The 1,151,768-nt window shown below is 36.5% G+C and overlaps 5 protein-coding genes across 10 annotated transcripts; 2 read left to right on the top strand and 3 right to left on the bottom strand.

The window, feature by feature from the left end:
- Positions 1-206,204: 206,204 nt before the first annotated feature.
- PPFIA2 (PPFI scaffold protein A2) lies at positions 206,205-672,848 on the top strand. Of its 3 annotated transcripts, XM_014796194.2 has the most exons (33): positions 206,205-206,348; positions 207,054-207,159; positions 211,429-211,679; positions 287,873-287,926; positions 482,747-482,848; positions 496,477-496,641; positions 502,865-502,939; positions 530,716-530,832; positions 552,695-552,916; positions 562,896-563,042; positions 564,049-564,183; positions 569,588-569,671; positions 570,218-570,349; positions 571,942-572,004; positions 575,944-576,035; positions 580,752-580,887; positions 582,380-582,600; positions 587,203-587,440; positions 590,796-590,825; positions 594,012-594,142; positions 596,138-596,292; positions 607,204-607,297; positions 631,896-631,977; positions 635,655-635,855; positions 643,654-643,716; positions 645,206-645,235; positions 647,398-647,591; positions 651,356-651,453; positions 664,940-665,115; positions 665,996-666,064; positions 669,235-669,394; positions 670,587-670,678; positions 672,713-672,848. In XM_014796194.2, the coding sequence occupies exons 3-32, from the start codon at positions 211,431-211,433 to the stop codon at positions 670,643-670,645; spliced, it is 3,774 nt and encodes a 1,257-aa protein (XP_014651680.1). In that variant the 5' UTR covers positions 206,205-206,348; positions 207,054-207,159; positions 211,429-211,430; the 3' UTR covers positions 670,646-670,678; positions 672,713-672,848. The 3 variants fall into 3 exon arrangements, with proteins under 3 accessions (XP_014651680.1, XP_087305258.1, XP_087305260.1); XM_087449132.1 differs by lacking the exons at positions 206,205-206,348; positions 643,654-643,716; positions 645,206-645,235 and having other exon boundaries at positions 206,355-207,159; XM_087449134.1 differs by lacking the exons at positions 206,205-206,348; positions 643,654-643,716; positions 645,206-645,235; positions 670,587-670,678 and having other exon boundaries at positions 206,355-207,159; positions 672,713-672,838.
- A 1,990-nt stretch (positions 672,849-674,838) lies between these two features.
- Positions 674,839-826,675, bottom strand: ACSS3 (acyl-CoA synthetase short chain family member 3). 3 transcript variants are annotated; one of them, XM_087449136.1, is made up of 16 exons: positions 826,569-826,675; positions 796,677-796,821; positions 774,532-774,720; positions 770,771-770,905; positions 766,876-767,016; positions 757,723-757,803; positions 757,547-757,642; positions 736,878-737,029; positions 724,381-724,484; positions 705,386-705,481; positions 702,313-702,376; positions 692,655-692,736; positions 690,347-690,469; positions 678,189-678,288; positions 677,924-678,099; positions 674,839-677,047 (listed from the first exon to the last, which is right to left on the bottom strand). In XM_087449136.1, exons 2-16 carry the CDS (start codon positions 796,806-796,808, stop codon positions 676,979-676,981), a joined length of 1,740 nt encoding a protein of 579 aa, XP_087305262.1. In that variant the 5' UTR covers positions 796,809-796,821; positions 826,569-826,675; the 3' UTR covers positions 674,839-676,978. The 3 variants fall into 3 exon arrangements, with proteins under 3 accessions (XP_087305262.1, XP_004417964.1, XP_087305261.1); XM_004417907.3 differs by lacking the exon at positions 826,569-826,675 and adding an exon at positions 825,848-826,327; XM_087449135.1 differs by lacking the exons at positions 766,876-767,016; positions 826,569-826,675 and adding an exon at positions 825,848-826,329.
- Positions 826,676-933,770: 107,095 nt separating this feature from the next.
- Positions 933,771-1,064,163, top strand: LIN7A (lin-7 cell polarity scaffold A). The gene is made up of 6 exons (XM_004417906.3): positions 933,771-933,855; positions 973,176-973,294; positions 1,016,218-1,016,289; positions 1,018,871-1,019,080; positions 1,050,932-1,051,150; positions 1,058,732-1,064,163. Exons 1-5 carry the CDS (start codon positions 933,774-933,776, stop codon positions 1,051,148-1,051,150), a joined length of 702 nt encoding a protein of 233 aa, XP_004417963.1. The 5' UTR covers positions 933,771-933,773; the 3' UTR covers positions 1,058,732-1,064,163.
- A 54,573-nt stretch (positions 1,064,164-1,118,736) lies between these two features.
- MYF5 (myogenic factor 5) lies at positions 1,118,737-1,121,429 on the bottom strand. Its single transcript, XM_004417905.3, has 3 exons — positions 1,120,818-1,121,429; positions 1,119,906-1,119,981; positions 1,118,737-1,119,480 (listed from the first exon to the last, which is right to left on the bottom strand). Exons 1-3 carry the CDS (start codon positions 1,121,316-1,121,318, stop codon positions 1,119,290-1,119,292), a joined length of 768 nt encoding a protein of 255 aa, XP_004417962.1. The 5' UTR covers positions 1,121,319-1,121,429; the 3' UTR covers positions 1,118,737-1,119,289.
- Positions 1,121,430-1,129,949: 8,520 nt separating this feature from the next.
- Positions 1,129,950-1,131,302, bottom strand: MYF6 (myogenic factor 6). Of its 2 annotated transcripts, none has more exons than XM_087448601.1 (3): positions 1,130,784-1,131,302; positions 1,130,406-1,130,496; positions 1,129,950-1,130,165 (listed from the first exon to the last, which is right to left on the bottom strand). In XM_087448601.1, exons 1-3 carry the CDS (start codon positions 1,131,300-1,131,302, stop codon positions 1,130,050-1,130,052), a joined length of 726 nt encoding a protein of 241 aa, XP_087304727.1. In that variant the 3' UTR covers positions 1,129,950-1,130,049. The 2 variants fall into 2 exon arrangements, with proteins under 2 accessions (XP_087304727.1, XP_004417961.1); XM_004417904.3 differs by having other exon boundaries at positions 1,129,950-1,130,168.
- Positions 1,131,303-1,151,768: the final 20,466 nt, after the last annotated feature.

Below are 1,151,768 nucleotides of genomic sequence, written 5' to 3' on the forward strand. Positions count from 1 at the left end.
ATTAAGGCAGTGAAAATACTCTGTATGATACTATAATGATAGATACCTGTCATTATACATTTGTCCAGACCCATAGAATGTACAACACCAAGAATGAACCCTAAAGCAAACTATGGACTTTGGGTAATCATGATGTGTCAACGTAGGTTCATCAGTTGTAGCAAATGGACCACTCTGGTGGGGGATGTTGATAACGGGGAGGCTATGCATGTGTGGGGACAAGGAGTATATGGGAAATCACTGTACCTTCCTCTCAATTTTGCTGTAAACCTAAAACTACTCTAAAAAAAAGTCTTTGGGAAAAAACGGCAAAAAAATATTATTACAGCTCAACCATTATGTTTTACTTACTAAAAAATTTGTTTCAAAGTAACTTTCATCTTATTAGAAGTATAAAAAATATGAATTGGACCATTAAATTTTGTATACAATCAGAAAACAATATCTTTTTCCAGCATTGGCATGATTATAAAATTATTACAATAATTTTATTAAGTTTTTCACAAACATAGCTTTATTGTTCTGAGAGAAGCAAAGCAATTAATTCTGCACACAGTTTCTGCAAAATATCTCAGCTAATGAATTTATCAAAATAGCATTTTATATCTCTTAAGTTACTTTTTATAGACCACAGGTAAAAGTGAAAATATCCCCAAATATTAGTGCTAACCCTAATGATTTAAAATAGCTATTCTTGAAGAAACTTTGCTTGACGAGTTTAAAATTAGATAATGGTTGATGCAAAGATGTTAAAAATAAAAGATGGAAAAAAGTGTGTTCCTTTAATATACATAGTCAACAGTTTTAACACTTTATAAAAAGGCTATTTCACAACTTTCCTAGAAAATGCACTGGAAAAACTCTGCTATTTTTTGTTTTCTTTCTCCTCAGAATAAAACTGTAGTCTTTATTTAAGGATCCCTTGTCTTCCCGAATCACAATCTTCCATTATATCTTGTGATAAGTCACTTGTATTTGTACCCAACATTCTTTGACTCATTGATGTCAGAGATAAAAATGGTAATGGGATCCCAATATAGTTACCTGGTTGGGAAGACTATATATTTTAAAATAACAGTGTTACATGTCAAATTTATTCAATAAAAAAATGAATAAAATAAAATAATCTAGAATGGAGAGTACTCTTTTCGGCAAGGTGCACTGGCGTTAATCTTGCTCTGGCGGGTCCTCGATGAACAGGGGTGATTCCCTGCTCTACTCCAGTAGGAAGTGCTGCTAATGCCAGAGTTAAAAAGCTCCCTTAATGTTCATGCATCATTCAACACGTGCCTTCCGATTTCTGAGGACTGTGCCTATCGTAGCAGAAGAAAAAAATATCATTGAAACAGAAAATACATGTGATGAGGCAAAGTAAATGGCTCTGTATAGGAAAAAGAAATATTTTCATATATTTTTTATTGAAATACTACTGGAAGCACATACTAAAAATATCCTAATACAAAGGATAATGCAATGAAAATTGTCTCTTTCCATTACATACTCACAACACCCCCTTCCTCAGAAGTAATCATCCTGAAGAGATATTTGTATCTTTCCTGATATAATAGTCTATGTGTTCACAAATACATAAATATGTAGATTTAATATATATTTTTAATGCAAAATATGGGTATACCTTGAGAAATATTTTTTAAGATGCTATATATAGGTATTATAATAAGTAGTACCAGTGGACATATTTCCAATGGATATATTTAAAATACTAACCTTCCTTGAGTCAATTTACTAAGAATAATTCAATGTTGCTTGTAAATTATTCTAATACCTTACCAGATTCCTATAGGGGACATATTATTCAAATAAGATATTATTAACTTGAATAATAACAATAACGAATAAAGTTAATTGCATGCTCACTGTGTACCAGACCCTCTTCTAAGTGATTTGCATATATTAACTTATTTAAGCATTTCAACAAAAGCCTACTGATTTTATCCCATTTTATAGAAGGAGAAACTGAATCTCAAAAAGATAAAACTGTGAAAGCTCACATAGAAAATAAATAGCAAAGGCTGAGTTTGAAGCCAGATAGTCTGACTCATGTTCTTATGTATTCTGCTATATTAGCCATCAATATTTAATAAAAATTACTTTTTTGTCCTTAATCTGAAAATGTTATCTTTAAATATATCATCTAGCTTTTAAAGAAAATTCATATTATGACATAATATACCCTTTATTTTTCCTTCTGTGTGTTCCAAACACATATAACAGATGTCTTTTTTTTATATAATATACTTTTTATGAATTTTTCTCCACAATCTATGTTGCTGTCATTCCTCACTTTCCAATACAACTCTCAGAAATACAGTTTCTATGGGGCTCTCTTGACAGCCACACAGAGAGTGTTGGACTCATCTTATATATCTCAGGTTATGGCATCAAGCTTCTGGTCTCATGCAGATCCATCTGGAAATTCACTTCCTGTCTCTCTCAGCATTGTGTACCTCACTATGTGACACTTGGAGAGCTACTGGGCTCTTCTTCCAGGATTCTCTCCTATCTTCTCTGTCACTCTCATCAAAATGAAAAATCCTTTAGTGATATGTTAACTCTTCTGGGACCAAACCTTCCTTTAAAAGAGTAATCACGACTTTACAAAAAAGTCTTCATGACTTTTGTGGAAGTGTTGACCTATATTATCTTCCACAATAGCGACATTCTGCTAATGGTGTCTGAGTGCAGCTGTGTCTGACCAAAATACTTCCATGTACAGTTTCCATTTGTCCTTACAGAGCAGAAGCTAAACAGTGTTGCTGAAAAGAAAAATAACTAAGATTTTGAAGGTTTTTTTGGGAAGATTGCAGCTTCTTTTTGAAATCACATCCAGTTCTTATTGTAATTAGATATTTAAGACCTATATCTCAAATTCTGAAACTATTATTATGTCTAATAAGGAATTAAGAGTCATCTGAGATAAAAATTAAAAAAAGAGGGGCCACTGCAGGGTAAGAGAGATGTTCCTAAAATTATTCTAAGGAGAATATTGGCCTAGAAGCCTGATTTAGTCCTTTTTCAATGACTGGGAAGACCCTATATATTGCATTTTACATTCAATTTTATATAAGGGGCAATTTTCTTCCTGTAGGCATGATTGATGAGCTAGTGGAGTAGGCTGACGTTGCCAATTTCTAGATTTTTCAGAGAGTACAAGTCATGAGACAGTGTCACAGATTTGTTAGGAACTAGACATTTTAACTGCTTAGTTGAATTGTCATTCCTTTTCTCAAAGATATGTATGTGCATATTTGTTTTTGAAAATTTTGTTATGATTTAGCTGGTTTATTGTATTGTAATTTTGTTTTGGTTGTTAGGGTTATTCATAAATATTCCATTTCTCCACCTTCATCACTTTGGCTGACAAATTGTGAACAGATGTAACATGGATAACTTCCAGGTGTTATGCCAGTTGGGATGGAGGCTCTACTAGCCTGGGTCCTTGAGTGACCTCCAGGAATAGCCTCTCTGCTGACCAGCTTTGGACATGTAGTGTGAGGGAGAAATAAACCTTTATTGTCTTAATCCACTGAGATTTGGGGATTGTTTGTTACCACAGCATAACCTCGCCAGCCTTGCTGATCCTAACACACATTACTTCTCTCTTTTGAATATATCTTTATGGATCCTGAATGATTTATAATTTGTTAAAATTTCTATTGAGATATGTTATTGGAGCACATTAGTTTTGTTACTCTAGTTGTCATAAGTTGTTACATCATTCAATTACATTCCCCATAATTCTTATTCTTTATTTTTTATTCCTAGGAGAAATCATACCTGGTTCTCCATGCCAACACTTTTCTCTTTCAAATCACATTTGTGTCTTCTCTGATTTTATTGTCTTAGTTGTCACACTTTCACACAATCTTAGCAATTAACATTAAGAGGAGCACCCACTGACCACAGATTTGGCTCTTAAAATTAATAAGCACCTTGCATATATTTGTGCACCTGATACCTATTCATGTCACTGCTTGTAATACAAGGATATATGAGTCTTCTGAGAAGCTGCTCTGATTTCACATATGAGGAGAAGTTTTTCCCTCCCTCCATTTATAACATGGAGGAAGTCTTTCTGTTCCATTTCAACTGGCAACACTGACTCTCTAAATACAATATATTTTTTTGGAGGGGGCTGATTCCATGAAGTCAGACAGTTTTATTTAACACCATTTAAAAATAAGGTCCAGAAATACTGTAACTACAGCAGCCTTTCATTCAACAACAAAGCTTTAAATTAAGAAGAATATTGGAGAACACAAATTTTACATCATTCATTTTCCTCATTAGAATATACATTATAAATGACATTCATTTCTCAAGAATTTTATCTCCTCTTTTGCAGTCACTCTCTTATGACTTAATTTTGAGCATTTAAAAATATGCATATAGATACTATTTTCACCACCCTACTCTCTCTGGCATTGGACTCTTCTCCTCCATTGCTCTCGTCCTCCATCCTTCCTCAGCTGTGCATTTCCATGGGAGTACCCTAAGACCTTGTCCTGGCCGTAATCACAACCACCCCAAATTTCAGTTTCATGTGCCCCATTCTCTAACCACATCCTCTGCTTTTTTTTCCATTTTACGTTGAGTACCCAGATTTCAAGTCTCCTTCAATGTAACCATACCTTCATTCCATTCATATGGTCATTATTTCACTGTTCTTCACCCTCCTCATGTCTTTTTCTTCCATTCAGTTTAAAACCCTGCTCTCTGATTTTAATTCTTTGTGTATACTCTGTACTCCATTTTCTTTATGTTACTCTTTCTTTATTTTACTCCCTTAGCAAAACACAAATCTTAATTAAACTATTCTCATATACCAGGCTTCCACCCCTGCAATGTGAGGCTGGAGAAAAAGCACAACTATGCTAACTTGTCTCACTTTAAATTCATGATTTTACATCACAGATGGATCCTTCATTTTGCCCAGCACTCATACTTTGTATCTCTAATCATTTCATATTTCCTCTCTTCTAGATGACTATTTCTTTTCTTTCCTCCTCAAACTCTCAATATCTGTTTATCCTCACCTTACTTCTTACTTCACTGAGACAATGGTAGCAATCGTTAGTGAACTTTCACGGAAAGCCACTGCTACATCTAACCATCTACCAAAATCACACATTCATACTCCAATCTTTCTGCTTGTTGCCATATATGAATTCATAGTGTTTCTATTTGAAGACAACACTTCTGCTCACGCACTAGATCCCAACTCCTGTCACCCACTCAATGTCATTGTTCCAGAAATCCTCTCCTTTCCAATACGATTATTTTTTACTTGCCACTCAATCAGTATACAAATATATTTTTGTTTCTTCTGTATGAAAATATTTCTTTCCCCATTAGCTCCAATGCCGTTTTTCCAAAGAAGATATACAAATAGCAAATAGGTACATGAAAAAGTGCTCAATATCACTAATCATTAGGGAAATACAAGTCAAAAACACAATGAGATATCACCTCACACTTGTCAGAATGGCTACTATCAGAAACACAAGAGATAAATGTGGGTGAGGATGTGGAGAAAAGGAAACACTTATACACGGTTGGGAATGTAAATTGGTACAGCAATTATGGAAAATAATATGGAAATTCCTCAAAAAATTTAAAAATAGAATTACCATACGATCCAGCAATCTCAATCTCACTTCTGGGTATATATCCAAAGGAAACAAAATCACTATCTCAAAGAGACGTCTGCACTCCCATGTTCATTGAAGCATTATTCACAATAGCCAAGATACGGAAACAACCTAAGTATCTGTCAACAGATGAATGGATAAAGAAAATGTGGTAGATTTGCACAATGGAATATTATTCAGACTTAAAAAAAGAAGGAAATCTTGCCACCTGTGAAAAGAGATGAACTTGGAGGGCATGATGCTACGTGAAACAAGCAAGGTACAGAAAGACAAATACTGTATGGTACCCCTTATACGTAGAATCTTGACAACAAAAAAGTCAAACTCATGGAAACAGAGAATAGAATAGTAGTTGCCAGGGGCTGGAGGGTGGATGAAATGGAGAGATATTGGTCAGAGTGTAGAAGCTTTCAGTTATAAGGTGAATAAGTTCTGAGGATCTAATGTACAGCATGGTGACCAGAGTTAATAATACTGTATTGTATACTTGAAATTTGCTGAGAATAGATCTTAAGTATTCTTACCACACACACACAAAGTAACTATGTGAAGTGAGGATGTGTTACACTTGATTATGGTAATCATTTCACAATGTATATATATATTAAATCATGATGTTGTAACACTAAATTTATACAGTTTTACTTGTCAATTATACCTCAATAAAGTTGGGAAAAATTAACTATTTCAAATTAATTTCTTTTATAGAAGAATATGATCTCTCCCAGATTTAGCCACGTATTTATGTATTTCATCTTCTGGTTATTTTTCTTAAGTCATATACAATTTTCTTATGAAAAATCTATTTTTATCTTGATTTCATGTTGAAAAACTAATTGCTATCCCACAAAATAATTGGTAAACCTGAAGTTGCAAATTTACCCAATTAAAAAAATACTCTTCAGGGCCAGCACCATGGCGTAGCAGTTAAGTGCGCGTGTTCTGCTGCTGGCAGCCTGGGTTCGGATCCCAGGCACGCACCGACGCACTGCTTGTTAGGCCATGCTACGCCAGCGTCCCACATAAAGTGGAGTAAGATGGGCACGGATGTTAGCTCAGGACCAGTCTTCCTCAGCAAAAAAAAAAAAAAAAAAAAACAACTCTTCAAGGAATTTATTTGTCAAGACACTGTAAACAGATTTTATTCCAATTGTTATTTCTGTCCTCACATGTCCTTCATAGAAAAAGGACATAACGCTATAATGTGTTCCAGATTCATCTGTATATTTATTCAAGAATTTTTTTAAATATGAAAAGGAAGTTGATCTCAAGGAATACTATAAATGGTACACAATATTCTATAGGGAGGAAATATCTCATTTAAGTCATATGGCTGCTTCATCTATATATAATTCAAAGATATCTTTGGCCAGCTCAAAATAGAGTCCTGCTAACTCACAAACTAAAAATGGAAATTGTAAGAAAATAACAGAATGGGCAATTCTTGTTACATAATATTAATGGCAGATTATTGCAAAAATTATTTGAATTTTTTGCCTGATTTTCTTTATGGATTATAGTCTACATATTTTGGATGTGCTTTTTACAATATTTAGCTTACAAAAATGGTACGTGCTTATAGTAATCCTTGCTTCTAGTTAATAGAGGTATACTTATTTACCTGGAAAATGCTCTAAGATCCCTAGGTTTTATTAGGTTATAATTTATAAAATTATAAATTAATTTCTATATATTTATGTAAATGATGGTATTATATTTTAAGCACCTTTTTGAAATTGTTTTTAAGAGTCAAATGTGTGAGTGACAAAATAATTATCTTATTGTTAGACTTCATATTTAATGGAAATCTAGTTGAAATCATACCTGTATTTTTAGTCAAAACAGCACTATGATATATTAGTCTGGTAACCTTGAGCTACTTATCAGTTTGAATGAAGAAAACTTCAAATACCAAAAGAAAATGAAAAAGAAAAAAATGTTTCATTTCATATATTGAATTAAAATTCCCACCAAATTCTACTAATCTGTGTTATACATCGCCTTAGGGGAATAATGAGGAAAACTTATTAGTGAACACTGTCACCCATGTACAAATTACCTGATATTATAACATAAATGTAGCCCAGATCAGAATCCACACATCAGTCGTACCGTTTCAGTGGTTCTTTTTAACCTACCATTGGTCTAACAGACATGAATTAGCTACAGGCATTATCTATTGATTACCATTGTCTAGATAGAAAGTAAAATACTTCAGCTGAGCCAGTGCACCAATACTGAAGTTATTTTTCTGACAACTGGACAATATTCATCCTGGTTTGTTTAGAAAACCAATTAAAGTAAGATATCACATCAATTCCTGATCTCTTTCTGATGTAATAAGGTCAATACGATGACATTCACCTTTTTGTTTTTTCTCATATTCTTATTTTGTCTCCATGAGAGTAGTCCTACAGAGTGTGCTGATTTTTTCTGTATTTTCTCTCCACCCCTAGATTCACTGGATCTGGTAAGTAGGAAGTGAGGAGTACCCAATGATTAGTAAAACATGTGAGTGCCAGAGAGTAAAAGATAAACTCCATAAAACTTAGAAATCTGCCACGTCTGTATTGATCCTAGGGTTAGAGAAGTGTGCAGCATGTCAGGCTACTCTCTTTAAAGAAGACAAATTTCCTTGCCGACTCACCCATGAACAAAGAGGCACAACACTTGCAGATGTCTCTGGATGCTGGTAGTAATAAAGGCCACATTTCAGTTGCTCTCCTACTCCCTCACTGGGTAACCCATAAGCTTTGAGAGGGATTCAGCAGGAGAGGGCTCTGCGGAAAGTGTATGTTGTGGTGTCCATTATCCTGCCCTTTGGGCCTTATGACCCAAAAGATCCAATAATTGAATATCTGTGGCAGACATTGCCTCATTCATAAAATTTTTCTATCTTACATTTGTGTACTATGTAAGTCAACATAAATTTTTTAAAAGGCATAAACAACAAATCTGTTGGGAGAGCATAGAATAAAAAGTATAAAACTAGAAATGGATTTGCTCTGCTTTTTGTAACATGAGCTTGCCATGAGGCATAAGAGACAGATCTATGAATAAAACTGATCACTTCCAATTAGTTAATTAGCTCATAGAGTCCCTAAACAAATGGTTGAATATTAATCAATTTTAAGTAAAACCTTTCTCAGTCATCCGTAAGTCATTTCAGCAGTATATGTTGATAAAGAGTTGAAAAATTCTTAATGACAGAGATTTAAATATCAACAATATTTTTTAATACTTTTCTCATCCTACTAAATTCTTTCTGTTGTAATTTTCATTGTGAGCCGGGAGGTAGAATGATATAATAGTTAGACTATATATATTCAAATATTAACTGTGCCACTTCTAGGTTTTGTGGCCTTTGGTAGGTTAAGTTCTTGGAACCTCAGTTTTCCCCCATGAAAAGTAGGGATAATGATGGTCAGGATCAGAGACTGATGTGAGGCTTAAACGTGTAAAGTGTTCTGGCCACAGACAAAGCCTTCAATAAATATTAAGTATTCACATTCAGGAGACTACACATCGGCTTCTTCAATTCTAAAATAACAAGTCCTTTACAACCTTACATGGTAGATTTCTGTTTTTTTAGGTGATATCTATGTAAAGTGAAGTGGAGATTTAATTAGTTATTCAATGAACAGAGAAAAGAACCACCTTATAATCAAGGTTTATGAACAAGTTGTAAGGACTGGTTGTATATTAACGGCCCACTGAATATTCATTTTTTTTAGCTGTAAGAAGTCAATCTCATTAAACTCCCTTTTGAAAGCACTTAATTATGCCATAGATCTAGTTATATTGTATGCTAAATTGTCCTAACTCCCAGCTACCTCAGCCTTTTTTTCCAAATTATATTTTTTTGGTGTCTCCCTCACATTAAGGATTTTGCAATTAGAACAAACGAACACAATTATCAACTTGATTTAGGTTGAAATAATGTTTTCAGCTCGTGTTTGGTGAAAAGACACAACTTTTTCAAAAACATCTTCATTCTCTCCTTATCAATACTGTCAAAGTAAATATTTGTTACAGGTAATAATATTAATGGAAATATGAGTCCACATTCTCTTCCAATAGAACAGCAAGAAAGACGAAAAAACAAAAAACTTTTTTGGCATTTGCAATTACAGAGGGTCTCACAGCAGAAAATGACTGGGTAATTGTTTTGTCAGTTTAGAGATCACACACAAAATTATAGCATTTGCTTCATTTCACTCCATGTCTTGAATTGATAGAATAAGCTATTTGGGGAAGATTTTGGTTTCAAAATATGCTGTGGAATATTCCCATCAAAATCAGTATCTCTAAAAGTGTGTGCATGATGAATGAAATCTTGTGTCTTTAGTGACGACCTCCACAATTCTCAGCTATTTCTCACTGTGAAGTAAAAGTAGTTATCATGAAATGAACTTGCATCAGGCTTTCTGTTGTTTTCTTCAAATTGTGGACTGATTTCTCATATTTGGATTTCACTGCCTGACCTGAAATTGCCTCATTGATTGTGATACCTCTCTCTGTGCTTCTTCCAGTAATTGTTTTCCAGAGAATGTGACATACAAGTTAAGTGCTAAATAGTACTTTGTGTAGGATCAGGAAACATCAATAAAGAACCCAAGAATAAAATGCATGGTATATAACGAAATATTGATAATCTTCAAGGCATATAACATGGTGACTAGCAATTTCCATTGGAACCCTTATAATTAAAAATGACTTTATAGTCACAGACATTTATAATTCTAATATTGCTTGAAAATTATTATCCAAACTATGGAAAACGTTACTGTGTTTATTAATGATGAAAGAGAGCATCACAAATATGCTTTTGGAAACTCAGCTTTACCTGAGGTAGCAAAGGAAAGACTTCTGACCCCTTCCCTCCACCTCTTCTGCAACTCCTAAATTTAGACCAGATCTCACAGACTGCAATGCCTGAGGGGATTGCACTAACATTTCTTTCACAAGGGTAAAGAAAGAAGATCAGGCAATAAACGTGTTTATGAACACCATGCATAGCATCTGCCTAATTTCACTGCTGCTTATAACAAACAGGTCACCCCTTGGTTTAGACCAGTTTTCACAACTTGGTTTAGACCCTATCTTCATTTTGTGTAACCTATACCATGTACTGTCTCTGCCTTCTGTCTCCAATACTCAAGTACACCCTACACGTCACTACACTGGTCGCCTAAATAACCAAACTGATTACATCATTTTCCAGTTTAAAATGTCCTTCACCTTCCGTTTGTTACTTGATGCAAACACTTCACTTTCCAATACCCTCTTCTACCTCTCCCCTCACTGCAGCAGCCCCTGCTCCGGCCACATGGAATTCCTCATGGAGCCCCTTCAGTCCCTCAAGAATTTTCATGACCAACATCTATCCTTTAATATCCCTCACTCCCCCAAATTTATGTAGTCTGTGAATCTTTCCCTTAAAATCATGTTTTTAAAAATGACTTTTCATCCAGGATCCTGGTTCTGCCTATACCCATACCACATACATTGTATTGCAATTTTTGGTCTGTGTATGTTTCGCTACTTGACTTTCAGGGCAAGGAAAAATTCTTGTTTATGTTGCCAGCAAAACCTAATGATATCTAGTACTCAAGAGGCTTTCAATTAATGTTTGTGTGTATATATGTGTGTGTGTGTGTAGAAATAAATGAACGGGTAAGCTAGTAGTGTGGTAACATTAAAATTCTAATATGTGCATATCAAAGTATGGCAAACGTTTCCTATTTTTCATGTAGTGAAGATTACTTTCAACAAATGTGAAAATATAGATAAAAACAACAAATGCAGCGAGAATTTTCAAAGGAGATGTGGCCTCTATTTTCTTATTAACTGAGATTAGCCTGTACACAATCCATGTATCTACCACTGTTTCTTAGTCTTGACCTAAGTGCCTTCTATATCTGCCATTCTTTTATGATATGTTACTTTTCTGTAGAGTTTTCATCTGCTTTTCGTTCAAGTAACAGAACTGTCCTTGAAATTTGAATGTTTTTAAAGTAATTGGGACTGTTTAGCTATCTGCTGCTGAGATAGTCTTTTTTATGATATCCTGCACCTGGGTCTCAATTAGACCTCAAAAGACAAAATGGAACAAAAGCACAATAAACTTCTATTTGGTGCGTGATGTGTGTGTGTGTTTAAATAGTATGGGCTGAATCTAGCGATTTGAAAATTCAGTGTAGTGTTCTAGAACATGTATTATTAACTATGCCTCCATAAAATCTCTTTTTCTCTTTACTGGACTTAGAATATTGCTATTGCCTGTCTTTGTGATGATTCTGCTCTATTATTATAATATCTCTTAATTAAGCTTCCATTAAAATGGATTTTAAAGACTGATGGAAGACTATAGTCATTGTCTACTTTTTTTGAATAAAGGCAATGAGATACACCTAGTGTGTAGCATAAAACTCTTTTTTTTAGATTTTGGTATTTTTTCTGATCTCTGAAAACATTATCCAAATTTTTATTAAATCACACTTTTAAAATAAGAAATGTTTGCATTTCTTATTGCTGAGTTACTTTAATATTTCTGTCTTTTTTCATTTGGTTGTACTACGAAGTTCTAAAACTCTTCTCTGTGATTTCTGTGTTCACCAGAGAGTTCAGATTATAAATTGAAGCTTTAGTGTCAGATCCAGTTTGAAGAACACCTCTGCCAATTATCTCTTTCTTGATTAAGATACTTAACCTTTCTAAGCTGTAGAGAAAATGGGAATAATTCTAGAACCCATGTCATAGAGTTGGGAAGATTAATTGAGATAATGCATGTAAAACAGATTGCAAAGTATCTAGCACATAACAAACATTCAATAAATGTCAGTTGTCGGGATAATGATGATGATGTGATGATGATAATGATGCTATTTTCTCACTGTCCATTTACATCTTAATACCTTTGCGACCCAGCTTCCACCTATATAGCTTCACTCTATAACAATTGCTATAGATAGATAATCACAAATAAAAAGTGAGTTATGTTGTATTTTAGGTGATGATAAGTGCCATGGAAAAAAATAAAGCAGGAATGGAGTATAGGTAACTGGGAAGCAATGGTGAAGTTTTAAATAGGGTAGTCATGGAGCTCCTGTTAAGGTGGTGATATTTGAACAAAGACAAAAGAGGTGAGAAAACACTTGTGTCAACTTCCTAGGAGAGAACATTTCAGGTGCAGGGCAAATACTGACAGAGTGTCAGATCAGAATCAGGTCAGAGGATTACAGGGACCAAGGTGTGGCTAGAGATCAGCTCCACTACCATATAGGCCATTTCCATACTTTGTTTTCTTCAAGTCAGTGGAGGATTTCAGCCCTTGATAATCATACCATTTTCAGTTCAGGATTGCTGTATGTGTCTCCTCACAGTAACAGTGGAACAAGGAAGTACCCGAAGGCACCCCAGTGACTTGATTTCCACATAGATTCTTCCTTGTCCTCACTGCGTAGAAGCAGCTCTACCTCCTGCTGATCGGAGTCAGTTTCCAGGGAGGATGGTGAACTCCTCTTCTTGCCAGTTGGTCCCCTGACACAGGAACTCTAAAGCTCTGACAGTAGCTGTAACTTAAATCCAATAGGCCCCTTGTGGTGTTTCCTGACAAGAGTGTGCCTCCTTTGGGCACTGAGACCTCCAGCACTGACAAGCCCAGAGTGATGGGGCCAGGAAGCACAAAATCCTCCAATGTGTCTTTGGAAGGGATGATAAGTAGGATAGCTCCTGCTTCTTGGAAGGGCCCATGTATCTTTTCTATTGAGGATACAGCACCATGCCATGGTCTCTGATATAATGAATATGCTATTTCCCAAAGGATAACACATCATCTTTTCAGAGTGCTTCCTTCAGCTACACCTTTAGAACACTGTTGCAGCACTGTATGAGATGAACTGCTTCTGGATGGTGTGGTACAAGATTTGACCAGTGGATTCTATGGTCACGGGCTCACTCTCACACTTCCTTTACTGTGAAGTGAGTGCCCTGGCCACATGCTATGCTGTGTGGGACTCTGTGCCTATGAACTAGATGTTCCATAAGCCCCTCGAGAGTAGTGTTGACTGAGGCTTTGCGGGGAAGAAAAGCAAACCCAAGCCACTATAATTATCTTGCCTTGTGGGAACAAGCCCTTCTAGGGTGGAAGGGGGCTGATGTAGCCAATTTACCACCAACCGGCTAGTTAACCTTCATAGGGAAGAAAGCCATATTGAGAGCTCAGCATTAATGTCTATTGTTGATAAGTTAGACAATCAGAGACATTATTAAGTAGATTTTCCTTGAGAAGTGGAGTCAATAATTTTTGTGTCCATATGTACACTTCACTTCTGCTGCTGTGGCCACTCTAGTCCAGCCTGGGCTTGATCCTAGGTGTGTTATTTCCATCTTGTGATGGATTGCTTCTAGGCATGTTTAACTTTATGACTTGGCAGGTCTGAAACAAGCCAACTCATAATGAGTAGTTTTGGAAACATATTCATTTGGAGTCCCCTTGGTCAAACATTTCCTTTTTACCAGGTCACAATAATATATCAAAACTTACTTCTCAAAAGGCATATGATGATCTCCTCGAGATAATACTATTGCTCCAGAATCCAGTGGCTTGCATCTGATTCTCCCATCAGAACTTTCCATAGGCTCCACATTGCATCTCTTCCCATCACTGTCACCTCCAACACCCTAAGGTCTGCCAGATCACATGACGCAAGTTGCAGAGCTGACTGCACCAAGGCCTGGACCTAGTACAGCATCTGTTCACGCTCCAGGCCCTACTCAGTGCTGGTACCCTTATGTTTCACCCAGTAAATGGGCCAGAGCAAAATTCCTAGCAGTGGAATTTGTTGGCTCCTCAACCTAAAGAGGCCTACAGGCACTATGCTTCATTCATTCTACAGAGAATTCAAAATGCACCAATTCATATTTTGATTTGTGGGGCAACACAGCATGCCTCTGACCACTGAACCTCTGAAAATTTCACTGGAGTGTCTGGTCTCTGAAACTTCCTAGGGTTTATTTCCCATACTGTGGAATGCATGCGTCTTACCACAGTCTCTAGAATATTAACCATCTTTTGCTCATCCTGTCTAATCAACATGATGTCCATCAATGTAATGGATGAGTGAGATGTTCTGTGGGATTCTAGGTGATACAGGTCTCTTCAGACTATATTATGACAGAGGACAGGAGAGTTAACATAGCCCTCAGGCAAATATGCAAATGAAAATTGTTTTCCATTGCATATGAATGGCAGTTATTTCTTAACCTCTTTTCTAATTGGAATGGTAAAAACACACTCAACAAATCGATGGTGACCATTCATATACTTATAGCTTTAATAACCTGCCTTAGCAATGAAATCATGAGCAGAACATCTGCTGCTATCAGGGCTGCTGCTTTGTTACATCTGAGTTCTCTACAGCAATTCTCGGTGTCCGTTCCATCTCTTCAGAGGCCAGACTGTGAATTAAATGAAGATACAGTATGGAGCACCACCTTTGCCTCTTTAGTCTCTAATGATAGCACTAATCTCTGCTATAGCTCCTGAGGCATGATGTTGGTTTTAATTTACCATCTTGACTGGAAGTGGATGATTGGAGGGTGGACAGTTTCAGAGGTTTCCATCTAGCCTTTCCTGATATGATAGCTCGTATTCTACAGACTAGAAACTCTTACAGCCAAGTACACTAATTCCAAATATTCCCTTGAGGACTGGGAAAATGACAACTGGGTTGGGTTTCTGGCCCCAAAGGGCACACTATGTGTTGGAATTTAGCCAGGACTCCACTCATTACCTGTTTCCCCTAGACTCCCACTCTAACAAAAGGACTGTGATAAAATGATATCGTCAGGTATCAAAGTCATCTCAGAACCTTCGTCTAACAGTCATCAAAAAGTTTGGTTATTCCTCTTTAACTAGTCTACCTTCCTGAGTAAATGGCCATATAAAGGTCCCTTTAGAGAACTATCATGTTATATACTTTCCGTGGTGTTGCTAGGTCTTTCTTCCTAGAGATTAAAACACCTCTTCAAGTAATGGTCTCCAAATCTGAAAATGGGCTCAGGTCTAGGAACTGAGCAAGGGATTATAGTTTTTATTGTGACTCAGCCTCTTGCTTTTACATTCTTGTTCTGTTTTGCTTTTTTATTTTTTTTTCTTCTTAGCTACTCATCTATTTTGCTCCTAAGCACATCATGGTCACAGCTTCCTGCAAGTCAAGTCCCCTGTCTTCTCCCCTAAACTTACTGGTAGTTACAGTAATTACAGTAATTGTGGTCTCTTAGCTTCTGGCAATTGCTGCCTCTTGACTTTTGAGGCCTCCATCAACCCATAGATGTTAAACGTAGCAGCTCACTGATCTCCTCTGATACCATCTTCTCTGGACTCTAAAGGAGATCCATCAAGGAACTTCTTAGTGATGGTACCCCTCTCACCACACACTCCTGAAGGACTTGGTGAATGGTGTGTTCTATGGACCCTCTTGTGAATCAGAATCCTCTATTGGGTCTTTTGCCCTTAATAATATATCTATTCCAGCATGCCCATTTCTCTCAGACCCTCGATCATCTGCCAGGGTAACTCAGACATTTCTACTTCACTTAGAGTTGGCTAACATTTTTTTTCCAGGCTTCTAAGAACCACTTTAGCAACAACTTTGCTCCATCTGATGGTGTTCTTGGTAGAATGTTAAATCCCATGTTCCCAGAAAATGCCCTACCTCCTCAAGTTGATGAATTCTTGCTGATTCAGTCTTACATTCTGGCACTCTTGATCAAGCACACTTAAAACCTAATCCCAGGAAGACTCTCCTGGCTCCTACTGGTAAATCCCACCTAATCCTTGCAATTCCTTATTGTTTATAGTGTCCATCCTCCCTTATCAGACTGAGCACATCCCTAGCTGGGTTATGTTGGGATTTAACACTAGTTATCAACTTGATGGCCAGGAGAGAAGGTGGAAGGACCTCTGATGCTTCATGAGAGAGAGGGTCCTACAGCCTATTCCAGCACAGGGAAATGCTAGCTCTTACCAGGGAGGTATGGGCCACCTCTGTGCTAGACCAGAGTCAGAGCAGGTCAGAAGTCTCCATCCAGATGTTCCTGAACCATATTTTAGCATCTCAGGCTTTCTCCACCAGGCCCTGAACTTGTATAACAGACTTGCCTTGATTGAGCATTCAAATATCTCTGGAGCTTTGTGACTGCAACAATCTTCAACCTGATGCTCGACTATGTCTGCCCTTGCACTGCAGGTGATGAAGACCTCTATCACAGAGGCTCTGTGGCTCTAGCATTTAGCCATTAACTGCTTGTTAAGAGTCCTCAATCTCTCATTATCTTTCTGCAGGGCGTCAATACAATTTAGCAGTACCCAGTCAACTCCACTGTCTTTGTAGGCATCACCCTCTTCCCTGCCGCCGCCCTTGCCAAATTTTTCAAATGCCTGCATCATTTCACCTGTCAAGGCACTCCTCTCCCTTGGGACTGACTTCTTTCATTCCTTTTGTTTTTTTTGAGTCACTTCAGGTAAAATGTTATGAATTACATTGCCACTTTGTGCCAGAGACTATTCATGTCTCATTTATCAACCAGAATGACATTCTCTTCACCTTTGGGGTGATGGTGAGCCAGTCCCAAATCCACATCTTACTGGCTGCTTCCTCAGATCACTCTACTTCCAATACCACTTCTATTAGTCTAGGGCTAACAAGAAGTAGACATTACAATGTGCTCAATTAGGCAAGGATTTTATTAGAGGAAATTAGAGTGACAGAAAATGGGAGGGAGCTGGAGACATTTGGGGGAGGCAAGTCTGACCCCTAGTAAAGAAGGGTTGGATGGAAGCATCCTAGTCTGCCCTGCAATCTTAGAACGTTCAGCAAAATCATCAGAGAGTCCTGGAGCCTGTTTTAGGATCCTGGCATGCTCAGCCATTATCTGGGAGCAGCCAACAAGAAGTATGGCCTTGGTGAAATGTGGCGGTGCATTGAGAGAGCAGCAGCTGAGGCCTTTGGCCATAAGCTCCCTAGAGGTGGAGGTCTGTGAGGTGCATCCTCATGACTGTCATGTTAGATGAATAAAATATAACATTAGTTCGGGGGTAAAGAGGGGTGGGTTATGAACTCAAATAATTATAGGAATGAGGCAAGTAACGTAAATGAACAAAGCAGGCTGCCTGGCTATGGGAAAGAAACACTGCTCAAGCTTGAAGATAACTTGGGCTCAGTGTTGGAAAAACAACAAGGTTTGGTACTGTGAGGGAATGATTGTTGCAGGGAAAAATTGAAGTCTAGCATTGCCAGATCTTCTGATTTTTTTTTTGAGAAGCCAGAAATGTAGATATTATATGACATATGAATTTTACATACTGAAAACTAATTTTTAAAAATCTATTGTGCTAGCATAACAGAAGGTATCAACAAGTTGATTTTGGCTTAAAGACTTTGAGTTTATGCTCCTCCATTTAACTATCTTTATAGAGGAGTCATTTGTCTCATCTTCCTCTCTGTTTACATGCCACAGGGAGGATGCTGATAGCTCATTCTGCACTCCCAAATGTAAGGTGGGATAATTTCATTGCCTATCCTTTCTTCTCTGTGCCTCCTAGTACTTGAATTCCTTGCATTGCTGCACAAAGGGAAAGGCTTGAGATAGCCCATCGAGGCAAATTCTGCCTCTTTGTGTTGTGCCAATGTCATGGTCATTGCCAAGGATGCCTCCAACACTTCTCTGCTAGTTGCCATTGATATACTTCTTGGAGATTTCCTAGCGCTTGCCAATATCCTTCCCAGACCTGTTGTCACCATTGCATATCTGCCACCATTTCAACTCAAACAGTCACTTTTATACTGTTACACTCTTTGCTTTAGACAAAATACTTTCCACATGTATGCACCTGTAACTTGTCAGCTCTCTTCTTATTTTGCAGATTGGCAAACTGAGAAAATAAAAATTCCAGGGAATGTTTTTCTCTTGCTATAGAACCTTAGCATCAAAATTTTTCTAAAACTAGGGTGGCCTGAGAGCTGAGGCTTGCTACATTAAAATGTGAGTGTTGTTTCCCAGTGAGAGGGTACATAGCTTTTTGTTTGTTTGTTTGTTTGTTTGTTTTGGTGAGGAAGATTGGCCATGAGCTAATACCTGCTGCCAATCTTCCTCTTTTTGCTGAGGAAGACTGGCCCTGAGCTAACATCTGTGCCTATCTTCCTCCATTTTGTACATGGGACGCTGCCACAGCATGGCTTGATGAGCGGTGTGTAGGTCCGCGCCTGGGATCCGAACCTGCAAACCCTGGGCCGCTAAAGCAGAGCATGTGAACTTAGCCACTACGCCACCAGGCCAGCCCCCAGAGAGGGTACATAGTTTTCAACTGAATCTTAAAAAAGTCTTTGACCCAGAAAATATATATGAAAATTTGTGTTCTTTGTTGTTGTTGTTGTTGTTTTTCTGATTCAGAACCTCTTCTACAAGGGAAATGTAGTGGCCCCAAGCACTCGTAGGGCATTTTTCCGTTCTCTGCTTCAGAGCCATGACTTTCCCATCCACCAGTCATAGAAACTTAGGAAAGTAAATTTTCTCTCCTGCACACCACCCCTCCACACACTGACCATTCTTCCCTGAGAATTAGTTCCATTCAATAAATATATGATTACATCATTCCACCTTCCTTTGCTTAAGTGTCCATCAAAGTAAAGAGCATTTAGAGAGATGGTGACCATCCGTGGACATTATTTTCAACCTCTTGCAACCCAGTCTAAACTACTTAATTGTTTATTCTCAAAGCTAAAAGCATTTTAAAATAAGAAATGTTATTACTGCAGCATGTGTAGATATGGAAGACTCATTCATCCATTTTCTTATGAAAACAATGCCACGAAGCTTACATTTACTGTAAGAATGTTATTGAGGATGTTCTTCAGTGCATTAAAGATGGTCTTATATGAGGGTCCATGGGATAAATTTCACTCTGATCTCAGAACCAGGAAGAGCTATGGCTACGGCTATGACACTGAGAATGTAACTGAATAAATGCCATTCTCTGGAAAGCTTGAAGCCATTCTGTGAACCCTCCGAAAAGGTTAATGGTATTTTGTTCGTGTTAAACTGATGCTGGCTCCTTTTTACTTCCCCATCCTTATTTTCTCTTTGTTTCATTTTTCTTCTCTTTTTAGAATTTAATCTTACTTTGTTATATGACGTATGTCTTTCATTGGATATATTCTTAAAAGTGCTTTTTGGATCAAAGCAACATATAAATAAATTACACATAAAGTAAACACTCCTCCAACTAACAAGTTCCTAATTGCACTGAAGGGCCACGTCTGATACCCAAATATCATGTAAGATTTCATGGGAGCCTTTAGCCTCTCTGATTCAAAGACATTATACCACAGGTGGGATTAATTTTAAAGTTGTTTCCTGACTACATGGTGACATTTATGGAAAGCACATTGCAGAAGAAATGCATGGAGTGATGTTAGGTTGTGTCTATCAGCAGAAAACTTGTGAAGTGTGGCTGCAAATGCTGACATTCCTCAACTACCCTTTCTTACCAGCATCAGGATAGTCCCATGAGACATGACTTCCTGAAGAAATAACCTAGACTTTTCTAAACTAGAGAATAATTTGCTGCTCTTCTAGCCAGATAGGGGTAAAAAGAAGAACATCATGAGCCAGCCAGGGTTTTATTAAACTTCTGAGTCTTAAACTCTTTCTTAGATCAATAACTCCCCATAAGAAAACTCAGATGCCTACCTTAATATTGGCTTTATTACCAATACCTTAAATATTGGCTTTAAAATTTTTTTTGCGTGTAATATAATGATTGTTGATTTCTCCAATTTTTTTCCTTGCAAACGCTATATTGTTTCATTTTAGTGTGGAGAAATTTATTCTTGCTATTTCACATATTATAATTTATAATACCATTCCTGGATCTTACATTCAGTCAGACTGCTAAAGGGTAAATTGTCATGGGGAAATTCACTTTTTCAAAATGGTGGATACCACATCTCCATTGCCTAGAATTCTTCAAAAGCTTCCCACTGAATTCACAATGAATCCAAACTCTGTATCATGACTTGCAATTCTCCCCTAATCTGATGTCTGACTAACTCCTCTGTCCTCACCTCCTATCACCCTCCCTTTCATTTTCTGAGTCTAGTAATACAGGTCTTCTTTTTATTCTTCTAATAACCAATGCTGGCTTCCTCACCAGCGTTTGCACTGACTCCTCCCTTTCCATGAAAATTTTCCCTAGAATCTTCAAATGTCTGGCCTTTTCTCTTTATTCAAATTTGGTTTAAGTACACCGCTTGAGAGAGAGGCCTTTTATGAACCATACTCTATAATGTCTATAAGAGACTACTGCATGTGTCCCCACTCACCCAAACCTATCACAACATTCTTTTGTTTATTTTATGCTGATTACACTAATTAGTTTATTTGTTAGTTTGCTTATTTACTGTTTGGCTTCCATTGGTTGAATGTAAGATTCTTGAGGGAGTCAGCCAGTTTGGTGTGTTGATTGCCTTATCTCCTGTTTCTGTGACAGAACCCGGTGCACAGTGGGTTCTCAGTCAACACTTTTTATTGTTATTTTAATAAATCAAATAAAAATGAAGTACACTGGCTTTTATGAACAATGTTTGGTATTAACCTCAGTTGTGCTTTGCCAAGTAGGTGAACAGATGTCTTGGGAACGTTCTTCCCCTACTCTCTAGCAGCTGGGTTGAGGAGGATTGGGAATGCTGAAAATTTCTTCTCTCAGCGACAGTGGTTTTTTTCCAAGCAAAAATAGTGATCTGTGAAATATCTCCATTAGTTTTAGAAGGCTTAAATATATGACCCTAGGGCCTTCTGTAAGATCTACTTTTCAACTTGGCAAATCTCAATGGTTACTCTTGAAAACACTGTGTACTTGCTACTTAAACCTCTTAAGTGAAAATTATATATATTTTGCTTGTCTGCATTATTTTAAAGTTAGTCTCAAAACCCTGAAACCTAGAGTTACACGTGATTATATAAATCAGAAAATCGTTAGAATGAAATTGCCTTCCAAAAGCTATATTATTCAGTCTTTATTCCTATTTCACCACATATTTGATGGGAAAACTATTTCATGATTTAACCTCATATTTTATTAAAAGTGTATGAAAGATAGTTGTGAAAAACCATGATGAGAAAATAATATTGATTGAGTTCATATCATGTTCCAGGCACTTTTCTAAGTACATTGATGTATTATCTCATTTAATCCTAGAAAAAACATCTGTGGCAGTACTATTATTACTTCCATTTTACAAATGAAGAGACTTGAGGCAAAGAGCTCAGAGATAGCTAGGCTTTGAATCCAAGTAATCTGAAAATTGGCCTTTGTGGAGTTCAGAAGGGAGAAGGAAGAACATCTTCTTCTCTCTCAGCAGAGGAGCCGGAGGACACTTGCTGTTTGCCTGCATCACAGTCTAGGCAGATTGTGAAGTCTTTTGCTCTAGGGGGTGTCCCTTAAGATCTTCCTTCCTCTCTACCAGCAATCCTCCTGCCTATACTCTCTTTAGATACACTGTTCAATCCTTCTCTAAACATTTCTATTTTGTTTGCTTTAAAAAATTTTTTTTGCTGAGGAGGACTCACCCTGAGCTAACATGCACTGCGAATCTTCCTCTTTTTGTATGTAAGTCACCACCACAGCAAGGCCACTGACAGATGAGTGGTATAGGTCCATGCCCAGGAACTGAACCTGGACCGCCAAAGTGGAAAGTGCCAAACTTAACCACTAGGCCACCGGGGCTGGCCCTTCTTCACTTTTTTTGATTATAAAAATATGTGCTCACTCTAGACAATTTTGTAAAGAGTAAAAATTTATTTATAAAAATATAAAAATCCCCATAATCTCTAAATCATTAATAACTATTCCTTTTCTTCCAGTCTTTTATCATGTCTTCCATTTATAATTAAACACTTTGTGTCCACGTATCCTTATGTGTTGTTTCAGGTCTTCTTAGAAGCAGATGCCAAGATTGGACCAGACATGCAAGAGATTTATGGAGGGAAATGCCTGTGCCAGGGCAAAGGGGAGAGAGCCTGAGAGGATAGAGAGAATCTTCAGATCATGATGCAGGTCTGACCCCAGAGAAGGAGAGCAAGAAGGAAAAAGGATTAGGGAGGAAGAGTTTCAAGCTGCAGGGCAGTTCTAAAAGTTTCAGGGCAGTGGCAGATCCGAGACATGGCAACTGGGGGTGTCCATCAATTGTGCTGTGCATGCTTCACCATGAAGGTCACCAAGATCCACCCACTGTGAGTACATGTCTATTTCTCCATACACATTTCAGGAGCAGCTCCTAATGGTTCTTGTGGGTCTCTCAACCCGAGGAGAAATATCAAAGAGGGAGGTTAGTAGTATGAACAACAGCCCATGTCCCTGCTGTTGATCTAGAGGCCACATCTGATCTTCTCTCTCCTCCACCATCCATTCAAAACACCCCTCACCTTCAGCTATCATCTCATCAGGTCTTTGTAGCTTGCCAGAGTGTGTGCCTCAAACCTGCATTTCTGAGGAGTCTAAGCCCTTGATGATTATACCCTCCTCACTCTAGAGTTGCTGCATGTGTTTGTTCACGGTTACAGAGAGCCAGGGAACACCAGAGGCACCAAGTGGATCACCTGGGTCCCATATGTATTCCTCCCTGCCTTCATTGTGTAAAAGCTTCCTCCTGATGATCACAGTCAATTCCCTCTGCAGGAGTAATGACTTCTCTTCTTATCTGCTGGGTCCCAGACGTGAGAAATCTAAAATTCCCTGGTAGCAGGCATAACTTGTAGTTCAGTGAGACCCTTACTGTGTCCACTGGCAAAAATACTCTCTCTTTGTGGACCAGAACATCCAATGCTAGAGATCCCAGAGTTGATTTAGGCAGGAGTAAAAATTCTGCAGTAGATCTTCAGGAGTGATGGTAAGAGTAATGGTAAGACAGGTCACTCAATGCTTCCCCTCCTTGGTTCTCAGACCCAAGTAATCTTCCTATCAGGGACACAGCATCATAATAGAGTTCTCTGATATCATACATACACAACATTATGAACGATGTCACCCCATCTTCTCTGCATATTGCCTCCAAGCTAGAGCTTCAGCTGTGCCTTTGTAAGACTGTTCCGTTGTTCTATGAGGCCGGCTGTTTCTGGATGATGAGATGCATGATATGCCTTGTGAATCCCATAGTCATGGGCCTACTCCCTTACTTCCTTGCTGTGAAGTGGATCTGCTGATCTGATGTTGTATTGTAGGGGTTCAATGTCTATAGGTCAGGCATTCTGTAAGCCTCAGGATAGTGGTGGTAACTGAGTCTCAGAAGGCAGGAAAGACAAACCCATATCCTAAGTAGGTGTGTATCTCTGTGAGGGTGAAGCATACCCCATCTCAGCATGAGAAGAGCCCAGTGTCATTGATTTTCCAAGTGACCAGTTGTTCTTTGAGAAATAGTGCCAAAGGGGACTTAGGGGTCCAGTGCTGTTATCACTGAATTGTGTCCCTCCAAAATTTATATGTTGAAGCCTTAACCCCCATTGTTACTGTTTGGAGATAGGGCCTTTAAGGAGGCATGTAAGGTTAAATGAGCTCATAAGGGTGGGGCTCGAATCCAATAGGACTGTTGTCCTTATAAGCAGAAGAAGAGACACCAGAGCTGTCTCTCTCCATGCACGCACAGAGAAAAAGGCCATGTGAAGATACAATGAGAAGGTGACATCTGCAAGCCCAGGAGTGAGGCCTCACCAGAAACCAACTACGCTGACACCTTGATCTTGGACTTCCCAGCCTCCAGAACTGTGAGAAAATTAATTTCTGTCGTTTAAGCCACTCAGTCTGTGGTATTGTGTTATGACAGCCCAAGCAGACCAACAAGGTTACTGACAGGATGGAAATTCAGAGATACTGCATCTGGGTGTGTGAGTCCACTATTGTTTCAAGATAACTGTATTATCTTATTATTCATCAGGCAGACAACTCCAGAAGAGTTGGAATTATTTTAAATATGAGTTAACTATAAAATTATAATTTAAAAAATTCTCCACTAAAATTCTTACTGAGCACCTGAATATCTAAGTTAACAGTGCCAGGGAAGAGATGACTAATACAATATCTCAGCCATTAGAGCTTCTAGTTAACTGTGCAAAACTCAATTAATAGGATATTTCCGCAAGAAGGTATCTTCTGCCTTCAGTTCCAAAAGACGTTTTGTTGAAATTGCCAAAACTAGAAAGTAGAATTGTCTTGAAAATCTTTTTATGGTTCTTTTATTAAACATTCAGCGTGAATAAATGTGAATCTGATGCTTTAAAATCTCAAAATAGATACATAAGAAAATGATTTTCAACTTCTTTGGAACTGACATCTCTGAACCAGTGAATAAATTCCTAAATAGTTCAGCAAATTTTATTTTGCACTTACTATGTGGTTACTCTAGTAGGTGGTGGGGATAAAACGATGAGAAAGACAGGTGTCGATTCCACTCTTAAGGAGATTATAGACTATTGGGTTCCTTGTCAGAGCTTCACTGAAGGTGTCAAGGTTAAGTATTTATTACATCTTTGGTTGTGGCTTTTGAGGCCTGTGTATGCGCTTTAACTCCATTACCATCTTCCCAGTCAAGGAGAATAGCATAATGAGAAGAAACACTGCCCAGAGTAGCTGTCATTTTATCAGTTGATACACACTGTGAAGATAAACCTTACTAATAGGGTAAGCAAAAATGAGCATTGTCATCCTGAATAGAGCAGGCTGGAAGTACAGACTTAGAAGCAAACAAAGGAAACCCAGTTCATGCAACAAATTCACTCAAACCGACTGCATGGCCTACAGAAATGGTAACTGGGTAAATTTTACAAATTGTTCCATATTATTATTCTCTTAAATTATATGTTATAGACCATTTCTATAATGTGTTCTAACGTGGGAAGACATTTACAAAACAATAAATAATTACCAATGACAAAATTCTTTTCTTCATCACTTACCAAAGATATTTTAGTCTTTTAAGATATCACTATTATTTTTCCATTGATCAAAATCTTTTTGTGGAAAACCACTGGTGTATTGTGCGTGGGTACATGTATGTGTGCCTGTGTGTGTGTGTGCTTGCACATGTGTCTGTGTCTATGTGTGCATTGCTGGATATAACCCTTCTACTTCTCCCCATATCATCTAGTTCCTTGTTTTACACTATACACATTCTAGGGTTTCTGCTAAACTACTGTTCTGTATTAAATTGTTAATCCTCACAAGGAAATGTCTTTTCTTTCCCTAAATAGATTTAATATAGTCGTGCAAAGGTTTATTTCCAAGACCTTTGGCTATATCCAATAGATATAGTCCCAGTAAGAACATGCATTATTTTTCATATCATCAAACTCAGGGACAATATCACCGGGACAACTTTACAACGCTCTACAAAATTAAATGCATATAATTCTTGTTCAGTTACCTAGAAACATATTGTATCTAAAAACATTTCCAAGAGTTACAGTAAATTTGTAGAAGTAGAACTGAGCCAAGTAGAAGATTTTGCTTTATGAATACAGTTTATACTCAACTCCTTTTAAAAATCATACCCTGAAGTATGATGATAATTTGCTTCTGAGTTAAATAGAAAACGTCTACCTCATAATTAGTCATATTTGCCCAAATACTAAAAATTGCCGCTTCTCTTCTCACATGATTTGGTTGCTAGACTACATAGTTAATGCTGTGTAATCTATGAAGGCGGGAATGGCCCTTAGTACTCTGACAATGCGTTTCAGTTAATTATTCCTCCTTACAATTTATCTTCAAGTTTGAATGTGATTCCAGTGGCAAAAGGTTTATGAACAAAAATAATCTCTGCGATATCATTTTGCTTTCTGGGTGAGGAAATATTTGGGTCTGGAAAGAGTCAAAAAGCACAGGGATCCCCAGTGTTAGGGAATGTACGGCCAGGGCAAGCTCTGCTATTCACAAGTGTGCTGCTGTGTGGTCTTTTTGAGTAATATAAATGTGTCCTATTCTTTCTTGCTTATTGATTTTTTTTCCACAGGTCTAACCTTATTATTTTATTATTAGTCACTAAACACTACTACAATTGCTTTATATTTTGTATAAAGTACTCTATTAACTAGTACCGAGATTGCTGGTGTAAAAAGCAGTCTGTATACAACCTTAATGTAATCAGAGAATTATGTAATTACATAATTAGAGTTCTGATTGGTTTGATTTGATTTGGACAGACAGCAATCCACATCTCAAAGATTCAGGAAGCATAAAACATTCTTGTAGCAAACATAATACAGTCTGAGTTTTGTATTTAAGATGATAATGAGACAACTTATATTTGTTCTATATAATTTTCTAAAATGGCAGTTCAACGAATCCAGCAGATGAAATAACCCAAACGTCAAACTCATTTATATTATATCAATAAGCCAAGCCCCTTCAGGGTGGAGTCTCCTGCTCCTTTGAAATCACTTAAGATGGGCTCAAACTTCCAAACATGACCTTTGGAAACCTAAGCCCTGTCTCGAACGTCGTGTGAATTTCCTGGAGCTTCTGTCGTTATGGCTCCTCTGCCTTTGGGCTTACGCTTTTGTACAGTGTTTCACCCCATACAACTCCGAAGCGAAACATCCCCATTCACAACGTTTTGGGGAAAATATCATACAAAAAAATCCTTCGTAACTGAGGTAGTTCCATGAAATACGAATTGGGACGCATATTATGATGGGGTGCTGGAGTTGGGAGAGGAGAGGCTGTACTTTGAAGGAACGGAAATAACTAGAAAGTAGACAATTCCTACTGGTTACTTCTCACAGGTGTTCCTGCCACACACCGTCTCTCCGTCTCTCCTGTTCTTCTGACTCTCGCTGTTCTTTCTTTGTCTCCATACACTTCCCTCTCAAGAGCAAATTCCTTTCTTTGACTCTTACAAAAAAGTTTAGTCACAATTCATTATATCTTGGTTTTTCCTGATACTAACGTCCATAGGACGCAACCTCTATAGGAAAAAGCTTAGCATGATAATTACCCAAGGACATTTCCTTTCTAAAGTAAGTTCTTGTTTTTGCCTTGTCCATATGACATTTGTGAATGAAATGTTCTCAGGTGAATGAAGCAGAAACGGTTCACTTGCAAAAGCTGAGCGTTTGACGTTCTCTAATTAGGACTGCAGGGGGTGTCTGGAGGCAGGCGGTCAACTTCACTCCTCGCAGAGTGATGGCTTCCTCAGTGACCGGGTTCACCCTGTTGTAAAGCTGCCTCTGTAAAAGCAAAGCAGTATTTTCATGGGGAAGTAATTCAAGAGCCTCTTCCTCTCGCTTCGAAGGACCAGACTTACCCCTCACGATTTTATATGGAAAGTGAGTCTTCTCTTTTTGTTTAAAAAGTGACTAGGATATTCCTGGTCTTTGTAGTATTATCGAAAACCTAGGTTTATTAAGTAATAAATTATTGGATTTATAGTGTTTTACTCGCATAATGAAATTACATTAAATATGTAATAATTTCTAAATTGAATATATGTTCAAGTCAGGTAATACCTTCTTGTCTTGGTATTTTCCTAGAAATAATATCTGTAAAATGCCCTATTTCCAGTGCAGAATCATTGATCCAGAACATCTGAGTGGTTGTCTGTTTAGAAGTGCTTCAAGAGTTACAACAAAGAACCCAAGAGTATCCAGAAAAATTCTACATCTTGGCAGGCTAACAAGGACCATGCAGAACTGAAAAATTATTATTTAATTATTAACCCAATTGGATTGAGATTTTGTGTTCTATTTCACACTCAATCCATCCATTTTCTCTGAATACACACAAACACATATAATTTATTTTTGAAAGAGAATATTGAAAATATTTATTTTGAAAATAATATGGACTTAGTATACAAAAATGTCAGACATATTACCACACACCTTATATGCTCATATTTTAGACATGTTTTCATATTTAAGTATTGTTTTACACTGTTGCTTAGCAACTGTCTGGACATTTAATTCAAGAGCAATTTCTAAATTACAAAGCCTTAGTGAAAAAGAAATCAAGTAATCTAATATTTTTTTCATGTATAGGAAAGAATGTAGAGGTCTATTTTGCATAAAGGGACTGTAGTATTAAATGATGAAAAATAATATTCTGACTAAATTATTTGTTGTGATCTTTATTTTAAGTCTTTGTCTAAGACATTAATGACAATGAAGTCGATTGCTCTTCACTCTTCACTTGCTGGTTACTGTGATATCCAATTTACGTCGAAAGGGTTAAGTATATATGGAGAGCCTAATCTTTTAAGAAACAGCTGGATGAAAATGTAATCCTTTGTTTTCTGTTTTTGTGTTGCCTGAAGAAGAGATTAAGTAGAGACTTAATATTTAAAACATTGAGATGGATGACCAAGAATTTGTAGTCTTTCACATTATGGTAAATAAAGTAAATTGAAATGCTGACTTTTTTTTCATTTTTTTTATTGATGTTTTAATAGTTTATAACATTGTGTAATTTTGGGTTGTACATTTTTGTTTGTCCATCACCATATATATGTCTCCCTTCACCCCTTGTGCCCACCCCCTACCCCCATTGCCCCTGGTAACCACAGTACAGTTTTCTCTGTCCGTGTGTTGGTTTATGTTCCACATATGAGTGAGATCATACAGTGTTTGTCTTTCTCTTTCTGGCTTATTTCACTTAATATAATACCCTCCAGGCCCATCCACGTTGTCGCAAATGGGACGATTTTGTCTTTTTTTATGGCTGAGTAGTATTCCATTGTGTATATATACACCACATCTTCTTAATCCAATCATCAGTCGAGGGACACTTATGTTGCTTCCACTTCTTGGCTATGGTGAATAATGCTGCAATGAACATAGGGGTGCATAAGCCTCTTTGGATTGTTGATTTCACATTTGTTGGATAGATTCCCAGTAATGGGATAGCTGGATCATAGGGTATTTCTATTTTTAATTCTTTGAGGAATCTCCATACCGTTTTCCATAAAGGCTGTACCAGTTTGCATTCCCACCCCCTATGTATGAGGGTTCCTGTTTCTCCACATCCTCTCCAACATTTGTTGTTTTTTCTCTTGGTGATTATAGCCATTCTAATGGGCGTGAGGTGGTATCTTAGTGTTGTTTTGATTTGCATTTCCCTGATGATTAGTGATGTTGAACATCTTTTCATGTGCCTATTGGCCATCTGTATATCTTCTTTGAAGAAGTGTCTGTTCATTTCCTCTTCCCATTTTTTGATCGGGTTGTTTGTTTTTTTATTGTTCAGTTGTGTGAGTTCTTTATATATTATGGCTATCAACCCCTTGTCAGATATATGTTTTCAAATATTTTCTCCCAGCTGGTGGGTTGTCTGTTCATTTTGATTCTGGTTTCATTTGTCTTGTAGAAGCTCTTTAATCTGATAAAGTCCCACTTGTTTATTTTTTCTTTAGTTTCCCTAGTCTGGGTAGGCATGCCATCTGAAAAGATTCCTTTGTGACCAATGTCAAATAGTGTGTTGCCTATATTTTCTTCTATGAGTTTTATAGTTTCAGGTCTCACCTTCAGGTCTTTGATCCATTTTGAGTTAATTTTTGTGATTGGCGATAGCAGATGGTCCACTTTCATTCTTTTGCATGTGGCTGTCCAGTTTTCCCAACACCATTTATTGAAGAGACTTTCCTTTCTCCATTGTATGTTCTTAGCTCCTTTGTGGAAATTAGCTGTCCGTATATGTGTGCTTTTATTTCTGGGCTTTCAATTCTGTTCCATTGATCTGTGTGTCTGTTCTTGTACCAGTACCACACTGTTTTGATTACTATTGCTTTGTAGTATGTTTTGAAGACAGGGATTGTGATGCCTCCAGCTTTGTTCTTTTTTCTTAGGATTGCTTTAGCTATTTGGGGTCTTTTGTTGCCCCGTATGAATTTTAGTATTCTGTTTTCTACATCCGTGAAGAATGTCATTGGGATTCTGATTGGGAATGCATTGAATCTGTAGATTGCTTTAGGTAATATAGACATTTTCACTATGTTTATTCTTCCAATCCATGTGCATGGGATGTCTTTCCATTTCTTTATGTCATCATCGATTTCTTTCAATAATGTCTTGTAGTTTTCATTGTATAGGTCTTTTACCTCCTTGGTAAGATTTATTCCTAGATATTTTATTCTTTTTGATGCCATTGTAAATGGTATTATCTTTTTGAGCTCTCTTTCTGTTAGTTCATTATTAGCATACAGAAATGCAACTGATTTTTGTAGATTGATTTTGTACCCTGTGACTTTGCTGTAGTTGTTGATTATTTCTAATAGTTTTCCAATGGATTCTTTAGGGTTTTCTATATATAAAATCATGTCTTCTGCAAATAGTGAGAGTTTCACTTCTTCATTGCCTATTTGGATTCCTTTTATTCCTTTTTCTTTCTAATTACTCTGGCCAAAACCTCCAGTACTATGTTGAATAAGAGTGGTGAGAGTGGGCAGCCCTGCCTTGTTCCTGTCCCCAGAGGAATGGCTTTCAGTCTTTCCCCATTGAGTATGATGTTGTCTGTGGGTTTATCATAAATAGCCTTTATTATGTTGAGGTACTTTCCTTCTATACCCATTTTGTTGAGAGTTTTTATCATAAATGGATGTTGTATCTTGTCAAATGCCTTCTCTGCTTCTATTGAGATGACCATGTGGTTTTTATTCTTTGTTTTGTTGATGTGGTGTATCACGTTGATTGATTTGCAGATGTTGAACCATCCCTGCATCCCTGGTATAAATCCCACTTGATCATGATGTATGATCTGTTTAATGTATTGCTGTATTTGGTTTGCCAATATTTTGTTGAGGATTTTTGCATCTATGTTCATCAGCGATATTGGCCTGTAATTTTCCTTCTTTGTATTGTCTTTGTCTGGCTTTGGTATCAGGGTGATGTTGGCCTCGTAGAATGAGTTAGGAAGTGTTCTATCTTCCTCTATTTTTTGGAATAGTTTGAGAAGGATGGGTATTAAATCTTCTTTGAATGTTTGGTAAAATTCACCGGAGAAGCCATCTGGTCTTGGCCTTTTATTTTTTGGAAGGTTTTTGATTACTATTTTGAGATGCTGATATTTTTAAGTATTGACGGGTTTAACAATTGTTTTTCACAAACTAAGATCTCAAGTCTCACCAGGAATAATTGGTTATATCTTAGCGTAGTGGATATCTGTTGACTTAGCTCATGTAGCATCTATTGTCTCTCCTGGTAACAACATCCTGTTCTTCCCATGGGGAATCTCCTCTCCTCCATTCTCAGTTTATGTGGTTACAGTGGAACAACCCCATCCTATAACTCCAGAGGTGGAACATAATCCAGGCCTGGTCTGTGACAGAGCCCTTCTCTTAGGCTATCCATTTGGTAATCAATTCAGCAATGAATACATGACTCAAACAAAGAAAACAATTGGTAATACTAGGTGTTTTGCTGCAACTGGGGAAGGAGATGTGCTCTTTTTTGGGGGATTGCTGAGCTGTTGGACTTAAGTTTAAGGCTACTTGTAGTCACTATTTCTTTAGCAATGTCCCTTTGAGACTGAAGCTAATGAAGAAGAAGCAGTGCCAAGGCAAACATCACAGAATGATTGTTCCAGACAATATCCGCCAGTGGATGCTGAAATCATTGGATGAAAGTTTGAGGAGAAACAGGATATTAGCATAGTCTCAAAGTGTCACCTCCAGGTTATTTATCAATTACAAAGTAAGATTTGTTAATTTTACACTAGAGAAACCTGGCAGAAACACCTTAACCAAGTGATCAAGGTTAACATCACCAGAAAAAAAGATATATTGGCATTGTATTCCCTCAATATTATGCACTTAGAGAGGAAAAAATCATTATTTCTGTGGTGTTCTTGCCAGAAGTGCATAACCTCAGTCTAAGCATCAGACAAGAAGAAAAAACATCGGACAAACTCAAATTGAGACACATCTACAAAATGACTGACCAGTATTAATCAAAAGCATCAAGCTAATGAAAGACAAGGAAAAACTGTCGAATTGTCACAAATAGGAAGAGACTGAAGAGACAGAACAACTAAATGCAGCATGGCATCCTGGATTGGATCTTGGAAAAGAAAAAAAGAATAGGGGGAAAAAAACTAGTGAGGTTCAAATAAGGTCTGCAGTTTAGTTAATAGTATTGTACCAATGCTAACTTCCTGGTTTTGAAAACTGTATTTTGGCTATCTAAGTGGTCAACATTAGGAGAGACTGAGTAGTCTTCTCTTTTCCCCTTAAATCATTCCCTTTAACATTTCTTGTAACACTGGTTTCTTGGTGACAAACTCCTTTAATTTTTGCTTATCTGGTAAAATTTTGATCTCTCCTTCCATTTTGAACGATAACCTTGCTGGGTAGAGTATTCTTGGCTGTAAGTTTTTTCCTTTTAGCACTTTAAATATATCGTGCCATTCTCTTCTAGCCTGTAAGGTTTCTGCTGAGAAGTCAGCTGATAGCCTTATGGGGTTTCCTTTGTATGTAACTTGACATTCTCTTGCGGCTTTTAGGATTCTCTCTTTATCTTTAATTCTGGACATTTTGATTATGATGTATCTTGGTGTGCGCCTCTTTGGGTTTATCTTGTTTGGGGCTCTCTGTGCCTCCTGTACCTGGATGTCTGTTTCCTTCCTTAGGTTAGGGAAGTTTTCATCTATTATTTCTTGAAATAGATTCTCTGCCCCCTTGTCTCGCTCTTCTCCTTCCGGGACACCTATAACACGGATGTTAGTGCACTTGATGTTGTCCCAGAGGTCCCTTAGACTGTCCTCACTCTTTTTAATTCTTTTCTCTTTTACCTGTTCACCTTGGGTAATTTCTTCTAGTCTTTCTTCCAGCTCACTGATCCGTTCTTCTGTATCCTCTACTCTGCTTTTGAGTCCCTCTAATGAGTTTTTCATTTCCAGTATTGTATTCTTCATTTCTGATTGGTTCTTTTTTATATCTTCCATTTCTTTGTTGACATTCTCACTGAGTTCATCTATTCTTCTCCCCAGATCAGTGAGCATCCTTAACACTCTTTGTTTGAACTCTCTGTTGGGTAGGTTGCTCATTTCTGTTTCACTTAGTTCCTTTTCTGGCGTTTTGTCCTGTTCCCTTACTCGGAATGTATTCCGTTGCCTCCTCATTTTGCCTCTTTCCCTGTGCTTGTGTCTACGTATTAGGTAGGTCAGCTACGTCTCCTGCTCTTGGATAGGTGACCTTATGTACGTGATGGCTTAGGAGGCTTCCAGTGTGCTTCCCTCAGTTCTCAATGTTCCAGGGGTGGCCCCTATGTGGGCTACGTGTGTCCTTCTATTGTGGCCTGTTAGCTCTCCCTATAGGCGCCCAGGGAGGCTGAGTTATGCTCCTGGCCAGCTGTTGTAATGCTCAGCTGCTTGTAGTTGTTGTGGGCCCTTCAGTCTCTTTATCAGGTGTGGGGAGCCCCAGCACAGTTGGCTGTAAGTTCTAATACCACATTTGCGTTGCAGTATTTCTTTTAAGTGAGTAGGCCCCCAGTGTGGCAGGTTGTTAGGCTCAGGGCCTTAGAATTGCTGTAAACCTCTAGCCTATTAGGTCTCTTGTCAGCTCTCTGAGGATTGCAGCTGGGTGGGGCTGCCCTCAGGCACGGGAGCACCCAATTGTTTCAGGCTTTGGAAGGTGGGGCAAACCTCCTATGTGGGTCTTTGAGAAGCACAAGTCTTCTGCAGCTGACAAGCCCTGTTGCCCACAGGTCCACACACACAGTCAACACAGTCCTGCCCCGTGTGAGCGCCCCGACCTCCCCAAGCAGACCCAGTCTCTCCACAGCAGGAGCCCCACACACTCCGCCACCACCCCACACTCTCCACCCGCTCCTTGTGCACACCCTGCCCCGCTCAAGTCAGCTCAGTTGCCAGGCTGCAGAGAATCCAGTCACCAATCTATGCAGGCCCACACGTTGCCTGAGGGCTTGTTGTTGGGTGGGGCCAGTCTCTAGGGTGGGCTGCCTGCCCTGGCTGAGCTGGATTAAATCGGTGCTCTAGCGGGTGGAGCAGACCCTGGGCTAGCAGGCCTCAGGGAGAACTCCAATGGCGTCTCGATTAGAATGTAATGGATACAAATGCACAAAAAAGAGGTTAGATATGATATCAAAAACATAAAAGGAGGGAGGAGGGTAGTTAAAGAGTACAGCTTTCAGACAGAGGTCAAACTAAAGTGACCATCAATTCTGTATAGAAGAAGTAAGGAACAGAGAAGGACTACTAAAACACTGAGGAAAAAAAAAAAAAAGTTAAAAAATGGCAGTAAGTACATACTTATCAATAGCTACTTTAAACGTCAATGGACTAAATGCTCCAATTAAAAGGCATAGGGTGGCTGACTGGATAAAAAAACAAGACCCATATATATGCTGCATACAAGAGACACTCTTCAGACCTAAAGACACTCACAAACTGAAAGTGAAGGGATGGAAAAAGATACTCCATGCAAATGGCAATGAAAAGAAAGCTGGGGTAGCAGTACTCATATAAGACAAAATAGACTTTAAAACAAAAACTGTAAAAAGAGACAAAGAAGGGCATTACATAATGATCAAGGGAACAATCCAACAAGAGGGTATAACACTTGTAAATATCTACGCACCCAATGTAGGTGCACCTAAATATATAAAGCAATTATTAACAGACATAAAAACAGAAATAGACAGTAACACAATAATAGTAGGGGACTTTAACACTCCACTTACACCAACGGATAGATCATCCAAACAGAAGATCAATAAGGAAACATTGGCCTTAAACGACACTTTAGAACAGATGGACCTAGTAGATATATACAGAGCATTCCATCCAAAAACCGAAGAATACAGGTTCTTTTCAAATGCACATGGAACATTCTCCAGGATTGATCACATATTAGGCCACAAAACAAGTCTCCATAAATTTAAGAAGATTGAAATAATACCAAGCATCTTTTCTGACCACAACGGTATGAAACTAGAAATCAACTATAGGAAGAAAATCAGAAAAGCCACAAATACATGGAGATTAAACAAAATGCTACTGAACAACGACTGGGTTAATGAAGAAATCAAAGAAGAAATCAAAAAATACCTGGAGACAAATGAAAATGAAAACACGACATGCCAGAATTTATGGGATACAGCAAAAGCGGTTCTAAGAGGGAAGTTTATAACGATACAGGCCTATCTCAACAAACAAGAAAAATCTCAAATAAACAATCTAAAAATGCACCTAAAGGAACTGGAAAAAGAAGAACAAACAAAGCCCAAAATCGGTAGAAGAAGGGAAATAATAAAAATCAGAGCAGAAATTAATGAAATAGAGACCAAAAAAACAATAGAAAAAATTAATAAAACCAAGAGCTGGTTCTTTGAAAAGATCAACAAAATAGACAAACCTTTAGCTAGACTCACCAAGAAAAAAGAGAGAAGGCACAAATAAGTAAAATCAGAAATGAAAGAGGAGAGGTTACAACAGACACCTCAGAAATACAAAAGATTATAAGAGAATACTATGAAAAACTATATGCCAACCAATTCGACAATCTGGAAGAAATGGATAAATTCTTAGAATCATACAACCTTCCAAAACTGGATCAAGAAGAAGTAGAGAATTTGAATAGACCAATCACCAGTAAGGAGATCGAAACACTAATCAAAAACCTCCCCAAAAAGAAAAGTCCAGGACCAGATGGCTTCCCTGGTGAATTCTACCAAACATTCAAAGAAGACTTAATACCTATCCTTCTCAAACTCTTCCAAAAAATTGAGGAGGGGGGGAAGCTCCCTAACTCATTCTACGAAGCGGACATTACCCTGATACCAAAACCAGACAAGGACAACACAAAAAAAGAAAATTACAGGCCAATATCACTGATGAACATCGATGCAAAAATCCTCAACAAAATACTAGCAAATCGCATACAACAATACGTTCAAAAGATTATACACCATGATCAAGTGGGATTTATTCCAGGGATGCAGGGATGGTTTAACATTCGCAAATCAATCAACGTAATACACCACAATAAAATGAAGAACAAAAATCACATGAATCTCTCAATAGATGCAGAGAAAGCATTTGACAAGATACAGCATCCATTTATGATAAAAACTCTGAATAAAATGGGTATAGAAGGAAAGTACCTCAACATAATAAAGACCATATATGAGAAACCCACAGCTAATATCATCCTCAATGGTGAAAAACTGAAAGCTATCCCCCTAAGAACAGGAACCAGACAAGGATGCCCACTGTCACCACTCCTATTTAACATAGTATTGGAAGTCCTAGCCAGAGCAATCAGGCAAGAGAAAGAAATAAAAGGGATCCAAATTGGAAAGGAAGAAGTGAAACTGTCACTATTTGCAGATGACATGATTTTATATATAGAAAACCCTAAAGAATCCACCAGAAACCTTTTAGAAGTAATAAACGAATATGGTAAAGTTGCAGGATACAAAATCAACATACAAAAATCAGTTGCATTTCTGTACACTAACAACGAAGTAGCAGAAAGAGAAATTAAGAATACCATCCCATTTACAATTGCAACAAAAAGAATAAAATACCTAGGAATAAACTTAACCAAAGAGGTGAAAGATCTGGACACCGAAAACTATAAGACATTTCTGAAAGAAATTGAAGAAGACACAAAGAAATGGAAAGATATTCCATGCTCTTGGATTGGAAGAATTAACATAGTTAAGATGTCCATACTTCCTAAAGCCATCTATAGATTCAATGCAATCCCTATCAAAGTTCCAACAACATTTTTCACAGAAATAGAACAAAGAATCCTAAAATTCATATGGAACAACAAAAGACCCCGAATAGCTAAAGGAATCCTGAGAAAAAAGAACAAAGCTGGAGCTATCACACTCCCTGATTTCAAAATATACTACAAAGCTACAGTAACCAAAACAGCATGGTACTGGCACAAAAACAGACACACAGATCAATGGAATAGAATCGAAAGCCCAGAAATAAACCCACACCTCTATGGACAGCTAATCTTTGACAAAGGAGCCAAGCACATACAATGGGGAAAAGAAAGTCTCTTCAACAAATGGTGTTGGGAAAACTGGATAGCCATATGCAAAAAAATGAAAGTAGATCCTTACCTTACACCATACACAAAAATTAACTCCAAATGGATTAAAGACTTGAATGTAAGACCTGAAACTGTGAAAGTTCTAGAAGAAAACATAGGCAGTACGCTCTTCGACATCGGTCTTAGCAACATCTTTTCAAACACCACATCTGACCGGGCAAGAGAAACAATAGAAAAAATAAACAAATGGGACTACATCAAACTAAAAAGCTTCTGCACAGCAAAGGAAACCATCAACAAAACGAAAAGACAACCTAACAATTGGGAGAAGATATTTGCAAACCATACATCTGATAAGGGCTTAATCTCCAAAATATATAAAGAACTCATGCATCTCAACAACAAAAAAACTACCAACCCAATTAAAAAATGGGCAAAAGACCTGAACAGACATTTCTCCAAAGAAGATATACTGATGGCCAACAGACACATGAAAAGATGTTCAAAATCACTAACTATCAGGGAAATGCAAATCAAAACTACAATGAGATATCACCTCACGCCCGTCAGAATGGCTATAATTAACAAGGCAGGAAACAACACGTGTTGGAGAGGATGTGGAGAGAAGGGAACTCTCATACACTGCTGGTGGGAGTGCAAACTGGTGCAGCCACTATGGAAAACAGTATGGAGATTCCTCAAAAAATCAACGATAGAACTACCATATGATCCAGCTATTCCACTGTTGGGTATTTATCCAAAGAACTTGAAAACACCAATTTGCAAAGGTACATGCACCCCTGTGTTCATTGCAGCCTTATTCACAATAGCCAAGACTTGGAAGCAACCTAAGTGCCCATCAAGGGACGAATGGATAAAGAAGCTGTGGTATATATACACAATGGAATACTATTCAGCCATAAGAAACGACGAAATCCAGCCATTTGTGACAACATGGATGGACATTGAGGGTATAATGCAAAGTGAAATAAGTCAGAGGGAGAAGGTCAAATACCGTATGATTTCCTTCATTAAGTAGTAGATAATAACAACAATACACAAACACATAGGGACAGAGATTGGATTGGTGGTTACCAGAGGGCAAGGGGGGAGGGAGGAGGGTGAAAGGGATAATTCGGTACATGTGTGTGGTGATGGGTTGTAATTAGTATTTTGGTGGTGAACATGATGTAATCTATGCAGAAATAGAAGTACAATGATGTACACCTGAAATTTTTACAATGTTATAAACCAATGTTACTGCAATAAACAAAAAATTAAAAAAAAAAAAGGTGAATAATTAAGGAAGATAGTTTCTGGAAAAAAAAATAAATAAAATGTATCTCTTTTAGACAGCAAAAAAAAAAAAAAAGGAGAGACTGAGTAAAGAATATATGTGAACTCTTTGTAATGTTCTTTCAAATTTTCTGTAAGTCTAAAACTATTTCAAAATCGAAAGTTAAAAAAAAAAAGAAAGAAATTAAGAATAATAGATTCCTGGCAACTTTATGTACATCTACCCAACTATATTTGAACACAGACTTACCACTAGGCTTTTCACATACATGAGTTGAAAAATTCTTTAATCATTTTAATTGGGTTTCTCCCACTTCTAAGCAAAAGAGATATGGCAAATACAGATTTGTTTTCTTTGCCAGTGAGTTTACTGTGGCCTGTCTAGAAAATGCCTCATGACCAATGAGGGTTTCACATGTTAAAAAACAAAATTCAACCGAGTAATTTGAAGATTTAATTGGTTTTATTAAATGATTCATGAATCGGGCAGCATCCCATCCAGCAAATAGAGGGGAGCTCCACCAACCTGCAGAAAAGGAAAGGTTTTTAAAGGCAGAGAGGGAGCAGAAAAAAGGAAATTATTAGGAAAAAAATGCATCGTTTCAGGCAAGGTCACCTTCCTAAGGAAAAGAGAAGGAGGTCTATCCATGGATTACGTCCTAGTGCAGACCAGGAGATTCCAGGTTGGCTAGCTAAGGTCACATTCCTGGGAAGGTTGAAACTGTAATTAAGTTAGGTATGAAGTTTTGGTGAGCTTAAGTGAGCATCTCGGGCCTGTTGTCTCCTTTTTAATACACATAAGGGACTTTTTTCAGATAACTTCTATACTCGAGGAAATAATTTTTTTTCATTTTAATAATTTTGCATGGAGACATTTTTATAATGTACTTTTCACTTTCATATCTTTCTGCAGAGTGTATTGAAGATGACTTTTCATTCTTTCAATGATTTTGAGTCATCATTCTGAACATAAATCATCTTATATCATAGAATGTGTCGGCATCATGATCCATTGAGGTGTAGAAATGTGTGTTTCTACATTAATTGACCTCTGATTGTTAAGATTTTTTTATTTTGTCTATTCTTATAATTTTTATGAATCCCCCTTAGCTTGTATGGTTTTACATATATTTTTCTGCTGTTAACTTATTTATTGCCGCTCCTCTCCTCTAGAACTCCTTGCTACATATCTGCTGCTGGAGAACACGATCTTATGGAAATCAAATCTAAAATGAGAGTCATACTGTAAATGAGTTCGTTCATATAATCTAAGTTTGTGGATTTTGTACTATCTGTTTTGGACGAGGAGTTTTTGTTTGTTTTATTTTCACCATATTCATAACTATGGACTATTATCTATATGAGTGAATTTATTGAATGTGTGACCTTGGGATATGATAGTGTGACTCAATTAGAAATTAAAGTTTGTAGCTTATGTTTTTCATTAATATTTTTCACCATTTATTTTCTTAATAAGTCATCAGTACTCTGTTCACCAAGATACATTTCCCAAAATGGCCTAAGAAAGATGAACATCACACGATGACAAGAAGAACTAAGAGTAACTCCCTTGGGGAGATGGAATGTGTCTCCACGTGCCAGGGCCTGTGATTACTTCTTCCTGCTTATGGAGTCATTCATGACATCCCTTTTGTGTCAAGTCCTTTGTCCTGGCTGATGCGAATGTAGAGTCTTCTCTTTTGCCTGAATGTATCAATTCCCTACAGCCACCTTAACTGCTTAAGTCCTTTTATCTTTGTCTCCTTCAAAATTTGTCCCTTGCACATGTATTGGGCTTGTAATTAATCTGAGCTGATGGCACTTCTCCTCACTGCCCATATGCATCTATTATTATCCATTTTTTTTTTTCTTCCTTCAGTTCAGCAGCAGCTATACTGTGCTGTCATTTCCTTGGCTTGGAATCAATTCTCTTTTCCTGCCAAGTGCCATAGATCCTACAAAGTGCTTCTATTGCAAGAGTAATTTTGTTACCTAATATAAATGAATAGCGCAGCTTCAGAGTCTTTACTATAAATAGCATGGAGTTTCTCAAAGGCCTCCCACTGACTGTTCACTAGACTGATTGAGTCTCTACTAATAGTCTTAATTCATAAATTGACATTTTAGCAGTCCTTTCTGGATTTTTTTCCCAAAATAGTACCAATTAATTTTTCTTATTGTTTGTAGAGAATTGGCTGTTAATTGTTTGTTGTTTGTTTATTTTAGAGCATTTATATGTAAATATATCCAATCTTAAAGAAAGAGGAAAAATGGAAAAAACAGAAAGATTTAGAATTTTTCACTCTTTCTTATTCTTGTGAACCATTTGTCCCTCAACCCTCTGAACAGACTATAACTGTGGAGGGACCCTTTCTAGGCATTTTGTCAATTGTGATCATCAGCTGGTAAGCAAATTTATTGATCACTGACTATGCTCAGAACACAGTGTTCAGTAAAAGGAAAATGATGTAATGATGTAATGGAGAAAACCCTGGGGCAGGGAGCCAAAAGACGTAGGTTTTAGTCCCAGTTGTGCCAATATATTTCTGTGTGCTATTGTGTAAATTCAATTCCATCTTCTAAAAATAGTTAGGCTTGACTACATGAACTTAAATTGCTTTCATCTCTAATATTCTGAGTCTAGAATACTGTGCTCCTTGAAGAATTCACAATTTGAGATGTAGAATAAGAAGAATGGCATTGCCTGCAATTCCCGTAAGAGTTTGGTAGCACAGGGACCATGTCTTATCCTCTCTATAATCCCAAGTCCAAGCATAGACTGAAATAGACGTTCCAATTTTTTCCCACTGAGACACAAACAACAGATGATAATCACCTCCATAACACATGCTCAAAGGAGTGCATGGGATTATGAGTTATTCCATGTCCAAATGGTAACTTTCACCCCTTCTCTGTCATATTAAAACTTGATGATACTATTGAATCTGTTCTTATTCATTTATTTAAACACTTTTATTCAGGTAAAATTGATATACAATAAACTGCACATATTTAAAGTGTACAATTAACATGTTGACAGATGTATACACCTGTAAAATTATCACAATCAATATAATGAACATATTTGTCAATTCCAACAATTTCCTCATGCTTCTTTGTAATTCCTCCCTTCTACTCCTCCATCATATTTTTCCATCCTCGGGCTTCTACTGATCTGGTTTCTATCATTAAAAGTTAGTTTGGGGCCAGCCCCATGGCTTAGCGGTTAAGTGCACGCGCTCTGCTGCTGGTGGCCCGGGTTTGGATCCCGGGCCCGCACAGACACACCGCTTCTCCCGCCATGCTGAGGCCGCGTCCCATGTACAGCAACAAGAAGGATATGCATCTATCACATACAACTATCTACTGGGGCTTTGGGGGAAAAAATAAATAAATAACATTAAAAAAATAAAAATAAAGGTTAGTTTGAATTTTCTAAAATTTTAAACAAATGACATCAGAGAATGAGAACATACTATATTGTGGGGAGGTAGGGGTCTGGCTTTTGTATTGCATAATTATTTTGATATTCATCCACCTTGTTGTAGGTATAAATAGACCATTACTTTTTATTTATTGATGGTTCATATCTTATTGTGTGACTATACCACAATTTGTTAATCCATTCCCCCATTGGTGGACGTTTGTTTGTTTCCAGTTTTTGGCTATTACAAAATACAGTTCTGTGAACATTTGTGTATATGACTTGCACGAACATATGCTTTCATTTATTTTGGGTAAATATCTAGGAGTGGATGAATGGATAATATGGTGGATATATGTTTAACTTTTTAAGAAATTGCTAAACTCTTCCCCAAAGTAGTTACACTATTTACATTCCTACTAACAGTATATGAGAGTTCCAGGTCCTCCACATCATCAGCATTGTGGCCAATCATTTTAATGGGAGCCATACTAAGAGGTGCAGTATATTGTTGTGGTTAATTTGCATTTCTTTAATGATTAATGTGTGAGCATTTTTTGTGTGTGTATGCTAGAGGTATGTGAATTGTCGGTAATGTGTCTGTTATACCTTTTGCCCATTTTTTAAAAATTTGGGTTTTTCTATTTTCTTATTACTAAGTCTTGAGAGTTTTTTATGTATTGTGGCTATAAATTCTTTATCAGATATATGATTTACAAATATTTTCATTCAGTCTGTGGCTTATATTTTCATTCTCTTTACAGTTTTCTTTGAAGAGCAGAATTTTTACATTTTGCGATATAATTTATTTCTAAAATAATAAATGACTTGCAAATTCTGGCACTTTATTGATATTAGCAGATAATTTGTTACCTACCTTACAACAAATTGTGATACTCAGATGTGTCTTGATACCATGGAAGAGAGCTCTGAGATCATAAAGTCCTCACTGGTGGTGAGGTCATGATATGTCCAAACATTTACAGTATTAAATTGCTTCCTTGTTACATAATAATTGCTGCTACCCAGTCACTTCATTTTTAGGCCATTTTAAAATAGCTTAGGGTAAAGGTTGTTGTTGATGTAAGCTACAGGTTGGATAAACTTTATTTGCATATAAGTCAAAGAAATGAGTATATAAATAATTTATGACTGTGTATTGATGTTGTATTTTCAGTATTGGAATGTTAAGTTTACGTCCTTGAAGCGGAACTGTGTTGTTGGAAAAATACTAATGTATTCCTAACAGGCTTAAGCAATTATTTTTTATGTAATGCTTTTTATGTAGAAATTATGATGTTCCTTCCTTTTATCTCTATTACACACAAAGGGTAGATGCTAATCTCTGAGGCGGGATGGTTTATCCCAAAATAATGTCTAGTCTCAGACTGCTAATGACAGAGAAATGACAAGAGTCCTGACATATAGATTCTGTCCATTCACAGAAATGGCATCCCTGATCACATTTACGGGAAGCATGGATTTGGAAAACTGGACTCAATTCCCTTATGATTGATTTATATTTTCCTATTTACTGCCCCCTTCTCTTTGGTCCTAGAATCTTCAGTATGCTCTAATAAAACAAGGGTAATTGGTATCCTCTTGTTTAAAATAAAATATCCTGGAAAGTATAATATGATGTAAAATCTTCACATTTTATAACTGAAGTTAACTTAATCAAATTATTTTCTAATATCTATATTAGACTTGACCATTCAGGTCAAGTAATGGTAAGTTAGATTTGATGTGAAAGAGGAAGGAAAAGTAATTTTGGAATATAACCATTATATAACCATAGGAGGAGGAAAACACAATAGGTTACTGTTTGGTGAGATAATGGGAAAGAAGTAAGGACAAATATTAGAAGTCCAATGGTATCTGTCCATTATCTCATTCTTTAATATTAGCACTCCCAAGCTTTAGCTGTGCCTGTGGTTATCATAACAGGAGACATTCGCAGCTTTCTCTGCTGTTGGTATATCTCTGTGACTAAGTTTTGACCAATGGGGCATAATTGGAAATAAAGAATGCCACTTGTATCATGCCCATAAAAAGAAATGTAATTGTAATGTACTTTTAACTTTGTGCTCCAATTAACGTCAGGATTCTTAAGGAAGAGAAGATATCACAAATTTCTAAAGAGGTAGAGAAAGATAAGTTTAGATGTTGCATATATTTTAATTTTTCTAAAGTTTGATAATGCATGGACAAAATATATATTTTTATATATATAAAAATTGGACTATTCCCTCAAAATAAACTGTGTACATTTCCACATTACATGGATATTCAAAGGATTCATCTGCCAAATGATTTTTTACATGTAACCTGAGTAAAATGGGTTTCTTCAGAGGTCAATTTAAAATCGAATGGATACTCTGCTGGAATGGTAAATAAGATATCTGAGGACCAGCCCTGTGGCTTAGCAGTTAAGTGCACGAGCTCTGCTACTGGTGGCCCGGGTTCGGATGCCGGGGCGCGCACCGACATACAGCAACTAGAAGGATGTACAGCTATGACATACAACTATCTACTGGGGCCTTGGGGAAAAAAAGGAGGAGGATTGGCAATAGGCGTTTGCTCAGAGCCATTCTTCCTCAGCAAAAAGAAAAAGATTAGCATGGATTTTAGCTCAGGGCTGATCTTCCTCACAAAAAAAAAAAAAAAGATATCTGATCTCAAGATTAGGAATTTTTGCCTAATTAAGTATACAGTGGTTACTTTCATCCCAATGAATTCGCTGACATATACATGTATGCATACATATACGTAAGCACATATACATATGTATATGCATACATATACGTAAGCACACAGACGCATATGGAGGTGATGCTGAAAGCTGGTAACTCAGTCTTAAGGAACTGTATAGATGTGTTTTTGATTGTATTATTAGGCCCAAGATTTGTACATTTCCCAAAGTCAGGGAATCTTCTGGTTGGGACTTGATGGTGGTTTTAAGCCTTAGGTTAATGAGTGGGAGCTGTGGTAGTTTTGATCTAGATGGTGTTCAGCAGCCCATGTGTTTCCCAAAGTTAGCATTTCCTGTTCTGCAGTTGACTTTCTATAAGCAGCCTGGGCCGGTCCCTTTGAACTTAGCCTTTTATAAGGGCTGGCCACATGAGTTTATGAACTTGCCAGGTTACCAGACTTTATGAAGGCTTTGTTCACAGGCTTATGGCAATTTTTGTGTAGGTGAGCAACTTTTATGCAGGCAGCGGCTATTTTTAAATCAGTAGGACTACAGCAGCAGCCTTAGTAAATGCAGGTGGACAGGGCTGCCCTTAGCAATCAGGCACAGCAGAGGCAAGGATGCAATCAGAGAGGAAAAGAGAGTGTATTAGCCTTCTGTGGCTGTGCAACACATTTCCACAACCTTAGTAACTTAAAACAATACAAATGTACTCTCTCACAGTTTCCATGGTCAGGAGTCCGGGCAAGGATTTTCTGCTCAGATTTCACATGGCTGCAGTCATGGTGTTAGTTGGGGCTGTGTTCTTATCTGAGGCTTGGAGACCTCTTCCAAACTCATTAAGTTTGTTGGCAGAATTAATTTCTTTGTAGCTGTAGAACTCATGGAAGCTTCCATTTTCTTCTAGGCCAACAGGAGAATGTCTCTCTCAGACTTCACTTGATTTTCTCTATCTATCGTCTAGCTATCTCTATCTAGCTATCTATCTATCTATCTATCTATCTATCTATCTCTATTTATCTATCTATCTCTATCTATTTATCTATCTATCTCTATCTATTTATCTATCTATCTATCTATCTGTCAATCTATCATCATCTGTCTATTTTTTATTGTGGAAAGAACTTTTGACATGAGATCTACCCTCTTGACAAATTTTGAAGTGCACAATACAGTATTCTTAACGATAGACATAATGTTGTGCAGAAGATCTCTACAACTTATTCATCTTGAATAATTCAAACTTTACACCCGTTGAACAGCAACTCCCTATTTCCCCTTCCCCCCAGCCACTGGCAAATACCATTCTACTCTTTGTTTTTCTGAGCTTGACTGTTTTACATACTCACATAAGTGGCACTATGCAATATTTATTCATCTGCAACTGCCTTATTTCACTTAGCATAATGTCCTCCAGGTTTATCCATGTTGTTGAATAGAGTTGGTAAAACTGGATATCCACATGCAAAAGAATGAAGTTGGACCCTTATCTTCCACCACACACAAAATCAACTCAAATTGGATTAAAGACTTAAGCATAAGACCTGAAACTATAAAACTCCTAGAAGAAAACAAGGGAAAACCTTCATCATATTGGTCTAGGCAATGATTTATTGGATGTGACACTGAAAGCAACAGTAACAAAAGCAAACACAAGCAAGTGGGACTACATCAAACTAAAAAGCTTCTGCACAGCAAAGGAAACAATCAACAGAGTAAAAAGGCAATCTACAGAATGGGAGAAAATATTTGGAAACCATATATCTGATCAGGGGTTAATTTCCAAAACATATAAGGAACTCCTACAACTCAGTAGCAAAAAGACAAGTAACTCGATTAAAAAATAGGCAGAGGACTTAAATAGACATTTATCCAAAGCAGACATACAAATGGCAACAGGTATGTGAAAATATGCTCAACATCACTAATCTTCAGGGAAATGTAAGTCAAAATCACAGTGAGTTATCACCTCACACTTGTTAGGATGGTTATTATTAAAATACCAAAACTAACAAGTATTAGTAAGTTTGTGGAGAGATTGTAATCCTTATATGCTATTAGTGGAAATGTAAAATGGTGCAAAGACTATGGAAACCATGTGGAAGTTCCTCAAAAAATTAAAAATAGTACTATCATATGATCCAGCAGTCTCATTTCTCGATATATGTCCAAAAGAATTGAAATCAGGATCTTGAAGAGATGTCTGCACTCTCATGTTCGCTGCATCATTATTCGCAATAGCCAAGATATGGAAACAACCTAAATGTCCATCAACAGATGAATGGATAAAGAAAATCTGGTATATACGTATAATGGAATATTATTCGGCCTTAAAAAAAAAAAAAGAAATCCTGCCACTTTACTTTATTTTAAAGGACTTGCCTGATTAGGCCAGACTCATCTAGGACAATCTCCCTAATTTAAAGCCAATTAATTAGTAGAGATTTTAATTACATCTCTTTATTGTAGCACTTATATTAGTATTTGAATAACTAGGAGAAGATGCGTATACCATAAGCTGGAAATCTTGGGGTGGCGGGAGGGGACATCTTATTCTTATCAATTCTGCCTACCTCAAGGAATCTTTCCTCAGTAGACCTTTAGACATTAAGGTGAGAAATAATTTTTCAGCTGCTTAAATTGTCTTTCTCGGCTAAATCTATAAGCCGAGTCCTAAGCGTTTATCCACAAAGAGAGTCGAGTTCCACGTGGTGCTATAGAGCCCTAGTGACATTTTAGATTAAAATTCTTCATACCAGGCATACAGTGCTAGACAGACTGCCTCAAAGTCAAAAATAACCTTCAACCCACCTGCTCTGGAATCGTTCATTACTTAATTGTGAATGTGGCTTTAAATCTCTGAGCCTCAGTGTGTCATTTCACTCACAATGAAGGGGTAAATATTTTTAGTAAACAAATAAAAGGGGAGAGAAGTCAAGATGGCGGTGTAGGCAGACTCTGAATTCACCTCCTCCCGTGGACACAGCCAATTTACAACTACTCGTGGAAAAATTACCCCTGAGACAGAACTGAAAACTGGATAAGAGGAACTCCGGCAACAACAGACAATCCTACCTGAGGTGGAAGAGGCAGAGACTCCCTTCTGGAGAGGAAAAACGCCGCCTTCACAAGCCGCAGCGCCTCACGGCCACCCGGGAGCAACGCACAGGTCCGCAGCCTCCCTGGAGGCGCCGGGCCCTGAGCCGGAGCACCCCCACTGTGGGCATTTTGTGGACCCAGCACAATCAAGACGAGTGGCAGAATATCTGACTTTGCCTGCTACTAAAACGTTGGGGAGCACCCCCAGAAAAGCTGGTTCACAAAGAAATTAAAACCGGCTCTTAAAGGGCCCGTGCGCAAACTCACCCGTTTCAGAAAGCAACCTGAAATCACCAGAAAGAAAGGTGCACAGTGCTTTGGGGAAAAGAGACTCACCTGATAGGCTCTGAGTGCATCGCAGTGAGAGGTGAGACCTCTCCAGGGACTGGTACATTGGCGGCGGCCATTGTTGTGGCCTGATGTGGGCGTGCTGACACAGAGGCCATTGGAGTTCTCCCTGACGCCTGCCAGCCCAGGGTCTGCCCCACCCGCTAGAGCACTGATTTAATCCAGCTCAGCCAGGGCAGGCAGCCCACCCTAGAGACTGGCCCCACCCAACAACAAGCCATCAGGCAACTTGTGGGCCTGCATAGATTGGTGACTGGATTCTCAGCAGCCTGGTGACTGAGCCCACTTCAGTGGGGCAGGGCGAGCACAAGGAGCGGGTGGAGAGTGTGGGGTGGTGGTGGAGTGTGTGGGGCTCCCACTGCGGAGAGACTGGGTTCACGTCAGGAGGTCGGGGTGCACACATGGGGCAGGACTGTGTTGACTGTGTGTGTGGACCTGTGGGTGGCAGGGCTTGTCAGCTGCAGAACACTTGTGGTTCTCAAAGACCCACATAGGGGGTTTGCACCACCTTCCAAAGCCTGAAACAATTGGGTGCTTCCGTGCCTGAGGCCAGCCCCACCCAGCTGCAATCCTCAGAGAGCTGACAAGAGAACTAAAGGCTGGAGGCTTATAGCAATTGTAAGGCCCTGAGCCTAACAACCTGCCACACTGGGGGCCTACTCACTTAAAAGAAATACTGCAACACAAATGTGGTATTAGAACTTGCAGCCAACTGTGCTGGGGCTCCCCACACCTGATAAAGAGACTGAAGGGCCCACAACAACTACAAGCAGCTGAGCATTACAACAGCTGGCCAGGAGCATAACTCGGCCTCCCTGGGCGCCTACAGGGAGAGCAAACACAACACAACAGAAGGACACACGTAGCCCACATAGGGGTCACCCCCGGAACATTGAGAACTGAGGGAAACACACTGCAGGCCTCCTAAGCCATCACATACATAAGGTCACCTATCCAAGAGCAGGAGACGCAGGTGACCTACCTAATACATAGACACAAGCACAGGGAAAGAGGCAAAATGAGGAGGCAAAGGAATATATTCCAAGTAAGGGAACAGGACAAAACCCCAGAAAACGAACTAAGTGAAAGAGAAATGAGCAACCTACCCGACAGAGAGTTCCAACAAAGAGTATTAAGGATGCTCACTGATCTGGGGAGAAGAATAGATGAACTCAGTGAGAATGTCAACAAAGAAATGGAAGATATAACAAAGAACCAATCCGAAATGAAGAATACAATACTGGAAATGAAAAATTCACTAGAGGGACTCAAAAGCAGAGTAGAGGATACAGAAGAACGGATCTGTGAGCTGGACGAAAGACTAGAAGAAATTACCCAAGGTGAACAGGTAAAAGAGAAAAGAATTAAAAAGAGTGAGGACAGTCTAAGGGACCTCTGGGACAACATCAAGCACATTAACATCCATGTTATAGGTCTCCCAGAAGGAGAGAAGCGAGACAAAGGGGCAGAGATCCTATTTGATGAAATAATAGATGAAAACTTCCCTAACCTAAGGAAGGAAACAGACATCCAGGTACAGGAAGCACAGAGAGCCCCAAACAAGATAAACCCAAAGAGGCCTACACCAAGACACATCATAATTAAAATGTCCAGAATTAAAGATAAAGAGAGAATCCTAAAAGCTGGAAGAGAAAGACAAGTTACATACAAAGGAAACCCCATAAGGCTATCAGCTGACTTCTCAGCAGAAACCTTACAGGCTAGAAGAGAGTAGCACAATATATTTAAACTGGTAAAAGGAAAAAACTCACAGCCAAGAATACTCTACACAGCAAGGTTATCATTCAAAATGGAAGGAGAGATAAAAAGTTTCCCATACAATCAAAAATTAAAGGAGTTTGTCACCAAGAAACCAGTGCTACAAGAAATGTTAAAGGGAATGATTTAAGGGGAAAAGAGAAGACCACAAATAGGAAAAATTATCTATTTCCATGATAAGAGGGTAATGGATACAAACGCACAAGAAAGAAGTTAGATATGATATCAAAAACATAAAATGAGGGAGGAAGGGAGTTAAACAGTAGAGCTTTCAGACAGAAGTCAAACTAAAGAGACCATCAACTCTGTATATAGGACTACTAAAACACAGAAAAAAAAGTTAAAAAATGGCAGTAACTAAATACTTATTAATAGCTACTTTAAATGTCAATGGACTAAATGCTCCAATTAAAAGGCATAGGGTGGGTGATTGGATAAGAAAACAAGACCCATATATATGCTGCATACAAGAGACACTCTTCAGACCTAAAGACACTCACAAACTGAAAGTGAAGGGATGGAAAAAGATACTCCACGCAAATGGCAATGAAAAGAAAGCTGGGGTAGCAATACTCATATAAGACAAAATAAACTTTAAAACAAAGACTGTAAAAAGAGACAAAGAAGGGCATCACATAATGATCAAGGGAACAATCCAACAAGAGGATATAACACTTGTAAATATCTACGAACCCAACGTAGGAGCACCTAAATATATAAAGCAATTATTAACAGATGTAAAAACAGAAATAGACAGTAACACAATAATAGTAGAGGACTTTAACACTCCACTTACACCAACGAATAGATCATCCAAACAGACAATCAATAAGGAAACATTGGCCTTAAATGACACACTTGAACAGATGGACCTAGTAGATATATACAGAGCATTCCATCCAAAAACCAAAGAATACACATTCTTTTCAAATGCACATGGAACATTCTCCAGGATTGATCACATATTAGGCCACAAAACAAGTCTACATAAATTTAAGAAGATTGAAACAATACCAAGCATCTTCTCTGACCACAATGGTACAAAACTAGAAATCAACTGTAGGAAGAAAATCAGAAAAGCCACAAATACATGGAGATTAAACAAAATGATACTGAACAATGATTGGGTCAACGATGAAATCAAAGGAGAAATCAAAAAATACCTAGAGACAAATGAAAATGAAAATACGACACGCCAGAGTTTATGGGATACAGCAAAAGCGGTTCTAAGAGGGAAGTTTATAGCAATGCAGGCCTATCTCAACAAACAAGAAAAATCTCAAATAAACAATCTAAAAATGCATCTAAAGGAACTGGAAAAAGAAGAACAAACAAAGCCCAAAATCAGTAGAAGAAGGGAAATAATAAAAATGAGAGCAGAAATAAATGAAATAGAGACTAAAGTAAAAATAGAAAGAATTAATAAAACCAAGAGCTAGTTCTTTGAAAAGATAAACAAAATTGACAAACCTTTAGCTAGACTCACCAAGAAAAAAAGAGAGAAGGCTCAAATAAGTAAAATCAGAAATGAAAGAGGAGAAATTACAACAGACACCTCAGAGATACAAAAGATTATAAGAGAAGACTATGAAAAGCTATATGCCAACAAAATCGACAATCTGGAAGAAATGGATAAATTCTTAGAATTATACAACCTTCCAAAACTGGATCAAGAAGAAATAGATAATTTGAATAGAACAATCACCAGTAAGGAGATCGAAACAGTAATCAAAAACCTCCCCAAAAATGAAAGTCCAGGACCAGACGGCTTCCCTGGTGAATTCTACCAAACATTCAAAGAAGACTTAATACCTATCCTTCTCAAACTCCCAAAAAATTGAGGAAGAGGGGAAGCTCCCTAACTCATTCTTCAAAGCCGACATTGCCCTGATACCAAAACCAGACAAAGACAACACAAAAAAAGAAAATTACAGGCCAATATCACTGATGAACATCGATGTAAAAATCCTCAACAAAATACTAGCAAATCACATACAACAATACATTAAAAAGATTATACACCATGATCAAATGCGATTTATTCCAGGTATGCAGGGATGGTTCAACATTCACAAATCAATCAACGTGATATACCACATTAATAAAATGAAGAATAAAAATCACATGATCATCTCAATAGATGCAGAGAAAGCATTTGACAAGATACAGCATCCATTTATGATAAAAACTCTGAATAAAATGGGTATAGAAGGAAAATACCTCAACACAATAAAGGCCATATATGAAAAACCCACAGTTAATATCATCCTCAATGGTGAAAAACTGAAAGCTATCCCTCTAACAACAGGAACCATACAAGGATGCCCACTTTCACCACTCCTATTTAACGTAGTACTGGAAGTTCTAGTCAGAGCAATCAGGCAAGAAAAAGAAATAAAAGAGATCCGAACTAGAAAGGAAGAAGTGAAACTCTCAATATTTGCAGATGACATGATTTTATATATAGAAAACCCTAAAGAACCCACCAGAAAACTTTTAGAAGTAATAAACGAATATGGTAAAGTTGTAGGATACAAAATCAACATACAAAAATCAGTGGCATTTCTATACACTAATGAAGTAGCAGAAAGAGAAATTAAGAATACCATCCCATTTACAATTGCAACAAAAAAAATAAAATACCTACGAAAAAACTTAACCAAAGAGGTGAAAGATCTATACATCGAAAACTATAAAACATAGCCGAAAGAAATTGAAGAAGACACAAAGAAATGGAAAGATATTCCATGCTCTTGGATTGGAAGAATTAACATAGTTAAGATATCCATACTTCCTAAAGCCATCTATAGATTCAATGCAATCCCCATCAAAGTTCCAACAACATTTTTCACAGAAATAGAACAAAGAATCCTAAAATTCATATGGAACAACAAAAGACCCCGAATAGCTAAAGGAATCCTGAGAAAAAAGAACAAAGCTGGAGCTATCACACTCCCTGATTTCAAAATATACTACAAAGCTACAGTAACCAAAACAGCATGGTACTGGCACAAAAACAGACACACAGATCAATGGAATAGAATCGAAAGCCCAGAAATAAACCCACACCTCTATGGATAGCTAATCTTTGACAAAGGAGCCTAGAACATACAATGGAGAAAAGAAAGTCTCTTCAACAAATGGTGTTGGGAAAACTGGATAGCCGCATGCAAAAAAATGAAAGTAGACCCTTACCTTACACCATACACAAAAATTAACTCCAAATGGATTAAAAACTTGAATGTAAGACCTGAAACTATGAAATTTCTAGAAGAAAGCATAGGCAATACACTCTTTGACATCAGTCTTAGCAACATATTTTCAAGCACCATGTCTGACTGGGCAAGAGAAACAATAGAAAAAATAAACAAATAGGACTACATCAAACTAAAAGCTTCTGCACAGCAAAGGAAACCATCAACAAAATGAAAAGACAACCTAACAATTGGGAGAAGATATTTGCAAACCATACATCTGATAAGGGCTTTATCTCCAAAATATATAAAGAACTCATGCATCTCAACAACAAAAAAACTAACAACCCAATTAAAAAATGGGCAAAAGACCTGAACAGACCTTTCTCCAAAGAAGATATACAGATGGCCAACAAGCACATGAAAAGATGTTCAACATCATTAACTATCAGGGAAATGCAAATCAAAACTACAATGAGATATTACCTCACACCCGTCAGAATGGCAATAATTAACAAGACAGGAAACAACAGGTGTTGGAGAGGATGTGGAGAGAAGGGAACTCTCATACACTGCTGGTGGGAGTGCAAACTGGTGTAGCCACTATGGAAAACAGTACGGAGATTCCTCAAAAAATTAAGGATAGAACTAGCATACGATCCAGCTATTCCACTGCTGGGTATTTATCCAAAGAACTCGAAAACACCAATGCGTAAAGATACATGCACCCCTGTGTTCATTGCAGCGTTATTCACAATAGCCAAGACTTGGAAGCAACCTAAGTGCCCATCAAGGGACGAATGGATAAAGAAGCTGTGGTATATATACACAATGGAATACTACTCAGCCATAAGAAACGATGAAATCCAGCCATTTGTGACAACATGGATGGACACTGAGGGTTTTATGCAAAGTGAAATAAGTCAGAGGGAGAAGGTCAAATACCATATGATATCACTCATTAAGCAGCAGATAATAACAACAACAAACAAACACATAGAGACAGAGATTGGATTGGTGGTTACCAGAGGGGAAGAGGGGAGGGAGGAGGGCAAAAGGGATAATTCAGCACATGTGTGTGGTGGTGGGTTGTAATTAGTATTTGGGTGGTGAACATCATGTAATCTATGCAGAAATAGAAGTATAATGATGTACACCTGGAATTTATACAATATTATAAACCAATGTTACAGCAATAAACAAAAAATTTAAAAAAAAAAGAACTTAATATCAGAAAAATAAATAAATAAAAGGAAACAATTTCCTTATTATAATAAGAATAATCCATCTTTCAGGGTTGTGAGAGTGGAAACAACCACAACATTATTGCAAGCCTTAAGGCTATGACACTGGTAGCTCTCATACAAATAAAATGGCAGAGTTGCCAGAAGCTCAGTAAAGAGAACCAGGGAAAGAGACAGTCAATGAAAGCCCTCCAGGGATCACAGACAACTCTAGGGTTTGGAAAGCCTGTGCACATGTTTTACTGGTTAAGCCCACTCAGGAACAGTCAGAGCAAGATGTGAGGTAGACTTGAAAGCATTCCCCAAGCCTCACACAGATCAACAATGTCTGAAGCTTCACAGCAAAGGAGCTTAAACACAACCTGTGACTGAACACTGACAGAACAATAAGCTACTCTGACCAGAGGTGACTCTGAAGAAGCCAAGTTTTTAAATAATATCATAGTCATCGCTGGCAGTCTCAGAGACCATGTGCATGCCCAAGGCTGCATTCTCTCCGGAGTGATCAGAGAGAGAATCTTCAAATTACTGTTTTTGGCTGAACATGGGAGAAAATATGAAATCCCTGAGCTGTGATAGCAGTCTCCAAATAACTCACACATTCAATGATAAAGGGTATAAATCCAACTGGCTAAGGAAGCTTATGTATCTTTGGCCAATATGTGGTTTATGATGACCCAGGAGTGGCCAGGTCTTACAAAAAGAAAAAACAAGGGGAAAAAGTATGAGCAACAACATCAGAGGCGGCACACTGCAGGGAAAATATACTTTATAGAATCATTTCAGCCCAGGCACTGAACAAACTAATGACCACCAAGTAACAAAAATGCCCAGGGGTGATCGATATTCAGCATTTGACAATATATTATGAAAAATGTCAAGTTTTCAACAAAAATAATGGGACATGGCAACAAATAGGAAAGTGTGTCCCATACATGAGGGAAAACTTGACAATAGGATACATATTTGCAGTGGCCCAGATGGTGGGTTTAGCAAAGACTTCAAAGCAGCTATTATAAATATGTTTACAGAAATAAAAGAAACAATGTTTAAAGAACTAAAGGAAGGTATGATGACAATATCTCATAAAATATTGAATATTAATGATGAGACAGAAATTATTAAAAAGAACCAAATTAAAAATATCTAGTTGATAAGTATAATAACCTAAATGAAAAATTCACTAGGATGGCTCAACATAGATTTGAGCCAGTAGAAAAAAAAATCAGTGAATTTGAAAAAAGATTAATAGAGATTATGCAATCTGAAAGAGAATAAAGAATGAAAAACAAATTAACAGAGTTTCAGAGAAATGTGGAACATCATTAAACACACCAACATATATATGTAGTAGGACTACAGGAAGAAAAAGAAAGCAAGGGAGAGAATAAATAAAGTAAATAAAAGTTGAAAACTTCCAAAATTTGGTGAAAAACATTCATGTACACAGCCAAGAACCTCAACAAACTATAAGTAAGATAAGTGCAAAGAGCAAACACCCAGACCAATCATAGTCAAAATGTTGAAAGACAAAGAGAAAATTTTGAAAGGAGCAAGAAAAAAAGGAATCATAACATCAAGACACAATGAGGTCAGAAGGTAGTGGAATGTCATATCCTAGTGCTAAAAGCAAAAACTGTTAAAAAAAAGAATGTTAGATTTTGCTATCTTTCAAAAATGAGAGTGAGACATTCTCAGATAAACCAAAACTGAGAGAATTTGTTGCTAGTAGATCAACCTTAAAAGAAATCTAAAAGAAGTTCTTCAAACAGAAAGCAAGTGACATAAAAAATAATTCAAAGCCACAAGAAAAAACAAAGAGTGTCAGTGAAGGTAATTATGTAGGTAATTACAAAATTCAGTATAATTGCATAGTTTTTCTCCTTGATGGATTTAAAAAGAAATTGCAGGGCCGGCCCTGTGGCTTGGTGGTTAAGTGCGCGCGCTGCTATGCTGGCGGACCGGGTTCGGATCCCGGGTGCGCATCGAGGCACCACTTCTCCATTCATCCTGAGGCCGAGTCCCACATACAGCAACTAGAAGGATGTGCAGCTACGACACACAACTATCCACTGGGGCTTTGGGGGGAAAAAATAAAATAAATAAAATCTTTAAAAAAAAAAGAAATTGCACAACACAACATGTACATAATTATATTATTGGGCATATAACACACAGAAATGTAATATATTTGACAATAAAAGCATGAAGGAGGTGGGTGGGAACAAAGCTATGCTGGAGTAAAAAGAAGAATTTGAATAGACATTTTCTCCAACGAAGATATACTTATGACCAATGAGCATATGAAAAGATGTTCAACATCAAATCAAATCAAAAGCATAATGAGATACCACGTTACACTCATTAGGATGGCCATAATAAGAAAGACAGACGTTAACAAGTTTGGCAAGGATATGGAGAAATTGGAACTCTAATACATTGCTGGTGGAAATACATAATGATGCAGTCACTTTGAAAAGCAGTTTGGCAGTTCTTCAAAAAGCTAAACATAGTGTTACCATATGACCTGCAGTTCCACTCCTATGTATATACCCAAATGAAATGAAAATATATGTCCACACAAACGCTTATGTATGAATGTTCATAACAGCATTATTCATAATAGCTCAAGAATGGAAACAACCCAAATATCAAGTGATAAATGGATAAACAAAATTTGGTATATCCATATAATGGAATATTATTCAGCAATAAAAAAATGTGGTACTAATACATGCTGTGATGTGGATGACTCTTGAAAACATTACACAAAGTTAAAGATGCCAGTCACAAAAGAACCCATATTGGATGATTCGATTTGTATGAAATGGCCAGAATAAGAAAATTTATAGAGACAGAATGTAAATTAGTGGTTGCCTAAAAGCGAAGTGGAATAAGGGAGAATGAGCATTGACTGCTGATGGGAACAGGGTTTTTTAGGGAAGTCAAAAATATTCTAAAATTAGATTGTTTTGGTGGTTGTACAATCCAGTGAATGTACTGAAAAATGTTGAATTGTATACTTTCAATGGATGGATTGCATAGTATGTGAATTATACCTCCACAGAGCTGTTTGAAAACAAACACAACAGAAAGAGAAATGATACGCAAGGCCTGGGACTTTCCAAAGCTGAGTAGGACAATGTCTTGAGGATCACATGACAGAAGTTGGTCCATTCTAGGCCTCTAGAGTCACAAGCTAAAAAAAACAAAAACAGAGCATTTTCCTTAGAAATATGCTGAAGGTGATTCTCCAGTTGAAACAAATGAGAGAACTAGGAGAAAGCTTTCCTATGCTATAGATTTCTAAGTTTCTAAGACACCCTTATTCAATGATTGAACTAAAGCCCGGGATTAAAATGCTTGCTTACAACAAAGTGTGAAAGCACAGATCCCGAAAGATAAATAGATTAGGAGGAATTAAATTAAATTTAAAGGCTAGAGGAGGAGGGAGTAAAACAGCATATGGGGACTGGAGCTGTTAGAAGCGGAAAATTCTAGACTTTGTAGAAGGCATCGATAGCTCAAATGTCAGCATGAGAAGAAAGTGCGAGTAGATGGCTTTCTCCCCCAAATGAAAAATATTTAGTGAAAAATATTGACCCCTCAAGTAGAACTGTCTCCCCAGTTGTGTTTCTCACAAGTGTGTTCAAATATACGCTGGTATTGAGTGCCTGAAATCCCACCATGGCTAAAATAAGTGTTTTCTGCATTTCTTCTCCTTCTTTCAAAAACTATTGAGTTTCTGCTATGGTCTACGGTAGTGATTTTTAACTCTGGCTACACATTAAAATACCCTGGGCCGAGATGTTCTTCAATAACTGAATGGATTAAAAAAACTGTGTTTTATCTATACATTGGAATTTTATTCAGCCAAAAAAAGAAATGAGCTCTTAAGCCATGAAAACACATGGAGGAACCTTCAATGCGTAGTGCTAAGTGAAGGAAGCCAATCTGAAAAGGCTACATACTGTATGATTCCGACTAGAGAATTCATGTGGAAAGGCAAAGCTATGGAAACTAAAAAAATCGGTGGTTTTCAAGGGTTCAGGTAGAGGGAAGAAGGGATGAATAGGCAGAGCACAAGAGATTTTTAGGGCAGTGAAACTATTCTGTATGATACTATAATGGTGGATACATGTCATTATACATTTGTCAAAACCCACAGAATGTACAAAACAAAGAGTGAACCATAATGCAAACTATAGACTTTAGTTAATAATAATGTATCAATATTGGGCAATTGGTGTAGCAAATGTTCCACACTAATGCAAGATAATAGGAGAAACTGGGGGTGATACAGGAGTATATGAGAACTCCTTGTACTTTCTGCTCAATTGTTGTGTAAACCTAAAACTGCTAAAAAAGGGGGCCGGCCGGGTGACGTAGTGGTTAAGTTCGTGCACTCCGCTTCGACAGCCCGGGGTTCACAATTTCGGATCCTGGGCGCAGACCTACACACCACTCATCAAGCCATGCTGGGGCAGGCATCCCACATAGAAAAAGTAGAGGAAGATGGGCACGGATGTTAGTCCAGGGATGATCTTCCTCAGCAAAAAGAGGAGGATTGGCAACAGATGTTAGCTCAGGGCTAATCTTCCTCACACACACAAAAATAAATAAAAAATAAAATTTACTTTTAAAAAAGAGGGAAAAAACCTGAAGAGATTTAAAAAAAATGCATTAGCACAAATTCCTTCTTCAGAGGTGCTGATTTAATTGTTCTTGGGTGAGATATTAGAATGTTTTAAATGTACACCAGATGATTATAATATACAGTCAGGATTGAGAACTGCTGGTTAATGACAACACGAAGTAAATTCTTGTAACATAATTTTACCAAGAAGTGTCTAGGTGTTGTGGTTCGGTATGTTTTCTAAATTTGTTGGGAATAGTCCATTGCTATGATGATAATAATAGCAGTGGCCTGTTAATGCTTTGATTTTTTTTGTTGTTGAGGCACATTAGAGACTTTGGCTGAAGTAAGTTTAACTTTATTGGTGCTATGGGATTTATAGCTTGTCCAATAGATAAAAACTAATACTACAGCTGCAAGCATCAAGACCTGTTTTTGCAGAGATTAAATGGAATAAGAAATCAGGGAGGGGCCAGCCTGGTGGTGTAGTGGTTAAGTTCGAACGTTCCAACTCAGCGGCCCGGGGTTAGCCAGTTCAGATCCCGGACGAGGACCTACTCACTGCTCATCAAGCCATGCTGAGGTGGCATCCCCTATAGAAGAGCTACAACTCTATAACTATGATACACAACTATGTACTGGGGCTTTGGGGAGAAAAAGGAAAAAAGAGGAAGATTGGCAACAGATGTTAGCACTGGGCCAGTCTTCCTCAAAAAAAAAATTTTTTAAAATTATACCATATTTACAAAAAAAAGAAATTGGGGAGAACTTTAAATTCATTAGGCTTTAAACTCTGTCATCTGAATAAGATATTTTGATTAAATGCAAAATTTCCTTGGACCTTTTTTTTTTCATATATTCCTGTGAAATAATAATGGAAGGGATTTATATTCAAACATGGAGTGTACCTTAGCTGTTATTTTATCATTGGCATATCTTGAAGTCATTTAATCTTATTGCAAAAACTTTGATGAGCTACAATGAACATAAATTGACATAATTTGGGTTGGGAAATAGTAAAGGGTATAACTTTGGATTTAGTGACCCTGGGGGTTGATTTGATTGATATATTAAAATAGTTTTTTGATGGGTTATGCAGCTTTCTGTAAGATATACCTTATCCATCAGAGCATCAAAGATAGTCCAAAAAGAAGTCAGTGGTTTTGTGGTAGGAGCCTCTTGAATTTGGAAGCAGGCAAGTCCTGAGAAAAATGCCAATATGCTCACCTGAGAGGGACAATCACAACCTAGGCTGACCGTAAGTCCAATGATCAAGTCCAGTAGGTAAGACTGCAAGAGGCTTGGAAGGGTAACCATGGCCACTCCTGTTTCTAGCATGTCTTCCCTAGAAAGGAGGTTTTCAAGATGGGGTGCACATTAGAATCACCTGGGGAGCTTAAAAAGTGTCAATGCCCTGGTAACACCCAGATTAATTAAATAAAAAATATCTGGGATGAGACCTAACATCACAGATAAGTAGACATGACTTGTTTGGTGAAATTGGCAGAACACACTAAATGTGCGTAGATCACCTGTTCCTTTCTGCTCTCATTTTGAAATTTGCCTGAGTGCAGAGAGATGCATTATCTGTGCCTCTATGCCGTGATTTTTTTCAGGTACCCGCCCTTGTAGCTGAGACCTACGGTATTCTTTCTAGGTTTGTGACTGGGTAGGTAAATCTGAAAAATTTAGGGTGAGTTATTAGAAGATTTCCCTTCTCCAACTTAGCTTTCATCAGTAATTAAAGTTGACAATTTGAGCTCTGTTCCAAATTGGTCTCTCAATTAGTTCCAAACTAGGCACCTAGTTTATAGCTCTGTACAATTCTAACAGGATGTCTGTGAAGCTCTCAGGCACCAGGGGACTCTCAGGGAAGCCAGTGGTAGGAAATATCTCTGATTTCGTATGTATTGGAAGGTTAATAAGCAGCCTCTGTCCTGTTCTTTTGTCCTCTCTCTTCCTTACACTCCAGATCTTTCTTACTCTACCTGTTTCTCTGGGGCTGTATGCCGCACATTGGCTTTCTTCTCTTTCTTTTCAGATAGGCTTGGTTATGAGTCTCTTCGTAACTCATGGTGAGTCTAGGTTTCTACGACACTGGTTTGAGCACCAACTGAACAATACCTTATAACTCCAAGAAGCAAAACGAACAAACTAAGTCCCTGATTCGTAAAAAATAAATTTCCAAGAGAGAGAATGAGATTAGGTTATCTTGGAATATACGCCCACTTTTGTTCCCATCAATTGTGCTTGCAGGGAAGTTCCAGATGCATAAGAGGGCAGCCCACCCCTTCATCAGGGTCTAGGTCTGAGGATTCTTCTCAGAGAAGTACCTGCTGGAATGGCATCCCACAGTACATGTACAGAATTACTAGCTTTCTTCTGTTTTTTTATTTATGCCAGGTCTCCTATGTAAACTTCAACAAGCCATTGAAACCTTTCATCTCATAATTGTAAAATTACCAAAATCTTCATTGTGAGAATAAATGAGATAATTATATGCACCATTTTGAGAATTTTAGAAAAAGTCTAATTCACTGTATCTTTAAGTAGCTCAATTGTATACGTTAAAATTCAGGTGAAATAGGAGTAGTTGTTTAAACTTCAAAAGTTGTTACTATTTTTTTAAACATAAAATGATTATTGGAGGTTATACTACCTTGGGAAAGAAAATAATCACAATCATTTTATTTCTACAATGAGTCTTTCAGGCACTAATTATTGCTCTACAACATTTATATTTTTTATTTCTGTAACACGTGTTTTAACTGCACTCTTGAATATTTAATTTTGTTTAAAAATAGTCTTCACTGAATTTCACCTCGCTAGTGAACTCCATAAAAATTGATTTTTGCTTTTCAAGAAAAGGATTGAAAATGTAACTTGTTAAGGAAAGACTGTTTCGTTTTGTTTTCTTTCCCATGTTCTCTTGTGCTTTAGTTATTTGGATTCTTTCTTTTAGTTGTACTTGAATGTCGTAGAACTTGAAAATTTCCTAGGGAGATGAAAGTGCCTATTTTGGTTTCTCCTTCCATTAACCAGTCATTGATTGGAAGCAGTACTTTTTGAAGTTGAAAAAGCATTGGACAGAGTTTTGGAAGACCTGTATTTGAATCCACCTCTCTCACTAATGAACTGTATGACCCTGCGCTGGTGACAATATTTCTCAACCTCTGTTTTCTCAGCTGTGAAAGGAGGGAGTTAGAATATATTTTCTTTAATTTCCATTCTAGCTCTGGTATATTCTCTGAATGGCTCTGTGGCATGATTCTTGGTTCATGGTTATTACGGTAAACAATTACATGACCAGAGAATTACATTTAAAAATGTCTATGAAACATCAGCAGAGGTTAACCACCAGTGAGAGAATCTTGTACCACAAGAACTTGACAGACAATCCTGAAAGGTGCTAGTATATCTTGATTTATTCAGATACATGAGCATTTGCTCCTGATCCCAATGGTCTCTAAGGTTGCCTGAAGAACCAGAATGCCCTGGTGATAAAGGCAGGGAGTGACACGTGTGCCCAGAAACTAAGGATATGAGATTTGAAACTTGTGCAAAGGGTAGGATCTTTTCTGAAGGAAAATAAGTCTCTCCACATTTAGGAAGTCTTCACGGTTGGGACCCATTTCCAGTTTTGTTCATTGGTCACGTTTTCATCAATGGTTGCTTTGAGTCATGGAAGAAGGAGGGCTCACAAGACAGAGGCTTGGGCTCTGAACTGGTATAACGTTGCTCCCATTGCATCCTGTGGGTCAAAGCAAGACAGAAGACCACGCCTCATGGGGAATAGGCTCCATCTCTTCATGGGAGGAGCTGCAAAGTATTGAGGTTACTTTTGAAATCTATACATCCTCAGTTTCTGATAAAACTGATGAATAATTTATACTTTACAGAGTTTTCATGAGCATTGAGTGAAACATAGTGCTTGTTTCAGTGCCCAGCAGAGAGTAGCTGCTCAATAGATATCTCTTCATCAGCTACACAGCTATTGTTAGAAAGCTTACATGTGTCTAGGTCACAAGGATAACCAAATCCTGTTACTTCTACTCCTATCTCATATTCCTTCTTCTCTACCTCTTTTGCTATCGCCTGAATTGTATCACTTCTCACCATATTTATTGAAATAACCTCTTGAGTCATAGCAATTGGCTATCTGTCTCTATTGAGGAGCTATAGACTGCATGAGGGCGGGGACCGTGACTTTCTGATTTATAGTTGCATATTCATTTCCTGAAACAGTACATTGCTCACAGTAGATGCTCCGCAAATATTTGTTGAATATATGAATAGAAGATTAAACTCTGCATACAAAGAAATTTTTGAAAATCCAAATCCTGTACTCTGCTTCCTTATATTCCTCCAATGGGTCACCATGGTGTTCAAAATAAAATTTAAGCTTCTTAGCTTAACCTACAAGCCTCTCCATGATCTGACCCCTACCACTGTAACTTTGTCTCTCACTCTTCTCACACATGTAACCTATCTTCCAACAGTTTTCTGAATCTATTGCGATTTACTGAAAGATGTCATTTTCCCTAGAAGAGCCTGGTCTCCCTTCTTCACCTGGCCTAACTCCAACAGATCTTTAAGAATTAGGTCAATAATTTCCTCCTCTGGGACATCCTCCTTGACATTTCAGCATTGACCAAATGACACTCTTCTTGTCTCCTTCCATACTATGCATAACCCTGTCTCAACAATTATCAACCCACAGAGCAGGTGCTACTTTTTTCATCTCCATATGAGCAGCAAGTGTCTGGCATATAGTAGATGCTTCATAATTATTATGTGAATGAATAGAGGCAGGATAGCAGGTGTGGAGGAGGGTAGCTTTAAAATTCATTGCCAGGAGTTTAATGGAGTACCTCACTCAAGCATGGAGATGTGTATTTCTTCCATTATTAAAGTCTCATTAGAGTTTTCGTCCACTAAATGGACTAAATTGCCTTTCTTTGTTCTTAAAATAGTTCTCAGTAGTGAGCTTGGTGTTACTCTATCCCCAGAAGACTGTTTTCCCAGCCTTCTTTGCACTGAAGCCTGACTTCATCTCTCTTTGATTGCTTTTGTTGATTGAGCAGGTGGCTTATGTTTTATTTCTGAACAATCTCAAAAGACTCAGACTAGTCCAAGTAAAGCTATGTTTGTACAATGCTAAACTATTCACTTGGTAGTGACTGAATTATTTTGGGGTGTTGAGCAGAGCCAGGCTCAGCTTCTTCCATAATAATAATGATATTGTGTTAGTGTAAGTGCCTTCAGGAAAAAAGAGAAATCCAGCATCAATTTGACAAGACTAATATTTAAGTGGATCTTGCTGCATTTGCTTTTCAATAGAAAGAGAAAAATGATAGTTATACAAAGCACCATGTGAATCCTGTGTGTGCCATTGGAGCATAAGTTAAAGTAACCCCAGGCAACTTTTTACTTACTGTTCTTTGATTTAACGTCTTACAATGGAATACAAATGCACTCTAAGCAATTTTAGGTCACCTAGTGCTTTTCCTTGTTTCCCAACTATCACCCGATTCTCTAAATTCTTAACTATTTAGAGGAAGAGTGACAAAAAATGCACATAATTTAGTGAAGAAAAATACAACACACAAGTACAACATCACAAATACAAAAAAAAATCAATACAAAAATACATCACAAATAATGCACATATGTGAATAACCACATTGTCCCATTTCTTAAGAGTAAGCTGGAGCTAATCCTTCCGTAAATACATTTGATAATTTCAGAAGATAGATGGACTTCTTTTTGGAAAAACTTTGTTTTTTATTTCTCTTTGTAATATTGCCTAAGATTGAGCATGTGCTTTCATTAATTCCTCTCCTTACTGCACTAAATAATAACTGACATATTAAAATGCAAATTAGGATGAGTAAGAGTTTGCTTAATGAAAACCGGCATCCTCTTTATTCAGGTGAGAAAACCGAGGCTGGAGCAAGGCAGGCGACTAGGACAAGGTCATACAGCAATGAAATGCAAGAACTAAACTGGGTACTAAGACTTCAGTCTCTTTTTTTTCTGTTCTTTCTACTGCATCACTGCATTTTTATTTTACTTGTTCTTTTGGTGTTATCCTTCCGAATGCTCATTTATAACAAATTGTTTTAAAGGTAGCTATACATTTAAAAAGGAATGAAACTTTTAGCTTAATGGAATTGTTCTTAAGAAGGATTTGTTTAAAAACGCAAGACAATTATTATCCAATTCTAATTTTGTAAAGCTTTCTTTTTTGCACAGTATTTTACATAAACAAAAAAGAAATTAATATTTAATTAATATTGCTATGGAGATTGTAAGTCTTATTCAGGTTATTTTGGGATATATGCTATAGGCAAGATATATGTTAGAAGTAAAATATATTATGTATATTTAATTTGTATTGAATTTAATTTTGCCTGATGCCCTAGGAATTGCTTCGGAGTATTCTAAAGCATTGTTCTGGATCTCTTACAACATCTTATTATGTTGTATTTAGTCTTTAATATGAATCTACATACAGAAACACAGTTTATTTATGATCAGTCCAACTTTGCATTTCTGTCTAGATCAATATTCATGCAATCAAGACATAAATATGTCTGTACAGTATGAAATAGTGGTTGAGTTCCTTTTTCCTTTAAATTAAATCCTTTGTACACATGTCAAGATGCTGTAATATATATGAATTCCATATAGTTTGCTATATTTGTAAATATATGAAAAGAACTTGCCAAGTTTTATTCACAAAATGACGGTCTGGATGAACAAGAATACAAGCATTGTATATGTCAAGATAAAAATGATATATATGTAAGTATATGTGTATTTCTTTTAAGATCTCACTCATTTAATATCACCTAATTTCCCTTCACTTTATAATGTGTATCTACCTCTTTTAAGATCTCATTGTTGAAGAGCAGTTACTCATTTTTCGAAGAATTTCACAGCTCTTGCTTATTAGACTTTTGTAATACCACTATGTGGAATAGATACTATAATTTTTATTAGGGAAGAAATAAAAAGGCAGAAATATTTTTTAAAACATATGTTTCCCAGCTAGTTTTGTTGTCAAAATAGGTGGGACTAGATCTCAGGTTTTTTGAATTCTTGTCTTACTACAGGTCAGGCTGAAACCTTCTCTCTTCCCCTAGTGAAAACAGAGAACTGTGTTTGGATTAACTTTGATAGCCACACACTCTCAAATTAACTGTTTATGAACTAAGAGCAAAATGACAACTAGCATTTTAAGTTTGTTTCAGTGTGTGCGTATGCATCTATGTGTGTTGAGTTGGGAAAGGAGGATAATGATACAGTCATGCCCTGCATAACAACGTTTTAGTCAACAATGAACCGTATATATGACAGTGGTCCCATAAGATTATAACGTAGCTGAACACTTTCTATCGCCTAGTGACATCGTAGCCATCATAATGTCCTAGTGCAATGCATTACTCACATGTTGGTGGTGATGCTGGTGTAATCAAACCTTCAGGTCCTTCAGGAGGTAGTCCAGAAGAAGGCATTGTTATCACAGGAGATGACAGCTGGATTCTTGTTATTGTCCCTGAAGATCTTCCAGTGGGACAGGATGTGGAGGTGGAAGATGGATATTGATGATCCTGACCCTGTGGAGGCCTAGGCTACTGTGTGTGTTTGGGTCTTCATTGCTAAGATAAAGGTTTAAAAAGTAAAAAAAAAAATTAAAAATTTTAAAAATAGGAAAATCTTATAGAATAAGGATATAAAGAAAGAAAATATTTTTGTACAGCTGTACAGTGTGTGTATTTTAAGCTGTTATTACAAGAGTGAAAAAGTTAAAAAAAGAGTTCATAAAGTAAAAAAAGGTTACAATACGCTATTTGATTTATTATTGAAGAAAGAAAAATATTTTTTTATCAATTCAGTGTAGCCTAAGTATAGAGTGTTTATAAAATCTACAGCAGTGTACAGTAACATCCTGGACCTTCACATTCACTCAACACTCACTCAGTGACTCACCCAGAGCAACCTCCAGTCCTGCAGGCTCCATTCAGGGTAAGTGCCCTATACAGCTGTACCATTTTTTTATCTTTTATATTGTATTTTTACTGTACCTTTTCTATGTTTAGATATGTTTAGATATACAAATACTTACCATTGTGTTACAATTGCCTACAGTATTCAGTACTGTAACATGCTGTACATGTTTGTAGCCTAGGAGCAATAGGGTATACCACATAGCCCAGGTGTGTAGTAGGCTATACCATCCAGGGTTGTGTAAGTCACTCCATGATGTTCACACAATGATGAAATCATCCAAGGCCATGTTTCTCAGAATGCGTCCCCGTCGTTAAGCGATACATGACTGTGGTGGAGAGAGTGAGACTGCTTCTTGAGGAGCATGAGAATGTTCTGCGGGGTTGCTATTAGCCTGACCTTGGCAGGAAAGGAAAGAGGTAACGAAGAAAGGACCTGGGAACAAATGGCAAGAGGAAGCATTGAGGAAGAAACCAGCCTGGAAAAAAAAATTCTTGAATCAGTCAAATATGCTTTCGGTTTTAACAGAAACCCAGCTCAGTCTGGCTTAAGCAAGAAGAATTCTTTTACAAAACATTCTAGAGAGAGATCTAGTTTTAGGCCAGATAAATCCAGGGTTTTGACACTTCTGATGCTGTGAAGATTGTTCTCTTTTCATCTCTCAGTTCTGTTCTCTGTGGCGTTTTACAAGCCTGCCACTTAGGAGTGAGTTCGGTAAGAAACGTACAGATTTAGGCATCATCACTGGATAACTGTGAGCTGTATCTTTGGAAAAGGATGAGGTCACCCAGGGGAGGGTCCTACAATGAGGAGAGAAGGGGACCTTGAAGAGATTCCTGACAAACGCCAGCACTTAAGGTGGAGGAAAAAGAGCCCGCCAAGGACACAGAGAAGGAACCACCCGAAAACGAAAAATACCAGGAACACAGAGGCCATGGGAAAGGCTGAGTGTGTTGGAGAAGTACATTTCTCTGGCTATCTTATTTATAACAATTTCTCCTTTTTCCAGAAATAGTCTCTATACTCAGGAATGGCCGCCAGGAACATACGGCTTGACTCCTGGAGACAGTTGAATTGTTCAGGTGGGTTTAATTGAGCCAAGCTGGCCCGTCAGCCTTGTGTCTAAGAAACTGAAATTTAGAACTGAGAGACACAGAAACCACACATGGCAGGCTTAGTCGAAGCAAACGAGTAAAACAAATTAAATAAAAATAAAACCACAGACACATCAGGAAGTAGAGAAATGGAGAGGGTCTCAGCAGCAGAAGGGAAGGAAGCACCTGCTGGGGAGCGTTGAGGATGGAAAAGCATAGGGACTGGGAATATTTTTGCTCTTTTCTTTTTATGATGTTAAAGACTTGAGTATGTTTTAATGTATTTCCCTCCTCATTCTCATCAGATGAACTTGCTTCCTAAATCACAGAGAAAATAGAACTCAGTAGATAGAAAATTCCTCAATTCCTTGCGACCAAAGCTGTAAACTATCAGCATCTGTGTTCATTCCTTTGCTCTTCTTTGCACGGTGTTACAATGGAAAAAGTCACCTCTCTTTCAAATTACCCACCATAACATTGTAAGTAGGATCCAAAAATTAAATAACTTAATATGTGGGGGGTCACTTTATTGTGAGATTAATAAAATGAGGTCTGAACCTGCACAGGTACCCATCCTGAGTTCCAGGCGTTTGTCTGCAAGATCCAAATCCTATTTGTTCTGGCTGACGTTTGGCACCATCTGATAGCTGCTCTCCACTCTGGTTTAAACATGCATGAAGACGATTCTAGGACCCACAGCTGGCTGTGACTTCCAGAACAGCACTTGCAATTCCAGAAATATTCCTAGTTATCTTACCCTTGGGAGTTTGGGACTGAAAAATCCTGATTACATGAAAATCTCTTCCAGTGCCTGCAGTTTTCCTGCCTAATTCCAGCCTCCTTCAATATATCGTCTTCCCCCTAGGAAATAAAAGCTTTGATCTGCTCCAGTTTGTGAATGGGAGCTGGAGGGAGGACAGAAGCCTATGCCAGGTTTCACTGTGTGTTGTTTCTCCTGTCTTCTCAAACATGTTCTCTAGGATTATTGTGTCCTCAATGACCAGTGTACTGCTCAGTACATGGGAGAATCTCAACACAATTTTGCAGAATATGTGAATGGATGGATAAGTAAATGAACAGATGGATAATTTGTGCAGGTTGGGAGAGGCCAAGATCCAGAGTACAAAAGGAAGGATAAATTTTAGGGAAGAGGAACTCTTTTTTCTGTTAAAACCTCTCTGTTCTGCTGGAAAGGAAACAATATAGATTCTGCCTCGCACACTACAAAGAAAAAGAATATCAGATAATAGGTATTCTATGTCCTTTTAAGTGCTCAGAATGGTGTCCTGTGTGAATAAAGAATTATCTAATTGGGGATATGTTTCAATGTTTATTTCTAGTTTTCCTTTCCAAGTGAATTAATTGAAGTAGTTTGATACAATTTTCTTATTGTGGAACAACCAGCATTATTAAAGAAAGTTATCATGGATTTAATAGCGGCAAGTTTTAAAGTAAGCATGACTATTAAAGCAATACATCTTGGGTTTGAAACAAAGGGCTTTATTTACATTGCTACAATTAAAATGCAGCTTTATTTGATCAACATCTTTGGATTTTCTTTTTTTTTTTTTTGAAAAAATGTATATACATGTGTTTTTAAAATGTTAGTCATTGGCTTTCTTTCTGCATCTTTCTTCTTTAAAACAGGAGGAGAACAATTCCTATTCCCTAATTCTCACGAAAATTAATCTAAGCCAGGCAGAAGCAACTATCTAGAATGGGCTTTATTTTTATCGTATGGCTAACAGGTTACCCTGGTCTTGAATTTTTTCATACTGTCTGGTTATATCTCCTGTTATTTCTAAATCACCCTGGAACACTGTTTCTGTTTGATAGCTCCTCTCTGATGAATGAAAAGGAAAACCAAAATCTCTTTTAAAATTGTAAAGGGTTGGAGACAACTTTAGTATGTCAGGAAGTAGATAAAAAGAAACATAACTTTGTTACTTTAATTGTACTTGACCTTCATGCTTAGAGCCCAAACAGAAGTTATCCTGGGTAACAGAGTTTTTGTAGGGCACCTGTCAGGGGTAGTTGACTGTGATGGTTAATTTTGTGTCAACTTGACTGGGCTAAGGTCTAGTTAGATAGCTGGTAAAACATGATTTCTGTGTGTGTCTGTGAGGATGTTTCTGGAAGAGATTCATATTTGAATCAGTGGGCTGAGTTAAGATGTGCCCTCATCATTATGGGCGAGCATCACCCAATCCATTGAGGGTCCAAATAAAACAGAAAGGCAAAGGAAGGGCCAATTCTCTCTCCTCTCTCCTTGAGCTGGGATGTCCATCTTATTCTGCTCTCAGACATTCAAGCTCCTGCTTCCTGGGCTTTTGGCCTTAGACTAGGAGTTACACTATCGGCTCTGCTGGTTCTTAGCCCTTTAAACTCAGACTGAATTACACAACTGGCTTTCCTTGTTCTCCACTTTATAGATGGCAGATTGTGGGACTTCTTGGCCTCCATAACAGCCCAAGCCAATTCCTATAATAAATCTCCCTTTATATGTATCTATACATATCCTGTTGGTTCTGTTTCTCTGGAGAACCCTAATACATTTACCTTTATCTTTCTTAGTGAAAAAAGATTGAGATAAGTAAAGAAGCTTTCAAATAAAAAAATTAGTAATATTTAATATGATTTTAAGTGGAGCTTTTCTTATCACCCTAAAATTAGGCTAGGTTACTATGATTATAGTTGGTGCTGTCTACCATTTGTCCTGGTTCTCCTTCTTCCAGACGCAGAAGAGGATTGCACGATGAGAGTGGAAGCCTTTGGGGACTGACGCATCATTTGCTATGTTCTTTTCTTCATGTTGTGCAAACTGCAACATTTTAGGAGGTGGAATCTCCAGCATCCTACAACCCTAACGGAGGGTGAAGTAGAGAAAAATTCCCTGCTGACTCAAGATAACAAGTAGCATGAAAATAAACTTTTGCTTTAAATCACTCTGATTAGGGGATTCATAAAGAAACTAGCTTATTTTTACTAAAACAGGAAATTATCATCAGTAATAGGATCCTCCATAAAAACTAAAATGTAATATATGACATTAGCTTAGCAGCTGGTGGCTGGATAGAAGGCAACTCATATAATGTGGTCATAATCCATGTTATGCTGTGGCAAAATGTTTGGCAAATCTGTCTGCTGAGGTAGCATGGGAAGAAGATCATGTACACAATCAACTCTTAACTTTAGGGGAAGAAGTCAGAAAACAGAATGCCAATGTGTATTGCCCAGGAATTGTAGAAAGAGATGCACTCAAAAAAGAATTTGCTGGGTTTGCAAGCAAGAAATGACAGGACTAGATACTCTAGAAACTCAGGGACTTAAAATGTTGGTAGAGACGACTAATTTTAGAACCTAAACAGTGAAGATAACATTGAGAAACACTTGGAGCAACAAAGACTCCATCTCACCACTACCCATCTGTCAGAATGGCTAAAATCCAAAATACGGGCAACACCAAATGCTGGTGCGGATGTGGAGCAACAGGACCTCTCCTTCATTCCTGGTGGGAATGCAAAATGATCCAGCCACTTTAGGAGACAGTTTGATCGTTTCTTACAAAGCTAAATATAGTCTCACCATATGATTCAGCAATCCTCCTCCTATTTATGTACCCAAAGTTGTTGAAAACTTATGTCCACGCAAAAATTGCACATGAATGTTTATGGCAGTTTTATGATAATTACCCCAAATTGGAAACAACCAATATACCCTTCAAAAGGTGAATGAATGAACAAACTGTGGTACATCTATACAATGGAATATTATTCAATAAGAATTAATGAACTGTCAAGCTAGGAAAAGGCATGGAGAAACCTTGGATGTATGTGAAAGAAGCTAGTTTAAAAAGGCTACATACTATATGATTCCAGTTATATGACATTCTAGAGAAGGCAAACTATGGAGATAGTAAAAAAAAGAAAAAAGTGGTTGCTAAGGGTTCAGTGAGCACCTCCCCCCCCCCACACACACACCTGAAAGTATGTCAGATGCTAAGATTTTGAACCAGTACAATCATTTCAGATTTGACTGGAACTTTCTGTTGCTATTTGAGTGGATTTGAAGAAGGATGAGGTTCAGCAATTGGCTTGTTTCTTATTCTTAGCAAGGCCAAGGAAATACTAGTTCAAACAAGAATGACAATCTAAGAGTGTTGTACAAATAATTTGCTTAATTATGAGTACAAACTCCATGTAAACTTTGGGGATCTTTAGGTAAATATTCCCCTTCTTATCACTCTATTGTTTTTGAGAACAAATAGTTACCTTTTGGGGTGTGTATGTAAGTGTGTGTGTGTGTGTGTGTGTGTGTGTATTTATGTGTGTTTAACCCAGAGCTACATAACTGTAAAAATAAGATGTCTGTGCAAATCACACTGGTGAGAGGCATGGAAGAAAAACAGACTTGGATTACCCAAGTGTCAGTGGACATTGTAGTATATCGGGAAGAGCCTGGGCTTTGAGGTCAGGCAGGCTTGGGTCTAACTCAGGTTTTACTATTATGGGTCCCTGAAGAAGTTTTGTTAACCTCTATGAGTTTTGATTTACTTGTCTACAAAGTGGGATTAATGATTTATAGCTCATAAGATTACTGTGGTGATTAAATGAAATAGTACATGCAAAGGGCTTGGCTCATGGTAGAAGCTCAGTAAATGTTAGCTAGTTTCATTCTGCTAATATTTAGGAACGATTGAAATTCCTTGAATAAATAATAGTGGGTTCAAGTGAGAGAGTAAATCTAGAGAGACATGACCTTGGTCAGGGCACCATATAGATCTTGGTCCAAGCTCCATATAGAGTCTTTGGTACAAATGAGTAACCTTTTCTTTATACTCGGTATTAATTATTAAATATTTACTGGACAATTTTTAAGTCCTATCCTAGACTAAGGTATATGCATTTAAAAATATATAATTCTTTTCTTCAAGATGCTTAGAAACTAGTTCAGAGAATGATTGTATATATAGCCAACAGAATAAATGTAACAAACAGTGTAAAAATGTGAATGCTAGGGGCCAGCCTGGTGGTGCAAGTGGTTAAGTATACACGCTCCGCTACGGCGGCCCAGGCCACGCGGGTTCGGATCCTGGGTGCGCACTGACGCACTGCTTGTCAAGCCGTGCTGTGGCAGCATCCCATATAAAATAGAGGAAGATAGGCACGGATGTTAGCTCAGGGCCAATCTTCCTTAGCAAAAAAAAAAAGAGGAAGATTGGCATCGGATGTTAGCTCAGGGCTGATCTTTCTCACAAAGAAAAAAAAAAGTGAATGCTAATTGGCAAGTGAGGCCAGATTGTTATGATGTGGGAATGTTGGAAAAATTCAAGTGGAAAGTGAAGGATTTTATGTGGGTCTCAAAAGAGGAAAATGGCTCCAATAAATGAGTATGTGGAATCAGAACATGTGAGGAGTAGTGACTGATGTTGAATATCTGCCATGTTTCAGGCACTATCTACAAATATCAAAATGTACAGATAAGGCCTGATATAGTGTTTGCATACAAACAGATGGATGGTGAGAGACACAGAGAGATAGAGAGAGACAGAGAGACAGAGAGAGAGAAATAGACGTACAAGGTTATACATCTTCATTTCAACTCTTAAAAGTAGCTATTATTAACTCACTTTTGGAGATAATGCAATTGAAACTTATTTCACTGAGAAACTTGTCCAAGTAGGCAGAGAAAAGTGGGTTTACCAGCCCAATTCTGACGCACAGTATGTACTCTTTCTAATATAGCAATATACTTCTTGGGTGTTGTTAAAGTGTTTTTTGAAGAGAGGTAGTGAAATATAAAGTTAGAGAGGTTAAAGTCAAATTACTTGCTTAGATAATTTTTGCTCTCCCAAATTCACAAATATCTCTGTCTAGATCAAGAGTAAGGCTGGGACCCTCAGGGTGGAGAGAAGGAAAGGGATAAAGAAATGTAAGACTTATCATGGAATGCTAACTCCATTTTTTATTTGGATTTATACCTTGTAAGTTCAGAAATGAATTCTTGAGATCACTAGTATCTCTTTTCTTTTATAACATTTGTTTTCATCAAATTTTTATCCTCTAGGAATTCCTCATACCTTCATAGGTATTTTCTGGGTAAATGTGTTCAAAATTCACAAGTGACTTCTTCAGCAGGCAGGGTGGTGGAATTAGATCATATTGCATCATCAAAAACACAATCTGATAACTTTTTATTTTAATAAATTTAAATTTGATTATAAAGGTTTTCTTTTTTGTTCTGATATCATATGAGTTATAAAATTCTGTTGGAATTTCTCCTTTTTATTTTCTTGAGGGAGAGTTTTTTTGACAGTCAAATTAATTTTCTACAATACTGTGTGACATATTCATTGTCTTTCAAACAAGGCTTACATCAAGTTTGCTAAGATCATCACTAGATTTTTCTCTAATCAGAAAAGCAAATTATTTTTATGTGAAGTTATTATTTGGTTGCTTAAGTTTGTGGTTAAAAAAATGTAGCTGTTTATTATTAGATTTTTCTAGTAGTTGGCCAATTGTCTCATGTCATATGTATCAAAATATGTATTAAAATTTTAAACTTGTCACAACATTTACTGTCTTTTGGTATTTTGTTTAAAAAATGTAAAACATTCACTGTATATGATATTTATAATATAGTCACATAGAAAATAAGTTACTCATAATTCTGTGATCCAGTGATACCAACCATTAACCTTTAGATGCATTTTGAGAGAGAGATAAAATAGATACATGGATGAAAAATTATACTAGGAGGTTTAATTTTCTTGGTGGAGTTACATTCAGATAGACATTTATCCAAAGAAGATGTACAAATGGCCAACAGGTACATAAAAAGCTGCTGAAGATCACTAATCATCGGGGAAATGCAAATCAAAACCACAGAGAGGGACCTGCCAGCGATGTAGTGGTTATGTTCGCACACTCTGCTTCTGCTGCCCCGGGTTCACATATTTGGATCCCAGTGGCAGACCTACACACTGCTTATCAAGCCGTGCTGTGGCAGGTGTCCTGCATACAGAGTAGAGGAAGGTGGGCATGGATGTTAGCCCAGGGCCAATCTTCCTCAGCAAAAAGAGGATGATTGGCAACTGATGTTAGCTCAGGGCTAAGCTTCCTCACCAAAAAAAAAAAATACAGTGAGATATCGCCTCACGCCTGTTAGGATGTCTATTAGCAAAAAAAATAAAAAATAAAAAAAGAAAGAAATACAAAAGAAAACAAGTGTTGGCAAGTTTGTGGAGAGATTGGAACGCTTGTACACTGTTAGTGGGAATATAAAACGGTGCAGCCCCTGTGAAAACCAGTGTGGAATTTCCTCAAAAAATTAAAAAATAGAACTACCATACAATCACTTCTAAGTGCTCAATCTGCCAGCAACAGAGACCAACACTGAGTCCTCAATATGGAACCGTTCCCCAGGGTGATCAGCCAGCTACCTGGTAGCAGGTTGATTACATTGGACCACTTCCATCATGGAAGAGGAAGTGCTTTGTTCTTACTAGTACAGACACTTTGGATATGGATTTGCCTTCCCTGCACACGATGCTTCTGTCATAACTATCATCCGAAGATTTACAGAATGCCTTATCCATTGTCATGGTATTCCACACACATACTGCTTGTGACCAAGGAACTCACTTCACAACAAATTAACTGTGGCAGTGGGGCCATGCCCACAGAATTCACATTGTATGTTCTCCATCATCCTGAAGCAATTGGCTTGATAGAACAGTGAAGTAGCCTTTTGAAGACTTTTTCATAGTGTCTGCTAGGTCGCAATATGATGCAGGACGGGGACAGTATTCTCTAGGAGGCTATATATGCTCAGAATCAGCATTCAATATATGGTGCTGTTTCTCCCGTAGCTATAATTCGTGAGTCTAGGAATCAAGAGGTGATTACCTCTATTGTCTCACTCACTATGCCTCTAGTTGCAAAATTTTGGGCTCCTCATGCCTCTGAATCAACAAGCAAAGAAAGCAGTTACTGTGCTGGCTGGGATGATTGATCCTGAGTAGGGGAAATTGAACTACTGCTATACAATGGAGAGAAGGAACCATATGTCTGGAATACAAGACATCCCTTAAGGACTTCTTTTATTACCTCCATGCCCTAAAATTAAAGTCAATGGAAACTACAATAATCCAATTTTGAAGGACTACTAATGACCCAGACCCCAACTACTTAGCAAAATATCAGGCAAATCATAAGTACTTGATAAATATTAGCCTCCACTCATTTTCCACTACTCTGATTTCCAAAGGAAAAGTATTCCAGATATACACTTCTTTTACTTTTATCTCTATCTATATCTATATCTCAATCTATTTTAATGTGTAATAATTTCACTTTTCTTTTCCTCCAGCAGAATCCAAAAAATGGTTAAATTTTCCAGACGTTAAAAGGATCCGTTCTTCTTTGACAACATATTCAATGACTAACTCAAATTCCTTAGGTTGGCTGGACACACAACTTAAATCTTTGAAAGCATTGTGCAATTATGATTATTTGGATAACATCCACAGAAAATCTGTGATCAAAGAAAAAAATGACAAGGGACCCACATCTTCCGCAACAAGCCTTTGGCCATTTGGGTCAAAATTTTGGCCTTTCAGTCAAAAATATTTAATGAGCACCTACTGTGTGCCAGGAACTACTCTACAGGCTGATTAAATAGCAGTAAGCAAAGCGAATAAAGTCCTATCCTTGTAGGGGCTATGTTCTAATATTGCCATTGTAAGGTTTTTCCTCTGAAGGAAAACAGTAGCCATTGGAGGGTCTTAAACATAGGAGAAATGCATGTAGACACAGAATTAACAGTGTACCCTGCTTCCATAATGAATAAGTGTGCACATAATGTATCCTTGTCATAAAGAAAATAAATTTTTTTGCATGCTAGGATAAGCAGAATTAGGTTACCCTTTATGGTTTTAATCCTCCAAATAAATGAAATATTGTGCTTTTCCCATAATTTACAAACTCAGAAAAAATAACTTCGTCCTTGACTTGCAATGCTAATGTCTGAACACGTGTGATGATTTTGTTATATAATCACCACATGTTTGAAAACAGTTTTACTATCTTGAACCGACTAATATAAACTTGGTAAACTTAGTAATCTTGCATTTTTTCTTTAAATTCTTTTGTTTATTTTTTATTTGATTAAAATTGGATGATGAGGAGAAAGAGAAAAATTGCTGGAACAATGTCCTTGAGTAAGTGGGAGGGTAGTAGGATGTGTGCTGGTAAATATCAACAACCAGCTCTCCAGGGGAAAGCCCTGATTTGTAGCATTCGTCAATTTTCATGGTGTAAATGCTCCAATTTTTTACTGTTTTTTTCTATTTAATAGCGATTATGGCCAGGGAGGGTAAGTGCATCTACATAAAAGCTGTTATTTACCCAAAATTCTTTTCTGGCATTTTTTAAAGAACATGTAAACATATCTATCATTCCTTCAACATTATTGGAACAGTACTTACGTGCCACCACTTCTAGGATGAAGCAATATGCATGTTCTCATCTTTTTTTTTAAAGTTACAGTAATTCTCTCCTTCCTCCATTCAAGTAGGAATAAAAAAATACAGTTATAAAGCTATTGTATTTATAACAAAGGCACTAAGAAAACTGAATGAAATGGTGTCATTAAATTCAGAGTCATTTCCACTCCAGCAGACCAGAATTTAAATTGATTGAAACAAAGCATCACAAGCTAATTTGGGGAATCTTGATATAGAATATTGGTCATTTCTAATGTGGCAAAAATTCATGCAATAGTCTTCCCTCAGTTTAAAATGAACATCATGCTTTACATTTTGTAAAACAGTAGTACAATTCTGATAAATTTAGGTGTTGATCAAAACAATTTCTGATTTTAAGTGTATGAATAGAGATTTTAACTATTGGTGGTAACCAACTGTATTGCTTTACATTCATTTGTTGAGCACATTATATTCCAGATGCTGTATGTGTCCTTGAAATAAAGTGGGTAAGCTACATGGATATAGTCTCAGCATTAGAATATTCTGGAGAGATATAGTCTTACTATTTTATAATAAGTTTTAAAATAAAACATATAAAGTATTGTTCGTGTGTGTTTTAGGAAAATAATTAAAGGGAATGTTGGAGCATATCATGAGTTGAGCTTCCCAAGAGGGAGATTCTGAGAAGGGATTTGCATGTGAAGTTTATTAAGAAGCATTTCCACAGCTGAGGAAGGAAGGCAAGAAAGCAGATTGGCCAAAGAGTCAACAAAGATTCAGCCAACCCCAAAAGACATCCTAGAAGGGTATGACCCTTCAGAGTTTTCCTGAGTCGGGGCAAGGGTGCCAGGTTTTAATAGTCTTGCCTTGACCAGTCGTTTAATGCAGGGTACTCTGGGAATGGCCATGACCTGGGGTGAGGAGATTCTCTTCAACTATGGCAATTCTCAAAGAAGCCACGTGATGGTAAGTTTTATGTATCACCTTGGGTAGGTTAGTCCCCAATTATGCAATCAAACACTAATATAAGTGTTGCTCTGAAGGTAATTTTGGTTGACTTTAAGCAAGTGAGATTTTCCTAGATAATCTAGTTGGGCCTGATTCAATAAGTTGAAAGGCCTTAAGAGAAGATATGACTTTCTTGAGGAAGAAGAAATCGTACTTGTGAACAGCAGCTTCAGCTTGTGGCCAGAAGGTCCAGCCTGCTCTTCCTGGTAGCCTGCCCTACAGATTTTGGACTTACCTTGCCAGCCCCTGTAATTGTGTAAGCCAATTCTTTGCAATAAATCTCTTCGTGTGTATCTCCTACTGGTTCTGTTTCTCTGGTTAAATTCTGACTAACAAAGGCTGACAGCTGAGAATTGTCTACTGACAGAATGCCCAGTAGCTGATGATTCACCCTTCAGTCCAGAAGGGATATCTGAGCTGTATATCATGGTGTCCACTATGGAATAGTTAAATTGCTTCTTGTTCTCTACCTTTTATATTCAAATTCATGCTTCCTACCACTTGCCAGACAGAGAAGGATGAGGGAAGACTAGGAAGAGCTATTATGCTATTGTCCAGAGATGACACTCATATTCAGGATGCAAAAATCCAATTCAAGCCGTCTTCAACTCACAAAAATTGCAAAATCTGGGGGCAATGCTAGCTTCAGGTGCTGCTGAACCCAGGGATTAAAAACAAATGATAAATTTTTGGATTCCCATCCTTTATCTTTCACCTCTGCTTTTGTATGGATTAACAACATTCTTACCACTAGTTGTGGAGACTGCTCAGAACTTCATAAGCCTCACACTAGCAAGTCCAATGTAAACAAACAAAGAAAAAAAATCTACATATCAAGCATTCTGATTTTATAACCAGCATTACGTTTTATTTTTCATATTTGGCTGATAAGACTAACCCTGAACCAATCACTATGAGCAAGGAAGACAGAATATGCTGACTGGCTAACAAAGTCTGGGTTCCAACCTAATACTGGAGATAGAGGTTTTAAATTTCCTGTAAGGGAGGGTGCTAGAGCCTTGGTGGGGAGGTGATAAAGTGAGATACTCGCCTACAGCTGGGAACAGTCATCATAAAGATAAACTAGAAAAACGTCCACTCCAGGATAAGAAGATGGCAAGGAAGTTTGTCTGTCTCAGCCTGAACTCTGGGAAGAAAAACATTCTCTTATGTTAAATAAGTATCACTAAATAAGTACTTATTAAATACATATGTTTAAAATAAAGACATAAAAAAGTGAAAAGATTAGAAGTGACAATATTTTATGAAAATAGATGGATTTTAAAAAGAATAAAATAAAACTTGTAGAAGTAAAGTATATAATTATTGAAATTAACAGTCCAGTAGATAAGTTAAATGGCCAGTTAGTCACAGTATAAGATAAAATTAGCATAATGAAAAATAGATAGAAGGAAATTACATAAAATGCAGCTTTGAGAATTAAAGAGAGAAAATCTGAGAAATTAATATAGAGGGAGGATTCAAAATATATTGAATAGGAATTACATAAATAGAAATTAAATGGAAAGAGAAGCAGCAATATTTGAAGGAATAAAAGTTTAACATTTCCTAGAATTGATTAAAGATATAAATCCTTATGTTCAAGAAGCACAGGGGGTTCTTGAGGAGGATAAACAAAAAAATACACACCTAGCTACATTGTGGTGAAATGGGGAGCACCAAAAACAGAGATCTTAAAATCAGCTAAGGCAAAAGTCAGATCAGGTACAGATGAATGGTTATTTTTGAGCAGTAGACTTTTCTTGTGAAAGTCAAAAGTCAAAACTATTATAATCAGCTTGAATGCACAGAGAGAAGAATACTGTCCACCTGCTCGGTGGTGCACGGGAGCCAGCTCATGCTGACTTGCAAGAGCAAGTGGTTGAACCATTGGAAGCTTAAAATATGAGCCACAAAATAGCAAAGGAACTTCTCAGGGACAAGAAACAAGTACAGTCTCTGTGATAATAGCAAGGAATTATTCTGAATTGATAAAAGACTATCTCAGATTCTGGAAACTCAACATAACTTAAGCAGGAAAAACAAAAAGAAACACATTTGTGGCCACATCAGAGTGAACATTTAGAACACCAAAGGCAAAGACTAATACAAGGTCATAAATGAGGCTGGAGAAACAAAAAGAGGAAAATTACTGTTAATCTGTTTGTCAACAGTCTTCTCTGTATCACTAATGGGAGTCATAAGACGTGGAACAACACATTTAAAGCTACACAAGTTAGAATTGTATACAAGTTAGAATCGTATACTAGTTATATAGCTAACTCTATTTAAAAAACAGCATGTTTTAATTTGAATTAAGAGCTAAGCCTTTTATACTTTTCTTTAAAAATAGAAATAAATCATCCATGATTATCTTTTCATGTTACACTAAACCTAGGGTGGGTTTTGGATTTTAAAAAGTTATTTCCCCCTCTATAAAATGTTGGCTTATCTTTTGGTTTCTATTTTATATTTTATAATAAGAAATCTGACTCAGAAAGTAAAAGTAAATACGATCTCAAATCTTCTCTAAACTATTTGTATTTTGCTATGGAAGTCAGAAAAGTTACCATGATATAATTATATTTTGAAGAGAAAGGAGTAAATGAGGTACAAAGAGAATGATTAAAAACCCAGTTCATCTTTTTCATCAAATTCTTAGGTCATCTCGAAGTACAAAAGCAATCTGAAGTTGCTGGCTAGAAAACATATTCATTACTTCCAAGGAATTGGACCTATTTGAATTTCTAATTCCTCCTAGAAGTCTCTCTATATCTACAGCCTTTGACCAACAGGCCCATCTGGTAATTGGACTGATTCATCCCGCAGAGTAAATTCTGATCGGCACTGTGAGCAACCTTGAGTTGCCTTCTCTTCTTATTCCATTGCTTTCTTTAGTTCTTTCTTGACTCTTCGTGATAAACTAATAAAAAAAAGATTAATCGTGTGTATTTTATGATTGGTTTTGACTAAATCATTGGTTAAAATTTTAGATAAAAGGAATTCACTGAATATGAAACCATCATACTGAAGTCATATTTCTATTCTCCTTACCCTGAGAAATCTAGAACATGAATTCTTCGGTGTTTATTTGACCTTCATTATTTAAACACTTCAAAATTAGTTTTTTGAGGGATAAGACAAATTCTAGCTATCAAAACTTTGAGTAGGATTTTGTCCTACCCTGGGCTTAGCCTAACATAAAAAATGATAATAGAGGCCAGCCCAGTGCCATAGTGGTTAAGTTTGGCATGCTCTGATTTGGCAGCCTGGGTTTGTGAGTTCAGATACCAGGTGCAGACCCACACCGCTCATCAAGCCATGCTGTGGCAGTGACCCACATACAAAGTAGAGGAAGATTGGCACAGATGTTAGCCTAGGGCCAATCTTCCACCAGCAAAAAAAGGAAGATTGGCAACAGATGTTAGCTCAGGGCCAATCTTCCTCACCAAAAAAAAAAAAAAAAAGATAATAGTGCATAATTTATTCCTGTTTTTTAAGATGATCATAAAATGCTTAATTTTTAATTAAATGTAAAACATATTATTTCTTAAATAGCTTTAGCTAAAATACAAATTATTAGAGGACTCAATAAATGTCATTGGATGTAGAAAAGTAGTGTTAGCATATGAAAAGTTTTGGAGGCTATTTTTATATGAGAACTAATTGAAAAGAAGTAAAGATGTTTAGCCTGGAGAAGAAACTAATAAAAGTAGCCATAATGACTGTCTCAACTCTGTTTGAGAACTTTCAAAGAGAGATGTCTTTTGAAAAAAAATTAGTATGGATTATGAGAAGACAAATTTTAGGTTACTTCATAGAAAACCTTTTTAATAACCAGTCATCCAGCATTGGAATCAAAATGAATAATTTTTGTGATACTGGATATCTGAAGGTATGTTATAAAAATGATTCCTGACTTAGGTGAGGTCTCGAATTAGAGTATAGCAGGTATATATAGCAAGTATAGCAAATTCTTAATTTTGCTCTATAGGAAAACAGAAATGGCACAGGAAGAGAATGTAGGCAAGAGAAATTTGCTTTTGTTTCTTAAGATAGAGGAAAACACAGCATGATTATATGTTAAGAAAGATAATCCAGGAGGAAAGGGAGACTTAGGGGAGAGAGAGAGAGGGAAATTGTAGGAGCAAAACTAGACTATGAAAAAGTACTTGGGATGCGGGGCGCAAGTGGCAGATAGATCTTTGATAGAAACGCAAGTTGTCCGTTTCTTGCTATGAAGGGAGAGGCAGAGCATATGAGTATAGTGCAGTAGACTGAAGTGTATCATGTGAGAGAATGAAACGGTTCTACTCATATCTAAATATATCTCTCAACATCCTATTCCATGAAAATTCTGAAAAAGTTTGATTTTTGAACTTTCTTGTTTCATGAGAGAGCAATGGGAGAAGAACGGGAAGGATACCAACATTTACAGTATATGTACTACGTTTCAGGCACTCAAGAAAATTTACCCATGTTATCACATTTTATCCTCATAAAACTCCTGAAATAAAGGCATTAGTGTGATTATTTTATAGCTAAGAAAACTGGGAAATGGAGATTAAGCTATTTGCCTAAAATGACACACTGCTAAAAGTGACAAAGTCGGGATTCAGAATGAAGGCCCTGCTGACTTTAGATTCCATGTTTTTTCCATAATTCATCATTGCCTAAATAATCAAAAACCACATGCAAGAAACCCCTTTCAAATTCATTTTAATGAAAAATTAATGATAATATGTTTTTGAAATCTTTCCTAGGATGTGAATTTTATGATAATGGTTTGAAGCAATTATTATAAGCTCTCTTTATTTTCAGTTTTTGAGGACTTAAGACCACCTTGGCACTGTGGTAGTAACAGGCAATTCCTAAGAGAAGGCACTTAGAAATTAATATGTATTTTTTACAGTTCAAAATCTGTCTTAATTTGCTAACTCCTCCATTTTGTTGTATAATTCTGATGCCCAATAATTATTTATAATTTTGAAATTGACAACACACCATATGTTTAGCGTCAAAAATTCAGTACAAAGTCTTGCATTTCAGGTAAAATATCTCGCATTCTAAAAACAGTGCAGTGTCAGCAAGTAATCGTCCAAATGGTGCCAAATATCAGTAATTCTTTTTTATTTTCTACAATAGGAAAATCAGTTGTGTATTCTGCCATTCTATTAGTATATATGGCCATTTCTAAATCAACAGCTTACCTTTAACAAAAATTACGGACTGTGAATGATCAGTATTTTTCTTTTTTCCTCTTAAGTACATATTATATCAAACATTTCTGCCTGCTCTTCTGTAATGTTAGCAGATAAATATTTGATGCTATCTATATATGGGAGATTCAATATTATTTGAAAAATCTTTATAAGTTGGAGAAAAGAAACCTCTATTCTGCTTTGCCTTATTATTAATATTAATAAATCTCAGTCAAAAAACCAAAAACATGTACATCATCAAAAGAGACTCTGTTATATACAAAGTTAACAGAATGCAGAATAATTTTATTGGAAGTCAAAACAAACAACACAAAGAAGCATACCAATGGTATATATAACTCCACTCCCTTCATTGTTTTTAATGATGGAAACATAAATAAGATGGAACAGGTCTTTCAAAATGTTAAAAACATTAAGGTCACTCAAAAAGAAAAATTTCAGAAAAAGTGTTATACAATATATAGAGATATATGAGACAAGGATGTTGTTTTAAAAACACAAGTTATAACAATGAGAAAGATTTAGATGAATTATTTTATGATGAAATTATGGATGGCGCATTATGGGGAGTCCGGATTATGTTGACTTTTTAAAAAAAGAGAGTATGGAGCTTTGTTCTGGCAGGCAGCTAGGTAGATCCTTTTGATCCCATAAGGCTTTCAATCTTTGTTTGGGCAGTTTATTTCAGTTTTATTTTTACTCCTAGGATGTGGTCTTACTCTATGCATGGTCCCTACTCTTAAGATTTGGGCTTTCAGGGGTCAGTGTGTGATGACCTTGCAAGAGAGTTTTCTTTACTTTGGTTGAGCTGGACTATCGTGGTGTGACCTCTGGTATCATGGTGCAGCCATGCAGCACTAGGTCTCACTCTTTGCATTGGCAGCCTGGTCATTGATCAAAGACTCAAAGGAACCCCCACATAGGCTTCTGGATTATCATCGTGAGCCTGGAAATTAGCAGCTACTTCTTCAGACTTAACTCCAAGCTGTGATCCTTAGTTCAGGGAAACCATAACTCACGTATTTTGTCTAGTTTTATAATTATTTATAGCAAAAGATAGGTCCCGTAGCAATTACTCCACAATAGCTGGAAGTGAAAGTTCTATAGATAAATTATTAACCAAAATAGAGTCAGGGTTTTTTCCCCTAAGAACTCTTTCCTTTCCTAAAGGGTATATGTTGAATCAGTCTTTAAAATTATACACATTATATGTGTATTGTAAGAGAAAGTAAATAAGTGTTACATTTTGTAACTTACACTATTGGTTGTTAACCAAGATTTCTAGCATAAAGTAAAATGATACAGGTGTTAAAGTGAAGAAAGCAAGTAATTGTATGATTCATGGGAAATAGCAATATGACTACTTTAATTTTTTCTTTTTAAAAATTTACATATTCCCCAGCTCTGTCAATTGAAAAGGCCTAGAAGCAATGACAACATATTGGTATCGAGTTCTCCCAGCTTTCAAGTATTGGTCTCTAAATACCATTTTCCACTAAAAGGAAGAAAGCCTCCTTGAAAACATGACTGATTTCAAGTCTGGGTCAGGAAACGTACAAGAGGAGCCGGGGACATCATGCTGTGCTAGAAAGTAAGCTGTAAAAAACTAATGGGTGATACCAAAACTTCACAGGAGCTGTCACTGACCAAAGATGGAGCAGTGTGAGTCTCAACAAAAAGACTGAATTTTATTAAAACACAGTGAGTATTAAAGTCATGAGTTTATGTATCATAGTACTTAACAAAAAAGGGAGGAGAGAGAAACAAAACTCACTGCACACCACTGGAAATAGATAGCCTACCAACTACTCTAATATATGATAACTTAAAAAGAAAGAATTCAGCAGTTCTACTTTCCCAACATAAACTGTAATTCATGGAAACAAAAAGATCGTAGTAGATGGAGAAGAGTGCTTTTTTAGAGAGGAATTCCAGATAATAAATGTAGAAGGAATGACATAATTAGAAAATCAGTATTTTGCTTCCACTAACAAAAGAGCTGATTTGGGTAATGGTCAGTAATGGACGCTAAAACCGTTAGATGAACCATGATGGAGAACTCTGCAATGAAGGAATCAGGCTGCAACCACCTGAAACCACATATCAATCAGCATCCCTAAACTGAGACAACCAGACGATGTGTGCCTCCACAGTGACACAGTACAAAGTACAAATTCATCACCTATAAAATCTTGCAAAAAAGAAAAGTACCTGAATTGAAAGAAGTCTTTAAGAACTTATATCCAGTCTAATGGAACATATAGTGAAACACCACAAGAAATAATCACCCAAATCCAGACTGTGGATCGTCTGTAGCATAACATCTAATTTCTTCAAAAAACCAATGACATGAGAAGTAGCGTGGGAGGAGGAGAGACTTGTCTATATTAAAAATAAATAAATAAAAGAGAGAGAGAACAATTTAAGAAATACGATAACCAAATACAAAGAATGGACTGTTTGAATTGGATTCTAATTCAAAAAAAACAAATATAAAAAGATATTTTTGAGACAATTAAGGGAATTTTAACTGATAATAAGAAATTATTGTTAATTTTGTTAATTGCTCATAGTAATGACATTTGTAAGAAAATTACTTTCTTTGTCTTTGATGTATGCTGAAATAGGGTGAAATGATACGCTGTCTGGGATTAGCTTTAAAATACTTCAGCCCTACCCTCATCCTCATTACCCCTCCCCCTCCCCCCAAAAAGAGTAAGGAAGATAGATTGAAACAAATACAGCAAAATATTAATGATTTTTGAAACTGGGTGACGGGAGTCATGCAAGTTTATTTTACTTTATAATGTGTATGTTTGGAAATTTTATTAATGCAAATTTATAAAGAAATAATAAAGACACTTGTGAAGTTATATTTTACTGCCTTTGAAGAGAAAGGATCAAAACAGACCTTATTTAAAAATGTAATGTTAATTCCCTCAATTGTCCGAGACAGGAACTTGGAACTCAGTTCATATGTAGCATCAATATGATACATACTATATCAGGCAGGAAACAGCACCCTCAAATAGGTTAACTGAGGGAAGCTTAATGACTGAACTATTTACAGAGATAAGTTCAGAGTGAAGGAAACCAAGGGATGGTGAAGCCTCAGGGACTTGTGGGAGCCAATATCACCCTGGGCCAGCAGAGACAAGGGCAGGGAATGGAACGGTGTTACTGGAACCTATGAGAGCTGGACCCCTGGGAATGGGCCATCAGAGGGAACTGTGGAGACAAGGCAGGTACAGGAAAAGCATCGTCTTCTAGTCCCCTACTGGTGTCTTCCATCCCCATACTCCAACTGGAAGTCAGAGGCAAAAGAGTCTGCAGTCCACAGAGATTGGACTGCAGGAGCACAGAGCAGGGCAGAGAGCAGATGGTGGTTGGGGGACGGGAGGAGGAATGCAATGGAGAAAATTATTAACTTAAATGTTTATCCCACTAAAAATCTGGTTTTGATTTGGAATAAGTCCAGGTAATGTAAGGAGAAATTTTACAAAGTTTTTCAGAGGTTTTATAGTATAGACAATAGCTGTCAAATTTCTGTTTTTATAATTCATCAATTGTCCATTGCTTCCATATCTTGGCTTCTGTGAATAGTGTGACAATATGGACAGAACTTGAGGGCATTATGCTAAGTGAAATGAGCCAGACAGAGAAAGACAAATACTGCATGGTATCACTTATATGTGGAATCTAAATAAAAAGTCAAACTCATAGAAACAGAGCATAGAAAAGTTGTTGCCAGGGGCTGGGGAGCAAGTAAGAGAAACAGGGAGAGGTTGGTAAAAGGGTGCAAACTTTCCACTATACGATGAATAAGGTCTGAAGATCTAATGTAAAACATGGTAATTCTAGTTGATAATACTATATTGTATAATTGAAATTTGCTGAGTTGAAATTAAATGTTCTCATCAAAATAAATAAGTATGTGAGGTGATGGATGTGTTAATTAACTAGATGGGAGGAATTCTTTCACAATGTGTATGTATATCAAATCATTACGATGTACCCTTTAAATATCTTACAATTTTATTTGCCAATTATACTCCAATAAAGTTCAAAAAAACTGTCCCTTGCCTTAAGTGGAATTACTAACATGTTACATTTTAATAATATTTGACCATTATATTTGTAGTTTAGAGTATACTAAAATATGTACTTTTTACCAGTATTTTGCACTTTCTCTTTTGTTTCCCAAGCTTTTTAATAACATTTTTTCCTCTGTTTTTTTTCACCTCTAGTTATAGTCACTTGAAAGACAAACAACCCAAAGTTAAAATGACTATTAATTCTAAATTCAAGTGATAACTTGTACTATTCTAAAATCAAGATATCCAAGAAAAAAAATGGCATCCAATAATTTTTAAAACTGTATCATGAATGTGGCAAGAATTTAAACACAAGAATTTAAATAAAAGACATGGGTTGGAAACTGTATTGGGATAAACTATATGGACCAAGATCACGCTATTTCTTTTAATTTCAAACCTATACTGAGAGATGAATGAATTTGGTCCAGAAATTTTGAGCATCATAGTCTCATTCAATTTTGTATATGTAGTGCTTAACTGAGGGAATGAAAGCTACATTACAGGTCAAGATTGAATCTCTGTCCATTTGACCCAAATATTCATATAGTTTTCACTAAAAGAGAAATTGCACCTGATCCATTAAACAGGCAAGGAAGACTTTATTCAAGACTATTGCAATAGAGGAGAGAGACTACTGCAATAGGGAGGAAAATTGCACTCAACTCCACTGAAACAAAAGGCAGAAGAGTGGAAAAGTACTGAAGGACATTGGAAGAGGGGGTTCAGTCAATGTGATTAGGCCATCTGTTTGCTAAGTGGTGCTTATAGAAGTTAGGTGCCTACCCTCCCGTGGAAACTGGGAGATAGGGGTGCTATCTTTCTTGAGGATAAGATTTCAAAGGAATGACTCCCGGCTCATCTCTTTGAGAAAGACATTCCTGGATTGTAGAAGATCTACATCTCAAAGGGGCAGAGAAATAATTTACAATTGCAAGTTTTCTAAAGTAAATGCTCTAAAAGGGAGGTCAGGGGCCTGTAGTCAGGAAGAAACTCGTCTAAAGTTTAGTTGAGCTGAGGGGAACATTAAGGAAGGGCCATCTTGGCAACTATATCAAATATTCTAATTATTGGACCTGAAATGAAGATTTCATAAAACAATGACACGTTTTGTTATTGATGCTCTCAAGGCATTTAGGGACAAGCAACATATTACTATTTCAAAGTTAATATTATGGTTAATCTCTAAAGAATTTGGTCCATTGTACATTTTGTTTTACTTCAAAGAGTTATGCTTCCGTAAAACTAAGGCTTCCACATAAACGGCAAAAGGATTTGAGGACTCTTTATCCCCGGGTAAATAAGCAGTCAATTTATTGTCGTAGATAATGAGCGGCAAGGAGCAGCTCAACTGTTGAAAAAAGTAATAAACCTGTCTGTTAACTGGAAAGGAACTCTGTATACCAGGCTCCTTTGTGGGAGGGTTGGCGTAACCCTAAATTGTAAATCAAAACATAAGCAACCGTGGTTACAAAATATCCTTTCACGCAGTTCAGTGAAGAAAATCCACCAGCAAATTGTTCTCTTCCCTCTTTTCTGATTGATATGCAATTTATGTTCCAAAAGGCTCCAGCCTCTCTTGGCTTAAAACTTTCAACCTGCTACTTCTCTAGCTCTCTTGTGTTTTAAGCTGGGTGAAAGTACACAAGGGAATATGTTGGTAGGATAGGAGAATAATTCTGTGAAATCCCTTGGAAAAGGTAAGCAGAGAAAATAAGTGATACTTTTGAACAAAGAAAGGACAAAATCTAAGGTCATCTTTTCTTGGATATGACCAAAATGCTGAGACAAAAGATATTTGGAATAAATATGCTTTCATAAAATAAAAGAATGACTATTTAGGTGTAGAAAGAATATCTGCAAAGGTCTGAGGAAAAAAATACCTGAAAATACCAAGGTCCAGTCTCCACCTCAATGAGAAACTGAATGTTAATATTAGAACCATTCTGTAGATATAGCCTTATATTATATGTAGTCTTGTAGCTACTCACGCTTAAGTTAATAATTAGAACATTACTCATAGCTCATTCTACTATGAGGTCACAGATTTTTAAAATACATTTATATGTATATATACTTTTTTCTTTTTCCTTGTCAAGCTCATTCTTCTCTGCTACCAAATTTCAAGGTACACAAAGCCAAGCTTTGTCCTCTCATTCTGTACACTCTCCTAGCTCCATTTTGTCTATGCCTGTGGTTTATTTACCATATGAAGGAAGATGGCTAGACAACTCGAAGATTTGTATATCTGACCCCGGCCTGTTGTCTAAGCTGTACAGGAAGTACCGACAGTTCACCTGGCACCTTCTCCTGGGTGTCTAAAATGCGCCTCAACGCACTGGAGGTTGAACTAAAGCCAAACATGAGTCTTTGCCAATGCTGTCTGTCTTGTGACAGGCAGCACCCTGCCGGCTTCCCTTTCCCTCATCTCCAGAGCTTTCCCAGGACTTGTTACTTTTACCTCTTAAATATCTTTTGAGCCCCTTGGCTTCTATCCAGCTGTACGGGCACCACCTCCAGCCAAGCTGCCACACACAGTTGACGTCTATGTGACTCAACAGCCTGGAGCACCTACACCTCCCCTTCTTACCCCTTCCTCACCTCCCCCACCAGCATGTACCTGTCGCTCCGCCTCACTACAGCTGGGGTGATCTTTCGGGAATGTAGATCTAATAATCATGTCAATCCCCTCTTTCAACTTTTCAATGGCTTCCCCTTGCTTTTAGAATAAAACGGAATTCTCTTATGTGAGTTTCCAGACTCCTAGCTGTCTTTCCAGCCCTATCCCACTCCATTGTCTCCCTTGCTGGTTCTCAGCAACCACACTGGCTTTCTTTTGCTCCTTTACTGCTTCACTAACATACAATCCTGTTCCCACCTAGAGATTTACGCTTTGCCAGTCCCTCTGCTGGAAATGCTTTCTCGTTACGTGGTCATACAGGCTCTTCTTTCCGGTCTTTGCTCAAATATCACTTCCTCGGCGAGACCCTCCCTGACCACCCTACTTGAAATTTAGAGCCCCTCTCCCCAACTTCTGCACGTCTATTCTTCCCTCTGTTCTTTCAATGCCTTATTTTTTCTCTATAGCCCTTATCATCTTGTTGTATACTCTATATTTTACTTATTTTGTTTACTTTATGCACTGTCCCGTTCGAATGTACACTCTCTGCCTGCAGGCATTTTTCTCTGTTAACTGGTAATACCACAGAGCCTAGAAGAGTCCCAGGAACACAGAGCTAAACGTTCTCCGTTTGCTGCACCAGATTTGCCCCAATCTCTTGTCCTGCCTGTGCTGTGCTGTGGGAGCCTGGCCTCTACAGATTGCCAGTCTGGACTCCCTTGCCCTCTGGCTTCACACTTTCAGAAGTTTACCAGTAAGAAATTCTTCCAGAGGATCAGAGGAGAAAGGAAATTTTGGTTGGATATTTATTTCCCTTGCAGCACCCCAGTACTGGCTGTGTTTGTCTATTTAAGGTCTCAGCTGTCCCATAACACCTGCTCAAAGGTTGCAGAGTTCCCAGGTCTGGTAACTGCTACTGTCCTTGCTTCTTAGGGGACAGATCTTGTCCTCTATCCTAGGCTCTCATCCTCTTCCTTTGGTTCCTTCAACCCTTCCTGCACGCTTGTCATTTGTCCTTCATCAAAATCTCCTCAAGCACCCATCTGGGTTGCCATCTACTTCCTGCAGGTACTCTGATAGAATAGGCATTTCAATAGTAAGACCAAAAAGAAAAACCAAATAGTGTTAATAAAACTGTTTCTTAGAAAATCAAGTGTGTAAAACACAGTATATTTCTGAGTACATCGTAAGTGCTCAATAAACAGTACTGCTTATTATTACTAGGCCAAAATTTATTCTCAATATTGGCATCTTAATAGAATTGTGTATAGCATTGGGAATATAGTTTAGCATGTTAGCATATACTATAGCACATAATAAAGTGTTTTACTAAATCCATCTGCTCTTTCCCAGGTTGAAATATGTCATCAATAACTAGAAAGTAGTAGAGTAATAACTGTGTTAAGACATGGGTCTTCATGATTAATTTATTGTCATTTTATAAAAATTTAAGTGCGTCCTCCAAAACCGCTGCAGGAGCAGAAATATGTTTACTTTGTTTTATGTCAGCTGGGTGACTGCTCTGTGTGCAGTGGTGTAGTTCAAATACAGCCCAATTCACGACACAAGACGAAGATAAATCACGGGGCAAGGATTCTAAAAGCAACCGGCGATCACCGTCTGCTCTCTGAGTCTCAGGCTGCTCTAGTACAGTGACTTCCTTCTCCTTAATTCAGATGATAGCCACCAAGTCCAGATATAAAGCTCCGGGGTATTCAACAATTCACTTAAAGCTAGGTTTTAAATTCTGTGTTCTTCTAGTTAATGTTTGTGCATAATTTTTTTTTAGGAAGGTAAATGGACATGATGCTATTAATGACTTTGTAAAAATTCTCTGCTCGTGAAGAAACCAACGTTGCAGCCTTCTGTTCGGAATTCCTGTTAAGCTCATGCCTGAGCATGGTGTGGTCTCTATGACACCACGTGAGATCCCAGGAGATCTCTAGCAAGCTGGGGCAGAATCACCCGGGGAAGAATTATGCTGATGTCCACAGGGAGTCCTGAGAGCTCTTCATTGCCAAGAAGAGAAAATTCAAAAGCGGGAGGACCACAGCCTTTGGTCAAGACGTAAACTCAGAAAGAAAATTAAGAATTTTTACTTCCATAGCCACACTATATAATTTACTTCATATTGTAATTATAATTTTTAAACTACAGAATTAGTAATTTTAGTTTAGTAATTTTGTCCAGTAATTTACTTTATCAACAGTACAAAATACATGATACCAAATAAATCTGATATTGTTAAAGGGCAAATGGCCTTTGGGGACGTATCAAGTAAATCCATGTGGAATCCCTATCTCTGTCATTCATATCCACTATGACTATGAGAGGCAGAAAACTTCATATTCCCCTACTTTCCATAAATTTCTTTAATTCAAATTCTTCTGTGTCAACTACCTATGACATTCGTCTTCCTGATTTACAGTTAAGCAATTTGTCAGACATCTCTTCTATTCTGGTGCATAGAACCCAGCCAGCTGTTTTCAATTTTTATCCCTTCCAGGCCTTTTGGCTCAGTGACAATATCTCACCTCAAAAAATTCATTGATGTGTTGAGATGAGATGATGAATAAGAAATTCTTTGGAAATTTCAATATGCTCTATATACAGAAATTGTTGGAAATCATATTTTATTCATCTAACCTCCCAGATTGATTGGCATCTTCAACAATAGCGTATCTTTTTCATCTCCACTCTTCTTGGAATCTTTCTTCCCTTCCTCCTATGTCTTGGACCTAGTAACGCCTTGGACCCACTCTTCCTAACTGTCACTGACTCCTCAGCTCCGGAGTGTACAGTGTCCTTGACTAATCTCACCCAATGCCTCATTTCCATCTTATACACTAACTTTTGGAGGATGTGGGCAGACTCACATGCACATTGCACAATGCTAGGGCCTGCTTACTTCAGTACAGGAAGTAGGATTTCCCTGTGGATAGGGAAGAGAAGCAAGCTTAAAATCCTATAAAAAGGTTTGCTAAGTGCACCTCTAATATCCTTATAGAATTAATATATTTGACTACAACTACAAAGAACACCAAATGAGTACCTATAATTTCACACCATAAAAAAAATGCTTCTGGGGATGAATGGCTATTAGTTTCACAGTCTAACGGTAAAAATGGCCAAAAGTATAGTTTGTTTACAGATCATTTTGGATAAGGAAATGCCTCATCATGCTCCAGAGAGTCCAATTCTGAACATTTCCCACACTAGAGTAAAATAAAAACTGCTATGCTAACTGATGTGAGTATTCATCTCAATTTGTCTAATCTAGCTACATTTTTAAAGATCTGAAAAGTTTAATGAAAATCTATGAAAGATTTTAAAATGAAGTTAATTTAAATGTGTTGATATTTAAAACAGCGAGCTTAAAAATGTAGTCATGGGGCTGGCTTCGTGGCCTAGTGGTTAAGTTTGGCGTGCTCTGCTGCAGCAGCCCGGGTTTGGTTCCTGGGCGCATACCTACACCACTCATCAGTAGCCATGCTGTGGCAGTGACCCACATACAAAATAGAGGAAGATTGGCCACAGATGTTAGCTCAGGGCGAATCTTCATCAGAGAAAAAAAATGTCAATAAGAAAGTCTAACCTTTGTTTTTAACTCAATAACACTTTATTTGATCCTTTGATTTTCTCCTTATAGAATTAAGATTCCCTACTTTGGCTAGTCCCACCTGACAAACTGCAGGCAGTTCAGTGAGGCAGCAGCTGTGGCATGCCCCTTCTCTGTGCTGTAACATCTTTATGTCTATGTCTCTTTGTGATGTAAAGGGAATGGTAGATGGCCTGGAAAGAGCAACAAGAAATGTATAGATGATCTCTACGGTGACTTCCAGCTCAAAAAGTCTGGGGCCTAAGATTATCAACTAAATTACTCATTCCATTCCATTTCACCAGGACAGTACTCTTTACATAAATATTCAGCATATGTACTCAGCAATTATAATACAATTAAGTTTTGAGATAATTGCTGCATCAGGCATATTGTAACATTTCATTCCAAGGATTTTTACTGGATTCATAGACCGTTGCATTTTTCTCTCCATTGACTACTCTCCCCTCATCCCCAGTTTTGTTTTCATATAAAAAACATTTATCGAAGTAATATGGACATACAGTTTGAAAATACATAATTTTGAAAGTCACACTTTTCACTGCTAATCTCCAGTAGCAATCACTTCTCACTCTTCCTGTTTTCTCTTCTCATATTTACCTACATATTTCTAGATGCCATGTTAATGCCATTATTTCTCAGTCTGTATCTTTGTACAATATATATTGGCTTCCTTTTACAGCAGATAAAGATTTAGTTTTCTTGTGATCTTGCTATTATTCCCTTACTTCCACTCAATATGGAAGTCATAATTTTCAGTTAAATCAGTAATCAGTGTTTAGATTATCACAGCTATGTAAATTTTACCCATTGTTGAGTATATGGTGATTTATTTTTCGTTTCTTGAATATCTTTTCATGAAGTTAATAACTTTTTTTCTTTTTCCATAAAATTGTTGTTGTTGTTGTTGATTTTTCTGGTGAAAGCCTACAATCACAAAGATGATAGGAGGATATGGAAGCATAAGGGTGAAGAAGACACACCAATGGAAAATTTAAAATGTTAAAAGTCCATTGTATTAGTCAGGGTTTTGCAGAGAATCAGAACCAATAAGATGTGTATATATACATATATACATATATGTATACATATATACAGGCAGAGAGAGAGAGATTTATTATAAAGAATTGACTCACACAACTTTGGAGACCAGCAAGTCCAAATCTGCAGTGTGGGGCCAGCAGGCTCAAGACCCAGGAGAACTGATGATGTAGTTCCAGTCCGAAGGCTACTAGATGGAGACCCAGGAAAGCCAATGGTGCAGATGAAGTCCAAAGGTAGTCTGCAGGAGACTTCCCTCCTGCTCGGGGAGGCTATTCTTTTTGTTCTTTTCAGGCCTTCAACTGATTAGATGAGGCCTACCCACCCTATGACAGGCAATCCCATTACTCACAGTTTACCAATTTAAATGTTAATCTCGTCCAAAAACACTCTCTAAGACGATATATAAAATTAACCATCACATCCATGATGTTATAAAGTACAAGTACTATATTTAAAATTATATCCCAACTTAACTAGATTTTCCCCTAATATGCACATCATAGGAAAATCTTAAGAAAAAAATGGTCTCCTTCCTACATCATTATTTATTTGAAATAGTAATTGACTTTGCTAACATAGGCTGTTCTAAACTGAATATGACTTCTTTTTTACCAGGGGATATAAAAGTTCAAATAAAGAGAGCACACGAGCTTTCAGTAGCTAGAATTGAAATAGGGGAAAGAAACTATAATTTTTTATACTTACACTGCTGCCTATCTGTCCTTTTTTTTTTTTTTTTGATTTGTCCATCTTATACTTCCCTCGACCTGTACTGTACAATGTGGGAGCCACTAGCTGCATATGGTTCTTTAAATTCAAATCTATTAAAATGAAATCCAATTAAAAATTCAGTTCCTTGAACAAACTAACTACACTTCACATGTTCAACAGCCACACATGGTTACTCCACTGCACAGTGCAGATACAGAGCATTCATGTCATCATGGAGTGTTCTATGGAAGAGCACTGCCCTAGACAAAGAATATAGAATTATTAATCATGAGCAAATATATTGTTCCTGTCTTATGAGAGGACTGAAGAACAAGTTAGACTTACAAAGGCTGCTTGATTCTCTTTTCCGTTAATGAAAGCTGTTTGAAATCCAAAACCAAAGCTTGAAAGAAATCTTACCTTTAAAACACTCTATTGGGACGTCTTGGTTTCTATAACTCACCTTATGATTCAACTGATAAGAAAGGCAAGACGTGGAGAGAACACGACACGTTAGAGGCAGAGCAACGTGCCTCGTATTTGGGAATATGGCACCTGAAGGGATAGGGCTAGCCTTTTAGGGAACGTGAAGGACTAGGTTCTGAAGGTGTGCGTAGAACATGTCAACAAGTTTAGTTTTAGTACCAAGGACAGTAGAAAAGACATTCAAAATTTTTAAACGTGAAGATAGCATAAGCAGGTCATTTTCTTTAGAAGCAGCTCTCAGTTTTATGAAGAATGCAAGCTAGAAAGAGGATATGATTTAGAGTTAATCATATCTGGATTCATACTATTTTTCCATCTGTCACAATCTGAATGATATTGTACAAGTTCCTAAAGTTCTGTCTATCTCAGTTTCTCATTTGCAAAATGGAGCTAATAGTACTTCATGAGTTATGATAAATAAATAGAATAAATGTGTAAAAAGCCTATTGAATACTTGGCATTTAATAGGAATTTTGTAATTTGCTAGTCCATAGTTCTTCCCTTAGTCACATATGTTTATATTGAAACTATCAAAAGACATAAGACAAAAATTACACAAGTTTATATTATATTTGATGCCATAGTTCGAGACGATTTGTACTTGGTTTAATTGTTGGGAAGTACAAGAAGTTTGAGATCACGTAATAGCTTGTCAATTATCCAGCGACAGCTCTGAATGCAGGAACATCAGAATAGAAATGAACACCTCGTGATCAAGCGGAAGCGGACACAATGCAAGCTAATTGACCACCTAACTTACCAGCTATTCTGAGATCCATCCATACAGCATTAGGTGTGGCCATAATAAATGGAAAGAAGAAAATAGTTTTGTCATATCAAAAATGTTTTTCAGTTAGTATTATGGTTCCCTGGAGTACCACAAACGTTCACAGATGTGCTGCCCATCTTTAAGAGATATGTATAATTTATAGTTTCTACAACTGAGAATACATATTAGGAATATACTTATTTGAGCCATTCATATGGCTGGAAAGCTTTCCTCCTGAAGAGCAACATAACTTATTTTTTTGCTTCATTCAGATTTCTGCTCAAATGTCATTCTTCCAAGGAGACCTCCCTGACCATGCCATCTAAAATAGCAGTTTTCCAAGCTTCTAAGTTTTACTCTGAGGATCAAATTTACTCTTTGGCAACAAATACTGTGAGTTGTTTTCTTGAAGTGACAGGCTTATTCTGTTCATTTTCAAGTAAATGTCTGCCAATTCCCCAAGTCTGTATAACCTTGGTTTATCTGCCAGTTGTTCTTTCAAGTAAAAATATTGTTTTGTGGAAAAGGCAGCTAGTTTCAGCTCTCAATTCAAACAGTTATACAAGTTCTTTTCCTTGAGACAGCCACGGCAGCTCAGGTATACAGCAAAAGTGCTTTATGCATACTTCTCATTTCATCACATACAGTGTTAAAAAGATGGGCAAGATATAATAAAATTAATAATTTTTACTGTTTCATTAAAGACATTCTTAAGTGAAACTGACTTTTTTCTGCAAGTAGGTGGCAGTGACAGATGCAATGATTAGTAGCACAGTTGGTGGCACTGCTTTGATTCGTGCTAAGGCACCAATAGCTTTACCTCCCATTACTTTTGCACTGTCTAAATTGGCCACAACAATTAATTAGCATACAGAATGTTAAAATAAATAATTTTATTTATAATTATTAAATAGATTATAAAATTTGCACTTTAAATATACTTAGAATATTAAATGAAGAATAATGAATGAAGAAATACGTATGTTAAAGAGAGAAAACAGGCCCGGCCCGGTGGTACCAGTGGTTAAGGGCACGTGCTCCACTGCAGCGGCCCGGGGTTCGCCAGTTCGGATCCCGGCGCGCACCGATGCACTGCTTGTCAAGCCATACTGTGGCGGTGTGCCATATAAAGTGGAAGAAGATGGGCACGGATGTTAGCTCAGGGCCAAGCTCCCTCAGAAAAAAGAGGAGGATTGGTATCAGACGATAGCTCAGGGTTCATCTTCCTCACAAAAAAAAAAAAAAAAGGAGAGAGAGAGAAAACAGATGCACAAAATTTAGAATCAGAAGAAAATAATCACATAAAATATTTTTAAGTTAGAAGAGATTACTATGTCCAATAGCATTTTCGTGAATTAGAAATACTTTAGGTAACAAGTAATTTTCTAGAGAAATGTAGTTACCACAACGTGTAGAAGATCTATTTGGAAAACCTAAGGAAACTGTTAACCATGTAACTTAACATAATGATCCTTAATTTATTCTGAACAAATAAAGGGGCAAGATAAGCAAGAAAATATGGGTTGATAACAATAACAATGATGCACTTCATCTGTCAGATAGTAAAATTTACATGAATAAAGGACTGCATGGAGCAGAATGGAAAGTGAAGAAATAGACACAGAGCTTTCATCATCATCATCACCACAGCTGACATAATGTTGAACACTCACTCTATGGTAGGGATTGTCTTAAGCCCTTTGCATGCCTTAACTCAAAATCCTTACAACACCACTGTGAAGAATCCTAGAGATAAAGAATCAAGCCATAGTCACACACCTGAATATAGTTTAATGACTGTACAAGAATATCTCATATGATAAATTATTTTAAAACAGTAGGAAATGGATAAATTCATTTATAACATTGATGTGAAAACTGGTTACATGTTTTAAAAGCATTTAAATTCCAGTTTGATTAAATAATTAAATTTAAAATGAAATAAAATTATTAGAAAAAAGTAAATGGAATTGTGGTAACTAGTTAACAGTTTCCAAAAATGTGAAGTTTTACCTTACCTCACGATTTCCAAGAAAATTAATCACAGAGAGACTAAAGATTTAAGTTAAATATAATAAAAACCATACAGTTATAGAAATACAGTCAAATATTTTTCTATTTGGGGATGGATATATCCTTTCTGATAATCTTGCAAAGACTATACTTAAATGAGAAGTTTGATAAATTTGATTACATGCACATAGAAGACGTGTATGGTAAGAAAAAAAGCACATCAATAATAAAAGACAAATTATAACCTCAGACAAATATTTGCAACATATACGGTATGCACAGGATGAATAATCTAAATAAATAAAGAACTCCTATAAATTAATAAAAAGACAAACAAGCAAAAAGCCTAAGATGACTCAAGTCTAAGAAGAAAATATTTACAAAAGGAGAAAGACAACGGCCAGTAGATATCAGGAAAAGTTTTGTTGTTATAAAATCAAAGTCAGATGCACTAAATGACATTGGAATCTTGTTTTTCACATATTATATAGACAATGATTAAAAGAGTAATGTCAACAGGGGGAAATAAGCCCTCCTGGTACAGTTGCTGGGGAGTTTAAATTCGTAGAATTTTCTGGAGGAAAATTTGTTAGGTGTCAAAAAGTCTTCAAAGTGTTCATACAAAATGCCCAGAAATTCTGTTTTATCGTATTTTATCCTAAAGAAATAATATTATATATATATAATATTATATATATCATATATATATATATATATATATATGAGTTTATACATATTGAGATACTATTTATAATAGTAAAGAAACCAGAAAATTCCTAAACGTATATCAGTTAGGAGCTTGGTTTAAAAATAATGGTGCATCTAGATATTTTGCCCTTTCCAAAAATGATATATATCTGTATTTATTGATCTACAACAATGTCAATATATGTATGTGTATATCTGTAATCAACCTGGAAGGACCTATACATAGGGTATTCATTATTACTTTTAAAACTTTATTAATTTCTTTGTTTCCATAATTTCTGCAGTGAGGTTTTATTCATCATTATAAGAGAAAAAATGGTATTTAAAAATACTTAAAGAGAAAGGTTAATTTGTAAGGAATGTACTTATTAGTGTTGAGTAACAACGTCACTGATGATCAAACTGGTATGAACTCATAAGAATATTACATAATATTTATTAAATTTTTTTCTTTTCCAATTAAAGTATAGCCATATAATTTGGGAAAGGTGAACATAGCCTACAACAATTTAAACAGGAGCTGGGAGAATTGATAATTCAAATCATGCTAAACGTGCCTCATTGAATTTTTTATGTTTCTCACATACTATTTCAAAATTTCTGTAGCAAAAGCCTCTTTTTCTTGGAATTTCCCATTTAAAATAAACTTTGAACATTTCCAAAAACTTCTTACGCCAAATTCAAACTTCCTATTTCCAGATAGCTATGAATAATCTGATGTGGAGCTAGATTAGATTCCTAACTTGAACGCTTCACTCAGAACTTTTCTGAAGCCCAAAGGCACATTGGATTAGGAATTAGAGCCTGTGCTTCCAGGAATAGACTATGTTTGACACAATTGATGCCGCAAAGATTGCAAACTGGATACCCAATTGTCACATCCTGCCTGAAGGAGTGTTTTCTTTGGCCCACACAAGGTTTCAAAAATATTGAGTTATTTAATAACAATTTAAAAATGTTTGATTTCCTAGCAAACTGAAATGTGGGATTCTGGGCTCCATTCTTCTTCTCCTGCACGGCCAAGTTCTTCCGGCACAGAGCAGCTGCAGGGACCATCGGCATTGCTCGTGTATATTACTTGCCCGACCCCTTTATAGAACTCAATTTATGATTACTTCTTTAGGCTATGTCCAAAGTCTTGCCTAACAGAAAATGATTTCCCAACATGCTTGCTATGCCATCAAATTCCTATAAATAAGGACTTTTTTTTTTTGATTTATGGAACTCTACAAAATTTCCAGGCAGAGAGCAGAAGTGTATCATGGGAGAGATTAATAATTTCAGTCTCATGTTAACAAAGATTGGGTTGTTAAGGCTCGAGTGGAGGGGAAGTTCCCAGTGAGGGTGACATACAGGTGTTCATGGGGGATGCACATAGAAGCAATGGGTACCAAATGCCTATGGAAGGCTGTGGAAAGGAGAGTTAAAAGGGACAGTACATAGAAAGAAAGAGTTAACTTACTTTTGAAGTTGGTGTGTAAAAATTCTCTGATCTGTGACAAACATAAATACTAGCAGGTTAAAAAGCTCCTCACATGGGCTTTTGAACAATTCTGTTAGTTGCAGACTTTTGAAACATGTGCTTAAATATACATCTTTTTTAAAGAAAGAGACCAACATATAATGTGTTTTATATTCTATGTAGTTTGATCTCAGAAGTTCTTTTTAATTCTCACGGTTTTCTTGCTTAAAACAATTTTGAAATCTGTTGTTTTCTCTTCAAGACATACACAATTAGTCATTTTTGACATTGCTCTAAGAGTAAACATGATTAAAATTGTAATAAAACCATTCATACAGCCATTAATATAATGTGAATTAAATCCATATTTAAAACCTCCACACGGTTCTTTCTGTAAATCTATTCAACTTTTTGAACTTTCTCTCAGATGATTTGGAATTGAGATTTACCACAGACAGCAGTTGTCAGAATGGTTTACTGCCCTAAGGGATGATAGAAACTGGATCAGAGAACATAGGTCCAATTTGGGGAAGTAGAGTATATGCTCCTTTTACTCATTCAAAACATTGACCAAAATCGGATTGTATGTTACTTACACTAGTCCTTGCTGAGGCTATAAAAGAAGAGAAGACATGGTTCCTGTTTATAAGGATCTAGCAACTTAGCCAGGTGGAAAGACAACTAACTAGTACACTGTGATGACTGCAGTAATGATCTGAGAGGACTAAACAGGGAGCACGGGGAAGGATGGATTAATATTGCTATGAGAGGGCCGGCCCTGTGGCTTGGTGGTTAAGTGCGCGCGCCGCAATGCTGGTGGCCCGGGTTCGGATCCCGGGTGCGCATCGAGGCACCACTTCTCCGTCCATCCTGAGGCCGAGTCCCACATGCAGCAACTAGAGGGATGTTCAGCTATGACATACAACTATCTACTGGGGCTTTGGGGGGAATAAATAAAATCTTAAAAAAAAAAAAAAAAAAATATTGCTATGAGAATCAGAAAGTTTTCCCCAAAAGCAATAACAGTGAATTGAAGTTAGGAAAAAAGCTATTATTTTATCACATATCAAAGGGATATATGAAAACACACGGCAGGTTCAGGAGCCATGAGTAAACTCACATGAAGGCAAATAAACTGGACAAGAGATAAGGCTGCTAAAGGTTATTGAGACCAGATGGCAAAGTGGTTTATATTGAGGCTTTGTCCAAGGAAAGTTGAGGACAACTGGGAAATATGCACCAAGAGTCTTGGAAGTTATATATACTTTGAGTAATGTTACATCTAGGAATTTATTTTAAGAAAATAACATGGAATAAACAGTATGATATAGTAGCAAGGATGCTCCTCATGGCATTATCTAGAATACAAAAATTTGGAAACATCTGAAATGAGTAACACCAGGGGCCTGAAATAGGGGAAGACCTTTAGAACAGACCTTCAGAATTACCTCCATTTTGATCTATAAGGGTAAGATTTTGTAGTTAAAGTGAACTGAGTTAGACAAAGACCAATTTCCAACATCTCTAATTCTCTCAAGACTTGCACTATGCTCACATCCCCATCCACAATCTTCCCATTGACTTTAATGATTTGAGAAGAAACTAGTAGATTCAAGAAGGCCTGGGGAAAATGGCTTGTTGGCAAAATCCTAAAGAGCCAGGTTTCTGCATTTGCATCCATCTCTTCATCCTCATTCCTTGGTACCTACTGTTACATGCTTTGTTTATACTTCTTAATGCTGAATTTATCACTTTCCTCCAAAGAGACACATTCTTACTATGTCCAGTATACACTAAGACAACTCCCACCAAAAGCAGTTCGTTTATTCACTCTAACCTCTAAATTAAAGAATGGCATATAAAATCAGGTTGCTTGAATGCAAATTTTGACTCTGACACTTTCTATCTGGGTTACCTTTGGCAATTAACTTAGCCTTTCTCCTCCTCAGTTTCCTCATCTGTAAAAATAGGGATTAAAGATAATACCTACCTGCTATGGCTTGAATTCTCTCCCTTCAATATTCTTATGTTGAAGTCCTAACCCCCAGTAGCTCATACTGTTACCCTATTTGGAAATAGGGTTATTGCAGATATAATTAGATAAATGATGTCATACTGGAGTAGGGTGGGCCCCTAATCCAATATGACTGGTGTCCTTAGAAAAAGGGGAAATTTGGAGAGAGACACGCACACAGGAAGAATGCTATGTGAAGATGGAGGCAGAAATCTACAAGCCAAGGAACTCCAAAGATTGCCAACAAACACCAGAAGCTGAGAGCAGCATGGAACAGATTCTCCCTCACAGCCGTCAGAAGAAACAAGCCTGCTGACGTCTCGGTTTCAGACTTCTAGCCTCCAAAACTGCGAGATGATACATTTCTGTTGTTCATACCACCCAGTTTGTGATGGTAAAGCAGCCCTAACAAACTGACACAGTCCCTCGTAGGACAACAGACAGAATCAAATGTAAAGCTTATAGAATGATTCTTCACACATAAAAAGCTAATATTTTCAGCCATCAACTAAAAGAGAAATAAAGGTGTGGGTATAGTGGTTCTTTGCGGTACTCCTGAATTATGAGACCCACTCAACACTTACGTAACCAACTCACCATTTATTTTTTTAATTCCAACGTGAACTCTTCCCCTAGACTGCCCCCTGTCCAGGAATGCTGCCATCTTTTTTCCCCCTTCAATTTGATGCAAAAACTTCAACTCATCTCTAGCTTTTCTATTTCCCTTATGATCGGTCACAAACTATTTTATTTTTTTCATGTTATGTTCAGATTTTCATAACATAACATTTAAACTATCTTGATGGGCTCAATATTGTTTTTCCTGTGTATTTTACAACTGCTGCTCGACAAATCATCCTGAAATGCTCTTTCGAGCATGTCCTCTCCTTCCTAGAAAATGTACACCGTTTTCAGAAACTGATTTAAACTCTTTAACTTGGCATTCAAGACCATTCATGATTAAACCAACATTTAATTTCCCAAACTTATAAAGCTGATTTCCATTAGCAATTATTCTCAAGGGCAGAGAGTATAGCAAAAAAAAGCTTTCTGCTTTTGCATTTCACCTTGTGCCAAGCAAATACTGCAGCTCAATTTTCCTATAAACTGTCCTCTTTGTTTCCAGAATATTTCACTGCTATTATTATTTTTTATTTTTAATAACTATATTAGATTTATGAAAAACTTTATAAAATAATATGATGAATACTCATATACTCATTACCCAGAATACAATATAAAACACTAAAAAAAACCTTGGAAGTTTATTATGTGCTCCTCCCCAATCTAATCCTTAAACTTCAGAGAAAACCAGCTTCATAAATGTCTTCATACTTGTACTACATTTCCATCTCTAAGTAATGTACAGTATTATTTTTACATTTAGTATTTTGTATTTATGCTGCATGTATCCTTCTGCAACTTGTTTTTTACTCAATATAATGCCTTTGGGACTCATCGTGTTGATTCATGTAGCTCTACTTCATTTATTTTCCCTTTGGTGTGGATTTTTACATATGACTATACTGAAATGAATCCATTGTCCCACTGGTGGACGTTTAGTTGGTATGTGATTTTATTTCATTCATTCATTCATTTAAGAAATATTTATCAATCATCAAGGATACAAGAGGAAAATTAATTCCCCGTCTTCCTGAAGCTTATGTTCTAGTACAAACCTGTCCTCTTTTACAAATGAACAAGAGTTTCTCTAGAGTTAATTCCCAGTGGTGAAACAGCTGGGGCATTGGTTATTCATATCTTTAACATCAGTAGATATTGTCAAATATTTTTCCACAGAGATGGCACCAGAATATTAGAAGGCTATTTGATCCACATCCTCACCAATACTTGACCTTGTCAACATAGATTTTACCAGTCTGATGGGTGTGAAATAGTTTCTCCTGATGGTTTTAATATGCAATTTCCTAATTACTAGTTATACACAAATATTTTTATGTTCATAGGACATTTGTGTTTCCTGTGCTTTTTCCCATTTTTCTCCTGGAATATTTGATTTTTTTTAAGATTGATAGGAGTTCTTTATATTTTTTACATGCTAATCTTAATGCCTGTCAACAAAGTTTTATAATTTTGTCTACAAAAGTCTAAACACTTCTTTTGATACATTAGTCTTACTCTATATATTAACTTTTGCAAATGGCGTTTATAAATTACATTTTCTAATTCTTTGTAGTTGTGAATGGATTTTTTTTAAAGATTTAAGTCAGAGGTCAGCAGACTTTTTCTATAAAAGGCCAGTTAAATATTTTCAGCTTTGTGGACAAAAGGGCAAAATACCACAACTGTTCTCACTGAAAAGACCTTTTTTTACACTTAAAATCATTTTTAGCTCATGGGTTTTAGTAAAATGGGAGGCAAAATGGATTTGGTCTGCATACTGTAGTTTGCTGATCCCTGATCTAAATTATAGCACACTTGCCAACCTCTATTATTAAGTGTAATAATTTGTAGATTTGTGTGTGTTTTCTAATTAGGCAATTGTATCATCTATGATATGGGATATTTATACTTTTCTTTTCTTTCTAATCATTATAAAATTGCTTCTCAGGCCGGCCCCGTGGCTTAGTGGTTAAGTGCGCATGCTCCACGACTGGTGGCCTGGGTTCGGATCCCAGGCGTGCACCGATGCACCACTTCTCTGGCCATGCTGAGGCCATGTCCCACATACAGCAACTAGAAGGATGTGCAACTATGACATACAACTATCTACTGGGGCTTTGGGGGGAAAAAAAGGAGGAGGATTGGCAATAGATGTTAGCTCAGAGCCGGTCTTCCTCAGCAAAAGGAGGAGGATTAGCATGGATGTTAGCTCAGGTCTGATCTTTCTCACAAAAAAAAAAAATTGCTTCTCTTATTTTACTGCATTTGGCTAGGACTTCCAGAAAAGTATTGAGTAAAAGTGTTAGTTACACACTGTTCTGGTTTTTTATATAAAAGGGATCATCTTAATATTTCACCTTTGTGTATGATGTTTGTTATGGGATTGTATTCAAATATTTGTCAGCTTAAGGGATTGTCTTCTATTCCAAGTTTCCTGAGGGTTTATTATTATTAATTAATTTATTTATTTATTATGAATGCACACTTAATCATGTTTAGTGCTTTTTCTTCATTTTTAAATTGATTATTATATTTTCCCCTTATGACTAAAGCAAAGTATATGAAGAGATGTTCTACGTGAAACTATTTTGCATTACTTGTATTAATGCATTGCTACATGATTTGCTTCTATTTTATTGAGAATTTTTCATCTATGATAATATATGAGATTAATCTGTAAATTCCCTTTCTCATATTGTCCTTTTCTGGTTTTGGCATCCACTCTATACTAGCTTCATAAAGTGAGTTGGAGAGTAAACTCACTCTACCATTATTTGAAGGGTGTTGCATGTAATTGAAACGATCTGTTTCTTGAGTATATAAGCCTCATCTGGAAAAACACCTCAGCCCAGTAGGTTTAGGTGTGTATGTGAATGTGTGTAGATTTTTAATTATTGATTCAATTTCTTTAATGGTTACATATCTATTAAGATTGTTATTTCTTAAAAAATGAGGTTTGATAAGACATGCTCTAGGAAATTCCCATTTTACCTAAGTCTTCAAGTTCTCTGGCATAGATTTGTACTACTTTGAGTTTTAAGATAGTTTATTACGGAAATTTTCCAAATGTTTATTAAATAGAATAATAAATTCCCATGTACCCATTGCCCAACTGCAATTATGTATAATTATATAAACATTCTACTGTTTCATTTCATTTATCTTCCTGACACATTTTTGGCATAAATAATTTAAAGCAAATTCAATAAATCATATAATTTATTTGTAAATAATTTACTATGTATTAATTAATAAATTAATAATAATCAGTAAATGTCTTCTAACATTCTGTCTGCATTTACTTTTACTCTTTTTTTTTTTCTTGGAATGCTTCCTTTTGGGGAAAAAAATTAAGCTTCCAAACTCAGTCTGGTTTTCTCTGTAGTTTCCCACTTAGAATTAATGAGTTTCAATGCTCATATGACCTTGTTAGTCATTTTATCTTCATGGCTAAAAACTGTCCTGTAATCACAAGATAATATTGCACCGTAGAAAAAATATTCAACTTGAAATTAGAGAATCTGAATTTTAGTTCCCACTTACTATCTATATGCGATTTGCTAAGTTATTTAGGTCTTCTGCATCTCTATTTTCTTGATTGGATAAACAGAGAAAAAATACTTATCTCCTACTGAGAATGTAATAATTTAAATATATATTAAATACTTGTAGATTTTTAAATGCTATAGAGAATTTTATGTGCAAAAATAATATGGAATGCTGTGATTGATCAGTGCAAATTTCTCTCCAGTTCTGAAAAAAGAACTCAATGTGCATGATCTCCCAATGGCATGTAAGTAGTTCATCTCTATATATTAGGGATCGTGTTTTAAGTTTGGTCTATAATATTCAACAGGAGCAGAATTTTGCAGAGGAAGATAATTTAATAAAAGTTTTACCATGGCTTTTTGGAGTTGGGTAGAGGAGATGATGATATTTTCAACTATTCTTTTAAAGGTTTTTGTTCTATCCAATAGCAAAAATAAGAATTCTTTACCGTCCCAGTATTTATGCTTTGATAATTATAGCAGAGATGCTAGGACTGTATGTATCTGTATATTTTCCATCTATCGCTTGTCATCTCTTTCATTTATCCTCATATTCATTTTCTGAACCCTTATATTAAAATGTTACATTGGCTTCTACGCTTAAGCAACCGCCAATTTTTAGTTGTTAAGATATAAATGAGCAAGAAGTACAAACAGAAAATGTGTTATGTTGTCTTTTTCTACATGCTGTGTAATCGTGGAACTGGATACATTTGGGTGAGCGATGATGGAGTTAATTTATCCTAGTAAAGAAGAAAAAAATGAAGGCATGCAGGGTAGCTGGTATCCTAATTGAGCCTATATTAGGATTTGAAATGCTGCAATGTGAGAAGCTTGTTTCTATTTCCTGCCTCCCTCCCAATCAGTTTGCATAAAGTGATATGCAGAGATGTATTAGTTCCCAAGGACAGTTTCAAATTCTTACTGTACGCATATGTGTGTATGTACGTATGTACACACACACCCCTTGGTATTTGCAATTTTGCCTTTGTAAATGAAGATATGGCTTTTAATTCAAAAAAATATAAGGACATTGTCTTATAAAAAGATAAATGACATGGATGTATTGTTCCTCTACTCTTCTGCCTTTAGGGTGATATTTGAATCTTAAATTTCCACTTCCCACAATTGCTTATAACACAATCAAATGTGACAATGGCAATAGCACGTCAGACTTTTCATGCCAGCTGATGTCCAGACATTATATAATTTTGTCATCCTCCGTGATTACTAGAAATTGGAAAAGTTATTTTATCACACATTGGACTGACAATGAATAAAAGGCCAGTGGCCATTTTGAGTGTTAGCCTTTGGTTTCCACAGAAAATATAAAATTATAAAATTGACCCAACTAATAAAGGCTTCCCCTTCCACAGTGCTAGGGGAAGTACAGTGCTAGTACAGTTATAAAAATGTAACATTTTTTACTAGGACTATAAATCACTTTATCATTAAAGTATCAAAACTTCTGAGTTCCCATTTTTGACAGCACACTGGAGGACAGACATTGAACCATCAACAATGACAAGAAGAAAACTATGCAGGGTAAGACACTGACAACCTGCTCAAGCCACCATAAGATGACATCTAACTTTGCGAATGCTTATAGCATTGCTATTGTGTGACTCAGCGGGTATATACCAGTATGACATACCAGCTGGGTGTTCTGATCATTCAGGCAGTTCTCATGACATATAAGTTGCTAAAAATATTGACCATTATCATTGTGGTTTTTTGTTTTTGTTTTTGTTTTTTTGTGAGGAAGATCAGCCCTGAGCTAACATCTGATGCTGATCCTCCTCTTTTTAGTGAGGAAGATTGGCCCTGAGCTAACATTCGTGCCCATCTTCCTCTACTTTATATGGGACGCCACCACAACATGGCTTGACCAGCAGTGCATCGGTGTGCACTTGGGATCTGAATCGGCGAACCCCGGGCCTCCGCAGCAGAGCGCGCACTTAACCGCTTGCTCCACCGGGCTGGCCCCCAGAACATTATCATTGTTAAAACCAATGTTCTTGTTTTTAAGTGATATACGGTTAGGAACCAGATACTATGTAATACAGGGAAGAGAGAGGAGATTTTATGAAGTGTCTGGAGGCAGTGCTAGATTAGATAGGGAGAAGGAGAGCACAATATGGTTTATGCTCAAGCTTATTTCCATTTACTAGTTTTGAAATCTCTAGAAGGAGTACCATAACTAAAAAGTGAAGGTAAGTATTTTCAAAGGGATTTGGGAAATATAGGGAGTACATAGTGCTGTCTCAGGGCTTAGGAGACAAGGTGTGATCTTGAGTGGTCAGTAGTCTTATTTCAATTTCTATGAGGATCATACAGCAGCTCTGACACCATGAGAACTGAAACATCATTAGTGACCAAGAGAGCTTCACATTTAGATGGAAATGAATAGAACTTGAGAGACAGTCTTTGAAATTATATAAAATACACATTGGTGACCTCCAGATCTAATTGGAGATTGGGGGAAGGGTGGAGTGGATGCTGTGGTTCTGAAGTCATTCTCTTAAAGCTAGGAGGTAGCAAAATTAATAGTAGCCTAACAATAATAATAATAATAGTAGCCTAATTTGCATAAGTGTCAGTTACATAAATAAGAAGGGATGGTGCCTCATGATTTGATCTTAATAGCAGATGGTATAGAGAGAGAATATTATTATGTGTTGCATCAGGTTATGGAATTATCTCATATTCATAATTTATTGAGTACTAAAACAAAAAGATTCCACTTCTGAGACTTTGTCTCTTAATAGGGAATTTAACTAAGTTACATTCATTATAATAAGTAAAATTTTTGTCCCTGTTTGGGTCATTTATTTTATATTTTGTATTTTGCTTTATGTATAAAGTCACCCCAACTTCACATTATTAAAGGTAGTGTTGCTGTATATATATTTCTATGTTGGCAATAATTTTCTCTGTATATTTTGAAAATTTCATTTCACTGCCTTCTGGCTTACATTTTTAATCTCATTGAGGAAACTGCTTTGATTATAACTATTACTCCTTTATAAGTTACATTTTCTTGCTTGAGATAAAATGTGCATCTTTGGATAGGTATATTGTTATCCTCAAATCAGTTCAGGAAACTCACAACCATTATCTTCAAATGTTTTGATTAGTATGTGTTGGATATATCCTTTGGATTTTTTACTTTCACTTTTTAAAATTCTCTGCTTCTGAGTCTCCAATCACATGCTAACTATCTCTCTCATTCGGTCCTCCATATTTCTTAATATTTTAAAGATATATTCATGTCTTTATCTCTGTGATGCATTTTAGTCATTTCTTGGGATATATATTCCAGTTTATTGATTCTCTTTTTGGCTCTTTCTAATCCACTATTTAACCTATCCAATGGTTCTTCTTATTTCAAAATTATATATAGTTATTTCTAGAAGTTAAATTCTGATTGTTTTGTTGCTCATATATATGATGCAGACTAAATGTTTAAAAATCATTCATATGTGGCTGTTCTAATATCTACAATTCAATATTTTCATATTTGAATGTCTAAATTTTTTCAGTCATTGTTTCATCTGACTCTGACTTACAGAGGCTTGACTTCTTTTACATTTGGTGATTGTTGATTGACTTTATTTCTTCGTCTTATCCATTGAGAATCTAGCACAACACAAATTGAGAAACCCTTCCTCCAGGGAGGATTTACTTCTGCATTTGCTAGTATCCAAACTGGGATCATATCAGCTTCCTGATGATCATAGTCAGTGGGGAAATCACAGACTCTGCTTCCACACTTCATCACATCTAAGACTGAATATCCTCACAGCAGTTTATCTTTGGAAATGTCCTTAGAGCAACTCATTTTATTGGGACCATGTACTGTTCCAGCACGAGATCACATTTTTTTTTTATTATGAAGAGAATAATTAAAGAACTCCTTACCTCTTGTGAAACCAACTATGCCTCATGAAAAGTATTCTATTTGGGATATAGTTGGACTGTAGTGAGAATGGTCTATCAACACAGTCACTTGTAATGTTGGAAGCAGAAGTCACATTAACTATATATAGACATCTGTCATTATTATCTACTGGGGCCCTATTGTTAGAATCTACAAAATCATCTGGAATATTCATGTGCTATGCTTTGTCTTTTACCTGACATTACCCTGTGCTCTTTTTAAAAATCCTGAAAGTCACCAGTTAGAGACTTTTCAAACATGGTAAGGCATTTTATTTCTGGGATTTTTTTGTTATTAATTTTAAAGCTTATAATTTTCTCGTGAAAAATTCATGCTGGAATAGTTATTTGGAAAATATATTTTTAAAAGAGGAAAAATGACAACTGTAATCCCTCACCTAGGAAAATACTATTATCATTTTGAATTATGCATTCCCAGTTTTCCTATGCATTTTTACTAATATATTTTTATTTAATACAAATATTGGCTAATATATTTTAATTTAGGGGATAGATTTTTAAGAAAATTTATATGACTAATCTAGAAGTTCAAATAAATTTTAAAAATTGAAATAAGAAAGAAAAAAATTGTGTAAAATTTTAACACCCTCATGTAACTACTACTGATACTTTACTGAAGCCTTTCAAGATCTCTAAGTGCGCGCACACACACACAGTCACACACGAGTTCCATACATAGCACATTATGTAATATCGTGTTATACATGCTGTTCTAAATCTACTCTTTCTACTTAACATAATATGTTGTAAACCACACAGAACAACTTTAAGAAAAATTGCAATAAAGCTCAAGAGAATAGTTTAGTTGAGACAGTAAAAGCTTTGATATATAATATTCATTTTTATCTTTTCATGAGATCTTTCAAATACTTGCCCTTATAAATTATCTTCTGTGATTTGGTTCATTCTCATTCATTCTTGCATACATATATACGTTAGGCATTAATTCTACTATTGAGTGCCCTTTATTTTGAGTGCTAGAGCTAGATGCTAGGAAACAAATTCACCTCTGCCCTTGAGACATATGAACTCAGTGAAGAGGAAACAATTAAATATGTATAAAACATATTAGTGACCTATATAAAAACATCAGGGGTACTCAGAGGAATGGGCAATCCTTCCTGGTGAGTAAAATGTTTAAAAAACCTTAAAGATGGATATCTGAATTGAGCTTGAAAATGAAAAGATATTTGTTTTATTTGTAGACTTCTAAGACTCAAGGTGAGGGAGAAGAAACATCAAATAGTATCTGATTCAAGTTATAGCAAGTTCAATAGATTCAGTAAGTCAACAGTACAAGAGTATTAAATTTATAGGTAGTAGTGCTAGATCTAAGCAAATTAATGAAAAAGTTAAGCAGCTAGAAAAAGACATTTTTCCAAATTCAAGTCATTTTCAGGGATATGTACTCCTTATATCATCAGACACAGCTACATTGTATGCCCTCCTGCTATGATGGTGAGATTAGATATTCATTTCAATAAACACTTGAGTATGTTTTAATTAAAATGCCTTCTGAGAAAATGGAATGTCACATTTTTAAAGAGAATTTCAGGTTGCTATAGTAACTAATAAAACTGTCACTCTTTATTCTAAATAACATAAAAAGCATCTTTAAAGATGGTAAATCATTTTGAAATATCCTGACCATTAGTTACTGATATTAAATTGAATTGTATTAACGATTAGTTGAATGTTTCATGTGTGAGAAACTGCAGAAAATGTATACAGGAAAACAGAGAAAAGAGAGATATCTTTAAAAAGCATATGAGTTAGATGGAAACAAATGTTTAATGCACTTTCTACAAAGGAGGAGACAGTTTCTCTTCACTGATCATATCATCTGTTAAATTCAAATCATCCAGTGAAATTATTTCTTTTTGTTGTTCCCATGAGAGTGTACAAGTCACTGAAGCATAAGGGTGGCTAAGTGAGAGAAACAGTGAGTCACATAAGGGAGTAATGCATCCCAGAATCATGGGGCCTTGTGGTCAATTCTCTGCAGGAATACTAGTCTCTTTGTTGCAGACTTTCTGACATTGGAAGCAAAAGGCCAACTGCAAAATAGTTTACATATTTTAAAAAAGTTTTTGTACAATATAATGAATGCAACATAGAATCTCAGAGACTTCCTGATATCATCTGAAACTTAGTATAGTAAAATTAATACATAACCATGTCCCTATTTACCTAATAATGGCAGAGACTTCTAGAGTATTAAAACAAGTCAAGTCTTGGAGCTTGTGGTCAAGAATCCAAGTTTAAAAGTTAAGAAGAATGCAGTTAAAGACTTCCAAGATGCAGTCAAGGCTTGAAAACAAATTCCAAAAATTACAAGCATACCTATTACTAATGGACACTATGATGCTCTCTCTTCTTTTTGAGGAAGCAGCATAATCGCTATATTGTTGTAGTTGGTCTTTCTCCGGACTTAGTTTCCTCAGCTACAGAAAGGGAAATATAGTGCCTACTGCAAATGAGGGATGGATTTTAAGGATTCTAGCACAGTGCCCAATAAAACTTGGTTCCCTTCTATTGCTCCCCTTTTCTTAAGATTTAATAAATCCTACCCCGCCGTAGAAATTTACAGAAGACCGTTTTCATTTAATGTGAAATTCTGAAATAAAGGAAATGTTAAAGAGTCTTGCTTTTTATTTTTTTTAAAGAGCAGAGCACGCATGGCAAAGCAAAGTAATTGGTTTCATCAATAAAAAAATGCAAAAAGATTCTGAGAACCTTTGTGTAGTTAGTGCTGACATGACTCATTATATTCATTTAAGAATTCCCATCCATATTGTTTTCCCTTCATCTATTTTATATTTTCTAGAAGAGTAAGAAAAAAGTGTAATTTTCTTCCTCTATAATGTTTTATTTTAATATTTAAAGGATTTGAAAACTTTAGCTGAAATCCTCCTTACATCTTAATATCTTTCAGTATTAGTCATTTATCTGTGAGTGTCCCTAGAAATTTTTATGGAGTAATGGAACAGATATTTGCATTTCTTATTAAATGTCTCTGTAAAAATATTTGGTATGACAATTTGGAATAGAAACTTAATTTTTAAATATAAATTTCCTGAATTAACCATTTTCATCATTTGAGCATTGCTTGATGGAGATCATGTCTTTTCTTTGAGAAGATAGAGTTAGAAGGTATGATCAGAAGACAAATTTAATTCAAATACTGCCAAACAGAGAAAATAAAATGCATTCATATGAAAACGATATTTTTAAACTGGGACTGAACATTTTATTATTATTTTAAAAATAGTAAAGTGAAATGAAATGATCTCTATTGGCCAAAGGTGATCCAAGAAACAGATGGCAAGTAAAAAAAATGTTTTGTATGTCATCAATTAGTCCATGTTAGTTCAAGCATTCTAAGGAAAGAAAAGCTCTTTTCTTAGAAAATATTTTTTTGCAATGTTAAAGGTAATTATCCTGATATTATGAGGTAGCGAAGTACAGAGCATAAAAATCAGGTTCTAGAGTCAGAAAAATTTGAATTTTCATCTCATAATCACTGTGTAAATATATTGGGCATGTTAATTTCTGTAAATCCTAGTTTCCTCAACTGTAAAATGGAGAAAATAATTAATAATTGTATGTAATAAATGAGATAATATACATGACACCCTTAGCAAACACTGTGTCTCGCTGATGGTAAGCAATCAATAAATGTTATCATTACATTTCTCTTTATTTTCTTTTTTTCTCTCTGCATACAATATTATACTCAATATAATTAAGTATATAATTTACCTCATCCTCCTCCTCCCCTTGCAGGACTAACTCACTGTTGATCAAGGTAAAGCCAGAGGTGAAGCTTTAGGAAAAATACACATTTTTTATCTCCATTTCCACATTTTCCTGAAATTTTAATAACCACTAGAAAAAGATAAAAATATGTATTCATGCTTTCCCAAGGAATATTATAATATTCCAAATAAACAGCTTTTGCCCTAATATAATACTTAGGTGATTTTTTGAGAGGTAGAGGAGGGAATAAAATGACTATGATTTCCTTACTTGAGTACCTAAGTTTTTAAAATATTTGCATCATGAGAGCATATATATTTAAGGCATAGTACTGTATATTTGTGCCGGAAGTGCCCTGAAGAGCATGACAACAGATATTTAAAGCTTAAAATATCAAAGGTAATTTTACCACACTATAGAGATCTTCCAAATTCTATGTAATTTGTAATTAAGCACTGACACCAAGTAACATGAATAATTATATGCTCCTCCTCTAGATTTATATAATAACCACTTTCATTTATGCATTTATATGACTTCAACATATCAGAGGAAGTGCTTAGAAAATGCAGAATGTTTTAATTAGTGTTTTATAAAGTATTTGAGGAAAAGCTTGGAAAGAAATCAGAGAAAACCAGTTTAGAAAGGGTTTACCACACATTTACTGCATGCGATCTCTATCAGCACACATTAATCACAGCAGTTTTCTGTTATTTCTCTATAGAGCGATTTATATTTTTTAAAATTTTCATATGTCTCAGAATGAGTTTCTGAATTGTGTTATCAAATTTGTATATTCCTTTTTCCAAACCAGATTATAAGTTCCTAAAGGATAGAAGTCCCTTTCATCTAACTTTGAATAAACATCAGTCAGTATCTGGTACTCATGGCTGCTTGATTGGATTAAATTGAATTGCACAAAAGACTCCTGGAGTCTGATTTTAGGAGACAGATTCATATTCAAGCTCTACTACTAACAGTCTGTGGGACACTCAACTAGTTGCGAACACTTTAAGTCTCTGACTCCTCAGCTGTGAAGTAGGGATCATCACATGCTCGGCCCCACTGACCTCAAAAGTCTGTTTAGTGCAATGACATGAATGAGTGCATGTTGGTTACTATAAATGCGTTGCCTCCTTTCTAATCACATGTCCTCCGCCACAGTCAGGAGCTCTCCTTTACCGGCTGATACTAAATTGCAGGGCCCAGATTTTACAAGACCAATCTTTGGTGGCAAAATAAAAAGTCCTTTTCCCACTTCTTTTCTCATTAAAAACGAAACAAACTTATGTCCACAAATATTAATGGATATCCTTTTCTATAGAACTAATTATCCAGTAAAATTGGAGAGGGGAAAGTTTGCCAAGGACAGGAGTATGGCTGTGTCCGTTAGTGTTTTGAACAAAATTTATGGATCTGGACAACTCTGTTAACTCTATTATTCATCTTTAATTTGCTTAGTGCTTTATCAACTCTGCTTGCATTCATATTGCATATTTATGCCTTGTTCTGAATTGGATTTTTGTCTCAATTAGTTTTGTTTAAAACATGAGAAATTTTATAAACTAATCAAAAACTTTTATCAATGTTTTCATGATGCTGTTTCTGCCAATTATTCTGCTGAATTATTTTTACTATGATACCTAACATGTATTTGACACTTTTGTTAAAACACTCTATAATTACCCAGTGGGAGTGTACTGTTTCCTGATAGACCCTGGCTGAAACAGAGTATTAAGGATAGTAGTTAAAAAGAAAGGAAGCTACTGGAGGTGAAGGGTTTTCATTTCACAAAGGGGTAATGACTTTATCCTATAATCAGGGGGCCCACTGAAGATTTTTAAATAAAAGAGTAGCATTTTCAAATTTCCATGCTTATCTTAGTAGTAATAACCCAAGATCATGGCGACTCCATACATCAAGAGATTCTGAAATTTCAGAATTGAACACATTCAGATCCAGTGGTTTAAAAAAAAAAAAAAAGAACAAATAGCTTGTTTACATCAGTTTATTGACTCTTGTTAAGGTATGTTTAATCTAGATGAAGAAAGATACGGAAAAGAAGGCTTATCAATATTAGTCTTCCCTCAAAAACATCTTCAGACTCCTCACACAGACATTCATGAACCTCCATTCTTAGACCACTTTGTCACATGAGACATTTTTATCATCCTTTCCTTGTCCTACTATCTCAAATGTACTAACTGACTTGCCCTTGGCATCCTACCTTGGCTGGATTTGTATATTGTTCTCATTTCTGAAAAGAACTCTCAGAAACGTTTCTATCCTCTATAACTTGTTATGCAATTTTTCTTACTTCCTTTTGTCAAAGTCAGAGACTTGCACAGCTTATTTCTAGAAATGTTCTTGTTATCTAATTCTTTTCAAGGCTGCTGGCAACTTTCCACAGAAGTTCAAGTTGCTCAATCTTAAGCAAGTTGAATGAGGGGGACAAAGATCTCCATTTAAAATAGTGTGTCTCTGGTATGTTGAGGGCTGAAGAATCTATAAAAATTCAGATTTGTCTTAGAGAAAGCATAGTGATTTTGTGGTAGTTGGATAGAAAGGGGAAGCAAGAAGACCATGGAGTATGCAATTTCAACAGCATAAGTAAGAGACGTTAAATGAGTGAGCTAGAGTATAGGAAAGAGATGTAAGAATTAGCCAGCAGGTCCTCCTTGCTGACTAAATGTGGATGATGATAGTTAGAAGAGTTGAGGGTGGTTATAACTTGAGCAGGGGTTGGTAAATGACATGGCTATTTCTATCATTCCATGCAGGATCTCGTATATTGGTGGTGGGATTATAAACTGGTATTTCTTTCTCCCCATTCTCTCTTATACCATTCCAGTTAGGAATTACTCCCACTACTCCAGTGAAAGTGTTCTTGTCAAGGTCACTGATGAGGTGTATGTTGCTAAACCCTAATGGTCAATTCTGTTCTCATTTTATATGACCTCTCAGAAGCGTTTGACAAAATGGATTACTCTGTGTTCCTTAATATACTTTTCTTATTAGTTTTCTGGACACTACATTCATTTTTCTTCTTCCTCTCTAATCATTCTTTATTTATCTTTTTGATTAGTCCCTCCTCTTCTTCTTGACCTTTTAATGTTTGAACGTCCCAAGACTCAGTCTTTGGTTCTATTTTCTTCTCTACTTACAATCACTTCCTTATAGTCTTATCCAGGACACTCCAACATTTCCCCAAATGTATGTCTCCAGCTAAGACCTTTCTCTCAAACTCCAAATATGAGCATAAAACTGAATACTTGACATCTTTACTTGGATACCAAATAGAGATTTTAAACCTTGATGAACACGTCCAAAACTATGTTCCCGATCTTTCTTCAACAAACTGTTTTCTTGCTGGACTTGTCATTTCAGGGGATGGCAACTCAAACTTCTGGTTGCTCAGGCCAGAATCTTGGAGTTATCTTTGACTTCTATGTATCTTTACACACCACTTACATTCTTTTAGAAATCCCTTTTGTGTTTAATTTCAAGTGTTCCAAAATCCAATCACTTTTTACAAAACTCAATGCTACAACCTTTATTTAAACTACCATTAACTCTTACCTGGATTATTTCAGTAGTCTCCTTACTGACCCCCTTGCCTCTATCTCGGCCTCTCTGTGGTATGTTCTCAACGAAGCATCAGGAATGGTCCCTTTAAAACATTAGTAAGATCATGTCTTTCTTTTGCTCAAAACCCCACTTCATTCAGAGTGAAACCCAAAGTCCTTATGATGACCTGTAATTTCCTACATGATCTGTGCCACCACAGACTCTGTTATCTTTCTGATTTCATCTTCTACCTAGTCACTCCCTCCACTATGATGGCATTCTTGCACAGTACATTTTGCACTGACTGTTCCCTCTCTTTTAAATTATAAAGTATTGTAACCACATTGCAGAATATGGTAAGAGCAAGAAAAAAAAGTCACTCAAAATGCTACAATATAAGACAATTACTGTGATGTGATGTAGTACCTCAATCTAAGATTTCTTTCATCTGTTTTTACATACTTACAATTTCTACCCCCTATTTTACTTAAAACTCCAAGGATTTTCCTTTTTGCTACAAAATCTTTATAATGTTTATTTTTAATAGTATGCAATGTTCGTATGTAAATAAACTATTATTTATGTAAGAATTCCTTTATTACGGTATATTTGTGTATTTGTTTTTGTATCAGGGTTATTTCATTAGATAAGATCCACAGTACTGATATTATTGGATCAAAGACTACCAACATAAAGATGTCTCTTGATACATATTGCCTAATGCATTTCCAATACAGTTGTATAATTACAATGTCACCATTAATGAAGGATTAAACTACTTTATATCACATTCTCCAGTATAAACATTATTTACTATATTTTGTTTAATGAGTGCATAGGAAATGCTTTTTTATTTTGCCTTACTTTGCATTAGTTTGATTATGATTGAAGTTGAATTTTTTAAAATATACATTTAGGAACTAATTATATTTTCTTTTTGGTTTGCCTGTTTTCATTTTAGTTATAATTTATTTTATTTTTTCTCATTAATTTGTAAAAATTATTTATAAAATTAGCCATTATCTCTGCCATATTTGCAATTTTGTTTTAAAACTAGTTAACACATTGCACACTAATTGAGCTATTCTATGTCAGAAGCACTGTGCCAAGGGAGTTGCATACACTAGCTTGTTAAATTCTCAAAACTAATTACGAGATAGGTGCTATTTTGTAGACAGGAAACTGAGGTATAAAATAGTTAATTAAGGGGCCGGCCTGGTGGTGTAGTGGTTAAGTTCATGTGCTCCGCTTTGGTGGCCTGGGGTCTGCAGGTTCAGATCCCGGGCACGGACTTACACACTGCTCATCAAGCAATGCTGTGTTGGCGTCCCACATATAAAGTAGAGGAAGATGGACCTGGATGTTAGCCTAGTGCCAATCTTCCTCAGCAAAAAGAGGAGAATTGGGCAACAGATGTTAGCTCAGGGCTAATCTTCTTCACAAAAAAAAAAGAAAAGAAAAAGTTAGTTAACGTCTAATAAGGAAAGCCAAACTCCAAATTCACACATTGCTTTTCATCTGTCTTTGAACATAGATATTTAGGGCTCTGATTATGTAGAGTTATATTGCACCTAGTTTGTATTTCTGTCGCTTGATTAAAAAAGGGAAAATATTAATTCCTGTTATTTTCTGCTTAGTGAAACACATAGAAAAGGAATGTGTTCCAGTGTTAGCTCTTTTTTTTTGGTGAGGAAGATTGGCTCTGAGCTAACATCTGTTGCCAATCCTCCTCTTTTTCGTGAGGAAGATTAGCCCTGAGCTAACATCTGCGCCCATCTCCCTCTATTTTATATATGGGACGCCACCACACATGGTTTGATGAGCGGTGCATATGTCCGCGCTTGGGATTCGAACCTGCAGACCCCAGGCCACTGAAGCAGAGTGCACAAACTTAACCACTACGCCACCAGGCTGGCCCTCCAGTGTTAGCTCTTATCATTTAATACTGCATCATCTCAGTTACATAGTCTACAACATGAATAGTGCCCTCTAGAATTGGGCATGCACAACACCACGATTGTGCATGGTAGCCCTGAGTTGCTATAGTTTGGTATCCAACTACTAACTCATAAAATCAGATAAAAGAAATATTTTAACTAATCTACGAGGTACTTTTAGTGATGTCTTCTGGAATATTGGGATCTTAAATATTCACGGTATCAGATTGTGGCTGCTATACTATATATACGCAGATACAAAGAATTGCTTTCTTTCTCTTGAAATATTTTTTAAACCAAATATGCAATCTACATATTAACTCCTCACTGTAAATAGTGGATTTAATAATGAGCCCATAGGAAGTCGGTATCACAGGGGTAAAAACATCTCAGGCTCTGAATCGGAAAGACTGTAGAAATCCAAGATCTCCTGCTTACTGACTGTGTGACCTTGGGCAAGTGAATACATGTCAGTTTCCTTATATTTAAAATAGGGACAACAATAGCACCGACCTTCTCTTAGGTATATTTTGGGGATTAAATGTGATATTTCATGTAACAAGAAAGCAAGTTAGAGATTAAGTGTTCAATAATGTTAGCTGTTAATGTACAGCGAGGTCAGAAAATTACTGAGAAACTACTCAGTCATCTCAAAATAATGTCTTTAAGTAACATCCGGTGACTGTGAATATAGAGCTTTTTGACTTTTATTCTTGAGTCTCTGCGCTAAGGCCCTCCGAGGGCTTCTTCACTTCAGTGGACATGCATACCAATAAATTAGGCCATTGTAAAAAATACACACTTAACCTGGTGGTCAGTGAACTCCAGCTTTTTTTGGTTGGGAGAATGTTTTTTCCCCTCCCATTAACTGTTTTTCAGTTAAATCAAAACTGAAAACATAATTATTTCAGTTTCTTTTCCAGATTGCTAAAAGTGATGACTTCATTTATTATTAAAAGCAGCACCTGGTAACATCCCAGAGCGTGCAAATCAGTTAACCCACTATGATTTGGTTTTCTTCTCCCTTTTTGAGTGAACTACAGCTTCCTTATTAATCCAAAAAGGAATTATATTTAATATAAGAAAGAATCAGCAGGTGGTTTATCAATATTAAATGGATCATGCGCTGTGAAGATATAGAGGGTTTTGAGCTGATAGAGAAGATATAGAGGGTTTTGAGCTGATAGAATAAGAACTAGTATATTACAAGAACTTGAGTGTCATATATTTAATTTAAACATGAAAAAATACTTTTAAGTGTAATAAATGATTTTAATGCTGGTTTGCTTACTTCTATCATCTGAATTAATTATATTATAATAATGATCAAGGCTTATTTTGGTTAACATCTCTAGGAAAGAACAACGAACAAACCTATTCTATTTTTGGAATCAGCTCCATGTGAAATGTAACATTGTTTTTTTTTTTTAATTTAAAATATGAACCCACTTTCATTTAACTAGTGGTCTAAAATCAAGGTGGAAATTCTTGCATAGAATTAACATATTTAAGAAAATCATAAACTATGTCCTTATTAGAAATTTTACTAAGACTGTAGTGATGGCATTGACATTGTTATCACCAGACACAGTGTTTCATGTGCATTTTAGCCAGCCCTTTTACAGAGTAAAGAACCAAGAAAGTGGTGGAGTAAACTTTGTATCTCATTATGGAAAAGATAAATATTTCCTGGCCAAAAAACTTAGCTTTTTCCATTTATCATCTAACCTTTGATTACAAAATAATTATAATTGTTAGTGCACAATTTGCAGCATAATATTATTCATGTATTGCTAAGCATGTTTGGAAATGCAAAACTCCTACGTTCTCCTGGGACTGCTAAGAATACTAGATGTATATTTCATAAGTCTCTTCCAGTAAGAAAAACATGAGTAATAATGAAGTCTAAAACGCTAGACTCTTTCCTAGACCGTGCCAATTATTTGATCCAGATTTCATTTTTCATTAGTTTTCCAGTGTACACATTCATGACAATATTATTTTAAAAAATCCTTATTTTCAGAAAATGTCATAAATAAACTGGATATTATCTTTATCATCATCATTGCATTTACTTTATAACGTCTATAAGATAAAATAAAATTCAGAAACCAAGATGCTGCTGAATTTTAAAATACACATAAATATTTTAAAAGCAAGAAAATGAATATTTCCGTTTGGAGAGCCAAATGAGAGTTCTTAGTGGCCAAGATATCCTAAATAAAATTTGACATTATTTCAAAGAAATTGATTTTTAAATATTATTCTGTCATGTTGCTGGCTGTTTTCATTTTAATGCATATACGTAGTTGATTACTCATATTTCTACTTTTTCTAAATTATTTCAAAAACCAGAGAATTGGATGCCTTTGAAAATTAAACTACTTTTGCATTTGACTACTTTTAAAGAGAGTTAATTGCTCAACCAGATTCCCCTACTGTGACATCTACATGCTGAGAATAAATTTCCACTTTTTGAAACTACATAAATAGGGTGGTGTTTTGACTTCTGGCATTCTGCGTCACACTTGAAGATTTGTTAATTCCATACTTGGACATAGCTTGCTTCAAATAGCATATTGAGTGCTCTTCTGTAAGACCCAAGACGTCCAGAACAGGGAAGTGGAAGATGATTTCCCTTAACATTTATAGACCTTCTATTGAGAAGAGGATGAAAGGACTATTGAACCACAGCCAAGGATAATATAACCAATTTCTTCCCAAATTCCAAATATTCTTCTTTTTGTTTTTTTGGAGCTTAGGTACAGAGAATTAGATAAATAGCTTATTCTAAAAGAACTTATAGGGCCGGCCCGGTGGCTTAGTGGTTAAGTGCGCACGCCCCACTACCGGCGGCCCGGGTTTGGATCCCGGGCGTGCACGGATGCACCGTTTCTCCGGCCATGCTGAGGCCACGTCCCACATACAGCAACTAGAAGGATGTGCAACTATGACATACAGCTGTCTACTGGGGCTTTGGGGAAGAAAAAAAAAAAGGAGGAGGATTGGCCATAGATGTTAGCTCAGAGCCGGTCTTCCTTAGCAAAAAGAGGAGGATTAGCACAGATGTTAGCTCAGGGCTGATCTCCCTCCCAAAAAAAAAAAAAAAAAAAAAAAAAAAATGTATTTAAAATAAATAAATAAATAAATAAAATAAAATAGCTTATAGTTCATGATACACCATTAACATTGGTTCATAAAAGGCCTTCTTTCTGTCTTGTTTTCTTTCTTTCTAAAAACAAAATGTCCCACAAACCCACCACTCACTGAAAACGAGAACATTAACCCTAAGGTATATTTACTATGGATTCTTCCCCTAATCCAATCTGCAATCTGAGTATATTTATTATTACTATATGTAGTCTGTTTGGATCTGTATTTTTCACTCAGTATTCTTACTAAAATTCATTGCATATTTTCCTGTACTATTTCTGTTTGTTGACTATTTTAGATATATAAGTAGAATCATGCAGTATTTGTCCTTCTGTGACTGGCTTATTTCACTTAGAATAATGTCTTAAAAGTTTACCCATGTTGTTGCAAATGACAGGATTTCCTTCTTCTTCTTCTTCTTCTTCTTCTTCTTCTTCTTCTTCTTTTTTTGGTGAGGAAGATTAGCCCTGAGCTAACATCTGCTGCCAATCTTCCTCCTTTTGCTTGAGCAAGATTGTCACTGAGCTAACATCTGTGCTAGTCTTCCTCTATTTTGTATGTGGAATGCCATGGCAGCACGGCTTGATGAGCAGAGTGCAGGTCCACGCCCGGGATCCAAACCTGTGAAACCTGGGCTGCCGAAGCAGAGCATGCCAACTTAACCACTATGCCGCCAGGCTGGCCCCATGGATTTCCTTCTTCTTTAAGGCTGAATAATATTCCATTGTATGTATATACCACATTTTCTTTATCTATTCATCCATTGATGGACACATGGGTTGTTGCCATATCGTGGCTATTGTGAATAGTGTTGCAATGAACATGGAATGCAGATATGTCTTCAAGATCCTGATTTCAATACTTTTGGAAATCTACCCAGAAGTAGGATTACTGGATCCTGTGATAGTTCTATTTTTAATTTTTTGAGGAACCTCCATACTGTTTTCCATAGCAGCTGCACCATTTTATAGTCCCACCAACAGTGCACGAAGGCTCGAATTTTTCCACAATCTCGCCAATACTTAGTATTATTATTTTTTATAACCATCCTGAGAGGTCTTAGATGATATCTCATTGTAGTTTTGATTTGCATGTCCTTGATAATTAGTGACGTTGAGCACCTAACCATATATTTGTTGGTCATTTGGTTGTCTTTTTTGGAGAAATGTCTTTTCGAGTCCTTTGCTCATTTTTAAAATTGAGGGGGGCTTTCACTGAATTGTAGGAGTTCCTTATATATTTTGAATTATACATGTCTCCTAGTACAAGTGTGATAAAGTTTCTTTTGGGTATACATACCTTGAAGTGGAATTGCTAGAGAGTATGTGAATGTTCAATGTCACAATATCATGTCAAATTGATTTGTGAAGTGGTTTATTCATTCAGCAAGTATTTATTGAAAAAATATTGTGCCAAGCATCATTTTTTATCCATGGAATACATCAATGAATGAAAACACAGAACACTGGCTTCATGAGTTTACATTTAGGCTGAGAATACAGACAATATACATAATGAGTAAATTACATAGTATGTTAGAAGGCAATAAGCACTATGGGAAGGATAAAAAGTATAAGTTTGGGAGAATTGAGAGAACTGTTGAGAACGGATGGGATGCAATATAATTCACTGAACATTTATTTAAGCAAGAATTTAAAAGATTGTTTAAAGTATGTATCATAAATACAAATGATATTAAATAAATTTGCAATTATTTAAGTTGTCAACTTTAGAATGTTATATTGAGAAACCACTGTGGCAGACCAAAAAGGAAATATACCCGATATATCGGAGAATTAATTTTTAAAGCCTTTGAACAACCACAATTAAAAGTACAGATTTTTATTTTTTTTGTGAGGAGGACTAGCCCTGAGCTAACATCCGATACCAATCTTCTCCTTTATTCTTAAGGAAGACTGGCCCTGGGCTAACATCCGTGCCCATCTTCCTCTACTTTATATTGGACGCCACCACAGCATGGCTTGATAAGCGGTGTTTCAGTATGCGCCAGGGATCTGAACCTGCGAACCCCGGGCCGCTGCAGCGCAGCGCGCTCATTGAACCACTGCGCCACTGGGTGGCCCCAAAAATACAGGTTATTTTGGTCTTATATTTAGGTATGAAAATTTATAAATTGAAAATATTTAGAAGAAATACAGGGCCTCCACATGAGCTAAAAGTAGAGAGACCAGACAAGAACAGTAAGATCTAAATATTAAACATTTCATATATTACCAATAATGTAAAATAAGATTTTACTCTTTGGGAAAATTGTAAAAAAAATAATAGCTACCCTCCTTTAGTGTCTGTCACAAACCAGGCATTATGCTCCACACAAGGGATATAAATTTAAAATATTTAAAATGTAGAATGCCCTTTCAATAAATTTTGAGAACAGAGAGAAAAGTTAGCTCAGTTTAGGACTTTAGATAATACATGGTGGAGGAGTAGATATCTTAGCCAAATCTTGAAGGATGAGGAAAGTTTGATAAACCAAAAATGCTAAGAGGCAGAGACTACAGTGTGAACAGAGATATTGAAGAAAGAAATATCATAGTGTATTTATATAGGGAAAAGGCAGTTCAATATTAATATAATGTAAATTACCAGACAGAAGTACAAGGGATGAAGACAGAGAGATAGCCAGGGCACGGGAAAGCATGCATGCGATATTTAGGAACATAAGCTCAATAGTTTCCTCTCTTGCTTTGGGTCATGGACCTCTGATTATCTGTTGAAAGTAATTATCTCACTTCCCCTGAAAATTGTATATATGTAAATAAATGCACTCACTTATTTTGCATACAATTTTAGAGAGTTCACCGAACACCTGAAGTCTATTAATTGACTCCCTGCATCCTGTGACAGGTAAAAAACAAAATAAAACAAAACAACAAGAACTGATCTCATTAATTAATCCAAAATTACGGCAGAAAAAAAGGAGCTGTGATTTCTTTCCCCTACCAGAAAGTCTATCGGTGACTCTTGCTTGTTCTAATTCAAAATGTCACCACTAAACCAGCCTTCCAAGAAATGTTAAAAGGTCTTCTTTAAGTGGAAAAGAAGAGGCCATAACTAGAAATAAGAAAATATATGAACGAAAAACTCTCACTGGTAAAGGCAAATATTTAGTAAAGGCAATGGATCAGCCACCTAAAAAGCTAATATGAAGGTTAAAAGACAAAAGTAGTAAAATCAACTATAACTACAATTAGTAGTAAATGGATATACAAAATAAAAAGATGTGAAATATGTCAAAAACATAAAATGTGGGAGAGGAGAGTAAAAATGTAGTGCTTCTAGAATGTATTTGAACTTAAGCAACTATCATCTTAAAATAGACTGCTATATATATAGCTTGATATAGATGAATCTCATGGTAACCACAAACCAAAAACCTATAACAGATACACACACAAAAAGAAAAAGGAACCGAGACATAACACTAAAGAAAACCATCAAACCACAAAGGAAGAGACCAAGAGAAGAAGAATGGAACAGAGAAGAACTACAAAAACAAGTCAAAAACAAGCAGAAAATAACTGACAAAATGGCAATAAATACATATTTTTAAATGCTAGAAAAATAATGGTTAATATGTCCTGTAACTTCTGTTTTCTTAAATCCATCATGAAATATGGGTAGGATGCCCATAGGTTTTGGTTTCCTTGGGGTAGTCCTAGTTTATGTCTGCTCTCTTATCTTAATTATTCATACTTTCACTCACCAAGTGTCCCAAAATGGACAGCAAATTACATGCTAGCTATAACTATGGGCAATATTAACTTTGGTAGCATTATTTGTCAAATGGTGAGAAAAGATAATAATAGTATCTACCTTTTTGGGTCGCAGTAAAGATTAAATAATTTAGTGTGTGTAATGTGCTTAGACAGTTGCCTGGTGTATGATGCACATGAAATAAATGTTAGCTATCATTATTTAGTTCTGATGGAAAGGATATACCAGCAAAAGCTCCCCAATTATGTAGGATGACAGCATTTAGTGGATACAGAAGATCTGCCCCATCATAGGTATATTTGTTATATAGTTGTATTTGATTTTCAGCTGATATTTTCAAGTTCCCTGATTTTTCTATGTAAATAGAAGCTAAATAACCACCCAGATCACATTCTGGCATTTGACTTTAATAGGAACAAGTTATACTGAACAAAAGACTTTGCAAAAACATAATGTAACATACAGACATTATTTGGTTAGGAATATAGGAATACAACTTGCTTTCCATGGCCGGGGAGTATTGGAATTTGGATCGTGTAAGAACTGGCAGACTGAGACAATGTGTTTGATTGGAGGTATTGTGCTTTAACTAACATTACACTTCCAGGCCTCTAGTTTTAGAACAGAATTTATTTATCTTAGGTAAATCAATTTCAGATGTAATAGACCTGCAACTGAAATGAAAGTATGTGTATTATACCCCCAACCAACACCAAAGGGCTGTACTAGTCACGTGTTCAGGAGCATTATCTAGTGTTTTATGATAAACAGGGATTTTAGGATTCCTTTCTTTGTGATCTTCAAGCTATCAAGCAATATTTAAGAAATACAACTCTTGTTTTTCTTTAAAGGAAATACAATTTTATGTCTTTCAATTTATGCATGGAGATTTCAATCATATTAAATTTAAAGCAGTTTACTTAAATTTCACAGGAAACATCCCTAAGAGTAGAAACATAATCAGTCAGGAGATCTTCGCTCTTGAATAGATCTGTGTGAAAGTTCATTGTTTGTTTGAGAATGCTAAGTTACCAAGGTATTTATAGCCTTTTATTCATTTACAAATTAATTACAAAGTGATTTTGGAAAACATTGCTGACTTATACTTTTTTTTTATATTTATTGGTCCTTAGTTTACAGTTATAAATATATTCTTCTGTAAGTAGAACTTTTTGGGAAATCGACAGAATCGTCTTGATCATTGATAGAGAACACAGGAAGTTCCGCTACTTCCAAACTTTGTCTCAGGACAAAGAATTTTCAATGCTTAGTTTTTAGTCCACATTTTCTCAGACAATTGTCTTCCATGAGTGTATTTGTGGGAAATGTTTCAATTTTATTTTTTTAATTTATAACAAGTGTCCAAGTGACAAATATGGTGCACTTAAATTGTTTATTATGGTGCAAAAATAGATCCTTAGGTTGAATTCACAATTGGTTTCACTGGCTTGGATTTATCATATTTCCTGTAGAATAAAACAGAAGGTAGAGATCGTTTGCCATTTATTGGTTGTGAAATACTCTGAACCAGTGGAAAGATATCTGGTTTGTGAATGACAGAAATCCTATATGATTGTAAGGAGCTGGAGGATGATGGTTTGTCATAAAAGGGTACTACCGTGAAAAACAAGAAGCAGATGGCAGATATTCTGAAAGTGACCAAGAAAATGACAGCCAAAGCAAAGAGAACTCTTAAAAAATAACATGTCTGATATAGGCCATCAAATAGTAACTTCTATATGAGATTGGATTTAAACATCCAACAAAACTGATAGCTTGTTGATTATTGAGTAGATTACTGAAGGTTTGATTAGACTTCATTGAAAAGGCTATCAGAAAAGTATAGTGTTACCACCTTATCAAATTAACCACTGAGTTATTTTAGCTATTGACTCTCTTCAACATAAATGAAGGCTGGAAAACAATTGCTGAATCCCAGTGATTTTTAGTGCATTATCTGAGACCAATATATAGAGTTGCTACAGGCTGGTTTTAGAGATGACTATCAATTTGGATCATTCATTTGTTCATTTATCAAATAATTACAATAATAAATATAAAAGAAGCAGGCATTCATTGTGCAAAACCCTGGAGGTTCCGTATTGACAGAATAACTTGTTTTCTTCAGATAATATGCAATATTCCATGGATCAAATGGCATACCAATAATATGGCCTTTAAAAGTTGGGTTTATTGTTTAAATTCTCTCAAGGTACAGTTGATTGACTTTTTTTCAGCTATCTTATAGAAAGAATTGATTAATAAGGCAAATAGCAAATATCAAGAAATATTTCATAGTAAAGCATTAGTGATAGCATTTACTAAGCTTTGCCTGCGGGTGAGGCTATATGTTAGATTGTTCCTCACAACAACCCTAGGTCAGTTCTATTAGTTAGAGTAGGGTAAACCACTTTAAAAAATGGCTCAAACCCAACGGCTCAGGTAAATAGTCAAAGGGGATTATTCCTGGTAGGCCAGCAGCCGTTCTCCATGCAGCCATTCATCTGCCTCCAGGTAGTGGAATGAGAAAGAAAGCATGGAGGAAAAACACTCTCTTCTTAATAATCTTGGCTCAGAAGAGGCAAACATTACTTCTGTTCAGATTCCGTCAGTGAGAACTGGTAACATGGCCACACCTGGCTGCAGCGGGAGCTGAGAAACGAAGTCTATAGATGGGAAAACTTTTCTCAGCAAAACCTGACTAATATAGAAGGAGAGAGAGTTGAACAGCTAACCTACCTGCCTAATACGTGTTAATGTGATCCACGTTTTGCTGACGAGGAAACTGTTATAGAATTGTTAAGAAATTTGCTCAAGATTACACAGCTAATTATGTGCTATGTTTGGGACTGTCACTGAGAATGTGCTGCAGTTTCATTTCCCTTCTCTTGGTCCTCAACTACTATTTTAATTTGAAATTTCTATTAAATTGCAAGTTGCCTTTTAAATTCTCTTAAAGTTTTCTCACGTTTATATTTTGTATTTCCCTAACTAGCATTTATACTTAATAGCACACACTCTGCCTCTTTCCTAGAGTTGGTAACACTAATATTTTTTGTGGCTCTGAGATCACTTTGACTCATAATTAATGCTCAGTAAATCTTATCTGAATGTCTGATTATAGGTTAATGTTCGATCTAATTTAGAAACATAAAGCATGATGCAGGAATTGATGTAAGAAAGGAATGGAAGTAATGGTTAAGTTCAGTGTCTTGGCAAATTTTCAGAAATAAATTACAATGTAGTAAGTTAAACTATTAGCACAATCTCTGACCTAACCAAGGAAATGATGCATGTGACATAACATGTAACTGAGTATTTTTTTTCTTTTGGTATCATTTGAAAAGGTCCTTTCTATATAAGCTGTTAATATTGTATGATAAATAGAAGAATGATTGCTGTGGAATGCTTAAGCTTATTTTTAAAAGTATCAAGGTCTGAAGTAAATGAATAACAGCTATACATTTATGTCAATTTTTTCAAAAACAATAGAAATATTTTTCCAACCCAAAGGAACCAAATTTATTAGGCAGGTAGTAATAAAAACATACCATAGTTAAAGTGCTCTGATAGCCATGTATAGTTGTTAACTTACTGAATATTCTCCAAAAATATTTTATATAACATTTCCCCTCCAATTTCTGCAGAATATTTTGAATGCAGATCCAAATAGGGAAATGTGTTGAATATGTTCTTTTGGAAGGGAGAGGTCAGATAATAGACATGATCATACCACAATTGTAGAATTCATGGGAAATATTCAAGAAAAATTATATGAACCACTCTAAAATTTTCCAGGTTGACTACATGTTGAAAAGATAAAGGGATAAAACTTGGAATTAAATTAATGTTGCATTTTATACGGGACATCTGGAAAAGTAATGTCTTTATAAAAGACGAATTTATGTGGTCCTTATTTTGACACATTTAAAGGCCTGGTCACTATTTTGGTGAATTGAGAATTTTCTTTATAAATTGCTTCCAAATCTTGAACGAACTGTTTCCCCAAATTTAGGCATGTGACCTTTGAAATTTTTACCATTTTGCAAACTGCATTAATGATGATTTACTAAATATTTATTTAAATCAACTTTCCTCTTTTCCCATAAATAAATTTATTTAGAAAGAAAACTTTATATCATGCCTTTAAATAAAAAAGCATCAATTTCCACAAATAAAATGTAAAAGTTAATAACAATGGCAAAAATAAGACAATTTTATTAAACTTATTATTTAATAAATAATAAATTTAATTATAAATAAACATAAATATGTTTATATATAATATAAACAACTATAGATAAATTTTATTAAATTTTTGATTTATTTAACAATTATTAAAATTTTGCCAGATAAGGGTTACTTGAAAAACACATATTATCAAGTCTAGAAGGGTGTTAAAGACAAATAGAAAACAAAGTGAGATTTTCTTTCTGAAGTAATTAAAGAGATTGAGGAGAACACTTGCCTCACTATTTGATTCCATTTTTAACATTGTGTTCACATACATAAAATCATCTTTTGCCACCAGTGGTGTGATCCCACATATTGGGATGTATTAAGAAAGTGTACTGAAGATTTTGTTGGTATGGAAAGCATTAGTGTTTCTTAGAGGATTTGACTACATCTTGAGCTTTTATATTATTGCTACAGAGAGCAAGAAAATTGACATTACTCATTGACATTAAAATAGGTGGTGAATTTTTGCCATTCTCTCTGCCTGAAGTATCTTTACTCCCATTTCTGCCTGTTGAACACTTCTTCATCTTTAAATCCCAAATTTAATGCCACCTCTTCTAAGAATTCTTTCATGATCACAGTCAGAAAAACACCTCTTCTTGACTTATGGCTGTTGTCCTAGAATCTCATCTGGTTTAGTGTATGTCCCAGAGCTTGCTCTTTTGAATGACATATTATTACTAATAGTGCATTAAAATAAGCTGACATGTAATTGGTCGACTCCACTCTGCCCCGTTTCTGCCATAATATTTTCTAGTAGTGTCTGAAATGCACATGCAGTGCACAGAGTTTTGACTTCATGATGCAAGTAAAGCGGGAAGACCAGCAACAATCTCTCTCTTCCCCTACTCTTTCAGGGCGCAAAATAACAAACACCTCTCTTCCTGGGCAGAATGAGGAACAATAACTAAGAACAAGACCTTTTCGGCCCCTGCTGGGCACAGATATGACCCTTGGTTGTGTCATGGCCCCTTTCACAGCCTGTGAGATACGTGAAGCTGTGTGGAAGCAGTTAGCAGCATCAGTGGGAAGTTATAGGTTAAGCATACAAAATATGAACAAGAAATAGAGGCCGAGCCCCCTGTTCCAAAGAACATAGAGATTCTGAATGTTCTTGCTGCAATGTTTTTGTCATTTATTGTTTGATGTATATACATAGTATTAAAATATGCATTTATTTTATGTTTGTTAACATTTTAAAATTTTGTTTGCTTACATTTAACATCTGCATGAGGGTTTATGATGATATCCATGGCCCATGAAAATAAAAAGTCACAAATCAGCTGAAGAGGCATCAGCATCTATTCCAAATGTAAGTATTAATTTTAAGAAGATGGCGCCCCAGAAGATGAATAATTAACTCATGTACGAAGAAGATGGGTTTATGGATCTGTCTCTGAAGCATGACCTTTTATTTAGAGCAAATAACTATTCTTCTAAATTAATTTCACTCATTTGTTTATTCCAAATTTTCTTTTACAGATATGAAAAGTGAAACAATCACTGTTAATGTGTTGGTTCATTACGGGAAGAACTTTGGAAACAGGTAGAGGATAATTGTTTCATATCAAGGGTGATATTTTTGTCAGTGTTATCAGATGCTTCAGAGAGAACATCAGTTCAGTTACTTCAGTTTTCTTTCATTTCATGAAGTCAAAGCAAAGATTTTGGAACTTCATTCTGTACAAGGTAGAACATCTGGCATTATTATGAATGCTACTGTAAATTCAGTTTAAAATCTAATGTTGAACATCAAGTTAGTGATTTTGTGGTGAAAATTTAAACACAAATTTTGATGGAGCACAATGTCGTGGAAAATCTGTTTTCTTATCAAATTCAGAACTCTTGGAGCAGTAATGTGATTTGATTTTGATTGTGGTGCACACACAAATGTACAATTGTGTAGAAACAAGCTGTGATATTCTACCTATCAAAATAGAATTATCAATATTTGTAAGCATTTTTGTTATACATTGTTAACTAACTGAACTGTAACATTTTACAATTAAATTGATATTAAATACCCCTCCCAAAAACTTTAGCATAGCAATATGTGCTTTCTTTCTTTGCTACCTATCACCAATTAGATTTTTAAAACATTGAGCCTGTGATGAACTACTTTGTAAATTAATCTAAGTGTGTTACAATAATATTAAACTTTAATTTTATGAATTAGTGTTCTAATCGGTTGCATTTAGCCAAAATCAGTCGGACACCTATAACCAATAAATGATGCACTAACAATCTTCAGCTTTTGGAGCTTTTAGCAAACTACAATTACTGAAAATGACACTTGCAAACAGGAATTCATTTACTTTCCACTAAAGCAAGGGAGGAAGTGAACAAATTAAATGATGAGAACACAAATGGTATGGAAGATGTAGTCTCGAAATAGAGTAATTTCAAAATAGAGTAACTATATATGGATTTTTCTTACGACTCTTTTGAAGAAACTTATATGCTTAATTGAATAAATTTGTATTCTATGCCAAAATTGAATTAACTTTAGAGAACTTATGATTTTGCAGCATATAAATTTTGTGAAATTTAAAAAAGTAAATATAGAATTAATCTCTTGTTTAGCTTGTTTTGTAAAAGCAAGAAAAATTTCTCTGAGAGAAGGCAAAAAGACAGGTACATTTGAAAATATGTGGATTGAAATAATTATCCATTTCAATATTTTAAAAAAGTGAGAATATCTCTCATTTACTAGAATCTTCTGTAAGTTTCCTTTACTTTCAGTGTAGAGAGATTATTTTCTCAAATAAGATTATGGTCTTCAGAAGAGGTTCAATTAAATATGTCAACCATTTCAAATTTATTAACCACAAATGCAATTTTGAAGGTAATTGAAGACAACTTTATAATGAGATCATTTATTCTTCAGAAAAATAGCAGACATAACATTAGAATAAGATACAATTATGAAACTCATTAAAGTTTATGAATATTTACCAAGAATAATTATTTTGCTTATGGAATTTATCAGTGATTTTTAAGAACTACTATTTGAAATACATGTGTACAAGTGCACAAATAATGTACGTACAACTCCATAGAGTTTCACTAATTGAATTCGCTGATATAACCAGGAAACTGATCAAAATACAGAATATTACCCGAACCACAGAAGACTTCCTTATGTACCACCCCCCACCTATTAAGCTATAGCTTTGTTTTGCCTGTTTTCAAACTTTATATGAATGGACTCATATAGCATGTGGTCTTCTTTATCTGGTTTCTTATCTCAATATTAAATTCTGAGAGTCACTCATATGTATAGTCATGGTTAATTCAGTCTCATTGCTCTGTAGATTCCCATTGTGTGCATATACCAAAATTTATTTACACATAATAATTTTGATGGACATCTTGGTAGTTTCCAGTTTGGGCTATGATAAATAGTGCTGTTGTGAATATTTTAGTGTATGTTTTTGAGAATATATGTATATAGTTTTATTGAGTATATAAGTAGAAGTGGAATTGCTAAGTCATAAGATCATATGATTATAATTATGATTTTAACTACTTTATAGATCCATCACAAATAATAAAGCCATTTTGTAAGTCAATATATAAATATTTTAAATTACATGATTTAATTTTTAGGGCCCTCTTACCCTCTCAAAATTCTCCCAGTTTGAACAACAAAATAAATGATCACACTGATGATAACATGTCCTACTTTATTTTGTCAGTCTGGAAACAAAAAAACTATTTGGTTGAGTGTGCTTTTAGTTACCCCAAATAAAAGAACACAATTATTTACCAAGAATAAAATGTGCATGCAATTTGCTTTTAATGTAATTCAAGTTGAATACAGGTCAAGATGAGGCATGAGCAGAAAATATAACATTACTTGCCATTACTAAACTTCTTTTTCGAATAGTGACCAAATCCAATTGCAAGTGATTAGAAGCACAAAAATAATAAAAAATAATTTAAAAACAAAATGATTCTCTTTTAAAATCCATTTTATTTAATGGGCAAATGATAATATTGAAAAAGAAATACTAACATAATTCAACATTTCGAACTCTAAAATTTTCCATATTTGAAACTATAGCTTAAAATATTGTGGCCAGTATAATTTAACCTTGTTTTAGCATAATATTGAAAATGCTTTTTATGAAACTTTTGTAGAATGAAAGCCTCCTCTTTGAGGACTTTGCTAACTATTCTTACAAACCTTTATAATTAATTTTTTGTATTTTTAAAAGCTTTCTTTTCCACCTAAGTAAATAAATAAAAACCTTTGGGACAATCATTGTATAGCTAAGTATATTGGAAATATCCTCATTCCAAGCTTCTTTCTAAGACATGAAGTGATTTGGGATTGTATATTTCAAATGCGTGTTTTAAATTTTGATTGTCAAGGTGTTCCAGAAATGGCAAATAACACATTCTCCAGTTACTTCAGAGTTTTCAATGTTGATTGGTGTGGTGGGTTCTTGCTTTGAGGGAAATGGAGAACTTTTCAAAGGAGAGTGAATCCATCCCACTTGAGGAACATCGGGTTCCCACACAACAACCTGCTAGAATTGCTACAGATCCGTGACCTTTCCATGAAGGCACATATCTTTTCACGCTGTACCTATTGGCTTGATATCTTTTACTAAAATATTGGTAAAACTCTAACTAACCGAATTGATGCTGTCCTTTAGAAGCACATGTGGCTTTTAATCCTGATTTAGACTGTTTTTATGTATATAACTCTAAAATGTTTTTCTTTTGTTTAAATTTCTATAAGCCACAAAGCACTAATGAATCCATTCCTTTATTTAACAAATATTAATTGAGCACTTACTATGTATCAAGCAATGCCTAGGCACTGGGACTATAGTAATGAAGTAGACAACAATTCTAGAGGAAGGAGACAGATGCAAGAATATATATGTTATGATGGAAAAAAAATGGAGATGTGAAAGAGGATAGACTATGTAGTTACTTGTATTTTACCGTGAGAGAAAGGAAATAACAATTAGGATGAGATCTTCCAAATAGCTGCAGTTGAAGCAAAAGATGCTTTCAATTTCTTAGGTTATTTCAGTGTAAAAAGAAAAGATGTTACATGATCATTCTATTCAGATACTAAATAAATTATCAGTAGGAGAAACTACATTTAGTTTTAGCTATGAAAATTAGAATACTGTAAGCAAATTATCTATCAACACGCTTCTACCAGCTCTTTCAAAAATTCCATGCAGTAGTTCTCTTTTTTTTAAATAGGCATTTGATCAAATAATTTTGGGAATTGCAGCATACTTTATCATACTATTATTGAATCGCAATGCATCTTAGATTACTAAATTATCCAAGGAGTCCTGTAGTAGTGAAACCTATTTGATTTTATTTAACCCAGAATTTTCGAAGTGTATTTGATATTTGATCTTTTTTTTCTTTTTCATGAAACATTTATTAAAATCCATGGGAAACTGGTAGTCTATAAAATACATTTTGGAACATGTTGGAAAATATGTCTATATCACCAAACACAGAAAATAGATTTGAAAAATTTAAGTCACAGTAAAATAGCTAAAGGTACACTTTAGGTTATGTCTGGAAGAAAAAAAAAATGGATTGCTTAATCTTGAATGGATTTTGAAGGAATTGGATTTAAGTCATTGATATTTACTGATATTTACTGACAGGTGACATGAACAAATATCATTAAGATGTCATTTATTTCCATGTTTAACTCTTATGTCCTGAATATTTCTATGACTGCTAGCAAGGAAAGTGGCCTGAGAAACAATTCTTTATATATAAATAAGTGCATATATGCATACATATTTAAGAAATATTATATATTAAATAAATGTACATATATACATATGTATTGACTTAGCTTTTTTATTCAAATAAATTATTAGTTGAAGATGGATTATCTTATGACAAAGGATATCAAGGACCTATTAATTACTCTAAATATATTTTGTTTTAAAGTTGATTTAAAGAATCTCCTTATTTGTTTACCATTTGTTTATAAGAGGTTTGCATAGGCACAATACCCTTATTAAGCTCAATACGTTTTAATTCCAGAAAACCAGCAGGATTAAGCAGTTAAAACTTGTATGAGAAGGAGAGAGTTGGTCAGACCAATATCCAATTTCAAAGCACTTTATCTGGTATTGTTCAGAATGTGTAAGGCATCTAGTATTTTATTCCAATTAGTTTGCTTCAATCAAGTAATCAGCTGTTCAATCCTTATTTCTGAAAAACTGTACAGCTTGTAGAACATAGGTTTTGTCAGGCACAGACCAAATAATATGGGCCATGTTAAGCATTTTGAACTCAATCCTAGTATCTAAGGAAAGGCATTGAAGACTTTTAGATAAAGTGACATGGTCATAGTTGCATTTAAAAATGATTTTTAGGGGGAATAGATCGGATTGAGAGAAAAACAGTGAGCCAAAGTTCAGTATAAAGGTTCGGCCTATTATTTTTCCCTAGTTTTGATTATAGATCTCCATCCCTGCCGGCTTCCCGATTTTAAGCAGAGAATCCTGAATCACCTCTCTACTTCGTATGAAAGTTATACTCATCAATACCAGGGTATAGAAGAACATCAAAGGAGGAACAAGAAGCAGACTCTCAGTACAGGGGAACAGGAGTTTCCTACAGGCAGGGACCATACCCAAAGGGAGCAGGGAATACGAATGCAGTATTGGTAGATGGTGAATGTTTCAAAGCCTAGATTCTTAAAAATCACTGCTCACACCAATTTCACTTAATTTTCTATTTTTTGGCAAGATCTTTGACTTAGTAATAGACAATTATGATAAATGTTAGGAGTTAATACTATACTAATATCATATTTTAAACTTTTGACTGGAAGAGGAAATAGTTTGAAGAGGTAAGGAGACAAATAGTAAGACAAATTATTTTTAAATGATAATACTTAATCCTGAATGATATTTTGGATTCGTGGATTTTTATGTTGGCTCACAAAGCTGAAGATAAATTATATTCCAGTTGATTAATTATTTTTGCTAAACTCAATCAGATTATTTTTGGTATTCAAATGGAATTTATCTTTTTTGAAGTAACTTGCAAATTACAGATTTATTGCTTACTCTTACACATCTCATGTACATTATGACCAAATAGAACTAACGTTTTAAAAGAAAAGAATAATTATCTTTTAAATTGTATTTATAGTTTTGTTTTCTTAAAATTTTTATTATGCAAAACTTTTTGCTTTGATTGTTTCAAAGAAAAAGAGATTTATTGCGCCATACATCTTATATGAGGTAGAAGATATAGATTTTACATATATCTAAGAAATTCAATGCATTTCACTTGATAATTGACATTCATGGTACTAAAAGTTTTTCTTACACAGCTGTACTTACGAAAATAAGTATAAGCTTAATCAGATTAATAAATTATCTTTATATTTCCATTTTTGTACATAGAGTCTCTCTAATTTTGACATCAAGTATTATGTAAAAATATGTTTAATTCATTCACTTATATCATTTAATTAGGAGCCTATTAGTACTACAAATTTAAGTATGGGACAAAATAAACTAATACAAGCATTTTTCGAGGGATGTCAATAATATGGGAGTAATAGGAGAAGGGTAGGCATCCTGAAAAGCATGGGTTACTGAAGAGACAAGCTCTGCACTAAATTCCTATTTGAAAATGACATCCAGGTTGATAACTATATGCCTCATTATTTGAAGGAAAAGGGAAGTAACAATGTAAGAATACTAGTGTTATGGGATAAAATTATTAATTATTATGAAGAAAGAAACACATTTTCCTTAAAAATCCTTTCATCCTCAAAAATGATTCATCACATCAGGATATTAATTTTAAAAGATTCATGATCTTGTCAGTAAGGCCTCGCAAAGCGTGAAGAAAATAGAAGGGAGTCATTATGTATCAGCATAAAAAATTTAACCACACTGTGTATTTTTCAGACTTGCTTATGCTTAGTCGTAGGCAGGAAGCCCGTGACAGGATGGGATATTTAGCTGCACATCTCTTCAGCTGAACTTAATTAAGTTTCCACAGATGAAAATAATGGCTTTCTCCTCTACTTTTTCTAAGCATTTGAATATATTCTTGTGTGTGTGCATATTTATGTGTGTTCATTTTAAAACTGGAGTACATGTGTATACAGTTAATTGCACTAATTTTAAGTATATGGCTGGATGAATTTTAAAAACTGTCTTTGGGAGTGACGTCAGCAGAGTCATGGTGGAGTGAGCTTTCCCATAAACTCTTCCCCCAATAAGATACAACAAAAGGAACAGTCAGAGACCAACAACAGACTCCTAGACAGTGAAAAGCAAGATCGGAAAGATCAACTCTCCTGCACCTCTGAGAGTGGAACGTGCTGGGCCCCTGGAGGAAGTGGGGAGAGTAAGGAGAACTCCTCTCCCTCCCCATCAGATCAGCGATCCCGGTCTGCTTTGCTCCCAGAGAGGGGGGGAGGGGTGGCCCTCTGCCAGGAAACCATAGATCTTTGGGCTCTCTCAGCTAGTGGGAAACTCCCACACAGAGGACTCAGAACTGCCACGGGGTACCATCAACATCTGAGCACCCCAGAAGAGCAGATAACGAGGGGAGAGCAAGAAGACCCCACACCAGGGACCCAGCGGGCAAAAGAGAGGCCCCCCCCCCAGCAAGCCTGACACTGCAACTCAGCTGACCAGACCAGACCAAGTGGCTGGTGGATCACGGCAAACAGCTGGGGCAGAGTGCAGGGGGCTCAGATTTCACAGCCCTTAACCCCCACCCAGTAGCGATAGGTGGAAATTGCAACCAGATATTTCCAGGATGAGGAAAAACAAAGCCAATACATGAACCACAATCACCAGACCAGAAGGGAAATGACAAGCACCCAGAAACCAACGCTGAAGACACAGAAATCCATAACCTAAAGGACAGAGATTTCAAAATAGCTATCATAAAAAAACTCACTGAAATACAAGACAACACAGACAAACAATTCAATGAGATTAGGAGTTTCTTCACAAAAGAGATTGAAATCATAAAGAAAAACCAATCAGTACTGATGGAGATGAAGAACACAATGGAGGAGATAAAGGAGAATCTGGAATCTTTAAAGAACAGAGCTGACAATATGGAGGAAAGAATTAGCATTATAGAGGATAGGAATACAGACATGCTCCAGATGGAAGAACAGAGAGAAATAAGACTAAAAAGAAATGAAGAAAGTCTGCGAGAAATATCTGACTCTATTAGGAAATGTAACATAAGAATTATAGGTATTCCTGAGGGAGAAGAGAGGGAAAGAGGAACAGAGAGCCTATTCAAGGAAATAATAGCTGAGAACTTCCCAAACATGGTGAAGGAGCAGGAAATAGCAGTTAAGTGAAGCCAATAGGTCACCTAAATATGTCAACAGGCAAAGGCCCACTTCATGACATGTAGTGGTAAGGTTGGTCAAAGTCAATGACAAAGAAACAATATTAAGTGCAGCTAGACAAAAACAAAAAATAACGTACCAAGGAACTCCCATCAGGCTCTCAGCGGGTTTCTCAACAGAAACTTTACAGGCTAGGAGAGACTGGAATGATATATTCAAAATACTGAAAGACAAAAACTTTCAGCAAGAATACTCTATCCAGCAAAAATATCCTTCAAATATGATGGAGAAATAGTAACTTCCCCAGATAAACAAAAGCTAAGGGAATTCATGGCCACAAGACCCCCACTACAAGAAATACTCAAGAAGGCCCTCAGGCCTGAAAAAAAAGAAGAGAAAGGGACTACAAAGCTTGGAGCAAGGAGAAAAATAGGTGGACAAGCTCAGAAAAATAGTAGATCTTTACCGGAATAGGTTAGCAACCACTTAATGCCAAAATCAAAGATCAAAGGAAGGAATTCACCAAAAATAAATATAACCTCATCACTGTAAATACACACCCACAACACAAGATAGAATAAGGTATAACAAGAACGACTTAGAAGGGGAAGAGGAAAGTGATTGAATTGACTTAGTATAAGGAAATAAGAGGCCATCAGATAATGGACTATCTCATACACAAGATTTTTTATACAAACCTCAAGGTAACACTAAACAAATAATCAAAACAAAATCACATGTGATAAACAAAGAGAAAACTAGAAGAGTCAGAAGACAGAACAACCAAACTGAGTTGGCAGTCCAAAACAAATGGGACAAGAAACAAAGGAAATGCAAAATAACAGGAAAATAAGTGACAAAACAGCAACATTAAGCCCTCATATATGAATAATTACCCTAAATGTAAATGGATTGAACTCTCCAATCAAAAGATACAGAGTGGCAGGATGGATTAAAAAGCAAGACCCAACAATATGCTGCCTCCAAGAAACACATCTCAGCACTAAAGACAAGCACAGGCTCAGAGTGAAAGGATGGAAGACAATGCTCCAAGCTAATGGCAAACAAAAGAAAGCAGGTGTTGCCATACTCATATCAGACAAAGTAGACTTCAAGATAAAACAGGTTAAGAGAGACAAAGAAGGGAAATATATAATGATAAAAGGGAGACTCCACCAAGAAGACATAGCACTTATAAATATATATGAACCCAACATAGGAGCACCAAGGTACATAAAACAACTATTAACAAAGCTAAAAGGAGACATTAACAACAATACAATAATAGTAGGGGATCTTAACACCCCACTTACATGAATGGATAGATCATCCAGAGAAAAAGTCAATAAAGAAATAATGGACTTAAATGAAAAACTGGACGAGATGGACCTAGTAGACATATACAGAGCACTCCATCCAAAAACAGCTGACTACACATTCTTCTCAAGTGCGCATGGAACATTCTCAAGGATAGACCATATGTTGGGAATCAAAGCAAGTCTCAATAAATTTAAGAAGATTGAAATCATAACAAGCATCTTTTCAGACCATAATGTTATGAAACTGGAAATCAACCATGAAAAACAAAACTGAGAAAGTGACATAAATGTGGAGAGTAACAACATGCTACTGAACAACCAATGGGTCATTGATGAAATTAAAGGAGAAATCAAAAACCATCTGGAAACAAATGAAAACGAAAATGTGCCATACCAAATCATATGGGATGCAGCAAAAGTGGTCCTGAGAGCAAAACTCATAGCGATACAAACCCATTTTAGCAAAAAAGAAAAAGCCCAAATAAGCAACCTTAAATTACACCTTACAGAACTAGAAAAAGAAGAACAAACAAAGCCCAAAGTCAGCAGAAGGAGAGGAATAATAAAAATCAGAGCAGAAATAAATGTAATTGAGACCAAAAAAACAGTAGAAAGGATTAAGGAAACAAAGAGTTGGTTCTTTGAGAAGATAAACAAAATTGACAAACCCTTAGCAAGACTTACTAAGAAAAAAAGAGAAAAGCCTCAGGTAAATAAAATTAGAAATGAAAGAGGAGAAATTACCATGGATACCACGGAAATACAAAGGATTATAAGAGAATACTATGAGAAATTATATGCCAACAAATTGGACAATCTAGAAGAAACAGATAAATTCTTAGACTCATACAACCTCCCAAAACTGAACCAAGAAGAAATGGAGAATCTGAATAGACCAATCACAAGTAAAGAGATTGAAATAGTAATCAAAACCTCCCAAAAAATAAAATTTCAGGACCAGATGGCTTCCCTGGTGAATTTTACCAAACATTCAAAGAAGATTTAACACCCATCCTTCTCAAACTATTCCAAAAAATAGAGGAAGATGGAATACTTCCTAAATCCTTCTACGAGGCCAACATCACCCTGATACCACAGCCAGACAAAGACAATACAAAGAAGGAAAGTTACAGGCCAATATCACTGATGCACATAGATGCAAAAATCCTCAACAAAATATTGGCAAACCGAATACAGCAATACATTAAACAGATCATACACCATGATCAAGTGGGATTTATATCAGGGATGCAGGGATGGTTCAACACCCACAAATCAATCAACTTGATACACCACATCAACAAAACAAAGAATAAAAACCACATGGTCATCTCAATAGACGCAGAGAAGGCATTTGACAAGATACAACATCCATTTATGATAAAAACTCTCAACAAAATGGGTATAGAAGGAAAGTACCTCAACATAATAAAGGCTATTTATGACAAACCCACAGACAACATCATACTCAATGGGGAAAGACTGAAAGCCATTCCTCTGGGAACAGGAATGAGGCAGGGTTGCCCACTCTCACCACTCTTGTTCAACATGGTACTGGAGGTTTTGGCCAGAGCAATTAGGCAAGAAAAAGGAATAAAAGGAATCCAAATAGGTAACGAAGAAGTGAAACTCTCACTATTTGCAGATGACATGATTTTATATATAGAAAACCCTAAAGAATCCATTGGAAAACTATTAGAAATAATCAACAACTACAGCAAAGTCAGAGGGTACAAAATCAATCTACAAAAATCAGTTGCATTTCTGTATGCTAATAACGAACTAACAGAAAGAGAGCTCAAAAAGATAATACCATTTACAATGGCATCAAAAAGAATAAAAAACCTAGCAATAAATCTTACCAAGGAGGTGAAAGACCTATACAATGAAAACTACAAGACATTATTGAAAGAAATCGATGATGACATAAAGAAATGGAAAGACATCCCATGCACATGGATTGGAAGAATAAACATAGTTAAAATGTCTATATTACCTAAAGCAATCTACAGATTCAATGCAATCCCAATCAGAATCCCAATGACATTCTTCACAGAAATAGAAAAAAGAATACTAAAATTCATATGGGGCAACAAAAGACCCCGAATAGCTAAAACAATCCTAAGAAAAAAGGACAAAGCTGGAGGCATCACAATCCCTGACTTCAAAACATACTACAAAGCAATAGTAATCAAAACAGCATGGTACTGGTACAAGAACAGACACACAGATCAATGGAACAGAATTGAAAGCCCAGAAATAAAACCACACATATACGGACAGCTAATTTTCAACAAAGGAACTAAGAACATACAATGGAGAAAGGAAAGTCTCTTCAATAAATGGTGTTGGGAAAACTGGACAGCCACATGCAAAAGAATGAAAGTGGACCATCTGCTATCGCCATTCACAAAAATTAACTCAAAATGGATCAAAGATATGAAGGTGAGACCTGAAACTATAAAACTCATAGAAGAAAATATAGGTAACACACTATTTGACATTGGTCATAAAGGAATCTTTTCAGATGGCACGCCTACCCAGACTAGGGAAACTAAAGAAAAAATAAGCAAGTGGAACTTTATCAGATTAAGGAGCTTCTACCAGACAAATGAAACCAGAATCAAAATGAACAGACAACCCACCAGCTGGGAGAAAATATTTGAAAACACATATCTGACAAGGGGTTAATCTCCATAATATATAAAGAACTCACACAACTGAACAACAAAAAAACAAACAACCCAATCAAAAAATTGGCAGAGGAAATGAACAGACACTTCTCCAAAGAAGATATACAGATGGCCAATAGGTACATGAAAAGATGTTTAACATCACTAATCATCAGGGAAATGCAAATCAAAACAACACTGAGATATCACCTCACGCCCATTAGAATGGCTATAATCACCAAGAGAAAAAACAACAAATGTTGGAGAGGATGTGGAGAAACAGGAACCCTCATACACAGCTGGTGGGAATGCAAACTGGTGCAGCCTCTATGGAAAACGGTATGGAGATTCCTCAAAGAATTAAAAATAGAGATACCCTATGATCCAGCTATCCCACTATTGGGAATCTATCCAATGAACCTGAAATCAACAATCCAAAGAGGCTTATGCACCCCTATGTTCATTGCAGCATTATTCACTATAGCCAAGAAGTGGAAGCAACCTAAGTGTCCCTCGACTGATGATTGGATTAAGAAGATGTGGTATATATACACAATGGAATACTACTCAGCCATAAAAAAGACAAAATCGTCCCATTTGCAACAACATGGATGGGCCCTGAGGGTATTCTCTTAAGTGAAGTAAGCCAGAAAGAGAAAGACAAACACTGTATGATCTCACTTATATGTGGAATATAAACCAACACGTGGATAGAGAAAACTGTATTGTGGTTACCAGGGGCAATGAGGGTGGGGGGTGGGCACAAGGGGTGAAGGGAGACGTATACATGGTGATGGACAAACAAAAATATACAACCCAAAATTTCACAGTGTTATAAATTATTAAAACATCAATAAAAAAAAATCTGTCTTTGCTATTTAAGGTCCTTTGGATTTCCATTAAGTTTTGAGAACTCTAGTTGAGTTAGACAAAGAAAAGTTCATATTTTAATTAGTCTGTAAATCTTTATTACGGTAAGCAAGGCTTTATTACTTTATTACAATATTACTTTATTACTCTTTCATTAGGAGAAAATTTTCCATAGCAAAACTGGAGAAAGCTCCAGTGAAAGGCAATTTTTATTATGGCAATTATAGATTTTGTAATGTGCCATTGGAAATGTTCAGAATATCTAGATTCACCAAATGATATACAAGAATAGGAAACTCACAATATATATGACCCTAATGTTGAAAGAAATGTCACTGAGATAAAATAAAATTCCAAAGAATTATATAGAAAATTTATAGTTCAGCAGTTGAACTTTTTAGGAAAATACTGTAAACTGGGTTGCAATTGTTTTTCTTTTAATGCAATTTGAAAAGATCTTTTATGTAGCTTTGAAGAGCCAGGAAAATATTTTAAAATATTTCAAAACTCTTCCATATCTCCTTTAGCAGAAACAGGAAGGAAATAAGTTGTTAGCTGGATAAGGTTTTATGATTTAGGAAGGTTTTGTGCCTGTTGTTTGTTGGATTATAGGCTTGATCATGTTTAAATGCAAACACTGGAAAGGGAAAACTTGGATGTAAAGCAAAGAGAAATAAAAACCAATGATGTGAGTTGAGGTTCATGGGCATTCAGGAGGGTCTAGGATATAAGCATAGAACGATTGGGCTTGGATATGATGAGGGACACCTCTTTTGAAAGGGGAAGGATAGAAGAAAGAATGAGTGTAGACATATGGTTGGCAAAATAGATGGGAGAAAGTTGAATAACTTCCTCTTCCTTTTCGTCTGGGAAATAGCAAGGGACATCATTGGCTGAGAGGGAGGGGAACAGAGGATAGGATGTAGAGAGTGGAGAAGTTTGCAAATAATTTATAGAATAAGAAAGCACTTTGACCAGAAGCACTGAGCAGGACACCTGTTGGGAGGGGTTGAAGGTTAATATTAGTTTAGTTTTGTTATCATAAATTTGCTTACTGTAAAATTCTCTCCAGAAGCAAGTGTGTAAATTGTCCACTTGTAGGTGTCACCACAAGCTGTCGTATTTTTTAAAATCTTTTCAAAATATGTTATCTCACATTTATTTCAATACAAGCCTATATAGTCTGACTTCATATGGAAACATCCTTTGATACAGAATATTATTATGCTTAGAAATTTTAAGAAAAGTCCTTATTTTAATTTCCCTAGATTACAATAACTCTTGTTCTGTCTGTGGTTTAGAAGGAAAATAGCTATTAACCATTAACTGTATGATCAATCATCAGCTGCTTAAAAAGTCATTATAAAATCAATTCAGGTTTTTCTCACCAAATTAGTGTTAGAATATTCTAACACCAAATTAGTGTTAGCATATGCAGACTGCATATACAGACTGCCCCATTATACAACCTTTAAGTGAGTTTCCCTGCTGTCTTCTGTTCTTTATAGTTCTTTTAATTGCCAGGTGTAGAACTATTAATACCTTACATTTGCATAAAATTTTAGAATTTACAAAATATTTTCTTCTCTCTTATCCAAGTTTATGCAACTGTTATGCTGCATATCTAGGCCATAAACTTGATTCTTCTAATTCTAATTCTAGTGCTGTTTTCACTATACCACAGAGGGAATAATAATACACTTTTAGGCAGACTGATTTAATTATACTGGGAGTCTTGACTTGTATTTATCTCTGAATATGCTGTCATTTGAACATGAAGAGACAGAAACAGGATTTTCTCCTTTTATGTTTCATAAATATTTTTTATAAACTCAATATTTTGTGTAAACTCCACTTGATAATTAAATCCAGTGGACAAATGTTTTAAAAGAATCCTATAATCATTTCTTTCTTATATTTTTTGGCAAAAGAAAAGAATACTTTATAATGTATATATAATTTTACCCTAATTTATCAGTTTGTAAGTGTAAATTCTTTTATTCCATTTGTTTTTAGAATGAGGCATACCTGAAATTACAAGAAGAAAAATTAACATGTAATGTTAACAACCAAGAAGGAACATCTGTATTTCAACTCTGTGTATATTTTAGGGAACAGTTTCAAGCTTTGAAGACATGGTTCATGGTTTAATGTTTTATATAAATCAACACTGGCTGAGATACAAAAATAAATACCATGACTAATAAAGAAAAATTGTTTCTATTTCCTCATGACTCACATGAAATTTTGTTTGTTTTTGTTACACATATAACAACACTTAAGTGACATCTGAAATACTCCTTTGAAAATCTCCACAAAATCTGACAAATCAAGACAAGATCATTTTAAATTTAGATTCATATAAAGGATTTCAACAGATATTTCTCCAAAGATGATAAGCACATTAAAAGATGCTCAATTTCATTAGTCCTTAAGACTATTTTACATCCACTAGAATTGCTGTGATAAAATAGATAATAACAAGCGTTGGCAAGGATATGGTGATATTTGAACCCTCATACATTGTTCGTGGGAATGTAAAACTGTACAGCCACTCCGGGAAACAGTTTTGCTGTTCCTCAAAATGTTATGCATGGAGTTACTATATAACCTAGCAATTTCACTCCTAGGTTTACATGCAAGGGAAATGAAAATTGTCCACACAAAAATTTGTACATGACTGCTTATAGCAACATTATTCAGAATAGCCAAAAAGTAAAAACAACCCAAATGTCTATCAAGTGCTGAATGGATAAACAAAATATGGTATATCCATACAATGAAACATTATTCAGCAATAAAAAGGAATAAAATCCTGATACATGCTACAACATGGATGAAACTTGAAAGCATTATGCCAAATAAAAAAAGTCAGTCAGTCACAAAAGACCACATATTGTATGACTGCATTAATATAAAATATGCAGAATAAGCAAATATATAGAGATAGAAAATAGATTAGTGGTTGCCTATGTCAAAGGAAAATTGCGCCAGACAAGTTAAACAGGCAAGGAAGACTTTATTCCATACTATTCCAACAGGGGAGAGAGATTGAATTCAACTTCTCTGAAACAAAAGGTGAAAGGATTGTTAAGTACTGGGGTGAACTCTGGGGTGGTGGGGTGGGGAGTACTGGAGGACATTTGAGCGAGGTTGGTCAGTGTGATTAGACCATCTATGTTTGCTAATATATTTAGGCTCCTACCCTCCACCGAGACTGGGAGATAGTGACACTATTTTCTGTGACGATTACATTTAAAAGGGGGTGACTCTCAGGTCCTTGTGAAAGACATTCCCGGGTTGTAAAACTGGCAAGAGACTGGGAGAATATTTATCTACGTTTGAAAGGGGCAGAGAAAGAATTTGCGGTTACAAGTTTTCTAAAGTAAAGGTTCTAGGTAGAGGGGGGTCAAGAGTCTATAGTCAGGAAGAAACTTGTCTAAAATTTAGTCAAGCTGAGGGGAAGGCCGTCTTGGGCCCCTGGGTAGGGAGTCACAAGACTGACTGCTAATGGGTACAAAGCTTCTTTTTGGAATGAGGAAACGTTCTGGAATTAATTATGGTAACTGTTGCCCACCTTTGTGAATATATTAAAAACCATTGAATTCTGCACTTTAAATGGGTAAGTTATGTTAATTATATCTCAATAAAGCTGTATAAAAAATAGATCCTTGTATAATTATTTGGGCGTGTAGTTCTACCCATTTTTAGTGTTCCTTTACCAAATTGCTACAAGAAAGAATAAAAGGGCATGTAATTGCAGTTGATTATAATTTTTGTCTCTAAGATATCTGCCTTTGCTTCTTAAGAAACGTTACAGGGTTCTCATTACTTGATTCCAGGTGCAATTTAGTGTTTGTTGAGCATCTTTCTCTCTTCTTTTATACCACCTGAGTTTTATACTACCCAGAACAGTCTGCCTGTCAACATTGTTGCTTCATGATCATCTTATCTGATCTGAAGAGCAAGCTAGGACCCATATCTCAAGTGACACATGCACTCAGACAAATGTCATATCATGTACCAAGACTAGGGTCCAAAATCCTTGTGCAACCTCCAGTTCTAACTCATTCAACAGGTACACATGGGGGCTTGAGAAACTCTCTTGCCTTTTTAACACATGTCTTTGATTAAAAGTCAGGTCTGAGCAACAGGCTTTGTTTTTCCTTTGCCTGAGAAGAAGGTTGTATTTGACAGTTCAGCATCATTTGACATATCTGACCTCTTGGAAATACTTTCTTTTGCATATTTCATAAACAGATTTTTCTGGTTTCTTCCTACTTTACTGACTATTCCTCCTCTCCTTTGTTGAATCATTCTGGTTTCAGACTTCTGAATGTTGGACTACTCAGATTCTGTCCTCCCCCAGCCCCCTTCTTTCTTTATGTACATTTCTTCTCTATGTGTACTTTATAGGTAAACTATTTGCTTTTGCTAATTAATGGTAAAATTTATGTACCAAGGAGAAGAAGTCATCATATCCTTCACTCTGATAGACACCAAATAAGAAAGAATTTCTTTCACTATGATATTAATCCATTATTTACTAGAAGGCTTTTTAAAGTTGATGTTTTTGTGGAACTAAGAAAGAGCTATTAAAGTTATGTGACTTTGATATAATTTTAGTTTCGTGGCATTATGTAATGACTGTATGCTTATTTGACATGCAAATATTTCCTAATAATGTGCAAGAGTGTGGTCAGCCCATTGACTACTTTTTTAAGCAAAAATATACTATTAAAAAACAAATGTAAACTCATTTTTTCATTCATTCAGTCCTTCATTCAGTAAATATTTATTAAATGCCTTTACACCACAAGTTCTGTTTCAGGAACTAGAGATACAGCAGTAAAGAAAATTGAAAAAATTTCTTGAAACTATTGATTCTATATTATACTGTGAAGAGACAGAGACAAAAAGAAATAAAACAAATAAATATATCACATACTGTAAGGACATAAGTGCTGTGGAGAAAAATAAAACAGGGCAGGGGAATGCCTTAGTAGAAGTTGCAATTTTTAAAATAATAGTCTGGGAGGACCTCTGTGAGAAGAGAACGTTTGAGTATGTCATTGAAGGAGGAAATGTAGCAAACCATGCAAATAAATATCCAGGTGAAGTGTATTCTAAGCAGAGAGAAAAGACAGTGCAAAGGCCCTGAGGTCTTTCACGTCTAATGTCTTTGAAAAACAGCAAGGAGGCGAGTCTGTCTGGGGAAAAGTGAGTGAGAAGAAGAGTAGGAGGAAGTGTAATCAGAGAGGTAACAGGCTCATTTGGGCTTTGTACGCAATTTAAAAACTCTAGCTTTTAATTTTTATAATATAAGTAGATATTTACTTGAGGGTGTTGTGCAGAGAAGTGGCTTGATCTTTAAAGGATCAGTCTTACTGCTATGTTGAGAATCGATTTTAAGAGGGCAAGAATGGAAGCAGGGAGATGTGTTTGGAGGTCATTGCAATAACCTAGGCAAGAGATGGCAGTGGTTGGTAGGAAGTATCAAGTGATCAGCATGCGGATATATACCAAAAGTAGATGTGTGTGGACTGGATGTGGTGTATGAGGGAAAGAAAGACGTCAGGGGTAGCCCCAACTATTTTATTACATGAGAAAATGATGAATTGCCTTTAACCGACACAGGAAGAATATAGCATGAGGGGTTTGGGAGGTAAAATACAGACACAGTTAGAGCCATGTTAATTCTGAAATGTCTATTAGACATTCAAATGAAGATGTTGAGGATGCAATTGAATCTATGAGAACAGAGTTAAGGAAAAGGACTGAGTATGAGATTTACATTTGGGAGTCATCACTGTAGATATACTATTTATGAATGAGATCTTCAAGGAAAGACCAGACAGAGAGGGAAGTGATCCAATTCTTGAGTCCTGAGAGTCAGCAAAAGAGACCGAAAGCTGCTATGAAAGAAGGCAACCAAAGATGTATGGTTTTCTGGAAGCCAAACAAATAAAATATATCAAGGTAGAAATGCTCACCTGTGTAAATGTGGCTGAGAGATCAAGTAAGACGAGCGAAGAGAATTGACCATGAAATTAAGCAACTGATGACTTTGAAATAGAAGTTTTGGTGTTTCTGGAAGCCCAATTAGTGCCTTGCAGAGAGACTAAGCGAGGAACTTAAGTAAACAAAACTTTTTTGTTTTTTTTTTTTTCTATAAAAGAAAGCCAAGAAATGCATATGACTAGATTGATAACTATAAAACTTATGAAACATCTTCCAGGGAGCCTGCCAACAAAAGTTTTCATTTTTGAGAATGTAGTAGAAGCATTTTTTAATCAGAAGATCAGTAAGAACCATGATCTCAAAAAGTTTAAAAACCTCAGTTTTAAGCCCACACTCTTATTTTGGTCCACCACATTTTACATTAACTGGTCTGTGGGGATGGGGGTGGGATGGAGAATAAAGTGAACCGAGAAGATCAAAAAGAGAGTTATTCCTAAGGCTTAGAGTAGAGTAGAATTAAGCTCCTCCTCCATGATCCTTTACTCAGTCCCTATCCTTTTCTTCCTGGATCTCTCAAGTAAGTGCCACCCTTAGGTCTCTTTCTTAACATATGAGTTCAAAACAAAAGAATTTGAAGAAACAAGATAGATTTTAGGGGCTACCCCAGTTTGGTTCTGTTTGTAATCCCATTTCTCATCCAACTCATAGTTCCATTGACTCCACATTATGGTAATGTGATAGACATGGGAATGTGCCTAGCAGATCTCCTACCACAGGGAGAACAGTTGCTGAGGGCACAAGAGCTGCTCTTTGACATCCAGCTACACGCTTGCACTGAAGCCACACTTCCATGGACTGCTCCCCACAATGACTAAATGTAACAGGAATACTAAAGCAGATTCTTTCTAGGAGACACAGGACTCTTGATCAACTTTGGTTCAAGGCTCAAGTCTGGACCTATCTTAGACTCTCTCCAACTTTCTCCCCTTCTCTCCTTTACTTGCGTCACAGCCTGACAACTCTCCCATGCTTCCCTAGGTTCTTCTCTATTTCTTTTTACACAAATATTTCAAGGACTATTGCAAACGGGATCTGAGTTGGCATAGATACCCAGAGACCCAGAGCATTATCATGCCCTCCATCTCTCTTCCCATTCAAATGGGAAGCTAGGGGAGCCAGGTAATAGTTGGAGTTTGGGTGAAAGTCTGACTCACACTGAGGCCACTGGGTCTGCACATTCATTCAGTGGTCATCTTCTCAATTACTGAGCACATAAATGGAATTGGTATACTTGGCAGTAGGAGTGACCCCACATTGAGTCCCTGGTCTGTGGAGTAAGAGCTACTGCAGCGGGGAAACCCAAAAGTAATACTTTGAAACTACTCCTCCACCCAACCCCATCCAAGAAAATAGTATTTTCTCCTGAGGTGTGTGATGAAGATGAGTGCCCCTGCTGAAGACCTGAAAGATGCAGAGGGAGTGGGCCCCTATCACATATCCATTTAATTTGCCATTATGGCCCCTGCAGAAACTAGAGAATTACTATAGACATTGCAGGGTTTACCATGTAGTAGCCCCAACAGCAGCTGCTGTGTCAGATATGATGTCACTGCTAGAGTAGATTAACAATACCTCAGGCACATAGTATGTGGTCATTTGTTTCACAAGTGTATTTTTTTTTTTATCATTTCAATTATAAAAGACATTAGAAACAGTTTGCATTCACATGGGATGGACAATATTCATTTACAGTTCTGCCTCAGGACTATGTCACCTCTCCCTCCCTGTATCATACTAAAGTCCAAAGTCCCACAGGACACCATCCAAACTGAACCATTACATTGATGGCCATAATGCCAATGTGACACAGTGAGTGAGAAATGACCTGAGTTAAGACTATACATGTAGATCCAGATTAGCCTGGTCAACTGCTCAGGGGCCTGGATGGAAAAGGACTGGAGGATCAGAGACAAGAAGGTCTGGGGTAGAGGTATGTGAATGGACATATTGCAGAGAGCCCAAAGTGAAAACTTTTGTATTTACTTTACACCAGAAAGCGTCCACCGTGGAAGATGCACTGAACAATGAAGTAGACAAAATGACTTAGCCAGCTTTCTTCAGTGGCCACCGCAGAATGAGATAATGAGCTCAATTTTAAAAAGTGGCCAAATGGCAGAGAGGGAGGCTAGTTATGGGCCCAATTTCACGAAGTCTGTTACTAATGTAGATCTAGCTACTGCTGCCTCCGAATGTGCAACTTTCAGGACTAGAAGACAGTCTGAGCCCCCGTGTGAGGATACTCACTGAGAACAATCAAGTGACGACTCTGGTCAGCAAAGGCTGGAGGACAATTTTCCACAAGGAGGGCAGGGAGTAATGCGCGTGGAAGCCTGGGGCCCCCGCTCTCTGTTGTAACTGTGAGTGGACACGTGCAGCAAACTTAGACGGGAACGACTGGCAAGGGTTCAAACAATACACAGGGCAGGTTTTGGAAATGAATTTTTTTTACTCAATATTGATTCATTAACTCAACGTTGATATGTTATACCTAGGCTAAAAAACAAAACAGCTTTGCTTATTTTTAGACAAAAATCAGAATCTTCTTCATAGACTTTCTGCAGAAACTTCTGTATGCAGTTTCCTATGTAAAAGTGATCATGAAGCTTACCTTAAATTCAAGGTAGTGATAACTCTATAGTACCTTTGCTAGAAATTATGAATTTTTATCCACCATCGTACCCTTGTCTCAGTGTATTTTCATCAGTTGCTTCCCATCTTACTGAAGATTGAGATTCATGCGAGAGGACTTGATTTAGAAACATAGCTCAAAGATAATGGTTAATCCATAAGTTTACACTTATAATAAAGCAACAGGCAAATTTTAGAAAAATCTTTCCATTTTGTTGGATGCCCTTAGATGTTATTGCATTAATAGCATCTGTTTCCTCCTCCACCTTTTCCACTCTGCTCTCTGACCCACAAGGCCAACCTGGGTAGACTATATCAATGGATTCCCTTTCCCTACAGCTTCCAGTTAGGATCAGCAAATCAGGAACTATGGCAGGAGATCAGAAAAAGGTAGGAAAGTGAGGTTGTGAAATTTATTACCCTGAAGTCTTTCCCAAAGGGGATACTTTGGACTGGCTGTTTTCCTCAACCAAAGGTTCCAGCTCCTATCAAATTGGTCTTCTAAATATAATTATTTGCTTCCAAGTTTGTTTAACTGCCCCTTCTTGTCTCTTTTGGCATATAAGTGGTACCAGTCCTCACTTATACTAGCCCCAGGGTATTTCACCATCCTTTGTGGGTTTTCTAACACCCTACTCATACCTTTGTAAATAGTCTTTTAAATGAATTCTCTTGGGACTCTAACTGATACAGTGATTTAGTGTTTCTCAACATTTTTTTCATTATTTATCCCTTAAAGAATCTTTTTAGACATTATTTTCCTATTCACCCCCCCATTACACTACATATTATTGTAATATCTCAGATTTTTTCACACCAAAACTCAATTTCCCCCACTTGGGGGCGATATAACCCCTGTTGAGAACGCTTAGACTAACTGGTAACAGAAGTAGCCTAATGGGATTTAAGGATTGCATGTTCGGATAATCAAGGATCTCAATTGTTGGGAGGAAATACGACATAGTAGGCTTATAGGATGTAATATATGCCTTAAACCAGCAGTTCGTATATGCTTAGAATGCAGAGATCTGGGAACCAAGAGATGATGATGAAGGTGGTCTCTCTCATTGCTACATATAGTAAACCTTTGAGGGATTTTTCTTCTTGTCACTGCAACCATGAACTTGGTGGGTGTGGGGATTTTTCTGCCCAAAGCAGGAATGTTTCCTCAAAAAAATACAGTCACAGTTCCAATGAATTGGAGGCAAATCTCCTCCTGGCCATTTGGGGTTCTCTTGCCTCTAGATCAACAAGAAGAGAACTTACAGGGGTTATTGATAACCTTACCAGTGATAAATAAATGGCAAGAAATAGGATATATTGGGATATATGAGGAAGCCATTTTGTGTAAAACTAATTTGGCCTGACCTTGTTTCTCCAAAAGGGCCCGTTGTGGCCGTTGAGCATGCATTGTATATCTGCTTTAAGTATTTACTATGTCCCAAAGACAAGAACAATGCCCTTAAAGATAAAGAAAGATGTAACTTCCCCCAAATCAGCATTTCCTTAAGGATACGAATCTCTTTCTAGGCTAGGGGTTGATTGGTGACCTTCTGTGACCACCCAGCTCAAGACCACAGAGCTGCTACCTGCTATGTTCGTCAATTGCTGTGTGAAATCCTGTGCCTGCTAGGCAATCTCACGACTGTTATAACAGGGACACTCTGATCGTATATGATACATGCTCTTTGATGGTATGTAACGACTCTGTACACCCCACTTCTTAGGTGGCCTTACTTCCCTGAGGAAGGTTAGTCCTCAGATATGGCTCATAATAAACTCACCCCAATTTTGATTTATAGATTGGCTATGGATTATTTACATCGACACTGGGGAAGTATTGGAACAATGGACGAAAAGAGGACTATCATTGTAATCCTGGGGTTTCTCTGAGGTGCCTTTTGTTACTTCTTTGATGTTTGTTAATAGCCCTGGTCAATGGAATACAAATACAGTGGCAAAGCAAAGCGTCAGATTCTATAGGATAGATGGTTTGGATTACCACACTGAAGGACCTGTCCAGAAAAGTGACTGGCAGAGGGTAAGGAGACTACAGAATTTCCTGTGGATTAAGGCAGTTATGAGCACCAACATAGGTCTTTTGACCAACTAAAGAAGTGGGGACTTAGCAGCTATATTTTACATTATTTAACTTTTTTTTCCTCCCTCTTTCCTATATGAACCCTGGTTGTGGTTAATACTCTAGGTTTCAGATAGGAGTATGAATTAATCAGTGTGCTGTAGGCCTTTATGTGTCTCCTGTATTTGGAACACAGCTGTCACCCAGGCCAAAGACAACAGTGTGTGCTGAGAAACGAGAGGATGAACTGTGCCATTTATCTTCCCTTTGTCTTTTTAGATTCTCTCTCCATCCTCCTTTCCATCCAGGAAAGTGCACCTGCAGGACTATCTCAGTGGGCTCTTAGCTCCTCTGATTTTCAATTGAATTTGGCCAATAAAGAATCTGCAGCAGATGACCAGAGGGAAGGAAGACAGACACACCAGGTGTTTAGTGCACCAGCCCTTTTCTGTGGAGTTCCTCAAACAAAGGTTATCGCACTACTAACTTCTAAAATAATCTCTTTAATAAACCCTCCACAATTTATCCTAATTGAATATACCATCTATTTTCTGCTGGGACCTTGACTTATACATTAACTTTGATATAGTTTTGTTTATATGGGCCTAATTCCAAGATTCTATATCTATGTTAGTCATATTACCTATAGTGTGATATTCAATAGGAAACTAACTTGAAATTAATTGCTAGCTGGGAAAAAATTGAATACAATTTGACCTGATAAGGTCAGCTATATTAGAGTGTAACGTCATTCCAGCAAAAACCAAGTTTTTTTCAGAAATCTGCATGGTAATTGACATACTATTATACTGATAGACAAGAAACAAATAATTTTTTCTTTATATTTTCATTTCTTTCTAATCATATGCAGGTAAAAATGTGTATACATCTAACATGTCTTAACTGTATTTAGCCTAGTATGTTATTATTTTTAAAAGTTAACACTCCTATTTATAAATTTTACATCCTCAAATATAAAACTAGATCCCAATTCAAGTATTTTTAAATATAATTAAGATAAGTTCATTTCTAGTTAAATATATCATCTTCACTGTTTTGTCCCCAGGTATAACACAGGGAATGACCTACTTTTCATGAATTACAATAAATTGTCAATATTTATTGAGTGAATGAAAATCTAGTAAAAAAAAATCTACCAAAAATATCACATAAAGAATCCAAGAGTTTGTATAACAATATTATGAAAAATATAACCTGAATTCAAAATAATGGGAAAATGCATTCAGTGTAAGATTGTTGATAATTTTTGAATTTCTTTTATATAATCTTTTAGAGATATAAAACAAAGAAAAAATGTTACCTTTGCTTTTACTGACAAAAACATGAAATATATTCTAGTTAATTATATTAATTAGATGGTGAGTGCTTTAGATATTAAAATTAATCATCACAATTTTCTGGAATGTGGTAAACCACTCTGATTTTCCTCAATCTCCCTTAGTCTCACAAACTTAGTTGTGTTAGTCCTTTTTTGAGATCCAAATCTTTCAAATTTGGCATGTGGTCCATCAAGTTAAAAAATAGAAATATCTGGGGCCAGCCCCAGTGGCCTAGTGGTTAAGTTCCACACGCTCCACTTTGGCAGCCCGCGTTCAGTTCCTGGGCACAGACTTACATCATTCATTGGCAGCCATGCTGTGGCAGTGGCCCACATACAAAATAGAGGAAGGTTGTCAACAGATGTTAGCTCAGGGAAAATCTTCCTCAGCAAAGAAGAGGAAGATTGGCAACAGATGTTAGCTCAGGGTGAATCTTCCTCAGCAAAAAAAAAGAAATATCTGTCCCATGATTCAGAATGACCTTTGTTCACAGCAAGGTGTGTCTACACACATCATACATGTGAGTGTGTATGTGTGTATTTATTGAACCAGCCATTGAACAATTTTTTAATTTATAGAGTCTATGGAATTCTTGTTGATATGAACTATGTCCACGTCATGACTTGATTGTCCATGAACCAGAAAGATGAACCATTTAGAATTCAATAAAAAGAAGTTTCTAAAATTAACAAGTAAAGCAATCCTCTAACAAATTCTATTAAACTCTCTTTTGATTTTAATGAACATTACTCAAGTACCATAAAGGAACAAAAATCAAAGCTCCAATCCATGTGCTTTGAAAGCTTTCATTTAAATAAGGGAGATAAAGAGCAACCATCCTTCTCAGTTTCCTCAGGGCAGTCTGAGTTTATACCTGTGTTCCTGGCTTAACTAATAAGATGCCCCTTTCACTCTCAAAGGGGGCCTTGTTCAGTCAATAAATCGTATGATCACTCTAGAGATAATGCATATAAACCAATAACTAAAATATAAAGTGGCAAGTAATTAGTATCAGGAAGTAAGATAAGTACAAAGCAAGTACCACTGGAATTCATAATCAGGTGAGTTCAATTCTCTCTGGTGATCAGGAAAGGCTTTAAGAAAGAGAAAGATTTCAATAGAGATAAGATGAAGGGCAGATAAATTATTCAAAGTGTGTACATATTTAATGAGAAAAATTATTCACATTAAAGTTGGAATGTAGATTAAAATGTAGATCATTTTTTATCTGTAACAAGAGTGGTTTTCTTACTGAGTCTGCACTCATTGTTCACTGGGGAAAACTTTACATTTTAGTTCTATCCAGTTTTAACCTTCTCCCATTAAGATAATTTAAGAGACTGATACACTACAGAAAAAAATGCTCAGTCTCTCATATTTTTTAGTTTTCCATTAAGAAGAGTATTTACTGTGAAGTATTTGCAACTTTTTAACATGGTAAATTTTTTATAAGAATTTTGAGTAATATATTTAATTCTAATTTGTTAAGACCACTCTATTTTTCTACTCCAAAAATACTTCCATTGCACTTTTCCTCACCCGGAGTGAAAGGAGAGTAGCTGCTGGTGTTTTGGGGTTCCACTGGAGGAGAAGAATTGGAGTTGGGACTATGATTAGTTTGGGTTAAGTGTGATATATTTTTTGAAGGTCACCCTTACTCCCATGTAGGGCTCTGTTATTGCTAGCTATGCCAGTGTAGGAATGGCTTCCCAGAACTACTTCTAGTGTCCACTGTGATAACTCACCCCACTCCATGACATGAGGATGCAGGGCAAGAGGATTTAGTACAATACGAACGTGTTTTATGGCATCAGAGACCAGAAGTATGTGGGTAGTGACAGAGAAAAAAAAAAGGTCTAAAATGTATAAAGTGTACAGAGCCAGAAGCTAATCTGTGAAAACATTGTTCCAATTATCAAATACGTAAAATTGCACAGTCTCCCTCTCTTTCTCTATCCCTCTCTCTCTCTGTGTCTGCCTCCCTCTCTCTCTCTCTCAATATGTATGATAGAATTGCTCACAACAGAATTGATCAGAATTCCTATTGCGTAGGGCACAAATCAATAGCAATACTACAGAGAGTTAGGTCTGATCAGGGACCAGTAAACTCATCATGTTTCCTTCCAGTTTGGTCAAAGAATGATGGTGCTCCCTAATAGACTTCGTCTCATCTCGGCCCTTTTCCTGACTCCCCACTTGGATGGTTCCTCTGCCTAAGTGACCTCCCAACCACTCTCGGCAAGCTGGGCAGCCAGTATCCTCACTACGTTCTGGGTCTGACCTCAGTTCACGCGAGAACTCTGGGGAGTCAAACCCTATCTTTACTGCCAACTATGTCATATGACCACTTACTCTGGCATGAGCACCCCAAGATAGATGTAGGAGAATAGAATACTTGGGAGATGATTTTATTCCATAATCCAAAAGGAAATGGGCGGGACATCCTCGCTCTCTCTCATTTATCTGACTTTTTCTTCCACATCAAAGCCTAGAAAGGAAAAATCAGAAGACAAATTTTGCTAATTTCAATTTCTTCTCTTTCCTCTGCTTTCACAATCCCATGGGACAGAGAAGGACTGGCTTATCCCCATCCTCGATGTCCTAACTTCCGTCTACTAAGAACAAAAAGCCTTAGAGCCTAGCTGTCACAGGAGGAAGAGGCATTCTCTCTATGTGATGCCTGTGTCCTTTATTCTTGCCCCTCAAAATGTTAAATGGGAGCTGAAACAGTCTGGTAATTTTTTCTCTTTCCATAGACCCGATTCTTCAAGTCCAGTGTCTTGCTAAAGAGAACAAAGTCTTACCCTTTCCTTCCCGGGAGTTATAAACCTCCTGGCTTGGCTTCGGAGGTGGGAAGCAAAAAAGTCAAGCATGATTTAAAGGGGAAATTAAAATGCATTTGGGTCACCATTTGCAAAATATTCATCATGATACACAAGCTTGTGTCTTTCAGCAGTTTTTCTTTTTCTCTTACCTTGTTCACAGCCCATGTTTTCAGAATGGAACACAGAAAAGTGATGTAAATGAATTATGAAGCACCCTGAAAGTATAGAAAGTTGATATTTTTAATTAGAAAGAAATGAAAAGTTCTACCCCACCCGTTGCTGGTTCCCTTGAAACTATGAATTTTATTTTTCTGGGATAAAAGAACTTTTATAACCAAAATTCAAGAAGTAATACCTATATGAGAGTATGGAAACTTTTATGCATATGAATAAAAACAATGGGAAGTCACATTTTTATCAGCACTCTGTCATAACTTACAACACAACTCTCAAATTACACTTTTGATTTATTTTAAGACATATTTAACAAAAATAGGTTAAATTTATGTAGGTTACACTGCCAAATGGTAACATAGATTCCAAATTTATCTCACAGGAAAATTCTGTCATTCTGATGCCTAAAAGTAGAATAATAGCAACATCCTTCAGTTTCTCAAAGTTTCTGTGATAAGAAGAAAGGGAAGGATTCCGTCTTGCCTTTAAAATACTTTTTCAATGACTGTAACTATTTATAACTTTTTCAATTCTATTAGCTATTTGCTCTATTAGGATATTGAGGCAGTTAATTGTCTTCATGAACAAAAATATGCAGATGACACGATCCAGGTCTAGCAAAGCTACTCAAGGATGTCTTTGGGGAACCAGTCTTCTTCCATCGTCCTTCTTTTCCATCCTTAATGTACACCTTTCCCCTCCACACCCCTGACCTTAAGAAAGCTGCTGAACTTCTGATCATTATGTTCACATTCTAGAGAGGAGGAAGGAAAAAGGGGAAGGTCAAAGGCAAAGCCTTATTTTCAAGAAATTTTGACATGTCATTCAGGAAGTAAAGCCTGGGGCGTCCTTCTACATTCTACTGGCCAAGACTCTGTATCCTGACCAAGCCTGTGAGGAGGTTGTAAAGGAGACTGGAGTAATGAATATTTTGCTTCCCAGTGTCTAGAGTAGAGGAAGACAGAGGGGTTTCCAGTGAGTTGTGAGTGAGCCAGCTGCCAGCAACCACCACGCTGACATGAGGCTATCTTTCGGCATGAGTTCAAACTTAAAGGAACTTTGAAAATACCCTCACATATCTATATTCATAATTGTAAATTACATCATAATGATGTAGCCTTCTTTATAGTAAATGTTTATGATTTTGGGTAATAAGTATCTTAACTAGTGACAGTAGCATTTTTTTTTTTTTTTGAGGAGGAAGATCAGCCCTGAGCTAACATCTGCCAATCCTCCTCTTTTTTTGCTGAGGAAGACTGGCCCTGGGCCAACATCCGTGCCCACCCTCCTCCACTTTATATGGGACGCTGCCACAGCACGGCTCGACAAGTGGTGTGTCGGTGCGCACCCGGGATCCGAGCTGGCGAACCCCGGGCCGCCGCAGCAGAGCGTGCACCCAACCACTGTGCCACCGGGCCAGCCCAAGTAACTGTACTATTTTTTTATACTATCCAGAACCTAGTATAATTAAATACTAATTCTGATGTATTATGATAAAAATTTCTTCATGATTCAGACAATAGTTCTTAGTCAGAACCATAATAAACTGACAATATTTTCAATTACAATAAAGGTCATAGTATGCAGTATTATTTTTCCCCAGAAAACAAAAGCAATTGATTTTCAATTGAGATTCTACTTGAACCTTGGTGAAAAAGTCCTTTGGTCAGCACGTTCAAAAGAATACAAAAATAAAAAGGAAAAGGAAAAACTTATGAATGGGGATGAACTTGGTTCAAGAGAACATCATAATTTTTTACTTTCTTTAGGTAAAGTTCTTATCATAGCTACAGTTTAAGGTATTCTATTTGATTACGTACTATAACTATGGCAGGATGAGAAGTTCAAGGATAAGGATCAGATGGCATCTTGAGTTTTCGTTGAACAGTTTACTGCACAATGATAGATACCTGATACATGTTTAACAAATGAGGAAGTGAATTCATGTTTGTGGAGGAATATATATAATTTATATAATTTCTGTGGCAGAAAAAGCAGTTTCTGAAATGAATTTCTCATAAGAAAATAAATATTCTAAAATAAGACTCATGATGGACAGTTTTGAGAACTTTTACCTAAATATGCAGACATTATCTATTCAGGAAATATTTATAGAGCATCTATACTGTGCTAAGGCACAGTTCTAGGTGATGAGAATACAGTAGTAAATGTGAGAGATGTTAAGATGTTTGAACCATACTTTAAAGAGTTCAGCCTAGAGAAGATGATATTACTACGCAAATTTAGTTTAAGGACCAGTAACTAGGGACCGTTAGCTGCTGTAATCAAGAATACACAGTCTGGGGTTGTCAGTGCCCGTTGTTTCAGAGGATCTATGTTTTAGTGGTAGCTACAATAAGGGCTTCAGATATCTGTGTGTTGAACAATTAATGGTTTTCTAATTGGCATTCTGGAATGAGAAATGGGTTTATATTAGTGAAAAACAGTGGCTCTTGGCTATTATGATGAATACTACATTTGGACTACATCTGGATTAGTGGAGAATCTAATAACATTCAAGAAATATCCATTGGTTAAAATGTTTTAGAAATACTCCTGCTACCAAACCTCTTAATCTTAGATCTGTGTGCCGGACGCACAGGAAGCCAATCACTGAGACACCAGTGCTTGGGGGTGGAGAAAGGTTTCTTTGAATTGGCTAAAACAAGAAGGCAGGAGAATAGGTTCTCTCAGATTAGCCTGAACAAAAGAAAGAAGCAGTGGGTCTTTATAGGACTGAGGGGCTTGGGAGGAGGAGTTTCAGGGAAACAAAGGGGAAGTCAATGTTTCTTTCACTTTAGATAAGACTTTGGGCAACCAAACTTCTTGGCGTCATTGGCGGCTGGGGGCTGATTATCTGGTGGTCACAACTTCCTTAAAGGCATTCTTTTTCTTCTGCAAAACAAGCTTATAAATCCTTGTGTCCCTTGAGTCACCCCTTTGGTTAGACAAGAAAGCAACAAGTTAGCAAGCTATAATTATGCATGGGCAGTGAAACAAGCATTTGAACTCAACAAATACATCTAACAGGGACTAAGGTTATTTATTAACTTCTTTTCAAGGTCGAATGGTAACCATGTTCTTATAGAATATTTACAGTAACCCTCAGGTACCTGGCTTCACTCTTATGCTGTGCCTTTGCACAGTGGAGCATAAGAATCTAGCAAATTGTGTATCTTGTGTCCTACAGTCAGCCACAGGCAGGGTGATGGCTTGTTGCCTGAAGATGACTCTAAGTATAACAGAATGTTGTTTTATCTGCGCTGTGTGCGAAAAGAGAGCTGGGAGAAGAGAATGAAGGCTGTGGAGGAGGGCCACTCTACCTCAGACCTCTTTGGTATCTACAAACATAAAACTAAAAGAATGAAAGCTTAAAACTTGCGCAAAGCCAAATCAACTTAGGTCAGATTGCAACAAAAAAATCCCCTACCCTATGGAACTTATGTTCTAGGAAGAGAAATGGACAATACACAAACAAATATACCATATATTAAACTACTTTATTGGGTGTTCGTGGAATGCCCCTGAGTAAATGATGGTGGAGCCAAGAACTGAATGAAAATGGATTGAAGCCAAGTTAAAAAAAAAAAAAAAAGATCACATCAGCATAGGTTTTGTCAGGCATCCTCAGGATCTTGGAACTAAGTGTCTGTTAACCATACAAAATGAATGCAAAGTAGGAGGGAATAGTCCTATGTTCTAAAGAACAGGTGTATCATCTAGTTATGTGACCTGGGGAGATACAGTGACTATTTTGTCCTTCATGATATGTAAACTGAGGTTGGAATACAAAGTATCGAATGTCTTGTTTAACTCTAAAATTTAAGTTATTCTCATTCTAAACACTCTAGAAATAGCTGACATTGTAGGCTTTGATGTAAATAAAAGCCAAGCAAATATTTTTTATAAGAGCTTTATTGTGACATAATTCACATAACTTGCAATCCACCCATTTACGAGTATACAATTCAATCATTTTTAGTATATTTACAGAGTTGTGCAACCATCGTCACACCCCCAAAAGAAACCCTGTACCCATTAGCAGTCTCTCGCCACATCCTCGAAAACTTTCCTCTTCCAGTTGCAGGCAACCACCATTCAACTTTCTATCTCTATGGATTTGCCCACTCTGGACATTTATTAGAAATGAAATCATACAATATGCGATTCTTTGTGACTGGCTTTTTTCACTTAGCATAATGCTTTCAAGGTTCATCCACGTTGTAACATTTATCAGTACTTCATTACATTTATTGCCACATAACATTCCATTGTATGGATATACCACATTTTATTTATCCATTTATCAGTTGATTTACATTTGACTTGTTTCCACTCTTGCCTTCTATAAATCAGATGCTGCCATGAGACTTTGTGTACATGTTTTTATGTGGACTTATGTTTTATTTTTTTCTGGGCATATACCTAGGAGTGGAATTACTGGGTCATATGATAACTCTATGTTTAACATTTTGAGGAACTGCCAGACTGTTTCCCAAAGCTGCTGTAAGATTTTACATTCTAGGTAGAGTATGAAAGTTCCAATTTTCCCCAAGGTAAACATTTAAAGGTAAGCTTTTTAAATTCAAAAGGTAATCTTAGGGATACAATAGCAGTTTAACACCCTCCCCTCCTCAAATTTATACTTAGTAACCTCAAACCCTCATTTTATTGTGACACTCTGAAATGACCTATTCAGTTTTATCACCTGTTGTAACTACTAAACAGCATGCATTTATTTTGCCTCTCATTCTTTTAGGCTGTTATTTCACTATCTGCTGCTATTGAAAATAATGACATTTCTCAGGTGTGGTAGGCTGAATAATGGCCCCCAAAGATAACTAAGCATTAATCCCTGGGACCTTTGTAAACTGAAGTGGCAAATGGACTTTGCAGGTGTGATTAAGTTAAGGGTCTTGAGACAGAGAAATTATCCTGCATTGTTCAGGTGGGCTCTAAATGAAATCACAAATAAAGAGGCAAAGGGAGATTTGACACAGAAGAAAGCAATGCGACCACTGAAGCAAGATGCTACACTGCTGGCTTTGAAGATAGAGGAAGTGCCCATGGGCCAAGGAATGCAAGGAATACAGCTCTAGAAGTTGAAAAAGTCAAAGAAATGGATTCTTTCCTAGAGCCTCTGGAGGGAGCACAGCAATGTCAACACCTTGATTTTAACCCAGTGAAACTGATTACAGACTTCTGACCTCCAGAACTGTAAGAGGATAAATGTGTGTTTTTTTAAGCTATCAAATTTTTAAAACAGCCATAGGAAATTAATACATCAGGTAATATATTTGTATTTTAACAGGATTCTAAGGGGAGCTGTACTGTCTTACCTCATAGGAATAATTCTAATGGTAATACCATATTTGGAGTAGATAATCATAGGAGATATTTGGAGTAACCAAGCTCTTTCTATTTCATCAAATCACACATTCTATGTGGAAGTTTATTCTTAAACTTCTATAATTGGGAAAGTATACAAAGATCTTTAACCTTCGTGTAAATGATGGTCGGGATTCCAGAGAACAACATCTATGTTCCACCAATTCAATGTGTAGGCAAGAATGCATAGTTATTCTTAATTTTTTTCCTTACCAAAAAATTTATGATCACTACAGGTATGTTCTTGACTTTTCTTGGCTCAACTAGAAGGAGGTATAGCCGAGAGATTTGCAAACTCAGGGTTTGGTATCAGATCGTCATAAATTGTGCCAGAAAATACAATGCACGTATATCAGAGTTTGTTATGTGAGGGTTGAAGGAGATAAGCTTTATAAAGTATTTAATATAGAACCTAATGCATTGTAAACATTCAAAAGTAGCCATTAGTTATTGTTTATTATTATTATTCTTAATGAAGTTATCTGTGAGTGACAGTTGCATATTAATGAAGAGCTCAGATTCTGAAGCCAGGATCTGGGTCCTGACTCAGACAGATATTAGGTGTATGACCCTGGATAATTCATTTATCATCCCTCTGTCTCTATTTCCTTCTTTATAAAATGGTTATAATAATAGAACCAACTCACCAGGATGGAATTATTAGATGAATTCATGAATAGGGACATGAGGAGTCATGCCTAGCACCTAGACGCTCAGTAAATTTTAATACTTCATACTATTTATTGAAGAATTATTTTAAATCTCTTACCTTACGCCATCTGAGTCTCACCTTGTCGGTTTGTAGAGTTGTGTTTGTTTATATGTGGGTAGAGGAAACCTGAATAATCTGATGTTGTACTTCTGTAAGTGTCTTCTAGCCTGTCACACCCCTTTTGTCACAACACTATTCATACCAAACAGTGTTGCCTAGATTCCATAAACCAATGGGAAAAATCCCCTATTAGGTAGCCCATTTACTCAACCCACTTGCACAGTGCTTGGTGACAAGAAGCTTCTGCAATTCCGAAAGCTTCTAAGGGGGCAACATCCCCAGGCCTGCCGCTGAGTGCAGATTTGTTTCTACTTGTGGGAAAGGAGCCTTGTTTGCCATGACAATGCCCAGGCAAATACCTAATGGGGCTCAGTTTATAGATTCTAGGCTCTAAATTTAGGTCAGGTACAGGGAAGGAGAAAAGCACTGCATCCAAGCATGTCAGAATGGAGGCCGGAAGAGAACAAACAAAATAACACTCTGAATATTATGCACAAATTTTCTTCAAAAATGTTCAGACCAATTCATGTAATTTGAATGGCACAAACATTATTTTGATAACTTTTCCTAAGCACATTTCAGCGTCGCGCATATGTGGGGCACTATAAATGTATCATCATATTTACTCTTGACAAAAATACCCTGGAATAGATATTATCCACCCGTTTTGCATTTGAGGAAACAAAGACTAAATAAGATAAGTTAACTAACTTACAAACAGACACAGAGAAGGGAGAGAATCAGGATTTAAATCTATGCCTAACTAGTCTCCCAACAACAGATGGATGTGCCAATATGTTTTTAATTATTTTCCAAATGTTGAACATGTAGGTTGTTTCCAATATCTTGCTATTAAAAATAATGCCACAATGAATATACATGTGCATTAATCTTTCTCAGAATTTTTATTGCCTCTAGATAGAATAATAGAAAGTAATGCAATAGGTCAAAGTGTATGTAATATTTTTAAAGATTTTTTTTTGATACGTGAGATGAGATTGCTTCCCAGCAAGGTTGTTCTGGGCCTCACTCCCAGCAGCAGTTAATAGTGCCCAGCTTGGGCACATTTACCCACACTATTATTCTTTAATCTTTGCAAATTTGATAGGTAATATCAAATATTAATTTCCACAATTCACAATGAAGATGAAAATTACTGTATGTTTATTAGCCATTCATATTTCTTCTATGAATTGTCTACTCATATCTTTTCTCAAAAATCTGGAGATATTAATGGGATATTAGAAACTGATTTGTGGGAAACATCTTTTTGGTTCTTACGTGTTGTAGTATTTCCCCTGGTTAATTTTTGCTTTTTCTTTTGTTTATGGTAGTTTTGTTGCTTTTTTTAATAGGTAATATGTCTAATAATAATATATTCAGATTAATTTTTTCTTTATGATTTATTTCATGATTTTGTGCTTAGACAACCTTTATTATCTCTCTCCCTAGATCATACCCACACATGTTCACCTATATTTCTACCTTGTCCCTTTGTAGTTGTATGCTTCACATATAATTCTTCAAACTGCTCGGCATTATTATAATACATGGTGTAAGGTTAGGATATAATTTTATTTTTTCTCAAATAGCTAAAAATTTGTAGCTGTGTCATGTATTGATTTATTCTTGGAAGTTCTTATTATAGCTTTTAAGCCTATTTTATAGATACTATCTTGTACATTTCTTTTTGCATTTTTGTACTATCTTTGTAAATTTTAGCATCATTTTAGTTTGCCTTTATTATCTACAAGGATACTTATGATTCTGTAAAGCTAAAAACAGACTAAAATCGTAGAGTTGATACGTGGTGTGGTGGAGCCTGGATTTGAAGGCGAGCTTTCAAGCTCTAAGTGCCACGTAGTTATCGTCATGCTGGTCTGTCTCCATTTTATTTCTCTTCCTCTTTTTGCTTTTCTCTTAGTTCAGATAGTGTATGTTTTTATTATATTTTAGTGATAGCACATAGTAATATTTTCTTACATTTCTTGTTGTACTACATTTCAAGTGTCAACTTTCTGCTACGTTTTTAGGCAATGTTCCCATCATGTCTTAGATAGTCTTTTCATTAGCCTAAGGCCACTTCCTTCCCTCCACACTTCCTCCAGTTTCCTTATTCTTGAATAATGAGCGCTCTATCCCAGTAATTTGCTGTCCAGCACAGTTAAGATGTGCATTTTCCCCTTGGAACCCCTCAGGACCCCCCGGACGCCGCCATAACACCCCTCTCAGATCTTCAGCTTGAGGACAGTCCAATGTACAAAGTCTTAGCCAAATTTCCCCCGTCTGGCAGCCTTTAGCCAGTGTGGTTTTGTAAGATTAAGGAATGATCTTGTCCTTCTCATTTTGCCTGTTCTTCCAACTCTGAAGGATGAGATTTTTTCTCCTGGATATTTTGACATAAATAGTATTTCTTTTGCCAGCCTCAGAATGGCTGTTCCGACATACAGTGGCATTCATATCCCAGGACTGGCATCCCTGTTTGGAAATTCTTTCACCTGGCTAAGCCATGTTACCAGGTGCTTAGTCTCCATGGCAAATGCTAAAAACATAGAGGGGCCTAGTCATGACCTGAAACTGAAGAAAGCAGGTTCAGAGTCTTGGTGCAGATCCTGTCACTCCGAGGGCCTTATCTGTGTGGCTGTACCTGAATCTCATACTCATGAAGCTCCTATGTGGTCGTGTTTGTTGCACTTGTCAAACTATAGAGCAGCTCTGAGTATTTGCAGAATCTGGCACATCCATTGTGTGGCAGAGGGAATTCCTCCCAGAATGTGGCAAATCAGAATTAGTACTCTCTCTTCTAGGCCTATGGAGACTCAGACGCTTGTGATTTTATGGGTAATTTAAGGAGAAAGCAGAAGAGGTGAACGAGTCAATCACTGAGAAGTGTTAGTCACCAAAGTAAGACAAAAGCCATAAATTGGTTTAAGTCTACACAAACTACTACAAACTACTATGACGATTTACAGACTTGTGACACCTCATTTCAACCCGTCTCCCTGAGAACTCTTGTTCTTGCAGTACCTGATTTCAGGTAAGTGAATCAGAAAGTTCTGCCTGTGTCTTCCTCATGCTTGCTACTTTTTCCAATCCATTCCTTTTCATAGAACCCAGTGCGGTGAAGCAATCACGAGACACATAATAAGTGGTTGTAAGTTGATTCTGACTGGGTTTTCTTGCTATTTTGCTCCATTGTTTCCATCCATCCCTACTTAGTTGCTATGCTTTTCTTCATGAAACTCTAGATAAAAGCTACTGGCTCTGGAAAACTTCTGAATCGTTTTCCATTCCTTCTTCACTTATCTTTCAGAAGCACACAGAATGAAATCCTGTTCCTGTTCTCTTGGATCAACAACTTCAGGTTCAAGAGTATCTTCTACTTTGTTTTTTCCTCCTCACTCAATTATTATTTTGTACTTACTTGAAACAATTTCTCAAAACTTATAAGGAAAATGTTAGGGGTAGTTTCACTGGCTTGTCCATATCCATATACCTGATAAAGTGGTAGAGCTCAAAGTGGATGTAAGGATGTTAATCTTATGGGTTTACAGTTTAAAATTCTTTCTAATATACTCAATACCTCATTGGAGATTATTATTCATGTTATAGATAATAATTACAAACTAATATAAATATATTTGGATGAACTATGACATAATGTGAATCCTTCATAAAGCTAATAAAAATTTGCTAATAAAATGTTGCCTTGATCATATTCAATTCTATACCAATTGATTAAGGAGGGTAAATGAGACAATAAATATACAGTGGTTAGCACGGTGTCTGGCTCATAGTAAGTGCTCAATAAGTCTTTGCCATCATTATGTATTAAGCAGCTAATAGATGCCAAGTGAGCTGCTATTTACTCTATAGCTAAGGAAGCCTTTAAAGCAACTTATTTAATTACCTGGATTTCTTTTTAGGCTTTGATATTTTCCTTGGATTTATTATATCTACCCATTATCATTTCTAATATAATTTAAGTCTCAGAATATCATTAAGAGATTTAGAATTTATATCTCAGAGAGTTTTTTTGCAGCTATTTAATTTCCTTTAGTTGTATGCCGCAGTAAGCTAGCCAGGTCCACAATTAAGTTTGTTGGAAGAAAACATGCTCTCGTAAGTCTGCTTGTGACTATTGTCATAGTTTCTGGGTGAAAAAGTTTTTTTAAAAACCTTTAAAATGTTTTTATACTTTAATATTTCTCACATAATGAGTATATAAAATGAAAACCTGTGATTGAAAATAAACAATTCCAACTTAATAACATGGCTTCCATTAGTATCAGATACACATTACGGCCATAGTTAGGTGGGGGTAGCTTCTAAATGTTTAAAATGAAAGACAGTAATGATTCATTTCATGAATACGCAAAGGTATTTTTTATAAAGGATACCTAACACTTTCTCTGTATGAAACACTAGTGAGCTGTATTGTCATTAGCAACCTAGGGTGAAAATGACCACCACAGCAATGCCCCTAACACTTTGTGTTCACAGAAGTCATATTTAGGGTTATGATAGGGATTTCAAGACTCAGTGCCTTCCGTTTTCACAGTCTTCAAAGACAAGATGTTTTTATACACTGTTTCTTGCTTACAGGATAGCAGCAGTAGACAATTCTTCCGATTGTCCCAAGTTAGCCTTCTGTTCCTTCTGGGTGGTTATCACATTAATCCCTGTTCTTCTTCTGGTCTGTGTGAATGATCTGGAAACAAGAAGAAATTGAACATATGTGTATTGCTTACCATCAGTCAGGGCTTTCTGCCTATTCATTATCGTCTTCTGCCCCCATATATAACAAACTCACGTCAGCAGAGGTACTATGTCTGCATATGAAGTGAGAGAAATCAGGGCAGCATAACATGTAGGATGTGACATATCCCTTGAGGGGAAGCAGAGCCCCAGTTTTCTTTGAGAAGGAAAGGCTGAACCCGCCAGGAATACACATCCTTCTGCATTGTTTAGCTGGCTGCACTGAGAAATGGAGGTGGAGAAGCTTGATTGTGTTTGGAAAGGTGCGCATCTCCCAGATATTGGAGCTTGCCTGTGAAAAATCAGTCTCTTTTCAGTACTCCATGTTTCCGTTCTTTTGCTCCATCCTGTGTTCCACTGTAAAGAGATTCTCAGTTATCTGTAGGTCAATCCCACTAAGATGTGATCTGAAAGTGATTTCAGGGAAAGGCTTTCAGACTATGTGTGTGTGTGTGTATGAGCACACCAAGAGGTAAAGAGAGAACTTGAAGCCCCAGTATAAACACAGCACACCTAGTTAGGAGCGTAGTCAATTGCATGTTAAAGAAACCTGCCTATATAATTTAACTAAATAGAAGTATAGGTCTAGTTGTACTACCCAATACAGTGGCCACTAGCCACATGTGCTGTTTAAATTTAAATTTAAAAATGCATTAAATTAAAAATTCATTTCTCAGTTTTACTAGCTGCATTTCAAATGCTCTATAACTACCTGTAGCTAGTGGCTACCATATTGGGGAGCACACAACATTGTAGACAGTCCTACTGGACAGCACTGGGGAGGTAGGCAGTCACAGTGCTAGTCACACTCACGCTCCTCCTCGATTCTTTCTAGGTTATTCATTATGTATACTTGCCCATGAGGCCACAGCTCAAAGTGACTGTTCTACCTCCAGGCCTCATGTTAATGCTTCGGGCGGGAAAAAGGAAAGAGCAAGGGTCAAAAGCTGATTACAGCTGATTCTCTTTCCACTCTTTGTTTTTCAGAAAAATAACAGCTTTTCCAGAATCCTCAACTACTAGACTCCTTACAGCACATAGAACTGATGTGGATCCCATGGCCTCCCCTGACTGGGAGAAGGTCTGGGGTAGTGGATGTTTTTAATTGACACATTGCTACTGTAAACATTACAGTTGTTGTAAGACAGAAAGGAAGAATCAAATTGAATAGGCAACATCAGAGTCTAAAACACATGGGATACCTCATTTATGACATCAATTCTACTCAATTTAAAATACTTGCTTTAAATTTTTGGTAAGCAAATTTTAAGTAATTTAGAATATTAAAGGATATATTAAAAGAAATCTGAATAAGTTGCACTGTGTAGTACAATATAAAAATAATGTAAAAATATCATGAAGTTTTAGATAAATCATAATAACACTAGGGAATTTTGTGCTTTGGCAGGACCACTCTAATGTATACCTCCACATACTTTCAGGGTCCTTATTCTTCCTCTTCTGCCATTAAGGATATTTTGGTTTAATTGTTTTAAAAAATTCATATATATATACATATACATATATATATATATAGTGCTTCCTTTATTGGTAGAATTTTTATTTTCATAGGAAGCTGTAAAAAACTGATAAGTCTTCACTGTGTCAAGAAACAATGAGATATGCACCATGGTAAGAGTTGAAAAGATTTTGGTTGTTTGGGGTTGTGTGAGGACTAAAGCTTTCTGCAGTCTGTCAGATAAACCTCAATGACAATTGTGTACATCGGTGATATTAATCATCTACTTAAGAAGCTCTTTAAATTTCGTATGGGGTCGTCTTTTTTTTTTTTTTTAAGTGAGGAAGATTGGCCTTGAGCTAACATCTATTGCCAATATTCCTCTTTTTTGCTGAGGAAGATTAGCCATGAGCTAACATCTGTGCTCATCTTCCTCTATTTTGTATGTAGGACACCGCCACGGCATGGCTTGATGAGCAGTGCACAGATCCACACCAGAGATGCTAACCTGCAAACCCTGGGCCACCAATGCAGAGCGCATGAACTTAACCACTATGCCACTGAGCAGGCCCTATAGGGTCTTCTTGAAATTAGAAATTAGATTTTAGATTTCCAAATGATACGGTGATGGAGAAAAAGCATAATCTGATTCTTCTGCTATCAAATAATTACTCTCAGGATGTGAATATGCACTTACAAGTGCATTTGCTTTGAAAGTCCTATGGTATGCCTTTTCTGAGGTAGCATTTTTTTTGGTGGAAAAATGAAATCTTTTTCCCTTCCTGCAAAATATGTGATTTTATGAATGACCAGTCTTTCTTCACTCCCATCAAGTTAATTTTTAATCCCACAATCATCATCCTGAAGTGGAGCTCTGGGATCTCCTCTTCCCCAGTCATTAACTGGCTCCCCTGCTAAAGGTAAAGAAAGACAGCTTCCCTAGTGACCGCTGTAGATCTGCCAGGATCTGAGCCCAATCTATGTCCTTGATCTTAGGACCCTCTATACCTTTTCCTAAGCCTTCTACTTTGGACAAACCTGACTCGTACGTCCTCAACCATGACTATGTGTTCTCTCTCAGAGTTTTAATAACGCCGTTCCCTTCACTGGCATGGACATAGGCTTAACGTACCACGTGGGTGGCCCCACCAAGGAAGAAGTTAGTAGAGAAGAGCTATGATTTTGTAGAATAAGTGACCAACAGTGGATCAATTTTCCATAATTTTCCTGACCCTTCCATCCACATTCCAATATTTTCTACAAAACCAAATGGGATTTTGATATATCTTCACTCTTTGATGCCTCCATCCTGAAAGTTGTATATTAGTCACAAGTAGTGAAAACAGAAATGGCCCTTGATTTGGTCTCTGTGGGTATATGGTTTTTCATTTCTAATGCAATGATTTAAAAAACATAAAACTTAATGTCCCTCAAGATGCAGCATCTTATTCTATAGATTGGACAAATTGCCACATGTTCCTGTGCTTGGCACTCTTCTAAGGAAAGCAAGAAAAAGAAAAGGAAAAAAAACAAGCCTGCTCTCTCCCTTATAATTACTTAAAATTTCAAATGGATACTAGAGCATAGATAAGCATAGCGAATAGCAACAAATGAATAAATTGAAGCAACTATATTTTGAACAGAGGAAAATTGAAGCAACAGATATTTTACATTTGCTATTGTTGGAAAGACAAGAATGGAAAGAAATTCAAAAGGTCACTAAATTCATTTTTTATACTTTTTAAACCAAAGAATATTATACATACGTACATAAAAGTACACAAATCATAACTCTACTGCTTAATGAAAAAGTAAACACACCTATGTAACCACTACCTATATCAAAATATAATAGACGCTCCACACCTTGAGAAGCCTCCCTCACACCTCCTCCTGGTTTTGCCCCCTCAAGATAACCTCTATTCTGACTTGTATCACCATAAACGAGTTTTGTTGCCTTTTGGCATTTTACCTGAGTGGAATCATATAGTGTGTGCCTGGATTCTTTTGTCCAACATAACGCATCTGAGATTTATTCTTGCTGTTGTGTGTAGCAGTGATTTTTTTTCATTACTGTACGATATTCCACTTTAGGAATGTAGCACTGTCTACTTTTGATTCTACTGCTGATGATTGTTTGGGTTGTTTCCAGTTTAGGGTTATTATGAAGAATGCTGCTATGAATATGTAGCATTGTGCTCACGTTACAAATTCTGTTCACATTTCTACTGTATATATGCCTGGCAGTGGGACTGAAGGGATGATTATAGTCAGCCTTGTTAGATACCGCCAAGCAGTTTTCCAAAGAGATTGTACGAATTTACACCCTGACAGCAGTATATGAGCGTTCAAATTGCTCCTTATACTTGGCGTTGTCAGCTATTTTTAAGGCATTCTTTTGGGTGTAGGGTGGAATCTCATTTGCTTTTCTCTGGTCATTAAGGATGTGCAACACCTCTTCATATACTTAAAGGCCATTTGGATTTCCTTTTTTGTGAAGAACTTGTGCAAGTCATTTGTCTATTTTTTAAAAGGGTTATCTATCTTTTTCTTTTGGATTTTCCGAATTTAAAATATTCTGAATGAAAGTTCTGTTTAGATATAAGTATTACAAATAACATCTCTCTGAAGCTTGGCCTTACATAGTGTCTCTTGATAAATAAATTTCAATAAAATTTTATTGCAAATGGAGAGACATTGTTGCCATGCAGCAGAACGTAATAAAAATTTCTATAAGAACCTTTCTGTCTCATTCATCAATTAGTATTTCCCCTTGTTTATTTTTGGTGGGCTGTTTAACCAGTTTGTGCCCAATAATTCTTATAAATCTGTGCTATAAATTCCTTTTACTCTCATGTTCCAATCCTTAAATATCTTTTATTTTCAGATATCTATTTCACTTGTGAGTAAAAACACATTATTTGTGACAAGAAAAAACATTTAATATTTCAAGCCCCCAAAACTTTGTAAAGAATAGGCTTTGTAAAAGAGGCTGAGGGATAACTGAGTAAATAAGGAGACTCTGAGGGCAGATTCTGGAGGTTGAAAAGCAATAGCACTAGAGGCTGGAGAGGCCTGTGTGGAAGGAGAGAGGTAGAAGAGGGGGATGGAATAGCAGGTGCTTAGAAATATTTTTCTTAAGTTCTGCTGTGTGGTTGCAATGAATGTCCATTTTCAGTAAAATCTACATTACAAGCTTTTGCTTTCTAGAATTTGGGAGAGGGAGGGAAAAATGTTCTTAGGATGGGCACAAAAAAGTGAGATGCTGATCATGGGGACCTCATCATACTTGGGTTACCCACAGTTCTAACTTACATCTGCAGAGCATAATTGATGCTGTGTTTCCAGTTGCATTTTCACTTAACAATAGAAAAATGACTTACAGTCCTGCAGCAATATATTTATTACAAGAAATAAAATTATATCATATTTCTAATCTATTACACTTCTCCAAATTGTTGACATGTGAGAATTATACCAGAATATATCTGAATTGGGCTTGTCTTTGAAAATTAGTCTTTTTTTTTCACTCCATCATATTCATATTGTTAATTAAATTTACATTGGTAAGATGGTCACTTGCCGTCTTGTATTTACAAAGCAGGTTTTGTCTTATTTTACATATTTTAGCCATGTCCTTAATTTTTTCTCTCAATTACATAATTTTGGGGGAAACGTGGTTTTATTGTCTAGCAAAAAGAATACTGGCAAGAATGAATAGTGGTATTAATAATTGCCTACCTTTCATATTGACATTTCTTTTTGAAAAAAAAATGAATGCTCCATCCTCAGAGGGTAATATTGTGTTTAAAAACCGCATTTTGTTATATAGTGTACAAGTAATTTTTCCTCTTCCACTTTACTCTCTAATGTTTTCTCTTCTATACTAGTAGAAATTGATAAAATTTATTGAACTCCTATCCCCAACAGGCAACTCCTGCCTTTCTTCCTACCAAAAAAAGACTTTCACATAAAATTTCTATCAAAAGAATTTCAAGACCTGTACAATTTGTATGCATGTAAAATTCATGTAACATGTGCATTCACAAAGGCCATCCACACTGCTGAAATGATAACTGGTGAGAACTGATCTACCGAGAAGGAAGGAATGTCAATGCTCTTGCCAAGGGAAAGGGGTAAGATGATTTTTACAGAGAACTGGAGAGTCAAAACTATAGTCCTGATGGAATACTTTGTTTAGATTTTCAATAGAGATTTTCAAAGTCATGAACTTTAGATGTTGTTAATTCTGTCATTTTATAAAATGACAGATAGCTCATTTTGTGTGGTATCCTCTACCAAAAAAAATAATTTTTGTCTTTGGCTCATTTTCAAGGGCTGATTAGGTAACACTGAAGCTGCATACTAAAAGACTCCTTTTGAAAATTGAGGAATTCATGTTTATTACCTTCCAGAATGAAAAATATTTCTACTCTGTTGCCAGTGGGATGAAAGGATTTTTTTTCTAATGAATTACACATAAAATCAAGCAAAAAATTTGCTAGACATATAGGAAATATTTTTTGAATGCCTGCTTTGGACTTTGGAAAAGTCCTGTATTTGGTAGGTACTGCCTTCCACCTGTCTGTGAACAAAGATCACTAAAATTCCCAGCAGCCAGTGGCACCTCCTGTTGAAAAAGTTACTTGGCATGAGTTTCAACACTCAAGGAAGATGACCTAAAGATTCTTGTACTTTTTTCATTAGTCTGGAGAGAATGTTAATGATCAGGGGCCAATTCTCTGTGTTGTTTTCCTCTTCAATTATCTTACAACTGGTGTTTAAAAAAGGCAGGCTTATTACTATTACTATTTCTGTATTTTACTGAATCAGGAAAAATATGTCATACGAGAACAATGTGCCTAGCCCCTCGTCCTGGTGAATGTTTTTCCTGCCATCTGCTTCATGATTCTTCACTTTGCTTCTCCTACCTGGCTCTAATAATCAAGCAAACAGAGAAGGTAGCAGCAATCTCTGTAGTTTTTCTTTCATCTAGCATGTATCCTCTCATTGATTATTTTGTTTTCTTGAGGCCAAACATCATCAAAAGTGAACACAAGTTACTAGAAGGCAGCGTGTTGTGGTGTGAAGAGAGGGGGCTTTGGAGCCAAGGGTCTTCGGTTTGAATCATGGCTTTGTCACTTACCCAGGAGTGTGGACTTAGATAAGTTACACATCCATCCTTCTGTGACTTAGTTTCCCTAATATAAGATGGTGATAATAATACCTAGCAGGAGGTGCGGTATAATTAGAGATACGAGATATATAACGTTCTTAGACATAGCAGGCATGATTTAAATGATAGCTAGAAGTCAAAAGTAAAATCCAAGGTCTCTGTCCTTAAGCACCTTGGAATATAACTGGAAATACCTCACTCTCTCACACACACACACACACACAATCAATATTAGGATACAGTATGTGATTTTCCCAAATGATTGATCAGGATAATCACTACTAGAGAACTTTAGAAGCTCATGCAAAAGATTCCATGACATTCATATGCTAGTGACCTTTTCTGAGCGAAAAGCATCATGCTGAAATCTTGTCTTAGGCAGTTGCCTCAAGACACCAGGAGTGGCTATGAGAGGTTACAAAGTTATTGCAAAAATTTAACAGTGTGTTAAAGGCTGGAATTGTACAGAGAGATAATTCTGTTGACATTGGAATTAAAAGCACTTAAAGACTGAGGGGAGCCAGCAGCACAAACGGGTTATTCGCTCACCAAATGTTGAACCAGAGATAAGCATAATTTTCTTCCACAGATAGATTGGTAGCATCATTGATTTGAACTGAATTAAGTTGCATTGAGCTACTTATTCATCCAGAGGAAACCAATGGGGCTATGAATAAGTATCTTTCCAAGTTATTTTCCTAGCAACTTCACACCCTGCTGCTAGTGTTGAATTTAATAAAACAGGGCTGAAGTAGCTGTGGCAATTGAAGCGAGAAGCTTAGCTGCAGAGCTGAGGGAGGGCACCCAGGGCTTAATCCAGACCGTTTCACAAGGAGATGTGACATCCACAGGGAGCGCCTCAGGATGTGCTCCCTTCCTAGCTCACCCTTCACTCTTGACCTCCTACACATGGATATGGAAAAGAGAAGAATTCTAGTGTCCAAAAGAGTAATAATAACTGTAATATTCTACCTTTGCTTAGTACTTTAGAGTTGTCAAAGTGTAATCACATATGTTTTTGGTAGTTTGTATTGGCTGCTTTTCCTAACCTTCTAAATATATTTTTTAAAACATATTTATTTTTCAAAAGTTGCAGAATATTCACACATTATTGGAGGACTTTCTGTGAATTAAATTTTTAAAGAAGTTTAAAAATGTCTCTATTTTCAAATCATGTTAGAGATAGCCAATGAATGGAAATATAGGCAGTTTAGTCAGAATAATTATGTCTCTTGGTAGGAAAGGAAATGCAAGTGTGAAGAATCTGTACTTTGTTTACAGAACCTAAATGAAGTGTTTGAGACAGGGACTCTGGGCAATAGAGAAAACAGTAACATTTTCCTTATATCCCGATCCAGCTTCTTGAATGCATCAGTTTAGCATTAATATGGTTAAATAAGTCTTTAGAGAAAGCGATTGGAGTTTCCAGAATGCTAAACTCAGACACAAGTATTGTCTGCGTATTAAAAGTGACTCTTAAACACAGTGCACTCAAGGACAAACGCCCATGTCGACAAACACATATTGCCCATCATCAACTTTAATAAATGTGAGCCAGGCAAGTCTCAATCTATCTACCGCTGTCCCTGACAAGGAAATGAATATTTTTAGGAAATGTGTGCCCTGAGTGGATGATTCAGCTCTTCAACTATAGGAAATCAGTGGTAAAGCATAATAAGCCCAAACAAGTCAAATAGTAGGGGAGCCTTTTACTGAGAGCGTGTGTGTGTGTGTGTGTGTGTGTGTGTGTGTGTGTATGTGTCTGTGTAAGAGAAAGAAAAGCATCTAGTATAGATAGAAAGTTCAGATAAAAGAAACTTTTGGAAATGAACTGGGTTTTTTTTTTAAAGTGCTGTAAAAGATTGTGTATTTCAAAGCAACGATTCTGGGAGCTCAGTTAATACTACATTTTCTAAGAGTTTAAACATCCTATTTGGGGAAGGCACAGAAACAATAATTAATCAGAGACAAATCATGCTATCTCTATTTTTCGCTCTGTTCAAATATGTTGTGAATATAAATTTAATCTATAGTCTATATGAGACTATGTCCAAGAATATTTTAATATGATAATATAATAATAATGTTTAAAGTATTTTTAAAATGAAAATTCTGTGTATTGCCCATGTTTTTTGCATGCTAGGCAAGATCTTGCAGTAGCTGGAAATTTTGAAGTAGTGGTTTACCAAATACATCTTGCCATACTTAATGCAAGAGTTAATAGTTAAATTTCATTGGAAAATGAAAAACGTTGGACAAATATAGAACTGGATGTGACACCATCACCGCAAGCATAATCCAAGGCTCTCCTGAGCAAACCAAGAACTATCGTCATTCTGGTTAGGAGAAAAGTCAGGGAATACGGTTTAGGAAAGAGAAAGGGAGGTCTGCTAAACAGGCTTGGTCAACATTGCCTACTGTTTCTGGAAGAGCAGGTTAGATGAAGCCTTTCAAGTGCCCATTTAGTTTAGTAACATGAAGCTCAAAGTTAGCCTGAATTAGACAATATTGATGTGAGTCGTGGAATGAGTGGGAGCTAATGAAATGGAGAGATCACAGACGAATATATCGAGAAGAGGCCATACATGGGAAGAGATCTAGAGTAGTAACTGGTGGAAGAGATGGATCTTAAGAGGGATTTAAAAAATGGATGAGACTCGAGTCTCGAGTTTATATGTTTGTAATAATAATGAGTCAAAAGAAAGGGAGAGGCTGATCATAAAAAAATGAGAGAAAAGATCAATAGAACAAAACATAGAGAGTGCTCCAGAGCACAGGCATATATTTCAAGCCAATTTAAATGAATTTTGAACACTCGATAAAAAGTTCATTTGTACTAGTGCAAAGCAAACCTAAAGTTAAGTAGAACCAACAGAAATAACAGAAAAAAATTACATTTATTAAAGGGGATAAAATAATAAGTTATGAAGACAAGTCTTCAGTAGTTTGAAATGAATTTCATTATAAAATACATTAAACAAATGAGAAAATATTAAGAAGGCTGATCACGGAAGTAATGGATTTTAAGTTTTATGAAATGCTGTGATAATTAGGTCAGAATTCTCAAGTGGAAACTGAGTGATCATCCTTAGAGATGCAAAATATTCATGGACTATAACAAGGATGCTATTATAGAGTTCAGATACATATAATTCTGGCTCAAAATAATAAGCTTTCATTTGTCATCCTGAATCTCAATAAAATTTGGCTTCAAATGTTTTTATTGAAAGTAAAATTCTGTATAGCAGTTTTCAGTTTCTGGGTGAGAACTTGTGAAACTCTTCTAGGGTTGAAAACTATTTTTTTTAGAGTTGAAAACCAGTGAAACTGGTATATATAGATATAATTAAAGAATTTATCTGTTTAAAAATTTTGGTTCAATTCAGTCATTACTTCGCTTCTCACATAGTGTAACTCGATAAGGTTTAGTTATTGCCTACATTTGTCTGTGTCATTCCATCTTTTCATTATTTATGCCACTAGTGGAAAGAAATCAATATCTGTTTATATGATATAGCTGATAAACATAAGGATTCTTCATTATTAAGGTACATGATATAGTGACTTTAGTAAAAACCTAAAAACGAGAGACTCGATATTCTAAGATTGTGACTTTCTCATTGTGTAACAATACAAATACCAGTCTATCTCTTTTTATATTTCACTGCTGCAAGTGAAACTGAATGAGATAACAACTTTCTACATACTGACAAGAGAACAAATTTCATAGACGTACCTATTCTATCCTCCATAGCATTTTAACACTATGACTATTAATGCTATATTCTATTTAATGTTACTGTGTATTTCATCCAATGTGTTCAAATATATTTAATGAAACAGAGCACTTGCCATCAGAGTGAGTCAAAATAATTTAACTGATTTTTATTGGTAGTGGTGAAAAACTTATAATTTGGATCAGAAACTAATCTTTTTCTCATGCAGTGAAAGAATGCACATGAAAGACGTCATCATATCTGCATACATATTGAGAATAAGAGATAGTTTTTGAAATTAAACACGTCTTTAAATTGAACTAAAAGACTTTTAATGTGAGACTTCAGTTTAATTGTTAAAAATAATTTCAAGGAGGGAGGGAGGAGGGTGAAAGGGATGATTAGGCACAAGTGTGTGGTGATGGGTTGCAATTAGTATTTGGGTGGTGAACATGATGTAATCTATGCAGAAATAGAAGTATAATGATGTACACCTGAAATGTGTACAATGTTATAAACCAATGTGACTGCAAAAAAATTTTAAAAAAATAATTATTTCGGGGAAAAGTAGAATGATGTAAACTAAAGGAGCATAAGTTTTGCCTAGATTTAGTCTCCCTTTTTTATTATAGTGAGTGAAAGCACTTTGTAAAATGTAAAGACCTATATAAAAATGTTCTTATTAATATTTTCCCATTCTGGTAATTAAATTGATTCTTTCCATTTTTTTTTTTTTTTTTGTGAGGAAGACTGGCTCTGAGCTAACATCCATTGCCAATCCTCCTCTTTTTGTTGAGGAAGATTAGCCCTGAGCTAACATCTGTGCCCCACTTCCTCTATTTTGTATGTGGGATGTCTGCCACAGCATGGCTTGATGAGCGGTGCCTAGGTCTGCACCCGGAATCTGGACCCACCAACCTCTGGCTGCCGAAGCAGAGTGTGTAAACTTAACCACTACGCCACGGGGCTGGCCCCTTGATTCTTTTTTTAAAACTTGTGATATTAGGAAAATAAATATACAAGAAGGGTTTCGTGAAACTGTGAAATTTTATTTTCATTTGCCACAAAGTTTGGTAATGATACATCCACACACCCTGGCCCCAAATACTTTTGAATTGAAGTAGCATATTCTATCTATTCATTATTTAATTAACAAAATTGTTAATTAACTAATTTGATATTTGTATTATTCTTATTATAGACTAGATGCTATATAAAATATAAATTGTAGCTCATCACTCCTCAAGTCATATGCATTTAATTTTGTTTTGAAAATCCTAATTACAAAATGATTCTTTCAGAGACTTAGCATAGAATTAAATAAAATTTTTCTTGTAATTTACTGAAGCAGCTTTTCTTAAAGAATCTTTTTTTTATCACTGTTGACTTCAGTCATACTACGTAATGATAAAGGAAGAAAAGTAACTTGAAAGGTTTTTCAGCATGGCATGAGATGTGAAATGATTAATTCTGCCACACTATACCATATTCAGGGAAATGTCCTGTCTCAGGTGAATTTGGGTGTTAGAAATTCAGGGAAATTAATTTGTGTAAAGAGGGCACATATCCTAAAGTGGGGATGAAGAATGAAGGGTGCTTCTAAACAGGAAGTGACTGGGAATGGTTTTGACATCCAAAGGATGTCAACATCCTTGTCAACAGAAACTCCTAGCCCACAGCAATGCTTCTCTCCAGGCAAGGGGTCTTTTCTAGTTCCTAAAGGTCATCTAGCTCCCTGCAGCACATGAAGAGCAGCTAGTCAGGGAGCAAGATCCACTCTCTGGATGGTGGAAACTGGAAGTACTAGGCAGAGTGCTTGTCACCAGCTGCATGGACAGAGTTTCAGGGGAGAACTCCAACCCCATGAAGGGAATTGCAGAGAACGAGGGAACTAGAGCAGAAACTTTCAGACTATGCAAATATGGTAGCAGCAGGGGAAAGGTGCAGCTCAGAGGGCTCTAAGGTTCTCAGGAATCTCTAAAGGAGTAGCTCCCAAATAGGTCCTGATAAGGCTGATTCCAGAATCACGCTACTGACTTCCACACATTTTACTGGAATAAGTAAAATAGAATGGAGGCATCAGTGATTGTAGCTGAGCCATGAAAAGTTCTCAATAAACTTCAGAATACTAGAAATTGTACAGAGCACATTCTCTGAACAGACTGTGTGTGTATTAAAAAATATATAATAAAATATATAAAAATATAATCATTTAAAGTGAGACGTACAAAATAATCGATAAGATAGATAATTGAAATCTATTGGTTCAGAGAAGAAATCACTATCAAAATTGCTGAATCTCTAGAATATAATAATAAAAGTCAAAAACCTATGTGTGGGGGCCGGCCCTGTGGCTTGGTGGTTAAGTGCGCGCGCTGCGATGTTGGTGGCCCGGGTTCGGATCCCGGGTGCGCATCGAGGCACCACTTCTCCGTTCATCCTGGGGCCGAGTCCCAAATGCAGCAGCTAGAAGGATGTGCAGCTGCGACACACAACTATCCACTGGGGCTTTGGGGGGAAAAATAAAATAAATAAAATCTTTAAAAAAAAAAAAAAAAAAAACCTATGTGTGGACTTCTGCTTCTGGCCAAGATGAAGTGGGAGAGATCCAATTTACCCTCCCACATAAAAACAACTAAAAAATAAATGGACAAAATCTATAAAACTACAGTATTCAAAACGCCTGACATCAAGCAAAGGAGGACAAATGAGGTGAGCCCTTCCCCAGCTTTGTGCCTTGAGAGAGCTTTCACCATGCTGTGTAGCCAGGGATGGGGGACCTAGGTGGGGACCGGCATGCTCCTCGAGGTAAGGAGTCGGAGCTGAGATCTGGGGAAACCAAGGTGATGAGTCCTGCAGGTCAGAATACCTGAAAAGAGAGAGTTGCACAGAGAGAGATCTGCAGTGGATCCTCCTCAAGTATTCAATAGAATACTGATCAGTGCAAGACTATGAGAAAACCACCTGAGGCTGGGGAAGGAACCACCCCAAAGGATGGGTTGTTTATAAGCATGACATGAAATATAGGAACTCTAAAGTGATAGATTGGTGGACTTGTTTACGTACTGGCTGAGATTACTCTGTGTCAAAAAAGTTAAAAGACAAATAATGAGCACGTATGCAATAAAAATGTATGCAATACATGAAACAGATAAGAGTCAGTTTCCTTAATTGCAAAAAAAGTCATAATTAATTAAGGAAAAGATGAATAGTTCAATAGAAAATAAAAAACACTGTAAGGTTGCAGAGATAAGTGTAAGGGTGATTACTGCAGGGTAGTTTGTAATTAGAAAAAAGTCTTTCTATATTCTATCAAGAAAAATGTGGTTGAATATATTTTGGTACACTCACAAAATGAAATATCACTCAGTATATAGAAAGAACAAGGGAAATCTCTATAACCTAATATGGAAAGAAGAATAGGACAGATTATTTTGAAAATAAAAAAAATTACAGAAGGTAATGTAGTATGATCTCACATTTGTAAAAATTAAATAACTAAATTACACGTGTACGTAATACAAAAAGAAAATAAAATGAGAAAAATCTATGAAAAGACATCAATAACGAATAAATATAAGAAAACCACATACCAAAGACCAATAAATCTATGATTATATGACTATATTAATAAAAACACTACCAGATTTGTTAAAATGTATACAGTTCGTAAACATCAGTGTGGACACCTGCTAAGTAAAACAGAAATTCAAACAGTTGGTGTTAGTAACTTAACACTTTTGTTAATCAATAAGGCAATGAATACTGAAACTTTTTTTTAAACTAGAAACTCCACTTATAGAAATATATCATACTTCTATTAGTGCGGAAGAATATGCGAATAAAGACAGTCATTGTTTATAATAATCAAAACTGAAAACAACCTAATGACCATCCATAAGGGACTGCTTAAATAAATTAAGGTTTTGAAATATGATTAATATTTTGCACGGTTTTAAAAGGATGCACTACAAAGAGAATACTTTGGATATTATCAGTGTGCCCCTCCAGATACACTCATTGCCTCTCTCCACTTAAGTTTGTGCTGCTTGTAAAGTTGTCGACTTCTAAACATTTCACCAGTAACTTCCTTGACCTCCAGCTTTCAGTTAAGATGGGAGAGGAAGAAGAGCGAGGGTTTTCTGCCATCGCCACTCCCTACTGGGTACTAAGATTAGAGTGGACTGGTGGTTTTCTATAAGGGAATCCTATCCACCTAATCCTCCCTTTCTCTGTATTTTGGAAACATTCCAGATCTGGTGAGATGGGAAGATGCCCTCCTGTTCCTTACTAGTCTTCTGCAGTTACTGGCTTCAAGATACAGTACTATCATTGCAGTTTTCCTTCACCTTAACCATAACTTTATAATGGTCTCTGTATTAATCTCTCCTAGAATTATTCTAGGCAGCTAGCTGGGACCCTAGCCAAAACATATTGTTTGGTGTGACAAAAGCAATCTGCCAAAAAGCTAAGTTGAGTAAAGGAGGCAGTAAATCATAGTGGTTGAACTTACAGATTCTGGAGTCTGGTCTTGAGTCCCAGCTATACCACTGACTAGAGTGGAGACTTGCTTTAATTCTTTAAGCCTTAATTTTCTCATCTCTAAATAAAGCAGATACTGTCTGCTCTATTGGGCTATCATGAGGATTAAATGAGAAGATGAATGTAATGTACCAACCAAAAAGACTTGGGTCATTGTAACGAAAGGCAACACGTACTGACTGCTTACCATGTCCCACATCTTCTAGGCACTCTACATGTCGTTTCAACAGCTCTATGATTACCTACCATTACATAGGTTGAGATATGTAAATTGCTTATAATAGTGTCCAGAACATAGCAAATACTACATAGATGTTTGTAATATTATCATCATCATCCTAATTTCCTAATTTTAAAGATAATGGAACTGAAAGGTTAAATACTGAAGGTTGGTTTATCTAACAAGGAATTTAGCTTGGATTTGAATTTTGGAAGTGTGGCCTTAGAACAGAATCTTTATTTTATGTGCACTTATCTGGTAAATATTACCTATGATTATTATTGTTTGAATTATTCTATTTGTGTAAATATATATATATATATATATATACATACCATGTGAATAATTTGTATGTTCATAGACTATGTCAAGGAAGACTATGCATCAAGCCATTATTTTAAAAATTACAGATGTATGAATTCAAAATAAATTATGTAGGTGCATCTATATCTCTCTATGTGTATATATGTGTACTGTCTACCTGTATTTATGTGGATATAAGTATCTGTCTATAAATATGTACATATATATCACATTAAAATGTAACAACCTCTTTATATATGTACAACAAAAATTAGCATATGCACTTAGACTAATTTTGCTTGCATTTCCTAACATAAAAAATGTAAATTTTTCTTGTAGCTAATGAACAATAAACAGTCAAAAATTTGAAACTTGTTTCATCAAATAAAATCACTAAAAATACCTTATGTTTTGAAAATGTATAGTTATGATATTTGAGAGAAAAGTGTTTGCTTATGGATGTGAAGGATATTGCTAGCTGTGTGAGGTATTTTTGCTTTATGTTATCATCAAATTTATATGATGATTTTTATTTGCAGAACGCTATTTTACATGTATTCAATGAAAGGGGATACTTTGTTCATTTCTGTTTTATTTAGGAGCATCCTTATTGTCTAATATAAGTAGTTGATCTCTTAAAACTTTCTCTCTTATTATGTCTCGCTCATGAATAGAGGCTGCTTTAAGATACTAAAATATGCCTCAAATGATGGACATAACACAAATTAATAGAATCTCTGACTAATGCAGAACTTCTTCTAATGTAACCATGGTTTCATCATTGAACATTTCTATTGTTAGTTCCCTTTTCTAGTGGAGAAAGGCAAAACAGCAGGACTTTTGATATCAAGTTAATTTGAATGTAAAATGACAGAATATAATACAAAAGGAAGGCAGCTGAGCTTTATGTGAATATGGATTGAAATATTTCCGAAAGGTAATATGGATTCTTATGCCAAAGCAATGCCTCTAATTTAAACTACAATTTATTGTGAAGAATAAAGTGCATGATGTAACATTAAGGCAAACTGTCAGTACTTAAGCTTAAATGTTGTGATGACAGTTGCTCTTTGAGGGCAAAGATCATTTTGCTTGAATTCCTTGCTGGTAAATGTATTGTTCAAATTATATTGTCCCTAAAATGTGGTAAAAAATGGATAGCTACAATCAGTAGACTTGTGATTTATGTATCTATTGTAGACATTTTCATTGTCAGGTTGCTGCATACAAAGAAAATAAAGAGGGCAAACCAGTGGGAAAAACGTTGAAGATGCAAATTACAGAATATGCTTTTAATTCACTCAATGGCCGGGAAATTACAAGGCATACACCAGCTTTACATTTTTACCTTTCTTGCAATTGGAAGAAAGTAAATGTTCTAAAAAAGAAGTAAAATAACAAGAAACATTAGCTCCTTTGGTAAATAATATTAAAGAATATTATGTGATGGTAAAGTTAAATTATACATCATTTATATTGATGAATAAATCTGTGACATAACTGATTAAATTAATATTTGTAATGTGAAGTTTAAATTTAAAAGCTCCCAGAGCAAAAACTTCAAAGATAATAAATTAACCTTCCTGTGACCTATCAGTCACACATTGATGAACATAGAAGAGGATACTCCTTTTTTGATAATTTTGTCCTTAGCCTCATGAAATCTTGTTCAAATAAACAAAAACCTCCTACCTCATCCCTTACAATGCTCTCTATCAGAGTTACCGGTTTGGTTTTGGCAGATTTTTAAAAACTTGTATGCATTCCTTAAACTGAGATATCACAGTGATGATCTAATGACTTACTCAGATAAATAACTTCCTGAAATAGATCTCAAAGTGGCATTTTTTAATTTCCATGACTTATTTTAAGCTACTATGGACTTTCCATATCCATTTTTTTTTATTGTTTAATATTGGAAAACATTTCCTAACTAATCAGAGTTGCAAATGACAGGAGTAAACATTTTATTTTAGTTCTAGCTTTGATTTTTAAAGCACTGTAAGAAATGAAAAAGTAATTTAATATTTGTGGCCTAATTTCCTTATAGGAAAGTTTTCATTATTATTTGTATTAATATTATTAAGAATTTACTTATTTTTTTTGTTCACAATGGGATCGCGGAGTGGTGTCATATGTCATGGTAGGCAAGAATTGCTCTTACTATGGAAATCATATATTATTCTCAAGTTCCTTATATGTGAATAAATTATTTGCATATGAATGAATTAGAAACTTACAGATGTATTTCAAGCCCCACCCACCATATCTTCTATTTACCATTTTATCTGATCATACTGGAAATTCTTTGAAGAAAGGCAGTATAATCAGTTTTATTGTCTTACAGAAATATACATATATGTACTATCTAGATAAATATGTAGAACAATTTTTTCAATCTATGGTACAAAGATAAGCAAATTATTTGTCTTATTCTGTGTGTTTTTTGCATTTTTAAGTATAATGCATCTTAAAGTTTTTTAAATTGACTTTACTCTTTATTTTCAAAGATCTAAATGAAAGTATAGTGGTAGCACTCAGTTTAGAGGTGTTATTTAATATGACTACATTTTAATGCATTTTCCTTTCACAAAAATTAAATTGTGATGTGCATGGCCAGAATGGCTCCTGATTTGAAAAATGCACTACAGTGATATCATTTAAGAATTGATTTATCTTAGAAAATTGACAGTATCATGGATATAACGTTGTTAACCTTGAAACCAGGACCTATAATTAGCCAAAGTTGACAAAGAACATAGGTCACCATCTGAAGGTTATCCTCAATATCCTGATCTGATTTCTAAAGGACAAACTACTTTATCTAACATCCACTATCTAAGTGTTCACAAAATAATCATTGTATATTAGTCTAAACTAAATTGCCATGTCCACCTCTAGAGTTCTTTTGCCCTATAGTAGTTAAATGACAAAGAAAGGAAATATTAGCTTACTCTTGCTGATGTCCACATGGTGCCTGACCCAATGCAGCCTACTGAGCTAGTGGTGTTTTGTTCATCTTAACCACAGGGGCCAATGTGGTTAGTCTTTTCTAAAATGTGCCCTTCCTTCACCAAGTCGAGGTTTTTCTAGTTTTTCAAGTAGATGACATCAATGTAACCCTGGAGTCAGGAATAGTTTCCCACTTGAGTAAGTTAAACATATCTTCAAGTTACAGAAAAGCAAGTAATCTAGTCGTTTGAAAAACTTTTAGGCAGAGATGCAGCCTTCAATTCACATAGTAAGTCCATTATCCCAGGAGAAGATAATCAAATAAATAAGTACAAATAGTATTTGGGAGACTTTTCAAGTAATGTAGGTTTGTAAGATAGCGTAAAGCAAGATTTAAATTTAAATGCTTAATATAAATGGACATGTAAGAAATAACATCTCTTAGTCATATAAATATAAATCATAGAGATAGATAATAGATAGATAGATGATAGAAAGATATTGTGTTAAAACATCAATTGTTTAAATATCAAGCGACTAGGTGTAAAATGTTTCATGGAGATGGTAACTGATAAATGAAAGATATCATTCTTTAGTTGTTTGCTCATTTTACAGTGTTATGACAGTTATCTGTTTTACTAGTCGTATTTTCAATTATTTAGCCAGTTTGAATTTATGTACAGTTTAAATTTATATTTAGAGTACATTCATATGGAATATTATAAGTTATTTGTTAAAATTAGAGCTTTTGATGTAAGTATAATGCAATGTCTTTTCTAAAATGAACCAAAACATAAATTACACATTTAAGTTCTTAAAATGTAATGTTTATGGCAATAAACATAACAGGGTATAATGATATTCTTAAACACTGACAGAAGTGCTAAGTTTATTCTCACAGTAAAATGGAGAATTTAAGTTCAATTATATTTCCCCATATTAGAAAAACAAATTCCCAGTTCTAATCTCAATACAATTTTAATATTCAATTTTTGATAATATGAACTCAAATATTCAAATTATCCTAGAGTACTTAAGAGATTTTGTCACATTTACTATAAAAATAGTGTCTGTGAGGCAATTATTTTTAGTAGCCCACACTTTGTTTAAGAGTTTGAAAATGTTTCCTTCTAAAGAAATGCAAAATCTCAATACTTGAGGATGAAAATATTTTCTCATAACTGCTATCCTTGATGATATCAGAAGTTAGCCTGAGACGGTTATAATACTCCATCAAATGAATGACATCTCGGTGAGGTAGGAGGGATAAACAAATAAGTAAAACTGAATCTGATGTAGTTATGAAAAGTCATTTAAGTGAATAATCTATCTTTGCATAATTCAGTTTAACATAAAAAAAGTCATTTTTTTTCTTTTCTTAAGTCCAGTCTGTCAGCCAAAGTATGCATTATTAGAGTGCTATTTAAGCAAATACTACTTCTTGCCTTTTTAAAATAAAATAATACATTAGAGCAGTTTAAGTAGATATTGCTTGTTTTGATAAGTTGCTCACCTGACTTTACCAATTTTTATGGTAATTGCTCAAAGAGAGTATTTCGCATTTGTTGTTGTATCTACTGTGCCCAGCACAATAAATATTTGTTGGATGAATTAGTAATTTATTGTTTTATACACAGGGATATTTTCTATAGATCAAAAACATATATATCCTAAAATAATATTAATAATATTTTACCATGTGTTTTTATTCTTTTTAAAAGAGCTCTCATACAGCCTTGTTGGAGGATCGATATCATCAGAGGAAATTATTTCTAGTGCTGCCTTCTCATAAGTTGTCTTAGTTCATACCATGTGATTTAGGAATACAACTTGAAGTCCAAAAAAGGGTAATTCTGATGTATTTTCCCCCAAAATGAACATATAAAGGATTCTCATATTTACTTTAATAATCTAACCTAACCATATGCTTATATTCTGATAAAAAGGCAATGAAGTTAACTGTACTGGAAAGCCTTTTGTAAATTCACTAATGAACTAAATAATATGTTGGTGGCTTACATATGCAAAAAAATGAAAGTAGACCCTTACCTTACACCATACACAAAAATTAACTCCAAATGGATTAAAGACTTGAATGTAAGACCTGAAACTGTGAAACTTCTAGAAGAAAACATAGGCAGTACGCTCTTCAACATCGGTCTTAGCAACATATTTTCAAACACCACGTCTGACCGGGCAAGAGAAACAATAGAAAAAATAAACAAATGGGACTACATCAAACTAAAAAGCTTCTGCACAGCAAAGGAAACCATCAACAAAACAAAAAGACAACCTAACAATTGGGAGAAGATATTTGCAAACCATACTTCTGATAAGGGCTTAATCTCCAAAATATATAAAGAACTCATGCATCTCAACAACAAAAAAATTACCAACCCAATTAAAAAATGGGCAAAAGACCTGAACAGACATTTCTCCAAAGAAGATATACAGATGGCCAACAGACACATGAAAAGATGTTCAAAATCACTAACTATCAGGGAAATGCAAATCAAAACTACAATGAGATATCACCTCACGCTCGTCAGAATGGCTATAATTAACAAGACAGGAAACAACATGTGTTGGAGAGGATGTGGAGAGAAGGGAACTCTCATACACTGCTGGTGGGAGTGCAAACTGGTGCAGCCACTATGGAAAACAGTATGGAGATTCCTCAAAAAATCAAGGATAGAACTACCACATGATCCAGCTATTCCACTGCTGGGTATTTATCCAAAGAACTTGAAAACACCAATTTGTAAAGGTACATGCACCCCTGTGTTCATTGCAGTGTTAGTCACAATAGCCAAGACTTGGAAGCAACCTAAGTGCCCATCAAGGGATGAATGGATAAAGAAGCTGTGGTATATATACACAATGGAATACTACTCAGCCATAAGAAACGATGAAATCCAGCCATTTGTGACAACATGGATGGACATTGAGGGTATAATGTAAAGTGAAATAAGTCAGAGGGAGAAGGTCAAATACCGTATGATTTCCTTCATTAAGTAGTAGATAATAACAACAATAAACAAACACATAGGGACAGAGATTGGATTGGTGGTTACCAGAGGGGAAGGGGGGAGGGAAGAGGGTGAAAGGGATAATTCGGTATCTGTGTGTGGTGATGGGTTGTAATTAGTATTTTGGTGGTGAACATGATGTAATCTATGCAGAAATAGAAGTACAATGATGTACACCTGAAATTTTTACAATGTCATTACCCAATGTTACTGCAATAAACAAACAAAAAATAATAATAATATGTTGGTGGCTTAAATGTTAACATAAATTCTATATATAGTTTAGTTATGTATTTTCTAGATGAAACCTCAGAATTGAGAGGGTTTGGCAAGGTATGTTTATCTATCAAGACCATCCCTGACTTTCATCTGCTTGTACAAATTTGCTCTGCTGTGACCGCTAATTTTTATCTCAGCTGCAAATACTAGGTTTTGCCTCATTTCTCAGGTCTGAAATTACTGATGCTAATAATAGCTGGCATTGATTTAGCTCTGTATATAAATGATCTCCTTTAATCCTGTGATGTAGATGCTGTTTTATCCCTGTTTTACACATAATGAAATGGGAAATGCAGAAAGTTTAACTAATTTTCCTAAGGTCAGCTAGCATATGACAGGATTTGAAACCAGGCAGTCTGCTTAGATGATGCTTTCAACACTACATTTGATTCCCTTACTTAAGGCAGGTGTCCGCCTTGCTCTTTCAACCTCTCATGGGCTGGAATTCTGCTTCTGTCTATATCTGAGTAAACCTCACTCGCTGCCAGGAATTCCTCTTGACTGCTGGATTCTCTCTCACCTATTACGTGTGGACACGATGATTCAGATGGTCTCTCTACCAAAATATTTGTGTATAATTTATCACTACACCTCACTGGTGCATCTTCCTGCCTGTTTTTTGCCCCAAGACTCTCTTTATATCCTGAATTCTTCCTACACTTGCTGAATTCCTTCAAGATTATTGAAGAAGTTCAGTTAAATGACTTCTACAACAATGTGGTGTGAGATATTGAGTCGCAGTAGAAGAAAGAGAAAGAGAAAAACTGAGAAATATTTTGCAGTTAAAACTCAACAAATCTTAGTATCATACCAGATATAGGGTCAAAATTTAGAATTAATTAAATGCAGATTCCAAAATTATGAACCTTTGTTACTGGGAGGATGGATATGTTATACAGAGAAAAGGGACACTGAGAGGAGTTAGGGATCAAAAGAAGAGAAATAAATTTGGTTTTGGATACATTGAGGTTGAGGCAAAGGAGAAACAGATAAAGGGAGACATCTTGATATCACCGTGTCCAAATGTTTATTTGATCATTATGCATGATATCATGATTATATTTTACTTTTTAAATATCTCATAGTGAGATATAGTCGGAGCTCAGTAAGTTGCATTAAGAGATACATAAAAGGAGTTCAGGAAGTTTGTTGTGAATTTAATTGTAATTATCAGACTAAGGCATAGATTGATATCTAATTTTGCCAGGTTCAAGGCCAATTCATTTCAAATAAAATATGCTACACTCAGTTGTTAATAAATCCAAAAATATATCAAATGCTGTCACTAAAGCAGAATCTGCTTTACAGATATGTTCAATTCATCTCAAAAACTTTCAGTATTAAATTCAAAAATACCCTTAACAATTTTTATTTATGCCCTTAATAACTTTAAGTGAAATTAAAAATCAGTCCAAAAGTTTCTGATTAATGATGCTTAAGTTTTAATTGTAGGTCATTTTTAAGGTGTTTTAATAAGTATCTTATAGAATTCTATTTTGTAAGGAAACAGAGGTTTGATGAAAGAGATTATGAGATTTATTCCTGATAATTTGCTTAGAAAATTTATATAATTATTACTTGTAATATTTAGAATATTTAATGAATTAATGCATTTATATTTACAGAGCAAAGACTATTTTTCTCTTTGCTTTCTTTCACTTCTCTTTTTGTCTCTTTTTTTTTGAGTTATTTAATTAAAGCACTGAAACCCAACTGGACAGAAATTAATTTAGAGAAGAATTATATTCTTTGGTATATCTTCTTTAAAATTGATTGCCCTTCGGTTCTGAAGAGGTTTACAAATCACTAATACAATTTTGTGCTTTTTATTTTTCCAAATAGTTATTCCAAATTGTTTTCTTGTCAATTTTATTAAAATGTGGAAGCATCTTAATAGTCATAAAAGCCACACGTGATAGTAAATGCCATGAGGAAATAAACAATAGTTTTGTAAAGAAGTACATCTTATATTTAAGCTTCTCTGTAACTTAATAGGAACGGATACAGAAGTGAACTGTATTTTAAAAGTAGGATATTTATGACATGCTTCTAGGGTCAAAAGTTTCTCTCTCCACACACACATACACACCGCACACACCCGCACACACACACAGTGTGTCCATAGTTTGCAAAGCACTGTACAATAACTAATATTTACAATTGATGTCCCATAGTACTGATGAATTATCTGATGAAAAGAAGGTCTGTAATAAATATTTTGGAATAAATGAATGAATACTAGAATGTAAACTCCATGAGAACATTTTTTTTTTTAATTCACCATTACATCCCCAGCAACTACAACGTTGCCTGGCACATCATAGATGCTTAATAAAGCATATATAGGATGAAAGAAATGAAATTCATAAATAAGAAATTAATAAGGGCAAGGAAGAAATTATCTGAGCAGAAAAATGTATTTCTGGCTACTTGGATTAACATTGCCCCGCCAAGCCTTATATATACTTAATTCCCAACCAAGTATCGAGTATCATCTTGGATTTCTAATTTAACTCCTGTTCCTCCTCTCCCTGTTATTTATTTCCATATATAATTAACATAATTCTGGTTTTGGTCTTTACTCCAAGTGTTTTTTGGTTTCTTCTCTCACTAATGTTTTAGTGAGAGTCACCTATTTTAGCAAGTTAATACTCACATGTCCGGTAATTCAGATGTCTTACTCCTCTGTATCTAGGACATCTCTCTAGTCAGAAGATCCTTCTCATCATTTAACCCTTTCTCTGCTTCCCTCATGCCCCAAAGTAATTCTCTATATTTGTTCAAGCCATTTATTCATACTTTTCTCTCCTAATGTAACTTATAGAGAACACTTAAAACCAAATTTATATCTAACTTCTTTGAGAACATTACTGGTTTGATTTGCATGAAGTTTCACTGGATTATACCTTTACTTTTTTAAGCTGAAATTCACTGTGATTCTGTCTTTTTTCTTCCTTAGGGCCCCAAGGAGTGCAGCTTTGGTTTTCTTTTTCGCATAGTTCATATTAAGTAATACACTGTCATCACTCTATGTACTCTTGTTCTGTGAAAAAAACAAGATTCTTGATGCAATCCTCTCTTTGCATTGTGTGTGTAGAACGCAAAGAGGGAAACATCTGAAAATGACAACAATATCCAAAGAGTAGTGATATATGAACATATCAGGTGAGGTATGGTTTTGAAGAGCCTATTTATGTGTTAGTCAGGATGAAGGAACAGCAACTGTCTTGGATTTGTGGCAGAGGGAAAAGAACTGTGACAAAACTGTGGTAACTCTTCCCATTTCCATTAGGTCTTGGCATGGCCAGTTCTGCCCACATTCCATGAACAGAGACAAGGAAGATGATCAGGACTATGGCAATACAGGAGGGACACACACTCCTCCACAAAAGGCAGTGCAAAGAGCATTGCAACAGGTGGGGACTTATAATCTTCTTCAGGGAATATTGTGAATAATAGAAAATAGTAATGAAATATACCACAGTATGTATTATAATAAAGTAATAAGATTTGTTTTCTTGTCCCAAACAAAATCAAGTCACAATAAGATATTGTCATCATAGTGTATAATACTAATGGGTATCTAATATATTATTAACAGCTCTGGTTACTAATATTTTGATTTCTGATTACCTTAAGAATCTCACACTATACACATCCATCTCAAAGAAATGCATTTATGCATATACATGCAAATTTTGCATACAATTTCAGGGGATTCTGGAATTTTCTAAATTTTCTAAAGACCACACAGAGCTCTATTGACTCCCAAGACAAGAACTCTTATTATCTCTTTTCATCTTGCTTCCATCTCTTTTACACCACTAGCAGCCACATTTCTTGGACGGCCACTATTTCAACCTGTAATCTCCTTAAGCCATTGTGATTTGTCTTCTGCTTTATCACTTCAGTGAAACTCCCTTTGCTAAATATTCTAGTAATATCTTGTTGCTAAATCCACAAGACGTTTTTCAATTTTTTTCTTACTTGATTTCTCGGGAATATCTGACACTGGTCACCACTCCCCCTTCTTGCAATGCTTGTTTTTTTCCCTTGGTATCCGTGACATATACCCTCCTAATTTCCTTCCCTTGTCTCTGCCTGTTTCTTGTTAGAATTATTTTTTAAATATTAGTGTTCATTGAGGTTCTGTAGTTCTGCCTTCATTTTGTCTAATTTGACACGCTCTTCATTGTCAATAGTGTTCACTCCCACGGGTTTAAATGCCACTAATGATTTCCAAACATTTATTATCAGCCCAGATTTCTCATTTGGTATATTATCATTTCCAACTTTTTTTGAATATCTCTAATTGGATGGCTCACAGTCAGATAATAAAATTCAACATGATCAAAACTGAATTCGTTTTGTTTTAACCCAAACATACTCCTGCCTCTTTCATTTCCCATTGAAGGGTGATTCAATCTTTATCTCTTACCCATAGTTTCCTTTCTTTTCTCCCAAATTTTATCCTGTCCCTTCCAAAATATGCTCTACCTTTCCTTGATTTAAAACTTTCTTTGGCTGCCTATTCCTCTCAGGAATAATTTTAAGCTCTTTAACAAGATTTACATGTTCTTTTATGTATGGTCCCTGCTTAGATTTTCATTCTCTTCTTTCAGTCTAAACCTCCCACATCTCTACACAGTGGCCAAATTGGCACTATCCCCTGTTCCCTGCAAGCTATAGATTGCCTGCCTCTGGTTATTAGCCCTTGCTGTTACACTTTCACACCATTAATCCACAGATTTACCTAGTAAACTCTTCTCATCCTCAGATCTCTCCTCCCATAAATAGATTAGATGGTTCTTTTCTGTGCTCCCACATCACCTCCATTATATCTCCTATCACATTGTGTAACTCCTGACTCCCTACACAACTGGTTCCTAGATGATGCATGGACACCTAGAATTTTGAATAAAAACCTTATTTGCTAAAGAACAATCTTATAAAATAAATTTCAATACCTAAAGACCCATTTTATAACCCCCAAACTCTAAAATTGAGAAAGTAAATGAAAAGGAAATATAACACAGATGTATGCTGTAATAAATATTTACTAACTATGGTAAAATTACTACCAAAATAAATTTAATTACATAAAATTCAAGTTTGCATAATTTCAGGATGAATCAAAGGATCACAATGAGCTTTATTGCCAGCCTGCCTGGAGTCCAGATTCTGGTTCCTCTATACAAATCTGACCTGGAACTAGCTGCAGGTTGGCACCATTTGGTGATAGTTTTCTGCCACAACTTACATATCCATGAGATGATTTTGGGTTCTGTGGCTGAATGGAACTTCAGAGATTCCGGGGAATATCCAGTTGGCTGGCATGTAGTTGGTTAGTATCAGGTTTTTGTTGTTTGTTTTTGTTTTGGGCTAAATCCAGGAAGATAACACTGGGAAAATATTTGGGATTATAAAGAACCCAAAATTTACTTCTCTACTTCCCAAGATACAATGTCATACGGAACATCACCTTGATACAGTGGTAGCCTCCAAGCACATTACCAGCAAGCTATGCCAGAGGCCATGGAATAGAAAAGCTTTCAGAACATATTAAAATACTCATATCACACATTTTATCAAGTCTATTAAAAAGACACAGAAGCAAGGGAAAAGGGATAGGATAGATTAATGCACATAAGATAAGGTACAGTGTGGAAGGACCCCACTATCTGAATCCTGGGGTACACCATGTTCAAATATCCTGTTCCTTTCTTTGCCACATCAACCTTCCACACTGATGGTGTGGTCACAAGGGCCAGAGTTGAAGTTCAAGCTAGGGGTCAAAAGGCAGAAGACACTCTGTGTCAATGACATATGCTTGTTCTACTAGAGAGATGCAGGGACAAATACACTTGGCCAATAGATGTTGCTCTCTAATTAGCATAATGAACAGCCATGGGTTTTAATTGGGTTACTCCAGCAGAGGACATATAGAGTCATAACTGAAGTCACCAATAGGTGGCCAAATAAAGACCTCATGAATGATAATTTATCATGTATATATATCTAGTGTATCCTGAATACCTATAGGCTGTTTATACTTATTCTTGGATATATTTACATTTTATAAATATAGAGTACCCAGGTGTCTCGTGAATATTAGGTATCTCTGATTATTCCATGCCTTCCTCTCTATGTTTAAGGAATGCTTTGCTTTCTAACTACTTATATTTAATAATTCCCGTGAATTCTGCCCATGTCTAACAAATATTTTGCTTACTAGCTACTCATCTATTATTTGCCTACATTGCTTACCAGCTACTCATCTATTTGCCTACATTTTACGAGTGACAAACTTATTCATCTCATATAATTGAGTATTTTCAATAGCAGATGCGCATTTCACAAAGGTAGCCTGCTGAGCCTGATTGTATTTACTAAAAATGACTTCAACAACACTCTTCTTACCATGCAATTTGATGCTTTGCCCATTGAGGGGTGGGGGTCTATGTTTCTTCCCCTTGAAACAAAGTGGGCTTGTGACTATCCAATAATAGAGTATGGTGGAAGTGACACTGTGTGACTTTCAAAGCTAGGTCATAACAAGTGAGGCAGCTTCTGCCTTGTTCACTACTTGCTTTGACTTCTGCTGTGATGTCTGACTGCCTTTAGGCTGCCATGCTGTGAGGAAGCTCAAACTGTTTCATTAGCAATATCACATGGAGGAACCATAAGACAACAAAGAGAGAGAGAGAGATCTCCCAGGTCAGCCCCAGCTGCTTTAGCTGCTCCCCCCTCCACTCTTTCAGGTCTAACCACTGTCACACTGCAACCACATGAGAGATTCCAAGCCAGAACTACCTAAGTGAGCCCTTCCCAAATTCCTGATCCATTGATACCTTGATAAATAAGAGATGATTGTTGTTTAAAGTTACTAAGTTTTAGAATGATTTTTTACTCAGTAATAGATACCAGAATACTTGCTATTTTCCCGCCTGGTCTTCACTTCTCTTCCACATCTCACCCTTCATATTTAGGAGAAACAAACTTGAGTCCATCCGATTTAAGATTGAGCAGAAGACAAGAGCCAATTGCTCTTGACATTATACATAACTGTCATTTTGAAAAGTGTTTTCTACATGATTCAACTGTGTAGAACTTCTTATTAAATTATTCTTATTAATTAGTATTGAAGATGCTGTCTTCTATTCACAGTCTTTGTAAAGCATACATTTGTATTCTTCATTTCTCTATGAATCTTTAAACTATATCCAAAATGAGGATTACTTATATCAGTTATTTTCTTGGTTTAATTTACTATCCATGACTGCTTACACATGTTTTTGAATGGTTAACACTAAGGAAAAGCTCATTTCTGTGTTGGTGTTTAAGTTTTTCCCAAAATTTCTCATCCAAAGAACAGCAGTAATCAGTGATCTCAATTTCCTCCAGTTCATTTGTGTTGCAAATTGATTCCAAGAAAATATTGGATTGGTATCACTGATGTCAAGGGTCAAAGTAATTAGGTAATCATAAATAAGTTTGAGTCAAATTCTGGAAAAATTACATTCGATAGAAAATTAAAAAGTAGATACCAAATGTCAAGCAGTACTTGCCTGGCTTCTTCAGGTACTTGAGATGGAAAACCCAGGAATTCTTACTCTTGAGTTTTATTTTAACTCATCTGTAAAACCGGAGTTAGATTAGAACTTCCAGCATAAAATTTTATGATTCTTTAATTATAAAGTGAGGCTCCCTGAATTGGAGCAGAGGCAAAAATGCAAACCTTTATTATGAGGCTATATATGTTAGAATAAATCTCTTCTCTAGGTAAAAACAACTGCTGAATATATTTAGAATGTTTCTGTTCTCTTAATGTTTTATCTCATAGTGGTGTAAAGAGGAACATAAGAGATTTTTTTTTCTATAAAATGTTATTTTTCCTTTAAAAAGCAGTAAAGTTATTTCAGAAAGCATCACTATTTTAATTTAATTTTCAGTTCCCTTGTATTGCTCCTAAATTTGATATCAGATAGCACTGAATGACACAAAATAAAATTCTCTGAAACTTGTCTTCTTTTATTACACTTTGACTTCAAAAAATAACTCACAGTTTTTGCTCTTCTAGAACACTAAGATATCTTTAGTTATGAGTTGAAATCTCAGTGATTGTTGAATTACTACATTTTACAGTAATCCAATATAAATGCACAGATAAAGGCTGATTAATAGCCTTTTCACAATAATTTATCGTGAGAGAATTGATGCTTATACATTGGTGTGGAGGCACAAGAGTTAGCAACTATGTGCTTGGTATAGCTTTCATATTATGCAGTTTGCTTTTTTAGACAGGTGAGAAGAATAATGTATAGCATACGTCGTAACAGTGAAACCTACATAGTAAACAATGCTTATTATTTGCGATAAAATTGAGTATTAATTTTATGAGCATTGGTTCCAATTAATTGCATTTAATTTATTTTTTAAATGTATGCATAATAGAAAGCTTAAACATAACATATTTTCTCCATACCTTTTATTTTCATTATCATTTTCACAAACAATACGTGGGAGAAACTGGCTAAGTTTTTACCAAAAGCCTCTTTATTCTTCTTCCAGCCTTAAGGCTGGACTACTTTTCCAACCTCTTTTATAAGTGGATGCGGCCATGTGAGTTGTCCTCACCAGTGGCATATGAGAAAAGAGTGTGTCACTTCTGGACCAAGGATTTTAGAAGTGGAGGTGCCTCCTCTCCCATCTTCTGGATGCAAAACCCAAGGAGATGGCAGGGACCAGACAAGAAAGGAGCCTGAATTACTGTGTGGAAGACAGTAGACCACTGACCAATTCTTATCTTGAATATTGAGAAAGTGAAAAATAAACTTCAATTAGGTTTGACCCATTATATATTTGGGGTTGTTTTGCTGCCTTCTCTAAATAATACACTGTAATAATATTGCATGGCCTTATTGTTTAATGGAAATAAAATAAAATTCCTGTTCCCACAAGACTATAGATAATGTGTATGATGGTAGTTATTTCTATTATCTATTCAAATCCATCTTACATTTTGAATTTAATAGTAAGTGTAAGTGCAGAAAATATTTAATTGTTTTAATAACGTTAACATAAATTGTTGTGAATATAGGCAAAATATTTTCATAAATAGGTAACAATAGAAAAACTAAACAAATGGGACTACACCAAACTGAAAATCTTCTGCACAGCAAAGGAAACCATCAACAAAATGAAATGACAACCTAACAATTGGGAGAAGATATTTGCAAATTTCTGCTTCAAAATTATATTTGCACTTAAAAGACAAATTACTGCCACTTACTAAATCTTTGTTATTGTCGTGGCCCGTGCTTAATTACCCATTGTCTTTGGTTCTTGATCTCAGTAAACTTTATCTTGACAAACAAAACCATTCTGGTTTAAATAAAACAAGTGCTTTTTATTATCGTTATATTCAGGATATCTAAAGAGATGGAAGGACTGGCTGCCATAGTAAAAATGAGAGTAGTTGTATGACACTCTTCTCTTAAAAGAATATGTAGACAAAAAGATAATATTTGAAATAACATGTGCAGAAGAAGCATTAGTAAGTGTGGCTAACAATATTGTTTGCCTTTAAATCCTTTCATTGATGTTAGGCACTAAGACTGATGAAAGAGGTGGCTTCCACTACCTCTATCTAACTTAACTGACTATTTAGGAGATAAAGCATATGTCATCTTAATCACTGATCCTTGGCTATCAAAAACCAGTAGGAGAAGATGATAACCTCAGTACGATAATTGGTTTTATATTTGTTTGAGAGACTTTTTGCCTTGACCACAAAATATCAGCTGTTTTTCTTCTTCTGTACTTATTTTGTTCCCAAATATCTTCAGATTTATTTAAGCAGTGGTTCTCAAAGTGGGACTCCTGATCTAGCAGTATTCCATTACCGAAGCTTATTAGAAATGCAAATTCTCTGGCCACACCACAGACCTGCTGAATCTGAAATTCTGGGGATGGGGCCCAGAAATCTGTGTTGTAACAAGCCCTCTGGAGATTCTCTTGAATGCTAAATTTGAGAGCCACTAAATTAGAAGAACTGGTGTAGGGGTGACTCTCCTGTTTCCTGTGAATTGGTTGACCTAATGCCTTCTGCAAAATTGCTTCTTAAAAATACATCTCAGTTTTGATAGGAATGTTATTTACACACTTTGCAGTGGTGTTAGGGGTGAGAACTGAGAACGTAGAGTTTCTAAGCTGAGAGTGACCATGAAGACCACGTCTTCCTAGTAAAATGTCCTTTACTCCATGGCTGTTTCTCACCTTCATTATCAAATTCTTCCTTTCTGTGATATCAACTATGGGGCAGCCTTTAACTCTGTTGTGTCAACTGCATGTGGGGATTATACTTAGAATTAAAATTTTCTTTGATATGTGAATGGGACTCAGGCAAATCTAGACTCTTCTTGGAAATGGTAACAACATCTGAGGCTGCACTTCACAAATGTTGATTACCAAGGAAATTAGAACCAAGGTTTAATAAGGAAGGAATTCTTGTACAGATAGACATAACCGTCTTTAAAATTATGAAATTTTCTCATGTATAAAGGACATTTTATGTCTTCTGGGGAATTCCAGAGAGTGAAAGTTATAAGAGTACTGATATCTGATTAATATGATAAAGCTATTATTAAATCAAGTCTATCTGAAAATGGACTGGGCTGCCTGGTGAGTTAATGAGTTTCCTGTGATTAACAGTATTTAAGCCACATCAAGTGGTAGGTTAATTGGGTGGTCTAGATCCTTGCTACTCAAAGTGTGGTCCCATCTGGGAGCTGTTAGAGATGCAGAATCTCAGGGTCCACCCCAGTCCTGGTGAATCAGAATCTAGAATTTAACAAGATCTACAGGCGATCTATATGCACATTATGTTTGAGAATCAGTGCTCCAGTTGACATCTAATGACTCTTTATATTATTCTTATACTTAATTCTGATAAGATTATGTTGTGATGCAGAATTTGAATAACAGTGTAGAAGAGAGGGGGGTAAATACATGAGCTTGACCTCACATTCCACTGTACAGTCACTAACTGAATTAAATGCTACCCCCAGGGTGAAAGATTCTGTTTCTTGAATATTGTACTTAATTTAAGTGAGCTGCTATTTGGGTACTATTTCTTTAGTTAGCTTTGGACTCTTTGCTTTACACAAAAGTGAACCATACCTTTTGGACTTCTTGTACTACATCCTGAGGATACTTGCACTAACCCCCAAATTATATCCAATGTTTAACCTTTCTTCCATTTCCCTTCTGCATGCCCTTTTCCTTTTCGCTAAAACTAGGATATGTTAATTTCCCTCGCTGAAATGTTTCCTTTTTGCTTGGAGTAGGTACTGAGTTTTGTCCTCTGCTTCCTCTCTCTCCCTGATGGGTCTGTATGACAGCAGAGGCAGAAAGAAAGGAGAATAGGCAAAGGGATGTGTAGATATAGAGGGAACTGGAACACGACCAAGGACTTTGCTCAAAGCTGAAATTTACTCGGGCAGGGAGTACTTAACATACAATTCTCATCACCAAAGCAATGAATGGAAAAGAGCTGGAGGGGTAATAAGAAATGACAGATGCCGCCACACCCTAGATTGACTCAGATCCCAACAACCACGACTACTATGCCCTGGTCGTGGGAGAAGGAAGCTGCTTAAAGAAATGACAAGCACTGAAGGCCATAGAGCCGGAAGGTGCCCAAGCCCATTCCCATCCCCAGCAGCACGGGCCACACACGCTTTCCTGTAGAGACCATTGTGTGTGGGAAGCCCGAGCGAGGAAGACCATACCCCCTTCCCAAACCTGCCCATCCCCAGCTTTTGCCTCCGCCGGGGGCACTGGCACCAGCGCGAGACCCAGCAGCTGAGAGCGGCTTTGGGGGAGTCGTGTGTATCCGCGAGCGCGTGTGCGTGAGGAGGAGAGCAAAGACGTGATTACTTCAGAATTTATTTAAGGGCCGGTGGAAACCACTGCAGTAGCTTCCAGGGGAAGCCCTTGTTCCAGAGGAAGAGGAGGTGGCGGCTGCCAAGGAGGAGGAGGGGGGAGAGACGGAGGAGGAGGAGCAGCAGCAACAGCACGAGGCAAGAGAGGAGAGAAGATGCTGTAGCATCCTCACCGGCTCCCAGCAGGTTGGTGTTCCCGGCCGACTGATGTAAGCAAAAGGCTTACAAAGAGGCTGGGAGGAGAAACTGGGTGTGGGGGGCTGACTGCTTGCCTTTCTGCAGAAGAAGCGCCTCTTTTAAGTGAAATGAGACACTCGAGTGCCGAAATAGGCTGGGAGCCAGAAGGGAACCAGTCCTGCTTCTCGCATTCCCGGGGACTTGCTTCCGTTTAGCTTTCCGACTCCCGGCGTTAGCCATAAACTCTGGAAGGGCTCCAGGTGGGGGACAGGGTGGAGAACTTCCCTTGTAGACACTCCTCACACCTTTTCCCAAAGCTCACGTTTTTGGGGGACACACTCCGGGTGGCCCGGACGCAGAGGGGGAGCAGCGCCGCTTGGTTAAGTTTCTGCAAGTCAAACCCGGTCCCCAGTTGCCGGCTCCTCGCCCCGGGTCTCCAGCTGCACGCGGGGAGCTGCGGCTGCTCAGGCAAAGGAGCCGCTGCTGCTTTAAGAGCCGCCTCCCCCTCTCCTCCCTTTGACAATGGTCTGAACCGAGCTCTGCTTCCCAAAGCAAAATTCGTAATATGCCATTTTTCCGATGGACGCTTCTCCTTTTGGCTGCTGACGGAGCCGCGGGAAGATGCCGAGTTGCTGCCACGCCACCCAGCCGGGGCACGTTCCAGGAGGGCGCCGGGGCACGCGAGTGTCTGAGCTGCCCTTTTCCCGTTGCTAGGGAAGTGGTCCAGGAGTGCCGGCTGTGAGCCTCCCCTCTCGTCAAGCCGAGACTGCGGTTGTCACTCATCAATTGAAGAAGCAAGACCCGAAATTACAGACATTAGGTACAGAAACTGTATTTGAGTTACACGGTTTCCCTTCCGCTTTATTTTTTTTACCCCTTCCCCCCAGCCCCACCCCGCCCCCAGGGAAGATGAGATGCAAATTCCTCCTTGCCAATTACTGTTCTTACCTTTTGCTTTCCACTCCCACCCTCTCTCTTCACCTATTTCTCTACCTCCTCCCTACTTGGCTCTCTCCTGTAGGGCTGGATGAAGAATTTTAGTATGGAAATTACGAAGTCAACTTCTTCAGGGTGGTGGGGGTGTGTGGCTGAGAGAGAACTGTCCAGCCCTGTGGGGTGAGCTGGCTCTTCAGCCATCTGTAAATGCACTGGGGTAAAGAAAGTGCAAAATGCTTCCATTAGAGGCAATAATATTTCCTAAGGACAGGGGATTTCAAAGAGTTAAATAGGAGGAGGAATATTCATGTAATGTAATCAGACAATGGCTAGGATTTCTCCCCGAATTACTCCTTGTGGGTTAATTGAGGTGGAACTGGGTTGGTTCTTAAGACTAAATCTTCGTAGAAGAAACTAACTATAGAGAATAATTGCATTTTTGCCTCTAGTAGGGTCTAAGTCCTAGTGATCTGTTTGAATAAAGTGATTCATTGACAGAAAAAAAAAGCCTTTTGTAGCACTGTCATATCAGAATATACTGTTTGAATGGCACATATCGCTAAGAAACACATTGGATCTTGAAAGCCCTTGGGTAATGACCCAGTGGGCATTCAAAACTTTTATTTTGAAATCTGAGAGATTTAGAAGACAGTCAAGGTTATATCTAAGAATAAGGGAGTTGGTTTTCCCGGTATAAAATTCTTCAAGCTAAATGTAAGCACTGGGATGACTAAACCAACCAGGTTTATTATTTTTTTACATTCACAACAAAATTTACAATGTCTCTAACCAGGTCTTGAAACCTTCAGTAATTTAATGAACATGGCATCAACATCTAGAAGATAACATAAGTCATATATCCAATTGATTTTGGGGAGGGGGTGATGAAAAGGCAAATATCAGAGCAATCTGTTAGTACGTTCTTTCTGGTTTTTCAGGAATTGTATGATGCAATGCAGTTTTTCATATTGAAAATGACTGTAAAGTTAAAAGTGGTATATGAGGATGGAATAAACTAAAGTTTGAATGACCATAGCCTTCTGGACTGTACAAGTTCCTTCAAATGTCATCCATTCTATAAGAAGGTGTTTAACTCTTACGTTGAATATAAATTTTTAATTGCTTTTAATACTTAAAATGTGCATTTATGAAATAAGCTATATTATATTTTAAGGATTACATAAGTATTTTGTAATTTATATTACAGAGAATCTCAGTTCTATTGCAAGGAACTAAGCTAGCTCATGAAAGTGGCCTTATTTTTTTGTAGGCAAATTTTTTTCTTCTAATTTTGATGAGAAGACTTTAGATTTACTCATTTGGGTTGACTGTGAAGAAAAAGCAACATGTATTCGATTTATTTCCTAAGTAAGTTTTGCATTGTCTGGTATTTTTTTTTCAATTGGCTTTGGAGAGTTCAGAGTACCCCCTGGAATTAAACCTTTAGGCATGGAAGCAGAATGAACCATAAAGGTAAAATATTCTTTCTGCAAAGATGAATGTTGGTCACTTAATAACAGAAATAAATACTTGAAATTGTAATAGCCCTTTGTAATTTTACTATGTATTCTCAGTCAGGTATCCTATTGGAGCCTTACAGTGGGCTTGTTTAAAAAACAAACAAACAAACAAACAAAACTTGGATTGTTATCCCTACTTTACAGAAGAGAAAACTGAAGTTTTGAGGGATGAAGCAACTTGCCCTGGCTCACCTGCATCAGGGGTAGAATCAAATCAAGTTCTTTTGAGTGTAGATTTAGTAGACTTTCTAAGTCCCTAAGCTGCTTCCCATCATAGCGTCTTTTAACTGACTAAATCAAAGACCAGCTTTCAAACTAATCTAAGAGCCTAAAGTTTTTGAATGTCTAATGTTCCACGGTGAGGAGAAGCATTTATTAGAATTAGGGTAGTATATCCAGAAGAAAATTGTAGCTGAGGTCATCACTGCAGTTATGTTTTTCCTTGGAATTTAAAGTTGTTCTAAGTAATTCAGAGTAATTCAAGGCTAATAGCTTTCTTTCAGGAAGGATATGATTTAACATACAGATTTAAGAATGTTGAAGTAACTCTAAAATTTAGGCCTTGCAAGCGTTTTGGCACAAATTGTCACAGTGCTACCATTTCCTCTCCCAGTATTTTGTTTTAACCTTAAATGTCAAAAAGAAACATTGGCTCCTGGTAATCATTTCTCAGAATGACACAGCTGTTTGTTGTGTAGATTTCATGCATGGCATGTAAACTAATTGTTTTAAATACTCAAATGTGTTGCAACATTCTTTTTGTTTTCCAATTCCTTTTCAATTAAGGTAAAGAAAATTTGTAGCAGTTAGAGAAGTCTCCTTTTTTTCCCATCTTTGTGATAGTGTTTGAATGAAATTCAAATTGAGAAAAAAAGAAAAAAATATTACATTTTTACCCATTAAGTAGTTAACAATAGTAGCAAATGCAGGAGTGTGAGCGACTGTGTGTGTATGTGTATGTGGGGGGGTGTGCATGTGCGTCTAAATACATCCTATATATCTCTACTCTGCCATTTATTTTAGAGTGAATAAGAAGTTGAACTAGTGAAGTTCTTGCCTTCAGGTAGCCGATTGTTTTCAATGATGAACAATAATTCAAAGTATTATCTTGAATTATCCTAAAATCCACCCCCTCTTAATTTCTTTACATAAGCTATCAGTCACAAAATACTTTCCTTTATCTTTTTAAAAGTTTCTCCTAGTTTTCAGTGGACTCTGACCAAGTCATTCACAGATAATTGAATTTCTCTCCTCAATAACCCAATTTATCTGAAGAAACACATAAAAAGTAATTAACTATTGAGCTGTTAAGTCTTGACATTTTATTTGAAAATATCACCAGAAATATTTTCCCCAAGGACAGGAATATGTAGGCAGAAAAATGAATTGACCTTGTATTATAAAACTGAAGAATGCTCCAGGATCAACAGCCAAACCAGCCTTTCTCCACATCAGCCTTCTGCAAAACCAAGCCCTCTAGTTAATAGCTCCTGGCCTCAGCACAACAACTGAAATTGAGATGGGCTTGATTCTTTTTTAAACATAAGATAGAGGATAAAAGAGAAAATAAGATAATTTCTGATATTTAAAATGCCACGCAATAGGTCAATGTTACATCTTAATGTCTGTGTTGTCTATTTTAAATCAAAATAATAAATGATATAAAAAAGTATTCTGAACAGTTCATTTATTTCATGACTGGGAGCTTGTGATTAGCAGCTGAGATGTGAAGTTACTACGTTAGCTAATGTAATTTATGGCATCTGTTTTTGGAATATTTGAAAGAGTGTTAGTTTGTATTGTGTGGATGGAAACCAGACAATGCAGCTCACAGGAAACAAAGGAATATTAAGTATAATTAGTAGTATAATAACCTAAACAAATTTATGTATCTCAGTCTATTTCATAAAGCTTATGTCTAATTCAGTCAGTATCACTTATCTATTCTGTGTAGACTACTGTAGGAATTCAGGAAGAGAGCACAGAAAAGTAATAAAATGGGAGTTGTTAAGTCCAGAAGCTTTAAACTAATTGGTATGAAAAAAAATCTGTTGATAAAATAAAAAAGTAAAAGCTGATTATCATACAAAATAAATACTCAATTATTTGTGGATTTTCTAAATGAAAGGATGAACATTAATTCATTCAATCATTTAAGTCATTCAAAAATCATTCACTTCCTACCCATTAAGTGCCAGACATGGTGCTTGTGTTAACAATATAATAACAAATGAGGATAAGACGGAGGTATTAGCTATAAGGGATTTGTAAACTTGCAGGGGGAGAAAGGCGATGAATTAGTGTGTAATAGCGTGTTGTTATAAATTGAATTAGGTGAGATAAATCTTTGAAAAAAACAAAAAACCTTTCAGAATAAGTGAAACCAAGCTGTATTTTTGTAGGTAGGAGATATGTGGATTGCCATGAAAAAAGAAAGCATGTAAGTTGGAGGAAGTCAGTGAATCATATTTCACTGAAGTCAAAATATTTAGCTTGGTTGGAGTTGGGGCAGTGGGTAGGGGAAAAAGAGACAATTAGGCTGATGAGCTGCAAAGAGTTTGGTGAGTTGAGGGTCAAGTGGCATTACTGGAAATCGTTTTACTAAGACTTCTCTCCTTTTGGCTTTCTTTAAGCAATGATGTGTGAAGTGATGCCCACGATTAATGAGGACACCCCAATGAGCCAAAGGGGGTCCCAAAGCAGTGGCTCGGACTCAGACTCCCATTTCGAGCAGCTGATGGTGAATATGCTAGATGAAAGGGATCGTCTTCTAGATACTCTTCGGGAGACTCAAGAAAGCCTCTCACTTGCCCAGCAAAGACTGCAGGATGTCATCTATGACAGAGATTCGCTCCAGAGACAGCTCAATTCAGCCCTGCCACAGGTATGCTTCCTGGTAGCATTTGTCCTTCCTGTTACAATCGAAAATGCCATGAGACTTCAATAAGCTTTGCTTTATTCCCATTCTTATAATTGCTTTTTCCCTTAGCATATATGACATGCATGTTTGGTGAGAAAAATTTAAGAATAGATAATTAGTTCACATAAAACCTTGCCTCAAACAAAATCGCAGAGGCATTAAGTTCCTATCTAGTCTTTTTATTAAAAATTTAGTCTGTTTTTTGGTGGGGGTAGAAAATCACCTGTTGATCAGCTTTTAATCACCAGAATGTGGGAATAGTTTTCTCTTTCTTACTTTTTAAACACTATTATGACATTTGGAAATATGTATTTTACATTTTTAGCTGTGTGGTCTCTGTTTGGAAATGATAGTAGTTTGGAAGTCTACTGTCCAATATTTTTTATTTGTCTTTCTTTAAAAATGTCTAACACCTGCTTAAAAATTCTTGGACTTATTGACATATTACCCTCTCTCCTCAAAAAACATTTCAACCAGTTTCTCTTTTTTTTAATATTTTGGCAATTGAAGAAAAGGCAAAAGTTAACCTCCACAAACTTAAAATTGTTAGATTAGTTAATTTTTATTATATTTTTGTCAAGAGTCTTATTTTATAGAAAAAAAATAGAATATTTGAAAGATTTCCAGCTTATTTATGTACAAAGTTAATAATGAGAGTCAATTTTCTTATTTAAGAGCAGCATAATTGTGTTTATTTTAGGTATGAGAAAAAGCATAGAATATCAATTAGATTTTTAATAATTACCCCCCAATAAACTATATATTTTTTTAAATATGTTTGGCTCTCTACTTAAAAGACAGGATAGTAAATGTTGAAGAGTTGACCTCTCTCCATGAAGTTATATCTTGTAGCAAATATCTTTTCATAAATATTGAAAACTATATAATCAAAGTTAATCAAGTTCTAAACCCAGCTGTACTATTAACTTGCAGTGTAATGTTGAGATAGTTGTGACTCTCAGAATGGGAAGGATGACCTAGAACCTTCTGTCACATCCCCGTTAGTAATCCCATAACCTATATGGATAACTCCTGCCCCAGTCTTTTTTATTTTCGTTTGTCTTGTGTTGAGATGTAATGTTTCTAGTAACACTTACCTGTTGGTACAGTGGTTTTGTTTAATCACACAGAATGCGTTGATTCATTTCAAAAGACAACTATCTTCAGCAAGAATTATATTTTTAAAACTGGACATTTCAGTCTTGGCAATTATTCTTCATAAGGTGATTTCTAGAATGATCACCATCATACCTCCTCTCCTGTAGGATTATTTGGGTTGGTTAATGCTTTTGTCAAAGTGTGGTCCTGGAACCAATCACGCTATTCATTATCTTTTATGACAAGCATAGAATGGGGCAATCATTTCTTTTTCTGGACAGAGTGTTTCATTAAGAAGCCTAGGATTGTATTATATTTGGGAGCAAGTTCAACATACTTTTAGTATGTATTGGGACAGCAGTCAACTGAAGTTTATAATTGAGTTTCATAAATGCTGTGTGTTCCCCACACTCTTTCTGGAAGTTGACTCTTTGGTCCTAAGTGTAAGACTATACAAGTATCCCTCCTGCAGCTTTTTAAATTTTATTTTATTCAAGCCTGATGCTATCAATTTGGAATCCTAATACTGCCAAAGCGATTCTAAGAATAATTTGAGTTTTTAAATTTTTTTCTCTAAGTGTAAAAAAATGGGTGACTGTTTCAAAAAGATGTAAAAATAAGGTACCAGAACAAGATATTTTGGGGAAAAAGGGAGAAAACTGAAAATGTTTTCATAAATAACTATATTGTGTAGATACATCTCTTCTTAAAGGTACAAGAATGAAAACATTTTATTTCTAGCAATTCAGTTGTATTGAAAATCTAGACAATAATACTATCTAAAATTTTAAATTTTACTTACACTGGTGCACAATTTCTTATTCAAATCCCTTGGGGCTGGTTGTGTTTTAGAATTCAGAATTTTCCCGATTTTCTGTACGTATACAATGTGTATTATGGGAACACTCCTCTAGCTCATTCTGGGCAGCACCCTATAATTATACACTTTCATATTTCTGGAGAGAATTCTATGAATATTCCTACTTCATGGGAAAAATAAAGACTATACATGGTTTCTAGTTAGTACTGGTCTGGTTTTGTCATCAATCAAGTTTGCAACATACAGTACAAATAAAATATCAGTTTTCTGAGTGGGTTTTGGAATTATAGATTAGGGATTATGAGCCTGTACATTTAGACAGATATAGTTCCAACCTCTAACATTTTTTTCAATATTTATTTGTATCTTATTATTATAAATATTTGTATCTTTAGCAATCCACAGGTCCTTAAAAATAGTGATGGTCCTGTCATTTTTTTAAAGCAAGTATTAAATAACCTAATCTATAAATTTAGGGCTATAAGTCTTCTGTAAGCAATAGAGGAATGTTCTTCTTTAATTGGTATCTTTGAATTTTTTGAATATTTTGTAAGCAATGTACCTGCACTGTTTGGCAGCATAGCATTTGACATTTAGCTGGAAGGAGAAAAATGACGACCATAAATGTGAGTTTTGAGGCAGAAATAAAGCATATAAAATTGAAAACTACAATAACATGCAAATGAAATTTATTTTCACAAACATGGGATAGAATTCAAAGCAGAGTCAGACTTTGTGACACACCATGTCCTCATTGCCTTGATGGTACTTTCAGGGTGGTGGTGATTTGCTGTAGGTACTTTCTGTGCTTTCATTCCTTCCTGAGCAAATGCAGCAATGATTTTAACAATCCTAACCATGTAAAATATCCTGTAGTCTTAGTGGTTAGTTTCTCATTATGTGATTGTGTGTCACTGTGTTTAAGGAGTGCTGATGATTCCACACCATTCCACGTCTTTAGGCCTGGTGTTTCCAAGCTACACACTCAATTTTCTACCTCTCTAATGCACAGATCCATTTTAGTGTTCCACAGAACCTTAGATTCAACATCTCCCAAACTCAGTCATCATTGGCCTCCCACTCCCCGCCCAAATCTGCTCTAACTCCTCACCTAGATACCTGAGGGTCCTCATAGATGATGCTTTCTCCCTCATCTCTGAATTCAGTCATCATTGGACCTTACTGTTTTTATCTCTTAAATAATTATCAAATCTCTCTATTCTTTTCTGTTCTTTGTCACCTGGGCCAGAACTACTTCTTTGCTCTATCTCCCACCATTTCTACTTTTGTAAATGTGTCGTGTTGCATGCTTGAATAATACTGCAGTGTCCTGACAAACTTCATGCTATTCTAGTCTTTTTCCTTCATATTCCTCTCTGCCCATATGTTCTTCCTTGATGTCTTTGTCTGGCTCACTTATAATCCTAGCCAAGATATTCTCTTTTCTAGGAAGCCTTCTCTGAACCCCCAAGTACATGTCTTCTGTGTTCCTTACTCTTATCATTTACCATATCATCGTTAAATTATCTATTTATGTGCCTGTCTCCCAACCTAGACTATAATCTCCTTGAGAACGGGAGCATATCTTAATCATCTACAACTCTCTGGACCAGCAGAGTACCAGGTCCATAGTCAGGGCTTTTAAAGTAAAAACAGAACTACATGTATACGCATTTTGGTATAGAAAGAAAAAAACTTGAAATAGGAAGATCCGGTTCGTATTGTGTCTCCATTATACATTATCAGTTTGGTCAGGACTTCAGATTTCCATGCTACAAAAAGTGGTTAATACTAATACCTCACGGGGTAGTTTGTGATGATTAAAGAAAATAATACAAGTAAAAACTAATTAATTTATAAAGCGTTCAATATGGAAATTCCTTCATGTGTTTTATCCAGAATGCTAAAAGATAGACTCATTTCTATATATGTATGTCAATGAGCATTAGAACAATTTGCAAAGAATATTGATAAAATAAATAGTCTTTAACATTCTGGAAAGTAGGACAAATATCTGTCAATTACTAATATGCTTACTAAGAATATTTAAAGGAGAGGTAAGGGGAACGAGCTTTCCATTGCAAAAAGTCATTATATATAAAAGTTTAAAATTTCTTTTCAGCACCTTATTTAGCATATATTGAAAGTCTTCTGTGTATTATCAAATGGCGTATTATTGTATTCCATGTATTATTAAATTATTATTTCTATCTCCTTTGTGATATAACTATATTTGTAAAGGAGATAGAAAAAGAAAAGAAACATAGTTTGGTTCCCAGAGAACTTAGGGAATAGTTAGAGTTGTTTGGAAAAAATAGATAAATGGACTCAAATTAATATAGTGCCAGAAGATTACAGATGTACTGAAAGTATTTGACCTATAGTATTGATATGTGGTTAACTATAGAAAGTTTCATGTGGAAGTGATTTAGAGAGAGATTTTTAAGAAAAAGTTGGAAGGATTCGAGGGTGTTCTGTGAGGGGCAATACTGTTGCGCAGATAGGAGCCTGCTCCAGGACACATAGGGACTGAAATCCAGCCTATGCTCTGCTTTCCAGGCTCGGTTTGAGGTTCCTAATTTGCATAAAGGAGCTAGCAGATGACTAGCGGTATCCCTAGGTTAGAAAAAAAAGAAGACTAAATAGGAATTAAATAAGTACAATAACAGATTTGTCTATTGTAGGGTAGGAGTGACGTATTGTATAGCGGCAGTGGAGGAGTGTGGCCTGTTCATATGTGTAGTGAAAGTTAAGGACAGAAGTTTGTATGCAGGATAATCAGTAGAATTTTGAGTGAACTGGTGATGTGATAAGGTAATAAGGAATACTATTCTGCCATTTTGATTTAGGACAGATTACATAATACGCATGTATCAGTCATCTATTGCTAAAATAATGCTATGTAACAAAACACAAAACCTCGGCATCATGCAAAAAAACGAGTTTATGGAAGTCAGCTGATCTTGACTTTTAATGGTTGATCTTGGCTGGGCTCACTTATGCCGCTGTTACCTGAAGGCTGGCTCAGTCAGCTATATGTTAACTGGCTATCGTCTGATCTAGGACAGCCTTAGCTGGACAAACTGGGACCACTCAGCTCTATGCATGTGTCTAATCCTGCAGTGGGCTGGCCCTGGCAGGTTTTCATGGTCATGGCAGAGGAGTAAGAGCAAAGCAGAAACAAACAAGTACTTTTTAAGCTTCTGCTTGGGTCTTTTTTTGGTAACATCCCTTGGCCAAGCCCAGAGACATAGTGGAAAGCAATGCAAAATTACATGGCAAAATTACAGAGAGGGATGAAACATAGGTACCATCAGTGCAATCGATCTACCACAAATGTATGCCAGAGTCATTTAACCATTATTATGTTAGGGAAAGCTTATCATGATGATGTAATAGTTTGGCGAGGTGTGGGAATTCGGGATAGGATTGTGAACCTTGAAACCAAGAAAGACAGTGGAAATGTAAAGAATATGGAGGGGAAAGAATGGGAATAGACTGGTAATGAACTGAATGGCCAAGGCTTTGGATTTGAGTCAGAAGATCTGAATCTGTGCTGGACTTCTTTCACTTATTAGCTGAGAGATCATTGGTAAGTAACTTGATTTCTCTGAAACTCTACCTTTTTAGTTGGAAGGAGGGGATGATATCTATCCTAGGAGAGGCTAAAATGAGGTGGGTGTATGTGCTGCAGAAACCCTAAACATTATAAAATGTCAGGTGGTATTTTTCATAAATTGGGATGTGCTGGTATACACTCTGATGAGAAATTAAGTTAAAAGAGGCTACTTGTGGAGAAGAGGAATACGTTTATATTCTGACATTTTCAAAAGCAAAATATTTAAATGAAACAGAGAGAGGGACAGAAGTCACTTTTATTCTGGAGGCAGACTACCTAGGTATCTTTTTGGCTTGCTGCTTACTAGCTCAATAACTTTGGTCAAAGCAGTTAATTCAAATAATGATAGGACCTGCCTCATAGGATTATCATGAGAAATAAATGAGCTGGAACATGTCAAATGATCAATTTAATGCCTCACAGATAGTACATGCTCAATAAATGTTAAATGCAGCTATTGATGCTGTTATTATCACCATAGATATTATCATTATTATCCTTAGCCAACCTTAACTGCACAATTTTACTGGGTAATAATGAACACTAGCACAAATTGAAAGCACTAAAAATCCTTACTCTCCACAATCTTTATCAAATCTTGGAGGTCCTTTGATTTATCTTTTTTTAAAAAAAATTCTTAACTACACTCTCTTAAATGGTTTTCCCAAATTCTCCACTCCCTCAATGGCCAGTCTCACATGTCCCTTAGAAGATAACATCTGGATTGAGCTCCTTTTCAGTGAAACCTAAAGCCACCACACTCAGCGTTTTATCCCTTGCTCCTGTCAAAGAGAAAGGCTGCGTCTTTTGCTGCCTCTTATTATCGTTATTCTATTTTCTTAATGTGTTTTTCTTTCTTCCAGTTAGTTATCTTTCTCCTGGCCAAATGAAATCGTATTCACCTGCAGCTTTTATTTCTCATTATTTATATCCTTTATTTCTATCTCTTTTCTTTTTTAACCCTTATAATTAGGTTTCTATCATCACCATCCTCCTAAAATTACACTCCTGTATGCCACCAATGGATACATATTTTGCAAATCTCGTGATCCTCTTTCATTCTTCATGCCCCTTGGCATCTCTGTGCCAAGCGATGCTATTAATTATTTCATCTTGGAATTCCATGTCCTTAATTCTTCATAACTATTCCTTTTCTAGGCTACTGCGTATGTTTTCCTTCAATACTCCTTCTTGTCCCACATACCCCCACACACTTATTTACACCCATACTCCTCTTTATTTACTTATGTTCACCAATCTTAAGCATTGCCCTTCCTGTTTAAGACTAATACTTCCCTCTAAATCCTTGATCTTCCCCTTCTCATCTCCTCCTCTGATTATTTTTTCTCTGTCTCAAGTGGCTTAAATTGCTCTCTGTGTCTCAACTGGCTTTTTTGTATCATAGTCAAATCTATTGCTTAAAAGTAAAATGATTACAAGTACAATACCACCAACAGGGTCCCTTAACACTGTATCTCTGTTTAGCCACCAATCTATCTTTTCTTTTCATGTAATTTTATTTCCCAACTTCTCTCTTCTCACTGTCTCAGTTTCTTTATCTTCTATTCACTCTGAGCAACTGCAGTCTGGCTTTTTCTCTAACTCCCTGCTCAGAATGATGTCACCAGTAGCCAACTGATGAACGCAGTAGTTTTGTTTTACTAAAATTCACTACAAAATTTGACATTTTGACTATTCCTTTCTCAAAAAAAACAAAACACCTTACTCTCAACTTTTATGACACCACACTGTCTTGGTTCTTAAATCTTTTGGACTTTTTCCTCCCAATTTTTTTCCGTGGGCAACTCCTTAACTGTTAAATAATAAAGATAAGATGAATAATAGTAATAGCTAACATTTCTGAACACTCCCAGTATGCCAGGCAATGTTTTATTTAAGTTTCCAGGTATTAAAGTGGGAGTCTTTCTGTCTTCCTGTTTGAGGGGAGGCTAACTAAGTGATTCGCAGGAGGTGCTAAGATATAGTCCAACTAATAAGTCCGGCATTAGCTCGAACTCCATTTTAAGACTCTACAAGGGTTGAGGTGGTAAAGCTAGAAGAGAAACAGAATTGTTTTGGAGAGCTGTTGGTTTGCTGTGCATAAATCTACCACTCCATGTATAAGGGATGGGGTGATTCCCATTCTGCTTATCCAAGTGAGAGGGGCTTCAAGAAAAATGTTGAGCTTGATGTGTTTCCTCCAGAGGCTGAGAGATATAGAGTCTGAAGTCTAAAAGCCGCAGCTGGGGCTGGAGATGTTCCTGCTTATATGGTAGATTAAAGAGTCACATGACAGCAAGTTGCAAGTCCTCCAATGTCAAAACAAGAGTTAGTGATTTTCTGAAGAGCAAATGGGGCCCTCAAAAGGGGAGTTTGGTTAGGGTTATCTTTGTGTAAACCCACAGAATGAGTAGACTGTCAGAAGCCCAGGTCCCCAGGTGGTGAATAATGAGAGGCAAATTGGAAGATTGATTCCAGAGAAGAGACTGAGAGCAAGTCAATTAAAAGTGAGGAAGAACATACAGAGCGGTTCCTTGACAAAGCCATAAACCCACCCCAGGAGAGGAAGGGTCAGTGATTGTATATTTACCATTCAGAAAGCCCTGACCGTGGATGACAACTGGGTCAGCCACATATACTGTGATCTTTCTCCCCAGTTTCACCTTCCCAGGCCCTGACTCTGGGGGTGGGGGTGGGGGTCAGAAAAACTGTTGCTGTGAGTGGAGATGTCAGAGTAAAGAGAGACCACCATGCCCCCATCCTCCAGTGCAGACTTTAAAGCTTGGAACAAGCCGGAAGTGAGTGCAGAGGGGGAAGCTTTAGGTTGGATAGAAGCTCAGGGCTTTGTATATAACACGTTCCTATATTCAACTAGAATTATGAAATTGTTAGACTTTTTAAATCCAAAACAAAGGAACAGATAGTTTATTTTCTAAGCATGAGCAGGAAATCTAAGATTCCTACCTGAAATTTCATTTGGGGTTCATTTCTTCACCTGAGGGAATCAGAGGAGATATAATAATATTGATTTCTGAATCCAGCTCTTTCATTAAACTGGTTAGATGTATCATCCCAGTTAATCCTCAAAACATTCCAATGAGGTCATTATTATTATTATTATTCTCATTTTAGACATGATAAAACTGAGGCAGAAAGATATTAAATACTTTGTTTGACACCACACAGTTGATAAGTGGTACTCTGAGCCATCTCCTTCATCTCATTATGTTCATCCAGATTTAAAGTGTTAGACTTCTCCGGAAACATTTAAGAGACATGGGCCATTGAAAGCATTTCTCATGACTACTTCTAAGTTCTAAGACAAACACAATTATTTGTTAATATTATATTAAACTAATTTTCCTCGCTTATTCTTACCTATAATTCTCTCTTGTTATGCCCACTTTTAGGGTAATATGCTTCAATTGAAATATGTAATTTTTGTCTCAAAATTTATCTATTTTTGTGAGAGTTTAGAAATGCGTTTATGTTTTGGTGACCTACAATAGATCATTAATTGACCAATTTTAAAAACAATAGTGATTATTAATTTGAAAGTTTTTCATGATAAAAGTCTTACCTAATGATCTAAGATAAAGGAATTATATCAGTTCCAAATAATAGCAAGATTATTTTATCTTTGTTAATTTTATATATGGGAAATATTGTTTAACAATACTTAGAAAAATGTCATTTTAAAAATTCTATTAGTTGGTTGCCTGATATCCTCTGTCATCAGAATACAGTCCTATAAACTACATTCAATCTGTACAAAATAATCCATGGCAGGTGACGTTGCTTGAGTTAGAAGAAACTTAACTATTAGTATCTTTTTAGTAGAAAAGATTTGACCTCTGATCACATTTTTAGTAGCATTGTTAAGCAAATTTATTTTTTCTTCTAAAAATGTAACTTAATTTTTCAGTTTCAAGTCTAAAGTTCTATGCTGGTATAATCACAAGTTTTAATGTTTCCCACATGATTATAGATTTCCTATTTTCCTTGCAATTCTATTAACTTTTGTACATATTTTGAGGCTGTTATTAGTTGCGTTCAATGATATCATTGTTTTATCTTCATGGCCAATTGAACCTTTATCATCATGAACTGTCCACTTTTATTCCTAGACAAGCATTTTCTCATAAATTCAACTTTGTCTGATTTTAGTAGTATTATAGCAGATTTCTTTTTTGTTAATCTTTGCACTATACCACTTTTTCTGTCCTTTTACTGTCAATGTGTCTGTGTCTCTACATGTATTATCCACAAATAGCAATTAGTTTCTGGATTTTATTTTTATGCAGTCTGCCAATCTTTCTCTTTTAATTATTTGGTATCTTTATATTTACTGTAATTACTTATATATTTGTACTTAATCTACTATCTTACTAAGGGCTTTCTATTTTCCCTGTCTGTTTTGTGTTCCTTTTATTAAGCTTTCATGCTTCCTTTTGAATTGATTGAATATGTTTTTTTATCATTCAATTTTCCCCTCTATTACTCTGGCAGTTTTATACTCTTTTGCGTTCTTTTAATAGTTAACATATAAATTGCAATGTATATCCTCAGCATACCAAAACATAATGTTAATGTGTATTTTTCCCGCCTTATAGTCCCATGTGTGTGATGTGAAAGATATTATTTTATAGTTTTATACAAGCAATATTCCTTTATATTTATTCACACATTTACCATTTGTGTTATTATTCATTCTTTCTGGATCTTGTATCTTGCATTTGAGATCATTTTTCTTTTTCCTGAAGAACATCTTCAATATTTCCTTTAGTGTAGGTCAATACATGAGTAATTTCTCAGCACTGGACTTTCTGAAAATGTTTTTATTTCACCTTTATTCCTGAAGGATGTTTTCACTGGATATAGAAGTTTAAGTTAGGGGTCATTTTCCTTTGGCACTCTTAACATATCATTTTATTCTGACCTTCATTGTTGCTATTGAGAAGGCAGTTGTCAATTTAGTTGTTGCCTCTTTAAGGGTAAATTGTCTTTTTTTTGTTTATCTTTTTGGCTGCTTTAAAGAATGGTTTTTTAAGAAGTTTTACTAAGATATGCTTAAAATGTATTTCTTTTTATTTTTCCTGTTTTGTGTTCATACGGATTATTGACATTGTCTTTTATCAACTTGAACACTGTAAGCATAGTTATTTTAAGTTTTTTAGATAACTTCAATATCTGGAACTCCTACGGTCTATTTCTTTGGTTTTCTATTGGTATTATCATTCATTCTTACTGTCTTGTCATCTTATGCACGTGGTTATTTTTGACTGCGTGGTAGTCACTTTATTTGTAAAATTCTTAGTGAAAGTCATTTTAATTCTAGGATTATATTACCTTCCTCCAGAGGGAACATCTGTTTGTTTTGGCCAGGTGGCTGGGAAAATGGCGATCCTCAATCACCTCTATCCAAATAATTCCTGGGAAGATTCATCATCCAGGGATTATTCCTTCTAGAGTAGAGCCCTTCAGAGTCTCAACTCTAAATGAGAAGATTCGCCAGGGCCACTCCATTTTGTCAGGAATTGACTCCAATTACTATCCCTCTAGCCCCACGAAGCTGCCAGAGGTGCTGAGCCGGCACCTCTAAAACAAGGGAAAAAGCAGCCCTATATGTCAGAGACCTAACTTTCTCCCAATCCCAAACTCAATTCTTCACTATCTTTCTTATTGTATTAGGTCATAAGTGAATCAAAAATTAAAAAGTTATCCAACATTTGTAGTTTTCTTTATCGACAAAGCTGGTCCAACTTGCGCCGTCTGCCATTCCCGGTAGCAGAAGTCCATGAGCTTTAATGAGTACGATAAATGTAATTAATTGAAAAGACAGCTTAAAGCAATTTTCTTAAAGTAAACATGCCCATTTCTGTGAAAAAAATAAGTAATTATCTTTCTTAATTCATTTTCTTGTGTACTCCTAGTCTTGTTATGTATTCCTGCTAGGATTCTGGATGTCAGTAACTATTCCAACAACGTTGAAAAATAATCTTGTTTCCTCTAGCATTTCCTTCTTCAAATACGTCCTCACAGCTGCAAAATTATCTATTTAAAATGCAAATCTGACTATGCTATTCCCTTTCTTAACATGCTTCCATGTCCACAAAAAGAAAAAGCAAAAAACCCCCAAAACTACCAGAACCAATAAACTAATTCAGGAAGGTCACAGGACATAAGATGAATACACAAAAATTGATTGTGTGTCTATATAGTATCAAAAAGTTAAAAAAATGAAATTAAGAAAATTCCATTCACAATAGCATCAATAATAAAGAAAATAATTAAGAATATATTTAACAAAATACATGCAAGGCTTATACACTGAAAACTACAAAATATTACTGAGAAAAATTAAAGAAGATCTAAACAGATGGAGAGACCTTCCATGCTACATGTTTTGGAAGACTCAAAATTATTAAGATTGCACATATGCACAAATTGATCTATAGATTGAGCACAATTCTTATCAAAATGTCAGCAGGCTTTTTTTATAGGAAGTAGAAGGTGATTCTAAAACTTATATGGAAAGGCAAAGGACCCAGAATAGCCAAAACAATCTTGAAAGATAGTAACAAAGTTGGAGGACTTACATTTACTGATTTCACTACTTATTCTAGAAGTGTAGTAATCAGGATAGCTTAAGGATAAACGTAAAGATAGAACAATGGAAAAAAAAAAACCCTCTGATTTATGGTCAGTTGATTTTTAACAAATATGCCAAGACAGTTCAATGTGGAAAAAATAGTCTTTTCAACAAAGGATGCTGGGATGATTAGATATTCACATGCAATAAGATTAATTTAGATCCTTACCAGACACCATACACAAAAATTAACTCATAACGGCCCAGAGACCTAAATGTAAGAGCAAAACAGTACACATTTTAGAAGAAAAAGTAGGAGAAAATCTTTGAGACCTTGGATTAGGCAAAGATACATGGCACTAAAAACATAATCCATGAAAAACTGATAAATTGGACTTTACCAAAATTAAAAACTTTTATACTTCAAAAGACACCATTAAGAAAGGAAAAGACAGGGCCGGCCCCGTGGCTTAGCAGTTAAGTGAGCACGCTCCGCTACTGGCGGCCTGGGTTCAGATCCCGGGCGCACACTGATGCACCGCTTTTCCAGCCATGCTGAGGCCGTGTCCCACATACAGCAACTAGAAGGATGTGCAACTATGACATACAACTATCTACTGGGGCTTTGGGGGCAAAAAAAAAAAAAAAAGGAGGAGGATTGGCAATAGATGTTAGCTCAGAGCCGGTCTTCCTCAGCAAAAAGTGGAGGATTAGCATGGATGTTAGCCCAGGGCTGATCTTCCTCACGAAAAAAAAAAAAAAAAAGGAAAAGACAAAGACAACTAGGAGAAAATATTTCCAAATCATTTATCTGATAAAGGACTTGTATTCAGAATGTATAAAGAACTCTCACAAGTCAGTAATAAGAAGGCAACTCCATTAAAATATTGGTAAACAGGAAGTGATGTCAGCATGGGCAAATAATAGTCCCTCACTCGTATACCCCCCTCAACAACAAACGTTTGGCATCCATTATGGACAAAAGTGCCTTTGTGGGAGCCGTGGGATCCAACACCATATGCCAAGGGACCCAGAACGAGTTTTACCCACCCTTGTGTCAAGTAACAGACATACAGACCTCAGTCCCAGCTGTGGATCCTGCAGTGGCCCATGAACTGGCTCCATCCCCTCTTGGCTGTGGTCCAGGAGCCCATGGAGAACACAGTTCTCCCACAGTTGAGAGACCCTTTGTGGAAATCTAGGTTTTCATTGGAGAAGTTGCAGCACCAACAAAATTGATACAGCCACTATGAAAAAGAGTACAGAAGTTCCTCAAAAAAGTAAAAATAGAACTACCATATGATCCAGCAATCCACTTCTGGGTATAAATCCAAAGGAAATCAAATCAGGACCTTGAATAGATATCTGCATATCTATGTTCATTGAAGCATTATTCACAATAGCCAAGATATGGAAATAACCTAAGTGTACCCCAATGGATGAATGGGTAAAGAAGATGTGGTGTATATTATATGCAATAGAATATTTTTCAGTCAAGAGAAAGAAAGAAATCCTGTGATTTGCAACAACATGGATGGACCTTGAGGGCTAAGTGAAATTATGCTAAGTGAAATAAGTCAGACAGAGAAAGACAAATACTGTCTGATATCACTTATATGTGAAATATAAAAAAGTCAAAATCATAGAAACAGACTATAGAATGGTGGTTGCCTGGGAGTAGGGGGTGGGAAGGGTGGAGAGAATGGGGAGATGTTGGTCAAAGTGTACAAACTTGGAGTTATAAGATGAAAAATTTCTGGGGATCTAATGTAGAGCATGGTGACTATAGTTAATAATACTATGTTATATACTTGAAAGGTGCTGAGAGAGTAGATCTTAAATGTTCTCAGCACAAGAAAGAAATGGTAATTAGTTGAGGTGATGGAGATGTTAACTAACCCAACTGTGGTAATCATTTTATAATATATAAGTGTATCAAATCATCATGTTGTACGCCTTAAACCTACACAATGTTATATGTCAATTTACCTCAATAAAGCTGGAAAAAAATAGAGATATTGGAACATTAAAAAAATGGGCAAACATGGGGGGGCCATCTCCATGTCCTAGTGGTTAAGTTCGGCACACTCTGCTTTGGCAGCTTGGGTTTGGTTGCTGGGCACAGAACTACACTACTCATTGGCGGCCATGCTGTGGTGGCAACCCACATAAAAATAGAGGAAGATTGGCACAGATGTTAGCTCAGGGTGAATCTTCCTAAAGCAAAAGGAGGAAGATTGGCCACAGATGTTAGCTCAGGGCGAATGTTCCTCAGCAAAAAAGAAAAAAAACAAAAACAAAAAGGGCAAGAAATTTGAATAGACATTTCACCAAAGATGATACCTGGATGTCAATAAGCACATGTGAATACACTCAACACCTTTAGTCATTAGGAATTCCAAATTAAAACCACAATGAGATTACACTTCGCACCCACAAGAATGCTTATAATCAAAAAGACAGCCAATACCAAGTGTTAATGATATTGTAGAGAGCCTAGAACTTCCACAAATTGCTAATTGGCATGTAAAATTGTACAACCACCATCAGAAACATTTTGGCAGTTTCCTAAAAAAGTTCAACATGAATTCCACTCTCAGAAATCTACCCAAGAGAAATGAAAGCATATGTCCACATACAGCCTGTTTACTAATGTTCATAGCAGCATTATTCATAATAGTCAAAAATGGAAGCAGCACAAATGTCCCTTAACCAGCAAATGGATAAACAAAATAGTGTATATCCATGCAGTGAAATGCTATTCAGCAATACCAATAACAAAGTACTGATACTACAGCATACATGAGACTAAAGAGCATCACACTAAGCGAAAGAAGCCAGTCACAAAAGATCTCATCTTATATGATTCCATGTATATGAAATATCTCGAAAAGGCAAAGCTATAGAGATGGAAAGTAGATGAATGGTTGCCCAGGGATAGAGGTGGGAATATGAAGTGACTGCAGGTGAGCACTAGGGATCTTTTTGGGTTAATGGAAATGTTCTAACATTGTGTTGTGGTGATGATTACAGAAGTCTATAAATCTATTAAAATCATGGCATTGTACACTTAAAGCAGATGAATTTTATGTTATTTAAATATTTCACAATTAAGGTGTTAAAAAGTACCTTTCCATGGTTCCCAGTCATCTAGAACAGTTTTCACAAACTTGACTGAAAATAGGAATCACTCACAGCACTCGTTGACAATGACATCATTTTCCCTGGAGATTTTGATTTCATATTTTTAACAGTCACCTTGGATAATTTATATAATTAGATTTGGAAAACACTAACCTGGGAAATAAATTATTAAACTTCATACTGTATTTCTAAGGTCTGATCTCTAATCTACCTCTCTCTCCTTTTATATTCTTCCACTCTCTGCCTCATAACTTAAAATACAAATCTAAACTTCTTACTAATGCTGTCTGGCTCAATGTCCTTTCATGTATTTTTTTTCTCCAAATGCAATGTAATCTCTGAGACTATAGAGACTTTATCTTATATGTCCTGTCTCCCAAAATACTAACGCAGTGCTGAGCCTGTTTTTATCTGCAGTTGGCAATTGTTAGATGTTTGAAGAGGTTTACCTGGGGTTAAAGAGGAACTCAAAGTGAGCTCAGCTGGCACAGGGAGAGCACCTACCACTTCCACCACAGTGTTCTCAGCTTGGGGCACTGTCTGCACCCTCAAATAGAAACAGTGGTAACATGAGACCATGGTTTTGTCTAGGACATGTATTGATCATCTCCAAGCTGGCAGAGTGCATTTATGCTTTCAGTGATCTTGCATATTTTAAGAAGACACAGATCCCTAATCAGAAGATTATAAAAAAATACATATGTAATAGAGAGGCATGTGGCTGGTAGTATGGGAACACAAAGGATGGGGCATTTAGGTTATCCTAGGGGTTCATTGTATTGGTCTTATAGAAATAAAATAGACAAGTGAAAAATGCCTCTCCTTTCAAGGAATACTTAGCTTATTTGAGGTGGCTGATAATTAAACCTATATTTATGGTCATATGTGATAGAATTATGGACAGTGATAGAAGTAGGCAGGTAATGAACAAGAGCAAAGAGCTCAGAGTAGTGTGGATGGGGGAAGATAAGAAGCATTTGTTGATCATGTATTATATTTCCAAGGACCACATTAGTTGACTCCTTCAAATATTTTGCTTTATCCTCATAAGAGTCCTGAAAGCAATCCCTTTAATTCTATTTTATATATAGTAAGATTAAATCTCAGAAAAGTATGTTTTCTACTCTCACATTGCTGGTAAGTGTCAGAAGCAGGATTTAAATATAGGTTTCCCTCAATATTTTGTTTTATTTTATTTATTGTGGTAAGGACACTTAACATGTGATTTAACCTCTTAAAAAGATTTTAAGTGCACAATATGGTATTGTTAACAATAGGTACATTGTTGTACAACAAGTCTCTAGAACTTATTCATCTTATGTAACTGAAACTTTATACCATTGCACCTTTAAAATGGAACCTCTCTGAAAGCTCTTAAGATTTTAGAGTTAAAGGTAATCAAAGATAGTCAAGAAAAATATTAAACACTTGATACTTACTAGTTGTTTTACATTTCTGGAGGAATTATTTAACCTGAAATTTTATTAAAGAAAAAAAAAGATTCTTAAGAATAATGATTCACACTTTAGATCCAGAAGTCTGTGTGTTTCATCATCATAAACTTAAATATAATGTATATAATCCTACTATATAGAGAACACAGATTGTATATTAATTTATAAAATCTCCTTAGTGAGAAATTTGTCAAAAACACAAGATTGTATGTAACTAAGAATTTTTTCTAATGCTCTGAGCTGATTTTTGACACAGCTTATGACACACATTTTGCTGATTTTCCAATTTGAGTCACATATTGACCTTGTTCAAATTTGGCCTGTTCTTGGAAGTTGTTTTCTCATATTGCTTTTTTTGTGCTTTGAAGAAAATGTTCAGATGTCTACACCTACAATTACTAAAAGTTCAACTTAAGTAGATCTTTACAATCTCTTACACTAGGGGAGAAATGCTTTTCTCAAAATTAGAATCATACTATGTGTAATTTTAAATGCTGCTTTTTCTCATTTAATATATCATGAGTAATTTTTCATGTCATTAATATTTCTTTCCTTTTTTTTTTCTTCTTTGATGTTACCTTTGCTTTTTTGCTTTGGCTATTGAACTGAGTTTGTTTGCTTCTCTCTGCAGTATATGTAGAAATGTGTTTTTTGTAATTAAACTAGTAGATCTTGTTTTTATTTGAAAAAACATCATTATCTATATTTCTTTTTTTGTTGTTGGTGGTGAGGAAGATCAGCCCTGAGCTAACATCCGATGCCAATCCTTCTCTTTTTGCTGAGGAAGATTGGCCCTGGGCTAACATCTGTGCCCATCTTCCTTTACTTTATATGGGACGCCGCCACAGCATGGCTTGGGAAGCGGTGCATCGGTGCGTGCCTGGGATCCGAACCTGTGAACCCCAGGCTGCCAAAGCAGAGCGCGTGCACTTAACCCCTATACTACCAGGCCGGCCCCCATCATTATCTATATTTCTTTACTTAGCAAAATTAGGAAAGTAATTGCATCATTTTTGTACAACCTATAAAGAGGAAGAATTGAACACTTTATTCTTGCTCTTTCCCCATACTGAACTTCCCCATCTGTGTTAACATAAACTGATATTTATTGTTAGAAACTTTTATACAATATTTTTACTCCAAGATATATTGTCAGTAGTTGCATTCAGGGTTGCAGTGAAGTATTCAGCAACTATTGAAATACCGCTTGTGTTTAATGTGTTTGAATGTTTGGATCATTCCTGTGTACATCTTTTGTCCATTTTTATATGTTTACTTTTGATTTCATCCCATGGCCAGATGAAGTGTAACCTTAAGTAAACTTTCTAAGAAAGGTATTTGAGTGGTGATATATTTTCTGAATCCTCACATATATTACCGTTTCTGTTGACTATATATATGGTCAAATTCCATGTTATATTCACCTGTCTTCCTCATATCATTCTATGACATAGGTTTTAGTAATTGACTTTCATCTTTTCATCATATTTTATTTTCTAAAATTTTTTAGACCTGCTCTTTATGCACCGCTACACCATTAACTTCTCAGAGTAGTGACTAGAATCAGTAACAGAAACGATAGCTACTGTCTGAGAGCTTGTGTTCCGAACACAGTTCTAAGGACTTTACACATATAATAAACTTAAATCTGAACCGTCCTGGTATGGACTGGAGGTACTATTACTATTTCCCTTTTACAGGTGGGGAAACTGACATGGAGAAGGATTAATTCACCTTCCTCAGGTTGCGAAGGGTAGTTTAGGGCAGAGTTCCGATTTTAACCAAGGTAGTGTAGTTTCTGAACTTTCACACTGACCACCACTCTACAGTGATATATTCATATCCTGATATACAACTTTTAATACTATTTCAAACTTATATTTTTTTAAATTGAGTGAAATGTCCTAAAAGGAAAGGTTAAGATGTTTTTCAGATACGATATTAGCAAAATAAAGCCTTTTTGTGGAACTTGAGACACAGAGGTCTACAGACTCCAGACCTTGATGTACAAAGAAAGGCCTTGCCTGTGAAATTGAAAGTTTGGATTTCAAGTTATGTCACCCTATTGAGCTTCTCTGTGCCTCAGGGTCTTCATTTTTGAAGAGTAAATGAGGTCCGGGAAAAATCAGGAAAAGAACGGAGCCTTCAGATTCAAGTATTTCACATTGTCATGTGGAAAAGTGGAAAAGACACACCGGAAAGTTAAAGTTGCAGTCTCACTCCTCCCAGACAGATCAGGGACAGCCTTCCTTTAACTGATGGGTTCAGTCAAGAAAAGAAGAAAGGGAGATGAAAGAGAAGAAAGCATTTTTTGAGCAGCCAGCATGAGGCCATCAGAGCAGGATCCAAAGCAGGACTTCTGAAGGCAAAGACTGAATTTCCACTGAGCTTTGTAGCAGTGGTGGCAGTGATGTTAGCATATGGTGGTGGTAGTTGCAATCAGAGTAGCAATACCAGGATGGCCGAAGCCACAGAGATATAATGGTTTATGCAAAGACTGTTGATTCTGTAGGGGAGAAGACAGTTCCTCTACCCTCTAGGTCCTTCTGGCTGGTCTAAAAATTAAATTCACATGAGACAAAATAACAGGAGAAAATCAAACAAAGCTTTATAACGTGTATACGTGGGAGAAACCCAGGAAAACTGAGTAACTCACCAGAATGGCCAAAGCCGCCACCTTAAATACTGTTTTCAGCTGAAGACAAAGGACGACATTGGACGTAGTGGTTTGGGGCTTCAAAGGGGAGGAAGGCAATTTACCTGGAGATGGAAATGTAATTGTTTATTAAACAAGTATTTGCTAGGCAGGCAATAGACAATGTTATCTTATGGTATTAGCTCCTTCCTGGAACTGGCCTTCAGTATTACATTCTTTTAGGCAGTTAGGGAGAAGGTCAAAGTGTCTTTCAGTCTTTTGTGCTTAAAAATAATCACCAAAGAGACACATTTTGAGGTGGCCAATTCTGATCTCCCACAATTCTTTTTTGCTATCATTAAAGAGTACCATTTGAGCGTTTAACAATTTCACTGTGCTTTTTTTTTCTAATTTGTTTTGTAGTCGTTGGTGTCTATTTCTTATCTTGTTTATAATCCTAGAGAAAGCAATGACTATTTTACATCAGAAACTTCTCAGAAGCAAAGCCTGTATCTAATTCAACTTTGAGTATTCCCAACACTGTACATAATCTAGCATATTGTAACTTCCCTACAAATTTTTGGTGGAGCAGGTGGGCAAAAGCCAGTTTTAGCGAGTTTAAGAGAAAATGAATTGAGTAGAATTAGAGGTTTCCAGTATAAAGAGATGTTTCCAGGAATTTTGCTATACATAGGAAGATACACACAGATTGTAGCTGATGGAATCCGAGAAAAGTAGAGTCAAGAGAAAGGAATTTTTTCTTTTTCATCCAGATGGAATCACAGGATATTTTATGCTGATGTATTAGCTGATGACAATAATCTCCACAAATTTGTGATGTAGCAAGGGGAGGATTTCCTGCAGTTATGTCTTTGAGGAGGTGGAGAGGGAAGGGAGTGAGAACGACTTCAGTGGGATAATGCATAGTTTCTTCTATGATAGTCAGCGAGATATTAAAATATGTCAATACAGGTGCTGGTGGGTGGGCAGACATGATTAGGGAGCCTCTGAAAGTTCTCTGCTGGTTGCTTCAATTTTCTCGGAGCAGTAGAGAGCAAGGGCATCAGCTGAGAGTGAATATGGGGGAGAAATTGGAGGTTTGAGGATAGAAGAGAAGATGTGAAATAATTTTCTAAGAGAGTGAAAGAACAACGAATTAGGATATAAAATATGATTGCTGGAAAGCATTCAGGATCCTCTTAAGGTTTGTGATAGTATCTACTATTTACCTGTTATCATCTTTTCTTTTTTACTTTATATATCTTTGCTTTCTCCTCCTCCTTTTATTCTTGATTAGAATACTCAAAATGTTACCTGTTTTTTTTTCAACTTACTTTTATTTGGCTTATCAGCTCATTAATATTTATGTTTCCTTATTTATCAATTTATTTTTTATAATTTTAAATATTCTATTTTCTATAGGTTTATTTTGTTCTTTTTTTAACTTTGTGAGTTGGATGTTTAATTCACTTATTTACAGTTTTTCTTCTGCATAATATGAGTATTAAGGGTATTTTTTTTCCTCAGAACTCCTTGATTTCTCTCCAATAGGTTCTGATATATAGTGTTTAAAATGTTCTGCAGTGTTTAAAAATTAAATAGTTGATTAAATAGTTTTGATTTTCAGGTGATGGGATGTTTTTGATTTATTTGCTAAATTTTGTTAGTATTTCTATCTCTAATGCATTGTGATCAGAAAATGTGGTCTCTACTAGTGCCAACTTTCCAATTATTGATTTTTTTTGGTTCTAATATGGTAAAATTTATGAACTTTCTAAGGGAATTTGGGAAAAAAACTTTGTTCTATTGTTTTTCAAGGTATAGAATTTAGTGTATATATCATGTAGACCTATCTTATGTTATTAAGTTCTTTTAAATTGTTATTTAATTTTTGTTCACTTGATTTCACATGAACTGATAAAAAGATGAATTAATTATATAGGCAATTTAATAACATTTTGTCATTCCTTATAATTACAGAGCTTTTAAGTTATCAGCAAGGCATAACACAATGTCATTTTTAAACTTATAGTAAGTAGAAAAATTAACAATAACTATTAACAATGTCAAATACAACCTTTTTAAAGAGGATACTCTACAGATCTTTTAATGTTATTTTTAAGGTTATTCAAATTTAGAGATAAACAGTTGTACCCAAGCCAAAAGAGGCCTGGGAATACTCCCGTATGAATCAGTGATATTTTCCATTTTATTTTTCTTACATTGGCAGATAACTCCATTACTTAAAATAAGCAAAGTCATAATAGTTTGAAATTCCCTAAAATGTGCTCCAATCTCAGGCATTTTAGTTGACAATTTAGATAAAATTAACAGAAAATATCATTTATAATTTATCTCATTTACAGTCTTGAAGGAGAAATGTCTCATTTTACCCTCTAATATGTGCTTTCAGATATAAAGCACCTTAAGTGGGGGGAATTATGCCATTGTAACATGCAGAATTTTCTCAACGAGCTTGCTTTATAGACAGAAATTCTAGGGTGTCTTTATATTTCATAATTTGCATTACAATAGATGTTTTCTTCAAGAACTTAATGCACTCAACTGGAAGCTTTTCAGTATGCACAGGGAATTGTATTCTATTTAGTGATGACATGATTTTTTTATGAAGAAGAGTAATTATCTTGGTGGATACCTGGGAATGTGTTAGAATTGGCATACCAAGGACAGAGTAGGTGACTAATGATTGATAGGATTGTATCTCACTGATTCCCCCAAGGACTTCAGTATGGACAGTTTTCTACAGTGTGATACTCTCTGGTCATTGTTTTCATGAAACTAAAAAATGTATTAACATTCTTTCACATTTATATATTTAAAACAAATTGTAAGTGTGCCATATTTCATTTAATCCTCACCATAAACTATGAGGCAACTTGTGTGGTCTCGGTCGTGCATTTTCTGTAGACTGACAAAACATGTCCTCTTCATGCTTTATATTTAGTTGCAAGCAGAAAGGGTGCAGTGAACTGGTCAGTATTTTGACATGTTAATTATAGATTTCAAAGGGGTTGTGTGGAGTGAGTGGAGCAGTGAAATATGAGGCAGCACGGCAAAGGCACAGGGTACTCCTAACCTTTATGTTCCTGAACATGTTTGCCTTTGTGCTTTAACCTGTACTCATGTGCAACTAACCTTTTAATTCAGGCTAGGCACAGATGATAGAAGGTTATATCCTCAGGCTAGATTCTGTTGTTTGGTGTTTATATTGATGTGTAATTCATTCGAACCTGACAAGTTGAAGAGGTAATTAATATCCTTTATGCTTGACACAATGCACCTCGTGAACTCTCAGAAGAGAAATTTGAAAATAAATCATATGGCAAGGCAGCATGAGTGGTTTAGAGGTTTAGATAAGCATCAATTGGGCAGGTTTTTCAGAACGGGAATCTTCCTTAGGAGGGTCGGAATGAGGCGGATCTGGAAAATCAATATAAGACCTGAATTTTGCATAACAAAAAACTTCCTTTGTAGACATTGGAGCTTGCCTGAGGTGGTGTCCTGATTTGCATTCAGGAAGGCAAAAGGAAGCAAATACAAGAACTATTCCTTAAAGGATTCTGCTGTGAGAGGCTGAAGCTTCATATAAGAAGTGAGATGGGTGCGTTTTCTTTCATGGGGTTCTGTGATGTTAGACAATCCCTTTTTGATAAATGAAGAATTAGTTTATAAATTTTTTGAAGGAAACTTCAGAGGCATTGTTACCCTTTACTTTACAGGTACATTAGAAAGGTCGATCTCAGATCTAGCCAATTTAGATTTGAGAGTAAGGTGTGTGTGATAAACACATTGAGAGAATTCTCATAAATACATGACCTGATGGACAGTGAATCCTGTTTAGAGAAAAATCGATGTCAAAGGCAGGTTGGTATACACATCATCAAGTTATTATTATTGATATTTGTATACTGTCTTCTAATATTGCAAGGTTCAAGACCTCTTGATTTTAGGTTAAGATTAAACTTGGCTGGAAAGTAGAAGTTGAGGGAAAGAGTGAGGAGTATGTCACACTGGCAGAACTCTGTCTAGGTTATACCTACTCTCTATATTGCATCATCTATATGAAGTTTTTCATGTAAAACATATTATTTTAGAGATAAATGCTGTAGAAAAAGTTTTCTCTGAAAACCTGATATGTTTTCCCTTCTGGACAGAAGGAGCAACTATAAACCACAGGTCTATATACTAGTGACCTATACCTATCACTGCAGGTATATTTTGGTTTTACAGCACATTGTTTTAAACAGAAATAATAGCTAATATTTATTAAGTACTTATAATATATTAGACACTCTGTTATCTCATTGAAATCCCCACAAAACCCCTAGGACGTTGAAATTACTATTTTGTTTTACAGATGAGGCATAGAGAGAATGATTGTCACGTCCAGGGTTAAACAACAGTAAATGATGAAGCCAAGACATATAAGCTCAGGCAGTCTGATTTGAGACCTCATTTTTTTTAACCTCCCAACTATGAATTAATTCCCAAGTTTCCAATTTGGGAAAATTTCACATAGAATCTGTAATCTTAGTTTTTCTTAAAACTTGGGTAATCTGGTGACTAGTTTGCATTTTTTCATGGAAACGAGTTTGAGCTGAGCAGCAATCGGCCTTTTAGACACATTTCAGCAGGGCTGCCCCAGTTGTTTGTGTTCAGCGGAGTTGAGACCCTGAATGGTAAAAGTGATCATGTTTTCACCTTTGTTTTGATCACCAGGATATTCAGAATAACCTTTGTGACTAAGTAGTAAAATTTTTTTCCTTTTGGTATTGATTTTTAATTTTCATAGTTCACTATTTTATTGTATGCATTTCTTTTTAGGCATGTCAAAGTCTTTGTGGGATGCTTTATTTGATTATTGTGCTAAAATCTCTTCTGTAATTGTATAAAGACCTCGGATTTTAAATAGACATAAATTTTGTCATAAAGGATTTAAATAGATTGCCATGGAAAAGTATTAGAGCTTCTATAGTTCAGCTGTGTTGTCTTTAAGTATATCAAGTTTATGTAACTAAAAAAATATGTGGGTGGTCTAGCACCAGTGCTATATCGTGAGATTATGAAGGAAGGGGTAGAGTTGCTTTTAAAAAAGATTTGTAGTAAAATAATATTTTTCTAATGGTAAAATTGGTGGGAATATGCTTTGTAAGACCCCCGATTCTTTTGAAAACATATCCCAATAGCAGCTACCAAATCATTGGAGGTAGCCTAGGAGATCAGATTGCCACACACAGCTGTGTGTGTGTGTGTGTGCGTGCGCGCGCGCGCACGTGTGCGCATGCACACAGTATGTGTTAATGGAATAAAAATTCTGCACAATTCACTCTACTAGATATAGAAAACATAGTAACTACAAGCCCTGTCCAGTTGGAGCTTATAAATGTGTTGAGGAATTCAATAGAGCTTAGACATATGGAGAGTAAAATATACAGTCCTGGAGAGCAGACTGTGGTTAAGCAAAATTGATCAGGGGAATTTTTCTAGGAAAATCTCTGGGGTAAACATAAAAGGATCTCCAAACTTGGCCCCATCTACATCTGTTCACCATTTCACTAGAGGCCCTACACTTTTCTCCTTTATTGTATTACTAGTGTAACTTCCAATAGCTGCAGCTAGGCAATAAAAACTGTCAATTTTTTTGTCTTGCTAGAGTGTTTTTAGGGTTTATCTATTTCATAATCACCTGCCTGTCTGTTGCACTTTCCAGCTTGAGATTTATGGCACATTTTATATGCCAAATATAATTATTTGGTATTACTACCACACAGAAACATTTATTTTTCTCTGAACATATAATGTTTTATCGTTTTTATGAGCTTTCATTGGTCAAGGATCTTTGCTTGTAAGTAACAGAAGTTGATTCCGGCTAACGAAAACCAAAAAAGAATTTATTGGAAATATACAAGGGCAGCTCAGAGTCTCAGAAAGGAATTCCAATAGTTAGGTCTTAGAAAGAATAGGGGCCAAGGAAAATCCAGGGATGTGAGGAGGAACTAAGGGAGGGTCAATGGAGTATTTGCATATGAGTTGAATCACCTCCAACTCTTTTCAACCTTCATGGCCCTCTGTTCAAAATTCACAGTCCCAGGTGAAAGAATTGAAGCAGCCCAAGTGGAGTCACAGGCTCACCTCTTGGCCAGAAGGGGACAATACTTTAATTGATGGTCCCAGTGTATGGGATGAAGAGGGCTAGTGTTCCAGAGAAGTTGAGGTCTCATTAACAGAAAGGGGTAATAAGTACTGTCAGGGAAGAAGGAGAATCCCCCTCTGCCCTTTCCCTTAAGGTTCCTAGGGCTGGCCAAATAATTAAAAGACAGGTTAGCAGGAGAAAATAATACCAAGTTTAATAACATGTATACATGGGAGAAACCAGGGAAACTGAGTTTCTCGACAAAATGGCAGAGATTCTTGTCTTAAATACTATCTTCAGCTAAAGACAAAGGAGGATGTTGGGGGTGGGGGGTTTGAGATTTCAGAGGGGAAGAAGACAATTTACATGGAGATAGAAATGCAAATGTTTGTCTAACAACTCTTTTCAGGGCCACCTATAGAGAATGTGGCCAGGGAGAGACAGAAATTTTGATAAAATGGGCTTGTGGTTCCTTTTGTATTGTAACATCTATTTTACATTGTATTACAGCCATCATATGATAGTAACTCCTTCCTGAAAAACGTCTTCTGTGTTAAATTTTTCAGGCAGTTTGGGGGAGGTCAAATGGTCTGTCAGAGAAAATAATCAAGGCAAAGAGACATATTTCAGGGTGGGCAAATTGTGATCTCCCACAGTACTGTGCAGGGAAACCGATAGATGCCACTCCTGCTGGAGTCTTAAATTCTATCCATTTAGTTCCACTTATCTGTGTGTAGATCTTGGCCATATAAGAATGAAGTTAGTATATGCATTTGACATGCAGACCCAAATGCATCTAGTGCCGCTAATTTCAACCAATTTTTCCCCCGAAAAAGATATTTTATGATCAGTTAGAGCTTTTTGCAGAACCGTTTCTCTTCCTAATTAAAGATCCCTGTTGAGAGCAACTGTCTGCACAGAAGAGAGTAACAATTAGGGATTTGATTCTATTTGAAATTTAAGATGTGGGCGTATGTAGGCCATGCTTTCACACCAGTTATATCACAGGTTATATCACAAGAGTCATACTTGACGTCTTGAAGTAAAGAATGCCAGACTATGTTTAAATTGCATTGTTTTCTTGAGATTTACTAGCTCTAAATACGTTTAGAACATATAATTTGTTGATAAAACAAACATTACTCTTTAATTGTAAGCAAATGAAATAAACACTCTTTCACACCCAAATATTCTATATATTTAAAACAAGAATATTTAAATGAATTAAGCTAAGCATATTGTGTTATTTATCAGAAATATTTTATTTTAAAAGTCAGTGGACATACAATTTTGAAATGACTTTGTCCCACCAAGATATTAAAATACATATAATTGCAGGAAAGAACTGAATTTTTATTCAATGATCTTTTTAAGATCTGTGGTTGAACACTGTTTTAAATATCAATTTAATTAAACTAAGATAGATAAAAATGTTCAGGTAAAAACTTTAACTCCTCCAAATGCATCAGTTTGACTTAAATTTCTCCTTGATTTCATTGGTATCCCAGCATATTTTTAAAAAGGAAGAAGAAGTGACACAGAGATGAAAATTAGGCTTCTGTTTCAAGGACATCTCCTCAGTAAGGGGTAATCACCACACTGAGGAGTTTTTAATAGCAAATAATCAGGAAGCACTATTGGGATCATAAATTTGTATATGAAAGAATTGACATCAGTGTGAGATATGGGCTATTTAAGGTAAAGCCAGAAACTTAAGAAATTGTTTCAGGAAAACAAACAAGGTATGGCTTTGCATTGGAGAATATAAAAGTATTTTGATTTAATAGAGGCATTGGATATAGTTACTCTACATTAAACAACAACAGAAGCCTGAAGCCACTAATAAATATTTCTGTGAAGGCAAATACTAATATGAAATGGAATATTTCTTTCAAACTAAGTGCAGCAACAGGATATCATTAGTGTTATTGGGGATTCATGTGCAGTGTTATTTTATAACTACTTAACTTATTATCCTTCAAGGATGGTCTGCTGTTCTCCATTCATCAGTTTGAACATAAAATACTTTGCGCTGGACCTAGTGGAACTGACAGTTTATGGAGCTACAGTCATCCTGGCGTAGCTGACCATGGCATGTAAGGAAAATATGGCTCACTTGCTTGAAACCATTATCACTATTTCTCTTCCCCAAGGTGATGAAATTACTGCTAGAATAAAGGCCAATCTAATGCCAGACCGTGCACATGCATTCTCTGTACCTAGCCAGCTAGCTCTCATCCTGTCACAGTTTTGCCGTTGATGGGATGATGTTAAGATTCAGGACTTAAACAAATGGAATCTAATACATAGAAACTGTTCAAACATTTATTGCAGAATTCCTTCAAATATTTTAAATGGGAAGTTGCTTCCCACGCATTTTAGAACTCTATTCTTGTCTTGTAGCTTCAATGAAATTTTTCCACTGTTGAAATTCTCTAAAATTTAGGAGGTAGACCAGACGGTTTTGAGAGCCCTTCTGGTTCTAAAAGTATGTTGCAGATATCTTGTGGAACTTGCTGCTTTTGTTTTCTTAGTCTAAGAGCTCAACACCCCACAATGATCTACAAGGCTCTATATGTTCTGTCACCACCCCTCTCCTTTCCTTAGCCTTAGCTCCTACCTCTCTACCCATCCTCAACCATGTCAGACACATCCACCTTCTGACTCTTCCTAGAACATTCCAAGGCTAGTTCTGTCTTAAAGTCTTTCTTTCCTCAGATAACTGCATGACCATGACCACAACTCTTAATTTTCTCAGATGTCTTCTCAAATTTCACATTATCAGAGAGGCCTTTCTTGACCATCCTATCTAAAAGAGCAATCACTCTACTCATGTCATTCTCTGTCCTCCTCCACCTGCATAGCTATGTCACAATGTGAGATATTAAACATTTATATGTTTAGTGTTTGTCTCTGCCTTGTAATGGATAGTGTTAGTTGCCTGGCGGGATCCCTCTACTGACCACTCTCAGATTCTCCTGTCTCATCTTGGGAGTTACCCTCAGGCCAAACAGGAGCTACCTCTCCACTGAGGTCATGCCCACACCAAGATGAGAATACAAAAGTCCAGCCCCCTTCCCTCAAGGTGCAGCCAATTGTGCATTCCTACTTAAAATTTTCGGGAATTTGGGGTCAATTTGAAGCTAGTCTTCAGCTATGACTATATTCTTGCTCAGTTTTTACCTTTCCTACCAAATCTTGCTTCCTCCATTCCCCTCTTCCTCAGGGTCTGCTTCTGTGGAACTTGACCCAAGACACGCTCTGGAATGTAAGCTCCCTGAGGTTAGACAATGTCTCTATTCACTGCCACATTCATAGCACCCAACCTGACATATGTAAGTGCTTAAGTAATTTTGAATGATTGTCTTGGTTTGGAAGGCCCTAATTATTTTAGGTAGAACAACATTCTAGGTGATTTGAGCGCTCATTCTGCATTGGGTAAAGACAAGCAAACAAAAAAATAACAAACAAAAAATCCATCTACCAGCTTTACCTTCTGCACTTGCAAGCATCTTAAAATTCAATTAAAAAGTTTCATTAACATTAATCTTTACTATTATTATGAGCCAACATTGGATTTTCCCGAGTTCTATGATGAGTTAGGTCCAACTATGACTTGTGGGTCAAATCCAGCCCTGTTTCACATTGCCCACAAGATAAGAATATTTTTTACGTTTTTAAATGATTGAAAAAGATTGAAAGAGGAATACTATTTTGTGATACATGGAAATTGTATGAGATTCAAATTTCAGTGTCCATAAATAAAGTTGTATTGGAACAAAGTCCTGGTCATTTATTTATGTATTGTCTATGGCTACTTTCATGCTACAAAGGCTGGTTTTTTGTTGTTGTTGTTGCAACAGAGACCAAGTGGCTCACAAAGCATAAAATTTTAGTCTCTGGCCCATTGCAGAAAAAGTTTGCTATCTTTTTCTTCTCCAGACTTAAACTCTCATGTTATCCCACTATTTCTTGGATTCTTAGAAGCAACACTTCAGATCATGAAATGTTTTTAGTCCAACAAGGCCTATGTCACCGTCACCATACTTTGCCATGTCATCATTTTCTGACCTCTTCCATTCAAGACAAACTTCATTCTTTTCCTGGTTACCGGCTGCTACTTGTCTAACTGGTAATCATTCTTAGTTATCTAAAGCATTCACAACTCTGAGTACATTTGCTGTCTTACCCAGGAAAACATTCCCACACATTCCCAGCACAAATCTTGCCAGCAGAAACAAGAAAAAAAAAAAAATAGAATGCATGAAAACATAGCAAAAGACTCCCACATGTTGCACTTTTCTTCTAAGAAGTCTTTATTACTTGTCAGGCGCAAGTCCCACAGTCCTTCATTCCAGATTAATTGCTTCAGCATCCCCTTTAACTTGCATTTCTGAGATAACAGGTCTTTTTTTTCCCTACAAATCATATAGAGAGGAGAGAAAGTTTGTGTCTGTGTGGTGGTGCTTTCTGACTAAGAGGTAGTTTATTACCTAGTTGAAGAACTGTTAGGTGAGAAATAGAATCTCAAACAATAACCATGGATTACACTTTATATTAAAATGAGTGTCTTGGCACTTTTATGAACTGCTTTATGATTTAACTATCTCAGTTAGTAGTTAGACAACAGTTCTAATGAGTTGAAAATGATGAACTTATTTCCTAGATAGGCTAATTAGCTTTATGCTCTTCTTTGGCCACATAAATTTCAATTTAGTGAAATGTTTTGCTGGTCCAGCTCTTTAGTGGCATAGAGAATAAGGCAATAGAGTAGATGAAATCAGTAAAATTTAATTATATAGCTTTTATTCACATTCTAGAAGAAACTTTATTTTATATGAGATGTTTAGATTACATTTTAGTATTTATGAAACTTGTTGTTCTAGATGATATGTAGATAAATATAATCTCAAAAGCACAATTAGCCATCATTACTAGTTAAGGCCATGGCAATCAATACTAAAACCAAATGTTTTTGGAACTATATCAACATTAAATGTTATTACTTTGTTTACTCAATAAATCTATTAAAGATTTATAAAAGAAAATTTATTAAAGAAATTTACTCTGGTTCTCCCTAAAGTTTTTAACTGAACTATGAGTTAAAATTTAAAATTTGTGGTTCTGTGCAAATTTTAGAGTTTTTTCTTTCTTTTTCTGTGAAAAATGCCATAGGAATTTTGATAGAGATATCATTGAATCTGCAGATCACTTTAGGTGGTATGGACATTTTAACAATATTAATTCTGACCCATGGACACAGGATGTCTTTCCATTCATTTGTGTCTGCTTTAATTTACTTCAGTGTCTTACAGTTTTTAGTGTAGAGACCTTTCACCTCCCTGGTTAAATTTATTCCTAAGTATAAGTATTTTATTGTTTTTGATACTTTTATAAATGGAATTGTTTCTTTATTTTATTTTCAGATAGTTGATTCTTAAGTGTATAGAAACACAGTTGATTTCTGCATGTTGATTTTATATCCTGCATCTTTCCTGAATTTGTTTATTTGTTCTAACAGTTTTTTGATGATCTTTAGGGTTTTCTATATATAAGATCATGTCATCCGCAAACAGAGACAATTTTACTTCTTCTTTTCCTATTTGATGCCTTTTGTTTCTATTTCTTGCATAATTGCTCTGGCTAGAACTTCCACTACTATGTTGAATAGGAGTAGTGAGAGTGGGTCCTCTTGTCTTGTTTCTGATCTTATAGGAAAAACTTTCAACCTTTCACCATTGAGTATGGTATTAGCTGTGGGATAGCGTATATGGACTTGATTATCTTGAGGTATGTTCCTTTTATACCCAATTTATTGACAGTGTTTATCATGAAAGTATGTTGAATTTTGTCAAATGCTTTTCTGTGTCTATTGAGATGATTATATGATTTTTATCCTTCATTCTATTAATGTGGTGTATCATACTGATTGATTTGTGTATACTGAAACATCCTTGCATCCCAGATATAAATCTCATTTGATCGTGGTGTATGAACCTTTTAATGTGCTGTAGAATTTGGTTTGGTAGAATTTTGTTGAGAATTTTTGCATCTATATTCATCAGGGATATTGGCCTATAGTTTTTTTTCTTGCAGTGCCCTTATCTGGCTTTGGTATCAGAGTAATTCTGGCCGTATAAAATGAGTTTGGGAGTCTTTCCACAACTTCAAGTTTTTGAAAGAGTTTGAGAAAGATTGGCTTTAATTCTTTTTTTCTCTCTGTTTTTTTATTGTGAAATTTTTGTTGCACATTATTGTTTGTCAGTCACCATATAATTGCATCCCTCCACCCCTTGTGCCCACCCCTCTACCCCCCTTGCCCCTGGTGGCTTTAATTCTTTTTTAAATGTTTGGTAGAATTTTTCAGTGAAGCCAGACCCAAAAAAATCAAAGCAATCTGAGAAAGAAAACAAAGTTGGAGGCATCAGACTTTCTGATTTCAAACTATGTTATAAGCTGTAGTAATCAAAACGGTATGGTGCTGGCATAAAGACAGACTCACAGACCAATGGAACAGAATTGAGAGCCCAGAAATAAATCCACTCATATACAATCAACTAATAGTTGACAAGGGAGCCAAGAATAATCAATGGAGAAAGGATAGACCCTTCAGTAAATGTTGTTGAAAAAACGGGATATTCACATCCAGAAAAATTAAAATGGACCTTATCTTATACCACTCAAAAATCAACTTGAAATAGATTAAAGACTTAATGTAAAACCTGAAACTATAAAACTCCTGGAAGACAACATAGGGGAAAATCTCCTTGACGTTCATCTTTTTTTTTTTTTTTTTTTCTGACATTCATCTTGGCGATGATTTTTTTGATATGACACCAATGTACTGGCAAAAAAAGCAAAAATAAACAAGTGAGACTACATCAAACTAAAAAGCTTCTGCACAGCGAAGCAATCAACAATTTGTTGAAACAATCAACAAAATGATAAGACAACCTATGGAATGAGAGAAAATATTTGTAAACCATATATCTGATAAGGGGTTAATATCCAAAATATATAAGAAACTTATACAACTAAATAGCAAAATAAATAAAACAAAACCAAAACCAAAAACCAATCTGATTAAAAAATGGGCAAAGGAACTGAATAGACATTTTTCCAAAAAAGACATACAAATGGTTAAAAAGTACATGAAAAGATGCTAAATATCTCTAATAATCTTGGAAATGCAAGTAAAAACCAGAGTGAGATATAATCTTACACATGTTAGAACGGTTATTATCAAAAAGACAAGAGATAATAACTGTTGGCAAGGATGTAGAGAAAAGGGAAACTTTGTGAACTATTGCTAGGAATATAAATTGGTACAACCATTATGGATACCTATGTAGAGGCTCCTCAAAAATTTAAAAATAGAACTACCATTTGATCCAGCAATCCCACTTCTGGGTATATGAAATCACTATCTCAAAGAGATATCTGCACCTCCATGTTCATTGCAGGATTATTTATAATAGTAAAGATGAAAACAACCTAAGTGTTCATCAGTGAAGGGATAAAGAAAATATGGTTTTAAATATTGAATGAAATATTATTCAGCCATAAAAAAAGGAAATCCTGCCATTTGTGACAACATGGATGAACCTTGGGCATTTTGTTAAGTGAAGTAAGTCAGACAGAGAAGACAAATACTTTATGATATTACTTATATGTGGAATCTAAAAAAGCCAAACTCATAGAAACAGGGAATAGATTGTGGTTACTAGGGGCTGAGGGATGGAGAAAATGGGAGATGTTGGTCAAAAGGTACAAAATTTCAGGGGCTGACCCCATGGCATAGTGATTAAGTCCGGCACACTCTGCTTTCGTGGCCTGGGTTCATGGGTTCATATCTCGGGTGTGGACCTACACCACTTGTCAAGCCATGTTGTGGCAGCGACCCCCATACAAAATAGAGGAAGATTGGCACGGGAGTTAGCTCAAGGTGAATCTTCCTCAAACAAAAAAAGAGGAAGATTGGCAATAGATGTTAGCTCTGAGCGAATCCTCTTTAACAACAACAACAACAACAACAAAAGGTACAAAATATCAGTTATAAGATGAATAAATTCTCGGATCTACTGTACAGCATAGTGACTACAGTTACTAATACTGTATTGTATACTGAAATCTGCACTGTAATTGCAAAACACAGTAGGTCTTAAATATTCTCACCAAAAAAAAGTAACTATGTGAGGTGATGAATGTGTTAACTAACCTAACCTTATTGTGGTAATCATTTCACAATATATATGTATATCAAATCATCACATTATACACCTTAAACTTACACAATGCTATTTGTCATTTATATCTCAATAAGGCTAGAAAAAATTTAAAATTTGTCTATATATCAAGGTCAATCATATAGTGAGCTGTAATTCTGTTAATAATATGCTAAATTTTGTTTTACATTATTTACATAGCAGTATAATTGATATATAGCATTATATTAGCTTCAGGTGTACAACATAATGATTTGATATTTGTGTTAACGTCACCATATACAGTTGCAAATTTTTTTTTCTTGTGATAAGAACTTTTAAGATCTACTCTTTTAGGAACTTTCAAATATACAATACAGTATTATTAACTATAGTCAGCATGCTATACATTATATCTCCATGACTTATTTATTTTATAACTGGAAGTCTGTACCCTTTAAATTAGTTTTAAATAGTAAAAAATACAAGGTAAAATGAGATCAAGTGTGTATAAGCCATTAGCTTCTCTTATATTCATGTGAATTATATACAACTTGGATTTCCTTGCCTAAGATTTGTACATTCAGCTTGCAAAGCATTATACTTAAATTACAAATGTGTTTCTTATTATTTACCATAGCACTGAAGTTTATGTTCAAAAAGTCAGAGTAAATGTTGCATTCCTCTCATTAATGTATGGCCTCACCTTAATGTTACAAAAAAAAAAAAAAAAGATGAGAAAAAGTACGTAATATTCGATCATCTCCTAATCTGCCCATACCCAGTAGCTTTTTTTCACCTAAGGCTTGAACATGAAATCATCTGAGAAAATTGTAGTCTTATTTATTATCCCATACTTAAAAAAAATAAAAAGTGTTTTCTATATTAAACTTAGGGCACAAGTATGAATTTAAGAACATGTACCAGATTCAGCTATTAGTATGTAGCTATTAACATGTAGTAGATTCAGCTATAATATAATTAAATTCTCTTAATATTAGTAAAAGGGGGAAATAGATGAATGAAGATAAGGAATTCTGTCTTATAAATGCATAGGAAGTTTTCCCAGGACTAGAGCGCTCACTAAAAATTATTTGATTTCTATGGTCTGCTGTGTATATTAGGAAATTATCTACCTGTATGTACCAGGGTTCTTGTGCCATTTTGTGAGATTAGCACCAAGAGCACTTTCATTTCTTCAACAATTTGACCTCCTATTGCCTGCCAGATTAATAATAAGAAAAATGAGTCAGGAAGATTTGTAAACAGACTTTCCTCTTCATTAACATCCATCGACCATTTACAGATGTTCATAGCAAATCCTTCACCATTACCTCTTGGAAGTGATTAGTGTTGGCATGTGCTCTTGGCCCAATTCCATGCCAAGAATTAGTGTATATATCTTTGTTCATTGCCTTTATTCTTGTAAAATAATACTGACTTTATATTCCTCATGGTTCATTGTTAAAGCCGAAGAATCTTCCCTCATCCAACTACAATATCTCTATGAACTCTACCATTATCTTTTATGAAAGATGTAATTGCAAAACACAGTATTGTCATAGAATATTGTCTGAAGGATATTCAGACCCTCTATTCCTTCAGATTCTATATTCTAATTATTTTTCTTGATTCGAACAATATAATTCCTTTCTCATCTTCCCGGCCTCTAAATGTCAACATGCACCACGGTTTGTCCTCTGTCTTCTCTTTCCACATGGACTCTGAGGGTGAGCTCATCTAGTCTTATGGCATTAAATACAATTCATAATGTGACAACTCCCAGGTTTCATCTCCAGCTAGTAACTCTTCCTCAAGGAGGACTCACATCTGCAACTGGTGATTCAATAGCTCCATTTTGACATTGAATAGGAATCTCAAATTTAATGTATCTATAACTTGACCACCTGATTCCCACACTCACACACCCCAAAAAAATTGCTCGCCCGACTGCCTTCCCAATCTTTGTAACAGATTTCATTCTTCCAGTTGCTTAGGCCAAAAATTTGAAGTCATCCTATATTTAATTTTCTTTCCCTCATGCACATGTGCAAACCAGCACTTCATCTTCTTGGCTCTACTCTAAATACACAGAAATGTGTGCGTGTATGTATATATGTATGCGCGCACACACACACACACACACACACTTACATACATATCTCCCATTTGATCTGCCTCCTCTATCTCTTTGACCACATAATACTCTTTGTTTTCTTCCCCTAGAAACACTGGTACCCTGGATATTCTTTAGAATTCTGCCTGGAATAGTCTTCTCTCAGAGATCGACATGGATCACTCCTTTACTTCATTGAGATCTTTACCTAAATGTCCTCTTATTGTTGAGGCCCACTCCAACCATCTTAGAGAAAATGACTTCTCCATCTTTGACTTTTTCATGCACAGTACTTGTTCCTAACTGACAAATTATTTATTGCTCATCACTCTTATCTAGAAAATAGGCTTCATAAGAGCAAGGATTTGGTTTTATTCTTTGTCATTTTCCCAGTGCCTAGAATAGTAAGACAAATAGTAAGCATTCAATAAATTTTGATGAAGAAGTGAGTCAGGCTGACCTGGGAGTTAAATTAGGCAGCAGGAAACTTCATGGCAATGATATGGGAAATATGCTATAGGATAAGTACATTGGCAAGCTCATGATACACCACTAACACATTAGGATTTCCAGAACTTGTTAGGAGTAATTGACATTGGATTGATGTAGAACTATAGAAGTTAGCCTTGCTAAATCAAGGAAATTCTGTCTATATTACTTTCATTATGATCTTGTCATAACTTTGGAAGCTGGAGAAAAGTGTAAGGTATATAAAGCAATAGAGAGTATGCTCTTTGAGAGTGGGATCTAGAAAACTGCCTGGCTTGGGGTCTTAGCTCTGCTACTCCTAGCTGTGTGACTTTGGGCAAGGATCTTAATTTTCTGGTGTGTCAATTTTCTTGTGTGTCAAATAAGAATGCAAATAGTATTAACCTCATAAGTTTGCTATGAAGATTAAATGAATTAATACACTTAAAGCTCTTAGCATACAATCAGTTCTCAAAACAGCTCTGTTATTATTATTTATGATATTTTCTAATAAGTTTATATGAAAATATTAAAGGGAACGATAGAAATACTAATCATGGCCACGTATCATATAGGTGAAAATTTGACTTATTATTAAGTTCTATTATGCATGAAAAAGAGCAAGAAAATGAAAAAAGTTAGCCATGGTATTTCAGACTTCCAGAAATAGGCTCTAGTCCTTGCCTTGAGGATAATGAGCTTATGATAAAAGCAAACTTCTCTTACTCAGTGGGACTCTAGCCACACCATCACTTCTCTTGGAGATGTGGTTGAAAATATCAGAACATTTAAGGAAGTCTTAGGTACTGACAGGATGGCAGCTTCCTGATCCAAGCTAAAGAGACAGCACAATTGGAAGTATAACTCAGTCTTTTTTTGTGGTTGATGTAAAAAAAAAAAAAAAGAACAATGATGCCCCACTAAAAAATCCCTTTGTGTTATTGTTAGAGCCAGAGTGAACAGGCTGAGTCACCCAGTAAGCCACCTGTTAAATCACGATGTTTCAAACTGTATCCACCTTCAGAATATATTTGAGAGTGGGCTGTTCATTAGTCATAACTGAAAACATTATGTGGTACTGAAACTCAACCTAAAGACACGTAATCTCCGTGACTGATACTTACTTATTACTAAACTCTTACTCTAAGTTTCTAAGTCTACCTAGAAATTTAGGCAGCCCTGCTTTTAATGCACATTCTTATAAACCAAAATTAAAGTCAGTTGGGAAAGATACATTTACAGTTAAAGGATTTTAGCATTTTTATCCTATATAGGAACAATATTATTTGGGAGGTTCTCTTTGGGATCTATCAATAGAAAATATTAAGCAGTTTGTATCAAACTATTGTAATGGCACATTGATATAAGCCTCAGCACATTCAAACTTGCAAAGTGATTTCTCTGATATTATTTGTAGATTTTTGTTAAATATTAAAGATGAAAGTGAGACCAATATATAGTATGTACATGTGTGATATGTATTATAACACGTGTACATTATGTATATATCTATGTGTATGTGTGTAATTTTCATAGTCTTGGGATAAAGTGAGAACTTTTAAAACTTGATACTAAAAATAAAAATCCTAAAGGGAAAACAGATTTGACTATAAAACAGCTAAAGATAAACACACAAAAAAGATAAAATACATAAGAAAAATTGGAAAAAAATTATTTGCAACTGAGTTATTTGACTACACACATATTAAATATTCTTAAGTATATGAATAGATCTTAGAAACCACTGAAAAAGATAAACTTTCCAATAGAAAAATTTCCAAAGGCCATAAACAATTCATTCAAAAAGGAGTGATATATCCTCTCCTGTTGAATTGTGAAGTATTGATAATTTCAATATTGCTAAGATTGTGGAGAAATAGTCACTTTTATACAATGTTGACATAAGTAGAAACTGGCAAAACATTTTTGGAGGACAGTATGGCAATATGAATCAAAATTTAAAATGTGTACATTTTTATTTACTCAGCAATTTAACTTAGGGGAATTTATCTGGAAAAAATAATCAGGCAAATGTTTAAATATCTACATACAAGGATGTGAGTCAAATATTGTTTCTAATAGTGAAAAAAACGGCACTAATCTGAGTATCCAGCGGTAGGGAATTTGATTACAAAGTCTATTATATTCAAACGGTGGAACACCTTGTAACCATTAAAAAATATGCTACAGAGATATGCTCATGGACTTTGAAAGCTCCTATAGTAGATTTTTACTAGAAAAAAAAACTGGCTACCAAATATCAGGAGCAATATGACAGTAATTTTGTTAAATATATATTATATATTTATAAATATATTGTGAGTCTGTGTGTGTGGTGTGTGTGTGTGGTATGTGAGTGTGTATGTATCCATCAGTTTGTTAATGAGGAGCCAAATAAGGTTTCTGCTCTCATGGAGTGTATGTTCTACAAAGGAAAGTCCAACAATAAACAACTAAGCACACAAATTAACAAGATACATTCAAATTTGATGGTTGTTCTGAGGAAAAGAAAGGAATAATTCTTGGGGAACTCATGAACGCTTAAAAAGGAAACTCTGCAAAGATGCCTTTGAAGTTATAGTGTTTGAACTGAGACCTCCATGAAAAGAAGGAGCTAGCTATGAGAAGACAGGAACGTAGCCCGGGGAAAGGGAACAGCAAGGGCAAGGCTTCTTAGGGCAGAATAGGCTGCAGGGCTGGGGCAGAAAGAAGGCCTATGAATCTCCAGAGGGACCTGAGCGATGAGAAGAATACGAGAGATCTGAGATGCTGGTAGTCTGATGGCCTCGCTGGGTCATGAGTATTAAAAAAAAAGTGTATTTTAATCTTAGTGCAATGTATGAATTAAGCAGGACTTAATTTTATCGTTACAAAAAATAATGAAACAATTTTATTTTTAAAATTACCTTGCCTTGAAAAGCAAAAATTCACGTAGAATCTCTAGCATTGTCTTCCTAAAACAACACTGTTTTGTTCTCCCTAAAGGTTTAATTTAACAGGGAATCAGGTTCATTGAATCACAGTTAATTGTAAAGCTTTCAAAATTAGCAGAAATCTTCCATTAAGGGCCCAGTGATTATGTTTATTAGTATTTGTGGCCTGATTTGTTATTAGGTAAAGAATGCTATTACAATGTAATCTCATGCATTTTAACAGCTGTGTTATTCCCAATCATTCGAAGAAGCCCTTAAATTGAGTCTCTTATATTAACAGAGATTCCCTAAACACAGTAGATAGTAACAATCCATTTTATTTTAAGGCATGTCATAGAAATTAGTGGAATTATGTAATTAGTTTAATGTTATTGAATGTCACTATTGCTTCATATTAACTCAGCTAAATAAATATTAGTTGTAATTTTTGTACAAGTAAAAATTTTATCAAAATACCTTCAGAAAACTTTTCATATGAGGCTTGTTGACTTACAAGTAATTTCTAAATATATTTTTAAAAATTTTACAGCGATTGATGGATGGGTCCCAAAACCTCTAGTTTAGTTTTGACAAATAGATATTGACCATTTTAAGCCATTTTCAATTTGATTCTAAATTATGTTGTCATCTTCTATACTTACATATTTCTCAAAATTAAAAAAAAAAGATAATCACAATGAATATAATTGCTATACATTTCTACCTGCTGTTTATTTTGATTTTATCTTTAGCTTTAACATATACAAAGTGCTATTAGAAATCAATAGATTCAAAGAAAGACTGTTATACGTGGATCAGAAAATTAAAGTATTTTTGTATGTTAATTTTCTGGGGTTCTGGAAATACTAAAAGTAACACAATAAATAGCCTCACTAAAAAAAATAAAAGTGGTTATGAAATTCTTCACTAGAGCAGCACAATACTGTAGAAGCTTTTCAGGTTTAATTAACATTATAAAATATATCTTCCCTAGTTGAAACCACATTTTAAAAAAATGCTCAATGCTTTCCCACATGTATAAGAGAATACTTCTGTGTTATATAATGCTAAACTTTTATGGTTTTCATTTAAACCACATATTTTTTCGAGAGTATTTTATGGGCTCAGTGTTGAATAATCTAATTTTCTAAATTAGTGTTGTCCATTCCTAGAGAATGGTATTAACTTGTTTTATAAACCTTTTGGAATAGCACTGTCCAATACAAATAGCTGCACATGTAGTTTATAATTTTCTAGCAGTCACATTTAAAATCAGAAAAAAATAAATAGATGAAATAATATTAATACTGGATTCTATTTAAACCAGTGTATCCAAAATATTATCCTTTCTACATGTGGTAGTAGCCAAATTTCAGGCGCTGAGTCCCCGCCTGTGGCTAGCAGCTCCAAATGGGACAGTGAGGCTTTAGAACGTGCACTGATCTGTGGCTTAAGAGTCCCTATAGACTATAGTTTTTCCAAAACAGAAACGAGTTTTCAGTTAACAAAGACGATTAGCACCGTGGAAAAAAGTTAAATGACTGATTAAACAGTTTTGCATCCTGACAAAACAACCACTTGTGTCACCTTATTTGGTTTGGGTTTTTGTGTTTTTACCTTTCAGCGTGATATCTTGGCTCTGGGTGGACGAAGTCTTGGATGTTTCAAGAACCCGTTGCATTAATTCATTGAGACCGCTTTGCATTCCATGTTCCACAGATACGTTGTCTTCTCTCAGGCTTTGAACAGGTCATTCTTTCTATCTGGAATAAGCTCTTTTTATGAGCAGCCTAAACTCTACTTAACGCTCGAGGCCTTGCTCAAATGGTACATCCTCTGTAAATGCGACTGAGAATCCGCTAAGCAAAGTTAGTTGGCTCCTCAATAGTGGGGCTTCCATAGCATTGTGTTTATGTCTTGTCTACACCACTTGTTGAAGGGCATATTGATTTGGCATTTTTATGATTATCTTCCTTCTCTCTCCCTCCAACTGGATTATGGACACTCTGTGAGTAGGTAGTATATATTATTCATTTTTGCCAATCTGACACCAGTTAGGGGATAGACCCAAGGTAGGTTCTTAATAAATGTTTATATATTATATAATTTAAAGTGCTACCCCAAAGTATTATACACTTTTATTTTTTTTAGCTAACCACAATTCTGAATTTTTCTCATAAGTTATCTGTGGCTATTAAAAATTCCCGAGGCAGAGGAACCTTGCATGTGCACACATATATGTAATTTGATTCTGCTGCTTTAACGGGATCTGCTATTGTCTTCTATTTCATTTCATCTTGTTGGTGCTCACTTTTTGGAGGGCCACGGATGTTCTCGGTCACTCTCATCAAAGAGACATATTTGTTATCATTAAGTTTTATTAAATATTTTACAGCTATTTTAAACATCATGAAATCATTTTATGTATCCTTTTCATGTTGCTTTGTGTATTTAAACATTAGCTCTTCAAGATTGTAAACTTTTTTTAAGAGGAATGACTATAGTTATTTTTACTCAGCTCTCCCCATAACACCAAGCAATATTTTGGGCATAGAGTAGGTACTGGGTTCAATAAAAACTAGACGAACCTACAATATTTCTGCATAACAATTATATGTAATATTGAAAGGTTACTAAATAGCAATATAGTTAAACTTTTTTATATTGTTTAATTTATAATAAACCCTAGTTAATTATTTAAGTGTATGTTGAATGCCTATTTCATACTTGAGTTCATTTGTTCAGCATATTGAGTGCTATAAATCCAGCAAATTCGCCAGATGTTGAGCATGCATTAATGAATACAAGAGACAAGATCCTACCCTTGTGTATTTTACAGTGTAATGAGAAATACAGATAGCAAATAAACAACAAATACATGTAAAATAATTATTCTTAATTCAATGAAGGGACAAATGGTTGAGGAACAGAGAATAACAAGGGGAATCCACATAGATGAAGTGGATAGGGCCTCTGTGAGCAGGGGACATTTTTTACTGGGATTTGAAGGGTTAGGAAAGGATTGCTGTGTGAAGAGCAGGAGAGAGAGAGCATTTCTGGGAGAGGGAACAGCGTGTGTGAGAGCATGGTGCATGCTGGGATTTAAAAGATGGCCGGTGCAGGTAGGACCCAGTGAGCCAGTGGGCGAGGCATGAAATGAAGGTGTGGGGGTAGGCAAGGTGCAGGATTCAGCTGAGATTTGTAGGCCACAATGAGGAATTTGGGTTTTACCTAAAAGATTTTGAGTCACGAAGGGCATGATTCATACTTAGATGAATCTGCAGAAGCAAGTGGAGGAGGCAAGAGGGCAAATGGAATAAGAAGGGGCACATGGTAGGAGCTCCAATAACAGAAGATGGAGGCTTGGGCCAGTGGTAGCAGTGGTGATGAAGAGAAGATGACATATTTTGGATTGGTTTGGAAAAGACTTATTAAGCGATGGTACGTGGGGATTGAGGCAGGGTAAAGAAGCAGCATGATTGCAGTTTTTCTTCTTTGCAACTTGTGACTGTTAGAATTTTTTTTATAGTTGGGCAAGACTAATAGAGACACACAATTAGGGGGCTGTAAAAAACCATTTTTAAATTTAAGTTGAGGTGTCTGTGCGATGCCCAAAAAAATGTCACATAAGCATGCTGTTATAAAAATTTGGAGCTCAGAGGAAATTTTGGGGGCCCAAAGCACAAATTTGGAATTCATTGACACACGTAGATAGTTTTGGAACTGGATGAAAACCCCTGGAGAAAAAGTGTAGAGAAAGAAGAGATGAGGTCTCCAGACTGAACCCTGGGGAACACCTGTGTCTGAGCTCAGGCTGCCATAACAAATATCATAGACTGGGTGGCTTAAACAATGGCATGTATTTCTTACAGTTTTGAAGGCTGGGAAGATCAAGGTGCCAGCAGCTTCGGTTCTTGGTGAGGACCCTCTTTCTGGCTTGCAGACAGCTGCCTATTCGTCGTGTCCTCGAATGGAGGAGAGAGTGAGGGCTCTGGTGTTTCTTCCTCTTTTTATAAGGGCACTACTCCCATTGTGGGAGCTTCACCCTCCTGACCTCATCTGAACCTAATCACATCCTGACACCATCATGATGGCGGTTAGGGCCTCAACATATGAATTTTGGGGAGACACAAACATTCAGTCAATAACAACTGGCATTTAGAATTTTGAAGAGGATGCACCAGAGAAGTAGGAGGAAAAGCCAGAGAGTGTAGTGTCATTGGAGCCTTCCCTCCCAAAAAACCTTTTTGTGGCTTCCTGTGGCACTTTGGATAAAACCCTAAAATCCTTAGTGTGATCTGTAAATCCCAGTGTTTTGGAAAAAGATATGAACAACTCAGGAAATGCTACGGACATGTAGTAAAATGGACTTACATAATTTGGTGATGTCAACAAGATAGGCTTCCCTGGAGTGGTGGTAGTCCAGCCTTGTCTGAAGCCAGACGAGGCTGGACTGGGCAATACAGTGGAGGGAACGAGTGGAGACAGTGTTAAAAATGTGGCTGTTAATGGCTAGAGAACCGAGTAGTAGCTGGGAAAGAGAAGAGACCAAAGAAAGATACATTTAGACTGGGACACGCTACAGCATATTTATATATTGAAGGGGGTGTGTGCAGAACTACATCAGCTTGCAAAGTCTGTGCGAGAGTGTGGCCCTAGACGGGAGCAGTCACGGTGCCATTTGCGGTGGGGGTGGGTCTCAGGAAGAGAAGCTACAGCCGGGTGTCTGCCAGCTGCCCTGTTTTTCTTATTCCTATCCAGCAACCGGCTGCTAGGAGCAAGTGATAGGAAATTCCTGCTTTCATCCCACGTTTCTCTCACTTTCTCCAGTTACCAGTCTGCTGTTCTTTCTCTTTCTCTTTCCTTACTTACCCAGCTCTTATAAATCTAAGCTTCCAGTCACTTTCTTTTTTAAGCTTTTTACCTTCCCAGAAAATATACAGATTATTCTTTTGAGGTTAATTGAAATCAGAAAAAGAGTTCAGTTCAGAGTTTATCTGAAGAACAGTAATATGATGAAATGAAGCATGAGTAATAAGCCTCTTAGTTTTAATGGAGAACCACGTTCCTATTTGTACAACACACTGACGAGAGAATGGTAGAATATTGGGCAGTGATGGATATTTATTTATTGAGCACTGACTGTGTTTCATAAGCTATTATAAGTGCTTTATGTGAAATGTGCCATTTAAATTCCACAACAACCCATTTAGTCAGCTATTATTTTTATCCTCATTTTATAGATAAAGGAAGAAGTTAAGTAACTTAGTTAATGCATTTTGGAACTCTTGGAGACAGGATTTGAACCCAAGTAGTCTGACACAGAGCCTAGGCATTAACTCCTAAATTCTATGGCCTGGGGCACCAGAAAATGGTGTAAATGGATGTCCTAACAGAGTTTCAGCGTCATGTGGTTCCTTCAAGATGGTGCCCTTCTAACTGCCTCTAAATGCATGGGTCAGTTTGACCCAAAACCTGAAAGGAGGGCACCCCACGCCTACCTAACACTTACAAGCAGTAGTGATAGCAGCAGCTACAGCAGCCACACCTAGTAAGTGATGACCTTTGCTGAATGGTGACTAAATGCCAACCACTTTACTTTACTCACAGGGGCTGAGTAATTTTCCACCTAGCCCATAATTCCAGGAGGAGGCAATATTACTCCAGAGTCAGTCTCAAAATCTTGGACACTTTTACCTATTCAAAATTCTTGTTGATTTTAGCCATTTCTCCATAGTCTCCCTCTGCTTTATCTTCCAAATCTTTTTATCCCAACTTGGGAGCAACTTATAGGTGATATTTTATTGATTTCTAAACTATATAAAATATAGGAAGTCCATACTTTGAGCATTCTCGGTGAAGTTTATTTCCATCCAAAATTTTCCTTTCACTCAATTTTTCTTTTACTTTTTTTTTTTTTTGCTGAGGAAGATTTGCCCTGAACTAACATCTGTTGCCAATCTTCCTCTTTTTTAGCTTGAGGAAGATTAGCCCTGAGCTAACATCCATGCCAAGCTTCCTTATTTTGCATGTGGGACGCTGCTACAGCAGGGCTGACGAGTGGTGTAGGTCTGCACCCATGATCCGAACCCACAAACTGGTGAACCTGGGCCACCAAAGTGGAGTACGCTGATCTTAACCACTATGCCATGGGGCCAGCCCCCTTTTCACTCAATTTTTATATCCAATTAATCTATTTGGATTTCATTATTTTTCTTCTCTGTTGCCTTTATTGGTAGTTGTCCTCTGAAATATTTCCGTGGTAATTTTTATCCATCACTTTACTTTTTATATCATTCTCAACACTGTATATAGTTGAAATGTAAGTTCAAACATAATGCACAATGCTAGAAGTGGAACTAGTAATCATTTATATAATGATATGAAATTGTTTTGAAACACAAGTCCCAGAACCATATGCTTTGGAATGTGCCAAAAAAAAAAAAAAAAAAAATCCCTCTGGGCAGAGAAGGTTTTCAGGTTCCATGTTTTATAAGCTCATCATTTATTTTTTCACAAGCTATGACAAATTTTATATTTGGCAGAAGAAAACCTCTTTAAGAAGCATAAGAACGGGAATTTTAACTTTAAATTTGAAAGGATAGACATACAGTTAATAAAACTTTGTCTTTGATTAACGACTGTAATTTTTCAAAATATTTTCATTTACACATCAAGCGTGTTCCTTGTTGTTACTGTTACAGTGAGGTAGGTTTATCTTTGCTTACCAGTGAGGTAACTGTGGTCCTCAGGGGTTAGGTTCAGAGAGCCAAATATTTATATAGCAAGACCAGAATTAGCATAGACGGCAAAGAAAAAGAACATCCAAATTTTGGCATTTTGGCTCTTATTTACTTATTCATTGGCAGTATTGAACAACCCTTTGGATGCCAAAGGGGTGTATCCAAAGAGAGTGCAAAAGAGACTACCCTCCCAAGACTCCAGAGCCACTCCAAAGATAGCCAAAAGAAAGGAAGACTCAATTCCGGAGAGCCGTGGCAGTCTGTAGGACCCCAGCCGCAAATGGAGTGCAACACACATTTCTGTCCCGCTGTATTTTTGGGGGCCCCCAACCTGACGGTTGCCAAGCCAACTTCCCAGGACACAAAACGAGACAAATAAGAAGGCAGTAGCTACTTCTTGAGAAAGAATGACAACCAATGGGTACCCAAAAGCAAATTCATGAGTCACAATCCGAAGATCTAATTCTTAGAGATGTTTTTCCTGCTGAAGGAGTGAGACCCCTTTTTCTCTAGGACACTTGTAAATGGATAAGCTTATCTAGGTTAAAAGTCCTCAGCTGTGGCCACTGTAATTCAAGATTATCTTTGGTAAGGTTAACCTGCTCGTTCTGCCTTAAAGCAAAATTTTATTCACCCATGCCTCACACGGGACCCAGTCCAGCTTAAATTAGACCCAGTCCAACCTGAAACCAGTCTAATTCGGACCCAGTCTGACCCTGGACCCGGTCCGGTTTTTAAGTTGGACCTGGTCTGATCCTGGCCAGTTTTTGGACCCAGTCGGGAAAAGGCAATGCTCAGTCAAGTCTGGAAGCTCCTAATGCAAACGCTGCGGAGCTTCTGAGAGGGACTGACCCACGACCTCCAGAGGCAGCGAGACAGCAGCAGCTAGCTCAGGGGCTCAACAGGAGCCACGTCTCGTTACTTGTTGCTCCTGGGGGCCCTGGGGGTCTCCCTCAGTCCCCTCTTCTTACACTAGAACTGTTAAAAGATAAACTGAGGCATATCAAAATTTTTAAGAGTTTATTTGAGCAAAAATTGATTCAAATTGGGTAGCATCCAATCTAGAGATAGAAAGGAGCTCCGAGGAGCTCTGCAAAATGAAAGACTTTTACAGGCAGAAGGGAGCGGAACAAGGGAGTTAAACTAGGCAAAAAGGTGGGTTGGTTATGACAAAGTTACTTTCCTTTAGGGGATGGTAGGGGTCTATCAGGCAGATTACCTAACTAGTGCTGACCAGGCGATTCCTGAATGACTGGTTTGAGAGTCCATTTCTGGGAGAGCCGAAACTGTAAGTTAAGTTTCGATTTGGTGATGTGGGGCTTAGCATAAGCAACTCCATTTGGGGCCTGTTGTCTTGTTTTTAACAAAGGATATAATCTTTTCTAATGCAGTGTAAAATATAACAATAAAACTTGAAAAAAGAAGCAGAAAAAGATATTTTTTTGATTCATATAGCTAAGAAAAGACTAGATAAGGTGAAAAGTTTGTACATCTCCCCCCATTCCACTACTTTCCAAGCGCAGTGTATTATCAAATGTTATAGGACTGATTTCACAACAAAGGAGTGCCTACATGTCTAGCAACATTATTAGTTCCCTATCTTCTTTTTTTGTGATTTCTTATCCACAGCCTATATACAGCCTGTAAACATGCTCAGATCTTGCTCATCCTACAAAAGCAAACCTCCTTTGCTAGAAATGCAGATTTTCATTCCCAGACCCACTGAGTCAGAAACTTTTGGATGAAGTGTGGGATCTGCATTTTCATCAGCTTTCCAGGTTACTCTATGTGCACATAAATTTGAGACTGACTGACTTAAGAGGTAAAATTAACAGGCCTGGGTGATTGATTAGATGTGATGAAGAAAGGAATCATTGAGAGGTTCCTTAAAGTCTGATCTAGGTGATGGACAATGGTGTTATTAATTGAGGTGTGAGGGACAGTTGAGAAGAAAAGGCAAGGACTTCAGTTTGGATACATTGTATTTGAGGTTTCTCAGCGACAACAAGTACCAGGACAGACAAAGCTTTAGGAATCACCAGTATATATTATTGCTGGTGGTTGTGACTCTATGAATGGATGAGATCATCCAAGGGAATCCAGAGTAAGAAGACAGATAGGTCAGGAATTGAACTCTGAGGAATACCAGTTTCAGGGGAGCTCAGGGGAAGAGGCATCTGTGAAGGAGCCTGAGATGGAGTGGTCATGGTAGTAGGAGTAGAACGAGAAGAAAGTCTAATGTTTTCATGGAAGACAAGTTTCATAGATTAAAATTTCAAAGAGTAAAGATTCAACCATGTTGTAGTAGTATTGATCTCTAATAAGATTTTATTTAGCAACACACTGAGATCACGTGTCTTTGGCAAGATAGGATTCAATAGAATTGTGGAGTCAGAAACAGGTTTGAAATTGAATGATAGGTAGAGATATGGAGAAAGGGAAATGTATCTGCTCCTCCTAGAAGACGGACTAAATAGAGGAGGAGAGACCAGGAGATACCTGGAGGATGATTTGGGTCTAAGAAATGTATATTCAGAGACAGTAGTTAATATTGTTTAATGTTATAAGACAAAAAAAGCATGGTGATAAAATCCACTAAAGCAAACGTTTATGTTTATGGAATCATCTTAGAATCCAGTAGTTTGTTTTTCCTCTCATTTTGATTACACTTAACTAACCCACACCTAATTCTAATAATCAAGGAAGAAGCTAACTTTTGCTTTAGGGTGTATTTCATAATTTTTAAGTTTGCATATTCTCAACAAGAGCTTATATTACTACTATGAACAGAGTGATTTTACCACTGCACAATTTTTGTTATATAGAATATTCATTGCATATGTTGGAAAAAACCTTTAAATCAAGAAGAAAATATATCTGCAAAAAGTCACATTTACACAATCTTAAAATCATTTAAAAATTAAAATAATTTTCATGTATTATTACATTTATTTAAAAGTTTTTATATAATGTATACCAGAGTAGGATCTGCTCAACCCTATCAAATTTTTAAACTGCTATTGAAACAAATCAAATTCAAGTCAGTATTCAACTGATCTCATTTTATCTTTTATTAATGTTTGAAGATATGTGTAGATAATTTGCTCATAAAGAAAGGTTTAGGGCCGGCCCCGTGGCTTAGCGGTTAAGTGCTTGCGCTCCGATGCAGGCTGCCCGGGTTCGGATCCCGGGCGCGCACAGACGCACTGCTTCTCCGGCCATGCTGAGGCCGCGTCCCACATACAACAACTAGAAGAATGTGCAACTATGACTTACAACTATCGCTTGGGGCTTTAGGGGAAAAATAAATAAATTAAAAAAAAAAAAAAAATTTAAAACTTTAAAAAAAAAAAAAAAAAAAGGTTTATACTCTATTATACCACTTTTAGTAACTTCTTATAACTTCTTGAATCCTATAATTTTATTTTTTATTTTTATAAAATATTATAGTTTTATTTCTGAAGTCTTTCTGTGAATTTATAATAGATCTATGGCCTGATTTTGCATATCCTTTGATAGTAGACTATCTGATCTAAAGGTTTTTCTGGATGGATTTTCTCATGGATAGCAAATATCTTAGCTCTACCAATATTTGTAATAAAGTCCCTTGTGCTCAAATGCATTTTATTACAATATATGGTAATTGTCATGGAGCATGTAACAGATAACTTACTTCCAGTCTACTCAAAGCCACTACTTTAAAGGTGAAAAAGAATAAATCTTTGTTTCCACTAACTCTGTGTGTCTGCGTGTATGTGTATGTGTATCCATGGTGTTTTCCACAGAGGCTGCACCAGTTTGCATTCCCATCAGCAGTCAATGAGGGTTCCCTTTTGTCCACAACCTCTCCAAGATTTGTTATTTTTTGTCTTGGTGATTATAGCCATTCTAACAGGTGTAAGATGATATCTTAGTATGGTTTTGATTTGCATTTACCTGATGATTAGTGATGTTGAACGTCTTTTCATGAGCCTTTTGGCCATCTATATATCTTCCTTGGAAGAATGTCTGTTTATATCCTTTGCCCACTTTTTGATTGGGTTGTTTGTTTTTTTGTTGTTCACTTGTATGAGTTCTTTACATATTATGGACATTAACCCCTTGTCAGATATATGCTTTGCAAATACTTTCTCCAGCTGGTGGGTTGCGTTTTCATTTTGATTCTGGTTTAATTTGCCTTGCAGAAACTCTTTAGTTTGATGAAGTCCCACTTGTTTATTTTTTCTTTTGTTTACCTTGTCTGTGTAGACATGGAATTGGAAAAGATCCCTCTATGACCAGTGTCAAAGAGTGTACTGCCTATATTTTGTTCCAGGAGTTTTATAGTTTCAGCTCTTACCTTCAAGTCTTTGATCCATTTTGAGTTACTTTTTGTGTATGGCAAACGAAGATGGTCTACTTTCATTCTTTTGCATGTGGCTGTCCAGTTTTCCCAGCACCATTTATTGAAGAGACTTTCCTTTCTCCATTGTATCTTCTTAGCTCCTTTGTCGAAGATTAGCTGTCTGTAGATGTGTGGTTTTATTTCTGGGGTTTCAATTCTGATCCATTGATCTGTGTGTCTGTTTTTGTACCAGTACCATCCTGTATTAATTATTGTGGGTTTGTAGTATATTTTGAAGTCAAGGATTGTGATGCTTCCAGCTTTGTTCTTTTTTCTCAGGATTGCTTTGGCTATTCGGGGTCTTTTGTTGCCCCATGTGAATTTTAGTATTCTTTGTTCTATTTCCGTGAAGAATGTCATTGAGATTCTCATTGGGATTGCATTGAATCTGTAGATTGCTTTAGGTAGTATGGACGTTTTAACTATGTTTATTCTTCTGATCCACGTGCATGGGATGTCTTTCCATTTCTTTATGTCATCATCAATTTCTTTCAATAATGTCTTATAGTTTTCATTGAATAGGTCTTTCACCTCCTAGGTTAAATATATTCCTAGATATTTTATTCTTTTTGTTGCGATTGTAAATGGGATTGTCTTCTTGAGTTCTCTTTCTGTTAGTTTGTTATTAGAGTACAGAAATGCAACTGATTTTTGTAAGTTGATTTTGTACACTGCAACTTTGCTGTAGTTATTGATTATTTCTAATAGTTTTCTGATGGATTCTCTAGGGTTTTCTATATATGAAATCATGTCATATGCAAACAGCAAGAGTTTCACTTCCTCATTGCCTATTTGGATTCCTTTTATTCTTTTTTCTTGCCTAATTGCTCTGGCCAAAGCCTCCAATGCTATGTTGAATAAGAGTGATGAGAGTGGGCACCCTTGTCTTGTTCCCGTTCTCAGAGAAATGGCTTTCAGTTTTTCCCCATTGAGTATAATGTTGGCTATGGGTTTGTCATATATGGCTTTTATTATGTTTAGATACTTTCCTTCTATATCCATTTTGTTGAAATTTTTATCATAAATGGATGTTGTATCTTGTCAAGTGCCTTCTCTGCATCTATTGAGATGATCATGTGGTTTTTATTCCTTGTTTTGTTAACATGGTGTGTCACATTGATTGATTTGCGGATGTTGAACCATCCCTGTGTCCCTGGTGTAAATCCCACTTGATCATGGGGTATGATCCTTTTAATGTATCGCAGTATTCAGTTTGCCAATGTTTTGTTGAGAATTTTTGCATCTATGTTCATCAGCAATATTGGCCTGTAATTTTCCTTCTTTGTATTGCCCTCATCTGGCTTTGGTATCAGGGTGGTGATGGCCTTGTAGAATGTGTTAGGAAGTGTTCCATCTTCCTTTATTTTTTGGAATAGTTTGAGAATGATAGGTATTAAATCTTCTTTAAATGTTTGGTAAAATTCTCCACAGAAGCCATATGGTCCTGGACTTATTTTATTTCAGAGGTTTTTTGATTACTGTGCCAATCTCTTTACTTGGGATTGGTCTGTTGAGTTTCTCTATTTCTTCTTGATTCAGTTTTGGGAGGTTGTATGAGTCTAAGAATTTATCCATTTCTTCTAGATTGTCCAATTTGTTGGCAAATAGTTTTCCATAGTATTCTCTTATAGTGCTTTGTATTTCTGTGGTGTCCATTGTAATTTCTCCTCTTTCATTTCTAATTTTATTGCTTTGAGTCTTCTCTCTTTTTTTCTTAGTGAGTCTGGAAAGGGTTTGTCAATTTTGTTTATCTTCTCAAAGAACCAGCTCTTTGTTTCATTGATCCTTTCTACTGTTTCTTTTGTTTCAATTTCTTTTATTTATGCTCTAATTTTTATTCTAATTTTTATGCTCTAATTTATAATATCTTTTATTTATGCTCTAATTTTAATAAAAATTAGTCAGTCCTTCTGCTGACTTTGGGCTTTGTTTTTTCTTCTTTTTCTAATTCTGTTAGGTGTAGTTTAAGGTTGGTTATTTGGGATTTTTCTTGTTTGTTAAGGTGGGCCTGTATTGCTATGAGTTTCCCTCTCAGGAGTGCTTTAGCTGCATCTCATATGAGTTGGTATGGTGTATTTTCATTTTCATTTGTCTCCAGATATTTTTTTATTTCTTCTTTAATTTCTTCAATGATCCATTGGTTGTTCAGTACCATGTTCTTTAGTCTCCAGGTCTTTGTCACTTTCCCAGTTTTTTTCTTGTAGTTGATTTCCAGTTTCACAGCATTATGGTTGGAAAAGATGCTTGCTATGATTTCAATCTTCTTAAATTTATATAAGCATTCCTTGTTTCCCGACATATGGTCTAACCTTGAGAATGTTCCATGTGTTCTTGAGAAGAATGTGTAATCTGCTATGTTTGGATGGAGTCCTCTGTATATATCTATTGAGTTCATCGGGTCTAGTTTTTCATTTAAGTCCACTGTTTCCTTATTGACTTTCTGTTTGGATGATCTATCCATTGATGTAAGTGGGGTGTTAAGATCCCCTACTATTATTGTGTTGTTGTTAATATCTCCTTTTAGGTTTGTTAATAGTTGCTTTATGTACTTTGGTGCTCCTGTGTTGGGTGCATATATATTTATAAGTGATATTTCTTCTTGGTGGAGTGTCTCTTTTATCATTATGTATTGCCCCTCTTTGTCTCTCATTACCTGTTTTATCTTGAAGTCTATTTTGTCTAATATAAATATGGCACCACCTGCTTTCTTTTGTTTGCCATTGGCTTGGAGTATTGTCTTCCATCCTTTTACTCTGAGCCTTTGTTTGTCTTTAGAGCTGAGATGTGTTTCCTGGTGGCAGCATATTGTTGGATCTTGTTTTTGAATCCATCCCGCCACGCTTTCAGTTGGAGAATTCAATCCATTTACATTTAGAGTGATTATTGATATATGAGGGCTTAATGTTGCTATTTTATCACTCATTTTCCAGTTCTTTTGCATTTGCTTTGTTTCTCATCCCATGTGTTTCAGACTGCCAATTCAATTTGGTAGTTCTGTATGATGGTTTTCTTAGCTTTGTCTTTGTTTATTGTATGTGTCTCTGTTCTGTTTATTTCTTTAGTGCTTACCATGAGATTTGTATAAAAAATATTGTAGATGATTTTTCTCGTAGTCCATTTTCTGATGGCCTCTTGTTTCCTTAGACTAACTCAATTCCCTCCCTTTCCTCTTCCTCTTCTAAGTTATTATTGTCACAACTTCTTGTGTTGTGAGTTTGTGTTTAAAGTGATGTGGTTATATTTATTTTTGGTGCTTTCCTTTCCTTAATCTTTGATGTTATAATTAAGTGTTTGCTAACCTATTTTGATAGAGAGCTGCAATTTTTCTGATTCTGTCTACCTATTTTTCTCCTCGCTCAAAGTTTCATATCCCCTTTCTCTCTTTTTTTTTTTTTTTCTAGGCATGAAGGCCTTATTGAGCATTTCTTGTAGTAGGGGTCTTGTGGCAATGAATTTCTTTAGATTTTGTTTATCTGGGATATTTATTATTTCTCCATCATATCTGAAGGATATTTTTGCTGGATAGAGTATTCTTGGCTGAAAGTTTTTGTCTTTCAGAATTTTGCATGTATCATTCCATTCTCTCATCGCCTGTAAAGTTCTGTTGAGAAACTGACTGAGAGCCTGATTGGGATTCCTTTGTAGGTTATTATTATTATTTTTTGTCTTGCTGCCCTTAATATCTTTTCTTTGTCATTGACTTTTGCCAGCTTTGCTACTATATGCCTTGGAGAGGGTCTTTTTATATTGATATATTTAGGAGGTCTATTGAGTTCATTCACTTGTATTTCCAACTCCTTCCCCAGGTTTGGGAAGTTTTCAGCTATTATTTCTTTGAACAATCTCTCTGCTCCTTTTTCCCTTTCTTCTCCCTCTGAAATACCTATAATCCTTATGTTGCATTTCCTAATTGAGGAATTTTTGGATATTTCTCAGAGAATTTCTTCAGTTCTTTTTAGTTCTCTCTCCTCTTCCATTTGGAGCATTTCTGCATTCCTATCCTCAATAATGCTAATTCTTTCCTCCATATTGTCGGAAACCTTCTTGAAACCATATTGTCTGGAAACTTCTTTAAAGGTTCCAGATTTTTCTTTATCTCCTCCATTGTGTTTTTCATCTCCAACATTTCTGATTGGTTTTTCTTCATAGTTTCAATCTCTTTTGTGAAGAAGTTCCTGATTTCATTGAATTGTCTATCTGTGTTTTCTTGTCATTCATTGAGCTTTTTTATGATAGCTATTTTGAAATCTGTCATTTAAGTCATAAATTTCTGTGTCTTCAGGATTGATTGCTTGTCATTTTGCTTCTGGTCTGGAGATTTAATATATTTTTGCACCCTGTTTGAGGATGTGGGCTTATTTTTCCTCATTCTGAAAATATCTGGTCACAGCTTCCACCTGCCACCACTAGGTGGGGGTCAAGAGCTGTGTATTCTGAGCCTGCTGTGATCCATGGGCACTCTGGAGGATTGGTTGTGCTGGGGCACTGGGCAGGGGGAGGGGCTCTTTCTTTCACCCACCCAATCCCAGGGGCTTCTGGGGCTTCCCTCACTATTGGCTCTCCTGAGTGCTAGCTTGATGAAGACACCCCCTCAACAATTCAGTCCCCTCCATATGGGACTTTCCCACAGGCTGTGACAGAACTTGGAGAGCAATGGTTTTCCCACAGAGGGCCACCCCTACCCCCCTCTCTCTGAGACTCCCCCAGTCTCGGAGGACATGGCTCTTTCTTTTGCTTGCCTGATCCCTGGGGCTTCTCAGGCTTCTCTCACTGTCGGCTTTCCTGAGGTGCCAGCTGGAGGAAGGCACCCCCACAACAGTTCAGTCCTCTCCATGTGGGAATTTCCCACAGGCTGTGTGAGAGCTTGGAGGGCGACAGTTTTCCCGTGGAGGGCTGCCCCTCCCTCCCACCTCTGAGAGCCCCGCAGTCTCAGAGAGGAGAGGCTCTTTCTTTCGTCTGCCTGATCCTGGGGGCCTCTCATGCTTCCCTCACTATTGGCGCTCCTGGGGTGCTAGGATGATGAAGGCACCCCACAACAGTTCAGTCCCCTCCATATTGGACTTTTCCACAGGCTGTGAGAGAACTTGGAGAGCTACAGTTTTCCTGCAGAGGGCTGCCCCTCCCCCGCCTTTTTCTGAGAGCTGGACTGGTCCCAGGGTTGCTGTCATTTGGGAAGGAGAGGAATTCTCCTCACCTCCTCCTACTTCCTCTGGGGATTCCAGCACCTCCGCCTTCAGATGTATGGCTGTGTGGGTCTCTCAGATGTCTTTTGTGTTGTGTGAATGTCCTCTGTTTGTATATGAATGTCCTTTTTGTTGTATCTTAGGGGGGAGAGTCTATGGGGAAAGCTCACTCTGCCATGATGCTGATATCACTCCATGAAATCTGTGTTTTGTCATCTTCATGTTTCTTTCCTGGAATAGTGAGATCTGTGGTGTCATTCACGTAGATATATTTTATGTGGCTTATTTATAGATGTCACTCAACAAAATTATCTGAATAGGGTTATTTTTATCATATTGGTTATAGTATTCTGTATTTCAGATTCCAAATGCCATCTATAAATTTGCTTAAAAAATTAATGTTAGATACTTCCTTGATTGATCATTCTAGCCTGATTTGAATTGAAATAGTACATTCATCCAGTTCCTCCATCGTATTTATTGAATGTGTGTCATATGTAGACATAGATCTGGGTTCCTGGAAATTGAGTCGTGCACAAAACAAAATCTTGGACTTGAGAAAACATGCTGAATAGTGAGGGAGAGAGACAACGTGAGAGCATTTATAACATTTTGGAAGTTTTTCTATTGATTGATTTTCATTTTAGTAAAGAGAATCCATGTTCTCTTGCAGTTTCTAGGTTAATGTTATTACTGAAAAGTGTAAAGTGTTCTCTCCTGAATAATGTAAATCTAAATTCAATAGTGTGATATAATTATGTATAGATTTTTCAGCTGAAGTGGCCTGTAAAAACTCTTCATAATTATAAATATGATTTATTCAATTCCTCTTCTTTTCCTTTCCTTTCCTTCCCCAAACTAATTAGATATATCTCCCTAGTCTGAGTTAAGAGTTCTTGCAAGGGAAAAGAATTGTAACTAGAGTAAATAATTATATTTTGTAAATCAGTTTTAAATAATTTAGCATAATTTTCTGTAACGTTATATGGTATAACATTTAGTGAATCAGAATAGCCTTAAAGTCTTAAAAATGATTTACTGTGAAATTATATCACGTGGAGTGTACACTTTCTGATAAGATCTCCCAATTGACAGAAAGGAGGAAGATATCTTCTTTTTTACGTTTAATTCATTACACAATTAAAACGTATCCATTAAATAAAATTTAAAAATTCAGAGGGAAATGTACATTTTCCATGTAAGTCTGCTACTTCTCTCATTAGGTAATGTCTATCTATGATTCATTTCAATGACAACCAAATGATTCTAGATTCATAATGAACCCAGATTTAAGATTAAAATCTTTTACATACAAAAAAATCTTGCTTCTCAACAGAAAAAAAGTCAAGGTCAAAAGATAGAACTCGATTTCCTTTTAAGTGTATGAGGTTTAAGGATAAAAGAATATCTTTTTATCTAGTGGAGAAAAATATAGCAGGAGATCAAATAGGTCAGGACTAATTGGATCCCATTTAATAGGTTAACTTTTTTATTGCCTATTTTCAAAAAAGTGTCCAAAAAAACCTTTAATTCCTTTCCTGAGAGAAGAATTCATAATGTGGCTTGAGAAATTGCTCAACTAAAAATAAAGTCTAAGGAAATGAAAATATAGTAATATGTGTTATAAACAAAAAGTTTTGCTGAAGCCATTATATACAAGAAGACTTCAGGAGACCCTGAGATCTGTTAGCCTTGGTTTATATCTCTGCTTCATAAGAGAAGCCTGGCTGCTTTATGGTTTTGTAAGTCAGATATGCAAGGTTTAAATATGCAAATATGCAACATGTCAGTCTTTTTCCTTACTATTCACTCAGTCACAATGTCTCCTGATGAAATTATGCTACCATATTCTTTGTGATTGGATTATGAGAGTGGAGATCCTGCAGGACATACACCTGGTAGAATTGAAAGGCCAGATATTTTTCCCTATCAGTATATAATTCAAAATTTAAAACAAAGCACATCAGAACAATATTGCAGTGACTAGTGGTGCTGCTGCTATGGCTACTTATGCTACTACTAGCTAACCCTTACTTGCATTTGCTATGTGCAGTCATTCCTCCTCCCAACTACCATGTGAGACAGGTGCTATGATTATAAGTTTTGTGTATGAGACACAAAAGAACAGAAATGTTAAGTAACTAGCCCAAGGTTACATACTAATCAGTGGCAAAGTCAAGATTTGAACGTAGGTGTCCTGGCTCTAGAGCTCATATTTCTAACTAAGCTATACAGCCCTGTGTATTAATACTAACACTAAACTACACAGCACAAAACCACACTATGTTGAAATTAAATTAGCTTCTTTGTTGATTTTCTGATTGCAAAATTCTGGGTAAATTTTTCTCTTATTTTGGGGGACCCTGCTTGTTCAGACAGTTATATAACAGCACTGGGACTTAGGAATGAGGTCAGGGAGTTGCCTAAGGAAGCTAGAGTTAAGGAATATGAAATGCAAAACCATTTAGAAGAAGCAGAAATTAGTTGATGTGTAGTGGTGATCATTTGAGCAGAAAGATATGGGTTCTAAGGAAAACATTTTTGTTTTTGGCTAATGTGTGTGTGTCTGTGTGTGTGTGTGTAGAGTGAAACTAGATTGTTCGTAAAAGCTCATATAAAGGACAATTCTTTATATGGAATTTAAGGAATATTTTATATACTTTATAGTGCCTCCTCAAAAGGATGCTTTTAAACTGCCTTAATACTAAAGCACTAAGTAGAGATGAATTGGATGGATATGTTCATATTTTTATTATGTGGTCAGACATTGAATGAGGAGTATTTTTAATCAATGTTGTAAATATCTCAGGTTAAAAATAAAGTATGAGTCATCTGCTATGATGGTATGTTCAGCAGCTAAAAATCACAGTGCTTTTTAAACATTCTTCTATGTCAGTTTGACCACGTCATTCATAGACAATTGAAAAGAAGTTGCTTTTTCTTGATAGGATTCCGTATCGTAACTGATAGCTGTAAGGTTTTGAGGTATCAAAACTCAACCTCATAGTAATCACCCCTAAAAATATTTTTCTTAGAAATTTAAGAATCCTGAAATATTCAGAAATGTCCAAGATGATGGAAATGTGTATAGAAAAAGATATATTTCGAGTTACACATACTTTTTTATGATTCATGCTGGTAATTATCAACAATGCAGGCAATCAATTGATCACGTAGTATTTTTCTCCCGACATTGCTTTGCTTTTAGACATATAATTAGATTTGTACAAATGCATAAAAACTGGAACAAGAAAAATGCTTATTTTTTTAATGGATTCATTGATATAAAAAGTTTAATCCTGTGAAATATTTTTATTTTATAATGAGCCCCTATATGGTGAAAATGCAAAATTGAATGATAGATTAGAAATGTATGAACACTGAGTTTATTTGCTGTATTAGTTAGTATTCCTGTGTAAGAAATTACACAGTTTTTTAAACCTCAAAACTTACTGGCTTAAACCAACAGCATTTATAACCTTACAACATTTGTGGGTAGAGATTTAGCATAGTTTGGCTGCGTCCTCAGACTCAAGGTCTCTCACAAAGCTGCAATCAAAGTGTTAGCCAGGGCTGCAGTCATGTCAGCCTCAGCTAGGGAGGAAAAGCTTCTAAGTTCACTTCCACGAGCTCAGCAAGCTTCAGTTTCCGGCTGGTTGTTGGCATGAGCCGTTCATTTCTTGCCACAGGGACCTCCCCATAGGGATACATTCAATGTGGCAGCTTCCTCTAGAGGGTTCTGAGAGAGAGAGTGATAGAGAGGTGTCACAATTTTTTGTAACTTAGTCTCAGAAGTGACGTGCCATCATTTTACCATATTTTCACTAGGTCCAGCTTACACTCAAGGCCTGAATTCCAGGAGATGGAATCATTGAGAGCTATTTTGAAGTCTTCCTACCACAGTTTCCAAAGACTTCTTAAACAATATTGTAAAATAAGTGAGATGTATCTTTTTCTTCTCTTTCCTTCTTTGATAATTTTCTTCTCATGGAATTCTCTCCCTGGGTGTTACCTCTGGTCTGAAATTACTTATCAGTTTCCCACGAGTGGTTAAAGTTTGCTTTGAGCTATTATTCATCGATAGGTGCTTGTTGAAGTAATCTTATTTTATGTGCAAGACATTTGACAAATGCGATGTGGACAATAAAAGAATGAGTAACTTAATGTACTTCCTCCCAATGCATTTGCACTGGAGGTGCTTAAGATCAGGTAGAATTTGTTGAAATGATTCACTGAGTGTTGGTGACTAATTCCAATAATGTGTTATTTTAAAATTATGCCTTAGGTTTCAATGCCTTAGAATAGAAGAATAATGTATAATGGGAGAATTTCACGTACTGGGACCTTAAAGGGGATACTTTTTGGCAGAGGCCTTAGGAAGGCCTTGCTTCCACCATACTGGCAACTGCCTGCTCCAAGCTTCCTTCCATCCATGCTTTGTGGTTTTTTGAATCAACATATTTATTGAGAGACTATTGAGGTGTAGATAAATCTCGGCTAAGAGAGTTAGAAATTATATGGAAAGAAAACACAGAATTATAACATACATGAAAATAAATATAATGGAGGTTCAGTGGATGGAGAGGTCACTCTTGGCTGGGCTGGTCAAGAAAGTGTTGTTTGTTTTGAATCTGAGGTATTGTTACAGTTCCTGTGATTCAGACCAAGACTACTCTGGCTTACGTTTTTAATATCCCCTTGTGGTAGCCTGAATAATGATCCCCCAAAGACATCCATGTCTTAATTTCCAGAACCTGCAAATATGTTACCTTTCATGGTAAAAGGGACTTTGTGGGTATGTTTAAGGATCTTGAGATGGGGAAATTGTTCTGAACTACCTAGGTGGGTCCAATGTAATCATAAGCGTCCTTATAAGAGGGAAGGCGAGAGGGTTAGAGTCAGAAAAAGGAGATGTGAAGAGGGAACCAGAGATTGGAGTGATGTCCTTTGAAGACAGGGAGTGGGACCAGGAGTAAGGAATGCAGGCGGCCTCTAGAAGCTGGAAAAGGCAAGGAAATAGATTCCCCTCTGGAGTCTCCAGAAGGAACACAGCCCTGCCAATACCTTGATCTTTAGACTTCTGACCTCTGGAACCGTAAGAGAATAAATTTATGTCACACGTGTATGTATGTGTGTGTGTGTGTGTGTTTTGGGGTTAGGAAGTGAGAAACAGGGACAGGCTTTGGTGCCCATGTCTGAAGATAGTAAACATCCTGAAAAGCAAAGATCCTGTATAATATACAAAGAAGACAACAAATGTTGGTGGGGATGTGGAGAAATTAGAACCCTTGTGTGCTGTTAATGGGAATGCAAAATGGTGCAGCTGCTATGAAAAACAGTATGGAGATTCCTCAAAAAATTAAAAATAGAAGTACCATATGATCTAATAATCCCACTTCTGGGTATTTATCCCTAAGAATTGAAATCAGGATCTTGAAAAGATATTAGCACTCTCATGTTCATTGCAGAACTATTCACAGCAGCCAAGATGTGGCAAAAACCCAAATGGATGAATATACATACACACACTCACACACACATAAACACAATGGAATATTTATTATGCAGCTTTAAAAAGAGAAGGAAATCCTCCCAAATGCAACAACATGGATGAACCTTGAGGACATTATGCTGAGTGAAATAAGCCAGTCACAGAAGGACAAATTCTGCACGATTCCACTTATATGAGGTAGCTAAAATAGTCAAAGTCATAGAAGCAGAGAGTAGTGGTTTCCAGGGGCTATGGAGAAGGGGAAAGGAGGAGTTGCTAATCAACAGGTATAAAGTTTCAGTTATGCAAAATGAATAAGTTCTAGAGACCTGCTATACAACATTGTGCCTATAGTTAATAATATTGCATTGTGCTCTTAAAAATTTGTTGAGGATAGATCCCATGTTAAATGTTCTTATTATAATAAAATATTTATTAAAAAAACTTTTCCTACCCAATATGCCATTAATGCCCCCATTAAGAGAAGATGCTTATGAATTCTGGCAGAATCTTTTTTTACAGTGTTTAGCATGACCTGGTACAGTTCCTTGCTTGAGGATGTGGGGATGCTTGTCACCGTAGCATTGTTCTCAGCATTTGGGCCAAGCTACAATTGAGAAAGATTCCAGTTTTAATATTGGGTTGTATATAGCTAATGCATTATGCATTCAGGATTCACAATCTAGTTTTGGGGATGCTGGAGGCAAAGGAATGAAGACTGATCTACCATTAAAAAGTAACTACAGGGGCCAGCCCCGTGGCCTAGTGGTTAAGCTTCCATGCTTTGGTGGCCCAGGTTTGTGGGTTTGGATCCCAGGCACAGACCTATTCCACTCATCAGCCATGCTGTGGAGGCGTCCTACATACAAAATAGAGGAAGATTGGCACAGATGTTAGCTCAGGGCTAATTTTCCTCAAGCCAAAAAAAAAAAAAAAAAAGAGGAAGATTGGCAAAAGATGTTAGCTCAGGACAAATCTTCCTCAAAAAACTACAGGCAGTCCTTACTTTGCATGGTACTGTGTTAACTGCAGCCAGAGCATGTCAGAACCCGAGGAGCTGTGTCTTTGCTTTACACAATAACTGTTACCACAGGGCAATGCAAAGCCAGGACATGATTCTTATATTCACCAGTTTTGGTTAACATTGTAGCGTGCAAAGTGAGGACTGTCTGCATTTTCTGTCTAGGTGACTTCAAGCAAGAGAAATATTCAAACTTCTTTGCCACTGCACTAATCTCGAGAGACTTAGCATTCTCTGCACTTTGGAATTCTTACCTGGATGTGTGGCTCAGTTGAATGCTCTCAGTTACATTTGGGAGGAATAATAAATAATGAAAAATATGTTGCAGAAATATTAAGGAGAGATCTGATTATAAAATATTCTAAATAAATCTTAGTAAATCAAAGCATATTATAAACTTGGAAGCTTGGTTTTGGTTGTTTTTTTGGAACTTGATCGGATGAATAGAAGAAAACAAGATTGTCTGTAGAGCATATATTGACTCTCAATCTCCAGATTGGGAGACTCTCCCATTATGCTATAGTCTCAATTAGTTTAGTGGCATAACAGCTGTGCATTTTATGCTCTGATTTTAGTCAGTTTCATTTCCATTCATTTAATAGTATTTTGAGAATGTGGTATTGATATTGCGATCGTTGATTCATATCAGAATCCTGGTAGCATCAATTGAAATGGAGCTACCCGGAAGAAAAATAGAGAAATCATGTGTTCTTTTGCTATTTCTGGTTACCATTGTAACTATCATTCATCGTTTCAAACACAGAAGAAATAGGAAATGAATTTGAAATTTACTTCTTGTGATTTAGAACTTGACAAAATTTTTCCCCAAAGAAAACAGCAACGCAAAGGGAATTTGTCTGCATATCCCTTGCATTCAAATTAGACTTCTTTCTGAAAATTTTGCATATCTGATTTTAAATAGTTACTAATTGCTGTTTTTTCAAGTTCTCTCTCTCCTCCCAGCTCTATTTGATTCGTCCATGGCTATTATTTCCAAAATTAAGGTATGAACATGAAATACTTAATATTTAGCTGAAATCCCATGCTAAACTTTTCTGAAAATGTGAACTTAGTGAATTTGAAAATATCTCATCTGCTTTCTTGCCAGCTTCTTATGATTGCCTTAAAAACTATTTATATTAATTGGGCTAATACCTATAATCTAGTAATAGAGAAATATAGTTAGATAAATATTTATTAGACATATCTATTTAATATATATATTTAATGAACTGCTCTGGTTTTTTTTCAGTTCACAAACAATTATTCCTTGCAGTTATTTATAAATCAAAATGATAAATGGCTTTAAGGTACTATAGTAAGTGGAATTGCAGATAACAACAGTTGGAAAAGACAGATGTATTTTATTCTTTACTTAAAAAAAAATCACATCAGATAGGATAATCTCCAGGTTTTTTTTTTTTAACTCAGTAAATATTTTAGACTATTATTTACTGAGTTAAAAATAAAACCTGTTTTTTTAAAAGCGCGGGTTATTGTATTTTTCCCTACTTATTTACTTGTGTTTTGTGTCAGATAGGGGAAGATCAAGCATCATATAATTGGAGGTTTAATTGTAAATTAACGTCACAGTAATTAAGTCTCTGACTCTCAACCAACAAAGGCAGATAGATAAATCTCCCATAAATTATGTGTATCTAGGATTAAAAGATTGATATCCTCTTTTAAATATTGGATCCTTCTTCCCAGTTGCTACAGCACATTTTGAACAGGCTGAAAGGTGCCCACCATGGTACCAAATATGTGGTGTCAGATAACACACGTTGAAAGAGGGATAAATTATATATATGTACATGGTATAAATTTTATTTAATAAATAATTCATCATCTACAGCAAAAACATTGCTCAATTTTTAGTAGGAAGAGTAAAAATTATATATTTAAAAATGACATTGGTGAAAAATTTATAACAACCAAAGCCATAGAAATGCATGAAAATTATAGGGCTAATTGAGGAGGTAAAATATGAAACTTAGGATCTCTTGCCTTTCAGGGAAAATACATTCTAGAAATACAATGGATATTTATATCTAAAATAATCTATATCTGGGTCCTATGTACATTTATTCTAATTTGTATCTGTTTCAACCTGTATTATTTATGCAATCTGTGTCCACGGCCTATCTTTATTTTATGCATGTATAATCTAATCTGTGCCTATGAATTATTCCAAGCATAATAATAGCTAGTATTAATTCATAATTTACTATGTTATAAACAATAACTCTCCATGAACTATCATATTTAATATTCTAAGATCCTCCTCAGATAGGTACTATGACATAGATTGGCGTATTTTATACAAGTAACATAAAGCGATTTGCCCAAGGTCACACAGCTAGTAAGTAGTGAAGCCACTTGAACCTGTTCTCTCAATCACTAACATATATATTTTTTGCATGTATGTTGCATTTTGCGGGCTTGAGGTAGAATTGAAGGGCTGGTGGCTACCCCTCAGGCAGCGTTTCTTGGGATAGTACCTCTGTTGTGTTAACAAAAACATCTGACCATCAACCTTGCTGTGCAAAAATTCAGTTTCTGCAGTAAACTCAAAGATGATCAGCTCCTCGATGGCTGGTTCACACTAACCAAACCAATATATAACCAGAATAAAAATCCATTGATATAGGATAATGCACATTTCAAAGTGGTCCCAAGTACTAGTGTCAGCCAATCAGCTCATTCTCTCCCTGTAGGAGGTCATGGGAAGCTAAATTCAACATAAATTTTTCAAATTCCTTTAAAATGTATTGGTTCTGCTTTGTGATAACTGCTGAGGATACAGAAATAGTAAATGCAGCACTGAGCTGGTTTAGCCCTCAAATGAGTTGGAAAGACATATGAGTAAAATGACAATTATCAAACCATGTAGTAAGAATTGTGACAGAGTTAAGTGCAAAATCCCATGGAAGTAACAGCAGAACCATTACCCTAGCCTGAGGGACTCAGGAAGGTCTCCTGAGAGGATGTGATGCCTGTGGTGAGTCTCAAAGGGTGAGTAAGATTTATCCAGAGGATGGGGGTGGCTTTCTAGGCAGAAAGATGTGTGGTGCAGAAACATAGAAGCAAGAAAACACGTGCCACGAAAGGGAAGTGCAGGGTTCATTTCAGCAGGAGTGCGAGATTTCTTTGAGGAAGTGCTGAAAGCTGAAATGGAAAAAGTGGTCCCGAACTCTACAATGAAAGACCTCATGCATAGAGATGCTTGGTATTGTTCTTCCTAACAAGAATGGGGAACTTCCTAAGAATTTTAAGTATAGGAGTGACCTATACGTATTTGCATTTGGAACACATCATTCTGGTATAGAGGTTCTCAAGCTTCAGTCTGTATCAGACTCACTTAGAGGGGTTTAACTCACCTTGTTCAACAGAGTTTCTGATTCAGCAGGACTGGGGTGAGGCTCAAGAACACGCATTTCTAAGTTTCCAGGTGACACTGATGCTGTTGGTCCCCAGGCTACACTTTGAGAACCATTTCTTTGGAGAAGAGATCGTATGAGTGAAAAAAATAACTCAAAAAAGACATTATTTTGGAGAAAGCCAGGGATGGGTGAAAAACAAAATAAGGCTTTGGACTAAGGAAGTGAATGCAATGGTAATTAAAAGAAGGGAATAGATTGAGCTGAGCAGATATTTAGAAGGAAAAATTGACTGGCTTGGTATGTAGATACCAGAATGAGAGAAGACTCCATTAACCCCTAGAAATCTAGACTGGGTGACTGATTCTTTATTGGAAATATCAATAGCGATAAGTACTGGGGGGAGAAATTGGTTGGGAGACAAATGGCCATGGTACTGGCAGAGGAGGAGAGGAGATGATGTCTGATTTGGACATACTGAGTTTGAGATAACAAGGATGCATCGATGAGTAAAAGTTGGTGAAGAGGAGCTGACTGAGACTGAGTAAGGATTTAGCAAAAGGTTCCCTTTATCACCTTAGCCATACGGAAGGGAATAGACAAGAACAAAGTAGCACAAAAAATTCATAAAAGTGCTTCAAAGAGGGCGCTCCATGGAAAAGACAGAACCTTAAACCTCTTTGGCACTTTCTTCAGAAAACCCAATTCCAGGCAACACTCACAAAATTGTGTCTTTGATACATATTAGATTTCCAGTTTAGGTTTGAGTTTGAGGAGAATAGTTTGAAATTAGAAACATACAGCAAAAATCTTTGGAATTTTACTTTTTTGCTAAATCCAATGGCATTAACTCTCATATCTGTAGGTCAAACAAGGATATATTTTTTTCCCATCAGGGAATATCAGCCTTACCTCAGAAAAATTCTCCTTGCAATTCCGTTCCTTTCTTCTATAAATATTAAATAAATATGTTTTCTCCTAAGTCACTATGTGGCACGCCAAGAAATCTTCCCTGTTTATTTTCACACCTCAACTTTTCAGGAGAGCATAATTGTTAAAAATCATTGCCTGTGGAGTCAGCCTGTCTATATCTGAACACCCATTAACTGTGTGATCTTTATCAAATCACTTAAACTCTTGAAGACTCAGTTTCATCATCTTGAAAACGGTGGAAATAATAACAGGTAAAAGAGCTAGGGTGCTATTTAATGAGGCAATGGAGCTCTTAGCATGGTGTATGGTACAGTAAATGCTCAATAAATGTTATCTTTTATATTACCCAACCAAGTTCCTAGGCAGACTTACCCAGTAAGCATTCCAAAATGAAATACAATTCTGGCAAAACTCCAACTCTTTCACCCTGTAAAATTTACCCCTACAACCCCCATCTGTTGTAATTTTAACACCTTATTTCTCAGAATTCTTTCTCATGTTGTTCTGCGGATTGACATACTCTTAGACTGAAAGATCCTTGAGGTTGAGAGTATGTCATAGACCCTGGATTCCATACGCCGGATTCGGTATGGTGCCTTATTATGTGTACACTATATGTGTGTTGACTAAATTGTCTTTGTCATTCTGACTCCCTGCTAGGCTCTGAACCCTCTGAAAGCTGTGACCTTGGCTTATTCATCATCATGCTCTCTGCATCCACCACGGTGCCTCAGTCACAATAGATACTCAATCATTCTTTTTTGAAGAAATTAATTGTGTGGCTCAAGGAAAATTCAGATTTAGGTTGGACTATGCTCAAGGTAAAAGTGTAGTTATTTTCCATTTTTTAAAAAAAATTAAAGAATGACTAAATAGGGCTCCTTCTGGCTTTCCTAGCAAAGAAGATTTATAAAATTGGTTGTGTGTTTCCTCCTTCTTCTCTGCCTCCCAGGAAATTTACCCTGTAAAGTTGCCAAGGAAACACTAACAGCTTAAGTCTGGTAGAGGAGGAAGATGCCTCATTAACAAACTCAGCTTCGTTATTTGGACGCTTGCCTCGAGGAGCTGGTGTTCTGTGATGAAAGATTGTTTCTATTAACCATTATGTGAAAAACTGAATGATTTTTCAAAAGAAATTTCATCTTTTTACTGTTATGCATTCCCATTGCTGTGGCCCACACTATGAGATGTTAAATAAAAATAAACGTTATTGATTTTTGTTTTAATGTATTTCAACTATTTATTAATGCTAAGCACATATGTTAGATAAAGTTTTCAAGCATTGATTTATTCATTAAATAATGATTAAGGTATCAGGTCTTTAATCTAACGTACTGGCAGTATTTCACCAGAAGATAAATTTAATGTATTGCTTATTGTCTATTACATCATTTTGTATATTTTCCTTCTCATGAACTAGAAACCGTGGACTATATAGAAATTTATTGCCTCAAGATGAGTTAAATACAGAGCTGAGCGCCTTTTCCTTTAGGAGGATGTCTCATTTGTAAAGTGTAATGAAATAGAAGGCACACTGGGCTTGGGGTTGTAACACTTGGGATTTCAGCTCTTCTTTCCCCCATTTACCAGCTGTGTGATCCTTGGCAAGTCATTCAATAGTTTGTTCATTTAAGATTTGTTGTGTAAACACTATTGCCTTGAGCCATACTGTCAAAATGATATGTTTATACAAAAATGAGAAATACTTCATCATTTATATACTTTGTCGGAGCATCAGCTTTTTTATGTATAAAAACGGTATTATGTGCTTTATTCATTCAGTCAGTCAGTCATCCATTCAAAAAGTATTTCTTGAGCTCCCACTGTGTGGCAAGCTGTTCTAGATGCTGACGAGAAGTGATCACCTCTTGCTGGTGATCTTGACAATAAGAGTCTTGCTGGACTCTTGACAACATTGTTTTTTTACCTTACATCTTTACACTTAGGAGTGGTTATGGCTTCCAGCTGTTGCTGGTCCCTGTGCTTTACCATTCCTCTAGATCCATTCAACCATCCTTGCCTCCATAAACTATCCTTTTATTAAATGCTCTTTTATAATGTTTTTAAGTTTGCCATTTGTATCCAAGTGGAAACTTCACTGATTTAGACAGGTAGGGAAAGACTGTCTGAGATTTTGATATTTAAACTGACATATGAATGAAGTGAGTTAACTAGAAGGGTATCTAGGGAATGAGCATCCTGGGCAGCAGGAAAAGCATGTGCAAAAGCCCTGAGATGTAAACCATATTTGGACTGTTTTTGGAATACTTGGGGCCAATGTGACTTGGGTGGCATGAGAAAGAGGATAAAGGCAAAAGATGGGATAAGAGAGATGGCCAAAGCCAGATCACCACAGGGCATTGCAGAAGATAGTAATAGTTTATATTTTATTCTAAGATTGATGGAAAACCACTGGGGGGTTTGGGTGAGGGGAGTAATCTGACCTGACTTGCATTTTTTTTACTGAAGTAATGTTGATGTACAATATTATGTTAGTTTCAGATGTACGGCATAGTGATTCAACGTTATGAAACGATCACCACGATAAGCCTGGGAACCATCTGTCACCATACAAAGTTACTACAATATTACTGACTATATTCCCTATGCTGTGTATTACTTCCCTGTGACTTATCTATTTTATAATTGAACATTTGTACCTCCTAATTCCCTTCACCTATTTCACCAAACCCTCTACCCACTCCCCGCCCCCAGCCCCCCGGGCAACCACAAGTTTGTTCTCTGTATCTAAGAGTTTGTTTCTGTTTTATTTTGTTTGTTTGTTTTATTTTTTAGATTCCACATATAAGTGAAATCATACAGTATTTTTCTTTCTCTTTCTGACTTATTTCTATCAATGGACACTTGGATTGCTTCCATATCTTGGCTATTGTAAAGAATGCTGCAATGAACAGAGGAGTATATAAATCTTTTCGAATTACTGTTTTTGTTTTCTTCGGGTAAATATCCAGAAGTGGAATTGCTGTATCACATGGTAGTTCTATTTTTAATTTTTTGAGGGATGTCCATACTGTTTTCCATAGTGGCTGCACCAATTTACATTCCCACCAACAGTGCATGAGGGTTCCCTTTTCTCCACAACCTTGTCAACACTTGTTATTTGTTGTCTTCTTTTGCACAGCAAAGGAAACCATCAACACAAGGAAAAGTCAGCCTACTGAATGGGAGAAGATATTTGTAAGAAAACATACACATGGCTAACAGACACAGGAAAAGATGCTCAACAACATTAATCATCAGGGAAATGCAAATCAAAACCACAATGCAATATCATCTCACACCAGTCAGAATTGCTATCTAAGGTGCATTTTGAATGGATAGTTCTGACTGCTGTGTGGAGAATATATGGGGGAGGGAAAGATAAGGATAGATGCAGGGACCACAGATAGGAAGCTATTTCTTTAGCCCAAGAGAGAAATACTGCTGATATAGTCCAAGGGCTTAGTATGCTGGGAATGTGGGTAGTTTGGAATAGTCAAATTCAAGTCATATCTTTTTAAATTGAGGTATAGTTGACATATTAACATTATGTTAGTTTCAGGTGCACAACATAATGATTCTATATTTGTCAAGCCATATTTGTACGATAGAATTGGCAGGATTTTCTGATGAATTTGAACTTCAGCAACTGGGTGAATGGTGATGTCAAGATGGAGAGCACTGGGACAGGAACATAATTTGGGGGAGGAATTGAGGTAGAAATCAAGTGTGATTTTGTGTTATTAAGTTCTAGATGGCTACAACACATCCAATGGAGTTTGGAGTTGGCAATGTGGATCTCAGAGGGTAAATTGAGGATGAAGATGTGAATTCATCAGCATGCATGGTATTTAAGCCATCATACTAAATAAAATCATATAGAGTGTGAAAATAAATGAAAACCAAGAGAAAAAAGTATTTTGAGTAGGATGGAATGGTCAACTGTGTCAAGCGTGGCTTAGAGATCAAGAAAAATGATGACACAACGCTGACAGTTGGGTTTAGTGAACTAGATGCCGTTGGCAACCTTCACAAGAGGGGTCGCAGTGATATGGTGGAGGCAAAAGTCTGCCTCCAGAGAGAATGGGAGATGAGGAATGTTTTGAGGAATTTTTCTATAAAAGGGATGATAGAAATGCTTAATTTTGATATTTTGAATATATGAATTTTTTAAACTTCTTTACAGACATAAAATACCTCATTAAATGTTTTTAAAGACCTTGAAACAAATTTTAAATATGATCATTAAATGAAAACGGTTAACATTTTGCTATTTCATAGTGATTTCACCATATTGATACATTTTTCAATAGACTGTTTAATGCACAAAAATGTACTCTATATTGAAGTATAGTCACTTTCCCCAAAAGAATGTCTAAAATAGCCCCAAATTATAAATCTAACATTTTAAAATGCTCGTAGCTTGTAACAATATTGTAATGCTTTAAGTATTTTCATATTATATAAAGTGACTTTTTGAAAGAGTAGAACTTGAAAACTTGATATTAACTTTAAATGTATGTATCAGATTTTAAGATGTTCTGGGTGTTATGGCATGTGCAATGTTAAATTCAACTATTTACAATTTTTTCTTCATTTTTAGTGTATTTAATACCCAAACTTTTTAAACATCTTTTCTTTGACCATAACTAACTGACCCTACTCTTTAGGGATGAAAATAAGGATCTAGGAATGGCTCGGAGGGAGACTTCAAATCCCAATATCCTCCTTTTTTCCACCTCCACACAGAGAAAGCAGGACTTAACAACATCTGAACTTAATGGTGCACAGAAAACAACATGATGAATCCCTATAGCTCTATCCTGCAAAGTATCTGTCAAGGGAAAAATATGTCAATTTTTGGAGTGGGGGACCATGTAGAGAGGTTGTGGTTGGGCAACCAGCAGCATCAGTGCAGTACAAATGTGGAGTTTATTTTAAACCTGTGCCAAGGTGATACGCCTGCTCCAGGCTGCGCTCAAATCCCACTCTACTTAGAGCTCTGACCCTGATGCCTCACTCTACCAGCAGCTCAACCTTCCCAAGCTCTAAGACTTCTGATTCATGGGCCAGCCTTGCCCTGATAGGTTTCTGTTCGAGGAGCAGAGCTTTCCAATATTAAAATAGAATGATGCTATACATCTTGTATCCAGAACTGGCTAATAACCTGACTTAGGTACTTGACGCCTTGGAGAGGGAAGTGAAACTTTCATTACTTGAAATTTTTTTTTTAAGAAATAAAGTTGATTATATAATTAATAGATCCCAGTTTATTTTGTTCTGTGTGGATGACGGCAACCCACAGTAATGGAGGCTGTGTGATACTGTGTTAAGCAGCAAGTGGTCCCTGAACAGCAGCTCGCAGGTGAGTGCCAGGCTGGCTTGCCACACTTCCATAGATTCTACTGGCGAAGAGACAGTGAGTCCAAATGGATTTTAAAAAGTTCATTACATACACCACATAACCAAAGTCACCATGGCGTCAGCTTTCCATGTCCCTGGAAAGGGCCAGGACTAGGGTGAGACAAAGTCTCACCACACTCACTCCCAGGATTGTGCAAGTGCCAACATTGCTCTTACAAGAATCTATGAATAAGGTACCTAGGGCACAAAATTTAAGGAGATGCTTGCTCTCAGGATCCTACAAGTACAGGGTCAGCACTTGTATGACCCTCTGAATGAGTGCTCCTGAAATTTTGCACCCTACACACATCATCTGCCTCACTCTCGTCCTGGCCATGGTCCCTAGTCCCATAGGAAACACTGAACTGAATGGACCAGGTGACAGACAACAAGAGTGGTGGGCTGCTGTGTTGGGGAGGAGCCAATTTCGTACCGCACCTAAACAGTTTCAGTTTCACAGTCTACAGATGGATCTGGAGTGGGGAAGAGTGAAATGGAAAGTTTCGGGGCTGGCCCCGTGGCTTAGCGGTTAAGTGCGCGTGCTCCGCTGCTGGTGGCCCTGGTTCGGACCCCTGGTTCGGACCCCGGGCGCGCACCGACGCACCGCTTCTCCGGCCATGCTGAGGCTGCGTCCCACATACAGCAACTAGAAGGATGTGCAGCTATGACATACAGCTATCTACTGGGGCTTTGGGGGGGAAAAATAAATAAATAAAAATCTTTAAAAAAAAAAAAAAGAAAGAAAGTTTCATGCCTCATTGGTGCCAGGGAGGCGAATGAGAAACAGCCATGTGGAAGCTCTTCATAATACTACCTACCTTGTCATGTTCCTGGGAGGCTCAGAGGACATCCCAGCAAGACATAGGCCAGCCTATCATTTAGCCTTGCATACATGGCCCATGTGGATATGTGCAAGGTCACCAGGATGCCAGAGTGAGGCTCTTCCCCTACAACCGGTATTAAAAACACAGGTTTGGAGTCATACATATATGTTTTGTAACCCCACTTCTTAATAGCTGTATGATATTGGGTAAGTTATGTAGACTTTGTAACCTCTTAAGTCAGAAAAGAAATAACTACCTTATAATGCTGTTATAAAGTGAATGTGCCTGGTGTGTAGTAAATATTTGATAGGTAGTAGCTATTAACTTATTAGCTATTAAATCTAAATGAACATGGTATCTAATATATTTAAATAAATTCCATAACCTAGTAAAAATTCTAAGTTTGTTTAGAATGTTTTAATCAAACAAATAACATTATCACAGTAGAAAGTTTAAAAACTTTCTAGGAAATCAATGTTTTTACTGTTTGATGTCCCCTTTTGTTGTTATCTATATAAAAGACATTTAAATAACAAGATAGGTGCATCTGTGAAGGATTTCATTTATATTTTGTAGATAAAATATTCAACAACCGTTAAAAAGATTGATTCATTTTTAGTTATATTTAGTGTCCCTCAAAGGTTTTATTTATTTCACCTATTAATTTTACCACATAAATGCATTCATGCACTTATGCTCATTATTCACACCTGAAAAATTTCTTTCGCATCAAATGATAGACAAGCCATGTTTAACTTTGTTGTCTGTCCAAGTAGGACACTCTTTTTCAACCCATACTCAAAATAGAACATAATCTCAAAAATTTTTCTTCAATTAAATGATTAGATGGAATAAGAATGTACATCTGTACTCTGCTTAGAGCCATGAGTTCATAATCTGCTTTAATCCAACATGTTAAAAACTGTAGCTATCAATGCCTTTTCCATTCATCTTCTAAATTCTACTTTTCCTTTATTTTTTTTCAAGATCATGACCATTATGAGAGGCTTAAAATTATAGAAATCTGAGAATTGGCTCAACTTATCTATGATAGCAAGAAATGCTCATGATAGAACTTTTAAAAATATGACAAATGCATTTACTAAATTGCTAAAATGCTTTTAATCTGAATCAGTTTCTCTGTTATCTCTCTGATCACGCCATCAGAAATTTCTATTGTTAATATAATTTATATGGCTTTCTATTAAGAAAGGAATATATTACCTCAAAATGTACTTAACATCATTTTCTTTCATTTTAAATGTACTTGAAAATAACTTTTCATATGAATAGACCTTTTTTTGTCGTGGTTGTAACAAGAGTAGGATCAGACAGTGCAATGGGCTGTGAGTTCTATTTTCTGTTAATCTAATATTTTAAGCATTTTACTACCTAATGTCAGTTCATTTCATGAAATTCTAAAACAATGTTTAAAATTATATTTTATCTTTGGATTCAAAAGGAATGTTAATTTTGTTTGCTAATTTTTATTATAAATGTTTCAAGCTTTACTTTTATTGTATAAGGACATGATTTACTTAGATGACTTAATAGGAATGTTAAAGAACATGTAAGATCAAATAATTTAGGTGATTTGATTGTTTACAGTGTTCATGGTGTTGGAATAAAGAATTTCAACAGGATGGAGAGGGAGGGCTTTTACAAGTAGACTTAACAATGCAGACATGTTAATTAGAAACTTTCAGTTTTCGAGAGCCAGAAACTTATCTTAAATTTGCAGGTAGGGAGAACATCTAGTTTCAAACATTGCTCAAATGATAGAATCAAGACTTAGACTCTACCATTATATCTTCCGGAATCTATATTGCCTTAATTCTCTGGCTCCTACGACATTGAAGCAATTTTTATGTCTCTTTTGGAGCTTGAATAGTGGAGGAGAAGGAGTAGTTTCTTAAAGGGATATGGGATAAGGAAAATTACTATATATAATATATCCATTTCAGAGAAGACAACTTAATAATTTTCCTGGCAAATATTCTTTATGTTTGCCTTATCATTTGTAGCCCTTAATAAAATATGCATGTAGAAATTTATCACCCACTGAGTTCCTGTTCAAAGGCAGCATCTTCAGATGGAAACTTTCATCACACCATCCTTTCCTTTTCTCCCGTCCTGCCGTTAATATTTCCTTCACATGCACATTATAGCCCCATTTTTCTTATTAAGATTCCCTATTTTTGAAATACACGGGCTAATGATGTGATTAAGTCGTAAGTGAATTAGTAGCAGACGTGTGTGTAGTGATATCAAGGTGTTGGCTATTTCTCTGATCATAGGTATTTAATTTTCTTTTCTTTCAATCTTGACTCAGTTATCTTTCATCTTTGATTTTTTCTGCAGCTCTATTTCCCCAGGTTCCTCATTCCTGTCTTTTCAACTAGAGGCAAACAGATAAGAAGTAAACCAGGGTCACAAGAAATTTGTCAGCAAAAGGTGTCTCTTCAATGTAGGCCCAAACTCCTATCCAACAGCCTTTGAGCAGATAGTTTCCATTTTTCTCATTGGGGGAGTGGAGGCTGATTTAAAAATTAAAGCGGTTGCAAACAGTAAACTCCTGAGAGATTTTACTTAAAAATCTGGAATTCTAGGGGCTGGCCTGGTGGCATAGTGGTTAAGTTTGCATGTTCCACTTTGGTGGCCCTGGGTTTACAGGTTTGGATCCTGGGCACGGACCGACACGCCGCTCGTCAAGCCATGTGTGGTGGCATCCCACATACAAAATAGAGGAAGATGGGCACAGATGTTAGCTCACGGCTAATCTGCTAATCTTCCTCAGCAAAAAGAGGAGGATTGGCAACAGATGTTAGCTCAGAGCCAATCTTCCTCACCAAAAAAAAAAAAAAAAAGTGGAATTCTAGCTTTTTTTGAAAAAATCGTATGGTTAGTAACCCTGGAACCAAAGCCCTACAATTGATAAGGCTGAGCTGTAGTTGTCCCTATAAACAGGGCACCTGCTCTCTGGTTTGTCACAGCATCACCCATTTCTCCATTTATGATACCTTTCACACTGTAATCATTACTCAGGTATGATCTTCTGTGGTTACTGATTTAAGATTAGAAATCACTCTTTTTAAAAGAATAGCTAATCTAGCTATATCTGTTTATATTTTCATCTTTTGTGTGTGGTACTAGAGTGGACTACAGCTAATTAAAATTTTTTGTAGGTCAAGCATTTTTCATAGGATATTCTTGCAAATAATATGTTAAATTGCAGTTTCAATAAATTTTCTTTTTTCTGTTCTGCCTTCACTTCAGCTCCTTAGAGATCAAAACATATGCTTTCCCACCTAGAGCCATTTTCTTTGCATATTTCAAGAATAATTAGTCTGTATATATTTTTTCTTTTTACAGATTGCACAGAGTTGGAGAAAATATCTAGAGTTTTAGATACAGGCTATTTGCATAGCATTACAGTGTGCAAGATTGTCTCAAACAAAACAAAACAAATGTAGCTGAGTGCCCTAACTTTGTAGCTAAAGAAAATATTACACTGTGGGACTGGGAAATTCTCCATGCTGTTGAGTAGCATTTTACAATCAACACCTCTCCCCTTTTCAGGATATCGAATCCCTAACAGGAGGGCTGGCTGGTTCTAAGGGGGCTGATCCACCGGTAAGTTAGATTCTTCATTAAATTTAACTATTGGCGAATTGAATTATGTACACACCACATCATCAGATGGTTACTTGAATACAATTTATCATGTAGGTAACTTTTTGAAATATATAGCTATTTCAGTAACTAATACAAAAGTGTGAACTTGTGTTGAGGTGTCATTTGGTGTTTTAATAACTCATAAAATTCATCTCCATGTATTGACTGTACAAATAAGAATGAGAGTTTCATTAGAATATGTACATACTAAATGTCCTACTAATGGGCTATACCGAAAGCTAAAACCTTTTGAAACTTGAGAGTTTACCGTTCTAAATATGAGTGTATGATTTGGGTTGCAATATATTTTCTAGTTACTGAGAAAAATTATTTTATCAGCCCATTTTATCAACAGTATTCATTCTTCATATTGCTTTGTCTTTCCTACATTACTCAGGAAGCTTCTAGAAAATTAGACAAGTGTTCTAAAGTTTTAAAAAGATTATCATTTTTAAGCAATAAGAAGAGATTGATAGTCTAGTATTGGAACATCTTAGTCCTTTCTGTGATGTCTAATTTCAGAAAATGTTGATTCAAATAACATTTCTGTGATTTCGTGTTTGAAGTACAAACATGAGTTCATGGTGTATATCTAAAGTCATAAGATTCAATTTATTTCAAGAGATAGTCAATGCATAAATTTTTATCACTGTTTGCTTTTCACTTAGCACTGTGAGGTTTAATGTGGAACACACAGCACCCGATGTTATCAATTTTTAGCTACACTTCACCTAGATAGGTGAAGTACATAATTACATTAAAACACTAGCGAGGTGTTAAAAAGATAACTTGCAATTGTAGCTCTCTCTCTCCTGTCTCTGTCTCACTCTCACATGTCTCATGATGTTGTCTAATCTTCATCAACTTGCTCCTAAAGTAGGCTAAACGACATACAATATTTTAGTTCTTTCCTTTCCTTTTATTTTCATTGTCTGAATTTATTTGAGAAAAGAGATCGTCTTCAGATAGTTGCTTATATTTAGTCCCTGAACCTATCACATTGCAGCCTAAGACAAAACAAAATGTAAGTCAGCCCAGCAAGTATACAGTGACAGGATTTATGGCCAGCCCTATGTGAAAGTAGTGTAGGTGACTGCTTATGTGATGTAATCTCTCTCTGCTGCCTTGCACAGTGTTTATACATAGCATTCGACTTTTATTAGAAGAGTAAATCCATTTCCTTCAAAATACCTCCCTCACCTGTCCACTGATTCCTGAAAGAATTCTACAATTAGAAGTCAGTTGGTTTTAAAACATTTGTCCCTTGCTCAAAACAAAACACCTCTCTTCGGCAAGTGGCAATAAAACTCTTATCCATTATTTACATGTTAAAATAAAATAGTTTATCATATCCTATCAAGAAAGCATGTTTCCAAAAATGGAAGATTGAGTGGGCATAAAGCCTCGTTGTTGAAAGACAAAAGTCACAGAAAGGAAAGATGATTTCCTGAAGGCAAACTTAATCAGCTTCATTCTCAATTGCTAAAAGTGAAGTATATATAATATATTATATATATTACATATATATAATATACGTATATGTAATTATATATATACAATTTATAATATTATGAAGATAGAGGTTCTCTGTTGGTCATGCCCTACCATGATGATGGGTATTTTATACTACTGCCTACATTTTCTGAAATTCAATGATTGTGCTCATTTTTTAACATTTTTATAGAGTGAAAACATCATGCAAATTTCACAGTACATAAGAGCTTAGACAATCTAGGGGTTAAGAGTACACACAAATTTAGTGTTAAAGAGCTATCTAGTACATATTACCAGGAGCTATGAAACAAAATCATTTTTTTAGTCCTAAAGGTAAATATAAAGTAGTCTAAGTATGAAAGTGAAATGGTAACAGTATCTAAGGTTACTTCAGTCATTGAAGAATAAGACTTTGAATGAAGCTATTATTTTTGCCCCCCAGTTACAAAACTGAAAATCAGATTAAATTATATTTAACCTAAATACATTTGAAGTTTTATATTATTTTTCCTTTCTTTAAAAAATGTCTTTGTGGACCGGCCCCGTGGCTTAGTGGTTAAGTGCGCGCGCTCCGCTACTGGCGGCCCAGGTTCGGATCCCGGCGCGCACCGACGCACCGCTTCTCCGGCCATGCCAAGGCCGCGTCCCACATACAGCAACTAGAAGGCTGTGCAACTATGACGTACAACTATCTACTGGGGCTTTGGGGGGAAAAAAAAGAAAAGGAGGAGGATTGGCAATAGATGTTAGCTCAGGGCTAGTCTTCCTCAGCAAAAAGAGGAGGTTAGCATGGATGTTAGCTCAGGGCTGATCTTCCTCACACACACAAAAAATAAATAAATAAATAAACTGTAAAAAGAAAAAAAATGTCTTTGTGTGGGGCCTGGTGGTGGAGTGGTTAAGTTTGCGCATTCTGCTTTGGCGGCCTGGGGTTCGCAGGTTTGGATTCCTGGCGCAGACCTACATACTGCTCATCAAGCCATGCTGTGGCAGCGTTCCACATACAAGATAGAAGAAGACTGGCTCAGGGCCAATCATCCTCACCCCCCCCCAAAAAAAAGTCTTTGTAATAGATCATCTATATACCATTATCCATTTCTAAAGTTATGCCTTTTGTATAAATGTTTACAATGTATTACTAAACCAATTCTATGATGAAATTTTCTTTGGTAAGTGATTCAAGATCCTATAATTTTTATTCATTGAACAGAATGTACGGAGTGCTTAGTGAATGATCTCTCACAAGAATGCATAGCTGTGGAGTAATTTCTTTACCAGTATAATAGAAATCTCAGATACATCTTTAAATGTAAGTGGTATATTTAAAAACTGCAAATTCTTCTGTGAGTAAAAATAAATATTATTTCTGAAGCATTAGTAAAAAAGTGAATTTTGCATTTTTTCAAATAGCAAGCTTGTATAAAGTGTCAAATTTGCAAATGTCATAAATAAATTTGCATATCTGGTAAGAATAAATTTGAGGAACTCCAGAAATATAGCTTGCATTAATATTTTTAACAATAAATGTTAAGTAGGTTTTTTGAAAATTCCGGTAGTCTCATTTTTAATACTAATAATGTAAGAGAGAATCACTCATTCATGATTTTGAGGGGGCAATTCAAGAAATTTCATAATGATTTTCTTCTGGAAAGAATTTCAAGAAGCATTTTTTGTTTTCTGGTGAAGATTAGCCCTGAGCTAATATCCATTGCCAATCCTCCTCTTTTTGCTGAGGAAGATTGGGCCTGGGCTAACATCCATACCCATCTTCCTCTATTTTATATGGGACTCCGCCACAGCATGGCTTGATAAGTGGTGCATATGTCTGCACCCGGGATCCGAACCTGTGAACCCCGGGCCGCAGAAGAGGAGCACATGAACTTAACCACTCCACCACCAGGCTGGTCCCAAGAAGCATGTTTTTTAATTGAGAAACTGGAAATTTGTTGCTGCGGCAAGTAGAACTTGCAGATTTTTTTAAATAACATAATTATCTTAGAAAATAAACTCTTCTATGGTTGAGAAAAATGTTATCTGTTAAATGTTAACCTAAAATTGTCCTTGAAAAATTGTATCAGAGATAGTCTAGAGTCAGCATATGTTTTTCATTTGCAAAAATTGGATCACAGATTAACCTCCAGTGTAAAAACATAGCATATATTTACATATAAAAATAAAGGGAAAGGGGGCTGGCCCGGTGGCGCAAGCAGTTAAGTGCGTGTGCTCCACTGTGATGGCCCAGGGTTCTCCGGTTTGGATCCCAGGCACGCACCGACACACTGCTTGGCAAGCCATGCTGTGGCGGCGTCCCATATAAAGTGGAGGAAGATGGGCATGGATGTTAGCCCAGGGCCAGTCTTCCTCAGCAAAAAGAGGAGGATTGGCAGATGTTAGCTCAGGGCCGATCTTCCTCACAAAAAATAAAATAAAATAAAAAATAAAAGAAAATAGATAATTAAAATCTAAAAGGTAAAACATCATTATGAAGTTAAATAGTGCTTTTTTATATACCGTTTTGCCATAGTGTTTTAAATTTTAAATATTAACAATATTGAAGTGTGAAAAACTTGTGAATGGTAAGGTATCAGGGTGTCCCACGTGATCAAATTGTCAGGCAACATTTAGGAAGGCCCAGGTGAAGTCTAAGCAACGCAGCTTCAGATGGCTGAGAGAATTTTGGATACTGAAGAACTGGGGAACAAAACATGAACACTCTTATACAGCTGTACCTGGTACCTGGAGAGCTGTGGATATGCACATCCATGTGGGACCAGTGGTGTGATGGATCACTGTCCCATCTGGAGCCCATGAGTCAGTGGCATAGAGGTGCTGGCCAACCCCTGGCGTGGACCCAGGATTTGTCCTAGACTGCAGGCTGGGTCTAAGTCTACAGGTGGGATTTTGTAGCTCTGCTTGGCCACAGAAGTTAAGTTTGGTGATATAGACCAAAGCTGACTAACATACACAGTGAGGGGAGTTTCTCTTTGTAATTTGGTTTAAGAAATGTTCTGATTATTAACTAGCTGTTTACTTTTTTATGGTTTCTGATTCTTTTTAAGGGTCAGTACAGACAGAATCTAATAACAAGCAATGTGGGCCAAATTCTAGATTACATGAAGTACAGACCTAAACCTATTTCATTGTAGCGTGCATCGGTCAAATGTGGAATATGTCAGAGTGCTATAACTCGTGTTTAAATTAAGTCCACCTCATTGCTTCATCCAAAACCTACAGCAAGAATGCCCCTGGGGCTATTCTGTTCCTTCCTTGTTTTTCTTTCTATTTGTTACCTTGGAGTAATAAGATCCATAAATTTGCTTCTTGTAGAACTTGGTACTTTTTAACTGTCCTGTTTCCTTTATCCAAATGCTAATGGTTCTCTTCATTTCTAAAGTGTGGTAAATAAGTGAATACCAGTCTAATCCATATCCTTGGGCTTGATATGCACATTGTCCTGAACATTCTCAGCTCTATTAATTTTTTCCTCAGGGAGGAACCAGAATTGTACATTCCATATTTTTGTACTTTCTGTTCTGATTTTAATGGTCTTCCTGATGGTTCTTAGCAATTTAGGTAAACACTTCACAGAATTTAAAACAAATTCAGTTTCCTGTGGGTGCTGTTTAGACCATGTTATATGTTTTTTAAATTGTAAATGGTCTCAAAATTTAAAAGTCTCCAAAACTGATTTTAATTTGATTATTTAAAAAATGCCAATATTCTACTCACTTGCTTCGAAAGATAAGGAATAAAAAATGTGAATCTGAATTGCGATCTAGTTGAATTTCTTTCAGTCTGAACATTATATTGCTATATTACTTACTTTCATTCTCCTTTTAGTTTATTCAGAATTCAGTGTATATTTGAGTGTACACTATGTGCTAGACATTTGCTTACGTTTTGGAGAAACAATACAGTTTCTCATTTCAGAATCTTACAATATAGTGGAATAGACAGGTTGGTAAAAACCATTTATAATGTAACGTAAGCAGAGAATGAGGTGAAAGGTAATAGGATCACATAATCCAAGTAGTGAGAATGAATCGGGGCTGGAGAATCAAAGAAGGCAAGGAGAAGGAAATAATGTCTAACTTGATAATTGTGGGATGAGTTGAAGTTTGCCAACTGAGGAAGGTGGGGCATGGCATTTTTACAAAGGAAACAGTATCTGCATAGGTCAAAAAATGAGAAAATAACTTAGTGTGGCTAGAGTATGAAATGAGCTGGAGGGTGGAAGGTAGTGGTGAGATAGAAGGTAGAAGGTTAAGCCAGAGCAAGACCATGAGAAATTTCAGGAAAGGAATTTGTTCTCTATACTAAGGACTATGAGGAACCATTCAAGTTTTTAAACAAGATATCATTTAATCAGCTCTCTTCTTTAGAAACATTTTCTTAGCTCTCATTGGAGAGTGGTTTAGAGAAAAGGCTAAAGCAAGGAAACCAGTGAAAAGGCTTTTGTAGTCAATCAAAGGAGAGATGGTGAAAATGATAATGGTGACTTTTTTTTTTTGGTCTACCCCACTGTATCATAAAACTAATTGAGGGCAATATCTCAAGAGAAAGTCAACATTTTATTTTGAGTGAAGTACTAAATGATTAATATGAGCCTATGGAGTAACAATGAGAATGGGGAGGAATGGACTGATTTAGGAGATATTAAAGACACAGTGAATAAACAAGAGTAGGTGGTTGTTTGGAGAGAGGAGAATGAGACTTATTGAGAAGTCAAGGCTGACTTTTGAACTTTCTGGTTTGGTAATTGAGTGGATGAAGGTCCACACATAAAGACAAGAATCTCATGAGGTAGAACATTTGTGGAGGGGAAACGATGAGTTCAGTTTTGAACACATTAAATTGAGCTGACAGAGTTGGGAGTACATGAATGTTCTTGGAATTTAAAGGTGAGATCTCATTTATAGCCTTGATTTGGACATGTAGGATAGTTAATTGAAACTATTGGAGTTAATGAAATCATCCCCCCAAAAATGTATTCTGAGTGAGAAGATAAGAGAGTTCTGTATAAAGCCCCGAGGCAGAAAAGCATTTAAGATCAGAAGAAAGGGAAAGATCTGAGGAAGAATATGCCTCAAAAAAGACAAAACAGAAGTGGGTACAAGGAAGGAATACCAGGAAGGTGTGGAACCATAAATGCCAAGGTCAAGAGAGGATGGTGCAAAGGGTTATTAGCAGCTTCATGATGTTGAGAGTTCAAGAACAGAATGCTCACTGAAATTGAGCAAGATAAAGGATGATCTAGAAGAGAATAATTTTAGTGAAGTAATTCAGGTAGAATCAAGTTTCAGTGACCTGAAAGATTAAATGGAAGATAAGAATTGGATGCAGTTGCTGTAGAAAACAATTTCAAAGAACTCAATTATGAAGGAAGTGGGAGGGAATAATAGCCAATATAGGATATGAGATTGAGAGACAATTATTTTAAGGAGAGAAACTTTGAGTGTGTTGAAACATATGGAAAGCATGTAGAGAGGGAGAAAAACTTACTGAAGAAAAAAAAGTTAATTGATAGAGAACTAGATGAGGCAGAAAAGAATGGACTCCATGGCATGTTATATAGAAAGAGCAGTGTGTCTTCAGATTTGAAATGAGGAGAGAAAGAGGATTGAAGTGATGCAAACATATTTGTAGGTTGGGGTCTTGTGAAGTTGAGAGAGTTTCTATTTGACGGCTTCTATTTTTCCCATGAAGTAAAAAGGAGCTAATTAGGTGACAGTGGCAGGGGAGATGATGGGATATTTCAGGAATATGGGGAAGATTTATCCAGCCATTATGGATTGTAGGATAACTATGTAAATCATAGATGGATTAGTGGAAGTGTTAGGGCTCCACTTGTGGTTATAGGCAGTGAATTTGTAGTGGTTATAAATGACTCAAAATTGTGTTTTATTTTTCCTCCAACAGTGCTCTGTAGCTCAAGTGTGGGAGGGGAGAACGCCTACAGCCATTTTGATTTCAGGTTGTTCTGCCAGACTATTGCTATGGAGGGCCAATGGGGCAAGATAATTGAGAATATTAGTAAGAATGTCATAAAGTCTGAGCTTAATAAGAATTGCAGTGAAGATAGGAAGATATTGATGAAGCACAGGATTCAGGGGTGCCAATAAATTTGAAAAACAGGTGCAGTGGCTGTAGGAAGAAGGATAGAAGATTATGGTGAGAGAGTAGGGTGCTTGACTTAAGGGAATGAAGCTCATTGGAAATGATGACGTCAAGGAACTGACAGGCCACTGTTGGATGGATCATTTATGTGGACCCTGCAATCTTTCCTACCTACATTCATTGATAATCTCAACCTGTTTTACAGCTTAAGTGCCATCTAGACACTGATAACTGAATAATTTACATCTCTAGATGGGATCACTCCCCTGAACTTCAGACTTGTGTATCCAACTAAATATTTGGCATATCCACTTATAAATCCAATACAAATTTAAAGTGTAATAAGTTAAAAACTGAGTTTTTGATCTTCTCTGTTACTCTCCACAAATCTCCTGCAGTTTTCCCTATATAAGTTAATGGCTACTTCATGCTACTATTTCCAAAAGTCAAAACCTTAGAGTTACAGGAGTAGGTTCTATCTTCATAATTGATCCAGAATCCGACCAATTCTTACCACCCCTCCAAAACTTCCACCCTGATCAAAGCCACTATCCTTTCTTACATGTCTATCCTCAGGGAACCAAGCAGGATATGTTTCTTAAAAAATATGTCAGATCATGTCACATCTAGGCTTAAATCTTTGTTGGCTTCCCATCAGAATAAAATACCCAAAGCCCATGGAGTGGTTTCTAAGGCCCTTCATGACCTATCTCCTTCCAATGCCTCTAGGAACTCATCTTCTAGCTTTCTTTCCATAGCTCATTCCACTTTGATTGCACTAACAATTTGGTATCCCTTTACCCAGGCAAGCACTTGCTACTATTCCTTCTGCTTGCCATGCTCTCTCCCAAGATATCCCCATGGCTTAGTCCCTCATTTTCTTTAGATTTCTGTTCAAATACTACTTTAACAGAGAGATCATCCATGTACACTAAATATCCTTTTTACTGCCCCTATGAGTTTACTGTTTGTTTTCTTCTACTAGAATATAAACTCCATATGGTCAGGGGCTTCATCTATTTTGTTCACTATTATATTCCAAAGGCCTAGAAATAATACCTGTCATATTAATTCCTTAATATATATTTGCTGAATGAATGAATGAGAACAAATATTCTTAAGCACAAATGATCACATTTGTGTGCTTAAAATGATAACCCTAGCAAAATAATGTGTGGAGAAAGAGATTGAGGCTGTTATAATAATTATGAAATGAGATTGCATGGGTGTACTTCAGACTGTGGTAGTGGTAGGAAGAATTAAAATAGCAGAGAATAAAAACCTTATGAAAGCAATATTAATAGGATCTTATGGTGGGGAAAGAAATAGGACTCAAGGATAACTTCAAATATTGGCCACTGGGAAAAATAATAGCAATATAAAATCAGAAGGATATATTTTGGATATTGTATATTTTATTTATATATCTTGTTTAATATCACTAGATATAAGCCCCTAGAAAGCAGGAATTTCTATCTGGTTTATGGCTGTATCCCCGATGCTTTGAAGAATGCCTGGTGCATAGTAGGCTTTCAATAAGTATTTAATGAACAAATAAATGAACAAAGAATGATAATGCTAACAGGTCTTCAGATGGCAAAACTGTTAACCAGATGTTAAAAACTTCAGTAAATAAGGGAGTAAAAGATGTGAAATGGGACTTCCATTATTGATTCAAAATTGTACTTAAAGCCCCAAAACAGAGTACCATTGGCAGTAAGTATCCCTACGTTTTACGGAGAAGTGCTAGACATCTTCACCACAAAGTTACTGAGGAGTAATTACAGTAGTATCAGTCCTGCCACTGTGAATCATCACCTTTAGCCTCTCAAAGAGAAGACCAAGAAGGAGTCATTAGCAGAGTTTCAGCTGGTAGAGAGTGCTACAGTGTTTTTACTTTTTGTGAAGGAGAGGAGTATGGTTCTCCTAAGCCAAGTGAGGGTAGACTCAAAGCAGTGACTGAAAGGAGGAAGGAAACGGCAGTATCTCTGTGTTTGGATATTTATTCAGCAGCTAAATCAGCAGGTGATTCTATGGAATAGATGTTAAGGTAAGGGGAGAAAGAAATTAATGTATATCTCTTAGAGTTGGAGGCCACGCATAACCATTGAATCAGACGTTTGCTTCCTATCCAGTCAGTTTGGATGACAGAAGTCTGGTTGGAGCTATCCTAAGTCAGGGCAATGAAAAGGGATCTCAGTTAAGAGTGGCCTTTATAACTAGAATAACTAGAGTGTGGTGTGTCAAAGATGCATGAGCTTCCCATGGGCAGGCTGATGAGGTGGAAGGACAATGGAACGCTTTCTAAGATGGTACTTTCTAGGGCAATGGGACCCAGTATTAAGAATTAAGAGGATGTCAGATGTTCTGTCAGAGATCGAAACTGGGATGTGAGGGGAGACAAGTGGTTAGTCAGAGAGCAAAAAGCAAACTGCTTATGAGCTGTGCAGCATGGGGTGTCCGCATGGGAGAATGTCCAAAGAATTCCCTAATAACTCCAATTTAGAAATCTAGTATTTAGTCACCTGGCACATATAAGTCACCAGTCATATAAGACTTGGACTTTTTTTCCTGTTTTCCCTCTTTGTATCTCTGCCCCAACCTAGAAGAAAGACCTATGAAGCAGAGCGAAGACAGATAAAAAATGGATCATTTCCTTCTTCCCAATAGAAGCCCTGAGTTGGCATGACCAGAGAAACTCTGAGTTGATTAAGAGATAATAGTTTTGAGACTGGGCTGTACTGGACTTTCTTAATCTGAAATTGTCTAATGTACGGGATGAGACTTGTTCTTATAACTCTGGGTGACCAGAAAACTATGAATATGCTTAAGCTGCAGTTAGACATATAGAGAGAATCTATGACAGAGCATGTTTAATGGCAAGGATGGGTGAAAAATAACGTTGTTATTTATTTTAGATCTGTTACTTGTATGTAATTACTTGTATAAATTGAATTCAGCTCATTAAATAAATTCATTTACATGGTGAAAAGACCATGTCATTTGTAGTTTTTAATGACAAGGAGGGTTAACAGAGGAACAGTCAGGTGGTGTGGGATTCAAAGCACAGATGGTTTTACTTGAGAGTGGAGGAGTAATGGATTGGAAATTCTAATGGCTTGTGAGAAAGGTGCCAACTTTACCTTGTGAAGTGAGCTGAGAAATTATGAACATAATCATCTCGGTGCTACCCATGAAGCCGTATAAATCCATTTCGGTTAAGATAAAGTGATGGTAGGCTCCTTCAACAAAGTGACAAAATACACAGAAAAGATTGTTCACCATAAAATAGGGGTTTCACAAGGCACAATGGAAAGTTTGAGGGGAAAATAAGAGTGGAAAGTTGGGTAGAGGAGAGGAAACACAACACAATGTGATGAACGTGCTACAGAAACTTGGTGACTTAGAGGGGCAAACATATCCCTCAAAGATGAGAAAGGTTAACAGGTAGGGAAGTTCCCAAAATAATTGGTACCATATATACATATAGATTCAGCTCAGACTGCAATTTTACAAAAAACAAATAAAATTTAGAAATATATACAATATTGTATATAAATTACATTTTATATAAATCTATATTTGAATTGTTTTATAATCCATGGGAATATCATAACATGTAGTGGTTTAGAGTGTGGGCTCTGGAAAGTCAGCCTCGATTTGCTTTTTAACTCTGCCTCTTGCTAGCTGTATGTAACCTTGACCACATTACTCACTTCGTTGTGCCTAAGTTTCCTAAACCGTATGAAGAGGGTAAAAACAGAACATGTTTCACAGGGTGGTTTTATTTGATAAGTTATCACACACAGAGTGCTTCAAATAGTGCCTGATATGTGCACATTCTCTGCTAGTGTCCCCTCTTGTAATTGTTATACAAATGAACATCTTTGTTAAATCATGTGGGATCATTGCAAAGAACTGGCTTAGATTGTATGTTATATTTTTACAGGACAAGGAAGAGCAATAGTCTATGTATATTATTTTTAAATCAGCCCGAACCCTGTAATTCAATGAACCGCAAAGGATATGTTCTCCTTAGGAGGTGGGTATATGCCAGTGGATATGGGATAGGGAAGAAAGAAATCGACTTCATTGTAATTAATTAATTAATAATTAATATTTTTAACTTGTCAGAATAGGTGTTTAAAATATTGTGAACATGAATATGTAGCCAAAATAATGAAAGATAGTTCATGTGCAGTAATTTTATCACGAGAGAAATGTGATGGTTAGCATATTTGGTACCAGGATTTCCATGTTAGGTAATTTCGTACTCATTAATGTGTTACTTATCACAACTATTTAAGCATCTATATTTCAGAACAATCAAACTAGTTAAATTATCGGGCACATTAGAATGTGGTTTACTTATTTTTTTTTTTTTAATTTTTTGTTTATTGCAGTAACATTGGTTTATAACATTGTATAAAGTTCAGGTATACATCGTTATACTTCTGTTTCTGCATAGATTACATCATGTTGACCACCCATATACTAATTACAACCCATCACCACACACATGTGCCGAATTATCCCTTTCACCCTCCTCACTCCCCCTTTCCCCTCTGGTAACCACCAATCCAATCTCTGTCTCTATGTGTTTGTTTATTATTGTTATTATCTACTACTTAATGAAGGAAATCAGACGGTATTTGACCTTCTCCCTTTGACTTATTTCACTTTGCATAATACCCTCAATGTCCATCCATGTTGTCACAAATGGCTGGATTTCATCGTTTCTTATGGCTGAGTAGTAGAATGTGGTTTACTTAAATTAGAGGGCACATTAGAATGTGGTTTCCTATATTCAAAAGTTTAAATTATGTTAAATATGAAAGTGAACCGAGAGATGAATTATAGGCCGACACCTGCAAGTTGGGTGTGGAAGAATACTGACTGTGGGAGGCATTTCTGAGATCTTGCAGCACGTTGTTGCTCTGAGGATTAATGTGATAAGAAACATTTTAGAAATGATTTCTCCAGTATAGGTCAAGGTATTTGAGAAGCTCAGAATAATGAAACAAATCCTTTTTGGAGATAGAGTCTTGTCCCTTACTGTTAATTTCTAAAAAGGTACTTGCAAAATTTTGGAGGGAAGACCAATGTGTAATGAAAAAGGACATGATAAGTAAAATAAATTAGGAACTTACATTATTGCAAAGATACGTTTTTTGGTAATAATAATGACAATAAAACATTGAAGTATATATTAATATATTCTGTTTTCTAACCATAAAGAGTTCAATATGAATTATTTTAATTTACCTATCTTTGCTTCCCAAAATACCTATTATAATTTTGTCCAAAATAGTAATATAATTTCAACCAGACATTGTACATATTTGTATTTTGTTCTTTTGTTCCTACCTTCTTTTCTATTTCTATTTATTTTTATTATACTTAAATTTGTTTATTTGTAAATATGTATGTATTTATATATAACATATACAAACATATATAAATATATATAAAACATATATAACATATATATACACGTACATTTATATATATTTCCTCCTACAAAAAACAGGACAGATTTTTGAGTCTCTTGAGTTCTTGACTAAACAATAAGCTGGTTTCTAATTCGATTGTTCACAACAAAGTAGAACTATTTTTATTCTTGATCAAAGAGGCTTATAATTGAGGACGTTTATCTGAAAAGACAGATGGATGAATACAGCTTTATACATATAATTGCTCATTAAAATGTGAAAAAAATAAAGGTTTCTTTAGAAAGTGTATTTGTAATGCATGTTGTGTACTTGGTACTATTCTAGGCACTTTAGAAAAATAAAAGCTATCAACTCAGTGCTATCGATTTTTGCACTCTAACAGGTTAGCAATTGTTTTTTTTTAAACATGATTAACAAGTGTTAGATAAAGTATATAGATAAATAATTACTTTTATGTTATATGGAAATAATCATGGTAAGTGTGTTTTAGGGGATTTGATTTTTATTTTTTTGGAAGACTTGTTTTGAGAGGTACATATTGAAACGGGTCTTGAAGAGCTAATTTGCATTAAATTAAAATCTTTATTCTGGATGGAAGGAAATCAAGGGTCTTACTTTCCCTGGTATCCACGCTGGCTGCTGCTACTTATTTACTGTGCATCAGTTTAAATTTAATTGCCAAAGTTATTTAGGATATAAAATTACAACTGGCTTTTAGATATCATTTTCGAAAGTGTATATGGGTTATTTTTTTTGAGGAAGCCCCAGACACCCTCTATGTGCCTGTGTAGTTTAATAGCTGAACACCTGTATAGCCTCAATGAGTTTAGGCTACTGACCAATGCTTGCCTGGCCATTCCAGAAATGAGTCTTATTGCACCCCGCTGGCCCTCCAAGAAGGTCTGATGGGCAGTTACAGCATAGCCTGAGGCACCAGGACTTGCACAGATCCAGGGCTACTGCTGTTGCTTCTGCAGGGATCTCAGTGAGGTGATGCTCTCTCTCCTTTGGCAAGATGAGAAGGGAGCTAGTTTTCTGAGGATTTTCCCCCTTTCCACTATTAGTATTCATCAAAGCTTGGCTGGGTAAGAAACTGCAAGCTCCTTTGGCTTGGGCCCCTTGCTTTTCCCTCCCTGGGCCTCCAGAGGACAGAGGGCAGCGCTGAGGCGTGCTTGTCCTCCCGTCCAGCTCCAGGAACTTGTGTCTGTGTGAAGGAACACTTATCTGGAAGGAAAACAACTTGCTGTAGCAACCCCTCTATAACTAGATAATCTTTTTCAAATGCATGCAGTAAGAGAAACATGAATCAGCAAAACGGAAATGCTTGAAATTGCATGTGTATTCTTTGTTTCACCTAACATTGATTATAATTGCAACAGCACTTTAAAAAGGAATCTGATTATATATTCATAACAAATTAAAGTTGAGATTTTGCAGAATTCTTACTTTTAGTTAAAATCTATGTTGATTCAAGAACACCACATAATAGGACTATGTCCTAAAGATTTTATGATAGGCTATTAAATTATTTTTCAAAAATATATTTGAAGCTACTGAAAGCTTTCTGTATTTAGAAAATTATAAGTAGTATAGGAAAAGTAGAAGAGTTAAAATACTAAAAATTTAATATTTGACCGAAAGAGTTCACCAAGGTCCTCTGAAAGTTGCTGAATTATCTTCTGGCTACATAACAAATTCTCCAGATAATCTCATATTTTACTCATAGAAACATTTATATTTTTATTGAAGTATGGTGAGAAGTTTTGTGGAAAATTCTAGTTATTTGCTCTACTTTCCTTTCATTTATCACAGATGAAAATGGATAATCCACATGAATGACTATTTTTCTTCTACAGACAACTTTTTCTGTGAAAAATTTTTAAAAAATCTTCCTCGTATGCCTATCCAGAAACACTGGATTTCATTTCATTTACATCACCATTCTTTAAAATGCCAAGAATTTCGCTAAAGTTTGACATTACAACCAACATCATTATTCTAACTTTTAAATAAAGGTATACAAGTAATTGCCTTAAATTTAAGTGGAAAAAAATGGTCAATTCGAGATAAAGATTATCTGAATGAATTTTTAAAAACTGAGTTTTTTATAAAAAGAAATTTTGAACATGAGATTAAAGAAAGGTTGAAACTAAAATAATAAAAAATATATACCGTATAATACTAACTAAAAAGAAAAACGCCTGTGCAGCTGCATAATGTCAGAAAATACAGTCTTTAAGAAAAAAAATTACTAAATATAAAAAGAGAAATACTTCAATATAAAAATTGGTATATCAGGAAGATATTACATTTTTATGCACTGAATAACATGCACTTAAAATATAGAAAACAAAAATGAACAGAAATAAAAGGAGAATTAAAAAGCCCTAAATCATGGTGGAATATTTTAATACTTCTCTCAGTACTTGATTGAACAAGAAGATAAAATCTGTAAACATAATGAGAAGTTGAACAATGTGAAAAACAAGCTTGGCCTAGTGATATGTAGAGAATCCTACACTTTATTTCTCGAAACTGACCAAATGCAGGTCATAGAGGAAGACTCAACAAATTTGAAAAAATTGAAATCGTGCAGAATGTTTTCTTACAATAGCAGAATTCAGTTAGAAATTAATACAAATATTAAATTTAAAAAGATGATAAATAGAAAGTGCTGAAGTTTTTGAAAACTGTGATATATACTTCTAATTAATTCATTGGTCAGAGAAGAATTCAAAATGAAAATTAAAAAACTTTTAATTCAATGATATTGAATAGTACGTATTGAAACCTGTAGAGGGCAGTTAAAATACTACTTAGAGAGAAATTTATAGCATTTATAAATATTAGAAAAAAATAAAGGCTAAAAAATCAATGATCTAAGCATTCATCTCAAGAAGCTAGGGAAAAAAAGAGCAAAGAAAACCTGAAGTATGTAGAAAGAAAGCTAGTAGCATAAATTAATGAAATAGAGTAGAAATGCTTAATACGGACTATAAACAAAGCTAAAAGTTGATTTGTTAAAAAAAATTATTAACACTGATAAGTCTCTTGTGGGTTGGTAAAATAAACAAATGAGAAGGTGTGAATAAATTAAATATAGTAAGAGGATAGTTTGAACGCAATTTATGCTGATGAATTTTAAATTGTAGATGAAAAGGGAAAGATACTGGGAAGACACACCTTAGCCAAGTTAACAAAAGAAATAAAAAATTCAAATAATACTTTACATGAAAGAAATGGAATCTTCAATTAAAAATCTTCTCACAAAGAAAACTCTAGGACCAGATGGCTTTACCAGTGAATTCTACAATCATTTAAGGAAAGAATTATACCAGCTATTAACAGCTCTAAAAGACAATTAAAAAGAAGAAACACTTCTCAAGGTGTTTTATGAGGTGTATTAGTTTTCAATTGCTGTGTAACAAATTACCGCACTTAGAGGCTTAAAGCAACACACTTAAATTATCTTGGTTTCTGTGGGTCAGGAGTTTGGGAAGAGCTTAGCTGGATCCTCTGTTCAGGGTTTAACCCGCTGTGATCCAGGTGTGGGCTAGGCTGCATTTCGATCTGGAGCTCAGGGTCCCCTTCCAAGCTCACATGATTGTTGGTATATATGCCTGTATATACATGCGTGTGTGTGTGTGTGTGTGTGTGTGTGTATGCACATCTATACACATACATATGTAATGATGAGAATGACATCCCATTACCTTTGCATATTCTATTTAGTTAGAAGCAAATCACAGGCCCTGCCCATACTCAAAGGAAGGAGATTATAGAAGGGATGAACTTGGGGCCACCCTAGGATCTGTCTGCCACATGAGGCCAGAAAAATGTTGAAACAAACCTTGAAAAATAAACCTAAAATTTTAGCTAATTACATGAAGCAATACCTAAGGATATGACATCAGAATCTAGTTGGCTTTGTTCCAGAAATGCAAGGTTATTTTAACTTTCACAATTCAATGAATGTAATTCACCCTGTTAATTAGTAGGGGGGAAAAATCATATGATCATCTACATAGATACAGATAAAATGTAGATAAAAATTCAGCATTTATTTATAATGATATGTTTTTATATCATATAATGATTTAATATCATATAATGATTTAATATTATATCTTAATGATATAATGATTATTTTTAATAAAATTTCAACATTCTAGGAATAGATGTCAACTTCCTCATTAATTACTTACTCTGTCATTATTTTATTCAAATATTTATTCAGCAACTAATATTTGCCGGGAACTCAACTGTTTTCCCTGTCCACGTGCACTCATGGGGATTTCTTCCTTAAAATATTGTCAGCTCTCCATATGCATTCACTATGTAGAGATTATGCTTGTTAAAGTACTTACACGTCACAATTAGGAAGTACTTTACACTTATCAAAAGGTATAGCAGAATTTATTTCTATTTAATAATGTTATTTTCTCCCACTCTCCTTTATTTTCTTCCTTTTTATTTAACCAAACATAGTAGCTCTTCCAGTTCTTTCCATATTTAACAGCTGGAGTTGTATTCGATTTTCAAAATTCATTTACTATAATTACTCCCTTTTAGTGGCCAGATCACACAAACTTATTTTTTGGCCAACCGTACTAAATTAATGAAATGAAAATCTTCAAGGAAATGTGACTTTCACCCTAGTTTTATTTTTTAAAAAGTCGAAGAAGATAGAGTATTATAAGTAAATTATGTATTATATTATACTGCTCAGATGCTTAGTATGAAAATTTTTGTAAATGTGAATGTCTTTATACATATTTAAAATTGTTAGGAAAAAAAGTATAAAAAATAGTGCTACGCTCATGTACAAAAATACCCAGCACCAGAACGAAGATTTAAAAAGTAAAATTCTTTTTGTTTTGCTTCTCTGTGCAGAACTTCAATTCTACAAACAAATCACCAAAATACATGCACTATTAGCAATAATTAGGTAGGGGTTTATATTAGTATGCTTTTAAAATATTGATAAATGTCTGGAACTTGTTATTTGCAATTATGTTTTATTTATTTTATGTTTGTTAATATTAGGACTTAATATTTTTCAGTTTAAGAAAAAATTTTCCAGTATAAGATAGGCTTTACCCCGTATTGTTTTTAGAGGATGTAACTAGAATTAAGCAAGAGTACAGTTGATATCATATGGTAAGACTCCCTTCCTCCCTCCTTCCTTCCTTCCTCCCTCCCTCCCTCCCTCCCCTCCTCCCTCCCTCCCTCCCTTCCTTCCTTCCTCCTGTAAAGTTCTAGCGGTGGATCAATTTCTTTGGGGGCACTAATCAACTCTTTGGATTGGATTGTATGACAGTCTTGATTTTTTATCTAAACTAGATGACATTGGATGCCATTAAGAACGCAGGAAGAATGCCATGTTCTAGCTCTTAAGAAACCTAATTCTAAAATCATCAAGACATTCACTAAATTCACATCTTTTAATACTATTCAAACAATTTTAAATATTTATTTGGACATGAAGGAATTCCATTTTGAAGATATTATTTTAAGAAAGATTGCTGCAAATACTCGAAAGGAAATTTCATTTATATTAATGTTAAAGGTGTGCCAAGAATTCAAATGTATTTCCAAAGTGTAACAATAAAAATGCAGGTTTTTCTAAAGTGTATGAAGGTTTTATTTCGATATCACATCAATCAGGGTATCCATAGCCACACATCTAAATCTTATTATTTCCTGTCGAGGTGGGATTTAATAGGAATGACTGAGGCTACTTTCCTTTCTTTTCCCTTTTTAAGATGTTATTACCTTTGGCAAGCCAGTTTTTTTCAGAAGCCAAAAAAATAGTTCTTTTTTGCTGATCCTATCAGAGGACTCTAGAATCCTTATACTGAGATTAATATTTCAGATTAATATTCCATTAATAAATTAATCGAAAATTTGTATTTAATTTTTTAGAACTTTAGATGTTTTTTTCCCAACAGCTCATATAATACAAAGGGTTGTTGCTCTGTGTCTCCCCTTTGCCTTTGTGTTATTTTCTTATGTTTTATCTTTGATACTTGTTTAAATTTACAGATGTTTCTGCTCATTTACTTTTTTTCTTCCTCCCTGTACTCTTCATTTTTCTGGTGACTTTCTAATTCTTCTCTATTTTTTAAATACTCCAGTTGTCTAGTTGTTTCCTGCTAGCTTCCTTTGACTATGTGCCATGACAAAGTTAAATTAAGAAATGTTCCCATGTTCTTAACTGATCACGTATAGTGTGTGTGCACACACGCACAAACACGTTACCATATTTATATGTTTTCTTTTATATTTATGTATTTATAGTTAGTATATATATTTCATATGCTACATATAAAATATGCCAGTGAAATTATACATGTTTGGCTAGTGTCATGAAGGAAACAACAGGCGACTATTATTAAGAATGGAAGACAAGGTCAAGAAAGGTCTCTTTGAGGAAGTGACTTTAAAAAGATGAACCATCTGAAGAGTAGATGACAAATTATTTGGGCATATGTAATAATATGAGGAGTGTAGCGGGTTAAATAGTGTTCCTCTCAAAATTCGTCTCTACCCAGAACCTTGGAATGTGACCTTACTTGGAAAATAGTCTTTATAGGTGCAATTAGTTTAGGATCTTGAGATGAAATCATCCTGGATTTAAGGTGGGCTCTAAATCTGGTGACTTTGTGTCCTTATGAGTAGATAAGAGGACACAGGGAGACTCACAGAGGAGAATACCATGTGAAAAGGGAGAGAGAGACTGGCGTCGTGCACTTACGTGCCAATGAATGAAACCTGCCTGACAACTTGATTTCAGACTTCTGGCTTCCAGAACTATGAGAGAAAAATTTCTGTTGTTTTACTACCAAGTTTGTGGTAATTTATTATAGCATCCTTGGGAAACTAAAACAAGGAACAAAGGCATTAAACATGACTAAAGTTTAGTGAGCTAAGAGCAAAGTGGATTAAGCTTGACTGGAGTAAGAGGCAATAGCCAGATAGTGTTGGGTCTTATAGGAGTTTGAATTTTATTTCAAGTGCTGTGAGAAGTCATAGGAGAGTTTTATGTGAGGGAATTACGTGATAAGACTCGTGTGTTAAATTTTTTTTATTATATTATTATTATACTAGATAATATTATACTAGATAACTCTTAAAAATTGAGTGGACTAGGACAAGAATTGAAGCAAGAACTTCGTAAAGGGGTAAGCTACTGTAGGAGTCTAGGTAAGAGATGGTGGGAGTCTGGTTTAGGTTGATTGCAACAGAGAAGCGAAGCAGGTTGAGATATATTTTGAAGTTAGAATTGATTACTTTCTGATGGACTCGATGTGCATGTTAGGGAAAATTAAAAATGCCTTCCTAAATTTTGAGCTGAGCTACTGGGTAGATGTTCATGCCAAAACAGGGAGCACAAGGAAGAGAAAAATTTGCAGGGAGGGACAGAGGAGAATGTTTTTTAGCTTGACATGTGTGAGTTCCTTATATGGATTGAGATTTAAATTTCAGGGATGCCAATATGTAAATAGTATTTAAAGGCATGCGAATAGTTAAGGTCATCCAGGGAGAGAGTGTAGAAAGAGAGAACTCCAAGCCAACATTGAAGCAAGTTAGAGGAAAAATATGCAATATAGGACATTAAATAAGGAGCTTTCTGGAGGAAAATTTATGAATGTTATGTTATAGAAGGAAAGAGAGGTAAGTGGGGAACCAAGTTCTATTGCTCCACTGTAGTGGATATAACAGATTTATTTTATATAAATGAGGGATTCATGAGTCAAATGATTCCAAGTTCAGAACTTTTCACCTAACATCTTGAGAAAAATTTTCCCCAGCAATAAATTCATAGTAAGTCTCTGGCATTTCTGTGTCTTTGTCTTTATGCTGCTTTTTACCATTTAAGATGGGATAGAAATGGAATTCTGAAGCAAATTGCCAATGACATTTTTGTAAGGCCACAAATCTAGTTCACGTTGCTTTTGTTAGCTTCTATGAGCAATAAACCTCAATAGCATTCTGTTCTTAATTTTCTGGCCAGTTCAAATAGTATAACTTTTAAAAAAAGCATCTATATATAAAAGCCAAGTGGAGAGTAAAGGAGGATGGAAACCCATAGCCAGTCCAAAGTTTGGTTCATCCATATGGTAGGACTGGTCTTTCACAGTGAGTCCATTTTTAGGCTCCTAGAAATGTAGAATTGGAATAGACCTTACAAACTGTACAGCTGTATGCCTGTACTTGACAAATAAGGGAATCAAAATTCAGAAAGGTCAGTAACCTGCCCATGGTCATACCTTGTTATAGGCAGAAATGGAACCAAGAGCACTGCAACTGTGGAAACTCCTCTCTGGAATTAATCACAAGGGGATGCTCTTTTCAGAAGGCAATGAAAGACTCTAGTTTTATTGCAGGAAAGAACAAGAGAGAGAATACTTATTAAATAATGTGATTATATGAGATAGGAATGAAGTCTTAAGAAATGACCCTAGGGTTTAATCCCAATTTTATCACTTTAATAAGTTCTGTGATTTTAGACAAGCTACTTTATTGTCACAGAGCATCAGTTTTCTCATCTGTAAAATTAAACCTGCATTTCACTATGTGAGGATTTGTGATAATCCTTTAGTAACTATAATTAAGATTCTGAGGCTCTTGTAGCTTTCAGTCATAACACCACTACAGTGGCACAATTTTGAATCATCACCTTGGAAGCTGGCCTTGAGAGGAAGAATCAAGTAGAGAGAGGGAGAGAGTAATGAGAAAAGAAGGAAAAGAAAACAGCGTTTTAAGTTCTAGTCATGTACGTACAACTTTGATACATTGACCTTCAACTATTTATTCAGCAGTTTTTTGAAAAAAATGTTTTCAACTTTCCCTGCGGCAAGAATAACTCTTCTCTGCTTTCCACCTTAATAGATTACTTTTTTCCCATCTCTCTTGGTTTTCACCAGATTACTGCATTCCTTTCTCTCCCAGCTCATCGGGAACCTATAACCTTCAGATATTTTTCCTCCAGCAATCTCTTCCTTTCCATTGACTCCTTTTTCTCTACTTTCAAATAGCCCATATGCTTAAAACCCTTTGATAAGACTATACTATCCTTTCTAGTTTGGGTCTATAGCTTTTCTACACAACCAGAGTTCTTAAACTAGGACATTGTGCCTCCTGCTACAGTGTCTCAGCTCTCATTCTTTCCTTCATTGTCTGTGAAGTTATTTCTACTTGCCAACTATAACAGAATGTTTGAAAATTATATTTGGAGCTGTAATAATTGAATCCAATGACAATTCTTCTTCATTTCCCTTGTCCTCTCTGTTGCATTTGAGACTTCTCTGTCCCTGCCTCAAAAGACTCCTCTTCGGGCCGGCCGGGTGGTATAGTGGTTAAGTTGGCGCACTCCGCTTGGTGGCCTGGGGTTCGCAGTTTCTGATCCCGGGTGCGGACCTGTGCACTGATTATCAAGCCATGCTGTGGCAGGCGTCCCACATGAAGTAGAGGAAGATGGGCACGGATGTTAGCCCAGGGCCAATCTTCCTGAGCAAAAAGAGGGGGATTGGTAGCGGATGTTAGCTCAGGGCTAATCTTCCTCGTTAAAAAAAAAAAAAAAAAAAAGACTTCTCTTCTTTCTCCCACTATATCCAAATGAGCATGTCCTAAAATTCAGTCCCTGGCCATATGCTTCCCTCTGTACATACTGGCATTTTTACAGTGGTCAAGAAGTATCATAGCTTCTACTACATGTAGCTAAATCAAAAATCTCTGGCTCCAGACTTAAAGTATCTTTTGATCTTTAATCTTCCACTTGAAATTAAAGAGCAAAAACTTATTTAAGGAATATTACAAAGGTTTCTTAACTTGTGCCCTACCCTTCCCCTTACCAATCATTTCTGATTACCAAATCTAGTTTTACTTTCCTTAATTTTGTTCTCCTGTTCAATAATTTTCACTATTTTCTATTTACCATAGGTTACAAGCCTGTACTAGGCAGATTTGCTTCTTAGGCATTGGGAGTTATACTTGAGAGCCAGAAGGCAAAAAACAAAAAAGAGAAAAGAAAAATAATCATAATTACTTTTGAAAATCCCTTAGGAAGAAGCCATGTTAAAGACTGACAGTACACTATGTTCAACTCATCCAATATATTTATTTTTTTTAAATTTCATTTAGTTGTAATAGAGAGAGAGTAAAATTCACATTTTTAAAGTATACAGTTTAATTAGTTTTTAATCAGCACTACAATCAAGATATAGAACATTCTCATTAGCCTAAAAATTTCCCTGTGTCCCTTTGTAGCCAACCCCTCCCTGACACTCACATACTGGCAACCATTGATCTGCTGTCAGGATAGTTTTGACATTTCTGGAATTTTATATAAATGGTATTACACAGTATGGCTTCTCTCACTTAGCATAACTATTTTGAGATTCTTCTATGGTTTTGCACATGTCAGTAGTGGATTCTTTTATATTACTGAGTAGTATTCCGTTGCATAGATATACCACAGTTTTTTAATTCAGTTGCCAGTTGATAGACATTAAGGCTATTCAGCTGTTATGAACAAACCTGCTATGAATGTTCAAATATATATTCATTTCTCTTGAGTAGATGCCTATAAGTGGGATTTTTAGATTATCTAATAAGTATATCTTTAATTTTTATAAGAAACTGCCAAACTGTTTGCCAAAGTGGCTTATTTATCATTTTGCATCATCAACAACAATGTATGAGAATTCCAATTGTTCCGCCTCCTCACCAACACTTGGTCTTGTCAATCCTTTTAATTTTAGTCACTCCAATGGATATGTCATGGTATCTTATTGGAGTTGTAGTTTTCACTTCCAGATAAGTAATGATATTGAACATGCTGTGTTGTGCTTGTTGGTCATCTGTATGCCCACTAAAAGTTTTTTTTTTTGTCTTTTTATTATTCAGTTTTTAGAATTTTTTTATGTAGTGAGGAGACAAGTCCAATATCAGATATGGGTTTTGTAAATATTTTATACCAACCCATTGCTTATCTTTTCATTTACTCTAATAGTGTCTTTCAAAGAGCAGACAATTTTAATTGTGATGAAGTGCAATTTATTTTTTATTTTTTATGATTTGTGTTTTTGGGTCCTATCTAAGAAAATTCTACCTAAGTAAAAGTGACAAAAATTTCTTCCTGTGTTTTCTGTAGAGGTTTTATAGATTTTTCTCTGACATTTAGGCCTGCAATCACTGAATGGTTCATTTTAGTGGATTGTGTGTCAGTGTTCAATTGTCTTCATAGAAATATCCACTCGTTCCAGTTCCATTTGTTGAAAAGACTCATTTCTCCATTAAATTACCATCGTACCTTTGCCAAAATCAACTCACCGTATATAGTTTGGTCTGTTTTGGACGTTCCCTTCTTTTCCAATGATTTATAAGTCTCTCTTTTCTCCAGTACTGCCGAGTCTTGATTACTGTAGTTTCATACTAATCCTCAAAAGATTTACATTTTTGTTCCTATTTTTCAAATTGTTTTGGCTATTATAGGGTCTTCACATTTCCGTGTAAATTTTAGAATCAACTCATCAGGTTCTACAAACAAAACAAAACAACAACCAACAACAACAACAAAACACAACCTGCTGGGGTTTTATTGAGATTGCATTGAATCTATAAATCAACTTTTGGAGATTTGATATCTTACCAATATTGAATCTTCTAATCCATGAACGTAGAATATCCCTCCATTTATTTAAGTCTTTCAAAAATTCTCTCAGGAATTGTTTTAATATTTTAATTTTCAATTTTTCATTAGTAGTATAAGGACTTAGAATTGATTTTTCTATATTGACCTTGTATCCTGAATCTTACTGTACACACTTATTAGGTCTAGTAGCTTCCTCTGTAGATGGGATCATATTGTGTGAAAATAAAAACAGACTTTATCTAGTTCAGACTTTCTAAACAATGTTGAGAAGAAATGGTAAACCTGGACATCCTTTTCTTGTTCCTGATGTTAGGGGGAGTAATGTCATTATTTTGCTGTTAAGAAGGATATTAGCTATAGGATTTTCTTCTTTATCTTGTTTTGTCTTATTTTAATAACTTTTCCCTTTCAAATCGAGGAAGTCCTTTCCTATTCCTGGTTTGCTAGGAGTTACTTTCATGAATTGACTTGAATTTTATTAAACTATTTTTCTGACTTTCTATTGATTGAGAAAATTATGTATTTTTTTTCTTAGTGAATTGTATGAATTGATTTCAATTGTTGAACTAACTTTATTCCTGTGCTAGATAGAACCTACTGGGTCTTGAGGTATTATACTTTATATATAATGTGGGATAAATTTATTTTTGTCAGTTATAGGATTCTAGATTGAGACTTGTTTCCCCTTTCAGTAAAGATGTTACTCCATTGTCTTCTAGCTTGCTTAGTTTCTGACAAGAATTCTTCTTTAACTTATAATCATTGTTCCTCTGTATATGCTGTCTTATTCATCCTGAGGATGCTTTCAAGATTTTCTCCTTATCTTTGGTTTTTAGTAGTTTTACTATGACTTGCCTATTTGTGTTTTTTCTTTTATTTCTCTCTTTTGGAGTTCTCAGAACTTCTCAAATATATGTTTTTTTCCATTATTTTTGGAAAGTTTATATGTATTTTTTTTTATTGATGTTTTAATGGTTTCTAACATTGTGAAATTTTGGGTTGTACATTTTTGTTTGTCCATCACCACATATATGACTCCCTTCACCCCTTGTGCCCACCCCCCACCCCCACTGCCCTGGTAACCACAATCCAGTTTTCTCTGTCCATGTGTTGGTTTATATTCCACATATGAGTGAGATCATACAGTGTTTGTCTTTCTCTTTCTGGCTTATTTCACTTAACATAATACGCTCCAGGCCCATCCATGTTGTTGCAAATGGGACGATTTTGTCTTTTTTTTTATGGCTGAGTAGTATTCCATTGTATACATATACCACATTTTCTTAATCCAGTCATCAGTCGAGGGACACTTAGGTTGCTTCCACTTCTTGGCTATGGTGAATAATGCTGCAATGAACAGAGGGGTGCATAAGCCTCTTTGGATTGTTGATTTCAGGTGCGTTGGATAGATTCCCAGTAGTGGGATGGCTGGATCATAGGGCATCTCTATTTTTAATTCTTTGAGGAATCTCCATACCGTTTTCCATAGAGGCTGCACCAATTTGCATTCCCACCAGCTGTGTATGAGGGTTCCTGTTTCTCCACATCCTCTCCAACATTTGTTGTTTTTTGTCTTGGTGATTATAGCCATTCTAACAGGCGTGAGGTGGTATCTTAGTGTTGTTTTGATTTGCATTTCCCTGATGATTAGTGATGTTGAGCATCTTTTCATGTGCCTATTGGCCATCTGTATATCTTCCTTGGAGAAGTGTCTGTTCATTTCCTCTGCCCATTTTTTGATCGGGTTGTTTGTTTTTTTGTTGTTCAGTTGTGTGAGTTCTTTATATATTATGGAGCTCAACCCCTTGTCAGATGTATGTTTTGCAAATATTCTCTCCCAGCTGGTTGGTTGTTTGTTCATCTTGATTCTGGTTTCATTTGTCTTATAAAAGCTCTTTAATCTGATAAAGTCCCACTTGTTTATTTTTTCTTTAGTTTCCCTAGTCTGGGTAGGCATGTCATCCGAAAAGATTCCTTTAAAACCAATGTCAAATAGTGTGTTGCCTATATTTTCTTCTATGAGTTTTATAGTTTCAGGTCTCACCTTTAGGTCTTTGATCCATTTTGAGTTAATTTTTGTGAATGGCGATAGCACATGGTCCACTTTCATTCTTTTGCATGTGGCTGTCCAGTTTTCCCAACACCATTTATTGAAGAGACTTTCATTTCTCCATTGCATGTTCTTAGCACCTTTGTCGAAAATTAGCTGTCCGTATATGTGTGGTTTTATTTCTGGGCTTTCAATTCTGTTCCATTGATCTGTGTGTCTGTTCTTGTACCAGTGCCATGCTGTTTTGATTACTATTGCTTTGTAGTATGTTTTGAAGTCAGGGATTGTGATGCCTCCTGCTTTGTTCTTTTTTCTTAGGATTTCTTTAGCTATTCGGGGTCTTTTGTTGCCCCATATAAATTTTAGTATTCTTTTTTCTATTTCTGTGAAGAATGTCATTGGGATTCTGATTGGGATTGCATTGAATCTGTAGATTGCTTTAGGTAATATAGACATTTTAACTATGTTTATTCTTCCAATCCACGTGCATGGGATATCTTTCCATTTCTTTATGTCATCGTGGATTTCTTTCAATAATGTCTTGTAGTTCTCATTGTATAGGTCCTTCACCTCCTTGGTAAGGTTTATCCCTGGTTATTTTATTCTTTTTGATGCAATTATAAATGGTATTATCTTTTTGAGCTCTCTTTCTGTTAGTTCATTATTAGCATATATAAATGCAACTGATTTTTGTAGATTGATTTTGTACCCTGTGACTTTGCTGTAGTTGTTAATTGTTTCTAATAGTTTTCCAACAGATTCTTTAGGGTTTTCTATATATACAATCATGTCATCTGCAAATAGTGAGAGTTTCACTTCTTCGTTACCTATTTGGATTCCTTTTATTCCTTTTTCTTGCCTAATTGCTCTGGCCAAAACCTCCAGTACTATGTTGAACAGGAGTGGTGAGAGTGGGCAGCCCTGCCTCGTTCCTGTTCTCAGAGGAATGGCTTTCAGTCTTTCCCCGTTGAGTATGATGTTAGCTGTGGGTTTGTCATATATGGCCTTTATTATGTTGAGGTACTTTCCTTCTATTCCCATTTTATTGAGAGTTTTTATCATAAATGGATGTTGTATCTTGTCAAATGCCTTCTCTGCGTCTATTGAGATGATCATGTGGTTTTTATTCTTTGTTTTGTTGATGTGATGTATCACGTTGATTGATTTGCGGATGTTGAACCATCCCTGCATCCCTGGTATAAATCCCACTTGATCATGGTGTATGATCTTTTTAATGTATTGTTGTATTCGGTTTGCCAATATTTTGTTGAGGATTTTTGCCTCAATGTTCATCAGCGATATTGGCCTCTAATTTTCTTTCTTTGTATTGTCTTTGTCTGGTTTTGGTATCAGGGTGATGTTGGCCTCATAGAATGATTTAGGAAGTGTTCCATCTTCCTCTATTTTTTGGAATAGTTTGAGGAGGATGGGTATTAAATCTTCTTTGAATGTTTGGTAAAATTCACTGGAGAAGCCATCTGGTCCTGGACTTTTATTTTTTGGGAGGTTTTTGATTACTATTTCAATCTCTTTACTTGTTATTGGTCTATTCAGATTCTCCATTTCTTCTTGGTTCAATTTTGGGAGGTTGTATAAGTCTAAGAATTTATCCATTTCTTCTAGATTGTCCAATTTGTTGGCATATAATTTCTCATAGTATTCTCTTATAATCCTCTGTATTTCCATGGTATCCGTTGTAATTTCTCCTCTTTCATTTCTAATTATATTTACTTGAGCCTTTTCTCTTTTTTTCTTAGTAAGCCTGGCTAAGGGTTTGTCTATTTTGTTTATCTTCTTGAAGAACCAACTCTTTGTTTCATTAATCCTTTCTACTGTTTTTTTGGTCTCAATATCATTTATTTCTGCTCTGATTTTTATTATTTCTCTCCTTCTGCTGGCTTTGGGCTTTGTTTGTTCTTCTTTTTCTAGTTCTGTTAGGTGTAATTTAAGGTTGCCTATTAGGGCTTTTTCTTGTTTGTTAAAGTGGGCTTGTATCGCTATGAGTTTCCCTCTCAGGACCGCTTTTGCTGCATCTCATATGGTTTGATATAGTATGTTATCATTTTCGTTTGTTTCCAGATAGTTTTTGATTTCTCCTTTAATTTCATCAATGATCCATTGGTTGTTCAGTAGCATGTTGTTTAATCTCCACATTTTTGTCACATTCCCAGTTTTTTTTTCCTGGTTCATTTCCAGTTTCATAGCCTTATGGTCTGAAAAGATGCTTGTTATGATTTCAATCTTCTTAAATTTATTGAGGCTTGCTTTGTTTCCCAACATATGGTCTATCCTAGAGAATGTTCCATGCGTGCTTGAGAAGAATGTGTAGTCAGCTGTTTTTGGATAGAGTGCTCTGTATATGTCTACTAGGTCCATCTCATCCAGTTATTCATTTAAGTCTACTATTTCTTTATTAACTTTTTGTCTGGATGATCTATCCATTGCTGTAAGTGGGGTGTTAAGATCCCCTACTATTATTGTGTTGTTGTTGATTTCTCCTTTTAGGTTTGTTAATAGTTGCTTTATGTACATTGGTGCTCCTATGTTGGGTGCATATATATTTATAAGTGATATGTCTTCTTGATGTAGTGTCCCTTTTATCATTATATATTTCCCTTCTTTGTCTTTCTTAACCTGTTTTATCTTGAAGTCTACTTTGTCTGATATGAGTATGGCAACACCTGCTTTCTTTTGTTTGCCATTAGCTTGGAGTATTGTCTTCCATCCTTTCACTCTGAGCCTGTGCTTGTCTTTAGTGCTAAGATGTGTTTCTGAAGGCAGCATATTGTTGGGTCTTGCTTTTTAATCCATCCTGCCACTCTGTATCTTTTGATTGGAGAGTTCAATCCATTTACATTTAGGGTAATTATTGAAATATGAGGGCTTAATGTTGCTGTTTTGTCACTTATTTTCTGGTTCTTTTGCATTTCCTTTGTTTCTTGTCCCATTTGTTTTGGACTGCCAATTCAGTTTGGTTGTTCTGTCTTATGATTCTTTTAGTTTTCTCTTTGTTTATCATATGTGGTTTTGCTTTGATTATTTGTTTAGTGGTTACCTTGAGGTTTGGGCAAAAAATCTTGTGTATGAGATAGTCCATTATCTGATAGCCTCCTATTTCCTTATACTAAGTCAATTCAGTCACTTTCCTCTTCCCCTTCTAAGTTGCTCTTGTTATACCTTATTCTATCTTGTGTTGTGGCTGTGTGTTTACAGTGATGAGGTTGAATTTATTTTTGGTGAATTTCTTCCTTTGATCTTTGAGTTTAGTATTTAAGTGGTTGCTAACCTATTCCGGTAAAGATCTACTATTTCTCTGATTTTGTCTACCTACTTTTCTCCTTCCTCCAAGCTTTGTGTTCCCTTTCTCTTCTTTTTTTCAGGCCTGAGGGCCTTCTTGAGTATTTCTTGTAGTGGGGGTCTCGTGGCCATGAACTCCCTTAGCTTTTGTTTATCTGGGAGAGTTACTATTTCTCCATCATATTTGAAGGATACTTTTGCTGGAGAGAGTATTCTTGGCTGAAAGTTTTTGTCTTTCAGTATTTTGAATATATCATTCCAGTCTCTTCTAGCCTGAAAAGTTTCTGTTGAGAGATCCGCTGAGAGCCTGATGGGAGTTCCTTTGTACGTTATTTTTTGTTTTTGTCTAGCTGCCCTTAATATTGTTTCTTTGTCGTTGACCCTGGCTAGCCTTACCACTAGGTGTCGTGGTGAAGGCCTTTGTCTGTTAATATATATAGGTGTCCTGTTGACTTCGCTTACTGGTATTTCCTGCTCCTTCCCCAGATTTGGGAAATCTTCAGCTATTATTTCCTTGAATAGGCTCTCTGTTCCTCTTTCCCTCTCCTCTCCCTCAGGAATACTTATAATTCTTATGTTACATTTTCTAATAGAGTCAGATATTTCTCGGAGTCTTTCTTCATTTCTTTTTAGTCTTAGTTCTCTCTCTTCTTCCATCTGGAGTATATCTGTATTCCTATCCTCTAAAGTACTAATTCTTTCCTCCATATTGTCAGCTCTGTTCTTTAAAGATTCCAGATTCTCCTTTATCTCCTCCATTGTGTTCTTCATCTCCATCAGCACTGATTGGTTTTTCTTTATGATTTCAATCTCTTTTGTGAAGAAACTCCTAATCTCATTGAATTGTTTGTCTGTGTTGTCTCGTATTTCGTTGAGTGTTTTTATGATAGCTATTTTGAAATCTCTGTCATTTAGTTTATGGATTTCTGTGTCTTCGGGGTTGATTTCTGGGTGCTTGTCATTTTGTTTCTGGTCTGGTGATTTCATATGTTCTTGCATTGTGGTTCCTGTGTTGGTTTTGTTTTTCCTCATCCTGGAAGTCTCTGGTTGCAATTTCCACCTGCCGCCACTGTCTGGTGGTAAAGGGCTGTGTAGTCTAAGCCCCCTGCACTCTGCCCCGGTTTTTCTGCTGCGATCCGCAGTTTTGTTTTGTTTTGTTTTTTTCCCCGCTGCGATCCACGGGTCCAGTCCAGTTTGATCAGGTCGGATCGCTAGGTCTGGTCTGGTCGAGCTGCAGACTCCGGGTTGCGGGGAGGGGGGAGCTCTACTCTTTTGCCCTCTGGGTCACTGAGGTGGGAGGCTTCTCGTTTGCCCCTCTTTATCTGCTCTCTGGGGTGCTCAGATGTTGATGGTAGCCCTGTGGCTCCTCTGAGTCCTCTGTGCGGGAGTTTCCCACTGGCTGAGAGAGTCCGAAGAGCCACGGTTTCCAGCCGAGGGCCGCCCCTCCCCCCTCTCTGGGAGCAGCGCGGACCGGGATGGCTGATCTGATGGGGCGGGAGCGGAGTTCTCCTTACCTCTCCCCACTTCCTCCGGGGGCCCAGCACGTTCCGCTCTCAGATGTGCGCCAGTGTGGATCCCTCCGCTCTAGGTTTTCACTGTCTGGGATTCCGTTGTTTGTCTGTGGCTGTTGCTTTTGTTGTATCTTGTGGGGAAAGAATTCACGGGAAAGCTCACTCCGCCATGATGCTGACGTAACTCCTATATGTATTTTAGACTGTTTGATACCATCCTACAGCTTTGGGATGTTCTATTCTGTTTGTTTTTCTATCCTTTTTTCTCTCCATGTTTCAGTCTGGATAACTTCCATTCATCTATCTTCAAGTTCACTGATTCTCTACTGTGTCTAGTCAGCTACTAAGCCTGTCAAGGAAATTTTTAATCTCTGATATCATGTTGTTTACTTCCAGCATTTCCATTGGATTCTTTTCTTTGTGGTTTCCAATTTTATGCAGAAATTTCCTATTTGTTTGTACATGCTCTCCACTTTTCTTTTTTTTACTAAATTCTTCAATATATCAATCATAATTGTTTTAAAGTGTCTGCCTGAGAGTTCCAACATTTGAACAATATGGATTTCTCTGCGTCTGCTTCTATGGGACTTTTTTTTTTTCTTTTTGTATGTCTTGTAATTATTGATTGAATATTACCATTGTGTGGGGAAAAGCAAAGGAGAAACTGTGGTAAATAACATTTATGTCCAGAAATGGTCGCCTCTCTTAAGCAGACCATGAATTTGGGGGTTGAGTCAGTAGTTAGTGGTTGAGCTTGATTTGAGCTTTAGTGACATTTTCAGTGCAACACAGGCTTAAAATTCCTCTATTTTTGAATTGTACCTATGTTGTACTTTGTATGAGTTTTGCAATGCCAGGGGCTTTATCTAAGTGTTCTTGTTCCTCCCTCAGCTTTCAGAAGACTGCACGCCTGTGCCACGGAAGGGGTTGGGGAGGTCTCTGCATTCCTCTGCCTTCCCTGGCAATAGACTACTGTTGCTGGTTACTCATTGCAAGGCTCATAGTAGGAGCCAGGGGAAGGGGAGACTGGGACTTCATAGTTCTACTTCTCCAGCCTCAGTCTGAAGCTGGATCTGTGAACTAAGCCTCAGGACTGGGCCCTTCTCTGTTTTCCTGCCCCTTCCTGAGTGGATCTAGAGTTTTCTACCCTTCCTCCAAGGCAGCTGACCTGTTTCTTGAATCAGTAGGTGTTTCCACAGGCTAGCCTTCTGCCCTTCCCCACAGCAATAGCCCTCTTCTTTATATCATTGCAGAGTCCTGGGATTGAATATGTTTCTTGTTTCTCTCTTAATGGTAAGCAGTTTTTTCCTACTGGCAGTGCTGGTTAGAGGAGGTGGACTTTCCACTCTCAGTGGCAGCTGACCTTGGCCTGGGAGCCAGGGGTGAGAGAATTCCCTGTGCCCTCCCTAAGTGGCAGCCAATCTTCGCCTGGGACTTATGGAAGGGTTTCCTGCCTCTCTCTTATAAACAGATGACTTTTCTTATCCAAGCAGGACCAGGCTTAGATGCTAGAACGGTTCTTGCCCTTCCCCTGGTGGCAGATTTTTTTTTTCTCTTTTCATGCCTATCCTCAAGTAGCAGTTGAGCGCATCTTGTAGAATAGCTGGTATTTGAGCAAGTTCCCCGTGGGCACAGAGCTCCCAGGAATTCAGCTCTCTCGTGGTAGTCTACACTAGTCTTTTAAGAGTTCATTAAAATATGAATTTTTTTACTTCTTACCTACTTTTATGTAGGTTTCCCATGTTCTGCCAATAATTAAACAGTTTGTGTATCCTGTCTTTCCTCAGGTGGTCTTGTCAACCTTGGCAATTTGGTTCATCTTGATGCCTTGTGACCTCAGCTCTGATTGTTAAAGAAAAAATTATGATATTTTAGATCACCTGGTTCGTTCTCATTGTTAGCATGGGAGCAATGTTCTCTTAATACTTAACTATATCACAAGTGGAAGTAGAACTCCTCATCCAATTTATTTTTTTCCAGCAGTGGAATATATTATTCTTGCTTTGGTTGGTTACTAGATAAACCTCTCTGGCCTGTGTTGATGAGTGATAGGAACAAATAATGTAAAATTTTAAACACTAGAATGGGCCTCAGCAAGGGGAGATGTAACACTCTAAGAGGCTTGAGAGAACTGAGGGAACTGACGAAATAGCAGATCCAAACTTCCTTACTTCATCCTCAGGAAATAAGATCCTTGAAAGAAATGGTGGGTATCATTATTCACTTTCTTCTTTCTTTTATTTCTTTCCTTCTTTCTCTCTTTTTACCTATTTCTCTCTCTCTTTTTTTTTTACTTTCCTCCCTCCTTCCCCAATAGCTGAATTCAAGTTAAAAAATGTGCTTAATCTGTAACTCCTCTGTACTTAGCTTAATATTAAAAGTCTTCTAGATAGTGTTTCCATGCTGTGTTCTAGCTTCCCTCTATTCCCAGAGAAGAACTTCTGTGCCAGACAAACTTATGTTCTTGCTATCGTTTTCTCTATGTTTTTGCTTATGAACAGAATGCATTTTCCTATTCATATTTTAACCTTGAATTTTTAAAACCTCTAAATTTTCAATAATTGAATTGCTACCAAAACTTATTTGTATATTTAGCATTTTTAAAATAAAAATCCAACTTTAATCCAATAAGTAAAGTGGGATGATCAATAAAAATAAATTTTAAGTATTGAATGCATTTTCACTGCTCATTTGATCATTTACAATATGCTGAAGCCTCTATCATGTCATTGAGCCTATGCAAATGTAGAACAAAAGTGCTTTCTGTTGAAATTTTTAAATAAAGAGCACCACCTTGTGGGAATATATGCTTATATGAAATGGATGACATAGAAATATTAAAGGAATAATAATTCATGTTTAAAATACTTGTAATTTGTGCTATATTAAATTACTAGTGTAGAATGGAAACATCATATTTTTCCTAAGGAAAATTAAAAGAGAAAGATAGAATTAGAAAATTTTTATTGTGCAAACATACATCAGTTTTTTCATATTTTATGAATCAATAAAAATCCTCTGCAAAATTGTAATTGCTAATGATTCCCTTTATATAAACATTCTTTAAGAACTAATTTTTAGCATAAAATAATAAATGGCATTATAAGGAACTATTAAGATGACCTAATCCAGAAAAGCCTTTAAAAACAAGGAAGGCAAAATTGAAGGAGTGTATTTAGTGTTTACACCAAGTTATGTATAATCAAGAGTGGGCTAGATATGTTTACGGAAACATCATTCCTGTTTGCCTGACTGGCTTTTTGATCAATTGTCAGACATTAGAATATAGTAGCGCTTCGTTGACCTGTACTGGTGAATAGATTATTTAACAAAAGTGAATTTTGTTATCATGATAAAACAATGCATAACATATAATATGCTATTGTCTATTTAAAAAAAATAATCATTTTTCTAGAATCTTCCTATGAGGCATTATCCTTAATTTTTTAACAGCAGATAATTACCGCATCTAGTGTTTCATGGAACTTAATTTGAAAGAAAAGTAACATTTTTATGGATAAAGTGTTGCTGGTTCTTTTAAAAGTTTTACATTGGACATTGTTTCGTCCCAAGTTATTTTCAAAGGTTGGGCTAAAGTTTGTTGATATTCCTCTTACAATGGGGAGCCCACAGCTAGATAGTAGTCGTCCTCCCAAATTTAAAAAGAAAGTAGATTTCATCATCTTGCAAATCAAACACTGTACTTACACTTTAGAACTCTAAATTACCTTACTACTTTTTTTTTTCTTGGTGAGAAAGATTAGCCCTGAGCTAACATCTGTTGCCAATCCTCCTTTTTTTGCTGAGGAAGATTGGCCCTGGGCTAACATCCATGCCTATATTCCTCTACTTTATATGTGTGACGCCTGCCACAACATAGCTTGACAAGCGATGCACGTGTCTGCGCCAGGGATACGAACCTGTGAACCCTGGGCTGCCGAAGCAGAGCATGTGAACTTAACCACTACGCTACTGGGCCGGCCCCTACCTTACTACTTTTTGATAACAAGTCATATCAGTCTTCTGTGTTGAAATTACAGAAGAATAAAATCTGTTCTGATTTTTGTTTTTTTAATCGTTTATTGTTTAAGCATGTAATTTTCTTAAGCCAGGTTTTCCGCACCCTGTTCTAACATGTTTGAACTGGGCAATTATGTCCAATGAGGTTAAGCAATCTGGCTTTGATTCTTCCAGTTTATTGAAATCTTTATTAATTCTAATTCTGTTCGTTGTTCCTTATTTCTCTAACTTTGAGTGATAAATATAATTTGTAAATGTACCTTTGTGTCTTCGTATTCAACAACAGCAAACTATAAAGGGTCAGTTACAAAAATTTGAGCCTTGCTTCTGGTAACCTACGTTCAGGTGATTCCCAATCCAGTGATTCATTCTGATAAGAAACTATGTCCCCATCACATCGTCCAGCCTACATGTCCTTGTCTTTTCTCTGAGAGCTTAGCTCAGATAATCATACCCCCAGAGTTATTGGGCTGTAGCAATATTACCAAATGTAATTAAAATAAATCTTCTACTTGTAGCTATTTTCATTCATAATTTATTGCATCTAATAAAAGTTTGACTCTGAAGAACTGGAAGTCACAGATTTATTGGACTTTGCATGATTTCTAGAAATCATTATACAGGATAATTCATAGAAGCTTTAGGACAGGAGTCTCTGAAAGTAATTTAGTGGTTGAGGGGTCTGATGTTTATCTTTCAGTTTTTAGATAGATGTCTTCCCTATGGTAAATTTATTAGAAAACTATCCTTCAGAGAGATGGCATGTGACAATAAATTATTTTGAATAAATTTCAGATCATAATCCCTGCACTTTTTAGCCAATCTGAATAGAGTGTTGGCTGATAGTATATTATATTTATATAATGACTTTCTAAATAATTTGTGTATATATGTTGCAAGAATCGAATGAATGTGTATAAAGCCCTTAGTACAGTATCTGGCACACAGAAGGAGCTGAATATATTTGCAGTTTTTATTAACATTATTATTTTCAGATGCCCAAGAAAGTCTGGTAGCAAATAGAAGGATCAGAGAGCTGTAAGTATTGTACGGGTGTGAAAACCAAGGCCAGAGAAATACTGTAACCTATATAAATTCTTATACAACTCTGTATAGAAATTGTTCTATAACTGGAGCTAATCTTCATTTTTCTACCTTTTTTTGTTGTATCTCTTTAACTCTTAGTTATATAAGCAATTTTCATATTAGTATTTTCATAATAGGATTTGTGATAAATATGTATTGAAAAAATATGTATTGAAATCCTCTCCAATATTTGAAATAGCAAGCCTAAGGTAACTGCAAAAATGTCCTATCAAAAGGTAAAATATGTCAATGAGTTTAATCAATAAGACATCATTACAAGAAAATAATATGAAAGTGAAATACGTTGTGCAAGTATAAAAGTGGAGGAAGAGGAAGTAGGCCAGTTTGACTACAGCAGAGTTTTCCTGTCAGTAGGCTACATTTTGACGTATAAGAAGACACCCTGACACTTAGTGGTTTAAAACAGTAACAATTTATTTAGCCCATGATTCTATGGGGTGGCAATTTGAGGTGGGCTCTATAGGGCAGTTTTGTTGATGTGGGCTATGCTCAGGTGAGCTTGGCTGGGCTTGTTCATAAGGCTGAGGTCAGTTGCCAGATCAACGGAGCTGGTTTAAGATGGTTCAGCTGGGATGGCTTATCTTGTCTGGTCTCTCATCCTCCAGCAGGTTGGGCCAGATGTGTTCAATAGGCAGCAGTAGCAAAGGTCTCAAAGAGGGAGAGCAGAAGCATGAAAAGTTTCTTGAGGTATTGATTCAGAACGCATATAGCCTCATTTCTGGAGCATTTTGTGGTCCACAGTAAATCACAAGCCAGCCCAGATTCAAGGAGTGGGTATTTCACTTGTTAGTGGGTGGATCCACAAAGAATTGTGGTCACTTTTGTAATCTACCACAACCAGAATTGTAGCACTGGAAATGGAAATAGTACTCTTTTTGTGTTCCTGGACTCAATTCCATTGTGTGTGTGTGTGTGTGTGTGTGTGTGTGTGTGTGTGTGCGCGCATGCATGTGTGGTATTCCTGCTGGTATCTGAGAATTCAACTCAGTTCTGACACTAACTACCTGGAGATAGAATCAGATTCCACAGGTTGAGGGCCCAGTCCCACAAGACTACCCTACCTTCCACTTCACACACCGGTTGCAAGCCTAGGTTGTTGCTTGTACTTCTGCCTGAGTACCTATAAATCAGAGGTTCCCATGACCCCGTCCTCGTGTTCGATTAATTTGCTAGAGTGCCTCACAGAACTCAGGAAACCCCTTTACTTGCTAGATTACAAATTTATTATAAAAGGACATAGCTCAGGAACAGCCAGAAGGAAGAGATGCATAGGGCAAGGCGTGGGGAAAGACTGTAGAGCTTCCATGCCCTCTCCATGCTTGCCGCTCTCCCCGACCTCCGTGTACTCACCAACCCGGAAGCTCTCTGAACCCCATTCTTCTGGGTTTTTATGGAGGCTTCCTTACATACGCATGATTGATTAAATCCTTGGCCTTTGTGACTGAACTCATCCTACAACACTTCTCCCCTTCCTGGAGGTCAGGGGCTGGTACTGAAAGTTCCAACCCTCTAATTTTGTGGTTGGCTTCACTGCAACCAGCTCCCATTCTGAAGTGCTTTCGGGAAGCCACCTCATTAACATAACAAAAGACACCTAGATCACTCTCAACACTTAGGAAATTCTAAGGGTTTGGGGAGCTGTAAACCAGGAACCCTGGACAAAGACCGAATATATATGAAAAATATATTTTGGTCATCTGAATGACCAAATACATATTTTTCACAATATCACAAGTATACAGGGTGAGATAATAACCAATGAGACTTGGAATCAGAGAAATAAATGAAGAAGGGAGAAAAGTCAAGTTAAATTATTTGAACTAAGTGATTTAGTTAATGAGAAGCAACATAAATTATGTGGTTAAAGATTTGCAGTAAGATTGACCTGGGTTAAAAAAGACCATTAAATCTTGCAACCAATTCCCTTTCCTAAAACCTGGCCTTAGGCATGTCATTTATTTTCTTTAAATTTCTATTTGTTTCTTCATTTGCAAAAAACTGGAAGTGATAATAGTTACGTCATTAGGTGATTGGGAGGATTAAATGAAATTATACAAGTAAAGTGCATAACCGTATGCTTGATATGGTAAGGGCTCAAAAAATGTCAGTTTATTATTTGCAGAATTAATATTTTTCTTAGTAGTATTATGAATAGTATCCTGGTTACAACAAAAACGCTTCTCGGAAGGAATACTCATTTGAAAGTAATTCCGTTCTGGACAAGGTTTGATTGCATTGTCAATGGAAATAGTTGCTAGAGCATTGAAAATTTAAAACTAGAGCTTTAGATGGAAATCAGAGATAGAGATGTCCATATAGAGACAATAGATGAAATCAAGGAAATCTGGAGCAAAGATCTGTGCAAGAAAAAGAGCAGGCAGCCAAAACTAATTATTTAGGGGTTTAGAAGATTAGATTATGACTAATTTGGCAAGTTTCATCAAATATATAGGATAAGATGGTATTTTTGTTGTGGTTTGCTTTTCTGGCACTCAATTTTTGCTCAACCTGTTTCCAATCATTACTATCATCACCAACTGTTAGAATCCTATTTCTGTGCAAAGATTTATTTTATACATCCCCTGCTTTTCGTACTTAGTGATCTCAGGCTGAAGTATAGTGTAGGCAAATAATAACAGCTCAAAAAATATTTTAATTGAATAAAAAGAAGATGCAAGATTCATAACATAAGATTCCAAAATTTTATGATAATCCTTCAAATATTACATAAACATTAAATTTACACATAGCTAACCATATATATTTATATATAATCGTGTTCACTTTTGAAAATCATCAATCATAGTGAAGCTTCCCCTAAACTCAAATATTTAAAAAATCACTAATAGCTTTTCCTTATAGTTGAGTATAAACTTAGCATTACCAGGTACAAATGGTAATAACTAATTGCAGTTGATACAGGAAACCATGGATCATCTGGTTCCTTCAAAAGCAATCTTATTTTCATCTTATTAATGGCTCACCACAGGACAGAGTATTGTCCAGATTATCAATAATTTTGGCCTCTATTGCGTAATTGAGTGTTATAATCTTAGTGTGAACTCTTCAGTGAAATATTATATCATTTTCAGTTCTATTCAATAGAGATTTACTTAGCATATATTATGTGAAGGATGTTCTTGTTTATCAATTAAGAAAACATTTATAACCTTTGTGTGAAAACCATATATTTTAACTTAGTTTAAATCCAAAAAAAATGTTTCAGCATTGGTAGAAGATGTTGTGACTGTATAATATATTATTTTTTATTGCTGACTTTAGGAAACTAAATTTTTCGATTGAGTAGACATTCTTTGTCCGTGTGTTTAAGGAGAATGTGTGTGTTTGAGTCATGCTGGAGGTGGGAGGACGTGTGGGTGGTTGTAGTTTATTTTTCTAGGCTGTAGGCAGTATTTTGATATGTTGGGGATATTTCAAGGCCTGGGAGTGAATGTTCTATTGTAGCTTCCATTTTCTTTTTGTCAGAGATGTGCAGAATGTTGTTTTTGTTGCAGGTGGTATTTGGAAATTTGATCCAGGGGAACATGTTTTAAGAAAAAAAAAGTGGGGGAAAATTGATACCAGTCAAACATACTCCTACACTACTCATCTGGTAGTTGTTAGTGCTTTTGTAGTTTTATTTTGTTTCTTCATGAGATAGATACTGAGTGATGAAGAAGATTGTTGGCTTTCATATTTGACGCACTAAGGACTTTGACAATTCCCTTAGTAACAACTGCTTCCCTCAAAGGAGAGAAGAGAAAAGCAACAGGAAACTAGAGAAGAAATATGGGAAGTAGGGTCCAAAATATATTGAAATGGGAAAGAAAATTTAAGACAAAAAAAAGGAAAAACTGAAATCGCTGTCTCTATTTTACCGTATTAAATATGGAGCTCTAAGAAATCCTTGTATAGAGACTCCAAATTTATAAAACGATTATTATACTGCATAGATCTTATGTGGATGAAATCAATTAAGAAAAATGGTTCCAAGATCCATCCTCAGCTCTCTAGTTGTCTCTCTCCATAAAATCATCCAAACTCATGACTCCAAGTATAGCTATAAAAATTATCTATCACTGAAAAGATAAATTTCTCTCTTAACATACAGATATTTCTACTATTTATGACTTATGTTTTCCCTAAGTTCTATATCCACTTTACAGCTTGGAAATCACATAAGCACCTGAAGTACAAATTCAGTATTACATTCATTTTTTTCTCCTGTATTTTATTTTTTAGTAAATGCTTCTATTACAAAGGCAGATTTCTCCAGTTTAAAATCTGGATATCATTTTTGAATCTTTCTTTTTTCAGAACCACTCTTCCATCACCAACTTCTATAAATGTAATCTCCAACTTCCACGAACTCAATCTTCAAAATACATTTCAAACCCAAACTTTTCCTTTTCTTTTCACTGTCACAACCCTGGTCCCAATCACTGCCGCCTCTCAGTTGGATCTCTGCAACAGCCTCCTCATTACATTCCTTATACACAGCTTCACTCCCTCAAATTATTCTCTAAATTCTATACTAGATGGCCCTGTGGCGTGTAAGTCTGATCACAGCATAGCTGCAACGGAGTACTAGAGGAAGTAAGTTGGAGCACAGGAGACGGTAGTCAGTTAGACTCCTGAAGCTGAGCTTTAGAAGATTAAACTGTCACTGAGGATGACAAGATCAAGGTATATCCGTGAGCATGGGTGTCAGAGATGAACTAACAGAGGTGAGGAGACTGAAAAACTGAAAAAGCAGATTGTTGAATGAATTTCCTGTGATTTTTCAAGCCGTTAAGAATGGTGATAGAAATAGGTGGAGACCCTGAAATTCTACCCCCACCCAGAAGTAACGAGGCAGCACCCTCCTTTACCACTGGAGTAGTCAGTGGAGGCCTGCTAAAACATAAGATTTAGATCAGATCTAGGATTTGTAACATAATACTCGAAATGTCCGGGTTTCAATAGGAAATGACTAGCACGCCAAGAACGAGGGAGAGCTCAAACTGAATGAGAAATGCCAATCAACAGACATCAATCCTAAGATGGCACAATTGTTAGAATTACCTGACAAGGGTTTTAAAGCAGCTATCATAACAATGCTTCAATGAGCTACTATAAACATGCTTGAAACAAATGCAAAATAAAGTCTCAGCAAAGAAGCAGAAAGCTTCAGCAAAGTAATAGAAGATATAATGGGACCCAAATGGAACTTTAGAACTGAAAAGAACAGTAACAAAAATAACTCAATGGCTTGGCTCAGCAGCAAAATGGAAAAGGCAGAGGAAAGAATCGTTGAAATTGGAGACAAAAACAATAGAGATCACCTAATCTGAAAAAGAAAGAGTAAATAAACTGAAAAACAAAATAAACAGACTTTCACACACACATGGAACTGAAACAGAATCTCTATCATCCATGTCAACGGAGTCCAAGAAGGAAAGGAGAAAGAGGATGGGCTGGAAAAGTATTCTAAGAAATAATGTCTGAAAAACCCCCATTTTTGAGGAAACCCCAAATAGGATAAATTCAAACAAATCCACACCAAGACACATCATAGTCAAATTTCTGAAAACAAAGACAAAAAAAAAAAAAAGTCTTGAAAACAACTAGAGAGAAAATGAGACATTATCTATAGAAGAAAACCAATTTGAATGCCAGTGGACTTTCATCATAAACCTGAGATGTCAGAGGAAAGTGGTGCAGTATTTTTTAAGTGCTGAAAGAAAAGAACTGTCAACACAGAATCTTATATCCCGTGAAATTATACTTAAAAAATGCAGAGGATAATCAAGACATTCTCAGATAAGAGCAAAATAAGAGCATTTGGCACACATAGACCTACTCTAAAAGAATGTCTCAAGGAAATTCTCTAAACAGCAAGGAAATCATAAAAGAAGGAAACTTGGAACATCGGGAAGGAAGAAAAACATGGAAGGGGCAAAAATGCAGACTTTCCTTCTCCTGTTGAGTTTTCAAAGCTATGTTTAATGGTTGAAACAAAAATTATTACACTGTGTAATGTGTTTCTCAAAACTAATTATGGTGACAACTAATGTCTATGAAAATTATATTATAACGTGCAGCAAGGTCCTTCAAGGAAAAATACTCCACTCTTCTCCACGAGAGGGCAATGCAAAAGCCTCTGGGTGAAGGAACTGATTTTAACCGCGGAGTATTAACGTGTAAGACACAGAAATGACTCAATTTCAGGAAGTTATTAACAGCCTTCCCAGCTCTGGGGAACAGCAAAGTTACAACTGGGTTGGGCCACTTCATTAATTCACCAGAAAGCCAGAAAAACACCCTTTGCTTTTTCTAAAGAATACAGAACAAAAAGCTTTAAATATTTCTTCATTCCACAAAATAAGCTTACAGAAATCATTCTGGTTATATGAAAAATGAGATTAGTTAGTTGCAGCAGGAACATTCAAGGAAAGAATGGAAACTTTTTGCCTTATCCACAATTTTAAACCCTTAGCTATAAAATTCATATTGCAAGCTATAAAAAGATGCCAACCTTCAAACCAATAATTCACATAGAGCAGCCCATGAGAACAAAACCCACCACTGCAAAGATTACAGACATTTCTAGAAATGAAAGAAGCTCCAACTTTTATTTCCATCTATATTTGATGCGGCAGGGCACAAGAACTGCTTTACTGACAAAAACAAATAGTAGCATTTTACTTACACTCCAGGCCATTCCAGAGTGAACACCAGCTTAGCACAAAGAGTACTCTTAAATAGATTTTTTATTTCCAAGCCTTGCCAAAGAGTCCAGCAGAGTTTTAAGTACCTGGTTGTCTCATTTTTGGCATACATTTTGCCGAGCTCCTAATAAAAAATGTAAACAATCTCTCTATTGCCCTCCACCTCGCACACGAAACAAAAATAAAATTACCTTAGATACCATGCTAATGAGAGATTATGGCGAATTTTATCCTCTCCTTCCTTGTTTAATAGTTTCTATTTAGTCTCATTGCCTTCTTATATTTAATTATACAGTTTTCATTTGTATAAATGTGTGATTCTTAGTTTATTACGATTTCTTTTCTTTGCTCATAAAATTCCTCCTGCCTGAAATGCTCTATTCCTATATCTACCACAGCCTTCTCTACTGCAAGCTCCTTTTTAGCTTTCAAGAACCAATTTAAAAGTCACCCCCTCTGGGAAATCTCTGCAGGTGTTTATTTGTTTTTTTGCTGTCCTGCAAAAAAAAGCAAAAAAAAAAAAAAACCTACCCATGATTATAGCACAAATTCTGTTACCTGAGTTCCCAGGTAGTCTCCAGAATATCAGAATATCTTGGATCACATTGTTTTAGAGTTGTTTGCATATCTGCTTCTCCACAAGGTTGCCAGAAACTGAAAGGTGGGGACAATGAGAAATTTACCACCAAATCCCCTCTACGTAACCCAGGACCTAACTCATGATTCCAACTAGTTTATTCAATATTTCCTAAGGGAAAATAAACCTTTTTCTGTCTAATCATCCTGAGCCTTTCAAGAGGTTATTCTTGTATCTTTTTCAAAAAAAGAGAAATCCCAGATGTATTCTAAGTGTATAAGATCGGAAAGTGTTTTCTTTTCCTATAGTTCCATTAAGGCAGAAGGCACTATAATAAAAATAGCAATACTTGCAGATTAGGGAGTCAGGCAAACACCACGTTCATTACTTTTTAGATGTGTGATCATGATCAAAGTTTTTAACCTCTGCAAGATTCAGTTTTTCTCATTAATATATTAACTACTTCAAAAGAGGTGCCATGACTGTAAAATGTGATAAACCAAGTAAACGTAATATTTACAGAGTTTTTCACACAGCGTAAGTAATCGTTGCATTTACTAGCCAGAAGGCAACTGATTCCAGTTAGGTCTCAGTGCCACTGAAAATCAGAGTGGCAAGAGCTTTGATAGAGACCCATCAGTTGTCCAGGGCCCACGTGGCTGGGACCAGAAAAGAAGACTGCAGCATTTCAGAGCAGCGTGGCCCACTTAGGCCCTCAGGGCACAGGAGATGGCCTCTGTAAAAACAGGACTCCTCACACTGGCTTGCTTCTCTCTGCCTCAGACACTAAAAGGGACGGCATTTGCCGCTTGCTTACAGATTTCCTTTCTTATCCCTGTGACAGGGAGAATTTAAACTTATGATGCAATTCCTATTATCAGTTAAAGAAAGGCAATGATAAAGCAAGAGAATGGGAAAGACAGAGAGAGCGGGAATGAAGGAGCAAAGGAATTCAGCCCAATGGAGTGTTTTCCTTTCCATCGAATTATTATATTTTTGTATTGCCTTGATATCTTTGCTAACTATTTTTGCATTTTTAAAAATTTTAGTTCAGTGTGCACTTCAACACTTCTAAATAGGAGATGATAGTATTTTTGTATATATACACATACATATTTATACACATACATACTTACATACATATGTATGTAGTGGGATTCATTATATGTTTTTCAAATAATGGAAGGATGATCTTTAAGAAAAATTAGATAATTTCATCTGGTAGGGTAACACAGTTAGCATTGTGAAATATTTGTAGAATGACTTTGTGTGATATTTGTGATGACTAATGAAAACAAAAAAACAGACGACTGCAGTTTACGAAGTAGTTGATTACCTTCCTTTTATACTGAGAGACTTTCATGGTGTACAAATTACTTGAAATTAGAAAATAGAAACCATTTTCTCACTTCTGTATTCTCTGTCAATGAACTTTTGAGAGTTGTATTTTGATAAGAAATCTACCTTAGCGCTATGTAAAAACACATGGACAAAAGATGATTCTAAGAATGCTAGTTGTGCACGTGAGTAGGGACAGTGTTATTTTAGTGACAAAATGTGTCTGCCACGCTGTGTTGCATGGAATACGTGATGTAAAGAGGCACGTATAAAAGGTATTTCTAAGAGAAAAAAAAGAAATATATTTTAAAACATCTACTATTTGTACATTTTAATGATTTACAACAGTGGAAACATATGGACTAAGGTGCATAATATGTGTTCCAAAGAATGGAGACAAATATTACTCACTCAATACATATTTGACTTGTCCTTGACTTAACGTTACTGCTATTAGTAACTAACATGTACTGAGTAGTTAACCTGTGCCTGATATGTGCCACGTCACTCAGGCATTATGTCATGCCACTAAGTCACCCTACTAACATATAGGGTAAGTACTACGATTACTGCCATTTTATTCATGAATAGGATTGTTTGGAGGTAGAACAGGGCAGAGCCAGAACTGGAAATCAGATCCGTTGAGAATGAAAGCTTTGTTTTTCCTGTTTTATTTTATAAAATTTAATTAATTAATTAATGATTGAAGTATAGTTGACAGACAATATGGTATTAATTTCTGGTGTACAACATAGTGATTTGACACTTATGTATATTGCAAAATGATCACCCTGATAAGACTGGTAACCATCCGTCATAATACAAAGTTGTTACAATACTGTTGACTATGTTCCCTATGCCGTATGTTACATCCCTGTGACTTCTTTATTTTATGACTAGAAATTTGCACCTCTTAATCCCCTTCACCTATTTTGCCCTTCCCCTAACCCCCCTCCCCTGTGGCAACCACCAATTTGTTCGCTGTATCGGAGTCTGTTTCTGTTTTGTTTTGTTTCCTCATTTGTTTTGTCTTTTTTAGACTCCACATATAAGTGAAATCAAAAAGACAACAAATAAAAATTGTTGACGAGGGTGTGGAGAAAAGGGAACCCTTGTGCACTGTGGGTGGGAATGTAAATTGGTTCAACCGCTATAGAAAACAGTGTAGAGGTTCCTCAAAATATTGAAGGCTTTGCTCTTGAACACAGTTCCACACTGCTTAAATGTTCAGGAGCCATTGTAAAGCAATATTGGGATGAATGTGTTTACAGAAGCATAAACACTGAATAGTAGACATTGTGCTAATTATGTTGTACTTAGTTGAGAAGGTATCTTCCATATTTAAGGTTCAACAATTCATGAGTTAGATCTTCTACATTTATTACGGTAAAAATGTTGAAAATGAATGAGAACCTTAGTTTTAAATCTTGCCTTTTGCTTCTGTATTTTTATATAAAAATTTTATAATTTCACACAACTCTGCCAATTGTTTTCTTTCATTTTAACATCATCAGACCTTTGGGTTAGGTGAGGGAGAGGATTAGCCAAATAAATTGGGCTCAGAAAGAATCATTTTCACAAGGCCAGTCATTCATTCAGTAAGAATTTTATTGTAAATATAGGGTCCAGAATTTATACTGACTTGTCAGCATGTTTTTTCACCCAACACTCACAAATTCAATTATATAATCCAAATTTTATATTCACTGCAATAACTATAAGTGTGTGCTTTAGTGTAAATATTGCTAGTAGCATTGAAATCAATATCTAATCATATAAATAAGGTTAAAAAATTCAACAGTCTTTCCATAGCACTGTTTCTACAGGAATGTGACAGAGCCTAGCAGCATTATTTTCTTAAAAAAAGAAAACATTGTGCAATTATACAGAAAACATTTGTTTTTCTGTTTCATGATATGTCTGAAATAGCTATAAGTTGAGCTACAGGAGGACCTTGCTTTTATCTCTGATAGCTAAAGTAGAAGTCTTGGTTTTTGAAGTTTTATGATTTTGCTTTGAGCTACTGAAGTTAGTGATCTAAGAAAGAATGGAGATAATCCATCAGGAAGTCACCAGGATTAGAACATCAGGGTTTCAAAAGAAATTTGATGATGACAGAGTCTAAAGAATAATAATAATATTAAAATATGATAATGGAGATATTTGTCCTTTGTTTGGGTTTCCTAGCACCTGGAACTCTTTTGCTATGCTTGGGGAATTCCTCACCGTATACTATCCTAGATTTATTGAGTTATAATTGACATATAGCATTGTAAAAATTTAAGATGTACAACATAATGATTTGATACATGTATAGATTGTGAAATGATTACCACAATAAGTTTGGTTAACATCCAGCACCTCACATAGTTACAATTTTTTTCTTTGTAGTGAGAACTTTTAAGATCTACTCTCTTAGCAACTTTCAAATATACAATACGGTATTGTTAACTAAAGTCACCATGAGATAAATCTTATAACTGGAAGTTTGTACCTTTTGACCACTTTCACCCATTTCTCCCACTCCCCAGCTCCCACCTCTGGCAACCACCAATCTGTCTCTATATCTATGAATTTGGTTTTTTCAGATTCCACATATAAGTGAGATCATATAGTATTTGTCTTTCACTGTCTGACTTATTTCACTTAGTATAATGCCCTCATGTTTCATCCAGGTTGTTGAAAATAACAGGAGTTCCTTCTTTTTTATGGCTGAATAATATTCCATTGTTTGTATATATTCTTTATCCATTCCTCTGTCAATGGACACTTAGATTGTTTCCATGTCTTGGCTATTGTAAATAATGCTGCAATGAAGGGGTGCAGATATCTCTTTGAGATAGTGATTTCATTTCTGTCAGATATATACCCAGCAGTGAAATTGCTGCATGATAAGATAGTTCTATTTTTAATTTTTTTGAGGAACCTCCATACTGTTTTCCATAGTGGCTATTCCAATTTACATTCTCACCAACAGTGCACAAGGGTTCCCTTTTCTCCACATCCTCGCCAACACTTGTTACCACTTGACTTTTTGATAATAGCCATTTTAACAGGTGTGAGTTGATAGCTCATTGTGGTTTTGACTTACATTTCCCTGATGATTAGTGATGTTGAGTACCTTTTCATGTGCCTGTTGGCCATTTAAATATCTTCTTGGAAAAAATGTCTATTCAAGTCCTTTGCCAATTTTTAAACTGATTATTTGGGTTTTTGTTTTTGTTTTTTTTTGCTATTGAGTTGTAAGAGTTCGTTATCTATTTTGGATATTGACCCCTAATCAGATCTGTGGTTTGTAAATATTTTTTCCCATTCCGTAGATTGCCTTTTCATTTGTTGGCTGTTTCTTTTGGTGTGCAAAAGCTTTTTAGTTTGATGTAGTCCCACTTGTTTATTTTGCTTTTGTTGCTTGTCTTGCCATATATCTCAGGGGGAAGTAGAGCCTACGTGCCGTATAGAAGCCACAAAAATACTGACTTTTTAGGCTCTCATGCGGTTGGGCAGTAGCTGCATTTCCTGGATCTGGCGAGTCTGATGTACGCAACCAGGACTGGAGCTGCGAGCTAGTGATCAAGGAAGCATGTGCACTGGGGAACTGTGCTTGTTTCCTACTGCTGCTGTAACAAATTAGCACAAATTTAGCAGGTTAAAACAACACAAATTTATCATCTTACTTTTCTAGACGTCCGAAGTCTGAAATTGGTCTTAGGGAGCTAAAATCAAAGTGACAGCTGGGCTGTATTCCTTCTGGAGGCTCTAAGGCAGAACCTGTTTTCTTGTCTTTTCCAGCTTCTAGAGTCCACCTGCATTCCTTGGCTCTTGGCGCCTTCCTGTGTCTCCAGGCCAGCAGTGTATCATGTTCAAATCCCTCTCTCACCCTTACACTGCCTCCCTCTTTTAAGGACCTTTGTGGTTACATTTGGGGCCACTGAATGATCCAAGACAATCTTTCTGTCTCAAGATCCTTAAGTTGATCACATCTGTAAAGCCCTTCTGCCACATAAGGCAACGTGTTCACAGATTTCAGAGATAAGGATGTGGATATCTTTGGGGAGCCATTGGTCTGCCTACCACAAGAATCCTTTCTAGTGGCTCACCAGAAGCAGCAATCTTTATTTCTTAGGGGCAGTAGTGACCTAGATCCTCGTGGCAACATTTGGAGCCCAGGGAAGCAGTAAATTCAGTGGCATTCAGTGTTCTGCGACAACAGTGTCTTCATTTGATGGGTCCTGGGGTGGAAGTTTAATGATTGGTGTGGTCCCAGTTACTCCCAAGCCTCCCGTCTTTCTGTGTATTTTCCAAGCCAGGTGCCTCAGTTCTTTTGGTATTCTGTGAGCTATTAAATATCCTTTCCATATATTCCTTTTCTCCTTAAGTTAGTTAGAACCCTGACTGTATGGGAGAGAAGGCAGAGCACAGACCATATAGAGGGTATGGATGAGACAGATGAGGTTTGAAGATGGAAAGTCCAGGCAAAAAAAAACAAAAAAAAAGAAAAAATTGAGAGAGTTTCCAGCTGCTAAAAAGGCTGTTCATTGATTGATTGAATAAATGTAGTGGAGATTAATTAGTTATTTTTATTCTTTAAGGCTTTTCATCTAAAAAACATATTTTAAACAACTCCTAGGTTTTAAGTTGCTAACTAGTTAAATCATTCTATCAAAGCTCATTCAATGTAATTTTATTAAAGTAATTGATACATTATAAAATCAATAAATTTCTTCCTCTATATATGTCCTTAGATCTATGTTACGTAAACATTTACCAAGCTTGTATGATCTAATTTGTGTCAATTTCTTACTGTAATGTGACCACAGAGCTTGTTATACCTTTCTTCTTGGCGTATATCCCTTCTGGAAGAGGTAGAAAGGTCACCTAATTTATTTTACGCAGGGGAGCCTGCTCACCATCTCTCTCTGGTCCTTTTCTTCCATTCTGTTGGCTCTGGGCCACTCCTTGCTATTCCAGCACTGAAAACAACAGACTGTAAACATCATGTGTCATTGTGTCTCTTTCCTTTAAAAAGAACTACCTCTGAAGCTTGAAAATGTGACCAGGAGGCAGCAGCTTCAAAAAAAGACTTAATAGATATTTTGACTTGCATTCTAGAAATCAGGTGGAGAAAGTAAAAAACAGGAATGGAACTGTTGACTGCTAGTTAGTTCTTCCTAATGGGATGGAGGGCACATCTAAAACGGATGTTAATCAAGATCACCTGGCTCAGACTTCTCATTGTACAAATGAGGAAACTGAGGCCTGGAAAGCTTAAATAGCTAGCTCAGAATCAATAAAGTTTTAACAGCTTAATTGCCTGATTGTATTTGTATTATTTCTTAAGTTGTCTTTGAAAATAAAAGTGCTCAGTTTATTAAGTATGTTAGGTAACCAAAAAGAAATCCTTTTCTAATACTAATACTCATTCTTTTTTAATACTAATCTTAGATATTAGAATTATATCCTAAAATTTCTGTCTCCCAGAAATTATATTAAAGATAGCACTAGAACTTCATTTTATGAAATTAAACATTTATATTAGTTTTAAGGATCAATAAATGTTCATGGCTTGAAATTAGTAAGTAACCATAGCAAATCTCCATTTACTTCTTTATAATATTTCTTGAATAATTTTATTGCAGTCTTACTAAATTTTCAGAAATCAAGATTTGGCTTACAATTCACATTGAAGAATATTCATGGAGATTTCATCTTGAACTATTACAAAGTGAATTTTAAGATATTAATAAGCCCTCAAAGCATTTACTAGATAGAAAAAAAATATATATGAAACTTTTTTGTTGTTAGTAGCATCACATATGGCCACAAGAGGGCAATCTATGAAAATAGTTGAAATTCCAAGGAAAACTTCAGTAGCATTTAATATGTAGAAGTTGTTAGGTGGTATCTTTGATCATGAGCTTAGTATTATTGTCAGAATATATAAAACAGCTCCATTTTAACTACATAGATTTAACTTTTTTCCAAACTGGAAAATTAACTAAGACAAATTAAGCTGTACAGTTCTCTTTAGGTTGTGATGTCAACAGCTATGCAATAGATACATCCCATATGTGACACCAGAATAAGATCACATCCTTGTAGTAATGTCTTAAAAAACAGTTGTAATGAACTGTCAATACTGTCCTAGGAGAATGACAGTCTTTCAATGACCAAAATGACTCATTTTAAAGATTGTCATGATTTTGATGACCCTTGCCTAATCACTAATAATGTCACTACCTGCTTTCAAGCACATCACATAAGACTTAAGGCAAAAAAGGATCCCTTATGGATTAAGATCTCTTTTGATAGGTAAAAATAGATTAATTATTAATTTTGTCTCTATTCCTATGACCCAAGGTAATGTTGCATAAAAATAATAACATTTTATAGGATCAAAGAGGAAAAAGTGTTGAGAGGATAAAGAATGATTTGGCATACTGAGTACCCCAAATATTTCATCCCACCCTAAACTCCCACCCCAAAAATCCCCAAAATAATATGTATTGTCTAAAATGTGCGTTCGTTTTTGTTCCTGGGAAAATAATGCAATAGTCTTCCAATTGAATTTCTGGAAGCTGGTGTCCTTTGTGATAGCATCACCTTAATTCCTACCAAGAACATAATGTTCAGCACACAATTCCAGTTTTATTAATTTCATTATTGTTTGCACTACTCTGCCCATTCTACCAGACATACTGCAGGGTGACTCAGAAGCTCAGGAGAGAATTTCTATTTATATCCAACATTGTGTCCATTTGGTTACATGCCTTAATTTTAAAGATTCTATCATTTTTAAATTTAATAAGGATGTAAATATAATACTGGATTAAATATTTTGTAGAATTATGTTTTGGGTAGTGCCTCAGACCATGTAATATAGCCTTAAATTTGAGATTTTATAAGTCAAAATAGGCTACATTATTAGAAAACATCCCTTTGATGTGCAACAGAAGAAGCTGGAAAATAGCTTCTTTTTCAACTCACAGAGAAGAATCCTTTCAGGTAGCTTTAAAGTGCTTTTTGACCTAGAATGAGTCCTCTCCACTACTTTTAATGTTCCTGTAATTAGGTAGGATGTGTAAATTATGTTTACAAATTTGCTATAAATGATGTCAGCATGAGGTGATAATCCAACTTAGAAAAGGAGTAACAAAAACTAGCTTTACATATTCTGCTCTAGAAACTGGATATTTTTATCAACGAAGTAAGGCTCTGTGGTTGGGTTTTGGAATGAAATCTGACAATGATTGCTATTGCTATTGAGAACTATTTGTCCCTCTTTCTGTGACGTGTGTATTTTTCTTCCTATCACAGACACCTGTTATAGCACATAAAAGGATTATGGGGAGTAAAAATAGAAGAGAGGGAAAAAATTTAGGAAATAGCAATAGTCCTTAGGAAAATGCTAGAGAATAGGGGAAATAACATATAAATGAAATCAACAAATCTTTTATTTAATTACCTATAGTGCTAGTTATTTTCAAATAAGATGTCGAAATATAATCGGCTCAAGAACTCTCTCAGGTGTGTATTATTATAGGTAGTTTAGAGCCTTAGAAACCATGACTTTAAAAGTTAAGTATCTTGCCCAGGGACACAGAATAGCCATTACACAAAGCAGCAGAGCCAGGACTCAACGCATGCCATCTGATTTATTGGATGATTACTACTAGATGTATATGTGTGTGTGTATTTTTTTTTTGCTCTTGTCAAAGTTCCTAATGGAAATCACTAAGCTACCAGAAGGCTTTAGATCAACAGATTTCCTGGATATTCGTAATGCCTAACAGAAAGAAGAAGCAGAGAGAGGAAGGATGTAAAAGGAGGAAAACTAGAGTAAAAGGAAGAAAGAGGGATATAATTTGCCAGGATTGGAGGTGGAGAGATTTGGGTTCTGTGTCTGAGAGGCACTAGAGCACAATGAAGAGGGAGCAGCCACTTCTCCTCGCACATGCTCTCACTCATCTGCATTCTATCCTTAACCCTGCTCTACAAGTATGCTGTCAGCTCTTGTGGTCTGTGTACAAGCTGTGTCTCCCCCAGTCACCAGATAAGGCTTCCTCTCAGATGTTACAGCTATGTCAGTCCACTTTGGCCAAATTTCTAAATCTTGTTCGGGCTTCTTTTCAGGCTCTTTGTTTCTTTTTTTCAACTGATAGATTTTTGCTAAGCCTGGCCAAGGAACCAAGGAAGATCATGTCATGACACCACCGTATCAATGACACCAGCCTTGGGTTTTGACACGTAGCCTTCAGCTCTTTTCTATCACACTGAGTTTTCTTGTCTTCTTGGGGTGCCATCCAAAGGGAGTTCAGATGTCAATAATGAATCTCAGTATCTGAAGCATGATTTTTCTCACCAAATTTCGTGTTTCTGGACGTAATTACAGGCTTTGAATTCCTTATTCACAGCTCTTTCCAAGTGCTTAGAACATGTCTGTGCAAATTGGACATACTATAGACAACCTTGGCATATCAGAATTACTGAGATTGATAAGATTAGGTCCCAACCATGACCCTAGTTAAAGTGTGTAAATGCACAAGTTTAGTGACTAGGTATTAATCTGAGTCCAGTTCTCTCTATAGGTTATACACGATTCTCATGAGCTGAAGAGATAGATTTCTGATATTCCGGAAGCCTCCTGCTCTTTATGTAGAGCATAATTATATATGTATAATTAGATTATATACTATATATATTCATAGAAACATATACTGTGTGTGTATACTATATGGTCTTTTTTCTTAGAAAAATAAAATCACAGTTTTATTTACTTTAACGATAGTAGTGTCATGTCCTATACTGTCACAAATTTTTATTTAAACAACCATATTTTTGAGCCAAATCCACCTAGAATGGCTCAAGATAACTCTTTGCAAGACAGTGGTGAGCCTGGGATAAATTCTGGTACCACTTCAGAGAGTCAAACTGATTAATTTATATGAGCAACATCACAGCAACATTATCTCTATGTTTTAACAACTTGAGCTAATATCATTCTGTATGAAATTTGCCTAATTATTCACGTTTTAATAGACTATTTAAATTATTCTGAAATTTTTTTTAATAATATAGTTAATTGCAGGATGGCCCAGCCTCCTTCACTTTTGCAAATTTATATCATATTTCACATATGAAAAGATTTTTTAATTTATATAACCTATAACTTAGAAGTAGTTACTTCTACTATCAAAATTCTGAGAAAGACCAAAACGGGTAAAGGAATATGTCATTGTCTTAATTCTGGTTGCTATCTATGGTAAAATTTAGAAAGGTAAATCTTTAAGATATTTTATCGTCATCCTTATCATGATTAGATATTATATAAAAAATAGTGACCTAGGACAAATGCTAAATCAATGTACAGATTACAGGATTGGCTTTGCCTTGAACCTAAGACATTAATAATTAAGGAATGGGGTATATAGAGATAAGCAAGCACGCATCTACTCTATATTTTCCTGGATTTGCGAGTTGGCATATGATTGTCAACCACTCTAAAAAGTGTATTTTGATGTTAAGTGCTTATAGATGTGAGGATCCATTTTCCAGCCCACCTGTCTCTTCCATCACACCCATTCTTTCCTATTCACCATTTCACGTGGAATCTTTCCCCTTGGCAAGGGGAAGATAAATTAATTACAATAACCAGTCAGTACAAAATAAAATGACAGGTGATTCACTATAAAGAATTTTTGGTATAATGTTCTGATCAAGAAAATAATGAAAATTGTTTTTTGTAGTGTGTGTGTGTGTGTGTGTGTGTATGTGTTTTCTTCTTATGCAGCTATTTAAATATTGCCAAAATGTATCTGCCTTGTTTACAGGAGGTAAAAGAGTACTAAGTGAAATTTGCCTTTTTTAACCTCAATATCACAGTCTTACTTTCATCACATCTTAGGTGGAAAATGATGTGGTTAACACTTCTCTATTCAAAATAGACTCCAAACTCAAAAACATGGTATCTTTAGCTAACACATAAAATTTCCTGGTGTCCTGATTTATGTAACTTGGAATCTAATTAAGTATCCTTGTATAAGTTCTTTTAACTAACATGTATCACTGCATCACACACTGTATATCCTGATGTCTACGTTCTTCATAACAATGCAAAAATATGAATCTTTATAATCATTCGATAAATACTCTTTTACCTCTTTCTGGGCATAGATGATATAGTTGTGAGTAAGAGTTTTTATTCTCATGAGCCTCACAGTCTCACTTTATAGAGGAAGAAACAAAAATATAGACATCTGCCATATTTTATGATTCAAATACCAATATCTTAGTGCTAAAGGTTAATAAGCCATTATCCATGCTCTTTAAGAGAACTGACAGTGAATTGAGAGAGATGAGTATACAAATAATTCTAATGTAAGAAATACAGTTGTAAGTCTTGTAATGAAACTATGAACAGAATGATCTGGGAGTATACAAGAGGAGAAATTATACCACTGTGGCTGGAGGTTTGAATAAAAGAGTGGATAATTATTATATGAACATTTATATTTTTTATTGAATGGATAATTACAACACAGTAATCACAGAAGGATTGATTGCACCTTTTTTTTGGGTGAGGAAGATTGGCCCTGAGCTAACATCTGTTACCAATCTTCTTCTTTTTGCTTGAGGAAGATTGGCCCTGAGCTAACATCCGTGCCAATCTTCCTCTATTTTGTACGTAGGATGCCTCCACAGCACGGCTTGATGAGAAAAGTGTAGGTCCGTGCCGAGGATCTGAACCCGTGAACCCTGGGCCGCTGAAGCAGAATGTGCGAACTTAACCACTATGCCACCAGGCCGGCCCCCTGATTGCACTTTTGATAAACTGAGTTATTCAGGATGCAAGATTTCTTTTCTCTCTCCCATCTTACACGCGCGTGCACACACACACACACACACACACTCTGTCACAGACACTCCTTTTAAGAATTCAAAGTTGAATATTCTATTCTATGGTTCTTTTCACTGGTCTACTTTTTTGTTTTGTTTTGGTTTGTTTTAACCTGCTTTGGCACACTTTTCATCTGAGTTAAAAAAACTAATGCTGCCTAACCATGTTTTAAGGCTTTCTTCCTTCCTCAATCACCCCTGATGATTATAGGCTTAGGAAAAATTAGAAAAATCAGTTCCTTAACTTCTATAGTTTGTTTTGATCACTAAATATTATGTTCCTATTTTCACAAAAATGCAGTGTATTTTCTATAATTTGGGAGTAACTATTGTTTTTTTCTAAAAAGTGAATATAAATTTTCGGGCCTCCTACCTATGCAAGTCTATAATTCTAGTATGTGAACTAGCTTGTTTAAAATGGAAATTTTACTGACCAGTCCAGGGAATGGTGTTTCCACATTGACTTGTGTGTGGTAACTGATGTTCATTCATTCAACCAATATTCACTGAGTTGCTGTTTTATGTGAGGCATTCTTCTAAGCACTGAGTTTACAGCAATGAGCAAAACAAAATTCTCTGCTGTTATAGAACTTACCTAACTCTAGTAGGAGGGAAAAATGAGTTAGTTTCATTCCATGTCAGGTTTTTGAGTTAGTTTTTTTAAGAAAAAGTCCAGAGATGTATCTAGATCATCAGGACATTTGTTCTTCTTTTGAGTATCTGGTTGTAGGAACTGTACCCAGAAACTCATAGGATGCCATTGTGGATATGCTACATATGCCTGCTGAGAACAGGTTGTAGTGGGAGGCTTATACTGTCAAGTAAGTCACTCTGACATCTTTGGCAGGTTACTTAACTGCTCACGTTTGTAAACTAGTAATACATCTTTCAGCCTTAGACAGAAAAAATAATTTCCCAATTCTATATAGTACATGGATAAAGTTAATGATATATCATTTTAGGTCATTATAATTGCCTAAGACTCTCATCGTTTTAATGAGCCTTTATACATACCAGTTTATATTTCTCATGACACTTATTCCTTTTTATCTACTATTTTAAATTAGTTCCATACATTTTGAGCATCTCTATTTTCATTGTTTGAATACCTCCTGAAAGTCTCACATCTCTAAATAAGCTAGAATATTCCTCTTGAGGGACCCCACAAGATTGCTTTCCTAGTCACACTTCCTCTTAGTGCTGGTGGGAAGGCTAATCTCCTATCTGATTAAAATAGATTGATACTGGATGCAGTCATAGGTTCATTATCATTCCTGCTCTTCATTGCAACTTCTTTCTTTCCCAAGGTAGTTGTAGAAGAGCAGTTTCACTATCTTATTTTTGTTTTGTTTTTTAAAAAAACTTTTAAATGTTTCTTTTTACCCCTTTACTTTAGAATTAATGTATTTCTGAAATGGGTAAACCTCACTGTATACATGTATTCTTATTTGCATCTGTTTAATTTTCTTCTAGACTATAAATTTTCTCTCTTTCTCTGAATTATAATTCATTTAGCATTATTGCTAGGTGGCCCTGGTTATCCCTAATGTACTATCTGTAGCTTTGAAGGTTTTACAACTGAGATGTCAGAATCTGAGGGAAAAAAACAAGCATTGATAGGCTGGGCACAATCTATTTTATCAGGTCCATTTTCCCCAGATCTTCCCTGACTGCTTTGAATGCGGTTATTTTCATCTCTAAATGGCTTTATTTTTAAGCTTCTGCCAGTGTGTTATAAGCCATGTTTACCGGGGTTCTAGTGCTGTGTGGGGACTCTGAACAGGCGGGTCTCTGATTCTGTTACCTGTGCCTCAAACAAAGAAATCCCACTTCTCTATGTCTTACGTCTTGCGCTTCCACATATAATTTCATTTAAAATGTATTCTTCTGTTTAGAAAAGAAAATGAAAATTACCTATCACTGGATTATATCAACATTTTACTGGAATGGTCCATACTGTACCCCTGGGCACTGACAAGCAGGACTCCCAGACTATTTTGGGTGTTGGTGTTGAGCCCTGTATCAATTGCAGGTACATATTGTTTGTTTATTATGTTCATGTCCTGATTCTGCATTAAAGTCAGAATAGGAAAATAATGGTGTGGTAATTTGTGACTTCTTTGGTGACCACAGTGGATTGGAGTGATCTGGTTGGCAGGAAGATACCGCCTCCTTTTTCAGTCCACCTGGCTTGCTCTCCAACTTATCAGCTTGGACAAGAGGCTGCCCTCTGCAGATAGGAGAGGCTCTTGCTTCAGGCGGGAACCTCAGAGTGGATGCTTCGATGGTGAAATGCTTGATCCTATGTAATGCTCACTGGCCTCTCTTTTTAGCTCCTTTTGCTGGTCCTTCCACGTGTCACTGGACTCTTTAATATTGGAGTGCTGGAGGGCTCAGTCTTTGGACTTCTCCTCTCCACTCCCTGTATTTACTCCTTTAAGTCTATACACTGAGGACTCCCAAATTTACAGTTCTTGCCAGGACTCTCCACTGAAATCAAGGCTGGTACTTTCAACTACCTGCTTACCCTCTCCATATGAATGTCTAATAGATATCTGAAACTTAACATGTTGGAAACTGAGCTCTGGATAGGCATCCCCATCTTGGTTTATGGCCACTCCATCCTTCCATTTGTGTAGGTAAAATTCTTGGAGTTATGCCTGTCTCCTATTTCCCTCACATCCAAGTCTACTTCTAACTATTTTTAGAGTCCGACTATGTCTCATCACCTCCAGCACCACCACTTTGGTCTGAGTGCCATTGGCCTCTACCTGTGTGCCCTCCTAGCTTGTTTCCTTTGTTCCCCTCTAACCACCCCTCCCCATGCTTTATTCTCAACCCAGAGGCCAGAATGATCCTTTAAAAATGTTGGTCAAGGTTTAATCATGTTGTACCTTCCCTCAAAGCCTTCCAAAGCCTCCCCACCCTGCTTCCCCGTCTTACTAAGAATAAAAGCCAATGCCCAGTTAGTGCCCTGTAACATGCGATACAACCTGGTTTCTCTCTCTGACTTCATCGTCTACTACTCCCTTGCTCATGTACTCAGCTAGGATACATCACCCTCTTTGTTCTTCAGTCACCCTCTAAGCATGCTACCACCTCAACACCTTTGTTTTCCTTCTTCGCTTTGCCTGGAACCCACCTCCTTTGATACCTCTGTGGCTCACTTCCTCACCTCAAGTCTATCTGTTCAAATGTTACTTTCTCATTGAGGCCTTTTCTAGCTACCTTAAAAAAAATACAGCTCTCCTATTCCTCCTTGCTTTTCTCTTTCCCCTCCATAGCACTTATCACCTTCCAACATGCTGCATAAATTCCTTATTTATTCTGTTGAAAGAAAAGCTCCATGAGGAAAGGAATATCTTTTCTCTTTTGTTCACAGTAGAATCCTCAGCAATTCAAACAGCTTTAGGAATTACAAAAAAAAATTGTTAAATGAATAAATGGCCTTTCCTTATGTTCTTTCCTTTAATATCTAAACAATATATCTCCTTTATCATGGCTATCTCAGTACCTTAACATTTCTGAAGATGTCATAGGGGATTTTAAATTTGCCTGTCATTTTCCTGAAACTTCTTATTTCCAATTCATGCTGTAGGCTCAGTTCCAGAGACCTTAGATACTCTCAGTCCCACGCCTACCAGATTCTATCCTCTGCCTGAACTTCTTTAACTCATGCATGGAGGCATCCCCGTCACCTTCCTTCCGTCCCTCAGTAATGCAGGTTTTCACAGATAATTTTGAGATAACGAAGAATATTACATCACCAACAAAAACAGTTTAAAATCAATAGTAGACATAACAGTTCATAAAGTCTCTTGGGCATTCTCTGCCTCAAATTATGTCTTTCTGGCTGTCTCTCACCTTAAGCTTTGGATATTTGTTTATATCTTTATGATTTTAGATTTTATTTATAATCTAATTATCAAAGTACAAAAGTTGGTGCATTAAAACTTAGATATTATGAAAACTATTCATGTAGTCTTGATCCGTTTCTGCAGCTATTTTGGATCCAGAGGAAAAATTTGAACCATATGAACCCTTATTGTTTAGAGCTTTTATGAATAAACTTTTTTCCTTTAAAATGTAAATTATAGATTTAGTTGTGAGATATTTTACTTTTGATATGTTTCTTTTTTATCCTCTTTCAATAAAGAAGTCTATCTTTTTCCATTTATGTAATCATTTATCTCTACTGCTAAGCAGTTTTCTTTTTAAATGGCTAGGGTTATTTTGTTTGTGGCCATAATGAAAATTATATTTTGTATTGTGAATATTAAGTTTTAACTACTAACTAATATATGGATTTTGCAATGTGTTTGCCTTTTATCCCTCCAATAGAAACTCCAGAGTTACCAGAAAAACATATTTAAAATTTGAATTGCAAAAATAATGAATGTCTTACTCAAGCTTCATGTTCTGGAAAAATTTATTTTTTGTCATTCCCAAGAAGGAAATAACAGATTTCTTTAATATCTTGCAGTAAATTCATATCAAGTGAGGATATTAACTAGTCTCATCCACTGTTCAGTGGGCATATTTTTTTAAAAAATCAGGCAATGTCCAGGTAGAAATTTAGAGGATGAGAAAAAAACTGATAATTACATCCTGTGGCGTTTGAGTGGACTGCTTTTTCTGGCTTCTCTGGCCACTTGAGATTGGAAAGTTATGTATCTAACATGCATGATTAACCATGCTTTACATGCCTGTTTCACTAACCCCTTGAGTGTCCTTGTAATCAGGACCAAAGCTCCTAAGAACGGAAGGAGCATTTAGCAATTCAGTTGCCGCTAGCCCATTACCAGAGAGGGACGTTTTGTGTCACTCTGAGTCCAAAGAGAAGAATACACTAGGTAGTATATAAGACAAAAAAATATCAAGCTTCTATGACCATTATTGAATGGTGATTTAGCTCAAAAGAGGCAGTGTGATGATCTTTACAATCTTTGCGTTTTAATTTTTTTTATTGAGTTAAAAGTGGTACATAACATTATATAAGTTTCAGTTGTACAAAATTATAGTTCGACATCTGTATACAGTCCTAAGTGATCACCACCAAAAGTCTAGTTGCCGTCCATCACCGTACAGTTTTTGTAATAATATATACGCAGGGTTTTTAATGATTAAAGGTGTCTTTTAAAAAATAATGCTGTCTTTTGAATTGTTGTATCCTCTGTGCTTAGTACAAAGACTAGAACATTATAGGCAGTCAATTAATAATTGTCAAATTAATATGTGAGTAATCTCATTTTAGAGGTTTGGCGAGTCATTGTTATCTATGTGAGAAGTGCTATGGTCATAAAGCAGAATTGTTAAATATGAAAATATTTCCCGATTATAGAGAAATAGTATATTGTTGATTAAATTTCAATTTTCTTTGCTCCACCTTTTATATTTAATAACCATTAACTGAAGATGATTATTACTTACATTTATTTATTAAATAAATATTTATTAACAACTTTATGCCAAACATGTCCTAAGCACTGAGAATACAGCAGTTAATAAAACAGAAAAAAAGATCTATTCCCTCATAAAAATGAATACATATATTCATTATATATATCATAATATAATTTAATACATATATAACATAAGATATATATCATGTATTCATTATATATATACACACACACACACACCCCTACGCACATACATATACATACATATAGTGAAAGTGCAATGAAGAAAATAAAGCTGATTGAGGGACTAGAGAGTCGCAGTGTGGGAGTGTGGGGGTGGGGCGTACTTTTTACACTCTCTTCAGATAAGGACTTTGAGAAGTGTTGACATTTGGGTAGACCCTTAAATAAGTGATGGAGGGAACCATATGAATATTGGGTGGGCTGGGGAGAGAGCCAGGCAACAAGAAGAGGAATTGCAAATACCAAGGGGAGAACATGCTTCATATGAGATTTGAAATCACAACTCATTAATCCCTTCTTCCCTTGGCGTAGTTCCTGTCCCCGTCACCTGCTCTACTTCTTCCCATTGCACTTACCCAATTCTAACGTACAATAATTTACTCATGTCGGTGGTTTCTGCACTTCTTCCCACTATGGTGGAAGCTCTATAAGGAAGGGGGTTTATCTAATGTGCTCATCAATGTATCCTAAATGCCTAGAATAGCATCCAACTCAAAGCTGGTGCTCAACAGATCTTCACTGTGTTAATTGATATTATGTTCTGGGAACTGCAGGGAGACTGTGTGGCCAGTGGACAATGTGTAAGGGCATGGTGGCGTGAAGTGAGGACAGAGAGAGAGCTAGGGTCAAGTGTTGTATGGCTTTATAGGCCATGGAAAGACTTATTTTTTTCTGCAGTGTGATAGGAAGCTATTGGAGGGTTGAAAGTAGGAGAATGGAATGGTCTGATTCACCTATTTACAGATCCTATAGGCTGCTGTGTGGAGAACACAATCCACATTCTCCAGCAGCTCCCAGTGGAGTGGACAGGCACACCAACATGGTAACTCACCTGTGGCAGACCTTTTAAAGTCTGCAGCTGAAGTACAGACTAGTGGTGCAAGAATAAAAAATTTCATACCTCTGGACTGGTGAGACTTCATAAAAGTGGGTACACTGGGGCTGGATCTAGAATATAAGTAAAAAGAGAATTCTGGGCAACAGAAAACAATTGAGAAAGGGATAAATACAACAGAGTCTGTTGGTGAAAAAAAGAAATTAAGAAATTTTAATTAGAAGGTTTTGATTCTGAGTGACTGAGGGTAACGATGACAATAAGTGCTTTACATACATTACCTCACTTAATTTTCACAGCACCCCAATAAGTTAAAATCTGTTTTAATCCCCATTTCTCAGAGAAGAAAACTGAGGCTCAGAGAAGCTAAGTCAAAGCTTTATTCTTCAAGAGAGTAGAAGCATGGGGATCTGAATTTGGATCTGTTTGACACTAGAGTCCATGTACTGAGTTGGTGATTTAATAATAATACAACCAGAATTCAAAGAAATATCCAGTTCCTTGCATCTAATCAGTTCAATCAAATTAATATTTATTTTGCATGACTGAGGCTGCCAGTGTATATAATGCTGTGCAAGGCATCATTGTCATGTTACTGATTATGTGCCCTTTTGATATTAAAGCAAAGCATTTATAATAAGAATTTCTGCCTTTTTTATGAAATGTTAATATTTACATTCCTTTCATTTATTTACGTGTGGTAAATATAAAGTACAAGACAGATAAATTAAAGAAATTAATATATGCTTATAATTTATCCTGACATCATACACTCTTAATTCTAAGTCTGCTTGCCCTCCTAATCAACAAGCTGCAAAATTGTGACTTGGCCATAATCGTTCAGGTGTCTACATTTCCAGCTAAGAGATTGTGATCTGGGACATTTTTAATAATTCCCTGTCAATATGTTCAAAGTGAAGTTTTGCTGAGGTCATTCCCATCTAAGTGGTGTTTTACCTTTTCATTGTTTACCTGGTTATTAGACTGAAGAATATACTAACACAAAATTGGTCACAAGACTTGGACTTACAAGAGAGGGTCAACATAAAAGATGGAATTTAATGAAGAAAAAGGTGAAAAGATAGACTTCTCAAATGGTAATATTAGCCAGCAAATTTTGAGCATAAGGGTTCACAGGTCAGTCTTTCTCAGTCTCATTCACGTTATGGCACAGATGGAAAAATCTTGACGTTTCTACATCACACTCATGTAGACAGAGGAGGAAGCTCAAGCCTAGAACTGAGTGACTCAGGAGCTCTAGAAGTCCCAGGATTGGACGAGTCACCTGAAGCTGAGAGGCTGGTGTTGAGCACACCTATAACCTATTTGCAGCATACTGGAAAGCTCTGCCCTAGTTAGCTCAAAATGATTCACGATATGACCAAGAAGAGCAAAACACTTTTACCTCTCTTATGTTCAGTTTGACTATAAAATAAAAGAATTGCACTATGTCAGTGGTCCCTTAATTCTGGTTGCACACTGAAAAATACCTAGGAAGCTTTAGAAAAATATTAATTTGGCGTCCTTAAACTAATTAAACCAAGATCACTAGAGGTGAGGCCTAAACATCGGTATTCTTTTAAAGCACCCTAGAGGATTCTATGTGCAGAAGATTCTGCTGTACTAGATGACCCTTGTATATCTCTTGTACATCTCTAACCATCTGGGATTTTTTTGTATGGGTGAGGAAGATTAGCCCTGAGCTAACATCTGTTGCCAATCCTCGTCTTTTTTGCTGAGGAAGACTGGCCCTGGGCTAACATCCATGCCCATCTTCCTCTATTTTTATATGGGAAACCGCCACAGTATGGCTTGATGAGTGGTGCGTAGGTCCGTGCCCGGGATTTGAACCTGCGAACCCTGGGCCACCAAAGCAGAGCACGTGAACTTAGCCACTATGCCACCAGGCCAGCCCCTAACCATCTGAGATTTTAAAGAATGTTAGGAGATAGCAACCAAAGTTTTTAGAGGCCAGTGCATATGTGGATGCTTTAAAAAGAAAATCATAGAAAACTCATAAAAGAGACTGTCCCAGAAAAAAGGTTGTAAGCCATTGCTAATGATGCCTAAGAAGATCCCTGGGTAGACTCTAACTTGCCAGGAAGATCCTCTTTCTCCCTGTGACAAAATTCAAGTATCAATCTCAGACTTTGAGATGAGAGAAAAAGAGATAAGGATAGGTGCAAACACGTGTAAGCTTGTAAGGAAAGAGATTTCATTATAAAACTGTCAACTGTTAATCTATGGAGTGTGAGTGAGCAAGCAGTGGAGACAGGCCTTAAACAGACTGAAGAAAGGTTTATCGAGCTACTATGAAAAGAAAGTGGGAGATGATGAGGGGCCAGGCAGCATAAAGGGCACTGCTGAAGTTCAGGATGGCGAGTTTGATAGTGCATTCATTCTCAGAGGTGCTCCAACAGCACGTGTTAACTCGGGTTGTAGCAGAGAAGCTGGACAATTGGATTAACACAATTCTTTACTAAATGGGTCAAACAGAAGTATATTAGGAAAATAGGGTGATGTGTTGAAGGAAAATGAAGGATGCAATAGACCATGGATTCTTGGTTAGGTATGGAGAGACTGAAAATAAGAATTGGCTGATAAATTGGGAGAAAACTGGGTCAAATGATGTCTATTTTCATGATGTTCCCAAAAAATATATAGTTGAAATAAGAGAATATGAGAATGGGAGAGTGGAGAGTCATTATTCTGGGAATACATTCCCCTTTACTCCATGTGGCAGGACCCCCAATAGAGTAACACTCCTGGCCTCACTTGCACTCCTCCAGGAAGGAATAAATTCCTGGATAAGGGAGTTTGAGAGAATGAACTGGGCATGCGTGGCTTCTCCCTTTTCTCCCTCCTGTTATCAATCTGGGGACCTGCCTGCCTCCAGAGAATATGTATTCTAAACTGCTTTCTGCCATGCTGTAAATTTTGTAGCTTCTCCCAACCCAGTCATACATAGCCAAAGCCTTGAAGATAATGAAGTAAAGTCAACTGATTTGCTTTCATGTCTGAGCTGTGTTCTTTAATATGAGTATATTTTATTATTCTCCCTCTCTCCTTCATGACTGTTTCATGCCATTCCCTCACTTCTCAAACATTCAAGACTCTCTCCCTCAACCTGACTCGCAGCTGATGTCCTTGTTTCCTAAGTTTCTGAGAACTCGGACAAACTCCTGCCACTATAGTTACCAGCATGGAAACCCACATGCTCTGCCTTCCCACCTGTTATCAAAGATAGTGTTCTCTTCCTCTCTAAAGCCAGTCTCTTCTCTTGTAGATTCTATCTCCTCTCATCTACTCAAGGACTTTGATCCAGAATTTTGCCTCTTTCCATCTCTCGTCATCAATTTTTCACCTTCTACTGGAGCCTTTCTCTCAGCACAATGTGTTCTTATTTTTCACTTCCCTCTCCTTATGGTACACTGTCCCATTTCGTTGGGTCCTTTTGCAACAATATGTTTTAAAAGTGTTGTATAAACACACTGTTTCCAGTTTCTCTCCTCCCATTTTATCTCAAACTTACTTTAGTCAGGCTTTTCTCCCAACCCTCCACTGAAGCCAACCTCTACATTGCTAAATCCAGTCACCAGATGTCAGTCTTCATCTTAATTGACCTCTCAGCAACAATTGATCACCTGCTTGATTCATTTTAATCACTGGACTTACAGGACACATCCCTCTCTATGTCTCCCCTATACTTCACTGATTGCTCCTACTCATTCCCCTCTACTCATCTCCCAAGACTCTTATTGTTGGAGTGCCCTGGGGCTTGGACTTAGACCTCTTCTCTTCTCTGTTTGCATTCAGTTCCTGATGACTTCATTCCAGTCTTTTGGTTTTGGTCTGTATACTAATGCAGGCTCCAGATTTGTATATTTAGCTGCCTATGTGACATCTCTATTTAGATGACTAACAGAAAGCTCAAACTCAACATTTGCCAAAACTGAACAACTGAATTTTTTCCAAACCTGCTTCTCTCAGAACCTTCTCTGGCTTAGTTGGTGGCAATTTCGTTCTTCCACTGCTCAGGCCAAAAACTTGAGCAACTGCTCAGGCCAGAGACCTTGCACTTGCCCTGGGTTACTTTCTGTCTTTCACAACCCACATCTGATCCATCAGGAAAATCAGAACACTTTCATGAAATTAAAATAAATAGTTCATCAGATAGCCAGTCACCTAAAAATTCTTTGATGTGTGACATCAATTAATCAATCAGGTATTTATTAACCCCTTTTTCATATTCCATACTGAATTAAAATCAATGGCGGAAAAAGGAGCCACCATGTAATTTTGAGTTTGGTGTGGCTTTGTATCAGGCGGACCTGATTTCAAATGATGTGATTTTCCCACATACCAGCTATGTGATCTCAGACTAGTTGCATAGTTTCTCTAAGAATCAGTTTCCTTATACATAGTTGAGGAATAAATATGTTCTTTAGAGGGTTTTGTAAAAAGGTAACACTATGGCTGGCGTATAATATCATTTAATAAATGGTAATTATTGTGCCAATGTTCTTGCTCTTAATAAAAATAAAACAGGATAGTGATTGGCTTTGTCTTCCAAAGAAAATTCTTGGAAAAAGTAAAAATAAGGAGGAAATAATCTACTTGCTACCATGGCAACAGTGGCAGTAGAGATCTTGAAGAGTAAGAAAGAACATAGTCTAAAGATTGCTTTAGTCTACTCCACAGTTTTCCCTAATATTGCCCTTGTTCCTATATTCTTGCCGTCTCTCTAGTCTTAATTATGGGATTATGAATGGAGTGTCCATCTATATAAATTAATGTTTTTTTAAAAAATTGTGTTATTCTAAGCTAGCCGTGGTAATGTTATCCTAAAAGCCCTTGCATAGAATTGGTTACCATCCTAACTTTTCTCTTCCTCTCATCCTATTAGTTAAATCTATTTCTTCTAGGCTGGTGTAAACAAAGTGTTTAGCATGAAGTGAACTCGATGAAGAGCATCAGAGCATCTGCTTCGTTTTGTTCAAACATACCTTTCTTTTCTTTAATGTAGTATTTCTCCCAATTACTCTGTGACTGTGTGTATGGAGATGAGCTTATCTGTGTGTGGATTTGGGTGGGTAGGTGCATATAAGTGTGCAAAGTGACATGTCTGAACATTTTTAAAAGACCTATTTTCTAGACCAATAGGCAGAATTACTTAATAAAAATAATATAGATTGGTAGTTAGAATATCTAGATTTGTTCATTCTTTTTTTGTTTCTTTGTTTATTCATCAGAAGCTTGCCTATTATGTGCCAAGCAGTGCACTCAGCCCAAAGTTAATATATACCACATAGTAACTGTAAGAATCTGAGAACAAGAGTAAGCATTTTCTAATTCTCAGGACTATTCACCAAGTCAAATGAGACAATAAATTAAAATAGTATCCACAAAAATAGAGAAGCAAAACAGCCAGAGGAAGATGTTTCAAGAACTTCCCAAATATTATTGGGTGCCTACTCTGTGCGAGGCATTGTGCTGGTCCTTGTTAGTGACAGACAAGAAGTTCCATATAAGGCATGATTTTTGCACACTAACGAAGCTCATTTTATCTCAAATTTTAGCCAGAATTATGCTTCATGATTAAAAAAATAAAATCAAAATTCTGTATGAGTGACTGAGAATTCTTTGTACCCTGCTGCAATAATTCCCGTGCAGAGTATCATAGAACATATATGGAAATTGGACAGTAAAAAAGTGGAAAATGTAGATTTATCCTGAGTAGAAGTAGTTTGTTTTGTCACAAATAGCTAGAATTTTACCAATTTCTAATGAAAAGTAAAACAACATTGAAACTGTACTACATAATAGAGCATGTAGGGCATATCCAAGTTTAAGTTCAATATATCATCTTCTGTGTATAGTTCTCATGCCGTAGAATAGGTCCAATATTTCTCAACTAACTCTATTTATATTTATGAAAGTCCGAGTTCACAAACCCATTCAGGTATTACTATAAGAACTTGAACTATGTGGGCATCTGGTGTCCAGAGTGATAGATGAGGAAATGACATTCTGTCCTAGAACTCTGATGTGATTTCTGTAAAACCAGGCTGATGACATATATTTCAGAACATGAGATAAATTTAACAAAATATAATGAAATTATTGAGTTGTAGAATTATAGTTCTAACCAACTAATATTTTTCTGTCAAAGGAGCAAAACAAAACTCAATCTTGAATTTCATACAATTTAAAAGTTTAAGCGTAAAGGTGTTCATGGACTATCATCATAATATACGTAAACATTTGTGAAAAATGTGGCTCAAGCAAAGAGAAACCAAAATGAAAGAGAAGGAATAAAATATGAAAAGAAAATATCATTTAAACATTTTCTAATTTTAGTTCTGAAGACTCTATGTGTATATATATATATTTGTACGTATATACATGCGCATGCACACACCTACGTATGTGCATATATCTAAAACTTTATGAGATTATGTTAAAAATACAACACATTATCATCAAGATGTGGGTTAAAGCCAGATTTAATATTTTTGTCTTGTTATAAATGGAAGCTTGTAAATTTCGATTTCAACAGGCTTATTTATTTATTTTTTCTTTTTCCCATTCTACATGGCTACAAATGTTGTGGATTCTAAAGATTGTCTTGATTTATTTTGGACACCCTCAATGAATGGTTAGTTAGCCAAAGAAATCTCTTGAACTTGGAAGAAAGTCTCTGAGTGAGGAATTAAAAGTTTTTTTCTTGGGATCCTCTAATCCAAGAGCTTACTTGGCACCTGTTGGATGTAGCTTCTCATTGGTGTGTCACAAAATGTAGAGTGTTTCCCCTCAGTTCACCTGCCCTTCATTTTGAGTCTAACTATAACAGGTTTCTGGCAAATAGTCACTCCTCAATAAGGATTTGTTGAATAAATGAGAGAGTGAATGAATGAATGAATGAACCCTACAATCTTGTGCACAGCCAGCTATGAATGTTAGGAAGTAGAAGACTCAGAAGCAGGATATGAAAGTAAACTTAGGGTTTTGACTATCTACACAGTGTCATCTTTGCTGTGTCTTGTAGAACTCATGATATAAAGATAAGGATATAGATATCTAGAGATGCATAAATATGAATATACATTTAGATAGATAGATAGATAGATAGATAGATAGATAGATAGATAGATAGATAGATAGATAGATAGATAATCTAGCTGGCAATATATACTTAACTAGCTCCCATATGCCATCCATATGGATTCACTAGGATGTATTGCCCATCTGGGCTGCAAATTTCACTCCATCTGGCATGACTTCTAACTGAATGCTTGGGTAAAAAATTCTTTGTTATCCTATAGTGCTATGGTGTAAATTGTAGTAATATCTCTCCATCCTCCTCTCTTTCTCCTCCTCCACCTCCTCCTTCTTTCCCTTTTTCTTTCTCTCCTATTCTTTGTCCAATATGTCATTTTTCCCCTGAACATTTATCAGAAACCAACAGAAAATAAGCAGCCCTTTTCAGTGTATTCCTTTAACTCCCCAAGTTATTATCACTCCAGCAAACTTTTGACCTTTTTATCCAATACCCATAAATGAATAAAAGAAAAACTATATTTAATAGCTTATCTTGACACAGAATATATATAACAGTTATTTGTTTAAAAAATTATGTTGAAGGGATATAAAAAACATTTGAGCTGAATCTTCCTGACAGGACATGAAATAGTAGGCTCTAAAGTATTTTTTTGAACTTTTTATAAAACCAAGTTTATAGCATATCTTTCAGAAAGCTTAGGAATAGTTATTCCCAGAGGCAGAAAGGTGTATAACTTTTGGGAATCTTCTTTGTAAGTCTCTTAAAAACAAGTGTCTGGCTTCAGGACTTTTATTTTACCTATTTTTAAGAAAGTGTAATTTAGTCATCCTTTTATTTTTTCATTTTTAGTTCCTTTCTATAAAAATTCAAGTGGTTGAAATAGCTGGTATTAAACTTTCTAGGGCACATATTCTTAATTTACTTCTCTTGGTAAAAGATACATCGTGGGAGATTTTTGGAGGTGAACTGTGTGTAGCAATTGAGATAGATCTATTTATCCTTCATGCGGTAGACATTGCCTGGAAACCAATGACTGCTACCAACAGCACATTAAATTTAATTTCATGTAGTAGTGTTGTACTGTATATTTTTTACTTTCAAATTAGTACTTAAAATAATCTTATTATGAATCAAAAGCAATCAAGCTAAGAGTGAAGTTTCTTGACAAGCCAAAATAATCATGCAAAGCTATTTGGAAAACTAAAGAAAGGTGTCAAAATATGCTAACCAAAAGTATGAAAATATAACTCTACAATTCATGGATCTATTACAAACAAGTATGTTCTAATTTTATTTGACTTCATAGAAATAGAATGTCGACCAGATTAAGTCCCTTTACTAATTTCACTTGAAAAAATGATTATGTGAAAAAAACACATCTAGCACAGTTACCTCTACTGCTCTAAAATGCTTTCAGCTCTGTGTTTCCAAGCATTCCATGCCATCATATCTTTTGACACATTGATCCTTCTCTTTGGAAAGCCTTCAACCGCCTGCTTTTGCCAGGGTCACTCTGATGTATCCCTTGAGTTAGGTGCTTTCAGATGAACTCTCTTAGTCTCCTTTAGATTAAGTTAGTCATTAGCATTTATTAAACTGCACTTCAGTTGTCTTGCTAGTTAACTACCTCTTATTAGTTGATATCTCTCCCACCACATTTAAAATTCCTTGAGGACAGAGATTGTATCTTTTATAATTATGCTGCCAGGTCCTAGAAACAGTACCAAGCCTCCACAGCCACAGTGGACAAGGCAGGATTCTATCCTCTTAGCAGTTTTCAGACCTGTTCACCACCTTCCCTATTGCTACCAGGCAGAGAGAGAAAGTCTCCAAATAGACCTTCAGAACAGTGAAATAATGTCGTTATCATAAGTAGCCTACACAGAAAAAAAATTGGGGGAAAGAATGTATGCTTTGGCAATTTCTGCAACATTTAGAATAAAGCACTGTACTTAAAATAATTATGTTTTAATACTGTTTCTACCTCCTGCCTCTTTCAACATTAATTCATACTGCTTTCCTCCCCTCCCCACAAAAGAAATATGAAGGAAAAAAAAGACTTGTTCTTACTGGTCAAAAAGCTTCAGAATTACTAACTAAAATAGTTTGCTGATTGACGCATATTCAGAAAATATAGGAGATTATGCCAGGAATATGTGATATTATACCAGAAATATTTGATTTATTGGCTCCTCTACAATAATAAGAAGAAATCTAGTAAATTGTCTGGTCTAAATAACATCAGAACCAATTTACACGCAAGCATCAAAGTACATGGAGGTTATATTTGCACCATAATAATCTATTTGGAACACAAATTTTTTCTTTAAAACCTGGATTCCTAAGAAGCTTCAGGTTTGTTTTTAAGACATTATTTCTACTCACACCTCTCTGGGGAGCACGAGTTATGTGGCTCCACTAACCACAGAGGAAGTGTGATCCCCAAATGTATCTACAAGTGGGAAGAAATAAAAATTTTACATACTTCATTGATTACCACAGCTAGTGAGACTATATAGTTATTTTATTTAATTTGACAATCATTTGAATGAATCCCTTTGGGCTAAGAAATCAGAAGAGAAAAAAAGGTTAATTTGAAAAATCAAATAATATGGCTGCTTAAATAAATTATGGAAAAAGAAAATATGATTTTTTTTTCTTTTTTGTGAGGAAGATCAGCCCTGAGCTAACATCCATGCCAATCCTCCTCTTTTTGCTGAGGAAGACTGGCCCTGGGCTAACGTCTGCGCCCATCTTCCTCCGCTCTTATATGGGACACTGCCACAGCACAGCCCGACAAGCGGTTCATCTGTGCGCACCCGGGATCCGAACCCGGGCCGCCAGCAGCGGAGCGAGTGCACTTAACCACTACACCATGCGGCCGGCCCCCGAAAATATGATTTTTTAAGTTAACTTGCAGTGGTAATTAGAGTTATAATTAAGGAGACTAAAAGATTTAGAAAATAATAGGTTATTTATACAGGAGAAAAAATATTTTTAAAAAATAATCATTTGTGCTCAAAAAACAAAAGAATGGGAGCATGTCAGAGGGAAAGAGAAGCCAACCTGAAGGAGCTCCCAGTGACCAAAGCTGGGACAATTTGAGCACCAAAATAAATTATATTGTATTATAACCTAAAGAATAAAACAAATATACCTGAGTCCATACTGATATAAATAAATGATTGAAAAAATAATCAGAGAAGAGGCAAATCTTCTGTATAGAAGAATTCCATTTAATATCTGTATTAGATAAATAGATTAGATCTGTATAGATTAGATACTCCCCTCTCCAGGAGTTAAAGCTTAATTTCACTCCTCCCTAGCACCTCTTTGAGGGTGTACTAGACTTAGTGACTAACTTCCAAAGAAGAGAATATGGAAAGAGAAAAATAGTAACTTTACAGTAGAGAACCTGGCAAACACCACCTTAACCAAGTGATGAAGGTTAACATCACTAGCGATATGTGGATATCATGTGCCCTCAATGCGATGTGATGAGGTCACTTCACTAATATGATGTGATAAGAAGGACACTTCACCTCTGTGATATTCCTTCCCAAAACGCATAGCCCTAGTCTAATTGTGAGGAAAACAACAGACAAAATTAATATGAGCATCAGATCAGGGGAAAGCCTACAGGATATTTGGCCAGTACTTCTTGATAGATCTTGAAAAACAACGAAAAGCTGAGAAGCTGTCACAGACCAGAGGAAACCGGGGAGACGTGGAAACTAAGTAAATGTGGAACCCTGGGTTGGAGCCTAGAAGAGAAAGGGGACAATAATGGAAAAACTAGTGAAATTCAAGTAGAGTCTAGAGTTTAGTTAATAATTATGTACCAATATCAGTTTCTCAGTTTTGACAAATGTATCATAGCAATGTAAGGGGTTAACATTTGGGTGAGGAGTATACAGGAACTCTCTGTACTATCTTTGCAGCTGTTCTATAAATCTAAAATTAATCTTTGATTAAAACTTTGTCTTCTGATTTATTTAGCAGTTTGCTAGGTAAGCAATTATCTATCACATATTTACCAGAATGTAGGAATCCCATCTAAGGAATTCAGAATTTTTTTTCTGCTTCCTCCTCATTAACATTATAAATTTGAATCGTAACTGGAGAATCAAATGTACAAATGGATAATAATTTAGGTTTTAAGAGCTCATCACCATCATGTTCCTTTTACAGGCTTCAAGTTCAAAGCAGGTGGTTCCTGGTTCTTGATTATGTATAACTACGTCATCTTAGATACATTTACAAAGACACCACTTTTGGCTTATTCTCATCTCTGTCCCCCTGAAGTCTCTACCTTTGAACCATGTGTAAATGGAACATTTATTTTTACTTCTAGAAAGTGCAAAATTATCTGAATATGATCTTTTATAAAGACTGAATAATTTGTGTTACAAGACATAGAAAAATGAACATGTTTTGCAACACAACCTACATGTTTACAATTAATATTTTTGGATCTTGAGTCAAAAATCTTCATGTATCTAAAAGATATTTCATTAATTGTTTTCTATATGTGAGAGATAAAGTTCTGATTTTTTTTAAACAAATGCTTTGTACTTTTTAAGGCATTGATTGTGAAACAATGATTTTTTTGACTTAAGATGGGGGAAATAGAATAATGGTTATGCTCCTATCATGATGTTCTTTAGGAGTTCAGAAAAGTAGAAATATTTGGTGCATTTTATTTGATAATATTCTTAGTATTATACAGCCCTACTGAACTGTATGCTTTGTGCCTCAGAGTCCTAGCCAGCTATAATATGCTTTGATCTATAAGTTTGAAAAGTACTCTTTACTTTAAAATAAGGGCTTTGTACAAAAATTTAAAATCTTGTTGAAAAGACTGGAAGTAACAGAGAGATTTGGAAACATACAAAAATCAGAGAGATGGAAGAATAATTTGTTACTAAAAACAGCTTTAAACAGTATATGAAACATGCTTCAGGTTAGTCAGAAGAGGTCCTCTGAATTACACTGTGCACGCTTCCCTGAAATGAAACTGTATGTTATTGGTTAACCAGGATATTTAGCATAATCACTCTGCTAGACTGTGGTGGAGGGAGGTGATTATCACTGAGAACAGATGGGCAGGTCCACAGCACTGCCAGATTCTGCACAAGCTCCATTTATTGTTGGTTCTTGGTTTTTTCCTTATGTGCTTTTAAATTTTTTTTAAACGTTGTGTGTTCTAACGAACTGGCTGCACAAAAGGTTGGTGGCTGATGACCTTTTAGCTGAGATTTCAAACGTAGGAGAAAGATTCAAAATGCTCTCACTGTGTATCTAAGAAGGATGGGGCAGATTTCATTTTACCCTCTAGCCTCCCTCAATGCATGCACGGATTTGTCTGTACGCTAAGCTCTCTGCTCTGCATCTGTAGCTCCTTGTGGATTATATTGTCTCTGTGATCAGAAATGATTTTCTCGGATATGAACACCGTTTCTGGCTCCCCTAAAGTGCATCCTCCTAATGGGACCCGGTTTTATACTTTTCAAGTAAGTGTGCTTTAAATGGCTTCACTACTTAAGAAGTTAATATGTAGTCAAACTTTTAATAAAGGGAAATATAAGGAAAGGAAAACTGCAAAGGGTGAAAGTATTAAAGAGGATGTAAGAAATGGATAATGCGCGTGTCAGTTTAATCTATTTTTTAAATATGAAAGTAAGATGGCATTAGGATTCTTTATGAATTCAGGTAAAATAATAGCGAACACTTACTTTTCACAGGGATTTTAAAATTTGCTACAGTATCATCTTTGAGGGTTTATGAGATGTGTCTCTTGATGTTATTTATGGCTATAATATGGTGAGCATTATGGAGTTACTTTCCTTATATATCACCCAGAGAGAGTAGAATTAAAAGACATTTTATGGAACTTTGCAAACTATGTCCTCTGGGCTCAGAAAAATGTATTGTATTTCATATACATAGCTTAACATAATTCCTGTTATTTAATTTTATTGTGTGTGCAGTATTCAAGCAATCAATACAGGAGGCATGAGTACGACGTTTAGTATTCTTTTCAATTTGAGGTAAAGTAGAAAGTCATTAAGATGGAAGATTTTCTGTGTTATCAAAAAGTCAGAATGATTTATAATGTAAATATAAATGTGAGGTACAAAGCTGTTACCTACTAACTGTATTTCAATTGCTTTGAATAAATCAGTCATCAATCTGGAAAATGGTTAGGTCTAAACTAAATCAGGGTCTATCTCATTTTCGTCCTCAAATTGCAGCTTTCGGTACTAAGGTTTACTTTGTAATTCAGTCATATCATCATTACATGAAAAGGAAAAATGAACCTCTTCTCTCTGTATATTTTACATCATGGGATTATAAACAGCCTGGCATTTAATTATTTTAGCTATACAGTGATAGTGTTCTAAAAAAAGTAGATATAGAGACCTAAACAATTAATATAGCAGAGGTAGTCAATTCTTTTAAAAAGGGGCTCTGAATAAATGCACACCTGATTTATTAAAGTCTCTTGCCTTTGCAAACTCTAAGCAGTAGATATAATTACTCTCTCTCTCTCGTGCCTTTTTATACTTCTATTTTTAATCCTGTCGCCTCTCCTGCTTTACACTGATGTCTACTGATAGTGCAAGTCTGTGCTGTTACAGAATATATTCGCTTCCCAGTAGAGATCTGCTTATTGTGGCAGTGACTCAAAATGCAAGTGCCCCGGGGCTGTTCTACAGAATTATTACTTTTTTTTTCTTCTCCATGCACTGAGATATAAACACTCTTTACAATATCCTGTAGCTGGCTCTTTGGGGCAGCTTTTGACATTAGGTATTCTACTTCAGTCTCTTAAAGTTTAAGGGTCAGTAGATTCCATATGCGCAGTCATGACACAGGCTTTTTACAATTCCTTTAGTAAAGATCTTGCTGACACCTTTCTTGGCAGGAGATTTTCTTTGAAAACACACTGGAATGATTTTTAACCATTCATTTTCTTGTTGATGTTATAACAGTTCATGTAAAAACTCTAGGATTTGGGGTAAAATAAAATTGTTGGCAAATATGAACCCTATTCTCCTCCATTTTTAATCTCATAAAACGATATTTGATCTTGACATTTATGATAGCAGACAATGTGTGTTTAACTTTTGGTTACTATTGTTTTTGGTTTTGGTGGAAGAGAAGGAAGAAAAAAAGATGGTTTTTAAATCATGAAGGTAAAGGTCTATAAAAGTTGAATCTGCTTTTATTTTCAAAGGACAGAATTAAACATAATTATTTTTCTTGTTTATGTACATTAACCTATTTTGAGGCCATATGTTTTCTTTGGTTGAAATATTGTTATAAGAAATGAAATGCTGTAAAAGTAACACACCCTTTCTCAAAAAAATGTATCTTGTAAAAATGGTTAAATTTTCAAAAGTGGTTCTCATTATGGAATGGCATAAATGCATTTCTGATATGATTCTGCATCAAGGAGTTGAGATTTTAATGCTTACTTTCTTAAAATTATGCTAGCACAAGAGTTAACATATTCAAAAATATTTAAAGTAGTTTAGTATGAATAATTCTGAGTTTCAGTTCCTTCTTCTCATTAAATATTCAAGCTATTCTGTCATTTTTGCCGAAATTGTACGTTATCAAATTTTAAGAGTAAGATTTAGAATGTATTTGACCTGAACAGTTGAAAGGTAAAAAGGCAACGAATAAGAAGTTGAAGGATATTCTAGTTACGAGACTCTCTTTTTCATTGCAGTTTAATTTAGCCAAATAAATTCATACTTCTACACACACATGCAAATACTGTTTTTGTATAGATTATCTAACACTTAATTTCCTCAGCTGTGAGATCTCACTTCTATAGTACTATGAATATATTTGTGTCTGCATTTTTCTATTCAAAAGTGCCTGGACTCTGGAGGATGCCAACACCCAATTTGCACTGTATGTTTAGTGAATTACTTATCACCAAAAATTGAGTTCTAGAGTGTAGTTGCCTAAAATGCCCTTTGACAGACAAAAGTTAAGATTAAATGCTACTGTAGGAAAAGATTAATTATAATATTTGTATACATTAGAACTGTGAACTTATGGGGCTCAAAATATATACAAATGAGAAACCTACTTTAAAACAAAATTAAATGGATATATATATATGAATATATGATATATATATATATGAATGCAGTAAACTCGCTTTAACTGTATGTCTATAAAAATGATATCCCAACGTGATTTCACATTTAGCTCTATTTTTTGCAAATAAGACCATCTATATGTTTTCCTAAACCTCTAGATTGACTAATCATGACTGAATGTGTTAATCTTCCCAGAGGTATTGGTGACCAAGTTGCTACCCCTCATTTCCTAGACATTAAATATCTTCAGCTAGTGGTTTTCAAACTGTGTCTACACAGCCCAAAGGTTTCATGGGAGTTTGTCAGTAGGTGTTAGGGACAGTAGAGAAGAGGAACGCACTCTTTTGAGGCTCTTAATGTCTCCTTATTCTACGTTTACCTGTTTCAGTCTTTGGAGCTCCATGAAAGCTTTCATGAACAACAGTAACAAAGGGTGTGCTACCATCGAAAACAAAACAAAAGGAAGTTTGCAAACTACTCCCTCAAACCAAGGGAATTCATTTCTGACAGAAGCGATTTTATCCATTGAACCCACAGAGGAATTATTTCTGTTTAGAATACATTTCTTAGCCCTTTAATTCTAGCGTTAATAACATTAACTGCCCAGGACTGTGTGTAAGGGTGGCTGGCTGTTGTTCCCTGGTACCCACTGAAAACAAGAGAAAGACCTTTTATCACAAAGTATGGAAACATCGTAATCTGCCATTTCCGTGTTTAAAATATTTTATGTATCCCCTGTCCTTAAAGGGTAAAGTTCATCTGCCTAGCTTGTCAAAAAAAGCCCATCATGATCTGTAGCTCATGCAACATACTGCTTTACTTCTTTTCCAGAAAATTATCTCTATGCTTCTCTTGTCTTTGCCTCCTCACTGAACCTGCCCATTGGAAAATTGTTTTCACTTAAAGACTCGTCTCAAATGCCACCTTCCCTCTGAAGCCTTCTCTCCTTCATCTCGTTCGTGCATGCTGTATGATCCTTTGCCTGTTTCTTCCACTACAGAAGCACTTATTATGCTTTGTTTTAATCCTCGAGAACATTTTTCAATCTGTGCCTAGCACATGAATAATGCCAATATCTGTTTAATAAGCTGCACATATTTGAAAGGTAAATGATTAAAATATGAAAATTCAACACAATAAGGAACAAATTATTTTTTAACTATATAAGCAGTTGGAGAGCATAACAATATAGTATTAGAGAAAATATCTAAACATATAAAAGGTAAATTTGTGTAATACTAAGCCTTTGTGTATCTCTGTTGGCTTCTTCAAAATAGGCAACAGTTAACATGAGGGATCTAGGAAAAGCTTTAATTTTATTGTTTTTAAAATATATTTCTGGGCCGGCCCCGTGGCTTGGTGGTTGAGTGAGCGCGCTCCACTGCTGGCGACCCGGGTTCGGATCCCGGGCTCGCACCGACGCGCTGCTTCTCCGGCCATGCTGAGGCCGCGTCCCACATACAGCAACTAGAAGGATGTGCAGCTATGACAGACAACTATCTACTGGGGCTTTGGGGAAAAATAAATAAATAAAATCTTTAAAAATATATATATATATATATTTCTATGACAGCTAGACAAAACCTTTTTGAGACTTATTTTCTTTATACCTTTTTACTTTTCCTTATTAATTGGAGCTTTTCATATTTTATCAAGAGAACTTTAAAATTTGATTAATATACATTTTCCCATTTAGCAGATAAGATTAGTACTTGAAATATATAGAAGACTAATAGGCAAGCTGGAAATCTCCATTGCATGAAGAATTTCATTCAAAAAGTATTATACTTAGTATCTTTGTGATCAAATGAGGTTGAGGTAATTCTGGCTTTTCAACAAATAACTAGATTTTTTTATATTCTGTCATTTTGGTACCAGCTAGGAGTTCACCATTATTTATCTACTATTTGGAGCACATTTTAACTTCTTACTGTTGATAATTTTAAAATGCATTGGAAATATCTATCAGAATGCTTGTCACACGTTATGTATTTAAAAAAATAAATAAATAAAGGCAAAGTAGGCCCATAGAGATGATAAGAAAGACAGACCCCTTGGCTCCAGGGTTACATAGTAATATAGGCAGATGTCCCAGCTAAATGAGAGAACTGAGGTTTTTCTCTGTTGCCCAATTGCATGCAGTCCCGATTATGAGTGGTAGAGATAATGCAAGAGGTGTTTCAAGCAGGTAGACCAATATGCTCAAAGGTACCTACTGGTGTGTGGGAAAGACAGAGTTTAGTATAACTGGAATATAAGCTGGAGTCAGGAAAAGGCTAAAAGTAAAGTGTGTGAACTCCAGAATATAAAGATAGGTTTGAATGTCAAGTCCAGATCCTCAGGATCTTGGACTTGGGATTTAAGTATTTTCAAGGAGGAGTGACAGGCTTGGATTTGCTGTTTAGTTAGAATACTGGATTGTGCCTTGGCTGGGTGATAGGACTGGGGCAGAAAGCAGTATTCAGTAGCTTTCCAAAAATCCAGATGAATTGTCATGATTTCCCTGCCTTACAGATGAAAAAACTGATGCACATGAAAGTTGTTGATAATGCAGAGACTAAGTCATGTAGTTTCTGTCTGAATCCGGGGGTGTGGAACTCAAAATTCCATGCTCTTTTCCCTGTGTTCTGCTGACTAAAGTGTTGATGATTAAATACAGCAGCAAAAGTATTCCAAGATACATAATTTCTAATCCTGTTGATCAGTTAATTCAGAAACTTACAGAAATTTATCTCCACAACTTCAAAACATTGTACTACAGCCTCATTGGGTTTTAAACTTAAGGTTTTCCTCTAAGTTATATCTCCTCATTTAATCCCTATTGACACAGTTTTCTCCTAGTTGGAAATATGTTTTCATAGTAACCAAATTGCCAACCAACTTACATCCTGGAATTGCACTGAAAGGCAAAAAGGGAAATTGAGGGGAAAAAAATATTTCCTAAATACACACCTTTGTTAATTTAAGAATGCTCTGCATTAGTTAGACTAACCATAGAAATCAATGAATAGCCTCTGGGGCTCCACATCGGAAATCATAACTCTTGCATCTGCAGAAGTTTCTGCCTACTAGAAGTCTGCTAGGCCACACGTTCTATGAGGACAGGCACTGTGTCCTGCTTTCCACTGTTAAATCACTAGCACCAAGCACAGTGTCCAGCACACAGTCAGGATTAGTGAATAGGTATTTAACTGAATTACATATGGAAAAGAAGAATGTATTCTGATTTAGAATGACCACCCATAGGAACAGATAAATGACTGGAAGATTCCCAGGCTGGGGTGCACAAATATATTTCACTTATACCCAGCTAAAATAGCTCTGTATTTCAGGTGTCGCCTGGAGGAGAGGGAAATTGGAAGTTGGGACATGAAGTAGGAAGCTCTTGAGATAAAGCATTTAATGTGCTGAGCACAGTGCCTGGTGATGACTACGAGCTCAAGAAGCAGCAGCAGCTAGAGATGGGGTCTGTAGACCCTGCTAGAGGTGGCAAGGGTATGAGCTAAGAGAAGTTAAGGACGAGCGAATAGTCGTTAAGAGAGAAATTCAAAAGAATGTATTAACTTACTGGATATAGGAGACAAGAGAGGGAAAGGCAAGATTACCTCCAGAATTTCTAGTGAGGGAGAGAGAAATATGGAGGAGGAGCAGCTTTGAAAAATAATACATCGAGTTCAGTTTTGACAGATTGAGTAGACAGTTGGGAACACAGGTTTGGCTCTCAGGAGAGAGATCTGTCTGTGTAGTGGATGTAGATGTGGGAGGCATCTGTCTACAGGGTAGGGAAAGCCGTGGAAGTGGATAAAATGATCTCGGCAGAGAATGAGGAGAAGGGGTGGGTGGGGTGGGGCATGAAATCTTCGAACGCGTTGACTTACCCAGAATTATCATCAGTTTGAGCATGTGCCCTTCATTTATTTTGCAAATACATTTTGGAAGCCTTTTCCTTAACATCCCTCCGTGAATATCACCCCTGAACCTAATTCCAGTTAGATGCTCCTGCCTCTTTATGTGGGTGTTTGCTTTGTTTTCTTAATGCATTTTGGAAGTTAATATTTCCTTTCGACCTCCTCCTTGAATATCATCCCTGAACCTTAATTCAAGTTAAATCCTGTCTTTACACTTCCATAAAGTAATTAATGTATGTCTATTATATTATTATTGTACATTTAGTTTTTCACTGATCTCTCTTCACTACTAGTCTGTGAACTCTTGAAGAGCATAAAATTTATTTTACTTAACTACTCGTATTTGTTTATTGACACTTAGCCTAATGCCTGTCATATAGAAGGTGTGTGTGCTTTTTGAATAAATGAATAAATTCATGTGTAAATTGGAGAATGCCTAAAATTAACTCTCTTGTATTAATTTGTGAGATCATTTGACACACCTTGTTGAGTATCCCCATTATGCTAGACTTTAACAGTGGTGAGCCAAACACATGATTTCCTCACTTGCAAGTCTTAGAGTCACCTTGAAGAAAATTACCCAAAAGTCATAATAGCAGTTATTTGGTTCTCTAGAACAGACAGACAAAAATGCTTTGATTTTAAAGGTATATATAGATATTGTTATAACTTGGGTAATTTCAATTAAATAAATCTATTCCCAAATCCACTTTTAATTCTAATTCACAATTAATTTTTCCATTGTTACCCTTTTGGTTTTTTCTTTTATATTTTCAAAACATTTTACAAGTAATAAGCATTATTCTCAAAAAGTAAAATTGCAAAATAGTTAAGAGCATGCCCTTTGCAATTAAACACATGATTTAAAATTATGTTCCACCATTTACTAGAGTGTGGCTATGACCAAGTGAAATGCTTTCTCTCTATTCACTTTCCTTGACTATTGGAAAAGAGTAAGAGTATGTAATGAAGTTATTATGAATGCTATGTGGATTATTTATGAAATCATGTATAAAGTATTTATTTCCAATAAAAATGGCACTCAATCAAGATTAGCTATTGTTTTAATGATTAATGTACTTTCTAAATAATAGCATAATTTATTCCACATATGATCTTTTTCCTTTTTGGTTATTTGAAATTTTAAAAAAATTAATACTAAGAGAGCACATTCACCGCTTTACTTCACTTTAAATACTTCCTATGTAAGTGATGAGCTTATTAAAATATATTTAATTAACTTTTCAAGATCTTAATTTTATATAAAATACTTTTGTGCTATAGAATCTAAGCTTTCAGAGCATTCATATTAAGTATCCTTTTGAAAGGATGCTTGGATTCCTTTTATAAATACATTTTTTGTATTTTTAAATTGTATTTTGTAAATTGATTTTGAGGTCTACCTTGTATCTTCATTATGACTTCTATTATCATCTCAAGTTTTACACATACACAAATGCAAATTTAAAATCACCAGTTGGTGAAATTAGCTAATTTAGACTATAATTCAAAATATCTGCAAATTAAAAGAGAGTGGCTCATTTTTTATGCTGGGTCCTCCATACAATATATAAAGATTTAAAGTAGTTTACATTATTGAGAGCTGACAAGATTTGATGCTATTACTGGCGGCAGAACTGTCAGAGAATTGCTGAGCATCTCAAAAATAATTAGACATTTTAACAATGCTAAAGAGTGTATAACATTTTTAGAGAATAAGAGAAAATGATACTTGAAGTTATGTCACAAAGGAGAAGTTGGCAAAAGTTAAATGGAAATCTGAGCAACGTCATTAGGAAGAAATGAATATAACCTAGTTCTTGTAGCTTAAATATTCACAATTTTAATTATGTTGGTGGAAAAAATGCAGCAGATTCGTAGAAAACAACATTATACTTAGTTGTTTTCTAGCAAATAAAATCATTGCAAAAGTAACAGTTCTGAACTACAATTCCATGTTACACTGTTATATAGCATACTGTTTCCTTTTATCCTGTATTTTTGTTTTTCTTATTTGGCACATCATAAATCTACTCTTTCTGAGATTACCCATCTTTGAAGTTACATAGGCCTATAGGAAGCCACAGGTATATTTTGATTCATGTCACAAAGAAGCAAAAAGAGAAGCCTTCTTTGAAATACTAAAAGATATAAGCTATCATAAATAAAATATTATAAATTCACTATATTTGAAAAATTATACTTTATTATTTTTAACTATGGTATGTGTTTTAGTACCATTTTGTTTAGATGTTAAAATATTTAATATATAAAAAATCAAATTTTTAACAATAATGTAATACAGTTCAAATATTCGTATACACATTTCTTTCCTTTAGGAAACATTTATTAAGAACTTGCTTTAGACGGGGTCTATATTTTCAAGGAGCAATTGTTGTAATCCATAATAAGTCAAAATAAATATAATAGAAAATTGTGCAAAATACAGTGACATTGTGCTAAAAGAATCAGTTAATTCCAAATGTCTCAACGGGAAAGACTTCAAGAAAGAACATTACTTTTAAAAAATATGGTAAGGAACTTCAAAATAACTCTATTACACAAATATAAGTGAAAAAAATTACTTTTTCAACTCATATATACCAGCCGTGTTCTGACTGCCTAAGGGGCTGTGATCTGTAGAACCATCATAGAGAGAGCTCCACTTTGTCTTTGCCTCGATTTTTAGTTTCCCGCATCTTCTTGCAGTTTCCAAACATACTACGGAACTCAGGCCTCCGTATCTTTAGTTATGCTGTTCCCTGTGCCCATGACGGGTGATGCACACATAGACACACTCATTCAGTACAACATTTTGGTGATGCTGATGACGAAGAGGAAATACTTCTCCTTCAGCTAAGAGGCTCACATCAACAGGGCTGATTCCTGAACTAGCATGGTGTTCTGGAAAGAGCAATGACTGATTTGTTTTACTAAATCTTAAACATCTCTTCCTTAAAAAAAAACAATTCTGCTAGATTCTTTGCATAACAAGAAAGAAAATACATATTTCCTTTGACCCTAAACATGTTTATTGATAGAGGGCAAAGAAAGCTAGAGAAATCAAGAAGGATGAAGTGAAAGGAAGTGCTGAAACATTAGTCTTGGAAGGAAGAATTCTTCATATTCTAAGAAAAAAAGATAAAACGAAGATGGGTGAGGAGATAAAAAGAAACTTATGAGGAAGAATAAAGTTGAGGTGATTCACATCCAATGGCCTTATCCTAATTACTTTACCTAAAGTGGGTGGGACAGTATATTACATGCTTTAACAGAGTGGGAAAGGTTGGAAATAATGGCTATGTTGAGGGAAATAGATATCAAGTAGCAATGAGAGTTGAGCTGGGATTGGAAGCATAGGTTTGTAGCAGTCTTAATAAGTGAATTTCTGTGTTAATCTCCCTAAATGGAAATTGGAATGGGAAGAAATATTAGCAGATACAGCAAAATATCAAGGAAACAAGGATCCTAAGTGCTATGAGGTTAATGTTGAACTGACTGAACAAGGTTCAATCTTTAGGTAATGAACATAAGAAGTAATATTTTTGATTGAAATTATGTTTCAATTTTTAAAAAGGAAAAAAAAAAGAGAAACTCACTGGAAAATTATGCTTTGCTTAATGCTTCTATAATACCATGTTATAGATGTAAATTTCAAGAAAATGTATTTTATTTAGCAGTGTTTCCCAGAACATTCCATCATGCCTGGCACATAGTAAACCCTCCAAAAATATATATGGAATAAATAGATGTTCTTTAATAGTATACGTTTGAAGATTTTTTTTTAACTTCATAAAATATTATAACCGAAATAAAGTTAATATATTTTGCGCTGTTCAGTAATTCTCAAATTTATTTTAATCTTTTGCCTATATCTACTAATAAAGATTAAATGGCAGTACAAAACATATATTTGGGGAAATATGAGCAGATCAAACATTGTGGATAATGAAAGAGGGACAGTCAAAACTCTTTATAAGCTAAACAAAAGGTAGGACAGTTTGTGCCTTTGTGGGGAAAGGTCAATGTACAATCATACATATAAAATGCCACAGACTAGATGATGTCTAGAAAATTATCCTTACTTTTAATATTACATTAATCTAATTTCGTTTAACATAGCCAGTTAGGGTGCCACATTTTCAAAAAATATAGAGAAATCTTTAATATGGAATGCTACAAACATAGTTTATTAAATTAAAAATAGATCTTGAGAAGAAAAGATAAATAAAATTGTGGACATTATATAGCCCAGGGAAAACAATATGGAAGACAAACCCAATCTCTTCCACTCAAAAGAAGGGTTCTCTTTTGATTTGAATACACTATAATTGTTCACCATATGTGGTGAGAAACCTGCAGGAATACATAAATCTGAATAAAAACAGGAGAGGATTCAGTTGGATATAGAAAATGAGTCAATGACTATTGGCGTGATAAAACACTGCAGTGGGCAGCAACCAAAGATATCTCTATGTAATTTGTGTATTGGGGATTGTCGAGAGGAGGCAGGGTACAAAATGCAAGGAGCAGGAGAGGTAGATTTGAGTCTCATATCTGCAACGTGAAATGTGAATATGCAAAATTATTAAATTTCACTGAGATTTAATTTCATTTTTAAGGAATGAGACTGGTAAATACATTTCTCAGGTTTGCTATGAGAAAATACATTTGGAAGAATTTTATACATTTAAAAACACAGTTCAGTTAAGGCTCTTTACAAGAAAGAGAAACTGATTACAGGTACATTCATCAAAACAAAAATGTCATAGAATGATATGGGAAACACTGAAAGAAACCAAAAGAATCAGGATTTTATTGATTCATGCAACCCAGTTTGTGCCAGATTCTATTCTATGCACTGGATAAACAGCAGTGAGCAAGTGAAACACAAAGCTTGTATTCTAGTGGAATGAAACAAATGATAAAATGGGACAATGTATGGTATGCTAGATGGTGATAAATGCTAAGGAGGAATATAGATCACAGAAAGTGGACAAGGAGTATTGGAGCGTGCAGTTTAAACCACGCGGGCAGGGAAGGTGACATGCAGAAGAGGACACGTGAGTGAAGACCTGGGGAATCAGAGCAGCTTGACATCACAGTGCCGTCACCACATGGGTTAGCTCCACCTCCGTCCCTCTACTCAGGATTTAAATTCAAGGGAGAGAAAGTCTGGTTGGCCCAACCTGGACATCATTTAATCATAAATGTGCATGATCTGCTTGTCTTCTGCCTGGCTTTTCCAACCTCTGTGCCAACACTTTTCCACTTGCTGTAATGAGACTGTCATGCTCAACCAGATTTTAGACTTCCTTTAAGACATAAGAAAGTGTCCATTACATCTCTATATTCCTCACAGCTCTAGAACTTCCTTTCTGTGCCATCCTTTCCCTCTTTCTACTTCTTTGCCCCAAAATCTCACTCATTCTTTAGAGTCCAGTGTAATACCTATCTTTTGTGAATGTGTCATAGTCCCCAGTTAGATTCATCCTCCTCTTTATTGAGATCCTAAAAGTGTTGTGCTTACCTCTATCATAATAATTAACACAAATCTAATTTAAGTATGCATATGTTTCCCCATTATCCTATGAGTTCTTTAAGGACACAATGTATATTTGATAGGTGAACGAATTGTGAGTGCTCAATAAATGTCTGAATATATAAAGAATACCTATGATTATCCCAGATCACAAGATGCATTTTGTACAAAGCTTTGTCCTGAGAATATGTTGATTAAACTTGACATTGTGACTATAAAATATGAATTATCCGACAGAAGATAGCTGATTAGCCTCGTTATGGCGTTTGCGTGTGTGTGTGATTGTTAATGTTCTCTTTATTCAGTGGAGAGAAGTTATAATTAAGAAAATAATTTAGTTTTGTAAGGATTTGAAAAGAAAAAATTTAAAAATATTCCTAAATTGTAAATAAATATGTTTATTCATATTTAATGTCCACTAAATGATATTAGGATCTATTCACTTCATGTGAATTCGATATAAAACTTAGATGTTCCATTTCAATCTGTTTGATGCTCTACGTTACCACACTGTAGAAATCAGCTTCAATTTTCTTTCAATGTCTAATATTTTTTCTAAAGCGGTCAGTGTGGAATGCTGCCTCCTCCTTAGTCTATAATGACATAGTAGAGCGGTTTGAAGTCAGACAGACCTGAGTGTTCATCGTCCTCTGTCGCTTACTGCACGGGTGGTATAATCTCTCTCTTCACTTTTTTCATCTGTAAAACGGAGTGGGTAGTAGTATCCACCTCAAAGACCTGTCCTTAAGGTCAAGTGAGGTGCTCACCATAGGGCTCAACATGCAAAAGTGCAAAACAGATGTGCCTACAGCATTATTTTTATTAATATTATTCTTGAAGTATCAAATATTTGAATGAAATACTTTGTTTCTCAAGATTACAGTTGCTTCCTACTGTCAATGAAATTCTCTCTGGGAATTGAACTTGCGCCTTCAGATTTTATGGTGTTGACTGCAGTTCATTTTATCCCTCCCCTCTCCTGGATCAGAGTCCAAGATCCTTAGAATTGCGATAGGGATTCTCAAACTTCAGAATACGTAATTATCCAAAACTGCAGGCTGCCAGGTGCCACCCCCAGAGATGCTTCAGAAAATCTGGTAAGGGCCAAGGAATCATCATTTTTAAACAGAATTCCAAGTGAGGTCTATGCAGAAATGTCACGAATTGGGAAACAGTGGATGGAAGATGGAGTATTCTTAGCACCATAAAAGGTACTTTCTGTTTGAAGGATAACTGATGAGTAGAAGGTTAAATATCCACAAGGCCTTCCTTTAGTTATAAATAATTATTCTGTTCAGGAGAGAGACATGATTTTGATTTGTTGTGATGAAGTCATTTAGTTATTTCTTTCATGGGTCAGTTTTTAACTCCAGTTGATGTATGAATTGTGAGGATTCCAGACTACTGTGCACTCAAATAAGCTAATTACATTGAGGACCAGCCCTTAGTAATGATGACCTTTAGCTTATCCCTCCTTTAGGGCATATGTTTGCCACAGAATTTCCAAATTCAGACTTAATATATTACTGTGTCAAGAATGATATTCATCTGTTGCTAATTAATGATTTATCTGTCACACAGAAACTGTACAAAATGAAACAAAACCTTTAAATTATCCACTACTTTAAATGTGACCAGTTCCATTTTTAAAATTCTGATTTCAAATTAAAGCTTGATTAAAATAATAACTGTTCATTAGAAAAAGGGTATTATGTGGTTGCTATTCCTGGTCTACACAATTCTCAAATATCAAGAATAATCCCTCTTGTGTATTTGAGCATTATCTTTATGCCTTCAGCTGAATCTCAATAATAAGGCCTACGGAGTGTCACTTTGCTTTCATAAAATATCTGTCCTATGTCAAGATATATTTGCAAGTTCAAAATCACATCAAGTTCATAAGAAAATTGTAATGTTGAAACAGTCATCAAGAAAGCACTAGTTTATGATTAGTTGTAAGTTCACTAATGGCTTGTCTCAAGATTTTTTTGAATTCAGCTTTACTGAGAAGAAAATTGGCAGTCCTTCTGATATTGCAAAATAAGCATCGTTATTAAATATATTTTATCTATTATCAAAATCTGCTTTAAAGTACCTGAATTATTAGTGTTATTAATGTCTCCATCTCCTGTACTTTGGGCTATATTTAAGAGGTGCAATTATCACTATGCAGGGATTTTTAATAACCAGCAGGATCAGCCCAGAACAGACAATATTTTCTGAGAGACATCATCGCATGGTTGAAAGAGTGTAAGGTTCAGAATCAGATCAACATATATCCTGCCACTTACTACCTGTGTGGCGTTGGGCAAGTTATTTAACTACTCTCAATTTTAGTTCTCTCACTATAAAATGAAAATAATAAAACCTATCTCACAGGAATTTTATAGAAGATTAGAAAAGAGTAGACTACCAAGTACATAGTAGGCTTTTATAATAAAAATGATGATGATGATAACAGTAAAATGACAATAATATTAATAATACCTGATTTGGTTTCTAGCCTTCAGAATAACCACCAATAATCCTCACCTCCTGAAATTCATGCCTTTGTGTAGACCTCTCCTTCATTAAATTAGAACTGACCCCGTGTGAATAATATATGGTGCCAGTGAAAGTGTGTGCCTTCTGAAATGAGATCATGAAGGCATGGCAGCTTCTGCCTTGCTGTCTTGGAATTGCTCACAAGCCAGCTGCATGCTGTGAGGACGCTCCAGCAGCCCAGTGGAGATGCCCACATGGAGTGGAACTAAGGCCCCTAGCCAGTAGTCGGCACTAACTTGCCACTCATGTGAGTGAAACACTTTGGAAGTGGATCTTCTTGTCTTAGTCAAGCCTTCAGATGACTGCTGCCCAGGCCAACCTCGGACTGCAAATTCATGAGAGGCCCCAAGGTAGAACTACCCAATTGACCCATTCTCCAATTCCTGACTCACAAACACAATGGGAGATAATAAGTAATCATCCGTGTTTTAAGCCATTAAATTTTGGTATTTGTTATGCACCTGCCAAGGTTGAAAGGCAACTTGGTCATCTCTAAGCAAGCTCACGGTAACCTATTCTATCCCTGGATCTCGTTACCCCTGACACAGCCTTTGTAGCCAAACCAACTTGCTCTTTCGCTACCTAATTTATCTTTGCTCCCTACTGTACCTCAGTGCTTTTACTTCATGAGTACTCCAATCTTAGAGCATCAGTTTCACATTAAACTTATTTTGTAGGCCTTTCTTCCTGAAAGGCTTTTCTAAGCTGTTTATACAATACACTTTTAAGTTGCTTGTCAACAGGTACCTTCACTTCTTTTCAGATTCTTTTGACACCTCATCTAGTCTAATCTCATTTTATGGTGGTTAAATGGATATACGTGTGCTCTCTGGCATTTGCCAATGGCTTTTGCTTGATAGGAAAACACGTGACTGAAGGTCACATCTACTTGCTAATACTATGCACAGGACAGGAGCCTTTCATACAGGGGATAACCAGTCCAAAGAGAGAATTTCGAAGAAAGAATAAAAGAAGAAACCCCTTGTAGCTTTTAAAAAATATTTTCCTGTAACTTACAGTTTCCTTCTAAGCAGAGGAATGTTAATTTTAGTAAGCTAGTTAGTTAAAATAATTATTTTATGAAAGACAAGATTTCATGGATAAAATGTCATTTTGTATTGAAAGAATCTGAACCCCTATTAAGGAAATCCACAGATCAGAATAGCCTGGTTAGTAATGCATTTTATTATCCTGACTAAGAAAATTCAACATAACGTTAATTCTCATATTTGAAGTATGATAATGTTTATGTGAAGTTCTAGTCTCTTCAGCTATATTTTAAAACTGTTCATGCCAAGTCTAGGTTGTCAAAAAACAAATGACTGATCTAAAAGTATTTGAAATTGTTTTAGATAAATTGCCAGTCCCCCCCCCGCCCAAAAAATGAACAGGGGAATATTTTCAAAGAATATATATCAGATGAAAGCATAGCAATTAAATGGATTTGTTTTAAAATATGTTTTCAGAAAAATAGTCCCTAAAATATAAGATTTGATTATCTAAAATTTTTCAAAATCTTTGGTTCAGTTCAGCAATAAATACTTCAAGCAGCTTTTATAAAATATGTATATATATTTTATATATATATATAATAATGACATTTATATGATGTTGACAGGAGAGATTTATTTACTTGTGTGTCTGTGATACTATTAAAAGCGTACATAAATGCATTGTAAAAGTAAATCTATTATTATTAATAAACAAAACAAAAAGCATTAATCAAGCACCAGGCTCAAGAAAAATAGTAAAATAGAGGAATTAGACCTTATCTAAGGGGTTAGCAAAGGCTGTTATATTAGATAGGATTAGTTAAGATTAGGTTGAATTTCATATTTTAAAAATCACAAAATAGCATTGGCTAAAACAAGAGAGAAGTTCGTTTCTCTCCCCCGTGTGAGACTCCTGGATACAAGTGGTGCAGCGAGTCCTGCTGCAAGGGAGGCTGGAGGCTGGAGTAGCCGTGTGGCTCATGCCTCAGCCTGGACTGCTCTTCACTCTGCCTCTCCTCCTTCCATCTGGTTAACATCTATTCATCCTTCAAACCTCAGATCTAATGTCATTTTCTCAGGCAAGCTATGGTAGATTCTGCTACTTGCCTCCAAATATCCATTCCTTTCTTCTTCTTTATTAAAAGACTCCCAATTCTTAACTAGGCACGTTTCACATGGCTGCCCCATCCTTTCTTACAGCTAGATGTGGCTATATGACTGAGTTTTCACCTACCAATTTAAGGGGACAGATTGTGTAAAACTTCTAGGAAGCTCTTTAAAAGAGATGTAAGGCACAATTCCCCACTTTCCTCCTTTCTGCTGATTGGAATGTGAAGGTAATTGCTGGAGCTCAAGCAGCTATCTTTGATGATGAGATAGAAGCATATGCTCAAATTGGCAGAAACAAAAAAGAAAGAATATGGGCCTCTGTCAACTTGGAGCTTCAGTAAATAGCCTTGGACCACATATGTCCAGTGGTCTTTTACATGACAGAGCAGTAAACTTCTCTTGTTTCTGTCACTCTTATTTTGTGATTTTTATATGCAACTAAACATTATCCTAACTAACATAGCCTCTCTTGACCCATTAGATGAGGTCAAATTCCTCTGTTTTATATGTTTATGGTACCATATTCTTTTTTTTTATATTAGTTATCACAGTATATAATTATACATTTTTATATACATATATATAGTCTTTTTTTCTTTTTTAATGGAAACTCCAGACTGCAGGGCCCATGTGTGTTTTTGCTCACTTTTGTATCACTGATGCCTATCATGGGTGCTGACCACAAAGTCAATATTTCATAAGTATCTGTTCATAAGGAGTGATCACAAGGTCAATATATATGAACTGAGATTCATAAGCTTAAGTGAGACTTTAAATTTCTCATAAAATACTGTGAATATGATTATTATCCAGGCCCATGTTTACATTGGTTGTCTGTCTAGAGATAGTAATGGTTTGTAACTATCTACTTTGTCATAAGACTTAATTAGTGAGAGGAGTGGTGTGAGAAATACACTCTGGTTTGGTAGGATGATGAAATTCACTGTCCATAGAGTTTCCAGGTGTCTTAATTACCTTTATCTTTACTTTCAGGAACCATTTCCATTGTGGAGATGGGAATATTGAAAAGTAATTATTAAGTATATATTCACAAATCTACAGCAAGATAGAAATGTAACAATCTTAGGGTGATTTTAAAATTGGTGATTTCATAAATATTGCATTTTTAATTTTTGAGGACATCATTTTGAGATGATTATTCTTTAACCTCCTACATTTGAAAAAAAATTTTAAATATGTGTTCATATACATATGCAGTTGTATATATACATATATATATGTATATATCTGTTTTTTCACTTTGTGATAGAGTATTCTTCCAGTTTTCAAAACCAAAAGAAACATCAATTTATTTAGCATTCAAACCAGTTTTAATACAATTCCATGAGAAGAGGAAAAAGTATCAGAATACTTTTGGTTGCATGTCCTCTAACCTCAGGTAACACAAAGCCTTACCACAGCCAACTATGACATTTGGCATATGTAGGAGCAGTGTGAACCACAAAAGGATCAATTAAATTAGGACTTTGTTTCTATAAATGGACATGTGACTCATTGAATGGAAGCCCTCTCAGGAAAGTGGAGGTTTTTTTCCAGGAAAAATAAAAAGTCTATAGGGATGCCATGGTAACTACAGGTAGAAATGCATTTGCACCTATTTTGTTCATGGGAACTGGAAATTCAAAAGGTATTCTAGGGATCATGTTGCTAAAAAGGTAGTTGGTGGGTTGTGCAACTTGTTATCATTGTATTCACTTAGTTTTAATAGAAGGATGCTGCCTTTTATGCCTGGGAAGCCAAACGCAGTGGCATAGAAATAAGAATCACTTGCTCTAATTCTGACCATTTGCTATTTAATGAGATTTCTGTAAGCTTTTTTTTAATGCAAGGAATTTCAAAGTTCTGATGGGCCTTCTGAAACATCAAGAAAAGAGTCAATAATGGTTCATGTAGTTTTAGTCTTTGATATATTCTAATTCTTTAAAAACTGATCATCTATTGCTATTAAATAGAATCTTACATTATCTAGAATTCCCCATTAATTCCCTGATTAAAACAAAAATATATTAGCAAGCAATACATCAACAGATGGTTAGGCGTGGCGTGCAACCTTCTGGCTGCACAGAAGTAGCTGATAAAAGAGGAATTGTGAAAGTTATTTTTCCTGGGTGTCTACAGAAAATGGATAAGCAGCCCATGATAACTATTTTTGTATTGTGATATTAGAAAATGGAACATTAAATGTGCAGTTGAATACCATCTGTCTAGATGCAAGCCAAAATCATGATCACAGATCTGCCATATTAAGTAAGCTCTAATGAGAGGGTGAAAGTCAGAGGTACAATTCCTACTGAGAATGTTTCCAGCCTAGAACAGTGTACAGATTGGATTTGTTTTTTCTGTTAAGATATTAGAATATTTTTAAGTTAGAAAGAAATATTGACCTCTCTAGGACCTTGCGGTCAACCAAAACTTCTTTAACAGCAATAGATATTTTAAAAATAATTTAATAAAGTTAAGGACTATAGTTAACTGCTGTTCCAAAGCAGCATTTTAATTAACAGTTTTGAAGTTCCTGGCCTCAGTGATTGAAACCATGCTGCTCTTTTTCCATCCTCCTTCAGGGAGTTACAAATTCTTAGCGGGGGAGGTGAAGAACGACTTGTGACTGGGGTTAGCAAACCCAACACAAGATCAGAATCAGCAAGTGAAAGCACTGAAATCAGAGGCAGAGAGTGGGATGTGGGATGCAAGTTTACCTGAAAGAACCTAGAAATAGAGAAATTGTTCTCCAGGAACCTAGGAACCTAAGTGTTGACTCTGCTGCTTCCCCTTTGAGGATGCAGTTTTGCTAATGCCAAATGTGTTTCTAGAATCAGAAGAATGCATGTTTGTAAACATTTTTTAAATGGACGTGCATAGATTGTTGGCATTCCAGAATGGTGACAGAAGCTCTAAGTGTAAAACACTTATGCGTTGTTATTAGCAGGGAATTGGCTCTTTTCTCCCGACAGCAGAGAGTGTGATGGCAGTTGTGTACCCACCCTTTAGGGTGTCAGTGGATAAGGAAAAGGCAGGCCAAGAGACACTACTGCGTTGTGTGGTGCCCCTCTTCCATTAAGGTCTGTGACCGTCACCATATAAATTGGGAACTTGTAGCAAGTACACCTGTGCTGTTCCGTCCTACCAATCTACAACACAATCTGAAAATCTCAACTTAGTCATATTTGACATTTGGAACATGACATTTAATTAAACTTATTATTAATTTAATTAATTAATTAATTATCAAACATATTATTGCCTTCTTATGATACCACCCAAACTTTATTAGTTTCCATTATATATTGTATAAGTACCTTTAAATTTAGGTTATGAGTTTTATTAATTTTCCTTTATGTATTTTTAGCATGTGATATGTTAATAATTCACCCTTATTATTTAACAACAAAAAGTAGACTTTTCCAGAAAAAGAGCTTTATTAAGCATTGTCCTTTATTACATGGTGTAATTAGAATTGTAAGAAAATACTTATTTTATAAGTTATCATACAGAAAAATTGGCTTTTTGTGGTATACGGTTTTATGAATTTTAACACATATATGGAATTGTGTAACCACTACCACAATCTAGATACAGAACAGTTTTATCATCCCAGAATTTCCCTCCTGGCTATCACTATCATCATACTCTCCCCCTATCTCTATTTCTTGGCAATCTGATCTGTTCTCCACCACTAAAATTTTACTTTTATCTTTTCAGGGATGTCATATAATTGGAATCATACATAATTTAACCTCGTGAGACTACCTACTTTCACGCAACCTAATACTGTTTGAGAGTCATCCAAGTCGTTGCATGTATTAATAACATGGATGCATGTAAAAGCTCCTTATACACACTTCTGGTGGTACTTTTTTCCTTCCAAATGTGTGCATCTTTTTCCTGTATAAATATACCATGGATCAAATTACAATTTTGATATCTCTTACTATAAACAGCAAACCTTAAACTACCAGGCAAAAAATAATAATAATAATTTGATCTCTATTAACAATAATAATGTGGAAAGAAGATAAGATTTTATTTAAAAATATTTGCCAGAGTCTTTATCAGATGAGCATCTTAAATTAAATTTTAAAAAACATTCTTTTTTTTATGGGTCCTTTCAGCCATTTTTACCCCCAAGTATCAGAGTAGAAACATATACTTAGTGTGTGTTTAATGGGAAGAGTTGGATTTTAACAGAATAGTTTATATTAATGATCAATTAATTTTCATTCTCTAAAGACCTGAAAAGCAGCAATATGGAGGAATGGCAAAAAAAAAAAATCAGCATGTAAGGCAGTAGTTCTCAACCAGAGAAGATTTTGCTCCCCCAGGGGACTTATGATAATGTTTATAGAAATTTTTGTTTTGGGGGAGGAGAGACAAACTCCTAGCATCTAGTGGATAGAAGCCAGGAATATTGTTAAACATCCTACAATGCACACAGCTGTCCCTCACAACAAAGAATAGCCCAAAAAGTCAGTAGTGCCAAGAGTGAGAAACCTTGAATAAGGTATTTTACTCCACAAATGTTACCAATTAATTTTCATCAACATTTTCTAATTCATATACAGAGATTATATTATTTATTATTATGCCAATTTCAGATTATCTAAATTTTGCCACAGATACTTCAACTTTTTGTTATGAAATATTTCAAAAAGCAGTAAAGTTGAAAGAATAGTACTATTAAGAATTGAGGGACTGGCCCGGTGGCGCAAGCAGTTAAGTGTGCGCACTCCGCTGCGGCGGCCCCGGGGTTCACTGGTTCGGATCCCGGGCGTGCACAGACGCACCGCTTGGCAAGCCATGCTGTGGTGGCGTCCCATATAAAGTGGAGGAAGATGGGCACGGGTGTTAGCCCAGGGCCAGTCTTCCTCAGCAAAAAAGGAGAAGGATTGGCAGATGTTAGCACAGGGTTGATCTCCTCACAAAAAAAAAAAGAATTGAATCACCACACCTTGATTCTACAACTGTTAATATTTTGCAATATTTGTTTATATTATCTGTATTTTTTCTTCTTCTGAACAATTTCAAAGTAAATTACACACATAATTGCGCTTCTGCATGAACTCCTAAGAGTAAAACATTCTCTTCTATAACCAAAATCGTATCATATGTAAGAAACTTAACAATAATTCCCCAGTATCATCTAAGACACAGTCCATAATCAAATTTTCCCAGTCTTTCCAGAAATATATTTTATGGCTTTGTTCTCTTTTAAACAAGGATCCAGTCAAGATTCACACATCGCATTTGGTTTTTGTCTCTTTAGCCTCTTTTATTCTCGAATAGTTCCCCAACTTTTTTAGCATCCATTGATCATCCTTGATGATCATATGAAAGTTGCAAAACAGTAATTTTGTAATTCTATCATCCCTTGTATTCATTAACTGGGATACTACTGTAAAGAGGAGCTTTCTCTTATCAGTTGTAGATGAGCTACAGTTCCACCTAAAACAACAGTTACTCTGAATTACCCATAGAGTAAAGAATTAATGAGATAGAAACTTGCAGTGTGCAAATGAGTCTCTCTCTCTCTGTCTCTCACTTCTTGTTACGGACGCCTGCATTTTATCTCTTCGGTACACTAAAATCAATAGATTAATTTTAGTCATCTCTTTCTAATACTCAAGTTATCCCAAATTTTGTCAGTGGGAGCCCCTTCAAGCTGGCCTTTGTGCCTTTTGACATGCCTCAAAGTGCTTATTTATTTTCTGTCACAAAAAAAAGTCGTATTTTAGGCTCACCTTCCCTTCCCTTCTCCAGACCTAAAATCAGCCAGTTCTCCAAAGGATCTTGGTTCCGTTTAGTGGTAAAGGATGTTTAGAATTGAAGATCTAAGCACAAGAAGAGCTCACTGCTAATTTTTAGTGCTCAGTGAGCACAACTTTAGATTGTTGTATGATCCATTTGATATGTACTCAGGAAAGCAATTAGCCCATGATACATACAAATAGAGAAAGTAGCTCCATTTGTTCTTCCCTTCATTAGGTATTTTGGCATGTGCTATGTGGTAGCCACTGTTTTTGGCTTTGAGGATACAAATAAAGTGGCTGTCATGATGAAGCTTGCACTCTGTGGAAAGGAGATTGAAAATCATAAATAAGCAAATATTTAGTATGTCATGTGATGATAAGTGATATGGAAGAAAACAAAGTAGGACGAGGGGTCAGAGTAAAGGGAAGAAGTGGCTGTTTTATAAAGGAGTCCAAGGAGGGGCTTACTGAGAAGGTGACTTGAAAGCCGAGACCTGAGGGAGATGAGAGTGTGAGCCAGGCAGGTAGTGCTGGATGGTGGGAGGGGCAGGGCTGGGAAGAAGGGGAGTGCTCTAGACAGAGGGAGAAGCAAATACAAATCTGGAGTGGAGACTGCTGGATGTGTCCTAAGAAAGCAAGGAGACTGGTGTGGCTAGAGCCAGTGTCCAAAGGCGATTGGACAGAGCTGCAAATCTGGAATGTTCTGAGAGATAGCCTAAAACAGGTTCTCTCTTTAGCTTCCCTGGCTGTCAGGACTCATAATCCAGTATTGGTTTACCACTTTGGCTTAGATAACATAATAGGAGAATATTTTACCTGGAATGTCGCTTCCATATATGAAAGAAGTAGATGGAAGACATTGGATTTCTCTTCTAATAACTTCTTAATATCTATAATGCATCAACAAATATTTTTTCTTGTCATCTTGGACAAAGATGTTCTAGGCCCAGAAATAAAAAAAAAAGAAACAGTTATAGTATTCTGTAAATATTTCTGGAATAACTGAATGAATACATTATTGAATGTATATAATGATCATAAGGTTATAAAACAGCACAGGAACCAGATGATTTTGTTTTACAAACACATATAGGGTGCACACCATTTGCTCTGTCCTAAACACTTCACTTACATGTTAACTAGTTGACCTTTATAATAATCAAGTGTTATTATCAAGAGTAGTGTTATTATCCTATTTTCAGATGAGTAACTTGCTCAAGGTCATACAACTAGTAAGTGGCAGTGCTGGGATTTCAACCCAAGCAGTCTGCTTCTGAGTCCTTGAACCAATACACTAGACTTCCTGTAAGTAAGCTGGGCTGCCATGTTACTAGTGGAAAGGTCAAGCAGGGAGAGGGAGAGTTAGTACTATATATGAATATTTTTTCTTCTAATATTCTGCCTTTAAATGTTTACTAAGTTATTGGAATTTTTTTACTTTATTTTTCTCTACCCCCAATGCCCAGTTCAGTGCTCAGAATACAGCTCAGAAATGTTAAGTGCAGTAATCGATCAAATCCGGGGTGATATGGAAGAATATTCTACAGCTCTTTACCCATGGAATTTTCAATCTTGGAATCATCCTCGACATAGACCTTCTCTAGTTAGGTTCTGCAAATGCTCGTATCACTACTAGTTTATGTAATCATAGCATAGCAAAATGGAAAAACAAATCCTCTATATGAAAAAAATTACAGAAATGTTAGTTCTCTATGTTGAATATAAGGAATGTTCTAGAAGAATTTTTTACTAGAGGGTGCAATTGACACTTGGCCATGTAAATGAAAATAGTTTGTGAATACAGATTTGTAGGGCAATCAAAATCTTAGAAGAATATAAGCCATAAGGGAAACTTACCTTCAGTGAGTTTCAAACTGGCTTTCTATGAAGGGATGATATCTCCTAGTAGACATTGTGGAGCTATTTTTATAATCCGCATTTCAGTTTACTATGTTGTAATTAATACAGACAGTCCCCGATTTATAATGGCTTGATTTATGATTTTTCAACTTTAAGATGATGTGAAAGCAATACACATTCATTAGAAACAGTACTTCAAATTTTGAATTTTGATCTTTTCCCAGGCTAGCGATAAGCAGTAGGACACTCTTGTGATGCTGGGCAGTGGCAGTGAGCCACAGCTCCTGGTCAGCCACACAATCACAAGAGTAAACAACCCATACACTTACCACCATTCTGTATCCACACAACCATTCTGTTTTTCACTTTTAGTACAGTGTTCAATAAATTACATGAGATATTCAACACTTTATTATAAAATAGGCTTGTATTAGATGATTTTGCCCAACTGTAGGCTAATGTAAGTGTTCTGAGCCCCTTTAGGGTAGGCTAGGCTAAGCTATGATTCAGTAGGTTAGGTGTATTAAATTCATTTTTGACTTAGAATATTTTCAACTGACAATGGGTTTACTGGGATGTAACCTCATCGTAAGTTGAGGAAGATCTGTATGTAAGTTTGTACCTTTAAATCACATTAATAAATACAAACTTTTTCTTTAAATGGATGGGACAGAAATTTCTCCCCCTTTTTAACAAAAGTATCTATAATTCATGAATGTTAAAGAATGCATCAATTTTTTTTTAATTTTTTGTTTATTGCAGTAACATTGGTTTATAACATTGTACAAATTTCAGGTGTACATCATTGTACTTCTATTTCTGCATAGATTACATCATGTTCACCACCAAAATACTAATTACAACCCATCACCACACACATGTACCGAATTATCCCTTTCACCCTCCTCCCTCCCCCCTTCCCCTCTGCTAACCACCAATCCAATCTCTGTCCCTATGTGTTTGTTTATTGTTGTTATTATCTACTACTTAATGAAGGAAATCATACGGTATTTGACCTTCTCCCTCTGACTTATTTCACTTTGCATTATACCCTCAATGTCCATCCACGTTGTCACAAATGGCTGGATTTCATCGTTTCTTATGGCTGAGTAGTATTCCATTGTGTGTATATACCACATCTTCTTTATCCATTCATCCCTTGATGGGCACTTAGGTTGCTTCCAAGTCTTGGCTATTGTGAATAACGCATCAATTTTTGAAAACAAAGCAAGATAGCATAAAAGATACACAATAGATGATTTTTAATGAGTCATGCATACTGTATTGGTCTTGTCAAAAATAGCAGCCTCTCTTACTGCTCATAATCCAGCTTCCGTCACCCCGCCCAAGCACATTTCACAATTTGGCAACACAGCGGTTGTCTTTCTCTAAATTTAAGTTGGCGAGAAGTGAAAAAAAAAAAAAAAGATGCTTTAGTATGGACTTTGCAAGGAATCGGTGGGGCCTATGAGTTTTGAAAATTTTAATTTAAATTTTTATCAATATTTGAGGAAAACATACAAACCAATATTGAATGCAATTGTGAAGTTAAAAAAATAGCATCTCTTGTCCTATTTTTACTGGGTTTAGTCAAAACAGTCTTGTCATTTGATAGGTTATTTTTGGCTCCTGATGTTAACCATATAGAAAGTCATCGTATATTTGGGAAATAGGAAGTACTGATGGGCGTAGGTTGGAAACAAAGGGGAGGGGAAGAAGAGCGAACGGTTGCTTTGCTGGGTTTTGAAATAGTTTGAGATGACTAGCTGACCTGTGTCTAGATTTCCTCTTTTTTTGCTGAGGAAGACTGGCCCTGGGCTAACATCCATGCCCATCTTCCTCTACTTTATATGGGATGCCGCCACAGCATGGCTTGACAAGCGGTGCTTCAGTGCACTCCTGGGATCCGAACCGGCAAACCCCGGGCTGCCGCAGCGGAGCGCGCGCACTTAACCGCTTGCGCCACCAGGCCGGCCCCAACTTAATCACTTTTAACCCATAAAAAAGTCAATAAAAAGAAAAATGATAGTGCCTACTTTGTAGGTTTTGCATATTAAATAAAACAGCATATATAAATCTTTTTGCATAATTCTTGTATTCATTAAGGGCCAGTAGGTGGACACTATTGGTGTTATTATTTAATTCCTCCTTAATTCCACAATTAAAATGTTCCAAACATATTCTCTATTCTAATTATATGTTTATTATTTGCTGTTAAATAGAAAATATAGTGCACAATGCTCCACGTACAGTGTGATTCTGTTGTATAAATGTTTTTGAGTGTATGCATTTTAAAAATTCTGGAAGTATACCCTGAAAGATATAACAACCAGTTTTTTTTCTGTACAGTAGGATTTTAAGTGATTTTACATATTGCGAAATATTAAAGGTTTTTCTTTGTCAGAGTAGTAAGATTTTAGGTGATTTTATTTTGTTTTTGCTTATTTGTACATTCAAATTATCTAGACTAAATGTACACTACTTTTTTGCTAGGGAAAATAAAAGTTACATACAATTCTCATTTTAAAATACTATTTTCGGTTTTTACTTGTACAACAGAGCTAATAAATACGGTACGATTTTCTTTCAAATCATGGGAAGTGTAATGCTAGGTATTTATCATATCTTTTGTTTATTAAAGGTAAAAGAATATAACAACTCTGTTATCCCCAGTGCATTCCATTGGTCTAAATAAAATTATTGTGAGCTTGTTTATCATTTGGCTCTGACCTGAATAAATCTGAGAAATTGAATCATGAAAAATGACATGATTTATACAGATCATGTTACCATGTAAGTACGTTTTCAGCAATAGCATTAAAAAAAGCATGATTCAACATGAATGCATATTGATAACCAAATTAAATAGTTAGAATACTGATTTGTATTCAGCAATTCTATTTGAATATCATTATGGAGAAAAGTAGAAAAATACCTAATTTATTTTTGCCTAGACATTGGTTTTCTGTTATGGCCATGTACACATATTTTATTACTTCAAATAAATAATGATAAATCTATATCCTTGTTTAACAAAGGATAATGTTTTGAAAAAATTAAACTGATTTGTTTTAATTTCCCCTATTAAGACTTGGCTCCATTTGTAGCTTCTAACCTCTGATACTGAGTAATGATGTAGAGAATGGGGTAAAGCCTGATCCTCTCTAGCAAGAGGGGAAATGAGAGGAAGGAGGGGCAGGATTAAGCAGGTTAAAGATATATTAGATAAGAGAGAGGAATACAAGGCAGCCAGAAGATTCGACCATAATGGATTCCTATTTGGCGCTCTGAGATGAGACTCCTTCAACTAGGGGGAGAAGGGAATTTGATTTCCCTAGCATGCCTGTTTCCCCTGTGGGATAGACAGACCCACAACTTCTCAGATAAAATCTCTCTGAAATGACATACTGGAGGCAGCTGATTTTAGTATCTGTGGACTTGCAAGTGGGCTAGCCATGGCAAAAAGCAACTTGAGCCAGTGGTAAAGGTGCAAGGAGGACCACTCATCCAGGAAGCTCAATGGAGCTTGAGGCTTAGGTAAGGATAAGCTAGCTGTCAATGGTGACCAAGTTCCAAAAGAAATCCCAAGTTACATTAATACAGACAATTTGTAAATATGAGAAGGGAGACTCACCACCAGACAAACAAGGGGCCATCAAAACATTTCTTACACTACATATATGTGTATAGTTGAGCATATATATACAGCTATGTCTCATAAATATGAGAAAGTATGCATTAAGTGGAACGGCATCATTTGCACATGTATCCTGTGTAAATTCAACTACTCATGTACTGCAACAACAACAACAAAATGGGGAAACAAATAACCATTTAAAAGTTACAGAAGATTCCATGCAATGAGCATATCCCCCCGAGTGAATGTGAGATGGGAAACCTGAACAATTTCTGAAGTCTCTCCTGTGCTTCTCATGGTGTGAGCATCTCATAATGCTCAATGTGATCTTAGTTTTTAAAGGTACTTCTCATACGTTAAAAAGCACATATCGTACTTTTCGTACAACAAAGCTCTTATGGCAGGGCGGGTCAGCCGCCTGGTGCTCTTCACAGTACAAATGATGCGTTCTAACTCCGGAGGGAAACGGCCTCCAGCGGACTTAGTGAGACGGAGTGTGTTGATCTTCAGTGTGAGGCCTCCCTGAGAGATTGTCTAGAGTGGTTTTGAATAAATTGATTTTTGCCTTATGAGTTGACTTGAAAACCTAACCCTCCCCACAGAGAAGAGGTGATGTCTCTATAAACATATATATGTGAAAGGCTTGAGGACAGCAAATTCAGGTCTGCCTTTAGCAACTAGTTTTTTCAAAAAGAAGTAAACAGTTGTAGATTTGTCCTAAAATGAGGTGATCAGATGACAGATTAAGGAAATATTTGTTGCATTATCCATGACATTTTTTGAGGCACCACTTGTAATTTTTTATAAGATATGAAAGGCATTTCTAGGAATCTGATTTCTCTTTCTTGTTTCTTAGGGCAACAGTCTCAGCTTTGTTAAATAACATCCATTTGTGGATTCTTGGGAGTTTAACACTGCCTTTAGGAGTTGGTCTATCATTTTATAATTGGAGTAAAGGAGGGGGTGTGAAAACACATGTAATACTCATCAAAATATTTTTCTTTAGGCTATTGTAAATACTTTCAGAAAGGGATGTGTGCACTTCCCTGTATTGTGCTCAATTTGCACGTCTGTAGAAAGACCATTTGGAGCAGAGCATCCTGGGTTCTAATTCAGTTACGCCCCTATGAATCTGTGTGATTGGAGCAAGTGTCTTCTAGAGAGTCAGTTCCTTCTTTGTAAAATAATGTTTGGACCAAATAGTCTCTGAGTTCCCTCCAGCTTTGAAAGTCTATAGTTCTGTAAGTTTTCTCAGTTCAAATACACTGCCTGTGAAGTGCCATTTGAATGATTAATTTCATGAGTCTTCAATGAAGGTGGATGTTTTCTTTTTGCAGTGTTAATCAGAACTAATAATATCATTCAAAGTAATTGTTTTATGCTTACGTATATTTTACAAAATGAGTGAGTGTAATGTTTTATGCTATTCACACAGAACTCTTTAGAAACCATTTTTGTTTGTTTATTTCCAGTTAAAGGAAAAGAGTTATTTTATTTCCATTTAATGGAAGACAATACTTTTTGTTAATTTTATATATTTGCCTGGAAACAGTAATTTTTGTTAAAGGTATTTTTTGTGTGTGTGCAGAAGATTAGCCCTGAGCTAACATCAGATGCCAATCCTTCTCTTTGTGCCCATCTTCCTCTATTTTATATGGGATGCCACTGCAGCATGGCTTGACAAGCAGTGCATCGGTGTGCGCACGGGATCCAAACCTGTGAACCCTGGGCTGCCAAAGAGGAGAGCATGCACTTAACCACTATGCCACTGGGCAGGCCGCTGTAAAAGGTTTTTAAAATGAGCCCTCTTCCATGATGCCATACTGGAATGCAAATATCTATATTAATGCATTTATCACATTTTATTATAATTATTTGTGTACTTTTTTCTTTCACAAGTTTAGCGACCATATCTAACTGATTTATACTTTAGCATCTACAGTGGTGCCTGCCAAATGACAATGGTTTAATATCTGTTAAGTGAACAAATTAATGAATAGTTACTGAATAGTGTGTCATACAGAAGCCAAGAGTGGAGACAATTTTAAAGAAAAGAGTCATAAATTGAGTGAAATATTAGACAAATTAGATGTGTACTAAGAAAGGACCACTGGATTCGATTCATTAGATATAAAGCCAGACTGCAATGAATAAAGAGTGAACAAATTAAAACCAAATGGAAGCAGTGAAGTTAGACCACATAAGAAGCATAGTTCTGAAAAGAAAAATCTAAGGCAGTAGAATAGAGATTTTAAATGTATTAAAGGCCTTATTTTTAAATCTTTAATGTGTCATTGGTTATAATGTTTGAAGGTCATGCTGAAAAATCCAGTGGAAATGCTGGGTGGAGGAGGGTACCCCGGACAAGTAGTGGAGCAAAACATAAGAAGAGGTATGGGGCCAGCCCTGTGGCTTAGCAGTTAAGTGCGCACGCTCCGCTACTGGCGGCCCGGGTTCGAACCCGGGCGCGCACCGACGCACCGCTTCTCCGACCATGCTGAGGCCGCGTCCCACATACAGCAACTAGAAGGATGTGCAGCTATGACATACGACTATCTACTGGGGCTTTGCGGGGGAAAAAAGGAGGAGGATTGGTAATAGATGTTAGCTCAGAGCCGGTCTTCCTCAGCAAAAAGAAGAGGATTAGCATGGATGTTAGCTCAGGGCTGATCTTCCTCACAAAAAAAAAAAAAAAGAACAGGTAGAAGAAGATAAAGTAATGACGTAGACACATTGACGCCTTTGGAAAGGAAGAGATGGCTGAGTTCTTTGGAAAAGATAATTTAAAAAGAAAATGAATGCATGAATGGAAAAGAGGGCAAGATAAAGAGATTTACTTTTTTTTTTTTCCCCCAAAGCCCCAGCAGATAGTTGTATGTCATAGCTGCACATCCTTCTAGTTGCTGTATGTGGGACGCGGCCTCAGCATGGCCGGAGAAGCGGTGCGTCGGTGCACGCCCGGGATCCGAACCTGGGCCGCCAGCAGCGGAGCGCGTGCACTTAACCGCTAAGCCACCGGGCCGGCCCAAGAGATTTACTTCTAAATAAGAAAGACTAAATATGGAGGCCATGATTTCTCTTTGTGGACCATGTTCTTTGTCCATTGCCATTAGTAATGACTTGCAAGAATCTCTCTCCTTGCCTCCTACCCTGAAGGGATATTCATATTACCATACTGGAAATCTCCAGAGCAAGTGGTTCTAGTACAGTCAACATGAAGTCTCTTACAAAATGGCTACACACTCTTAAATTATTCCTCAGTGAACTTTATTCAGCTATCACTTTCAGTCCTAACTACACAAGAGTTTTCAATGTTTTTCCCTAATAGTATTTCTCTGTAATTATATGTATAATAAAAAAAAATTATCGATTGGCAATAAAAACAATGGACTAACATTCTCTGAGTTATTTTCATTTTAGATACTGGCTTCATTATTTTTCACTTAAATTATAATTTGTGGTCGAAGACTTATCTATGCAATTAACCTTTGGTTTAGATTAGCATACTTTATTCTTAATAACTGCGTTAAGATTTACTCAATTTTTATATTTCTTTCACTGGGTTTTCATACTTTTCTCTTCATGTCCCCTAAGTTATATTTATTTTTCTGCAATGCTTAGCAACAGACAACCACTGTAAAATTAGGTCTGAAAACATGCAGGCCCATCCTCTTAAGAGATAAGAAAACTTTAGAATGAAGGAACTCTTGTCAATATTAACTTATTAAACGATTTTTGTCTTTGATAATATCTCTGTTTTCTGTCACTAGCAAAAAATGTGAACATGGAGTATTTATCACAATTAAAAGAAATTCTACGCAGAATTCACTGGACATAAAAGCCTGTCACTTAATGTTGGATATTACTGCCTCCGCCTTGGCAGAATGAATTGGCTGTGTCCGTGCTGCTGTTTATCACGTCTCAGATTATAAACCTCAGGTGGAAGCATCCAAAGGGCTGAATGTACTGAGACTCTAATTGTTAGGGATCACGGTAAGCCTCTGGCTTTTTGCAGTGAAATTCAGATGTTTCCGTCCACCAACACCCACTCATTTACAATTGACAAATTACATTTACAAATTTTTAAAATTATGAAGTAAGTTCTACCATAAATACTGCCATATTGGTTAGTATAATATATAAATCCTATTAAAAAGGAGAAAAAACAAAGAAATTATACCCTTGAAAAAGCCTAAATTTTTTGCTTAGAAACAGAATTAGTGCTTTGACTTCTAACTTACAAACAATAGTTATTTCCATTTCAACTAATTACTTGCTTACCTGAGTGCATTTCTTCTAAAAATACTTTTAGCTTAATGTGTCTACATTCACAGTAAAAAGGATCTGAAATTCTCCCAGGGAGAACTCTCAAGTAGAGAGTTTTCCTGTGTAGCATATTATAATTTTCAATTAACCTTCACACTAGAACATTTTCTAGATTTTAGGGAACTTCTTCAAAACATCTGTCCCAACTTAAGAGTACTTATTTAAGATTAATACTGACAGTAGAGGTTTTAAATTGGATAATTGTTGATATTAAAATGTGTGCATGTTTTCTATATCTTCTAGCTTCCAGACATAAAATAGCTAGTTTTTACAAAAGATGCCACAATGCCTGAATTATACTCACCATTCCTGAATTATCACAGCAATTATTTTCACCAAAGTTATTGCTTTTTAATTTATATATGTGGTTGGAAGAAGAGTAAATATCTTTAAAATTGTTTTTCTTTTAACTATAATGTTTGACCATATTTATTCATCTTTAATCATTGAAAAGTCCCCACATGGAACTTGATTTCAATCAGACTGGTGACTTCACACTTGTCAACACAGTGAGGGCCTGTTCCGGACTCTGTGGGTGACCTCTCTGTCCCCTTAGCCCCTGGTTCCCTCTCACATCATCCACTTTCCTGGGCTCTACATCCTCCTCCTCTCACCTCCGCCATATGCATTAGCCCTGATTGTCTCCCCACACACTACTCTCCTTCCCTTAAACTATATGTGTAATCTTCTAATATCTCCCTCAAAAAGTTCATGCAGACATGAAATTAGATAGCATCTGTACAATGATTGACATATTTTAGGTACTCAATAAATACAAACTCTCTCTTTGATGAAGTCCATAAATATCTAAAGGCAGAGATTTTGACTGGACGTTAACTAAACCATGCACGAAAAGCGTGATGTTTCATAATATGTTTCATAATAAATGTTCTTTGAAAAGAAAATGGAGAAGCTTTGGAAAGTGATGGCTTTTACGTAGGAAACAGAAGTTAGTGGCTTGCATCTGTCGTTAATTCCATCAGAACTCTGTTATAATTGAGATACCTGGAATACCTTCAGCAGTGTCTACACATCCATGGTTTTCTCCTAAACCACACTTTATTATTAAGCCATATCTCTCCTGTGCACATCCTCATATCGTAAATAAACCTCCTGTCAAATAAACCTCCTTTAATGAAGTTTGAGTTTAGTTGTGTAGTTGTAAAGTTGTCAGTTGTCCAAAGATTTTATTTTCATATACAATTAACCTGTTTTCTGTGGCAATTTGTATGTTATAGGTTGTCAATTTGGCAACTCTTGGAATGCTCAAAATGCATACCTCATAATTATCAAGTATCTACTCAACACCAAATAGTAACAGTAGTTATCTTTGAATTGCTGCATTTGGGATTTTTTTTTTTTTTTTTGATGAGGAAGATCAGCCATGAGCTAACATCTGTTGCCAGTCTTCCTCTTTTTGCTGAGGAAGATTGGCCCTGAGCTGACATCTATGTGCTTCTTCCTCTGTTTTGTATATGGGTCGCTGCCACAGCGTGGCTTGATGAGTGGTGCATAAGTCTGTGCCTGGGATGATTTTTTTTAAGAGCTGTCTTTTCCATCTTTCACTGCTGTCATTTCTGCATGCAATCTAGTCTGCCTAAAATTGATCTTTTTGAAGCTGCCAGAATTGTCTATCTGCAAAGCAAAACTTGCCGTTTCTCACTTCTCCAATTAAAACCCCTCACCAGCTTCTAATTTTGCTGGAAGAAGACTGTCCATTCTTTCTAACACAGTAAAAGATCCTGGAGGCCGACTCCTGGGGATGCTTTTGGCATCATTTCTTGCTGCTGTCTACCTGGCACTTTACGCTTAGTCAGTTTCCCTGCGCAGTGAAGCCTGTTTCCTGTTCCTGTGTTTTTGCTGAATCTATTCCAGCCTCACCAGGACAACTCTGCTTAACCTTCAACACTTCTTCAGATGTCACCTCTTTATTCATTAATCTAACGAGTGTTTTTTATTAAGTAGCTACTAATTATATGGTGAGAAAAAGTAGAAACAGTTCAGGTGTCTTAGAGCCTCCTGTCTAATGGAGAAGCAAATGTTTATCAAATACTCGAAGAAATGTAAATACAAAGATTCGTAGAAGCTATGAAGGAAAGGAATGAGGTTCAGAGAAATCTCCCCTGAGGAAGTCAAAAACTAAAAGAAAAGTCAGCTTTGGCTAGTTCAAAGGGAGGACAGGCAGTGGAATGGTGGCTGAACAAGCCTGAGGACAGGAGATTTTCCAGCACACCAACAGATCAATTAAGTGTTTTTCTTGGTACTCCCATATTACTGTATGGAAATCTCAATCTCGACACTTATCTCATTAGTTTATTATTTCTACTTGTGCCACCAGAGAGATTACAAGTCTTTTGAAGCATGAATTATGTCTAATTTATTCTTGCTTATTCTATCATAGTTGTCTGACACACAGTAGGCACACAAAACTGTTTTATGAATTATTAGCTATATCCTAATTGAAATGTTATGCCTCAAACTAGTAGGATTAAATTAGCTGCAATATCATAAAGGAAAAGTGGAACACAGGAGACAGCATATTGTGTTCATGTATTTGCTCTTTGCCATCTCATATGATCTATACAGTCTGTGTCTATCTTTCTTCCTGTGTCAGCCACAGTAGAAATATATGCTGTCATCTGAAATGAATCATAGTAATAATTTTGGTATGTTATTAATTGACATTGCATTAAAATAGCTGAGTTATATATAAATAGAAATAAGCAATTAGCTTTTCATTTAGAATCAAAGCTCATTTATTATAATTTGTGCAGAATGTCTTGTTCAAAAAACGTGGTTTGTTGATGTCTGTTCTTTCTAATCTGAAGTTTCAGTAGATTAAATGTGTCATCTATTTCTGGATAGATATGTTTTGTCAAATTTTGTAAATTTAAGCTTCTATGTTCACCAAGAAATAATTCCCATAATAATAGAATCTGAGGCACCTATGCTAGAGCTGAAACTTAGGTCTCTGTGTTTCCAAATATGACCTTCTTTCTCCTATCCTATGCCTTCTCTTGCTTACAAATATAAGGTTACATGATGTTGAAAAATAGTAAAGGCAAATTATTGGCAGGTTTAAACTAAATTAAAATATTTAGAGCTATAAATTTAAGATCTGAAAAAGTCTTCTGTGACAGATAGCCCAGTTCTCTGCCTGACACACAGAAAGCTCTTAATGGATATTTATGGATATTTATTAAATAAGTCAATCTAGTTTTTATTTAAGAAAGAAAGAAGACATTCTGATATATCTCTTAGTTCTTTTCAAAGCATATATAGTTCTCTGCTAATATTTTATAAGAACAATCAAATGGTGAGGTCATGTCAATACTTGTAACTGATATTATGTGATTACATATTGCTTTTCACAAATAATTCTACAGCCAATGCTAAAGGAATTTCTTTTTCTCTCTTTTCCTCTCTCTCCCTCTGTCTCTCTCACTCTCTCTCTCACACACACACATACACACACAGTTTTGTTTTTTAAACAAGTAATGCCAGTACTTTTGACAATATTTTAAACATCTTAACCAGACTACCTATAGTTTCTGTACATTTCAACCATATTTTACGTTTATTGCATTCCAGTCTCTGGTACCTGTATTCCTCAGGATCACAGGTACAGCCCTTTAAATGTCAGTTAAAAAGACACGAACGAGAAAGAAGGCTCACAGCATTTCAGCCTCTGCTAGTGTGAAGCATAAGAATGTGTGTTATATTTTCAGTGGAGGAGGCCACATAGGTCAGCCCACCAATTAGCACTCGACCTTCTTATTCTTGCCGAATGAGTCTGCTGAGAAGGATGTTAATTAATTTGAGCAGATGTATGTCTGGGGAAAAAAATGAGCCAGAAGACTGTACAAGACCTTAGCATCATGAAAAAGCACTGGATAAGAGAAATAAATGAAATGCAAAATCATTTAATAAATATCTTTATAATTTTAAAGAGGTTTATAACATCCCACTTAAATATGAAGATGTTTATCTTTTGATGTTTTTGTGAACTCTTTGATTCAGTAGCACTTGACCTCATTCTTAAGTCTAGAATTACTAAGCCTTACGGAAAAGAGTCTTTCAATGGCATCTTGTGTATAATTTTTAATATATTTATAAAATTCCCTTAGGTTGAAGTCATAATTTCAATCATGCAACAGGAAAACACTAATTTAACTTTGGGATAAAAATTATTTTCCTTCCAAATGAATAAAATGTTGGAGAACCCACAACAGGAGGCAACGACTCCACGGAATTCCAATGTTGCATCATCTTTTCTTGCCCTCTAATTTCCTTACCACCTAGAATATGTGCACGCACACACACAAACACACACACACACATATTGCTGCCACCACGCCCACATTCCTTTTTAAAAAGGGGAACAAGGCTCTTTAACATTTACTTTTGAAACATAGTTAGCTGTTATTACTTACATTTTGTACCAGTTAGAGAATCCTGAAGCTATTCTTGACTCCCTTAGAGAAATAAAGGATGGCATTTTCTCTGTGTGTTTTAAAATTGTTTCAACTAAGTACATCATTTTCAAAAAGTTCAGAATTTTTTAATTTTCAAGACTATTAACTCTGGGATGAATTAAGAAAAGAGATAAAGTTAGCCAATGGCTTTATATTGTAATTCAAGAGCTTATAAAAACAAGTTTTGTGGGGCTGGCCTGGTGGCGTAATGGTTAGGTTCACATGCTCTGCTTCGGTGGCCCAGGGTTCTCTGGTTCGAATCCCAGGCGTGGACGGATGCGCTGCTGGTCAAGCCATGCTGTGGCAGCATCCCACATAGAAAATAGAGGAAGATTGGCAACAGACGTTGGCCAGTCTTCCTCACCAAAAAACTCAAAAAAGTTCTGTGCTTTTTCTAGTGTAGAAGGCACTATATTTTGGCCTTTTTAATACACAACATACTCATCTAGAAATGGCACTAATGCTGCTGTGTGGTATAGAGTGGACTCATGCGTATATTCATCACGTGCATTACAGTGCGTGCTTCCCCAGGACACTTTAGCCCAAGTATAAATTGGCAAGCAGTAACCCATTTTTCACTAGCTCTGCTGCACTTGCCATTGCAGGACTTTAAATACTTAGCATAGGGCCGGCCACATATTCACATAGTCTGCAAGTCTCCAGAGATGTCTCAGGAGTCCTCCTCAGCAAATCCTGTAAGCTGCTGTTGTCCTCGTTGGCTCTCCTGGCTTCTTTGACTGTCCTGGTCTCTTAGATGTGCATTGCTCTACAGCTCTGTGATCACACTAGAATGGACTTGTCTACACTACCACCAAGATACCAGGATGCTATGTTCCATGCAGAACTGTGGGATGCCTTCTCTGGGTGGTGCGATTATTGGTGATTTATTGGTATTTTTTCTGGATTTCCTAGTTATTCTCAGTGAGCTTATATCAAATTATAATTTATATGAAAATATATTTGCATTAGGGTAAAGAAATATTGATCATAGTAACTATGCATCAATCCTCCATCCATTTTAAATACTGATTTAAGGTCCAAGCTCCACAAACTGAGAAATGTAGAAAACATTTGGAAAACCATGAATATGATTCTCTGTATATTTCATTTTAGTCATGAACAAAATCAGGCATTGAAGGCATAGTGAATCATCTGTATCTCCTTGAGAAATGAGCCATGATCTGGCCATCCCAAAAAGCTATATTTGATAAACCTGGTAGAATCTCATTGTTTTAGGGTGATTTGTGTATAAATGGGATATCTTTAAAATGACAAGATAACGACTCAAAAACTCTTTAAACATTATTATTCCTACTATAATGGTAGATTTCAGTCAAGACCACTTGGTTCAGGGAGAACCCCATATAGTTGTGCCATCCTGTGGCTCTGATTTAAGAAGTTCTTTAGTTTATCAAAGTATATACATTTCTTGTCAACAAGAGTGAGTTAGCGTCTACAACATTTTTTTCCATTCTACAATGTATATCTATATATATATATATTTTAAACTATTCTTTTCTGACATTTTCAAATATACATTGTGGATTTTATATTAAAATATTGTTTATTTGCACGCTATGTCAGATAGCGTCAATAAAATGGGCAAAATAATTTTTATTATAATACTGATATTCTCAAATCTAGATAAATTTAGATGTGTCAGATAACTAAATATATGTTCTTACTCCAGTAAAGATTCTTTATTTTATTATTTGAAATAAGTCAAAATATTGTGATAATTTGCTTCTACATATTAATGCTTTAACAAAATTGAATTATGAACTCATTAATATAACAAATTCTTCAGTTAAAGGAGAGCTATGTTAATGACTGCCAAGAAATTCGACTGAGGTACAATTCCATATTCCTACCTGTCAGGTTTTAAAGAACAAAGACAGAAAATTTTTATGCCACATTTTGGCTAATAAGAAAGAAAAACAGGATGCACATTATATTTTGTTTCTACTAGCTATGTGGAGTTCTTAAAAGCACACATGAAACATTTGAACATAATCTTGAAGAATATCACTAAAATTTTTCATCTCTGATGAAGTAAAAGAAAATATCACATGGTGCACCAAACCACATTATGTGGACCAAATAAATAAAATTAGAAGGAAATTGTGAGGTAATTTTAAAATTATGATCCAGGGCCACAGTGTCCTAAGCCCATGACTTGTAACTGGAAACCCACCCTCCTTCAAGGAGCTTCTTGATCCCTTTTCCCATTTGGCTCTTGAGAAATATAATACACTAATCAAATCTCAATGTGTAGGCTTAGTGCATTTATAATTGTTCATATAAATGTTCATACGATTAGGCCGTGGCTTTTCTACAGACACCTTTGCTGAGTGTCAGATGATATAAGAGAAAAAATTTATGGCCAGAGAAGTTGTAAGTACACATTAGCATAAGCATTAAATTCTCTCAAACCATTAATACTTTTAAGTAAATTACCTATTTAGTGACCTAAATGCTATTTGATTTGAGAATGCTCAAAAGTATTTAACACTGAGTAATGTCCTAGACTTCGTGTTTTTCCATGAATTAGCTTAGATAATAGAGAGAGGAAATCACCATACCTATTCACCTATGCAAAGATTAATTTTAATGATAGCTGGTGGAAATTTGCTGGAATAATGCTGCTTCCCAGAACAATTGATAGCCTTTATGATAAGATTTTTGAATAGGAAAGCATTATCTCTAACAATTATATGACTTCTTAAAGTTGACCAATTTTAAAGATCCTTCTCTATTCTGGTAGGCAGAAAAGAAAATATGCAGGAGTTCTAACCAGAGTGAGTTTGACGTTGCATGTTTCTAGCAGAAAAGATTTTAAATATTCTCTTGAGGTTTTGGGATTGGGAGATTTTGAGAATCTATTTTGTGCAAGAAACTGTGCTGATCTGGGAATATCACGATGAATGAAACTAGACCTAATCCCTGCACTCATGGACTTGCAGTCTAGTTGGCTGACAAATATTAATCAAGTAATCACTCTAAGTAATGTACAGCTATAGATCCGGGAAGGTATACAGTTCTATAAAGGCATATAGGAATGACTTTCCTTCAACTTGGGGCAGGGATAGAAAAAGCTTCCAGAGATGAGCATAATTATATTCCTCTTGATGTCAAATCTAGTACTTCATAGTTCTCTAGCAGTCTCTGTAATCACAATTTAGTGGTAAATCTAAATGTGAACAGGGATGGGAACTTTATCAATCAGAGTAATCAGGATTGCAAGAATGCTTGATAGGGTTTACACTGAATTGGTTAGATAATCTTAACTCCATTTTGTGAAAAAGATAACTATTGTGTGTGTATGTAAATTTTGTAATCAAAGAGACCTGATAAACCACTTCTTATTTAATTCTTTCTTTTTCTTTTGACAGTCTCATTGAGGGGGAAAACAAAAAGGTAGGGGCCATCAAGATAATTTAGGTAGTTTGTATAAATATAAAAAATTGTTTTCAGCAGTTTAAGAAATTAAATGCTGCTAGTTGAAACTAAAATTAGATAATCTGCCACATTCTTGCTAATAAATAAAAATGCAAATAAATTCAAGAAGTACAATCCTGATATATATCTTACATTTCAGTTTCTCTTAAATCTATCATGAGTTTCAGTAATAAGGACTCCAACAATGGCTAGCCCTCAGGTTTCATGCTATGTATGGGATTTCTCTCTTAAATTGTTGATTGTCACTGAGAAGGTTTTTGCTTGATATCTTACCAGCCACAAAAGTTAGTGTAGGGGATAGATAAATTGAACCAAAACCACCTCACAAAGCATTCATCAAAAGCTTGCTCAAATTTTCCTGCTTCCGTTTGATGTCAAATCCCACTTCTCCATCTACCTAATCTCACCTTCAGCAACCAGTTTTCACTCATAAGATCACCAACTAAGTCTAATCAATACATCTTACATTTAGTTTGTGAGAAACAGTTCAGAATTTTCTGTCATTTAATATGCATGGAAAATTGTAAGAAATATTCTATAGGTGATCACAAAATCAAAGTGAATCAGGTTTCACAAGGAGCTAGTTTAAAATGATAGGACCTCAATTAGTCCCTCCTGTTATTCATGATAAAACGTGTTATTCATTGAATTAATTTTGGAAAGTAACCACCACACATTTATCAATGAATTAAGTATTGGACTGTCATCACCTCAAAATATTTTGCCTAGTTAGTAAGTTTTCATTATGATGAATAAGTAATGATAAGTGTGACACACTTTCACCAGAAAGTGTGAAAATATAACGTATATATCATTTAGAGTGTTTGGAGATAGTCAGTGAGTGACCTAGGAGCACCCCCGTCCAGCAGTTCCCACATATCAGTGCTAGTCACAGACTAGTGGCATCAGAGTCACTCTTGGACATAAACATGTTTTGGTTTCATGCCAACAACTTCTTATTTAGTTTAGTTAGGGTTAAACTCCAAGGTCTCTATTTTTAAAAACTTTTTGAATTATCCTGATGAGCAGCAAGGTGCAGGAGCCACTGAATTTGAGTGTGTCCTATTACATTTCATCAGGGCAATATTTAAACACCCACAAGAAATGTAAATGTAGTGTATGCATTTCTGAACCTTAAACTGTTTATTCTGTGACATGAGTTGGAATTCTGGATATTTTCTTCTGCTCATTTGCGATTAAAATGCTATTATCTATTTTGAAAAATATCTCAATTCTATCAATTTACTTCTTTACTGATTTTTGCTCTAATCTTATTCTTGTCCTCTATGAAATTAATTGTAATGTTTTGTTTTGCCATCCAAAATATCAGTGAAAAGATTAAATAATAGAGACCTATAACTAAAGAACTATTTATTTTCTCCTGATGAAAGTCTGTCACCATCTGAAAATTATGCCTATTAAGATGTACAGATTATCAGTTCAAAGAATCTCAGATTAGTGAGGCATAATCCCTTTTGGGAAAAATAGGAGAAGAATTAATGCCAATGTTATCCCTTAGTTATAGTTTTCAGGTTTAATGAGATTTCATTTCACTAATAATATATGAAATAATGATTTTATACACATTATTATATATTATAATACACTGTATTACACATCATGTAGTCTAAATTGAAATTATAGTTTAAATACTTTCCACTTTGAAATCATGGAAATAGATTTTTAAATCAATGTCATCTTATGTGCATTTTCACATGTAGTACAGGATATTAGTAGAAAGATTATTTGAAAAAAATTTTCTCAAATACATTAAAAATACTATATCAATCTTTATATCTACATCTATATCTATATCTTTATCAAGATTTTTTCAGAGCTTTTAATCTTCTGATGTATATAGTAAATACCTAAGAGGCAGACATAGAATGTAGTACTTCCAGAATTTATGTGACCACAAAACCCTGTATTTTTAAAGTATTTAGAGGAGTACTCTTTGGGAAATGCTATTTTAAATCCAATAAACTTCCTTAAGATTTGCTTGCAAACCATAAACTGCAATCCTATTCCCCAAAGAACTTTAAAGAAGGGGAAGAACCTTGGTTATTAGAATATCCACCCAGCCGTACCACTGAGAGTCTGAAGTGAACTCATATGGCACCAAACAAGAAAAACCCTGACATACACTTCAAACAGCCTTCAGCTGTTGCGCTAAAAAAATTGTATAGCTTTTTAGTTCGGAAAACATTTCTATTTCCAAGACTAGAACTAGTAACTTCCACTTGATCTACTCCCCTTTCACTTGGACATAATCATTTTCTTCTATAAGACTATTCACTACACCTCAGACAAAACTCTCCTTTGTCACTTAGGAGAATATGAGCACTAAGGAATCAATTCTTTCTCAAATATCTGCTCAGAAGATGTCCTGAACATTTTGTTTCTGGATCTGAGAAAGGGAAAGTAAGGTTTCTATTGGATTTTGGACTATTGGATATAAATCTTAGCCAATTTAGGGGACATATTTTCTTCCATTAAGATGAGAAAATTGGGAGAAGCCATTGTACAGAGAAGGAAAATAAAGATGATTTAGGAAAGATTAGAGAAGAAAGGTGGAAAGAGATGTAGGGACAATTTGGGTTTCTGCTTTCAGTTGTCCCTGAGACCGAGACATATCCCAATCTTTGAGTTCCAGGAGAAACCACATTATCTTGGAAATATATCTATCTCACTTTGTCTTAAGAAAATTTAATTTGGGTTGCTATTATTTTTTATTATATGAGTGCCCAAAATTGTGTCTCCCATCCGACTGCTCAAGTCCTATGAATTTTATCTCCTATGTAGATCTTGACACCACTCATATCGCATCTTCCCCACTGCTGCCATTTTAGTTCAAGCTCATTATTTTTAGTTCAGTTAGTGAAGCACTCTTGTACCTGGTCCTCTGATTCTAGAGTTAGTCTCTTTCAATTTAAGTTGCAATATCTAACATGTAAATTGTATCAGATTGATGGGGTTCGGGGCAGGCCACCCCAAAGTGTGCCACCCTGGTATGTGGATTATTTCGAGCTGAAAATAATCAAGGCTCAGAAGACTCAGGAAGAACCTTTGATTTCCCCCTAATTGCTTAAAAGAATCTAAGCTAGAAGGGCCTGTCACCATGATCACACCAGTATAATATGAACTAGATGTGGTAGACAGGGAGAAACCTAGCAATGCCCATTTGATCCAAGTTCTCTCTTGGGTCCCATTGTCTATAGATGGCCCAGCGACACTTGTTTACCAAATATTAACTCTTTTCCTCTTCTTGTAAATTGCATTCTTTCCCTTTGAAGTCTCAGACCTATATTTTCTTCTCCTTAGTCCATAAAGTTTTGCTTAACTGCTTTTGGAATTCTTAATGCTTATGTGAATTCCCTATGCGCATGTATTAAACTTTGATTTTTTTCCTATTAACCTGCCTTATGTCATTTTAATTATTCAACCAGCTGTAAGAACCAGAAAGGGAAAGGAGAGGGAAATTCTCCCCTCCCCTACAAGATCAATTTCTAACAAAAAAATTGTATCAAATTAATTAACATTCTTCTGTTTTACCACTATCCTTAAGATAACCAAAATCTTAAAATGCCATACAGACCATTCATAATCTGGTACTCAGCTACTTATCCAGCTCTATCTCTTACTGCCTACCCCATCATCGCCATCAAACACATACTCTGTATTTCAGTTATCCACTATTGCTGAACAAAAACTCCAAAACATAGTGGCTTAAAACAATTTATCACTATTTCTCATGATCTGAGAGTTGACTGGATGATTCTTGCTTGAAGTCTCTCGTGGAGTTTCAGTAGGAAAGCAGTTGGGAATGGAGTCATGTGAAATCTCAGATGGCCTGTATATCAAAGATGGCTTCTTCACTCACGTGCAGTGCTCACTCCCCTGTGGCCTTTCTCTTCAGCAGAGTCCAGTGGTGCCTGAAATTCTTGTGTGAAGTCCAGGCTCAGGGCTACAAGAAGCAGGAGACAGAAGTCATTAGGTCACTAAAGGGCTGTGTTTGGACCTGGCACACTATCACTTCTGCCACATTCTATGCATCAAGTACTCACAGGATCTGCCAAGATTCAGGAGGGTGGAGAAATGGAGTCCAGTCCAACTCTTGATGGGGGCAGGGCAAGATAATATTTGAGAAGAGCATGCAGGGATGGGATACACAGTGTAATATGTGAAGCATTTACTTGACCAGAAGGTTTTCTTCTCCATCCCCTCTCCCCTCTTCCATGCTATGTATATGAGACTGTTCAGTCTTCAATCTATAATTTTTGAGATACTGATTAATCTTATTATGTAATTTTACTGTTTAATTATTCTGAAGTTCAGTGATAGCTTTTGTTATATAGCATTATTTTTGTTATTATAATAATGATAAAACAGATATTTCAATTCTTTAAAATTAAATTGGCTATACTGAAACAATTTCTTAGAATTTTTGTCCTCAGCATATTCATCCATACCTCAATGTGGTCATATATAAAAGAGCAAGTTGGGCCAGCCCCGTGGCATAGTGGTTAAAAAAAAAAAGCATGTTGAGTAAGAGAAGAATTAAATTAATTAATCAGGTTATTTTTGTCTGATAAAAAAATAAGGTTATGGAGTATGATCTTATTCTTTTTGAGAAAGGATTTGCAGAGATAAAACTGAGACTGTAGTTAAGGATGTTGCACATATTCAGGAATTGTTTTTCAGGCTAAGATGGGTCAAAAGTCAGTGAGACTCCCATTCCTTGTTCCTGGTTGAGAAGATTGTAGCCTGTGACACACAGGGACGAACCAGTTTGTGGTTGTCTGTTCTATGCTTTCCGTGAGAACAAAGGTGCTGCCTAGACCCAGGATGAGGAATGGGAGACTCTAGGTTGGGGTTGCGGCCTCTAGCTGCTTGGGATACCTTAAAATGAGTGATCAACAGAGTCAAACCCTGATGTTATGGGTCCACGGCACAACATGAAACTCAGGGCCATTATGTGATTCCATTGAACGGTCTCCTAATGACCATCGATAACTGAAGTGAGGAGATCCTGGTATTATGCATCAGGATTCTCCTCTCACTTCTTAAGAGCCAGGTTTTTAAATTACCACAAGTCTACCTAAACTTCAGGGGCTCCAAGAAAGTTCAGGGTTCAGGAAGATGAGATAGGAGAAACATAGCCATTGCTCAAGCAGGGCACCCTCTCTTTGTCTGTTGCTGGCCCTCCCAGCTGTCATCGCTGGTCTAAAAAAAAAGAAAAGAAAAGAAATTTTTGTATACAATTTAAAAAACTATTTGTAAAATAAGAATTTCACAGTTACTCTGCAGAGTAAATTTTATAATACAGAAATAAGTAATTATAAAAATATAACTCTCTAAAAATAGTTTACTTTCTTATGACAATATCTTCCTCTGGATATCATAGTATTGTAGTGAAATGAAGTTAACTAATTATAATAATGCAGCATCTGATAATAAGGTACATTATCAATATTTCATTTTGGATATGAATAAACCCAAAATTGTATTTGTCATTCATGTCTTTATTCAGTTATCCCACAAGTTTTATTGAGCATCTGCTATATACTAAGTCCTATTGTCTGGCCTTGATTTGTTGACAATGCTACTAAGTTCTTACTGTATATTTCTAGCCTGATCATTTCTCAGTCACTGTAATCTGTGTTCACCAGAGTCATGCCAATTAAATTGTTTTGCCATGTTCTTTGACCTTCTACTTGCTAAATCCAATGAATATTTTCAATTTATTTCTTATTTCATCTCACTGCATCATTTCACAATGTTGATAACTTCCTTATTCTTGAATTCTCTCATTAAGATTCTAAGATCAATCATCTGGTTCTTCTAGTTTTCTTCTCAGCCTTCTTCCTACCTTAGACTCTTCTTCTCTAGTCGTTAAATATTGCTTTTCCCCAGGGTTCAGTCCTTAGTCCATTGGTCTTCTCACTTACATGTTCTTTCTTCATGTCTTTATTCGCATATTAGCCTTCATTCCCTCTTATGTACTAATGACATAGCAAAGGCATCTTGACTTTATTTCTAACTTTCAGCTCTACTGAAGAATTAACCCAGGTGTCCCATATGCACAAGATCAGCTCAACTCAACTGCCAAATTAAAAACCACCATTAACTGCCCTAAGACAGCTCTGCAGAGCTACCTCAGCCAGAATCCTTGGGGTCCATTGAAACTGAATTCTGAACAGGAAACTTGTTCCTGTTCAAATTCTCTAAGCGCTGTTTACTTCCACTGTCTGCCTTACTTAGACATTCAAAATACATCACATTAATCCCCTACCTTCTGTCTAATTGCAGCACATCATTCTGTGTATACCCTGTCAAGGATATCCCATTACTATTTTCCCAAATAAATTAGCTCCATACTTTTACAAATGCTCTTTCCTGCGTCTGGAAAGCCTTAACTTCCCGAATGCGTAGCAAATTCTTATCTATCCTTGAAGACTCAGCTCAGATCAAATGTTTCCTTCTATGTGAATCCTCCCGCAGGCCACAGGCTGTATAATTTTTGGATTTTTGCTGCTTCTTAAACACCCCAGCCAGCTCTATTACAGCACTTAGTGCATTTTCTGTAACCTTTGTCACTTGTCGGTTTGCTGACTAGACTGTGAATTTTGAAAGGGCAATGATTTTGTCATTTACTCTCTATCTCCTGTGTCTAGTGCTGATTAATTGGTCTATTTACCTGAGATTAAAGATTTAAAAATTTTACACTAAATTATTTTTTTAGCAAGAAGTTTACAAACTCCTCTCCAGAAGAAAACTGTATTTTCTTTGGAATGGACCTTAATGAGCTTGGTTTTTTATTAAGATAAAACCATCTGAGGCTGCTTTGAGAGAGACAGGGACAAGTATAGTGCTTTATATAATAGGTTAATTGGGATCTGCAGCTGTGGAGAGAAGAACAGGGACCCCAGCAGGAAAATGGTGAGCCGGACAGCAACACATTCACAGTGATGTGGAGGAGTAGTGGCTAAAAAACGCTTCAGAATAAGACTCAGTCAGATGACTCTCATTTATTCTGCTGTTACTATGCATTACTATTATTTATTCTGAGATTACAATTCTTTATTATCTATTAAGCATGCAGATGCATTATGTGGGAGATGTTTTGAGAAAATTTAGGGAAAAGGACCGTGTTCATAATTCAGTGAGACAAGAACTTTAGAGTGAAGAGGTGGTTGAGAATGAACGCTCCTATATATTTAAAAACATCAAGGGAAATGCACTGGACTTCCCATGGGACGTGATATGGGGGTAGCAGTGAATATTACTTAAATCCCAAAATGAAGGGGACATCCGTGGACATCTAGGTCATATTTTATAAAAGCTAAATTTCTATCAATTCCATAGTGTCTCTAATGTGCATCATTAGATATCTTAAAGGTGGATTTTTTTCTTAGAATATACTTTAATTCTCCGCTCGTCAATTTAAAGACTATTTCCAATTATGAATGGTAGCGACTGGTATATTTCCAATAACTCATGTGACTCTTACTCAACGTCATTAAAGAACAGACGGTTCTAGGAAGATAGAGGCAAGCTAGAACTGTATATAAATGAAAGCAACAATAAATATACGTGCCAACGCTCTTCCCAGAGAGGCATGTGTTTCTAAAGGATGCATTTGGGCTGGGACAGATGGGAGAGTGTGATTCACTAGTTGTGTGGAGGCAAGCTATGGCTCCAAGACATCGATTTCTGCTATTTATTTCTCTTGTGGGAAGCTAAGCTTCCTTGTATTCTTGCTAATAAAAAGCTTACCAGCTTTTCAAATCTTTGGAATGACACGAATATATTCTTTGCAAGCTTAGTATTCTAGCTCCATAATAAGCACCTGCACTCTCTTTGTGTAAAATCATAGTATCTCTTGTAACGTTAGTTTGATGACTGCCCTCATGATTCCTAACTGCAGCTACAGGAGTCATGAATTAAATGTTGTCATTGTTTAAAGGAAAGTAAATATTCTAATTCTCTTCCCACTTTTTTAAAGTAAGAATAGTCCTTTGCCCCAAAAATGCAGTAGAGTTCTAGTTCATTTCCTTATTACATTTTTCCTAGGCACTTGTTATTGTAGCTATAATTAGAGATCAGTTATTATTCTTGTTTTTGTGATTAAAATATTAGTCACATGGAATTTACATAGACTGTCAAAGAACCTTACAGCAAATCATGGTGGCCTTGAGCTCAAATCCCTAATTGCCTCTGTTCTTTCTCTAATCCTCTGTGGCCTCTTCAATTAAATGTATCACTGGTCCATTTAAAAAGTTAGTTACCAAGTAACAGTTACCATAAAGTGAAGACTATAGAATTTTGTTTTAGGCTGAGGCTCGGAGGTCGACTTCTGATAGCTGGATTTGACATCATTCAAAAGTGTAATTGATCAATAAGATTTTTGGTAATAATATAGGAATGCAAATGAAACTTATACAATATAACTTAGGTTTCTAGTTAATTTAAAGTAAGCATAATTCCGTAAAGTGAGCACAGTTTCCATAAAAGATAAGTGCAGTTTGTCATGGACAAATAATTTTGCTGCCAACACCAAAATCTAGGTGCTGGAAAATATTATTTCCTTTTCCCTTCCAGCATACCCACCCCCAGCATCTGCCACACTTCTCCCTGCCAGGCTTAGGGCATGATTAGGAGCCGAGAAGTCACAACCTGATAACTCTTTCCATACTGGAGAATAAAACAATCACAGGATCAGAAGCTCCCTGGGGCAGTGGTGCTTGAACTTCCCAGACCCTATAACCCTGACTTATAATAGATCCAGTGCTTTCCAACACGACGCTCTTTTTTACTTCCTAAAGTGAAAGTCATACAAAATATAATTCATCTAAATGTATAATTTTTTAAAGGTCAATATAGTACTCTAACTGAAGTATAGAAGAAAGTTAATGCATAATAAATGGCACGTATTTTAGTATGTAAATGTTCAGGCACGTCCAGACACAATGAATTTATTAGATGCTTTTATTTTTTTATAGGATCTCTGTGAATGTAACAGATGAGGTATGTCATATGGGCTACTTGGGGCAATGGTGGTGGAACTTTCCAAAATGTTTTCAAATAACATAGTCTGGTCGGTATTCTCTTTGCTACTGGGGTGTCATTACCTCTAGGCGCTCTCAGCTGACAGAGCAATTAAATATATGTGCATACTAATCTATATATATCTAGATATGCATAGATAAATAGATGGATAGATAGATAATCTAGAAGGATCTGTATTAGTTTCCTCTACTGCTATAACAAATTGCCACAAGCTGGATGGCAAAAAAAAACCCAGAAATATATTCTCTCACAGTATGGAAGCTAGAAGTCCAAAATTGAGGTGTTGGCAGAGCCACACTCCCTCCCAAGGCTCTGGAGGAGAATCTATTTATGGCCTCTTCCAGCTTTTGGTGATTCTAGGCATTCCTTGGCTTCTGGCCGCATCACTCCGATCTCTGCTTCTGTGGTCACATTGCCGCCTCTTCTACTGTCTCAAAACTCCCTCTGCCTCTCTCTTATAAGGATACACATGATTGCATTTAGGGTACCCCAGGATAAACTAGAATAAACTCCTCTCAAGATTCTTAACTTAATCACATATTTTGCCAAATAAAGTAATATTTTCCCTTTTGAGATGTAAGGTAATATTCATAGGTTCCAGGGATTAGGACAGAAACTTCTTTTTAGGGGTCACTAATCAGCACACTACAATATTCCTCTATATTAAGCTAAGCATGAATTCATACTGATGGCTCTAACCCTAGTTCAGTATCATATTGATTATTCTAGTCTTCTCCCCTTGCTTGTCTGTAACCTCTCATTCCAAGAGAGAAACCTAACTGTCACTATCAGCCATCCATTTACTTAACTGTTCAATTCCGCTATACAGCTATAATGGTTTCAAAATTGTTAACTTGTAGCCTGGAGCAAGTCAACTCTCGAGTAAGTCTTTTTTTTCCCAGAAGCCCGGGAAAAGTGTCTTTTCTTCCCAGAAGGCTGATCACAGATATCCTAAATATTCAAGAAACTAATATTAGTCTTTTGTTTATTGATCGCTTTAAAGACACAATCTGTCTGCTTAATATAAAGGGAATTGTTTGCTGAGCAATAATAACTCTTTTCCCAAGTCTATTTTATTTCCACAAAAGAAAATAAAACCTATTAAATATTGTTATAAGTATTGTAAAGATCACACCGGGAGCCACCAAAACGCATTTACTTTGTTGTGTATTTCTTGGAGTTTATGATTTTCCTCTGGTGCTTGATTTCCTACCACAAAAGACAACTCCTCTCATGGGAGCTTCTTATAGAAACATTAATTTTTACATAAAATGATCTTGCTGTAGTATGGACAGCTGTTGAGGAGGGGCTCATGAGCAGGGTTGTCAGATCTGAATGTGCCGTGACAATTTCCTACAGCTGAATTCATTTGAATAGCACTCATTAAAAAAAGAAAACGCCTGCCAATGAACTGTTTGTAATGCAAGAAAAAAAGTGAAAATGACGTGATCCTCTGTAAGAGAGTAAACTGTTTCGTTCTTATAATAGAAGACTGTTTAGCAATTTAAACAAATGAACTATAGCTACATGTATCCATACTGATAAATTTCAAAAACTTAATGTTAAGTAAAAGACATAAGTTATTTATGCAAATTTTTAAACAGAATGATACTGTATGTTGTTTATGGATACATGCACATGTGTATGTGTATAATATGCAAGAATCTGTGTGGGAATAATATACTCCAACTTCAGGATAGTGGATATCCCTGGAGAAAGAGATAAAGGAGGACTCGATGAGCAGTGCAGGCTTCAACCGTGTCTGTGACATGTATTTTTTTTCTAAAGAGAGATCTAAAGATAATGTGGAAATATGAAACATCTCTAAAATCTTGATAGGTACAGGTTGTATGTCATAGTATTTCTGTATGTTATTTTCATTGAAATGCACCAAAATACCTTAAAATTCTAAACTTAATAATATATGAATATGGAGAATTATTTGAGTACATAAATTTTTGTTTTGAATACTCACAGTTTTTTTCAATAACACAAAGAAATGTATAGACATATGCAATCTACCCTTAAAAATATTTTTTACAGCCTTAAAGAGCTGTATTTTTTTAAAATTAAATAGTTGATCAATTCTCCCTGTCCTAAAGTTCCTTCCTACAATGAGAGAGAATTTATTCCATCTATTTGAACGGCAGCTTAATCTTTGCTGAGTTCTTGGTTTGACAAAACATTGTTACATATGAGAGATGAATCTCAGCCCTCATGGTGAGTTTGCAGGCAAGGTTTTCTAGATGTATATGTGTTTGTTGTTGAACATGAGGTGGTTCTGCGAAATTAAGTCACTTTCCCCAAATTAGTCGTTGGGCTGGTATCAAGCACAGTTCTTTCCCTTCTTAATTGCTAACTCTTGTGATAAATCTTTCTACCTTCCTTAAATATTAAAGAAGCTTTCAAAAGGTCTGTCATGTATTTACCCCCTGATTTGTGCGTTTATTCCCTTGTTATTTGTCATTTTGTTTGTTTGGGTTTTTTTTCTTTTTTTTTTCTTTGGTAAGGCAAGAGTGGGGGTTGGTCTGAAATAGGAATTAAATACAAACATTTACTGGTTCTTTCTCTCTCTCTCTGTTGTGGGAATTCATTTGGGTAAACAAGCTCTTCTTTTGGAATGCTAATTATCACTGGATGGATAAAACCTTAGTTAAATTTTAGTTGCTTTCATCAGATTTAATGGAAAGAAATTAAAGTTAGTGAACTTAACTTGGGAGGATAAAACTTCCTGCAAGCAATCATGCCTAAAAGAAATGGAAAATGAGAAAATAAGGCATGTAAAAGTAGGTAAAAGCACTAATCTAAGTGTAAGTAGCATCTTGTAGCACTAGAGTGTGAGTTTGCTGAGTGACTACTTAGTACTATATCTAGGAGAGTGTCTGGTTCTTCATAGAGGCCCAGTGACAGTTTATTAACATTTAAAAGGAGAAATGCATGTTCTTCCATTTTTACCCCAAATCTAACTGTCCCTCTACGGCAGTGATTTTCAAACTTTAGCATGCATCAGAATCATCTGGAAGAGTTATTAAAACATAGATTGCTGGGCACCACCCTGAAGCTACTGATTCCTTAAGGCCTGGGTAACCAGCCAAAGAATTACATTTCTAACAAATTCCCTTGTAATGTTGTTGATGCTAGTTCGGGGGAAACCGTACTAAATTCTTCTACTTCACTGATTCTTCCTTCTCAATTTCCTTTGCTGATTTTTCTCCTTCTCCAGAGCGCCCGATACTGGACTACCATAGAGCCCGGTCATTGGTCACTTGGTGATTTCATCAGATATCACCCAATCTCAGGGCTTTAAATACCATTTGTTGGCCAAGGACTCTCAAATGTGTATTTCCTGCCCAGATTTCTCTCCTGAACTTCAGACACGTATATCCAAATGCCTACCCAACCTTTCCATTTTTATTTCTAGTAAGAATCTCATGCTTGACATGTCTAAAAATAGAACTTTGCCTTCAAACTGCTCCCCTCAGAGACTTCCCCATCTTAGTTGATGGCTATTAAATTCTTCTCATGGATTAGTGTAAAAATCTTTCAATCATCCTTGATTTCTCTCTTTTACATCTAGAAGTCTGACTACATCTTACCATTTACATTGCTAACACCCTGGTCTGAGCAGTCCTTTCTCATCTGGATTAAGACAATAGTCTTCTAACTCTACACCCAAAACCCTGCTTCTACCCTTGTCCCTCTACAGTCAACATAGAAGTCAGAGTGATGTTAAAACTGTCAGTTCTTGATATATTTGTGCTCAAAACTCTCCAAAGATTCCCCATCTCACTTCAAATAAAACCCCAAATTCTTAAAGTGACCTACAAGAAAAAATTTATGCTCTGACTTCACCTCATACTGTTTTCTCCCTAGTTCACTCCACTCCTCCCTACTGGCCTCCATCCTGTTCCACAAAAATAGGCAGGATTTTATATCTTAGGACCTTTGCATTTGTTGTTTTCTATACCAGAATGCTTTTATGCCTGAAATCCACATGCTTTCCTCCTTCAAGTCTTTGTTCAAATAGCATCTTCTTAATGAGACCTACTGGGATTTCCCAATTTAAAATTGAAACCTCCCTCCCCCTCCCTCACCCTCAGCATTTCCAATCTCCCGGTACCTCCTCTATTATTTTTCCCAAAGCACTTATCATCTTCTCATTATATAAAATACATATTTATTGTATTTCTAAATTTATCTCCATCCCCACCAGAATATAAACCCCAAAATGTTTTGTCCATGGATATATCCAAACATCTAGAATAGCCTGGCCCTCAATAAGAATATGTTTAATGAAGGAATTAATTACTCATTGAGATTCACAACTTCATCTTCTTTGTTTGCCTTTGTTATTGTCATGATAATATCAACATTTACTGCTCATTGTGAACATGCAGTGATTTTGCTATGTATTTATCATCTCTTCTTTTTTAGTATTCAGAACCAACTTTTGAGGTAACTATCATTATGCTTATTTTACAAATGAGGAAACAGGCTGCTTGGGATATAGTAACTTTCCAACACTAGCAGCTAGTGGGGATGACAACATTTGATTCAATAAAATCGGATTGAGGAGTTGTAAGTTTAACCACTATGCTGTGATGCCTGCTGTTCACTCATTGGAACTTGTGCTTATTATCAGATTAGGAACATGGGTGATGTGAGTGTAAGTTTAAGACATGGATCTACTCTGTGTGCTGTCCAAAATCAAACTTTTAATCCTACAAGGTTGTGTGAAAGGTACTAATTAGGGAAAACTCAGTAGGGAAATATCGCATCTGAGAGCCCTCACAGCCAGCCGTCTCTCCCTCACAGCTCTCAAGTTGCTTATTCTGATTCAATGACTGAATATCTGCACAGGCCAGGCACTGTGCCAGGCCCTGGAAAACACTGGTGAGACAAAGAACTCACTCACAGTCTAGGGAAGATGGGATTCTTAAAATACTCTGTGAACTGCACTCTTGTAGAGGTGTGTTGACAATAGAATAAATGGTCTATCAAGAGCATCTAAGTTTACCAGGAGGTGTAGGGAGGCATCTCAGGGATCTGGGTTAGATGAATAAACTGTCCATAAAATGCTGGTGAGAGAGAGAGTGGGAATCCAACTACAGGGCATTGTGGGGTCAGAGGCCCAGAGGAGAGAAAGGGCTGATGTAGTCTGTGATATCTTTGCTTCTGGTTTCTCTCTCTCCCTTCTTTACCTCTTTTTCTTCCTTTATTTCTCTCTTTTTTCTTAAATGTTAGGGAGTAAGGAGTTTGGGGACAGTGTCTGGATTGCCAATGAGGAAGATTTTTGAAAAAAATGGGAAAAGTAAGTTAAATGTTTAAATGCTAGATTTCATCTACTACATAATTGTCCCAGCAGAGATTTTTTTTAACCTTATATTACATCAAATAATTATCCTCTGTTGACGGTTTTCTCTATGACTGTTTCAGGTTAAATTTTTTGTTTCATCTGTAATATACATAAGTGCTTTATTGGAGGATACTTATTTTTAATTCTTCCTCCTTCTGTTTCCCACTTAGGTTTTAGGGCTGTATTGTACAAACAGTATGTGCCCGATAAATTAATATTTACTGATGTAAAACCATAAACTTGTCAGGCGCTGGCAGGAACCATTCATGGCTTTTATAAAATGTTTAACTTTCACATTTAATATATATTATATATTATTAATTGGGTAATCTGCAGCAACCAATTTGTCATTCACATCTTTTTATTATTCCTTAGAAAAATTGAATAATTCATTCTTTTCAAAATAAAATTTTAGAACTTTAAGAGACAGTCTTTATTTTTGATTTTCTGTAATAAAGTCATTGTGGGGGAAACAAGTCATCTTTAGCTGGTATCTAAAATAAGGTTTTGATACTTTTTAGTATAGTACTTGAGTAGTTTGAAAATTATAATTAAGAGCTTTATTTGGAAAGCACGATAACAGTTTTAGATAAAAATTACAGTTTATATGTAATATTAAACATTCATGTGTATGTTAGAGTAAAATTTGGAAATTATGCTGAGCTGGTGAGGATTTCTGTGTTGATAGTTCAGAACAGTTGATACATTTATTTTGTTTCATGTTAATCTTCAGCTAATCTGATATGGAAGTAAATAATAGTTGTCAGCTTTGTTGTGATTATTGATGAATTTTAAGTGCTTTGATAATTAATTCTTATAGTGTATTCTATGCATGCTAAGATGCTGACTATATTTGTAACACTCATATTTTCACTGAAGACTTAGCTTTGATGGTGTGTGAAAATGAATTTGAGGAACAAATTTGAGAATCTGGCTGTGCTTGTCTTTATGACTTGCCTGATTTAATGAAGTGACTAATAATACAGTTTGCTAATGATTTTTCCTAGTTGCTACCTTGCATTTCATTCTGGTTTCACATATGAGAGGTAGATTTGCGCTCAGCTCTAACAAAGGCAGCATGAATGAAAGACTTTTTCAAGTTATAAATCTTTTTTTTTTTTTAATTTTTTGGTTATTGCAGTAACATTGGTTTATAACATTGTAAAAATTTCAGGTGTACATCATTATACTTCTATTTCTGCATAGATTACATCATGTTCACCACCAAAATACTAATTACAACCCATCACCACACACATGTACCGAATTATCCCTTTCACCCTCCTCCCTCCCCCCTTCCCCTCTGGTAACCACCAATCCAATCTCCCCTGTCTTCATTGCAGCGTTATTCACAATAGCCAAGGCTTGGAAGCAACCTAAGTGCCCATCAAGGGACGAATGGATAAAGAAGATGTGGTATATATACACAATGGAATACTACTCAGCCATAAGAAAGGATGAAATCCAGCCATTTGTGACAACATGGATGGACATTGAGGGTATAATGCAAAGTAAAATAAGTCAGAGGGAGAAGGTCAAATACCGTATGATTTCCTTCATTAAGTAGTAGATAATAACAACAATAAACAAACACATAGGGTCAAGTTATAAATCTTATAATAGAACTGAAATTTTCATCCCATTCCTAATATGAAAGAAAATAAAAGTCCTGTAAATTTCCTTATTTTCTGCAATGGATATCTTCTTGTTCTTGAGCCTTCATTTCCTCATATGAAGAAATGTGTGATAGTATCATAGAAGAGACTTCAATCTCTTTTAGTTTTGAATAGTCTGCCTTTTACATAATTATTCAGGATTTTTTTTTGGTGGGGGAGGGGTTCTATCCATGCTCATGAACTTTCTTACTTCCCTCTCTGTCAAGATAGTATCAGGATGGAGAGAGAAATTGTGATATTTTTGTGGTATTGAGTTAGATTTTCCTCACTTCAGTGTCTCATCATGATCTCACGGCATCAGCCGCAGTGAAATTTTACCTTCCAGGAAATTGGACATCATGACCTGGTGTCCACTGAAGTGTGGCTGGTCCCATACTTTCGAGTATCATTCTGGAACCCAGTGCTGATGATGGTAGACCTGGCCTTTGCCTATAGTCAAGAGTTCCCAAACTCTGGGACCATCTCATGCTGAGCAGCCCTCTTGAAATCCACCAGCACTCTCAGAACTTCTGTATATCCTTTGGTGCCTATTGCCCTGAATATTTTAAATATGTAATTCATACTCCAGGCTGGAGTTTGCCAGATCTGCTGAGGCTGCTCCCATGTCTGTTCATCTAAACAGCTTCTTCAATCATTACCTTGTTGTATCATGGTGGCCACAGCACCTGCTAAAACTGGGGCTTCTCTGAGGGCACTGAGGCTTGCCAGGACTATGCAGGAAACTTCCCCAAGATTATCAGTTTCTCCAATCTACCTGAATTGATTCAATCTATCTAAATCTATTTGTATGTCAGTTACTTTATCTGCTCTTTCTTCTGACTTCATGGTCTGTCATTGGTTTGGTTTGGTTCTTGACAGATATAAACTCTACTTTGGTTGTTTCAAGAAAAGATTTTCCTCTCTCTTGAAAGTCTACCTTGCTATGAATTCTTGAGTTATGTTTGAAACTCAAAGTTCAGCAGTGAATTCTTAGTCTTTGGAGTCCCTTCATGGCCTTCTCTAAAGGAATGAAAAGTAACAAGAAACAATTTAGTTTCCAAGAAGAGAAAATATATTGGCAATATTTCAAAACATTGGCCTCCTTCATTGTGTCCCTTCTTTTTTTTTCTTTTTTTTTTGGTGAGGAATATTAGCCCTGAGCTAATATCGTTGCCAATCCTTCTCTTTTTGCTGAGGAAGATTGGCCGTGGGCTAACATCTGTGCCCATCTTTGTCTACTTTATATGTGGGACGCCTGCTACAGCATGGCTTGATAAGCGGTGCATAGGTCCGCGCCCAGGATCCTGAACCTGCAAACCCTGGGCTGCCGAAGCAGAGCACACAAACCCAGCCACTGTGCCACTGGGCTGACCCGTGTCCGTTCTTTTACTTGGTAAAAAGTCCAGCAAGGGAGTGAGGATTGAAAGATAAATATGATATTATTATGCAAGGTCACTAGGATAGGACAATGACCTGAAGCAAGGAAATATGAATTTAGGAATCATTATAATTGAAGAGGATCTTTGTCATAACATTGATAAGTTCTAATTTATGTTTCACACACTTCTCACTATAGGACTATTTCTAATTCAGAGCAATTTTTGCACCCAATTTCATTCCCACCCAAAAATTTTACAAGTTTAAAAGCTCGTGAGTAGTGGGAAATCGCCATGGAAAGTCCGCAACTCAGTATAATCTACCAGCGCTGATTTGCTATAGATTTTGAGGTCTGCTCAGTTGTGCTTTTACATATATGTATATGTATTGGGCCTAAAGAATAGGATAAAAATAGAATAAAGACATACACCATTTGAAGAACATATGTATGAATTTTATAGGCCCTAGAATCATAAATGATCTTTGGAGAAAATGGAGTACCTTTATAGAGTGTCCTTTGATATTAAAATGTTATAACATTATTTATAACAGTGCCATGCTTGAATACCTATAAACATTTTGAACATTCTAACCAGTGCCTTTTTCATTGTGGTTAAACACTGCACTTTATTAAATCCCTTTCTTTAGCCTCGGTAATGGTGACTTGGATATGAAACTGGACCCTACTTTGCTTAGAAGGCTGAGTGCCCCTTCACAGCATTTCACGCCAATGTTCTGATACAAAGATGGAATGTCAGCTAAATTTTGGCCCAAAACTGGATACATGAGAAACACACTATTAATAGAAAGCTCTTAAGTGATATTTGATAAATGGAGACTCCTTATTGGTTTAGAAAAGGAAGCTTTTCCTTCTGTTAGTGAGAAGCTACCTCAGTATGTTGAGAGAGGGAGATGCAAATAAATTTAAAAGCATTTCTAGGCACTCTGCTAAAGAGAAGGAGGTTATGGAATGGTGGAAAAAAGAAACAATAGGCATAGTTCTTGCTTTGATAATAAAATGAGAGTCAAAATAGACTTCATAATATCAAGAACCTAGGTATAATTAATGCCTAAAATTCTGTAAATGGAATAGACTGTATCCAAAAGAGGTGTGCTATTGGTAACTAGATGTTCACGGAGAAGCTAAATAACTTTCTTTTGTAGAGAGAGTAAAAGAAATTATTAACTGCACAGTATGTTATCTGTCTGTTTGATTATTGATTTATTGCGTTTTCCACCCAGTGCTCCTTTGGTTGCAAGCAACCGACCCATGTGAACTACATCAAGAACAGGAAGCATTAATTGTAAAAGTTTGAAGGGCCTCACAAAATCCAAGGATAGGAGCGAAAGGGCTACCTGACTGCATGGCAACTGGCAGGCCCTTGAGAGCTAAGCTGCTCTGACAGCCTCTCAGGGACCGCACCATTCTTATCTCACTTTCCTTTTTTACGTCTGCTGTATCCTCCTCTCTTCTCGAATTGGCTTAGTCATCAGTTTGCACAAGCCTGAAAATATCCACCCCAGAATCGAAGGGTACATAATCTTCCAGCTGTAAAGTCTGTAGCTCATTAGTGACAATCTCAAATCTCTGATTTGATTGGATTAGCTTGTCCGTTAAAACCAGACCACCCAGGTCCGTAAGTTTCTGTCCAGCAAATGTCGTGGCTGCTTTTATTTCGGAAGACTATTTTTGGTCCATAAATTAACTGTGGCCAAAGGTTGTGGTTGGAGAGACAGGATTACATTAAAGATAATGCTGACCTTGTCGGAAACTAAGCAACTCAGTTGCCAGAAAATGTGTCATTACATTTATTTTCTTAATTTTTATCTGCTTAATTAATTCTCAATTATTTTCAGAAGTGATTTCATAAACCTGGGAGTTGATCTCTGAATTTCTTTCTAATTTTCAAATTCTGTTCTCGTTATTTCTTACTAATACTGTTATTATTATAGCCCTTAAATTCATTTCCTTGCCTCCAGTCTTGCTCCATTTCAATGTACCCTCCTGTGTCAGTCTCCTTTTTAAAAAGAAAAATATTCTTCAGAACTTCTCCAGCGTCTTTAGTAGAAAATCTTCTTTCCTTCACATATCCTACAAGGTTCCTGGGAATGTGACCTTCTTCCTTTCTATCTCATATCTTGCCTATTCTCACGTGCCAACATGTCAATCGTCTGATCACTTGCTTGTTGCCAATTATTGTTTTCTTCCTCATCATTAATTTGTTCTGTTTTGTTTTTCTGCAGTTTCACTAAAACTGATTTATTCATGGCCTAGGGAACTCTTCGTTGTTCAAAGTTCCATCCTGACATGAGCTCATCCCGAAAGTCCTTTCTGATCCATTGACGTTGGGTTTTACTTCCCTTTTCTGTGATTTCATGGTACGCTCTAGTTACACTATCGTCATATTTCTACTTTAGTGTTGTTACTTAATTATCTGTCTCTTCTACTATACTATGGTTTTCTGAAGGATGGGGCATTTTTTTTTCATCTCTGCATATGTAGTGCCTACTTGAATTCCAGGTACATTGTAACTAATTACACAATAGGCATTTTTTAATGAATAAATACTATGCTATTTATGCCAATGTGATTTGCTGGCATGGCTTCCATTCACTGGATATAAGAAAATTGAAAAATTTCCTTTAAGAAAAGTGAAGGATATAGTAGGAAAATAATTCAAGTTATTTCTTTGAAATTATTTTTGTATCTTTGACCAAAGAATTATAACTTTTGCACCTTAGATTTCTCACTCATAAAGTGAAGAGCAAGAAATAAATGATCCTCTAATTAGTCCTCAACACCAAAACACTAATATTATAGAAAAATATTGACTTTTTAGTGTTGGTAACATCAATTTTTTGTCACAAATATTCCTGTAATAAATCTAAATTATATCTTAATAATTGTACTCCAGGCTTACTACCCAATTGATATAAGTGAATTTGAAGTACAATAAAACAAAACAAGGAACCAGATAAACAGGTACAAGACTCAAATGTATTTCTCCTGCCCTGACATCCACAGAGTCCTGAACATGTATATCCAGCCGCCTACTTCACAGCTCCACTGGGATATCTAATAGATACCTCAGACATCCTCCAAAGAGAAGTCTTCATTTTCTACTCTCAGAACTTGTTTCTCCTCAGTTTTCTCAATCTCAATAAATAACACCACCATTTACTCAGATTCTCAATGCAAAATTCTAGGATTCATCCTTGATCTCTCCCTTTTCCATATACATCCCTATCTCCCAACTCTCAGTGGACATCAGCAAATTCTATCAGCTTTACTCCCTGATGTCATACATCCAAATATCCTAATTTCCTTCCAGTAGAAGCACTATCAACTCTTAACTGAAATACAAGAGCCTTTTAACTGGCCCCTGTGCTTCCATTCCCCCATCCCGCCCCGCCCCCAGCAACCAAAGCCATCATTGGAAAATGCATGTCGGATCTCATGTCTTCCATGCGTAAAACCCTCCAAAGCTTTCCAGTGTACTTGGAAAAAAACCTCAAAACCTTCAAATCCTCACTCTGGCCTTTATAGCCCTCCCTCCTACACTCACACCTGCTGGAAGTGCTCTGACCCCAGATCTTTGAATCAGTCTTAAATGTCACCTTCTTACTGAAAGCCTCCCTAATCAAGAGTTCAACTCATGTTTCTCTCACCATACTATGACCACTTTCCTTTAATATATATTACTATGTAAAATGATTATGTGCATTCATGTGCTCACTTTTTTTTTTTTTGGTCTCCATTTCCACTCTTCACATGCATCCATGAGGTCTATTTTAATATGTAGAAAATATTTATTAGATGATTACTTTAGTTTTAAGAATTGATATTCAATGGTTTAAAGTTATAAGTGCTAAACTTAGCTCTCTCATTTATAAGCTTTAAATTTTAAATTGTGAATCATATTTTTCTACTCATAATTCTAGCAAATTTTAATAATCACATTACAGGGCTTTTGTTAAATCTATACATTGTCATTTACAAACTTAATACCTTTTTATATTTTGGTCTGCACTCATATAGTTAATGCATTTGAATTCCCTTTTGATGGCTTAAATTGTTTGACAGATAACATCATTCCAAATTGCTTAAATGACTCTTAAAGTTTAATAAATCTATGATATTTAAGTCTAAATTCCCTTAAATATTTTAATACTGCATACAACTTAGTAAGATTTTTACTTAAAATCACAGTTCTAAATCAGCTGACACAGAAAACGAAATAGCCTTGCTCACAATTGTATTCTTAGTGCCTAGAATAATCTTGAAACATAGATAATCCATTTCTATCTCTATGTCTATCTATATCTGTATGTCTATATCAATAATTGGAATGAATTATAAAGTTTTTATTCTCCCTGAAAGGTTATTTCTTCATGGTGGATTATTGGATTGGGTTTTATTTCTCTCATTTGACCTTCCTCCATCTTTTTTCTCTCCCTTCTCCTCAAACTTTTTTGTTTTTTAATATATTACTCAAGATTCTATAATTTTGCAGTATAAAATAAAATGTTAATAATATTAGATTGAAAAAGCAGGAAAATATAAAATCAAGAAAATTAAGATATTACTTCATCACTTGATTCTGGAAAGGTAAATGAAATATGAGCAAATAGGCTCAATTATATTTTTTCATTAGCTAGAGAAATCTATGATGACCTCATTTTTATATTTTATGACTTAAATCTTTATTTAACATAGGAAAGTGTTTACTCTGGTGGGATTTTTTTGTTTAATGTGGTCTATTAAAATAAAAGTACTTCTCATTTTGGCTGTCAGTTTGATCTTTTCTCCCTCTGACACATTGACTCTGATTATCTATGCCTTTCTAGGTTCCAGATGAGTTCTTGTTAGAGTTGAAGAAAATAGTTTCATTAATGAAATATAAATTAAAATGTGTGATTCCTTGCATTTCTTCTTCTAAAACTGGAACTCTAGCTGCAATGCTTTAATTTTGGAAAAATAGTCCAAAATTAGAATATGATACATTTTACTGGTACTGAAAATACAACAATTGTCTCTTTTCATAGCTGTTATTATAAAATACATTTTTTGTACTCATTGGTTTACATATAATTGTAGAGAGCACAATAACTGTTTTATATGTAAAATATAATTTTCTGTTGTTCGTGTGGCTGATTGTGTTTTGTGTGGGTGAGCACTGCAGTCCCATGATGCCGAGAAAAATAAAACTTGGCTTTAGCATGTTTCTCTGCTGCTGATTATAGAGATAATTATTCTGATGTTGATGTGGAAATACTTTTAATGACATTTTTTGTAGATTGTGTTGCTGGTGTAATATTTGTGTTTATTTACTTATTTACAAATTGGTAAACCTAAATTATATTTTGTGGGTGTAGACAATTATAAAGCACTACTGCTTAGGGATTTGAATGGAATGCAGATTCCCTCCCACTGTCAGGAACTCCTTTTATTTCGGCTCATGTCTAGAAGTTGTTTGCCTGCTTCCTCTTATAAATCAGCTCTGTTCCAAACAAGTTCTGTCTCTAGAATATATGAAGTGTGTATGGGTATTTTCCTCAGTAGAAAGCTGATGCTTTATCTAGTTTTATTCTGGAATGTGGAGTCCTGTGCATTTTACCTAGTCTTTTTGTTGAATCTCTGAATTCCTGTTACCCATCTCACTCTCTGGGTTCTTGATCCTTTTCAATCAACCTATCTGCTTCAAGACTGTACCCTGACATATTCTGGCTTCTGAGGGTGGCTGCCCTAATTTTTGCTCACTTGATCAATGGTGTTCTCTCATTCATTTAACAAAAATTATTGTCGACTAAGAGCCAGCCACTATTCTAGGAACTGGGATATTGAAGTGAATAAAATAAATAAAAAACCTTCCCTTGTGGAGCTTACGTTCTAGTGAGAGTGACTGGTGATGAGGATAAATGTATAAATGAAATATATAGTATATCAGAGGATCATTAAGCACTAAAGAGAAAAGTAAAGCAGGAGACGCTGGAGGTATTAGGGAAGGCATATCTGAGAAGGTTACATTTGGACAAGAACTCAAAGGTGGTGAGGAAGAGACTATGCAGACATTTGATAGGGGGTCACTGTGGACCTTGCCAAGGTGAGTTTTGGTCAGGAGGGTTTGAAAGAGAATAGAAAGAGTGGAAGTAAATACCATGTGTAGAGAGAACTTTTTCAAAGAATTTTATTCTAAAGGGAAGCAGAAAAATGCAATGGAAGCCAGTAGTAGATGAAAAGATTAATAGCGTGCTTTTTCAGGGTGGATGAAATTGCAGCATGTTTGTGTGCTGATGGGAATGGTCCAGTGGAAAGAGAAAAGTAATGATGCATCAGATGCCCAATTCTGGCCTCTTGGTCTGTTTCCATGTCTTGCTTATCAGTGCTGACACCTATTAAAATGGGATATTGCGGGCCGGCCCAGTGGCGTCGTGGTTAATTTCTTGCACTCTGTGTCGGCAGCCCAGGGTTCGCAGGTTCGGATCTCAGGCGCGGACCTACGCACAGCTTTTGAAGCCATACTGTGTTGGCATCCCACATAAAAAGTAGAGGAAGATGGGTGCGGATGTTAGCCCAGGGCCAATCTTCCTCAGCAAAAAGAGGAGGATTGCCAACAGATGTTAGATCAGGGCTAATCTTCCTCACCAAAAAAAAAAAGGGGTATTGATTAGCCCAATTCCTACAGACAAAGAAAACACTGTGGTTCAAAAAAATACATCAAGGCACAAACATGTTGATCATATAATTGGCATGGATATTCCAAAATTAATCTTCCTTGTCATCACCATTTTACAGAATTAACTGAATTTCCCACCAGTTTTGCTATTATGCCATAGCCTTCATTCTGATCAAAGGCTAATTTAAATTCTCATGGAAAGAAATCCTTCATTTTAATGGTTAGTTCATACTTCCATTTAGAAGCATAGATACAATTCTGTTATGGGAATTCCAAAATATGAGAATTATATCTATCAATTAAAACAGATATAAATCATATTTAGACAACCTACTCAGAACCATTGGCATATAAGGAGCTAGAGATAAATATCATTAAGAAATCAAATATGTTAAATATTTTAAAATACCTGATTTTTGTTACTTTTGTCTTTGTAACTCAACATTAGGCTAAGAACTGCATTATTTTCTGTTTACATTATCTTATGAAGAATGTATTAACAAAATGTCAAAATTATCAATTCAGTTATTTGACATTCTATAAACAAACATCTAGTTCAATGACTAAACGTTTATATTATACCAAGTCCTAGTAATGCCTTGCGAATAGAGTTTTAGAAACTACCAGTTCAGACTTTAAGTCACAGTAAGAGAATCCCAACTAAAACTGGTTTTGAACCGTGAGGAGATTTACTGATAACTCAAAATCCAAAAATAAGGCAGGATTCAGCACTAGGTGGTACGGTGCTTCAACTATGTCACCCAGAACACAATTTCTTCTGTTTCTCTATTCTGTCCCTTTAGAAATGTCATCTCTCCCCAAACAGGCAAAACTCACAGCCACAAATTAGCTTCCACTAGCAAACAGGGCCACATGCATCCTTACTCACATCTGGCAGGAGACAGGCCACTTCGCAGGTAAGAGATTCACTGAGTTTGCATCCCTAGGACAGAGTCTGAGGCCAAGGAAATGAAAAATGCTGACTCTCAAAGCAGAAATGTTCTCTGATGTTAGGAGTTAAATTAGCTTTTCTCAGACTGCCCAGGATGCATGTAGGATGGGTAAATAATTGTCCTGAAATCTGGATACTTAGAAAGAGAAAAGGAGCCAGGAATGTCCATTGTAAAAAGAATTCCTTGTAAAAAGAATTATTTCTTTTACCGATGACTAGATTTCTTAGACAAGAGTAGTGGAGAAACTTATAGGAATTTTATTGTGGTAAGTATATTATTCAAGTCAAATATAAAATATTTACTGATTGACTGAATTTTATAGATGAGATGTGGTTCCTGCCTTCAGGAAACTTGGAGTCTCACCGGGAAGAAAGACGTGGATGAACCACTGTTGGAGCATGTTAAGTGTTGTAGCGGAGTTAGTACACAGTGCTAGGAGAGCATATATAAAAGATCTATGTTAGTTTTCTAGTGCTGCGTAATAAATTACCACAAATATACCAGCTTAAAACAATATACATTTATCATCCCACAGTTGACTTGTTTCAGGAATCTGGGCACAACTCACAATCCCAGAATTAAGACATCAGTCAGGTCTGAGTCTTCATCTGGAGCTCGGGGCTGGGTGTTTGGAGGGAGTGGGGGTCCTCTTTCAAGCTCACAGGGGAATTGGCAGAATTCAGGCTCTTGTGATTGTAGTACTGAGGCCCTCAGACCCCAGAGGCCACCTATTATTCCCTTCAGGGTCAGCAGGAGAGTCTCTCTCACCTCAAAGGGGGCAAGTCCTTCTTTTAGGGTTTTTCACCTGAATAAGCCAACCCATCTAGGATAATAATACTCTTGATTAACTCGAAATCAACTAATTTGGGACTTTAATTACATATGCAAAATCGCTTCACCTTTGCCATATTCTATTGTCTAGGAGCAAGTCATAGGTCCTCCACATTCAAGGGAGGGGGTATAGGGAAAGTGCATAACAAAGGGAAAAAATATCAGGGTCATGACCCTGTCCCTAGGCTCCATCCACCACAGGAGGCAAATTAACTCTGTCTAAAGGGGGCAGAGGATTATTAAGGAAGGCTTCAAACAATGGGTAAAATGTGCGTTTGGTAATGGAAAATAAATAAGGTATTTTTAGGCAGATAAGGGAGGAAAGGGCATGTAGGTATTGAACTAAAATGAGCAGAAGTATAGAGTTCTAAAACTGAATAAATGTAGAATAGAGAAATAGGTCCAATATGGTTAAATCAAAATGTTGATAAGAAAAAAATGGCTTTAGCTTTGAACATGTATGACTATTTCATAATATGTCATAAAAAGATTAGACTTTTTCTCTATGGACAGTGGAGAATGATCTCAGGCATTTTCACTTCTGTCCATACATCCATGCACTCATCTATCAATAATTACAAAATGGCACTTTGTGCAAGGCACCTCTTAGCTGCCAAGGATATGCGGGTAAATGATACCCTTTCCCTGCCATCAAGGACTTGGGGTCTAGTGAGTAATGAGTTGAGTTTGCTTAGCAACTTGTATAAATGTGACTATGACACAATTATAAATCTGTAGCTTACGTGGTTCAGTCCCAGAGAGACTTTACCATCCAAAGAACACGTTCAGCAACCAAAATGATTTCAAAATAATTTAATTCCTTTACTTATGTATCTTGGAATTGAGAGGGGAACACGAAGTTTGCAACAATATTTCCTAAACTTTCCCAGTTCTTTCTCGCTATCCACTGTCCTCATATACTGCAGCTGCTTCCATCCTTCCCTTTGTAAACCACTTGGAAAAACTCATCACCAGCCCAAGTCTATACACATTCTCCATGTCCTACCCCTCGTCTTGTTCTATTTATACAAAGATATAAAGGAACCAGGTCTAACAAGTTGGAAACCTCCTCATGGGACAAGGTAAAGAAAAAAACTGATTAAACAAAACTAAAGTCTCTTTAGGTGACAGGAAGAGGAGAAAGAGGAACTAGTCATTGTTTAATACATTTAGGTCTGTCAGAAGACTAATAATGAGAGTTTTAATTGTAGGAGAAAAACAAACCAAATGTCATCTGATTAAGACTTTATTAAAAGCATTGCAATGTGACAACAGCTAAAGATGAGAGTTTTGTGGGGAGTAAGATGTTTAAAATTTCAGAGGATAAATTGAAAAAGTTCTGTCAAAGTTTAGTTTGGTTTGGAGAATTATTCACATTTTTGGAAGGTATATGAAAACCTATCTTGCTTTAATCATGGAAGTGGATGTAGGGAGAGCAGTCCTGGGTTTAGCTGCTATTGGTGGGTCAGTTTGGGTTTAGCAAGATGTGTGGGTGGGAAAATTCAGACTAAGCCCTTGCTCAAGATAATGGAAATTTTTCATTTTTTCAGCATCCTTCACATTATAGAGGTAAGCTCTAGGTTCTTGGACAACACAGAGTACAGATACCACCCTCAGACTGGGGAAGGGAAGGCCAGGAAAGACTTCCTCGTAAATAAGAGTTTTACCAAAACAAATAGCATTTTTGAAAGGCATGCAGGTGAGAAAAAGGATGCAGTATTCAAGAATTATAATAATTCAAACGTTCAAATAACAAGAATGTATAAAGCAATGTGCTTAAGTGTCCGTGGATACGAGTAGCAGAAGAGATGGAAGGTAGAGAACATTTGTATTGAAATAAATTTTAAAAACAAAACAAAACTGGAAGATAGGTTTTGGAATGGGTCAACCACTGATGACTAAAACTTCTCACACTGATAAGAATATAGAAGGTGAGCAGTTCTAAGAAGGTATGATTTCTATAAGGGTATTGAGGAGTAAAGAACTATTTACTAACTAGAAAAATGCCAACAAACCCTGTGCCTTTTATAAATAAAGTCATGGAAGACTGTGAGAGAGAGACTGGTTAGCTATTTAGCAGAACTGTTTTCCTTTCCTGCAGGCCACCTGGCTACCGTATATGTACCATCTTCCCTTGCTCTTAGGAGCAGCCATATGACAGATTTATGGCCACTGAAATAGTGGCCACAAAAGCATACAACAATTTCTGGCCTGGCCTGTAAAATTCCCCGGAATCCTCTGACAGATGGGTGTTGAGTCCCCAAGCAAACTAGAAGTAACATGTTGAAGACCACAGAACCTCCATCAGCCTGGGTCCTTGAGTGAGTGTGTGGAGCAAAGTTCCCCAGCTCGCTAATTAGAAAAACTTCTGCTGAGATTTAAGGGTTTCTCTATTAGAGAAGCTACCATTACCTTAACTAATACAGAATATTGTCTCCTGAGTAAGGGCACGGGAGAGTGATGCCTTCTAAATAAAGCTCAAATTCCATCTCAGCAGGCAGGTGGAAAAGCAGTCTGTGAAGAATTAAAGTAAATAAGAGAGTTATTTATCACAGAAAAGGGCTTCTGAGGAAAAATTTGGATGGGAGGGAAGCAAAGTGGAGTGAAATGAAGAGGTGATGTTGCTTTTATAAAGATAAGTCTGCAGGCAAGTGTAGAATGGATTGTAGTGCTGAAATAGCGAGAGCCGGGAGCTAGAAAGCTTGTGTGAGCTCCTGTTCAGACATCTTTCTGTTGTTTACTCAGAGGTGTAGTACTGATTGAGTCAAGTTTTTATATCTAAAGCATTCTGTATGAGAACTTTTAAAACATTTTTTTCAGAGAGCAAATCTTCAAAGAGGTATAATACTCTATGTTAATGTATCACATTTTTCTGAACACATAAAACATATAGAGTTACATCAAATTTTGCTTATATTATATTTTATGTATAGAATCCACACTAGATGGTCAATATATATTTCTAAAAACAAGGTATTTGTGTACATATGAGAGTACTTATTCATTCCTTGGGAAGGTGTAGGCAGTGGAATCAAGAGAAAAATATGGCCTGCAACAAATTATTTTGAAGCAATTAAATAACTAGGTTTAAATATCTTGAATAATAAATGTTTGCAGTCCGGTTCATATTTGTTACATTTTTTTTCTTTCAAATTCACAAATTTAATATTTTCAAAAAGCTATTATAGAACAAATATATGTAAAAAGCCGTATTTTAAATATTTTCCTTTGTTCATCCTAATTTATTCCCTTAGATAAATGTATTCTCTGATTATGTTTGGTTGGAATAAGAACAATTGCAAAAATCAATCCTTGCTCTTATCTTTACATAAGAACCTGCAATGTAAACTTTATAACATAAAATCAGCAGTCCTAGATGTTATTTAACTTCTTCATCACAAAAGAAAATTGATTTGTATTTAAATATGTTCAATGACTTTAACAAAAGCCTGTTAACTTTTCAAAATCTCTCCATTTGGATGACCTGTTACTGTTCAAAATCCTACTTCACTTAAGAAAATAATCATATTCTGCACTTACTATAGACAACACTTACCATTGTGGATCATACAATGCAGATGCTTGCAATATATTGGCTCTTTTCCAAAGAATTAGTGATTAGTAAAGATCAGAATAAACCTCCATCCACTCAATTAGATAACTAATATATCAAATTACCATTTACCAGAGTTACCGTATTAAGCAGCATTTACTAACGGCTGTTATCTAGGGTATGCAAAGGCTCGAAATCCACTGTGATGTTTTGTTAGCGATCATTAGACCACACTTTCTTTTATGTGACTCCTTAAATTTCCAAGAAGTGTCAAGAATACATTGTTTTCCATTAATGCTAATTGTTTAGTTATATTCTATTAAATTCTTCTATGAATATTTAGTACCACTCTATTTTAAAAAATACACTGTAATTTTTGGATTTATGTGATTCTCTAGCATTACATACAAAATAGGGCAGCATATAAATAAAAAGAAGTTTCTCCTATTATCTTTTACAGTACTTTGATAATTTGACACTCCCTCACCTTCCCTCCCTCCCGAAAAGCACTATAATGACTTTCTATTGCAAGTCCAATAGAATCTAGACTCCCTCCCTGGGCTACCAGGCCCTGCATGGTATGACCCCTGCCTACCTGCTCTCTCTCTTCTCTTAACACACTGTCACCCATTCTGTTCCCAGCACGCTGGCTCTTGGAACATACTATGTTTTTCCCTCCAGAAGAAAGTTGTGTGGATGCTTTCTGGAAAGATAATCACCACTTCCTGACTCCCTTCCTCACAGCTATTTTCTTGACTGACTGTTTTCTCTCCTTCAGAACTCAGTCACCTTGTCTGTCTTGTTATTTCTTTTTCTGCCAAACCTGTCAAAGTGCCTGTCACATAGTAGGTGACCCAAAAATATTTGTAGAACAAAGGAAAGAAAGAAGGCAGAAAGGAAAAAGGGAAAGGAAATAACAATTGTCTTTTGCCCTGTTTATTGCATATTGTGTGGAGTTACAAATACATAAACCCAGATAATTCCATTTTAAAACTAATCCATCAAAAATATTATTATGATAAGTTCTAAATAGCATTTGGTGTGATTTGCTTCTACAGCTAAAGACTGTGCAGGTTTTAGGGGCATGTTAATTACACAAGGACTTGAAACATTTCTTTAAGTATACTATTTTATACGATTTGATATACTGTAGATCTCTGGATGGTTCATTATAGTAATGAAAGCAACATTGCTGTAAACAATCAATGTTACATGCATGTAAGTGTACGGATATGGGCTCTCCTATTGCATGCTTATGTAATGTGGTCTCTCTATAATTAGCTAATCAGTTTAAATAGTTTTTACTAATTTAATTTTCTTCTCCATTTCCTATTAATAGATTGTCATGGTTGATTTCCCTGATGTAATTAATAACTGAGGAACTATGGTATGACTGCTGAAAGGCATCATTAAAATGAATCTTTAAATATTTTCAAGGTATTTAATTTCCTTCCTAAAGACAGATTGAAGAGAGTAGAATCAATTTGAAGAGAATAAGAGTTTCAATACGCATTAATATAACCTATAGTTATTTTAATTGACCAATTTAAGAATTCATTCAATTAGTTATCTCATGTATTTTTAATCTTCAAAAATTATATTGTTACTTTAATTGAAGTAATTATCATTAAAAAGGTAGGAAATTTTATAAGGAAAAATAAAAAAGGAAAAATTTCAAAGATATATATTTAAATTTCACAATATATAACAAAAAGAATAGAATACCTTCGCATTTCTTTTATATCATTGACTTTACAAAATGGATTTTTCCATTTACCCTTAATGGGTAGATCAAATAGAATTTTAAGAGTTGCTTCGTCTTAGAAGTACAATTCCATGTGACTCGTTTATTCAACAAAATATTTGAGTACCTATAATGTTTCAGTCAGTGTTCTAGTTAAACTAAGGAATTATTACAAGATAATTATGTTATTAATTTACTCAGTAAATATTTACTGAACTCTTACCACACGCCAGACACTATTGTATTCTGGGGCAATAGCAATGAAAAAAAGAGTCTTTGGCCTCGTGGAAATTATAGTCAAGTAGGAAAAGAGGCAGATAGATAGATAGATAGGTAGATAGATAGATAGATAGATAGATAGATAGATAGATAGGTAGACAGGTGTTATAGAAAATTATAAGGCAGGAAAAGTTGTTTAGAGAGTGCTGGGAAGAGGAGATGCTTGGAAAGGTGAAGGTGTTTGCAAGATTATAATGATAAGGATAAGTTGTAGTATCTAAGATGGATAGCTAGGGATGTGAGGCTGTGAGAAGGAATGAAGAGATGATATGCAGTGGATGTGGGTCTTTCTAGCTTTGGAGAATCACTGAGTTTGGGGAATTTGAGGGAGTAGTTAGAAATATAGAAAATGATATATAGAGAATGAGACGTTTAGTGTTGAGATTATGGGAATTGGGTGTAGCTATTGCTATTAGTGGGACATAGCATGACCTTGAAAGTGGGTGGCTGAGACATAACTGAGGATCAAATCATTGGAAAAGAGATCAAGATTCTTCTGCATGGGTATTGAATCATCAAGAATTCTGACTGGATAAAAGAAAGTGGTGGTGAGCCAGCTGTTAAAATCTTTAAGGAAAGAAGGAAAGTAATTAAATTACATCTTTAAATTAATGCAACAAAGAAAGGTAGCAGGCAGTGTAGTCTGAGAGTTTGGGCTTTAAAACTGAAAGTTTTCAGTCTGGAAATGGCGCTGAAGAGTAAGGACTCCTATACTAGAAATTTCATTGGGCACCTAAGGTACTACCATAACAAACCAATGTTACTGGTTTAGCTGGTGGTTATGGTGGATTGATGCTCAACACCATGTCACCCTCCTTCTAATGGCCCTTGATGAATAGCAGAATGTGGAAAGCTACAACCTACATTTTCAAGACTCTCTTGCAGCCAAGGCTCCCGATGGGATTTAGGTTCAGTCAATCTGATGCCCTCTCAGAAAGCTGTCTTTCTGTGGCTCCTGTTCTGTGGGCTGACAAGCACACCAGGGGAGTGTATGGAGCTTCTGTGGCAGTGTTAACAGAGGTCTCAGCATCTTGGCAGCCACTCTGTGGATGCTGAGAGGCAGGGCGTGTGGCACAGATCTCACAGGTGCAGGCTGTAGCAGGTATGCTGTGGTTCTGGAGCTGCCACTGCTGCTGTTGTTCTCCTCATCATGGCAGTGGTGCCAGAAAGCTGGAGACTTCCTGACTGGAGAAGAGATAACTTTTTTGTTGTTGAGTTGTACGAGTTCTTTATATATTTTAGATATTAGCCCCTTATCAGCTATATGATTTACAAATATTTTTTCCCAGTGTGTGGGTTGTCTTTTTGTTTTGTTGATGGTTTTCTTTGCTGTACAGAAGCTTTTTAGTTTGATGTAGTCCCATTTGTTCATTTGTTTCTTTGGTTTCCCTTGCCTGCTGAGACATGGTGTTCAAAAAGATACTGCTAAGACCGAGGTGGAAGAGTGTACTGCCTATGTTTTCTTCTAGGAGTTTTATGATTTCAGGTCTTACATTCAAATCTTTAATCCACTTTGAGTTAATTTTTGTGTATGGTCTAAGATAATGGTCTACTTTCATTCTTTTGCACTGGGCTGTCCAGTTTTCCCAACACGATTTATTGAAGAGACTTTCCTCTCTCCATTGTAGGTTCTTGACTCCTGTTTTGAAAATTAGCTGACCATAGACGTGTGGATTTATTTCTGGGCTCTCATTTCTGTTCCATTGATCTGTGTGTCTGTTTTTCTGCCAGTACCATGCTGTTTTGATTATTTTATCTTTGTAGGATATTTTGAAACCAGGGAGTGTGATACCTCCAACTTTTTTTTTCTCAACAAACAAATAATCAAATTAAAAAATGAGCGTAGGATCTGAACAGACATTTTTCCAAAGATATCCAGATGGCCAACAAGCACAAGAAAAGATGTTCAACATCACTAATTATTAGGGAAATGCAAATCAAAACTGCAATGAGATATCACCTCACACCCGTCAGTATGGCTATAATTAACCAGACAAGAAATAACAAGTGTTGGAGAGGATGTGGAGAAAAGATAACCCTCATACATTGCTGGTGGGAATGTAAACTAGTGCAGACAATATGGAAAATTATATAGAGATTCCTCAAAAAATTAAAAAGAGAACTACCATATGATCCACCTATTCCACTTCTGGGAATTTATCCAAAGAACCTGAAAGCACTAATTTGAAAAGATATTTGCACCCCTATGTTCATTGCAGCATTATTCACAATAGCCAAGACTTGGAAGCAACCTAAGTGCCCATCAATGGATGAATGGATAAGGAAGACGTGGTATATATGTATACAATGGAATACTACTCAGCCATAAAACGATGAAATCTAGCCTTTTGCAACAACATGGATGGACCTTGAGGGTATTATGCTGAGTGTAATAAGTCAGATGGAGATAGCCAAATACCGTATGATTTCACTCATATGTGGACGATAACAACAACAAACAAACACATAGATATAGAGATTAGACCGGTGGTTACCAGAGGGGAAGCGGGCCAGGGGAAGGGTGAAAGAAGTAAAGGGAACATGTGTATCCTGACAAATGGTAATTAGTCTTTGGGTGGTACACAGAAATTGAAATATAATGATGTACACCTGAAATTTATATAATGTTATATACCAATGTTGCCTCAATAAAAGTAAATTACAAAAAGAGGGGAAGAGATAGCAATTCCCCTCGATCCTTATTCTGTGGGGTAGCTTTAGGATTAGTTACTAAATGTTTAAGCTAAAGTCTGTTTCTTTAGCCCTCCCAGTGATTCATTTAATATGCTGTGACAAATCCACCACCAGCTAGAGTGGATTCTGGTCTCTCTAATAGAACCCTCAGCAATATAGAACAGTCAAAAAGAGCTACATAGAATTCCATATGGTAGAAACACAGAGAGGAGTTAAGAAAAAATGTTACATAAATGATTACATTTAGCTTCTCTTTTGATCATGAAGCCTTCCTTTTGGCTCTGTAGAATGTAAGGGCAATTTATTTAACATGTTTTCCTCCGAGTCTGATGGAATTTCATGTCTGGCATTATCAATATCTTTTGTTAATAATCTAGTTACCCGTGGTACTTTACTAAGTGATGTGACAAGTGATCTACAGATTCCAGGTACATGTCTTTTCTTAATTAACCTTCTAAAACAGTTAACGCAAGAATGGACACATTTATATAAAACAGTTGTCTCACAGTTCTGGATCCTTAAAGTCTCAAATTAAGATGTTGGCAAGGTTGATTCCCTCTGAGAGCTGTGAAGGAGAGTGTGCTCCATGCCTCTTGCCTAATTCCTGGTGGCCTCAGGCATTCCTCGGCTTACAGATAGTATTCCGTGTGTCTTCACATTATCTTCCCTCTGTAAGTGTCTGTCTCTCTGTCCAAATTTCCTGTATTTATAAGGACACAATCATATTGGATTAGGACCCAACAAAATGACCTCATATTAATATGATCATCTGCAAAAATCTTATTTCCAAATAAGGTCATATTCACAGGTACTGGGGGTTAGGACTTCAACATCTTTTGGGGTAACACAATTCAGCCCATAACAACAACCAATTAAAAATATAAATGTCTGATAACTGAAAGGTAAATGTATAGCATAGTTGAAAAATAGAGGCAAAGAAGTTTGTATATTATAAGTAATTTATTAATTTAATCTCAGCAACCATTCTCTCAGGAAATATCATCCCATTTTACCAATGAGTAGACTGTGTCTCTGGATATTTGCATAATTTGGCCAAGTTTAAACAAGCACAAGACAGTACTTGAATTTTGAAATTCTAAAATTATTCTATTTGAAAAAAATCCAATACAATTTTCCACTCTTCTACACTATTTTCTCAAAATAGAAAGGCTACATAAGAATTATAAATCTAGAAAGCATCTTTTCCTTGATTTTCACAATTCTCATAGAAAAATATAATACTGTAAGAACTATTTCAGCCATGAGGCACAGAAAATTTGGTATGTTGGGAATTTAAGATCCTTCCAGGTGCGTGATGCTAGTGTGGTGGAAACTTTGGTATGGGTTTTGGCAAGCGATGATGAGGACTGTCGGAAAGGAGAGAAGGAAGGAGATCCCAGAAATATATCTGGAGTAGAATTTATAAGTCTCAATGATTTATTGCGTGTGTAGTAATGAGAAGAAAGGAGTTTAGAATGACTCCCAGATTTCTGGTTTGAGAAAAGTAGGTCAGTCATAAAAGTATCCACGTGTATACAGAACCATTTTCAAAAAGAGAAGAAATAGAGAAGGTAAGTTTTGAGGATATGGAGCTTGAGGTGACTTTGAAACATCCAGATGATATGCACTAAGGAGTTCAAATATGAGAATCTGAGCTGATGGGAGAAGCCAGTGATAGTCTTCAGAGGACTGGACTGGACATCCGAGTAAACGTTGAATTGCAGCCAGATCCAAACATAAGTAAGAAATCAGAGAAATAGATGATGAAGCTGAAATAATTGTGGCACAATATTTAGAATTCTTTCCTATTTACATTTTTTATTAATTTAATTATGTAAGCACAGTATGTTAATCAATATAAATAATATGCGTTTGGGTTTTTGTATTATTTGCATTCATCAGAGTGTGTTTATATACATATTGGTTAATCCTCAAGGTTTCTGAGAAACAACAGATTTTATCCTACATGTAGGGTTCCTTTTGATTTACCCTTTGCCAACAATTCAGTACATCAAGCTGGTAGGAAAGAGGGGTGTAACTACATTGTAGATTCCATTACTGTTAAGTTAGCATTATCTGTTATTTTTCAAGAAGTTGAAAATACTTTTTGTAATTTATTGTAATGTAATGTAATATACATTACAAATAAAGTATAATTTTAATTGTCAGTTCACTTTTTAGAGTGATTTAAAATTATTTAAAAGCAAATGAATGTTATAAAATTCATGGAGATGTCAGTAATAGGAACATCCCATACATTCTCTCTCACTAAATTCCTTTTAGTTTTCATTTATATGATCTTACAGATTAAAGTTAATAGCAGGAAAGAACACTGAAGGAATGCAAAAAAATGCCTAAGAAGAAAGGCACTAAGAATCTACAAGTGATTTTTCTTATAATAAAAGCATAAGTGACAACTTTAATGGTAAAATGTCATAGAATAACAAATGAGTTAATTTATTTCTACAATCTGTTATCAAGGAAAGGACAGTGGACTGAAGAAAGGAAAAAGGCTAAACCATGCAGCATAGTTTAGTATATTTACTTCAAGAAATGGAAATCAAATTTATTATTGTATAAAAGTAATTCTTTTGAATTTCCAACTGTATCAAAATGTATTATTTAGTTGTATCAGAATAACATGGTACCTCCCTAAAGTTTTTGTTTTTAATTGCCTGGTCTCAATAAAGAGTTTACTTACATGTGAATAAATTATAAGAGAGTGCCTACCTCCAAAGAGATCCTAACTTTGTATGGATCAGATGCTCGTTTAAAAAATTACTTCTATAAGGGTTAAAATAAAATGTCCTAACTTGCAATTAATTCATTTTCTCAGATGATTGCAAAAGAGAAGTTACAGGTATTTGTCATATTTAGGAATCCAGTATTTGAATTACTATCATAAGATGTAAAAGTCAAGGCCTTCATTCTGAGTGTTGCATATCACTTAAATTAGTCTGTTCCTAGGGTAAAAAGAAGGTAACGTATTTTAAATGACAGTGTCAGTAGGTGTGTACATGTGGGTGGGGCTTACAGGAAAGAAGAAATTTTCTGAGTAGGTCTGCTCATCGTGCTGACTCTACGTGAGCAATGAGAGTGAGGTGGTAGGATACAAGGTTAATGTACAATTGCTTTTCTATATATAAACAATGAACTAGTGAAATTTGAAATTAAAACACAAAACCATTCATGTCATCACCCCCTAAAAATTAAATACTTAGGTATAAATTTACGAAAATATGTACAAGATGTATAAGAGGAAAACTACAAAACTCTGATGAATAAAATCAAAGAAGAACTAAATCAATGGACGGATATTTCATGATCATGGATAGAGCCCTCTTATAAATAGTCTAAAATTATTTCAGAATAAACAGTTGAAAAAGTAAATATTTTTTTTAAAAAGCTAAAATTGTAAAAACAAATTTAATAGACACTAAAACACATACACACAATCTATTTCTTTTAATGATTGTATAGTATTCCATTGTGTGAATGTATAATAATGTAGATAATCCTACATGAATAAATAGTCTTTAAGTTTTTTCTAATTTTTTGCTGACAAAATTTGGTACAGTGAACATAGATTTACATACCTTCTAAATAATTTTAAAAGTATGTGGTAGGATAAATTCTTAGAGCAGAATTAAGTCAAAGAGTACCTGCATTTTCAATTTTGATAAATATTACCAAGTTGCTTTCCAAAGAAATATGTGACTTTACATTTCCCTAATAGGATATGTGCCTACTCTGCCAGTCACTTTATAAATGACAACAGTGACATTTATGATCTTATATATGACATCTGTGACACTATGGGGAAACATTGGCTTCCAAATGAGGAAAGTGTATTTCTAGTCACTTAGAATGTACATTCTTTGTTGCCCTCTTGTTTTACTTGGTAAACCCTCTTTTTCTGCCCTTTACTCACTTTTACAAAACAAATTTGGTTTAGTTTTTCAAAATAAAATGTATTCATGTTTTTAAAAATTTCTTTGTAAATTTTCATTGTTTTGAATTTAATCTTACCAAGCCCTTATTTTTCACTGGCAGACACTGACACTGTTTGTCAGTAACTATACAATGGATTTTATGCATCTATTTAAATAATGATAATACTATTCACATATCCCAACAAAAGATGAACCAGGCCATTGACTTTTTGGTGCCTATATTCTATTTTTTTTCCAAGTCTCCACTTTGAAGACGTGAAGGAGTAAGGTACATATACTCTCAAATGTAATTTTCTATTTTGTCAGAAAAAAAGTGTCAAGTCCTTCCCATTAGTTATCAGATTATTTTAGGAAAGGAGTCCTAGTGGTATTTGAAATATGATAAATGCCTGTATAAGCACAAGGTCACAAACATGCTAATGATGAAGGAAAAGAGCAGCTGACCAGAGCTCATAACAGTAAAGGACCGTATGAGGAAGAGAGGTGTGACTGCGAGGTGCCCAGGAACACAAAGTGGGTCATTTCTAATTCGCAAGGTACCGTGGAAAGCTAGGTCCATGTTAAATGTGCTTTTATGCTTAATTAGCCTCTTTGGTAAACCTGCCCTGAATAATTAAAATGTTCTTTGAAAATGTAAGCCTTTTTTGGTTTATTTACCTATTTTTAAGTTTTTTTAAATTAAGTTGACATATATATATAACATTATATAAATTTCAAGTGTACATCGTTATATTCTGACTTCTGCATAGACTATATCATGTTCACCACCAAAAGTCTAGTTTCCATCCATCACTGTACAAATACCCCCCTTTACTCCGTTCACTCTCCTCTCACTCCCCTTCCCCTCTGATAATCGTCTATCTGTTCTCTGTATCTATGTTGGTTTGTGAAATGTAAATAGGTGAAGCCACTGTGGAAAAAAGTATGGAGCTTCCTCAAAAAATTAAAGATAGAACTACCATATGATCCAGCTATTCCACTTCTAGGTATTTATCCAAAGAGCATGAAAATGCTAATTTGAAAAGATACGTGTCTGCCTATGTTAGTTGCAGCATTATTCACAATAACCAAGACTTGGAAACAACCTAAGTGTCCATCAATGGATGAATGGATAAAGAGATGGAATACTGCTCAGCTATAAAAAGATGAAACCTTTTTTGTTTTCTCACCTGAGTACTGTACTTTCTAACTAATTCAGTGTAGCACATCAATAAAATGATTTCACTCCAGCTCTACTCCTGTATCTATACTAATCCATCTGAAAACACTATGCCAGGCAATTTATTCATCCCATAATTACATACTGAGTCTCTACTTTGGGCCAAGCTTTGTACTGGGCACCTGAAAAGGTGAATAAGACACAGAACCTGACCTTGAATGGGTGCCAGTCTAGGGGGAAGTCAGTCAAGGAAACTGGCAATGACACCATTAGAGGCCACTGACATGTGTGTGGAGGAGGGAACCCAGGTCCAACTGGAAGGGACAAGATAGAGAAAGTTTCCTAAAGAAGGTGACAATTGTGGTGAATCTTTAAGGAAGATTCCAAGTTAGATCATGGAAAGCTGTATTCCAGCCTGAGGTACAGCATTATAAAGTCTAGAAAGTAGGGAGTTCAGGGAAGATAAGTAATTTTGTTCGGCTGAGGGCACATACGAGACACTAGTGGGAGATGAGACGGGAGAGGTAGAGATGTGCTGGGCCAACAAGTGTCTTTTGTGTAAATAAGAGGAATTTAGATTTTGTTATGGAGTCACTGGGGAGCCATTATGGGATTTTAAATCAAGGATGATAAGACAACATCTGCTAAGTATCAGGCGCGTTGTTAGCTCACATGCTAACGTTGAGGACACTGCAGAAGAAAGAACTAAAATCAGGCAGAAAAAAAATCACATACGTAGTGCGTCTCAAAAGGCCCTAAGGGATTCAATTTACTATAGTAATCGTAGCTCTTATTTGTTTAGTGCTATATGTTTATGTGTTAAATGCTTTTCATGCCTTGGATCACTTAAGCTGCATGAGAACCCTATGAGGTCTTTACTAGGCTATTATCTTTTTTTTTTAATGAACAAATAAAAACACTTTACTGCCTAATTTTGCAAACCTAAAAGGGGATGCAAGCAGCCCTTCCTTTGAATAAAGAATATCTGTTCCCATAGATGTGCTTGGTCCATCAGGATAGACAATCAGCTCAGCAGTCGGAAATAGTGGGTCCTTAAAGGACTCCTTACCGGGCATCCACCTATAAATATTCATTTGTTAATTTTCATTTTTGCATTGAGCATTAATTAGGTTCCTGTTATTGAACTAGGTGCTGGAGCCATGAAAGTAAACAACACGGTTTTTTCCCCTCATAAAACCTCCAGTATAGAGGAGGGCTTGATGCAGCTTGAGTGTATTTTTATGTATTTGAAGTTAAATTATATGTACATATACTCTTGGCCAGTGCTTTATAAATTAATATTATTCAGGAATATTTTCCTATGCCATCCCAAATTTGCATGGTGGTAAATTGTATTTTAATCAATTTTAATTATTGATATCATTGTATATAAACCTTGATCTTCATCTCTGATTATTTCCTTACAATGATTTCCTGGAGGATATATTACTTACTTAAAAATAACATGGCACAAACCTGTACCAGTTAATACTCCCACCAGCAAAGTGCCCGATAGCAGTGGTGAGAGGGGTTTTTTAATGTTTTTTCAAATGTAAGTGTTATCTCTTGGCATATTGTTGGAAAAAATTCAAAGATAGATCAAAAATGGTCACAACGTTGACCCAGCAGTTTTCAGAATCCTCTTTGATGCCAGGGAGTTTTCTACTTTCATTGGTTTGCTTGAAAATTTTTCAGAATTTTCTATTGCTAACAACACCTACTTTCGGAAAATCTGTCATTTATTTTGCAATGAAAAATCTTACAGTAAGTGGCTTTTTCTTTTGCTAGTAAATTATTGTTGTGGATTTAACAACTACACATCAATCCTACTACCATTTGAAGATTATGGAAGCGATGAAGACGGAAAAGAAGGAAAAAGTGAAAGACAGCTAATTAGAATATTTTAATAGGCACATCAACTTCCTTGGATGAAGCTGGGTTAGTTTTGTGTGGGTGGATGTGTGGCTATGTGAATATGGGTATTCAGACTTGGCTTTCTTTTTATTCTTTCTAGTCATGAATATTTTGTTTGCAATAGCAATTTCTTTGAAGGTTTTTCTTTTATGATGACTATACAAAACTGTACATCATAACTTTAATTTAAAAAACAACAGAAATAGTTATGCGTGAAGACTCTAGGGTTATAGTCTGTGTTTAAATCCCTGCTCTGCCACATAGATTTGTGTACCTTTTCTGTGATCGCTAAAACTGGTATAATCATGAAACTTATTTCATGATGTTGTCTTTAGAATTAAAGGCACAAAATATGTAAAGAGCTTTGAATATCTGGCACCTAATAAGTGATTAATAAATGTTAGTTACATTATATATATTTCTTTTAAAATTCAGTTCAGTAGTCAGTGATTTCATTGTTGCTGTGCTGATAGATTAAAAGTTACATAAGAATCAAATTCAAAAAAACAAATTTGAATTTATATGTAACAATTGGAAAAACTAACATGTAGACAAGTTCGAGGTTCAAATTACCCGGAGTTCTTGAGAAGTGTATATTTCTGTGGGAAGTTATTTTATATATAATATTTACACATACATGCACGTATACATCTACCTTGTGTGTTTATTTGTATGTCTGTTATTAAGGAAATATATAGAATAGCTATTTGAAAAATATTCAGTTTTTGGAGATTCACTTGAGATTTGGAATGTGTGTGAATATAACTTCTGGAATCTGCCAAATGAAGAATATAAGGCATAAGCAGCTAGGTAAGTGAAATAGTCAGGTTGCTGTTTATCTGTGGAATGTGTGCCTTTCTTTTTTCCAGATAGAATATAATGGTTCTGAACTTTTTAAAATGTTCACATTACTTCTGATGAAGAAAGGCAAGGTTGAGTTCTCACAGAAACGATCTTGAGTCCTATGTTGTCAGGGAAAAGGGAGAATATTTTCTTCAAGGGTTGTGCCTGACTTCCTCTCTTGTTCAAGCTAGGTTTTCAGAACTCTGACCTGTCCTGGGTCCACAGAAGCCACGTGTGATTGTGGGAGTGAGTTAGAGGTGACCTGTGGCTTTGCGCTTGGGGCAGAGAGAAACCGAAGACTGAATTTCACACAAGAAGACTATATGCAATTTCATGTTTAAAGAGAAAGTTAGGAATCAAGAGCTATGAAGTGAAGTGTTCTCCAAAGGGGTTAGGTGGAGTGAGCAGGTTCCAAAAGCAAAGCCTGGAAGTATTCCCTGAAGCAATAGGACACGGCAAAGAAGAAGGAACCATCAAGGGCCCAAAGATCCTCGGGAGGACTTTTTACAAATACCTGCAATTAAAAGCTTGTTCACCTTCGCTCTACGCCTGGTATTTGCCCTGATATATGATCTCAGACCAAAGGTGGAAGGAGAGGATGAAGGGACAGGCACTCTTCAGTAGTATAGTTTGAAGGTCTTCCCTCATCAACGGGAGGGCTAAGGTTGAAATCCTTCTTTCTCTTATTTTTCTAACTCATGTGTGATATTTGAAGTTTATGAACTACTGTGGAGGGGTACAACCACGTTTCCACCGTTCACACATCCAAACACCTCATTGGGAATTAAGGGGCAAATGGTTCTGCTTTGGTTTGGACCCCAGTGAACTGGTCTTGTTTCTATTCTTTAAAATGCCTATAAAATATGCTCTTGTTATTTGTAATTCTTTAAGTTTCAAAATGTTACTGCCATAAACATTTTCTCATTTGATCTTTGGAGAAAATACATGATGGACATAGTATTTGTGTTATGAATTTTATTTCAGAGATGAAAAGCGAATATACACAGATGGTAAAGTTAATGCCATACCGCAAAGTTTAATAGTACGTGACTAGAATCCAGATCTAAGGGACTTACGACGTATTTATGTCAGAAGTAGGAGTAAAGGCTCTATAGTATTATTATTTTTTACATCCCTAACACTAAGAAAACCATCAGCATAGGGGTATAAATTTAGGAACGTCCAGGCAAGTGACAGGGCCTCAAATTAAATGTCAGATGATCTCTGCTCTCGTTTTAGACCTGCCCCAGTCTGTGTGAGCTTGGATAGGTCCCTCCACCCTCTCATAGACTGTTCTCCATCTGAAACTGATTACACATTGGGTTTTGAGCAAAGGAGAGACACGTGTGTTATATTTGAAAAGAATCTCTAGCTACGATGCTGAGAGTGGACTGAGAGAGACAAGGTCGAAGCAGATATCAGGATATCAGTTGTAAGGTTATTGCAATAATGCAGAGGAAAGATAAGGATGGCTTGGACCAGCCTGGTTGCTGGAAAGGAAATGAAAAGTGGTTATATTCTGGATATGTTTTGAAAAGTAGAGCCCACAGAATTTCCTAATAGACTGAATGAAATGAAAGACAGAAATCAAGAGTGATTTCAAGTTTTTTGGCCTTGGTGTTATCTAAAGAACTTGGATTATTGAATACCAAAAAGGTACTACAGAAGTACATGTAAAATTTAATTAAAAATATTCCCCAGACATTTAAATAAGAATTTCAGCCTAGATTTCAGCTGTGTGTATTTAGTTTCAAGTTATTGAGATATAGATTGAGGAAAATACTACTTTGGTAGCAATCTATATAAAACAAAATGAGAGTTTTTCTTGATAAACCTACAAGAAAATAATTCACAATGATAAAGATGCAGTTTTCAGTTTAGGTATAATAAAACAACCCAAGTGAAAAAGACCTGAGGGGATTTGTTTGAAAAGAAGATCAATATGAATCAATGATATTGTGTGCTAAAAATGTAATGTAGTTTTAGGCTTATCCATGAGTCGAAGTATAATGTCTAGATAAGCTTTTCTGTCAACCAGCGTTGCTCACCTGAACTACAGGAAAAAAAAAACCCAACTATTTGAGTAACTATTTTTTAAATTCTAAAATGCTGTATAACTACTACCATTCTAGATGCTTAAGAGAGAAGTTGATTCAGCATGTAGATGGGCGCCTTCAGGGCTTCTTTTCTTGTGTAACCATGGTTGAGAAAGACTGGTCTAGATGAGGGCCAGTCACCTGTTTTTGTAAATAAAATTTTATTGGAACACAGCCATACCCATTCATTTACATCTTATCGGTGCTGCTTTTGTGTTGCAACAGTAGAGTTGAGTGGTGGGAAAGAGACTGTATGGCCTGCAAACCCTAGATTATATAGTATCTGGCTCTTGACAAAAAAAGTTTGCCAACCAATTTTCTGGATCAATGAAGATAATATATCTAGTGCAGACCTTCCTGGTTACATAACATCTGAATATTATGTCACCTTTTCCACAAAAGACATTGATAAACATTAGTTTTGAGATAAAGATGAATACTACAGTATAGGACTAGAAAACCTAATATATGTGTTTAATTCACTTCATCAAATAATAATATACTTAGTGTGTATCAAATACTGTATTTGGTTTGGAGTAAAGAAAGAATGAGCCACAATCCCTGTGCTCAATGAACTTATATTCAAATAGAGAAAATACACATGAACAAATGTAATGCTATGTGGCAAGGTCGTTAGAATTACGCGCAAAGTGCTATCTGAACGTAAATTAATCCTGCTGATGGTGTATTGGGGAAAGTTTCATGCAGAGTAGGTGTTTGACCTGGGCTTTAAAGAAAACTTGGAAATTTGACAGGCAGACAAGAAAAAGTATTCTAAGAGACGGACATGCACGAGCAAAGAATAAAAGTTATAAAATATGTGGGATCTATCTTAGTACTTTTGGGCTGCTATAACAAAAATACCATAGACTGGGCGGCTTATAAACACCAGAAATTTATTTCTCACAGTTCTGGAGGCTGAGAAGTCCAAGACCAAGCACAGACAAATTCGGTGGCTGGTGAGACCTGCTTCCTGGTTCATAGACGCAATCTTCTCTCAGTGTCCTCTCCTGATGGAAGGGGGAAGGGAGCTCTCTGGGGTCTCTTTTATAGAAGCACTAGTCCAATTCATAAGGGCTTCACCCTCATGACCTAATCACCTCCAAAGACCCCCACCTCCAAACCCCATCACATTGGAGATGCTTTCAATGTACAAATTTTGGGGGAATGCAAACATTCAGTCTATAACAGTGTCTCTGTTGAAAATTAAATACAAGGAATATTTATAAACCCAGTTTAACTGAGCATATGACCAGTTTCCTCAACCTAGTTCCTTCCACCAGCATGGCAGCATTCTCATGATACCAGCAGCTGCTGGACAACTGATTGGTCCTCCATCCTTACTCTACATCAGGGACATGACAATGTCAAGGTAGCTCTGTTCTGTGTTCTGTGCTTTAGTGAGCCCTGCTCTGGTCCTCCTTTGGTCTCATTCCTCCCACTAGAACGCCTGTTCTTGAGGCCAAAAGGATATACCCAACTAGATCCCCCAATACCCCTTCTAGATCATCTCTGTATACCAGAAACCCTGAAATTCCCTGACCCAAAAACCTGAGCCTGCTTCCAAGGCCTGAATGGACCTCTTCCTTTGCCTACAGACCTCACCTCTGACGTGTGCACCCCTAGAACCATCAAGGCAAAGGGAGGCTGCTTGTAGTGGAGGAGCTTGGAGTTATGGATGAGAAGGTACACTTGTACACCTGTGTCTGACTCCCCTCACTGTGGAACAGAGCTGGTGGTGGTGGGAAAAGGGGGACAGCATCAACCCTCCATTTGTACTCTCTTCATACGCCCTGTGAATGTTACAGGGCAGCCTGCAGCCAGAGTTAGAAAACAGGTACCAGCTGCTGATTAGACAGATCAGACCCACTTGCATAACGAGCAAGAGCCCATCCAAGACACCAAATAAAAATCGTTAAGAAAACTCATGGCTAAAGGGAACAGAATGCCAGATCCCAGCCTTTTGATGAAGTGACAAGATTTTCCATCTCTTTGCAAAGATGAAGCGTAACAGCTACGCTGTCATTACTCTCAACACATTCGAGTGCACCTTCTTTTTAGCATTCTAATAGTTTGGCTCTTTTCTTCTCTTTCCTTTCCATAATCCACTGCCCTCTGAACGTCAAGAATTTATGAGAAAGAAGCTTCAGTGTTGATTAAGACTTTTAAATATTTGAGAAATACCCAATTTATTTATAATTAGTTTATGATTAAATTACTTTTTATGAAACTACATGTAAAAGTATCTCACAACAAATAGTAACTTGCCTCCAGAATATCACTGTCTTTCATCATCCTACTTTAAATATAGTATTATTTTGCTCAAATTGCCTTCTTTTTATCTTTTTAATAAACTACAACAATCCAAAAGATTTTCTTTTTAATGAGTTTTAAACCAAGCATTACTTAGCAGTCTGCCCTAGTTTTCTATACATTATAGATTCTGCTTAAAATAACTTTTTTTGTTGTTTATGTACAGGCATCTGCATGACTATTTAGGCTTTGAGGTCAATTTAAAAAAATGTAGGATTTATAAATAGGGAAAACGAACAATCTACTCAACTTACCCGGGACCAGGAAAATTAATTTCTGTACAATGACTGTAGATTTCACTTCATATTTTACCCATAAGGTTATCAAAAACTGCATAAATGACAAAAACTGTTTGCATCATTTTTGTTTCATTTCTTTATTTAGTAAAGCTTATTCTTTTTACAAAATAACAAAAGAGTAGTCCTGCATATCTAGACTTGGACAGCTAGAATTGCACCAGAAAATTTGATCAGAGTCAGGTTGTAGAGAATTGTGTGTGTCGTGCTAAACCGCTTGATCTTTATCACGTGGACAATGGGAATTTGTCTGGCTTTTTTTTTGGACAGTGTGATGATAAGATTTGAGTTTCAGAGATGTTTTTTTGGAACTTTGAAGGACTGTCTGGAGAGTGAAGATTCTAAAAGACAAGAAACTAGTTAAAAAGCTGTTACTGTAGTCCTTGCCAGAGGAATTGAAGTGGACCAGGGCAGTGGCAGTGGGAGGCAGAGAATAAGAGAAAAAGACAATCAGAGAGAAATGTTGGTTATGGGATGTGAGAATGTTTAGTCTGAAGAACAAAGAACCACACACAGGGTTTCAAAATAATTGAAGAACTCTTGTCTGGTCTCAAAGTGAAATTGAGTTCTCTCTCTCTTAAAATTTCTGTAGGCAGATAACTTTTGATGGAGGCTCTGCTTTCTCCTCGAGGAGACATTCCAAGTAAAGGGAACAGGATAAGTTGTGTTAGATAATAGATGGTGACCCAGTTTTACTAGATCTTAGATATCATTTAGATAATGATGAAAAATCAATTTAGATTAACTTGAATTCAGATTCTCTAAGAGTGAGGCTAAGAAAGAAAGATTGAAAGGTTTGCTCATAATGAGAAAAGGTCATTTGATGTATTTTCTTAAAATTATAAGTCAGATCAGGGCATGGCTTCCATTGACATTGGAATATGGTATTCCACTGGAAAACAGAGAAGTGCTCCCAAAATGTACATCTGTTTTTCTGAGGGAAAATGTTCTCTATTATGTAACTTCCTCTCACCTCCAGGGCTCATATCTGTTCCTCTTCAAAGCCACAATTAATGTCTCTGGCTCTCTGCATCCATGGCTTTCAGTTTCTTGTTCTTTGATCTATCTTAGCAGCAAATAGACAATAGCAGTGTTTGGAGCACCACATATACTTAAGAGCCAATCTTCACCTTGGAAATCACACTACCTTTAGCATATTCTTCTAAAAATTTCATTTAAAAAATAAAAATATTAATGATGAAATTCTAACAATAAATGTAAAGATTTAGAAAAATATGACAACATAATATTAGCTTCTATAAACTGGCTAGTATTATTTAGTAATAATAATTCATGCCTCTAACATCTTCAAAAGCCAACAATGGTGTGTCTATTCATTTATTCAGTCATTTGATAAATATGTTTGAGAACTGTTAGGTGCTGGGTACTTTTCTATGCTCCATAATATAGTGATGCTCAAAATAGAGAAACGTGCTTGTGTCGTGGAGCTTACACAGTGTTCAGGGGGAGTAGACAATAAGCAAAACAATTTAAGCAAATATATAGTATGTTAGATAGTGATAAATATCTTGGTTGAAAATAAAACAAAGACGGGGTGTTGCAAAATTTAAGTAAGGTGGTCAGAGAAAGCCTTGATGAAAAGGGGGCATGGGAATAAAGATTTGACTGAGATGTGGGAGAGACTATCCGGGAAAAGGCAAAGGGAATAGCAAGTACAAAGGCCCTGAGGTGGAAGTATTCCTCACATTTTTGAGCAAAGAGCACAATTCCATTACAGGAGAATGGGTTAGGATAAAAATAATCACAGGAGAGGAATGCAGATAGTGTAAGATGTTGTAGGCAACGGAGATGGCTTTGGCTTTTACTGTGAGTGAGGTAAGAAGCCACTGGAGGATTGTGAGCAGGGGTGGTGGTGCTGGTCTGACTCTGGTGTGAACAGGATTTCCCAGCTACAGTGTCAAAAATAGACTGAAGTAGGGCAACTACTATTATTGGCAGTGGTTTTGACCTCTTCCCTGCAGCAGCTTTATCTGAGATGATCTGATTATGGGAGCAGAGTCAGCAGTACAAGAGTCAAGTCCATGGACAAACAGAAGCAGCAGTTGAGAAATCAGGGACAAATTAACAGATAAAATTCAGAAAAGTCCACAGTTCAAAGATACGGGTCAAACAGCAGGTCGGGATATGAACGTCATTAGCACAAGTGAATGAATATTTGACACTCCAAATGCTATTTAATATAACATAATACCCAAGTAAAATAAAATCTGATTGTTAATTTAAATTATATTTTAAAAACAAATAATTTACTATATTTTTTAGAAATAGAAATTCAACAGCTTCTATTGTATATCAGTGGAGGCACATTGTTAGAGTGACAAGATGTTGGATGCTTTGTGCCAAGGGTAGTGTTGTTTTTGTAGTATGCTCTTTAATCTGGAAGCTATCCAATCTGAAGTGGCTAGGAATTTGGGGAAAATGTGCAAATGAACTCAAAATGAATAAAAGCTCATGGAAATTATTTAATTTGACAAAATTTATAGAGTAAAAAATTTATAGAGTAAAGTTCTAAGCACTTTACTACAAGCATGGGCTGTGCAGGGTAGGGAGGGTGTATACTGCAGTGGCCATGAGGTCAGGTTTTGGGCCAGAGGAACTGGAATTCCAGCCCTGAGAGCTGCCAGCTTTGTGACATTGAGTAAGTAATTTAATCTTTCTGAACCTCAGTTTCTTCAAGAGTAAATGGTGATCACAATATCTACTTTATAGGGCTGATGGAACATTAAATAAAATAATTATATAAAGTGCATAGCAGAGAGCCAAGCAGCTAATAACAACTCAGGTAATGGTGCTCTGTTGCTGCTTTTTGTCTGAGTTTAAGAGTCTACAGATTAGGATAGCAAACGTGACATTTCACAATGTTATGTGTTATGAAATAGATTGATGTAATATACAGATAGACGGTTTGACGTAATTGGGAGGAAGAAAGTACTAAAGGTATCTGGGGGTATCAAGAAAGGTGTCACATAGATAGATGAGGGAGCCAATAAGCTGGATTTTGAAGAATGCATTCGAGTTTCAAGCTGGAGGTCATCATTCATTTATTCGTTCATTCATTGTCAGTCATTTAATTAATACATGTTTATTGTGTGCATGCTATATCCTGAAACTGTACTAGAAACTGAAAATGTAAACTTTTATAGGAAATAATCTGCCCACTCTTTTCCACTATGATGGAAAGAGCAACTCGTAAGAATCCGGTGTTGCACTATGTGAATATGTGTTCCCTAAAGCTGCTGTAAGTTCTATGCCCAAGAGTAGAGCGGAAAGAAGGTAAAGGTTGATTCTATTTGCAGTAATGAGAGAAGGAAAATAAAAAGAAAATCCTGCAAGTATCCATTCCAGGTGCTGTACACACTCACTCAGCCCTTACAACAACCCTCCGAATGAACTATGTTTTCCTCATTTGCCAGATGAGAGAAAACTTAGATTCAGAGATGTTAAGACAACTCTCTTGTCCAGGTCGCTTAACTAGCAAAGGGAAGAACTAGGATTTGAACATGGCCACAGCTAACTTAAGCGGGGGGAAAGGAAGTGCATGTTGCTATGTACCCAAGAGGAAAGGAAACCAGAAATATTTGTGAGCATCTCACAATAGTCCAATTCATATACAATTGAATAGTATTGAATATGAACTTTGTGAAACCCTTGTGTGCTGTGGGTGTTATTGTTCACATCATTTCTGCCTTTCAAAAGAGATCAGAGGCACAGAAATAGCCATTACTGATTATCTCAGGGCAATTATCAAGGCATCTACCCTCCAGGAGAGTGGGATCAAGGTTGGATTTGATTGGTCATCTCAGGAAGATGTGTGGACTCAGGGTGATTTACACATCCAGGTGAGGGAGAGAAAGACCTCTGGTCTTTACCCCTTACTACCTGGCTGACTCTGAAGAATTTTTCTAATTTCACTGAACTCCACTCTCCTCATCTGTAAAATAGGGAAAATAATATTCACCTCATAGGCTTCTCAGATTTAAATGGGATCTGATGGAAAGTGCTCAGCATGGTACATACATGGTGACTCGTCTTCCCTTCTCCCTTTTCTCCTGTTCCTCAACAATATAATTGTTAGTAGCTGAAGCTTTACCTCCAAGGTGGGAATTAAATGAGGAAAGAATGTGGACTTCCCTAGGGCATTACTTTAGACTGTGCCTCTCTGCTCACATGTAGAGTAAAAGAGAGGAGAGAGAGAAAATGAAAGAGAATGAGCATTAATAGCCCCTTTTTTGAGGTTATTGACAATTTTCTTACCTGGATCAAAAGACACAAATAACAGTCAGGGACTCCCTCTAGTTGTTATGGTTGTTGATACTAGAAGATGGAGAGCAGATGTGGAATGGTGCACCCTTCGAAGAGGCATGGTAGAGAGACAGGATGTATGTCCTGGCAGGGAGGATGTTCCATGAGTTCACTGCAGGGGTGGCAGAGCCCACAAAGATTAATGTGGCAGAAGTACTGAAGTTCTTGCTGCAACCTACCTGCTAGCTTATAGTATTGGCGTATGGCCAGCAGGCCAAAAATGCCGACAGAGGAAGAGTATCATAACAATTTTTTTCTTCCATTGCTTAATGCACAATGCTTTTCTTTATCTCACTTGATAAACTGAGAAAAAGAAGACAAACATGCAATTTTTTTTTTTTTTTTTTTTTTTGTGAAGGAGATCAGCCCTGAGCTAACATCCATGCCAATCCTCCTCTTTTGCTGAGGGAGACCGGCCCTGAGCTAACATCTATTGCCAATCCTCCTCCCTTTTTTTCCCTTTTTCCTCCCCAAAGCCCCAGCAGATAGTTGTCTGTCATAGTTGCACATCCTGCTAGTTGCTGTATGTGGGACACTGCCTCAGCATGGCCAGACAAGCGGTTCATCGGTGCGCGCCCGGGATCCGAACCCGGGCCACCAGTAGCAGAGCATGCGCACTTAACCACTAAGCCACAGGGCCGGCCCAAACATGCATTTTTGAATCCCTAAGACTGTACCCCCTGCGAGGTTGCAACAAGAAGGGCACATCATCACCTCTGTGGTATTTTTGCAAAAAATTAATTACCTCAGTGTAATCATGAGAAAATATCAAATAAATCCAAACTGAGGGTTATTCTACCAAATATGTGACCAGTACTCCTCAAAAATATAAAGATAATGGAAGACATGGAAAGGCTGAGAAATTGTCACAGATCAGAGGAGACTAAGAAGGCATGATAACTAAATGCAACATGATATCTTGGTATCTTGGATAGATCCTGGGACAGAATAAGAATATTGTGGAAAAATTTAGGAAATCTGAATACTTTAGTTGATAGTTTTGCATCAATGTTAATTTCGTAGCTTTCATAAATGTTTTACGGTTAGTAAGATGTTAACAGTAGGTGAAGCTGGGTAGAGGGTATATGAGAACTCTCTGTGCTATCTTTGGAACTCTTCTGTAAATTTAAAATTATTTCAAACTAAATTTTAAAAAAATCTCTGTGGCACATATCACAGTGTGCTTTCTTGAGCCACACCAACTTTACATAAATTTGTGAAAACAGCAGCTATTAGGGTTTTTGTTTATTTTATCAGAGTTTGGGATGCTGTGTCCTCCTCCTCATCTGCCTCTTTCCCAAACTAATTTTATTGAAGAGACTGGGAAAAGGAAAATTATGGAAAAAAGGAAATTGAGCACTGCCCATGGAAAGTGAAGGAAACTCTTTAGAACTAGAACTTCAGGTTGTGTTTAAGAGCATCAAAAAAAGACCTAACTATGAGATATGAGGACTTATTTAAATGTAAGACTATCACGAGGGAAGAGAGGAGGCCCTTTTTATAGTTCATCCCTATTAGGTTTTCTTATATAACTCATATGCCAAAAGCATATAAGGAACCTGTGTTCTAATAAAAAGAAAATTAATACAAAGAAGATTAATTTACAGATAATCTTGGGAAGAAAAGATTAAGTCACTAGTCTTATCTAGAAATTCAAAGGCATCTCATTTTTTTAATCCTTAATTTTCAATATTGTGGAGCCAAAAATAATCATGAAATGACCTGAAAATGTGGCCTCAGTGCAATCGCTTCTGTTCTCATTTTTATTAATCACAAAGAACAATCTCTAAGAGGATTATTTCTGTAGTTACAACTGTCATTGGTGAATAAAGCATTTGGTTGTCTCTAGGGAAGTGGGATTGCTGCCAAACAGCTCATATGCATGAGGAGCTAAGCATGGGTTAGGACATATTTTGACCTTTATGATTCAGGACTATTAATTATGACAAATTTTTGTTACTGATTGTTGAAGTAAAAAGAAAATCTGTAACCCCACTCTCCAGGGAGAGGTGCTCCAGTAGGGCTAAAGCCATTTTAAATTCTATTAAGTCAGCTCTATTTGCTCTGAGACATGTCATAGTCAAAAAGAGCAAGCTGTGGTACATCACATATGACACCCACCTTCTCAGATTTATTTTTATGCCTCAAAGCTGCCTCCTTTCTTATAATACTAAACCATCCTTCTAATTTTACTCGTATAAACATAACATCCTCAACATTCCATGATACACATATACTCAGCATAGCCCTTCTGTTTTATATCTCAATGTCGAATTATCCCATACTATCCCAGACGGTTGGATGCTAGAAACATTGGACTCTGATCATGTGCATTAAAGCTCACAAAGTGTGTAGAGTTAAAGGTTATTGATAAACAATAGACTTTTTATCTGAAACATTTGGAAGTAAGTTTCAGATAACATGGTGCCTCACCCCTAAAGACTTAGCATGTCTCTTGTAACAGTGTCTTTCTCCTTTATAACTACAGGACTGCTAACACACCCAATAAATTTCACATGATACATTAGTATCCAAAAAACAATCCATATTCAATCTTCTCCAGTTCTCTGCAAAATATTCTTATTCTTTATAGCTTTTTTATTCAGACCAGAATTTAATCAAGGCTTACACATTGATCCATGATTGGATCTTCCATGAGCTCCATTCCTAAAGTTGATTTGCCTATTGAAGAATCAAGTTGATTCTCCTTTCTCACATCCCATTTCACAAATGCCTATCTCTCTATATACAAAAGAAAGAAGGATGAAAGGAGAAAGGAAAGGAAAGGAAGGAAGGAAGGAAGAAAGGAAGGAAGGAAGGAAGGAAGGAAGGAAGGAAGGAAGGAAGGAAGGAAGGAAAGAAGGAAGGAAGGAAGGAAGGGGCTGAGATGATAATTGATAGAAATTTTATTTCACATGTAAAGCTGTGTAGGGAATAACAACTAACAGTTGAATTATTTCAAGTGAAAATTAAACTTACATCAAACATTTAGGGGTTGTGTTTTCAGGATTGTGTGGTAGCGGAGTATAGTAACTATTTAAGAGGAAATTTAGAGAAAGACTGGTTTCTAAAGTATTTTTTCCTCCTATTCCATAATCAAAACTGTATAATAATTTTCCTCTGTAGTATTTTGATTGCTTTGAACTGGTGCTTTGGAACATGTACCTGCAAACATTCAAATAAACAGAAAACTGGAAATAATGTCCTTGAACATGGGAAAGGTATCTTGAACTTTCCTGTCACCCCCAGAACATTTTGTAAAATACTTTAAAAGATAAATGTATATTATAAATATTTTTATCTATTAATAATTTCTCTCCATATCATTATTAGAATACTGAGCGACTAGGGAACCATTTTTTAAACTTTCTCTAATACTTTGACACTTTGGATACCTGAAAACTCATGAACTACCTGTGTAATTAATAATGCCCATGCTACAGTTTATCATTTTTGTAACTCTTAAAATTAAAATATATTGAGAATATAGTAAACAGTATATCTGATCCAAGAGGTGTTGCGCATTGGTGATCTGGCCTGACTAATTTGTAAAAATAGGACAGGGACTTGTGTATGTGGCTGACCTCTGAGATCTGAAAATCATCATGCTGTGCTCAGTTGTACACCGCTGTTCCATTATTCGTTAGTCATTCGAACACGTTGAGATCCTACTCTGCTCAAACACCTTGTTGTGAAAAAGGTACAGAAATGGAAAAACCACAACTTCTGCCCTGCAGAGTCATGTGGTCTTGCGTGGGAGCTAGACAATTGCACAAATAATGACAGCACTGTTATAGATACTCTAGTCTACGGGAGACCTCGGGACAGATCTCCAAATTCTTTTTGCAGAAGACTTGAAATAAAGGACGTGCCGTCTAAGTCTTAGAGAGCAAGAGGAGTTTTCCAAGTCGACAAGAGCAACATGAGCAGAGGAAACCGGTGGTGCAAAATAAGTAAGGTCACAGTGCCTTAGTTAGACGTTGTAAGCCCGCGGACTTTTGAATGAGTGACAGACTCACTCAAATGCTGTCGGGAGTCAGATTACGCCGAGATTTCAAGCAGAGGAGTTGCAGGATGATAACTGTGATTTTGAAAGATCATTTTGGTGGTGATGTGGAGGGAAAAGGCACTGGGTCCAGGAAGAGTAGCCCAGATAGGAGTCTGGGCAACAGAGAACTCTGATCTTAAGTAAGACAGTGGAGTGGAGAAGGAGAGGGTGGATAGATCCAAGAGATATCAAGAAAGCAGAATGACAAAACATGGTAATCGGATATTGTGACAGAAAGACAGAGAGAAATCTTTGTGTTATTTGCCTCTGTCTCTTTTAATTTGTGTGTTTGTATGTGTGTGTGTTGGTGGTAACTTCAATGAAATCCCTAGTTATGATGGAGCAGGTGGGTATGGCATATGATCTTTAAGAACCAATTGTGTGAAAAGACATACACACCTGTATGCTCATTGCAGCAATATTTACAATACCCAAGATAGGGAAACAGCCTGTGTCCATCGATGGGTGAATGGATAAAGAATATATGGCATAAATATACAATAAAATACTGCCCAGGCATGAAAAAGAAGGAAATCTTGCCATTTGTGACAACATGGATGGATCTTGAGGGCCTTATGCTAAGTGAAATAGGTCAGGCAGAGAAAGACAAATACCGTATGATCTCATTTATATGTGGAATCTAAAAATAAATAAATAAAACGAGCTCATGGATATAAAGAACCGATTGGTGGTTGCCAGAGATGGGATGGGTGAAAAGCATCAAAAGGGTCAAAGTTACAGTTATAAAATACATAAGTCATGGGCATGTAATGTACAACATGGTGACTATAGTTAATAATACTCTTGCATATTTGACAGTTGTTAAATCAGTAGACTAGACTAGACTTGTTGTGGTGATTATTTCAGATTATAAACAAATATTGAATCATTATGTTGTACACCTGAAACTAATATAATGTTATATGTTAATTATACTTCAATTAAAAAGAAACAACAACAGTCCTGAAATGGCAAAACAGCAGATGATGAGAATGATAAGTAGTGGTGTTGGGAGGAAACAGATGACCAAGTGATGCACTTTACTCATTTGCTAGTAAAAATTGGAGTGGATTCTGGCTTGATTTTGGTCATACCCTCTGTATGTGACAAATGTTTCACATTTGTCTGATCCTATTCTCCAAATGCAAATATTTTTAAAAATCTGCAATAATAAAATAACAGGAAAAGGCGATGAAAGGTAGACCATCAAAATCCTCTGATTTATTTTGGGTAATAATATTGCATAAGAGAACGTTTCTTTGGATAAGTGCTGGAATACTCAGCAATGGTTAATGTATTCATAAAGCATTTATATTACATGTCTTTTAAATCAACAGTTTAAGTGTGAAAATGAATAAAAATTTAAATTGAAATGCAAATGTTAATCATAAATTCAGATTATGGAACTCATTACCTTCACATACATTCCAAATTATTTGTGAGTCTGATGTATTTTTTATCTTTTGTCTTCTATGGCCATTTGTATTAATTACTCTTTCTGTCCAGTTCTGTCTAGATCTTTTAAATATCACGCTAGCAGGGCCAGCCCCGTGGCTTAGCGGTTAAGTGCACCCGCTCCTCTGCCGGCAGCCCGGGTTCAGATCCCAGGCACGCACCAATGCACCACTTGTCCAGCCATGCTGAGATGGCGTCCTACATACAGCAACTAGAGAGATGTGCAACTATGACATACAACTGTCTACTGGGGCTTTGGGGAGAAAAGGGGAAAAAAAAAAGGAGGAGGATTGGCAATAGATGTTAGCTCAGGGCCGGTCTTCCTCAGCAAAAGGAGGAGGATTGGCATGGATGTTAGCTCAGGGCTGATCTTCCTCACACACACACACACACACACACACACAATAAATAAATAAATAAATATCAAACAGCTGTCACTATCATGGTATTAGGCCCAAATGTCAGTTTTTTCTTGCCATAGCAGAAATAACTGGAATTGACTATGATAGAATTCTGAGGGTGGACCTGAGAGCATGGGTTAGAAATACCAGCCATGGAAGCTGTTGATGAATGTGACAGTGTTGGTACCTGTGGATTGATGGGGCTTGGGGACATACAGCTTACTCTCAGAATCACCTGTGACATGAGCCTCCCATCCTTAAAGATGTGAGCTGTGCATTTGTTCCCACAATAATAATAATAATAAATAGTTAATACTTAGCAAGTACTTATACTTGTCTAAGCAGTTTACGTGAATAACTTAGTTAAGTCTCACAACCTAATGAGACTGTGTGTTTGGTTCTGTGATTTATCCCTGTTTTACAGATGAATAAGATGAGACACAAAAGGTAAATTTCCTCAGGATTCACAGCTACTAAAGGATGGAGCTGGGACTCTAGCACAAGCAGTTGTCTCCAGAACTGGAGATTTTAAACACTTTGCTACTTTACCTTCCCAGAGGTCACGTTTCTCCCTCATGTAAATAGATCAATGACAGACTCACCCCAACAGATGTTCTAGCACAGCCTCGTCATGGCCAGTTGAGGTTCCAGATGCTTCAAGCTTAACACACCATACTGTGCATGTTCACATGTTTTTTGTCCCGAAAGGAAGCTCCCTAAGACACGGATCACATTATGTTTTGCAAAATATGAATATACGTTGAATAAAAGAACTAATTAATATACACTTTTTTTTAAAGAAATCTGATCCCAGGGTTTTACATGATTCATTATTTGACTATAAAAAGGACATGGAGTTGACTGGCATATGTTTTCAGATTTACTTAGGAATAAGAATTAATATTTAACTAAAAGATGACATAATTCTCTTTTGGTTTCACTTGTATTCCCTCATCAACAAATTGGAGTTGACAGTTATGTAAAGATAATGTATTTAGATATACTTAAAAATGTCATCTACTGTTATTATAATGATTGCTATCAGCCAAGAGTGGATACGAGTACCACTTTTCTCAGCTAAAGACGTCAAGTTACTTTCCTGTTGTTGCTAGTATGAGTTTTGTGGATTAAGCATGGTATACCCATTCATTTTGACATAATCCCTAGCTGATTTAAGGATTCAGCAATTCAGTTTGAAAATATTTGTGTAAATTTATTGAATAGGGTTATCACTAGGAATCTGCAATTTAAAAATTTTGGTATATATTTATCATACACAGGATTTTTCCTAAAGCAATTTGTGCCTGAAAAATGCATTGGTAATATCATTTCTAGAAATGGAATGGTTATTTATCCTTTCTTTGAACTTATATCCTAAAGTTCTCTGCTTTGTATATCAGACTGTGTTATACTGTTTATGTCATAATGAGTGAGAGCAGCAGTACAGTGTAGTGCTTAAACACAGAACCTTTGACATTATTTCCTTAATTAAAAAATATTAGCATTTAAAATTAACAATGCTATTTGTATTTTTTAATGGAAGTTATTTAATAGAGAAAAAATATTAAATTATGCCAAAATGCAAACTTAAAGTGGAGATTTAAAATCTGAGAAGATTAAATATGGTCAAGTGGTTTTCTTGCTAGAGGAAGGGTCTGGTCTACTATGAAATGTGTATTTCCAATTCTAATGGTTATTTATTTTCAAAGTACTGTAAGGAATGTTGCTATTATTCCAACTTATTGAAGTATAATTAAATTAGAAAATATGAATTTGAATACTGTGGAAGCATGATGGCAAATAAAGCCTGTTAAATGTTTGAATGTATCGGACAATATGAAAACATTAATATCTTTGAAAGCTTTCCTTGGCTCCCATAGTCAGCCTTATCCTATCTCCTCCGGAGTGTTCCTATCGCACTTTGCACATACTTTGTTTTTATCATGAGGCCCTGTCTTATTGTATATACCTGTTTATCTGCTTTGTTTTCCCCACTGGATTATCAGCATCACTGTGGTTGAAACTACATCTTATTCAAAAATGTCTAACAGAGCACCGAGCTCAAAACAGTGTGGACTAATTTCTTGAATGTGTCCATTATACCTACCTCCAGAACTTTTGACTTTTACCCTGGTGGCATTTTAGGCCTTTTATTTGGTCTATTATAGGGCAGTAAAATGAAATTAAAATTACTAGAATATAGTGAAATTATTAATAAGCAAATGACCTTTGCCCAGGCAATACCATATTTATTTTTTTCAGTGTCCTTTAAGAATATAGTACCACAAGTGAAACAGGAGGCATTTAAAAGTGATTCCTACCCCAGAGATACTTAAGTTTCTGCACAAGGGCAAGAACTAATTTACTTTTATATGTTCACCAAACCAAAAAAAAAAAAAGAAGAGGGGTAATTCTATTTGAAGTGATTATATTTATAATGCTGTAACTTCCCAAGCATGCAACTAGGAATTTAATTAAACTTGAAATCTACAATTGAAAATATTAGACTTCAGAAATGGAAAAACTGTGTAATATGAAAGATCTTTTCTATTTTGATATTTAAATACTTTATATAACTTTCCCTTATAGTTTTTTATAATAGCTTTATTAAGATATAATTTACATGCCGTAAAATTCACCCTTTTAAAGTGTACACTTCAGTATTCTTTAGCATATTCACAGAGTTGTGCAGTCTTCACCACTAATTTTAGAACATTTTCATAACCCCTCCAAAAAAGTTGTACCCATTAGCTATCATTCTCCATTGCTCTCTCCTCCAAGCACTGGCAACTACTAAACTACTTTCTTAGTCTGTGGATTTGTCTATTCCAGATATTTCATATAATTGAAATCACATAATATATGGTCTTTTGTGACTGACTTCTTTCGCTTACTGTATTTTCAAGATGCACCCCTGTTATAGTATGTATCAATATACTTCATTTCTTTTTACTTCTAAATAATATTCCATTGTATGGATCTACCATCCAATGGAAAAAATTTTGTTTATTCAAAATTTTCCACCAGCTGCACCATTTTGCAATCCCATCAGCAATGATGAATGAGGGTTCTATACAACTTTTTATGATGCACAGTTGAATTGCAGAAGAATTCTATCTCCACTTTTATAGAATAAATTTCTATTTTTATCACAATATAATGTATATCACAGTATCTGGAAAATATCTGTTACTATCTTAGCCTGTAAGCAGAACTTTAGTGCTAGAACCTGTTTTATCCAGCTTTGTGATGCCAGCACAATTTTGACACGTGACAGTCACTGTAAAAATATTGAATAAACAACTGGTGACCTGGATTTATCATTTAATAAAAATGTTTTTCTGACTTTCTTATCATTCTCTATCTGATTGTGAAACAACTCGTCCAATTGAAAGCCTTTCAAATAATTGGAGGTAGCTCTCATCCCCTCCTCTCCTCTCTATATTGAGGGTTTGTTTTTCTTCTTCAGACCAAACTTCCTAATAGAAAGCATTTTCACTGTTGAAATGTGAATTTTTTAGTTGATTGAATTATTTTAAATATAGTTCATATTTTATATGATTTAAACCTAGATTTCTTGTGTTTTTCTTTTATGAATTCATTAATTTTTTATATCACTTTTAATCATGTATCTCACAAACTAGATAACTGGTAGACAAAAAAATTCCCAAGGATAATTCCCTGATGGCTTGAATCATGTTTAATGTTAATTCAGTGTAGGAACTCAACATCTATAAATATTTTATCATGTTCAACTTCTAACTTTCTGTCAATATGGCATACATGAAAGTCTGAAAGACTTTCCCAGTACAAAATTCTAGATAAAATGCAACAAATAGGCCATTGAAAAACCAGCACAGTGTTTTGCGAAGACATGAGCATTCTGAAGACATTTGCTGACCCCAGGAACTAGAAACTTGGGGTTTATGTCAATGGGGTATGTTGGGAGCAGGGGAGACGACAGGCCTTGAACCTAAGAAAGGAAATTGAAACTAAAACGCCTGTATAAATCCAGAACTACTGAAGTGCTACACTCTCAGAGACAGTATAGCCTAGAAGAAATCTACCATTAGCAAAATGATGTTAGGAAGACTATGAATATAAACTTAAGTTAAGGTTTAGGAAAAAACGATGATCACCACAATGCTGCCCTTGAAAAGGATGGGAGTTCAATTTTTTTTTAAATTATATACACTTAAAGCAGTCCCTGCTTTGTAGTGCCTAGTAGAAGGAAAAATATATTCTCTCTGAAGGAAGTTCTTTCAGCCAGAATTTACAGAATTCCTACAGATTAAGATAACCAAATATGAACTTGCAATCACTATGTTAAATCACAAGAACTAAGTTGTCTTGTGCTAGAATCAGAAAAAAAACAGCAAATTCTGTTCTCAAGGATATCAAATATTAGAATTATAATACACATAATATAAAATAAATTTAAAATATTTTTTAAAAACAACTAAAAAGAATGAAATTGGTATGCCATGTTTTAAAATTCATTCCTCAATAGCTTTATCAAGAACAAGATTTAGTTCTGTTTTTTCCTAAAAATGCTTATTAATCTGCATTAAAGTTTTCATTACTAAATGTGAAACGTTTAACATTGTCTTTGTTAGCAAATGTAATCTCTATGAGAGGCCCAGTGTAAGGAGCTGGCCATATAACAGAGGCAAGAATGTCTTAGTTCTGGCCCTCCCAGACTTTACCATCTAGATGCAGAGATGTTTATATTAGATTAGAAGGAAAGCTTCCAGTCTTCTGTCTTATTGGGATCTGAAGATTTACTACCCTAGACTAACAAAAATCAAAGGAACAGTGGTATGAATAATTTAAAATGAGAGACAACGCACCTAAAAATTTCATTAATTTTAAAAGACCATTTTATTTTTACGTATTATGTATCATTGTGTTCTAAACAATGCACATTTCAACATCTGTCAAGAGTCTTCAACCAATCAGGGTCTACTTCTGTATTTACCATTGACTTCACTACCCAAATGATTCTAAGAGTGATCTATTCAAAGCAATAGAGCAAAATTAGCAAACTTATGGCTAATAAGGAGACTAAACCTTTTTCAATACATTGAAAGCAGAGATTTAGAAACAGTAATTTGACTTTTGCTTACTTGTGAACTATAGATACAGGGTTTTAAAAGAACACAATCAAGGGCCGGCCCCGTGGCTTAGTGGTTAAGTGCACGCGCTCTGCTACTGGCGGCCCAGGTTCGGATCCCGGGCATGCACTGACGCACCGCTTCTCCGGCCATGCTGAGGCCGCGTCCCACATACAGCAACTAGAAGGATGTGCAGCTATGACATACAACTATCTACTGGGGCTTTGGGGAAAAAAAAAAGAGGAGGATTGGCAATAGATGTTAGCTCAGAGCCGGTCTTCCTCAGCAAAAAAAGAGGAGGATTAGCACGGATGTTAGCTCAGGGCTGATCTTCCTCACACAAAAAAAATAAATAAATAAATAAAATAAAAGAACACAATCAAAAGACAGTAACTATATTTCAGAGCAATTGAGTTATTATGAAATGGGACTGCATGCTAGTATATATTTACAAGTGTGGAGTTGTTTAAAAGAAAATGTAAAAACTCAACATGAAGGAAGTGTTGAAAATATTCTCTTCCCTGAGTTATAACCTCCTTTTACTTTTTTCCATATAAAATTCTTACTCATGGACTATGTTTTCCTCTTGAAGTATATCATTAAATAAACTATTTTAGGGCTGGCCCCGTGGCTTAGCGGTTGAGTGCGCACGCTCCGCTACTGGCGGCCCGGGTTCGGATCCTGGGCGCGCACCGAGGCACCGCTTCTCCGGCCATGCTGAGGCCGCGTCCCACATACAGCAACTAGAAGGATATGCAACTATGACATACAACTATCTACTGGGGCTTTGGGGGGAAAAAAAAGGAGGAGGATTGGCAATAGATGTTAGCTCAGAGCCGGTCTTCCTCAGCAAAAAGAGGAGGATTAGCATGTATGTTAGCTCAGGGCTGATCTCCCTCACAAAAAAAAAAAAAAAAAACTATTTTAACAGCAAAAGATAAACTGAGAAGAAAGAACATCTAAATATATACTTGGACTGATGGCTATTTTCCATTCTCCCAAACAACATTAGCTTAAGTAAATAAAAAACAAGTCAGGAGTACTATGGACCTCAGTCAAATAAAGTGGCTTGTGTGTGTCGATTTCTCTGCATAATGTGGACAACAGCCAATCATTCTAATACAATTTACACATGTAAACAAATGATAATCTAATTGTTCTGCAGTTGAAGAATTTCCTACATTAGAAGTTTCTAACTTTTTTCTATTTGCAATACTTTATTTTTTGAAGAAGATGTGAGAAACAATGTAAAATTCCAGAACAAGATGAGAAATTGGATTCGTCTTGGATGCCAGTTTGGTTTATTAAGTAGTTGCTGCTTAAAGTGCAGCACTGAGAAATTTTATGAGCCTGCTTCAAGAAAAAAGTGATTATTTCATGTTGTCTCAGGCAAGAGAGGATAGAGTGTCAACACACAGGTTATTTATTTGATGAAGCTGTAGAAAGACAGTATAAGATAGTAAAAATCAATCTGTTATGTACCTGATTATACATTTCGCTCTCTACATGCAATTTAGGCATATGTGTGTTTATGCAGCAACTCAGTATCGATAGGATTTGTTTCATAAATGAGTACATATCTATAGGATAGAGGGAAGTCAGGAGTTTTTCCTAACTTTGGCTAAGTTTTTACAGATTTCTTATGAGCAGTTGAAAAGGTTAAGAATATATGTGAGTGATTTTCCATATATTTTCTTCTTGAAAAATTTACCTTACAAAGTGCTTCCCAAGAAAGCAGAGTCTTCTGAGATTCTTTCTGCTTCTACTGACCAGAGAGATACTCAGATGTCAGAGGCAGTCCCCTGGGAAGAGAAGGGAAAATGGAATATTTCTTATGTCAAGTGTTGTTTTTAATATCTTTTGTTGCTAGGGAAGGGGCATCAAGATGGTTGAAAAGAATAAGAATGGAAAAATTTCCAGTGGCCACAACAAACAAATGCTGTTGAAGTGGAAAGAATTAGTTGCCCATAAGGAGACTGAATAGTTATTAAAAGGAGTGTGCCAGGTTGATAGCACCTTGATTAATTTAGCAAGGTCCATTTCTGGTAACGCCAGAAATTTGGTGTTGTCAATGTCTTTGAGGGGTTGCTAAACTCATAAGAAGGAAGATAAGATTAATAATGTCATTTGCCTGCTTAAATCCCTTCCATGGTGCCCCTTGCCCTTTACCAAAGACCAAAATAATTAACGTAGCTACACTTCACTGCATCCGTACTGAACCGCTTTTTTAAAACAGATTTGTTGAAACATTCACATACCATTTAACTCACCCATTTGAAGTGCAATTCATTGGCTTTTAGTAGATTTTCAGAACTGTGCATCCATCACTATAATCCATTTTAGAACATTTTCATTACCCCCAAAAGAAATCCGACACCCTTTAGCTATCACTTCCCCCAATCTCCCCATCTCTCCTAGCCCTAGCAACCACTAATTTACTTTCTGCTTCTATATATCTGCCTATTCTGGACATTTTATATTAATGGAATTATATAATACATGGTCCTTTGTGACTGACTTTTTTAATTTAGCATAGTATTTTCAAAGTTCATCCATGTTATAGCAAGTATCAAGACTTTGTTTCCTTCATTTCTGCCTAATATTCCATTTTATGTGTATACTACTTTTTTTCATCTATTCTTCATTTGTTGCACATTTAGGTTGTTTTCACGTTTTAGCTATAATGAATAATGCTGCTATGAACGTACATGTACAAGCTTCTGTGTAGACATGTTTTCCATTTTCTTGGGTATATTCCTAGTAGTGGAATTCCCGGATCATGTGATAACTCTATGTTTTACCATTTGAGACACTGCCAGACTGTTTACCAAAGCAGTCTTACCATTTTACATTCCCACCAGCAGCATATGAGGCTTCTCCACATCCTTGCCACCACTTGCTGTTATTTATCTTTTTGATTATAGCCATCCTAGTGGGTGTGAAGTGGTATCTCATTGTGGTTTTGTGTTGCGATTCCCTGATCGTTAATGGTGTTGAACATCTTTTCATTTGTTTATTGGCCATTTGTATATCTTTGGAGAACTGTCTATTCATATTCTTTGTTCATTTTTCAATTGGGTTGTCTTTTTACTATTGGATTGTAACCAGTTATTTATATATTTTAGAAATAAGTCCTTATAAGATACATGATTTGCAAAAACTTTCTCTCATTCTATGGGTTGCCTTTTTACTTTCTGGTTGATTTCATTTGAAGTGCAAAGATATTAATTTTGATGGTGTATCAGTCAACTTGGGCTACCATAACAAAATATCATACACTGCATAGTTTAGATAAATTTATTTTCTCACAGTTCTGGAGGCTGGGAATCTGAGTTCAGGGTGCCAGCACAGCCAAGTCCTCTTCCTGGCTTGCACACAGCTGCTTTCTGGCTGTGTCCTCACATGACAGAGAGAGAGCTCTGGTGTCTCTTCTTCTTATAAGGGCAGTAATCCCATCATGAGGTCCCCACCCTCATCACCTCATCTTAATTTGATTATCTTCCAAAGGCCCTATCTCCAAATACCATCACATTGGGGGTCAGGGCTTAAACATATGAATTTTGGGAACACAGTTCAGGCCATAGCAGGTAGTGTTTAGTTTATCTATTTTTTCTTGTGTTGCTTGAGCTTTTAGTGTCATAGCTAAGAAACCATTGCCTAAGTCAAGATTACGATTTACTCCTATGATTCTTCTAAAAGTGTTATAGTTTTAGTGTACTTAGGTTTTTTTGGACTTTAGGAAGTTGTTCATGCTATTCTCTTGATCTGGAAAATTTTTTACTCGGTATATATTTTGCCTGGCTAACTCTTACTCATTTTTAACTCAAAACTATAACACTTTTAGAAGAATCATAGGAGTAAATCGTAATCTTGACTTAGGCAATGGTTTCTTAGCTATGACACTAAAAGCTCAAGCAACACAAGAAAAAATAGATAAACTAAACACTACCTGCTATGGCCTGAACTGTGTTCCCAAAATTCACATGTCGTCTTAGACGCTCCCTCCATACACATATCCCCTACAGGGGTTAGTTGAACTGTGCCTGTGCATGCTGAGCCCCCTGGATAGAGCCCCATTATAGCATTTATCACATTGTATTGTAATTGCTTCAGCTACCTTTATTTATTATGTCTTTTTCATCATTGTACACGTTATTATGTCTGAAAACATTACAGGATTTAGTACATATTAGGCATTCAATAATATTTTGTGCAGTCAATACAGAAATGATCAAAAGGTTGATTTATTAATTTACAGTGAGAAATAGAATTGTCAGGCAGACCTGGTATCCAAACTGGGCTGACAAGGGCAAGTCTCTTCTCTGTTGGGAACTACGCAGAAAATTCAGTTATTCTAAGAATATTTCTTGGTATCCATGGACTCAGAACATGTTACATTATTTGAATATTTAATGGCACCATGTCATGTTAGTGTGTCCTGACAATTCCAGACCACGCATATACTTGTTTCTACCCCTATTCCCAGACGACAATAATCTTTGAGCCTTAACTCCCTTTCAGAGAAGGAGGGCTTACAAGAGCCCTGCCACTCCTTCTTGTCTATGGCTTGTTTTTCTCTGTTATTCGGTGCCATACCCTCCCCTTTTCACTCACAAATTCTGCTTTAGTTATATATTAACACAACATAATAGGACACAAAGGGTTATTCTCTGAGCCATGTTCCTCTTCTAAATGCTGCATACACTAAAATTCTCCAAGGCAGGACAGTATGTTTTAATATACTTTATAACTTCTATAGCACCTACTAGAGCATTTTAACTCAGTGAATAGCAAACAATGTCGTAGCCTAAATATTTTCGGTTATATAACTCTGTTGCTTGCTAGAGAGACACGACTTAGTTTTGATTTGTTTAGAGTTAGAGATTTGTTGGGCTGTGTTGGGAGATTTAAATATTCAGCTTGAATGCTATTTTGTGTGCCTGGAGTGTTCACCACAGCAGGTGTTACCTAACCAGATGCTAAAGCCTTTTAAATTAATACGCAGCATCTTGTCAAAAATGCCTCCTGCTTTACACTGTCAGAGCTGTTGAAAATTGGCTTTTCCTGCCAACAGAGTTTTCAGTTGGCAGTGACTCAGCCCTGACATGCTTTAGCTACAATGCTTACTGGGCCAGGTGATTTTACTATTGTACTTAGAATGTTGAGTTTTAATAAATTTCCAAATGCTTCAAGCATCAAAGAAGCAAAAATATCTTTTGGATGAAAATAGAGATAAGAGATTCTTTCCCTCTCTTTCCATAAAGATGAGTCAATTCAAGAACAAGATCCTTAGTTGGGTTACAGAACTAGAGCGCTTGGTTCGTTTGTTGGGATTTCTCTTTGATGATCTTCCTCTCTCTTCTTTCCTATATCTGATACCATAAGACCAGGCCTAACGGCTTTCTCTATTTGGGGAAAAGTACCAGGCGAGCTGGAGCAGGTTAAAGGGAAAGCATACTTGGAGTGGGTACTTCAGTCTTGGTTCTAGGCCATTGAGTTTGTCTGTCTTTCTCATTTCAGCAATAGTATGCAGAGGGACAAGATTTGGGAGTTAGAGAAGCTACTCAGACTTAGGATTTGGGAAGCTACTGAAACTTAGAGCCAGAGCCCAAGGGGATGGGAGTCTTCATTCAGCATGGTCCATGCTACTCACCTGGGTCAGCAAATCTATAAAAGGCTTTGGGCTGGAACCCTGGATTCTGGCCAGACTTCTTGTGGACAGCTGGAGTGCTCTCAAATAGCATCTCACAGCAACCAACACGAGGGTTCATGGGAAACTCCTCAGATGTGCTTTATCCTGTCATTTCATTTCAGACTCCAGACAACATCTTGAGAGTTGTGTGAGCCCCAGGGTCGTGGTAGCAGATGCCATCAGAGAGGTGTGGAGGGAATAATAGCAGTAAGGTCAGAGACGTGTGTTCCAGGGGGCTTTTAAGAACAGTTTTATGATGTCAGAAAATTTCCTCATAGTTTCTATCTTTGTAAACATTAACATTATGTTAATATTTTTATAAGAGAACAGAGTATTATTTGATATGTTTTAGGTAATAATAAGCTAATTAATTGATAAGCAAGAATTTACTAAGTATAAAGGAGCAAAAGGCTACAACAAGCGATTTTCTCTTATAAAAACGTGCTGAGTATTTTTACTCTGTCACATTAATGTCAATCATTTTTACCATGCTAGTCCATTAATGATACAATGGGACCCCCTCTTCTTTGATGTTGCTCTTGAGACAAATCCTGCTGTCCCTGGTTAATTATTAGGAGGAATATTAGGATCTTTCCCCAAAATGAGGCAATAATTAACAATAAGATTTATGTAAGTGATTTATTTAAGTCAGTTGTATGATTCTCAAGTTAGAGTTCGGTTACCATTAATTTTAAAAAACTGCATGATTTTTGTATTTCCCGAAAAGTCTAATGAAATATACTATCCTAATATGGAAAATTGGGTCTTGGAAGAAAACAAAATTGTATGTGGATAACTACACATAGTTCAAAAATTGCTGAGTATATAGCATTTGTTGGACATCTACTGTACCAGGACTAATACTAGTCATACTTATACTAATGATCTCTCTTTTTTATTTTCTTTTTTACTTTGACTTTTTTTTTAGAGTAATTTTAGATTCACAGGAAAATTAAGAGGGAAGTACATAGATTTGCCATATATCTCCTGTCCCCACACATGCATAGCCTCCCCCATTATCAACATTCCCCATCAGGTGGTATATTTCCTACAACTGATAAGGCTATGTTTGCACATCAATGCTACCCAAAATCCGTAGTTTGTATTACAATTCCTTCTTGGTATTCTACATTCTAAGGGTTTGGAAAAATATATAATGACATGTCATTATATATATACAAAGCATTTTTACTGCCCTAAGAATCCTCGGTACTCCATCTATTCATCCCAACCCCCTCCAGCTTCAACTTCTGGCAACTACTGATCTATTTACTGTCCCCATAATTTTAACTTTTCAGAGGGTCATGTAGTTGGGATCATACGGTAGGTAGCCTTTTCAGATTGACGTCTTTCACTTAGTCATATGCATTTCAGATTCCTCCATGTCTTTTCATGGCTTGATAGCTCATTTCTTTTTAGTACTGAATAATATTCCATTGTCTGGATAGACCATAGTTTATCTGTTCACCTACTAAAGGACATCTTGGTTGCTTCCAAGTTTTGGCAATTATGAATGAAGCTGCTATAAACATCCATGTGTGGGTTTTCTTTTATGGATATAAGTTTTCAATTTCTTTGGGTAAATACAAAGAAGCATGAGTGCTGGATCATATGAATTAATGATCTCATTTTTACCCACACCAATCTAATAAGAAGGTATTGCTACCTACATTTCTCAGATACACAACTGAGGCTTAAAAAGTCCCCTGCTCTTCGCCCAGATATGAACCCAGCTCTGTTTCTCTCTGAAATCGGGACTGTTTGGACCAAGCCACACACGACTTCCATGAGTAGGCAGAGCATAAGGCCAGCGCACACATGAGGCACAGTGAAAGCACTGCTTAGGGCTCATGATACTTTTAGGGGCCCATGAAAATGTTTCAACTACTTTTGGGGGCAGGGAGGGTGGTGCAGCAGTTAAGTGCACGCACTCCACTGCGGAGGCCCCAGGGTTGGCAGGTTCGGATCCCGGGCGGGCACCGATGCCCGGCTTATCAAGCCATGCTGTGGTGGCGTCCCATATAAAGTAGAGGAAGATGGGCACGGATGTTAGCCCAGGGCCAATCTTTCTCAGTAAAAAGAGGAGGATTGGCATTGGATGTCAGCTCAGGGCTAATCTTCCTCATAAAAAAAAAATGTTTCAACTACTTTTAAAATTAAAAGAGAAAATGAATATAATCCAATCTAGATTATATTTATATGTCAGCACAGTCATGGAATATAGTTTTTAATATTTTTTATGAACGAAGGGGCCCACAAAGACTAAAGTACCTGGGGCCCTCAGAAGTCATGATGCGGTGCTGGCAGAGTAGTCGATTTTTGGATACTGAAGAGCTAAGTTGCTTCTAAATATGTTCCCAACCAATCTATGGTAACATGGCCTGCCCTCCAGGATTCAACAACAAAGACGAATCATCGCTCACAGCAGCCATTAAAGAGCACCTGAAACCTGGGGCAGCTCCGTACTCACGTTGACAGAGTCGGGACAGCAGAACGGGGATGAGATATAAGACGGGCACGCTTCAGTGGGAGTGTCGTCAGTGAGACCTGGTAGGAGCATGACAGGATGGTCAGAGAGCCTGAGGCTGCCTGACAGCACCTGTGTTTGATTCCAACAAATATCCACCTTGTCGATGATGCCAGTTACCTTGATTGGGAGATTTTTGAAAACGAAAGTTACCCAGTACCTCTGCCCACATCTACCGTAGGATGACTCTTGTAGCATGTTTGATTTTAAACAGACTTTAATCTCTCAGGTCACCGTAATGCATTAAAATAACCTTCTATTATGCTGTTTTAGGGAAAAGACAAAATGGTTTTCTTCTTGGAACATGGATACATAAAAAATCAAGGAGGCACAAAATATTATTTGTGGAGAGTTGAACTCTCATTTTCCTTTTAAATTGGGCAGCCTTACTCAACAATTCTGTGAGAACTTGAAGAGGCCAGTTGCGCCCGTCAAGTTGTGTTAGTTATGCAGGTGATTCTACCTTCGAGCTGTCTAGCCCAGGGCTGCCCATGAGACATGGCTATTTCATACAGTAATTTCGGATGACAGCTTTCCCTGAGCTCATGCAAGTCTAGGAGGCAGTTATAAGACCAGAGGTCATTAACACTGCATTTGATTACATAACATAATACAGCAAAAAGAAAAAATATATATATATAGAGAGAGAGAGAGAGAGTGTGATGGGGTATTGATTTTTATTAAATAAATGCTTTGTTGTTTTTCAAACTAAATGATTTCCAAACTAAATTTCTAAAGACTCTGGTGAATTTATAACAATTAATATTCTGAGATATATACGGATATAAAATTTAAGGAATATATTAAGTATTTTTGTTGCTTTGTTTTTGTCTTTCCAATGTAATACTTCTGTCATTAGTATGTTCTAGAAAGTATGTCCTGTGGTATAGGGAAGGAGATATTTCTCTTTATACATGTAAATTTGTATGCAGTTATATCCAAAGAAATACAGATTTAAAATCCAAAGCTTTCCACCAAGTATTACAAATAGAATTGCTAGAAGAATTTTTAATTCTCAAAACAGGAGTCACCAAAATATAGTAAATTGGGGGCACAGCCTAAGGAAGTCATTATAAAAACATTTTGAAGTAGTTAATTTTGTCTATTTAAATGCTAGATGGTCAAGTCAGCATGCTTCCGTGCCATATGCTTTCCTCAGAGCTATTTTTGATTTGCACAAATGTTAGCTGGTTAAAGAATAAACTTAAAAGATGCTTTTCTGTGGTTGGTGAGGGTGTTGGTGAAGCTTAGTGAAGCTGAATTCCAACTCACCCTTTATTTTTTCTCTTCTCTCTCAGACCGGTTTGCACTCATGGTTCTTCAGCCAGTACTTACTCAGATATGTGGCTGCAGAAATAAGGCAATCGTCAGTTCATTAATTAAGTAGCCCACAGATTAGAGAATGCAGGTTTAATTGAAAGGTAAAGAGTGTTAACATTGTAATTATGATGAATAGATTGTCATAGATTGCTCTAGAGATGGCTGCCGGGAGTCAATGACTTGAAATTAAAAGGTCGATTTCCCCTCTTGTCATGCAGCTTCTCCTGACCTGCTCTTCTGAGGTGGTGAGGACTCACCTATTATTAAATCAAGACCTTTCAAACATTTAGTTAAGGAGAAAATCTGTCTTTTTTTCCCCAAATAAACTTCCTCAAGTAAGCACACCATCCTGAAATGAGTCAGGGAAGTTAGCAATCTTTTTCAGTCCTTCTATGTTTAATATGAAATATCAGAAAATGAATTTGAAGATGAACATGTATAAAAATAGAATGTTCTGCGTCAGTCTGAGGATGGGCAGCCTGATAGGCTGTGGTGATTTACTGAGTGGAAAGAGGCGTAAGGAGAAGAGAGGAGGAAGGATGGATAGAAGAAGCTCTGGGTCTATACTCTCTCCCAACCAGGTCACTCCTATCGACTGTAAATTGGCCCTTGTATTTTTCACTTGAGAATAACACCTGCAGGCACCAAAACAAGAGAAGCTTCTTTGCATGAAACTGATTGAGAACAACCCATTGACCTAAAGGCTATTATTTGAAATATTAGCAGCTCAGACACTTGAACTTCCCCAATTGACCCTTAGCTCAGAGGCCAGCACACATGTTGTAACCACTGTTAAGATACAAAGGCAGGTTACCTCCGTTCTGGGATCTAACAAGCCTGGGGAATGTGATACCAGCATTGGCATTGCCATATACTATCATGGACCTTGCTAGAGTTAATCTCTTTTGTTCAAATTTTCTCATCTGTGTTCTGGGACTAATAAGGCTGTCATGGTGAATAGATGATGTAACAGATGTGAAGTTCCTAACAGCATTCCTAGCCTGTAATAAGTGATCAAGGAATGACAGCTCAAGAAGAGGATGAGGCGGGCAGGAGAGAAAAGAGGCAATGCTAAGAACTTAGCTGAAATAGAGGAACTTTAGATTTTATGCAATTTGTAAGACTTGTAACTTAGAATTAGGAGTGCATAGAAATTAGACAACTTGTGTTGGTGTATAAGAAATAACACCTTCAAATTTTTTAAGATACTAACAGGAAAAAGTTATTTTATTTTGCTCTATATTTTTAAGGAACTAATGCTCTACATCCTGGGTTGAATTCGTATTGAGGAGGATTGATACAGCTAGAAAGGATTCACTCCTGAGTAAAAGTAGTTTGAATGGTGAATGCCTAAACCCGCATGATCGTACTGAGAGCAAGGACTTTAACTTACTCCTTTTACTGTCGTCAGCCTAGTGCGTAGAGTAGTGCCCAATACATAGGGAGCACTCTATGAACGTGTGTGTGATGTGCATGGGTACAAGCTAAGAAAGAACAGGACATTCCCTTCAGTCTGAGGGCACTTACACGGCGCTGTGTGTCCTGACAACTATGTACTTGAAAATTCCAAGAAAAAAATGCAGAGCAGGGAAAGTCATTTTGGCCCTCAGGAAAAGTAAGGATTTTGGCAGACTGTGGTTGGGGAACGATATGATTAGTCTGAAAACTTGTCAAATATGGTTTACGACCCCTGTCTGTGATTCAAAGCAAACTCAGCTCTTCCTACAGACTCCTTTGAATTCAGACACGGTGAAGCGTGAATGAAATTTTCTTCTGACATTTATCCTTCACTGCCTTCAGCTTCCGCAAACCTCTGTGTTAAACATGTGTTCTGTTTCTTAACTTTTTTCACTCAAAATTATATTTTTTAAATCTTTCCATGTTGCTGTAAAAAGATCTAGCCTATTCCTTCTGCCCTTTGCACAATGTTCTATCATGTGCCTTCACTATATTTAATTCATCCATTTTCATATAGTTGGAAATCCAAGTTATTCACAATTCTTGGCCACAAAACCAACTTTCCTCAGCATATCTTATATTCTAATGCCTACAGCATATTTCTAAGAGCAAAATACATAGCATACATAACATCCCACATCCATTTGTCTATGGATTTTTTTTCCTGAGAATCTTGTGGAAATACTGTTCTATAGAATACAGTTTCAGGAATGCTAGACTAGAAAAATAACATATGGCTTAAATATGTATTTTCAGTTTGAGAATGAATAAGACTGATATAATATGTCCAATGAACAAATGATAAATCTGAATGCATGAATTATTGGGAACAGTATCACTTTATATACGTGCAATGAAACATAGCAGGCAATAATGCCATTACTGTGTAGAATATAGTATAGTATAATCTTTTAGATATAGACAAAAACACCTGCTACAAAGTAAAAAGGGTATCAGACATGTTATATATGCGCCAGCCCTGGTGATCTAGTGGTGCTCTCACTGCTTCAGCCCAGGTTTGTTTCCAGGTCAGGGAACCACACCACCTGTCTGTCAGTTGTCATATTGTGGTGGCTGCTTGCAGCTGTGATGCTAAAAGCTATGCCACTGGTATTTCAAATACCAGCAAGGTCATCCATGGTGGACAGGTTTCAGTGGAGATTCCAGACTAAGACAGACTAGGAAGAAGGACCTGGCCACCCACTTCCAAAAAAATTGGCTATGAAAACCCTACGAACAGCAGTGGAGCATTGTTTGACATAGAGCCAGAGGGTGAGAGATGGCGCAAAAAGACTGGGCAGGGTTCCGCTCTGCTGTATGCAGGGTGGCTAGGAGTGGGAATCGACTCTAGGGTGCTAACAACAGCAAATATGTTGAGCAAATTCTAATGACCTCACTCAGTAAAAGAAATAACTCTAATTTATTATACCTTTCAAAAATCGTTTTAAAGTCGAAAAGTTTAAGGGAATTGAAACGTTCATTTACTGTTACACCAAGGATTTATTGAGTGTCTACAATTTGTAAGGAACTATGCTAAATCCTGAGGATATAAAAATAAACAAGATAACAACTTTGCATTAAAAGATCATACTGTTTACTTGGGGGAGATGAATACATAATTCAATTACTATAAAAACATTACAGTAAATGCATTGATACGTTTCAGATAAGGTACTATAGAGCATTAACAAGGCAAACTGGTGCCTTTAAACATCAATTAGGTAGGCAGAGAGGACGGAGAAAAATATTCCAGATATAGGAGATAGTATGTGAAAGAAATAGAACAGAACAGAGATGAGAAAATGGAAAGATGGAAATAGAAACAGGAAGAGAAGCCTGTGGTAGATTCAGGGGATAGTCCTTCTTAGAAGGAGGCCGTAGAGAGTCAGAGTCGCCTGTAAATCGACAGTGTCTCTAAGCAAGTAAACTAACATCACTCTGTGTGGGACACTTTGGTGATGGGTTTTGAGTGCTGGTTAGTGATGGAAATCCTTGACGTGTCTCACATGTGAAATCTGAAAGATCTATGAGGTCAAGTGCAACAACTATGTCTAAGTTATCACTGTATCTTCAGCACCTAGCATAGGCTCGGACATGTAGTAGGTGCTCAATAAATGTCATGTCGATGGATGGGTAGTTAGAGGGATGATAAGTTTGTATCAATTGGTAGTCAAGAAATTTGATGATTTTCCATTTTCAGCCAGAAGGAGGCGGTGTGTCAGAAACTAAAGAGTTGGAATCAGGGTGGATTATTTTTAGCTGTGTGACCTTGAGCAAGTTCTTTATTCATGCTAAGCTTCAGTATCCTCATCGGAAAAATAAGGAAGAGATGAAGTAATTCATATAAAATGCTAAGCTCACGGCTCCTGCTCAAAGCGTGGTTGCTATTGTTCAATGAGAAATAAAGCTTAATTGTGAAAGGGCCACATTTTGTATGGTTTGAATTTTAAAAGTTAAAGTCTGTTTAAATTTGATGTGCTTGAAAATAGGGAGCTCTGAAAATTTTTGTGAGCTTGAGAAAGATATAATTTTTACAAAGACCGAAAGGATAAATTAGAAGAGGAAAGCCTGTGGTCAGGAGGAAAAAAACAACCTAACAATCAGTATGAAATAGATTGTCAGGGTTCAAAGCCCAACTATACCATTGACTAAGTGTCTAACTCTGGGTGAATTTCTTAACTTCTCTAGACCTCAGTGAGTTTTGTTTTTTTTTAATATTTTATTTTCTTAGAGCAGTTTTAGGTTCACAGCAAAGTTGAGAGGGAGGTAAAATGATTTCCCATATGCCCTCTGGCCCCACACATGCATAGCCTCCCCTATTTTCAATATCCCCCGCTAGAGTGTACATCTATTACAATTGAGGAACCTACATGGGTACGTCATCACCCAAAATCCACTGTTTACATTATAGTTCACTCTTGGTGCTGTACCTTCTGTGGGTTTGGACAAATATATAATCACGTGTATTCAACATTACTCCATACTGCCCTAAAAGTCCTCTGTGCTCAGTCCATTCATCCCCTCCCCCTTCCAACACTCCTGGCAACCACTTATCTTTTTACTGTCTCCATAGTTTTGATTTTTCCAGAATGTCATACAGTTGGAATCATACAGTATGTAGCCTTTTCAGATTGGCTTCTTCCACTTAGTAATATGCACTTCAGGATCCTCCATGTTTTTTCCTGGCTTGATAGCTCATTTCTTTTTAGCACTGAATAATATTCCATTGTCTGGATGTACCACGGTTTGTTTATTCATTCACCTGCTAAAGGGCATCTTGGTTGCTTCCATGTTTTGGCAATTATGAATGAAGCTGCAATGAATATTTAATGTGCAGGTTTAATGTGTGAGGACATATTTTTCAACTCCTTTGGGTAAATATCAAGGAGTGAGATTGCTGGATTGTATGGTAAGAGTGTTTAGTTTTTATTAGTGAGGTTTTAGTATTTTGTTGCAGGGTTTCATTAGGATTCCTGAGATAATCAATATAAATTGCTTGGCAGAGAGTCTAGCATATCGTAAAGGCTCAATCAATGTTTATTATATTTGCTGTTATTATCTTAGAAAAGATGACGTAAGACTCAGTTCATGTTGACAGTAAGGATGGAGAAGTGGGTACAGAAGAGAGAAATGTCAGAGGAAAAGTGTGAAAACATTGATGATTCACTCCATGTTAGGCAGCTGCACCCACTGCGGTTCCGGGCGTGCAGGGTGTGCTTGTCTAGTACTTGTTGCTCTGCATGAAAGGCATACCCTGCCTTGAGCCTCCCAGTTCCCCACACTCCCTTTGGACTAATTAAGAAGGATCATGTAAAAATTGTAAGTAATGGTTATCTAATTCTTCAGATAAGGAGAAAGAGAACTGCTAAATGCACTCCAAATCTGAGTCAGATAAACCTGATGAACAGCTAAAGTCAAAATGGTGTAGTGGAAAAGCACTAGACAAGCTGTCTGGAGAAGTATGTTCATAGCCTCACTCACTCTCCATGTGCTGTGAGCTCCGTGAATTTGTGCTTATGTCTTAGTAATTCAGTTTCCTCAGCCATAAAATGGGAATGAGACTCCTTTGCTGGTTATTGAGAGAGCAGGATGAGATAATGAATATAAAAGTAGTGCCTGAAATTTGTTAGGAAGTTAATAAATGTAAGACTAATCTTAATACACATGGAGTTGCTAAATAGCTTGCTCAGAATCAGTGCCAAGATGGTAAATAAAAAATGCAAAGTCATCTGTCACGGATAACATCTTGACTAATTTCTGTCCTCGGTTTTGAAGACGTGATTCTTTCAGTTCACTTATACATGATGGTTTCTCTTATTCGCTAAGCATAAGAGCATATTTCTCCATTGTAGAGAGTTTTGATGATAGAAATACATAGAAGGAAGCCAAAAAACAAAATTCAGTCATAATTTCACCACTTGGAGATATCTAATGTTAAAATTCTGAAATACTTCCTTCTGATCTTTTTTCTTTCTGTAGATAGCAGCCTAAACCTCTAGAAAGAGACCAAATATATGTTTTTTTTTAACTAGGATGACATTAAATGCACAGATTTAATTTATTTTTTGTCTTATAATATTCGTGAATATAGGATTACTTTTAAATGCCTATATGTTAATATACAGTGCAGAATCTGTCACTTCTTTTCTCTGTCAAAACTGTGCAGTTTATATGAAGAAAGTTTCATGTTTTATGGAAGTGTTTATTATTTTCTACTTGTTGCTTTTCCATTCTCTATTTAGATAATATACTCAGAGGGTATCAACAACATTTAAGCAGGCAGCAAGCAGGGGAGAAAACATTCATGTGTAATGCCAGCCAAAATGTAACAGTGAACTCGTTCATCTTGACTCTAAGCTCTAAGTCTACTCTGAAGTCTTTGAAGTAGCCACTTGGGCTGAAGCCAGGCAGAGAAACTCAGCAAAATAACTGGTTTGAAGCAAACAAAAATATAAACCCTAAATTTTTCCCAGCTTTGCGTCATCATCATATTCTTTTACTTTTTACTAAATTTGCCTTTGTGGATGTTAGGTTAACCAAACCTATCTCCCTCTTTGTTTTTGATCTTCTGACAGTGCCTTCTCAGCCTGGAGCTCAGTTTTCCCAAGTACTCGAATATTTAAGTATTAATTTTATTACTGAGAATCATTCTAAATCATTTAATGATAATATAGATCTGTTTACTATTTTTTAAAATTGTTCTAAAATAACATTTGTTTATAAGTTAGAGTAGCAGAAGAGTTGAATTAGGTTTCTTCATCTTCTTTTTAAAGTAATTTTTACTGTGTCTAAACTCTCTGCCCACTGGTAAAAATACCCATATCATATAATCTCTGATTGCATTTTGGGGAAAGAAGCCTTTGAAGATTCCTCCAAAATGTCATTTGTCATGTGAAGAAAGGATTACTCCAGAACCCTGAATTTTTTTAGCAACATGATCCATTTTCATTTATGGAAAATAAATACTAACTGAGCATCCACTGTGTCTTAGACACTGAGAGTATAGCAGTGAAGTCAGATGAAGTTCCAGTTCACGTGGAACTTACATTTCAGAAGGAAAGAATGTTCAATGTGTAAATTAATAAGAGAATCTTGGATGATGTTATCAAATCTTAGATGCATTTATTATTTTGTAAGAGACAGGTACATGGTCTTTCTTCCTCTTGTTAACAAATAAATGAACTTCTTAATCTCTAAATAGCACATTTAGCAGGTTTTTTTTGGGTATTGGGGTTGGTATTGGTGGTGTTTTTTGTTTGTTTTTTGATGGTCTAGTATACTAGTCTGAACATTGCTATATAGGAATGGAAGTATGAGATTTTTGGAGTTGTTCACAAAATTGGCCAAATTTAAATCATTCTATATTATCAATATATTATCATACTAATGTTAAGTTCAGTATGATTTATTTGATACATTTTGAAATAGATTTTATGGACTCATCTAAGTAGCATATTATAATAAAATGTGTATGTTAAATATCATGGATTAGCATTTTCTAGACATTGGAATCAATTTAATAAGAGCAATGTATATATATTGGTCAATTAGGTCATTTTTTTCCATTCTTCACATTCAACAGTTTATATTTTTAATTATGTTTATTCCTGGTAAAATACATTTTTTATATCTGGAATATGTTTTCAAATATTTTTATTCTCCTTTCAGGAATTTGCTGCACTGACAAAAGAATTAAATGCCTGCAGGGAACAACTTCTAGAAAAGGAAGAAGAAATTTCTGAACTTAAAGCTGAAAGAAACAACACAAGAGTAAGTATAAAACTGCTTCTACTTGGAATTAGTTCCATATATAGTTCAGCGCCTTATCTCTACAATACTCATAAAAATATAAGCATTTAAGAACTTTTGGAAGACTTCAAGCAGACGCCAACTCCCAGTCTGTTACTTAAAGTAAAGGAGAATATACTACAAAATTCAAAACAGGAAGACAGGAAACCTAAATTATAGTCTCTACTACTAAATCACCATGTTGCCTTAGAAAATGTTCTCATTCCTTCTGGCCTTTGCTTTATTTGAGTTTAGAAAGAAAGGCTGGATTTCAATAGTGAGTTTCAAGCTTTCAAACTGTTGTATTGGAGTAGGAGGGCAATATTTCAGAGGATGGAGATGGGCAACAAAGACAGGTTTGAGAGGGGAGTATGAGTTTCGATTATGGGGCCCTAGGAGGGAGTGGCTTGGCATTTGTTCTCACCTCACCACAGCAAAATATTTAAAAAAAAAGTGTTAAAATATAAAACCATTGGAACAGAACTCTCCTAGTTAAAAGAGGTATTCATTTTCTATTTTAGAAGATTGTTGAGGAGATTTCCAGTTCTGATATTCTGATTTCATGAAACTGAAGGATTTTGCTATATTCTGCTCTTGGAAACCATGTACTCCTTCAGTCTCATGCCATATGACATTAAAGTTCAGAATCTGACCAAAGATGATATATTTTCCAGTTCAGATGAAAAAGTCACTAACTTTTATGAAACATGTAAATCGCCATATTACCCATAAAGAGAGCAATTTCTCTACTGAAGGAATGTAGAGAAAAACCACTTTTGTGTGGATATAGTTCAATTTCAATATGAAGTAGGTGAAAATATTTTAAGTATTAGAGCTGTAGCAGATTAGTGCTGAAAAATAAGCTATAATTAATGGTTTATTCATTTTATGCTTGGTCATAGAGAGCAATGTAAAGAAGCTTCACAGTGAGATTGTACGTCTAGTGAGAGAGACAATTCTGTGCATAATGGTTAAATGATCAAACTCTGTTTGTCTCCTTATTCACCAGGGTCTTATTTTACAGTAAAGAAAGCTCACACAGTGTGCACACAAGGAATGGGTTTTCATTGAGGCTTTGATGACCAGTCACAGGACTCTGCCTCTAATGCGACATAACAAGGGCAGTTTAGATCATTTTATCAGGTGTCAGATGAATTTTTCTGTTTCTTTCACCCTCTGTATATTTTTTCCCACCCTTTATTTTTAACCTGCACTGTTTTTCCGTGCAAATTTAAAGTTTATTTCTGCCATGAGATTTATTCTGTCCTATTTCACTATTTTCTATTTTAATGCTTTAGGCTGCATTCCCTGATGTAGTGCAGTACAGCCAAATGTAGAAGTGGGAGCAGGAAGCTGAAAATGGAGGGAAATGCAAGCCTCTCGGGGGACTTCCAACTAATCTTCATATTTAAAATGAACCAGAAATGCTTTTGTTAGCTGTGAATGTATTTCTCCTTTACACAGACTTTCTTTCTCCAGCCCTGTACTCCTTTCTGTAGACCTATAAGGAAGAAGTTACAGTTACTCCCGTTTTATAGATGAGGCAACTGAGCTCAGAAAAGGGCTTGCCAGAGTCACGCTGTTAACTTGCCCAAAATCACACAGTTAGTAGATAACAGAGAAGGGATTTATAAGCTAAGGCAGTCTGACTCCAGAGCCTATGCTCATTGCCTAAGAGTAGAAGGCTGCAGGATGGAGTGTGTCATTCCTTCTTGATTATGACTAATTTCAGAGAGCTAGGAGATTTGGTGACAGCATCCACACAATTTTCATCATCTTAGACCCCATGAGGTCCAGAAGTACCTGTGGCTAATGCACCTGCAAGTGAGCCTTGGGCAATAGAGGGACAAGGCAAGCTATACTTGAAATACCTATTCAGGAGTCAAAGGAGAACAATACAAATGTTAGGTTCTATTAGGATAATAGAAACTGAAGCCATTGATTTTAAACAGGAATAATAGTTACTTTGAAAACATGAATGAAACTGGAAAACATTTTTCTACCTTTCTTAAAGCAGTGGAGGATTTTTGATGTTGATTATGTCAAGGAGAACAGATTTATGAAACCTTCCTTTTGCAAAGTATTGATTATATAACAACTTCCTAAATTACATAACCACCTCTCACCCTCCCCCACTACCCAAAAAATATCCAGTGCCAAAAATCAGACATATTTTCTCTCTTCCCCCATAGCACCCTATTAAATGTTGCTAAATATAACAGTTTTTATAGATTTATATAATAGTTTCTCCTTCTACATGTTGTGTTTTTCTTCTTGCTATAAACACCTACTTAACAGGTCATGGAGAGAAAGCAATAAGCTAGTATTTCCTTCTCACACCTTAGATTGTGAAAAGTTTAAAGCAGAATTGTGTGTCTTAATTTCCAGGGCTCTGATCAACTTGGGACTCTTTCCACGTTGAGAGTTAACATATGCTCATGAACTGAGAAAAATAACAGAAAAAAACAGCCCAGAAAGAGAACTCATAAGTGGATAGAGTTATTTGTGTTAATTTTGATATCATCAAAAACAATAGATCAGAAAGGGCCCTCCTGTATATTTGAATGAATTACACCTTCTCCCAAATAGAAAATAGAGGTTTCAGAGGGAGTTGAATGAATGAGGTTTATCTAATATATCAAGCAATAATAATGATAGTAATATAATAACTAAAATAAATTGTGTGAAATGTTTTTCTAAATGTTTTACGTGTTTAACTCACTCTATCCTTACAGCAATCCCATTATCTCCATTTAATTGATGGGAAAACTAGCATAGTAAATAACTTGCCTCAGGCCACATGGTTTATAAGTGACACACCAAGGGAATCCACTCCTGGCTTAACCACAGGCTGTGTATTTAAGAAATCATATTCCTATGTCACTCACAAACCATATATGATACAAGGGATTGTGTTTAGGGAAGAACAGAGTTTGTTCAATTTTTTGTTCTTCAGTCCTAATCTGTTCAGTAATTTATTTTGCATCAATTGTGCGTAAAGTAATGTACTGGGTATTTCTTGTGATGTCAGAGCTGAAAGTTGTGGCCATTTGTCACTTTGTCACTACAGAAACACCTAGTCCCCAGGCCCAAAATATGAATGAATGAAAGAAATCAAAGTAATCACTAGAGTTGTTCTTAAACCTAGCTGCCTGAAGAATTAAATTGAGGACATCCAAATAAAATCATCCTAATGTTATTCATGATTGTACAAAAATAGAAATTTCAAAAATTGTAGTGAGTATTTACAGAAACATTCCAATAAGTTTTATTGTTTAATATTTCCACGCTGACAAAAATGTAGGAAAAGTGATTAAATAAAATTTTTTATTCCTAAAACTTCTCTAACCGTACCTAGGCAAGTTATATTTATAGAAAATAACTTATCCTTGCTGTTATTTCAACATACTCAAATTGACTACTAAAATTTACCATGTTTTGGCAGAATTATCTGAACTAATGGAAAGGTAAAGGATGACCAGAAATGTTAACATAGTTACTATCTCTTACTTATCTCTATCAGAATGGAGAATATTTTTTAGTTATTTATTTGTTTTTTGTGAGGAAGATAGGCCCTGAGCTAACATCTGTTGCCAATCTTCCTTTTTTTTTGGCTGAGGAAGATTGGCTCTGAGCTAACATCTGTGGCCATCATCCTCTATTGTGTATGTGGGATGCTGCCACAGCATGGCTTGAGGAGTGGTGCGTCAGTCCACACCTGGGATTTGAACCTGCAAACCCTGGGCCACCAAAGCGGAGCCCACGAACTTAACCACTACGCCACTGGACCAGACCCCAGAGTGGAGAATTTTTGTTGTTGTTTTGGAATTGTTTCAATTTTTGTCGCTGAAGATCTCAAAAGATGGTTTATATTATTGACAGTCTTTTAGAATGTAACTATTATATGTTCAAAAAAGAAGTTATGGTTTCAAGAGCCAGTCTTAATGTCAGCTATAAACAATAAAGCTGTAATTGCATCTCATGGGTCCTAAACTAAAAAACTTAATTGCTTTTAATTCAAATTAAAGATTTAATTTGAAATATTACTTGTTATGCCCTTACTTTTGTTTTGAGCTAAAGGAATTATGTAAGTAAATGTTTAAATAACAATCAGACACTTGCCATTACTAAAGAAAAGCTTCCCATTCTTGACAAACCTCTATCTGCACAAGTTAATAAAATCCCTCCAAATATATTTCCTCAATGAGTAGAAAGTATAATCCAGTTCAGAAAAGGAAGACCCTAGCAGTTGAAAGCAGTGACGATACATGTGTGCGCATGTTTGGGTGCATGTATATATCTTTATGAAAGTGCTGTGACAGGCTCTGACAAATCCGAGTAGACAAAATAGGACATATGCCCTCCCAACAGCTGTTTCAATGTGGGACTCAAGCATGTACCTAAGAAATATAGGGGATTCTAAACAATATTTGAGAGTAAAAGATGTTGAGTGGACTAAGCGTGAAAGCAACCAGTTTGAAGGTTTTCATTTTCAGATGTTAGTGTCGTGTGACCATATTGCTGCAGCTGAATTAGTCTACAGGGCAGAATGTATTTCTACTTGAATGCCATTTGTCACTGAAAATAATTACACAAAAGGTTGTGTTGAATTCAGATCTAATAGGAAGATGTACAGTTTTAGAATTTAGTCCCAATATTCCCAATGATGCAGTATGTGCATACACATATATGATATGATATGTTTGTGTGTATACATATATAGACTGTGTTTTTTTAAGGTGAATTCCAACAGAGCATTAATGGCCATTCGCATAGTTCTTGCAGTCCTTTGCATATACCAAAGAGAGTGCCTTCTGCAAGATTTGTTAAATATTAGACTAAAGCGTGGCTTCCAGCTAAGATGTACAGTTAGTAGATTGTTAGTGGTATCTTAGATAAGTTCCTCTTTATTTTTCATGTATTTTCATTTGTAAGCTTAAAAGCCATAGATACGTGCTAGATTAGAACATATTTGCGACATTCTCCAGTCTAGGTAATTTACATTTATCATTAATTCAATAAGTAAGCATTAAGCATATATTATATATAATATTTTCCTAGGTATTGAGAAGTGTTTTGGGTAAGTTAAATTGTTAAGCCCTTAAGGAGTCTGTTTTATGTCAATAAAAACACATTTGGTTTTATTATTGTATAGATGAGAGTTCTTCATGGCACAACACAGTACAGCTTAGCTGTTTTAATCAAGAAGACGTTAATTAACGCATGCAAGAAATCTCTGAACTGAGCTTCCAGACACAATTTCTAGGACCACATTTCTTAACCTTGTAGGTTTTTCTTATACCCCCAGTCCCAGAAACACGTGGCTTCTGTCACTACCTATGCCAGTAAAAGGGACCCCCCATCCCAGCATGTTTCCTCATCTGGCTCCCCTCTGAATCTGTTCCATGCCAGTGGTTCTGGTTGGCTGACTCTTGAGTCACATGTCTGCCACCTAGTGGTAAACATGCCTGAGAAATGTTTCTTGGATCCGATATTGGGAAGGTGGGGTTCAGAATGTGGGGAACTATTAAATAGGAGGGTGTGTTCAAAGATTTTGGGCAACCACAAATGACAAATCTCACTGCAAATCCAGCTTTTATTATACCCTTTTCCATATTAAAATTCTACATAGCAGCAACACTGACATATATCTACCCAACAATACAACTACACTTCTTAGACAAAAACAAAATCACCTTTTCTCAAAAGAGAAGGTCTATAATCTCTAGTCACTGCATCTAGCTACATGTCTAAGGTTCTTCAGGGTGTATACTCTTGCTCTCATTAAATCTCAATCCTATCTTAATATTCTATAATCTATGGAGTAATTTAAATGTTCATTAGCATCAACATACCAAATATAAAATAGAGTAAAAGTTAAAAATATAACAACAGCAAAAGGAGAATAATTTGATATACATTATGTATATGATACAACAAAAAAGAAAAATCCTCTTTTCTCCAACTGGTCAGAGAATTCTAGCTGACAATTATAAATTCCAATTCTAAACCTTGATTCCTAGACCTATGCACATGGACCCGTATATATTCTAAGAGAGAAACTTTACCTTACATCATTAATTCTGAGTATATACTAATTCTGGATGATAGCATCCCAACCTAGCAATGTGTTATCTACCAGCTTGAATTAAAATAGACTCTTCCTTGGGTCATTCAACCATTCTATAGGATCAGCTGCTTCTGTATGATTCAATAGCCTAGTTAAACCACGGCTGGGAGCATCAGTCAATTGCATTACTCTTTTCACTGTAAAATGAGTTTTTTCATCAGAAATAATGTTGTGTATGATAATATGACCATAAGCAAAAATCTAGTAAGATGGTGTTGCTAGTAGAAGCATAGCCATTAGAGAAGGCAAATCCATATCCAGAAAAAGTGTTTATTACAGTGAGAAAAGAGAGCTATTTCTTCCTTGAGGGAGGGGATTTAATGTATCCTGCTTGCTTCAAGGTGATTAGCTGGTCTCCAGGTATATTGTGTCATGTCAGGGGTTCAAGGTTGATGGCTGCAGCTAGTAACTTGGCCATTCAGCTGTGGTGGTAACTCTATCAACCTCGATGATGAGAAGCCCATTTTGTCAGGTCAATGAATAACTTCTATCTCTGAAAATAGTCACATTTTTATACCCATTGAGCAAATGTTGTGGTGTCCAGAGAAATACGCTAATATCCACGAGGCGAATCATTTGTCCACTAGACTATTGAAAGCCTCTACAACAGTGGGTGCCAAAGAATTACTAGCTCAGAGCTAATACCCAAGAAATTTTGGTATTCTCTTTTCCTGAGTACCGTTACCATACTAAATGCTTGCAGGTTTTTTAAGGGAAGATTTTCTTATTATTACTCCATAACAAACCAAAATTTAATGGCACAAACAACATTTTACTATACTCACAGATTCTATGGGTCAGGGATTCAGAAAAGGCACAGTGGTCAAGGCCACGCTCTGCTCCATAATGTTTGGTCTCTCAGCTGGGATGACTTGATGGCTAGTGACAGTGATGTGTTGGTAAATGATTTCTTTTCTCGGGAAAAAAAAACACTGATCTATAGGGTTTGCCAAATTGCGTAGTGTAAATACTCTCACTGTAGCTGATTTCAACCTACTGGCGTGATGTCACTGAATATAGATTTGGGAAAAGTTGCACAGTAGTGAAACATTAGTATTTCTACCGTTCAGATACAATAGAAGTAAACAACCCAAGGAGCATAGACAATAATAAAATATAGTAAAATAGTTAGGAAGTGATACATTTAGAGTGTTTATAATCTTTTAAAATACATTTTATTTAACTATAAGCTTATATAATTTAAGCTTTAACAAAGACAATATTTAACCACCTGCTCACAAAATTTCTGAAAATGAGCAATCAGCTCTTGCTTGTATGGGCCAGCTTTAGCACACCATTCAGAGGAGTGTCTAAAATATCTGGAGGCCGAAAGATCCACTTATGAGATGACTTCTTGACTTTCATATCTGACTCCTGGTCTGTCATGGCTGGAGGACAGGCAGACTCAATTGGGACTTTTCATGCGAGACCCTCTACACGGCCTCTCCGGCACAGTGGTCTCAGAGGAGTCTGACTTTTTATTTGGAGGCTCAGAGGTCTAAGAACAAGTGTTTCAGTGAATTAGATGGAAACTGCATTGCCTTTTAGGACCTAGGCCCAAAAGTCATAAATTGTGACTTCCACCATACTGTTTTGGTCAAAACAGCCGCAGGCCCACCCGGGATCGAGGAGAGGGAACATAGACCTCACCTCTCAATGGCAGGAGTGTAAAAGAAATTGGGCTATTTCTTAAAAATCAACACAGATGATACTGACAGCTACTTGTGGTAGCTCTTATAATATGATATAGTGTAACATAATGTAATATAGTAATATAATAGCAGCTACTTGTGGTATTAGCACAGGGTTTTTCCCTCAAGAATATTTTTCACCTTAATTTAAAGAAATCTCCAACTGTAAAGTTACTCAGGTGTGAGATTTGGAGCCCAAGACACTTATTAGGTGACTTAAGTCAGGATTTAGTCCTCCAGACATGGAGTTTTTATCCTTATTACGGTTATTATTTTATTAAAACAACCTGGTCCTTACTGGTCTGTTAGGGATTCTATGATCAATTACCGTCACCAAAGATCCCAAAGGTCCCAAGGGATCAAACCATCCTGCCTGTTACAGTAACTACACCTACTTTCTCTCAGGTGATTACATACTGTTGCTGAGCCTCTGCCACCGCAGGATTCTATCATCCACAGGGAAATCAGAGTCCGCTTTAGCATCAGCATTTCCCGCTTTTCATTCCTTGTCTATAAAGAACTGCTATTATGGGGATTTTGTAGTTTTGGGGCTCTCTTCCTACTAAAACATTTCTCAATGACTCAGTGAAAATAGTGTCACTTTCATCTCAAAGGAAATAGTTATGGGGTAGGCAAAATTCTCCATTTTAAACTCCGTAAATCTTCATTTCCTTCTTCTACTTTATACCCAACAAATTTCTGGATTCTTATCTTCATTTATTCCATATATGGCCTTATTCTATGCCACCACTGAGTTTATATTTTAGTTAGCCAGTGGAGCAAACAATTACAACCACACCCAGCTGCTGGATATCACAGTTAAATCCAGATTCTCTGATAAATATAGTCGTATTGATGAATTTAACCGGAGAAAAATTTTTGCTCTTTCTTTCCTGTTACAGCACAACTAGCATCTATTTCTACATATATTCCCAGATTTCTGAGATTACAAATTAGCATAATCATACAAATCTTTTGATTTGAAAGCCTCCTCTTCTTAGGTTAGACTTTGTAACTTCTCCCTTGGTGTTCTGGTTAGAAGTCTGGAGGCAAGGAGGGGTGTTTGGGGGTGGGACATGAAGAGCAGAGGCTTTGTTTTGTAAGATAGCTGCTTTAAGTGAAGGCATTACGTGGTCATCAAGACAAACAGGATGGGGCTCATCAGAGAAGCAAGGAGACTCACTGGGATTTGGTGGATCAGGGTGACTGAGACTCATCTGAATCTTTCCACAGGTCATTTTTCTAGTTCTTGGAGTGCCTTTTTATCTTCAGAGTGGTGTCAGGATTTCCACGTGAGACACCTGGTAAGGCTGTGAATTCATCATACATTGTAATTCAGTGACCTCTCCTAGATGAGGCTCTTTATCTTCTTTTTGTTCTGTCTTAGGACCTCAATAAGAAGCTATAATGAGCAGCCGTAGCAACGCCAGGGTTCTCTGTGCCTTGACCTAAAATTTAAAACCTTAAGCTTTTCCCTTTCTTTCTTTAAACTCTTCAGTGCACTTCACCCCATTGTCTTATATTCTTCCTGCCCTTCAAAATGTCTACAGTAGCCATGACTCATCCATCAGAGCCTTGCTTTCAGAGGCACGCATTTCAGGGGAACTCAGGTGATCACTTAAGTAACTATCTCACCTTCATGTGCCATGGAAGACAATGTTCCTTCTTTTGATGTTAATCTAACTATTACTTTGTCAAATCTATCCAATCAGATCCTATATTCCCCTTTGTCTGAGGAGTTCTTACTTATAAACATATCTGTTACAAACTACTGTTTTAAGCAGGGTTCATTTATTCATTCAACAAAAATTTATGAGCATCCACTCTGTGCCAATCTTCTAGGCACTGGAGATACAGCAGTGAACAAAATAGAAATAAACTTCCTTTCCTCATGGACCTTACATCGTTTTTGGGGACACAGACAGTAAACAACGTAAATATATAAAATAAATAGTACATTAGATATGGACAAATATTAAGGAGCAGGAATAAACTGGGAAGGGGATATTTAGTGCAGGAGATGACCAGGAAAAGCCTTGTTGAAAGGTGAGATTTGAGTAAAAACATGAAAGAGATGGTGGAGTGAGATGGTCATGCAGATATCTGAAACAGAATGTTTCAGGCAGAGAAACAGCAAGGCCCTGATGTGCGAGCATGGATGTCTTATATATAAGATATATTAAACAACAAAACAACACGAAACTGCAATGAAGCCAATGCAGGCAGACTGGAATCAGCAAGAAGAATAGGAGGTGAGTTCAGAGAATTTAGATTCCTTTGGTACTTGTAAGAACTTTGGCTTTTATTTGAGCCAGAGGAGAAGACGTTGAGGATTTGAGCAGAGATATGAATGACCTAACTTACATTTTAACTTAAATAGTGTTTTGAGAATAACCTGATGGGACGATGAAAGCAGGAGGACCAGTTAGGAAGTTATGATAGTAATTCAGGGGGAGATATTGGGTCTTGGTCACAGATAGATGTAGAGGCAAGTGGTCAGATTCTGGAAGTTGTAGGAACATCAAAGGAGTGATTTTAGAGACTGAACTCTAAGTTTTAAGATGGATAAGGAGAAAGTGAGGGCATGAGTACAAGAAGAAGCAGTAACAAATTCCTATGAAAAAGAGATGGAGGATGCAAGTATTTTTAGAGTTTGAGCACTTAAATAAGTGAACTAAAATGTAGTGATTTGTGAGTTATCTGATAAAAACTGAAATTTTAGAAGGGTTGCACTTATTGATAACAGTAGAATCTATAGTGAAACCATGATTGTGAGGTACTGAAATAGGGTGGACATTGAGAATTGAGACCATTGGAGTACACAAAGTCTAGAAACTTAGAAGCCAAAATGCTGGAGAAATTATCTAGATGAGTCATACAAATCACCAAGAATTATCACTAGGGTAATATGGGAAAAAATGACAATGATCTAGTTGCTAACATATTTAAGGAACAGTGGAGAGTGACCCAGGGTGTGGCAGATGACTATTAAAAGGAAAGGTAGCTGTAGGTATAACCTGATGACTAGAGTGTCACAGCATTCTTAGCTGCAGATACCAGAATTCGCTCTCTAGCTAGTTTAAGCAGACGGTGGTTTTAAATGGATATTAAGAAAATCTTAGCAAAAACCATCTGTAACCTGAGCTTTCAGGACCAAATTCCAGAACCTCATTGCAAAGCTGGTAAGGGGATTGCTTCTCCTCTTCTGTCTAAAATCATGATTCCTCCGCCACTTCCTTTTGAGCAGAATGGATGCCTTCACCAGCTTATTTATATCGTACGGCTCACTTCTTGCCTGGGCGCATAATTAGTAGAATCTGTGTGGCACCCGACACTGAGAATTGTAGTTTTTGTACTCTGCGGGAAAGGTGGGATTAACAATGTGAGGAACTTGCCCACTGTAAAGCATGTGATCAAAAGATTTAGGTAGTCTCTGATAACAAATGTCCTTATAGCTTCATTATAATACTCATCTTGGGCTCCTTCCCCAGAGGATGACGGTTATATCTTATACGTTTCTGTATCCTACCTATTGCCATGCAATATGAGATGCTCAAATATTGTAAAATTACTGTATAAATCAAGACATCTCTAATTTACGGTTAGAGAATCAGTTTTCATTGTATTATAATGCTTGTTTCTTTATAAGTATATCGTCTACCTGAAACATACATGTATATAACCATGTTGATTCGCTTAAACTTTTAGGAGATCAGGCCAATTAACCATGCCTGCAGATTTAGTTTTGATATAAGCCAGGATGAACGCTGGAACATTTACTTCATTTGTCATTTTTTCTATTCATTCAACAAATATTTATCGCTTACCTACAGATGTCAGAAACTGAGCCAACACTCGAGTAAGAGAAGACCAAGACAAACACGGTGCCTCATGGAGCTCATATTCCAATGAGGAAATAGCATGGAATTTAGTGAAACTATTTTTTAAGAAATTACACATCGTGATATGATATGAAGAAATAAAGCAAGAGACTGAAGCAGAGAATTATGGGGGCTGGGAAGAGGAGAGACCTAGTTTATGTAGAGTAGGGAGAAAATGCTTCATTAGACGCTGATATTTAAACTGAGTCTAAAAGGATGAGAAAGAGCTGGGCAAATGAAGAGTCAAAGCAAGTGAACTCCAGGCAGAGGGTACAGCATATGCAAAGACTTGGCATATTGAGGAACTCAAAGGAGGCTGGTGTGGTTAGAGCATAGTTTGCCAGAGAAAGACTGACACCAGATACTGCTGGAGAAACAGGCAGGGTTAAGCTCATGCAGAGCCCCGTAACTGATATGAAACAGCTTGGATTTAACCAATGCACACATGCATCTGTAGAATTCGAGAGAGTAGAATACCAGGAATATAACCAGAGATTGAGAAATAAAAGGAAACCTCTTTGAAAATATTAATTATGTCATTTTCATACAGAAGAAGTATTAATATTTTGACCCTTAAATATGATCCCTACCTATGGATCTATATACATTTAAGATCTCAGATGTTTGTGTTCTTTTGTGCCATAAGCATGACAACCTTTCTTGACACTTTGAACCACGACTAGTGACAATGAAGGTAGAGAAATTAACTTATTAAGCACTGAAAACGTGATACAAATATGTGACACTGAATCTACCAGTGGCATTGTAAAAAAAAAAAAATTTTTTTGTTACAGTGTAAGCTTTAGGAAATATCCTGAAAAACATTTGTTTTCTTTACTTATTTTCACCTCAATGTCTTATATCTGCTTTTCCCTCTTTTGTTTGAGTGACTTCTGCTTTATTTTGCATGGGCATCATTTGTTAGCCTATGGTTTTCACTATCCTTCGGAAAATCTCTCCTACAAAACTTGATGGTCATGTGTTGTTCTTCACCAGCAAAATTTTTAATTTAACTGATTTTTTAATTTAATTGATAACTTAACCCAGCAGTTTTTTATTTTCTTTTCATGTATCTTTGCTTTTAGCAGCAGAACTCCCTTTTTAAATGAAAACAAAGGTAAAATCTCAATTCATGAAACATTTAAAAGCAAAATTTCTCTGGGAAGTCAGAGTGCAGAGTCTAGAACAGACTTGAACACTGTTCACCGGACTTTCCCCTGATCACTATGACCACCCCAGAGGCTATTCTGGGGAAATGTAGGTTCCAGAGTAGACAGTTTTAAAATTACGTCCTCTAACCTCTTTTCTCAAAATGACTATTACAAATCTTAGTTACTATATTCTAGGTTGTTGCATATGTTTTTCTATCATGTAATCTAAGAATGAATTGTGAATAAAATCATCAGTGATTACCACTATAGCAACATGTGATTGTCACTATAATCATGTTTAAAGCAACATGATTATGCTTATTTCCTTCAATTCAAAATCTTTAAATGACCAAATGTAAATGAAATTAATTTTGACTTTTAATAGTATTCTCCTAACAAAATCATCATGCACTCTACAATCTTCATTAATAATTATCCTATCGGATGACACATTTTATGTTGTGTTCTATTTCTACTGAAACCATACTGAAATTATTAAATTTTCCAAAAAAATGCATAAAATTTGCATTATATTTTTAACTCAGTAACTTGTTATATGATAGAAATGCAATTTACTTCTAAAGTATTTTGGACCTTGGTTTAGACTCAGGTTTGTGCTTCTCTGATGCAGCCTGTAGAATAACCTGAGGTTATCGTTAGGTATGATGGAAACCTGCCATCTTTTAGGTAGAAGTCATTAATAAGTATTAGTGACTTGTATCCGTAAGATAATTACATTTTCTCTTACACCCCGTAGCTGTTACTGGAGCATTTGGAGTGCCTTGTGTCCCGCCATGAAAGATCACTGAGAATGACGGTGGTAAAGCGCCAAGCCCAGTCCCCCTCGGGAGTTTCCAGCGAAGTCGAGGTTCTCAAGGCGCTGAAATCTTTGTTTGAGCACCACAAGGCCTTGGATGAAAAGGTATAGTATTGTGAAAGGATTCCTATAATTTTATATGTCAGTTATACCTCAGTAAAGCTGAAATTAAAAAATAAAATAAACTTTATCTACTAATTTTAAAAACTAAATTAAAAAAATAAACTTTATCTACTAATTTGACAAATTTTAAAAATTTGTCAAAAATCTTTGACAAACGATTTCAAGCTTAACAATGCTTCTGTCAGCAGCGTCAAGCTCCTGGTCTTCATCCATGACTTGTCTGACTCCTGAAGTAAATCAGTTCAGGAGAACACGTGAATTATAGGAAAATCATTTTTTAAAAATGAAACTGGATTATTGTGTGTATATCAGTAATATTCATAACCATGTTTTTTTTAATACCATTGAATCTGAGGCTTATCAAGTTAGACTCCTATTATGGCACATTATGGTCCTAGTCCAGATGGCCATTTGAAATTTAATATTGTTATTCAGCCTCTCTCTCTCTCTCTCCCTCTCTGTCTCTTTCCCCCCCACCCTCCTCTAAAATGCGTGTCTATAGATGCCAACTAACGGACAATTAAACACATCTTGAAGTATAAATTGGATGTACTTCAACCTTTAGAGATTTATATTAGAAGCAGAAAATACTTTTTTAGGTCTCTAATACTTTAGTTCTGAATATACATTTTTAGGAGGCTCTGCATATAACAGCATAAGGTAGTGGTAGAAAAACCTGCTTTAGGTCTTTTCTAAAGTAGCTGTAAGCTTCTCTTAGCTGTTACTTAAATAAGTTCTACTGACATAAATAAGCCAATATGATGATAATATCCTTTGAAGATTAGTAAGCCTCATGACATGATTTCAATTTTGTGAAATTTCAAAGAATGAACTTTTTAAAATTAATAAAGCCTTAGGATTTTGTAGAGTGGGAATTGGGGCACTTCACTGTAAAGTATCTGAGAAGTTGTGAGCATTAATTCAAACCAGGGATTATTAACCAGTTATATCTAGGCTTTGAGCGTGGAGACACTTATGCTTTACTTAATATTTATATACATGTATATTTTTATCATTGGTTTTTCAGATGTTCTTAGAGCAGGGGATTATGTGGAGTGTGTGCATAAAGATAACTATAATTCTATCCTCTAGATTATTAAAAAGAAATTGTGTCTTACTTTTTATTTTAGCCATGAGAGACAACTAGTTTATGAATAATTTTGAATAAAACAGAAATGGACATTATGTAAAGATCTCTGATAAATAAAATATCAACTAATATCAAATAATCATTTAATATGTTTAATGTTTAGTTGCATATTATATTCCCTTTCTTACTACAAAAGTACATTGTCAAGAATTTGCAAGACTTTATATTTATGAAATATCTATTATGCGTCAAACTCCTTGACAGATATTTGGCGCATAATTATAGATAAGACATTCTTCCTACAACTGAGGGGTTCATAGTTAGTGTTGGAAATTCACGTGCCAATAATAGGTAATGCTAGGAAAAGATGTGTACAATGCAATACGGAGTCACAGAGAAAGTTGTGACTAATCTTGCCAGTCCTCTTTTTGCTGAGGAAGACTGGCCCTGGGCTAACATCCACGCCCATCTTCCTCTACTTTATATGGGATGCCACCACAGCATGGCTTGACAAGTGGTACGTCAGTGCACGCCCAGGATCCGAACCTGCGAACCCCAGGCGGCTGAAGCAGAAGGCGCGCACTTAACCACTGCACCACCAGCCGGCCCCTGTGTAAGAGTTTTATAAGCAGAGAAATGAAGATACCCTAAGCAACAGGACCAATATGTAAAATAACCCATGCTATAAGAAAAACATGGCCTGTTCCGAGAAAATTTAACAGTTTTGAATGACTTGAATGAAGGTATCCGAGAATGTGTGATTTTAGATATTCCCTATAAACACTCCCACATCACTTAGTGAGGGGTGCTTTTATGAAAGAATAAATAGAAGGCATTAAACAGTATTTAAGACAAATAACCTGATGGCTGTGAGTACGTTTAAGAAGAAAATGGTTGTTGTACAACTTAGAATCTAGAAATAATTTACTATGTAGAAGTTCAGTGAGCTTAGCATAACTAAATGAAGCATTTTCAACTATGGCCCTAGGAGCTACAATAGTATTTATTAACTCACCAGATGTGCCCTGGACATTGGTGAGTTCAGGGGCAGCTGAACTGATTAGCAACTAAGTAATGCTGAACAGCCTAAGGGAAAAACATTATAAGCTTGGGCTCTGGAGTTGGACAGACCTGAACAAGTGACTTAACTTCTCTAAGCATCTGTTTCCTCTTCTTTGGGACGAGGAGAATAATAGTACCTACCTCACAGAGTTATCACAAGGATTAAATATGATCTGACACATAAAGCTCTTAGCCAGTGCTTAGCATATGGCAAATGCTCAGTGAATGTTAACAAATATTACTATTAACATGAATAAATTTCAGCATTTGACAAAACTTTCAAACTAAGCAAAGATGTTGGTGTCACTGTTGATCCACGTGCTTGTTTTAAATAGCATTTCATTTAGTTATTGAGAGATTAATATGTGCCTAAGTGCCTTCGTAGACAATTTCCCTAACTAAGAATAGCTCTCAGCTTCTCATGGGGATAGGGTGGGGTGGGGAGACAGACCTATAAACAAGTAATTACAATATTCTAATTTAAGTGATATAAGTATTACTTTATAATATACCTAGAAGATCAAAAGAAGATGCAATTAACCATGTCTTGAGGACAAAAAACTACCAACTTTACTATAGAGGGTAAGGTTACACATGAAGAGCTAAATAAAGCATGAAAGATTGAGCATTGCTGTGGACAGTTACAATGACTGACAGTCTTCATTATCGATGTCCTTTTTTATACATCCATGGAGTTGTAGGGTAGAATTTTTACAATTAGCTAAGACCAACAGTAATTTTGACATCATTCTCCAATATGTTTACCAATTCGGTAGCTGGAGGAAATGAAATATACATGTGTTTTGCAACACTCAGATATCATTTACTATTTTTTAAAAAATATATATTGGATATGCACAGGAAATATAACCAAAAAACATAGTAAATAGATGTGCACTCCACATCCACATTTCCATGATCTAATATCATAGGGCCCAAACTTCTGGTCTAAGGAGATTTCCTCACAATGTTTTCTGTTATAGGAATGATAATTCCAAATGAAACCCTGTTGTATCTTAATTTCAATTTGGAATGTATGCTTCATCCCTCTTCATCCTGAAACCCATTTGTCATTTTTAGGGACTTATTCTATTTTAAATCCTCAGGGATAAAATTTCTGTGGCCTTGAAACATCTTTTGGGGAAAAAACTTCTCTTTAATTATTTTTCATACCATTATGAAGAAAATAGATGTAACAGATGAAATTAGAAATAATTTCTAGATGTACATAAATATATTTGGGGAGTTAACACTATAGCTCTATAAATAAGCAGTCAATGTATCTTAAAGACTATGCAGACAATAAATTAATTGAATGTGGTTAAATAGTTACAAGTCAGAAAAAGTTAAGTACAGAGCAAAGGCTACCAATTGTGTATTTACGTTTAGGAAAAAAAGTAAAACTATAATTTTTTCATTGCGTATCAATCATGTCTAGATAACTTCACAAGAACATCAAATCCAATAAGAAAAATGAAAGTAATTATGGCATTCTGCTGGTGCTATGCTCAGAGCAGAGCAAAAAGCTAAAAGGCTGTCAGAAATACTATTTTTTCCTATCACTGGAGTGCCAGCTGCAGACAAGGTAAAATGTTAGGATTCTTTATACTGTAGGAAGGTTACTCTTTTGGATCCTACCCTTTTTCTTTTTACTAACTTGAACAAAGATTAGTGAAAAATGAATTAAATACAAAGAGAATAATGCATTCTCATATAAATAAAGCATTCATATCATAAAAGCACCAAATTTTACATTTATAACATTAATTCAAAATATATTTAGAAATTATTTTTATTTTCTTGTAAAGACAGGTTTATATTCATTACTTTGTGGGTAATATAATCTCAAATTGTAAATGCTATTCTAAATTTATTGAAGGGTGATTCTATTTTCATATTGTTTGATAAGCTTGATGATTTTTACTCCTTGAAGGCTCAATGTAATGAGAATATAAATGCTTAACTTATGGTAAATAGAAAACAGTTTGGAACAATTTCTATGATTTTAAGTTTAGCAAAGAAGGTCAGGAAGATATTTTAACATACAGTATAGCCTGGTTTCAGCCATTCCTTTATGACTTGAACGACTCTTGTAGAAGCGTTGTAATGTATCAGTATGTCTTTTAAAATATGGTATCTTAACCTCTTCATAGCGCTCTAAATGTGATCTGATCAATGTTCTGTATAGTGAGACCATGAACTTATATTTGGACGGTTTCCTATTGTTGTTCTCATCAACCAGGATTCCTAGACCTTTTTCAGAACAGCCATATTTTATACTTGGTATTTTAGGAAGCGGGCATAAAACTTTACATTCATCCCTGTTAAATATCAAGCACACTTACTAAAATCTTTGTTGATATCTGCATTCCACATATCAGCAATCCTCCTCATTTTCATGCCTTCCGAATATTTGCTTCTTTTGCATCTATCCAAGCTGTTCATAAAAAAGTATTCCCCAAGTCAAATCATCAAAGGTTTTCTTCCAAGTAACTCTGGTTCAGTTATTAATCAAAATTAGCTTTATGCATTTTTCATGAACAATTGGATATTTGTCTAACAGTGCTGGTACCTGGCAGTTCATCTGGCACACCTGAATATCATGAAAGACCCTGTGTAATTGTCTTTGACATCAAATGTCTATTTAAGTATGTATTACTAATTATCACAGAATTTGAGCATAACTAAATATAATTGATGTTAAACTCCACTTAGTATTTATTCTTTCTTATTCAACGTATTTCAGGAGTTAGGTGTACCCAGTCACCCAGATATATATCAGCTATCATTATATAACATGAAAATATAATTGAGATTTTTAAAAATTCCTAATAAGATTCTGGATTAATAGGACATTAGTGGTTTTTTGTTTGTTCGCTAATTAGAAAATAATGTTATAACTCCAACTTTAAAATTATGTATATTTTTATATATTTTATATATTTAATCTATATTCCAAGATAAATCTCACTAAAAAAAGAAAAATACCATTTGTTAAAATACATCAATAAGTTAATAAAATTAAAGTTTTTAAAAATATAATTATATATTAAAATACATATTCACTGCACAAGTACTGTAACATTCCCATGGAAAAAATCTATGTTAATTCATAAATAATCAAAAACTCACCATGAATTGCATCTTAAGTTGAAGCTATAAATTTTGTTGATTTTTTCCTACGGAAAATCAAGATGTTGGAATCATTCAGTTTAATTCAGTCAAATTTCTTTCTCTGAATTTTTTTATAAATGTAGTATTTTTTACGTGATAAAAAATATTTATCTTTTTGATAAATGTAATATAGAGCATGTTTATAGATCTGAACATATAATAACCGAAATAAATTTAGAAGTTTTAAGAAAGCAAGAAGTAAAGAAACACTTCTTTGAGTTTCATTTATGTCTGAAACATTTGTAAATCATAATTATTTTCTAACTAAACGTGCAGAGTCTTTGGTTCTACAATATATAATGGCTTAACCTTCAGTATCTGGAAGCCAGTTAGGAATTCCCAGAGTAATTAAATACTTTCCAATCCCTCAATAAAAATGTAGACCTCTAGCTAACACAAAACATATGAGCAATGGACAACATTTTTCAAGTTCTAAGAACCCTTTGCTTTTAGACAAATCATTTTCGAAGTTAGATAGTAAATGCCAAATGAAGACTCACTTATTTTAAAGAGGTAGAGAGAAAGTTTTTTGCCTACATCTCATGCTTAATCAGTGACTGTTTTTCAGATGAATTCATAATATACTTTTGAACTTTGCCTCCATTTACTGTGAAGCAGAATTCAGAACAAGATGGGTCAATCTCCAACCCCGCTGGAAATTCTATCATTGAAACACTAGAACAACTTGCTTACAAGGAAATCCCTTGATACACTGATACCATGAGGTGACAATGTATTCATAGTGTTCATGAGCACTTAGGGCTACAAATATTTTAATAATTTGGCAAATGTGACTGTCTCTAATAATGTTAATAGATTCAGCACAGTTTAATATGTATGGGATGTACATTACTGCACATATTTTGGTTTTTCTTCTAGGTAAGGGAGCGACTGAGGGTTTCTTTAGAAAGAGTCTCTGCACTGGAAGAAGAACTAGCTGCTGCTAATCAGGAGGTAACATACCAAACTTTCTCCTCTTTCGAGGTGCAATATCGTTAACATTATATCCCTTGTCTTTCACATCACTTTTATTAAAACTGTCACAAAAAATAAACTACATTCTGTATATGCCACTGAACAAGGCCTGTTGAAACTAGTTGCCAGAGTTATGTTTTCTGATTTCTGGTGATTCATGTCTGTCACTAGGAGACCAAAGGAGAATCATCAAGAGCTAGCAGCATGTCAACTCGCGAGATGGGATTTAGCGAGACTGCAGTCAGATGCCAGTCCTTTCAAGAAGTAAAACACAGCTACAAAATTGGAAAACATGTCAAATATCTGTTAAACTTAGGAAATGTTACAAATGAAGTTAACCCCTTAGAAGTCTTTATTATTCCTGTTTTCTAAAAGCATTGTGCCCATGTTTAGTGGCATCGTTGAATCCACTTCTTTTGCTCTCATTCATGACTCTAAGAAAGTATTTTATGATTATCTCTGAGATTTAAAGAGTTGTTTTTTGTTTAGAAGATTTTACTTCTTTTTGTTATTACTGCACAAATGAACTTGGGTCATTAGACCAGATATATATATATAACAAATTAAATCTATATAGGCCACTAAAATGGCCCATCTCTCAGATGGGGCCCATCTCGGAGATTAGCCCCATCTCTCTCTCTCTGACATTTATTTACAAGGTTACCTTTTTTCCCAGAAGTTTATTCCAGTAATGTAAATATTGGTATTACTAGTAGTGGACATACTAAAACAATTTAGCAAAGTCTTTCTACTTTTAAATAATTAAAGAAGTGGGAAACTAATATCATTAATTTCAAGTTTTATCAAGGGATTCTTAACAAAATAATATTTACACTCACATTATACACAGGAACAAATACACATTTTCAAACCATGCTAAAAATCTTGTCCCGTACAAACTCCCTTGTTCTTTAAAATAAACTAGGCCAATTAAACGAGCTTATATATGTTTTTGTTTGTTCTAGATTTAACAATTTAAACTTTATACATAATGGCCTTTTAATTACAGGAAGAATGAGTTCCATGTGAATTAAATGCTAGCAGTGCTAAAAGCGTAAATGGTAGCACCACAGTTTAAAAAAATAGAGGAAGCTTTTTGGTGACCAGATCAGCTTAGCAAATGGAAAGTTTAAAAAAAAAGAAAATAGGAAATTAGTACATCTAAGAAAAGAACCTCTGAGATAATGGGTAATGATGGGAAGAACTCAGTCCATTTATGAGAGAGAATAGGTAAATTATCTATAAAGTGAGTGTACTCATTCCTGGAATGTTCAGGAAGAAAGTATTGTGTTTATTAATTTTGCATTTTATCATTGTTAATTGTGATTTTCATGTATGTTTAAGCATATTTTTATTTTGGGTACATCCCTCAAAATATTTTATTGATAAGGGTAAACAAACAATAGGTTTGGCGACTACTAATATAAAAGTCTTGCTTAATATGTCAGTGATAAAGTTTCCATTTGTCTTAAACAAAGGAGTGGTGAGACGACTGGACCAAAGTATTTACGCTGAAATAAAAGTGTTCCTTAAGTTCAAGCAAGGCTCTGAAATTTTGCTCCAGAAATGACAACTGAATAGTTCAATTATATATAAAAGAGGAGAACAACACTTGAGAGAATAAAAGTGGAGGAAAGATTTTTGACTGTTGTCTTTAATATAATTTTAGCCCTCAAATATTCTTGTAGTCTCTTGTAGGTGGTATAGTACATTTGATTGCTTGTACATAGATTAAATAAATTTTAAATCACTGACATTACTTTCCAACTACTACAGCCTTTCTGAATGCTTTTTGTTTTAAGTCACAGATAAGTAAGAGGAAAGTAATTGTGTGTTATTGTTAACTTCAATATATTTTGTTGTTGATTATAATTAATGTCCATGTGGCTTAACCTGAATCCCTATTTAGGAAGTCACAGATCTAGCAAAAAAATAAAAAAATAAAAGTTACTTTTGTTTTCTAATAATAAATTGTTTATGAATAATAAGTCATGCTTTTAAAGAGAGTATCTAGGAAAAGTCAACTTTTACTTCATTATGAAATTTATATTTAAAAATGAACAGTAAAAAAGAAAATCAGAGGACATCTGCACTTTGAATTCTTGATTCTTTGTAGTAACAGCAATAGTTACAAGAAATCTCTTTAAAGTAAGTCATCATGTATTTATGATAACAAGATACATATAGAAACCTGACAAAATAAGTTTAGAAAAATATATACTACTGGCAGCCTTAGAAAGATAAAGTATGGATATTAGAAGAAATAATTGAATAAAATATTTTAGAAAATAAAGAACAAATATTTAGAGAAGAAAAGAAAACTAAGAGCACATTCTTAAGAGCCAAACAAAGATACATAACATAGACAAAAACAATGATGTATTAGAACAAAAGTCCTGCATATGCCTAAATGAGCAAGGGTTGGGGAAAATTTCATGTGATGCTTCAGATTTCAAATTAAAATTAAAATGTATTTACAAGTATTCAAATCTGTTTGTTTCATAAGTTCATATAGCAAGCATGGAGACTGAGAATACCACATTATTAGAATCAGTTTGATTCCTGAGTTTCTTGTGGTGATAATGACAGTTCAGATAGCAAGGAATTCATCCAAACATTTGTAAAAATTATTTCGCTTCCTATATTCAGAAAGGAATGATCAGAGAGCAGTGATTCAGACTACAAGTAATACCTTGATATGTATGCATAAGTGGAGTCTGAAAGGATGATACAGTAGAGTTTATTCTATCATTGTATTATTTTAATAGAGTTTATTCCATCATCTATATAGCATTATTTTCTTTCTGTCTCTGTCTCTGTCTCTCTCTCTTTCTCTCTCCCCTCGTTCCGTTCTCACAGATGGTTTTGGAGTTATCACCCTTTAATATCTTTTCTTTATGTAATCTCCCCCGTGGAGGCCTCATTCATTTCTCATCCATCCAAGGCTTCGACCATTACTTCTGTGGAAAAGAAACCAAAATCTGTAGCTCAAAAGTCATGCTCTTTTCTGAGCTCCACAAAAAATATTTTCAGCATTGCTTTGGCATCTCCACAGGACTTTGCTAATGGTTGTGTAGATTGCTCTCTGCCACAGTTGTCCAGCGGGAGGGGGACGAGAGCATTAAAATCCGGCTCAGAGTTTGCTAATCAAGATGTGCACCAGAGAGACTGTAACCACCTACAGAGGGTAATTTTTCTAATTTACACAAAGGCACCATATGTGCTAGTGGGCCTGGATCTCCACCTAGTTTTTCCAAGTGTTTCCCTAGATTCTCTATGGCACGTTAATGCAATGAAATAAGTAGTCTTGTTAAAAAGAATATAAGATAACTGTATGTTCTGTTCTGGAAAAAGCTCCAAAACATTCTACTATATGAAAAGGAAGACGTTGCATAGAATGATCCCAATTTTGTACAAATACAAGTAATAATAATACATTATTATGGGACTAGAAAAAAGTCTTAGACATAAATACCAAACTGGTATTATTAGTTGTCTCTGGTTTTTGCAAGTATATGTACTATATATTTCTATAGTGTTTGAATTTTTAATACATTTTCATTGTACTTATAAACAAATAAAATAATAAAGATATTTTAGAGTCAGATCATTATCCATTCTAGATTATTCTGTTGATCACTTAACAATAGGTAATATTTACTGAGTGCTTTAAATCTCTAGGCACTGTGCTAAATGTATGTCTATCAGCAGAATAATACTGGAAGTCAGGTACTGCTATTATTTTACAGATGAGCCCAGAGAGGTTATTTCTCCTAGTGTACCACTACTCTCTCCTACTTGAAAACGTGGTTATCTTTGAATTTGTCTTAACTCTCTGCATTTAGGTGGTTCCAATCCATACATTTAATTGTATCCACAATCTACCCCACATTCATTTACTCTCATCTTTTTCCCTATATGTTGGAACCACCATTGTTCAGATCTTCATTAAATCTCACCAGGGATATATTACAATAGGTTTTTATCTGTTCTTGTCTCCTATCCCTTCCTGCTATATAATTCTTCAACGTTAAACCTGCTAAGCAAAGTTCCAATCATATTGATTATGTTTCATAATATTTTCTCTTATGTAATATATATTTCTATGTAATATGCACCATATTAATATATTAATAACATAATAATATGATATATATTTATATAAGTTAATAACATAATGATATATATTTCTAGACCTGTAATATACCTTCGAGAACGTCTTCAAGGGCCTTCACCTAAAAATCCACCTTTAATTCCCACTACCCCTACTGCCCTAACTGAGTCATTCTAAGGTCTTGTTAAATTAGGATATTCATTGTTTTTGAAAGCAACCAACATTTTTCCTGACTCTTAATCTTACTTATGCTAATGTCTCTCTTGGAATGCCTTACAACCCCAATTTACCCATTGAAATCATACTTTCCCATTTAAATTCAAGTTCAGACATCACTTTTTAATGAAATCTTTTATGATTTCTTGCCAATCGTCATTGCTCCTTAGTTTAAATTGCTAAAGCTCATTGCTTCAGAGTTTATTATGACTGAATTAATTATATACCTCTCTAAGCCTAGGTTATTAGGTCCCTGAGAGAGTGGACCACATCTTGCTCACTTGTGTTATTTCACTCAGTACAGTGACATGAGCCTTGTGATCAATATGTATTTGTCAAATCGCATTGTATAGAGTTCATTCTAACCAGTGTGTTCACATTATTCCTTGGCTAGTCCCTTAATAGATAGTTTGAACAACCTTAGGTATAATCAATAAACAGCAATACACTGATCATTTGCATTAAATGATCAAGATATCTGTTCTTTCAGAATATAATTATTGACCAACTACGATGTGCAGAAAATTCTAGGAGTCTCTGACAGAAAGGAGCAGAAAAAATGATAAATGAAACATTGGGCAAGTTTTCTTGTAATTTTCCTCTCTAGTGATGGAGACAGACATACAAACTATAAGTAAGATGTAATTTAGTGCAAAACTAAACAAATGCAAAATAGAGGCCCAAACAAAGTGCAGAAGGGCAGAGAAGAGAAGGATATTTATTCTGAACCAAAGGATCAGAGAAGGCTTCACTCTTGAAAGAACACTATGATTTGGCTTCAAAACTGTGGGACAGCATTTTAGGCTGAGCAGACAGTATTCTTAGCCTGTTTCAAGAAGAGCGGATGAGGTTGTGTTGGTAAGAATCAGGGTGTGAAAAGATGTAGTAGTGGAGGGTGGATTGGTTGACAGGACTCAGATTCTAGAGGACTCTGGATGCCTTGTTCAAAATTTGGAATTCATACTTTGTGAAATGAGAAAGTACTGAAGGTATAGTTTTGTTTTGGTTTTGGGTTTTTTGTTTGTTTGGTTTTCATGGGTTTTTTTTTGTTTTTTTTTGGTAAAGTGAAAACCACTGAAAGTGAATTTTCTTTCCTTTTTGTAAAGTGTGGGGATAGGGTGGAGTAGAGCTGGAAAGTTGGCACAATCTGATATGGCTGACTGACATAATGATCGGATATGTGCTTTTGAACATGACATATCAATTCAACAAACATTTATTGGGCATCTTCTGTTTGCCAGGCATTGTGTTAAGTATTGGGTATAAATATTTTACTAAAACTCAGATATTAATAAAGCAATAGTTCTTCTCTCAAGACTATTATGGGAGATAGATATGGTAAAAAGTAATTGTAATGGGGAGTTATTATTTAATGGGTATGGAGTTTCAGTTTGAGAAGATGAAAAAAATTCTGAAGATGAATGGTGGTGATGGTTGCATAACAATGTGAACGTAGTTATTGCCACTGAACTTTACACTTAAAAACAGTTAAAATGGTAAATCTTATGTACATTTTACCACAATGAAAAAGTAAATAATACAATATGACTAAAGTGAAAATGAAAGTAAGTACAAGGATTAGTAGTATTACAAAAGACAGTCATTAATTGTATGGGCATGAATGAGGAAAAGCAGACAGTATACAAAAATCTTCCTAGAGAAATCCTGCCATATGCAGCAACATGAATGCACTTAAGGGCATTAAGTAAATGAAATAAGTCAGCCACAGAAAGACAAATAATGTAGGATCTCATTTTTATATAGAATCTAAAAACGTGAAGCTCATAGAAACGGTGTAGATAAGTGGTTGCCAGGGGCTGGGGGACCAGGGGAAATGGGAAGATGATGGTCAAAGAATACAAACTTTCACTTATAAAATGAATAGGATTAGGGGATGTAATGTACAACATGGTAACTATAGTTAACAATACTGTACTGTACACTTGAAATTTGCTAAGAGAGTAGATCTCAAGTGTTTTCACCACACTCAAAAAAAACGGTAGTTATGTGAGTTAATGGATGTGTTAGCTAATCTTATTGTGGTAATCATTTCACAATATGTACATATATCAAATGTTCACATTGTATACCTTAAACTTACACAATGTTATTTGTCAATTTTATCTCAATAAAGCTGGAAAAAATATTTAAAAATCTTCCTAGAGGAAAAAAATATATACCTAGAAATTGAAGGGTGACTACAAAGAATTTATCAAATGGATTTGGGAGAAGAAAATGGAAGCAGGCGGGAGTAGATATGGAGCTGGTCAAAGCTGCAAAGATAGGCGAATCTGAGTTAGGGATGGCTAGAGCCTGGGCTTCGTCCTGTAGCCCAGGACGTCCTGTAGCCTACATCACTGTAGACGACAGTAAGCCAACAAAGAAATTTTAAGGAGAGATGAGATATGATCAGATTTTTGTTTTAGCAAATCACTGGTACCTCCAAAAGTTAAAGGTAAAAAATGTATGTGATAATCAACGGCACCATATTTATAGTTCAGATTTGTAAAAATCACTACGATATCTTGAACGAAACAAGGGGCTAGTATCAGAAAATATTGAACTGTGTTGAACAGAGGTACTACCCAATCTGGCGTTTCTTATATTCTTTTAGTAATGGAAAATATAAAGGAAAGAATCAAAACAACATTGTAAATAAATATATATACACGATGAAAATTTGCTGTCATTTTATGTATCCTTGAATAGACCCACAGAGGCAGATTGTATTGTTAATGTTGAATACGTTTTCCAGGCCATTGTCCTAAAAAAGCAAGTCCTGATTATTTAGACACAGAAAATACAAGTCTTTATTTCTTGCAGTGTATTTTTGTTACTGCTTAAAATTGGAAAACCACAAAAAAATGTACAATAAGGGAAGTGCAGAGCAGAATAAATAGATTACACCTTAACAACGTGTTCTCCTTTAGCAGACGCCCATATACCTTTTTAATTATTTAATTAAACCAGACAAAATGGATCATTCAGAAACTACAGTAAAAATTCAATTGACAGACTAATTTTCATTGAATACACAGGTGTGCTTATTTTAAAAGCTTTTCTACGTGATTGCATTACAAAAAAGAACTGGCATGTTTAGTTGTGGGCTGAAATATATTTTGCATATTGCTTTCTTTCTATGTTTGTTTATTCCAACCACTGAATTTACCAACTTTAAATTAGAATTTTCTTAAGGAAATTAGCATTTCATTTTATCTCATCTATATCCAGCCTTATCCCTGAAGTCTAATTTCCTAAGGAAAAATTAAAGAACTTTCATAGGCAAATCAATTATTATCATTCATATTCAGAAGAATATTGGATCAAGATAGTGAGACGAGTGAGGCAGCAAACACATTTTACAGGTTTGTAACACCACGGACCGTGGCCATTGCTTTAAATGCATTATGCTCTTTAATCATCACAACAGTCTTTTGAGCTGGGTTAAGAACCAGTACTCTGTTGAATTCATGGAAGTTATTGGACACTTGGAAAATATTGAATAGATACAGGCAAAGTTAGAACCTACCCTAAAAAGCAAATAAGAGCCTGAAAAGGAGCAATCAGAGATGTGAGACTCGAATGAGTCAAGAGTATTGAAGCAAAATAGAGATAGAGATAGATACAGAGAGAAAGAGAGAGGTTTAAGTGTAAGGATTGGAGGTGATCAACAGTGTCAAATGTTTCACGAAGGCGTGTAAGATTATGTCTAATATGAGGTGATTAGATTTAGAATTAGAAAGTCACTGGAAATGTTTGCAAGACAGTTTCAATAAACTATAATGGAAGGGGAATAGCTGTAATGAAAAGAATTTATGAGTCAATTCGAAGTTTAAAAATGGGAGATGGTGAGTAATACTCTTGAGAAATTTGGCAACAAAGGAGAGGGGAGCTGAATAAGTAGGCAATATTGAGAGACAGCCCATTGAAAATGGTTACAGCCAACAGAAAGAAAGAAGGAAGAAACAGAGGAGAAGGGATTATTGACGAGTAACACAGTAGAGGATTAGCATGGTTTCAAGGTCAATCGCAAGTAGTAGGAGAACGGAATGTGTAATGTTGAGATGAATGAAGATTTTTATTTGGAGAGGAAAGAGGTAGGAATTTTATCAGAAAGATTCTTCTCAAGGAAACAGGGGTCATCTGATAAGGGAGGTGGGGTAATAGTTACTTTTTGTGAGCTTAAGGAGATTGAGAACTAGACAATGTAGAATATAGCAAGGAGCCAATAAGACTAAGCAAGGAAATTTTAGTGTGGGATGGTAGACTCGGAGGGGGTTCTCATTAAGTTACCCCAGCAAATTAAATCAAGCCAGTTTCTACAGCACTTACCAGCTGAAACAACATGGATCCTACCATGTAGTTCCTTATTTAAATCTGAGGTTATGTTAGTCGTCACAATTTGAAAGAAAGAGATACAAATATGAAGTTAAAGTTGTCTCAGATCATTTTGGCCACATCAAATAAATCCATAGGTGGAATGTTTCTCTAAAACGTGACAGGGCTAATAGCCAGGAAGCTTCTGAAGTCACGAGCAACTCACTATATTTAAATAGTATGAAAGAAATCTAACGGCTGAAGATGATCCAGAAAAGCAGGTGGAAAGTGGGAGAGTTGTTGAGTAGTACTGATTAAAGGAATTTGCTGTGGGGGAACTAATAGCAGTACGTATCTGAAGTTACAGCATCACTTATTTGCAGAATTAATGAAATGACCAAGTCATTTTTCTCTTCAAATTAAAACTGCCATTTCTGTGAGTGGAAAGCTCCAGATGTACAAAAAGAGACCACTGCAAAAAGTTCTTGAGTTAAATTATTTCTGCATCCTAAAATTGATAATTATTTATCTTGGTAGACCCTTTGTCAATTACTCATTTTTTGGTTCTTTTAATTCTATTTCCTTCCCAGTTTTATGAGACAAAAGCAGATTTAATTTTTTATATCTATCACTACCTTTATAAAACAACAACTTTCCAATTTCTTGCATGTTTATGTATACCATGTATCCTATTCAGCTAATTAGCTTATTTTCATCATTAGTAAATGTATGAAACTATTTTCATCGTTAGTGAATTCCCTGACCAACTTAGAATTAACATTCTAATAGAAAGTCAAATACAGGTTTTTTGTTTTGGTAGCATTTGAAGCAAGTCACCATGACTAAACTTACCAGAAAATAGTATTTGTTTAATGACAGGTGTGTTTGCATAAGGTAATGACATCCTAGCAATTCCAATCTTGGATCCCTTGAAGACAATGTAAAGCTCTCTGATGTGATGTTTTCAGCTTACCTGCAAACTGTTGTGAGTTTCCAATAGAATCACTTATTGGGAACCTAGTCTTCATGTTGGAATTTTATCATTTTTGGTTAGAAAATTGTATAGTTCTTAATTGATTTTATTTCGTGGAAGAGTTTAATGATAGTTGAACAATGTCCTCTTTTGCTTTATATTGGTAAACTCAAAGTTTCCTCATTGTCAAACTGGCAGCTAATCACGAAGGCCTACAATTTCTTATTATATCTCCAGATTATCCTGTATGATGATACTGCATTGTAAGGAAAAGTGTAGAAACTGTCAGTTACCCAAGTTATCATCATCAATGAAAACATCTTCTTTCTGTTGATAATTGCACTGTTCCAATACAAAGAATCTTTCCCAAATAAAAGGAGATGAAGATGTCTTATGACAAAGTATGTTAAAACCCAACAATGAAAAGAGAGATGAAGAAATTGCTGTTTGCTGCTTCTGCTACTTTTACTATTTCTGAGACCTGTGTGAAGCAATCGTGAAAAATATAGTTCAAGTTGTCTTTTTTGTATATATCTCATTTGAAGACTGCAAATCTTTTCAGACACTCTTTCCTGTTTTGGTTAGAATCTTTTCTTTGATGAAAGCACAGAATTTGTTTTTCTTGTAATAGAAGAAATGGTTGTTTTATCTTTGCACATGGAGATTATGAACTGCTTTTTTTCTTTTTCTATTAATAACAAGATCATGCTTAATATTAGCACCTTGATCGTAAGCATTATAGATTGACGCATGTTATTTTACCCGTGTGCTTACTAGTGTATTCTTATTAATTTTAAGTGAACAATTTGAGAAAGATTACTTATCTTTTAAAAAATTAAGTGGAATACTGAAATTTTGTGACAGACAAGGTAGGAAGTTAAAAAAAAAGGGAATATTTTATTTGAAGTCAAAAGATTCTGATTTGAGTCCTATATCTATCATTTACTAATTCTGTAACCCCAGGCAATTTATTTAACCTCTCTTCACCTCAATTTTCTCATCTGTGAGATGGAACACTAATAAATTTTAGACTGGCCTATCTCTCAAAGAAGTCATGATGTTTGGATGAGATAATATATAAGGAAGCACTTTGTAAACTTGTACTAAAGTTGTATTGTTATTATTAGGCTGAAAAGGCCAATATCAGCTAGTTATTAGTTGAGTAGGTGAAAACTCTTTTCTGTTGACAATTTAAACTTGATGATAAACAAAGCAACAGTACTTTAGTTTATACCCAGGACTACATCTCCTTTTATTGGATAAACAAATACCTTATTTGTTCATCGGATGATTCAGTAGCACTACATGCATTTTATAAATGGCTTTGCAATTCACTTATTTAAGCAGTGGGTAAAAATAATAGCACCTACAATCTGGGGGCAGATTATTGTGTGCCTGGCACTATACTAAGCACTACACATACCCCCAAACATACGCATACATTTTTCAGTTAATCATCACAATTAGCCTATGAGAAAAGTGTAACTATTACTACCAGCATTTTGCAAAAGAGGAAACTGAGTCCTAGAGGAACTAGTAAATTGTTTTGCATGTTATCACTAGTGAGCAGGAATCCAAAGCCAGGATATTTGACTCCAAATTTGAGTGTTGACCAGTAGCCACTAGAGCATGTTCACCACCCAAAGTCTAATTACCATCCATCAACAGAAATTGAAATATAATGACGTGCACCTGAAATTTACATGATGTTATAGATCAATGCTATCTCAATAAAAATAAAGTCTAGAGTATGCTAAAAAAAAAGTGAATTGAGTAAACCTGATTATTAATAAATGACAAAATCCACACTAATCTCTGACTCATAGTATCTGAGTATACATCCAAGATATTGTTATTTTTATTGCTCCTTAATACCTCAGTTTGTCACTCACTGCTCAAAATTACTCTCATTTTATGCTTTGTGAATCTTTTGTGCTTGTAGTGCCATATTTAAGAAGATTTTGTAATATTTTTCTAAGATTTCATACTGAAGTATATTGGTAAAATTATTCTCAAAAAAAAAAAAACAACTGTAGCCACTAGGCTGCCCTTTCTCTTAATAACAAAATTTCTTTATATATGAAATCTGTGTTTCTAAATCAATAGTTTACCTTCTGCCAGTTATTTAAATTCGTCATCATATCTTCATATTTGTTATATTTCTGTGGATTATTTCAAGGTTCATGGCTTCATTATATTGACAGACAGATAAAACAGGTAACTAAATTAATATGGACTCTGATTTATGTTTTATGCACGACTGAGCTGACGTCCAACCCTGAGTCACCTTGCCTTACTAGGTATTTGCGGAAGAATATTAATCTCCCTGTGTCCATCGTGACCACCTCATAGCAAAGATCCCAGTCCAAACTTGGTTTGGTGCTCAAACCAAGATGTTCAACTATCTTTGCACACTTCTGAGCACGATGGCAGAAATCCTAATGGTTATTGAATTTACCACTGATGTCCATGCCCCCTTGAAATTTAAGGAAGCTCATTCCATTTGTATCAGAATTACTCTCATCACAAGAAGAGGGCATAATCTTACACATACTTCCTGTAACAACCAAAGTAACTCGTTTTATCTGTACACCAACTCAATATAGAACTTCTAAAATATATAGCTGGTTCTGGGGGCCGGCCCAGTGGTGTAGTGGTTAAGTTCATGCACTCCACTTTAGGGCACTGGGGTTCGCAGGTTCTGATCCTGGGCGCAGACCTATGCACTGCTTATCAAGCCATGCTGTGGCAGGTGTCCCACATATAAAATGGAGGAAGATGGGCACAGATGTTAGCCCTCAACAAAAAGAGGAAGTTTGGCAACAAATGTTAGCTGAGGGCTAATCTTCCTCACCAAATAAAAAAAATATATAGCTGATTCTAAATCATAAAATTCCTTTACATAAATTTGCTTTTATTCTTTCTTACTGATAGAGTTTATCACACTTTTTATTGGCTCAATACACACATTCACAATGACTTCTATCTTTGGATTAAAGTGCCTGCCACAGTTGTCACCACTTCTAGCCAGCAAGATCCGGAAGAGGATCAAGAAACATATGAGAATAATTTTTACGAGCATGATAAGAAAGTAGCAAAAATGATTTTTGCTTACATCACTTTGAATAAAACTTGGTGTCACAGTCACTCTAAGCTGTAAAAGAGACCAACAAGTGCAATCTCTATTTGAGGGGCCATATGCAGGAATTCTATTGCTAAAGAGTGGGAGAATGGATCTTAATGTGCAACAACTAGCATCTAGAACATATGGAATATAAAGAATGCTTGGAATTCAATAGTGAATTTAATAATATCATATAAAAATATATGTACAAATATCAGTAGCATTCCCATACCAGCAGTAAATTAAATAGAAATGAGAAGTAACAGTATCAAAATAACAAAAATTGAAGACCATGAAAAATGATTAATCAAAAACATATGCAAGGCTAATAATTTAAGACTTTATATTTAGCAGAAACAACATTCATTCAACATTTATTAAAACAACAATAATAATAACTAATACTTATAGAGTACCTACAACATGAAAGGCCCTCTTCTAAGTGTTGTCTACATTTTAACTCATTTTATCTTCACATTAGTAACCTTTGAGACTTGTATTACAAACATCATCATTTACAGAAAAGGAAATAGAAGCACAGAGAAGGTAAATAACTTAAGTTCACATTGTCAGCAAGTGGTAGAATCAGAATTCTACTTATGTTCATGCCCTTAATCAGTACTCCATATTCTCTACTGGACAGGTACCAAGCACTGTTTTGGGCCTTGGTAGACCCAAGGAAGACCAGTTACTGGAAGACATACCAGTAACCAACTCAAAAGTAACCCCTGCCCTCAAAGAGCATATATTGAAACATAAATTTGAAAATAATTTTAGGTAGTGATAAATTCTATGAAACAAATTACACAGAGCTATGGATAGAGAGTATTGCAAATAGAATGTGCACATATTTTTAAATTTTTTTCTGCGTTCAATCAGTTCGTTCTTTTGTAATATTATTAGTCAATGTCATCATGTCATCTAAAACATTCTGATTTAGACATGACTATAGCAAAGAATATATGAAAAAGTACATTCACTCCATCAAGTAATTGCATTTTCAGGGATCATTTATCCTGTTTCTACTGATTTAAATGACATTAGAAACAATGTGTGAAAGTGAATAAAGAGCATAAGTCTAAAAGTCAGGAAATACAGTTATAGCTCCGACTTTCACTGGGTTCATTTGAACAGTTTTTTTAAAAAAGAGGTGAACGTGAGCCACTATACTGGGGATCAGCAAACTTTTCTGTAAAGGTCCAGCTGGTAAATATTTCAGGCTCTGTGGCCAGATGGTCTCTGTCACTCCTACTCCACCACTGTAGAGTGAAAGCCATCATGGACAATTATATAAACAAATGGAGTTGGCTGTTTTCCAATAAAAATGTATTTAGGGACACTGGAAAATAAATTTCTTATAGTGTCTATGTATCACAAAGTATTATTTTTCTTTAGATTTTTTTTTCAAAGATTCAGAAATGTTTAAACCATTTTTAGCTTGCAGGCCTGACAAAAATAGCCAGGCTGCAGGCTGGAGTGGCTCCTCTTCCCTCGATGGTCACTTGCGTCATGTCCCAGAGGCTCACTCTGCACAGGCTAGGCTGCTGCCTCTGCCCGCACTACAGCAAAAGACAAGGAAACACCCTCTGCACTTGAGGACTTCAAGTGCATTAGTCCCCACTGAAGGGTGTATAGTGGTCACCTGGAAGTATATTAAAATCCAGATTCATTAAAATGGAGTCTGCATTTTTAAGAAGCATCATAGGTGATTTTGATGCAAGTGATTTTGAACTGCCAATAAGAAACTTGACCTAAATATAACACAAATGTAGAACATAGATCTGTTGCCGCACAAAATTGGGGTTCTCCTGTCTGATGTGCATAAAAAAGCCAATTAATTACAGCATTAGCTGTTGGGAAAAGAAATCAGCTTTATTCCATAGGATCGATCTGCAGGGAGACAGGGGGCCTGTGCCTTCAGATCTGTCTCCCCAATTCAGGATTCCAGGCAATATTTAAGAGGTTACGGAGAATAGGCTGGCACGTGGAAACATTGGCTGGACAGGTTTTGATTGGTGGGCTTCAAGCATTAATGGTAAGATTCTAAACATTTATAACAGGTGGTGAAGGAATTTTAACACCAGATCTTCCCAAATGATGGACCTGTTGCTTGATAAGAGGCACACTTTTTAAGTTCTGGTCGTGTCCCAGTCCTTTGGTTCCATGGGGAGGAGAATCTTTGGTTCCTCTGTCATTTCAGGTCAAGATTTCTTCTTCTGTGCATGCTCTGGCTACATGACTTTGCAAATCTCCTGAAAGACAATTTCTTAATTACTCTGTTGATAAGAAGAGGTCAGTTGAACTGGTCCTGGAGGGCCCGAGGTTGCAAAACTCTTAAACTGGAGATTACAAAGCAGTGAGATAAGTATCATAATAGAAATAAGAAAGAGCAAAAGAATATGAAATACTCTGTGAAAAGTGGAGAGTAAGGAGTAGGTAGAAATTAGTGTGGGCACATAGGGGGGAAAGCAGTGGATATAAAACCTTCATTCTATATAGAATATTTAATTGGGTGCTGTGGATATTTTCTGCCCTGGCCGAGAAAAGAAGTCTGAGGACAAGAAAGGAAAGGAGCAAACACACTGCCAACAGGAACTGTAATTCCCTCCCAGGGAATTTACCTTCTCCCTAAGTGGTTCTGCATTTGCTAGCTCTGTGACTATAGGTAGTTTCCTTATCCTCTTTGCCTCAATTAGCTCAACTCTAATAATAGAACTTATAAGGTAGTTGTGAGTTTGAATGAGTTAATATACGTTAAGATCTTAAAATGTGCTTGGCACACAGTATCTTTCAGTTGATATTATTGTTATTGATGGTGATGACGTGACTGTTGTCTTTTTTGCCATGATACTATCCTTGTTTCAAAGATGATTGACTGAGATCCAGGAGGTGGAGTGTGTGTCCCACAGTGGGACTGACTAGGTGGCAATTTGTTGGGGACAGGAAGAGGTTTATCATTCATTCTCTGTAAACTGCATTTTCTTCACCCATAAAAATAAGAATATAAAGACCACATAAGTTCTGGTCCCTTCCCATACTGACATTTTGTAATATGTACACATTTAAAAATCACACTAAAATAAAATTGAAATACTTGCAAATGAATATAGCACATGATTATTACCATTAGAACGCAAGCAAGTGGATTGCTTTAAAAGGAATTGTTCAGAATGATGGGTTTTAGTATGCTTCTTTTGTTATTTCTAAGGAAGGAACTAAATGAATAAATCGTTTATATTGCCCTGGCTTGCTTTTTTATATGCAAGAATGACTAATGGATATTGTTTCTGCCTTTTTCCTTTTCTCAAATACTTTTGAAGCATTTTGAAATGCTTTTCTTTCCTTTAAGACTCTTTCCCTCAGCATGACAGAGCTAAAAAGAATTGTTCCAGGACACAGCCTATAATTTTGTCACTTCGGCAGTGATTGGAAAAAAAAAAAAAACACAGAAAACTCAAGTGTGTACTTACAGTGTTAGCCACGCCTGGCTGAGGAGGTCAAATTTCATGGGGCTGAGAGGGGAATACAGTCCATCTTCAAAGAAATTTATGTTTTCATATACTTGTTTGCCATTTCTATTTTTAAGTGCTATTGAGGTATAATTGATATACAAAAAATGCACCTATTTTAATGTATACATTTTGACGAGTTTGGACATATGCATACCCTCATGACACCATCACCGCAGAATTAAGGTACTAAGCATATCACCTCCAAAAATGTGCTGTGTTCTTTTCGTTTTTATTTCTTTGTCATAAGAACACTTAATATGAGATCTATACTCTCTTAAAAAATGATTAAAGAAAACAATTTAGGTTTCATGAAGGGAAAGTCTTTATTTAACACTTCATGAAGGGAAGTCTCCTATCTGAGAACTATGAAATGAGACAGAAGGCAAGAAGCTTTTATAGGATAAAGAATAAAGAACAAGGAAGAGAAAAACAGAAAATATCTGATTAGCTAGAGCCATATAGTCAATCTTGGTGTGAAAAGGCTCAGGGCTGGCTGGGCTTTGGGGGCCTGGCTGACTGGAGGTACTGTGGTTCTGGTCAAGCGGAGCTTTCACAAGGACACGAAAGTTATCTAAGTTCCCGTTTGCTGACCTGGCTGCCCAGGCAGGGGCGGCTCCATCTTAGGCCTAGAAAGTTATTTCAACACCCCTTAGCACACGTTTTAAAGTGCAGAATACCCTATTGTTAACTCCAGGCACTATGTTGTATAGAAGATCTCTAGAACGTATTCATCTGGCATAACTGAAACTTTATACTCGTTGAACAACAACTCTTCAGTCCTCCCTTCCCCCAACCCCCTGAATACACCAAACCTCTTGTCTGATCTCAGAAGCAAAGCAGGGTCCAGACCTGGTTAGTACTCCTATCAGAGAGGTTAATATTTTATTTGTTTGTTTTTTGGTGAGGAAGAGTAGCCCTGAGCTAACATCTGTTGCCAATCTTCCTCTTTTTGCTGAGAAAGATTGGCCCTGAGCTGACATCTGTGCCCCTCTTCCTCCATTTTATACGTGGGACATTGCCACAGCATAGCTTGATGAGCAGTGCACAGGTCGGCGCCCAGGACCCAAACCCGCAAACTCCGGGCCGCCAGAGAGAAACATGAGAACCTAACCACTGCACCACTGGGCCAGCCTGCAGAGAGGTTAATTTTAACGTGACATTTTTAAAAGATTCAAATATTTGTTGATGGAAATATAGCATGTTTGGCTTATTAAAACACGTTTCTTTCTAAAACATCCAAAAATCTCCGACAGCAGGTGAGCCACACTTGAATAAACAGATGAGAGAGACGTGATTAATATTATGTAGATTCATCTTTATTAATTCAATAATAATATTTGATCAAAGCATTTTAATACTTCTTAGTATAAATAAAGTAACTAAAGTAGAAACTTTTATTCGTGTCAACATATTTCATAAGAAATAAACATTTATCGAGACTTTTGAAGACAGAGACTTATTCACAGAGCACACTTGCTGCTCTGTCAGCTCACCATGCGTGTAGATCCACTGGATGTTTACTTTGCTGTGACTGTTCTCAGTGTAACTCGGTATCTCATTTTTGCTTTTCTATTTTTTTTATTTGGAAGGGCAGGGATAATTAGTGCAGTCAGTTGTCCTTCTGCCCTTAGCTGAAGGCCAAGTCAAATTAGCATATTTTGATACTTCTGACTTGAGAGATAAGAGGCCTGGTGGGAGGGATTGTGGGGAGTATCATGAAGGAAGCCTCCATTCCATGCCAAGAAGTACTTTGTGATAATCAATACTGTTATTAAGTCCTGTCTGCTTTTTTCATTCTGAGACACGTTAAAAGATAAACTGAGGCATAGTAAACATTTTAGGAGTTTATGTGAGGAAAAATCTATTTCAATCCTGCAACACAGAACCCAAAGTGATTAGGAGCCCTCCCGGACAGGAGCCGGGGGAAGGACTTATATAGAGAAATTGCAGAAGCAAAGAAAGGAAATTGTTTGACTGGCTGTAGCTTAAAGCCTGTTTGGTTGGTTGTTGTCGGTTGTCCCTAGCGTATTTCTCAACCTTGAGGCATTTACAGGCTTAGATTTGGTTTGCTTCTGTAGGTCGCCGTACATTAGAGCCGCCTCAGTCTAATGGCCTCCGTGTTTAATTAATTTAGCAGACACCTCGTTTATTTTTTAAATAGGATTCTGCTGTCTTCTCCAGGGAGGGGAGAAGTTATTAGCAATAGCATCTTCCTGGGTGATGGAGATCGTAGTGTGTTTTTTTCATGAAATTGAAAACTTTCAGCTGAATTACTTCCAGCGTTCTCCGCACTCCACACTGAGTTGTTGCAGCTGTCTTACACTTGCTCTCACACATCTTAGTGTCCTTTGTCTACCTCAGTAAATATTTTCTACTCCTCCTCATTTATTTATCTGCTTGTTTATATTTTAAATTGAGGCTGGTTTTCTTGCAATGGTAAATATAATTTGTTCAGAAAGTATTTTCTTACTCCTGAAACTCTTGGGAAACTGTTCAGGACTTCCTTTGCTTTTGTTCTCCGGGTTAATTCTTGTATTTTGCCTCATTAACAGCTTCTTGGTCATTTTTATTACTTTCTTCCATCTTATGTCACTCAGCCTCTAACCTACCACAACAGCAGTCCTTGTGCCTTAACAATGTCCACTAATTCTTCTGTCCCATTTAAGTTGTTTTGTATTTTCTACAGCCATTTATATACTTCTAACGAAAATGAGAGTATTTGATTTTGTTATCATTTTGAATATTAGGGATCTAGTTGAGTAGCGGAAATAAATGAAAATAAAGAGTACTGAGTATCGAAAACTGTAATTCCAATGAGATGAACAGAATAGAGATAATTTACTAGAGAGTTGCAATTTCTATGGGAATTACATGTCAATAACTATGTTAAAAATATAGCTATTGTTGAAATTGCTATTGTTGAAAATTAAAGTTAATGTTGAAAACGAATGTCATAAGCATCTCCTGCAACAACAAATCTAGCTAAGCAACATTTGAAATTTTACTGCTATTGCAACCATCGCCTTAAGTTTAACACTAAAAATAACAGTTTTGCATGCCAGTTATTGTTTTAAGAATGGTGTTTAAAAATCTTAAGTATTGTTTTTAAGTGGATTTTTTTCACCATTAAAGACTGAGTAAGCTTGGATTTTATGGTCATACAAGGTATCCTTATGTTTTTAGTATAAGCAAAATCGGTTCAGATGAAAATTTGAAAATAGCCAAAATTCATGTATTGTATTTTCCATCAAAGGGTCACCAGAAACTTACTGGTGATATGCATTTAAATTTTAGCACCCAGTCAGTTCATCAAATGGAATTCAGAAAGGCTGGTCAGCCAAAGTGAAAGAGGTTAAAAATAAAGGTCTACGGTGTGTTCTCATTCATCTAATAAGTGTTTGTTGACTGAATAGAGATAGTGCAGTGGTAAAAATTCTAAACAACCACAAAGTGAACCCACGCTTCCTACCTCCAAGCTATTTGGTCATTCATTAGGATAAATGGATTTGTTCATTAAACCATTGATTAAATAACTATTTTTTTTAACTTGACGAGAGGCAAATTCTCACAATGCAAACCTCTGATTGTCATCTCAAGACAATTTGATCATTCGTTGGATCAGTTCAGTTTCATAAATTTTCAGAGGCTATCCATGCTCACTGAAAAACATTGAAAATGAATGTTAATGTGAGCTGATCAGACTGCATTAGGCTACGTGAAGTTGATTTACACTGGTTTTAATATGCTTCAGTGATGCTTATCAATCTTATGTTCAAAAACCAGAGGTGGAAAGTGAAATAACGATTGGCTTAGGGTCCTTAATTCTGTTTGAATAAGTGTCTCAATCTTTATGGTTTCCTAATTAATATATAACAGCACAGTCCAAACTAATGTGGCTGGAGAGTTGCTAAGTGTAAATTGTAAATCCCTGCTGTTCTAGTTGCTTTTTTTTGTTTTTTTCATGTTGCAACTTCAGTGTAATCTAAGCATGGAATTCAGCTAAATTAAAATAAGTGTCTGTGTAGAAGCAAATTATGTGTTGGTGTAGTGAGACTTCTCACTCTTGGAATTGTTAATTGAGTTTGGGGTAAAAATAGATGAAAAGAATCTTTGTTAATTAGATATGGGCATTGACTAGAAGTTGTTGTTAAATAGGTAAAGGCAAATATGAATTTAAAAATATCAGAATGAAGATCCCTAGAGGTAGCATGAGGGGTAGACATTATTTATTTTGAAAAGTAGTTAGGAAATTTTCAAGGTAAATTGAAATGCCTGTCCCACATAAGAGTTATAAATAAAAATGATAAATAATGTAAACAGCATGATTTTTATTCCTAGGAATAATTGAAGACGTCTTCTAACTGAGTCTAAATTGTTTTGCCAAATCAAGGCAGGTAAATTCCCGTGTTATCAGACTGCAGAACTGTAGTCCTGAACTAGGTAAATATTTGGATTGTGTATTCAGTGGATCATTTCATTGATTTTCAAAAGGTGTTATAGCATAATGCTTAAAAAAAAGTAAGTTTTGAAGGTATCAGACCTGTATTGGAAACTGGTCTCTGTTGTATGTTTTTCTGTATCACCTCAAATATATTACTTATTTCTTCTATGCTAGTTTCCTCATTTGTAAGATAAAAAAAATAATATCCAATTTATAAAGTTATTAGGAGGATTAAATGAGAAAATACATGTAAATTGCTTCAGAAATGTCCTCCACATTAATATTTTTCAAAAAGATGAAGAAGAGAAAAACCAAATGAAAATTAAATTAACTTACATTGCTTTTCTTTTTCCACTTTAAAAATTCCGTTGGCAGAAATGAATTCCTAGATACCCTTGGAATTCCATTTTTCCATCTAATGTCAATCTACTCTAAATCTGGAACATATAAGCACGGCATGTACTTCAATGCACCTGAATCATATTGTCTATGCTGCAATATACTTATAAACATTTTTTAATATTGTAAGACACAATGAAATTGCCTATTTATGTTTACATAGTATCTCTTGTTGGCTTTTAAGCTGCCCTTCGTGATCCTATTCCCATCCTCCTTTATAGTTGCCTGTGCCTTCTTCTCTGTCTGCCTCCTCACAGGAGACCTGTGAATATCCTACAAGGCTATGTCAGTACTTCTTGTTCTTTTCTGTCTTTGTTTCCCCAGTGAACTCTTCCATACCCCAGTCCAGTGCATGGAAGAATCATGTAATATGAATCATGTAATCATGTAATCTTGAATCATGTAATATGAATGTCAGGAAAGACTTCAAGTTCATGTAGTCTATGTGGATGACTCATTTTCTTCTCCATGTATAAATACTCAGATATTTTCCATCCAATTTTTCCAACTCCCTGTGGATCTTTTCCATTCATGTAGTCTGCTGTCATTCAACATTCCATAAGTATTTCTAGAGTTCCTCCTACTTGTCAGTGTCCTAAGAACTGGGAATAAATAATCGAGCAGATATAGTTTTTGGTCTGAAGGCACCCAGTGTCAAAATGGGAAGTCAGAAAACTAACAACCAATTGTGACAGAGTGATAATTTGTTTGACATGAGTTATTGGAGAATGCTAAGGAGCTATAAAACTTGAATCCCTGGAAGGAGGATGGTCCCAGAACCCATCCCAAAGTGAGTGACATATAAGCTAAGACGTAAAAGATGGCTAAGAGGCAGTCAAGAATGAGGAAGGGTGTGTAGGGAAAAACTTATGTCTACCTCCTGTGTTTTTCCTTTACTCTCACACTACTACCACACTCACAACACTTCTGACACCAGATATGTGAGAGTTTTTCCCCCACCAAGCAACTCACTGCAACACCTACAATTTAACTCAATTCTGATGCTATTTACTTGGAGACAGCATCAAATCCCACAGGTAAAGGGCTCCACAAGACTACCCCACAACACTTCAGATGCCCATCGCAAGTCCAAGTGGTCAACTGTGTTTCTGACTGATTGGCTACAAATCAGAGATTTCCACAACCCCCTCCTTGGGTTGGATTAATTTGCTAGAGCAGCTCACAGAACTCAGGGAAACACTTAGTTAGGTTTACCAGTTTATTAAAGGATATGATAAAGGATACAGATGAACAACCAGATGAAGAGATACATAGGATGAGGTTTGGAGGGTCCTGAGTGCAGGAGCTTCTGTCTCCCTGGATTTTGGGTTCGTCACCCTCCTGGTATGTGGATGTGTTCACCAAACCAGAAGCTCCTTAGCTCTCATACTTTTGGGATTTTTATGGAGGCTTCATCACATAGGCATGATCAATCATTAACTCCATTTCCAGCCTCTCTCTCCTCTCTGGAGAATGAGGGGTGGAGCTGAAAATTCCAAGCTTCTAATCATGGCTTGGTCCTTCTGCTGACCAACCCCCATCCAGGAGCCCACCTGGAGTCACCTCATTAGAACAAAAGATGCTCCTAGTGCTCTGATGACTTAGGAATTTACAAGGGTTTTAGGAGCTCTGTGCCAGAAACTGAGGGCAGAGACCAATATAGATATTTTCTATTATCTCACAAAGGGCAACCCAAATGAATGTAAAAACTCACAGCCAAGATGGCATTTTGTGTGTGTGTGATGCAAGGCCTTCAGTAAGCTAAGGTGTGAAGTATGAATAGGAAGATAAAGTTGAAGAGGCAAATGGAGGTCTCTATCATTGTCATTACATAATGAGTGTTTAACATACATCATATTTGAGTAAGTACTTTACAATACAAATGCACTGAAAGGTAGATATTATTATCCCTCATTTTATAGCATTGGAACATGAACTTGAGAGTAACCTGTACAATGTCATACAACCAATAACACCTAAAAGGGCCAGGACTCATCCTAGGCCTTTTAAGACTATTTAGGGAATGTTATGCTTCTGGGAATCACCTCCCAAATAAACTACTTGAGCGCAATTACTTGTCTCAGGATTTGCTTTCAAGAAATCTCAAACTTGGGGAGAAAGGATAGTATAGATGTAAAGTTTATGTAAAGAAGCAAATTTATATAATGTGCTTAGCACTGTTTTTGGCACACTGTAAGAGCTCAAAAATGATTGCTGTGTTGTTGTTGTTTTACTGCTTCCTTCTTTCTTTTTCTTTTCTTTATTTGCTTGAATGTGATCTCCTTGGAAAAAGGATTTTGTCTGCATTTTTCCCAGCAGTGTCTGACACTTAGAACACTGATCAATGAGTATTTTGCTGAATAAATGGATTAACACGTCTTAAATACTTGAGAAATCCCGAAGTTTGAGAATACAAAGATATTAAACAGATTTTGTTATTTTCTCCCAAATCACATTTCTCTTTAAGAATCATGTTTCTGTGCATTTCCAGATATGCTCAGTTTCCAAGGCATCAACTTTCACTGATATTTTAGCTTTCTTTTGAAGAGGACATTTTACGTCATTTAAAGAACTCATTGAAACGTTGCATCTCAAACTTTTATTTTCGATAATGATTTGCATTTTCCTCACCCTCTGTCTGGAAAGTTCTTCTCCCAGATATCCACATTGCTTCCTCCCTCTCATCTTCAGGTCTGTACTCAGAAATCACCTAATTCCTGATTATACTGCGCCTCCCAGCACCCCTCCTGTGCTTTAATTTTCCCTTTACAATTATCGCTTTTTAAAATGTGCTCTATTTATTTTTGTTTATAGTTTCTCTCCCTCAACAAGAATGAAAGCTCCATTAGGGCAAGAATTTCTGCCCTTTCTCCCCGTTGTATTTTCCTAATGCCTTGTATATCATCAGGGCTCAAAGAGTATTTGTGAAATGAACAAGGAAAACAGTTGTCCAAAGGCAAGAAGACAGGAAAGGGTCTGTTGGAAGACAGGGTAGGACCTCAGAGATAGTTTGGTGAAAAAAAAAAGAAGTGAGAGCTGGGAATTTTCCAGACTGGAAGACTGGCCACCCAGACCATCAGTAGTCCTCTGTACAGAGTCAGAGCTTGTCAGAAACTGATTAAAGCCAAAAACGACCTGACACAGGCAAAAGCAAGACCAAACTTGGAAGATTGGCTTGGAGATATACTGGGTTGGGGAGTGCCTAGAAGCAGTACTGGTCAGGCTGTCAGAAGCTTAAAGAGCAATTAGGAAACACAAATAAGGGTCAAGACAGAGCCATAAGCCAGAGAGCAGGAAGCATACAGATGAGAGTTCAGTTGAAGTACTTCGTTAGTCTCCTGTCATTCTTCCGTCTTCTTCCAGAATCTTTGCCTTGGAAATCTTAAACAACCTATAGCACTGGAGTCACAAAGAACTCGTCCTCTTTTATTCACCTTAAAAGTTTTCTTGGGGGCTGGCCTGGTGGCATAGCGGTGAAGTTCACGTGCACCACTTCAACGGCCCAGGGTTCACAGGTTCGGATCCCATGTGCGCACCGACGCACCACTTGTCAAGCCATGCTGTGGCGGCATTCCATGTAAAGTAGAGGAAGATGGGCAGGGATGTTAGCTCAGAGCCGGTCTTCCTCAGCAAAAAGAGGAGGATTGGCAATGGATGTTAGCTCAGGGCTGCTCTTCTTCACCAAAAAAAAGAAGTTTTCTCCATTGTCTCCTTGGTAAATTCTTAGTCATTCTCCAAAATCTCCACTTAGATGTTGTGCGCACTTTGTTGCCTTCCATGTTGCCTGCTGTATTTGCAAGGACAGAAGACCAGTCCAAAGCATTTTGTGCACAAAAGGGAAATTTTTGGTTCATATTACTGAAATGCTAGGGGTAGAGATGATTTAAGAATGGCTAGAATCAGAGGCAGAAGTGATTCATCGTGGCTCCCTCTCTTCCACCTGCTTTCTCCATGAGGTGGACCTGACGACAAACAGCACCCTGGTCATATCCAACCAGCTTACCTTCCATAGCAGAAAGAGAGACTCTTCCCCCAGACTTCTGCCAGAAACATGTCAAGGAATATGCTGATTGCCTGACTTGGACTGTGTGTCCACCCATTGGCCGTGATCTCTGGCCCCCTGATAGACCGTCCCTCTAGGATAAGAGTAGGAAAGGACAATTACCCAGTGAAAACATGAGATGTTCTTACTAAGAAGAGTATGAAGGGATGCTGGGCGTTTAAAAACGAGCGTCAACAAACACTGGACAGATCATGGTTTATTTATTCATCCATTCATTTTTTAATTCTTTTACTGATTCTTTCAGTAATCCTTTATAAATAGCCTGCTTCATTTTAGGCACTAGGACATATTTAAAATTTATCTGACTTACTAAACAATTGGAGGTTAATTTGTAAACTAAGACTTCAATTTCATATTTAAATATTTTTTCAAAAAAGTACCTTTCACTTCTAAGTAGATTAAATAATGGACAATAGTGTGTAGAATTTTTCAATTTATTGTTACCTTTGTCTTAACATATTTGTGAAGTCTGGATGTTATCTTAGTGGAATGTTGGCGTATAATACTTGAATTTTAAAAATTCATAATAAATTCATAATAAAATTTCATTATATATTTATGGTAATATAATATTATTGTTTTATGCACGAGACAAGATGTTAAGAATGTAATATAAAAATGATTTATCCAGGGACTATCTCATTCTTGTCGTTCCTTTGATGTAATTCATTTCTATGTTAGCTAACATGCAAGAAATGTCTCCAGAGTTTCTCAAGTACTCTAAATCTTTATCATTTTTTATTTCTGACTAAATTAGGTTTACATTCTTTCTTTTTCCATATCCATTCATTATTTAATTCAACACATTTTTGTTGAATACCCTGCACGTAACAATATGATGTGTTGCTTCATGGGAAAATGTTGTTTTCAATAAGGTATTCCTTTGAAAATTATTTTCCCATGAGATATTATTAGGACTTCTGCTAGCTAAATAAACAAGCAAAGTGAGTAAGTAAATAAAGGAATAAATTTTAGACTTTAATGGATGAAAACCGCGCAAAAATCAACAGGGATATATTGTAATAAGTGTTTGATGGCAAGGTACATTCTCTCTGAGGAGTGGGATTTCAGCTGAGTTTTGAAAGCTGGGATTGTGTCAGCTGTGGTCTGAGCTGGCAAAGAATGTTTCAGGCAGGAAGATCATCAAGTTCCTCAGTTCTGGGGAAGAAAGAGCCAGGTATATTTGAGGGACAGAAAGGAGGCCACTGTGGCTGAAGGGATCATGTAAGATATCATAGACCTTATTTAGAAGTTTAAATTGATGCTGAATAAGTTGGGAAAACATTGAAGTTCTTTAGAAAGCTGAGAAGTGACACAATATAACAAGTTTAGAAGATGAATCTGGCTGCTTTGTGGATGATAGATTGTAGATGGGCAAGAATGGGAGTAAGGGAACCAATTATTTGGTGATTGCAGTATACAAGAGAGAAGAGCATTTACATGATTGTTCTTCACTATGTGGTGACATGCCTTTATGAAATGATATGTCATATTTTCAAATGCTGGCGGTCATATGCGAGATCACCTGCTCTCATACACATATCATGGTCATCTGGGCATTGAGGCCATGGCAGGTGGCAGGACAAACACCCAATTTCTTGATGTCTTTTGTTTATTTGATGGTTATTGTTCTGTGTGACATATTGGTCTTATAATTCCAACATATAAGTTTAATACGATTCAGTATTTATTGTGTACCAAATACTATGGGCATTGATATCTGCTAGAACCAATACTGGCTCAATATCTGAGTTCATAATATAATAAAATTTGCCAAGAAATAAATAATTTATGGTGTAAATGTAATGCAAAATATTTTCAATATATGTATAAATAGCAAATATATTTTAAAACACCATTTAAAAAAAGCTAGAGTGCTATTTTCCACTATCTATATTACTAAGATCGCTTAAACTACAACTATCTGAAAATCTTTCTTAATTGAAAATATCATGTCTATAAAATTGAGCTGAAAATTTGCAAGAATTAATTGCCTTCTGTAAATTTTTTTTTGTAAGTTAACTATATTTGGACTAGCAGTGCTAAGAGAATGATCATTAAAATACTGACAATGAGACCAATTTAATTCTAAATGCCCATGATAGTGCCACAAAATTAAGTCCAGTTTATGTATTTGCTTGTTTTAAAATTGCAGATGTGCTATCTCTTTGGGTAAATTGTGTGTATTTAGTCTTCAGTCTTCATTCTTTTCATTTATGTTTCCTTTGTACTTTAAAAATACAGACCAATACAAATTTTATCACATTTCATAAATTAATTTTAAAAGTAATTTCTGAATGAATAACACATGGATCATACCATTGATTTAGATACATTTCCAACTAGGTAGATACCTTTTCCAACTAGAAAATATTTTCTTAAGTAAATTTCACATCCTTGTAAAATTTCTAAATATTATTCAAAATGCCAGTCTAAATTTTAAAAATATTTTTTAAACAATATGAGTTAAATTTGGTGTTTGTTTTCTGATTATTTGTTTGTATTCATTAGTTCTTAACCATATTCAAGTTAATTCATTTTTTTTTACGTTATGCTCTATTTTAGATTTTAAAGGTGTAGTGCTTTTATCTTGCAGATTGTTGCCTTGCGTGAACAGAATGTTCATATACAAAGAAAAATGGCATCAAGTGAGGGATCCACAGAGTCAGAACATCTTGAAGGGATGGAACCTGGCCAGAAAGTCCATGAAAAGGTATGACACATACAACATGCTCTTACGTGGAAATGATGGCTTGCTATATCATTTGAGAGGAATATTAAATATGAAATCCATGTAATAAACATTCTGTATTATTTTTTGATTCGTTGGTCAAAGGTTCATGATGATTTCCCTTTTCATTTATTGTTCTTAAACATTATGTGTAATATATTTGAATTTCTCCTTACTTGCTGTTAACTTGATTCTCTTAAGAATAATTCAATTATATATAATTGAATATATATATAATTAAATAAATCTATCTATATAGACATAGATATATCAATAATATATATCCAGGACTTTTTAAAGTACAATAACAATAATTTTGACTTATAAGTGGTATTGTGTACAGTTGGTGACTAATCTGTGGCTTATCACTGCAAAAGTCTTTTGGAAATTTCTTATTTGACTTGTCCTTTGTGTTTGGGAAGGTTCCAGTCGTGCTCCTGTTAATGATAAATTACATAAAACACTATCTGAAGTCATGGGACTTTTACCATTTTTTGAGGATAGAGTGATTCTCCTTTTGGGTGGGGCTTAGACCCAGGACAAGGAAACCAGCAGTCTGTTTGGCCCCCTTCTGTGTTGAGCCACTTATTTCCAGCACAAGAAGACAGTCAGTTCCTGGTAGATCTGGAATCAGATAGAGATTCCATAAGCATTTGCACATCCTGGGTATGACGCTTAGAAAATCTCCTGAATATTTGCTGTTAACAAGTTATATCTTTGGATGGTTGAGCTCCTTAATCATCAAGACCCCATGAATCAGGTAGCTAAATTGGTGTCATTGTGAATGTCAAGAGGTTTCAAAACATAGAGATTAAGAAGCAAGTGACTGGACCACAACACCAATAGCACTAGACTTCTTACCAGAAAATAAATGGAGCACTTCCTCACTTATCCAGTTGAAACAAATGAAGGGGCTTCTTATGTTTCCTCCTTCAAGTACAAAAGCAAAGGAAACCACGTAAACCAGGCTAATTTCCTGAGACTGCCATCAATTCTGGTGGCTGAGAAGCAAACAGCTCTTCATTTAAGGTGTCACTATTTTAGCCTTTATCCATGTTTTTGTAGAAATCTTAAGCTAAATATTAAAAATAAACTGCAATCTGACAGCTAGATTTCATGAGCTGTATTTCAGATTTGAATAAAAATTATTTCTCTTTCCTTCAGATAAATAAACTGACATTACTTTAGTAAATAAACCATCAAGCTCTTTACAATAAGGTGTTTGCATACAAAACTCAGTTTAGGAAACTAACATGTAATTTTCTATTACTGTTTCATTTTAATTATGTCATTAGTAATATAGTGCTATACTTTTCCTCAGAGAATTATAGAATCATATTGGTTTAGGTATGAAAATGGACTTTATGGTCATCTAGTCTTTTTCTCAGTAGTCTTGAAAATGTTTTATATAACAGTGCTGTATTTATGCTAATCCAGACTGGAATTAAAGAAATATGCCTTTCAAAAGCATAAAGAACTTGAGATCTTGTCTAGTCTCTAACTGTATGATGCTTAAAGCACTCTTCTTGTATTTGTGGGGAGGGGTGATTACTCATACATGTATTTTTTTCAAATATTGTTTCTTTAAGATATAACCCCTAAATATCCAGGCATTATAGAATATAAAACAGTTCATGTCAGATTAATTTTCAGAAACTGGTTACAGAATTAGGATGAGGACCTATGTATAATTGATGTTTGTCTCTATTAGGCCCCACAGATTGGGGTGTATATATGGAGGATGCTGAGCAGTTAGTGACCTAAAGTACTTGTCTTTAATTTTCTTTGCCTTCCAATTCCTGGTGAAAGCATTTCAGCCAGCGTAGAAGAGAAATTCTGTGCCATTGCTAACTCACTCACTCTTTGTTATGAATATACTAAAGATTTTTCAACATTGTAGTTATTGGTTATTTTTTTTTCAATTTCCCAGAATTGAAGTAAGAGTGATTTCCAAATGCTTTGGAATAATGATAATCATGCGCATATCTTCCAATGTGAACTTAAAATATATACAAAATGTATATCATGTATATATTTAAATATTTATATTGTTTTAAATTTAAAAACAAGTGTTTCAATTCATGTTACTCCTGAGATGATTGTAGAACGTACTCCAAAAGTTTTATCTATATCGCATTTATCAGACATTTATTTTTTTTCTCTTGTTGCGAGAACATTTAAGATCTACTGTTAGCAACTTTCGAGTATACAATACAGTATTGTCAACTATAATCACCATGCTGACATTAGATCCCCAGAACTTACCTTCTAACTGCTGACATTTCTTGATAAAATATAAAATAATAGCCTAATTATTATTTTTATCACTTATGTAAGTATTCCTAAATTACACACGTATAACATTAAAAGCATCTTTTCTTTTCAAAATTATCCCCGATAACATGAGTATTTAAAGTATATCAATACCATTAAATAAAACATGTCATAGGATTGTAACTTAAATCCTAACGTTTAATATTTTTATTGAGAACTGTTTACAAAGTATATTCAAACAAAGAAAAAGAGAATATTATTTCGGGGAGTGTCTATGTAATGAAGGTTATCAGTGTAGGTAGACTATAGTATTAGTGTGTAAATTGCAAAGCGGTTTTTTGGGGGAAAAAACACAAAACTATTGTTAGATGCTATGGAACTGTCAGGAAGTGACTTGTGAATCCTAGTCACAAGGATTACCCTTTGTTTAGGGCAGTAAAGTTACTTAAATTACATAGTTGAGGGGTTATTAGCCAACAGGAGCTGTTTTATGTCAGCTGTTTGAGAACTCTGTTGACAAAGTAGTTGATAAAAATTGTCTCATAAAAGCATATTCTGAAATAGGCCTTATTACTCATAGAAAAGTTGTATAATTATTATCAACATTTTAAAAACAAAACATGAAAAAGAAAAGTAAGCTTAACTGAAACAAGTTTAAATGATTCTTTGTGCCATAAATTTCATCAGCTGTTCTAGAAGAACATAAATATTCACAGGATAATATAAATTTTCAGAATGCTTAATTTTACCCCATTAAAGGTTCAAAACTGGTCTCAATAACTTTTTTCCTGTTTGTTTCTAGAAAGGAGTTAATTTGTGAATTTTTTTCAACAAACATGCTATTCTTGTAAAGGAGATAATAATGCTCCTGACTCATATATTCTGTATTTCCAATAATTTTTTTCAGCTGCAAATGTTTGCTAAGTGATGTGGATAAGTAGAACATTAGCCAGTGGTGGAGATCCAGAAGACACAGTCCCTGTAGTAAATTTGCCAAGAAACTAGAGTGAGAAATAAACATGCCTAAATTAATATTGCAAAACATGATAAATAAAATGGGTTGAAAATGATATTAGAGTTTAAAGAAGAAATATATTAATTCTGATTGGGGAGTGTCAGAGAGGCAGCGTGGAATAGTAGACCTGGATTCAAATCCCATCTCTGCGAATTACTAGCTGTGTGACCTTATGCATTAACCTCCCTGAGCATCAGTTGCAGGTCAATAGTCACGCCTAGCTTACAGCTTTGTTGTAAGGAATGGAAGCACTGACTATGCATGACAGAAGTCTTGGCACATTGATTACAAGTAATAAATAGTGTGATTATAATATTTATTAATACTGTCTTTTCATGTTCATGCATTTTTCAATAAATATTTGGTGGCAACCTTATTGAAGGTGCTAGGAAAGAGGTCCTGTTCTATGTGGTCAGGGTGCGTTAATGAACAAGACAGATGAGGGCATAGGCAATAAACAAATACATATAAGAGGGAGTGAATGTGATCAAGGGACAGGTGCAAGCTGGCTGGGGAGCAGATTACATAGAAATGGCAAGGAAGGGCTTTTTTAGGAGGGGGGGTTTGAACTGGGACCTAAAAGATACAAGGAGTCAATCATATGGAAAAGCTTATAGCGTTTTTGAAGCGAAGGAAACACTAAGTGCACACACACCGAGAGTGGGAAAGAGCTTCTGTGGTACATTCTTGGGAACGAAGGATGACAGGGTCACTGGAGCCTAGTGGTCAGGGGAGAGCAGCAGGAGACAGGACAGAGCAGTGAGCAGGGGCCAGCTCACTTCAGTGCTTGTAGGCTCTGGTGAGGAGTCCAGTTCATTCTCAGAGCAGTGAGAAGACATAGCAGTGTTTTAAACATGGAAGCATCTTGATTAAAGACTTTTTTAAAAAATGATTTACACTACAATTTTATATACATTTGTCATTTTTTCACATCAGACTTCTGAAGTAGGTAGAGATTTTCCTTTTCATAATTTTACAGATAATGAAATTGAGGCTCGCTGAGGAAGATGAAATGACTCATTTGCCTGGAGCAGGACCAGAACCCTGGTCTTCTCAGTTCCAGACGACATTACGCTCTCACGTTCCTTTGTGCCGGGATGATTTCTCTAGGTGTTATTGTTGATTTTTAACAATTCATTCTAGCCCAATTTATTTTTTCTGATCATTTATTCTTTCATAATTATACATATTCATTTGTTTTCTAGAGTTGATTATTTGATTCTATTCAAGAGTATGCTTTTTTCTTAATTCTTTAATTTTTCCCACAACTTCTCCTAGTTATTTTTTAGTCTGAACAGATCCTCCAAGCAGTGGCATTCAAAGTTTTTGACCACTGTGAGTATGACTCTTAAACCTGGGCAAGAGTGACCCATGTCCGGGGCCCACGATTTAGTGGTCTTGCTCTGGTCATCTGTGCCCCTCTCTACGGGATGAGGAGTTCATGACACCAAGGGAATTACACACCCATGAACCACAACCATCCCTTCTAGACCATGTGCCAGTTACCTGGAAGCCCAGACTTTCTGACCAAACAGACCTTAGCCTGCCTCCAGGGCCTCTATGGGCTTATGTAATGAATATTATATTATTAAATTAGCTGCACCTTTAAATGTTTGGCTTATGAATATACCATATTTCTATTTAAAAACATTTATAAACATCGTTTATCATAAATGCCGTTCTTTCAAAGACCTCTGCTAAGTTCTAGCTGAAAGCCATCATCCACAGGGATATCTCCAGTGTATAAACTGTATTTTGCCCATTTTTGTATGCCTTCCTCACTACATGTCATCTCCTGCCAACAACTGTTCTTCCAAAAATTCAGTCTTTGTTAACTGTGGCTTGTTTTGCACATTATTGATTAAGCCCCAATTTCTCCTCTCTATCAGAGATAGTTATCTTTTGGGTTTATTTACATCTGAACAGCACTAACAGAATATTTTCTTCTGTGCATTGATCCCATATATTGTGATCTAATTTCTCATCATAACACAATAATAAAGTGTATACTTCTCTTTTATTCTTCTATTAAATTTTCAAGCCATGAAACCAAACAGCGGAATGGGGGGTTTACGGATTTGCTATCTTGGAGTTGGCACACCTCCCAGGAAAGGGAAGGTTCAAGTGTATCCCTAGCTACATGAGGCTGGAGTGGCCTAGAGGTCTATGATTGGGTAGGAAAGGACCCAGAAGAGGCAAGGTTAGGCTGTTCCATGGTTCATCATGTGTTCATGAAGTTATCCCATATCAGTTTTATAGGAGCTGAGCTGGAGAGGAAGCTTATAACCACAAGTCAGGCATCTTCTATATATAATGGCAAAAATAAGATATAAAAATCTTCTAATGTTGTGTGAGAACTCACCAAGTTCAAAACAAATCTCTCTGAATGCAGTGACTGGGTTTTAATGCTTTAACTAGGACCTTACCAGATGAAAGTAAAACTGGAATTGACTCCTCTATCTTTAATAATAGATTCAGCATCCTTTATATTATTAGCCCAGATTTGAAGGAAACAGAATAAATAGATCTTTGCTGAAGTAAGATATTTTAAGACTTTAAAAAGACTGTGCGATTCAAGAGAGTTTGACAGAAAGTTTGTTCGTTTATCTCCACCCTATTGGCATGATTTGAGGGTCTATTTTGTGCTGTGAAATCTGCCCCCTTACAGGGGTGTAGGGAAGAACAAATACTTATCCCTCTATCTGTATTGTTTTGTCTGATCTGTTAAGCCAATCCAGGAAAATTTTTAAGTCTGTCCTTCAGATGTTCCATAATCGACTTAATTTTATTTTTGACTTTGATAGAGTTTATCCACCTTCACATTTCTCACAAAAAATTAGTTCCCCACGAATTTAATGGGTGTTTTACAGAACCCATTCCCCCCAAAAAAGAAAATTCCCAGGACAAGAGTATTAGGAAATATTGTGCTATACAATTTTGAACTGGCATCTTTACTGTAGTATTTATTAGAATTTTTATTTTTTAATATTGTCGAGCTCCAAGGGGGAACACAGTATGTAGTGTTTCCTAAACGTGTATGACCCAAAATCCCATTTATCCGCAGGGGAATTGCACAAGCCAGGATGAGTATTCTGAAGAATATTCCTTAACGCTGGTTCTGGCCTTTTAAAGATAGGCAAACCATTCTTCAAGCCTGTCTGGAAATCTTATTAACAAAGAGCCTACAATGCGAATAAGAACAAGATAAATAACTGGTACAAGGCCTTTTACAGTTTCCAAAAGTGCTGTTATGTAAGTTGTTTTATTGGATCCCTGTAGTAATCCTGTGAGGTTTGTAGAGCAAGGATTACTGGTTCAAAGTCATATAGCTTCTGAACAGAAGGAACTGAGATAAATAGTGTAACAAGTTTACGAATATTAAAAGTGAACTGTGAGTGAAAAAAGACAGCACATAAATTACTTGATTTCATGGATTTCAAAAAGTAAGAGTATTTACTTTAAGCAAAATCTCAAATATGTCCATGTGTCTAAGAGGATGAGAGAGCTTATTAGACTGAGTATGAGTCTTTTAAAAAAATTGAAATAAACCTTAGACAAAGCCAACCTTGTTACACCTGTGTCGATGTCTTCACCTAGTCAAGTATTCTTCTCCAGCAAGTCTTACCAGGCTCTCCTTTGGCATCAATGTTTTCATCTATTCCATTGCCATAACATACAAACTCATTCCAACTTAAAAAATCTTCTCGAGTCAGCCTCTGCCACCAGCTATTGCTTTATTTTCTGCTCCCCTTTGCAGCAAAGCTCTTCACAATGGTTGTCTCTTCACTGTCCCCAGTTGCTTTCTTTGCATTCTTTTACAAATCTATTTCAGTAAGATCTTTGCCCCACCCCTCCATAGAAACCACTCCTGCTACCATCGTCACTAAATGTATATCACTAAATGCAACGACAAATTCTTAGCCCTTACTGCAGTTGATGCCTCAGCAGCATTTGACATACTTGATCACTCTTTCTTCTTCCTTGATAAACTCTTTTCACTTGCATTACAGGAAATCATGCTCCCTTTGTTTTTCTCTGACCTCACCAGTGGCTCTGTTTCAGTCTTCTTTCTTGCATAATATTCTTTCTCCTGACTGCTTAACGTTAGAGTGACCCAGGGCTCAGTCCTTCGTGTCTTCTCTACCTACACACTCTTGGTGATTTCAATCAGTCTCATCACTTTAAATACTATCCATATGCTAATGACTTCCAAATCTTTATACCTCTAGTTCAGACCCTACAACCAAATGCATATATCCAGACACCTATTGAACATCACCACTTCTGTACGTAAAAGACACTGCACACTTAAAATGTCAAAAACTTACCTCTTGACAATAGATTTAATAATAGTAAAAACTTGCTGCATCTGCTCCATCTCAGAGGATGGAAACTTCACCTTTCCAGGCACTCAAGCTAAAGAATTTGGAACCATTTTGCATCCTCCCTGTCTCTCACACCCCACATCTATTTGTTCTACCTTCAAAATATATCCAGAGTCTGACCATTTCTCACCACCTCCACTAACCACTCTAGTCTGAGTCACTATCATCTCTCACCTGGATTATTGTAGTCACCTCCTGCCAAGTCTCTGCTTCTCCCATGGAACCTCTGCAGTCTGTTTTCAACATAACATGAATCAGAGTGATGTTTTAAAACATAAATCTGAACATGTCAATCATCTGCTAAAAACTGCAAATGTTTCCCATTGACACAAGACTCTACATGATTTGGCTTTCCTTATGTTCTGACATCATCTCCAACTCTGCCCCAGCCACACTGGGCTCCTGTTGGCCTTTGACTTGTTCTTCCTTCTGCCTAGAATGCCCTTCTTCAGATATCTGCATGGCTGTCTCCTTCCTCTCCATCAAGCCTTTGTTCAAATGTCATAATGTATTCTAACACGGTAGCATATTTTAACGTATTATAGTATATAATTTATTTGTTTATATTGTCTGTAATTTATTGTCTGTCACCCCAGCTAAAGAATAAGCTCCAAAAGAAGCTTCTTTGTTTTATTCCTGAGGAGGCTCAGGGGCCTAGAACAGCTCCTGGCACGTGGAAGGCTCTTAATAAGTATATGTTCAATAAGTAATACCACACTGTTTTAACTGTTGTTACTTTATAAATCTTAGCTCTTAGAGCTTAATTATAATATCAGCTTTTCAGATCTTATTTTCAAACTCTATTGAAATTTTGATTGGAATTACTTAAGTTAAAATATTAATTTGGGGAGAATAGTCACCTCTATGATAAAATGTCTTACCAACCATAACGTGGCAAATGTCTCCATTTTTTGTGTGTGTATTGTTTTATGTTCTTCAATAAAATTGTTCAACTCTTCACATAGAGGTCTTGCATATTGTTAGATTTATTTCTAGGCACTTAAGGTTTGGTGCTATTTTGATTATTATCTCCTTTTCATGTTTTTTTCCTAATAAATTAACGCTGATATATAAAGATGCTGTTGATTTTTCAGTGTTGATATGGCATCCAGAAAACTTGCTCACCTGTTAGTTCTAAGAGTTTGTTGTGCTCTTGGACTTTTCTAAGTAGTTAGGCAAATAAGAAGTGTTTTATTCTCTCTTCTCTCCCTTCACAATTTTTATTTCTTTATTTCCTATATATTCCTATATTCCTAAGACTTCAATGTTCAATACAATGTTCAAAACTTCAATACGGTGTACAGTAGCATGTGTCAGAGTGGCATACTTGACTTTATAAAGTCTAGCTTTATAAAATTTATAAAGATCAACACTTTAATGATAATGCTACTCAAGTTTTACTGTTAACTGTGTTGCTTGCCATAGTAACCTTTTATCAGGTTTGGAATCACCCTTCTATTACAAGTTTTTTAAGAATTATTATGAAAAATAAGACACATTCATCTCTTAAAGTGGTGGATTTCATTGATAGATATTCTGATGGTAAACTATTTTTCTTTGCCTGCGGATAAAATAATTGATTTTTGTGTTTTAACCATATGCATGCTTCTCTGACAGAAATTAAATTTGAAAAAATAGAAAAAATAAAGCTCTCTTTTGCTTCATATTTATTATTCTTATGTTTCTTACTAATTCTTTACATATATAATAGTTATGATCTGTTTGGGATACAGATAAATTGAGCCCTCTTTTGACCATTTAACTTGAATACAAGAGTACCCAAGGGACCCAATTAACAGTAAATCTGGTAGCACTCTCTTGGGTCCATTCTTACTCTGCTTGAATTATCCAAGAACCCCCAAAACTTAATCAGGTCAAAGAGACCAGTTCCTCTTTTAAACATTTTGTGAAAAGAGAACTGGAAAATGTGATAAGGTAATAAATGAGCAAGCGTTTTTTTAAACTGCCATTGCTTCTTTTGAGTTTTCAAAGTATCGCTTTTGAAAATAGATGGCGCCTCAAAACCAAATGCCATCCATGTACCATTGCAATAACCCGCTGACATCTAGGCGAAATGAAACCATTCCATTACCAATTACTCGCCTGGTTTTGAAGTTCTACCAGCAGTTAGTGACATTCCCTAACAGAGTGGTTCTTCAGGGAGGATTTTCCCTTCTCCAAATTATACCAGTTTGAGCCTGGTTTCACACTTAGGTACCCAAATTCATCAAGAAGACCAAGCCAGGAAGGTCTTCCAGACTCAACCACACACCAAGCTGGAACCATTGGCTGACTCAGGTGCAAGTGCATACTCCTACTTCCCTCGTGGTAGGTTCTTCTAATGAGCTCTTGGAGACCTTTCTGATCCAGTCAGTTGTCTTAGTCTGTAGGAGAATTCAGAATAACATTGAATTTCACAATTGAAAGAAGAGCAGTCTTGTTTTTCCTCTCTCTCCAGAAGTTTCCTTGTATTTATACAAATTATCCTCCCTCTCTTCTCTCTTATATCAAAACAGAGCAGAAAAGACAATTTGTCAAAGTTTTATTAAATATTCTTCCTCTGGGGGAGGGGTGCCTACTTACATTATATTAACATATCTAAAAGGAGGGCTGAGTGATTCTTCTAGAAAGAAAGAAGATCCTCTCCAGTGTTACTTCTTAATTCTATAGCTAAATAAAGAAGCATCTGAAGATTTTCAGTTGAAAACAAAAATAAAAAAACAAAAACAAAAACAGTAACAAAACCCTCACTATCCACACTTCACCTCGTTATATCTTCTAACTATATAGATCATTTAAGAATTGTATAGATGAATGTTTTTCCACGTTAATCATTCAGTATGTTTAGTTTGTGCTGCAATGTGGGAAATAGCTGTTTTTTATACTTCTGAGTGTTATTAACATTGATCATGGGAACATGGAAGAGAAATTCCTCAGGTTTTATCTCGAATTAAGACCTATAAAATAGAGGATATTTCTATCGAGCCACATACATAGGACATAGTGAATGAATTGTATTCTAGTTTAAACATTATGAAAATACAAGAACTTCAAAATAACAGATATTCCTCAGATGAAAATGTTCTTGCTTTTAAATTTAGTGGCAATTGAAAGTGGCTTATAATTTCTGTAGAAATAATAAATTTATTTTATACTTATTAGCAAAACACATTAATCACATTAAACTAAAGAACTGATAAGTAAAGGTCTGTCATCTGGATGTTTTAATTAAATAAAATTATCGGGAATTTACTATGTCATAATGACTTTGCAAATCTCAATGTTGAACAATAAAACTATTAATGAGGAAGTAACTATGAGAAATCATCTGGTCTAGAAATTTTCCAGTTTTTCAATAATTGGTCAATTCTATTATAAGAGATAAAGTCAAGACTTTCCATTTGAAACATTAAATATATTTTTTAAATAATTAGTTGATGCTAGGATAAAGAATACTAATTCCTTGGGTTTATTGTCACATTTTTTATTAACATTTATTTCATCAATCATTTTATTATATTTTTACCTTAAACTCTTTCCATTTTTATGCCACACAGTTTTTCAGGTTTGATGACTAAATTAGATACAGTAATTAGTAAAGTGCCTGGATAATGTAGATCTGTGATTCTTAACCCCAACTATCCATTACAATTACTTAGGGAGATTTAAAAACACTCATATGTCTGGACCCCACTCTTGGGTATGGTCTAGAGTGGGATCCATTCTATATTTTTATTCCACTCTCCCAAGGATCCTAATGTATGGTCATGGTTGAGGATAACTGATATGGAGTACAAATATAACTTCTGCTTTATGCTAGGTTCTAGGTTTGTAGGGATTATAATAGATGGTTTATACATAATGAAACAGATTTCAGGAGTCGATGTGGAATTAAAAATAACAGCTGTGAATTCTGTCCTGAAGAATCTTAGATCAAAGAAAAATGTGGTTTCTTGTAGGACAAGATTTGAAATCTGAGGTCAGATCTGATTTTTAAGTGCTAAAAAGCAATATGGAGATTAACAAAAACAGTCTACACAGAATGCCAAAAATGCCCAAAAGTCATAGCCTTGAAGCCTTTGGACTCCCCAGTACTTGAATACTTTCTGATCCTTATGAATTTTGTTAGTTGTTCAGTTGCTTGATTTGGTTTATTCTTTTTTTCCCGCATTATGTTACTCTTGGGCAAGAATCTTCATATTCTGAGCAGCCAACCCAGTGTCCAGCATATAACAGAGAATAAACAGATAGTAGAGCTTTGGAGATTGAATAAATCGACAAATGAAACAACAGGTAGAGATTGAATGAATGGATAAATGAAACAATGAACCAAAAAGAATTAACAAAAAAAGAAAAGAAAGAAAATGGACAAAAGAAGGAAGAAAAGAAGAGAGGGAGAAAGAGAAAAGGAAGAGACTCCTAGGAATATAACACTGGAATCAGAATGCCTGGGTTCAAATCTTAATATTATTACTTTTTAGTAGTGCGACCTTAAGCAAAATACTACACTCTGTGCTTCAATTTTCTTTTCTGTATCTAGTAGGTTGTTATAGGTATTAAAGCGTTTATGCACATATGCACTTGGAACAGTGCCTAACACGTAGTCAGAACTTAATAAATGTTACTAAGTGGAGTAATTGTTACAAACTCAAGATTAGAGCCAGGAAATTTATCAGCTGTTTGCTCTTGGATAAATACGTACTCAATAAATGTTAACTATTATTATTATTTGTCATTATTTGAATGCAAGATACAATGTTATTTGGGGTTTTGGAGGTGAGTCCAAATTTGAAGATTTGAAGTAAAATTAGGAGGGTAATGATCTCTTGAAATGAAAGGAAATATTTCCTAGGACATCAGGTTGGCTGAAGTCTTCCAAAGTCCCTCCTTGGGTCAATGCCTGGTCTAGGATTTACTCATATGCTTCACAAACAGACTTTATTATCGGCCGATGGACTCTCTGACTGATTCTGTTATATACATTTCTTTCACACTAATACCTTGCTGACTTTCATGAAATTTACAATAAACTACCAGCTCTAGTTTTTGTGGTTTTTTTTTTTTTTTTTTACTATTTTTACCTCTATGAATAATTGCCTTGTTCGGATTTGTAGGTTTTTTGGGTTTTTTTTAGTTTTCTATATCTTTAGTACTACATTTCTCTCCCCTCACAGGATGAAATATATTTTATGACTTTCCCATTTTATAGATATTTTCCCATTCCTCCAAAGAGTTATTAGTACTAGATTACTTATGTCAATGATTGCAAATCTTAGTGTAACTTCTTTGACCAGGCAATCAATAATTCATCTCTAACCATAAAATTTCATAGAACTGTTTTCAAAAATGGAATGGAACTGCTCAATATTTACCCCTTAAATGCTGATAAATTTTAAGTATATCTGTGTCTCTAATATCTGAATTTAATTAATAGTGAGATAAATGTCTAATTTTTCATCTGTGGCCTCACCTTGTCCTATTTTCTCTAGAATGATTAATTAACCATGAGAAGTAAAAATGCGTAAGTGAAAAAAGATCTATTTGAAATTCATTAGGAGAGAGTCAAGGACTTATGGTTTAGACATGAAAAACATGGGAAAGGAGGTATCAAAAATGTACAAATCCAGTTTAGAAATATGTTCATAATAAACATTAAATTATCAGCTGCCATGGTGATTACTGTTAACAATACTGTATCGTATATTTGAAAGTTGCTAAGAGAGCAGATCTTAAATATTCTCACTACTAAAGAAAGGAAACTATGTGAGATAATGGGTTTGTTAACTAAATGATTACCTACTAAATGATTACTAAATGATTAACTACTAAATGATTACTAGATTGCTTTATTGTGCTAATCATTTTACAATATATATGTATATCAACTCATCACATCGTATAACTTAAAGTTACACAATGTTGTATGTCAATTACATCTCAATAAATCTGGGGAAAAATTATCATCTGCCAAGTATAATAGCTCCCCGGGAGGATAAAAATATTCATTCTGCATAGGCAGTGTCCATCTAATTCTAAAAACTTATAATTAACATAGCTCCTAAATCCTCTGGAATAGCTTATCAAGAAATATCTTTCCAAGAGGGACATTAATTATTGTTATATTGATATAGCAATTTGAATTCCCTCTGTTCTGTACATTCTATAGGCATTATTTTACCACTTAAAATAAATGTGAAAAATTATTCTTTATTATGTTTAATAAACTGCTATTCTTTGGTAGAATAGAAGAGCAATGTGTAGCCACTAACATGCTCAAAGCAAGCAGTAACCATTAAAGTACCATAAAATACAGAATGAAAATTGTCACATTAGTAATATAACTGTACCATTGTTTTTTAAAATGTTATAGTATTTTTTTAGTAAATAGTAAAGCTGGAAGTAGAATGAAAAAATATTAATGGTGAGGTCATTTAGTTAGATTATCAAATACAAAGAGAAGTGTGTTTCCATTGTTTTCCTGGTAGCAAATGGAAGACCATGTTTAAATTCCTGGCTTCGTCTCATAAGAAGTCAGTATGACTGTGACATGGTGAGACTTCTGGGGCTTCATTCATTGCACCTGGTCTTATATGTAAGCTGCTTATTTCTACCAAATTATTTATTTTAATGTACATTTATAATAATGGTTTTCTAAGTTTACTTCATATTTTTATACCGTAAAGATAAAGCATCTATATAGTGCTTTTAAAACAAGAGAAAAAAAGACTAAGTTCTCTTTTATATTTGCTCTTTATGAAAGCATTTTTTCGTAAATATTATGCAATGATGGCTGAATATATGGTCTTTATATTTCATTTCTTTTTGAATGTTATTGTTTTCCTTAAAAGTCATCTCATTCATTAATGGAAACATTTATTCATTTACTCAACAAATATATATTTGTGGGAGATGCTGCTCTGGTCACTAGAGACACAGAAGTAATCAAAATATTTATTCAGTCCACAAAAACTATAGCATAACAATCACGTGTCAGGCATCATTCTAGATACTTGTGATACACCAAGAAGAAAACGTACAAAGGCTCGTTCCCTCCTGAAGCTTGTAATCTAGCAAGTTGAAGGAGGTTAGCAGACAATAAAAAATAAATATAAGTAAGTAAATCATCTGGTATGTTAGAAGATGATAAATACTATTGAAGAAAAGAAAAAGTAGAGAAACACAGAAGGAGCAGGAGTCTTGGGAAGATGTAGGGGCGGGGACAGTTTGCACTTTCAAATAAGATGGTCAGGGTTGACCTCATTGACATTGTTGAGGTTGCTAGCCATGTGGATTCCCAGGAAGAGAGCATTCCAGGCAGAAGGAAGAACTAAAGCAAAGGTGGTAAAGTGGGAGAGTGATTGACTTATGAGAAGAGCATAGGGTTACCAGTGTGGCTGAAGCAAGAGAACAAATGGGAGGATAGTAGGAGAGAGGTCAGAGAGGTAAGGGCTTGGGGAGAAGGGAAGGGGAGTGGGGAGAGGAAAGTGGTTCTTGCTCAGTGTAAGACTTTTGCTTCTGTACTGCGTAGAATGGAAAACCATTGCAGTGTTTAGAGCAGAAAAGTGACTTGATCTGACTACAATGTAACAAGTTCACCATGGATCACTCTGGCTGGTTTAAGAATGAGCATAAGAGGACATGGTTAGGAGCAAAGAGACCAGTTAGGAGGTTGTTACAGTAATTCAAGTGAGATTAGATGACCCAGACAAGGGCTGTGTTGAGCAGGAAGATCCAGCTGTCAATCCCAGGTGAGGATTCATGTGGAGAATGACAACAATCATAATAATGCCAACCACCAGAAGTAGGAGCCCACAGACCTTGGCCTGCTGCATCTTCTAGGGGTTCGGAGTCACCAGAGGATTGAACACACAAGGGGCTACTTGACACACAAGGAGATCATGAAAACGGGTCCAATTCAGCTATGTTGCAAAGGTAAAGCAAACAAATTTTTCTAATATTCCGCCACTCCTCTGCTCAACACCTTCCTGTGGTGCCCATCTCACTCAGAGTAAAAGTCAAGGTACTACAATGATCTTGAGAACCACATCATCTGCCCATCTACATCCACTCCCTTCCTCTCGCTCATTTCATTCTAGCTACACTGTTCTCCCTAAAATCCTAAACCCACTTGTGTCTCCCAACCTTTGATCTTTTTATTCCAATCGAACAATGCTCTACTCACAGAAAGAAGAGACGCAGCAAGATCAGCAGGTCTCCATAGCCAGGAGGTCCCTCCTGACAGCCAGTGTGGGGCAATGGACTGCATGCACCCCTCTAATGCTGCAGGTGAAGACACATTTCATTCCCAAGAGGGGCAGATATGCTGGAGGGGCTGGCCAGTGCCGTATGACACACACACTTAAGCAATACAAGGGAGTTCTCTGGGTACCTAGAAGAGGGGAAAAGTTTCTCCTAATAAGGAAGACTCTAGGGTCAAGTGACAGCTTAACACCTAGCTTCCATATAGGGGAATGTTCCAAGCCCAGGGCACTGACTGAGCAGTCCTGGAGAGGAGCGGCGGGTAGCAAAATGACTGCTTCCCCAACACATGGCAGCAGTGGAGGTCATGAAAATGGGGAAGATTCAGATATATTGTGGAGGTAAAGTAAAACAAGTTTTTCTAGTAGACTGGATAGGGGATAAGAGAAAAAACGAGGATTCGAGGATGACTCCAAGGTTTTCAACCTGAGAAAATGGAAGGATGGAGTTTTCACCAACTGAGGTGGAGAAAGATGAAGGTGCAACAGATTTGGGGGAGGGGCACAAGAATTTGATTTTGAACATTTTAGGTTTGGTTGGAATGTCTATTTGATATTCAGTAGAAAAATTAGTAACAGTTGAATATATAAGAATATATAGGTTAGGATTAAAGCCTGGGATAGATAGAAAAAATTTTAGGAATATATATTATGGTGAGTGAGACTGATACCAATTCCTCTAGTATAAGCTTGACCCAAATACTGCATGTGACATCTTATACTGAACAATTTTTTATTGTTTGTCTGAAATTCCAAGTTAACTTGGCATCCTGTATTTCATCTGGCAACTCTAGCTGTGGGGAAAGGGGAAGGGAGAATGGATGCTGAGCAGGCAAGCAAAAATTGCCCATTACAGGTAAAGAAAGGCTTTACGCAGATTACCAGGATCAGGAGGAGCAATGAACAGTTTGCCAGCAGATTTTTACATGTTATTTCTCTGTTCAAAAATCTTTGATGACTCTCTGTCATTCTATCTAGGACACAAAGTTCATTCTATTTCATATGAGAAGCTAAGGCCATCTTAATCTATTCTGGCCCTCCCTTTCAAGTGTCACATCCTCCCGTTTCCCCACAGCACATGTCTTCTGCTCTGCACACAGGACAAATTGTATCTCACCTGCAGAGAATGTCTCCCTGCCTCCTTGCTCATGTTGTTTCCCCTTCCTGGAATAACTATCCCCTCTCTTATTTTACTTTACATGTAGTTTCTCATCTTTAAAGACCCAACTCAAAGAGTATCACCAATAGTATCTTCTTTCTGCTCCCATAAAATAAATACGTAAGCAAAACTAACCTTATTATAACCTTGCATTGTGGGGCTTAATAGTTGCTTACTTGTGTGTTACTTCTCTGCTTGATGAGAATTTCCTTGATGTCAGGAATGTATCATCACATTAAAAAAAAAAAATCCTAAAACCTATTACCTTCCACCCGGCATATAGTAGCTGCTCAATAAGTATTTGTTGAATGAATCAAAATATTTATATTTAAAATTTTAACATATGAGCCTTTATTACATTTGAAAATTAATAATTTAAGTATATACTTATACAGTTTAAAAGAAAAAAAAACATTGAAAGTCATAGTAACCTTGGGTTAGGAAATAATTTCTTGGTACAACACCAAAAGCACAAGCCATAAAGGAAAAAAATTGATAAATTATAGTTCATCAAAATTAAAAACACTTGCATTTCAAACAACGCCATCAAGAAAGTGAGAAGATAATCCACAGACTGGGAAGAAATATTTGCAGATCATATATCTGTTAAAGGATTTGTATCCAACATATATGTAAAAAATTCTGAAAACTCAATAATAAAAAAACAAAAAACCCAATTAGTAAATGGGCAAAGAATTTGAATAGACGTTTCCCCAAAGGAGATATACAAATGATAGGCACATGAAAAGATCCTTAACATCTTTAGTCATTAGGAAATGCAAATCAAAAGCACAAGGAGATACCACTTCATACCTACTAGAATGACTGTAATAAAAAGGCAGACAATAACAACTCTTGGTGAGGATGTGGGAAATTGGAACTCTCATCATTGCTGGTGGGAAAGTAAAATGGGGCAACCACTTTGGGAAACAGTTCTTTAAATGTTAACGTAGAATTACCATACGATCCAGCAATTCTACTCCTAGGAATCTACCCAGGAGAATTGAAAACATATGTCCACACGAAGACTTGTACACAAATGTTCATAGCAGCATTATTCATAGCAGCCAAAGGTGGAAACAATCTAAATGTCTATTGCCTGATGAATACATAAATGACATGTAGTGTATCCACAGGATGGAATACTATTCAGCAATAAAAGAAATGAAATATTGATAACATGCTACAACATGAATGAATCTCAAAAGCCTCATGCTCAATGAATAAAGCCAGTCACAAAAGCCTATCCAATCTGTGATTCCATTTATGTGAAAGGCATGGAATAGGTAAATCTATAGTGCAGACAATAGATTAGTAGTGCCTAGAGCTGGGGGTGGGGGTTGGCTGTAAGTGACTGCTAATGGGTATGAGGTTTCTATTTGGGGTGATGAAAATGTTCTCAAATTAGATTACGTTGATAGTTGCACAACTCTTTAAGTATACTAAACTCCATTGACGTTTATCTTTTAAATGGGTGAATTTTATGGTATGTAAATATGGTGTGTAAATCTCAATAAAGCTATTTAAAGTAAGCACTGGGTTTTCCTTTAACTCAGTCATTTGTCATTTAGGTTAAAGTGCCACAATTTATTTTAAAGGTAAGTCTAGATAACAATGATTTGGAACAAAAGTTATATATTCTTTTTCTAAGATAGAAATCACAGTTTTCATATGACTCTGGAATTACAAAAACATATATTAAGCTTACCATAAAATATATTTAAGGTGATTTGAATAAATGAAATATTACACATTTTTTAAACATAAAATATTCACAAACACATCAGAAAAAAATTGAGTTAGAAGATTTTCCCAGAGCTAGTCCCAATTCCAAAGTACTGTAAACACTATGCAGTACACATCTGTTGCTTAAAGGAATTAAAGAGATTAACATTTTAAAAGTGTTTTATTTTAGTTGCCTGATTACTGTTTATATTTAGGTAAATTTTTCTTACCTTGAGTCCATTAAAAAATATGCAGTTTTTAAACAAGATTTTAATGGACCTCAGGTGCACAGAATTGGAACCATCATTTTTTCTAATTAGAAAATTAACATCATTTGGTTGCATTGAACAAATATTTGTCAAATATATATGTATGTGTGTGTATACATATGTATCTATATTCATACACATACATACACTTCATTCTCGGTATTTGCCTATACTGTATAATTTTCTCTTGTTGATTTATATGTTCTGATTAAAGGCAATATGGTAAAGGGTAGATGAACTGAACTGGGAATTCAAAGTTCTGCATTTAATTCAAATCAGCTCTGTGTGATTACCTGAGTCTCAGTTTTTCTAAAGTTCTTTAGGGCTCTAGAATTCTAAATGTAATTTTTCAGTTATATAAAACATTTTTCAAAGAAAAAATTTTTATACAGGTTTTGTAGTTTCTGAAAAATTGCCTTTTTTTTAGTTGACTAGAAAAAGTTCTCAATGTGAGGAGGGGAAAGTCTAATTAAAGCTTAAGCTTGCCTAGTTACTTGTAAATAGTGTGCACAGTTCAAAGATGTTTGCTGTTATGACAAAAACCCTATAATATCATACCTCAGTTATCCCAAATTTGGACGTAACTGACTGGCAATTGGCTCTAGCCTTCTTCCCTAAACCACTTCTCATAGCGGCCCAACGATTATAAACTGGCTTTTCCCAGTTTAAAGTACAGATAGTTGTGTCCTGCATAAAGATCGCTATCAATATTTTTGAGTTTTGTGTCCATAAAAACCATCTAAAAAGTTGGTTTTTCATTAACTTCGCAAAAATACAGCTCTACATTGTATGCGGTATTGCATGCCCCAGGGGAGGGGCATAAATTTGGAAAGGCAGTTCCTTTCCACTAAGAGCAATTCCTAGGAATATCCTCGGCTCTGATCCCTCAGCAGGCAACAATCCCAGCTGTGAAGGGAGTAGACTCTGAAGGAGGATCTGGTCAATGACTGCAGCATCCTCTCTAACATTCCTACGTATTTGTAACATCTCCTACCCGTTTTACTAGATAATTAGAGGTTGGGCAGCTGCAAAACAACAGATCAGTAATATCTTCAAAGTATTAGGTCTGTAGATCCACCACTGGTATCTTTAGACACCATCTTAAGACTGACTCCGTCTTTCTCTGCCCTTGTAATTTAGATTTGCCCAAGTGTCTCCCCATGTATTGGGTTATTGGACTTATAACACTCCTTGCCATTTGTCTGTTTTCCCTTTCTCTCTGTTTTATCTTTCTCACTGCTTTTAGGATGCTTTCTGTTCACCTTTTATACTACAGTCAGTTCTGCTTTAATGTGACATTTACATTCCTAAAAATCATGAGTTATGCAAAATAGTGCAATAAAAAACGTAGGGCTTATAGAGAAAAAAAGAGTTTGCAGCACAACACTAAAAATTTAATCAATGATATAAAAAAGAGATAGAAAACTAATAAAAATGGCAGCACAGTTTTACACATCTTAAATGGTCAAGAATTGCATAAATTCTATGATAAATATGACACCTGACCTTGAACAAGACCTGAAGTTTGCTTAGGGAAGTGGGAGTCAGAAAGTTGTAGCTGTGAGTTATGGTGAAGTGGTGGAAGAAGAGCCATCTGAAATCAGACAGAAAGTTGTAACACAGATGTGGATGGTTTAACTCAAAGCACACAATGAACCGAGGTCTGTGTTAGATGTTTGAGGAATGTGCACGTGGGTGTTTTGTGCATCCCTACGTGGCTTGGTTCAGCTAGGCGTGGTTTTCTGTGTTCAGTCAGGGATTCTCAGGAACGAAATCGTACATAAGAAAACACAAAATTCACATCTGTTCAAATTGCTTCTTAATATATCTATCGTGTTGAAACAAATTCATGTTTTCCAAACAAGCATTATGGCAGAATTGACTGTACTTTCTTTGCTTTTTATCCATATTTTCTTATTTCAACTTGGTTGTGCTTTTTTTCTGTTAGCGCTTATTTTTCCCCGATTGTTGCACTGTCTTCACCACAAAACCTCTCCAGCACAGCTAAGCTGTAGGGTGTGCTTGTGAGGACATGAGTCACCCTGGTTTCTAGGCAGCCCCTTCAGAAAGGGGGAAAATGAATCTCAAAGTATTTCATCCCTTTCAGCCTCCTTCCTGTGGGTTACGTGCACCATGACTTTTACGTTGATAGAAACATAGAAATCAAGACTTATCTATGCTATGCCTTTGTTCCAGCTAGGTCAGAGTTACAGCAGGAATAACCTTCTTTAAAAGAACAATGTTGTGTAAGTTCTTTTTCTGAGGGTCACTGAAAATAAAACTTGCAAATGCACAGAGGATCTTGAATAAAAATAGAAAATATTGCATAGTTTCTGTGTCCTTATCATTTAATAATAATACGCTGTTACATAAATATAATATTGTTTGTTTATAACAAATTTTATATATCATTGATAAAATAATAGCTGCCACTTATTGAATGTTTAGGGTATCCCAGTGTTTCCTGCTAAGCTCTTTCTCTCTCTATATATAGCTTTATAGATGCATATATTAGCTTCTAGTTCAAACGCATCTGTCAACCTGTTTGAAAATTACTGATCTATCTTTATATTTGAATGTCAATTAAGAATTTTCTCAGAAACTTGGTTTTTCTCTAAATTAGTTTTCATCTAAAACTTTTCTAAAACCTCTCTGAGTTCTTATTTCTCAGTGTGAAAGCTGTGTCAATTTCAAGTTCATGATTTTTAAATTAAAGATGAAGAAGACCCTAAGTGCCGTTTCTTTTTCTTTTCCTGCAGCGTTTGTCCAATGGTTCTATAGACTCAACTGATGAAACTAGTCAAATAGTAGAACTACAAGAATTGCTTGAAAAGCAAAACTATGAAATGGCCCAAATGAAAGAACGTTTAGCAGCCCTTTCTTCCCGAGTGGGAGAGGTGGAACAGGAAGCAGAGACGGCGAGAAAGGATCTCATTAAAACAGAAGAAATGAACACTAAATATCAAAGGGACATCAGGGAGGTAGGTGATTCATGGCACTTTCAATCTTTGTTTCTGGAATGCTGCCTCTGAGATGCTTTTTCCATAATTTCCCATAATGGCATATACTCTTTACATCTTCACAAAAGACCATGATTTGGGATGCATTATATTAGTTATGAAACTTGTTGACTAAGGCAAAAATAGTTTACTTCATCAGCGCTTTAAATATGTATGGAAAGAAAGTGGGATATCAAGTCTCAGATAGAGTGATAACTTGCCACGATTTTTAATGAATTTTTAAAAATTTTAAGCTGTTAATTTTAAATAATCCTACATTTGAGTGTGAATAATTAATTGGTATTCTCTCAGCATATGGGGGTATTCAAAGACGTTACTTTAAATTTCCCGTCTTATTTTGGTTTTGTGTCTATGAGTGTGATTGTGTATGTGTGAATGTGGGAACCTTTCTTTCTCTATATATTCAGTTCTTACTAGACTTAACATCACTTCATCTATTTAAAAAAGAGTACTTGAAAGTTACTACAAAAGATACAAGGAGATGTTTTATTTGTGACGTTGCCTGATCATCTTACCGGCTAAGGTGAAACGTTTAGAATCTTTCACTTTCTCACTCTAGTCAATTAAAAAGAAATTATCTCTATTTTCAGAAATTTTGTTTTGTGACTTCTCACCTTTTCCATTTTTATATATTCTTTTAAATCATATATTTTTATCTTTTTTATATCTTTTCTATGTAATTAACCAGTTGTTATTATGAGTTTACTCTATGTATCCAATTCTTTTCTTTCCATTCTCTCTAGATCCCACTTTATCATACTTTATCTCCACCATCCCATCAAAGCTGTTCTCATCCAAGCATTATTCACCTACATGTTGTTGAATTCAGGGCTCACTTCTCAATCCTTTGAAGCACTTGATCCAGTTACCACTTCCAGGAGTACTTCTTCACTTGACTAATAGCACACCACGCTCCCCTGATTTTCACCCATCTTTACTTGCTACCCCCATCTCAGGCCCCTTTATTGGCTCTACTCCTCCCCAACCTTGGAGTGCCTTCCCTTTTCAGCTTACTTCATTCCCCTGGTAAGTTTATGCAGTTTCATGGCTACCAAAACTACCCATTGCCTTATGACTCCCAATTTATATCTGCAGTTTATCCTTGTCTGCTGATTTCCAGATGCCTATATCTAAATCTCTAATGGATATCTCAAAATTAACATATTCAAGACTGTTTTCCTGTTATTCCCCCAAGAAACCAGACTTTCTTGCAGACGTACACATCTCAGCTGATGGCAACTCCACTGTGGTCGCTCAGACCAAAAACCTTGGAGCTGTCCTTGGTACCTGTCCTTCACTCATGCACTGCATTTGATTCAGCCCTAAACTCTATTATATCCAACTTTAAGATATATCCATATGATCCAGCTATTCCACTGCTGGGTATTTATCCAAAGAACTTGAAAACACCAATGTGTAAAGATACACACACCCCTGTGTTCATTGCAGCGTTATTCACAATAGCCAAGACTTGGAAGCAACCTAAGTGCCCATCAAGGGATGAATGGATAACGAAGATGTGGTATATATACACAATGGAATACTACTCAGCCATAAGAAACGATGAAATCCAGCCATTTGTGACAACATGGATGGACATTGAGGGTATTATGCAAAGTGAAATAAGTCAGAGGGAGAAGGTCAAATAATGTATGATCTCACTCATTAAGTAGTAGATAATAACAACAACAAACAAACACATAGAGACAGAGATTGGATTGGTGGTTACCAGAGGGGAAGGGGGGAGGGAGGAGGGTGAAAGGGATAATTCGGCACATGTGTGTGGTGATGGGTTGTAATTAGTATTTGGGTGGTGAACATGATGTAATCTATGCAGAAATAGAAGTACAATGATGTACACCTGAAATTTATACAATGTTATAAACCAATGTTACTGCAATAAACAAAAAATTTTAAAAAAAGATTAAAAAATAAAATAAATATATCCGTAATGTGACCTCTTCTCACAATCTTCAGGGCTCTTTCTTGGTCCACACAACCATCATATCTCACTGGATTATTGCAGTAGTCTCTTGACTCGTTCTCCTACTTCTGCCTTTGGCCCACTTCAGTCTATACAAGACACAGCAGCCTGAGTAGCCTGTTACAATGTAACACAGCTCAAGTTACTTTTCTGCTTAAAAGTCTTCAATGGCTACCTATTCTACTTGCAGTAAAATAAAAGTCCTTGAACTGGCCTAGAAGCCACGTATAATCTCTGCTACCACCCTCCTGACCTCTTGGAACTCAGCTCCTTCTTTCATTTTAGCTCACTCTGTTCAGTTAAGGTGGCCACTAAACAAGCCAGATCTATTCTGTTGCATTTTCTTTTCCCTCTGCCTTTTGCTCAAATGTCTTTGCAGTGAAGTGTTCCCTCACCATGTTATTTACACACTCTCCCTCTTTCATTTTTTTAATCTCACAGCACTTACTACCGTCTGACACAATATATACTTTGCTGATTTACTTGTTTGTCATATGCCTCCCTCTCCACTGTACGTCAAGATTCATGAGGGCTGAAATTTTTTGTTTTGTTTTGTTTTGTTTTGTTCACAGCTCTATTCTAATCACCTACACAACTATTGAGCATATAATAGGCACACAAAAAATCTTTGATGAAAGAAGAGATATTTATAGATGTTTGACAAAACATCAAAAGGCATGGATGAGATTAGAAATGTACTAAAACAATGCCTACTGTCTCAGAAAAAGACAGATGATCCGTGAAGTTGTAGACTGCTCTACCACCACACAGATAGTGATGCTCGTTACACCTTTATATGAATTAATAACTCATAGATACGTCTCTCATCTTCATTCCTGCCCACAAGCCAAACCGAGAGAATTTATAAGGTCAGTAAAGATTTGCCTCTCTTCCTATAGCACTGTTAAGGAACACTAAGATTTCTAGCTAGTAGACCACCAAGGCTAGTTCTTGAGCTTTCGCTCATTTTGTATTTCTTCATCCTCTTAGTCCCAGAGATTTATCTGTTTTCGTTTTATTTAACACTCACCTCCTCTATCCAGTGTCTCATACAGGTAGAGCCCGGTATCTCTAGTTCCCCTTTCTTATTGCCTATGTTAAAAACAAAAAGAAAAAGAAAAAGAAAAATTCTGATGGTCTCTGGATGTAGGTGACAAAAAGCTGTCAGATGGAAAATATCAATCATCTGATGCCAGATGTTCTTTTATTAGGAATCCCTTTAATAGGTAAGATGTTCTGCTTTCACATGGAATTCTTTTAAAGTATAACTATTCTTATCAGCTCTAGAATTTCTATATAGTTGTATTTTAGAAGAGTTTCATGAGAAAGGAATATCTCTCATCATTTACCTTTGAAGGGAGGTTGCGAACACAAATGCTTTCAGAGTCACGCAGGCAATATAAATGGGTCAACCTGTTGCCGGGTGCAACAGTAGGAAGTGATAGAGTTAACAAGACCTAAACAAGGAGCCTATACTCTGCCTTCTTTCCTGGATGCATCACATTTGTGTGTGTGTGTGTGTGTGTGTGTGTGTGTGTGTGTGTATGTATGAAGGACACGGTGAAGGCCAGATAAAATACTTCCAAAAAAATTCAGATCATAAGCCATAGGCCCCTGGCTGTCTGCTGGCAATATCTTGAGGACCAACCATGAAAACTATTGCCTATATAGGTGCATTATATTTAATTTCTCACAACTGTCCTATAGAGGAGGTTCTTGTCATTATCCTCATTTTTCTCAGGTGAGGTAAAGTGACTTATCCAAGGCCTGTGAACTGCCCTCCTCAACACTCCATTCCCCCCACCCTCTAGCCCAGGAAGAAACAGGATCAGCCCGGCTTCAAAACCTGTGCTTCTTCCACTACGAGCAGCTTCCAAAATCAACAAGACGCAATCATTTATTCAGTGACAGCAGCTATCATAAAAAATGCAGCCACACTGTAGTTGCCCCTTAAATAATCAATCTCTTGATCTTTCTTTCCAACAAGCAAAAAGATATGAAAATCATGTACTTTAAAAAGGTATCACTTATGCTTGAAACTCCAGAGTCTGCTTTTATTTTCCTGAATAATAACGTATTCTTGGGCTGTGGTCACACAAAGTCTGCTGGATTGCAAGTTTTCTAGTAGGAAAAAAAGTAAGGTGATTTTTCTTGCTACCCTTATAGCATTGCTAGCACAGTATGATTTATATATTGTATAAACAATAAATATTTGTTGAATTAATTAAGGAAAAAACTAGGGAATAGGAAAAACTGACCAAATAATTAAAAACTGAAATGCATTTTTCTTTGCATGTGAGTACAGTCTAATATATCTAAAATGAATTATATATTTCATTAGTAGTGTCAGGATATATTTTTGTAATTATTCTTTGTCAAGAAATAAATCTACTCCCAATTGGCTTTTGTTTGAAGTTTTGTCTTAGTTGCTCCTTAAATTGACTGTGACCTATTAGGATACAGGACTGGATTAAAGCTAGGCACAGTACACATATTAGAAAACATAGATACAGTAGTTCCCCCTTATGAGTAGTTTTGATTTCCGTGGTTTCAGGTACCTGAGGTCAAACACTGTCTGAAAATATTAAATGGAAAATTCCAAATATAAACAATTCATAAGTTTTAAACTGTGCACCATTCTGAGTAGGTGATGAAATCTCATGCCATCCTGCTTCATCCTGCCCAGGACGTGAATCATCCCCTTGTCCAGCGTATCCACACTGTATATGCAATCCTCCTGTTAGTCAGTAGCCGCCTTGGTTATCAGATGGACTGTTGGTGGTATCGCAGTGCTTGTGTTTGAGTACCCCTTACTTTACTTAATAATGGCCCCCAAAGTGTAAGAGTGGTGATGCTGGCGATTCAGATATGCCAAAGAGAAGCCTAAAGTGCTTCCTTTAAGTGAAAAGGTGAAAGTTCTCAACTTAATGAGAAAAAAAAATCATATGCTGAGGTTGCTAAGAATACAGTAACTTTTATTACAGTATATAGTTATAATTGTTCTATTTTATTATGTTATTGTTGCTAATCTCTCACTGTGCCTAATTATAAATTAAACTTTATCATATGTATGTATGCATAGGAAAAAACATAGTACGTATAGCATTTGGTACTATTCATGGTTTCAGGCATCCATTGGGGGTCTTGGACCATATCCCCAGATGATCAGGGGAAACTGCTGTAATCTCATAACAGAGGGTTAGCTCTTCACTTTTTAATCAAGAAGGCTACTAATCGAGTATTGGATAATAATATCTCATTAAATATATAGATATGCAAAGAATTAGAATTTTCTGTGAGGTATTTAAATTACATTTTGTTTTGTGTAGAAAACCAGCTTATCTTTCCAACTTCCTAGTAAGACCTCTTCAAAAGTTCACTAAGTGATTAAATGAATGAATACCTATCAACTTTGTCTTTTTATTACCCAAAACTTAGAATTATATTTTTCATTTTACTAGATCTAAGTTACTGTAGAGTTATAGTTATTTGATATAGTAAAATCCAGTTTATACATAAACTTGAGGTCAAGAGATAATTGAATCTTTATGCAGTTCTTATCCTTTCTTTAGGCAGCAGTTTTCAGGAACTATAAAAAGCTTCCTTTTTTAGAATATCCAAGTCACACACAGGGAGAAAATATTTCTCTGACTTGTAAATTTAAAATTTATTTTTGGCAACACAGCCTACAGTTAAAAATTGAATCTCTCACATGAATCGCTGAATCAAAAATGCAATACCAAAGTCACATATAATGACTCCTGCATATAATGTATGCCATAGAGTCAGATCAACTAATTACAGGCAAAATAGTAATTCATAATAAAAAGCAGCTATTATTTATCGAGTATGTGTTGTATGTGAGACACCATGCAAAGCACTTAAAATATTACATCACAATGATGTTGTATGGTAGATATTAATATCCCAATCAAAAAAAAGAAGGAATATGAGGTGTAGAAAAGTCGAGCAACATTTACCTGTGATAGCAAAGTTAATAAGTATCAAAAAGTAGGATTTGGATCAAGTATGTGCTACTCCAATGCTCATGTTCTGAAGAAATATGTGTATGCCTTTAACTGAATTTATGGCTATTATAATTTAGTAGTAAGTTTATGTACGTAGGCTAGATTCAGAATTTTCTCTTTGGGCTACAAAATTGTCACAATATTCCCATAGTTCTGTATGAAAATAAAATTAACAGAATATAATACAGTCATGCATCGCTTAACGGGGACACGTTCTAAGAAATGCATCATTAGGTGATTTCATCGTAGTGTGAACATCCTAAAGTACTCACACAAGCCTGGATGGAATGGCCCAGTACACATCTAGGCTATATGGTACTAATCTTCTGGGACCACCATCATACGCGGTCTGTCATTGACTGAAACATTGTTATGCGGCGCATGACTGTATTAACAATTGTAAGCACTCCGAAGGGATCCTCTAAAATTAAAAACTCTACCCTCATTGGGCTAAAAAAAAATGATAAGGTAGAAAAAGATAGAATTTAAAATAAAATCTTTTTAAATAGTAGCTTCTGTTTGGAATGGCTAAAATCTAGAGGTGTGTATATAATGTTTTAAAAAATGTCTGGATAATTTTTGCCAAATTGGTGGATTAATTGAATTTCATACATCTGAACTTTAATACTAACCTAATTAATCAAGTAGTCTTTAATTAGATCTTGAAGGTCAGCAGGACTGAGGTGGACAAAGAAGGCAACAAAAACGCATTCCAGGTGGAAATGAAGTCACAGGGTGTATTAGTTTCTTAGGATGCCTTAACAAATTACCACAAACTGCGTGGCTTAAAACAACAGTAATTCATTCTCTTACAGTTCTAGAGCCTATAGGTCTGAAATCAAGGTGTCAGTAAGGCTGTATTCCCTCTGAAGGCTCTAGTGAAGAATCTTTCTTTGCCTTTTCTAGCTTCTGGTGGTTGCTGGTGATCCTTGGTGTTCTGGGCTGGTGGCAATATAACTACAGTCTCTGCCTCTCTCTTCACATTGCCTTTTTCTCTGTATGTCTCTGTGTCCTCAGCTCTTCCTCTCCTTATAGGAACACCAGTCACTACATTTAAGGCCCACCTTAATCCTGTAGGACCTCATCTTAACTTGATTACATCTGCAAAATCTTATTTGCAAACAAAATCACATTCACAGCTCCAAGGCGGATATGAATTTGGAGGTGGGGGGCACTATTCATCCCAGTACGTAGAGAAGTGTCAGGTCATAGAGCTACTTGTTGTCTAGGCTTTGTAGCTTAGATTTTACATCTGAAGGTGGAGGGGAATGTATAAAGGTGTTTAAGCCAAGAAGCAGTATGATCAGATGGGCATTTGGAATTATCCCTTGGTCAGCAGGGTGGAGAATAAGTAAACAGGAAAAAAGACCAATAGCAAGATGTCAGGTTAGGCTATTAAGTGGGAGTTAGGGTGAAGGAGTTTTCAAGGATGATCCTAAATTTCTGTGGAAAGTAGCGTCATTCCCTAGTCAAGTAATACAAGAAGAAGAGCTGATTTGTGGATGAGCAGGGGGACTAAGGACAACAGGATGAGTTTCATGGTAGGTATATTACTTTTTAATTAATTTTAATTTTTTGTACATACCTAATTTTTCAGTCAAATAATACCAAGAGGGTACAAATCTAAAAACACACATATACACACATACAGAGCCCCCACCCACCTCCCATCTCACTTCCCTGAGATTCTTTTTTTTTTTTTTTTGCTGAGGAAGATTCACCCTGAGCTAACATCTGTTGCCAATCCTCCTCTTTTTGCTTGAGGAAGAGTTGTCTTCAGCCAACATCTGGGCCAATCTTCCTCTATTTTGTATGTGGGTCACCACCACAGCATGGCCGCCGACAAATGGTATAGACTGTGCCTGGGAACCAAACCCAGGCTGCCGAAGCTGAGCACGCTGAACTTAAACCACTCGACCACGGGGCTGGCCCCCTGAGATTCTCAATTTCAATCCTTTTAGTTATTATTTCTGGTATTTTCTCTCTTATTTAAACTTAATCTATGTCTTGCTGTTATAGGAGGATTTTAACTCTCTTATTCTCTTCCTTCTTTTCTCTTCCACCCATCCTTCTGCTCTAGTTATCCCAAAATCACATTCAGTGTCACTATTATTATGACTGCAAATAATTTCTACAACTGATCCAAGTAATAGTTTCCTACGATAGTATTTCCTTTCATTGTACAGCTGTTTTTCCAGGATTTTATTAATTACCTGATATATTAATTTGTTTACTTATTTTTAAAACTGTGGTAAATCTTCCCACCCAATCCGACACTTTGGTATAATTTCAATTCAATTATGGTCAATTTTCAAGCAGATAATTTATCATTCTTATTTTTATTTTCTTTGAATCATCACTTTTTCCTCTGCCCTCCACCTCTGATCTCTACCAGCGTCTTTGTTTCATTGTTTCAGCTCTTGTGGGATTTGCCTCTACTATCAGTTTGAAAATCCAGAAGAAAAAAGTGATCAAGGTCCCTGAAGGAGAAAAAGCATAAAATCCCCAGCACAAATAATAATTAACCTTTGAGAGAAGATGGAACCCCTATTCTAAACTGAAAGCTAGAGGTTAAGGATTTATGTGCATGTGGTTAAATTTCCAAATGGTGGTGAGGAAAGATCAGGAAGTTGAAGGACTTTTGGAAAATTGGAAAAAAAATTATCTACTTTGTGGGTGTGGCAGGATTGGCTCTGGATCCTGGAGGAAAGTAACAAAAGGACCAATTAGGAATGAGTGATCAAAGGAATCTGGATAGTAATGTATGGAAACCACCCCCATCCCCTCAATTTCAGGCTCCTGATGCAAAGGAGCGTCCCACGTTATCAGGAAACCACACCAGGCCAGCGAGGCTGACGTCTCAGCTGACTTTTCCCAACATCTTCTCAACAAAGTAGTTTATCTACGTATCAATAAATTCCCATGTAAGCTGTTAGAAAGATAAAATCATCTCCATATTTTCTATGAATTAGATGATTTAAAAATTATTACTTAAAATATTATTAATGCCATAGTTTTACTCTATTTGCACTGATAATTGGTCTTTCCATAATTATGTGTTTATTGAATTCTATAAATTCTTTTTTAATTGGAATATATATAACAAGGGAAATGGTTAAGTTCCAAAGTTAATTGGTCAATTTATTTGTGAATATGATTCAAATTTACCTTTTTTTTTTTTTGGCCTCCTCTTTTAACCATTGAGTTACTCTTACTTATATGTGAAGAAGTGAAATCAAATTTTTGATTTCTCATGATGGTATTTATTACCCTTATTTGAAGATTGCTTTGCAATTTGGAACTGTAGTCACCATTTTACCATTTTGTGTGTGTATGTGAGGAAGATTAGCCCTGAGCTAACATCCGATGCCAATCCTCCTCTTTTTTGCCGTGGAAGATTGGCCCAGGGCTAACATCTGTGCCCATCTTCCTCTACTTTATATGGGATGCCACCACAACATGGCTTGACAAGCGGTGCATTGGTCCACGCCTGGGATCCGAACCTGCGAACCCTGAGCCACCAAAGCGGAGCGTGCGCACTTAACCACCGCGCCACCGGGCCAGCCCACCATTTTAGGATTTTATGGTTTGCAACTCTACCCATAACTGTGCTTATCTCTACTGTGTAAACAGCTAATTTATCTGCCACTTCTTTCCTAAGAATGCCAGTTCTACAGTAGGCAGTTTCAAAATGTACTCCACTGCATTTTCAGAGAGAGAGCTTTGGTTAACCCAAGATGTAAGAAGAATTAGGATAGACAAGTTGGGAAAACCCACATGAAATCTCGCATCCCTTCCATGGAAAGAAAGGAATGAATATTTACTTCAAGAAAGCAATAGTTTTTATATCTTACCATTTTGTTTAAATAAGGATATATGTTAAACTATCTGAGAATATGATTTGAATTTTTTATTATTTCGATTTTAGGCCATGGCACAGAAGGAAGATATGGAAGAAAGAATCACGACTCTTGAGAAGCGTTACCTCAGTGCTCAGAGAGAATCTACCTCCATACATGACATGAATGATAAACTAGAAAATGAGTTAGCAAATAAAGAGGCCATCCTACGGCAGGTTCAGTATCTCCGTATTGGTTTTGTTCTGGTCCATGTGTGTTTTCTCACCATTCTCACAAAACATGGAGTAAATAAAATAGGGTATTTCTTGGCAATCAAGCATCCTCTAAAATTTAGAATGGAGCTAACTAAACAGATGTGACAAATTTTCTAAACAGAAATTTGTCTTAATAATATAAAAATGGCTAATGTTTATTTTGGATCTAGACATGAAGCAAAAACTTGCTAAACAGTTTACATATATTACCTCACTTAAATCTAACCACCACCTGTGAGGTAAGCATAGTTATTATACTGAGGACACTAAGGTTCAGAGACAGGAACATTTTCTCAAGGTCACACATCTGGTAATTGCCAGAGTCAATAATGGAAGCCTAAGTCTCTTTGGCTCTAGAGCAGGATTGGGCAAACTATGGCCGTGTGCCAAAACTATGGCTTTGTTTTGTAAATAAAGTTTTATTCAAGCATAGCCAGACCCATTCATTTAATCATTGTCTATGACCACTTTTGTGGTACAACAGAACTGAATAGTTGAAACAGAGACTATATGATACACAAAGCCTAAAATATTTACTATCTGGCCCTTCACAGAAAATGTTTGCCAACTCCATCTCTAGAGCCTGGACTCTTAACCATTATCCTCCAGTCCCTCTCCCACTCCAGCCAATACTGTGACTTTCAATATTTTCCTATCGTGATACGTCTGAAGTCTTACTACTGATTTGTATTCCGTTTATCCAAGTTTATACTCACTAGTAAATTCTTTTCTTTTTGCTGCCATTGGTAAGAGCTTTTCTATGTTTTAAATGTGCTGAATTTTATTAAGGAATATGGATAAGTATTATATGAAAACACGAGAACAGTCGTCTCTTTGCACAGTAGGTGTGGTAGTGGTAGCTGATTTTAAGTCTAGAATAACGGCTGAAGCCCGAAGCCCCTGGTGGCTGGTGTTGGCTATCCTAACTGTAACTCTTGAAGTGTCTCTTTTTCCATCCCTGTTTCAGATGGAAGAGAAGAACAGACAGTTACAAGAGCGTCTTGAGCTGGCTGAGCAAAAGTTGCAGCAGACTATGAGAAAAGCTGAGACCTTACCTGAAGTCGAGGCTGAACTGGCTCAGAGAATTGCAGCCCTGACAAAGGTATTGCAATAAAACAATTGGTCAATCTAGATATACTTATAGAAATGACTAGTAATCCAAACAGAATCTATAAAGATTTTCTTTAGGCTTGATGAAAGTTAAGTTTATTTAATCTTTATAGTATTGGTCTGTTATTTAGATGAATTTTTCATATGACATGTATCTTATTCATGTTGACATGAATGACTGCTATATGAACGGGATGATCCCCTTGCCTATTTAAACATTAACAAAAGCAAACTAAATTTCGTGTCTTTATAGTTAATGTTCCATGGTAATATTTGCACATAAGAATAATCACCAAATATAAACAGATAATGATGATATTTAATATGTATATAGATGAGGCATAATAATTTAATAGGCTTAACATAAAATGTTTGGTATTAGAAATGTAGGAAATATCAGAGCAGTTGATTCCTTTCTGACTGTAGTATGAAAAAATTTGTCACAAGTTGGAAGTTAGATTTGTAGAAGTCTAAAGTCTAAAGCCATTAAATAGTCAGAAAGTGGTTTTAATAGTTACAATTTCTTCTGAAACAATTACACTCAATAATAATCTGAAGAATGTTCAAAATTATCTGCTATGCTATGGCCGTTAGATGCTGCAATTATCTGCATATTTTATAACATTGCAACCATTATAATGTTAAAAATGACTATTCTTACCTTTCACAGTTAAATGGAAATGGCATTACTTCAAAGTGTATATGCATGTCACCAGAATAAAAGTCCAGATTTTGTCACTTAAAAGCATGTTTGACTTTTAATATCAATTCAAAAATAGACACACGTTTTAGATGTTCACACAGTCGTTACTATGTGCTAAGTTTTCCACGCCACTGCAGTAAATGAGTAAGATAGACCTGTGAACTGCAAGTTACGCACTCTGGCATTAGAGATTATCCAAAACAATTGATGTAGCAATATAAAAGTAGGCACACATACTTGCTTCCCTGAAAAGATAAATAATTAAAGAGGAACAGCAGACTGATACCTGTTGGTTAAAATAGGGCAGTTCATCAGGTAGTGAAATGCGGACATTTGACCACGTAGAGCAGGATCAGAAAGTACTGGAATAGTTGTTTGTCTATAGAATATTGGAGTAACTGAATAAAACGTTAGTGTTAGTCTCATTAGGGTAATGTTACAATCTGGATCCTTCTATAGTCACAGATTATATCATAAACCCGTCTGGCAATTTTAGAAATGTGTGATTTCTAGGATAAAGATAAGTTTATCATTTAATTTGAGAAATATTCTTTAAACTATATAAAAATGTGCAAATATAGTAGTGGTATTCTATTTTTTCTTGCAAACACATTTTAAATTATTATAATATGAATTAAGATATGTATACTGAGGCTTTTTGTCTGAGGAACGTAAAGAATTTTTATAGAGTTATCGTATTGAATTATGCTATTTTAGAGAGAGTTAGGTGAGTGGCTAAATAATAAAAATAACTTGGGTAAAATTTTAGTGTAAAATGATCATTGGTGGTATCCTGAGAAAAATACCACAAAGTCTGGAACTCTCCCAAAGAAGCACAGTTTAAAATTCAACAGATAATTGCCCCATTTTTAACCTCTAAATATGACTGAAAATAAAACATAATTTCAAATATAATACTTGACTTGTGAGGCTTTAAATTAAATATTCCTAAGAATCCTTATTTAGTATATAAAAAATAACTTGAAATATTTGTCTCATCTTTTTTGCCCTTCATTTTATTCTCTTGGGCTCTTTTTTTTGATACATATATTTACTTGTGCACCCAAAATAATTTCCTCAGTTTAATCTTACTTAATCCTATCCTGCTAAAATTCCACTTCATCTGGACCATTTTGATTTCCTCAAGTAGATTTAGTAGGTGATTTTCAATAGAATTTTATTCTTCTTAAAAAGTATTAAAAATGCTAGAATTCACTCTGCTTCTCTTTTTTACCTCTTTCTTTTCTGGCTGGCTCTATATCAACAAGATTGTTCCAGATATACAGTTTTTAGATGATCGCCGTATTTAATATGTCATACACACTCCTCTAGTGCTGAGATTTTATCCTGAACACACTTCCTCTGCTTGTAAGATTTTTGTAACATTTGAAGATCACTTTTTCATTCATTCTCTCAAGTTTTATGGTGATGATGATCTTGTACTTTTTCTTGTCCTCTGTTCTCAAGACCTTTAGGGACTGTCTCTAGAAATGGCTTTACTTATTTATTTTTTCAATTTCAGTTCATTTTCAATATCTCATTATTTTTTATCATCAGAGTCTTTTTCTGCTTCTTAATATTTTTCACTACTTTAAAGTAAAAAGATTTCTGCTTAGCTGAAACCTAGGCTCCCCTCTCCTACATTTTGAATGGTATTCATAACAATCCCTCAGATATTTTATTTGGGGGTGCCTATATGTATTTTTTTCTACTTTTATTATCTGCTACCTATTTTTTTCTTCTCTTTGGCTCTCCTCTGTTTAACTTTAATTTTTTCTCCATTTCCAAATATATTCATGTTCTTCTCAGAAGCATTTCTGCCTGTAATTTCTTTTAAAATCTTAGCTCATTGAAACTGTCGTGTGTCACATTAAAGAGTGAAATCAAGGTAAACCCTATCATAATCCATCAAGGAGTACAAAAAAAATAGCAGATTATTCTTGTGTGACCCTTGTATTTACACCAGTTGCTTGAACTGCAGTCTTCACAAGGTGAGGATGAACACAAATCAATAGTGGTTGAAAAGGAATCCCAGTGTTTGTTTAGAAATGATGTCTGAATTTATTCTTTGGTTGATAAGACTTTTTCTCTTCTACTATGTGTGTGTGTAGGTGAAGCTCGTTTAAGGCTTTTAGAAAGTCAGAAGTCTTGAATAATGGCTATGGAAAAAACTGAAAATTTGGCTTTGGCAAGACATATACACAATTAACTAATAAAGATTTTAGGCTTCCAATCTTATGATTTATAATGTCTACTTCTTTAATTAAAATGCATATTCTCTCAGCAAGGACATAATTCATCTTGAATTCCATAAGGTATTTCATTCATTTTTAGTACCAATAAAAAATATCAGCAATGACATAGTAGTTTAAACGTGATAGAATTCTTGTTCAATCTCTGAAGTGAATTTTCAGTATTTGGTGTGTTTTCAAATAGTTAAGATGTAAACAAGTAGAAGTTTTAAGGACCTTTGAAAGACCTACTGGACTTCACTTGTATTTTTGAAGAGACAGTTTTGGGAATTGAGATCATCATGCCTTGACTATCTTGAGTCAGTCACCTGATTAACTTTAATACCACTAACTGCCTGTTAAAATGTACTTTTGAGAGATTACAGATGTATTTATGAATTTAGATTATATAATTTTGACCCATTTACTGTATTCTTAATTGAATTTTAAGTTTTAAATGATATTATAAAACCATTTTATGGCATTTGGGGACTATGGGAGCTTTTTGTGTTGCTTCTGCTTGGAAATTTGGGGAAAGAAATTGGTTATTTCTTATTTCTGCATTATTTTCCCCCATTTATGAAATAAGAATATCAGAAGGAAAATCTTACAAAATGTAAATTTTGAGTTATAATTTGCATAAGCACACCAGATTTGAAATGTTAAATGTTTATTTCACAGATTAAAATGGAATTTGTTGCATAAAATAGTACATATGCATATGAACGAATACATGAATAGGTTACTATTTCTTTTCAGGTACTGCATGACATATTTATATATAGTCCTATATTTGCATAAAGTAAGTTTCACTGTTTTAGAATGAACTTATAAAATGTAATAGAATATGCTCTGGAGTTAAATTTTGTAATGTTGACCTAGGGTCGTTTTGATGTTATAGTTACTTAATTTGTAATTATGATTAAAATGTTGATGTAACTTTACATGTAATCTGTGCATAACATACTAATACAATTCAGCTATCAGCAGTGTCACATGTGTTGAATACTCTGCGTCTGTGGTAACCTGACAATCACCTCCAAGACATGTAACTAACCTCGGCACTGGCAAACATTAGCTCACCAAGGCCCGGTGCTGCCTGTGTACTTCAGGGCACTGTTTTGTTTCCATAGCAACAAAGCAATGCAGAAGCAGTTTTGGAGTGGTCCCTAGTGTCCTCCTTAGAGTTCACAATTAAGTTTTCTTGTCCTCACAGTATTATTGTAACCTTGATAATTTGAGGACTTTTAATCATTTTCGTTTAAAATTTCCAATTAAAACTGTATCTGAGAAGAGACGCTAATGTTCTAGACCTACAGCCATAATGTGTATTCAGAAGTCATTTTGTAAGTTTGCCACCTAACTGAGGAAACTCAACCCTGCTTGAGTTGGAGACTACTCGTAATAATTAACCCCGTGGCTTAGGTTTTTCTCTGATTTCTACAAAGTTGAGTTTATAATAAATTTTGTTCCAAATTTATTTCACCTCAGTCATTGCCTTAGCATACTCCTCAACATTGAGACACATTGTTTCCATTATTTTTCAATAATATGAGAAACAAACAAACAAAATACAAAACTTTTAACAATCTATCAGAGACATAGTCTAGTGTTTGGTTTCCCATAATTCCAATTATTACATGACTCTTTCAGGGTTGCTTTAATTCACTCTGTAGTAGTCTTTCATTGCCAGCCATCACTAACCTTCCATACCTTAGGTTGATAGCTTTTTATTTCAGCATATCATTGTTTTTCATTTATAATCATCAACTGCATCATATTCACCAAATATCAGTGTAGTCCTCTCCACATAAAATTCTGTCTATTAAAGTATTGAATTTGCTGTCACACTTTTCTTTTAAGCATTCTGTGCTATGTTCTGTTCAGTGTCAGTGTCTTTAGTTCTGATTTTTCAATTTTGTCCCTCTCCTTTTCCTTGACTTGTTAGTCTGATCCAACCTCTTCTACCTCATCTGATGATTATCAATATGTTATGGAAGCTAAACTACAAGAAATGATCTCCATACGTAGGAAGGTAGTCCTACTGGACTTTACTTTCTATTGCTAAATAGAATCCATCTAAGTTTTTCTTTTCATTTATAAAAATTATGTTACTTTTATTTATTGATAATCGACCATCTGTGCAGTTCAGTGCTTCAGGAGCTTAAGATTGGACAATGGCAGGTTTGTGTTCAAACCATGCACAGTCTGCATGTTACATTTGGCTGATTTCATTGCTCATAAATAACTCCAATGTTTTGCTGATGCTTGGATGTAACAGGCCTTTGTAGCTGACACATTTCAAGCAATGCTGTTCAGCTGCCTGTTTAAAGAAAGTTTATTTTTTGAAAATTACATTTGCAGTTGGTAGTAGCTTGCTTTACATTTTATTTCAATTTATTAAGAGGAAAAGTGTTAACCAAATCTTACATTTCAGGTACATTCTTCATATTTCTTAACAGGCTGAAGAAAGACATGGAAATATTGAAGAACGTATGAGACATCTAGAAGGTCAACTTGAAGAGAAAAATCAAGAACTTCAAAGAGTATGTATATTAAGAACCACCCCCTTCAATCATCAGTTTATGGATTTATATTCTACATACAAGAAATGAATATCTTTCTTGATTATGGTTTATACTTGAATCTTATGGCTATGCCCTGTGCATTTTATTTATTTATTTAATTTTTTTTTGCTGAGGAAGATCAGCCCTGAGCTAACATCTATTGCCAATCTTCCTCCTTTTTCTCCCCAAAGCCCCAGTAGATAGTTGTATGTCATAGTTGCACATTGTTCTAGTTGCTGTATGTGGGACGCGGCCTCAGCATGGCTGGAGAAGTGGTGTGTCAGTGCGCGCCTGGGATCCGAACCCGGGCCGCTAGTAGCGGAGCGCGCACTTAACCGCTAAGCCACAGGGCCGGCCCCGCCTTGTGCATTTTAAAGAAAAAAAATTTCTACCAATTTAATCAAAACAGACATGAAATTAACTCCAATTTTAAAACTAGGAAAATATAAAAACAAACTCAAATACTTTTGTAAATGACTTTTGTCATTTACATACAAATTTATTCATTCTTTTCTTGACTGTAAGGCCAGGCAAAGAGAGAAAATGAATGAGGAGCACAACAAGAGATTATCCGATACTGTGGACAGACTTCTGACTGAATCCAATGAACGCTTACAACTCCACTTAAAGGAAAGAATGGCTGCTCTGGAAGAGAAGGTAAAATGACGGAAGAGTAGAATCACAGGAATGTTCAGCAATGTTCTTATGATCATGTTTGTTTTGTATCCTGCTGCAATAATTGTATTGCTTAGATGATCCATTTACTTTCTTTAATTAAAAAAAATCCTGATACCTTCTTAGAAGTGAATGAATAGTTTCTGTGAAAATGTGTAAGATCAATTTTTAATAAAAAATACTGCATGGTATATAAATCTTGCATAGTAACATAATCATATGAAAGAAATGTATTAAAATGTGTTACACCTTTGTGATGAAAATATTTCATTTATTCTTCTTCGCCTGGGATACAAAATCAAGAGTGATAAGACAAAAAGAAATATTTTGGGGTGTGCAGGGAGGCTTGCTTTGAACTATTCAAATATTTCAAGTAACTGCATCTACTGCTAGTCTAAAAGCCAGTTGTGAGTGAATTTATATCACCAATAGAGAGTTAGTGTCAATCCTACTACAGAGTTGAGGAATGCAATGTTTTCAGCTGCATTGTTTCAAATAAACTCCTTCTGTGCAGTCTACAGTTTCATTCACCATTACATATGTCTCATTGATGGTTGGCAGCTACCAGACCAGCAAGAGTTATGTGAGCTGGATGCCAGTTCCAGAATATACACAAAAGTTGGGGCTGAAACCCAGGTGGACAAATCATTTTGGAAATTTAGATTGAATGCCAATCACTACTTAAGCTAGACATTTTCCCCTGCTCCATACAATAAATCAAAATAGGAAAAATATTTCAATGAAACGTTAAAGTAGTTTGATTAATTTACCCATTAGGAAATCATAGGACATGCCTTCTTCCCGTTCAACTACAAATGCATGACCCCTATGCCAATTACTACAATCTTAGTTCAATTTTACTCCATAAATTTGAAAAGAATGTGTTACTTTAAATCATGCTTTGTAGTACTATAAGAAAAGTATAAAGCTTTTAACAAAGTATTTAAAACAAAAGTATTTACAACAGTAATACTTTTATGGCAACAATTTTTTAAATATCTGTGATGCAACTTACTTCCACATGTTATGACCTGTAACATTAGTATTTTAAATAGCTAAAATTTCATTTTTATCTCTCTAATAATTTAACTATTAGTATAAATTATTAATTCTGTGTTTGAAATAGAAGTCCAGAAATTGAACTTTTAAAAAATATGATCTGATAATTTCTTCTTTCTTCAGATAATAAAGTGAGTTCATCTGAATTTTTTATATCACCTTGGCTAATATTTAGCTCGTTACTCACTTTTTCTCATTGAAGAGTAACCTAATCATTTCAAACTTTAAAAAGGTTGAGAAAAGGCAAAGAAAAATAGCCTGAAAAATAATATTTATTCCATTCGTCAATCCGAGTGTTACGAAATAATATTTCCTATGTAAATTATGTATTTCTCCAAATGTTAAGGTGTTATGTTTGAATATTCTGTTGAAACTTGGTTTCTATGGCAACCAAGAAATAGAAGCACAAGGGAAGAAATCAAAGAAGAAACTTGAGTGATAAAATTAATCTACAGATTTAATTATTGTTTGTTTAACTTATGAATTATTTCTTTGTTTTTTTTTCTTTTATGTAGAATGTTTTAATTCAAGAATCAGAAACATTTAGAAAGAATCTGGAAGAATCTTTACATGATAAGGTATTATGCAAACTTATATTTTGCCCGTTTTTCTATTTCATATTGTGAATGTTTTGTTGTAAAACAAATTTGATAAGAAATAATTTTAGGATGTTATCTTTTTTAAACATTTTAACTTTTATATTACACATACAGAAAAATTTACATATATGAGGAAAGCTTGATGAATTTTTACAAACCAAGCAAATCAACACTCTGGAAGCCCCGCTCTTATTAGCATACAATCACTACTCTTATCCCAAAGGATAACCTCTATCTTGACTTCTAACAGAAAAAAATTGGTTTTGACTTGTTTGGGCTTTATATAAATGGAATAAAAATGTACGCACTAATTTGTGTATAGTTTGAAATATCATTTTAGCGGAAATGTATTAAGTACATATTATGCATAAGAATTATGTGAAGTTACATGTTTGTTCCTAGTTCCCAAGTAGCTGAAAAATCTAATTGAGGAGAGAGAACCCACCTTTGACAAAGCAATGAGTCCCAGAGTAGCAGATGCCAAGTGTCAAATGTGTGACATATATAGTAACATCTACAGGTAGGAGAGATCACTATACATTGCTGCTATAAGGAAGGCTTCAAGGAGGTGGGACTTGACTAGAGCTGTAAGGAAAGGTAGGACTGTGTTGCAATACTTTCAAATACAGAGCATGTGGCATGATCACAGGTGCTTGCGGGGGGGTAAGTAGTGAGTTTGGTATCTTAAATAATAATGGGAATAGCAGTTATTCTTGTTGTAGGATATGTTGTAGAAAAGGCAGATAAGGACTAGATTATGAAATGTTAAAAACTGTAATTGCTAATATGTCTTTTCCTCCTTCATCAGCCTGTAAAATACTTGTTAGCAATTTTGTCTTATTTCATTTCATTTAGCATAGGCAAATGAAATAATATAAAACTACTAACTTAAGAAGTGGTCCATAAATGTGTGTTGAACAAAAGATGGAACGAATGGAAAGAGAGAAGGGAGAGGAAGCAATAGAGGAAAGGAAGGAAGGAAGGGAGGGAGGGCGGGCGGGTGGGGGGGGAGGGAGGGGATGAGATAATAAAGATAAGAAAGAACAATTGTACATTTAACCCTATTGAATGCTACATATTATGATGTTAATTTAAAAAATAACTATTTGGTCCTGCAATCAGGTTGTACACGGTCTTCCAAAGATAGATCTACTAGAGCAATTCAATATGGCACCTAGAAGATAGCATCTAATTCTTTCTGAAATAGAAAGTCTACATGGAGGACATGACATTTCATCAGGCTCCTGAAGGAACATATGATCTTAACAAATAGATAAGAGTAGGGTAGAGGCTGGAGCCTAAGCAATAGCACAGAGAAAACAAAGATGGCTGATTTACTGAATCACCAGAAGTTAGCTGCGACTCATATGTGTTTAAAGAATTAGGTTGTGACCAGATTGCAAATTTTGGACTTGATCCTGTGATGCAATGTTATGTTATCCAAAACTCTGTGTGTTCCTGGCAAGATCCCCAGGACCCACTCCCCTACCACCTATCCAAGCCTTGTAGCTTCAACAATCTGCCTAGGCAGCCTGCAGTACTAATCATTCCGGTTTTTGCATCCTTCTTCATGTCAATCGCTAGAGGAAGCAAATCCCAGGTCATACCTCATTTCTGAATATCATCCCATACAGCTGAATACATTTCCTAATCTAACCGTATTTCCTATAAATCCGCAAATGTCCACTCACTTATCTATAACTCATAGTCCATCATTAGCAAAATCCACTGTGTACTCAACCTCTTCTCTCACTGTTTCTCTTCATCATCTTGATGTCTAAGATTTGAAGTTCCTAGGATTGTCCTTGGATTTCTTCTCTATGTTCATATGAGAAGAAATAGAGAACATATTTCATCTGATCTTATGGATTTAAATACCATCTGTAAATTGAGTACTTCCAAATTTAGATCACCTACTGAATCCTCTCCCCTGAGGGAGTTTATGTATTCAAGAGCCAACTCAATAGCTCTATTTGGACACATAGGCATCTCAAACTTATGAGTCAACCCCCCTTTGCCCCCCAAACACCACCACCTAACCTAACCTAACCTAACGTAACCTAACCACTGTCAGCAGTAGTCTTCTCAGTAAATCGCAACTTCTTTGTCTTAGTTACTCATGTTAAAAATCTTGGAGTTATTCTTGACCCCTTTCTTTATCTCACACCCCACATCTAGTCCAATAGCAAATTCTATTAGTTTTATCTTCAAAATATGACCAAAATCCAGCCATTCTCTCCCCAAAACCAGTGTTGTCCAAGCCATAATTCTCTTGCCTATGTTTTTGGAAGAAAAGTAATAATTTTATTTCTTCCGTGCCTCCCAATCCCTTTCAACAGTCAGTTTCACAGTCGTCAGAATGATCATGTCACTTCTCTGCTCAAATATCCTCCAATCATTTCCTGTCTCACTCAGAGTAAAAGCCAAAGACATTAAAATGGTTTCCGAGGCCTTTCAGGACTGCCCTTCCCAAACCCTGCAACCATACTTTTCTCAATCTATTCCCTGTCTTTCTCCTTAACCTCTCCAATCCAGCCACACTGACCTCCTTCCTTGCCCTCTACCTCATCAAATATACCCCCACTAAGGGGCATTTGCAACTGCTGTTCCTCCTATCTGCCATACCTTTTCCTAAGACATTCCCATTTTTTTTAACTCCCTCCCTTTCTTTAGGTCTTCACTCAAATATCACTTTATTGGAGAGCCCTTCCATGACTCTCCTATTTTCTCCTTCCTACCAACAACCTATGGACCCCATTTGTTTATTGTCTTTTCTACTAGATTGTAAATTATATGAGGGCAGGAAATTTATTAGTTCACTACTATGTCTTAGGGCCTAGCACACAAGAGATACTCAGTGCATATTTGTGGAAATAACAAATTAATTAATAAATACAATAAGAAATTGTAGAATAATTTTAAGCAAAGAATTTATTTGATCATACATATTTTGAAAAATGATACAGAGAGCAGAGGAATGTGTGGAGAAGGGATTGAAGAAAGCACCATCTCTGTGGAAGCTGACATTCAGGAAATAGGTAATAATTTAGGAAATAATTCAGGAAAAAGGTAAAAAGCGTGTAGAGTAGGATGATAGTAGTAAGAATAAAAAGGGCAAATAAGAGAAACATCGCAAAGGCCACACTGACAAAAACGTGTGGTGAGAGAAATGAGTTGAGTAAAATGTCAAGCACTGGCCACGGGGAGGGAGAAAAAAACGGCAATAGAAAATCCAGAAGGACACATTTAGACATTTATAACAAAATAAAAGTTATAATCATGAAAACAAAATTAAGTGCTTACATGAGCATTTAAGTAACGGCTATAAGACCACTCCTCTCTTCATATATTTACAGATCAAACTGATAGTGCCAATCTGAAAAAACTATCAGATCCACAAATACTTGTACCAGTATCAAACTAATAATTTGAACTCATATTAGGTTGTTAACTTTCCTTCATGTAAGTGATAATTTTTCCTTCTCATCCTTTTAATCCAGTCTTTTCTCCTTCACCCCTATGTCCTTCAACCCTCAAGATAGTTGAAATCCTTCACTTACTGAATAAATAAGACTTTTTCTTTGTTTTTGAATTGGCTATGATTTCTACTCTGCATTTTAAAGTAATGTATACATAGCTGTCATGACTTAATATTCCAATATGTTTACAAAAATTTACAATTAGTGAATGCCAGGGAATGTAGGTAGATTTTTATTGATTTCTGCTGTTCACATTTTCATTTCAAGGGGAAAAATCAGGCATATTTTGCTCTCATATCTAATAATCTTTAACAACAGTATATCCATCAGTTTTCTACTTTTAAAAAGCCATTAAGCTTCAGAGCTTGGTTTATCATAATCGAGTGTTGGTATTATTGGCATATGCATATCATCTGAGTAACACTTCTTTGATTTTTAGGAAAGATTAGCAGAAGAAATTGAAAAGCTGAGATCTGAACTTGACCAATTGAAAACGAGAACTGGCTCTTTAATTGAACCTACAATATCAAGGTAACATTAACTTAAAAGCTTATCTATGGTTCACTAAAAATCAATATGAACTTTCTTATGGTTTCATATCTCCTCAAATAAAATAAGTAAGTACCTCCTATTGCTCAGCAGTCATGGCTCTATTTTAACTCCTTACCAATTTGCAGTTTCTGCACTCAAAAATAATTCACTAATTTAGAAATACTTTCTGTAGATATGCAATAAAAATTTAAATTATTACCTTTTATATTCTGCATTTAATTATACAGATAGAAATACATAAAAAGTTCTTAAATGAAGAAATGGCGCTGTACATAAGGAGATTCCATCTCATTCCAGGAAGAGGTGTTATCCCTTTTCTCTATCTGCAGAAATGTTTTCAATGCTTAATGTTAATGAAGAAATATCATTGAGTATGGTCACTTGGCATCTACTTATTTTGTTAAAGTAATTGCAAATAAAGAGGGAGGGAGAAATTGCACATGGTTAAAAATACATTCAATAAATTTAACCATACTCATCTACTTTGGCTCAATAGCTTATCTTAAAAGAAGGAATGAAAAGATTGTTTACTCAACAGACAGATCAATCTATCTCAATAATTCACATATCATTTTCTTTTGTGCTTAAGGCCTTTTATTTAAAGTTGATAAGAAACCCTAGAAGAGTTCACTCATTTGATCATTTATGTGTTAGATAACACAATAATATCAGCTATTTGAAACTTTTACCACCACAGACTTCTGGAAGTCCATTTTTCTTGCTCTTATGCTGATCCTAAGAATGTTAGCTCCACAAGGGCTGGAATTTTTGTCTGCTTTGATTACTACAATCTCAGGACCTAAAATTTAAAAAAAAGAAAAAAACCTGGTATGTAGTATACTCTCAACAGGTATTGTTGAATGAATGAATATCTAGTGAAGTATTTTTCAGATACTCAGATGAAAAATCCAAATTAAAAAAAGAAATCCTAAAGATGCTTCTACTCTCTTCAATGTAAGTATTAATAAAAACAAAATACAGTATTTTGAGTATATCTACCTTCAGTTTAGTATAGGAAACAGTTCTGCAGGCATAAAAACACCCAAAGAACTTTTAAATTTGTAGGTTCTTAAGAAAATTCTGTTTATTTTTCTAAATCTTTTATTGTGATTTATTTATCTGAACTGAATTTATTAATTCAATGACATGCTTTCACATGGTGATGATGATGATGACGAAGAAGGAGAAGGAGAAAAATAGCTGATAGAATATCAACAGAGTAAATAAATAGAACAATCAACAAATTAAATGTATTTTTAAGGGACAAAATGGCCTTTTCGTAGTCTTTTTAACCTTTGGTCTCAGAAATACAGAGTTGTAGAAGTGTTGTCTAAAAGTTCATCGCTGCAGTGAGTCACCATGGGCAACCTAACAATGTGACGTTCATCCACAAAGAAGGATCCTCAGGGAAACTTGGGAACCACATACAGGAAGATTGTAGTAGAAACTACATGCAGCAGGTTGTAGCGGAAACATTAGACCAAGAACAGGAAGACTGACACTCCTAGGTCTCAGACATACAATTGTTAGTTGTTTGATTTTATAAAACTCGTTTTTCTTTAATAAGTTCAAATTTTATACATATTTTTACGTGAATTTATATAAAATAATATTTTTATGACTATCTCACAAGCTTGATTTGCAGATAAAATGACACAAGTGAGCAAGATGTGATTTACTGTTTTGTAAACATCACATCACATTGTGTAAAAATCACATCTTCGGTATAAAGCATTATAGGAATTATTAAGAGAGCTAAACTGATGGAACCTATAATAAGTTACTGAGTAACTGAATATTTATTAAACAGCAAATTATTTATTGAACATCCATGCTTCTGAATGCACATAATTAAAAAAGAAACAATAAATAAAACAGAAGGTGCACGAGAACTTCATCTACTAGTTTTTGATCTCACAGATGAGGAGGTGGGAAAACCTAACGTTAGTGACTATAACTACTAGTGATAAAAACTAATATCCTCTACTAGTATCTCATCTGAGAAAAAAGTAAAAGGAGTTCCAGAGTGGCTAGAGAAGGCCTGATTTGGCTCAAATCTGAAGAAAGGGTAGGATCTGGATAATTGAATTCAATGGAGGTCATTCAGGAAAGCAGAGGGATGGGTAACAATTTTTCTCTGAGAAAATTCATACTTGATTTATCTATGGAAATTCTTTTGTGAGATTATATGTGAGAGTTATGGGAGAGTCAGGAGGGGAAACTACATGGTTCCTTGTCTAAAGGAACCAGTGACTGTATTGTAACTTAGATCTCCAAGCGCCTCTCAAAATGTTGCACACCAAAAATGATTTAAAAATTGAAATGTATGGAAATACTGCCTCTGATTTGTGCTGTTAGAGAACCAGCTCACAGAGTTGAGTAAAAGAAGAGAGGTGAGCAGTAACTGCTTTAGATGAAGTGTGAACAATGGGCTCATCTACAATTGGTGTTGGCTCAGGTCTTTTGTTCTTTCAAGATCAATTAAGCACTTTCTACTTGCAAGACACAGCAGCTTTGGAGATATAGTGGTGATGGTGAAGAATATGTGTTCCAGGTGGAAAATACAGGAATACTAGTTTGAGAACTGTTTTAATAGAAGGAATACTGGGAGCTAGAGTATTATGTGACAATGGGACTTCTAAGTTGAGATTTTAAAAATGCTAGCCGCGTATATGTGTGAAGAGCCTATTTCCAGCAGAAAGAACAGCATGGTTAAAAGGTCAGAAGTGAAAGAAAGTGTGAGTTATTGAAAGAATTGAAAGAAAATCAGTGAAGCTGGATGGAGAGAGTAAGGCAGAGAGTAACTAGAAGTGAGCTGAAAAGTAGGCAGAGCCCAGATTGTAGAGGGCCTTGTAAGGATATCGAAGAGTTTTCAGCAGAACATCAATGGGAGCAGATCTGTGTTTTGTTTCATGTTTTTATAAATGACCTGGACTTGAGAGATAAAGCAACAAGGCAACAGTACTCATAGGATGACGACTTGTAATTTTAGAAACTACTCTGTTGCCCAAAGAGACATTACCTTAAGCAGCCACAGATAAAATGTCCGTAGAATGATCTGAGCTAGATAGTTCAGACCATATTATAATCAATTTCATACATTCATTATCTTGCCTGATATTTATCAAGTGCTTGCTATATGCAAGGAGTACCTCCTTGAGCATACAATGGTGACTAAAATCTGATCTTTGTCTTCATGAAGCTTATACTCTCTGTCAAATAGATAAAGCCTGAGAGTTGTGCCTTTCATTTAGAGTATGGCCTGGTTGGTTAGTTTTTGTATGTGACTAATCCAGAATAAAACCAGTTTGCTTGGTTAAGTCTCAAGTTCGATGCTATAAAAACAATAGCTGGGGGCTGGCCTGGTGGTGTAGTGGTTAAGTTCACACACTCTGCCTCAGTGGTCTGGGGTTCACGGGTTCAGATCCTGGCCACAGACCTACACACTCCTCGGCAAGCCATGCTGTGTCAGCATCCCACCTACAAAATAGAGGAAGATGGGCACAGATGTTGGCTCAGGGCCAAACTTCCTCACCCCAAAAAAACAGCAACAACAACAACAACAGGAAACAGTAGCTATCGTCTATTTGGGGGATGATTCCTTAGTTTTTTTGCTTTGACACCCTATTTGGCAAGACAAGGACTTGCATCAGTTAGGTCAGTGTCTTCTGCTCTTGCAAAAACCCAGACCTCACCTAACCTTTTTAATCTTGCCAAATTTTTAGAAGTGCTTGTCTTGGTACACAAAGAGAAGTAAGGTAAAGAGCATAGTAGATCAGCAAGAGCCCCCAGTTCAAGACAAAACACAGCTTAAAGCATATTTCCTACTGATGCTGGATCATTTTATAGGACAGCATGTCGTCCTTGTTGTTATCATCATTATTGTAGCAATAAACTGAATTTGCTGTAAATCTATATAGTATCTAAATGATGTGCCTGGAGAAGCCTTTACTGCACTTTGATTACAGTGTACTTTATCATGTTTATTGAAAACCAGTGTGATGATATTTTCCAATTGGAATTTTCCAACTCTTTCATCTCTAAGCAGATTTCAGAATCAAATGTGCTTATCAAAGATTTTTCTTTATCTTTTTGGAACAATGTCTTATCAAAAACTGAAAAATTGTTCTTGTGGTTATATACTATTTTATTTTAAAAATGAGATTATTAACCTTAGGTCAATCTGATTTTATGCATTTTGTTGATTTCTTAAATTGAAAAATAGAAAGTTGGAAAACAAATAATTCTGGGACCCCAAAAATTTATGCATTTTTTGGTTAGATTAATGAGGAATATTTTTTAAAAAATACAGTAATAAATAGCAAATATTGGGATATCCACTAAACAGATCAAACTAAATAGATTGCCAGAATTTAAGCCAATGGATCTTAGCTATCAATCTTAACATGTTTCATTGTGTCACCGCATTTGAAATGACAATTAATGAACAGAAAGGCTTTTTTCAGCCTAAAAAGAGAAAATGCACTTGACCTTCAGGAATGGACCTGAGACTGGAATTTCTGACATAAGCCTCTGAAGAGACCTCAAAGAGTCATGACAATTCACAAGTTTTCTTCCTTGAGGTTTATATCCTTGAAAGTTTATGCTATATTGCCAATTAAGCTGTGGATAGTGATTTGCTGGCAAATCTAATTTTTGAGATTGAGTATATTTTGTATTTTTCCTTCTTTCCAGAACACATCTAGACACCTCAGCTGAGCTGCGGTATTCAGTTGGATCTCTAGTGGAGGGTCAGCCTGACTACAGAACAACTAAAGTGATAAGAAGACCAAGGAGAGGCCGCATGGGTGTGCGAAGAGATGAGCCAAAGGTTAAACTTTTTATTTCAAGTCTTTGATGGTTTTAAGTAAATACATTATTCCATTTTGTATAGAATATTAATACTGAGAGAATTCAAAATGATCACATTTTTAATAGTTTCAAGTGTGACATGTCATATTTCTAAAACTATAATTAACATAAAACCTGTACTATGTGCAAGAAGTTTAACTAAGCATTTCCCATGTATTTATGCACATAACCTTGTGAATTGGGTACTGCTTTTATACTAATTTCAGATATGAAAAGATTGAAACTCAAAAATTTTGTGTTCAACTTTACACAGCCAGCAAAGTGATAGAGTCGAAACTTGAGCCTATGTTTGTGGGTTTCAAATCTCATGCTTTTATCCATTATGCTATATTGCCAAACAAATGGATTGTTGGTTTGCTTGGACGCTTAAGCAATGGTAGTCATATTATTAATTAAAATTAGTTAAATATTGTCGTTATAATTACTATTTTAAAAACACTGAGGAAAATGTACATCGACTATTGAAAGTGTTTGTATAGAACTGTTCATGATAAACTGCAGTGCCAGCCTTTCATTCAGTCAATAACTTAAAATGTGTAAGCTCTGCATGTTGAATAAGTACAGAGCTGCATTTTATAGACAATGACTATAGTTCCTTTGTGCCCTAAGCATAGTTTGTTCTCCCCTCCTCCTCCTCAAATCTTAAGTAATTCCTCAGGGCAATATCATGTGGTCCCCCCAAAAGTCATTTTACATTATCACAAGAATGGAAACCAATTTTTTTAAAAGCAGAAAACTCTAGGACCTCTCTCTTACTCCCAACCATCTCCTACATTCAGATCACAGCTTGAAAAACACTAGTCTATTGCTTACTCAGGACTTCGTTCACACGGAGGATTTATTATATTAGTTAAAAAATCATAGCCATGTAAAATAGCATGCCTTGGGCTTAAAAAGTCAAGGAGGCGTTTAAGTGACCAGAGCAGTGGAGATGAAATTAACTTACTTTGCAATATTTTTAATAATAAATTGTTAGAATCTGTGTAAATGAGTATTGAGAGAATACTTGTATAATATGTTGTGTGATAGTATTTGTAGTCTCAGCCTATAATAAGCAAGTGTAGGTAAGACTAATTAGTATAAGAAATGGGAATGCTTGAGTACAAGTGAATAGAGATCATTATATTTGGAAACAAGGAAATATGTTGCAAATATAAATGCTTTAAAGTAATTGTTACTTTGAATTGGGGTTGAACTGGAAATCATGCAGAAGTTTATTATCTTTATTCCTTATTAAAATCTTGATATTTATGCTGACAATTAATACCTGCCATTACTTAAGATGCCAAGGAAGTATTTTATTGAACCAATAAATTAAAATGTTAATAATCACTTCTGCTTTTGCCAGGTAAGCTGTAAAAGCATGTGTGCTTTTTGGTTGTTGTTTCTCAGAATAGTGCTTTGAAAATGAGCAATATGATAAATACTATAATTGTTCATTTACCATTCAGGTGAAATCTCTTGGGGATCATGAGTGGAATAGAACTCAACAAATTGGAGTGCTAAGTAGCCACCCTTTTGAAAGTGACACGGAAATGTCTGATATTGATGATGACGACAGAGAAACAATATTTAGCTCAATGGATCTTCTCTCTCCAAGTGGTCATTCTGATGCCCAGACTCTAGCCATGATGCTTCAGGAACAATTGGATGCCATCAACAAAGAAATCAGGTGAGTTCAATTATTACTGATGGTTTCAAAGGATTAGAAGACTTTGATACTAAAAATGTGATCATCAGATCAGAAGCAGTGGCATCACCTGGGAGCTTGTTAGAACTGTAGAATTGCAGACCTCACCCCACACCTACTCAGTCAGAATGTGCATTTTCACAAGATTCCTAGGATATCTGTATATGATCTGTATAAAATCAAGACAGCCTTTGTAAGGGACGTATACAAACTAATGATATTAAGGCAATATAAAAGAATGAGGTAAAGATAAAATCGATGAATTTTAAAGCACTTTTTAAATTAAAATTTGCTATTTAAATAACATTTTTGGCAATAGGTGTCTTCAAGGTACATTTAACACTGAAGTAAAGGTACTAAATAGCATGCAAATTAATGTGCAGCCAGCTCCTTAAAAGTATTTAGTTAGACACTGGAGTGAAATTAACTATGACTGAATTATTTCAGACTGGATATGAAAAAATGTACTATCACCACCCAGTGGATAATAGATGGTTTCCAAAGAGCAGATAACATTGTAGACTTGACATGGTACAAGTTAACATTTCAAATATTTGGAAATATTGTCACTATGATAATTTCAATTTTAGCTTAATACGTACTTTCTTGAATCCCACTGATATTCAGTCTTTTTCTATCATTACCTTGACTAATCCCCGTGAAAGACCCAACTGTGTCGGGTGGATTTGTTTTTTTTCAAACATCAGGAAACTATTCTTGACCTGTTTTTTCAATTAATAAACAGTGTTTTACTATTTTGAACAATGATTTTGTTTGTTCTTTCTGGCTCTAGCTAAATCTGTTGGCTTCCTAATATGATTCAAATCTACCTGGTTCCATACCGTCATCACCCTATCACACATGGTAATAGTTTCTCATCTGGATACCAACAGTAGTTTCCATCTGGTTTGTTTATAGTGTTTGGGTTCCCAATCTAATCCAACCAACACTGCAGGCAGAGTGGAGTTTTTAAAACCCAAATGTGCTTATGTAATTTCCCATTTTCAAACTCTTCAATTGCTCTTAAGATAAAGATCAAAATCCTTCATATGGTCTGCAATGCCCCACCTGTCTCGACCTTCTCTTGCCATTCACCTGTCCAGCTCTGTGTCCCTTTATACATGACTTTCAGTTCTTCAAATGTTCCCTTGCTCTCTCCTTTGTTATTGCTGTTCCTTTCTTCTGGAACATTCTCCTCAACCCACGGCATTCTACCCTAACACTTCACCTCCTTTACTCTTCACTCACCATGAACAGCTCCACCATCGCTTCTGTTCTTCAGGTCACTTTATTGTCCTTAAGTTCTTTACCTTCACTAGACTGACTGCAAGTTATATAAGAGCAAGAAATGTATCGCCTCACGGTTTTATTTCCAGATCTTAGCACTTTACTTAATAAATAGACAGTGGTTCATAAATACTTGATTACCATAAATAGAAAAAATAATATAGAAGAGTAATTCAAACTGAATAACATTTTCTGATGCTGTGCAGCTCATGGCTTAACTCACTGAATAGATTTGAAATCAAATATATATCTTTGTGATATTTGTTTTTGCCAAAAATATATATACACACCCTCAATAACAACCTATGTCCCTCCAGGGACATTTAGTTTTGTTACATTAGAGTAGAAATTACTAGTAACAATCTTGGTCTAGATGAATGAAGTTGATACCCAAATAACATATTCAAACTACTGTCCCTCAATATTTTTCCTCACTGTCCCCCATAATGTAGATAAATATAGTTGCTGGTTTGTAAGAAATGAAGAACTACATAAAATTCAAATATGTAATAGCATTCAAAAGGAATTTATCTCTGCTTAAGATTTTTCTTCTTTCATGAACTAAATTAACCATTGAAAAAATACCTGTTTTCTGGCTTCTTTATTCTCTCAAAGGGAGAGATCAAATGACTTCAAACTCATTTGCCACTGCAATGTTCATTAATCTGTTCATCTACAGTCAGCTACTATTTTGCCTGCTTTACTTCTGTAGTCTTATTTATTCTTTCATCCTTCTGTATGATTCCTATAGGGAATCCCTCCCCAACATGTTGGGATATTCTCAAGGGACTCTATTTTGTTGCTGTTTTCTTAACTTTCCATTTTTACACCAGGATTTGAAAGATCAACGGGTTGTCATATATTTTTCCAAATAAACAGATGATCTAAGTAACACTGGATTTCCTGTTTGAGTAAACATCCGTCTGCCTCTTACTCAACTTGTTCTTTTAGGTTAGACTCTCCTTTACAATTAATGGAATACCTAGAGTTCATAATTAAAATTCCTTTGTATAGCACAACCATATTGTCTCTCACCAGAAAATTTTTCTGAAGGAATAATTTTCCACCAGGCATTTTAAAAGCATAAAATTCCTTTTTTTTTTTTTTTTTTGAGGAAGTGGCTGTTTTTTTCATTAGAATGTGTTTAAAGCATTAATGATGTTGTACTATACTAGTTGATTAAGCCTTCCTTTGGGTCTCTGATTTGGGGTAAAGTTAAAATGCACCCATGAAAATAAACTCCAAAGTAACAGAATTCATATTCTTTGTGTAAGTGAAAAATTATAATTAGGAGTAAATGTGCCTCAATATTTTTATTGACTTTTTCTTTAGAGCAGTTCACAGCAAAATTGAGGGGAAGGTACAGAGAGTTCCCATATACCCTGGCCTCACACGTGCACCGCCTCCCCCATTATCAACATCCTCCACCACGGTAGTACATTTGTTACAATTGATGAACCTACATTGACATATCATAATCGACCAAAGTCCAGAGTTTACATTAAGGTTTGCTCTTGGTGTTGTACATTTTATGGATTTGGAAAAATGTATAACGACATGTACCCGTCATTATGGTATCATACAGAATATTTTCCCTGTCCTAAAAATCCACTGTGTTCTGCCTATTCATCCCTCTCGCCTCCCAACTCCTGGCAACCACTGATCTTTTTACTGTCTTCATAGTTTTGCCTTTTCCAGAATGTCATATAGTCGGAATCATACAATATATAGCCTTTTCATATTGGTTTCTTTCACTTAGTCATATGCATTTAATGTTCCTCCATGTCTTTTCATGGCTTGATAGCTCACTTCTTTTTAGCACTGAATAATATTCCATTGTCTGGATGTACCACAGTTTGTTTATCCATTCACCTACTGAAGGGCATCTTGGTTGCTTCCAAGTTTTGGAAATTATGAATAAAGCTGCTATAAACATCTATGTGCAGGTTTTTGCATGGACGTAAGTTTTCAACTCCTGTGGGTAAACATCAAGGAGCACGATTACTGGATTATATGATAAGAGTATGTTTAGTTTTGTAAGGAACTGCCAAACTGTCTTCCAAAGTGAATACATAAAAAGAAAACTGCAATGATCACAACTTTGAAGTTAAGGATTATATATCATAGGAGATCACAATAAACCATTTGTAGTTAAGAGGAAAATAGGAGAGGTTTCTGACCCCTTTTTTCAAACAAACTATACTGGTACACAGTTTCATTATAACAATATGGAAAATGTGTATAGATTCAATTTAGAAACTTTACACAACCCAGCTAAAGTTCTTTATTCTTTGTGCCTTTGTAATAACTAATTTATACATATTCTTTTTTTTTTAACAGTTTTATTTATTTATTTATTTATTTATTTTGTGAGGAAGATCAGCCCTGAGCTAACATCCATGCTAATCCTCCTCTTTTTGCTGAGGAAGACCGACTCTGAGCTAACATCTGTTGCCAATCCTCCTCCTTTTTTTTTGTTTTCCCCAAAGCCCCAGTAGATAGTTGTATGTCATATTTGCACACCCTTCTAGTTGCCGTATGTGGGACACAGCCTCAGCATGGCTGGAGAAGCGGTGCGTGGTGCACACCCGGGATCCAAACCCGGGCCGCCAGTAACGGAGCACGTGCACTTAACCGCTAAGGCACGGGGCCGGCCCTATACATATTCTTAAAGCTTCTCTTTATTTAAGGAAAAAGTGTAATGTCTAGTGCTTTGTCTTCTCAAAAGCATTTATAACAACAGTTCTTTTTTTAATTTCATTATCTATCTATCTATCCCCACATTATTAATTGCCTGCTGCTTGTTTAAAAGTAACTTGCCTAAGTAGATATAAATGTCAAAAACGACTCAGGATTTTGTTTGGCCAAATGATAATTGTAAATGACCATTTATTGAAGATTTATCAATTATTCTTTTTCAGTGGATAGGAAGTAAGATTCAATAACTTCGTTGGAATCTGAGTCTCTAAAAGTCTCACTTTTGGACGCCTGAGTTCAAATGTAAGATTAGAATTAGTGGCAGAAATTAGGCAGGCAAGGTTTTAAAAGAGTGTTAGCAAGTGGTATAGTACAGAAAAGCAGAGAGGAATTATGTATCATTTGAAAAGAAAGATTTTCTAAATTTCAGCAAGAAAGTCCTGGAATTTAGTGAAAGTTATCTTGCCTAGAGAGAAAAAGATGGAAATACTAGATTTGATATAAAATGCTCACAGAGTAGTTTTATATTGATTCACTATGTGAATTCCAGTTACCATTAGAGCAGCATATAATAGATCAAAATTAAACTGTACCTTTCAGGCTAATTCAAGAAGAAAAAGAATCGACAGAGTTACGTGCGGAAGAAATCGAGAATAGAGTGGCTAGTGTGAGCCTGGAAGGCCTGAATTTGGCGAGGGTGCACCCAGGTACCTCCATCACTGCCTCGGTTACAGCTTCTTCACTGGCCAGTTCATCTCCCCCCAGTGGACACTCAACGCCGAAGCTCACCCCGCGAAGTCCCGCCAGGGAAATGGACCGGATGGGAGTCATGACACTGGTATGGTGTGGCCAGAGAACCTTTGCCCTCGTTAGGATTGATGGTGAATTAGCTGAAACTTATTGGGTCTTTATTCTAGTCTCAGGACTTTCTGTGTGTCTTATTGTTTCTTTTTCTTTTTTTACCACATCCCTATGTGGTAGGTGCAATTATTAATCGTATTGTGAGATGAGGAAATGTAGCCTGCATAGGCGTAACTTTCTCATGGTCCCATAATAAGTCAATGGAAGAACAGGAATCTAAATATCACATTGGAAATCTGAATAACTTAAACCATGAAGTACATTTTTACTGATGATATCTTGATGAAGTAAATGGGAGTAGGTGGGTTTCTTTTAACACAATAAATTGCAAAAATTATTTAATTGTTTCAATGCACCAACATAGAATGTTATACTTTTATAATATCATGTAATTTTAATAAGAGCCATTAAAAACAATAGCAGCAATTTCCCAATTTTGTTTTAGATTTTCATGTCAATATTTTCACCCTTCTTTATTCTTTATTTCATTTATCTTTTTATTTAGGATTAAAAATTGGAAACCTAAATTAGGAAGTACCTTGAACATAAGTGAGAGAAAATCAAAGTACCCTTTGCTAAAAATAATACAGGAAAACCTCTGGAAAATATGGTTGACATGACTACTGAATGCCATGATGTTTAGTCATTTAATTCTCATGATGACATTTGATAGTCTGAGGCATTATCATAATAGAGAGTAGAGGTAACTGAGCCTTGAGAGTGTGAGTAAATTGCCCTTGCTCAGCACAGCTAGTAAATGGAGCTGGATTTTTCTTCAAATTTGCTAACTCAAAACCGTGTGCTGTCCCTTTTTTTCCGTGATTACCTGGAAATATGTTGAAATGACAACAATAATGAAGATTTAAATATTCTGAACTGTTTATGGAGGTAAAATTCTATGCTTTTGTAATGAATACTAAAACTATATTATTAAAATAATAAAATTCCAATAAAAAATGCAAGTTAGGGAATAGAGATTAATTAAAATGCAAATAGGTCAAATAATAGTTTATACACTGTAAAATCTAGCACAAATATAACAATTCGAGGAGATAATCATACTACAGAAGAATATGAAATATAAAGAGAATTTCTGGTCAGAAAATTGTGAAGCTGCTATAGAAAGTGTCACAATGCCTGTATCTGTGTGTGTGTGTATGTGTGTATAATATCTGTACAAAGAAGTTTAATTCATTTCTAAATGCATCTCTAGATAAATATGTTGCAATAAAGTGTATTGTGACTAAAAAATTGTAAAAATTATATTTATTAGAATTAATTATATAAATGCACATATATGTGCATACTCGCACCTCTAGGGGAAAACTACCTTCTAAATAATTAATTTCTTTTATTTTATCTTCTCAAAATTTTTATTATAGATATAGATTTATGTATCTTTTTCTTTAATTTTGTAATTGAGAATTGAAACAGAAAATTATTTACGTGATGAGGCAATATTTCTCCTATTCAATCTCTTTACAATTATGAGACTTCTAGTCAATAAAGTCTACATACAAGAGAAATGGTGAAATTAAAAAAATAAAGGAAACGTTTACCTCCTTAAGCCATTGAGTCCTCTATTCTGTGCTCATTTCTAGACTTAATATTAGAAATATTTTTAGAATAGACAGCACGGACAATGGCAGTCCAAACAAAGGCCAGCTAACCAGAACTGACCCCACCAGATACAGCACAAACTTTTAGCCAATGTACTCAGATATACTAACCCAATATACTGAGCTACGTTATGATCTGCTTATTTTTGAAATCTAACAACCATCCATCTGATTTTATTAACTAAAAATGATATTATCCCTGGCTTAGTTTCTGCATATGTAACATATGCTACACATATTGATGACCTACTTATATCAAAGCTACAGTAAGAATCTTGTCCACAGAGCATAATTTAGTCAGCATTCAAGGCAAAGAAACTTTGGTTATTTTTGTACTGCTATTATTTCCTTACATTTTTACAACAAAATACTATGTTGTTTTAAGTATTTTCATAAACATTAGTATCATAATCCTTGACAGTGTTATTATTTTTATAATAATAAAATAACATATGTACAATGATTTAGATGTGATGTTTATGTATCTGTGAAAAGGATGCCTCTGCTTTCATGCATTTTCTTGAGCAGTTACTCATAAATAAATCAGTGGTAAATGAACACAATTACACTATAATTAGAGTACTTAAAAAATATTTAGAGCATTTCCTGAGGGTAAAAAAGTATTTAAAATATTCAATATCTGACTGAGCAAAACAAGAAATGAAATCCAGAAAGTCCTTATCACCTAATAAAACTTTCTCATCAAATTCTTATAACTATAGAAAATATTGGAGGAAAAATAATTTTGTTGGATATAAGTCATGTTTGAATATTTAGAGGAAAATTAGAAATTTTAGGAACAGAAAAGCTGAGATTGAAAAAATATTGTATTCATTTGTATTGTATATGTTTATGTGTTTTGCTAACATCTTTATTTGTCCTGATAATAAAGCATACTTGTATTTACTTTTACTTCACTACAAATCCATAAACATAAATAACATGCTAGCCATATCTAATTACAATATTGAATGGAGTAAATCAACCCATTTTCCAATAGCAACAAAAATATAAAGTGTAATGGAATAGTTTAAGAAAAATCTTTTGACTTATGTAAGAAAAATTAACAGAGATATTAAGTGAATACGGTTCATCTGGAATCATAAAGAATTAACTATTTTTTTTTAATTCTGTAAGGGGCATGGACAAGAAAATAGCAGCCCCAGAAACATGTAATAATACTGAGGCCAGAGCTCCCGGCATTTGGGAATAGGGGGTTTGTTAGGATGCCAGGGAGTCGGAGATCCCTCAGGAACAGCGTACGTGCCAAAGGAGGCCCAAGGCTCTGCACAGACAGGGCAAAAGAGAGTGTTTATAAACTCTGTATACTTGCATTGAGTCTTCGTTTACACATAATCTTCTTCATTCTCATCTATATTTTCTTAGGAGGATATAGTCCCATATTTATTTCTGGCTAGCTCACTCCATGTGTGCTTTATATTCCCTAGGGTCCATGTCTCATATCTCATGGATGTACACATGACCCCATCATGAAGAGATGCCCCCACCCCCCATACCATCTAGGAAGTTCCCTCTCTAAAGTAACTCTCAGGATGAGTGTTTTCATAATGGTTAAAAGACATTTATTTAGAAAAGAATAGAATGAAAAAAAAAGATGGCCAGGTTATAGATATTATTTAAACTTGTAAGATTGTCAAATGGTAATCATTAATTAGATCTGTTTTATGTTGTTTTTATTATTGCCAATCACAGCCAAGTGATCTAAGGAAACATCGGAGAAAGGTATTGTAAATATCTTTTATATGGTTACTAGTTGAATATTGTTTTTTCTATGAAAGCTGTAAAATTATATTCCCTCTAGTTCAAGCACTTTATTAACATAAAAAATAAATATTAAAAGTATTTAAGTTTTATTGAATCGTTTAAATATTATCATAAGAGAAAATGCCTCAAAATAAAATTGTTTATGCTTTCTAAGGTAATGAGTATATTATGAGGACTAAATATCCTGGTTTTCCACAGAATATTTAGACTAAGTTGGTAAAATCAAATAGTTTACTCTCAATACTAGAACAATGCTGCTTGTTTTAAAAATGTAGGTTTTACTATTATTCAGGTGTGTGACACCAACAGATCAGAAGACAACTGCCAATAAAGAGGCAGCTTGTTATATTTCCAAAGAGGATGGGGCACATCATGCTATGTAGGGCCAAGGGGAAGCACCAGGGTGGGTGTGGAGGCAGAAAGAGTAGGGGAAAGCATGGGCAGGAGCCTTTATTTTGGTTTTTATGGGAAAGGCAAGGCAAGGCAGGGTAAGCAGGCTCAGGAGTTTGAATAATTTCAGTGGGATCTAGGGTACAGGGGTTATCTCTAGTTGTGTAACACCTGGCCTGGGATGATGAAGGCAGAGGAATATTGCCTCCTGGAGGACAAGAGCCAAATGGAAAAGATGGTTTAGGGTACTGGTCCAGACTGGTCAGTTTGCATATGGAAGGTGCACTCCAGGGAAGTGTTTTACTCTCTCTAAGAATTAGCTAGCCCTGGGAGGGGCATCCTCTCCTGGGTCAGCATAGCCCCAGATGCTAGAGCATCAAGAATACAGAAAATTTGAAAATATAGTGAATACACTGGTTTCCTATTTGGTATGATATCAATAGAATAAATATTGGATATGGGAAATAAAATGGACTTCAGCTCTGATTCACAAAATGACATCTTGTTAGATAATTGAGAACAGCAGAGCTCAGACCTAAAGGATATTAGATAGGAAAGATTTCAAAGATTCAACCTATTACCCAGTGCATAAATACTTTTCAGCATCTTTCATGATGTGGTAGTCAGCCTATGCCCAAACACTTCTGGAACCAGAGAACTTTTTTTCTTTTTAGTTAAGGGAATCTATATTATGCTTACACGGCTTAGACTGAAGGAATTTTTCTTTTCCTGAGCCATCATCTGTCTTTCTATAGCATCTTCTCCTTGATAGTATGAGTTGATTCTCAACTGTCAAATTTACCATGCATAATGTTCTTATTATTTGTCTTTGACTTTCTCCACCACTTCAAAGGATGATACTGGCAATATAGAAAGACATCTGAGTAGATCATATAAAAGAAGTTCAGTGGGTATGAGGAAAAAAAAAGTCACAAAAGAAGATTCTGTACAAAAATGCAGCCTCAGGGAATTCAGGGAGTTAAGAGATGATTGGTAGAAAGGTAGGTCATGGAAAGAAGACCACAAACTTAAAATTGTTATATATCAGAGTAAGGAGTTACATGCATGATTTCTTTTACACTTCAAAAAAAACAGGTTAAAATAAGTATTATCACTTCCATTTTATTGATGAGGAAATTAAATCTTAGAGTGAGTAAGTAATTAGCACGTTATTCAACAAGTAAGAGAAACCAGGATTCGAATCCATCTCTGATTCTGAAGCCTTTCTCCTCCACTTTATTTATATAGTGTGAGTTCTAAGTATTCTTCCAAGGAACGGTCTGTGGATGACATTTTTAAGAGCTGATATTTGAGTTGGCATAGTTTGACTGGCAGTGTGAAGAGAGGAGGGTATTTTATAGGAGGGTGTTTCAGGAAAAAAATCTGGAAGTAGAAATGATCAGGTTTAGCAGAAATAGTCATGGAAAACAACCATAGTTAGATCAGGAAACTGTGAAGACATGAATACTTATTAGGAAGAGTTTGGAAACACGCTTTATGAGTTTAGATGAGATTTGAATTTAGAAAGAGTTTTCTATAGTATTGACATCATGCTGAAAGCAGTTCTTGAAAAAGATTCTTCTGGTGGCACTAGGCTAGTTGAAATGGAGAAAGGAAATCCTATTAAGACACCTGCCTAAACTGTTAAAAGTAATCCAGGCTTGGATGACAAGAGCCCAGACAATTTCATTAAGTTTCCCAATGCATGAGGTCTTTATCATATATGAACCCATTTATGCATAATAGCTTAATGTAGAAACAAGCAAGATGTTGTATAGATGCCATATGAGAACACAGCTTTAAAATTTTTCCTGTAACCATACTGAGAACTTTTTTTCATCAGAACTTCCAGAACCATATATCTTTTAGCTATGCCTTTCACAATCTTTCTCTCTCTATATATGTATTTTAATGCACAGTGATGTTATGAAAAAAAATCCTGCATTGTTGTAAAAAAGTCTCTCTACAATTAACTTGATTGTTGAAAAGTCTTATTTAAATAGAGTTCTATATCTCTATCTCTGACAAAATTTATGGTATCCTAAATTGTTCTAGATTCTGAAATAAATTCTTTCAAGATATCCCTTCTATCCCATCTTCTTCTGGTGTTTTGTATGCTTTTTTCAATTTTCCTGTGAGAGGTAGTGAAATGAAACAATTTGCAAGAATTATGTTCTTACCTTTTATTATTCTCACTTTAAACAGAAAGGTTTTTTTTTTTCTCATAAACTGCAACTTGTTTTATAAAAATCTTGGAACACATTTCATTAGCCTAATCTAAAACACTGTATCTGATAAAGTTATATTTTGCCAACTTCTCTTCTTATCTCAAAAATCTCCTACTTAAAAGATGTCCATGTTATGATAACCTGACTAAGCATATTTTTTAATGAATTAGTTGAAATGTATGTTCAGTAACTTTCTGTAAAGCATTTACTTCTGATATATTGAAATGGATTCCAGGATAGCTTTTTCATAGTCCCTGGATATTGATCTATCGTGTTTATTAACTCTTAACATTTTTGTGTAGTGGGTCCATTTTTTAGCTGGAGTGTCTTCACTTTTAAACAGTTATGATCTCCACACTCTTTAATAATGAGAATTTGTATATGTAAGACTTATGTGCCCCAAGTTTTTTGTTTTGTTTTTGTATTAGAATTACTCAAATAGCTTTGCTTTAATGATTCTCTATTTCCATCACTTTCATTTGAAATTTAGAAAGAGTTCATCTGAATGTATTGTTTTTGATTCTAGATCGCAGTGGTGGAGGAAGATGGTCGGGAGGATAAAGCAACAATTAAATGTGAAACTTCTCCTCCCCCTACCCCTAGAGCCATCAGGATGACCCACACCCTCCCTTCTTCCTACCACAATGAGGCCCGAAGGTATAGCTCTCTCAGCACACTGCACATTCTGTGCTCTCCTTCCGCAAATATTCCTCTCCCTTTCAGTGTTGTCAAAGAGACTGCTTAAAAATTTATATGAAAACTTGATTTGAGCTATAATTCTCTATTAGGACATTGTCCTACTCTCTCTCCCCAATATCACTTGTGAAAAAAACAAATTTCCATATTCTGAGAAAATTTTAGTTTTAAAATTAACTGTATATTTTTTGTCTTGTTACTAGCCAGTATTGATGAGAATAGCTCTTCTATTTTTAGCCGATATTTCCTATTAAAATGGAGTCAGGCTAGAGAAAGGACTTATTAGGAATAGTAACAAAAAAATAAAGGGATTCTAGGACAAGACTATAAATTCGGTTTATAGTGTAGAGGTAATTAGGGTCTAAAAAGTCCATAATTGTGCCTCATGTACTTTTAGCAGACAGGTATGTACACCTCCCTATGGTGCTGGCACTGCCAGCTGTAACAGCTCCTCAGGCAGAAAGTTCTAGAAAGGAGAAAAGCACCTTTGCCAAAATATTAAAGGAAAAGTTAAGTTTACCTGGGGAAATATCCCACTTGTCATAGCAGCTTTTCATACTGTCCTTTCCATCTGCTTGAAAAATTGCACGCGGATCTCTATAATAATTAATGACATAAATAAATCTAAGCATGCAATTTACATCTTCAATGTGTGTCCTTTTACTGTCTTATCAGTTGCAGCATCTCTGGACACATAATGCAACCAAACGTAATGACTTAGTAATTAATACTTTAAGTAAGAATCTATCTTCTGGATAGTATGTGTATATTTGAAAACAGCTTTCTGTGCTGTCAGACATTTAATTCCACTTATTTTGCTTATTTTTAATTTCTAATGTGGAAAAAAAACACAGTTACTCCAGCTTCAAAATACATACTTCCTTCAATTTGCGAACAAAGAGTGAATTATATTGTAACATATGAAAAGCTATTGCTCTGGAGTTTAGCGAATGTGAACTCAGATTAATTAGGATGAATAAGTAAAGTTAAATAATTCATTACAGTATTGTCAAATTAACAGCTGTAGAAAAAAATGTAGAAATATCTATTGAACCTCTCCTATTAATACAGTATCAAATATGTTGACCAGGAATGGAGCTTAGACCAACTGCCCAGAAATCATTTCACCTTATCCTGTACCTGAGAACCAGAAGAAAAAATATCCAGCGATCACTAGGGTATAAGATTTGTTGCTTCTAAATCCCACCCAGATGATTTAAAACTAAATGAATTAGACTCCAAAACTGAGAGAGACAAAGACAGGTAGAGGAAAATCCAGTAAAACCAGGGGCTACAGTAGCCTCTTAAACTTCATTATGGGTTATATTTAAATGTCTTGGGCCGGCCCCGTGGCTTAGCGGTTGGGTGCGCGCGCTCCGCTGCCGGCGACCCGGGTTTGGATCCCGGGCACGCACCGACGCACCGCTTCTCCAGCCATGCTGAGGCCGCGTCCCACACGCAGCGACTGGAAGGATGTGCAGCTATGACATGCAGCTATCTACTGGGGCTTTGGGGTAAAAAAAAGTAAATAAATAAAATTTAAAAAAAAATTATTAAATGTCTTGTCATAGGTTACTATATTTAAGATAACAAAAACAAATAAACTCCAAGACAGAAATAGGTAAATAGTCAAGTACTAAACAATAGAAGGTTGGTTAACATGCAGTTAATAAGCCAATCTATGTTTATTGATTAGTTTGAGACTGTACAAAAAATAAGGGAAAAAATAATTTGGAACCAAAAGAAATTTTTCTAGAGAAAATTTGGAGGCTCAGGGCCCTAAGGCTGAGGAAACCACTCTTCAATATGCTTAAGAATAAAGACAGGAAGAAAGGGAGAAAATAACATTCAAAGTCTGCTTGTTCTTCCTTTTGTACCTTTATAAAGGAAACAAGTCTGTGTACCTTGTGGGTGTTGTACCAAAATGAGCAGTTTGCCCTCTTTTGTGTCTTGCAGTAGTTTATCTGCCTCCCTTGAGACAGAAAGCCTTGGGCTTGGCAGTGCCAACAGCAGCCAAGACTCTCTTCACAAAGCCCCCAAGAAGAAAGGAATCAAGTCTTCAATAGGACGCCTGTTTGGTAAAAAAGAGAAGGCTCGACTTGGACAGCTCCGTAAGTGGCCTGTGCTCGACTTCCCACTGCCACTCACTTTAGTCACTTCTGAGTGTCCATCGATTGTTCATTTCACTTCATTTCTCATCTTTTCATTTCTTCTTTTTCCTACTTGACAAGCTTTTTATTTTAATCAGCTTTGTAAATCCAATTTAGCTGAGTAATGCTTGACAAAAGTTAACAAGACTATCGTAAAACTTTCAGTCCTTTTGATTTCTCTGTTAATAACAATAGCTAGAATATATTTAATGCTAACTGTGATAGACACTAGGACCCTCTGAGGCAAGTGTTATTACTGTCATCTTTATTTATTGATGAGTAAACAGTGTCTTAGTAATTCGCAGAATTGAGATAGTCATCCTAGTGCCGATGTTTCAAAACCAGCTTAAAACCGTTAAGTATACTCTATACATGTGTATAAAAAAAGTATACTCTATATATGTGTATAAATTATATACACTTTATATATATGTATAAAAAAGGTGTAAAAAAATTTCTCTGTGAATTTAAAAGCTTTTCTGTTGAAAAAATTGAGAATCCTACGAAAAATCCAAAAGAATTTTTTAAATCACAATAAAGCATTATAATACATAAAGCATAAAATGTCAAGGCCAGGGTTTCTTTGTTTAAAATTATCACAGCTTTCTGCTAACAAACTCTACTACATGTAGGTGAAGGATAGAGGAAGGAATACGGTAATAGAGATTATTAATTATTAATGACTAATTGAATAAAAGTATGGATCAGTACATTTGAAATGACCCTAGGTAAATATATAAACATAGATTTATAGATAGAGACATATATATATATGTAAAATTGTCTGAAACAAAAAGACTCTGTAAAATGTACTCCCTGAAATGATGATAGATATACTTGACATTTTTTGTTGTTGTCTTTCTATATATTTGCTTTTTCTTCTGATATCTCTCTTAATCATCTTGGTTATTAGTGATTGCATCTTTTTTTCCCTCTTTTCCTTCTATTTACCTTAGAACTAGAGTTAAATTATTGGGAAAGGATTTAGCTCTTACCTCCAATGGTAAGTGCTGAACAGAAGGATACCAGAATTTCCTAGCACCCCTTTTGGTTTCTCAAATAAAGGAATGACTATTCACAAGTCATGCCCCAACCCCCAGGCTTAGTCTCCTGCTCTGGCACCAAAAGGATTTCTGAGAATAATATTTATGTTTGCAGATTGTAATATTATTCAAAAATGCCTTTTCCAGCTTCCACAGTGTGAAACCCACACAAAGCATCAGAAGCCATGGGAAATTGATGTGTAGCCAGCTGTGTGATTAAGTGCTATTCAGCTGGAGAATTAAATCCTCTTTGGATTTCTGTTTCTCAGGAGAAGAACCCCTTAGGCTATAAAAAATATCATTGCATAATGAAAGAAGGAAGATGGTTATTTTTTGGATATAAAATGTATAAGCCAAAACGTTGTTTTAAAATTTGTTTTATTTTATTTGACAACTATTTGTATTCTTACCAAATTGTCATTTCCAATATATTATAGTGTAATTCACAGTAGCCTGGATAGTCATTTTAAAATATTTATTTTGGTAACATAGTAATCATTTTATTTATTCCTGTTTCAACATATATGTTCATCTTAGGCTCTATAATTTACTTTTCCCTTTTAAAATATACTTATCTTTTTCACTTAGATTTTTCTATTTTTATTTTATATTTAACTTTGATGAGGAATTACTGAATCGTTAAGAATTTTGCTAACAATAGTCTGTCAAAATGGGAGTATCCTAGATGTAATTTAAAGTCCAGAAAACTAAACAGCCTTCTAGAAACCTGGCCTTTCTTACCCATTTTCAGTGACTATGAGTCTCTATGTCAGAACAGATGAGAAGGGAATCAATTACAATTACATTCTTATCAACTCCATCCAAGTTAGAAACTAGCAATGGTTATTTGGGATCACATAGACTTGGGAAGACTTCAGAATTCTGAGCAATTTTGTTTTACTCCATAGAACAACAGAGATAGAGTATAAACAGAGCCCGAGTCAGCAGCTTGGTAAAGACTGCAATACTGGTGAGGAAGACAAGGGCAAAAATCTATACCTCTGAAGCTATATGAAGCTACATTGAGGTTGCATCAAATCTCCTGGATAAACTAAGAAAAAAAAGATCTTTATTGGAAATAAGACTTGAAGAAATAAGAAGAAAATATAGACACAAATAGGTTTCAGGAAACCATATTTGTACCAGAAGAAAATGGTCCATGGCACCACTGCTACTTTGGTTGAGGGATGTGGACTCAGGTCCCCTTTTGTCCTGGAAGGTGTATCCAGGTTTTGAGGGGAAGATCATGAAGACTTATCAAACCCAGGGGCTACCATGTCATGCTGCTGATACATGCATCAGAAGAAATTAGGGTAGCATCTCTAGTGATTATGTTTTCAATATCTTGATCTGGAAAATTCAGACACAGGAGCACTGACAATATTTTTTCTTCTACCAATAAAAGTAGAAATAGAAGATAAGATAGGATGGCGTGGAAAGTAAGAAGGTAGAGGGAAGATGGTGTCAAAGAACCAAATTTGAAATTTTGGACCGTGTCCTAAGATTTAGAACTCTTATTTGAAGAGTTTAGCTCATAAGGGCAGAGAAACATAAGTTAACCTGAGAGTAGCTATGATAGATGCCTTTAAATGAAATGTGGTGTGGAGAAAGAAAACTGTCTAAATAAAACTAAGAGAATGCTCACGTGGTTCCATCAGAAATGATAAACAACAATGGAGGAATTTTTAGTAACTCACAGAAGAGAATATTTGTAAAGAGGGTGTTGTTTGCCTTATATAACAATCTGAAAAGCTAAGTAATAAGGTAAACTTCAGATAAGAGGGGTCAGTTGATGTAACTACATTGATAACCCCTAAGCACAGAGAATCAAACTCAATATACATATTGTCTATTTTTACAAATGTTTTACTAGCAGAGGCAATATAAATATGGAAACCCCAAAACTCAAAGGAAGCATTACATGGAAAAGCATTTGCTTAAAGGTAACAGAAACCAAACAAAATTATTTTATTTCAGAAGTCTATTATACCATGTTTTCCAAATGGTTGGTGATTACTCACTCAAGTCACAAAAGTATGGAGAAAAGTTGGGTAGTAATAGGAGGTTTCAAGTTTTCAAGTATCTTTTAGAAAATTCATTCTGCTCTTATCAGAGGGTTTGACAGTTCTTGTTCAAAGTATTATTGCCTATAATGTAGGAGCAGGATTTGCAAACTAAAACGTCTACTAGGTGCATCAAGTCATGCACAGCGTATAAAATAAGAGGAGTGATGTAGACTAAAATGAATCAGTGAGCATTTTTCTTCCATTTAAAGCATTCAAATTCAATCTTTAAGTGCTATGCAGGAAAGATAAAACATGTATGAGAGCCAAGTCTACTTGAAGGTCACAATGAATTTGGGGAGGGTGTCTTAGCAGAGGAAGTATTCCTTCTAGCAGACTTGGGGCTCTGGTTTTAGTTTCTCTTTCTCTCTTTCTCTTTGTTTTTTTCATTCGCTCTCTTTCTACATTACAAGTCCCAAGATGAAAAGATGCAGAAACAGGTTGATAATCTCATTGGGAGCATGGAGACAGCAGAGCAAATAAGTACTTCTGCTGACTTCCTGGAGCACAGATCCAGGATGTAATAGCATCCTGTTAAGACTTAGCAGCCCAGTGACCACAGCCTTTTTCCCCTGATTTATGCATCCAGATGCAGTGCATCTCTGATATTTCCATTAATATTTAAACATGCTCAAATCTAATCTATATTTTAAAAGTCCTCACTTGATCCTGCCGTTTTCCCTAGGTATTGACTCATCTTTCCCCTATGCTTAATATCCAAGCTTAAGTGAGTGTCCACAACTACTATTTTTACTTGCTCATCTGTCAGTCACTTTACAACCTACCACAGCCTGACTTCCACACAAACTAATACTAAAATTCCAGAAACAAGTTCAGTCTTAACCAAGATGGAAGACTGGTTAGGACAAGGAAGGCTAGATATTATCAAAGTGATTCAAGAGGAGGTAAGACACTCACAATTGCTTAACAGTGATGTGAACTTAAGGAAGAAGCAATATATCTGAAATAAGAGACCTCCTCCTAAAAACAGATTTTAAAAGATTTTGGTACAAAAGTTGTATCCATAACAAATAATAGATATAAGTGAATAACATAGACACGTAAGAACAGTGTCAAGAACGCCACTAGCCCAAATAAACCAATAATCAGAAAAACTGCCCAGACCAAAAGGGGAATTATAAAATCCTTATTATTTTTTTTGTTTAATAGTTTTAAAATTTAAATAAAATGAGTAAAATGAAGGTTTACCTTGTGTGAACAGAATATACAAATAAGTGGAGCTGTCCAAAAACTCTCATTTTTGCCTCTATCTGCTTACTTGAAGAGAAAGATTTCACTCAAAAAGAAGCATTAACAAGAGGGCATTGAAGCCCAACAGGGTTGAGATTTTGAGGAAAAAAAGAAAAAACCTAGATAATCTAAAGTCATATATTTCTTCCCACTTTGAGTGAACAAGCATAGGTCGAGCCACTGTTGAGTGCACAGTACCAGCCGTGGACTTTAGGAAAATAGCTAAAGCATGGCTGTTGGCATCAAGAAACTTTCAATTTTTTAATATACATATTAAAACATATACAACCATATGCAACCTTTTATGTAACCTTCTATTAAAACGTATACAACCTTTTATTTAAAATAAAACAAACCAAAAACTTCAGTGTATTCCTGGCCCAGAAAAATTTTACTTGCTACATTGTCTGTCCTATCAAGACAAATAGGAACAGGGTTCTGAACCCCAAGATCCATGATTATGCGTCAGTAATTGGAATCCTGACTGACTTGACTTTTAATTTTATCTGAAGGCATTAACCTATTTTGAAGCAAAGCAAATTAAACTGTTAAAAATAGCCGTGCCAGGCAACACTCATTTGTTTCTTTGACAAAGTTACTCAGTAACAGAACAGGAAAGGCAGTGGGCGAGCTGCAACCCATGACATGCCTGTGGACAAGATGTCAACATGGGGCCTGGGTGATGGAAAAATTAGGTGGGATTTATCGCTGGTTGAATAATCCTTCCTAATAGTGCTAATGAGTGGAGTGATGCCACCTTGGATAAGGTTTCCAGTGGCATGATTAGGACTCATTCTGTCCTTGGTCAATACATCCCGCTATCACTTGGACATGAATATTTCAACAGCACAGGTATCTGATTTATGGGTTACTGATATGGATAGGAATTGCAAATGAAAAAATTAGTGTTATTCCTGAAGACTATCCCCAAAAATTGAGATATGGAGGGTCCAAAATATCCCACTCTAAAAGTATAGCTCTTGGGAGCATTTTTTTATAAGAAAAATTTCAAAGTTTCGTGTGACTGTAAAGTCAATATATTAGGCAATAAATGTATGCCATGCATACATTTATTCTTCCCAGGTCTTCAAAGAGCCCTAATGACTATAAAGGAAAAGAACAGAACACATGTGACCAGCCTAGCTGGTGTTAACAATGAATGGTAAGGATCAAAAAAAGAGGCCATTGTCAGGCAATGCAACAGAGGGAACAGAAATCAAAGACAAAGAGACTTTCAAGAATGGAGAATTGATCAAACAGACCCAAATCCAGCAAAGCTGTGAAAAAACAATAAAAAGAGAAAAATATATTAAATTTGAGCAAACAGAATCCCCAATTACAGATATATAAAATGCGTATATTATTGAGTAAAAAAAATAAAAGCTACTTGTAATTTACAAATTTTCTTTAAGTGCATATGAGAAGCAATATATTTCAAAGAGATTGTTTGCATGCTAATTTGCTGTTCCCTTTCCTTTATGATCATCTGCCAGATTGTATTATAATTGTCTGAACTCATTGACCTGCTATAATCAGCATAATGAAGAAAATAATTTCATAGCGAAAAAAACAGCATCCACGTGGCACCAGCATTATTTAGCAAGCACCTTTCTACACATAAAATTTGAGTGGCTGTGCTGGCCTTTACCCAAAAACTTAGATTGTTCCTAGATGCTATGGAACCAACAGATATAACACAAGTTCCACAAAGTATCAATTAGAGATGACTCATGCTCTGCATGGTGAAAGGGCCTTTCTTTGAAGAAAGCAGTCTTTAGCTTCCATTGTGAAGGCACTTATTACACACTCTATGAGCCAGGCACTGTGCCTTGGTGCATCCTCCAGAGAGCTATCAGACTAACAGACATGAAACAATTAAGTAACCGTTTATAAATTCAAGTGTGGTTAAATACAAAATGAATGGTAGAGATTAACACTGAAGGAAAGATGAAGTGACCGATTAGCAGCAGATTATAGTCTTAATTTCTCTGGAGTTAGAGCTCCCTATTTTTTTTGTGTGTGTGTGAGGAAGATCAGCCCTGAGCTAACATCCATGCTAATCCTCCTCTTTTTGCTGAGGAAGACCGGCCTTCCAGTCTCCTTTTTTGTGCAATAACAGGGACCTCTGCTGGGCAAATGGAGAGGCAGAGACCTTGCAATGTGTGTATTGGTCAGAAATTCCTACAGACTTGTACTTCAAGATCCAACATGAAATAAATTATCCTGAATGGAATTTAAAGCCCAGGTGACACAGAGATATTTGCATTCACAATCTAAATGAACAGATATTTCCAACCAGTAGCCCCCATACATCTGGGCTTGTGAGGGTCCTTCCTTAAATTCCTCAGCCTGGGTCTTAGGAAAGCCTCACACTTCACAACACCTTCCTTGAAATTCTCTAAGACCTTCCCTCTGGTGCCTGGGAGAAGCTGGGGCTGCCAATGCCATCTGGGCAGGACACCCTCAGCCAAGACCTGGACCTGTGTGGGTCCAATCATTAGAAGCATTGAAGTTTTCTGTTACCTGTCAGACCCTAGCACCAGCCAGGGAAGGAGTGCCTCCTAAGCAGAGTATCTAATCCAACCAAACCAGGTAGACCTTGGTCCCTGTTTCTCCTCTTCAGGGTGCTCCCTGACTCTCTACTCCATGCTTGGGGTAGACCAGATGCCCTGGGGAGCACATAAACTTAGACTTATGGAGTTGTTCTGGGCCAGTGGCCTGACCCTGGTTCCAGGAGGGTCGTCTGACAAGTGAATCGCTCACTCCTGCTGCTGGCTGGAATAGTAGCATATGAGATGGGATCACTAGATTGTTGCCCCATTGATTTTGAGTTACTCAAAATGTTTAAATAAAAAGAGGTCTGGAAAAAATATATACTTGACTGGGCCCCTCACACCCTAGTAGTGGTCCTGTCTCCAACAATTCCAAGTCCTTGACGACCTCACAAAAGGAACTGTGCCTGAGTGATAAATAGCCCAGAGAACTTCATTGAGGGCAAGGATTTTGGCTTGGGACTTTGCATGTGCAACCACGAGGGGGCCACTGATAAGGTGATAAGCAATTTATTACCTGAGCATCCACTGAATCATGGGATTCAAGCCTTCCATGCCTGAGCGCCTTATGCCGTGAGATGGATGGATTTAATGATGCTCTGTCCGTAGTCCTGATGGACCTGCTGGAGAATGAGTAACCCCTAGCTTTCACAGGCCACTGTTTCTCATCGGGGGCACTCTTCCCATTTTAAGAAGGACAAACTAAAGGATTCTCTTCTCATTGAAGGATGTTTGGAATTCTTGTCCCCTACCTAATACACATCAGTTGCACTTCACAGTCATTGTGACATCTAAAAACGTGCTCCCCTCACCTCAGTAAATACACAAATGTTTACATTCCCGCTGGGGACTGGTACTGTCTCCAGTTGAGAACCACTAGTATATAGCACTGCCCAAAAGAAATATGATGCAAGCCACAAATGTGAGTCACATATGTAATTTTTAATTTTCTAGTAGCAACATTAATAAAAGTAAAAAGAGACTGGTGAGATTAATTTTAATAATTTATTTTATTTAAACCAATATAAAAAATATTATCATTTCAAAATGTAATCAATATAAAATTATTAATTAGATGTCTTATTTTCTTTCTTTTGTACTAAGTTTTCAAAATCCTGTGCATATTTTATACTTACAGCACTTAATTTAGACTAGGCCCATTTCCGGTGCTCAATAGCCACATATGACTAGTGAACAAAATATTGGTATAGATGAATAGATATTCCTAAAGTCCACACAGACACAGGAGCCCACTGATGCCTGGAAAAAAATGAGGCAGACTCTCACCAGATTTAGATAATCATCCATAGAGTAAAAGTGTTCATAAGCTAGTTTGGCTGAGATCACTCTTACAAGTTAGCTGGTCAGGTATGTGGAAAGATGAACCTGGGATTTATGAGGCAGCTGGGTCAATTCTATGAGAGAATGTTCTTCTCATCTAGAAATGTTTTAATTGTTAGGGCTGAAAAAATGCACATAATTAGACTTCTGATCCTGCGTAAGGATACATTCCTACTTGTGATGCTTAAAAATAATTTTACCTACAGTGGCCTTAACTGTCATTTTCTATTGGCATTTTCAAACAGGATGTGGCCACAATTCTTTATTAAATCCTTTATTAGATATTGAAGTACTCAGAGTATTTCCAAGCTCCTCATGCTTTTTATTTTTATATATGAGAAGCAAATTCTAATATCTATATTTTCTGGGTCTAGTTTTGTCTCACAAAATTCTTCTAGTGCTTTCTTTATTTCTCTTCCAGAGCTTTCATTTTTTAAAAAAATGTTCTTTTTCTCTAATTAACATATTGGGTTCTTGAAAAAATTGAAATCGTAATTTAGATGTTCTTCTTTCCTCAGAAGAATAAAAAGCCTTGCTCATCCAACCATGTGATGGTTGAAAATGTCTCATTCTTTATTGAGTGGGTCTACCTCATTAATCTCTATGTTCCCATCTGGACTGATCAAGAATTTTGTAACTTTTAAATAAATCATTCATTTCCATTTACATTTCAAGAGAACAATTTTATTGTTAATTGCAGATTGTGAATAATAATTTATGGATGTACAGTGAGACAAGTATACCGATGAGAAGAATAAAATGAAAATATTCACTCACTGTGCATAATGGAAAATCTCACATTTAAAAATAATCCCCAAAAGTACTTTAGTCAGCTAGTGGATGACTTTCCTAATGACACCAACAATGAAAATCTGTCATAATAAAAAAATTCTTTAAGTACTAATTGCACATGTGCATAATTGAATAAAATAAATTTCAATCCCCAAACTCTGAATTTCTGAATAAGATCTAGACGGTAATCAACGTGTTTTCAATCAAAGAAGACTTTCTTATAATTATCTAGTTCAGTAATAGAGTTATGAGACTATGAGATTAACTTATTTATATCTATGCTCCAGAATTAATAGTATCAAGTATTACATTTTTTTTTTTGAGGAAGATTGGCCCTGAGCTAACATCTGTTGCCAATCTCCCTCCTTTTTTCCTTTTTACTTCCCAAAGCCCCAGTAGATAGTTGTATGTCATAGTTGTACATCCTTTTAGTTGCTCTATGTGGGATGGCGCCTCAGCATGGCTTGATGAGCGGTGCATAGGTCCATGCCCAGGATGCAAACTGGTGAACCCCAGGCCGCCTAAGCAGAACGTGCAAATTTAACTGCTATGCCACCGGACCAGCCCCTATGATTTTTTTCACTAAAATAAATTATGAAAAACAGTAACAAAATTTGTCTCTGGGGCTTTGATAAGATATTTTATCCTGCTAGAGAAACCATGCCTGATCAAGACCTGCAAATGTTAAGTAAGGAAATGTCCATTACAGAGACAGAAGAGTAAAACTTGTCTTTAATAGTTCTTATTTGCTGATATATTGGTGAAATTTCTTGTGTAGTCTTTGTAAGAGTTAGTATCAGCTTAAATCTTTCTACCTATATTGAGCTTAGCTGGAGTTTAAATTTCTTCCATTTAAAAATATACCTTAATCCACTTAAAAATAGTGAGCATTTTTCATTTACCTTGACTTCATGTTTTTCAGATATGGTAAATACCAAAGAGAAAACAGAGCCCAGGATTAAGTTCTAATTTTTCGGTTACAATAGCTAATTTATGAATTGTATGTTTAGGGATCTTGAGCACTATAAAATGTGTAACTCTGTATTTGATGCCCAACATATTTTTTTCTTCCTCCTTTCATTCCAAGGTTACATACATTGTATGTATTCCAAAGCCAATAAAACTGACACCAAACCAAATTATTATTTGTGATCTGTCAGGTAAAAACAATTCTTACCAGGGTCTTTTGAAGAATGACTTAGAATTCTTTCCAGGTATTATTATAAAATTTACAAAACAAAACCTGCCAGAACGTATGAAGTTTTGGAAGTGAGATTTGTACTGAAGGATATAGGAATCAGCCAGGTGAGCAGAAGAGGGTTCTAGAAGCAGGATAGGAAAAGTTTTTAGCAGTCAGCAAACACCTCTCCATTCTCTCAATTTGGAAGTGAAGACACATACCAGAGTTTCTACTCATTGAGCTGTCATTTATCCCATTATATATGAAATATTTCAAATTTTTCATGTTGAAAAAAATCACCCACTACACAGATATTTGCTGTTACTTTCCATATGAAAAATTAAAAAATAGACCTCAAGGCTTGGGGATTATATATTCATGTATTTGTCAGTGCACAAGCCACATGTATTATGTTGCTACTAGGTGTAATCGAATGGTATACCAATAGGTACCTTTTTTTTTCATTCTCTCAGTGTATGTTTATGTATGTACCCATGTCATTTTATGCATGTTGGGTTGGAAATATAAAGACAACTGAAAAAAAGAAAAAAAAATGTGATACTAAACGGTTGCTCAAAGAAACGTTTAAGAACTTAATTTCAGAATTGATACCATGTATCCAACCTAATACGGACAGTTCCTCTTCACAGGAGGCTTCATGGAGACTGAAGCCGCGGCTCAGGAGTCCCTGGGATTAGGCAAACTCGGAACTCAAGCTGAGAAGGACAGAAGACTAAAGAAAAAGTAGGTTTGGAGATTTTTTCCCTCCTTTTTCTAACTTTTATTTACTCTTTATCATTGTTTGTGGAGAATTAAAAAGAGAGTAGTTGGAAACAAAACAATAGAGTGAGGCCAATATTGTCCTGGTATTCCCTGCAACATTCAGTGCCCGAGTTCCCTGGTTTTGACAGGCTATACTTTGAAATGAGTATAAAAATCTTTGGCCTGTAGTGGAAATAAACAGTTTCTCTAAAAGAGCAAAGCATTTATTTTAAAACTCAAGTATATTTAAAATATTTAAGTGTAGCCTCACAAATAGTGTAATATTTTCTTTGATATTCAAGTCTGTACTGAATTGGTGTGATAAAATGTGAGTGGACACCACCCAACTTTGTGTTTCCTCTCACGACAGTTAAAACCTCTCCTCTTAAAAGGGAGTATTTAAAAGGAGAACCTTTCTCAGGCTGATTGAATATGAACTTATTTTAGATTCCCAGCAGACTGTTTTGCATCTGTCAGGAAACTCATAGTGTATCTTTTCATTCACATATAATATGGAACATTTAAATGACTTACAGAAGTGCAAATGTTGAGTCTTAGCAGCTGTTAGAAAGCAAGTGGGTCCATAAATAACATATTTTTAAAATACATAGTAACATTTTCGGTGATGAAACAGCACCTTTAGAACATTTTCTTTAGAAGCCACATAATTTCTCTTTATTCCAGAATCTATTGGTCGGCTACTCCTTTTCCTCCCTCTCAAATGTTTATTACGTTATGATTATAATTTTCATATTTACCTTCTTTCCTATGAAAGAATATTCACTGCTCCACTCATCATTTTGGTAACAGGTATGCTCATGTCATTAAAAGTTTTCAGGCTAATCAATTGACATCATATTTTGCCTTCTCACCTGCTTGGCAGAAGTTTACTACTAATGAGGAAATATGTGCTTACAAGTGGTAGAAGAGCTCGCTAGCCTAATTATCTCATTAATTTTCTACTTCTTGGCCGGCCCTGTGGCTTGGTGGTTAAGTGCGCGCGCTGCGATGCTGGCGGCCCGGGTTCGGATCCCGGGTGCGCATCGAGGCACCACTTCTCTGTCCATCCTGAGGCCGAGTCCCACATACAGCAACTGGAAGGGTGTGCAGCTGTGACATACAACTATCTACTGGGGCTTTGGGGGCAAAAAATAAATAAAATCTTTAAAAAAAAAAAAAAAAATTTTCTACTTCTTAAAATTTGATATGTCCAAATTTAGTGGAAATATTGTGCAGTAAAAAGAAGTGGCCTTGGGAGCATTGTTTCTTGAAGACAACTAAATGCTGAGTCACATTCAATACTAGTGAATATTTCTTCTTTCATTATTGATCACTCAAAAATATAATTAAATATTATCATAGTCTGTTTGAAATAGCTTAATTTTATTTATTCCTATTAAGGAATGTTATATTCAATGTTATGGTTATTTATTGAGAAAAAATTCTTCTAAAAATTTTCTCTTTAATAGATTCTTTAAAATTTATTTCAAGTCTAAAGGACTTTTAATTTTATTTATTTAAAATTACTTCAGGTCTAAACGAATAAGAATAATCAAAACCCAACCTGGCTAATGGACTTGTTTTATTTCCCTTAAGCCTTAATTCTGAGTTTTCCCACAATGAAATGTTTACGAATGATGGCGATCTGACCAGCTGTCACATTGCATATAAGGCTGATACTGAGGAAATGCATCACACACTCCATTGGTTGTCTATGGCACCAAGTTAAATGTCCTTTTCAATGGCTACCAAAGTTAAACATTCCAATTATACAATGATTTTTAAGTAATATATTTAAAGTTAAAATTTAGCTATTATTAATTTTATACACTATTGGAATGATTTAATACTAATTTTATGGAATTATTTTTTAAATCCTAAGTACCCTCACAGGCAAAAACTGATTTTAGTTCTGGACTTTGTTTGAAGTTCTTACTATGCTTGACTTTTGTGCTTTATTTTGTAATATGTTCTGGCAAAATTAAAGATGTGTTAAATAGAATACTTTAATATTAAGAATATTCTATAATACAATAAAGACTAACATTTCTCTGTATGTGTTTCCTATAGAATAATAGTGTTTGGGTTAAAATGAATCCAACAAGGCAAGGTAGAGTTAATTAATAGAAAGACAGAAGTATTTCTCTTATTATCGACTATTCCATAACGAGAACTCTATGAGCATAAATATGCAACCAGTATTCATGAGACTTATGTAAATAAATGCTAACGTTTATTCAGGACTTACATCACACTATGTCTTGGTGTCTAGGTTACCAAAGAGTGAAGTGTCTTTGTTTAATGAGTTTTATAAGATAGACAAGATAAATTATTTTTAAATTACATAGTTTCAGATTTTATTTCTATCAAATTTTGTTATTGTTAATTATTATTAAACATTGATCGCTAGTTCTTGAATTTTCTAAAGTATTTAAAATTTTATTTAAACAATTCTAATTTTCTTTTTTTAAAAGACATCATATCCTCTTTTAAGTGTTCTTCAAGGAATCATACTCTTTTCTGTGTTCAGATTTCATGTTTACTGGACTTCTTTCAAGATGGAAAAAAAAATTCAAGTACATTTTATTGCAAAAATAAAAACAAAATGGAACAACTTCTTTCAGAACGTTGAACACTATAGTTTGTATGTGCATAGTTGCAATGACTGTGGTCTCCTACTAGTTGTTTTTCTGCATTCTATCCACTGACCAACCAAAATGATGTTTCCAGGACAAAGTACTTAGCTTAGACCTATGTTCACTGTCCCAAAGCTCATATCAAAGATTGATTAGTTTCTGTGGGAACCAACAGAACTGGAGAAAAATCTTATTTTCAACTTTACTAAGTTATCAGGTATCTGCAGTTGACAAACTGTGAATTTAAATTTAATTGGAAGAAATCTTCTCTAAAGAAGTTAGTTGTGACACATTTTTAAAACCATATGGGGAAGATACTGTCAGAGAGCAGCATTTGCGACTTCCCAAATTCTTGCAAAGTTCAGAAATTTATAATGTTGGCAATCTCAAACTAAGGTCTAATTTGAGGTACACTTCCCATCCAGCAAATTAAACTTTGTAGATTAGAACAGCTTACTAGATGTGTGTTCCTACTCTATTCTACTTTTACTTTGCTTTCTGGTGCAGGTATTTGTTTTTCTTAGATTTCCAGCTATTGTCCTATGATGAGAAATAGGAAATCAATAATACTGAATCTGCTAGAACACCCACTCTTCAAGAAAATCTTGTCAACCATTACCTTCCTGAGTTGGATATTTTCACGCAGATGTTCTTCTTCCATCAGTACAACACCTACTCTAGGCCCAAAGTCCATCTATTACTGTTTTGCCTGGTTCACTTTTACTTTGCCTTATCTTTCTGTACTTGCCTTTAAAGCTTCAATTCCATAAATTTCTCCAGCAGGTTTATATAGAGTTAATACCTAAAATAATTGTGTCAAACTGAAACTCATCTAGTAATTCTTTGAATACTTCACATTAATTTGTCTGGTCTTCCCCATTAAAATTTGACCAGTTTTTCTGTAGCCTCGTGGTATAGCTCTCCTAATCTTTAAGGATTGAGGCACTTAACTAGTCTCAATATGTGTGTCCATACTAAAATTGTGATTCTCCATAGTTTTCTTGATGTGGGCTCCCTCTGGAGTGTCACTGCTTTTTGAGATCTTGTCCATCATCCTTTGATTTCATTGGTCTCCAAGCACGTTTTCTGGTTTAACATGAACTAAGCATCTTTCCCATTTCTAAGACTCACATTACAAGCAACTAGACCTGAGAACGTCACCTCTTCTCTTTTATACTTGTCACGCTGATCTTCAAGAACTTATTTCCCTTTTTTAGCTCTCCAGGCAGTGTTTTAAGCTAGCCTACAGCTGCTTGCTCAGGACAGTCAATTAAAGCCAACCACACAACTACAAAAAGCAACTGCCTGGCATAATGGAAGCTACTGCAAGGTCAAAAACTTACATTATCTGGCCCATCAAAAACCTCAATTTCTGAATGTCCTTTACCTTCTCAAATTTCACTTAGAGTCTACATGCAAATATTTTAGGACCCAGTAAATAGAAACTCTATTTTTTGCCTAAGTTTGGAATCTATTTGATGATAGACAAAGGATTCAGATAACTAAAGATCAAAATGTCAGCTTTATTACCAATAGAGCTGTTAGAACATGACTAAGGTATATGGCAAAAAGGGGGTTTTCTAAAATCTGAACCCCCAAATTAGATAAACTTATCTGGCACAGAAGAAGCTGGATAGTCACAGGCTTCCAAGGTGCACAAGTATAAGCTTTACCTCTTCTTAAAAATAGCATCTATGATGTTATAATTCCATAAATACATTACTCTAAGATCAAGGACCATGAACTCACAAGGAAGGAAATGAAATTTTATGTCATTAGCATCTTTGCCTAAAGAAGAGTTTTCAAAGTACTAATCTAAAATGTATTTGTATTAATATCTCATCAGATTGCTTAGGTTTTTTTTTTTCTGAAATATATTTAGCTGTCAATTCCCCATATCATCATCTCCAGAAATGAGATGATAGGGTGCGTGGCAAACTTCCTGAGTCCTTAGAAACTTGAAAATATACTTTACACCTAAAATTAAATGATAATTGCCCAAAGTGTAAAACTACTGGTTTAAAATAATTTTCCCTCAGAACTTTGAAGATACTGCTCTTCTTGCTTCCAGTTATCTCTAATGTCAATTGATTGTCACTCTTGGTGTTTCTTTTTTCTTTCTCTCTCTTTGAAAGTTTTAAGATTTTTCTCTTTGTCTTTTGGGGTTCAGAAATGTCATAAGTATGTTTCTAGTCAAATATTTTTTGTTTCATTTTTCTACTTTATACTTCTAATGTGCAGACTTCTTAGACTGGACTGTCTTACATGTATTTTCATTTCCGGACTCAGCTTTGATTCCAGAAGCTTATTTTTACAGAGCCTTATGTGATTAAAGATCAAGTTGCCTGTTTCAGTAGTAATACACCTGTCTAACTCTCACGACAGTCCTCAATAGGTCATGAACATATTAGAATTGACAGAATACCTAGTGAATGGTTACTTATCTCCAGAAATGTAAATTCTGAAATCTTTATCCTAATTTTTTATCTGCTTATGTTTTCCTCCTGCATTTTTAATACTGTATAATTTTTTATTAAAATATTATGCATGCTAAAATGTTCTGTATCTTGAGACTTAAATTGAAATATACCATACGAATATTAATATACTAACATCACTTTCAATCTTTAGTTACAATACAGGTAATATATTATATGTTAGAATTTGCTGTGTTCTCCTGAATGGATATCACTGCTAAATGAATATGGATTTCATATTTGCAATCAATTTTTCAACATCATTAAAATGAAATTAACATTCCAACTCAGCTATCAGCAGCATCCTCCAGAGAAGCAGTTTTATCCTTGGAGCATGGCAGTCACAGTTAATCACTACCAACGAATCTTTATGTTAGAACTTCAAAGACATAAAAGTGAAGCCCTATAGATTTAGTTAATTTATTTCCATTGCAATCCTAAGGGTCTCCTTCAGTGCATAATCGTTAATGTGTTTTGAGAACCCGCACATTAATCTTTGGCATTTGGAGGGTTCAGAGTTTGCATATCTCTAAGCAAAATAAATGTCACTGAAAATATTCATAATTAAAGGTATCACAGATATTCCATAACATTCTTCCATTTAATAAATATTTATTAAGTGCCTGTGTGCCAAGTTAAACTTATAAATGAGTTGTATTCCAGAGGTTAATTCTCAAGACATGTGTTAGAAGCTTTGAATACTTTTTCCCATTTAAGTAATGCTATTTATATGGAAGCTAAATGTCTTTGCTTCCCCCACAAAACTCTATTTTGTAAGCATGCTGTAGGAACCAATTCTGGCTAGATAAATCAAAAAGGGGGAGTCGCTGGTAGGATATTAGAGTATCTCAGAGATTGCAGAAACAACAGAGCTAGGATAACTCCAAAATTTCAACTATAAGAGATTAAGAACTATTTCTCTACAGTGTTGTCCAGAACTCATATTTTCTATTTCACCCCATTCTAAATTGTAAATTCCTAGGTGAAAGCATCTGATTGGCCTAGTGTGGAACAGATATTTGTACTTGGATCAATTAGTTCTAGTCAAGGGTTCATTTAGTACAGACACAGCTACAGGAAAACACTCTGGACAACCAACTCAAAAGGATCTGATAAAGTAGAATATTTCAGAGCCTAAACCCAATGTTGTCAATATTTCTCTGGGAAAACATATTCTAATTTTCTACTTGGCACTCCAGAAGTGTGTCTTCTCTGCGTACACTGAGCTAGACCTATAACTAGCTTGCCATCTGATCATGAATAGTCCTGCTTATCTCCAACTGTGGACAATTGTAAGAATTCCCTGAACCTAAAAAATAATAATGTCCAAAGGCTAAAGGCCAAAATGCGTTGAAATTTGTTAGGAAAAATAAAGCTAAGGAAAATGAAAGTGCTTTTATATTCATATAAATTTAGATATATTTGATCTATTTGAAGGAAGGAAGAGAACACGGAAGGAACAAGGCTGCTGTTTTGAGCCAATGGTGCCATGTTAGTAGATTATAGAGTAAGTAGAACAGAAGCCCTGTATAGTCTCTATATTTTCTGCCCAGGAGAAACATTTTGACCTGGAAAGAGTAAAATAAGAATTAGTAATAGGAAATTAAAACTTAAGATAGTTACATGTACTGGAAGAATGACCTCTTTTTCTAAATAAATCCATATTTGTCTTGATTGAAGTAAATCCTAGATTAACGGAACATACAAATGATAACTTTTTCCTCATTCATTTAAAGCCTAATTATGTCTCAAGAACTGTGTTAGAAACTACTGGTATTCAAATTATACAGTTCCATTCTTCAAAGAGCTTGTAGAGAGACAGACATGGAAACAAATGATTGCACTTAAGTATTTCTGGGCCACGATCGCTTGTGTAAGTCACTGGCCTTGGAACAGAACGAGAAAAGTGCCACAAGCCTAAGGCTACCCAGTGTTCATGCTTAAAACTTGTTCCAAGCTCAAGACTGGTCAGTTCACTGTCAGTTTCCAAAACCAATGTAAAACATTTATGAGATTGTTTGTGAGCAATAAAAAAGGGGATTATTGATAACCAAGAATAAATAGACTTTTTAAAGAATAAGCTGTGCCCTTAAATGTTTCAAACATTTTCTGGATGTGTAGATGAGGAGAAATGCTGTAGAAATATCATTTCTTGAGTTCAGCAAGGCATTTCATTTACTTTTTAAATGATACTTCTCTACATAAGATTGGAACGAGACTAACAGAATGGATTTATAACTGATGGGACCGCTGTAATCCAAGGGGGTGAACAAATGTATTGATGATGACCGAGTGTAACAGAAGGTGGCAGACTCAGCACTTTTACAGGTGATTTAAATAAAATTATCAGATTTGTGGAAGATTGGAGCCAGAGCCACAGTTAAGTTTTTAGATAAATTATTTTGTATAAGGAAGACCTTAAGACCAAAGGAAGACCAAATCGAACAAGATGAACACTGGGCATTGTGTTAATTTCTGGGAAAAATACTTGAAACATTTGTATTCAAACCAGCGTATGTTCTGAGAAACATGACCAGTATAGCAAGATGATACCAAACCTTGTCTTCAAGAAGTACTAGAAATAATGAGGAATGTGTGGCATGTAGACAGCAAAGATCCAGAGGCTGCCAAAAGAAAGAGCAATCGGACTTGTGCTTTATGGCTTTGTGATCAGATCTTGGGCCACAAGTTAGAGGTCGTTACAGGTAAATTTGAGCTGAGTCTGAGTGAGAACTGTTAGCAATCACCGATCTGGGAAGAAAGAATTGACCACCTGGAAAGAGCTTTTCCTCATGATTATGTCCAATATAGATGCGCAAGCATGAGTATGTGGCAGGATTATCGTAGGGGGGTTCAAATTTCAGCTGAGAGGTTGCATTACATGCTCTTTAAATCATCCCTGCTCTGGGATTCTGTGATTCTCTATATAATTCAGAAAACTGGACTCAGGAGAACCTCAGCTTTTTTAAGCATTGCAGTGTCTGACATACTGTAGGTATTCAAAACTTACGTTCTGAATAGTTGAATGCAGGAATAGAAGCCGGGTGGGGAAACAGCTCTAGAGTGAAGAAGAAAACCTAAGAATATGGAACAGGAACTAGGGCAGTAAATTCTACCCAGATGACTAACCAGAAACCTGGACTTCATCTTTGCCTTTGGTCTTCTTTGTCTTTATTCTTCCTCTGTGTACCTCCCTATATTATAACTATCATCTCCCTATACCGTCACTTTCACCTCCCTATACCATCACTATCACCTCCCTATATTATCACTATCACCTCCATATACCATCCCTGTCACCTCCCTATACCATTATCACCTCCCTATACTATTACCTCCCTATACTGTCACTATCGCCTCCCTATACTATCACTTTCACCTCCCTCTACCATCACTATCACCTCCCTATACCATCACTATCACATCTGTATACTATCACTCCATATATAAAATCTCTCAAGCATGTTGATTTCCTTTCTCAGGCCATTATACTAAAATAACTTCCACACTTCCAGTCTTGTCTGCCTGTAATCCATTCTTCACAGTTCAGCAAAAGAGATCTCCCTAAATCATATCTGAACCTGTCTGAAAGCACTCAGTCATTCCCTAGAATCCCTAGGGTAAATTCCAAATGCCTGTTTATAGCCCAGAACTCCCTACATTGTCTGATCCCTATTTATCTCACCAGCTTTATCTCTCTCTACTTCCCATCTTGCATGTTATGGTCTTAATATACTTAATATCTATTTCTTTCTTTTTTTTTTTTATGAGGAAGATCAGCCTTGAGCTAACATCCGTGCTAATCCTCCTCATTTTGCTGAGGAAGACCGGCTCTGAGCTAACATCTATTGCCAATCCTCCTCCTTTTTTCTCCCCCCAAAGCCCCAGTAGATAGTTGTATGTCATAGCTGCACATCCTTCTAGTTGCTGTATGTGGGACGCGTCCTCAGCATGGCCGGAGAAGCGGTGCATCGGTGCACGCCCGGGATCTGAACCCAGGCCGCCAGTAAGCGGAGCGCACACTTAACCGCTAAGCCACAGAGCCGGCCCCTCTATTTCTTATTTATGATTATTCCTAGCTCCTTGTGTGTATATTCTGTTCCATTTTTCTCCTCATATTTTGTATAGTAATGACAATAACTATCTATTTGATATGTAATAAATATTTAATAATCACACTGGGCAGTTACCATACGCTAGGCCCTGTTCTACACATTTTACGTGTATTATCTCTTAATTTTCACAAAGCCTCTGAGGTAGAAATTGCTATTTCCTTCCACACATGAGGAAACAAACCTTTCCAGGCACTGCAGTATACAAAAGTGCAGATCTCCTGAGCCCGGTTTTCCTCTGAATTACTTACGATCTTAGGATACTAAGGCCGTGATTTAAAGAGTGTGCAGTCTAGTCTTTCAGCTGGACCTCGAATACCCTATATAATTTTAAATGGTCTATATACGGAGTCAAAGAAAATCTGTCACTCTTTTTATACTCTGAAAAGAGTAGCATATTTTTTCCCCTAGGGAATAATTAGCTTCTTATCCAACCCCATCCCATCCTTCAAAATGAGCAACAGATATATTTAAACCCAACACATTTTCTAAGAGTGGGAGAGGGAGGTAGTTTTAAAGCACAAGATGTAGCCATGTTATAAAATTGCTTTTTTCTGATATGAGTCCCACATAATATTCCAAAATTTGATATAAGAATAGTAATGATCACTAATAAATAAGTCATGTAAGAAATTTAAAGGTGTGCTTAAATCTGTCTAACGTTATTCATTCCAATAAAACTTACAAAGTCAGTGTCAGGTGACAAGGATAATTTAGTTCTTTTTTTAAAAGAAAAAAATTCTCTAATTAATGTACATTTAAATAAATGTTGGTGTCTTAATCTAGAAAGAATTCTCCACATTTGTTTCCACAAATATAGGGTCTTATATTAGCTCTGTATTGTATTTTTCATCAGGTCCTTGAAGATGTGATTTCTTCCCATAGTTATTTAAACTTAACCATTCATGAAACAAGCTTCTCTTCCTTGTTTCCACATTTCTAAGAAAGGCAGTGATTATCTATATCCTATTGCCAGGATTATATTTAAAAAAATAGTCTATACAAAAATACTTTTCATTAAAAATATATATGTATATTTTATGCATATGTATATAGGAACATACAATTAAATATCTTTATTTCAGATTCCACATAATCAAGATGTTAATTTTGGGCTTGACTGGGTTAGGTTTGCTAGGCAAATGAATAACAAAATCCTTGGAAGAATAAATATTTCTTGACCTCTTTTAAAGTCTCAAATACTTTAGCTATTTGAAGTCAATATTAACTTTAAAGAAAAGTTAGTTCTGAAGTAGTGTGATGAGGAATCATACTTAAAACTTCTAAACCATTTTCTTTCATTTATAAGGATCACTAGAAATGTGCTTGGCTATTTATTTTTATCTGTATCCCATCATCTGTCTTTATATATAAAGCATTTCCTGCCATTAACCTGGGGTGCTCTTATATTCATGTAGATTAACCATTCACAATGTAACCTTTAAGTTTCATGGCTTCCTCACTTTGAATGTCATTCTCTGCTCCCAATCAGACACCTCCTATGGTCATATTCTGAATCTTGTCATCACCCCAAAATCAGTCTTATTCTAAAATGGCTAATTCAAGCATATTGTTCCTTCCTAACCATAGTCTTCTCTTTTCACCTTGCTTTCACCTCTTTTCATCTTCTTCCACTATCATCTTTTTTAAAACTTCTATTCTTTCTCAGTGCATTAGCCCCTTTCTGTCCTCTCCTCTCTCCCTGTTTAACTTAGATTACATGTCCGTTATTTCAACACACTTTACTCCTCTTTCATTTGGTCACATCCATTGTCATAACCACAGCCACCAATTAATTTTCTTTTTCCATGCCTATATTTGGGCACTTCTTTGCTGCTAGAGAAAATTACAGCAGGGGAATTTGGAGCAGCTTCATTTGGGAATTCAGCACTGCCCAGTAATCTCAATATTTTTCTCTCACCAGTCTTCGTTCTACTCTCTGCAACTTTTGTTAGAGACCTCCACTGTCCTCACACCTGCATCTTCTGCAGATGAGTTCACGTTCCACCTTACAGGGAGAGAAAAGAGAAATCACTTGAGTTCACTGAATTATTTGCTGCCAAATACACGCTAACACTTGCCCCCATCCTTCCTTATTACAGAACACCAGGCTACATTCTTCTTACTTATGACCATCCCTTCCCATTTTCTCAGTCATGTTGTGCAGATTTCCTTCTTGCTCATGTACCTTCAATTTCTGCTCTCTTCTGTGTTGTGGCCATCGGCATTTAACCATCTCAAGTTTCACCTACTGGAAGAAATCCTTTCTTCATTCCACTTTTCCACTCCAGTTACTACCCATTGACTCCCCAATCTGGTGTTAGTAATTGGTTTGAAAATATTTCTGAGTCACCAACTTAAACCTTAAGAAGCAGGAGGCAACTTCATTCCACATACAAAGCTCATGTAGTAAATTATTTCTTATGTGAAGTTTTACATCCAAAGTTGAGTAGTTTATAAAGAAGGCCCATTCATTTAGTAAGAGATCTAGAAGATAAAACTAAGACAATGTAAAAGTTTAAGGCTCTCATTTTGGAATATAAGACATATGTTAGCTGGTAAGGCCGTCTTGACGTGTCTGGATGTTTGCTGACGTTCCCAAGGAAAACATTATGCCAATAATGGATTTAATCTTCTTCATCAGATGGTAACTTAGAACATGTTCTTTTCTATGTCAATTAAAAGTTATTTGCCTATTAATAACAGTGGTCTTTAACTGAAGAACATTAATTCTTGACCAAATCTCTCTTGCTATTATCATGACAACTTTGACAATCTGGAGTGGAAAGAAAAAGAATAATGAGGTTATATATGTTACTGTAAATAACTGCATGTAGAACAGAGCATCAATTTTTATAGGAAGAAAAATGAAACACTTTATCCAGACCAGAAAAACTCTGCATATATATGTTACCTCGGACATGAATTTATAATATATTATCACAAAATCTCTCACAGTCATTTATGGCTATAGCTTTTTGTCTTTTGCAGAACATATTTTTTTGAAAGTGATGAGCTGAAGTACTTACTATTCTAAAGTGAGATAGCTGCCCAGTATTGCTCTTAAATTAACTGACTATGGAGGAGAAGAAAGTTCATACAAACTATGAGAAGTCAGACAACTTATATAAATTAATAACAAATATATTAGAACTTTAAGCAATGTTTTTTGAGTGATACCTTTATATGTGTTTCCTGTTTATTTTCATAATTTCTCTTACATTTTATATTGAAGTTATTTTTATTGGTACAAATTTCCTATTTTAAAAAATGATAAGTAAAGATGTTAGGAATATTAATATTCTACTGTGTACAGATTTATTCAACTTGTTTTATTGGAAAGCAAGTCCTAGATAGCTGGTAGGCTGAGGAAGATTATTTGTCTATGTTACGTAATAACTGGACCCAAATACTTTTGGCAACTTTCATGGAAAGCTCAGAAATTGCCTTTTTTTCAGAGCTCATCAAAGAGTTCACAGGTATGTTGACAGGAAAACCATTTTACCCACCTAGAAGCTTTCTCTCTTTGGTCTTAATTTTCTTTCTGTTGCATGTAAGATGTAAAAAATATGCCTTAAATTTCCTAGGACGTTGTGATACCAATTTGTATGGACATTTATGTTTTTGTTTTTGTGAAAATTTAAAGAGCTTGCCACTGCTGTTCCAGAGCTGAGGTCAAAGAATATGCATTTTCCAAAATGACCATTTCACAAAATATGGTTTCACATGGTTTCTCTGAATGAATGTGTTAGAGGAGGCATGTGCAGGGTGTTCCATTGCACGTCAAGCTTTCCTTTATAATGATTGTGCAATAAAACAGGAAACTCTCTGACTTGCCTAATTCCTAAGATAGAATTTCTGCTTCATATTTTGTTATACTGAATACATTTTATGAGTTGTAGTAAAAGTTTTATTTTTCTAAGAATGAGTCTATTATGCTTGTATAGAAAATTTAAAATAATATCCCCATGGCTTTTTGTTGGATTATTTAAATTCCATATTTTCCCAGTGCCTCCACTATATCCAGGGTGCAAATGGGCTACTTCAAACATTATATTTAAATCAATGTTGTTTTTCTAATGATTTCTGGTAATAATGGTGAACCAATCCAGTTCATTTTTTTCCTCAGAGCAACATTTATAAACATGTGTCCAAATAAATGTTTTTATTGAAAGAGGCTGAATTGGCACAAACTCAACATTTATTTTGCCAGTTTAAATAGAGGAGGAGGAAGTACTGTGACAAGTGGAGAAGAGTGATAAAATTCTTTTATGCTTTCTCATGTTCTGATTATTGGCACGTGCATATTTACAAAAATAATGATTATTATTACGGGAATGTACAAATTTCTTCTTGCCCCTTAATTTGGGGCAACCTAATTTGTTGAGGAAATTGAAGATCAGAACCTGCTAGTAATTTTGGCTAACCTCTGTATGAGAACTAGAATCCAGATATTCTGACCCTCAAACCAGTGCTTTCTTCAAGCTGCTGCCTCTCCAGAAGTCATCTGTACTTCTTCTTGAGCTCTGACAGCAGGCTTATAAGGCTGTACGAGAATCTGAGTGCCGTTTAGTAAACTATTGCTCCTATTTGTAAAACAACCCAGGAGTGGCTTGAGGTAGAGAATGTTTTTTAACAAGCTGCCTGATTTTCTCTCGGGGTATACTAGAGGCTGGGAAAATGCGGTCCTGCATGTTTCAGAGTGGCTCATTTTCAAGAGACAGACTTACTGGTCAGCTGTTAGAACTGCCCTCAGCCTGATCATGCTTTTGGACGCAGTGAGTACGTTTGTCACGGTGAAATGGAAAAGGACACCGAGTCTTTCTCGTATCTGAGCTTCTGCACTTCTGAAATGATGCTCTTGTTTTATTCCATGGCTTTCTTTGGATTGAAATGTATCCATTAACATTTGTGTGCTTTTCTTTTCCATCCATCCTTCTCCATCTCATGAAAAGCACATCGGGGTAAGTTGAATCACAGTGGCTGCTGAACATGTTTATTTTCAGCACCATCCTCTGTTGCTTTATCTTGAGTATTTCTCTTTTCAGTTGTAACGCGAGCTGCACTGCCTCTGACCTAAAATGAAAATTGTGAAGTGTATTCATTTCCACACCAAGAAAAGAATCATTGGTTCAGAGAAATGTTCACATTCAAATGAATTATGTCAGCCTTTTAGGCACTTCTGTTTCTTCGGTTCTATAAGACACATGTCAAAGGACGTTCCAGATGTCACTTCCCCTAGTTCTCATCATTCTCTAGGACTCAGTGGGCCTCGTGAGGCTGAAGAAATAGTGCAGGCCACTTGGGTACTTGTGACTGTGCCGCATGACTGGGTCAGCCTGTGCATTCCCCAGCGCTTTGTGGCACTCCACCAGCGCTATAGTCAAGAGACAAACTTATTTGTCGATTACTAGAACTTGCACATAGATGAAAAGAGTTAAATGCTGGGTCTTATCCAGTAGAACTTTTACACATAGATTCCAAAGTTGTCATTGGTTTTGCGTTTTATTTCCATTGTTTCCTGTACTACTGGTTAATTTTTAAAGCTTTAAAAATCTCTACTGCTCAGATTACAGTTTCAAATTTCAAATCCTACTCTTTGAACTAAAATTAAAATATGTTATCTCTTCCTAAAACTAATTGGGCGTCAAAGTAAAACAACTTATGCATAATATTTACTTTAGTGTAAACTTTTGCATTGGTAACATAGTGAGCTATTTAAAACACTTTAGGTGGGGAGAGATATTGCTTTTAAATTTAAAGCAAAAAATTGGGGGAGGGGAAAAAATGGCTCCAATGACATGCAATTATCTAAGAAGCTGTGGAGAGTGTCACTAATTGGTTATGTGAATATTTGATATACCAAAACAAGGCCTTGTGCTTGGTAATATTAGTTCATTAGAATGTTCTATTTTTTTTCCTACTCTAATTTTAAGTTACAATTACTACTGCTAATTATTTAGCAATGCAGTATTTACTTCAGCTAGGATAATTTATATTAAGGAAAGCTCTAGTAAGTGTTCTTAAAAAATGCAAGGCAAGCTATGGTTAGAATACTGTTCACCTATGCTGGCCAAATGCAAGTTGTAAACTCTTACTTTTTTAAAATAATAAACATTCTAACATTGAATTTTTAAAGCATTATTTTCATCTCATCAGGTAATATTGGTCTTCTACTTTCTAATGATTTTTAAATTTCACAAAGAATATAATCCCAAGAAGTGAAACTTCATTTCCCCATCCCTTTTTGAAAGAAATATTGAAAAATAATGAATGCATAATGCATTGTCATTTATAGGTTAAGGAATTGATATAATTGCCTTAATTCTAAAATTCAATTTCTTGTTATCTTGTACAGACTCCTGGAACCTAAACATTTTAGGACCTCAAAATCATTTTCCTAGTACAGTTGCTAAAAGGAGGCTTAGGAGGTTAAAGTGTCAGGACAAGATAGTGCAAACATAGTGAAGACATGGGAAGATTTGAGGTGGAAAGAGCATTGAAGCAGAAGACAAGAGTTTAAGCCCCAACTCTCCTATTTGTTTGCTGCATACCGTTGAGGGACTGACATATTCTCTGCACTTACTAATGTTACTGTCAACTTCCTGCTCCTCAAAAGAGTATGAGAAAATACATATAACTTCAGAAGCATGGGAACTATAGACTTCAAGTCTAAGTTAAAGAGGGCTTAAAATTAGATGAAGCACTAAAGCAATCTAGTCTAAATGGTATCCAAATAACCTGAAAAATTACCAGTGTTTCTCCAGTAAGTCCCCAGTTTATTATCAGCAACTGTCTGGAGAGAGCAGACCACAGTGTCTTGCAAAAGTGAAATTGTTATGTGAAAAGTAATACAAGCCCCTCTGGTTCTCAGTAACAGCATGAGTAAGTCTATTGCTCCATCACATTTGTGCATGTGTGTATGCTTATACCTTTTTAATGGTTTTAAAAGTGATTAAATTCAAAATAAAGTGAGGAAAGAAATTATAGAAATCCCAACTCTAATTCAAAAATAAATTAAATTTCTTTTTTGAGACTATACCTCCCATCTCAGAGCAGCTTGAAGAAGAAAGGTTTCAATCTGAAGGAAATTTCTTTTTAATGCCATCAAATTATTTCACTTCTAAACAACGCAGCATGTGTTCTTGGAATCTAAATAGAACAGTACTTAAATGTGTAACAGATTTTTGTACGCACTTCATGTGAAAATGTGCCATAATAGGACACACAAACATGCATACATTTGCATTTGCACACACACAAAATCACAGTATGCTGCACTTTCAAAATCAAGTCAACCTTGTTAATATTGAATTTGAAACTCTTAATTGTATGGAGCTAAATATGTATATTTAGGCAATCAGTGTTCTGAAGCAACTGATTGGGATTTGTGACATATTTCTGTTTAGAAGAATTATGTTAATTAAGATATACATTTCCAGCCGGCAGAGGTTAAAAAAAATTGGGTGGCACCATATTTTGTTCATATTTCCTGACCAGAATTTAAAACAGTTTCTCAAATATGTAATTTTGATTTTCATAGTATTGATCAACAAGTATAGATTCCTGAATAATAGGATTATAGCCCATTGTCTGGCTAAAATTTGAGGATGTCATATCCTATTTACCCTCCCAACTGTTGAATTTTTATGGAACAAGACACATTTTACAATTAATAATGGTGTGAAGTCTATGTAAATTTACTGCTAGTATTATGTAAGGAAGATTTATTCTCTTTGCTACACTGTTAAGAAGTAAATTCAATTGTCAAATTATTTTGACTTATATTTTATTCTTGGTTCTTATTGAGCCACATATTTATTTCATCTGGTTATATTAATAACTAAATACTTGTCATGTGCCACAGTAAATAAATAAGTCCTAAAGATAAATTCTTCAGCCAGAGAATTACTTTGTATTGCAGTTACACAAAATCGATTGAACTGAAACAAATTACAACAAATTCAGCTTTTCCATCCCAGTTAGATAAATGAGACTAACTTCCTTGCTCAGGCCGAGATACATAACCTGATATTAGCAGGGAATAACAAGAAAAGAAAAGTCATAGCTTTTTCGTTCTCTTATAATGTTGAGCATTCAAATGTGTGACAGTGAGTGTGTAGAGACTATATATATATTAACCAGGAGGTCGGATGAATATATGCCACTTCTAAATATAAATGGACCACAAGAAAAGAAAGCAAAGTGATGACAATCATTTCATTTAATACTAAATGAAGTGGATGCTATTATCCTCCTATCTCAGTTATGAAAAGTTCAGAGAGGTTAATTAGCTAAAGGGTGGGAGTGAAGAGAGCTGACTCTGTGGCCAGATTGTTGGGGCTCAAATTCTGGCTCTGCCACTCACTGGCTCTGTGACTGCAGGCGGCCTCTGTTCTTCAGTGTCCTCACCCGATGGGTGTCAATGTGTATTTTCTTGGATCGTTGTGAAGATTAAATGAGTTAGGATAGTACTTCACACATAGTAAGTGATAAATGCATGTTAGCTATTATTATCTGGAATCCAAACCCTAATTTGTCTACATCCAGAACCTTTACTCTTTCAAACCATGACATTATATCTCAGAAGAATATGAAGTGGTTCGTATGAACAAGAGAGCACATTAGATAAATCTCTATTATAGTACTTACTGTGTTAAATTGTGATACAATTTATTTAATTACATTTAAATTTTTTAAAAATTTTCAATGACAGTTATAATGAGTACAATAACTGGAGTATATACAACTTATACTATTTGTGTAGAGGAGGGAATTCTGCCTGGGAGAGCTCTGGCAATCTTAACAGGAAGGATAAAGCATGAGCTGTGTCTGAAGGATAAGTGTGAGTTTGCCGTAATTATGATGCAAAGAAGGAAGCTCCAGGAAGAAGAAAAAGGCATATACAAAGTCCCGGAGGGTGAAATGGGATGAGGTATTTGGGGAATGACAAGTATTTCGGTACCGATTGAGCAAAAGAAGCTGGGGAGACTGCCAGGAGCAGATCACTAAGGGTCTTTTTAGTCATGCTAAGATATTTGACCTTTACTTTTAGGACAACGAGGAGGTGTTTAAGCAGGCAAGCCTTATAAAAATATTTGTGTTTAGGAAAGTCTCACTGGAAGTTGAAAAAAGGATGGGAGAGAAGGGGTACCAAATGAGAAACAGGGAGGCTCTGGCAGTCTATTGCCATGATGCACAAATGATGAGGGTTTGAACAAAAGCTTTGGTAGTAGTCAGTCAATTTACAAAATATCTTAGATAATGTTAGAGAGTGCACTTTTATCTCATTCTGAGCAGCCAATCTGGCTCACAGCTAAGCAAAGTTCTTATTCCTTTTTAAGGTGCATAAATAGTTGGATGTTAACAAAAACCTAGACTACTTAAAAATCTCCCTATGATCAAGGATCCTAGATGGTTGTCAACACTGAGAGTTTTGTAGATTACAATATAGCAATCATTCCAAAGATATTCTTGGCTAGATCATGCAAATTAAAATGCATGGTGCAGTGGAAGAACAAGCTCATCTCCAGAACTTTAGAGCCTCGAGAGGGAGAAGGGGCCCATGCATATGGCCCTAATCACCAGTCTCTGTGAGTGATGCTGGCGCTCTAAGTTTCCAGATTTTAAAGGATGAAAGAGTCACTAGGATGGACTAGAATGATCACAAATAAAAGGAAGGGTCATGATTTAGGCAAACAGTAAGATTTTGACAGTTGAAGAAGAAGGGAAAGAACTTACCAGCTCTAGAAAATGGTACTTGCAAAGATGGAAATAGTCACGCGCAAGTTATTTGCCAAAGAACAGTGCTATGATAAATGGCTATTTCCTTTGTGTGAGTCACTGTATAATCACATTACATATATTTCCTCATTTAACTCTCATATCAAGCCTCTGAGGTAGGTACTGTTATCAACTTCATTTCTTAGATGAGGAAACTGAGGCACAGAGAGGTAAAGTGACTTGTCTATGGATGCACAGCTGAGAAAGTGAGGCACCAGGAATCAAGCCCAAGCATTCTGACTTTAGAGGCCACTGTATCACCTGCTCTGCTGTGGCGGCAGGTTTTTTCATCGCAGGGTATTGGAAGGGTATGGACTCTAGAGAGAAGGACCAATTAAAAGGCTGAGGAAATAGTAGGCAGTGAAAATAGAAAGTAAAAGAAGATGAAATAGAAAGTGTGAAGGGAAATTGACAGACATTAAATGGAAGGTGACTGGAGTGGCCATCCTGAGTGACAGACGGAATGGTACTGTATGGTATTTAGAGAGTCTTACACAAATTGGCAGTCCCAAAATAGCACCCTAGGCTACATGGTCTGAGAATAAAGTCTCTTTTCACTGACAGAGATGAACCATCACATTGGGAAGAATGTGGGGGAGGAGATTTTACCACCCCAGAGTCTGTGACCTTTTTGAGTAACTAATGAATTTTATTTCTCAGAGTTTAACATTTTATGGAATTTGTTGATTTACAAGTTGTGCTCCCTACTATAAAGTCATGAGAACAGGGCCTTTGTGTGCCCTGGGACTAACCAAGTTGTTAGGCAGTTGGTCATCTGATTTTTTTATAGACCTACTATGTGCCAGGTTTTGTCTTTAGCAAACAAAGAATAAAACCGACCAAATCTCTGATTCAATAAAATGTTAAAGACATTCTAGGCAAGAGTGCTTAGTACTGTGGGGCCTATAAAAGGAAGTAGTAAATATTGCCTCCAGGGCAAGGGAAGGATGGCTTCAGAGAGGAAGTATGTTTGTTGTGTCTTGAAAATCAAGACAAAGAATGGGGAGATAAGACAGGGAGGCAATGGGACATTGTTTAACATGGCAGCAACATACTTACAAAGTGAAGAGAGAGAGCTGAATTCCTCTCCTCGTACTCCACCAATTAGGTCACAATCACAGTAGTTGAAGAGAGACATGAAACCTAAAAAGGAGGAGCCAAACATTTCCATTTGGATTGAGTCATTGACACAAAGTCATACTTGTTTAAATTAGTCTGGATTAGGAGTTAGAAACTACGAGCCTGGCAATGCTCTTGATTTATTTACATTTTTTAGACTTTCTTGATCCTTTATCTAGAAATCCTTTGGTCTAGTTATTAGTAGGGTGCCCATACTTTGTTCCTGTCCTCAGATCAGGCATAGTAAGCACGGACTTCCCTCTGCATGTTTATGTACAGACGTGCAAATTACTCACACACCTGAGTGTTCATCACTTCACATGGAGGGGCTTCCTAACGTGTCGCTTTCAAGGTACAATAACTCATGGGCACCCATGTCAAGAGAGTCTGAGGCCACTGGAGGATCTGGCAGCATTCTTCATTGGAGATGAGAATGTGTTTCTCGAAAATACTCAACAACTCAGAATTTTTTCTGATTCAAAATGACCTTCTCTTACAATTTGTAAGGTAGTCTTTCTTTTTTTTTTTTTAAGTTTCCCACAGGCAATGACAATCCTGTGCCTGAGACTGCCTCTAAAAGGAAGTGCTGCTAATGTCCTCTAAAATCTAGTCTAAAACTTAAAACAAAAATACGTGCCCATAACTATATGATGTATAAGTATATAAATGATGTATAAGTGATCCTCTGGGAAAGGATGATTGACTATTAGATTGCCTGGGGGAAAAAAAACAAAAATGTTTCTTCAGCCTGAATAGAAAGACAGTAATTTTCAGATTCACATTTGTACTAGAGAAAGTGACCATGGTGTCACTTGACTTTTGGAAAGGTTGAATCTGGAGTACAGAGAGAATGCATACCTTTCCCTTTCCACACTTGGACTAGTCAAACAGGGAATACCAGCATATCCAAAATGCCTGTTTGTGCCAAATCACTTTTTTATTTAGCATTTCCTGAGCAGTTCAGGTCCAAAATATCTGATGAGAACAAGCATGCCCCCATACAATTAATGCCACCCTTAATAATCCATTAGCAAATCATCATGTATTAAACTCAGTGATTTCCAATTATTACGGTATTGCCCATAATACTTTATTTTTCTTTATAATGCTTTATTTTTCTACCATTGCTTCTCTCTTAAGCCAATATGCCCAGATATATGTCTCTTATAAATTATGTGTAGTGCAGATTTTTTTTATAATTGAGACGAATTACATGTAATATTGCTTTGAGAATTTCAATGCATTTCTTTACACAGTTGATACTGCCCTTGGGTTAAGGAAAAGCTAGTCTGGAGCCCTGGTGTAATAGCCGGGCATCCACTCTGATCTGGCCTGTTTCTCCACAGCTTCAAATGGGTCAGCTCATGGCCTCTACGGGGAGCTAGCCCTGCCAGCCGTGGACCAAAGGGCGGAATCCACTAGACTTGAGCTCCCTTATTCCATTATCTTTGCACACTCTGACTAAAGTTATTATGTTATGGGAGTTTGTGATTGAAACATAACAAAGAAAACTTTTTCAAGGGCCAGATTGACCAATGATTTCCCAAATGGTTATAGTATTAAATTTTTGTTCTTAAAGAGAATACAACTGTTTGAGCACATTGGATTGCCTCTTAACCAGATTCCTTCAAGGATCCCAAATGAGATCAAACTCTTGGAATCGTCTGGAATCAGTGCTGTTCTGACAAAGTAGCTAAAGAAAAAAAGAAAAAGGACCAAAAAAAAATACATTATGGGACATAATTTACTAAAACAAGAAGCACCTAAATGTAAGCACTGGCTGCCACGTTCAACCTTCACGGCTACTCACTGAGCACCTCTTCTGTGCCTGACCTTTTTCTAGATTCTTCAGATTCACCTCTGAACAGAATATGTGAAAACATGGGTCTTCCTTGAGCTTATTTTCTATTGGGAAATGACGGACTGAGGAGTAAATGACGCTCAGTGTTAGAAGATAAGTGCCATGGAAAAAATAAAGCAAGGAATGGGGATAGGAAACGTCTGGTGGGAGTTATGGGAGGATGAGGAGGAGACATTCAGAGAAGCTGACATTTGAGTAAAGATTTAAAGTCAGTGAGGGAGTAAGCCATGTGGAGATAGAGGGGACGAGCATTCCAGACAGAGGGAACAGCAGTTGCAAAGGTTCTGATGCAGGAAGAGGCCTCGTCTGTTTCCAGGAAACAGCAAGGAGACCGGTGTTGCTGGGTGAGATGGGAGTTGAGTCAGAGTGATAAACTGGATAGAGTGGATCCTGACAGCTGCTTCGTCCTTTATTCTCAGTGAGACAGGGAATAATTAGAGAGTTATGAGCAGAGAAGTTATATTAGCTGACTGAAGTTTTAACAGGCTCACTCCAGCTTGTGTGGTGCATTTTTTATTAGGGTATTAGTCAGAAGTTTCACAATTAAAATGTTCTAACTTTTACAAATGGCTTTTGTACAAATCATATAATTTACTTATGAAAATGTTACATGCTTCCTAGGTATTAAGTGCACATTTACTTGCTTTTTTACTAAATGTAGCAAAAACCAATTATAAATGTATACTTGTTTCTCTCCCTTTAATGCCATTCACCTGTTACATAACTGGAAGTGTTCCTTTCCCTAATGGATATAACATTACAACTCTTAGTATTGCTTTTCAGCTCTATGGAGGCCTGCTCTCAATTTTCTTACACACATTCCACACTCAATCCCGCCTCTGCCCCTCCACTCTTACTGCTTATGCTGCTTGGAACTCCGTCCTCACCTCTTTCCTACCTTCCCTTCAAGGCCAGCTCAGTTACCACAAAACCTTCACCAATTGTTTGCATTGCTGTTAATTCCTTTTCCAAAATCCTCACACTCAGAATGTGCATCTATTTGTGTACATGTTGTACTCTGTTTTCAGATAGTTTCATGTGTTTGCTTTTTCTATCTAACCAGGGATCTCTTAGAAAGCTGGGTCCATGTCTGTATTTCCACAGGGCTCAGCTCCAACAGGTACTCAATAAGTACCTGATGGTTGGTTGTTTGACCCTCAGCCCATTTCTATCAATGTATACATCACAGTGAGACGAGGTCATTCGAGTGTGGTTTGCAATGAAGGAATGTCATTGGCAAGCCTGAATGGGTGATGATAGAGCAAGTCCAGTGAGGAAGCCTCTCTAGTTTTCACTTTGGATCCAGGGCAGCAGTGTTGCTGTTCACTTTTCCAGGTGCTGAATAGCTTACCTGCAGAACTTTCCCAAGCTTTCCTTGCTATCCCCTCAAATAAACAGCAGTTAATTTACATGTCTCTTCAATTGCTATAACTTCAGGTTTTTTGCTTGGCCTTCTTCTCTTTTGCACTGCATTTTTGTTGGTAGCATTTGTTGGGAAAGTTCTCCTGTTGAAAGACATTTTTGATCATATATTTTAACATGGTATAGTCCACCACAATGAGCCATTAATTAATTGATAGTAGAAAATCATCAAATGCTTCATGCGGGAGTTCATATATGATCTTAATGATAGATTCCTAAGCATGAAAGATACACATCCAAATAAAGCAATTAATATACTACATTTTTGTCATTTGTATGTAAGATCAAAGCATACTAAGGAACAGAGAATATATTTTCCAGTATAGTCCTAGCCAGGCATATATCAATTTGAATTTCAATGAAAACACTTGCTATGTCATACTTGCTATGTCAATAATGAATGATCTCAAATTGGTTTTGTAAATAGATCAGTAATAGGGACAATGATTAAAGATGAATTTGTCAAGGCTCTAAACATTTTTTTTATCAGAAACAATCATTTGTTGTCATTGAGGTGTTTCACTTTCATTACAAACAGTAGTGATTATAATGAAAATAAGTGTACTATTGAATTTCACTCCTTACATTGCTTTGTGGTGATGAAAGTCAATTTCTCCTCAAATGAGAAGTAATTTTGTAGTCTAGATGAAGAGATAACTCCTATGATAGCTTCCTGGGCCCAGAAAGTATACAAAAATCAAGCACATCACTTGAATAGGGCTAAAATGACCAAATTTATCTTCTGTCTCTATATATAGGCATTTTCTCTACCACTGAAATAGTAAGAAGAAGCGAGTAAGGCAGACAGAAGGCGCCACATTTTAGATCCCATAATATAATCTTGAATATGTGTATGTGGGTCATTTTCTTGTCAAAGGGATAAGATATTTGCTGATAATATAATTCAGTTTCTTAGTCCATTAACATTTAATGTTTGAATTTTAGTGAACAAATGTTGGGGAAAATTATTTTTAGATGTCAATGTCTCACTCCTAATAAAATCAATGGGTGATTTGCATGTATTACTCAAAGGAAGAAGGAATTCTGTTATCCTGTATTATCTCATCAAAAGCTTGTAAAGGATTAATTTGTTTTAAATATTGTCATTAAAAATAATCACAGCCATCTTTTTCATATTACCTGACTAATAACCTTTGCTATATACTTCAGGCATGAACTTCTAGAAGAAGCTCGGAGAAAGGGATTACCTTTTGCTCAATGGGATGGGCCCACTGTGGTCGCATGGCTAGAGGTAAGAGAATTAAACCAGAAGGCCCTTAAATCAATCACTACTAATTTGATAGTTTTTTTAGAGACAAGTGAAGACAAGTTCCTGAAGTCATAGCTTTCCAGTTGCCCGAAATAGCTCATAAAGGGAGTATTTGCTTCTTTTGGGGACACATGAGTATTTTGATTTTACTCTGATGCTTGCTTATGATTGTGGCAGAAGGAAGCACCCGATAGGATAAAAGAAAGTTTGTCTAAATTCCACCCTTTTCATGTCTAGAGTAAGAAAAGAAATAATTATTGAACCACATTTCTGTTGTTACAAGAAAACATCTATTCCAGTCCGTCAGTCCAGGGTCCTTCCTCATCAGCAGGTTACAGAGGATAACCATCTCCATAGTTAACACTCTGTGTTATCCAAGATATTACTGCCACCTAATTGCATAGAGTACCATTCCTGTGCTTATAGTATAATTCCTGAACCTAATTCTCTAAAGCCTAGAGGCCATCTAGGTTTAGACACTTGGAATGAAGCAAGAGAAGATGTATCCCCGTGTTCTCTTCTATGTCTAAACCGAATGTTTTAATGAAACAAGAACTACATTCGGCATTTCCTGCACAACACAGGGGTCTAGAAAAGTAATACCTGAGCAGGGTGGAGGGGGGCAGGAGCCAACTGGGACAGTGAAGGAAATACATACTTGACCACAAAGGACACCTTCATACCAATTATCGGTAGTGTTCACTGCCCCTTCCATTCAGTTTCCTAATGTTGCCTGCTAGGATATGCCAATGTCAGGGCAAAGAATAAGACAGGCTTTCTTGCCTCGCAGAGGCGATTAGAACCCATTGTTTTAAATGGTTAGGGATTATAAAATCGCCCCCTTCATTATCATATCATATCTGGAGCTAACAAATTAATCAATAAGGAAAAGTAAAACCCATTTTAGTTTAAAATATAGTCTTTTATATATATAAATATAAAAACATGCTTTACGTTTATCTTGGACTGAATGAAAGAAGCCTGTGTCTTGCTTTACTTTATTCTCTCCTACCAGTCAGGGAATTTTTAGCTTGTTAGTGATCAGAGCTGCTTCTTCCAAACATGTCTTTAAAACTACTGTATTTTAAAAATCAGTTATAAGACACAATGTTTAAGAAAGCAGCCCTCAAAACTGATGGTAGTTCCTTGTTCAGTTTCACTCTAATCAAATGAGCCAGAGTTTGACAGTGTTAGCTGCTATTTTGGCAAGTGATGAACAAATCCTTCATTTAAAAAAACAGATTTACTGACATTCAAGGGCCAGGAAATGAAAGGCGGTGAAGTTTGTGCTAATTAAACCTCTCCTGAGCACACAGAAATTGCTCCTAATGTGCTTCCTAAAGTGACTCAAATAATTATAAGAAAGAATAAACAAGATGGATGAGCGGGTGGTCCAATGAACGAGAGCTCTTAATGTCCACCTCCTTTAGCGCCTCCTTGAGCACAAAGCCTGCTATGAGTGATGAGTAGAAGTAAGTCTGATGCTTCACACACCGTTTATCCACTTCAAAACCTTTTTAAAAGTCTAATCAGGGATGACAGTGGTAACAATGTATAGGCAAGCATTTGAGTAATGTTACCAGTGTGGAAATCCAAGCATCTTAGAGGAAAGGAGGTGGAAAATCATTAGGGCCCAATGAAGGTATTTTTAGATGTTTAGTTATTTTGAACAACTTAAGTTTATAAAGTAAGACATCAAGTCCCATCTTCCATCATATCTAATCATGTCTGTCAAGGTAAGGTGAATTACTTGTGCCTAACCTGCTGGAAAATAGTATAAACTCTTCAGTCAGGCACTGTTCTTAGATCTCCTCTCTCTCTTATCTTGGTCACAGCCCACGCCACATGGACTGAAAGGTTTGGCTTTTTGTTTGTTTGACTTTTTCCCCTATAGAGGCAAGTAACCTTTTAATATGGCAGAATTTTTAAAATAAAAGGATATCTGTATTAGTTATCTATTACCATGTAACAAATTATCCCCAAACTTAACATTTATTTTTCCCATGGCTTCTGTGGCTCAGGAATCTGGACATGGCTTAGCTACTGCCTCTATTCAAAGTCTCTCACAAGGCTGCAAGCAAGGTGCCAGCCAGGGCAGTAGTCATCTCAAGGCTTGACCTGGGGAGAATCCACTTCCAAGCTGACTTGTGTAGATCACAGTCATAATGAAGTTCCTTGCGAGCTATTGTCCAGAAACATCTGTTCCTTGACATGTGGGCATCTTCACAGGCTACTCACAACATGACGGCTGGCTTTCCCCATAGCAAGAGCTTAGAGAGGAGAGAGGGGGAGAGGACTAGCAGGAATGAAGCCACAGTCTTTTTGTAACCTAATCTGGAAAGTGACATCCCATCACTTGTATCATAGTCTATCATTTGTTAAAATAAGTCACAGGGTCCAGCCCAAACTCAGAGGAAGAGGACTGCACAGGGCAGGGATATCAGAAGGTGGAGATCATTGAGAGCCCTCTTAGAAGCTGCCTAACACAATTCCTTAGAAACAATAAAGCTGGATCGCTTCCTTTTACAAATGAGCAAAATAAAGCTGACATTTAGAGGAGTTCCATGGCTCACCAATGACAGGGAAGGAATTAGAGCCCAGGCCTTCTGATTCTTGGTCCAGAGCTCTTGGCATTGTATTCTGATGATTTATCGTTTTTCTTTCTCTTACTCTCTCCCTTACTCTCAATGTCTCTCTCCTTTTGCTCAATCTATTCATATCGACAAAGAAAATTTAAAGAACAAGGTTTAAATTGCTCACTTCCGTGTGCCCTGCTTCTTCCTCACAGCTAATGATGGGGGAAAATGGAGAGAATATTCCTTTCTTAAGTCTATTTAATTCAGGTGCTACAGCACAATGCGTGTGAGTTGGCATTTACCCAGTGCTTAAGACGTGTGCCAGACACTGTTCTGTGCTCACGGGTCTAGTGATTCAGTTGTCTTTCCAGAGCCTCACAGCAGAGTTGGAAAATCAGAATCCCTAATTTCTAATGCATTATTCATTTTGTTATTCTCTTTAGCCGAAGTTTTACAGATGTTTATAACTTCAGTCTCTTCCATTAGCACATCATTTCATTCCCCCAAAAGTATATTCATATATAGCATCTAATTAAGTTCACACCACTGTCACACAGTGTAGGTAGGTAGATTGGAAAGGTGGCTTAGCTACACTCCGCCTTTGATGAAAATCTCATGGCTGCAGGTGGCAGAGCTGTCTCTTTCCGTGACAGAATTTCTCTGCACTCAGAATTCCAAAGGAGAATTATAAATTGAAGTCACTAATTAAACAAATGTTGACTGAGCCTTTACCAAATTCGGCTCGTAGCTGTTCTTCTTGTCCCAGGGTGGGATTTGGTGCTGTGCAGCTATTATTTTTATCCCTAATAATGTAAATTAGTTGTTAAATTTCAGACTCTGGAGACTCAATTTCAAATCTTTATTTCCGTCACTGCTTAGCTGGTATTTTTGAATAAATTACTTAATGTCTTTGTGCCTCTATCTCCTCTGGGGAAAATAATAATAGCATCTATCTCATGGGATTGTGGCAATAAATGAGTTCATACATGTAAGGTACTTAAAATAATGCCTAGCACATAAAAGATGCTAAAATGTTAACTATTATTATAATCTGTGTATGTATTTTTTTTTCCCGTCGAACAGCTCTGGTTGGGAATGCCTGCTTGGTACGTGGCAGCCTGCCGAGCCAACGTGAAGAGTGGTGCCATCATGTCTGCTTTATCAGACACTGAGATTCAGAGAGAAATTGGGATCAGCAATCCTCTGCATCGCTTAAAGCTCCGATTAGCAATCCAGGAGATGGTTTCCCTAACAAGTCCTTCAGCTCCTCCAACATCCAGAACTGTGAGTCAATTTGTGCTCCTTCCTTCCCCAGGTGCTGGGCAGACAGCAGAATCTCTAAGTCCACGGGTGAAATTGTGACAGCACACATTTCAATGCCAGCATGAATTATTCTAAAGAAATTTAGCTTGCTCTTCATTAACCTTGTTACTACTTTTAATAGGTTTTCAATTGAGGAGCTGTGATTTTTATGAGACTTGAAAGGCTGCAACCAACATAGACTTTTGAGCTAGACTCTAGATACAGTTTTGATTTTCCTTCCAAGCAACATGACCTCAACTTTACTCTTTTTCAGGATGTTCCTTTTTTTTCCTTTTAATGTAATCCAACATCTCAGGAGATGAGCTGTAGGCATTAGTGCTTTCTGAAGATGCAATGCTTAACTCACTGCTTCTTAAAACAGTTTTCATAATTATGAAAGTACACAGATATTTGATGTTTTATAAATGCCAAGTGAAATACCTTCCTTCAAAATTTGTTTGATTCTCATTTATAAATCCCTATTCCTCTAGTGATTTTTCCCCTGTTCTAATATTAGGAAAGAACAAAATGTCTTTTAAAAGGCATACCAGATGACAAATTGAAACACTAAGAAAAACTCCCAAATAATATTCATTCTTTCTTTAGTCCATTTCTGAATTATAGCTTGTACTGCTAAAGGATATGATTTCTGATGTTAACTGGATTTCTCTGGTCCCATGTCTTATTCAGAATAATAAAATAGGAAAGAATGAGGTAAATTTGAGTAATGGGTAAAAGATAGAAAAGTGATATTACTTTATCACAGGTTTCAGGCACAAAACTAACTTAAGTATAACTTTCTATACAGTTAACTGTCTATACATTGTATAGACAACTGTCTATACAAGAATGTCTATACATTCTAACTGTCTTAAACAGTTTTAGAGAATCTGTTTCATTTTTATTGTATCTACCCTTATATTCCTTCCCAGTATACTAGATTCTAGTGCCAGAAATACAAGGTGAAATTTAAAAGAACTTTTATCTTTCTTGTATAATTCCATTTTAAATTCTCCCTAAATAACATGTAGGAAAAAATGTATAATTTAACAAACTCTTATGTATAACATCTAAAAACGTATATCAATGTTGCGTACTATAGCTGAAGTATTACTGAAGCTAAAAAATAACTCAGAATATGTTTAAAATAAAAACTGAACAAGCCGTTAAAATAGTTACTGTAAACGGAATTCAGATCTGATGACGAGTTTCCTGAATAATGTCCCACTGAGAGAGAAGTATCATGACAGGTTTATATCAATACTCTCCTCCCGAGAGCAAATGCAAACAAAAATATTTAAAATTCCTAATCTTTCAAAATTAAGAGCATTTGAAGTCCCAACTTCAAATTGAAAAAAGAATAGACTTTATTATTTCTATTTAGTATTCTAATCCATTTCTTAATAGAAAATAGAATAATTAAGAACTATTTTTCTAAAAATGTCTAAACTGACATTTTTAGAAAAATGTCAAAAAAATGATCAAAAAAAAGAAGGAACTTAAATCACAAACTATTAAAGGTAAGAGTATACTCAGTTGTTTCAAGAACAGTCAAATGTGAAGAGAGCTTCTGAGACTCTTCATGATCTCGTCTCAGTTCCCCTCAAAGGCTTTATTTCTTCAGGTCAGGATTCCAACAACACGGAACTACTTTCATTTCCTAAACTTGTATCCTCTTGTTTGATTATGAGCTTTTTCAGTTGCTCTTTCCTCTGCCTAGAAATTCTTCCACTCCAGGGGTCACCATCCTTTGCCAATTCATCCTTCACCTAATGATTCCTGAATGTCCTTCCTCTACAAAGCCCCAAAGTCTGGGTCTGCTTCCACTCTTTGTTACCATTCTGTAAACTTATAAAAACCATTTTATAATTTTCTCTTCTTGTTTTATCCCACACGAGGACAAGCAAGGATATTATCAGGTTTTCCATAGTCCCCAGGCCTTAACTCAGTGCCTGGCAAATTGTAGATAGTAAATATTCATCTTAAAAATGGTGATTGTACAAATCACTCTATCCACCATGACAGAGGATATGAGATATGGATGCCCTGACTTCAGAGAGGGAGACTATAGTAAGGGAAGTAAGATGTGTTCACCACTAGGTTTAGTAGGAGATATAACTCCTGAATGTGAGATAGAAGCCAAGTGCTGTGGAATTCAAGGAAGAAAAAATCATTTCTGGTTGAATAAGCTTTCAAAAAAGAATTAACATTTTGAAAGAGAGGTAATATATTGTTAATTATTAAAAATTAATAATTTTTTTCATTATTAACTTTTTGATAGAGACCTTTCTAGTCTATTTCCTTTATCTTCTTATAAAGATTATATCATGTAATATATTATTTTGTACTTTTAAAATTTAGTAATAGAGCATGAACATTTTTCTCATTTTATTTAAACATGCAATTGTAATATCATTTTTAATTGCTGCATACTTCCTTCATGGAAATATTATAATTTATTTAACCAAATCCCTAATATTGGACATTTGCTTATTTAACAATTTTCATTTCATTTACAATACCGTAGTGGATATGTGTATAGTTATATTGTTGAATAAACTGTGGTTATTTCCATAGCAATATTTGTGTATAGGGCATTTATATTCTTACTGCTTTTAAATCTTAATTGCCAAATTGCATCGTGTAGCCTTTTCCCTTCCCTGTTGTCAACACTGATTATCACATTGCTTAAAGTTACATTTTTAAAATTACTAGTAAAGTTAATTTTTTTCATATGCTTATTGATTTAGTATTTAAATAAATTACATATTCATAACCTTTCCCATTTTTCTATAGCATTATAGGAGTATTCATATATTTACTAATGTATAAAAGCTCTTTATTCACAGAGGATATATGCCTTTTGCCATATATTGATGCAATTATGTAAGAGATAAATTGTGTTTATTTGCTTTAAAAATAATCTACTGAGTGCTTTTTCTTTTTTTACTCCATCTACATGGAGGTATTAACTCATTTTTAGCATATTTCAAATATGATTTGCTTTGCAAAAAAAAAAAATGTAAATTTCTAGTAATGAATCCACTACCTAAAGTGAAGATTAAAACATCCTGAAGTCATCACCTAAAATTGTATACTAGGATTCACACTTTGAAAATACAAAAGCAGGTTTGTTTTTTTTTAAAAAAGAAATGTTATCATGTTTCCCAGAACACTGCAATTAGTTTCAATGATACAAGTTTTTCTGTATGTTGAGTTTGGGGGTTTGGGTTCCTAAGTCAGGTGTATCTTGTTCATTCACTCAAGTTCTCAAGAAAAAAAGACAAGGCATTTAGGCTTTTTTTTTTTTTCCCTGAACAGACCTTCTGTCTGATTCTGCCTCCTTCCCTGTCTAGATGAAATGGGCTGGACTACCCACCAAAAGGAGGGCCAGCCCTGATCCTCCAGCTTTCTGTTCCTTCTTACTAAACTACTGTCACTGTAGAAGGCCTCTTTCCTAAAGAATAGGGATGGGGGTATCAGTTAATTTAAATATTTGGTTAAAGAGGGATATCTTAAAGAATAAGTACATTCCTTAAATATTTTATCTTAAGTAAAAATATGTAAATGTTCAGGCACTTGCAAATTTAGATGAAATACCCAAGACTTTTCTTTGAGTACAACTCCAGGGCCTGGAGTTTCCCATGATTTTTCTTTGGTAAACCTCATCTATAAAACTTCTTTAATTTTTCTAGTTTGAGTTTCTTTTTAAAGTGATAACTTGGAGATACTCAGAAAGCTATCTGAGTGCAGAATCCTCCTCCTGGACATTTACAATTTCTTCCCCAGACTTTGACAAAGTTGTATCTCACTGACAGTGTGTTTTAAGGTTTGCCTTTATCTGGTCTTTCCAAATAATTCAACTTTGTGTTCATACTTGAGCCAAATTTCTTTTACTTTTTGTTTCATGTAATATTTAGTTAAATTGCCTAATTAAAAAATAGTGCAGTAGAAATAAATAGACTTGGGAACATGTAATTCAGCAAATTTGAGCAGAAATGTAAGGCATACGATAGACATCAATCAGCACAGTTACTGGGGAAATAGCATTTATTAAACTAGAGATTTGCTTGGGTAGAGATTGCTTAGCAAAATTTCTGATGAAATTGTACTAATAGCCAACATCAGGGGAGTACTTAGGAAGTGTCAGGCCCTGTTTTAAGTATGTTACATGTTATAATTCATTTAAGCCTTGCAACACTGTAAGATAGGTACTTTTATTATATCTGCTTTACCGATGGGAAAAACTGACATGCACAGAAGTGAAGTGACTTGTCTAAGGTCACACTTCCGTGTGGTTTTGCCCCAGAGTCCGTGCTCCTAACAAGGACGCTCTCCTGCCTCCTACACTCTGCCAGTTTTTCTTCTTTTTTACAGCGTTCTTGTAGTCTGCTTTGGTTTCCCTTTTCGTTATTACCGACCTCAGAGCCTCAACCTTTAGTGCAAATAGAGTGAGGTATAATTGTATAAATACTTGTCTTATTATAATGAGAAATATTTCTCATAACGAGAAACATAAATTCAGATAACAGAGAAATGTGGATCTAGGCCATTTTGAATGTGAAAAGTAAATTTCAAGTTAATTTACTTTGTAATTCAATTATAAAGTAAAAACTGCTTCGAAATGACCTAGGTGGTAAGAGAAGTTACTTCCAGCTAGGTAAGGCTTAGGATTATTCTGGGGTCTGGCTGCTTTACTTATTTTATATTTCTGACAGCAAGAGAATTAATTATTTTCCCCTAATCAATTTTATGAGTTATTCCTTAAACTCATTTTCATATTTATTTTTATGTCATGACTCTCTCCTGAATGATTTAATTAGGTAAGTGTTTTAATCCTTACCATCCTTTAGGAATTTTCCTGCTAGTTTTCATTTGCAAATACTGTCTAATTATTCTGCTCCGTCTGGCCTAAGGTGAGACGAGGCGAGGCCCCTCAAACACAGATGTGAGGAGGCGCTCACTCTCAGGGGCCGACCTTGCACTTGCAGGACCCTGAAAGGGACCGCTTCCTTAATTTCAGCCCCCTTGGCACCTCACTTGCCTCATCCTAGTCCCAGCTCTATATCACAGTATATTATATCACAATTTAAACTTTTCAATATTTTTTCTAGCATGAAGTATGTAGTTTTAGTCCACTCACTAGATACAGGATCTAAAATTTAGAGAAATTTAGGAAATGTCCTAGGGTAGTTACTGAGAAGTGGCCTTGCCAGAACTCAAGCCTCTTGATTATAAGTTGGTAAATTTCCAGATAGTTCAAAATTTTAGAAATCATCTCTTAGATGGTATCATCCACAAAAAATGACTACTGTTTGCCTTCTCCAGCTCACATACCAGGGGTGGCAACATGCACTGCCAAAGGCAGTGAGTAGGTGATTTTCAGTGGCTCTCAGATCATGTGATGCTTGTCCTATATGCTTTTCCAATCTACTTTTTGCACTCTCTTTACCCTCGGACCCAAGGCACCAGTGTCCTTACGTCCTTTGGTTGCTCAAAACCTCTCTCCATTCTCTGAGATATGTTCTTCACCGAAACTCTCATGTTCTAAATCACCACTTTATGACTTAGATGAAAGTTCCATCCCTTAAACTGGTGGTGAAAAGAAAGAAGTCTGAATAATTGACTTTACTACATGTGAGCTTGCTTATAAGATAAACTTGTTAAAACCTCGACTAACATGTAATTGATTGGGTTGTATAGAAGCTATTTTATGGGTTACTTCAAAAGATTCTAGAGCAGGAAGTGTTCCTCACAAGTAAAACTGCAGATGGAAGGTGAACAACTAACATAAAAATTAGGTAAGTTGGCCAACCATACTTTAGAAAATTGCTCCAGACATGCACTCATTTTGCACGTAAAGATACAGATGAAACCATAGCTTCCATCACTTTTGCCTATCCCAGATGATGGTGATAGACTGGCAAATACACAATTGAAGACAGTCTGTGAAAGAGATTACATGTGTGTATTCCAGTCTGAGATAATACTGGTCAAGTTTCTTATAGAAGGAGGGAGATCATTATATGGATTCACTTTCAAAGCAGAGGCTACAGAAATCATTGTAAAATAAGACTAGCTTAAATGAATTTCCTCTCAGGTAGCCATCACTGAAGCTCACTTTGAACAAACGGTACAGCCACTCAGGCAAAGCACTGTGATCACTGGGTGTAAAGTGATGGATGACTGTAAAGTCCTTTTTAGCATAGTACACTCCTCATAAAGTCAAAAACAGCAATTTCTTTTGCTTTCCAAAATGGTTTAATGATTCATATAGTCATATGCAACTTTCTGTTTATAATGAGCACCATTCCCAGAAGATGGGAGTAGAGGAGAGACGCTTTTAATGACATGGAAGTCTCCTGAATTCTAAATATATTTTACAGGTGTGCACAGTTTTGTCTTATATGAAAAAATTCAGATATACTTTAAATTCCAAAACAGTAGGAGAATGAGAATTCTATTCATATATATGATGCCTATCCTTGGGGATTTTTATGCCTATGTGAATTACTCATAACTATGAATATTTACTTCTAAACTCCCTTTTGTTACTCAACTATACATATGAGTAATTCTCCTATATATGAGATTTCTCTTATATCAAATTATATTCATCAATTTAGTTTATATGTAGTTACTTCTTAAATTATATTAAATTGTGTTATTTATAATAGAGGAAAAGTCAAACATGGCGCTATGTGAACAGTAGAAAAGGCCAGAAAGAATTATGGTGGTGGCTTGTCTTGGGGTATCAACTTCACTACTTCCACTTCTTTAAAACTAGACCCTTTCCAAAGCAAGTAACAAGCAAGACATCGGTTGTAAATTCTTTTGTAAATATAGGATTGATGTACTTGGGCAAGCTTGCAATGTTCGTAAAGATTTTCCAGTGAAATGGTGGAATTTGATGGGAAGTGGTTCCCAGTGGCCATTACCATCAACGATATGCCTGATCTATATGTTACTAAGTGGACTTTGGTTTAGAAGTTGCGCATTATTCAATGTATAGAACAAATATCATGAGTTATTTTACTTAGAAAGCAAATGAGACTTCATTATAGAATAGTGCCTGCTAGAGGGAAAATTTCCTTTTATTTCTTGTTCTTCTCTATACTGGAATAGGATGCTGCTGAAGAATTGGGAAACCTACGATAATTTCTGACAGTATTTAGTGAGGCTGGAAAAAATACTTTTTATTAAATAAAACATAGCATTTCACTTCCTTTTCATCTATAAGAATGCAGGGAAACAACATATTTGCTGAACTGTAAAAGGAAAAAATTTGGGAAAAGCTGATATTGGTATTGACAACCAATTTTCTCTTTCTAAGGACATTGAAGAATCAAAATTTTGTGAATGAAATATTGGTAAAAACAGAACAAAGTACATGTGCCTTTGTTTTCTGAAGAAAAAAAATGCATTCTTCTACAGATCAAATTTAATCACTTCTCCATGATTATAAAAAATGGATCCAATAGCCACATACCTTGGAAATGCAAATTTTGATTAAACCTTTTTCCTGATTAAAAACCACAGAAATATCATTTCAAATCTATCCCACATGAGCTTCACAGCATGCCTCTTTCTATTTAATCTTTTTAAGTAGAAGAAAAAGGGAGCTATGAGCAAACCAGCAATGCTGTCTCGTGCATGCTGTAGAGGCAGGAGCGCTGTCGTGTTGCTGTGGTGCCGTTAACTTACAGTGGCGCTGCCTTTCTTCTTTACCACTGCTTCCCTCCCGTGGATCCCACCGCCTCCCTCTGGGCCTCCTCCCTAGCCTTCAGGCAACGTTTGGGTGACCCATGAAGAAATGGAAAACCTTGCAGCTCCAGCAAAAACGGTTAGTCTTTACAGCTTGGTTGAACATGAAGAAAAGTTATTTTGCTACTATTTGGATGAAAAAGCTATTTTGTTTGTGATAGATCTGAGTAATGGGATATGTTTACACAGTGATATGCAATGATAACTGACATTTTTTATTAACGTAGTATTGACGTATTTTACTATAGTTTTATTTTATTGCACTTGGACATTTTTAAATGAAGCAGTGCTAGATTGTCATAATGTGGTTAATATCATAAGAGTTTGTAATATGCAGACAATAATCAAGAATTTAATAAAATTTATTAAATTATTATTATTTATGCATTTTGCAACATTGGAAATTTTTGGTAACAAATTTCACTTAGTGATGGGCATATTCACAGGTAATACATGTTACCAAACCCTATTAAACTTGTAATAGAAAAGTTTAGATTGAATACTTATTTTTAATACAATCATCTAACTTCTTGTGCTTTACCATCTCAGGTACAGAACTTGATCAAAAAAAAAAAAGCACGTGTTTACAGAACTTCTTGGTGACTGAGATTATAATTGTCAGCTCTTAACAATATAATATTATATGGGGCCAGCCCTGTGGCATAGCGGTTAAGTGCGCACGCTCCGCTCTGGCGGCCCGGGTTTCGCAGGCTCGGATCCTGGGCACGCATGGTCGCACCGCTTGTCAAGCCATGCTGTGGCAGCATCCCATATAAAGTAGAGGAAGATGGGCACAGATGTTAGCCCAGGGCTAATCTTCCGCAGGAGAAAAGAGGAGGATTGGCATCGATGTTAGCTCAGGGCTGATCTTCCTCACAAAAAAAATTATAATATTATATATAGTCGTCTTTTCATGTAAAGTAAAAATGTTGGGCATTTTATTCTCAGGAACTTCTTTATAATTTACTGTCCTTTCAGTTTTATTCGTATATGAAAAATTGATTATCTAGAAGTTTATGATGGATAACAATGCCAATGTCATGTACTAATTACATTTCTAGTTTAGTTTTTTGTGTTTGGCTTTTGTCTTGTTTAGTTTTGTTTGTTATTGGCTATTATTGAAATCTTTGTTAGAGGAATATAATTATTTTTTTTCTTTAATTTTACTTTATATAAGATTTTTCCATTGTGTGTATATATATTTATTTACATTTGTGTATTGTATATTTGTATATACATAATCAGAAATTTTTATTATAACTCATTACATTTGGAAAATTACACACTTTTAAGAATTAAAAAAGATTTGGAATAACCAGATCAAATGTATCATGAGAATCCCATGTCATATGTGTGTGAATTTAATTAGAATTAATTAGAAACTGTGGAGTTGCCCTTGAACTGCTAAATTGATTACTGTGGATCTAAGAATCTGTGTATTTATCTGCCTGTGTCATAATTAACATTTTCAATAACAATTTTGCTTCTGCTAGAAAAAATTTTCTGTACTCATTTAAGATTAATTTATGTTTATCTGCTTTATTAATCATTCCTTGCTGCTAACACAGAAAGAATCTGAGGAAGGAAGCTGGGCCCAGGTAGGATATTCATGTGCTTTAAGACAATGTTATTTAGCAGGCTTTGAGGATATAAAGTAACAAGCTGTTGTATGTCATAGTATTATAAATCTTCACTTAAAAGTTTAAGATTAGGCTAATATGTATATTTAAATTTATTACATTTAATACTATATATGTCTGTTTAAATCACCATATTTTGCAAAGAAGATGATTATCATATTATACCTGGCCTCTTTTGAAAGGGTAATTTCCTTTCTTCTTCAAAAGAATGAACCATAACTTAAATTTCTCTGAAATCGCCCCTGAATATATTTAGTCAGGAATCATTCAAGTTGGATATAAGCAGAGGGGAGGATAAAAAAAAAAAACTTATTTGGTTGGGCCGGCCCGGTGGCTTAGCGGTCAAGTGCACGCGCTCTGCTGCTGGCGGCCCGGGTTCGGATCCTGGGCGCGCACCGATGCACGGCTTCTCCGGCCATGCTGAGGCCACGTCCCACATACAGCAACTAGAAGGATGTGCAGCTATGACGTACAACTATCTACTGGGGCTTTGGGGAAGAAAAAAAAGGAGGAGGATTGGCAATAGATGTTAGTTCAGAGCCGGTCTTCCTCAGCAAAAAGAGGAGGATTAGCACAGATGTTAGGTCAGGGCTGATCTCCCTCACAAAAAAAAAAAAAAAAAAACTTATTTGGAATCACTTATCTTTTAAAGTATAATGGAAAGCGTGTGAAGATTGGGGTTGGAAGGACATGTGTCAGCATTGGGACTGTAAGTCAGAGGTCACTCCCGTGTATTGAGATGGCAATATGAGAGAAGCCTCTGTGCCTTGAACGAGGTTATATGTTTGCAAGGAAGCTGTGCATTGTTTCAACATTTCTACATGTTGTATAACTGAAAGAATAAATGTGTTAAATTCAATGTATTTCAAACCTTTTACACTAAGGAAAACTTTGGTAGTTATTACTAGGACCTATAATGAAACATTCAGTAAATTATGTTAGCATTAGGTTTTGACTTTGGTAAGAATTTTATCATTTTTAAGAACACACAAAAGAAGGGAAGCACCTAGATTTTCACTAGAAATACATGTTATAATTACAATTGTGAATTTGTCGTATGATAAAGAACTAAGTAGAAAACACTGTCTATTTATACTCTTTACAAAATTCATGAAGAGTAATAGTCCTTTTGAAAAATTGGGTTAGAGGTGATGGTTGATTTAGATTTCAGTTTTGGCTGTCTGAACAGTGTTTGGTAAGGTAAGTTCATATTGCTATAACAAAGAATTAGATTGTCTCAGTTTTTTAATCATGCTCTGCTTCTTTAAGAATAGAGTCTATATTGATTGATTTCTAGAAAAGACTGGTTCTTTCCATTGATCTTTAGTGGAATACTGCCTGCATGCTTTATTCGGTAACAGCAATGTCCACATTGTCAGCATTCTGTGTTACTCCTTTCTCTATTTGTTTACTGAGGTTTCTATTTTCACATCAAGATTTGCTATTACATTTCACATCAAGATTTGGCGTTGAAATGAAGGAAGTGGTCGAGTAGTAGCTGATGGATAAAAATAAATTAAATTAGGGGCCAGCCCGGTGGTGAAGTGGTTAAGTTCGCCTGCTCCGCTTCTGGCGGCCCGGGGTTCACAGGTTCGGATCCCAGGCGCAGACCGACGTAGAGCTCATCAAGCCATGCTGTGGTGGCGTCCCACATAAAGTAGAGGAAGACGGGCATGGATGTTAGCCCAGGGCCAATCTTCCTCAGCAAAAAGAGGATTGGCAACAGGTGTTAGCTCAGGGCTAATCTTCCTCACAAAAAATAAATTAATTAATTAGTTAATTAAATTAAACTATTCATACAAAGAGAGACTCTAGGCTCAGCATTTGTATTATACCATGAATTCTGATTTCTTTTTAAAATAAATATTTGGATAAAATGTAATTTGCTTTTGAGAATACAAAGTGAATACAATTGTTTCCTATAGGAAAGTACCTTGATACATATACCCAGAGTTCCATTTCATACCGAAGTAAATCAAGTACTTAGAGGCTAAATATTATTTCTGCTTTGTTTCCATACATCACAATAATTAAATATCAGTTAAAATCATAGGTAATATCCTCCAATTACCATCTCATTTTATTGGCTAAGAAACTTGACTGCTATAAAACAATTCTAGTGTCCGGTTTTTCTACAGACCCTGGCATATGGAGATATGAACCACGAGTGGATTGGAAATGAATGGCTTCCCAGCCTGGGGTTACCTCAATACAGAAGCTATTTTATGGAATGCCTGGTAGATGCAAGAATGTTAGATCACCTAACAAAAAAAGATCTCCGTGTCCATTTAAAAATGGTGGATAGTTTCCATCGGTAGGTTTCTTCCAAAGAGTAATTAAAGTGAAACAATAAATGATGTATATATTACTAGAAAAAAAGGAGACGTTTAGGAAATAGAGAATATGTGCTATTTGAAACATTTGTGTACATCTACTTGGCAACCTATTTTCATGCAGCAAATTGCAAGGACTATCTAAATTAGAGCTGTGTGCATATTATGTACCCAAAGTTTACAGAACTATACACGTACAAAAGTCTCATACAGTGTAAATCTTTTTCCCCCATATCTTTAGGAAATTCCATGTTTGTGATTTCTATCTGTGTATGTTTTTATATTAGAAAATTATTTATTAAGAATAAAATTGTCAGTTTCAAATCTATGAATATATGTGGTTATAAATTATATAATTTAGGGATAGACTAGAAAAAAATTTTGAGAAGGAATTTTCTGAAGAACATTTTTGTCTTTTTTGATTTTGTATAAATCTTCTAGTGCTTTTGCTTATTTGTGTGTTGATTTGCAGAAAAATACTGAATGGGTTATGAGACAGCTGTAAGGATACAAGTAAATAAAATACAACCTCTTTTTTCCAGTTGTTTACCATCTAGGGGGTAAAAAAGGCTTATTATAATACCATGTCATAAATGTTATTTTGTAGCATGATATCTTTGTAGGTTATATGAAAAATTCAGTTGAATTATGATTGTTTGTATATAGTTGATTATAATGATAAATTATAAATATAAATCTAGATAATTTTGGCTTGGGAAACTCTATTTGGTCACATCCTGTCTAATATTTAACTAGTGACTGAAGTGAAAATGGTATAAAAATCAGATATGTTGATGACATAAATTTAGGATAAAGAGAGAATAATTGGGGCTCTTCGATTAAACTTATGGAGATATTTTGAATCTTAATACAGTTGTTGACACTGTTGGATTAAATTCAGTAGAGATAAATATAACAACAGTTTTTAAAGACCGTTAAAATGTTGGATGGGGAGTCTATGATTTAAAGGCAGTTCAGGTGAAAAAAGGTGTGATTTATAGTGGACACAAAAATCTCAGTTTTGGTTAATGGCTTGACAGAGCATATTTAGATTGTGTTTATTGGCAGGCAAAATAAAAGTCCTACCATATGGTGAGATGACAATAAGAAACTGTATTAATTTATGGACATTAAAATATTATTAATGGGGCTGGCTGCATAGCCTGGTGGTTAAGTGCGTACGCTCCGCTGCTGGCGGCCTCGGTTCGGATCCCGGGCCCACACCGATGCACCGCTTGTCAGGCTATGCTGTGGTGGCATCCCATATAAAGTGAAGGAAGATGGGCAAGGATGTTAGCCCCAGGCCAGTCTTCCTCAGCGATTAAAAAAAAAAGAGGACAATTGGAATGGATGTTAGCTCAGGGCTGATCTTCCTCACAGACACACACAAAAATCTTATTAATAAAGCAGAAAATGTCTAGTGGAAAGGTTGAAGAAATTAAAGACATTTAGCTTGAATAAGGGAAGACTTTAGATAAGTTTTATGTTTTAATATCATTATATGATGGAAGAATAACGTTTGCTCTGTTGAACGTGTACTTTTCTAGTTCCGATTGGTGTAGATACTAGGGTGAGGGATTTATGTTCAATAGAAAAAACAACTTTGTGTCGCTCTCAATTGCCCTATGGTAGACACACTGTAAGGTAGTGAGGTCCCTGTCACTGAATGTTTAGGCCCTCAAACTGTGTGGTTGCATTAGACTTTTGAATACTAGAAATTCTGATGACACACTTGTGCCTGTTTCCCATTCTTCACTAGATCAACTTTTAATCGCTTTATTATTATAATAGAAAGGATTAATACAATGATCAAGTTTTCTTCTTCATCCTGATGTTGTGCTTAGCTCTGACTTTTACAGCTGGTAGTAACTGACTGCATACTGCATCCCATTGTCTTCACAGCCCCGCTTTCCATCTGACAGACCTTGTAGTAATAATATATATCCACTTTATAGCACAATTTTATATTATATATAAAAACTTGGCAGAAATTTGCCAAGAGGCATTGGTTTTACCTCAAGCTGCCTAATGTCTATGATGGCTATTATATCAGTATTATCTGGTATCCCACTGAATTAATTTGCTGGGGCTACCATAACAAAATACCACAGACGGGAGTGCTTAAACAACAGAAATTTATTTCTGTTGTTTAGTTCTGGAATCTAGAAATCCAAGATCAAGGTGTCAGCAGGATTGGTTTCTTCTCCTCGGCTTGCAGATGGCCACCTTCTCGCTGTATTCTCACGTAGTTTTTCCTGTGTGTGTGCGTTTCCCTGATTTCTCTGTGTCCAAAGTTCCTCTTCTTATAAGGACAGCAGTCAAACTGGATAAAGACCTACTCTAATGGCCTTATTTTAACTTAATTACCTCCTTGAAAACCCTATCTCAAAATATAGTCACATTCTGAAGTACTAGGGGTTAGGACTTCAACATATGAACTTTGGGGAACACAATTCAGCCCATAACACCCACTTAATGCAGATTTCTCCCCATTTTCCTCTGATTCTGAAATATTTGAACTCAACATTGTCATTATTAAAATGCAGGGATTAGAAATGCATCCAGCACTTACGTGTAAACTGGCCAGTGTGTATGACTAAATTTGTGTATATTTCTGAACACTTAAGAAATCACTTAATAATCAATGCTCTTCACTCTCGAAGCCTAGAAATTCTTTGTTCCTGTTACCCTCTTCCACATCCTTTATATCTAATATCACCACGTCTTACGCTTTCTTTCTCTGGTTTTTGGATGTTTTTTTTTTTCATGCTCATGACAATTGTCCTTATTGTGACCCTCATTTTGGCAGCAATGACCCTGTAATTGATTTCCTTGTCCCGTAGGATTACCTATTTTCCCCATCTCCTACTTTGCTACCAGATTATTCTTCCTTAAACCAAAAATTTTTGTTGTCATTTCTTTCTCCTGTGAAAATTGTCCAGTAATTCTCTACCACCTGGATGTATCCACACTACACTGAACACAAGCTTTCCTTAATGTAGCGCCATTCTCCACATGTAATCATGTTCCTTCTGACTTCCCAGCATGGATTTTCAACTCTGAACAGTGTGTCTCCCTGTCACCACACATTTAAAATTTCATTGGCAGTCCTATGTCCGTGGTGCTCCATTTTCTTTAATAACCTTTTCCCTGCTACCTGATTCTTCAAGGATCAGTCAGTTTTCTGCTCGTCCACAATATTCTTTCCACACAGAATTTCAATGTCTGCTGACTTGTTCCTCTCACATACTTTTGTATCACTTAGAGTCGGTGGCTGTTCATTTTGGTGTGTGGTTCTCTATCTTACACTTAACTTATTCATGTTTTTATATTATTTTTCTCCTCAGCTTAAGAAAAGAGTATCCGTTTCTTATAAATTCCTTCCTGTCTCCATAATAGTGACTCTTTAAATTCTTTTCAAATGAATAAAATGTTCATTTGTATGCAAATAATGTTAAATACCTAATGACAGACAAAGACATAGGAATAAACAATGTGATCCACGATTATTTTCAAGACTATGGTTTTCTTATTTTGAAAATAATTTTTTTTACTTTAGAAACATTGTGTGCTTAGAATAACTATACTTTTATTTCCCTCCAATACTAAAGCATTTAATTACAGATGTAATTTATTAACCTGTTGCCCTAATAAGTAATGCATAGTGTTGAATATGCTTAATCAAAGAACATTCTTCATCTGCTGAGTAAATTCAATATATTTTCTTTTTTTAAAAAAATAACAGAACAAGTTTACAGTATGGAATTATGTGCTTAAAACGGTTGAATTATGACAGAAAAGAACTAGAAAGACGACGAGAAGCAAGCCAACATGAAATAAAAGGTAATGTGACTTGCTTTCATATCAAATGCCTTTTCTTTGAGGTTTTTAGCTTTCACTTTTATGAACCTAAAATGCTGTATGTGTCACAACAGTCACTAAGTAACATAAGCATTCAGCCGGAATAGTGTCACCATTTCTTTTTCATTACTTTTCTGATTCAAGCACAGAAAAGGATATCATGACATAATAAGGTAAATATCTCATTTGGGGCATATTCTTGATTTTTTTAAAATTGAGAGTTATACCTCTGAACCTATTAATTATACATTCTGTTTGTCTTAAAGATGCCTCCAAGGAGATATTTTTGTCAAACTTTTAATAGAACGTTCTCATTATGACTCAGAGAAACACGGTATATAATTTATTTTTAGTAGTTTATCTTTGGTTTATATCATTTGAATTTTATTTCAGTGCCCAGAAATTTTATTTTTGTAATACAGTTATAGAGATTAAATAAAGATTTTATGTAGAAATTATATAGGGATTTTCCTCCTATAACTGAGACTACTCCACTTATAATTTTAGCTAGGAATGATTTTAGAAGCATTGCTAATTGCTTCAACCATTTTATGTACAAAAATGTTTGATTTGAATGACAAGACACTGCCTACTACAGATTTATTAGAAAAGTGCTCTGTTTCACAATTAACCTTCTAAATGTTGAGAAGTACCTTTATATATAGGGGAAAGAATGGCTTAAAAGGAACGATATGTTAGATCCTATACTTGTTGGAGACCACTTAATTTTTATTATTCTTGTCGAAGAAAAATTTAATTGTTGGGTATAAGATACAAGTATTTACAGGCCTTTTTTGGTAAAACTCATCAGTCCATTTACGTCTACTTATATTTTTTAAAGGAAAAAAGGCTCCTTAAGGGAAATATAACCGAATAATTTTGAGGAAAATTTTGGATACAAGCAAAATAAACTACTTATCAGTTATATTTCCATTTGCTTTTATTCAAGAGTTGATATTTGGAAGCTTTTCTTCAAATTCAATGGGTGTTTGTACATTAATTGTTCAAAGTTAGGCATGAATCTCTTTGTTTTCATCTTCACTTCCTTTGGGGCTTACTTTAGATATGAAGATAGTACATATTACATATTACCCTCCTCACCCCTGCAAAGTTTAGCACTGTTTAATTCTTTATTTGAGATAATCTGTCTTAGACTTCTATAATTTTCATTTGTGATAAACGATGTTAGAAATTACTTTTATCTTTGGCAGTTCTTGGACAGTACATTAATTCTAGTAGAATTAATTGAATGGGCTTGAATGCATGGGAAGGTGATTGGTTAAAAATATTTTTCTGTATATGGTTCATTGGAGAGTAGATGGACACACAATGGATTTCTTGTAACACTTCATTTGATTCATTACTTAGGAGCAAGAAAGTGTTTTTCCATTATCAAAATTGAGTTGTTTGATTTCCCTTTATGTTAAGGCCCCAGGAAATTGCAAGTTGTTTAAAAAGCATTGTTGTTCAGTTGAATTGAAATTTGGGAATTAATTGTCCAAAGACAGACCCCAGATGGAAGTCTGTGCTTGACCTAACAAAAGATGTTTTAGCACACAAATAGATTTTACCCATGGGATACCACTTTCTAGTTTTCTTTCTGAAGTATTTTTTCCAATTAGATTTTATTATGCTTGGTCTCACCACATGGAATGCTTCATATATAGACAGATGTAAAGGAGAGGAATTGCCCATTTGGCCCTACATCAAATGTTGTATTAGTATTTGGCAATTGCTTGTTAGAGCATGGCTCTGAGGAAAAACGGCCATGATTCCCTGTGATTATACACAGACAACTCCATGTGATAAGTAGCTGTGAGTGAGATCATAAATAGCCCCTGTTTCCTATAACTGATATGATGACATTTACAGGAATAACTCTTGACTATAACTAGGGGTCTCTGTTATTATCTGAAGTGTTAATTAACCTTGACCTTAATAAACAGTTTTCTGAAGTGAGAAAACCATGTGACTATCAAGAATGTACTAACATTTAATTTGTTGCTAGGAAACAGTCAACACTGATCTCTAGCCATTTATTGTTTAGGTCAGGAGGATTCCTACAAAGCTTTCAAGTCAGGGCATCTATTGTGCTTGCAAACAGAATTATAGAAAGAGATCTGATTTACAAAATGAAAAAAAAAAGTATGTTGCTGTTCTAAAGAAGAAAACTTCGAATTAGTGCCTTATTTACTTTCCCTATAAATAAATGGATTATTTTATGTATTTGATAACTCTTTTTTTTTTTTTTTTTTTTTTTTTTTTTTAATTTTTTGTTTATTGCAGTAACATTGGTTTATAACATTGTAAAAATTTCAGGTGTACATCATTGTACTTCTATTTCTGCATGGACTACATCATGTTCACCACCAAAATACTAATTACAACCCATCACCACACACATGTACGAATTATCCCTTTCACCCTCCTCCCTCCCCCTTCCCCTCTGGTAACCACCAATCCAATCTCTGTCCCTATGTGTTTGTTTATTGTTGTTATTATCTACTACTTAATGAAGGAAATCATACGGTATTTGACCTTCTCCCTCTGACTTATTTCACTTTGCATTATACCCTCAATGTCCATCCATGTTGTCACAAATGGCTGGATTTCATCGTTTCTTATGGCTGAGTAGTATTCCATTGCGTATATATACCACAGCCTCTCTATCCATTCGTCCCCCGATGGGCACCTAGGCTGCCTCCAAGTCCTGGCTATCGTGAATAAGGCTGCAATGAACACAGGGGTGCATGTACCTTTGCAAATTGGTGTTTTCAAGTTCTTTGGATAAATACCCAACAGTGGAATAGCTGGATCATATGGTAGTTCTATCGTTGATTTTTTGAGGAATCTCCACACTGTTTTCCACAGTGGCTGCACCAGTTTGCACTCCCACCAGCAGTGTATGAGAGTTCCCTTCTCTCCACAACCTCTCCAACACATGTTGTTTCCTGTCTTGTTAATTATAGCCATTCTGACAGGCGTGAGGTGATATCTCATTGTAGTTTTGATTTGCATTTCCCTGATAGTTAGTGATTTTGAACATCTTTTCATGTGTCTGTTGGCCATCTGTATATCTTCTTTGGAGAAATGTCTGTTCAGGTCTTTTGCCCATTTTTTAATTGGGTTGGTAGTTTTGTTGTTGAGATGCATGAGTTCTTTATATATTTTGAGATTAACCCCTTATCAGATGTATGGTTTGCAAATATCTTCTCCCAATTGTTAGGTTGTCTTTTCGTTTTGTTGATGGTTTCCTTTGCTGTGCAGAAGCTTTTGAGTTTGATGTAGTCCCATTTGTTTATTTTTTCTATTGTTTCTCTTGCCTGGTCAGATGTGGTGTTTGAAAAGATGTTGCTAAGACTGATGTGGAAGAGCGTACTGCCTATGTTTTCTTCTAGAAGTTTCACAGTTTCAGGTCTTACATTCAAGTCTTTAATCCATTTGGAGTTAATTTTTGTGTATGGTGTAAGGTAAGGGTCTACTTTCATTTTTGCATGTGGCTATCCAGTTTTCCCAACACCATTTGTTGAAGAGACTTTCTTTTCCCCATTGTATGTTCTTGGCTCCTTTGTCGAAGATTAGCTGTCCATAGATGTGTGGGTTTATTTCTGGGCTTTCGATTCTATTCCATTGATCTGTGTGTCTGTTTTTGTGCCAGTACCATGCTGTTTTAGTTACTATAGCTTTGTAGTATATTTTGAAATCAGGGAGTGTGATACCTCCAGCTTTGTTCTTTTTCTCAGATTCCTTTAGCTATTAGGGTACTTTTGTTGTACCATATACATTTTAGGATTCTTTGTTCTATTTCTGTGAAAAATGTTGTTGGAACTTTGATAGGGATTGCATTGAATCTATAGATGGCTTTAGGAAGTATGGACATCTTAACTATGTTAATTCTTCCAATCCAAGAGCACGGAATATCTTTCCATTTCTTTGTGTCCTCTTCAATTTCTTTCAGCAATGTTTTATAGTTTTAGGTGTACAGATCTTTCACCTCTTTGGTTAAGTTTATTCCTAGGTATTTTATTCTTTTGTTGCAATTGTAAATGGGATGGTATTCTTAATTTCTCTTTCTGCTACTTCGTTGTTAGTGTACAGAAATGCAACTGATTTTTGTATGTTGATTTTGTATCCTGCAACTTTACCATAGTCGTTTATTACTTCTAAAAGTTTTCTGGTGGATTCTTTAGGGTTTTCTATATATAAAATCATGTCATCTGCAAATAGTGACAGTTTCACTTCTTCCTTTCCAATTTGGATCCCTTTTATTTCTTTCTCTTGCCTGATTGCTCTGGCTAGGACTTCCAATACTATGTTAAATAGGAGTGGTGACAGTGGGCATCCTTGTCTGGTTCCTGTTCTTAGAGGGATAGCTTTCAGTTTTTCACCATTGAGGATGATATTAGCTGTGGGTTTCTCATATATGGTCTTTATTATGTTGAGGTACTTTCCTTCTATACCCATTTGTATTTGATAACTCTTAACTGCAGGTGTGGCAATGGAATTTTTGATGGACATACATTTGCAGAAATATGGTGACTACATACATCTTAGACTATCAAAATATAGATCCAGCTCTAGGAAAGAATAAACACTTCCTAGTCACAAATCCATTTAATGCAAAGAAAACTGAACAGTTTTGTTGTTTTTTGAGGAAAATGTTGTCCCATTAGTTTTTTAAACTGTTGTGTTTAGTGAAAGCAATTGTTGAACTGTTACTGTCAGCCATACATCCCTAACTTTTGAAGTGCAAGTATGGTGTAACCAGTGGTTAGAACTAATCAGCTGCTATTAACAGCAGCTAATTAATATAAGCAAAATATAATACTAATCAACTTACATTCTATTTTCTGAGGTCTAACACCTCAATGGAACAAGCTGAGGAAAACATACACTTTACGACTGACCCAGGGACATCCAGTGAATATATATAATGTAAAATTTCCATATATACTAAAGGCCGTTAAGGAAATCCTTTGCTTTGCTGAAGACATGGGGAAAGAAAGAGCCAAAACTCTGAGGGAGACAATAAATGTTCTACTTCCTGAAGAAATTCATTCTGCTTTGGCTGGAGCAAGAAATAGTAATAAGACTGGGAAGTGGGCATTTTGAGTCTTTCCTCACCTGTTCCTCATTAACTAAATCCAAACAGAGACTTAGGACCTTTCTTTTGAAATAAAATTGTTCAAGCCACAATAGGAGTTAAGTAGAGAGATGTGAGGCAGATATAGCTTCCAGATTTGTATACAAAGCGTTACCATCACCGTGGATTGGCGGAGACAAAGAAAGCACGTGCTAATCTGAGGAACTTTTACTTCTGACTATAATGGAGTACATTGAACCAGACCAATCTTCAACCAAGAACAAGTAGAAAGGCTAGATAAAGCAATAAACAGCTGTTTGAAGGCAGTGGAAACCAACTAAGACACCTAGAACTTGAGAGGCTGTGAGCCTGGAAAAAAGAGCAATGTGTTGAGGTAAGCCTGTCATTCTTGATTGCTTTTCCCTGTCTCACAGAGCAGGGGAGGGAAATTGTAATTTAGAGGTGCCAAAGCTGCCAGGCCCTGAGGAACCAAGATCCTGGAGAAAAAGGAAATAAATAAGCCTGACATTCTACACAACTTTCCTCTCGAGGGATTTTTCCATTATAAAGTTGGGATTCAATAAAATAAGTATATGTCAAATAATGGGGCCAAATGAGGAAAAGAAAAAGGAAAAAACCAGAAAATAGAAACATGTCCACAAGTGACCCTGAATCTTTTTTTTTCAGACATGGACTTTAAAACGGTTGTGATTAATGTGTTAAGAGAATAAGTGACAAAATGGAAAATTTTAATATATAGCTGAAATCAATATGTTAAGAAATGATCAAACAGAAATTTGAAGAAGCAGAAAGGTTAAAACTGAAATTAAGAATTAGATAAGTGGTTTAACAGTAAAAGAGAATTTTAGTGAAATAAAACATAGATCACTTGAAAATATCTGGCCTGAAACATGAAAAGGAACAAAAGGAAGAATGGTACAAAACAGACCATTGGAGACATATTGGACATAGTGAAGAGACTAGTATAGGTGTAACTGGAATCTCAGAATGAGGTAAGAGAGAATGAGAAAGAAGCAATATTTGAAAAGATACTGGTGGAGATTTAAAAAAATAAAATAAATGATTGGAAACAAGCCACAGACTCAAGATACTCTATGAATGCCAAGGAAGAGTAAAAAGAAAAGGGACAAAACATACATATGGTAACATTTTGGTGAGGCTGCTGAAAACCATGACCAACAAAAGACAAAACAAAATATAACAAACAAAAACAACCTTTAGAATCTGCTGGAGGAAACTCCACATTACTTTCAAATGAGCAACATAAGATATCTGACTCCACAACAAAATAATGCCAGAGGAAAATGGAATGACATCCTTAAAATGCTGATTGAGGGGTCAGCCCCGTGGCTTGACGGTTAAGTGCGTGCGCTCCGCTGCTGGCGGCCCGGGTTCAGATCCCGGGCACGCACCAATGCACCGCTTGTCCGGCCATGCTGAGGCAGCGTCCCACATACAGCAACTAGAAGGATGTGCAACTATGACATACAACCATCTACTGGGGCTTTGGGGAGAAAAAGGGGGGGAGAAAAGGAGGATTGGCAATAGATGTTAGCTCAGGGCCAGTCTTCCTCAGCAAAAAGAGGAGGATTGGCATGGATGTTGGCTCAGGGCTGATCTTCCTCACACACACAAAAAATGCTGATTGAAACTAACTTCTTACCAAAAGTCTATAATTATGTGTCCATCAATATTAAAGGCAGAATTCATGCATCTTCAGACAAACAAAATCTGAGAGAATATATCACAAGACAATCCAAAGAGAAAAATATTAGAATGAGTTATTCAGGCAGGAATGATCGTACAGAGAATTTTTAAAATGAAGACAGTATAAGAAGAACTGAAAGAATGTATGGGAAATCTAATAGTAATAATAAAAACAATGGGGTTTCAATTTTGCATAGAATTAAAATACATAACTATAATGCACAAGGCAGGAAGGGAGTTAATGGAATTAAACTGATTGAAGGCCTTTGCATTATCTAGGAATGATAAAACTACTAATTTACAGTAGATTATAAATTAATGATGCACATTATAAGCTCCAAGTGGGACTACTAAAAAAATAATATAAAATGTATAGATAAAAAGCTAATAGAGTGGTAGAATAAAATAATTTTTAAAAGACAATTTTTTAAAAGGCAAGAAAGGAGAGAAAAGGAACAAAAGACAGGTAAGACAAATAGAAAACAAATAGAAAGATGGTCAATTTAAACTCAAATATCTGAGTAATAATACTAACGTGAGTGGACTAACTAATCCAATTAAAAGACAGATGAAAAAATAAGCATTTTTATATTGTTCACATTGTTAAATTTAAGGACATAAAAAGGAGATAAACACATAAATACTAAGGAAAGCTGTTGTGGTTCTTCTAATATCAGAACAGACTTTAAGGCAGAAAACATTACTAGGAATAAAATGAGTATTCTATAATAATAAAAGGGAAGATATGGCAAATTTGTATGCATCTAATATATAGACAAAATATGAAAAGCAAAAACTGACAGATCTAAAAGTAAATATCTTCACAGTCATAGTGGGAGATGCTAAGAATCTCGGAAACTGATAAGACAAGCAGATAAAATAAATTAATAAAGATATAGGAGATTTGAAAGATATGATTAAACATCTGAATCTGATTGACATTTATACTGCTCCACCCAACTTCTGCAGAATACATATTTTTTTCAAGGACACAGATTTTCTTTTTTTACCAATTTTACCACAATTGACTCTATACTGAGACATAGTGCAAATTCCAGAACATACAGATTTATGTCTCAGTATGCACGTAGTGAAATTAAACTAAAAATCAGGAATACAAAATTAGAAAATCTCTAAATATTTGTTGATTAAGCAATACACTTCTAAACAACCCATGAATCAAAGAAGAAATCACAAAGAAATTGGGAAATATTTTGACTGAATGATAATGAAAAGAGATATCAAAACTTGCAGGCTACAGCTAAAGCTGTAGTAGCCCTGACTGCATTTATTAGAAAAGAAGCTACACATTAATTACCTATGTACTCATCTCAAGAAGTTATAAAAAGAACATAAATTAATTTCACAGAAAATGGAAGGAAGGAAATAATAAAAATAAGAGTAGAAGTTACTGTAATAGAAAATATAATAGAGCAAATGAACAAAACCAAAGCTAGTTCTTTGAAAAGACTAATAAAATTGACAATCTCTTACCAAAGTTAAGAAGAAAAAGAAAAAGTACAAATAACCAATATAAGAAATTAAAAGGCAATATAGCCACAAATCCTTTAGATATTAAAATGATTAGAGGATTTTAGGAAAAACTTCATGGCAAAATACTTTGAAAAATTAGGAAGGGACAAATTCCTAGAAAAGATACAAATTACTTAAGAGAAGAATCTTAATAGTTCTATAACTATTTTGAGTCCACAATTTAAAAAGTCTCATACATGGGCTGGCCCCGTGGCTTAGCGGTTAAGTGCGTGCGCTCCGCTGCTGGCGGCCCAGGTTCGATCCCGGGCGCGCACCGACGCCCCGCTTCTCCAGCCATGCTGAGGCTGCGTCCCACATACAGCAACTAGAAGGATGTGCAACTATGACATACAACTATCTACTGGGGCTTTGGGGGGCGGGGGGGAGTCTCATACCGAAAATGTCTTGTCCAGATGGCTTCATGATTGAATTCTTCCAAATATTTAAGGAAAAGAATAACACAAATCTTATACATATTCTTTCAGGGATTAGAAAAAAAGAAAATACTTCCTCCTCATTTTATGAGACCAGCATAACCTTGATAGCCATAACTAATAAGGACACTAAAAAAGGATAATTTCAGACAAACAGAATCCAGAAATAAGTAAAAAGGATAATACGTCATGATCAAGATGATTTAATTCCAGGAATTTTAGGGTTAACACTTGATAATTCACCTATGTAATTGACCATATTAACAGAATATAGGAGAAAAATCAATATTTTCTCAGTAGATTAAGAAAGCCAAGTTATTAAAATTCAATACCTTAGCAAACTAGAAACAGAAAGGAATTTCATTAATCTGATAATGAGTATCTACTAAAAACATATAAACATCTGACTTAATGGTGAGATATTGAGAGCTTTACCACCACTTTTATTCAAGATTAAACTGGAATTTTTAATCAGTGCAATAAGAAAATAAAAACAAATTTTTAAAAAAGATATAAGAATTAGAAAGGATTTATAGAAAATCCAAATAATCTAATGATATGCCATTTGAGTTAATATGTGAATTTATTAGCAAGGTCTGTAGATAAAAATTCAATATGCTAAAAAGAAATGAGCTATCAAACTATGAAAAGACATGGAAGGTCCTTAAATACATATTACTCAATGAAAGAAGCCACTCTGAAAAGTCTACATACTGTTATGATTCCAACTTTTTGGCATTCTGGAAAAGGTAAAACTATGGAGACAGCAAAAAGATCAGTGGTTGCCTACAGTTAGAGGGGAGGGAGAGATGAATACACATAGCACAGGGGATTTTTAGGGCAGTGAAACTGTTCTGTATGATACTATAATGATGGATACATGTCATTATACATTTGTCCAAATCCAGAGAATGGGCAACATCAGGAGTGAACCCTATTGTTAACGCTATTGTTAATTATGCACTTTGTGTCGGTGCAGATTCTTTGACTATAACAAATGTACCACTCTGATGTGGAATTTTATAGTGGGGGAGACTGTGTATGTACAGGGGGCACAGGGTATATGGAAACTCTGTACTTTCTGCTCAGTTTTGCTATGAACTTAAAAATACTCTAAGAAAATAAAGTCTATTTTGAAATTTCAATAGAAATCAACTATATTTCTAGTATACAAGATATTAACAAGGAATATAGTAGCACAATCAAACATCAAATAAAATGAAAGATCTATGAGATTCCTATATATAGAACTAAACAAGTTATTGAGGGAAATTAAATAAAACCTTAAAATGGACCCATAGATTTAATGCAATCTTAATCAAAATCCCAATTAGCTAGGGGAGGGGAGTTGTAAATTGACTATATCAGATACTAAAATGTATATTGAAATTCAAAGACCAAGAATAGGCAAGACAATCTTGAGTAAAAAAATAAAATAAAATCCGAGGACTTTGACTACTATGTATCAAGAATTATTATAAAGCTACAGTAAATAAGACAGAATGATCTTGGTGCAATAGATTAATAGAGCAATGGAATAGAACTGAAAGTCTAGAAACAGACTCACACTTATATGAACACTTGGTTTATGACATAGGTGACACTGTAGTGGTTTTTTAAATATATAGTGCTGAACACTTGGTTTATGACATAGGTGACACTGTAGTGGTTTTTTAAATATATAGTGCTGAATCAATTGGACATTCACTTTTTTTTTTTAAAGAGCTTTGATCCTACCTCCTGCTGTACAAACATTAATTCAAAGTGGAATGTAGATTTAAATATGAAAAGTAAAAAATAAAATGAAATAAAATAAAATTAAGCTTCTAAAATAAAATTAAACTTCTAAAAGTTAACACAGAAATATTTTCATATTCTCTTGAAGTAGGCAGATATTTCTTACACATGACACAAAAAAGCATTAACCCTAAAGGAAGACCGATAAACTGAAATTCATTAAAATTAAGGATTTACAGCCACCAAAAGACAAAATTAAGAGAGCAAAGACAGTTTCAGAGTTGGAAAAGCAATTTACAATATATATCTACCAAAGGACTTATATCTAACCTTACAAATAAATCAGAAAAGGACAGACATATAAAAAATGGACCCAAGACACATATAGGACCATCATAAAAGAGGATTTACAAGGGGCCGGCCCATTGGCACAAGCAGTTAAGTGTGTGCGCTCCCCTGCGGCGGCCGGGGGTTCGCTGGTTCGCATCCCGGGTACGCACCGATGCAGTGCTTGGCAAGCCATGCTGTGGCGGCGTCCCATATAAAGTGGAGGAAGATGGGCACGGATGTTAGCCCAGGGCCAGTCTTCCTCAGCAAAAAAAGAGGAGGATTGGCAGATGTTAGCAAAGGGCTGATCTCCTCACACACACACACAAAAAGAGGATTTCCAAAAGGCCAGTAAATATATACAAAATTCTTAACAAGTAGATATCAGGGAGTTCTAGGTCAAAACTACAATCAGATACCACATGTATAGTTTGCAAGGGCTGCTGTAACAGAGTACCAAAAATGGGGAGGCTTAAACAATGGAAATGTATTGTCTCACAGGTCTGGAGGCTGGATTAAGGTGTCAGCAGAATTGGTTCCTTTTGAGGGCTCGAGGCAATATCAGTTCCATGCCTCTCCCTACCTTCTGATGCTTTACTGGGAATGTTGGTACTCTTTGACCTGTAGAAGCATCACCCCGATCTCTGCCTTCATCTTCACATGGTGTTCTCCTTGTGTGTAAATCTTATTTCCAAATTTCCCCTTTTAAGAAGGAAACCAGTCATATTAGATTAGGACCCATTCTAATAACCTCATTTTTGCTTGATTACTTCCATAAAGACTGTACCTCCAAATAAGGTTATATTCCGAGATAGTGGGGATTAGAACTTCGACATAGGAATTTTGGGGGGACACAATTCAACCCACAACAACACAAGTTTATCATAATGGCCAAAGACAAGCAAATAAAACAAATGTAAAAATGCAAAGTATTGGTAAAGATGCAGATTTTCATACACTGCTACTGAGGTTTAAATTGTGAGAGTGGAATTTATTTAGCAATATATGCTAATGTTAAATGTATGTATAAAGCTTGACTCATCAATTCTATTCCTTGGTATTTACTCAACAGCAGTATGTATATACAACAAAATACATATATAAGAATGTTCAAAGCAGCACTATCCTTAATAATCCACAGTAGAATCCACCCAGATGCCCATCAATGCATAATCATACAATGGGATACTAAATAGAAATGGAAATAAACAAGCTACTGCTATTTGCCGTAACATGGATGAATACCATAATGAGTGAAAGGCACAGACACAAAAGTATATATTGTATGATTTCATTTATATAAAAGCTAAAAAATCAGGCAAAATTAATCTTTGTTAAGGATAGTGACTGAGAAAGGACATAAGGGGACCTCTGTGGAGTTGAGGTATCACTTTATTGCTTTAATGTTATATATAAGAAAACCTAACTTGGTTATAAATAAATGCAGTAGGAAAAATTAATAATGCTTTTGAAAAACTTAAACAATATATAAATACTCTTCCCCCCACCCCCACACAAAATACTACCCTGATTTTTGTAGTTAATTTAAATAGGGGAATATAAACAGTTGAAGTTGAAGAACATTCCTCAAAGTATTCTTTATACTTTTTCTGGAAGAAGTATAAATTTCATTCAGAAAGAAAAAGAAATTAACAGGAAAGCTTTTACTGTAAGTAAATTACAGTCTAATTTCCTTTTTACAGGATTAGAAAAAAATGTTTTAATTTTTTTCTCATTTCCCTGTTTCTTAAAATTCTTTCTTTTCTATGGAACATTCTTGTCCTAACTATTTTACTGATTTTTATGTAGCATTCTATCGACTCATAATGGGAAGAAATGGAAGAAAATCAATGATAAAATATACTTTGATATGTTTTGGTCTAAAAAAGGCATATATGACATTTTTCTCTAAAGATTTTAGTTTTAGAAAATAAAATTCAAAGTGTTTTGTACCTCAATAAAATATTAATTTTCAACCTAAAAGGAAAACCAACTTGTGACTTGACTTAATGCTTGATTTTTGCATTAGTATGTGATTGAAAAATAATAAATTGAAAAATAATAAATTGACAAAATATTGGGATAAGTATCAAACTATGGAGTCCCTGTTCAATCTGACTGTTCTGTTCTCTGGTTTATTGCTTCATGTGAAAAAAAAGTCTCTTCTAGTCTATATGCAGTATTTAAGTAGTGGTTAAAAAACTGATGAGGAACCATATTAAATGCTCATTTTGCTATTTTTACTAAGATCTGTGTATCAAGACACAAAGGAGAAATGTCTCCATCTGGTGGTAAAAACATTAAACTTCAGACAGATTCCCTCTAGGGAATCTTAGAATGGAAACAAGAAACACTTTGAGACACTGCGTTCCATGTGATGCAAGTGCTCTCATTTCAGTGATAATACGCACTCTTAAAATGACCACTTTTTTCTAGGCTAAAGTAGTAAAGGTTAGTTATTAGAACAGTGAATACATGTAACCCAAGGGGACCAAGCGCATTAGGGAGTGAATAAAGAAATCAGCATAAACGCTGACCTGGCCAGCTGCCTGTGGCTCATTTCAGCCAGTAGTTTTGTTTATTATGCAAAATACTGTAGCCTAAAATGATGCACCTCTTTTCCTAGATGTGTTGGTGTGGAGCAATGATCGAGTTATTCGCTGGATACAAGCAATTGGACTTCGAGAATATGCGAATAATATTCTTGAAAGTGGTGTGCATGGCTCACTTATAGCCCTGGATGAGAACTTTGACTACAGCAGCTTAGCTTTATTACTACAGATTCCAACCCAGAACACCCAGGCAAGCCCCTTTGTGCTGTAGTTGCACTGTGTCCTAGTTTATATAACAACAAACTAAACTTGCAGGGGGAAAAAAAGTTGGCTTTGTACTCTTGATTCGTTATGCGAGTTGGCTCAATCTTTGAAATATGTCACTTGGGGCTTTAATTTCAAGCTACTGGATTTCTAGCCAAAACAAAATCACAAAATTAAGCAGGAAGGGATTTAGAGGTTATGTGGTCCAACCTCCCACCTGAATGCCAGATTCCCTTGAACAATATCCCTGACAGATGGCCTTCAGTCTCTGCTCCCTCTGAGAGGCAGTCATTTCTATTTGCATGTCTGAATTAAACGGACACTTAGCATTTGGTATTCCATTGATTCCCAAATCTAGATAATTATTTGAATCACCAGGATTCCTTAAAAATTTAAAATAAAACCTGCAACCTACATAATAGGCCTAAGAAATGAGATATTAAAAGATAAGGCACTGGAATCCTTATTATCTCAAGTTTCACCAAATGATGATCATTGGTCAGGTTTGAGAACTACCTGCATAGACTTGATAAAAATTTGGCAGTCTGACTTCACTTTTTGTTTTTATATATTTCAAAGTTTATATAAAATATTCAGTTGGAATAAAGTAACAAAGTGAGGATAAAGCCCCTTGACCTCAGACATTTATGTGGGGCTCTGTCTCCACTGTCCACAGACTAAAGAAAATTGCCCTACCTTGTATTCATAGCTAAAATTTATGATGTCTCTTAGACATGGAGGACTAAAAACTGAAGACCCCATAAATAAAACAGGGTTTGTAGTGTTTTCTCAGATAAATATAATCTCTATGACTTTTTAAATGAAATGTGACTTCAGTGACAGTAACTTTAATTTGATATCAACAGGCGAGGCAGATTCTTGAAAGGGAATACAATAACCTCCTGGCTCTGGGAACTGAACGGCGACTGGATGAAGTAAGTTCTTATCTCTCACGCAAAAGGGATCTTAGAGAATATGAGTAAAATGGCTTTCAAAGAATAGTGCTCAAAAATTAATCAAATGCTTGTTCTATGGATAGAAATCTAGAATTTTCCCCAGTATTGTTCTTAAATATTAAATTTTATTACTCATTTGATTTTTGGAAATAACTTTATGAATTCATAAATGTTATCATATCAGCAGTTATATTTAGAAGCAATTCAAAAACAGACTTTGGTTCACGAGCTGTAACTGCAAAATAAGGTTGAGTAACATTTTTTAAAACATTATAAGCGATGATAACACTAATCCTGTTAAATTCTGCTTTTTAATAAGGGATGTGCTTATTTCTTAAATATCAGTATATCTTCACAGGAAATTTTAGGATATTAAAATGAAGAGAAAATTTGCTTTGGATCAATGGGAAGCTTTTCATTATTTTAGATATCAATATTGAGTTTTCCTTAAAAACATATGAATAACGTTTTAACAGTCATAGGATTTGAAAGCTATATCTCTATACATAATATATGCATGTTGAAATGATTTGGAAAATAATAAACATGTAAGTAGCTTCCTGAGATGAAGGAATACAAGGGACATTAGCAAACTCGGTGCATTTATAGACACTGTGGACTTTAATAGTCCTTCTGAGTTTTTTACAGGGTCTTTCTGGAAGAAGTAGGAAGGAAACCTGAGTGTGGAGTGGAAAATACAGAGATGCATAATTCTGTATTGCAAAATGCAGCTGTTTCTTGGCTATAAAGAAAAGCTGATTAAAAGTGTTTTGTGAATGAACTCAGAAAATCCTAAAATGAGGCAGTAATTCCACATTCAGATGGGCGGGGCAGATGATCTTGGTGTTACAAAACCCTAGCTGTCCTCTGTGGAGGAGGTTATAGACACATGACCTCTACTGTCTTGACTTCAGCTAATTTCCTATAAATTCATACTCTTGGCCAAACAGGATAATGATTAATATTTTTAAAACCAGTTAATACTTAACTGATTTTAATTTTATAAGTTGTTTGATAATCTTTTTTATCCTTATTCTTAATTGTTGAATCAAAATAAATAATCTGTATAAACCCATATACACTTTTAAATACAATTATTCTCTTTGCTTAAGAGTTGCAAAAGGAATCTTAATAAAAGTTATTAAAGACTTGTCACATTGCTACATTCTAAAATGTGCATTGACCTGAAGGAGCTGTCCAGGTAGAGACACAAGCCTATGTGAGTTACAGTGTTACTTCCTGAAAGGAATAAAGAAGCACAAAGGTTGAAATGGCATGTGACTATCTGCCTTCAAAATATGCTCTTTTCCTTATTATTAACAACACAGCACACGCTTTTATCATTCACACCCTCTAGTCTCTTTCGTCCTAGATTTTTGTTTGTTTCCTTGTTTTTGTTTGTGGGTGTGAACAAAAATAACTAAACAACTTGCCAAGACCCAGAGTGGACTCGTTTCTGGGGCTGATCACATTCAGACTCTACTGAAATAATCTAAGAAGTGCTCATGTGCTTCTACAGCCTTTGACTTCAATTAAGAGGATATCTTTTAACGTTATCTCATGGAAACTTATTCCAGTGACGTCATTCCCGTTAATTTTCTGCAGTAACACTATGTTGAAAGAGCGGAAGTAAGAAATCATGATTTAAATTCTTGACTTACTGGCTTACTTTTGAGCCCTTAACTCATACAATAAAGGAGTTGTATATTCCTACAATGTAGTGATCTGTAGAACTGAAGGATATTTATCTTTATACCACAACTTCTCCAAGATTCAAAAAGTCGGAGAGGCCACAATTGTGAAATTCTGCTTCTTTTCGACACTTATAAACGGTTGGAGGTCTAGGGCAATGTAGAATCCAGCAGTTGAGAAGAGGAATAGCAGACATCTCTTACCCTGTAAAATGACTACCAAATCTAATCAAAATTTAGATATCGATAATAAGGATTCTAAAAGAACAGTGGATATATATAATTACATAAATGATTTTTTCCAGATTGACTATGAATGTTACTTAATTAAATTATCAGTCTATGTTGAAGAATACTTTATAGTTATTTATATATTCATATATATGTACCTTATACTTATATTTTTATATATAATATATTTATATATATTATATAAGGTATATATATACCTTATACTTATATGTTATATATATACACCTTATACTTATTTATAACAATGATAATTTGAGCTGAATATTGTTCTATCATTCTATATGGCAAAATGAAGTCACCTGAGCTAGTAGGGTCAACCACACATACCTAGCTATAACTTCAGGGAATAAACAGTCCTTCCCTAGATAAGAAACTTAGTGATATAAAAAGATTAGATCTATACGGAATGATTAATATTTTCCTTAGAGTTAGATACAAAGAATAATATTAGTTAAATGCTAAATTACATATTGCTGCTTACTAATTAAGATAGAATCAGCAACCAGAACTACGTTTGTAAAACAGCAATCAGAGTTACATTATCCTTTTAGTAGCATCTAAAGAGCACATGTATTTATCAAAAGGTTGGTATCCAGGCTGCACAAGTTTGTCAACAAATTACAAGTTAATTCTGTATTAGCTGAAATCTAACAAATTTAAGTTTCTCACACAGAAACTTGTGTGAGGTTATAATATCTTATATAGCCAGGCTCTATAAATTACAGGTTTCCTGTAACATTTGTCTCCTGTATACATAAAAGCAAAATTCATGTGTTATTCAAGTGTGTGAGTCAAATTCAGTTTACCCAACACTGTTTTTAACTAAGTACATCATCTTATACCATAAAACTAGTTGGCATAAAGTGCAACAAAGTATATCTAATATTCTTTTCAGAAAAACTTTGGGATTTTATTTCAGGTTTTCAAAGATGTTTACTTTTATGGATGACAAACCTTAGATTTGAAATCATAGGAAAATTTTTATAAAAACATTTGTTTCAAATCTCCTTTGCATTCTCTCTGTGGAATCAATAGAACTCTCAAAATAAAGCATAATATTCCAAATTATGGAATATTATTGTTATTATGGAATACTTTACAGACTGAATGTAAATAATCAATGATACATGTTTCTAAGCACACAGTTTTAAGCATGGACTAGTTTACTTGTTTTCATTACATCAAATTATAACTCTGTACTGGCAGAGTGATGACAAGAATTTCAGGCGTGGGTCGACCTGGAGAAGGCAGTTTCCTCCCCGGGAAGTACATGGAATCAGCATGATGCCTGGGTCCTCAGAAACATTACCGGCTGGATTTAGGTTAACCACAACATCTGGGCAGTCAAGGAAAATGACAACGGATGGTACAGTGGTTTTGCATTTCTCCTTATAAAGTAAAAAGCTTGTTCAGCAAATGCTAGTGTCATTCTCTGACCTTGCATTCCTTTCTGAAATGGATTCTTTTCTTGAGTTGGTTTGCTCTGCTTGAAGTTTACTTTGCTTTCATCAGACCAGACTCTTTTGTACACTGCTAATGCATGAACTCATGGCACTTTAGTCACGTTTAAAAATAATTTATATCATCCTAAAAAGGACAATTCTGGCTAATGTCCACATCTAGGAAGAACAATAAGCATTTGCATGATTTGTGTTTCTTTACTCTTCCATTCCCAAAGTAAATAATTTGTTTAGTTCGAGGTTGGATTTGGACTCAAGGTCCTTAGTAAATGGAAATTAACTCCACTGTCACTGTACATGTTTGAATATTACAAGTTTTTTATTTCACCTCAGAAACTCAGACTCATCAAATGTTTTCACCTCTGACCACGGCAGAAGGCCTTAAATAAACAAGCACAACCATGAGAAGAGAATTAAACAAACACAGAACCAACAGTAATTTCCCAATTAGTATTTCCTTCTGTGGACATTAGACTTGTGTTATACACTTCACAAAGGAAAATATGGAGGAGAGACAACTTTGAAATAGTAGTCACAAAGTTACTTCTGTTTTGTAGGCATTAAAAAAAATAGTCCCACTCTCTTTATTAAGACAATCACCTAGAACCATTATTTCTTTTCAAGGTTGCAGCTATCATGGCCCTTAAAATTAGTTCCGATATAAACCATGATCTTTGATCTACATTTCTTCTAAATTGTTAATATTATGCAACATGTTAGCAAAATTCATGAGAAATTTAACATAATTAAGATTAGTGTAGGAGTTCTTCAATACTTGGAGGGGAAAGAAATCCATCATAGTGAATTCTCTAATAGCAATGTTTGCTTCAAAAACAGAAGCACCGTGGGGAGCTGCTCTTGTTACAGATTGCTTCTAAGGAGTAATACACAACAACTCAAAGGCTCAGCTGAATCACAATGGAATAAATTTTCATTAATAACGTGGTCTAGAGAAAAGGAACATGAGTGGCTTATATCTGAGAGAAAGAAGGTCTAATATGTTCAGGATCCCTTTATGCAAGGAAAATAAATCTTTCTCATCTGAAATTTTGTACTCAATCATCCGAGTCCCTCTAAAGCCCTTTTCTCCATTTGCAGTTGCTTCATCAAGACTGCAGAGGTTAGACAACTCCACTGTTCGCACATACTCATGTTGACAAGCCACTCAAAGGAGGCAGCACTGACTTGCTGTGAGTAGTTTTCCTTGGCTGACAAAAAACAAACCACCAAAGAAATGGAATCTACATAGACTAGTAAATATACACGATACTCTGATACGGCCTAGCAGTACACAAGTGAGATAACCCCTCTGAATTGCTAGAGGCTGGAAGAGGAATCCTCATATTGTAACTCAAAGATTTCCTATCACTGTTTGTCTGCTATGGTTTAAGGTCTGACTGTTGCAGGCCTGTCATTATCTTATTACACACCAATGGGTTGCTACCATACTGTTTTGTACATTTTAGTAGCATTTTTATATTGACGCACATAGCATTTTATTGGTGAGAGTTTGGCACTTACAGAATAATACATTTTTAAGTGAGTATTTTATATAGGGGAAGCTGAAATAGGCAGAGAGCAATCTAGTAGGTACACAAATAGTGGCAGAGACCAGAAAAGGATCTGGAGGTGATTTCATATTAAAAACAAAAGTATACCTGAAAATTTTGAACTTTTAGTATGTTGTTTTTCATCAATGTGATTTATATCTGTTGAAAACAAATACGAATTTTAAGTATCTGGGGCTTACAGCATATGAACAAAGTGAAATTACTTGATAAGAATGGCTAACAAGACTAACAAGAAACCTTGATATATAATCATAGAATATAAGGCACTGATTTTTAGAGAAATACTAGTTGATGGAACATATTTCCAAATCCATAGAAAAATGGAGTTTTATTGAAAAACAGTCTTAGTAAAACCATGGTTTCCTAGATTACAAATGTCAAGTGCTCATAAAACTGTTTTTCACCTAAAACTGTGCTTTACCAGAATATTCTGCCATTTTCAATGAATTAATATTTTGGAAAAATACTTTGTATAGCAATATTTAGAACCAAATGTGTGCACAGGGATGAGGAGAGGAAGTGGTTATAGGCAGAGGAACAGCTCATCTTGTGCTGTTTATTCATTGCCTTGAACTAAAAGCTCCACGTAATTTATGGTCGGTCTTTGGGGCCTATTATGGGAGCTGGTATGCTGCCTTATTTGGGTCACTATTTGAAGCTGCTGTTGATAAAACAAAAAGCTTTCAAAAAAGAGATTTAATGTCAGAATGTAAAACTCTAACATTAAAAATTTAATTACGGTATATAATTTGGCATCTAATTAGGCACGATCTAACGTATATAATAATCTGGCTAAATAAGAGGCTTTCCAAACTACTGTTTGTAATAGCCTCTACACATAACATGATAATTTCCCCAGGAACTGACGACTTCACTAATTTACAAATGACTATTTAATATGTTGAGTAGTGCTTGCTTCTTAGCTCTTAACTGATGGATAGAATTACTCTTTTACTATTTGCAATTTGTATTTTGTGCATGGCATTCTAGTTCATATTTCCTAGTTTTTACCAGTAAATGGGATAGTTATTTATTTACAATAAATAATCTAGGACAACCAATTTCTATTTTGATGCAACATTAGCCCTTTTCTCATTAAAATAATTCAGAACATATTATTTATTATTTCTTTTGTGTCAGGAACAATAATTGTGAGCTTTTCCTCAATATATTTACGACTGGAAAGAATCAGTGATGTTACATCACTGACCCAGATTCTTTAAAATGTTATTTTTTTATCATTATGTTTTTGTCATAATTAATGAAAGGTATCTTTTTAAGAGCTCTAAAATATATAAACTAGAATACAAATCTAGTCCATAGAATAGGTCAAATCAACCCAATTTATTAATGAGCAACTGTAAATTTTCAAAAGGATGGCTGACATTTTCTGTGAACACCTTTGTTTATATTTCTGCCATAATTTCCACAAAGTTGAACAAATCTTATTATTAATTGAACTCGCCTGCACAAAATTGGCGAAGAGCAAATGTTAATTACATACAGCTATTAGTTAGACCCTAGATGATATTCTATCCATTATCTCTCAGGACAGCGGTACGCAGGCCGCATGGAGCTGCACCAGGAGTAGCAAAGGAGGATTTCCAGTTCAGGACCTTTCAGTCAACTAACTCTGTCCATTAACTATTTTAGATGTCGTCTTTTCAGTCTACTCTACCTAAAGTGCACTACCATCTAAGAAGACGAGCAGTGAAAACCTTTGTGAAGACTGAATTCTGTGGAAATAACCACAAGTACTGCTTTATTAAGCTGAAAATGTGATTTTGGGGGGAGTCAGATATTAAGTTTGATTAGTTTACTATAATTGTAAGCAAATGCTTAAGTCATTTGAATAAGAAGCATCATCTACATCATAAATTCTGTACAACAGATGCTTTTATGAAATGGAGCCACTTGTTTTTTCATGTTTTATTGTAATATACTAGGCATTTATGTATTACTGTGTATGTATTTCTTTTTAAATGTGTAAGTCTTATGTAAATGGATATAAATATGATTTTTTAAAAAATAAAGTATATGGTTCATGGAGTCTTGAGTGCAAACATTTGACAATTCCAAGTACTGTTTGTATTTTACCATTCCACCATTTTTACAGTTTTTGAATTGTAACAGTCAAATCGATATGTTTCCTGGGAGCATGTTTCGTGCTTCCACACGTTTCTCCTTCAAGTCTGTCAATACTTAAAAGCTGAAAACCTGCCTCTGATCATGTAAAAAAGAATGATTTAACCTGGAACTGGAGCCAAAAATAGACCTTCAAAGGCAATCAGGGATGTCCTATATCTTTAGAAATAGCACTGTGATGGCTTGATCTCCTTTTCAATACAAAACAAAGCCAAACTGTTTACAAGAATCAAAAACAATTATTTAAAAAAATTTATAAAATGACACATTAGCTTCTCTTGTTACCTGTGGACCAAGAAAAAGAAAAAAAAAAAAAACCTTTCCTAAGAACCACACGTTCATTCAAATATCTTGAACCGCCAGCCAGCACTGTTCAGTGACTGTCAACCACTGCAGAGTCCGAGGCTCATTTCCACTGAAAAAACAAAACCCCAGAAACCCTTCCCTTTTGTCAGTCTAAAAGGGCATTAGCCAGACTCACGTCTAATGTTACAAGCTTTTAGCCGAGATGGCCTTGTTGCGACTTCCCTGAAGTCAGTCTTATCAGAGGAAATAAATGAAAGAGAGTGATTAACATATATAGTGTATAAAAGTATAGAAGAGTAATCCTTTCCCTGTGGCTTTATTTGGTGGTGTTATTGTTGTTTATTCTTTGTTTATATGGGAGATTTCAAAGTAAAACCTATTTAATAATACCATTAATCTAACTGCTGATTTTCTGCTGCTTGATCTTATTAAGCGCAAGACCTGTCATTAGTAATTTCTTTTTTGTATTTAATTTGCTATGTTTGCACGTACATTTGTTTTGATGTCTATTTTTGTTTAACAGATTCAGTCAAAAGGTAATGGTAACAGAAACCCTTTCCATTGTCAATAAAAAAAATATACTTCCAGTTCTCTGTTTAAGCTTTGTTTTCTAGTCACATAAAGTTTAACAATTTATTTAAACTATAATGACGATCTTTTTCTAGTGACTCTCAATCAATTTAGCTTCAAAAGTGAGTCGGCCACAAGAGGGAGTACCAAACTTTCTTATAAGAGTGAGTTTAAATTTTCTAAAAATGTCTGAGCAGAAGCAATGGGAAAGAACTTTCTAAGCTCATCTGACCTGGGGATCTTGACTTACAGAAATGAAATATAATATAAAACTATGACTATAATAATATAAACTAGATTTGTATCTACTCTTATACACAACTTAATCCCGTAATGAGTTTCTTCCCTTGAGAAACAATCCAGTAAGAAATAGTAATCATTTATAATAGACCTTAATATACATAGAGAAAAAAAGATCCAGCTACTTGCCTCAAAAAAGCATAAAATACTCTTCAATGTATAAGATAATTTCTGCCAGATTCCAAAATCCATTTAATGGATTAAGCTCAGAATCTTCCTTTTGACCATGTATCAACATTATGAATTTTCACATTTTTAATGATCAGAGCCTTTTCAAATATAATTTTATATAAATAAAACTGCATTTTTAAATTCAAAGCAGGTCTCATTTGTATATATTTAATATATTGTCATGAGCAAAATAATTGGAAAACTTTTCTATAGATTTTAAAAGAAAAATTTTTAGATTTTAATTTTTCCAATGTCTTACAGTAAAAAATTCTATGAAAATACCAAAAGAAGATCATGTAGAATTTATTTCAGCAAATTTAAATATGATTGTATTTTTTGGTAACATTATATTGTTATTTTTAAAGATACATTTAACTCAGAATATTTTAGGTACTATCTAGTGAAAGTGCTTTATGATAAGTATTAAAATAGAAAATGCCTTTTCTTTCCTTTTCCTCCCAACTTTTAAGCAATCTAATGACTCGAGTGTATCTTTCTTGTCCCACTTTTAGTCACATGAAAGTACTCTTACTTTGTACTCTGTACAAAGTACTTTGACTCTACAAAGGAGATACCAAAGAAAGCCACTTCCCCCATCTCACGCACAGTTTTACAATCCCACCAACTAGAAAATAACTCAAGCCTGCTGCTTTCAGATTTGATTACCAGGAAAAATGTGCAAGCGGACCAAAGATGTAACCTTGCACAGTTCTTGCATCTGCCTGAGTTTATACCTTGCAAAAGAACAATGATACATATTTAGCTAAAGAATTTGCCATTTCAAATTAACTGAATCTTATATGAAAAAATAAGGTAATACATTTTAATGCTAAGACATTAAACATGGATTATTTGTTAAGACTACAGTTGTGATAACGGATGAAATGTACCCAATAGAAGAAGAGACAATTCAAGGAAGCCAACAGCTTCAAATTATAAATTGAATGTCTATCTAGTTGGCTTAATTCAGGCTACTAAAATAATTAAAGGGAACAACTAGATAAATACATTTTTTCAGGTGTAACAACCAAGAAACCAATTAAAGCAAATAGGAATTTACTTTGAGAAGCCATTTATTTTATAGCCTACAGTCTAAAAAAGGTAAAATTTCCAGAATGTTTTTATACAGATTGTAAGCAATTTTTATGAAACAAATTTCATGTATCCAGACTATTCTGTTAGAGGAGATTCTCTTAATAATAATGTTCCTGATGGACTGAAAGCTTGAGAAATACTTTGGAACCATCAAAGATTCACTGTACATGGTATATTTTTGTGTTTAAATGTATTCTTTGATAAGTGATGTCATGTAGAACCCTAAGTAAACCAAATATTTAATTATCTGTATCTATTTACTCTGGCTAATCAGCACATTACCATAAGTTTATTAACAAAGATTTATTTTCAATTATTTTTTTAAATGCTCAATAGTTTTATAGAAGTTGAAATGCAAAGATGTGTTTGGACATCACAATATATTTTTTTGTGAGTTATTATTTTAAAATTAGAGATTTCACATAAAAATCTAGATTTTTGGTTTCTCTTAAAAATCAGAGGCTCTTGCAACAGGGGTCCTGTCTCTCCCTGGATCATTGCTGCTGGCACTGACTAGGGGCTGCCCACTCAGACAGAGCAAGCACTCCCCAGTCTTCACCATTCCCTATTGTCCTTCTGATATTCAGGCCAAGTGGCTCAAATTCACTCCAAAAGCTCATTGACATTACATTACTTGCCTAGTCTGTGAAGGCCTGCTGATCTTGAACATAATGTAAAACTTCTACATTTCTTCCTTAAGGGATTTCCTTGTTAGTCTACCCCATTTCTACATCATTTTCTTGTTTCCATAGGAAGCTGGAATCATTAAGTACACAGTCTGAGACATGAGGAGGGGCTCCCAAAAGCCCTCATCTCCATGACAAAGAGACTGGATTAAAGACCTCCAGGCTCTCTGCCAGGCATGCGATTTCCCTTGACTAGGTAACAGATGACCTAAAGGCAGAGCTGTACCCTGACATCCAGCCTCCCCTCAGGACTAGACAGGTCTTCCTACCTAGAAAATGATCTGTCTAGGCGATTACCTAAACTTCCCATTTCATCCATTTCATTTAAAATAACCCTACATGTGGGCATCTCAGGAATATTAGAAAATATTCAGAATTTCTATGAGAAAAATTGTAATTATTTTCTGACTTCAACTTGAGTTTTAAGCTTTGGGTCAAAGCTGTAGATTCTTAATTTCAGGAAATGGCTCTATGTTAGTGTTAACTTCAACTAAAATGTTTTTTCGGGGTACAATTTTTAAAAATCATTCATTAGACATTTTTCTTAAAGTTCTAGACAACTTATAATGAGTCATCATACAGGGTAATAATTCAAAAAACTTCACTCCAATTAAAAAACTATCTCAAATTGACTCAAAAAAAAAAGTCACGATGCCTTCTTCAGTACTTCTTCTATGTGCCCAAAAAGGCTGGGATCTTCAATTGTAGGAGTCACCTGGAAAGGAAATTAGAGTCAGATGAATATGCTCTTCCTTGCACCTCTCCCATTCTCTCTATAATTAAACAATTATATGCAATGTTGTAGTCCCCATTATCTGATTATACTCACGTGGAAATGTTCAAAAATAGGGAACTTTGAACCCAATATTTTAAAATGTGTCTGTCATCTTCCAGAGTAATAAACTGTTTGATGAGCAAAACTATTGGTCCTAGATGGTGCTGTCCCTTATTGGCCTTTCTATGGGGCTCTAAAGAAAGAATTTTTTTTTTTTTTTGCATTTGCTCATACAACTACTCTTTTCTATTCCATCATCTTTTATTAGATCTTGATGATTAAAAATATGTTTATCGATGCATGTATAATGTGCATAGAAATTGAAAGACTACATATGCTTGAATCAGCCCAAAGTTTCCTAAAATAATTTTCACTCAAAACAGGAGAATAATTAGCATAAAATCAATTAGAACTTTTTAAATATCTATAGCCAGCCTCAATTGTTTGCTTTCTCACTCACTAATAGCCATTAATGACTGCTATGAAGGAAAACGTATCTTTAATTTAATAAGATTGAGTTTCTACAAGTTTGTTTGAATTTAACTGACATATTTACTAATAGTAAAATATTTTCACATACTGGTTCTTATAATCAAAGTATATGGTCTTAATTAATTTGTGTTTCTCTCCAAATCCCTCATTCCTACAGAGAGAATGGCTATGCAATTTCCCTTTTAACGTTAAAAAAAAAGTACTATCATGTGTTTTTTAGTGATATAATTCATGCTTAAGAACCATTTTTAAGAGCTTTGTTGATGCCTAAGAAATGGGGAAAAACATTTCAGAATCCTGCATTAGAAATCCTTAATAATTTACCTGATATGGCTTGCCATTGACAAGGGCAGACAGAGTTGAGCGGGGAATTTTGCCAGATCTGGTTTTGGGTAACTGTTTGACAAACACTGCTTTTCGAAAAGCAGCCACGGGGCCAATGGTCTGTCTAACTTGTTTCACAATTTCTTCCAAAGCTTGTTCCTCTGTTGTATTTATACCTAGGGAGAAAGGTCAGATGGTAAGCTCTGAATTACCCTTAGTTAATCATTCAGAGCCCAAGCAGTGAGGAAGGACAAAGATCGCTCACCTTCTCTCAAGACACAGAGCGCTAAAGGGACATGACCTTTCAAAGAATCTTCCTTGCCAACGACAGCACAGTCGGCCACAGAGCCATGGGAAAGGATAGACTGTAATAAGGAAAAGCATTCATTTAGAATATATATGATACATATATCATATGTATATAACTTCAATTGGGAAAAAATATACATGTCAGAAAATTCAAAAGCCCATAGCTGCCTGTGTGAAAATTACTACTAATTCACAATTCACATCATTACTACTAGGGTGGACACTTAGGATCCCCATGAGAGTCACTCACTAAAGGCTGACAGTAATTAAGACAAATTGCTTAGCTTACCTGGAACGTAAGGAAATTGTTTCTTCATCTCCATTGTTTATTAATGAAGTCAGGGAAAATACGCAGTGAATACCACATGTGAACAAATTGCAACAGGCCTCCAAAACAGGCAGCCTCATGGTGACTTGGCTTTAGTGCTGGCTACCATAAGCACCTTCCAGAGGAAGCCAAGGCAGTCCCATGACGAAACAGTGATTTTATTTCTGCCTCTGTTGCTGAGCAATGAAAAGCATTTCTTTTCTTGAGTGACCACCAATCCAGAGAGGAAGAAGAGGCTGGACGTAGAGTGAAGCCCTGATCTAGTCAGCCCTAATCACCACTGTCCAGGAATGATTTTCATATTGTTCACGCTAAGCTCTAAATGCCTTAAAGAGCAAAGCAGCTATCGATCTGGAATCACAAGAACCCAGAGCTGAGTAACCACATGAAATTCAGAAGCTTAGGGTTAAAAAAACATTGCTGCTGTGGTGCGATTTTTAAAAATGAATATGCCAAAAGTCCTCTTCTGAGAGATTAATATATATTTCACTGACTCCAAACCTCTAATGGCTAGAGAAAAGAGTGAGCAAACTTGTAACCAACAGCTCTTGTGGCCATCTTCATTCTTTCTTCTATTCACTCATTCAACAAATAAGTACTAAGTACTTCCTATGTTCCAACCACTGCACTAGGCTCAGTGGTGAGCAAAAATAGGCTGAGCACTGTCTCATGGTGCTTACAGTCAAGTAGGGAAGAGCAATACTAATAAATAATCATGCACATTTATTATGTCTAAATATAAAAGTGGGAAAGAACTTGGGTTTTTATAGGAGAGATACAGCAAAAGCCCCAAACTTAGCAGAAGGATATTGGTCTCAAGGAAGCCTTCCCTTAGGAAATGACAAGGAGCTCAGGTCTAAAGGATGAGTCGACATTGGTTAGGTAAGGAGGAGGGGTGGGACAAAAGCCCTGTGGAGGGACTGGGCATGGGCCATCCAAACCTGAAGGCGACCAGTGAGGCTGGAAAGCAGACAGCAAGAGTGAGAATGGCGCAAGAGGAAATGAAGCTGCAAAGGTAGAGACGGGCTGTGCTAAGGTCTTGCAACGACTGCTTTAGTAGCATTGGGAAGGTAATAAAGCACTTTTAGGAGGAAATGAGGAGATGCAAGATCAGAACGCATTTTTTAATATTTTTTAGAAGAGGTTTAGATTCACAGCAAAATTGAGCAGAAAGAGTTCCCGTATTCCTCCTGCCCCCATATACACACAGCCTCCCTATTATCAAAATCCCTCTGCACAGTGGTATATTTATTACAATCGATGAACGAACGTGGACACATCATTATTACCCTAGTCCACAGTTTACATTAGAGTTCACTTTTGGTGTTGTACATGCTATTGGTTTTATGACATGTATCCACAATTATAGTATTTTAGAGCATAGTTTCACTGCCCTAAAAATGTTCTGTGCTTTGCTTTGCTATTCATCCCTCACTTCCTGCCAAGCCCTGGCAACCAGTGATAAAAGCCTTTTACTGTCTCCAAAGTCCTTTTCCAGAATGTCATATAGTTGGAATCCTACAGTATGTAGCCTTTTCACATTGACTTCTTTCACTTTAGAGTGGATTTTGAAAAACACAAACTTACTTTGGTTTCATTGTGAAGAATAAATAGAGGATTGTTGAAGGTGGGCATCACAGTTTATGCAGGGAAACCACCTGAGAGGCTACTATAGTAGACTAAGGTTATGGTGGTCCGTATAAAGATGCTAGAGTTTCTTTAGAGGAAAAATGGACAAAATTTGATGATAAATTGGATATGGAGCGAGAAGAAGGCAGAGGGTTGGGATGATTCTCTGGTTTTTGGATTGAGCAGTTGGTTAGACAGTGCTGCCATTTTCTAAGCCAGAAAAAGGTAGTGAAGGCTACGCTTGGGAGGAAAGAATCTATATTAAGTCTTGGAGAAATTCCATTGAAGTACATTTCAGACATCCAAGTCGAGGCAGTCGGATCTGAGGAGAGTCTTAATCTGGAGATGCATATTTGAATGTCATTAATGTATAAATGGTAATGAAAGTTACGGACATGAATGAAATTATTTAGCAAGAAAGTAGTGAGGAGAAAAGGTGAAAGCCTTAAGGAACTCCAACATCTAATGGCCATATGAAAAAGGAAAAGCTGACAAACTAAAAAGGCATAGCCAGAGAGGTAGGAGAAAAACCAACAGAATCTGGGACATGCCACATTCAAGTCTCAAACTTTCCATGAAGAATTTTTTTTTCTTTAATGAAGCCAAGTTGAAAATGAGCTTTCCCTTCTCTAAACTCCTAGAAGACTCAATGAACTGCTATGTTTGGTATAAACCCAGTGTACTACTTCACACTGCTCCTAATTAAACATATAAATCAACATTTCTACCATATCCTATTGTTAGCATCCACTTTGAAGTACTCAGTTGTAAGGGTTGCCATCCACTTGGTTTTTGACTCCTACAGTGCTGAGGATAGTATGTGTTAAATAAATGATTTTTGTACAATACGTTTTGTTAGCTTCATTGCTGAGGTAAAGATGACCATACTCTCTTTCCATTATTTGGGCCTGACTAAAAAGTTTCTGCAAAACACATACTATACAGACCATACAACACCATCTTCTCCCACTGCTTCAATTTGACCTCTCAAAATGCTTCCAACAGCTTTCTCATGTTTTAAGGTCTTATTTACTTTTTAGGTCTATATGTTGAGAGTAGAGACAAATTTTACTGCCAGAGATTTGTTCTGGTAGTACAGTCAGTCACCATTCATGGAAGAGAATACTTTGTCTATAGCAGATAGAATATAGACTTAGTAGGCTCAATCCTTTAATTCCAAGTTAGTATTCCTGTAACGAGTAGAGAAAAACACTTTTACCTGGCTACCTAGATTTTTAATTGTCAAAAAAACATTTATTAAACTGTTCACTGGTGCCATAAGCCTCTATACCTGAGTTTTGAAAATGTCAAGGTATCTGTTCAAACCACTGTAAGAAAAAGAAATAAATGTCATCCAAGTATTTTGTTACCTGACCAGTATGACTATAATTTTAACTAAAATGAACATCAAAACTTCTAGTTTTTCATTTTTTCACCTTGTTAATTTAATTTCACCATGCTTCCATCCTCAGTCTTGGTGTTTTTAGAAGTGGATGGGAAAATGTTGACTGGTTTTCTATAAGGGCAGGGAGTATTTTAAAATCAGAAGTAATGCATAACACACATGCCTAGAATATCAGAGTTTCCCATTTTTGCCAACTGTGGATAAATTCTTAAAAATCTGTGAGAGGGCCGGCCCCGTGGCTTAGCGGTTGAGTGCGCAAGCTCCGCTGCTGGCGGCCCGGGGTTCGGATCCCGGGCGCGCACCGACGCACTGCTTCTCCGGCCATGCTGAGGCCGTGTCCCACATACAGCAACTAGAAGGATGTGCAGCTATGACATACAACTATCTACTGGGGCTTTGGGGGAAAAAATAAATAAATAAATAAAATCTTAAAAAAAAAATCTGTGAGAAACATAATCATTTTCCAGAAATCTGTGTCACCTATAAATCAGGTTCATTATTATCATGTATAAAATATTATATTCATCTATCAGTGTTAAAAACATGTCATAAAGGAAGGGAGGCAGCTTTCTATGTTGGCCCCACAAACAATATTTGCATGCCAAATAATGAGTTGAACAACTGAATCATTAAAAAGGCAAGCATCAAAATATGTCTTGGCAACATTTGAGGGACAGTAGCCAACCGAATGTCCCGTGAGGGAAAAAAATCTAAAAGGCACATTCATATATTCTCTCCATATAAAATCCATGATGCATCTGAGCTTAACTGGCATTTAAGTACCCAAAAAAGTGATACAACTTAAAAGGTAATTGTCACCAAAAGTGAGTACATAAATGTTATGATGATAGGCCTGGTAAATGCCTGTCATTCACTTTTACTGGGGTACTGCCATTTTTGTGTAAATTTTAATGGATTTAAAAGGTTTCATGGCTTTAGTGGGATAAATTACACAGGCTTCTCAATTATGTTTTTAAGTATTTTAATTTTAGGAAAATTAGTTGAAATCAAGCAAGGAGCCACTCTGCGGTGGGAGAGTGTCTCGCAGTGGGAAGAAGAGGAATGTTTTTTCATTTCCTCTGACATTGGAGTCATCTAGGAAACTGTCAGACATATTCCACATCTTCATCAATATTCATATCAGTACTCAGGAAAGTATTCAGCAATTTTACAACTATATAAATCCAGTAGTCATTTAATGCTAGGTAGAATCGAAATTGCATAACATCTTTGTTGAATACGCACTTTATGGAAATATATTCAATCTTGAAGAAATTATTCCTAAAATAGCAAACAAAACAGCTAACTTGGAAAATAAACAATGACACTTTGGTCAGAACAACCTTCAAAAGGGCAAATTATATGTGAACACCGCCCTAGGCTTTAAATGCAATATTTTAACATCCAATTTCCAAGTTCCCAAGGACATTGGTAGGATTAACAAACTGAAACTTAAGGTACAAGTGAAAGAATAAAATCAAGGAGCCCAAATTGTTCCCTGGAGATGTTTTTGCATGAAAAGCCCTACCCACAGCAGTGAGAGAGAACTGAGCAAGAAGGAACACATTGATTCCCAGTAATTTTGGTTCACAATACCTAAACTAGCAGATTTCAGACCCACTTTTCTTAAGAACACCTTGAACTTCCACCAAAGTGTCCCAGGTGTCTAGCTAGATGCTAGGCATTCAAAGATTAATCAACTGTTCAAATAGATATGATTGTTACTTAATGATTACAGAAGGCCCTCACATGTGTTGGGATCGGCAAAAATAAGGTCCTCTTAAATTTACTAAAAGCTATTCTAGGACTCTATTTTCTTATGAGGAGAACAGAAAAGAACATAGAGTTTCCTGAAATGTTTTTGATGTAGTAATTTCAATAAATTTCTTTTTGATTTAGTCTTATGTAAGGTAATACACTTGTCAAATTTTACTTTGAAAAACTGGAAAGGCACAGATATTTTCACTATATATGAAAACAACAGTCAGTCTATTTTTAATTTCTACATATGAGACTTCCAGTAGATTAAGACCCTCAAGTCCTATTTCAAAAAGTCAAAATGGAAACCAGCATTCACTGCTGAGAATCCTGCAAAAGCACTTAAATGTAAAGGAAGGTTTGGGCACTTTAATAAAAGCCAGTTACATCATCAGTATAAACATTTCACATACATATTAATTACCAATTTATTAAGCAGTTTTGCTAGGAGCTGGGAAAAAGCCAGTAAAGAAGGTTAGTTCGCAACTCTCTAATAGATTCCAATATAAAGACAACAAACCTGATATGAACTGAGATATTAGTTTCATTATTAGACATAAATATATAATAAAGAGTTAATCATGTAATTCACATAAAAGGAGACTTTCACTTCAAGAAGGCTTGAAGACTGAGAGGAGTCCTGTTATGTGCTGTAAATACTCCGAGACCCAGTGATAAAATTCCTGTTAGATGCCACTGATTCTAGCACATTATTTTCAATTTTGCCATTTTAGCTACCTATCTTCTGCCTGCCTCACTCTGCTTTTTCATATAGTGAGAAAGATGCCAGTAGTAACACATTAAAGCACAATATATAATTAAATAAGTTGGTACTTCTCTTTTCATCCTAAAAATAAAAGAGAGAACTAAGAATTTTGACTGATAATAAGAGTTGTGCATATATAATCTCCATATTTTGATTAGCTATCTGCCAGAAATGCAGGTGAATACTGGAGGTAATTTCCTACAAGCAAGAAATTAAAAGTTCACACAACCAGAACCAGCTTTTGCAGACACACCAAAATACATGAAGCATGAATTTCAATTTCAGCTTATCACAAAATTCAGTCGGTTACAAACAAGATAATATTATAATAGCACAAAAGGTCACATGTTCCAAAATATTATATAAAATTCTTTCCTTTTACTCAATAATATCACATGGATTGTCACTAAAAAAAAATAGCCAACATGACAAGAAGTGTTAAGCTATTAAGTTTGGACTGAAGATAAGTACAACTTTTAGAGAAAGCGACCATCTTTTAATCAGAGGAAGGGGAACTACACTTTGATTCTGCGTACTCTGATCCCACAGCATTATCAGTCATACTACTTTAAACATTTTCTTTCATTTAAACTGCAGTTTGCCCCACTCCATTTAAAGACTATTCTGGGTTTGGTTCTGGAAAAGATGGAATAAATACATTCTACCTTATCACTTCCATTAATCGCAATGAAAAACTCGGGCCTAAAATACAGATCAGAAGACTCTATCAGAGCTATCAGAACTTGAGAGACGACCCGATTGTAGTCCATTGTTTTTTGTTTGTCTGTTTGGAGGGTTTGTTGTTGTTATGGTTTGTTTGTTTGTTTGTTTTGCCTCCTATATATTCTGACCTGGGTGCTAGAATGGCCCAAAACATGGAATGAGTGCAGAGAGAAAAAGCCCAAAGAAATGACGGCTGTGTCTAGCCAGAGGTTCAGGGAAAGGAGCAGAGAGCTGGGAAACAGAATCATTTGGATTTTATCCTCCCTACTCCAAATGAACACCAACAAAGCAACAAAGCAGTGCCCCTCCTCATCCCCACAGAGCTGTTAGAGATCTTGTTGACTCTCCACACCCTACACCAAGTAAATGTCAGCGAAAGAGCTGTGCCCCTTCCCTTCTCCACTACCACTGAGCAGCAGATCCTGTGGGATGGAGCCTGCGGGACTTCCCCACTCTACACCAACATTGCCTAGAAAGATTCAGTGCCATTTACTTTCCCCACCAGCAACCATCCAGTCCCTGAGAGTGGACCCCTCTTGACTTGCCCGCCCTGTACCAGGTGAGTGCTAGCAGAGAGACAAGAGTCAATTCCTCTCCCCAGGGACACTGTGAAAGTAGACTTTGCAGGACTGAACCCTGGTAAGAGTGTGGGGAGGGTAAAGCCCTGACTTCCTACCCAGAAGAAGACTAAGGGAGAGTCTTGGGAGTCAAAAAGTGAAGAGCAGATTGTGGAGAGGAAGGAGCTGCAGAAAGGGATACTTTGAATCTGTGTATGAAGTCCTGTGCCTACCCCGAAGTTGTGTATGCATGAATCCAACCAGAATCAGAACAGAGAAGATTCTGAACACTAAACTCGAATTTTAGATTGGTCTCTGGGAGAGACACAGTAAGATGGACCAGAACAGCACTGCAACGGCTTTGAAAACTTGACGTTAGAATCGCAGTCCACAGAAAGTGGGTGAGGACACGTGGTCTGATCTTAACTGGTTGATCACTTGCTAAAGTAAATAATCACAAGACCACAAATCCAGATGTTTAAACAGGATCCAGAATCTCATAATGTAATATTCAAAATATCCAGGATAAAATCTAAAATTATTGGACATAAAAAAATTAAAAATAATTTTAAAAGAAAGAGTGTAAGAGTTAAGTAAAAACGCAACTGGTACAACTTCATAAGCCCCTGACTACATTCTGTGATTATGGTTCTATGTTAAATGTGCTTATTTGGTGTAATGAAGTAAGAATTGTGTAGAGTAAATCCTTGTTGTTAAAAAAAAATCACTAGACATAAAAAGAATCAGGAAAATCTAATCATCTCTTAAGAAAAAAGACAATAAATAGATGCCAAACCCAAGAGGATCCAAACGTTAGAATTATCAGACACAGATTTCAATGCAGCTATTATAACTTTGGGGGAATAAAACTCTCCTGGATTTCTCATTGCTCATGTAAAAAGCTCTAGCCTCCTGAGAATCTTCAAATATCATGAGAATTCAATCTATAGCTATTTGTCTAGTTAATTGTTCTGATCTGACTGGATAATAAAACTTTTCTAATTTCTCTGGGAGAGCCAAACAATTACAGCCCAGATTAGATCCCTAGGTTAAACTTGCAAGGTGCTGGGGAGGTTATAAGGGTTGAGACACACAGGGCTATCTGGTTCCTGGAGAGATTTTATTTAGGCATCAAAAAGTTGGAGTATGGATTCAGGCCATTATGTTTCCAAGGAGACCCACTGAGGAGGGGTGGAAGATAGCTGTCTCTTTCCTCCTTATAAGCAGAGAAAAATCATTTTCTTTTTCTCTCATCTATGGAGTGTGTGGCTACTTACACAGGAAGATTTCCCACGGGCTTTCATTGGGTCACCCAGAAGTACAACATGGGGTAAGAGGCCTATGACACACTTATGATTAAAAACATCTGTCTTTGGGGGCCGGCCCAGTGGCGTAGCGGTTAAGTGTGCACACTCCGCTGCAGCAGCCCAAGGTTCAGATCCCGAGCACGCACCGATGCACCGCTTGTCAAGCGGTGCTGTGCCGGCATCCCATATAAAGTGGAGAAAGATGGGCATGGATATTAGCCCAGGGCCAGTCTTCCTCAGCAAAAAGAAGGGGATTGGCAGATGTTATCTCAGGGCCGATCCTCCTCACACACAAAAAAAAATCTGTCTTTGACCAGAAGACTTCATTTGCACATTCAGGATAAAATTAACATGGTGAATATTAAAGATGCAACAATAACCATGGCCCAAGAAATATGGGTGAGCACTCTCAGAATGAATGGAAACACAGAAGTTCTTAGCAACGAAACACAAGCTTTAAAAAAAGAACCAAATGACTTAAAAGAAGGGAGAAAAGGGGATATGGGAGGAATTAAAAATAGAAAAGGCAAAAAGAAAAGTAATTATAAACTGGTAGACAAAAATAAAAATATATCAATAATTAATTTAATTGCAAATGGTCTAAAAACACCAGTTAAAAGATAGAGATTGTCAGACTGGATTAAAAAACAAGACTCAGCTATATGCTATCTACAAGAAGTCCAAAGGAAGTATAATGATCCAGAGAGATTAAAAATGAAAGGAGGGAAAAAGACAAATGATTCAAACATTATTCAAAAAAGATGGATTAGCTATATGATTACCACACAAAGTTAACTTCAGAACAAGGGAAATTATCATAGATTTTTAAAAATCAATATATAAAAACAATAATACATTACAACCAAGTGAAGTTTATTCCAGCAATGCAAGGCTGAATAGTTGAAAATCACCATATTAGCAGCCTTAAAAAGAAAAGCCACATAACTGTACCAACAGAGGCAGAAAAAGCATTTGACGAAATTCAACCTTCATTCAAGATAAAAAAAAAAAAACCTCATCAAATTAGGAACAGAAGGAAACACCCTCATTTGAAAAAGGTCATCTACAGAAATACCTACAGGTAACATCATTCTTAACGGTAAGATATTGAATGCTTTTACTTCAAGATCAGGAACGAGACAAGGGTGTCTCCTCTCACTACTCTTATCCAATGTCATATGGAAGTTCTAGCCAGTTCAAGAAAGCAAGAAAAAAAAATAAAAGATGTTCAGATTGGAAAGAAAGCAATAAAACTATCTCTATTCACAGACAACATGATTGTTTATGCAGGAAATCTCAAGGAATCTATAAAAAAAAACTATCAGTTTATAAAAGTCAATAGTATTTTTATTCACTAGCAATAAAAATTTGAAAACCAAAATTAAAAAAAAAATTTTATTTACAATAGCTTTAAAAAAATTAAATAGTTATAAATCTAACAAATCTGTTCAGAATCTGTATCTAAAAAGTGCAAAATGTCAATGAAACATATCAAAAAAGACCTAAGTAAATGAAGAGATATACAAAATTCATGGATTGGAAGATTCAGTATAGTTCAGGTATCAATGTTTTCCAGATGCATCTAAAGATTTAACACAGTCCCAATCAAAATCCATGTAGGATTTATTGTAACTATAGAAAAGTTCATTCTAAAATATATATGGAAAAGTAAAAGAACTAGAACATCCAAAACAATTTGGAAAAAGAATAGCAAATGTGGACACTACTCAGCTTTAAGACAGTCTATAAAGCTACAGTATCAAGACAGAATAGTATTGGTGAAAAGACAGACACATAGATCAATGAAACAGAAGACATACTCTAGAAATAGACCCACTCAAATATTGTCAGCTGATTTTTGACAAGGGCGCAAAGTCAATTCAAAGGAAAAGGGCAGTCTTTGTAACAATTGATGCTTGGAACAATTGGCATCCGTGTTAAAAAAACAATAATCCTCAACCTACATCTTGTACCATATACCAAAAAAAAAAAAAATCAAAATGTAAATGTGAACTGAAATAACATGTAAAACAATAAACTAAATGTAAAATATAAAACTATAAGATCCTTAGGTGAAAACAAAGGAGAAAATATTTATGACCTTGGGTTAGGAAAGAGTTCTTAGATACATCAAAATCATGATCTGTAAAAGAAAAAAAATGGTGAATTAGACTTCATCAATATGAAAAATACTTCTGCTCTGTTAAGGACACTTTTAAGAGATTAAAAAGATCAGCCACAGACTGGAAGAAAGTATTTGCAAATTGCATATCAGACAAAGGACATGTATGCAAAATATCTAAAGAATTCTCAAAACTGAGCAATAAGAAAACAACCCTATTTTTAAAAAATGGGCAGAATATTTTAACAGATATTTTACCAAAGAAGATATATGGATGGCAAATAAGCATGTGAAATGATGCCCAACACCATTAGTCATTACAAAAAAAAGCAAATTAAAAGTACAATGAGATACCATTACACATCTATTAGAATGGTTTAAATAAAGAATAATGACAATTTCATGTGCTGATGAGTATGGGAAGAAAGAGGAAGCCTGAAACACTGCTGGTGGGAATGTAAAAGGGCACAGCCAATCTGAAAAACTGTTTGACAGTTTCTTACAAACCTAAACATACACTTACCATATAACTCAGCAAATGCACTATAGGTGCATTTCACTATCCCAGAGAAATGAAAACTAATTTTTGCACAAACACCTATCCTTGAATGTATATAATAGCATTATTTATACTTGCCTCAAACTAGAAACAATCTAAATATCCTTTAATGAGTGAATGGATACATAAACTGATTGGTATATCCAAACAATGGAATACTACACAGCAACATAAAAGAACAAATTATTGATACACACAACACTTGGATGGATCTTGAATGTATCTTCCTAAATGAAATAACACAGTCTCAAAAGGGTTACCTACTGTATTATTCCATTTATATGACATTCTGGAGAAGGCAAAAACATAGAAATGGAGGAACATCAGTGGTTATCTGGGATGAGGGATGGGGAGGGTCAGAAAACAAAGGTGATGTTATGAGGGAATACTTTGGCAGTGATGATATTTTTCTGTATCCATCTGTGGTGTTGATTATAAGAATCTATACAAGTATAAAAACTCATAGTACTGTACAACAGAAAATGGATTTTTCTCTATGTAAACATAAAAAATTACAAACAGTTTCAAAACTCTTCTGGGGACTTCGTGTAACTTACATTGAAAGAAAATCCTCAGGATTTAAGAGTAGAATAAAATGTTTAAATCTCACACTACTTAAAGACTATATGCAAACCTGGTTATCAAGCAGGAGAAAATCAAGAAGCTAGAGGCAATCAGGTAACAAGTATCAAGAAGCAAATGTATATAGGCTCTCCCATAATAACAAATATATATATGTGTTTAAAATTCCTCACTACTGCCCATGGGGGAAATGTGGAGAATATGAAGATTTACAGGAGAAGAAGTGAGGTGAGAGAGAGACTGTAGTAACCTAGCCTGCCCTTCAAAGCAAGGGGAAGGGTATGGTAATTCTCCAGGTAGAATGACTTCACCTCAATATTGATTTCCATTCAGCTCTGTCCCTACTACCTGGAATAGAAGACCAAAATTTATCAATACCTCTTCAATGGCACCTGCAGAAATCCTGTGACCTGCCACATTTATCACATCATCAACTCGAGACATAACATACACATAGCCCTCTTCATCCATGTAACCAGCATCCATGGTGTCATAATATCCCTGAAAATAAGAATAAATAATGTCTAATTAGCAGGTATTGTTAGGTAATACAATAATTTTTAAGTTTGGTATAATAAAAAATGTGATAGCAATGGATTTCCTGTATGCATTTGACTTTTTTTCATAACTAGACTATGGAATTAAATTACTTTTGGTTTCAATAGCTTACTTAGAATCTCTTTGCTCCTCTAAGAGCCAGGAATAAATTAAAGTGTTCTTATATATGTTCAAGTTAAGTGTTTGAACTTAGAGTTGTAAAGTTTATGAACCCAATTTCTTTTTTTAATGGAGAAGTAATCGCTCAATATTTCCCATATACTTTGGTATTGCAAAGTCATTCTTTGATCGATTTCTTTTTTAATTATGTTAATTTTTAGAAGCTTTAAAGCTCTCTATGAATAATCACAAAATAGAGCACTAGTTTATTAACATGGATTTGGATTGTACTCAAGCTTCAGCGAAATATAATTCTAAGTATGAAATTTAATTTTTAATCAACTCAAAGTAGCAGTGCATCTTCACTGGTCCAGAAGCCACAATAGAATGAAAAATCAAGAAGAATAAGAAGTAGAAAGAAAGAAATATTACTTCCTCTAATGCTTCTGAGTTATCTTGATACCCATGTTTATGAGCATAGGCTTTAGGACAAATCCCAGGTGAGTCACTATTTGTGTTTCTTACTCTTTCTGAGACTCAGTATGCTCATCTGTTAAATAGGATAAAGAACTATCCCTTATAAGACTTCTGTGAAGCATCCATGAGATGGTGTATATGAAGAGGGCAGACCCTGCACATAATGAGCCCTCAATAAGTGGCAGCTCTTTTTGCAATGACTACTGCAATTCCTATCAGAGAGACAACCTAGAGTATAGTTAAAGAGCATGGACTCTGGATCCAGACTATATGGGTTCAAATGTCAGCTCCATCACTTCTAAGCTATGGGCAAGTTACTCAACCCTTCAGTGCCGTGATTAAGTCCTTAGGTTAGAAAACTGGAGGTCAGGGTAACAAGGCAGAGTATAGAGTCATTCCATATGGATTAACCATAAACTGGGGTTTTGAAGATTTCAATGTTACAAGTGATCATGTCAAAATCACACACACATATTATTTGCCACTGTCAGGTTGTAATTAGTCATATCAGTACTCTGATGACATAACTGTGGCCCATCAGGCAGATAGACTAGGCTGCCTGGAGTCAACCATACTGACAAATCTTCCTGCCACAGGCCCTCAGGGGCATGTTTAATCTTGGCTACTGAGGTCGTTTAACTCTGAGATCTCTTTCTAAAGGAAGGTATTTTAATTCTTGTCATTTGTCTAGTTGATTAGGTTAGCTGTCCTTTACCTACAAGTAATAAAGATAATACTTAGACTCGCTTTTTTTTAAATAACATTCTGATCATTCATTCTTTTTTCACTTAGTGCTTAAGGAGGACAAGGTATTTCTCTCAGGGAAAGAAATAGAAGTGAAACAGCACAAAGATGACGGTAGGACCCTGACATGCATCATCAGTAAAGTGCTGTTATAAACACAAAACACATGACCACGGCACAGGGTAACAGGTAAATGACAAAACAGAACACAGGAAGACACGTTTGTTATCCAGGGCACTGGAGGTTGCGCTTTGAGAACACCGCCCTATCATGTATCTGTATTTTAAAATGGGATTTTAAAATAAAAAGCTCAGAGAACATTCAGGAAAGAATGTCAAAAATAAGTAAGGGAATGGAAAAATACAACTTCTGGGAAAGCCAAATGAATTTTGCTCATATAACCAGGAGTCAAGGAGATTAAAGCGTCATCTTGACAGCGTACAATTCTGATCAGGTGCTCTCAGTCTGCAGAGGAATCCAATGGAGGAAATAATGTAAAGAAAAACAAAAAATGTTCTAATTTAACAAAAAAATTCCTGACATCAAGGGAATATTAAATTCCAGGAAAATCTACTAAGAGAAACTGAGAAATTTCTATGTCCAGAAACTGATAAAAATAAACATAAAAATGACTGACTTACACGATTGTGGTTTGTGCATTCTTATTCCTGAGATCTGGAGACTGGTTCAGATAACCCTAAAAAGTTGTTGTGTTATCTATGATTCTAGGTGCAATCTGCTCAGTTTAATAGGGAAGAACTATAGACAAGTACTTAAGATGGTAAAAAAAGTATAATAAAGTTCTTACAGGAAATTTTTCAAAGTATAAATGGTTGAATGCTTCCTGATTCTTCCAGAGTCCTGAGAAAGCCCCAGGCGGTAATGGCAACCTTATGTAAAAACAGAGCAGTTAGAATTATGATGAAAGTGGTAATGAAGACAGATTAACAAGAACTAATGATTTTCCAGTGCAATGAGTAATTACAATTCAAATCCCACACTGAAGTGTAATCCCTAAATCTGCTGGACAGACCATGTCTAACTGAGGCTGAAGTAGTTGACCATGACATAGAGTCATTGAGAGATGACTGTGGTTTCTGAAAAGGCACACACATTTGGCATTCACATAGTTACTAGCAGCGATCGTGGTTTCAATAAGAAGCATAACATTACCTATTACTTACTGAGAACTATCTTTGCACCATAGGCAAATAAATTCCTTTTTTTCCTGAAGTACCAAGGTACCAACTGCCACCTTTGCTTGTCTCTTTGTGTACTGGAATCTCCAATTAAACATCCCATGAACAATTTTATCTTCATAATCAGTGTGTCTTCCTCTCTGGGAATTCCCTCTCACTGCTCCCTCTTCTATTCTTCCTTTTCATGACCACCCTGACCTATGCGATTTCTCACTTATATCAACACATAGAGATACTTGAGAACACAGAATATGAGATAGCATAGATCTCTTCTTTCCAAGAAATTTCCTCTTATATTTCTTTCTTTCCTCCATAGTACCAAACAGTGATATACACATAGCAAGGGCTTAATCTTTATCTGTCTCTATCCATCTACCTATCCATCTACCTATCCATCTACCTATCTATCTATCTATCTATCTATCTATCTATCTATCTATCTATCTAATCTATCCATCTTCTATCTAACCTATAAAGAATAAATAGATAAAGGAATACATTCTCATATCAGTTCCTTGTAGAAAGTGTCACCTAAAAAGAAGAACCACTCAAACTGTTTTCTGGACATGGAAACCTTTTAGTTGCTTTATAGGTTGGAAATTTAGATATTATAAAACATAAGGATGTTTAAAAACTCACCCTCCTGTATTCACACAATAAAAATACTAAGTGAAGCAGTGACTTCACAGGGCTGATGTTGAGAAAATTGAAAACGAGTAGATACGGCTACTACCCACATGAGACAACATCACACACCCTCCACCCCAATATTAGACCTCCGAGGCACTGAATTATATGCTCGCATTCTGTCAGGCAGAAAATACAGTTACAGGTGGGATCAGCAGCCCAGCTGCGATCGCCCATTTCCACCATGTCCAGCCTCACAGGAGGTCCTCCCTCGGCTAGGTCTTCTTTTTGGAATATTTTAAGATGGAGGAAAAATGCTACATCAGCATTTTTAGACCTTACGTAATTACATAAAATGCATGTGAAAGCATTTTGTAATCTGTAATAAAACCTACAGAGATGCTGCTATGTTGCTGCTGTTGCTACTATTACCGTTCATCACTGAACCTGCGGGAAGGCAGCAGGCTGAAGCAGATAATCCCTTCAGGTCCTTTTAACTGATTTTTCTATGTTAATCTTTCTAAATCGCCATGTATATAATTTCACTTTATCAGTTTGTTTTCAGTGTTAATATTTTTAAAAGTGTAAAAATCATTATTAAACATTGAAATAAAATATTAATATGGCAACCACTAAAAATCATTCAATTTAGCAGCATTTTCAGGATGTTGAAGATAAAGAGGTGAAGAGAACACTAAGAGATGACAAATCAAAACCCAATATGCGCCAGAAGAGATAACACTACTGAGTGAAGCCGACTATATGTAAAATAAACAACAACAATAAACCTGATGGAGATACATTCTGCTTGCATGTTAAATAAGAAATAATTTTCAGTTGTTTCCAAGAAATATTTCATGATACATAGTCCTTTCTATCTTTCACGGTGACATTTTTTTAACAGACACGTGGCTATAAGAAAATATCTCCCTACAATACAAAAAATAAAAGGTGTCTGTGATAATAAACAGCAACTGACATTCAGGCTGGATTAGGGACAGCAGACAGTGGTGGGGTCCGAGGCAAATTAGAATGCACATGTCAGGTCTAATGGGAGCCACTGTTTCTTAGTTTCACCTGATTGCTGATCTACAGAAATGCTGTTCCAAATCCTTAAACACATACATCACCCATACTAAGAACTATGCATATAGAAAGACATATTGTTAAACAAGCATCTCTTCCATTTTATCTACCTCAAATCCAAGATTTTGGTCCACACACTGCCTCCTCACAGTAAACAGAGACTCCTAAGCATTTGCATTAATAATCCAATTGAGTTAGTACTTAGTGTTTTGAGTCTGAACTGAGTTTTCTGGCGGCCTAGTATGTACCTAATTCAGTGTGTGTACATGGGACCGAGAGTTAAGCATTTTCTGGTAAAAGTGTTAGTGGAGAGAAAGGGAACATCTTACACTTCCCAGAAGTTGGTTAAGTTTGCAACCTCTATTCTTAAAAAATGATGCCCTGATAATCTGTGTTTTTTCTTGTTCTTGAGAAAAATATGGTACTGGCAATTAGTAACAGATAGATTATATTCTTATAATTAATTAAAGCCTAGAGGATTAAAAGAATAGGTAGTCATCCTCCAGAAGATGATCTGGGAAGAGAGCATGGAATAGGAAGGAGTATTCAAGGCTAGAAACCAGTGTTAAAGAGGATCAAAGAAAGAAGACCATCGAGCAAAACAAACAGAAAATCTGAGATGTACAAGAACTTGGAGAAAGTGTCTGAGGAGTCAACGGGGCAGAGTTTTAACAATGACTGAGTGCTCAATAAGGTGAAATGAAGTGCAAATTTTGTTTGAAGGTGGATTCAACAGAAGTCATGGAACTTAGTAATTAAGACATTTTGAGTATCCTCAGCATTGCCATTTCAGTAGGGTGGAGCGGGTAATATTTAGGCTGACTACAAAGTAAGTTAGTGGAGGCAGTAAGGTTAGACTACACTTTTTAAAAGTTTGTGGGTAACTGGAAGAAGAGACAAAAGTCAGTGGTTTAATGCAGAGAGACAGGCTGATTTCGCATAGGGACGATTTGAGTCGAAGTAGCCAGTGGAGAGAGGATGAAGATACGAAAGTTAGAGAAGAAAACACCAGAGGAATTACTTGATTGTTCTATTTATATATTCATTCATTCACGTACGCATTAACTCATGCATTTATTTCCTTCATTCAATCAATATTCATTGGGTGCTTGGTATTCTTCAGTCACTGTGTTAGAGTTTAACGATACAAAGATATAAACTATGGTCTCAGAGGCATGGAGAGTCTGGCATACTGTGTACTACAAGAAATTTAGAATTTTTTAAAATATGGATAGGGAAAAAGACTCTTGTGAATTATGTCTATTTAATTAAGTTAATGAAATAACGTCAAAATGTAAAAATCTAAGATGTTTGTCAGGCAATTTTACAGCAGGTGGTTAAACCCTGTACTGCCAGGAGCTCTTGAAGGGAAGTTTTTATCCCTAGTTAAGTAGGGCATATGTGGAAATGGCATACGTGTCTGTCCCAAGTCACTTTTGAGATGCCCCCAGAAAACTACTTTATTATCCCCAAGTCTAACTGAAGAGCAGGCTGGAAAGTAAGATACGAAATTGCAACTGCTAATTAGTAGGATAAAATAAGGGAATGCTATTCGCTCTTCACTAATAAAGTCTGGTATCTTTAAAAATTCAGATGTTATTTGAATATTGAAAAGGGACTCTAAAGAAGGAAGCTTGGAAGATGCCATATAATGGTCCTAAAGAAAAGCAGAAAAGAAGAGAGGGTTCCAGAACTGAAAGTATTTGTGATAATATATATATCAATGAAGTAAAACATGTGAGAAGAGAAGCAATAAACTCCAGAAAAACTTAGGTATATATGAGCTAGAGTAGAATTTTTTTTTTGCAGTATTCCAAATTAACACTTTTCTTATTGCTACCTTAATGATTATTCTATATTAAATGCAGGTTTTCCTTCTGGAATAGTGGGTGCACTGGGGCTCTTCTTCTGAAGTTACAGAAAAAGAATACTTTTTTCCTGTAGTTACAATACGTGAAAATACATTGGACTGGCAGATGGAAGGAAAATTTATGAAAATACTAAGAAATATGCTGGTTAATGTCTATACTTATCCTTCAAATCCAAGATCAAATGTTACCATCCTGTGATACCTTCCGCTAATCTTCCAAGCAGAGTGAAAAGGGGAAGTTTTGTTACAAACCATCCAATTGTGAATCCTCTTAGAGAATGTCCTTTACAAAGAAACCATTCTTAAGGGGAAAGAGGAGTAACTGAGGCAGCAATGATACCCCTGTGTGTGGGGGGGGTGGGGGTGAGAGGGAAGTATCAGAGTGCTGAGAAACCCTTATATAGCTAAGGAAAGAAGAGAATGTCCATCACCGTAGAAGGTAACATATTCCTGACCAATCTGAAATGTAAAACTCCTAGATGCCTCCAATCCCAGACAAAGGATGGACCATATTCACTGCTCCGTCAGGATTCCCCATGGTAACAGAAATAAACTGAAGACATAGCTCCTGTCCCTTGAGAATTCTGAAGTTAGATGCCAACTTTGCACTCCCAGTATTTCCTACAGGCTTTTTAGGCTTTACTTGAGATTTTCATATGAAGGTACTTTTTATTTCCCCAGAAGAGACTGATTAGGCCATAATTACTTCTCTCTGGGCAAACGGCTGGGTAATAAATGTGAGTTCTAGCTGTGTAACTACTAATGATGTTTAGGTTCCTGTGTCTTAAATGAGGATAATATCTGTCCCACTGTCTACCTCACAGTGTTGTTGTAAGGCTAATAAAAGATCATACTAAAATCTGGATATGAGATTTAGAAAGGAATGGGATTAAAGTTATATGACATCCTTGGTTTTACGGAAAGGATACTGTTGAAAGCTGTCCTGTCCCTCTCCCAAGATGGCAGCACAGTGACTGAATCACTCCTGCAAAGCTGTAAAGATGTGAACAAACATCATCAAGGACGAAGAGTTCAATATCTGGAGGCCGAGAAATCGACAGGCACCAGAGTGAAAGCCCCTCGGACGAGGCCATACAGCTCCCTCGCACCGCATCACTGCCTGCAGGGCGCGGGCAGGCCGCACGTCCAACAGCAACAATCGGATTTGGTCAGAGAAAACTGTGCGCCCATGAGAGAGGAAGAGCCAGAGACCTATGGCTTTAATAACACTGAGCCTTGTGGTGCCCAGGAAGGCAACTGCAGTTAAAATTTTCTTTCATCCCTGCTCTGTGTTGCCTGGAAATTATTGACTCATAGTTTTATTTCTGCACTTCGGAGCTTGGATGCAATTGCAAGAACACCTTCTAAAATTCATGAACATTTTGTATTCATAGCAATTCAGATATCACAACTTTCTCACTAAATTAACTGCCTGGAGTAAGTTTCAAAATCAAAGGAATTTTCTAACATCCATGCAGACATGTCGTTTTCTCTTTGACTAGAAAGGCAAATCTCATGAATGCAAGTAATCTACGAAAAGTGCTAGATTCATCTTTATTACATCCAAGGGTCTACAGCAGTTTAGAAATCACTAAAATGTCTACCTTCTAGTTAAGGTAGCCCCAGGAGATCAAAGCAGTGATTCTAGAATGCATTAACAGAGGAGTCTGAAAAACTGAAGTGGATCAAGAGTTTTTTTTCAAAATTGCCACATCTCACTATTTCTGATTTGGAGATGAGTCATCTCAATATGATAAAATGAATCATTACATTTAGTACCTTGTAAAGTATGGAAATATGATTGATTAAAGCTTCAGATTTTAAAGAAACTGCCAGAGAAAGATGTTTTCCAATGTTATTTATACTATTCATAACAGATTTTATAGTGAAACAAGAAGCTATAGCTGTACTTACAAAAAGCAAACAAATTTGGGATTAAAACGATGAGTCATTATTTCTTTTATTGACTTACTTTAACATAGTTTGACTCCCACACATTTCAAATATTCCATGCAGATTTTTCCCCCTAATCTCTTTAATCACTACAAGTATAATTAGTGAACATAAATAGCATTAGGGACTATTGTACTTTCAAAGACTATTCTACTTAATTATTATACAAAGTAATTTTTAAAAAAGCATGGGCATGAATAATTGAGAAAAAATGGGCCATCTCTTTGGCTGGTGGTCACTTCCAGCGGTGGCTTTTGGTGTAGGCTCAGTTTTAAGCCCCTCATGGGCCCTATTTATTCTTTTTTTTTTTTTTTTAACTTTATTTATTTATTTTTCCCCCCAAAGCCCCAGTAGATAGTTGTATGTCATAGTTGCACATCCATCTAGTTGCTGTATGTGGGATGCGGCCTCAGCATGGCCGGACAAGTGGTGCGTTGGTGCGCGCCTGGGATCCGAACCCGGACCGCCAGCAGCGGAGCGCACGCACTTAACTGCTAAGCCACGGGGCCGGCCCGACTCTATTTATTCTTATTACTGGTGGCTTCACTCCATATCCATGGAAAGATAATAAAATATAGCAATACATCATACAAACTAGAACTTTTTCTGAAAAAGAAAAGGTTATCATTTTGCTTTGGAAATGATTTGGCAAGAAGCCACATATTTAGCTTCCATTGGTTATTTCTCAGCAATCATTATACATATTCAGGAATCATGGGAAGTGAGAAAATGTGACCTAAAAATTGTTTGCAAATAAAATGAAAAATTTATGAAGACTAAATTGACAATGAAGGTATGATGTTAAATTTTATAGATATTTAACTAAATATGTATTCATTTTGACTATAAATTTCTCAAATTTGGGGATCAATACAATTTCTTAAAATTTAGAATCTTGGATATTTTGTAGACTCTGGACACCAGGTATAATCCCTAATCAAACACCTTTTACAGGCCACCAAGTTGTTCTGGGGGCCTATCTAGCTGGTCTCCAGAAAGGATCCTGCTTTCAGATTGTAGACCTCCTTTAGAATGCGGTCTACATGAAAAGAATGATCATCTCTCAAGTTACACACTATTTGTGTAAAACCACAACAATTTTTAGTAAGTCAAAAAGGTGTGCTTTTTCCTTTCGGTTAACTCAATTAAACATATATTTATTATGTGCTCTTAAAAAGCATTCATTGGTCATTTTCCAATCTGGATGAATGCTGTATCCCCTCAAGGCACACAAAACAGCTATGGACTGACACAAACAAGTCTTATTGATAGATGTTAAATATGGAAACATCCCACGCATACTGCAGGCAGCCGTTGGGACACATGAATAATTCTCAGGCCGATGAGATAGGGTGGAAAAGCTACTGGAGATGTGGCTTTCAATAGGAAATCCTCCTCTCACGGGGAAAAAGGAGTTCCTGAAATAAGGTTTCAAGAACCGTTCTATTAAAAAAAGAGAGATCAAGGGGGCCAGACCAGTGGCATAGCGGTTAAGTTCACATGCTCTGCTTCAGCGGCCCAAGGTTCACAGGTTCAGATCCTGGGTGTGGACCTATGCACTGCTTATCAAGCCATGCTGTGGCAGGCGTCCCACATATAAAGTAGAGGAAGATGGGCACGATGTTAGCCAAGGGCCAATCTTCCTCAGCAAAAAGAGGAGGACTGGCAACGGATGTTAGCTCAGGGCTAATCTTCCTCACCAAAAAAAAAGAAACAGAGATATCTTGGTGGTAACCTTTTTTCCTGATTATTTCTATCTTACCTTTTGAATACAATAATATTATATGTATAATCTTTTCAAATATCTAGTTTCACTATTAACTTAAGGGAGTAATCAAAGTCTACTACGTGCCATAATATATTGTATCCTCAAATAATTTATAATGAAATCTCAGAATCTCAGATCTGTACAATAAAATTCCCTGTTTAGGAATACAGAGGGAAGAAAATCATTCTGAACTGGCAACAATCTAAACCACAGAATACTTTAAAGCAATAGTTGTGTGACTTTCAAGTATTTGAGGTACCACTAATGGCTACAAGAAAAAATTATAGTTTATGTGGGCTATTTGCCATATTTTATTATCTTTGAACAGATACGAGGCAAAGCCACAAATGATTAGAGTGACAGAACTCAGGAGGGGTTTATAACTGTGCTGGGATCAAATGCCACCTCTGGGATCTTGTAAGAGTTGCTTTATGAACTAGATGACTCACTCATAGTTAGGAGATTATATTAAAATGTATGCTGCTGGAGTGATTTTAAAAGCTCTCAAAAACCATGTGCTTCCCTAAGCAAGCTCAACATCCACCCACAATCTTGTTCAGGTTATTGATTTCTTTAGCAAGCCCTCCCACTAACCCCACCAATTTCCCCCAACAGGGCAAATTTCAACCAGCTCTATGTTAACATGGATTGTGATCAGAAAAATGTGACAAGAAATGGTATATTCAATAGTAAAATTTTCCATCTTGCCATCAAGATGTCTTAAAATTTAAACAAAAAAATTAATATAGTGCTTACGTCTTTACTGATAACATAAGAATCTGAGAAGAATTTTATCATGGCAAGAATTTTATCATGGCTTTTATCTCCTCTATTAGCTTTTTGTAAGTTAAAGCATCTCTAACTGAAAAAAGATCCATTCTTTTTAAAATTTCTGTTTATAATTTAATTTTCACAGAATTTAAAATGTTTTACTAACATGAGACAATCTTATACCAATCTCAGAATGCCAAGTAATAAGAATTCTTTTAAATAAATCGGAAAACAAAACTTTACATACAATGTTCTTTACAGCAGCTCATTCTGGTAAATTCTACTACTTAAACCACATCAGTCAAGACACTAATATCATGCTAATCAGTGGAGCTAAAGCAGCCTGTATCATTAAAATGTCGCATACTGTGTGTCCCCCAAACTAATCAGCTTGCATTTTACCTTCCACTAGCACAACAACTTTCAAGTATTGATTTAATCAAAGTAAATTGAAATATTTTCACTTCAAATTTTAGCACGTTTGCCTATCAAATGAACAATGATGAAAATGTTAGCAGGAAATTGTGGTACTTCATGAGTTAGGGACTTTTACATTACGCTACTATTTGACCCAGTAATTACACTTCTAGAAATCTACTCAATAAGACAGTAATTATCAGAAAAGGAAAAAGAACACAAAAAAGGTGTTCAATACAGCATTATTTATAATCATAAATACTCAAACAAGACTAAGAGGCCTAGAATGGGGATAAACATTTTTAAGAGGCAGAGTAAAAGTTAAAACTGTTCATGAGACAGGGTAAAGGAAAAACAGGAACACAGAAGAATAAATCAAATCGCTTCAACAACCTAAAATGCCTGTCAAAAAGTGAAAAGGCATATATACTCCAAAACTAACCGTGTATCGCTGAAGGGTGGGAGTACAGAAAATTTATTTACTTCTTTAAATTTTTGGTACTTAAGTTACTTTTATCACCTCTGCATTACTTGTATAACCAGAAAAAGTCATTAAAAAGATGCAAGATTAATCTTTTTCAAAATCGTATCTAAAATGTTCTGCTGTATGAGGCTTCCGTGTTAAATTACAAGAGCTGGCACCGTGTGTCCTCAAACAACACACCGGCTTGCTCTGCAGCCTCCTCACTAGTAAGAGCACAGCAACCACTTCTCTTCTTAAGATTATATACCAATTCTTGCTCTTTCAAATAGTAGTATTGCAAATTTTGCTTACTTTACCACAATATTTCCTAAACTCCGAGCCTTCAGTTTTTGCATGTTGTCATCCAAAATCATAACTGGAAAGTAAAATATAAATAAACAAATGAAAATTTGAATAAAAATGCATAACCTTAAAGCTTAAACGTTTCAATATTTTCTATATTCATCCCCCAAAACTCTAGCTTAAAAAAGGCATCTTTTAATTCGTGTGACCGTGAACATATATGAATAAGCTAAAATGCTTCACAAAAACTAAAAAGAGTACATGCTTTTGATTCCTAACAAGATCATGAATTTTCCTTCAGAATCTCCCTTTAATAAAGACATTGTATTTCAAACATGCTGGTAATTTCATAATCCATGTTTATATCCATTTAAACATATCCTTCTATTCTATCAAAAACATTAAAAATATGTTCAGCTTTTCAAAAATTAAAGGAAACAAAGTTTAAGATACACCAAAAAATATTTCAAGCAATAAAAATAAAGTATTTAAAAGCCTAGAAAATCTCTTTTTCTCATTTAAGGCTTAATATACACTTATGAGCCTTAAAGGTCAATTTAACCTTCCCAAATAATATCCCAATGCTTTCCGTGCTGTACTGTTGAAATCCCAAAAGATTTTAGAAGCTCAAAGCTTGTATCCACGTTTGGTAACCCTTAGTGCAAACTGGAAATGAGGATATATCATCATGTTTTAAGCTTTAATACATCCTTTATGTGGCTTCATCCATCCAGGTTATTCTACTGAAAGAAGCTATAACAAAAGAAGAACATTGCCCCCAGAAAAAATTAATTGCTCCCTTCTTTATGTTCCCAGAACATTTTGTTTTAAAATTCTATTCTGGGGGCTGGGCCGGTGGCACAAGCTGTTAAGTGCGCGTGCTCCACTGCGGCAGTCCGGGGTTTGCCGGTTCGGATCCCGGGCGTGCAATGACGCACCGCTTGTCAAACCATGCTGTGGCAGTGTCCCAGATAAAGTAGAGGAAGATGGGCGTGGATGTTAGCCCAGGGCCAGTCTTCCTCAGAGAAAAAAGAGGAGGATTGGCAGATGTTAGCTCAGGGCCAATCTTCCGCACACACAAAAAAATTCTATTCTGACAGTTATTAGCAGTGTAGATAGGTCTCTCACTAGACTGTGAGTTCATTAAGGGTGGAGGCCATGCCTAATTCATCTTTGTTTCCCCAAATCCCAGTACAGTGGTCAATTTACTATGTGCCCCTGAGCATGCTCTATTACCCCTTCAATTTCCCTATCTAAAAAGGAGGAGTAATTCCTTTCTCACAGTGTTGGTATAAGAATTACCTGGAAAAAACAAAGCGACAAGCTTGCATAAGGTACTAAATGAATGTGAAACGGTTACATTACATTGCGTGTTTTTCACACAAAAATCGTTTTCTTTCTTTTCCCAAAGGATAGTGATTTTTATTATAATATTGAATGTGACATTATGCTTTTGAATTTCTGCATAACCACAAAACAAATATCATGAGTAATAAAGTCACTATTTCCTTGGTTATAAATACTTTAGTTCTAGTGTTTAATCTGGCTGTCTGTAAGCCAGTGGCTTTCAGACAATGAGAAATTTCTGTACTGAATTTCCATGAGGCATTAAAGCTTGACTCTTTCTTACAACCGGACATAAAAATGGTACTGAAGTACTGAACAGGAAATGTGTTTAACATCTCCCACAGTCATCAGCCCCTAAAAATGGCTTAACACAAAAGCAATTTTTCTGATAAAAGGAGGGATGACAGAACTATTCAAAGGGAGGATTGCACTAAAGCTGGGTTCACCTTTCCATGCCTGAAGAAGTCACTGACTTCACAGAATATTTCTTCCCTTGAAAAATAAATCTTAAATGTCTTTTTATAAATATATCTGCTAGGCTAAACCAAATCATCCATGTTTCCTCAACTGGTCATTGTCCTAGAAGGAAAATACAATATTTTTATGGTACAGAAGCAAAAGACTAATCTTGAAATTTTGTAATTTACATGCAAATAGGAACTATACGTAAGAATCATACTCTGTCCCCCAAAGCTGGGTTTTCCTGATAAATCTATTAAGCCAAATTGTGTGATAACATAACTTTAACTTCTGTGCCTCATTTTCCTTGTCTGTAAAATGAATGTGTAAGTGTAAATCAAATCAGTCCATCTGGCTTCTTTGAAATATTAGTAACACTATTAGCTAAGACAGCTCAGTCTTTCTACTGGCAGGTGCTTACGTTAGCGCTGCATTGTGTTACATCACAACACAGCAACCCTATGAAGTATACAAAATTATCATTCCCACTTAGAAACAAAGAAATCATATGATTGAAAAGTTAAGTGACTTGTATAAGTTATACAACTAGGGAGTAAAGCACAAGGGAAATTATTCCACTATTATAATCACTATCAACAATTAAAAAACAAACATTGAAAAGATATTCTATCTCATTGTCATATACCACCAGCATGAATGAAATGATTTTTTTTTAGAATCCTTACTTTTTATATTTATTTTTAGCCAAAAAGGTTCAAAAGCCTATCATCACTTACTTTAAATGTAGCATATATAATGGAAAAAAATTGCAGCTTTTGTGACAAAAACAAGCAAACAAACAAACTAAATAAAACATACTGGTTTGCACTGTCTTCAGGACCTAACCTGTTATGTTACTTTAGGAAAGTTATTTAGTCTCTCTGGGCACCAGTTAACTCATCTCTAAAATGGTAATAATATGTCAAAATTGAATATACTTCAGCACTAAATGAAATGATGTATGCAAAGTACTCGACACCTAGCAGGTATTCTATACATATGAATTTCACATGCATATCCTTAACACACTTTATAAATAATATTATTTTCTTGGTTATGACAGTCATGTAGATCGTGTTCTTGGAAGTCTACAATCGTACTTTTGATCAAACTGGCTAATAATAAAAATTAAATTCATTTTTAATACAAGGTACTTATTCAATCAAATACTTATTAGGCACCTAGTATGTTTCATGCAATATGATTCACACTAGACAAAGAAAAATAACAAATTTATTAGTATTACATATTTTAAATAATCAGAGTCATTTCTCACCGTTGTATCCTGGAACACTTTTTCCTGCTTGCCCTGGAGGAGGTGTTTTAGAATTACCTAATCCAATGCATGATGCTGTAATCGGAGATCCAGTTTCTGGAGAAAGAAATATTATTTATCATGTAATGCTTCAACCTGAGATCATAATGTTTCCTCACTGAGTGCAATGCCTCCCCTCAGTTTGTCACAGAATTTAATTGGAATAGATGAATAGTACAAATGTATGATTTAAAAATGAAAAAAAATTGAGAAATTTATACCATATGGATAATTTTAAAACATAAGGATATAAATTTAGAATAATTTATATAGTAGTGCTTCCTTTAAAGAAAAGAAAGGCCTGTCTAGTGTTCTCAGTTGTGGATCAGCAGGCATAAAGAACGGAGAATTATGTGTCTGTGAGTTTTACAACACATGTTAAAAACTTAAGGATCTCTGGAAAAGATGCTTTCTCTTAACTCAACTGAAGTTATTTTATCATTCTAAATAACAGCTATGTGCAAAATATTTCTGTTATTTATAGCTCAGTCTCTGGAATAAGTAACCCAAAGATTTTTTAAAATATATGAGAAATATCATACTTATTTTTTAAGTAATACACTAGCCTAGAGACCTTGAATCTAAAGCTGAATTTACCAATGCTTTATCAAATTGCTCTCAATCTGTTGTTCCTGGACCTCTAGAAGGCCCAAAACATAGAAAGAAAGATATTTATGCTATGCTGATTATTTCATCAATACCACAGACTTACCCAAAATTCGCCTGCCTTGATTAACAAAAATGTTAAATTTGTTTTCTCTGCCTCAAGTTGTAACAGTCAGAATAATAGTAGCTATATCAAGATAACCATAAGTTCTGAAAGTGATTATATTTTATGGAGGAATGCATCTGTTACTATTGGTAAATCAAATTTTGAATTAACAGAATCTTATAAATATGAGATTTGTATCTGTGGAGGGGCAGGATAAGAGGGTATTGATAGTGAAAAGTTTCTGGAACTACTGGCTTAATATTATATACACATACATACACATACGTACACCCAAGGGATTAATTGCCAACCCAATCAGATCCAGAGTAACTCAAAATATTAAAAACGTCTATCTTCCTAGGGACTCAGAATGTATTCCTTCCACTATGGTCTCTACCATAATTTATCATACATATATATCACTTTAGAACGATGGGAAGAATTTATTACTGTTCTTTACTTTCCAGAGTAGTTCAGCTATTATTCACATTTTATGGATGGTGGCTCAGCTGGCATTAATAACAAAAGATGGAGTCTTGAACATTAAAACACAGTTCCTAAGTCACAGTCCAGTGCTTAAGGTGCTAAGCCATATGGTCACTGCTGAGGAGAAGTAGCAAGTAACCAGAGCACATTTCTGATGTTTAACACAGAATTCTCAAATATTTTCATATCATGACAAAAAATGGGATGGTATTTTATGACATGGCATTGCAACACCCGTGTCCATTCTGCCTGCAGCATAATCAAAGCACAGGAGGAAATCCACACAGCTGGAAGGGTTAACAGCATTTTTCCGTTCGCCTGTTTAAAACGTCTAAGGGCTCACCTCACTTATCTTTCAAAATTGATGGGAGAGGCAAGAGCAGTGGTGATGACAGGAAGGAACCCTGTGGAGGGAGGTGCTTAAAGGAAGGTACACAGACAGAACAAGGTGACTACAGGAACAGAAGCTACCAGGACACTTTAGAAAAGGAGATACTCCTTCAAGATGCTTCTGTTCCCACTCCCACCCTGGTGGGAAGCAGCTGCTAAAGAAAATTTGCTATTTTAAAACTACATCTTATCGAGCTTATCAATAGAGTCACTCCAGTCATCTAAGCTCAAACTACATTTCTTAACATCATAAGGTTTCAGCAACGTATCAACAGATAGCTTTAGAACCTACAAATTTACCCACCAACGGCTCTGATACCTGCCGCCTAAAACAAAAACAAAAAACCCACCACAACAAAACTCTAACTGCACCCTGCCTCATCTCATCTCAGGGTGGCTTCTTGTAAAAGATGTCGGCACTCTGTTCTTCCCATAACACTGGGACAAAGGGAGTGTGGGCAGAGAAATTAAGAATAAACCTAGTCTTAATTAAAGACGCAGACAGGGTTAGTGAAGCACTGTCAATATTTACTGCCTAAGCAAGCTGATATTATGCATACTTCCTGAGATTCTTAAGCATCTTTGAATAGTGATTACATATTTATAATCTTTTAACCTTCAGCTGTTTTGTTATAGTTTATGATTGTAAGACAACTATGAAAAGCATATTCTTCTATATGATTATTTTGACTGAATTTTATGGACAGTGAAAAGGATTAAAGGATTATCCATTCAGTTACTTAGCGTAGATAACATAAGTTTATAAACTTTGAACATTAGTAATTTGAGCACCTCATTCACCTTATTTTGATATTCACGTAGGGGATTAGAAAAAGAACTGTTGGTAGTGACATGTGACAAAGGACACAATCAGACACAATGACAGTTCCAAGACCCTAAGCATAATAAGGAGTCACAGTTAGGACAAAAGTGGGATGAGAAAGACCATAATGGCTGTTACAGAAACTTTGGTTTTCTCTCTGTATACTCAACATCCTGAGACCCAAGGACTGACCCTCCTGCACCACCAGCACACACACGTGTGCTGACAAATTCAGGCACATGGACTCTATAGCCATCCTGGCTCTCAAGCTGGTCCATGTACAGAATAGGATTCTGGGTAGAGAAAGCCCCCAGACATGTTCAACCCTTAACCAAACTCCCAAGGACTCCCAAGGCCCCATTTCAAAGATGTTCTAAAAACATCTGCTTCACACTACCCAGGCTATAATTAACTAGCTAGCAGTTATCTAGGGAGACAGGAAATCCAGATGTCACACTGTGGCTGGGAAACAGCAACATTAAACAAACCAGAATTCTCTTTGAAGAAGAGAATTGAATGCTTCATTTGGGGAAATCTTTCCAAAGATACCTAACCTTAGAAACACAGGATGCTGAACAATTCACCAGCATAATTTCTTTAGATAAGCGACAACCAGGAAGACGATGGCAGGGAATCTAAGGTTGTGAAGAATAAGTTACACCAGTACATTTATATTCATACTGCATTAGAAGCTAATACAGACACTTCACTTTTTTTTTTTAGTATCTTTACTACCTCACTCCACCTTATTGCATTAGTGAGTTGTTACCTTAATGAATTTTCCTTAAAACTTCTAACTCTAAAGGAAGAAAAGGAAAGAGAACTAATATACATAATTTTTTCAAATATGAATTGTGCTGTGTACCGTGCTAAGTGCTTTTCCTTTATTTTACTGCATTTAATCCAACTACAAGCCAATAGGAAGAAAAGGGAACATTCTTTTTACAGTGAAAAATACTGAGGCCTGACCTAGAAAATTTAAACCATTTGCCCTGGTTCACATAGTTCTTTCAGAGAAGGAGAAGAATGCAATAGACAAGGGTACCATTTGTGAGCTTCTTATAAAGAACACGGAGGATCAGAAGGCAATAGAAATCAACCAGACTGTCTCAGAGGAAGAAAATCCTTGTGACAGGGCATGAGCCCAGGCTCTCATATTTGCAATGGAAGTAATGGGGTACATATCACTTCTTAGCAAGGATTTATCAAGCAGCTATTATGTATGAGGCACTGTCCTTAGAACTGAGGATAGAGCAATAAACAAAAGTGACCAAAATCCCTACCGTCATGGAGCTCCCATTCTAGTTGGAAAGACAAACAACTAAAAAACATGTAAAAGTAAAATATATGGCATGGTAAAGAGGGATAAGCACTAAGAAAAAAAGGAAAGCATAGACAGGGTGTGAGATGTGATGGTGTGGGATTGCATTTTAGATCGGTTGGCCGGGAAACACCTCCCCAAGAAGGTGACATTTGAGTAAAGACCTGAAAATGAGGGCACATGTCACATACATGTCTAGGGACAAAGAATCCAGGAAGAAGGAACCGTAAGTGCAAAGGTCCTGAGGTATTCTTAGAGTGTCTGAAGAACAGTGAGAAAGCCAGTGTGACTGAAGAGGAATCAATGAGGAAAGTATTCACAGGAAAAAAGCTCAGGGAAGTAGTAGGGAGACAGATCATGTAAACTACTTCGAAGTCCTCGTAAAACCTTAAGCTTTTAGCCTGACTGATGTTGCAGGCTAATGAGGCTTTTGAACATAGAAGTTAATGAATCACAGCAACGCAAATAAAATTTACTACAATATTTGCACATCATTCAGGTTCTATGACCAGGTTTATTTTATTTGGGGTTTCAAGAGAGATGTATGGGAGGAAATGCATGAACAGACAGAAGCTGTATTAGAATAGTTGGTTAATGGTACAGATTCCTGTGGCTTGCTAAACATCAGGAAACAATTCACAAGAGAATTCACTAGATTGACAGTGTGGAAATTAAATAAATAGAAACATCATTAAATTGGACTCAGGAAGCCAAAAGGGGGAGCTCTCACACTCTATGTTGATAGTTGAGCCCAACAGGAAGAAGAAAGACTTCTTCTTGATGGGCAAGAAGCTCAACCAATGAGAGACTGTCACAACTCAGGCAATGAAAAGCCACTACACCTGGAACTCTTTGTTTACAATAGCCCTCCCAACTTCCTCTTCCCCTCTATAAAACAGTTTCTCCTCCCTTGCTGCTTGCTGTACATGGCTCGCCATGGGTGCAGACCCTGAATTGCAATTCTTTGCAGATCTCGAATCAACTCATTTTTGTTGGAGAAATAACTGGCTGTCTCTTTGTGTGAGGTCAACATTTTGGTGGCCTGTACGGGGATCCAGAGAAGACCCCCAAAGACTCCTAGGCTGGTGAGCAAATAGGCACAGTACCCACAAAAGAGCCCACTGAGCTTGCTGCTTTTCTCACCGACCCTGGAGGGGAAGTCTTTTCTCCTGGATCTGAGCTTCGGCCTGATTTGCATTCGAGGCTCTCCAGGCTTTATTTGAGATCTACTTTAAGGCTCTGTTGTTTTCTGGTTAAGGCCTTGTTTGTCTGTGAGTACTTGGATGGCACTTCAGCCAGACTCTTTGAATCAGGCTGTTCCTTTGACTGTGCTGGTCTTTGGTCCGATTCCTTTTGGAACTGGACTGCTTCTACTTGGAACTGTGTTAGCCTTTGGTCTGACTTTCAGACTATTCATTGGAACTGTGCCAGTCCAGCCTTTGGTCAGACTCCCTTGGGAGCAGACTGTCCCCTGGAGCTGTGTCGATCTACCTTTGGTCCGATTCCCTTGGGAACTGGACTTGTTACCCAAAGAAGTCCCTAAAACATTTTCCATGTCTAATGTTTTGTTTTTAAGTTGTGCTTTCTTATAGGAACCAAGGCCGAACATTGCCAGATGGCCAAATCACAGAACCGGTCCAAACCAGAAAGGTCTAAGATGGCAATGGGGTGCCATGTGTGAAAGGAAATGTGTGCAAAAGTGTCATGAGCAAGAAGAGAAGATCTGCGCATGCCCCAAATGCCCCTGCCCCAAGCGATGACACGGAAACACTGCCCCCTTTACATCCCCTAAGAACCCGGCTCGCCTTCCCTTCAAGGAGAAGCTGTTTCAGAGCAGGAGCTCTGCCTCCACCATTCATTGATCAATCAACAAAGTTTCTGCTCTGCTATTCCAAACCCAGTCTCATTCTACTGGCATCAGCGGCTGCGGCCAAAAGGACTCACTTGTGGGTCACTTGTCCCTTAGGGTTCCATAACAGACTGTTCTTTAGAACTGCATTGTTCTTTGCAACTGCGTTGACTCAGCCTTTGGTCTTCTTTACTGCAATTGAACTGTTCTATTAGCACTGGATGGTATTACAAAGGCAGGCAGTTTGAGCTGTTCGAACTGAGTTGCAAGCTGTTTGAGCTGTTTAGGCTGTTTAAGAATTATTCTTTTGCTCTGGAGAAAAACCTCTAAGAAATAGGATCCCAGGTATCTAAATATTTTAAGGGTGCCCCCGACAGGGACCCCAGCCAATTTTACATGTAAAAACGTGGTCATTCCTCATGCACATTTCTAACTAAATGGACCGATTTAACCAAAAGTAATTTAGAATATCAATGGCCATTATGGGGGAACTTGCAAGCTCCCAAACTTACTTTTCTTAAAACTGATTTGGACAACCACAGCTCTGTAATTTCCAAAACTGAATGAAACACCTATTTCGAAGCTTCCAAAGTTATCAGGAGTCTAAAATTGCCTCTTTGCAAAATAAAAGTTAAGAGTAACTGAGGCAAACAAACAATTAAAGAAAGAGAAAATGGCTTCCAAGGCCTCGTGATTCTCTCCTCCAGCGCCATTTTGTTCCTCTTCCCCAGCTTATTTGTTTCAGACACTGCCTCTGGTGCCGTCTTCCTCCTTCCCTTCTATACCATCTACATCTCCTCTGTACCCTCAGTTTCCCCATACTAACATTCTTGCTGACTTCCCCTTTGCTCTGATCCTCTCCCCACTCCCTCTTTCTCTGAACCAATCAGAACCCGTCCCTTTAAAATTAAGCTTCTGAGGATCCAAAGGCTAAATCCTTAATTTCTTACACTCTCTGGACTAAAGCTGAACTGTGAGCCATAGTCAAAGATTTTCCCAAAGTAACCGAGGATCCTCACAGATTTGCTGAGGAATTTAATATCGTCACTCAAACTTATCAACATGGTTTCTCTGACTTATATCAGCTGGTTCATATGCGTGTCAGTGAAGGCCAGGCCCAGCATTGGATGAAAACTGCTAAGTGGGAAAATCCTGAAAAGCCACTAGAATTACAACTAGGAGACCAACCTGCTGACCTGTTGCATGATCAGGCTCAGGCAATCACTAGACGACTTCATCAGGCAATTCCTAGGGCTTTCCCAAAGCCTGTTGATTGGAACAAAATTCAGCCTTCTGCAGAAAAACCTGATGAACCTGTTCATGACTATTACAATTGACTTCAAATTGTTTTTAAAGAAAATTTTGGTCTTCCTTCAGGTGTTGATTCCACCCAGGTAGCTTTTAAATCTATGTTTATTGATGGGCTGAACCAGGACCTTTCCCTTCTAGTAAAAGGACCGGGATGGAATGGGAAACTACGTCCTCTCCAGTTGTGTTAATTTGGCAAACCAACTTTCTTGAACTCTTGATGAGTCACCTAAAAGAAAGACTGCTAAAATTCTTAATCTTCAACTCCAGCAAACGAGGGCCTCTAAATGAAACCAAATTTCTCCTAGTGTCTGTTATTAATGCAAAGAGCCAGGACACTGGAGGAGAGACTTACAAATTTAAGCACTTCAAGAGCCTTCAGCCCTTGAACTAGCCTTTTCAGTGTTCTCCAAACTCTCAATGACGAGGTTCTGAGGAACTTTCTAAAGGGGCTCTTCCCAATCATTTCTCTTAATCAGCTTGGAGAAGCATTTCTCCAGATTGGAGATGAGTCTCTTTCTGTCCTACTGACACTGGAGCCACACTCTTCATGCTCAACCCCACTACTACAAAGCAGCCCCTACCTCGAATACTAAAACAGTTCAAATAAGGGGATTTCTAATAAACCTTAAAAGATTCTTGTCTTGGAACCTATTCTCTTTTGTTTAGGCCCTTTCAGAGACACATACCCTTTTCTCCTTAGCTCCTTCACCCCTATTCATTTATTAGACCAAGACTTCTTGGAAAAGTATCATGCCAGAATTTCTTGTTCTTGAAAGGGGGAAATAATTCTAGAATTTGACAGTAGCCGTCAAAACAGTCAACCAGGTGAATTAAATGACCCTGTGACATCTTTTATTTGCTAGTCTTTGACAGTACTAGAGCTGACTCTGGAAACTGATTATTTGTCCCTATTGAATCAGCTACCACCCTCCTTATGGACAAAATCTCCAACTTATATTGGTAAAATTCACAGTGCACTTCCCATCAAGATTCAAATAGACCCCTCAAAACCTCTCTCCAGAATTAATCAATATCATATAAGTAAAGAAGCCTTTCGTGGTCTAAAGCCCATAATAGAAGATTACAAGGCTCAAGGTCTCATTATCCCTGTACTAGTCCCTGTAATACTCCTATTTTACCTGTGAGAAAACCCAAGGGCCAGGGGTGTAGGTTTGTCCAGGACCTCTGAGCAATACTGTTATCCCTCAACACCCTGTTGTTCGTAACTCTCATACACTACTAACATCTATTCCCACCGGAAGCAAATTCTTTACTGTAATTGATTTATGTGGTGCATTCTTTAGTATTCCAGTTGATGAAGCTAGTCAATACCTTATTGCTTTCACTTGGGAAGGAAAACAATTCACCTGGACAGTAATGCCTCAGGGTTTTACTGAGAGCCCTTCTAATATATCACAAGTCCTAAAGAGTGATCTAGATGATATAAAGTTTTCTAGGGGTTCTACTCTGTTGTAATAAGTCGACAATTTGCTTCTTTGCTCTCCTTCCCAAGCCTCATCACAGGAAGACAACATCCATTTGCTGAAGCTTTTAGCCTTAAAGGGACATAAAGTCACCAAGGGGAAACTGCAGTTTGCCCAAACACAGGTTCCAGATTTAGAACATCTGATATCAGGACGAGGGCTACACCTAGATCCAGATAGGCTTCATGGTGTCCTAAGTTGCCCAAGACCCAAAACTAAGCGCCAGCTGTGAGGTTTTTTCAGGCTAATTGGTTATTGCTGAAATTGGATTTCAGATTTCTCTTATGGCCAAATCTCTGTATGTTTTAGTAAAGAACAACAACCCCAACCCAACTTTATGGGAAGAATCAAATGACATAGCCTTAAAAGCCTTACAGGAGAATTTGATGAAACCATCTGCCCTCAGACATCCCAATTATCAGATTTACTTTTTTCTTTTTGTATATGAAAATGAAAGGAATGCCCTTGGGGTACTCACCCAAAAACATGGGAACCATCATCAACCCATAGGGTATTATGGCCAGCAACTGGACCCTGTGGCACAAGGATACCCCCGTTGCCTAAGAGCCATTACTGCCACTGCCCTTTTGATTAACGCACCAAGAAAATTATTGTGAGATCCCCTTAACCATCTTTGTACCTCTGCAGTAGAAGCCCTCCTGAATTCTCATCACACTCAATATATTTCAGCCAGTCACCTCACTTCCTATGAAATCCACTTGTTAATTGCTCCTCACATAACTCTTTTACATTGTAATAACCTTAACCCTGCTACTCTTCTCCCCTCTGTTACTGACCAAGTCCCTCCAGACTGCTTAACACACAGATCATCTCCTGACTCCTCACGATGACGTGCAGGAAACTCCTTTGGGTAACGCCGACTTCTCATGGTTCACTGATGGTTCTTATCTAAAAAGTGACAATGGGAAATACTGTGCTGGGTAGGCTATTACAAATCCTTTTGATATCGTTGAGGCAGCACCTTTACCTATGGCTACTTTGGCCTAATAGGCTGAATTATACACTTTTACACAGGCTTGTACTTTAGCCAAAGGCAAAACCGCCAACATATTTACTGGTAGTAGATATACTTTCAGAAATGTTGTGGAAGCAATGAAGTTTCCTTACTTCCAGCAGAAATAAAATTAAAAATGCCCCCTATGTTCAGGAATTATTGGATGCTATACTTTTACCTGCTGCTTTAGCTATTATCAAGATCCCAGGGCATTCAAAACTTGACTCTGTGGAGGCTAAAGGAAATCACTTTGCTGACATTTCCACAAGGAATGCAGCCCTTAAAGGAACCAACAATAGCCAAGACTCTGTCATGGTCCAAAGGGATATTTCCCCAAATGACAACTTAGAAAAAGTGGCTAGAGAAGCCCAACAATTGGCCTCAGAAAAAGAAAAATGAGATTGGAAAGTCAACAATAGTTTGATAAAAAGACAAATCTCTGGTTTGGACCAAATAACAACCCAGTCCTACCACACTCTAAAATTCCCACTCCTAACCACTGTAAATGCATTAAACCATTAAAAGAATTGATCCAATTCACAAAAAGAATCGTGCATATAATTACATGCAAACACTCTCCTAGGCTGCAGTTGAAATCAGGTTCTTCCTGTGTGCTTGAGAATCATTTGTATCAGCAGGATCAAACACAGTCCAGTCGTTGACATTTTGTGCTCAGAAAATGTTTGTTGACTGGTAAATACATACTTCTTACATGATTTTAGGCTCCAGTTCCCATTATTAAGATCAGGGGTCTTAAAAAATAAATAGCAAATCACAGAATACAATCCCAAAATGAACCAGAGAGCAGGAGAAATAGAGGACTCAGGAAGAGAAAACACTGTGTTACCATAATAATTTTGTTACAATCTTTTCTTATTCCAAGAATGATATTCAAAGGTCAGTCCTTCAATAAATATTTATTGAATATATTCTACTCACTGAAAGGCATTTCTTTTAGGGGGAAGGGATTGTTAAGGGAGGAAATACATGCCAACCAGAAAGAGAAGCATGTTCAAAGGTTGAAACGTTAGACCATCAAGAGACTGAGTGTAAGTTATTCAGCAGAGCAAAGCTTAAGGGTGGTGGGTGGACTAAGAGAGATAATAAGAGACAAAGTGAGAGAGATGAGCAGAGGCAGCTCATGAAGTGCCTTCTGTGCCACATTAAAGAATTTGGATATTGTTCTGGGAACAATGGGAGACTCAGGGGGTTTAGCAGAGGCGATTTGCTCAGAATTGCATTTTAGAAAAATCTCTTCTGCAAACTGAAGCACTAAACTGAGGATCCCAACCCAGAGCAAGAAGTCCATTAAATGTGGGTGGCCTGATGCAGGTAAGTGGCAGTGAAAGACGAAACCAAATTTGAGTTACACTCAGAATCAAAAAGTCTTGGTGATTGTTTGGACATGGGGAAAGAGCAAGAGAGAGAAGTCCAGGACAATCTCCAGGGTTTGGGCTCACAAATAAAAGATGACACAGAAAGAAGAATAGATGTGAGTGAAGGTTAAGAGGAAGGACATGGGGGCAGGTTCACAAGTCCAGCTCCGTAAATAAGAGCTCCTGCTGCATCTGGAAAGCTGCCATTCGGCCCTCACTGTGGTTCTAGAAACACTACATTTAAGCAATATGGATTTAGAAGTTGGTGGCCCATGCAGAAAGCTGAAATCCTAGAAATAAATCAGTTCCGCAGCCTAGTACCGCTGAGTCATATTAATCACAGCGTCATGATGGGCATAGAAGCAATTTGTAAAGAAACCATTCTCTCCACCTCTGAATCTATACAGTGAGCTATAAATAACTTGAATGACGGTAGCAGAAAGAAAGCAGAAACAGTGAGATGTACACCAAGAAAGAAAATCAATTTAATCTTTGTGTTCACGAGATGGTATGATTACAATTTAAAATACTTAATTCAAAGCAGCCTAAATTTTGCACTGGAAGCAGATTACTAATTCCAGCTGTGAGACACTAGTCTTCTCCTACTCTCTTACGAGCACACTGCCTCTCACTGTGGAGAAACTCATAAATAACCTGTAGTTGAATTAGATAAGAAATGCTGAATTACTAAAGGCATAAGATAAGACAAAAGAAGAGAGGACTCAGGACAACACAGAACAATGAGTTCTGGTTCTAATCTTAACTAGCTGGTTGACTCTGGGAAATTACACTCTCTACGACGACTTTTTCTCATGTATAAATTGAGCTCTTATGTTCCATGTTTTCTTGAGTCTCGATTATCTACAGGCCAGGATGCTAAAATGGCCTTTACATTCATGCAGGGTTATTCACAGAAACGAAAGGAAAGGAAAAATATTTATTGAGTGTTACTATAGGCCAGGAACTGCTGCATTGTTTGCACATATTTCACTTCATTTCAAGCTTTCTACAAACCCATGAGAAAAAGCATGAGCAGAAGATCAAGGACTTGCCCGTGGCTACAGAGTAAGTGATTGAACCAGGATTTAAAGGCCTATTAGGATTCAGCATCACTTTTCACTACCCACATTGCTTTTCCCAAGGAGAATAGTCACCTGTTGTTTTCCAAATGAGAACTGACAGCAAAAGAGGAATTGGAAACTATTTTCTGGGGCCAATAGGCCCACAGCACAGGGGTTTACAAGCAACAGGGGGAAAATCAAATTTCCAGACAGTAAGGTTTGTCAAAAAGGGTTTAGGAACTCTTTTTCTTTTAAAGATCTTTAAAACATGACATATTTTCACCTTTCTAGAGTGGATTAAATGTGACCCTTGCCAAGAGCCAGAGAACGAGAATAGACGATATTTCAAAGACCAGACCAACTTATATTATTAATCGATTTCTCAGTGTTTAGTCTCTTGTCAGAACATTATCACTAATATAATAATGAGCACAAATAGGGATTCTAAAAAGCAATTATGTATATCCAAACTATTTAATGTATAGTAATCATATTCGGAAAAAAACCCAACTTGATGCTCCTTCTGCATTAAGTTGTTATAAAGATGAAAATGTCTGATTCAATGACTCCTATTTGACTTGGGAAATTCATTTTCAGATGGATTAACAGTTCGTAAAGTTATCCACTTTCAAAAAGAAAAAGACTCATCAATGCTGTCTTACATTTGACAGAAGATTATTTCTTCCACAAACCAAATTCACGTAGCTTACCTCCAAGCTCCTGCTTCTCAAATTATCAGTAAAAATCACCTACTTTAAACTAATGAAGACTGCTCTAAATGAGAAAAAATGTTGTTGCCAGGCAACAAAGACGACATCGGGACTTTCTTCTCTCTCACCAGATGTATACTGTCAGCATCACTAGCTGAACACTGCTGAGATGACACTGTGTCTCTATAACTGTTTTTTCCCCAATCACAACTTGTCATGCTAAACTATATAAAATTTCTTTTCCATGAATGAAAAAAAGAGATGAATTTATTTTTGACTATTACATTGAGAAAAACAAAAATAAAGCTGACAGTAGTGATTCATTTGTATTATTGAAGACTCTGCATTCTACTATTTGAAAGTGGCATAGGGTATATCCTGGGCAAAAGCACCGCCAGTCCAGTCCAACTCAGCCCTTTGAGTTCCACAGTGTACATTTCAAGAGTCTAGTTCAATCCACTGTCTTTGAAAATACAGGCCTGTACTTTAATGAAATCCTACCACCATAGCCCAAATTTGATGGACTCAGAAATTATAAAGTAGAACCCAGGAGCAGGGAATGACGAAAAGTAAAAAACTAAAACCTAAGAAAGCAGGATTTGGTTTTACATAGAAATATTTTATTCCAAGATCTGCAGCCAGAGGAACGTTTGCTAGTGGCTATTGGCACCCAAACCACAGAGAACAGGTTTTAAACAATTAAAGATAGAATCCTCAAGGTAAAGTCACCAAAAGGATGCTTTCCTCACTGTCATGTTAGCCACGTAGAGCCTCTTAGGCCTTAGTCCTAGGAAGGCATTTTGCAATCAAATATACAGGATTTTGCATGGGTCACAAGCTAAATATGTTTAAGTTAGAAGAAAGTCATATCTAGCACACAGTTGTAAATGTTAAAAAGAAAAAAAAAAAAGAAAGAAAAAGGCAGAAATAACAACAGTCATAAAGCTACCAATTGTGGAATAAAATGAAATCAGAAAGTCACCTGAGAACAAGATGGACTCTGTGTGGCTAACTGAGACCTGAAAAACAAAAGCAGCCACGATGGGACCAGGGCGCAGTCACATACTCCGAAAAAACCACAGAATGCACTCTTAAGGGTTTGACTCTGCCAAAGTTCCTGATTTTACAAAAGTCCCTAACAGCCACCTGGAACTGTGACCTGCACCAACCAATCAGGACTAAGCAGGCCTGCATCCCTCATTTGCATAAACGGACCTGAGTGGGAACGTAGGCAGAAACTTTTTTTTTAAAAGACAAGCCCCCTTCATTTGTTCTCCCTGATCGGATCATACTTTCAGTTGCTGTGAAGGCTATGTCTCCCCATTTTGCAAAATGAATGAGCAATAAAGCTTTCCTAACTAAATTCTTGTATTCCTGAGATTTTGGTTGACACAATGTTGAATTTCAGAGATGAAGAAAATTCCCTATGACAGACTAAATTTAGGACTACAGACTGACTAGACTAAAATCTCTCTGCAATAAGTATATCAACTCAGACGCATGAAAGTGGAATGTCTGAGAAGGCCAGTGTAACAAAGGAAGAGGATGATCCAGAAAAAAAAGGTGGCTTCAACTTTGATACTTTACCTATGAAATCCTCAAATCCTGGCTAAGCATTTCTCAATTAGTCTACTTAGGGGAAATGAGACAGTACTACATTTGAGCCATACCATTTCCCATGGAGATCTCTGCTTAGGATAATTGTTATTAAACTGTAATTAATTATTCCATTTTGTGGTTTTGATTCTTGTATATAAAATGTATTGCTGTCTTTAAAAAATACGGAGCTAATGGATCTTTTCCAGATAAACCTAAGGATAAAGACTGAATTGGGTTAGCCTAACAAATTTTTGTGGTTAAAACTGTTTTCCCAGTTGTCTGTTCTCAGGAAGTATATCTTATCAAACTGTACAAAAAATAAGGATTATTGTGTCAAGTAGCCTTGACGCATTTTAATAATATGGTATTAGGGTGTGTGTGCTTTTAGGATCAATGATTTTGACTTAAGAATTGGCATGATTGAAGTTTGCTGGAGCCTTTGGGTCCACTTTAAAAAAATCCAGAATTATCAGATTCCTCCTCAAAGGAGGTGGATTTAGACTATATTTAGAATATAGTTACTTCAGAACTGGCAATTGCAATTAAAACTGCAGCAGTTCAATCAAACAGGGAGAGAAATACTGTGATTATTCCAAGATATAAGAACTCAGCAAAGATGGTTTAAGGCAGATAAAGTAAGATCAATAACTTCAATCGTCACCAATGTCTCAATCCATTAGGTGACGACTGTTTTCTCATTGAAATCCCTCCTTAGGGTTTTTTAAATTCTATAAAGAATTTTATTTCCCCACTAAAGTGATGGAAACAAAACCAATAAACACACAACAAAATCACCCAGTGCTGCTCAAGTTGGTGGTCATTACATTGTTTCAATTACTTCATCACTACCTGGCCATAAGGACACTTGAACGCTTTCAACGTGAGCCCCATGTCTTCTGAGGGAACCACACAGATATGTCTGCCAGCAGGTAGAAAGAATCATGAATTCTTTTCATTAAACCCTTTACACCAAGTTGTCCCTTATAAAAGCCATGGCAGAACTTGAGTATTCTGACTTTGTAGTCATGTCTTTAATTAACTGACAGATAGCAAGTGAAAGAATAAAGTGTTTCCACCTACAATTAAATCACATTTTAAGTGGGATGCCAAGCTGTTTGGTTACAATCATTTCTAAACCAGTACCACATCTTACAGTAAACAAGAAGGAAGGAAACGTGGTTGGGGGCGGGGAGCAGAAGGGAGGAGGGAAGGCATGAAAGAAGGAAGGAAATCTCAAAAAGGAATAAGGTCTACTATATTTTGGATTTTAGTAGTTAGTCTCTGAAATTTAAAGAATCTTTTTTTTTTTTTTTACTTGGCCATTCATTTATACGGAAAACAATCCCTTTATAGTCATCTTAAATCAGAAAAAGAAAATTCTTGCAAAGACACCAAGCACTACACTGACAGTTCTTTCTAAAATTGTGCTGTTTGATTTCTGGAAAAGCCACTCTTAGTACTAAAAATGATCTATAACAGTACAGTCTTTTATCTGGCCGTTGTGCACCTGAGGATAACAAAGTTCTGCCTGTTTATTTTTTTGCACATGAATGACCACGTCTTAATGGAATGATTATCTATTCTTTTAATTTCCCCTTTTTAAATTATGATTGTAGTACCTCTGTTTCTTTGTCTCTATGTAAAAAAGAAAATGAAAAATTCAGTCAATAATCCAGATTTTTTCAATCATCTTATGGATAAGTTACTGTGAAGATAAAACATCTGGGGGAATGACAACAATTCATCTTTTAACCAGATTTATGACTCAAATGACGCAACCCTCCTATCTAAACTTAGCAAGACCTATTTCCTTCAGGAGAGCATTAAATGTTTACATTATTACAGTCCGAAATGAGGGCTTAATGCTTCAGTGGTGTTGAACAGCGGCAATTCTTTATTAAAATGCTCCTATGAGGAGTTGATCTGTTCTTGAATTTTGCACAGATTAGTTCTCAATTTAGAATCTTAGGTATTATTTAAATCAGACATCAAACAATGTTGATATTAATGGGTCAAAAGACGATGTTAGTCACTAGAAATCCGTCGTTGCTAATATAAATTTCACTTGTGTAACAAAAACAACATGGGAATAAAATGGATTGACTGTTGAATGCCTTCTTAGAACCCAAGCCACAGGAACTACTCAATTTTTATTCATACATTTTAGTTACTTAACATATCCCTTACTAATTTCAAATTACACAGCAACAGTTTCTAAACAGCTCATTTGTACACATATATTAATGTAATCAGAGAGCAAATTCATAAATTATACATTGTATAGAAGGCTCATAAAAGTGTGTGACTGTATTCAAAAAAATCAATTTCTAAGTCAATAACAAGAAAGAGAGACCTTGTAGAAAACTTGAAATTTGAAATAAAGAAAGTATTCCTTTGACCAAAGCTTAACATTCCCTCAAATGTTATCAGATTTTTACTGGCACACCTCTTGGGGAAGTGCTCCACCATCTAGTTGATATGTAAAACATTAGGAAACTCTAGAAATATTGACTTTTTTTGCCTAAGTGTTAACAATAACCCACAAAGTACTTGCCTTTTTCCTCTCGTGATTTAACATTAATTTAATACCACCTTAAGATAAATTTGACATCACTTTAAGAAAGATGAATGGCTGCAAATGTTAAACTTCAGTATCACTTTGCAATTACTTACCACAGTATACAACTTTGAAAATAATGAATTGATTTCTTCTATGCAAATGAATAAAGATTGTAACTAGATTTTGTTAGTAGCTGACATCTGCATCACCTAGGATGAATTTCTTTTATAAAGTACAAAACTACCTAGCTAGCTAACTCCCTCCCTACCTATCTGGGTGTATGTATTTGTGCACTTTAACTAGACATAATATCAAATGCTATAAAACTGAATGGGGGTTGTGGAAAGAATCAGTTATTATTAGTAGAAATCCACTATGTTTTCCACAGTAACCAGCAGTCATTCAAACCTGATTAAAGTGACAGCACACTGACATAATGTGGTTATTAATTCCCTCTGAACAATACGTTAAAGAAAAATTGCAAATTTACATGAAACTCAGTGCCCACCAGGGACCTCCTGTGCTTGTTTGTCAGGCATCAGTGAGCTTTTTTGCAAGCCTGGTTGCACTAACCACATACATCTGCACAGGCTATTATACACAAAGATGTCAATGAGAAAAAGTAAAAGAATCATAATTTTATTTATTAACATGTTGGTTTCCTTCAACAAGCTTTGGCATAGTCACCTTTAATAGGGAAAAACAAAACCCTTCTGCAAGCATTTGTGTAAGGTCACCGTGTTGGAAACGACCCCTCCATTTTGATCGGGAAAGGAAAATCATCCCAAAGGTGACAAGATATTTCCCTCTTCCTGCCCAGAAAAATAACTGTTAGGACTTTCCTGGTGAAAAGGATGCATCAATGCTATAAATACTCTTCGTTTCAGAGGGATTTTCATTTGTTTTATGTATTTCACACATAGCATTGCTCTTTCTCCAAATTCAGTCTTATTCATTTTTTTTCCTGAATAGTTACAATCTAAATTTAGATAAGAAATTTCTCCCTTAGCAAACCAAACTAGAGAGAATAAAAATTCTCTTTCTGATTTTTGTCTTATTTAAGGAATGTGTATTCTGTTCTGATCATTCGTTTTATATTTCATACTACAAATGAAATAGAAAACTCTTTTTCCAAAAAGCAATATCCAAAAAGATAATATAAAAAGTATAATTTATCAGAATTAAAGAGTTTTAAAATATCAAACAATAAATCTCAATGTTAGTCACTCACTTGATCTTCTAGATTCTAATCATTTTAAAAATCAGATCTAATTTTTGCAAAGAGACTTTATTAATTTTTTAATCCAAATTTGATTCTCTGTCCCAGTGACCCAGAAGATAGGAATCTGAGAACAAAAGGATTGATGTAATTCATTGAACTAAGTGGGACTGAACTGAAATATGTACATGCGAAGGTTCTCATAGCTCACAGCTACTGTCAGTGGGTCAAATGGAAAACCCAACAAAATCCCTCGACTCAGTGAGGAGGAAAAGAGATTCCAGATAATCTACTCACTCTCACATATGCACACAATCATCCCTCAAAAGATGCAGCAGAATTTTTATTTGTACCAAAGTTTATATTCTAGCCACTTTATAGGACAATTTGTTTCCCAAGGATCACTTAGTGGGAAGAAAATAGAGAATAAACAAAATAAGCAAATAAATACATTGCATCTATAATGATAAGTGTTTTGGAGACAAGTACATTTCTCTGCCTTGAATGCTAGATAGAAGAGATCTGATTTTATAGAACACAAGAAGGGAGCCAGAGAACCACAGGAAATCCTATGACAGAAGCAGTGCTTTAAAAAAATACTCTGGGAGCGGTGCGCAGGGTGTACAGGCAAGTGGAAAGAACAGAGATGAGTGATGAGGATAATTTAAATCAGGGCAGGTGATAGTGCAGTCACTACAGCTCAAAAGCAATGGGAATATTAAAGGTGGGATGAACTCACCAGAAACTTCAAAGAAAAATCTGAGATTTAGTGACTTACTGGATATAGGAAACAAAGAGGAGGAGAAGCAAGGGGTCCTCAACACTTTATTCCTAGGGACCAAGAGAATAGTGGCATCAAGGTCATTTACGAAGACGTTATTAACAATAGGACAATCAAAGAATTGCTTATTTCTAATGAAAACAGAACCACCTGAATCCTGAGCTCATGCCTGACGGTCATAGTTCAGAATTTCCTCCAATCCTTGTAGTGGTTTTGAGCATTTCTGCAATATTTACATACATGCTTGGAAAATGCTCACCAGTTTGCCACCAATGGTCCAAGACGGGTACTTTGAAGATCTTTTTAGACCATTCCAGGGTCTCCACATCACATCGTTCTCCAGCCACAAATAATGTTTTGAACCTGAATATAAGAGGGAGAGTAAATTCAATTTATTCCTTGAAAATCAGTCTCAATAATTTCATCTACATTCTTTTAAACACTGTAGAATATAACCTCATTAATTCTGTCAGAAGAAAGCAGTCATATTAGCAGTATATCATACTGTAAAACGGTGAGAGGTATTATTTGTTTTGACTCAAATGTAATCAAATGCACATCACAGCATTCAAAAGTAGAATTCACAGCTACAGCGTCTCAGTTTCGAGAAGAGCAATTCAGTTGATCTTTGTAATATATCTGTCATATTCATCTAATGATCAAAGATAAAAACCTTTTCCTCCTTGGGGCCAGCCCAGTGGCGTAGCAGTTAAGGTCATGTGCTCTGCTTCTGCAGCCCAGGGTTCGCAGGTTCGGATCCCGGGCGCAAACTGATGCACTGTTTGCCAAGCCATGCTGTGGCGGCATTCCATATAAAGTAGAGGAAGATGGGCACGGATCTTAGCCCAGAGCCAATCTTCCTCAGCAAAAAGATGAGGACTGGCAACGGATGTTAGCTCAGGGCTAATCTTCCTCACAAAAAAAAAAAAAAAAACCTTTTCCTCCTTCACATTATCTCTGCTAATTTTAACTCAAAGTTTGATTGCTATATTCTTCTTAAGGCTATACACAAAAATATACTCACAAGTACCAGCTAAAGCAACAAATCTGCTCATAAATTTGATGCACTTGTTCCTTCTCATGAGTTCCTTTGGCAAAGATTACTCTGATTTTATGCATATATTTCCCCTATTCCAAGGACATATATAGGAAAGATAGGTGATTAAAAAGTAAATGCCATTATGGCCTTCCAGGTTAAAGACTCTTATCAAAAGGAATACAAGATTACTAAGAGATGAAGAATCTTTAGCAGGGAGCACCATGCCACAGAATAGGAAGAATGAAATAGAAAAACAGAATTGGTTTCATACTATTGGTGGTTCATTGAGAGAATAACTACTTTTCTTCCATTCGCAATGCCCCCATGACCCGTCTGTCCAAAAAAAAAAGAAAAGGAATGTGTGTATGAAAAGTTAATTCATTATCATCAAAGTAAAAAAACAATCAAACAAAAAATCCTGCCAACTCATCCTGAACAATGTAATATAGCCACAGAAGATTTTTTACCATTCTGTTAATTTATCATATACTCTCATGAAGATTCACGGGGATTCAAATATTGCCACCTTTATGTTCCAACAACATTCAGTTTCTGTCTCTGCTATAAACAGAGATATATAAACATGCTATAACAGAGATATAAACATGTATCTCACTCTACAATTATTTGTTTCTTATCTGTTTCCCACTGTGGACTGTGAGCTCCCTAGGAGCATAAATCCTTATGACCTCAATACCAATCAAAATATATGGAATTTTTAGGTACTTACACTTTTCTAGAAGCTTAGAAAGATGAAGGACAGAGGTGAGCAGCTGACAAAACTGATGCCAGCTTGACAGCTTGATGCATTCTTCCAAGTAAAAGATAAGGCATGTTGGGCCGGCCCTGTGGCTTAGCTGTTAAGTGCGTGCGCTCCGCTACTGGCGGCCCGCGTTTGGATCCCGGGCGCGCACCGACGCACCGCTTCTCTGGCCATGCTGAGGCTGCATCCCACATACAGCAACTAGAAGGATGTGCAACTATGACATACGACTATCTACTGGGGCTTTGGGGAAAAAAAAAGGAGGAGGATTGGCAATAGATGTTAGCTTAGAGCCGGTCTTCCTCAGCAAAAAGAGGAGGATTATCACAGATGTTAGCCCAGGGCTGATCTTCCTCACAAAAAAAAAAAAGATAAGGCATGTTGTTTTGCAAGAGTGTGGAAACTGACAAAGGAACAGTGGCTCCAAGAGAGAAAACTTCTGGCTAATTTGGGAAATTTTAAGTATATAACATAAAAGTGAAAAACTAAAGAGGAACCACTTGGCTTTCATGGACTCAATTAGTAGTCTAGGAGGCTAAGTGGAAACAGTACAGGTTGAGTATAGTACAGAAAAAAGAAGGGATGACAAATCAACACTGAAAGGGCTGTCTGGGGAATCTGGGCAAGAGAAATGGGGAAGCAAGATAGGAATAACCATGATGGAAGAAAAATACCAGTAGAAATAGCAGGGTCACAGACTAGAAGTTACAGAAGAAATAAAAAATTGAGTGAAAGCGAACACCATAGAATCAGAAAAAAGGTATAGTTGGGAGAGAAGGCGATTTCAAATTTCAAGACCCTGAAAATGTGCCTGTTCTGAGGGATGATAGTGCTTGTGGTAGCTGAGAGTATCTAATATTGAAAGACACTAGGGAAAATAAGAGTGTGTTGACAGAAGGATTATCATCAAGATATTAAAAATCATTCAACGATGGTAGCAGTCAAGAGTAGAGAGGAAGTCCATGACTTGTTGAATATAGTTGCTGGAGAGAGCTCTGAAGAGGAGGAGAAGGTGTTAAAAATAGATGGAGTGAAATTCAACCGAAGATTGGAAATTAAACTGATAGAATGATCAAATTCTCATGGGATCAACTTTAACATCCTCCTTAACTTTTATAAATAATGATGACCCAAAGGTATAGTTTAGCCTCAATAGTGGAAAAATAATGAGAGTTTAATTATTCTATGGAAAATCCTGGTTGCAAACTGTTGAAAACGTGTTAATTAATTTTTAAGTATAAATCACTGATAAATGATGTCTATACTTGAAGTGCTACTACCTGAAATTATTCATGATAATTTTCATCTACAGATGAGGCAAGCTTTCTATACACGAAGGTGTCAAAAGAGGCTGTGGTAAATTTGTGTAAAACATTCGATGTAATGTTACTGTTCAACGTGTTTTCTGAGAAAAAAGGATCACCATCTGCTAATATAAATATATTTAAGGAATAAAATTACCTTATTGAAACATGTTATATTTTTCGATGATGTAATTAGATCCATGAGAATTACCTAGATCAGTATTGTCCAATTGAAATATAAAGTGAGCTACAAATGCAAGAAATATATGTAGTTTAAAATTTTCTAGTAGTTGGGCCGGCTCCGTGGCTTGGCGGTTGGGTGCGCGCGCTCTGATGCTGGCGGCCCGGGTTCGGATCCCGGGAGCGCCCCGAGGCACCACTTCTCCATCCAACGCGAGGCCGAGTCCCACGTACAGCAACTAGAAGGATGTGAACCTATGACATACAACTATCTACTGGGGCTTTGGGGGGAAAAAACTGAATAAATAAAATCTTTAAAAAAAAAAAAAAAAAAATTTTCTAGTAGCTACATTCAGAAAAGTAAGAAGAAACACGTTAAAATAATTTAAAAGATATTTTATTAAACCAAATGAAAATATTATCATTTCAATATGTACTAAACATAAATATTACTAGTGAGATATTTTAGTCTTTTTTTATACCTAGTCTCAATGTGAACTAACCACATTTCAAGTGCTCAATAGTCACAAGCAGCTAGTGGCTACCAAATGGGAGAGTGCAGAGGCAGAACACGACTTTCCAAAGAAGCAGCAGAATTCTTACGCTAGCCAGGATGACAAAAAATTTTAATTTAATACTGCAAACACAATTCCTCCACAACATTATGTGGATAATTTCTTTTGACTTGAGTCTCTGTGCACGTACATGTATGAATGTGCAAGTGCCATTAAATGCTGCAAGACAATCTATTACTCACTCTTTCTACAAGACTGTCATCACAACAGCTTTGCAAAATTTGGGGTTTGATTTGGTTTAATAACTTGGCATAGTTTTAGAACTTCAGATAATGGTGCAATGCACTGTCAAAAATAATGATTGAGTAGCTGCCTAGTGGTATATTTTCCAGCTATACATCCAAAATTATCTAGGAGCCGTCTTTTAACAAGGCAAGTTCCAAAGGTAAACTTTAATTTGAATTTTGTGGATCCACACTTGAATAATGTGGATCAATCACTTTGGTGAGTACCCTCTGGAGGTATTCAAATATGCTAGGGCAATATTTAAAACATTAAGAAAAACGAAGAGAGACAGATAAAAACGATGAGAATGGGAGAACAAAAGGGGGCTTTAATAAGATGCAGAGACTAGAAAAAAAAAGTCAGATAATTACTACATATATATTTGCAATTTGAGATAATATTTAGATAATCAAATATGTATTCACTTAGAACTTGTTGAAAATTTGGATCAGCAGTTATCTCATCTGACAGAACTGTTATAGCAGAATGGAACAAATATTAATACATTAACTTATTAAAAATAGGTTAAAGTATAACAAAGATTAGTGTAAAGTTTTAAAGTTTAAAATGAGGTTGACACATCTATGATTTTAGATGCCATGTAAAAACAAGACAAAAAGGTATAAATACCGTATTGTCGATAATCCTATGACTGAAAAATATGAACATACTTTAATTGTATCTTATTCAAACAGTTAGGTTCCAGATATTTTAGAAAACTTCCGTCATTAAGAATACTGTGAATTATAGGGTAAATGAGAAGCAAGAGATGCCATTTGGAGAGGCAGGCCTGGGCCTTGTCAAGAAAGGGCTTGTAGAGCATTCTAAGAAATTTAGGTTTCATCACGAAGGCAGTGAGAAGCTAATTAAAGCCAATTAAAGATTTTAGACAGGAGAGTGGCATAGTGAGGTTTTTGCTTTAGGAAGACGTCATTAGCAGTAATGTGGAGGATGGAAGGAAGAAGGTCAGGCAAGGACCCCAGGGGGCTGGGCTTCGGGAGGCTCCACCCAGAGGTGGAGATGGGGATTATTCAGGAGGTCTGAGCAACAGGATTTATTACTATATACAGTTCACATTTCCTCGAAAATCCTTTAGAAATACGTCGTATGTCAATGGAAGAAGAAAAGCCAACACACAAACAAACAAAAAACCCAAACTCTCAAATACCTAATTCTAAATAAAAGTAAAATTTAAGAGAGCATGATCAGGTGGAAAACACCAGCATCCAGGACAAATTGTAGAAGCAGGAAAGACTGATTGAAAACGTTCCTCATTCCTTGCTTTTGGGCTGCTTCAAAGTGTACTAAATAGATACTTTTGATGACTGACAAATTTAGATTAAGTTAAAAATACCATACTTGCTGTTGTATAATATTGTGGGAAATTTTAAGAACAGAAAGAATACATATGCACACACATATATGTATGTATTAGGTATATTGTTGTACTTTTGCCGTTTATGACTACAGGGAGTTTCAAACACAGTTTTCTTACTAACCAAAAAAGGAGTTATTCTTTGTATTTCACTGAAGGTGTAATCATTTTCTAGAGCATATTGTATTTTTTCTATCTCCTTTCTTCATCAAAAGCACATGTATAATAGAATTTATTAGTCCCAAACTTTTCTTTAAGAGCAGAAATAAATTTCCAATAGTTTTCTCTTTGAAAAAAAAAAGAATATTATGCATTTAGATCACTGTACTAAAATTTATAAAATGATGGTTTTGGATGATTCCAACAGTATAGGCAAAGAACAACCTAAAGGAAGAGTTTTATATACATCAGAGGCCACATTTCCATTATCTGTCAAGCCACAGATTACTTCAAAGAGCTGTGGATGGTCCAAATAGTCATGTGTTTAGTTTATATATAAAACTAAAGATCTAGAATTTCAAAAATATTTATTAATAAATACATAATGTAAAATACTGTCAATTAAAAAATGTTAGCACACAATACAAAATAATTTTTGGCTAATCAAGAGTAATACCTTGCTATCAGCATTTTTGCAAGTTTTAATTAATTTTTAAGCTAAGTAAACTACAGTTAACCTAATTAATTGATTATAATAACAAACCATGCATTAGCATTGAGTTCTTATCTGATGGCAAATTTCAGCATTACATATCTTAAAACTTAGCATTTATTATTATGGTTTTGCATTATAATCCTATTGCTTTTTTTCTTAGGTTTTCAATACATTAGTATCATTATGGTAGCACTCTTCATGCTGACACTAATAAGCAAAACAGAAAGGTATGATATTCCATAAAGAATTGTAAAAGTGAGAGCCAGCCCTGATAAACTAGTGGTTAAAGTTTGGAGCTCTCACCACTTCGGTAGCTTGGGTTCATTTCCTGGTCACAGAACCACACCACTCATCTGTCAGTTGCCATGCTGTGGCAGCAGCTCATATAGAAGAACTAGAAGGACTTACAACTAGAATATACCACTATTCACTGGGGCTTTCGAGAGGAAAAAAAAAAAAAGAGGAAGATTGGCAACTGATGTTAGCTCAAGGCAAATCTTCCCAGCAAGAAAAAAAAAAAAAAAAGAATAGTAAAAGTGATATCTGGCTTCCCTGCAAGTCAGAAAATCCCTTCCACTTCCACTAAAATCACTTTACTATTTATTAAAAGCAGAAGAAAAATTTTGAGATTATTGGTGATTTAGAAAAATGTCAAAGAAGTATAGATGATTCCTCTTCCTAAATATACTAGAAAATAACAATTTTATATTAAAATTCCTGAAACTTACCAAAAGTTATTATTTTTATCAATTACAGACTCCAAATCGTATAATATTAATGAAAATAAATATATTATAAACAAAGATAAGATTTAGGAATAAGACATGACTAATAAAATAATTTAAAATCTTTTAATAAATATTTAATCAAATATTATTTAAATCCTAATTCCTCATAGTAAACAGAACCATGGTATGTTATTTGATTTTTTTATAACCAAATGATTACTGAAGGAAAAAAATCTTAGTATAAATCTTATAATTAAAGATAAATTATAAGATAATTTAAAGATAAAATCACGCCTAAGGGCATGAGTTGTCTTATTTTTTAAAGGACATTTAGTGGCTTACAAAAAAAGAACAGAAACATTTTTCAACATGTAGATTGCTCACTAATGATCTGGCCGTTATTTTACTAATAATGCAAAGAGATAAATGCCCCATATAGAAAAATTCAAAAATAGATTTTTGTTTAAAAAGTACATTTTATAAACATTAAAATTAGCCGTTCATAATAATTAGACTCTCTGGAAGGTAAATTTACCCATATTAATTACATATGTCCTATATCTGCACTGTACAATACGGTAGCTACTAGCCACCTGTGGCTATTCTAAATATAAATTAGTTAAAATTGAAAAAAATTAAAAATACCAATTTCTTCGTCAAGAGTTCAGTAGTGACATGTGGCTAGTACCAACCCTATCATAGAGCTCAGTTTTATTGGATAGTGCTGCCCTATATTACTGTGGACTAATTAAATATATAGGTGATATTCTGGTGATGGTAACACATGGAAAGCTAAATCTACTTCCAAACGTATAACACTACAAAGACAAAACAAAATCATACTATACAATATCCAGAGTAGAAAAAAAAAGGGAGGGGGGTTAATGAGAATGAGAACTATATACCTTTCCCCAATTCTATATAAAATTGAGTACAATTCAAGACTCAAATGAAGTTGAAAATTAAGCAAAAGGGAAACAGAAAAAGGGTAATGTTGTCAAATTAATTTTAGTCCAAAATAGACAGGAAGCTGCATAGAAATGGATAAAAAGCCAAAGATAAATTCTGGTGAAGAATTTTTAGGTAATACAGTGGGAGAAGAAGAAAATTAAAATGAATATTTCTTTCAAGGTCTATAAACTACCAAACAAGTGAAAATTATTCTTCACTTGTGCCAACAGAGGTTAAATAAAAATAGATTATTTCAGTGATGCCTCATCGACTTCTAGTTCACATGACAGAGCATCATTTTTTTTGCCGTCAATGTCCCTGTGGTTGTCTCCATCTTCCCTTCATTCTATTTTCTTCTACTGCCCCCACTAGAAAATTCAAATTACCTTTTGAAAACACTCTCTATCATTTTGTTAGTGTTATTTATCACATGAATTCTGGCTTCTGTTTAAACACAATATCCCATTATAATTATAGTAACTAACTATATAAATTGAACAACGTATTTCATCAGATTTTGTTGCTGCCTGCTCTTTGCATCCCACTCCATTCTCCTTTGAGCATTTTTCCTTTCATGAAAGTCTTTGAATTTCAAGTTCTCTTAGCTTTGTCCATATGAACATTTTTCTATTTTGCCCTCAGTCTTCAATGAAAAATTTTTGGTTTGACAATTCTCTCTCAGCACTCGGAAGATCTTTCGCTAGTGTCATCTGGTATCTATTGGCATCAGCTTGATTTTCCTCTTTGGTGCTCTGCTGATTCTCTCTGGTAGTTCATTGGATGTTTTCTATAGCCTCAATTTATGTTCTGCAATTTCCAAATGATGTGTCCAATGAGAATTTACTTATATTTAACCTGCTTAGTACTTGGACGGCACTTTCCATGTGGGATCCATATCTTTCTTCAATTCTGTAACATTTTCAATTATTGGCTCTTCATCTAACATTTCTTTAACGATTCTTCCATTCTCTTCTGAAATTCTTATTAGATGCATTTGTAGTTTCTCACTCTTCCCTCCAAATCTCTCAACTGTTCTTTCAGATTTTTTACTTCTCTCTCTCCCTGTACTGCATTCTGGCTAATTTCCTCAATATTATTTGTAATTTTTAATAGAATCTTTGATAGTGCCCATCTATTTATTTATTTAGTTTGCACCATCCATTGCATTTTTAAAATTTTTCATACCCATTACATGTTTAATAATTTTACATAAAAGGTATTACTTTATGACTTTGATCATCCTTAACATACTTATTTTAAAATTCGATTTGATTGTATTACAAAATTAATCTCATCTAGAATAAATCCACGTTCTAACTGTTGGTTATATTAGCATTAGAGTTCTTCATGTTTTGAAATTTTATTTTTCAGGCTCTTTTTGAAGAAGAAGTTCTTGTTTTTATCTCTTCCTCCCTCTCCTATGCTCATCTTCTCTGTTCAATAGGTTTGTGGGTGATGTAACTATCTCCCAGAGGATCAATGCCATAATGTTGGTCCAGAATTATTAATCCACAGTGATGCTCAGGATATCATAGATCCTATTCCAGGACAACAGGTGGGCAGTTTGGTTCCATCTCCAGTTGCTGGGCTGTTCTCTGTCTCATTCAGACCCCTAGACCAAAGCTTGCTATAAGGTCACAGTCCCAGAAAACAACTGACAGCCATTATTATCAGCTTCCTTTCCTGAGTGGGAAGTAACACCCCAGCCCATCTTCAAGTACTGAGTGAGCTCTGACTCCACAATCGAAACAGAAGAATACTGAGTCCCTATTACTCTGCCACTGCCTGCTTATACACCTAGCAAGCCTCTGGCTTCAGCCACCCTTACCACTTTGCAAACCTATTTCATTTCCAGTCCATCAGCTTATCTCTGAGGTGCTGCCTTTTCTCTTTTGTAGTATCTCTCTTTACCATGTAATTGGAAAAAAAAGGCTGCATCAAAGTATGAGGAACTATCATATCTTGAACGGAAATCCCAGCACTGAATTTTTTCTAACTTGATTAAGATTGAACTAGAAGATCATGAGAAAAGAAACCACTATGATGTGATGAAAAAGAGCAGTAAATTAAAAAGCAGAATATAATAATAATAGCTAAGACTTAGTCTATGTTAAGAACTGTTCCAAGCACTTTGCATGGATTATGTATCTTTTATTTTCATTATATTCTTGTACTATTATTATTCTTATAGCCCACACACACACAAAGGAACAAAGAGGCTACGTAACTTTCCCCGGGTCATACAGCCAGCAAACAGTAGATTTAACTCCAGAATCAGAATCTTAACTACCATACCGTACTGCCTAGTCCCAGCTTTGCCCCAGAGTAGCTTTGTAATCCTGGGGATGTTATTTCACCTCTCTGTGACAAAGTGTTCTCAACTGTGAAATAAGATGATTACACCAGATGATTTCTAATCTATTTTTCCCAACTCTAGTTGTCTAGGATAAAATGAATTTATAGTTCTGGTCAACTCCCTATTTCAGAGTACACCCTTAAATTTGTTTTGGGAGCTATAATTCTTGGCAAATCTCCAAATTTATTTTAAAACAATCTTTAATGAAATATGTAACACATTTTAAAAAGAAAACTTCATCACTCAAAATGTTCTATAAGAGAAGAGAGAAACAAACTCTGCAAATAAATCATGAGCCTACGTTGATAATATCAAGTGAATGTCAATTCAGTAAGTATGAAATGTCTTGAACACAAATATAAAATTCAAACTGTTGGGGCTGGCCCAGTGGTATACTGGTTAAGTTCTCGTGCTCTGCTTCCTTGGCCCGGGGTACGCAGGTTTGGATCCCAGGCACAGACCTATGCACTGCTCATCAAGCTGTACCATGGTGGCGTCCCACATACAAAACAGAGGAAGATAGGCACAGTTGTTAGCTCAGGGCTAATCTTCATCACCAAAAAAAAAAAAAAAAAAAAATTCAAATTATAGCCATATGAGAAGTCTTGAGTTCTGGTCTTGTTCTGTCTCTAATGGAAATTTAACTTATTTGGACCTCAGTTTCCTTGTTTTTAAAGTGAGAGAGTTGGATTTTTGAGGTCGCTTCTGTTTCTAACAGTCTCTCAGTCCACAAACGAGAATCTATTAAAGTAGTTCAGTGAAGGTATTATTTGAATAGACTAAAAATATATGAAAAGCAAAAGCTGCTTTCATACCATGAATGACAAAAATCCCTGGGTCAAGTTGATTTCCTAATTTACCGCTCGTAGGAAGATGACATCTCTGGTATTTAGTTAAGAGTGTGGGCCCCAGTGAGATTGCCTGATTTAGTTTCTTTCTACAGAGTTACTTAAACTTTCTGGTCCTAATGGTACTCATTTGTAAAATGAGGATAACCCCAATTCCGACTTACTGTGATGATGAAATGCGATAACAAACTTAAACTGCTTATGCCTGACACAGTAGGTGATCAGTAAGTGTGTGCATTTATTAATAGTAGTAATTGGAATAATCAAGGGTGTTTACAGAGTCTGCATTCTTAAATATCTATTAAAAACATATGTGCACATCACCATGAATAACTTAGGTGCCTAAAGACAGAGGGGCACGACCGGGGGAACTTACAGCAATTTCTCTTACACTAACATCTCATACTGCATGTCTATATGTATTAGTTTGAAAAGTGATGATTTAATAGGCATTCAGTATTGTTTGATGCTTTATACATTAGGCAAATTAGAAACAGTCCCTGCCTTCACAGTAAAGGATAATATCTAAAACCTATGTACAAATGGGAAAAGAAGATGATGCAACAAATGAGAGACCTTAGCTTGCTGGTCACACAACTTCACGCCCTGCAACCAGAATGTATTTGTCAGTAAAGAGACAGTGCGAGGAACTACATCACTATTCCTTCCAGACTTCCTGCAATTGTTTTAAGACATGGAGACTCTACATAGCCTAAAATGTTTACCAGAATCTATTTTTCCATCTTTCTGGCTGAAATGGAGGAAACCAAATTGAAACGTAGTAAATGAAGGAACAAATAGAGGGTGAATAGAAATATTATAATGGAAGATTCATTTTATGAACACCCTTTGATTTTAATAAGAGTAAATTTTTATATAAATTCAGATATATTTTTTCATAAAATAAAAACATCAAAGAAAAAGAAACAAAACCACTGACCCTGCCCAAATTGAAAGCTCCTTGCTTACATTTGCAATTAGTGTATGGTATCTATTTTAACTCCTTCTTTGGGCCATAGCAACATAAAATTCATAACATCTGGCACTTAACTTAAAAAATTCAAATGGACTTAATTCAAACCCACTTTTTGACTTGAAAAAACTACAAAATCCTTCTTTTAGTTTATGATAGCAGTGACCTATTTCAAAGAGGTTCAGTAAGAACTGATGCTGGAAATTGCCTTGAAGATACAAATGGCTATAATTACCTTTGAATATACATATAATTAAACTAAAATGAATGTCAATAAACCAGCACAAAAATATGTAAACTACTCAGAGCACATTATTACAAAACAACAGAAAAATAATTTCCTTCGCTCTTTCTATAAAGGTAATTTGGACTATAATTTTCACATTTATCTGTATATATGAAATCAAATAATATTTTCCTTCTATTTAAACCATTGTTTTATTTTCAAAAGACAGTTAGATGCTATTATATATATATGCATAAATGGACTTTAAGTCATAGTCAGCATTTTACCTTAAGAAAAATATAAGCAGGGTAGTTTAAAAAAGAAATATTTTGGTAAGATTTGAACTGAAATAAACATAATATGGTATTAAAACATATCCACAGTATAGTTAAAATTCCAACTATTTCAAAGATATGTTTAGAACAGTCATTCTTAATAACATCAGAATCTTTTCACTCTTTCCATAGAGGTATTGCAGAGCCAGAAAAAATATAACGTTCATTTATTCATTCTGATTGCAGTTTTTAATGTAATTTGCCCTGTGCATCCCCAGTTCACCTTGTCAGAGAGTACTGCTTCCCCAAGGCTGCCCCAGGGTCCTGTTGACGGATTGCTCTAATTGCAGTCGGCGCTGTGAACAAGGCAGCTACTCCATGCTCCGCGAGCACACGGAAATAAGCGCCAGCATCTGGGGTTCCCACAGGCTTCCCCTACAATGAGATTCAGTTAAAATGTCACTGGGTAAAATGTCTCGTATTTCATTGAGAGTTCAATACTTACACATTTAACACAGCAATATTAATAAAATGGTGTTCTCAACATATCTTAGTTTTAAAATATTCCCATGTTCCCATAAATAAAACAAATGCCCAGGCATCAGAGAGGCCATTTGCCCCATTACAGCATACTAGAAGCTTTTCAAATTGCAATTTTTCCTTTCTCAAGCTTTGAAAGATAAGGACATGAAATATATACCACATTCGAATTAATAACATCCAACAGTCTCCTATTTGCCAAGAAATTAAATATGTGGTTTTGTGCATAGACTAAATAAGAAATATAGTTGCTCTGAATTTCTAACTTTAAATTTCTTTTTTCATGATCACTATCAGAAGCAACAATAATAATTCTCAAAATATTTGAGAAGAGAGAAAAATCTGGAGTCACAGTGACTTCTGAGCAATGACCTTTCCAATTAAATGTCGAGTTCCAAGGAATGTAACTTCAGTGAATTAAGAAAAAATCCAATAAGATATCCCAAAATGCATGTTTTCCACAGCATCAAAATGACATTATACATGTTTAGTGGAAAAATCATGCATAAAAGTCTAACAATTTGACAGACTATATAATTCAAAAGGACACAAAGCATTTTTTGATGTTGCCACAAAGTGGAAAATGAGCATGGCATTTAAATAAATCAGTAATTCTGCAAAAATCTGAAGTGACCCATAAAATCTACCTTGGTTCAGCTATATCCTCTCATTCCTCAATCCATTCTCATCACTGCTGCTTCCTGTGTTTCTAAGCAGGGTGCCTAGAATGTTAATATGTTATGTGAAAATATATATATGTATATACATATTTCATAGTCACATCCTTTTGGAAGGGATTGGGATAAACAAAGGAAAAACAGGTTTCTTATTTTAGACCATTTCTTGAAGACTTAACAGTGTTAAAGTACATCAGGAATTTCTAAGAGATGGGTAACTATATGTAACATTTCCTAAACTTCTCTATCCAAATCCCCCATCTGAGCATCCCATGGATCTCATATTCTGGGCAACACTAAGGTAAGGTGAACTAAGGTAAAAAGAGGAAAGAATTTGCTAGTGGCAAACTTAGAGATCTCCCTAAATAGAGAAAAACAAATGAGTGGATGATAAGATGAGGTAGACCATAACCGTCCAATAATTTAGACTCACTATGCATTTCTAGTTGGATCTTTCATAGGGCACTACTTAGTTTTTACTTTTATTTTTTAATGGTTACCCTTAATATTCTTTAAGGTAATTATATTTCCATTTAAAAAAAATAACCTCCTTCTTATATTCGATTACTTTTTCTCTTGCTTTCTTAATACCAAAGAAAGTATTTGTTGCAACTAGAAATTCATTTTTATTATCACAACTACCCCAGAACACTTGATTTCAGTTTATTTCATTAGCACTTCATATGCAGGTCAACGCACAGACATAGTATAAGAAGCTGCCAGATACAATCTGGCAACTCGTGTACATAATTTGACTCACAAAGTTTGAAGCCTTGAGCACAATAGTCTAAAATGAATCAGCAACTTTATTCTTTCTAAACAAGCGAGGTGAACATTTGACTTTCACTTCTTTGACCTGTTTTAGGCACTGATCAGTCCCTGGTCCACGAGACTAATGACTTGGGAAACTTGATCCCACCCACATAAAAATGATTTATTAGCTGACCTTATGCAAGTGACTTGCCCTGTCTATGCTGCCATTTTCTTGCCTGCTAAATAAGAATAAATCACTTTTCCAATATTTCCTCAATAAGCTAAAAGCACTGAGATAATATTTTAAAGTAGTTTGACCTTCACTGAAGAAAGATATTTTATAACCAATTGGAGTTAAATCCACCACAGGGCCAGTGTCATGGGACAATGATAATATGCTCACTAAGGGTGATATTAGTGCCATAATGAAAATGCTATACCGTAATGACTACCTACACAGAGGACATAATTTGATAATTTTACAGTGCCTTCAATTAATTATATCTAATCATAACAGCAATGATAGTTGAAGTATTAGAAATATTAGTTAAAAGCCATACTATACTTTTTATAAATAATATAATACAAAATAATAATAATAATATATAATTATATATATTTATAATTTATATAATTTATATATAAATATATAATATATAATATTTAATTATATTATAGAAATAATATAATATATATTTTCATTATAATAAACTATTCAATACTATATTTTTATAAATAATATAATAATAATATATAATAATATTATAATTATAAACTGTTGCATTCTAACCCTACACCAAACAAATTTCCACCGATGTTAGATCCATTGAGCATAAAAGTCATGATAACATAGCATTACTATTAGGACACTTAAGGAATGATGCCTAAAAATCTCACCATATTCCTTTGTAAGTTACCTGAACTCAGAAAAGTTCAATTGTTTTGCATTTTATTGTCCATTCCCACAAGATCATTCGATGCTATGAATACAATGTTTCACTATTTTATAATTACTTTAATATTTATATATTTTACTTTTTATTTTCTTAAGAACTTCTACTTGACCTCAAATCTTAATTAAACATAAGTTATATCAAAGAAATTGTTCCCCAAAACAGCCTGCTGATTAACACAAACACTAGGTTCCAAATGATGTAAACACTTCAAGTAATATAACGCAGCACAGAACAAGATCTTTCCTCAGAAACCATTGTTCACATACAAACAAGTCATTAGAAAGAGTCATAAGAAATTAGGTAGTGCTGATACATTCATTTATTTAATAAATATGTTTTGAGCATCCACTATGAGGCAGACACTGTTCTAAGATCTTGCTCTAATGGAACTTATATTCTAGTAATTAGGAGGGTATGAGTGTAATAATATTATTAAAAATTACAGAGCAAATGCTGCAAGCTATTTGTGTCTAATAAAAGGAAGGAATACAGTAATAAACATAGGACCCATATGTTCTCAGCACCTATCACCACTCGTAGCTTCAGAGAACTGAAGCAAAGCCTGTAAGCCTCTTTCATTATGAACTCTAAATAAACGTGACTCAGTGGCTTGTTGGTTTTATTGAACGTTCTTCTCTCCTGCCCTCCTGCACATACACGGCCTCATGGGCACACACAGACACACATGCACACATAGGCAATGTAATCCCTTTGCAATGCTTTTTCAAAGTAACACACTTATTATGCTGAGCTGCCTGGAAAAAACAACACTGATTCTAGAACTTGCATATTCAGTAAGGGGCAATAGCCCAAACACTATTCAATTTAAAAATAAAAGATTCTAAGATTGTAGGGATTTTTAACAAACAACATACGGATCAAAAGCAGTAATGCAGCTAAAAGGTAACAATAACTTAAAAATTCTTCGCGACTCAAATCGATGTCGTTACCATTTGCTTTAATTCCCTTCCCCCAAACTAAAGTCTGCAGTGTTGGTTGCTGCCCAGAAAACAGTCAGAAAGCAATGGTGAAGCAGTGATTATAAGCTTTCAGCTGTTATAAATCATGAATTTTTAACATCAGAGATTTACAGAATATCAACCGGTAATATTTATAATGTGGTTAGCAATGGTACAAAGCATAGAAAACAAGACAGTTACCAAATATCTTAAAATTAACTTGCACTTATAATTGCTTACACATGAACTAACTATTGCACACATAAGACTGACTGCTTCCAAAGTGAGAGACATTGGACAGCTGGGAACAAGGGACACTGAGATTTACACCTTTTTCGGTGAGTTTTGAAATACGAACCAAATGATTGTGTAGCCTCTTTTAAAAATGGGCTTTTTCTTCCCTGAAGTCCCTCTCTCAATAACTCACATTATCATGTCCCAATTTTGAAAGCATTACTGCTGCTTTAAAGCTAGATGGGATAATTACCCTATGCCTTAAGACTCTCAAACCTAGGACTTTGTGTTACTATAGCAGATTCCCTTTTCAGGAGTGAAACATATAAATACAATCTGATGACTAAGAATTTATATCAGACCGACTTCCTTGATTATTTGCTAAAGATTTCCTGTCATTCTATTGGCCTCACCGGTGAGGACATGCTTCCATCTTGCCTTCCTTCATCTTATCCATACCACCGTCTAACCCAGTGACTGACCACCCTAAATGTACACTAGAACTTCTTGGGATGTTTTGGAAAGGTACCAATATCTGGTTCCTCACTCCCAGAGATTCTGATCTAATTGGCCTTGAGTTGGACTGAGCATTGTTATGTTTTATGTGTCACCTAGGTGATTCTAATCTGCAGCCAGGGTTGAGAATCAATGCATAGTCCTTAGACACCAAGCACTACCTGAGGTGAGGCTATTTTCCAGTACCCACCTGCCTGGTTGCCCTAGTAGATGAGCCTGGAATTTAACACTAGCCTTGGCAGGTTTTCTCTGTTAGAAATAAATGAACCAATCCAAGTATTGATAAAAGAATATACTGATAACTGAAATCTGATTATAGGGGGCCATATACTGAGAAAATAATTGGGGAGAAATGCCTCATTGTTCCAAATTCTTTATGCCTTGACCTATAAACTAGACTCTAGACTGGACACATATATCATGATTTGTAGGACCTAGCATCCTGAGTACAATGCCCTTTCTCCAAAGATGGAAGGATTAGCCCCAGCTCAGCAGCTCTGTCTTTGTTGCCCAGAGACCTATGAAAGCTATCACTCCCATCTGGGGGTTTAGTTTGGTTGTATCACTACTTGAGAGGATTATATCTTAATCTTTTAGATGAAGGGTTCCTTACCTGAACTTCAGGAGAGTTCATGAATATTCTGAAATTATAAAAGAAATATGTACATGTTTATTTTCCTAGGGAGAGAAGCCAATAGCTTTTACCAGATTCTGGAAGGGAGTCCATAACCAAAAGCTTTCTAAGTATATGAGAGCCTCCCAAAACACGAAAATCTCTTCAAAGATTTTCTGTTCAGCTCTGAGAAACAGCGTGGATAAAGCTAGAATGCAGATGGATAGGTAGATACCATAACATCAGTTCATTTTCCTCTCCACAGAATGGATATCTCCTTAGTACTATCCATTTCTATCAAACGGCTACAAATTGTCTCAAAAAACAAAACCTTGGTGGACAATCTGAGATCCCCAACCACCCTATGTTCTTTTCCCTCCTATTACTTTGATTATATGCAATTGCCATTTTTGTAAGTCAAAATTAGTCAAATTTCAGCTATTTCACATGGTTCAAATTAATACTTTCTGTAAGCTTGCTGTTTTGACAATCTCTCTTCACTGTCTCCCGTGGTGGTACCACAGTCACAATTCCTCAGGCTGGAGTCCTTCCTTTTCTTCAGGTAAGAGCATGCTCTGGCTTCCAGGCCTGAGAAGGTAAGATTTCTCCACGGCTAAAGCTCTAAGGTTCTTTCATACATATTTATATATATTAAAGATGTGTGTATTTATCTATAACTCTATCTAGACTTATATCCCTTTTATACAAACTTTCAGCTATAAGACGAACAAGGTGTGAGCATCCAAGGTATAACATGGTGACTGTAGTTGATAACACTGCACTGTAAAATTGAAATTTGCTAAGAGAGTAGAACTTCAATGTTCTCACCAAAAAAACAAAAAAACAGATAAATATGTGAGGTGATGGATGTGTTAATTAACTAGATAGGAGGAATCTTTTCATAATGTATATGTATATCAAATCATCACAATGCACATTTAAATAGCCTATGATTTTATTTGTCAATTACACCTCAATTAAGTTAAATTTTTTGTGTGTATGTGAGGAAGATTAGCCCTGAGCTAACATCTGTTGCCAATCCTCCTCTTTTTGCTGAGGAAGATTGGCCCAGGGTTAACATCCGTGCCCATCTTCCTCTACTTTATACGTGGGACAGCACCACAGCACGGCTTGATAAGCGGTGCATAGGTCCACACCTGGGATCAGAAGCTGCAAACCCCAGGCCGCCGAAGCAGAGCACATGAACTTAACCACTACATCACCAGGCCAGCCCCCGAAACATTTTCTTTTTATAAATAGAGATCTATTCCTTTTGTTTTGCTTCTTCCCCTGCCTGCTCCCCACAATGAGAGTTGACCATATTGGGCCTTGTGATGAGGCCAGCCCCAGTGAATAAGCCATTGCTTCCACCTGGGTCATGAGAGTCCATCTGTCCCACTACGAAGGTGCTTACCTCGGAAAGCATTTATGCCAAGTAAATGAAGCAGAGCACTAGAACCGGTAATTCTGCAGACCCGGTGCTGAGCTAATTAGGGACTCGGACATATTTACCATTCTCAGTAGTCACAGAGAGCATTTGTCACTAGGATAGTCAGTGGCTCATGGCTTCTAGCAGGACTGCTTTCACTACCCTGAATTCCTCCATGCTGATGTGCAATCATTCTGCTATCCTATATTAGAGGGACAAATTAAGGTTTTTCTAACTCATAGTGAGTACTGAGACTTTGTTATAAGCAGAAAAATTAAACGGCTTCTTGCTTTATTACACTATCAGATTTCTGCCCAGGAAGTGAAGCGTTGCTTTTCCATATGGATACTGCAATTCAAGCTGAGGTTGTACAAAGCCTGGCTCCTCCATACCATCCAACACTCTACCTAAAAACAACCTTAAAATATGCTCATATTTCCCCATGTTATAAAAACAAAACAAACACAAGAAACCTTCCTATGAAATTGTTCTCATAAAGGTGACTAATGACACTCTAATCACCAAAGCTCTCTTCACTTCTTGTCCTACCAGATCTCTCTCTGTAGCTCTTGGCACTGCTGATCCCCCATCTTCTGGAAAACCTCCCCTCCACTGGTCTTCAGAACACTTTGCTTTTCTGATTCTCCAATTACTTCTCCAATTTCTCATTCTCAATGTATACAGCTTCCCTTTCTCTATTTTCACTTCTCTGAGTATCTTGATCAATTTAGGGACTTTATTAACTCTTTACATCTCTAATTCTGAAAGTTTTTCTGAGCTTCAAATCTGACTTCCCACGGTCATGAAATTGTCTGAGTAGCACCTTTAAACTCAACATTACCAAAACCAAAAGTACTGTTTCCTCTCCACAACAATTGTTGCTTCTACTGTAGGACTTCAGTTGATAACTGCCATTATATCAGTTGTTAGATGAAGACATCAGAGCTACTTTAACTTCCTTCTGACCTTATCTCACAAAATCCACCTGACACCCTCACATCCTGCCTTCTCCTTAACGTCCAGATCACTGATGCCCTGGTTCTGGCCATGTAGCCTGCACTATGCAACAGCTTCCCAATCGTTATTCTCTAAATTATGACTAGAGAACACTGCCTTGCAGCCAATGACCCTTGTTTCAAATCCCAGCTCCCCCACTGGTAAAGTTATTTAATGTCTCTCACTTTCAGTTTCTACAGCTGCAAATAAGGACTCAAAATATTTACCCCATGGGTTTGTAGACAGAATTAATTAAGACCCTGTATATAAAGTGCTTAGAAGGGTTGCTGTCACCCACCACTCAATCAATAGTAGCTAATAGTACTATCAATAATAGTAGCTATTATTTTTACTATCTACAAAGTTTTCCCTGTCTACTCTAGTCCTAAACTTCCCTTAAGGGACTAGTGGACAGATTTTTGAGCCAGGGTGGAATCTCAACTCTGCCATTTACAAGCTATGTGACCTAAGGCAACTTATTTAATTTCTTTGATCCTCATTTAGTTCCTTCATCAGAAAATTGCATCAAAATAGGTGCAAGAATTAAATGTAGAGTATTTATCATAGGCAATGGCTCAATGTAGTTTCTGAAAGAATTTTCCTATCTTCTACACAGTGTAAGAAATTTCTTAATTAGGTAGTGTCTTGGTTGGTTTGCTTTCTGTCCTTTATGTTAATCTTAATTCTTTGACTATATTGTCAGCGCTTTCAGGCAAGGGGTGTGTCTGATACTTATTCTGTTTCCCTATCAACCCCTAGCAAGATGTTGAGCTCACAATAGGCACCAATAAATGCTGTGGATGGAGCTATGATAAGAGCTGCACTTGCTGGCTCCAACATAAAACAGGCACACACAGAGAAACACAAACTCAAAATTAAATATCTTTGAACAACTAGTCATGTGAGAAATCTAAAAGATGCTGGCATCAGCTTTACAATCTTTTCTAATTGAGAAGATCAAATTAAATAGCCTGACTCGGAGTAATAACCGAGTCATCATTTTTCTCATTCCATACATATCTAAAAGCACATTGCTGGTACACTAGATAAAAAAAAGAGAAAGAAATCATTTTCCATCACATGTGAGGAGAAAAAAAGACTATGATGTTCTCCAACTGAGTGCAATCGTTATGAACACTACACTACTAGTCTTAAAAGGAAGCTTGAAAGAAGCAAATCTCTGTCCTTGAAAAAGGGACAACCAAGTTAGAGAAAACAGGTTAACATAGGTGAAAATGCAAAATTCTTGCAAAGCAAAGATAACTCTATACATGCAAGTAACAATTACATTGTTAAAATGAAGCCTAGGAGGGGCTAAGAATTCAGAAGGTCCACATGTGGAAAATACATCATAGGATATCTTCATGGAGATTACAGATCCGGCACAGCCCAGAGGAAGATGACACAAGCACTGAAGATACACTGGGGATGATTTAACAAGAGTGTTCAATACAAAAGTAATTTGATAGCAGTTCAAAGTAGTATCCTCAATATTATCAAACATGAGACTATCATACTGGGAAATGGCTTAAAGTTTTGATCCACATACATAAAGAGAAAATAATTTCTCATATTTTACATAGAATAGTAAATATGTGTACATACTGTCATTTTACTACATATACACACATATATGTCATGATATTTCTTTGAAACTTATTTCACATACATTATCTTATTTGATTCCTATACAAATATAGGACAGTATAGAGCTCATTTTCCCACAAATCATTCTATAAAGAAAGAAAAGATAGGGGTATCTAAACTCGTCCTTCTTCCTATGAATTCAAGAAAAGAGCATTCAATAAGAGATTATCAAGCTGAATATTCTGAAGTTTTCAAAGACTTTTATGTACACAGTTGAAAAACTGGTAACGATAAAGCCCATCAAAAAAGGGAAGTGAAAGGTTATAAATGTTTGGATAATGGTGAACCATGAAACGTACTGTTTTATTTGCAGATGAAAGGCTTCAAGGCCACTCTTATTTCACTCACAAGTTCTACTCTGAAAGGACAGATCCTTTAGCGGGGAGACCACTGGGTTATTTTCCACATCTGCTGCTCATTCTTCAAAGTTGGAAGTAGCAGGATGAACACATCCCTGTATGCTGATTCCTCTGCCTGGTGCTTAGAAGAGAATTAATGAGCTCCAAAGGGAGCTGCCTCTAGTGCTCAGATGACTGCTGCCGAGTTGTGAGGACAAACAGACTTTGAAAGAAGAAATGTGGAGTATGTGAAAATTCAAGCATTACAATGGCTGGGCTGCATGAGAATGAATGGTCGGTATTTATATTGTAAAATTTTATTCTGGCAAAGAATAATTCATATTTTTGAATAAAAACAGGAGCTTATAATATCCAGCATTTATTGTACTATTATACCAGCTTTTCTAAGGGCTTTTCATGGATTAACCAATTTAATGCCATATAAGAAAAGGTACTATTAATACTGATATTTACAGATGAGAAAACCGAGGCTGAGAGCAGTTAAGTAACTTGTCTGAGGCCAAACAACTGATATGTAGAAGTTTCAAGAACCACACTATGGAAGTCTTAACTGCTACGCTTCCTCTTAAACAACAAAATTTTTCACTAATTTAGAATGAAACCTTTCTTCAGTAAAAGCATTTGAAAAGTCAGCATCACTCACTATGAAAAGAAATTGGAATAAATTCCAGAGTTAAAAAATTAAAACATGTTACTGAATAATATATTTACTCTAGAAAAAGAAAAATAGCTGACTTGGAGAAGATTCAGAGAAGTACAGAACTGGAGCAACAAGTGTCAACCCTCTAGTTTTAAGGATGAAGAAATGGACTCCTGAAGAGGTTGAATTAATCTGCCCAAGGTCATGTAGGTAAAGTCAGAGCAAAGTAAATGACACAGATATTCATATTTCCAGTCCAGTGACCATGCTTCTACATCACAATTCAGAATCTTAAATCCTCTACTTCCTCTAACTAGTTTATTGCCTGAGAAGGCAGAATGTAGTACATACCTTCCAAGTTAATTGTTAAATTATTAACAGACAACCATCTGCCCTGGTTAACCTAGTAAGCACACCGAAGAGTTTATTGAAATGGTTTGCTGCTATGAAGTATACAACTCGTGAAATGCAAACAAATGCAAAATGAGACCAAACTTTCATTCCTTGAGGACTTTCAAAGAGATTGTTATTACATAAAAATGACAACTGCCATATCAAGATCAAGTATACCAACCAATTCATGATTTAGTGAATACCTAATATTTTGTTCTAGCATAATAACTTACCCAAGGAATAGTAAGCTAATTTTTTTTTAAGTAAAATCCATTTTGTTTTGTGTTATTTTCATATACAAGCAGTTTACATAATTTTCCCTCAGCTTTATTGAGGTATCATTGACAAATAAAAATTGTGTGTATTTAAGGTGTACAACTTGATGTTTTGATATATGTATACATTATGAAATAATCACCACAATCAAGCTAATTAATATATTCATCAACTCACATAGTTACCATTTTCTTTCTTTTCTTTTTTTTTTTTTATGGTGAGAACACTTATGAGATCTACTCTCTTAGCAAATTTCAAGTATACAACACAGTATTGTTAACTACAGTCACACTGCTGTACATTAGATCTCCAGAACTTATTCATCTTGAAAAACTGAAACTTTGTAACCCTTGGCCAAGCTCTTTCCACCCAAAAGCAGAAAAATACATGTTCTTCTCAAGTGCACACAAAACATTCTCCAGGATAGATCACATGGTAGGTCATAAAACAGTCTTAACAAACTTAAGAAAATACAAGTCATTCCAAGTGTCTTTTCTGACCACAGTGGAATGAAACTAGAAATCAGTAATAGTAAGAAAATAGGAAAATTCACAAATATATGGAAACTAAGCAACATACTCTTGAACAACAATTGGGTCAATAGGAAATCAAAAGAGAATTTAAAAAGTATCTGGAGACAAATGAAAATGAAAATACAACATATCAAAACAAAACTTATGAGATGCAACAAAAGCAATATTAAGATATAAATTTATAGTGATAAATGCTGACATTAAAAAAAAAGGAAAGATCTCAAATGAACAAACTACTTTATACTTCAAGGAACTAGAAAAAGAACAGCTAAGCCCCAAGTTAGCAGAAGGGAGGAAATAATAAAGACTAGAGTAGAAATAAATCAAATAGAGAATAGAAAAATAGAAAAAACAAAAACTAAGAGCTGGTTTTTTGAGAAGAAAAAATAGACAAACTCTTAGCTTGATTAACTAGGAAAAAAAGAGATAAAATCAGCAATGAAAGAGGAGACAATATAACGGATGTCTCAGAAATAAAAAGGATCATGAAAGAGTATCATGGCGAGATGTTTGTCAAATAAGCTGATTTCTTGCTTAGACATACCATTGCCATTGCAGAAGCCTGGGTTCCACTATATTATGTAAGTGAAATGTGTGTACAAGACACACATTTGTACGTTATACCCAAGCAAAAATAAGGAGAAAGGCAGGGCCCAGGAAGATTTGTTTGCCCTTGAGAAGAAGTGTTAGGTTTTGATTCTGCAGATGACAGGCTTGTGGAAAAAGGTGGCAAATAGAAAATAGAAGAGAGGTTAGAAAACACATCTGAGTATAACTGCCATTTACTGTTTGTTTCATTCCTCTTCTTTGATGAAACTGCTGTACAAAATATGGCCTTGTCCATATGTTGTTGGGGTTAGGTCTGCTGGAATCAGTGCTCCATCAATAAAGTAAATTTATGAGAAGGTACTGTTTGTTTTCTTCCTCTCAAAAATAATGACTGAATTATTTGGAATTGGTTTGGATATATACATATATTTTTTTGCTGATAAAGTTTCACCCTGAGCTAACATCTGTGCCAATCTTCCTCTATTTTTTCTGTGGGTCGCAGCCACAGCATGGCCACTGAGTGGTGTGGTCTGCACCCGGGAACCAAACCCAGGCTGCCGGAGTGGAGGGCGCCAAACTTAACCACTAGGCCACGGGGCCGGCCCTGGTTTGCATATTTTGACAGTCAGTTCATTTTGGCTTCTAGAATTGCATATTTTAAATATGTCCAGGTCAATGAATTAAAGTAAATCTTTGCTTATTAAAAAATATAACCTATTAAGTTGTTCATGAAGTTCTGGGGTAAAGAGAAAATTAGGAGGATTACTTACTCCTCTCTCAGAGAATAAAGTCTTTACTTCCAAATCAAGTTATTTTTTTTTCTGATATCTTCATTCAGGCATTTATTTAACAAATATTTATTGAGAACCAAATACGTGTCAAGAACAAGGCTAGAAGCTGAGAATTGATGGTGAGCAAACACTAAGATGATTCCTTCCCTCTCAGAGTTTAGAGCCAAGAGGGGCAAATAAACAAATCAAAGGAGCCTATAAACTAAAGTGAAAGTGCAACTGTGACACGAGCCAGGAAGGAAAAACGCAAGGTGTTTGAGAGAGACCACGATAAGCAGATTCAACCTCATCAACATGGTCAAGAAGGGCTTCCCTCAGGAAGTGAGACTTAAGCTGAGATCTAAAGGATAAGAGGAATATATTTCAAGCAACAAATGGGCAAATTCCTGTAGCAGGAATGAGCACAAGAGTAACTTCAGGAAAACAGGAGCGTGTTGTGCCTTAGAAGGGAAGACAGTGATTAAGACGGAGCAAACGATCAACACTTTCAAATGTTGAGAAACTAAATACAATCAGGAGTGAAAATGCCCATTGGCGTTTGGAAAACTAGGGAAATTATCAAAAACTGTTATTATGGAATGATGGTGACAGAGGCCAATTGGAGAGGATGGCAGAGTAAGTTCCAGGTTAGAAAATGGAGCTATTGGGTGCAGCTGAGCCCTCAAAGATGAAGAGAGAGTGTTGTAACTGCAAGGGGATAATGGAATTACGGATTTTTGTGAGGTTTTTTGGTTGCTGTTTGTTTGTTTTAATGACAGAAACAAGACTGTGTTAAAAATTTGTAAATTATCTGGAAGTTAAAGCCAAAGCAGACAACCAAGATTTCCAATATATTTTCACCCTGTAGATGTAGAGCTAGCTATATGTCCTCTACGGCAGAAAAGAAAATGTTATTTAAATATCCATTGTATGCTTTCATGTCGAAACAGAGATTGTTTCAAGTGGATACTCTTACGTATCTAGAAGTTAAACTGAATATCCAACTTAGTCATAACCACTTTTGAGTTTTTTTCAGCCGATGTAGTTATTGATTTGTATTAAATTTCAGAATATAAAATTTTTTTATCTTTGTTGAGAAAAAAGGATTCATTCATTATTCATTTATAAGATGTCATGAACCATTTGCAGTCAATAAAAGAGATATGTTTTATGAACTGGTTGCTGTCCTCGAGATGATCTGGGCACACAATGAACTGCAAATCTCTGAGTACTTCAGAACATCAATTTTTGTTGAATCAAAATTCATCGTTAAGTAAAAATATCATCACAGACACCAATTCACTATCTACCTTATATTATAGTTTTGAAATGCTATAATTCATTAAGAATGAAAATAACACTTTGGTCATACTGAGCTGTATATGATTTTATTTCTCTTTAGAAAAGGTAATCCTATGAGAAGTACGTGAATGATCTGCTCAATTATTCTGTTCACTATACAAAGAATGTATTTTTTATTATCTAATGGAAGATTTTAGCTTCTTAAATAAAAAATACTAGTAATACTGAAACAAAATAATACTAAATATTAATTTGATAATCCACCTAAAATTGAGGCACAAAAGTAGAACAATTATTTTGTGGAGGTTAATAAACATTTTTTCACTTGCTGGCCTAGTGACAAGTCAGGATTCTTTTTTAGTTTAGTTTAGTTATAATTAATCAAACAAGCAAGTTTTTTCCTTGCATTTTGCATGCCCAAGTTGTCAATTAATCCTCTTAGAAACGGTTCATTTACACAACAAATTTTACCTACTTTCTGGAAGGCACTGTGCCAGGTGCTCCGGGGGTACAGAAATGATAAACATCCCCCGGCCTCAAAGAGTTTACAGTATCACAGCACTATATCTGCAGGATCAGAGGAATCTGGATGGTATAATGGAAGTATAAAGACACTTCAATCAGCCTGAGGAAAGCAAAGAAAATATCAGAGAGGAGGTAATATTTAAGTTGATCCCTTAAGAAAAAGGAACACTCTGCCACATGATCTGAACAAAAGTGGAATTTTAGTAGAGGGAACAACTTAATCACTGGCAGTTCTGTTCACATAAGTGCCAGTATGACAGGATTATTAGCTAGGAAGCTGAGTCAGAGGCCAGGAATCAAAGACAAGACTTTAAACGTAGGCAAGGCCCAGATGATTACGGATCATTCGTATCATGCAAATGAGTTCGAATTATATTCTTTACGAGACAGGAGTTCTCTGAAGGCTTTTATTTTTAATTTTTTAATTAAACTTTTTATATGAGATCATTGTAGATTCACATACAATTATAAGAAATAATACAGAGACATGCCATCTACCCTTTACCCAGTTTTCCCAGTGGTCACGTCTTGCAAAACTATAGTTTAACATCACAATCTGGATATAGTCAAGATACAGAACAGTTCCATCTCCACAAGAATCCCTCATGTTGCCCTTTTATGGCCACAGGTGTTCATTGCTACTGTATAGAAATGCAATCGACATTTGTGTGTTTATCTTATAGCCTGAGATCTGGTTGAACTCACTTATTAACGATGGTGTTTTTAATATGTTCTACAATTTTCTACATAGATAACCATGCCATCCGCAAATAAAGACAGTTTTATTTCTTCCTTTCTGATGTTTTTGTTTTTGTTTCCATAAATTGCCTTATCGAAGTGGCTGGAACTTCCAGAACTGTGTTGAATAGAGTGGTGTAAGTGGACATCCTTGCCATGTTCTCAGACATACGAGGAAGGATTAAGGCTTTTATCATCAAGTATTGGCCATTGGCCATTCCTTTAGGAGAGGCCTACTAGTGACAAATTCTCTTAAGTTTTTCTTCACCTTGAGAATGTCTTTATTTCTCCTTTATTCCTGAAGTATATTTTGGATGCATATAGGATTCTGGATTGACAGTTCCTTTCTTCCCCACTTGAAAAATGTTGTGTCACTTCTCTCTGGACTCCTAGTTTCCACTGAAAAATCCTCTGTCATTCAAATGGTTTTTTCCCTATAGATAAGGTTACTCTCACTATTTTCAAGATTATTTTATTTTTTTGTCTTTAGTTTTTATAAGTTTGATTAAGATATTTTTCGTGTGTGTGGATTTCTTTAGATTAATCCTGTTTGGGCGTTTGTTCAGTTTCTTGAATCTATAAATGTATATCTTTGGCCAAATTTGAGAAGTTAAGTTTTCAGAAGTTTTCCAGTATGTTTTTGAGTACTTTTTCAGCCCCACTCTCTTTGTCCTCTCCTTTCACGACTCTGATATCACAAATGCTGGGTCTTTTCTTATCATTCCACATATCCCTGAGGCTCTGTTAATTTTTCTTTTCATTCAATTTTCTTTCTGTTATTTAGATTGGGTAATTTCTATTATTCCTTCTTCCAGTTCACTGACTCTTTCCTTTGTCCCCTCCATTCTGGTATTGAGCTCATCCACTGAATTTTTATTTTGTTTATTATAATTTTCAGTTCTAAAATTTCAATATGGTTGTATTTTATAGCTTCTATATCATTGCTGAAACTTTCTATTTCTTTACCGTGACTTTCTATTTTTTCACTGTGACTTTCTATTTTTTCATTTGTTTCAAGAATGTTCATAATCACTGTTGAAGCATTTTTATCATAACTGCTTTAACATCTTTGTCAGATAATTCTAACATCTCTGTCATCTCAGTGTTAGAGGTGGGGCTAGAAATCCAAGTTCCTCATTTGGCCTCCATTGATACCCAATTGGGAGAGTGCTCCTCATTACTGCTTGGTGGGTTCCAGTTCCAAGAGGAGGCTTCTACTCATACCTCCTCGGCTAGGTGAGGTAGGAGTTCTCTGTTACTGCTCCCAACATGGCCTCCACTGACACCACAGGAAGAGACAGGTGGCCTTGTTATTGATGGTGAAAGTCCTGACTCTCTACTAGGCCTCCAGTGACCCCCACCTCAATGGGGAGTGGGAGGGCTACCTCATTACTGATGGGCGGGGTGTAAGTCCAGGCTCCTTCTGTGCTCTCCACTGTCACTGCAGGCTCAGGAGTCCTCATTACCACCTGGCAGGGATGAATGTCTCGGCTCCCTAGTTGGTCTTCTCTGACACCACCCCTGTGGGAAGAGGAAGGGTTCTGGCTTCTCCTTACAGTCAACAAATTTGGCAGTCTAAGCTGCCCACTCAGCCTTTGCTGTTGGGGTTGGGGGATGAGACCATAGATTTTTCTGTGGTATTTGCCTGGAGTAGAGCCATCTAAAAGTTTTATGTCTTGCTTAGGCTGCCCCTTTCTCCTCCCTTGGCTTGACAGATCAGGTGTTTTTTGGGGTTTTTTTGTCTGCGATTGTTGGCATTTTTAGGCTGCCAGCTTCTTCAGCAAAAAGTCCAGGATATATGAGGGGAAAATAAAACCCAGGGTCTAACCACATGTTCTTCCTTGCTTCCTAAAGGCCCTAAAGCCAGTTTTCCTTCTCTCCACCTTTCAGTCTTCTTATGTTTGTTTTAAAGATAATGCCTAAGATTTTAGTTCTACTTAGAGGGAGGAACAGAAAAAAGTATGTCATCTCCATCTTCTTGAAAGCAGAACCCAACTCTTTGAGAGATCTTAAGCAACAAAGTTCTATGTTGGCCTTTTTATTTAGACAGATAACTGTAAGTGAGGAAAGCTCAGAAATTAGGCTTAGGATAGAGATGGCCTAGAAGGGAGTGACACTAAAGGCAGGAGCATTTGTTAGAAAGTGCTCTAGACTGAGTATATGATGATAATCTGAAATGAGCAACTGGAATGCACAGGCACAAATCAGACCAGATGCTCAAAGAGAGAATGGACACCAATCAACACGACATACTTGTGCATACCAACTGAATATCAGCCTTGAATATATGGCAGGAGGCATGGAAAAGACAGGACATTTTGGAGCAATAATAAAACATAGATTCAACAGAATGCAATGACCAACCGAGTATGATATATAAGGATAACGAAGTTAGAATCACTCCCAGATTCTTAGTTTGGATGACTGAGTGGATGCAGGTAATATTAACAAAACTGCAGAGTACATGGAAAGAAATGTGTTTTGTGGGTAACGGTGAAAATATTGAGTTCAATTCATGTCATCTTGAGCATAAAGTGCATATGGACCATCTGAAGATGTCTAACAAATGAGTTAGGTGCTCAGCAGCAAGGTCAGATACAGAAAGGAGGAGTTAGCAGCCTTGGTTTAATTAGTAATACTCAAATCCTACTGCATGGAGAATATCCAGGAAATATAAGCAGAACGAGAAAAGAGGGCTAAGAATAAGACGCAACTAAACCCCAATGTTTAGGACCGAAGTAAGAGAAACCTAAGAGAGGAAAGGAGAGAGGAAAAGGAGGACAAGCCGCCAGGGAGGTAGGAAGAGAAGAGAGGAGTCCAGTTCAATTTAGTTCCATGAGCATTTCTTGAGTGCTTTGTGTATGTTATGTGCTGTGCTGGGGAACTGGCTTTGAGGATCTCACGTTCTACTAGATATAAACAGATCATTTCTGTACAGTATGGTCTGCTCAGTGACAGACATATGCTCAGGGGGCAATGGAATCATGGAAAGAGGTACCGAACACAGCCGAAGACTGTGAGAGGAAATTTCAAGTGATGACAACATCTAAGCAGAGTCTTCAAGGATAGTAGGAATTAACTAGGTAAGGAAAGACAGAGGGAAAGTCATGCCAGGCAAAAGAAATGGCCTGAATAATAGCAAAAGGGCATGGAACTCAAGAGAGGAGAGAGAATCCTGCAGGGAGCAGTCAGCAGGGTTGATGCCACTGAGAGAGAAAATAAAATCAGATTGATAAGGGCCCTTTGACTGTGTCACTTATGAAGTCACTGTTGACCCCTGCTATAGTAGCTTCTATGAAGTGACATGGACAGAAATTGGACTACAGTGGGATGAAGAATAATTGGAAGAATATGAAGTTCAGACAGCATGAGCAGGGTATTTTTTCAAGGAATTTAGTGGAGAAGAAAATAAAGATGGGCTAGGTAGAAGTGGGCAAAGGTCTAAAAGGCTTTGTTTTCTGATCAGAGAAAACTGAAGATGTTTACAAGTTGTAGGAAAGAAACAAGAGTGCAAAGAAAAGGTATAAAAATGTAGCTTACTTCATTCACTCTTTCACACAACAAATATTCATAGGGCTTCTACATTGTTCCTGAGCACATCATCCCAAGATAAAAACAAACCACCAAGCCTCTTTTATGGTGTTAAAACCATGTTTTAAATAAACTTAAGAAATAATAAAAGGCCAATGGTAAATGCACAAAAATTTTATGTACTTCAGTTCTAAAGGCAGCTTAATACTTGTAAACATAAATACTTATAAATATAATGGCACCTTCAGCTCTGTCACATTTATGTTGTAATATCACAATTCATTAGAAGCATGCAGTGTTGAAGTCTATTTTGATTACTTCAAGGGGAATGATTATTTTAATAAAAACATTTAATAAAAACATTCTATCACAAGGACTTCAGTATAGAACAGCTTTGTCAAGATTATTTTATGTTTTAATTATTACAAACACCACAATGTATATTAAGTCTGCAAAGTACAAATGCAAAGTACAAAAGACGTGGAGTAGTGTGTGAGGCGTTAATACTTGGGTCAAAGTCTGCCTCAATATCTCTGAGCATTCAGAGACAGAAAACCAGCCAGGTAAAATGAAGGAACACTATGTCTTTAAATGGTGACTGGGACTAGCAGACTTCCATGAAGATAGAAAATAGTCTCCAAATTTTTCAGAATAATAGAGTTGCAGAATTTTAAGATTGTAAAGAACCTTGATGTCATCTAATACTATTGTACACACCCCACATATGAAATTCCCTTCTTCACATTTCTTGCCTGATATTGAGAGAGTTTAAGTGAAAGAGAGCCTTCTATGTAGAGTTGCCTATTCTACTACTGGATAGTTAAATTGGTCTCTGATTATTCCCAGAATACAGGTCCCTGGAACTCTACATTATTACACTTCTTCCTTTATATGTGGCAAATCTTTAAATATAAAAAGATACTTGACATATATGCACACTAAATATAATATTTTTCAGACTAATCATCTACAATTTCATCCTTTTCTTATATGACATTATTTTCATGCTAGTTCCCTTCTTCCAGATGCTTTCTAATAAGTTAATGATTTTTTCCTCCTCCCCATTAAACTGAACTCAAATTTCCAAATGTTAAAGAATAAAATAAAATTATAACAGTGCATATGGTATTTTTTTTAAAGCAATCCTAGCAACCCCTATGTTTGAACCATGGATAATTATAATACACAGGGATTTGATTACATAAACTGCAACCAACTCAAGTTCCCCTTACTTCATTTCTGCAACTATTTTTAATATAAATATGACTGTAAAGATTTCTGTATTTTCTAGTCTTGTGCATTTTGTCCCAAAAGTCCAAGATAATTTGGAATACTGATTTAATAAACTATCATTTTGCTGTCCCTCTAAAATTTTGATCTCCTACAAATCTGATAGGTATGTATTCTAAGTATTCAGATAAGGCATTGATAAAATTAAATAGAATAAACATATGAGCAGAATTTTCTAGTATACACACAAAAATCTTATTCCTAGACATTAATCCATGCAACAGAACGTTAAAGTAGTTATTTATTCAGCCACAAATCTGGTCAGTCTATGATTCTCTCCCTTATACATATAGCTATCATCAGAAACCACCAAAAATATCTAGCTAAAATCAAGACACCATACATTTGGAAATCCATTAATCCTATAAGAACACAAAAAGGCAAATCTATGTTGTTTTATGATAACAATTTTTTTTCTAAAACTCTTAAATCAGTATCAGTTTGATAATATTTTCTAGAAATCTGTTAGGGATAGACATCAAGCTTGAGGTTGTATTTTTATATTTTTCAGAATATAATTTTTATGGCTTTGTTCAACACAATTTAAATAGCTGGCTATTATTTTTATATATCTCTCTTTTGAAATCATATATTTATCTGGAAGAAGAGACAAAAATCTAAATTTTTGCCCCATCCAAAGTTTTCTGTTACGACTTAGGACTACTTCTCAAAAAATTTCAGTAAAATAAATATTATTTATATGTGGTATTAATTTTATTTTATTACCTCATATAAAACTGTTGTGTTCCCATGCAGAAGAGGTCCATAACAGATATAGGAATGTCCGACAACCCAGCCTAAGTCAGAAGCTGCCCACCATACCTAGAAAATCAGAAGATAATAAAATGCATATACCTCAATCAGAGAAATGTCATGTAAAATGAATTTAAAACCATGATTACCTCTCCAGGCTTAAGTCCATATATAGAAGACATTGTCCAGTTTAACATTACGGCATATCCCCCCGTGGGCCTAACCACACCCTAAAAAAGAGAAAAAATGAAGCTAAAATCAATAAACAACATGTTAAAAGATTCTCTGTCTTCATACTAACCACCTAAAAAAAGTTCCTTTTTATAATATTTTATATTCTATAAGCTACAAATCACTCTGCCTTTCATATAATTGTATCTGAATCACTTTTTCTTTGGCTCCTCCAATAATAAACACAGAATAAATTGTCCACATCAGTCCATTTGTAGAATCCATTCTCACAGATCATTCTTGACCTTCTAGAGAAAACTTATGATTTCACAGAATGACATACAGCAAAAACATTTTCCTGTGGTAACATAAATAATCAACATTACATTTTCAGACATATTTCCAGAACAGAAATGGAAACTCTCAATTCAAGTGCACAGAAAGGTCAATGGTAACTGTGTACATAAAACATAGACTAACATAAGGATGTCTATTCCTTAATATTATTAAATAATAATAGGATGCTGAGAGGAAACAAAGCCATATTCTAACCTAGTCTCATTACGATGCTACCCTGGGAATCACACTACCACAGGATTAGAGCTGAGCAATTCTTTAATGATGAATCCTGGAACTCTGAGGAATCAACCCTGATGAGTTGGATCTAGGCTGAGAGATTTGCCTTATATTACATTTTAGGCAAAAGTAGGGATCATTACATCACAGTACTACAGTTTTCGTGAATCAGTTTCTAGCAGCTATCCTCCACTGAACCGAACATATTCAACTCTTTGTTGTTGTTAGTGCCCTGAGTGGATCCCAACTCCTAGCAACCCTGTGTACGGCACAGCGGAACCCTGCCTGGTCTTTTTGTACCGTCCGCTCACCTTCTGGCGCTGTTATCAGACAATGCTCCGGTGCTATTCATAGGGTTTTCATGGCCAATTTTTTTGGAACTGGGTGCCCAGGTCCTTCTTCCTAGTCTGTCTTGGTCTGGAAGCTCTGCTGAAACCTGTCCACCATGGGTGACCCTGCTGGTATTCGAAATACTGGTGGCATGGCTTTCAGCATCACAGCAACACGCAGCCACCACAGTATGACAACTGACAGACGGGTGGTGCAGTTCCCCGACCGGGACACAAACCCAGACCACAGCCACTACAGCACTGAATCTGAACCACTAGACCACGGTTCAACCATAACACAAGATTAATATTTGAAAACTGGGCACAAGGGTCACCATAAATAAGAACTGATGGTAAATTTAATCAAGAATTTCATTTATTACTTCACTATAAACATTAATCATCATTGGCTAAAAAAGAGTTAACAATGTGAATATTCAGAGCGAGGAGAATGCTTGCTAAGAAATATGTTATATTTCACTCACATATATTTTGAAGCATCTTTTAGTAATTATAATTGCCCTGTGCAGAAAATAATTATTTTACCTAAAAGGGCAAACATAGTCCTAATTAACAAATATGCTACTAGCTGTACCTTTTGGCATAGCTCTGCAACTGTAACACAAAGACATGAAGCAGGAAAATAAAAAAGAAACCAACTTTCCATTAGTTACTAAAATTGCTGCTCTCTTCAGGTACCGCTAAGAAAACAGAGGTATCAAGCTGTGGAACACATTTCATCTGCCAGCAGCAACACCTGGTCTCTTGGCAAATATCACACACAGCTTTGTTGGCATTTGACAGCTATTTTCTAGGTTGTATGACACGGTTAGCACACAGCTGGCTCTCTTGATCACCTTGGGAGTAACAGAAATCATAAGCCCCTGCCGGCAAGTCTCACACATGCATTTTCCCATGTAAATGGAGCAGCTCCTTCCCCAGTATATTCTGCACTATCTTCCATGTACTTTGCTAATTAGTTTGTTTTACTGAGAAGGCCTTTTCCTACGGTTCAACACCCTGATGAAATTAATATTAATCAACTTGTAAACACTCTTTTCTAAAACTTTTTATTCATTTTGTACAGGAGAAAAAAATGAATTTTTTTTCATAGACAATATGTTATTCATATATTATTATAACTGGGTAAATTTTTAAATTATATGGTACAGCGGGTAAGATGAACCAACTGAAAGTAATAAAAAGGAATAAAAGGCTAGGGAGAACATAAATGAGTATTAATTCATTTGTAAAACTTAGAAGATAATTTAAAGGATGGGTTATCAAATTTCTATTTACCTCTCAAGTGGACACTTCCTTAAAGAATATTTACCAATGTTGCTTTGTCTGTAAAATGATAGATACTTAAATCCATTTGACCCCCAAAAAGTGAGATTTAAAAATGAGACCAGGCATGAAAAAAATTTTTAAATTATAGAGGCTAAAATTTAATATCTTATTAATAAAATTATTTCCTTAGTTCCAGCAATTATTGCTTTTTATTTTTCCCTGTGCTAATACCACCCAAAAGGCAGAAATGTCAAAGTAATTAGAGGTTACCATCAAAGATTCTCATTAAAAACAATTAAAATGGAACTAAAGGAAAGAGAAAAGCCATAATGTCTGTTTTTCATTGGTCTTTGATAGCCATTTATTTTTATTTATTTTTTTTAATTATTATTATTTTTTTGGTGAGGAAGATAGACCATGAGCTAACATCCCTTGCCAATTCTCCTCTTTTTGCTGAGGAAGATTAGCCCTGAGCTAACATCTGTGCCCATCTTCCTCTATTTTGTATGTGGGATGCCGCCACGTCATGGCTTGATGAGCGTTGCATATGTCCATGCCTAGCATTCGAAACTGCAAACCCCAGGCCACCAAAGCAGAGCACACAAACTTAACCACTATGTCCCTGGGCTGGCTCCCACTTATTTTTTATTTTTCTAAAGGATGAGTATAAAAATTTTCATCAAGCATCATTTTACCATTCATTAATCTAAACTCTAGATCTGAAATTTGGTCTTGCCTGCACAAAATATTCAGATGATAGCTTTCAATTTTCTGAGTATTTGCTATGGCATAGAAAAAGAAGTGCATAATTTCATATTCTGCATGTAGATCTTTCATAAGAAGTTTAAAAGTAAAAAAAATTGAAAGATTAAGTTTAAAAAGAGAGTTTATTATAAGATTAATACATGACTAAAATTAAGATAATAAAGCATTTTTTTGTTTCTTCTTTGTAATCATATTTTCCAGGTAATGATAATTAAAATGCAAAAGATAAACCTTGTTCAGCCTCTGAAAACACATAAATCATGCTCAAAAAAATATATCATTATATTCTAAGTATGCAAAATTAATCAGAAACTAAAAATGGTATTTTAAAGTATATTTGAAATCTTGAACATGAGGTAAAAATACTTATTCAACATCAATGCTTACCCCTAAAACACAAGCAAGCTACATTTTACTCTTTTGAATCTGTTATCACTTTCTTTACATACTTATACTCTATCTACCTTAAATGTAAAGACATTAGATGACCTGGGATATTCTCAAAAAGCCCTGTAACCTGCCAATATACCGCTCTGGTTTTTGTAGGATCAGCCATAATCCTTAAAGTCTTCTAGAGAACTTGAAAGACATTCAGGTGGGAATAATACTCCGTGCCCCAAATAAAGACTGGAAAGTGAATTCTATCTCAGAAATAGGAAAGGAGACAACATAAAGGTGCTCATAAAAATTAAAAAAAAAAAAACACTTTTAATGTATATAGGTATTTAAAAAAATTCAATCCATACAAGTAAAATTAAAAGCTGATAATTAATCACCCAGAAATGGGACCACAGTTATCACAGATGTTCTTTATGATTTCCAGCTTAATGAGCTGCCTTTGAAGACAGGAAAGCCACAAAATATCACAAACGGGGTCATTAAAGGAAAACAGAAAACACGTCGGTATCAAGTCTGCATATCAAGTGTGGACGGTTTTGGTTGCCACAACTTAAGAAAAATATAGTTGGAATCATATGGGTTGTAGCGGAAGGGTAAGGAAGATTGAAGTGTGAGGTAAGATTCTTTTAATTGAACTATAGAATTCTGAAATGCAGATCTCAAAATACTCAAGTGAATCAAGTTTGAAGTACATGACAAAAGTTCATACTTTCTAAGTTGAGCCCCTCTATCATCGTACTCTGTAATATAGGCTTATACAAGACAAATATACATATTTACATACATAAAATGTGTTTATTCACACATACAGATGTAAATAGACATGTGTATGTGTCTAGATGTATGTATATATATGTATATGCTTATGTATGTATGTATATGTATTTTATACACACACAAACATACATATTTCAATTCACCCTGACAAGTCGGGAAAAAAACAAAACAAGAAGAAACAGGAAATAAATATTTTACCTGAAGAAAAGAAATCCATCACTAAATGATAATTGGAGTCAGTGAGTTGAAAAATAAAAGGCATGGTTCTGATTACTTAAAGAAATCCAACACATTGACAACATTCTTGTTCTGATAGCGGCTTTACAGAAGATATCCCCTCTTTCTAGAATGAGCCTCCACCTCCTTCCTGAACCTGGCTCTCTCCTACCTCATTACACAATACTTAAAGACATTGTGAAAGTGCACCTCTTCTGGAAGCTGTCCGATCCCACTTTGTGTTAAACATCTCTCCTGGCCTCTTGCACAGCCCCTGCCTGCCACCTCCTCCGAGCACTGACAGCCCGGCCTGGTGCCGTGTCTCCTCCAGCACTCCGAGTGCTGTGAGGAGAATGCCTTTATACCCGCAGCACAGTGTCTGGCATAGAATAGGCATTCCATACATTTGTTGACATTACGTGAGTGAATAGTAGAGTGAATAAGCACATGTATGAAAAATATAATTCCTTTTCGAAATACTCTTCCTGGTTCAGGAGAAACCCTTGAAACTTGCAGAACTTAGTGAATCATGTTAAGAGAAATGGAATGGTTCCATTTGGGATATTTCATCAAACACAAAATCTCTTGCTACAGGCTTTCAGATGACTCTGAAGCTGCCTCTGTGGAGGATATTTTAGCAGCAGTATAATTTTTTATTGATCTGAACAACTGTGAGATAAGGGGCAAACGTGTAGCAAGTCAGCATTTTATCTGCAAGAATTATACCACAGATAAAAAAAAAGTTCACTGCTTTTTCTATTTGACTTTTTTTTTCCTAGGGTAACATGTAGGAATAAAAGTGATGTAAGTTGTGTAAATGTACATCAGGACACAAGGCCTTATCACCACCTTTCCATCATGCCTTCCTTCCAATCCGTTGCTTTTGGTTTCTTTTACCCTTTTCCTGTGGCACTGGACTTGTTTTGTTTTTGTTTTTGGTTATCACCATCCCTCCATGATATCAAGCTAGAAGAAGACAAATATTACCATCACTAAATCCCCCACTCCCAAAAGGACACCCTGTCCAGACGAGGGATTCTTCTATTGTGTAGTGCTTTGAAGTATCTTGAATACAGGCACCCAAACCAAACAGGATAGAAGCCCACAACAAGACAGAAATGCATGCAGAGCAGCACAGCGGTGGTTGTGGAATATTTGCTGCAGCTAACAGATTAACCTGTCACACAGCAACCTGACAAATCCAGGGTTGGCAGATAAGAGATGCAAATATGCCCTAAATATATCTGCAAATTCTAACCAAAGAACAGATTGTCTTATGTGTGTCTTATATATGTCTATGAGAAACGAGCATTTTTAAGAGAATATTTTCATGCACTCACAACATTACTTTTCCTCATGAAGATCAAAGATCGAGAAAACAAACTATAATGATGACATAAAATTTATATTTAAATGCTTCATAAATGCATGTGTGCTCATCTTTCCTGAACTTCTATTCTGGGAATCCCAATATTAAAATTTCAGATCCCATTAATCCTGATTATACTTACCAAAAATGAAGTGAGGATCTTATGAATAAAGAGGAGTCTGGGAACTAACTGGAGAAGTAAGAGATTCTGAGGATTTACCATGGCCCAATTTTAAGGTTAGTGACAGCAGATTCAAAGATGTATGAAATATATTCTAAGACCTTAGAGAACATGCAATGTTATGAAGGTAAGAAAATAAAAACTAATATGTATAACGTAGGATAGATAAGTGACATAAAGGTTTGTTGGCAATGTATAATTTCAATGCAATTGAAATTCTAAAGTCCACAAGACGGATGAGAGAAGTATTTCCGAGGGACCTTGAGAGACACTACCTTCTTTTGCCATTCTGCATGTCCTACTTTGCAAAACCTACTCACTCTCATGATTTAAAGACCAGACCTCTACACTGATGACCCACAAGTGTCTATCGCCAAACCCAGATGTACTTCTTGGACCCACATCTTCACCTCCAACTATTGACTAGGCATCTCCATGTTCATGTCCCAAAGACACATCATACTCAGGATGTTCAAAAACTTCCAGTTTCCCCAGTCCTAAACCATCCTCCTGTGTTTCTATTGCAGTAAATAATCAAAACCATCCTCCTGTGTTCTTGGGTTCAAAGTTTTGGACTTCTCCTCTGCTTCACTCCTATCCTTGAACCAAATCTGATCCCTCTCTATTAAAAGCTCTGTCCTAAGTAAAGTCCTAAACTAACTGAACAGCGTGAAAACTAATCTCCTTGCTTCTATTGTGTATACTTGCCTATCTTCCCAACATAATGTTGCAAGAGGTACCTTCCTTCATATTTTCCTCTCCTGCTTAAGAAGCATTGTGCTCTCCATCCCTTACATACAGAATATAAACTAAACTTCTTGGCTAAATTTTAGGAGTTTGGCCCCTGCCTATATATCTGGCCATTTCTCTTCTTCACTTGCTTCATATGCACTAGCCATCCTGGAACCTTCTGTAACTCACTCTTGCCTCTGCTTATGCTGACCCTCTCTGCCTGGAATGCCCTCCTCCCCGAGATGTCACACTGTGAAGAAGTTCTATTCATCCTTCAAATGTCACCTTACCAAGAGCTTTCCCTGACATTCCCTGATAGAACAGCACTCCTACTCTCCCCATCACTCCGTCCCCTTACTCTGCTTTTTTTTTCTGCATGACACTGATCACCTACTACATAGCTCTTTACTTGTTTAGTGCCTGTGCCCTGGCTATAGAATGTAGACTTCTAAAAAGAGAGCCAGACACGTATTTGGTGCTCAGTAATATTTGTTAAATTAATTCAATTTAATCCTTCAGATACCATTCAATCTCATCTCTTCCTCAGGAGAGAGAGAAAGAGCATTGCCCTTTCAGAGCAAGATCACCGTCTACCTTGCATTACCTGTGTTCCTATATATTTTAACCCCACTAGATTGAAGAGATTGTGGTTTACTCATATTTTTATCTCTTTCAACATAGAATGAACACTCAATACAGGTATATTGAATTGAGCTGATTCCAATGGGAATAGAGCTCTCTGCAAACAATTAAAGCCTTCTGCAATCTATTGAAATAGATTATCTTCAGGATGGTACATTAGGAGGAAAATGAGAGTGACTGAAACTGCAAACGATCTTCACTTTGGGCATCTAGGAATCCAGAAGAGACTTTCTGGACCCAGAAAAACCTGGAATAGCTAGGATCCTTCCTTATTTGGAACCACCAATTTTCAAATTTAATGCTCTGTATATTACTTTTATTTCTACGACACTGGCTGCATCAGTTTTGAGTTGCTGACAAACTCTTCTGTTCCTCCCGCACAGCCACAGTGCATTTCAGAGGGATTTAAAATCTTGAGGTAACACAAATGTTTTTATAAGATTCCTTCAGGCTTTTCAGGAGTTAAAGTGATTTTTTTGTTTTGGGTTTTTTTAATTATTATTTGGTTAGGTTATACTAAGTTTTCAGGGTCATGGCTTTACTCTCATGCTGATACTTTTAGATTGAAGTATAACTTGCTGAGTCTCTTTTTATTTTACAGCCAAACGTTCAGTTGGACTCCATGTGGCTGCTGCATAATGCAGAATTGCAAAAAGTAGAGGGTGAGGACTGTGTCCAGCACATCATTTGGACTGCTTAAACAAGTCTTAGATTCTTCAATATGAAGGAATATTTATTTTTCAGATGACCAGAGTTGTTAAAAAAATCATTAGGCTTTGATTCCACAATGACACAAACATCTTTATGTATATGCATTTGTTTATTTACACACTCAAACAAAAACTTGCTGAAAACCAACTACATGCAAAGCACAACGGTAGACAAAAAGGTAATAAAACATGGTCCCTGTCCTCAGAGAAAATATAATTCCCTACCAAATGTTTTCTTTCTCACAAGCAAGTGAGTTTTATATGGAACATCTTAGTTTTTCTTTTTTAAATCTAATCTAATAGAACCACTATTTTAAGATTATTAACAGATGATGTTTTCAGAATTTTGATGCTAGAGAGATTTAATATTAATAAAGAGGTCACTGCCCTCCAGGATGTGAGTGATTGTGAAAGTCCCTTTCCCCACTAACATTCTTTGATTCAATGAATATTGAACCTCTAATAAAGATGAATAGGAAGATGATATTACAAGCCTTTATGAAGTTGTATGAAGAAACAGTATTATTTAGAGACACCAGGCCAAGGTGGTTTTTGTTTGTTATCTGACACCTTCATAAATATTGATGCTTTTAACTTTGTTTTGTGAAAACATCTTTCATGGTAAGCAAATTTAAAAATCCTAGAGTGTCTCCAGTGCTGCAAATCAAATGGTTCAACACTCTGGGTAAACTGCCTATTGTTCAAACTGTCTAAGCCAATTCTCAAACTTGCATTTATAACAAAGAACTGAATTCCCCTAGATCAAAAATCAATTCCATACTGTATGAAAGTTATACTTCAATTTAAAAAATAAAGATATTTCATTTAAAAAATATTTTTATAAAATTTTATTAAACCAACTGATAGTCAATCAAATATCAATTAATTTAATTTTAATAGCTTACTAAAGCAACTGTATATTACTGGTATATGTGAAGACTTTGGAAGAAATTGGGGCAAAGCATTTTACATTAAATATAATTATTATTTTTCTACATATATAAACTTAGTATTTCTTTAAGATATAAAGTACCTAAGTCTAAACCTCAAGCTACAGTCTGCAAACATTTTTGGTCAGTAATCAAATATTCTCAGTATAAAAGAAATCTGCTGCTATAGATAGTTATCCCTAAGAGAGAGAATACCTTTGGCAAGCCTGTTGTTCCAGATGTGTAAAGAATATACAGCGGATGTTCTGAAAGAACAGGAACACAATCATGTGACTGTGCTTTCGCCATCTCTTCATCCCAATCAAGGTCACGACCGGGAGTCAAGGGAATCATCTCCTACACAACAAAAATATAGGCATACGCACTGAACAGAGGAGATTAAATCAAGAGAAGAGTGAAGAGTGGCTAAATCTATATTAGTCTGAGCATTTGAAAATCTAGGCTTATATAGCACTAAATATCAGGTTTATGACTAAATATCTCAGAACCATGAGTTAAGATAAATGTTCATAAAAAGTCCAACAGTTTGATGTTGACTTCAACTGAACTGACAAAAGAACATGTTTTATTCAAATCTTGGGATATCCTTAAGAAATTCAATGTGATGCAGTCATGTTTTCATCAACTGTCAGAGCTTAACTAACAGAGGTTCATGCTTCCATAAATGTACGTATACTATTAACTTTATAAACTAATTTCTATTTTTTGAACCTATTTTTTTTACTTTGGAAGTACTGTCTTCACAATGAGATGTCAACTAACGCATTAAAATTTCTCTTGATACAAGGGCCATTTAGGAGTAACACTGTGGCCATCTTTCCAAATAAGAAAAAATTAGATTATTTTCAGGAGTGGAAGAGAAATATACTTTTGCTTTTTCACGAAAAAAAATCAGTTTCGAAAGTTAATGAGAGTATGTGACATATCTAAAATGCTATCCAAATTTTCCTCTTCTAGGTCATTGATTAATATGGTAGAAATGTTTGTTTTCTTTTTTGTTCCTAGAACCAAGCTCCATGTTGTAAACCTTATGGTAACAGAGTCATGAGTTAGACAGATCTACATTATATGAAGTTAGGTAGAAACCTCTTTAATAATAGTGCCAATGAAATAGCCAGATAGGTGCAGAGCAAGGAAATGGCTTATGAAAAAAAATTACTTTAATGTACTTTCTATAATCTATTTAAGTAGAGTTAAGACCCAGTACATGTCTAGTCATTTTCTGAAATGTTAACTCAAGATAACACATTAGAATGTTGACAGTTGGTGAAGTTGTTAGTATAGGCACAAGGTAAGGCTACACATTCCTCAGTGAAAGTTAGTAGATCCACCACCTAGAGAGTGTATGTAACCACTCATTTCATCAAGGTGATCCCTGAGCTATGCCCAGAGATCCAAGGATTTAGCAAAGCCAGGCCATTTCCACTTTTCAGGTTCCTTAATATATTAATCAGGTTGTAAAAAATGGTCATCTATTTAAATAGGTACATTTATAAATTAACATTTCAATATAATATCACGAATACAATGCCTATAATGAATAAACACACTGATAGATAACAATCTTAATTGACCTTCAAGAAGGTGAGGTTTTAGGCCCGGTGGCTTCTCCAGCCTCACTCTGATAGGTCTTGGATGTCATTTAGATAAATAAAAATAGTTAACTGTGACCAAATTGCATATTTCCATTTGTTTTTATGCATCAGATAAACACAACTAATTTCAAATTATCAAGTCTCTGATATCACAATTACAGACTTACAAAAAAAATCATCACACTGCATAATGAAAAATGTCAATTGAGTGATCACAAAAATAATTACAGATCAAATGAAATGAGGACTTGAATGAATGGTTGTTCTTCAGAAATACAGGCATGTGTAAAGAAGATTTGACGAAGGGAAGAGAGAGAAAAAAATCAACATGAGCTTTTACATGCATACATTTACTTCTATAGACATGTCTTTCCTAGTTATCATTCTTAAAAGGCAATCCTAGGGGCCGGCCCAGTGGCTTAGCGGTTAAGTGCGTGCACTCCAATGCTGGCGGCCCGGGTTCGGATCCTGCCAGCCATGCTGAGGCCACGTCCCACATACAGCAACTAGAAGGATGTGCAGCTATGACATACAACTATCTACTGGGGCTTTGGGGGGAAAATAAATAAATAAATAAAATCTTTAAAAAAAAGGCAATCCTGGGAGAGCAGCAGAGGTGACTGAGGGACATTCCTTTGACTCTGTCATTGCTTGCCTGAGGCTTAGGAGTGGCAACCAAGTTTTTACCTCTTCTGGCAAAAAACAATCCTGGTTAATGAGAGGCACTACCAAGCCTCATAATTTGTGTCTCTCTAAACTCAAAGCAAAGCCAGTCCACTGGGCTTAATTACTTCCTAAACAGCAGGTCTAACATGAAGGACAAGAGTCATCCAAAGGCCTCATCTAAAATAAAGATAAGGCAAAGTAGAGGGAAGGGTCTCAAGAAAAAGGGAGAGGGAGAGAAAGTGAGCCAGTTATGGGAGGAGGGGCAGTGAATCTCTTACCTATTAAGAGAGAGAAGAGAGCTGCATTAGGAAAATCTGAACCGGAAGCATTAATATCCATATCCAGTGTGTTTACAAAGTAAAAGAAATAACATATATCTTGTTGGTTAAAAGTCATGAAACCAGAGTTCAAATCCTGGCTCCACTGTTTATTAGCTGTGACTTTGGGCTATGACCTCTCCATGACTCAGTTTCTTCATCTATTAGAAAGGGCCAGTAATAGCATCTATGTCATTGGTTTGTGAGAACTGAATAAGAAGTATCTGAAAGTACTTAGCATTGGGCCTAGTGTAAGTTCTTTATAAATTCTACATGAATTCACACATGTGTGAATAGTACAAACATACTCACATAAACACTTGTGTGTGTGTGTCCCTGCCCTTCCTCTGACCTTCTTACCCAAAACCTTCTTTATTGCTGACTTTACATTCCCTGATTTAAAAGGGCCTTTTTAAAAAATATGCTTGAGGTCATCTGAAAGAAACTTAAAATTCTTCTTCAATACAGTGAGAATATTAAAATCATTGAGTGCCGCAGGTCATGAACCACAGACTACTAAAACTTTACACAGGAATTTAATGTAGTAATGGGAATTGCTAGGTGGTAATCAAAATGACAGTTTTAATGCTCACTGTTTTTATATCTTGTCATTTAAGCATTTTCTGCAGATAACCTCTCAAGTGTGCTACAAAATTATATACATGAGTTTTGCACTCTTATACTTTTTCTTCTGCAAAAAAATTTTAATCTGCTAGAAACCCAAGTGGATTCCATTATAAATAGCTGGAGACTTGCTTGGATGTAGAAATAAGGTGATCATTAGGTCAAATTTACTAGGAAAAGCATTTTAAAATATATTCATTGATGTATTATATTGCTTTTTCTTCTTTCATGGATCACAGAATACTTTACGTTTCGAATATTCATATTTTGTTTTCCTGAAAATATTTTTTACTTCTGGACTGAATACCTTTCTAAAATTTTTAGAAGACATTTTACATACAAATTAATCACACTTCACCACAAGGCAGGATGGCTGGGGGTTTAAGCGTGCAGTCAATGTGTGAATGTGCATGCATTCAGATCATGACCCTGACCCTTACTAGCTGGGCAAGTTACTTACCTCTCTGTTTATTGGATTCCTCTTATTTAAAATAGGAATAATGCTATCTCCTAGCTCATAGAGTTATCAGGAAGATTTTAAAAATTATCCACTAGTGGAGTGTCTTAAAAATCATACAGTAAGCAGTCTAAGTGTTTGATAGTATTAATATTATTGTCACAATTTAAATTAATAATTGACACTACCACAGACTGTACATAGAATCCAATTCATTAAGATGGATGTTTCTGTGTTTCAATCTTTTTGTTTTAAGCTAGTTTTTCATAAAGACAAAAAATATCATTCAAATCCTTTTTTTGCCAAAAATAATGACATTCAGGAAGTATATTTAATGGTTTATAAACCAAGCGTTTCTTTCAAATGGTCAAAACTAGAATCATCCTTAGCACATCACCATAAGCAAGAACTAAACTCAATATTGAGATTACCATTTTTGGACGATTATAAATGAGAATTTTATTTGGTTTGTGTTGTCCTATTCTCAGCGCCTCTTCTATAAGTGGTACGTATTCTACCCTCCTTCCAGGTTCAATGCCAAATGATGCTGTAACAACCAACTTGGGCTATAATGAAAAAAAAATAATTGAGTAAACTTAACAATCTTAATTAAGGTAATCACAATATTTCAGGTGCAGACTGGCAATTTAACATTTCTTTAGAATGATTCTGTTCTCTATTGAATAAATGGCCTGAAAATCAATAAACCCTTTTTAAATGTTATAGGCTTTAACCCTAACCACTTCCACGTAAATTTCACTTACCTGTTCAAAATTGCACACTCGATGTTTTTGGCTAATAAGGATGAGCTGTTAAAAAATACTTTCCAAAGAATTCATGAAGGAGGTAGATCTGCCATGAACCAGAGAAATGCAGAGGCCCCTGTAACAGCTGGTTGTTGCTGCAGTTGTAGCATTTCTTAGCTGGGCAGGGCCAGCCCGGTGGCCATCAGAAAGCATTTCTAATTTTTTTTACATAAGCATCTATGCTTAAATGCCTCAAGAGACCACACAAGGAAGGGACTCAAATCTCCCATAATTCTTTTATGATTCTTTTCTCATTCTAAATACATATTCATTTTCACCAAATATTATATTTGTAATTTTGTCATATTTTTCTTAAAAGGGCCCCCAGATGATTTAAGTGTCAAGCCCCACAGAGCCTGAACCTGTCCCTCTCCCTAAGGCACACTTGGCACTCTTTACCGACAACTTCCTAGTCATTCTTCAAGACAAACGCAGATGTAGCCTAACGGTGTCCCCTAGAGGTTAATCTCCTTGCTGGGAACATTCTGGGCAGGCCTCAGATGTCTCACTGGAGTCAAAATATTCCTTCATCCCCACCACTGCACAGCTCTCCAAGGCCAAATTTGGATCCCACTTATCTCTGTGTTTCCTATGCCTGATACAGTGCTTGCCATACCATAAGCTCTCAATGAGTATGTGTGGAACTGAACCAAAATTCTCATTAATTTGTAGAATAAACATGTTTTCATTCTTTAAGTACACAGTTTTTTCACCAAGAAATCCAAAGCAAAGGAGACAGATGATAAATTATTCAGGAGACAGGTAATCAATCCAAGACAGTGCATCTATTCCTGAATTCTGATTTCTGGTTACAGTACATTTCATCTAGGGAAGGTTTATATTATGCCAATATATGCATATATAGTACTTTCTGCTTTTTGAATATCACTTAATATTCATGGCGCTGCGGCTCAGTGCAGTTACAAAGCTTGCCCCAGGTTACAAGTGGTGGAATCAGAAAGAGAGCCAATTCTGTCTGATTACAGAACCTTTCTCTTTCCACAATATCAAGCTGCATTTTAAAAGAAAAAAATGGAATGAAAAATAAGTCTTGTTTCCTTTTATTATATTTTTAAAGGTCAGACATTCAAATATAATTCACATTTTAATATCTGTAATACTTACAAAAATAACTCTAGATAATATTCTCCAAGTTTAGAATTCTGAGTAAATGAAAGTAAGTTATATATCAAATTAAAAACATATATAGAATATATCAAAACTTCAATAATTTAATAAAGTCGAAATTGGATTCTTCCTCTAGAAAAATAATCCTTTTCCCTTTTCTATTAATAGAATTATTGGAGGTTTTATTTGGTCTAGACTGACTTTTTAGGATACATTTTTCCTATCTTTATCTGTTAAAATAAAACTTTTTCTTCAGCCTATTTATTTGAAAATCATGACATCAAAATCATTCCTGATTTCAATTATTAATTCTATCCAAATATCTCAGATATGTGTCTCTCTCTTCAACTTCTGGCCTTTAATCTGACCTGCCCAAAGGTCTCGCCCATAAGAATATGCACTGATTGCCTAAAGTCCGTAACAAGATTATGTATGTGATTGTGTGTGTGTGTGTGTGTGTGTGTGTGTGTGTGTTAGGAATGAAAACTCCTCCAGTGGTGTAGCGTAAGTTTTATAAATCTTTATTTTTTTTATATATATCAATTTTCCCACATCGTATAAAATTTTTAAAAGAGGAAATAATACATCTCATACCTTTATCCAAGTAGTGTTTATGATTTCTGTAGCTAAAAACCTGGAGTCTATAGCTTCGTCAGAGAAGTCCCCAACTGCCCACTGATTTGCAGGTCAATGACTGATTGCTATTTCCCCTAGATTTTCCTTCAAAAGCACTAACTCAACATATTTAAAAGAGAGGAAAAAAAAAGAAGGAATCCAGCTGGTTAGTCCACAAACCAGCGTCCCAGTTCTAATAACTGATCTATTACCAGATGAAGTCAGAAATGTAAAACCGCACTCTATGCCCAGCACTCAGGGGACCCTCAACGTATGTTAGTTCCCTTCCTTGTTAAGAATGTCTCATCCCAGGCTTGTAAAGCTCTAAAGGGCAACCATCTCTTACTCCTGTAACGACCTTCCTTCCTTAATCTTCCCGCTACTATTCCTCTCCTGCACGTCGCCCACTGCTTCACAAACTGACCACCTGCCAAAGGTTCTTATTCCAGCCTCTAGCCTCTCGCCTACTCACATCATATTGCAAGACTTGCCTCCTCTTAACATTGCACAAAACATGACACTCATCTGCTCAACACCTTTGACTGGTCCAGGTCTACAGGATCCAGTTCAGATGAAAACTGCCTTTGCAAGTTCACCTTCTCTCCCTCTTCAGTCGCATGGGTCTATTTGCTGTCCTCCAAATGCACTTCACCCTTTTCTGCCTCTGACGCTAGACTCATATTCTTTTTCTCTCCTTTTGGGTTCCACGATATCATTCTCTCAATGAGCTGAATCTTAGCCAAGATAACTCTCACCTCTTTCAGAAAGCCTCCTTCGGCCACCCCAACTAAAAGCAATCACTCCTTCTTCTAAATCAGGGGTCTGCAAACTACGGTTGAGAGCGAAAACCTGCCCACAGCAAGTTTCTGCAAAGTTTTCCTGGGATACTGCCATGCCCTTCGTTTATGCAGTATCTAAGGCTGCTTTCCGCTACAACAGCACAGCTGAGTATTTGCAACAGAGACCATGCAACCCGCAATACCTATATCTGGTAACTCACAGAAAAAAGTTTGTTGATCTCCACTCTAATTCATAGAAGAACAATAGCTAACCTTTTGTAAATGAGTACTACATGCCAGGCACTGTGTTAAGTGTTTTAAATTGAATATCTCAGTGAAAGTTCACAACAGCTTTATCAAGTTTGTTATTTTAGTACCCCATTTAATTATGTAACTCCACCCCTCCCTGACACCCCTTCTTAAGGACTGTGCTATACCACCATTCCAGGAAGTATGTAGATTATAAACTAGCTATGTGTACCATCCATTTGATAAGTATCATTTATTACCCAGTTCCAAGATTAGTATCAGGCACATAGTGGAAGCCTAATAAATATATGTTGAATGAATAAGTTATTAGTTATTTTTCTTGTGTGTCTTATACACCCAAATATATGGCAAGCTAACTTGAAAGGCATGCACCCTATCTTATATTTTATATTCCTCACAGCATTCAGCAAGATGTCTTTCACACACGGACTGACTCAATAATAAACTTTTGGTTAATCAATATATGCCAAAGAAAAAGTACACTTGAAGTATCCCATTCGAAAGGAGGATCTAAGAAGCACAGCTCGCTCCTGGATGATTCACCCACAGATAAATATGGCTGTACTATTTGACTTCTCCAAATAAAGCACTTACCTTTGCATGATCAATGCGACTACTTAGTTCTTTGGATGCAAATCCCCCAAATATGAGACTGTGGATGGCTCCTATCCTTGCACAGGCCAACATGGTGTACATCGCCTGCGGGATCATGGGCATGTAGATAACCACTGTGTCGCCTTTCCCGACACCATGCTTGACCAAAACACCAGCCAGCTTAGAGACCTATAATAAAATCACTAGATTAGCAAACTGTTTTCTGTGTTATTTCACTAAACTTCTAAGTTAGGCAGTAATGCAAGAAGGTGATCACCCTCCTGGTGGTGGATTAAAAAAGCCAGAGTAACATGCATTTGACAATGATGGTAAGAGTTTAGATAGTGACAATAATAACAGACATCTGTATTATAATAATTGACTACAAACCAACTTACTATTATTACGCCATATGAACTTCACGGCTTAACTTTGCTTAATTGTTCATTTAACAACATATTTACTGAGAAACTATCATGAGCCAGACATTGTATTTAGAGCTGAGAACACAACATTGAAAAACAAGGACACAGACATGCCCCTGTGGAGCTTTTATTCCAAAGGGTGTATCTGCCAAGTGAACAGAAAGATAAAATAATTAGAATTTAAATATATATTGGTTTAACTGTTGAAGGAAATAAACATGTATTAAGAAAGAAAATATATATATATATATGTATATATATATATGGGGTCGGCCCGGTGCCGCAGTCAGGGGTTTGCAGGTTCAGATCCCGGGCGTGCAGCGATGCTAAGGCTTGTCAAGCCATGCTGTGGCGGCGTCCCATATAAAGTAGAGGAAGATGGGCACAGATGTTAGCCCAGGGCCAGTCTTCCTCAGCAAAAAAGAGGAGGATTGGCAACAGATGTTGGCTCAGGGCCAATCTTCCTCAGCAAAAAGAGGAGGATAGGCAACAGATGTTGGCTCAGGGCTAACCTTCCTCACAGAAAAACAAAAAAGAAAGAAAATATATCATTATACACTTATAACGTAAATAAGAAATATTCTATTATTATTATTCCTATTTTAAAGATAAGGTAACTAAGGCTCAGAGATAATAAATAGCTAACCTGAGGTCAGAGAGCTAGTAAATAGTGTAGCCAGGATACCATCACAGGTCTTTTGACCTCATATTCTTTGCCCTTTCTACTGCCTCAAGTCAATTATTTTTTCTTTATAGTTTTTTATACTACTTATATAGAATAATTATTATAGATAATACAATAAAAAAGTCACAAAGTGACTGTCCTCGACATCGAGACAAAACATACAAACTTCTTTTTACTTTTAACATGTGTTTTGGAGACCAAACATACAAATATCTCTTTCCTCTTTACATGTGTTTTTGCAATTTTTAGTAATAAAGACAAAATAGATCATAAGCCCACACATGATATAATTTGTTACAAGAAACTCCTTTGTGGACAATTATAGCAGGCTGTGGGAAGTACGCCCACACCTAGGTGAATAAGAAGTTCAAAATTCTTCCATTTAAAAAAATACAGGGCCGGCCTGGTGGTGTAGCAGTTAAGTGCGCGTGCTCCGCTGTGGTGGCCCGGGGTTCGCTGGTTCAGATCCCGGGCGTGCACCAACGCACTGCTTGTCAAGCCATGCTGTGGTGGCGTCCCATATAAAGTGGAGGAAGATGGGCACGGATGTTAGCCCAGGGCCAGTCTTCCTCAGCAAAAAAAGGAGGATTGGCAGATGTTAGCTCAGGGCTGATCTTCCTCACAAAAAAATATATAAAAATAAAAAAAATACATATTGAGTACTTGTATATGCCAGACATCGTTTTCTGATATATCAGTAAACAAAACAAGACAAAGATCTCTATCCTCAGAGTACTTACGTTTTAGCAGAGGAAATACTTACAATAAACAAAATACGTAAATTATGTATTATATTAAAAGATACTCAGTGCTATGGGGGGTGGGTAGAGCAAAGTAGAGGGGATTGGGGACCTGAAGTGCAGGGGATGTGATTCTGAAAGGGACAATCAGGGTAGACCTCACTAAGAAAGTGACATTTTAGCAAAGACATGTAGAAGGTTGGGAATACGTGGATATCTGTGAGGATACCATTTAGGCAGAGAGAACACCAGCACAACGGTGTGAGGGGATCACGTGTGATGCAATAGAGGAAGAGCAAGGAGACCAGGGGAGCTGAATAGAAAGAAGACACGAGAAAGTGGTCACAGATCAGGTCAGAGAGCGAAAGGAAGGGCCTGCAGGGGTCACGTGGGCAATTGGAAAGACCACAGCCTGCCTTTGTAAGTGACTGTTCAAAATAAGGTACAGAGGAGGCCTGGGAGAAGGCATCAGGCCACACGGCTATTTGTAGTTCCTTTCATTTCACTCTGCCTCTCTCACTTTTTGAACAAGTTCAAAGGATTCTGAATCCTGATCATTCTTCCTTTTTCTCTTTTTTTACTTCCTCTGTGCAGATGGGGAAAGATGTGGTCAAGGTTAAGGGCTCTGGTGAAAGACAGAAAGTAACAAACAACTATCTCAGCATTTTATTCTCCCCTATACTGCAAACTATAACTTAGTGCTATTTTTTAAGAACTCAAAGCCAACCAGCAGAAAGTTACAAGAAAGACACATCAAAGTAATATAAATCATGAACTTAAATTCTATATGGAACTCAAGAACCAAGATAAACACTGGAAAGTTATATCCAAACATCTCCACGTGCAGTCCCTGCAGAAAGCAGCCGTGCTGTGATCACATTACTGGGTGTCCCCCTGAACTACAGCACTGGGAGAGACCAACGAGAAGGGCTTGTCTTATTTACAGCTATAACCTCAGCATCTTGAATAGTGTCTGTTGTCGAATAAAAATAATCTTCAACCAAGCCCCAATCTAGCAATGATTCAGTAACTTTACATTCCAGTCTCTCTTCACAAGGTTGCTGGAAGATGCCCAACACTTTCCTGTCCTCTGAAAGAAATGAAACCAATAAATTCAAGAGCTTTTTCCTTTTGAGAAAGATCTCAAAATGGCCAAATGTGACCCAAGATGTATTTAAGTTGGAACCATATCACATCTTAAAAAAAAATGAGCCAACATATTAAAATTAGTAGGTTTCATATACAAATCAGATTTCCAGGTTCTCTAGAAAAATTGGAAGGTCTAGCAACACTGGGCCTGTGTTCTTGAATGACAACAATCAATTGAACCTGATGATCAACTGCTTGGTTTGCCAGAGAACTTGCCATTCCCTGGTGCTACTTATCAGAGCTTGCATTTTTCTTTCCATTCTGAGTTTAAAATATATTCTTTTATATCCTGTTTATTTTATGTTATGTGCTTACACAATAGTTCTGTAACCATAGAAGTGTGATATATACCAATAATTGATTTTTCTCCCACCCACTTCTCCCATTTATATTATCTGCTTGGCTCCTGTAGGCATGTGAGTTGTTAACCACTGCCCTGAAGACAACCTTCAATCAAATTAGGCTGCATTAGGTCTTTAGAACCACTAGATGGCGATCACTTGGCCTCGTTAACCTTGTTTCTTGCAGCTACTCCTCAATGTTTTGATAATTGTCTTAACCACACCAGAAAAAGTTTCACGTGATCAAGAGAGAAAATTTCAGTACTTTCCAGGGCTAAATGTCACTCCAATAAAATTTTCCATTGTAACTTGTAAATTAAAATAATAATTATATATTTATATATATGAAAATATGTTTCTGGTGAGACTTCTAATAGACTTATGGAAAACAATATTAGTTCATAGCAACAAAAGGACATTGATTTAATATGAAAATATTTGAGAATGTTTCATTAAAAAGTATTCCTTTTTAATATTAAATCTAGAGTTGGTTAGTATGGGAGCCACAGTACAGAATACTTAATTGTCTTGTCTCAGATGCAAATAAATCATTTTGAAGATAAGTGCAGGCAACAGTGAGCAACAGGAGGAACAATCTAGAAATCTGAATCACCTAAGAGTCCATAATCACTCAAATAAAGTGATTTAAACTATGAAACTTCAACATAAAGGGCAATTTGATTATTGCTATTTCAGGGTTCACCTTGTTTTTATTGACTTTCAGATAGAAAATTATCAAAGAGAAGGAAAATAGATATTATTTTTATTCAACGTTATAGTCTTATCCTACCATAGATGACTGAGTGTAGGCTTATAATTTCTATTTTTATCCAAAGAGAAACTATTTAACGTATATCTCATATAACCTATAGTTTTCAACTGAATAAAAAGTTAAATAATGTGCCATTCACCCAATCCATATTCATCCTTGTACCTTCTTAAAATTGTGTTCTATCAACAACTTAATAGTTCCATATCAGGTGAACACCACTAAAATTGGTTTTCATTCTGATGTCAAAGGCAACACATAACCCAACAATCATGGTCAAGCCATGCTCTGCTCGCATGAGGGTAACTCATCTGTGAAGGAAGCCTGAAGAAACAAAACACACGTATATATTCATTCAGATACAACACTGTTTGCTTCTTCCCACTAGAGATTATATGGATTAGTCATTATTTTGGTACTAATTTAAAGCTATTTTAATATATAAGTATCCTGTCACTAATTCAATTTATATAGTATCTCCTTGTATCCTATACTGAGCAAGTCTGTAGATGCAAAAATGAAAAAGACATGGTCCTTAAAGCAAAGAAATTAGGAGTCTAGCAAAAAATAACATACATAAAGTTTATGGTTATACATGTACATACATAAACACTATATACATATTTAATATGTAGGTATAACATACACAGTATGTTACATTATCAGAAATGATAAAATAAGAAAATGCAACAACAGATATTTATGTAATGTAAAATAGTATATACATATATTTGGTTTATATATAACATATATTTGGTTTAGACACAAGTAAAAACATTAACTTTTAGAATTATAAAATGAAAACATATTAGCATAAATACTGAAAAAGAATTTAATAAAATTTCTATATATTCATTCTGGAAAATCTTATTTAAAAGCAGTCTGTAGGTTAGTATAATTTCATGACCAAATGCCCATGACACAAATATAAACATTAGCCAAAACTGATCAAAGACTATGTTCTATAGAGTAAACTTAGTACTTGCTTCACAAATAGCAAGTTTGTCCATCTAAAGAAAATCACATTTGTATGACAAAGATAGTGCTGGTATCCAAATTACAGTAAAAAGATAACAATCATGGGCAACCTCAGGGCCATGTCAAAGAAAATTATAGGAAAAAGAAGATAAAACATTTTCAAGCTGCAATGATGTTACACTGCAAACCCTAGTCTAATCAATCACAGAAAATATAACTAATTTAAAAACCAATTATAATAGCTGAGGAAACGGTTTACTAAAATTGGGAATAAATGACCTGTTCTTCAGAATATATGAAATTTCCCTTAGAAAGAGATGATTACCTAAAACATGATTCACATATTAAGTGAATCATGCATTCATTCACACGCCACGCATCATACACACAAGTTTTTGGTTTTTTTCACTCGTACACACATAGAGAGCCACCAAAAAGATAAAAATTTATCTCTAATGAATAGTTTATTCTTTCGGCCATGTGCCTACTATGCATCCAGGTAAATACCTATGAAAAGAATCAGTAATACTAAAACTACTTAACATCTGAAATGATACTAAAACTGTCTTTTTTGAAAGGGAATCTTTCAGGAATGTAAATATTTTCATATAATGTGACTTTTTAAAATAGTGACAATTTATTGGATATGACGTTGAGATAATTTTCATTTAAATACCACACTATGCTTTGTTGTTGTTATTAGTGTCCTCGAGTTGATTCCGACTCCTAGTAACCCTGTGGACAGCAGAGCAGAACCCTGCCTGGTCTTAAATTTTACGTCATCCTCTCACATTTCGGTGTTATGTCAGACAATGCTCCACTGCTGTTCATAAGGTTTTCATGGCCAATTTCTTCAGAAGTGGGTGCCAAGGTCTTTCTTGTCTGTCTAGTCTGTCTAGTCTGTCTTGGTCTAGAAGATCTGCTGAAATCTCTCCACCATGGGTGACCCTGCTGGTATTTGAAATCCTGGTGGCATAGCTTTCGGCATCACAGTAACCTGCAGCCTCCACAGTATGACAACAAACAGACGGGTGGTGTGGTTCCCTGACCAGGAAACGAACCTAGGCTGCAGTGGTGAATCTTAACCACTAGACCATGAGGGCTGGCTTATGATACTATACTAAATCAATTTAATTATGATAGGCCTTTAATAGCAGGAAAGTAGAAGTGATGTTATCAAAAGAGAAATCTTTCCTCAAGATAAAAGTGTACCATTTATATTCAAGACTAAAATTTCTTATTACTATCTAAAATAGACGAATATATATTTCATGTTTAAAAATGGAATCCTATTAAGTTTTAGAAGAAAAGTTATAAAATCTTATGTTCAAAACACTTATCTGACAGTGGACTAGAAAACATTTACTAACACATTTCTTCTCAAAAAATTTTCTCCAAATGAAGGAGTAAACAACATTACTCAGAATAATTATTTTTCTCATTTCTATTTTCTTCACAAGTGGGTTTCAATCAATATTTGGTCATTTTAAGACTGTGTATTTGCAAGCAAAGTGAAATGGACAATTATGTAATCCATTTAGATCAGCCTCAAAATAACTACAATTTCAATAATCTGTGTGCTTTCAAGACTAATGTGGTTTTCAGACCATATTTCACAGAAAATTAGTTCAATCCTATATTTCTCTATGCGTATGTGCTCATAGACTTGAAAAGGAATAGCTTTTCCATTTCTTTAATATTCATATGTTGTGATTTACAAGTAGATCATCAGAATTCATCAAATCTTGAAAAGGACACCTTATTAATTTTAAAATAGTACTTCTATTTAACAGTGAGGTCATTGTTGACAGAGGAAATAATCCTACATCAAGGAGAAGTCCAAGGTCTAAAAGAATGGAAAATATAATTGATGCCTACCATTAACACATGACATGGCTACTGTGCGTGTAATAAAAAGGAAAGGAAGTATATAGAAAAGAATAATTAAGGATTGCCTCCACTTTTTACCATTTTAACATCTTTCCACTCTAGGCATTAATGGCCAAGGAATAATGACTTCCTCCTGCTTTTACTCATTCGATAGTTTCTGCCAAAGTTACTAATCCTCATGGCATTTGGCACTTGGATCAGGCATTTGCCTGAGAAAGCAAAGGCATTCAGAATAGATAGAGCAAGAATTCAGGGTGAAGTGGGTTGTGAGATGGGCTGGAAAGGTATAAAGAGACTCAGTATCACATATCATTTAGAGCCTTGTTAAGCTCTGTTAAGTTTAGACTTCTCCAAAAACAATGTGTAATAATTCATAAGTGTTTAGTTTTCTTTAGAAGTAGGCACATCCCATATGCCTATAATGCAATGATTATTGCATGAACTAGGTTTGTAACAATGGGATAAAAATAAATGAAAGATTGAGAAATACTTGGTGTAGACTGTATAGGAATTGGTGATTGATGGATGCAGGGAAGCAGTGCGAGGAAGGAAAGGTTATAACAGGCACAGCTGTTTGGTTTTAGTAACTGGCTGGAAAGTGATGCCATTCACAGAGTTGGAAAACAGGAGGAAAAGTGGGTGTCAACATGTTTAAATATGAGATGCTAGTGGGACAACCAAGAGTAGATATCTACTCAGCAGTCCTACACATGATCTGAATGTCAGGAGAAGGATGTGGGCTGGTGATGCAGAATTGGGAATAACTAGTGGCGTCATTGGGAGGAAACATCATCTATGCGGCAACAGAGGCCGCTGAAGCAGATGTAATCACCCACGGGGGGTGTGTAAAGTGAAAAGAGAAGGTGGCCTAGAGGAGGTAGACAGTGAAGTGATGGACAGAGAAAGCAGCACCTAACAAGGAGAGTTAGAATGAGAGAAGGAGAGTTAAAATGCCGAGCAAGGTAGAAGAAAACAAGGGCAGGATGGTATGGCAGAAGTGAGTGCACACAGAGAGTGGTCAAGAATACTAGATGTGATGAAAAGATGAAGTAAAATATTGAATGTCCATCAGAATTAACAATAAGAGCATATTAATTCCCCTCACTAAGGCAATTTCAGAGGCAGTAGCATATTTTTGAGGATTTGGGAAAAACGTGTGATAAGGAAGTAGGAGAAGGCAAATACAGACAATTACTTAAAAGTTGACCTGTGAAGGAAAACAGGAAACTAGCCAGTAGCAGAAAGATTTAAGCATGGTTTTAAGAGAAAGAGCCAGCAGTGACACAGGTATGAGAGGATAACAGCAAGAACCCTAAAAAGAGTTGAAGGAATAACTTCAGGGTACCAAAGGACTGGCCTCCACTGTAAAGCGAGGGAAAGAGAAAACAAGGGGTGTGGATACTGGCGAGTCTGTAGGTCGGGTGCTGGAAAGTATTCATCAGGGTTCCTGGGTTTGAATCAGTGTTCCCTGCTAAGCTTGAGGCATGGAGGTGGGAAGGTCAAAAGGTTAAAATAACTTTTGAGAGCAGAAGACAAAACTTATTAAAGAAATGCTAAAGAAAAAGAATAAAATGCAGCATTGAAGTCCCAATGGATACTGGAGACCAAGCATTCATAGTAAACTCATATTTGTAGTTATGTGCTTTTTCCCCAACAGGATTCAACATATTAGATACAGGAATGAAGACAGTAAAGAATTGGATTGATCCAGGTCTAGAGTTCTGCCACGGAGGTAAGAAGGAACCACAATGTGCAAGACAGGTGAGGATATTAGCGAGAGTTGTACCTTTAAACTGAAGAATCTAATCAGGCTAGCGGAGAGGTGAAAACTGAGAGACCCTTAGGTAGTGACTACACACAGTCAAAACCACTTAAAACTATGGTATTTAAATGGATATTGTGTCTAAAAACGCAAACTGTCTGAAAATGTGGTTTTGTTGCATTGTATAAGAATACCAGAGGTTTAAAACAGACACTCTGAAAGTTATGAGCCCCAATTCACATATGTTCTTTACCCTTTCCCCACCTTCCATCTACCAAAAAAGCCAAACTCGAGGGCTCCCTCATGCATCTGTTCCAGCTGATCCTCACCATGTCCTCCTTTTGTCCTTAGGAAATCACGTCTATGATGTCCCCCTTCCCTCCACTGTTCACCCCACTGGTCAGCTTCTCCCACCTCAGGCAATCCCTTTCTCACAGACCACTGCTACTTGCCTTCTCCACGCTAACAGCAGCCTCTATAACTCTTGAAAATGCTCAGAAAGACCTCTCAAAACTTCCTCATTGGTCTCTATCTCCATACTTTCTTCTAACTGAACCTGCTTTTCTTTAGCACCAGTATTTCCAATAATCTTAAATTTGTATTCATTTTATTTCCCTCCGTTAATTATGAGTATTGCAAGAATATTGACTCTATTATTTTTCACTGCTGGTGTGCTGTATTTCAGCTATATTATGTGTTTAGCAGTTTGGTGGCTAAATTGGAATCCAAGCACCACTCAGCAAAGTACCATTCATAGAAATATATGGAGAAATACAGTACAAATTCCAATTAAAGAATTCTCAAATGAATTTTTAAAACATAGCTTAATTCAAAGTTGATTACTTTCTGTGTGCTTCCTAGAGTGCTTCTAAAGAAAATATTCCAAATCCTGAAGCAAGTTTTATTACATTTTTAAAAATGTAACCCACCTGGACTAAAATGAAACAGAAAATTCAACTATTAGAGAAGTCATTTTTCACAATTTTGCATTCACATATCTTTATATAGATATTCTAAAAAATCTAGCATAATGTGGTGTTAACATACAAATTTTTCAAAATTTATGTTTAAAAAGGTACAGAATCTACTATACTCTATTAATAAAGAACATTCAATACAAATTTATGTAAGTCATCTAGATATGGCTATATTCCTTCAATGAACATAAAGGCTGAGACAGTAATTATTGCCCTACATATTTGTTTATACAGTAATAAACATGCAAAATGTGAAAAAGAGTTATTTTAAAACAATTACTGTGTGGCTGCTATAAACACCACATTAAACGGCTAATAGAGAATATTTTTTTAAAAGTAACGTTAACTCATGCTGTCAATTAAAGCCAGATTCCTTTCTCTTGATCTAATAAACTGTTTAATATATGTTTCTCAAACTGGGGTCTGTGGAGAGAGTGTCAGGGTCCACGAGTTCTCTATGAGAATTTTTCAACTTTGGGTTTTAATTTTGATGACAATTTTAAAAAATTAGTAGAGTATATTCTGGATTATTTGAGCACTCACGCAATTTCACTATATTTATTTGTATTTGTTTTTATAATCTCATACATATTATGTAAAGGCCAGATGATGCCATGGTGCGTGGTATAATAAAAGGCTTTATGGAAGTTCAAGTGCCACCATGTGACAAGAGAACTGAGGCATCACAGGGAACATGTGCCCAACTCAAGGGACCCAGAGGCACAGCACTCAGTACCATACGCACTTGGCAATCAGTCATGCAGTTCAGCAAACATCACTCACGATGTGAAATTCCATATTGTCCATTTGAGCTTGACTGACATTGTAGACTTGTTTTTATCCTGTTTATAAATCAGATATGGCTTTATATATGTATTAAGAGGATACATATGTAAAAAGATGATATATGTATGTAAAAAGAGGATACTAAGTAGCCTAGTTTTAATTATACATAAAAATAAAAATAATTTGTTAATTCAAAGAGTATGTCAGAATGTTTTTTCTTTATAAAGTGCTTGTACATTTCACAATTTTGAGAATAAAATAGTTTCTTTGATTTTTTTTTTTCTTATAAAGAAAGGCAAATATAAAAGGTGCAAGAAACGTCAACAGGAAACTTGCATCATTTAGATCAATTCTGCACTGATTGTTTAATCAAAGTTTTAATTAAACAAACACCCCAGCATTCTTACAGACAGTACATAAAACATGACAACTGCACTTTCCAGCATCAGGCTATGTTCCTGTTAACCTTTACGGTTTTGTTTGTCAATACATCCTCCAAGTCAATCGATATACACGAAGGCTCATAGAGAACTTGCTAAATACCCCAGGAGTGGTACAAGGACATGAGATCACTGCAATAGTTGGATCTATTTCAATAGCATTAACATCACTCAAGAAAAAGAGCCATACATAGTTTTAAACAATGAAAAAATCACAAACGTAATGCATACAATAGTAACTAATAAACAAAGCAAACATAGATCATCACACACATCAAGAATTTACCATAAATATGAGAAAAATCCAAATTTCCCATAAAAGCTATATATGATCAAGTTAACATAATTCAGCTTTGCAATGCAAACAAAATTATTTTAAATCAAGTGTGGCACGAGAAAACGAACAATCAATTTCCCCAAGATCTCTAATCGTGACAATAATCGTGACAATGAACGCAACTTCCCGTTGATTTATTCTAATTTATTTTACTTAGCTATTGCAAAGTGCACAAATATGAGCATGAAACTTCCAAACGAATTAAAAGAATGTTAACAGTAGCATTTTTCATATCTACATATTTATTGATTTCAAAAAGTCTTATATGAAAAATATTTTTTCATACACTCCAAATAAGATTCTAACCACTTTATTTGCATCACTGAAGTCACTCAATGTCTTCAACTTATGTTAATTAGCTTTATTCTCTACTTCCTATGAAAACTGTACCAGGTCCAATGATTTCATAGTTTCATATATTAATTATTCAAGGTCAGAACCTGAAAGGTGTTGATGCGTTCAGCTGTCCTAAAGTTGCTGACTTACGTACCAGCTGCAGGTGCCAGTCAACAGAGGTGCCAGTCAACAGAGAAAAGAAGGATTGCTACCAATTCCTCACACTTCCACTTGTAGGAACATTTGTTTTCTTTTTCTATTCTGTTCCTCCCTGAATTTAACCACTGCCTGTCTCCCTCCTTGACTCTTTGACAATCTACTTTGTTCCCCATTTAATTCATCTTGTAGACCTAGACTTTAGGCCAGCAAAGGCAGTCAGTTTTCTCTTCGGGGTGCACGCCTTCCTCACTGATGATGTCAGATCCAACTCGAGGATGTGTCTGCTGCAGACCTTTGGAGACACCTGTAGGGAGACCACCTATGTGCGGGACACATATTTCTGTCTTTGTTTCATAACCTCGCTAATGCATCACTTCCACAGCAAAGCCTTCTCCCACCTGCTAGGGCCAGGTTGGCCCCCTCTTCCTCTGTGCTACAAATGCACAAAGCTTTATTGTTATTTTATCACACAATTGGTTTTGTGTTTTTCTCACCAGACAAACTATGAACTCTGAATTCAGGAACCATGTCTTATTCATCTTTCTGACTCCATTGCCTAACACAGTAAATGACACACAATAAGCATTCAATATAGGTGTGAGGAATACATCACCAAAGTTGTCCTCCTTCTCCATCTCTAGCCACCTAAGAGACTTTATTTTCAGCTATTATTTGCTTCCCTGAACTCTTTATTTATGACATTAACAGGTTACAATTATTTACGTATAAGATCTGGTATTGCTTTTGCCTATGAAATGAAAGAGTATTTGTAGTAGAAACTCCTAATTGCCCATCCAAATCCATCCAGCTACACTACATTTTCCAGCCTTCCTTGCAGCTGATCAACAATTGGGATGTGTGGGGAAGTCAGGTATGACATTACTGGGTACGGGCCTTAAAACATAGCATGTCTGATCCCCCACATCCTCTTCCACCGTCCCAAGGTGCCTCTGCCTCAGCTTCAATGACACAAATGAGGGCAATAAACCAGAGGATGAAAGGGCAATAAGATTTTATCTAGGTCATGCCAACCTGAACCTCATCATCTTCTGATGAGAAATGCATTTTTTGTATTTTTAAACCACTATTTATTGGGTATTTTTGTTTTAGCAGCTTAGCCTTCAACCTAAAATTAAAGAGAATTTTTTTTTTTTGAAAAACAATATATCAATTTTCAGGCAGATTCTTAATGGTGAAAATCATCCAAATAGGTTTTTTATGTAATATAACTAAAAGAAAGAAAACTAAAACACTTATGACACTTTTCTAGCATTCTACTTGAAAATTATACAGAAACCTTCCCTTGGAGTGCTACACAAAAACATCTCAAAAGATGGGGAGTAAGCAGGGCATTTACAGGTGGCTGCTCTTGAATAGGATGAATTAGAATTTTTTCAAACCCAGTAGATGTAGCCAGAGATCCAAGATAAGACACATATGTGGAATAGCATCCAGAATCCTATGGCACAAACCATATCCTATCCTTTAACTGCCCACATGCAAGCAAATGCTGCTATTGCTAAGAAGATGTTAGCTAAGTGGCGCCTATTCATTTCTCTCCTGGACCATTTGTCATCTCCTGGTTTCCAATCTTGCCCACCAGAGTCTCTTCTTCAGAGAAGCCCAAGTGATTCCTTTAACAATATGGAGCTTCCCACCACATTTTGAATAAAATATAATCTTTACCATGGTCTGCAAGATCCTACATAATCTGACTCCTGTATACTCCCTCAACTTCACCATCTACCACTCTCCTCTCATCACCCGCCTCCTGGCTCTCCCCAATGGCCCAAGTCTATTCTCAATTCAGGGCATCTTCCTGATGTGATTTTCACTCAAATGTTTGCATGGTGCTCTCCCAGTCTTTATTTGGGTCTATGTCACTGGTCATCTCCTCAGTGACCAGTAGTTTTCCCTGACAAACCTATCTAAAATGGCAGCCCAAGTCACTCTCTGCCTCATATTTTTCTTCACTTATATTGTATTATTCTTTCATTTACATTGTATTATCTTTTCATTCATAACATACCTCCCCAATTAGCATGAAATTTTCCTGCAAGCAAAGACTATATCATTCCCTATTGTAATCACGGTGTCCACAGTAGTGCCAAATATATGTGAGGTGTCCTAAAAGTATATTTTGAATAACTAACTAAATTTAGTTCAATCATCGTTCCAGTCCAAGAAAATAAATTCAAAGCAAATAGTCTACTGATTTTGTTGGGTTAACTTTCAAAAAGGTCAGACTTTAACCACCCTGAAGATAAGACAAATCATCCAATAAGAACCTAACAATGAATGATAAAAATAAATTCATTAAGCAAATGTAAGAATAAAAACCATGGACCACATTTCCAGGTTTCCAAAATGGCCAAGTAAGGCAAATGTTTTAAGCAGAGCTTTAGATGAGGCAGGATACAAACCTTCACAGCCAGACAACGCACTAAAACAAGGAAGATTTTCACCCTATTAAAAAGTAAAAATTCTCCAATGTAAAAAATAATCACAATGTGGAGGAGACAAGTGATATTTTTGGAAATAATTATTTCTCTTAGACAAGGATTAGATGTTTCTTTACTTTCTAATGAATGAGTTCTTGAATGTTCTATTCATGAACTCACTCAGTATATAAAATGGGCTTATGCTATGAGGCCTGTATTAGGCACTGTATAGATAAAAATAAATAACTAAAACATTACCGCTAACCTCATGGAGGTTTTACTCTGGTCAGGAGGTCTACTAACAAGCAGGTACACTAATAATGTAGGTAACTACTAAGTAATATAAAAAGCAAAACTGGACAAGTGATGGAGAAAGGCATGAGTAAAGTGTTCTAGACTTCAAAGCATGGTGGAATAACTTCTGGCATGGGGGAAGTGAAAAGAAGTGAGTTTACACCTCAAATAGTAATCCTGATTTCAAAACAATATAATCTCTCTAAAAATCTGACAGAGAAAATTCAAATGGGTTGCTTGTACTGTTGCTATTTTGGGTTCATGTAAAAATTATCTTTAGACATTTTTAGTTGTGAATACATGGCTCTAAACATGGCAAAAATGAAGCCAAGAAGTACTACAATGTTATTTTCTCATTTAATCTATTCCTTCCTATGTTATCTATTAAATTGGTCTAATCCTTATTTTCTTTATAAGGAGTACTCTCGGAATCTAACTTTAACTTTATTAAGTTTAAAAGTTATTCAAGGGCCGGCTCCGTGGCTTAGCGGTTAAGTGCGCGCGCTCTGATGCTGGCGGCCCGGGTTCGGATCCTGGGAGCGCCCCGAGGCACCACTTCTCTGTCCAACGCGAGGCCGAGTCCCACGTACAGCAACTAGAAGGATGTGAACCTATGACATACAACTATCTACTGGGGCTTTGGGGGGAAAAAACTGAATAAATAAAATCTTTAAAAGTTATTCAAAACAAAGTTCCAGTCACAATTTTGATGAAAATTTAAATCAGTAGTTGGTATCTACTCATCTTTAATTTCAAATAAAATACAAGTGTTTCTGCTAAGATATATTATACAACTTTGCATTATACAAAATAGCTCACAAAAATAACGAAGGTTATGGGAAAATAAGGTTGAGTCAGACCACTCAAAATCAATGTAACTAGAGTCTTTTCACGTTAATAAAAGTACTAACACAGCACCATCTTCAGTAGACATTTACAGTCTTTACGCTGGGGCTCACGCTTCCTGCTTTAAGATAGTCTACTGGAAGACATTTGCTTCCAAATTTCCTTCCAAAAGATGACTAGTCGAGACTAGTAGAGTGTAGACTTTATCACTAATTATTTTTAAAACAGGGGAGAATGTCTTCTCAGCTTTAGATTCTTAAAACCACTTAATTTATCAACACTTGCACTAAAGGATCTTCATCATTTTTTTCTTAAGGTTTTGAGATATTGATAAAGTATTCTCTAATTGTGAGAAAGTCTCTAAAAGCTTGCTAACATGGTAACAATCCAATAGAAAAATGAATGAGCAAAAGATTTGAATGGGCGCTTCAGAAAAGCAGAACAACAAATGGGCAATAAGCACAGAGAAAGGAGCTCAACTTCATTAGTCATTAGGAAAAAGCAAACTAAAACCACAATGCAATATCATTACACATTCACCAGAAAGGCCAAAACTAAAAAGACTTGGGAGTCTCAATACTAAGTGTTGACAACTGGCATTCTCATATACCACAAGTGGGAACGTAAACTGGTACAACCACTCTGGAAAATTGTTTGGCACAAGTACACATCCCATGAACCAGCCATCTCGCTCCTAAGCACATCCCCAATACAAATGCATACATATTGTCACCAAAATTTACGTACAAACATATTTATAGCAGCATTATTTATAATAGCGCAAAATTAGTCATTACCCAAATGACCAAATCACAACCTCTTGCAATGAAATGAAATATTAACAAAAAGTAGAACAAAAAAAGCCAGACATAAAAGAGTACATTCTATTATTCAGTTTGCACAAAGTTCAAAAGCAGGTAAACCTCATCATTGTGTTTAGATGTCTGGATACAATCATGTGAGGGCTGGCAGAGAAATGACTCGAGGGAGGCATAATAAGGACTTCTAAGGGATGGGGAACATTCCGTCTCCGGTTACACGACAGATCTAGTGATACGGGTATGTTCTATCTGTGAAAATCTAACAAGCTTTATACTTATGATCTATGCACTAATCTGGATGTATATTACATTTCAATAAAAGTTTTAAAAAATTGCATGCTAGGAAAAACATACATGAACCACAGTAAATTCAATCTCATACTAACATTAGTCACCTATTTACCAAACATGGAAAACATAATTTACCTTACAGAGATACATTTTTTAGCAGAGCTGACTGTAACACAAATGAAGTTTTTATTGCTTATTTTGGAAGTTTAAGGAAAGAAAACTGATCAGACGCACTGTTGTATCTTTTCCCCTCAAAAAGCAACCAGTGGAAGGACTGAATTTCTGTATCACCTGGTTTTTGCATTTTAGGTTTTCACTTAAGGAAATACCAGTGATGTGACAGACAAAGGAATATCATATTATCTTACCCTGACACATTTCTGAGAAGATGAAATTCACACTTCGAAGACAGCATCCTAAAGGGCAGAGGTTAGAAGGAGGACTTCTCATGGGACAGGGCCCTTGATTTCAGTGAAATTTCCCCCTCTAAATTATTTAACCTTCATAATTACAACCACTGCCATAATTATATTTCAAAAGTTACCTTTGGTAAAGATAATAGACACTTTCAGTTTGAATTACATCAGGAAAATTTAGCACACACTGGGTTTCATCAATTTTCCCTGCATACATTTGTTCATGAAAATTTCTCCAATGCCCTTCAGGGGTCACATTCTTATTTAGCAAATAAATACATAAAAATTCTTAATTGTTTAAAAAAACAAACAAACTTACCACACACAGAGGTAAATCAAAAATATAATTAGAAATGGAGAAAATAAATTCAATGTAGGAATTTCTAAAAATGATAAACACTATATATAATATATACATATACATACAAACATAAAGTCTCACGCACACCCCTTTATTTCTCTGAGGTTTGATATAACTACTAACTTGAAAAGAGCTAAGAAGAAAGGGACACAAAAAACACACACATGTCTCCTGGAATGCAGATCTTCTGAGTTGTAAGTGTGGGAAATTCAAGGAGAAAATATCCATCTTGAGCTACAAAGCCAAATATAAATAAGCTAAAATTCTTTACAGATAGTAAGAAGTTAGAATTTACTCAGAAAGAAGATCAAGTTCTATAAGTGATGCAATTTAAAGACAAGTTCCTGCAATAAAGGAAGTGAGAGTCACTTAGAAATTTCAAATGGTATTTCATTCATTCACTCCTCATCATTCAACAGGTGTTTACTATGTACCAGTCACTGTTCTGTGAAGAAAACAAAAAGTCCTGCCCTCATGGAACTTACATTCAAGCAGAGGAAACAACACTAAAGAAGATAGATAAATAAAATATAAAGAATGGTCCTGAGCAATAAATGGCTCAATTTGAAAAAAGAAAGAAAAGAGAAGTTTAAAGCTGTGTAGATGGGAATATTTGTATTTAATACGGCCAGAGAAGACCTCCCTGAGAAAACATCCAGGCGCCATGAACCATAAGATATCCGAAAGAAAAACGCTTTGGAGCAGAGGGAAGGCGAGTACAAAGCTCTCAGGTGGGAGTGGAGCAAGTCGGGAGTGTGGACGGCAAGAGGCAGAGTGGGCTGGGTGTGTGCAGCAGTGCAGTGGGGCTGGGGAGGAGGTCACAGGAGCCAGATCTCGCAGAACCACAGGTCACAGGGAGGACTGGCTTTTGTTCTTTCTTCCCACTGCCCTCAGGGTAAAGTACAAATCCCCATGTGGCACTTTGAGTCCTCTGAGTCTGGCTCATGGGAGCCTAACTCCCTACCCCCTTGTGCTGCACTTCATGTGAAGCCACGTGGAGGCACTAGATTCTCTCTTCCTAGACTCTCTCTTCCCTCAGTAGCCTTGCACGTACTATTCCTTCTGTCTGCAGCACACTCCTTCTCCCCACTGTTTTTCCCTTCCCACTTTTGGTCATTTGGGCTAATCTTAGGCACCGATTCTTCCAGAGAGCCTTCCTGTGCCCTACAGCTGAGTCGGGTGCCTTCCCATGTGTTTCCACAGAATATAACACCACCCGCCTAGTAACCTTTACTATGTTTCCATGGTTTCATTAGCTCCTTAAAAATAGAGAATGGGTCCATTTACCTTATATTCCTTGTTCCTAACAGGGTTTGGCACGCAAAATAAATAATTGTTGAATGAATGATGAATCTTAAACCAGGCTCAAATCTCTCTACAAAAATCTTAATAAAGAGCTATTTAGGGCCAGCCCCGTGGCTTAGAGGTTAAGTGTGCACGCTGCGCTACTGGCGGCCTGGGTTCGGATCCCAGGTGCACACTGGCTCACCGCTTGTCCGGCCATGCTGAGGCGGCGTCCCACATACAGCAACTAGAAGGATGTGCAACTATGACATACAACTATCTACTGAGGCTTTGGGGAGAATAAGGGGAAAAAAATAAAATAAAATATCAGATCCACATAATAGACGACAGTTTTAGAAAAGCTCTACTTCTGAATCATTCTGTAAAATCTTCAGATCCTTCATGTCCCTGAAACACTTTAGCCTAAAAGCGTTGGTTCACTAATTAAATAAGAAGCGCCAACTAACTTAATCAAGTTTTACCTAGCCAGAAACTGCCAGCAGAAATGAGACAGGTGAGATTAAAACAAGTACAAAGGCATTCTTTTTGTTTGCTCTCAATGGCATTACCCATTCAATGTTTCTTTCTCTGTCTTCTCTACTTAATAAAAGAAAGGCCACAGGGAACCAGGAGCAGGTAATCAAAGTGGAGCACAATGCCTCCCTCTTTCCTAACAGTTCTTCCTTTAGTACTTGAGAGAAGAAAAGCCTGGGGAATCAGACGCTGTCAGCAGGTGAGAGAAACAGACCTTTTAAGTACTTTGATGTCAAGCTAAACTGAAATCAATGAACCAGTACAAACCTCAAAAGGGTCAAAGAGTCTAGGCTCAATATTAGAAAATCAAGATGTGTTCACAGAAAAGCTTCTGAACAAAATGTGTGTGTATTTGTCACATACAGTCATATAACTAAAAAAAAACAATGGAAAATGAGGATAGCAGCAACCATTATTTAACTCTTCTTATTTTAAATTTCTCTAAAGCTTTTTCTTTGACTCTGATGTTTGGTTATATATCAAATTCAATTTGTTGATATGGTCGATATTTATATAATATATAAATAAGCTTCCTAATCTGTATACCAATTAAGATTCACCAGTCTCTTAGGCCTTTATATCAATTAAATAAGACTGTGGCAATATGCCCAAAACATATGAACAAGTATTTAATCACAGACTAAACCTCATCTAAAAGCTGAAAATGGAAACCTAAAATAAAGCACAGAGTAGAACAAGTTGTTAGGAAACTTATGTTATCTCTTATAAGAAAACGTGGCCTCAGATGAATGACAAGGTCATTTGGTGACTGAGTGCCTTCCCTCTCCAGCGCCGATGTAAGCTCTGTCTCTGTGTAATTCATTCTGAAAATACACAGTTCCCACTTACAGACCAATACCCAACAGTATATTTGCGGCATTATTTTGTTTTGTTCTGTCTTGGGCTGCCCAGCATTCGACCTCCCTTCTTATTAGACTGGAATTCCCTTAGCAGGAGTCCTAGAGGGAGGCAGGGCCCCAATTCCTTCCATAAAATCAAAAGAGGACAAGACATTTCCTCCCAGCTGCCTGGTACTTTAAGCAGGTAGCCTAAATTTGGCCAACTAGATGCTCCTACTCTGTCAATCCAGAAGGAGAATGATTCAAGTCAGCAGGTCCAGTTACTAGAGAATTTGCGGGTTCTCCTTAATTCTTCATTGATACCCCCTCCCTCTGGGGATGTGCCATTTTTCTGAGCCTGGTTCTTCAGTCCTCCCTTTTCTTAAATTCCTCTTGCATTTAAATTAACTGAAGCTGGGATTTGTTGCCACAACCAGACTGATACCCAGCCTGAGCAAAACTGGCTTAAGCTTTCTCTCTCGATTGTTTGCAAGAATTTAGGATCTGGGAATTCATTGTTTTATCTCAGTTGCCTTGCTTGAAATCTCTTAGAAGACCAAACAGGAACACTGTTGATGCAAAAGGATATAATTTCAGACAGTCAGGGAGAGTTGACCAAACTTTCTAAAAATCTAATGGATTTAACCCTAAATAGGCCAAAAAAGCAAAAGAAGAGAATGTGATTCAAAAAGCCTTAACTTAAAAGCAAATGCTTCCAAACCCCAGTACAAGAGACTGCTCGACCAGTTGTTCTCAACTAGTGGCGATTTGGCACACAGGGGACATTTAGCAACATCTGGAGACGTTTTTGGTTCACAGCTAGGGGAGGGGTACTACTGGTATGTAATGCGTAGAGACCAGAAATGCTGCTAAACAACTACAATGTACATAACAGCACCCCACAACAAAGAATTCTCTGGCTTAAAATGTCAGTAGTGTCAAGGTTGAGAAACCCTGCCCCAAACTACTATTTCCCTTTAAATCTTTTTTTTTTCCTTTTTTTTTTCCCCCAAAGCCCCAGTAGATTGTTGTATGTCATAGTTGCACATCCTTCTAGTTGCTGTATGTGGGACACGGCCTCAGCATGGCCGGAGAAGCAGTGTGTCGGTGTGCACCCGGGATCCGAACCCGGGCCGCCAGCAGCGGAGCGCATGCACTTAACCGCTAAGCCACGGGGCCGGCCCTAAATCTTATATAAATAAAAGTTCCAAAGAGCAAGGATAACTCTCCCACAGCCCACAATACCCAAATACTTTTATAATTACTTCTGCAACCTCATTTCTACCCTAATGTTAAAAGAAGAAAATCTCATAACTCATCTGTCAATATCATGATTCACCTAAGAACCTCACAGAAGGGAAAGAACTAAAAAAAAGCAAATAAGGGAAAGGAACCAGCATGTGCAAAAAGCTGTGAAAAACCAGAAGTGCCTGAGGGCATGACAGGTCACCCAGGGTGAAAAGGAGGCGTGTTCATGGCCAAGAAGGTCAGGAAATGAAGGTCGCTCGGAGGGTGCTGTGATCAGACTCCAAAATGTCTTATACATCACAGGAGCCCAGATTTTACTCTCTGAATAACAGTAATTTTTAAGGAAAAGTTTAAGTAGTTGTTTCTTAGGAAGAAAATTCTGTTGTCACTTTAGGTGACAATCCAACATGAACAGAGCCTGGTAATGGGCAAGTTAGGAGACTATAGTCATGCACCACATAACGATGTTTCGATCAACAATGGACCCTACAGACAACGGTGGTCCCATAATATTAGTACCACATAGCCTAGGTGTGTAGTAGGCTATACCATCTAGGTTTGTCTAAATATATCCTATGATGTTCGCACAACAACGAAATTGCCTAACAACACACTTCTCAGAATGTTCCCCATCGTTAAGTGATGTGTGACCTCGTTAAACGGCTGTACTTCAGTAATACAAGAGCTGAAAAGTGGCTGGACTAAGGTGATGGGAATGAGGAAGGAAAGCAAAGGCCAGAGGATTTAAACATATTCTTAGAGATTTGCTAACCTCTCGCTCTAAAAGGAGTATCTCCCAGTACTGTAAAATATCTAAGGGATAAAAACACTTTAAACGAGTTAACACACCTCTATTTCCAGTGTGCACCAAAAGAAAGTACTGTAACATGTCAATGAATTACGTGAATTAAAAGTTACGCAATGGGAATGCATGCTATTTAAGTAATTCCTGTATGATCTCCAAACAGCACACATTTGGAGAGTTGACAATATTACCTGCTCCAGGGCTTCTGTATACGTAATCGCTGTTTTAGTGTTTGTGACAGGACTGTCATAGATGATAGCAATCTTATCTCCTTCACCATTTTCAATGTGACGATCAATGGCATTGTAACAAATGTTAAGCATTCCTTCCACAAACCTGAAAAATAATTGGAAAGTAAAAGTGAATGACTTTTTTCAAAATATAATGCTGCTTAACTATATTCTTATATTTCTAGTTTGGCAGAACTGCCCTTAAAACAGGGTTTCCCTGTGTATGTTATGCCAGGTAATGATGGTTGTAAACTACATATTTATGATGGTACAGAGTAACATTTTTATTTTAATAAACGTGTATTTATTTTCATGTATATTAGAAAAAAATTCAAGGTGACAACTTTGTGGATTTTATTGCTTAGGATGAAACTAGAGGATAGAGTACCAAAATAATCTACTTTACATGAATGAAATGAATTGTATATAAGTGCAGCACAGACGCATTAGGCTGAAAGGGCAAATGGTACATATATAACTGCAGTTTGGGTACCTGCTGTAAAAAGACAAACAGTGGAAAATCAATTCTTTGAAAGAGCTATATACATGTTTTTGTTTCAGTTAAATGTCATGCCTCCAATTCCATAAAGAATAGATAAAATCTTCTCTGCATACATGAAATGCTTCATAATTTGAATAAAGAATGGACACACACATAAAATTTTAATTTAAAAAAGCCTTTGCAATTCAGTACTCTTCATCTCTTAATTGATCAATGCCTTCCTTTGAAAATAAAGACAAAATATAGATAGCTGGAGATAATTTTTAAGGAAATATAGCTCATTTTTCTCAAAGAAAAAGCTTCACATTTGCCCTGTCCCTTTTTTTTTTAGGAGGAGGGGATTAGAATAAAATATACAGTACAGTGGGCCGGCCCCGTGGCTTAGCGGTTAAGTGCGTGCGCTCCGATGCAGGTTGCCTGGGTTCGGATCCCGGACGCGCACAGACGCACTGCTTCTCCGGCCATGCTGAGGCCACGTCCCACATACAGCAACTAGAAGAATGTGCAACTATGACTTACAACTATCGCTTGGGGCTTTAGGGGAAAAATAAAAAAAAAAATATACAGTACAGTAATAGTCCATTTGTCCCCATATCAGACTAGCAAATATCATAACGATGCAAAATAACAGGAAAAAAATATTGAAGCAACAAGAAGAAGTCCTTTTAAATAGCTGAGTATCACCTTCAGGTCTTCACTCAAAGAGCTGTGCGTGAAATGGAGCAGGGAATTAAGAACAGCTATAGATACAGTGGCAGCACTAAGAAATAACAGACACAGAAGGCAGCAAGAGGAGGGATCATTTAATCAGGATCAAACGACCCTACACACTTCAATAACACTGAATATGACTACAGCACAGCACAAGAAGTCATTAACATAACGATCCTGAATTGCCAAGTGTGATAGATTTGATATTTGTTCAAAACTATTCTTTCTTCCCCTCGCCTCTACTTCCATCAAAAATACTGAAGTCTTTTCCCCTCGCCCCCACCTCCATGAGCGGAGGATACGTCCCTTGATTTGGGGCTCATCCATGTGATTTGCTTTGTCTAATCAGCAGACAGGATGCAGGCGGAGGCTTGAAGGCACTTGCACGACTAGGCTTGCTCTCCTGCACTCTACCTTCTCCAGGAGAAGCAGCTCTGGACATTACTGCGGCCTCCTCCTCAGCCTGGCACCCAGAACAAATACTTGCAGGTGGGAGTAGAACCCAAAAGAAGCACGGAGCCCAACCAGCCAGATACATGCCTTGGAGCAATGTTTCCAGTTATGCCCATCCTAGATCAGCTAATCCCACGACAGCCTACAGATACATGGAAATAACTGCTGAATATCTTATAATTCAGAGATTTTTAGGGTCACTTGATATGCTGCGTCATTGTGGCCATAATTAACTAACAGTCCAAGAAAAAGGCAAAGTTTTCTCAACATTCTGTGGCAGAAACAAGGAAAGATGTTTTATACAATTTTTCCACAAAACATTTATTTGTAATTTTTTGTTTTTGCTTTTGCTTCTGAAAAGCACACATTTCAGACCCATGGAAGATTGACTTGCTGGAACACTTCTTGATGACATCATTATTCTCCTTCCCTTTATCTACAACTTCTCTACCACTGTTTGTGCTCAATACTTAATTATGCTCATAACATTTCACCAAGAAGGGGCCCTCTCAATTCCAAAGACTCATGGAGGATTCGCTTTACGGTTTGCCTTATTGTACTCCTACCTCTTTGCTTGCTCTTTCTCAATATCTGTTGGAAGAGGTCATCAAAAGGACATGAACACTGGTTGACTCATGAGCTGGACCTGGGCAATCAGAAGCTCCTCACCTCCTCCCCTGTCCTTGGAATGTGCACCCCGTCTACTATTCCCATACTAGCAACTGTTTCAAGGACGCAGCCTTCAGAGTGAGGTGTTGTTGAGACCATCTGGAATGAATCTGTGACTTAATCCAGTTAAGACCTCCATATAAACTTTTAAGATTCTAGTGGGTGGGTATGGAGATCTACTTGTCTTGTGGCTGCTGAAGACATGCCTCGGATATAAGTTCCCTTGTCTATGAAACCTGCCACCTACTAATCTGGAGTGATCTGCCTCTTTCTTTGGTCTCTCCTGGCCCTTCAGGTACTGGGGCCAGTTTGCGAACCAACAATATCTTTCATGGAATCTTTCTTTGCCAAATCTTTAATTTACTGTGATCTCTTAAACTCTATATCCATCCCTTTGCTCACTCTACGTACATTCCCTGGGTGATCTATACACTCGCACGGTTTCAATCTCCGTCTTCAGCTCCAGCCCCATCTCCTTTCTTACCCTTACAGCCAATAGCGTGCAGGACATCTCTACTTGGAAAGAATAATATGTCCAAAGCTATAATCATTTTCAGCCCACATCCAACCCACAGCCCCATCCCAACTGCAAACTTGCTCCTCCTCCTGTTTTCCACATTAAAGGAAGCACCTTTTACCCAGTGCAGTGTTTAGAAACCCGAAGCTAGATTTGATCCCTCATTCTCTACCATCAGTTATATGTTACGTCTGTCTCTGTAATTGTTTGGTTCTCTCATTGATAACCTGCATTACAAGTACTGCTTCCTAATTAATCTCCTTGCGCTAGGCCTTACACCATCTTCTCAAGTCATCTTCCTATGCTACTAGAATGTCCTTCCTCAATGTAAATATTAGCATATCAAATGGTGCTCAAAATCATTTAATACTTTTCCATAAAGTTCGGGATAAAAACCGTATATCTTTAGATGACACGCAAAACTCATTCACCTACTCAGGTTTATTTCCCCTCATCCAATTTCTCACATTCAGCTATACTGAGTTAGAAAATTTACAATTCCTTGAATTCAGTCAGCAGCTATTTCTGTGGCTGTCCTTCACCTTTATCACCAACCTCTTCCCAAGCAGCGCTCAAGCCCAGCGCACATATCTCTATCATAGTACTTATCACATTGCATTAACTTACTTACGTTTCCTTCATTATACAATAATCTAAGAGCAGTTGTTCTTTGTGCCGTAGAGTCAATTCTGACTCCTAGCGACCCTGTGGACAGCAGAGTGGAACCCTGCCTGGTCTTTTTGCCCCATCCTCTCACTTTCCGGCACTATATCAGACAATGCTCCACGGCTATTCATAGGGTTTTCACGGCCAATTTTTTCAGAACTGGGTGGCCAGGTCCTTCTTCCTAGTCTGTCTGAGTCTGGAAGCTCCACTGAAACCTGTCACCATGAGTGACCCTGCTGGATTTGAAATCCCAGTGGCATAGCTTTCAGCATCACAGCAGCACACAGCCGCCACAGTATGAGAACCCACAGATGGGTGGTGTGGTTCCCTGACGGGGAAACAAGCCCTGGCAGAGAGCAACGAATCTTAACCACTAGACCACCAGGGCTGGCTACCTGAGAGCAGAGACTATGTCATATTCTCCTTGTAGCCTTAAGATCTACTATAGCAGTTCTCATATATTAGGCACTCAGTAAATATTTGATAAATGAATGAATGAAAATATTAGTAAAATTGCAAGAAACACTGAATTTAGGATCCAGGTAGAGTTGCTAGGGTAGTTTTTACTACCTTGTTTTAAAGCTGAGAGCAAAAAATATTGAAAAAGAATAATGCCAGGACATTTGTCTACGAATTGGATAAAGCCATACCTGCAACCCAAGTCTTTAGGCATCTAGACTGGTGTTCTAGTCCACAACATCATATTAATTCATTCATTTACAAATAATATAGTTTTTTCTATCCTCAAGTTCACTGATTCTTTCCTCTGTGGTCTCCATTCTGCTGTTGAGCCAATTTAGTGAGTTTTTATTTTGGTTATTGTAATTTTCAGTTCTAAAATTTCCATTTGGTTTTTCTTCACATCTTTCATTTTTTTGCTGAAGCTTTCTATTTCTTTATTGAGACTTTTTTAAAAAAATTGTTTCAGGGCTGGTCCAATGGTGTAGTGGTTAAGTTCACGTGCTCTGCTTCAGCAGTTTGGGGTTCACAGGTTCAGATCCCGAGTGGGGACTTAGACACTGCTCATCAAGCCATGCTGTAGCAGCGTCCTGTATACAAAGTAGAGGAAGACTGGCACAGATGGTAGCTCTGGGACCATCTTCCTCACCAAAAAAAATTTGTTTCAAGTATGTTCATAGTTGCTAGTTGAAGCATTTTTATGATGGCTGCTTTAAAATCCTTGTCAGCCCACTAACCTTCCATGACACCATTCTGGCTGAGAGAGGGAGGGTACCTCATCACTGCTCCCCATGTGGCCTCCACTGACACTGACAGGCAGAGGAGCCTCCTTACCGCCTTATCTTAGCCAGAATTAAAGTTTCAGCTCCCCATATAACCTTCTCTGACACCACCGGGGCAGGTGGCGCTGTTTGGGGCACTTTGTTACAGCCTGGCAAGAGGAGCAGTCTAGAGTCTCCATCAGGTTTTTACTGGTGAGAATGGGATTGGAGCCACAGTTTTTTCTGCAGTGTTTGGCTGGATCTAAGTATCTTCTGTCTTGCTAGGCTGCCCTTCTTCTGTTTTTGTTTTGTCCAGAGAGAGAAGGTTTCTGTTGAGGCTGCTTTTTTTTTTCCTGTACCCATTGACATTTCTGGGTTGCCAGCTTCTGCAGCACTCAGCCTAGGATATATGAGGCAAAGAGAAAACCCAAGGAACTCATTGCCATGTCATCCTTCATGTCCCAAAGTTCCTAGCTGGTTTGGTTTCTTCCATCTACCTTTCAGAATCTTCTGATGTGTGTTTTATATATAATGTCCGAGGTTTTTAGCTGTATTTAACAGGATGAATAGGGAGAAGAGCATTTTCTCCATGTTGTCCTGAAACCAGAAGTCTCTAAGTAATATTTATTGACCCCTTACTCTAGTCCAATATTTCCTATGTATTTACTCATTTAATCAAAAAACAACCTTACCCTATGAGGTAGGTACTATTATAAACCCCATTTTACATATGAGGAAACTCATCTGACAGTAACTCGCTCAAGGCAGCCTGATTATAGAACCAAGCCCTTAAATATCATACAACACTATCTCTACAGGCAATACTCAAAGAACTTTAGATTTTTTTCAATTGTTTGCAAACTTGGGAGAGTTTAATATTTAAATTACCAACATCTTAAGGTTTTCTTTTTTAAGGGTACCCTTAAAGGAATTTAAAGAATTTTAAGATTTCCCTTTGGGGTAGACAGGAAAAAAATTCAAATAGAGGGAAAGGCCTGCAAACAGTGTTAAGAGACAATTGTTGTGGGAGTTAACAAATTGGCATGGTTCCAGAGGCATTTACAGGTAATGAATATACCAATATAAATTGGCTAAATTTAAAGACTGGTTTACTGTAGATGAATAGACCAAGTGACCTGCAAGGTACCTCCCAGCTCAAAGATTTGATTACTCTATTATGACAAGATTCTTGTTTCATTTTAAATCAAATCATTTCAGTAAAGGTCAATCGAATGTCTTCTATGTGCTGTATTTTCACTGTCACTTTTAAATTCATGGGCAGGTTTTAAATGGTTTGTCTTCCCAGATTATTAAAATAATAACGCTCACTGTAAGAAAACTGAGAAAATACACTTTGGAGTATTTTCTTTTATTTTTTCTATATGCAAATATTTTGTCTCTATGTTTCAGATTGCATTATGAGCTTTTTCCAAGGGCCTGAAAAATTCTCAAAAAACACGTTTAATGATGGCATACTATTCCATTCAATGGCTATTCAATAATAAAGTTAATCCCGCATTGTTGCAAATTGCTTTCACAACATTGTCATTGTTTTAAATGATTCTGGGATGACCTTTCATGTAGAGAAATATTAGTCACATTGTTTTTTATTACATTTGCAGGCCAGATTCCTACAATCAAACACACACACATACACTAAAATCAAATAATTAAATTGCTTTCTGTAAATATTGAATCAATTTATATTACCATCATTCAGCATTACTTGAAAGATCATTTCATCACACTCCTCTAAACACAGATTATTCTCAATCTCCTTCAATTTGAGAAGTGACAAATAGTTTTAATTTTGGTTTCTTTGATTACTAGTGTTAAGTACAACGTCTTACCTATTTTTAAAAGCTCTTTATATAGGACATTGAACTTAAGTCTGACATCATTACAAATTATTTTCTCAGTTTATTCACTAATTTTAATTCATGTAGTTTCCTGACATAAAAATATTTTAAATTTGTATGTAGTCAAATAAACTCATTATTTACTTTGGAATCTTTTGTATGTTATATGTATATTAATGTTATGCAAGCAAGATAATTCATACTACTCTCTTCTGATTTCATTTTCTATATGGATTTCTTCAATGTGCCAATAATTTATTCATATATGTATATATGTAGTATTATGTACTACATATATTCTATATTGCACACATGTATGATGTGTGTGTGTGTATATATACTATGATGAGGCAGTAAAATTATATTTGTTTATTTATCATTAGTCCGTTTTCCAAGCATCATTTTTTGATTAATCCTTACTGTCATTATTCGTTTGTGATGCTTCATTCTTCCCATTTGTCTTCGGAAGGGCCTCTGTAAAGAAGAAAGCTCCTGAAATTCCTTCTAGACTTCTTCTTATACACAATTTTCTATTTTCCCTTGCCTTTTCCTCATTAACCTCTGCTAGTTTACATCTAACATAAAAACTTGGACTCAGCTCTTTGGAGGGAATCTTGCTGGAATTTGATTTCTTCTATTCTTCACCTTAGCCTCCTCTGAATCTTCTGTCTTTCCTAATATCTGACTTTAGCCCATCCTGTATTTCACTTTGGCCTTGTTCATCAAATGAGTTAGACTGGAGTGTGTACTTGGCCCACACACTGGACTAAGTCAATGAATGTGGGTGGATGTCTGAAGGATTTTTAACAGGTCGGGAGACTGACAAGTTCCATGGTCTGGATCTCTGGGTCCCAGAAGAAGCTAGCGGCAAATATTCACATGGTTCTTCTGTTCTCATCAATTCCCATCACCACCAACCTTCCCTTCGTTGAGAGCTAAAATTTTGTTATTTTGGCATATATTTATTAAATTGATTTCAAACATTATAAAAGGAAATAAAACTCTGATACTCAAAATTAAAAATGACTTCTTTCAGAGGGTGAAATTGGTATCATTTACTCTGAATCTGATTACCCAACTATGGAAAGTTGAATTGGTAAAGTCTAAAATGTTCCTCTCAATTCCAGCGCTCCCTCCTAATTCCAAGAATAATACTTAATGTACTTTCAACAATGTGGCCCATGAAACTCTTTCACAACTGCCATATTTCAATTTGCATGAAATAAATGTTGAAAGCTTCCTCTGGCAAAACCATATTTAGTAGTCACAATGTTGCAACCTTCTCTGTACTCTCAGCTACTAATTACTGTACTCTGTATATATTCATTATTAAACAACTGGAAAGTCCAACTTATAATTTACCTTCTAATATGAGCTTCCTTCCTTGGATCATATTACAATTTCCTTCCTTGATGACCTCCTATTTGGATCTTCATTTCATCACAGTTTCAGAAAAAAACAAAAACAAACCTCAAGCTCTTTTTCAAAAGTTAAATAAAACCAAGGCCAACATATTGAAAATGATTCAAAGATGATGGATACATTTGATTATCTACATACTAAAATACCAAATCTTATGTACTAAAATAGTGTTGAATATTTAACTTTTATAAGAAATAATTCATTATTTTATAAGCAAACTTTGATAGATTACAACCCCAATATTAACTATCAATAATGATTTTCTCTTCAAAAGCTTTTCTATTCAACAAATTTAACAATAATTTGTTGTTGATTAGATCTGAGACTGTGAAGAAAGGGAAAAAAATATAACTGGGAAGATGTTCTCCACTCTAAAAAGCAGATAAAATATAACTGGGAAGATGTTCTCCACTCTAAAAAGCAGAGTGATTTTCAATAACTTTTACAAAAGGCAAAATGTGGCAAATTTCCTGATAGAGGTATAAACTAAGTATGATGCAAGCGTAGAGCAAAAAAGAGATTAATTCCAACTAAGGGAAGGTGGTAAGGAGCTGGTGAATGTTGAAAGGAGTACAGTAGAGTGTAAACACCTGGGCTTTAAGGTCAAAAGACCAGAGTTCAAATCTCAGATGTGTCATTTACTAGATGCGTGACTTCAGGCAAATTAACATTTAACAATTAACATTAACATTAACAATTAACAGGCCTTTCTCCCTTCATCTATAAAACCAGGAAAATAAAATAAAAACCAACAGCGTAGCACTTTGTACCAAGACAGTACTATGAGCTAAATTTAACACAAATTAATGCATTTAGCTCTCATAACAACTCTGCGTGTATACTAATATCATCCTCATTTTACAGATGAGGAAACTGAGGTATAGAGAGGTCAAGTGGCCTACCCGAGGTCCACACTGGTGCGTGACCAGCTGGGATTGGATGTCAGGCAGCCAGGCTCTGAGTCACAACCACCATTCTGTATTGATGAGCTAATGTGAGACTATTCTATACTTTCCAGGAGCACAATTTCAGATACATTTCATTGACTCCTTTCAATAACCCTATCAGGTGATTACTATTATTACACATATTTACAAATGAGGAAATTGGCTTAGATTAGTTATGAAAGCACAGTTGTGTGGCAATGGGTACAATGGGCTGGAGCAGGACACAAGTGGAGCGTGACTGTTTAAGATTTTTTGCAATAACTAAGTGTTGTGGTGATACCAATGGAAAGGAGGGAGGGACTTGAGAAATATGAAAGACTGAAAAAGGAAAATTTTAGAGAAAAACAGGATGAGAATGAAAAGAGTGTATATCTGGCCCACCACCTGTTTGTGTAAATAAAGTTTTATTGAAACACAGCCACACTCAATTGTTAATATATTCTCTGTGGCTGCTTTTGCTTGACAGCAGCAGAATTGAGTGGTTGCAATGAAACCTACCTGGCCTGCAAAGCCAAAAATATTTACTATTTGGCCCCTTAAAGAAAAACTTTGCCAATCCTTGCTCTAGAGAAGCCTTGTCCCATAGAAATTTCTGTCATGATGGAAATGTTCTATATCTCCACTAGTCAATAGGGTAGCCACTAGCCACAGGTGGCTGGCTAAATTTAAATTTAAATTAATTAAAAGTAAATAAAATTTAAAATTTAGTTCCTCAATCACACTAGCCACTTTACAAATGCTCAATAGCCACATTTGGCTAATGTGACTACGGACAGCGCAGTGGTAGGGAATTTCAAGGAGATAGAGGTGGTCCCCAGAGTCAAATACTAAAGAGAGATCAAATAAAGTAGGGACTTCAAATCAATCCACTGAATTAAGCAACAAATAGATACTGATGATCTTTGGGAAAGCAATTTGGGTAGATGAGGACTGAGGCCACCTTGCAGTGGATGCAAGAGTAGAGGGGCAAGGAGGACCAGGGTATACACAACATATCCTGTATCTTTAGGATACAAAGAGAAGGGGGATGTTCTGACTTCTCTTTAGCTCATGCAAATCTTTCAGTTGGCTTTTATTAAAAGAGAAGGATGAAAAGTGAAGGTAGCTGAGGGGAGAGGGATTGAAAATTAATGGAAATATTGTTTACTTTTTAATGACAATGGCAAGTGAGACAAGTACAAAAATAGGACAAAGTCCGGGTTCTGTTTTGGAAGTGCAAGTGCATTAGTGCTGCTGAAATAAGAGATGTGTGTTTGGGGTGGGAGCATAACATGATAAGGGAAGAAAGATCAGTGCAAGCCTTGTCTTAAAAGCCTTGAACGCTTTATTAAGGAAAGGGAGGCCATTAAAGGGTTTTGAGCAGGGGGATGCCCTACTCAAAAATGGATTTCAGGTCAGACTTGAGAGGTAAAGGAGAAAATAGAATCAGTTAAAATCCATCGACTAGCCTAAGAAGTCACTGTAAGTAACGAAAACATCGGGGAGGGGGGACTATTGTAGAAACAAATCAAAGGAACTAGAAGTAGGAGGAAAGGCGCTATCCAAAAAAAATGAGGTTTTTATCATCTGTGGGTGTCAAGTTGATGTTCTCTGTAAGGTATACCTGGAACAAGAAAGAAAAAGAAACAGTTCTGAAGTAGGAGCAGGAACTAACATTTTGTTAATCACCAACAATATGCCAGCTTCTGAGTTTGGTAATTTATATACACCAAAGCATTGAATCCACACACTATCCCTTAAGAAAGAAAATTTTATTTCCATTTTACACAGGAGAAATGAAGCTCAGAGAGGTCCAATAACTTCCTAGAATTATAACTAACAGTGCAGACTGGAACCCAGTGCTTTCTGACTCCAAGGAAAATGTGATGAATTTCCAATTTTACATATCTGTGTGATTTGAGTAATTCTTGTACCCTCGCTAGATGCTGTTTCCTACGGGCAGAGACCTTGTGCTAGCTCATTAATGGCACACAGCAAATGCTCAATAATTATTTTTAAATAAATGCCTACAAATATAAATGAATGTGAATTGAAGTAATACACTTCTGATACATTAACACAAATAAGGAAAAGAGTCTCATGAGATGAACGCTCAGCAAAAACAACAACTAGCTCAAAAGACAACTATTGCACACAGATTTTTAAGAGGGGATCATATTGCCTTATTTACACAGTGACATCCCATCTAAATTACAGATACTTGGCCTTGAGCAGTATCAACGGACTGTTCCAGGAAACCCTCCAAATTGGGGAATTGCTTACTTGGGGCAGCATAATAACCTCATGTTAATTTAACCTCTAGGGATATTGTTTTTGTAAAAGTACTTGGAAAACAAGTACTCTATAGGACAATTATTTTAACAGAAACCTAACACAGAGAGACATTTTTTACCGATCCTTTACACCTGAATACATACACTCAGAACCTGGTCCCATTCCACCAGCTCGACGCACAGATTGCCCCCTCTCGACATGAAAGGAAAGCCCAGACAGAGGCACCCATGCCAGATCGTTTCTGATTAAAACTGAGTGAATTGCCAACGGTGAGAAACGCAGCCAACAGGAAAAAGAATAGAAAGAAACACTTTCAAGAAATCAATACCCGTTATCTGAACTGAATCCACTGTCAATGAAGAGAAAAGGCATGAATGAATGATCTTAAAGAGCTTTGGGTAGTGAGTCATGCCTGAGTTAAATTCAAAGCAGAAGGTAAGGACACCATTTTATCTTGTTTGCTTTATTTTTAGTCTAGAGGAAATGCAGGAAAAACAGAATTGAAGCAAAAGGAAATAGGATTTGGTTTAATATTAAAAAAGGAAAATATTAAATGATAATCAAATTAATAGTAAAGGTCAAATGTAAAAGATAAGATCAAAATACATGTACATTTCAAAGCATAAATTTATTAAAATTTAAATGTAATCCTAAATAAACATAAACTTAAAAGTACATTTTAAAGAAAAGTAAACTTTATCAGTCAGCCCTTTTCAAGAGAACACTTAGGACACTCTTAGGAACAATGGTCCTCCATCAACCAACTCGAGAACAAGTCATGATGAGCTCATAAGGAACCAAACTCCAAACCAGAGGAGGTTCCTAGAAAACCAGACCTACAGACCAGGATTCCCACAGAGCCCCAAGCAGGTAACCGCAAAACCTCAGAACTATTCAGGGAACCAGGAGGGGGCAGAATGGGAGCTGTGCTCTCCAATGTCAACTGGCACTTTTTGGAGGGAAGAGAAGATGCCTCTCAGCATTTAATACTGATGAGAACAGTGATGAAGTGATGGAGAAAAAACAAAAAGGAAAGGGAGAGAGGGAGGAAGGAGAAGAAAGAGCTGCCCCAGCACCATGCAGGGGAGCAAGAGGCCAATTTGTTGACGTGCTGTTATCTTACTCTGGTTAAGAAGAAATGGGAAGAAGAGAGGGGAGAAATAGGTAAGGATTGAAACTCATGTGCTCTAAACCCGAGGACCTCAGGACTATATATTTTTTCTATTTTCATATTACATCTTCATCTTAGCTATCCATGTCTTTCTCTTTAAGGCTATAACTTATGCAGAATGACACACTACAATGTTCTAATGAAACTCTCCTCTACAGCTGAGGCTCCCAGAAACCAGACACCACATTCATTAAGTCATTCTGCACAACGCTTAGCTCACATCCACAGAGAGACGTTTAATACAAGCTCTTATTAAAGACGAAGAATACAATCAATCATTGTAGCAAGTCTAAGAAGAAATGTTTCTTCCCATTGAGCCTTATAAATTATTCTGAGATTATTTCTATAAAGACTACGCAATTGGGGGAGATACACAAGGGCGTCAATTTGTTTGTTTTATTGCTTAAAATAAAAAGATCTGAAGCAAATGTGACACAACGTTAAGATTTTACAAAGCCCAGTGTTCAGTGTCCACTAAACTATTACTTTTATTTATTCTCTAATATTTCATAATGGAAAAAGCTGTGGGACCTTATTCACAATATTTATTAATCTTTTTGAAGAAAATTTTTGACAATATATATCAGAAAGTATATAATTTCTCTTCAACTCAGAAATCTAAGAATTTATCAGCAGAAAGGAAGGAAAGAAAAAAAGAAACATAGAGACAGACAGACAGATGGGCAGACAGACAGAGACAGAGAGAGAAATCTTTGGAATGTTGTGTCCAAAGATGCAAGTCTATCTGCCTGTTCATAATAGCAAATAAAGAGAAACCACCTAAATAGCATCATGAAGGGATTGTGAAATAAATAACTTTACATTCAGCCAATAATGTTAAAATATTCTGCATACATTAAAAGTCATGGAATAGAAGAATAGAGGAATGGAAAAATCAAACTTAGTACAAGTGGAAAAATGAGCTATCAAATAGTACGGACAAAAATAGAGACCCAGAGAGTCAAACAGACTGACAGACACAGACTACAGATTTTTTAAAATGTGCATGACACATACACATGCAAAACATATGAGTGTGTGCAAGAACTGGTGAATCCAAATAAAGTTTGTAGTCTAGTTAATTGTATTGTGCCAATGTCAACTTTGGTTTGGGTAATGTACTATAGTCACATAAGATGTTACCACTCGGGGAAGCTGAGTGATGGGTACAAACAACCTCTCTATACTATTTTTGCAACTTCTTTTGAGTCTATAATTACTCCAAAGTAAAAATTTAAAAAGAAAAAAAATAAAAGACTCAAGGGAAATATACCAAATATACCAAGATATATACTGAGAATGTATTTAGATATTGAACTACAGTTGATTTTCCACCTATTTTGGCTTTCCTAAGTTTATCTAATTAAAACTTAAAGTAATACTACTTCTTTGTGGAAAAAAACATAAACCTAAATTCCCATCAGAATTATTTTTGAATAAAAAATTGTCAGTGAAAAGTAATTCAAACCAAGGTCTCCGACCTATGCCTTGTGACTTATAAAACCTCTGCTTTTTTAATTAAACCACACTACGTCTCATCCCACTTCCCACCTTCACCTCTCACCCAAACAACCTCACCCACAGACACAAACACAACACAGACATATCTGCGGAGATAAATCTAATTTAACTAACTAGATACCATTGAGTATAACTTAAAATGTTAAAGTAGAAAAATTTTTATTATGCCTTTTTTCCCTAGTCTTATCCTCAAAATAATCTGAGAACAACACCATGTTAATGCTGCTTAAATAGTTATGATAGATATGTAATCACAGGTTAGCATAAGTTAGCATAAGGGAAGCCATCTTATAGAAGGGAATCATATGGGAGCTGTAAATAACCCTGATCCACAAGGCACCCCTTTGTTGAGTCTGCAATGCTTTAGTTTACATGTAGCCTGGATAAGTCCACACCTGCTTGTGAACAATACGCATGCTCTGCTACTTTCTCAGCCTTAGCTTACACATAGACCTCCTTATTGTGATAAGACAGTAACTTTTTGTCCTTTAAGTTTTCCCAGGAATGTTATGACCTTCAGAAAGGAGCCCCTATGCTGGTATCCATCGCCAGTGACAAGAAAAAGGGATGATCCGGCGTCTCAAGGACTACAACACCAGATGGTCACATTCCGGACCCTCCCCCTTTCAGCCCTTTTTCCCTATATAACTGCTTCAAAAGTTTGTAGATTTAAGATGGTTCTTTATGGACACTAGTCCGCCATCTTCCCCCTTGCTAGCAAGCTGTAATAATAATAAAAGACCCTTTCTCTCTTACCACCTTACCTCTGGACTATTGGCTTGTCTCTGAGGCGAGGAGAGGACCCCTATTTGGCAGTGACAGTCACAACTACATCTTTGCTCTATCCTTGCCAATTCCCCCACTATCTACATATCACATTAATAGATAAAACATTTTCCATTAACATTTCGATAATCTGAAATTCGAATACAGCGCAGCATCTCAATTATCCAAGAGTTCATTATCTAGTTGGTGTTAACCATTATTTCCCTTTGTTTTCTTTTTTGTTACTTGTCTTTTTCTCACCTTCCTGTGTGTTAGTACCTCTAGCAGAAAATGAGAGGCTGCACAAAGGGATAAAATTAAAATTGGTTGATTCTTTTATCTATTAAAGGATTCATTAGTTATAAAATGGCCACTGTTCACCAAAATGTGAGGCTGTATGCTCTAGTTATTAACACCTCAACAGTCAAAGGCAATTCAGAATAAAGTTGATTGTAAAATAAAATGAATTTTATTACTCATATTTTCAGAAAATAATAACTAGATAATCCATATCACTCATGATTACTCTTCTTCTATTACACAGGAAAGTGAAAGCTATCTCATTACAAGCAAAAACACTTTTTTCCTTCAAAGTATGAAATTGTTCTTCAATGTGATACTCTATCTGGACTCTCATTCAGCACCTGGAAAAGTGCCTGACTTGTAGAAGGCATTCAATAAACATTTGCTGAAGGAACAAGAGAAAGAAGGAAAGAATGAATGAAGGAACAAATGAGTTAATGAATGAATAGATTCTGGAGCCAAAAAAAACTCCACTTTTATAAATATAACAGGCCAAGAAACATATATGTGTGTATATACATGTATATATGAAACTGGCTTGTTTTTAAATCTGTAACACTCGTATTACGAGGATAAAATAGGATTAGATGGAGAGGAAATATGACACAGTGAGAAGCTGATACGCTCTAAAGTCTAGATACACTCTAAAATCTAACAGATCTGGTTTTTCATCCCAGATCTGCCACCTGCATGCCAAGTAAACATGAGCAAATTACTTAACCTCCCCTAAATTCTTCTTTAAACACATACGTTCTTGAGAAGTTAAAGAACTGCGGTAAGGAGTATTATTGTTGTTATTATTACCATAATAATACGTTTTTAAGTATACTGTAACACTTTAACATATACTCACAAATCACACACGTGCACATACACACTCCTACAAATACACACATATAGAGTAAAATCATCTTTTAGGATTTAAGAGACTTTGATTTAAGCATATTATTATTTCCATCAAATACAGTCTTTGAAATAACTAAATATTTAACAAGAAAAAGAAAATCTTCCTAATCAAAGGTTGTTTTTACTAACTATAAATTTAAAAATTAATCTCTCTATAAATTAATAAAGATAGAGAAAATTCCATCAAATTAGATCTACTAAGCCTGTAATTACAAATCACATTTCAAACAGCTCTTGAAATATTCAGGTGAAATAATGAGATATTTATAGTAGATATATGTAGAAATCTTGAGCAGTCTGGAACCAACATTTTAAAATAATAAAACCAGTTTTATATTTTTCAAAAATTCAAGGTTTTAACAGATCAAGACTGCCTTTTACTCCAAATAACACAAATATTAAGATTTTTATCATCATTTGTGGTAATACCAGAAATGTGTCCTAAGGGAAATAATATTTTTTATGTTATCTGATTGGTATCACTTTTTTTCCTTTTTATTTAAATTGTGGTATAACTGACATATGACATTATATTAGTTTCAGGTGTACAACATAACGATTCGGTATTTGTATTCATTGCAAAATGATCACCACAATAAGTCTGGTTAGCATCCGTCACCATACATAGTTACAAAATTTTTTTTTCTTTTTTTTCCTCGTAATGAGAACTTTTAAGATTTACTCTCTCAGCAACTTTCAAATATGCAATACAGTATTATTAACTACAGTCACCATGCTGTGCATTACATCCCCATGACTTATTTATTTTATAATTGGAAGTTTGTACCTTTTGACCCCCTTGACCCATTCCGCCCACCCTCCACCCCCTGCCTCTGGCAACCACCAATCTGTTCTCTGTATCTATGAGCCTGTTTTTTTGTTTTGTTTTGTTTTGTTTTTTAGATTCCACATATAAGTGAGATTGCTACTGAACCAAGTGGGCTCGCTTCCTGGTGAGTTAAATAAGACTCTACACCAGTGGAAGTTGTCTCACAAAGTAAAGTGTATTTGCAGCAAATAGGAGGCCATGGGGAATCACTTCCAAAGTCATGGCGTCCCCAAACAAAGGAAAGCAGGAACTTTTATTTGGTTGGGGAATGAATATTCAAAAGGGAGAGGCAGGAATTCGCTTGCACAGGCTCAGTTGGAGAACATGCTTCCACATAATGAGGCCTAAGCTCCTCCCAGAGAGATCTTTGCATTAAAGATAAGGCAAAGGTCATGGGCATAGCTCTTGTGGTGAGGCTTGGTCAGTTTCAGGATGGTTGGTGGTTACATCTCCTTAACATACAAAAGGAAAAGAAACAACTTGGAAAAACAGTTAACTGCTTCCAAACCCACCCTTGAGTTTCTCAAGGCACCTAGTCGGTGACAAGATCATATGGCATTTGTCTTTCTTTTATCACTTTTAACCAATGATTTTTATTTGGTTAATAAAATTTGGCTTATTTGGTTAACATATTTACTAAAAATGACTAAAATATGACAATCTGGTAGCATGATATTTATCCAACTCTTAAATCTGAAATTCTTGGAATCCATTATGTTCCAGAGACTTTTCTGCTCCATCCTCACACGGGTACATGGTCTGTACCACATAACCAAGTATTTCCCTCCTTGCAGTATGTGTGTCTTTGGCTTGATGACCAGATGCTGACTGTAAAATATTGTCTACTACAACTTAAAGATAAATGAGCTAAAGAGGAGCAAAGGGAGCCAACTGCCTCACAATGAAACTTAGACCCATGAAGACAAGAAAATTTCAAACCCTTTGGTGCCTTGATAGAAAGAAGATTCATTTTGGGTTCTAATGCGATGAACGATTCGTATAATATCTACCTGCAATTTATACAGGAACCCAGACTTAAGAGATGGATTAAGAAGGTTAATCTGCATGTGTTGAAGTTTTTAAAACCAGTTCAATTGATACACACAAGGTCAGGTGCATTCCACTGCAAAGATAACAAAGGTGACTGAGACTTGACCCCTGCCCTTCTATTACCTAGTCCTATTTGCTAAATTACTGTTAAGAGCAAAGTATCAGTGGAATGTGAGCTTATATAGTGAGTGTAGAGTGACAAAATGGAGATAAGGATAGAGCATTCTTTGCCAAACTGGCTTAAAGGGAACTAAGATTCAAGGTGACATGCTTTTTAGGAAAGAACCATTTGTCAAGAAGACATGTGCGAACTGACTCTGGGAAAATAGAGAAGATTTACATTCCTCTAAAATGAGAGGAGAGAAGACACGTAGAAACCCCAATGACAAATGAAGAGAAGTTACATCTCTCATTAATATTTTTAGAATTCGAACATCATTCTCATTCTTTCATACCCTCCAGGTCTTGACATCTAAACAGTCATATGACCACCAGACAGAAGTTAAAGTGTAGTTACAACCTGTGAAGGAACTTTTGGGACCCCTCTCCCTGGTCTAACAAGTGAATCTAGCAAGTGAGCCGCACAGGCTTCAATCAGTACAGAAATTCATGCTGTAGTGCGAAGCAGCCACGCAGGCCATCCTAAGCCTCTGTGAGAACAACACTGCAACCCCACACTTCATGACTAAAGACACCAGCTGGACAGATCCACAACAGAAAAAGATAAAGGGTACCTCCCTCTCACATTTCCCAGCTGCATTTCTTAGAGATTGAGGGAAAAAGAAACAACCTTGGTTCTTGCCTCCCTCCACACACAGATAACACCAACATTACAAGCCTTATTTGATGTATAACCAAAAGGCTCTTGTTTATGTTATCTTCGAGGTATATGACTGTTAGATGTGTAAGCCCTTTCTTGCACATACCCTGCTTTGTTAAAAAAAAGTACATAAACTGCACTCAGATCTGCAGACCTCGGAGCAGTTCTTCAGAATTCTCTGTTGGACTGTTTACCAGGACTTGAGTTCCTCGCTTTGATTATCAAACTCCTTCATTTAACCTTTACCTAGACTCTTTACTTTAGTCGATAAACTCATTACAGAAATTGAGCTCTACAGTATAACCCAATTTTGGGGGTTAAAAATTAAGTCCACCACTATACAAGTCACTTAATCTTTCTGTCCTTCAGTTTACAGTTATAAAAATGCATTATAACTATACCTAGCTCATAAGGTGTTGGGAGGATTCAGAGAATGCATTTGTAGTCTTAGCGTAAGGCCTGACCCACAGCAAGTGCTCAATAATTAGTAACTGCTATTATTTTGCCATGGGTGTTATTACTGTAGTTATTATTATCATTATCGTTATTGAGAGACAATACATCAGCTTTAAAGAAAGGAACAGCTCAGTCATGAGCTAAAAAATAATCACAAGTGAGTTTCCTTCTCAATCTATTACAAACTCTCCAAATATCCCAAGTCTTATTGTGGCTACCCCCTAAACACTCAAAGGAAGCATTTAACATTTTTAAATCATTTGTTCCCTAAAGTTTGGCAACCTCTATGCAATAACACAGGTAAGTGAGAGAGCCCACAACTGACTGTCCTTGTATTGGATTTCAAAAAATGGGATATTCATATTTAGAACTAAGAGAGCTGTATGCAGTATGAGTCCTAAGAAATTCATCTCTGCACTTAACATATGCCATTTATCATATGCCAAAGTCTGTCCACCTGCACTAGGATTGAGATGAAAAACAATGAAAGAAAAGCAGGAAAAAAGACTACACATAAATGCATAACAAAGTAAATAAAATCAACAACTTCCATAATTACAAACATACAAGTCCTAGTATTTTATTTTACTGAGAGGTTGGAGGAAAGAAAAATTTTCAGAGATTCATAATTAGATGAATTAATTAGCCTATTTATCACCATGTTCTCATAAAAATAATATTAAAGCATACTGCAAGCAATGAATAATGCGGTCATTACAGATTTTCCTTAAGCCAGAAAACCAACAGAGCATTTTTTTAAGAAAGGAGATTAATGTTGCTTTCTACCATCCAGGAAACATTTCTAAAGTAGGTAACAATTAATATAAAGCCTCCCTCCCGCCACCTTTCAGACTGTTGCATACATTTTAATTATTTTATATATAAAATTTAGTTTATTTTTTCAAAGAGCATCAATCTATTATTTCATATCTAAAATGGGTATTTTCCAAATGTTTCTGAGATCTAGATCCAGATTTTTAAAATTACTTTTTGTGATTTCAGTGGACAAAGGGTAAGAAAAGAAAGAAAAACTAAATTAACTGAGACTACCATTATAGAAAGAATATATTGCTGTATTAGATAAGAGTACAGATGCTAAATTCAGACCGCCTGGGTTCAAATCCTAGATCTGCTACTTACTAGTTTTATAAATTTAGGCAAGTTTCTGAAACTGTCTGTATCTCCATTTCCACACCCACTAAATGAGAATAAATCCTGACCCTACCTCACAGAGTTGTTATAAATACTAAATAAATTAAAGCACTTAGTATGATCTCTGGCTCATAGCATGGATACAATAAAGCTAATCTGTTTTTACTACATGCTAGACACTATTTATGTCCATTAGCCTACTTAATCATTCCAACAATCCTATAAAGTTATTATTATTTCCCTCTCACTCAATAAGGACAGGCTGGATCACACTACAGTAACAACCATAAACTCTCAGTAACTTGCAAAAGAAATGTTTATTTCTCACTCATGCAACTTCACTGTGGGTTCAAGTGGACTCCCCAAAGCATTGTCATCTACCCATTTTTGCTCAGTAACCAGACTACTTCCGTCCTACATGTGCTTCCACAATGGCTGTGACAGACCAGAGAGAGCTAAGGATTGAAGCACTATACAAAGCTCCACCCTAGGTGACACACCTCACTCCTCTTCCTGCATTAGCCAAGGCTAATCTCATCACCACGCCCATGTGGGGAAATCCCATCCTCCTGTGCGCTCTGGACTAGAGGAGAACAGATACTGCTGAACAATAATACCCATCATAATCCACATTTTGTAATTTCCCCATTTCATAATTATTTGGGGCAAGGTACTGATCAAAGAGTGGAGCCAAAGTTTTAATCCAGAAATCAGTTTGTTTTCTCCACCAATAAGGATCCTCAACTTCTTTTTCTCCTACCCACAAAAATTGGGTATCTGACAACTTCCCGTTAGTAACAGTGGCAAACTTCACTCAGCCTCGATTAAGAGGGGAGAGCTGGGAGGAAGCAAAGTCAGGGCATCTGTGGTTTAGAAAAGCACTTAACTCTCCATTGAGAATCCATGAAACTCCATGAAATAAGAAAAAGTGCGGAGAGAAAGCAAAGTGAAATTAGTGCAAACGTCGACTTTTCTAAGTTCCAATGCTTTAGCTCACAGTTATTGAGCAAACAGTCAAGAATACTGATTTTATGTCCCTTTGGCTACTAAATTTTTTTATCATTGAATCATACTAAATTTTTTTACAAGTATCTATATTGGTCATTGTCTACAGTAGATACTGAGCATTCTGTCTTTTTTCTTAATCTTCCCAAATTTCTTTTACTTAACTGATGTATCCACTTAGGAGAGACATCATGAAGGATTATACTTAGCAAATGTTGTTACTCTAACATCAAAACCTAAGGAGAAGGTATTCCTATCGTCCAGAGTTAGCGCATAAGTCAGAGACCTACAGACTTTAGTTGCTTTTCCCCACTTAGAGCAATTCATATTTTAAATCAGTAAAATTCACTATTTACCTAAAAGTCATAATAAATTAAACTCCACCCTCCTCTAACTTAGTATTTGAAAGAGCTTCTTTCTTTGGCTATTCTAAGACTCTGAACTAGATAGTTTCAAATTTGAAATTCTTAAACTTCAATTTTCCTAGATATTATAAGAAAAGTAGGTCTCCTTCTGTGCACTGTCGCTTACCCCATTTGGTGATAACATCAGCAAAAGCAAATACAATTAATATCTTTCATAAGAAAAGTTTTCTATCCAACTAGTGTAGATAAAGGATTGGAGTTCCACACTCAGAAGTGCTTCATAAAACTGTAATTTAGAGTTATTAAATTCATGTGTATTATCACAAAGATTCATTAGCCTCCCACACATTTCTCTTGCAAATGTCACACCACAATGGAAAGCAATGATCTCCCTCATGGAGTTGCCGCTTGTTGCTTAGGAAAATGGAAATTCTTTAAAAAAAAAAAAAGCAGCAAATAACTTCAATCACTAAATTTTTTTTCTCAACTAATAGTACATGGCATGAACGAAGGAAAAGTAAGCCATCTTCCAGGAGGTGCTAAGAGTTTAGATTTTCCCCACACCTGCTAGTCGATCAGTCACAGCAGATTGAATTTCCATTGTTCATTGATTGTGCCATTTGTCAGGCAATCCATCCTTGCTTATGTAATTGCAGGATTCCTGTAGTTCACTCTGTTCTGTCCTGAAGGTTCAGTCACATGACAGCCTGAGAAAAGCAGATACAGCACAGCACCAAGCTGCTGACCTTCAGAATATAAAATGAGGGCCGTCTCTTAAAATTGGTCTTTCTTGATGAGGTTATTTTGAAGGACTGTATTTCTAACAGGCCATTTTTCATGCTAACTATGTACCCTCTTAAAATATTTTTTGTATTTATAAAAAATGATAATTTGAATTCTAAATATACCTGTACTGTACACAATATTATGGATGAATTCATTTCATTTAGAGTTTGTCAAAAGGGGACAAATTTTTCATCTTTAGATAAAACTCTCACCTTCAAACCAAAATTAAATATAATTTTAATAAAATCTGATAAATATGAAGGAAATTTCAGAGAATCTTAACAAGATTTTTTTTTTTAAGGCTGAATTTCCCAAACAGTTTAGTGTGGCTGACCAATCGTTTGCCAAAGAAGCAAAATCAGTAGAGGAATTAAATTACTTTCTAGTTACATAAAATACACATTATATTTTCCTTATTTGTTTTGCTTTGAAACAACGTCAAACTCATAGAAACACTGCAAGCACAAGTTAAAGAACTTTTTTTCCCTGTGAACCACTTACTGACAGGATGCCTGATATCCCCGGGATAACTGAACAAATCAATAAATATTAATTCTTTCAACCCTTTTCAATTCTCTCCTGACCTTCCCTGTCAAATTCACAATCAAGTGTTTAGATACTTAGCTAAATAGAATCACTGCAATATATAACAAGAGCATAGGGAGCTGCTGAGTAGCTCTTTATTCCATCTTTTAGACTTTTCCATCTTGTTTCTTCCATGAACTTCTAGTATCTAAAGAAAAAAAAGATAGGAAACTACACAAAGTTCAACTTGCAAAAACAGGGAGTCCTGGTGATGAGGAATAGGTTTCAAAATAAGCAAAATTCCCTTCATTCCTATTTCACGGATTTCTTCACTTCTGCCTTCAAACATGGGTTTGTCCTAAAGGGGGAAGAGGGGAAAGTAAAGACAGTGAGGAAACTTCCACATAACCCAGGTACCTCCACACGCTGTCAGCCTGTCTCCCTTCCTGTCACCGTCACATATCTCCATGGAACGTTTTTGCCTACCATCACTTCACTCTGTAACGCACTGTTCTGGCTTTGGCCTTCATCTCTCCATTGACATCACATTATAAAAAGTCACTGAAGATTTCTGAGTCAAAACTGCTATCTTTCAAGCCTCAATAGCCTCAAAACATCTCTAGAGCCCTTGACTACTATTGACTTGCCCTATTTTTATCTCTTGTCTCCCTCATATTCCAGGACACTAAAATATCCTGCCCTTCCTTCTCCTACTTCTTTGAACAAGCCTCATCCATTCTCACAGGTTTTTTTTCCTTCAACTTGTCTCTAAAGTTCAGTTCCTAGTAGTTTGCTCTTCCCTTCTCTCTCTCTTTTTCTCCCCCAATTTAATATTGCCCAGGCTTGAACTCTCACCTCTTTGCAATTTATAGTCAAATCTGTAATTCTACATCAAGCTCTCTCCCAGTTTTCAAACGATCATCTTTAATTTCACAATTCCTCCACTTGGATATCTGACTCAAATTCTTGCAGTTACCATAACATCTTTTCTTCCCTAAACTCCACTGCAAGGCAGTCACTATGTCTAACTTAGCCTGGGACAGCAGCTCCTCAGTTCCAGCCAAGCGTTGCCATGCAAGTATGCTGACCCATTGCTGACAGATATTCTGCTTTTTCTCAAAAGAAGCCCAAAAAATGAATTGTTAAAGGAAATTTAGATTTTGAGATGAAATCTTCCCATGTTTAAATACTGACAACTACTTAAGAAAACAAACATACAAACCCCAGCATCTGGGTCAAACAAAACCTATCTGCAGGCCTACAGTCAGATTGTGACTTGTAGCCTAAGGAGTGAACGCAACTGCCTTAGCTTACTACTCCAGCCTTCTACAGCCAGCCTGAAACAACCTTCTGAATTTGAGTACTACTAACTCAAAATAACCACTACAAGCCAACCGGTCTACTAAACTATCCTCCAAGCACGCTCAGTTCTTTCTCACCTCTTTCTCTCTGTCATGCTTGTTCCCCACACAAAAATGTTTTTCTTCCTCTCTAAGTCCTACTTTAAGATCCAGTTCAAATGCTACCATTTCTCTGAAAACTTCCTGGACCACATTAGCTTATGGGAATATCTCTTCCATATTCCAAAGACATTAATACCTAGTACTGTGTGTCAGGCACAGTCCTAGACATTTTACAAGTTCCTGTGTTCTCCTCACCCCCATTTAATCCTAAGAAATTGATATTATCATTAGTCTCATTTTGCAAATGAAGATATTAAAGCTTGCTCAAGGTAAGTGGCAGAGCTGGGGTTGAACTCAAACTTATCTTGTTCTAGTGCAGAAAGAAGAGTGGAAAATTCATGTTTTGGTCATCCATTATGTGACATGTGTCATGTGCCAGGAAAAAATTTTAAAATCCTTAACATAACTCACAAGACCCTTCACAATATAGCTCTCGTCTTCCCTTTCTTCATCATTTCCCTGTCATTCCTTAAGCACCAGCCTCATTAGCCTTCTTTCAGTTTCTAGAATTTACTGAGCTACTTCATACCTCATGAGCTTTGCATATGCTGTTTTCTTTGCCTGGAATGTTCCTCCCCACTTCTCACGTCTAATCCCTATTCACTGTGATCGCAGTTTAAACATCATTTTCTCAAGACCCCTTCCATGATCCTTCTGTAGAAGACTATGTTAAATCCCCCATTAACCACTGCATTTCTTAGCATCTAATGTAACTCTAAATAAATGGTTTTGTAATGATTTAATGTACTTCTATCTCCCCTGCTGCCGTGTGGTGAGTTCCTTCAGTATCTCCTTCATCATTTTCTCTGTACTATACACACAGTGAGTGAATGATTGATGCTTTTAACTTTTATGAGCCATTTTAAGACTTGGAGGGATTATACAACTTTTATCTCATAGCTAGTAAGTAACTGAGATCTTGCACATTGAAAAATCTACACTATTTCCCTTATAGAAATGCTAACCAAGCTGAAATCATTTTCTAATAATCTGCATTCAGTTGGAGTCTTTTCCTTTTCAGCTTATAGTCACTATTAATACATATTAAATTCTAAATCAAATAGTATGACTCTCAAATCAAATAGATAGACTCTCAATGAGAGCCTTATCATTGAATGTTGTTTACATAAAAATAAAACTAAAATGGAATTGCAATGCTTCCACAGAAAGGGATAAACTAATGACCCAGGCAGAAGAATCAACCACAATGTGTAACACAAAAGTGAATTGCCTAATCCTTCAGAGAGTGGTGGCTAGATTTCAATTTCAGGATAGGCAGCTGGATGTCTAATTCAACAGGAAAAAATAACCAAAACATTCATTCTGTTGTTCCAGGATTAGCGAAATTACTTGGAGTTCTGATGGCTTCATCTCTGATTGCAGTCCTCCACTGAAGTCTCTATAGTGGAGACTTCATGACCCCAAAAGCCAGGTGTCAACAACGTAAATCAACCACTAACCTGTGAGGAAACGCGTTTATTCACAAGTTCCTAAAGCACCTACATGTAATTGGGATTTGTTTTCCAAAGATCTCAGGGATTGCAGTACCAGATATGTATTTTACAGGGCTGTTCACTACAATGGAAAGTCCCTTCAGTATATCACCCTTAGAAATTTCTATCCCATGTTCATACTACTGCATATGTAAACTACTAGTGGGTAGTTTATGCCATTGTGAAAGCGAATACACATTACTATTTATGTGCTAGGGCTTCTGATAGGCCTGTAGTTTTGGAGGGGATTTTTCTTTCATGAAAAACAAAAAGACAAGCTTATAATGAAGAAGGAGAATCTCTCTTGCCTCTGGGAAGCCAAAGGGCATCTGAGATCTTGACTACACGTATGTCAGCTCCCTCTGGGAGAGAACAATTGGCTGTGGCAATCCGTCCTCATTTTACTTAAGGACTTGGCTTTCAACAGCTCCCTTCCCCAGATCCCAGCTTCAAAGAAAATAAGCAAAGCTCCTTCACATCAATTGTGCCTGTAACCACTTACCACTTCCCAAAGACAAAATCACAAAATCATCAGATCTATGTACCCTGTTATTTGACTATCATTTTTAAAACTTATATATCAGCTCTGTCCTAGACCCTACAGAGGTAAAGAGAAAAAAAAAAAAAGACATTGACCCAGCCCGAGTTTAGCTTTGTAGAAAATTGTTAACCAATGAGGAGTATCTGCAAATAGGTATCCAACACAGTAATGGATTCAAACTGAAATGACTTATTGAATGAAGTTTAAGATTAGATGTATGGTCTCACCAGCTCTACTTCCCTCCCCAGCCCTGCTCTGCCGACCAAATTTCTCAGTAAGATTGAATCACACTGCTGAAATAATAAATACAGCCTCAAAGACTTATCTCTTATTCACTTTGATCTTTTGGGCTGATAAAACAGGTATGGCCACATGATTCCAAGAGTTCAAAAGTTCAAAGATGAAGAATTCAGATACAGTATTACCAAATGTCGGTAATCTACAATGTACTGAATTTTTTTTTTTTTTTTTTTTGTGAGGAGGACCAGCCCTGAGCTAACATCCAATGCCAATCCTCCTCTTTTTTGCCGAGGAAGACCGGCCCTGTGCTAACATCCATGCCCATATTCCTCCACTTTATATGGGACACCGCCACAGCATGGCTTAACAAGTGGTGTGTCGGTGCGCACCCGGGATCCAAACCGGTGAACCCCGGGCCGCCGCAGCAGAACGTGCGCACTTAACCGCTTGCGCCACCGGGCTGGCCCTACAATGTACTGAATTTTTAAAAATACAAGGAACCTTTGGCAAAAATTCTCAAATGAAATAACATTTTATGCACACAATTTTAGAAAGTTTAGGCAAGCACCTAGAGATTAAGAAGAAAAAAGTTAGAAAATCGCTAGGTCTTAAATGTCTATTTGATGGGCACTTTGACTTCCAATTCTCTGCACTCCCCTGGGCCCTCGCAGACCCCAGCTAAGCCTCTAGAAATCTGTCCTTTTCCTTCCATTGCCACTGCCACCGCTCTGTGTCTGGCCCTCATTGGTTTTTACTTGGAATATCCCAGTAACTTCTTAGTTGAGTTCTCTCCACATGATTTTATGGGAGGGATGGTCACATAAATAATTTCAATACCATACTTCATGACAGATATGTGGACACAGAACTTTAAGAATATACTTTTAGGAGAGGCAATAGCCTCTGTGTTTTGGTCTGAGAAACACTAGGAGGGTTTCCTGCTCCTAAAATAGTTGTAGTATGCGAGTGCAAAGATAGCTATTCTTTCTCTAACTTTTATAGGGTCTATTTCACTCAAGACATGGTCTTAATCCTTTACTCAATTAATCCTCGTACTATTTCCACAATTAGTTATGAGAAAAATGAATCACAGAGAGATTAAGTAACTTGCCTGTGAACATACAGCCAGTGACTGGGACAGCCAGACTCAAACTCAGTATTCTGGCCCAGAGACCATGCTCTTAATCATCATGACTCCCAAACAGCAGGGGCCACACACATACTCACTGGTATATACCTAGTGCTTGGGTCCCTGCCAGGCACGTAAAAGCGGGTCAGTCAAACACTACTGAAAAAACGGAACCAGAAGAGAAAAGGTGCTTAGATTCTAAAGGGAAAACCATGTAAACAATTCCAAAGAATTAGGAGAGGACAAGGCATGATGGGGACACAGAACAGGCTCTGGTTTACTTGCCCTTCTCCATTCCAGGTTCTCTGCTCTCAACAGGAGACATTTTTCAAGTACAAACCTGACCACATCATGCCTCCATCTGACTGCTAGGAACTTGGAAATGAGAATGGGAAACCCCATTGCAATGTTTCTCAAACTTTTACAGGAAACATCTCTCCCTCATGGCTGGCAGATGAGAGCAACCACACTCTTAAGGGCTAGGCACATAGCCCAAAGAGCAGCCACAACGCTGAGTTCTCACAGACTGAGTGCCTCACACTTAATATTTCGGCAAGTTTGGCCTTTATTCTACAATGTATCCCTGTTTGTGTGAAAATAATGTTTATAATTACTTATAATTGCAACTCTAGGAGAAAAAAAACTTTATTCCTACCATGATTTCTAGCACCACCTGGCCTGTATGTGCATTCTTTCTGGGTACCCCATGGTGTAGCTTCATATACACGGCTATGATCTAATCCAAGCTACTTGGCATGACACATAAATCCCTTCCCAACCCAGCCCCTGACTCGGCAGCCCCTCCCCCACCTCTCCAGCCACCACAATTATTCACAACCACACTAACGATCAAATTTCAACCTGTTTTCCACCTGAAGGTCTTTAATAATTAGGTCCTCGTCGACTTTCAGAAGATATCCATCCTTCCAAACCCTACTTAGGTAAGATTTTATTGAAGTCTTTCCTCAACCCTCTTCCTCCCCTCAGTGTGTGGATACTCAGCAATACCTCCCTAGTTCATTACACTGCTTGTATTTGTTTACGTCAGTCTCCCATACTAGACCCCGTTCTGTCCCTGGGGAAAAGCCCTTGTCTTAGTCCGCACAACATCCCCAGTGCCAACCTGAGCCCTGGCATACTGGGAAATCTCTGGTCTATACGAAATTGGGCTCGCAATTGGTAACCGAATCCCTCAAGAGAAAGCAAAAGAGCTGACTACGAAATTGAAATTAAACACAAACTGAAAGATCTGAGCATATCTCCAGCCTCGATTTTCTTTCCTAATAGAAGTCCAGGTTCCCGGTGCAGGGGACGTCGAGCCGTGGTGCCCAAGAAGTTAACAGAGCTCTGGGCTGGCGAATGAGTCACTCACCAGCTGGTGGAAGGCGGGTGTCTGTTCTCTAGCGTTTTGGTCCAGGGCTTGTACCAGCTGATCTGCTCGGCGGCTTTGCCCCAGAACCTCTCGGGGTCGGCCACCGAGGCCGCGAAGTGGGTCTTGTACTCGCAGCCGCCCGAGGACAGCGCCCTGCAGCCCCGGCCCCCGAGCGCGCCCCGCGGGCCGGGGGCCACGTAAGCCCGGCGGGCCGGGCCGGCTCCCCGGGCCGAAGAGGACCCTGGCCCGGGACCCCCGAGGCCCCCGGCGCCGGTGACTTTGCGACATTGCAACCAAGACGGCTTCATCGCCGCCGCTGCCCCCCCCGCGCAGCTGCGCTGCCCGCGGTCCCGGAGTGCGCTGCTCAGGCGACAGCTGGGGCACGCGCGACTTTCTGGGGCCCGAGGGGAGCAGGCGAGAGGCGGGAGCAAATTCCGAGGTGAGCCCGGATCCCAGGAGTTTGGAAGCCCAGACTCACACTAGAGTCGCCAGGAAAAACCGACCTGGAGCCCGGGGGAAGCAACAGGCTGGAGTGGGGGCCGGGGGCGGGGTGGGGTCACAGCGTCCCCGCGGGGATGGGTGCGGCGCTGCAAGACGTCCAGCCCCTCCGTGCGCTGCCAACCGCGCGGCTTTCCCAGGAAAAGCGCCCTCAAACCGCAGAACGTCCTCCCTTCTCCGACACACAAGTACCCCCAGAATGAGGCCGACGGACCCAACTCACTCAGTTTTCAAACAAACAAGTTGTGCGCTGCTGGTCCGGCTTAGTCTTTGGAGAGTGAGGGGGTGGAGGCGGCATCGCCTCTGGTCCACAGCGGACACCAGCAACCCTGGGCTTTGCGGCAGGGCCCCTGAAGTGTTAGTTTTATTTATTTGTTTTCTTAACTCAGCTCAATGGTTATTAAAAACACAAGCGGCTCCAGGGCAAGGATTGCTCCAGGATTTCCTGACAGCTGAGAGGGTAGGAGGAGTGGAAAGAGGTTGCGCCAGGCGAATTGGGAAGTGCTTCGTGGGGGTGATTGACAGGGCACTGGGGAAGGTAACCCAACTGGGATGGGGATTCACCTGCTGACTGGATCCCCACAGGATCTAGAAGCAGAAAGCTGAACCGACTTGTGGCATTTCCTCCCTTCCAATTTGCCTCTTTGGAGTTTCTGTGGCCCTTTTTCTGATGAGCCAAAAAAAAAAAAAAAAAAACCCACAAGAGAGCAAAAAGGAAGAGGTAAGTCAGTCAAGATGAAATGAATCAAATAAAGAAGCAGCTGTGGAAAATTAAACGGGAACGGCAGTGTAAATTTCTATGTGAGTTTAGCATTCTCCAAGCTCCTTCACTATTTCACGGCAGAGTGAAACTCCGATGCGCTCTTCTGCCTTAACGTCATGCCAAACACATTGCGTTTTTGTGCGACAGTATTTGCAGTTTTAAATGTAAAGATGTGTATTCCCAAATCCAAGGTGAGAAATAGTGGAATGCCCCTGATCCTGGGAAGGATAGGCAACTTGAGAAGCTGGTAAAAAGATTATTCTGCAGGAAAAGAATAATGTGGATTGAAAGGTTAAACAGAACAGAGATAAATCTACTGCAAAACAAAGAAAATCTCTTTAAATGACCACCTCAGCTATTTCAACTGGCAAACAAGGCACTAGACTTTTTCCTGAACCTGCAGCCTACTTTGTCAAAGGCCTCCAGTCAAATGATTTCCTGTAGCAAAAGACACTTGTCACCACTTGAATCCAGAGAAGGTTACAAAGCCATTTCACCTCCCGGCCCCTCCCTTTCCTCTGCCCAGTAGCTTAACGCTGCTCTCTGGTGTACGAGGTCTTCTGACCCCACATTATCCCCTATTTTATTGCAATGATATCCTCTTCAGTCGTTGGTTTGACAAATATGTGAGCACCTACACTGCAAGGTGTGGTTTGTTGGGGGAGACTTGAAGGAAGGAAGCAGACATATTGGCAGCTACTGTGTGTACACGTTGTGCTCACACTTTCAAATATGTTAGCTCCTGTGATTCTCAAAGGAGTAGTAAGTGGGAACTACAATCCCCATGTTTACAAACGGAGCTTAGAATTAAGTTAACTTGCTCAAGGCCATGCAGCTACCAAGCAAAACAGTTAGGATTTACACCTTGACTCTCAGAGCTTGGCAGCCCATGCACCATGAAGGACACGTGTGCCATAATACGCATCACCGCCCCTTCAAGGGGGTGGGCTCACTCAGGGACAGTCCACCCCAGTCCTGTCGCTTACCCCAGTGTACTATACAAATAGTATCATTTTCTCCCTGTGCACGACTTGAATAAGAATAGAATTAAAAGAGAAAAAAGATACAGGAATCCGACAACTTAATTTTTCCCACTTTACAGTTTTTGCCTAGGATCAGTCATCCCTAGTACAGGCTAACCTTTTTTACCAGAGAGAGTAAAAGTGATTAAAGAGTACACAATATAAAGATAATTGTAGATTACCCTGGTGGTGTATTTGGCTGGCCACGCAATTCATATTTTCTCTTCAATTTGTTCAGTCAAATGTCTAACTTTGGGTAACTACTAGAGCTACTAAGTTTTTGCTAATGACAAAAACAAAAATATTCCTATACATCTAATTTCTGGGATATTACGAAAACTTGGCAAGTTCACGAAGAAGCATCTGCACAAAGTACTTTTTCTCTGCAGAGGTGCGTGCTGAGCTGAAATTTGAGCCTGCAGAAACATAGCAGATTTATTCTGATTTAGCAAAGGGTTTCCGGAAAAATATGCTGATATTCATGGCTTAAAAAATATTTTTATAACTTCTGAGGTGATATAGTGCAAAACTCCTGTTTTGAAACTTTCTTCCTTTTGTCCACAAAGTAATTGCGATAAAGGCAAGGAGAAAAAGGTGAAAGAATTGTTTTAAAATAAATAACTTTCCAATGGATGGGAAGACACTCTACAATTCCAGTTCATTCTAGCAACCAAATAAAACATGAGATTCATCCCAGCTTTATTTTTATTTCTGGAAAAAAAAAACCCTAAAAATGATTTCTAGTTAATAAAAGTATTTAGTTGCTGCTATTTGAGCAAAACTAGAGGGGAATAACCTAGGCAAATATTTTCAATCATTTTTTTGAAGTTCTTGTTTTGTTTTGGTTTTTCTCTGCATAGCAATTTACCATTAAGGAAAAGATACCTTATCAATGCAGTTGTGGTGGAAAATCCAATAAAAATCAATAATATTTAATCAGATCACCAAAATCCTTCAGAGATCATTTTGATTCTTCTGTACAGGTAACTCCTAAGAAATCATCCTGTTTCTGTTTCATATTCCCAAACTAAAACCACTTTGTGGAACTCAAATTTTTTGTGTGTGTGTGTGAGGAAGATCAGCCCTGAGCTAACATCCGTGCTAATCCTCCTCTTTTTTGCTGAGGAAGACCGGCCCTGAGCTAACATCTATTGCCAATCCTCCTCCTTTTTTTCCCCCAAAGCCCTAGTAGATAGTTATATGTCATAGCTGCACATCCTTCTAGTTGCTGTATGTGGGACGCGGCCTCAGCATGGCTGGAGAAGCGGTGCGTTGGTGCCGGCCCAGGATCCGAACCCCGGGCCGCCAGTAGTGGAGCGCGCGCACTTAACCGCTAAGCCACCGGGCCGGCCCTCAAATATTTTTAATAATACTTTGAATTTATAAGAAATGATCTTACTATCAGGGAATAAATGATGAAATAGAAAAGAGATATCTTCGGTACTAATCTTTTTCATAAAATGTAGTTGATTAGGTAACATTACTTTAGGTTGCCATTTTGTATGTGTTTGTGTTGGGAGAATATAAAATTAAACTTGGAAATGAAACTTAAGGCCAGTTTACCAAAACAAGAGCTGCTCTTATGTAACCAGGAAGTGGGCAATAATTTTTGGGTTTCCAAGACAACACAGGGATTTCAACTGAAGTACTGTTTTAAAACTGAAGGAAATATAGGTACAAAGAAATGACTGACTTTAGGCAGATCATGAAACCAGATGTCTCATTTATTTATTGGAAGCACTGTAGATAAGAAAACTAAATACAGAATACATGTTGGGCATTTGGACACGTTTTTCCAACCATTGTTCTGAATGATGAGACACTTAGATGACTCTTGTGATACCTTTATATTTTACCTGTTGACATAAATTCCTACCTGTTTTTAGAGTTGAACAACTAAATAGAACAGCCTGCTTAGGACATTTGTTTTAAAAGAGATTTTTGTAAATTTTATCAACAGCTCCAGTGTGTATTCAGAATTTCCAGTGAAGCTATTTTGTGTGTAAAAAGGATTTCAATTGACATCTCTTTGTCATTTCCTTGTACTTGCATTTTTGTTTAATTCAGATACTCCTATACCTTGGTGTGAATATAAAGTTTATTTTTTATATCTATATACTTATAACTCTATGTGAATATAGAGTTTATTTCTGTACAATCTTATATTGCTTATTCCCATTGAAACTTGTATCAGCCTAGTATAAACTAACTCATCATATTTGAAAGAGCAAGAAAACTGTTATTGGTTATTTTATTTTATTTTTTGTCATTTTCTGTATTGTTGTTTTATAACTACAAACTTCAAGTAATTTTACTGGGCTCTGCCAGACTATTCTAACTACTGGAGTCTCCCCCTTGTATCTCGGCTTAAGAGCTCTGACAACACCAGGAGGCAGTAAAAAGGTTTAGGGTTTTTGATAGATGATTACACCTGCAAAACTAACTATAATAGTGTGTGTATGCTTGTGTGTAAAATGACTAATTTCTTCTGTCTTCTTCTTTAACGTCTCTAAAGTCCATTTTTTCATCACTTCTCCAATGAGTTAATATAATAGCCTGCTAACCCAACTTCCTTTCTCCAGGTTCGCCTGCCTCCTATCGCTCAATTAATCAGCAAGTATTTACTGAGTGCCTCTCACCACGCTCAGCAGGATTCCAGGAACACAAAGAATTATTTATAAATGACTAAGAATTTGTCTCTGTTCTCAGGTAGCTCCCAGTCTAGTCAGGAGGAAAACAATTCAACAAGTACCATATAGTTTTTTACTCATTTTAGAGGTAGATGAAAAAGCAATAGTGGAGGACCAAAGAAGAGAATGGAAAACTGTATTCAAGGCAAAAGTAATCATTCCAAAACATAAATCAACTGTATCACTCTCTTATCCAAAATCTGTTAATGGCTTCCCACTGCCCATAGTGAAGAGTCCAACGCGTTTAGCACAGACATGTGGTTTTCACTTGGTGTCTATACTGCTTCCCTAGAGGGCATTTGGAAGTGAGTAGTGTATTCGTATTTACGGCTGTCTAATAAATTATCTTCTAATTTAGCAGCTTAAAACAACAAATGTTTATTATCTCATATGAGCTTCTATGGATCAGTCCGAGCTAGATGAGTGATTGAGTGCTGTGTGTGTGTGTGTGTGTGCTTGTATCTGTGTGCATGTGTGTGTGTGAAAGAGAGAGAGAGAGACCAAGACAGACTTCACTATCTTTTATAACCCAATCTCAGAAGGGCATTTTATCACTTCTGCTTTATGCTATTGGTCACACAGACAAACTCTGCTACAATGTGGGAGAAGACTATACAAGGGTGTGAATAGCAAGAATTTAGATGATTGAGGGCCACCCTGGAGGCTGGCTACCAAGAGTAAGGATACTTTTGATTTGTCATATTGACTGGAGATTGCTATTAGCATGGGCAAAGACCAAAGATATTAAAGTCTTGTACAAGAAAGAATTGTAGCCCCTCACTAAATTGCCAACGGTGTTGCCAAATAGCTCTTCTACACTGTGTACTCTACCTTTTCCCGGATGCACACACACACCTGGCTCTATCTGTACCTGGCTTCTTGCAATTCCCCATAAAATCCTATTCCCTCTGATCTCCACAATTCCTCCTTCTGGCTGCAGTGCCTTCCTCACCTGGCAACCTTTCACACTTCCTCTTTAGGATTTAGTACAAATATCTTCATCTCCTGGATGCATTTCCTGATCACATTAAGCAGATGAGCCCTTGCCTTTTCTCTGCCCTATTCATGTCTTTGTTACAGCACTTATTAAGCTGCTGTAATTACCCTTACCAACCCTTCTTCCCCAGGAGACTGTGAGCCCCTGAAGGAATGTGTTTTATAATCTTAGTTTAATCTCAGGGTCCCCATACCTTACACAGTCCCCGCACATAGCAAACACTTCTTAATACAAGTTAGTTGAATGAATGACCAAATTAGTGGTATGCGGTCTGTGTTTGTGTGCATGTGTGTACAACAATGGTGTCACTTAAGAGAGAATTGCAGAACATAAAAGCTTGAGTACAACTCATCTGCTCTGTTTCAACCCAGACTCTGTTTTGTTCCATTTGTTTCCTACTAAAGTGCAAATTTGCCTTCACGTCTCATGTTTTTTAAAATAAATGTTTTATATCTTTGCCAAAGGATAACCAAAGTTATTTTCATAGATCATATCTATAAATTTCAGGGAGCACTACCTAATTAATACACTCATCTTTCAGAAAATGTTCATCATAGAGTATGTAGAGTCCTATATAAGTCAAGAAAGAATAATCCTGTTTTAGTGCATTTAATGATGTTTAAGTGTTGAAATCGAAGAGTTAATACAAATTCTAAATATGATATGTTATAGCCAATAGAATTTATTAAACTGAATCTGCAAGAATAGGATAAAAGTTGACTATCCTATTTGGTGTTTTTACAAGCACCAAATGGGCTAAATTATGGGCAAGAACAATCTGAAGCTATGAAAACTGAAGCTTAGTATTCTAAAAGAGTTAATGCAATATCCAAATGCATTAAACTAAGGAGTAGCTTATTACCTGAAGCACCTATGCTATTTAGGAATAATTTAGTAGCCTCGTAGGGCTTGGAGTTTTGCTGTTGGTGTTAGATTCCAGATTTGACTATTTTCCTGAATTTCTAGTTAAGAAAGATTCAGCCTGCCAGTCATGATCGTACCCTGACTGACTTCCATCAGACCTTCCAGATATTGAGTGGCTTCTTGGACCTTCACCTGCTCCACAACTCCTCTGATACCCTGCTTGGAGATATGACTAGTTCAATGTATACTCATTCATTCAGGTAGCCTTTTTAGCAAAGAGCTATTAAATGTCAACTATATGTCAGGCATATATGTAGACAAAGGTAGAGAAGGCAAACACTTTTTGCTAGAACTTATAATGTTTAATTTCTAGTGGGCAAATATAGAAAATAATAACCTAGCACATTATAATACAATAAATAAATATTATTTTAGATAAGGATGTGGGCTATGAAAAAAATAAAACATGTAAAGGGCGAATGAGTAACTTCTCTTAAGAGGTGATATTTAACCTAAGACCTGAATTATAGGAAGGAATTGCCATGTGACTATCTAGGGGAGGAGAACTTTAGATAGAGGGACAGAGACAGCAACAAGTTCAAGGTCTCTGTGGTTGGAGCAAGCGTGACATGTATGGGAGTTAGAAAATTAGCAAGTAATGTTGGGGCACGTTCAAAGGTTGAGAAATGCAGTATGAGAGACAGGAGGAGCTACATCATGAAGGACTTTATAGGCTATGACATGGAGTTTAGATTTTGCTCAAAATGTGTTTGAGAGCAATTAGATGGGTTTCAAAAACAGAAGTGATATCTGACTTATGCTGAGAAAATTTTGAGGTTTCAACTCTATTGTGGTCTGTGCCATAACCATTAGCTCCTGAATCTGACATCTCTGACAAAAGATCTTCCAAGTAGCTCAAGGGAGAAGTGGCTTGGGTTTGCTAGTGGTGCGTTATCTCTCCCATCTACAATGTTTACATTTCATGGGCCTTCAATGCTGAGTCCCACCTTGACTCAAGTTCTGGAAGCCCTTTCTCTTAGACTCTATATTCTAGTTTTACCTGTTGGCTAGATAGGCACTTAATTCTTCAATCATTTTCAGCCTTTGCTAGCTCCCTTTCAGGTCCATATTAGAGAGCTATAAGGAAACTTCACCCTTCCCCCACCGCCCTAAAAAAAAAACAAAAAACAAAAAACTGAACAAACAAAAAAACTCAAAAAACTTCAACATTTCAAACCCCATTCTGAGTTTCTTAAGACTGAAAAATAGTTGAGCGGATTAGGCCTCCCCAAAACAATACAATTTTAATATGGCCAAGTAATACCAAATAGCCCTTACTCGTTCACTGTCATAACTGATCATTGTTTTATAAACTAGAGTAGACTCAATGGCTATTCTAGACCTAGGACAGCCAGCCTGCTTAAGAAAGTTCTTAACCTCCTAACCTTAGATAAAAGATCAGTCACTTTAAAGATATTCCTCAGCCCTTTCCTCAAAATGTCCTCCTTGATATCATCAAAACATTGCTTTTTCCATATAAGTTCTCTGTAATGGGAAAACATTAAAAATAAACAAAAGAGCCACCTGTATAAATAACTATAGAAGAGGCAGAAGCTCAGGTAAGTGAATGCCTCCTTTATACTTCATCTTCCTGGGATTAGATGCTTTAGAAACTGAACTAAACTTTACCTCTGTATTTGAGCAACACTGTTTTGAATGACACTTAGACCACAATCAATATTTGAATTAAAAATTTAGCTTAAAAAAACACAAAATTTTATTAAATATTAACATTTATTCTTTTCATGGTGAGATAAGCAATGATAGAAAAGTGACTAACGTTTGCCCCTATAGACTTCTTTATTATCTCCCATATGTGCAATGCTCATTGATTTTGACAGTGCTACATGTGGTAGCACTCTATGAGACTCTATAGATAGAAGATAAATTTAAGCTTCAACATTGTAAATGCATTTGTGGTAATTAAAAGACCAAAGTTGCAATTAAGATATATAACAAAATTCTGAAATTTCTATGAAAGCCAAAATAATTATATAGAGCAAAGCAAATTCTTTTATGGTAAAAACTAAATTAAATCTATCCTAGGGATTCGGCTATGTTGTATATAACTAGTAACCAAATTTTATTTGTGCTTGTTATGATAACCCCAAAATTGACTTATTTCTCCACAAATATTATTAGAAAATAACATTTAAGTGACTTATTGTAAGGTACCTGTAAATTAATTCAAAAGAAAGAATCATGTGAATGTTTAACTAGAACTGCTGCAATTTTACTTCTGGTAATTTGATCAAGATTTTGTGCAAGATTTTGATCTAAGAGACTTGGGTTTTGTAGGCAAAACTCTTCCTCCAACTCTCAAAAATACACTTAATCAGCTTAGGTTAGAAAGAGAACAATCAGTAAGCTTGCAAAGAAAAGGATACAACCCACCTCAAATTTTTCTTTGGAGATGGAACATAGGTTAAAAAAAGTAACGATCATCTCATGCAATCAAAACAGATTTATTAAGAACAAAAGAACATAACTATTTTAACTCTACTTTAAACTTACCTGTAACCTCTCCTCTTATTACAAAAAAGAACCCAGTCGCCTTTTAACCACACCTCAACAAAATGTTGAGGTGCACACTTTGAAAATACATCTGGTCAAAACATATGTGGCAACACTGATAATGAACATGTGTAGCTAACATTTATCCAAGAGGAGAGAGAAATAGAGAAAGGAAACTTAAGAACATGTAAAAATTTCATGTTTTTTTCCACTCACAACAATAAACTTTGATGTGGGCCAAATAAGTTGTAAATCCCAGATCATCAAAAACAAAGAAGTAAATATAATAGGGAGAACCAGGGAGAATTTATTTTAATATAAAGGTTAGGAGCTCAGGCTCTTGAGTCAGACAGTGCTTGATTCTGGTCCTTGCTGTGTCTATTATTAGCTGTGTGATTTGGGGCAAGTCTCTTATCCCAAGACTAAGTTTCTTCATGTGTAAAATGGGAAAAATACTGGGGAGCTTAAGTCAGATAATGCAAATAAACGACTTGGTGCAGTGCTTAATTCATAGTTGATACTAAATGGATGGTTATTTCCATTCATTCATTCAATAGATATGTATCAGGCCCCAGGTATATGACATGCACTCTATTGGCTAATAGGAATACAATGGGAGAAAGAGTCTTGTTATCATGGAAGTTATAGTTTAGTAGGAAGGAGAGAAAATTAAATAATCAATTATAACAAAGTGCTGTGGGAGTATGAGAGCACATGTCATTCTTGAAAAGGGTGGAGGAGGGACATAAGCCGGAGAAGGCAGCTTGGAGGAGATGATTTTTAAGCTTGGAAATGCCTGAATAGACAGGGAGGGAATGGGAAAGAAACAAGGTAGAATAGTGTTCCAGACAGAGGAAACAGCATGTGAAAATGGCTTTAATTGTATTCAGAGATCAGATGGGCATATGCTTTTCTCATGTTCATCTCTTGCCATTTTCATATGCTGTGACCTCTGTCTGGAACACACTTCTGCCTCTTTGTCCTCTCCCTGCCCCATCCCTCCTCACCCATACACAGTACTTGCTAATGGTCAAGTGAAGACGTGGTCAGAAGTTATAAAGTCATGTTAGTGCCTTTTAAGCCACATAAAGTTATATGGAATTTATCTTCAGGGCCACAGGAAGTCGTGAAGGTTTGTAAATGCATGTGCACGTGTACGTGCATGTGCGTGTGTGTGTGAGACAATGTTGTTTCCTGGAGGGTAATATTCCCCATTGCATTTTACTTGGACAGCATCAATCTATCTTGAGGAAAGGAGAAATGGGTCTTCCCGGGCTGCTGGGAAAAGAGACCCACAGATGGAACTGTCCAGAAGCTGCAAGTAATAGCATTAATTTCAGTTGCAGAGAACCCCATGGTCAGTCTGAAAACCGTATCTGCTGTGATACGAGACTGTTTGATATGTGCAACAAGGCGGGAAACTGAACCCAGCAGAGTAGAAAAGTATAAATATGCAGAACGTGCACTCCAAAAGATAGAGCAATGGCAGTGGTGACAATAGAAGCATGACTGTACACTGAGAAAACTCACAGAGCTCTTTATGCCAAATTATGACCCAAGAACTTGACCATGTGGGTCAGACAGAAGAGAGATTGGGAAAATAATTTGATTTGCCTATTGCATTCCAAATTCCTCAATCTGATTTACAATGCCTCCTCATCTATCCTCTCTTTATCTCCCATTCCTCATCTCTTACTACATCCCCAAGTTGCCCCCTGGACTTTCAGTTTCTTTATGCCTGGTTCTCAGCCCCCTCTGCTTATGCACATTGTTTCATTTTGCTAGACCATTCTTTTCTTACTTGCTTTCGCAATTCCTCTTCAGCCTTCAGATCTCTCCTTGTCTATTGCTTCTTCCAGGAAGCCTTTTCTAAGTGTAGCAGGAGCCTCTGCTTATGTCCTTCCACTGGCATAGCATTTACCACACTTGACTCTCTGCCCCAATAAACTATATAACTTGTGAGGGGAAGGGTCTGGCTTACCTTCTATCCGTGATAGCCTGCATAGTGCTGTTACATAGTAGGTATTTAATAAATGTTTGTTGGAGACTATCTGATTTGCCAGTTGACTTTACGAGTGACTGAGTGAATGAATAAGACAAAAAAACATGAAAAACCAAAGATCAAAACAACAAACAACCTCAAAAGCACACATAAAAGAAAGAAAGGAGAGCAGGACACTGTCGACGCTTTACCCATAGTGTTATTAAGAGTTTACTGCTCATTATTATTATCTTTTAAGTCTCACAAAACCGTGCTAAATTGATATCATTATCCCTGCTTTATAGGCAAGGAGTTTAAGCCTCAGAAAAATTAATGTCTTGCTGAAGGCTAAACTGATAGTACATAGAAAAGATTGGATTAGAACCAAATCAGAAATTGTAAGATTTTGAAATAGAGAGTAAAGTGCAAATACAAAAATATTTTTAGTGTTGTAAAACATAGATTACTGGATAGAGTCACTTGTATTGATATTTAAAGTGAAACAAATATGGTCACCTTAGACGTTAGTATCAACTATGCTGATGTCCAGTAGTTTTAGCGACATGATATAATAATTGCATTTTTTTAAACTATGAATAGGATTTTTTTCTTTTTTTTCCCCTTCTCCCCAAAGAGCCAGTGCATAGTTGCATATCCTAGTTGTAAGCCCTTCTAGTTCTTCTTTGTGAGCTGCTGCCACAGCATGGCAACTGACAGACAGGTGGTGTGGTTCCACAACCAGGAAACAAACCCAGGCTGCTGAAGCAGTGAGAGTGTGAAACCTTAACCATTAGACTTCCAGAGCTGGCTCTACACTTTTTTTCTTTTTAGAAATTTTATTTTATTTTTTTTGATGAGGGAGATTAGTATGTGGGACGCTACCATGGCATGGCTTGATGAGCGGTGCATCGGTCCACGCCAGGGATTCGAACCTGCAAGCCCCAGGCGGCTGAAGCAGAGCACGTGCACTTAACCACTGCACCACCAGGTCGGCCTACATTTTTTTTTAATGATTGAAAATATGTGGGTAAACGTATCGTGGCCTAACTAGTATTTGATCTTGGGTAAAACATACGCTTTTCTACTTGGGATATGTGGTCATAATTTATTTCACTGTGGGAAAACTGAGAGTTGAAAATTCAGCTCCATGTATTCTGGATCTGCTGATAAACAAACATCAACATTTTTGACCAGCAGCATTTGCTTAATTTCTCTGGGAGCAAGAATATTATTAGGAGTGGAAATAAAATAATTTAAATCTCAAATATCTGTAATGCAGCATCAATTAAAATAAATTAGAGGTGACACTCCCCAAGCTTGAGTAACTAGAATTTTGAGAGAATAAGAAACTTAAAGAAGTTCTTAATATGAGTGTTTTGAAAATACAAAGCAGTGGGCCAGGCTTTAACATCTAGTAAATAATAGAATAGAGGCTGAAGAATATTTACAAGACACTAAGTCACTAATTTGAAGACACTAAGATATAACATGAGCAAGGTTTCGGTGATGTTCCTTTCTTGTTAAATCTTGTCATCATAAGATTTATATCTTATCACCCATAAGTGCAGTAATTTGTTTACAAGATCCCCTGTGAGATTTTAGTTTTATGATTCTTATTTTTATTATTAACCTTGAGATTTTGATGCTTGTTTATTTGTGTAGAAAATTGTACTTAATTTTTGTGGATTTTTTTAAGGAAATTGGATTTAAAAGCATTCAAACTTAACCTGCTGGTGATTACTTAATTGATTTTGTTATAATTAACTCAATTTCTTTATAATAGAATTAGATCAATATATATACAAGATTGTTCAGAGTCTCATGGTTTTAGGAATCAATGAATTGAAATCAATTATGATTAAATAAAAGCAGTGTGTGAATGTAAGAGAAACATTTGTAAAAGTAATGTCATTACCACATCAGCAAGAATCTGTGAATTTAATCAAGTCTCCTTAATTTCTGTAGAGGATAGGCAGAGCCCAGTCACTTATTGACCAATATCTATATTCTCTTCCTTTCTGTTGCACTGCTAGACTACATTTCCAGCCCCTTGTGAGGTGGGGCCAAGAGTCTAAGTTCTGGCCTATTAATGGGGGCCTGAATGATGTGCGCTCTCTGAGCCTGGCCCCTAAACCCTTGGATAAGATACTCCAGATCCTTTTTCCTACCTGTCTGCTATCTGGCTGCAGAAAATCCTGTGGAAGACTCCAAGACCTTAGAAGGTGGTGGAGCTACATGACAGGAACCTAGGTCCCTGGTGAACCATAAAGAACAGAGTCTACCACTTCCTGGGTTGAACGTGATATGAATGAGAAATAAATCTCTATTGCGTTAAGCTATTGAGATTTAGGGATAGTTTGTTACAGTAGATCGTCTAACCTGAATAATACAGAGGATATGAGGAAAACCCCAAACTTGTCTCATGTTTTTCTCTCTTAAATACCAACCAACATGCTCAACCTTGTTGTATATTAAATTATCATTAATTGTGTTCCAATTGGTCTAAATAAAGGTGGCTTTGATCTGGATATTGCTAGCAAATCTATTTATTAATTCTTTCCAGCACTGTCACAATAAGAAATGTGAGTCTAAATTAGAAATATGCAGTGCTTACCACAGAGCCAAAATATTCTCCCTTTTCCTCACAAAACACTAAAATGCTTTTGTTAATGCTTAGTAGTATTTTCTTCTCCCACATGCGCCATAGTTTCTACTAAGATATTTCTAGTGGACAATTTCCTATTAGTAGAAAAAGAACAATTTGAGCTTCCAGAGAGTCTGATTTAATGAAAATCTATATTGGTAGTTAAAACCCATTTTACCAAATCTTATCATGAAATATCATTCCAATTAAAGTTAATCCTCATCTTATTTCATATTATAAAATGAATATACTTTCTGCTATTTAAAAAATCAAAATTATATATAGTCTAGCTACCAGACTGATTAGTTTTTAGCAATATAAAGTTTCTCATTCTTTAAATGCACAGAAAAAGTTTGATCATGATGGCTGACAAAAGTAGCACAATTATTTCTGAAGTATTGTGCATTATTTTTATTTAATTATATCCAGAACCCAAATGTCAGAATGAGAAGGTGTCTCTATTATTCTGAAACAGCATTTTTGGCTTACTGATTTTATGGGTGAATGAAATATTTCTCTTAATTCAGCCTAAGAGGAAGTGAGCATTTTACATTATATTTCTCATTTTACAGATGTTAAAATTGAGATTCAGAAACAGAAGGTAACTTGCCCAAGGATCCGCAGCTAATGAGTGGGGGAGCTGCAATTTGACCCAGACGAGATTGGCTCTGATGGTCTGAGCTCTTAACGACTAAGTTAGGTAACCAGAATTTCCTGAGAACTTGCAGATTGTTGAGAATATATCTGTGGGTCCCTAAGGGTCTATGGACCCAAGATTGAGAAATACTACAATTAACTACTAAACACAGTCTTATTATGTTATATCTTGGTCTAATAAAACCATAAACACAAATTTACATAGAAATTACAAGGCAATTGTACAATAATAAAGGAATCTATCAGATAATTTAAAACGTGTATACAAACATGCATATCTCTCTCTCTATTCACTATTCATCTTATTACTGGAATCTGGACTTGGTTGGGTACAAATGGAGAGTACAAGTTTTCTCAAAGCACTGCTTTTACAGTACTCTTTGGAGCAGTCTTTAAACCTAGGTATGCAAACTGCTATCACACCAAGACTTTAAAAGGAATAAGGAGCAGGGATAGTTTAAAGAGTATCAATGTCCATATACTCAATTTCGTATGTGTTCTTTCCTAAGACTGATCTAGCTAAGAGTAAATCTGTGGAAGAGACTTGAAGGCAGGTTCCACCTTCCATCTCCCTCTCCCTATCTCTTCTATCCTGCTTCACAGAAGAAAGACACACACCTCAAAAATCTCCCCAGACATCAAAGTGACTTCAAAATACTGATGTAAGAAAACAAATCACTGTCAATGAATAACCAAGGAAATATAAACCACCTTAGGACTTGTGTCTTTCCCTGTTGTTTAGATACTTCTGCTAAAGGTGAAAAACTGACATTTAAAATGGATTGGTATTGGGCGGGCCCCGTGGCTTAGCGGTTAAGTGTGCGTGCTCCGCTGCTGGCGGCCCGGGTTCGGATCCCGGGTGCTCACCGACGCGCTGCTTCTCCGGCCATGCTGAGGCCGCGTCCCACATACAGCAACTAGAAGGATGTGCAGCTATGATATACAGCTATCTAGTGGGGCTTTGGGGGGAAAAAAGAAATAAATAAAATCTTTAAAATGGATTGGTATTGATAATTGTTGTTTAAAGACCTCACCTCTTCCCTCTTCCCGCTATTGTCACCGAATGAATCAATTTTGAGGGAGTTCCACAAGAGCAAAGCAAATAACATACAGGTAAGAAATATTAAATATTGAAAACAGCTTTTTAATATATTTAAATATAAGTAGTTCCTTTCAGCTTTTCTCAACACTCATCCTTGGAACATATTAGCTGGAAAGAGATACTTTGAAGAGTTGAAACTGTATAGGTTAATGAAGTAGATCTTTTCAATATAATTAGAATTTTTTGAGAACACCAAAATTTTCAAGATACACTGGATAAAACCCATATATAAAATTTTTATGATTTCTTTCAGATTTGGTATGTATTATTCAACAAGGTAGTTAAAACCTATTTTATCAAGTCATATCATGAAATATTTATTCTAATTATTTAATCCTCTTCTTATTTCATCTTATAAAATGACTATATTTTCTACTTTTTATTAACAAAAAATAAAAGTATGTGCTAGTTTCCAGACTGGTTAGTTTTTGGCAATAGAGAAGTTTCTCTTTATAGATACAAAAAGGTTTGATCATGATGGCTAGTAAAATTAATAGAGATTTTTCTGATTTTATACATTATTTTAATTTAATTATTCCCAATGACCAAGCATCAGAGTTTGATACATGTATGTACACACATTTAACAAGGAAATATTTCTGGGTAAATAAATGATTTATGATCTGAGCTATGTATTACATCGCATTATTAGAATAAATGTGATGAGAAATAGCACAATTCATTTATAATTTTGTTTTATAGATTATTATAAAATTGTACAAATTAATCTTGTCGTGATTAAGAGGACTCTATCTTATAAGGTCTATACTATATTTCTCAGTGTTTTTTGTAATATTTTTCAAAATGAGTATTAACAGGCTTATTTGAATAGAAAAATAAAGTTAGACTTTCCTTGTCAGAAAGTATTTTTGATAATAGCTTTTTGGTTTGACAATAACTAACTTTACCAATTAAATTGCATGGTAATTAAATTTAGCTAAATCTGCAGCTCCAGAGATTTTACAAAGTCTAGCTAAAGCACATGGCAAGATAAAAACATATTATCAAAAATACTATATTGGCAAATATGTGTTGAAATTGAGAATATTCTTTTTTTCCAAGGCTTTCTGAGTATATGGAGGGGCAGTTTTAATTTAAGAGATAAGAGAACAAACCCGAGTGAGATTACCTGAATTCAAGTCCTGGCTTCACCTCTTTCTAGCCAAGCGATATTAGGCAAATGACTTAACCTCTTTGTGCTTCAGTTTCCAACTTTAAAATGGGACATCAGCAGGACCTATTCATAAGATTGTGATGAGGACTGAATGGTTAACAGTTAGGTTAAATTGTATGAAATTTCTGTGTTCAGCCATTTTTGACCTATAAAGACAACAATTTCGTATGGTTCAACCTAATATAGAAAGTTCTTAGAACAAACAAATAGTGCCTGGCACATGGTGAAGACAATACTGTACGCCTTAGCTCTTATTCAGTTAAGCTAGATGGCTTTAGTGAGAGTAACAGTTACAGACCATAGTTGCTTGATAAGTCTTGGTAAAGCCATTTGAGGGAATACTTTCCAGAAATAGATAAAGTAAATGGCTTTGACTACTAGGTAATAAATCCTTTTGCAAGTCAGTGGTTTTCAAATTCTTTGCTTTTGACAAAATTGAAGGAAAACCTAATTGAGCTACAAGTAAATAAGTTATTAACAATAATTTTTTATGATAGATTGCTATGTTATTTTTTACTTATAATATAGAATTCAAATAATTGAGTGATATTTATATTAAAAATACTGTCATTCCTATCAATATATTTATGAAAGCATATTTTTGGCCTACTCAACTATAAAAATGAAAAATAGAAATAGAATTGATCCTAAACTTGTTGCATTCTAACATTAAGTAATATTCATCTCTGCATATATTAATTAATATTTTAAAATAATTTAATCTCAGTAAGATATTCATTTCTAATATTTTATTTTATTTTTCTAATAAAATTTTACTTTTTGTTATTTCGGATAACATTTATAGAATAGATTGTTTTGATGAATTGCATATTATATTGAAATAACCCAAAGTAGAAAAAATATATATTAAATCTATAATTATAGGAAATTTTTAGTAAATCAAATTCAATTTATATCCATAATATAGTTCTCTTATCTCTGAACAGACAGGCATAAATCAACAAGTATGCTGCATAAGAAAACATTCAACTGGAGAATAAGATACTAGTGTTGACTTCTGATTTCTGGAGGTGCCACTTCTTGAGGCCTTCTCTGTCAGATTTGGCAAGCACCGTTTCTCCACTCTTAAGGCAAAGAAGTGAAATCCCACAGTTTCTTCCCTGGGTCAATAATTTACAACTTGGATAAATTGTGGCTCTCCCTGTTCCCTACGGTTCTGCTTAAATGGACTTGGGGTTGGGATAGAGACTAGGACAATGATCAAGACTGGCTGAGCTATTTGTTTGCCTTTTATCAGCCACCAGGGAGATTATGGCCTCTTAATTATTTTTAGCTTTCTTTAGAATGTAGGGAATCAATGGCCCTTTATTCTCAGTCTAGGATTTTTAATTTTTTGAACTTAAGACTATTAACAAGAAAATTGTTATTCAGCACACACACAGAGAATGAAGCACAGATTTTAAAAATTGTATAGTGAAGTTATTGTTAAAACCTCAGAATACATCCCCAGATCCAGGGGACCACAGACCCCAACTTGAGGTTCTATAAGCACTATGCTTTCTAGCTTTTAGGCAGGTGCCATCTAAATCCAAGACAGCCTGTGAACTGGAGATGACATCAGTACCACGGAATAAGTCTACTCTACTCTTTATAAAACAAATTTCACTGACATCCATTTAAAAAATCAAAATAGATATGCCAATTTCTAAATTATCTGTCATTTTATTTAGAAATTTCAGGAAAAATCGTGAAATAAAATTAAGGTTATTACAATCAGCATTATAAGTTAAAATTAAAAACAACTTTTAGTACTTTAGTATCAATCAATCAATTCTTTAAAACTTTATTACAGAATTAATATACCAAAACTAGAAGAGAAGAAAAAGCACACAAAGAGAAATACAATAATTATCCCAATGGAATTTTACGTATATATATATATATATATTTTTTTTTTTTTTTTTTTTGCTGAGGAAGATTTGCCCTGAGCTAACACCTGTGCCAATCTTCCTCTATTTTGTATGTGGGTCACCACCACAGCATGGCCCAAACCCGGGCAGCTGAAGCAGAGTGTGCCAAACTTAATCACTAGGCCACAAAGCCAGCCCCTGGAATTATATTTTTATAGGGAATTTGACAATCTCGATCAAAAGACTATTGCCCCAGTATCCAGATATGTTCTAAAACTAATTATCTAACATTGCTTCTTTTTGTTTGTTTGTTTTTGGTCACCATTCTCTAATTTATCACTGACCTAATCAAGTTAATGTCATTGGACGCTGGGAATAGACTCCAATACATGAAAACAAATGAATTTCAGAGACACATCTCAGTCCTCTATAGTGTAGATATAACAGAGACAAAGTGTCAATATACTCAGCCCAGGAAATATTAGTAAGAATGAAATGACAGAGAACAGTTTGGGAATACATCAAGAAACCTAGAGAGTTCCCAAGGGAATGCTCACTAATCTTGCAGTTTTCAACTCATACTACATTATCCTCTCAGGGTACTATTATTTAGGGTTGGTTGAATCTCACATGTGGAAAGACAGCAGATTCTAAAGTTTATGTGTGACTTTTCCTATATATCTAAACCAATGACTAAATATAAAAACCATTCAAGACAATACCTCTATTTGTTAACATAATAGTATTGCCCAAGAGCATAACATATTATTTTCCACATGTCATTTTCTCATTGATAATAACATCTAATTTATTCAGTGGTCAGTCTTTTGGTAACTTCAACATCTGTAACAAATCTGAGAACCCGATAGTAAGTGGAAAAATTTTGACCCATTGAAATACCTGGTATTCTAAAATTTGTGCATCTTGTCTGTTGGCTTGATCCTTGATTCAACATTAGTTATAATGAATGCACATTTGCAGCAGTTTGGTGTCTTATTTCTCTGCCCACATCAAATTAGAAAGAGAAGAGCAGAAAGCTTCCTTTGAGAATTCATGTACTCATTCCACAAATATTTTTTTAAAACTTCCATGTGCTCAGCACTACACTGACAAACTAAATTGTTACATAAGAACTAAGTAGCAGAAAGGGAGGAGATAGAAAAACAACCATACTAAAGTCAAGCATAAGATTGATGGTCATAAAAATGACTCTACATTGTTAAAAGAAGAGGTAAATTATACTTGGTATTTTCTGCTTATGAAAGCAAGTAGGTAAATGTGTTTATTTTAGTAAGGTTTTTACTTTATGTTATTTTCATCTTAGTAGGATTGTAGTTTGAAATACATATTATTAAAAATGCTATCTTTGATACTTAAAGGAACAATTTGTCTGAAATGCATTTATTGAAGCAGCGTATTCCACAACAGCAGCAGGTATATGGCAAGAACAACAGGGAGTGCCTCACTGTTTCTTTAGAAGTTTTTAGAATTTATTCTCATAAAAATTTTCATTTCTAAAGGCCAGAACAGTAATTTAATAAGCTCAAGATTAATCATGATTACATTCTGTCTCAGAATATAGACACTGTGTAATAAGGTACAGCTAAATTCCCTGGAGAAACCACAGTGGTTATTTTCAATTGGCTATTTCTATTAGATACAGAAATAGTACTGAGAAGCTTTGAAAATTTAATAGTCTGTGTCCTCCCTAGAGGACTAAGCAGTAGATTGAAATGAAATGTTATGCTGTATTTCAAAATAGAATATTGTGAATAATATACACAAATTACTATCAGTGGTCATTCAGAAAAACAATCAAACATTGCCTGTGTTAAACCAGCCATGTAGAATGGCATGGGTTCATAAGTTCAAGGGCTTCATAAAATACTGCTGTGGGCAAGTAAACATCTAAATCAAAACTGAAAATACAACTCTCAGGTCTACTGCGTAATGTATTTTCCAGTCTGAGTTACATATAGCATTATCACATTCTGTGATCGTATAAAATGCACAGATTCCAAAAATAAACACAAATGGTCACCTGCAATCAAGTTATTAACAGCTCAGTGAAATTCAATTTTGCTAAAAACCAAAATTGGCAGTCTCCTGCCTGATCTCCTACAGATGTTCTTTCTTCCCTGTACAATATGTCTATTGTTTATCCTAACAACATACATCAATGCCAATGATTACCAAAAATGGCTATGCATGATCATCCATATATTTTGAAATGTAAAACTAACAGTTGTTTCTGAGCAAATGTTTTATGTTTTACTTGTCACTTACTGATTTCTAGGCTTTTCCCAGAAATGGCATTTTTGAGTGAATAATCCTACATTGTTATTGTTATGTTTCTATAAAAGCATTCTGATAATTGTTCTTAGCACCTCATTATATGTAATTAGAGTTATAAGTGCAAATGAAATCAAAATAAAAATTCTACTGGATGTTTGATTCATCCATTTGTAAAGCAATTGAATGAAATGAAAACCTGCCATCTGTTCTGTCTATTGAAAATCCAGGTGTTTGTAAGATGGCCCTTTGTAGCCTTTTGATACTTACTGTGATTTCCAGAGGAAATATATTAAGATAATTTTCGATAGTACTTCTCAAAATATTTTGGACTCTCAGGAACTTTATGGATTTATGATTCTTGATATGTATCAGGTTTTCTTTCCATTATTTACTTCTCTAATACAAACCCATGGCATTGTTTTGAATAATTAAAATAACATTTAGCTTATTTTCTTGAATGCTAAAAAGAAATTAAAGAAAAATCTGCTTCCCTGGGCACAATCACTGAAATCTCAAAAGAAGAGTCTTTAAATGTACTACAATTGGGAAAAATAGAGCTTTTTAAATAGTAATATTGTATAAAATCACTAGATGGCACCTCCTAGTCCCTGCAGAAAATTTCTGTTCTCTTGGTAGACAAAACATTTAAAAGAACAAAAAAAATTATACTGTACCAAAAAGGAGGTGTTTCCAAGTACTAACTGCTTACTTTTGTATTGTACTTTTCTCATGTAAGTTAGTCTCTTGCTTCCATTTTTACTGATATAAAAAACAAAAACCAATATGTACTCCCTATGTAAACTTGTAAGATTTATGGACAAGGATAGGCCTAGAAGCAAACACTATAACTCTGTTCTTGACATTTGTCTCCAAGGACATAAAGTCCAGGGTGTATGTCAAGTATCTGACTGAAGCTCATAATATGATAACAATACTTCTGATTCAAAACTGAACTTTGCTACAAGAGGCACAGCCCAAATTAAATGTGCAATGTCTACACTGAGCTTTGCTGAGCCTCTGGCTTCCCTCCGAGAACCTCAAGCTGTGGTTTACAAACAGTTTTCTTGTGGAATGCGCTCTGAAATAGCAAACGGATTTTAACTTCTCTCTTACCTTGGGGCTTTGTTTACTTTCCTAACTGGAGAAGCAGCAGGATATAAAGAAAGAATGCCAGAAGAGTCTACCAGCTAGAACTGTTTCCCAAGCCCTCTTCTGAAGAAAAATATTGTTGTGTTGTAGAAATAACTGATGAAACAAAGATAAATGTTTTCATTTATCTGCTTGTTTGAGATGGCCCAGAGCGTGTCCTATTCTGAGGTGTTTGGTGAATCTCTCAAAAGGAAATATGGATAAAAATAGTATAAACAGTTATTTTACCCCAGCGTATGTATTTTGTTGATTTCTTATCAATATTTGTATTCAAACAAATATACTTTGGGAAATATTGACCTGGTAGAAGGTAATGTTAATCATCTCTTTTAGAAAATCAATTATAAAAATTTCAGCAATATCATTAATGATGTAATTTTTTTGTTCCAAGTGTGATATCAGTGAATGAGCAGATTTGGAATATTTTTCTATTCCAATTTCTATTGAAATATATTGTCTTCCATTTTAGGTGTGATGCATATCATCATGTATTTTCTCAAAGAGAAGTGTTTATACATTTGAAAATACCTGAGTAAGTGAGTGAATTATTCACATTTTATATAAGATGTGTTGATGCAAATTGCGACATGGCACAATTGCTCAAATAGATATTTTAAAAATTTCCTACTGGGAGCTGGCCCCATGGTGTGGTGGTTAAGTTCGGCGTGCTCTGCTTTGGCAGCCCAGGTTTGCAGGTTTGGATCCTGGGCACGGACTTACACCACTTGTCAGCCGTGCTGTGGTAGCGACCCATGTACAAAATAGAGGAAGACTGGCACAGATGTCAGCTCAGGACTAATCTTCCTCAAGCAAAAAAAGAGGAAAATTGGCAACAGATGTTAGCTCAGGACTAGTCTTCCTCAGCAAAGAAAAGAAAAATTCTTGCTGAATCATGCCAAATGTTAAAGTATGAACACATTAATGGGACTACCTAAATTAATTTACCTCCCTGTTTTAAGGAAATTCCAGCTCTGGGAGGTAAAATAATATGTTCAAGTTTGAGTATTAGGGGAGAAAAAGCAAAGGTTAAGAGAAAACAATAATAAACAAACATAATACCTGTGGCATAAAAATGAGACAAGTTTATTTCTCTCTCCTATTCAGGGAGTGCAAAGGTTTCCAGCCCAGGCTCATGTCTTGTTGCCATGCTGTAAAGGGCTCCCATTCCCAAGGGTACCTCGTGGTCCCCGATAGCTGCTGGAGGTTCAGCATTTGGGTGCTCATTCTAAGAAGCAAGAAGGGAGAGAGATGAAAAGGACTCTCTTTAACAGCATTTTCTGAAAGTTGCACACCCTATCTTCCTTAAATCCATTAGCTAGAATTTACATATATGATCAAACCTAAAGGCAAGGAAGCCACATGCCCAGCTAAAAATTGAGAAGAAAGTGAGAATAGTGATTAGGAGATAATTAGCAGCCTCCGCCACTCAGGAAGCTAGTTAGGGCAGAACTTGAGAGTTAATTTAGCTCTTTAGAATTCCTGTCCATTTTTTCTTTACCACATTTCCACTTATTATGTGAATGTACTCAGGTTCTCCATTATTAAATTCTTCAAGCCCTACTTCAAGTCTCCCCTACTTCACGAAGCTTTTCCTAACTACCACACCTCAGAAAGATGATTTATCTCGCTGATTTTTGATGTATTCAGTCTATACCACAAGGTCTGGGTTGTTTGTTTTGCAGCCACTTTCATTTGTACGCAACCTTTCTCCAACTGAATTGCAAGTTTCAGGAGTCCAGGGAGCATGAATTTACTACAGGGTTGTGGCTGGCCCTAGTTTTTGATTTGCTGGATCCAATGTCCTTTGAGTCCTCATCCTAGTTTACTGGGTGTAGTAACCTTGTTGACCACTGTTGATTACAAAAACTCATCCCACCCCTTGGCTCCTGTGGCACAACACACCAACTCTTTTTATGAGTGCCAACTAACGTGATAGTGTTAGAACACTGTGTACCCACAATCCACAGAGGAAATCTGGAACTTTGACCCCCTTCAGTGATCACTTGTAGGATATTTTAATACTGTCCAAGTTTGCGGACTGTTTTCTTACAGACTAGATCTAGTTTGTGGAGATATTTTGCTTGGTTCATATAAAGTCATTGAAAGAGTGATCTAGTTGCCAACATTTAAAAATCAGGACATGTCATGTTAAAATTAGATTTTCTTGAAAATTCAAAGATCTGGCAACATTGGGTCAACATTCCCACATGCTATTAACAGACTTGAGCTGAGTAGCTGCCATCCCTTGTGGAACAGACAATGCTATGTGTTCCCTAAATTGCATTCCTTTTTTTCCTGAGCGCACAACTAAAATACATTTAGGTATAAATAAAAAATTAAGTATGGCTGTTTGATTGAGTCCAACCCATCAAATACAGTTAAAAGTGATGTATATAATTTTGAGGAAAGGCTGCTGAAAAAATTGTCCACATGATACTCAATGCTCACTTTCTTATGGTGTATGTCAGATTGATGAAGAGGACATAGTTGGAAGACTTCAAGACCATAAGAGATGATGGGGCACTGCATGGAAGGAGCCTGGATCCCTGAACTATAATATGGAGCAAGTTCTTGTGCTAATCTTCACTCTAACATAAGCAATAAATAAACCTTTATTGTGTTAAACCACTGGGATTTGGGGATTGTCTGTTACAACAGTTAACTTAATCTGACTAATACTTTAGATAGGTAGGCAGTCTAGTTCATCATGATCTCCAATAATGATCCCCAATTTACCTTCCTAATTCCTGTAAGGAGTTGACTTTTTGGTTCAAAGGATATATCTAGAGTAGTCATAGAGTAAATCTTTAGGATCAAATTTAAAAGGAATTTGACAAACTGAAGGATTTAAAAACCAGTTTCCCAAGGCGGGGATTACTTGTCATAAAAAGAACAGTTGAAGGAATTATGGATGTACAGCTTGGAAATGTAAGATTTGGAAGATATTTTAAGCAATCTCCAAATATTTGAAAGGGTTTATGCAGTCGGGAATTGAATTTGCTCTGCGTAACTCTGGAAGGCATAATTAGGACCAACTGGATCAAAATAGAAACTGAAAAACCATCCTTCCAGGGTGTTGTAGAGACTATTCTTATATTGGCTTAAAAGTTTGAACTAGAAGACCCCTGAATTCCAGAAAAATTCCTAGATTTTATTAAGTTGGTGCTATAAAAATTACTCATTTTATATATGAGTGTAAATACCTATTAATGGCTCTGATTTCCTTAAAATATTACAATTTTTGTTTTGTTTTCATTTAGTTTTTATTGTTACAGTGAGCTTATGATGCTTTGTTTTTACAAAGTGTGCTTCAGCTGTGTTACAGATTGATTTGCTTATTATGAATGTGAAAGGAAATTGCCTTGGTAAAGTAATTAGTTATCAATAGGTCCTAATAATACTAGCATCTTTACTTGTGTAGTTCCTAACATTGAAGATAAAAGCGTGAGCTCTCATGTTTCTTTGTATGAACCCTCTCAAAGAGGTCCAATGACAATTCAATTTATAGTTATCTTTAAATTTCATATGATTTTTTACAAAATTCTAGTTAATGTTAATATCATTAAAATATATTTAAATTACTTTCCTAAAATAATTCCTTTATCTGAAAACATCGAGTATTTTCTATATTTCTGTCCTGCTCTGAGATTTTCGATCTATATGACCTAATTTGAAACTAAAATGTGAGCGATACAGCTGAAGTCACCTGGCTTCCCCTTCCCCAATCCTATTCCCTCTTTCTCTTTCCAGAAATAACCATTAGCCTAAAGTTGGAATTTATCTTTCCCATGCATATTTTAAAATTATTATTACATAAGCAAGTATCAATATGTTATATTTTATTGATTTGCCTGCTATAAAAACTTATATATGCACCACACAGAATGCAATTTTCTTTTTCTTATTTAACATTATATTTTATTTTCAAAAAATCAAATGCATTTCTGTTAAATATTTTACTCATTTTTCCCTTTAAGCATTTAAACAATTAATTAATTTGTGGAATAGCTAACCCATTCACATGGTTCCAAAGTCAATAAGCATAAAACACTATAGAGTTAAAAGTCTCCCTCCCACCTCTGTACTTTAGCCACTCTTTCCACCCACCTCAGTCCCCCGAAATAGGTACCCATGGTTACTAGTTTCTTGTGTATCCTTCCAGAAGTGTTTTAAATGCATAAATAAATGTTAGTGTGCTATGCACTATTCTGTACATTGCTTTTTTTACTTCATAATATATTGATTATCTTTTCTTATCAGTGCATAAAGAGCATCATTATCCTGTCTTAGTGTAGCATCGTTTCATTTTATGAATGAACATTCACATATTTAACTACTATTTTATTGACATACATTTGGATTGTCTCTATTTTTTAGTAATTACAAATAATGCAGCAATATATGACACATATGCATAATTTTACACATATGACTTATGTTCCTTATCTATTACAGCATAACAAATTAGCAGCTTAAATTGACAAATATTTATTATCTCACATTTTCTGTGGGTCAAGAATTCAGGCACAGTTTAGCTAGATTCTTCTGCCTCAGTAAGTCTCACAGGCTGTAATCAGAGATTGGCCAGGTCTGTGTCTTCATCTGAAAGCTTGACTGGGAGGAAGATCTGCTTTCAAGTTCACTCACATGGCTGTTGTCAAGATTCAGTTCCTTAGAGACTTTTAGACTGAGGTCCTCAGTTCCTCAAGGACTGTTGGCTGGAGGCCCTCCTTACTTGCTTGCCAGATGGGCCTCTCCGTGTTGTAAGAGAGCAGCTGGCAACACGGCAGCTTGCTTCTTCCAGAGCAACGGCTCTATGAGAGAGATGATGCAATGTAAATAGAGAGCTACAAAGAATAAGAAATGAAATAATGAAACCACATGCGTCTGTCGGTTTGTGTGTACGGAGGGAGAGCCCTCCAGGGGAGGAGGAAGTAGAGGGAAGCAATGGGGCCACAGATGGGCTGGAGAAGTGAACACTCCAACAGCCAACAGATGCTCACTGGAAAGCACTGTGAGACAATACCACCAGAACTGACGGTGGGGGGAGTTTTGGCATGTTCCAAATGTAGATAAATGCAAGGGCTTGCTTTAAGTAAGCCTAAAGGAGTGGGGACATTCTAGTCCTAACAAGCTTGAAATTGACCTGCCAAGGTCAACTTCCAGGGCAGGGCGTCAGGGAGCAACTGTTGGGAAGAGAATCCAAATTTAGCATGACATAGGAAACAGAGAGGAAGGAAAGGCGGTGTCCAGGTAAAGGTGGGGAAGAGAGCAGAGCCAGGAATAACAGGAAGCAACAGGGAGCAACAGGAGAAGGAGCTCTGAGAAATTAGAGAACATGTCTGAATCAAGGTTCCCTTTAAAAGTTCAGGAAAACTAATTTCACGCAAAAATGAGCAAGAGAAAAATGTTAAGGTGGAATCCCATAGGTAAAAAGAGAATAAAGAACAAAAGAGGATCCACACAATAAAAGGACCTCAGAAAAGACATGCTCTAGATAGGTGATAGATACATGATAGATGATAGACAGACAGACAGATGGATAGATGGTAGAAAAGCAAATATTAAAACCATACCCACTATTTCAAAATGAGCTAAAAGGTATCAAGAAAATTTCATAGGAAGTAAATACTTAAAAACACCACATAAATTGGGGCCGGCCCAGTGGTGTAGCAGTTAAGTGCGCGCGCTCGTCTTTGGCGGCCTGCGAGGATTCCCAGGTTTGGATCCCAGGCGCGCGCTGACGCACTGCTTGTCAAGCCATGCTGTCAAGCCATGCTGTGGCGGTGTCCCATATAAAGTGGAGGAAGATGGGCACAGATGTTAGTCCAGGGCCAATCTTCCTTGCTTCGGATGTTAGCTCAGGGCTGATCTTCCTCACAAAAAAAAAAAACACATAAAATCAGACTTAGAAAAACTCAGAAAGAGGATAACAGAATTCAAAAAACAATCAGATTTTATTTTTTAAATGTTCTTATAAATATTTTGTGCCTGTAACTTGGAACACATTTGCTAGAATTCACTGAAGTGTATGCCTAGATGTGGAATTGCTTCATCAAAGTGTGTACACATCTTCAAATTCATTAAATATTGCCAAATTGCTATCTAAAATGGTTGTGGTAGTTTATATTCATCCCAATATTTTAGGAGAATCAACAATTCTACATATATTTATCCACCTTTTTATTGTCAGACTGTTCCAATTTTGCCAACCTATTGGGTGTGAAACGGCATCAAAATATTATTTACATTTTTATCTCTGTGATTACTAATGAGGTTTAGCATTTTTATATGTTTTTTTGTATATTTTCTCTGAATTCTGAATTATCTGCTCACGTCTTTTATTTTCTTCTGAGTTTTTTTCTTATTGATTAGTAATAATAACTTTATTCTGAAAACCAGTACTCTGTTATATGCATTTTAAGTATCTTTTTTTAAGTTTAAGATACGTCTTTTTAGTTTTCAGTATCTCTTTTTGAGACAAAACTTGTTTTTTTTTTCTGTTTTTTTTTTTGGTGAGGAAGATTAGCCCTGAGCTAACATCTGTTGCCAATCCCCCTCTTTTTGCTGGGGAAGATTGGCCCTGAGCTAACATCCATGCCCATCTTCCTCAACTTTATATGTGGGACACCTGCCACAGCATGGCTTGATAAGCGGTGTGTAGGTCCACACTCAGGATCCAAACCTGTGAACCCCGGGCTGCTGAAGCAGAGCACACAAACTTAACCACTATGCCACTGGGCTAGCCCCCTTGTTACTTTAATGTAATGTATATTTCAACAAGTTTATACAAGTAGCTTGTGGTGGTATGTTTTTGTGAGTTTTTTTCTCTACTGTCCCCATAAGAAAAATAAATGTCCAATATATTCTTTAACATTTTATAAAGTTTTACTTTTACATTTGAGCCTTTAATTCATGTGGAATAAATTTCAGGTATGATGTGAAGTATGGTTCTAATCATTTATTTTTGCAATATCAATAAGCACATTGAAACCAGTTTTTTGCTAATATAAACGATGCTGCAACTGGCCTCCTGTGCACACGAGCACATTTTCTCCATGAAACTTCATCTAGAAGGGGAGGTACTGAGGTGAAGAGCATGCTCATTTTCGTACTCACTAGCTATTGCCAAATTATTCTTCTAAAGGAATGTTCAAATTGACACTATCACCAAAGTATGAGTTCTACTTCCCTATGAGTGTCATCAAACATTATTTTGAGCCAATCTGATGAGTGTTAATGGTTCTATCAGTAGCCATTTTATAAAGTTTTTTTTTTCTTTCAATTTGTTTACTTGAGATATATTACACAACTACTTGTTCAAAGTGGACGGTCTATTTTCTGAGTTTGCGTGATTTGTGAATCCCAGCTTATGTCTTTCAGGGTGATAAGCAAATATCCCCAAAGAATGTATCAATGATTTCTTCCCCCCATTGTTACCTTGTATGTAAGACACTGTCTTAAAGGTGATCAAGACAAAGGAATTTACAGTTCTTTATTTGAATTTTCTCATCTCTCGGAGTTTAAATATTCATAATACTATCTTCTATCTGGATGAGCACTTGACAATTTTAAAAAGTTCTAACATGCATTTCAACAAACATTTAAAACTCAGATTAGAATTTCTCACGACTAAACATAATAAAAGTAGTAAGATGTTCTTTTTTGTGCCAATGAGTCACATTCAGTTTCTTAGTTACCTATTATTTTATGTTTCATCAAAAATGCTTGCATATTTATATCAATTTTCTGTTTACCCCTTAGATTATTCATGCCTGAGTGGAGTGTCAGCTGCAGAAACAGGAGGTTTAATGAGTTTCATGGGGATACCTCATTCCAAGAACAAAAACTGGAAACAGAATAGAACGCGAGTGCCTGCATATTAATACGGCCCCTCGTTAGAACGGATCTCAGGAGCACAAGATGATAGATGTCCCTACACCATATCCATCTCCTGCAGAGGGGCCTTTACCTCCAATTTGGTTTTCTTTGTATAAGTTAACCTCCTGCAAACACTGCACTAATGTTAAATATATAAACGACAAATACCCAAGGGGGAGGTGACCCTTACTCTACGCTGAATACTGCCTTACCCAGCACCTCTCAGGTTTTATTTTAGACTGTTGCTTTGTTCTGCTGCTCTTTTCCCTTCTTTTTTTTTTAAAGAACTATTGTTGTTTGTAATAGAAACGGATGCCATAAAAATAAACATTTCACTTATTAGCATTCTTCACATCCTTTTTCTTTGAAAGAGAGCCTTAATTTACTTTGGTGAAGATAATGCATTATAAAGCACCTTTCTTACATATTTAATATATGCTATGTAGCACTAGTCTATTGGGACAGCAAGCAAAGTTAATTTAAAAGAGTGAAATTTAAAGTTGATCAATGAGGTGCATGAAAAATGGAGAATTAAGGCAATTAACTGTACTTTTCAGATTAAAAATTCATTCATATATATATATAAAGAAAAAGAGAAAGATTTTGGATCTGTAAAATTTAGATAATTATTTTGTGTATAGTTTCTGTGTGTGTGTGTGTATACAGTAAAATACACAGAATTATCATCTTGACATTCTAATGGTCATGAAAAATTTGGTCTTACATTTTACAGTAAAAATTAAACAAAGACTTCCAAAGAACCCTACATTTCTTAAGCCGGGTGAAGTTTTTGAAGCAGTATTTTCCAATGGTAGTTAGCAGGATTTCATTAACTTGTCTGAAACATAGGGGAAAACGTTGTTTGATTTAGTTTTAAACCTTGCTTTGAACTATATTCAACACTTTCATATGGATAGTCTCTAAATTTCCCAATTTCCTCAGATTTCAAAGAGAATAAATTTCAGTCATTAAAGTGGAAAGTGCTGATTCCTCTATACATAAAAGAATGCTCTGATGTGGTGCTCAGGTGACAGTGAGGAGGGAGACAGGCAAGAGGGACAAATGAGAATGAACATTAATGATTATGTAAGGCATTTATGTATATTATTTATATTATTATTGTGGTTGATGCTCTCTCTTGTAATCTACTCATTTATTTTATTAAAAAAAGTATTCTTGGGGCCAGCCTGGTGGCATAGTGGTTAAGTTCAGCGTGCTCCACTTCAGTGGCCTGGGTTCACGGTTTTGGATCCTGGGCACAGACCTGCACCGCTCATCAAGCCATGCTGTGGCAGCGACACACATGCAAGGTAGAGGAGGGTAGGCACGGCTGTTAGCTCAGGGACAATCTTCCTCAACAACAACAACAAAAGAGTATTCTTCTTCCTTTTTGGCAAATGACCTGAGAGAAGTTAGCAACTTGCTTAATTTGCATGGTTAGTAAGTGTCAGAGTCAGAATTTGAACACTGTAGTCTGTATGACTACAAATTCAATATTTTATCCAACACACCATGCAACAAAGGGAAGTAAACAGGGAATTTTGACTAAGTATCATAAGATGTGCAAAGATGTCCAATAAAAGAATAAGTTTGCTGCTAGTGCTCTTCTGTGTTGTAGAGAATGAATGCCTATGTTGCCAACACCATTTATCTAAGGAACTCAATTGCTTGGAGAATTTACAAATATTAGATACTACTAATAACTGGCCCTATAGTGACATAGAATTTATAAAAATATTTTATATGATTTAGATATCATTTATTGATATCATTTATTGATATCAATTTATAGATATCATTTATTGATATCTAAATCATGGTTCTATTATCACATTTCATCTGTTCAACAAACCAGTGAGGGAAGAATTATTAACCAATTTTTATAGACGATACTGAGGTTCAAAGACATCAATGTCACAGAATCCTTTAGGGATTTATCACAATTAATCAAAGGTCTCCAAAATTCTAATCTCCTAAACGCATACTTTTCCCCCTATTCCAAGAGGACTGTTCAATGCATCAAAGGTAGAGGAAACTCAAGAGCCCAACAATGATTCCAAGTTAGAGAAATGGAATAATAATTTGACTGTTCATGCTCACAAAATTCCTTTTTTATACAGAGTAACCCAAGTATTTGGATTATAAAACATCTATAATTTTATTTATTTATTTTTTCCCCAAAGCCTCAGTAGATAGTTGTATGTCATAGTTGCACATCCTGCTAGTTGCTGTATGTGGGACGCGGCCTCAGCATGGCCAGAGAAGCGGTGCATCGGTGTGCGCCCGGGATCCGAACCCGGGCCGCCAGCAGCGGAGTGCGCGCACTTGACCGCTAAGCCACGGGGCCGGCCCAAAACATCTAACTAATTATCTCAATCCTTTCTTTCACTTTACCCAAAGAAATTAAATGAAAAAAATAAACCTCACTATGAAAATTTTTTTAATTATATGAAGAAACAATAAAGAAACACTTTAAATGTCCTTGAATGTGATGATAGCAATTGCTACACTGTTTTCAATCATCATTTAGGAAGGTCGTCCATCTTAATGGTTGAGCACTGTGGCTCTGGAGTTCTGACTTCCAGAATCCGAATTCCAGTTCTAGAACTTATTTCCTTAGGCAATGACATAGCATTTCTGAATCTAAAGAATTTTCCCCATGTGTGGACTGGGGGTAATAATACACCTACGAGTCATTTAGGATGCTTGATTATAAGTTTCACAAAACTACTCAAAGCAAACTTAAATAACCAAAATGCATTAGCCCATGTAAATTAAGAGTTCAAGGGTTTCAAGATGCTTTGATCATAGCCCTGGCTCTGGAAAAACCGTTTGTCTAAGGTTTTGTGCCAGTGTTGGTTCACTTCAGTTTAGCAGTAGTTGTGATCCTCCCATCTCACACTGGTCCCTGCAGACTAAGAGAGCTCTGTTCTCACAACTGTTCTGTACAAGCCCTTCAAGTTTCATCTGGATTTAATTAACTAGAGGTCCATGACTACTCTTTAAAATTGTTTCTATAGCAATAGGAACAGGAAGACGTGCTCTTATTGGTTTAAGTCAATGTGTTGATTTGGAGGTGGGCTCAGTGTTGAATAGACTGCATAGCAACTTCACAGTGAGGAAAGGGACAGGAGTGGTGGCCAGTATGCCCAAATCAATGTCCCCTGCAGCCTGCCTTACAGGGGGGTTCTAGAGTGAAAGAAGTAATCTATGTAGTGCACCCAGCAGAGCTTCTGACACACAGTAAAAGATACATAAACGCTAGATAATATTCTCCTTCTAATGTTTTTTACTTTATTTTCATTTCTTTTGATGATTTTATTAGCAGACACTTTAAAACATAGAAGGCAAGGTTATACACAGTATCTTAGAAATAATTTTTCTAGGATACGATTTAGCATAACTGAATTAGATTGTTGTTGTTGTATGTGCTGAATTTGACTTGTACAGAGAGCCAGATCATATATCTTGATTCAAACAACTCTTTGCTCTCATTCTCCTTCATTTTTTTTCTTTTTTGTGAGGAAGATTAGCCCTGTGCTAATATCTGCCAATCCTCCTCTTTTTTTGCTGAGGAAGACTGGCCCTGGGCTAACATCCGTGCCCATCTTCCTCCACTTTATATGGGACGCCGCGACAGCATGGCTTGCCAAGCGCTGTGTCGGGTGCGCACCCAGGATCCGAACCGGCGAACCCCGGTCCGCCCGCAACGGAGCACACACACTTAACCGCTTGCGCCACCGGGCCGGCCCCCCTCCTTCATTTGTTTCCATGAAAAATATTTATAAATTAAATTAATCATTCAGCAATGGTTGATTTGGCAATAAAAACTACAGTAATTTCATTAACTAGTCCACTGAGTCTCAAGCTGCATGTATTCATGATACGCTTTCAAAAGCACCAATTTGGGCTGAATATTTAAAGGGATTAAAAGAAAACGGGTGATTTTTTAAAAGCACATTCAGAAAATTGAAGGGAAGAAAACTCCTTATGACAGTCATTCAACTCTCCTCTCAGAACCGAGCCACTGTGTAGTTGTATTTTCCACTCTGGCCACGCTCTCGTGAACTTGCAAGGCAAAGTTTTCACATGTTCTCATAAACATGGCATTTCTCTTTTCTTCACCTTCTCTTTACCCTCACCTCTTTTTTTTATTGTAAAAGATTCACCAAAGCCAGCTTTCCATGATGACAAAAATAGCTAAAATGTATTGAGTACCCGTTCTTTCCCAGAGACTATTTTAAGTATTTTATATGCATTAATTCTTTTAATCCTCAAAATGGTGACATTTCTTGTGAAGGATTGTTTTGGTCCTTTATTTAGTAGCACGTATTATTGTGAACCCTTGAGTATGTCTATGTTTTATAGCAATCTGTCCTTCAAGGAGTTATTTTTATAGTTTGAATAAATCACTATAAGAAAGAATGCTTGTTTGTCATCCCCCAGCACACACACACACACACACCCCTGCTATGTGGTAAGTTTAGAGCTCTTTAGCCAGCATGAGTCTCCATGCACAGGAGCCCCACAGCTCCCCAGTTTACAGCTTCGGATTCATGTACACACAAAGACTGCCTACCGGTCTCAGAATCATAGTTTCAAGTTCCTGGAAGAGAGAATCTGATTGGCCCAGCTAGGGTTAAATGTCCATAAATGATTCACTTGGCCATATCCAGGAGGAAGAATCTTATAGTTAAGAAGAAAAAGAAGAATGAGAAGGAGGAGGAAGAAGGAGAAGGGGAAAGATGAGGAGAAGAGGAGGAAGAGGAGGAGGAGGAAGAGGAAGAAGAGGAAGAGGAAGGAGGAGGAGAAGGAGAAACGGAGGAGGAGGAGGAGAGGAAGGAGGAGGAGGAGGAGGAGAGGAGGAGAAGGATAAAATAGACTGATCAGTTTTTGCTATTAGTAACAAGGTCCCGGGGCCAGCCTGGTGGCGTAGTGGTTAAGTTCGTGTGCTCCACTTTGGCTGCCCCGGGGTTCACAGGTTCCGATCCCAGGCACAGGCCTATACACCATTCATCAAGCATTCACCATGCTGTGGTGGCATCCCACATACAAAAAAAACAGAGGAAGATTGGCACAGATGTTAGCTCAGTGACAATCTTCTTCAAGCAAAAAGACGAAAATTGGCAACAGATGTTAGCTCAGGGCCAATCTTCCTCACCAAAAAAAGAAGAAGAGGAAGTTCCCTGATAAAAGGAAGCAACATTTTATCAGTGCTTAGTGGGTTGGAGGGAAATGGGACGTATAGAGATCAGCAAGGGCTGGACAAAGGAAAAGCAAAGATACTTTACAGAGACAGTTCTTTAGCTTTACGTCTAAGGGTTTGAGCAAGTGCTTTAGTGATGGGAAATTTATGAATTATTTATAGTTACTTGTGTTTAACTGCATAGCGTACTTGGTTTGAGTGTAGTGAGTTGAATCATTCTCATTCAGTTTCTCATAATATGAGTCAAAAAAACCTTCCTAATATTATTATAGTTATAACAGAAAGGGGACTTCCATCAGCAATTATAATTAAGATTCTTAGAGAGGGCAAACCACATAAGTAGCAAGCCTTATAGAATGCTGCGGTAAGAAGACATTGCTGTCTGGAAGTATTCTGCCATCATACTCATTCTTTTAAAACATGTTCTTTCTACAAGCTAAGAAGTGAAAGAGAATATAAAAACTAAACAAAACAAAAAACAACTAAGGACTCATACTCAGAAATGCAATAATCAATTCCCTGGACACGATGTCTGTAGAAGTCTCTTCACAACCCTTCATAGAGAGTAACTTTCACATAACTGAGTTTTGTGGTCAGAAGCTGTCCATGAACTTCCTCTCCTCCTGGCATGTCTGACATTTCTTGCCACCATCCTGAAGAATACCATGGTTTTCTTTGTTAACATGAAGAACCACAGATTTTCTTTCAAGAAACTAGGTAATTAATATCTGTAATGTCCATTGTGAATATTAACATGTAGAATAACAGAAAGAATTTTTTGTTGTTAGTGCTGTCGAGCTGATTCCGACTCCTAGTGACCCTGTGTACAGCAAAGTGGAACCCTGCTGGTCTTTTCATGACATCCTCTCCCTTCAGGTGCTATATCAGACAATGCCCTGCTGCTGTTCATAGGATTTTCATGACCAATTTTTTCAGAAGTGGTGGCTAAGTCCTTCTTGTTAAAAAGAAAGAATGAGACCCCCACATTATCAATTCAAACTTAACCTCAAATCGAGGATCTGAACCGTATCTTATATCCAGGTTCTTTTAAAGAGGAAAGTTGTAAAAAGACATTTGGTAGTATCAGTCTTTTAATTTTAACAATTCCAGTTTCTGTGCAATGATACCTCATTACAATTTTAATTTGCATTTCCCTGAGGACTAATGATGCTGAACATGTTTTAATATTTTTTGGCCACCTGAATCTCCTCTCTTTTTTCCTTTTCCCATTTATAAAATTGAGATCTATGTTTTTCTTATTGATTGATTTTCTTAATCTTATTAATGAGTTAGCTATTGAATAGGATATATATTCTGGAGACAAGTTCTCTTATGGATGTAGGTGAGACAATTATCTTGTTCCAGTCAATGACTTGTATTTTCACTCTCATGTGACCTTTGTGGAATAGATATTCTTAATTTTATAAAAACCAATTTATCAATCTTTTCTTTTATGGTTTGCTTTTCAGGAATCTTCGCATATCTCAAGCACATGAACATCTTCTCCTATATTTTATTCTGGAAACTTTATTATTTTACCTTTTATATTTATGTCTATGACCCATCTTAAATTAATTTTTATGGGTCAAGATTAATGTTATTACTCATTAATATCCAACTGACCCAGCATCATTTATTGAAAAGACCATCTTTGTACAACAAACTCCAGTGTCGTTCTTATTACAAAACTGGTTAACACATATGTGTGAATCCATCTCTGAACTTTTTATTGTGTTTCATTACTCTATATGTCTATCCTTGTGCCAATACCACATCTTCACAATTACTGTAGCTTTATAACGTGTTGATATCTAGTAATATAAGTAATCCAGCTTTACTCTTCTTTAAGACTTCTTTGAGGGGCCGGCCCTGTGGTGTAGTGGTTAAGTGTGCGCACTCGGCTGCCGGCGGCCTGGGTTCAGATCCCGGGCACGCACCGACGCACTGCTTGTCAGGCCATGCTGTGGCGGTGTCCCATATAAAGTGGCAGAAGATAGGCACAGATGTTAGCCCAGGGCCAGTCTTCCTCAGCAAAAAGAGGAGGATTGGCATGGATGTTAGCTCAGGGCTATCTTCCTCAAAAAAAAAAAAGATTTACTTGACTCATATAAATCCTGTGCATTATCTTATAAATTTTAGAATTAGCTAGTTAATTTTCATTTTTAAAAAAGCTGCTGGGATTTTGTTTAATAATTTTGATTAATTTGGGTGGGGTTCAAAATCTTTAGTGTTTTAGTTTTCAGTTGCTGCATAACAAATTACCACAAATGTAGAGAATTAAAACAACACTTATTAATTATCTTATTTTCCATAGTCAGAAGTCTGGGCTTGTTTTATCTGGGTTTTCTGCCCAAGGCCAGTGCTCACAAGGCTGCGGTCAAACTGTTGGTGGGGTTTGGGGTCTGATCTGAGGCTCAGGTATCCTCTCCGAACATTTGTTCCTTTTCTGTTGTTGTTGCATAGGTCACTTTATTTGACCAATTATTGTAACAATTATGGTAGCATCACAGTTTGACTAAGTCCTGCTCCAGACATAAAATAAATGGGAGAGTGGGGAAGGGACATGGGGCAAAAGAGGAGACGTGCAGAGACAGCTAAATAATCCAAGAGAGCAGGAAAAATGGGGGAAAGGAAATTACAGCAAGAGGAAATGTGTAAGCCCTGGAGAAGGCAGCCTGGCAAGAGTGCCCTAAATTAAACACTTCTAGCAGGTAAAACCTGGTTGAGATTTTTCAAATCTGCTTTGGTTAAGTCAACGCTGGAAGAGGGAGCAGCTAACTATCCAGCATAAGATAGACAAGTCAGATACCTTCTAAGATTGTTGGGAGAAGAAGGCAGTAAAGGCTTGTCAGCTGAGGGATGGAGATGCGGGGAAGAAGGGAGAACCAGACTCCTGCTGGCCCTCCCTTACCCCAGCCTCATTCTTAGGAGTGAGCAAGGCAGGTGGGCAATGTATTACAGTGTGATTCTGACCAAAAGTTTTATCAACATTGGCTTTCCCCCTTGGGTTAGTCCTGGCCCAAGTTCAGGCATCCCTAATCCAGCTGGCTCCTCGATAGCACAGTTCGTCCAGATGAGAAACTGGCCCCAGGTCCCAGTCAGCTCAAAGACGAATTTCACCTGGGTCTCCTAGGCTGGGACTGAGATTTTCTCCTTGATTCCTTGGATGCTACTGAAGCCCTGAGGCTGGAGGTAGACAGGGCTGAATTGATAGATGCCAGCTGTGAGGTTCATATAGTGTCGGCTCTCTGTGTTGCCAGTACAAGTACCTGGGGGACAATATTGACCACCAGGAAGATGGACTGCATGATCTGGTGGAACAACTGATAGCCCAAGACGTGGTCATCAGAGGGGCTGAGGGGCAGGGGTCAAAGGCACTCAACGCACAGAAGTGGACACAGTCATCAGCCACAGCGTTCTTGACGAGCTCTAGGATCTCCTGGACTGTCTGGGCAGGGTGAATCTGGAAGCTGATTGTGGCCTGGATCATTGGGGGGATGACATTCACCTTGACCCCTGCATTAAATATAGTGTGTGCCATGGTGGTCCTTGCCAGCTCATTGGTTGTGTGATTTCTCCCCATTTACCAGAGGCCTGGGTCTCTCCCTATTTTAGATCTGCCTCAGGGGCCCTCAGAAGTGAGGAATCAGTATTTGTTCCTTGACTATGTAGAACTCCTGGCAGCTTGCTTCTTCAAGGCTAGGAAAAGAGAGAGTCTCTGACTTCTTCCTTCTCTGCTGTCTGAACCCTTTTCAAAGGGCTCATGTGATTAGTCAGGCCCACCCAGGATAATCAGCCTTTCTCTTAACTTCAACTAATTAGGGACTTGATTTCCCCAAAATCCCTTCACCGATGTCATATTCTACGGGTTAGAGGCAAGTTAAAGGTCCTGCCCATAGTCAAGAAGGGGAGATTATACAAGAGTGTGAATCATTAGGGCTCCTTTTAAAATTCTGCATAGTACAAAATAGTGAGTCTTTCAGTCCAGGAACATGATACTCTCTCTATTTATTTGTGCTACTTTAAACTTCTCTCAGTCTTTTTTTTTTTTTTTTTTAATTTTTTGTTTATTGCAGTAAGATTGGTTTATAACATTGTAAAAATTTCAGGTGTACCTCATTATACTTCTATTTCTGCATAGATTACATCATGTTCACCACCAAAATACTAATTACAACCCATCACCACATACATGTACCGAATTATCCTTTTCACCTTCCTTCCTCCCCCCTTCCCCTCTGGTAACCACCAATCCAATCTCTGTCCCTATGTGTTTGTTTATTGTTGTTATTATCTACTACTTAATGAAGGAAATCATACGGTATTTGACCTTCTCCCTCTGACTTATTTCACTTTGCATTATACCCTCAATGTCCATCCATGTTGTCACAAATGGCTGGATTTCATCGTTTCTTATGGCTGAGTAGTATTCCATTGTGTATATATACCACAGCTTCTTTATCCATTCGTCCCTTGATGGGCACTTAGGTTGCTTCCAAGTCTTGGCTATTGTGAATAACGCTGCAATGAACACAGGGGTGCATGTACCTTTACAAATTGGTGTTTTCAAGTTCTTTGGATAAATACCCAGCAGTGGAATAGCTGGATCATATGGTAGTTCTATCCTTGATTTTTTGAGGAATCTCCATACTGTTTTCCATAGTGGTTGCACCAATTTGCACTCCCACCAGCAGTGTATGAGAGTTCCCTTCTCTCCACATCCTCTCCAACACATGTTGTTTCCTGTCTTGTTAATTATAGCCATTCTGACGGGCGTGAGGTGATATCTCATTGTGGTTTTGATTTACATTTCCCTGATAGTTAGTGATTTTGAACATCTTTTCATGTTTCTGTTGACCATCTGTATATCTTCTTTGGAGAAATGTCTGTTCAGGTCTTTTGCCCATTTTTTAATTGGGTTGGTAGTTTTTTTGTTGTTGAGATGCATGAGTTCTTTATATATTTTGGAGATTAAGCCCTTATCAGAAGTATGGTTTACAAATATCTTCTCCCAATTATTAGGTTGTCTTTTCGTTTTGTTGATGGTTTCCTTTGCTGTGCAGAAGCTTTTTAGTTTGATGTAGTCCCATTTCTTTATTTTTTCTATTGTTTCTCTTGCCCGGTCAGACGTGGTGTTTGAAAAGATGTTGATAAGACCGATGTCGAAGAGCGTACTGCCTATGTTTTCTTCTAGAAGTTTCACAGTTTCAGGTCTTACATTCAAGTCTTTAATCCATTTGGAGTTAATTTTTGTGTATGGTGTAAGGTAAGGGTCTACTTTCATTTTTTTGCATGTGGCTATCCAGTTTTCCCAACACCATTTGTTGAAGAGACTCTTTCCCCATTGTATGTTCTTGGCTCCTTTGTCAAAGATTAGCTGTCCATAGATGTGTGGGTTTATTTCTGGGCTTTCGATTCTATTCCATTGATCTGTGTGTCTGTTTTTGTGCCAGTACCATGCTGTTTTGGTTACTATAGCTTTATAGTATATTTTGAAATCAGGGAGTGTGATACCTCCAGCTTTGTTCTTTTTTCTCAGGATTCCTTTAGCTATTTGGGGTCTTTTGTTGTTCCATAAACTTCTCTCAGTCTTATTCTGTAGTTTACATCTAGAGGCTTAGCACATCTAGTGGAAGATTTATTCCTAGGTTTTAGATTTTTTTGTGTCATTATAAATAGTATTTTAGTGTTATTTTCCAATTCCTGTTTTCAGCATATAGAAATAAAATTTACTTTTGTGTGTTAACTTTGAATCTAGCAACCTTGCCAGATGTACACAGTAGTTTCTACTAGTTTATCTGTAAATATTACTAGATTTTATATATACATAATCATGTAATCTGTTTTCCTTTTTGTCCCCAAACTTTATACTTTTTTCATGCTTTTTGCGCTGGACAAAACCTATAGTACAAAGTTTAATAGAAGTGGTTATAGTGGCATTCTTGTCTTGTTCCCAACCTAAGGGAAAATGTTAAATATTTCACCACTAAGTATGATGTTAACTATGGTTTTCTTTGTAAATATCCTTTACTCAATTGAGGAAGCTTCCTTCTACCTCAATTTGTGAAAAGGTTTTTTTTTCTTCATCATTAATGAGTGTTGAATACTGTCAAATGATTTTTCTGCATCTATTGATATGATTATACTATTTTTATTCTTTTAAAGTGGTTAATTATACTGATAACTTTTCTAACATTCCATCAATCCTGCTTTCCTAAAATAAATCACTCCTCATCATGATTAACACATCACATATTTTATATATTACTTTATTTGACTTGCTAATTTTTATTTAAGGGTTTTGCTTACATGCCATGAGAAATATTGGCCTGTAATTTTCTTTCTTATATTGTCCTTGTCAGGTTTTAGTATTAGATTTATTCTGGCCTCATAAAATGCCTTGGGAAGTATTCCCTTTTTTTATATGCCAAGGAAGTTTTTCATTTTTGATTAACATTATTTCTTCCTTATATATTTAGAAGAATTCACCAGTAAAAGCTAGAGTTTCATTTTTTTTGTGAAGACTTTAAGTTACAGATTCAATTTTTTCGATAGGTATAGGACTATTTAGATACTATTTTTTATGTCACTTTTGGTAAATTGTCTTTCTTAAGGAATTTTCCTGTCGTTTATCCTGTCTTCCCTCTGTGTTACTCGTACAGTAGTCTCACTACAGGCTTCCAGAATCCCCAACCTTACTCAACTACCAATGAGAGAGTAAGTTAATTATTGACAAAAATTCTTTTGAAGCTGTTAGGTAAGTTTACTAATTATAAATTATTGATATATTTGACAATTGTCCATATCTTTCTCATAACCAATCAACAATAACCAACAATCAAGTAAAGAGTTTTTTGTTTGTATTTTGTCTTTTAAATAAATTTTTTATAAAAGTTTTTTGTTTTTATAAATTTTGCTAGTGAAGTCTCAGTAACCGAAGTGAGAGAGCTAGTAAAACGTTTGAAAGGTTCGAAAACTCTTTTTTGCATGTTATTCCACCCACTGCAATATAGTCACCAATTAGTCATCTAAACATCCACTCAATAAGTCATCCACGTGGCATAATGTGGATATGCTTCATAATAAAAATTAAAATGAGTTTTTCCATGTCTTCGTAATGTCAAAACATCCTAAGATAATGTGAAAAATCCAAGTAACCACCTGGATTTTGTTAGCTTGCACCTAAAATATACGATTTTTGACTATTATGTCCTTTATATGGATATATATATATATTTTTGTGTGTGTGTGTGTGTGTGTGAGGAAGATCAGCCCTGAGCTAACATCCATGCTAATCCTCCTCTTTTTGCTGAGGAAGGCCGGCTCTGAGCTAACATCTATTGCCAATCCTCCTCCTTTTTTTTAATTCCCCAAAGCCCCAGTAGATAGTTGTATGTCATAGCTGCACATCCTTCTAGTTGCTGTATGTGGGATGCGGCCTCAGCATGGCTGGAGAAGCAGTGTGTTGGTGCACGCCGGAATCTGAACCCGGGCCGCCAGTAGCGGAGAGTCCGTACTTAACCGCTAAGCCACGGGGCCGGCCCTATGGATATATATTTTTAAGTAATTCTGAAGACATTTCAATATAGGAGTACTAAGATGTTAGCAAACATACCTGAATTTTGGGTAATATGGAATTTGTTACAATATAATTAAACAATGCTTATATGAAATACATATAAGTGTTTAAATATTTTTAAAAGATATTGGGAATAATTCATTAACTTGTGAAATGGCTTATTTTATGTCTTAGATAGCTTTTACCTATTACCATCACTTAGAATTATACCAAAATTTTACTCACTTGAAACTAGCCTTAGAAATACTATATCATCTTCTTGTCTAATCAACAAAGGAGATATTTATTTTTATCAAGTATAAAGAAATAAAGTTTTCACTTCACACTATTCTATCAAGTGACGGAAAAAACAAGCAAATAAAAATTGTCTGCTTGATTTTGTTTGTTGGTTGATTGGTATTTTCATTCTCTTGCTTTGTTTTGGGTCCTCTTGGAGGGATGTAGGAAGGAGGGATCCAATGGAGGGCACGCATTCTCAAACAAGGACAGCCTTCTATAAATATAACTCGAATATTCGGAGATAGGTGTCACATCTTGATAAGCATTCCAGTGTTTCACACCCCAGATATAAAGTGTTGGCTCTGAAGCCCGACAGATGGTTGCCCCTCTTCTGCTTTTTGGTGCTTTCCCCTCTCTCTGACTGGATAGGTTACTGCTGATGCTCAATTGACCTGACAAATGCTCTTTCATCTTACTGCCAAATATCCCTTTGATGGCCTCTCTCTGGCCCTGAATCCTGCATGATCCATAACTTTAAACTTGTAAATCATTTTTTTTATGCCTACATGAGTATGAATTTGTGCCTAAAACTTAAAAGGAAATAGATGCGTAAGCATTACAGAGGTACAAATATATGACCAGCTGTTCCTGTAGGTATCTGCTGGGTGGTCTGATGGAAGAGAACTTTGCTTAAACATACTGTAACATTGAGATTTCATCACTTAGGTGTTCACTCCTCTGGGTTCTCAGTATTACAATGCATGTATTTCTCACTGGGTAGGGTTGAGACAGAAGAGGGACAGGACTCTGCCCCTCACCCTTAACCATCAGGTCTGCCACCTCCCAGCCCAGCTATTTTCGAAGTCAAGATAAGCAACCTTCCAACAGCAAACCTTCCCCCAAGCAGTCGACCCAGCTCCCCTGTGGGCACAAAGCCTCGAGATGACCACTATATGACCTTCCTGGGGCGGCGGTAGCGAACAACACTGCCCTGTTAGACCTACTAGGTGGGCACAGGGGCTGCAACCCAGAAGGAGCACGCACAGCCACACCACCAGGAAGAGGGAAGCGGAACGCCTCTGGAGGCGGAGAATCGTGACACCAGTCCACTTCCCTCACACCATAAAAGACTCAGGACGGCTCCCTTTGGAGAGCCAGCCTGAGAGCCTCTTCTGTGCTGTCTCCCTTGTGCACGAGCATAAGCCCCAATAAAACCTTGTCTGAGATTTTGGTTGGGCCTCTTGTCAATTTCTATTACACAGAGAGCCTAAGAACCTAGGGTCAGTATCAGAGTCATACCTTAAACTGCTGACCACTTGCCCTATAGGGAAGAGTCGGTTGAAAACTAGTCTCAGTATTATTGGGGAAAAAGAACAGCTGCCAAAGTTAGAAAAGACAACAGGATAATGAAAGGAGGAGGCCAGCATGAAGATTAAATGTTTGGGTAGCAGGAAGGTGTCAACCTATAGATTCTTCACAGATTTGCCTATGATTGATTCTGTAAATATATATTTATTTTACAAGTGGGATCAACTGAAAAACAGATAATCTGATCAAAGTTAAAGATTATATTTTTAATCCTTTCATACGGTTTTTTAAATGCAGAGAAGAGTTATATCTCATTTCTGCTATATTTGGAAGGGTTTTCAGTTAAACAAATCTCTCTTCTATGTGCATAAAAGATTTTTTTTCTAAACACAAAAGATGTGTACAAACTGAGATTAAGCTATGGGAAATAAAAAGACAAGATGCATAGCTTATTTTCTGGCAAACCCTTTGCATTTTCCGTTAAGCTGTTGTTACCTAGTTTCAGAATTCTTTGTCAATCTAATATTGGTATCCTGGAAGTTCAGAGCTGATAAAGACTATGTAATTTACACCCCTCATTTCCCAGGTGACGAACAAAGATCTCCTAAATGCCAGTGGTTCAGAGGTGCTTCCACAGCCATTGTCTCCCTACATATTCATTTTTATTTATAATTGTTTAAGGAATGGAACCAATACCTGTAAGAAAATAATGTTCGGATTAGTTAGCATATTGAAGTAATTTTGGAATAAGTCCTTTAGACAAGACACATTGTTTTACTAGTAATAGGTTATTTTGTTCAAAAACTGAGTAGCTATTTTGCTTATTTTCATGTCATGTGAAGATACTGCAATAACATTATCAATATTAAAGGCACACAAATTAATATGAAATCTAGTAAAAGTTCTCCCTTGGCTAAGCACAGTTATCATAAATAACACACACATCATTTGAAATTTCCATTTTAAAAAAGCATAAACCCAACTTAAAGTGAGAAATATCAACAAAAGTCTATGTTTTAATTAGAGTTCAAATTACTTGCACTTTAAAGCATGGAAGTGTACTGAAAATCCTTCTTTTAAATTCATATGGTGTTTTTAATTTTATGCAGCACTTTAAGTACCGGGTGTCCTGCAGCGCTGGCATCCTCTATTCATTAAGTGAATTATTTTGAACAAAGAACTGACTCCTTGAAATGCACATTGTTGTATTTCACTAAACGAATGTCTAAGTAGATCAAGAAAAAAAATTTCAATTTTTCTGAATTGGAGACTATTTTAGTGCTACACAATAGAGAACTGAAAACCAGCTTACTCATTTGGAATTTTAGAAGTTATAGTAAGTAAAAATTACCTGGGGGAAATATCATATAGTACATAGACTTAGATGTTTGAAATTATTAGATCTATAAAATTGTTAGATCTGTAAAATTTAAGTAGTTATAAGAATGTTTAATTCATTAGAGATACTCTGTCTAGAGTGATTTTCTCTCTCCTTCCAAATTCAGAAAGTGAGATACTATGGGAAAAATAAAATAAATTAAATGAAATACTATTGAAAAAAAAATACCTGACCACTCTTCTTTCAGATTAGCTGTATTTTGGTTATTATTTCCTATTCTCATTGAAAATTGTGGGACCACATTTTGAGAATCACTGGTTTGAACCACTTGACCCTTCTCTACTTTTCTTCAATTCTGTTCCAATTGCCTCCATTTCTAAAGTTTCCTTTGGTCATGCTGGTTGAGAGTCTTCCCCTCTTCTGAACAATATATTATTCTGATACATGGAATATATATTTTATCATCTGCTATTATTTTGAGCCAAATAAAATTGCCATTTGAATAATCAAACCATTAAAATCTTGACAATTGCATGTAATTCAGATGAACATATGCCAAGCGCTTTGTGCATGCTTTCAAATGTGTGATTCATTTAATTTCCTCAATGTAATCATTGCACACTACATTTTCTTGTATGTTATGAAACACATATCATTTTCCCATCTAACTTGTAAACTACCGGGGAAAAGGACTGTCACATTTTTTGTTCTTAATGAAGAAGAACACAAAAAAATTTTTGTTGAAAAAATGAGTGAGCAAATGAAAGTAGCAGTAGGGAAGGAGCAAATACAGTCATTGCATCAACAAATCCACTTGTAACATTTTGTAGCCAGAACTTCTTGTATAAAACATAGTTAGACGAGAGAGTGATATAAAATTTCTTCAATATATGATATGTATTTTTTAATCCAGAAGCATAAATATTCATTCATTCATTTATTCATTCATTCAATAGTAGGTGGTCTGTGCCTACTATGTGTGGACATCATCCTACAGGTATGAGAGACAAAAATAAAAATATCAAATATTTATTGAGTTCTTGTATGCCAGGCACCATTCTAAATGTTTTACACATTTTAACTTATTTAGTGCTCACAAGAAACCTATGAAATATTATCCACAGTTAACACATGGTGAAAATGAGACACAGAGAAGTGAAGTAACTTGTTTAAGGATACATAGCTCATAAATGATAGAGGTGGGCTTCAAACAGTGCAGTGTAGTCTGTAGTTCATTCCCTTAACCACTGTCTAGTACTGCTTCTCAAGACAAAATCTGGATACAAACCCCACTACACTCTGAGGCCAGAAGTCATTTGTGTTGTTTTCACCTCCACATCCTGAGCACCCAGGCCAATGCCTGCTACCTTTTTATGTGCAACGTAGCTGTTGTTGAATAAACCAATGAATGTTCAAGAATTCCTCTAGAAAAGTGACATGGTGAGATAAAATCTGTAATAGAGACATGAAAAAAAGTATTGTGGAAGTCTCAGTATGCAGGACCTATCCTTGTCTGATAGAATTAGGACAAGCTTTATGAGTAAAGTGAGCAGTGTTTAAAAGGTATTAGTGATAAGAGTGTTGCTGGTGTAGAAAACAGCATTTGCAGAAGCTCTGAGTCTTGAACTGAGTTAGGTTCTACTGCTGGGTGTTCGTAGAATACACTGGAGATGAGAGAACTGTAAAGTTCCCCTGGGATGGGACTGTGAAGTGTGATGTATCTCGATCTCAGGAGATTGCATTTAGTCCTATGGGTAATGGGAAGCCAGCAGGCTTGTTTTCTTTCTTCTCTTCTCTCTTTCTGTTTGAATCTACTTTTTAAAAGTGTTTCAATTCATTCGTGGGGTTTTTTGTTGCTGTGGTTGCTCCCAACTATATCTCAGCTAGATTTAGTGAAATATCAGTCTTTAAAACAGTAAGTTTCAGGGCCAGCCCCGTGGCTTAGCAGTTAAGTGCGCACGCTCAGCTGCTGGCGGCCCGGGTTCAGATCCCGGGCGTGCACCGATGCACCGCTTCTCTGGCCATGCTGAGGCTGTGTCCCACATACAGCAACTAGAAGGACGTGCAACTATGACGTACAACTATCTCCCGCGGCTTTGGGGAAAAAAAGGAGGAGGATTGGCAATAGATGTTAGCTCAGAGCCGGTCTTCCTCAGCAAAAAGAGGAGGATTGGCGTGGATGTTAGCTTAGGGCTGATCTTCCTCACACACGAAAAAAAACAGTAAGTTTCAGATTTTAAAACAATGTAGCTAAGTATTAAACCAAGCCTCCACAAGGTCAAGGAGAATGACCAGTAGTTTTACTGTCTGTTAGAACAGAAATAAACACTTTCAGAGGAGGATAACAGAATGCACAGTTTCTACAACTTTCCCACACAACGTCTAATGTGTAATAAAAAGTCCTAGACTTCAAAGAAGCAGGAAAATGTGATTCATTGTCAAGAAATTTTTAAAAAAATAGTCAATAGAAAAGCCCCTGAGATGGCCAAGATATTGGAAACAGTAGACAAGGGCTTCAAAGAAGCTATTATAAATATGTTCAATGAGCTTAACAGAAGATTGGACACAACAGAAGAAAGTGTCAGTGAACTTGAACATAGATCAATTGAAATTATCCAATCTGAAGATAGCAGAAAAATAGTAAAACAATGAACAGACTCACAGTGAACTGTGATAAATACTAAGTGGTCTGACATACATGTGAATGGAATTCTAGAAAGACAAGAGACAGAGAATAAGGCAGAAAATATTGGGAGAAATTTTTCACAAATTTGGTGAATAACAAGAAGTTCAGCTAACTCCATGCAGGATAAATATGAAGAAAGACATCAAGGGACACCCAAATCAAAGCACAAATGAATATTAAGGACAAAGAGTGTACCTTAAGTAGCAAGAGGGGAAAAAAATGTATATTACCTTCAGGGGAAGAGCACTTATGAGTTAAGTAGACTGATTTCTCATTAGAAAAAAATGAAGAAAAGGGAATGACATCTTTAATGTGCTAAAAGAAATCAGAATTCTATGTCCAGAAAAAATAGTCTTTAGCAATAAGGACAAAATAAAGACATTTGTTAGATAAGCCAAAACTGAGATAATTCATCCCAGAGATCTGCACTACTAGAATGCTGAAGACTTGAGATTATAAAATGCAATTGGACAGACTGTTCTTGCTCTTTTATGTATTCTCCCATTGCATGTCACACTGCCTTACAGAAAGTATGTGCTCAATAAATAATATTTTAAAAATCCATGTTTGTAATTAACTAACAAATAAAAAGTTGTTTTGGACCAATTATATGAACTATCAATACTTCATTCTCCAACTTTACTTTTGCAATTTTTGCTTTCCTAGTCCACTTCTGTTTTTCCTGGCATTTGAGGATTTTGACTTAGCTGTACTCTCCAGATATATTACAAAAATTAGGTCACAATTTAGAGAGGGAATGAGACTTATTGTATCCAAACAGAAGTTCTGAATAACCAACATTTTCCTTGAAAGATTTACAGTTTCGTTTTATTACTGACTGATGCACCCAAGTAATTGCCTTTTGTTTAGAGACATTATGCACTAATTATCATGCTATAACATATTTAGATATCCCTATCTTTACTTTCTAGACACAGTACAATTTGACAAGTATTAGCTTACATTGTGCTGGGATATACTTTAAGCTATGGCCTGCAAGAAAGAATTATGGGAAAGATTCTCTGGCTGTGTGTTTTTTTGCCAGGACAAATATTTATTATAGCCCTAAACCTTCTAGTCTGTATTTTAATTATCTTAATTTCCAAAACTAGAATACAAACTCCTCATGAATAGAAGAGAAGTTTGTTCTTCGGGCAATCCTTTGGTGCAGTGGTTTCTCCCTAGGAGCTCAGCAGCACAGCTACCGGTCAATGAGAGAAAGATTAATGAATTTTATAAATAATAGAATCACTATTTGGGTGTACAGTTTTCTAACTTCTAGTTGTTCCAAAGTTGATATTAAAGAAATTGGTTTGCTGCAAAATCTAATAATTTGTATGGTGTTGACCTCATAGCCAAACACCACAAGGTTATCTGCACTTCCTCTGTGTTCTTTCTCTCAAGCCCACATTCTGCTTCCTGCATTCCATGGAAACCCCATATATCGAGGTCACAGTGATTTCCATCTTATTGAACGCAGTGACTTTCTGTCTTTATCATATTCCAACTCTTAGTATCAACAACACCCAACTTGATATTGAAACGTTTTTCTCTAAGTTTCTGTGATACCACATTTGCCTCATTTTCCTCCTATTCCATCAGCTGTACCTTTTTGCTTATTTGTTGAAATGGTTGTATTTTTTTCTATAATACATTGATGATAAGATATCAATATATTTCCTAATATTAATAGATCCTTGAATTTCTGTGAATAACTCTGTGTAGTTGTAGAGGGTTATTAATTTATTGTGATTTTTAAATCAATTCCAAAGGTTTTTTTTATTCTACATATTCATAAGCAGGTTTGCATAAAGTGAGAGAGATCTTTAATATGTTTTGATCTCAGAAATATGTTAACTTTGAAAATGATAGAAAAAAACTTTCCATTTTTCTATCCTGTGGTAGTTTATATAGTGTTAATTGTATCTGTAATAAAATCATTAAGGGAAGAATGCCTTTTTTTTTATGCTAAACATTTTTTTCTTTTTTTTTTATTGAGGTCACGTTGGTTTATAACATTGTATAAATTTCAGGTATACGTCATTGTATTTCGACTTCTGTATAGACTGCATCATGTTCACCACCAAAAGTCTAGTTCCCATCCATCATGGTACACATGTGCACTTTACCCCTTTGGCCCTCCCCTCACCTCCGTTCCCCTCTGGTAACCACCAGTCTGTCCTTATCTATGTGTTTGTTTGTTTATCTTCCACATATGAGTGAAATCATATAGTAATTATCTTTCTCTGTCTGACTTATTTCTCTTAGCATAATACCCTCAAGGTCCATCCATGTTGTTGCAAATGGAAAGATTTCACCTTTTTGATGGCTGAGTAGTATTCCATTGTGTGTGTATATATGTATATGTATATATATATATGTGTGTGTTTTGATCTCAGAAATATGTTAACTTTGAAAATGATAGAGAAAACTTTCCATTTTTCTATCATATATATATATGATATATATGATATCATCTATACATATATATATATATATATACACCACATCTTTATCCATTCATCCATTGATGGGCACGTGGTTACTTCCAAGTCTTGGCTATTGTGAATAATGCTGCAAAGAACACAGGGGTGCATAGATCTTTCTGAAGTAGTGTTTTTGTGTTCTTTGGAAAGATACCCAGAAGTAGAATAGCTGGATCATATGGTAGTTCTATTTTTAATTTTTGAGGAATCTCCATAATGTTGGGAAGAATTCTTTAATGAATTTAATAAGTTCTTTAATAAATTTTACAATATATTTTCATTTTCTCCATGGTAATTAGTTTATTCAGAATTTGCTTTTTCACTTCTGGAGTCAATATTGGTAATTTTTCAGGAAATTACCTGTTTCAATAATATTTTCAAATTCATTAGTAGGTCTGTGAAAAGTAGTCTCCTAAAACTAATTAATATTTCTTATTTTATCTCCTGTTTTTATGTTTAAAATTATTTTTTTCCCTTATTACATTTGTCAGAGAGTTTATATTCTATTTTACCACACCTCCTCCCTCTCCACACACGTGCAAAAAACAATCATATAAAAAAAATGGAAGTCACAATTTTTGGAATTATGTTTCTCTATTAAAATTTTATAAATTACCAACTTTTTGCTTTGATCTCATTTACTTCTATTCTTGTACTTTGTGTAAACTATTTTTGTCCCTTCTGTAGTTTTGACTATTTATTAATTCCTTCTTCTTTCTTTCTAAAATAATGCCCTCTTTGAAGCATGTGACTCTACCTCTGAGTATATGTTGGGCTGTATCCCACAAGTTCTCATTTTTATTTTCTTTATATCTAAAAATTTTATTAATGCAGACTTTATTTTCTATTGAACAGTTACTTTGGGAATTTTTTCTAAATTAAGGTTTTAAATTCTTACTCTAGGGGCCAGCCCGGTGGTGTAGCAGTTAAGATCTCGTGCTCCGCTTTGAGGGCCGGGGTTGGCAGGTTCGGATCCGGGTGTGCACCGACCCACCACTTGTCAAGCCTGCTGTGGCAGTGTCCCATGTAAGGTAGAGGAAGATGGGCATGGATGTTAGCCCAGGGCCAATCTTCCTCAGCAAAAAGAGGAGGATTAGCATTGGATGTTAGCTCAGGGCTAATCTTCCTCCCAAATAAATAAATAAATTCTTACTCCATGTAGGGCCCTCCCCTTCTGAGATTATTTCCTGTCAATATCTGATACTCGCCAGTCAGAACTCCCCATTTGTCCCTGACTGCCTGTGCCCAGGAGCTTCTCCTGCAGATTCCACAGGTCTTATATGCTTTTGTTATACGTACATACAGTTTCCAGAATTTCCATGTTTCTTAGTTTGGCAGAATATATAGTTTGTGAATTTCCCCTTCCTCCTCTCCATTCTCCTTGAAGCTTTGTGTGGTTTCTAGGAGAGCAACAGGAAGATAACTAAGTCATTGCTACTTTTTTTTGGAGACTGAATTTGTAAAATATTTATAGTGACTTAATAAATCTGCTATGGCAGAAAGGCTCTTTTCTTTCTGCTAAAGTCTCTGCTCATTGAATATATGAATGTACCTTTTATAGCATCTCATCACTAAATGTTAATGTTAAATTAAACTTTTTCATCAACTAATCTAACTTTAAGTTAATTAATGTTCAGGCATCCTGTGTCTTCTCAAAGAATGTGTGATTAACATTTTAAAAGCTAAATTGAGTTTATGCCTAGGGAATTGTACCAACAGTGGTAGCTGGATTACAAGGTATTTTATAGGATAATGATAAAAATAAAATGAATCCAAAGAAAACACAGTGAGCTATTTGAATATCTTCAATGTTTAGAAAACTAAGTAAATCACTAGAATAGTCTAGTTTTTTTATCATAGACTTATTAATTATTCATACGACCCAGTGAATTATTCTGTGATTTCTTTTATGAGTTTGATCTGAATAATTTGTATGTATGATATGATCAAATCAAAATTTCTGTCTTGGACACCTTTAGCTTTTGAATATAAAATGAAAAGCTATCCAAATTTTTAAAAATGAGGAAAGGGATTAATATCTATTAGTGTAAGTTTTAAATTATCTCTTAATAAAAAGAAGTATTGTCAAGTTCCTAACTTGCATGTTTTTGGTAATAGGCTTTAAATAATGATCGATACACAAGATTCACTCTTATCCAAGCTATGCATAGGCCTTCTACATGTAAGCTTATTATTCATCACAGATGCGTAGTCTCTCCTCCAGCTAACAAAGCTGTCTCTAAAAATTCTAGTGGTAGATTTATATTAATGAGAACTAACCTGTCTCATAATATTATACTGCATGCATATTTCAAACTATCATATATCATTACCTTTAAAAGTCGTTACCTTCTGCTTGGTTAACTTCTAACACTATTTTCATTACAGTTTTGAACATAGCATATTGTATGTTCTTTACACTCTTATTTCACAGTTTTAATTCCAATCTTCCTTTGTTATTTGATTAATAGTTTACAGGCGCTGTATAGAATTTGCTTCTGAGACTAAACTGAATACTTCTGTCAAAAGTACTACAACAGCATTGTGGCTATTGTATCAATAGTTTCTATGAGACCTACATTAATACAGTTTACATAGTTCGCCTCCGGTCACACGAACCCATATCTTTTTTAATAACTTAATTGTGATATCTACAAAGTTTGATCCTTCTTTTCTTTCAGGTCTTAACTCAAATGTTATGTTCTTGGCAAGGCTCTCCCTAGCCATCCGATTTAAAAATATACCTCCAATATCTCCTACCCCTAACCTGATTTATTTTGCTCCATAGCGTTTATCATCTCTGATGTTTTACATTTTTCTTATTTATTTGTTTATGATCTGCCTCCCCTCTCTGGAATTGAAGCTTCATGATGTTGGGGATGTTATATGCACTTGTTCATGCACTAGTCACTGCTACTAGAATAGTTCCTGGAATATAGTAGATTCTCAATAGATACCTGTTGAATAAACAAAAAACAAAACCCAGAATGATATAGACACTATAGAAGAAGATATACAGAGTGTCAGGGTGTTACAGGAAGCAATGGAGAATGTTTTTGAGTAAAAAAATTTTTGATTATATATTGATTAATATTCTTGGTAAGATTTGCCCAAAAAAGTCTGTTTATATGAGTTTCTGTGCTCCCTCATAATATGTATACAGTTGTATAGAGCCATAATATTTGGCAGAATCTTGAGATAGAAAATAGAAATGAAGTTTCCAGTACTCTGGGCTCATGTGTACAATGAAGATATTACATGATGAGCTGAGCATGTGCTATGAGGGGTGGAAATATAGTAGAAGCTAGAAAACTGAATCAGATAAGCTAGTGATAGGTGGCTTCTCCATTTCCTCTCAGATACCGTGTCTCATTCAGTCATCCTCATTGTGACTTGCTTCTCACTGCCAAGTCACTACCGTGACTTGAGCTTCTCACTCAAGCTTCTCTGCTTGAAAAATATAAGACAGCTCTGCCTCTACTGATTTTTTCCCAACTTCTGGCATGCATAGTACTCTGGGAAACAAAGCCCCCCGATATAGTTGGTTCCTCTACTATGTAAGGTGCTCCTCAGTGTCTACTGAAGCAAAGTGTTCTATAACTGACTAGGTAGGGGCATCAACACTAAAGCAGCTGGAATCATAGCTCATTTCTGTGCTAGTGCCTGATGCAGATGAATAAATTAGCCATATGCCAGGTGGAGATAAGTCACTTAGCTGACTGATTACACGAAATCACTTCCAATATAATCAGCTGGGACACATTTACCAAAATGGTATTTCAAATCATTATAAGGAAGTTGAATTAATTACCTAGTTACATGGCTTAATATTATGCATTCAGTAAGTGGTCATAGTAGGCACTTAATAAAAATGTTAATTATGGAGGGAAAAAATAGAACAAATAAAATCATAGCTGATTTTTTTTGTAATGTTAGACTTATCTTTATATTATGACTCTGGAATATTGTCCTAATCATAAACTCCATTAGTTATCAATGAATGTTTTTGATTAGCCTAAAATCTGTACTGCAGTATCAGCTGGAAAATTAGAAAAAAGAGATTGCAACCTATAACATTCAGCACCTGAATCTCCTTGTGTCATTCTCCATTTAGAGTCAATCAAAATTAGATTACAACTCATTTCTAAATTTCCCTAGTTTTCAGTTGTTATGTGTCTGCCAACCTCTGGATCCCAATTCAGCTGTGCTGTGTCCTGCATACATTCCTCTTGACTAAAAAGTATTATTGGTTGGTTGATGAGGTTTTACACAGTCCCTTGATCCCACACAGTTCACTGTCTTGCTATTTTCACATTTCATTACATAGAGAAAATGAAACATGGGAAAGATTGGGGCATAGTATATATCATTTTTCTAACATTTGAAACTGATGACATGACAAATGGCAATAAAAATACATTTTAAATCCTACTATAGTGACATTGAAATCAATGTAAATGGTGAGTTCTGTGACTGTCTTTCTCTTCTATTAAAAATAAATCATGACTACTACTGCCTTGAAACCGTGACAAAGATTTTTCAAGCTTTCTTAAAGCTGTTCTCAGAACTAAATGATTCCTTTTCTTAAGGACTTTAGGACTCTGACAACATCAAAACTAAAAGTATAAAGAGTTGATGGAGGCTTTTCTTTACCACTTCAAAATAATTCAGTCAGAGAAGGCTCTAAAATTTCACTCCTGGCCCAGAAAAAAAACCCTTCCAAACTATTAACACTGGCTACCATGGGAAGGATTATGACTTTTTTTTTTTTTGACTTGTTAAAAGCAGAAATATTATTTTTTGAAATTTAAAATATTTAACAACATAAATTTGATCACAAAAAATTATAAATTCTCACTTCAAAGAAGTTAGTAAGCCCTTAGTTGTTACTGAGCACATTTATGAAGGTCCATAAATTCGTTTGCCATAAACAAGAAAATGCACTTATTCCACTGTATTTATTTCTTGGGTGTTTTTGTGTAGACAGTTGACTTCTCTATCCTACTGCCTATTATCCTACCATCTGTTATCCTATCACTCATCTTATTTGGGAAGAATTCCCTTGATTCAAGTGAAGAGAAAGTTCTATCTTCTCCTACAGAAGCTGAAGGATCCAGATATCACCTCTCCCTGACCCCCTAGAGTGCCAGCTCATGATACTGGACCAGTGAACTTCAGCTCTGACCTCGAGTCTGCAAGGACGCAAGTAGAGTTGAAGACTTGAGCGTGGCAGTATTGAGAGTCTTGCAGAGGTACCAAGAGTGGTACGCTTAGCATGAACTTGACTCTATTCCCTGATTCCTAACCTTTCAGTGTCTGCTTATTTACTAAGAATGATTCTCCAGCTTTCCTATACATTCTTGAACTAATCATTATTCATTCAGGAAAATAATTTCTTCTTAAGTTCTCCAGAGTTGGTGTTGTTGCTTATGACAAAAGCTCCGGTGAATAAATTGGTATTTGGGAATAGACTGTAGACAGCAGATGCTTAGAGAAATGAGGATTCTTGGATTGGTTATGGCCTAAAGAGTGCTGAAGGGGAATGAAAACCTCCTGTTACTATCAACAGGTGGAAATCTGGCAATGAAGGTATGCAAGGTGTGAGGAATTTAAGACTGTATGATGGGGTGGCTACTTATAATCATACTGGAAAGCTTAATGAAAGAGAAAGAGAATAAAACCTGTGCTGTCCTTTATGATAGCCACTAGCCCCACATGGCTAAATAAACCCTGGATATTAAATACTTAGTGCTTAAAAAAAAAAGAATGTAAAATATCGCATTATTAATTTTTATGCTGTTTACATGTTGAAATTATAATATTTTGGGTATATTGGGTTAAATAAAATATAAAAATTAATTTCTTCTGTTTATTTTTACTTTATAAAATGTGGCTACTAGAGAATTTTAAATTACATAAGACTCACATTTGTGGCTCACAAGTTATGGCATTAGCTGAGAAAGAGTGAGGACACAATAGGGTGATTATATGGGTGAGGTTCTAGAGGATGTAGAATACCCTTGTTCTCCAATCCCATTAAACTTCTCTTGCCAGATAAACGAACCCCTTCCCATTTGATCAAAACACTATAACTCCGTTCCACGAGAGTGTTAGGTAGACAATTAAGCCAATTTCTTTCATATCCAACGGTTCATCCTTCATGGTCTCCAGGCTTCCAATTAGAACCATATATCAACATGGTTCCTATAGCTCAAAGAATTTCAGAACTTTGATATTTATGTCTGTAAATGCGTGGGAGCATGAGTGAAAATAGATTTTAAGAGTGCTCAACAAAAGAAGGAGTAATATAATTTGAAATTGGGATGAAGATATCAATACGAACACACCCCCCCAGAGATTCCTGATTCAGGGTGCTAGCTCAATCAGCCTACGTGGGTCCAATTATTTGCTTCCCTAAAGTGACTTGTGACTAGTTACCTACATAACTTTCCCAGAGCTTTCAGGGAATCGTACAGAGAGCCCAGTTAATTCGTAGTATCCCACTCTACCACTGCAGTCTGCCAGGAAGAAAGTTTATTGCCGTCAGAAAGTCAGTGGAATTCTGACTAAAGTCTACCTCTTGGTTGACCCAACTGAAGCCTAATTCATAGTGATTTTATTTCACAATTCCTGAGGTTATTCTGTAAATTTCATTTCTACTAAAATTAACCAGAGTCCATTTCTATTGCTTGCAACAGAAGGCACTCACTGGCTGATGTAGATTTATGGAACTTAGTAATATCTTCCATTTATTGGAAAGGGTACTGATGTTGATAAGAATACACCTATCTTTAATTTCAGTTTTGAAACTAAATAACTGTCTGCTTTTGAGCACCTACCTTCTTCACTTGTAAAATTAGAATATTTGACTATCATTTGTGTTGCTTCTAAACCTAAAATTCTTTTTTTTTTTTTTTAATTTTATTTATTTTTTCCCCCCAAAGCCCCAGTAGATAGTTGTATGTCATAGCTGCACATCCTTCCAGTTGCTGTATGTGGGATGCGGCCCCAGCATGGCCGGAGAAGCGGTGCGCTCCCGGGATCTGAACCCGGGCTGCCAGCAGCGGAGCGCGTGCACTTAACCGCTAAGCCACGGGGCTGGCCCTAAACCTAAAATTCTTGATTCTTTACACTATAACTGAATCTACATGAAGTGTCTCCAAACTAAATTTATACTTAACCCAAAGGTTTGACAGCTCCCACCCTAAATATTCATGTGTCAACAGAATTAGAATTATTGACAAAGTCTGCTCTAAACCTGAGGTTTTTTATTTTCCTGCTCTGTGATATATCCACCACAGTTCTAAAACACGAAACTACATTCACTAGTTTATCTCCTGAAAAAGCGCTCCTCCATATTTTTCTTAACCATACGGCTATAGCTTTTAATTGTTAATTTACAAAAATTACAACTAAGCCAAATTCTTTAGTCTACAATATAACATAATCTCCAGGCCAAAGAGGAAAACAAATATAAAAAGAATAATTTTACAAATATATTACAATTGTGGTAAGTGCCACAAAGTTTAATAGGGGGCTATGAGAACATATAACGAGGCACCTGGCAGATAACTGCCTCTAAGAGAAGCAATATAATTTTCAGAAGTATGCTAAAGGTGGAATCTGGATCACATTAAGACTGGCAGCTGTTGGATACTACGCTGTTCTCCAGCTGATGTGTTTAATGCAGAGCAAACTGAAGCACAGTGTAATGTGTGGTGTGTCAGCATGCTGACATCAGAATGCTTTATTAAGCCTCTTTTCCTCTCGGAGTTCTGGAGCCTGAAACCTCAAAGAGCTTGGATCCAGGTTTCCTCCTCTCACCAGCCCAAAATAGGTATTCACGTCACTTGAGAAAGAGTCATGAAAAGGCAAATAAATGCCTTCTGGTTGCTTCAAACATCAAGGTATCTGCAAAACTCTACCTTACATATATGCAGCCTTTCTTCTCCTGGTTAGTTCCATTTTCTTTTAAACTAAGAGAATAAAAGTTTCCACCTGCAGGAAATAAATCCAGATTTCTCCTTGAGAAGCAGAGTCCCATAAAAATCCACTATCCACAAAGCAAAAAGTAGATTTTCTTTCAGGCTAGTGTCCTCATTTTCTTTGCCACTTTAGTTTAATTTAGGTCCTGAGCATGAGTTTATTTTCACAGAGATATTTATAGAGAGAAGAAAAAAAGAGAGAGAAGTTTAAATTTGAATTTCTCCAATGCCTTCAAGATGTCAAGGCTCTCTCCAAGAAACACGAATGCATTTCCTATGTAGTGACAGTTTCCTAAACATGATAGGGAGCTGGTGGCTGGGTGCCAGCCTCTGGCGTGAGTAGGCTAGGTTATTATTTATACTGTCACCTACGTGGGGAAATCACCTCATCACCTAGGCCTCAACTTTCCGGTCTGTAAAACGTGGGCATAAGAAGATTCTGGGGAGGATTAGATGAAATATGTTCATGAAGCTTTTGGTACAGTGCCTGGCCAATATGTGCTCAATAAGTGTTAGCTATTAACACAGCCATCATCAGTATTTTTCACAAATAGCCAATACCAGAATAGCAGTGGAAGTTGGGGGCCACCGAAAGATAGATGAAGGAGCATATTCATGTCACACTGGTGGCCTCTGAAATCACTGTAATTTATATAAAACCTGTGCTCATCTACGTGATTTATTTTAACCACTTTTATTGACTATGCATCTTTGGATTAACCTTTATTCATTACATTACAAAGCAGCACATTGCAAAGTTTAAGAGTAAGGTCTCTGGAGTCAGAATGCCTGGATTCAAGTGCAGTCTGCCATTTTTGAGCTATGCCATGTCAGGCAAGTTACCTCTTTGAGTTTCTGGTTCTTTTTCTTGTTATTGGTTTTTTTGCAGGAAAGGATTCAGCCTGAGCTAACATCTGTTGTCAATCTTCCTCTTTTTTTTTTCCTTCTCCCTAAAGCCCCAGTGCATGGTTGTATATCCTAGTTGTAAGTCCTTCTACGTGAGCCACCGCCACAGCATGGCAACTGACAGACAGATGGTGTGGTTCCACGACTAGGAAACGAACCCAGGCCACCGAAGTGGTGAGAGTGCCACACTTTAACCACTAGGCCATCGGGCTTGTCTTCTGAGCCTCCGTTTTTACAACTTTAAAATAGGGGCAATAATAGTGCCTGCCTCCCTGAGTTGTTGTGAAGATGGAATGAGATAAGATATGAGCCTAGCACAAGGTAAGCATTCAAGAAATGTTAGCTCAATATAATTATGTTATAGGGTATCATAGGTTTTTGATGTTCTTCCCCCCAAATCAATAGTGTTCTCTCATTTCTTATACTGTAAAGCCTGTTTAAGGATTTTTCTCAGTGTGGTAAGAGGTGATCACATTTTCATCGAAAAAGTTTAGGCTAAAACAAGCAATGTTGCCAAATCTCAGTTTTCAGGGTTTATTTAAGCAATTCCATGTTATCAGTCAGGGTTTGATCAAAAAAATAAAGAAACTACTCTGGTATTTCAAGCAGGAAGAAATTTAATACAGTGACTTAAAAATACGTAGGAAGGGTTGGAGGAGCAACGATTGTGGACAGCACTGACTGCTACTCAGTTTTATCACCAGCCACGAGAGGATTAGGAAGTTCCAGGAAGCACAGAAAACTTCCATTAATGATCTCAGCTCGCCATTGCACCAGATGAACATTTCCAGAGGACGTGAAGGGGCTGCAAAGCACACATCTGTTGAAGCCCATGAGGTCTCCTTACTGGATGAAGAATAATGGTTTCTGCTTCTTTCAAATTTTGTGGCCTCTGCTTGGTGGACTCTAAACCAGAAACCTGCTGGCAAGGGATTCTGAGAAATATATTTCCTAGACTTCCAGTCACTGTGATATGAAGACAGCAAGAAAAAGAAATAAAGGTGAGTGCTGCTTGCTCTCAAAAAAATTATATGCAGCACAGTCACTCCTTTTGCCATTCACTATCCATACAGACCCTCCTACCTATATTTAAATTTAAAAACAACAGTAAAAATAACAAAATTCTTAAATCTAACATATAGCAATTATTTCTTATTTAAATACAGGTGTGTTCACTCTTTCCCTATAAAGAAAAGATCCCAAATTCCATTAGTTACTTTATCTAAATTGAGGTGATGTTACTTATCCTTCTGGTCTGGTCACAACCCTTTTTTTGATAAACTTTAACCTAAACAATAAATTATAAAGTTATCCACCACCAAATACTTTATATAAAATAGTAGGAGAGAGGAAAAAATGATATAGGTTAATATACACAAATATATTCATATCAAATCAAGCAAGAAAGTGTGTCTGGGCGCTACAGTGATTTCTGCACCTGGATTGGAACCAATAATTAATATTAATAACTTCCTTTTTCTAGTGACTCTTCTATGTCACCTTGTTCTCAGTTGGTGCTTTAGCTGCTTGTAGTTCTTCATCTGGTATGGTACCCTAAACCTTAGTGGTCCCACGTGCTTTTGGTTGCTATAGTCCTCTATTAATGTCTCCCACCATAGATGGAGGCAGTAAGAGTTTCCCAGAGTAGGCTAGGTTATTATTAGGTTATTAGGACTCCCAGAGAATCCCTTCTACTTCACACACCACCCCACTGTGTAGCAGTGACCTTATTTTTCCTTAATAATCAAGACCGTTTACTCCAAACTGTTCAGTAAACTCCTTCTTTGCCTGTTGGTTTATTGGCAATCTCAACTTCTAGTTTCACAGAAATATCATTTTGTCCAATGGTAGTAGCATTCCTCCCTTAGGAATAAGGAAATCAAAGTTGGTAGGACAGGAATTGGGACATTAGTAATGAGATGAGCCCCACCACTTATTCCCTTAGTTCCAGACCCATGTGTTCTCATTATACTTCTAGGTAATTGGATAACTGATGAGACCAGTGAATCCCATGAGTATTAGTTTATTCCCTCACTTATGGCACAGTAAATGACTTCCTTGGTCAGAAACAATGTTTGGGATCCTATGACAGTAAGTCCAAGGCAAAAAATAGCCTTTTGCTTCTGGCAAAAGTTTATGGGACTAGGAAGCAAAATCCATATCCACAGTGTCTATTCCACAGAGCTCAAATTGTTTGCTTAGTAGGATATAAAAATTCACTGTTATCAATATGCCACCAAGTAACTGGATGGTCCTAGGGAACGGGGCCATACGGGGGACTCAGCCTTCATCTCAGCCCTTGACAGAGTGGGTACTCAGCAACAGTGCTCACTGGCCAGATTAGCCTTGGAGAGAGTACACCCATATGGCTTAACTTTTGCATAGCTTCCATCTGAACTGCCTTGGACACTTTGTTCTTGAATTCACTGAGCAAACCTTGGAGCGGCTGTTGAAAGAGACTGATCAACATCTACAGGTCAGGTCATCTTGACTACTTGATTAATTATTTAGAGTCTCCTCTGCAGTATATGCCCTTTGGTGAGGCAGTGTGTATATGGGATGCAAATATTCTCAACTCACTAATGACATAAGAGGTCTCTTCTGCTGATTTTCCATTTACCTCCTTCTCTGAATTCCTTGTCACTAATGCTCCAGTCATGTTCCTTGCATGTTCATCACTTTTAAGTAAATCCATTGAGATTATCTATTAATTGGTATATATCCACATATCTGGTAATTTCCATTACCAGCAAAGCGAAACACTAAATGTACTGCTCAAGATTCTGCCCACTAGGAAGATTATCTCTTTTCCGCTGTTTTCCAGGACCCCAATTGGTGGAGTTGTTATGCTATAGTTGTATAGTTCTGACTGGTTGCAAATCTCCATTTATGTGTAAACCAACCTTGAAATTTTTCTTTCTTATACAATTGGTTATAAGAAACCGCCCCCTGGGGTCACAGGTATAGGCCGAGGGAGAGGTGGCAATGTGGTTGCCTACGGAATCTAAAGAGGTCTTTTTCTCAATGGTAGGGCAGTGCAAGGTGTAGCAACTTATCTTTCACTTTGGAGGGAATACGTTAACATGACATGGGCCACTGGCACTTTAGAAACTTCACTGAGGTAGCAGGTCCCGGAATTTTCATGGCGATAACTTCCCAACTTCTGGCACATTATGTGTCATACCAACGCATTTAGGATATTCGTTAGTTCTCAACAACCAGATTCAAAGAGGATGTCATCAGTGTAGTAAACCCAAAACCCTGTGGGCTGGAGAGATGATTAAGATTCCCGTGGAGAGTCCCTGTGGAGAGGTAGAAAACTGAAATAACCCTGGTAGGTGAAAGAAAACTGCTACTAGAAATCTTTTTTAACGGATTTAACTTCAAAGACTGGCTATAGATTTTTCATTTGTGTGAATTAGTGCTTTAGAAAAACTTAAAATTAAAGAAAGAAATGGTGAAAAGAAAAACATCTTCGGGGCCGGCCCGGTGGCGCAAGTGGTTAAGTGCCTGCGTTCCGCTGTGGCGGCCAAGGGTTCGCCGGTTCGGATCCCGGCCACTCACCGACACACCGCTTGTCAAGTCATGCTGTGGCGGCGTCCCATATAAAGTAGAGCAAGACGGGCATGGATGTTATCCCAGGGCCAGTCTTCCTCAGCCAAAAAAGAGGAGGATTGGCAGATGTTAGCTCAGGGCCGATCTTCCTCACACACACACAAAAAATCTTCATATCTAACAAGCAGATTTCTAAAACAAAGCAGATGACTAAAAGTGATATCTAAGACTATGAGTGTTATGTAAAAAGAACAATAATCATGAAAAATGGCCAGAGGTAGCCAGATGGGATCATAGGATGCAAAAGCAAGAACTTAAAAATGAATTTTAGAGAGATAATGAAAATGAGGCATGAGTACAGATAAGGCAAAGAAAAAAAGAGCAGTGATTATATAGAATGCTAGGGCAACCTGTTCATGAGTTATTCTTTCTACAGGGATTACTTTTCTTTTTAAATTATCAACTATGAAACGGAAAATATCTCCAGTGGTGAAGGCATTTATGACTGGTATATGAGAAAAATAACATTTTGCTACAGTGCCAATGCCAGGAAAATCATAGATTTTATTTGAAGTTTAAACGTGCCCAGTGTTTATCTTTATGCAGATACTTAAAACTCGAATATGCTGAATCATTGTTTTTATTTTCTTAGTTGCTTTTGTTATGAAAAAAGTTTAAGTATTTCTCTTGAATAATTCAATATTATTCTCTCCTGGTAAAGTTAGTCACCTTCATGCTACTGTTAGAAATTAGAATGACATTACTGGTTTCTTTGCTTCAACTGAAACATGATATATACAAAAACACATTTTCCCCAAATTTCTTCTAATTTGACATTATTTAATAATTCTTTTAGCTTTTAAGTTTCACATTTTATTACCTTTATTTTATGGTGATGTACATATAATTTTTAAAAATCAGAATATATTTCCAGATTCGTTAATTTCACCGAGTCTAAAGTATTAGCATTACACATTCTTAACATCACAATACTGGAGGGGAATTCAGAAAGAAGCATCATTAGAACTATGTATTAGGCATCCACTGTGTATTAGGATTGACGCTATGTTGACTACAGTATGAAACATAAATGCTCATTGCCATCTGGTAATTTATAATCTAATTTATAAACCACATCAAATCCCTTCTCATTTTATACACCTGTGAATATACTTCTAAGTATTTGTCAACATAAGGGGATAAATGGGTAGCATTCTATTTTCAGGTTCTTGTTTTTTCAGATTTTAACTCTATTATTTTTTAAATAACAGTGTCATAGATATATAATTCACATACCATAAGATTAAACCATTTGAAGCGTACAATTCAATAGTTTTTAGCATATTCACTACCATCTAATTTTAGAACATTTTATCACCCCCAAAAGAAACGCCATAGCAATTATTACTCATTCCTCCTTTACCTCAGTCCTTAGAAATCACCATCTACTCTCCGTCTCTATGGATTTGCCTATTTTGTACATTTCATATAAATGGAATCATAAGATATGTAGCCTTTTTTGTCTAGTTTCATTCACTTACAATGATATTTTCAAGATTCATCCATGTTGTAGCATGTATCAGTACTTAATCTTTTTATAGATGAATAGAACTTTATGGATATACCATATTTATTTACTCATTCATCAGTGGATTGATATTTAGATTGTTTTCACAGCTTGGCTATTATGAATAACGCTGCCATAAACATTCATATACATGTTTTTGTATGGACACATGTTTTCAGTTATCTTGAGTATATACCTAAGAATGGAATTGCTGTGTTGTATGGTAACTCTGTTTAACTTGTTGAGAAAATGCCAAACTGATTTGCAAAGTGGTTGCACAATTTTACAACCCCTTATGTAATGTATGAGGGTCCCTATTTCTCCACAACCTAACCAACACGTGGTGTTATCTGTCTGTTTTGTTTTAGCCTTCCTAGTGTGTATGAAATGATATGTCATTGTGGTTTTGATTTGCATTTCCCCGATGACTAATGATGTTGAGCCTCTTTTCTTGTATATGTCTTTTAACTTGTTTACCTTCTTTGAAGATAATGTTTGTTCAAATCTTTTGTCCATTTTTAAATTAGATCATTTACCTTTTTAGTGTTGAATTGTAAAGAGTTTTTTGTGTATTCTGGATACAAGTCTGTTTTCAGATATATGATTTGCAAATATTTTCTTCCACTCTTTGAGCGGTCATTTTACTTTATTGATACTGTCTTTTGAATTCGGAAGTTTTTGATTTGATGAAGATGAATTTATCTATTTTTGCTTGTGCTTTTGGTGTCATATTTAAGAAACCATTGCCTAATCCAAAATCATGAAGATTTACTCTTTTGTGTTCTTCCAAGAGTTTTATAGTTTTAGCTATTACATTTAGGTCTCTGATCTATTTTGAGTTAATTTTTGTATATGGTGTGAGGCAGAGGTTCAGTTTCTTCTTGTGCATTGGAAATCCACTTTTCCCCGCACTATTTGTTGAAAAGACTATCCTAGTTGTTGATGACCCCAACTAGCATTTCTATTTTCTTGTTACTCATATACAAATATATATTTAAATAACAGTATAAATAAATATACTGAAAGTAAACATATCAATATAAATAAATTCCTTTCTTTTTTCACAAAATAAAAAAAATCCAGGCTAAAAATTTTATAAATGTCTTTCTTGCACTTAGCATGTCCTTATCTGGATTAGTATAAAACTTATTTTCAATTATTATCTCTGATTGCTGGTAACTGAGCACCATTCCTGAATAGTTCTCTTCTCTGTTTCTCTTGCCAACAGGATTATGGCCTAGATTTACCAATGAAAGGCACTCATGTGAGCAGTGGAAAGCCTTGCTGGATCAACGGTGGGATATATGTGAGCTTTAGCAGATGTGAAATTTTGCAATAGCCTCTGAAGGTTCCCCTGCAAATTATGTGCCTTGGGGCTACAGGCAGCTATAAACACATATAGTAGTAGATCCCTACATTTCCTGAAATCGCCTGAGTCTCAGAAAGCTAGGAGTGAACTCTTCCAACATACCCCAATGGTTTTCCATTTCTAATTCATTGCATTAAATCTCTTCCTTCTGGGATTCCTTAGAGTAGTTTTTGTTTTTTCTTTTTTGAAACTTAACTGATATATTTATGTTGGAGGATATGCCACACACATATTTTGAAGTAGTGTGGAATCAAAACTGTATCTACACATTTAAGATATATATATATATATATATATATTTTTTTTTTTTTTTGGTGAGGAAGATTGGCCCTGAGCTAACATCCATTTCTAATCTTCTTCTTTTTGCTGAGGAAGATTGTCACTGAGCTAACATCTGTGCCAATCTTCCTCTATTTTATATGTGGGATGCTGCCACAGCATGGCTTGATGAGCAGTGTATAGGTCTGTGCTGGGGATCCAAACCTGTGAACCCCGGCCCACTTCAGCGGAGCACGCAAACTTAACCACTACACCACCGGGCCAGCCCCTTAAAAGATATTTTTAAACATTAGCTATTATTTATTTATTTTTTTGTGTGTGAGGAGGACCAGCCCTGAGCTAACATCCGATGCCAATCCTCTCCTTTTTTCTTGAGGAAGATTGGCCCTAGGCTAACATCCATGCCCGTCTTCCTCCACTTTATATGGGACACCACCACAGCATGGCTTGACAAGTGGTGCATCGGTGTGCACCCGGGATCCGAACTTGCAAACTCCAGGCTGCCGCAGCAGAGCACGCATATCTAACCGCTGCGCCAGCGGGCCGGCCCCAAACATCAACTATTATTAAAAGCCTTCTTATGCTGCCATCTCCCTTGCCTTGGTATTGCTGTAGCTTCATCTGGGATATCTACAAAAGAGGGACAGTTTCTTTTTTTTTTTGTTTTGCAGTAACATTGGTTTATAACAGTGTATAAATTTCAGGTGTACACCATTATACTTCTATTTCTGCATAGATTACATCATGTCCACCAGCCAAATACTAATTATAATCCGTCACCACACACATGTGCCCAATCATCCCTTTCACCCTTCACCCTCCTTACTTCCCCTCTGGTCACCACCAATCCAATCTCTGTCTCTATGTGTTTGTTTGTTGTTGTTTTTATCTTCTACTTATGAGAGAGATCATACAATATTTGACCTTCTCCCTCTGACTTATTTCACTTAGCATAATACCCTCAAGGTCCATCCATGTTGTCACAAAAAGCTGAATTTCATCATTTCTTATGGCTGAGTAGTATTCCATTGTGTATATATACCACATCTTCTTTATCCATTCATCCCTTGATGGGTACCTGGGTTGCTTCCAAGTCTTGGCTATTGTGAATAACGCTGCAATGAACACAGGGGTGCATGTATCTTTACGCATTGGTGTTTTCATGTTCTTTGGATAAATACCCAGCAGTGGAATAGCTGGATCATATGGTAGTTCTATCCTTGATTTTTTGAGGAATCTCCATACTGTTTTCCATAGTGGCTGCACCAGTTTGCCCTCCCACCAGCAGTGTATGAGAGTGAGGGAGAGTTTCTCACTCATACTCCTTGCTGAGGTCACCACCTTAATGCCTGCAGCATAATGGGCTCCACTTCCTGTTTTTTGAAAAACCATAGCCCACAAAATTGTCTTCCTGCTTTCACCAGATGTCTCCTCATGGACAATATGTGGGACCTTCTCTGATTTCATAAGAGAGGGCTGAGTCTTTGTGGGAGTGCATGGAGAGAAGAAAGTCATAGTTTCTATTTTTTACGTTGGAAAAAGAGTTCCCAGAGTGTTATTTTCTGATCATTTTGTTTTCAACCAGTTGTCCAATTCCTCCTTTTATAATATATTCTGGTACTATAACAGAGGCATGTAGATAAATAGTTTGATAGAGATGTTGATAGCTGTAAATACACATGTAAAGACTACCATTTTCTGAGAACCAACTATGAACTAGACACTGTATGATACATTTTACATAATAGTAAGAGTTAACATTCTTTAGTGCATACTATGTTCAAGGCACTATGCTAAGGAGTTTATAATCACTATCTTATTAAATCATTAAATAATTCTACGAGGTGGTTACTGTTATCATTTCCATTTTACTATGAAAAAGCATACTCAGAAAAGGTTAAATAATATTCCCACAGTCTCAGAGTTACTAGGTAGTAGAGCTGAGTGTCAAACCCATGTCTGTGTGGCCCTGAAACCCATATTTTTTACACCAGTCAATTCTGTGACCTATATTTGTGATGATACTAAAGAAGTTTATAGCTTCCTTCTGTATTATTCCAATCCACCCTCCATTACCACAGGGTTTTTTTTCTTTTTCATAAGCAAATAATACAGTCACCGCTTGCTCATAATCCTTCAATGGTTTCCTATCACCTACACCATGCAATCTATACTTTTTAGTGTGGCTTAAAAGGCACTTTGTGATTTGACCCCTCGAACCTACTGAGTCTTAGTTCCCTCTACTTCCTCCAAACTTTATCTTTTCCTAACATGTTTTTCCCTCTGCCTGGAATGCTTATATGACTTGGCAAACTCCTAATCATTCTTGAAGTCTTGCGTCCAAACCTCTCCATCTGTGAGGTTCTATTGATTTGATTTCTTCAGGAAGACATGGACAGAACTTCACCTCTCCTGTCATTGTTTCTTGCAGATTTGTGCTAGCAAAGTACGCCTCTATCAAAAGTGTGCTGTGAAAATTAAACATTGTCCTTGTGAAAGACTCAATGGAATTCGTAGCACACAGGAAATGCTCATTAAAATGTTATTTACTTTTTTATTGTTATTACTAAGCATTATCCAAATACATAAAATTAGAACATTTTAATTTTATTTATTTTTATTATAGCTTTCCATTTTTGATTGTTCAACCTTTTACTTATTTTTTTTTTGTGAGGAAGATCAGCCCTGAGCTAACATCCATGCTAATCCTTTTCTTTTTGCTGAGGAAGAATGGCTCTGAGCAAACGTCTATTGCCAATCCTCCTCCTTTTCTTCCCCAAGGCCCCAGTAGATAGTTGTATGTCATAGTTGCACATCCTCCTAGTTGCTGCATGTGGGACGTGGCCTCAGCATGGCCGGAGAAGCGGTGCATCCGTGAGCGCCCGGGATCCGAACCCGGGCCGCCAGCAGCGGAGCGCGCGCACTTAACTGCCAAGCCACGGGGCCGGCCCCTGATTGTTTAACCTTTTATATTGTAAATTCTTTTACATAGGGTTTGTGCTTATGACCAGAGAAAATCCTGGGAATATTCTGGGCAAGGTTTGTTGGCTACTATTTACCTGCTGCTGAGACAGTCTAGTTGGTCACCAAACCAAATCTGAAAAAGCTTTTAGGCCCCAAAATGACAATAATTTGTTATAACAATATACGTTTGGTTTGTATTTAAATAAATATGATTGAAAAGAATGGAAGTGAGCCGGCTGAGCATCTCTGGTGACGACAGAGAAGAATCACAGTTTCAGTTGCTCAGCTACCTTAAAAGGTGGTGGTGCTAGGCCTCCTTTCAGGGGCCTGCTCGTGGCTGCCACGATGTACTGATGAAAATATCATTTCTTCACTGACAGGAACGACGATACAGTGGGGACTCACAGACTATTAAGATAGACTTCTAATTCCTATTCCTTCTGTTAGAGGAGCTCAGGCACTGTGCCCTCAGCGATGGCCAGCAATAAAGTGGCCTCGTTCATAAACCGAAAGTGAGCTTATGTGAATGTGTCGTGTCATTACCCTAAAACATGAAAGAACCCGAGACAGACACGGAGTCAGGTCTACGGCCTGAATAACGTCCTCAGGCATTACTAATGCATTATCCTTTTATTTTTATAACCACAAATTCTTGGCAATATTCTTGTTCTACACTAGACGTTGGGTGAAAGATAAACGGAAAGAAAGAAAAAGAATGAGAGAGAGAGAGTGGAGAAGGAAGGAAGGGAGGGAGGAAAGGAGGAAAGAAAGAAGTAGAAAGAAAAGGACAAAAAAAAAGGAAAGGAAGCAAAAGGAAGGGAGGGTTGGAGGTGACATTGCTTTCTTTTACTGACTACTCCATACCCATTTTTCATTTTCCTGTTGCCTGTACCTCTGGATTGTTTTCTGCTAAAAAGTTTTTTCTCCACACTTTTTTGTATTATGCTACCTTGCTGCAGCCAGTTTCTGTTGTAACTCTTCTTCTATACTCAGACAAAACTAAAGCTTTCCTGGATGGACAAGGAGAAGGTATATCCTCTTAAAGTTAGGAAAGCTTAAAGTTAGTGACTTGCTTGGGTCCATTAAATGTGAGCAGCGGTAATGAGCGTCTCTTTGGGATAGAAGCATTTCAGTGTGGAGAGCAAACCTTTCCTGCTCTCCATCCCTGCCAAGGCAAATAGGGAAACATTATGTTGAAATAGTGACTTCACTTGTAAGCTAGCAGAAAGTCTTTCAGTTTGGATCCTTGCGTCACCATGATATGCACAGCTCTCAAGTAACCTGTGTTCACATATAACATAAATAAGTGGTAAACGTTATTTCAAGAGACTAAGATTTTGGCTTTGTTTACTACTGCAACATAACCTTGCATATTCTGAATAACACAAATACACATTTTCTTTATACACATGGACCTGAAACAGACAGCAGTTCTCTCAGTCCAATGAAAGATTCCATTATATCAGCTAGACCACAGAGAAAAGGAACTTCCTAGACACATATTTCTTTCTTTCTTTTTTTTTTTTGGTGAGGAAGATCAGCCCTGAGCTAATGTCCAATGCCAATCCTCCTCTCTTTTTGCTGAGGAAGACTGGCCCTGGGCTAACATCCGTGCCCATCTTCCTCTACTTTATATGGGACGCTGCCACAGCATGGCCTGACAAGCGGTGCGTTGGTGCGCAGCCGGGATCCGAACCTGAGAACCCTGGGCTGCCACAGTGGAGTGCGCGCACTTAACTACTGCGCCACAGGGCTGGCCTCAAGACACATATTTCTTTCTCATAAGGTCGATCACTAGGGCTATACAGGTCATTGGCTACACTGAGTTTCAGTCTGACCTTACAGTATTATTGGTCAATCTCTCAGTATCTTGGCAGAAATTCTTCAACATCTAAACTTGTGAATGAAAAGAAAGAACTTCCAGGCTGTACGCCCCATGTGAAGCGGTAACAGAAAAATCTCTGGCTTACAATGGATGGCTGCCACAAGTAGAACAGCCACTATTTCCATCTATTTTAACTTTTATCCTGACAAAAGATGGATTCTAATGACTCAAACAATTCTTTCCCAGTCTAGCACCCTTCTTACAAATAAGTTCTATTATCCAAAATAAGTGCTATCAATCGAATTTTGTTTGGTTCATTGTATTCCTAATTTGACTCAGTTCCAGACTAACTCCTAAAATCTGATACAGTCCAGAGTTCCTTTGGTTTCTGTTTTATGGTACTAAAGATTAGCTGGAGTTCCTCAGAGATTTTAAGAAATGTAGGAGGTTAGATTGTTCTAGTTTCCCTTTTCTCGTTTCAGGGGAATCAAGGGTGTGAAAGGAGCAGGACTGTTTCATTATTTCCCAGGGATGTGTCTATCATTCTAAACTAAATTAAACACAACAGCCTGACAATAATAATTACTCTCCTGAAGAGGAAACTCTTACAAACCTTAGCATTCTTCATTTATTTATTCATTGAACAAATACTTACTTTATGATGATAATGGTTCAGACAGTTTCTGTGTGCTGGGGACCCTGCGCTCATGGGGACACCAGATAATAAGCAGGAAACCAAATGAACTAGAAAATGTCAGGTGGTGATAAGGGCTACACGTAACATTAAACAGAGTGAAGGGCTATGCGATGCCTGGAGAGTGGGTCACTGTAGGTTGGGTGGTCCGGGGAGACTCCTTACCTTATGAGTGTGATTTAGCACTCCTAGCGTGTTCTTCTGGGTGAGCTCACACTGCACAAGGTGCTGTGCAAAACAAAAACAAAAGTATCAGAAGACAGAAATTGCCCTCAAAGGCCTGAGTGAGTTTGGGAAGAACGATGACCAAGTTGACTCCAGAGAACCTGATCAACTCTCTCTGTTGTGCCACTCACACCACCCCCTCTTCCAGCATTCAGGCCTGGTCCAAACCTAATCAAAACGGTTTCCATCAGAACAAGACGAGTTTATGAATGTGGTGAATCACACTGCCATCGGACTCTGAGCGACTTTGAGCGACGCTCCAGGCATGGAGACGTGTAAAGCCAATTCACTTCAGATCTGAAAATATCATCAGAATTACATTCACTAAACACCCTCATTTTTATCACAGCGCTTTTATTAACAGATGTGAAAAGGAGAATTATTCGTATCAAAACTAAATTTTAAAAAGAGTCAATGAGAAGAATTCAAGGACCTTGTAGTACCAAAGATACTTTGTTCTGTATTGACAGCAAATGAAACAGTCATTTAGAAAAACTAATAGTGCGTGGCTTAAGTGGTCAACAAGACTTAATGCACAGTGGATTTGAGTCTTTCATTGGCATCTAGGAGGGCAATTACTGAGCCTCAGTGCACAGAAAGCTAACAATCCTCCCTCTGGGCTTTCCACACATGCTAATGCAGAGGATGACCCTCCATAAGCTAGACAGTGGCTTAGCTGATGTGGGAGATCAAGATTTGGCCACCCTGAAATCTATCTCTTTACCTTGGTTGTTTTCTCTAGGGACATTTGACCTCCCCCACTAACTGCCTAAAGAATTTGACATGGTGGCTCCTTCCTGGAACAGATCTATCATGATGGCTATAAAGATAATGTAGGATGGAGATTACAATAGGAAAGGCACCAACAAGCCCCTCTTATCAGAAGTTCTGTCTCTCTGGCCACATTCTCTGGATGACCCTGCGAGGAGTTGCCAGACAATCATTTACATTTATAAGGGAAATCTCCATTTGTAAAGGTATCTCCCTCTCTGTTTTGGGAAGAGAGGGGGATGGCCTCATTTCTAGAGGCTTATCAATGTGGAAGTTGAGGCCTTAAAGCTGCATAATAACCTTACTCTTGTTTACTGTGCTTTAGTGGTAATCTCCTGTGACTGACTCCCCCCACCCCCAACATCCTCCTTTGTCATTGGCTGAACATGGTATTTAAGACGAGAATTTCTGCTATTGTGTTGAGAAACGCAGTGTCCCTGCTTTCTCCCATGTATACATGTTATTAAACTTGGTATTATTTTCTCTTCCTAACCTGTCTTGTTGATTATTTGGCCAGCCATAAGAACCTTAAGGGAAAGGGCAGAGGGAGATTCTCCCTCTTCCCCCGACACTGGCATCCATAGTCTGAAGGAGGAAAGGAAAAAGTAACCAAGGTTTATTCAGTGCTTTTGATGACTACTCAATGTACTAGATACTTGACATGAATTTCCTCATTCCAGGTGGCTGCCCTTGCATTTTTCATTGAAATACTTCACCAGGGCATCAACTTCCGCCCTTCTATACTCTCTTCAGTTATGTTCAAGCCATTCTGCAGCGTGTACTGGCACACAGTCATGGAAGCTCCACAACTGCAGTCAGAGGTCGTCAGCACAGGGGAGCAGTGTGCATAGCCCCACAAGAGGAGCAAATACAAGGCTAAAGGTGCATATTCACAAAATCTCCTTCTGGAAACTATATGCAGGAGATGGAGAATCCTATGCTGTAACCATATTCAAATGATACATACATAACCTCATTCATTAAAAAAAGAATAGAAAAGAAAAGAACAAAAGTAAAAAAGTATTCTATCATCTTGCCTCTGATTTTTTTTTAAAAGCTTTTAATATGGTAAGATCAGCAAAGAAAAGATAATGTCAATACTGGGAAGAGATGAAGGGAAGAGCCAAACACTAGAGCACAGATTGAGAGCCTCTGTGGTATATGCCCTTAGGCTAGGACATAAATGAACCATTCCCCGAGGGTGGCCTCACAAGGCAGACTGTCTATTAAGGCAAGGTTTAGAGACTATCTTACTTATTGTCTCGGTTTTTGTTGTTTCTTTTTGTAACTAAAGCATATTGGACATTTTTCCCCCCATATTTTCATTTGAAACAAGGTTATAAAAGTGATCTGAATTGTATATTAGCCATTTCACATCCTCATGAAATCTCTCAATATGACACATTTGAAAGTGAGTGATTATGTGAGGTATGTTTAGAATAGTAAAGCCATACCGAGAAATGTGAATTGCATTTTTGACATTTATCCATAAATAAATTACTCAAGTATTCATGCATAAGTAGAAACTGTTAATTTTCTTCATGTGCTGGTTATTGACCAAAATTGTATTAATATTTAGATGCACATCATTCAGGCATTATTTTCTTATGTGGAGTATATCTCCAGAAATAAAATATGATCCTCTAAGGTAATTGAAAAAACACTACATTTTACAATAATCAGATAAAGTCTAATGTGATAAATATTGCCTTTAAAACACCTGGGAAACCATAATTTCTAAAAACATATTGTATACTAAGCAAGATTTTATTTTTCAGGACTTTGAAGCTACAAATCAATTTATGCTTGTTTCTATTCATTTAACCAATAAGGTTAACAATAGTTCCCTCATTTCCCTATTGCCAAGGAGGTGATAATAACAATCCCCCTGTATCTCATAGGTGCTTAGGAAGATAAATGGGATAATATATATATATATGCGCATGCTTTGGGCTACTTGAAAGAGTAAAATTTTATATTTATATATAAATATAAAACTATTAAAATTTAAATGAAGCTAACATTAATTGTTGTTGAGGAAATATAGAATGAACATTTTACAAGATTTTTTACTTTAATTCAAATAAAATTTCATAAATTACTCACTATATTTTCATTAAAGGAATCTGATTTACCACATCCTCTGATTCAGATGATTCAGAATAACTGCTATTGATTTTTTTTCCTCTTGATGTCATTACTTTTGATCGCTCTAGTAGGTCCTCAGGGGCCAGCACTCACTGGAGTATTTTCAGGTCTGTTGAGCCTAAACTCCGAGAAACACATCTACACCTTCCTACCCACCCACGTTACAACTATAAACAGTTAAGTCAATGGCTATCTAGAGTTAACAGTATATTCTTCACAATTTCTAAAAGCCATTGTGTTGTTATCTTCAATCTTAATTGTGCTATTTTCAATCCATCATTTTACCTATAAATAGAGTAGAGTAATGAGGCAAGTTATCAGTGACAACAGATAATCAATCCATTGATCCCTCCAGCAGAATAAGCAGTTGTGTGCACTGGGGACAGTCATGGGGATTGTAAAAATGAGGCCATAACTGGGTTGAATTTATTATTTCTATGGCTTCAGTATATTATTGGAAGGGAGTCCCAGCTGGGCTCTCCAACCCCCCAGTTAAATTATGGCTATTCATGGTTTTAAGGTCATCACCAGTCAGAAAATGAATGTAGATTAATACAGGGAATTGAATTTAATTCTCATTACTCTGGAGAAATAGCACTGGGAATGGATGCTATGCCTGATAGTCTAATAGATCCTTCTTCTGCGCTCCCAACGCACCTTGCCTACAGAAATATTTTCAGTTGGACAAATAAATAAGCCAGACAATGGCATGTATCCTTTAGTAGACCAGAAAGCATGGATTGTGCACTTTTACTCCCAACAACTAGAGTGGTGGCTGGAATGGAACAGAAGTAGTGTAAAATTTGCTTATATGAGTGAATGAATGGCTTGAAAAAATACTCATTAACCATTTAGATCTCAATTTGGAAAAATGTTACTCTTGTATTCTGAGGTCAGGTAAAATTAGAAAAAGAGACTTGGAAAGGAACTTGGAGAAAATGGTGGAATTCCAATAGCCCTTTAAAGCAGAGATTGCTGTGTTGGGGAAGGGGGAACACCTTATTAGGCTGTTCAGTTACACACAAACAAAGCTAGTGCTCTGCCTCCTGTTCTTCATTCTTGAGGGAAACTGGGGCTTTTATTTGGACCTTTTTAATCAGCGCTCTATTTCTGAATTCTTGTTCTTTCCATTGTCCAAAATGTCATTCTCTCTCTCACTCTCTTTTTTTTAATATGGTTACAGCTGGATGCCCTGCAATCGCAAAGTATTTGCTTTTGTAAAGACTGTGTGTTCTTCTTTGGGAAGTTATTCATAAAATAAAAAAAGCTGAGTCTCAGACACTTAAGGTCCTGAGTATCTGACCTTTAACCAGGAATTAAATTGTGGGCGCAGCACTTTAGAGGGATCCACAAATCACAAACACTGGTCAGGGCCCAGGACAGGCTCCTTCATATCTCTTGCCCCGCGTCTTTGAAGCAAAGGCAACTGCTGTTAGTAGGTGTGGAAGTTTATGTGTTGTGCTGCTGCTGAAGTTTGAAACTGACCCTACTTCCAAAGATAGGGATGATATGAGTGGTGAAGAGTGGTGAAAGGTAAGAGAAAAGACAAATTAACTGACTTGTCAAATTCCTTCTCTTAGGTGTGCAACAGAGTCTTGCCAAACAAAGTACCATTTCCCTGTTGTACTGGATGTCCATATTCTTGTACCCTGCTCCAATTTGCCATTTCAGAAGTACTTTCAAATTGTGCAATATTTGTGACAGTCGCTAATGGAGGCTGAAAAACATTTTATAATATAAAACAATTCATATTTCTCTTAAAGTTGAGTATAGGTTGGTCTATACCTACACTGTCCAATATGGTAGCCGCTAGCCAATGTAGCCACTGAATACTTGAAATGAGGTTGTTCCAAAGTGCTGTAGGTATAAAGTAAATACTGGATTTCAAAGACTTAGTATGAAACAAAAGAATGTAATATGTCTTAATAGTGTTTTATATTGATTATATGTTGAAATGACATTGTTTTTGGATATGTTGGGTAAAACTAAATACATTATTAAAATTAATTTCACCTTTTATTTTTAATTTTTTAATTGTGGCAACTAGAAAATTCATAATGATATATGTGGCTCACATTACATTTTTATTAGACAGTGCTGGGCTAGACCTAATATGTGTGAAATGTAATACCAAATATTCACAGAGGTACCCAGAAGGACACTGAACACTAGAAAGCAGAAGAGTAGTATTTGCTACAACTAGTAGTGTAAAAATATTTGTTAGTAAGGTTTAATTGAAATTTCAAAAAATAGTTGAAATTTTCTATTTTATTTAAATTAGCTAAAAAACTGTCAAGGTCAAGCTCATGAAAGAGTGCTAAGTGCGTTGCTAAAGAAGTTCAAGAATCACGGCCAAAACCTGGAATCATTCTTTGCGCTATGGAAGGTTCTATTTTGTTTAAACTGCTGCAAAAAAAAATGTGACTTCAACTATGCCAATAGCAGAAGCATGCTTTGAAATATTTGGTCGTATAAATACCAAATCCCACCTGATAAGGACTCTCAGACTCACCATGGAAATATCTACTGCATGCTGTTGAAACCAGGTCACTAGAGGAGTTAAGGGAAACAACAAAGCTCTGAATGGTGAAACCATACCCTAAACTCAAGGAGTGCTGAAAAAAAACATGCTTGAAGGTCTTATTCTATTTTGGGAAAGATCTGTGGAATTTCTGTATTTCATATGATATCCATATATTACACCAAACCATTATCTTGTTAAATGAAGCTAATTATTCCATGCATTGCCCCAGTAAGACCAAATTATTAAGAATGTCTCTTAAGTACAGAATTCTTCTATCTGCTTTGACCAATTCCATCATAGGTCTGAGAATCTCATGGGATGTGTATAAGTATGGAATTATATCTTTGAAATAGATTGTTGTGATGAGAATTCGAGGTTTCAATGCTTATTAATATCTTTAGAATCTGTCTATAATTTTATACAGGTGATGCTCAAAAGTGTTGTGTATGTGCTGCAAAAAATTACAGAAAATGTTTATCATGTATTTAAAAATTTCACTGGGCTTAATGTAAATAATTAGATAGGGTATTAACATATTAAAAACAATCTTAAATACCAACAACCAAAAAGGAGTGAACTTAGATCTTTGACAGAAAATGAAATCAATTTTGAATTTGTGCTATCTACAGTTGTTTGGTATAAATTTTTGCTTGCCATTGATAATATTAGCAAACACTTAAAAAGGTAAACAAACCTAAGGTTGAATATTTTAGTTTTAGACAGCTTAGAAGACACTATTTCAAAATTTAGAGAAAATGATTTTTCTAAATTAAAAAAAAACTACATGTAAGATAAGCCACAAAATTGAATTTCTAATAAAATATGAAAAAATTAAGGAAATCAAAATATTTGCATAACTATAAAGGAGAAGATTCACATACAAATAATGCTGAAACTAATTTCTATAGATACTGTTTTCTGGCTATTACAAATTCAAGGTTATAGTCTTGATGTAATAGAGAGTTGAGCAAATTGAGCAAGGCATATGTTACTACTTCAAATGTTTTTAACAATATCCTAGCGTTGACAGAGGTCCAAGAAACATGTATGGTTCTAGATGCTGCATTATGGAATGCTGAAAATATTGATCTAAATAATACAAAATTATATAAGTAATTAAATTAAATATTTTTGTAATAGTTTCTGAGAAGTGTTAATTTTTCAACATTACTCTCATTACAAGGTGTGAACATATAAATTTACAGAATAATTCCAAGCATTGTATTATAAATTATAAGCAATTCCAGCCAAATTTTTCCAAATTGAAGTTATTAAAGCAAATAAACCCTATTTAAGCACTATGATGATTCAGCAAAGGTCTAATTTGGCATTACTGTCAATAGAATACAAATTATGTGAAAAACCTTGCTTATAACAAGATAATGAGTAATTTTGCTAACATGAAGGCTAGGAAAATAAATTATGTGAAATAGATAATAATTTATAATTTATAAATGTTTTGCTTTATTACTCATCCAAATACTTTCCTCTTTTCAATAGAATAACCAAGTATGTGTTATAATATTTAAATTTGTTCACATTTTATATTTTGCTAACCTTCAGTAATAAAAATTACCAAAGCCTAATGCATATTTTTCAATGCATTCATTATGAAGGGCCACTTATCAAGGTAGAAAGAAGCAAATATTTCATTTAATAACCTGTAATCCCAATTCATAATTTTCAAATATTTAGTCTTACTGTATATGGACCTACATATGTAATGTTTTCCAGGTCCCACAAATATTAGGTATAAACCTGGTGGTGAGACTCACTCTGAAGGAAGTGGACATTTCCATTTTTTTTAATCTTGTGGAGAAGCCAATCAGAGTATCAAAGTATAATTTTGTAAAAGTTAAAAATATAACTCATAAAAACGTACAGTGAGCTCATGTCAAAAACATAATGAGAGATTAAGCAAAAGGTTAAACTGGTTTAATGGAGTATAGGAAAGACCAAAGTATATATAGTCACAGAAAGAAAAAATGCTGAAATGTCATTGCTAAATTAAATACAAAACTGTGTAATATCCTCCAGGACCATAAAACATAACCTTTGGTACTATCTTTTCTATCAGACAGAAATCATTTGTGTCTTAATCAGGCAAAAATCATTTGCAATTTAACAATCTTCTAAAGGTTAACATCTAACTGCACAGAGTCTGGAAATTTATCAATAGTAAATAATAAATCAAACAAAACTGAATCCTCTTGGAGAATTCAGTAAGCCTTGAGCAGACCCGTTAGACAGTGCTCTAGTATGTCAGGGAAAGAATGAGCCATTATCCTTTTGCAACCCAAGTTTTGGATACTTTTTCTTGGTAAGGAAAAGGAAATAAAATCTGGGAAATGCAGTCTTAAATTGGGGTGAGAGAGGGCCTCCTTCTCTGACTGAGCTTGGGCAGTGGGCCAGGACTCTGATGAATATAGATAGTCTCAAAACCACGCCAGGTGATAAGAGTAACCTTGCACCAGGCATTTAAGGCAGCCAGAAACCAAGCAAGGAGCTGACTGTGACTGGGACTCTTCAAGGATGGGCCTGGACTGGTGTGCTCCAAATACAGCCTTATTTTGTTGTAATTGTAAATTAGTCTCTGTTTTGATAATTTTCCTTTATCTCTGGCCTTCAATAAAAGGCTGCCAAGTGATAGCCTCATCTTTAGCTGTATTGTGGGAAATTAAAGAGAGGGTCTGTTCCATGTTTGAGTGAGGTATTCATGTTAGGCATGGAGAGAAGGGGGAGGGCTGTTTCTCCTCCAGCTGAGGCCACTTTGGTGGTAGCAGCAGTGGCTCAAGGGAAGGTGACTAGGCAAGAGAACCTATATGAAATTACTTGTCACTGAAATTATTGGTTATACTATAGAGGAGGTTATACTATACTATAGATTGAACTTGGCCAATACCAGTGGCAAGGGAAGATGAGGTCATTCGAAGTACTTGGGCAGGTGTAGATCAGAAATACTTGGAAGGGGCCCCTGGAAAAGACTAGCTTTTTCCTTTGGTCCATGAATGAGGGTCCAGAGCACCTGTGCTTGTTGAATTATAGTACAATGATTGCAGGTATGAACTATTGAGTCATGTTGCCTGGGTTCAAATCCTAATTTCACTTCTTAATAGCTATGTAAATTTGATATGACCTAGCTTCTTTATGCCTTAGCTTCCTCATTAGTGAAATAGGCATAAAGCATACCTACCACACAGAGTTATTATGAGAACTAAACAAATATTTATCTATCTTAAAATACGTAAAACGGTGCCTATCATATTGTATGCATTTTGGTCATTTTTCTCTTGGCATAAGCTCTATTATGGCCTTCCTATACTCACTTTCAAATTATAGGAGTGGCAGCCTGCAAACTATATTTCCCTTGTTAAGTGGGGTCAGAATTTTGGAAAGCGAGAGGAAGAGAGACACCATTTTCCCTTGCTTTTAGAGATGCCTTCAGCCAAAGTAGTAGTGGCAGTGTCATTTAGGCTCTTCAGTGGGAGTGTGGCTCCCAGGTTCCCACGCAGTTGCAATAACACCAGGAACAGAGCTTTGATCAGAGCAGTGGCAAGGCAGGGCTTCAGCCCTAAAATGGATAAACCACTGTACCATTTGGTTCACTCAGCCTTTGCAACAACTTTGTAACTAAGTCTATGCATTAAATCCTTTTGTACTTGAAATATCTAGAGTGATTTCTGTTTTCCTGACTGAAAGACACAGCTATTACTATTTTATTATATTATTTCTATTATTAATACCAATTATACTATTAATATTAGTACTAATATCCTCTGAAACATTATCTAGGAACCAAAAAATCTAACAACGTAACCTTCCTGCCCAACTTTTCCAATCCACTACTCAAGGCCTTTTCCCCACAGACTTCGCCCTTGACCTAGAAGCATATATAATGAATGATCAATAGTTCTATGAACTGGTGTCTCGTTTAAATACACCACTATAGGTTTATATCTATTACCAATCAATGGCCTAATGGGTAGAGAGATTTATTTCATTTGACACCAGTCTAAGAAAGATCACTGGTATTTTGGAGAACAGATTTTGAACAATTAGAAAAATGTATAATCGATAACAGAAGCATTCTTACGTCCTACATAAGGCAAACATGTCTAGAAATATTGTGATATACCTTTAATAAATTATCTTTTGCCAGCTCTCTATTGATTACCCATGACTTATAACAGTTTGAAGGAGAAAATACATATACCACACAGATAACCTTGTTTCACAGCCGAAGCAAAAGTAGTTTATTTCCAATAGCTGGGCTGCCTCGGTAAGAGGAACTTTGATCAATGAATTTAGCATCCAGAATTATAAATTCAGAGAAGGATTTGTAAATGTGAGGGCTTAAAATTGGGGAATAATTTGAAAAACAGTCTGGAAAAGACAGAACTGATATAGAGGGAAAGTATTTGGCTCAGCAATAGACTTAAAGTGTTCTAAGAGATCAGTCTGGCTCACATTAGGGTCTCCTTATTTTTCTTTGATTCTCATTCTTCCCTTTTTTTTAGGGTTTAATTCTATCCAAAATTCGTCATATCTGTCTTTCCTCATTGTCTTCCTCTGCTAGTCTCTGGAGAAGACTATTGTTGAATTTGTCATCTCTGTGTGCTGTTTTTTGCTGGCAAAGAAGAGACTCTTCATTACATGGTTACACAAGTACAGCTGTTCATGAACCATGTTAGCTGGAAAATGTCTTTACTTTGAATGACTCTTTCCAATAGCGTATTTAAGCAAACAGCAACCTTGGGTAGTTAGATCTCTTTATTAATAACCTAGAGTCTATAACTATACAACATGTGACTAAAAGTAAGTAAGATCGATATCCAGGTACGACATCTAGAACCCGGATTGTTGTTAGCATTATACCACTCGTGACATCTGATTAGCCTATACATGAGACAGTCTACTACTTTCTGGAAAAACAAAATACAAAAAACTACTGGAATATAATTTGAAGAATTGTTGATGAGAAGAAAGTAGGCCAAAATAAAAATAACACAGGTTTTGTAATCAGACCACTTGAGCTCAATCCCCAACTCTTTCACTCTAAGGACGAATTCATATCTTAATTCATCTCTCTCTCTCTCCTTCTCTCTCTCCCTCCCTCTCCCACTCCCTCACACACACACACACACACACACACACACACACCCCACACACAAGCCACATAAGCAGCTTATATCAGAGGCCAGCCAACTATGACCTGCAGGCTAAATTCAGCAGGTCGCCTATTTTTCTAAATAAAGTTTTATTGGAAAACAGTCACTCTCATTTGTTCACATATTGTTTATGGCTACTTCTTCACATCAAAGGCAGTTTAGTAGTTGAGACAGAGACCATATGGTTGCAAAGCCTGAAATATTTACTATCTGGCCCTTTACAGAAAATATGTGATGATCTCTGGCTTAGATAACAGTAGACGCTCAAGAAATTTTAGTCCCATCCCTTTTGCTGGAAAAAATTTGACAGAACATCTACTCCCCAGATCTTGGTTTCTAATACCCTTCTCCAGTAAAAGGAACCAGGGCTGCTTGGAAAACCCGCTGATTCAAGGGCTGGGGCAAGAAATATACAGGATGAGCCTGGAGCATCTTGAAATGCCAGAAAGTAAAGAAGTGCTAAAAAAATGAAAACTAAACAAACAGCAATAGCCATATTTCAATGGGACACAGGAGACAAATGATGGTGCTTCCAATTTGAACAATTTGAGTAAATAAATAAATAAACAAATAAAATATCGTATTGAATTATAACTCAAAGTCTAAAATAAATCTCCATGAGTCTATACTGATATAAATAATTGATTGAATAAATAAATAATGAGGGGAGAATATAAAAATCTCTAATACAGAAGAATTTCAAATAATTTATGTAGATATTCTACCCCCAAGGAGGTGGAACATACCCGCCTACTCCTTGGGTTGAACTTCACATAGTAACTTCCTTCAAAGAGTACGGTATGGAAAAGGGGAAAAAGAGTAACTTTACAGTGAAGAAACTTGACATACACTACCTTAGCCAGGTGATCAAGGTCAACATCAACAGTGGCATCAGGGTGATAGTATGTACCCTTGATATGATGTGATGAGAATGCTACCTTGCCTCTGTGGTTTTCCTCCGCAAAATCTATAACCCAGGTCTAATCATGAGGAAAACATCAAACAAATCCCAACTGAGGGACATTCTACAAAATATCTGATCAGTACTCCTCAAAACTGTCAAGGTCATCAAAAACAAGGAAAATCTGAGAAACTGTCACAGCCAAGAGTAAGCTAAGAAGACATAACTACTAAATGTAATGTGGTTTCCTGGATGGAATTCTGGAACAGAAAAAGGCCATTAGGTAAACACTAAGGAAATGTAAGTAAACTACGGACTTTAGTTAACAGATAATACATCAATCTTGTTGCATTAATTGTAACAAATGTATCATGCTAATAGAAGATATTAATAAAAGGGGAAACTAGGTTTGGGGTATACATGAATGCTCTGTTCTATTTTTGTAATTTTTCTGTAAATCTAAAACTGTTCTAAAATTAAAAGTTTATTTAAAAATTTGGCAGAAAATACTTGAAAAGTTATTGTATTTGGATGGCCATATCTAACACACTTAGATGTAGATATTATTTCATCATATGAATCTAATAAAGCAGAATAAAATGAACGAAAGTGTTCCAAGTATGTTTATTGTCTTACAGTAATATACTGTACTCAAATGGTTTACTTGAAAATTTTTGCAGCTTTTGCATTTGTAACTAATGATCTCTAATTCTAAAATTGCTAGAGAAATAAGAAACTCTATTTCAAGTAGAAAAGACAAAAATAGAAGGAAATAACAGTAATATTTTGAAATATAATAAAGTCATTCAGAGTTTCTATATAATAGCAGTACAAAAAAGAGAGAAAGATACAGTTAAAGGGTAAAATCTACTGAGGACATATTTAATTCAAGTATTGTATTTTGGAAACTACCCAAAAGCAATAAGAGATTTAGCACAAAGTCTGGGAAATTAGAGTGAGTAATACAATAGAATGGCAGTTCCTTTGTATATTTGGAGAGAAAAATCAGCATAATAAGAAAGAAAACAAGTTTTTCCTACATTTAAAGGAAAAAAATACTCTAAACCATAAACATACGTCAGAAAGAAATGACTATCTCCAGGTAGAAAATGTGCAGCTTATAATGTGCAGCTGACAATGGAAGGGCAATTCTATGCCAAGAATAAATCTAAAATCGACACACAGTTCATTCTAGACATCGCTAATGTTCGAATGCTTTAAAAACTTAAGCAAAGAAATCCAAAGCTGTCATCTGAAGCATTTTAAATCTGTGACAACATGCTTAGTTACACAAATCTAAGCCAAATTAAGCCATATTGGCAATCTTTCTCAAAGAGAAACTGGTATTTTACCAGGCAGTGTCAGGTCATGTTAAAATAAGGTATCCTTGATACCCTGGGCCTCTGAGGTTAGAAGCAAAGTGAAAGACTCTGATTCAATCCTCAGGATGTATCTTTTTCAATCTATTCAAATATAAGTAAGCAATGCAATCATTTAGAAGACTGATGATATTCCCTTCAAAAGACATATTATTGTGAATGTAGTTAACCACAAATCAATGATTTTAACGGCTTCCCTTGGTATAATAGAAAAAAACACTTAGAATCATCCCACTTTTGCCTAGAAAATAATTTTTTAAAACACAGATAGTCCTCAAATAACTCAAAATAATAAAGCAATTTAACTTACCTATTCCATGAGGCTAGAGCAGAGAACATCTATTAAATATAAAAATATTTATTAGCTTCTTGGTACTCTACGTTAATATTTAAATATGGGAAATCAATACAATGTGCTATTAGGAACTTAATTGTCAAAATAATTTTCAAAATCTGATTATACTGATTAACTCCAAATTGAGTATATAAATTCTACATGTTTGCTTAGGCCTGATGTCTATTGATTGATTATCTATAAATTTTTTTTGCTGAGGAAGATTTGCCCTAAGCTAACATCCACTGCCAATCTTCCTCTTTTTGTATGTGAGCTGCTGTCACAGCATGGCCGCTGATAGATGAGTGGTGTAGGTCCGCACCTGGGAACCGAACCCAGGCCGCCAAAGTGGAGCACACTGAACTTAATCGCTAGGCCACCGGTACCGGCCCTTGAATATGTTTTTAAAAAGCAACTAATATTTCTTTCAATGAAGAGTAAAACAGTAAAGGCAAAACCTAGACAGATAGACAAATTCCTTTGATTGCTTAATTGTCATGTTGTTTAGCTTCTTGGCTAAAGGGTAAGGAATTAATTTTGCTTGTCCCATTATAGCTTTAGCATAGATCATTTATCAAGATTAATTTATTTAAAAAATGTTTATTGATCACAAAATTTGCATCTGGCATTGTGCTGAAATTCTGGGGATACAACTGTAAGCAAAATCAGAAAGGGTCTCTGTCCTCAGGGAGCTTATAGTCTAATAGGAGAGACAGATATTAATTAAATTATCTCATAAATAAATGTGAAATTGCTCTTGTAATAATTGCCAGGAAGAACAAGTGCATGGTGTCATGTGATTTAGTCAGAGAGTTGGAAAACTTCTCTGAGAGTCACACTTGAGACCAGATATAAAAAGTAAGTAACAGTTCACTAGACCAAGAGAAGAGGGAAAATTTCCCAGGTATAAAGGGAAGAATGTATTGCTACTATCTTCTGGTGGGAGATAGTTTGCGCCATGAATGAGCCTTGAAGACTATAGTAAGAAAGTTTGCCTTTATCTTAAGAGAGTAGGAAAGCATTTAAGAGTTTTAACCCCAAGTGATGTAACTGCTTTTGCATTTAAAAAATGTCGTATAGTCTATGTGGATAAATGATGAGATGGGGCTGGACTGGATGCAGGTGGATTAGTTAAAGTGTTATTATAGTATCTAGGAGTCAGTTTTTGAGAACTTGAGCCATGATGATTTTCCCAGAGATGCTAAAAAGTAGACAGATTTGAGGGCCATTTAGAAAAAATATGCATTGGACTTGGTGATGGGTTGAAAACGGGGTAGGAGATAAAAGAGAGAAAGAGAAACAGGTGTAAAGATTAGCCTCTAGGTTTCCGGCTAGTGCAGCCTAATGGGTACTGGGGCTATTCACTGAGACAGACTATAAAAGAAGATTATTAAAATGTGGGGGAAGATGATGTGGAAGAGAATGAGCCCATTTTGGGATGTTGACTTTAAGATACTGAGACATACAAGATGGGATGACCCAGGTAGCACTTCCAGCATGGCAGAGTAAGGATCTCTGAAAATCTGTTCCCCATAAAAACAATGAGAACATTGGAAATAATTGTCAAAATCAACTTTTTTTAAAACTATGGAAATTAACCAAAGGCTTGCAACAATTACAGAAGCTTTTATGCAAGAAAAATGGCTGAATCTCAGTAAGAACAATGAGCTCTGTGGCATTTTAACTTGCCATACTCCCATCACTCTCCTCCCAGCTCCATGGTAGCATTGAAAACCCACAGGCTCACACTATACAGTTGTAATGACCAGCAGCCTAGCAGACACTGGACGGGGCAGAGTGGGTTTGACTGGAGTTTCCCAAAGCCCCATCTCCAGAGAAATGTTATTATTTGAACTTTCTATCAGCTCCTAGGTAAAGCTCCATTCTTAGGGCTCGCCTTTGTTTGACCTAACTCAGAACCGCCCTCTGTGTGAGTCTCATCTCCAGGGTATTTGTGGGAAACAGTTAGTGGTAATCATTCAACATGGCAGCTGCCTGAGGCAGTGATACCAGTTGTAGCTAACAAGAGGTTGACCAAAAATCTTAAAAAGGGAAATGGGGGAATGTGATGTCCATTGAGGGATTTGAAAAGGCCCAACATATTCCTGAAAATCTAGAAGGCCATGCTCACATGCAGGGCTGTGCATATGCTCAGGAATGACCGAGAAGGCTCTACTCTCTTGCCTTTGGCTAATGTTGATGCTCTGTCCAAGTAGGAAGTAAAGACTAAGGCGGAGTACGCTGAAGCATGGAAGGCATATCCTAACATACAAGCAGAGCCCCCCAGCAAAGACTCAGAGACTCATTGATTCAGGGTTTTTGGGGAAATGTCTGTCTAATCATTAGCTGATCACTAAGCTAACTGAGTAGAGTCTTCCTTGGCTGCACACAACAAAGAATACAGACTGAATTAGTTCAAGAAAGTCACTCAACAAACAAGTTGGCTGGTGGGGTTGTAAAGTGGCGATGCCACTTTGGAAAACAGCTTGGCACTTCCTAAAATTGTTAAACACAAATTTACCATAAGATCCAGCAATTCCACTCCTAGGTATGTGCCCAAGAGAAATGAAAACCTAAGTCCACACAAAAAACTCATATGAATGTTCATAGCAAAATAACAGCAAAAAAGTAGAAACAACTCAAATACCCATCAACTGAAAAATGGATAGAACATATGGTCTATCTATACAAGGGAATACTGTTTGTCCATAACAAGGAATGGAGTACTGATATATGCAACAATATAAATGAACCTTGACACATCATGGTAAGTGAACAAAACAAGACATGAAAAGTCACATATTGTATGATTCCATTTATACTAAACGTCTGGAATAGGTAATCTAGAAAGACAGAAGTTTAGTGGTTGCTGGGAGCTCGGGGAAGTGGCTGCTACAGGGTATAGTGTTTCCTTTTGGGGTGATGACAGTATTCTAAAGTTATATAGCAGTGATGGCTGTATAACTTTGTGAATATATTTAATTGTATACTTTAAATGAATGAATTTTATGGCATGTGAATTATATCTCAATAAGGTTGTTACAAAAAATAAAAAGAATGAAATGATAAATTTCAATGTTTGGTATTTATAGGGAAGATAACTTCAGATGCAAGTTAGAAAATTTTCTGTCAATTATTTTTGGTTTTTTTTTGGTGAGGAAGATTAGCCCTGAGCTAACAGCTGTGCCCATCTCCCTCTATTTGATATGTGGGACACTTGCCACAGCATGGCTTGATAAGCAGTGCATAGGTCCGTACCTGGGATCCGAACCTGCAAACCTCGGGCAGCTGAAGCGGAGCATGTAAACTTAACCACTACACCACCAGGCTGGCCCTGTCAATTTTTTTAATATGTTGATCAATAGAAAATTTCATAACTGTCTTAGTTTGTTCAGGCTGCTATAACAGAATACCATACACTGGGTGACTTATAAACAACATAAATATATTTCTCACAGTTCTGGAGACTGGAAAGTCCAAGATCAAGGTACTGGCAGATTCTATGTCCAATGAGGGCCTGCTTCCTGGTTCTTCTCACTGTGTCCTCACATGGTGGAAGGGGCAAGGGAGTTCTCTAGGATTTCTTTTTTTTGTATGAGGAAGATCAGCCCTGTGCCAAATTCTGCCAATCCTCCTCTTTTTTTTTTTTTTTTTTTTTGCTGAGGAAGACCGGCCCCTAGCTAACATCCATGCCCATCTTCCTCCACTTTATATGGGATGCCACCATAGCATGGCTTGCCAAGCAGTGCATCAGTGCACGCTCGGGATCCGAACCGGTGAACCCTGGGCCACCGCAGCAGAGTGCGCGCACTTAACTGCCTGTACCACTGGGCCGGCGCCCTCTAGGATTTCTTTTGTATGGGCACTAATCTCATTCATGAGCGCTCCATCCTCATGACCTCCCAAAGGCCCACATCCAAGTGCCAACACATCAGGGGTTAGGATTTCAACATATGAATTTTGGGGGGACATGTTCAGTCCATAGCAATAATGGAATCATAGAGTACAATTTTTAAAAGAATATAAAAAATAAAGTTGAGGAGATATGGAGTCCAGGGATTCTGTGAAAAAATGGTTGCAGAAATCATCTTGGAGATATTATACATATGTCCCTGGTTTATACTGGCTTAAAGCCATCATGTTAGAGAACATGCCTCTATGTTCTCTATGTCAAAATATGTCAAAAGTTACATTGAAACCAGGCAAGAAATATTATTAATATAAAAAGAGCCAGCTAAGGAGATTAAAGCATATGGTCCTTTGCTGTTTCCCAAATTTCTAAATTTCTCAAAGTCATCTGGATAACAGAACAAAGCATAAAGACAGAGCAGAATCTAAAGGGAGCTATTCACAGTAATTGAAATAGAAGAATGTAAAATGCAAATAGTTTTTAAGGCATTGGTTCTGTGCTTTGAGAATGCTTCAAGGTTTTTCAAGAGAAGCTAGAGATGAGCATAGTTTGTAAGGATGAAGAAAGAGATTTAAATGAAAAAGAAACAACATTACTCGCCATGTCTGTGGTACATTCTAACCACTACTCAATTCTTTGGTCAATTATATGCATCTGTAAAAAAAAAAAAGCTAAAGAAAACATTTTGAGTGTGTTACTTTTTTATAAGAAATACATTGTAGCATCAAATAAATCAATCTCCTCATTGATTTTCACTGTCTTATATAATTATAGTGTCTCTATCTGCTTTGTCCACATTAGCGTCTTATTCAAAGTGGTGTTCATATCAATTCAAATCCTCTGGGCCAGCTACCCTGCTGGCATTTAAACAATTGCCAACCTTAAATACTAATATGAGAATTATCAAGAAGGAACAGACTGGGATGGTGATAGGTGAGTTAGCTTTTGAACAGTGGATGAAAAGCTGATATGTCCATGGTGAGTCTTTAAATGTAATTTTTTGAGAGGTGGGGGTAGGATAGAGTGAAAGAAAGATGGGCTTTGAAATCAGGCTCAGGAGAGAGAGTGGTTATATTCCTTAGCCTCTCTGTGTATATTGATTTTATTATCTGCAAATAAAAAAAAAATAGTATCTTCTTCAGAGAGATGCACTAAAGATTAAAATGTTAGTAAATACTCTGTGTGTACTTGGCACATAATAGTCCCTCAATCACTGTAGCTTTCATTATATCTGTTATTATGGAATCTTACTTTACATTATAACAATGAATATCATCAGAAAAAAGCAACATTGTTGTGACATTATAAAATGTCCAGATATTTATAAATCATTGTCATAAGCTTTGGCCAACACAGTTCCATGTTTTAAGAACTTGGCTCCAGCTTGCATGAGGAAAGGTGATGAAAAAAATAATAGTCTCTACTTAAATGCGGCACAGAGGTCCAGTCTCTATGAAACAGTGTTTTCCTCATTTTCCAATTTAAAATAAAAAGGAAAGATTCACCTCAAATGAGATCATATAACAACTGGTAGAATGAGAAAAATGAATAAAAAATGTCAAACTGTTTTGGACCTTCTCCTTTCACAGACGAAAAGCAGAACAGGGAAAAGTGATCATTTTTCAAATGACTACACTTACCGCTCAAATACGAATGGTACATATACCTAAATGCTCACAAGTATTTCACATTTATGTATGAAGTATTCTGGTCTTGCTATCCTACAGAGAAAAGTTAGCCACAGAATGCATTGGTGGTATATATTACAGCAAATTTTCATTAATATAATTTCCATTCTTCCCTGCCAGCTCAGAGGTGTCATGAGCTCAGCGCATCTTCATCTATTAGTATCCTAAGGGCACCCACAATCTCTGGTATGCTACAATACTGAATAAATATTGGTTGAATGAATGAGATAGATTGGGTGTGCTAGGAACACATCTGCCACCATGTTTCAGCAGGAAAGGATACAGTTTGCCCCTATACAAGCAGAGGCACGGACTCCCGCGTATCTGACGGCCCCACCAGACAAAAGCTCACTGGAGGTGATGGTGACAAAGGGATAGAAGTTCAAGTAACTGGAGTTACAGAAGGGGTGTGCATGTGTGTGTGTTTGTGTGTTAGGCAGGGATTGCAGGGTAGCTAACGAAGCCAGCTGCTTTAAGGCAAAACACCTAGAGAAACCACTCCTCTGACGATTCTAGCTAGGGTTGGATATGCAATTGAAACTTGGTCAGTTATAATGGTAGGGGAAGCTTTTCAGCCATGTAGCCAAAATAATTTTATGCTGGAGGAGTGAACTGGTAGGTCTTAGCGCAAAGGAGTTACATTATAGGTACATTTACCTTTTGAGCTGGATTTAGAACCTAACCTTCATTTAATTTGCATTTAATACCTACAAGCAGGAGACTGATTCTTGTTCCGTGGGGCCTCAAAAAATACTGATAGATTGGAAAGAATGATGCAGGCAATCAAGGTCACCTCTGCATCTTTTCTAAGAATAGTGTGCATGTCCATCTGCTGATGCAAGATTTAGATTAAAATCCAGTATGCATTACCTACCGTGTGCCAGGTGACATTTTATCTTGTTACCTCCTCCCAGGAAACAGTTTATTTATATTCATTAAGTTTACAGAGGCTGATTTATTAAAACAGAATGGAGTAAGTCCTTCAGGCAAACAGAGACATTTTATAATTCTCATCCATCATTTGTTCTCTATTAGGAATTTTAGAGTTATCATAAAGTCAGGAGGAGTAGCAAACACATTTACTGCATGCCAGACACTGCTTAAGACAGTTTACACAGATTATCTCATTTGATCTTCACAGCAACCTATTCCATAGGCACAATTATAATCCAATTTTGCAGATGTGGAAACAGAGCGAGAGATATTAAGTCATTTGGTCAAGGTCACACAGGTACTAAGCAATGCATCTAGGATTCAAAGCCAGCAGGCTGATTTCAAAGCAGCGACTCTTAACCGTCAAGCCATACTGTCACGGATCCCTGGGTTACTCACTACTGAGGGTTTCTGCTTTGTTTTGTCTTAAGTTTAGCACAGTAGTCTTCAAATTTTAATGAATTTATGAATTATATCAACCCAAATCAAGTTTTAGGATTTCCAGGGAAATTTTTGCCTTACTAGCTGACTTTAGAACTTAACCCTGGTAAGAAGCAATCTCACTGAAATTTGCAAAATCACAGCCAGCCTGTAAGGCAAGAGCAATGGCAGTAGAAGCAAGCCCTCCCTAACAGTGGGCTGGGATATGCCAATTATAGATAACTTATCTATTAATTAGGGCTCAGACATTTTTAGGTAACACTAGTCTGCCTGCTGTATTGCAGTTAGTACATAAAATTTAAGATATAAAAGAAATATTTGGATTATTAGGATTGTTGCCTTTACAGACAAGCCTTAATAACTCTTCATTCATTTATTCATTTGTCCCTCTCCTCTTTCTCGTCCTTCTTTCCATCTATACATCATTCATTCACTACTATGTGCTAGGTGTGCGGACAAAACAAAGCAAAATAAAACAAAACCCAGACATGGTCTTGTCTATGTGTAGCTTTTGCCCTTTAAATGAGTAAGGAGCGTCCACATTTCTCAGTACTGGTTTAACTCTTAGAAACATATGCAATATTAATCAATGGAACTAGGTCTTTTGCCTAAAACCACAGAAAAATTTAAGATGAATAGAATTATGTCTTGATATTTATATTTTAGAACTCTAATGGATAAAAATCCTGTACAAGATGAGGATTGTCAGAATCTTGATTGAATTTGGTAAATGCATTTGTTTGTCATCATGATACTTTCTTTTACTGCTAGATAATAGAAATAAAGTGTTTAGCTCTAAAAATGTCCATCTGTTATCAAGCTGGGGAGCCAATTGCACTTATCTGTAGTCTATTTTTATATTTCCATGCTTAAAATTTTCTTTAAAAGAATTCCTGGATTTTAACTTCTAAATGTTCCAATGATACAAATAGAATTAGACAATAGTTGGGTGCCCAAATGCTATTGTGTCCAAATGAAAACTTCTAAGTCATGAGTAACAGCAGAATATTATTAAATGAATCCTGTAGAAAGTAGAGATTCCAGGCCAAGAAGATGAGGAAACTCAACCTACATCTCATTCTGAAGGAAACACAGTTAGTTATATTCCCTCAATGCAATAAGGTAATGCTCATCTGAGAAGAGCTCATCTGATGGAGATAAGGATGTTGCCAAGTTTTAGAAAGACATCTTAATATATTTTAATTAGTTTAAATTTTATAAAGAATGTGTATTTTGTACATCCAGGAAAATGAATGTATGACTCATGGTTTCCATACAGATAAAAGAAAAATCAAAATCACCAATGAGCCTGTGAGCAAGTGTAATTATATAAGACTGTCTACCAGAGAATGCACTCAGGTTTATAAAAACTAAAAGACAATTTTGAGTGATTATGTTTTTATCAAAAGAGGCTTTTTCTGTCAAAAAACTTAAATTGTGAGGTAAGCAAGGTAATGACAATTTTAAACATATACGTGGTAACAAAATTTACAAATTTAATTTGAGTGTTTGTTTCACTAAATTATCTAATAAAATTTGTAACCTGATGGAAAGAGCTCTCTTTGAAAGATGAAGACACAGAAGAAAAGTAAGTTTTGTTTATTCCTCTTTAAAAAGGATTTCTGCATTTAATAAGCATGACCACTTACAGTCCACAAAATGTTGTTTTATACTTCTTTTTGCTACCTTCAGTTCCCTCAAGATTTGTGTAAATGCTTTCCAAATTTAGTAATGGAATGTCTCAAAAAATAAAAATTTGGAAAGGAAATATTAATATTGATAAAAAGGATGAAAATGAAGGTAAACAGAGAAGTGGAAAATCTGAAGAGCGAGAGCATGAAGCAAAGAATACATAAGTAGATGAGAAGCAAAATACAGGCATTCTTTAATTTACGTAAATATTAACTTTCCGAACTAACAAAGTAGGGAAAAAAGGTTGATAGTAATCTGAAGCGTCATATATAAAGAGAATTTCAACTTGGAGTTGATGATAGTTAGGAGCGTCCCTGACACGTTATTGTACTGTAATCCAGATCTAAATCACATTGTAAAGATGGGGACACAGAGAATACAAAGCTAAATTATTGAAGTTGCATATTTGAAGTCAGACGTTCTTGCCTTACACAGAAGAAACTTCTGAAGTCATTGAGTAGGTGGATCCCAAAGGACTAGAAAACTACTAAAAAAGAAAAATCACCTGTCACATGATAATTAAAATTACCTGCAGGCCTAGCATCCAAGGTGTACCACAATCCCTAGCATGCCATGGAGACAGCTAGTAAAATACCTCTTTTCTCACAAAATCTATTTTTCAGTCAGGTTTCTTGGTAATATTTTCCATGGAACTATATTTCCAACTCTATGTTGAAAATGGATTGATGAATGGCATTTTCTTTATTTTTAAAATGCCTTGAAAGTCAACATTATGGAATATATTTCTTTAATAACCCAAGGAGTCAGGGGATGAAAAAAATCAGACATGGGATATAAATAATAACAAGTGAAGAAAATATAATGAGTATAGAGATGGAGGAAAATTGAAGGGCAGAATTATAAATCCTGCAATTTTATCTCCACTTTCTCTCCTGAATGATGTTGAATGCAACAATTAACCTGGCACTAACCTCCACCCACACTTCCCATTGACTCAGTGGGAGCTCTTCACAGAGCTAAATTACGAGCTGCACATAACTCAAAATTGTTAACTTGCTCATTTATCACCTTTCCTATTCCCTAAATATTTTATCTCATCCACTAATGTGAAAGTTCCACTGACATCAAATGCAGATACTTTATACCTTAAAAGCAATAACCTTTATGTATATCCCATATGAAAATGAAATTTAAATCTCATTTCTATGCTTATATACACATATGAATCTTTGTCTTATGTCCACTAGTCTGAATGAAAGTGTCAATCACTATGTACTAACACATTATGAGGCTTAAAATCTATGGTGGGAATGTTGTACACCTAAAGACTTGGGGTAAGGAGAGGAAGATTCCTCCCACCTGGTAATATAATTTCTACATGCTCAGTCACATGTTCAATTTTTTTTCCCAGTCTTTTTCTCCAACTTTAAAATTGGTGTTGAGTAATTATAATAGAACTGACATAAATGACTCAGTGTATGCACCACCATTTAAATCCCTATAGCTGCTCTCTCTTCTCATCTAGTTTATTTTCTTCAAAACATTTCGACTGAATGAACATATCATTACTTCAAAACTCACCTTGGGGGGCCGATCCGGTGGTGTAGTGGTTAAGTGCACGTGCTCCGCTTCGGGGGCCAAGGGTTCGAAGGTTCAGATCCCAGGCATGCACCGACGCACTGCTTGTCAAGCCATGCTGTGGCGGCATCCCAAATAAAGTAGAGGAAGATGGGCACGGATGTTAGCCCAGGGCCAACCTTCCTCAGCAAAAAGAGGAGGATTGGCATCGGATGTTAGCTTAGGGCTGATTTTCCTCACAAAAAACAAAAAACTCATCTTGGAACGAAGAGGTTTTCTCAATAATTCCCTAAAGCCTCCCCTAACAAATATCTTATCCTTGGTATAATACCAGTATTTTGTTTACATCCTATTCACATCAAAATCTCTCATCTCATGGAGAACAGATTTGTGGTTACCAGAGGGGAAGGGGGGGGTGAGGGTGAAAGGCATGAAAGAGCACATACGTATGGTGACAAATGGCAACTAGACTTTTGCTGGTGAACATGATGCAGTCTATATGGAAGCCGAAATATAACAACGTACACCTTAAATTTACATAATGTTATTAACCAATGTCCCCTCAATAAAAAAAAAAATCTCTCAGGCCAGCTCTGGTGGCCTAGTGGTTAAGTTCAGTGCTCTCCGCTTCAGCAGGCTGGGTTTGGATCCCGAGCGCAGACATATACCACTCGTCTATCAGTGGCCATGCTGTGATGGTGGCTCACATACAAAATAGAGGAAGATTGGCAGCAGATGTTAGCTCAGGGCAAAGCTTCCTCAGCAAAAAAAAAAAAAAACACCTCTTATACTACTTAGAGATAAGATAAGCTACTACAATTAGTAGGAGTTCACAAAAGAGCAGAGTTATTTGGGGGTATATACAGTGACATTTTAGGAAAGATATAAGGTGTTAAGAAATCTCAAGTCCTCAATTTTGAACTTAGGCTACTGCATACTTTTCCTCCGTAGACGAACAACTCTTCTACAGCCGAAGTCAAAAGCCCTCAAGAAAAGTAATATATCTTTTCATGTCTGCCACGGTGAACATTGAAGAAAATGGCATTGAGTGTGTGAAGGCCTGTTCCTATGGTCTCAGAATGGATCTGTTCTCTTCAGATGTGAATAGAACATCATCAGTTGACATGGATAATTTTGACTTTCTATTATATCTATTTAGAACTTGTAACCATTTGTCTATAATAAATTTTAATATACTATTTCAAGAAAAACCTTATCTCACCTTCCTGCTCAGAAAGCTTAAAAAGCCTTCTGAATAAATCCTGTACTCTTTAGGGGGACTCCCAGAGCCTCCTACAGTTCCTGCCATTCTCCTTCCCTACCAGCCTCTTTCTAGTTTTAATATTTTGCTACTTTCTTCATGTCTTCCATGTTCCAGTCAAGTGGACTGTTCCAAAGATAAAATACATGCCATTGTTTCCTGACGCTGTACATTTACACATTCTGTTCAGTTCAACTGAAATGTCTTTCAGTCCAACCTCCACCTAAAAATTCCTCCTGTTTTTAAAGACTCAGCATAGATGCCATCTTTTTCATGATGCCTTCCATGTTCCATGTAATACTTTGTTCATAAGTCTTGCATGTTGTGGCATTTACTATGTTGTCCCCTGTTTTGCAGATAATTGTGATAGCTATAAGCTCCTGCAGGGCAGGGTCCACATTTTATTTATCCTTTTCCTGTCATTCTCAATAGAATATAGTAGAGAAAAAACATAGTTGAACTAATTTTCCGTTGTAAAATGTATTTAAAATGAAGATTATCTGCTAGGAAGTATGGTTCTTTTACTTATTCTTTTCTTCATTAATGTTTACTGAACATCAGTTATATGCCAAGCAAGGAGTATACAGTGGAAAACCAAACATTGCCCTCTGCTCATGAAATTTACAATCTAGTATTATAACATAGTGTAATATAAAAAGCACTGGACTGATTGTCACCTGGGTTGGAGTCTGAGCCCTGTTCCTCACTAGCTAGGAAAAACTGGACGGTTGACATAATCTCTCAGGATCTCATTCTCCACTGTTGGTTAGATTCCATGTTCTTTACCATCCTTTTTGGCTCAAAAATATTCTATTTTATTTTGACTCTGGATAAAAACATTTGGTGGATTCAACTTGTTCAATAATCTATGTATCAATATCAATGCTGTCCTTTTTTGTAAGAATTAAATTGCTCTCTTTCTGTGCAGATCAAATACAGAAATAGCACATGTGGATATTTACTAAGTAATATCAAATAGTCACAAAGAAATAGAAATCAGCTCCAAACAAATATTTTAGTAGGCCTAGTACAATTTACTAAAAGATTATAATAAAAAATATAGGAATAGTATGTATTCTTTAAACAAATGATGGCCATATTGGAAAATCCTGGCCAGGAAGTTCCCAGAGTTTTGAGTGTTCCCTCCATCCATGTTTACTCGGTCAGGCAGTCATGATGGAGGAGACGACATTCCCCGAATCAGGTCAGTGCTCTAGGAAGGAACTGAGGACATCAAATGATAGCTAAACTATAGAGTGTCATGATTTACTTTAACGAATATTCAAGAAAGTAATTCACAAAGCTACTCACAGAGTCCACAGTTTGGTATTTAAGGGATTTGAGAGTACAAGAACTTACATGGCTGAAACATTATCAACTCAGGAGGAGAAAATCCCTCAAAGACTGACTAAATCTGGACCTTGATCCACTTTTATCAGCTCCATGCAATAGTTATTTCAAATATTCTCTACTCTTCTCAGACCCACCTTGATCCTAGCACATGGCCTTGCTTTCTATATCATCGAAATCATAGAAGCATCCTCCTCTTACCAAGACCTATCTTGCCACCTATTCTCCAGATCCCCTCCTGCCTTCTTGGTACCCATATGACATCTATTGTTGCTTCTCCTTATCTTCAGCCCTCCATCTCTGCTAGCTATTTCTCCCCAGTGTTTAAACATGCCCAAGTCTCTCCTTAAACATACCATAAATGTTCCATCTTTGGAGGTCTTTTCTGAATCCTCAGATTGGTTTAGGTTTTATTGGTTTAGGTTACTCATTGCACCATGTACTTTCCTTAATAGTATTTTTAACCACTCTAATTGAGAAATAATTCCACAAATACCAATAATTCCAGTAGGGTACTGCTAGTCTTGAATACTGCTTTATCTCCAGTGCTTAGCACAGTGCTTGGTGCATAGTAGGCACTTGACAGGAAGCCACAGAATGAATGAATGAATGAATGTAGTCTCTGTCTCTCTGTCTCTCTGTGTCTCTGCCTCTGTCTCTTTGTCACACACACGCGCGCACACACACAAACTCTTCTGAAGCAAATGGCTTTCATAACTACTGGTAATAAAATTTCCTCCTAAGCTTTAAAAGAAGCAGCAGGAAGCTTATTCTTTGAGTATTTGGGGAGTTGTGCAGGAAGGAGTGGTACAGAGACAGAAGAAAAGAAAAAGCCCAGAGTAGTGGTCACGATTTCCTATGAATTGCTGAAAATACACAGTCACCCACTCTCCTCCTGGGAGGCCTTCACCTGTCTTCTCCAGGGACTAGGAAAAGCAAGTACCTTAGATGCTGCCACTGCTTATTAACTGAACTGAAAACCATCCTGCCCTACATTAAAGCTCAACTCCTGTCTTTTTGTATTATCCTTTTGTTACATAATTATTTGTGATAATGTATGGCAACAATTCATTTGCAGAGTTCAAAACTGACTTCAGTATAGAAATTCGAGAATGAATATTTGTGCGCACATGCACGCACACACACATTTAAAGTAGACAGTAAAGTAGTAGAAATTAAAATAAAAATACTAGTAGTCTTTTGAGATAGAGACAATTTCCATGACCCTATGTCAAATACAAATTTGACACTGATTGTAGTTGCAATAAAGATAAGACCAGTAGAGAGCACTACATGCACTAACTTTTCAAATATTCTTTCAAATACTGACATTTAATGAAAAAATATTATTTCTCATTTTAAATTTTACTTAGATTTTTCTCCAATTAATGAATCAATGTGTTATTTTTATTTGAAAAACAGCATACTTAAACATCTCCTTGTGTTTTCATTGTATTCCTATCTCATTCCATTTGGTGGAAATAAAATATTCAATAAAACAAATATCCAAAAGTGAATTTGTTAGGCTTTTCATTTTTAACTTTCTTTTAAACATGTATACTGTTAGCTTCTTAGTTGAAACACATGGTTATCATTGTTCACTTACTGGATTGCTGGGTGGTGAATCATGCCACATATATATATATATTTTTTGGTGAGGAAGATTAACCCTGAGCTAACTTCTGTTGCCAATCCTCCTCTTTTTGCTGAGGGAGACTGACCCTGGGCTAACATCCGTGCCCATCTTCCTCTACTTTATATGTGGGATGCTGCCACAGCATGGCTCGATAGGCAGTGTGTAGGTCAGCACCCGGGATCTGAACCCGTGAACCCCAGGCTGCTGAAGTGGAATGCGTGAAATTAACCACTACACCACCAGGCCGGCCCCTCATGCCACATATTTTAAATAGGAAAATAGTCATCAGTTTATGGCAACTTGTTTTTTTTTAAAATCACTTGGGCATTTCAGGTTTTAGAAACTCAATTAAACAGGACATTTCTATAGATAAGAGGTATCAATCAGCATGTGATAGAATGTACACAATGCAGGAGGGATAGAGTGGTCACAGTATTATAATCTGGAAGCATGTCATTGCAAATAGCCACATCAGCACTGGATTATACAAAAGGACAGGCCATAACTGAGTGGAATTCATGTTCATAAAGATGATATAGGCAAGAAAGATTTTCATTCGTAGCACACTGTTTGAGTTAGAAAAAAACCTAGAAACAACCTGAAAGTACATCTATAAGAGGCCTATTCGATAGAATTTTATGAAGCAGTTAAGAAGGATTATATAATATATATGTATTGACATGAAAATATCACTAGATAAAATAATCAAGGTGTAAAATATGGTGCATAATATAATGTTATGTGAGTTTTAAAAAAGATTTGTGCACATACTCACACACACATATATATGTAGATATATATAAAATTTCTGGAAGAATGCACTAAAAAAATCCCTGTTAACATTGGTTACTTGTGGTGAGTGAGTGGGCTTTTGTAATACCCTTTGAGAATGGTTTCCCATGTTCATTGTCTTGCGCTTAAAATTTCAAAACAAAAATCCTTGTTAAAAAGAGAATATGTAAACCACATAAAAGATTTAATAGAATAATTTACTTGCTTGTTCTAGATACAAGTGGCAGAGATTTGCTTACTCTCTCCATTTATTTGAGATCGTTTTGATTTGGGGTCTAGACAAAAATATTTGTTCTGCTTGATTTGCCACTACTAATCTATGCAAAATTCCAGGTGACAGGAACCTAAAGACATTTACAGTTAAAACCATCTTCATTTGTCTCTTTTTTCTCATTCTAGCTAAATCCTCAAGAGGCCAAAGTAAAGTCATAATTGGATTTATTATGTGAGTAAATGCTTTGAGTGAGAAGTAAAATAAATCTTTCAAAAAGGGAACTTCTCAGAGACACTGTATTTCAGGAAACAGATCTACCTTGCATACCTGCAGACTTGAGGAATGGCATAATAAGATTACCAGCAACAGAAAGGTCCACCTCCATGGCAAGGGATTAAGAGTTCATCCAGGACCAGAAAGGCAGGGAGGGCAGAGAAAGTGAGCCCATGGAGCTTGGTTTAACAGAGCATAAATTGATCCCACTGATAAGGTTTAAGAAAAAGATATTTTATGCTTCAGGTTGGGCCCAGAAAGATCATATTTAAATGCAAACCTATTAAAATTGTGTAATTTTTCCTTTAAATTAGAGCATTGGAGGATGAAATGAGAGTTTAGAACTCTCTTCTGAATGTGCTGTCCATGCTCATGTTGCATTTTGCTCTTAAACTTGCTAATTACTGACATGAATGTCCCTCAGCACACCTAGAGTAAATTCTGTAATGGGCCTCAATTACTGCACTCTGTCACAGTCTGGGAAGAATTCGAAGACGGCCTTTTCATCTGTGTCTCTCTAATATCCTTAATTAATTCCATAGTACCAGAATTAGAGAGAAATAAATAAGTTGAGCTGGATTCAAAAAAATAAAAGACAGGAATTGAGATGCTTTTCAAGAAAACGCCATTTAAACCATATTTTAAATGAAGCTAAAGTCACAAACAAGCCTTGACCATCGTTAGTGTCCTTTTCTAGGATCAAAGTAACAATTCTCTCTTCAGCATGGTAAGATTCTCTACCAACATAAACACCCAATAACTATAATGGTCATGTCCCTCCTTTTTCTTTAGTTTCTCACGAAATCGCGTAGAAGATCCTGGTCCACTTGGTCAGCAATTTTTTGATTCAAAATTGCGAAGAGTAGCTTTCCGCTCAGAGGTATAACATTTTATTATCCACACACAAGAAAGAAAATATCTCCAAGTTTCTTCTGAAAGTGAACATAAACTGCGACCAGGAACCCTTCACAGAATCCAGACTTGCCCTTTTTTTTGTACATCTTTAACACATACAAATTTATAATATCACTTATTCTTGCTGATACATCATTTTGTGATTAGTTCTATGCCTTTTTCATTGATGCTTCTGTTTTCTTTCCAAATATTTTCTAAACTCCTCAAAAATAACATGAATGTCTCCTATTTCTTCTAACTCCATCCCAGGTCCAGCATCCTAGTCAGTACTCCATCAAGAACAGTGTAGATTTGTTATTTTAAAAAATTTTCTAAGTACAATGTCACTTGTTTTCTGACCATTCTAAAGCAGCCTCCTCCCCTGCTGCATATTTCATCACAACTTCCTATTTTATTTTCTACTTGGACTTTGTGGTGTGCTGGTAAATGTTTAACAACTGGCTTTCCAGAGGAAAAAAGAAACTTCAACGCTGTATACATATAGTATTTGCCCATACCCGTGGTGTAAATACTCCCACCACGGCCAATCTAAAGATACCAATGTGATGTCACTGAAAGTGATGTTAGGACAAGATGCACATAATTGGGTCTCAAATAACAGTGTGAACAGGCTTCAGGATATCCCTGTTTGTGATCCTTACCACTACCTAAGATCATCTGGTTTATTATTTATTTGAATTTTATCTGTCTTCCTTTATAAAAACTCAGCTCCATAAGGAAAGGCACTTACTTCTTCCATGTTTACCACTGAATCTCTCTAAGCATAGAACAGTGCCTGGCATAAAATAGGTGTGTAATAAACATTTGTTGAATAAAAGCCTAATTTTTGACTCAAAATTGAATATGTTAAATTTTTTAAGATGCAATAGTAATAAAATATTTTTAAAAACCATTAAAGGCTGTGGGTTCTAAAAGTTGGGAAATATCTCCTGAGTAGATGTGAGAAAGAGAGGAGTCTAGTATCACTTTTAAAAATCATTTTATCTTCCCTGTCTTGTATCTCTCAGGCTTTCCCAATGGTGTAAATGTGAGGTCAGGATGCAGAAAGAAAAAGAAAATTGTAAGCTTTGAATTTAAATTTCATTATAAAAAGATCAATCATAACTTCCAACTGTGAAAACAGAAAAATGTTCATTTCAAAATGAAACAAAAACATCATTTTATATTCTATGAGTTAAATAGGCATAAATAAAACCCCTAGGACCAGAAAGACTTGGCGCTTATTAGACATGCTATTGCCTATGGCAGAATCAAAGTTAATTATTATACTTAGGATTTGCATGATAACTGGTAATGTAAAATAATGCAAATAAGGCCCTACAACTGAGGAATAATTATTCAGATTTCAGACTTCCCTCTTTCAAAGTTCTTTTTTACTTCTTTTGGAAGAAATAAAAAATAATTAGAATTGACTTTTTGTATTTTTATTTTATCTTTAATTTTCTAACATCCAACTCTGACTTAGTAACTCTTCATTTCATTCTCATGTTAGTAATTTTTAACGTAGATGCTACAAATTTTTTTCTTAGCCCAGATTGTGTTTGTACATTTCATTGTATGATGGGCACAAAGTAATTCATGAAAAGGCTCATTACATTTCTGTTAATTATATTATCTTTCACAACCTGACTCTCAATGGCCCTCTTTGGGCTTGTTTTTCTTATACTCCAAATTCAAATTGCCTGTTTGACCCAAACACACACCATATCCGCTCTCCCATCCCTGGCTTTGCTCTCCTGCTCCTCCGAATGCCATCTCCCTATCTCTGTCTTTTGTAATCCTGACATTATTCTAGACCCAATTCAGTTGTTGTATTATTCATTGTTTGCACAGTACTTAGTCACTAACTGATCTCTTTCTTGTGTATTACTTTGTTTATTGTCTCTCTCCCCTGCAGAATATAAGCTAGGTGAGAATAGGGCTTTTTCTTGCTCCTTGCAACATCCCAATGCCTAGAACAGTGCCTGGCATATGTTAAGTACATTATTTGTTGAATGAACAGACAAATAAGTAGTTATTAAAACAAATCTAAGGATAAAATAAATTTAGTACCATTCTCTATTTATGATGATTTAAAAAAAAACCCACAAACATTTATATTCTGAAGTATAGGTTGACACTTCATCTTAATCCAGTGCTATTTTGACAAAGCTGTGAGAATTAAGGAAGATAATGTGATACCTTGAATCAGTCAAAAATAATTTCTAACACCCCAGGCTGGAAGAATTCCAGTTTGAAGGCGCTATTTTCCTCATAGGAAACTGTGCTTATTATACTCCATCTATAATCGAACTCAACTCATTTTCTCGCTATGCTAACGCTTTGTGCAAACCTTCTCTTAATTTTGTCATATAATTCAAAAAGATTCAATTAAGTGAAACAGACCTTAACATAGCTTTGAATGAATTTTCTAACAAGAACATATTTTATATTTCAAGGTAGGTGTCATTTTAACGTTAACCTATATTTATGTAGAACAGAACCAGTATCATAGTTCTTTTCTCCTTCGACCTAAATTTCCTCCATACATTCCTCTCTTTGAGTATATATCTCAAGCCTAACAAAAAAAAAAGAAAAAGGATCTATATACATGGGTATATATATACACACATACCTAGAACTCTGAAATAAAAGGCTGAAATCACTAATCTTCAATAACACAAAATGAAGTGTGTTTCCTAATGAGAAGCAGAGGAGCTCTTGAACACAGGTGTGACTATTCTTAAGCAAGTCACTTAACCTCTCTCAGTTTCAGTTAACTTACCTATAAAATGGGATAGCAGTACCTACTTTTCTGGGCTGAAAAGAGGAGGAAAGAGAAACCAAGCTAGCACCAAGCACCACCTGGCATATACAAAGTGCTCAACAAGTATTTATTTAATTAATAAATTCCATTGAAAATGGAACTAAATTACTGAACTAAATTACTATATGACATTTAATAAAAAATTGTAGTGCTTGTGTAACCAAATAACCAAAAGTATAATCACAGGTGTTTTAACAATTCCCTGATTAATACACAACCAACAAAGCGACACACATATGAATAGATCGAGTATATGGACCTTGATGAAACACTGTGGTTGTCCAGGCAATTATTCAAGAGACCTAAGTATGGTCACATCTACCGATGCAAAAGAAGAGATTAAGGAAATGTTCTTATGTCTCTGCATGTCTCAAATAAGAATTCACAAATGTTATTGGACAGTAGTTAGCTGTTCATAAAAAACAAATTCTAACAGATAATGAATTATCTAGTATTCATTTTCTACACCTGTGTGGACATAAGCTAAAGGCATTGAACTTGCCCCTACTAGAAACAACAACTGATGAGTATATGGTGATTTGTGCTCCCTCTTACTTTCTCTTTCAGTCCTCACAAAAACTCTATAGAGTCAACACACAGAGAGAATGATAGAGCAAATTTTCACTTAGGGAGCTCAAAGTATAAGCTCAGAAACATGCTGTTAAATGTCTGGTGCTGGGGATACATCAGAAAAGAAAAAGACAAAAAGCCTACCTTTGTGGACCTCACGATCTGGGATTTGTATTGAAATAGGTACAATTTTGGCTTTTAGACTTACGAATCAAGCCGCTCAAATGCATATTCATAAAAAAGTGTGTTTTAAAAGAACTCCATTAGTGGCCAGGGGATTTGTATGTTCTTTTCATCCTCAATTACTGAATGAGGTTTGATATTCTGTGCAAAACCTTGGAACATACTCTGCTGTTATTGTGCACATTCAACTTCTTTCTGTTGTTTGATTTAGGGGATGTGAATAATGCTAATCAACCAGAATTGTTGCTTCTTCCTCTTGCCCACAGCACTTCCTTTCTATGGCACTTAGAGCACTTATTGCATGGAATTCTCACAGCTTCTCATTTTTTATCTCCCAACCTCAACTGAGCACTGTCCAGGGAGAGGGCCACATCTTACTAATCTTTGCAGGGCCAGCTCCTAGCACAGTGCCCGCCCCACAGTTCAGGTGGGACGTATATTTGTTGTATGAAGAAATTTGTATAAACTTTACCATCTTCAAAGCACATTCATGTGCCTGACCTCATCAGATCCTCAGTGGCATTGCAGTGAGATTGAAGAATTAGTCCCCTTATTTTACAGAATCTCAGTGAGATTGAAGGTTATTAATCCCCTTATTTGACAGATGAGAGAACCAGGGATCAGTGAGAGATTACTCGATTACTGAAGAGCACATAAGTAAGACTTGCATTTCAAGATCAGGGTTTTTCTGAAACACTAAATGAAAACATAGGCATATTAAACTAGTATTTTAGGTATATCTTTCTGGTGTGTTAGGTGGATGGCCACACATCTTTGACTTCCTCAACCATTGGTGAAACCTTGCTTTTTTTTTTCCAAATGTAGACCACAGGATGGAAAAGATCTTCAGAAACCGCCCATATTATAATCAGAAGAAAATGACATATGAAGAGGGTCAAAAGGTACAAACTTGCAGAAACAAAAGATGACATAGATTACATGTAAATATTTTGCTGCAAAACGGTGTCTGCCTTTAAGAGTTTATTGCTAGCCCAAACAGCTCGTCTCTGTCACAGGGAAGGGGATGGAGGCAGGCAGCTTTGTCATTTCCGATCCTGAACCCACAGTCGTCACCATTCTACTTATACAAAATTTCTCTGTGCTTTTAAATTTATTAATCAGGAAATAAGAGTCCCTACACTGGCAAGATAGTGAAAGCAGTCTGTTGGGGTAAAGGGGTCACAGCCAGTATTTGAAGTTTCTAGTAACGGAATCCTTATCAACTGACTCTAAAGCTACCCTTTTAATAACATCATCTCCCCCTAGATTACAGGCTACAGGAAGGCAGGGACTGCACTGAATCCCCAAGTCAGGCCATGACACATGGCACGTAACATTCCCAGCTCCATTCCTGTCACACGTGTTAATCAATCATTAAGTGGCAACTCTGAGTAACCACTGGTTATAGATCAACCTGAAAAACTGCTAGGTACATGTTTATCAAACTTCGTAGTAGGAACTTCTCTTCCTGTTTTTTTATTTAAAACCATTTTTCAGAAGTTTGCTTTTAATGTTAATTATTTTCTAGGCAATATACTCAGCTCCTTAATGGACACCTAGTGATGGAACCCTGGCCTTGAGTCAGTTATCTTGTAAACTGTTATAAGTCAACATTCCAAAAACCTTTAACAGAAATTAACAGCAACTATACTTAAATCCCAACATTTCTGACCCTAGAAGCATTTTCTCTCTAAAAGGGATGGGATTACTGGGTTGACAATTTCTCTTAATCTGAAAAAATTTATCTCCATCTGCCTTCCCCATGTCCCCCTTTGGATCTTTTCCCTTCCCCCAGACACACGTATACTCTGACCATTTTATTTGAGTGGAAAGTTGAAAGAAAGCAACACGCCAGCTACACCCGCCCAGCGCTCCTTGGGGTGGAATAGCCAAGTTCTGGGGCAGAGCCCTCGACCCCAGAGCTGGCGATGCAGTCGCTCTCCGATACCTGCTCAGCTTCACGCCGCATCTGAAGGGCCGCCCGCCGCGGAACAGTTGCGTCTCCATCTGGCTGCCAACTCACCCAAGCTGTCTTCTCCTCCACCACCACCTTCCCTCCTTCCCCCTCCTCCCCGTCCTTTCCATCTTCCCTCTCCACCCCGCCCCCAATCTCCTCCTCTTTTTCTCACTACAAGCGGTTGCTGATGCTGAAGCCGAGCGTCACTTCGGCTCCCACGGCAGACATGGCGACATTGACAGTGGTCCAGCCGCTCACTCTGGACAGAGGTAAGGGAACGGCTCGCCCGCCAGGCCACTGCGTCCCCCGCGCCTCTCCCTCTGCCCCTGCCAACTCCCACCGGGACAGCCGGACGCGCTCGGGCACGGGGAGCAGGGCAGCGGGGACGACCGAAGGAGGCTCTCGCGCCGACAGCAGGATACTTTCTTCCCCTTTCTCTGCCCGCCACGTCCCCGCTGCCCCTTCGCGGTGCACTCGCCGGCCCAGGGGTGCCTTCGCCGGGCTCTGGCGCCCCCACCGCCACTCCCAGCCCCTCGCCGGGTCGCCTCGGGCCGCCGGCTTTGTTGGAGCGGATGCGCGGGCACCGCTAGGCGCCCGGGGCTCGGGGTTGGAGAGGGGCAGGGAGGAAGCTCGCCGTGCCGGGCGAGGGCGCCTGCAGCCGGAGACCGGGGAAGCCTGGCGAGGGAGCCGCCTGCCAGCCAGCGCGGCCGCGGGGCCCAGGAGGAAGGAAGTTTGTCCCGGCGCCGGGGGCGATGGTCGGTCCCGCAGCGGGTGCCCAGGCAGCCGCCCGGGGGCGGGCAAGGTGCACCCCAGGGTGGCCTGTGCCGGGACGCACGGCTGCTGGGCTGCCGCGGCGGGGAGCTGCCCTCGGCCCAAAGGGCAACGCGCAGCGCTGGCAGCCGTGCCCGGGCCCGGGGCGCGCGTCGCGGCAGCCGAGCCCGGCTCTCTCCGGCTGCGCGCCCCGAAGGCGGCGGGGGTCGCGCCTGCCCCCGCCGCCGGCAGCTCTCTGGCAAAGGCAACTCAGTTTCTCCGGCCCCTGCCCGCCTCGTTCTCTCCCAGCCCGGTGCCACCGCGGTGCCCGGGCTGCGGAAGGCGCTGGGACGCAGCGCAGCCTGGGTGGAAATTCAACTTCTGACCCGCGACCCTGTGCGTCCTGCTCTCCTGCTTGAACGCGGAAGCAGCGTTTGCTTCCTCCCCAGGACCTCCGCAAGCCTAAGGAGGGAATCCTCCAGTGTGATCCGGCCCTCTCTGGTGCAGCCGTGCGGGGTTATACCTGTCCCTGTGTGTCCGGGTTTCCCTTCTGGCTGGCGACGTCCAGTTCTGAAGGCGCTGGAGTCCCACGACTCTGCCGCGGAGGACACCTGCTCGTCCCGGTCCGCAGGGGCCGGATTTAGGACCCTGAGTGGCCGTTTGGAAATGGTGTGCTCAGACGAAAATGATTTAGTCCGATGTATCTCTAAAAATATTCTTTCTAGCAGATCAAACTGGCCTGTGGGGCAAGGCAAAAAAGCATCCTGCTGCGAGAACAGTGGAAAAGCCAGTGAACTCTGTGAGGTTTTTAATTTGGAGAGGTTGTGGGTGACTTGAATGCAATCTGTTGGCTCCAGAACACATGTTATGTGGTGCCCGTACAACCTTACTTGGCGTAAGAGTTGAAAAATAAAAAATAATTGATTTTATGTTGGGAAATGTTGATTTGCAAGCTAGTAAATTAATAACAGTAGTTAAAGAGCTCGGAAATGCATTGTATAATCCATGATTTCACCCCAATATCATCATCTACACTAAAGCAGGATAAATCCATTGCCACTAAGAGCCAAACAGATGGCAAGCTATTAGAAATTATGGATTTCCCACGTATTTCTGTTTTAGTGTAATGAGCTCTTATATTGTCCCATTACTAAATCAGTCTTTAAACCTCTCAAGTAAAACGACTACATTAGGAGGGGAAAAAACAAACTCAAAGAAAATTGCATACTACTACTACTAAAAATATTTCACTTTTGGGGTTTTACCTCAGCGCTTAGATGCCTGGCTCAGTTGTGGGTAGGAAGTGCAATCAGACCAAAATCTATTCTTAAAGTTTGTTCCTGTTCACAACCAGTCTGCACCTGTCCTTCCCAGTGTGATTAGGTCCATGCAGAAAGTAGCTCAGGAGGCAATCTGAGTGAGACTATGGATGGATTTGAATCAATCCACCAGCAGCTCACTGCAAAGTCCGTAATTTACAGATGATGGATTATTGGCGTCATTGCTGTGCATGAAGTCAATATATATAAATATTTTTTTCTCTACCTTATAAAAATGATTAATTAATTGATTAATTGCATCATTAAACCAATGAAAGAAGGGGTTCTGGAAAATTTCCTACAAAAAAAGAAAGCCTTTCAAAAGAGGCAGCCTGATGATACTTACCTGGGTCCTAGTGGTAACTCAGATACTCACTTCGGATGGGTTGGTTAGCCTCTTTGGGCATCGGTTTTCCTCTGTGCCACATAAGGAATTTAGATTAGATGATTCTGACACTGTGCAGCTTTACCAGTCTATAATTCAATTAATTAAAATTAGGACTCAGTTTCTGGCTACCTACCGGAAGATTTTCCAGATCACTCCCTCTCCCAGGTTGTTTTGGTGCCCTTTGATGTGTTCTGAGGCTACCCAGTGCTTTGGCTCCATCAAAGCATTTCTCACACTCTGTTGCATCTGTCTCCTCATTGAATGGAGCTCAAGAGACCATTTCTAAATTCATCTTTGTATTCTCAGTGGCTGCCATAGTCCCTGACTCACAGTAGAAGATCAAAAATTAATGTAAGTCAGTATAAGTGAACCAAGGACTGCAGTCACTTAAGCACTGTTAAAATATAGGATGTAGCGAACTGAGGTATGGCTCATAGATGCACAACATTTTGGCCCTGGGAAGGATGGCAGGGAGAACATAGGCCAGTGGTTCTTCAGCTTTCTTTTCCCCTCTACACTTGATGGATTCCCATCAGTAACCATAGCTCACCAAGGCTGTGATTATTAACCAAGGGGGATTGTGGCAGGTGGGCAAAGGAGAGAAAGGAAAGAAAATACCTGACAAAGTCTCCCCAGGGCATCTCAGCGAACCTGGATACATAATCCACAATTTGAGAGCTGCTGGTTCTTTTCTCACATCTTCATTTTTCAAATGAGAAACATGAAAGAAGCAATGATAAGAGATATTTTCAAGGTTACTCAACTAGTTGGTGGGAGATTTTATTCCAAAATCTAATTTTTCTTGTTTGATGCCCTTTGGCACATAAACTGATTCATCTGGAATCTTGAGGACAAAGGTTTTAAGCAAACAAATCAAAGCTATGGATTGAAATGAAGATTTACTCCCCCCAGAATTCAAAAGATATTATCTGAAAATAAGAAGCTCAGAAAATCTGCACTGGCTTCTTGGATCTTGTCTGGCAAGCAAGCCTTTGCCAGGACCAGGCTGGGCCCTGAAAGGATGAAGAGAGTGACTTCAGGTTTTCACTGCTCTGTGCTCATCCTAAATTCTTTTCCATCTGCCATTAAGACTTCAGATTAATCCTGCGGAGGCCTCTGGGTGGCAATGTCCAGAGTAGGTTCCTGTTCAACCTGGTCCCAGTCCTTGGGATCCTTCATTTACTCACTGGGTGTCTACTATAAGCCTGACTCTACTGAGGGATTGGTATACAATGGTGAACTAACCAGATGTAATTCTTGTCTTCATGGTAATTAGAACCTTCTGGGAGAGAGAGAGATTAAACACACACACAGACACAAACAATTCATTCATTCAATAAATATTCATTTATTAAATAGATACAGTATATATATGCATTCATGTATACAAGATACTATAGGAATACCAAAAACAAAGTTTTTACTTTTATGATCCTTAAGAGTCTAGTGGGGGAAATAGATAATAAGCAAGGGATTAATTAATTAACTCAACAAATAAGTATTGAGTGCCAGCCTTATGGAAAGCACTGTTTTAAGCAATGTGGTACTGCTGATGAACGAAATAGATAAAGTCTAATGGAGTTTACATGCTAATGAGAGAGTCACACAGTGAACGCATCCACATACAACTACAAGTGCTAGTGAGAAAAAATAACACTGGATCAAGGAGAGTTCTGGGGGCTGCTGTTTTCCATATGATGGTCAAGGAAGGTCCTCCCTCCTGAACTGATGACATTTGAGAAGAGACCTGAAGAAAGTGAGGAAGCAAACTTTGCAGATCTCTGGGGGAATGTGCTCAGGAGAGGGACCTCACACGCGCACCCTGGGAACATCAAGGATGTCAGCGGAAAACGTGAGCGCAGGGGAGAGTGGTGGAAAATGGAATGTGTGAAGTTAGTCGTGAGGGGCCAGAGGATATAACTTATAATCAGGAGTTTAGATTAGTTGAAAGTATAAAGTGCTCTGCAGACAATAAACAGGACATGAGGATAGAGAATAATGGAGAAGGACCAATTTAGACAGTGTTCGTCAAGGAAGGCTCAATGAGAAAGCAAAATTTAAACTGAGTTCTGATGTATTAATAAGATCCTTAGGAAAAGCATTCTGGATAAAGGGAAGAAGGCACAGAAAAGCAGTCCCACACGTACAACTTGGCTACTATTCTGTGAATACATCTTTAACCAAGCAAATGATTGAAAAGAAAAATTACCAAGAAATAGAAACACTCCAAGCATGCATCTTGGGGGTAGAAATTCGGTTATAAGTATACCAAGATAATCTGTAGATCAGCTTTTTGCTTGTTATTGCTAGGCTAAAACCTCATACAATTAGATTTTCAAAGATATACTGAGCACTGTAATTTACATGTCACTGTGCATAAATCTACATGTTGAACTCAAGTGGTCATAATATGAAATATATGCATTTTCAGTCTCATATTTTATATTAGACAGTGATGTAGAAAGTAGTACCTGTAATTTACCCTTGTGGCAAAGAGGAGATATGGATAAGGACATTAGTGTGGAATCTTCTCTTTCAGAATTTAAAATGTTCACTGCAATTATTCCCTATATCAGATGTTAGTTTGCCCAGATTTTAATCTCTAACACCCGGAATGACCTTCAGCTAAAGACAAGAGAACAAAGCAGGGTGCAGTCAATGACACTTAACACCTTCTTAACAAAGAACACAGGCACACTTCACAAGAGCAAAGACTTCCTGGACTGAGGCACTTTCTTAAGTACAGTAGCTCCAACTCTCCTTCACTTCCCATCTCAAGGTCAGAAAAGATAATACAGCCGACTTCTTCAAAATTTCACTTCTGCTTACCTTTTCCCCCTAATTTTAAGCAGAATGCCTTTTTGAAAAAATCATGGCTAATAAAGAAATAATACAAAACCAACTCTTGAAGAAAAATGGGTAATTAAAACAATTTCTAGGAGTAATTAAAACTGTGTGATTTTAAGTATTTGAGCCTTTGCTTATGAAATGATCAATAGCTTACAAGTAAGCAGCATTTAGGTGCCTATGTAAAATAAAACATTGGTACCACAGTCATCTAACTTGTCTGTGAGTTAAATTCAACTTGGATAAGTTGCAAAAATGTAAATGGAAATCTTGATTTCTTGGCTTCTAAAATAAGCCATAATTTAAAATATTGATTAAACAAATCTTGATGTGTTTTCCCATTTAAAAAATTAAGTTTTTGTCCTTTAAAAATTCTAATATAAAACCAAGAGCTTTTATTTTTGTGGATTTCAACCTTATGGGGAAAAAACATGAGAGCAAAAATTGAATGCAAATGAAACTCCCATGGGTGCCACACTTTTCATAGAATTTGTGATACATTAACATTTTTCTCTTTTCCTTTTTCGCTTTTCAAGGCATGCAGAGCTTATTACGTTATGTATCTCCCAATTCAAGCCTTGGGCATCCTAAAGCTTTTCTAATCAGTTGTATTCACCAGTTTTTATAAAACCTGTATTTGCCTGAAAATTGCTATTGCTCACAGTCCGAAGGGGCTTGTTCCTTCTCTCTCTCCTTCTTATTTTTTTTTAACATGAGGAGAGATTAAGGAAGAAGGAAAATAAAAGTTAATCTAGTTCTTATGTTGTTTTAAAGATGTATGTAAAGGTGGTTGTGATGGGGCAGGAATGAGAGGGGCTGACTACATTTTAGGCTCTTGTCCTAAAGCCTTCTCACATCAGCAGTCAGATATGTTTTAGTCTACAAACATTAAGTGCTTGCTTGCTTTCTCATGTTTTCTGTAGGCTTCACTAAACATTAAAAAAAAATTTTTATGGAACTTTTATTTATGAATCAATATTGGAGTGTTTCTTCTGCACTATACGGTTACAGAACATTTTCCAGGAGTCAGAACCGTGCCACATCTACCTTTTCTTTTTCTTTGATAACGAAAAGTTGCAAAGAGAAGGACCCAAATTTCTGAGGAGTTTTGATTTAAAAAAGGTATTTTGCATTTAAAAGAGAGTCTTAAACACAGTTTTGAAATTGAAAGGAAATTGCGAAATTAGTGATAGAGCTTCCAGAAGAAGAAAAATAAATCTAGTGACTATCTTCTAGCTTGGTGTATCAGCTGTGCAAGCCCTGAGATGTATTTGGTGTGCTCTGGTCGTTTATGAAATTAGGACTTTTGCTCTTGGAGTGCTTTTTCAAGAATCACAACTAGGGCTAGCTATTTACGAGGGAGAAGGAAACATTTAGAGAATAGTATCAAATGGGAAGATGAATACCGGGTATTGGGATGTTATTATAGGCACAAAGCCAATACCTTTTGGAAAGAGTTCTTTTCTTAGTCCTGACATCTGTCTATTAGAATCGTCTTCATCAGAGACCGTGCTGGATTTGTTTATGTAGAACCCAACACATTGTCTGGTACATAGTTGGCACACTCAATATTTGTTGATTGATTGATTGAATGAATAAATGAATGACTGACTGAATGAAATTGACTTAGCTGGACTAGCTATCACGGAGTCATTCTTAATGCTCAAAAGAAAAAGCCTTCCAACCTATAATAATGTAAAAGCAGTGGCTGCCTTACTTTGTCACTTTGCTTCTGTGTGTCTATGCAACAGACTCCTAAAAGTGGATGCTCTCCAGGGCCAAGAAAGGATGTGAGGTGCTGGTGTTGATATTCACAGCCCTACTTCCATTGCTTGCATCCACCTGCTATCTTAATCACAGAATGGCAATAAGATTTAAACTAACCCCAAGTTAGATGGGGAGGAAAAAAAAATTTACAGCTGAGTCTGTTTAACAGTAATGAGAGCATTGGGGAAAATGGCTGAGAGACTGCTGAAGGTGAGTTTTGAGGAAAATAGGAGAAGAGCAGTAACTGCTGATGGACAAATATCCTGGCTTCCAAAAAGGTGAGAAAGGTGATTTAGAAAACTATAGTCCAATCTACTTGTTCTTGCCCTCCTGGCAAAAAATCTAAGGCATATTAATAGAAGAATGGGATATTGGCACTTAGAAGAGGAAGTGGTGATCCCACAGACATGGGGTCACTAAAAATAGGTCTTGTCCAGTTTCAGGTGGGTGCCATAGCCACAGTGAACTCATGACATCACAGCTGTCATAGAAGTCTTGTGGGAAATGTGGAGGTGTGGGAAGTGGACGATCACACTCTAGGATTTCTCATGATTGAAACACTACTCCTAGGCAGTTTGGTTCTCTGTCGTATTCAACATTGTTACCAATATTTTAGATGAGGGCCATAGAAAGTTTTTACAGGTGGCATAGAACTAGGAGAAATAGCAAATGATTTGGCCAGGCATATCAATATTCTAAAATTATACCAGGCTTGAATGGCAAGTTACAATGAAAGAGATAATATTTAGTGGAAATAAACAGAGTCTTCATTCATTTGTTCACCAGGAAAAGGGAGGCAGCCCTGGCTATTCACTGCCCTTGGTTGTCCTGCCAGGGAACTTGCTCCACTGGACTCCACTCAACCATCTTGAAAACCTCAGGCAGGCCCTGTACCTTGATCAAGCCATGATGATTCAGTTGTGGGCTGCGGCAGGGGCAGTTGAGCATGTCACTTAAAACATGCCCTCCAGAGCCAGCCTACCAGGGTTGGAATCCCAGCTTTTCCACTTATTAGCTCTGCAACTTCCTGTGTTACTAGACTGTTTTGAATCTCAGTTTTCCTATCTGTAAAATGGCAAATGATAAAATAGCACTGACCTCATGGAATGTTTGCTTTAAATGAGTTAAGATGTACAAAGTACTTAAAACAGTCCTGATACAAGTAACCACTCGACAATGATAATTATTTCTTCCCTGAGTCCTAGAAGTCATGTACTCCCACCCTACTGCCAGGGGGCAGGCACAGATAATATTTGTTGCCTTCAGACTCTACTAAGAGGCAGGGACCCTGTTTTTTGTTGTATTATCTAGAAGCAGGAAGCATTTGGAGATGCCTGGAGGTAAAAACAAATTTTCTTATATACACACCTGATTTCCAACCCACTCTTTTGCCAAATCACTTCTTTGTTGATGCTTCAATAAACTTTTTTTAAAATAATTCTACTAGAGCACTTACCACTCACGTTTGAAATTATTCTTTTACACTGCTGCTCCCCTAATAATATAAGTTATTTGTATCTACTTTTATGTACCCATTGACTATCACAGTGCCTGAAAGATAAGTGCTCCAATGTGTGCTGAATAAATTAGTGGTTTGTCTTCAAATATTGCATAGTTTCAGGGGCTAAAACTAGGTAAGTGAGCAGAGGATACAAGATGGCAGATTTTTTTCAAGAAAAAATTTCCTACACTTATTCTGTTCAGAATTAGAATGGGTGCCTTCTGGGAATTAGTGAGTATCCTATTACTGAGTTACTAGAATGTAGACAAAAGTTGAATGAACAAATTGGAAAAGTTGTTACAGGTGGACTTTAAGATTCAGTAATTGTTTAGGACAGGGATTTGGATTGGAGTTTATGTAGATGTTCAGTGTTTTATTTTATTCTATTTATATGCAGATATTAAAAGTGTACTAAATAGTTGACCGAGGAAAATAAAACCAAGAGTGACTTTTTGACTCCCTTTTTAGTGCTGTTTAATTGTGAAGCATCACACGATGCTGAGAGAGGCACTTGTGTGCCAGTCAGGGGTGTGAGCTCTGGCTCCAGACATCTGGGGTCAAATCCTGTCTGTCCCTGCCTCTTTTTAGCTATGGATCTGTTACTATCTTCTCTGTACTTTAGTCTTCCTCTGTAAAATTGAAAATAATGATACTCTTTACCTCATAAGGTTGCTGTAAAAATTAACTGAGAAAACACAAGCAAGTGCTTAGAACACTGCCAGGTTCACAGTCAGTGCCCAATACTGATCGATTATTTCCCACCTCTTCTCCCCGGGGCATGCGTTTTCCCCAGTGCAATAAATGAAAAGTGCACGAGCTTCAGATTTAGACAGATATGGATTTGAATTGCAATTCTGCCACTGACTATCTATGGAAGCTTAGAATATTGCTTACTCTCTCCACATTTTCTTTCTTTCATTCTTAATATAGGAATAATGACACCTACCTCACATGGTGATACATTCCTTTGATTCTTCCTTCACTTAGCCATTCAAGGAAAAGTGAGTGAGAGTCTACTATGAGCCAGGGACCAAGTCAAGGGCTAGGGGTAGAACTTGAAGTCTAGGGAAGATAGACATTAGATAGGTAATTTAGGATGACATGGTTTGAGTATTTTAACAACAGCTCATGCATATTGAGTATTTCGCTTACTACATGCCAGGCATTGTACTTGGCACTTTTCATGTTTCATTTCAATTAGTCCTCACAACAAACCTGTGAGGCAGATGCTATTAGTGTTTTGAAGATGTGGGAGTTGAGGCATAAAGAGGCTAAATAAAGCGATTGGAGCTCTGGCTGGTTGATTCTTCAGGCATTGGGCTTAATCACTATGCTGCCCTGTGGAGACAAGAGCATAGGTCTGTAACAGGGTCTGTAATGAGCCTTGAGGAACTTGAACTTGTAAGGGACAGCAGACGCAGAGGTACTTGCAACAGCTTCAGAGAACAGGCAGACAGGTAGGAGCACACCAGGAGGGCATGTTGCCCCGGACAAAAGGGAAAGAACTTTGTCCAATACTCATAAAAGGAATGTATACCAAAATTGATCAAGATTAACTTAAGTGATACATTTTAAAAGTCTAGCACAATGATTGGAAAATAGCAGTTACTTAATAAATGGTTGTGCTTATTGTTAATGGTGGTTATTAATTTCTTGGTACTAAAGATCAAAATGCCCATAGATAGAATTATAAGAAAGTAATATCAATATTCTGTTCATTCTTCCCATGCTGTGCCAGTGACCAAAGAGATAATGACTGTGACATTCAGATTACCTTCCTGTGATCTGCAATGCCCGGACAAAACTTTATAGACCTGGAATTTTGACAGGTTCATGTAAGAGTGTGAAAATGTCATAATAGATTAGCCCCAAATCCCCTTTCCCTACAGTCTTTGCCTCCAAGGGGGATAAGTGAGAGGGATTTGGGAATGTAGCAGAAACTGAATTTCAGGCAAAGAGAAAATTGTGACTTTTCTTTTTTTCCTTCAAGATTAGCTCTAAATGTCCTGCAGGGCAGAGACACTCTCTCTTACCCAACATCATTAAAATACATGTCTTGAGGTTTTACTGTGAATTTCAGTGGCCCAAGTAATGCCGTGTTTGTCTAGCATTAAATGTTCCATCTAAGTAAAACTTATAGATAATTGAAGCTTACTCCTTTAGGCCCAAAATTATTAATTTTAAACCATTTTTAACCTAAAAATATAGGATTCATTTTCTTTCCTTTTTTGGTACAGTATATGTTCTCTATATACTATAATGTGGTTTTTGTAAAGGAATAGTAGAAGATAAAACAAATAAGCTAGTAACACTTGATGCACATTACTGAAGGAACGCTGAAATAGTTTTTTTGATGGATCAAAGGGAAATTCTGCATCACTCCAGCTTCTCAGGCCTATTTTAGTTAGTTGAGGTTGACAGACACTGCTTCTGGATGATGGGGTATTCTGTGATCATGCAGACGCTCATTTCTTCTGAGTTCACACATTTTCTAAGTATTTCCAGTTCAGCATCCAAATGATACATGCAAATAGCAAAGTGCTAAGATTGGGTGTGTTATGGACTGAATGTTTGTGTCCCTCCCTTCCCCTCCAAAATTCCTATGTTGCAGCCCTAACCCCCAATGTGATGTTAGGAGGGGGGCCTTTGGGAAGTGATTAGGTGTAGATGAGATCATGAGGGTGGGGCCCTCATGATGGGATTAGTGTCCTTATAAGAAGAAAAGACCAGAGCTCTCTCTCTCTCTACCATGTGAGAATGCATCCAGAAGGCAGATGTCTGCAAGCCAGAGAGGGGGCACACATACCAGGAACAGAATCTGCTGGCACCTTGATCTTGGGCTTCCCAGCCTCCAGAACGCTGAGAAATAAACGTCTGTTTTTTAAGTCACCTCATCTGTGGCATTTTGTTATAGCAATCTAAGCTGAATAGGACAGCATAGCAATCATCACAGGATCTTGGCCTCAGCAATCGTCTGTCCTAAGTAGTTGAACATAGTAGCCATAGGCAAGATTAGTTCCACACGGATACACATTAAGGCATGCCTAATTTCCTGTTTCGTTTCACGTTTCCCCCCTCTGGGTTTACAAACCTCTGTCTTACATGTACTAACAAGTTTTCAAAGCTGCTTCTCTTGGATTGCTCTCCATTATTTTCAGAGCTTTAAAAAAAATACATTGAATTATTTTTTCTTAAAAGTTTCTCCTGAATATTTTTCTATATTGATATTAATTTCTATATTGATTATTGATTTCCTATATTGATGATATTTCTTATTTGTAAATTATCAATTTTCCAAATGTAAGGGAGCTCTAACTAATCAATTGTCTTATGTTCAGATAATAATGCATTACTTACCTAATATTGATGGAGGCCTTTGCTTATCTTGCTATCAGTCTTTCTTTTATTGTTTGTAGCGGTGGCCCCTGGGTGACAGTAGACATCTTTAATTTATCAGTATTCCTTCAAATAATATTATTTATATACAACAATATACTTCCAAATGCTCCCTCCCATCTTTTGTGCTATTGTTGTACCTATGCTATAAACCCATAATTCATTGCTACTTATTTTACTTTAAACCAGAGGTCACAAGCTATAGCCCCTAGACCAAATCCAGCCTGTGAACTAAGAATGTTTTTTTACATTTTTAAATCGTTGAAAAATAAAATGAATAACATTTTTTGTGACACACGGAAATTATATTAAATTCAAATTTCAGTGTCCATAATAAAGTCTTATTGGAACACAGCCATGCTCATTCATTTACATGTTGTCTATGGCTGCTTTGGGGTTTCAATGGCAGAGCTGAGTAGTTACGACAGAGACCATTTGGTCTGTAAAGCTTAAACTATTTACTGTCTGACTCTTTACAGAAAATGTTTGCTGACCTCTGCTTTTACAGCATTAAAAACATAGAGAAGAGAAAATGTCTTTTACATTTATCCTCAGTTTAACCATTTAAGGAGCTCCAGCTTTCAGTCTTCCTGGTGCACCTGTGCCCCACATGGTTCTCTCTCTCTGCTCTCTACCTGCCCACAGGGGTACACTGCTCTTGCTTGTTGCTTGATAATTACTAGCCTGTTCTGGGGACAAAAGGGTTTCTCTCTTGTCCTGGCCCAGCCTTGGTCTCAGGAAGGCCCTGTTCCTCGGACTCAAGGATGGGCCTTTCTCAGTGATCCCGCCTCTCGTTGCTCTACCGGACTAAACTGCCTTGGTGGCTGGAGGATCTTGTTGGGAGAGTTCTCAGCCCCTTCCCCAGCGGTAGGGCTCCTCTAATACTATTGGTATAGGGTCCTGGAACTAGGACTGCTTCCAGCCTCCCTCTCCCTCCCCCTTGAGGGGGAGGGCTTTTTCTTTTACCTTCTCCCAGTTGTAGTGGGTCTTCACCTCTAGTCTTCACCCTGATCCATTGTTTCTCATGAGCTTCCAGTAAAAGTTTATGGAAAAAAGCCTGGAGTATTTGCCACCCTCAGAGGTTCTATACTCTCATGCTAGCTCACATCTGGACTTTCATCAATTTGATAAAAATTTTAGCTGAACTCTTCATACCCACCTGTATGGCACCCGCTGTCTCTTCTGCCCATGCCCTGCCACAGGGGAGTGAGCCCGGGCTCGCTTCTCTCTGCTTGGAGGGATTTCTATACCCTTGATTATCACTGTTTTGCAAAGTTAACTCATCCAATGCGAGCTATAATTCACACTAACCTAGTGGAGTAAGAAATCGTGTTCCCACTTGGGAAGACAGACTTTGAAAGCATTTTTGCAGCCTGGCTAATTTTTGGTACTGATTTGCACATCTGAGCAACTATTTGGTTATGCAGACTGTCTTTATGTTGTTGCTCATATTTCAAATTAAAATCCAATTTAGAGATTAATTTGAGTGAATCTGTAATATGGCAGGCTGAGCTAACACAGAACCTCTCCCGTTACAAACATCAAGATGTGCCAGGGCCGGCGCCATGGCTTAGCGGTTAAGTGCGCGCGTTCCGCTGCTGGCGGCCCGGGTTCGGGTCCCGGGCGCGCACCGACGCACCACTTCTCCGGCCAAGCTGAGGCCCTGTCCCACATACAGCAACTAGAAGGATGTGCAACTATGACATACAACTATCTACTGGGGCTTTGGGGAAAAAAAGGAGGAGGATTGGCAATGGATGTTAGCTCAGAGCCGGTCTTCCTCAGCAAAAAAAAAGAGGAGGATTGGCATGGATGTTAGCTCAGGGCTCATCTTCCTCACAAAAAAAAAAAAAAAAAAAGATGTGCCAGATAAAATGTAACAATTAAAAACTGTCTGTAGCTTAGATTGCAGCGAGAAAGCGAAATTTCCAGGTGCAGGAAATGAAAGGGGAAGGGAAGGCTGGAATGGTAGTGGTATTGAGCTGACATCTTGGTAGAAGTAAGGAGGGAGATGAAAATGTGCCAAATGGTCCTAGACTTACAAATAAGCCCCATGGCTACGGGAGAGCAGGAACTGGGAGGGAGGCCTTGGATCTGCGCTATACCCACACCCTAAACTTTAGTACTTTGTTTGGAGTCTGAATACATGCCGCAGGCTTGGTTCAGGAAACTCTCTCTCAAGAAATTTACATAAAATGAGTCCAAGGCTAGGATAGACTAGAGGAAGTAAAATGAAAGTCAGCACTCTTAAGAAATTCTAGCTGCACTGAACAAACAATCCCTGCCAAAACTGTGCTCACAATTAAACATTAGAAGCATATGGGAAAGAGCTAGAACATTGGAGCGAGTCAGTGCATGAATGAGCCCTGCGTTTCCAGCAGAGAGAACAGAAATTTGGAGACAAGAAGGTATATCTGAAAAACTAAAAGAACTTGATATAGAAGAAATCAGAAAGAGACTATAAGATAAGCATATTTATAATTATTTTAAAAATATATTTCAAAAGAATAGAGACTCTGAGGAAAGAACATGAGATGGAAAAAAAATAATAGGTAAATTTGAAAAAGATTATTGAAAAATATGAGAAAAGAATGCTGAAAGAGGAATTTTTCTTTTTTTTGCTGAGGAAGATTAGCCCTGAGCTAAAATCTGTGCCCATCTTCCTCTATTTTGTATGTGGGTCACCACCACAGCATCACTGACAAGTGGTGTGGGTCCGTGCCTGGGATCCGAATCTGCAAACCAGGGTTGCTGAACTGGAGCATGCTGAACTTACCACTGTGTCACCGGGCAGGCATCTGAACGAGGATTTGTTTAAAAAATGAAATGACATCAAATTATATTAAAGTTTTGAAAAATTTGAAGATTTCTATTTATAGGACCATTTCTGTGTATTCATATACAGGAAGAAAAAATCACTTAAATAGCACCATTTTCACTTGATCTGATGCTATAGGCATATATTAGAAATGACTGTTGAGCCCGGAAAGAAGCAATTGTGGGTTAAGTATTAAAACAGCCAGAAACTGGGGATGAGGCTTCTCTGAGATATTAATCTGATCATGTCGTCCCTTGCATTAAACTCCTCAGTGGCTTCCCACTGTCCAACATTCTTAATATATCTTAATATGTTCTTAATTTTATTAACTGACCATATGCCGAATATTTTTTTGCATATAGCCTTTGCCCTTTACTCCTTATGTCCCAAATGCCTCGAACATAGCCTGGGACGTTGTAGGTGTTTAATAAATATTCGTTGAGTGAATAGACTCAAGGTCTTGGCAATGTTGTTCTCTTTGTGGGAAAGCTCTTCCTTCCTCTTCCCTTTTCCGGGCAAACTCCTACTTGTCTTCTTAGCATTCAGGTTTCAGATTACTCAAGAAATCTTTTCTTGTTCCCTCAGCCTGGGTTAGATCCCTCTGTTTTATGCTTCCCTAGCACCTTATGTAAATTTCACCAGCCCTTTTGTAAATTCCCTCCATCATTCACTCAACAAATATTTTTTGAGTGCCTACTATGTCCGGACCCCTGTTCTAGGCCCTGGGGATCCAGTAGTGAACACAACAGACATCCTCTCACCTCTTGTGAAGCTTATATTCTAGTGGGTGGGCGCGGAGGGCGGACAGAGGAAGGAAACAGCGGAGTCCTTCATACCGTTCTCAGCAGCGCGAGGAAATGCGAAGCACGATGAGGGGATGAGAAAGCTAAGGAAGTGGGGATGGCTCTTTAATACAGAGGACCAGGGAAGTCCTCATGCATTAGCTGTTTCAAAAGAGAATCTGTAAGAGATGAAGAGTTGGCTCTGAGGATAACCGGGGAAAAGTGGCCCAGTCAGAGGAAACGGCAAGGGTAAACGCCTTGAGGCAATAATGTTCTCAAAGTGTAGGAACAGCAATGAGCCCAATGTGGCTGGAGCAGAGTGAACAAGGGAAAGGGTATTAAGAGATGAAGTCAGAGAGAGATTTATTTTTTACTTTTGACGAGTGATACCATTTTAGTTGTTACAGTTACCATGGGGATGGGGAGAAGGTAGCGGGAAGGGCTGGATGTGGGTTCCGGCCACGGTGCCAGGAACGCCAGGTCCTGAAGGTGCAGCCCCAGGAGCAGCCGCGAGGTGGCGCCAGGCTGCACAGGCTGTTCTGGGTTGGGCGGTCCAGGGCTGGGCGCCGGGACTCAGAGAATCCAGCGGACTTCAGGACTAGCCGTCCACAGGGCTGTGGACCCAGGAATCCCCTTCTTCAAGCCTCAGAGGCGTTTCGCTCCAGTCCTGAGATCCCATCCCCGGGTCCAGGGCCTGGCCTCGGTAGTGCCCATCTGTTGGAGGTGCAGTTTGGCGGTCACAACCTGGGGATTGGGTCCAGCCTAGCTTGCTCAGCAGGTCAACACCCAGCTCCTTCCAGAGCTGCTGGGTCGGTGGGGCAGGGAGGGCCGCAGGCAGTCAGATCACCAGCAAAAAAGCCCTGGGTAACCCGCCACCGGACGTGGCGATCGCGACTGCTGAGGGCCACCTGGGTCACCTTGGTTGCCTCCTGGAAGACGGGCGGACGTCTCGTGGAGCCGAGCCGAGCACTTGCGGTAGGCCACTGCGCCCACGGGCTGGATGAGGCTGAGCCTCACTATTTTAAAGACTGGCTTTTACTCTAAGGTATTAAAGCCTCAGGAGGGGTTTCAGTTTAAACAGGCTCTCTCTATTATGTTGACCGTAGCGGGTAAAGAGTAGACAGGGAGATTAGGTGGAAAGTAATGAAAAGAATCCGGATCAGAGATGATGGTGGCTGGGATCCGGGTAGTAGCAGGAAGGGTAGTGATAAGTGGTCACATTTTGGTCCATCTGGAAGACTTATAACCAGCGGGATTTGATGAAAGATTGAATATAGGGTGTGAGAGAAACAAAGCAGTCCATGATAAATCAGGGGTCTGGCCTGAGTATCTGAAATGATGACCCTTCCCTTTACTGAGATTGGGAAGACTATAGAAAAGCATAGGGGAAGAGGTTATGTCCAGGAGGAATATAGATTTTGGACATGTTGAAATATCTATTAGATAACCAAATGAAGAGTCTGAGTTGGCAGCTCATATAAATTCTGGAACTCAAGGGAAAAGTCCAGGAGGGAGATATAAATAGGGGAATTATCAACATATAGATGGTATTTAAAGCGATCTGGAGGATGAAAAAGACACGAAATTTGATGACTCAGCTCTGGGTAAGTCCAACATTTAAAGGTTAAGAAGATGAGGAGGCACCAAGCAGGGAAGAAAACTAAAAAAGAGTGGTGATCAGAGGCCAAGTAAATGAAGACTTTTAGAAGATGGAAAGGATTATCTGTGTGACATGCTAATAGGTGAGGTAAGAGGTCATCTGGGAATTGACTATTGTGTCTAGCGGTGTGGAGGTCATTGTTGCTCCTGATGCTTTGTGGAAATAGTAGATAAAAGCTCCATTGGAGTAGGTTCAACAGAGAATGGGAACAGATATTTTAGGGATAGTATGAACAACTTTTTGGAAAACTTTTGCTTTCAAAGCAAGCAGAGAAATAATATAGTAGCTGGAGGGAAATAAAATACTCAACATGCTCGAAACTCCTGTGTCTGTAAGAATGGTAAGGACTATAGGCTACAGTAACAACTCTGTCCATCTTGTTGACTGCTTTTTGCCTGGTACAATACTTGACCCAAAGCAGAAGCACAATTAAATATTTCTTGAACAAATAAGTACCGTTTCAGTTAAAATTATAACCTAATATTTATTATGGTTTAGAAATATTTTCAATAGATGTTACTTTTTCTTTTTTTTTTTTTTTTTTTATTTTTTCCCCCAAAGCCCCAGTAGATAGTTGTATGGTCATAGCTGCACATCCTTCTAGTTGCTGTATGTGGGACGCGGCCTCAGCATAGCCGGAGAAGTGGTGCGTTGGTGCACAGCCGGGATCCGAACCCGGGCCGCCAGCAGCGGAGCGCACGCACTTAACCGCTAAGCCACGGGGCCAGCCCCTACTTTTTCTTTTAAATTGGACAAGAATATGTGTTGTGACACTGGTTAAAAAATGAAGTGATCACAGATAATATGATCATTTCACTTCTACTCAGCAGTTCCCTAGCTGACTCAGTTATGCCAAGCGCCACATACTACCTTTATTTCAGGAAAAAACCATGCAATATGACAAATCAATTACTAAAAATATTCAGTGCAGGTAGCTTTTTCTATAGCAGAGTTTTTCAAATCATGGAGAAAAGAAAATAAATACATTTTTCTTCAGCAAAGTAGACTTTGATTTAAGTAAGTTTGAAGAACATCAGGAAGTCATTAAGTCGTGAAAGAGATGTTCATGGTACCATAGTTGTGTGTGAAAAGTTGATTCATTGCCAAGTGATGGTTCACATTTACTTGGTGAAACACATTTATTTGATGTGGGGATGAGCAGTTCTAGTACAATAGATTGTACATCTGGTAAGCTTGACATCTGGTGAGCTACGGAGATGAATGAAGTCATGAAAGATAAGATGAAACATGTAGGTTACAGATAGATAGAGGTGCTGAGTTTTGTTTCTTTGATGGGTAACTGAGAGTGAAAATTTTGAGCAGTGAAGTGATCTGAGCTGTATATTTATTAACTAATATGAAAATTGGCTGCAGGATTGAATGTATGGGGAAAATCAGTGTTTTACAAACATTACTCTGGGAGATTTTATTGGATGCTCCTTGAAAAAGTTTCCGTGGTAAAATGAATTAGGAAATACTGGGTTTCCCAAACAATGGGTTAAACAAACTTAAAGATGTTTCTTTACTGTAGCCTGTGATATACTTTGTGAATCTCCAAGTCGTATGGAATATACAGATCATAGAACTCTTTGTTCAAGGAACCATATTATTTTTTGGAACAGTTTGACAATTTGGGGCTGTATTATCATTGTAATCTGGATGACCTAACCTGAACTTGAGGAGGAGTCATGGAAATGGAAAGGAAGGAAGAGATAAAAATGGGCATGCCTTACTGACTAATAGGTGGTGAAAAGAGGGAAAGGAAAAAATCAAAGGGAAATGTGTTGATGTTGGTCCATAAAGTTAATGAGTTTAGCTTAGCACTTTGAGCTTTAGATGCTGGGGCACAACCAAGTATAAGTTGGGGCTTTGACCTAGGAAGGTGTTCAAGGCTGGAAACAAATTTCAGAAGCACAGACTCCATATAGTATATAGTGCTGGAGAAGAATCTCGAAATGAATTAGGAATATTGAATCCTAGAGTATGAAGTAGGAATTTTGAAGAGGTGATAACTACAGATTTCTTTTTCAGAAGAAAATGCAAGATAGAGCAAAAGACTAGTTTTAGAAAAAATATGGCAACAAATAGTTAAAAGTAAGTACTTTTTTGTTAGTATGACAAGCATCATTTTCAGTATTCAGACTGAGATATAAAAAGAAAACCAACATAAAAAATGTTTTTCTGCTCAGCATATTAATTCACCATGTCAGTAAAGTGTGATGCCTCCTTCAGAAATCCTGACATACTCAGGATACTTGGGCAATCAGTGTTTTGTGACAAGGCAGGCATTCCTCACTGTCTTAGCTTTGTCATTCCTCCTGTGAGTGTTACTTCATGATGGTGCATTGTGTGTACATCGGGATTACAATCCTAGGTCCCCGTCTCCTCTCCTTGACGTTCTCAGAGGTCTACCTTCTGGCCTTCTTATGAACCAACATTCTCATTCTTGTTTCTTGGAACTGTGCTTGTCAACACTTGCAGGTGTGTCCCGGAAAGTGTAGGAATTTATAGAATGGCTGAAAGGATGAAAGAGTCGCCACCAGAAACAAAACCTTTAAAAAATCAGAAAACTGAGATTAAATAAAATACAACACAATATGCCTTTTGTTGTATTAATATCCTTTGCATAATTAGGTCTACCCACATTTATTTTTAGAAAGAAATGCATGTAGCAAAACATGTAGATGCATTTTCAAGGTCAGAATGTGGAGTTTGGAAGAAAAATATGGAGCAGACGGTAAGCTCATAGGAAAATTAGTCAGCCAGCTCTCCCCAGATGGTCACCTTTGTACTGTTTTTTGTAGCTTATGAATTAGGCACCTGTGTTTTCTTCGACTTACTCCTTGCCATGTGAATTCTTGTATTTGACATTTTAATTGCAAATAAAAACAATAAATCCTGATTTTTTTTTCACCAAAAACCCCCACTTTTTTATTCTTGGAATGAAATAACACTTATGCATATTTTGCAATTCCTAAAATGTTTATTTGTATTTTACAATTTATTGCCTGGTATGATAATAGAAATACAAGTATAGTGGTTTGACTCACATAAAGGATATCTTTTTGCAGTTTTCAGGAGACTGGCTTGAGGAACTTTTAAGACCTGTTCAATTTTAAAATATGTATGTTACATGTATTCTATTGAAGGTATTTTTTTAAAGAGATCTGTGATTCATGATAAGGATAGCCGTATTGATTTCACATCTAATTCAGTTTAAAGTGTTCCTTGAATGTGATAGTCACATGTTAAGACCATCATCTATCCCATACATGAGATGAACACAATGCCTTTGAATAAACGATGATTTTCAGGTAAACAATGTGCTTTTCTCAGTCACTGCTTTCGAATTTCTGTGGCATTTGAACTAGCCTTCTATTATAGAAATGTCAGATAAAGATAGTAAGGCTACCTCTATCAGTGCTTAATAAACCAACGCAATAATTTCCTCTTTCTTTTGCGTTGTTTATAGGCATTAGTGAGTGTTGACAGTGAGATGCATGTAGAAGAAAAGGGATTCCTAAGAGAGACATATTAAGTTTTTTCCTTGCCTGTTAGAGATACCCTGGATAAATGTAACAGAAAAATAAATGTGCTTAAAGCATTAATAAAATGTGATGAAGTACTTACACCTGAGTTAAGGTATTCAGTGTGTGTATAATTAAAGATAAGATAAAACTTCAAGTTATGGCAAGAGTGGTTTATTTTACTACCACTTGAAAAGTAATGGCGTTCAAATTAAACTTGTTTATGTATGAGTAATTTGTCTTGTGTTAAAAAAATATGAATTCATACTCAGATTTAAGTATTGGGATCTTATTTATCTTGTTCAAAAGATAAAACAAAGCTAAGCTTATTTTATTTAATCTTCTCTCAAATGGAACAAAAACAAGCTATTGACTATCAATTGAAGACCTTGTTACACAAGTCATTTCAAGGTTATTGCATTTGCCTGTTTATTTTGAGTCAATTAGATCCTAATAACTCACGAACTAGAACAGGTACAAGTGTAATTTTAAGGACATCTAGTGGTCTATGGGATTAATCTTTTCATTTGCCAAGAAAATATTAAATTATTTTAAATCTAGTATGAGATTGCAGCATCTGTTTTTACCTAATTAAATGTTTTATTTGTGAATTTTAAAACTAACTCCTCATGCTTAGAGTCTACAGCCCAACTTCCAAACTCCATCTCCTAGAACTTCCTTAAAATTACACTCAAAAAAGTGTTTATGATACATTTTCATGTATATAGAGATTGAATTATGATTACAGAGTCAGTGACCAGCCTTGTGAGCAGTGTGTGTTGAATAGCATACGGCAAGTCAATCCTACCCCAAAATATTTCCTCCATCTTCTGGACAGGTATTTTTTTTTTGGCTCATTTGTTTATTCAATAAATATTTAATGAGTACTTGCCATGTTACAGTCTTCTGCTGGGTGTGGACATCACAAGAGAACAGAAAACAATCATGGTTCTTGTTCTTATGAAGCTTGCAATCTACAGGAGAGAGACAGTAGTCAAATAATTACAAAGATAAATGTAAAATTACAATAATGATAAATACTAGGAAGCAAAGGTAGATGGTGCTACAAAAGAACCATGGCACATACTAGGCATTTAATAGTAGGTACTTAATATATTTTTGTTGAATTAATGAAAAATAACTGAATGAAAGGGATAACTGGAGAATTGTCCTAGAGAAAGCTTCCCTGAAGAAGTTACGTTTGACCTGAGATCTGAAGCATAAATAAGCATTCAGTTAGTAAAGAATGTAAGAAAGAGGCTCTCAAACAAAGAGAAAAACAAGGCTTTGAGGCAAGATAGAATATGACATATAAAAAAGAGTGAACCTGGGGGCCGGCCCCGTGGCTTAGTGGTTAAGTGCGCGCGCTCCGCTGCTGGCGGCCTAGGTTCAAATAAATAAATAAATAAATAAATAAATAGATAGATAGATAGATAGATAGATAGATAGATAGAGTGAACCTGTAATAAGAATTCAAATTCGAACATGGTGCCAGAAGAAGTTGGAGTGATTGGTCTTCATTCACAGACAAAATGATTTTTTATATAGAAAATCCTACAAAATCTAATAAGTGACTTTAGTAAAGTGAGAAGATACAAGATTAACATAAAAATATCAATTGTATTTCTATATAATAGAAATGAACAATTGAAAGCTAGAATTAAAAAAACAGTAATATTTACAACAGAATCAAAAACATGAACTATTTGGAGCAAATTTAACAAAATATGAGCAAGAATTGTACACCCAAAACTACAAAAGATTGTTGAGAGAAATTAAAGATTTAAATAAATGGAATGGTATACTATGTTCATGGGATTGGAAAACTCAATATTGTGAAGATGTCAGTTTTTCCCAAATTGTTACATAGATTCAACAGAATCATGGTTAAAATGCCAGCAGTCTTTTTTTGTAAAAATTGACAATTGTAAAATTTATATGAAATTGCAAAGGATATAGAATAGCAAAATCGAAAAACAAGAACAAAGTTGGAGGTTTTATGCTACTACTTCATTTCAAAACTTACTATAAAGATACAGTAATCAAGAAAGTGTAGTATTAGTGTAAGTATTGAAATAGAATAGAGTTCAGAAATAGGCTCACAAATATATAGCCAATTGATAGTCAACAGTTGTGCTGGCGAAACTCAATGGAGAAAGGCTAGTCCTTGCAACAAACGGTACTATAAAAATTGGACACCCATCTGCAGAATATTGAACCTGAACCCTTCACACCATATTCAAAAATCTACTCAAAATGGGCCATAAATCTAAGTTTAAGACCTAAAACTATATTCTTTTAAAATAAAATATAGAAGAAAATATTTGGGACCCTGGGTTAATCCAAGATTTCTTAGATTGATGTAAAAAGCATGAACTATAATAGAAAATGATGAGACATGTAAAATTATTGGTCTTTTAAACGTACAGTAGAGAAAATTAAAAGACAAGCCAAGGACCAGGAGAAAATATTTGCAAAATATATCTGATAAAGGATTTGTATGTAGAATATATAAAGACCTCTTAAAACTCAACAATTAAACAAATTAAATGACCCAATTTAAACAAACAAACAAAATTTGAATAGACACTCCACCAAAGAAGATGTACAGATGGCAAGCATATGAGCAGATATGCAATAGCATTAGTATTTAGGGAAAAGCAAATTAAAACGACACTGAGATTCTCCTATTAGAATGTTTTTTAAAAAAAAGTCCTCATTTCTGTGTATGATTTTAAAAAAGGCAAACTTTACTCTGCATCGTTATTGTCTCCAGCACAGAACAGTATAGAAACAGCTCTTCTCTCGTACAAGACCTCTTACCAAGTCTCAGTGCCTTCAGCCTTCTCTCTCCAGTAACTATTTTTCATTTGATAGTAAACTCTCATCTTCCCCAAATTATCCCTGTGATCAAAACGTCAGGCAAATCATATTATGTCCTTTGACTTCAGTTTCCTTATATGTAAAAAGTAGAGATTGGAACATAAAGTCCCTTCCAATTCTGTGATACTAGTTCACTCTCCTAAAGTTGATAACTTTTTGATAAAAATCAAGCAAAATTAGCATCTTACACTTAGATTTGACCTATCTGTGGTATCAATAGATGCCTACAGATACTTAATTCAGTAAGACATACTCCGTATACAATTGTGCATATTAAAACTGCAGAATTTATTTTGATTATTTTCATTATTCTTTTCCCTGGGTCAAATTTTCATTGTAACTCTTGTTACTGATATATCTAATTTCGTAAAAAAATGAACACTGATGTAGTAGATATGTGAGTATTGATTTAGAAAATGTTGGAATCATTCCTATGATTGTTCACATTTGTGTATAGAGCAAGCTATTTTTAATTAGGACCAAATGACAAAAGCAAGTCCGAACAATTTCAATTAAAGACAGAGCAATGTAGTGGAAAAAGATCTGGCCTGGGATTCAGAGTATCTTAGTCCTAGTTCTGGCTTCATCATTGATGTTTCGGACTATTAAGAAATGTTCAGGCCAGCCCCGGTGGCCTAGTGGTTAAATTTGGCATGCTCCGTTTTGGTGGCCCAGGTTCAGTGGCCTGGGTTCAGTTCCCCAGGGATGGAACCACACCACCCATTTGTCAGTTGCCATGCTGTGGCGGCAGCTCACAAAGAGGAGCTAGAGGGACTTACAACTAGGAAATACAACTATGCATTGGGGCTTTGGGGACAGAAAAAAAAGTTCTTGCCACAAGAAAAAACTTTTTAAAAAATGTCAGAATAATTTTAAAGTATCAGTCAAAATAGAATGAAGCCAAAATTAAATGTGACAAAGGATGATGTTTAATGTAGAGAAAAATTACCAAGAATCTATTAGGATCCTAAACCTTTCTGTACTTAGCATCATAGTTTAGAAATATATGTGTATGAGGTAAAAATGTTTCCTGGGAAATATTAGCAATTCACTCAACTTTCTCAGAGACTGACAGCTCAAATAGACAATTAAAAGTAAGACTATTTGAAATTTCAGTAAATCACTTAACAAGCTTGAGCCCACATATTATATGTGTTTGTATTTGTATTATCTATTTTTTTCAAACATCTGGAATATTTAACATGTATGACTCTAAAAATGTTGTTCAAAACCCAAATGAGTAATCACACAAGCAATTTTCTCTGATCGATATGTAATGAACTCAAAAAGTAAAGAATAAAAATATAGTCCTTTTAAAACCATTCCTTTGGAAAAACTTCTTTGCTATAAATAACATTTACTTTAAGAAATGAAAATTAAATGGTTGACTAGAAAGAAGTGACCCACTTTGTCAAAAGAAGCAAGATATAGCTACAGTGGGATTCTGAGAAAAATGTAGGATCATTAAAACACACACACACAAATCTAAGCAAATTATAAAGAAGGAAGCAATAAGGATAAGAGCAGGTATTAGTAAATAAATGATGATGAAACAAAACATATTTCATATAACCAAATGCTGGATCTTTGTGAAAAACCAATAAAATGAATGAAGTTTTTTCATGTTTGAACAAGAAAAAGAGCACTGGTACAAACAAATAACTTTGCAAAGAGAACTAGAACATAGCTATAGATATCAGAGAGATTTTTTTAAAAGTATAAAGTATTATATACAACTTTAGAGCAAAAAAATGAAAATTGAGATGAAATTACATTGTTGGACCACAGAAATTCTTACACTTGACTATGGAGTGATAGAAAATCAGTATAGCCCAATAACAGAAGAATTTGAAAAGAAAAGCTAAAACTTATCCCTAAGAAAGGCCCCAGGTCCGGATGAATTTACAAAGATCTGTTCTTCAAAGAATAGATACTTCTAAAATATTTTAACTATTCCAGAGCATATGTTAAAGTTGATAGAAAAATATTTGGCAACTCAGTAAATAAAATGCTAGTTAGAATTCAATTAAATCTAATATAAAGAATGATCTGATGACAAAGAAAATGATTATTATAAAACAAAAATTTTAAAGAAGTGGAATCACCATATGCCTATGATTAAAATTCTTAGTAAAATAATGAATTTTGGGATTTAGAGAAAATTAAATAAAATAGCTACTTCAATTTTAAGCTAAAATTATTTATCTAGTTAAATTATTTTGAATCATCTTTGAAAGTTTTCATTTCAATTTTAGAAAAAAAGATTAGTGATAGTTGATAATATAGACAAAAATTTTAAAATATTTTTTTTGGTGAGGAAGATTAGCCCTGAGCTAACAGCTGTTGCTAATCTTCCTCTGTTTGCTTGAGGAAGATTGTCCCTGAGCTAACATCCGTGCCAATATTCCTCCACTTTGCATGTGGGACGCCGCCACAGCATTGCTTGATGAACCGTGTATAGGTCTGCGGCCAGGATCTGAACCCGAGAACCCCAGGCCACTGAAGCAGAGCACGCAAACTTAACCACTACGCCACTGGGCCAGCCCCCTAAAATATTTTTAAACAAAGAAAATATATCTAAAGCATAGTACTGGGATTCATACTTACTCTATAAACCCCCAAGACGTGAATTTATTTTGTAGTTAGGAAAAAAAGTACTCAAGTTTGTTTTTTATAATCTTTAAATTTATTCAATACATCATATAATTGTATTTATAACCAAATAACACTTCACTGGTAGTTTGCTATGCAATAAGTTACGAAACAATTATTTTTCCTCCTCCTCTATTCCCAAGATTTAGTTTATAAAAGAAACATCAATAGAAAGTCTGAGAAAGCAGCCCCATGGAATCTAACGTAATGAGGAGAATCTCATTACTTCACAATTTTCACTTGGAATTTTAAATCATCTCTTATTCACCTGATAGTAATCATGTTCTCACCTGTATCTGTATATAATATAAATATATAAACTATTCACCATAACAATGTCCACGAACACCAAGCTTCATTTTGTCTTCTAATCATCTTTTAAAGACTTAGATAGTCCTACACTAACCTCACCATACAATTCTCAAAGTAACTAAGAAACTGGATGACAGATGATATAGTAGTGATAAGGTAAAAGAGGAAGCATATTATTAAGTAACTTGATAGCAGAATAATATATCAAAGTGTCAGGTTACATAAAAACATTCATCTGTTTTCTAGTACGGGAGATATTTGAGGACATGAAAAGTTAAATTTGTAAGGTTTCTTTATAGCAAGCTCTCTGAAAACATGCAACTCGATTGGGTGTCTCTCCAGCAATTTCCTGATAAAATCTTTCCCTTCCAATTTCCTGAGCACTATGAAAAAGGGAATTGGGATTTCCTAATAATAATTACAATGAAAAACTCTGATTTTACGATATGCACAGGTGGGATCACTACCAATATAAAAGCTTGGTTGTTTTTTATATACTAAGCTAGGGAAGTATTACAACTCATAGAGCCTAAGGGTACACATCTTTTTGCCTCTAGTATTTTAAGATGCTGGACAATAATTATTTAACTAACTTTTACTGAGAAATCATTAGATAAAGAGTTATGGAAGGAAAGGTCAAGTACATAGACTTCAGTTTAAAGTTAAACTTAAAGCTCTGTGAAAGGTGTTTTGTTCTTTTATCCAGCTTCATCTAAAATTGATTGAGGTCATGGGTGAAGTGTAAGTAAGGAATAGTGTGACTGGACAGGCTGGGTAGCTGGTGACCCACCACTGAGGTATCATGTTGCTAATCTGTATGCGGTAGTTGTATTCCTACATCTATACTCCCAGTACTTAATTGGTGAATGAATACGTGCTCATTACATTTATTTTCTAAGAAACTTCAGAAACAATTTGTCTGCACATGAAATGTTGTAGTTTGGACAATGCACTTTAAAATACCTCTCCAGGGCCGGCCCCATGGCTTAGCGGTTAAGTGCGCGCGCTCCGCTGCTGGCGGCCCGGGTTCGGATCCCGGGCGCGCACCGACGCACCGCTTCTCCAGCCATGCTGAGGCCGCGTCCCACATACAGCAACTAGAAGGATGTGCAACTATGACATACAACTATCTACTGGGGCTTTGGGGGAAAAATAAATAAATAAATAAAATCTTTAAAAAAAAAATAAATAAAATAAAATAAAATAAAATAAAATAAAATAAAATAAAATAAAATACCTCTCCAGAGAGTTTAAACCAAGACTTCCCTAAAAATTTTCACCAGTGCTAAAGTAGACTCTGATCTGCTGTCAAGTCGTATCCATTGGTTCTTAGTCTTCCCACTTGTAGAAGATTAAATCTGAGCTCTGTAGAAGGATGGAGTGTAGTCCTTTAAATCTTCATCTTCTCAGAAGTTGCATTTTGTAAGAAATCTAAATCTTGTCAAATAGAGTTTGACATAAATATCATGGTTAACTAGTGAATACAAATACTTGCATAAATATAATAAGAAAATTTAATTCCATGCAATTTCTAAGTGCCTATCATTGTCATGATTCTGTATTGGATACAATGGCATATACAAAATTTAATAAGACACAGAAAGAGGGCAGTAGATTGTCCAACTTCTTTCAGACATGCAAAAACAGATTACATTTTGGCCAGGTGTAATTCCTCAGAGAGTCCCAAAACACAATCAAGTGAGGTCTTCGTTTGCATGGAGGCCATGAAGGCTGGAAACAAGAAAAAATGAAATGAGCTAATTGCACTGTCATTAGGAATAAGGGTATAGTTGGCTGTCATGATGCAAAGATATGGATGCAGGATTAAATAGAAAAGTGAGGTGAAAATATAGAAGAAAAGGAAAGACATCAAATAGAGATAAAAGAAAACTCAAACAAAAATGGAACGTGCAACTTTTGTTTTCCTGAGATCTCAGGTAATGGTAGGCAAAGCAAGCTTCAATTTTAGCTGCTTGGGAAAATTAGATGAATTTTTAAAAAAAAAAGAAGGAAGAAGAGGAAGAAAAAAGAACACAACGCTGAATATAGTTGCTAGAAAAACTGGAACATATTACTCATTCCTACCACATAACAGGATTGTTTAACAAAGCAAGCTGTATCTTAAGCTTTGTATATCTAAAGATTTGTTTATTGGGTAAGGGATCACTTCCAAATGAAATAGGTATCTCCCATTTCAGAGAATCTCTTAGCAACTACAGCTTTTCATTTTGTAGCATAAATTTTTCCCCTGGTTGCAGTGGGTTTGGCAAACACTTTGAGCGGAGTCTGGGCCAGGATTTCATCATTTTATAAATTTATGATTTAAAAATTCTAGTATCGTCAAAATTTTTTTGTGATACACTTTAGTGTCCTCCCAAATCCCATAAAGAAAAGTCAGCTTTTGATAAGAAGTATAAAGTGGGCTATTTTTAACAGCATAATGAGTAAATTTTTTAAATTTGAGCACATTTAAATTGAGCTGTTCTTCCTAGAATTTACCAGTTACCCTGCATTTAAGGAACATGGCAAGTTGGTGGTGGATCGAAGCAGAGATGAATGTCGCATGAGAAGGACACACTGATTGTCATGTATGATTAGTAACTTGTAAATTGACGAAGTTTCCTATTCACTTCACAGCAATGGAAGCACAAAGCATTATTGACCATTTATTTTCTTGATACACGTGCTGTGTTGTACAGCATTCGATTTTTAAACTGAACATTCTTTGGCCCAATTTTTAGATATGTCAAAATGCTAGTTATAAGTCAATATTTCATGTACACTATTTAAAATGTAGTCTTAGTAATGACTTCTACAGTACCGTACATGAAATACTGACTTCTGGGTAGATTTAGTTGTTTATACCCGTTCTACTTAAACTTTGGTTGCTCAAATGTAAGAGTATGTCTTTAAAAAGAGGACATCTGGTCACCTTATCGAAGGAAATTTGAGTAGCATAATTCCTTTCCTATAATTTTACATTTCCTCTTCAAACATTGCCACTAATAGAACAGGAAGTAAGGAGTCACAAGAAGAAAGGATTTGGAGAAAAGATGATATAGATCTCATATATAGATCATATGCCAGGCACTCTATGTTAAAATAATTAAAAATAATTAAAAATATAATTATATCCTCATCTGGACCTCACAATAACTGTGTAAAATACACATTTTATAGTTCCCAAGTCCCTGACTTTGAGGTCTATACTCAATCTCCACCAGCTTGGTGCAGTGATAAGACATTTTACTTAATCCCTTATTAACGCTGAATTGAGGGATCTTAAGTGGACAGGAAGAGCGTAACAGGAGAAAGTGCCACCCTCTTGTTATTTCCTTTTAAAATAATTTTGTCTTCTTGGTGGTGACACTTTTCTTCTCCCTTGTTTTTCTTGTTACTTATTAAATTTGTTGACACCATTTGCTTACAGGTAAAGCAACCGCCACAATTATTGATGAAACACTGCTAAGGCGTGTGACTGGGTTCACTAATAAATCCTTCTCTGCTCAAGAGACATTCTGTTGAGACCTCATCATGCAGCTGTGCACCCCCTCAGGGTACTGATTCTTCTTCTAGCCACCTGTGCTGTCCATGTCTTGCCGTCCCCACACCACCATTCTAGTCTAAGCTTCCACCACCTCTTGCCAAGTCAACTCTAATAGCCTTCTTCCTAACTGGTTTTCTGTATACACCCTTGGTTCACAATAATTAATATTCCAAACAACGGTCATGGTGATATTTATAAAATGTGAATCAGATTACATCATTCTTATGCCCAAAACTCTCCGATAGCTTTCTTTAGCATTTATACTAAAATATAACCTTCTTATGAAGTCTTTGCAGAAAATCTGACCTCCGTTTACTTCTCAAACTTTGTCTCCCATTCAGCAATGTGCTGGGATTGGTACTTTCTGCCTTGTGAGAGCCGATTGTTAAGTAGTAAAGAATTTTGCAGGCCAGTGGTATCATGTAGCTTGAAACTGGCCAAGGTAGAAGTATTTACACTACAGAAATCAGCAAATGCTACGAATTAGGTCTTTTTTTTTTGTTTTGTCTGTCTGTTTTGGAGAGCTGGTTGTTAATCATTCACCAGCACACTATTGTTGCTATTGCTTTCTGCCTACTCACCATGTTCCACTGACCCTGGTTTTGTCTATTCCTCTAACGTGTAGGCTTGCTCCTCTCACTTTAGGGTCTTTGTCCTTGCTATTCTCTTTGTCTGGATGCCCCTCCTTTGGATTTTCATATGGCTAGCTCCTTCTCAACAGTCAAGTCTCAGTCCAAATGTCACCTTCTCAGATAGGCTTTCCATGACTATCGTAATCAAAGGAACACCATATGTGACTCAAATTTCTCAATAACATCAACATCAACTTAACAATAACAATAACATCAACATCAACATTTCTCCCTGCTCTTAGAATAGTGCCTTTAAAGTCATGTGCTCTTTTATCAGTTAGCCTGTATTTCATTGCAAGCCACAGAAAACCAAATAGTAAAGCATATATTTGTCTCACAGGCAAGACGCATGGAGTTGTACAGTTCAGGGCTAGTACAACAGCTTGGTGATGGCCTCAAGGGGTAGGCCCCTTCCTTCTTCCTGCTCCAGCTTCCTTAGCATGTGACAGCCATTTGCATGATCACAAAATAGCTATTTCACCTCTAGGCACTTTAAGGCATTATAGCTGGCAAGAGAATGGGGAAAGAGGAAGGGTGCAAAGATCAAAATGCTGAGGTCACATGCCAGCGGTTTGTCCATTTCAAAAGCCTTCCTGGAAGCCATACCCAGTGACTTTACACTCACAACAACTTGGCCAAATGACAAAAGAGTCTGGAAAGAGAAGTATGTTCGCTTTCCAGTTTTTGTACAAAGAAGGCAAGGGATACAAGGGTTTTAGATGGCTTGGAGGTAGATAATTCACATTGTTTTGCTATAGAATCCAATAAATTTTTATGCAATTAATGGACAGTATGCTTTAAATGACCCAGCTCTATCTTCATCCAAGTTCCAGATTCAGATGAGTCATGGATGAAATTCTGAAGTCTAAATGTTAGTCAGGTTAACAAAAATTCATCATTAAGGAAAGAGAAGATGATAATTGGACTATTCTAGATCACTGGAAGCTCATCCCACTTAAGTTCCAATAGTTTGTTGTTGTTTCTGTGTATAATGTTCAACCTATTTGTGTGTGTGTGTGTGTGTGTGTGAGGAGATCAGCCCTGTACTAACATCTGCCAATCCTCTGCTTTTTTTTGCCGAGGAAGACTGGCCCTGGGCTAACATCCATGCCCATCTTCCTCCACTTTATATGGGACGCCGCTACTGCATGGCTTGCCAAGCAGTGCGTCGGTGCGCACCCAGGATCCGAACCGGCAAACCCCGGGCTGCCGCAGCAGAATGCGTGCACTTAACGGCTTGCGCCACCGGGCTGGCCCATGTTCAACCTATTTTAAAGGAAATCTTTCCAAAATATGTCATCTTAAATTCATCAGGCAATTGATGGTGATTTGATTATTTTTCAGTTATCAAAATATGTTATCAATGGGAACATATTGATTATACCATAATGTATTTGAGGGTTACCTCCTGGCACTTTGGGCAGTGTTATGACTTTTTGTCCCAGTTTACAATGGTCCATGATGCTATATTGAAAAAATGAGCAAAAGTCTGCTGTAATTTTACTGTTTTATTTATAATCTCTTTTCTGTGACAGAATGGAGAAATTTGGAGTCAAACATATCTGGTTTTGAATCCTGGTCCTATCATTTACTAGTTATATAGCCTTGGGTCAGAGAATTCATCTTTCTGACCCTTAGTTTTTTTTTTTTTTACTTTTCCTTAACTATACGATGGAAAAAATAGTAATCCTTTAATATACATACTTGTGAGAATTTTACATGATCTAAAGAAGGCAAGTAAGCACTGAATAAATGATGACTGTTAACTCACTTTCTTCTGGATCCATACTAAACCATCAGCAGCCTGTAAAGTGCGTTTGTGAACCGCTCCCTTCCTCAGAACCATCTGAGATGACCACTAAGAGAGCACGTTTCAAGGCTCTATCCTCAGCCTCTTGTTTTTTTGTTTTAAATCTCAATTTTTAATAAGTGATTCAGGGTTAAATTTTTATGCTGACTAAAATTTGAGAACCACTTCTTCCAGCCCTCAAGCAGGATTTGTTGATCAGATTAGCTTAATCTCTCTTAACAACTTTGGAGAAGAGGTGCTGGGAATGATTTTAAGAATATGGACCCCTGAGCCACGTCTCAAATGTAGCCTAGATTCTAGAGCTGTGTTGCCAAGATTGAAATCCTAACTCTACAACTTATGGGTCTTTCTCTGGAGAAGTAATTTTAACTCTATGGGTCTCAGTTTCCTTTTCTGTAAAATGGGGATAATAATGGTACCTACCTCATAGTGCTGTTGAGAGAAGTAAAATGTTTAGATCAGTACCATACTTAACACTATATGTGACAGCAATTAGTATTATAAGTAACATTGTTACTAGAATCCCCAGGGTGTACTTTGAGACTCTATGTTAATGATTCTCATATGGCTACACATTATAACCACTGAGGAGCTCTGAAGATCCTGATGCCCAGGCCATACCCCAGAACAATGAAATCAGAAATATATGGGGTCAGCCCGTGGCTTAGCAGTTAAGTGCGTGCACTCCGCTGCTGGCGGCCCGTGTTTGGATCCTGGCGCGCACCGACGCACCGCTTGTCCGGCCATGCTGAGGCCGCGTCCCACATACAGCAACTAGAAGGATGTGCAACTATGACATACAACTATCTACTGGGGCTTTGGGGGAAAAAAGGAGGAGGATTGGCAATAGATGTTAGCTCAGAGCCGGTCTTCCTCAGCAAAAAGAGGAGGATTAGCACGGATGTTAGCTCAGGGCTGATCTTCCTCACAAAAAAAAAAAAAAAGAAAGAAATATATTGGGTAGGGTCTAGGTATCTGCTGTTTCTTTTTTTTTGCTGCTCCTGGGTGAGTCCAGTGGGTAGCCAAAGCTGAGAAGCACTCCTCTCTATCATTTAAACACTCTCCATGTGATTCTGATGATCAACAAATACTACCTGAGAGAGGTAGACTGGTAAATGGAGCAGGGCTTAATCTTTATTGAGGGAGGAAAGATTAAGAGCTCAGCCTCTGACCAAGAAAGCCTGCAGAGCACAGAGCTATTATAAAAGGCCTGAATGTTGAAGGAAAAAGCTGCTAAAAGAAAAACTGTGATTGGAATAAAAATAAAAGGCACGGAGTTTTGAATCACTTAGACATGGACTCCAAAACCAGATCTCTTATTTGTTAATGGGATACTTAAACTCTCTACAAGCCTCAATTTTCTCATTGCAAAATATGCATATTTACTACCACATAGAGTTGTTTTAAGGATAAAATGGGTTAAAAGATGTAAAGCTCTTAGCATACAATGACTCCTATTTCGTGGACATTCAATAAAAATTTATTATTGTTGCTTTTAGAAGTGAAGATTAATGGAATGTGGGGTGTGACAGTGAGGGAGCGAGGGTAATACCCAAATATTTTGCTTAGATAGTGGGATAGATGGTAGAGGTATGAACCTGAGGGTTGGCAGACGGGAGGAGTCAGTTTCAGGAAAAACTTCTGAGGTGTTCTTGTTTTCATTGTGTTTGCCTAGCAGCCTCCCCAGTCCTTATCTGTAATATTCCTCCTAGTCTGAGCTATACCAGTAAACCCAAACTTCTGTACTAGTAACCAAATTCAGTAGGATAGTTTCATAAGTATAAGGAGGTTCTGAATAAGAACCTTAAGGGGACTTGTAAATAACCTACACTTTATTGCATTAGTTTTTTTTTTTTTTTAAAGATTTTATTTATTTATTTTTTCCCCCAAAGCCCCAGTAGATAGTTGTGTGTCATAGCTGCACATCCTTCTAGTTGCTGTATGTGGGACGCGGCCTCAGCATGGCCGGAGAAGCAGCGTGCCGGTGGGAGCCCGGGATCCGAACCCGGGCCGCCAGCAGTGGAGCGCGCTCACTTAACCACCAAGCCACGGGGCCGGCCCTATTGCATTAGTTTTAAGAACAAGTATTTTGCTGACTCAAAGCCTTCTTTTGCATCCTTCCAGACCCTGGCCTTGCAGGTTTCTGGTACTTTTATAGAGCTAAAGGAAATCAGAATTCCATTTAAAACTCCAGTCTCACATCCGATTTATTACTCACCATGTCTTTGTTCAGAGCACCAGCCAGGCCTAGACTGGAGGGACCTGATTTCTCCCACTTTTGGTTTTTAGACTTTGTTGGGCTTTTACAACTGCTGTATATCCGTGACCTCATACTGCTAGATTCCCTTGGGTGGGTACCAGCAATATGTTTCAGGCTCCAGTGGGCACTTCTCTTCAGGTCTCTCCCTCTGATCAGATATCATAGAGGGCAGGCAGATCACCAAGTGCATTGCCTGTGCAACCAGGAAGGAGGTTCTAGTCTCCCTTTGCAGGCACTCCCAGTGGCTACAATTGGTTCTATTGGAACACTTCTCGCTTAGTTAATGGAATGGAAGCAAAAGACTTAATATTCTGTCCAAAGTTTAGTTAAGTTAATGACTTAACAATGCTCCATGAATTTTCTTTTATCTCACAATAACCTCTTAATGAGGACTGGAAAAGGCCGATGGTCTAATGTAATAGGGCCGGCCCAGCTTTTAATAAGTCTTAATGGGGGGATGTCTGGTTTCTTTGATGGCTCTTTTTTGAACAATATTTCTCAAACTTGAATGGTCATAGAAATCATCTGGAAGCTTAAAAAAAAAAACAAACCTGATGACTGGATCCCCCTCTTAGAGATTTTGATTTAATTGGTCTGGGGAAGCAGGGTAGTTTAAAAACTCCACAGGTGATTCTAATGAGCAGCCTTTGCTAAGGAACACTGTTTCAGAATGGAGATGGCACTTAACACTAATTACTTTCATTTACGGGCTTTTATCAATAATTCTGAGACTCCTGGAGGAATCCCACTCAGTGTCCTGTTCACAGGGTATCAAAGAATAATAGAAAACATCAACAATTTTAATTTATTTAATTTTATTTTTTATTGAAGTATAGTTGACATACAATACTATATTAGTTTCAGATGTACAACAGTGATTCGACATTTGTATACATGATGAAATGATTACCATGCTAAGTCTAGTAACCATTTGTCACCATACGAAGTTATTACCCTATTATTGACTATATTCCCTATGCTATGTATTACATATCCGTGACTTATTTGTTTTATAACTGAAAGTTTGTATCCTTAATCCCCTTCGCCTATTTTGCCCAACCCCCACTCCCCTCGCCTCTAGCATAATGGAAAAAACACCCATAATTCCATCACCCTTATTGTATTAATTAAAAGGCTTTTTAGTATGAATTTTTACATGGCAATTTTATATTCTTTTTTCAATTAAAATTGCATTGTAAACAGTTTCCTAAGTCATAAATAATTATTTTTTAAATATGTTAATAACTGAATAAAATTCCACTGATGATTGGGAAAAAAAAAGATGAAAAATAGAAAATGCAAGAGTTCCTGGAACGCTGGGGCTGAAAGACACCTGGAAGGTCCTTTTGTTTATCTTCTGCCAAAATGGGGTCTGTGAACCAACAACTGCAGAATCACTTGCAGCGTTGTTTAAAAGGAAAACTCCTGGGCCTTATCCTCACACCTCCCGAATCAGCGTCTCTCCTGGGGGTGGGGGAGTGTCAGGAACCTGCATTTTAATACATTCCCCCAGGTGATTCTTAGGCACATTCATGTTTTAGAACCATTAATTTCTGGCAGAAGTTCTCAACCCTGGCTGAACATTCGAATCACACAAGGCTATGAAAATACTCATGCCGGCTAGAGCAGCGATTCTCAACCCTGGCTGCACTTCAGCATCACCTGGAGGGCTTTAAAAAGCCCCTTGCCCAGGCCCCTTCCTGAGCCAAACACATCAGAATCTCTGGGGTGGGACTCAGGTGTCTGTGGTTTTTAAAGCTCCGCAGGTGATTCCAATCTACAGCCAAGGTTGAGAACCACTGTTCTGGATATTCTGGTTTAATTAATTTGGGGTGAGTCTCGGGTATTAATAACTTATTGTGGTAAACATTTTGCTGTATACCTTAAACTAATACATATGTCAATTACATCTTCGTAAAACTGGGGGAGGGGAAATAAATAAATAATGTTTAATTGTGCCCCACGTAATTTTAAAGTGCAGCCCAGGTTGAGAACTCCTGAATAGTTAGTCACTTTCAGGTTTTCTGAACTCCTTCCAGTGTAGTCACTCAATACCCTTTAGCCTACCGATTTAGGCCTGCCTCCTGCCCCCACAGCAGGCTCAAGCAAGTCTTGACCAAGGCTGATAGTGATCTGGAGGTCTAGACTCATGAGAAGTTATATGTCCACCTAGACATAGACTAACCCCTTCCTTTCTGAGCCAGTCTCATTAATTAATCTATCATTCATTCAACGTCTAATTTTTTAATTATGTCACTATGGATACAGTGACAAATCAGATACTGTTTCGGACACCTCAAGAAGCTTTTAGATTTCCAAGGGCGAAGGAGGGAGATATACATGCAAACAGAGGTATAGCAAAGAGTAGTAATTATTACAATGAATGAATGAACAAAGAACCGTGGGAACACAGATATGTTAGCAACTAAATCTGCCCTGAAGAGTCAGGGAAGACATGTCTAAGGAGATGGTATTTAAGCCAAGTCTTCCTTACTTGACCTAAAACATGCTCCGTGATGTGATTTCTCTCTACCGCGTCTCTTGCTACTCTTTCCCTGGTTTCAACTTGAGCCATACTGAACTCCTTTCAGTTCTTTGAATGCCCCACACTCTCTTGATGAGACTTCAATCTGCCCTTATTTGCATGGAACATTCTTCCTCTTTTCCCCACTTGTAAGCAGGTGTTACTTCCACAAAGAGGTCCTCCCTGACCTTCTGAAGGATGTTAAATGTCTTTGTTATACATCTGTGTACTAGCCTGTAGTGCTTTTTTTCTAGCACATGCCCACTTTATTGTGTGTCTGTGACCCCTCAGACCTGTAAATTCCATGAAAGCAAGAGAAGCCTTCTGTCTCCTTTACCACTCTATCTCCCGTGCACAGCACTGTGCCTGGCACTACTGGATGAATGAATTAATTGCATTCCAGGAACAGGGGATGATATGTGCAAAGCCATAGAGGCATGGAATTCTGTGGCATGTCCTAACATAGCAAACATTTTGGATGGCTGAAGATAAGATGGGCAGGAGGAGGTTTCTAAAGATGAGTCACAAGACGTTGGTTGTTAAGGGCCTTGTATGTAACCCTCAGTGGTCTGAACTTCACCCTGTTGGTGGTAGGAAGCCAGATAAGGTTTTATGTGGAGGAGTATAATAATGAGGTTTACCATTCAGGGCAATCACTGGGAGCAGTGTGGAGGATAGACTGAAAAAGAAAAGACTAATTCAAAGAACAGTTAGGAGATGTTCCAGTACTACACTACGGGTAAAGAATAATAAAGGCTTCTCTGGAATAATGAAGCAAAGGAGCTCCATTCAAAAGGCATTTTTGAGCTAGAATCTAAGCACTTGCTGACTAATTGCATCTGGGGGTGAATGTGAAAAATGATACTATGCTCTAGCTTGGAAGACAGGCTGGGTGGGGATGCTATTAATGGAAATATGAAATACAGGAAAAGAAGAGCTAATTTCAGGAAAAAAAATAATGAGCTCAGTTTTAAACACGTTGAGATTTCCATGTACCTGTGGGTACCGAGGTGGAGTCTTTTATGCAGTTATAAATGCATGTTATATTACTTTCTCATTTGATTATGAGTTCCATGAGTTCAGAAAGGAAGTGTCTTACTCTTCTTGTTAAGCTTAGTGCCAGGTCTAATAGAAACACAGATTAGTGAATGAATGGATGGATGGATGAATGAATGAATTTATAATCTGATGGCAGAGATATAAGATACTTTCTGGAGCTAATCACTTAGAAATTGAAAATCTCTATCCTATACATAAATGCCTAAGTAACATATCATTGAGTTATTGACTACAGCAACAGAGGTAAAAGAGATCACCATGAGTATTTTTAAAATGACCTTTTATCGTATTACTTTCTCCTGGCAATACAAAACCATCATGGGAATTTTAAAGCTATGGTTATAAAAAACTATGCTCCTTGATACATTAAACTTTGATATTGTCAAGTGAAAGAGAAACATTTAAATTAATTGTTATTGAAAACTCTTTTGCTTGGTACTGTCCTAGAAGCTGGCAGATGGGTACGTGATCAGATTTTTATTTTAGGAAGATAACTTTGTTGGACCATATGAAGAGGCAGGAGGAGAAGAAGTGATTCCAGTTAGAGAAGAGATGATGATGAGAGCCTGGAATAATGCAGTAGCAGTGAAATGAAGAGAGCTCATTCATTCATCAAATATTTATTCACTGTAGTATACCAGACTCAGGGGATGCAACGGTGACCAAACCAGAGAAGTTCCTACCCTCAAGGAGTTTATAGACAAATGGAGGAGATGTACATTAATCAAATCATCATAACAAGAAATGTAAAATTGAAGATGTGATAAATGTGGTATGAGAAAGGAAAAGTCAGGTTGAAAAAGGCATATCAGAGGTAAAATTGACACGACATTTGGTTATTGGGGTATCAGAATAAATAAAAGACATGTTTGCTGCTCTCCTTTCCTGAAAGAATATTCAAACTGATTTGTGTGACCGAAATAACATACATGAAATACCATCAAAGAAGATGTATTAAGTGACAAATTGTGTGGAACAGATTAAAATGACCTTTTGCCAAAAGATGAGATTGATAAGCTATGAATTGTAAATTCTGATTTTGCAGTTAATTCCACTTGCTTTTCATTATCACCATTCAACTGCAATGAGGGTACTGTGCTGATGAGATACGGTTGACTCTAGATCTCTCCATTTTCATTTTTTTTTTTCATTCAGATGTTGCCAGAGCAATTGAATTACTGGAAAAACTACAGGAATCTGGAGAAGTACCAGTGCACAAGCTACAATCCCTCAAAAAAGTGCTTCAGAGTGAGTTTTGTACTGCTATTCGAGAGGTATGACACCAAGATTTTAATAACTGTATTCAGCCATATGTCTTCTGAATAGAAAACATGTCTTTTCCACACAAACAGTTGAAATAGTTAAGATTGGAACTGCATCTTAGCTTTCTGTTTTTCGCTCCTTGGACAGATGATAAAATAGAACTTAGTTTGCTAAATTGTTAAATCAGATCCAGTCAAGATTTATACTTTCTTGTAAAACCAAATGTTGACCTTATGGTACTGATGAAGTGACTGCCTCAGCAGGTAACTGTTACATGTAGTCTAAACTATTTAGTGGTTACATGAAGTCATCTGGAAACTCAGTTAGAAATAGTCATAATTGGTGAGGACTGAGGATTTCTTGAAAGAACACTTGACTAAATCTTTCACAGCTAAATCTGTAAGAGTAACCCCCTGCTGACCAAAGTTATAGTTATCAAAACACTACTATCTAGTGCGATAATGGAAGATCTATGAACAGGCCGACATGCCCTTCTAATAAATCTTTGTAATGCTTTCCTGGCTAATGGTTTCAAGAAACCTAAGGTGAAACATGAGTGTAGAAATGACTATCTGAATTTTGTATTGACTTGTAGTGGAATTGACTAGTCAATTAATGAATTTAATTGGTTACAAGAGAGTTCACTTGAGGTATATACACTATATATTTTTTTAGCTTTTAGTCATACATTTGTTTAACAATAAATTGAGTGCTTGCTTATTATATAATTGACACAATGCAACACTGGAAGTAAATAAATGTAAATGATAGGAAGTTATTGTTTCAAAGAAGCCCACAATTTAGGTAATAATAGTATTAATCCTAAGCATCTAATTATAATATAATATAATACAGTATAATATAGTATAACAGCATATAACATACCATAATGCAATACAATACAATATAACAACGTAACGTAATATAACATACATGTAATATTTGTAGCATATACAAAGTGCTATAGGAAAGATTTTTATTCAAGTTCATATTCTTAACTAAATAATCTCCAGCAGTGCTGCAGATTGTAAAATCAACAGAATTTGATGAATTCTTTTGTAAATAATGTGATTTCCCTGTAAAAAATTCTGTTTTAGGACTGCTGAGTATGTTAGGCAGTTTTCCCAATAGACCTCGCCTAGACATTTCATACAGGACACTGGTTGATTTAAGGACCTTATCTTAATTGTGTGATATGCAGAGGCTGAAGGAGTAAGTTAGGGAGTCTTAGTTCATCCCATCTTTCTGTGGTGATGGCACAACATATATGTGCTCTGAGTGGAGTATGGCTCATGACATCATTAGTTGATATTGCTTTTCCAGGGTCTTCACAAGTGTTGAATTCAAAATCACTGATTAAATAACTCTAGTTCTCCATATGTTGTTGCAAAAACTGTAAATTTTTTTCCTAGAGAAAGGCTAGAATAAAGCTTTTCACATGTATTAATAGTAAAGACACCTTGTAGTAGTTTTGCTACTTTTTGATAACTAAGTTAAATTCTTATTTTCCAATCAGTGCATGGTTGTATTCAGTTGATGAAAACTATTTTCTCTGAAAAATAATAAATAATTTTACTATACACTATATTGTTTTTCAAACAAAACAATATTCAGTAAGCCCACCACCTCTTCCCCATGAGATACTAAGTAATAATTCATTAATTAGAATCTAAAGTCCGTAAATTCAGCATATCTGCCTTGCTAGAAGTCCTCAGTAATGAACTACCTACTGTCATCCTCTCCAAAGCAGTTGAACCCAACCATTACCTGTAGCCTGAGGATATACCCCTCTCAAGGATGCTTGTATCAACCTTCCTTCCTCTTTGAAACTCTGCTTGTGGCTAATGAACATTCTTTCACCTCAACAATGCTAGTTTATGGGTAGTCACTAGGTAGTCTAGGTAATTACTAGGTAGTCGCCAGATGACTAAGGTAGAGATACACAAGCCTTTCTCTCTGCAGGTTTCAACTATAGCCTACCCAATGCAGTTACAATTTGGATTTTGCTGGGATTTGATTTAGACTGTGCTTGTGCTAAATCTTTATCAGGTGTAGCTGTTCACGATTTAATTTTTGTTTATAATAAACACAGCTTAAGTAAATAACCATAATTGTATCTCCAAGTTTTAACCTATGAATTTGACCAAAGCCTGAAAGGAAATTTCTCAAAGTGTATGAATTCTCAGCCACTGGCTGCTCAGTGGAAAAGGTATAAGGTATATGGAAACCCCATGGGCCTCCTCTCAGTTAAACTCCTGTAGTCACTCTGTAGACCAAGGTTAAACCCCCTATACACTCTTCTCTTCCTTCACAGAGTGCTGCTCCCCTGAGATTTGGTAACCGACTTTTCATTTTTAGATATTCTATCATCTCTTCTACTTTCCACAGAACTAACTAAAGTATAGAACACAACAAATATGTATCTCTGCTCACTGGGAATTTGGCCTGTGATCAATGCAAAGTCTCAACCTTCATGGAACTCACATTCCAGTGAGAAAATTATGATAAATAAATATGCAATACAATGTTACAGCATGACAAAACTATGGAGATAAATAAAGCAGGGTTAAGTAGCAGTAAGGCTCTATTAACTTAGTGTGGTAAGAAAATAACCTAATAAAGGTAATGGAACAAATCACAAATATTAGGGGGGTACAGTGTTCCTATAGGCAGAGGAAACCACAAGAACAAAAACCCAGAGGCAAGAATGACCTTAGTCCACAAGAGGAACATCCCCAAAGCCAGAATGTCTGGAGTGATATAAGCAAGACAGGCTTCCTAGAGGCGGCTGGAGAGCAGATCATGTAAGGCCTTGCAGGCCATGATAAGAACATTGGATTTCATTCTATGAGTGATAGGAAGCCCTTGGAGAGTTTGACCTGACCTGGTTAGATTTTGAAAAAGGTCTCTCTGACTGCTGTGAGAATACAAGTGTATGTGCAAGAGTAGAAACAAGACAGTCTATAACAAAGTAATGAGTAGTCAATTGAGAGATGAGGTGATGGCAGCCTGGATGAAGGTGGCAAGAGTGCAAGTTGTGGGAAGTTGTCAGATTCGATATGTGGTGTTTGAGAGTAAAGTCTACAGGAACTGTTGATATATTGGCTATATGGACGAGTGAGAGAAGTCTCAATTGATTTATAGGTTGGGGCTTGAACAATTGGATGAACAGTGATATAATGAGAAGGAATCTTTGAGGGCGGACCAGGTTTGAAGAAGACTTTTCAGAGCTCTGTGGTGGGCATAGTAAACTGCTGATGCTTTCAGACATCCTAGTAGGGATGCCTAGCAGGCACCTGAGTCTGAAGCTTGGGGGAGAAGTTGGGTCTTGAGATGTAAATGTGGTATAAATATCTGTTCAAATAAATGCACAAGTCTTTTTCTTTAAAGAGTTTGCTAAGGAAAAAGAGATTGGGAGTAAAAAAGAAGATAAATATGGAGACATTGTATGGGAATTATAAATATATTGTACAAAACCTGTCTGTGGTAGAGTCTGGTATGTGTATCATTAGTGGTCCATGGAAATCTATAACTTAACTATAGGCAGTCCAACAATTTCAAAGAGAAAATGATGATATAATTTATCCACCTTACATTTTATAAATTTGTACTAATAAGATTAACTTTATGTTCATAGTGATGCCCTTATAATAATTTTGTTCTTAAAGGCAATGTATGTTATACAGAAATTATTTTGGTCACTTCATCTTGGCTAACATTTCACACTAGTTGTATGGAATTGCTTGTATTTTTTAAATTTGGAATTTTCTTCATTATTCTTGTGTTACTTTACGTTAAGTATGGAAAGTAATGATAAAAATAGCAATACATATACAACAATTCTGAATCATACAATAATATTGTGAATCCATCTAGTGAAAAGTTCTTCAGTAAAAACATAAAGTGTGAATACATGTTGTCAGACAGGTGAATCCACAAGTCGGTAAAGAAAAGTGCAACTAGGAAGTATCAGGATGTAAGACGATGAATACTTGAAATTAAATTTTATTGAGCCAAGAATCCTTTCACTCCTGGTCTCTTGGGTACTGACTGTTATGCTGGCATAAAGCCTTTGAAGTTTTTGTTCCTTAATCAGATAATGCTCAGAATCTTGTGGTTAAATATTTGAGTTTTTCAGAAACATTTGATAGTTAATACTTTCCAGTGTGGAAGTTATGAATTTTGTCATGACAGGTAGAGAAAAGAACAAGAACTACAGTGGCATCATTCTTAGTTGTGTTCACTGGAACAAACATAGCTACAAGTCACACCATTGCCAACAAGACTGTAAAACCCAAATTATGCTCAAAAAGAAAACCGGACAAGCTATTGCCAATTTTTTTTCTGCACATAAGTGTAACAGTGGTTATTGTTACATATTGAGGCAATCCCAGATTTTACTTTACATTTGGATAAAGCCACTGAATCAGCTCTTGGCATATGTGCAGCGCTTATATGGGGACGATAGTTTCATGAAATTTTATTTTGTTTTTTACTGAAAATGGATGGTTGAAAGAGATTAGAAATTTTGTCTACTTAATTATTTGTCTGTAATCTGTAATAAAGACTGAAAAAGTTTTGTTGAAATCAGTATTGAAGAAAGACCATCTCCGTATACAACTGAGAAAGGCATTGCTCTATTAATAAAATAAGTTGCATTTGAATGCCAATCCACACACAGCTTTATTCACAAAATACAGATAGTGGTCGGCAATACTTTTCTTGATTTTGTTTTATTGCTGAAGGATCACAAAAGGACCTGATCAATCATTAAATCGCACCTACTCTGTGCAAGTAATTTAGGAGTACATGGCAGAGAAATGAGCTAACACAGGATGCTGCTTTTCCATAATGAGAGGTCCTGGCTGACAAGAGGAAGTTCACAGGAGCTTTTCAATGAGAGATAAAATAAAAATTTTTACGGTACTGACATTCCCAGTAATTTCTGTGATTTTAAGTGGCTTCCTCAAGCTTTAGTTCAGCACTGTATTAATTAGCTTGAATGGCCTAAATTTAGAAATTTAGAGTTGAAATATAAGGATTATAAAATGTTGATTTTGGATAAGAGAATTTCCTAAGAGAACTGAATTGCAGTTCAAATAGCTCAACTACCAAGAGATGGACTTTTTCCCAACACTTCATGTTCTTCATACCTCAGGGAAAGAGATCAATAGTATGTGAGTGGTCATATTTTAAGAGGACATCTAATTTCTGCAACAGAATACAAAGAAATTCTTTCTGCAAGTAAAATAATGAAAAACAGAATTAGCAACCTATTTACTATCTTCCAAGTTTTAAAACATTCAAGTTTCCTGCTTTCTAGGGTGATGTGCTCATTGACCTGCTGTGTGATGTGCTGCGGAGAGTGGACTATTGTGAGGACTTACTCCCACATTGATGACTGTCATATGCACATTTGAATTAAAAATGCAGAACCAAATGACATAGTCACCAAAAACTGCCTTCCTTGGCCAATCACCAGATGTTATATGTTAGTATTTTCTACTGTAGTAGAACTATAGTATAAGAAAATAAACTGACTCCATATGGAATCTATCATCTGTGATAGTAGGATTGTTGGAAAATATTCTAGTTCTCCTCTCCTTCTTAGCACATGTTATGACTGGATTTCCCCAGCCTCCTTATAGCTAGATGTGGCTATGACAAGTGCTGTGGCTAAGGACACGTGAATGAAAGTGCTGCCACTTCCTCGTGGACGCCTTTGAGTCAGTGAATGATCTGCTATGTTCCCTTCCCTTTGCCATGTAACTAGTCATGTTTTATATGATAAATGATAAATCAACCTGGGTTGCAGAGTGAGAAAATGAGAAATATAGGCTTTAGCCAACCCCTTTATGAACATGTAGCCTGAGCAAGAAATAAATCTTTATTACTCTAAGCCCTCAAGATATTGGGGTTATCATACCACAGCAGAACCCAAGCTATCCTAATAATACACAATCCTCAAGCCCAATTTACCTTCCTAAAAGCTTATAGGAAGTATCAACCCTTTAACTGCCATAAAACAAAATTAATTTTTAAAAACTATGTTGTATTTTTAGTAAGCTATGATCAATCTTTTTAAAACTGTATGAAATTGGTAACCAATATAACTACTCATGACCATGAGGGGGTTCATAAATTTTTAAATTTTGAGACACTTGGGTCATAGATTTTGTTGCTTCTAGATTATCTTCCATTTCTGCTCCTAGTCTCATTTTTTTTTTCTTCCTGAGTACGGAGCTCATTAACCCTCCAGCACTACCTCCCACCCCATCTAAGTCTCACATCATTTCCTTATGAAAGGATTTCTTTATTTTCTAGACTTAAATGTATAGTCAACAGAGAAGAAATAGTTGGAATGCACCAATCTGCTCTTTAAGTGCTCTTAGTCTCCAAGGAGTTTTTTTTTTCTGGAGGTATTTGTAGATTGGGAATTATCACTACATGCCTCCCACCAGTGACATGTGGGAAATGTCACTGTGAGACATTCTGCCAGATTAGAGGAAGCAGCAAAGTCATTAGAGCAGTGTTGTAGTCAAGTCAACCAGTGTTCAAATCCCAACTTAGCTAGCTATTTTTGACCTCTCTCAAATTTTACTTGTTAGTTTTTAATAATGGAATAATACCACCAGCCTTGAGGTGGTTCTGATAATTAGAGATCGTATATGTAAAGCCACCTAGTAGAGTCTGGCAGCGAATAATTACACAATCAATGCTACTATGATTAAAGAGGAGAGTTCCAAATTATCATTAGGTATAGTGTTTTGGTAAGTTAGGAAATGAATAACAGATGGAAAGAAAAATGGTAGTTTTTCTAGGCTAGATCCAAGAAAACCCATGAGATTAATAGACTTATATTCATTGCCCCACCGTCAATCATGAAAATAAAGTAAATTGAGCCATTGCACCCTAATTCCACAATCATATGGGTCATAGCATTGTGACAGAGGTGTTTATTCTTGATGCTGTTCTGTACAACATCTTAATGTACTGTGTGAATGAAAACATAGACAGCAAACATAATCAGCTTTATGAGAAAGCTAATGATTGGTTGTATGATAGAATGTAGATTTATAATCACCTTAAGAAAACACATGCTTGGATCCATAGTGATAAGATAAGGTGAAACAAGGATAAATAGAAGGAGAAAGAAGAGTTAGAGGAAGGGAAAGTGAGATGGAGGAAAGGAAGAGAAAAGGAAAGAAGTGAGGAAGAGAAAGAAGGGAAGAAAGAGAAAGACAGGAAGGGAGGAGGGAGGCTGATGCTGCCTCCTGGCTTAATGTACTGTAATGAAAAGGCTGGAAGAGCATTACATGGAGCCAGAAAAAGCATTGACAGTGGATTCAGACAACCTGAATTTAAATCTTTGCGTGGCCACTTAATTATGTACTCTTATGCAAGTTACTTAACTTCTATGATGTTAGTTTTATCCTTTTTTTTTTAATACAAAATAAGACAATAATAACTTCATGGGATCATTGGGAAGATTAAATCAAATGAGATAAAAAATATACAATACCTTGACTAATACTAAAATACCTTGCCTAGTTAAAAGAGTAAGTAGTTAAAAAATGGTAGCTCTTCTGGTAAACACTTGGTGATTTTAGTGACAATAAGCTAAAATTTAAAGAAATTTAGTTACTAATATGAAAGAAATTTTAGTTACTAATATGAAAGAAATATTAGGTACTAATATGGAGAATAATAGTCCTGTAGTTATCAATTATCCAAACAAATGAAGAATTTTTTTCAATAGCAGGCTCCACATTTTAAGAAAGAGGTTGGCAACCTGGAGTGGTTTTAGAATAAATCAGTATAGTGAGGAATCTGGAAGCCTTGTCATATGACAAGAAGTTAAGGACTTGGTGATACCTAGCCACGAAAAGAGAAAAATAATGTGTAGCATAATATTTGTTATTGAATTGGTAGGATAAAAGGAAATGGAGGTAACTGTGCTAGACTAATGGATGATAGATAGAAAAATTCAGATAACTAATGATAACTGGCTATATCCCCAGCAATGGGCTCCCTTGTACTGTAGGAAGTTTCCTGTAACAACAGCAGAGGTTAGATGGTCATATTTCGGATTGCTTTAGAACAGGCGTTTTTAACTAAAGGTTATTATATGCTTCATGTTTTAGGTGAAGTATATGTATGTGTGTGTATATATATATATATTTGCTTTATTTTTGTTTCCTTCCGTTTATGTGCAAAACATTTTATGGCAAATATGTTTTTGATGTTTTACTTTAAACATGGATAGAGTGGCATGGATTCATTATGTAAAATTATCATCCTTGTTATATAATGGCATCTAGAATAGCAGTACATTCATCAGAATTAACAAAAATTTATCTGATGTTATGTTTATGTGTATCTCTTTCTGTTCATATTAAACTTAGCTTAAGTTGACAGATGACAAAGAAAAGAAAGCTTGATGGCTCTTACATTTCCTTTGATTTTATTTGCATTGCTAAATGTGATGGGACACAAAAGCCAGACTGTTTCTTGTGTGATAAATGTCCTGCTAAGTGTCAAGAAAGCTTATTTCTGAGCATCTTGAAAATACATCACACAATATAGAATTTTTATTTTCTGGACAAAAAGTTCAGTTATTAAAAAGTGGAAATTTACCCAAACTTATATTTACCCCAACGTGTCTTGACAGGTTTCCAAGCAAAAAGAACCATAAACAGTTGGAGAAAGCTTGATCAAATCATGTACTCTAGAAATGTTTGAACTGGTGGGTTGCTCAGAACAAAAAAAAAAAACTAAAAGTATCTCTGTTCACATGATATAACCTACTTCTGAACTCTGACATTTTGCAAATATTTTGAAGCCAGTTAACGGTGAAAATAATAGCTGTGCCATTGCCACTTGGCATGCAATTGTGTGAAAACTGATTGTTTCAGCAAAGCTCTGATTTTTGTGTATCATGTAAATGCTGACGTCCTATGGTGTGCGTGCGTGTGTGTGTGTGAGATAACCCATGGATACTTTAAAGGCCAAGTCGTTCCAACAGTGAAAAATTTCTTTGTCAAGTAAAATTCCTAATGGAAGAAAAATTTTGATATTGTGTGTACATGTGGAGTACACATGGGTTTTTGGGGTCCAATATCCAGCTTGATTACCCTGGTGAGGAAGACAGCAGTTCTGCTTTTTATAGAGGTTTTAGAGATTTCTACTATAGAGACTTAGTACTTTCAACATCAGCACGCATTAGTGTCAAAGACTCTGACAATTATCCTAAGAGATGCCATTCTTGCTCTGTGAAAAGTGGTCTAGTAATTTCACAGCCACAGGCTGGAACCTATATTTTCAAGTCTTTATTTAGAAATGGAGCAAAATATATTCTTTTGACTGTCAAAAGTTTCTTGGCCTTCCGAAGGATCAGTGTTAATGCACTTGGTTGAACTTGGGACAGAAATTTCGCTTTTTTGTTTTTTAAAGTAAAGGATTGCTGTTATTTTAGAACAACTTGACAAGAAAGGTTCATTCATGGCTAGACTTTCTCGTAGTTGTTAGGCCATAAGAAGGAGGCTAGTTGTGAGAGTCTAGATTCACTGGTCTGATATGGCTGCTGCTGGAGATACCTGCCATCTTGGAGGGAGAGATTAGAGCCCAAAACTTGTGACTTTCCAGTGGTGAAAGAAGGATATCTGTGAGGGAAAAGGAGCTGAAAATGAGAAAGCCTTGTCAGTTTATTCATGGGGAAGATCTACAACTGAAAAGACTGCAAACTCTTTTAAAGGTTACTTCTGCTTAGATGATTTAAAATTGGAAAATGGATTCAGTGTCTTTCCGTGCTGACAGAGGATGCATTGTTGATGTCAACCTTTCCAAACATAACTTGATTTGACTTGAGGACAAAGGATTTGGTAGGACCTGAATTCTACTTGAAGTGTCTTAGAGAAAGCTCAGGCGTCTTGACAGAGGTCTACTCTGCTCTGATAGGGAATTTAATTCTGTTTGCTATTGAAAGCAATGTGAGCTGAAACTTTGAGCACTTGCTGCTTTTAAAACAGGCTCAAAATTGATCGAATACTAAAAATGGCATAAATATTTCCATGTAAAAGATCACTCCAAATTTTAACCTCTTCCAAACCAAATAAAACAGTGTTCTCCTTTAAATATATTTTAAGCAGACACAAAGTTTTCTTTTTTTATATGATTTGGTTAATTTGGAATTATTCTTTTCCAAGAAGCAGCCATTAATTTTTACAAAAAAATAAATAAGCATCACATAATCCTTTGTAATATGTGAAATAACGTCAAAGGCAAAAAAAATGGCATGAATATTTACAGACATGAGTATATTTTTCTCAGGATAAGATCATAACTTCACCAGATTCTCAAAAGGATCCATGATATTTCCGCTCACCCCCACATCCTGCAAAATGAAGACTACTACCTAGTAAGGGATTCTGCGGTATCAGTTGAGAAATACTACTTGACTAGTTAGTCTGCGGTATCAGTTGAGAAATACTACTTGACTAGTTAGTCTCTATCTCTAAGGTTCTTCCAATTCTATGAATCCATAGTTAAATAGCAAGTAATCTATGTTTTTCTTCACATAGATTACATGGTGTTATGTAAGGCTGAGCATGTATGGATGGCAGAAATATGTGACTATGTGAGATTCTGTATGAATGGGGTGGGGAAGACAGATACTATGAAGATTTTTAAACTGATTGAAGTAATAACAAAAAATAAATGTAGGGGCCAGCCTGGTGGCGTGGTGGTTAAGTTCATTCGCTCTGCTTCGGTGGCCAGGGGTTTGCAGGTGTGGACCTACGCACGGGCTTGTCAAGCCGTGCTGTGGCGGCGTCCCATATAAAGTAGAGGAAAATGGGCATGGATGTTAGCCCAGGGCCAATCTTCCTTAGCAAAAAGGGGAGGATTGGCGTCAGATGTTAGCTCAGAGCTGATCTTCCTCACAAAAATAAATAAATAAATAAAAGTACTCATTTTATTGAGGTTTTTGGAGACTATAAACTATAATTTTATCACAGGAAACTGCAAAAACAGAAAACTATATCACTCACTGGAAACAGAATTTTTAAACTACAGTTATAGTTTTACTTCTGCAGTTTTCTCAAAGAAAAGATACATTTATGACAATGTGAGGAGTGTTTGTAACATCAACATGTCACTTTCTGGTAGCAAGAACAGGGGTTGTGTGTCAGGAACCATCTTAGACTATAATTGCACTAATGGGTCATTTCTCTTAAAGATATGTAAACAGACTCTTACAAATAGTCTGTAATGACTCTGAAGGCTGTTAGCATCACTGTTGGGTAAATACGCAGCTCGAGGCTTTCTATTTGTTATTACAAATGATAAAGAAATAGTTCATATTTCCAGAAGCTTGTAATTATATGTACTTAATAGTTCAAAATAATAGAGTCCTCGGAGAAGTTGTATTTTATATCAGTCAGATAAAGTGAACATTCTGTCTCCTGTTGAGATCAAAGGACTAGAAATAAGAACTTCTATTTTTGGCACCATGGATGACAACAGTTTTTTGGGTTTTTTTTTCCTCAGTGAACAAGTCATTTAACCTTTTCTTGCTTTAGTATTGCCAACATATGCAGAAACAAGCCCATTTGTACAAGCCATCTAAAAATGAATAAGTTAAAAATTGGCATTTTTAACCAGCTTGCTGTTATTCCTGAGTGTGAATTGCACATAGAAAAGGAAATGAAATTAGTATCACTTATAATTCAAATATATGCAAGGCAATTATTAACTCTCTCCCTCTTTCCCTCCCTCCCTGCTTTCCCTCCTTCCTTTTTTCTTTTATATAAGATTTAGGGCTGAAAACTGACCAGTACATCTTGTATTCATCATTTTATTGCTTTTTATATAGTCTGAGTGCTTGTGTATTTTCCTCAAATATATTTATTTTAATTTTATTTGTTTAACATATTATAAAAAGTTATCATGCTGATGAAATCTTTGGGGAGGTTCTTTTTCATTTAATATCATACTGCTAAGGTTCAATCATATTTTTTGTGTTGCTGTAGTCCATTTATTTTGACCATTGTGTGATAGTCTGTGGTGTAAATATACCACAGTTTATTAATTCACTCTCCCATTGATGAGCATCTGAGTTGTTTCCAGGTTTTCACTATGCTCATCAGGGCTGCTGTTAACATACATGCATTTCTTGTTAGATGACCAAGACTTCTCTTGGGTATATATCTAGATGCGGAATTTCTGGATCATAAGGTGTAAAAATGTCAAACTTTAAGCGATAATGCCAAACAGTTTTCAGACTTGGTTGCTCCTATTTTATACCCCAACAAGCAATAGAGAAGTTGTGTATCCGTATTACCTCCAACACTTGGCGTATGAGACATTGAAACTTGTACCAACTGAATATACTAAATGGTATCTCATTGCAGTCATCATTTGCATTTAATTGATCACTAAATTGTTGAATATCCCTTCTTGTAATTATTGGCCATATATTTTTCTTTTTCTGTGAAACATCTGTTTATGTATCTTTCTATTGGTGTGTGCTTTTATATATATATTTTTGTTACTAATTCTTTACTGGTGGTATATATAGTGAATATATTCTCCTACTTTGTAACTTGTCTTTAAGATGTCTTTCATGAATACAATTCTTAATTTTAAATATTCACATTGATCATTTTTTAATAATCAATGCTTTTTTGGTATCTCACTTAAGAAATATTTTCCTACCCCAATGTTGAAAAGATAGTCACTTATATTTTCTACTAAAAGTAAAAATTTTATTTTTGAAATTTATGTCCTTAATCTATCTAGAGTTGATTATTGTGTATACTGTGAGGTAGGGATCTGATTTTGCCTCTTATCTATAAGGGTAACTTTTATTTTTAGCTCTATTTATTGAATAATCCATAATCTCCTCCCTGATCTGTCATATTAATATACACCAAAGACTGCACACATGGATCTGTTTCTGGGTTTTCTGATTAATTGGTCATTTTATCTATCCCTTCATTAATGCCCTATTTATCTCATTTGGGAGAGCCAAGGCAAAGAGTATGGAGGGGGCATAGTTTTAATCCTAGCTAATTGTGATCCTAGCTTTTGTTTCATTAAGAAGTTTGTGAGTGCTTATTGTGTGTGTGTGTGTGTGTGTGTAAAAGTAAAATAATAAAAGCAAGCCATTTGTGGATCAATGGACAATGATGAGTATGAGCCATAAACTAAAGAATATAATAACTCCAATTCTGCTCTTTGCACCTGAGGTCCAATGGGGAAGAAAAAAAAAGAACAAGTCTAATGTTCCCACATAGAGAATAGTTTCACATTCATGATTTGTGGGTCTCTTTCAATTTCTTTTATCAAGGTTAATTAAGGTTTTAAGTAAAGTCATCTATCTTATTCGACTAAGGGCAGAGAATGTTTCAATCATCACAGCAAAATTAGCACCTAGCATAATGTCTGCCAAATAATGAGCATTTAATAAATATTTGTTGGATGCTTGAAAAATTCATTAAGACGGCTCATTTTCATTAGCAAACATATATTTGATTTTCATGAGTCTTGAATTTCAGATGAGTCTCTGAGCTCATATAAATCCCAGACAAAACATGATACCTCTAGTTCAGAACAAGATCTTACTTACATTGAAATAGCTTTCAATCTTGAAAGGTGATCCATAATTATAACCAAAACTTTATTTTCATTTAAAAATTGTTTCCAACCTTGAAAACTGACATGTAATTAGAATCAAATTTTCAAGGTTTTTTATGTATTTGTATAAGGATATATATTAGTATGAACGTGCAAGTATGTAATACATGGGTTTTCATGTAGTAAATGTATGAATATAGTATTTGACATAAAATTTAGTAATGTGTATAGGGGAAAAAGGAAACATAGACAGCACTTAGTCCTGTGGTTCTTAGCCTTTGGAGAGTCATAAATTTCTTCGTGAATCTGGTGATTGTGAATCTGGTATAATTACGGACCATTTTCCAGGAATATGTACATGTACAGATATTTTTTTAAAAAATTCGGGGAGTTGATAAATGCTATGAAACTGATCCATTTGGCATCTTGATCTATTATAACATCTTAAGAGAAAATAAGATCTGGCAAATTTAAGTGGTCTTTCAAGCTAGCTAGTGCCTGAATTAGGACCAGAACAAAGTCTCCTGAACCCTAGTCGAGTTCCAGCTCCACTTGCTATGGACAGTGGCAAAAACAGAACGTTCTGAAATGTGGAAACAATGAACTATTATTTCACTGCTTATCAGTAATCAGCTAAAATAATTGGAAAATTGCATCACGATTCCCATTTCCATAATTCCTATTCATATCTGTGTTCCATGTGGACCAACAGCATTATTTTAAATTTTTGCCTTCTAGCTATTTCTTTGCCTCATTTAACACAAGACAATGTATTGTGTTTTAGTAATATATTCTCTCATATATTTATTATCCAAATTTCCAGGAGGCATTGTGAAAAATTTAGTTACTAATCATTGTATAATTGGCATTGTATCACCAAAACAGTTATGACACTTTCAGAAAGTTTCAGCCCCTTCTGGAATAATTTAGCATTTTTAAGACCAAACTTCAGCAAGTGTGTTTCAGGATCTATCACAAACATGCATGTCTATTCAAATGTGCCCATAGTCCTTTAGCTAGGAAGTTAGCACTAGATCCAGGGAAACCATTTTCAACCAGTAGCCACAACGTTAGGGAGAAGGCCTGCTCTCCTAGATAAAGAGAAAAGAAATCTCTTACAGGGAATCTTGTTTTCCAAAACTACCTTGTGCTTCCCAGGTCTACCTGTTGACTGTATGAGTGACCCTAAATATTTATTAAGCCTGATACTTGGAAACTTTTTGAATTGTATTTTCTCCACACTGCTGTTTCTCATAGCTCAGCAGTAGTGCATCCCAGACTTGTCCTACTGCCTAAGTCCGGCCCAAAATTACTTTGCTGTCTCTTCCTCATTTGCTAGCACCTGGAGGTGCAGTCATAGCACCCAGTCCTACAAGTTGATAGGCAAGAGACAGCAGTCATTTTAAAAAGCATCGTTCCAAGTTTTTCAAGGACTATGCAAAGAAGTAAGCAAATGTAAAAATCAAATAAACAAAGAACCAATGAAGCAACAACGAAATAAACCATTTACCTTACAGTCACCAAGTGAGGGATTAGGGGCCAGCAGAGACACATCCTCTTCCTGTCCTCAGTCTTGCTTCTGGAAAGATAGGGCCAGTGACCAGGGACACCAGTGACGGGGAAGTCATGGAGGTCTGGATAGCCAACAGAAGTATCACCTTGATGACAATGGACAGATCTGTATTTTCCATGTTAAATGCAATAATAGTCCTCTTTCTTTAAAGTCAAGAAAGGAAAGGGCAATTAGTCTTTCTGGGATACCCAGTAGAATAGGTAGTTTCTCTTTCACTGATTTCCTTGACATTACTTTCTTCACATAGCTTCCTAAACAATTTTCAGGTCCTACCGACTTGGGGATATCAACAAGCATGCGCCTATACAAGGATGACAGTGCCACACACATATTTCTAAAGAATACTCAGGGCTAATTATTCTGAGGAATATAAACCCATATGGAGTCAATGTGGGAAAGGTTACTGGCAGTATAGCAAAATTAAAGAATCCTGCCTCCCGGAGTTTCTGACTGAAAGAATATTCCATTAAGTTTCCTGTATGACCGACTGCTTGACTGGCAGATATTTTTGACTCCTTATTTCAAAAAGTGAATTGTAACAGAATTCTATTAAAATTTCTTTGAAAATCATTCAATTTCCTCACAGATGGGACAGAAATTACTTCTGTTTCCAGGATAGAGACTAACCAACTACTGCTGTACATGGAGAGAACTGGGATTACTAGACATTAGCTAAATAAGTAAATTAGACCTTCCTAAACAAGCTATAAAATGTCTTTCCTCCGGATATGGCAAAGACTTGTGTCAGTTATATTTTAATAAAAATTAAAATAGCCAAATAATAAAGTTAGAAGAAATTCAAGATCTTAGAAAATTATGAAGACACCATAATAGTTTAATAGAACTTCTCAATAATAAATACTTTAAATCTTTGAAGATAGTCCCATGAGAGGACAATAATTTATTAATTACTGTGGTTGAAGAGTTTGTAATTATGAGTGTGATTCAAATCACATTGTTGATATTTCATGCAAAATACCTTGTCAAGCAAAGGCAATTACTCAAACAATAGTTAAGAGAAAGAGATTCATTTAGAATGTTCATTTGCCTTAATTAATGTTGGCACATTATTACAAGCTTAGGGAGGAATTTTTGAGATCTCCATGACTTACAGATTGAAAGTAGTAGAATCACTGAATCATACTTGATACTTGGATTTTCATCTTAGAAAGGATAAACTTGGGCAATAGAGAATCCATTTAAAATTGATTTAATCATCAGGGTATAAAATAAAAACAAATGAAATTGACTATTACTATAATTATGGCTGTATAATATTTGCATTGCCAAGTGCAAAGACAGATTGCAGTATCCACATATTTGAACATGTGACTATACAAATGAGTTTTCTGTGTAATGAAAATTGGACTCTGTTAATCTATAGCTTAGAAAAAAATCTCAGAACATTTATTCTATCATTAGCTAAATAGTTATAATGATCTAATAGTGAAAAAAATAAATATTGACTGTGCTTATATTTCATTAAATATTTTCATTCTGTAGAAGATAAAATGATATTTTCCTCTCATTGAATTCCCAGTGATAAAAAGGTTTACATTTGTTCATTTATTATAAAATTTCAGAAAGTTTCTTTTTTCTGCATGTGTGTGAGGAAGATCAGCCCTCAGCTAACATCCAGGCTGATCTTCCTCCACTTTATATGTGAGGCCACCACAGCATAGCCTGAGAAGCTGTGCGTTGGTGCACACCTGGGATCCTAACCAGGGCTGTCAGCAGTGGAGTGCGAGCACTTAACCACTATGCCACGGGGCTGGCCCCAAATTTCAGAAAGTTTTTGACCATCAAATACTTATATTTAATCTTGAGAGATGTTTTACAATGGTACTTAATTAAACATGAGTTTGCAAGCAAAATATTCATAAGTTAATCATCTATCTGGCTATTTTTTTTATTCAATGCCAAATGTTCAGATGTTTACAAAGTATTGATTTCCTTTTAGGAAAGCAATATTTATAATTGTTAGAAAAACATATGCTTATTGAACTGTATTTCAGTGTATTTGGTATTGAGGTACATATTGGCAGCTGAAAAGAGAGTAAAAGAGTTTTTCTCAATACAGTGGCTAATTTGAATATATAAAACTATTTAATTGGATTTAAAAGCAGTTGCATTGTAATTAAGTTTGTTGACTTGCCTTGCTAGTAGAGAAATAGCCTTTTAGAGATATCATTTCAGACACTGCAATTCAATATACATAATTTCATTTTAATGTAGCAAGTTACTTAGGAAATAAATAAATTATATGTTGTGTACTAATTCTGAGGGACACTTCCTGTTTCCCACTCTTCTCCATTACCTTCCCTTTCACTTGGCCTCTGAACACCAAGTAACCACTGATAAATTCTCTTTACCTTCTCTCATCCCACTGCCTTTATCCTCTAATGTGTCTGCAACGGAGAAAGACGCTGAATGAGATGGATCCATTCCCCCACCCCCACTGTTGTCAGCCTAAGATTCCTTAGTTCTGTCTGTGATATTGGTTCTTTTAAAAATGTAGCAGCTACTAGTTTTATGACCTCGGGGCTTAGATCATTTCTAGGTGAATGCTTTTTCCATTGATAGCAGAATTTTCCATGGACCTTCCCTAAGGTATACAAATAATTCCTTAGAATCTTGGTTTGCTGCTAAAAATAATACAAACATATCACATTTACAGTTTTCATGGACAATAGTAAATTAGACCCAAAAGTAGTGAATCTGAATGTACCTATGATAATACAATGAAAATATTTTTCCCTATGCAAAGAAATACTGATTTTCAATTTGTACCCAGCACCTGGAGGAGCTCTTGGGGAAGTGCATGCTCTGCTATACAGAGTCGGGCTGTGGTCTCGGCTCAGTAAGTTTTCTCCTGCTCATCATGTCTAGTTCCAAGAGACCGTGTCTTCCTTTGTAAAGTCATAGACGATGGTGCCAGACACTTAGTAGGTGATGGTGATGACAGCTGTATTTCGTGTATCTTTGGAACATTTCTTCAGTCCTCTATGCTTGCAGTGCTCCCCAATTCTGTTTATTTTACAGCAGCTGCTCGTCGTCCACCCTCTGCCCAGGACTTGTCCAGTATTTGTATGTAGCATCAGTTCTGATCACCTGGACTGGCAGAATTCACCTTTCTTCTTATTGAAGAGGAGAGTAACTTACTTTAGCACTTCCTCTGGAACTTCTCAAGGGTGCCAAGTAAGATTGTGCACTGCACACTTTAGGGACACCATTCCTTTTTATAGTCATCCCAGATTTGAATATTTATTATTACAATTTCCTGGCAAATGGCTGTGTCTTGAGGAAGGGCCAGCTTTTCCTAGCATGCACAGAGGCACCAACTGTGCTAAGTACAGGACTGGATTTCCCATAACATATTCTTTGTCATTTTGTATGTTTATAACAGAGGGGCAATACCCTGTACATTGAGATTCTAAGAGAAATCTCAAATCTATTAAGAATTAGCAGAAGTTCCTGGAGCCTTGTAACCAGCAAGTTTCTGCTCCTTAATTTAAATGTTTACATATCCTTTCCTCATACAGCATAGTTTCCCATCCTTTTAATCATCTGGTTACCTTCCTCTCCACAAACTCCAAAGTTCATGAGAAATGCTTAGTGGAAATGTTTGATTCTATTTATATTTTGTATGACTGGTTTACATGCAACACTGTTATGTAATTCATGTCCATTTAACTCTTAGTACCCCATGGGCCAGATTTGAGAGCATTTAAGTGTGGCCTTCTCTTGGATTGAAAAGAAGATAGTTTCCAAAATATATATATATATATATATATATTACCTTAGGCATTATTCAGTTGAGTTATGCTCTTAGTAGCTATATACAGTAATTTAAATTTCTAACAATACGTATACTATTGTATATCCATTTACTTTTTAGAATCTTAAAAAATACATATTATTCAGTGAAATGGTTCCTAACAGTTTTTAAATTGAGGATATATCTATTCTAAAGACATCTGAGATGTGATTAAAAAAAAAATCAGAGGGTACCAACGGACATGGTTTTCAGCCCAAATCTCTGGGGATCTTTGCCGAGCGTATCCCACGGTGCTGGAGTGTAATGCCCTCTGCTTGAAGATGACTCCACACCCAGCCAACTGAACAATCCACTCGAGCAGTTTGAATTGGGTAGAAGGGACTGACATGTCCAGGTGTCCTCAAAACCTCCCCCCACCAAAAAATCCTCTAATTCAGATTGAAAACGCTCTCTTTATTTATGTGTGACCAGAAAACATATTCACGTTAAATACCAAAGTGAATTCCCATGAAGCCTTTCCTTGAGCTTCGTAGGCTTCTGCTCATTTGTCTCATGAACTACGTGACATTTCTTTGGTCAAGTTTAAGATACCTTGGTTTAAATTGCCAAATGCCAATGCCTTTTCTCCACTTAAGCCAAAACTCAGGCCACCTTAAATTCACCCTGTGCTTCACATCGCAGCTTCTTACTGGCAATTGTGTCATTGTTCAGATTGGGTATCACATCGTTATCTATCTTCCTTAAGTGTCAAGTGCAGAGTAGTTGAGATGCAGAGGGTCTGGGTTTTGACACTGGAGAACAGTCTCTGCTCTAGGATTTCCTCAGGGGTGAGCTTCTTCTGCTACCTGATAGTGATTATGGCTGATAGGAGCCCCTGTGAAAGCAGCACAGAGGCAAGGGCTGGCCTCCATTGATCTTATCGGGTAGGTTGCATATGCTCACTTGGTTAATGATAGCTGAGTAGTAGATCTGCTTAGCTGCTAGGCAGGTAGCATTTCTGATCTATCTTGCCAGGGGACAGTTAAGATACTAGCCACTTCTTGACTTCTGAATTAATTAGTTCCTGGGAACTTGGACCTAAATTATGCCAAACGACAAGTAACACACAGCTGTGAAGAAAGGTATACCTCCTGTCAAGTTTCTTTCCTCTCTTTCCAGCAGGGCTGATGTCTCTTTATTCTTGAGTATGCAAACACGGACCTGTTAGCAGAACTTTGTGAATGGTTACCATGGTACTAGGCAGATGGCCTCCCATAATTACTATTACACTCTCGTGGGAGGCAACTTCAGCATTATCAGAGAGAAGAAAAGCTACCAAGTGCAGGCAAGTTGCTAACCATCTATTATTTCACTATGGGAGGCTTAAAATAGCTGTTTACAGCTCTCCCTTTGCTCTGCTATCAGTGTAGTAACACTTCAGGGATAAGTATTTTCGTGTGGACTATAAGTCTGAATTATACTTAAATGAAAATTGAAATAGTACTAATATGTTAAATTGGCAGTATAAAACACATGCAGCAGAACATGTTTTTACACATTTCTGGGTCTGAAGGGGATGAGTTGCAAATACTAGCAAAGTGTAAATTGGAAAGAATTGAAATTTACTATAATGAGACCTTACCTCCAAGGAAGCATGCTTTGAGAATGGGGTTGTTTCCAGTTGATATTCCTCTGAGGCCTGACATCTTCATGATTTCTCATTTTTATGGAGCATAATGTTCATATAAAGAGAGGAGTGTAAGAAAAAATGCACAGAAGTCTTGCATAAGAGGAAACCCATCCAGGTGGATGGCAGGCTATGGAGTAGAATATGAAAAAAGGCATAGAGCAGATACTCCAGGTTTCCTCCCAAACAGCTTCCCTCGTTTCTCTCTCACTGGCAGAATGCTGGTATTCAGGTGCCTTCCCTGCTACTCCTTCATCCCGGCCCTCAGCATGACTCAGGGAAGGGTGACCCTAGCCTCAGCCAGGAGGGTAAATCTGATTGGTTTATTGTAAAGCAGGTGCCACGCTGTCATTCTCCCGTAGTGATTAGGGTAGTAGGGTGGGGGAAGTGACCCTGATCTGGCCAGTGTGGCCTGAGTAGAAGTCCAACAATGAGCCTCTGAGAATACCATGGCTATTAAAAAGACACATGGAAAGAGATAACTCCCTCTTTTCTACTGGATCTTGTTCTGTCTGGATGTGATTTTTGGAACTAAGACAGCCTTTTGAGGACTATGAGGAGAACAAGTCTCCATAGACAAAGCTGACATTCCGAGCATTCCAGAGGAGTGAAAACCGGGTCCTGAATGACAAGGTGAAGTTCCTGAAGTAATTCTCTGGATTTACCTTACCTGGAACTTTGTTGTTAGCTATTCTCAGTGCTTGAGCCAGTGGTTCCTAAACTTTGCTGCACATGAGAATCACCTGGAGAGCTTTTAAAACTCCTGACGCCCAGCTCTCACCCCATTGCAATTTGATCAGAATGTTGGGGTAGGAGCCAGACACCAGATTATTTTAAGGATCCCCAGGTGACTCCGTTATGCAGCAACATTTGGGAACCATCTGGTTCGAGCCGTTTTGAATTATATCTTTTGTTGTTTCCATCGGAGTGAACAACAGAATTTAGACTAAAAAAATTGAAACTAAAAACATTATTTGTATAAGCAGCTACACTGGATAAAAAAATAGAAACAATATTAAGAAGAGTATAATGAAGAGTCAGAAAAATGCTTTAATAGTTTTCAAAAGGAACTCTGTCAGTTACCTAGCAATCTAATTGACCCATATTCAAATGTAATCAAGTGCCTACTACTCTTGACAGAGCCGTCTTACTGATTATTTCCTTTTATAACGCTTTGTATCTATTTAATAACCTGAAGTTTAATTTATGTAAAATAAAAGTGAGAGAATCCTTCCATCTTTATTAAATTTGGGTCTTTGAAGAATATGTCTACATAATAGAAACAAATATTGGTTTCTAATATATATAATTTCAAGAAAAGAAGATTCATTATCCTTGTCAGCTGTTACAAATCCACACCTCTCCACCCCCTTCACCCCCTCCACCCCTGCACCCACACGCACATACAATTTTTTTTTAACCACTGGTGAATCCTAGATTAAGGCCCTCTGATATTTTAACCTCCTTGCCTGGTCCATGATTATTATGATATTGAATTTAGGAAACTATCTAAGAAATAGTCCATGGTGACTTATACTCCACATGGGGCGACATAGGCAGCAAACCTGACAGCCCACTGTGAATCCTGGCAATAATTCTATGACTCAGCCAATTTACAGAAAAGACATTGTCTACTTTCTGGAAGGCTGTACTGCCTCTTGTTTTGAGAAGGGGAACTTCTCATCACCTGCCTCTTCAGGGTAGAGATCACAGAGCAGTAACTCTTCAGTCTGTCCCCTTAAATAAGAGCCAGAGGCCAGGGATCTCTTCCTCTTCTCACACTTTCACAAAAGCCATGGACTCAGGATCTTGCCGAGCATCTCAGTGTTACTTTACAGTCCAAGAGCGGATGTTTTTGGTACCCTAAATCCTGACCATGTTTGTAATCGCACTACATCATGATCTAATGTGACAGCTGCCAGAGAAAACTTCCAGTTTCTTCGAAGACGTTCTTAATACTGCATAGTTATCATTGATCCCATTCTCTTCGCCACTGCTCAGTCATTGGACCAGGGTCTTGATTTCTTACTTTGTCTTCAAGTAAGATAATAAAAACTGGATAGATATTATATAGGTAGGCATCCCTACTCTCATTAGACAGCATGATAGACCATTCAGTTTAAAAAACAAGCCTGGAGGCCGGCGCAGTGGCACAGCAGTTAAGTGCGCGCGCTCCGCCTTGGCGGCCCGTGGCTCTCAGGTTGGGACCCGGGCGCGCACTGACGCACCGCTTGTCAAGCCATGCTATGGTGGTGTCCCATATAAAGTAGAGGTAGATGGGCACGGATGTTAGCTCAGGGCCAATCTTCCTCAGCAAAAAAAGAGGATTGGCATTGGATGTTAGCTCAGGGCTGATCTTCCTCACCAAACAAAGAAACAAACAAACAAAAACAAGCCTGATAAATTGACAGATGAATGGGCTTTTCATTTCATTGGTCATATCAATGTAGAATTTCTTTGATTTTACAGTGCAGAGAGATAGTTTGCTTAACAGATGAGGAAAGTGACTACCCAATCTTATTCTTAAATAAAATACTTCTAAAAAATATGTGTTTACGTAGGCAGTAAGAACATAAAGAGGACACTATAGACTGAAACAGGCATGCAATCAGAAGATTGTTTTCCTTTAATGCTGAGTTATCTTTAATGTTAATTATCTCTGATAAAAATGAATGGGCAATGTGACAGCAATAATCAGTAGCTGAGAGAGATTCTTTGCATCAATCTGAGTTGATAGCATTTACCTGATTGAGGGTAAGTGGTAATGAAGCACTTCAACCTAATTAAAATTTTCTGAGCTTTTTTCCCCCCTTTCAAAGCTTAGATTTTTATAGGATTTAATTTGAAGGATATAGGAATACAAAGGCAGATTTTTATAATGCCTGAGGACAGGTTAATAAAACATTCAGATTCAAATCGTCTTCCACGTTGATAAAACTGATCTACTTTTCCTTTCAGAGAGAAAATGTCTTATGAAATATTTTCACATAAAAAAATGTTGCATTTTGCTGTCTTTCTTCTTCCATTCTATAATTAAACCTGGCATATCGCTTCCAAAAGTTAAATGAAGTTTAGTTCATTTTCAGGTCTGGGCTTTTTAATGAGCTAGCAACTCCGCTGCCTGAGACAAGTGGCATTCACTGCTTTGCATGCCAGAGAATTTTTCTGACAGTAGTGATAATGATGCAGATGTTTTTCATTGTGGGAATCTTCCAACAATATCCCTAATGAAAACACATGCCTACTTCCTGGCAAATAAACAAAAAAATCATTTTTTGAAGCAAAAAAAATTAAAATGCCTTCATCCTAAGATGGCAAATATAAACCGTTCATTATTTTCCATATCATTTTTGCTATGTTCTGTTGCAGCAATAAAGTGATTCTTTTTTTTTTAATTCTTTTTTTGGTCTTGTTATGGAACCAACTTTTACAAAATCTTATGCAGATTCCAAGTGGAATGGGGTTATAATTAGAGCAATGGGGTTATAATTAGAGCAGAGGGGTCAAGCATTGTGAATTGACTCTTGGAATTGATTTGCCATGTCATCTTGAACCTTATATCTAGGTCAGCTGGTTTGGTTTCAACAAAGAAATAAATATAGTTGCTATAAGTAGTATGTATGCCCTTAAATTTATGAATGTAACTTTTTTTTTTGAGATTTACATAGATGGAAATAATGAAAGATCTGTGTAAATAATGTTTAATAAATCTTTTAATTAAAAAATGTGCAATTTTTCAAAAATGCAGCTAAGATTTCTACAAAACTAAGCTCTAGATATATTTTGGGGTTTAAGCGAATATTTGCTGCTGCCCTTTCCTCAAAGGAATATTTTAATGCATTCTAAAAAAGAAGCCTTTCATCAGTTGGCTTTTGAAAAAGAATTTCCAGTTGATATGCACAAGAGATACCCTTATCCTATTCTTTTTATTTTTATTTTTTTGTGAGGATGATCAGCCCTGAGCTAACATCTGCCAATCCTCCTCTTTTTGCTGAGGAAAACTGGCTCTGGGCTAACATTCATGCCCATCTTCCTCCACTTTATATGGGACGCCGCCACAGCATGGTACCCTATTCTTTTTTAAAAATTTGATTTTATTGTAGTAAGAACACTTAACATGAGACATATCCTCTTAACAAAATTTAAATGTATAGTACAGTATTGTTGACTATACATGTAATGTTGTACAGCAGAACTAGAACTTATTCATCTTGCTTAATCAAAACTTTATGCCCATTGTTTAGTAATTCCCCATTCTCCCAACCCCTAGCAATCACCATTCCACGCTTTGATTCTATTAATTTGATTATTTGAGATACCTCATGTGAGTGGAATCATGCAGTATTTGTCTTTCTGTGACTAGCTTATTTTACTTAGCATAAACAAAAGACAAGTGTTGGTGAGAATGTGGAGAAATTGGAATCCCTACACACTGCTGTTGGGAATGCAAAATGGTGCAGCTGCTATGGAAAACAGTACGGAGCTTCCTCAAAAAATTAGAAATAGAACTACCATATGATCCAGCAATCTCACTTCTGGGTATTTATCCAAAAGCGTTGAAATCAGGATCTTGAAGAGATATCAGCACTTAACCTATTCTTAAGCATCTTGCATGCCCTGAAAGTCATGAAGCCTTATCCCTGAGCCTCACTGCAAGCCTGACCCACACCACCAGATGGGGTACAGGATGGGGTGAGGACAAGAGATGTCTGTTGTACCCATTGCTTGGTCATAAAAAATAGTGTTTTATATTTACTTGTCTGTGTTAAGAGGACTGTGTCAAAATGCCACATCAGATGGGCCACATCAAAATATTTTTATTTTCAAAACTTATTTACCACCAGGGGGGTTATTAGAAGCCTCCTTTCTCTCCTTGAGTGACTGAGCCATCAAAGTCATTAGGACATATCAGTAAACAACTCATCAGAATAGAAGGGAAAGGGACTGAGCAATCTCGATAATTCAAGCCAAATAAAATCTATCATTAGTAGCAGCTTGGTTAAGTTTGTCTGCACCTAAGGGTGGCTCATTTTGTCCTCTCTTTCTCTTATCTGCGAGAGGACGCACTGACTGACCTTTGTATGACCAGCTTTAGAACGTTTTAGGCTCTGTCTTCATAAATGAAGTGTGTTTAATTATGTTTATTTCCTTGCTCTACTTTAATTACTCTTTAAATCTACAAGAAAATGGAGAACAAAATCATTATTTCTGAGTGTCTATTTAGCCCTTGAATGAATGAGCCTGAAATTGAAGTCTGCCTTAAGCCCCAGTTTTAAAACCCCCTTCCTTTTCTCCCTTTTCCTTTTGATCAAATCTGCACATGTTTAAGAGCTAGGGATCATCTTTGATTACAAAATAGAACTTAGTGATTGTTTTATAGTCATACCATGCACTTTATGATATTAATTATAGAGAGCCAGGCCTGGTGCCTTGAACATAAGTTGAATTTAACAGAACACATGAGAAAAGATGAAACGGAAAACTCTCCATGAAGAGTGTAGTCTGTTGTTTCTGTAATGATGAGCCAGGGCAGTGTTGGGAAAGGCATGCCCATTCTGATATTCTTCATTCTGTAGCTTCTTAAATGAGTTATCTTTATACAATCAATCCTCATTATTCATGGATTCTGTATTTGTGAATTCATCTACTTGATTAAATTTATTTTGTTGTCATTCTATAATATGTGCAAAGTTGTGAAAAATTCGAGTTGCCCAATGAGCACCCTCATGTTCCCAGTTGAGAATAAACAAGGGAACAGTCTGCCTTCTTTGTTTCAGCTTTCATACTGTAAACAAGTGTCCTTTTCACAGTCTATTTAATGCCATGTTTGTTGCATTTTTGTGCCGTTTTTTGGTGACTTTGCTGTTTAAATTGGCCCCCAAGCATAGTGCCGCAGTGCTGTCCAGTGTTCCTAAGTGCAAGAAGGCTGTGATGTACCTTACAGAGAGAATGCTGTTGCTAGATTAACTTCATTCAGGCATGAGTTATAGTGCTGTTGGCCTTGAGTTCAATGTGAATGATCAACAATAGGTATTGAATAAGCTGTCTTTAAACAAAAACACAAATAAAACAAGTTAATAAATTGATCAGTTGATGGAAATGTTGTGACCAGAGGCTCACAGGAACCCAACCCTTTACTTCCCATGGGAGCAATGGTTCAGTATTTGCTAATTCAGCATTTGCTAATTCAGCATTTGCAGAGACTTCATGGACCATAACTCCTGCAAAGAACAAGAATCAGTTGTAGTGCTTATTTTCAATATTATCAATTCAAGAAGAGAGACCAGGCCTAGGAATGCAGTTTTATAATATAAATAGGATCATAATTCATAACTTTCCAGGATTGTGAAATATGATGAAACTATTTTTACGGGTTTCATGGAGATTACCAAAATGTAGGGTTAGTGTAAGCTGAAGGGCTTTGTTATAGCTGAGAGAGTTATGACATCTGCTATCTGATGACTTCTTTGGAAAAGGACCAAATCTTGTACTTCTCTATTTTGAAGATCTGTTTTGAAGGCTGCACAACTACCATCTAAAAATTCTTTAGGGCCGGCCCCGTGGCTTGGCTGTTGGGTGCACGCACTCTGCTGCTGGCAGCCCGGGTTCAGATCCCGGGTGTGCACTGCTTCTCCGGCCATGCTGAGGCCGCGTCCCACATGCAGCAACTGGACTGATGTGCAGCTATGACATACAACTATCTACTGGGGCTTTGGGGGGAAAAAAATAAATAAATAAAATCTTTAAAAATTCTTTAAATGGTGAGTTAGCACATGTTCTAAAAATGTGTTTTCTAAATAGTAGGAGGAGCCATGGAACATTTAGAAAATTGAAGTGATGATATAATAATTTGGTATTAAAACCCAGACCACACCAGGGTCAGCTAGAAGTCCAGTGCGCTGTCCATTGTGGCCACAGAGCCCATCAACAGATGAATGGATAAAGATGTGATTATACACACACACACACACACACACCCACACACAACACGGAATACTACACAGCCATAAAAAGGACAAAATCATGCCATTTGTGACAACATGGATGGACCCTGAGGGTATTATGCTAAGTGAAATAAGCCAGATAGAGAAAAACAAATACTATGTGATTTCACTCATATGTGGGAGATAAACAAACACATGGATAAGGAGAACAGATTAGTGATTACCAGAGGAGGTGGGGGGAGGGCAAAAGGGGTAAAAGTATAGTGACCGATAAAAACTAGGCTATTGGTGGTGAACACAATATAGTGTATACAGAAACTGATATATAATAATGTATACCTGAAATTTACACCATGTTGTAAGCCAATATGACCTCAATAAAATTTTTTAAAGTACCAAATAAATAAATAAATAAAACCCAGACCAGAACTCTGGATTCTTTTTTTTACTTATTTTCAACATGTATTTGTAACATGTTGTACTCTGAAACTTTATTTATTAAACAATCTTTCTTGGTAATGACCTAATTTCAGAAATATCTGTTTTGGTAGTTTTCATATTTAATTATTACAGAAAATTTTATCTATGGCAAGAATTACTTCCGATAGTAAGTATAAGAACATTTAGTTTCTACATACCACATAAATTGGCAGGAGATTCAGATGGGGAATTACTAGAACTATAATTTGTTAATATCTTGTCTTTTTTGTTGAACTGTCCATAACCCAGTTTTAACTTCATTTAACTTTCAAGTAATCAAAATAGAAAGATAGAAAAGCAAAGCCAAACAAAAATAATTAGTAGATTATAAAAATAACTTACACAATCTGATTCTACTTTTTTTATTTTTTGCATTAAGCATGAAATTCTGTGGTTTAAAAATCATATGTCTATCTCCAATAGGATTTTTCCTAATTCATCTTTTCTTATGAAAATCAGGGCCCCCTACTTAGCATGACTGTGCCACTAGGATTCTGATGAGTAAGGATTATAAAAGCAATCTGTTTGTGTGTTTGAATCATGAGTGGGCCATGATTGGTAAAATACTGAGTTAAATTTTATACTCTATGTTTTATGCTTAGAACTTAAAGAAAATCAAGACAAGTCTAATGGAAATTTGGCAGTGAACATCCTGAAGTTGATCAGGAAATAATTATAGTCTATTTCTCTTTTTTATCAACCTCATCCCATTTCTTTCATTTTTAACAGACTTTTAGTTATGAGTGAATGGGCCAGTATTTTCTTGAGTCTCTCTGAATAAGAGATAGGAATAACTATCAAGTATATAAGCTACAGTGAAAGAATAATTGATAAACTCTTTCACGTGGACAGATGATAAGATCTATACATAGAGTGCCTTTAACTTTTCAATTATCTTTTCAGATATACATTATGGCACATTTATAAGATTAAATATAATGGTATCATTAAAATAATATGGAAGAGTATTTAATACATGGGGAAAATATTCCCCATATTTAAAGTGAAAATCAGATTATAAAAAGTGTATAATGGCTGATTTGATATTGATTTTTAAAAATAAATAAATAAAACAGACTAGAAATAAATCCCCCAAAATGTTAATAGTGCTTATATCCTGGTATGGAATTATAAATTATTTTAATTTCTTGCTTGTACAGTTCTATATTGTACAAATTTTATACAGTGTATATGAATAATTTTTACTGTCAAGTAACTTTTTAAAAATTGATTTCTTTGTATTCCCTTTCTCCTGAATAGAGTTCATTTGAAAAGGAGAATATGTGAGTTATTTAAATTCAAAAAAGATGCCTTAGCCCTATAGGTTAAATACAAGAGTAAGGCTTGGCTTATAAATTACATAAATAGATATTGGAGCCCCTCAAGGCTGTCTCATCTTCCCATTCTAAATTTCTCCTAGAGGATAACATATACACAAAGGGCTCCCTTTGCCAACTAAATGGATAACTCACAAATTACATCTTACAGCTTATATTCTTCCTCTGATCTTCAGACCTACATATCTAGCTGTCTACTGAACATATCTTAGAGATCACGAGATAACTTAAACACCATCATCCAAAGTCAAATTCATTATCCTGCCTCCCTGCTCACACCACCAAACTGGACCACTTCTCATCTTTTCTCACCCAAAGCCTACTATCACCAAGTTCTGTTCAGTTTACTTCTTTTTTTTTTTTTAAAGATTTTATTTATTTATTTTTTCCCTCCAAAGCCCCAGTAGATAGTTGTATGTCATAGCTGCACAGCCTTCTAGTTGCTGTATGTGGGACGCGGCCTCAGCATGGCCGGAGAAGTGTGGGTCAGTGCGCGCCTGGGATCCGAACCCGGGCCGCCAGCAGCGGAGCGCACGCACTTAGCCGCTAAGCCACCGGGCCGGCCCCTTACTTCTTAATCGTATTCACTCTTGTGCTCTGAATTGTATCCAACACCTCTTGTCTGCCAAACTATAGTAGTCTCCTTTCCAACCGTAATCCGTTTGTGGTGTCCCAAATATTGTGTGGGACATACTTAAACTAAAAAGTTATTCATTATTTATCTGAAGTTCCAATTTAATTGGGCATCCTGTATTTTTACTGCTACCTCTGGCATCCTTATTATTAGCTATAATAATTTTAATTCAATCAACTGACAAATAGGTTGGTTCTTAATAACTGAATTAAATTTTTTCTTTAGTGTTCATTTGAGTAGCTGATATGACTTCTATGACAACATACAACTAATTGATCCTAAATGATTTTAATTCATTTTCCTGACCAAGACCTATTCTAAGACGTAGAAACTGATTTTACAACTCTTGAAAACTTTTAAGTACACTGGTAAATTTCAACCCTCCTGAGCCAATGCCCTAGCACTTTCGGATCCTTCATGAGATTTTACATCATCTTAATCCAGTCAGTAAAAAGAAACAGATTTTAAGGCCCAAACCTTGTTTGAATTTTACTCAAAATAAGCAAATAGAGATAATCCAGTCCCTTTCAAGGATGCTATAATAATTGGAAATGTCATCTTCCCAAAATTTTACTCAAGCATTCCTGTCACAGGGGACTCTGACTGTGTAACCAGGACAGGACAGGAACAGCTGCCTTAGGGGAATTCTTTTTTAGACAACCGTAAGGAAAGAGATTTCTCCCTGGTGGCTTGGCCACCTGCCATGACCCTGTGGAAAAGCTCTGTTATCTGTGATCTCATTTTTTTCTTGCAGTTATTAAATGGTTTGTACCAAGTGTTTAATTTGTACTACCTTATAAAAGTTATATATGTTAAGAACCCACTAGGAAATATAAGCCAATTATAAAAATAAGTAGAGAAATTAATGGTTAATGGCACAGTTTTTAAAATTATAGTCGTTCTTCAGTTTTACAGTTTCACGACTAATTATTCTGCTTTTATAACAGAATAATTAGTCGTGAAACTATAAAGGTGAGCAAAGTATTTTCTGTTTCCTTTGGAAAATCAAGTATATGGCATAGTCATTTTAATTCACTTAAAACAAGTGATATAAATAACTTCCGGAAATTTCAGAATTGATAGAGATTCTGAGGACTGTGTTATGTAATATACCAATAGTCCTGACGCTTCCCTGCTGAGTTCCTACAGAACCAAAACCAAATTAAAGGATGCGCCATTTACTGTCAGGCACAAGGGCGCATTTAATCCTCTTTGTTAAGCGATCCCAGAATGCCCTCCTTGAGGGTCCTCTCATCCCTCCCACATCGCTCAGGACGTAGAGTGCTGGAGAACTTTCTTTCTTTTTTTTGTGAGGAAGATCTGCCCTGAGCTAACATCTGCCAATCCTCTCTTTTTACTGAGGAAGACTGGCCCTGGGCTAACATCCATGCCCATCTTCCTCTACTTTATATGGGATGCCGCCACAGCATGGCTTGATAAGCGGTGCATCTGTACGCGCCTGGGGTCCGAACCAGTGAACCCCGGGATCCGGGCTGCTGCAGCGGAGTGCGCGCACTTAACCCCTTGCGCCGCGGGGCTGGCCCCTAGAGAACTTTCTTAATGCACCCTTCGCATTAGAATTAACTCTAGCATTTCAGAAAAAGGCCCGGTACTTTGTAACTTGGCCAGGCAGATGACAGATATTTAAGAGCATTACTTTGTCTAAAATCTTCCTCATCTGCATCTAAATCTAAGCATTGAAGATCACTTGCAATTTGAGACTATAGTCTCCTTCAGTCTAGTGATACCATTTTCATGTAAATTCACATTAAGAGATTGGTCACAAGTTACGGACCCTTTCAATTCACCTTTTCTACTACTGTAGTCTACTTGATGTCCATTAAAGCAAATCATAAATGGCATGTGTCCCATTGCAGCAGAAAGTCTGAGTCATGGGGTTGAGCTGGGAAATCCACGTGTGGGCTGTGAGAGGTAGACTTGAGGTAAGATGGTATCATAGCCAGGGGTCCAGGGGTGCTCAAATCCCTTCTGCAGTCCATCCTCCCTTCTCAGGGAGTTACCAACCAAATGGAGCTAGGTGCAAGGACCATAACCAAATAGAGAACAAACGACCACTTTGTTATTAGCATGGGAAGCACCCAAATCCTCTCCAGCGCAGCTCTCTCTGGTAAAATGCAGATTGGAGAATGAAGTTTGGGCCCAGATGCTTAAGTGAACCACCCTTTTCCTCCAGTCTGAGCTGTCTGGTCCGGCCTCCGAAGGTGGAACATAAAAGGAGAGGAGCAGCTACATCTGCTCTAAGCAGGCAGCTCCTAGGTGAGTTCTTGTGATATGGATGCAGAAAGAGAAGAAGGTGTGTCATGGCTGCTAACCTTTTAGAGACACTATCAGTACCACTATTAAAACCATGGCCTACACAGTTCCTGGCTGCTGACTCATCACCTGAGCAGGTAGGCCTTCCTTCCCTGGGGGTATTGGGGCGATAAGTAAGCAGGTGTGCAGAGGCTAATGTATGGGAGCGCGGGCCAGAAGTTTTTAGTTTTAAAATGTCGGGTTTAGGGGCTGGCCCAGTGGCGCAAGCGGTTAAGTGCGTGCGCTCCGCTGCGGTGGCCCAGGTTCACCGGCCAGATCCCGGGCATGCACCGACGCACCGCTTGTCAAGCCATGCTGTGGCGGTGTCCCACATAAAGTGGAGGAAGATGGGCACGGATGTTAGCCCAGGGCCAGTCCTCCTCAGCAAAAACAAAAAAAGAGGAGGCTTGGCAGATGTTAGCACAGGGCTGATCTTCCTCACACAAAAAAAAGAAAAAAGAAAATAAAATGTCGCGTTTATTTTCTATCGTCAAATTCAGTGGTTTTTTGATTTTGTTTTTAATTTTAGGTAATGCCATCCTATTGATGACTTGTTTGTCAGATGTTTCCTGTCAGGATACAATTGAAGTAGGAGGCTCTGTAGTAAGGCCGGTTTTGTTTTTTGAAGACAATAGTTGTGTCAATGAGTGTTAACTGAGGTTTCTTCTTCAGTGCTAGAAGGAAGCACTGTCTGGTCAAAGGCATTTACTATATATACTGCATCAGCATGGTTGAAAAAATAGTAATGAAGTTAATGAAGCAAACTGCCTAAAAGAAGGTCTTTTGTGTCTTTGTGATTAAGAACTGCCAAGAGCCCATTTGTCTTCCCCTTCCTGGTTTGAGGACATACAGAGTACTTCGAATAGCACAGTTGTCGTTGAACCAAGATGGAATTCTTCCTCTTAAAGTCCATGACCCATTTCTGGAAAGAATGTCAGTTGCCTTATTGATTTTACCGTAACACCATCAAACATCTGCTTTAATGACTAAACTATCTTGTGAAAATCATTTCAACCCAATAGAGATGTCTTGTCTTTTGCTTCTTTATATCTGTCAATATTTTTCTTGTTCAATGGGTACCATATTTTCATCAAAGTTGATGGCCACAGAGATCTAGAAAAAGACATTACTCTGGAAGCTTTATCCTTCATGGATTTTCACAGGATCGATTTGAGCCTTGATGGTCTTACTGTAGCAGACACGACTTGTAACCAGTGTGTGCCATTTAATTTTTCTTTTTTTTTTCAAAGAAATGGTTGGTTCTAGGCATTGAATTTCATATCCTAAATTCCTTAGTTTATAGAAATTCTGACACTGCAATTTTAAACAGAATATTTGAGAAATGCAAATCAAAACCACAATGAGATATCACCTGATATCTTTTAGAATGGCTTTTATCAAAAAGACAAGAAATAACAAGTGTTGGCGAGGATGTGAAGAAAAGGGAACCCTTGTGCGTTACCAGTGGGAATGTAAGTTGGTGCAGCCACTATCGAAAACAGTATGAGGTTCCTCAAAAAATTAAAAATAGAACTATCATATAATCCAGCAATCCCACTTCTGGGTATTTTTCTGTAGAAAATGAAAACACTAATTCAAAAGATATATGCACTCCCATGTTCATTGCAGCATTATTTCCAATAACCAAGATATGGAAACAAGCTAAGTATCCATCGATGGATGAATGGATAAAGAAGATGAGGTATATATACACTATAGAATACTATTAAGCCATAAAAAAGAATAAAATCTTGCCATTTGTGACAACGTGGATGGAGCTTGAGGGTATTATGCTAAGTGAAATAAGTCAGACAGAGAAAGACAAATACTATATGACTCACTTATTCATGGAATCTAAAACAAACAAACAAGCAAACAAAAAAACCAAGCTCCTAGATACAGAGAACAGTTTGGTGGTTGCTAGAGGTAGGGGTTGGGGGTGGGTGAAATGGGTAAAGGGGGTCAAAAGGTACAAACTTCCAGTTATAAAATAAATATCATGGGGATGTAATGCACAGCATAGTGACTATAATTAATGATACTGTATTGTGTATTTGAAAGTTGCTAACAAAGTAGATCTTAAAAGTCCTCATCACAAGGAAAAAAAATACTATGTATGGTGATGGATGTTAACTAGACTTACTGTGGCGATCATTTCACAATGTATACAAATATCAAATCATTGTGTTGTACATCTGAAACTAATGTTATGTCAATTATACCTCAATAAAAAAAGTAAACTGAATGTTTCCACAGTTACAAAAGCATATGAAACTATATATGGTAGATACGTGGGTAGCTATGGCTTTAAATATATAAAATTTATTTATGGCTACCATTTTTCCAAAATGGAAGAAAAAACTCAAGGCAAAACTTAGATATTTTTGGAATATCTCTTCCTTAATAGATGAACCAATTTTCAATTGATCTGGAATTATTTCTACAAAATTATTTCAAACTCCTAAAATAAATTTTCAGTGACTTAAGTTTCATTTCTATTTTATTCTAGTCATATCAAGTACAGGGCACTTGATTTTTGCATGTATGGTCTCCACTCCACTAAATATAATTAAATTTTAGAACCCTAAATGCATTTTAGGTACCTCCCTTGGCCTCAAATCTGCTTTCGGAAAACCTGCTGAGTTTTTATTATATCATCATAAATACATTGTGGCTTAATATTGTGAATGTTGTCCAACTACCCAGGTGGCCTAAAATTATAAAAGGATATGAGGGAGCTCAATCTTTATTTTTAATGTTATGAAAATATTTAAATATTTAAAAGTCAAGATAGCACATCAAATAACTTTTCTTTAACTCTTATCTGAGTTTCCAAATCTGAAAAATCAAGAAATCCATTTAAAAAATTATAGATATAGATACAAATGTCAGTCTTAATACTTACATTGGTTTTTTTCCTTATTAAAAAAAGTACATTCTTGCTTTCTTTTTAATAAAAGCCATACATTTAACAGGTCTTAATGAACACTATAATGTGGTAGGATTCAGACCATATCATTTTTCCATTTGGACTTTCTTTCTCATTCATTTGCTCTAATAATTCCATCATATTTCTTTCCACTTTTTTCTCTCTTGAGGTAACTTAGACCAATGCCATTTTCATTTTTCACAAGGTTACTGAAAGGCTTATTTCTTTTTTCTAGTCACTGATATGGAAGGGTTTATTTAATCCTAATTGTAATTCTGTTGACATTTCTGTAGCCAGTCTATCCATAATGAGGCACTACAAAATCTCCAGAGCAATGTTTGAAAGAGATGTTACCATCCATTAAAGTGTATCTCTTGCTTTCTACATTTATAAACTTGGAGCAATGGGGGCTAATGTCATCTTTTTATTATATTAAACACTTTCTTAAATATATGTAGGTCTTTGTGTTTCAAAGCCCTTATTTTTAGTTTCCAAAATCATAGTTAAGTTTCTGAATATTTTCATCTCTTAAAAAGTATTTTCTGCTTTTTTTAAAGTCAGGTTTATTGAAGTATAGTTTGCATAGAGTAATATTTCTCCTTTTCTGTGTACAGTTCTAAGAGTTTTAATAATCACATATAATCATGTAACCATCACTGTTATCAAGATATGGAACAGTTCCAACACCCCCCAAAATTCCCTCATGCCTGTAGTCAACTCATCCCCATCCCAGCTTCTGGCAACCTTTGGTCTGTTTTCTGTCCCTATTATTTTGACTTTTCCAGAGTGTCGTATAAATGAAATCATCATGGAGTCTGGCTTCTTTCACTTAGCAACATGCACTTGAGATTCATCCACATTGTTGTCTATGTTTGAGCAGTTTGTTCTTTTCTTTTGCCTAGCAGTATTCCATTGTATGGATGTACTGCCATTTGATTCTTTATTCACAATTGAAGGCTGAGTTGTTTCCAGTTTGTGGCGATTATGAATACAGCTGCTATAAGTGTTTGTGAATACACATTTTTATTTATCTTGGATAAATAGCTAGAAGTAGATAAGTGAATCTTACATTAAGTGCAGGTCTAACTTTATAGAAAATTGTTATCTTGTTTTCTCGAGTGGCTGTGCCATTTTTCATTCCCACCAGCAATGTATGAGGGTTTAGTTGTTCAACATTTTTGCCCATACAAGGTATTGTCACGTTTTTTAAAATCTATACGTTCTAATAAGTGTGAAGATGTATCTAATTATAGTTTTAACTTGAATTTCCATAGTGACTAATGATGTTGAGTATCTTTTCATATTTGCCACCTATATAGCTTCCTTGATGACGTACCTGTTCACATACTTCATCCAATTTTAGTTGGGTTGTTTTCTTATCATTGACTTTTGAGAGTGTTTTGTATATTCTGAATATGAGGCCTTTATTAGATATGCGTTTTGCAAACATTTTCTCCCAGTCAACTTGTCTTTTCATTTTCTGTGTGTGCGTGTTGAGGAAGATTGACCCTGAGCTAAGATCTGTTGCCAATCTTCCTTTTTTTGCTTGAGGAAGATTTGCCCTGAGCTAACATCTGTGCCAGTCTTCCTCCATTTGGTGTGTGGGTCACCACCACAGTGTGGCTGATGAGTGGTGTAGGTCTGCACCTGGGATCCAAACCCGCGAACCTGGGCCACTGAAGCGGAGCGTGCTGAATTTAACCACTACACCATGGGGTCAGCCCCTCTTCTCGTTTTCTTAACAATGCTTTTCATAAGGTTAGTTTTTGCCCTTTTTTTAAAAAAAAAAACATGATTTTAGCCTATCCTCTTTTGGTTTCTAAGCCCTCATATTAACAAATTTGCTCTAATTTCTAATGAACAAATTATAATATAACTTTTGGAATTTGATGGGCCTAGAAGAAAACAGACCTTGAAGATAGCATAGTTCTGTGTAACATTTACTTGGACAATATAACAATCAGGAATTCTCTTCACTGAAAGGAGCGAAAAATCCAACTTCAGTGGCTTAAACAAATAGGACTATTTTTTTTGTTACAACAAGTTGAGAGAAAGGCAGGTGCTCAAAGTATTCAGGAGCTCCACGTAATCAGAGCTGATATTTATACATTTCCTTGGCCTTTCTCTGGTAGTTGAAGGTTGTTACTAGAGCTGATTATATCACACTCAGGACAAGTAGAGGAGAGGGAAAGAATAGCATTTGTACCAAGAGAACTACACTTTCCTAGAAGCCTCCCACCTACTTCCTGTTGAATTCCGTCCATCACTGGACAGAACTGAGTCAGATGGCCAGGCAATGCTGGGAGGAGGAAGTTGGGTAAGGCGAGCCTACCTAGTGTCTGCCTCACACAGCAAATATTAAATAACAACAAACTACAAAAGTCAGTAAAACTATAAGAGCAGAAGACAGAACAATCAAAATCTAGTTTTGAACTCATGGTTTTTTCCCACACTTGCTGGCCAAGCAGCTAAATTGTAAAGGAATTGTTCCAATTGCATCTTAGGCATGTGTATAATAGTAATAATAGAAATATAGCTGCTATTATAATAAGAATATGGGTTATGGTTTATGAAGCTCTGCATACTTTATCTTCTTTGACTACCTTTTGAAGATAGGGTTTTACATAGTAGACCTTTGTCTCTTTGACAAAGGTCAAAGAGAAAGAAAGAAAATGAAGATGCATAGATAGTAGGTTGCTTAAAGCCACATAGAATAGAGATCCAGGATGAGAAACTCATGACATAGATTTGTTATCTCTTACTTACCTCTTTGTACCAATTAGGGTTTTCAAGGTCAAGAAGAATGATTCGATGTAAAGTTTATATTGTGATATTGTCTAAATAGCCTGTGTATAAAAGAAAGCTCAAAATGAAAATCCTCTTGCACTAGAATTTTAGCTATTTGTCTTAAATTCTATCTAAATGGAAATTCTGTTGTAAACTTGGTAAATAAATTGAAGTTAAAGGGAAGCTTTTACTTCATTTGTATTTGTTATTCTCTAAGGGATAAAATTTCCATCCAGAAAAAGTGATCTATTTGCTTTTTAATATAAAGAAAAGGAAAATTTAAATGATTCATTAAAAAAATTTTTAAACAGCCCTTCTATAATGAATGTTAATGTTAATTCAAAGTTTTAGAAATAACCATTAATTTTTTTCTTCCATATTTTGGCCCAAGTGCCTCACATACTGACTAGAACATCTCCTAAATGAATGTTAGGTAAATAAATGAACCTTCTGAATGAACTCAACCAAATTCTATTGCCTTTATTGAGTTGATGTATATTTGTAAATTTTCGATAACTTGAAATAAGTTCTAAACATGCAAAATGCTGTTGAATCTGTGAGAATTATTTAAGATTAAGAAAGTACTGATGCTAGAATGTAAGGTAAAACTCTGTAAAAGAGTTTCTATCAATTATTTGACTTTCACTAAGAATTAAACCCATCTTACCCAGTGGAATGTGCTTACAAATGGTGTAGCTGTTTTTTGCTAGAAATTTGGGGACCCAAAGGATTCAGGAGACTGTAAGCCCCTCTGTCCCTTGTTGAAGCTCTACAGCCCATTTTCTGTTTTCCCTTTAAGAACTCACTCAAGGTATCTGGTAAAATACTTTAGCTCTCCATAACAACTTTCTTCAAAATTTTATAAATATTTTTACAATTGTCCTCGAAAAGTAAGATAGGCAGTGATGTGTTTGTCCCTTAGGAAATGAGAGGCTAAGAAACTTTCATAAGGTGACACAGCTAGTGGAAATAGAGTTAATATCTACAAGTTTTGACTTCAGTCTATAACCAGACCATTCTCCCTTCAGCCCACTTTTGAAAACTAATCAGAATCAATTGTTTTATCGGAAAAAAAAAAGGACTGGTAATAATATGGGATTTATTTCACGTAATATTAGTACATTATAATCATAAAGGAGGATTAAAATGCTATTTCACTTTCTTTTGGAGTGGTGAATTTGTTGGTTTCAGAATTGTTGTATTGTACATTTACATCACTACTTGTATAAGGGTAGGCACCATATAAAACCTAGATACCTTTATTCAAAATACAAGTAAATATTTGTGACTTCTGCAAATTTTTGTTTCCACACACGCTGCCAAAATAGTAGTGGTCTGATGCTGTCTTAATCTAAGAAAGCCTGATGTGGTTGAAAGAGGAAAGATTTTGGAGGCAGTTAGACATGAATCTCTGTACCAAGTCTGCTACTAACTAACTGTGTGATCATAAGCATGTTACCATTTCCTTGGGTGTAGAGTGCCTGCCTCATAATAAGTTGTGAGAATTGAATAAACTCACGGATATAAAATGCTTGGCATTACACTTGGCCTAGAGTAAGTCCTTATCAAATGCACACCGGAATCATGATAATTTACTCCAAAAATTATTCATTGAATATTTACATGTTCCATTTGTGTGTTCTACAGCTTACTAATTATTGCATACAAGAAGAAAAGATGCAGCTTGATTCCTTAGTCCAAAGTTTCTCAATCTCAACACTATTGACATTTTGGCAGATAATTCTTTATTGTGGGGGGCCACCCTGAGCATCGTAGGATGTTTAGCAGCATCCCCGGCATCTACATACTAGATACCAGTGGCACTATTCTCCTCCCCATTGTGACAGCCCAAAATGTCTCCAGACCTTGCCGAATGTCTCCTGGGGGGCAAAATTGCCCCCAGTCGAGAACTACAGTCTTCAATCAATTCTTTGTAAAAAGTCTTCATAGACTTCTAGTCCTAGGAGATTCTTCCCAAAAGATCCTAGGGTCTTTAAATTGGGAAACATTAAATAATAATAATAATAATAGTAGTAAAAATAATGGCTAATTTTTGTAAACTTACTGCATGCTGCAAACTGTTCTAATCTCATTTACAGACTTATAAGTCTAGGTCTCATTTAATCCTCAGAACACACCTAGAACTTAGTTACAACTCTAAGGCATATTTTTCAAATGAGAAAATTGAGCCCCAGAGGAATCAAGTAACTGACCAAGATCATATAATTAATAGGTGGCACAGCCAGTGTTTGTTTCTAAGCCATCCCCAGAGCCTGTGCAATTATCTATACTATATTATTATAGTATATATATATATTATAGTAGTATATTGATATTATTATCTAATATATCTGACATAGATAAATTATCTAATTATCTAAACTGCTTCTAGCATACCCCACTTTTTAGTTCACAATTCAAATTGCGATGTTAAGGATAATTATTCTTAATTTGTATTTACTTTATTTTAGGCACTTATAAAATTAGTTTTTGTTTTACTCAATTGACGACAGCTTGCCAATTATTTGCTAATGATTGTCCTCACAAATATTCCTGGATGCAAACAAGGTATCACTTTCCCTGAGAAAGATAACCAAAATGACCCCAGACAAATTCAGATGTCCTGAAACCGAGGAGGGGGAGAGGCACTCTGCTTGATGGAGGCAGGGAACGTCTAGCGGAGAAAATGGTATTGAATTAGGCCTTTAACCATCATGTTAAACTGGGATAAATAAGAGTCTGCCAGGTGGAAGGGCATTCCAAACAGAGCAAACAGCATGTGCAAAGGCCTGGGCAGCTGGGAGGGTATGATATCTTCGGGGAGTAGTGAGGGTGGAGGAAAGTACAAAACTAGAGGGAAGGCTGGGCTCTACATTATCATTACTGGCTTGTCTACTGTAGGCATTTGACTTTGCAACCTTTACTCTAAGGGCAGCAGACAGCCAGGAGCACGGTAGCAGCATGGTCAGGTAGGTACTTGACAATGATAACTGAAGTTAGTAGTGTTTGGTAGTGGGGAGGCCCAATTAAGACACTAACGCAGTGCTTTGAGCAAGAGATAATGAGTTAGGATGGAATGAAGAAGTCAGATTTGAGAGAGTTTATTAACAAGGGAAGCAGGCTAGGGAAAATCTTCCTCTCAAATAGCTGTAAGAGCAAATAAGTAGAATTTGTTTGTGGAAGGACTATCTCTACAAAAAATGATGCACTTTCAAAGAAATATTCTGGTAACCTGGAGAATTTGTATTAACAAATCCCAGATTCCACAAATGCTCTTCTGGAAACATGTTCTCTTCCCCATTCAGATTTCCCACAGAAATTGAATACCCCAGTTATTTAGTGGAGATATAAGACTAAAGGATAGATTCTGAATAGTGCTCCTACCTATCTAGGTCAGACCATTTTGTCTGTTTCCTTCTAAACATGCCACCTGGGAAAGATGAGTCAGCATTAGTTGAGATTCAACCAAATGTACTTGAGAAATGATGAGTCAGCTAAAAAATGTTGGAAAGAGATTAGTTCCAGACACTCAATGAATGGTTGTTGAATGGATGAATTAATCAAATTTTGAATTCACTTTAATAACTTTTGACTTAAGCATGTAAAATAAGATTAATAGAAAGGAAAAAAAAAACCCTTTGATTATAGTTTTCCTATTTCACCTTTTCTGAAATAGCTAATGGGTCACTCCTGAAAAATACTCCGTCATAATACCAAATGGACTTTTACCTCTATGCATTATGTGATAGATATTTACAACTTCATTATTTAAATCTTCAAAATGAGTGTGTAATCCAAGATTTTTAACCTTGTTATTTTTTCAAAATATCTTCTTTAAACTATTCTTTAAGAGTCTTTTTCCGTACTTCAGTTTATTTAAAATGAAGAAATTTATTTACCACTGATTTCATAATCCCATCTCTGGCAGTTTAGAAGGAAAAGATTTTTTTCTATTACGTTTCAACAATTTCTGTAGTTGTGTCTAAAATCATAATTAGTAATAATGTCTGCTGTCTAAGGAGTGCCTATTAGGGGCTGGGTGCCTTGAAAGTATTATTTCAAATAAAAACAATAACTATACAAAGTAAATATTCTTTACCCATTTTTCAGAAGTGCAAAAAGAGGTGTAAGTGGTTTAACCAAGACCTCGTGGTTCCCCAATTGTATTCTAAGGCTCAAACTGAGGTCCATTAGTCAGCAAAACCTGTATGTTTTCTACAACTCATTCTGGGTCCAAATTTTACCCCTATTCTTACTATTTCATCTAAATGTTAACATGAGCCCATAGTTGATATGTTGCCCGTGTTACTAGTTCTAAGAATCTCTTACTTTACTTGTGTTTGCCTCTGAATACTATTTATCTCTATACTTATGAATTACCAATGTGTGTCATCAACAGTAACATATCTTGCAACATGCAAGGAAAAGATATTGTTATCCCAGCTTTGTGGCATATTAATTTAGAAGGCTATTCCTAAAGTGTCACCTGGATTCAAGAAGTAACTACATACATCCTTTTTATCACATATTTGATAGATAGAAGTATATATAATGGCAAAAATGTTTACCAATAAAGTAGTTTTTATAAAACCAAATATAAAAGTTTTTATATTTGATAAACATGGATAGCCAAATTAAAAACTTCTGAATAAAAGTGATTGCCTTCTCTGCCCCAACTGCCACCCCAAAATAGGAGGGATTTTTGGTTCAAATCATCAGGATAATTGATTGAGACCTATTTCACTTTGTAATAGGGAACTTCTTGTCTTAGAATGAAAATTTATTGTCCTATCTGCAATGAAAGAATTGATATTCTTCATCTTCTTACACATTCTTTTTTTTTATGTGAACATTTTAGGTGTATCAGTATATGCATGAAACGATAACTGTTAATGGCTGTCCCGAATTCCGTGCCAGGGCCACAGCAAAGGTAAGGCTTGAGTAACTTTAAAAATATACTTAACCCCAGTGATCTAGTAATTGATTGTGCGCGTGTGTGTTTCAGGTATTCTCGTGTGTACACTGTAAGAGAATTTAGACATCAGTGGCAGCCCAGAGTCTAGAACCAGTACTACTTCCCAGGTAAAAATCCTAATGGAAAATTGAACGTTTCTGCTGCTTCTGTAGCTTAAGAAAGGAGAATGATTTCATTAAACTCACTAAATGTCCATTTGGCACAAGCAAATCCACTGGCTCACTGTATGAAATACTACTTGGTTTTCTGACACATTCCTCTGATCTGAAAGAACCTGTACCCTATTCAGTGCATGGAGATTTATTTGCACAAGGCTAAAGATTTGACTGAAGTCAGACATGAAGAGAACTCGCCTGACACCACTGATGTGGTATTCTTCCAGGTGTTCCGCTGAGCAGTGGGTAGCTTGCTGAAAGAATGTGATGTTGACCTAAACGGAAGGCCTGTCACCTTTTGTGGTAATGATGACATTTGCTCTTTAAAAACTCAAAGCCAGAGTTTGCAGAGACCCTACTAGTGGAAATGTTACAGCAATAGGATCATGAAATTATCTGGAAAAGAGACCATTAGACCAATAGTTTTAATCTCAAATCACTGATGAAATTACTTACAAATACAGAAATCTTATAATAGATACACACTTGCTTTTTAAAAGATTTTCTCCTTCTAGTAATATATAAAAAATAAGAACTGGTGAAAATAATCACAATTTTCCATTTAATTCTTTTGTGTTACATCACCTCTTGTTTGGTTTCTCTCCTGACTTTTTAGTTTTCATTCTGTAACTGAATATTGTAGATTTGTAAGTTTTTTTTTAACCCAGGCAAAAAGAGGGTATTATTATCATTACATCATGCTTTGCTTGTACTGAAGTGGAACACACGCAGAAAAATGATCCCTACATGGTTTAATTAAGGGGAAAGTGAATTACGTAGTGTTTTACCATTCTCATTTCTTATTCATGTAGAACAGCAGGATAGCAGCATAATGTTGCAATAGCACAATATTTTCTGGTTGTTTCTGGGCTGTCTGCATTGCATCCATGTCAGCCATTAAAATCTATGCATGACGACAAGGTTTGCATGAGCAAAATGCATGTAGCTAAAAACAAGCCATTATTTCCATATCATTTACTATCTTTCACTAAATGCAGACGGTAGCATAATGCTAAATTGATGTGATAATGCTGTGTGTGGAAAAGAATGTACAGTCGTTGGGAATCAATATTTTCACAGTGTTGAGTAAATCATTTTATAGTAGGCATCTAATCAACTGTGGTTAAGGCAGGTTAATGGAGATGGAAAATAAGAAGCAGGCAGAGAATCTTTTCTTGATAGGAAATACTTAAATGCCGTTGTTTTATTTCCATAAGGGGTGGGAACTAATGGTAAGTTGTTTCCTTTAACTTATTTTTAAAAATTCATATATGAATTTTAAAATAAAATTATTTCCATATGAAATTATATTTTGTACATCTAGGTATAAAACCATAGACTGCTCATTTTGCGTACATTGCTATAGTAGGTGAAATATTAATGTAAATGTAGGGGAAAAAACTTGTGCCTGTTAAGAGGACCTTTAATAATAATATTATTGATTATTGATCAATTGAATATTGATACAAAATAATAATAATTTGTTTAAAACTATTATTTTATTTTAGCTCTTCTTTTTTTTCTTTTTTCGTTTTTTGAGGAAGATTGGCTCTGTGCTAAAATCTGTTGCCAATGTTCCACTTTTTTCTTTTCTCTCCCCAAAGCCCCAGTAGATAGTCGTGTATCCTAGTTGTAGATCCTCCTAGTTCTTCTATGTGGGACATTGCCTCAGCATCACTTGATGAGCAGTGAGTAGGTCCATGCCCAGGATCCAAACTGGCGAACCTCACGCTGCTGAAGTGGAAGGCAAGAACTTAACCGCTATGCCACCAGGCTGGCCCCTAGCTCTTATTTTCTTTTGGGCATCTTCAATTAAAAAAAAAAACTAAATTTGCTAAGCCAGTGGTCTGGCAATAGCAAAATTATAGATATCTTCACCATGTATATACATGTAAGTGCTCCTCAGTGTATTGAACAAATACTTATGAACATTTATGTGCAGGCAATAGGTAAGACTGTGTTGTCATACAAAGAAGTGTAAACCACAATCTCTGCCCTTCAGGTGCTAACAGCCAACATATATATACATAATAATTATAGTATCTATACCATATGAGGTCGTATATGGATCACACCTATCTGGAGTCCAAGAATAGGAGGAATTGCATCTAACCGAGGTAAATGGGAAAGATTCTTATGAAGAAGGGAAATTCTTATCGTAATGGATAAGGTCTAGAAAGCTGGAAATAGTTGGGCTGGGCTTTACCAAAGAAAGGAATCATAGATGACATCTAAATGAAGAGAGCCCCTCCCTTGTGTGTTCTTTCTTTCACAGGAGAATGCTATAAAAATAGGAGGAGGTGCCTGATCCACCCACTGCAAAGCACGTGATTAGCTGTATGTCCCTCATTTTATTACCAAATGACCATCTTTTTTTTCAGGCAACAGTTGCAGCTTTTGCAGCTAGTGAAGGCCACTCCCACCCTCGGGTAGTCGAACTGCCAAAGACTGATGAAGGCCTTGGTTTTAACGTGATGGGAGGAAAGGAGCAAAATTCCCCTATTTATATCTCTCGCATCATTCCTGGAGGGGTGGCCGAAAGACACGGAGGCCTCAAGAGAGGAGACCAGCTGCTGTCAGTGAACGGAGTGGTATGTTCATAAAATTACCAGAGGTTTCTCCCTAAGCACATTTTTCCCCCTGCTGCTATGTAGTCAATGTTGAAATCCTAGAACAAATCATCATTTTATGTCCAAACAGCTTCCTAAGCATTGATGGATATTAAACCCACAAAAGCGGTACTTTTATAGTTTTTATGTCTCATTTTGCCTTGTTCACATGTGATGGGTATGAACTAGTTGAAAAATCATCACAAGAAATTATCCCAACTAGTAGAATTTCCCCCATATAATACTCTGATTGAATTAATATTTAGAAGAACATAATAGTTTTAAGGCACTTTTTATTCAAAGTTACTATAAGCAAATATACACCTTTTAAAAATAAAGATAAAACTCCTCACTCTATGTTTTTTTCATTTTAATTGAAGAGGAAGGATAATTTTAATATATATAATAATAACATGCATGGAAAAGGCTAATGCACAGATAATACTTTAAGCCAGTTGTACAGCTATAGAATGATAAAAATATATTAGTCTCTCCCCCAAAAAAGTTTGATTATATTAGCTATCTATCATATATATTTTAGTTTCCACATGAAGTTAAAGTAAATTAAAATATGTAACATTTTGAAGTAAAAGTATGAAGACACATTTTTTTGCACCTCATATCCTTTGGCTGCTATTTGCTCCGCATGTAATAATGACTTGCTAAAGAAATAGCTTCATGTGAAATGAATAATTTTCTCCCCACTACTTCTACTTATATCAAAAATAATTAACCTAAAACCATAAATTTCAGAAGTATAAATAAGAACATATCAATGCTTACTTTTCTATTAACCTAAGATCTTTTTCCTAGGAATTTAAGGTTTTAATAAATAAACTACATTTGAGTTATTTGTGGCCATACTGATTTCTGCTTAGAACACAAAATCCAAAATAAAATGCATTTGGAATGTGTCATTTTATTGGTCACTGTTGAGTAAATTCTTCTGTAATTATATCTTGCATTTTGTTTATTTCTTTTTTTATTTTTTGCCTGACTAGTAGTTTTATAGAACCCAAATCTATTCATTCAACTCTGCTGATCTCTGATGTACACCAAAATCATCAATCTGTGAATATTTTGTATCACTTTAGCATTCCAATTCTAAAATTATTATTTCATTTACTTTTTTCTGTGTAACGATGCTTTGAGATGAGCTTTTTATTGACCTTTAGATAACTATGACTTTTCCAAAGCATGTTTCAAGTGGTAATTTCAGAGTCGAACTTTCTAGTAGAGGGCTCTAGAGCTAGGTCATGCAATTATGTCACAAACTAATCTGTGCCTCCGTGTATGAATTTACAATTTCTCTGAATAATTAGGTAGATCAAAAGAAAGTATTGATTTTAAAACATGAAAAGTACAAAAAGAGAACCAAAAATATATTAATAGTAATTATAATTATATAAAACAACAATAAATATATATGAAATCCAATTTAATAGGTGGTTGACTTTTAACTGTCTGTCAACAGAGCTAAAGAGCCTTTGTTTAACCCATACATTTGCAGGGAACACAGCTGTAGGCATATCGTAATCACTCATCCCTTCCTTGCAATGACCATGTGACTTTATCTAGGAGGCCGCATGTATTGGAATAATGGAATCAGATACGTCAGGCTCTACCACTCAATATCCATATGATAATGGATTAATATACCCTAAACCTGAATTTCCTAATCTGAATGAGGGGAGTAGTTTGAAGGGCTCTGATGAAGATTAAAATGAGGCAAAATGTCTGTTGAGAACTGTCCTGTCATAATTTGGTCACACACATCTTTGATAGGTAAGTGTGGTTACTGAAGAAGGTTGAAGAGGGGTAGCAATCCCCCTACAAGATTGCTAATGCCACTTATGTTAAAAGTAAGTCTTAAAGTAAATTCTGCTACACATATAGGCAAATACTTATTAGCAAAAAGGCATTAATAGATTCATACAACTTCTTCCATAATTTTGATGAAATCCTAGGTCTCTGTCTATTCAGATGTTCCTATCACTACCTTGGAAAAAAGGTTCACTTGAGGCAGAAGAAACAACATTTCTGAGCCAGAATTTTCTTATTCTTATATTCAGCATCAGACAACCAGAAATCCTATTAATCTAACAGTTGGAAATATGACGGTTTAGTGATCAAACTTAGGCGAGTAATCTTATGGTGCAGGCTTTGGGCCTCCTTAAGATTTTTGTATCCTCTTCATGCAAAAGTGGGGAATGTCTCCAAAAGACTTTATTATTCCACATATATTTAAAACCTTTAATTTTACCAATTAAGTTCCATTTATCATGATAGATAATGAGTCACTAATTTCAAAAATGAAAATCCATTTCTGACTTTTTTTGCTAATAAGCAAAGCATTATTTGTTCATTGAAATAGGTATAACAAATGCTTTGCTAGTGGCCAGCCTCTAGAGTGTTGCCTTTCTGATATGACGCTTGCTGACCACTCTGGACTGACTGAAGCTCCTAAAGTTGGAGTATAAAATGTTGCATATCTGTATTATCAAACTAGATATTATAAACTACCTGTTTAAACATAAGTTATATACATTTTAACCGTGCATAACATTCATCAGACGTTCATCAAAAGGTAGTTTTCCTTCTGTAAATGAGAAACTCTATGACCTAGTAGGTCACAGAGTTTACAAAGTAGTTAGTTCAAAGTAAGAAGCTTAGGCTTCTAACACCGAATCCAGAAGTCTTTTCAGTATAAATAATTCCAGGCACATATAGCAGTATTTAATGAAAATCATTACTCTGAAATGGAAGGGCCAAAAAAGAGAAAAGATTAGCAAATGATCAAATTTACACTTAAAAATAAAGTACATACCGTTTGGGGAAATTAATATGGAAGATTTCCAGAACATGCCATTCTAAACTGAGAACAAATTTTGGAGGGAAGTGATTTGGAGGGCTGAAGCAAACCTTAACTGATTCAGCACAAGTACTCTGGGGAAAATTTCCTAGTGTCCTATTTAAAAAGTAAAGATATTTTTCCACGGACCTTTAAACACCTGAAAAGACATCTGAAAAGATGTCTTGATTGTGTGTTTGTTTGTTTGTTTCTACCCTGCTTGCTTTTAGAAAGGATAGTTAAAAAATAAAATATGTTAATATAGAACTGTTAGCATGGCATGTTAGGTAATAAAGTGAGATGGAATGGGAGAAAATCAATAAATAGAAATAAAGAAAAGACACAGCAATTGAGCAAGTGATTTTTTTCTTTTAGCATCTTAGAAGTGAAAACTCCTACCAGCCCAGCTATCACTGGGAGAGAATTTTTTTTTTCTATCCCTGATCTCCAAGAGAAATTTCCCATGGGACTTTTACAAAGGAGACATTGAATCACCCAATACAATTTCATAGAAAATACAGAGGTCTTTTGTGTGTGGCTACTTCTTATATCAACCCTCAGTAAAAACTTAGAGCTGAATGCTCAATTAAAATTTAACATTAACAGGAGGTCAAAATGTTACAGTTAGAATTTATAGTTTTCGAATGATCTCCTTTTCACCTTTTTATGACCAGTGTTTCATCAGCCATTTTGAGAAAGGACTAAAGGACTGTTTATAAGGTTGCAGCCAGTGTGGAGCCAGCAGGGACAGTAAACACATTTTGTGATAAGTCCTGATATAAAAATTCTCTATAGAATGGTACAATAGGCCTAATTTAATAAGAATCTACTTGGAAGTCCTGCTCCTGTGTCCAGAAAACTAGCTACCTATATGCAAAATCAGGGAGGAATGGCTAAATATCAAAACCTGAAAAAAAAAAGCCTGTGGATTTCAGTTGATTTCAAGAGGAATATGAGGCAAGTTGGGAAAAAAAATATGTTAATGAGATTGTAGAGGCCGTTAATACAAATATCACTTACAGACATGGACGGAAAAGAAGATTGGTCCAGCCCTTTGTTAAATGTGCTATTTAGCTCATACCCCATTGTGCTCCCATCCTGGTTCCATCCTTGTGAAGAATAAAGTCATCCAGAGATGAGCAGTCTTGTATACAATCAACACGTTAAGGAAGGACTTGAGTTGTTTAGGACAGAGCAGAGAACATTTAGGGGAATGATGGCTGTCTTCAGTCATCCTCCATTGCGTGAGGCGCCAAATGGGAGAACAAAGACCAGTGGGTAAAAGTCGCAGGAAAGGCATGTTTCAGCCTATTATATTAAAGAGATTTTAAACACTTAGAGCTCTATAAATAGGGAAAGAATGAATCATAAGACCGTATATGCCCATCATTTGAAGCTTTTACCAGAGATTAGAAGACCACCTGACAGGAGTATTTCAAGTACAGGCATACCTCAGAGATATTGCAGGTTTGGTTCCAGACCACCACAATAAAGCAAATATTGCAATAAAGCAAGTCACATGAATTTTTTGGTTTCCCAGTGCATATAAAAGTTATGTTTAGGGGCCAGCCCTGTGGCATAGTGGTTAAAGTTCGGCGCACTCCACTTCGGTGGCCTGGGTTCGTGGGTTTGGATCCTGGGCGCAGACCTACACCACTCGTCAGCCATGCTGTGGCAGTGACCCACATACAAAACAGAGGAAGATTGGCACAGATGTTAGCTCAGGGCCAGTCTTCCTCAGCAAAAAAATAAAAATAAAAATTATGTTTAAACTATAATGTAGTCTATTAGGTGTGCAATAGCATTATGTCTAAAATAATAGTGTACATACCTTAATTTAAAAATACTTCATTGCTAAAAAATGCTAACCATTTAGCATGAGCCTTTAGCAAGTCATAATCTTTTTCTGGTGGAGGGTCTTGCTTCAATGTTGATGGCTGCTGACTGATCAGAGTGGTGGTTGCTGAAGGCTGGCGTGGCTGTGGCAATTTCTTAAAATAAGACAACAATGAAGTTTGCAGAATCAGTTGACTCTTCCTTTCATGAACAATTTCTCTGTAGCTGTTTGGTAGCATTTTACCCCCAGTAGAACTTCTTTCAAAATTGGAGTCAATCTTCTGAAATCCTGCACTGCTTTATCAACTGAGTTCAAGTAATATTCTAATCCTCTGTTGTCATTTCAACAATCTTCACAAAGAATAGATTCCATCTCAAGAAACCACTCTCTTTGCTCATCTTTAAGAAGCAACTCCCCATTTGTTAAAGTTTTATAATGATATTGCAGCGATTCAGTCACATCTTCAGGCTCCACTTCTAATTCTAGTTCTCTTGCTATTTCCACCACGTCTGCAGTTACTTCCTCTACTAAAGTCCTGAGCTCCTTAAAGTTATCCATGAGGGTTGGAATCAATTTCTTCCAAAATCCTGTTAATGTGGATCTTTTGACTTCTTTCCATGAATCACAAATGTTCTTAACGGCATCTAGAATAGTGAATCCTTTCCAGAAGGTTTTCAATTTACTTTGCACAGACCCATCAGAGAAATCACTATCTATGGCAGCTATAGCCCTGTGAAATGTGTTTTTTAAATAATAAGTCTTGAAAGTCCAAATTACTCCTTAATCCATGGGCCACAGAATGGATGTTGTCTTGGCAGGCATGAAAACAACATTCATCTCATTGTACATCTCCATCAAAACTCTTGGGTGACCAGTTGCCTTGTCAATGAGCAGTAATATTTTGAAGGGAATCTTTTTTTCCGAGCAGTAGGTATCAGCATTGGGCCTAAAATATTCAGTAAACCATGTTGCAAACAGATGTGCTATCAGGCTTTGTTGTTCCATTTATAGAGCACAGGCAGAGTAGATTTAACATAATCCTTGAGAGTCCTAGGATTTTCGGAATGATAAATGAGCATTGGCTTAAACTGAAAGTCAACGACTACATTAGCCCCTAACAAGAGAATCAGCCGGTCACTTGAAGGTTAGAAGCCAGGCATTGACTTCTCCTCTCTAGCTATGAAAGTCTAGATGGCATCTTCTTCCAATATAAAGTTGTTTCATATTTCTCCACGTCAGCAATAAGGCTGTTTCATTTCTTAGCATTTGTGTGTTCACTGGAGTAACACTTTTAATTTCCTTCAAGAACTTTTCCTTTGCATTCATAGTTTGGCCAACTGTTTGGCACAAGAGGCCTAGCTTTCAGCCTATCTCAGCTTTCGAGATGCCTTCCTCACTAAGCTTAATCATTTCTAGATTTGATTTAAAATGGGAGATGTGCGACTCTTTCTTTCAACTGAACACTTAGAGGACATTGTAGGGTTATTAATTGGCCTAATTTCAATGTTGTTGTGTCTCAGGGAATAGGGAGGCCCAAGGAGAGGGAGAGAGACGGGGGAATGGCCGATTGGTCAAGCAGTCAGAACATACACAACATTTAAGTTCGCCGTCTTATATGGGTGCAGTTTGTGGTGCCCCAAAACAATTACAATAGTAACATCACAGATCACTGATCACAGATTGCCATAACAAATACAATAATGATGAAAAAGTTTGAAATATTGCAAGAATTACCAAAATATGACACAGAGACATGAAGTGAGCAAATGCTGTTGGAAAAACGATGCCATAGACTTGCTTGACACAGGTTTGCCACAAACCTTCAATTTGTAAAAGACGCACTATCTTCGAAGGGCCATAAAATGAAGTATGCCTGTATGTGTAGTGGGTAGAGGGCGAGAACAGTTGGCCCCAAGGCCTCTTCTAACTCTGTGATTCTGTGTCTTCCAATGGGATTTTGCTAAGACTACTATATATCCCTACACACACACACACACACACACACACACGCACAAGCACACACCCCTCCTTATACAGGTAAGTGGGCTCCACCGACCTACTCCGCCTCTGTGTGTACACTACTAATGAGACCTTTTTCCTGAACAGATTAGAAATCTACTACAGTAGAATACTTTTTATTTATTTAGTACTTTACAGTTTATGAACAGTATTTACATGAGATTCTCCCATTTATTCCTTAAAACAGTCTCATGAAATGGGTAGGGCCAGAGTTTGTTCTCTCTCTCTCATTCTCTATCTCTCTTTCACACACACACACACACACACACAGCTGCACACACAGACCCACACCCGAACACACATACATGAAGTGAATTTCAGCCCTTGTGATCATAACTGATGCTTACCAACTGTCATAATTGGTTATTTAAAAAGTCAATCCCAGTGAAATCTGAATAAGCTCTGTAGATTGTGCAAATATTTCCTGGTTTTAATATTATCCAATAGTTTTACAAGATATTAATATGGGAGGAAGCTCAATAGAGGGACCTCCCTGTGCATTTCTTGTCTGCTTCTTGTGAATCTATAATTATTCCCTAATAAATTTTTTCCAAAAAGGGAGAAAGTCCAAAAGAATCAACCCGAAATATGATATCCTACTGGTACTGTTGGGAGAGAGGGCAGGTGAGGAGCAGAAAGGCAGAGGACAAAAAGATAAAAGAAAAGCAGGAAAACTTTAAAAATATGTCTCAGTGAAAAGAGGCCTCATCGGCTTCTGAAATCCAAGCGTTGTTTTAGAGCATGGTTGGTGGGAAAATTGCAGTTAAATTTGCCCAGCTCTGTGGTTAATCCTAAATAAAGCTGTCCATACAGTGTATGCACGGTGCTAATTGATTTTTAAGCATGACAGATGTCTGAGTAAAAGTTTAGAGATGGAACAGAATAATTTGTTTTCCTGGAATCTGGCTTTTTTCCCGCTTTATAAATATCTATGCCAAGTTAAGGGTGAGTACTCACAGCCCAAATTATTTATGCAGAAAGGCTGTCAGGTGTAGAATGAGAATGAAACAAAAATTAGAACTCTAGATTTGAGCTCTATGAAGCTACAGCATCCCAGAGGAGAAATCTATATTAAAGTCTTATTTATCTGTTTTCTGAACAAAGAGAAAACACAAATAAAAAGATTTTTTAAATTACTACAAAATACATGGTAAGATTTTTATGAAAATTTAAGCTCCACATTAAAATGTGTGCCTCATTGACAGCGGTATTTTTCGTTCACTTCCTTATCTTCAGTCTTGGAACAGTCCCTGTACATAGCTGAAGCTCCCTGTATATTTGTTGAACTCTGGGCATGATGATGAGCACTTTCCATAATGAATTGATCATTTCCTCATAGTGGTCTATAGTGGTGGGTGCTGTTATATCACTCCCGTTTACAAATGAGGAAACTGAGGAAGAGAGCACTGCCCAAGGTCCTATAGCTCCTGAATGACAGGCCTGGAGATTGTAACTCAGGCAGTCTGGCCTTATTCATCACAGTTTAAGGGTAAATAAGTATCTTAGCCTTTAACAAATTAGGATTTTTCATGTATGGTGTAGAAAAGATCAAGCTCTCTTAACCTTCATGAGTTTGCATGAGCTCATTTTTGGTGGGAGAGGGTCTATCAATTTTCCGTTTCTCATGAAGGGCTTTGACCTTTAAAAAGTTAAGAACCACTCCTAAAGAGAATAGTGGTTTGAAAAAGGAGGAGTTTACTTGAATTGAAATGGCTCAGAATACCAGAGGGCGAGGGGTGGGGCGCGGTGCCGACTTGGTTTGAGTGTATTTGGTTCCATGCCTGCCTAACCCGTCGCTCCACTTTGTGCCAGACACAGACGCTGCAGAGGACAGGGTGGCCTGAGCAGCCGGTTCCAGCCCTGGTCCGCGCTCCCTTTCGAGGGCCACCTGGCTGTTAGAGGGGAGCTGATGCAGACGTAAAGAGAGGGGAGGCAGAGCCTCAGCCTTCAGGTCCCTGGAGGCCGGCGTGAGGATCCCCAACTCAGTTCTGGGCTCAGAGGCCTCAAGTAGAGTCATCCTCCTCACATCCTCACATCCTCTCTCTGCCTAGGAGTTCTTTACCTTTCTCAGCTGCTGAGTGGGAGACTGTTTGGGTTACAGTTAAATAAAAGTGCAAGCTGGAATTTCAGTGCAGTGCTGAAAATCTTTGTTCTCTGAATAACATCATGTGACGCCTCACTCATAATTGTGAAGGAGCCAAGAGAAATACAATTATGTTGTTTTATCCCAGTCACCTTTGGAATGGCACAAACAAGGCAGCACAATCCAGTATCTTTTGCAACATTGAACAGGTGACGTTCTAGTCCACTTCATTCTGAGTTGGCTCATGATAAGAGAGCTTTTCATTTAAAAAGCAGAACAGGGAACTACTGTGCATCCCAATAGAACAGGTAACAACAGCTTACAGGCCAGAACTGCTCCATTCCCACCCTGTGACTTCAGCTTGCAGGAATGGGCGCCAGGTATATTAGCTCTCAGACATTATAGACATACTTGATCTTTGAGCATACCCTGAGATTGTGCTGAAAAAATTGACTGAAAATGGATCAATGCCAGAACACACCCACATTTGGTCAGTGTTAAAGTACAAGCTTCTAAATGCTAGAAAGCATTCCTATGCATGGGGTCTGACTGACCTAAATCTCTATTTAGATTGCTGGTAATGGATATTCGACTATTCAATTTAGTTGCTGGTGCAGTCTTTTTCATAGTTATTTTTTCCATTTGTTGTTGGTGTTTTTCTCATTTTGTGCTATTATTATTTTAGCAATGTTTTTCATTCAACAATTACTTGTAGAGCAATTACTGTGTGACAGCTGCTGAGCTAAGCCCTGGCTATAGATGGTGAACAAAACAGAAAAGATTGTAACCTTCGTGGAACTTTCTGCCTGGTAAAGAGTAAGAAAATGATGATGATAATCATAAATAGATACATATAGATAAATGTGTACATAGCTAGTGATATAACCACCACTTATCCCAGCCTAGAGGAAATTCCCCCAATGATTCAGTTCAGTTCCACATTGGTCAGAGTAATGAGGTTTTCACTCCATGTGTGTGTTAGTTTCCTGTGGCTTCTATAACAAATTACCACATACTTGGTAGATATACAAATGATAGAAGTTTATTCACTCACAGTTCTGGAGGCCAGAAGTCTGAAATAAGTTTGAATGACCCCAAACCAAGGTGCGAGCTGGGCTGGGCTCCCTCCAGAGGCTCTGGGAGAGAATCCTTGTCTTGCTTCCTCCAGCTTTTGGTGGCTGCCAGCATTCCATGACTTGTGGCCTCCTCCCTCGAATCTGTCTCCATAGTAACATTATACCTCCCTCTCTTCTGTGTCAAATCTTCCACTACTTCCCTCTTATAAGGACATTTCTGATTGCATTTAGGGCATTTAGATAATGCAGGATAATCTCCTCATCTCAAGACCCTTAATTTAATCACATCGGCAAAGACCCTTTTTTCATATCAGGCAACATTTATGGGTTCCAGGAAATAAGACCTGATGTCTTTGAGGGCCATTTTCCAGCCTTCTACAGTGTGTTAATATCGTAAATCCAGAGGGCTTACAGGTGTCCAGACTATGGAAGGGGACCAGTTGTCCACAGGCCGTGGGCACGTTGGTTTTCCACTCTCAGGAGAGCACGTGCTGAGTATTTTCTACTCTACTTCTGGTTCTGATAATGCAAGTTCCTCCCCTCTGCCACTCTGGGTGCTTTTCTCCTTTTCCTTCTGCCTACACATCGGTGAAGCCCCTCAGCCTCTGCTTCCTCCTTCCCCCAACCCCAATCCTATCCAGTCTTTGGATGATGAAAAAATGCAACGATCTCTTTCTGCCTTACAGCCATAGGCTTTCAGCTATTTTTGAGTCATTTTTGCTCCCTAGGTGTGGACTGTAGGGGGCAGAGGGGGAGGGGAAATACTCAAAGAACAGATATTTATACTTCAGGATATCACACTGCCTCATAGTTAGACACTATGACAAGTGTTAAAGGGGGAAAAGAGAAGGCGGCAAGGAGCCATGTAAAAGAACAAGATGAGCTACTTTTAATAGTGTTAGGGATGGCCTCTTTGAGGGGAGACCCGGGTAAGACAGTCCATGACTTGCCGTGCAGGAGTGGCTGAAAGGAGAGCAGAGTGACTGGGCCATGGAGGGTTGGGTAAGATGAGCTGAAGAGTGGGTTGGGAACCAGATGGGGCAAATTCCTATAGGTGATACTAAAATGGTTTGATTTTATTTCAGGTATGCTGGGAATCTCAATGTTGTCCCTCAGTTCTGAAATCTGGTGATGTGCTAAGGGTCTTTGATAACTTCTATGGCTATTCACTAAGAAATGAAATGTATTGTACTTTTTCACTATTTTAGTATAGTATTATTATTTTTTCTATATTAAAATTTTCTTTATATATCCTTCAACCACTTGACTAGGATCTGGTATCTGATAACTTTAGAAGCCGTATTCTGTCTTTCTATTGTTACTTTTAATGGAAATTAGAAAACTTTTTATTTATTGTCAATTGAGATTTTCAACATTTTAAATAAGACATTACATTTCAAATTCTTATAGTTTCTGAGGAGTTTAAGGATATTCTAACCATAATATGATCATTTACTCTTTAAGACTATTTTATCATCTGTAAAGCAGAAATAACAATACCTTTCTCACAGGGCTGATCTAAAGATTAACTAAGAAAAAGTATGTGAAAGTATCTGCCACTATGGCGGATACTTTTTAAAAACCCAATAACTGTTAATTACTTTTAACTATTAATTATTATTAACCGTTAATGTAAATTCCTTTCCTTTTAGGCAGGTAGTAGTCTCCTTCCTATCTTACGATTTTGCCTGCGTATAGATTTAAACTCTCAGACTAAGTCATTTCCTCTGTTCTGTATTTATCTTCAAGAGATAATAAAAGTTCCCCATTGAATATTCTAATTCCAGAGGCAGTTGGATACCATCATCGGCTGGTATTGACAAGTCATTGGATTTTTTGGTGTCCTTACATCTGCAAAACTGATGTAATGACACCTGTCCTACTTACCTTTCCTAGTAGTAATGAGGGTAAAAGAGAGAATTAATAAATGTAGCATTGGCAAAAGCAAGACTTCATCTTTCAAAAAAACCCAGCATTATTACTGGATATTATTATTAAACAGCCTTTTCATCAAACTACCAGATGGGTCTCTTCATATTTCTTATTGTGACAAAGTCTTAATTTACAAAAGCAGAAAACAAAAATAGAGTAATCATCCTTCTTTTGTTGGCTGAGAAATAGGTGGTTCATCTCAAAGGAATACAATGTTTGTCTTCAAATTCTGTGCTGTGTCAAATTCTGGCATCCTGTGCTCTGTGGAACTCACCAAACCCAATTACCAGTTATTGTTTTAACTATTAGTGGAGAAGCCAATTTCTATTGCCTAAGAGCTAAGCTTTAGGATTCAATTTAAGCCCAACTTGCTTGAGAAGGAACGTTCTTCTGACTTATTAAATGTTGGTCTGTAGACTGCTGGCACCAGCCTAAAGTAAAGTTGGAATGTTGTTGATATACCACGGCTCCATGGCTATACCAAATGAAATGCAAACCAAGTTAAGTCTCAGTTTGGACAGTTTTCGATAATGGATTTTGATCTTGTCTTTTTCTTGCTTATACTCAAAGAAAGAAGACACTGATGCAGATGGGAATCTAATAGCACATCATAAGCTATGTGTGATTACTGGGATGTTCATGTGAGATGCTCAAACTCTAACTCAGATGTTAGTTGCTGAGCCTCAGATATGAGAAATTTAGTGAGAGAGTCTTGGCAGTTGTGGTGCCAGAACCACACCTAAGTCAGCCACTGGATGTGGCTCATTTTAATGAAGTTGCAGTGTGTCATATTGAACCAAGGCTTTCCCTCCTTGGTTTGCTCTCTCTTCTCTCATAGATACAGAATCATTAGTTGGTAATTTTATCACTGCCAACCTTACTCGGAAATGTAAATTATGTTACAGCCCTTCAGTGGCACCTAAACACTTCTCAGGAGAAGTCATGTTTCTATTCATAGGTGTGCCTATTATCACCAACAACTATGCAAATATAGCATAGCTTAAGACTTAGGAATGTAACGTTGACTACAAACCAAGGTATAAGACTACATCCTGGAGTTAAAGTCTGCATATGTTGTTAGCATGTTTTAGATGGAGCACGAATTCACATCGCTGCAAGGCTGGCGTGTACAAGATTTGATCTCCTAGCATTGGCCTGACCCTAGCCCACCACCCAACACCTGCATCTCAACTCAGCTTTTTCCTTCTGAACTCATCACCACATATGCAGTGGTCATTACATATTCAGAAATCTAGTAAAATGTGACATTAAAAAAGTTGAGAATTCTAGACATCTCTGAGCTTCTGCCTCTGAAAGCCAAGGGAGTATGATGCTGCACCACATTTGGTTTTGCAAAGGGCTCTCCTTGAAGTAGGAGTGATAAATTTGACTACTATGGGGTCCAGGAGGAGGTCGTATAAATGAGCAGAGATGACCAAGCGGGAACTGTGGCAGTCTAGAGAGGAAATGCCCCATCCAGCTGCAGTCAGTTATTGCCATTGGGGCATGTGGACAGTGTTGGCAGATAATTCAGAATTAAAAACCAACAACAATACCTTCTGGCTTTGTAGAGGAGATGATATATAAGTAGGATCTTAAAGGATAAATGGTAGTCATCTGCAGAAATGTCGGAGTGAGTGGTTGACGGAGGGTTACTTCAGGCAGAGGGGACAACATACGCACAGACACATAAGAAACAGCATGATGTTTGTAGCTAAAGAGGCAAAGTGTGGTGGTATTGGCGTTGGAGGGATGGCCAGGGGCCATGTCACAGCAGGCGCCATCAGCCATGATAAAAACCCTAGACTTATTGTTTGAAAGTGGTAGGAAATGGCAGCGGGCATATGTGAAGGAGGAAGAAAAAACTGGAGATGAGGAGATCAACTAGGAAACTCTTAGGAGTTTTGGAGAGACATGATGAAGGTCTTAATTGCAAGAAGAGTAATTAGGATGGAGAGAAAGGAAGAGATTTGAAAACTATTTTGGAGGTAATGGTACTATAAGTAAGACCTGGTGATTGATTGGATGTGAGAGATAAAGGAGAGGGAATTGCCGGCTTCTGGCGTGGATCCTATCTCCTGCTGATACAGGAGAAAAGATGGTTCAGGTGAGAAAATGAGCTCAGTCACCAGCAATGTGTGGTGTCTGTGGGTCATCTGTGTGAAAGTGCACAAAATAGAACAGTCTCATCTGGTTTTGCAGAAGGGCATAAGTTTTAACTTAGTTTTACCTTTTAGGGATGGTAATTTAAAATGAATTAACTGAGTTCTAAGAAACTGACAGAATTTCAAAGTAGAAAACTTTATTTTTTCAAAATTCTACTATGTAAACTTTTCACTGAGTTACATTTGTCTTGACCAGAGTTTCTCAACCTTGGAACAGTTCATATGTTGAACTGGATAATTCTTTGTCGGGGGGACTGTTCTGTGCATTGTAGGATATTTAGGAGCATCTCTGGCCGGTGGTGACCATCAAAAATGTCTCCAGACATTGCCAACTGTCCTCCGAGGGGCAAAGCCATGCCTGGTTGAGAACCATTGTCTTAAACTAAAGTGGTCCAATTTCATGGAGAATCATGAAACGATGATTCCCACAAACCAGGTAGCACCTGTGCTATTAAAGTCTAGATTGCGTGCATTTTACACTGTATGATAATGTGAATAAAGTAGACTTCTACCAAATCACAGCATGTAGGGAATTCCACAAATGAGGACCATTCTGGAAAAGAAACTTCATCCAAGGCTTGTGTCTGAATTGAGGGATCTGTGAGGAGGAGCTCGAAATTTAATTTAATTTAATTACTTTAATTACCATGGATGACAAAGGCAAAGAGATTGGCAGTTCACCATTATTGACTCTGTCTCTACAGGCAAACAGTATTTTAAGAATATCATTTTAAAGGCTTCACTTAGACTGTCAAAAAAGAATTATTAATCATGTGCCATGTGCCTGGCTCTGGGAAAGGGACCGTTTAAACACAATAAATCATGCTGTAAAGGGGCTTACTTTTATCTAATTCTCCTAGAAACATCAAGTTAAGTTTTTCATAAATAGAAATGGCTGCATTACTCATAATTGGCCTTAGCTTTAGCTTTGGGTGATTTGTAGAAACCTTGTGCCAATATGTCGTAAACAGAAAGATACTAAGGCCTCACTGCTTTTCTCTTTTGCTTAAGTCTAGAAGGCACAGTGTCTATTTGACCACTCAGTAAAGTCTGTAGCTGAAGTCTACAGGGAACCCGAGAGTCAGTGAGTTTTACAATGGGTCTGAAATGAGGCTGGCCACCAGGCTGGGAGGGGGATGACTGCTAATCTTGAAATTCTCTTTATTTTTGTGTCCATTATCTGTTTAAATTTTTTAAAGTTTATATTAAATGATCATTGTTATGTTGCTATTCACTCTTAAGCAATGTGAGAAGCAACTTTAAATATCACTGCCCATGCTATGGCAATTTAGACAGAGCTCATTACCACAGGAAGCCACTGCACACACCATTTCACATGGGTCCTATTTTATTAGATGAGATTGGCAGGAGGGATAATGCAAAGCTGTATGATGCTAGTTATCAGATCACACATCATTTTACGGTGTCAATATTTGTAGGTGTTAAAAATGTGAGTTCCTCCAGTTTTATTGAATATAATATTTTGCACATATTTAGAATGTTCCACAAAGAAGCTCAATCATTTTTAACCTGCTTGGCTTCTAATAAATTTATTTATTTTTGCAGAAAATGACCAAGAATTTAATTCTGTGCAACGTTTAGTAGGCATGTTTGATTATTCTGTGAATTAAACAAATCAAATTAGTCATTACAATTCCCTCTGATGCACTTTCAATTATTAATAGGAATGTGGGGACCTGAATCAAACTTTTAACTTTAAGTCTCTTTGTTGTGTTACTCTGCCTAGACCTAACCACGGTTGTCTACTTTCTCTAATAGATTAGCTGCTCAGTTATTCTACCAAACCCTTAGTTTGAAACATATTAAATAGAGCAATAAATTGACAAAATATATATAAATGCCTTGTGAATCTAGAGCACATATGTGGCCAAACAAGGTTCTGTAACATTGCCTGGGCCTGATCTTAATATTCATTCTTTCATTCCTTCAAGAAGTATTTATTAAGCCTCTGTAGTGTATCAGATACTATTTGAGCCAGTCAGGATACTTTAGTGAAAAAAAAAGCGAAAAATCCTTACTTTCATGAAGACTACATTCCGGCAAGGCAGATAAGCAATAAGCAAAATGAATAAGTAAATATATATAATGTTAGATGGTGGCAAGTACTACGGAAAAAAAAATAAGAAATCAGTAGTGCGTGTAAGGAGGACAGGGAGTGCCAGGGTTGGAAGCAAGGGTGTGATGCTGGGTGGTCAGAGTAGCCTCAGTGAGAAGGTGATATTTGAGGAGAGGATTCAAGAAGTCGGGGAGTGAGCCTCATAAGTATCTGGGGAAGAACATTCCATCCAGAGGGAACTGTCAGTGCAAAGTCCCTAACATGGGAGAGCGCTGGCATGTTGGAGAAGCAACAAGGAAGCTAGAAATGAGTTCAGGGGTAGTAGCTCACGTATTTTTTTTTTATTTTTAAAGTTTTTGCTAATTAAAAAATGCACCTTTTAAACAATATATCTTCAGGCCGGCCCGGTGGCATAGCGGTTAAGTTCTCGCATTCCACTTCGGCGGCCCAGGGTACACCAGTTTGGATCCTGGGCACGGACTGACGCACCGCTTATCAAGCCATACTGAGGCGGTGTCCCAGATAGAAGAGCTACAACTCTACAACTATGATACACAACTGTGTGCTGGGGCTTTGGGGAGGAAAAAAACAGGAAGATTGGCAACAGATGTTATTGCAGGGCCAATCTTCCTCAAAAAAGAAAAAAAAGCATGTTAAAAAATATATATATATGTATCTTCCACTCTACCTATGCCATTACATTAAAGTGATAATTTAAAAATCCCCAGATATTTGGTTTAGAAATAAAGCAGACACTCCCTCATATAGTAATGAAATTGATTAACAAAAGTAACAGAAAAGGCTTCCTTTGAGAGCTCACAGGCCGGGCATATGCTAAGCACTCTAAACGCACTGAGCCATTTAATTCTCACTAAATCCCAATAAGGCACAAACAAATCAATGTAATTTATGGAGTTTGAGGAGTAATTTGGTAACTTCTCTGAACCTTAGTTTCCTCATTGCTAAGAGATGGTGATAATAGTGGCTACTGTTAGTGGTTTTTAAAAGGCGTAACACAATTCCTGACACAGTAAGTACTAAACAAATGTTAGTTGTTATCATTGTTATTGGTTCAAAAATAAGGCAGCAGCCATTGGTTTAACTAGGAAATCATTATTTTTTCTCAGAGAAGTAACAACATAGTTAAGTTACAAATTCATTGATGAACATTAACCAATCCATAAACTTAGATATTTATTCGTTTGTTCATTTGGCAAAATATTATTGGGCCTGGTGAAATAAAAAAAATCACTGTGAAATAAAAAATAAAGACAATACCTCTGATTTCACGCTTATAGGTATGGAGAAGAAATAGGCAAGGAAGAAGTCATCTTTGCAACATAAGTTATTTTATAAATAATAATACATATGGGGTTCTGTGGGAGATCATGGAAGGGGCATCTAACCCAGGCATGAGAGAGCAAGAGATGGTTCCTCCTGTGGAGGAAAGAAACTCAAAGGCAAGTAGGTGTGGGTAGATGAATAGAGGCAGCGGGGAGGGTGAACGAGCCACCTCAGAGGAAACAACACACGGCTGACTCCAGACACTCGAGAAAATTGCAAGTTCTGTGTGGAGAAATTGCCTTGCGAGTTGGCAGATGAGGCTGAAAATATAAGCAGGAGCCAAATCATCGTGAGATGCACTGGGTTGAAGACTTTGGGCTGTGTCTGAGCAATATGGGGACTCGGAAGGATTTTAAGCAATCTGACATGATCAAATTTGCATTTTAGAATGATTACTGTGATTGCAATGTTAAGGGTTGTTTATAGGGGCTGAAATTAGAGGCAAGGCAACAAGGCGTAGGTATGACTTAATATTTAGTGAGAGAAGAAACAGATCTCACTATGAATCTGTTATGCAGAGAACAGCTGCATAACACATTGTTATATTTATTTGTTACAACACGTTATTTGGGGGAAAGGAGAGAGAGGATCAATAATAATCGTACCAAAGAAGAAATATAAAGCCAACTCATTTCATTTTCAGAAAAATTCCTAGGTCAACTGATTTGTAACTCTCTCTGAGATCTTACATCTATCAAGCTCAAAATCACTGCAGTTCTTCATCTCAGGAACCGTTAGATGAAAAGCAAAAATTTAAACATGCTGTATTTCATAATTCTTCCTTACCGTTTCTCAGTCAAACATTATTCCTTGAAAACCTGGATTTATAGTATTCACATTTAAACATGAATGATCTCCCAGCCCCTATAATTGAAATTTTAGCACTGACAAATAAACAACTGAGAGGAAATGAAGGAAAGAAAAACTCAGGTTTCAGCAAATTAACGGTACCAGGAGAAAAAGCATTCAGTCATGATTGTTCAAATGGAATCTCCTGGCATTCCCTTATAATTGAGGTTTGGAAGCTCCCAGAGACGACACTTCTATATCCATAATTTCTGAGGTAATGCAGCTAAAATCTCTTCATTTCACCTAAATTACCCAGGCAATTACGGTTATAATTTATTTTTTTCTCATATTACTTCAAAAGCTGTGCCTCAAAGCACTGTTTAAACAAAATTACCCTTTATCCCACCTGATTCAGTTTGTTCTAGAATGACTTTCCCTCTCATTTTCCTCATGATCAAACTGGGCTATTGGAAAACAAATTATACAAGAAATGTGTGAATGCATCCTTCTAAAATTTCCAAATAATTCAGTGTGAAAAGATTGAAATCAGATTAAAAAATAAGTCCCTTTAACCATTTCCCTCTCCCTCCCTCCATTCCTGTTTTTTCCTCTCCTCCCATGAAGAAATGCTTTGATAGTGGGTATTTATTCAAACATTTTTCTTTGCATTCAAGTACACACACACACACACACATTTATTCAACTACTTTTTAAATTTATTTTTAGATATAAACATATGAGACCATATAGAACAGTGATTAAGAGGCCAGGCTTGGAGGGGCTGGCCCAGTGGCGCAAGCAGTTGAGTGCGCGTGCTCCGCTGCGGTGGCCCGGGGTTCACCGGTTCAGATGCCGGGTGCGCACCGACACACCGCTTGGCAAGCCATGCTGTGGCGGCGTCCCATGTAAAGTAGAGGAAGATGGGCATGGATGTTAGCCCAGGGCCAGTCTTCCTCAGCAAAAAGAGGAGGATTGGCAGATGTGAGCTCAGGGCCAATCTTCCTCACACACACACACACAAAAAAAAGAGGCCAGGCTTGGAGACAGATTGGTTACCCACTAATGGTGTGCCCATGGAAACTTACTGTGCCTCAGTTTCCTTGTGTATAAAATTGGGTTGATAACATTACATACATCACCAGGTTGTTAGAAGAGTAATTATTTTGATAAACTTAAAGCGCTTAGAACACCTGAGAGTAAACCCTCAATGAATGTTGGTTATTATTATTATTACTATTATTAGTAAGTTTTAAAAGTACACTGATATTTTCATATATACTCATTAGTCATGACTTGCTTTCTCAGAAATATGTCTTAGATATCTTGCCTTGTCAGTACCTCTTTATGTTTTTTAATCTGCTGTATAGTATTCCCTGATTTGTGGGTACCATAGTTAACCATTTCCCTAATGATGGACATTTAGCTTGTTACCCAATTGGTTTTTCATTTTTTTTTTTTTTTTGTTATTGTGAACCCTGCTTCAATGAATATTTTTATGTATATGAATGACTATTTTTCTAGGGTGAATACTGACATGTGCAAGCCAGGTTAGGGATATGGGCATACTTTATTTTAGTAGATACTGCCAAACTGATCTCCAATTTAGACTTCCACATTGTATGAGAATATAAATTTCACCAAATCTTTGGCAATACAATTTGTTTTTTTAAAATAAGTGAATAATTTTTATCCCATTCTGGATTTAATCTGCATCTCTCTAACTAATAGTAAAGTTGAGCATCTTTTACCTGAGAACTTTACGAGAGGGAGCTAGTCATACAAAATTCTGGCAGGAACAAATTGGGCATGTACAATACAAAAAGAAACTCCAGTGTGATTTTGGGTATGAATGAGGAGGAGAGTCTTAGAAGGTGAAGTTGGAGGGGCCAGCTGGGAGTGGAGAGTGAAGGTCCTTATAGGCCATTGTAAGGTGTTTGCACTCTTTTTTCATTTGTTTTATTGTGAGGAAGATTGGCCCTGAGCTAACATCTGCCAATCCTCCTGGTTTTTTTTGCTGAGGAAGATTGGCCCTGGGCTAACATCCATGCCCATCTTCCTCTACTTTATATGGGACGCTGCCACAGCATGGCCTGACAAGCGGTGCGTTGGTGCGCGCCCGGGATCCAAACTAGCCAACCCCGGGCCGCCGCAGCGGAGCGGGCGCACTTAACAGCTTGCGCCACCCGGCCGGCCCCTGCACTTTTATTTTGAGCAAGAAAATGACAATGTAGAGAATAAGCGCTATTTGGAATGGACTTGGAATGATGATAGAGGTTTCCTAGGACAGGAGAATGGGTGAAGGACATTCTAGGCTGAGGGAATAAATCCGAGAGATTATGAAAACATGAAATACATGGTAAAATCAAAAGTGCGGTGTTGCTCATATACTGAAGATAAAATATAAGGAAATAGAATTGGACCTGCCTGTTTGAGGGAAGTTGCTTTGCATGCTATAGGATATTTTTTATTTTCATTTCTAGAAAATGGGGAAATACTCATGGGTTAAGGGAACCCACATTTATTGGGTGCATTCTGTGGGCCAGGTTTAGTATTGGCATTTTACATGAGTAGTTCACTAAATCTTAAATGACGTCTTTGAAGGAAATGTTATTCACACCGTTTTGTATGTGTGGGAACTGAGGCTCAGGGAAATGAAATAACTTGCCCTGAATCACACGGCTGATAATCTTTGGGCCTACCCTTCAAAGCCAGCTCTCCCCAGATTAGTTAAGGAAACGTTGGGGGAGTACTGTGCACTCTGCTGAATCCTGGGGAGAACAAGCATTGGCTCACACTCTCTGCCCTCAAGGATGCTGTCTACCAGAGCTGTGTTCTTTCTGCCCTTCACTAGATTTTAAGCAAGGACATAGGAAGACCAAGTGACTCAGGCTAGAATCTGGAGGAGAGTTTAGGCAAGAGAGAAGCTGGAGGATATTTTAAAATAGAGGCAAGAAATCATAAGAAATAAGGGGAAGAAGAAGATGAGATGGGATGGTGATTGGGGAACGAGTATCAACCAGTATCGCTGGTTATTTGGATATGGGTTGGGAGGGAGTTATAAAGATGTCCCCAGGTGTCTAGTTTGGTGGCTGCATGGCTAGTAAGAGCAAGAACCAGAGAGGAGGGGTGAAAAGAATCGTTGGAGGTTAGAGCCAGTTCGAGCATTTAAAATAAGTACACTTTATTTTGTGGACCTACCTGAAAAATCTTAGTATGTCACTGGTGACAAATCCAAAGAATATTCTGTGGGTATACAATTAATTGGAAAAGAAATTTATATGCAGAGCCAGAGAGATATTGCGCAGTAAACCTGAAATATCCTTTAAATTTTCACTTCTCTTGCAAGAACACATCTGTAATGTTGAGTCTCTGCAATTAAATTAAATGTTATAGCTATTATTAATGTTTTATTATTCATGGTACACAGCAACATAAATGTCCCTGCTGCTTTACACTTCACAAGAAACGTGTGTGACAGCTCCAGACTCAGACAACTTCTGCCTAGATTTGTTATGCTTTATATTAATTGCCTGGGCGTCTGCGGTTCTAAAACAGGTTAAATAATAAAGTGTATCCTTTGAAGGGTTTGGTTGAATAATTTCAGGAACCTGTTATTGTCTCTATGACACCACCTAGACACCATGGTCTCTGTGAGATCTCTAGAGTAAGATATTGAAGGAAAAAAAGAACTATTCTGGTTGACAGAATCCTGGTGTTATTGCAGCATAATACATGCTGTCATCTAGGGAGAGGAGACAGGATGATGTATGCCATGCTTAGTGGAAGATTTCCCAAAAAACTCCTCTAGAGCTAAGCCTCTTTCTAAGTTGCAAAATCTTTCATAGAACCTTCCAGCCTTAACCCTGTCCCCATCACAAAAACAACCCACCTGCCATAAAAATCAGCGGGGACTGTTTGAAGGTTAGGCTTTGGTATCTGTCCTCGGGGATCCCAGCCAGTGTCCAGGTAAGCAACACTGGTTCATCAACGTTTAAAGGCCTCACAGGAATCTGGGTACTGCTTCTAAACTAACTTTGCCATTTTAAGCCAGGCTACATCATCCTTGGGATTCCGCAGTGGTGGAAGGAGGTCGTGGGTCTGCCTTTAGAGTGTTGGCAGAATTGCAGAGTGAGCAAGAATGGTGCAGGTGCCCTCAAACCTACTCTTTCAAAACTTTCCCTTAACTCAGATCTCTTCTTCCCTTCCCCTTTCTCACGCTGCCCTTTGGTGTTCAATGGACCCATCCTTCTTTGATAAAATTGCTTCCCTTCATGTGCACTGAAAATTCAAATTCCATGAGAGCTGCTGATTTTAAAAAAACAAAAACAAATATTTATTGAAGAAATATCATGTACCAGGCAGTACTATGCAAGCTTTAATCTTTGCAAAAGCTTCCTGCGTCTTAATGGTGACCAACTATCTGGGTTTGCCTGGGACTGAGGCATTTCCTGGGACTTTCAGCCCTACAACCAGAACTGTCTCTGTCTGGGAACTGAGACACAGAGGAGAGGTCATTTTCTAAAGGTCACACTCTTAATCAGTGATTTGTCTACTGTTCACACCCCGATCCTCCTGACCCCACCTCTAGCTTTCCTGCCTGTCACGCCAGCTCTACTGAAGATTGGGTTGATGATTTGGTTAAGGAGTCCCACTAAATTTTAGAGACTGAGATACATTTGCCTGGGCTGTAATAGCGGTGAGGATGGGGAGGTAGTTCTTGGTGGGTACGTGGGGGATGGTGTTTATCACACCTCCACAACCCCTCCTTTATGCCAAGCCAGACCCGGAAGCAAATGCTAAGAATCGGCAATTCCAACGTTCCTGCTTCTGAACATTTGCAAGAGGCTCTGCTCCTCGGGGGTTCAGTGTCATAGAATGTCATGGCTTCCAGAGTGTGGGCGGGCACAGTGTGCATTTTAGAAGCACAAATCAGTGAGAATCATGATTGGGAAGGGTTCCCCGTAATCTCAACTTCTTGGATGAAAGTTACCACTCAAAAATTAACAGACTGACTTAAAGATCTTATTTTCTAGGAGTATTTTCCCACGCAGCTTTATTATGTTTTCAGATCTCTAGTGCTCACATTTGTGTTCCTGAAGATGGTCGTGTATATATGTGTACGTGTATATGCATAAGTTTTTATGTTTATATTATGTGTATATGTGTGTATATATGCATGTGTATGTGTGTATGTGTATTTATTGTGTGCTTGTGTGTATTTGTGTGTGTATGTGTGTGTTTAATCTTCATCCCAAACAACCATTAGGATTTGTTTTCCTCCTTTTGGTGCCAGAACATCAAGGGTTGAGCAGAGTTACTATAAAGCGTTACAGCTGAGATGTAGTACCCGCATTTGTTTCCGGTTTTACTCTCAGATCTGAAAGGTAGGCTGAGATCAACCAAACATTAGATTTGTGATTTCTGGCACTGATTTTTTTCTAAAGCTTTTGCTCCCTTTAGGTTTTCTGCCCCCCCGGGCCTGCTGCTAATGCTCCGCACTCTCTACTTTCATGGTTCAAAAATGTTTATATTTATAACTACTCTCACAAGATAAAAATATGTGTAATTATATACACTTTTTTTTTTTCCATTAACCTCCTTGCTCTTCTGTAGTGTTTGGTCATTGATGATTTCCCCTCTCAAGTTCGCTCACGTTCTGCATGCTCCTATCAAGTGAATCTCCCGCATACTCTTCCTTTCCTTAGCAAAGTGTGACAGTGTGGAGGGACTGAGAGAAACAGTTTTTCATGAATAAATAATGATTGTCTAATTAGCATATCAATTGTATGTATGGAAATGATGCCTCTAAATTACTTGAGGGTGATGAGAAGCAGTTGATTTACCTAAGTAGCTTTAAACATTCTTCCAACAAACTCCATACACTATTAATTTATTTAGCAAACTTTTGCTTCCTAGATAATATAAAGGAAACTTCTACCTACTCCAAAGGCAAATTGTATTTTGTTGTTGCTGTTGTCCTTAAGCACCTAAAGTCCTACAGCAAGGTTATCACAGAGGAAATAGTTCAATAAAGAGCTAACATTTGCTGGACCCTTTGTAAGTGTCAGACGCTCTTCCAAGTTCTTTGTGTATGTTAAATTTAATGCCCATACTGATCCTACAAAGCAGATATTCTATGATACCCATTTTACAGAGAAGGAAATTGAGAGTTGAAGATACTAAGCAGCTTGTCTGAGCTCACAAAGCTGATAAGTGAAGAAGCTCAAATTCAAACCCAGGCAGTACTGGCTCCTCAGCCTAGTAGAAAAAATATATATATATGTACATATATATATATATAGAGAGAGAGAGAGAGAGAGTTTATTCGTTGACAAGTATTTATTGAGCACACAATAGATGCTGGGCACAGAGATAAATAAGACTCATCTGCCCTTGGACTGTCTAGTGACAGCAGAATGATTGTAAACTGATAAATTACAGTGCACTGAAATAGATATTAGCATTTAGGCAAGAACAAAGTACTATGGGAGAGCATTAGCATATTTTTTCCAAGGGATAAATGTGATACTTTTTATACACTTGCCACTTTTCTTCACCAAAACAGAATACATTTAGAACAGGAAATTAACATACTTGAGAAAAGGAAAGGATCAAAGAGTCATAAAAGTTTTTTTCTCAATATATCCTGTAGCTCGTGCAGAGATATTCCATTCTTAATTAAACACCCAATCAATATAGACTTTTTTAATGACCAAAAATGCTAACTATATAGGTACACCAAGGCAAAATTATAAGATTTTCTCACTGACCGAGCCCTCTTTCCTGGAGTATCATAGTAGAGAAATTTGTAAGGTGGCATTTACTATTTGTGTTATAGCCCACAGCACTGTCCGAACCCTAATCTGCGTGTTGGTGACTGGCTGGGTGGCTGTATCAGAGTTTTATAAAGTCACATATTCCCAGGTCATATTGCTGTGAATCTTGATATCGCAATTCTGGGATACAGCCTAGGTCTTTATATTTTAAAGGTGCCTCAGTCGATTCCTATGTACATCCAGGTTTAAGAATGACTAATCCAAAACACCATGAATAGGGAAAGCCACCCATATGATATTTGCTTTCTCTTTATTACCTTGGCCAATGCCACAGGATTGGTAGGTGAAGGCCTAGTCTCTGGAATCAGACAAATCTCAGTTCAGTTCTACGTGTTCCACTGACTACCTGGGGACCTAGGATAAATTTCTTAGGCTCTCCATTACCCTTCTTACAGAGTGGTTATGAGGATTAGATATAATGCCCACAAAGCAGCTAGAAGTGCCTTGCAATTAATAAATACTCAATAAATGTTTGAGTACACACACATACATACATACACACAGTTATATGTATACACACACACTCTTAAAATAAAATATCAAAATACATTGATGGACTAAAAGCAAAACTATCATAAGAACAAAATGATAATCACTGTTACCTTTGTGGAAAAGGGGTAAGTCTGTCTTTGGCTATACTGGGCCACGTCTAAGTTGAGAATCATAACCCACTAACAGTGAGTCCTTCATGTAGCCTCATGCTGCTCCTTCACTAGCCAACTCATACCCTTTAGAGCTAGGAGTTGATGGATCTTCTCCTTGTCATTAGTTCCTATCCTTTCAAACCATGCAAAAACCAATCTTTGAACAAAAGGTACAAATCTGCTATTATAAAGTAAATAAGTCAGGGGATGTAACGTACAGCATGGTGACTGTAGTTAATAATACTGTATTGCACATTTGAAAGTTGCTAAGAGAGTAGATCTTAGAAGTTCTCATCACACAAAAAGAAATTTTGTAACTGTGTATGATGATAGATGTTAATGAGACAAAAAAAAAGAAAAAAGTGGTACAAGGAGATAAACGAGATTGTTTCTAAGGGTCTCAGCTACAATGTTCTGAGTTTCTGAGCTACTTAATTGCACTAAAATATCATAACCCAATACCCTTGATATTGCTTACTCCCTGACAACATCATTGGGCCCTTAATCCAGAGAAATGTCTGATGTCATTTAGAAGCCGGTGCATAAACCTGGTTCTAGATATGCCTAGAATAACTGAGAAGTATAGCCAACTCTTGGTTATCTGACAAAGTGTTTAAGCAATTTATCCGTCAGCAAACTAGGTCAGAATTATGTCCCTATAATCCCCACAGAGAAAGACTAGCATAAAGACACCTGGGCATGGGCCTTCCGACAACTGATTATGCATAGATAACAGGATTCCTTCCCAGCGCAGGAATCTCTTCCATCTACAGTCTAGCTAGGGTCAAAGTTTAACAACTAGTTTCTCTATCACAGCGGGGAGAGAGCACATGTCATGAGCAAATTCATATATGCATTGCAATCCAAAATTCTCTCTTATTAGAGAAGATTCTTAATCAACTAGCAAATTGAGCATACCAAGAAATAGCAGCCATTTTGATATCCCACAATCTGTGGAAATAGAAAAACTATTGATGGATAAAAATGCAGCCATGTGTAAAAGTTGGTTCATTTACCAATCACCGATTTGCTAACCTTCCATCAAATTAGCTAACTTGAAAGCTTCCTGGAATTTACTACCGTGTGAGATTGCTGATGAAACAAGTTTGCACCTGGTTTTTACTGAGCTATTTTTTTCCTAGCTTCCTGAATGAAAATATACTTCTTTATATATTAACATTATAGGAGATCTAGTTCTTATAGTTTTATATCAGTTTAGTATTTTATTAACTTGTATTTATGCATTTGGAAATAGCAATAGAACTATTTGAACTCTCCTTCCCATACTGATTTCTATGTGTATTTTTGTGTGTGTGTGTGAGGAAGATTAGCCCTGAGCTAACATCTGTTGCCAATCCTCCTCTTTTTGCTGAGGAAGATTGGCCCTGGGCTAATATCTGTGCCCATCTTCCTCTACTTTATATGTGGGACACCTGCCACAGCGTGGCTTGATAAGAGGTGCATAGGTCCGTGCCCGAGATCTGAACCAGAGAACCCCGGGCCACCAAAGTGGAGTGTGTGGACTTAACCACTCCACCACCAGGCTGGCCCTTCTATGTGTGTTTTTTAAAGATTTAGCAGGAGAAAAATAGAAATATTTTCAGGATGGGAACGTCCACTCTTCTGAGTGCATTTTAATTCATTTCAGTGAATGCTCGTGGACAGACTAGGCGCAGCTGCAGGGTAGGCAGTTTTTCTCTTTAGGGGCTTTTCTCTTTCAGGACCATGCTTCTCTTTGGTCTAAATATTTCCTGAGTGCCTAATATACTCCCATGCCTTCTTCACCACCACTCACTTTAATAAAATCCAACTTTTACCAGATGTCTATTGGAAAGCCTTGTTAAATTGATCCATGCTAATGACTCCCTAAAATTGCAATAGGTACAACGAAACTCTTAAAGCAAGGGAATGCAATCTAAAAACATAGAATTTCGGATTTTAAATACAGGAGGGGGTTTTGCTTTAAAATTGGAAGCCTTCCTGGGTCTCCTCAAATCACATAAGGGCCATATTCTCATTGCATGGGAAAAGCTGGTGTTGTCAAGTTTTTAGCGACTGATCAAACTGAGCTTATTGTTATAAAGGACAATTGCTAAATTGAGAGGGCTTTTATATATGCAGCTTTAATAGAAACAGCTTAATTGTTTACAAATAATCCATTTAATTTCAAAACATGTTTTAAATATTTAGCTCGAAATAAGTCATACTCTCAGTAAGAATGAGAAATAGATCAAGCCAAAAGTAGGAATAGATGATGAACTTTCAGGACTCAAGGAATAGCTGTTAACAAGTGTTTGCACATGAACACGTATACCCTAACTGAGCACATAGTTTGGCCTCTTTTTATGGATGGAACAAGACCTCCTTGGTGGCCTGCTTTTTGTTCTTGCCTTAAAAGGGAAAGAAAGAAGGAGAGAAACTGCCTTATTCTTATTAAACGTTATACCAAAGGACTAAAAGCACTCCAGAGATAAATAATAGGTTAAGAAAACAAACATATGCACTCAAAAGTATTCATAAAGTAGGCAAAGCCAGTGGAAAAAGAGAGCCACTCAGAACAATCCTTAAGGGCAAGAGTTAAGACATTTTTCTGAAAACAATTAAAAAACAAAGTTAAGGAGTGTTTGAAATAGCACATTCTACAAACATGCTTATGTTTCTTCAAATCTCTCAGAGTTACCTCTTAGTTTCTATTAAATTGTCCAATCATGTAATTTGTGTTATTTTAACAAAGCATTTTTGGACATAGAAGAGAAGTATGACACTCTGCCCAGATCTCCTGAGATGGTTCTGTGCCCTGGTGGGGAAGGCAGAATGAGAGGTACAGTCAAAGAGGGAGACCTGTTACCTCTGGTGAGCCCCCAAAGAATCTGAGTTACTGTCTAAAATTCTGGATTCGAAGACCATGGAGGCTTCTTTCTATACAATGCTAACTCTAGAGGCACGAGCAGAGCTGGGGTGGGAAAGGGTTCCCCTGACAGTGCACAGTGCTGCGGGGCTGGGTAAGGCACACCAGCCACATCGCTCAGCTCTTCACTTGGTGAGAGCTGATGGCCCCGTGTATTGGTACCACAGCCCTCCTGTGGCAACTCTAAATGCAAGCATAGTGCCTAAACTGGAGTAATGGGCCTCTAAAGGTCTGGCCTAGAATTTCCAACCCTACTAAATGAAAGCAAATAGAACAAAAGCCAAAAAGAAGTCTGTAGACTAATCGTCTGGCCTAGAAAACAGGTGAAACATTGTTATTGAAACATATAAGCACCTAAGTTTTAATATTAAAAAAGAAATTAGAGAAGGGTATGAGCAACCAAATCATCACATTTTCCTTTTAAAGAAGAATTCCATACATTAACAACTCATCTTGGGACAATTTACAAAGAAATTATGAACACACTGAAAATAGGGTTTATATTGTTACAAAGTTGTCCGAGTTTTCCCTTGTCCTTCTTGTTCTTCCAAAGAACTTAGTAGAATATAACTAGTAGAATAAATGCTTAATAAACATCTGTTGAGTGACTAGTCAATGAATGAATAATTAAAAGATTGAATTAATCAATGAACACACCTGTTTTCCTAGGCTTCAGCCACAGATAAAAATTGACTCTGCCCAACAGCTATTTATAGCTTCTGCTCTCTCTCTACCCCAGACTTCGTGAAGGAGCAGTTATGTAAGTTGCCTCCAGGGCTCACCAGGGTCATTTCTTAAACCCTCAGTATCTGCCTGGGACTGTGATAAATGACTGAAGCTGCTCTAACAGGCCATCCAGGACTGCATCCTTGGCTAAATTCAAGCCTTTGTTTTCCTCAGTTCACATCCACCTTGCTGAAATGAATGATAGAATGGAACACAATCTCTTAAGTCTCCAAATCTATATAATAGTAGTAGTTATGAATCTCAAGATATAATTGAAGTGTGCTTGAAATGCAACTTTATTTTTTGTAACTCAATTTAATGTTCATTTTAAGTCCCCTTTCTGTTGTGAAAATGAAATCTTAACCGATTTGGGGTGGCCTTCTCTGCCACATCTTGGGTGTTCTGATAGGCCCCTGGTAGGTCTCTAAGCCTGTCTCAGTCTCTATCTGTCACATCACACACACACACGTTTCTTCTCTGAGCTTTACCCAGGAAGCAAGTCAAAAAGGCCTTTGCACTTGAATTGTATAAAATAGGGGTTATGTCATCTGCCCTGGGAGTCAGCTGAGAGGGAAGGAGGCTTGCTCCTTTCTCAGGGTCCTATCATGTCTGATTACAGCTTTCTTCTGCTTTGCTTCTCCCTAATCCCAACTTGGAGAATCTTTAGAAGGTTGGGAGAAGCCTCTTTGTATTAAACATAATACATAAACATAGTTTCCCCAACTGTGTCCTGTCTATTCCATGATGTTCAAAAGACTATTTTGAAACTCAAAAGCTAAGAATTGATTTATTTTTTGCTTTCTGTTGTATCATACCTACCCTATAGTGTGCATATATACCTAATATGTGTGCATATCTGATTATATCCTTAGCAAATTTCTCTGAAAGTAAAATTATTCATTTTAAAGGGCTTATTCAATACACAAAATAGTGCCCTCCAGAAAAATTGCACCAGTTTTTGTTACATTATTAGCAGTATATGAGAGTTCCATTTCCCTAGGTACCTGTCAATACACCACACAGACACACCTCAGAGACATTGCAGGTTCAATTCCAGACCATCACAATAAAACGAATACCACAGTAAACTGAGTCACACAAAATTTTAGGTTTCCCAGTGCATGTAAAAGTTACATTTACACTATACTGTAGTCTATTAAACATGCAATAGCATTATGTCTAAAAAAACTATGTACATACCTTAATTTTAAAAATGCTTTATTGCTAAAAAATGCTAACCATCATCTAAGCCTTCAGTGAGCTGTAATCTTTTTGCTGGCATAATAATAAGGAAAAAGTTTGAAATATTGCAAGAATTACCAAAATGTGACACAGAGACATGAAGTGAGCAAATGCTGTTGGAAAAATGGCACCGATACACTTGCTCGATGCAGGGTTACCACAAACCTTCAATTTGTAAAAAACGCTATATGTATCTGCCAAGCACAATAAAGCAAAGCAAATAAATCGAGATATGCCTGTATTTAAAAATACATCTCTACCATTTTTAAAATGAAAATGATAAATTTTGTGTTCATCTATATTTCCTTGATTACTAGGGAACTTGAGCATTCCTTCATAGGTTTATTGGACATTTGTGGAGTTTTTAAAATTATTTTTCATGAGTTCACCGGCCCATTTTGTCTAGATCTATATTGACTTGTGGGAGCTCTTCATTTGCAGAATATTAACAAACTGGCTGTCATATACTGAAAATATTTTTTTCTGGTTTGTTATTTGACCTTTTTATGGTGTGTGAGATATAGAAACTTTTATAATTTTTAAATCTGATTTTGTGATTTTTTTCTTTGGTATTTTTACTTAAGAATTCCTTTTGCATTGCAAGATGGTGAACATTCACCTTTGTTTTATCTTAGTTGTTATATGGCTTTATGTTTACATTTAAATTTTTAATCAATCGATTGATTAATGTCTATTATAGTTAGCATAGACTAAGATTGGAGTCTACATTATTTTGTATCATTAAATTATTATCTGTTCCAGCATCATTATGTAACAGTTCTTTTCCCTTTTGGTTTAAATTCCACATTTGTCATATAATAAAGTTTTACATATGATGGATCTGCTTCTGAACTGACTGTTCTGTTCTACTATCTCCTAATACACTACTAAGACACTGCTTTAGTTATTGTAGATTCTTAATAAATTTTAATATCTGATGGGGAAAGTCCCACTTCATTACTATTTTTTAGTTTTTTCAAAATTTTCCTGACTAGTGCATGACTGTTCCAGGTGAAATTTAGAAATCTCGTTCTAAATGTCAGTGTTATCTTTTAGGTCTTCGTTGTTTGTCACCCTCCTAACTTGAAACCCATTCAATCCATTCTACACCCTAGTGCAGCCTAACCTGCTTATAGTTCAACCACAAATGCAATAAATAATAATGTTGATGGCAATAAATCCTATTTGCCATGCCTTCTTGAAATTTCAAACTGAGATTTTAATATGATACAAATTTCAGATTTGTCTCTCAGAGAAAAGAACATGGAGGCTCTCCCCTTTAAGAAGTGTCACTGTCTTTTCAGAGTGTGGAAGGAGAACACCATGAGAAAGCTGTGGAACTACTCAAGGCAGCTAAGGACAGCGTCAAGCTGGTGGTCCGGTATACCCCGAAAGTCCTGGAAGAAATGGAAGCTCGCTTTGAAAAGCTACGGACAGCCCGGCGTCGGCAGCAGCAGCAACTGCTAATTCAGCAGCAGCAACAGCAGCAGCAGCAACAAACACAGCAAAACCACATGTCATAGGTGAGAAGTGCCTTCTTCCATGCCAGGAAATTCCCTTACACGTACAAGTGTTTTTTTTTTAAATATAGTTTCTTAGACAGCTGGAAGAAAGTCATTGGATTTAATAATCAAAAAAAATCAATCACAAAAATAAAAAACAATGATCTCAGAAAATGTAAACAAAATAGTTGCTTACTTTATGTGTCATTCAGCCATATTCCCTGCAAATGTAAGATATTTTGAAAAATAGTATACTTTGGGAGGGCCAGGTACAGACTATAGATAGATGCCTTTATACAAATTAGGAAAATGCAGCCTCTGGGCAAACCCGGCTCCTCAGGCACTGGAGATGGCAAGAGTGTGGGCTAGATTCCAGCCACCACACCCCGCCTTGGCCAGTTGCCTTTGCACAGTGTACAAACTAAACAACCATATAGTGCTGATCCTGGGAAGATCCCCTTTAGAATACTAAAGTACAGTGCATTAGAAAACTGCTCCACTGAAAAGAATGAAGTGGAGACCGGCCAGTGTCCCTGATCTGAGAGATTTTGAAATTCTCTTTGAGTGCTCACTTAAAATGTGTCTAAGATGCCACTGCCTTTTTCTAAATTCCACTTTGTGACAAAGAATGCTAAATCAGGTTTTGCCATATATTTTTTAAAAATTCAAGAAGAAATGTGAAGAGTAAGAGTCACCACCTTTGACGTGCCTGCTATGTGCTAGACCCTTGTCACGTGTTATCCCCAATCCTCAGAAAAACCTTTCAAGTTAAGTATCATTAAAACCTCATTTTTTAGATGAATGATGTGAAGCTGCAGTAGCTTCAGTGGATTCCCCACAAGCACACTCACAAGTAGCATGGACTTATTTTCCTTCTCACTCTACCAGGTGTTTCATCGGCCAACATCAGATATTCTGGAGTTGTAAAAATTTTCCTTTTTTTCCTTTTCCTCTTCTTTGGAAGATACAGTTCATATCATTAGATACTTCTACACTATGATGTCTACAAATGTGTATTTGAAATGAGGTTCAAGTGTTCTTGGACAAATGGCAGTGGGTATTGGTGGTTTTAACTCATTTAGTATTATATTACTATTTGCACTATCATATAAGCATTGGATATGATGTGAGACTTTAAATTTTTTGTGACACACAAAAAGGAGAAGCTACATGGGGAAGTAAAAAGAGTATGGGCTTTGTCCTCAGACAGTCCTGGGAATTCAACAATCTATCTTTCTTTTACAGTCTGCTAGTTTATTTTTTCTTATTTTTATTTTTTTGTGAGGAAGTTCAGCCCTGAGCTAACAGCTCCAATCCTCCTCTTTTTGCTGAGGAAGACTGGCCCTGGGCTAACATGTGTGCCCACCCTCCTCCACTTTATATGGGACGCCGCCACAGCATGGCTTGACAAGCAGTGCGTCGGTGCGTGCCCGGGATCCGAACAGGCGAACCCCGGGCCGCCGCAGCGGAGCGCACTTAACTGCTTGCACCACCGGGCCAGCACCAACAGTCTGCTAGTTTTATTATATACACCATAGTTTGGTGTCTTTATCTAAAACTACCTTCCATTCTAAAAACTACAATTATTCAACCAGAAATATTTATTTGGTACTGCTGTGGACCAGGCACTGTTCAATGTGCTGTAGAAACAGCGTAAGCAACCAAAGTCCTTGCTCTCTCCATACTTATGTTCTAGTTAGAGGAGATAGTTGATAAACAAATAAATTAAAATATCCTATTGGGACCAGTACTTTGCAGAGTTAAAATAGGGTGCTTTGATAGAGACTGGCTAGGTGATGACTTTCGATTAGGTGATCAGGGAAGACCTTTCAAAGGAGGTGACAATTAAACAGAGATTGAATGACTAGAAGAAGCCAGGAAATGCGCATAAGAAGAGGAGGAAATAGCCAGTGCAGTTGCTCTAAGGCAGACATGAGCTATTTGATGTTTGAGAAACAGAAAGAAAGCCAGGGTAGTTAGGGAATAATGAGTGAGAAGGACTGTGAGATAGATGGGGGCCAGGTCACAGAGAGCTTTTTAAACCACTGAGAGAAGTAAGATTTTATTGCAACGGAAGCCACTGAAGGTTTTTAAGCAAGAGCGTCACATGATCTGATTTATATATTTAAAAAGATCCCTCTGGCTGCTGTGGGAAGAACAGATTATTGCAGGGTAGGAGTGAAAATAGACATCACTTAGGAGGCTATTGTATAGTAGTCCAGACGAGAGATGTGGTGGCTTGGACTACGATGATATCATTGAGATGGAGTGATATGGACGCATATGGACAAGTCATTTTGACCATACCCTTCTCTTCTCTTATCCTTTCCAAATGTAAAGTTACTTTACATTTGTACTTTCAGAATCCCTTCAAAGATCTTTTTACTAACAACAACGATCCACTATTCTTTAGTCAAACATTGACTCTCTTTCCACTAACTCCTTTTTTCTTCCATCCTCAATAGTACAGACGTGTACCAGTTCTCCTGATTTACCACACTGTCCCATAGTAAAATTGTTCTGAAGTGTTTTGAAAGAAATATGTTGCCATTCAGACTTCTGTGGTCTTACTAAAAGCTTCCAATATTATGATCATTCAAGCATCTTTAGAAGTATACAACTTGGCCATAAATATTTGCTGGGCCATGTACTCAATTCCATTTCTCTGTTCCATAAGTCTTCATTAAATTACTTTAGAATTTCCTATTGTCTCATCACCAAAGGCTAACATTTTTAATAAAAGGCATTTTCAAACTATGTTTTTTATGCACAGGATATGGTAAAGCTCTATTCAAGTAAACATGAAATTTACATTTATGCCTGCCAAGACAGCACTTACAATCCACATGATCATGGCCCCTTGAGATGAAACTGTAGTGACCATTTCAAGTACAAGCAAAATACAACCAAGTCATGTCATCCATGGATTTTATGGTGAATTCAGTCAAAGAGAGCTACATTAGCTCTTGTTCAACTTTTAATTAATTAGATTTCTAAGGATTAAATGGATTTGTTACACTTGCTAATTCATACCATGGTTGCTTTTGCAAAGAGATTTGAAGCTAATTTGACCTCTTTACTTTGAGCAGATCTCTGATTTTTTTTTTTTTCAAGTTTGACAATTCAAGCAAAGGCCAGGTAGAGCAAAATACTTGTCAGATTGTCATATTATTACATGAAATATAATTTCTATTCTCTAAATTAGAAATAATATATTTTTTATCTGAGATGGTATACATTATGAAGTTGCTAGCAATGGTAAATGCTGGATACAAATGGAAAATAGGTTGCATGCAAGCAGTGTGTGGAGAATATCTCTCATGCCTACTTTTTTTTTTTTTTTTTTTTTTAAAGATTTTATTTATTTATTTTTCCCCCCCAAAGCCCCAGTAGATAGTTGTATGTCATAGTTGCACATTCTTCTAGTTGCTGTATGTGGGACGCAGCCTCAGCATGGCCAGAGAAGCGGTGTGTCGGTGCGCGCCCGGGATCCGAACCCGGGCCGCCAGCAGCAGAGCGCACGCACTTAACCGCTAAGACACGGGGCCGGCCCTCTCATGCCTACTTTTAATTTTAAACTCTCCTAAAGTAAAACTCAATTGTCTTTTCCAGTTACTTCTATGTTTGATAGTCGGGAAGAATAGATTATGTTTTCTAAGATGTAAAAGATATGATCACTATACAATTATAATATAGAAATCTAGACAAAGAATATGAATGTAAGTTTTTTTATGCTATGCCCACTATTTTTGAGAAAAAGTGTTACATTGATTCAGCTTTAAGTATCTTAGTTTACAAGTGTGACTTCATATACATCCATATTTCACCCAGATTACCAAAGAATAAAAGCAGGAAGGAAGAGGAATACTCCCTGAGATGTCGACATTCTGAGGAAGTCAAGACCAAAAGCTTGTTTAATTTCTCTGACCTTCTATTGCTGGATCTGGGGTGGAGAATTCATTGGGTTCAAAACCAGGCTGGATCTTAGATTTACAAAGGAGCTGGTGTGTGCCAGTGGCCTCATCCACTTTCTTTTTCCTCCTGCTCTTCAGGCCCCTATTTCTCTTACTTTGTCCACTACTGACTGACTGTTCTATGCCTTCCACTACCACTGCCACAGCCACGGGCCTGGGGCTCTGATCCAGAGAACCACTACCAAACTGAGAGGACCGGGTCCCAAAGACGACTCGATAAAATTGCATCCAAGGAACCCAGAGTTACCAAACAGAAAACTGGGCTAGAAATAATCATCATAAGGCTGTATAACATTTATTAAGCAATTAGGGTGTGCAAGAACTTTTCTAAGTGCTTCATATATTTAATAATTTAATAATTATTTAATCTTCATAATAATCCTATGAGTATAAGGTACTATTTTTAATCTAATTTTAAAGAAGGAAACTGAAGCATGCAGGATTTTTAAAAATCTACACCACATTTCACAGCTAGTAAGTGTAGGGGAGGAAGAACTATTCCTCTGCCCTCTAGGTCTTCTGGCTGGTCTAAGAATTAAACCGACATAAGACAGAATAACAGGAGAAAATCAAACAAAGTTTAATAACATGTATACGTGAGAGAAACCCAGGAAAACTGAGTAACTCACCAAAATGGCTGAAGCCACCACCTTAAATACCATCTTCAGCTAAAGACAAAAGAGGATGTTGGGGATAGTGGTTTGGGACTTCAAAGGGGAGGAAGGCAATTTACACGGAGATAGAAAAGAAAATGTTTGGTAAACAAATGTATGCTGGGCCGCCTATAAGCAATGAGAGAGAACTTTGATAAAAATGGGACTTGTTAGGTGCCTCCCTGTCTATCATACCTGGTTTATATTATACTATAGTTATCTTATGGTATTAGCTCCTTCCTGGGACAGGCCTTCTATCTTAAATTCTTTTAGGCAGTTAGTGGGGAGGTCAAAGTTTCTTCATGCTAGAGAGACACATTTTGAATGTTTATTTATTTATTTTTTCCCCCAAAGCCCCAGTAGATAGTTGTATGTCATAGCTGCAGATCCTTCTAGTTGCTGTATGTGGGACGCGGCCTCAGCATGGCCGGAAAAGCGGTGCGTCCGTGCACACCCGGGATCCGAACCCGGGCCGCCAGCAGCAGAGCGCGCGCACTTAACCACTAAGCCACGGGGCCGGCCCAGAGAGACACATTTTGGGTTGGCAAATTCTGATCCCTCACAGAAGTGTTAGGACCGTGATTCAAACTCTGAAACATGGGCTTCAGAGCCTCTGTCTCCGGAACACTGTGCTATTCTGCCTCTTTCTTCAGTGATACCTGCCCTTACATTCCCCGATCCATCCTCATAGTCACATTCACATGAACTTTCCAGGGATTTGCTCTCATGCTGCTTAGAATTGGAGTTATCCAATGCACCCACACCACTTACCCCCAAAACAGTACCCCATACTTCACAGTATTTCATCATGACAGCTATATTAGTTTCCTATTGTGGCCCTAAAAAATTACCACAAATTTAAGGGCTTAAAAGAACACAAATTTATTATCTTGTAATTCTGTAGGATGGAAGTCCAACACAGTCTCACTGGGCTTTAGGAGGCTCTAGGGGAAAATTTATTTCCTTGCCTTTTCCAGCTTCTAGGGCTGCCCACATTCCTTGCCTCATGGTCCCTTTCTCCGTCTTCAAAACCAGCAATAGTAGTTGAGTCCTCACAGTGCATTACTCTGACTTCTGCTTCTCTCATCAGATCCCCTTCCCTGACTCTCTCTCCTCTCTCCCTCTTCCACTTTTAATTATATTGGGCTCACTTGGATAATCTAGGATAATGTCCTTATTTTAACATCAGCTGTTTAACAACCTTAAATTCTATTTACAACCTTAATTTCCCTTTACCATGGAATCTAACATATTCACAGGTTCTGGGAATTAGGATGTGGACATATTTGGGGGGCCATTATTCTGCCTACCACAATGGCTCATTTAAAAGTTAGCAAAGCAATTTGATCAACAAAATTTATACTAATATGGAAAAGAAGCCTTTATTTCCAAAAAAAAATCATTAATCTGCTGAATTATAGATCATAGAAATGAGGGAAATAACATTTGGTGCAGAAGATTCTTCCCAGTGTGTATTTCAGCGACCCACATTTTGGACGCCCAGTGCTCTCTCTGCTGCTGGCATGTCCCTCAGGCCTGCTCCCCTCTGGATAGAGGAAGAGATGCAAGATTCTTAAATTCACCTGTTTTGAGTCCCATTCCTTTGGGACATGTAACTCGATGATAAATTTGTTCATTAAAAACTCAGTCTCGGGGCCGGCCTGGTGGCGTAGCTGTAGGTTAAGTGCACGTGCTCCGCTTCAGCGGCCTGGGCTTCACAGGTTCAGATCCCAGGCACGGACCAACGCACCACTTGTCAAGCCATGCTGTGGCGGTGTCCCACATAAAGTGGAGGAAGATGGGCATGGATGTTAGCTCAGGGCCAATCTTCCTCAGCAAAAAGAGGGGGATTGGCAGTGGATGTCAGCACAGGGCTAATCTTCCTCGTGAAAAAAAAAAAATCACTCAGTCTCTAGATCTCTATCACTTGGTAGCTTAGGGACCTGTAGGAAGCTATTCAATATAAGACTCAGTAAAATGGTCTGTTGTGGAGATTAGCTAAGAGAAAAATATGTAAAGCTCTTAACAAAGTATGTGGCAATTAGTGAGCACTCAATAAATTGTAGCTAGTAATAGTAGTAGTCCTCATGTTGCAGTGGTTACAATGTTAATGGCAGATAATGCTTTTATGTGCTATCTTACTCCATGACTCAGGAAGAAGCACAGCGGCCTCATGCATGGCTTTCCACTGTGTAGGCCCCAGGGGCTTCGAGGCACATCTCTATAAGGCATGGCAGCTGGAGAGGGTTGATGCAGAGTAGGCAGATTGCAAGGCGCCCCCCACTTTCCCGTCAACAAGAACAATTTGTTAACAACCTGTTTTGTATGTGATGCTCTGCATTCATTGAAATAAAAATATCTGCAGCTTTAAAAATAAAGATTGAAAACCACTGCTCTGTCTGTAAGAAATGACTCCATAATGGTAGAAGAGTGACAGGTATGAGGGGAGCGTTTGGGGAGGCTGCTCCCCCAAACCTGACCATATGGGCAGCTGCCTACTCTGTTCTACTCCGTGTCAGGCTGACCTTGTGGGAAAAGAAACAAGCCTGATATCTGCTTCAGAAAAGGGATAACGGTGCCTGCAGCCTATCAGAGAGAGGCTGTGCTGGCTTATACCTTAACAGGAGCACCACTAATTGCCCTGAGAGTCATAATATAAAGGTTATCTGTTCTATGCCTTCATGACTAAAAATAGAGTCATCTGGAATTGGGAGTAAGAAATGTTTTACATGTTTTCAAACTGGTGTTCTTTATTTTGTTTTAGGGAATAACTGTGTCTTTTCCATCCTCATTTGATAATTACTTCCTTTGCAAACATCAAACAATTTTTTTTCATATGTAGAAGATTGTGCATGAATGATAGTGCCCAAAATAATCCTTGCTGTTCACACATGCTCTTTTGATATTTTTAGCACATTTTAGTCGACAAATGAATACTAATCACTGATTTCTCTTCACTCTTTCCCCTCTCTCAGGTCCTTGAAGAAGAGCTACTTGATCAAACATCTGATAGTCACAAATTTGAAACCGTGCTTCAGAATCCCAGCACATAGTAAAAGGAAAAGACAACACGGATAATTATACCTATCAAGAAGCTGTGAACACGTGGTGTATAAATTCTTTACCAAGGCAACTCGACACCTTCTTTCTCTGGGGCTGAACCCCCGCTGCTCACGTGCTCTTTACACACACAGACCTTCCCTTCACTGCAGTGGGAATTCTCAGTGTGTAAGGGGAGAGGTTTTCCAGTCTACAGACTGAAACAGGATAAGAAGAATCAAGTCCAAGACTTTCAGATAAATCACCAGGGCCAGGATAAGTGAATCTTGGGTCTATAGCTTTTCCAGAGATTAACAAATCCCTCATTAGACTACAGTTCAAACTGCATCAGTTCAAGGTTGTCACCACTTAAAAGAAGCCTACACATTGCCCCTCACCCTGACCTGTTCCACATCCATAGTGCTGAGTCTTCTGAATTAGAATTCCAGTAAATTGCAAATTCAACCTCTATTCCCCTCTTGAAAATGGCAAGTTATTACACTAGATGTATACTCTATTCAGGTTCTAGAAGCAATTGGCTTTTTATTTTCAGTTCCATAAATTTCATTATGCATTAATAGAGTGGGGAAATTTTAGCTCAACTTTTAGTTTGGTAGAAGCAAGGATAGAGAACTCTCGTTCTATATTTTTTTTATTTAAGTATTGCTTGCATCTATTATTATTAATTCTAACAGAATATAATGTATATTTATTCCACAATATATATATTATCAGAGTGTATTTGTTACAAACTTAGGTCTTTTCTTACCAAGTGTTATGAATCTGGTAAGAGAATACTAGCAAAGGACCTAGCTTCATGAACTGATCCTCATATGATATTTATATATAACCCTGCTCTTAATATCTTTTTGTTAAGTTTTATATTTTTGATGATAAACTCTGGAGAAATCTAAACTCTTTTTACCTACACTGATGTGCTGTCATAGAAGTCTATTCGATATTTTAAAGATTTTATTTATTCAGTTTTTTCCCCCCAAAGCCCCAGTAGATAGTTGTATGTCATAGGTTCACATCCTTCTAGTTGCTGTACGTGGGACTCGGCCTCACGTTGGACGGAGAAGTGGTGCCTCGGGGCGCTCCCGGGATCCGAACCCGGGCCGCCAGCATCAGAGCGCGCACACTTAACCGCTAAGCCACGGAGCCGGCCCTATTCGATATTTTAAAGCCTAGGGCTTTACAAAACTAAATTATAGTATATATGCATATGTATATAAACATATATGTCACACAAAGTCTAGATCAGTTTTCCCAAATATAAATGATATTTTTGGCAAAAGGATCAAAAGTATTATTCCTCTTAAAATTAAGCTTATGTAAACCAGCGATATTGATATTGTGAATGGAAAGATGCTGCTGCTTCTAGAGGGAAAAGATACCCCCTTCATTACACGTTTCCATGTAGGTAAATAAACAATGAGATATCATCTTTCAGAAAGTATCATTTACTGGAAAATGATGTGTTAGAACCAGCTATATGGATCATAATTTTTGACTTATGATAAATCGAGGCACATAAGTCTGATTTTACTCTATGGAATGAGGAAGCAATAATTATTTGGGCACTTACATACCTTAAGCACACAAATGTACCTGAAAAAATAATAAACGTCCAGTTGAAACATTCTAGGTAGATCATTAAAACTGAGGCAAATATTTGAGTATTCCCTTTTCTCAAATGCAGAAATTTGACTCCCTGAGATACAATAAATTTCACATTTCAGCTAGTCCCCCAAATTGGAAATTTAAGAAGCTCCGTTTAGGAACTGTTTTCTTGAAAATAAAACCAATCAGAACTCTCCAGCACATTTTGTTTTGCCCTGTCGGGTGGTATACTTATCAGTACCAACTTCTGCCTGCTCTTCCTTGTCCGTCACCCAGCAGAGGACAAACAGCAAGGAAAGTAGGAGGTACACCTATTTCAACAGTGTCCTGCTGTGGCAAACAGGTTCCCGTCCTTGAAAACATATCATTTTTTACTAGAGAACTGGGGGGGAGGGCTAGGGTGAGGACCGTGAATGTTATGTAAAATAGGTTTACAAAAGACACTAGCATGACTAAAGGGAATGAATGGAGACTATGTGAGTATTATTCAGTTTGAAAGAGGTAGTTCTCATTTTTATAAGAAAAACTTAATAAAACATATATTTTAGTTATCATTTAACAAAGAAATATTAAAGCTATTCAGGTGATGCCACAGATTCTCATAAAGGGAAATCATTGCACCCTTGTAATGAGAAAATGGTCATTTAAACACATTTCAATACATTGTATAAATTTGGAGCTTAAGGTGAGTATGTTTTCATTTAGCTGTAAGTGGTTAATATTAAATTATCATGTTTTCATATCAATATAAATATTGTCATGGTGTTACAGAAGCACATATCAAACAAGCAGATACCTTACATTTGTGTTTTCTAGAAGTCTTTGTTTTTTATGCCTCATTTGCATAATATTAAGTGCTGATAAATGTATGCCAAGTCCTTTGTCAAAGTGAAGGGGCAATCCATCACACCTAAGGCATCTAGGGACAGATTACATGTCACAGTGGTCCTACATACAAATGACCAGTCAAATGGCCAGTTTGCTTCACTAAAATCTAGTTGTTGAAATGTAAGCCTTTCCCTAAAGTTTTAATCAAAGGTAGCCATCCCTAAGACTTAGAGAGGCCCCTTGTGGTTCCGTAAAGTTCACTGAAGCCAGAGGGGAATGGAAAAAAATTACCACAATGTGTACTAATGCTCTTTATTATTAATGATTATATTAGAGCCACTAACATGTTCAAAACCATATTAAAATAAAGACATATCGGGTTGCTCTTACATGAAGCTCAATCTTTAATATCATAAATTAGATATTAAAAGTTAGGGGGAAAATCTGTTATGACTATTCACCAGTGGTCCTGGTGAATTTTAATTCTTGCCCTTGGTCAGGTTGGTGGCCAGATTTTTCTAGACTCTTTTCTGCTGTGATTTTGAAGGCAAATACATGGAGCATAGTTCAGTTAAAGAATACCTGAACCTTTTCTTTGGGGCATTTACATTTTGATTCTGTTGCCATTTGAAATAGAACATCCGCAGGGAGATAATGAGCTTAAATTACAATTGACTTTGGAAAGAATAACAGACTTTTGTGCTTCCTCAATCATGTAATCAATAGGGAATTCTCTAGTTATGTGAACTACCGCTGTCTTTTAAGACAATGCTAAGATCTAAATGTAGAATCTAGCATTCAGGGGCTTTTTAAGAATTCAAGACTGTCTCTGAAGAACCTGGCTAGAGATGGATTACACCAATTTACAAATGCAGTTTTCAACCCTGACAAATTGAAACGATCTGATCTCAGTTCATTTTACTCAGCTGTGCCTATAGGACTCCAAGACGTTGAAATAGTTTGTCTACATTGTTTTAAACACCTATAGATGTTTGTGGATGTGTGAATAATGCCTGAATTTCTCATCTTTCAGCCAGTTTATGTTTATCATACAGACAAAGACTGTTAGTAAGACCAGATTTAGACAGCATCGTATAGTAGAAAGCAATGCTCTGAAGTCTCAGGGAGACCAACATAGAGCAAGACCTCCCAAAACATGGGGTCTTCCTGCCATCTCGACCATCTCTAGATCATAAACTCCATGAGAGAAAGGGCTGTGACTGCCTTGTGGACGCTGTATTCCTGGCATCTGGGATAATGCCCAGCACAATGTGGGCACCCAATTAATATTTGTTGAATGAATGAACCGTTGAGTAGGTGGATAGACAAAGACATGAATTTTGCCTTCTGATAATTTGAAAAATTTCACCAACTTATACTGATTGGCACTATAATTTCTGAATTTCATAGTTAGAACTGGAATTGACCCTTCATAAATACTTTTTAGATTGACGAATTAAAGGCTCAAGGGTTTGAGGATATTTAGATAAGGAATAATATTTGGGGAGTCAGAGGTTTTACAATGAATAAAACTCAACCTTTCTAGTTCTTTATGAAAGTTCCTTGATGATCCAAGTCAAGGATGATCCAAATATGGAACTCTATTTATAAATTTTGTAAAATATTCTGTTTTCATTTTTTAAAATGAAGAAAAGCCACATCATTAAGCATATTGTTAATATCCCTTTCAATATTTATTAACAACTTTTCTCTAAGGAGTTCATAGTAATTGGAGATACCATCTCTAAGTCTTCTCCTGCTTTCAGAAGATCACTTCTCCTTTTATATTTGATTCTTTGAGTGTACCTGAACTAAAGATTAACCTTGTGTTTATGTTCCATGTGTATATTCATTTAACAAATATTTATTGTTCTCCTAGTATGTGCTAGGTTCTGGAAATACAGTGGCAAACAAGACAGACACAGTGCCCACATGGAGCCTACCATGAGGAACTCCTCAACACTCACTCTAGCAATAACTAGAGTTGACTGTTCATCAGGTCCTCTTCACAGCTGGTGGAAGAAATAAAATCTGTAACCCTGTGGAAATCATGAAAGACTCCTTGAGCTTGCGTTTCTAAACACACCACTCAGAATTGCTGCTTAGTTTATCCGTACACTGTAGTTAAACCCCAGTGAGGTAGGTAATAATTTATTTATAACTAACACTTCTTTAGCTCTTACTAGGTTCTACTGTGCTCAGTACTTTCATAGACTATCTCATTGAATCCCTTTAACAACTCTAGTAGGTCCCATTTTTATAAACAGGAAAACTGAAGCACAGATATGTGACTTGTCCAAGGTCACACAGCTAGCAGATGAAATTGGGACTCGAACCCATGCAGTGTAACACAGGAGCTCATGTGTCTAACCATTATTTGTGGCTTGGTGGATGCCATTGCATTAAAACAAATGAGTCACTGTATATAAAAGTACTTTGAAATTGTAAAGTAGTATACAAAAAGATACTGGTAAAGTGTTATAGTCAACAAACCACATCTGTGGCAGAAACAGAGTAAGAACTCAATCTTATGTTACAGCTTACTCTCATGAAGAATACTTCAAGCCAGGGACATGGATAAAAGTGCAGATCCAGAAAATTTCTGACGTGATAAATATTTCACTGACTTTTCAGAATTATTTATTGTTAGCCACTGTGTCTATTTGGTGCTACAAAAAACTGAAAGAAACAAAATCCCTTGCTATAAGGGCTTATAATAAACACACAGTGTGGAAGTGAACCAAGGATATTTCACATTTATGGGGAAAGATTGGGCAATAGTACTATTTTTCTCACCATTGCATGTGATTGTGTCTTTCTAACTGTTTTCATTATTTTTCTGAAAAAGCTGCAAAATTGTGCAGTGGTTCGACCTGACCAAAGTGGTATTATGCTGCTGGGAAGTAAAGTATTAGACACCAAACTGGAAGTATTGTCTTCATTATCGAATGACTTTAAGTTCTTTTACAGCCTATAGAGGGATTTTTCGATGCTGAAGGCACCTGAATATTCGGATGCCAAGTTCCTTGTGTTTCTCCAATCCAAACCACACTGTGGGGTCACACTATTGAGGGGTTAGGTTCTAAAGCCAATATGAAAGGCAAAAATTGAGATTGGTCTAACATAACCACAATCGGGTAGATCAGTGTCCACACTGTTAGAGGCTAGTGGAACTGACACCTTCTGTGGAAACAGTAAACTCATGGCCCCCATCTCATTCACTCACAAAGAGGAATCATACGCATTATTTAAATTTGTTCTCTCTCTGCCCCTCCAAGTGAAACGGGCATATGATGCAACTTAAATGCTGGTTCATATTAGTGGAAGCAAGGAGTCTTTTTAAGAAAACTTTTTATTATCTCATTATCCTTTCCTACTACCCATTAATAAGCCCCTTCTAAATAGTTAACATTTTGGAAAGTTTAGCTTTACACATAACTCACCGGAGGGGAAATTGAAATGTCTTATGTACAAAATCGTACTTGTTAACTTCTCTCTACCTCCCTTTTAACACCTTTAATTCTACTGATGATATTACTGTTCTCTGTACAAATGTAGTCATCTTTCTCACTTGCCATTCATATCAGTTCTTAGATTCTTTAGATTTTACCTTGACAAAGTCTCTTGAAATTGTCTTCTCTTATTCTCACTATTCCTACCTATGCATAGAACCCTAGTACTTTTTTACTAGGACTTATGTGAGCTTTTAACTATTTTCCCAATTAGCACATCTCCCCAATTTTTCCCTATATATCGATGCTAGACAAATCCCCCCTGAAGCTATCCCTTTGTTCAAAATCCTCCAAGGGGTCCTCTATAACAACAACAACAAAAAATTCAAATTCTTAGTCAGTACTCTCTGAATCAAAACACCAGTATGATATTGGGGAAGGAGGACATTTTAGTGCCCTCCCATCCACAAGTGCAAAATATAGAACATGAAATGTGATGATATTGAAATGGAAGTCATGGGTTTTTATGACACTGAAAAATATCACAAGTTTTTCTTCAAGATGAAAGTAAATACAAAGAGAGACTTGCAATGTTCTATAGTGAAGATATCTACCAAGACTACCTCAGATTATAACCCACCAGTTCTAAAGTACTTGCTTAGGTGTGGGGGTGTGTGTGTGTGTGAATGTGTGGGGATAGCCTAACATGCTAACATTAGGAAGAAGTGTGGTTTGAGATGTGTATTTCTCTCCTATATAACTCTGCTTTTTCAACCTTCTTGTTCTATCTTGCAGTCCAAGTTGACCACCTTCTATTCCTGGAAACAGTCCCAAACTTTCCTCCCTCAGCTTTCAATTATTTCTGAAATGCTTCTTTTCTTCCCCTAGCTATGCCTGAAAAAAATCCTCAACTTTTAAGGCCCATTTCAAATGGTCCCTCTTCCAAGAATCTTTTTTTCTAATTTCTCCAGGCCTGATGTTATCTATTCTGTCCTCAAATCCTATTGGGATATTTGTACCCCTCTGTAGCTCTTTTCTTAGCTTCTCTTCTAGTATACCCATTTGTGTCTTTATCATCTTAATTTCCCCTGAAGTTAGTAATTACATATGGAGTAGGTGCTTAATATTTCCTAAAAGGAATTACCTTTCACTTGTCGACTTCACAGAATGGCTTCTCGATTATTTTGGGGTGTTATTTCAGTACTCTATAGCTCACCCATGAAGTCCATCTGAATTGAGAACTTGACACCAGACACTTTTAAAAGAGAAAAGAGCCTTAATTATTGAGTATTTTGATTGAAAAGAAAAGAAAAAGAATGTAAAGGTAAAAGTAGTAATCCTTATCACTTATTACCTAGGTTTTTCTGATCTGATTTTTGTTCTCAGGATGAAGGTGGAGGTTGATGTAAATATTTTAGATGACTACCACCACAACCCACTCGGTACACACACACACACAGTGACTTTACTACTGATTTATCCCCGCATATTTGGCTGCTTATTCCGTGGGAGAAAAGGTAAAGGGTAAAATTGGGCTTCAAATCAGCAACCTAACAAGCAAAATGGGCACCATAATAATAAGGCTTCCAACTGGACTCCAGTCCTGTATTAATGGTCCTGCCTATTGCTGCTATCCATCAGAACACAGACCTATCTACTCTTCATTGGTCCTCTCCCAACCCAAACCCCCCAAGCCATTATATCAGGAATGGGGGAGTTGGGAGACTAATTACTATTATCTCAACTGCATTAGCTTATATAGGAACATAAAAGTTAATAGAAATCAAAACATTTCTCCAGCCTTAGTCACACCGTGTGTTCTTTTGTGTTGCCAATACAAAGTTTTATCTGAGTGTGACATTTATATGTCAAACATATTCAACATCTAACCTCCCAAGGATAGAAGACACAATGTCCTAAAAGAACATTCCCATGCCTAGACTAAGACCTGCACTTTTGTTTTCTTTCTTTAAGTTAGAATGATTACAAACAGAACTTCAAGAAATACCCTACATAAACACAACACAGTGTCAAAGAGTTTAATCGCTACCTGTCCAGTAAATCTTGCTTCCTGTGGGCTTTTGTGCATTGACTGCATTGTTGTATCCAGAAGAGCTGAAAGAGTGAGAGGCTGACTGGCTGCCACAGAAGGAGACCCATAGAGGGTCCATACCTGGATTTTTTGTAATACAACTTTCCAGCATCTGGTCCTTAGCTTTGCAGATCCAGGCTCACTTGTTTTTCTAGGAAACCCAGGGATGGTCTCAGTTAACACCTGTTTTCTCAGAATAATTACTAATAGCACTCTCTTAACTCTCAGAAGTGCCCCAATTTAGACAACACATTATGTTGTCCACCATCCTGGAAGTGATAAAGCACTGGGATGAAGGCTCATATTAACCTCCGTCAATTCACAAGATGATTGGAAGGATTCTTTTTTGTCACAGGTAACCAAAACCAGACTCAGTAGAGCTTGAGTAAAAAGGAGAATTAACCACCGCCAAAGCAGGCCAGAGGTAGCGTCTCAATGTTGATAGAATTCTCACCCTTTTTTAGCTCTCTCTCTCTTCCTCGGCTCTGCTCGTCTCTCTTATTTTTGCTTGTGGCCCTTGTTCTCTCTGCTATGGTCAGTTCCCTTCTCTGTTCTTCTCCTAGTCCCTTGCAGCACCAGACCTATATTCTTAGAGCTCTTAATCTAAAAGGAAAACTAAACTCCTTTCCTCAGAGTCTGTATTATACGGGCAGACTCTGAATGGCCCTGCTTGACACTGGTGCTCACCTCTTGAGGAAAACCACTATGTGAAAAGGTGGCATGATTGGCTGGGCCTGGGTCACATCCTCATGCCTACTGAGGAGCCACCCATTTGCTGTAGAGAAACCAGCATGAACAGCACTCTAACTGTTCTACAACATGGCAAGCTAAGGAAAGAACCACAAAAGGGACACAAATATCAAAATGAGGGTTCAATTACAGATGAGATAACACACTACCCAAAGAAATTAGAAAAATCTTCTTGGAAGAGATACCAATTGAAATATATGTTAAAAGTTGAATGGGATTTGACAAGTATAGAAGCAGTCTGGAATAGCATTGAGATACACATTGACTGGAAGAGGGACACCACCCCGATCTTGGCTTAAGACATTTATTTGGTTCTTAATTCTGAAGTTTACCAATTCAAGCTGGGCTCAGACAGGCAGTTCTGGATTTGGTTGGCTGGGCTTCCCCATGTGTCCATAATCAGTTGCACATCAGCTCAGCAGCTCAGCTTCTGGAGTTGGCCGACTTCCAATTGAGGTGCCTCTGCAATCCTCCATGTGGTCTCTTATGCTCTAGCAGGCTAGTTTGGGCTTGTTCTCCTGGCAAAGGAAGGAATTCAAGAGAGAGAAGAAGCCCACAAAGCCTTTTGAGAGTGAGGCTCAGACTGACACAACGTCATTTCCACTACATTCTATGGATCAAAGCAAGTCACAAGGCCAGCCTAGATTCAAGGATTGTGAAAGAGCTCTACCTCTTGATGGGAGAAGTTCATTGTAAATGGCATGGAGTCACAGAGGGACAGAAAATTGGGCCAATTTTGCCCAATCTACAACAATGCTATAGTCAAGCTACAGCAGTGGTTTTACTGAAATGAGATGATTGGGAAAGCATCCTGGGTAGGCAAAGCTATAGTTAGCAGCTCACATTTGTTAAGTGCTTACTATGTGCCAAGCACTGTGCTAAGAGCTTCACATACATTAACACATTTTTATTTCTTGTTACATCTTTCCTTTCAGAGAAATAGATTACCTACATATGGAAGTCTAGATGTGGCTTATTATTAGAAAAGGAAACATGGTTGAGTTTGAGGTCAGGAATTCCCTGAACTCTGGGCTGTTGTCCCTCATCAGAAGTCAGATTACTGTGCATAGGTCACTGCATGGGTTCCCAGCTGCCCATATAGAATGAGACAGCTAATAAGAGGATGTATTGGTCAGATGTAAAAATAGAAGGCAATCTACTGAGGCAGATATAATAGGATGTTGAGAGGAATATTTTTCTGTTGGCCCAGAGTTATGGCTAAGACCCAAAGCTGAAATCAGAATTTATCATACAGGGCCGGCGCCGTGGCGTAGTGGTTAAGTGCGCACGCTCTGCTCCTGGTGGCCCGGGTTCGGATCCCGGGTGCGCACTGACATACCACTTCTCCGGCCATGCTGAGGCCACATCCCACATACAGCAACTAGAAGGATGTGTAACTATAACATACAACCATCTACTGGGGCTTTGGGGGAAAAAATGGAGGAGGATTGGCAATAGATGTTAGCTCAGAGCTGGTCTTCCTCAGCAAAAAGAGGAGGATTAGCACGGATGTTAGCTCAGGGCTGATCTTCCTCACAAAAAAAAAAAAAAAAAGAATTTATCATATATTCCCATAATCTAAAAAAAGTCTTACATGTTATAAGAAGTAGTGGAATTGGCCCCACTCACTTCAACCCCCTCCCCCACTATTACCGAATCAACAAGGGTCCGTTTCTTGGTGAGTTGAAATCAAAGCCTTCATCAGAAGTAGTTGTCACACAAAGTAAAATTTATTTGCAGCAAATAAAGAGATCACAGTGAATCGCTTCCAAAGGCATGGCCCCTGAGCAAGAGAAAACAAGTATCTTTTATTTTGGATGGGGAATGAATACTCAAAAGGGAAATTTCATCATCACATGTTGAGGTGGGTATTCACTGGGGCAGGTGCAGTCTGAGAACATGCTTCCACATACGTTGCATAGTATGGTAATAAGGCCTAAGCTCCTCCCGGGGTGGATATCTTAACATTAAAATGAAGCAACAGTGACTCTTGTGTACTTCTCAGCCTGTCTGCATGGGCCTCGCTCTTGCGGTGGGGTTTGGACTGGTTCAGGGTGGTTGGTAATTGCATCTCTTAACATAACTAAAAGAGAAACAGTTAAGTGCTTCCGAAAACCTCCTTTGAGTTACTAGGGGCTGTTAGTTGGTGACACTACCACCAAACATCACATCAGCAGAGAGAGGGATGTATAGGGAATACAGTTTTTTAGAAAGAAAGTTTTCCATCTCCACCTGCACTCCCATCCACCTCAAGCCATGTGAGAGAGGGGAGCTTCAAGACAATTTATCATAAAGATGTAGGAGTGACTATTAAAAAAGCATCACTAGAAACTCACTCCCCAGCTGAACGATTGCTGAGCTGCAGAAATCTGTCCTTCCTCAATGGTGCCATTTCTTCTGTAGCTGAGTGGAATGAGAAGGTTCTTAGGAGAGTTTTGAGAGGTGGTCCTTGAGGTGTGGGGGCGTACATGAACAAAGAGACTGAAGACAGAGGAGCCTCCTTCATGGCCTGTGATAGCAAGGCTTGAAGGGAATGTGGTGCCTGTTGGGTCCATGTGATGAAGTACAGAACTTAGAGGAGAGGCTTGGGTATTATATCAATATCAAGTTACTATACAAGATTCTAAATGCTTATTCTCACTTATTTTGCCTCTGACTAGTATCAAATCATTCATGGACTAGAAAGAGTCTGAACAAACTTCGACCAGCACAGCTTATGTACACCCTGGGGAAGAAGAACTTTGGATAAAATATAAAGATTGTAGTTTTAAAATAGAGGAAGATGGACACCGATGTTAGCTCAGGGTCAATCTTTCTCACGACAAAAAAAAGATAGTCATTTTAAATAGAATTGAATTTAATTTCAATAAACATAAGCAACCAGAATTTGTGGAATCTGTCCATGATATTGTCAAAAAGGATTGCAAGAGGGGAATTCAGCAAAACATTGCTGGAAAAAAAATGGTTGAAAAAAATAAAAAACATTGTTTATACCACAAAGTATAAAGATTCTTTGATAAACCCATTACATATAAGAATTCTGTTACATTCTAATCTTAAACTTATTTTATCCTTTCATAAATTCTTACATTTGGATGAAGTCCAATCATAGCAACGGACCTGCTTTAAAATTTAGCCAATCAGGGTAAGAGCCCTGTGTGGTATTATGATTTATAATACGAAATTTTTGACCTTTGAGCCAGTTCCTGGCACAAAGCTCCTAAAATCCTTGGAATTTCCTGTGATTAGAGCAATAAAGATATCTTTTGTTATGTTAATGAACTGACTTTAGGGAAGCCCCTAGTTCACATAAAGATGGGGGCTGGTTGGCAGTGGAGCCAACCGTGCGATTAGAAGGTTGGAAATTTCAGTCCCACCCTTAGACCTCCCAGGAGGGCAGAGGGGCTGGAGATTGAGCTCAACCACCAATGGCCCTTGAGTTAATCAATCATGCCTATATAATAAAGCCTCTTTAAAAACCTATAAGGACAGGGTTCAGAGAGCTTCTGGGTTGATGAACACGTGGAGATGGGAGAGAGTGGTGCACTCAGAGAGGGCAAGGAAGCTGCACACACTTTCCCCACACCTTGCCCTGTGCATCCTTTCCATCTGGCTGTTCCTGAGTCGTATCCTTCTATAATAAACCAGTAATCTAGTGAGTAAAATGTTTCTCTGAGTTCTGTGAGCTGCTCTAGCAATTTAATCGTACCCAAAGAGGGGGTCATTGGAACCTCCAATCTATAGTCAGTTGGTCAGAATCCCAACTGCAAGGCATCCAGCAGAGTGGAGCTCGTGCAGTGATTCCTGAGTCTTTTAAAAAACAAAATTCAACTGAGTAAATTTGAAGATCTAGTTGGCTTTATTCAGTGATTCCTGAATCAGGCAACATCCCATCTAGCAAATAGAAGGGAGCTCTAACCACGAGCTGTATAAAATGGAAGGGTTTTATAGGCAGAAGGAGGCAGAAAAAAGAAATTTTCTAGCAAAGAGTAGACTATTTCAGGCAAGGTGACTTTTCTTTGGGTTAAGGGTGGAGGGTCTATCAGGCAGATTACCTCACTACTGCTGACGAGGTAATTCCAGATTAACACGTTAAAGGTCACATCCCTGGGAAAGGCTCGAACTGCAATTAAGTTTTGGTTTGCTGACATGGGACTTAGCATAAGAGACTCCATTTTTGGCCTATTGTTTCTTTTTTCAACAGTCTAAAATGAAATCTCCTCTTAGTACTCTTCCTTACCTCCTGTACCATTTAAACAAATGCCTAGTTCAGGCGGGAGGAAGCATACAAACCTCTAAGAGAAAGATTTGCTTTTTCCAGCCTACTAAAGAACCTGGATAGGCCAATAGATAGAAGCCTGCTGTAGTTATGTTCAGAAATTTTCAGAAATGTATATGTTCAGAAAACAAAGCAGAAATTTGCCTGTTGTGTTTAAGCAGGTTTTTGGATTTACAATTTTCATTTCAAATATACGTTTAGAGATGGATCATACTCAATTTAGCATCAAGAAATTTGCACTTCTTATTTAACATTGGACAGAAATAAACTACATTACAAAGATGTCATTATCATGCAATACCTGACTGGACATTATTGAACAGAGAAAGTGGAACACATGCTCCTTTTCCCGCAGAATTACAAACCTGCTATGCAGAAAGCAGAGTAGTGGCTTATCTTCCTCTGGCCAGTGCTTATAGTACCACCAACGCCTGGATTTTTGTTTTGTTTTGTTTTTTACAAGAAATACATCTTGAGAGCTGGTTCCAACCCTAGGAAGCACAGTAAATTCAGTAAGAATTGTCATTAGTTACAAAATACTTGGAGGTAACCCTAATGAAATTGTTTGGATTTTGTTTTGTCTGTTCCATGATGGTGATGGTAAAGATTTGAAGAGTAGCAAATTTAAAAGGTGTAAGCAAGTCTCTTTTCCATGAGAGATAAGGAAATCAGTTTACCCTGGGGATGGAATGTTAAGAATATGGCCTTTTTACTTAAATATAAAGCCATTATCCACAATTTATTCTTGGAGAAAACTGAATCACTATTGAGTGTGTGTATGTGTGTGTGTGTGTGTGAGCTTGCTTTATAAGAATTGAGAAGGGACCCACAATTGGTAACAGTTATAATGAAGGTGTGTATAGGGGTAGATGCTGGTTTTGATAGACCTAAATCTTATACTTTGGGTATAAATATAAGGAGAGGTGGAAAATGAGGCTTTTTAAGAAAAATTACAAACAAAAAATAGGTGTAAAAGTGAATATTTATTTAGAATAAGGATAGAAATCACAAGAATTTATAAATTTTCAAAAGTTGACAAATACCACAAAATTCAGATGTTACACAATCTTATTTATTAATAACCTGAAAATGTCCGTAATATTCTTCCTAATTTTTTTTTTCTTTCTTTCTTTTCTTTCTTTTTTTTTTTTTTTTGCTGTATACTCTTTAAATTGCTTCTGGATACAACATTGATTTTATAATATTTTCCATGGAGAGAACTGAAAGATAATTTAGCGGTTTTCTCTAAACTTGTTGATCAAAATTTGTTTTTTATTTTTGGTAGTTAGAAGGGTTTCTTACAACTTCATAACTTGATATTTGGAATATCGAATTAATTTTTTAAGATTCTGGTTAAATTTGGAAAACCTTCCGTCATATATAACCCATAAATTCTCTGGGCAGTTTTTGCTCAGTGATTTATCTTAATTAATTCTCTTTGAATTGAAGATACTCTTTAAACCCTTTGTTACTGATGTCCTCACAGTAGTGGTAGTGCATTGTGAGTTTTTTTTTATTTTCTTCTTATGTCAGTATTTCTTGGCAAATCAGCAAGAAATTTACGTCTTTTCCAACTTTGTCCGTGAGAAACACTTCCTTTTGATTGGCTTATCTATCAAGCCAAGAGCCTACTCATTACTTCCATTCAAGCTTCTCTTTTCCTCTGAATGAATTACTCTTTTGGATATGATCTGATTTTTGTTGTTGTTATAATTCATTTCCCAATATCAGATTTTATCTCTCATTTCTGTGACCTTTTCATATATCACTCATGAATTTGAAAGTTCTCTCAGTTCACTGGTGAATACATTTTAAAATGGCAAAAGAATATCCATATATACTTACATCAAGAGTTTATAACTTCTCACTTGTTTTATGACATTCCAAACTGTCTTTCTAAATTACAATTAAAAGGGAGTATCTGCACCTCAATGTGCCCTTGTCCCAAACTCACAATGCCCAAGGCTGCTAGGGGTGCAGTATGAAGGAGGGCCAGTCACAGGGAAAAAGGGTCTTGACAGCTTATATTAAATGAAATTTGTACGGAAACATATGATGATGTGAAAACTTCCGCTGAGGCCTCTCAAGGGGCTTTGGAAGGGGTTGCTGCAAGGGCAGGGCCCAAGGCTTAAGCCTCATTGGTTTCATAGTCATCTTGCTTCTGGTTGTGGATTTTCTGAGTTACCTGCAGCTGGGTAAGGTAAACCCGCCTCTGGTTGGATATGCATGGGTTTTAAGGGATTTGGGGACTTAACTTGCAGGAGAGGAAAACCAGAGAGAGGAAGCTGATGCACTTGATTCGAGGCTGAACAGTAGCCATACTGCGTGGGGCCTGGATACCAAAATGGACACTTATGAGTGAACAATTACTGCCAAGGGAAGCCTATCCTTTTCCTGTTGGGGGGGGCTGCGTATGTTAAAGAAAAAAGAAGAGGAACCGGAGGAAAGCCTTGGTCTTACTTGCCACTCCTGCAATTCAGAAGCATCTCATGAAACACCATCTTCCTCTCAGTTTCTGGAATGACTCTTAATCTTGCTTTGCTCCTTTTTTGTTTCCTAACAACTGACCTCCCAGCTCTGTACACTAGAAATTAAGCAAATAGAAAATTCTCTCTATACATGTTAGGATGTTCATAAAAGGGACATTTGAAACCACAATGAAATTAAGAAAAGAATGATTTAACTTGATGTGGGACCCACTTGCTGATAAAATGAGGGACAATGGACTTCTGAATGTGAATTCGAAATATTATTACTACTTTTTAATGTGGCCCAGAAATATGCATATCATTTTCCAGTGCTTGAAAGTGCAATTTTCTATCTGACCACCAGGTAGCAGACAAATGCCTTGCAAGAAAGGCTCTTCAATCAGGCGTGAAAATGCCAAAAACTTAGTACAAAAGGAACGGAAATAAAGCCAAAGAAATAAAGTGAATTGATAAACACAATGTTTCTTTTGTTTTAAGAATAAACTATGCCAGAAGGCATGTGCTAAAATAAAACATCTTGGCCGTTTTTCATCTGAATATATTTAAAGGTTTTATCAACCATCAGTTACTTTGTCCTTTGGACTGAAGAGGCAGTCGCCTCTCTCAGAAGGTGAGCCGGTGCTAACGAAAGGAAAGATGTACATATCTGCCTACTTCCTGGAATTATTTGACGTGTCCAAAGACAGTGAACTCTGTGAGATATCACCATGGTTAATCTATTCACACAGACCTCCCTAGAAGTTCTCTTTACTCGTAGCCAAGCTAGCTGAAAAAAGCTGAGTTCTCAACTTAGTGTGTAAGTGCCAATAACTAGTTTAGTTTCATCATTGGCACGTTTTAAATTAAACTCCAGTCCATCAACTATAAAATCAATAAAATCGTAGTATAAAATTCTTGTTTGTAGGCAAGTTTAAACAAATTATTCTTTAATACACAAGATCAACTTGATATGTACCTTTAATTTAATTTAATGTTATAAAAATCTCCTCTGGGGGCCGGCCCCGTGGCTTAGCGGTTAAGTGCGCGCGCTCCGCTACTGGCGGCCTGGGTTCGGATCCCGGGAGCGCACTGACGCACCGCTTCTGCGGCCATGCTGAGGCCACGTCCCACATACAGCAACTAGAAGGATGTGCAGCTATGACATACAACTATCTATTGGGGCTTCGGGGAAAAAAAAAGGAGGAGGATTGGCAATAGACGTTAGCTCAGAGCCGGTCTTCCTCAGCAAAAAGAGGAGGATTGGCACGATGTTAGCTCTGGGCTGATCTTCCTCACACACACACACACAAAAATCTCCTCTGGGTTTTATTTAAATAGGCCATCTCCAAAGGATAATTAGTCTTAGGTAGAATTAAGTTGGAAAAGTCGTCTTGGAAACCTGGGGGTTCTAACCTTCCCCCTCCCAGTTCTTTAACTCTTGCACACTTGGTAACCCCACCCCCACCTCCCCCGAGTGTGGAGCATACGTGTGGTTGCACCTCCGTCCTTTCTCAACACCTGTTGTCACAACCTCAATTGCCATAAAAGACATAGTACCGCTTTCAAAGTCACTCTTCTGAGCACTGACTACATATTTATAGGACTTGAATACTTAAGCTGAAGGGAGAAGGGAAAAGATACAGAACTTTAGACTCAGAAGTCAGAATGCTGGGATTAAATCCCCACTCTGCCCCTTACTGGAAAATTGTTTAGCATCTGTGGGATTTCTTCTCCTCTTTTGTAAAATGGGGGAAACAGTTATAGGACCCAGCTCATGGGGCTGCTGTGAGCCTTAAGTGGATGATAGGACAGTATGTCTGGCATGACGCAAACTCTTGACGAGTGTTAGTTGCATGTCTTCATTACAAGAGTGGTTTTTTATAAGCCCCTTCTCGGGTGACTGGAATCATTACTCCTGGTGGGTTTTCCCTTGAATAGGTCAGAGGATTCTGAGCTCGGCTATGATTTAATGCCTAGACTGCAGTTTAAGAGAACAACTGTTCATGACAATAATTGTCATGCTGTGTAGCCCTGTGCAAGTCATCCATTCTTTTTGACAAATAAACCTCTTAATTTATACAGAGGTCTTATTGACTAGACAGACAAATATTGTATTTACTGTAGTCTCAAAGCTGTTTCTCAACTAAGAAGTTCTAAAGTAAGTTCTCAGATGACTAATAGACATCCCAAACCCAACACATCCAAAACTGAACTCCCGACCACCCCACCCCCACATTCAGCACCCTCCCATCTTAATTTATGGCAGCTCCACCCTGCCAGTTATTTAAGCCATATACATTTAAGCCATATACTTCACTCACATCCTGCATCCAGGCTGTTAGGATATTCTGTTGCCTCGACCTTCAAAATATATCCAGAAGCTGACCACTTTTCATTAATTCCATTGCCATCATCCTGGTCCTAGCCACCATCTCTCGCCTAAATTACTATAATAACTTCCTAACTGGTCTCCCTGAATCCATACTCCCACGCCTAGTCTCCTCGCAACACAACAGCCAGATCCTTTAAAAATATAAGTCAGATTGTGTCACTCTCCTACTTAGAACTCAGTAATGACTCTTCACCTAGAGTAAAAACCAATGTCCTTCAAGGCTGTCTGTGACCCAGCTCTCAGTTACTTCTCTGCCTCTTGTCCTACCAGTCTCTGTTAACTCACTCCCCTCCAATCACATTGGCCTCTGTGCTGTTCCTCAAAAATACCAGGCATGTTCACTGTCAGGCCTTTGAACTCACTCTTCCCTCTGCCCAGAATACTATCCCCCAGACAGCTGTTTGATTAATTCTTGCAGCTCCTTCAAAGCTTTGTTCAGGTCTTATTTTCATAATGTGGTCTACCTTAAGCACTCTATTCAATATTGCACACTGCCTGCCCACACCCTCACACTCTTGGCTCATACTACCCTGTTCTACTTCCTCTTTTGTCCCTTAGTACTCATCACCTTCCAACAGCATATGTATCTGTGTCTGTATCTCTCTATTCTCTTTGTCTCTCTCGTTCTCTGTCACTCTCTCTCTCCACCTTTTATGCTGCTTGTTTTATTTTGTCTATTTCCCTCCACTGGAATATAGGCTCCCCAAAGGCAGCGATTTTGGTCTGTTTTATTCATTGATGTGTTCCAACCACCTGAAATACTCAATAAATGTTTGCTCAATGACTGAATTGGAGTGGAGGGAGAAAAGTAGTGTGTGGAGAGGAATTAAGATACAGTGAAGATTTATCAATCACTGTGCTAAGCACTTTTGCAAACAAATTTATTCGTTTTCCTCTTTTACAGGAGATTGGCAAAATTCAAGCCTCTGTTACCACAGACTTGTATCATCACGTCTTGCCTAAGAGTTGCTTATCAGATACCAGGAGTGGACGCTGAAACACAATCTCGTATCACCACCTCTTTGTAAATAATTGGGTCACAACAATAACAATAAGAAGAATAGAGGGGAAAAATCAGAAAGAAAGGAACATGGTGAATTCTTTGAATGAAGTTTCAGAAGGTATGTAAGTATAGCCCTTAACAATACTTCAGGGTCTAGCAGTCAAGTTCGTCAAATATAAGCTCATGCCGATAAGTCATTTTCTTAGGAAAACTGGTTTGGATCCAGGCTATTAAAAAAAAAGTCTCAGCAGAACTTAAAATCGATAATTTAAAAGATAACTATATTTAACAAACATATATTGACTGATCATTATGCACTAAGCAATGTGTGAGCTGCGAGTCGGATACAGAAAATGAGACATTGTCTTTGCCCAGTAAGAGGTTATAATTGGGTGGGAGACACAAGACATGTAACACCAATAATTACAATACACTGCTGAATGTGATAAGTGCTATCATAAAGGTACAGAGCACAATAGAAAGAAAGGAATAGGAATGATTAATTTCAATACGTAGAGATATCAACTTTTAAATTTCATTTTAAATTTATGTGTGTGTTTATCTCTTGCAAGATACTTCAAGTAAATTGACCTCAGCCAACTGCAAATAATTGCTATGGGTTTTATTTTACGTTATCAGGCCCTATGCTCTTCATTTGTCACTACTTCAATTTGTTTAAATAATGCTTTACAATGTGCAAAGCCCTGAATCCTGAAGCTTTAAAGATTTTTTTTTTAATCTAGTAACTTCCCATATTCTAAAGTGCTAGCTGGGCTCACTTTGATTCATCTTATTATCTGAAGTTGAAGTGAATCAGAAAATATGAAGTATGAATTCCATAAAACATAATTCAAGCATCTATCAAAAAAAATACTGTGGTGTTAGCTTCGTGAACACTACTGCCTGAATTTTTTTTTTTTTTTTGAGGAATATTAGCCCTGAGCTAACATCTGTTGCTGATCCTCCTGTTCTCTGCTGAGAAAGACTGGCCCTGGGCTAACATCCATGCCCATCTGCCTCTGCTTTATATGAGATGCCGCCACAGCATGGCTTGATAAGCGGTGCGTCTGACTGGTCTGTGATCCGAACCTGCAAACCCTGGGCCGCGGTGGGATGGAGCATGTGAGATTAACAGCTACACCACCGGCTGGCCCCTGAATGTATTTTATTTAGATGATCAAAATTATAAATATACAACCAAACCAAAAATGATGAGGAAATTCCTATACTAATATTCCCTTTTTTAGTAAATAATAACATCAAAACCAGAAACCTAGGATCTATCTTTGAAATTTCCTTATCTTTCCTCTCATCCAATAGCCAATCCAGCATCAAATCCTATAGATTTTTCACCTCCTCAGTATCTTTCAGATGCATCCACTTCTTTCCATCTCCACTGTTTTTCTAGTTCAATCTACCACCATATCTTACCTGGACAATAGCAACGAATTAATATCTGGTCATCCCACATCAAATCTCGTCCTCTACAAGTCCCTCTCCATACTACAGCAAGAGTGTTTCCTATTTGTGTAGGTGGTTATTTTGGGATCCTAGTTGTCAAGAGTTGGATTACTCACATTTCTCAGCTCATGGCACACTACCATCATCAGTCCATGCCAAGTTATTCTATTTTATATTTCATTATTTTTCCCCTGAACTCCCCATCACCACTCTTTTCTCTTCTCATCCTGCTTATTCGTATGGGAACATATACTTGTAAGAAATATGTTGTTATTTCAGTATAATGGGCTTAAAAACTTTATAATGTTACATGCAAAAGATTCTACTCTGTATCTCATGTGTTTCTTCACTCAACAGTATGCTCTTAAGATTTATCCATGACACTGTTTGTACATCTAATTAAGAACTTCTACCTGCCGCCTAGTACTTTATTGAAGGCATTCAGTACATTTTTACTCATCATGCATGAACATGGATTCTTTCATTCAAGGTGCATCTATTGAGCAGCAACTAAGGGTCAGGCAATTTTCTAGGCCATAGAGAAAATAAGAGCAAATAAAACAGACAAAAAAACTTGCCCTCAGGAGCTTATGTTCTAATGATGGAAACAAATAATAAACAAGATAAATAAGTAAAATATAGATCATGTTGGATGGTAATAATTACAGGAGAAAAATAAAGCTGGAAAAGATGTATAAGAAGTGTGCAAGGATTGGGATGGTCGAGGAACACTTCTATGTTCAAAGAAGGTGACGTTTGAGTTAAGACCTAAAACAAGGAAGGTGTGAGCCACATGGGTATTTGGAGGAAGAGCATTCCAGGTACAGACAGAGTAAGTTCAAGTCCTGAGGTAGGAATGTGTTCAAGAAACAGCAAGGAGGCCAATGTGGCTAGAACAGAGTGAATCAGGAAAAGAATAGTGTGGGTAAGATTGGAGAAGTAACATGGAAACACCTCTTCCAGGGCTTTGTAGATCATTTTAAGGAGTTTAGCTTTTGTGTTGAATTAGATGAGAAACTATTGAAGTATTTGAGCAGAGGAATAACATGATCAGATGTATGTTTCATCAGGATCTTTCTGATAATTGTATTGAGAATAGACTGAAAGGGGCAAGGCAGAAGCAGAGAGACTAGTTAAGTGAGTCTTGCAATAATCTTAAGCAAGAAAATGGTAGTTAAAGCCAACATGGCAGCAGTGAAGGTGGTAAGAAGTTATTTGGTTCTTGATATATTTAGAATGTGGAGCCAACAGATTTTTTTTTGATAAGTCATAATAGCATATAAAAACAAAAAGAGTCAAAGATGACTCGAAGGTTTTTGGCCCGAGCAAGTGAAATAATGAATTGTCATTTACTGAAGGCAGAAGATAAAAAATTCAGTCTTGTCCCATGTGCAGATTGAGATGCCTATTAAATATCTAAGTAGGGTGGTTGATCCGACAGTCGGATTTATGAGTTTATAGTTCAGAGGGAAAAATCTAGCCTAGAGATACAAATTTGTGAGTCTTCAACATTTGATAATATTTAAAGCCATGAGATTGAATGAGTTCACTAAGGGAATAAGTATAGCGAGAGAAGAGAAGATACCCAAGAACTGATGTCTAAGTCACACTAACACTTGTAAATCAGGTAGATGAGGATAAACTAGCAAAAACAAAAACAAAAAAAAGCTAAAAGGTGTCCAGAGAGGCAATTCTCCATCTAGTCTAAGAGAGACTTTCAAAAGGCATGCCTTTTTTAGTCTATGGAAATACATCTCGGGTCAAAACAAGGACCTAGGTTCCGAGTTTTGGTGACTTGACAGTACCAAGGGAAATTGTACATAAACAACACTTAGCTTAAACACCTTTCACTTTTTTGCTTTCACTTTTTTACTTCCTCTAGAAGCTAAGGAACATCTGCAAGCAAGCAAGATGGGAGGGGGGTAAAGGGCGTATGCTACATGTCCAGTGATTGACAGTCTTTCTCACTAGCTCAACCACTGCTCACTGCCAGCAGGTGTGTCTCATGGTCTCAATGGCAGATGTCTTTGTCAAGGATAGGCACTACCTAATGGTCTCCATGTGACAATTTGCTTCCAGCTCTGCACCCTCTCCAGGATGCAGGGAGTTAATGTGTCTCAAAGTCTGGCCAGCAGGCCTACATGCTAATTGGAGAAACTTGGCACTCTGGAAGTACCTCACATTCGATTGGTTTGCAATCATATCACCTCATTTTGATTGGTTAGACCCAAAGTTACATAAGCCATTACATCATTGATTATATAATGTTTTTGCAAGTCATGTCATTCCTTATGAATATATTCTAGAACTTTCTTTACTTTTAAAAATATATTTACATCTTTGAGGCACAGCAGGTGTTTATCTCCTTTGAGTGAGTTGCTGTATGCTTATCCAAAATGGAGAAAATATGTTTACAACTTTAACAACTATTGAGAAAAACATGCTTACAAGGAAGGGAACACTTTCAGTGGGAAAGCTTGTTTACCACCCTTAAGCACACCAAAACAGGATTTTATTTATTTTTATTAAAATGTAGGATGAGGCATGCTTAACAAAAATTTATTTCAAATATGACACAAGCCTGACCATACCGTCATTCTTCTGCTACAAATTCTTCAAGGGCTTCCTGTTGTTCTTAAAATAAAGACCAAAATATCTAAAGTGGCCAGCTGGATCCTACAAGATCTGGCCTCAACCCACCTCTCCACTTTCATCTCAGGACGATGGTCTTCATCCACCCTGGCCCTTTTGATTGAACCTCTGTTCAGTGCAGGGACTTTGTATGCAGTTCCCTCTGCTTGACAATCTCTTCCCCAATCCCACTCCCCAGTTACCTTCCATTCACTCACTCAACTCCCTTAAATATTGCATCATTTATTTCTTCCTCAGGGGAGCCTGCCCTGACTTTCCAGACTATATCAGGGTCCCTATCACTTGCCCTTAAAGCATCATATGTCTTTCTTTTGTAACCATCATATCATTTGTAATTTAACTTTTATTTAATTAATATCTTCCTAATTAGAAAGTACACTCCATTGCATCCCAGTAATTAACACAATGTTGCATTGCATAGTGAGTTTTCAATAATATTTGTTGAGTGAATCAATAAATAGAAAGTATGTGTCATTGGGTTCTAGTGGAAGAGGGCAGCTTTCTTTTTTTTTTTTTTTTGTGAGGAAGATCAGCCCTGAGCTAACATCTGTGCTAATCCTCCTCTTTTTGCTGAGGAAGACCGGCTCTGAGCTAACATCTATTGCCAATCCCTCTCCTCTTTTTTTTCCCCAAAGCCCCAGTAGATAGTTGTATGTCATACTTGCACATCCTTCTAGTTGCTGTATGTGGGACGCAGCCTCAGCATGGCCGGAGAAGCGGTGTGGCGGTGCACGCCCGGGATCCGAACCCGGGCCTCCAGTAGCAGAGCGCGTGCACTTAACCACTAAGCCACGGGGCTGGAGAGGGCAGCTTTCTTAAAGTGCTTATTTGTTCACTTAAAAAATCCAAGTTGAAGCAGCAAGTTATATTGAGAAGCTCTGCATGTAGTATAGGCATCTTAAATTTACCATGAAACTTGATTTTTTTTGCCTTAGTGATGCAGACGCTGGAATAATGGATATTGTAATTCATGCTCAGTGATGTTTCAGACAACAAATATGACTTGTTAGTCTGAATATCTAAAACCTATGCATTACTATTGGAAGAGCACAGCTTACTAAGCAATAAATGTGAGTGGAATTTGACTCATTAAGCACCTATAGTTCGAATAATGAATTTTGGGATTTTTATAGAACATAGCCAAAATGCCTATGGGTATGAATCATGAAATGCCTGAATTGAATATGCTCACATTCAAACAAAGAGAATTTTGACAGCTCTGTTGACACTTTAATGCTTCCAGTAGATATTTTTAAATTGTAATATGTATTGCAAGTTGACCAGCATCTATATTCCTTGATTATTAGTTAAATAGGTTTGTAGAATTTTGGACTGCCCTTCATCTCATGCTAGCCAAAGATTTATTTATTATGTATCCATGTGAGAAAACCCAAAGACAAGGCAGTTGCACAGTGTTGTCTGTCCCATCTGGGGAAGACATTTTTGCCTCAGTGCCTGCTGACTGCCCACTCCCACAACCCACTCTTTCATTTTCAGCCCAAACAAAACATACCACTTTCTTCTTTATTCCCTTGATTCTCCTTAGAGTATTCTCCTTAGCCAAGAAGGGGTACAGGTTGCTTGCTAAGAGATTTGGAGTTTGATTTTAGGCTTAAATAAGCAGAAGGAACGGGTCTTGTTGAGTGTGTAGTAGAAAAAGGCAGGAAGTTGAGAATGGAGAGAGGAAGGAACAGGAAAGGACTGAAAATCTTGCCCAACTAGAGAAATCATGCCTTCCAGAAGACAGATTTGATGCCTCGCATGAGCAGGAAGCTTGAAAATTGAACAGAATCTGTTAATAAAATTATAAAGAGTTTTGGTCAAGTGAAGCTCTGGAAAAGTTGTGCTCATTTTTGCCCTTTTTCACACCCTTTCACTGCTTTACTTTCATCATAGCAATCACACTTAAAATGTTTTGTTTGTTTGTTTCTTTCTTCTTTTCCTTTCTTGGTTGTTCATTGCCCTACTCTGTAAACTTTGAGAGCAGAGACCTTGACAGTTTTGCTCTGGCCTGTATTCCTACTAACTAGAAAAGCACATGGATGGGAGTAGACCTCCAAGAAATCTTTACTCAATGAATTAAAGAATGTTTAAAATCCCAACAAATATTTCTGTCTTCTCTGTAAAGTCCTTCCTGATTCCTTGAGGCAAAGTAAGTCACTCCCTCTATACTCTGTTCTGGCGTATATTTCGTTCATTCATCCATCCATCCATTCATTTACTTGTTCATTCATTCATTCACTCATATATTTATTCACGCAACAAACATTCATTGAGTGTGTGCAGTATACTAAGCATTATGAGAGACATTGAGGCTATAAGTTTGAATGAAACTCTGTCTTCTCTCCTCTACAGTCTAGAGGAAGAGACAAGAAGACCAGGGCTATGATAGAGATGTGCACAGACTTTGAAGAGAGTGCACGTGGAGGAGCTCTTAAACCAGCCTGGCAGTGGCTGGAAAGACTTCCTGGAGAAAAGATCAGTTAAGCTGAGGTCTGAAGAATGAGTAGAAGAGAATTGCATTTCAGAAAGAAGAAACAGCATTTCCAAGGCTGAAAGACTAAAATAAAGCATGGCATATGTCGAGAACTACATTGTTCATCTGACAAATCCCAGCAGAGTGACAACGCCCTGCACCTAGTAAGTACGCAATAAATGTTTATCCCAGTAGTTGTGTGGTTTCTCCATTGACAAACAGAATAATTATGGAAACTAGAAAATCATCCAAAATGAATTACTCTGTGCTTTCCTTACCTTGATTTAAGAGCAATACAATTTCTCTCTCCTGGTACACTGATACATGGCTGAAATAGCTTCATTCTTACACATATTGTATTTTAAGTGCCTTAAAGGACAGAATCTATGTCTTCTATGCAGTGCCGTACTGCACGACACTTCACGTTTTAGTGGTGCGGCAACTCCTGTTGTGGGTGGTACAAGGATCTGAGTACCAACCATTTTCCCATCCTGTACCCTCACCACTCCATGTCTGAGAGGAAATCATCATCCACCTCTAGCTTAGGAGAAGGAAAGCAGATGCTTAAAATCTATCAAAAAGCTTTCACTACTCTTTGGCAAAAACAGTGAACTCCATCATTCTTTCAGTATTCTGGGGTTTCCAGTATATTCCATGCTAGTTAATACAGAATAACATTGGAGGATTTCTTGGCAATCATAATTCATGGATGGCTTCTCTCTGTTCTTTATGATTTCTAGCCAACTCCCATCTGTTTTGTAGTTTCAATATGAACTTGTCACAAAAGAGATTCACTGCCCATCTAAAGTTCAAAGGGATAGTACAAAAGCTGCAGAGATGTTTCATATCTCAATCCGTAAGAAAAATGCAAGTGGTATCCAGGGTGCATATGAAGGCTGTTAGAGTCAGAAAATGTGTCAGTTATTATTGAGATAATGATAACACAAAATAGTTAGTTCATAATCACCTTACTCTAAAATAAAACCAAGAAAATCAATATGGAACATAACAGGATCCCAAGGACAAAAATGGCTGGGATAAGGTCAGTTGTAAACTTGCATAACATTTAGCATTCTACCTTGATGGCCATCTCATTCCCAAAACATTTCATCATCTTTCCAATCTATCCCTTCTCTCTCTTCTCCTTATTATTACTCCCTTTCCCCAAAATGCAAATAAAAAATTAGGAACTTTAAAACAATTTTATTTAATTGACATCATTAAAAATATGACCATTTTGGGGCCAGCCCCGTGGCTTAGTAGTTAAGTTCAGCGTGCTCCGCTTCAGCAGCCTGGATTTGGTTCCCGGGTGTGGACCTACACCCCTTGGCGGCCATGCTGTGGAGGCGACCCACATGCAAAAAAAAATAGAGGAAGATTGGCACAGATGTTAGCTCAGGGTGAATCTTCCTTAGCAAAAAATAAAAAAGAGGAAGATGGGCAACAGATGTTAGCTCAGAGCAAATCTTCCTCAGCAAAAATAAAAAATAAAAAATAATGAAAATAACCATTCTACGTGAAAATTGAGAGTCTTAGTTTCTTTTGGAAAAAAATGAGCCTGCATTCCTTCTTGGTGATAATTAGCCAGAGCTGACAGTATAAACTCTCTGGACTCCCTGTTTGCCCCAGTTCTCACTAACCCCTTTAATCACACTCAACCTCTTTCACTTGTTTACATGACCCGTCTAGTTTCTATAGGAGTTTGAGTTTCATTTCTCTGATTTTCTCTTTTAGTGCCTACATCTCTTTTAGGGCATATATCATGCAATATCTGTTCTTATAATTATCAATATATAAGCCCTTCCTCATACTCAACTTTAGCTCTATAAGAGTTCTCTGCTTCGTTTTTGGGTTAGCAAAGGGCCTATAACAGCTGTTCAATGAATATTTGATGAAAAGATAATGCAGTAGATGAGAAAGTGTCAGAGAGTAGAGAAAAGACTGGTACAGGAGTTAAGACTGTGTGATCTTCAGCAAGATATATATGCCTCTATTTGGGAGTCTCAGTTTCTGTGTTTCTAAAAATAAGGAAGTTAATTCAGATGATCATAACTTTCTTTTCTACTCTAGAATTTTATGATTCTAGAGTTCTTTGAACTAGACTTTCTCAATTTCTATTAATTTGCCAGCTGGGTCATGAAATCCTCACCCTGTTCCCTATTGAATATGAGTGGGAAATTATTCTGATTATAGTTTGCAAAGGCAGGCAAGAGAGCATGTCAAGGAAAATAATACTTGGCACATTGTGAATGAGATTTTAAACCAAATATTTTTAGATTGCATTTTTTTCTTTGATGTGCCGTTATCTAAATCCTTCTTGCAAGGCTCCCATTTCAGATGTGATTTAGAGTTAATGATATGGTAAGAGTCACGCAACTCTGTGTTCCCTGTTATTCAACACAAAAGGGGAGAATACAGGCTCCAGGGAACTCACAGTGAAGAATCCGCCAAGTCATGTGTTCCTTTATATTCTGCAGAGCAGTGAGAATTCTGTTGCCACTTGAAAGATAAATAATAATAATTGTAATAAGTTCTTCTTTATTCCCAGCAGGACTGTCACAATCTGAACGGTACTTTTTTGCAATATTGCAACTGAGGGACACAGGCTCTCTGGTGTCTTTGGGAAGCTCAGAATCATGTCACAGGATATATTCTCTTTCCTCCGACATGGCATCAGGCTGGATGTCTCAAGTAGAGGAATTGATTTCCTCCTTAAAATGTATCACTACAGATATATTAGTTAACCATTGCAGAAAAATTTAAATATAAATAAAAAAGAAAACATTAGAATGAAAATTACCTAAAATACTGCCATGTAGACAGTTACTCTTAACAATTCCAAATACTTGCATGCATACATAGACACATAATTTTGAAAAGAATATTTGTCATTTTATCCTCTGGTATCTTTCTCCTTCCTACCAGCACTCTGCTATCCTATGTTGTGTCACGTCTACCTGCCTCGTGTGTAGTTTTGGTGGGATGGCAAATCTATATGTTAGGGAGAAATATTGTTTCCTGACTTTTATATTTTTACATGGAGCAGTCTTTCTCAGCCTTGCACTACTCACATTTTGAGCCTGATAATTCTTTGTCATGGGTGGGCTGTCCTGTGCATCATAGGATGTTTAGCCGCATCCTGGGCCTTTGCCCACTAGATGCCAGTAACATCTCTCCAATTTTGACAACCAAAAATTTCTCCAGACATTGCCACTGGGGCAAAGTTGTCTTCAGTTGAGAACCAGTGGTATAGTGCAACTGTCCTAGAACAAAATTCTGGGCCTTTTATGAAGGAGGAGTGACTTAGTTGTTTGAAGACTTTGGGGGAAGAAACTAAGCATGCATGGCCTGGCACCTTCTGGATTCCCTTTGGGATCTGTTTGCCTCCAGAGAATATAGTATGGTCTGCTCTTAGGCTTCAGGTAGTATATTAACTCGAGCTTGAAGTTTTGGTGGTGATTTACTTAACCAAGTGTTCATTTTTTTTAAAACCTAGATGATAATCAGAATTGTACTACATGGCATGTTTTTAAGGTTGTGTAGTTGACTTTAAACTGGCATGATTTAGGTGAGTGGCTTTAGGACTTGGGGTTTTGTAAGTGCAAGCGCCATGGTTATTTTGACCTTGACAGGTCATCACAGCTTACGGTGGCTTTATCCTCAGGCAATTGACTGTATCTCAGCAAAAATAGGCCATAATGGCCTTGGCAGATGTCAGCTGCTGGGGCTCTAGAACGCAAGCTGCTGTAGCTTGACTGTAAACTGTGTCCTGGCTTGGCACTGCAAAGAGACAGAAAAATGGATTTGTTCTCTTGAACGTTTATAGGGACAGAAATATTTGCTGTTTATGCTGTGTTTTTCAGCCAGGCTTCCAGGTCGGGACTTTGAACAGCACAGGCTGTTGAGTTCCAAGTGGACTCCACCAGTGAATTTCAAACTTTAAATTATTAGTGCCAGGCCTAAACAGACAGTGCTAGGTCAGCTGCCTGAAATTCCATCCTTCTTTTTGTTGTCTTAAACTGCATTCTTGGCAAAGGAAGAGCTAACATCTTAGATTCATGTGCCTTGTCCACATGTTCACACATGTACACCCTCTACTACCATCACCACGTGGTCTCAAAATGGCTATGGCTTTGTTCATTACACAAGTTCTGACCATAGCTTTAAATTTCAGAGGCCCAAACTATGATTTTATTCATTTTGGGGTGGTCAATTTTAGTAATTGTGAAAAAATACTATTATGTAGTCCCTTACCATAAAGAGGATATTCCTTCTTCTCGGTTGGAGGCAGAGAAACAACCTGGAGAAACTTTTGCAAAACTGAAGCTATGAAAGTAATTAAAGAGATCTATACCGGGAACAAAATATTTCTTGGAATCACGGTTCCCAAGAAATTTTTTGAATTCCCAAGAAATCAAAAAATAGGTTTTAGCCATACACTCAGAAAGGAGCAAGAGAAGAATAAAAAATAAAGGAAAGCAGATAATTAAGCTTGAGACAGAGAAAGCATTCTTTAATTTGAAGATCATAGAAGATATTCTAGACAAATACAAAGGGAATAAATGACATTAGATCTTCAAGGCCACAATAAACAAATATAAAAAAATAAAAGAAAATTCTTCCAGATCTCATTTCTTTTAAAGAGAATATACGAAATAGAGGGATATTTCAGTTATTCACAAAGAGTAACTAGGGTCCAATAGCTTCTAACAGAGGAAGAGAAGCGGGTTAAAATGCTCCACAAAGAGCAGGCTTCAGGAAATTACTGACCTTGAACTACGCAGTTAGTTCAAGTATAGCTGCACAGTCAAAGTGAGTACACTTGGGAAAGTCTCTTGAATGGGACAATTTTAGCATAGCTATATCAAACAGTTCTAATATAGAAAATTTGGACCTACTGAGAAAGAAAAACTAGGAAGATCGATAAAGAAACTCAAGAGTTACTTGGTAAACTTTCAAGATGACAGTTATTATCAACAGGCTTGCATATACTGCCTAGGCCTTTAAGGAATATGCTCCAGGAAGTTTTTTTTTTTTTTTTTTTTTTTTTTAAGATTTTATTTATTCAGTTTTTTCCCCCCAAAGCCCCAGTAGATAGTCGTATGTCATAGGTTCACATCCTTCTAGTTGCTGTACGTGGGACTCGGCCTCACGTTGGACGGAGAAGTGGTGCCTCGGGGCGCTCCCGGGATCCGAACCCGGGCCGCCAGCATCAGAGCGCGCACACTTAACCACTAAGCCACGGAGCCGGCCCGCTCCAGGAAGTTTTGATGTTATGAATCCAAGGGAAGGCACAGACAAGATGAGCCACACTAAAGGAAGCTGGGCAGAACACTAATAGGGTCCACGCCTGATGTGAATGTTTGCCCAATGGAAGAACATCTCCTGGGTGAGACTATCTGACTTGGGGAAAATAAAGACGGGCACAATTTTTTGAATAGTGGAAGCTTTTAGCAGCCCCATGAACCTTATATTCCCATCATGGCAAACATTAATAAGACAAACTCTAGAGGAAGATGTAAGAAAAATAAAGTCTGAGCCAGAAAACAAAGAAAAGAAAGGAAAGAACAAGACATTCAAATGCAGCAAATAGTGCCAGTTCTACCTGTTTAAACTATGAAAAGGAGCAATTTAAGAATCAGGTAATCTCTTAAAGCCGAACTGAACTTTTCTAAAAGGAGTAGGAGAATATCAAAGGGACATAAAAGGAGAATATAACAGCTCTGTAAAAAATATGCACGAGAAAGATCTGAAACATTCAAAAGCTTCAGAAAGACCACGTCTTGGGGAGCACATGCAGAGGTATTGATCTTTACCGGATCCTGGGACACAAGCTTCAAAATGTCAACAGCAGCATCAATTCAGAAATCTGCTGAAGGTGATTCTGCACTGAACAACTGTGGAGACCAGATGAAAACCTGCCCGAGCATGCTGGCTTCACAAGCCCCCAAAATAATACAACAAAAAGCAATGAGAGCAGCTACTAAGCTTATACCCAGGAGAAAATGGAGGCTTTATCAATTAGTGCAGAACCACAGCCTCAGAAGCTCAGATTCAGTGGGAGATGAAAATAGAGAAGTTTTGAACACGCTGAGTAAAAACAAATAAGATCTGGTCACTGCAGATCCCTCTTTGCAAATTTTAAGCTTTGCAAGGAAACAGCAGTATTACAATGTGTCTAGGTAAGCATTTGCCAGGCTGATTAGGAAGGAAGATTATTCCAGAGAGCGGGAAACTTGTCTTCAAGACAAAGAGGCATGAGATAAATGTTACAATTGGAGGATTGCAATTAGGTCACAAGCGATGGGATGGGATAATAGCCAGAAATGAAGTCAGAGGCCAGATCTTATGTAAAAGAAAAGCCTGATCCATAGTAGATACCAACTACGTATTAGAAGGGGATATGAAACCAAACAAGATTAAAAAAAGTTTTAATGATGGAAATACTCAAGGTCTTCGGAAAAGCAGCAGCTGGTGATACTTATGGTAAGATTGATAAACTTGGGCTGGAGAGGGAAGAGGTGTTGCTGGAAGTGGGAATAAATAGCTAGATAGTGTATCAATTAGCTATTGCTGCCTAGCAATGGGCCCCCAGATTTAGTAGCTTAAAACAACAGCAGTTTATTACTTTTCATGCTCCTGTGGGGTGGCTGGGTGCCTCTCCCAATGGTCTCACTTGAGTTTTCTCATGTGGCTGTGTTCAGTTGGTATGTTGGTTGAGGGTTGTGCTCAGCAGGGGCAACTGGAAAGGCAGGGACTTTCTCTGTATGTGTTCTTTTATCCTCAAGAAGGCTTGGTTGAGCTCCTTCACAGCATGTTGGTGTCAGGGTTCCAAGGGGGCGAAGGTGACATCTACAAGTCTTCTTGAGTCCTAGGCTCAAGAACCTGTATAACATTACTTACACCACATTTTATTTGTCAAAGCAAGCCACAAGGTCAGCCTGTGGTTGATACGCAGCCAAATATTGTGGCATATTTTTTCAGTCCACCCAATCAACCAATAAACCTTTGCGATTTTGTGATCAAAATCGGTTGAGACCTGACCTCAAGCATCTAAATCAAAATCCACCCACCAGCCTATGATGTCATGCCTCCTCCAGATTACTCCCAGTCTTAGGTCTTAGGGTTCTGTAAATGCTACTCACATCGGGGCCAGACAGCATATGGGTTGTTCTTCCCTTCCTGCACAACTTTTTGTTTTTCATAGATTAATTTTTGTTTTGTTTTCTTTGTTGTGTGAGTTTTTGTACATTTATATTAATTCATCTCCTAACTCTCTCCCATGTTTTGTTAATCTCTTCTTGATACATTTAAAACAGAAGGTGTTCTTCAGCTTTCTCATCCTGAAGACGTTTCTTGTGGAGAATTCTCTCTTGCTCCAACCTGATTGTCCAACTAAAGAGCTGCCCCTTGAATTTTCCTTTTCACTCATTACTGTGTTGGCTTTCCTGTTTCATGGATCTTATGTCTCACTTGTTATTTGTAAACCCCCTCCTACCAGTGAAAAATATCCTCCAGTAACTTTCTCAAAGAAGGTAAATTTTTTGAAATCTTGCATGTCTATGAAAAATGTCCTTATTCTATCTTCACATTTAATTGAAAAAATCTAGATGGAAAATAATTTTCACGCAGAATTGTGAAGGCGTTGTTTTGCTGTCTTCTATCTTTCAGTACGGGTCTTGAGATATTTATTGCCTTTCAGATCTCCATCACGTGTATAAAATCTGTGCTCTTCTCTCTGGAAGGTTTTACAATCTTTTCTTTGTCCTCAATCTTCTGAAATTGCATACTTAACGTTATTTGGCTTGGGTCAATATTCACACCTTGTGCTGGGCATTCAGTGGATTCAGTCTGACAAATCCTGTTCTTTATTTCTGGGAAATTTTTTAAAATTTTTCCTTTCCAGTGCTTTCCTTGCTCTCCTTTTTTATAATGCTTATTATTTGGATGTTAAACCACTTGGCCTGGTAAAATAAAATGTCTAACCTTTTCTCTGCTATTTGTTCTCTCTTTTCTATTTTCTGGGTGGTATTGTGAACTTTATTGTTCAATGCTTCTCTTGAATATTTAGTTTTTATATTTTTCATTTCCATGAGCTCTTTTTTGTTCTTCAAATATTCCTTTTGTGTAGAATTCTTTCTTATTTCATGCTACAATAATTTCTAAGCATCATAAGAACTGAAGTTTTTGTCTGTTCTACTTACTCCTGAATCCCTAGTGCCTGGCACATAGTAGGTCTTCAGATATTTGTTGACTGAATCTCTCTGGGGATATTTTTACAAATTTTTGAAGGTTTTTCCCTCTCTGCCTAGTCTCTGTTTCCTCCAAAATTTTATTTTCTGTTTACTTTGGCTTCTTTCATTGTACATCTGCTGATTCTTGGTTGTCTGCTCCAACTTAAAAGCTCAGCTCTAAAAAGCTGATCAGAAGCTCTACATACACAAACAGAACTTGTTGACAGTGGATTTCTCTTATAGGAAGAGTCAAATAGAATTTAAAATATTCTGTCCTAGTTTTTAACACACATTTAATTAGATATTTAACTACAGTGTTCTAAATCATGTGAGATATATTTAAATGTCTAGTTTTAACATATTCTATCATTTTCCTCATCTTCCTGAATCCATCTTAATCTTTACAATAGTGGTCTACACAGAGTAGGAACACATCACATGCTTTACCTTTTAATTTTACCTTCCAAATATATTCGTATAAATACCCAAAGATCCATATAGAAGGATATTTATTACAGTGTTGCTTGTAAACAACCTATATGTTCATCATTATGGGAAGTATAAAATAAATAATGGTATAGTCATATAATGGAATACTATATTGATTTTAAAAAGCACGAGGGAGATCTACATATGCTTATATGGAAAGATGTCTGAATTTTGTTTTAAGCAAGATATGAAATATAAAGAAAAATAGGTTCTATTCCACTTGCGTAAAAAATGAATAGGCGCAAAATTAATTATCCCTCTCCTACAGGTAAAGCCTGGGTTGTTGGAGGAGAGAAACATAGTTTCTACCTCCTTTGGTAGCTAGGGATTAATAAAAATCCATGACAATAAAACCATCTTTAAGTCTTACTTGAGTAACCTCAAAACAAATTTTAAGTTATTTATATATTACTTACTATATTTCAGATATCTTTTATGTACCTGTATATTTCAGCTACTTTACATATATTAACTTTAATTCTCACAACCAAATACAAAATAAATACTATTATTATCCCCATTTTTTAGATGAGGGTGCTGAAGCACAGAGAAATTAGACAATTTGCTTAAGTTTACTACTTAAGATTTGAATCTACAAAATCTGTGTCCAGAACCTATTCTTTAACCACTATGCTATTTTATTTATTTAACCATTATAGGTTGAGTTTTCTGTTCTCTCAGCCCAAAGCATTTCTAGCTGACATATGATTGGAAGGGCCAATTTTTATCACTTTAAAATTATAATTGGTCATTCCAAAGAAAATGAGTGTTTAAACCTTTCAATATAACTGCTATTTAATATGCACTATTACTCACATCTTTCTCTTTATTGAAGTATCAAACTTCTATTGGTATTTCATTTTTATATCTGCATCCTGACAAAGCCTTAAATTCCAGACTTGAGTTTTCTCTCATCTGGTGCTGACAGAAGCCAAGAAACGTTCGTATACTTGAAATCTGCTAAGACGTAGATTCTCACCACTCACACACACACAAGAAAGAAAGAAAGAAAAAAAGACAGAGAGAGGAAGGAAGGAAGAAAGAAAGGAAGGAAGGAAAGTAGGAAAGGAGAAAGAAAGGAAGAAAGAAAGGGAAAGAAAGAAAGGAGGGAGGGAGGAGACAGAGAGAGAGAAAGAGAGAAAGGAAGGAAGGAAGGAAGGAAGGAAGGAAAAAAGTAAAAGGAAAAAGAAAGAAAGAAGAGAAAAAAGAAAGAAAGAGAGAAAAGAAAATGGTAACTATGTGAGGTGATGGATTGATGCATATGTTAAATAGCTCCTCAATAAACCTGAAAAAAAAAAACACCACATTTGTACTTCCACACTTTGCCTGGATGCCTTCTTGTCTAGTAGCTAGAGACACAGTCAGCACACTGGCAGAATCATCACAGCATGGGCCCAGGCTCGACTTGGGAAATATATTATCTCCCATATCCCCCTCTTGCCCTCTGAGTTATAGCAAATAGTACCTTCTTAAAGTTTATAAAGTACATTTTAATTAAATCATATTTATGCAATATGATTGGCATGCTAAAGTTATTTCATTCCTTTAACAGTAAAGAAAACTGGAATAATATATCCCAAAACACTTCCGCTCCAGTTCCAGTTCTTATATTTTTAAAAAATTATTTTATGGAAGGATTGATTTTATTTTTGCTTGTCCTAGAGTCCCTGAAAAGCTTCTTGTTTATGTCCCACTTTACTCTTCTGAAAGATCCTAACTGGCTCTTTCTGTAGCGTTGTCTCCTACTGAGAGAAAACGATTTGAAATGGTTTGGACACCATTGTTGCTCTTTCCAGATCCCCTCGGATCCTTTTGATCTTCTCTGTGTGCCTATCCCCAGGTTCTGTGTGCCTTGTTTCTACACAAAATGCTGACCTTGGTTACAGCCACTTTGCCTGCAAGTGTAGAGAGCAGGAAGTTCCTGGGAGGTCACCAGCGGGTCCCTTAACCAATGACTCACTTGATACTCAAATATTACAGCCCAGTTCCTTTGCCTCCAGTAAGGACAAATTCTGAGAGTTTCCACTCCAGAGATTCCCATGGGATCAGGTTGACGCTGGAGCTTTGTCTGAAATCGCATCATTTCTTGGTTTCCTCCCCTTCCCTGTTCTGCTTTGCTCATCTCTTACCAGATTTTTCTGGGCACACTTCTTATAAGCTATTTGCACATAAACCCACATCTTGGGATCTACTTCTAGGGACGTCGACTTCCTAAGACATGAAGGAATAGATCTTCAACAGTTGTTTATAACATGAGTCTCCCCAAACTTAGCCCCTGCCACGTGTCTACACTTTTGTATAGGCCAGATCTGATTGCTTTAGTAGGCTTTCTCTCCCCATCAACCTAATTCATACGACTGTGGGATTTTTGTGTGTTGTTTTCTTGGAATTTATTTCCAAAGCTCAGGGTTCTTCTGGCTACTGAGTGTGGTCTCCACTCTACAGCCTCCTAAAAACTGTATTCTTTGCTACTATTTCTCAAGAGTTCAGGTCTGATTTCCTATTACATATTTTGAGACCTTAAATAATTTTATACAAACATACACGTACAATTACGTATGCATTAAAATACCTGTTTGGTGAGCCAAAGTCTTAAATCTTTTCTCCTTCACTCTTACTGCCCCTAGGTCATTATTTTTGCATGTGTGAATTGCTGCATCAGAATCACTGGGTCAGTGTGATTTTTGCTGCTACTCTCATGAAAAAAATTTTTTTTCAATTATTTTATTGAGGTTATAATGGTTTATAACAGCATGTAATTTCAGGTGTACATTATTATTTATCAGTTTCTGTGTAGACTGTATCATGCTCACCACCAATAGTCTAATTTTTGTCTGTTGATTCAGTATACCCATACACACCCACACATTCCCACACACATATATAACTGAAATAACATTTTTAAGTAATAATACTTACTCTTACTACATATAATATGATCTGTTATTTTGCACTCTACTTCATATTTTGATTCCACTTCAATTATATTAACTTTAAAATATATCCCTTTTTCTCTCAAACATCCATTTCCAAACATTTTGCCCAAATAATCTTAATGTAATATAATTTTTATGACTCAATGACTTTTATTGATCTCATAATTATAATTTCCTACAAGAAAAGTACATATAAAATTTAAATTTAAAAAATAAAACTTCTTCTGACAATCATAAGTGTTAAAAAATTTCTTTGTAATTGAGTTATGATTGTACAGTTAGTAGTAGCGCAAAATTGATCAAAATAACTAATGTACCACACGTTTTGATAATTCTTAAACATAAAAAGTAAAATCATATTAAATATCTCCTAATGAAATAAATAAGATTTTTTCCGGGGGTGGAGGGGAGCTCCTAAACAATTCACGTATCCAAAAATGTTTATTACTATTGCCAGGGTAAGACAGGGGTCAGATCAATTCTTTTTTTTTTTCTTGTAAAAATAAGCAGTAAGAAATCTTATTCACATAAGTAAGTATGAATGGAAGAAGATGACTAATTCGTTCATTCAATTCATTGAATTGTTTCTGAATTATATGCCAAAATCACTTGATGATGTATAAAACATTATTTTTAATGACCTATTAGCAAATATCTTTTTAGGTCCTCCATTAAACAAATGGAAAGCAAATGATTAGAAACTACCTGATATGACAAGGCTATGTTAGTCATTACAATCATTTATCTTCCTAATTTGTACACCAATATTAGACTGTTTGGCAGTCTAGCGATTTTTACACCTGGGGTCAATGTACCATAGTAAGATTCAGGATGGATGAGAAGATGCCTTTGTCATGTAAAATGGGAAAAAGATTATTGCAAGAGGGGAGATGGGGAAGAACAACACATAAGCTTATTGAGGTGAGTTCTCATGCACACCAATTCTAAGAAACTGCATATATGGAAATTGAAGATGTGAAAATCTATTCCTTTGAAATTATCTTCTCAAATGCCTTGAAAAGTCTTTGTATACTTTAATGTATTTAGGTAACTCAGTCGGAAGACCTCTGCCCTAGGGTTTGTATATTTAGGAATGAAATTGTTTTGTCATAGGCTATGTGCATGATCAAAATCACTAGTTAGGGACAAATGATTCTCTCAAAAGGTTGTTCCAATTTACACTTCCACTAGCAGTGTGTAAGAGCCCCCGTTAGTCCACATCCTCACCAATACCTGGGACTGCCAGACTTTTCAATTTTTGCCAATGTGATGTGCATAAAATGAGAGCTGGTTGTAGCTTTAATTTGTATTTCCTTGATTATGGAAGAAGTTGAGTAACTTTCTACATGTCTATTGATCATTCAAGTTTCCAATTTCCTCTTTTATGATTTTTGGGGTTATATATTTTGCCTATTTTTGATCATTTGTCTTTTTCATTACTTATTTGAAAGGTTTCAATATAAATATATACATAGACACATATATGTTGCATATATTGGGTACTATATATATTATATAACTACATCACAAAATATTATTCCATATTTTCTTCTAAAACTTTTGTTTTTCATGTTTATCTTCTACCTGAAAGTCTGTCTCCCTCCCTCCTTTTCTCCCTCCCTCCTTTCCCTTCTTCCTACCTTCCCCCTCTCTCTTCTCTCCCTCTCTCAATCTTTCCCCGCCCCCTCCTCTTTTTTTTCCCTAGGATAATAAAATGTCCAGGCACAATTTATTGAAAACCCATAATTTCACTGCTGAATTTCAAATGCCATCTATATAATAGAAAAAATGTCCACGTACCAGTGGGTCTGTTTATTTGAGGAATCTCTATTCTCTTCCTCTTCCCTGCTGATCTATTTGCCCCTGAACCAGTATCAGACTAATTGCTATAACACTTATAGTAACTCTTAATGTCTGGTGGAGAAAGTAACCCCACCTTTTGCTTCTTCAGTTGTATTCTGGTTATTCCATGAATTGCTGGATTAGCTCTTCAGATTCTCTAATGAAATTGTACTGAATTTAGAGATTAAATTTGATGCAAATTGACATCATTAAAACATCACATTCCCCTATTTATGGATAGGGCATACCGTTATTTTCACTCAGATGTTTATGAATGCCTTTCAGTAAAGTTTTATAAGTTCCTCCCAAGAAGTCAGGAATCTTCAGATACTGATCTACATTTAGAAACCTGCCTGAACTCTGATTAGCCCTAGCAATGTGTATAATATTTAAGTTTCATATGCAGCCAATCACACCTGTGCAAATAAAGGCCATTTTGTCTCCTGTTTTCTAATTCTTATATCATTTCTTTTCCTTACCTTGTTTCTTTGCCTTGTTTCTATGGTATAGCTATTAATAAAAACAGTGATGGCAGACAAGCTTCTTTTTTAATGTGAAAGGAAATACTTCAAATGATTTCCTATTAGAGTGATATTTGGGGGCCGGCCCAGTGGCATAGTGATTAAGTTCTCACACTCGGCTTCAGCAGCCCAGGGGGCCCAGGTTCAGATTCCGGGCATGGACCTACACCCTGCTCGTCAAGCTGTGCTGTGGCGGCATCCCACATACAGAATAGAGGAAGATTGACACAGATGTTAGCTCAGGGACAACCTTCCTCATCAAAAAAAAAAAAGAGAATGATGTTTGTTCTCGACTATTTTGTGGATAACTTTATCAGGATCAGGAAGTTGCTATCTATTCCTGCTTTGCTGACTTTTTCTTTTAATCATGACTGGACTCCAGTCGTACAAAATACTTTCTGCATTTATTGAAATGATCATTTTATTTTGTTCTCCTTTAATCTCCAATGTATTGAATTATATTAATAGATTTTCTAAATATAAAATAATATGTGGGATACACCCAACTTGGATTTAATTTGCTAATATTTGTTTAGGGTTTTCGTCTCTGTGTTCATAAGTGAGAATGGCTTGTAATTTTTTCCTCTCTTGCACTACTCTTACCTAGCAACTTCATAAAATTGGTTAAGAGTGTTCAATCTTTTGCCACAAAATAAGATAATATATAATACTGAAGCTTTGGTAGAATTTGCTGTTAAAACCATCTGGACATGATGCTTTCTTTATTGGGAGATTTGTAACTATGGATTTAATTTTGTTGAAGACAGACTATTCTATTTTTCTTTTTTTTTTCCTCTATTTTGAAAAGTTATACTTTTCTATGAAATTATCTGTGTCATCCCTGGTGTCACATGTGCTGGGATATTTTCTACACAGTAATCTCTTATTCTTAAAATCACGATGGCATCTAAAACTCTGTCAGCCTTTTCTGAAAAACAGAAAACTAAAAAACAAAGTGATAACTGAAAAACTGATAACTGAAAGAAAAATAAAAAATGTTTATTTGTGACTTCTCCCATTTTATCTTGATTAATAAAGATTTATCTTTATTCTTCCCATTCTATTTTCATTTCTTATTTTATTATTTTTATACTAAATTATAATTTTTAAGTTTTTGGTTATTTGGTTCCTTTTGTAATTTCTCAGTTTGGATGAATAGCTAATTAAATCTGAGTATACATTTCTAATATGCTGTTTGTCAGTTTGCATCACACAAATTTTAGTATAGTACTAAACATTCAGTTCTAAGATTTTTCAATATCTTTTTTTTTTTCCTGCTGAGGAAGCTTAACCCTGAGCTAACATCTGTTGCCAATCTCCCTCTATTTTGTATGTGAGTTGCCACCACAGCATGGTCACTGATAGACAAGTGGTGTAGTTCTGCACCTGGTAACTGAACCCAGGCCGCTGAAGTGGAGCATGCCAAACTTAACCACTAGGCCACCAGGGGCTGGCTCCAATATCTATTTTAATCTTGGCTTTGTCCCTTGAATTACTTAGAATTAGAGTTTTGAAATCTTCTAACATATGGGTTTTTATAAGCTATCATTTTGTATTTGAAACCTGAATTGATTGTAGCGTGGTAGAGAGCATCTCTGTTCCAACTTCCTACCTCGAGGCCAAAGGTCTCTCTCTTCTATGCAAGACTATAATGATCAGCAAATGCTCTTTGGTTACCTGTGAATTCTGTGGATTTGTGCTCTTACTTTGCTTCTGACCTCTAAGGATTTGCGAGACTATTTGGTTAGCTCAGCTAAAGATTAAAAGATAGTTAGGATTAGGAGAATACTAGATGCCAGGAAATTAGGTTGCTGCAGTAAGGATGCAGAGATGATAAAGGGGTCTAAACAATTGACCTTGTGGATATAGAAATTATTCTCTGCAAGAGAAATTTCAGAGAAGGAATTGGGGGACATGGCAATAGATAGGAATTTTGAGGTAAAGATGGGAAGGAGAAATCAGGTTTGATATCAGCAGACAATGGTTGCCTCAGAGGTGGATTTACAATGAGGACAGTGAAGCTGAAACTTCAGAGCCTCTCTCTTGCATAAGTTCCTTTGAAGGTTCTAGAAGGTACCCTTGCAATGTGTTCACAAAATGTAAAATTTTTTTTTGGTGAGGAAGATTAGTCCTGAGCTAACATCTATTCCAATCCTCCTCTTTTTGCTGAGGAAGATTGGCCCTGGGCTAACATCCGTGCCCATCTTCCTCTACTTTTTATGTAGGACACCTGCCACAGCATGGCTTGATGTGTGGTGCATAGGTGCGAATCTGGGATCCAAACCTGTGAACTTCAGGCCTCCGAAGTGTAGCGCACAAACTTCACCACTACGCCCCTGGGCCGGCCCCAAAAGTAAGGTCTTTTAACTGCAATTAATTAAGATTGCTGTCTCTTTCTATTCTGAAGTTTGCACTATCACACTGCCTCCTCATGTTGGGTGTTTGGAGTGTCTATCAACATTTTTGTGATCTAGCTAATAGGAATTTGAGTTGGGGATATGCTTAATTTTGGGTTGGGGGATAGCTGCATTATTGCTCACTATCCCCATGCAAGAATGGCTTTCGTTGTGCCAACTTACCTGGCACTATCACATGAAGGTTCAAGACCAGTGGTTCAATGGTCATGTCATACAGATAATAAACTGTGCCAGCACATCTTCATAGAAGAAGCATACAGACAGTGGAGCAGAAACAAAGTTTGAACTGTATGGTGTAGAAAATTCTTTTACTCATTGGACTAGCAAACCTGTCAGGGAGGCTTCAGTTCTCATTGAGGCCTAGTCAAAACATAAGTTCTCTCCTGTAAGGAATACATAGAAATGCAGTATATACAATTAAAAACACATACAACATTATTTTATTTTTGATAAATATATCAGAATTTATCAGAATCTCTATGTTGAAAGATATCACTTATAGCCATACTACAACCAGTGCATACATCTTTGTGTGAAGTCACATGTTTTATGTACCTCTGCAATCAATTAATGAAGAATTCTATTAGCTATCATAGAAAAAAGACTGAAGTGTCTTCTGTTTTCTCTGTAGAGACTGATATTACAAAATCATTGACAAACGAGGAGAGGAGCAAAAGGTGTAGAGCCAAAGAAAGGTCAGGAAAACTCATTAGAAAATGTATCAGATGGTTAATTGATAGAAATCGTGTTATTTTTATGAATTTAGTGATATTTTTGGTATTTGTCAGCTTTTTACTTTTTAATGTATAATTTATCGTGATTCATTTTCATTCCAGACAAATGTTTAATTTTATAACTGATTTTATACTTATTTTTAATTCTTTTTCTTTTTTCTCTCTTCTTATATCAATTATACTTTATTAAAAAAGTATATCAATCATACTTAAAAGAATTTTAGTCGTTATCCTAGAGTTTTCAATATATATTTACAACTAACCTAAGTGTATTTTCAAATAACACAATTCCAATTCATGAGTAGTGAAGGCACGTTATAACAGAATATTCCCAATTTGGCCCTTAGATAATTTTTGTCATCAATTTACTTATCTATATGCTGTAATAACACAATTCATTGTTACTATTATTACTTTCAACAAATATTTATGTTAGATCAATTAATAATAAGAAAAATAAAAGACTTTGTTTTTCTTTCATTATTCCTTCTCTGATACTTTCATTTTTGTGTGTGTGGGTCTGATTTTCTGACCTGCATCATTTTCTTTCTCTCTGAAGAGTATCTTTTAACATGTTTTGCAGGACAGGTCTGCTGGCAATAAATTCTCTCAGTTTTTGTTTTTCTGATAAAGTCTTTATTTCTTCTTGATTATTGAAGGGTAATTTCTCTGGATACGGGATTCCAGGTTGGTGGGGGTTTTCTTTCAACATTTAAATATTTCGCCTCACTGTCTTCTTGCTTGCATGGCTTCTGATGAGAAGGCCACTGTAATTCTCATCCTTTTTCCTCTATAGGTAAGGTTTTATATTTCCCTCTCTGGTTTCTTTGAAGATTTTCTCTTCATCTTTGGTTTTTCTGTAGCTTGAATATGGTATGTCTGGACCTAGAAAGTCTGAACTTTCTGGATCTGTGATTTATTTGGAATGTTCTTGGCTATTATTACTTCAAATATTTCTTGTGTTTCGTTCTCTCTTCTCCTTCTGGTATTTCCATTACATGTATGTTACACTTTTTCCATGGTCCCATAGTTCTTGAATAATCTTTTCTTTTTAAAAAAATATTGTTTTCTCTTTGTGTTTAATTTAGAAAGTGCCTACTAATATCTCTTCAAGCTCACTGATTCTTTCCTTGGCCATGGTCAGCCTATTGATTAGCCTATCAGATGCATTCATTTCTGTTACAGTGTTTATGATTTGTAGCATTTCGTTTTGATTCTTTCTTAGAGTTTCCATCTCTCTGTTTACATTAGTCATCCCTTCTTCCATATTGTTTACATTTTCCATTAGTGCCTTAGCATATTAATCAGAGTTGTTTTAAATTCCCTGTCTGGTAATTTCAAAATCTGTGTCATATCTTATTTTTTTTCTGATGTATGCTTTGTCTCTCCAAACTGTATATTTTCCTGCCTTTAGCATGCCTCATAATATTTTGTTGAAAGTCAGGCATGATATATCAGGTGACAGGAACTGAGGTAAATAGGCCTTCGTGGGAGGTTTTGTGTTAATCTGTCTAGGAGTTGGGGTGTGTTTAATGTTTGCTGTAGCTGTAGGTGCCAGGAGTTTCAAATTCCTTAATGTCCTTATTTTTGTCTTTGTGTTTCCCTAAGAACCGCTTCTTAAGTAGAGACTGAGCCTTGCAGCCCCCTCAGTTGTAATCCACTGTTAGTACACTGGAGCTCTGTAGATACAGTGGGAAGGAGTGGGAGAAGGGAAACAGTCTATAGTCTTACGATTAAACCTCAGTCTTTCAGTCGGTTTGTCCTTGGGCTGTGACCTTCACAAACGCTTCTTACCTTTGTTTATATATTCTTCCTGCCACTTAAGTGGGACAGGAAAGCTAGAAGAGGCTGAATTGGATAATTGCCCTTTCAGCCTGTGTGAGACAAGGCTCTGGAAACATATTTTTCACTGAAGAGTTGGGCTTTGTTTGGAGAATGCTCTGAATGTATTTCAAAAAGGTAACCTTTCCCCATCCTCTGTCAAAGACAGGAGATGATTTTTCTTAGCCCTTTACCATGAGAACCCAGTGGGGTTCCTGGAGGTAAAACCCTTGAAAGTGTGGGGGCCCCTCTAAGACTGAGGCCACCAGGAATGTTTTACTCTCAAGTTAGTCCACACTCACCGTCCAGCAATTTGTCAAAGTTACCATGTAAGTATCCCTGCCAGGCTGTGATTCCAGCCGCTTCTGCTCCGGGTTAAGCTGATATTGGCTCTGTTTTCCTGTGTTCACCTGTTTCTCCAGATTTCAGCATGGCAGTTGGCCCTGCAAACTCAGTTCTCTGGTGGGTCCAAGAAAAATTGTTGATTTTCAGTTTGTTCTGTTTTTTTCTTGTTGTAAGAAGAAGAGGATGACTTCCAAGGTTTTTCATGTCAGAGTTGAAACCAGAAGTCCAACTCTTTTTCTTAAAGTCCTATGCTGCTCACATCCCTGCCACCCATTTTATAAAGGGGTCAGCTCCTGAATGCCATCTATGTGGAGCCATTACAGAGCACAACCTTTGGTGATAAATACCCCATCTTCACTTTCCCATCAAATCAAGAGCAGATGATACCGTTACTTGCCGCAACAACAAACATTTAAGAGCAATCTCATGTATTATGCTTGTCATCCTTACCTTCCAAGCAGCACTTTCTTAATTTTCTCAGACTGCTATTTCCCAGCCTCCTTTACCAATTCTTCTTTTCTCTGATGCATAAATATTGGCAGTCTTCAAGGATCCTTCCTAATCATCTTCTCTTCATTCCGTGCTCCTAATATCTTCATGGTTTCAGTGAATATCCAGTTAATTTAAAATTTTATTTCCATCCCAGTCCTTTTTTTTAAATTCAAATATATATACATCCAATTGCCTCTCAGCATTTATATTTAAGTTTTTTTTTGGTTGTGTGAGGAAGATTAGCCCTGAGCTAACATCCATTGCCAATCCTCCTCTTTTTTTTGCTGAGGAAGATTGCCCCTGGTCTAACGTCCGTGCCCATCCTCCTCTACTTTATATGGGACGCCGCCACAGCATGGCTTGACAAGCGGTGCATCAGTCTGCACTGGAATCCAAACCTGCGAACCCCAGACCAGCGAAGTGGGATGCACGAACTTAACCGCCATGCCAGCGGGCTGGCCCCTATGTATTTGAGTTTTTAAAAATCATCTCAGTAAATATTTTTGGTTGGTAGAATGATCAAAGGGTCTTGTGAGCTTCCCATTGCTACAATGTCATTAACCAGCGAGCTCAGTAATTAGTGCTTGAAGATGATTATCAGAGTCAGGTTGAAACCCAAAGGCAAAAATGTTTGTTTCTTTCCTTCATATGTGATTGTAAACCTCTTGAAAATAAGCACCACAAGTTGTTCATCCTGGAAGGCTCATAAAATATTTTTTTAAAGTACTCAAATAGTCTTGATGTGTCAGAAGAAGAGTGCCCAGAGCAGCTAATTCTTCCCTTGCACTTATTTTACATGTGCTTATTGATGACGTGCACAATTAGAGTGGCTGACGTAGCATTAACATTGACCTGTAGAATTAAGAATTGACAAGACGGGATGAGAAAGAGGAGGCGGTGAGAACTAGGAAAGGTGGAAGGGAGAAGGACAAAAATACAGATTCTTTAGACAAGACATAAAGAAGTTTACTCTGTCTTCTTTTGAATGTGGATAATCTAATTTTTTCTAATAAGAAAAGGAAATGATTCTGTCATACACTTTAGGATTGAATGCTAGTCTAACATTTGAGTAAATTTCTTAAATCTATCCTCACTTTGGTTCCATGATCTGTAAAATAATGCATGTAAAGGAGTGATTGCAGTGCCTGTCCTTAGGTAAATTCTCAGTAAATACCTGTGATAAAGACGAGGCAGTCACGTCAAGTCCTTCTGGCTATAGGCACATAAATATTTCTCAGGAGTTGGGGGGCTGCAGTTTGCCACTCCTTACTTAAACTGATTGAACACCAATTTAGAATTATTCGTTCAGAGTTTTGCTTTCAGGTGAAGGGCTTTTAACATTTCCCTACAGACTTCTTAAAGTAACAAAACACTTCTTTGGTACTTTCCTGGAATACAAAATCAGAAGATGGATTAAAGAAAAAACAGTTTTCTTTGATAGCACCTAAGGATTTTCACCAGATTGAAACATCCTGAGCTTTAGATTTTATGCACATTCCACTGAGTTAATCTGGATAGTTTAAAAAGAAGAGAACATCCTCTAAAGACAAACAAGAAAACTACTTTTAAAATTCTTCTCTGTCTGCATAACAATTGTTGAACCAATTTAATATTCCAAATGATGCACTAATCAACAAAATCTATGCCAAGGATTTAAGCTTTCATGTTACTCTGAGCTTCCCAAGAACATCATCTTCCCTTGTTAACTCTGCAAAACGTATGATGAGGGCCCTGAGTAACTAATACCTGAAACTGGCTTCACTTGTTATGTGTTCCCTGATTCATCAAGGTAGGATTGTTTCTCGCCCTACCAAAACCTAAGCTCCTCAAGGGCAGCCCTGTATTGTCTGATTGTTTTATCCTTCCACATAATCCCTGGTAAATTCTCTGCACTGATAACTCAATAAAGACGTGACAACTGGTTATATTTTAAGTCCATATATTCCAAACAGAGGCATAAAGAGGATGAATTCTGACTGAACTAGCGTAGCCTTCTAAAGAAGGAACATTTGGGAAATATATTTGTTAAGAGGCACTCAAGGATGCCTTCTTCTTAAAGAGCAAAAGAAAAACCCTGAAGCCAGTTGCATATTAGAAATGGAGTCCATTAATCTCTCTGCCAAGAAGCATAAAGTAAAGAGGCCTTTGAAAAGAATTGCCCTTAAGAATGGAGTCATGGTTTAATGTGTTTGGTTTGGAGCACCTTGCTTTTAGAAGCCAGCACCTGCAGCAAACTGACAGAGTCGCTGCTTCTGGGAGCAGCTTGGGTAATGATACTGATGACATTTATGGTCCAACATTTCAAGAATTAATTTACAATGGAAATGCTTCTTAGTGCAGTGAATACATCATTGCGATGAAAGATTGACTCCCAGTTTATCAGCTATAAACTATGTCACTCAGCTTACGTCCTTTAGAAGGCAAGCGTTACAGACATGACTCACAGTTATCTGGGGTTCATAATTCACTGGGAGAATATTTGAAATATGAAGGTATATGTCACTATAGTAAAATCAAGAGCAAAAACCTAGAAAAAGATTTGGAGGGTGAGAGGAACAATGAAGGAATGTGTTCCAGGTGCCTCTGTGTCTCTTCTCTCCTCTGGTTGGATTTTCTATGGAAGCCACACAATTTCATCCCTGACAATCCCATATACTCTGCTTCAGCAAGATTCCACCAAAACATTTTCTTCATTCAGCTTCTCTTCTTCATCACTAACTTATAGCCAGCCCATTGTTTTTATTAGATAATTTTCTGTAAATCTATTAGACAAATTAATAGGAAGTGTGTGTCTTCATGTTATTTTGTGGATTTTATTAAAGCTTTGCAAGTCACTCATTTCTAGCTTCTAGTAAAGACTAATATTTTCCTAGGACTTCTGGAGTATTCTCCAAATGACTCTAAGTACCTGTTTTTTCCAGGGGAAAATGGTTCTGTCTACTGAAAAAAAAAATACTAGGGATACACTGGTAATAAACCTACATGTAAATGTTGATTAGATTCTTGGATATATGAATGAGATTTGTCTTCTAATTGCAAAAATTAATAAAAATTATGCAAAGGATATTAACATAAGCTATTATACTGTAGTAAAATAAAACTAATAATTGCCTTAGAAGGCTAGTTAGGGAGAAGCAGAGATACTGGAGTTATAATTATTAGTACCAATTCTTGGCTCTGAAATAGACTTGGGATAAGTTCTTTGATTGAAATCCATATTTTTCTGTCTTTAAATTAGCATGGTCTTTCTCAAAGATATCCTGAGTATAAATAATATGTGGAGAGGGGATTAGTGGGGTTTTAGTTAATCTGGTAAGTATTCCGGTGCCTGCCCTCGTATGTATCTTCTTTCTCTCTCAACCCATCCTTCCCTCTTATCGTCAAATCTAATGAGAGTAAATGTTTCTATGTGCAAACAGCACGTGAAATGTTAGGGCTGCTTTCAAAAGTCAAGTAACTTTCTAAAAAAGAAATTACAGATTGGATAATGTTGATATAAGAAGAGTTTGTATAACTTGCCATGCATTATTTTGTTTTCTTTATTGAAGTGTCCATTTAGAAAACTTGGAAAAAACTAAAAAGGAAACAATAATGAAGCAACTAAATCCATAGTTCCCTCTCCAAATACACTGTCATTCTTTGTACATTAATACCTAGGAATATGTAGTACAAGCATGAAAGAGTTCACAACATTTGATAAAATGTCATTACTTTTGACTGAACATTTACTGGGAGCTAATACATAAAGTAATTGAAAAAAATATCATCCATAAAAATAGAAGTCTTTCATATAACTTACCAGCAAGTGATATGGCTCAGTGAGTAAAGCTAGAATGGACATACCAGAGATACTCAACCCTTTGTCAATGTTCCCAAGTGCCACAGTAAATATAACACATGAAACTTAATAGCCATGATTTTAAGAATTAACCTCCGGAGAGGATTAGACTAACAATTAGAATCCTGTGTATTTTAGTTTCTGTGAGCTGTAAGTCCTGCCGCTCTACTTTTGATATACATTGATTTAAAAAGGGATGAGTTTGCCTACCACACTCAACTAAGAATTAAAAATGATCTTCTCACGTTTGCTGAAATAGCCAGATAAACCTAGATAGATTGAAGAGCACTGTGATTTAAATGTGATTGTAGATTACATGTGCCAATCACTGGTATACGATTTCAAATATAACTCAGAAATTTTTCTGTGAGGATTATCAGAAAACAGTTTTTGTAGCACTATTGTATTATATGCTTACATATATTTGCTCATGTTTCAGAATTTAATTTACATTGTGAAAATATTTTAAAGTTGTATCTTCAGTTATTCATTCAAAGAATGAAGACCAAAGTTCAGAAGAGAGACGGGATGGAGAAGATAGAGTTTGGTGTTGAAAGTAAGATTTCATTAAAACATGTAAATTAAAATAAAAGGAATAATGATTTTAGGTAATTTATTTAAACAACTTTATATTACAGTATTATATAACTTCCTATATGAACATTAATATCTGTTTGAAAATCCTAGAGTTTCTCAACTCTCAACTCAAATTCAAATGAATTTGAAACAATTCATTTTGGAATTTTGATTAAATATTTGCAGACAGAAACAAAAAAAGGGAAAAATTAGTATGTTTACGTTTTCTCTAGTTCTACCTAAACATAGCTTCTGGCTATGGTATTTAATCTATCACTATTGCTGTAAGGTCTTAAATTAAACCAGACTATCTCTTGGACCAACAACTTGTCAGATCCCCAAGTTAAGAATAATTTAATATATTATGAAATATTTCTCAGAATCCCCTCCTCAGCATTTTGTATAAATTCTTTTGACTATTAGTACAAAAAAATAATTACCTCCATGTATGGTGTGTGTTCTATATACTAGGAATTGATTTCAGATTTGATACACATTATATATAACTAATCCTAAAAATGGCTTAGGGAGGTGAGTATTAAGAACTCAACGTGGGCCGGCCCCGTGGCTTAGCGGTTAAGTGTGCGCGTTGCGCTACTGGCGGCCCAGGTTCGGATCCCAGGCGAGCACTGACGCACCGCTTCTCCGGCCACGCTGAGGCCGCGTCCCACATACAGCAACTAGAAGGCTGTGCAACTATGACATACAACTATCTACTGGGGCTTTGGGGGAAAAAAGGGAAAAAAAAGGAGGAGGATTGGCAATAGATGTTAGCTCAGAGCCAGTCTTCCTCAGCAAAAAGAGGAGGATTAGCATGGATGTTAGCTCAGGGCTGATCTTCCTCACAAAAAAAAAAAAAAAGAACTCAACGTTATGACTGAGGAAAATAAAGCACAGAGAGGAAAAGTAGTTTGATCAACTTATAAGCTGGGATCTTGTGATCTTGTGACTTGACCAAGGTCACTGTTACTTCACAGTTCACTCCCTTAACTACTATACATATAGCTTTCTACATTCTTTATGTTGGATCGGAAAACCACAAAAGCCCCCATGTGATGTATTAAAGAACGCTTGAGCTGTTAAATCACATCTTGAATTCAGTTGGTTATACTAATATGACTTTTGTGGTCATCAAGTATCCTAGGGACTTTATGCCAGTACAGAACATTTAACCTTTCTGTCCCCGCCAGAAGTCTAATTTGAGCAGTTTTACTTTGATGCTCTATTTTTGATTGGTTAAGCCATTCATCCTGTTTGACGTTGTTGTGTGGTGTTGCTATGCTTACTTTAACCAGCTGTCACATTCCAGCCCAGAGGTGGGTGAAATGACTCTTGTTTATATGAAATTCTGAAAGGGCTTTTAGATGCTTTGAGTTGGCAATATGTCAATGTAAAAGACATTTGTCCTTCCAGCATAGCAAGCCTGAAAGACTTTCAAAATTCTTCATGTAACTTATAAAAAATTTTTTTTCTGCCATTCGAATGTTGGCAGACTTTTTATGCAATTATTTCTAGCTCTGTTAGTAAACTTGTGATTGTAAAGAGATGTCTTTGTAGTGGATACTCATTTCTTCATGTTGAATTGATTCTAAATTTGTATGAGACTATTCATATCATATATCCTGTCTTTCTGAAAGAGATTATAACATTTAAAACAGGATGGATGTTCTGATCTACAGTTAGATATAGAAAGAAGTTTGAATTCCTTCAACAGAGGTTCTACTCATGTATACAAATTGATATGAGAATGTAGAAATTTATTCAATGAGCATTTATTTTATATCCTTTATGTGCCTGAAGCAAGACTAGGCACTAGGGATACAGAGAACAGTTCTGCATTCAGGGAATTCATAACCTAGTATAAAAAAAAAACCACACATATTTTTAATATTGTTTAGCTACTAACTCAGGTTCCTCCCAAAATTTATTGACAGCTAAAATCAGTTGAATTTTGGGTTTATTTATCCAGGAAATCATCTCAGTTCTTTTTGTCACTTTCCTGTGAAGATAGCCCCTCTTCCCACTTAGTGTTATTCCTATTCACGGAATGTAAAGCCAACAAGTGATTCAAAAAGAAACTTTCAAAAGCAGTAATTTATTCAAGGAAAAAAAAGGCCAATCTCATAGCAGTCAATCTCTTTATCATCACTCACACAAAACACCCAGTTAAGCAGTTGTTCTACTCAAACTTTCACTTCTCAGCAAGTCAGGGTAGCATTTGGACACAGAATGAATGTGATTAAAAGACATTATCTTCAATGATAAATTAATATTCTTATTTTCAAGTTATATTAACTTGACTCTGGAGACAATTTTTAAAAGAACAAAATGTGTATTTACATCACCACCATTACTTAATGGCAGTAGTATGATTTTATCAAAATTGGGATTTTAAAAATACATTGTTATATTTCATATAGTTGTTTAGGAGCATAAAATTTACTCTTAGTGAACTGAATATGGTATTACAGTACTTCAGTTTTATATCACATTTTAACCGTGCACAGAAGGAAAGTGTTAACATTTAATTGTCTGTGAAATATTTTCAAGGAGTTAGCTTTGATGTGAAAAAATAATAGTTACTTAGAGAACTGTAATGCTGTAAGCTTGAGACACCCAACCCAATGAAAATTCTTTAACTAAAATGAGGGAAACCATAACAAATAGTATTTAAAATGCATCCCTGATAACGTGAAGCTTTCACTTTCTTCATTATTTACTAGTTCTCACTTATTTTGAGGTTCACCTGTCTGCTATACTACCATTCATATTTCAGTGATTAGTCAGCATTGGCCACCTGATCAACCATTCCCTAAGCAAAAGCAAGGAATAGCAGCTGGCACACACTCAAGCTGAGTGAACTCAATGCTATTTATCTGGATGAAAAGTAAAAAAGGCAGTCAATCAGTTAAAAGTTTTAAATGTTTGATGGCGACGTATCATGTAACCTTACCATCTGGATGACTGGATTTTACTCTTTGTATCCAGATGTCTGGCATCATGAGACACAACCTCAGTGGTTCGATCAGTCAACAACTTTTCATTGAGAACCCTCCTTGTGCTTGACGACTCAGCAGAGGTAAAGGACAACGCCACCTCATGCATGGGCTATTACAGAATCCTCTTAATTAGTCCTCCTGACTCTACCCTCTCCTCGTTCCGAACTACCGGAATACTAAAATGCCATTTTCAAGATCTTAGTTACTTGCTCAAAATACTTGCCTTGTCTCAGGTTTTCACTGAACTCGCTAGTTGCTGCATAGGCCTGTAATAGGAGAGTTCACGAGAACCCCACTTATAAATTGATCACGTTATTTACCTCTCTCTGTGTAAGCCCTTCCTCGTCTGTAGCCTGGAGTGAGTAATACTCACATCCTTGAGCTGTTTTTATCCTTACTTATATATTATGCATATCAGACTCAGAAAACAGTTCCAGGGACGTAGTAGTCACTCCACAAATGGAGGTAATTATTTTTATCTACTTGTGATCAACATTAATCATACATGTAAAACTCAGTCTCTGGTATAAAAGAAGCGTTGAATAAATGTCCCTTCTTAACCTTTATTTGGGGTCAACATTTCCTTTACCCTAAAATCCTGTTGATCATAAGATGTTCAGTTTGAAACTTTTGAGTAAAAAAGGAATCTTATTCCATTAAATGCAGGCAAAGACCATAAAACTCAGACTTATGTCATAAATTATAGTGTGGAAAATGATGCTTATCGAGGAAACACTATTATTTCTCTTGCTATTACTAGTATTATTTTTACAAGTCCTTTTCACATTATGGTCCAGACAAACTAAGTTGCTTTGAGAGAAAAGTAGGAATCAAAAATGATTCTAAAATTTCGGCATGGTTTTCTGGGCATATGATGCCACAATATGAAATAGGATATGTAGGAGAAGAAGATGAGTTCATTTTTTTCCGTGTTGAGATTGCCATCAAGGGGGAAAGGGTCAATTGACCCCTAAAAATATGAATGGCCTTCTGAAGAAAAATCTGCAGATTAATATTTGGAGGATGTTTTAATGTGACTCTTTTAGTTGCAAGTCCACAAAAGCTAGCTCATATATAGGATTCATGATGAGGAATGGGGAATCATTTGGGCCCATGGGCACTAAAGTGGGAAGATGTTTCAGGGATTAAGATTCCAAAGATCCCTACATCAGGCATTTATGAGTCTTCATCCTCAGTCTCAATCATTGTACTTTCTTTTATTATCAATTTTTGAGTTATTTGTTATGTATTAGGCACTAAGCTAAGCATTTTATTTATTTATTTTTTTTAAAGATTTTATTTATTCATTTTTTTCCCCCAAAGCCCCAGTAGACAGTTGTATGTCATAGGTTCACATCCTTCTAGTTGCTGTACGTGGGACTCAGCCTCGCGTTGGACGGAGAAGCGGTGCCTTGGGGCGCGCCCGGGATCCAAACCCGGGCCGCCAGCATCAGAGCGCGCGCACTTAACCGCCAAGCCACGGAGCCGGCCCAAGCTAAGCATTTTATATGCCTTATGTCATGCAATCCTCACAACAAATCCTGTGATTTATACTCTATTATTATCCACATTCATAAGTGAGAAAACAGCTTTTGAGATTCTAAGTAACTTACCCATGTTCCCTCAGCTAATTGTAGTAAATTAGTGGGACTCAACTTCAACTCTTGTCCAGGGCCCCAGATCTACTACATATAGCAGGCATCTAGTGGGTGCCATGCTCTCCTCTGTCTCTGAATCCACTCTATCCCACCACCAACTGGCTTCTTTGGCTTACTTAACTCTTATATTCTCCCATAATTTCAGGCTGTGCATAACATAATTTCTCCAACCCCATTAACATTATGACCTTTCAGTTTAGTTCCCACTATTAAATGGTGATCTATTTCTCTATTTCAGAGTCTGAACTCCTGATAATAAGAATCTGTTTATCTCAATGCATATATTGGAATCAAGCTTTGCATTTCATAAGTGTTAGTCAGTCTATGGATTGGTTGCCCTCAGGTCAAATACCCATCCCTAACTGACTGACAGTTACTAAAATGGCCAACCAGGCCTATCAGAGGATGCATGTGGGACAGCTTCCCTTAGAAGAGGTATGGACCAGGCAATGGTAGAAACGTCTCCACCATAGAAGATAGGTAGGAGGTGAAGCTATGGAAGTGGAAAAGGTCCCCAGTAGACCAAAAAGAAAAAAGAACTCACAAAAGAACCCCAAGAAATAAATATAGAAAGATTGGCCAGAATAAAAGAAGTCAATACAAGAAATTAACATAAAATAAAAAATTAAGAGAACAGTAGAAAATAATGTCAAGGAATTCTATGAAGAAGAGAGTTTAAAAAATAACAGTGCATTCCACAACAACAAAATCTTCCGCTATACCAATTCTTACAGTCCGGGGACACAGGTTGAGCAAGAATAGGTCCTTTCTCTCATGGTGGAGTAAACAAATGTTAATAATCACACAAATTAATATATAATTGCATTTATGAGATATGCTACAGATAAGAGGTATATGGTACTTTGAGATCATAGAATAAGAGGACTTGACACTGTGAAAGAGTTCAAGAGAAACTTGCCTTAGAATTGTTGCCTGAGTTGAGATCTAAAAGTGGAGTGAGAATCGACTGGGTGAAGTGCAGGAGGGAAGAGCATTGCAGGCAGAATGTGTAGAGCTCCTTTGGCAAGAAGGAATGTGGTGACTGATACAAGTCCCTTATGTGGCTGAAGTGGAGAGAGCAGGGACTTGAGAAAGAGGTAATGCTAGAGAGGTGGACAGGAGACAAACGTGCAGAAACCTGAGGGTCATGTTAACAAGTTTGCTCTGTCGATACCCTACGTGCAATAAGCTGGGAGGGAAAACAGGATGGCTGACATGATCAAATGAATATTCTGAGTTGATCGCTCTGGCGGCAATATGCAGAAAAGATAAAAAAATAGTGTTATGCAAAATTCTTTCTGTTTCAATTAACGAAGTTCCCACTCATTCTGGTTTAAGAAAATGATCTTTGTTGGCCCCAAAATTGCAAACCTGGTGAAGAACAGATATTCAAGTGTTTGAGATCCAGATACTTAATGATGTTTTCAGGGATATATTTCTCTGCATCACAGGTCTGCTTTCTACTGTGTTGGCTTTATTTTTAGGCAGAATCTCCTCTCCCGGGGATGACATGGCAGCTGGCAGCCTAGAGTAAAAAAATCTTATATATTATCACCCCAGCAGAAAGGGAACTGTTCTTTCCCTATAGGTCCAGTAAATATCCCAGGACTGGCACTTGTTGAACAACTTGGTCACATGTCCAGCCATGAAACAATCATTATGGCCAAGGAAGCGGACACTAATGGTCAGGCCTGAATGACTTGTTCACTGCTGGAGCTAGATGGTACAGTCAACACCCCTGGGCCACATGGCCTGAGAAAAGGAAAGAGACAATCCCCAAAGAAAAACTTGGAAGCTGTCTCCAGAAGTGGGAGGTCCAGAAAAAATACGGGGGACTGGTTAAGAAGGTCTTATGATCTTCCTGGACAGAGATAACCATAGTTTGGATTGAGGGCAGAGATTTGAGAGGTATTTAGGAGAATAAATTTGTAGGATTTTGTAATGAATTAGACAAGAGAGTAAGGGAGATTGAAGTATTAGCAGTATATCCTAAGTTTCATGTTTACCTAACTGGTGACATCATTCTCTGAGAGAGTCAACAGTGAAAGGGAGCCAGGTTAAGAGGTGGAGAGAGAGGCGGAACATCATCAGTTTAATTTGGAAGATATTTAGTTGGAGGTGCCATTGAGATATTCAAGAGATGTTAAGAATATACAGGTCTACAGATCAGTTGGATATATAGTTGGATACATAGTTGGATATGCAGTTCTAAAGATCAGGGAAGACATCTGGGCTGGAGGTATAAGCTTGCCTAGGGCTGGAACAGCCCACTGATTTGAAGATTGTTGTGACCACGGATAGTGATAGAGGCAGAGCAAGACTACAGTCAGTGGAATGGGTGAAAGGCAAGGAAATAGAGACACCCAGTACGTACTAGCCATTGTGGTAGATTCAATATGGCTACGAAGTCACTATTATTTCTTCATTGAAAACTGGAATTTAATTTGCTTCTTAGTGACTCTGGGCTGGCTATAGTAACTTGCTTGGCCAGAAGAATGCAGCAGACATAGTGTTCTGAGACTTCCAATGCTAGGTCGAGAGAAGCCTTGTGATTTCTGCCTGAGCCTTCTGGAACATGTGTTGTAAAGAAGCTCGAATAGTGTCCCTGGGCAAATTATTAAACTCCTTAAACCTGTATTTCCTTTTTTGCATAATGATAAGCACTCAATAATTGCTAGTTGTTGCTTTATCATTAGTGTCCACTTAATCTGTAATGAAGTGAGTTAAGTAGCATAAATGAAGATAAGACTTGCCTTATTTTTCCCTTTACAAAGGATTATTTTTACAAGATTTTAAAACTATAATAATTTTAGTGGTAACTATTTATAGTGTTATCATAAGCTACCATTTACCCCATTTTACACTGTGGCAAGAAAATTAAAAAGAGAGCAGTATATTAATAATTTTAGACTCAGTTTAGACTTTGGATTAAATTCTAGATCCTTTGCTCAGCAAATGTACCATGTTAAACAATTAAATCATTAATCAACTAAAATATCTATAATCAGAATTCTTAAAGGAAATACGTTGGATGTTCTGGGCTTTTTGTGAAGATGTGGGAATATTCAGTGGTGACATTTTTGGGGTACTTTGCCATTTGAGCTGGGCTTTTCTGAAGTTAGAAATAGCTGTGCTTTAATATCCTTCCCAGAAATACCACCTCTGAAAGTCAGAGAATTAAATTACCACTTCAAACTCGTAACTGTTATAACTCCAAAGAGAGAATTTCAGGAAATACCACTCTCAGATTAAGTATTTGTAGGAATGCCATCTTAAAGAAGAACTTACGGGTATAACATAGTCACTAATTTTATCTCACTTGCATTTTTCAAATGAGAGAAAAATAAGGGCAATGAAAACACCTTGATTTATAAACCAACTTGCTTCCAAATAGGGCTTCTCGATTTCTATAACCACAGTGGACGCAGTTTTCCCCTGTAACCCAGTGAACTTGCATTTTTCAGGCATGAGGAGAAAAAGAGTTTCTTTTGACCCTTATTTCTGAGAACCTCCTACCCATCAGGTCTGCAGATGAGAAAGGGAATATTTTTCTAGTTGCTCTTAGAAATTTGACTATTAGCAGGATGTTTTCCACCACCTGAGGTGAAGTGCTCTGATATAAGCTTAGTGGCAGCCAAATTGTTCACTCCAGATTTATAGATGGCAAAATCCTGTCCTTACTTGAATATTTTGCCAGTATCACTCCTTTTGTTCCCCCTACTTTCTTAGAGAAGATTTTTCTGGGTCTGGATTCCTGGAACCAATTCCTGAAGGTCCCTTGTCAAAAAAGTGTATAGGACTGCATGTGATGTGTTGTGCTAAGCTGTTTGCTGGGTAGACATCAGCCTTCACTGCTAGGACTTTGGAAACAAGATTAATTGAGCAACCTGGCATGGAGAGTACTGTCTTTAATCATACATTGATCACCACTTGCATTAAATCTGGACCACTGGAAAGTTCTAACTAAATACTTTGAGGCATTATACTATTCACTGAGAATATCTAATACATTAGCAAGTTATAGAAGTACCTGAAGTTTAGTAAGAAAGTTAATTTTTATTCATTTGAATTGAAAATTACGTTATATTCTCTGCTTACTTTTGTTAAATGGAACAGAGTATGGTAATGTGTTTTAAAATGGAACTTAATAAAAACAAAACAATCTTTGGATAGTTTATTCTACTCCAATTCTACTAAGAACAACAACAAATCTCCAACCTCTCTATGGAAGGAGAAAATGAACCTAGCACAGTGTCTAACAAAAGCAATAACTTAAACTTTTGTTGAAACTGTATGTGAATCTCCATCACGCCCTCTTAAATTCTCTTCACCTAAAATCCTCACACTACCAAATCACAGATAAAGGAAGACTTAACTGTGTGCTGAAAGTCAGCATCCTGTATCAGGGCATGATGCTAACAGAGTGATAGTGGCAACAATATTTTACATTGTATTGTATTTTGTATTGTATTGGCCCCTCTTCTCTCCCTTCCTTTATGGAATAATTTCCATTCTTTTTAGCTTGATGACTGGACAAGCACAGGAAAAACCACATCAGAAAGAAGGGGAGAATTTCTTGAGAACAGTGAGATTGCCAAGCTCTAGCAGAGAGTCCATATGCTTTGGTTGATGAATATCTGTAATTACAAATCCTTAGCAATTTTAAACTAATGCACATATTAGAGGATGAAACGATTATCTTTATTTGCTCTCTGTGAACAGTTACTTTAGATGCTTCAAGGATATTTCCTTTTTCTCTCTCTCAATGATAAACTTGTGAGAATTATCCCAATGATTGTCTTAACCTAATTTTCCACTTAATTGTTTTTCCATCTCAGTTTGTTGTAAAGGCTATTTAAAGTGATAAACAATAAAAGATGTATGTCCATCACACACACACGCATAAAATATGATTAATAAAATCAAAAAGGCTGTGAAAAGGAGGAAACGAATTGCAGTCGGCTTTACTCTACTATACTACTTCGTGTAAGTTTTCTTATGCTGGCACTCTAACAATACAAAAAAAATCCGTTCAATACCTTTAAATATTGCATTGACAACACTACTATATTAATGTATCAAGATATATTCAGGCATGTATAAAGTAAATATGACCTAACTCATGATTGCTCATGTACTGTAGGTATTAAAATGATGTAACATTGTACATTCTTTTTGTTTAAAAATATGTTATTGTCCTGAATGACTTCTATCTTCCCTCCACACACACACAATTTGACATTATATGGTACGGCATTAAGATAAAGGAAAAATTGTATTTAGCAGACTCCTTTGAAATATGTTTAAAATAGAAATATGGTATTTTCATTTATGACATCAACAGGACCTAACCTGAGTCCATGAGATGGTAAATATTCATATTTATCTACAAAGCCAACTGTTTTGGTATTTTCAGCCCCACTTTAAAGATTTCAGGTCAACGACTGTTAATTCCATTAGGGGTGTTCTTTCAAAAAATCATGAACCAAAATATTTCTTCATTTAAACAATTTTATTTATGGTGGAATTTCCAAAATTTCTTATATCTTGAAATTATCCACAAAGTACTATTTTGTGCTTACATAAAAAGACGCATTTCTTATAAGAAAAGATCAAAATATATACCATTAGGCAGTATTGTTATATTTTATTTAACACAATATAACCAAAGATTAAAGAGAAAAGCAAAAGTTAAATATATTTAAAACTCCTGTAACTGATTTCCAGCTGTTCTAATGTTCTGAAGAAGAAAATAAAGATCTAAACACCAGAGATAATATTTTGATAAGCAATATTTAAAAAAAATATAAGTTAAGCATTGCAACAAGCTACCTTCGATGAATTGCCTCCTATAAGAAATAATATTATTGGAACTATATACTAAAGCAAAGAAGAAGGAAAAGAATGGGGAAAAAGAAGAAAAGAAATAAAGTATTAATTGCAATGGTGACTTTTTAGTTAAATACACTTTCTTATAAAGTGGCAAAATAATATTTACAAATTTACAGCTGAAAGGAAATCTCTATACAGGTTGTCTTGCTTTTGGACTTTTTGGGCCTCTTTCCTCCTGTGTAATAGGCCCTCCTGGCACAAGTGATCTAGACTAGATTTTTAGTTCATAGCACATGATAGATGAGCCTGGAACTAGAGGCCCCTGGAGTCGCAGGCTGTGAATCCATGCTGGCAACTGGAGAGAGGGAGGCTGGATCCTGGAGAGGCAATCCAGGTTGCTCTGAATTGGTGATCCGATCCACTATGCTGGATAAGCAATCCAAGCTGGATAAGGAGCTTTTATCTGTGGCATATACTAAGGACACAAGGAGAAAACCATTAAAAAAAAATCCCCCAATAGACAGATTTGCTTATGTTGCCCCTTAAACTGTAGGTCAGGTTCTTTGACACCCAGAGGTCAGGTGGTCACAGAAAGTCTGTTGTAGAAATTTGCAACAAATATCTAGCAATTCATAGGGATGAAGGTGGGAAGTGGAGAAGCCCCCTGATAACACTTCAAGCAATAGTGTGCGCGCACAAGTGTGTGCATGTGTGTGTGTATCTGTTAGGGAGTTTTTGAGCAGAAGATGTGTGTTTATTTTGCTTTGCCAAAACCCCCCCATAGGAACCATTACTTCTATTCTCTTCCCGATACTGCCTGGAAGAACAGACTCTGCTCTGAGAAGCTCAATTGTGAAGCTGAACTGGTCTTTAAACTCCTCTGAAGTCATTAATTCTTACCATTTGTTACATCAGGACAGTAGACGCTGTCAAAACTGCTGCTTTTTCTGGACCAGACGGGGCTGTTACATTCAGGCTATAATACAAGACGCAAAAGAAGAAGTTTGTTTCCAGGTCTTCGCAAAAGATGCTCTGACCTAGGGTGAGGCAGTGCTTGCCCACTAGCTCCGTAAATTGACCACTCTCAATCGCCTTCATTGCCTTGATTTAGGAAGGGTGAGCCCTCACCAAATAGCAAGGGCACTGAGGTCAATCTCTGTGCTTGGAGAAGAGGAGAGCGGCAGCAAAGGGAAGAGGGGGGTGGAATTCAGCAGCAATGTGCATTGGGTTAACCATGCAAAATGGGTTGGAGTAGAAGGAAGCCACACTAATTCAGGGAGAGAACACTTTCCCAGGGCAAAAACACATTAAAAACTGGCAGCATTGACGCAAACGCCCTCTGAAAAGAATGCATCAACATCTCCTTCCAGCCAGGCCTCAGCTGAGCAGGGACTGGGGCCATGTGGGTATTTCTTTCCATTTCTTCATTAAGTTATAAACTGTGGGACAATGGGAGTTTCAGACAGTTGACTATAGATGTTACTGCACGGCAGGGTCCACCAGTGGTATACTTTGGAAATAAACTGAGTAATGGAGAAAACATCTGATTGATCATTCACAGCCACCTATCTCATAGGACAACCCTCTCCTATAGTGTATACCCAGAATTTGGTAGGAAGTCAACCTAAAATCCTATTCAACAGCTGTTTCCTGGCATCTTTCTAAATGTACACCTCTCCTCCTACAGCAACTGCCCCCCACCTCACCCCTAATTATCCACCAATAACCACTGAATATACGTGGTTTAAATGGCATGTAAAGATTTTTGGAAAAGATTGGGGTGGTCTAGTAGGTACCAGAACTCTCTCTTACCATGCCGTCTGAGCAGTTGGAGGTGGGGCTAGTGGGCTCCGAGCAGCTCTGTCCGGGCAGGCTGTAGTAGTTCTCCACCTGCTCCCTCAGCAACTCCTGCAGGCTCTCGATGTAGCGGATGGCATTCCTGAGGATCTCCACCTTGGGCAGCCTCTGGTTGGGGTTGGTCGTGGTGCACCTCTTGAGGGTCTCGAAAGCCTGGTTGACCTTCTTCAGGCGTCTCCGCTCGCGCATGGTGGCCGCCTTCCGCCGATCCATCGTGGTGGACTTCCTCTTGCACGCTTTGCAGGCCCACATGAGGCAGTGGCCGGCCTGGTGGTGGCCTGTAGGTGCTCGCACGTGCTCGTCCTCGTCTGAGCCTTGCAGCTCTGCTTTGTGCGCCCTGAAGGCAGCCACTCGCGGCTCAAACTCGTCCCCGACCTCGCCCTCCGGCGACGGGATGCAGGAGCCGTCGTAGAAGTACTCAGAAGGTGAAAACTGGCAACCGTCCATCATGTCCATCTTCTGCGGAGAGGCAGGCGCTGCACCTGGACAGCAGCGCGCGCGAGAGAGGGGAGAAACCGGAGCCTGGCGCCGCTGCGGGCGGGCAAATCCCAGGCGGAGCTCCCTGGTCGGTTTCTCCGGTAATTAACAAGGGCAGACGCCTGGCGGCCTGGGTCGGCCCCGCTGGGGTTGGGGTTCTTTATATATTCTTGGGGGAGGGAGGCCGGCCGCAGTGGCCGGGCACTATTAGCATATCCCACCACAACCCCCACCGGGGCTGTCTGAGCAAACCTCCCCCTTTCCTCTAGAGACAATTTGCTGTTTACTGCCCTTTTTGACGCTAATGGTTTTACTGCATTTCTGCTGGGGCGGGGGGGATGGCTCCCCAACCGGCTTACTTGCACTCTCTAGATTACCTAAAGCAAGGGACACTTAAAGAGTGTCACAGACAAAAGGAACGAAGAAAATCCAACTTTTTGCAATTGCTCATACATTAAAAAAATAATTAAGTAGAACTCGCTACTTTCAGCTGACACTAAAGGCCGACCCGCCCAAACCTGGACGTGAGGAATCACCTTATTGTTGTTTGTTTCTCTTTTTTCACGAACTTTACTTATCTTAGGAATTTTTTTCAACCAGTGGACCAAATAACGGATGCCAAAAACTTGAAGTGACACTTTCAATCATGGAGTGAATCTAGATTTTTAAAAAAATGTTTGTTCTGATCAGATTGCCATTTTATAGGCTCTATGTTATCGGGGGTAGGCGAAGAGGTTCCTTTTCCCCAAGACAGGGCTCGCTCTGAGTTCTCTCTGTCTGCTCATCTAAAAGGAGGTGGGCACAGGAAGGCCAGGTGACTGGGAACATTCCTTCCTCCCTTTCCCCCTTCTGCATGTGTTTACTGAGCGCCTCCCCCTTTGTGCCAGGCCTTTGCCAGACCCTGAGCGGGCGGAAGATGCGCACTGACTGCGTCTCTAAGATATGTATTCGAAGAAACCCAGTTTTAGAGGACAAACTCCCTTCCCAGAGGCGCGTCTCCATTCCCCCTCTCTTTCTGCTCCGCCTTGTCATTTCCACAGACTAAACAGCCAAGCTGGGCTTTGGGGTCGCTAATTTTCTGCTTTCAGGCAAAGTAACACCGTTACAGATGCGTCCCAGCTGCCGACACAGCAATCCTTCTGGGCTCGTGTAAAATTTCCAACTCCTCCAACCCCAAGTAACTTCACACACTCCGCGACAAAAGCCTTCCAGAAAGGCAATCGCCGTAGGGTCTTTGAAACTTTGGTGGCTAGAAGGCTAGAGGGGAGGGCTGCTATTTAAGTGAGAATGAATCTATTAATCAGCTTTTGCCAATCCTCCTCCACCCTTAACCTACTTCCAAGTTACTAGGTAGGTGGGTGCTGTTTATACATAGGAAGGACGATTACTTAAGGTCTACACAAATAGACAAGTATTCTGGGGCTTTGGACCAGGGCTTGCGGCACCAATAAAAGAGAAGGGAGTGTTTTCACCTGTCTTCGGTCATTCTGTCCAGTAAGTTTTGTGGTTCCCAAGTTATTGGGAGGTAGGGGGAGCAGGGAGGGGCTTTCCTTTCTATTACTTTTTCGTGAAATTATTTTCCTGAAGCAACCATGGCTGGCTGACCCAGGTCTGCAGGGGCCAGAGAAGTGGTAACTCTTTCAGGGTGAGATCTGCTTTCAGAAGTAAAGGCCCCCAAAACGAGGAGTGGGATGGCGTCAGTCACTAAGGTTTGCTACAATGTGCAGGTTACTGTCCCCTTTCCCAAGTTCTGTCATCCCTAAGAAAAAGACACCACCACTACCACCCTTGAAAATGAGGCTCCCTCATACCTACAAGGTGCTTAATTGGCCAGTGGGAAACCCATCTTCACCTTATTTAGGACTATTAACAAGTGGATGCCTTTGAAATGAATCCAGTACCCAGACCTACACCAGATAAAAGAGTCAAGTTCCTAAAGGACCCAGGTGGAATGGAAGACTCCATCCACGCCGGTGGAAACATTCCGACGCGTGCACATTGCTACCTCCGAAATGGGATAGTGGGGAGATATTCTCAGCCAGGAATTCTCAATCGTCTCAGCAACAGATTCTGACCAGCAGCGATAGCACCACTTTCTTTGGCTATGGTGTCCAGACGTTAGCACACTGGTCGCAGCTAAAACTGCTTTTTTGTGCAGATTTATGATTCGGGCACAAATAAACCTGCTCTTTAAGTGGAAGATAGAAGTTACGCTTCTGCTCGCCTTTCAGTTGATGTCTTTCCGCCAGACACTCAATGTGCTTTGTACCCAATCCCTTCAGCGTGGCATATTTCTAGCAAACAATTATTGACAGTTTTCTATTTGCCAAGCACTGTTTTCAACCCTTTCCATGTCTTCACTCATTTAATACTTCCAGCGACTCCGTGGGAACTATTAGATCCATTTTTAAAAGAAGGTAACGGAAGCCCTAGGGGGAGGTAATTTGCCCCAGGTCACACGGGATTGGAAACCAGGCCTGCCCTTTTCCAGAGCTGGCTCTCCTAGAGGTGAATTTTGTTTGTTTTCTTTTTTATCAATTCGGGCTCACGTGCGTCCTTAGCGCTCCAGAGCAGAAACTCGCAGAAGCTGGGTCCAGGACGTCTCTCCCTCCGCTCCCGGGCCTGGGAGACGCTGTCACTCAGGAGGCTCTGTCAGTAACGGTAGTTCTCAGAGGTTAGGGCTGTCTTTGGTAAGGTGATCTCAAAACAAATTTACCAGAGTGCCGCGGGCGAGTGGAACTAAAGAAGCCGAGAAAACACAAGCGCCCGGCGGCTTAATGGGACTTGCTAGGGGGGAAAGAGGCTCCGGGTCTGAGGACCCCTGGGACTCAAGTGCTGAAAATAGGATCTCAGAGCACCAAAGTAAAAAACGAGACAAAACTTTTAAACCACTGTCAGGGGTGAGAGGAGAAAGAGATCAAAAAACGGGAGGCAGTATACAAAGAAGGAAGGAAGTCAGCGCCTCAAAGATGCCTGGACTGGATACCCCAGTTCAGGAGAGGTGCCACCGCTCTTTTCTCAGGGGGACCGTGTGAGCGAAAAATGGGAAACTGGGTGAGCGATACAGAGAAAAATATTTTTTTTCATTGGGGGCCTTGAACAGGGAAGTAGGAAAAAAGTTAAAAATCGCTTTAAAAAAATCTTTTATTGATTATCCGGGTGCCCTCTTTTACTCAAAATCAGAGTAGATTGGCTTTTGTTCCTCATATAAAAGAATAAAAATACAATCCATTTTTAACAATTTCTCCAAAGAAGTGGATTTCTTACCTGCAGAGAAAACTCACATTTATTTAATATGCAAACAGGTTGTTAGAAATACTTCAACACCGACTGTCTGCTAGGAAAGCACTACAGCAGGCAGATGAGGGGGGGACGCATGGCTGGTGTTATAAATGAATGCCCACGAAGGTTCTAGTGAAGTAGAGAGATCACTTTTAAAAAAATTTTTGTCATTTTACATTCCGAAGGAAAATAAATATGTGCTTGATTTCTTACAATTTAGATTTGTAAGCAAGTTTTAATTGCAAAGACCTTTAAGTAATCAGCAAGTATTTTTTTTGAGAGCCTATTTTAGTTTAAGCATTATGGCAAGGAACCTAGTGTTGATGGACAGACCACACCAGCAAAATGATCCTCAGAGCCTCCTTTCCTAGTAATTTTGCTCACCCTGGGAATTTTGCATTTTTGAAAATACTCTCTGCTTCTCTTATCAGGAGAGACTAAATATACATGGAAAGATAAGTCTGTTTCCATTTACTTCTGCCCGTACCTGAGACCCATATCAACTCCCGGACAAAGGGAGTTGTTCTAGAGACTTTTGCTTATTATATATGTGACTTGACAATGTGCTAAACAATTTCAGACTGCTATTAGCTCTGGGAACCAGGCACACCTAAGTAAACACATTAGTACCTGCCAACGTTGCTGGAGGAATTTGTGAAGACAGCTGAGGAAGACATCGGCCTCTCCTTGAATGCGAGGACTCCCAGGAGAGATCAAAGCCCTAAGGAAGCACTTTTAGCAGCCTTGAGAGGAGAGAAAGTAGCCAGTCCTTGCAGCATTATCTGGTTCAGCACACGGCATAGCCATTCCATCGCACAGGCTGACTCTGAACTAGGCTTACAGAAAATTCTCTTTCAGAATGAACCCTCTAGGACTGAGGGTCATCTTTTGTAATGCTTCTTTTGAGTTTGAGGGAGCGACTGGAGGGTCTGTTGGAGAAATGTCTTGATGGAGTGCCTCTTTGAGGAAATACCAAGTTATTGCTAATTTACTAATGCATGAGATTAGGAAATGAGATATTCAAAGTTTAAACTAAAATATGATTTTCCAGATATGGTGTTCCAGGAGGAGGATTTTGAGATGGATAAATAGGATAAAATATTACTAAGAGAAAGCCACAAATGGATAAATTCTAAGTCAAAAATGTCTTAATAAGGAGAGAGGTCACTTTAGCAACCCAAGACTTCTCTGGCAGTCTCAAGAGTAGTTGGGAACACTGAATTTCAGCACCACACTCCCACCCCCAAATGTAGGAAAGAGTCAAGAAAAAATGAGTCCATTAGACATAAGTGGATTTCCACTATGTTCAGGCTTGGAATTCAGTGATCCAGGTGTGATGATTAAAGTCAGTTTGAGAAAGCTGACATTTGATGTTCCACAAATTGTTTCTAGAGTAATATGAAAATGAAAATCACTCATAATTTTATACTTGATAATTTTATGCCTGCCTCTGGAAACAGGTTCAGTTTAAATCCCAAATTGCTTATCTTTACCAAGTTATTACATCTTAATTTTCTGCTTCCATGGCCTTGTTTGTTTTGGCTTTGGCCTTAGTAAAGATTATCATCATTAATATCAAATAAAAACATTTTAATTGCAAACATACCAAGGATTTCATTGGAAAGCCTAACATGTCAGCTACAGCAGTAGAGGTCACATGAAGTCTTTGGGAAATATTTGCTCTATTTAATGAAGAGACTTCTATAGGCAAACTTATTCCAAACAATTTCTCAAGTTACCCAGCTGAGAGAGATAGAGGGGATTTGGTCTGCAGAGACTGAATAAAATCTATCAGCAAGTAAAGTCCATGAACTGATAAAAGCATTCTGCTGCTGAGCAGTTTATAACACAAATCTTATTATAAACATATGTGCAATCATAAAGCAAATGAGTTCACCTGGTCAATTGTGATATTTGATTTCAGTTGTCGAATGAATCTGATTATTTAAAATATGGGTGTGTATATATACTTTTTAGGGAAAATCTGTATTGATTCTCAGGGAAAAAATCATAGACACATAATAAACATAATTAATGGGTATACACACCTCCCAGACATATTCACCCATGTTCTGATTGGATAATTTGAAATGGTTTACCACATATTTTTAATTAAATTATTGCTCTAATTTGGAGTTCACTAGCTAGTCATTCTTGAGAAAGAGCTTTTGGAAAACAATTGTCAAAGAGAGTCAAATTATTCTACAGATCATAAACGTTCCTTCTTAATTTCCCAAGGCTTCTCTTTTTAGGGTGTATGGTGGTTGAGAGCATAGTTATTGCCTGGCTCCAAATCTTGGCTCTATACTTACGCTCTATACTTAAAATGCAAGAATCTCTCTGTTCCAAAGGATCCTTGCCTCTCTCGCAAGTTGTTGTAGGATTACGTGAGTTAACATGTAAAATGCTAAGAATGGTTCATTCACGTTGCTGCTGGTCTCATTGTTATTAACACTTTGCCCAGCCAGAGCCAGCAACGGCTGGAAAACTGAATCTGAAGGAACTGTGGCTTTGAGTGGAAGAAAAGCCTCTTGATAGTCCATTTAGATTTACTAAGGAAAAATAAAGAGAGCCACCATTTCATGTTCATTTTGTGCCCTGTTTCGGCCAAGCACTTTACTTGTATTTCAGGGAATCTTCACAACCCCAGGAGTTAAGCACTATTATTGTAGTCTCCATTATCTCATAAATGAGGAATCAGGATGAAGGGAGGAGCATAGCCCAAGGCTATGCGGTAGCAGCCCTAGTCAGCACCCACAGAGGCTCAGCAGTTGGCATCCACTAACACTCCCACTTGCTTTCTCAAACTTGTGAGAGGGATTATATGTCGATGTCAGTTTTCTCTCTGAACCGTTCTACTTTTTTTTTTTTAAGCTATTTTTTTTAATTGATGTTTTAATAGTTTTTAACATTGTGAAATTTTGGGTTGTACATTTTTGTTTGTCCATCACCATATATATGACTCCCTTCACCCCTTGTGCCCACCTCCCACCCCCATTGCCCCTGGTAACCACAGTACAGCTTTTTCTGTCCATGTGTTCGTTTATATTCCACATATGAGTGAGATCATACAGTGTTTGTCTTTCTTTTTCTGGCTTATTTCACTTAACATAATACGCTCCAGGCCCATCCATGTTGTTGCAAATGGGACGATTTTGTGTTTTTTATGGCTGAGTAGTATTCCATTGTATATATATACCACATTTCCTTAATCCAATCATCAGTCGATGGTTGCTTAGGTTGCTTCCACTCTTGGCTATGGTGAATAATGCTGCAATGAACATGCGGGTGCATAAGCCTCTTTGGATTGTTGATTTCAGGTTCGTTGGATAGATTCCCAGTAGTGGGATGGCTGGGTCATAGGGCCTCTCTATTTTTAATTCTTTGAGGAATCTCCATACCGTTTTCCATAGAGGCTGCACCAGTTTGCATTCCCACCAGCTGTGTATGAGGGTTCCTGTTTCTCCACATCCTCTCCAACATTTGTTGTTTTTTCTCTTGGTGATTATAGCCATTCTAAGGGGCATGAGGTGATATTTTAGTGTTGTTTTGATTTGCATTTCCCTGATGATGAGTGATGTTGAACATCTTTTCATGTGCCTATTGGCCATCTGTATATCTTCTTTGGAGAGGTGTCTTGAACCTTTCTACTTTTTAAAAGTATTCTAGGAGAAACTAGAATTATCCATATGCTCAGAAAACAAAGGAACTATTACACCCCGGAAGAGGCCTTTTGAGATAGAAAAGGGGCAAGATACTGCTCCTGCCTGCAGGGGGCGGTGTCTGCGGTGGTATCTGGAACTTCGGTGGTTAGGAAGCCTTAGGAAACAAGGTTGGGCCGGGAAATGCTGAATTCGATTTGATTTTCACATCTGTGAACTGAGGACTAGCTGTCGGGGAAAAGAGGGAAGGAAGAAGTTAAGGGTGATGAGGGGGTGGGGAGAGTGAAGGTGCCATGTACAGAATGTAAGAGAGAAGGAGCAATTCCAAAGACATGGCTTGCCCCTCTCCTCTGCTTCACTTCCCACTGTGTTTCTTGGTGGTCGTTCCTTCCTGCGGTTACAGGATAAACAAACCCGGCACACGTTGTAAAATCCTCACCGTGAGGAGCTCCTGGGGCTTCAGCCTCTCTGGGGCTTTGCTATTTGGTCCAGCTAAGAGGTTTCATGTGTGTTGTTGCTGTCCTTTGCCCTCAGCCATTTAACCCTTCCCTCTCGTGAAGCAACCCTTCATTCAAAGAAGCCCACCCCACCTCAAGAGACAGATTGTCCATTCTTTTATCTTTCTATTTGGAAAACAAACCCAGGCCACATGAGGCCTTGAGGACATTCCAGTCTTCTAGCCACCAGTCTCCGTAGTTCAAGAAAACAGGGGAGGGGGCCAGAGACCTGGCTCCCAGGCCAGTGCAGCCCCTGGGTCTCCAGATGGATGCTTCTTCACAGAGGGTTGGGTCTGGAAAGTCAAAGGCGGAAAGTAATTTGGGCTAAAGTAGCTGAAGATCTTTTAAGCAAATAAGCAAAGAGTTTTTGTGTGGTAGTTTCTTGCAACAATGAGATTTTACTGGTTTGAAAATTCAGTTGTTAATTTAGAGTAAGTAAATCTCACCCAGATCTCCAGGTATAGGACAGCTAAAAAAGAAAGAAAAAGGATGCTGATAAAAGGAAAAAGGACAGATTCCTTCTGGATATTCTTCACTTCTAACTACAAGTGTGGGTCTACATGAGAGAGAAAAGTGAACAGTTTAATTCAGACAAAGGAAAACAACCCATTTTCCTCCGTTAAGTCAGCCTTTAAGAAAACACCCAAATAAATGGGCTTGTTGGGTGTCTACATTAAAATACGGCTCGCCTTTATTTGTGTACACATGCCCTCAAACATACTTTTTCACTTGAATCAAAATAGGACCAACATTGTTCATATAGAAACTTATTTTTTAATATCACAATACCAGGATCCTCGCACATTTTATGTACAATACGTCACTCCACATTTAAAATATATATCTTAGGTTTACATAAAAAATGAAAGTACTAAGATTATTTACAAAAATACATTCAATACCGCTAACATTTAAATGCAACGTTCCCACTTTGCTTTAGACAGGAATGAACTTCTTGAACATGGCACAAAAGGATCGCCATAATAAAAGTAAATATATTACAAAACCAACCAAACAAAAACAAAGTCAGTCTGCTAGACCTAAGCCACTCGCGGTTCCAAAAACAAAAGCCCAAAGCCAAAAGGCTTTTTCATCTGAGCGTGCACAACAGTTACCCAGAAGTTTCTTTGTGAATATGTCTCCTCTTTCATAAGCTCCTGGGTCTGGGTTCCTAAATATTAATGTAATGTGACCTAATCTAAAGGATTAGGCAAAGGAGGGAGGGTGGGATCTTGCTGCGTGGAGAATGTCCCCAGCACCGGCCCCGAGTTACTTCTCCACCACCTCCTCCACGCAGGAGAGTTTGCGTTCCTCCGAGGAAATACTGTCCACGATGGAAGAAAGGCATCGAAGGCTACTGGAGGCCGACGAATCAATGCTTCCCCCTCCTAAGCGCAGAAAACACACACAAACAGAGCACCCAAGGAAGCAAAAACGAGGCAGCTCCGCGCCCCGCGCCAGGCAGCTCAGGCAGCGCGGGAGGACCGGGTCCCCGCGCGCAAGGAGCGCCCTTGTCGCAGGGCGCGTCCCCGCTCTCCCTCTGAGCTCTTTCTGCCCAGAGCGGGCACCCAGCCCCCTCCCAGGATGTTCTCTAGCCCTGCCCAGGGCCCTTTCTTTTACTTTACCTTCCTTGGCAGTTATCACGAGCCCCCTGGAATGATCCGAAACACTTGGCCACTGGGAGCTGCAGGTGCGCAGGAAATCCGCACCCTCAAGCTGGAGGAAAACCAAGGCAGCAGAAGATTAAGAAAGAAACATCGGTTCCGGGGCGGGGGGGAGTTTTGTGGGGGTGTCTCTCCTGCTTCCTCGGGCCGGGTACGAATTTCCTGCCTATTGCAGGCACCCCGTCTTCACGGGTCACTGGGGGTTCATTAGACAGGGAGCCGGAGGGGCGGGCGAGGAAGGGGGACGGGAAAGGAGAAAGAGCAGCTGGAGGTGAAGGCCCCAAGGAAAGCGTCTAATCAGCTTTTGCTTTCCCCTGCCCCGGCAGCGTCTGGGCTTACATTCTCTTGCTTGGGTCTGTAGCTGAAGGGGTCTACCCCTAGCTCCTGCATTTTCTCCTGTTGATCCAGCCGGTGCAGCAGGTCCTGCAGCCGTTCAATGTAGCTGATGGCGCTCCGCAGAATCTCCACCTTGGGCAGCCTCTGGTTGGGGTTGGCCACAGTTCGCCGCTTCAGTGCCTCGAAGGCCTCGTTGATTTTCTTTAGCCGCCTCCTCTCGCGCAAGGTGGCAGCTTTCCGCCGGTCAGTGGGGGCAGATTTTCTCTTGCAGGTCTTGCAAGCCCAAATCAGACATTGGCCGGGGCAGTGGGGAGGCTGCAGGCCTGGGGGCGCCAGGACGTGTTCCTCTCCGCTGCTGTCGCTCCCAGCTTCCGGGGGCATTTGGTCCTGGCAGGGGGACAGCGTACCATCACTCCCTGGATACAAAGGAGAGCCCTCTGCCACTTCTAACGGCTGCAGGGTAACATTTTCCCCATCTAAGTAGAAGAAATAGGAGCCAGTTTCAAAAAGGTCCATCATCATGTTCTCCTCCTTGGCCTCTGACTCAGTCTGAACTGGGTGATGGGCTCAAAAACCCAGAGGAACCACCCAGATGGCATTTAATTAGTGCGGTGACATAAGTCACCCCAGCTTTATATATAGTAGCTCCTGAAACTCAATCCAACTTTTAGCTGTCATGGAGCATCAGTCTCCCAATGTGATTGCAGCCAGTGCTCTCTAGAACATCTAGTTTGAAAGAAAACTGAGAAGTGTCACCCCCAGAATGATGTGACAACCTATATGCAGAACAGGTTAAAACAAAATACACAGAGAGAATCAAAGAATTTAAACAAAGCATTGAATGCTTCCAATTGGGACAGTTTCGATGCTAACCTGCTTACAGGACAACTTCAAAACAACTGTGGATTAACACTGCCCCATTCCCCTCCCCCAGGCTCATCTCAATTCTAAGTATAGACCCATGATGAAAGATTTCAAAGGCAATAGCCGTTGCTCTAAAATAGCCTGGTTAATATTTGCAGAGTGGTTCAGCTCTTTTCTCTCTCCTGCCTGTCAAAAAGATGCTAGTCCTGTGATTAAAACCATTACAATCCTTCAAAGGTTATACATGACTTGCAGGCTTCAGCCTCAATAGCAGCAGGTAAATCTCTTTCCTCTCTTTTGCTAAGGCTGTAAGACGATTTGGGAGCTGGAGAGGGTGGCTAGAGGGTGCTCAGGTTCCTTCCTTGGCTATCTTTTCTTTTTTTCGGGGGGGGGGTGGCAACCAAGATCTGCACTCTGTACCCCTCCATGGTGGAGCAGTAGTACCTATGAGGTAAGGGGTGGGGCAGAGGATGGGGATGCAGTACATGTAATAACTTCTCTTTAAAATTAGTTTTAGTGGAACCAAGACTCACACTTTAGCTACTTGATATTTCAGGACTCAATGTGGCCCCCACTTCAAGGCGCCTCTCTTACGGCTCCTGCTCTATGCACTACGTGCTCACAGCTTTTTCATTTGCGTTCTCTCTGTCCATTGATTCCAAATAAGTTGTTTCATAGGATTTAGATAAGAAAGGTAGCAACCAAGGCACAAGCGAGGAAATAAAATTTTAATTGCGGCTTGCCCGTGGTCCAGTGCACCAAGTATGGTGGCTGGGGAGGCAGTCCAATAACAGGACAGAGCGCAGGGCTCTAGATTCCAAAGAACTCCCTCAAGTCCTGGTTAAGGTCATTTCTATTTATGTACGTGTAATTAAGTACTAGGTCTCGATTTCTTCAAGGTAGTAGCGGCTGCCTTATTAATTTTGGTGAGGATTCAATCGAATGATATCATGCATGTGAAGCATATAGCCTTATATTAGCTGCTTGATCAACATTAGTTATTGTTTAAAGCATAGGCTATGTCAAGGCTAAGACCATTTCTTATGAAGGAAATATAGCACAGCTGTTGCAGAAGTTTATTTTTTTTTCCTCTTTGTTATTGTATTCTTTTCCTTTCCTTTCCTTTCCTTTCCTTTCCTTTCCTTTCCTTTCCTTTCCTTTCCTTTCCTTTCCTTTCCTTTCCTTTCCTTTCCTTTCCTTTCCTTTCCTCTCCTTTCCTCTCCTTTCCTCTCCTTTCCTCTCCTTTCCTCTCCTTTCCTTTCCCTCCCAGAGCTCTGGAAGGACTCCCTCCACCTATAAATGGCCTTTGGGATGACAGTCAACTTTGGTTTTGGCCTTATAGTCAGTGCCTGAAAAACTAGGTGGAACCATAAGGTCTTCTTATCCTACCCTCAGCAGTGATAATTATGGGCTGTGTTCAATATGGCTTCATTTTTTTTAATGAGTAAAGACAATGCAAGGAATTAATGGTCAGGCAATGTAGGAATTAGCCATTTTTAAGTCAAGTCGATTATTCCAGAAGATAATTCTTCATAGTCTCTTTCTATTGAGCCACAGACTTGCAGTGTTAAGTTTTGACATTTTGGGCTGTTTTTGTATTTTCGTTATTGTGCAGCTGAATAAGTCCTTATCAAGTTTGAGAACCATTTTTAGGTTTTTGGAACAGTTGGAAGCACAGGGAAGAGTAAGAGTAAGAGTAAAAAAAAAAAAATACTTCTTTTCTGATATTTTCTCCTGTTTCCACTGGTCTCCTGGTTGCTAGTGTCAGCAGCTAAGGCCGCAGATTGGAGGCTCTGACAACTCGGTATAGTCTACCATTCATTCTGGAAAACTACCTTGTTGTGCTCTTAACCACACTTCATGCCGCATCTTATAATGTGAAGATGATTTTAAAAGTCATTTTTTAACCAGTGAAATTATATAGCATTATTGCTAAGATTATTAAGATAACAATGACTGAAATTAATTTATTCAACATTTTTGGGTACTTGCTAAGTTCCAGAGAGTGTCTTGGGCACTAAGAATAAATCAGTGAAAAATGATCCCTTTACTTCTGGAGTTTGACTCTCAAGGGGTGAGTGAAATTGATTAAGAGATGAAAAATGGGAGAAATAGCCCTGGAATTGGGAATCAGAAGGCCTAGAATACAATTGTTTTGGGCCTGTGAGGACTTATCAATCCTAATATCTCAAATTCTCAGTTTTTTCATCCCTAAAATTGGTATAATGACAGAAGACATCCATCCTCTCAAAGGCTGTGATGAAGATGAAGTTTTTAAAAATGTGAAATCACTTCAAAAATCTTGCATACTCATAAAAGAAAGGTACTTTTATTAATGGAATTAAGTTTAGAGAAAAAATGAGATAAGAAAAATATTGCTTCTAAGACATTTTGTTACTTGGGTGGTAGAAATAATGTTTAAGGTAGTCCCCTTCATAGACTCCCCACTGATTTTAGGAGGTTTGGATAGATGTAAGAGAGTCTACACAACACGAACCTTCTAAAGAATATGAAAGTGCACTTTTTCTCCTTTATTTTTCTCTCATTCAAGTGTCACCCCTGGAGAAACAGTGAGTTCAAAACATGGAAAGAAAAGATTCTGAAATAAAGTAGAGAGAGCCTTGGGGTGCTGATCAAGAGCAACCCCCCAGGCAGCAGGGGCATTTCTTTGTGTGAATTCAACCTTCACTACTGAATTGTGATTCCTTATTCAATTACAAAGCCCCTTTCCCAACATTCTTTAGAACTCAGGCCAATAAAATGAGTGTTGTTATTCACCTTGGGTTAAATAGACTTTTCCCTTTTTTGTTGCTGTTTTGGGGGTTAGAGATGGGGTGGGAGGAGAGAAAAAGGAAATGCCAGCTTGGGAAATAACCATCCTTTATTAGATTAGGTAATGGGAAAATACACACTGATTCCAAACAACTAACTAGTGAGCTCTTGGAACTCAAACTGTTTACAAAATATGAGATGCCTGTAATCGCAATTACATTATTTCTCAGTAGAACTTGGGAGACACAGACCTTGACAAGTGGTCAAAACAGGTTTATGTAAACTGAAGTCCTCCAAGCTTGAAACAGTTCAAAGACATTTTTGGAAAAAGTAAATAATAGTAAGAGAATAATTATATTAAGTATCATTAATAAATCACTTGAGGGGCCTAGAGTTCATTCATAACAAAATCTGAAACTAGTTTTGTGATAGAATTGAAAGTTTTCAAGTAGTTTATCACCCCATTATTCTTACTTCATGCTTAATTATTTGTAAATGCATTTTATTCCCATCATCTCCACAAAAGCTTGAATATGTCCAGTTCGTCTCCATGAAAAGGAGTGGGAAGGAAAGGATTATGGCTAGCTCATTCAATGGTGGATTTTAGCTATGAGCCTTTGGGAAGGTGGTATATGTGGTGGAAAGAGAACAGAGCTTTGGAGTAAGACGGAATAGAACTTCTAACCACTCTTAATTGTGTGTTCCTAGCCACAGTTTTATAAAAGATCAAATGGCACATATAATACATACATCCCAGGCTTATTGTTAGCATAAAATGAAATAATATATGTTGAGTCCATGATATGGAGTATGCAACTCAACAAACGTTAATTTCCCTCCCTCCTCTACTCATTTCATAAGGCCTCTGACTGAAATAGCCAAAGTGAATTAATTGAAAAACCTAGATTTGGTAAGACAAATGTTTAAGATAAATTTGAGAATATATTTGTGTTAATGGTATAATGGAAGTGAAAATATTGAAACGAGTGACGTCAGTAATAGTATTTCATGTATTTATGCCCTCAACAAATTTTCCATTTTACTGGGGGACAGACACTAATTAAAAAGTCGCACAAATGAATAACTGAGGTAGGAACTTTGAAGGAAAGGAATGTGGTTCTTATGAGTGTATAACAATGAAGAGTCTGTCTTGAACAGGAAACTTGAAAAAGGATGGTTTGGGGACAGAAGTTCCTGAGATGTTAGGTTGGTATATCTAGGGAGCAAAGTTGAAGCTTTTTAGCAAATCTGTGATTGGGACGGTGGCGGTGACAGTGGGAGGAAGCTCAAGGAAGAAATATAGATGAGGGTTTGTCAGAAACTGGTGAAGAGATTTTTGTGGGTTATATCTAAGGGATTTGAATATATTATTGCATAGTTGGTTCAAAAAAAGGAGTTTCAGTTACAGCTGAGAAAGTAGAATTGAGGGCCAGACAGAAAATGATTCTACTTTTTCAGCAGTGAGAAGAGAGAGAAGAGAGAAAAAGGGGTAGAAGAAAGGAGAGAGAGGCAGGGAAAGGAGAGAAGGAGAATGAACAGAAATTAGTCCAGCCGGCAGGCAGAAGAAGGATAAATCCAGCGGGGCCAGTGAGTGGCCCCAAAGAATAGGTGAAGGAGGGCGGCTGACTGAAAGGGAAAATGCAGAAGAGGCAGATTACTGCTTTACGCTTGTGGCAGCTCGATGAGTAACAGGAATCCAGGCACCCGTAACTTACCTAATTTGCAGACAGTTTGTGCCCCGAGATTCCCGAACACCGTGGTAAAAATAGTTTTGCACTTAGACTGACAGAACATTCAAGTCGCTTCAGAGGACGTCAGGGAGGGGCACGAACCAAGCAGAGGAGAAGGAAAGATTTTGAAGGCAAATCCACTGCAGGTGACAGATGGCGGCAGTGGGAAGTTGTGCAGAGAAAGGGGGCTGGACCTGGACTAGGTGGGACTCGCGTTTCCAGGCCTGCTGTAGAGCTACTTTTTAAAACAGAGGAACCGGGGAGGCTGCTCTTCAGAGCTTCCAAGAAATATATATTTTACTCTTTGCTCTCATTCCCGATTCCCTTCATTTGGGAGTAGAACACGACTTTCACAAAAACCTGTGTTCAGTTCATGTGCGCCAACTGCTGCCTAAGGGGGCTGCTGCTCATTTCTTACTTTCTAGGAATAATTTCCAGGGAAAGAAACAATTTATACCTGAGAAATGCTCATTCCTTGGTACCTAAAAAATGAAATTCTTTTCATAATTCTGCACTCTCCCCTATATTTCATTTAAGTTTGTGAATTTGAGAGCAAAATTCATGAACCATTAGAATGTATCCAGGTTAAGTATTCCTTCCTGGTGGGTTACCAACTGCATAGGTGTGCTTGGGATGGGTACCCAGGAGACTTGACTTTCAGCACTAAAACTGGTAAAATCGCAGGCAAATCTGAATACTTTGGTCACCTTACATCCCAGAGAAACAGGATAGATGCTTACAAATATCTATTCATAAATAAGAACAGTGAACTGAGTGCAGGATATATAAAATAGACTTTTTTCTCTAAACAATAATTAGTGACTACAAATATAGGGTTTGATGATAAATCCAAGTTCTAGCCCCAGCTCTACCACTTGCTAATATTTGACCTTGGGCAAGTTATATAATTTCTCTAAATCTCGATTAACTAGTCCATAAAGTGGAAATAATATTACCCTATAAGGTTGTTTTAATGATTAAAACAATGTCAATGAAACACTTATTATACAGTGTCTAGCATAAGTAAACACTCCATACAAATTGGGATCATATTATTTAACCTTTGATTAAAGAAAAAGTCATCTATATACATGTCACCTCAATAAATTGCACTTCTTGCTTTTTTTTGGTTTTCTATACGAACAAAAATTTTATGTAACATTACATAATGTAAATTTTGTATTACATAATTTAAAAATATAAATAGAATACAATATTATGTACATATTGCCCTTTTTACTTAAAATATTACATAAACATTTTTCCATGATGCTACGTACAACTAATGTTTAAAATGTCTGAGATATATGGAATGATTTTTCAATGCTGTTTATATCTTTTAAAAAATAAAGGAATTGTGATATTCAGATGATCCAAATTATAGCAGTGTCTGGTGTCACTAGCTTGCTAAGCTAAACAGATGTCTCTAGTATAGAATGGTTAGCCAAGGATTTTGTTACTGCCCTCCAACTGGCTGGTTATGACATATTGTTCAAAATAGTTGGTGCTTTCATGCCTATGTCAGAGCCTCCTGTGACAAATAGTCACCACTGTACAAACACATTTATTCCATAAAGTTTTTCTACCGGTTTGGAAAAAAAAAGTTGTTTAATCAGACATACACACACATTTCACACTTTTTCAGAAGCTCAGACATTTTTGCCTTCAGATAATACATCTTAGTTTTTAGGATAGCAAGTGATAGAAACATATCAAAAGTTATGTTTACATTGTATCTAAGCTGGAGGTTTTTAAGTGTAGGAATTACATGTTCAACACTGGTCACATAAAAATTCATCATGTCAAGTATTATCTTCTCTGATTTCTGGATGTGAGCTTGATGTTGTGACTGGAAAAACCTTGTTATGCAATTTTACAATATGAGTATAATCTTTTATATTAAGCCTTTAAATTGATTTTTCATTTTCTTGTGTTTAAGTATGAACTATCATGAGATTTAAGTGTTTGACAATGTAATGTTCAAGAACTGGTGCTTTTAGAGTATAGAATAAAAAGTAATTATATATATTTTTTATTTGGTAAAGTTGTAGTCATTATTCAATTCTGGAAAAAAATGAGCAAGTGGCAGGCCCTGTGTTGAAGTGCTTTAAATGAATGCTCTCATTACATCTTCACAATGTTTTACCAAGGTGTTATATAATTATCTCCATTTTAAAGAAAGAGAATGCAAAGCAAGGAAAAATTAATCAGCTTGCCCAAGATCATGTGCTTATAAACTAAATCCTGGCTCCTATAGCAGTGATGTGTATAATCAAAAAGTTCTTATTCTGAGCCTCCTTACAGTGACCAATGGAAGAATAGTCTTCAGTGAACAAAAAAACATCTAGGGGCAAACTAACTTAGAGGCCCTTTGAGTGGTTATTTGGCAACCTGCAGGGTAACTTCCGTTTTTCTAGTAGAGTGGCCAAAAGAGGCAGTGTTGATAGGTGATGGCTGACATTTGGACCTGCGTTCTGTCCCACTGGGAAATAATGATGCAATAGTATTTTCCATGTGCACTCTCATGTACAGGCAGCCTGTCCCAGAGCTCACAAAACTGATGCCCAAATTAAAATGCTCGAAACCTATGGTCATTTCATTATTTTAAAATATACATTGAGAAGCAAAGGGAAAAAGAAGGAGAAATTTAGCACACTTAGGATAGGGTCAAAGTGGAGTAGAAAAACCGTACTATTCAAGGCCTGAGTTACACAATGCACATATGTCTTGTCTTTCTCCCTTCTCCTTCAGTCTGCCCCACTTACAGAAGTTACAAGGACTAGAATTGAGGGTGAGCAAGGGATTTCAGCAGATGGAAGATGTCTGGAACCAATACACAGATGCTCTATACACTTAGTCAAAAGCTATAGCTATAGCTCACCTATAATCTGCCTGTCAGCCATGGCTTTAATTTATGTAGACTAAAATGGATTCACCAATGAGTGGTCAATGTAAGACAGGTTTATGTACCTGCTGGAGAGAAACTATCACTTATTACCATCCTTCTTGGATTTAAAGATTTCATATCATGTTACAAATATCGATATGGTTAACTATTTAGCAACAGATCCAAGATTATTTCACCACTTCTGCATTCAATATTTACTGTATTTTTAAAATTTTTCAATATAACTTTCCCTTTTTAAAATATCTTTTCTCAAGTTAAATTAAATTCACAGACTTTCTTTAAATAATAGACTTTCTTAAAGAGCAGTTTTAGATTTACAGAAAAGTTGAGCAAAAAGTTCAGAGTTCCCATAAACTCCTTTAGTTCCACTCCATGTCAAATGTTTTTTAAATTTCCCCTTATTCTTTTTCTGTCTCTTCCTTAATAAGGCTTTATTTTCTACAAATTTTTATATTAAACATAGAAAGATTTTATATTATTTGGCTTTACAGAGTTTACAATCTAATTAGAGATATAAGATGTACATTATGAAGCAGTTACATAGCAGTACAAATTAGTATAAAGTTAAATTCCAAAATGAATAATGTAGGGAATATGGCCTGAATGAAGGGTTATTTGAATGAGTGGAGGATCTAATGGAAAGGCAGGATTTTAAAGGACCTAGAAGGATGGGCAGGATCTGGATAGAAGGAAATGAACATGAAGCATAATTTACATGTGCTGAAACAAATTAAATTTCAATATAATTGTTTTCATATATTTGGTTTATTAATGTGAATTACATTGAAGTTTAACAGATTATTTCATATATAAGCCATTCATAAAGAAATCTTTCATTAACAAATCCTTTTAATATAACGTCTTCCTAAAATAGAGAAGGAATACATTTCAAATTTTCAATCAGTATTAATTATGCTTTTAGTCAGACTTAGGGGAAAAATGTTTGTTTACTTTTAATACTATTCATTTATTAGTTGACAGAATAGAGATTTAGTTCTCAATGGGGTTACTACTGAAAAAGACTAAAACTTAAAATATTTTAGTTTCAAATATTTTAAAATTCACTTAGAAATAAGATAGTTTGGGGTTGAAAGAGGCTTTTCTTTCTCAAAAATGGTGGGCACATTTTGGTCCAAGAATTACATCACTGAGTGTAGAATTTCTTTCTAAATTTGTTACCAAGAAAACAGCCGATCATATGCTGTTGGAGATCGACAAAATAGGTGCTATGTAGCCTGTAATAAAGTATTCTTTCTCCTAAATGCAGACTGTGACAAGCATGACTCCTAAGATGCATATTTGGTGAAGTACGACGTTCTTTTCATGCAAACAAGGCCTCTATTAACATGGTTTCCTCAACTCCACTTCTCACTTCCAAATCCTCTAGGAATTGACACCAACTGTCCATTTTGACACTTGTTCATTAATTTCCTTTCAACAGAACTGTTCTCTTCTCTCAGCTGTTGTAGCAATTTAAGGTTTTACAAACTTCTGATATGGCTTTTTGTTGAACATTCTTTCTGTGTTCGGAAGACGGTGTAACACCAGAGCCCTAAAGAATGTCACAGAGTCATTAGTGCAGTTTGCCACTTGTTCCATTACCCGCTCTTACAGAGGGAAACTTTAGCTTGACCTCTTAAAAAGTGAAAAGAGCAAAATCAATTAGTTCTCTCTGCCAAGACATACTGTTTGACATTAAGTAATTGACAGCAGTAAACCAGTCCCAATGCTTCCTTTCCTAACCTGCATCTTTCCACGCCCCTGACCTGAGTGAATCCAAAAGATCCCTAGTTATAAACTGCTTACAGAAAATCTTTGTTTTTTTTTTTCCTCCGATTGGGAGGCGTGTGTGCACACACTGTGTCAGTGAGGTCATTTCACAGCCACGACTGGAAGCACTAACAGATCCCAGGAAACGGAGAATGATTGTTGGATCCCTTTGTGAAATACGGTCAACCTTGCTAATTTTTATTCGTGATTGGAAAACCCCAGCATTTTGAGGATTAAAGTGCATAAAAATGAATAATAAAAGGAATATCTGTAGATGAGTATAATATTTGTTTTGTAATAAAATGAAGTTGGACCATGCAGTGGTCTGACTTTTCCACGGCACAACAAGCTGTTTTCTTGTGTGTCAGTTTTTGTTTTGGGTTAGTGAGAAACATCACATCACAAAGAAAGAATGTAGGAATCAAGGGTTTCTCTGCACTTTCCCAGTCTGTTGTGCTGTTCCTGGAAATGTTTGTATTTGAAGTTTGCCAAAAGGTAGCAATTTTCTTTTTTGTAGTAGCTATGCTTAAAAATAATATAAGTATAATAAGTGATATTTGATTGTCTTTATATTCTTTTACGATTTTATTCAGATTAATGTGGTTTACTTTTCTAGATTTTGCATTATGTTATGATGTAATAGCACTAAGAACATATGCCACTTTTTTTAAGAACTAAGTAATTTCAAGATATTAATTCTTTAATGTTCTATATATGATTCTAAGATAGCTAGACTTCTTATGTTTCCAACTTTATTTTTATTTCTTTGAGGATTTGGTATTTTATACAGCTTTCTAAAACTCCCATGGCAGAATTTTTTGTGTCATCTTATCCATTTCAATTCACCAAAAAGCTTATTTTTTTTCCGACTTTGAAGAAAATCCCAGTCTTCTCAATGGAACAAGTTATCTTTTGAAGATTAAAGTGATGATTAAAATCAGCTTTTCGACATATGATAATACCATAATACTATTTTTGGCAGTGGTGTATTACTTAAAGAGTTTTATAAATACATTATCTCAGCAATAACTTCAGCCACAGGGAAAAATGAAGCACGATCTTATGAGATCTTATAAGATTAGTGTGAGATTTCCTGAGGGTGCAGTAATTTAGCTCTACCTTTAGAAGTGGGCAGCAAGAATTTTCTGGGGCTCTGGGGCTTTTAATAGTCTATCTATTAAAGATAGAGGACAGAGAGGAGAGGGAAACGGGGAGAGCTGGGAGGAAAAAAGGGAGAGGAGAGAGAGAGAAGGAGAGGCTAGAGGGGAAACCTAGGGTTGTGAAGTTGGTCTGAGCTCAGAATTGACCACTAGACTTCTATCAAAACCAGCTCTTTTAAAAAAATCACAATGTTTTGAAAATCAAAGCATGATTTGGAACTATTTAAAATGCTTAGCATTACTGGATTGACACGAAAGGCTTTAGGGTAAAGCACATTTTTTTAATGGTATGCTTCCTTGGGAATAAAATTTGGTGAAAACACAGAGTCACAAAACTTGGAAACACTTGATGTTGTGTGTTATATGTTCCTGGTTCAAAGTAGATGACTGTAAGGAAAGATTCACAAGGAGACTATTTGTGGAGTATGGATCATCAAACCATACCCATTTTCCACAACTGTCTCTGTTCACATATCTCATATTGATTACAATATCTGCTTCTATGATGATTCATAACCGAGCCCTTATCACATTGCCCTATGACGCTTATTGGTTCATACCACCCACTCCATAGGGCAGGAATTGCATAGTCATCAGTGCTTAGAAGAGTACCTGGTGGAAAAACAGGTACTATGTAATCTTTGCTGAGTGAATTAATGAGAGTGATAATCATCAAAACCCTCAGTTGTCTTCTCTGAGATGAAGTATCATTTTTCATTATTAGAAACATTTATTTCTATTTCTATTTCTATTTCTACTTGAGATTTGCTTAAATTTATTGGTGCTTTGCCCAAAAGATGTGTATCTAGATCAGTGCAAGATATAATGCTCATTTATTCTCTTTGAGAGTAATTCTCCAACTTTTGCTTTTGTAGAAGTTTCTGGAAAATTTATGGGACCAGAAGCTCTCCACTCAAAAAAAATGTTTTATAGCAAGACTTTTCTTTTTGTAGCTGAAATTGCTAAGCCTTAGATACTAAGTCTAAGTAATTAATTGTTAAATCTGGCTGTCACAACTAAATTAGAGTAAACCAATTTGAGTTCAGGTCCTCATGCTATGTTTTTAAGAGAATGTGGGTGTTTATTGGCTGCTCATTTGAAAATTTATTGGTGAGTTACTTGTTCTTGGTCACCCAGCTCCTGAATACCTGGCCATCCTTGATGTTGTGGCCTCTGTGTCAATGAGAGTCACGATTTCACCCAGCTGGACCACTAAGGGCTAGAGCCTCAGGACATGTGGGTACCTTACCTTTGGCCGCTCTTCAGGACACTCTGCAGAAGCTGGTCTGTATTGCTACCTTTCTACCTTCTGAACCTCAGGGTTTCCTGAGGACCTGAAGGTGGTTAGAACCCTTGGAACCCAGGATGGGAAACTGTAATCCTTAACTCCCCTCTTTGTATCCTTCAACTTTCTTCTTCATAAAGTCTTGGCTTTATAGTAATAAAAATATTTTAATTTACCATAAAATAATTTTGTAAAACGATTTTTAGTCTGGTAAATCCTCATGCTAAAAAAATGGTATCTTACATGTTACATACTGTGTAGCCCATTTATAAGAGGCCTTAGAAGTGATTACAGTTATTCATATAAGGTGCTATTGAAATAATCAGGCCTCAAGGTTTATGTTAAGAAGTGGTCTTGGGATCAATTGTATCAGAACCCCTAGCGGAGCTTGTTAAAATTTGTGTTCCCATGATTCCAATGATCCGCCACAGCTCCGTTGAAGTAGAATATTTCTGTAAGTGCTAATAGAATTGATGATGGGATTAAGTGTGTCTAACCCAGTGGTTTTTAATCTTGGCTGCACATTAGAATCACTGGCAAGCTTGGAAAACACCAGGTGATTTTAATGTGAGGCTAAAGTTGAGAACTCCTGACCTGGCACAATGCCCGGTGCCTATTAGATTCTTGGTAACTGATAGACTTATGTTAGATAAAAAGAAAAGCTAGTAACAGGGCTGGCCCCGTGGCTTAGTGGTTAAGTGCTCGCGCTCCGCTACTGGAGGCCCCGGTTTGGATCCCGGGAGTGCACCGATGCACCGCTTCTCCAGCCATGCTGAGGCCATGTCCCACATACAGCAACTAGAAGGATATGCAGCTACGGCCTACAACTATCTACTGGGGCTTGGGGGGGGGCGGGGAAACGGGTAGGATTGGCAATAGATGTTAGCTCAGAGCCAGTCTTCCTCAGCAAAAAGAGGAGGATTAGCATGGATGTTAGCTCAGGGCTGATCTTCCTCACAAAAAAAAAAAAAAATAGAAAAGCTAGTAACAATTAAAAACCCATCCCTAATTTTAATGTACTAAGTGAAAGGAAGATCAATGAAATGTCCAATATAAAAATTTTTTCTTAATTTCAAATAAGATTAGATCTTGGATTTTATTGAGCATAAATTTCTCCCAAAATACACATAGTTGTGATTTTACATTGGTATAAATAATATGATTTAAATTATGACTAGCATCAGTTACTCTATATAACACCACTCCTTTTCTTCAGCACAGTTCCACTTTAGAACATAGATTCTAGAATACAAGGTCAAGAAGAAATAAAATGACAATTCAATTACTGTAAATCCAAATACTCATATGATAATAAAGAAATGGTGATAAACACCAATATTTATTGCATACTTACTGTGAGCCATTTCAAATTTTCATTTAAAATTTAAAACTCTTTGGATATATTAACTACTTTTTCACAATATCCCTAGGAGTTAATATCACCCCCAAATCTTCACATTGTAATTTAAAGTGAAAGCAAATTTGTAGGAAAAAAATGTTAGGATGAATCACTTGTCCCCACGTATTGTTTGTTTTATAAAGAATTCTTCGTTGGAATTAAATTTCATAAACATCTCTTAAATCATGATCTTTTTTCCTGTGGAAGTTCATACAATGACATTCTTCTTGGTGCATAACCACCTACCTTGTTACATTGTGAAAACTAGGAGAGCTGGAGTACAAACTATTCCATATCACAGTAATGTCGACTTTGCTAGATTATCTGGAATGTCTTTTAAAAGTCAAGTAATAAATTCCTGTTTAGTAGAGTTAAATAGTATTCCATGTGCAACAAAATTTAAGGAAATTTTTTAAAAATTGAGATTAATGTAGCAAACGCATTTTAAAAAATAACGATCCAATAAACTTCTTAGAAAAGTACCCATAATAATGGAAAACTCAGTAGAGCAGGCCTTTCCTTTCAAATGACTTAATTTAGCATATTTTTGAATGAATTCATATTAAATATTTTTTGTAAATTACATATAATTCAAGCCCAAGCTTTGAAAGCAAAATGGACATACTTCAAACCAATGCCATAAACTCCCCTATTATCTTATGAGGTATCGTTATGAAATTTTGATGCATTTCTTTCAGTGACCATGACCAGAAAAAAAGGAGTAGAAGGCACTACTCCAAATTGTTAATAATAGTTATCCTTAAGTACTGGAATTTTGGTTGATATAAATTTTTAAAAATATTTTTCTGTGATTTAAAAAAATTCTATAATAAGCATTCTCTACTTTTGAGAATCAAATCAAATCAGTATCATACAAGAAAATCAAATAAAAGCAACCTAGGCACAACTAGAACTAGTGCATCCAGTAAATAAGACAGAATCTTTATTTTTAGGACCAGGAAACAAGGCCTGTACCACATTTGCAGCAAATTCTTTTAATGCTGACTCAGGAGTATTGAAGGAATATACTTTAAATTTCCCTAGATAAGGACTAAATTCTTCCCAGAGTTTTGTGGTTAAATTGAATTACTTCTGATATACAGAGATGAGGGTTGTGGGAACAAGGAAACTGGTAGCTGCTCCATATGATAAGCTTCAATTATCTGGGAAATTCAATTCTGGGAATAAGGTTCCTTCCTAATTATGACAGATTATTTTATATGCCACTTTAATTAAATTTATTGGACTGGGAAGTAAGGTCACTCAAAGTAGCCGAATAGTCTAAACTTCAGGTTTTGTTTCTGGTACATACATCTTCGAATTCTTATAAATTGTGGAGAAAATGTAAATGTTTCACATTGGGGTGGTAGGATCCACTGGGCATTAGAACTTGGGTAAGCAATTATCCTGAGAGGGTGAAACTATTTATGATCTTTAAAGGGAAACAAGGCCATGGAACATACTAAGATTTATTCACTCCAAATTCATTTTGGTTTATGGTAAGGGGGTTAAATTTAGCATGATTCCATTTTTTTTTTTTAGCAACCAATTTTCCTACATCATTTAGCGAATAACATATCTTTTCTCCATCGGTGGGTGATATTTCCTTACTGACATATTAAATTCTTATGTCATGATCTGCATTAGAAAAACTTGTCTGTTTCATTGAGGTATTGCTTGCTTCTCATAGCAATAATACACTTTAACTTTATTTAGATAATAAAACATTTTAATATATGAAAGAGAAATTCTCCTCTCATCACTCTTATTACTCAAAAATTTTTAACCTATTTCTCAGTTATTTTTTCTTCCAGATGAACTTAACAAGTTTTTACAAATTTGGAATAATCTAATACTAATAAGATTTTTAAATTGGCATAAAAATCTATGAAGTAATTTGAGAAGAACCATGTTCTTTATAATAGGCTTCTCTTACCAAAAAAAATTTAATCATATTTTAAATTTCCCTATTTTAAGGTTTTCTTCAGAAATGGCCTATAAATTTAACCTCTTGGTATTTTATGATATTTTGGATATTATCAGTGAACTAATGTTTCCCATTATATCTTCTCACTCATTAATATTGATGTTTTATGGTCTTGTGTATTTATTTTGTGGCCCCCTGCATTAGAGAATTTGTTATTACTTATGAAGATTTTCAGTCTACTTATTTATGTCTTCTAGGTATGCAATATTTTTGTACCAAATAATGACAATTTTGACTTCTACTGTTATTTTTGTTTTTGTTTTTAATGCTTTGGTTAGATTGGCAGTATACATTTTTGATACTTGATTTTGATAAATTTTTTTGCCTCTAAAACCTCTCTAGTACCTTAGTTATTTAAAGCATTTGTTTATTTATTCATTCATTCAGTTACCATTTATTTAGTACTCATGCACTGTGAAGGAGAGAGAGAGAGATACATATATGTATCTCTCTATCATCTATCTATCTATCTATCTATCTATCTATCTATCTATCTATCTGTCTATCTATCTATCTATATCTATCATCTATCTATCTATCTAATCTTCAGGAAATGAGAGGTCATTAAAACCTGCTTGGGTCTCTCTACTTGTGTCCGTCTCTGAGGAAGTGAGTCGCCTCTGAATCCAGCTGGCGAATAGGACCCTGCTCCCTGCTGACCCACTTCCCTGTCTCTGGCTTGTCTTGGATCTGCACTGAGCCAGTTCCTGGATTCTGTTAGCCTTGCTCCACCTGCTTGTTATGACATGCCACCTCTTACTAGTCCACCCTCGTGCGTCCTGCTAGCCTGGTTTGCCACCTGTTGCTCGTTACTGTCCTCTCTGGACCTGGTGTCTGCCTCTGTGCGTGTGCACGTTGGCAGCTGAATCCAGACCTGCCTCTGCATCTGCAGCACCTGCCTCACCCCTGTGGGATATCTTGTTCCCAGTTTCTTCGGAAACCGCCTCACCCTGCCGTTTTAGTCTAATTAGTTTTGATGAGGTCTTTAAAACACGTGTTAAACCCATTCCCGTCTCCTTAAAGAATAAATATAATGTAATGTAAAGAGAACAAATATGTTTTCGTTAAGAGGACTTTGGTTGTAATATTTATTTTTGTTCTATCCAGTGGCTATTAAAATATGTTGGATTTCAATAAATGGTCCAGAATTTTTATGTTTTGAAGGCATATATGCTTTTAATAGGAAGATGTGTATGTGTGTGTAAGCACGATATGAGGATATAAACCATTAGCTTTGCTGGTTCCAAACTGCTGTGAACTGGGAAACCAAGTTTGTTGAAGTGTATATAATTTAAGAAAAGAAGGACAGTTGATGAACTACCTTTTAATAAGTTGCCTAATTGTACAGAATTCCTTTTTATCGACTTCAGTTGTTTAGAAGTTTTTTTTGCATACTATCAAGATCTTGGTTTCATTCTGAATAAATGATAATCCTGAACAAATGACAAGTCACTGTACGCCAGGTTTCCCTGCTCTCCCACCATCGTTTATCTTTGATGCAGCAGTGTTTATTTGCTCCTGGATTGCAAAGATATTTTAGCATGTGTATATTGGTAGGAAAATACACCGTCACTTGGGCAACATTATTTTACTTCTGCTAAGGCAAACTTTCAATTGAACATATTTGTTTGGGTTTATCTCATGTATAAGATGTTATGCTAAATGCTACGTGGCTAAAATCATGAGAAAAACTTAGTCCTGTTCACAAGCAGCTGACAACCTAGTAAGTGGGGAACACCAGTGGAGAACAACTATTGGGGAAAATGTAAGAGCCAAGGCATGGTACTGGGAATGTGTAGGATGGGATTTAGCAGGCAGCAAGATTCTAGTTTGGCTTAAGTAAGGAAAATAAGAGTAATACTGTGGGAAAGGCATTTTTTTATGAGTTTAATTCAACAGGCAACGATAGGCTAATGAACAGATCAGTGAAATGATCAGAGCTGAGAGCTAAGGAGAGAAATCAGGCACCAAGTTACACAGAATTGGACCAACAAATAAACAACACAATTTGGTTTCGACCAAATATATATTGGAGGAGGCAGCAAATAATAGAATATTGGAAAAGAAAGAATATTGGACTAGATACCTAAATTCAAAGGCTAGCAATGTCACTGGCTGACTATGTGACATGAATAATTTGCATAAAGTGGCCCATTTTAGACGATTTCAGGAAACTTCTGTTCTTGAAGATGGGAGTAATTAGAGTTCACGTATATGTTCTACGTCCAAGTAGGTAAGATCAAAGATATTATTATCTAGCTGGTGGTCTCTAGGTAATATAGCGGGATATGGTGGCTAATAGTGCAGACTCTGAAATCAAATTTCCAGTTTCAATTCTAGGCTCTTTCACTTGCTTTGTCTGCAACTTTGGGCAGGTTATTTAACCTTTTTTTTGCTTTTGTTTTCTCATCTGTAACAGGCAGATAGTAGTGCTTACTTCCAAGAATTGTTGGAAGATTAATTAATTAAAATTTGTAAGGTCCTTAGACAAGTGCCTAGCACATAGTAATGATTCAATAAAGAAAGCTATTAACTAAGCTAGTAAATAAAGTTATAATAGTCTATTTTATGCAAATTATTCATATCACAATTTTAAGTGTACAGTATTCTTTAGAACATAAATATGTAAAATTTCTGGTGTAACAGTACAGGATGTAGGTGTTAAACCTGTTAGCACGCATTGACTTTATGAACATGGGGCACTCAGAGTGATGAAACTCTGTGTTCCAGTACAAGATTCCAGCAAGTGAATTCATCATATCTTCCATGGCAATTCACCTGGTTATAAATACTAAGTGAATAAGAACTTGGTGAATTCCGTGGAAAGCACTTAGAGCACGTCAAGTTTTATTTTTATATTTAAAACACCAATTGTTAGTGCTTTGGGAATGAAGTAAGCAAATAACAAAAGTAAGTAAATATTTCTCTCCATTTTGTACTCCTTCAAGCAGGAGAGCAGGGCACTGATAGATTTGTGAAAGTAATCCATAAACATTTTATAAATTGTTAAAGTCATTTTAATAAATTTTTAAAGTTTAAGATTTATACATGCTTTTTAAATTATGAAATCTTTCAAACACAAAGAAAACTTTAAAGAATAATATAATAAATATTTTTTTACTCATTACTTAATTTTAACAAATCTGTGGTGCCATATATGCTGCAAGTTTTAAAACAAAATTTACAAATGTGTTTGAGACCCTAGATCCCCCTGATTCCATGGCAATCCATCTCCCTACCTGCATTCCTCCCCTGTCAGAGGAAACCACGATTCTGATGTCAATACTCACATTCTCATTCATGATTTTATATATGTACTATAATGAACGAATCCATAAAAATATGTACTACCGGTTATATTTTTCAAACATTATGTAAATGGTATATTTTAAATATCTTGAAACTATATTTTCATTATCCTATTTTTTAATCAACTTTATTGGATTATAATTTACATGAAATAAGATGCACTCATTGTATGTATACAATTTAAAGCATTTTGACAAATGAATATACCTGTGTAAATATCATTCCATTCAAGATATAAAACACTTACATCACCCACAGGAAGTTCCCTTTTGCCCATTGCAGTCAATCCCCACATATAGCCCTTCCCAGGTAATCACTGATTTGACATCTATCTCTATAGATTACTTTAACCTGTTCTAAAGCTTCATCTAAATGGGTTTTTACAGTATGTACTCCCTTGTGTCTGTCTTCTTTCACTCAGCGTAATGTTTTTGAGGATTTTCCCTGTTCTTATGTGTATCAATAGTTCATTTCTATTTTATTGCCAAGTTGTATTTCATTATCCAAATATACCACAACTTATTTATTCACTCCTGTTGATGGGTATTTGGCCTCTTTCCATTTTGGGGCTATTATAAATAAAACCACTAAGAGCATTATTAATATATTTTAATAATATATTAAATATTTCATGGAAACATTTCCTGGAAATATATTTTAATTTCTCTTGGATAAATGATTGGGTGTGGTAATGCTGGGTAATATGGTAATATGGTATTATGTGCAGCTTTATAGGAAACTACCAAACTTTTCCAAAGTGATTGTATCATATAATTTCAGTTCCAGCTGCTCAAAGTCTTTGCCAAGATGACTTGATATTTCCAGTCATTTTAATTTTAATCATTCTATTGGTATGATTATCTCATTCTGATTTTAATTTGCCTTTCCTTGATGACTAATGGTGTTGAGCATCTTTTCATGCATTGGTTGTGTGTGTGTGTGTGCATTATTCTGTAAATATACATGTATTCTGGATACAACTCCCAGGACTTGTATCTTGTCACATGTATTGTGAATATTTTCTATCATTCTCCCAGCCTGTGGCTTGACTTTTCATTTTCTTAATAGTGTCTTTTAAAGAGCAGAAGGTTATAATTTTGATCAAATATAATTTATCAATTTTTCTTTTGTATTTCATTTTTCTGTACTCTAAGAGATCTCTGCCTATCCCAAGGTCATGAAGATTTTCTATTAGTTTTTTTTCTATAAGCTTTATAGTTTTAGCTTTTACATTTAGATCTGTGTTCCATTTCAAATCAATTTTTGTATGTATGTGAGATAGAGATGAAGGTTCATGTTTTTCCAAATGGACATCCAGTTGTTCCAAAACCATTTATTGGGAAGACCATCTTTCCCCATTGAATTACCTTGTCATTTTTGTTGAAAACCCACTGGCCAGCTATCTGTGGATTTATTTTTTGACTCTCTATTTTATCTGTTAATGAGAAATACTATATATCTATAGTGCAAATATTCAACTGTGTTCCATTTAAAAATTGTTTTGGCTATTTTAGGTCTTTTGTATAATTTCTATATAAATTATAAAACCAGCTTATTAATTTCTAGAAAAAAGAAGCCTATGGGATTAAGACTGATATTCTGTTGAATCTGTAGAACAATATGAGGAGAATTGACATCTCAACAATATTGAGTTTTTGAGTTCATGGACATGGATTTTAAAAAATTTATTTGAATCTTCTTTAGTTCTTTTCATCAATATTGTTTTTAGTGTATAGATCTTGCACATATTTTGTTAAATTTATTATTAAGCATTTCATGTTCATCGATGCTATTGTTAATGATA

Source organism: Ceratotherium simum, chromosome 25, assembly GCF_057802395.1.
Source record: "Ceratotherium simum simum isolate JZ-2026a chromosome 25, ASM5780239v1, whole genome shotgun sequence".
In the NCBI taxonomy this organism is placed as follows: domain Eukaryota; kingdom Metazoa; phylum Chordata; class Mammalia; order Perissodactyla; family Rhinocerotidae; genus Ceratotherium; species Ceratotherium simum.

Coding starts and splice junctions, on each gene's coding strand:
- PPFIA2 (XM_014796194.2), top strand. CDS start 211,431: ATGATGTGTGAAGTGATGCCCACGATTAATGAGGACACCCCAATGAGC. Junction 211,680..287,872: donor TCAATTCAGCCCTGCCACAG/GTATGCTTCCTG, acceptor TCCCCTTTTCAG/GATATCGAATCCCTAACAGG. Junction 580,888..582,379: donor TGCGAAGAGATGAGCCAAAG/GTTAAACTTTTT, acceptor TTTACCATTCAG/GTGAAATCTCTTGGGGATCA.
- ACSS3 (XM_004417907.3), bottom strand. CDS start 826,155: ATGAAGCCGTCTTGGTTGCAATGTCGCAAAGTCACCGGCGCCGGGGGC. Junction 705,482..724,380: donor GGACCATTGGTGGCAAACTG/GTGAGCATTTTC, acceptor TTCTTTCTCCAG/AAACTGGATCTCCGATTACA. Junction 692,737..702,312: donor TTAGGAAATATTGTGGTAAA/GTAAGCAAAATT, acceptor TTTTTACATAAG/GTTGCCATTACCGCCTGGGG.
- LIN7A (XM_004417906.3), top strand. CDS start 933,774: ATGCTGAAGCCGAGCGTCACTTCGGCTCCCACGGCAGACATGGCGACA. Junction 1,016,290..1,018,870: donor GTGCCAGGGCCACAGCAAAG/GTAAGGCTTGAG, acceptor CTTTTTTTTCAG/GCAACAGTTGCAGCTTTTGC. Junction 1,019,081..1,050,931: donor TGCTGTCAGTGAACGGAGTG/GTATGTTCATAA, acceptor CTGTCTTTTCAG/AGTGTGGAAGGAGAACACCA.
- MYF5 (XM_004417905.3), bottom strand. CDS start 1,121,318: ATGGACATGATGGACGGTTGCCAGTTTTCACCTTCTGAGTACTTCTAC. Junction 1,119,982..1,120,817: donor CCAACTGCTCAGACGGCATG/GTAAGAGAGAGT, acceptor CTTGTATTATAG/CCTGAATGTAACAGCCCCGT. Junction 1,119,481..1,119,905: donor CTGTCCTGATGTAACAAATG/GTAAGAATTAAT, acceptor TTGTGTCCTTAG/TATATGCCACAGATAAAAGC.
- MYF6 (XM_004417904.3), bottom strand. CDS start 1,131,302: ATGATGATGGACCTTTTTGAAACTGGCTCCTATTTCTTCTACTTAGAT. Junction 1,130,497..1,130,783: donor ACAGACCCAAGCAAGAGAAT/GTAAGCCCAGAC, acceptor GTTTTCCTCCAG/CTTGAGGGTGCGGATTTCCT. Junction 1,130,169..1,130,405: donor CGTGATAACTGCCAAGGAAG/GTAAAGTAAAAG, acceptor TTCTGCGCTTAG/GAGGGGGAAGCATTGATTCG.